This window comes from Dipodomys merriami, unplaced genomic scaffold, assembly GCF_024711535.1.
Source record: "Dipodomys merriami isolate MVZ:Mamm:240054 unplaced genomic scaffold, mDipMer1.0.p SCAF_10, whole genome shotgun sequence".
Lineage (NCBI taxonomy): Eukaryota > Metazoa > Chordata > Mammalia > Rodentia > Heteromyidae > Dipodomys > Dipodomys merriami.
Window position 1 is genome coordinate 49,123,457 of NW_027202271.1, and position 1,148,701 is coordinate 50,272,157.

A 1,148,701-nucleotide genomic window follows, 5' to 3' on the forward strand; every position below is an offset into this window, starting at 1 on the left:
GCTGCAGGCTGAACACAGGCTCCCCGGAGAGCAGCCTCGGACGCTTGACTGAACTTCCAAGAAATCCAGAGGACATTTACATTGGGTATTGCTCAAAATGACTTTTGTTTTTCTTTCTTTTTACCACGTTGTGTGCTGACTCTGGTTGTACAGTCGGCTCCAGCTCAGCTTGCTCTGGTGGGGGTGGGTGGGGGTGATGTAAGGGATTTCTTGGGGCAGGCTTTGCCACAGGCACAACAGCCTACCCCTGCGCCCCAGGCTGCTTGTCCTGGGACCCCAGGATCGTCGGCTGGAACCAACCCAGGCCCCCTGATGAGAGCCCCGCGGGGGCTGTGGGCTGGGCTGCTCCACCAGAGCACTATTCTCAGGACGTTAAACGCCCAGGCCGCTTGCACACACGCAGGTCTCAGGGAGAAACAAACACTGGATGACGAGTAAGCTGTAGTTATGATTCGGAGGCACACACTTGTATGGGAACTCAGTTGTGAGAAACAAGAGAAGCCACATTTTGAGAGGTGGAATGGGGAACATCACACCAGCTACGCAGAATGGATGGCAGTAAGCACCTTGAGATGAAGACAAGAAATGGTGACGGGGAACTAGAACTCTCCAGGTTACCTACCACTAAGGTCTTACTGGTTAATTCAACAGCAGAGGAAAGTTCTAGCTCCTGGGTACTAATGGAAGCTGCTACAGGCAGGAAGGTGACTGGGTAGCAGCCTGAGCAAGCTCGCCGCTCTGCCTCTGCCTGCTTTTGAACTGGGAGGTGGCTACCGTTGCTGGAGGAGCAGTGGGACATGTTGGTGGGGCTGACCATGGGGAGCTGGGATGGAGCCCCGCGGTGGGGGTGGGTAATTTGACCCAGCCTTGCTGCAGGTAGGCTGTATTGGACTGTGTTGACTGGTCACCTAATACTTTTGTTATTTGTTTGTACCAGTCCTGAGGCTTGAGCTCAGAGCCTGGGTGTTGCACCTGAGCTTTTTTTTTTTGCTGTTAGTGCTCTACCACTTGAACCACAGCCCCACTTCTGGCTTTTTGGTAGTGGTAATAGGTATTTGAACTTCCCTGCTGGTACTGGCTTCAAATCCTCCTCCTCAAATCTCAGCCTCCTGAGTAGCTAGGATTATAGGTATGAGCCGCCAGCGCCTGGCTCCTAATTCTGAGAGAATGTATTTACAATCTCAAATTGCTTTTTCATAGGGGATGTTCTTACTGAATAGCCTATATAAAAAGAGGACTTAGAACTGTAACAGCTTCACAAAAGGATTTTTATTCCATATAGATTTGTGAAAGCCATTATATTCTAGTCCTCTGGAAGCGATATCACTTACCAAAAATTCATTTCTTCTCAGAACCAGGAGCTAAGTTACTTGGAGTCCAAGCGTGGCTTTTTTATTGATTTTTGAGAATGCAGCCACATGTCCTTTGTAAGTCTGTCTTCTATGCCATCTCAGGTTGTGCCGGCAATATTAGATTAGATGTACTGGCAATATTAGAGAGGATGTGCTGGCAATATTCCAAAGCACTCCAATTTGAGAAAATCTGGTGTGTCTTGAGAAAAATCACTTCTATGACTTATTAATGTACGGGGTAGGCACCAGTTTCATAGGATTCATTCACCCCGATTTATCATCAAACACAATTTAAGTCAGAAAAAAGAAATCAAATGGAGTAAGTGAACTCAATTACGTTTTAATTTTAAAGTTAATTCAAGTCCTGTTTGAATAATGTTAGCATTGCCGTTTGTCAAGGCGTCAAAATGTCCTGAGAGGAGCCCACATTCCTTTCCAATCTCTGGCTGGCTCTTTCTCCTGTTCCTCTATTCCTTCCTCTTCCCTGCTGCGTCCTCATCTGTGGGGTGCCCGTGTGCCCTCTGGCTTCCAGTGGGTTCCTGTTAGGCAGGTGAGAGGGTAACAGATTTCCTCTGAGGGTCCTGTAGCTGGTCATGCCCCCACTTAGGGGGCAGCTCGGACTGTGCCCCTCAGGCTGATACCAGCCCTGCCATAGCATCCCAGACCTATGCAAGACGTCTGCTTATTAAATTCATAAATTCTCCCCAATTAAAGCGTGCTATATGCTTCGTATGGGGACCTACGCAGCTGCAAATACACATCTGATGCACAGAGATAATGAGGGGATTGCTGATTCACTAGTAAGCAAGCGAAGGAAGGGCCCAAACCAGCCCAAGAGAAAGCATTTCAATTGAAAACCAGCACCTCCTTAGGAAAGCTGCCCTGGGGGTGAAGGGAGGGGGGTGGGGAGGCTGCTTTAACTCTCGGGGGTTCCAAGCGCAGGGCCTCTGCATGTTATATGCAGAGCACTCCAAGATTGCTTTGGCATGGGTTTCTGAGGGTAACAGAGTAAGACAGCTCCCAGGATGTGACATGCTAACTGTCACCGACCATAGAATAGAGGGACTCTGACCCCAGTCACTTTAGAACCAGCACCTGTGTTACAGGGAAATGGAAAAGACCAATGAATGTTGGCACAGATGATGTTCTAAGCATGTCACCTACGTGATACTGTAGGAATGATCTAGTTTGAGGGTGCTTTTCTCCCGTTCTGAGTTTTGTCAGTTCCTCCTTAGAAATCACTCTACTAATTAAACAAAGAGTGGAGGCTTTTGGCTGAAATTCAAGCTTTAGAGGCCAGTGTTTCTTCCTCAGGTTGCCTGAAGTTGGAAATGAGTGCATTTTCTCCACATTTAGACCTTCAGCTCTGCTGGGGGGGGGGGGGGGGGAAGGGGCCGGGCCGGGAAGGGGGCAGGGGAGGGCTCACAGAACCAAGCCATACTCCGGCAGCTGTACAACTTCTCTCTTTTATTTTGTGTGCTTTTTATAGGATATAAATAATGACAAAAATTACAAAATTTATAACTGGAAGCCCAAGCTTATTTACACATATGCTTCTGTTTCAGCAGAGCTACCATTTACTTTGCTCCTATACAATATCCTTTTGGTTCCATATTTTAGTGTTATTTTACTCTCCATTTACTCTACATACATATCAACAGTGAATAGGCAAAATATGTACAAGGAACCGTTCAGTTCAAGTAATTTAATATTGTATTAAAATTCCTCAACACTGAACTAAAACCATATATATTCGTCAGTTTGAAATAAAATTTAGTCAGTCTTCAAAACTCACCAACTGATGTGATCATCTCAGGTTTAAAATAATATTGGTTAATAAAAAAACATTAATAAGACAATTCCACAATTTATCAATATCGCTATATGAACTTCAAAATGAGTCACAATATATGGTTGGTTAGAACAATATACATTAAAATGTCATTTTTTCTATAATGATATTGGTACTGTTTATATAATTTGATTCTACACAAATATACATTATGGTATCATACAAATACTCCACAGAGACATTAAAAAATTAAAATACCTTAAAGAAATGTAAGTAAATTTTATTTAGTCAAATAGTAAGCAAACATTTATTGTTATTATTTTTGTTTCAAGAAAAGTTTTATTACTTTGGAATTAAATCTTTTTTTGTGTGTATTTATATTTTGTAGAAAAAAAAAACCTCTTTGTGATAGAATCTTATTAACACCTTCTCATACAAGGCTTCCAAATGGCAGGAATCTTGAGAGAGCAGGAGCCCTGGACCAAGATGATGATGATGATGATGATGATGACGATGATGATGCTTCTTAAATGTTCTTTTACAACACAAGATTATAAAAACGCTCTCCGCGGGCGCGGGACGGGCGCTGGGGGCCGCGCGGGGCCTCCCCCGTCACGGGGCCTCCGTCCTGCTGGCTGGTCGCGGGAGACCGGTCTGGAAGCGCCCCGCACGGCTAACCTGGTTTTCTCACCAATGCGTAGTGGAAACATTCGTTTAAGCGGAGGAAGTACACAGGCTCCCCCCCAGCTCCTCGGTGCTGGCGCGTTTTAAATTCGGGACCAAGGATGAGTGGAAGGGTTTTTCTTTCTTTCTTTCTTCTTTATCCCCACAGACCTGATCACACAGAAAACGCACCCATGGAGAGGGAGGCGAGGGCGTGCTGGCAGCCGTGGAGGTGGTTCGGTCCCGCTGCGCTCCACCCGGCTCAGCGGGACGATTTGACTGATGATGATGATGGTGGTGGTGGTGATGATGATGATGGTGGTGGTGGTGATGATGATGATGATGATGGTGGTGATGATGATGATGGTGGTGTTGTTGTTGATGATGATGGTGATGATAATGGTGGTGATGATGATGGTGATGATGATGATGGTGATGATGATGGTGGTGATGGTGGCGATGGCGGCGGCGGCGGCTCCCGCTGCACAGGCGCTGGCTGCGCGGCTCTGCGCGGCCGGGCCGGGTGGTGACCGGGCCGGGTGGTGAGCCCCCGGCGGCGCGCCGTCCGCCTTACTTTTTTTTTATTTTGAAAAGAACTTTGTGGTTGTTGAAATCTCTATGTATACCGCGTTTGACGGCGACTCCCCCGTCGGAAGCAGAGCGGGAGTGGGGGAGCCGCGGCCGCGCGGGGTGGGGCCCGCGCCGCCTCCGAGCGCGCGCGCACGCACGCACGCACGCACGCGCGCGGCCGGGCGGCTGCGGCTCCCAGGCGGCGGCGGCGGCGGCCGGGTGCGGGAGGGAAGGCCCCCCCCCCCCCCTCGCCGAGCGCCGGCCCCGGCGGGCGCGAGCAGAGCAGTCTTCCTCCCGGGCCGGGCCGCCGAGGAAAGCCTGCTCCGGGACGGCTGGCGAGCCAGGCGCCGCGAGGACGGGACGGCGGCTATCAGAAAATCGTGGTTTCATACTTGGTATTAATGCCCCGCTTGGCTTCTTGCCCCGGCTCCACAATCCACGGCAGATTGGCCAGAGTCTTTTGCTCAGAAGGGTCGATCTGCTTTAAAACAGAAAGGCTGATGCCCGTTATCCGGCGGCCGTGCGGCGCGGCCCGCGCCCGCCACCCACCCCGCGCGCCCCGCACGCGCGCCCCGTGCGCCCCCCCCCCCCACGGCCGGGAGAGCCCTGGATCGCCACCCCCGACCCGTGACCTCCCCCTGCGGCCCGGCCCCCCGCGGGTCCTCCGCATCCGCGCGCGCCCGCGCCCCCCGGGCCTGCCCGCGCCCCGGCGCACGCAGCGCTCACGCCGGCCCGCGGGCCTCGACGCCACCGCCTCCCCCAGAGGCCGCGCCCGTGACACTCGGGACCGAGCGCACCCCGCTCGCGGGCTCGCCTCCTGCCCTGGCCGGACACCCCCGTCTGCCCCTCCTCCACCACACCGGCCCGACAGGCGGACATTCGGCCTGCCGCGCTCCCCGGACGCCGGCCACGCTCCGGGCCGCGCCTGGCCCGGTGGGCGCGGAGCGGCTCTGGTGGAGTCAACACGGTGGAGGGAGTGAGGCTGGGTTTAAGGGAGAAGTGGGGGCCCCGCAGGTGTCGGCCTGGTGAGGGAGGGAGGGAGAGCGGGTGCGGATCTTACTAGAAGGCGTGGCTGCTGGCGCACTGTGCGGGGCGGGGGACACGGCCGGGGGGGGGGGGGGGAGAGGGGAGCAGGTAGGCAGGACCGGCCCGTCACTGCCCTGGAGGGGCTGAGCTCTGAGCTCCGAGGAGGGGCCTGATAAGGAAGCCTCCCCCCCCCCCCCCGCAGCCTCATCCTTAGGTGGTTCGGATGCCCAGTCTGCCCCGCCTGGCCACCCTGGCCCATTCTCACCCAGCCTGGCACTGCAGCCGCCCCCCGCCCCCCCCTCCCAGGCTGCGGGACCGGTGCCCACCGAGGCTGGCTGTTCCCATCGTCTCCACAAGGCGGTGTGGGCCTTCTGATGGTCTTAGCGACTAAACGGGGGGGGGGGGGGGGGGCGAGCCAGCATGCCAACTGAAGGGAAAGATCCCCAGGCAGGCGAGGCCAGCAGCAGCAGTCACTGGATTTTTTTTTCCCCCCAGTTTTCCAGTGCAAGTGTCTGGATAAATATTCTAGGAGCCTGCATGGTACTCAGCCCTTTGTGCTCTCGTGGGAGAAGTCCATGGGGACCGCAGTGAAGCCGGGGAGGGGGATCCTGCTACCAATACATTCACCCAGGCTAGCTAAGAGGGAATGCAATACTTCCAAAGACATTATAGACTGAGCAGTCCACTCATTCTCATTCTCAGAGACTCATGTGGTAACGCTATTCTCAAGCCCTCATTTGTTTAGCCCCATCTTTTTTTTTTTCACATGCACTGAAGGCCCGTTATGGCCCTGCTGTGACAACACAGATTCCTGCATACATGAAGCTTATTTTTATTTTATTATTATTTTTGTGTGTGTAGAAGAAGACAGGTAACAGCAACCTCAGTTAATAGATGCTACACTAAATTAAAAGCAGGCAATAAAGCTTCAGTGTGCCTGGGCTGGGTGGTCAGAAGCCTCTTCATAGATGACAAGACAGAGCAATCATAAAGAAATCAGGGAGAAAACATTCCAGGTGGAGCAAACAGGTGAAGCAAAGGCATCAGGTAGGAATGAGTTTTATAGTCAAAAGAATGGGCAGGCCTGAGCATCAAGGACTGTAATGAGAAACTAGGCTTGGGTATTTGGGGCCTGGGTACCATGGTGTGGTTTCTGCAGTGTGGAGGAGAGGATGTGTGGCGTTGTGAGAGGAGGTAGTTCTGGGCAGATGGGAGGAGTGTTCTAGGTGGCAGCGAAGGGGCTTTGTTTCTGGGTTGGCTACAGATGTGGGTAGAGGGTGGACGGAGGTCGAGAATCAAGGTGATTTATACATTTTTAGCCTGATGAGCCATTTTTAGCATGGTGCACAGACATTTTTATCTGCTGATCTGGGGAGATGGAGAGGGAGGCAGTTCTGGCTGAAAGTCTATGCTTGATACACCAAGTTTTAGATGTGTACTAAACCTTACGGTAGAAATGGTTAAGAATGAATGAATCTTAATTAAGCCAGGTTCTGGTAGTTCATGCCTTTAATCCTAGCTACTCAGGAGGCAGAGGTTCAAAGTCAGCCTAGGCAGGAAGGTCTGCCTACCAAACTGACCACCAAAAAGTCGGAAGTGGTGCTATGGCTCAAGTGGTAGTGTGTCAGCATGAGCCACAAAGCTCAGGGCCTGAAGTTCATGCCCCAGGGGGAAAAAAAAATGACTCTGGTGTGTGCCTCTGGAGTTCTGAAGGAAGGGCGGGGCAGGGGAGAGAGAAGGGGGGGGAAGGAGGGGGAGGAGGAGGGAGAGAGGAAGAGAGAGAGATCTGGAAGCCATGGGGTAGAGAGGGCAGAGGTGGGAGGGCCAGGTGAAGGTCTTCAGAGGGATGAGGTCACTGATGAGCAGTCAGAAGTGAGGGCCGGGGTGGGGGAAAAGCTCTCACCTAGGGTAGAGAAGAAAGCTATAAGGATGGAGAGGCCAGGGGTGGAAGGACCGCTCCTGTGGGTGCCAGAGTTGCCAAAAGTGAGACATGCGTGTCCCCCCCCCCCCAAGAGAAAGTCTGTACATCAGAAGCCACACGGTCACCAAGGAGGTGCGGCTCTGCAAATGTGAGGAATACCTATTTCCATGACAGGGGACGGGGGGGGGGCCTCCCCTGGGGAGGAGGAGACAGATGGAAGGATTGGGGAGAGAGGGCAATGCACTCCGGGGGGGGGGGGACCCTGGTACCAGTGCCAGGGTTTCTAGAACGCAGGATGGCAGCTGGAGCAGAAAGCAGATGGGAGGTGGGTTGGGAACCTTCCAGCTTTGGGGTGTCTCTACTAGCAGAGGAGGCCGCTTTGGAAGTCATGCAGCCTGTTGGGACAGGATGTCTGCAGAGCCTGTGGGAGGGAGGAAGGAAAGGAAGTTCCTAAAGGAAGGCAGATGATGGTGAGGAGGAAGGGCCGTACCTCTGAGAGTCGCCGCGCTGAGGGGAGGCTCAGCTGCAGGAGGGAAGGCCCCGGACCGGGGACATCAGCCTCGCAAGGCTGACTCTGGGGCCTCACGCAACAAGCAGCTTCTACCAACTGCGGGGACAGGGACGCTCTTCCCCGAGCCTCTGTGAATCTCTCTGGAGCCCAGGGGCTTGGGAGAGGCTTTGCCCTGTGGTGGCTGGCACGGAGGCCTGGAAGTGCCCTGTCTGTACCCCTGCCTCCCACTGTTGCTGCCACAGGTGAGAGAGAAGATGGGATTCCCCCCCCTTCTAAGACCCCCTCCCCCCCTTCTAAGACTAAGAAAGAGGCTAGGAGGGTACGGAGTAGGGCAAAGCTGGATTCTAAATGGCAGCCACAACCCGCGGGGCATGGCTCACGGACCCTCTCCTCCCTCCTAGCTCAGGACCGCAGGACACCTCTCTTCTACTTACCACGGACTTGCGAATGCTGACGCGGGGCTTGGGGATGGGCTTGGAGGGCTTGTTTTCAAAGCTTTCCGGGAGTGTGGAGGAATGTCCCCCCTTTCTTGCTTGCAGCGCGAGCTGGTAAGCCACCTCAAATGCCTGGCCCAGTGTGAGGATGATTTCGTAAGCTAGATTCTGCAGGAGAAAGGAGAAAGCATTTACCCTGGGGGGCACATGGCAGGTCTGAAGGAGCTGCCAGGCTGAAGGACACGGTTTGGGGGCAACCTCGCTCTACCGCACCGAGGCCGAGGCCGCAGTGACTCACTCACACCTGTGGAGCCTGGACACAAGGCTTTAGCTATCCATCTCCGTGCAGGGTCTGCAGGCGGCCCCTCAGCGCCGCTGGCCCCTCCTGGGCATGGACAGTGGGCGGGGAGGGGGAGCGCAAGTGCACCTCCACCAGGCTGTGAGGCCCTGCCCGCTCGCTCCAGGGCAGGCGTTCCTGAGAAATTTGGGTCTTTTTACCTCAAACATCTGTGATTCAGTGAACGTCTACGAAACACAATCAAAATCTAATTTCGGCGGAGGGGAGAGGCATTAGTCATGCTGGTGTGGAGTCTCACAGTGGCAGCAGCAGCGAGCGTGCAAACAGTGCGTGAACGGAGCCAATTACCCGTCTATTTCTTAAGGCTGCATCTCTCCCTGTGGGTCTAGTCTATATTTCATCATCAAACCAGCCAGAGACAGGAGAGTCTGTCGGGCCAGAATGCCACACCGGGAGCAAGGTTCTTCTCTTTGTTTTTGACTTTCCATCAGACCATCAGTCCATCTCTAACCTTCCTTCTCTCTCAACAGCTTATCTTGGGCTTTCGTCTTTTCTTCTCTGTGTAGCTCTACCCTGACTTCTCCCACTGAGAGAACATGACACGGGGCCCCAGAGATGCAGGGTCTTCAGAACCCTGAGGTCCCAGTACAGCGAAGGCGGTGTGTGCCTGGGGATTGAACCTATGGTCTCAGGCCTGCTAGGCAAACACTGTCCCAATCAAACCACAGCTCAGCCTGAGAACGTTCTCGAGGTCACTGCACTAGCTGAGCACAGGCACCATCGATGCTAAATTTTATCCTATAAATGACCCTAGAATGTCTCGGCATGGTTTCTCCAAATCACAGACAGCATTCTGCCTTTGCGGAGATGCAACTGGGCCTTCCTGTCCCCGCCCACCTCCACCCTTACTCACCACACTGTAAGCTTTCTGGAGAGAAGTCTGGAGACTGTCGTAGGGCCTGCTGAACATGGATACAGAGACGCTGGATAATTTTCTGAGACCATGGGGAAGAATCCTGGGGGTTCTAGACCCATCAGACTTTAGGTCAATGTCATGGTCACAGAACTAAGTAGGAAAACACCTCTGAGCTGCAGAGTTGGTCTGACAGAGGATGAACCTGGCACCCCCGAGCCGTTTGCTAGGTAACAGTGGGCCTACATGACACATGTGATGCCAAGAGTGCATCTTGCACAGCAGCTGGGCCCTTCCCTGCAGCGAACGCAGCCCGTCTTTGCCTCCAGGAATGAGTCAGACTAGTAAATTAGTAACAAACCAACAAATGATAGTGGAGGAGGACTGGGAGACAGCTCTGACCATCACTTCCCACTGCCTACACTGTCAGCGTTGCCTCTCAGTGCCGCATGGGATGCTGGGAAAGGTGGACGAGGCTCCCGATTTCCTGACTCACAGAGGCTGCAGCCCTTAGTCTGGCTCACTGCTATTGGGCAAGAGGGTCTGTCCATCCGTGGGGGACGTTGTGGCAGATACTCATGGCAGCTTTGAGACCTAGTGACCGTATTATATGCGACCTTTACAAGGCAGAGCCAGAGAGCTTAAAGTGTGAATTCCTTTGTCATTAGCCTAAAACAAGTTCCTGTAAGTGAGAGCAGTTCATGCCCGGCTGTCATCGACTGGAAGCTGGAGCTGCTCATTTGAGCAAGTGAGATTTTTCACATGACTATTATGGGAAGCTGAGAAGTTCTGCAGGGTAATGGGCTAGAGGTTTTGCTCTTTTGTTTTAACTTTGTTTCTGCTATTAAGAAACTACTCCAAGAAGACACAGAGACAGGACTGCAGCCAATTTTCTGCCAATCCACCCCTCCTGGTTTGGCTTGAGTTCTCCTTGACCTCTTGCTTTGGTTTTGTTTTATAATGCTTTATGGTGTTTTTTTATGACGAGGTATAATAAAGAGTTGGATCTTGTTACATTTTTCTATTTTTTCTGCGGTCTTAATTTTTTTTTTGTCAGTCATGGGGCTTGAACTCTGGGCCTGGGCGCTGTCCCTCAGCTCTTCAGCTCAAGGCTAGTGCTCTACCACTTGAGCCACAGTGCTACTTCCAGCTTTTTCTGTTTGTGTGGTGCTGAGGAATCGAACCTAGGGCCTCATGCATGTGAGGTAAGTGCTCTACCACTGAGCCACCTTCCCAGCCCCAGTCTTAATGTTTGAAGTATGGATACTGGACACCAGGGTGGCCCATGGGCACTGAGGCTGGCACAGAGCCCTCTGCACCAGCCCTCGGTGCAGGTGCAGGTGATCTTTCTTGGGTTTAAACCTGGGGCCTTTCGAATGCTAGAGGCAGGCACATACTCCAACGGGGCAGGAAGCCCCATTTGCCCCATCATTCTTGTGGACTCTTCGGTTAATATCCTACTATGTGCAATAGGAAGATGGCTGTTATCCAGAAGGCCCATATTGCTGGGATAAGAATAAAAATTCTATTGCAATAGTATTTAATTAATTGTACATTAAAGACACATTAATCTTTGTTTTAGAAGCTAGAGATTATAAAGTATAGAAAAAAATGTTGCTGAATTTTGATGCCAGCATGAGATTTTTGTCTACTTCTGGTTCTCATCTATCTGTAAAAATTCTGTTCAAGCCGGGTTTGGCTCACGCCTGTAATCCTAGCTACTCAGGAAGATGAGATTTGAGGACCGTGGTTTGAAGCCAGCCAGGGCAGGAAAGCCTGTGAGACTGTTATCGCCAATAAACCTCTCAGAAAAAGCTGGAAGTGGCACTGTGGCTCAAGTGGTAGAGGCTAGCCTTGAACACAAAGGGGCCCAGGAAAAGTGCCCAAGGCCCTGAGTTCAGGCTCTAGGACTGGCAAAAAAAAAAAAAAAAAAGGAGGAAAAAGATTCTGTTCATTGTTTACTATGGGATTAGTATTACATTTTGAATTTGTATTACTTGATAAGCTACTACCTTATAAATGAAAAAAAAAATACTGTACCTCAATTAACTTAATGGACCAATACAATGATAAAAGATGTTTTCTTTAAAAAAGAAGAATGCATCAATTATATTAATATGTTAGTTATAACATAACGACAATTCAATTGTCATGCAAATTGGGAGTGGCCCTGACTCTGCTGGGGCTTTCTTGGAGCACTGGTTCATGCAGTGAACCCCTTGTAGAGGACCCCCTCCCCGCCAGGCATGTAGCCCTGGAGGAGCGATCTCAGCTGAGGCTCCAGATGCTGTGTGGAGCAGAGAACCACAGTGACAGCCCAAATCCTGACCGACAGGAATGTCACCATAATAAAGTGGCTATGCTGTCCTACGCCGCTGCCCACTGGGGTGTAGTCTGTCACTAACTGCATCCTCCCTTGTCGGGCAGCACGAGTGGCTGCTCTGAGTAGCACTGGAGCCCAAACTGGAGCCACCCACCTCCCAGCTGCTGGGACGCTGAGCTCACAGGAGCCCAGCGAGCACCGAGCTGCAGTGTCCTTTTAAGCCAGCAAGGCCACACTCTCATCCTGGTTACTCTGTTGGGTATGAATCTGAACTCTTCGTTTGGCACATATTACCTCTTAAATGTTGCACCCCTGCCGCCGGTCTCTGATGGGCTCCTTCCTCCTGGAGCTTATTAATAGAAACATATTCCTTGCCTTGACTTTTCCCATATGAGTTTCTTGAGATGCACTGTGGCTTTGAGTAAGTTTTTTTCCACCTTACTCTGACCACCAGTGAAAAAAGGAAACAGGAATGCACATGGATTGGTGGGGCCTGGGGAATAATTACTGTACGCTGCCTACTTGGAGCTTTGCTTTTCTCATCACAAAATGGGAGATGATGCTACTCACAGTACCCACCTTTCTGGATCATGGTGAGTCTCACGAAGGGCATTGTTTCATGTAATGACCACACTGGCTAGCCTTTATCATTTACTGTGCCATGCACCATGGTGAGCGCCCTATGTCGGCCGTAGTATGTAGTTCACAGAACATCTCTGTGCCCATAGGCCTATTAGTATTTTCCTTTTACATGTGAGATATAATTAAGCTTAGAAAGGTTAATTTGCTTCAGATTCCAGCACTTGCCTGGGCTGGTATTTGAATCCATGCTATATGTTTTGTTCTTGACCACTTGAAAGCATACTTGAAGCAAAGTTAAAGTTGTTGGATGTTTGCTCCATTTTCAGATGAAACCGGTTAGGGTCTCATGAGAGGACCAGTTAGTTAGGGGACATCCTTCAGACATAGGATGTCTGTCCTTTGTGACTTGACTGTGAACGGTCAACATTCCCGGCTCCAGCAACAACTTGGATAAAGGCAGGGAGTATCCTGATTCAATGGGATCAATGCACGTCACCATCTCCTCTCCTCTACAGGGATTTCAATGTACGTGTTAAGAATTGCTCTGATAGAGGACTTGAAGAATCTATCTTAAGCACAGATCTGAGAGTGACCAGGGAATGCAGGGTCATTCTCTTAAGCAAAGTGGGACTATGTGAGCCGCTGGTATTTAGTGCAGGCTCCTCAAGGCAGCCAGGGTTGTGGTTTCACATCATCGGGGTATTCACTGAGCTCTTCTGAAGTGACAGGGACTGTATCCTTGGCACCTAGCTGATGCCTAGTCTATAGGGTCCAGGAAGTGCTCATGGGATGAATGTGGGAAGCAAAAGGGCCCACCAAGTCTATCTTCAGCTCTCAAAGACTCATGCAGAGACAAACAGATGCCTCTCATTGGCCTGCCTCCTAGTGAATGAAGCGGCAACCTGGCATTATCAATCAACTTGATATTAGAAAAACTGCCTCATAGATTATGGGCAATCTGTCTCCTAGGATGAGATCTGATACCCAGGTAATGAATTTCTTAGTTTCTTAGTCTGAAAATCTATGCTCAAGAGTTCAATGGCATATGTACAAGAAGACTCATTATAGTATGTAAAATTTTCAGGAACAGGGGACTGATTAAGTATAGTATATTATGTATACAGTTAGCATACTGGTTCCATGCAGTGGAATATTAACTAGGTAGTCATTTAAAATGAAAATTGAGTCATTTATAAAAAGATTAACAAGCTGCATAAAAGCCAGGCACATGCCTGTAATCTAAGCACTTGGTAGGTAGAAGGAATAGGATTTTAAGATCCTGTTTCAAGGAAAAAAAAGAGAACAAAAAAAACTATTAAAAATATATGCACAGAAAACAGAGGTCTTTCCTGAATGTTAATAATAGTTATAAGTGTTGAGATTGTGGATGGCCCTTCGCTTTTTTCCCCTCTTTTTTTGTGGTGCTGGAGATGGAGCCCAGGACCTTAGCATATGCTTGCGTATGCTCTAAGTGCTCTGCTACTAAGCTACTCCCCAACAGTGGATGACTTTTCTTTAAATGTTTTTTGTGCTCATCTTTGCTCAAATAAAAATGAGTTTCCTGCAATCCTAATACACAATTTTCTATTTTATTTTTGTTTTGATAGCAAGTATAAATAAGTGAAAGCTTTTGAATTCAAAATGGTCTTATTCATTCTTTATGGTTCACATGTGTGAACCCCTGTGTCTCTTTCTTTGGCTGGGAACGGTATTCCACCAAGATCTAGGATCTGTGTGCAGGTGTTAGCATGGCCCACCTCCATGTGCCAACAGGCTGGCCATCCATTTGGCCATGAATCTTGTTTAAATTCTTTCGTTTTTCACATTGGATGACAATTCTTACATCTGCTTTGAATTTTAAAATGCCTAGCTCTTCCTTCAACTGCAACCCCCAAGCCTCTTCTCCAAGCACATTAAAAAGAGTTAATGTTTTATATCCTAGCTTCTATCAAGCCCAACTGAAAGATGCTGGTATGTGGGCATGAGCCAACCCATTCTCCTAGCTGTGGATTTGAACCACAGAGTTGAGACTTCTACACTGAAGATGAAAGAGCATCTCAGCTGCTCACGCCTGATTCTGCTTGGTGTGCACACCCAGCTCAGGTCTTGGTTTTCTGCGGACCATATAGCCTTCACAATACCATACAGGGGAGGAATTAGCATCCCCCTTTCAAGCCACAGTGCCACTTTCCACATGTAAGAGACTCAGCATCAGTGCCATTGACTAAGTTGGCCAAGTTCACACAATGACTTGGTATCAAAGCCAAGATTCAAACCAGGGCTAATTTCAGACCGGGGGGTCCTGCCGTTGGTACAGATCTTCCTTTTACTGTAATTCAGATTTGTGTGGATCTACAATTTTAGACTTATCATACCTATCTCTAAAGGCTGCCTGAAATCCTGTATAGACTTATAATTATGCATTCACTTAGACATTTATCCAGAGCTTACTTTTGTTTACCCCAGGACTGACAAAATGGCTGAGCCAGTACATGAGACACAGACACAGGCACAGACTGCTCGTCCTCTGGTGGGTGTACACAGAGGAAGCAAGCTGAGTGGGGGGACACCGCAGGCAGAGGGGGCTCTCTGGGTCCAGACTGTGAAGCTGCTCTTTGCCAGTGGTCCATTCAGCTCTGACTGACAGTACTTTCCATTAGCAGTGGGAAAACAATGGCTGCAGTTCCTTGACTAGAATGGAAATGAAGGTGTTGGCTCCACAGCATCCAAAGTGGCAACCAGGACCTGGCTGTTCTATACCTCCAGAGCACTTCCTGAGTTCTGGAGAGGCAATCCCACACCAGGAAGAGCTACACACCTGACACATGCAAGGCAAAGGCCACATCTGTACCTGGAAGCCCAGGGTGGAGGTGCCTTGGGGATCTGCTGCACCTGTGCATATCAGTGACAGAGACTATGGGCAGAGTGCTGAATCAGCTGCCTGGGCTAAATCCATCAGAGGCCGCCTCTCTATGGCCCCCATGGCTGCCAGTGAGGAGAGGCAGTACAGGCAGTCTGGTCCAGGTGACTTTTTGGTCTCCTTCTACAGTGGGAGCTCTAGAATCTTCTAATGACAGAAGCTATTGCCAGGCTTTTGCCTGGTCAACTGCAGATATAGTTGGGACATTGAAGACATGAGCTGTGGGCTGGGAAGGTGGCTTAGTGGTAGAGTGCTTGCCTATCATGCATGAAGCCCTGGGTTCGACTATTCAGTACCACACAAACAGAAAAAGCCAGAAGTGACACTACAGCTCAAGGTAGAGTACTAGCCTTGAGCAAAAAAGCTCAGGGACAGTGCCTAGGCCCTGAGTTCAAGCCCCACGACTGCCCCCCCAAAAGACATGAGCTGTTTAGAGGGGCATGCAGAGTTGATGCTATGCTACACAGCCCAGACAATAGGACTCAACAATCTACTAGCCAGTGCTTCAAGAGGCATGACCAAGGGACTGGATGTCATCTAAGAAAACATCAAAACACTATCCTCAAACTATTGCAAATGGCTGGGCATTCTATTATGAACTGACTTTTGTTACTGGTAATAAATACACCCTTTTCTAAGATCCCACCTTTGCTGGGCGAAGCTACTGCTTAGCCTTTAAGAGTCAGTCACCTTAGGCAGCTGAACCTCCAGGTGTCTCTGAATTCCCCTTCATGTCACCCCAGGGTAAACAGATGCCTCTTCTTGGTAGCCCACACATTTTTGGCATGTTTCCACCTAACTCTATCATATAACTCCCCCCCTACCTCCCCCCCCAGGTGACTGACTGCCTCGAAGGCTCAAGTCTCCAAGGGCTGTGCACGTCTAGGGCTTGATGTGTGACAGGTGGCCAGTGAGCATTCATTATATCACGTGACAAAACCTGCCTGGCCCTTAAGATAGGAGACCTGCACTTCAGAGACAAGGGTGAATGTGGATGGCCAGAGCCAATCCCTTCCTTCTATCTTCTCTCCTCACGGGTACATGCTGAACGAATACCAGCAACGTGGGAAGGCTCGAAGACAGAGGAAGGTATCTTTAGTTTGGGTCCAGGGTGGGATCTCCCAAGAGATGTTCTATTTCTCTTTGCTTTAGACTCTGTTCCTACTTCTTTTTTCTTTTTCTTTTTCTTTTTTTTTTTCAGAGCTACAACTTTCTGAACCTTCATCCTGAGGCTAAAATAATTGAGAATATTCTGGCTATCTTCACAGAATTCATCTCTTTAGTTCTCCTTAGAGCTAATTCTCTCATGTACCAGCCAGAAAGTAATCTGGATAACGTACAGAAAGAGAGATACTTCCAATTCTGGGTCTAAATATTTAAAGATAAATATGAGGAATGTTGTTAAGCCTGTCTAGATGAGGACTGACAACCGGCTAAAATGCAAATTCCTTTTCTTTCTCTCTCTCTCTCTCTCTCTTTTTTGTGCCAGCACCAGGGTTTAAACTTAGGACCTTGTGCTCTTGCTCAGCCTTTTCACTCATATCTGGCTCTTTATCATTTGAGCCACACCTCCAGTCTGGTATTTTGCTGGTTAAGAGTCTTAAGGACTTATCTACCCTGGTTGTCTTTGAACTGTGAACTGATCTCAGCCTCCCAAGTAGCTAAGATTATAGGAATGATTGACTGGCACCTGGCTAGATTCCTTCTTTAGGGCTAATTTCAGCTAATAAAAGTTATGAAATTTCTCCTACTGTCAATAATGATAGGGTGCATGTAAACAATACTGAAAATACAATGAATAAAAGACAAAAATTAAATTCATCTATAGAATTTCACTGTTGAGATAAAGCTACTGCTAACATTTTTCTTTTTTCTTTCCTTTTTCTTTTGGTTGGTTATGGGGCTTGAATTCAGGGCCTGGACTCTATCCCTGAGCTTTTTTGTTCAAGGCCAGTGCTCTACCACTTTGAGCCACAGCTCCACTTCTGGTTTTCTGGTGGTTAATTGTAGGTAGGTAAGCATCTCATGGACTTTCCTGCCTGGGCTGGCTTCAAACCATGATTCTTGGATCTCAGTCTCCTGAGTAGCTAGAATTACAGGCATGAGCCACCAGTACCCAGCTACTGCAAACGTTTTATTGAATTTTTTATTTGTGTACACACATATACTTTTATATACTATATGCATATTTATATATGTGAATTTACATACAAAATTAGAATTATACTTAATGTGCAGTTTCATAAGCTGTTTTTGTTCACAGAAGGTTATATCACAGTTTTTGCCTGCCATTACATATTCTTCACAAACCATACTTTTTTTTTTTCAGGGTAGGTTTACTTGTTTTATTTTTAGATTTTTAGAGTAGGTGGGGTATAGCTCAGGTTGGAGAGCACAAGGGCTTTGAGTTCAAACCCCCAGTGCCATCAGTGTGTGTGTGTGTGTGTGTGTGTGTGTGTGTGTGTGTGTGTGTGTGTGTGTGTGTGTGTGTGTGTGTGTGTGTGTGTGTGTGTGTGTGTGTGTGTGTGTGTGTGTGTGTGTGTGTGTGTGTGTGTGTGTGTGTGTGTGTGTGTGTGTGTGTGTGTGTGTGTGTGTAGAGACAGGCTCTTGCTGTGTAGTCCAGGCTAGCCTGGAACTCTCCACCCTCTCAAGTGCTGGGACTATGGGTATGTGCACCACCATACTCAACTTCAGGAACCTTTCTTTGTACTACTGGGCATTTTGAAGCCAGGATTTCCCACATACTAGATATACATTCTAGTACTGAGCTGTGTCCTAGCCCTGGGATGGCTTTATATAAACCATACTTTTCAGGATGGTACAGCATTCTGCTGCCTGCTAAGCTTCAACATCATGCCTCATCCCAAGTTTGGGTTGGATCTACTTGTTATGTCATGACTTTTTCTTAGAATGGTCCAGACTTTCCATGGAGGTTACTTGTCTTTATGGATCCTCTATCCAAGGTGGATGGCCAGTAGGCCCCCCACACCCACCTGAGGGTCACATGTAATCAAGCTGATTGGCAAGGACCTGACAAAAAGACAGAAAGGAGAGATTTGGAGTATTTCAACCTCTCCTTCCTCTTCAGTGAAAGTTCCTGGTGTGAGTAAGCTGCCGTAAACTCTTTACTAATTTAGGAAGCCTGGAGAAAGGGAGCACTCAGCAAATTTAAGCCCTTAGCTTAAACCTTGTGGAAAATATTTCTCCAATGGACATGCCTATTTCCTTGATTGATTTCCAAGACCTCTCTTGGGATACCCCAAAGTGTGCTGCATTTACAGCATACAACTTATATATATATATCCTCTTGTGTCCCTTCCATCATCTCTAGTTTATTTATAATACCTAGGAACTTTTATGTAACTTGTCATATTACATTTTTAAAGGGAATAATGACTAGGAAAAAAAGAGTTTGTATCGGTTCAGTATAAATGCAATTTTTTTTCTAAGTCTTTTAAATCCATGGTCGGTTGAATTCAGGGATACAGAGCCTGTGGATATGGAGGCTGACTGTAAACTGAAGTGACTTTTTCTTTGCTCATTGCAGATGTCTACCTAATGCCCCGAGCTCATCATTCTGAAGTGAATTAATGAATTGTCATGCCTCCAAATTTACCACATGCTCACACCAACTGAACATCCGGTTTCCAGCCGGAGCATCCCTCCTCTGGGAGATCTTGTCCTGCTGTGTGCTGCCATAACTCCAGGATGGCAAGGCTATGACTTTATTATAATTATTTGTTTACGATCCTGCTTTTACAACAGTACTATGAACTCTTGGGAGCGCAGACCTTTGTCTGACTCATGGTAGACACAATAAATAAAGGAATACTGTATTTATATGGATTTTCACTCTTTCCTTCAGCAGCAAATACGTTGTAAGTAAAAGCCTAGGGCATAAATCTTCACCCAGGGTCTGATGATGAAAATAAACATCATTCTGTCTCCTCTTCCTATTCCCTCCCCATCTTCATGGGCTAAAGCACTATGTTTTAGAAAATGGGTATGTGCTACCATATTCAATCCTTATAGTATCAAAAGGTGGCTACTATTATTATCTCTATTTTATGGATGAGGAAACTGAGGCGAGGTATCCTTGCCCAAACAATGCAGCTAGGAAGAGCCAATCTGGCATTCAAAATCATCCTGATTCTAAAGACCTCATCTGTAATGTGTCACTTGATTTTAAAATATTTTGGAGGGTGGTGTCATGAATATACTCATCTCTCTGTGTTAGTGGATCATTATCTGTAGCAAACAAATATATCTGTGTGGAACATGTACAGATGTCTTTTTTTCTTTTTATCCAGTAAACAATATAGGATAAGAAGTATTTATATAACATTGACATTTTAAGTAATCTAGAAGTGATGTAAAACATACAGGTGTGTGAAGGTTTTAAGCAAACATTCCATCATTTTATATGAAAGATTAGAGCATCTGTGTTTTTTGGTATGCACAGGGTACTGGAACAAGTCCTCCTCAGATACTGATGGGTGATTATCCATATATAAGTGTGTAAAGCAATCTAACTATAAAGAAATCAGAGTACTTAATTTTTTAACTTTACAAAAAACAGATTGTTAACTCACTGATAATATTCAACAATAACAATAAAAAGAATGAGAAAAGATATCTCTACCCATTCACTTTGGACTTAATGGCTTCACTAATTCTTAGTGGAGAAAAGAATGAAATCTAGCAATGCTAATTTATTCCCCCGCCCCTCCCGCAGTCTTGGGGTTTGAACTCTGGGTCTGGGCTGTCCCTGAGCTTCTTTTGCTCAAGGCTAGCACTCTACCACTTGAGCCACAGCATCACTTCCGGCTTTTTCTGCTTATGTGGTACCGAGGAATCAAACCCAGGGCTTCATCCACTCTACACCGAAGCCACATTCTCAGCCCTCTATTCTTTTATTAGATAGTGTTGAAGGAGTAGTATACATGCTGTAGAAGGACCACAGGCCTGAAGTGCTGTCTTCCTTTTTTTCCTTAATTCAGTTAAGAGTCATCTGCTGCATGTAATCCCTCCTGATTTGCTAAATTTCATCTGGCTGGACAAGTTAGGGAATGGGGTCTACTCTACATGCAAAGTGAAGTAGCACCTCTACTTATTGGTGGGAAACTAACCATATTTTTTCCTTTTATTATTATTATTATTATTATTATTTTGAGTAGTGTGAATTAAACTCAGGGCTTCCCACTTGCTAGGCAAGTGTGGTACCACTTGAGCCACATTCACTGTTCTTCAGTTAGTTTTTAGGGTAGGATCTCACAATTTCCCTAGGCTTGACTCCAAGGCGATCCTCCTACCTGTTGCCTTCTGTCTACTTTTGTCAAACAGATTGAGATCATTTTTATTTATTAAAAAAAAAAAACGAGGAAGGGAATGAAAAAGATAACCTTCTTCTACAGACAATATTTAGTTGTCAGAAGAAAACCAACACCACTACTACCTTCATAGCCAACATTTCTTTTATATTTTAAATTTCTCACAACCGCTGCCATGTAAGCCATGAATACTTTTTGTTCCCCCCCTCCCCCCAACCTGAATACTTCACTAAGAGCTTAAGAAAGGGTTTAGGAATTTACAGTTCATTAACCTGATGAGAACACTAAGAAACCAATTCACAGCAGACCCAAAGTAAGGCTGGTGTAGGTGCCCCTCACCTGAGGAAGGAGTGGAAGAGAATTCATTTTAAACATTCACATTTCCTAATGCTTCCATCCCTACTGCTGCCTTTTCTCCAAGATGCTGCTCTTTCCTATGCTTTGGCTTGCTCAGCATCAGTGGCTGGTGGAGTACTACTGCATGCTAGCCCAGTGGGCTGGCCATGTTTTCCTGCATGCTGTCATTTTTGTCTTTCCAGTTTGGATCCTTTCATGGCCCACACTCCGTTAAGAAAGCATAGGGACACGTGCGCCCACCCCGCAGCACCACGGCGGTAACATTTTTGGCTGAGCCAGCCTCCGCCTGGCCGTGCAATGCACACTGAGGAGGACAGAACTGGGGAGTTGTAAGTAAGAGAAAAATGAGCATGGTTAAAAATACCAGAGGCTGCGAGCACTTTCTTTATGAAGTTCGAATTAGCAAGGAGCTACTGTAGCAGCAGAGGCATGGCTTTCAATGCTACTTAAAAGAGAAAACAGAAAGAGGAAATCTTTCAAATGCAAACCATTTCAATGACCTCTCCAGATTCTAAAGCACATCTGGTGCTCCCACAGAGAACCCACCGAAATCCTTCTCATAAGCCTATGTAAAAATCATATTAAGGGAAGTAAGCCAGACACAAAGAAATATAGGTCCCATGGTTTCCCTCATTTGCAATAATTAGTATAACCTAGGATAATCTTAGCAGATGAACAGAAAAGCTAAAAAAATATGACCAGATAAGATGATGCTAAGCGAAATGAACCCCAAGATATGGACAAAAGAGGTTTTTCTTTGTTATTGTTGTTTTTAATGAACTATGTGATTTCTTTTTTGTTTCTATTGTATGTTCTTACCCCTCTGGTATATCTCCTGTTGTCACTGTATTTGATTTTTGGCACCTTACATCTTGTATATACATTTATCTAATTTGGGGAGGGAAGGGGAATAACAAAATGCTGAAACAAGGACACAGGATGACCCATTGCAACAATGATACTCATAAGACACTAGGTTGGAAATGAACTCTACAACATTGGGGGAGGGGGAAGGAAGGAATAGTAGGAGAAAAACAAAGGAGGGGGTAACAACGATTGGCAAGAAAGGTACTCATTACTCATGTAACTGTAACCCCTCTGCACAGCATCTTTACAATAAAATGCAATTAAAAATACTTATCACTGAGAAACTTTACTACTGAAGAATCTAGAACAACTGAGTGAACACAGTATGGAAGACAAGTTTTCAGGCTGCCTTGGTTGTATGTGTGGCCCACCCTCAGCGTCTTAGGAAGATGATGACAGTCTGGGTGCCCCTCACTCTCCCAGTCCTATTTGGACAGAATCTCCTGACTTCCATTTAAGGAATGAGTGCAGGAATGGAAGCTGAATCTACTCTTACCGTTGGTAACTTCTGGTCTGGTAATAACATATTTTTCTTTACCATCATCCCCGCTGCTTCCTCTTCTCCCAAGACACCACTGGAGCTTGGAAACCTTCTGTCCTACAGGCTTACCTAGTGAGTGATGTGAATTAAAATTAGCTATGACCATAGTGCGGCCATAGACTCTAGAATTGCAAGGTAGCCTTGATTCACCTGTAGGAACAGACTGGATTCTGTTCTTGCCATTCCCAATTCTGTTTCACTTTAGAATTATTTTCATCTCCCTATCATCTAAAACTGAAATTATCATAAGTTGAACTTATTGTAGATTCTAAAGTAATGGAAACGGGTATAGGAATTATCCAGGTGTAATATTTTGCCAATTGTGTTCTGCAGAAGGCCAACCTTGCAAAAAGTGCTCTGAAAAAAGCTCCTGGGGCCAGGTAAATGTGGGGACAGCACTTTCCAATGCCTTCCTTGCATCTGTGCATGTTCAAGGCATCAGTGTGCACTGTACATAAAACGATGTTAAAACTCATTCTAGCTTTGTGATTCTTCCTAGATCACAGAATTTCCACAGGAAAATGCTAAGTTTCAAATCTAACTGTCCATAACCTGAAAGCTTGCTGGACACTGAATGTTCTTGGTGGGAACAGATGAAAACACACCACATGATGGCAGTACTTAAAAACACAGGTCACTGAGCGCCAGAGGGCTCACGCCTGAAATCCTAGCTACTCAGGAGGCTGAGATCTCAGGATCGTGGCTTGAAGCCAGCCTGAGCAGGAAAGTCTGTGAGATCTTTAACTCCAATTAACCACCAAAAAGCCAAAAGTAGAGGTGTGGCTCAAGTGGCAGAATGCTAGCCTTGGGCTAAAAAAGCTCAGAAACAGTGTCCAGGCCCTGAGTTCCAGCCCCAGGACTGGCAACATACAAACAAAACCCAACAAATGAAAATCACACAGATGATAAAAGGTTTACAGGACTGAAGAAGCAATAAGCTTGCAATTAGAAATGTATTCATACTCATCTCTATCAGCTCAAAGGTCCCTCCCTTCCTCTCTTCCTCCTTCCATCCTTCCAAAATATTTCCTTTTTTGTGTCCCAGGAGACTGACGTTCATCAAAAGAAGTTTAAGGTTTTAAGATTGGACTGAAATATTGAACTGCCCTATATATAAATACAAAATCCCTGTCAAAGAGTTTTTAAAAAATATTTTTTTAAGTACAAGGAAAGCTTGTTGCATTCGGAATTGCTCAAAGGCCCAGGTCAAGCCTGGTGGCCTTTGTTGCTATTTTTGAAGTTAGACAAACTGTGTTCACCTAGAGAGGATTAAAATGGCAGATTTGTGTAAGATGAAAATCCTTCAGAGCAGATAGGAGAATGCTCAACTGGAGTGTCTACATTAAATCAAACATCTGGATGAAAAGATAAAAGCTGAAGCAAGTCTCCACGTTTCCACATGTATCAGGGACACCTATGCTGATTGTAAGATAAACAGTTTGAGTTACAATTCCCCCTGCATCTTTCTTTCTTTGCTCTTCCCCCTTCTTTCATCAGACCAATAGGGCAGATGGCTACACTTTTATCTTGAATACAGAATAATACTTCGGATACGTTCATGAAAGCAAATGATGTATTACCTTAAAAACCAATTGTATGCAAATAAATGCTGTGTTGTGCAAGGATATGCTGGGGATCATCCTGAAAAGCACTGGAATACTAATGGTGATGATGGTGAAAACACTGCTGAGAGGCAGCAGGGTCTGAAGAACCAGTGCTTTCTTGCTATTGTTTCTCTTTTAATTAACAAGCAGCAAGGCTTGCTCCAGTAAGCCAATTTCCTCCTTTAGCCTCTTGAATGCTGCGATTATAGGCATGTTGTCACTATGCATCATATTTTTTTTCTTTCTAATCCTGGGGCTTGAACTCAGGGCCTGGGGAAGGCTGGTACACTACCACTTGAGCTCCACTTTCTGCTGGCCCAGGCTGGCTTCAAACTATGATCCTTAGATCTCAGCCTCCTGAGTAGCTAAGATTATAGGCGTGAGCCACCAGTGTCATGCCCAGCAGCCTACTTTACTCTTATTTAGTACTTTCACTTGAAGGTTTTACAATAGCATCGGGGAAACTCTACATGATAAATATACTTCTGGCAAGCCTTTTTCTTTAGTAATAAAAGGGACAGGCTGCCAGTTGATGTCAGTCGGCAAGGAGAAGAGAGAAGGGACTCTTATTATTTACTAGGTTCTCCAAGCATGTTCTTTCATTTCAATCCTGGTAAAAACCTGTGGGGGGCACAAATCTTATCTTTGTTTTATAGGTAAGAAAACTTGATTCAGAAAAAGTCTTCCAATTCGCTCCCATCTGGGAGTGAGGAGGCAGCTAATCTAGAATGTGAATGTGGACTGTATGTTCTATGACACCAATCCCGTGACCCAAAATACATGTGGATAGAATGAAATCTGTTTAAGAAACATCTACAAGAATGGTAGGTTCTGTGCCAGGCGTCAGAATTCTAATACGTCTCACAGACCCGAAATGAAATGACTTTAATCAACACTTCAATCTCGTACAAATAACCACATCCAGAAGTATTTAGAGCAGCCTTGGAGGCTCTCCTTTGCCATCCTTACTGTTACCACCTACTGCTTTTACATTATTTTCCTCATGCTTCCAAAATTAGAAGGAATATTTCTAACGGCCCATGAGCATTCTTTCTCGTTTCCAATCACTAGAAACCTAAAGCGCTGATCAATGTGCAGCAGGATAAAAAGGTTATGAGGTGAATGTGAGCGACAGACCTCAGGATGGTGTAAATTTGGAAGGCGCTGGCTTTGGTCCATGGTGTATGTGTCAGAACCAGAAGAGATTGCTCCAAATGGCCTTTTATTCCTAACACTGAACTGTAGGCCGACTCCTAAAATATATATGACTGTTACTTCTCTCTAATTCTCTAAATCTGTGCTTCACAGAGCAGCTATTCAGAGCAGAATAACCAAGTTAATGTGGCATTTTCTGATTCTTCTGATTATACGTTATTTCACATACAGTCATATCGTTTTGTTTGGTCCACCTGTATAATGCTGGGTATTCTATATTAGAAACATCTTTAGGCAATTTGTGCTATCTTGAGGGCATATGATACCTAAAGGAACATTTGTTGTTTTCTTGAACTGTTTTCATTTGCTAAATTTGTAACATATAAATTAGTGTTTAGGCTTAATGACAAGTATAGTATAGTGGTGTAATATCACAAGGAAGTCTTAAGACTCACTTGTGAATGAGCATGTGGGCCAGGGCTTGGAGCTCTCAATTATTATTTTTTTAAGTGTCTAATTTGATGGCTACGCAAAACAGAAAACTGTAAATATTGTGGAGGCAAGCCCATCTATTATGCCTGGACTTAGAAATGGCTGCTAAACAACTGACAGGTATATTAAGGAAATAAGGAGGCTAGAGGCTCTTCACTGTACTTGGGTACCAGAGGCAGAAAGAGATTTCTCAAGTTGAAAAGTGAAGCTGGTAGTTGAGTGCAGACAGCTGAGATACCAAGATAGGAGTACAGCGCTGAGTTGACAGCTGAGATACCAGGATAGGAGTACAGCGCTGAGTTGAATGGAGAAGTATAATATGGGGGTGGGGGTGGAGAAATGCTGAGCTTGCAAAAATTATAAAAAAGCCAAAAGTTGAGGACGCCAAAGTACTTTATACTTGGTGTTATGGGTTAAATTGTGACCCACGCCCCACTTCTCACCATTAGGTTGAAATTCTAACCCCTGGTATCTCAGGATGTGCTGGTATTTGAAGACAGGGCCTTTAAAGAGATCACTGAGTTAAAAGGAACTCACTAGGGACATCTGACTGATGTCCTTGCAAGACAAGAAACTCTGGACATAAACATTCATGGACAACGGAATGGCCATGTGAGGACCAGGGAGGAAGGTAGCCTTCTTTTCAGCACTCTCACAAGAAACCAACCTGCCAGTTCCTTGATCTTGGACTTCTGGCTTCCAGAAATGTGATCAAATAAATTCTGTTGTTTAAACTACTCAAGATGTGGTATGTTGTTATGGCCACATGAACCAACCAATTTGCTTGCTCTACCTTAATCCACAGCAAACAAGCCAAGATGACAGGTGAATTACAAGTTGGGCCTTCATTAAAATCCAGGCATACTTTGGGAAATAATCTGTCCAAAGAGGGTGAGACTCACCACATCGAAGGCAGTAAACACGTGACAGTAGTGGTGATTGGACTTCAAATCTTTTGTGATATAAGCAAACGTTGAGAGGTCTTCGGGGTCTTGGGCAGCACAGGAAATATTACGAATTTCATGCTCAGCAATTATGTTCTGGGGGAAGAAATAAGACACAAATAACCATTGCTTTCCTAGGCAAAACAGCACATTTTAGGACCAAGGCAAGTAACCTGGGGAGAAGGTGCTTTCTTTTCTAGAATGTTCTAGACTAGCAACATTCAAAGTGATTCAGCACACTATCTGTGGGCAAATGTACTCTGGGTCTGGAAGAGATGTTTTCATTTAATGAAAAACAACTTAAAATAGTCATATCCTGGAGCGGCGGCCCCCACCAGGTGCTGTGCACGGAAGCAGGCCCTGCAGACGCTTTTGAGAAGAGCTGGGTGGCAGACGCTTTTGCAAGAGACTGTAATTACGCAGCATTTTATCATTTCCACTCCCCACGTCCAGCTGTTGATATGCAACCCTGCCTCCTGCTACTTCTGCCCAGGGAGGATCATTTGTCACTCAACAGTGACCCAAACAGGTGTCCAATTCCCTTGCCATTATGCTTTCCCTGTTCTTTTTCCTTTTTTTTTTTTTTTGAGGTGCTGAGAATGGAAACCAGGGGCTCATTTATGCCAGGGAACATGCGCCCCATCATGGAACTACACCTCCAACCTCTGCCCTCTTCTTGTGACCCACCCTGTCCCCCAGATCCAAGGCAGACACAGCCTCAGGTGGTCTCTCTCTCTTCAGAAGTCTGTGCCAGCTAAGACACAGGACCAGGGGCACCATATTGCAATATTCAGGCCTTGGCTGTATGATCATCTCTCCTTCCCTCATCCCTCCGTGTGTATGATGGGATGTGGTTTGCTGTTACTGCCTTCATCTACAGGTGAGAAGATGAGCCTTGCTTGCAGTGCCGCTTACAGGTCAAGTGTGCAGCTAGGGCTGAAGTCTGAGATCATCAGCAGAAATCAGGCTCTTTCACAAGTATTTTAATGCTGGTCGTCAATTCTACTCTCCCTTTCTATATTCTAAAAGAATCTCATTTTTCCTTTCTAGCATTTCTTTGTGCCCTCCCCTCATCCCATCCCTGCCTGCTTGAGAGTACTGCTGGGAAGAATGGTTTAGTACCATTGTCCTGAAATACAAAATAACCACAGAGCATTATTTTTCCTGCAAAACCTGCTAGAAACATTTTTTGTCTGTCAGTTGTGGGGCTTGAACTCTGAGCCTGGGTCCTATCCCTCAGCTCTTCAGCTCAAGGTGAGAGCTCTACCACTTGAGCCACAGCACTACTTATGGTTTTCTGATGGTTTATAGGAGATCAGAGTCTCATGGACTTTCCTTGCTTGTGTTGGCTTTGAGCCATGATCCTCAGATCTCAGCCTCCTGAGTAGCTAGGATTATAGGCATGAGCCACTGGTGCCCATCTAGAAACTTTTTTTTTTTTTAAAGAAATTAATTAATGGGCTGGGAATGTGGCTCAGTGGTGGAGTGTTTGCCTAGCATGCATGAAGCCCTGGGTTCAATTCCTCAGTACCACATAAGCACAAAAAGCTGGAAGTGGTGCTGTGGCTTAAGTAGTAGAGTGCTAGCCTTGAGCAAAAGAAGCTTAGGAACAGTGCCCAGGTCTTGAGTTCAAGCCCAGGACTGGCAAAAAAAGAGAAATTAATGAATGTACATTGTAAAGGTGATGTACAGAGGGGTTACAGTTACATAAGTCAAGTAATGAGTGCATTTCTTTTTGAACAGTGTCACCCCTCCCTCATTTTCTCCCACATCTTCCCTCCTGGCCCCCATTCCCTACCAGTTGTATAGCTCATTCTCAACATAGTGTCTAGTGAGTGTCACCGCTGAATTAGTTCACCCTTTGTCCCACCATTTCCGTGCTCCCCTTGACCCTTCCCCAAACAGGTAAACTTACATACAAGACCAAAGGAACAGAAATCAAAAAAGTGACAAAGGAGGGACCCCCCCCCACACACACAAAAAAAAACAAAAATGAAAACAAAAGGCAAAGTAATAAAAAAACTCTTGTTACCAATTCTTGGGAGTTCACTTCAATAAACATCATTTTATTTGATCATATGCACAAAGCTACTGAGCCTTTGTGATCCTCTCCTAAGAATATCCTTCTTTGGTCTCACTGTGTGAATGCTGAGAGTCCTTTTTAATTTACCTTGTCTGGATGTAAGTTTTTGTCTTTTACCATCCATTACTTGTAGATTTATAGGCACATTCTAATTTCTACAAATGAGGGAAACTATGCAACCTATGTTTCTTTGGGTCTGCCTTACTTTCCTTAATATAATTTTGGAAACTTGTTTTGATACTTAGCTATATTTATGTGTATATATATACACACACATATATATATATACACACACACATATATATATATACATGTTATATTTTTTTTGTCAGTTGTGGGGCTTGAACTCTGGGCCTGAACGCTGTCCCTGCACTCTTCAGCTCAAGGCAAGCGCTCTACCACTTGAGCCATGGCACCACTTCCGGTTTTCTAGTGGTTTACTGGAGATAAGAGTCTCACAGACTTTTCTGTCCAGGCTGGCTTTGAACTGTGATCCTCAGATCTCAGTCTCCTGAGTAGCTAGGATTACAGGCGTGAGCCACTGGCACCCGGCTCATAATTATATTTAAAAAGAAAAAAGTTCAATAAGAGTGCAATCATTTTTTATCTTATACTAGCCCACTTATGGTTTTTTTTTTACAGCTGTCATAGATCTAAACCCCTCAATGTTTTTGTTACCTAATTACTTTTAACTGCAAGTCTTAAAGAACCCGTTGGCAATGAAGTGTGCCATGTCTACCCATCAATGCCTAAAAATGCTTACAAAATGTCCTTCCCTACCAGCAACCCCCAGCAAGCACTTCACATCTTTTACTCTACAGAGTTGTGTATTTGTGAAGCAATTACAGAATTAACACATAAAAGAAAATTAAGTTAAGACATTCTTCACTGTGGCCTTGTACGCTGACATTACATGCAGCCACTCTGTCAAAAATAACTCAAACTGAAATTGGAATTCCACAAACAAGTAACATTCTTCTACTGCAAGACAATTTCAAAATAAAGGCCACGGTCCTATTCTGGCATTTGGGCAGCATGTCCTCAAGTAGGAAGCTAAAATAGGAAATCGTGCATCTTTCAAAGGAATTTTAGGCTCTGAGTAGATCTTTAAAGGTGCAATGCCCACAGGTGTGGGAGAGTTGCCATCATTGGGTGGGGGCTGCTAAGACCCTGGGAAGTGTGGGTGGAGTTGGTCTCATCTATTGAAGATCGATGTCATAGGTGAAGGTAAGGAGCACTGCCTCCAACTTTACTGAACTGGCACTTTGAATTTTGTGGATCCTTTGTCTGCATAGGGTGGATCAACTTCTTGGGGGAATGGTTAGGGTGACACATGCTGGTGATCTGAATGTGCATTTCATTCCTGGATGGTGCCAGTTCACCTGACACTACTCTTCATGAATGCACTGGTGTGTGGCGGTATCCTGGCTTTAAGCCAAAAAGGTAAAATGGGTTTTTGAAGTTTTCCTTTCTTTCCTTGTCTTCTCCAGAACTTTCTGGAGACCCTTTCTCCTTTACTCTTAGGGGCCCAGGCTGGTTTTTTTTTTTTTTTTTTTTTTGTTGGTCGTGGGGCTTGAACTCTGGGCCTGGGCGCTGTCCCTCAGCTCTTCAGCTCAAGGCGAGCACGCTACCACTTGAGCTACAGCGCCACTTCCGGTTTTCTGGTGGTTTATTGGAGATAGGAGTCTCACGGTCTTTCCTGCCCGGGCTGGCTTTGAACCGCGATCCTCAGATCTCAGCCTCCTGAGTAGCTAGGATTACAGGCGTGAGCCACCAGCGCCCGGCTCCAGGCTGGTTTTTTTTAAAAAAGTAATTAATAAACTAATTAATTGTTTTACGGTGCTCTGTATTTAACCTGGGACCTCATGTATGTAAGGCAAGTCTGATCTACCACCAAGCTGTGCCCTCAGCTACAAGGGCTGGCTTTTAATAGCGCACTGAAGCTTGTCTTCTATGATGCTCCAGAATTTAAAAACCAGCCTCCTGCAGAGATGGTTATTCCTATTCCTCTCACAGTCTAAGCTGCTAGGAGAAAAGCTGGCTAATAAAAGCTGTATTCAGGAAGGAGAGAATTCAAACCAATGCTAGACTGTGTGCTCTATCATGTGGGACCTCACTGTGGAAACGCTGACTCGCCCTTCTTATCTACCAGTTCTCTACCTCTCATGCAGCTCCAGGGCCAAGGTCTCTGCAGCTGCACCTGGAGACGGGCTGGCTGGCTTCCTCCCTGGTGAAGAATCCAGGAGGATAGCATTCTTTCCTCTCCAGCCAACCATCAATTCAAGGCTCCTCCATAAATTAAAAGGTGCCACCATGTGAAGTTACAAGTTGCCTCTGGGTTTAAAATTAAGGCTCTTTGTATGTTATTAACCTTTCATTCTCAGCATGTTCTAGGGAGAAAACAACTTTTCAAAGGCACCAAAGAAGGATTGGGGAGAGGCTCATCCTACTGTTCCTTTGGGACAGGCAGTTTGGCATCTTGGTACCTTTCAACAGGGAGTGATTTTTGCCGGACTACTACCCTTCATGTTGAGAAACAGCTAAGAAGGTAGCCTGGCAGGGGCAAGAAAGCATGGTATGATCTGGCCAGTGAATATGATGGTTCTAAGAAGGAAAGAGATTACATAGTAACGGAGCCTAGAAACTTGCCCCTCACTGAATCTTTCCATCTGTGCGCCACCATTTAGGGCATTTCTCAAGACTTCCCTCCCCAGGCCAGGCTTCACCTCAGGGAGAGATTGCATCCACCTCTCCAGAGAGAGTCCCAGAGCCAGGGCAGGAGCCCTGGATGAGGGCTAACTGGAGATGCAGGAAAGGAGCAGACTAATAAACTCCATTACTGCTTCCTGATTTTACTTTGGATTTCCCTCAGTGGGCAGTGCTCTCTTGGTGGGCCACTTTGGGCTGAAGACCACAGCACATATACCGAAATTGGTCTTTACTACCTCAGAGCTGCTTAGAGAAAACAGTGGGCATTTGTTTCAGTTAATGTTCTGAATATTTGATGCCTAGAAAACAGCATAAGCTATGTTTGAAGCCGGCATTTGAAAACAACAACAAAAACTCAACATCCCTCACTCCCCCCCCCCCCCCCCACAAAAATACCCAACAAAACAAAACCAACCAGACCCTGGGCTGCACTGTTCCTAATTTAGCCAGCTGGAAGGCTGAGAAGGTCAGTACAAGGAGGCACAGTCATTTCTAGATGTGGGAACTAGGTCACATTCGGAAGACCCTGTAGATCTGAAGAAAGGTCTGTCACCACATCGTCATGGCCCTCCAGGCTAAATCCATACCTCTGGCCAAAGGATCCAGAGAAATCCGATGTGATTCCTCTAAAACATTTTCAGACTAAATCTAAGCCAAATTCCATTTTAAATTCAAGATTGTTTTCTGCTTCTTCCTTTTTAAATCAGGGTTAGTGATTCGTTTCCTAAGTTGCTAGGCAGTACATTTATGTGTTTCTAACAAGGCTCTAACCCTTCCCCATGAACTCAGCCAGACCTATTTATTTATGAGAATGAAAGGGAAGAAATGCTTCGCTGGAGAGTTCATCTTTCTCACAGTGTAATGGGGGCTAATAGGAAGGGAAGAGTAATTAACACATAATTAATTATCCCTTGTACTTTAATTGGTGGAAGGTAGCTGTGCAGCAATAGGAAAAGCATGAGGTTCAGGAGTGGGGAAATCAAGTTTTAGTCCTTCTCCATGACCAGCAGGCGGTGTGTCCGTAGGCAGCACTCAGTCAAGGGACATCTGAGGCCGTATGTCCTGCATGCAGATTAGACAGTTACCTTCATTTTTTCCAGGGGAGGTTGAGGGAACATACGTTAGGAGAACAGTGTTGGAGAATAAACACTGACTATCAATAGGAAGGAGTCTGTTTGGTTGTACCTTAGTGCGGGATTAGTGGCCACTGGTACATGATGTGGCAATAATACCTTTAAATTCATGTCTACTTCACAAATCCAGACAAATTCAAATTCACAAATCCAAATTCAGGCCAAAGTGGCCCAGCAAGACAGCACTGCCCAACAGGGGAAATTTTCCAAAGGCAAAATCAGGAAGCAGCAGTGGAGTCTATCAGTCTGCTCCATCCCTGCAGATTCTTCACACCTCCTCAAGCCAGTTCCTCAGCTCTGGCTGGTTCTCAGGTTTCTCAACCTTCTGCAGTTCAATCCCACCCATGTAACACCAATCACTTTTTTTTTTAGCCTTCTAAATGCAATCTTTTTTCTTTGACTTTCTAAACAGTAACTACCAGGCTTTTGCCCAAGGCATCTAATCTCTCTCTTCAGTGTCCTACTGGGGAAGATTGCTGACATAGCTAGTCCAAGTGAGTGTCCTTTAGGTCATGAAAGAGCCAACTATGTTGCTGTGCAGTCACTGACAGTATGGCGCTGCTTGCAACCATCCTATGCTATGCACTTTGCTTTTGCTCTAGATCCTGAAACTATGTTGAGACTATACTGCATGGTCAGAAAAAGATGCTGGTTTGCTTTACTCGGTGCCTTTACCTATATGAAATTCACCAGGTATCAGTGGCTCACATATGCAACCTTCAGCTACTCCAGAGGCTGAGAACTGAGGACTGTGGTTCGAAGCTACTGGGTAAACAAAGTCTTCCGTAGATATTATTGTGCTGATACTTCCCAAGAATATGACTGGCAGAGGTCTATGGATAGTCATCTTACCACTGGTGAACTGAATCAGAAATACTCCTAGAGATACAGGAGAATGGATTTCTAATCTTCGTGTGTCGACACCATGCTCTGATGGTGCAGGTGGGAGAGAGAGGATTTACTGATGCATCTGCCCCCAGTCATACAACTACTGTATGATGAAAATGGCCCTGAAGGTTTTGGAATTGTCCCAGCACAAATACCCCTTGTTCAGAAATAATTAGCGTCCAACTCAGCCAGACAGTGTCAAACTCATCCCCTGAAAATAGGTTGCTTGTCAAGTTTTTCAAATGCAAATAGGATAGAAAAAGTTGCTCTACATTAGGAGACAAAAATTCAAGTGTCAGACCTTTGGTTACATTTAGATACAACAGATACCAATGAATGCTTCATAAAGTTTTAGAACTTTTTAAACAACTGACTATAATTTAAGGATAAGGTGATTTTATGTACCAGGACTACAGTTGTCTACAAGAAACAGAAAAACAACTCAATTGAAATTGTTCTAATGGGAGTCTCTGCAATTGCAATCTGACAAAACTAAGTATCAACAACACAGCGCACCTCAAGTCACCACTGCATATAAGGCATCTAGCCTGAATATCCTGTGGCTATTGTCAACTGTATCTAATGCCATGCTAGAAGCTTTCTGCCTACGTTTCAGAATTTTTTCTAAAACTGGGAGATTGTTTTCCAAAGAAGATTTGGGGAGCCATGGCTTACCTTGCTAAAGATGCAATGATTTTTCAGAAATCCAATTAAAAAAACTTCTAATTGGTTGTCTCAGGTGTCCAGGTTTATTATAGACACCAAAGAGTCACTGTGCATGTGACTTTCTCTGATATGTACATCTAGTTGCTTTGGCCCTAACTTACTGCTGATTAGCTTCACCATTCCTTTATGACTTTCCTCCAGAATGGAGTTGGAGAGGGAGTTTAGGTGGGAGCTCACAAAAGGCAGTATGGAAAACAAATGCCATTCACTATTGGCAAGCACCTCATTTCTCTTTTAGCTGAAAGGATTAGGGAAATAAAACACACAGACCTTTAAGAGCTCTGTGAAGCAGAGCAGTTAACTTGGAGTTTATGGATGGTGACGGTGGTTATACTCAAGCTTTCTAGTGAGGATTTTTGTGGTCTTGACAAAACTCAACCCAGTTTCCCACATTTAGCCTCAGAGCTGTGACCAGTTCACATGGTGAGCATGACACGTAGGGCCTGAGCTGCTTTTCTGATCGTGATCCCCAAGAAAATCAACAGCTGAAGCTCTCTTAACATCTCGGTGGTTGGGAATTATGGCAGTCACAGAATAAGGAAAGTCAGAAGCTCTGCTCCTCAGGTCAGGTGTTCTTCACAGGTACTAAAGGAATGAAAGGTACCCGGATCTCTAGAGGTATGCAAAGGCAGATGTTCTAGTTCTTCATCTAGCCTCTAACTTCTGTAACTGATTTTTTTTTTACTGCTTTAATGTTCTTTAGATCCAAGAGAACCTGCCAGATAAGTAGGTGGAGTCTATTAGAGAATCATCATGAAAAAGAGCAAAATATGTACAGCAATTCTAGTTCCACAGTCTCTCTCTCTCTCTCTCTCTCTCTCTCTCTCTCTCTCTCTCTCTCTCTCTCTCTCTCTCTCTCTCTCTCTCTCTTTCCATTATGGAGAGTGATTAAAATGTGAATACTAAGATTTTTAGATCACACACTCAGGATGGTATGTGGTGTTTAAACTAGAGCTGTGACACCTACCTTATTTGTTGCATCAATAAACTTGACTCCTTTATATGAGACTGAAAGAATAATAGTAGGGACCTTCTTCATTTGCTCTGTAGACTTCTGAAATTAAAATTAGAAAGCTGTTAGAGCAGGATGTGTTGCATGGCAACTAAAGCACATAATCTTTCTTCTTGAAAGATAAAAATGAACACAAGCTAACACACACACACACAAACACACAAAGCTCAAATACTCTAATTTAAGTGCTTGTCTCTCTTGGGATTAGCTATGTTTTGGACTTTTAAAGTCCATGTCTTACACTTGAGGATTAAGCAGTGTGGTCATTGGCCAGCTGCTTCCTGTGGGTGGAAAAGTGTCCTTTTCTCAGACATAGGAAAGACAATGATTCTGTATTCATTCTTCTGACACGGGTCGAGCACATTATATTTAACTCCATTGGTGTACTGTACATGATGAAAATATGTGCCAAGCGGCCCCTTTCCCCCCAGTCACCCTCATTCTTCAAGGCACAGGAGCTGTTTAGATAGGGGCTTAAAATAGGGATTTAAAACAAATCCTTAAAAAAATTATTTTTTCAGTACTGGGGATTGAACTCAGGCTGTTGCCCGAGTTTCTTTCTGGTTAATTGGAAATGGAGTTTCCAATGACTTTTCTGCTTATGCTGCCCTCACATTTTGATCCTCTGGATCTCAGACTCTTGAGTAGCTAGGATTATAGGCATGAGCTACTGGCGCCCAGCTTGTGAGTTTTTCACAAAGCTGGTCAAATCCGTGGAAGCTGATAGCAAATTTATAGCAGACTCACATATGACTCCATAGTTCATAATACTGTCCCACGCCAGCTAAGCCCTCCAGGAGCCATCTGTATCATGAGCCACAGCAACACAGTCCAGGTAACCTACTTTATCAGCAGAGCTGCTATATTCCCTTAGGCTAAGTGCTTATGATAGATGTTCATGCCAGTTTAACGTGCTTAGGGTTTGTAGCTACTTCAGTTTTATGCAGCTGCAAGGAAGTTTCTCTGTAATTGAGTCTGTGCCCTTTTTGTTTATTTTCATCATTCATCATCAGTGACCAACAGTCTGTTTATTTCATTTTTCTCCATGGGTATTCTTAATAATCACATTAGATACCAAGAAGAACTTACCTGACAGTTAGCCTGATGGATTTTCCAAACAAGACAGGTGAGAACACAATAGGAGAGAAAACATAAAAAGGTGAGCTAGAGGAAACCATTTCAATAATTCACCAACAGCACAAATTCATTAAAAACTAAAGATGTCACAAAGAGAATAGGCTCTGCAGACAGATGCAGATACAGTGAAACTGTTATTTTAGAAACTGCTGCAGGCTTTCCCAGATTGCGTCTTTCCTTTTCATTCTGTTTACTGCATTGCACAGTCTCAGGACTGACACACAAGAATCTTCTGCTTTAAGCTTTCTGCATCCAGCTGTCTTATGTGTATTAGAGGAATCAGGAAAAAGAACTTTCTTATCTCTCCATTTATATTATCCAACGTTTCACTTTTAATTCTGAAATGTGCCAGAATTAGATAAAGTGTTTAACTGGTGAGTGAATCACACTGAACTCAATAATGACAATTCTATTAGGATCTTTCGCTTGACCTCCCTAGGAAAGGTATTTCACATTGTTCTGATCATTTTTATACCAGCATCTTTTTGAGAGCTCTCATACCTGTCCTGGAAACAAAGGGATTTACTAAGATCAGTATTTGATATTTATTGTGCCACACAGTATGGGAACAAGAAGCTCTCTTGAAATGTTTTTAAACTAGTTTCAAAATTACCTAGACTCACCAATTTTCTTTTGCAGTTGCTGAAGAGAGATATTATGAAAATGGAATCAAGATTACATACTTTGATATCCTTAATGATTCTCTCAATGACTACTTATAAGTGTGCAAGACAAATCAAAGGCAAAGCTAGAAGAAATAACACGCAGTATCCAAGTTTTAAGGCAAAGCAGTGGCTGAATTCTGTAAGGAGAATATTATCCGTGGAAGCAGAGACAATAGTCTGGTCCACTGAATTATGTGTGAAGAACTCTTTGTAAAGCATAACAATGGGTTTTAACAAATCACCTTGCTCATATCTTGCCACATGAATACTCTCTCATGGAGAGGTCTTTCAATAACATGAAACAATACACAGCTAACATCAAAAGGAAAATATCAATATTTTATTTAGTATTAAGAAAGATCCCATTTGCTGTTGGTTCAGCAATTGAGTGGATATTCTGGGTTGCTTACTGTACTCACTGGAAAAGCTGAGTCCATTTTAAGGATGCCATATTGTGTGCAAGTGTCACTGCTGGCAATGGCTGCCTGAGTGAGAGGTGTGTTGAGGCCAATGAACCTGCCACTTGGTTCAGCAGGAGAGGAGGGCTGGGGCCACCGTGAGCCCAGGGCAGTGAGGGGAGAAGAAGAATGGACACATTAACGCCATTCTTGGCTGGTGGAGCATGAAGAACGGCCATGATGCAACAACAGGAATATGAAGAGAGTGCTTCTGGAGCAATAAGCAGGAAAGGTGTCACCTTGCCTAAGAAGACTGGGCAAGTCTTCATTCATTCATTTAACCAATCAATATTGACTGCTTAGGATGTTGAATATGAATTTTCCAAGTGTTAAGAGAGGGGAAAAAAGGGCATTTAGCAGCAGACCCCTCACCACGCTCCAGCATGTTGTAAGTGAGAAATACTGTGGAGGGTTGAGGTAACTGGTGGGGAATGAGCGTGACATAGTATGTTTGGAGTTGTCACTGCCTCTGCCAAAATGGGACCCATTGGATGCTTAGTTAGGGAGTGATGCAGCAAAAAGATAGCTCTGGTGGCTGGATGGAGGATGGAAGCTAGATAGATGCAGGGAGGCAGGAAGCTGTTTCCAGAAAGAACCTAAGCTGCATTGACACAGAGGTGATGGAGCGCACAAGGAGGAGGCTCCAGACTGATGAGGATCTGTTGATTAACCCACTAGGAAGACGAGGAAGCCATTAGTCGAGACAGGAATACTGAAGGAATCATGCTTTTGCACAGAGATAACAGAGGTACTTTTGCAGATGCTGAGGGCGATAACCAGGCAAATCAGACATGAGGAGAAGATCTGGAAATCCATCTGCCTAAAGAGGTAGGTGAGGAGATGGAAACAGGCAAAATGGCTTAAGAAAAAACAAGGCTAGAACTAAGAATCACATCTCAGCAGAAGGTTCTTCCTTCCTTCTTTCTTTCTTTCTTTCTTTCTTTCTTTCTTTCTTTCTTTCTTTCTTTCTTTCTTTCTTTCTTTCTTTCTCATTGTCTCATGTAGAAGAACTGTACTTTTCTTTAAAATTTGTATTTACTGTTATTATAAAGGCGGTAAGTATATTGCTTTTTGGACAGTGTCACCTACTTCCCTCGTTCTTTCCCAGCTTTTCCCTTCCTCCCCCCCCCCCACAAGTCGTATAGTTCATTTTCAACACAGCGTTTAGTGACTACCACTGTTGTATTTGTTTACCCTTTGTCCCTCCATTTCTGTGCCTCCCCTTACATTCCCAAAGGCAGATAAACAAGACCAAAAGAAAAAATGAAATGGCAACAAAGAAAACATCTCTGTTTCCATTTCCTGGAGTTCATTTCAATAAATATTATATTGTGTGATCAGATGCACATGGGCATTATGCCTTTGTGTTCATCTCCTAAAGACTGTCCTCCTTTGGTCTCACTGTGTGTGAATGCCTAGAGGAAGCTTTTTTTTTTTTTTTTTTTTTTTTTTTAATTGTGAAAATACCGTACAGAGGGGTTACAATTACATGGGCAAGGTAATGAGTACATTTCTTATCAAGCATTGTTGCCTCCTCCTTTGTTTCCCCTTCCCATCCCTTCCCATCTCCCCCGCCCCAACCCCAGCACCCCCACCCCCCGAGCCACCCCCCTCCCCCCTGGCCAAAGTTGTAAAGTTCGTTTTTCAACATAATGTCTTGTACATCTCATTGTTGCAATGGGAAGCTTAATTTTTTTAGAGCCAGTGAAGGAACCTTTTGAAATGGGGTTGGAAGATGGCCACAGACAACACTACAGAAGCCAAAGAGGAATGGCTTAGATGGTGCCTAATGTTCTAAGGTCTAAAAATGGTGCCTAGTACAGTGGCTGTCACATATAAATTGCTAATTTTTGGGGGGCATGCTGGATGAATCCCTGGCTCTAGTAGCAAGGAAGACTTGTGTTGGTTGTGTGGCTTGAACTTGGCCTGGGTATTGTCCCTGAGCCTCTTTTCCTCAAGGATAGGACTCTACCACTTGAGCCACAGCTCCACTTCTGGCTTTTATTTTTTGGTAGTTCACTGGAGATAAGAGTCTTACAGCCGGGTGCTGGTGGCTCACGCCTGTAATCCTAGCTACTGAAGAGGCTGAGATCTGAGGATCATGGTTCAAAGCCAACCCCGGGCAGAAAGTCCGTGAGACTCTTATCTCCAAGTAACCACTAGAAAACCGGAAGTGGTGATGTGGCTCAAGCAGTAGAGTGCTTGCCTTGAGCTGAAGAATGCAGGGCTAGCGCCCAAGCCCAGAGTTAAAAAAAAAAAAGTCTTAAAGACTCTTCTGTTGGGGCTGGCTTCCAACTGTTATCCTCAGCTCTCAGCCTACTGAGTAACCAGCTACCAGTGCCTCGCTTAGCCTGTTTTCTTTGCTTCCTTTTACTTTTTCTTTTGAGCCAGTCTCACATTATAGTACTGACTAGCTTCAAGCATTGGATATCTTGTTACCAGACTTGGCCTATTGTTTCTCACTTTCAAGTGCAAAATGATCAGTATGGGAATATCCTTTTTCTGAGGGCCTGGATTCCCTGACCTCCAAGTGCAGTTTTCCCAAGAAGGAATGAGAAAAGAGAGATTTACAACAGTGGGTACTTCCATTGTGATTGGATGTGCTGGGTGGAGGTCTGAAGTGGTGCGTGTCTCTGTGGAAATGGTTTGTGCGTGGGTCAGTAGAAGGGTGGGGGCGGGGTGGAAGAGTGAAGCAGCCTGTGGGGGACACCCCACATCGTTCCCCTTCCAACACCCTGCTCACTCATAGTTGAAGCTGAGATAGTCTGCTGGGAAAGGCATTGTGCATGGCACAACTCTAAGCCAAGGCGTAACTATTAATTCTACCGTAGAATACTTTCCTTAGATAGCTTCAAAGCTTAATTATTATATTCATTTTCAGCAAGTAAATTAAAATAGGATCAAACAATTATGTTTGGTAGCCCTCAGTGACTGTCAAATGATGAACAAAATATACTATAACAAGCAGCATTGCGCTGGTTCTACATGCGGAAAAACTAGCTAGCTTGTGGGGATTTGAAGGCATTAAAGTTGGGCCATAAAGCATCTGTGTGAAGTGAGCCCCTCCACCCTCGGAAACTCTGTGTGAAGGGCATTTTTAGGGAGGCTTCCCAGGCCTCCCGGCAGGCAGGACGGCCTTCTTCCTGCGTCCTCATCTCGATGCCGCCGCACTGGCTCTCAGAGGCCTCCGTTTCCCTCACTGTACGGGGAGATAGTTGAGCGCCTCCCACACCTGTCTCCATCTGTCTCCCCATAATCACCACGAGGTTGCTATCTTGTGCAAAATTTGCTAAATATAGCTATTTCAGAGGACACAGCCTTATCTGCTGAAATTCAGGCCTGTGAAAGGAACAAGCCGAGGGAGTCTTCTGTAAGGAGCACGACACCCATGATATAAAGAAAGGCCATCATGTCAGCCTTGAAACACACAGCCTTGAAACAAACTTCTCAGAGAGGTAAGTGCCCACAGGCAGAAAGGAGGCCTTGGGGGCACGGAGGAGAAGGCAGATGTGACTGCAGGGTGACCAACGAGCTCCTGTGGAGTGGAGGGCCGTGCTGAAAGATCCAGTGAGCGGCCAGCCTCAAGGAGAGCAGGGGCTCTCCTTGTCAAGTCCTCCTCAGGACAGGGGCTCCATTTGCAGGTGAGAAGGAAAGCAGTAGAGGCTTCTTGGAGGGCAGAATAATTACTGGGGGCAAAGGGAAGTTGCTCTTTAAAAATACTTTGGGCTTTCATGTTACTGGTCACCTAGGACTGGGAAATGAGGCTTAATGATCTCTCAAGGACTTTTCTGGTCAGACAAGCTCTTGGCACAAAGGCTGCCACAGAACCTAACTAAGACGATGCGAGCAGAACAGGCAATGGGGAAGCGGCCGTGCTGACCACTTCTTATTGGAAGAGAGGAACTCATCAACTGTGGCTGAAGTATGACAGAGAAGAACCTTGTGTCCTCCATCCCTATTCTTCTACCCTCAGCAAGGCAGTCCATCAACACAGTGTCCTCAGCAGATGCCGGCGGACCAAGCCAGCGGCTCTCCAACAAGGAGGGCCTGGTGAGTAAGATAGCTTCTTCTGACTCAGGGAGTGGAGGTAGGGCCTGAGAATTTGCAATTCTAATCAGTGTCGAGATGCTGCTGATGCTGCAGATCTGGGGCTTACACTTGGAGAAGCTGATCAGTTTGATTGAAAGTCACTGTCAGAACTGTTCTCTGCTCCTCTGCACATAAACTTGGTGCTGCAGCTCACATTAATTTAGAGAGAAGCTGGTTTATCAAAACGGGCCTTCTCTACTTGACAAGTGATTTCCAAAATTCCGTGGTTAGCATTTAGCTATAGCTCTTGGTCTTCAGAGCAATTAGTAAGAATTATTTAATCCTTTCATAGTTTTGCTCAGGGACTGTGAAAGCAGAACATTCCTCACAAAAGAACGAGACTTCGAGTTGAAGGCAGATTCTAGCTAGAGTTTCAGTCAGAGGACCAGGCTTCACAGTGAACAAGCATGGTTTCTCATCAAGTCCCCTTGTGCTCCCTCTACCAGAAGAGGAGCACACCCAGATAACAAGCATGTGCCTTGGGGAGGTGGGCCACAGACACCAACAGGTGCTCAGCGCTACTCTAGGAGAATAAACAAACACAAGTTTTCTAGAAAGCAATTTTGCAACGGTTGTCCAAAGTTTCAGCTGTGAATGCCCTTTGACCTAGTTGCTCTATATGTGGTGGATTTTCTAAGGAAATCATTGGAGAGATTACAAAAGATTTAGGATACAATGCTTGACAAGAAATGTACTCATTGCCTTACTCATGTAACTGTAACCCTTCTGTACAGCATCTTTATAATAAAAAAGATTTAGGGTAAAGGATGTCACCCAATTTGAAAAAAAAACACAACAAAACTGGAAATGATTCAATAATTAACTGAGGGGGGGGGTAGGAGGCTGCATTTCAGTTCAACTATGGACTGGAATGATGTAAATTTTCCAATAATGAAGAATACTCATTGGGAGAAAAATATTTCAAAATATACTATGGTTTAAAATAGGTAGTAAGCAGCAGGTGTGGGTATTTTTGTTCTCCAGTAGATATGCCATGAACACACAATGAACCATCTGAAGTCACGCATGAGCGAGGTGTTAGCAGTGAGGCATCTCCGTGTCTGAGAAGCAAAACTACAGTTGTTTTCATTTCATCCTGCTGATCAAAATGGACAATAATGGATGCATCTCACATCTGTAATAGTAAACAGAATGCAGTTATAAAAATATATGATTTTTGCTTACAAAGCTTATCGTAAGCATATGAAAAAAAATGCACTGAAGTTTTTAACTCACTGTAAGTGCAACCTTGGTTATGGGTGTGTGTTCTTGTGTGTGTGTGTTTGTTTGTGTGTGTATGCAGGGCCATCTTGACTTTATGATGAGTTCCTGCTTTGTGTACTGCAGTGAAGGAAAAAGGACAGAAGGGGTTGGGCGTACCAGTGCACACCTGTAATCCCAGACACTCAGGAGGCAAAGACTGGAAGGATCCTGGCTTTAGGCTAGCCTGAGCAAAACATTAGCAAAACTCCATTTCAACCAAGGCAGACATGAGGTTCAAGTCTTTAATCCCAGCTACATGAGAGGCATTAATTAGGAGGACTGTGGTCTGATGCCAGCCTGAGGGAAAAAAGTAAGACTCTCCATGACAAGGAATTTAAAGGAAAAATGGAGTAGGAGTGTGGCTTTAGTGAATGACTAGCAAACAGGAGGCCTTGAGTTCAAACCCAAGGCCAGTACTGCCAAAGAGAGAGCAAAGAAGAGAAGGTTAAGACGGAGAAGAAAGCGGGGGGCGGGGTAGGGGAGACAGAGCATGCCATAGCTATGTCTGGATTTCTGACGTGCTGTGTGGTTTGCTGTTGAACCGCTGTTTAATTACCTCATTTGTAAAACAGATATGTTACGACAATCTCTCTTTGTAGAGCTGTCCTGGGATTACGTAAGAGAATTTAGTGCTTAGCACGGTTTGCTCTGAACATGGAGGCACTCACAAGGCCCCCTTGTAAAGCACCGCAAGCCACTGGCAAAATAAAGCAGGAGCAACAATGAGCATTCAACACAACAATATATCTAGTTCAAACATGACCACATAACTAATGAATTTATACCGGGTGCAGTTATGTAGCCCGGGCTGGATCCGCCTGCCTCAACTTCCTCGGTGCTGGAATTACAGGATGGGACTATTGTGCCCCGCCAATGACAACCAATTACGCTGAAATATTTGGAAAGAGAATTTTCAACAAATGAATTTAGAATTAGAGACAGAGGAAGCTCATAAAATATTTCAATGATACAGGTATAGTAGTGGTGTCACATGGGAGAGAAGAGCTAGTAATATGAGCAATAAAAACAACGGTAAAATAAAGGGTTCTGGGACAGGAAGCTGCCATGGGTGCTGCTTAAGTCTTCTACTGGGCAGTCCACTGAGAAAACATGCATAAAGGAAGCAGTGGATGTGAGCAAAGCTCAGCAATACGGAGTCAGAAATGTGGCTGTTGCTGGCATATACTTCTATTTTAAAACACCATGCTATCAGAGAAAGTAAGATTGTACAGAGCATTAAACTCAATATACCGAACTACCCCTTACAAAATAGCAGATGTTGCAAGGTGCAGAGGATCAAGCTTATAACCCAGATACATGAAAGTAGAGGTGTGTGTGTATGTGTGTGTGTGTGCGTGAGAGAGAGAGAGAGAGAGAGAGAGAGAGAGAGAGAGAGAGAGAGAGAGAGAGAGAGAGAGAGAGAGAGGTTCAAAGCCAGGCTGGGCATCCAAGTTCAGGGGACTCCATCTTAACCAATGGCTGGTCACACAGGTGTGTGCTTGTTAGTTACCTCAGTTCTGCCGGAAGCACAGTGGCTGGTTTCCCTTATCCCAGGGATGAGGGAAAGCACAAGTAGGGAGATTATAGCCTAGGCCTGCCTGGGAAAGAAAGGGAGACACTATTTTGAAAATAATCAACACAAAAAGGGACTGGAGGTGTGGCTCAAGTGACAGCTAGCCTGGCAAGTTAGGCCCTGAGATGACTTCTCAGTAACATTAAAAAAAATGTGTCCTAATAGTATATTTAATTTAATTAGGAAAGCAATGAAGTGCTATTAGTGATAATTAAACCTTGGAGCAAAATTCAGGGTTGGGGGTAGGGTATGTATAAGACTAGGAAAGCACATGGAATAGAACTGCATCAGGTCAGAGCAAATCCCCATTCACCAAAAACTGGAGGTCCTGGAATCTTCAGGTTGGAATTCCCCAGACCACTGAATGACCAAAGCAATATACTTCCTACTGTGTACTATTTGGTCCTGCAGATGGACACATTATTTAGAAGGGGTAACTCCAAACATAAAGCTGCAAAATTACATTTACTACCTAATCAACAGTTTCCCTGGTTTATTTTTTCCCCTTCTTGGCAATGGCCAAAAAATGGAAATGGAAATAAAAGTATGCATCAGCCACAAGGTTCTTCCAGAGAATCGAACCCTGTGCCATGTCCTCTGCCTTGGAACTAAGTTGCGTTCAGAAAACCAGACTTATTTGAATCATAGCACAGAGCTCTAAAAAGTCCTAAGATTTGGGATACTCTTACCCACTGTATTCTAGAAACTCAAGATTCTATCTTCTACAAAGCTGGGAGATGGTGGATTACTGCCTGTAATTCTAGCTACTCAGGAGGCTGAGATCTAAGGATTGAGGTTCAAAGCCAGAACGGGCAGGAAAGACCATGAGACTCTTATTTCCAATTAACCATCAAAAAGCTCAAAGTGGAGCTGTGGCTTGAGTGCTAGCCTTGAACAAAAAAGCTCAAGGTCAGTACCCAGGCCCTAGATTCAAGCCCCAGGACCAGCATGCCCAAGCACGTACCCAGGAAACCAACACAAATCTATCCACAATTTGCTACATTTCAACCCTTTGGAGGAAGAATCTAACATGTTTTGAAATGTTATTAAACTAGGCACTTTACATGCCATCACAACATCTGGTCAGATAGCAATTACAAAGCAGGTGCGAGGCTCCAGTGTACCAGGCCCCTGCTTCAGGTGGTATTTATGTGGTGCAGTGTGAGGTATGATAGTAAGGTTCTCTCTTCTAAGAGGAACATGTCAGGAAGCTTGTGTGCTTGGGTGCTGAGCACCCAAGGGCTAATGCTCCCCTCAGGAACAGTTCCAGCAATGAAGACTGTTTGTGCATTTAGCCAGATAACCCAACCAGCAACATAAAAGGCAGCACTAAGTGACTCTGTTCAGATTAAACACATATCCTTTACAACTCTTCACACATCAGTAATATGTTTTTAGATTAAAAACATCTTAAGTAGAAATGTCTGTAAAGCTGTCATGGTAAAGAAAACAAGCAGCCTGACTGTACTATTAGGGAGCAAACTAATTTGTAGAAATCATTCCACCTAAAAATGCTTCAGTATTAAAGGACATCTAATCTGGATTCTATTAAAGAAAACAGCAAAAGATAAAACAAATTGCAATTTTACTTATGGAAAAAATATCAGGTTTTAATGTAAGCTCACATTGACTCATATTCACTAAACACAATTTAGAAGCTAATCTTTTTTATTTTTATTTTTTATTGTGAAAATACTGTACAGAGGGGTTACAATTACATGGGCAAGATAATGAGTACATTTCTTACCAAGCATTGTAGCCTCCTCCTTTGTTTCCCCTTCCCATCCATTCTCCCCCTGATCCCCCACCCAACCCTCCTCCCCCTGCCACCAAAGTTGTAAAGTTCATTTTCGACATATGACTTGTACGTCTCATTGTTGCAATGGGTTAGAAGCAATGGGTTAGAGTTTGCATCCAGGAAAAGAAAAATCTTAAGAGAAAAAAAATGGATACAAATGTTTATAGTATCCTTGTCATATTTACCAAAACTTGGAAGCAATCAAGCTACAATAGTGAATGTTTAGATTTTAATGCATCTGTCAAAACTCAGAACACTGTACAGTATAACATCATGAACAGACTCCAATGCAAACCATGGGCTTTAGTTAATAACATAACATCAATACTGGCTCATAAATGTGAGGAATGTACCATGCTAATTCAAGATGTCAGGAATAAGGAAAACCATGAGGGTGGTAGCAATAGAGGGAATGAATAAAAACTCTGCTCAACATGCATACATTTGCATACATGATATTTATCCTAAGGTTATTAAGATTAAGATGCTACTTGCCTAAAGATTTTTCTTTCCCTGGATGCAAACTCTTAAGATGAGCTTCTGAATTGTGTTTAGTGTGAGCATGAATCAATAGAAGCTTGCATTAAACTTTGATACTTTTTTTTCCCAAAACTGAATTTTCTGCAGCATGTGATAATGGTGGATATGGGTCATTATCACTTTGTCCAAATTCAGACTATACAACACCATCCTACAGTAACTGTGGCCTAGGGTAATAGGAATATGGATGCAGGCTCATCAGTTAAAACAGCTGAACCACTTTGGGAAGAGATGCTGGTAAGGATCTCTGTATGCTGGCAGGAAATCTCTGTATCTTCTTTGCATTTTTCTTTAAATGTAAAGCTGTTCTAAAATCCATTAAAACAAAGTAGTTTAATTAAAAAAAATCTTTTTTTTTTTTTTTTTGGTCATGGGGCTTGAATTCAAAGCCCGGGCCTAGTCCCTGAGCTCTTTTGTTCAAAACTAGCACTTTACCAATTTGAACCATAGAGCCATTTCCAGTTTTCTGGTGATTAACTGGCGATAAGAGTCTCATAGACTTTTCTGCTCAGGCTGGCTTTGAACCTCAATCCTCTGATCTCAGCCTCCTGAGTAGCGATGATTACAGGTGTGAGCCACCCAGTGCCTGGCTTAATTTAAAAAATTTAAGGAGAGTTTGAAGGGGTAAAAAGACTGATCACAGAGAGAGAAATGATATGATACTGTAGAATGATGGGAAGTAAACTTCTATAGAATATACTAGTTTGTTTCATCTTTTCTTTTTTGTGTATGTGCCACTTCTGGGACTTGCACTAAGAGTCTGGGTCTTTTTTTTTTTTTTTTTTTTTTTTTTTGGTCAAGGCTAGTGCTCTACCACTTGAGCCACAGCTCTAACTCTGCCTTTTTGGTGGTTAGCTGGAGATAAGAGTCTCACAGCCTTTCCTGCCCAGGTTAGCTTTGAACTATGATGCTTAGATCTCAGCCTCTTGAATAACTAGGATTACAGTTGCAAGCCACTGACACCTGGCTGCTATTACAATATATTTCTAATTGAAATAACATAGAATAAAACACCAGGAAGTTAGTAAAAATTAACTTTCTTTCAAAACTGAAGGGGACCTCAGAGATGAATGAACAGGCTTAGATAAACTCAGAAGTTAACCAATTATGATTATCAAACACTTGGAGTGCTTCTGAGGAGATGGGAAAAAGTAACTTTTTTGGGGGAAGCAAAAGTGACTGTTAAAGTAAATGTTGTAAAACATTTTATAGTTACTAAGGATGCAGAGAGGACTGTTCCAAAAATACTGTTTATGTTAATACATGGGGCTGTACCTCTCTGTAGATGTATCTGTGTTTAATTTAGCCAGTACATTCTTAGGGACTATTTGCAGACAACTAAAGCTATCTTCTTTTCTTTTCTTTTTCTTCTGTCGGTTGTGGGGCTTGAACTCTGGGCCTTGGCGCTGTCCCTCAGCTTTTCAGCTCAAGGTTAGCATTCTACCACTTGAGCCACGGTGCCATTTCCAACTTAAGCTATTTAGCAAGTCACGTAAGTGACCTGCTTTTTAAGATGTCTTAGAACTCAAAACAAGGTTTGTTCTGTATCTTAGAGAAATGATCTAACCTGGAGAGTCAATGTGGGCAGTAGAGTTCCACTGCTTACATCCAAATCCTGACTCTACCTCCACTGCTTGAATTTGGACAAGTTTCTTGACATCCCTTGACCGCATATGTAAAGCGAGGACAACAGTTAGGACTGAGCATCATTAATCTGAAAATATAAAGTCCAAAATGCTCCAAAATCTGAAAATTTCTGAGTGCCAACATGATGCGCCAGGTGGAAAATCCCACATCTAACTTGGTGCACTGGTAAAAAATGCAGGTTCACCTAAAACACCGCTATGTGATATGAAATAACATTTGGTGTTTAGAATGGGGTCCCATCCCTAAGACACTTCATTATGTTTATGAAATCATTCTAAAATCTGAAAAAGTCAAAATCTGAGCATTCCTGGGTAAAGGATATTTTGGATAAACAATAAAGTACCTACTTCATGTATTAAATGAAATAATGTACATCATTCTCTTGGCTGGGCATACATGTATTAACTGTTAGGAATCCTGCTGATCTGGTTTAGGAGATTATGACTGTTATTCTCAGGATCACCTATGAGGATCCCTTAGGCTGATGGTAATGTGAAGATACCATGGGTGGTACTACCCTGGGGTCATTAAATGTTTACATGCCTTTTTCTATGGGGCTGGCAACTCAGTGAGAACACAGACAGACATTAAATCATCTTTGCTAACAAAATACATTTATGGAAACATTTGCTCACAACCAAATAAGCTACTCTGATTTATTTCTTACTGGAAATTTTAGTTTTAGTTAAGGTGCACACTGTTGAATTGAAAGCTACCTTTTTTTTTCAATTAAAAGAATATGCCAAGTAAAGTCTTAATCTACAATACTTTGGCTTACATAGTATTACTGTCTACTTTTTTTTTTTGGTGTTGGTTGTGGGGTTTCAACTCAAGGCCTGGGCACTGTCCCTGAGCTATTCAGCTCAAGGCTAGCGCTCTACCAGTTGAGCCACAGTTTTCTGGTGGTTAATTGGAGATAAGTCTCATGGACTTTCCTACCAGGGCTGGCTTTGGACTGCAATCCTCAGATCTCAGCCTCCTGAGAAGTTAGGATTATAGGCCTGAGTCACTGGCGCCCAGCTTTCTCTACTTTTAAGAGCACCTGGATCCTAAAGTATTTCCCATGGGGGGAGGGGAGATGATTATACTGGGATTTGAGGCTAAAATGCCACCAGGTTGAAAGCCAAGAATACAACTTTTGGTTCAAAGTGAAAATTAACTGCAAGGTAAAATCAACACTATTTTTAGTTGGTGAAAGTTTTAATTCACAATATGATCAGCCCTGAAAACAGGCACTCTATGCTTCTGACATTAAAGGGCTCCATAAATGCAATCTGGCCTGAGGTGTACTTAATCAGGATGAGAAATATGATATTCTAAGAAGCTAAGAAAGTTTCTATTTTCATATAGGCTACTTAAAATAAACATCAGGGGCAGGAAACCAGTAAAATGGACCAAAGGCAGCGTTTTCTAAGTTTCATTTTAAGAAGCATACAAATATTTAACTCAATTGTTCACTCCTAATCTATTCAATGGCTTTGTTATTGCTATCAGATATAATTTCACAGTCACTCAATTTTGAGCATTGAATGAAACTCTGATCACAGATCTGGTGTATTTCAAATGATATTACACAAATAATGCAATATTTATGCTGATTAGAACACTGAAGTAGCTGGACTCAGGTAATTTACTTAATAGTACTAAGTCAGATATGCCAAATTAATTTCATAAACATGCTTATGAAAATCTCCAAAATGATTACGGGGCCTAATGATTAAAAATTTCCCCCATTTTCTCATTTATTGGTAACACAATTTAGATCTGTATACATTTAGAATATAAGATTCCCAGAATTATAGAACCAGAAAAACCCTTCAGTCAACTGCTACCATTTTCCAAGCATGAGAACAGAAGCTTAGAGAAATTAGGGGAATTTAGTGGTTGAAAGTCTGTGTAATAGCAGGGTGCCAGTGGTGCATGCCTATAATCCTAGCTACTCAGGAGGCTGAGATCTGAGGAAAGCAGTTTGAAGCCAGCCCAGGCAGGTAAGTCTGTGAGACTCATATCTTCAATAAGCTACTCAGAAAAAGTTGGAAGTGGCGCTCTGGGAAAGCACCCAGGTCCTGAATTCAAGCCCTAGTTATAGAAAAAAAAAGTCTGTACTCTAGTGTCAGACTTAAATTCCAGTCTGAATTTATTTGCTGTGTGACCTTGAGAGAGTTAATTAATCTTTTAAAGCCTCAGTTTCTTTATCTGTAAGTGGGAGTAACAATTACTCAAGGGCACATTGTAATTACTCAGTGAATGTTTGCAGCTAGCATATTACAAATAAAGTGACTCTCACGCAGAGAAAACAGCAACAACCATCTATACAGTATCTAGGATAGACAATCAGTTGATATTGCATCAAAGAGATGAAGACTATTTTAGTCTTTTTGCTTTGGAATTCATCAATATATTATGAGTGATTACAAAGAGAAGTTTCATTTCATGAAGTCACACTTTTTTAGCTTCCCATGAATAGTGGATATTGTGCATTTATCTTTGTAACTAGCTCAATTGTATATGTTTTACAACTTTCCCACCAAAAGATGTTCATGTAAAATTAGTGACAGGAGGTACTGTCCACAAATAAGAGATTTATTCCTTAAATTTGACTTCAGCTAGTTTTTCTATTGACTAAATCTAACATTCTGATTTTGGACTATTGCTCAGATATTGCCATATTCTCTATACATTTGCTGTGTACTCTTGGTATACATCTTCAAGAAGAAACGAGGCAGTCTGAAAGAAGAAGCTGTGGTCATGGGTGGGGTGTAGTTTTGGATATAGGTTCCTAGAGATCCAGTAGCCACCGATCATGGACATTTGGAATTGCCCTTTTTGTTGTTTACTGTTTTCCATATTTCATTCTACTTAGAACCAAATGTTTTTCTTTCACTTACTTATTTTTAAATTTTGTGCTGGTACCAAGTCTTAAATTCAGGGCCTTGAGCTCTCAGCTTTTTCACTCATCATTGGAACTTTATCACTTGAGCCACACACCTCCAGTCAAGCTTTTCTGCCGATTAACTGTAGACTCATGGACTGCCAGTCTGGCTTTGAACTGTGTGATCCTCAGATGTCAGTCTCCTGAGTAGCTAGGATTGCAGATATGAACTACCATTGCCCAGTTAAATGTAAATACAGCATAATTAAGAAATCACATACAATATTTGTTTTATAGCGTACATTACTGATTCTTGTGCTTTTGATAACTTTTAGTTTCTTGGCAGTATTGTCAGTAATGTTGTCAGACTGTCAAGTGGATGCTTAAAAACATTTTTTTTAGTGAAATAAACTAAAGACAATCTGTGTCTCCCTCCCCCACGGTATAACCCCTGTTTTCACTGTATTTGATGTTGGTATAATTTGTGGAGGGGAAGAGAAAAAACAAGTCGTTTAAATAGAGATACAGGTGGACCCATTGCAACAATGAGATGTACAAATCGTTATGTGGAAATACGAACTTTACAACTTTGGGCGGGGGGCGGGGGAGGGGGAGAAGAAGAAGGGATGGGAAGGGGAAACAAAGGAGGAGGCAACAATGCTTGGTAAGAAATGTGCGCATTATCTTGCCCATGTAATTGTAACCCCTCTGTATGGTATTTTCACAATTAAAAAAATAAAAAAATAAAAAAGGATCATCTGTGTCCTAATCTGGAGAAGTATCTGTATTTATAATATCTGCATCTATGTCTGTCTACATCTACACATAATTGACTTTTAATCCCTTAAAAATAAGAACAAATGTAATCCTGTACAACTATATCAAAGAGACATAAGTTACAATAAGACCAAGTGTAAATATGAACAAAATGTAAACACCTTTTTATGTAACACCAATGTGATTCAGCAGACCAACGGAGAAAGAGAATAGTAATCTGAAAGGTAGCAATTTGTACCCATACCCAGTATTTAGTATTTCAACTACAAGGAATAATAGAGTTTGGCAAACTTACCCTCATTTTTGCGCAAGCATCTTGGGTGGATTCTGTCCCCCTGAGCTCTTTTATCAGCATAGAACCTAAATACTAAAATACAAAAAAAGAGATTGATTTATTACAAGGCAAGTATAAATATGAGTCATGATCTAAAAACAAACTCTTGTCAATACTGGTAGCTATAAGTTGAAGAAAACTTAAAAAATTATAGTAACTAATCCTTGTAAACAGATGCATTTATAGAGAGAATGCGGCAGAACTCATCATAAGTTTATGGGGGGGGCTATAAACTGCTCTTTAGAATGAAACTACAGCATTTTCTAAAGATGTCATCTTTCAAATCATATTTAATTACAAAATGGGAGCATCTAAAAATGTTTTCCCATTTTTTTGAGGCAGCAATGTCTGCAAAAATAAATCACACTACTTTCTGTGTAATTACAGGCTTGTATGAGACAGCTGAGAAGCTAAGCAACATGTCCCCCCACTTGGGCTTATTTGGCAGCATAGGTAATTAATGTTAGGCTGTTCTTAGGCAGAGATGCAGTTTTGGACCTTTTTCATTCACAGCTGTGTGCCCTGTGTTGATCCACCTGAGAACAGGATTGGCGTGGACAGGGAGTAAGACTGTCATTCTCAGTTTCACAGGGGACAGGACTGAGTTCCTGGGGCAAAGAAGGTAGATAAAGGCAGGGGAAAGAAAGATAAGACAAACCCCCAAGCCATTTTGCTGTCTGGAGTTGACTAGATTCAAGAATACCTTGATCAGAAGCTCTACTCACTCTGGTTGCAAATGAACAATTTTGAGCAAACGGTTGGCTTTTTATTAACTGACTCCTCATCGCCCTTTTGAAGCTTCAATTGTTCTTTCAATTGTTCTTTTGTAACACATATTAAAAAATGAGCTAATAAGAAAAAAAAGATGTCAGCTTCCTACAATAGTAACAGAACTTTGCTGTTTTCTGGGGTTTGGGTTTTTACCTTTTTTTAAATGGAGTGTGCTGGATGTCTTTTACAATTTTGTTCAGAAAATTGCAGAGTCTGAATCTATCTATCTACCTATCTTTCATTATATATGCCATACAATTTGATTTTTTTTGTTTCCGTCTTAGGGCTTGAACTCAGGGCCTGGGTGCTGTCCTTGAGCTTTTTTGCTTAAGGCTAGCACGGTACCACATGAGTTCCACTTCTGGTTTTTTGGCTATAACTTGAATTTTTAAAAACTCTAGTTGTGCTGTCAGGTTTAGGAAAAAAGTAGCCTGGTTTAGTATGTTGAATTGGCATTGCACATAATTTTATAGCCGTACTGGTCTAGAAACACCAAACTTATTTTTTCCATTTATGCAAGGGTAAAGCATTATATTAAATATATAAGGTCTTGTGTATGTGGGTTTGATTATAGAAACTAATGAAGTATTTTCTACATTAAAAAGTAAGCTAAAATAATTTCATAGAGATTTGAAGATGTGGTCCTGACTTAACTAGAGACACCTGGCCCAGACACACATGAGGTTGAGAGTTCTGAGGATCTGGGAAGTCAGTGACTTGGCGGGGCACAATAGCAGAAGGAAGGCCTGGTTTAGGCATGTTCAGAGAGGCTCAGGGATTTGGGCTTGAGCTATGGAGGAAGTGATTTCAGCCTTGAGGTTTTGGGCCAGCAACCGTGGAAAGAAATGCAATGCTTCAAGATAATGAAGCAGTAAGAGAGGGGATAGCCAAAGTACAAGGTGATATCCAGAATGCTTACATCTTAATCAAATTAAGGAAAATGACTGTGATGAAAGTCTTATCCATTAAGTTCTCAGGAAAGTTTGCCCTAATTGGAACATTTCTTCTAGAGAGGTGGCTTCGGTGTGCTGCAGTGGGTTCAGTGTTTGTTTTCTTTTTCTTTTTTTCTTTCCCCTGCAGTAGTCATGACTACCACCACCTGCCCCAGAGCCTACAGGATTGTTTGAACATTTACGTGTTTAAATTATCACAATTCTTAGCTAAGTATAACTATTCCCTTGACTCTAAAAATAGAAGGAAAAAACCTACACCAGCAACAAAATTCTTTTGATGACAATAAATAGAACCTGATATTCTTATTGAAGCACTAGCTCCAATGTTAGAGATCACTGTACGTAGATGAGAAATTTATGTCCATATCTCCTTTATCTCCTTTGTGATGCCAGGAATGGAACCCAGGGCTTTCCTCATGCAAAGGGAGAGCTCTATCATGGAACTACTTTCTTAGTTACTCATTTCACTTAATACTGTTCTTTAATCATGTTTCTTTTGAAATATTCAACACTATAAGAAGATGGCAAATCAGACCTTAAGTTTACAAGATTTAAAGGGTCTCAAATAAACTTTTCTTTGTATGGAATGTTACCTTAAGAAGAGGAGAAGAAGCACTTCAGGAAACTTCAACAATGGACATTTTGCTACATTTTCAGAGTAAAAGCAAACTAACCTGAAACTAACCCCACTGGTACCCCAACACTGAATCCAAGGGGACTTACAAAAGCCTTGTAGTCACATGACTGGAAGATGAGCTTCTCTGGGTGATGCTGCCAGTACTGCACTGGAGTTGAGGCTGTGGCTTCATTTGGAGGCCGCAAGGTGATAGAAGGTTCTCCCCAGTCTCCTGTCTGAAAATGACATTAATTCCAGAGGCGGTATGAGCAGCATGTGATGTTCATTCCCCCTACTTGATTAAGTTCACCTACACATGTGTGTTGTGAATGCACAAATGCATGTGGGCCTAACATAAGTATATGAACGCTAGCTATTAATTTTCACATGTATTAGGGCCATATTTCCCAAAGCTAAGTTCATCTTTGAAGCATGAAGAAGTTGCATTATTCTATTCTCAGGATAAGACCCTAAGCTAAGTGATTTTTAAGATAAAGTATGAAGACATTAATGTGATTTACTAATTCTTCGTTTTGTGTTTTAAGACTTGACTGCTGGAAATTTTTGGTTTGAATTACTTTCAAATTAGAAATTTTAGTTTCTACATGACATGTGCCATGCACTTTGAATAATTTTCTATCTCTGGAAAAACGATTCTTTAAGTAGGATATTAATAGTAACCTTTACTAGTAGGTGGGAGCTAGTTTCTCTCATTGGAGTTCAGATGTGTGACACAGTGCTCCTGGTGCTGCTATGGATGGACTTGACCATCCTCCCTAATAAATGTAAACACCAGTGCAGACTGGACAGTGAAATGCATCTGTAGGCACATGAAAATCCTGATTCCCAAGTACAAGCACACTGCATATGACTGATACATGAGTATCAATGTGTCACATGAGTTATTAGCATCATTTCATTTCTCACTTTTATTTATTTTTAGCGGTGGCACCGGGGTTTGGACTCTACTTCTCGAGCTATGCCTCCAGTCCTCATTTATTACTTTCTATAAGTTAGGCTCAATTTGTTATTATAAAGACCTAGTGAGAATTTATGAAGTTAAAATCTGTTTTGGCAGGTTTTTTTGACTTTAACCTGTTTTACATGTAACACATGGGATATTCTTTTTTTGGGGGGGGGAGGTACTGGGGTTTGAACTCAGAGCTTTGCACTAGTTGAGCCATATTTTTGCCCCTCAACTTCTTTGCATTAGTTACTCTTTTCAGCTAAGGTCTTGTGCTTCCTGCCTGCAACTCCTTGGCCTGTGATTCTCTTTACCTATATTTCCCAGCGAGTGGAATGATGGGTGCAAACCAATCTGCCCAGTTTGTTTGTGGGATAAGAGTCTTGCTAATTTTTCTTTTTTAATGTGTGTGGGCTGGCCTCACACTGAAATCCTGCTGATCTCTGCCTCCCAAATAGCTGGGTATATAGGCATGAGTCACTGTACCTAGTCACATAATATTTTTGCTTCTTCCATGGCAAAGATTTTGGTTTCACAAAGTTTAGTTCTTTGTTCTCAAATGGGCATAATTAAAGTGATTAGAGGAAGATTTCCAAGCTATTGTCTTCTAACCTGAATTTGGATGGCCTTACAGACTTAGGGTAAATTATTTTCTCAGGTATTTCAAGAGTGCAAACAGGTCTCATGAGCTCCAAAACCAACTAAAATCTTGGCCACAGACCAAGTCCCATAGAAGTACTGGGAAATGGATGGACACACTGGGAGGCCTTGAGGATTTTCAGGGAGTCTGTAAAGGAATGCACACATTCAGATGTGTTTTGGGGGAAAAATGCAGTCCATGGCTTTCATTAAATTCTTTGAAAGGATGTAGAAACCCTATAGGTGAAGAAGTAACCACAGCCTTTGAGGCTCAAATGGAGTGTGAGTCCTGAGAAGAGGGCCAGCATCCCAATGATGGCTGTGCAATTTAGATTTAAACTAGGTAGAGTACAAGGTAGCTGTCAAAGATGGCCTTGCTTTCTGGAAATTTCTATGTGGTTTTGAAAGAGAAGGGGATTGAGAAGGGAAGTTCTCTAGTCTTTTAGGAAGAGATGGGCTCTGCCACAGCTGTGAAGGGCCAGGGGGTTTCTCCTGTTGGTGGATCACTTCAAGCATAGAATCGGTCAAGTCTGACCATTCTACGTCCACCGCGTGCACCTCACTGGAGCATGGCACCAGGGAAACTCCTGAAGCCCCTCTTGCTGTCTTCTGAGTCCCTCTCTGTGACTGATTTCTTCTAGTTCATGAGATTCTTGTATATTGCTTGATCCTCATAATCCCTGTCTGTTGATGTTTTTTAAATTTTACCTGTAATATTAACTTAAGCACTTTTGTTTGTTCTATGATTTCTCTCTGACTCACTTCAATTTTCTTTTCATATTTATATGGGTTTTCATTTTTTTAAAGCAATAACTGACTGCCATTAATTTTAGGATTTGTATTTTGATTTTTTTCTTTTCCTTCTTTCACAAATGCCTGGGTTTTAATTATCTTTTTAGTCTTCAACTGGCTAGGCTCTTCTCTTAAAAAAAACAAACTAGTGGCAGTTATATGGATTTCATTATTATTTTGAAGCTGAATACTAATCTTTATTAGAACTTATAACTCTAGACCTAGTGCAGCTATGACTTCTTAAATAAAAACTCCCCCAGGTGTGGCAAACCATCCTCTAATTTCTCCCATTAAACTTTTCTCACCCTTCCCTCCTCCCTCAAAAAAGCAACAACATAGCAAACAGGTATCATACATTTAAGTCACAGAGGACATTGTTAACAGAACAACAGAATTTTGCACACAACTCTGTGGAATGATACAAAAGGAGGACCTGGGCGACATCAAAAGATCCTTCTAGCCAGTATCCGCTGATGGGACAACTCAAACCAAGCATTGTCAGTTAGCCCTACAGTTTAGCTGAGCTCTAACCTTGGCCAAGCTCAACAGGCAGTTTTCAAATAAGCCTGAACAGACATGACAGGAGCTGCGGGTACCAAACGTTGCAGAGAAAGGATTGGAACTAGGGCTGGGGCGGGGGGAGGGAGCAGAGAGTGGGTGCAGTGAAGCTAAGGAGATGGGGACATTGTACACGTTAGTACAGTAAGCATGCAAATCATATGCAAACACATTCTGATTGTTCAATTAGCTCACACACTTTCATAATTAAACTTTAATGTGAGTTCTGTACACTTTAAAAGCAGAATTCCAAGCCAATGCTGAACCAAAATATTTACATCATCCACAGAAGCTGTAGCAGCCACTGTGGGAATTACAAGCCCCAGCACATATACCCTCCACCTAGACATCTGCGATCTCTTACTTGATAACCACTCGACCAAATGAATGTGAACCCACTAACAGGTTAGACAGCACCATCGTCTGCTCTCCTGTGAGTCTGCTTTCCCCAAGTCACAAACCACCTGCTTTGAATCCAGAGTTATCTTTTTGCACTCCCTAGGAAGCCATGAGGGAAGATTGCTACCTGAGGGAGGAATGTAATCCTTACTTTATTTCCTTTGTAGCCTTGAAATATTGTTCTATTCCAGATATTTTAAAATTCACTTCAGGGACTGATTTGACCTTTCTGGAAATAGACACTGAATTTTTTCATACTTTGTACTCTTCCCAGAAACTCAGATTCAGAGGGGAAAGTGTGCTTAAGATTGAGCTTATAATAAATTTCTTTTCTTCCTGAAAACTCATCAACTTACTCTCTGTTTTTTAAAAAAATCTTAGATCTACAAATACTTAGTAGAGTCTACATGCAGATGTTGGTTAGAATTAATTTAATGGGAATGGAGAGATTCCAAACTGAATTTAACATCACACTCTTGTAGAATACAGGAATGGCCTTGGACACTGCCTGAGATTTAGCTTTATCTCGTTAAGTGCCAGGAAAAGACAAAAAAAAAAAAACAAAGAAAGAACCAAACAACACCCCCTTCCCCAAACCAAACCAGTTCAGAGATCTACGATGCCTTGCATCTCAACTCTCTCAGAGGTAGGAGTAGGCAAGGCAGGAGGTAGGTAGAGAAGTTATACTGAGAGGCAAAGAGACTGAAAAAGAAATAGGGATTTTCCCCTCATACATAAAATAATTTTGAACTGTGAAGTCTAGTATTACCTCCTTTTAAATTTTTAAAATTATCTTTAAGTAGTTGCATAGGGGGATTTCAATTCAAAATATTGATTGATGAATGCAATGCAGATCTAGTGTTACCTCTTAATAAAGAGCTAACATTCATGTATGTCCAACACCTGTATCTCTCAAAGCAAACATTTTAAATTAAATCTAATTGTTTTCCCACTTTAAAAAGGCTTATTAAAAATCAGTCCTAAGAAGCATTTTCTGCAAATAATAGTTTATGACTGAAACTTCTCTTTAAGGATAAGTACATTTAAACCTCTGAAATAATGATGCAAAGATATTTTATTAGAATAATAAAACAGGAAAAGCTTGGGGTAAAATTCTGTCATGGTCAAAATTCTTACTGACACAGTAGTCTTTAGAGTGCTTCCCGAGATAATTAGAGAGAAATGAAACGCTTACTAAATGTCTTTGGGGTTTAAGATCCTTAGAGAAAATCTTTCCTTTAGGTTAATAGATGTAAATGATCTCAATATTCTAAGAATTTGAACATGGCTTAAAACCTCATTTCTTTGGTATTTGTTGGGTATTTATATGTATGCCTTAAGGCTTTTTTAGTTTTTATAAATATGGAAATCCATTAAATAGAAGCAATATACATGGTTAACTATCACCTCAAAAATAAATAAAATTTAAACACTCCAAAAAATTAACCTTCCATCACTAAGAGAAAACCTCATTTGAGATCACAGTTTAAAATAGAGTGCTGGTTCTGGCTAACAGGCACTTGCCAACTGCCAATCATAAGCTCCTAGTCTGGTTTGGCTTGGAGGACTATAATTGGGCCACATATAATACAATGCAATTAAACATTCTCTAATATGATCAGCTGAAAAATGTAAAGACACTGTGAATTTAATTACAATATTTGAGAAATTCACAAACGTCTACAGATAGATTTGTACTGCATGGCAGACAGCAAAAGATGCAGTTTTAACCTTTGCAGTATTTCAAAACATGGTAAAGAGCTACAAGTTTAGAGTTCATGTGTACCAGATACCTAAGGCAATTTCTAAAACAGATCTTATTATGTAGCTCTCTCCTCACAGGGAAAATGAATATTACATACTACATGTTCTCTGAGAGTATAAAGGGGAAACATGGTCTACATTCTTATTTTCCTTTAAATAGAGAGATTTCCTAAGGATCTCAGTAAATAATTAAAAGCCATGATTATGACTTAGCTTTCTAACATTAGCAGAAAGATATGGTATTTTCTAAGTCTTGTATTATTATTCTTTTCAAAATTAAAAAAATTACAATTTAATTGAATCTTTTAAATAGAAGCTTTTAAATCCATTCTGTTAGGAACAGTTCCCACCTACTTGCTTGTAAATTTAGATCTGAATATTAACAAACATTCTCTATTTCTTCAGAATACTTAATGAAAAGCTAAAACTAAAATGATTTTAAATGACAACTGCCACCTTAAGGTTTTACTTTTAATAATTTTGACAAATTTCAGAAGTGGGCTATTGAAGCATTCATGAGATACGGGTGATTCATTTACTGCCTGCCATCTCTAATGCTTTGAAGAAGGCTACATTGGAGCTCTAGGCTTATAAATCCATATGCATATTTAGAAGTGGTTATAAGGGAAGGTCTTCAAGGAGCAGTCACCCAAGTGAAAGCAGGGCACTGTAACAGTTCTTTGAAAAAGTCTTCAAGAATGAGTAATGCGGGTCTGGCCAGATGCTGTTGGTTCTACCGAATTTGTTCTTTTGAGGAAGAGCAGAGATGGCTACTTCTGAACACATAAAAGCTTAAGCTAGCATTTATGAGTTCAGGAGGAACTGCTAGGTGATGGAAGCACCAGTACCAAGCAACGTACAGACACCACAGCCTTGAAGAACCAGAAATCCCATGCGTGGGAGAACACATGTGCCAGATGTGCCATCCCAAGAGGCCCTTCACATGCCACTTCAAGAATTCAGTGATTCTCAACCAAATGTCCCAACCTCTCAGACAGCACGGCATCCAGTGGGGAAGAATTTCACAGTACTGTATTTCGAAATACAAACGTTAAAGTATTGACTTTTCGAACAATTAGGATTTTTCCCCTAATGTAAAGGGCAAGTGCAAATATCTGGATATTTAGCAGCTCAAAGTAAAATAGCTCTCAGTTCCCTGCACATTGCAAAGATCAATTCAGTACTGTCAAACAGAAAAAGGCTGAGAATCACCTCATAGCTGTAACAGTGCTTTCTAGGGCTGTGCATCTCCCACATTTGCATCAAATATATCAGAATTTCATGCAAACCATTCTCAAGTCTTTCTCACAAGGAAAGCGCATGAATCTTTGAAAGTTATTGGACACAAGGGGCTGAACAGCCCATGGACATGGGGAAGTACAAAATATGGAAAATAACACTGATATATATGTATATTTATATATCTATATACTTATAGATATATATCTATGTCTCAATCAATCAATATACCCTTTTCATTTTCCTGTAAAAGCAATTTAACACAGATGCTGGAATGAAAGCCAAAGCTCACGTGGACGAATTTTAACTGTAGACTTTAAAACCATGTATGTTTCTCATTTAGGACAATGTTTACACATCAACCAGTCAAACAAGGCACAGTAAATGAAGTATAATAGACAATCTCAGGAGTCATTAGACATTACAAATTTTCTGCATTGCCAGACATGGTACTTGTAGCTAGTGACGACACCCTGCAACACATCACACAGCGAATTCGGGAAGAGAAAATAACCGTTTGTAACCTTACATTATGAACCTGATGGATCGCTGAGAAAGGAAATCCAGCATTCTGATTCGTCCATATCTCACAGACAGACGACTGCTGATATAAAAGAAAACTATCTTATCTTGTCAATATTTAAAACATGACTGCTACGAAGGTAGCATCCGGAAAGGGAAGGAGGAAAACTTTAATAAAATGTAAGAATCACATTTCTTGAAAAAAAAAAAAACCCTCAATGGTTTAGGGCATAACTGACTTCAAAATAATTCTTTTTGATTAAAACTAGTTTGGATTGGCTGGAGGAAAAAAGGCTATTTATACATTACTGTTACATCAAGGGAAATTACCAATACATTCACCTCTCAGAGAAAGCAAACTGATCATAACAACTGCCAAAGTTACTTTCAGAGGATAAATGTTTTTTATTAAGAAAGAGGGAAACTTTAGTTGTGCTGTCAACTTTGGAAAAAATACCAGTTTACTGTGTTGAGTTGGCATTGTACAGAAATTAATGGCCATATTGGTCTAGAAACGTTAAGCTTAATCTTCTTCCATTTGTACAGGGGTAAATGCATTGCATTAAAATGTAAGTATTCTCTAAATAAAAAAAAAAGAAAGAGGGAAGAAATCTTTAAAGTGAGTCACTTTTTCTTCGCTTCAATGACCAAGAACAGACAATACAATATGACTTTCCTGATTTAGTGATTGCTCCACTTGGTAAACCTAGGTGATGTCCATACCTCCAGGATTTTATGGGCAAAGCTGTATGGCTATGAGTTTGCCACTCAGCAGTGGGTACGATGTTGGAGGCAACAGAAGAGGAGGAGAGCAGGGAACAGGGGTCAGGGAGGCTCAGCTCTCTTAATCAAGTAGAAACTTCTGGAAACAGCATTTGTGAATTGAATGAATCAGTTCCTTAATTGAGTTCTCTACCACACTGTTTACAACTTCTGGCAATAATGTTTGCTTACAACTAAACACCAAATTAACCAACACTAGAGCAGAAAGCACCAAGCAACCTGGCCTGACCTTTTCAGAGTTATTTTCCTGAATGCTGTCATTCTAAAGGACACTGTGAAATTAAATCAGTAAACGGTTGAGTGCCTAAACCTACAAAGTAAGCACGGAGAGCATCTCCAGAATTCACACTTGGACTCAAAAACTGGGATCACTGAAGAAGGAGATAAACACGCACCCACAATTCGGCTTAGAAATCCAGTCAAAAACAATAACAGCAGCAAACAAACTATGGAAAAACTCATCCTTGGATAAAACCTTCACAGCTATCCTCCTAGAAGTTAAGCATCTTTCTCACTGACAGCTGTGTCTCCATCCACATCTCTCCTTTTGCTTGCCAATGCCTGGTAATCTGGACAGCTTGCTGGGGACAGTCAGGTATGTGGTACTCTGTAAGGGAGTTAGGTCTCTAACCTCTGGCCATCACTTCCTATTTGAACTTTCTCTGCTATTCTTGGCTCCCTCTCTAAACATCATGCCATTCCCCACCCCCTCAAAGGGATCTTCTCCCAACCTTAAAAAAAATTAGTCCTCTAGAAAGTTAACTGTGGCCCATTTATTTTGCCTCTCCTTGTCTCCAATAGTTACCATCTGACTTAAATACACAGTTGTCTTTTGATCTTGATATCTGTCAGGGATGGGTTCCAAGACTCCCAGCAAATACCAAAATTCAAGAATGCTCAAATCTCTGATATAAATTATTATGACACATACCAATGCTATACATTCATTATACTGTACAGTTTAAGGAAGAATGACTAGTAGAAATATGTACATGTTCACTTAAATTTTTTTGTCAGTGTGGGGCTTGAACGCAGGGCCTGGAGCTCTCCCTGAGTTCTTTTTGCTTAAGGCTAGCACTGTACTACTTTGAGCCACAGTATCACTTCCTCAAATATTTCTGATGCCCAGATTGGTTGAATGTACAGATAGAAAACTCAAGGACACTGAAGGCTACCTTGTACTAACTCAAGGCTGGCTGGATCACCATCATTACTGGTATCAAATGTTCTTCCAGGATATCCTTTACCCTTTCAGCACTGTTTTTATGTCCCTGAGCTTATTCTTCAAGCTTCTACCATCTTCACGCACTTATAGTACCAGTGTCACCACTGGTCAGCAGATGGATGAAGACTGATACTTGCAGATTCAGTAGGTTGCTCAGGTACACAGGGAAGGCTCTTCTGGGGTGGTCAGGAAGGTCTGCAAACCTGGTACCCACTGTGCTAGGAGGCAGAGGGGAGCTAGAGTAACAAGGGACTTGTTTGAATTTGAAACAAGTATACAGGAATGCAGCTACTTCACAGAACAGTTTAGACTCCAAGGCATCCAAATACCTAAAGCTTTGAGGTTTTCAATCATTACACCCAAATGGCTCTTGTCAGTTTCTCTGCCCTAATGGGCACCAAGTAACTTATCATTCTGGATCAAAAGCATAGCTTCCTTAATCACTTCTGAGTCATGAAAAATCAATTTTGTATCAAACTCTTATCTCATACATGATCCCAATTTCTCTTAATAGTCCAGCCTTGGTCCTTAAGACATGTACGTAACAGATGCTTGGGTGTACTTTGCCTTCTCCTGGGAAAAGGGAGAAGCAAGGTGAATGGCAACTCTCAGGATCTCTGGACCTCAAGCGCTACTTCCTAACAATGTTTAGCTAGAGAAGAATGGGAGAAGAATGGAGCTTTTCTCTTCTTCTGTGGCTGATACAGGGGAGAGGTATGAAATCCTAATCTCCTACTGCATATCATGAGATCCACATGCTATGTAAACACCTTGTCACACAGGATGGCAGAAGGGCAGGCTGCTTGACCAATACATTCATTCTCTGCCAAGACATCCCTAAATGTCTCTTCTTAGGCTATGTAATTTACCTGCCAGAAGTCTAACCTGGAGAGAGCGGCCAGTTCTCCTTCCTGACCAGCATCCCTAATCTGGATACAGAGTCTCTTCTGGCCACTAAGCTGGTGGAGCATAGGGATACATTGTCTTCTCACCCATGGGAAGGTGGGAAAAGCCTTAGCCCTTCCACTAGGGACTGTCAGTTCTTGCCTTACCTCAGCTCCAACTAATCCTCTGCACCTATGCGCAGGTGTGTACTGTGGCAAGGCAGGACTCAACAGCTCTTGGCAAGTCCTGTAGAGTTGTGTGTCTGTACTGTGTGGTATTTAGTGCCTTCAGGACAAGTACCACTTCTATGGCTACAGGAAGGTATCTTCTGACAGCAACAAGGTTACCAGAGTTACAGAGGGAAGAGAAGATCCCATGCTGTACTTAATTTATTTGATGAAATTCATTAGTTCAACAAAGGGGAAAACACCCTCACTTCCAGTGATATACACTGAAGCATGGCTTCGGCATATGTAAAGAGGTATAATAACTATTTTCTTTTTTTTTTCTTTTTTTTTTTTTTGAGTCCAGTCGTGGAGCCTGAACTCTGGACCTAGACGCTGTCCCTCAGCTGAAAAACACCTAAACACTTATAATAATGCATCTTCAAATAAAATATATTACACCCACATTGTAGAATACTATTTATCTATGAATGAAAATAAAAAAGCTTTCCTTGTTTGTGATCATTTGGGTGAATGTCCAGAAGTGGGATTGCTGCGTCATAGGGGAGCTCTATGTGTAGTCTTCTTTCTTTTTTTCTGGGGTCTGGTCGTGGGGCCTGAACTCTGGGCCTGGGCACTGTCCCTCAGCTCTTCAGCTCAAAGCTAGCACTCTACCACTTGAGCCACAGCGCCCCTATAATAACTATTTTCTATTTATAAGCTATATCTAAAACTCAGAAAAGCAAAACCTTGATAATTTCTAACAGTTTTAAGAGTCAACATAAATGACAAGAAGTCATATTTTAAAAGTTAATTATTTTTTCAGTTAATGTAATCTTTTTTTTAAAGCAGATACATTCTAGACACCCCAGTCATTTTATTGGCAGTAAATAATTTACTAGGCTCACAGAAAAGCAAGAGCAGATATACGAGCTGTAACTAGTGTATCCATACTATGAACTAGTTCTTCTCCTGAAGACAGGGCTATGAGACTAGGTGCTGGAACAAAATTTAAATACAGGAGAGTTCTTGCCATACAAATTCATTCTATTTATGAAGACATTGAGTGAAGGAATATGTATTGAAGTACTGAATTTTGAAAAGAAAGAAAATAGGAAGCCAGTAATAAAATTTCATCTGGGGCCTAAATTCCTAGAAAAGCAGTGATGTAAATCGCAGTTGTAATTAAACCTTAGGTCTTTCTCTGCAGAGAATAATAGTCTTGACCTACTTACTTCACCAGGTTGTCACACTACCCAGGTTAAACTTCAGGAGGGAGGGAGCTTTCTCACAGCTAAATTTCCAGGGCCTGAAACACAACAGGCTCTCAGGCACATTTACTGAATGGATGGAGTCTTAAAAATCCTTGGTTAAGTGGTCAAGCATCACGAACATTAGTCACTGATATTATTTGTAGTAGTTGCCACTTGTAAACTATGTCACTACCAACACACTTCCGGTAAAATGCACCAGACATTAACCTTGCAGACTTCTTGTTAGAAGAGTCCTCATTTTTTTCCTGATAAAATTCTGACACAGGGCTGCCAGCTTTACTGAAGAGAAAAGGAACATTTGTCATTACTGCTCCCTTCTGTCAAAGGGCTGCTTGTAGAGAGCTCGGAACAATTCTGTAAATGTATGTTAATTACCTCTTTGCAATTTCATTTGTTCATTAATATTCTCTCCCATCTCTTTTCCACCTATACTGCAAAAGTTAATTTGGATGATCTGAACTTGAATTAAAATGAAATCCAAATATGGGACTTAAGATATAGTAGTTTTAGAATTTCAGTATTACCAATATTTGAATGCTCATTTCTTTGGTGATGCAATCAATGCACATTGGAAGGTGTTTATTTTTAGTTCAGACTTCTCCTTTGACTCTGCAAAATGTTTTCTTAAAGCACAGCACACATCATGCTCTTGTTATCTATCATCTTGTACCTCACGTGACCACGCCTTCAGTTTAGAAAATAGTCTAATCACACAATATAAAAGAATGTTTCCAGTTTCCAAAGTTTTCCTAGAGATGGACTTCTTTTCTGCTCAGCAGTCCAGTAGCTTACAAGAAAACTGCCTATCATCCATTTTGCCCACTCTCTAGAATATTCTCAAAAAGGCGCCTAAGGCCTTCCATTAACAAACTCTGTGCTTTTTAACTATCAATCTCTTTTCCATTTCTGGTCTTTTTTAAAGGAAAACTATCCAAGAACTATTGCTATTGTCTGCACTTTCTCTTTTCCTTTGCTCACCGGAGGACATTCTACAAACTCACTTTCCTTGATGGATCTGATACATTTCCTCTCCCTTTCTATTTCTTGGTCTCTCTCTTGCTAAGTTTGTGCTTATGCAGAGTCTCTTCTTGCCACAAAGCTGGTGGAGCATGGGGACACATTGTCCTCTCACCCAAGGGAAGGCAGGAAAAGCCTTAGCCCTCTCAGTTCTGTGCCTTTTGCCGGCTCCAACTAATCCTCTGTACCCATGGGCAGGTGTGTACTGTGACAGGGCAGGACTCAGCAGTTCTTGGCAAGCCTGTACAGGTGTGTGTCTGTACTGTGTGGTACTTAGTTTATCTGGTCATCCCTGGAGCATTAGTCCTAGATTTTTCTCTAATCTTCCTTGGCTATATTAGGTAGTCTCATCTTATCTTGATTTCCCAGTTTGTAGATCCAGCCCAGGCCTTCCCAGATATCTAGCGGCCTTCCTGACATCTCTACTTAAAGGACATCTCAACCTGGAATGTCCCAATGAAGCACCTGATAACACCTCCCCTCCAATCACTTTTTTTTTTTTGGTCCGGTCATGGGGCCTGAACTCTGGGCCTGGGCGCTGTCCCTCAGCTCTTCAGCTCAAGGCTAGCACTCTACCACTTGAGCCACAGCGCCACTTCCAGCTTTTTTCTTTTTGCTTATGTGGTGCTGAGGAATCAAACCCAGGGCCTCATGCATGCAAGGCAAGCGCTCTACCACTGAGCCACCTTCCCAGCCCCCCTCCAATCATTCTTATCTCAGCAAATGACAGCCTTCTTCTTCCCCCTGCTCCATCCTTCCTCTCACATTTCACATTCTACCCAGCAGCAAGTCCTACTGAGTCCTCCTTCTATCACTACCTGGTCTAAGCCATATCTCTTTTACTTAAATTATTATACTGGTTTCCTAACTACTTCCCATCCTTGTTCCCTTATTGTCATTTTTTTTTGGGTGCTGGTCCTGAGGCTTGAACTCAGGGCCTGTGCACTGTCCTTGAGCTTCTTTTGGTCAGGGCTAGTGCTCTACCACTTGAACCACAACATCACTTCCAGCTTTTTCTGAGTAGAATATTGGAGATAAGAGTCTCATGGACTTTTCTGTCGGGCTGGCTTCAAATCATGATCCTTACAGCCTCCTGAGTAGCTAGATTTACAGGTGTGAGACATCAGCACCCAGCCTTAGTGTGCATTGTTAATACAAGAGCCAAAATGACCCATTTAAAATTAAAGCCAGACCATGTCACTCAGCTCCATTTAACTGGAAAGAAAATTTAAAGTCTTCACAGTGGCTGGCAAAGTTCTCATCTTCTGAGCCCACACCTTCTGCCTCTTTGCTCTCTCTCCTACAGCTCACTCTGTTCTTGACAGCCACAAGCACACTTGCTTTGAGGAGGCTGCCTTTGTTCCTCATTCTGCTGGAGATGTTTTCCTTGGAGGACTGTAGGGTAGTGAACTCATTCTGCATATTTGTCATGATACTTTTTAAAAGAAGTCTTGTTCAAGCACCCTGTATCCCAACCAGTGTTACGGTTCCCCACTGTCGAAGGACTGTTATTTTGAACTGTTATTTGACTGTTATTTTAAGTTTTAAGGATGTACCTTCCTAAGACCCTGACGTTTATCCCAAGACAGCTATGGGTCATCTACTACATAATAGGCATGGGTTGCCAAGTAGGGATCAGTCCTACTTTTAATCAACACTTATGGAAGGGCAATTTCTATGGATACGGTCACTTCTCCATTGTCAAGAGCCAGTAGTAAACAGAGTTGGGAGTTGGATGGGGGGTTGCCAAACGGAGTGGGATGATGACAGCTCCATGTATTCTGCCACACCAATTAGGGTCTAGAAACCTTCTGGGAGCCTGTGGATATTGTGTAGCAAGTTTAATAAGGAAACTTTTACGAACAGAGCCCTCCAGTCAGATTCTATCAGAGATGAAATTTTCTTCCTTGTTCTACCTCTGGAAAAAATAACAACTTTTCTTCTGTTTCTCTCATTTGTCATAATACGTTCACACTTCGGGGTGTTCAGAAATTGACCAGAAAGAATTCAATAAGGAATAGGAAGGTTCAGAGTGAAAGCTAATGGAATAGCCAAGTACATTTCTTCTCTTGGATGACAGTACTTATAAAATAAAACAAAAAACAAACTTGGAGTGCAAACAATACAGCTTCAAAGGCAAGAAAAAAATAAAAAGGGAGTGCCAAAAAAGGAACCTTGGTCAGCAGACAGCAAACTCAGTGATTCCTTGAGAAGGACTTAATGGAAACCTGTCAAAAGACAGAGTCAAACTCAGTGCAGTCAGGCAATAGTGCATCCATCATTTTATAGGCAGACTTCCTTCCAGCAGCGACGGCTCCGTGGTTGCTTCTCTTCATAGTACTAACTGAACCCTGCCTGGAAATGAGAAAACCAGAATCTTCTGCTTCTTCTCCCAAGTTACCCAGAGGCTACTGTCCAGCCTCTGATCACTTTCTCTGTCATATTAATGTAGATAGAAAAGCAAGTCTCCCTCTCTCCTGTCATGTGAGCTTAAGCCTCTAATCACGGTGTGTGATCTTGATCTTCTCTCTAACTGCACTGTTAGCTTCTTAGTTTCAGTGTTGATTATATATATATATATATATATATATATATATATATATATATATATATATATGCATATATATATTTCAGTTTTAAGAAGTCAAATGAATGCACTGCTGATCCTCTTTTTAATAAAAAGTTTCAGATGAGCTATTTTATTTGAAAATAATGTCAGACTCAAAAAAATGCTGCTTCCTGTTCTTTCTCTAGTTTTCTAAAGAGCAGTCCTTCAAAATCTTCAGGAACATGACCTTCCCCAGTGGGGAAGGTCCTTGGACAGTTCAGTAAATCTGCTGGAAGGGAAAAGCCAGGCCAATAGTTGCTTTTCCAACAACACCTGCATATGTGAACTGCTACACCTGGTGTGTTACTCAACTTACTGGAGGGGGAGGATGCAAACATCAGGTTTGGTTCCATCATAAATTGACTGGAATGACAGAAATCCTGCTAGTAATGCCCAACTTCAAGGTTTTTCTACCTAGCGTCATATTCTTCCTGTCTGTCCATTCCTTTCTCTTTTCCCTTCCTTGTTAACTCTGATTCACATAAACCAAGCCCTCAGCTGTCACAATAGGAGAGAACTATAGGCTTATAGTATTCCTGTTACCCATTTGTAGAGATCGTATATAACCTGGATTCCCTAATATGACAGTTGTAGCACTTAATGGCATTACACAGTTACTTGTTAAATCTCTCCACAGGGAAGCTGTGTATAGCCATACACAGCTCCCCAGTTCCTTAAGTGCCACAGACACTTGGGGCAAACTGGGATCAGGTATTTATAACACCAGGGACTATTTCACTTGTTCCACCTCAAAGTCTGGATGCCAATTACAGATGCAGATGTATCAGAACAAGTAAAAAAAACAGGAACATTAATAACATTCAGGAAAGTGGCCATTAGGTTTAAAAAATCATAACAAATGTCAGTGAATAAGCTAGATTTTTCAAATCAATGGACTTTTTTGTCTACACTGTTATCTTTAAAACATACATTATGCTTTTTTTCTTGAAAACTGAGGCTGCCATTTTTCTTTACTTAAACTCATTTGTTAACTATATGTTAATATACAATTTTTGTTTCTTGCTTCTGGTTAAAAATGAGGTATTGGACAAAACCATTCATTCAGTGATGTTTATTGAAACCCCATTATTTCTCATTTCATCCTTAAAAAATGCAGAAAAACAAGATCTAGATGAACAACCAGCTTGAATGATGCTAATCCAAGAGGTCTCTCTGGTAGAAGGCTTCAGTTCCCTTCAGTCCTCCCTGGTCATGACTCAGTACATTGGAGAACTACTTGATGAGTGTGCTTATTAAGGTAACCTTTTAAGATTAGCATGGTATACACAGTTGGAAAGGAGTGCTGGTACCCTGAGAGATAACCAAGTTCTTCAAAGGCCTCAATAGTTCAGGATTACTGAACAAACAACTGGATAAATGCTTTATCTGTAAAGCACTACAAGGTCAAACCCAGCCCTGTTAGGGGCTGTGAAAGGAAGCATGATTCATGGCCATTGATAAAGCCTTGGACCCTTTCAGTAACAAAAGCTCACTAAGAGTTAATAATATGTGAATGTTGTTCAGCACCAACATCAACAAAGCAGAATGCACACAGCTGAAGGACCAGGATGCTGTGTAGCTCACATTCCATTTATCAGAATGACACTGGCAAATACGTGAATATATTTAAAATAGAAAGGGGAAGGTATTGTCTTTGGTCTTAAATTACTATTCTCAGCGCTAGGGAGAAGGTTTAATCTTTGTGGTTTCATGAGACTGCATTACATTTTAGGAGGGTTTATTTCAATAGAATATAGGCATAAGTTGTATCAGTTAGAGTGTCCCTGATTACAGGACTACCTTGCAAAGAAATAACCAGCAGTGAGATGTTAAAGCAGAACTTCTGGCTGGATGTATTAAAGTGCTTGTATCAATTAAGAAATAGGGCTAATATATTTTCTGCTCTCTTTTTTCACCCCCCAGATTCTCTGCTTTTTAACAGATTCCCATAATCATCTAGCCACTTTTTATATCTGTATCTATTTCAACATTACCAATTTTGTGGTTCTATATTCTGTACTGAAACAGAGACCCATACAGAAAAGGATCATATAATTTCACAGTGGTTTCCATAAAGAAATTGTTTGCAATACTTGACTTTTTAAAAATATTAGCTGCCAAGCAAAGATTCCATTTCAAACACAGTGCTTACCCACACCACTTGAGTGCTTCAATTCTCTACTAACCTTGAATTTATGTAGTAGGTATTATTAATATAAACATTTTAGGGGACTATTTTTATTTATTTATTTTATTTTTTGTGAAAATACTGTACAGAGGGGTTACAATTACATGGGCAAGATAATGAGTACATTTCTTATCAAGTATTGTAGCCTCCTCCTTTGTTTCCCCTTCTCATCCCTTGGGACTATTTTTTTATTGGAGTCTTTCAGGATTTTAGAATTTCTAGGATGTTTCTTAATGGCTGGTACCCAGTTTATAGAGGGCTGGGTCTGATACTATGTACAATAAACTTCTAGGAGATATAATATTGTTCCAGGCAATTTATTTCCTTAAAATAACTTGATACTGTCCTAATTTCCCCTCCCCCCCCACACTCAACATACCTTTGTGATTAATTCAGAGATGGATCATCCATGTAAACTAGGATGATCCAAACCGATGGGGCTCAACTCCTGGACATTTTTTTTTGGGAGGGGGGAGGACTCTTGGAAGGATAATCTCTTTTCCTTGTAGGATTATACATAAGAGGAACTGACTTGGAAATTCACCACAGTATAGAAAAAGCCTGTTAGGGAAAATAGCCAGTGCAGAAGAAGGCAAAGCTGGCACATGGAAACCAGGGAGCAAAGTACATAGATGTTCCTGGCTCTAAGGCCTCCTGAACTTTGGTGTGAAGTCTGAACTTTGTTAAGTGACTTGCCATGCCTTTTCCACTAGTCATCTTGAAGTACAATTCTGTGTTATTCACAAGCATCCCTGAGAGTTCTTACAGATGTATTACTTTAGTCATATACCAACAAAATTAACTGAGATGCAGTCTCAAGTCACACACAACCAGTCTTATTTCCCCCCAGATGTTAAAAATCCTTCTTTACTTTTAACACCAAATAAAAGAAAAGGAAGAAGAAGAATAAGAAAACTCTTCTACCCTTTAAAATTTAGCAAGGTCAGATTACCACAGCCCAAACTCTGACCTGAGGACTCAAGAACTGAACTGAATATAATGAGGAACACTGCCAAAATTTAACAAGTGGAAAAATAGCCTGGTTTGCTTCTTTGAGAACAAGCTGCTCAATGTCAGCAAGCCTTAGCCACTACTAAAAATCACAAGGTCAATTCTACTGAAATAGGGTTTTTTATACATTGTCATCTTTCTTATCTATTTAGTTAAGAGTAGAATCTTTTCTATTGATTAAAAAAATCCACAGCCTGGTTTTAATTAGCAACAACCCCTTAGCTTAAGCAGCAGCACAGGGAGGAAAGGTGGAGACATGAAAGCTACTTTAGTAGTAAAATGGCAGAAGGTGTCTCTCAGGACAAACTCTCGTCAAATTACTTGCCTCTTAGATGGACCTGACAGAAAATGAAAGGTTCTAGATGAATGTAAAAACACTAAAAGGAATTTATCTGGATATTGTCCTGTTTCATTTATTTATTTTAAGACCGACATAGAAAATATACAAGACACTATCATGTTAGAATTTCTAACCCCAAAGTTGTCAAAAATAGAGCAAGGTTATTTTGAAAACAGGCAGTTAATCAACTGCATTAGTAAACAAGCATTGTCTTCTATTTGTGCTTTGTGTGATGCCTTTAGTAATAGGTGGCTCTTGGTCAAGAGTTCTTGGCTTGAAATGAGGCAGACATATTATCAACATCTTAGATTATCTCTGAAGCTGGGATGTCAACCAGTAGCAAACTGTCAACTAAGCAAACTCCTGAGAGAAGAGCTTATGATACATTCTTAACATTGTTTTTTTGGTTATATATTATATGTGCCTATGCGTAAGAATTAGAAATTGTTATTGAGACCTCACTGGAAGAAAAATTTGAAATCCTGGACAGGCTGTACCTTTCAAAGTAGACAATGTGATAAACACCTAATTTATGCATATTAAAAAAATCTGCTGTAGCACAGTAATAACAGATGTGTTTCTTTTTTTTAAGAGTTGTTATTTTCTGAAGGTTCATTCTGTAAATCCCCATAATGCTACCGTGATGGGTAGAATTTCTAGAAAAAACAGCTTTCTCCCTCAGAAGCAGAATTAAATTATACTGTTTCTTCCATTCTAGAGGGCTGTTTGCCTCATAGCTTTCAGGAGTAGCCATATTTCTGTAACACTTTCATATACTATACTACATATTTCAAAAAAAGTTTTAAATTTTATGGAAAAATATCCTCTCTCAATGTTTTAAATAACCACATTACAATAGTAATGTTATTTGTCATAAGATCTGTGGCCACATTTTAACTTGAAGTAACAGAGAAGGATTCTTCTTTCTCTGGCTTGTCTGGCTTTGAGATATGTACATCCTTCTGCGTCATGATATATGCCTCTTTTAGACTTTGTTTTAGGCAGTTAAAATAGTTGGGGAGAATTTTGCACTTCCAGTTTAAGAATATTCTTTTTTTTTTTTGCCAGTCATGGTGCCTGAACCCTGGGCCTGGGCACTGTCCCTCAGCTCTTCAGCTCAAGGCTAGTGCTCTACCACTTGAGCCAAAGCACCCCTTCCAGCTTTCTCTGCTTATGTGGTGCCTCATGCATACAAGGCAAACACTCTACCATTAAGCCACCTTGCCAGCCCGATTTTAAGAATATTCTACTATACATAAGTCTAAGAATCAATAACATTGGAATAGAAAGATGATCTTTATAAAATGTTGCAACCACCTGACAATTGTCTTTGATATTAACTGGCCCTACAACAAATAAGGAAATTTGAATTAGTGACAGTTGATATATCTGAATTTACAGCCATCCATCCATCCATCCATCCACCCACCCATCCATCCATCCATCCATCCACTCATCCTTCCTCTTTGGTTTATATTTTTTACTTTTTACTTTCACATACAAACCTGAAAGGGACGTTATCTACAGTTTAAAGACAAGTAAAGTGAAGTTCAGAAACACTGTATGAGTTAGTCCAGGTTGCCCAGCCAGAAAGAAACCAATTCAGAACTTCAAAATGAAGTCATTAAGTAATACTTGCACTATTTGGAGAAAGACGCCCTGTAAGAATTTTGCTGTGTACAGAATATTCCTGCACTTATATACAATGCTTTTTGCAAACTTGGGAGGAAAGAATATTGCCAAGTCTCCACTAAAAGGATCAACAAATAATGGCTGCAGTGTTGCATTTAAAGCGTATTCTGGTGACAACTGTAAGTGAATTAAGTTTCCACTAAGCTACTTGTGATTTTCTCCTTGCTCAGTGTGCCGATACAACAGGAATCGGCTATAGCACATGAGAAATTAGCGTTTGTTGAACTGTTATCCCAATACTTTATTTCATTTTAATACAGAGGCAGCCCACAGGCCATCAGGGGCTATAGAAGAACAAGTATATAAAGCCAGGAAGATGAGAGCTTGAGTCCCAGCGCTGCTGTTCAACAGCTGTGAGGCAAGGCATTACTCCCCCCTCTGCTACTCCACGTGTCAATGGGCTACTGGGAGGATTAAATAAGGTACTGTGTGTGGACTCCCAGGCATGGGCTGGACCATATGGTGATTCTATTTCCCTCCTTCAATGATATCAACATAATATGTATTTGTAGAACTAATACATGTAAAGTACTTTCAAGTAAGGAAGTCATTGATCATTCTTAAGTAATATTGTTTAGCTCAAGAAATATTAGATTTTCAAGTGAATTAACTTTCTAATGATTTAGAAACAATTTAGAGAAAAAACATTAGTATATCTAACATATTGCCCCAGGCAATATTATTGGACTGTTTTGAGTTCAATAACAGCATTCAAAGAACCCAGGATTCCTACATTAGGGATTTTCCTCATTAATATTTAAACTGAAGATATATGTATACATTTCTACTATTGAAGTTTTTTAATTTTGAAAAAATTCAAAAAGGTTTCATTTTCCATATGTATTTCTATAATGGAAGCCTTCCATAAATGTTTGTAACTTAAAGCATTTCGAAGCTTTGGGTGTGTGTGTGTGTTAGTACTACAGCTTTATTTCAGAACCTTGAGATCTTGTTTGCTAGTACTCTTGTTCGGCTGGTACTTTATATCTTGAGCTATGCCTCCAGATCCAGCTTTTTACTGGTGAATTGGAGATAAGAGTCTCATGAACTTTGCTGCCTGGGCTGGCTTCAAACCACTGGTGCCCAGAAATGTTTCTTTTTTCTAAGTCTGGAGAATGTGGCTTCTATGCCTTATTAATTCCATCACTCTCCTCTCCTTGATTCATTTCAAGAGTACTCTGACTTCTATTAAGTATCATGCAAGAAAACTTGTAAGGAGTGCAATTAGGCCCTAAATAGTGAAAATATTTATTCCTTACGGTATATTTCCCAAGTTTACATTTACTACCTCATCTCCACAGAACTCAAAATTAAGCACTGATCCTTTATGTGCTATATGTACATCAGTAGAGTGTAGGACACCTTGTTTGTGTTAAAGGGAGATAAAACAAATGTCAAAATACTTTGGAAATTTAAAAGCACTATGCACATTAACGTAAAATTATGCAAGTGTGAATACAACATTTTTTATTAGAGGTAGAGAAATAGGGAAGTATTTTAGATCTCTTTGGCTAAAGAATCTAATTTAGACTTACAGGCCAGAGAAGCTATGTTTTTGTATGGTAGGAGACCCATTTTTAGATATGTTTACATAATTACATTCAGTGATTTAAAAAATGCTATTAGGGTTGCCTTTAATTTTATTTCTTACATATTCATTTAAGACAGATGCCAGAATATTGCTTTTATCAGAATAAAAGCATAGAGCCACATATTTGTAAATTTCCTATATTCTAAGGCAGGTATTTCTTAATATTGCTTAAAAATATAAAAAGTTCTATTCCAGTCTTATATTTTAAATATTTGCTAAGAAATTTAATAGGTACAATGGACATTAAATTTATCTCAACTTAATCTCAACTTTGATTTTTCTCACTTAGGCAAAATATCCTTAAACATCTCTGGGGCAGACCTTCTGTATGCACGGCAAGCGCTCTACCACTGAGCCATCTTCCCAGCCCCAATGGGCAGACCTTATGAAGGCAAAGCTCCTACGAATTATTGCAGCATTCAAGAACTTAAGGTATCAAGCCTAAGGCTAGAATTCCAAATCACTCTAGTGAGGGCTCAGCTGAACAGGAAGTAGGGTGTTGAAAGAAAGTGAACTGTCCTGGTGATTTTCTATTAACTGCATTCTCTTTTTTTTAGTAGGTAAGAAAGAAAACCTGCAGGTAGGCTTCCATCTTTTAGTGGGAAACAGACAGGCTTTCCAAGTATTAACCCACATTAAGTGTGCCTTTTGGGAGAAACCCCCTAGAAAACAAGCACAGGAACTTTTCTCTGGGTTGGGAGAAGGTATGATAAGCTGCTTGCTTATAGGAATTTTACTTGCTCATTCAAACCTATAGACTCAACTTTATTAGCTCAACATACAGTGCCAAGGAAAAATGTGGTTTAGAGGTAGTATTTAAATTGTTCTAAAGGCAAGTGGGTTTCAAAAATTGTAATAGCAAATGACCAAAACCAAGAAAGAAAAAGGAGAAAAAAACAGAGTAATTGAATTGCTAAGGACAGAAAAAAGTGAACTGTTCAATAACAAAATGACCTAGTATATCATATTTTGACACGTTAAAGCTTTGCAGTGACACTAATTAAAATAGGTGTGCATCCATTTCTCCATGATATTTGGCCATGTCAGGCTACAGAACATTTCCCAAACAAATTTTAAAACTGTAATTAACACAACCTAAAAAGTGCAATCCCAGAATCCTCTTTTCTTGTGGATTAGATTCCTGTAGTGCCATCTCCCATTTTCTCTGCAGCTAAAGTACTATATTGAACTGCAGGATTTCAGAAAGCTTCTAGTATGCTCCTGTTTGCTAATAGAGCCTATGTCTCTATTAGTCATTCGATCGGTGTTAGTCAGACTGGAGTAAATAAGCACATCTCACAGCTGTGCTGCAGCTTGCTGTATTCCATCAAACTGCTTATCTCATTCTGCTGTCCACTTTCAGGTTTTTCTTACCTGGCCAGATAAAAGTTCATTCAATTTTCTCAAGGCAAGACAATTCCTAAAAGGGGTGCATTTTTTTTACTGAAGTGACACTAAAAATATTTTGGTTATTCAAAAAATATTCTTGCCCTTGCTTGGGATTCTCAGAAAGAAAATAAGGACACAATTTGGCTAGATTACCTCTGAGTATCCAGACACAGGAAGAAGTGTAATTAATTCCTCTTTGGAAAAAAACACCCTAGGTGGATAAATTTCATAAGTTATAGGAACAGCTGAGACAGGAATTCTATGACTCAAGTTGACACAATCAATAATAGGTAATATTTATTAAAGAACCATTCTGTTTTACCCAGGAAAGATGGGTTCAGAAAAGACTGAGTTTCAGTTAATATATAAAGATAACATGGTTCAAGGTTACAACAAACCACATATCTGAAATGCTGCCATTAGGTAAATAGATCACATATTTGATAACAATTATTAACAAATGCCAGGAAATTAAGCTAGGGTGTGGAGGCTGGCTTTCATACTTCTTATTTAGGAAAACTTCCCTGAAAATAATAATGCAGATTTAAAGACAATACCTAACAGAACAAGATTATTCTTTTCTTGTCTCTCCTACATTTTCGTCTCCCTTCACTAAAAGATATCCTAATCCTAATGTTGCCACTCCCTCAGAACAATTCAGGATTGAGAGACTGGAAAGGAGACATACTATCCCACATCCTCTTTCTCCAAGACATCTCTCAGGCAGAACAGCCACGGTTTCCAGAACATTCTCTTCATACTTTTCTTCCTTGAGCTGCAGCATAAAATGTTTAGCAAAGTTTTTTTTTTTTTTAAAACAACACAACTCACCAAACAATTGGAAAAAAATGACAACTAAGGCAAAGCAATTACAGACAAATTTTCACCTCAAAATTCTTATCTTAGGTGTGGGAGGGAGAGAAAAGACTCTTAGCACATCCGTCTGAACCTAGAATAAGGATGAAAAGAGTTGATTTTTGCCATCCATATCTTTGAATTTTAGGACAAAGCTGTAGATCTTGGCCCCATCTGAATGGGCCTTAGGAACAGTGTCACTGTTTGGCAATGGTTGACTTTAGTTACTGAGCAGAGATCCAAAGACAGGCTAGAATGAATACCCATACCAAACAGGAATAGTCAGACTGTGACAAAAGCTCTTTTCAGTGTGCGTGTGTGCGTGCGTGCGTGTGTGTGTGTGTGTGTTGTGGAGCTTGAACTCAGGGCCTGAGCATTATCCCTGAGTGTCTTTGTTCAAGGCTAGCGCTCTTCCACTTGAGCTACAGCTCCACTTCTGGCTTTTTGGTGGTTAATCGAAGAAGCTCATTGGCTTTTCTGCCTTGACTGGCTTGAAACCTCAATCCTTAGGTCTCAGCCTCCTGAGTAGACAGGATTACAGGGGTGAGCCACCAGAGCCAAATCTTTTCAATTATTTTATCAGTCAGCATCATCTTCAGCTCCTCAAGGTTACAATATTACACAATGCAACTAATCCCAGTAGGACAATTCTATACAAGCATGTAAACTTGGGAGGAAATTAGCAATATTACATGGAGTTAATTCTCCCTCCTCCCAACTTCTTCCCTATCATCCTACCAAGTTACACTTAAAATCTAGAATTTTATCATTCATTTTCATTATGTCTTGATTCTGATATAATTTTAATCCCTTTAGAGCAAAGACATCATGGGCACCAGAGATTAGACATGATTTCTTCAGTTAGAATGGATAATGACCATATAAGTATATATTCATCCCTTAGGAAGGTCTGTTCCAGGCTAGTTCAAGAGAGCAGAGAAGAAAAGACACTATAAAATGGTAAAATTCTGTTGTGAGCTACAGTTAAATCTTTAAAGGTGTTACCTGATACAGGTGAAAGGCAAACATATCAGAGGCTTTGAGTACCTTACCTGAGCCATCTGCCTCTCCAGTTTTGATCGGGGAATATCATCAAAGTAGTTTTCATTTCTTCTCCTCCTTGCATCGCCCTGCATGATAATGTGAGGAACGTCTAGGGAGCCACCAGTGGTGTAAGTGCTTTGGCTAAGTGATGGAGACAACTGAGGAGGAGTGTGATTACCACTGGGTTCCTGAATGGAAATACATCATGAAATAAATACCATGCGCTCATGGCTAACCTTTGGTTTCAAAATTTTGAAATACTAACAAGACAAGCTGAGAGTGAAGAGTTATGAATCAACTTCCAAGGAATGAATGATATTCTACCACTTACTCTATAAATAACAAGATTATGTCAATACACACCCCCCTCCATCCCAAGTATTTCAGGTTAGAGGTTTAAAGTACAAAGAATAAGGCTCTATTTTCTTAAACCAGCACTGTGGATGATTACAGGAGGGAGGAAAACCTTCGTTTGGCACCCAGACACTACTGTGTGTGTGTGTTTACAAGGGAAGAAACTGTGGGCAGGATGTCTTCACTAGGGTAAATGCAGGGATGAGAAGCTAAAATGGGACCTAATGGGTCCCAAGCTTCACCAAAGAGTGGTCTGATGATAGGGCCAGGAAGAGGACACAGTACGGCAACACAGCATGTCACACAACATATAGAGACCGCAGAGCAATGCATATAAGGACAGAAAATGCTTTTCAATGGCAAAGACAACGCCAGCTGGAAATTGGCCAGAAGTAAGAGGCTGAGCTTTGGTGCTTTCAATCAGCTGATTCTCCAGGCCATTCTCTCTGAGATGTCCCAGACTGCCTTTGGCTGAGCAAGCTTACTTTAGCTGGGAAATTTCTGTCTTTGATCAGTTTTTTGTTCCCCCAAGTTTCTTCTGGGGAGTCAGAGTGGGAGGCTCAGAAAGGAAAGGTCAGGAAGCAGGTAAAGGAAGCTGGAAATCATTCCTCCAAGGCGTAATTTCAGGAGAATTACATCAATGGTGCCTACAGCTTCCTTCCTTTCCAGATAGCAAGAGCTAGCAAGACAGTAAGCCTCTTCTAGCCTCATTTACTCCCCCTACCCAATCTATTGGAGGTGCCCATCCTAGAGGGAGAAAAATGAGTCTATTTCTTCACGCCCCTCAAGTAGCCTGCATATATCCCATTCTCTTGACTGGGATCATTTTATTCTCCTGACTCTCTCCTGCAGCCAATTCTTTTGGATTTCATGGAAACTTTATTTTCTTCTTCAAAGCTGAATCTAACTCAACTTTATGACAGTTCCTGTCTTGTGGAACCCTTTGCTATGCTGACATCAATCTATCATTTGTTCAGATTCACTAATCAGAGGCATTTCTCCTTAGGCATTTGTGTCTAAGGGTCATGTTTCACCCTCACCATTTATCACCCCTACCTTTTCTACCTTTTCTGATGCTTGCCAGAGACAGGAATCAAAAAGCAAGCAGAGTGAACAGAGCTGAATCAACACCTTGCCAAGGAAACCCCAGCTTTTGGATCAATTTTAGAAAAGATCTTGTAGGGTTCATGAAAACCAGGGACCGTCAGTCTACTCTCTTGCCACTGACATCTCTTTAGAAACCATCTCTCTTGACTTCTCATTCTCTGCCCTTCCTTCTCATTTTCCTTCCTGCTTTTGCCTATCTTCTACAGTTTCTAAGTTTTCTTCCCATAATTCTAAAATATAGCTGCAAGATATACATGTAGCTTATTAAAGTTTTAGATTCCCTATTCTTAATTTTTAAAGTGGGTAAAAAATGGTCAATTTTCAATTCTGGAAAAACAGAGGGCCCTGAGGTTAATTTTAAATTGATCTTTACTTAACTGTGGTCTTTGATCAATTTCCTTTCTGTGGGTTTGAGGAGCCTGACAGAAAACTCATTTCCTCTCTCTGCATAGATGGGAGTGTGGGACTGGAGGTGAGGGAGTGATTCTTTAAGGGTGGTGATTTGTCAGACTGAATTCTATTACAGATGTACTTCTGACACTCCAGTGTATATACATTTAAGTAATTATGAAGGCCAAATCTTACTTTATTAAAACATAATCAAAAGGGAAATTGTTTTCTGTACTGAGTACTGGTCCATTGCTTTAGTCATTTTATTGCACTAAGAACCTTTTGAGGTATGGGCAGAGAACTGAATGAGCACGGTGTCACTTACCCTGAGGGTGATGGACCGAGGGGGCTTCTGTGGAGGATCTTCGTGCAGCCTGTCTCCGAGAGAAGCCAAAATGCGTTTCCTGTGGCCAATCAAACTGATTTTTAAAACCTGAAACAACACGTATTTGGGTTAACTATTTAATCTGAGAAAAGAATATTTTTTGCATGTCCTAAAACATGAGGAATGAATGTCCAAAGTTAGCTCTTCTCAGTGACAGATAAGATGTGAAGTCAGGGGGTACACTCAGGGCCAAAGCTAGGAAGTTGGAAAGGAGAAAAAGGAAGTAGAGCTGGTATCCCTGGACTTCTGCTGCCTAGAGTCCACAGCCAAGAGACCCTTCAAAAATTCAAGCTAAGCCAGGTACTGGTGCAGGTGTTCATTCCTATAACCCCAGCTGCTCAGGAGGCTGAGTTCTGAGAATCTTGGTTCAAAACCAACCTGACCGAATACTTGAAAGTATTACTTCCATTTAATCAGCAAAAAGCTGGACCTGGCATGGCTCAACTGATAGAGTATCAGTGAAAAAGTCATGTGACAATATAAGGGCCTGAGTTAAAACCTTGATATTGGCATAAAACCAAACCAAACAAAATGAATCTGCCCACCCCCATGCCAGCTGAAAACTCTCCTGAGGCTTCTTACTGCTCTTGGAACAAGAACTAGTTCCTACTTGGCTCACAGGTAACAAGCCTGATTGTCTCCATCTTTCTCTTTCATGCCCTTGATTCTCTTCCCTCCACACAAGATGTTCAGTCACAGGGGCTGCCTGAATGCCCACATTCATTCTTGCCTTTGAGATTCTACCTCTGTTTGTCGGTCTGCTTGGAAAGCTCCTCCAGAGATGTGCAAGTAAGTCCCCAGAACTTCCCATCCCTCAGTTCATATGTGGTCCCTGTGGAAAGATGGTTCCCCATCTCTTAAGCAGTCCCCACATTCAATGGAACTAAGAACTGTTCAGTCTTAATCCCCAGACCTGTTCCTGGTGCTTTACAAATGCTACTCTTTTCAGTCTTCCCAAACATGTGCTCCTGGAAGTTCTCTTTACAGTTGAGAAAGTGAAATTTGTGCATGCTCTATGATATCAATCAGGTTTTCCCAATTTCAAAGCTGTGTGACTCCAAGGCATATAAAGATTTGGTGCTGTCTTAAAGTACTGCCAACTTTTAAAATATTATGAATCCACTAAAAATGTATTTACCCCTTCTGTGACTATGTTTATGATTCCAGGATATAACAACTCTTTTTTTTTTTTGGTCGGTTGTGGGGCTTGAACTCTGGGCCTGAACACTGTCCCTCAGCTCTTCAGCTCAAGGCTAGCACTCTACTACTTGAGCTACAGAGCCACTTCTGGCTTTCTGGTGGTTTAGTGGAGATAAGAGTTCCATGGGCTTTCCTGCCCAGGCTGGCTATGAACCTTGATCCTCAGATCTCAGCCTCCTGAGTAGCTAGGATTACAGGTGTGAGCCACCGGCACCTGGCTATAACAACTCTTGATATGCAACTAGTTTCCAAAGTAGTTTCTCAATAGGGAAAAAACTGTTTCCCCTCTCTTCAAGTTTTACAGTAGAAAAGCAAGCATTTCTTTGGCACATATATTGTGCTGCATTGAATTATTATTTGTTGACCTATTGGCTTTTTTGTCTAAATTGATTTAAATTTTCAAGTGGCCCTATACCCTGTTCCTTTTTCACTCACCCTCTGCCCCATGCCTTTAGTGATGATGAGATGATGAATGTTAACTGGGACAAGTATCCACCTGCACCACATCCCCATGCCTTTACAAAATTGCCTCGATAAACTTCCGTCTTCCCAGGTTGATGAATCTTACTCTCTGCGAGTATGTTTTCACAAAGCAGCTCTTCTTTCCCATAAATTATTTTATTTGGCCTTCTTTGGACCTTCTTCCACCCTATTACAGCTGCTTAAGGTTGTTGAAAAATGGTTTATAATATTCTAGGTATAAGTGAACCATGGTTTTATGCCTGAGCATAGGCATAGAACACTATTCTCTCTCTCTCTCTCTCTCTCTCTCTCTCTCTCTCTCTCTCTCTCTCTCTCTCTCTCTCTCTCTCTCTCTCTGTGTGTGTGTGTGTGTGTGTACAGGTTCTGAGGTTTGAATTCAGGGTCTGGGTGCCATCCTTGAGCTTTTTTTTTTTTGCTCAAGGCTAGTGCTCTACCACTTGAGCCACCTATCCACTTCTGAGTTGTTTTGTTTGTTATTTGGAGAGTCTCACAGACTTCCCTGCCCAAGCTGGCTGGCTTTGAATCGCAATAATCAGATCTCAGCCTCCTAGTAGTTAGGACTACAGGCATATACCACCAGCACCTAGCTTGTTTTCTGCTTCTAATGTTCCTTTAAAAATGTTCTTTCTAAGCATACCTGGCTTTTTAGCTGCAGTTGGAGTAACTAGAGACAAAGGTACACACTATAACATCTATTAATGTTTGCTACAGCTGATAGTTCAAACCCTTTAATCTTGAAAGAATGGTTTATTTCTCTCTAAATTCCTTTATCTTACTATTGTCATCCATGCAGAGGCCCATATGCCATCCCTTTGCCCACTCACGTACGCTGTGTTGTCTTTCTGCATTTATATTAGCCAGCTTGACATTTCACTACCTGGAAGAGCTTAGCAGATTTTTGCAAATCTGGATATTTCACTGTGTACTCTTTCTTTCAGATGATTTATATATATGCTAAGTAAGTGTGGTCCCAGTGCTGAGTACTTGCAGCAGCATTATTTATACCATCCATAGAAATGCCCCTATATTCTTGCATTGTTGGGTTTTTTTTTAAGGCATCAAGATCAAAGAATTTCCCCATCTCAGAAAAATACAACATTAACCTTTCAAAGGTATTTTGCAAGTCTAAACACTACAGTTGGTTTCGTATTCTCTTTTATTCTCATTCTCAGTTGCTTTGCCAAGGGCTTTTCTTATAGGATATAAATTCTTCCCATAAAATCCCCACAGTTTTGCTCCCAATAGGTAACTGGACCTGATGCTGACGGGGCTACTGTGAACCACTGAATCCTGTCAAGAAACGTTTCTATAACAGTAAAGTCACTCAAAATTACTTTGACAAACAACTGACACTAAAGAACAAATAACTATGGTAAAATGGAACTGGGGGACCCTCAGTTGCTATTCATTTCCTCTCTCACACTCAATTTTGGGCAAGTGATTTGACTTCTCTGATCTCAGTTTTCTCATCTACCAGAGGAAGAAGCATTAATGTCCATCTCTAGTGTCAGTGGGAAGATGAAAAGGAAATTATGAGAAAGATGGCACAGAACATAGCACATAGAAGATATGACCTTCACTGTGTACTTGTTCCAGAGAATGAACCCTGAAGCTATACAGAAATCTTCACCCAGAAGAACTAAGTCTTGGTCGTTCTCATAAAGCTAATCATGTCAAATAAGGTGATAGTTTGCATGGAGAAATGATTCACTCTGGAAAAGCTCTCACTGAAGTAACTCATTTCGGTAAGAATATGTTTGATGTCTAGTTATTTGGTCAACAGACCTATTTTAAAAGAATGTATATTTTTCTTCTATTCACTCGTTTAATCTCCAAGAGGAGGTAAACTGAGGCATTCCTCTACACCAGAGCTCGGACTCCTTTACAGAACGACAAAGAAGACAGTAGGTAGATTAAGTGGGTTATAAATTAACACAGAATCCTTTCATGTCAAGAAGATGTGGGTAACTCTCCTTAGTTATTAGAAATTATCTCATATCACTGACAATAATGACCATTCATCAAACATTGCCTATATTTGAGTTCTGTATAATAGGTGTGCTAACATACATGTTCATTATACACCTGTACAAATACCTTATTTAATAATTAATGTAATGGTATCATTCCTGTTTTATAGATGTAATACATGAGGACCAAAAACACTGAGTAACTTGTTCAAGGTCATGATACTAACAGGGGTGATGGCTGAGACCTGCTGGGGTCTGAATTTGATTTTTAAAAATGTATATTCTCTGCATTTGATTCTTTACCTGCTCATTCACTATGCTTCTCTTCCTGCTATTAACCTCAATATCTTCTAACCTTACCTATCTAGAGGTTATGTCATAGAAGGATTTCTTATAGTGCTTCTTATTTTTAAAACATTCATTTTGGGATTTGGCCATTCAAAAAAGATGAAAATAATTCACTTTTGGACGAGGCTCATAACAAATTTAAAAGTTTCAGGCCGAAGAACAGGAACTTCACAAAATTGCTTGTGGAAATACATACAAAGACAAAGGACAGGAAATCTTCATTACTAATATCAGAGTGGTAGAGAAGGTAGGTAACATTTGGTCTCACAATAACCAAGTCAACAATAAAAAATGGATTGGCAAGACAATAACAGAGAGAATACTCCACAAGAAAGATGGTCATCATGGAAAAGTTAAGTACAAAGGCAATTGTTTTTGCCTCGTGATAGTAGCTCAACCTCTGACTATCTTTATAATTAAAGCTGTGAAGTGGTGGAATACCTAGTTTCAATAACCTGTAAACCTTTTGTTAAAATGAAAACAAATACCAACACAAATGAAACCCTCAAATAATGGTTACTGTGGTAGTCTGTAGAGTTTCAATTACTACTTGGGTGAAAACTGGAATTCAAATGGGAGTAAAAGATAGAGTAATAGTAATGTATGGGGCACTTATTATAGTAAGGCACTGAGGTTCAGAAAAAACTCAGCTCAAAAACAACTGAGTTTCTGCCAGAAATTATTTGCAAGACCCAAAGGGGAACATTTACTAACAGAGCTTACAATATTGATGAAATTAGACTCAAATAGCTGAAGTCTTAAACCGTTAACTAAGAAAAAAGTGCTGTACAAATGAACATAAAAAAGTGACAGAGTTCTAATAATAATTTGCTGCATTTTTTTTTTTTTTTGCAGGTCCTGGAGCTTGAACTCAGGGCATGGGTTCTTTCCCTGAACCTCTCTGTGCTCTTTGCCACTTGAGCCACAGCGCCACTTCTGGCTTTTTTCTGAGTAGTTTACTGAAGCTAAGAGTCTCATGGACTTCCCTGCCCAGGCTGGCTTCAAAACATAATCCTCAGATCTCAGCCTTCTGAGTGGCTAGTTACAGGCATGAGCCACTGGTGCCTGGCTAGTTGCTGCATATTTTAAAAAAATGGCTTCTACTATACCTGTCACAGAAGAAATGTAGGTCAAAGGCAAAGCATATTGTTAAAACAACATAGGCCTGCAGGAGTTTTCTCCAGTATCAATTAAACAGGACAACCTCAGAAACCCCACTTCAAATCTGGGCAGTAAGAGGTATTTGTGCCGGATGACAATGCCATAATATTATGCCACTGTCTTTGAAGAGTCTGGATTTAGCTGTGGGAATTCTGCCAGATAATATCATGACATTATCCTTGTACTGAATAGTTCACATCAGAAAATATGTCATAGCAAAGTGAAAAGCCGGGTAGTTAGACTATTTTTTTCTAAAATTTAATGTGATATTAAACATACTAAGTTCAATGTGATATAAATTAAATATGTGTTTTCTTTATTCTCACATTAGAAGTTAAACATTTTTATTATACAGATAATGCTTTTTTAAGAGAAGTTATCTACAAGTTATTAACATTTAGGTATAATTCCTTTATTTTGCCCATATTTTGTGGTTGCCATATTGTAAGTATACCTTTCATCTTGATGTTTTTCACTTAATATTAAAAGTTAAAGAACTCAGCTTTACACTAAATTATGCTAAGCTAAGAAGTCAGCAGTACTAGAGATTAATCTGAGGGCCTCACTCATGCTAGACAAGCATACTACCACTATGTGAGCCACGCTCCCAGTCTTCTGTGTTTTACTGTGTTTTCAAAGTCTCGGTAACTTTCCTTAGGCTGGCCTTGAACTTTCTATCCTCTTGCCTCTGCCTCAGGATTAGTTAGGATAATAGACATCTGGCTGAGTAGACATTTTAAAGAAACTCAACTTAATACTGCTTGTATAGTATTTATTTCATAATTCATTAAGCATTCCCTTATTGTTAGAAACATAGTTGGTGCTTCTTTTCTGTATAACAAATATTACACTGCTTAAAAATCTCATTATTCTACAATTTCCATTTTCACTGTCAAATTGAATAGATGCAATATGAAAAGCACTAAATGAAACTGCAAGAATGCACATGAGTCACAAAGCAAAGTCATGTAGCGACAGTCTGTCTCTATGTTCTGCATGAAATCTTAATCCATTTATTACTGGCTGGACTAAGTCCTCAAGGGAAAAGCACAAATCCACATAATGTTCCTCAGTCTCACAATTTGCATTTGTTATGTTTTAGAGTTCAGAGTTAGCTGACAGATGTGAAACAGCACATGTAGCTAGAAATCTCCAGAGATGCCACATGCAGCAATGCTGAGCACATGAGCAATTCCAGTTATCACCATCATGGGACTGCACGCTTTGTATTTCTGGATTTTTAATAAGGGGAGAAAGAAGTTTCATCGTACATGGAACCTCCTTCCATTTTGTTTTTTGAAAGAGGGGTAGACAATTCCTTCTTTTCTTTCCGAATACTTGTCAACTAAAGAGAATAGCTCCCATGCAAGTCTATGGAGCTCATTCAGAGTGTGGCCTCTTCTAACCAAACTGCAACATGTTGAGTAGTTCTAATGCTTTTAATGCTGAGTGAACAGAAGTTTATTTGCTTTATTCTCACTTCTAGAACTAAAACTTGAATTAAATGTAAAAGTGCCCATCCCCACAATTGGACGAATGATTTCTAAACACTTGCACCGAAGAGCAGCAAGGCAATGTGCCTGTGGACCATTCCACCTCACCTCCTATAATCCTAGAGGCTCTCATGTGAACTTGCATCCATCTGATGACTCATTTGTTGGATTGCCATAATCCATGACTGGACTGGTATGGGGGACACAAGGACCTCATAAGCAGAAAGCAATGACATTTGTATCTTTCCCATATTCTTCTTCTAGTAAGGGACCTTTCATACCTTGTGATATGAAGTGGACAATAAAAACCTTAACAAACATTTGTAAAGGGATGTATATATACACATATACCACTATATGTGAATAAATTCTTCTCTTTGTCTTCTATGTATCCATTCATCTATCTTTAGATAGATAGATAGATAGATAAATAGATAAATAGACAGACAGATAGACAGACAGACAAATAGATAGATATGCTTATACAGCCTTCCCAACTAGAAAAGGTTCCTGAGGATTGAATGAGAATGATTAGGAATTATGAAATATTATATTCTTTCTTTTTAAGTATTACAGAGGGTTAAACATTTCTAAACTTATATTTGAATAACTATTAGTAATACTTTAGATATTATTTCTGTTAGTTAAATGTATTAATGTCTCTGGATAGATTTTATATTAAAAAACTGGGCCTTTCATTTCCTCAGCTCTTCTTCTTACCTCCTTGGGTCTTCCCTTCATACATACACTCTGCATATTCTAGAATGTGTTTGCCTCCTTTGCCCTTCCTCCTATCTTATAAGGATTTCAAGATCCACCTAAAGCTTTCCTTGCTCACCTTGGATTATGTTTACCCCTTTCTTTGAATTTCTCCAGTATTTGTGGTCTGCTGTTGACACCTGACACCTCCTGGCATGTACAGCTAGCTCTCTTTTTATGTGTGTATGCTTTAACGGATCAACCTGACTGCAAGCTCCGGGAAGCAGATACAGCATCTCCACATCCTAGGCTCCCTCAGGGCACAGAGCGTACAAGTAAACTTCAAAGGTGCATACCTAAGGTCTCAACTCTGATCATTTTCAAGATGGACAACATGTGAAACAAGGAGAAGTCTCTGAAAGGCAAAGAGGAAAGGAAAAGAACTCTCATCTCTTATTTCTTTTCTTTTCTACCCTCAAGACTTTCCTATTCCTCCTGAGCTTCTGTACCTTAATTTTTATACACAACCTTACCACAGGTTATGTAAGAGTTTCTCATCCTTCACCAGTTTTAATGCCTCTTCATTCCCACAGGTTCACCTAAATCCTTACCAATTTTCCAAAATCTCTTCTCCTTCTGTTACTTGTCAAAATGATCACCAAATAACAATTAGTATGACAAATGCCAACAAAATACAACTGAATTCATCTATGGGAAGAAAAAGGCTCCAAATTATATAGATCAAAGGACAGTGTGAGAAAGAGTGAGGAGGGGGAAATGCCAGTTTCTGAATACAGCTGTTTCAACAAACAGGAAATAGTAATTATGAGGAAATGAGACCATCTTTGCATGGAAAGAGAGACCTTAATGGTATGATTGCCTCTGAGCATCTAAAGGTTCTGGAGGTACAAAGCCTTCTTTGTAATCAATGAAAATCTTAGTTGATTTTTTTGTAAAGCTCTCTGAATTACCTCTTGATGAAGGTACTAATTTTCTGATTATATTTTCACATAAACAGTGCTCTAGAAGATTTAAAAAATGCAAAACAAACCAACCAACTGGCACCTAACTAATTTCCCTGTAAGTTCCTTTGAGTACAGCTTGCTGCAAGTTAGGTTTTCATAGGAGAAATTTGGTTTGCCTCAATCAATAACACAATCACTGGGATGACTGAGGGAAAAATTGATTTGAATTTTGTTGAAATTGGCAAGTTTGTGCAATATTCACATTATAAAGTTATTTGAGGGGATGCGATGATGTGCTAGAAGCATCTACAAACTGCAAATTTCTCTGTGGTTTTGTCAATACATCAAAATGGTTTGCATCTCAAGAAGCACAAGAGACCCTGTTTTGCTAACAATACAAGATTTTTTTTTATACCATTTGGGGTATCTTTTCAACTTACTTTCGACTTTTGGGATCATAAAATATTATACTGCATGATTCATGATCTCAATGTTGTAAATAAAATTATGGTTATCAAACTTCATTACTGACATACACTCATACATAAAAATAGGGTAAAAGATGCAAAATACGTGAGTATCTATGAATTTGTAAAGATATGGATCTGAAAAGACAGTCGGGTGAGGTCCTGGTCATTCAAGTTTTGGACTATGAACAGTTTTTCCTGTTCTGTGGCTGTGTTGCTCTCTTTGTGTTGTCTGGCTGCTTTAATGGCATCTAACACCCCCATAGAGGACAGAACAGTGAAGAGACAATGAGTTCAATCCAGACAATTCTGTTTCTTGTTAGCAGCTCTGATAAAAGAATTTGATGTGGGAGGAGATAGAAATCAATCTAAAACTAGCTAAAAATTAAGCTTTAAAAAATATATCCTTGTGTTTTAGCCTTGCTGCTGTACTACTGCAATTTAGAATTTGGGTGCTCACCATATTTTAACCTGTTTGTGTTGGGGAAAAGGATGTTAAGGGTTTAAAAACTGTACTTCTAAAGAAAGCAGAGGTTTTTAGTACCAAGGGCAGGTTCAAGATGTCAAAGGACAGGGTGATGACAATGAGAGAGATTCTGGATAATCCCTTTATTCTACCACCTCCACTACATCACTATTTCAAACTTCTTTGTCTCCTGGAGAATCACATCACAGAATAAAACTGGGAATTGATAGAAAGCCATTAAATGACTAAAAGAAAAAAAAAAAACGATTGACAACACCAGGTTGTGGAAAAGGTATGGAATAACTTGGGCCTTTGCACTGCTAGCAGAAACACAAGTTTTGGAAAACTCTGTCTCTAAGAAACATGATTCTATTTCTGAAAATACAATCCAGTAGGCCCAATTTACTAGTCATCCTGAAGAAATGAAAATCTATGTCTGCACAAGGATTTGTATACAAATATCTAAATAGCATTATTCATAATATCTAAAATTTGCAACAATCAAAATGTCTCATCTCAACTGGCGAATGGATAAATAAAATAGGACCAATTAATGAAATGGAATATTTTTCAGGAATAAAAGAGTGAGCTTATAAGTACAGGCTACAGCATAGATGGATCTCAAAAACATTAAGTAAAAGAAGCTGGGCACAAAGGATTGTACACTGTATGATTCCACTTAAATGCTGTTTCTAAACAACTATATAAAACTATATATAAATCTATATAAAATATATAGAGAGAAAGGCAGATCAGTAGCTGCTTGGGATAGAAATGGAAGGGGCAATGTCTGTGACATGCATGAGGAAATCTTGGATAGGGAAAATGTTCTAAAACTGATGCGGTGGAAGGTTGAACAGTTGTGTTGGTTTATCAAAACTTACTTATACCCAAAATGGGTGATTTTTATGATTTGTAATTATGTTGCAATAAAGCCTGTTAAAATAAAAATAAAATGTTCAAAGAATCCATTCAGTGTTCAGAAGGTATAATATAAATAGGATATTTCTGAAGTCTATAATTAAGGATACTCTGGAAAGAGACCTCCACACTCATGAACTATTACTTACCAGCTGGACAACATATAACAGGTAAGATGCCCAGCTCATCTGAAGGGAAATGTGACCTGTAGGTAGCAGTTTTGTTCTCGGAACCTAGTATTGTTTAGCTAAAAACGAATGGACATATTACATATTCTTTAATAACATATAATAACATATTCTTTGTTACATGTGTATAATAAATTTGTACTTCTAATATGTGGATATACTTTTGATAGTCCCTTAAAACATCCTTTAAAATTCCTTTTTCTACTGTGTCTACTTCTGTGACAGGAAGCAGGAATCACTGAATTGGTTTTTTAGGGTATCTAGACACCATCTTATTAACCTTACCTGACTAGATTGGTAATTATCTCTATGTTAGAGGTTAATGAATGGTAGCTAGGTGCTAGTGGCTCATGCCTATAATCCTAGCTACTCAAGAGGTTGAGAGCTAAGGATTGCAATTCAAAGCCAGCTCCAGCAGGAAAGTCTGCAAGACTTTTATCTCCAATTAACTACAAAAGCCAGTAGTGGAGCTGTGGCTAAAGTGGTAGAGTGCTATGCTAGCCTTGAGCAAAAAAGCTCATGAACAGTCCCTAGACCTTGAGTTCAAGCCCTAGGACTAGCACGAAGAAGGAAAAGAGGAAAAGAAAAAAGAAAAAAGGAATAAATGAATGGCTATTAAGGTACCTGTCAGAGTACTGATAGAACCCAAATCTGGTTCTGACTTTCAAAATTCATGCTCTTTATATTCATCATATCATGCTGCCAATTCTCTTCCAGCATTGCCATGAAGCTCAAGGGAGACCATTTTAATGGAAAGCTAGCACTGTGCCTGGCACTTACCTTCTGCTTAAAAGATGTTGTTATACACCCCCCAGAGGCTCATTTAGGTATAAATTAGATGCCTCTCTAAAAGATGGACACTGTATTCTGTATTATAATATGAACTCTGAATTCTATTCTCTATCTTTTCAAGCTTATCAATAAATCTAACTACCACAGTAAAGAGTCTGTGGAATTTTCTTTTCCTGCGGACCACTTTCCAAAGTCCTTATTGCCAGAAGAGGAAGCTAGAGCAGGGAAAGGTACTGAAGCTTTGAGTACTATCTGAAATCTGTCAGTCAGTAATGTGATTCAGATAATTAAAACTTCTTTAAAACTTAAGGTAATTTTCAAAGGCTGCATTAGTGGTTCAGTATTGCATGATAAAACCTCAATTACCTTTAGGAAATGAGGTAGTGCATTAAGTAATGGAAGCATATGATGTGTATATAAAATGCATAGAACTTTCATTTAATTCCCTTAATTAGTTTATCTTATGGTAAAATGATTCTTACTATTTTGAGTGCTTTCTGAAAATGTATATGTTTTGTTTCTTCTCCTGCCTGGGTACAGTGCATTGATGGTTCTTTCCTTCTTTCTTGGCTATATGGCGTTTTGCACTGCTGGGAAAGACCATTTGTCACTGGGACACAGTGCTGCTGCCGGAGGTGGCTGAGGAATATACACTGGTCCAGCAGTAACCTGGAAGACTGTGCTCATTTTCATAAATAAATTCTTAGGAGCTGTTGGTTATTACTGTCTCTTGTACTAAAAACAAGAGCTGGTGTTAGTTACCTAAAAGTTCTAGTTCATGGAAGCTTCATTTTAGGAAGCAATCCTTGGCTCATGTGTGTATGTGTGCGTGTTTCTACAGGTATGTGTGTATGCACCCCTCTTACTTTTCTCTCCATCTTTCTCTGGGCCTAGGCCAGCTGAGGTACACAGAGCTGGAGAACGAAGAGTTATAAAGGCAGCCAGGCACTGGTGGCTCACGCTTGTAATCCTAGCTACTCAGGAGGCTGAAATCTGAGGATTGGGGTTCAAAGCCAGTCCGGGCAGGAAAGTCCATGAAGCTCCAATAAACCACTAGAAAACTGGAAGTGGTGCTGTGGCTCAAGTGGTAGAGCATTTGCCTTGAGCTGAAGAGCTCAAGGTAATTCCCAGGCCCAGAGTTCAAGCTCCACGACACCCCCTCGCCCCCCGCTGACACACAAAGAGTTATAAAGACAAGGAGTAAGTCACTCAATCCTAGAGAGAGGAGGGGTGGCTATAATGATCAGGTTGGCCTGTGCAGAGGATGAACTAAGCACCTCTGAAGACAAGAAAGGATTTGGAGGATGGAGGTCATCTTAAAAGCCAGGACATCTTAGTTGCAATAAACGGGTCAATTCCATCACGTTCTTTAGCTCCCTGGAGCAGGTTCCAATGTACTTTCACGTGAGCTGGGCCATCTCTATGTAATGTCTTTTACCTCTTCTTCATCTGGTGAACTCCTACTCTGCTTCCAATATTTCAACATCAAGCTCAAATACTATTTTTGTGAAAAGTGAAACTTCTACCAATACCATTTGCCATCGACTCCTCTCATTAATGCTACTGTTTATATGTTTCCTTCTCTTGGCCCCAAACTTCTGGAAGGCAGAAATAAGCCATATTCTCACTGTATTTCTAGCATGTAGCATAGTAGAAGGTTGAAAAATCATACCCAGGAAGCCAAAACAAAGAAGCTTCAAAGTAAGTAATAGCAACAGAACTTTTGAATGACTATATCAAATTAGTCCATAAAAACTTAGATTATATTAAAAATATATGTTCTATATGATTGACATGTAAAAATCTGCACATACTGAACATACTTGATGAGTTAAGGGATAAATATATATCCAGAAAATCATTACTACCATCAAAACCATACACATGATCATAAAATATTATTAGCTATTGGCTAAATAGCTAATAAAATATTATATAATAAAATATTATATAAAAGTATTTGCTGTTGCCACTATGCTGTATAATAGATCACAAATATGTATCTTGTATAACTAAAACTTTGTTCCTCTTGACAATAGCCTTCCTGTTTCTCCTTCTCTCCCAGCCCTAGGACAACACCATTCTACTCTCAGTGGACTGTGGGTCTTAACTATTTTAGATTCCACAGGTAAGTGAAATCAGTGAAAATGCTGTCTGTGCCTGACTTATCTCATTAAGCACAATGTCCTCTAGGGTTGATATATATCATCATCCACGGTAGGATTTCCTTCTATTTCAAGGCTGAATAACAGTGCTTTGTGTGAACAGAACACTTTTATCTATTCAATTCCAGAAGGGCATTAGCTATTGTGAATAATGCTACAGTTATGATGGCAATGTATGTATCTCTTGGCAATCCTGACTTAAAATTCCTTTGAATAAATACCTAGAAGTATGATGGCTTGATCATATGATATTTCTATTTTTAATATATGTTTATTTTCTATCAGGTTGCAAGCTTGTTGTTCAAAATTCTAAGCTCAATGTGGCAAAGGAAGAACAACCACGTCTAAGAAGCAGGTGCTAAACTAGCAAATGGAAAAGTAATCTATTTGCCAATTCATCATAGCTTACAAGTTAAAAAAACCCAACCAATCAGACAAACAATGACTTAGACTTTGACAGAAAATGAGTCATAATCTCCATTTCTCTTTAAACTCATTATCTACATATATTATTGTTTTCACCTTAAGGTAATTGCGAAATTAAGCCGGTAAGAACAACATACAATTAAAAATTGGTAATTTATTCTTGGATGTGCCTAAGATGATGACAGCGTGGAGCATGTCATTAATTAATTTAAAGTCACTTATATAGTGAGCACTTGACACTCATGAAGTGTGTAATTCATGATGAAAATGCCACATTGTTAATATCACTATTACTGATCACATCAAGTTTTTTTTTCTTCTCATGTCTAAATTCAATCATTGAAATCCTTGTTCCAATTTTTTTTGTGTGTGTGTTGTACATGGGGCTTGAACTGTGCTGTCCCTGAGGTTTTTTTTTTTTTTTTTTTTTTTGCTCAAGACTAGTGTTATATCATTTGAGCCACAGGTCCATTTCTGCCTTTTGACATTTTTTTTTGGTAATTATTTGGAAATAAGAGTGCCCAGGCTAACTTTGAACTGTGATCCTCAGTTCTCAATTTCCTGAATATTTAGGATTATAGGAGGTTTGAGCCACTGGCACTTGGTTCAACTTTTTATGAGATTCAAATAACCTGTGATTTTTGGATGATGATCTTAAATGCCAAAGTTCATTTCCAATGCATAATACATATGTGTATATGAATACATATGTGTGTATATATGTATGTGTACCTATATGTGTATATGAATACATATACACACATGTATATATATATATGTATATACATGCATGTACAGAAATGTTTTCATCTCAATTCTTTAAAGAATTTTGAAAATCATTTCAGGCCTCAAATGCTGAAATCACATGAAAGTGGCTTTCTTTCCTCAGCACTTCTTTTTTAATATTTAGTTTTGTCTCTCATCAGAGTTCATTAAAAAAATATGGTATTTATAGCATGTGAACATGACAGAATGTGTTGAAGGCTCCCTATGGGAAAACATGGAATACAGGTGTAAACTCTTTTGAGATCATTAGCCGAGTGTCTAGTAAAATGTCACATATGAGAAATGCTAATTAAGGAGGCTGGGAGAAAAATGATGCTACCTTTCCTAACCTAATACTTAAGAAACAAGTATTACTAGCATGGTGGAATCTTAGGTTAGTATGGCTTTTTTCTTTCTTACAGAAAGACTGCATTTGGGCAAACTGAAAAATGAATGATTTACATTGTATATTTGGGATACAAATTATTTAGCTAGAAATTTAATGAAATGCAGCTTCTCAAACATTTTTGGTTATATAATCATTAACATGACTATTTGCAAAATCTCTAGTTACGTAAAAAGTGAAAAAGGCCCTCTAAAGTTTAGAATAGCAATAAGGTATTCATTTCCATGATTTTTACAGGCAGTAACTTTTTAAATAAAAAATATAAACTATAAAAGGGCTTAAAATCATAGTGCTTAAGTTTTTTTTGGGGGGGGGTCCGGTTGTGGGGCCTGAACTCTAGACTTGGGCGCTGTCCCTCAGCTCTTCAGCTCAAGGCTAGCACTCTACCACTTGAGCCACAGCGCCACTTCCGGCTTTTTTTCTTTTTGCTTATGTGGTGCTGAGGAATTGAACCCAGGGCCTCATGCATGCAAGGCAAGCGCTCTACCACTGAGCCACCTTCCCAGCCCATGCAGTGCTTAAGTTTTTGAATGAGAACTAATTCCTTAGAATCCTTAGATTCCTTAGAATCTTGCCTATACATGAGGTCAAATAGATGCATAGCTCTGGTGAATTTGGACTGAATGCCAACCAACTTATTAGGAAGCTGGGGTTGCTGAATTGATTGTTAAGACAAGAAAACAAATGGACTTTGTCTGATTGGTTCAGTTTACTTGATAATTAAGTCATCATGCCAGCAAAAAATTTGCTTGACTTCCAAGTCAGACAGATAGAAATTCCATGTGTTTTTATCTAGAGCCCTAAATCAAAAGGGCCCATTTTCATAGGCTCAGCATCAAGTATCTCTATTCCTTGGGACATTGCTGAATTATGTCTCAGAAGATGGAAGGACTTCCTGTTGCCCTATTTCCAGATCTACTGCTACACTTCCCACAACTGAAGACCTTTGGAAGATAGGGAATTTGGATATCAAATATCAGGAATTAAAAGTGTCTGGGCTATCTTTAGTGTATACTGTTTTCCCAAGGTTTCAGTTTGATAGTAAATTTAGGCAGAAAGCTTCATTTGGAGGTTTATAGTATGTGTCCTGCATAATGTAGGTGATGGAGACCAGAAATGCAATATTTAAGTGGGGGAGAGAGATTCTCTCCACTTCCTTGGTCCAGCTGGCCAGTATTCCCAGCTTCACAAAAATCCAGCTGGCCAAGACCTAGCTTCATGAGAGGCACAAGTGCCTTTGTTACTTCAAATACAAACCACTAAAGGAAGACAGCTTATTAAAGAACCACAGCCTAAGTGGTAAAGCTGGTCATTGTGTCCTTGAGAGATGTTACCATCCTACAGTTTTAAGTCTCCACTGGCAGCTTCTAGTCTGAGTATCATGCATTGGTGGAGAAAACAATATTCATATATTCATTTGTTCATTCAAAAAATACTCCTGGAGAGATGACTGTATTAGCTCATATCAGGCTCTTGAAGAGCACTCAGAAATGAAGCAGACATAATTATTGTATAGAGGAGATCCTGGTCTGGGGCAGGGTGAGGGTGGGGGGAAGGAGGAGTGACAAGTTATGGGAGCTTTAAAGGAGAGGTCCAGAGTAGTATGAAAGCCCTGGTAGGGAGGGAGACCCTATGCCTAGCAAACTGCAGATGCCTCTTGGTGTAGAAGACAGACTTCAGGGAAAAGAGAAGGAAGGGAAGGACCATACAGGTAAAAGAGCTACTGTGAATATAACAGGGCTCAAAACTGTGCAAGACTACAAAAAGATGACATCTGTTAGTTTTTCAAAAGTTTATTCCTTTCCAGGCACTAGTAGCTCATGCCTGTAATCCTAGCTACTCAGGAGGCTGAGATCTGAGGATCAGGGTTCAAAGCTAGCCCAGGCAGCAAAGTGTGTAAGACTCTTGTTTCCAATTAACCACCAGAAAAATAGAAGTGGCACTGTGGCTCAAGTGGTATAGCGCTAGCCTTGAGCTGCAGAGCACAGGGACAGCACCCAGGCCCAGAGTTCAAGTCTCATGACTGAACAACAACAACAAAAATAGTTTATCTATTCCCCAACTAATTTTGGTGAGGAAGAACTGTGGCGGACAGGAGGCTGTGAAGGTGGGTCACAGGCGGACTGGTTAGGGATCTTCTTTCTAAACGAATGTGGTCTTCAATTTACTTAGCAAAGGCTTGTGAACTGTTTTAAATGATATAGGATATGTAGAGTATACAAGTAGTGCTTTGTATGCTGTAGTTGATGAGAAATCAATACAGTCCTAAGAAGTGAAAGGATGAGCTCAGAGTTGGTTTCTAATAGTAATTCTGATGGCAGCATTGAGAATGGTTGAAGTGAGGAGACCATGTCCATGGATCAGCAAATGAGGGAAAAAAATCCCAATGAGTGAGGAATGAGGATAGGGAGTAGGTCCTGCTCACTACTGTACTCTCAGTGTTCAGCACAGGGTCGAATGCAGCAGGTGCTCAATAAATAAGGAATAAATAAAAGGCAATGGGAGAAGCAGATCTAAGAACCATTCAGGTGGCAGAAATAGCAGGGCTGGTGAGTACGGGATGTAGGAGGGAAAGGAAGGGGAGTTAAGGTTGACTAGAAGATTGGGCTTGGGAGTATTTGGTGTTGCCAAATATCGCAATCAAAGAGAAAGGAGGAAGAGCAGGGTTGCCGGGGACGATGAGGCTCTGTGAGTAGTACTCTGTGCATCTGCTAGGTTTAGCCTCTCAGAGTGTTGAGACAAAGTGGCTAAAGGCAGGCAGCGGCCCTTCCATGGAGCTATACCTGTCACTCCAGGCTCCAAGCCTTGGTGCTTTCTTTGTTAACTCTCTGAGTTTGCTGCTGCCTTTTGTTTGTAGGAAGGGAATCCAACTGAGGCTCAAAAAAGGCAGAATCTGAACTTCAAGTGGGTTGGGTATGTAGCTCTGTGGTAGGAACACTTGTCTGGCATATATATGGTTCTAGGTTGGACCCTCAGCACCACACACACATGAAAATCACCTATCCATGAAAAACTAAAAACCAAAACCAAAACCAAAACCCCTTTCCCACACCTTTCTGCCGCAAAACCTATGCCTTTTAAATTCCATAATATAACTCCCCCATCAAAATGAGAGTTTAGAATATGGTATATTCCACATTCAGAAAGCCTGGAGGAGGTGCGTATTTTGCAAAGAAACCACAGTATAATTCCTGCTAACTTTTTGCTTCATGACTCCAAGCCTGTCTTTCTCATTGACAGTTATTATGAGGAACCAAAAAATAAGCATGCAAAAATCTTTCAAAACTATAAAGCCGCCTACAAAATGAGAAAGAATACATAAGGGGCTGCAGAAAAGCACAGTACAGGAGCTGGATGCTGTATCAGAACCCTGTGACCGGCCTCTTTCAACCATGTTTAAAGTACTTGGTGAGATTTTTTCATCTTTATGGGTCAATGTTCCTAACATGTGAAAAACTGGATTACACGTATTTATAAAAAATGATTTTGCCTTCCAAAGTCAAGAGTTTACATTACTGTTTTCATTTCTCTTTCAATTATAAACTTGAATCCCTGTCAGTGTCTGTAGATTTCTATTAAGGACTCTGGATGGGAAGCAAGAATGGTATGTGCTGTCTCTTCATGACAGCAAAGCCACTCAACAGCACTGGAGCCAATGGAGAGTTTAGTAAGGTGCCTCTTCCTGGTCACAAAGCACACATGCTGAGTAGAGGCTGTACCCATATTCTCAAGGTGGCCACAGTCCCTAACAGGAGCTCACTATGTTACTTAGATTCTTCTCTTTGCTTGTCAAGTGTTGGGCTCCTTCTCCTGACTCAGGTCTCATTTTAAATGCTACCCTGTTAAAGAGGTCGTTGGTGACTGCACTCTTTAAGTAGCTTCCTCCTGTTACTCGTTATTTCTTTCTGTCTACCTCTCATGTGGTTCTTTTGAGAGTTTACAATCACAAATGTGCTTATGTGTGTGCCTCCCTCTCAAAATATACTTCAGACCCCCAGAGAGCAGGAAGCCTGATATCCTTATCCAATCCAGTCTTTGACATGGATCCACCAGCAGGCCTCAGGACTTAGTTGCTGTTTTAATGAACAAATGGTGCTAAACCTTAGATGAGACATGTGACAAGAAAGCAGCCCTTCAAGGACTTAGTTATGATGTGGTTCATAAATGGATAGAGGATTGGTTCACCTGTGTGTTGAGGCTATCCTTCTGGTCTTACCAAGTGGTGAGCTGACGGGCCCCACACAGCTCAAAGGAGCAGAACACAAACATCACTTTTCAGGTCTAGAGTAGGGACCTTGCTCTCTTAGTTAAATATGCATGGTACATAAAAATAATTATGCAGACAGAAGGATTCACAGTTGCTCAAAGTAGACAAAGAAAGTGTTTGAACCATTCAGCGGGTAGTACCCATTAGGGTGGGAAGAGAAACTACTCCAGGAAATGGTACCGTATGAAACAACTTACATGGGAGGGTCTGCACCTGGATTTGTTCCCCTCTGTTTCTATCAAAGGAATCAGTCGTTGGGACCTAAAATGAGTAGATGGTATGAAGTGATCTGGCTTGTGATCAAGTCTTATGTGAGACTATTTTATGGGTGAGTATGACACATAAAATTTACCACATTAGATCTTTCCAAACTGAACTAAATTATCCTCCCTTGTGTTGCAAATGAGGAAACAAGTTCAGAGAGGTTATACAAGCAATTGAATCTGTTAGATTTTAACACTTGCACTATTTCACCATAGAGCTGAAGTCTGGAAAATGTAATTGTTGAAAGTATAATTTAATACTGCTTTGCAACAGCATTTCTTTTTTCTTTTTTTCTTTTTGTCGATCATGGGGCTTGAACTCTGGGCTTGGGCACTGTCCCTCAACTCTTCAGCTCAAGGCGAGCACTCTTGAGCCACAGCGCCACTTCCAGTTTTCTGTGGTTTCTTGGAGATAAGAGTCTCATGGACTTTCCTGCCTGGGCTGGCTTTGAACCGTGATCCTCAGATCTCAAGCCTCCTGAGTAGCTAGGATTACAGACATGAGCCACCAGCGCCCGGCTCTTGCAACAGCATTTCTTAACAAACTTCTTACAAGTCTTTTAAACTTCAGGAATAGATATCTGACTGTAGGCTAGAGCTGCAAGATGGCAGCTTTCAAGAGACGGCGTACATTTTCCATTTAGAAACAGTACTAGGGTAAGGATGGTTTAATTTCCTTAGTATCAATTATAGCAGTCATTTTCATCATGTTTCTCACTGAAGAATTTTAAACCAGATAAACAATAACCCTATTTTTTGTCTCTTTAGGAACTACCATCTTACAAACACTCTCCTTTAAAAATACTTATTCAACAATATTTTCTTTGACACCTCTAAGAAGGTTCTTGGATTCAACATCCTGGCTATAGTTGTTGAGAGGTAAAATATGCAATAGCCATATTTATAGCACCAAAATCTGTCCCCATGCTGTGTTTTGCTGATCTGTTCATCCTGAAGGGCTTCAGTGCTTTGAATATGCCCACACATCACTTATTGCTGGCTAATGTGCTTACTCACCAGTTTTGGAAAACAGAAGCATATTCTGGAACCTATTTAATTCTCTGATGTTGAAAATGATCATTTGGTTTTCACCAAAACTATATGGAATACCTAGCATATAGTAGGTACCAGGTAAATAATGAACTGCTAAGTGCTCTTTCAGGAATTCTATGGATACATAATTTGGAGAATTGCATTGGCTTAAGTACTGATACAGCCTATATAAAGAAATGGTGTAAAAAGTTTGGGAAATAGAGTTGTAAAATTGTCAGTTATTATAGATAAGGGAAACCAGGGACCTGTGTTTCTTTGAGTCTGGCTTACTTCACTTAATATAATTTTTTTCTAAGTCCTTCCATTTCCTAACAAATGGGGCAGTGTCATTCTTTCTCATGGAGGCATAGAAATCCATTGTGTGTGTGTATATATATAATTTTCTTGATCCATTCATCTACTGAGGGGCATCTGGGTTGGTTCCATATCTTAGCTATGGTGAATAATGCTGTGATAAACATAGTGGTATATATATATATATATATATATATATATATATATATATATATATATATATATATAGTGGTATACACACACACATACATAGTGGATTCTATGCTTCCATCAGAAATAATGATACTGCCTCATTTGTAAGGAAATGGAAAGACTTGGAAAAAATCATATTAAGTGAAGTAAGTCTTCTCTGATTCTTGATTCCTTCACTTGAATCATGTCTGTCTCAGTGAAAGGTTGCAAATATAAATTAAGCTCTCAGCCAGACACCAGTGGCTCATGCCTATAATCCTAGCTACTCAGGAGGCTGAGATCTGAGGATCACGGTTCAAAGCCAGCCCAGGCAGGAAAGTCCATGAGGCTCTTATCTCCAATAAACCACTCAAAAACTGGAAGTGGTGCTGTGGCTCAAGTGGTAGAGAGCTCGCCTTGAGCTGAAGAGTGCAGGGACAGCACCCAAACCCAGAGTTCAAGCCCCACGACGGACAAAAAAAAGAAGAAAAAGAAAAAAAATTAAGCTCTTGTGAAAAATGTTCTTTAGATGTATGCATCATTGGTTAGGAATATATCTGAGGCCTGGTAAATAGTTTTGTGATATGTACACAGTGTAATTACAGATAACTGACCATAAGTTTTACATATAAACCATTCTATCACTATTACAATCTACTCTCCCTAGTTTTAGTAACAAAAAGTACACTGGCTTTAACATGAGACAGAATCAAGTTTGAATCCTAGTTGTACTGTTAGAGGCAGAATCCTTGGGAAGGTATTCATCTTTTTCAGTTTTAGCTTCCTTATCTATAAAAGATAACGATATCAACTTTATAAATCTACTGAAAGTATTCAATGATTATGTATTATGGCTTGAATGTGTCCTCCAAATTCATGTGTTTAGAAACATTCATGCCAAATGTTACTGGCATTTGGAAGTAGAACCTTTGGGAAGTGATTGGGTCATAGAGCTCTGCCCTCATGAATGGCTAACTCTATTCATGGATTAACGAGTTATGTGTATTGAGCTCTCTTTGGCAAGCCTGCTCTATGTTACCATGTGATGCCCTCTTCAAGTTACAATGCAGAAAAAAAAGCCTTTACCAGATGCCACTGTTGCACTGGACTTTTCAGCTTCTAGAACTGTATGCTAAATATATCTCTATTATTCATAAATTATCTAGCTTCACATATTTTGCTATAGCAACCAAAATGGATGAAGTGTACTTGTTAACAAAATGAGTTGATTTTATATGTGCATTTTCCTGGTATAATCTTAATAAATGTTCTTCTTCCATTATGTCCTATCATTTAATGTGATGAGAATGGTCAGTACTCATACTTGCCTTTTCCTTCTAGAGGTTGCAAAGAGTAGTGTAAGATGAGGACCTGGGAAGGGTCAGCTACTTAATGATCTCTGTTGATCTAAGAGTAACAATGATTGCAACAAGTGAGGCAGGACAAAAGAAGAAAAGCTAAAACAGTTCTAAAAGCATATTTTATATATCTAGAAGAATGTGCAGGAAAGTACATCATCAAAAGGAAGTTCCTATTAGAGAACAGAAATGTCATGACACAACCAGAGTGTTTACTTTTACTAAGTCCTAGTCAGTGAGAAGATAAAAGACAGAATTATGGGACACACATTTGCTAGAATATCAACTCTGTGAGACAGCCATACAAGGAAGACATGCTCCCTGCATGCACATATTCCCCGAACCTACACACTTCCTCATTTGAATGAGTGTCCAATGTACCTACATAAGAGACTATCCTGTCAGGCTTTGATTACTTCTGTATGAAAACACAATATGCCATGGGATCACAGAGCAGGAAGTAGTTATTTCTAAGAGGATAAGACATTTGTAAGGAAGCAGGGAGTCATTTAAGGAAGATAGAGGATGTTCACAGGGAAGGGAAGATATAAAGGCTTTAAAGGCCTGTGTGACAGCATGAGTAAGTTATTGTAAGTAATAATTCTAAGTTTTACAAGTACTTATCAATAATACAGTCATGCTGGTATTGCTGGGCACAATGACTTCAGCATCCAAGCGTTAGGGTTATACTGAAAGAGATCTTGGGGCTGAAAAGAGAATGAATGCAACTTAGGGAGGGAGGGGGGGAAGAGACCAGAGTACAGGATCACTAGCTTTGGAGAGAAGGAGGAATGTGTATTTCTCTGAGAAGGTGACTCTAGGCTTGGATATATCCATATAAGGAGACAGTAAGTTCTAAGAGAACATGCCCCTGACCTTCATGCTCTTGAAGTGGTAGATGGCAATATTCACTGGTTGACTGACTGAGGCAATCTGACTAGGGTAGAGGCTTCAGAAGCATAAGATTAAGTATGAAGAACTATTTATGGGAATCAGAAAACATGAAGCAAATGAAGGCTTGGATTTTGAACTCAAGATATTTGCCATCTAGTTTAAGGACATCACATATCTTTTTAATGTAAGGGAAGTTAAATGAATGATTCATAAAAAGGGAAGGTGTGCTTATGAACTGTTAGAGAAATCGTATACAGTTGTGTTTTGTGCCTCCTAATGTTTTCTGGGTAAGTGTTCCCTTTTCAGAGTCAACAAATCCCTTAGCGAGCCTATTGGACAATGTTATACTTTTAATTTTACTCAAATTTTCCTACAATACTTGGTGTACAGTTTTATGTATCAGTTTTAATCATTCCATGCATTCTGCACCTCTTCTTTTGCTCCCATCCTCAGACAATTAAGGCTAGAAGGAGAGGTTGGTGCTGTGTCTTAATGCTAGGCTAAGCGTTCTCAGTTCATGGACCATGAGGTGCAACAGAGCAGGGATGGGATGGCTTTTCTTCACTGCTGGAAATTGTGATGGCTGACCTGGGCTCTTTGGAAGAGCTACCGTTACTCAATACCACCTTAGCATTCTCCCAGTTTTCCTTCAGGGTATGTCTTGTGAGCCATCTGTTTTCTGTGAGATGAGCATGTATTATCCATTTATATTAAGACTTTCAGCTCCCTTAAGGCTATTGTCTCTTTCTCAGATCTCAGGCGACTGAGTAAAAGCTATTTTCATGGATCTTTCCATTTGCTGAAAAATGCTATCTCTAGTTGAGACGATTCCTCATTACTGTGAATAATTTTGTTCTTGAGTTTTTAAAAGGGCTAGATTGTAAAAGAGCTTTTGGGTCTAACATCAGAACTTCTGACCCTGCAACTAAGAATAGACAGTAATGGGAGCTCAAGCTCCCAAAATGGCCTCAATAGAATACTCCCATATGTGGCAGTATCAGAGCCTAAGTCTTCAAAGAGAAATATTTTGAAAATTCTCACTGGTTTTTGGCAAGAGCAGCAAATCCAAATTTTTCAGTTCTTTATAAAAACAAGAAAAGACTAACCATTTTAAACCTGAGCATTAACCAACTATTTAATAATGCCAACAAATGAGTTGAGCTCTACTGTAATTCACTGCGGGAAGATTAAAACAAACCTAAGAGTTACAAATAAGCCATTATGAACAGTTTATAGTGATTGAACACATGAGCTGTGATTAATAATGAATCAGAAGTAAAGCTATGAATGCCACCAAACAGTATTATCAGAAAAATATAATTTGAATATTGATTCACTGGTTTTACAGGTAAGAACAGAAAAAATACAATTTTATTCAATACATTTAGTTGATCAAGTTCAATTGTTAATTATGAGACACTTAAATCAATATATCTGAATAAAAAATAAAATTATACTCACAAAAATAAATAAATACAGCCCACCAGGTGTAAAAGTATAGGTCTGTGTGGTCTTTTAAACAACTGACTTCATATATCCTATTTTTTTTTATGTCATTGAGAACAAAACAGAAAAGACTTCCTAAAAATCTGACTTTTGGGATAGGGAGGTTTTCTTCAGTCTTGTTCATATATTTGGATCTATATACCGGCATCTTGAATTGTGACAAAATATTTCCACATTGATTATTTGGATTCATATTTTTTTCATTACATGTTTTCTTTATTCCGTTATTGCACAGGCAAACAGAAGCTAAACTGAATTGATTTTATAAGCTGTAATACGTATGGCTCCAGAAACAAATGCAAACAGAATGAACAGTTCTTACCATATGTTTCATGCAGGCTATTCACGTTTTCTCTCAACCTAAGATGATTTAAAAAACCTACTCCATTATTGTGTATGCAATTCTGCAATCTCAAAGATTTTTTTCACAGTCCTGATATCCTAATATCCATCATTTTCATACCTAGATGCTGAACACAGACAATGAATTTTTTTTTTATGGACAAAGGAACATGAAGGTGACCATGGTGTTTTTCATCTTATGCTAAAACTGTCTTGTATCAGCTCTGTACACAAAGGTCAAGTGGAAGAAACTCCCAACAACTGAATTTTAAGAAAAAAATGATATAGTTTTGTCTCTGTAAGCTTGACCCTTTGTTGTCTATCTTTGCTCCTTAGGGATAAAAGCATGCCTTGTGCTTACTGAGTGAATACTAATGTCTTAATTAAACCTTAATAGAGAAGCACACTAGCACCCTCATTTAAAATATGCACAAAATTAAAGGGGGAGAAAGAGCAGGATGTTGTAGGTCCTTCAAAGGGGGAAGAGAGCCCAGATTTGTTCAGACTGCTATTTCCCTAAAGGCCCTAAAGCAAAGCTTGCTCTCATTTCTACTCACTGAAGACGTTTGCTAGTGATTTTTCATCAATAAACAAGAATACTGATAGATTTATGGCAATCTGAAAGATACCCTTCAAGGTCCATCTGTTCTCAACTTCTCTTGCAGAGTTATATAGATTGGAAAGTACCTTGAATTTTCATACCACAGAGATATACTTAACTCTCTTCTCTGTATGGGGTACTGAACACAGGGCTCCTGCCATGTGCCTATACCATTAAGATAGCTAGCCTTAGATTCTCCTACAGTAAAACTAAATCAGCCTTTTCTCCTTTGGAGTTTATGTAAGTTACTCTAATAGTTTCCAAATCTTAGTGAGGGTACTGATGTAAGATTGATTGGGCTCTGTTTCATTCCTTCTCTTTCTTTCTTTTCTTTTCTTTTTTTTTTTTGTCATTCGTGGGCCTGAACTCTGCTCCTGGGCACTGTCTCTCAGCTCTTCAGCTCAAGACTAGTACTCTACCACTTGAGCCACAGCACCACTTCCGGCTTTTTCTGCTTATGTGATGCTGAGGAATCGAACCCAGGGCCTCATGCATGCAAGGCAAGCATTATACCACTGAGCCACCTTCCCAGCACCCCCTCTTTTTTTTCTTTTTTGGAGAACTGAGTTTGAACTCAGGGCCTTGTACTTGCTAGGCTATCCTATGCTGAGCATGCATCCAGCACTGTTTTACACTTGTTTTTAGGAAAGGATATTGCCCCTTCTCTAGGTACTGCCCAAGCTGAACTTCATCTACTGTAAGCTTCCTAATCACCAATGGAATCATAGGTATGCACCATGGCATCCAGCTTCCCTCTGGAGAGATAGTATTGTGGACTTTTTTTTTCAGTCTTTAGAAAAATAAAGTTCATGATAGAGCAGTTATAGATTTACAGAAAAGTATGAAGACAGGAACAAAAGTTCCCACATACAATGCATCCAGTTTTCCAGGTTTTTTTTTTTTTTTTTGTACTACCAGGATTTGAAATCAGGGTCCTGAACTTGCTCAGTTAGAACTTTACCACTTGAATCATCCTTGATCCTCCAATATCAGGCTCCCGAGGAGCTAAGATTACAGATTCCAGTACCCAGCTCAGTTTCCCCATATAGACTTCTTGCCCAGGCTGGTTTGCTACCACAGTCTTTTCCATCTCAGCCTCACATGTAGTTTGGGATGAAAAGTAAGTGCCACTATGCACAACTATGAGTTGTGTTAGGAAAGATTCTCACTAACTTTTCTGCTAGGAGTGGCTTCAAACCAGTTCTCCTGTTCTTGGTCTCCCAAGTAGCTAGGATAACAGGTGTGAACCTCCGGCACCCCTCTAGCTCTTGATCTTAACATTTCTCATATCAGTTTTGCTACAAAGACTTTCGTAGTCTCAAATTTCCAATATAAAGAGAATGCTAACTTAGGGTCTCTGAGGGAAAAAGAGGGAAGAAGTGGAAGTAGATCATCCTTGATGTTCTAATGATTCCATATGGCTGGATATTATATGCCTTCTTGAAGAGAAGTAGACTTCAGCAGCCTCAGCAAATGACCAAAGATATACTTGATGATGGAGTTAATGCGGTCAATTACCAACATTTGAAGGAAAATAATGCTTGCCCAGCTGTTGGACTCATCAGAAAAATTAAAATCAGAACAATTATCTTCAAAGAGGGTTTAATTCATGTTTGATTCTACAATATCAAGTAAAAAATTTGATACTAATTTCTACCCTGCAAATACTCATAATATATTAGAGTAGTAGCAGGAATTCTGGCAATTTAGTAATTACTTTGCTTAGTAAGGAAGGATTTAGGTTTTTGAAAACTAAAACTCAAGAGTAATGTATTCAAGGTCACCTGTAGTTAACGGGGAAATTTAGACTAAATCCTAGGACTTCTTGAATTCCAATATACTTTTCTTTTTCCCACTACAAATAATAGTTTTTGAGATTCCTACTTGAAAAAGGAGGACAAAGTGACACTGCCGTTTCCTTTGGGGTTAGCTTTCTTTTATGGCAGTTGAGTGCTTTTTTTTTTTTTAATCTTGACCTTCTTGTTTCCACATGTTTAAAATATTAATATTTCAAATCCCATTTTCTTTCTCTTTTACATTCAGTAATGATTTTTTGAGAGGCAAATCTGCTATATCAATTCCTAAAGGTAGGAGTTTAGGTCAGGTCTCCTTTTATCAAAATTGTTTTAGCCATCCTTCAGTGTAATACGATTTTTGTCTGGTGATGCTGACATTAACATTTCTTCTTAAAGTAAAACTAATGACTTGACCTTGACACAGATGATTACAAAGCTCAACCGAGGTCAGTCAATCTGAGCTGAAAACCCATCTCACCACGTCCACCAGTGTACCTCAGAGAGTGAACTTTGTCTGCATTTCAGTTTTCTCATATGTGACATATACGTGTTCTTGTGGTATTGTGTAGGTGGGAAGTAAGAGTTCGTGTTGTGCAGTTCTTCACAGAGGTACAGAGTAAGTACTCAGTACAGTCAGTAACTACTATTATCATTCAAAAATATTTAGGAGTATTTTATATAATCATAGTGGTGGAATTCAGTTTTACAATCCACTGAGAATATAAACTTTCATCATTTAATCTGAATGAATCCTTTAACAACAAAATCCTTTGCTCAAATAGCATAACTTAGCTGATTTTCTAATATTGGGGAAGTGTATTAACACAAACCAGTCCCACATTCTAAGTATTCACTGAGAAAAAAATAAGCCAAGCATAATAATAGACTCTCATTCCCAGGCATGAATCAATTAGTGCATGCTTTCTCTGTACTTTCCCTGTGCCAATTGCTACTCAGGACAACTTTGCTTTATATATTACATACATTTATGTACTATACACATTTAAGAGTTCTGAAATATGGTGTGTGAAATGAGCATTTCTACAGGGATATGTTCCCAAATAATTTTTCCAGTGTCAGAAAATAAATCTCTGCCACAGACTGTTGCAGTTAATGGTCCAATATAATAGTCCCTGCCTGAAAATCAGCACATCATTCCTTCTGACATTCAGTGTGTTTACTCTGCCCTCCTCTATGTGAAGTTCATACCATCCCTGGGCCTTGTCGCTGACTCAATCTGGACCTTATCCCAAGACAGGCTTCTTCAGGTTCTGTCAGGGGAATGGGTGATTACAGTATTGTCCTGACTAATCCAGTTTTTATGCTGAGAGTGGACTTCATTCTCCCCTCCTACTTGTAAAGGTATATTAACCATAATGACTAATAATAAAAAGGCTCTGGCCTCTCTCCCCTGAGAACCAAAAAACAGCAGGGCTTTTCCACAGTTCTGCTGGACCATGGCTTCTGTGACCTCTGCTGCTAACAGGCTCTCCACAGGCAATGAACAGGAGACACAGGCTATGCAAATTTGAGTGCAGATGTACCCCATCAGCTGCAAAACCCACAGGGAGTTGGATGTGACCCAATGGAGGCTCTGGGCTCTAGCCTGATTAGGAGAAAACCTTGACCAGCCTGATTATGGAAACAACTTCCAAACTCCTCAGTGAGGTACACGAAAAGTACATGTTAGTTTTTTTTTCTAAAGAAGGCAGGGCTGGGAAGGTGGCTCAGTGGTCGAGCGCTTGTCTTGCATGCATGAGGCCCTGGGTTCGATTCCTCAGCACCACATAAACAAAAAGAAAAAAGCCGGAAGTGGCGCTGTGGCTCAAGTGGTAGAGCGCTAGCCTTGAGCTGAAGAGCTGAGGGACAGTGCCCAGGCCCAGAGTTCAGGCCCCATAACCGGACCCAAAAAAAAAAAAAAAGAAGGCAATGAGTGTGTGACTTGTTCAATATTAGAGTGAAAAAAAGGCATTTATCTATCTACATATACTTACATTCATATATCTATAAATATATATATATATAAATTATTACTCTTCACGTTTGCTTGGTTGATAGGTATTAGAAAAAATGTTATTTTCTCATTTTAGTGAATTCTTGAAAAATATCTGGAACAGCAAAATTTTGTCCACTGGCAGTGAGGAATAAAATGCTAGAGATGTAAGTGGAGAAGTCTAGAGATAGCAAGACAGTCTACAAATACTGAGTTATTTTTCCATGGTTATCTGGAGACAAAGGGAAAGCAATGAGAATGATAGCTAATACATATATCCATGGCAGATGGGCTCACAGTTTTGGAAGTGGCTGATGGCCATGCTGATGGTCATGCCATCCATGTTATGCACTTTAATATCCATTAAGAGCTAGAATCATCCCTCTGACTCTAAGTTCCTTAAAAGAAGGAACTGTCTTATCTTATTGTTCCCCTTGTTAAATCTGATGAGCTCTTCATGTGTGTGATGGTTACCTTTATATGCCAACTGGGCTGCAGCAAATATTAAATATACTTTTGTGAGGGTCTTTTAGATAAAAATTAATAGTTAAAAATCCGTGATTATTGAGGATACCAGACAATTCCTCCTAATATGATGGGCCTTGTGCAATCAGTTGAGGACCAGAGTAGAACAAAAGACTGCTTCCCCCAAGAAAAAGGAATTCTTCCAGCAGACAGTCTTTGGGATTGAACTGCAGATTTTACACTTGCCAGCTTCCATAATCATCTGGGACAATTCCTTAAAATAAATCTCTTGGTACATATATTCACAACCTATCAGGACTGATTCTCTGGAGAACTGACTAAAACAGTGTCCCAAAAAATATATAGATTACTGAGCTCATTGCTTCTTTCTGTCTCTCCAAAGCTATCCTAGATCCTCAGTACTCCTGGTTTTTTAAAAGCCTCATCCAGACCTCCATTCCCTGTGGTTTTCCTTTATTTCCCTACCATTTATCCCTTTAATGATTTCCTTCCTTCCATGTCCAGGATGAACTAGAGGGTGCTATACATCTTCCCCCTCCTATTGCTCTTATCTTTCCTCTGCTCACCCTGCAAGCCCTCAGCAAGGAGGACTATTCAAACCATGTACCTTCCTATCTGACAGTGTTTTGTGCCACTAGCTGCCACACACCGATGATACTTAACTGTAGCTGGGCCTTTAGACCCATCAGAACACTTCTCTAAGTCCTTAATCAAAACAAAAATACTTCTATCTTCATGGACCTTACATTCTAAAAGGGAAGAAAGATCATAAACACAAAAACAATTTAATTTACAGAGAATACTAGAAGGTAGATAAGTGAAAACAGTAAAAACTAGAACATGAGGAGGGTGGAAGGAATTCAGGTGTCTGAAGAGTAAGGGTAGTGTGTTGTTCTAAACAGGTGGTCAGAATAGGCCTACCTCAATGCAAAAGCAGCATTAGGGGCAAGAGTAGAGATGAGGAAGGGACTACACAGGTACCTGGGGCAAGTCACTTTCAGCAGAGGTAAGTGCAAGTGGTAAGGGCTTGTACTGGTTTGTCTGGGCTGTTATAACAATATACCACAGACTGGATAAGTGGCTTATAAACAATATCTGTGCGTTGCTCACCCTTCCAGAGGTTGGGAAGTCCTAGGTCAAGATGCCAGCAGACTTGGTGTCTAGTGAGGGTTCTTTACAGATGGCTGTAAAGAACCTGGGTAGAGTCCCTGGGTGGTTTGTTTCAAAATACTAATAACCTCTCAAAGGTCCTACCTCCTAATACCATCAATTTGGGATTTAGAATCACGATTTCAACACATGTATTTTCTGGGGGGGGGGGGTTGGTAGTGGTCACAAAACATTGAGATCCTGGAGAGTCCCTGGTATGTTTATGGAGCAGCAAAGAGGTCAGAGAACAGTCACTGTGCCCTTCAGCTATAGCACTTAGGTGAATGCCAATTTGTTCACCTCACTGCTGCCATCCCAATCTGGTCCTTTCTCACTCATAATAACAGGCTGGCTTTCTAAATAGTTTTCTTATGTCTTTTCTTACCCTACCCACATCTATTTCCTACCCTTAGCTAGAGTGAGTTTTCAAAATGCAGATGCTTCTGGGTCAGTCTCCTATTACATATGGGCTGATGTGTGCATACGGACAGGATTTAGCCCTCTCTCACCTGGCTCAGCCCACTGCTCCAATCCCATCTCATCCAATCTTGGTGATATGACCATGGGGCCCTCTATGACTGCAAACTCAGGGTGTTCTCTTTGATACCTGTGCCTTTGCGCGTGCTGCTGTCTTTGAGAAACACCTCTGGCTCCTAATCACTTTTGGTAACTTTCTGCACACTGAGAAGAATGGCCTGGCCAGCTCAGTCACCCCTGTCTTCCTCGAAGAACATTACATCCTGCAGAAAGTTTCTGCTGACCTTCCTCTGGAGCATCTCTTCCTTAATTTGCATCCAGAACTGGGAGCATCTCTGTCTCTGTCTGTCATATAACACAGTACCCCCACAGTCTGTTTTAGCTTAGTCTCCCCAAGGATCCTTGCTAGTTTCTGAGCAGAGATGAAGATCATGCTTTTTTAATCTCTCAGCAGCTAGCACTTCACTTGATACATAGGAGGTGCTACATAAATATCAGTCAAGTGAATGAATGGATACACATACACACATACACACACACACACACACACACACACACACACACACACACACATCCCCAAATGGAAAGTTATGGATTACAGAGGTGAAAAAGATAAAGGAAAAACATGCATGGAAATCACACACAATCTCTTCTTACAGAAGCAGAATCTGTAAGTACAAGGCAGCTATGCAGGGGAGCAGAGTAGTGATTTGTACTGCTTCTATCACTACAGGTTAGGATGAATTTGGGGGCCAAATGGATTGCACTAATCTCTCTTTAGAGTCATTACAATAAACACCACCTCAAGGACAGACTAGCTCAGCACTTGATCTCTTTTGTATTCTGGTTCACACAGTGTGAGGACCATCTCCAAACAAGACAATCACTGGTTTCATGGATAAGAAGAACGTAATCCATTTCCCACACGTGACAACAAATGAAATTCTGAAATGACATAAAAATGTAATGGTGATATTATATAGACAGGAAAGATATGAATCAAAATGTGATGTGACCAAATGCAGTCAGTGGAGAAGGGTAGGAAAAAAGAAGCTGTCACCTTCATTTCTTTCATACACTTCTTAAAACATTATGTCTTCTAGAATGAAAGTTGGTTTTTTCTTTATATATATATATATATGTATACATATATATATGTATATATATATGTATATATATATACACATATATATATATATTACTTCTTAGTGATTTGCCATGATTGGAAAGTTTGAAGCTGTTTCTGAATTATTAGAGCCCTCCCCCCACTAGCAGAGCCCAACACTTCACCTAACAGTATTTTCCTTTTGTCTCCTCAGCCCCTGAATAAAACACACTGCATACTGATTAATAAACACGTTTCAGCAGATCTAGAGGGGAAAAGGGAAGATTCGTATACACAAATGCAATTCAAGGCCTGAGGGGGCTGGAGACAGGCACCAAGTGTGGGCTGCGCATGGAACGGGAACACTGGTGTTAGGTGTGGGCTGCTGGGAACGTCCCAGGAGCGGCTTGCCTCATGTTACAGACTAGAAATCCAGCTGTCTGGAGGTGGAAGGATCCATGGATGGTGCACATTGCAGAAACAGTTTCATAATCTTCTGCAGGAGGCACACGTTAGGAAAAAAGCGCACACACACACACACACACACACACACACACACACACACACACACACACACACACACACACACACACACACACACACACACACACACACACACACACACACACACACACACACACACACATTAAATGGCCCAGAGCATTCAGATTCCATGGCTTACATGAAATCTCCCAAATTCTCTCAAATATTGACAGCGCAACTAAACTAAATTCCCTCTTTAACCAAAGGGCCAAATATATGAAAAACGAACTTCTCCAAATGGGCTGATTACCTTTGGAAAGGAAGAGGGCTCTGTGCAGAGCCAAATTCACCAACAGGAGAGCTACAAAGGAGAGCTAAAATGCTTATTGTGGGCCTTGGGCCTGTGTGATAATGTATAACAGATGGGAGGAGCTTGCCTTATTGTGATTTGTTATTATTTACTCAATCTCCTGCCAGCTGAGGCTTGGGATGGAAAGACCTTTCTACCTGAATCCATGGACAGATGGGTGAGAACTTTATGAGAGCTACTCTTTATATAGTAAGTAGCTAGTAGGTTTCTAGTACTCATACTTAATGGTCAGTCTCATTTTACCTCTTACATGGTTCTTTCAGAAAGATAACTTGTGCCCATTTTGTGGAAGATAAGCACAAAGGCTCTAAGGATGTTAGGTTCATGCAGGGCACAAAGATGAGAAGTGGAGAGAGAAGACAAGGGTGTAGGTGTCAGGCAGTAAAGCCTACCTCTAGGCCCCAGAAGCTACTCTGATGGATTCCAGCTCATTCTCTTCCAGGGAACAGAGCAGCCCTTGAGCCTTCCTCCCCTTCTTTAGTGCTGGGTAACCAAAGTCACTCAGGCTGCAGATTCCATGAGAACAGGAGGTTCCACATTTCTCTTTAGTGTTCATTATGGCTCAGTGCTTTCACAGAGCTCAATCATACTTGGTAATCATCATCTATTAACAAATAAGACCCAACTGGGCACTGGTGGCTCATGATTCTGATCCTAGCTATTCAGGAGGCTGAGATTTGAGGATCTCAGTTCAAAGCTAGTCTGGGCTAGAAAGTCTGTGAGACTCTATCTCCAACTAGGCACCAAAAAAGCAGAAGTGGAACTGTGCTCAAGTGGTAGAGCAGTAGCCTTGAACAAAAAGACCTCAGGGGCAGCACCCAGGCCCTGAGTTCAAGATCCAGGACAAGAACCAAATAATATAAATAAAGAAAGATAGATAGATAGATAGATAGATAGATAGATAGATAGATAGATAGATAAGACCCAGAGCCTGGGGAAAGCATATCTACCTTCAGGACCAGCTTCCACTTTGGCAAGGGTAATATCAATATCCTCCCTTGGTTGAACCTTAGCCAGAACGTGCTTAGGGAGGATTAATCTAGGAATACAATCCACCTACCCGTGCTTCCATTCCTCTCACAATAATGTGGTCACTCAGCTATTCTCTGTCATTTAACTGCTGTGCGACTCACTGGTTATACAATGGGGATAATAAACCTTCTGTCTCACATGAAGAGCATGTGATAGAATAGGCTAGTGCTCTGAACAAGTGTTATCCTTTCCACTCTGAGTGGAACAGCTCAGAGGATGCTCTAGATCCCAGCCCAGGTCCCTAGCCACCAGGAACCAGTGCACCTATGCTTTGGTTTCTTTACCTGTAACGAGAGAGCAGACATGTTCTCAGATTCTATCATCTTAAGAAGACACAGTGAGAATTCAGTGATTTAACACATCACAGGCACTTAAAAATATTTCTTGTAATTATTACTTTGCTTTCAATATCAAAACACAATGGTTGAGTCTGGTCAGATGGTAATGTACTGGGTTGTCGGCTTGGCAGAAATGGGCCAATGGAAGTGATAGTCCCAGAAAAAGGTCTATTAGACAGAAGAACCAAATACAGGGACATTGGGGATTATGTATTCTTTATACCCACTTCCTCCCTTCCCCCTTTGAAATTTTCTTCCCTATTAAAATAAGCCAGAGAATTGAGAACTGCTGGGGAAGAAGGTATGATAACTACTGACATCCAGCTGGTAGCTAATGAGAAAACAGGCTAAGCCCTTGCTATTCCATCCCATTCACTCAATCTTCCCATTAACTGGAAGTAAGGTGGTAGCTCACTCCTGCCATCATACAACAAGTGCAAATATACACACAACCTGAACATCCATGTTACCCTCTACACCATCCTGCATCTGTGACTTGGGGCAGGGACAGGTAAGGTGTCACTATTTCATGTCATTATTTCTCATCTAATGAAACTTATATCCCACCCTTTGAACTGGGTCGAGGTCTTTTCCCCTTTTTTAAATCTGCCTCAAAGACATCTTTTTCATTGCACCTAAAGAATGACTTTCCACATGTAGTATACGTGACTTTCAAGGTTTCTTATATCTTACGTCTTTTGAACTTCAAATTTCTCTTCTTTCTAAGTCAATTTCATCTTGGCAAGAGTTTTTACTTTCTGCCCATATTGGTGCTATCAGCTACATTCTTCTTTCTTCCATCACAAATCATAGCTTATGCCGATATTTAAGAATAAGTTCTGATATTTAAAATCTAAGGATTGTCTTAAATGTCTATCCAGTAGTATCTCTATGGTGGACAAATGCATAACAGAACGTGACAGACACAATCTGACTGACACAATCATTTGCATTTAAACAATAAGGGAGAAAAACCTCCAGAAACAAAAGTCTTGCACAAATCATGAAGATGTGCATGGCCCAGCTAAAGTTAGAACTGGCATCTTCTGATCATTACACAAGTTTTCCATCAAAGGCCATCCAAAAAAAAAAAATAACAAATCCGTGAGACTGCAAGGAGAATGCAAGGAAGGACATTTCAAACTCATATTTAACAATTTTTACCTCAAGGATATCTGAGAAGGAGTTACACATTTCAAAGAGGTAGGGGTTTTTAATATTCTTCGCCTACATTTACATTTTGTATGATTATATTAATCTAAATGAACATAGATAAGTGGAAATAAAGTACTAAATATTAAGCAGTTTACAGCCTAATCATTTTACCAATGATAATGGATGTGGTGTAGCTTTCACTGTGGTACACAAAGGTTCACATACTGTCACATGTCCTGCACTGTTAAGAACAAGTTTAGTATTTAATGGCTTCTGAATTCTGTGATATTTTAATTCTGAACATACCTACAGAGAAAATCTAGGATGTTTATGATCATCTTTAGTCTGAATGTAAAATATTGAAATAGCTTTGCTGATCCCATAGGAGCTTATCATATATACCTTCAGTCAAGTCAAATGATATTGAAGTCTAGTCATGTCATTAGTACAAAAACTGAGTACAAACTGCTAGGTCCAAAACTGTATCCCCAAACTATATCTGCTGAAGTCTCAATATCAGTTCCTCTGAATGAGATAGTGGAGAAGGGGGCCTTAAGAGAGTTAATTAAGTTAAAATGACATCATCAGGGCAGGCTCTAATCCAATATGACTGATATCAGCATAAGAAAATTAGGACACACACATCACAGAGGGCTTACCTTATGAAGACCTAAGAAGACAATCATCACACCTAGAAAAGAGGCCTCAGAAGGCAACTCTGGCCATGCCCTGATCACAGACATCCAACTCCCAGAACTATGAGAATTCACTTCTGTGACTTAAATCCTCCAGTTCATGCTACTGTGCTATGACAGTTCTAGCTAACAGATCCTAACTTAACAGATCTAATATTTGTTTTCCTCTTGCAATCTTGGTCCTTGTTTTTCACAGACATAGTTTCTCCTTGATCTGCCAGTAACACAAAGATGAAAGCATGTGAAAGGAAGCTCAAGGTAAGTTGAGAGTTAACCATTTCCCATGAAATGCCATTCCCCTCTTGTCTGTATAGAGACCTCATCCTGATTCCTGCAGACCTTCAGGTGGATTCTTCTGAGCCTGCATTTACGTATTGTGTAAAGGTGTACACAGCACATATATACTACACTGTGTTAGAATTATTTCCATTGACCATTTCTTGACAGTCCTGAAGATGCTTTGAAAAGAGGGATTCGTTTTCATAGTCTAGTGTTGGAAACATAGATTAAATATTAGTTGTCATTAAATATTAGTTGTCTGAATGGATGAATAAATGAATGAAATAAAGATACCTCCAATTCCTCCCATTTCAACCGCTGAATAAACATGTAAATTCCTCTGAATAAGCATGAAAATAAGCTCCTAACACAATACAGTAATATGTAAGTGCACATATGATTGTTGAAGAAGAAAAATGTGAAGTGATATGAAGCATCTAGAAAGTAATAAAATTTGTGGAAAGTCAAATGCTTACTGATAGGTTTATTAGTGGAGAAGAAAGTAACTGAGTATGACAAAATAGAAGTCAAAGCACTTCACTTTGCAGCTTGAAATGGTTGAATCCTGGAATAGATTTGGTTAGACAAATGCTCACTTGAAGGAAGAAATCATGGGGCAATAAAATCAGACACAAGTGCACCCAATTTAAATACCTCTTCATGAAGTTCAAGAGCCAAATAAATATCAGCTCACACAGGTAATCGTACTACTCAGATATCTGAGATATAAGGAATTGTGGTTAAAGCCACAATGGACAAGCAAATCCCCAAGACTTATCTCCAATTAACTAGAAAAAGGCAGAATTAGAGGTATGACTCAGATGGTAGAGTGCCAGGTGTAAGCAAAAAAGCTGCTCAAGTGGTAGTGTCAGCTATCACCAAAAAAGCCAAGTGAGAGCTCAAAACCTTGAGTTCAAGCCCCAGTACTGACACACAAAAGAAAAGTAAATTTAAAAAAGGAACCAAAGATACTTCATGCACAACTGAAAATATACAGTCATAGACCTGGAGGTAAAACTAACTAGTCTTCAGTAACCAATATGAGAGAAGGGGGTAATAAATCAATAGAAATGAACCAAACTGTGCCCCCTTGTGAAGGGAAGGGGAAACAGACAAGCTAATAGTACTGGTTTGTGTAAAGGGAAAAGACACAGCAAAGCACAAAAGCATGTAAGACAGAGGTGCCGGCTGGTAACATGGTGAGGATGAAGTCAGAATGACATGGAAGTGATGTGAGAAGATGGATTTGGCTACATTTTCCTCTAGAAATCATTCCTCTGGCTAACAAAAGACATAGAACCAATGGGAACCCAAATATTCAGGCACCACAGAATGAGAAAAAGGAGAAGAGAAACTCAATGCTGAAACAATGAAAGTGACCCTGAAAAATCACAATGTGGCAAGCTTGCAATATTGTGAGTAATAAAAATCTGTCAACATCTAGAGGGAATAAACCTAAAAGTAATAAGGAGCTAAGCTTTATGAAGGAAAAAAAAGCACACCAAATTTGATTGCTTTTCTGATGGAATTACACGATTACAAGTTTAAGGGAGTAGAGCAGATGTGATATATTTGAATTTTATTAGAGCATTTGGAAGAATGTCTCACACAATTTCCTTCACCAAACTAAGTGACTCTGGCTTGAACATGGACTGCGGAGGTGATCAATGAAGGGAAACAATACAGTGCTCAGAGGAAGGTGTATAAGAGGTACTAACTAGGGGTCTTGTGGTTTGAGGAGGGTAGAACATTCTTGTTTTAATGGTTTGTAGAAAAGGGAAGAATTAAAGTGGCAGACAGAAAATATGAAGATTTATTGGACAGAGGGATAAGAAACTTGGGTAAAAAATACTTGAATTTGGGAAAAATGGAAAGCTAACAGATATACTTATGCATTTAGAAAAATAAATATATTTGGAAAACAATTTATAAGAATGCATGCATCAAACAAATCAATTAACACTGAGAAATACCTAGGAGAAGCTGTTTGTTATAAATTGCACCCATAAGGCACACATAAAGTTGTATAACTTACACCATGTCCTAATGAAGACACATTATACATTTTGCCCCAAAGTAACTTATTAGCTTCAGAAGAGTGTAGTCTTACTCATCTTTGGATTTTATCACTGCAAGTTTTAATCTTCAAGTTTAGCAACAAAACCAATCAGTTTACATGAACTATCCTGAGATGGGGACAAATCACGCACAGTCCATCTGAGATGCTGTCTTGCGTTTTGTTTGACTCTCGGTAAAACCCAGCTCTACCTCAATCGTTTCTTGGTAAACAAACCTTCTCCAGTGCAGACATGATGGATTCTTAGGACTTGGCTTTTGCACAGCATCTCTGGGGAGCTTAGCTTCTGCCAGCACCTTTATATGTCTTTTTTCAAAGTTAAAAACATTTTTAAAAATCGGTTACCCAATGCTGCTAGTAGGTTCTGAGAGATAATGATCCATATCTTAAGGTTCATGAATCTGGAAGAGAGTCATCTAAGTATGAAGTGAGAAAGCTCTGGAGTTAACCAGGGTGGACTTAGACTGGTTACTTCGTACCTCAATGACCTTGTTTCATTATCAAAAACAAGTGATTATTGAGCCAGGCATGATGGGTCACACTTACACTCCAGCTACTTGGGAGATGGAGATCAAGAAGAACACGGCGCAAGCCTAGCCTGGGGCAAAAACTTACTTATCTATAAGTTAGATGTGATGATGCTAAGCAGCATAGGTAGGAAGATCACTATCCAGGCTGGCAGGACAAAAACTGAAGACCTAATCTGAAAAATAACTGAAATGAAAAGTACTGGGGGCATGGCTCACGTGGCATAGTGCTTGTCTAACACGTGTAAAGCTCTGAATTCAAATCCCAGTATCACCAAAACCAAAATGAAAACAATGGTTAACATTACTGCTTTCCTTATAGCCAGATGAAAGAAAATCACACAGTAACCTTCTACCAATGCAGAGAACTGCCCTATCAGTGGACTATGGACACCTGTTTTCATCTTAGATTTTGCCCTTATTTCAGGGCAAAATGAATCCACTGATTCAACCTCGGGCAATTTCATCTCTGTGCTCTCAATGCGATCCATCTTTGCTTCTCCACTGCTCAGATACTAACTTGAGTACAGACTTCTTTTTCTGCTGACATTTTTCCCCAAACCAGCTGTACAAGAGGGAAACAGAGGCAGTTTATCTCCATCTTGTCTTCCACTAATCTGTTCTCTCTGCTATCACAATAATCTTGCTGTAAAGCTGACCACATAAATTCTTCCTGTGTAAAGTGTCCTTCAAGACAGGTCTCAGTCTAAACACTTAAAGAGAAACTTCTCTGAAGAGGCAATAAGAATGGCCAATAGACATATGAAGAAATGTTCAACCTCTCTAGCCATAAAAGAAATGCAAATCAAAACAATAGTTGAGATTCCATCTCACCCCAGTTAGAATGGCTATAATCAAGAAATCTAATAACAAGCCAGGCCCTGGTGGCTCACGCCTGTAATCCTAGCTACTCAAGAGGCTGAAATGTGAGGATCTCGGTTCAAAGCCAGCCCAGGAAGGAAAGTCCATGAGACTCTTATCTCCAATAAACCACTAGAATACTAAAAGTGGCGCTGTGTCTCAAGCAGTAAAGCGCTCGCCTTGAGCTGAAGAGCTGAGAGACAGCACCCAAGCCCAGAGTTCAAGCCCCACGACTGACCAAAAAAAAAAAAAAAAAGAAAGAAACAAAAAAACTCTAATAACAACACACGCTGGAGGGGATGTGGCCAGAAGGAAACCCTACTGCATTGTTGGTGGGAGTGTAAACTTGTTCAATCACTTTGGAAAGCAGTATGGAGGTTCCTCAAAAGACTCCACATAGAGCTCCCCTATGACCCGGAAATCCCACTTTTGGGCATTTACCCAAAAGATCACAAACAAGACCACACTAAACCAGCACAACTATGTTTATTGCAGCATTATTTACCATAGCTAAGATATGGAACCAACCCAGATGCCCCCTGTAGATGAATGGATCAAGAAAATGTGGTATATATACACAATGGAATTCTATGCCTCCATCAGAAAGAATGACATTGCCTCGTTTGTTAGGAAATGGAAAGACTTGGGAAAAATTATATTAAGTGAAGTAAGCCAGGCCCAAAGAAACATAGGTCCTATGATTTCCCTTATTCGCAATAACTAGTATATGTCTGAGACAAGCAGAAAAGGTCAAAAGCTATGTACATATGACCAGATAAGATGATGTTTAAGTGAAATGAACCCCAAGATAGGGACACAAGTGGTTTTTTTCTTTCTTGCTATTGTCCCTAACGTATTTATAATGTACCTTGTGATGTTTTTTGTTGCTTTGTATGTTCCTCCCCCAGGGTATAGCCCCTGTTTTCGCTGTATTTGATGTAGGTGCCCTGCATCTTGTATATACACTTCTCTAGCTTGGGGAGGGGAAGAGAAAAAACAAAATGCTTAAATAGGGATACAGGTTGACCCATTGTAACAATGATATGTACAAAACACTATGTTGAAAAATGAACTTTACAATTTAGGTGGGGAGGTGGAGAGGGGGAGTGTAGTTGTGGAGGTGGGAGGGAAGGAAGGGTGGGGAAAAACAAAGGAGGAGGTAACAATGCTTGATAGGAAATGTACTCATTACCTTGCTCATGTAACTATAACCCCTCTGTACAGTATTTTACAATAAAAAAAGTATTTAAAAATAAAATTAAGAATGTATAATGGAAAAAAAAGACAGGCCTCAGTGAGGGTATAAACCCTTGAGGATTTGGTCCCTTGGGATCTCTACAGCTTCATTTCTTCTCACCCTCCTCCTCCTCTCCCACACCTCTGGCTCTCTGGCAGCTCTGCTGCGGGGATGCTTGTCCTTGGGCATCCCTGTCCACTCTTCCTTATTTCCCTTTCAGGGTGTCATATGGACACACCTTCTGAAAGAAGCCTTCCTGGTCCTCTCTCCTCCCTTCTTTCTCTCATTACTTTCTCTATTCTGGCCTTTACCATCCTCTACTACAAATGTTTACATGTCTGTTAGCAGTGGGAGGCATGAGCTCTTCATCACCCTTTATGTCGATAGCCTGAGACACACAGGAGGTCCTCAGGATTATGTTCAAAGAGCAGATCCAGACTACCAACCCATTCAAGGAGTATCCGCCCTTAAGACAAGCCTGGGCTTGTGATCAAAAGTGTGATGGCTTTGTGAGTAGTGTACCTCATCCCACCACAGGATGGCAAGGATGATGTAACTGGAACATACCGGTAATATGTGCCAGAGGATTATTACAGTATACAAGCTGTTGGCCTGTGGCTCTTAAATTCTGCCTTGTCCATTCATCTAGCCTAGAGAATCCTATTGTTTAGATAGAGCCCTGTAAGAACTATCCTAAAAATAAAACATTAACTTAACAACCAACTTAGAGGAAGAATGCAGACTGAACCAAAGTGACCCTTCCCAATTACAAAGCAATCACATCAACCGCTGCCTAAAGTCCCTTAGATCTTCCTCTCCCTGGGATGCTGGTGTATAATGACCTCATTTATTTCCCCCTTCTCCTCTTCCTTCTCCTCCCAGTCAGCCATGTGGCTCTCTCAGGCCTCCAAGGCTTAGTACCTATATATTTTTCAATATAATATCCTATCTTCTTCCTTTATCCTCTCAGGTTTTCCCTCAATTCTTTTCTTAATTTTTATTATTAAGTAGTATACAAAGAGGCTATAATTTCACAGGTCAGGTTGTGAGTATGAATCTTGATCAATGCCACCCTTTTGGTTGTTCTCCCCCCTGCCCCCTCACCAGTAACTCTTGATCATCTTTGAAGATGTAGCTCATCCTATGAGCTCTCTTATAAAGATGCCCTTGGTGTCACTAATGTATCTTGTGAGAGGTTTGGTCACATGGACAGGGTACAACTATGTCTCTCTGTTACAACCTTGATGCTTTCTCATCCATCTTTGCATCCTAGCATTCTATCATCATGCCTGGCCCAGATGAAGAATTCAAATTATGCCAAACTGAATTTGTTAAATTCACATGGAAAAGAATACTTTTTCAAAGCCCAAAAGGCTACGGTGGTGACCTTTGGATATTTTTTGACAATAGGGAGCACCATGGGAATGAACTAAAATGATCACGAATCTACAGAAAGACCTTCAGAACAGATACCATTGGAGCTATCAAATATTTTAGTTTCATCAACTGGAGACAAGACAAACCATGAAAAATAATACTTAATGGTCTTATAATACAGTCAGGAGCCATATATAATTTTTAGACTGCTTTTAAAAAATTTTTAGAAATAAATCAAAGGACCGTAAAAAGCCAAAACCCAACCTTTTAGAAGTGACGTTTTATACTAGGTATTTAAGTTCTATCTTTACTGTGAGTTTATTCAGAGTAACTGCACAATAAAGAAAAGCATTTGGCTTTAGGTCACTACGCATATATAGCTAGATTATGCAATTAGATGACATGTAATTAACCAGCACAGCAAGAGGCAATCTAAGGGGGGCAGTTTGGGTCTGAGTGACTCATAAAAACATTCTGCAGTTAAGTGATAGACACCTATGAGGACATTAAATTCCAAGCGACCCAGAGACTAATGTGTCCCTTCTGTGACTAAAGAGATAATGGAGAGAGGGCTCAGAGATAGGACAATGTCAATGGAAATTATGCAAAAGAAGGTGCCAAGGTGTCATGATATTACCCAAATAAGGTAATTCTTACTATTTAAAACTTCTAATGAGGCTAGAAATCTCTCCAAACACACTGCCGTCAACATTATCATGTTGAGCCTTCCAATACCAGACTCAAGAAAGAAAGAGCACTAGCTTACGCTTATTTCAAATCAAGCTCACAAGACAATTTACTCAGGGACTACAGCAGGATGAAAACTAGTAAAGCTAGTGGCAGAACTGTGCAAATTAGCTCTCTTCCCTTTTCTTGAAAGATTTATACCTGGCAAGCATGAATAAATAAAGTTATATAACAGAGACATTATGTCTTTTGTAAGTATCAAGTTTTCTGTTGTTCTTCTTCTACTTTGTCCTTGAGTTTTGTTTCCTTGATTAAGATAAGGAAATACTCTGTTTGAAAGGATTCAAGATATGGTTGAGAAAATATCCATCAAGAATTATTACCCCAATTACTCTTATGTTTACCAAGAGGAGTTTTGCCAATGGTGTTTTTTTAAAATGTGGCAATGAATTATCTGAATTATTTCTGTGTGATACTGGAGATTAAACCAAGGACCTTGGCATGGTAGGCAAATATGCTGTCATTTGAGCCATATCCCCAGCCCTATTATTTTTTAAATTGTAAGTGAGGAAGGAAGTTAATCCTGCTATTTAATCACAAGAGTATCCTTTATTACCCAAGACCATACATATACCATGGGACATATTCATGGGACATGACTGTACTAAGGCTTGCTAGAAGCACCAGAGGTGTGGGAGACTCAACACTTGCCTTGTAACAGCTCACAATCCATCACAGGAATCAGATCTGTCACTACGCTTTCCTTTTCTAAAATGGCCTAAATATGAAGCATATACTCTGCTGGTTTAATTAAAGTTGACTATGGATACACATTAAAATGCTATCTAGCAGAGAAAGGGAAAATTATTCTTTTTGCTAATTTCTTTTTATACAAGGAGGATACAAGCAGAGAAAAAAGGTTGTTTTGAAAAGATAGGAAAAATATCCTTCATTCTGGGTAGCCTAGTAGCTCATCCTATGTTTGAACATTTAAAGAAGTGTCCTACTGCTTGAACCCAGAAAGCTAACAGAGGGTTTTGTTGATAACAAAATATAGTTCTTACTGGTGTACTAATGTGCTGCTTTCTCCAGCGAGGGTGCTCCTGGAGGGAGAGTCTAGTCTTTTCTGTTGTTATAATTCAATGCCTAATATGGATCCAGCCCAAGGACAGCCATGAGATTAGTATCCAGGGAAGGCTGGAGGACTTCATTTTTATTTATTACTAAGTAGTGTACAAAGAGGCTATAATTTCACAAGTCAGGTTGTGAGTATGAATTTTGATCAGTGTTACCCCTTTTATTGCTCTCCTCCAGGAAAAGAGGAAAGAAAGCTAGAAGCATATACACATTGGGAAGTTTCATTCAAATGAGTTAATGCAATCACTTTGGTGAAAGAAAATTAATTAAACAGATTGGCAGCAAAAGATGGCATAACTGATATGACTATCAATAATTTCATCTCTCAAGTGACACCACTGATAGCTAGTGTGCCCTTTTCAGAAGATGGTTCATATGATGGTGTCTGAGTCAATAAATTCAAGAGCAATTTGCTTCCTTCCCCCTTTGCCTTTTATACAAAGGTTTTTTTTTAACTTAAGGGATAATAAAAAACCCCAAACCTAAGACAGCAAAAATTTTAATGCCTTGATTTTTTTTGGTGCTAGCCCTGAGGCTTGAACTCAGGGCATGGGAACTGTCCCTAAGCTTTTTTCCTCAAGGCTGATGCTCTAACACTTGAACCATACCCACTTCTGACCATTTTGGTAGTGAACTGGAGATAAGAATCACATGGACTTTCTTGCCCCTGTTGGCTCTGAACTGTGATCTTTAGATCTCAGCTTCGTGAGTAGCCAGGATTACAGGTATTACCAGTGGGAACCTGATTCCAATGCATTGATTTTTAAGCTTGTTTAGAGACTCTACTGAAACAGACATAAGGAGGAACATCACATTGAACACATTGTCTTTGAGAGTGGAACCTCCAGATTCTGTACAGAGGACAAAATATGAGGCCACTTTCAGCCACACTAGATTTGCTTCAGGCATTATGTTCTTGTTCTAGTTATACTTTTTCAGATCCAGCTGGTTTAGAAGTACTTTTCATGGCCTTTATCTTGGGGATATAGTGACCTTTGGGATCCAAGGATGAAAGAAACTCTTTAGATGTCTACAAAGCCTTTTATAAGAAGGTCTATGTTGGAACTTTCATAAATATAATTATTATTGGGGGAGGAGGGAAAAAGGGAGAAAAATGAGGGAGGGGGTAACAAATTCGACAAGAAATGTACTCACTACCTTAATTATGTAACTGTAACCCCTCTGTACATCACCTTGACAATAAAATTTTTTAAAATAATATTATTTATTGAGCACTTACTGTTTGTCAGAGGGATATCTGTCACTGATTTGTCTAATTATTAGTTCTCAGAAAACTGTACAAAGTAGATGAAACCACCATTTTACAATAAGCAAAGTGTTGAGTCTTAGAAATGTTGCTTAGCGCTCAATGCTAGTGGCTCACATGGTAATCCTAACTACGTGGGAGGCTGAGATTGAGTGGATTATGTTTCAAGGCCAGCCTAGGCAGAAAAGTCTGTGAGATCCCTTTTCAACCAATAGCTGGACAAATGGCACGTACCTGTTACCCTTGTCCTAGCTAAAATAGAAGTCTAAAATAGGCATAATATGGTCCATGCACATGACAGGACAGGAAGCGAGACCCTATCTCAAAACAACCCGTGCATAAAAAGGGCTGGAGGCATGGATCAGTGGTGGAGTGCTGACTTAACAAGCATGAGGCTCTCAGTTCAAATCCCAGTACCATTTACAGGCAAGAAGGATGCTTAGTGATTTTCTCCAAAGCACACACAAGGAATAAGGTCTGGAACTAAGGCAGAATCCACAGCTCAAGGAGCAATCCCAACCTCATTCATTCTTTCCTCTTCCTCAGGAAAAAAATGAAGCAACTTGTATCAGTTATTCTGTAAGCATGTTAGGAACACACTTAACATTTTTCGTTTAACTTTATTTCTCTTGCTTCTTGTTTTTCTTCCTAGCTCAAATGTCAATTCCTACTCCTCTTACAGTTTTGTGGCATTTGAAAAACCTTTGCTGATAATCCCTTAACAGTATCTGACAGTCTTTTAGAAGTATCATAAAGTAATATTTAAATAAAGTGTCACCTGGTGTGAAAAATTGTATGTAGGCTTTCAGCAACTCTGAGTATTAGACAAATTCTCCTGGAATCTTCCTATTGATGAGTTTGCACACATACACACACACACACACACACACACACACACACACGTATACACAATGATAAACAATTGAAATCATTTTTACAACCTGAAGTCATTTTCTTTAAAAATGATTATTACTATATAATAATAAAAATTATTAATATTTATTATTACTTTCACTCTCAGCCAAGATTCCATGTTGTCTGAATAAACAGATATGGAGCTAAACACTGAGGTTCACTGCCTTTCCTCTTTTTCTGTACCTTCTGAAATAATGGTTAACATGTAAATAATATGTTTGTAATACAAATCGAAGCCATCTCCAGTGTTCTGCAGCATGTGGCCTTCGCAGCCCTGAGGCTGTCCTTTGGACAGCTATAAAGTCAAACCTTGAAGTTTTCTTTGTTATGGTCACAGAACCCTTTTTAAGGCAAGTAAAGCCTCACAGTGCAAGAATAACAGCTCCTATTTGGGACTATCTAGTTTCTCTGTGGGCTCAAGGATCAAGAGAAGGAGAAAAAAAAAGATCTCGATTAAAAATAGTCTAACTAACTTAGCAAAAGCAACTACAAAAGACAACTTGATGCTGGAAAGTCCACTCAAATAGAAAACACCTAAAATAAGAAAGCACTCCAAGGAAAGACAGCAGTTATGTGGAACAGGTTTGGGCAACAATAAGCCAACTTGAAATACAAACATCAATGCCATCACTGTGGTGAGTGTACAAGTATGTCCAGATTCAAACGGTGGTCATACAAAGTTCTGCATAAATATGATTTTCTCTAAAATTACAATAAAAAAGTGGAGAAAAAAATATAATGAAATCTTCCAGTAACTCCTAGATAATAAAGAGAAAAAAATTGAATGGTCAACAGACGTAGGCTGTGACTCATGGTCTGAGAAGTTAAAAAAAAAAAAAAGGATCACAAATGACTATTTGATTAGCAGAATATTTTCTTTTAAAAAATGGGGCAAACTTGTGTGTAACTAGGAAGTGAAAAAAAGAGGAAAGTTAAGAAAGTCGTTTCATAGTTATATTTAAATGCTACAATGATAACTACACACTGTATCACAAAGAATCTTAGGATTGTTAAATTGTCCTATAAACTGCTCCATTCTTCAGTTCATATTTCATAATACACCTTGCCCATGGTTTACACAGCACCATGGAAATTCAGTCATCAATTATACCATGGCTTTCTAGGCAGTGAGAGCTGTAGTTTATTAACTACCTGTAAAGCATTTAATTAGAAGGTATTATTAAAGTGCAGTTTTCCCTATTAAGTTATTTCTACACAAGCCAGTTTCCTAGTATGCTGACTTGTAATGATAGGGTTACCTTGAGTTTATCCAACACACAGGTGAACAAACTCATCTTTGCTTTTTGATTCTCCAGATTGCATTCTTTGTGCCATTGTTGAAAATAGTTTCTCCAAGCTTTTTTAATGCTATTTTCCTGTAAACTATATCTTTTAGGACTAATGGAAATGCTAACATTACATATTGTGATATTTATTGTGTTACAAAGGGAATTATACCACAATATCTAATTATCTAACTACAACCATTCTAATACCGATGTGCAATGTTCAAAGATAAATTTCTCTATTGTAGTACAAATCTCCATTTTGATCTTGCAGTTTAAAATGACCAATCAGGCACTGGTGGCCCATGCCTGTAATCCTAGCTACAGTTGAGGCTGAGATCTAAGGATTATGGTTCAAGGCTAGTCTAGGCAGGAAACTGTGAGACTTTACTCTCCAATTAATCACAGAAAAAGCCAGAAGTAGTGTGGTGGTTCATGTGGTAGAGCACTAGCTTTGAGCAAAAGGAGCTCAGGGACAGCACCCAGGCCCACAGTGCTAGACCCAGGACTGGCAAAAACAACAACAACAATAACAACAACAACAACAACAACAAAACAACAGCAAAAACCCCAAACCCACAACCATGGCAAATGATGGAGATTTCTCAACATAAATGACAGGAGAAAAAAGATTGGGATCAATCTATTTTACATGGTTTCTTACATGCATGAAGAATTACTGGAGCAAATGAATTCATCTGATACACATACTATAGAGAAAATTCAGAACCTTGGCAAGAGATTCACTGGTTATAAGGTTTAAGTTACAGATTTTTTTTTCTTTCAGCAATTACTTTTATTGAAGAGTGCAGCTACACTATTGCTTATTATGTAACACCTGTACTACACTGTTGTGGCTTCTTAGCTGTCTATAGAAAGGTAAAACAAAAAAAAATCTGTCAATGTCTTTAGAGTATATTTTAAGTCCACTGTTACATCCCCATGCAGAGCAATAGTTCCTCAACAATTACAGCTTTAGAAATAACAAGCAACACAAAGAAAAGATATTGACTTTTTAAAAAAAAAATTCAAACTTTAGCTGGGCACTGATAGCTCACACCTGTAATCCTAGTTACTCAGGAGGCTGAGCAGTTCAAAGCCAACCTAAGCAGGAAAGTCTGTGAGAGTCTTATTTCCAATTAGCCACCAGAAAAGTGGAAGTAGCGCTGTGGCTCAAAGTGGTAGTTCTCCATGGTCTCCCTGATAAGTGGATGTTAAATCCAAAATGTAAGGTGATATGACAAAATTAACAAGACTTAAGAAACAAAGGGCTTCCACTCATCTGGTTGAATCACTACTAAATAACCCCATGCTGCTGATCACATGTATGGCATATATGTGCATACTGGAGGGAAACCAGGAGGATGGCATAGAACTAGAGGGAATCAGGGAAAAACATACAACAGTGGGACCCATCAGCTGCACAGGACATTGACCAAAATGAACTAAGCAACTCAATGGCAGCGATGGGAGGGAGGGAACAATTGGGAAAGAGGGAACAGCTGACACTATGGAAAAAAAAAAGAAATATACATATCACCCAATGTGGAAGAAATAACCGTATTACAAAGCTTATAGAACTCATAAATGTTATAGACCATGATAGACAATTTGCCTCATGAAAGTTAGAATGTGTTTGTGACTTTAACTAAGCATCACTATCCCACAATACTATGAAATTTGGGAACACATATAATCACTTAATCACAATAAAGAATTTGGGGAAAAAAAGAGAAATGGAAGTGAGGGTACAGGATATGGGTACTTGCAAGAGGGAAGGGGGGAGCCCAAGGAGGAGAGGTAGATGAATGAAGAGGGGAAGGAGAGAGAAGGCAGTCAAGAATTCATTGTGGGTTGAAGAGGGATACGAATATTGAAAGGGACACTGATCAAGATGCACTGTATTCATAAATTGCTTTGTTAAATGGTACCTCCTTTGTACAACTACTTAAAGATAATAAATTAAAAACAAAACAAAACAAAAAAAGTGGTAGTGCACTAGACTTCAGCAAAAAAAAAAAAAAAAAAAAAAAAGCTCAGGGACAGTGCCCAGGCCCCAAGTTCAAGCCCCACAATTGACCAAACAAACAAGCAAACAAACAAAAACAACCCAACAATTCAAACTTTATAACATTTGAATAGTTACTATGGTGAGAAACACCTCTTTCCAGATGATGAACCATACAATTAAGTTGGAAGGTATGGCAGTGCTATTATCAAATAAAAGCCATGCTATTGTTGCTATGCTAGAAACATGGTTATTCTTGGTGGCAAAGATTAATGATCACTTAAAAAAATTAGAACAGAGTGAGCTTTGTGGACTAGCACAGCCTTGTGAATTTGCAGTAAAGTACAACCAGTTTGTCTCATCATTATCAATATGTAATACTTTAATGTATTGGATATAAATAACTGTCACTGAAAAATCATCTGCTGCATGTTCAGATAAAGCTATAGAGATTTTCCTTGTTACCTAGCAACTGGGCAAGTAACTGCCATACTGCAAAAAATAAATCTTATTTTTTTAGGTAGAATGTTCACAAAGCTGAACATTAGGATGTTAATTAAGCCAAAGTACATAGTCTAGCACATTTGCTAACCATTTTAAATGCATCTCTGGTCTGTGTTTTAAAACACCAAGCAGTAATGAAAGTTGTCAATATTTATATCTCCTGTCTGAGCTGGTCACAAATAATAACCTATTTTTTAAAAAAGAGAACCACCATGGTTACTCATTGTTTTATTGTACTATCTCATAGACAAAGGAAGTCCAGCAAAATCTTATATAATGACTGTTGTTTATTAAAAGATCCATGCTTACTTTTTAAAGATACAACATAGCTATTCTGAATAATTAGTTCAGGTTTAGGGATCCCAAATTACTCCTTACATTTCACATAACAGCTTAATGCATTAAATTTATGTTATCTAAGGGAATCTGACTTGCCAGCTATGCTAAGTTCTATTTCAATTTTGTTAAAAATCTGGATTCTAAGACTGTGTGTATAATCTCCTTAAAAGAGCAATAGGCAGCTGGGTGCTGGTGGCTCATGCCTGTGATCCTCTCTACTGAGGAGATTGAGATCTGAGGCTGAAGGGTCAAAGCCAGCCTGGACCGAACAAATCACAAGTCTCCATCTCCAATTAATAGCAAAATGCCAGACAGGAGGATTATCTTGAGTGGCAGAACACCAGTTATGAACATAAAAAGCCAAGCGAGAGCACAAGCCTTGAATTCAAGTCCTGGCAAGTTAAAAAAAAAAAAAAAGAGCAACAGCAATTGTAGCAATAATATGGTTTGATCTTTGATGTCTAGAATTCACACACAGCCAGTGTTTGAATCCCAGTCTGAAATCAATTCCTTCTTATGCATTGTCCAGTGTCTACATGATGGTGGCCACAGGTGAGTAAAGAAAACCTCACTGTTCTGCCACAAGCCCAAGCTGTTTACCAGGCACAAACAACCACACTTGATCAGCATGTGACAGGAACCCAAACCCACTATATACAAGGCACTTCTGTGTTGGCAAAATGTATGATGTTTTATTTATGTTCAAATATAGTGCAGACACAAGCTAAAAATTTCTTCAAACATGGAATCAATATAAAGCAGTCTAATTAAGGAATAACTAAGCTGGAAATGAAATAGTTGAATTTGCCACATGGTTTCTGTTGGTTTTCACTTCCTTTCACATTACTATGGAGCCCATTCTCTTTTTGTGGATAGACTTCATTAAATATGCTAAATCAATGTTATTCTAAATCAAGAAGAGGAGGGAAAATAATCTGAGAAGTGGGATTGGGGAGAAGGAGAAGGCAGTAGTTGGCTGAAGACAACTGGTCAGGAGCCCCACTCCTTAGGAGCAATGGAAATGTTTGCTGTGGTTGTGGTTTCCTTTACCAAGACTCCACATGCCTTTAGCCTCACAGCTCTCTAGCCTGGGGAAAACTCATTAATATCACTTCCCAACCTTTAACTGATAAGGAATTACATACAGACAGTGGCCCAGCTGCAGGACACATCAGTTAGTCTGCAAGAGAACTGGGACCCCAAGTCTGGATTTACAGTTCAATTTATAAAACATTATCCCGTAAGTCTGAACATAGAAAAGTCTGAATGTACTCTGTACATATAAATATACATAAAAAGGGGGCTGGGAAGGTGGCTCAGTGGTAGAGCACTTGCCTTACATGCATGAGGCCCTGGATTCGATTCCTCAGCACCACATAAGCAAAAAGAAAAAAGCCAGAAGTGGCGCTGTGGCTCAAGTGGTAGAGCGCTAGCCTTGAGCTGAAGAGCTGAGGGACAGTGCCCAGGCCCAGAGTTCAGGCCCCACGGCCGGACCTCCCCTCCCCCCCCAAAAATAAATATACATAAAAAGGTTTAAGATGATTATCTGTTACCTGATGTGTCAGGGACTTTCAGCATGTAGTATTATCATAAAGGCTATGGGCCCTGCCCTTGAGTGGCTAATAGTCTCACAGAAGATATACCATTTGTATCCAAATACAAAAAGCAAAGGGACAAAAAGCTGTAGGAGCTCAGAAAAGGGTTAGAATATATACACAGTTACTCAAGAATCCTGAAAAAAGGACAGGTTTTGAAACAGTTTGAGCAAAGCATGGCGGAAGATATATATGCTGCATGTATCCCCATGGACCAAGTCTCCATCACTTACCCCTATGCTGAGCTAGCTTTGATAAAGGAATGCTTCATCTCCTCCTGACCATAAAAGCTTCTTTCCACTTACTTCAGCAAGTAAGATCACAAAAAATTTTTAGCTTCCTGATAAAATTATACAATTGAAATTATCTTGAATTATAAAGTTAAAGGAGAAAACTGGCTAATTAATGCTAAGCATTAACCTAATTCATTCGTACTAAAATATTTCGGATGTTTCTTGGGTTAAGAAGTTTACTCTAAGTTTAGAGTCCACAAAAGATAGTCTGATTAGTGTATCTTCATTACAGTCATCCCTACATTTATTTTCTTCTAGTAGGCAAGTGGCTTTAGATACTCTCTAGAAAGGAAACTGCTTAGATGTGTTTGTAGCTTTTTGATCTTTCCCTAGTTCAAACTACCTGATTGATATTTCCATATTGATTACAAGTTTCTCAGACTTAAAAATGCTTGAAACAGAATTTTTGGGTCCCTTCTTCCACTAATTCCTTCCTTTAAGTTCCTTTGGGCACAATCTGCTCATGATGCCCTCAGTTGCTATGCAAACGCTGGAGCACTCACTCATAACTCAGTCCCTTCCTTCATCTTTGAAATTAGTTCATTAGCAAAACATCTATCTCCACAACAGTTCAACAACTGTTTAGCTTCTGTAACCCCATTTTTCTCTGTTGTTAAATACAGGAAAACAAATTTTAATAGTTTTTATTTAAAAATAGTCACTGCATTCAGGAGTCTGAAATCTGAGAATCATGGTTCAAAGTCAGCCTGGCAGGAAAGTCCGTGAGACCTTTCTCTCCAATTAGCCATGAGAAAATTGGAAGAGGTGCTGTGGCTCAAAGTGGTAGAGTACTTGAGAGAATAAAGCTCAGGGGCAGTGCCTAGGCTCTGAGTTTAAGCCTCAAGATTGACAAAATAAAAAAGATAACTGCAGTATGATTCCATTGTTACAAAATTTATCTTTTCATTTACTTATTGACCCATTTGTATATACAGTATGCACCGAAAGATCACTCAAACAATAGGTGTCTAGTGCAGAAGATGTTATTCCTAGGTAGTGAGGTTTGGAGTAAGTGTGTGTGTGTGTGTGTGTGTGTGTGTGTGTGTGTGTGTGTGTGTGTGTGTGTGTGTGTGTGTGTGTGTGTGTGTGTGTGTGTGTGTGTGTGTGTGTGTGTGTGTGTGTGTGTGTGTGTGTGTGTGTGTGTGTGTGTGTGTGTGTGTGTGTGGTTTGGACGGTTGTGGGGCCTGAACTCTGGGCCTGGGAGCTGTCCCTCATCTATTCAGCTCAAGGCTTGAGCCACAGCACCACTTCCAGCTTTTTTTTGCTTATGTAGTGCTGAGGAATTGAACCCAGCTTCATGCATGCAAGGCAAACACTCTACCACTGAGCCACCTTCCCAACCAAGTTTGGGGTAATTGTAAGAAATTAATGTTTAGTTATATGTATTGACTGAAAATTTGAGTGGAATCATATGACTAAATAGTTTTTAAATAATAATTTATTTTTTCCTTAAAAAGGTAAAGGTAGCCCAGCACCAGTAGCTCACACCTATAATCCTAGCTACTCAGGAGGCTGAGATCTGAGGATCCAGGTTCAAAGCCAGCCCGGGCAGGAAAGTCTGTGAGACTCTTATCTCCAATAAACCACTGGAAAACCGGAAGGGATGCTGTGGCTCAAGTGGTAGAGCGCTCACCTTGAGCTGAAGAGCTGAAGGACAGTGCCCAAGCCCAGAGTTCAAGTCCCAAGAACGACCAAAGGAAAAAAAAAAGTAAAGGTATTAACAGATGTTGTTAGAAAAGTTATTCTTTGTATTTTGTGATTTTAATTTTAGATTTTCAAAGTTCTTCAAAGTTTCATATTCTGCATTTGTCTATGTTTCTTTTTGCTGCTATAACACATTAGTTAAATCATAATTATTTTTCACCTGAGCTACTTTATTTTTCTATTATTTTGTCAGTACTAGGGTTTGAACTGAGGACCTCCCACTTGCAAGGTAGGTACTCTACAGCTGAGCCACAGACCAAGCCCCTTTTTATTTTTTTTTCAGATAGTGTTTTCTGCATAGGGCTACCTCTGGACTGCAAATCTCTGTCTTAAGCCTCTGTGTAGCTGGGACAACAGTTGTAAACCATCATGGCTTTATTTCATGGTTTATTTCAACCATGGCTAGTTGAGATGGCGCCTTGCGAACTTCTGTGTGGCTGGCCTGGAAACAAATTTCCCTCTCTCTACTTACTAGTAAGCTGAGATTCCAATTGTGCCACACCTAGCTTCTGTCATCTGGGCATAGTCTTCCACATGTCTATGTAGAAGAATACCATGTGCCTTGGTATTACCCAGTCTTCACACAACAGCCATTATTAAGGGAAAGCTATCACCCTTGTACTTTAAATTTTCCAGTTGCTTCACACTGATTTTTAGAATAAAATCTAAACTCTCTACAGTGACCTGAAAGACTATTCTGAACAGGATCTAGCCACACTAGACTGCACTATGTCCCCTAAATACAATGTACTTGTTCACTCTAGAGGACTCACATGAGCAGGGCTACTGGCCCTGTAGTGCTCTTCCCCAGCTGGCTTCTAGACGTTGTTCAAGTCTTTGATTGCAGGGTCCTTACTCAGGCAGGCTGGATCTGAACAGCTCTCAGAGCAGTGGCCTTTGCCCTTCACATTGCTCTGGAGCACTTTGTCCTGCTGTTTGGCTTTCAAGGCACTTATTGCTCTCTGAAATTATCATCTCCATATATTTATCTCTTTGTTTTGGACCAACCCTCCCCCACCGGGCATCTGCTCTGAAAAACAGGGACACCTGCTTTGTTCCACTACATCTCCTGCCTGAAGAACAGTTCCGAGAAGACAGTCTACATTCAGGTAACTACTTCGCCAGTGAGTGTGTGCACCCAGAGGTAGTTCCTCATCCTGAAAACCTATCTTTTAGGGCAGTTCTTCAGAATTAAGAATGTACTTTCTTTCAAATAAACAACAAATAGTAGCTCAAGGTTATAGCTTACAAGACTACTGGACTCCATAATAAGCTAAAATTCTGTATTTCTGCAATGAAAATACTGAAAAAAAATCAACATGGCTAATCATCACTGAAAAATACAACAAGAAACTGATCAACTTGCTTGGGTATGAATAGATTATAGCTATTATTCATTCATATTTCATACTGGTAAAGACTTTGTGGGTACCTGAGGGGGATCTGAGTTTTTGGTCTGGTTTTTTAGGGGTGTAACTTCAGTTTGAAACCTATAGGTTTTGGCTGCTTGATCACAGACAAATGCCAGAAACGTTGTGAGTGTTATCAGTCATGCTTTGTCACTGCTATTAAAAACATGCAGAAGAGGTGAGAAAAAAAAAGAGAAATGAGCAGGTATAAGGGGAAGGAGGAGACGAGATTAGGAGGGAAAGGATGGAGGAGGTGTAATTTAAAAGCTACCTGATAAGGGGGAACGATGGAAGAGGTGACACTGGTTAAGATACACTGTTCTATAAACCAGTATGTTGAATTGACACCCCTTTGTACAACTACCTGAAAATATGAGAATGCTATATTAAAAAAACAAAACCTGAATAGCTACTCGGATTAAGGCAGTGAATGGAGTAAAGGGGTCCAGGCTGAGTGGTTACAGGAAGATGGGCCAATGAGTTTTTCCTGATAGCTATGGAGAGAAATCTCATTTCGAATACAATGGGTCTTCTGTCTGGAGTAGTTGTGAGTGGGTATAAGGAGGAAGAGCCAGTTTGTAAATACTGTTGAAACTTGGGAGGGACTACATACTTCTAATTTGGTTTGGCATGAGTTTTTATGACTAATCTACTAGTAAGGAGAAACAAAGAGCATCATTCATACCGGGGTACCAAACAAACTCTAAGAGCAATTGAGGAGACAATGTTAGGACTTCCATTGTGTGTGTGTGGGGGGGGAGTGTTTGCTGTAGTGTAAGAAAACAATCTGAACTATTTAAAAAAAATATTGAGTTGATGACCAAGACAACATATTAAGATACAAAAGATAATGCATATGGTCTACAAATCTTTTCTGGAGAAATGGATGATGTAGATGAAGAGAAATAGCTTATTTACAGTAACATTTTATATTTCTAAAAATAATTTCAACACACTCTTGATTTGTAACTACAGGGAAATAAGACTTTCATGAATGCTATACAACACAAAACGTACCACCTGTTGCATTTACATGCAAGTTATTCTCAAGCTTTAACCAAAAAAAAAACAGATCATAAAACTTATGGTTATAAAAATACTTTAATTAAAGCATGCTTTTAAAATGACAGGATCTAAGATATTCTTAAAGTACAATTTTTCAGCCGGGCATTGATATAGCTAGACCAATGCCTATAATCACACAAATAATCCTAGCTACTCAAGAGCTGAGTTCAGAGAATTGAAGCTCAAAGACAGCCTGGGCAGAAAAATTCAAGAGACTCTTATCTCTAATAAACCAGAAAAAAATTGGAATTGGAAGTGTGGCTCAAGTGGGAGAGCACCAGCTGTGAGCAAAAACAGCCAAGCAAGAGTGAATGCCATTGCCAAGAAATTCTTGTTTTCTACATGACCACAAATCCTAGCTCTGCTCTGTTACTAGCATTTCAGAACTGAGCAGCATCTAAACATACGGCAAAAATAGTGGCACTCAATGATTCTATATCTTCTCATGCACCTCAGAAGCTTCTTTTTACTGTGGCTGAGGAGCCTAAATGTGTGTACTCTGGGTATCTAGGAAAGTCTTACAGCAGTCAATGACTTCTTATAGTTCAAGCTCTGAGCATAGTAGGTTCATTGTAATCAAATTCTAATGAGCTATCTCCACTATAGTCATTTACAGAGCAACTCAAAACAGAGTTCTATAAACAACTCTGTCCTGAATTATCCAAACAAAAACTCACTGTACTTTGAAATAGAGATCAGAACCTGCAGTTTTGCATTAAGTACTGGTTCTGTTATTTGTTGATTTTCCTCCAATTCCCACAGAAGAAACTACTAATAAATCTTTGTTCAGTAAATATAAGAATTGAGAGATGGATTAAATATAAAGATTTTTAGAGAACTAATTTTGGATTTTCAGCTAAATAAGCCAATACTGCTCACAATTTTTAAAGAATAAAAAAAATGACAAAATGACTCAGCTTAATCATATTTTACTTCTAAAAAAATCATCTTATGATCCCATGAGGAGACAGCAAGAATCAGATGAGCAGGAACGGTTTTCATCTCACACTAGAATTATAAAAAAGGTTAATTTTTACATGAAAATTACATCTACATAAAAATAGATCTCTGGAACAATGTGATATTGACAGTTATAAAAGAAGACAAATGTACTCATGAAAATGTTCTTTCTCAAGCACATCATTAAATTTATTGACAATATTGCACGTTGAAACATTCAAAGAAATCAAATATTAATATGAGTAAAGACATTAAAGCTACTGTATTCTTTTACTCAAGGCAAACTACTTGTAACAGTTTTTTTTCAAAGGTCACTGATAGTATTGCTACTGAATTCAACAGCAAACATTTATGCTCTGTATTGCTAAGGACCAGAGAAGGTAAAAACACATAAATTTGACTGATTCCATGCACACTTCTGTTCACTACTGGTGGCCTACAGAAGAACTTATATTGGATGAATAGAGACACCTGGAAATTATAACCAAGTTACTGCTTGAAACCCAAATGTGGAAAAACCACACATGTCTAAAGAAAACCAATGTTTTACTGATTGTTAGTCATTAATCAAGCAGATCTTCTTAACTGATTTTGCTAATTGCTCACTCCTTCCAACATATACTGGCTTGATAGATATCACTATGACATATGCTGACACCAGCATCTGGTCAGAAATGAGGGCATCAATAAACTCTGCCTGTTTCTACAGACTGTGCCAATACTCTGAACACTGACGGTAGAGGAGTGTTTATTTTGGTTTAATACTTTAATACTTAGAGAACATGTCTGCCTTTTATGTAAAGGGAGGAGAAATGTGCTTCCAAACATTTGGTGCTCAAAAATACTTATTCAGTGAACAGTGAAATGACAATGACTTTACAAACTGGAAAGTACCTGCCAACATTTAAAGAAGGATAGCATCATCAATGATGGGAAAAGCCTTTCCCATACAATGAATGCTCTACTAATTTATACCCTATTTAGAACACACAGAGTAACTTTAAAATACTATTTTACAGAAAGCTAGTTCTTAACATTTCTGATCAAATGCATCAAATGACAAAAATGTTAGTAGACCTCATTTGCATATACACATTTAGTTAAACTTGGAAACCTCTGGATTTGTTTTTTTTTTTTCCCTCACAGTGGTGGAGATTGAACTCAGGGCCTTGTGATTACTGGTATGCATTCTACCACTAGAGCTATACCCGCCCTACCCTTTTCTATGCCTTATTGAGGTAGGGCCTCACTTTATGCCCAGCCCCCTCTGCCTCCCCCTCTCCCCCCAAGCTAGGAATACTCCTCCTTGTGCTTCCTATTTATGCTTCCCCAGTGGCTGGGGATGATAAAAGTGTCCTACTACCCTTGTCTGAGATGTTGTCTCATGAACTTTTATGCCCAGGCTGGACTCAAACTGACTACCCTTGATCTATGTCTCCGAAGCATCTAGGGTTCCAGGCTTGAGCCACTGAGTTTGGCTTTAGGTTCTTAATAACTTCTCAGAGATGATCATGTTAGATTGCTAACCAACAAATGCACATTTACAGCTTTTTATTTAAACCCAATTTATCTCAAGTATCTTGTTAAATATTGTACCATGTTTTATTTATGCTTTGAAGTTATTGTAGTGGAGATCTCCAAACAGGGTCAAATCATTGCTGCTTTCTGGTCTCCATTAGGGGAAATGTAACCATCCCAGGTCTCCTATTCTAGTACATGAATCTATTGCCATTTTACTGTCACTAGTAGAAAAAAAAAGACTGCTTCTACTCATAGTACAAAAGTGCATAAAGCAAAGTTAACTCCAGTGCAGCAAAGGTCCCATCCTTGAACAGGATTGCTCATGGAACTCCACTTTTTCCCTATTCTAAATCTCCTAAATTGTGTGTGTGTGTGTGTGTGTGTGTGTGTGTGTATGTGTGTGTGTGTTAATCTACAGTCATGTGTCTATGCCATGGTCACTATCTCCCAGCAGCAGGCATTTGTCTTAATTCCCATGTACTCTTTACTCCCTCCTTTTTCTCTCGGGCATCTGAGCCGGAGGATCAAGGCATCACACCAAGCGCTACTCCGGATTGACTCCACAGAACTGGGTACTGGCGAGGACGCTGTTGGGGTGGCAGAACTCCAGCGCCAATCATTACAGTCTATTTAGTCACCGAGCCGTCAACACTACGGACTCAAATAACCCGGGCACCACCGGCATCTCCTTACACAAGCTCATCTGCAGAGTACCAAAAACACAGGTCTGCAAGGAACCTGGGGGGGGGGGGGAGGGGAGGCTTTCTAGTATAACCTCTCCCCTTCTCCCTTCCAGCTGGTAACTTCTACGGGAATCTACCTATTATCAAGACTCATCGAGAGGAGGAAAATTAGACCCCCCAGGACAACTCGTGCAACGTTTCAATGCATCTTACACTGGACTTAGATTCCTCGTGTTGCCATTCCAACGCCACATCCTAGTCTCCAGATGTACGAGTCCACACCGCAAATACCCTACTGTTTAAGCATAGTTAACCGCCCCCACCCCACCCCCAAAGTTCACATGCCTGTTATCTACAACTACAATGCCTTCTGTGCGGCCCAGGGGCTGAAATCTCAGTCCTCAAACTAACACGTCCCTGACTCAGAGCAGAGAACGGGGGGACTGCAGTGAGGACACAAGCCTTCCTGGCTCATGCCTGAAAATGCCAAAGGCTTCCTGGGCTGCCCCTGTTATTATTATGTTTTAAAGGGCTCGTGTTTATAAGCTGCCAGTTCCCTGGGATACATTGATATTGATACATTGATGAAGGAGTAGTGACAGCATCCTGAGATGATGATGATGATGATGATGATGATGATGATGATGATGATGATGATTTTAAATACTGAGACCCTGCTTTGGCAAGTTTTAGCCTGGCGTAGGATTACGTACAAGTTCCAAACGCGGAAACTGGGATTGCACTGGGGAAGCGGTCCCGATCTGCCCGAAAGCCTTACATTGCAGCCGGGGCTGCCCGGGCAGGGCTGAGGCGTAGTAGCACTGGACAAGTGCCTGCCCGCTCCCCTCTCCGCCGGATCGATGGATCCAGACACGGGGGCCGGGGGCGGGAGGGGGGATATGCGGGGAGAGCCACCGCACCTTTGCCGCCCGTTCGCGCGGCCGATGCTCCCGCCGCACCTGGCCGGCGAGACCGAGCACACCTGGGCGCGACACGCGCTCGGCGTGGCTCGCTCATCGCGGGCAGCAATGACCTCTGCAAAACCCAGACTCGTGCAAGTCCCGGCCGTTTGGAAAGACACCCGGCAATCGATCGCTTCAAACTCCTCGGAACCCCCAGGCTGAGGACCTGGGAAATGCGCGCAACCCGGAGGGGGGGGGGGGAGGGGGGTCAGCGTCCAAAACAGGTGGAGGGGGACCCCCCCACCAAAGGAAAAGCCCAGCCGCCGCCGCCGCCGCCGGCGCCCCAGCAAACCGTTTCCGCGGCTTTCCTGGGGGTTGTTCCGCCTCGGCTCCGGTTTTCCTCTGCCCCGGCCGCAGCGCCACTTCTTCCGAGCCGCGTCTCGGCGGCGTGCGGGGGGCCGCGGACCGCGGGGGGCGCCCGTGCCCCGCGCCGCCCGCCGCCGCGCCGCCGCGTACTCACCCGAGCCGCTCGGCACCGGCGACGGCAGCGGCCGCCGACTGGCGGCGAGCCGGGATCCGCGAGGGCTGGCGGGCTCCGGCCCCGGAGGACGCGGCGCGGCGCGGGCTGGCTCGTTCGGCCGTTCCCTTCAGCCTTTGCCGCTCAGCATCTTTCTGGACGCCCCCCAGCGAACGCGAGCGCCGAGGCGAGGGCGAGGGCGAGCGCGCCGAGGAGGGCGGGAGAGGCGCCGAGCCTGGGCTGCGCCGCGCTGCGCCGAGCGCCGGCTCCGCCGCCGCGAGCTCCCCGGGCCCGCGCGCGCGCCTCCAGCGCCCGCCCCTCCCGCGCCCGGCGCGGCCCCGCGACCACTCCCCCGCCCCCCCTGCGGCGCGCCCCCGCGGCCACGCCCCCGCCTCCCCCCCGCGGCGCGCCCCCGCCCCCCGCGGCGCTCCCTCGCACGCGCCCGGCCCCACGCGGCGCGCGCCGGCTCCCGGCGACGGCGGCGCGTCCTCCCCCGGGCGGCGTCTCCGGGGCCGCTGAGGGCGCTTTCCATTGTTCTGCGGCTGCCGCCCGCGGGGAGGTGGCGGCCGGGGCGGCCCGCGGTGGGAGGTGTGGGCTCGGTGGCCGCGGAGGGCTTACCCTCGGGGCTGAGCGACGTGGGCCGGGCTCGGGCTGGGGCTCCGGCTGGGCGCGCGGGGGCCGCCTACTCCCGCACGCGCTCCCGCTCGCCCGGCGCCCCGCGCTCGCATCCCTGTTACTATGGATATCTGGCTCCTCGGCCGCCCCCTCCGCGCTCCGGGAGACCGGCAGCCTGCGGGGAGGGGAAGGGAGGGGAGGGCCGGAGGCAGGTCCTGCTCCACACCCGCCCTCCGCGAGGCCCTCCACCTGCGGCCCCGCCGTCCGGTCCCGGGGTCCGGCCCGCCACTCTCCTGAAAAGGTTCGGATACCCCCCCCCCTTCCCCGCCCGTGTCCGCCAAAGTTTCCCCGGTGCTACCGAGTTGTAGAAATTTACTTTGGCAGAGGCTTCTTCTCGAAATCAGGGCGATTAAATGAAAGACATCTGATTTGAGCAAGGGTTTGCTCCCATTCCAAACCATCAGTGCCCCCCCCCCTTGACATAATCATGTGTCTTATAGCACAACCGTTGCGTGAGCGCATCCGGCCACCCACACCCTTCAGTTCGGTTCTGGTGCTTCCACTCTGCAACCCTAAGTCTGAGTTATCCCCACTTGGTCTTGGATGAGAGCCACCAGCTATGGTCTGAAAACGGCGAATAGGTGGAGCAATAGGAATGCAGTTCAAGGAACTGTTAGGATGAACTTCACACGGTGCTGGGGCAGGGCACGTTCACTTTCTAAGCTTTACAGAGGGTTTGCTTGGCTACAAGACTTCAAGCCCCCCCACCCCCCCACACACACACAAGAAAAAATGTGATTTTTTTTTTGTAAAGGTAACATTTACTGACCACTTAGTTTGCCAGGCTTCGGTGCATTATCTCATTTAATTCTCACTACTTTGTAAGTTTCATGAGCCTCATTTTGCAGAAGGGAAAATAAAAAGATCTGCAAATAAGAGGAAGGAACTCTTCCTTCAGAAAACGGATTTTTCATCCTCATGTCATGCTCTGCTTTTTGTGAAATTTGTGAAGTTCTGAGGCCACTTTGCAGCAAAGGGCAGAGTTAGGAAACGACTCCCACACCCATCAGGCTCTGCAAGCATGAACAGTGAAAAGTATGAGAGCCATTTCTCATTTGTATAATGAACTATTCAATGAAGTTTTTGTTTTGTCCCCCCCTCCCTCCTGCTGGGGATTGAATTCAATCAAGCCCTTACACACGCTTACACACAACTGTTGTACCACTGAGTTACATTCCCAGCCTGAAGCCTTTGGAATCTACATCTTACAGATGGCCATGGCTGACTGGCCATGACCTGCCTTATTGTGCTCTGAATGAATTGTGACCTGACTCTGACTCTTTGACTGGGGCAGGTTTGGACAGCTATGTATTTTTGAGATAAGCAAACTTTCCATGGTATGGAAGTTAGGTTATTTAGTTCTGTTTTTACTTGAAGTAAAAATTGGTGGCTTGTTTTGTTTGTTTGTTTGTTTGTTTGGGGTTTTGCTTTTGCTTTTGCATTATAATCAGAAAAACAAACTTGACATTTCTCAGATTATCATTCTCTTTGGGATAGTCTTTACAAGTAGCAATAGTGGGCAGACTTAGGGATCTCATTTATTGGAAGTGAACTGCAGGCTGTTTGGAAAGGACGTGTACTATCATTTTATTCTTGTATTGAGGGCTCTGTACTCTAGATGCATTTGTAACCTGTTTAATGTCTGTATCACATCTGTAGAAAATGATGGAAACCCTAGTGTTCTGTCAGTCTTTGTGCTGGCTGATGAAAACATCTACAAGGACCTGGAAAGGTGAGTCATTGTCCGTGGTGGGGTTACTGTACTCTGTTCAACATGACCAGCTCAGGGCTGGGAAGGTGGCTCAGTGGTAGAGCGCTTGCCTTGCATGCCAGAGGCCCTGGGTTCCATTCCTCAGCACCACATTAGCAAAAAAGAAAAAAAGCTGGAAGTGGCGCTGTGGCTCAAGTGGTAGAACGCTAGTCTTGAGCTGAAGAGCTGAGGGACAGTGCCCAGGACCCAGGACCCGACCCCCCCCCCAAAAAAAAAAAACATGACCAGCTCTAAACACTAGATTCCTAAAAATTAACTCCAATATGGCACAGTGAAATGTGGTAATAACATCCAGGTATGCATGTTAAAACATAAAGGTTATCTGTGTACAAACTTCTACTTTTACTGGGGTAAAAACATTAAATAACTCAAAGAAGGCTTTTTACTTTTTGCACTAAAATAGCCATTACTTGTTGGCATTTTAAAATTTCATGTTGTAAAACAGCATAAAATATATGAAAACTTGCTCACAGGAAAAGAAAAGGAACTTGGTACCTAGAGAGGTTAAGTCACTTTCCTAAGAACCATTGTCACTGGAGACAGGAGGAAACCATGATTTTTCTTTTCCCTGTTTCTTCAGAAACCATGACACTTTGGTGTTTTGGGATACTAAATGTCAGAATGATTTCTTTTCCTTCAGTAATTTTATTTTTCTAAAAACCATTCGGGTTCCAATTCATATCATTTGAAAATAACTGTGTTGAATATTCCAGTTTGACCAATCCAAAGATGGCAGTAGGTTTTATTAAAATATGCAATGTGTTCATATGAGACCTTTGTACAGATTTAGAGGAGTAGAAAGTTAATAATTCATTTCTTTGATGGTAGTATAATGAAACAGTTAAGCACTTTAGCATTATATCTGTGGGTTCAGTCATTGCTATTTTTATGCTTAAATGCTTTGTGATCTTGAGTAAATTGCTTACATTTTGAGGGCATTCCAATTTGTAAAATAAATGTGGCAATTATGAAAGCTACCTCATAAAGTTTTTGTGGTTGACAGGAAATGGAGATTACCCACATAGTGTGGTTCTAAGCTAACCTGGCTCTTTAAAGATCCAATTATTTAGTCTGATACCAACCTAGATGATGCTGTAAAGGTATTTTATAAATGTGATTAAAATTGACAGTCACTTGATTTTAACTATGGGAGACTATCATAGAAAAGTTGATTTGATCAGTTCAAATGCTTTAAGAGCAGCAGAAGAAATTCCAGCTGTAGATGGCAGTTTTAGCACTTCCCAAGTTCCAGCCTACCCTTTCTGACTGGATGGGCATGTCAGTCTGGCCTGCCCCAGTTCATTTAAGCTAATTCTCTGCAGTAAGTCTCTTAAAATATGTCTCCTATTGGATCTGCTTCTCTAATGGAACCCTAATTGATATACCATGTAAAGCATTAACTGTAGCATCTGTCATAAAATTAACTCTTAAAAAAATCATAGCTATGATTTTTTAAAATTAAAAATGTATTGAACGTGTCTCACATTCACAGAGTGCTTAAAAAAGAAGTAGTTCTGAAAGAGAATAGGGATAGTTACCTATTACCTTCAGTGGTAGTTATCCTAACCAGAAAGGGATTTCATGTTTTAGCAAAATTTCCTGAACAAGGAAGAAATGCCAACAGGGTTGATTATCCCATCTGGAGCTATGTAGGAAAATTATGCACGTATGGTATGAGGACAGTTTCCTAGGTTATGGAGATAATGAACACAAAGGCAGTTAGTCACTCCTCTCTCAACAGACCCATACAGATTTAACACCTGAAACATAGATCAGCTATCATGGCTCAGCTATGAAATTCCATTATATAATAATACACAGATTCACTTGGTCTTGGTCTTAAGACAGCTAGAATTATGTAGTTAAGAGAACTGCTCTGTGATTCTCAGAGCAAGAAATATCTGCGTATTATCATAGTAGACCTCTCTTGTCTTATTGTTATTCCATATTATCTTATTAGTATTCCATATTATGGTAGTCTAGATTTTGTCTTTTGAGCATTTTTAAGCATGGAAAAAAATAATTGTTATTTAACACTTAAAATTCAGACCCCACACAAATCTACTTACATAGAACTGTCTCTGTCCTTCAGAATTGTAATGCCAAATTTACAAAACTTAAAGTTATCAGCTAAATAAGCTCCCATGGAAGTTGTCTCAGATATAAACAGGATTAAAAGGTGAAAAGAAGTAAAAGAGCACACCTTTGGGTTTTATATTGAAGCTCTGATAACTATAATGTCCTAAATTTTATATGTGTTGTGTGTGCATGTGCATGTGTGTGCATGTGCATGTGTGTGCATGTGCATGTGTGTGCATGTGTATGTGTATATATTGCAACAGAAAGCTGTTCTGTGATTCTTTATACCACATTAGTGATTTTTTTCAGTGGCACTGATAGAAAATATGTTTATCAAGTATACTGAGGGTTTTTTGGAATGCCTATGATGTCAAATGGTGAGCTGACTTCTCAGGGTTAGGAAGGTAAAGTAGAGATGTATTCTAATTTTTGGAAACTGTTTATCTAGGCAACTTAAGTTTATTCTTAATGAATTTCAACTAATATGTGGCTTAATTTAGGAAAAGTTTTATACTTCTCTTCCTTTGAATGCTAGTTCAAAGGCAGTACCCTTTAACTTTAATAGTAACTTTGTTTTCACTAAGATTGCACTTATTATTTTTAAATGACTGGTTTAGCTATAAATCTCTCCAAAATACAGCAAATCTAGGGCCTTGTTTATATAATCTTCTATTTATGTTCAGCTTCTGACCCTAAATAGGCATTAAGTTAATATTTAATGGACAAATGAAAGAAAGCTTGGGACATGTTGGATTTCAGTTGCTCTCTAAATAGAAACAAGAAGAAACAAGACAGAATATACTCTACAGCTCAGGAGAAGTGAGGTTAAGAGACACAAATCAGCTGTTAGCTGATTCCTGATGGTTTGAAGGCCTGGAAGTGAATTGCCATCAACAGAGCTCACATGTAAAATGAAGTCAGCAAATCTTTCCCACTCTATGAGCAAGTTTAAACATAAAATATAGGGCCAGAAGCATATATACAATAAAACTGACTAAGATATGGAATATGCAGGGGGTAGATTTCAGTGGTATAACTCCTTTGAACAATTAATTCACAGTTTAACAAAATGAATACCAAGCTGAAACATGTATTGTCTGAAGGGATAAGGTTTAATGAATGGAGAGAGGAATGGTGTACAAATATAGTCATAATAGTCCATGTATATGTAGGAAAAATGGAATCAGGTAACTTGGGATGGGTGGAGGTGGGATAGATTAAGAGGGAATGATCGAGAGGGTAACATTGATCAGGATGCATCGTACTTATTAATTGACATGTTGAACTGAAATCCTTTTGTACAACTATTTAAAGGCAATAAAAATAGAAGAAATAAAGATATCAGAACTTAGATGTTACAGAGATGAGAGCACTATGAATATGGATTTATAATTAGGATATTATGAAACTTTACCTTCCAGCATGTAGGAACCAGGGTTTTGAATTTTGAAAGAAAAAAAAAGTTGGTATGCTTTGATAGAGGGCCCAGGGCGTAAATCAAAGAGGGAGGAGAGAGCAAGTGTGCATTCATAAAAGAGATAACAAGACGGGGGGGGGGGGTGGCGGGAAGAGGGCATGAGAGGGCTATTATGAAGAAATTGAGGCATTCCAGGGAAGGCTCAAGTGGTGAAGGACCTGCGTGGCCGTTGGTGGTGTATGTCTGCCACAGAAGCAGCACAGATCTTCTCACTTGTACTTAGGACCTAATTGTCATTAATGAGACTGGTATGGCATAAAAGGACTACCCAGCATAATAGATTTAATCATTTGTATTGCTCAATCATGCATTTTCTGTGGGAAAAAAAATCCTTTGTTTGAATGGCAAATTGAAAGCAACTTATAGACTGCCTGTTAACCATGGCCATATTTACAGATCTGACTACCATACTGAAACAGCCTGGAGTGAGCAGAAGGGACTTAACACTTTTTCCTGAAGGCAAGCAGGCTTGGATTCCAGGGGGAATGAATGTAAACACTGAGACCCATCTGCCAGAAGTGTTCTGCCCCAGTCTTCGAATTAAGACCTAGAGACTTCTTTTGGATGTTAACTACATTCAGGGCCAAGACACACGCAGCTCCGCTGAGCCATAGCTAAGCCCTCTGCTTGCAGTCTTTGCTTACAATCAGCCCCTGAGAGATCATTTTAGCCACACGGCATAGGTGGTAAGTACCTCATCTTTTTAACACCCTTTAACCAACAGAGCATCTGTGCTGAGTACCAACTTTCTGGGCTAGGAGTGAAAGGAAGAGGTTCTTAGTAACATTTTTATTTTTATTTTATTCTATTTTTTTGTCGGTCGTGGGGCTTGAACTCTGGGCCTGGGCGTTGTCCCTCTGCTCTTCAGCTCAAGGCGAGCGCTCTACCACTTGAGCTACAGCGCCACTTCCACATTTTTATTTTTTATACTAAATCCAGGTTTCCTAGGATAACCCTCTTTTAATGAGTCAGATCATAACATTTCATTTTTGGTTCAAGAAAACATGGTTTTAGGCATACTAGAAACTCATACTTAGAACTCTCAAGAAGGGACTATAATTCAGAAAAAGCCCAGTGTCTCAGCCCTGGATTCTAGTCTAGTCTTATTTTTTCTTTTTCTTTTTCTTTTTTTTTTGGGTCCGGTCGTGGGGCCTGAACTCTGGGCCTGGGTGCTGTCCCTCAGCTCTTCAGCTCAAGGCTAGCACTCTACCACTTGAGCCACAGCACCACTTCTGGCTTTTTTCTTTTTTCTTTTTGCTTATGTGGTGCTGAGGAATCGAACCCAGGGCCTCGAGCATGCAAGGCAAGCACTCTACCACTGAGCCACCTTCCCAGCCCCTAGTCTTATTTTTTCTACACCCTGAGCAAGTTGCTTCTCATTGCTGCACAAAAGTTTCTGTATCTATAAAATAGGAATAATTTTTCTTCATGGATGTTGTTTAAGGATTAAATGAGTGCACCCATGAAAAATCTAGCACAATGCCTATAGCACAGAACTTATTCATCCAGAGAATTAATTCACGCTAGCATCAGTTCATTCTCCCTAATGCCCATCCACAAGCCTTCAGAATCCAAGGGCTACTCCAAATTAGCAACAGACCTAAGCAACAAACCCCTGCCACAGCACTTTCTCCTAGGCTTATGAACTAAGTGAGGAGCCCAAGCACCTGGGGGTGAATAGTAGATTGTGTGTGTGTGTGTGTGTGTGTGTGTGTGTGTGTGTGTGTGTGTGTGTGTGTGTGTGTGTGTGTGTGTGTTGGTTCTGGGGCTTGAATTCAGGGCCTTGGCGCTGTCCCTTGAACTTTTGTGCTCATGGCTAGCATGCTACCACTTGAGCCACAGCTCCACTTCTGGCTTTTTGGTGCTTCACTGGAGATAGAAGTCTTATGGATTTTCCTACCCAGTCTGGCTTTGAACTGAGATCCTCAGATCTTAGGCTTCTGAGTAACTAGGATTATAGGCATGAGCCACTGGTGCCAGGCTGGATAATAGCTTTTGAATTGTAGACTCTTAGAAAGGTCTAATTTTTTTTCACCATGGGGCTTGATGGAGGATCCCACAGTCTATCATTTGCTGGTGATTATATGTACATTATTAGGATAATTATCTAGCAATGCTCATTAAGGGTGTTGAAATATGCTAGAAGGGCAAAGGAAGAATTACATGATAAATATTAATTTGGGGTTGGAATGAATGAATCTTAGGATAGGAAAGTGTGGTTGGAAGCTGTTGTTTGGTGCCAGTTAGCAGTCATTCTTACTGTTACCATTAGTCTATTTTTTAAATTAGGGACTTGTTTCTCCTCTACTCAGCCATGAATGCTTGATAATCCTACAAGAGCCATAGATCAGTTTGGGCCTCAGAATACCAACCAACTAAACAAAAAAACATGGAGTAAGAGTCTAGGAGATGCCAGTGGTAGGCTTTTGTGGCTCAGGATACAGTGCATCCCTGAAACATTTAGACTTCATCTCTAATGTAATTGTTTCTCATTTTGCTTCTCCTGTTCCATTGGATTTGCAGCACTTGTAACTGTAAGTGTCCTGATGTATTCAAAAGGGAACCCAAAGTTAGTTCAACCTTCTATCTGATGTATGAATCACCTCTTCAACTTTTAATGATTTATATAATCAAGCCTTGGACTCTTCCAGGGACAAGGAGCTCATTACCAATTGAAAAAAACCTATCTCATAGCTTTCACTACAACTAACTATTCCACTCAGTGAACACTTCTAAATTTTTTTTGTGGCATTATCACTTATTTTGTACCACCAGAGTCCAGGGACCATGTGCTAATATGTTATACTAGCTAGTGTTAAGTCATCTCATTTAATTCTCAAAACATTCTTAGGATATTAAAATTTACATTGGAAGCCACTGAGGAAAACAGGTGAAAAACCAATAAGGGACTAAATTAAAGGATATAGAGTGGGGAGAAACACAATGAGGATGTGTTCAGTGTTACGTAAGTGTAGCAAACAGGAAGATGAAGGTGAGAGGGAAGAAGGAAGCTCAGATGACCCCCTGAAAGGAGATAAATGGTAAAAATAAAAAATGGTGAGAAGAACTGGGACGGGGAAAGATGAAGGTTTTCTGAGGTAGGGTAAATGACCACTTGATAGCTATAAATTTCTTTAAAAACTGAACATTAGGAAATCAACAAGAATGGGAATGGATTCACAATAAGAGCAACATTTTTAAAGACCTTATGATTTTTGCAGAAACCATTAATCACATGAGTATGGGTTAGAATAATGTTTTAATGTTCAGCCCTCAAGGCCAGTTTTTCCCTTTCTGGACTCCTGCTGGTACCCCAGGAGGCAGTGGAAACTGCAGAGAAGGCATCATGAGAAGGAGCAGAGTGTAGCCAGCCCAGGGATCCCCATCTAATTTTGAGGTCCAGGGGCCAAAGGGAAGTGCGCACTTATCAAAGACGTTTCTGGAATGGGAAACAGGTAGAAAAGGAAGAAACGTATTTCTAATATCCCTTTATATGCACTACTGTAACAGCTCTAGAGTGCCACTATCATTATTTTACTTCTTTTTTTTTTCACGGATGAAGACATCATGAAAGATCTGAGACGTTAAGAAATTTTCTAAGATTACACAGAATTTAATTATCTCCTTAAAATTAAAAGTTATGATAGTCTCCTCTGATCTGCTGGGGGTACCTTCTAAGCCCCCCAGGATGCCTGAAATTATAGTATCAAGCTATTATGTTTTTCACATACATACATATCAGTGATAAAGTTTGATTCATGAAGTAAGCACAATAAGAGATGAATAATACTGACTCATGAAGGACAGCAATTCTAACAAAATGCTATAATAATCGTTACTTAAAATTTACTAATTTCTTCTGGTGTTTTCCATTAATCTAGTTGCTCACAGTTTATTGAAACTGAAGGAAAGATTCATGTATGAGATAACTTCATAGTTGACAGAATATACAAAAATGATATCTCAATTAACTGTTGAAATAACCCAGAAGATTAGAATTGCTAATATTGTTTCTATCTTTTTTTTTTTTTTGAGTCTGGTCGTGGGGCCTGAACTCTGGGCCTGGGTGCTGTCCCTGTGCTCTTCAGCTCAAGGTGAGCACTCTACCACTTGAGCCACAGCGCCACTTCTGGTTTTCTAGTGGTTGATTGGAGATAAGAGTCTCACGGACTTTCCTGCCTGGGCTGGTTTTGAACCTCGATCCTCAGATCTCAGCCTCCTGAGTAGCTAGGATTACAGGAGTGAGCCACCAGCGCCAGGCTATTGTTTCTATCTTGTAGATCAGGAAATGCAATCCTCAAAAGATTCATTGACTGGCTCAAGGTCACATATTTAGTGGGCAGAACCAGGGCTGGAATTGCAAATTCCTAACTTCACATAGTCTGTATTTCCCGCATGGCACTGAAACTGCTACACTGGGCAAGTTGTTAGGGTGCTGGGCTTCCTCAGAACTGTGAATGCTAACACCTTAGCTCTAAAATGTTCTTTCCCTGGAAGGGCAGTGTCCAGCTGGATGCTTGAGGTAATGCCTGCTTTCACCCTCCCTGGCTCACAAGACAAAACCCCCAAAGACAAAAGGACCATAGGTCCCTGGGAATTTCTGACTGTAGGTGGAGAAGATAATCCTTGAAGGACCCCAATCTTTTTCTGCTGAACAGTAAGGAGAGGTCTGAAGTGCAAAGGTCTGACTGCACCCAGTCTTCTAGGTCTGTACACAGTCAGGACCAAGGATAAAATAAGGTTCCAGAGGACCCTTAGGGCAGACATGAGACTCTTGGCAGAAATGATGAGGGAAGCCACATTAACTCTTTCAGACCATTACCCTGTCATTTAGTAAATCACCACTTCCAGCTAAATGGATCTCTAATGTGTACAGGGGGTGGGGATGTTCTAATTTGCCTTTTCTCTCTTTCTCTTGCTGCTTTCTCTAATTAGAATGGAGATGTTTATCTTTAATAGATGCTTTATCCTGAGTCATTGGATACTCTAATAAATATCAAAAATGCCCCTTACAGATCTGCTACATGGAAATGTGTGGAATTCATGTGTAAAATATAGGAGAGTAGAGGCTTTAGTTCTCTGGCTGGGCCATCCAGACATAAGGAGTTCTGAGTTAATGCATGGTGTGTGACAGAAACCTCAATGCTCATTAAAACTTGAGTGGATGGGGGGCAGATCTACCTGAAGCCTTGGAGCAAAAATTTCTTTCTCTTACTTAGATGGGAGGAACAAAAACTCTGATCTGAGGAGGGATCAGTATCTCTATCTTGGCACATGTGTTTCATGGGTGATGAAATTGAAAGGCACAGATGCTACCTTAGATGGGTTTCACTCTATCTCCTAGAATGTATAGCAACTGTCAGCTCATGGAGCTGACATGGAGTTCATTTTTCTTCCCTAGTGAGGAAACAAAAGGATCAGAGGTCTTCTTCAAGCTTGTAAATCTGGGGCTATGAAAAGCCTATAAAAAAGCCTTACCTCCAACTTACAATCCTCCTGCCCCTGCCTCCCAAGAAGCTGGGATTATATGTATATATAACTATACCCAGCTTCTTCAAGGCGGTTTCTAGGTCTACATTCTCTTCTCTGATGACATGAACAAGTTATTCTGCTAAGGTACAAAAATACATTTCAGTTACTCCTTTTAAAAAGATACCTCCTAAAATAATGGGGGTTTACAGAGAGATATTTCTAAGATTATTGAGACCAGCAAATACAACATTTAAATATATATATATATATATATATATATATATATATATTTTTTTTTTTTTTTTCCGGTCGTGGGGCCTGAACTCTGGGCCTGGGCACTGTCCCTCAGCTCTTCAGCTCAAGGCTAGCACTCTACCACTTAACCCACAGTGTCACTTCCTGCTTTTTCTGCTTATGTGGTGCTGAGTAATTGAACCCAGGGCCTCATGCGAGTAAGGCAAGCACTCTACCACTGAGCCACCTTTCCAGCCCCGTTTATATATTTTCAAGGTATATTTGTGATGTTTAGATGTTTATTGTGAAATGATTTCCACAGTCAAGCTAATTCCAGTGTCTTTCATGTCACATAGTTATGTGTATGTTGAGAATATTTAATGTCTGTTCTCTCAGTGAATTTCAGTAACAAATTAGAAACATTATGCTGCCTCCAAAACTTACTCATCCTTTGACCAACATTTTTCCATTTGCATTCTTTTTGTTGATTAGCACTGGCTCTGGGGACATGCTATGGGGTTCTCTCCCACCTCTCAGAGGACCTCATGCTTGTTTGAATGCCCTGTTTTAATTACAGTCTTGTAATTCTAAATAATTTTAACTGTGAGTCTTTCTTGTGTATGTGCATGCTGATGGGATTACAGTAGAGCTAGTACTTAGGTCCTCCATGCACATGCAGTCCTGACTTTCTAGGATGCTTTGGCTGCCTCTTCTCTTGTCATGCTCCCTGCCTTGCCTGCTGTCTGGCTCATGCCACAATCACTGCTCTTTTTTTCATAGATCACAATCAGGAGGTATTGACAGGAGTGGGAATGGGGCTAGTCTGTGTTCAGTCCTTTCCCTGCCTCCTCCTATGGTGGTGGTAAGGGATTCTCTGTGTGAAGGCTCAAGTGGCCTTTTGGGATAGAGAAGGTTGTAGCCCCTATCTACAGCATTATGGCTTGTTTAATGAACAACACATTTATCTTTGACCCAAGTATCAGGACCACCTACTTTAGAGATTAGAATCCCTTGGGTAGCCATTTGTTTGCTGTACATTGCATCCTTTTCATGATGCCTGTAGGAAGGAAACACTGCTCTCTTTCCTTGGCCAAGCTTCATATTGTCATTGTTGTTTTGTTGGATTTTTTGTGCCACTCTAGGGCTTGAACTCAGGGCCTGGGCACTGTCTTTGAGCTTCATTTACTCTACCACTTGAGCCACAATGCCACAGTGCTACTTCTGGCCTTTTCTGTTTATGTGGTACTGAGGAATTGAACCCAGGGCTTCATGCATGCTAGATAAGCACTCTACTACTAGGCCACATTCCCAACCCCTTCATCTTGTCATTGTATGTTGGGTTCTACAATATCTAGACTTGTCTAGCTATGTGTTCAAGCTATCTAGGACAAGTATATTGCTATTACTGTGTCTACTTACATTGTTTCTCTTGCTAGGGGAGGCCACTGTTGTCTTCTCTGTGACTTGTACTGGCAATAGCATTTAACAATATGTCATCCTACTTAATCCTCACAACAAATATCTCGGTAGGGCTTGTACTTCCTGGTGGTCTGCTCACTTCCCTGAGTTTTAGTTTATTTGTAAAACTGTTATAACAGGGCCAACTTCACAAGGAAATTGTAAGAATTAAATATTCTGGAGTGTTCACTAAGAGGAGGAGAGGATTTTATTTGACTGCATTACTCCAGCACTGTATTTGTTTGAAAGAAACATCTTGAGGAGCTGAGTGAAATCCCAGGGACATACTCAGATGATACAAGAAATTCACCTTGTTTTTATATTTATGACATAGAGTTTGGATTGTTCCTGAGAAGAAATAAATTTTGGAAAATGAGGAGTCAGTGAGGGCAAAGGCTTTGTATATAAGAGGATACTAATGACAATATGGTCTTTGGAGAATGAAGATACTAAAAGGAGTTTTAAAGTCCCCTACCTATCCACCATCACGGGCTCTTTAGTAAACATAGATTAGATTAACACAGGGAGTGGGGGTGGCGAGGGAGGAAATGAGGGTCAATGTCTGAAGACAGATTTGCATCCATGTTGGCACAAATGAAGATAGACAGCATGTGCTGGAAGCTGAGTATAGCACAGATGCTGAATTATATGAATTATAGCATTATTGGATTGTTTCCTCTGAGTGATCTCTGTCTGGGCCGTGTGTGTGTGTGTGTGTGTGTGTGTGTGTGTGTGTGTGTGTGTGTGTGTGTGTGTGTGTGTGTGTGTGTGTGTGTGTGTGTGTTACAAAATAGCTATGGATATTCTCAATTTATCTTCTTCCACAAGCCTCATCATCAGGCTGGGCAGACAATCAAATGTTGAGTGATGATCAATATGAGTAATAACTACTAAGGGAAGGAAACTATGTGATGGTATATAATTATTCCACTGACCCTGCCATGGAAGAATCCGTCTCTCCAGTTTAGTGATGTAGTATATGAGGCTCTGAAAGATTATGGAACTTACCTGAGGTCATGCTATAAAAGTGGCAAAATAGAGATACTAACCCAAACACACTGCATCCTGGATCATGTAGTTGCCTTAAGCAGTCTAGCTAAAGTTTTGGTAACATGTAAACCAGGCCCTATCCATATCGATATATACATCTTTACTAAGGAAAGAAAAATGAGACAAACTGATCAAGCCCTTCTTGGGGAACATAAAAGTAGGAAAGAAGAGGATGAACCAAAAATTAAGAAACCATAAATCACATAACTCAGCTATCCTAGAGATAATTGTAGGATTGTACTGATATTAGTCATTGTACTGTAAACTAAAAAGGAAACTAAAAAAGGAATATGCCAGGTAGTTGCAACCTATCGTGGAAGAGCGAGCTGCTTCCAATGTGTCTAAAAGAAGCATGGTTCCTTCTTCAGCCAAGTCAAGTTCAAAGGAGCACATGAATAATTGGCTACAGCTACCCTTTAAGCAAGTGCCAGCTCTCTCTGTTCAGGTTGATACATCTCCAAACCTCAGGGAGTCAGAATCAGCTGCCAGCAGCCAATGGGCTTCCGAGCATTCATAACCAGACCAGGTGCTGATCCATCAAGCTAATTAGCAGCCTGTGGGCCACAGTTAGCTGGGAAGGGTTTTTTTTTTTTTTTTTTTTTAAATCTTTTCCTGACAGTCTGTGCCTATCTTTGCCTTCTGAACAGTGCTCTATCAGTAGAGCCACAAAATAGAAAGCATTTATTTTAAAAAGGAGGCTAAGTAAGAGAGATTAACAAAATAAGAGAATTGTAACTCACAAAATAACACAGATGTATGTATATACAAATATTCTATGGAACTTGAATATAGAATAATGTCATTAAAGAGTATTCATTCAATAAATACCTGCCCTTATTAATAATGACATGATGATATTTCAACAGAAATAATAAACAAGAGGAGAAAAACAGGGCAGAATTACAAAGGAGCAAGATATATAGCTTGTTGGCTCCTGATGTCTATTTAATCATCAAGCTCCCAAAAGAGCAGAGCAAACAGAATTAGCTTCGGCTGAAAATATAGAGAATATGTTGAAAGTTCAGGAAAATGGAACTTATTTTAACGGAGATAAAAGAGATGAAGCACATCAGAGATAGTGTCACTTCAAATTACCAGACTTATAAACCAAGATGCAAATCAGTAGAGGAAAGGAGCTAGTAAATTTTAGTAAGTTTGTAAAAATGTTGTAAATAGTGCATTTAAAATTAGTTTTAATGTGATGATCAAACAAGCAAAACAGAGCCAACCATCAAGCCAACACCATTACAAATGTCTTCACAGACATAAATAGTGTGTTCAATATTTAGTATTATAGTGAGGTTTTGTTTATCATGAATCCAGTATTTTCCACTGGAGCAGTGCCAAAACATGATCTAGAGATATCAAGTAATAAGAAAACATCTTTAGTCCTTAATGTAGCCAAATACCAACATCTGAGAAAATGGCAAGGCAGGATGCTGGCAGAAGACTTCAGACACAGAGGTAGCATTTATGGAGATGTCTGCATGGGCTCTCTGTCAACATATGGAAAATGAGGAAGGGCTTCAGTAGAAGGAGAGTTTCAATGACACCCCATCACCACCATCTGGAGATAAAAATCCTGTGGTAGATGTTTTTCAAATAACTGATAACTTCCTGATGAACTTGATATTAATGGCAAGATCCTAGCCAACATTCCCTTGGACTACTTACTATAAAACTGTTTACTGCTTGATTCATGGATTTAAAAAATGAATTCATGCTTTGGCAAGGGACAGCTGCCATTGTATTTGTTGGACCAAATAATTAAGATGATGAAACTGAGATGATTTTGGAGTCTTTAGAGTCCTAAAGAAAACATTATACAGTCAGAGGAGAGGTGGATGTACTAGATGTAATTGCAAGCTCTACTGTCCCAAGAATTAATCTACATGTTGAGATTATATGTACAGATCTCTCCCCAAATATTTACCAAGTAAAAATATGAAGAGTGGTTCATTCGGGAGAATAAGGACACAGATTGCTGTAAGAAGTTAATAAGTTACTATGGACTAAAATCAATTTAGAGATTGCAATTCTTTTAAACAACCTTTAGTAGGGGTTTCAGTGTCACTGGATTCATGCAATATGAGAATTCTCTATAATGCTTCTTAGAGTATTATGTATGCAAAGCTGATGAGGCACAGGCCTGTCCTGTGGAAGCCAGTACACTGGTCCTACAGCTGCTCATATCAAAGCAGCTCCCATTCCTACACACCACCTCCCTATGCTTTAGTCAGAGTGATCCACCAAGTGTTTTCTACTTGTGAAGGCATATCTTTCTAGTCTCAACTCTGGTCCTCCCTTAGTTGACTCCTTTGACACACTTGTGGTTACCCCCGTAGGTGGCTTTACTAAAAGACTTGCTCCAGCCTTAGCATCTTTCTTTATATATTACCTCCTCCTGAAAGTGTTTCCTTCTCTTTTCTTTTGGGTGGTTGTAGAGATTGAATCAGGGCTTTGAGTTTGCCAGGCAAATGCTCTACCACTTGAGCCATGCCTTTAGTCCTTTTGTATTTTTAGTTTTATTTTTGAGGTAAGGTCTCTCCACTCCTTCTGTGCCCTCAGTGCTAACGAATCCATCCATAGTCAGCCAAGGCGTCATTGCTTCCTCTTCTTGTTCCCACTCCCCCAGCTTGGAGAAGATAAATCCTCCACTGCACATACCCACTGTGAATTCTGTGAATTCTGAAGATTTAAAGAAGGGAATGGTTTCATATGTAAGTGCCTGGAGAGTAAAGGTTTTGCCTAATATTTTGACGTTTGTACTAAGATATCTTCCAGCAATTTTGGCTTCCTGCTTCTAAGAACAAAAGGGATTCAATACAAAAAAAAATCCCTGGAGAATCATGACAAATGCTTAGCTCCAGTTTCAGAAAGAAGCAAGACTGTTTGTAGCTTAAGGGCTCAACATGAAAATGACCTGGACTTAATTTGTCCTTATGGCTTTGATTTGTAAAATGTTAGACTAGAAGTACTCTTGGAGATCATTTGGCCAGGTATTGCAATCTGGTGACCTAGAGATATTTTTGTGTGTCATTTTATTACTTGCTTCTATTTTTCATTTGAACACTTTTAGTGGGACATTTGTTATTTATTTCTCTATATTCTGCACTATATACTGTCTTAATGTACAACTTCACTAATTTGTGTCATCTGACTCTGAAAGGAATGAAAAATAAAATGTCTGACTAGGCCAATTCATTTGTCTCTCTCTCTGTCTCTCTCTGTCTCTGTCTCTGTCTCTCACACACACATACACTGTCTTCCCCCACCCCTCTGTTAACAGCAAAACCCTTAAATATAAACTTTGGGTCTCCAATTTTCTCATTAACTCATTCATCGTTCCTTTTACTGATGTGGCAAGATAACTAATGGCCACCATTTTGCTAAATCTAGTTCCTAGCTTTGACATAAGTCCCTCTTCTTTGGTACTTAGGACTATGTTCTCCTAGTTTGTCTCCTCTTTCCTGATCACTGTTTCTTACTCCTCAGCTGATTCCTCCTCATATCCTCAACTGCTAAATGTTGGATGCCTTAAGGTGCAGCCTCCTTAACCTAGCTTTTTTCTCCATCTGCCCTTACTCCCTTAATGTTTGTGAATAGGCTCGTTAACTTGGTCAATACATTGACACTTCCTTAATGTACAATCTCCAGATGGGGTTGACTTGTCTAGTAGGCATTTCCAAGTTAATACAATCAAGCAACAACCCTCTTAAATTCCACCTCAAGCTGCTCTTCTTATGGTCGTCCTCAATTCAGTTAAGGTTATATTCAGTCTACCAGCTGATCATGCCCAAACCCATGGAATCCCTCATTGGTTCTTGCTGTCATGTGCCATATCCAAATCCCCGTCTCTGCTGACTTCTTAATTTTACTCCTACAGCACCTCCTCATTTCTTTCAAAGTAAAAGCCAAATAAAGCTTAAGAGTGATCCACCTGGACCTTGATAGTCTAGTTCTCTTTATTATTCCCATCTCCCCGTCTTTTTTAACTTCTCTAATTCTTTTTCTATCACTATGCTCAATTGACCTATATCGGCTACATTATGCTACCTATTGTTTGGGGATGGTCAAGACATACCTAGAACATTCCTTTCCCATTTTTCTCTAACCCCTCCAGGTATCAACACAGGTTTATCTCTTGACTACTCCAATGAATCTTTTCACTGAATCCTGACCACTCTGTTTAAAATGGACTCTTCCATTGTTTTTTTGTCCGTTGTGGAGCTAGAACTTAGAGCCTGAGTGCCGTCTCTGAGCTTTTGTGCTCAAGGCTAGTGCTCTACTATTTTGAGCCACAGCTCCACTTTTGGTTTTCTGGTAGTTAATTGAAGATAAGAGTCTCATGGACTTAACTGCCCTGGGTTGGCTTCAGACCAAGATCCTCAGATCTCAGCCTCCTGATTTATGGATTTATGGATGTGAGCCACTGGCTCCCAGCACATTTTACTTATTTTGTTGGTTCACCTCTCATTTATACTCTATTAGGGAAGCATCTTTGTCTTTTTTGTTCAAAGTTTAGTGGAGGGCTCAGAACATAGTAGGAACTTATTATGGGTTACATTATATCTCCCATCTCCCCAGATTCATATGTTGAGGTCCCCATGATCTTTTTTGGAAGTAGCATCATTGCAGAACTAATTAGTTCCCATGAGGACATACTAAAGTAGGATAGGCCCCTAATGCAGTATGACTACCGTCCTTGCAAAGAGAAAGAGACAAAAAGGGGGAAACAATGTGAGGAGACATAGGAAAAAGATGGCCATCTTTGAGACAAGCAGAGAGGTCTAGAGCAAATCCTTCCTTCACAGAACTCATCCTGCAGACACCTTGATTTTAGACTCCTAGCCTCCTAAATAGTGCGACAATAAATCACAGTTGTTTAGATCACTAAATTTAATTCTGGGATCCTAGAAAACTTACAGGATACTCAAAAATAGTCAGTAAAAAATGTGGGTGAATGAGTGAATTAACTTCCCATGAAACCTAATGACGAGCAACTTCCCAGAAACACAGTGCTAAACTGGCAGAACCAAGGAGAAAATCCAGGCTCCCTTCCTCCTGTCCCCAGATAGCTCTCAGACACCACGGTGTGGGGCAACTTCCACCAGTCTCATGTTCTGAGATCTCTGCTGTCTGACATTTCCTACCCTCTGACTGAACACCCCTATCTGTAATTACATACTCTGGACAATTATTGATCTACTGATACATGTATGAGTATTTTGAGCTCTTCTCAAAGGAAAGCCCTGTGCATGACTCTTCCATTTTTCCGGAAGTAATTAAAGTTATAGTCATAATATATAAGGGGAAAAAAAAGAATGATTCACTGCCGAGCCCCTGAGCCTCAGGGAGCAATCCAAGGTTTAGAAACAGACAATCAACTATGATAAGTCACGATGATGTCACAATGGAATATACAAATGCCTCAGTGGGCTGATCCAAAGGAACAGCACAATTAAATCAGCTCACTGCTGAGCACGCTTCTCCATCAGTGAGGCACTACTCTCCATTCTGACAGCCGCATTAAGGAGAGGTGATAGAAGGAGGCGGCAGGAAGCAGCGGTCTATGCCCTGTGTAGGAAGAAATGATTTCAAATGGCTACTGAGTCAATTAATATTGTTCACATAACACTGGAAGAGGGCAAGCATGTTTGAACACTTACCTAACAGGTCAGGAACAGAGTTTTCTTCCCAGAAAGGACTGGGTATGAGAGACAGACATGAGCCAACCTGGTGATACTTGTGAAATACTTTACAAAATATCTGTAACATAGGCCACCAACTGCCGGCACAACCTGAGAAGTGCTTATCTGTGGCTGTGGTAAAACTCACTTGGCTAGATTTAGAGAGTTGCCCTTCACCACTTGGACCCTGGGTTTAGTTTCTTCATCACAGGGTGATGTATCACTGTTCGTTACAGTGTTACCAAGGTCAGTGCTAGTCTTGTGGCAATGCCTGGTAAATGTCAAATTCTCAAGGATAGCAAACTTTTATATGTCATTATTATAATGGACACTAGGAAATACTAATTTACTTAACCCTTAAAATTCTAAGAGTTAATGATTTCTGCTATCATTTTACAGATGGGAAAAACCTAACATAGAGATTAAATAACTTTCTCAAAGTCACTGGCTAACCAGTAGCAAGCCTGGGTCACAGGACTCAAGATGTCTGGATCTCAGGAGCTCAATCTTTGGTCTATACTACCTCAGGGAATGTCAGGCCACTCTCTCCTACTGTGTGCTAAAGAGAGTCCATGTCTCTCAAGCCCTCTGTATCAGTACCTTAATGTTTTAGCTCAAGGACAGTGGAGAGGACCTCACTGTCCAGAGCTCAGTGAATGACCCTTTTTTTCCTATGTCTAAGTTCATTTACATGAAGAGAGAGGGGGAAAACAACAATACAAAAGATAAGGTTACAGGGCTGGGAAGGTGGCTCAGTGGTAGAGCGCTTGCCTTGCATGCATGAGGCCCTGGGTTCGATTCCTCAGCACCACATATGCAGAAAGAAAAAAGCTGGAAGTGGCGCTGTGGCTCAAGTGGTAGAGCACTAGCCTTGAGCTGAAGAGCTGAGGGACAGCGCCCAGGCCCAGAGTTCAGGCCCCACAACTGGACCCCCCCCCCAAAAAAAAAAGCTTAGGGACAGTGAGTGCCCCAGCCCTGAGTTCAAGCCCCATGACCAACAACCCATGACCACCACCACCAACAATAAAAGACAATAACGAATCTTCAAAAGATAAGGTCACAAGGCTTCTGTTTATACCTATGTATTCTTTTTAACTTAACATGTACTAATCGTGTGCATTTATAGGGTATAATGTAATATTTCATCGCTTATATAGAATATATACACACCAAATCAAGGTAATTAACATTGCCATGTCCTTATCATTTCTTTGTGATTGGAGTTTTTGAGCTCTTCATATAAAATCACCTATAAAATAGGTGATTATGAACTTACAGTCACAACACAAGTGTTTATTCCTTCTTTCCAGTTGTGTTTTGTCTTTGTAGCTCAACTACTCTAAGCATTCAGGGTGAGCTAATGAATCATGCCATGATGACCAAAGTGTGCTACAGTTCTGAGATGACTGAGTGGCCCAATGCCTAGGGACTACTTCGTGACACAGATCCTGCATAAGCAAGGAGGAATGGGGTTTGGGAGGATGCAAGGGGGGGGGGGGAAGCGAAGAATGAACATTTGTCAAACAGCCACCTCATGCCAGATATCACTCTAGGTGTCTGACCTTCATCTTTTCCTTTAACTCCGATAACAACTCAACCACTCAACAAGCACTTAAGTGCCAGGCACTGGGGTTACAAGATTAAACATATGATCCCTGCCCTTCTCAGAGAAATGGATGAAGGAAAGCAGAGGAGGAATTTGACCTCAATACAACATTTTTGATATGGGAATATCCTATACAGTCTAAAATGGCGCCTACCATATCTATAGCTTCTGCACATGGAACTATTTTGGCCTGGGCACCTGTGTTCTAGGCTTTGGGATACCACCACTATTTCTTGCTTCCTCCAGTCTCTTCACAGCAGAGGTGGTAAATTGGTGAAATGTGTGATTCTCTACTTAGGAGTTTATATCTGGAAGCAGTGAGGGAATCAGGCAATCGTTTATGGGAAGAAACTGAGAAGGTGATCAAAAAGGAGGGCTGAAGCAGAATGGAGGGAAGCTAAGTGGCTCATGTGAAAGTAGATGTGAGTTAAAACAGTGATTAGTATGCAAAGATGTTGGTAGTGGGAAGGGAAATGTGTAGATTCACAGGAAACTATACCTAATATAGTCATCTCTTCAATGTTAGATTATTTTTTTCTGCATTACAGTGGATATTTCGATGAACATCCTTATATATAAATGGTTGTGGAACTTCTGACTAGTATCTTAATATATTCTTAGGTTACTAAGCATGTTTTAGGACTCTTGAGCCAAGTGTATATTTTCCTTTCCAGGCAGATAATACTGATTTTTTTTTTTACTTCCTTATATAGGAAAGGGTCTACTTCAACTCATTATAAACACACTGAATCTTGGTCAGTTACAGAAAGGTAGTAGCTATTATCTTATTTGTTTACATACTTTTCATATTTTGGAGGTATTTGTATTCCTTCTTTTATGAATTGTGTCTTTTTCCCATTTGTCTATTGGGCTGCTTATATTTTTCCTACTGGTTTATAAGAATGTTTTATATAATAATAATACTAATACCAGTGCTTACTGACATATTTTGCAAATACTCCCCTGTAATATTTATTTTTTGTTTTTAAACTTGTTTGAGCCAAAAAATTTATATATTTTAGGGCTGAGAAGGTGGCTCAGTGGTAGAGTGCTTGCCTTGCATGCACGAGGGCTGGGAATTGTCCTCAGCACTACATAAGCAGAAAAAGCCTGAAGTGGTGCTGTGGCTCAAGTGGTAGAGTGCTAGCCTTAAGCTGAGGAGCTCAGGGACAGCACCCAGGCCCAGAGTTCAGGCCCCATGACTGACCAAAAAAATTATATATTTCAATATACTGATATTTTCCTTTGTGGTTTATTTCAAAGTATTCTTTCCCACCAAAATTAATATTTTTCTTTTTATATCAGGAAAACACATGGTTTTCCCCCATCTTCAAAAATGTCTTTTTGCTTTTTAATTCTTCTGTACACTTGGAATTTATTCTGATGTATTTGAATCTTTATAAAGGAAGATTTTATACAAATTAAAGATAGGATTGTGTGATCCTATTCCATAAATATCTAATTTATGCTAAAGCTTTTCCCAGTAGAATTAGCCATTAATGACTTCCAATAACCACTACAATGAATTGGGCACACAGAGATCCATTTAAGTACATAATAAAGGAGAGCATATGATCAAGGGCTGGGATGCCATCATTTGTGTGCTTTGTACAGAACATACTCTTACTAAATGGAAATTATGGTTGCTGAATAATTCAATCTACTTAAACTCTTACACAGGATCACAAACCCTCAATTCTTGAGCTGGGCCTGTACTGGCTTAAAATAGGACTCTTAAACACATTGTACCTCCTTGACCTCAACACCACTTTCCAATTGCCAGTTTTTCAAAACTAAGTAGATTTCTTTAAGAAAGAGAGAGAGAGAGAGAGAGAGAACATTTTGTCATTTGGAAGAATTTTTCTTTCTTTCTTTCTTTTTTAGTTTATACTTATTTAAAACCCAGGGAAATTTCAACTTTATATTTTCATAGTCTCTTTCAAAGTGTAGTAATTGAATGGAAGCTATGTGGTTACCCTGGCTATGTTTTATTTTTTTTTAATATGCAATTATAAGTGTAGATAACACAATAGCTAGTTTTAGAGCATAGTAAAAGGCAGGTACACATGAGTGACCACATTGGACTTTCCAGTTCAACATTTTCAGGAATGAGGAGAAGCTCACTAAACACTCACTTATTTGAAGGTGATGGTTCATTTATTTGTGAAGATTGCTATAATTGAAGACCACAAGCTGGATGCCTTGAACAACACAAGTCCATCATGGGAGGTATGTTGGAAGGGCTGAAGAAAAAGTCTGTTCCATGTCTATTGCCTACCTTCTGTGTGTGTGTGTGTGTGTGTGTGTGTGTGTGTGTGTGTGTGTGTGTGTGTGTGTGTGTGTGTGTGTGTGTGTGTGTGTGTGTGTTGCTGGTAATCTTTGGGATTTTTGGCGAATAGAAACATCAGATCTCTGCCTTAGTCATCATATGATATTCTCCCTCTCTGTGAGTGTGTGTGAACAAATTTCTCTTCTTTTTCCTAATAAGGAAACCAGTCATGCAGAGTACACCAATGACCCCATTTTAACTTGACACTTCTCTAAAGACCCCATCTCCAAATAAGGTCACATTCTGAAGTACTAGGGTTAGGATTCCAATATATAAATATTTTGTGGGGAGGAAGATACAATTCAAAGTAGATAGGATCATGTAGTAATTATTGGGCTAATTACTCAGATGAAATGGACAGAATATAGGAACCTTATGGATAAACTAGGTTTCAATCCTGTCTTTTTATTTAGTCTCAACTATAGAGGAGAAGTGAATGAGGTAATATTTCTTTCTCCATCAGATCAACAAGAGTCACTAAGGGTCAGCTAACATGGAAACTGTCTGGTATGTGTTATTTCTCTTTCTCTGCACATGTTGATATCATAATAATATTCTGTGTGGTATAATTTATTGTATTGTGCAAATAGATAACTGGCAAATAAAGTATTCAAGGGTAGAAAAGGAATATTCTGAGGGATATTACTATATACTAACCTAAATATTATCTAATGAAAATGTAATGGGAGAATTTTACTTACAAGGTTTTCATTCAACACATTTCTGTGTTTATGGTGTAACCAGTTAAGTTGTCAGGCTTTTGAAAGATTTCAGATACTCTTGTAAAGTGATATAAGAGTCACCATTTAATGATTCTTCAAACTTAAAAAAATCTTTAAAATATATTTTAAATAGCCTTGACATGTAAAATGGTTGCAAATGAAGTAAAATCAATGGATTGATACATACTTTTTTCCTTCTTGTATATGTTATTCTTTGGAATATGTGACCTACTTTGAAACCAAGTGAAAACAATGAGTCAGTACTTCAAGAGGATTTGTCATATTTCATTGTTCACTAAATTTGATGTTTTAGTCACAAAACCATGTCCCTGTGATATTGCATTAAGAAAGAAATATCTTGTGTGACTCTCACCCCCACCCCTCCCCACCATGGTAGGCTGGAAAATATGCCAGAGAGAAAAGTTCTTGTTTAGATGCTTTTCAAAATCTCTTACCAGGCATGTGCCTTTTGCCTTTCCTGGGAGCACAGCATCGTGATCTTCCCGAAAGATACTTCATAAAAAAATTCCTAGGCCAGGCGCCAGTGGCTCACTCCTGTAATCCTAGCTACTCAGGAGGCTGAGATCTGAGGATAACGGTTCAAAGCCAGCACGGGCAGGAAAGTCCATGAGACTCTTATCTCCAATAAAAACCACTAGAAACCAGTGGGTGCTGTGGCTCAAGCAGTAGAGTGCTCACCTTGAACTAAAGAGCTCATGGACAGCACCCAAACCCAGAGTTCAAGCCTCACAACCATCAACAACAGCAACAAAAAATCTAAGGCAATGGGTTAAAAACTACAAAAAAATTACTAACTTTCACAGAGGAATGCATTCCTTTCTAAAGGACGATATAACACATAGACCCATCTTTCTGGCTCATGTAGGATTGGGGCTCTGGAGGTGCTTGCTTTATCCAGTTTCTCTGCAACTTACAACCAGTTATGCACAGAGGTTCTGCGGAACCCCCAGGCTCAGCGGAACAATCGGAAAGCCACTGTCTTAGAGCTAATGTGCAGAAGAAATGAAGGCACCTTTTTAGGCAGATCTACTTGTTATTATAACTAATCACAGGAAGTAGTCTTCAAAGAAGGAAAAAGGAACCATATTGATACATATGCCCTATGATTCATCTGGAAATTGTAACCATAATGACTTCTGATGACTTCACATGGTCTCTTATCCATTAGCAAAAGAGGATTTAGTTTTAGAGACTGAAAGTAGCTAACATCTGCCATTTCTTTAGGGAACCCAGGTACTGATTCCACAAATTGCATTTTGGAGCACCTGCTCTTACTTTGACAGTCACGAATCATTGTAGCAATGTTACACTGATGTTATCAAAAAAGATGACTAGTTTGGCCTTGAGAAGTAAACTCAATGAGGGTAGGGACCATGGTCTTCATCACGCTTACATCCCCAGTGCTTAATCTAGTTACTTATTACTACTATTATCAGTTAATGATACTTTAAAGGCAAGTAGCACATATTTACTCTTCTAATCATATCTAACAATATCTTTTTTGGTTTGTCATGGGGCTTGAACTCAAGGCCTGGGTACTGTCTTTGAGCTCTTTTGCTCAAGGCTAGTGCTCTACCACTTGGATCCACAGAACCACTTCCTCAAACTGAGTATCTTGTTTCACCCTTTCATAGTTTAGTAGATTCTATTGCTAATATCTTATGTATGGGAAAGAAAACTGTAGCACACACAGAGAAGTAGCTTTCCCTTTCCCATGTTGCTAAAAAGCAGTGGACCTGGCTTTCAAACCCAGGTGGCCTCTTTTCCTACTAATACTAGACAAGATAATTTAGCATTATTTTTGGAGGACACTCAATTACCAGATATTGTTCTTGACACTGAGGCTGTGTGGTGAACAAAACAAATGTTTTTTTTTCTTTCCTCATAGCATTTAGGTAGTGAGATGCTAAGTAAATGCCTGACAAATACTGTTAAATGGGTGAATTAAAAGAGTATGTTTCTATATTTACTATATTTGTAGATGAAGTGACTGAGTGTCAGAGAACCAAGGAACTCTCTTCAGATATCACAGCCCTGGGTCTGATTCAAACTCAGTTCTGTAATCTTTGAGTTCTTGCCACTAACTAAATATATAATCATTCCATCTCAACTGTTCAAAGTGAAGGCAGTTTTGATTTTCAGGAGATTCTCAGAGATAGAGATTTCAGAGAATCTTCTTTATCTCTAACTAATCTTTTGCATACACTCTTTCTTTCTACTTGATATTCTGTGATCCATAACTTTGACATGGATACAAACTTGGTCCAAATACTTGATGGGTAAATAAAAATTGTAGTAGAATGCATGCCAGGTAACATGGTAAGTTACACAGTGTGCCTATGTATACCTACTGTTCAGTTTCACATTTTGTAGATCAGAGGGATAAAGCCATGTTTGTTCAGATTGTTTAAAGAAAGTACTTTCAGACTTGTTCAAAGTCTGGTCATCTGGATCTAGATAGAACGCTGCTAGTTGTTGGTTCAAGTGATTGTTGATGTACCTACTCCAAGAACTGAAGTGTATCAAAAAGCACACACAGCACTTAACAGGCTTTGAATCATCAAATGCTTGAAGCCAGAAACAACTGCTGACTTACAATGAACTCTCCTCAGATAGCTTCAATCATTGAGCTCAGTAAATAACTTACAGCTGAAAATGTGCTGTTTTGTTCTATGCTAAATACTAAGTAGTATTAGACTCCACAGAATCAGAGCAATTTCATTAACTGATAAAAGCAATGTATAGAAACAAGTTATTCAATGTTCAAAACATGATCCAGCACACATCTGTGTGTATGTATATAAATACATGTGTGTGCCTATATGCATATGTGCACATCTATTTATCTATCTATCTATCTATCTATCTATCTATCTATCTATCTATCTATCTATCTATCTATCTATCTATCTATCTATCTATCTATCTATCTACCTACCTACCTATCTATCTATCTATCTATCTATCTATCTATCTATCTATCTATCTATGGTATGGGGGATTGAATTCAAAGCCTTGCATTTGTTAGGTAGGCACTTGAGCCACAGCTCCAGCTGCTTTTTCTGTCGGTTGAGGTAAAGTATCACTCTATGCTCAATCCAGCCTGCATAGCAGTCCTCCTGCTTGTGTGTCTCCATGTTTCTAGGGATGACAGGTTGCCACCATTCTATCTGGTTGAGATGGAATCCTAGGAATTTTTAATGCCTTGGCTGGTCTCTGGGCTCTCCTTGTTCTCCTAATCTCCACTTTCTAAGTAGCTAGAAGTAAAGGTTTATGCTACCATACCAGACTTCTTCTTTCTTTTTCCCTTTTTGAATTCCCTTCTCTTCTTCCTTCTTTCTTTCTTCCTTTTCTTCCCCTCCTCCATGTTTTCTTTCCGTTTATTCAACAAACACTTAAGGAACACTTAACACATGCCAGAGCATATGCCATCTGCCAAGCATACACTCAAAACACTGAGATAATTAACAGCAGTCCCCACTTTCAACTATCTCATAATCCAGTAGAATTGTAGTTACTTGAGGATAGAAACCTATTAGTACACTTTCTGTGCTATTTGGGTCAAAGGAATCATCTCAAATCTCTTGTATGCATTCCATGAGTTTCCTTTTCCATTTTCCATTGATTTTCCAGCTGTGATTCATCTTAATAGCTATAATGTTATGTTACTCATTCAAGTAGCTCAGCATGGTTTCTATAGGCCCTGTCAACTATTGCCATGTTCTTAAAAGATTTTAGAGCAAATGCTTGACCATTTGGGGGTCATTTAATTGTATAAGAAACATGGCCCCCCTCTGATGCATGTCTTCTATCCAATGTATAAAGAGCAGAGAGAAGAAGAATGAACTAAAAGGGTGCCTTGTTGGCCCAATGCTGTGATCTGTTTGGCTGCTTTCATATGCTTTGATTAGAATGCATATGTTCTCTGAGGAAATCATTATGAATGATTGCAAGTGAAGATGGAAATCTATTTCTAAAGATGACAACCTTAAGCGATTATTGGACACTTAGTATAGAACCTCTTTCCCAGAAAACTTCATGTCTTAAATTTTAAAAAGTTCCATAGGTTGAGCTACAATTTTTACCTTTTAGAAAGGAACCTAGAGGAAAAGCAATATCCATAGCACACAAATCTTTTCCTTCTATCACCCCAAGTAAATGTGGGGTGATTTGCTCTCTTTTTAGACTTTCTGAATCACGCTGCAATTGCACAGTGCTCCTGTCTCTACCCTCAAGTGCCAGTTCTGCTTGAGAGTAGTATTTTTTATTATTTAGAGTTTTCTGTAATTTTATTGCATGAAGTTAATATTTAATAATATCACAGCCCCAGAGGCATCCTTGTGCAACTTGAAAATATACACATTTTTGTCCTGTTTTTACCATTTTAACTCTTTATTCCTCCAGTACTCTGAATGTCAGGGAATCCATATGGTTTTTAGTGAGGGTTTTTGGTCCTGGATCACGGCTATTATTCCTTGTGAGTTTTCTTTTGAGGGCATAAATCTCTGCTCCCTACACATTCTTCCTAATTTCTTCATCAGAGATGTGAATGTGACACTGTTACTACACAAGGAAAGTAAATTGGTGTAGTTCTCTCAATAATATCTCAATGTGAATATGGCATATACACATACAGTCTGATTTTATTTATGGACTCCTATGGAAAGATAAGAGTCTCTTAGAAATAAATAAACATGACAGCAGTTATTATGCATGACAGTTGATTCCATGAGGGTTTTCTCCTTCAGGGTCCCATGGTGGTGGTGGTGGTGGTGTTATGTCTGAGGTCAGTACTTCACAGGTAAGATAACATGCTTATGTAAGGTGGGACTGCTTAATTTGTCTGATATATATATATATATATATATATATATATATACAGTATATATATATATATATATATATATATACAGTAATAATAGTTGTCAAGCCTAAAGTTTCCTAAAGGTTAAGTTTAATTTTTTTGTTTTTACCTTTGACTGACATTTGAGCTCAGGAGCTTCACACTTACTAGGCTGGCACCTACTGCTGAGCCATGTCTCCAGCCCTAATTTGCACCAGCTGCTTTTAGGATAGGGTCTCACTCCCCGCCCCAGCACATTCCCGGAATGTGATCCACCTCCTTCAGGCTTCTTGTAGTTGCTGGGATCACAGTTGCCTACCAGTACATTCAGCTTCTCTCCATGGAGACGTAGTCTCTCAGACATTTTTTTTTTTGCCAGGGTAGCCTGGATTATTATCCTCTTAATCTTAGATTCCTACCTACCTTGCACACAGCCATGGGTTAAGAAGGGACTTCACAAACTTTTCCATCTGAACTGGTCTTGAACAATGGTGTTCCCAATCTCTGCCTCTCCAGTAGAAGGTTTAGTTTTTAATTTCTTTTGTTCTGCTATTCACACATGCAAAAAACAATCTCCAACCTGAATGGAATAGGTACACTATAAAAACAGACTGGATTTTACACAAGTAATTTTATGCAAAAACTGTTGGTCACTGATTCACCTCATCCTCACTCTTGACCATTAGTATTATATGGGGGGAAAAAACATTCATTACCTATTTTGACAAGAGGTGGAAAGGACTTGGTTTTAGTATGAAGAGGAAATGCAGTCTGATAGGTTTATCATTTAGTCCCCCAAATCACATCCATTTCTCTTTATTCATTTATCTTTTCCTACTTTTCTCAGGGTCATTTATTTTCTTCCAGTGCCTCCCTTCTTGTTGTCCTGTTTTGGTCTTAATTTCTCTGGGGAAACTAACGAAGCTGTTTTTCTACATTCATTAAAAACAGACTTATGGTTTTTACCTTCTTGTTCAATTTCCAGTTGACTGCAAGCAAGAGATAAACATTAAAGCAGATGGGGAGTGGGGCATGCTGACCTTCAGCTGTGGATGCTGCCGCTTGAACTTGGTGGCACCCTAGTCTTCCTGTTTTCACCTTAGGAAAGGAGGAACATGGGGTGGCAGGACCAAATTAAACATAGATAAGCCAGATGCCAGAGGCTCAGGCCTATAATCCTAGCTACACAGGAGGCTAAGATCTGAAGGATCATGGTTTGAGGATAGCCTCAGGCAGAAAAGTCCTCAAGACTCCATTGCCAGTTAACCATCAAAATGTAGACTAGAGACATAGCTCAAGTGGTACTGCTCAGGGTTAGACTGCATGTAGCCAATGTTGCAGAAACACGTCCCACATTATTTCAAGATTAAATAGGCCAATATTCCCTCAGGTGGTTCTATTACCAGAAGGTAATTGTCTAATGCCTACGAGAAGTGCCATTTTATTTTCTGTTTATTTCTCTGTTCTGTAAGGTAGTTAGTTCAGATTTATTTCTCTGTGCAACTTGGTAGTTAGTACAGAATTAAGGAATATGTATACATTTTTTCATGAGACTTGATTTATTTTTCTTTCTCTTGCCTTCTGTACAACAATGCTGTATTTAGTCTGGAGAATACAAATTGACTCCAAGTGTTTTTGTGCATTTGACTTTAGAAAACCCAAGGAGCTTTTCCTCAAGCTACATTCTGTCTCTCCTTTCTGTTTTGCTCCCCGTTGGCCAGTTTTACCTTGTTCATACATACCATCAACCTAAAGGCACACTGCAGTAGAGGAACAAATGTGAAATTGATCTACTTAGTTTCACTCTGAGGTCATGCAGTCCCTCTGCAAATTACTAGACTGTCTTTTGTTGTCAGAAGAAAATGCTCTTCTGTGAAAAAGCTTTAAGGACTGTTGGAGAGGAATTCAGAATTGAGGCTAGCTTCTTTTGTTTCTTAATCGATTCATAAAATAGACTCTATCACATAGCAAAATTATTCCTCTTATCCCAAACTGAAACATTATTTTGAAATGGATTATCAAAAAATGGTACAGAGTAATTTCCTTAGTTCAGTGAGTAAGAAGGCAAAGTATATTATTTGCTAATACAAATGATAAGCCTGCTCCAAAAATTTTAATATTCAAATTCCAGATGGGACAAGGAGACAAAAAGTTGTTCTTTTAGTAATTTTCCAGACCAAAATGACCTATAACATACAAAATACGGTTCTATTATGTGCCATGACACTTGCTTTGTTAAGAATAATGAACTACAGCAGAATGGCATAATGTAGAGCTCCACTGCTGATAAGCTTTCTGCATAAGAACAGAAAGAGGACATTTCTTATACTGTTTTGTGTCCACAGCTTGCTTTGAGGAAGCACTTAATGGCTATTACTGCTAACAGTAGCTGCATTAACTGGCCTATAATGAAGCAGTAGAAACTGCTGATCTTAAGGTTGCGGTATAAAAGGGGAGAAATAAATATCTGTACTCAGGCTATGCAAGAATAATACTTGACAATGTAATTTCACCTTGATGTTTCATTTATCAATGACAAACTTGCCACTCATTCCCTAAGTGACACATCAAATCCCACCTCTGAGCTCATAATTCACAAATTTATATATTCAGTCCTGACTTCTTTCTTAAACACTAGATCCAAATAGCCACTTTGCCACCTGACATCTGCATTTATAGAGCTGACAGACATCTTGGGTTAGGTGAACCCCAGACCAAATCTTTGGGTTTTCCTTCTGCCTTTCTTCTCTCTGTTCTTTTCATTATGAACACTCTCATTCACTTAGTTTGCTAGGCTTGTAACCTAGAAATCAACATTTTCTTTTTCCTAACAATCTCTTTACAATCTCTGTTGCCTTACCTTTAAAATATACCTTAAATCCAAGCAGATATCACCAATTCTGTTGAAGCATTGTCTTTAGGTTGCTGCCATCTTTCAAACTAGTCCCTTCCTCTCACTTTTCTTCCTCTACTGTTCCTGTCTTTAAGGTAATCAGTGAGCTTTTGAACATGTAAATTGTATCATGTCATCTTGCTGCCCAACATGAAACCTACCAGTGGTTTTTTCTCTATCCTTTACAGCAAAAGGAAGCTCCTTACTTACCCTAACCTACAAGGCCATTTTCTGACTCCGTCTTTTTTGCTAGATCTCTTCTTCTCACCTCTTGAGACTCTTCTACCAGCCTCCATCCCCATTCCATCATTTACTTAGGGGCGCTCAAATTTGCCAGTGCTCCTTGCTGAATTTGCTGTTTCTTGGGTCTTTAATGATTTTCTCACTTACTTCAGTGACTATTCCTTGACTATTCTTACATAATCTCACACCCTTCCAACTGTAAAGTGTGCTCTAAGTCTCTGTCGTCTTCTGCGTTAATGCATATTCCAACCTAGATCTGTATTATATATTGATTTTTTTCTTATTGTGTCCCTCTTTCTCAAAACAGTCTACATGAGGCTAGGACCACTGCCTTAGTCGCTCCTGTGTCACCAGTGTCTGGAGTAGAGCCTGAGCACAGTACAAGAAATGCTTCTTGAGTAAGTTAATAATGGGATGATCTCTCCATTGTCTAAAGACTGAAGTGTAAGCTTTTTTCTTTTCCTTAGCCAAGGTTATCCTCTGCCTAACTCCCTCCACAGTTTCACTTTCTGCTCTTTCCAGTCACAACTTCTAGGTATCCGTCACCCTGCACTACCGTGTCTCAACAACTTAGAGGCTCTACTGTGATGTCCATTTCTCTTATCTCTTTGGCAAATCACAGTCCATCAGTCATGTTTATCACCTTCTTCTCAGGCTCTGCACTGAATTAAGTTCTCCCATTAAAATTCATTTGATATCTATTATAATAAATACCATATTGCATTACATTTGGCTATTTATGTGTCTGGTTTTCTTTGGTAGAATGTGAGTATCAGTACATTAGGCCTTTCTTATGTTGTGCCTCTAGCACCTAAGATAGTGGTTGACATATAGTTAGCATTTAAACATTTCATAGATGAATAGGCTTGTTTCAAGTCAGAAGTTGTCTCCAGCCCTCCTCCATCATACCTTCCTTAGATTACACATGATAGCTATTGTTCTCTAGATGTTTCTGAAAGACTTCAACATCAATAGTAATGTGGTGTTGAGAAGCACATCTAGAATGGCAGAGTAAGCACCTTTGAAACACACTCTTACACTGAAAGCAAGAACACTGGCAAATGGGTCATAATAAGGTGACATTGATCAAGATGCCTCGCACTCATAAACATGTGGAAACACCTTCTTACAACTACTTAAAGATAGATATTAATTTTTTTAAATAAGCCTTTTCAGAATTTAGGATTTAACCAAAGGCTTTCTTTTTTCTTTTTGGTTGGTTGTGGGGCTTGAACTCCAGGCTTGGATTCTGTCCCTGAGCTTTTTCACTCAAGGCAAGTGCTCTACCACTTTGAGTCACAGTGCCACTTCTAGTTTTCTGGTGGTTAATGGGAAATAAGAGTCTCATGCAGACTTTTCTGCACAGGTTGGCTTTGAACTATGATCCTCCAATCTCAGCCTCCTGAGTAGCTAGGATTATAGGCATGAGCCACTGCTTTTAACAATATGAAAAGCACTTATATACAATGTGGCTTACCATTGGTGACAATAAGTTTTGTAGCATTTTAATGACTTACTACTATTTACCTTGCTACAGGTTCAAAACATTCTTGAAAATCAACAGCCTTGCAAACCTGGAAGCTGTGATAGCCTGGCAGCCTGGAAGGGGGAACTGGCTTGGAGTTCTCTGTGATGTTCCACTCCCAGAGAACTGTCACAATTTAACCAGTCTGGAGGCCTGATAAAAAGCTTGAAGGGTTTGTCTTTATTTGCCTCAATTTTAAGCTAAGCCTTGTCCCTGGAGCATTTGCTGAAACACCAGGAGCAATTGTTTAACATCAAAGCTTCCAGACCCAGTGATACTAATTAAAGCTAAAAACAGGATGATCAAAATTTTCAAGGCAAAACTGGAGAATGAGATGTCCATAGGGGCTCATGAAAAAACCTGACATATTTCTGGCTATCTAGATAGCCGTGGCTTGATATACACACTGGAAAGATCTGACAAGACCCTAACCCCCTTGGCTCACTTGGTGATTTTGTGCAAGGTGGATGCAAAGCTAAATTGTTAAGTTGTCTGTTAGAGCATTTAAGGTGTATCTCAACACACACACACACACAAGAGTCTCTTTGCAGTGGTTCGGTGTCTTATTGGTTGAAGGCATTTAAGGAAATCTGGGTAATCCTTAGCTCACCCTAGCCAACAGAGCACAGACTTCTGTGGTTATATTGAAAGTGAACGTGGACTTTACAAAATTAGTCCAGGAAAGCCACTAAAAAAGTAAGCAGCAGCAACAACATTCCTTAGAGAGAAGGAAGCAGTATGACCTTTAGAGTTAGTACATTATGTTATTCAAAACATGCAGTATTCAGGAAGAAGGAAGCATACATACAAAGAGCAAAGTGTGGCACATGCATAAGCAAAGAAGTCAATAGCAATTGTCCCTAGAAGATGTTAGATTTGCTAGCCAAAGACATTAAATCATATAAATACTAGAGGAAAGGCTGCTTAAAGAATTGAAGTAAAGCATAATAAAGTATAAAAGACAATAAAATAGAAATTGAGACTGGAGAAGTACAATAATGCAAATGACAATGTTATTATGGTCCTAAATGGAAAAAAGGAATAAATGAATTTGGATATAATGTCAATTAAAATGAGTTTGAGAAGCAAAAGAAAAAAGAATGACATCTGTGGAATGCTATCTGGGAGTTCCAGATAGACAGGAAAGAAAGAATAATAAAGACTATTTGACATAGTCTAGTTATCACAGTAGCCCAATTGCAAAGTGCATAGGACCACATATAATGAAGCATATCAAAATGAACTCCAAGAATTAAAAAAAAGATGTTCTTATGTCCTGTATGTAGTTATTTCTCTTATTATTTCTGTTTCAGTTTTCTGTACCCTTGGTCTTACATATAAGCTTATCTGATATGTGGAAAGGAAAGGGAATCACACAAACAGCAGGACAAAGGATGAACTAATGCAACAATGATACTCACTAGACACTATGTGGGACATGAACTTTTAACTTGGGGTAAAGGGGACAGGAGAGTGAGGAGCTGGTAAATAGAAAATGAGGGAGGGGTTAACAATGTTAAAAAAATGTACTCATTACCTTACTTATGTAACTGTAACCCCCCTGTTCACACCCTTACAATAATTTTTTAATATTTGAAGAAATAATAGCTAGAAACTTTTCAAACCTGATGAAAAATGTTAATCTGTACTTCCAAGAATTTCAGTAAACTTTAACACCCTGACCCACTACCATCAAAACTGTCCAAAGCTAAAATCAAAGAGAGAATCTTGAAAATAGCCAGAGAAATGTGACTCATTAAGTGCAAGGTACCAAAATAAGATCAACAGCTAATGAAACATCAGAAGCAGAAGACTGGCTTACTCAACATTCTGAAAAGACAAGACTTTTTAAAATAAATTTATACCTGGTGAAATTATCCTTTGAAATCAAAGGAGAGATGGAAACATACTTAGATACACAGAGAGAGCTCACCATGAGCAGATCTGCTCTATAGTATAGTATAGTATAGTATAGTAAAGGAGAGTCTCATACGGAAATGAAAGAACTTCGGACAATACCTCGAATCCACATGAAAGAATAAAGAACACTAGAAAAAGCAACTATATTTGCAAATATGAAAGGTAATATAAAACAAATCGCTTAAATAAGGATACAGCTGGCCCTATTGCAACAATGAGATGTACAAGTTGTTAAGTTGAAAAACAAACTTTACAACTTTGGCCCGGACGGGGCGGGGGGGGGGGGGGCGCGGGGGGAGGGGGGGAGGGGTTGGGGAGGGATGGGAGATGGGAAGGGATGGGGAGGGGAAACAAAGGAGGAGGCAACAATGCTTGATAAGAAATGTACTCATTACCTTGCCCATGTAATTGTAACCCCTCTATACGGTATTTTCACAATAAAATAAAAAGAAAGGTAATATAAGTGTATTTTTGCATGCAACTATTTGCATCTAATTTAAGTGACTATTTGCAGTGGAATAACCATAAAATTATGTCAAAGTGTTTATAATATACAAAAATGTAATTCTTGTGTCTAACAACAAAAGAAGGAAGAGGGAACTATCTTGAAGCAAAATTTTTATTGTAGTTGAGAGTTTGCTGAAATTAATCCTAAACAGGTTTTCGTTGAGATGTTAATTGTAATCCCTAGGGCAACAACTTGGAAAATCATTTGAAAGTACAGTAAAAGAAACAAGACAAATGGGGAACCAATGTAACAGCGATATTCACAAGACACCATGTTGGAAATGATCTGTACAAGTTGGGAGGAGGGAAAGAGGGAGAAAAGTGAGGAAGGGGGTAACAAGTTCGACAAGACATGTACTCACTACCTTACTTATGTAACTGTAAACCCCCCTGAAACCACCTTGACAATAAAATAAAAAAAGAAATTCAGGGAACTAAAATAGAATACTAGAAATACTAGAAAATAACTGTGTTACAAAAGAAATAAGTAACTGTGCCCCTCAGTAGATGAATGGATCAAGAAAATGTGATACACACACATACACACACACACACAATGGAATTCTATGCCTCCATCAGAAAGAATGACATTGCCCCATTTGTTAGGAAATGGAAAGACTTGGAAAAATTATATTAAGTGAAGTAAGCCATTCGCAATAACTAGTATATGTATGAGTCAAGCAGAAAAGGTCAGATAAGTTGATGTTAGGGAAATGAACCCTAAGATATGTATTCAAATGTTTTTTTTTCTTTCATGCGATTGTTTCTAACATATTTATAAGATTATTTCTTTGTTGCTTTGTATGTCCCTCCCCCACGGTATAACCCCTGCTTTCACTGTATTTGATATTGGTATAATTTGTGGAGGGGAAGGGAAAAAACAAATCGTTTAAATAGGGATACAGGTGGACCCATCGCAACAATGAGATGTACAAGTCGTTATGTCGAAAACGAACTTTACAACTTTGGTGGGGGGGGCTGGGGGGATTGGGGAGGGATGGGAAGGAATAGGAAGGGGAAACAAAGGAGGAGGCTACAATGCTTGATAAGAAATGTACTCATTATCTTGCCCATGTAATTGTAACCCCTCTGTACAGTATTTTCACAATAAAAGAATATATTAAAAAAAAGAAATAAGCAACTGAAGCTCACACCACAAGAAACTGAAAAGTAAAGAGCAAACTACACCTAAAACAAGCAGAACAAAGAAATAATAAAATGTAGTCAAAATAACTAATATAGAGAACAGTAAAACAAAGCAAAAAGCAAAAGCAAAATTTTTTTAGAAAAAATCAAGAAAATTAATGAACAAATCTTTCTGTAGACTAAGAAAGAAAGCAAATTATTAAAATTAGAGGGACATTCACTTATGGAAATAAAAAAGATTATAAGGAAATGTGAAAAATCATATGTCAGCAAATTAGATAATCTAGATATGGAAAAATATCTGTCTAAAACTATTGAAACTATCCCAAGAAAAAAAATTTTTAATCTGATAATAACACATAATAATTAGATTAGTAATCAAAACATTTCCCATAAAGAAAAGCCCAGGTCTACATGACTTCACTGGTGAATTCTACCAAATGTTTACAGAAATAACACCAATCTTCTCAGACTCTTCCAAATAGAAGAAAGAACACTTTTGAATTAATTCTATTAGACCAGTATTATCCCGATATCAAAATGAAACAAAAGCAGCAAAAGAAAACTACAAGCCTGTACCTCTTAAGAATAAAGAGCAATAATGGCTGGTGTGGTAGTCTTACCTGTAACCCTCAGGAGGTTATAACTATAACTCAGGAGGCTGAGGAAGGATGCTTGGGAGTTTGAGGCCATCCTGAATCATATAGTTCTAGGCAAGCCTATTTAAGAAAAAAAAATATTCAAGCCAGGTGCCCGCTTGAAATTTGCAGGCATAGAGCCTGTAATCCTAGCTACTCAGGAGGCTGAGATATGAGGATCATGATTCAAACCAGCCTGAACAGAAAAATCAGTCAGACTCTTCCCTCTTAATTAGCCAGCAAAAAAGCCATGACTGGAGGTGTGGCAAAACAAGCAAACAACAACAACAAAAACAATAACCAATTTGAAGAGCATATTAGCAAACTGCACACAACATATTAACATATTCTGGCCATTGTCTTTCCCTTTGAGAGTTCCCATACTCTGTTAAGAGTGTGCCTTTGCCTTTCTGCTTGCCTGCTTGCCTGCTTGCTTGCTTACTTAATAAAGCTTTGCCAACTTTTCTTACCATTAAAAAATATGACCACGATCAAGTTGTATATATGCTGGGAATGCAAAATTTGTTCCACATAGAGATCAGTTGTACCTTCTATTAATATAAAAGGATAAAATGATCATATGTATGAATTTAGAAAAATCCAACCCCTTTTCATGACAAAAATTGTTCAATAAATGAGGAAAAGTTTCCTCAACCTGATAAAGGCAATCATATACAAAAGATGTAGAGCTTACATCATATGCAATGGTGAAAAACTCAGTGCTTTCCATGGAGATAAGGAAGACATCTGTTCTTTTTTTATTATCATACATTAATAGTATAAGTGTATTTCATCATGATAATTGAATAGATGCATCCATTGTACTTTGAGCAAACTTACCCCCTCAGTTATATTTCCATATACTCATCTCATTCCTACTCTCTTTTCTCTTTGTTGGATTTAGTTATCTCTCTCTCTCTCTCTCTCTCTCTCTCTCTCTCTCTCTCTTTCACACACACACACACACACACACACACACACAAAACATAGTTTGCTCCTCTGCATCTTCTCTTCCTCCTCCTCTTGCTGCTCTCTCTAGAGAGTCTCCCTGTACATTCATGTCCCACTATTTTTAAAATTATTATTTTATATACCTATATAATATTAAATGCTATATCAACATTACATTATTATAATTATTTTAGATTATTATTTTAGATTCCACATATGAGAAAAAATGGGATATTTAGCCTTTTAAGCTTGGCTTATCTAGTGCAGTATGATCATCTACAGTTCAATTTTCCTGCAGATGACATAATTTCATCTTTGTTTATGGCTGAGTAATGCTTTATTGTTTACATATAAAAGACTCATGTCACTTTCATTCAACATTGTACTGAAAGTGCTAGCCAGGATAATGAGGCAAAAGAAAGACATCTAGATCAGAACAGAAGACTTAGAGATGGGGATATAGATTAGTGGTAGAGTACTTGCATGAACAAATCCTGAGTTTGATCCTCAGCAAGAGAGAGAGAGACAGAGACAGAGGGGAGAGTGGGGGGAGACAAAGAGAGACAGAGAGGATGGAAGGGAGGAAGAGAGCTCCTTCTCCAGATTTTATCATTTCACTTGTGAATATAGAAAATCATAATATACATAAAAACTTAGTACTAATTAGGTCAATTCAAGATAAATACAGTGCTAGCACATGACCTATGTACATCCTCCTATATATTTTAAATTATCTCTTGATTTTTAACAGCCAGTACAAGGTAAATGGTATTATTTAGAGAGTAACACTAATGAAGAAATCTTAGAAGTTTTTCAAGTATTTTCAATCCATGAATGGTTAAATCTGTGGGTATTGAACCCATGGATACAGAGGAAAAACAGAATGTAAACATAGTTGTATTCCTATATTCTAACAATGAAATTTGGAGTAAAGAAAAATATTCCTTATGTAGTAGCACTAAGAATAAAATACCTAGGAAAAGATTTTAAAATAAATTTTTTTTACACTGGAAATTACAAATATTACAAAAAAACCCAAAAAGAACCTAAGTAAAGGAAAGAAAACTTATACTCATACATCAGAAACTAAATGTGGTTAGGAAGGCATTCATCCCTGCAATGACTCTGAAAAAATCTCACCTTCCTCAATTTGTAGAAATTAATAAGATAATACTAAAATTCACATGGATATTTAAAGGACTCAGGATAGCCAAAGAAGACCTTGAGTAAGAAGAACAAAGATAAAGAATTCATACTTTCTGGTTTTGGAACTTGCTAAACAGTTACATTAATCGGAATGTTGTGAGTAGAAATGTAGATTAGTGGAATATTGGGAGTTCAGAAATGGAACATTTATTAATGTTTAACTAATTAATTTTCAACAAGGGTGCCAAAAGCATCTAGTAGAGAGAAGGGAGTGGTCATTGACAAAAGGCTCTAAGACAACTTTTAAAGATGAAGCTAGATCCTTATGTCACATGATATACACAAATTTACTTAAAATGAATCTAACCTAAATGAAACCTAAGTGAAAAGTTAACACTGTAAAATTCTCAGAAGAAAACAAAAGAATAACTCTTTTGGACAATAGACTAGGCAATGTCTTCTTTGAAATGATACCAAACAGACAAGTGAGAAAGGAAAAAAATAGTATAGCTGCAGTTAATCATAAATAAAACCTTTTAGGACTGGAGGTATAGTTCAAGTGGTAGAGTTCCTGCAGAGAAAAAGCAAGTTCCTGAATTCAAACCTGGATAATTGCAAAACAACAATCTCCAAACAACAGCAGCAGCAGCAGCAACAACAACAACAACAAACCAAACAGGCAAAAGACTTGAAATTCAAAGGACTAGTTAAGAAAGTGAAAAGACCACAGGAATGAAGGAGATATTTGGAAATCAATTATCTTACAGAGGGTTTCTCTATCATTTGTACTGAACTGTTATAACTCCTCAACAAAAATTTTTAAAAATAGTTAAAGGGGGCTGGGAAGGTAGCTCCATAGTAGAGTGCTTACCTTGTATGCATAAGGCCCTGTGTTCCATTCCTCAGCACCACATAAGCAGAAAAGGCTAGAAGTGGCACTATGGCTCAAGTGGTAGAGAACTAGCCTTGAGCTGAAGAGCTGAGGGACAGCATCCAGGCCCAGAGTTCAGGCCCCACAACTGACTAAAGGATTTGGATATAAATATTTCTCCAAAAGTATGTATGTAAATGGCCTATATAAAATGAAAAGCTACTCAAATTCCTTAGTATTGGAAAAACACCAAATGAAAACTACAATGAAATACCATCTCACTTCCATAAAGATAATTAAAATAAAAAATCAGTAATAAGTGTTAGCAAATATGTGGAGAAATTTTAAATCACATTGTTTCTGATTAATGGTATAGCCACTTTGGAAAATAGCAATCCTCAAAAAGTTCAACTTAGAGTTACCATTTGAGCAAACCATTATACTCTTAGGTATAGAACCAGGAGAACTGAAAAATGCCTACACAAAACTTGTGTTTCTAGCAGTATTATTCATTGACTAATAATGCAAATGATCCATGTTTATAAACTGATGAGTGGCTAAATTAATAAACCATCGAATGGGATAAATGGCATATCCATTCAAAAGAATACAAGTAGATTAAATAAAGTATTTACAACCATATGGACAAACCTTGGAAACATTGTGCTAAGTGCAAGAGAACAATACATAGATATCACAGATTCTATGAAATATCTAGGGGAGAAGCTAGAGAGAGAGACAGAGAGATGGTTATGACTCCTAATATGTACAGGGTTCTTTTTCAGGACGTGAAAACATTATAAAATTACCTAGTGGTGATGGCCACATAATTGTGTGAATATAATAGGAACCACTGAATTGCACTTAAAAGAGTGACTTAATAGCAGATGAATTATATTTCATTAAAGCAATGCTGTGTAATTTGTTCTTACTTCCTCCTTTCCCCGCCTATTTGTACAACTCTGAATTTACCATGCTGTTGGTAGCTCTGGCAGAAAATGATGGTGACAGCAAATGACATTTTAGGAATGGCTTTTAAGGGACCAGGAGCAATAGCCTGAGGATAATAAGAGTTGTTAGGCCATTCTTCTACCCTGGAAAGGAAAATCAGCCTGATTCTGTCCATCACAAACACTGGTGGTTTGAGTTGTTGATGAATGCTCTGTAAAGTTTAGCATTCTCTGTTATGGTTTAAATGCAGAGCCAAATCAGCAACATCTTTCAGACTTGGGATATTTCAAGCACAGTTGAAGTAAAACTTTAAGGAACTTGAGGATTTCTGGTCACTGGCCCAAGGAAAATGTATTTAACATTAAATAACATTAAATAACATTAAATAACATCAAGTAACATGGAAATGTATTTAACATTGTAAGGTCCGCTCCTGGATGGCGAGAAGACTCCACCCTCCTCGCAGCAAAGTCTCCACCCAGTACCTGCGTTACCTAGGCAACTGGGACACCTGGAAGAGGTCACATCTGAATTTGATGTGGCCACACCTTTCCCCACCCATACCCTACATAAGGCCTAGCCCAGGCCCAGACCCTCTCTTTTTTCTCTCTCTGTTCATTTCTAGCTCTTGCTGCTCTTTTCTTGCTCTCTTGCTCTCTCTCTTTCCCAGCCACGTGGAGTGCCAACCTTGCCTGGTCCCAGCAGGTCTACCCCTTACCTGAATACCGCGTGAGTGCTACTGTTCTTACCCCTCTCTCTGCTCTTTTCTCTCTCTTTCCTCTCTTCCCAGCTCTCTCTCATTCCCAGGCCTTTCCCAGCCACGTGGAGTGCCACCCTTGCCTGGTCCCAGCAGGTCTACTGAATAAACCTACCCCTTACCTGAATACCACGTGGGTGCTGGTGCAGTTCTTACTCGGCTACCTCTTTTTAAAACCTAACAAACATTAACTACAATTATTTCTTTGCTGCATGAGGACTAGGAGAAGCAAAACAACAATTGTTGAGATGCTGGGTAAATTCATTTCTTCCTGTTTTTGTTTTTGTTTTTAATTAGGATTATAGTTGAGGATTGATCTTGACCATGTATGGCCCTGTAATTTTCCAAGATAAAATGAATTTAAATTTGAGACAGTATATCCTATGTTATGATTTGGAAATGTACCACCAAGGTTTTGTTGAAGTCCCTAGGTAGTAGTGCTATTTGGGGAAGTTTATAAATGTCAATAATGGGGCCTAGCTGGAGAAAGTGGGTGACTGGGGGTGTGTTTTGGGAGCTGCATCTTGACCTGGCCTATTTTGGTCTGTCTGTCTGTGTGTCTGTGTGTCTGTCTGTCTGTCTGTCTGTCTGTCTGTCTATCTCTCTCTCTCTCTCTCTCTCTCTCCCTCTCTCCCTCTCTCTCCTTCCTGGCCACCATGAGCTAAATAGTGACATCTGTCACCATAATGGATGGTCCACTATACATCCACAGAGCTGAGTGATCAGAGTATCAGAACCCTCTGAAACTATAAGCCAAAGTAAAATTTTCCTTCTTTTCAGTTGTTTTACTTTTGTCACAATGATGCAAAGGGCTAACATACACTGTATTACTATTTTTATACTGATGCCCTATTATACTATATGTTTTTGTCCTTGGAGAAAGAAAAGGATGTAAGTTTGTCTTAAAAAATATTCCTAGAGGGGATGGGAAGGTGGCTCAGTGGTAGAGCGCTTGCTTTGCATGCCTGAGGCCCTGGGTTCCATTCCTCAGCACCACATAAGCAAAAAAGAAAAAAAAAGCCGGAAGTGGCACTGTGGCTCAAGTGGTAGAGTGCTAGCCTTGAGCTGAAGAGCTGAGGGACAGCGCCCAGGCCCAGAGTTCAGGCTGCACAACCAGACCACCCCCCCAAAAAATATTCCTAGACACATCCATCTGTGATAAGAAGAAAAATCATCACGAGTTTGTTTTCAGAGTTAATTTTCCTCTTTACCACTGTATTTACTCCCATCCAGCTTTGTCTCCCTGTGTTCCGATTGGTTTGTTAACATTACAAACCACAATTTTATTTCTGTAAGGAGATGGTAAGGAGGAAGAGATGGGTGTCTGATTATACTTTCTCCAAGAGTTCTGGGGACTCTTGAGAGAAACACTTCTGTGTATTTGATCTTAAGTCCCAAATCTCTTTTGTGTTGATCAGTGGTTTCTCAAACAGCTGAGTAAAATAGTGGAAAAATCCCAGCAACCTCAATGTCCCTGGCTTTCCCAGAAGACAACTCTCTCCCACTTCTCTCTGCCCTCTTCCCATGTAGTGTCCTTCTCCTTTAGCCACCCTGGCAGTGTCTGATGGCTAACTGCAACTTAGCCCTGTGTTGCTCCTCCTGTTTTTGCTCAGGTCTTTGTGGTTTCCTTACTCTGGCAGGCAGTACTTCTGAATCATCCTGAAGCTCTGCCACTGAGAATTCATTATAAAGAGAAAGCTTTCTTTACTCATAGCCATTTGGGTAAGGAAAGATGTTTTCTCTTATAAGTTGTTTGGTATGCTGTACAGTCGTTCTGTTCTGAAAAGCTCACATGAAATGGGATCATTTAATTCCTGAATGCTCAGAACCACTAAATAATACCTTTGGTTTTGTCTTTCCAAAACATATTTTCTATCTGTGAAAGGAATCATGTTTGATGAGTGGCAAATGATGAAGACTAAAGATTTATCTGTGTGGAATTATTGCTGTAGAAAAAAGCCATATAATCTTCACTGTTGTGTGCCAACTAAATCTTATAAAGGGTAGGAGAGCAGTATTCCATCTGGCATTCACTCTCTGATAATACCAAGTAACATATTAAAAGGTTTCTTTAGATAAGCATTTTCCAAACTACTTTATATTGAGTACTTATTCCTGTATGATATTAATATGTAGTCTTGAAAACCAGGAAGATTTGTATGGCCAAATGTATTGGAAAAATTTGTGCAAGGTTTAAACAAATTAGTTTCTTTCCTTTTGCAGAATCTTTAATAATAATGTATTTAGTAACATCAATACAGCTACAGTAGATTGTCTTAAAAATACCAATTGTTTTATTTATTGATATTTCCTCTTAAAATTAGTTTTTATTATATAATTATTTATGCAGATAATTCTTTTTCTGTAGTCATCAAATTTTTACTTTATCAAGGTAACAGCACATGAGATTTTTCTGGCTAATATAATTTTAGTTGTACATTATCATTGGATAGACACAAAATTGTACAGTAGATTTCCAAAGCCTAGTCATCTCGTTTAAATGAAACTTCATGGTAACTCTCCATTTTCATTCTGCCCAGCCCTGGAAACTAACTATCCACTCTGTGATTCTATGAATTTGGCTATTTCAGATAACCTATACAGATGTAATCATGCAATATGTGTCTTTCAGTGACAGCCTGATTTCCTGTTAGTGTAACGTACTCAAGATGCATCAGTTTTTGTTTCATAGTGAAGAATTTCCCTTTTTAAAGCCTGTATTGAGCTAGGAAATTTGAGTGAACAAGTGGGATTGGGCTAGGTGGGTGGGAAGAAGAATGAAGAAGGGTTGACACTGCATTTATGTACAAATTGACATGTTGAATTGAACCTCCTTTGTACAACTATTTGAACATATATATGTACAATGTGTATGTACATATACATTCATGTAGCTTTAATAATTTTTTATTTTATACAAATATGTATTGTGTGAGGGAGAGAGAGAGACAGACAGAGAGAGAGAGAAAGAGAGAGAGAGAGAATCCTAGCTACATTTTTTTTATCCACTCATCTGTTGATGGATGTTTAGGTTAACATGTTTTGGCATGGTGAATAGTACTGCTATGAATGTAGGAGTGCTATTATCTCTTTAAGATCTTGATTTCAACTATTTTCTGTATAAACACAGAAGTAGGAGTTTTTGATCATAGGATAGTTCCATTTCTAATTTTTGAGGACTCCCCAGTACTATCTTCTATAGTGACTGCACTGTCCCCCCATGCATTGCCACCAACAGTGTGCATGGCTTCCAACTTCTCCACATCCTTGATAATCCTGGCTGGTTTTTGTGTCTTTCATAATAGGCATCCTGACAGGTGTGAGGGGAGAGCTCATGTGGTTTTGAGTTGCTTTTCCTTGATGATTAGTGACATTGAACATTTTTCCAATAAGCCCATGGCCATTTGTACATCTTCTTTCGAGAAATGTCGCATCAAGTCCTTAGCCCATTTTAAGTCTGATTATTAGTTTAAAAATATTGAGCTAAGTTATTTATTTATAAAGTTGTGGAGATCAATCCCTCTTCTTACATACAATTTGCAAATATTTTCTCTCATTTTCTAGGTTGCCCTTTTATTCTATTGAACAGATCCTTTTCTGTGAACAAGCTTTTCAATTTGATGTCCGGCTAATAGGATTTTGTTTATATTTTCTGTCCTTCTGGTGTTATAACTATGAAATCATTGCCAAGATTAATGTCAGGAGCCTTTTTCCCTGTGCTTTTTAAAAATGAATTTTACAGTATCAGATTTTATGTTTAAAAATTTAAATATAAAATATTTTGCTATGCTTTTTTGTGTATGATATAAAGGTCAATGACATTTTTTGGTATGTGGACATTTGGTTTTCTAAACACTATTATGAAGAAACTATTCTTTTCCCATTGCATATATTTTACACCAACAGTGAAGATAATTTCTGAGCTCTTTGCTTCTTCTATTGAGTGTGTGTGTGTGTGTGTGTGTGTTTGTGTGTGTGTGTGTGTGTGTGTGTGTGTGTGTGTGTGTGTGTGTGTGTGTGTGTGTTTGGTATACAGGGCCTTGAACTCAGAGCCTGGGTGCTATCCTTGAGTTTTTTGCTCAAGGATGGTACTCTACCACTTGAGCCACATTCCACATTGTTTTTTTGCTGGCTAGTTGGAGATAAGAGTGTCATAGACTTTCCTGATTTGAAACATGACCCTCAATATTTCATCTTCCTGAGTAGCTAGGATTATAGGCATGAGCCAATGTCATATAGCTTCATTTTTTTTCTTTCTTTCTTTTGTTTAATATCTGTTTTTTTATAACCACATGTATGATTTATTTTTGGGAAAAATAATTAAAACTAAGGTTTTTGCAATAATGTAGTGAATTAACAATAAGACATCATATGCTGATTACATGTTAATTCCACATTCTTCAGAATGTGGGTATGTTTAACATGTATTCACTGACATGAATGATTAACACTTGAGATTTTAAAATCTCAAGTCACTTGCAAATGTTGTAAATCCTTAAGTGTTGAAATAAATACCTAAAAATAAGTGTATTTGAAACATAGAAGTCTTACTGTGTTTATATAGCTCAATTCATTGCACACAAAAATTACTGCTAACAGAATGACATTACTGCTAGTTTCTACTTAATTTCTTCATAATATGGCTGTTGGACAAAAAATTTATATTTTTCTCTGTTTCTATTAAAAATACCATCAAAATTGTAGTAGAGGTTGTATTGAGTCTATCAAGTAATTGAGGAAATACAAATATTTTAGCAATATTGTCTTTCTACTCATGAACATGGATATGTGTTATCCAGCTCCCTAATTTATTAAATATTTATTCTTAATAAATTGTAAATCAGATTGTTTTTCTGATTTCCTTTTCAGAGTACACTGTCAGTTTATAGAAACAATAACTTTTTCATGTTGACTTTCATCCAGAAACTTTATTATATTTGTGTGGTTTAGATATAATATTTCATAGATGGAATATTCAGGGATTTATATATAAGAATGTGTCATTTATACAGGTGGACCGATTGCAACAATGAGATGTACAAGTCGTTATGTCGAAAACGAACTTTACAACTTTGGTGCCAGGGGTGGGGGGAGTGGGGAAGATTGGGTCGGGGGGGGGGCAGGAGGAGGATGGGAAGGGATGGGAAGGGGAAACAAAGGAGGAGGCTACAATGCTTGATAAGAAATGTACTCATTATCTTGCCCATGTAATTGTTTATTTTATTTTTTTTATTTTTTAAGAGGGATTACAATTACATGGGCAAGATAATGAGTACATTTCTTATCAAGCATTGCAGCCTCTTCCTTTGTTTACCCTTCACATCCCTTCCCAGCCCCCCCCCCCCCCAATTCCGGCCCCCCCCACCAAAGTTGTAAAGTTCGTTTTCGACATGACAACTTGTACTTCTCATTGTTGCAACGCGTCCACCTGTATCCTTAAATGACTTGTTTTTCCCCATCTCCTCCACAAATTATACCTACATCAAATACAGTGAAAGCAGGGGTTATACTGTGGGGGAGGGACATACAAAGCAACAAAGAGATAATCTTATAAATGCGTTAGAAATAAATGCATGAAAGAAAAAAAACATTTAAATACATATCTAAGGGTTCATTTTCCTAACATCACATTATCTGACCTTTTCTGCTTGACTCATACATATACTAGATATTGCAAATAAGGGAAACCATGGGACCTATGTTTCTTTGGGCTTGGCTTACTTCACTTAATATAATTTTTTCCAAGCCTTTCCATTTCCTAATAAATGGGGCAATGTCATTCTTTCTGATGAAAGCATAGAATTCCATTGTTTATATATACCACATTTTCTTGATCCATTCATCTACTGAGGGGCATCTGGGTTGGTTCCATATCTTAGCTATGGTAAATAATTGCCCATGTAATTGTAACCCCTCTGTACAGTATTTTCACAATAAAAAAAGTAAAAAAAAAAAAAAAAAAAGAATGTCATTTATATACAAGGATAGTTTTGACTTTCTTTTTTTTTCTTGCCTAATTTTTCTGGCTAGTACTTCTAGTATCATGTTGAACAAAAGTGAGATTACACATCCTTGCCTTGTTTCTGATCTTAGAGTAAGATGTTATTAACTGTGGGCTACCTATATATGGCCTTCGATATGTTGAAGTTATTTTTTTCTAATTTTAGTTTTATTGAGAATTTTTTTTTGGGGGGGTCGGTCATGGGGCTTGAACTCTGGCTTGGGTGCTATCCCTCATCCTCAGCTCAAGGCTAATGCTCTACCACTTGAGCCACGGCACCACTTCTGGTTTTCTGGTGGTTTATTGGAGATAAAGCCCAGCCTGGCTTTGAACCATGATCCTCAGATCTCAGCCTCCTGGGTATCCAGGATTACAGGCATGAGTCACCAACACCCAGCAAAAAAATTTAATTTTAATTTAATTTTATTTTATTTGTGAACATACTGTACAGAGGAGTTACAATTACATGGGCAGGATAATGCGTACATTTCTTACCAAGCATTGCAGCCTCCTCCTTTGTTTACCCTTCACATCCCTTCCCAGCCTCCCCCCTTCCCCCCAATCCCAATCCCAATCCTTCTCCTTCTCCCCTTCCCCCCCCCCCCCCCCGCACCGACGTTGTAAAGCTCGTTTTGGACATGACAACTTGTACTTCTCATTGTTGCAACAGGTCCACCTGTATCCTTAAACAACTGGTTTTTCCCCATCTCCTCCACAAGTTATACTGACATCAAATATAGTGAAAGCAGGGGTTATACTGTAGGGGAGGGACATACAAAGCAACAAAGAGATAATCTTATAAATGCGTTAGAAACACATGCATAAAAGAAAAAAACATTAAAATACACATCTAAGGGTTCATTTTCCTGACATCACATTATCTGACCTTTTCCACTTGACTCATACATCTACTAGATATTACAAATAAGGGAAACCATGGGACCTATGTTTCTTTGGGCCTGGCTTACTTCACCTAATATAATTTTTTCCAAGTTTTTCTATTTCCTAACAAATGGGGCAATGTCATTCTTTCTGATGGAGGCATAGAATTCCATTGTGTATATATACCACATTTTCTTGATCCATTCATCTACTGAGGGGCATCTGGGTTGGTTCCATATCTTAGCTATGGTAAATAATGCTGCAATAAACATAGTTGCCCAGCAAAAATTTTTGATCATGAAAATATGATGACTTTTCTCAAATATTTTCTGTGCTATTCAGATAATGGTGTGATTTTTAAAAACCTTTTATTCTGTTAATATAATGTGTCATTCTAATTGATGGTAAGACATTGGTCCATTTTTGCATCCCAAAGATAAACCTAAATGTTACATATAATCGTTTTTTCCTTAGGGACTGGGATGGGGGCTGGGGGGGCGGGTGGTAATGACATTACCTGTGGGTTGAACTCATGGTCTTGTACTTGCCAGGCAGGTGCTCTACTGTTTGAGCCTGGCTTTACTTTTGAGATAGATTTTCACTAACTTTTCTGCCCAGATTGACTTTGAACTCCATTTTGCAGGTCTCAGCCTCCTGAGTTGTTAGGATTACAGTGAATACAGTGAGTTACCAGCACTTAGCTTGTGACATCCTATTGCTCACACTGGCCTCAAACTGTGTTTCCTTCATCTCCACTTCCTAAATAGTTAGGATTACAAGCTTTTGACACCACTCCTGACAGTGAGATCTCTTAAATATGTTGTTGAATTCAATTCAGCAGTATTTTTGTTGAGGAGTTTTTACATCTATCAGAAATATTGGCAATAGTTTTCTTATGGTATCTTTGATATTGGTATGAGAGTAATGTTGACCTAGAAATGTGTTTTGGAACAGTTTGAGCAGAATTGCCATTAATTCTTCATTAATTGGTAGAATTCAGAGCTCATCTGGTCCCTAGCCTTTTCTTTTTTAGGAGTTTTTATGGTAGGCAGGCTTTATTCTTGGGTGAGTATTTCTCAAGATACTAATTCTCTGTGAAAAAGCTTGTGATGTGCATTTTTAGCTTAATTTCTATTAGGATAATGAAACAGTTAAGAGGGAAAACTTTGAACAAATAGGAATGGAATCTATCTGTGAGTCCTTTCTGAGTTAATTTACCCAATTAATACAATAACATGTGATGTAAATTGTGTTATTGAAATTAAATAGTATATGTGTACTAACAAAATTCTGGGCACTTAGTAGGCTTTCAATAAATGCTGGCTCTTATTGAATATAGAAAAAGCTTGTTTAGTTAATTTTTTCAAACCAAAAACATGCATTTCTATAATTTACAGTAATAATTGAATGGAAATTCCCAAAAACATTTTCTTCATGATCCAGGAATACTAGTCCAATTTTAGTAGTTAGCATAATTTTGTCATTCTATTTATTGAGACAGAGAGGGAAAAGAATATGTACTGAAATTTATTTAGTATTTTTAGCATTGGTATAGATATAAATTATCCAGCCTGATTTCATTGGCAAACTTAAACTAATTCTCCAAATTCATGCAAAGCATGGTACTGTTAAGATTCAAACTCAAGTCTCAGGACTCCAAAGCTAGTGTTCTCTCCATATGATGCCATACTATGTTCTTTAAAAATAAAGAATTTATTTTTTTATATTTTAATAACTCTGTTACTTGGCACCATTTTATTCTTCATTTGGTTTAAACAATTTTTCTACTGGATCTCCATGAGCTGGTCTAATGATCTTTCTATGCTGCCTTTGACATAATTTCTTCCATGTTCAGATAAGACAAGGAAGAATTATTAGCTGAAAACCAAACAATATATTCAGATCCTCTTGACTTCACATGAAGCAGTAATGCTGAGTAATGTAAGGCAGTAGATAGAACACTGGCCTGAGTCTTAGGTGTCCCAGGTGTCTCTGTGTGCTTTACTGACAGGCATGACCCCAAAGAGTCACTCTGTAGCTATGGGGCTTAGTTTTCCCACTACAAATAGTTCCTGGCTTTACTTAATGACTTTTTTCAGCTTATAATGGTATGAAAATGACACACATTTGGTAGAAATAAAACTTTGAGTCTTGATCTTTCTCTAGCTATCAATATGCAGTATACTATTCTCCTAAGATGCTGGGTGGAGGTGGGGGAGCTATAGTTCTCATCCAGTCACATGATTATGAGGAGAAACAACTGATACTCTGCAGTTAACTGTATGGTTAAGTTATGATGTTTCATAGGTTAGGTATATCAAATGTATTTTCAACTTAGAACATTCTCAATTTATGAGGGCTTGGGGGGATGTAACCCCTATGTAAAGTTGTCCTACTTTCCTTCTAGATTTTCTGAAATGTAGATATTATTTTGTGCTCTTTCTTTGTCTGCAGGTGATACATATTCCAGGGATGAGCAAAAATGATTCCCTGGGGTAAAGGAAAATGATACCAGAATTTCCATTTGTAGTAACTTGTGCAGAAGTATGTTTGACTTCATTTACGAGTGTATGTCTTTGAAGGGCAATTGCTGTGCCTTCTTCTTCTAGCACCTAGAATGGCCCCTGGTAGTTGTTGCATAAATATTGATAAATTATGTAAATAACAAATGAGTTGCCAGAGTACTAAAGAATGTTAAAATCTCCATGTAAATGCAAAGAATCATTAGTAATAACATATATTAAATTCCCAGAAGTTTCAGCAAAATATCTTAAAAAATCTGTATCAAAGGCCTCAATGTAAGACCTGATACCCTAAAAATATTACAGGAAGAGATAGGGGAAACACTGGCACAGCTTGAAACTTCCTAAGTAAAGATCCAGACAAATAAAAGATAGGCTAGGTAAATGGGATTGCATCAAACTGAAGAGTTTCTGCATGGCAAAGGAATCTAGCAAGATAAATAGCCCACAGAATGGAGAAGATCTTTACTAACTATGCATCAGACAAGGGGCTCAGATCTAAAATATGAACCCATAAAATTAGAACTCAAAAACTTAAACCTCCCCAAAATAAGTCCTCAAAGAAACAACAACCTAATTAATAAGTGGGCTAAAGACTTTATGAAGAAGAAATAAGAATGGATAATAGATACATGAATAAATGTTCAAAATCTCTGGCCATAAAAGAAGTGCAAACCAAGACATTGAGATTTCACCTCACCCCAGTTAGAATGGCCATTATCAAGGAAACTAACAATGACAAATACTGGCAGGGATGTAGCCAAAGGGAATGCTACTACATGGTTGGTGGGAATGTAAACTTGTTCAACCACTCTGGAAAGCAGTATGGAGGTTCCTCAAAAGACTAAACATAGAGCTTCCCTATGACTAGTGATCCCTCTCCTATGCATTTATCCAAATGACCAAAAAACCAGGCTGCACTAAAGCCACCAGCCTAACCATAGTCATTAGAGCATTGTCTACCATAGCTAAGATATGACATCAACCAAGATGCCTCCCAATGGATGAATGGAACAAAAAAATGTATACATACACAATGGAATTCTATAGAATGCTTCCATCAGAAAAAAATCACATTGCCCCATTTGTAAGCAAATGGAAAGGTTTGGCAAAATAAGCCAGTCCCAAGAAATATAGGCTTCATGGCTTGGCTTTCCTCATTTGTAATAATTAGAATATGTGTATAAACCTACCAGTTAATCCAATGGATAGTAAAAGATAAATAATTATGCTTGGATATTATAAGTTAAACAGGACTCTAAACATTTGCACAGTGAGAACAAAGGAGAATATTCTTAGGAGAGGACCACAGTGTCTCAATAGCTATGTGCATATGATCATATAAAATGATGCTTATGGAAATGAACTCCAAGAACTGGAAACAAGAGGTTTTTTTTTTAAAAATTGTACTGTTTGTAGTTTTTTTTCTTTCCTTTTTTCTTTTGTTTATTCCCTTTTGCCACTTTATTTGTGACAAATAAAGTGCCCTTTGTCCTGTATATAAGTCTATCTGATTTGGGGAGGGGAAGGGGAAGCACAGAAATGGTGGGACAAAGGGTAAACCAATTCATCAGTGACACTCACTAGACAGTATGTTGGAAATGAACTATACAACTTGGGGAGGGGAGACGGGAGGCGAAAAACTGGGAGAGAATGAAGGAATGGGTGACACTGTTCAAAGGAAATTGTTAAGCTGGGTGCTGGTGGCTCACGCCTGAATCCTAGCTACTCAGGAGGCTGAGATCTGAGGATCACAGTTGAAAGCCAGCCTGGGCAGGAAAGACCCTGAGACTCTTATCTTCAATAAGCCACCAGAAAACCGGAAGTGACACTGTAGGCCAAGTGGTAGAGTGCTAGCCTTGAGCTGAAGATCTGAGGGATAGTGCCTAGGCCCAGAGTTCAAGCCCCACTACAAACCAAAAAAAAAAAAAAAGGAAATTGTTCTCATGCATGACTTATGTAACTGTAACCCCTCTACTCATCACCTTTACAATGAAATTAGAAAAAAACCCTCAATCAAGTGATATGAGCAAAAAAAAAATTCCGGGGGCTGGGAAGGTGGCTCAGTGGTAGAGTGCATGCCTTGCATGCGTGAGGCCCTGGGTTCAATTCCTCAGCACCACATAAGCAAAAAGTAAAAAGCCGGAAGTGGTGCTGTGGCTCAAGTGGTAGAGCGCTAGCCTTGAGCTGAAGAGCTGAGGGACAGCGCCCAGGCCCAGAGTTCAGGCCCCATGACTGGACCCCAAAAAAAAAAAATTCCGACACTGGTAGAATTGTGCTTTTCAACTCTGCCTTCAATTTGAATTGACTCTGTCAAAAGTACATAAAACATTACTGAGGATACTCGAAAGACTAGACATAGAGCTTCCCTATGACCCAGCAATCCCACTCCTAGGCATTTATCCAATAGAACACAAACAAGGCCATGCTAAAGCCACAAGCCAATACAGCATTGTTTACCATAGCCAAGATAGGGAATCAATCCAGATGTCCTTCTGTGGATGAATATGGATCAAGAAAATGTGGCATGGAATTTTATGCCTCCATCAGAAAGAATATTATTCCAATTTTAAGGAAATGGAAGGACTTGAAAAAAATTATATTAAACAAAGTAAGCCAGACCCAAAGAAACACAGATTGCATGGTTTCCCTCATTTGTGATAACTAGAATGTGCCTATAAATCTACAAGTAAACACACTGGATGGTGAAAAACAAAAAAATACATGTGGACATGATAAATTATACAGGATTCTAAATATTCACACAGTGAGAGCAAAGGAGGATAATCTTTTTTTTTATACATTTCTTTTTTTTTAATATTATTTTATTTTATTTGAGAACATACTGTACAGAGGGGCTACAATTACATGGGCAGGATAACGCATACATTTCTTACCAAGCATTGCAGCCTCCTCCTTTGTTTACCCTTCACCTCCCTTCCCAGCCTCCCCCCTCCCCCCACCCAATTATACCCCCCTCCCCCCCCCACCGACATTGTAAAGCTGGTTTTGACATGACATTTTGTACTTCTCATTGTTGCAACAGGTCCACCTGAATCCTTAAACGACTTGTTTGCCCCCATCTCCTCTACATGTTATACTGACATCAAGTATAGTGAAAGCGGGGGTTACACTGTGGGGGAGGGACATACAAAGCAACAAAGAAATAATCTTATAAATGCGTTAGAAACATATGCATGAAAGAAACGAAAACATTAAAATACATATTTAAGGGTTCATTTTCCTAACATCACATTATCTGACCTTTTCTGCTTGACTAGATATTGCAAATAAGAGAAACCATGGGACCTATGCTTCTTTGGGCCTGGCTTACTTCACTTAATATAATTTTTTCCAAACCTTTCCATTTCCTAACAAATGGGGCAATGTCATTCTTTCTGATGGAGGCATAGAATTCCATTGTGTATATATACCACATTTTCTTGATCCATTCATCTACTGAGGGGCATCTGGGTTGGTTCCATATCTTAGCTATGGTAAATAATGCTGCAATAAACATAGTTTTGCTGGTCTTTTTTTATTTTTATTTTTTAATTTAATTTAATTTAATTTGTGAACATACTGTACAGAGGAGTTACAATTACATGGGCAGGATAATGCGTACATTTCTTACCAAGCATTGCAGCCTCCTCCTTTGTTTACCCTTCACATCCCTTCCCAGCCTCCCCCCTCCCCCCCAATCCCAATCCTTCTCCTTCCCCCCTCCCCCCCCACCGACGTTGTAAAGCTCGTTTTGGACATGACAACTTGTACTTCTCATTGTTGCAACAGGTCCACCTGTATCCTTAAACAACTGGTTTTTCCCCATCTCCTCCACAAGTTATACTGACATCAAATATAGTGAAAGCAGGGGTTATACTGTGGGGGAAGGACATACAAAGCAACAAAGAGATAATCTTATAAATGCGTTAGAAACACATGCATGAAAGAAAAAAAGCATTAAAATACACATCTAAGGGTTCATTTTCCTGACATCACATTATCTGACCTTTTCTGCTTGACTCATACATATACTAGATATTACAAATAAGGGAAACCATGGGACCTATGTTTCTTTGGGTCTGGCTTACTTCACTTAATATAATTTTTTCCAAGTTTTTCCATTTAAAGGAGGATAATCTTGTGAGAGGATCACAAAGTTTCAACAGTTTTGTACATACAATCATATAAAATGATGTTTATCAAAATGAACTCCAAGAAATGTGAATAAGAGGGTTTTTTCCCTTTCTTTCTTTCTTTCTTTCTTTCTTTCTTTTCTTTCTTTCTTTCTTTCTTTCTTTCTTTCTTTCTTTCTTTCTTTCTTTCTTTCTTTCTTTCTTTCTTTCTTTCTTTCTCTTTCTTTCTTTCTCTTTCTTTCCTTTCTTTCTTTCTTGAACTTGGGGCCTGGGTGCTGTCCCTGAACTTCTTTTATTCAAGCACTCTACCACTTGAGCCACAACACCACTTCCAGCCTTTTCTGTGTATGTAGTATCAAGGAATTGAACCCAGGGCTTCATGCATGTTAGGCAAGCGCTCTACTGCTAAGCCACCTTCCCAGCCCGAGGTTTTTTTTGCTTTGTTGCTGTTTTTGTGTTCTGTACGTTTTGTCTTGTTTATAAGTTTATCTGTTTTGGGAAGGTCAAGGGGGGCACAAAAAGGGTAGGACAAAGGGTGAACGAATGCAGCAGTGACACTCTCTAGACACCATGTTGAAAATGAATGCTCAACTTGTGGGGGGAGGGGGATTGGGAAGGAAAAACTGGGAGAAAGTGAGCAAAGGGGTAACACTGTTCAAAAAGATATGTACTCATTACCTAACTTCTGTAACTGCAACCCCTCTGTCCTTCACCTTTACAATAACAATTATATATAATATATATAGTAATATATATTATATATATTAAAATGTGCTGAGGTGGCACATGTCTGTAATCTCAGGTACATAGACTGCATGGTTTTCCTCATTTGTGATGACTAGAATATGTGTATAAATCTACAAGTTAATTCAATGGATACTAAAAGATAAGTAATTACACTTGGATATGATGAGTTAAACAGGACTCTAAACATTTGCACAGTGAGAACAAAGGAGAGTAGGAGGATCATGGTCTGAAGCTGGCTTTGGGCAAAATTGAACACCTTATCTTACAAAGTAACTAAAGCTCAAAGGCGCTGAGAGTATGGCTCAAGAAATGGAGTACCTGCCTAGTCCTAGACCATTCTCACAGGAATTTCTATTCAATTGGTATGGCTGAGGTCCAGATATCTATGGTTTTTAAAAGTTCCTGGATGAGCTGGGTTCCAGTGGCTTATGCCTATAATCCTAACTACTGGGGATGGAGGTTTAAAAGCCATCCCAGGCAGGAAAGTCCATGAGATTCTCTTTTCTCTGTACATTTTTTTATTGTGAAAATGCTGTACAGAGGAGTTACAGTTACATGAGCAAGGTAATGAGTACATTTCCTGTTGAGCATTGTTACCTCCTCCTTTTCCTCCTACCATCCCTTCCCTCCCACCTCCACAACTTCCTCTCTGCCCCTCCCCCACACCAAAGTTGAAAAGTTTGTTTTCAACATAGTGTTTTGTACATCTCATTGTTACAATGGGTCAACTTGTATCCTTATTTAAGCATTTTGTTTCTTCCCTTCCCCTTCCCAAATTAGAGAAGTGTATATACAAGATGCAGGGCACCGATATCAAAAACAGTGAAAATAGGGGTTATACCATGGGGGAGGAACATACAAAGCAACAAAAAAAAAATCACATGGTACATTATAAATGTGTTCTTACCTCCAATTAACCACCAAAAAGCTGGGAGTGGAGCTGTGGCTCCAAGTACAGAGCACTAATCTTGAGCACAAAAGCTCAGATACAGCACTCAGGCCTTGAATTCAAGCTCCAGGACCAGGCAGGAACAAAAAAAGTTCACAGGTGATTTTTTTATGTCCAATAAGGGCTAAGAACCACTATTCCAGATGCCATGGGCAGAAAAAATGAAGGTTCCTGGGAAAATCCCAGTCCGATGGAGTGCTTTTTCTAGAAGTGCAGCTGAGGCTGTGAAAGATCCTTTGGTACCCTGTCTTTCCTTGTAAGGTTAAAGTCTGTCCTTGGGGAAGAACACATCGAAATTGAAGTTATTTGAGAACAAACTACTGAGTCACTTAGATGAACGTGAGAGTCTAAGACCTCCCAGCAGGAGTTCACTAAGAATAGCCTATGCCACAGAAACCTGACAATTTCTTGGAAGGAAAGGCTGAAGACATGAACAAAGGCAGTGCAGAAGAGGAACTGGTAGTAAAGTCCTTCATAGAATGGAAGAGTTGAGCAAGGTGAAAACACATTGACCATTTGTAATGAAGTAGAATAGGACTGAGTGAGAAGATGGTGGGGTTAATGGTAAGAAGTTAAATCGGGTTTTTAAAAGATAACTTACAGAAAAGCATTTGAGACTAAAGGACGGTACATGGAAGGGGTTATTAGTTTTATGAGTAATATGATCAGGTCTCTCCAAAGTACTCTCTGGTAAAGACTACATCTCAGATTACATGAGTAACAAAAAGGCAAAAAGTTGATCAGATCTAATCCTGAGTTTTGCAACAAACACCTCTTCCCCCACTTTTTCTCCTTGGGAGCTGTTAGAAAGCGGAGTGTGATGCCAAATTAGACTCCGACTACATCTCTGGGGGTAAACTGTGGGTGAACATCAGCTAATATTAGCCTAGGTCTATGGAATTTCAAGTTTCTATAAGGATGCTTTTGAAAAACCTTGTTAGGATTAGCACACATGTTGAAGGCGTCAGATTTTCTAGAAAATTATAGCAAAAAGCTGATTAATGGCCCTTATTAATCTGTGTCTTGGACATCAAGGCCTCCTGGGTAAAACTCACCCACTTGCATCCATACTAATGTGGCCAGGGCTGCTTTGGAATTGCTTACACTGTAGTCTATAAATTGACTGTGGTGTCTTTTGCATTAAGAAAGAATTTACTAAGCAGATGCAATGGTGCACCAAAGGTCATTGCAGTTCATCTTTTTTTTTTTTTTAAGAGAATATTTCCAAGCACTTAAGTGCCATGTGTTATAAATCATACCACTCAGAGACCAGTTACAAAGGCGTCATCTCCGTTTGCTGAAGCTGGACAGGCAGGACCTCTGGTGGCAGTGGCTAGTTCGCAGGGAGATGATTAAAGTTGGAGAACACACACATTGCATTTGTTTGAATTGCTGGTTGACATAATTCACACGGATGCTTCTCCCCATTAACCCCCACTGCTCATTGCAATTCCTGGTTGCTCAAGTTGTCATAAGTTATCTATGTGTGTTTCTTAGAACACCCATAGAAAATTGTCTCTGATTCCTTGGCCAGTTGGACACTTGGACTTGGTTATAAGTTTGGATCTGGAATCCGTCTTCTGTCTCACCCTCCTGTTGCCATGAGGTAGGGAGTTTAGTTCTGCTACATGCTTCCCGCCACGCTATGCTGCCTTAGCACCAGAGCTAACCGACTATGGGCCAAAACCTCTCAAATCTTAAGCCCAAATAATTACCTCTGCTCCTTTAAGGTTGATCATCTGAGGTATTTTGTCACAGCAGCAGATTAACACAGATTTCTTAAAGTACTGCTGCCCTTTGGGACAGAATAAAGTCAATAAAAGATCATTTTGGGGTAAGGTCTCTCTGTGTCACACAGGCTAGTCTTGAACTCTTGGCCTCAGGAGCCCTTGCTACCTCAGCCTCAAGTAACTGGGGTTGACTTGTGCTGCCATGCCTGGCTTGGATGAAAGTTTTTAATTGGTTCTTGATTTTTAATATAACCAACTTACTTTATTCTCACTGTATGCCTAATGGCCTGAAATAGCCATTTGTCCTCTGAATTTGAATTTTCAAGTAATAGTGAAGAATGATTTTGAGATCTTCTCTGTTGGTGGGGGCGGGGAGAGGGTAATTTAACAGGGGAAAGCGTTTGACTGTATTTGTGATGGCCCCAGCCACTGCTAAATTAACCCCAATGGACAACAAGCCTCACCTTGAGATCTACAGTTATATGTGAACCCTGTCAGAAAATGAAACAGTAGGGTACAAAATTAACTTATGAAAATGTGGTATATATATATATAATGGAATTCTATGCCTCCATCAGAAAGAATGACATGGCCCATTTGTTAGGAAATTGAAAGACTTGGAAAAATTATACTAAGTGAAGTTAAGCCAGACCCAAAGAAACAGGCCCCAAGGTTTCCCTTATTTGCAGTAACTAGTATATGTCTGGAACAAGTAGAAAAAGTCAAAAGCTATGTTCATATGACCAGATAAGATGAAGTTAAGTGAAATGAATCCAAGGTAGGGACATAAATGGTTTTTCTTTCTTCCTATTGTTTCTAACGTATTTATAAGGTACCATGTGATTTTTGGGTTCTCTGTATGTTCCTCTCCCATGGTATAACCCCTGTTTTCACTGTATTTGATGTTGGTATAATTTGGGGAGGGGAAGGAAAAAATAAAATGTTTAAATAGGGATACAGGTGGACCCATTGTAACAATGAGATATACAAGAAAAGCGAACTTTACAATTTAGGCGGTAGGGGGGGAGAGTGTAGTTGTGGAGATGGGAGGGATGGGATGGTAGGGGAATAACAAAGGAGGAGGCAACAATGCTTGATAAGAAATGTACTCATTACCTTGCTCATATAACTGTAACCCCTCTGTACAGTATTTTCACAATCAAAAACTTATTAAAAATTAACTTATGATATGTCTCTTCTCCCACCCCTTCCCCAGCACAAAAAATACAGTCAGTTCTTAGAATTCTTTTCTTGGTGGTATTAAGGTTTAAACTCAGGGCCTCATACTTGGTGCTCTACCATTTGACTCATGTCCTTAATCCAGCTTTTGGCTGGTTATTTTGGAAATGGATTCTTACAAACTTTTCTGCCATGTTGGCTTCAAATGGCAATCATCTAGATTTCAGCCTCCTGGGTAGCTACAATTTATGAGATAAGACACTGGTACCTGGCTCAATTCTTTCTATACATGGTAGTTAGGGTTTATAGTAAACATAATAAACACTGAAAATTGCACTTACTGAAAATTGCACCTAGGTAAAATACAGAGAATACAGGATTATCTGTGTGTGAGCCTCTGGTCACAACATGTTTCCTCTTAATATCTAACCTTATTATTTATTTTCCAGTGTTGGGATTTCCCTTGGGGCCTTGCACACGATGACCTTGACCTGTCACTGAGCTCAGTCCTCATGACCTTATTTGTGTGCATGCCTATGAAAAGATACCATACTTAATATGTATTATTTGTCCATTAACATTGAGCTCAGGACCAGTAAGACTGTAATTCATGCTCCAATGCAGCCGGTCTAAAATATATTTTCTTCTTAAGGTTCATCGCAGCCTATTTTCATCATAGTTTTCATATATTTAGGGACATGAGACAGTACTTCAGCAATGTGCTTAAGGGCATTTTAAACAGTAAAATTGCCAACAAACCCCACAAAAATGTGAAAGGATAACACTAAGTAGACCACAAAAAAGACAATTATTTACAGTATTAGAGCTGAAAGAAGACAACAGAATGTTCTTGTTTGACCTCCACTGGGAAGGTGAGCATCAGCTAACTCTTTTTCTGTTTAGTGCATGAATGTATCCACAAACGACTGCAAGTATTGATGGGGTTACAATGAAGTCTTCTCAAATATGGAATGTCCAAATAATGAGGACTGATTGTACATGCTTTAAAAAACCCGAGGGGCAAATATGCTTCGCGGTGTCGTAGCGTTGTAGTTACATAAAACATTTTTACTTGTGTTTTTCTCCAATTTCCCAAATCTCTAAAATTAAATGATTTCTTTGGCTGGTTGTATGGTATAGTAAGTTGAGGAATAAAAGGCCCAAACTACATTCTAAACCGTAAGTTTAAGGTGGTTTAGAATGGCTGATGTGCCGTGGAGTTGGGAATGGGCTGACTAGGCTGGAAAGGAATAGCACGAACAAGAGCTAGCTCTATAGACAGCCACCTGAGGAAGGCAGTGCAGAAGGGACAGGTTTCCCTAGCACTCACCTGCCACCCCTGTAGGCTGGGCTAGGTGCCTCCAACGTTCTCCTATTATTATACCCCCCACACCATCTTACTACCCTCATATGTGTCAACATAGATATTATGAAAACAAGGGCTGAATGTAGCTTGTTCATTCTCCAATTACATTTCCAACCATCCTGCCTTGTACACAACAGAATGGTCATCTTTAGATGTGAAGGTCAACAATATATTTAGCAATCCCAAACCTCATCCAAAATGTTTGAAGTATTCAGATGGGAGAATTTCATAGTCTTGAAAAAGGACAGAATATCTTAGACAAGTAGGGATGATAGAAATAAGAATCTTCATGTGTATGTGAAGTAAACACAATTATCATTTCCTTCAAGTTCTTATAGTTGTACACTATGTTTGGCAGTTTTCTGGGTTGTGATTACTGGGTGCAACACAGGTATTTCTTGAAGTGACCATAAACACAGATAGCAGAGCTCAATTTCTGAAGTGTGCTCCTACTTGATAAAGTAGATTCAACTGGATCTTGTTCAGGCTTTAATCTAGTTCCTTAAGTATCTGAAATCATTCCAATCTCAAGTGTCTTTCAGTACTTTTCAATTTTCAATGTGTGATTCTATAAAGTGATAACTGCATTAATTTTCTATGGCTGCTGTAACAAATCAGCACAGATTTAATGCTTTAAAATGGTACAACTTTGTTATCTTGAAGTTCTATTCCTTAGGAATGTGACATAGATCTTACTGTGTAAAGATCTAGGTGTCAGTAGGGCACATTCATTTCTGGAAGTTTTAGGACAGAATCTGTTTGCTTGCTTTGGCCATCTTTAGTGGCTACCTGCTTACCTTGGCCAAGACCCATCTACTTTCATCTTAAAAACCAAGTTGAGTTATTATCACACCCTCATTTTGTTAGTTCCTTCTTCTGAGTTCCTCTTTCACTCCCAAGGACCCCTGTGATTATATTGGGCCCAATGGGACAATCCAGAACCAAAGGAGAAATTTAATGTCCAATGTGTAGCAACCTTAATTCCTTGCCATTGAACAAGGTAGCTGGATTAGGATGTGGATATCTTTGGATGTCATTGTTCTCCCTGTCACAATTACATTCACACACAACTTAGGAAACATAGGTCATTTAAGAGATTCGATCTCTAGCTTAAATCTAGTCTTCCACAGCCCCACAGCAATATAAAAAGCAATAACAAAAGCAAAGGAAAGAGAAAAATGATCTCAAGCCACAGGAATGAAATGATTTAGGAATTGAATTTAAGACTATTCATCTGCAAGTATCACTTGCAGGAGGATGTCTGCTCACGCCTATAATCCTAGCTACTCAGGAGGCTGAGATCTGAGGATCGCAGTTCAAAACCAGCCTGGGCAGGAAAGCTCATGAGACTCTTATCTCCAATAAACCACAAGAAAACCAGAAGTAGTACAACCCCTGCTTTCACTATATTTGATATCGGTATAATTTGTGGAGGAAAGGGGGAAAAACAAGTCGTTTAAGGATACAGGTGGACCTGATGCAACTATGAGAAGTACAAGTCGTCATGTCAAAAATGAACTTTACAACTTTGGTGGGGGCGGGGGAGTGGGATTGGGGGGAGGAACTGTGGGAGGCTGGGAAGGGATGTGAAGGGTAAACAAAGGAGGAGGCTGCAATGCTTGATAAGAAATGTACTCATTATCTTGCCCATGTAATTGTAACTCCTCTGTACAGTATGTTCACAAAAAATAAAAATTTAAATTAAAAAAAAAAAGAAAACCAGAAGTAGCACTGTAGCTTAAGTGGTAGAGCGCTCGCCTTGAACTGAATCGCTGAGGGACAGTGCCCAGGCCCAGAGTTCAAGCCCCACGAGCGACACAAAAACAAAAACAAAAAGAACTTCTTTGTTCATAACTTTTTTTTCTTAAAGTCTTCCTTGTAGAATGGATAGATGGGATCCTTCTATACTCTTCCCACGGATGGCATGGAATTGTATGTACAAATTGTGTTTAAAGCCTTTTCTGTATCATTCCTCTTTCAGCAATTTTAGTTTTTTAATTTGATTAGACAAGGCTTTCTCATCCCCTGTTACTTTTTCCAACAGCACAGAGATAGACTCTGGCCAATTTCAGGAGGAATGACTATTGATTAAAAATCAGCAGGGTCGATAAGCTCTCTGTGTAGTTCTGCAGAAAGCAAAAAAACTGCAGAATGAGAAATATAGACTCCTGTACCATATGTCCCCAGCATACCCCACACTACATATTCAACAAATGAAAAAACAACAGAACCACCAGATTTCCATATTCAGCCCTGTGCTCCATCTACAAACTGCAAGACGGTGCAACATTTGTTATATTTGATTTTGAGTGAAACCAGAATCAATAACAAATTTGTTTTGCAATCATTCCTAAATATATTTATTGTGTGAATACAGATCAGCAGGGATGGTGTGAGACTGCCACACTTGAGCCCAGATGTCTGTGCAATTCACATCAACACTTCCAATACTCTCCAGCAAGACCATGGAACGTAAAGCCTGCATGCTACTGAATTCAGGGTTCTACCACCAACAAAATCATTGAGATGCTTTTAGAGTTTCCAAGTCTCCCGGTTTATCTTGTTGAACCAGTCCTTTCTGTCATTCTGTCTGCCTGCCTGTCCTTCTGTCTTATCTGGCTAACAATGAGGAGGAGGCTCTCCACTCACCTCTCTTCTCTCATTGTGAAGTAACCCCATGGTTGGCTATAGCCAAGCTTAGTCATGTGCATTCCACCTTTCTCTCCATAAGAGGCAGTGTTTCACATCATTCCCTGGGCAACAAAAACTAGTTCAATTAGACATCAGCGGAAGTTTGATATGACGTCTAGGTAAAGTGTCTTAAGTGAAGTCTCAAAGAATGACTTTCTCCCATCCATCCCAAGTGGTCCTGGAACTTTTGCTGCCGTTTTCCTATCAGCCTGATGAAGTAACTAGCCTCAGAGGCTTGCAGGAAGTAGAGCTCCTTACCTAGTCGCTCTCTATTGCTGAACTTATAGTGAAACAATATTTTTTGTTTAAGCCTGTTTGAATTGGATGTTTTCATATTCACTCTATAAATAATGATGTATGTCTGCTATGTGCCAGGCACTGCTCTAGGTACTTGAGATACCTTATAGAACAAAAAAAAATCCCTGTATTCTGGTAACAAAAGTTAAAAAGGCAAATAAATATACTAAATCAGTCGTGTGGGGTTTGTGTTCCTATAATCCTAGCACTCAGGAGAGAAAGGAAGGAGAATCTTGAATTCAAAGTTAGCTTGAGGTATACAGTAAGACCTGTTCCCTTCCCATCAAGAGCTGTGGCGATAACTCAGGTAGAGCCTACATGTAAGGGGCCCTAGTTTCCATCCCAGGACTGTAACATACATACATGCATACATACATATGTATCTATATCTATAAACTTACAATAAATTAGGAAAGTAAATGAGCATGTTAGAAGAAAAGAAGAAAAGCAAGACAAAGGAGCTAGGAGAGTCAGGAGCTGTAGAATAAAAGCTGAGAGTGGCTGATTATAATTTTAAGCATGATGGTCTTCCATTGAGAAGAATATTGTAGGTGAGGAAACTTCCAATGAAAATTCCCTAAACTAGGAGCTTGTGGGAAATGCAATCAGTATGGTAGTGGTGAAGAGGCTTGTAGGCAACCCTGGGATGTTGAAGGTCAATGAAGAGGATTTTGGCATGGCCAAGTGCCAAGGGGGCCACTGAAGGCTTTTGAGCAGAACAGTGGAGCTGGCCGCAGGCTGTATAGTTGGAAGCACACTTTGGAGGGGAAAAAGGAAATGAAGAGAGCCAGTCTAGAAAGCATGGAGCTAATTAGGGCTGGAGCATTGTTGTCCTGGTCCAGGGTAGTGAGATGGGGGATGAGAAGTGATTTGGATTCTGGGAAGATTCTGAAGGCAGAACAAACAGGATTTTCTGCCAGAGGAAATGTGGGTGAGAAAGAAGTAAAGCGGATGGGATGACTGTAGCTGAATACTCCATCTTCAAGTCAGTGCCTGACTTGCGTATCGGCTATCACCTATTTATAACCAACCAGTAAATGTTACAAACTGCAAAAACGTCCAACCTAAGCCCAGACTTCCTATACAAATCAGTAATTCAATGTTGAGGTTTTTGTATTTCTCATCAACTACATGCTTCCACTTAAAATACTTTTCTTGGAAAATGTGGTATATATACACAATGGAATTCTATGCCTCCATCAGAAAGAATGACATTTCCCCATTTGTTAGGAAATGGAAAGGTTTGGAAAAAATTATATTAAGTGAAGTAAGCCAGGCCCAAAGAAGCATAGGTCCCATGGTTTCCCTTATTTGCAATATCTAGTATAGATATGAGTCAAGCGGAAAAGGTCAGATAATGTGATGTTAGGAAAATGAACCCTTAAATATGTATTTTAATGTTTTCGTTTCTTTCATGCATGTGTTTCTAATGCATTTATAAGATTATTTCTTTGTTGCTTTGTATGTCCCTCCCCCACAGTGTAACCCCCGCTTTCACTATATTTGATGTCAGTATAACATGTGGAGGAGATGGGGACAAACAAGTCGTTTAAGGATTCAGGTGGACCTGTTGCAACAATGAGAAGTACAAAATGTCATGTCAAAACCAGCTTTACAATGTCGGTGTGGGGGGTATAATTGGGTGGGGGGAGGGGGGTAAAATTGGGTGGGGGGAGGGGGGAGGCGGGGAAGGGAAGTGAAGGGTAAACAAAGGAGGAGGCTGCAATGCTTGGTAAGAAATGTATGCATTATCCTGCCCATGTAATTGTAGCCCCTCTGTACAGTATGTTCTCAAATAAAATAAAATACAATTAAAAAAAAATACTTTTCTTGGGTGGTGTGTGTGTGTGTGTGTGTGTGTGTGTGTGTGTGTGTGTGTGTGTGTGGTGTGTGTGTGTGTGTGTGTGTGTGTGTGTGCGTGCATGTGCTGATCCTGAGCTCAGGGCCTGGGCTCTGTCCTGAGATTCTTTTGCTCAAAGCTAGTGCTCTACCACTAGGGCCACAGCTCCACTTTGGGCTTTGATTTTTTTTTTTCATTTTTATTTTTGTTTATTGGAGATAAGAGTCTCATGGACTTTCCAGTCCGAGCTGGCTTTGAACCATGAGCCTCAGATCTTAGCCTTCTGAGTAGCTAGGATTACAGGCGTGAGCCACTAGTGTCTAGGTAGTTGACTGCCTTTGAAGAATCGTTATCTTCCCCAGTCTTTGAGCATTAACCCAAATGGGACCCAAGTAATGACTGTTGCAGCCTGGGCAGTAATGTCAGCACCCTCCTCCTCTCTTTCTTTTTTAATGATGTGTTTTCTGATCTCTGTAGCCTTCTGCTGCTGGATGATGCTTTCCTTTTCTGGTTGATGGACTCAACATCTGTATATGAGATATTCTGACTCTAATTTTGCTGATGCATCATCCTAATTGTCTGGTTGTTACCGCCTGTCACTTACCAACCAGTGTGAGATATTCTTTAGCTCTTCATCTGGAACAGAATTATAGCCTCTATCTTTAGAAATGATATATGCCAAGGATTATTCACGTTTGTAATTACAAATCTTCAGGCGGGAGCACAATTATTAAAAACCTTTGGAAATAACATTTTGTTGTATACCACAGAACCTGCTGTTAGCTGCTCTTGTTGGAAGTGCTTTTGTTGCAGTAATCTCCACCTGCACTTCAATTGTAATTTAACATTATCTCTTCCTCGATGCCTTTCTACCTGGTTGTAATGGCTAGATCTCCTGCTGTTTATCCTTAAACACTTCCCTGTCTCACTGGGCTATTTCCCGTGCTTCCAACCTGAGAAGTGGCTATCGTATTACTTGTTGCATGGCAATGACCTGGGAAGGTTGGTTGGTTGATTTCTAGCCTGAAACTAGGGAGGGAAAGTTCCAGAGGGAATTTTGAAGGTCATTCTCATAAACCTATCATTTTGAGGATGATGACACAGAGGATCTAGGTGGTTAACTGAATTGCTGGTGATTACCTGGATTCTTATTGTCAAGCTGTGCTCTGATAAACTTATTTACCAGTGACTTGGATAACAAGGCTGATGATGGGAAGGGAAATGACACAATTCTTGTTCTAAGCCAGATGCTTTGCTTCATAAACTACCTTGTACCTACAATCTGATAAGGTAGGAATAATGATACCTATTCTTTCTCTCTCTCTATCTCTCACACACAAACACACACATACACACACACACACACACACACACACACACATACATATACGCACATACACGCACATACATATACACCCCACCCACAGGAATTAGATTCTTGGGACATCAAGCATCAGACTTCAAGAGCACATAGCAACTGCCGGATAGTAAAACTACTTGACTTGCTACCCATTCTTTTTCAACCACTTCAGCAACAGAATAATAAATTTCTGAGAAAAGTGGTATATGTGAGCATGAGCTATGTTGAAAGTAGTTATAAACCTAAGGAGTTTGAGAAATGGGAAAGAGAACGTTAGAGATCAGAGCTCATAACAGCTCTTGTCTGCTCAGATTCTGCCTACATTCTTTTATTCTGAGCCAGCCATACCTGGTTATGCAATGCCATCCTACTGTTCAAACTTGGAGGAGGCAAGAGGGGTTTGGGGATACAGCTCACTGGTAGAATGATTGTCTAGCATGTGTGAGGCTCTGGGTCCCTTAAAATCAAACAGGAAGTAGGGAGTTAGAGAATTGGCTCATGGTTGCACTTTTCAGTTTTGACCACAGCAGTCCACAGTGGCTGAATTTGACATGGAAAGGAAGCCAGGAGGAGGAAGAGATTGAAAAAGGAAAGACACCTTCTTCATCTCTGTGAAAAACAGGCTGCTTTAGGTTGCCTGCAGGTAAATAAATAAGAGTTTGACTGCAATGAGCTGTCTTCCTGAAACAGTCAAGCTGAAACAGGAAAGCTGGACTGAATTAAATAGCTGCCTTCTGATGATTAATTCTGTATCCTTTAGCTATTTCCATGGTTCCTGCAGAGACAGAGAGATGGCAGGAAAATCTAGTTCAGGAAATCATATGGAGATCAAAGTTCAGCCAAGATATTCCGTTGTTGTACTGATCTAAGGGGCCCTCTGAACCAGCCCTCCTGAGGAGGACATTCCTCAGGAACCCTAATGTGTCTCCTTCTCAAGGGACAGTCTAGAGCACTGAGTTTAACACTGAGCCCTAGAAAGTCAGGAACTACCAGGTCGATGAACTAGAACTAGAGTGTGAAAGTGTGGCACCAGGGAAGGCTGAAGGAGGGAGGTAATGTCCTCCAAGAGGGAATGGTAGCCATGCTGAGTGAGGAATGAAGTGAAAAAAAAAAATGAACAAAAGTTTAAGTGGTATCACCCTAAGCATTCAAGGAGTGTCAGGTTCAAATAATGTGGCTCTAAGTGTTCAGCCCCATAATGGCACAAGGAGGGATCTCTATTTGGATCTTAAGAAATAGCAAAGTGTCCACCTGCCTAGAAAGGGCTAGTGCTATAGCACGAAAGTAAATAGCTTAGTGGCTTCAAGTCCTGATTCTCATTAGAATGACTTTGGTTGATTGAAATCTCCAGAGTTTTGAGTCTTGCCTCCAAACTCTGATCCATCAATGAATCGGATAATTCCTGCAAGGAGCCTTATGGAATCATTGGGGGAGCCGATCCTGACTTCTGTAGTGAAAGTTTCCGTATTTACTTTGGTGGCATTTCTGAAGCAGCCCCTGTTTTTTTCTTTTCAAGTGTAGAGACTCTTAATTTGACTATCTGAGGCTCAATGGATAATGGGCCAGAGGGCCCTAAACCCTTTACATTTGTATGTGAACTTCCATATACATGAATATATACAAAGGCCTGTGTGATCACTGAAGGATTTAGGACCACCCCATCTTTTTTATGCCAATACCAGCTGAAGCTGGCATGTTGCTCCCTGCCCTGGCCAGTTTTCTCAGTTCTTATATTTTGAACATTGCATTTGAACACAAAAAATCATGCTACTATTAAAATGATTTTTTTTCTGGAAGGATAGTTCTGTGACAGTTTTTACGACCCTCTTGTTTTAACATGCAACTTAAATTTAATCCATAGCACCACATTTCTACTTTCACCATCTTCTTCCAGAAGCCTACCCTGTGGAGAAATGATCCTGAGCATGATCCCATTTGTCTTACTTACCTGATTTTTTCAGGTCCTTTATTGGCCTCATTGTGCTTCACTGTCCACAGAATAAAGCCCCATTCCTCAGCCTGGCATCTGTGCCCTTTACAATCTGACTGCCTCCTGCTGCTTCCCTAATTGTCCCATGTTCCAAGCTAACTGTGCGCCATGCCTTTGCCCAAGCCCTCTTCCCTCTGGGCTTGTGTGGCATGCCCTCCCCTTTCTCCCCATCTGTCACAGTATATCCTTGTTCAAGGCCTTCTCCCTGTCCATCCCTCAGCCAGAAATTTCCTCTTCTCTGAGCATCAGTTGTACTTGGTTCATGTGGGTCTTACGGCATTTGTTACATATTGATTTGCGTTTCATTATTCATGAGTGGTGCTTCTCTTCTTTCTTACTAGATCCAACTCTGTATCTGATATATTGCCTGTCACAGTATCATGCATATAAAGAGCCTTAATAAAATCTGGTGAATACATTTATAAGATCCTAGATTTTTTAATTAAAAAATCTGTTTGCTATTTCCAATGATAAACTAAGTTTGTCAGTACCTTGAGAACTGCATATAAACTAGATTCTTGATGAGTTGGAAAAATGGCCTGATGACTTTGTTGAAATTTGTACTTTAAAATTATTTATGTGCTTGCATTTGGTTCGATATCATCATAAAGCTTAGAATACTGCAGAATACTCCCTCCCCCCTTGCTTTTTCACTAGTGATTTTATGGAAGTGAGAAATAAAAGGGCATCTGGAGATGGAACTCTGGCTGTCTAAAGACCTTTAGCCGGATACAGCATGGATTGTGCTAAGTTTGGAATATAAGCATGTTCCCGCATTGTCAAAGACGATTAAGCTTGTTGTATAGGTTTAAAAAAATCAACAGTATAGGCAATATGGATGATGAAAATTCCCTTTGAAATGTGAAATTTTCTTTTGTCACTAGTTTATTTTGGCATTATACACTCATCTTTTTCTTTCCATAATAGAAGGGCCCTGATCTACCCAATTTAGGTACTTAGGTTATACTTATTCCAAGCACCACTTTACATACATCTCTACTCTTGAAGGTCCTATATACTGGGCACTTTGTTATTTTTACTTTTGTATCTCTCTTAAACATAATTTCATAGCAAAGTAAGTGTTTTGGGAGTAGCTACTATTTTCTCTCTTCTCCTATTAAGCAAGAAGAAAACATTCTAAGACTTCTAGAAAATGAATTTAAGCTTCTATATATTCACATAGATATTCTACGTATCATAGTCAGGCCAGTATGATAGTATTAAGAGATAATTAGGTCATAGTTCCTCCTTTATGAATGGAATTAAGACTTGTAAAAAAAGTGGCTTCATAGCTTGTCTCTCCATCTTTGTGTGTGTGTGTGTGTGTGTGTGTGTGTGTGTGTGTGTGTGTGTGTGTGTGTGTGTGTGTGTGTACTAGTACTGGGGCTTGAACTCAGGATCTCACATTCTTGCTCAGCTTTTTCACTCATAGCTGGCACTTTACTACTTCAGTTATTCTTCCAGTATTGGCTTTTTGTTGGTTAATTGGAGATAAAAGTCTCACAGACTTGTCTGCCCTGGCTGGCTTCAAACTGTGATCCTCAGATCTCAGCTTCTTGAGTAGTTAAGATTCTAGGCATGAACCACTGGCATCCAGCTTTTGTCTTTCTGTCTTTGTCCGTATGAACAGCCTTACTCCCCTCCAGAGGATGCTGATTTCACCAGACAAGTGAAACTGCCAATGCTTTGACCTTAGAATTTCCAGCTTCAGCTTCTAAAACAATGAGCAATATAGTTCTGTTCTTTGTAAATACCCAGTCTATGGCACTCCGGTAGTTATAGCACCACAGAATGGGTAAGCCATGTTTCTTGGTTCTTACTTTAACAAAGACCAGGTCAATGGGCTCCAACTCACAGTGGCAAAGAAAGCAATGGCAAGTTCCTTATATGTTAGTCTTGTTATGTTCTTGAAGCACCTTGGACTCCCAGCCATCAGAGTATCTCTCCCTCCTTGCCCCCTCCCCCCCATCTCTCTCCTTCTCTCTCCCTCCCATTGCAACATAGCCTTGGACTTGCCTTTCCTACCCAGATAGGGAGCTCTTGAGAGCAAGATTGTCTTTATCACCATTTTATCAACAGCCTCTCACTCATCATAGATAAATAACCAATAAGTGTTTATGGATTTGATTTATAAATAAATGGAGTAACTTTCTACATGGGTAAATTGTAGAAATTTTAAAAAATATAGCCAACTAGACTACATCTATCACCACAACCTGTATGACAGGTAAATTGAGAAGATTCTTAAAGCTGGACATCTCCTGGCTTTTGCTCTATTGCTACCATATTTCAGCTTTTAAGAGCTAAACATGAGCAGTATTAATCCTAAAAGTAGAAACAAAGAAATGTTAAGAAGATACTATGCTCTCATGACAACGATATAAAAGGGAGCTTCAAATGAAAAGAATTTTCCCAACTGTGAATGTCTCAATATTCACATTACAAAGTGTGTTCACCACTAACAAGTTCATCCAACAACAACAAAAAAGAATAAGGTAAATGACTGTGGAGCAAAGTGGTGGTGTTTATATAGCTTGACGATACATGCTACTTCACAGTTCCATTTTGGATCTGCAAAACATGTGGTTTTGCTGAGTGTAGCGAATTTGTGGTAATATTATTCATCAGTTAATCGAAGAGAAATATGAGAACAAATAGTGTCACTATCTTCTATTAGCCTCAGTTCAAAAAAGGCAAAAGGATGTGGTAGAGTGTTACAGCTGACTCCAGCATGTGCTTATTACTTGACTTTTTCTTGGAATGTGTCTTATTTCTGCCAACTGATTGCAAGGAGGTCGGGAATACACATGACATCATTTTGTATATAAAAATCAATGATGCTCAGCACATAGACCTTCTCCCCCTCCCTTCTCCCTCTATTTATGGAGGGAATGAGATAGAATATTGAGATGGTCTGTCTTATGGAATAGACTAAGCCATTCTAGTGCTATTCTGTAAGGTGAAGGACTAGTCACTTTTTAAAACAAAAATTCTTCTTTACGGCCCATATATTCCAGTGGAGGTAAAAAAAAAAACAAAATAAATAAGGGAAACAAAATTGGATCATAATGTATACTGAGGAGGTTCAGGAGCTGGAGAGGTATACTTTTAAATGGTGAGTTAGAGAAAAACCCCTCTGAGAAGATGATACACAAAGAAGGACCTGAAGAAGTGGAGGAGGAAGAGAGAGCTTGAGAGTAGAAGAACAAGTACCAGGGCCATGAGGTGGGCCTGGGCTAGAATGAACAGCAAATAGCAAAAGAGTTTAGGATAATAGATATGTGGGAAAATGATAGGAAAGAGAAGGCCAGCTCCTATATCTTAATAGAATCTCTCTGGCTGCTATATTGAGAAAGACCTGGAGCAGGGGATATGAGTAGAGGTGGGAAGACCAATTTCAAAGCTCCTGCAACAATACAGACAAGAGATAACTGGACCAAGGAAGCTGCAATGGAAATGGTGAGAAGTAGTTAAGATTCTGGATGTATTCTGAGGGTAAAGCCAACAAGATTAGCTAAAGGATGAGATTTGGAGTATGAGAGACATAGAGGCATCCAGGATCCAGGCATTTGAGACTTTTGGCTCAGCAACTAGAAAGATGTAGCTGCCATTCAGCTAGCGGGGGTGGGGGTTTCTTTCTTTCTTTCTTTTAAGATTAGGGACTTAGTCTTGGCAGTATTGAATTTGATATATCTTTTAGAAAAGTAGAGATATTGAGGAGGCAGTGCATTTTTTTTGGTGGAATCAGTGAATAAGCTCGATGTGAAGTATTTAAGTGGCAAATTCTGAGAATGTAAATCAACATTTTTCTCTATGTTCTTACTATGTAAAGTATTTTCAAAAGTGGCATTGGAGGTTCAACACTTCTGGCCTGAATTCCAGGTGAGAAGGTCTGACAGCCTGCTGGCTATTTCCCCTTTTATGTTTCTAAGAGTTTCTGCACATTTCAAATGACAGTTCTCTGTCTTCCAAATCTGTTCTGATTCTCTGTGAAGGCAGTGAGTGGAACCACCAGGCATGGAAAGGGAGTCTTATCTCCTTCTGGCCATTTGCTCATCCCCGTGTTTCCTTGTTACCACGTGAATCTTACTTCATACCATCTTCAGAATGGATTATCTTCTCAAGTCTCTCACCTGATTTATATGTCACTCTACTGGTGTGTCAGTCTCCAGTCCTTCACATAATTCCTACAATGTTCATTTAAAATGGAAATGTGGCCATGTCATTTGCCTGCCTAAATCCCCCCCCCCCCCCCGCAAGGTTTCCTTCTATTTATAACTACCCCAGATCTTGAGTGTGGCCAACATGCAGTATCATGATCTGCTTCTGGCTATTTCTCAGATTTATTGAGATTGTTCCCAGGACCCATATAATCCTATCCACTGGCCATGCTGAACTACTTGTAGTAAATCCTTCAAAAAATATTTTGTTATCTACTCAATCTTCCAATAGAAATAGAGTGCTTCTTATATCATAGGCACCGTGCTTAGCTCTGGGGACTAGATGCAGAATTAGTTTCTGTACTAGTAGACTTGTACCTTTTCAGTTTCCACGTATTTGATCTTTGAACTGTCTGCCTTGAATTTGCTACTACCTGCCCCTTTCTCTATTCCACTGCTACTTCTTCCCGTTACCAGCCACTTACAGAACACCAACTTGCTTTTTAAGATTCAGCTCATATTGTTTCCTTGTATTAGCACTTTCCTTAATCTCCTTCTCACTTCTAAAAATGTTTCCTCCTTCAGAAGTTATTATTGAATAACTTAATAGCTCTAAATTCATTCCAAATTCTGTCCAGACTCTGGCATCTTCTCTTACAGTAGGACATTATAACTTAAGGAATAAACAGGATTGCTTTCTTGATCTCTGAAGAGAGAAAAATCTCCTTTCTCCAAATTTTTCCTGTGGTCTTTGGGCTCCAGGGTTCTACATGTAGGATAAGTAAATGTTAACTTGCCTCTGATTGAGTGAACACAATTATGCTGGATTGTCTACAAGATGGAGGCTATAGGTTTGGTGGTTTTTGTGTTTTTTTTGTTTTTGTTTTTGTTTTTTGCTTTGAGCAGAGACTTAGGGTGGCAACCTGATAGGTAGAGGTTCTAAGAAACATAAAACTGTATTCCAAGTTCTGGTTCACAATTTTTACTTAACACATCTACATTTGTGACAGCTATGGGACTGTAAAGATGGGGAGTAGAGTTGTGGGTACAGCTCCATGACACAGTGCTTGCCTGTCATGTGCAAGGTTCTGTATTTGATCTCCAGAACCATAAAAATGATGAAGTTTAAAAATCCCCTTTTAAGTTATCACTGTACAGAAAGATGGAAGAATGATTGCTTTCATATACACCTGTCTATGTGTCTTCATCTTCCCTTAGTTTCAGCTCCTAGAGTATATAGCTTGGAAAAGAAACTATATAAAAGTTGAGAGGAGGTGGGATTGGGGATGAGTTCCAATTCAAAAAAGACCCCTCCTAATTTGTGTGTTCTCATCACCGAAACAGTGCTTCTGAGCACCAGAGGGCCGCAGCACAGGCAGAGGAGCCTTAACCATCACTAGTTCAGCCTTAATCCCTAAGTCTGTCTCTTCTCTCTTTTTTCCCCTGTGTCTCTAAGCCATTCACCCCCCTCACATATGCACACATATCTACATTCATTTAAAAGCTCCAGTGGAGAATAACATTTTGGTGCCAGTACTGAGGCTTGAACCCAGGGCTTGGTTACTGGAAATCCATGAAACTCTGGCTTTGACCTACAGTCCTCAGATCTCAGCCTTCTAAGTAGCTAGGATTTTACACATGAGCCATCAGTGCCCAACAACTATGGTTTATAAATATGCAATGGCACTAAAATCAAGTATTCTAGTAATATACCTTTAAAAAAACAACCTCTTGGGAGTCAGGTGCCAGTGTCTCACGCCTATAATACTAACTACTCAGGAGGCTGAAATCTGAGATTCATGGTGGGAAGCCAGCCCAGGCAGAAAAGTCTGTGAGACTCCATGAAACTACCAAAAAAGTCAGAAGTGAAGCTGTGCTCAAGTGTAGAATACTAGCTGTGAGCAAAAGAAGCTCAGGGATAGAGCCCAAGCCTTGAGCTCAAGCCCCAGGACTGGCACACAGACACACAGACACACAGACACACACAGACACAGACACAGACACACACACACACACACACACACACACACGCACACACACACACACCCTCTACCGCCCCCCCCCCCCAAAACACCCAAGTCTTGGTTATCTTCCTTCTCACTTCCAGTCTACAGATGGAGGTATATCTTATCATGAAATTGTAAAAATGGATATCTGGTAATTACTTGCTTCATTGCTAATGTGATTTAGGCTATCAACAGCCCAGTTATTTCTGGTGAGACTTTTTTTTTTTTGAGACATTTTAAGGATACTACCAAGCCACTTTGGCAATGATAAAAACCACAGTCCTCAAAATAGTCTAGCAGGTTGATCCTTCCAGGATGCCTGTTAGCATATGTTTGATTACACAGATGTGCACACACAAACACAAAAGCCAAACATTATAACAAGATTACTCTTTTTTTCTTATATTTTGTAGGGAACTTAAAAATAACATTGCAGGCGAGACACAGTGATAAATAGCTTTAATCCCAGCACTCAGAGGCTGGGATTAAAAGAGAATTGTGAATTTGAGGCCAGCCTGAAAGGGGGGTGAGACATAGTAAGACTCTGTCTTGTAACCATATTAAATTAGTGATTGTTTACAAATCAATATTATGAAGTCGTATTAACTTAAGCCATAAACATTTTGATTTTATTACAAAGGACATGATTTGCTCTATAGAAGAATTAGTACAACTACTGCTAATGTGTTTATTTAAAGAGACGCCTTCTCTGTGAGTACTTAAAATATAGTTACATGAGTAGCTGATTATTTGTTAATTTGTTGCAACATTTAGATATATCAGTGAAACATTTTATAAATTAAAATCATTTCAAGTAGGGAGATGATCTTGATTATGAAGACTTCTTAGGTGGTGATCATCACTGCCTTGTAATTATAATAGCTTAATAACTCCTATGGTTATACTTTATAATAAAAACCCACACATTTAATAATATGGAAAAGATGGGTGTCTAGTGAACAGACAAGTAGAAAAAGTGTTGATTCTGAAGCTTTAAATTAGATTCCTATTGATTCGGTGACTGAAATTTTCATTGCAATAAATGTTTTCATGGTTGTCAGTTTCTATTACTGCATGTCAGCGATTTTACAGGCTGTGTATAATAGACAAATTAAATGCCAGGCTGTGGCATGTCCAGAGTCCCACTGATGGCTTTGACTTGCTACTGGACATGGCAAGGTCCTTCCCTACCTCTGTACTATCTCTGTTCAGGAAGTTCACCACAGGCTTCTGAACATGCCTCACACACACTCATGCCAAGTCAAAGGCAGTATGGTTTTGCCTATAATCTGGTAGAGGCTAGATGGCCATTTGCCTCTTCCTGCTGGGCCCACGGCCCTTTATGTCATAGGTAGACATCTGCTTGAAGTAATCATTTGGGCAGCAGTAACTTATTAGAGGATAACCAACAGAGGTTCTGGAGTAAGATTTACTTTTTCATTATTTCATTCAAGAGATATTTGCTGAGTGCCAAGTGCCTGGTGTTGTTCTAGATTCTGGCCTTCAAGGACTTTTACTCTGATGATGGCTTAGGCTCAGATTCTACTCTTACCTCATCACCCCGGGCAAGATATTTACTACCCGAGCTTCAGTCTCCTAATGGTTTTTTTCAGCCTACTAATTTTTACTCGATTTCTGTTTGTTGGGAGAATTAACTGAGACACTGCATATAAAGCAGTTGATATTATGCCTAGCACATTTGTAATGTCAGTTATTTTTATTGTTGGACAAAAAGTCAGGGGTAAATCTTATTTATGATGTCAATTTAGTTGGTTGTGAATGCAATCCATTAGTTGAGATGACTCTGACTTCTATGCTTTTTAGTCCGGTCTGTCCAGCATTTACAATGCAGTGATGATGAACGCACTACAATGGAAATATTATCGCTTGCCTTCCTAAGGATGGTTTTCTTTTCAGACAGCACATTTAAGATGAATGGACAAACACATTTTCCTTCAGGGTACTGAGAATAAGAATAAAGAACCATTCTTCTGAGAGCCATATGAGACCCCAAAATAGAGGGGAGAATCCCCCTAAACTTCACAACAACGTTTTAAAATGTCAAACCTATGATATCATAAACTCTGGGTCAGGGAGTTTAAGGACTGGAACCTTCCTTTTTTTAGGGACAGTTTTATCTTGTCACTGAAAATTCTTAAAGGACATGAGTCCAGTTAGTTGAAAAGTCTAATTAACTATTGATCTGTATGATGCTCCCTAATAAATACTATGAGGTGTTTTTGAGTGTTGGAATGAATGTCCTAGCTCGATCACCTAAATAATGTGTTGTTTTATCAAAATACTAAGAGATCTGTCAAGGATGGGGGCTGGTAAGTGGCATATGCTGCCCCAAGGAATACTGTTTTTTTTTTTTTTTTAATCTGTTAGTAATTAGTCCTCAGCTGAAAGGCAGAGGCAGACATGAATATATTCTGCTATGGCATGAACTTGAGTAGGTACTAAAGACATCCAAAGAAGGTATTTAAGGGGAAACAGGAAGGGGCGCTAGAGAGCGGATATCAGGGGAAACCCAAAAACAAGTGCTTGACACCTGAACAGAATCTTACAGGGTGGGGTTTGAATCATAACTGCTGAATCACTTGGGAAGAATTTACAATGTCTTTGTTCTTCTGTTAGCCTAAACTAACTGCATGCATATCTCTGGCACTGGAATCTGGCAGAGATCTTGTTCTAATGTTGGCAGGGATGGAAACCACTGCTCTGGGCCAGGGGTTTGCAAAGTGTGACCTGGGGAGACTGTGACCAGAGGTCTGGTCTTTTGTAGAAATGCAAATCATTGGGCTCACAGCAGACCTATTGGGTCAGAAATTCAGGAATCTGTGGTTTGCTTCTCTCTCTCTCTCTCTCTCTCTCTCTCTCTCTCTCTCTCTCTCTCTCTCTCTCTCTCTCTCTCCCCCGCCCTTCTCTCTCTGTACACCTGCCTGTACTCAGGCTTGAACTCAAGACTTCTCACTTGGCTTTTTCAGTCACAGTTGGCATTCTTGAGCTGTATTTTTGCTGGCTGAATGGAGATAAGAGTCTCCAAGGTATGTTTGTTGGTACTGGCTTTGAATCATGATTCTCAGATCTCAGCCTCCTGAGTAGCTAGGACTGCAGGCGTGAGCCAGTGGTAGGAAATCTATGTTTTAATAAGTTCCCACGTAATTCTAACAATTCTCTCAAGTGTGAGAGTCATTACTCTAGAGAAGTCACATCAGAGGGGGAAAAAAAAGAAAATCAAAGCAGGTAGGAAGACAGAAGAGTTCAGGCTGGAGTCCCTTTTGTATTTTAGAATAAAATATAATACACATTATTTATCCCATAATACATTCTTCGAGAGGAAAGGAGATACAAGCTTCCATCTTTATTTCTCTTAAACCTAGCAAAGAATTATAAAGCCAAGAAATGACAAAGACCCCTTAGGTCCAAATCATATCATATTATTTTTAAATAAAAGGCAGAGATCAATAATGGAAAGTCATTTGACCACAGAAAAGATGGCTACCTTTGAACCTAGGAGGGAAGCAAAGAGGAATGTTAAGGGTTTTCTGGACCAGGGGGGAAAATACCTTAAAGGAACAAATATTAAAATTGAACATTGCTTTTCCATTTTAGTTTATGAAAGTAATGCTTTCGTTTAAGGATACAGGTGGACCTGTTGCAACAATGAGAAGTACAAGTTGTCATGTCGAAAACGAGCTTTACAATGTTGGTGGGGGGGGATGGGGGGGAGAAATCGGGGAGGATTGGGGGGAGAGGCTGGGAAGGGATGTGAAGGGTAAACAAAGGAGGAGGCTGCAATGCTTGCTAAGAAATGTACGCATTAACCTGCCCATGTAATTGTAACCCCTCTGTACAGTGTGTTCACAAAAAAAAATAATAAAAATTTTAAAAAAAGGAAGTAATGCTTTTTGAGCATGGTCTTGATATGGTGATAAAACTAAACAATGTCCCCTGTGTTAAGTTTTCAATATGAGATAAGAACATGTTCTGAGATAAGAACATGTTCTGATGATGCGTTGGTTTTCTCACAGTAACATCCAGCCTCCAGAACATTCCCTGGCAGCACCCACACTCTCCTGTGCTGGTGAATAAACTTGGAACAAGGTTGGAAATCAGATGGGTTGGCACCTGCGCGGTGAAGGATATATTGGTGCCTGGCTTTACTGACTTAGAATGGCATAATAGGAAATCTCTTAGCTTCTCTAGACCTCAATTTTCTCAAGCAGAAAATGACAGAAACCACCCAGATGAAGTGAAATGTCAAAGTGATCTGTAGGACTGGGAAGAGAGCCAGATGCCACAGCCAAAACAGGATAGAAGACAATATTATAGGCTCATGGTGTCACCTTCTGGTAAATGGGCATAATGAAATCTAACTAAATTCAAACACTGAGAAGGTTAATTACCAATGTGGACTAAACACTTTATGGACATTTTTGTTGTTTATTTTAATTAACATTTCTTCTCTATAAACATTGTCTTTACAAGTCAATCATCAAAGTAAACATGATATATGATTTATATGAATCATATAAATAAATAACTGACCTCACCCAGATATTGATTCTGTGGGACACACACACACACACACACACACACACACACACACACACACACGCTTGCGCGCGCACACACACACACTTACTTTAAGTTCATTTTGTGAGAAAACAAAATACCACACACGGTTATTATCTTAAACATGAACAACATTTAGGAGAACATGTTTAGCTGGGTGAGGGCGGCTCATGCCTGTAATCCTACCTGTTCAGGAGGCTGAGATCTGTAGATTGTGGCTTGAAGCCAATCTGAGCAGGAAAGTCCATGAGACTGTAATTCCAATGAACCACCAAACGCCAGATGTGCGATGCCTCAAGTAGTAGAGTGTTAGCATTGAGCACAAAAGCTCAGGGACAGTGCATAGGCTCTGAGTTCAAGGCTCAAGATCAGCATACACACACACACACACACACACACACACACACACACACACACACACACACACACACACACACACACACATCCAGAATGTGTCCAGTAAACCTCTGGGGCTATAAATTACCTACTAATTTCATTTGACTCAAGGCTGTGAAATGCATTTCTGAGAATTATCACACACTACTTCCTCTCCCTACTTCAGAAGACAGAGATTTGTGGGCCTGGACAGAGAAACAGGGTACCTGTTATTAAAGTGGAGTTGCTCCATGGCCCAGGCCTTATTCTCTTAACTACATAGCTAGCTCTTCTGCATTACAAAAGATGAGATCTCAAGAAAGAGAAAGAGAAACAATGAGTCATTCTCAGACACATAACTAGCAATTTGAAGCGGGTGTTTAGATCATTTGATCTTTCTATCTCCTTTTTTGTTCAGTCTCATTCCAACCTCTGAAAGTTTCCCAGGGACTACTTATTATTCTGTTCCATCCAGTCCCAGCTATATTCAATTACTTTTCTGTGTTTCTTTAATGGAGTTTTGCTTCCAAAAGTAATAACATGTCTTTTCAATATAGTTACATTTGTTTTCCTTCTTTATACAAGTTCTATCACTTCCTTCTGTATTCTTCTGTATTTTTTTCCTCTAATAGCTTTATTTTAAATTCCTATGACACCTCTTCTCCATTTTAATGTTTTTCTCTGGAAACCTGTTAGGGTGCCTCTTCCATTCTATTTGCCCAAGCCGCTGTGGCACAGAAAAGGCCATGCCGACTTGCCAGCCGACTGGACTGCCTTCCCTAGGATCTGGCATGGTGCAGGCACTCAGACCAATATCTTGTCCAATGTTTGCCTAAATAAGAGTAGAAAGGGTAACAGTAATTTAAACAAAATCTTAAGCAAAATTATATAGTAAGAGCTTCAACCTCTTCAATTGTGTCCCAACTTAACTTTTGCTTAAGTTGATTGAGAAACAAAAACCTGGCTCTTGGGTATCAAAATCAAGTCTATATATGACATAGCAGAAAGGTGTCCCCAGAGTTTAACATCCCATCCTCTGGGATCTGAACAGTGCCTGCAGAAAGAGATGCCTGACAAATGATAGGGAATGACTAGAAATGGACAGATGGACCACCTTCTAGCTGTGACTGATGATTACTTCTTGAAAGCTGATTTTGAGAAAGTGCTCTTTATGGACATTGTGAAGCACTGGGGTTCTTGTTTGGCTCTGAACTCAAAGCATCAGTCTTGTTAAGCAGGTCTTTACCACTGAGCAGTACCTCCAGTCATGATTTTTTACTGCTTATTTTTAAGACAGGGTCTCACTTCCTGCCTTGCACGCACTTGGATTGAGATCTGCCTATTGAATGGTTTCAATGGTTGGAATGGCAGGTATGTACCACCACATTCAGCCTCCCTCTATGGAGATACAGTCTCTTTGGGATGCCTGGAACATCGATCCTCCTAATCTCAGCTTCCCATGTAGTTTAGGATGGTAGGTATGTGCCACTGTGCCCATATATAGGTTGACAAGGGGTGGGTGATCTCAAAACTTTTTCTGCCTAGGCTGGCCTTGAATGTGGTCTTCCCATTCTCAATCTTCCCAGTAGTTAGGGTTAGAGGCTCCAGCCACCAGAGGGTGCCTGGCTGGCAGTCAGGGTGTTTAATTGAAAGACTGTGGGCTTCCTTAGAATTTCAAAACATTTGCTAACCTCTTGAAATTACATGTGATTTCTGGGGAAAAAGACAACAGATTCCTTAATATTCTCAAAGAGACATGTACCCCCCCCCCCCGCCCCAACTCTAGAGACTCCGTGTGGAACAAGTCATCACAATCTTAGAGCAATTAGGAAGTTCTGAACATCTGGGACTTTAGTGAGGCAGACTGGGGCTGAAATTCCAATTCTATTCCTTGCTGACTGGGTGAACTTGGCTCAGTTTTACAATTTCTCTTAGTTTCAGTTTCTTTATGATAGAAGGGGGATGGTAATGATAACAAATCTCTAGGTATAGCATGGAACTTTAGCTTAAATCCAATTTTTTTCCCAGCTCTAAAAACCATACCTTGAATAGTTACTATCCTTCCATAGTTAAATGAGATAACTAGTGTGAAATGTCTGATATAAATTGCAGCAACAATAAAAATATATTTATTAAAATATCAATAAGAAGAAAAGCAACAATCACAAAATGAAAGTCATTGTAGATGGTTGGTTGTTCAAAAATATGTTTGTGGGCTGGGAAGGTGGCTCAGTGGTAGAGTGCTTGCCTTGCATGCATGAGGCCCTGGGTTCGATTCCTTAGCACCAAATAAGCCAGAAGTGGCACTGTGGCTCAAATGGTAGGGCGCTAGCATTGAGCTAAAGAGCTGAGGAATAGAGTTCAGGCCCAGAGTTCAGCCCCCATGACTGACCCCCCCCCAAAAAATATGTTTGCCATTATGATCATTAAACCCATCAAGAAGTTGGGGGTGAGAGAAGGTGGAAACGAGTTTGAGGTTGGGTAAGTATGGTGTAGGGGCTCCAGGGAGCTGAGGGTGGAGTTACGACATGGTTTTGAAAGGGATGGAAAGTTAGGGTCACTTGACATTCAAACATAAAGTAGTTTGTCTTCTGTACCTTATAGACATCTGATCATTACACCTCAATACATATGGCTTCTACTTTGCTAGGTTCCCACCAGGGCAGTTCTATATAAGCCATGCTGTCTTCCCAAAGAACAACTTTCGTAGCAAACAGGAGATCCAATAGCTGTCTACTTCCAGAAGAGGAGTGATTTAGTGTCTCAACATGGAGGAGGCTTGTGGGGGAAGGTGGTGATTAGGACAGGCCGGGGATGACTTCAGATAGGAATTGCCCAGAGGCAGAGTTGATGGGGTTGGGAATGTCTACTCCAGCCTTGGCAGCCTATAGATCTTTGGGAAGGTGGTTGGTTATTAGGGTCTCCTGGATTTGTTTTCATTTGTCCTGAGATGAAGTTACAAAGACAATATGTGTATGGTAGCTCTTTAAGCATTGGTCTAAGCAGGAGGTTCTGAGTCAAGGGAAGAGCCGCATACAGAATGGGCTGGAAAAGGGCCAAGCTAGATGCTTCTTTTTCTTTTGTAATCAGAAAGATACCCACCAACTTGCAGGTGTAGGGAGGAAAGAGGCCAGCTATGAGGATGAGGCCTTATGTAAAGAAAAGAGTCTAGCAGACACATTTCAGATAGAGCTAAGAAAGTAGTTCATGGGCTGGGAATGTGGCTCAGTGGTAGAGTGCTTGCCTAGCATGCATGAAGCCCTGGGTTCAATTTCTCAGTACCACATACACAGATAAAGCCCGAGGTGGTGCTGTGGCTCGAGTGGTAGAGTGCTAGAGTGCTAGCTGTGAGCAAAAGAAGCTCAGGGGCAGTGTCCAGGTCTGAGCTCAAGTCCCAGGCCTGACAAAAAAAAAAATAGTTCATGTAATTACTACAAAAAATCACTATTAAAGGTGTGCACAGCTCAGGAAAACATTATTAAAGAGGAACTAGGCAAAGTTATAAAGCTAAATGATACTCACTTTGATGAACATGACAGAACAGAAGTGATGAAGGTTCTCAGCTGACAAACAGCTGCTCATTGGTAGTTGGAGGTTTATTTATTTTGCTTTTTCCTGAAAGTAATTAGCTATCAGACCAACTAAGGGATTTGCTTTTCATGTCAGGTAACCAAAGATTTCAAATACAAGGCAAAGCTGGATTGCAAGATAGTTCATATACAAGTTGAAAGGAAATATTGATAAACCATCAAGGTTTATCTGATAAACCATCAATGTGTATGAACCTTATTAGATGGCCAACATACAATGGAAATATGTAAGCACAAGAAATAGCATCATTGGCTATTCAAAGTCTATGTGTTCTTAGAATAAAAATATGGCTTAGAGTGAATAACAATAATCAGTTCTAAATACTTGAAAATTCCTGCAGCTCTGAGAATGTTGTTAGTATGCCTTCAATGCCCTAACTACAAAACTTATCATTGTTTTATTAAGAAAATCTTGTTCAGTTTTGTAAGAAATCTACATTTCTTTGCAAAGATGGAACACAGCATGGTTGGCTGAGTTATTTTCTATAGAAGTACCATTTCGTGGTATATGATTAGCACATTCTAAAGGCAAAGATTCCAGAAGGTTTAAATTTAGTCGTGAAAAACTGACGGCATTTCTCCATTCACATAGAGGCATGAAAATGCAAGTTTCACTCTCAGTACTTAAATGCCACATTATTGTAATGGAAATTCCACGAGCTATGACTGAACTCTGAGCTCACATTTAGAAACCAAATTAAAAAAAAAAAAGAGACATGGGCATACAATTAGCAAAATAATCAGCTCTAATACGAAAAAATGTTTGTCAGGGACAAAAAAAAATATTCCCTAGTCATTCTGTTTTAGTTACTTTCCAGATAATTACATATTGTGCCCAGGGCCATCTTTGGATTTTGATCCTCCTACCTTCCCTGTAGTAAGGATTATAGAAATCAACCACTATGCCTGGCTTATTTTGTTGAGATTGGGGTCTTAATGACTTTTCTTTTGTTCAGACTGGCCTCTAACTACATTCCTCTGATCTCTACTTTCTGAGTAGCCAGATTACATGTATTGGGCTAGGATGTAGCTTAGTGGCAAAGTGCTCCCTAGCAAGTGTCCTGTGTTCCATCCCCAGTACCAAAAAAAGACAAAAATACATGTATGTACTACCACACACAGCATAATAGGATACAATTCTTAATGGATGTTCTAGTCAGTAGAAGTTGAAGAATCAAAATCTTCCTTAGCTTTGGCAACTTTTATCTCTGCGTTTTCTAAAATAAAATTCAAATATGTGGAATAAAAGTTTATCCTTCATATTAGTATCACCAGTGGTAACCTTAGAAAGAAGTTACTGAGTGATGATCTAGAATCTGGTACACATTGAACAATATTTACTATCTAGTATCTATTTAGATGATCAAATTAGGTTACATTATGGAACATAGGAGAAATATCAAATATGTATAAAGAATTTATGTTCTCATGATAAGAAAAAATAATCCAATTAGGCTTGATCTACCCATGTCTTGATATTCAAAGTAGGTTTTTCCCTAGACAAATTATAATTAGGTATTATCTTAAATATCTTTTTTCTTTGCTGATCGTGGGACCTAAACTCTGGGCCTGGGCGCTGTCCCTCAGCTCTTCAGCTCAAGGCTAGCTCTCTACCACTTGAGCCACAGCCCCACTTCTGGCTTTTTCTGCTTCTGTGTGGTACTGAGGAATCCAACCCAGGGCCTCATGCATGCAAGGCAAGCGCTCTACCACAGAGCCACCTTCACAGCCCTGGCTTAAATATGTTTAAATCCAATGTTTGTTTGTAAATTTACAGTGCTGGGATTGAACCCAGGACTTTGTGCTTGCTAGACAAGCACTATCCCACTGAGCTACAGCCTAGCATCCAGTGGCTATATTTTACACGCTTAAAGTAGTTATTGGTATGGCTGAATTTAAATCTATTATGTTGCTGCTTTCTATTTATTTCACCTGTTCTTGTTCTTTTTACCCTTCAGTTTCTACATTCTTTTAGATTAAGTATTTGTCTTAATATCCTATTTTATTTCCACTATTGGCTTATTAACTATATTTTTATTTTACTTGTTTAGTTTTTAATTTTTGCTCCAAGGCTTACCTTTGAATTTATAGCTTATCATAGTATACCTTTTTATTTTCCCTTTTGTGTGCTGGTACTGGGGCTTGAACAGTGAGTTTCATGTTTTTAAGTGGTTTTTTCACTGATGACTGGTCCTCTATCACTTGAGCCACACCTCTACTTCCAGCTTTTTGCTGGTTAATTGGACAGACTTTTCTTCCCAGGTTTGCTTTGAACCTCTATCCTCAGATCTCAGCCTCCTGAGTCACTGAGATTACAGGTATGATCCGCTAGTGCCTGTCTTTCACAGTGTATCTTGAAATAACATACAATACAATGTTTAATATACAGCCCTTCTTCTTTTATTTCCCATCTCTTTCCTGTTATTGCTACTATATACTTCCATGTATGATTTTTAAAACCATAATACATTATTATTTTAAATTTAAACACTCAATAGCTTGTGTGTGTGTATGTGCATGTGTATTGTGTGTGTATGAGCATATGTTTATTTTATTTAGGGAGTGTTATGGTTCTGATATTGAAGAAATTTGATGGTCATTAATTTCTTCAAATATTGGCTAGTTGTTAATTAACATATGTACTATTTTCTAACTATACATGCTAGATCGCTTCATATTATTCAACCTGGGACTGAGGCTTTAGTAACATTTTCACCAGCTTTTTTCTTCATACTTCATTTGGCTGACTCTATTGCTATGATTTAAAGTTCATGGATTTCTTCTCTTCTTACTGTCTGTAATCCCCTGATCAGTTCAGTTTAAAGCCCTACTAGAACCAATCTAGAATAATGTCTCTAGGTTTATTTCATTCTGTTAAGGCATGGAGTCTCACTTAAGGCCTAGGTAATTGAAGGGAACTTTCCAGAGATCCAGTATCTTTGCCCCCTGTGCGCGTTCTGGGAATTGCCTTTCTTACAAGTCCCCAGTCTTGCTTGTCTGTGTCCTCAGACATAGACATAGACAAGTCTGTGTCTGACTTGTGAAACTACATGGCCTAATGGTCAACCTGTGTTATGCAGTTTTGGAGATGCCCCAGCACCACCACAGCCCTTTACTTCCTAGGTCATTTCTATGAAACTTCCAGCCTTATCACCCCAAACTCTGAGCTCTGACTTTTTTTTCTGACTTCTTTTTTTAAAAATATATATTTTATTTTTAATTTACTTTTCTTTTTTTTATTGTGAAAATACTATACAGAGAGGTTACAATTACATGGGCAAGGTAATGAGTACATTTCTTATCAAGCATTATTGCCTCCTCCTTTGTTTCCCCTTCCCATCCCTTCCCATCTCCACCCCCTCCCTGTCTCCCCCATCCTGCACCAAAGTTGTAAAGTTCGGTTTTTGACATAACGTCTTGTACATCTCATTGTGGCAATGGGTTCACCTGTATCCCTATTTCACCGATTTGTTTTTTCCTTTCCCCTCCACATCAAATACGGACATCAAATACAATGAAAGCAGGGGTTATACCGTGGGGGAGGGACATACAAAGCAACAAAGAAATAATCTTATAAATATGTTAGAAACAATAGCAAGCAAGAAAAAACATTTGAGTCCTTATGTTGGGGTTCATTTCGCCTAACATCAACTTATCTGACTGTTTCTGCTTGTCTTAGACATATACTATTTATTGCAAATAAGGGAAACCATTGGGACCTATGTTTTTTGGGGCCTGGCTTACTTCATTTATTGTAATTTTTTCCACATATTTCCATTTCCTAACAAATGGGGCAATGTCATTCTTTCTGATGGAGGCATAGAATTCCATTGTGTATCTATACCACATTTTCTTGATCCATTCATCTACTGAGGGGCATCTGGGATGCTTCCCTATCTCAGCTATGGTAAATAACAAACAAGACCATACTAAAGTTAAACATTTTTAAATGTGTATTTATTTATCTGAGCTTCTAAGTCAGTGAGGAAGTCCATCCTCCCAGCCTTACTTCTGCTCATGATCCATAAACTGCCTCCAGGCAGAAATCTATAGTCATTGGAGACGTGATTTCCTTTCCTCTCCTTCTGTCCAAGAACACTGCCCTGTCAGCCTGTGTTGTCTAGTGTTTACACACAGTTGCTTACATATTTTATCCTGCTTATAATGTCAGGTTAAGAATAGATCTTGAAACCCCATTATGGTCAAATATAAATCTCAAGTCTGCTTTAGATATGCTTACATGAAACAATCTTACATAAAATATGAAAGTGTCCACAATTAGATCATTACTCTTAAAGAAAAGTTATTCAGTTAATGTCAAGTGTAATATCAAGGAAGTTGATTTGATAATAAATGCATATTGCTAAAAGAGACTGTTTAACTTGTCGAGATGTTAAAGTGAGTATCCCCAAAGGATGGAGGCATCTGATATAAAAAGGAAATTAATCACCATTTATCCACCACTGACTCAATGGCTACTTTCTGAAGGGCAGTGAACTAGACTTGAGATGAAGTCATTTGCCTCATTTTTGATAGATAAGTCTTTGGGGAAATTATATATATATATATATATATTTTTTTAAAGAAATAGGACATTTCAAAGAGCCACACACATAAGTAGAATGTGATATCAAACATGAATCAATACTTTAAAATGATTTCATTAAATATTTATTAGATACAAAGGAATATTTACAAAGTATATATAAATTTTAAAGTAGTGCTCCTAAAATTTTAATGTGCAAACAAACCACCTGGGATCTTGTTAAAATGTAGATTCTGATTCAGGCTGTGTGGGGTGGGCCCTGTTTTCCATGCTCCTACAAAAAGTCCAAGGTGGATGCCAATGTTTCTGCTCTAATTAGCAAGAGGAAAACACGGGTAATGGAGCCATCACTGTGGACAGGCCCCATCATTATCTGAGGTCCTCTCTGTGCCCTTCATGAGCTCATTTTCTTCCTTTTACTTCTCAAGAGATAAATAATCGCCTGAATTTTTTTTGGGGGGGGGGGTCGGTGGTGGGTCTTGAACTCAGCCTGGGCGCTGTCCATGTGCTCTTCAGCTAAAGGCAAGCACCCTACCACTCTAGCCACAGCGCCATGCCGGTTTTCTAGTGGTTTATTGGAGATAAGAGTCTCACGGACTTTCCTGCCTGGGCTGGCTTTGAACCGTGATCCTCGGATCTCAGCCTCCTGAGTAGCTAGGATTACAGGTGTGAGCCACGGGCGCCCAACTGAATTTTGTTTTTAATCATCTTTTTTTTTTTTTTTCTTTTTTGATGGTACTGGGTTTGAGCTCACAGTCTTATGCTTGGGAGGAAGGTGCTTTACTATTTGAGCCATGTCCCCAACCCTTTTGGCTTTTGTTATTTTTAAATTAGGGTCTTGATTTTTGCCTGGCCTGGACTAGATTGAGCTCCTTCTTATTTATGCCTTCTGTGTAGCTGGGAATGACAGGCATGCACCACTGTGTTCAGCTTTGTATTGGTTGAGATGGGGTCTTTTGAACTTTTTGTCTGGGCTAGCCTCAAGGGGAAATCCTACTGATCTCAGCTTCCTGATTAGCTGGGATCACAAGTGTGATCACCTTTTGCTTTTCTTTATCATTTCTCTAAGTACATATTCTCAGGCTGTACATATTTTTGAATGTAAGAGTCTCACGTAATTGATAGAAATCTGCCTTGCCCTCATAACCCAACTTTGCCCCCATGACCCACTGATGATCCCCACTCCCCGCCAAGGCCCTATCTGGGAGAGCCTCTGATTCCACAACCCAACAGCGCCCTTATTCCACTGATCTTATACCCCAATCCAACCCTGGCCTGCCTTCTCAGCCCTTCTGTCTCTGACTGTTTGGTGTTACGGGTACCTGTCTTCAGGGTTGATTAAATTCTGATTGGCTCTGTTGACGTCTCTGCCTCCTTTCTCTCCTTATGTCCACTTGATCTTTCCTAACAAAGTGGAATCACTTGCATATCTTTTTTTCCCTTTTTCTGTACTGCAGTATATTCCTGAGGCGTGTTCATACAGTTATGTGTTTGTTCATTTTTGATGCTGTGCAGAACTCTATTTTATATATAAATACATACATATCTACATATATAGGATTTCCCTATATACACCTATAGGATTTCCCTGTTTAACTGTTGTATAAATTTCTGGTACACATATGCAAGACTTCCTCAGGTAATATGTGTAGGTGTTCAACTGGAAGACGCACACTTTCCATTTTATTAGATAATGTCAGGTTATTTCTGTTGTGGTTGTGCTGCCACCAACTGTGTGCATCTGGTTGTTCTTCATTGGTTTTGGACTGGCGTATCATAAATTGCCCATCTGATTGGTAACCTAGATCAACACCTATATTTTATATTATACTCCATGGTTGAAACGTTTCAAGTGATTGCGGTGGTGCATGCCTGCTACTTCTACCTACTCAGGTGTCAAAGGCAGAGGATGAGAACTTCAAGGCTGGCCGGTAAGGAGTCAGCCAGACTTTAATATTGGAAAATCCCAAACAAAACAAAACAAAACCCCAACTAATCAGTTTCCTCTAACCAGAAACCAAACCAAACCAAAACCAAAAAGAGCCAAGGAGCAGATCCATGACCACACCAGGGTACATTTTCCCAAGCACCCTGCTTCCCAGGCCATCTGGATATGATTGAGGGCACCCTCCCCTCTGTCCCACCCCCGCAACGCCTTGGCCTTTTGGCACAGCAGCAAACCACCCTCAGCAGGTTATCCACAGGCCTCATCATCTGGTTTGATGTATGACTTCCTTCTAAAATCACCACCTTGGCTCTGAGGGCACCTCCCTGCCTCTCATTCCTGGACAAGCCTTCTCACATCTTAAGAAAATGCCTCAGTTATGCACACAAAACCCACCCATCTAATCTCCTTCAGCCCATGGAAGTGCCAGAGACCTGTGTGCTTGGGGCGCTCTGCGTGGCTTTGTGTCTCACCTGAGGATGGACTTTTGCATTTGTGTGTTTCTTTTGCTTCAGTTAATCCTGCTTTGTTAAAACTCAGCTGTGTATCCACTGCTGAACTCTTGGTTGGCAAGACCAAGAGCCTGCCATTTGTCTCTGTGGACACAGTGATGAATATTTTGAATTTAGTTATTAACTTTTTAAAAATCTGCCTGTTTGCTTTTGTGCTTTTCTCTTCCTCCTCCTTCCTCTTTTGAAGAGTATTTTTATGATTCTGTTTTAACCTCTACATTGGAGAAATGTGTTATTTTTTTTTAGTGACTGCTCTTATATTCTTTCTTTTTTTTTAAGTGATTACTCTAGGGTTTACATTACTCATCTCAACATTTTAACACTCTACCTCCAAATAATATAATAATCCATATTTTTTCACAGTCTAAAACCATTTCCTTCTCCTATCTTTTGATATTATTGCTATGTATTTTACTTTTAGACCAGAAAACTTCTAAACCATGAACTTCTAAAGCAGTAAACTTCTAATCCAAAAACGTCTAAACTAATAAACCTTTAAATACGAATGTCTAAATCAATAAACTTATAAACCATGAACTTCTAAACCAGTAAACTTTTAATCCATAAGTTCTCAACAAATTGTTTACAGTTTTTGCTTTAGATATCAATTATCTTTTAAAAATGATAAGCCAGAAAACATGACCCAAATTTATTCACATTGAACATTGCCAGTGTTCTTGTTTTTTTTTTAAATATGTGTACCTATGTCATGTCCTATTTCTAGTTCCTGAAGAACTTTCTTTAATATATTTTTTTAAAAAAATTCCTAGGTATTTTATTTTATTTTACTTACTGAGGCTATTGCGTGTGGGTAATGTATCTTTTTTAGCGCAGGTATGCCATCAATAGTTTTTTTTTACTACTCTTATTTGTATGAAAAGGTCTTTTTGTTTGTTTTGGCTTTTAGCTTTCAAAGATACTTTGCTGGTTACAAAATTCTCTGTTAACGTTGTGTTTTTTCTTTGAGCATTTCAAAGACTCTGTTCCATTGTTTTATGGCTCACCTATTTTTTTAACAAGAAGTTTTTTTTAAAAATAATTCTGTTCATTGTTCTGTTTGAATTGTTTTGATGTTGAGATTTTTCTCCTTAATTTTGGTTTTCATCTATTTATCTGTAATGTGTCCAGCTATATGTTTCTTTGTATTGATCCTGCTGGGTATTCTCTATGCTTCTAGAATCTGAGGCTTATCTTTCATTAGTTTTAGAAATTTTCAATATTACCTCATCGGACATTTTTCTCTTACTGTTCTTTGGTTGTTTTTTTTTTTCCAGGCACTTTAATCCTTTGTGTCTAAACCATTTGAGGTTTCTCCATGTTTCTGAGGTGTTCTGTTTGCTTTCCTCATTTTTAGTCTCTTCATTTCAGCTTTTTTCTTTCTTTCTCTTCTGTTAGCACTATGGGTATTTAGACTCAGGGCCTCATGCTTGCTTGGCTCACTGATCTCTACCACATAAGCCATGCCTCCAGTGCTGCTTTTTGTTGGCTATGTTGGAGACAGAGTCTCACAGACTTTTCTACTTGGGCTGGCTTTAAACCTAGCTTCATTCTCCTGAGTATTTAGGATTATAGGCATGAGCCATTGATGGGCAACAGCTTTGATAATTTTTACTGACAGGTTTTCAAGTTCCCTGAGCCATTCTTCTACTGTGTCCAATCTGATTATGAGTCTGTCACCAGACAGAGGTGAGGATTAGTGAAGCTCCCTTTAAATATAGGAATTCTTCACTTAGAGTTCTTGACTTCAATCGCAGAATAAGAATTTCTGGACAAGTCACAATGGTAAGAAAACTTGGCAGAGCTTTATTAAATAAACAAGCAAGGAAACAAACAGGCAAAAAAGCAGACAAACAGAGGGGCAGAGGCACACTCTAGCAGAGTGTGGGTGCTCTCATAGGGACACAAAGACACAGACACAGACACAGACAAGGAGACACCCAGCTCCTTGGGCTGTTAGTTTTTTATAGGGGAAAGGCAGGGCGTCTGGCTTTAAGTTATGCAAAGCTAGGTGCTTTGTCTTTGCTTTAACTACATCTGGTGTTCCAGGTAAGAATGCATCCTGCCACAAAACAGATCCTATTCTTGAAACAAGGAGACATCCTGCTATCTACATTTGGGGACATCCTGCCAGGCAGTTGTGAATCCTTGGGTGAGACATGCATCCCTCAGGAAAGAATCCATTCAGTTGCCTTTGTTTGAAGCAAAGATAGCATTTCTCAGTTTTTAGTAACATATTTCTGAGTTGCCTACACCAGGCCTCAGTTTCCATAAATTATCCTGCTTCAAGTCCATCACAGGCATTCTTCATCTCTGATACTATGTTTTTCCTTAGATTATTCCTACATTTTCTTGTTTCTGTTAAAAATTCCCTATTCTTAGGCTGGGAAGGTAGCTCTGTGGTAGAGCGCTTGCCTTGCATGCATGAGGCCCTGGGTTCAATTCCTCAGCACCACATAAGCAAAAAGAAAAAAGCCGGAAGTGGCGTTGTGGCTCAAGTGGTAGAGTGCTAGCCTTGAGCTGAAGAGCTGAGGGACAGCGCCTTGGCCCAGAGTTCAGGCCCCACGACTGGACCCCCCCAAAAAAAATTCCCTATTCTTTTTGCTTATTTATATTTTCTACTGAATCCTTTATACTCTGAATCATAGTTATTTTTAAAGACCTGCCAAATATTTTTATGTGACTGTAAGGTCTGCTCCTGGATGGCCAGCAGACTCCACCTCCTTGCAGCAAAGTCTCCACACAGTACATGCATTACCTAGGCAACTGGCATACCTGGAAGAAGTCACATCTGCATCTGCTGAGGTCACGTCTGGATTCGATGTGGCCACACCTTTCCCTGCCCCTACCCTTGGTAAGGCCTAGTCCAGGGCCAGATGCCCTCTTTCCCAGGTCTCTCCCAGCCACGTGAAGTGCCAACATGGCCTGGTGCCAGCCGGAACTATGAATAACCCTACCCCTTACCTGAATACCACGTGCATGGTGCTCTTCTTACTCGGCCACCTAACAGTGACCATGTCTAGGTCTAATTTGGCAAACTTTTCAAACTTTTAAACAAATACATTTTCTTCTTTGGAGGTTATTATTGTATTTTTATTGAGTGTTGGATTGTATATAAAAGTACAGTGGAAGCCAGGTTCCAGTGGCTCACGCCTATAATCATAGTTGCTTGCAAGGCTGAAATCTGAGGATTGTGGTTTGAAGCCAGCCTGAGCAGAGTCTCTTATCACCAATAAACTACTAAAAAAAAGCTGGAAGTGGTGCTGTGGCTCAAGTCGTAGAGCACTAGCCTTAAGCACAAAGAAGCTCAGAGACTGAACCTAGCCCCTGAGCTCAAGCCCTAGGACTGGCAAGGAAACAAACAGTAGAGAGTAGGGTAAAAAAAAAAGTATTTTCATCCCGAGATGGACATGCTTGTTCTTGTGTTTGGTAAACAATCTAACTCACATGGAGAATTATTGTTGTTGTTTTCTTTCTCAGAAATGGATGTATGGGCCTAAGCATCAGAAGTAGCACATAGCATATGGTCACTTTTTAAATTTTGGTGCAAATGTATATGACATACATCTGGAAAACCAGCCATTGCCCACCTCATAGGTCAGGGTTAGGGAGTGAGACATGAATAAGAAATTTGCACAATACAACAGGAACCAATATACAAGGACACATGCACCTCCATGTTTATTGCAGCACTGTTCGCAATAGCTAGGATATGGAAACAACCTAGATGCCCCACCACAGATGAATGGATCCAAAAATTGTGGTATCTATACACAATGGAATATTATGCAGCCATTAGAAATGACAAAATAATGGCATTTGCAGGGAAATGGATGGAGCTAGAAGGAATCATGTTGAGCGAGGTAAGCCAAGAACAAAGAGACAAACAGTACATGATCTCCCTGATAAGTGGATGCTAAATCCAAAATGTTAGGTGATATGACAAAACTAACAGGACTTAAGAAACAAAGAACTCCCACTCATCTGGTTGAACCACTACCAAATATCCCCATGCTGCTGATCACATATATGGTATATAACATGTGAGCACCGTTATATATTACAGACTGTGATAGACAATTTGCTCCAGGAAAGTTAGAATGAACTTGTGACTTTAAATGAGCATCATTATTCCACAATACTGTGAATTTCCGGAAATTATGTAATCACTTAATCACAATCAAAAAAAAAAAAAAAAAAGATCCTCGGGGAAGGGAGGGAGGGAGGGGATGGTAGGGGGAAAACAATGGAGGGGGTAACAATGTTCAAGAGGAAGTGTACTCATTACCTCACTCATGTAACTGTAACCCTCTGTATAGTATCTTTACAAAAAAAAAAAGAAATTTGCACAATAAAGAGAAATAATAGTTGTGCTAGTGAGTCTCACAAAAATTAGAAACTGAATCTTCTAGATGGGTGCTGGTGGCTCACATTTGTAAACCTAGCTACTCAGGAGGCTGAGCTCTGAGGATCTCAGTTCAAAGTCAGCCTAGGAAGGAAGCCCTCAAGACTCTATCTTCAATTAACCAGCAAAATGCTGAGCTGGAGGTGTGGCTCAAGTGGTAAAGTACCAGCAGTGAGCGGAAAAAGTTGAGTGACAGTGTGAGGCCCTGAGTTCAAGCCCTGGTTTGCACACACACACACAAACACACACACACACAAATGAAAGCTTCTTTAAAAATCAACAGTAAGATAATTTAGAAACAAATGTTCCTAAAACACTTCATCACACTGAATATTTTAGAGAAACAGTTCCAGTGGTATTTGTGTGGCATGTAAACAGATTTTGACATTTTCCTGAAATAGAAAAACAGCAGTAATACCCCATATTTGTAAAATGCCTCACAATTTACAAATGGCTCTGAAAATATATTTTATATCCACTATGTCATGAAATACCTGAAGATCTCACTGACCAAGGAATCAAATGTACTTGTTAAAGCTATTCACTATTTAAATTAATATTTATTTAATACTTGCTTTATTCAAGAATTGGGAAAAGATAAATAAAAAAAGATAAATAAAATTTCAGGAGGCTCATGGTCTAGAAAATATGCAGTAGTGGAAAAAAGTAATTACCAAGCAAAGTGATAGTGTACAAAAGACAATGTGTTCATCAGCGTCAGTGGAGAGGGGATTTCCCTGAAAGCCACAGGGAGTCTGAATGGACTTCACCTCTGGATAATCAAAGCACCACATCCCTGGGTTATAGCCCTTGTTTCAGCAGTGGTCACAGAACTCAAAGCAAATCTAGTAGGTCCAATAAAAGCTTGGAACTTTACTTATGCAAATGAAGAAAAAGAATAACTGTCTTAAAACTGGAATAGCAAAGGTTTGACTTTCTGGTGTTTGACTTTTTGGTGTTGTCTTGGTGTTATGTAGATCCTGGGCTGGCTGAGCTGATTTATTACCCACATGTAGGATTATGGTGTTCTTCTGCCTGCTCTGTGTACATGGCACACCCAAACTGGGATTATGGTAATGACTGGTCTGCTGTGTGGTACTATAGCAGGCCAAGTAACTAGGTTAGGGTCCAGACCGAGGTATTTAAATAAGAAATTCAGAAAGGTTTTGTGAAAACCAGTCACTAAGATTAGGGATGGATTTAATGTGTGATTTGAGGGTGGGTGTGATTTAATGTGGGGTTTGAGGAAGAGAAGCAAGTAAAAAGCTACCAGGGATGCTAGCTTGCTTACTCTGGATGAATTCCAACACATGTAGCTTCAACTTTAAAATAAGTCTTCAACTATAGTCAAAATTATGAAAGACATTGAAATGAGAAGTAAGCCTCTGAGAAAACTTTAAATAATATATATTGCTTGATACGTTAGTGGAGATTTACCAAGGAAATAACTAGAGCCGCTTTGGTATACATTTAAAATTCTAGAATAAGCTGGGTACTGATGGCTCATACCTGTAATCCTAGCAACTCAGGAGGCTGAAATCTGAGGATTGTGGTTCAGAGCTAGCCGGGGCAGGAAAGTCTATGAGACTCTTATCTCCAATTAACCACCAGAAAACAGGAAGTGGAGCTGTGGCTCAAAGTGGTAGAATGCTGGTTTTGAGCAAAAGAGCTCAGAGACAGCACTGAGGTCAAGACCTATGACTGACAAAAATAAAAAATAAAAAAATAAAATAAAATGCTAGAATACTTCCTTTGGACATACTGAGTGTTGGGCATTTGGCAGGAGAATTTTATGTTAAGTTTTATTTTATATGGACAACAAATCTTTTTCTAATGAATTAGGGACGTTTTATGTTAATGTAGCAGTTATATACTTAAAATTTTGATTGCTAAGATGCACGGAATACATAAATGACACATTAAATCAATACTTTCACATACATATATACATACTCACACATTTAACAAACAAAACTTATAAATGAAACATATTTAGACCAAACACAATAGGATCTATAGATAATACCTAGTCTTGCTGCTGGGAAACTTTTAATTGAGTTGGGAATATAGAATATTTGTATGTAAAAAGTAACACTAGAAGACAGTGCATACGACATGACCGATGGATGGCAAAGACAAAATATGCCTCAGAGGTGTTTGGGCATTAGACAGTGGTAGATTACAGGACAAGTTATCTGAACTGCTGATAGGATCTCCCTGTGTGATCTAGCTCTTGCTCACCTTTCTGAATTTATCTTCCAGACATTCACAAGTTCTCGCCTCACTGATCTGATTTCTCTTCTTGTCTCAAGGCCTTTACATAGTTGCTGTACAAGCTGAGAAAACTTTTTCTTTTTCCTTTTCCCTTCTACCTGGGGGGAAGAAAAAAATCTTGGAAAGGCTTTAGCTTTTGGGCCTTTAGCTTTCAAGACCGAGATCTAAGTACCTTCCTTAAAGAAAAGTTTTTAAATGACCCAGATTGAAATAGTTCCCTATTCTTTTCCCACAGGTCACCTGGTTTAATTTTATTCATAATGCTTTTTCTTATTGGAACTCTATTTACTAACATACCTTTGGCCCATCTCTTTTTGCCAGGTGAAAATGTCGCACAAGGATTTATTTTGTTGTTCTTGTCTCCATCTTCTTCCTTTAGTTTCTGCATCTTCTACTTCATCTTCAGAATCTTTCTGGATTCAAAGGCTATGAGATGATGACTTTTTTAACCTGCTTTGAAGCCTTGACCTACTATTTTGTACAGAAGAAGGCATTTTAAAGTGCTTGTTTCTTTCCTTCCTGTGTTCAACAGGCGGAATAGCCATCGATGAACTCAAATACACATTTTGGCTCCTGAGGTCTTTTTGATTTGCTGTCATCACCCTTGCGAGTGATCGATGAATAACACGAAAGGCTGGCTCTCTGTAGCTGCTTTCCTTTGAGACCTTCCTGTACGTCACAGGTCATGTTGGTGGCTTGCCCTTTATATGATTTTATAGGTATTATCAGCCCTCACAGGCTTGGCTTGCTGCTCGCAACTTAATCAAATAGCTTTTTTGTTTCTTTATGGGCAAATCAACACAAATGGCTTTCGAAAAATACTACAAGGAAACAGTGAGCTGCAGAAAATCCCTTATTCTTCATTTATAATATACTTTGGTATTTAACTAGTCAATTCTTGGGCCAAGTGCTGAGAGAAAAATGATGAATATTGGTGAGGAATAAACCTGTGAATTATAGAAAACTTTCAACTCTGTTTAAAAATCTAGTTAACATTAATTTTCTGTCATTAATTTGTCCTGTGAAATAAATACCCTACTAACTATTTAGAAAATGATATTTAATCTTCCTAATGGAAGTCCAGCATATTCATTTCAGCTCTATTTAAAGGAATGTGAAATGGCAAAAGTAAGTGATAGTTGCATTGAAATAATATTGGTTTCCAATTATGCAGCAATTTTTGTTTGACATTAATTTAAGTTCCACACTGTAATTAACTAAAAGTCTTTGACTTTTATAGGCATTCAGTTTTGGAAGTACTTGTGTGAATGCGAATGTGTGTGTGTGTGTGTGTGTGTGTATAACTGTATCTTTTAGGTTTTTTGTTTGTTTGTTTTTTTTGGGGGGGGGGTCCGGTTGTGGGGCCTAAACTCTGGGCCTCTTCAGCTCAAGGCTAGCACTCTACCACTTGAGCCACAGCGCCACTTCTAGCTTTTTTTCTTTTTGCTTATGTGGTGCTGAGGAATTGAACCCAGGGCCTCATGCATGCAAGGCAAGCGCTCTACCACTGAGCCACATTCCCAGCCCCTGTATCTTTTAGTTATAAGGCAAATTTGTGTGTGTGTGTGTGTGTGTGTGTGTGTGTGTGTGTATGTGTGTGTGTGTGTGTGTGTGTGTGTGTGTGTGTGTGTGCCAGCACTGGGACTTGAGCCAGCACTGGGCTTGAACTCAGGGCCTCTATCTCCTCATCTTGCGGCTGCTGTGGTGGTGGAGATGGGTAGGAAAACTGCTGTTCTAGCTGCTCCAGCTAGCTGCCTCTTGCAGTTTCTCCAACCCGGTGGATGATGGCATGGTTTGGAATCTTTTCAAGGGCAAATGATACTTGTTTGGTGTTCTTTGTGAAACCTGTCCATGTGCCTCTTTCCCAGTGTCACAGGAAGGGAACAGATGCCATCTGTCCTGAGAACTCAGCACTGTGTCTGGCACCGTCAGAATTTATCCCAGACTGCTTTGAGGAAAGACACCTGACACTCATGATAGCTAACTGCGCACTAGAAAGCCACTGGAACCAGAGGGATTCAAGGGATCTTAGACAGGGGTTAAGAATGTGAGGCCATTTCTGGAGCTAGGGTAACCTAAGCATACTTAAAAGTTAGTGAAAAGGTTTTCTAATAATGAGCCTAAGAAAAATCTGTACATTTGAATCAAATGTTAAAGCTTACTGGAAATACTAATAAGGACAATTATTTGAAAATGGTAATTTACTGTTTTGAGTTGGAGGAAAGCTTCACATACAAAAAAATACAAAAAAAAAAACCCACCCCAAAACATTTTTTTAATGTGGGAACTTATACCTCTAGATAAGGGATAGTGGGGCTGGGAAGGTGGCTCAGTGGTAGAGCGCTTGCCTTGCATGCCTGAGGGTCTGGGTTCGATTCCTCAGTACCACATAAGCAAAAAGAAAAAAGCCAGAAGTGGCGCTGTGGCTCAAGTGCTAGAGCGCTAGCCTTGAGCTGAAGAGCTGAGGGACAGCACCCAGGCCCAGAGTTCAGGCCCTACGACCGGACCCCCCCTCCAAAAAATAATAATAGATAAGGGATATTGAGAAAAGAGCTGTGAAAATGGCACTGTCTATGATAGATGAGCACAAGAACATAAATTAATAAATTTTATTAACCATAAAAATAAGGTTAAGCCAGGTGCTGGTGTCTCACACATATAATCCTCCATACTCTGGAGGCTGAAATCTGAGAACTGCAGTCCAAATCCAGCCTGGGCAGGAAATTCCATGAGCCTTGCATTGCCAATTAACTTCAAAATAGAAAAAGATATGAAAAAAAAAGAAAAGAAACTAGAAGTGGAACTTTCGTTCAGGTGGTTGACAGATAGCTTTGACCAAAAAAACTCAGAGATCGTGCCCAGGTATGGAGTTCAAGCCTCAGGACTGGCACAAAAAGAAAAAAGAAAAAAAAAAGAAAAAGAAAAAAAGGTTAAAAGGCAGGCACAGTGGTGCATAACTGTACATACAGCCCTTGCAAGATTGGAACAGTAGAATTGTGAGTTCCAAGTCAGCTTGGGTGGCATAGTGAGAATCTGTCTCAAAAAAGCAAAACAACTTTGAAGAAGAACAAAATACAAAAAGTAAAAAACATTAACAAACAACAACAAAGAGCATTAAAATATCTCTTTAAAAAAAAGAGGAACAAAATCCTCAGCACTATGGAGAAGCTTGGCCTCGAAGTGAGCCATCAATCACTACAAATACTGATCTAATCACATGAAATCTAGAATGATGATTAAACAACAGCAAGAGAAATAATTTTTGCTTGCACATTTTGCTTTACCTTTTGGACACAAAGGGATGGAATCCGCTTGTTGGAAAGGCCCTTGACTTCTGCTTAGAAGAACACCAGAGCCACCTAGTGGGCTTTTCCTGTACTGCATGTGCTTTAGGCTTTATTGTGCTAAACTGTAATTGCTGAGATAAGCCCTAAAGTGAAATCAGTGCTTATCATCTCCAAGTGGGTTATAACAGAAATAGTAATTGTTAATCTGCTACAGATAAATATGTTCCTGAGTCCCTGAAGGGAAGTCCCTGCCCACCAAGCCCTCACCACGCAGCATGCTGCTGCATTTAGAAGCAAGCCAGAGTTAAACATTTGGCTGCTGAGACATGTACCTGATAGGCATCTGGAGTTTTAAATTTTCCATGAAAGTCAGCAAGCAAGGCAAACGGTGGCAATTCATCTACATTCACAGCACACTCAGCCTTCCCGTGAACAAGGGCGGAGCACACTGCACACCGCAGTTCCAGCTTGACCTTTGTATAAATCGTTGGGTACACACGTTTATGATCAATTTCAGTTTTGGAACAAAATGGCTCATGCGATTACCATGTGCCTGGACCATTCGGTATGATGACACTGAGCCCGCTGGGCCTCTACCTCCTCTGTACCTTGGTGATGAGGACAGATATTACGTGTATGATATTGGAATCTGGGTCAGAGAAATAAATATGCTGGAAAAAGAATCATTTAGTGCCACGTGAGAGGTTATGAAATACCAAATTTTAGTGACTTCTGATGCGAGGCCAAAGGTTAATCCTTTATATACATGATTTGTTATGCACCAAAGGCAAAAACGTCAGGATCTAAAGGGAGTGGAAAAGCTACAGCTATCCTAACCCAGGGGTAGTTTCACTGGTGGGCAGATGGCAGGCTTCTGGCTATGAGGCTGATTGGCAGCCAGCACCACATGTGAAGGGCATGTGGCTGGGCCCGGCTCTCCCAAGGTTGCATGGCTGGGCTGACTGTTATCAGAGGCATGCTGTGGCTAGAACGGCTGCCTTCCTGAGTTTACCAATAACTCTCACTAGATTCTCTTCTCCCACAGCGTGAAGGACATCAGCTCTGAGACTTGAAGTGGCGCACTGTCTAATTTGAGAGCATGAGGGTCTCTTCAGAACTCTTTAGAAACCAAGATAGGAACAATTTCTCCTCACAAGAAGAAAGCCCAATTATTGTTCTTTTGGGAATATCCAATAAAACAAAAATGCCAAGAGATAGATGAGGGAAAGGAAAGAAGGAACAGAGAAAAGAGCGAGAAATGGAAAAGGCAGAAAGAGTCTGTGAGACCCTTCTCTTCAATTAACCACCAGAAAACCAGAAGTAGAGTCTGGGGTTAGTTTTGAACCGCAATTCTCAGATCTCAGCTAGGATTACAGGCGTGAGTCACCAGCATCTGGTGTGTGAGTTCGTTTTTTTTCAAAGGCATTTTGAAAGTGTGTTCTTCTATATGTGAGAATGTGCAGGACTTGGAAGTGATGTGTGCCTTGTGTATTTATTATTTTCATGGCTCTCTGAAGGCAGGAACATGCCTACTTATTTTTAGGGAAAACCCAGCGCCATTATCTTTCTTTCTTTTGAACTTGAATGTGGACATAATGCTCAGTTACAGGGCAGCTATTGTGTACTCAGAGGGAAGAGATCAGTCCAGTCTCAGAGATGCTAGTCCTACATTGGAGAGCCACAGAAAGGACTTGAGAAATTAATTACTTCCTCGATGATTGTTATAGAGGATGAAATGTCTTGGTTTCAGCCACTGTCAGAGTTGGAGTCTATTACTTTTAGGTGAAGACAGTCCTGCATGTTTGTGGTGTTGGAAAGAAGTTACTTTATTCCATTTTAATAGCCTCATTTAAAAGTGGGGATCATATCAATAGCTTTCTTATGTGTCTGATGTAAAAATTAAATGTGATAATTCCTGCATACATAAAGAGCACAAAGTCAGGACTGAGGATAGGTAAGTTTTTTTTTTTAATTGCTATTTTGATGGTGAGCTCTCAATAAATCTTTCGTTGAATGCATGCATGAGTGGGAGGAAGATTGGCCGTATGGAGGTTAAAGGATATGAACTGATTAGAAGGCAGAAAGAAAGAAGAACTCATTTATTGTTTGGCTTGCGAAAACAGAAGCGGCAGCAAGATGAGGGTGGGCTCTGAGAAGTGGGCGGATCTCAGGAGGGCGGAGGAGGGTGTGCTGACCGAACTGGAGGATGGAGGGCTGGGGCATTGGTGGTAAGGAGTAAGCCCGCAGACCAGGTGATCTAACATGGAAGGAACACAGAGAACAGCCATTTGTTGACTCCCCGAATAAATGAATGAACACCCAGGGGGCTCACTGCAAAAGAAATGGCTACCTCTTCTTTAAACTCCACGTGTCACAAGTGGCAGCAGTACCATCTGCGTGCCTTTGGTAATGCTTGGCTGACGCGCTCTGTAAGGCCTGCGCCCTGGCAAGGAGCAGATAAGAGCATCCGGCGGGGGTCGAGGCAGAGCAGAAGGAAAAGATTAACCACAGAGGAAAACAGTCATCTCTTGCCACGACCAATGAGAGAACAAAAAGGGGTCCCATTCGGGGAGAGGCAGTCTCCGCCTAATAAACACCCATCTCCAAAGTTTCCCAGCACGAGCCAGCTGTCCGCGAAACCAGGGACAGAGGCTGGGGCCTGCTTGGGGCCTGCTGCGCTCCGGGCGCCCAGCGCGGGCCGCGAGGCGCACGTGTGGCCCAGGGAACGGCGGGGCTGACATCAGAAACGCCCTGCACAAACGCTCCTTTCCTCTGCTGTCACCCAGACCTGCTAAACACGTGTGCAGGCAGCCACGAAAACGCAAGATAGAGGAAAAGCTGAGTCATGGGCCTCGCATACAGGATGAACTCCTTGGCCGTGTTTCTGAAAGCGATTTGCATTGCAACTTGGTATGGGCGCTCCAGATGTAGTTATTTTTCTCCCCTTTTCTCTTTCCACACGTCACCTTCTCCCTCTGCATTACTTTGGCTTGATCTTCTGTGCATTTTAATTGTGGTAAGCAAACCCAAAGTGAAACTCCTTTCAAAATAGTCAACAGTTTTACATTGTTTTCATGTGTTGAGAAATATATCGCCCTGTGAATGATAATACCGTAACAGAGATCACACACACACACACACACACACACACACACACACACACACACACACACAAACCACCACCACCACCACCACCACCACCACATCAGATGTGATTCAACCACGTGCTGGTAACTGAATTTGCTGACAGAATGCTGTCCTGTGCAGCAAGCCTACTCGGTACAGCTGCAGGGTCTGCATGGTAACGGTTCATGGAAACAAATACCTGGGACAAGACTTAAGGCTGAAAGCCTTCCAGTGACGGAGAGAGGCAGAGAAATGAGTGTTTCTTCCATGCACTCCAGCCAAGGTCTTTGGTTCAGATTTAGGAGCTAAGATCTAAATGAGAGGCTCATGTAGTTTTCTAGATCACGTTCCAGCTCAGAAACATTTTCAGAAGACTTTATAGAGCTGTTGGGGAGGAGTGAGCACAGACTGCCAAAACCAGGTTCAGAGCCTGGAGCAAAGTTTTATCTCCTTGTTTTAAGACTATGCCAAATGAAGTTTCCTTTATGTTTCTGTAACACCCCCTCCCCCTCCCTCCATCTGACTTCTCCATTCACTCACAAATATCTACTGAATGCCCAGCACAACCAATGGGAATAAGATCTTCCTGGGAGAGATTCATGGTTAATCAGAACACTGCTCTGGGTGAACTAACTCAGACTTGATTTTTATATTAAAGTGATATATACCAGCGGCTTATTACTTGTTTTTTTTTTTTTTATTTCTGCAAATCTCTCTCTGGGGTCCATCTGAACACGACTGTATTGGATGCAGCGGCAAAGGGCAAAGCAAGTTAAAGAGCAACTGTCCTGTTCAATGAGCCAGAAACTCGAGGGAGGTCAGGAACAGACTTCTTCCTTCTTGTTCTGAATCCTGCTCTGGCTGCTGCACTCAGCTCCAAAGCAGTTTTGAAATTTCAGAAACCGGTGAAGCTTGGGGCTCTCCAAACTGCTTTGAAATTTACCTGTAGGCTGAGGCTGATGATGGTGGTGATATGAACTGATGTGTAAAGCGAATACTGACTTTGTTCTTTAAAAGAAATGCCATGACTACTACCCCATAGATCATCTGAGGAAACTGAGGCACTGAGTTAAAAATTGCTCCTGGAAGCTATTCGTTTTATCTGGTAAACGAATTCTATGGACCACATCAATTCTTGACTATCCAGGGAGGCTACTTCTTTGCCACTTCCCTGAAAAGGACACAAACTCACAAATCCAAAATATGGTACAACAAAATAACAATAACAAAGATTCGGGAGTTCTCTCTTGATTTTCCTTTACTGTTTTTGTTTTTCCCCAAAGAATCCCCATTTTAAAATCCATAATCTCTGTCAGGATGCAACGTGGGAGCTGAGCCATCTGCCTACCCGTGAGCTATTTTTAAAGGAAGATGATCAGGACCTAGTTATGAAAGAATCATATTATTTAACCTGGCGTCACAGAACTTGGGAAACAATAGACTTGGTGAGTTGGAAAATATGTAGGCAGAAGTGATGTCTCTATGGAAACAGATGTGAAGATTCAAGTAAATCATAGGACCTGTTACTCTTGTATAACCTCTCCATTGAAGAGTCTGACCATGGGAGGCACAGGCTGGGAACTCATGTTTCTTTTCTTTCTACTTACTGCCCTCAATTCTGCAATGGAGACCCTCTCAACCTTCTCAACCAGACAATCGTCTCTCCATGATGTCCTGTGCAGGATGTCACTACTCATTGACAGTTCTGTCAGGTCCAGCCTTGTGTCATGGTGTCATGTCCAGCCTCATGCTCACTTCAAGATTTTCCTCTGCTGCATGACTGGCTAGACTCAAACCTCAAGGACCCAGTGTGGGGGTGCTTAGGGATGATGTTTTCACCTTGGAGTATGGTGGATAGGCTTCCCTGGTTCTAGGATGCCCCTTGAATAAGACTTCATTCTTCTTGTTTGGGAAGAGAGAGGATGAGGTGGGATAATGTCTTTCCGGTATGTATGTATGTATGTATGTATGTATGTTTTTGGTCGGTTGTGGGTCTTGAACTCTGGGCCTGGGCACTGTCTCTGAGCTCTTCAGCTCAAGGCTAGCGCTCTATCACTGAAGCCAGAGTGCCATTTCCTGTTTTCTGAGTGGCTTATTAGAGATAAGAGTTTCTTGGACGGTCCTGCCCGGGCTGGCTTTGAACCGTGATCCTCAGATCTCAGCCTCCTGAGTAGCTAGGATTACAGGCATGAGCCACCGGTGCGTGGCTTGGTTTTTATTTTGAATGGCTCTGGCTTGAGTACTTTAGCTTTTCTCAGCAGCCAAGGTACCTGGTGGGTGTTCTGTTAACAATATGAGACACTGAATGCCCCCTTTCTTCAGCTTTGGACTCTAGACTCTAGCTCAGACAGAAACAGAGCTTCATGTCTTTTTATGATGATAGCTTTGACTAAAACCATGAGGATAAGAAAGCCTCCAGATGTCTTTCTCTTCTTTACCTCCTCCCCCCTTTCCCTCCCTCTTTCTAGACAAATCATATAAATGAAAATCTGCATTATCAAATGGACTAGTAAATATGTTGTTTTCTTAATGCCAGTGAGAAAACTTGAATGGAATCAGAGGAACCTGGATAATTATAAGCTAGGAAATGATCTTACTTTCCTAAGCATTGTGGCAGTATTACCATGCTCAAGTTATGAACCGTAATTTTCCATGCTTAGGGAACTGAACTTCAAGCTAGCTGTCCCTGCAATCAGGACTTTCTTGCTCAGAAGAGCTCAATCTGCTCTTCTGTGGCTCAGAGTTTGATTACAGGTCCAAGGGTGTAATTTGAATAAAAATGTAGAGCTCACATCCTCCTTATGAATGCTACGAAAAGTCCCTCTTTAAAAAAAGATAAAAATGTTTCTGAAAACTAGGAAAGGTGTGGTTCACCTGTTAGACACATCAGGGAATTTCTGCAAGATTCCATGTAGGAGAAGAGTTAGTGAACAGGGGAACAGCTTCCTTTGTCTGTGCTCTTTCATCAGAGAAGGAAATAAACCCCGGGCAGAAACCTACTGGCGCTCTTAAGCCCAGGACTGACTGAAGGTGAGGGTTAGTGTCGGAGAGGTTGGTGATGAAAATGTTTATCTCACCTCAACACCAAGTACCATGTGAGGTGCTGGGGCCCGCAGGGACCGGGGACCTTAGCATAGTTTACATTTGGCAATCACGAGGCAAGATGGATGCTACAATACTCATTCCTCACCGAGGAGTTTTCCATTTCTGTTGCACACCAAAGCAAGCACTCTGTTTGCTGGAACTCATTCGGCTGCCTCAGTCTGCCGATACTAGTTGATCATCTCACCAATGAAAATCCCAAACCAGAACATTTCCAAACTCTGAAATGTTTTCAGTGTTGATATGACAACCATAAATAGCAAATTCTACACGTGACCTCCTGTGACAGGTCATATTGAAGATGAGCAAGGCTCTATAAGATACTGTCAAAATGTACCATAAAGGCTATGGTGTATATGCAATCTCAACAAATTCTGTGTTTTAGATTTAAGTCCTGTCTCCAAGAGCATCACATTACACGTATGCAGCCATTTCACAATCTGAACAGATCTGAAACACTTTGGGTCCCAAGCATCTTAGCAGGGGACCCCGAGCCCGAACCTCCTTTCTTATGTAGGATATCTCAAATGACTCAGAAGTAAAAAAAAAAAAAAAAAAAAAAAAGGTAAATTGAAATATCTCCCTTCTTGGAGTTACTAAAAGATACTAGTGCAACCTCCCTGAGAAATCCTTTACAAATAGCAGAATGTTTGTAAGGACAAGCAAACAAGATAGCTGGTCAGATGAAGAGTTTGGGGGTGTGCCAGTGAGTGCAGCTGATGCTAAGCTCTCCGTCGGTGTCCCTCGCATTTTCTTCTCCACCTGTGGCTCCTCTGTGACCCTCCCTTGCCCACTGAGCCCCATTTTGGAAAGAGGAGACATATGTTCCATGTTATTTAGCTCGATACCCCATTACTTCCTTTGGCCAGCACCGAAGGATTCTTTTCCTTGGCACCTAGTCTGGCAAAACTCTATACTGAAGAGTGTATGTGGCATTCAGAAAGTCCTGGAAACAAGGGAGAACTTGAAATAGGAGAAGAGAATTAAAGGGTGCTAAAAAAAATATCTTCCATCAAAATTTCCTCCCCCAATGTAATTAACCCCCTGATTCTTAAAGGATTATATCACTTTTTCTTTGATTAAGAGTTGACTCAGCCATACCCCCCAAAAAAATTCTGGGTGAATTAAAATGAGGGAGCTTTAGGAGCTAATGCCTCAAGAGCAATAACAGGCCCCATTTCAATTAGAGCAAAGCTCACTGGGAGTGTGTGTAGGATTAAGGAAGTGGTGGAGGTAATATCAAGGGAGACAGCAAGGAAGGGGGGAGAGACACAGCAGAGAAGGAAAGGTGGGAGGAGCCCAAAGGAACCTTGGCTGTTGATGGGGGCCCTAGCCCACCACTAGGGTCCTCTGCCTCCTTGTGAGAGGCAGAGGAGTGTAGTGATAACATGGCCTCTACAGCCAGACTGCTGAGTTTAGGCAGGATAACAAGTTGACGCTGCCTCCATGTGCCCCAGTTTCTTCATATAACACATGGAGGGTTAGTTATGAGGGCTGTTGTGAGGATAGAACAAGTCAACACACATGAAGTATTCGGAACAGGACATGGCATAGAGTAGAGCTAGTTGTTGTTTTCTGTTTCGCAAAAGGACCTCAAAGGTCAGGACCCACTGCGGCAGGAGTGAGAACCTGAGGATTTATGTCCCAGCATACTATATGTAAGTATTTCACTAGGTAACTCATGCTAATGAAATAGGTCTTCTCCAATGTCCTAAGTGAAAACACCGTATCAGAGAAGGTAAGAACTTGGTTCCAGGTCACACATCATGGTCCTTGCCTAGTTCTCTTTGGAAGTAATTATATGCTTGGTATGATCCCTTCTACTTGAGCGCGGGCAGGGCTGGTGGGCATGAAGAGACCCTTATCCTGTGGACTGGATTAGATCTCGCTCGCCCATCAGGTGAACCATTTAAATGAACATGAGTCCTCAGACATTTACGTTGTGAACTGGAGAGTAAGGAATGGCCTCAGGGAGTTGAAGGTATGGGTCAATAAAATTTTAGTCAATCTTATTGTGACTAGAACTTCATAGATTTGATTTTAGGATAAAGATTAATTTAATTTAATTTTTTAAAAAGAAGAAAGTTTAGTTCCAGAAATGGGACCTTGTCAGCGGTTTTCACACTGCACAGGGCAGCTTTCTGGGAATGGTCTGAAACACCTTATCTAGAGGCGTGCTTAGAAGCACCAGTAGTTTTGTTAAAGTAAGGGTTATTCAGAAGAAAGACAGACACATCAAAAGTATTCTTTACATGCAGTTAGATCATCAAAGCCACAATAAGGCACTGCTACGTTTACTGCCAAGAATTCAAAGATGAGGAAATCAAATAGCCTTATAATGGTAACATTTCATAATTAGCCAAAATGGATTAATTAGAGTAGAATATCAAAAGTTTTTCTCTCCCCCCCCCCTGTTTTGATGATGGGGCTTGAACTCAGGGACTGAGTGCTGTCCCTGAGCTTTTGTGCTCAAGGCTAGTGCTCTACCACTTGAGTCATAACCCCACTTTCCAGCTTTTGGCAGGTTAATTGGCGTTAAGAGTCTCACAGCCTTTCTTGCCAGGGTGGCTTTGAACTGTTATTTTCAGATATCAGACTCCTGAGCAGCTAGGATTATAGGCTTGAGCTACTGACATAAGGCTCCAAAAGTTTCTTTAAAGGGAACAAACCACAGAAATAGTGAGAAAAAGGGTGAACTAATTCAGCAGTGATACTCACTAGTCATTGTGTTGAAAATGAACTCTACAACCTAGGAGTGAGGGGGTTCAGGAGGGAAAAAACTGGGAGAAAATGAGGGAAGAGATGACATTGCTCATGAAGAAATGGATTCATTACCTGATCTATGTAACTATAACCCCTCTGTATATCACTTTTTACAATAAAAATAGATTAAAAAATAAAATGAAGGGAACAAATGCTATAGCTTAGTTACAGAGATCAAAGAAAGCTCAGCTTTCTTGAACATAACTGGTACTCCACAACCTGAACTATACCTTCAGTCTGGCATTTTGCTGCTTTATTGGAAATAGAGTCTTGCTCACTTTTCTGTCCAAGCTGGCTTCAAATCACAATCCTCTAATCTCAGCTAGGAAAACAGGTAGGAACCATTAGCACCCTGCTCAGACTGTTATTTTAATTTAGTTTTCTAAAAACTGGTGATGTTAAGAATCTTTGAGTGTTTGTTAGTCATCTTAATTTTTCTTCTGTGGATTGACAGTTCAAATATTACGCAAATAGCCATCCTTCAACATCCACTGTTATTGAACTATAATAGGCATCAAAACTTGTGTGTAGATTCTCTTGAACTTTCTACACAGAAACACGGAAGAGACAAAGATGCTCATAGAAGCCATTTCCTCTTAGGCATACAGCTCGTCACAGGTCCCAGGCTCCCTTCCAGGTGCTGTGCCACGTGACTGACTCAATTCTAGAAAATGTAGTGGGAACAGAAAGTTTATATTCCATTAAATTTTCCACTAGGAGCTGGGCGCTGGCGGCTCACACCTATAATCCTAGCTACTCAGGAGGCTGAGATCTGAGGATCATAGTTCAAAGCCAGACCGGGCAGGAAAGTCTGTGAGACTCCTATCTCCAATAAACCACCAGAAAACCAGAAGTGGCGATGTAGCTCAAGCGGTAGAGCACTCGTCTTGAGCTGAAGAGCTGAGGGATAGCGCCCAGGCCCAGAGTTCAAGCCCCACAACTGACTCCCCCCAAAAAAAATTTCCACTAGGAGCTGGGAAGGTGGCTCAGTGGTAGAGCGCTTGCCTTACATGCATAGGCTCTGGGTTTCATTCCTCAGCACCACAGAAGAAAAAAAAAAAGCTGGAAGTGGTGCTGTGGCTCAAGTGGTCGAGCGCTAGCCTTGAGCTGAAGAGCTGAGGGACAGCGCCCTGGCCTAGAGTTCAAGACCCATGACCGACAACAACAACAAATAAATAAATATTTAAAAATTCCACTAATGAGTCTCCATTTGTTTTTATCGCTTTCTTCTTAGAGCGGCCTCTACTCATATTTATAGAGGACTTAATTTACTACATTTCCTGATCTAAAAAACTTATTTCCCAGCATAGCCTTGAACTGAGATCCTCTCACTTTGAGCCCTCTGAATAGCTACAATTATAGGCATAAGGCACCTTTACTTGGCTCTGGTCATTATTTTTATTATAGGTTTATGAACACTTCTTTGTGGGTTTTATCATTTTAGGCTGTGGACTCCTACTAAAGCTTGAATTCACTTGAAGGAATCTTATGTGTATCAGTTAGGGGTAATTGTGTACAGAAGAGCACTGATTTACTCCAGCAATTAGGGTTTGCTGGTTAAGAGCTCCACACTAAGCTGCTGTCTTTCCATTAGGCCTGAGGTCACTATAGGTCAGGCAATCAGGAAGAAGGATTTATATTTGAAGTAGAAGAGGGCGAGGGCAGACTGGACTCTACAAGATTTGACTATAACCCCAGAGGACAAAATAAAAACCGTGAAGTCATGTTGAAACATGACTCCTATAGTTTGGTTCTGGAAGATCCCTGAAAGTCCTGTGTGGTAAAGGCTGAGTCTCCAGTGTGGCACTGTTGAGGGTTGATGGAAACTGAAAGAGAAGGCCTAACGGGAAGTCTTCTGGTCATGGGAGAAGAATGTCCCTGAAGGAGTGAGTGGGACTTTGATCATTCCTTCTTTTTCATTTGCACACAGACATGAGGCAAAGACAGTCCCTGGACTAAGCATTTCTATCATGAGGTACGGTGCCACCAAAGGTCAGAAGCAATAAGAGTATTGTGATCCAAAATGAACTTCCATCTTGTGATCCAAAATGAGCTCTTCCTTTATGGGAGTTGGTTATTTCAGGTGTTTTGCTACAGTAACACATTGACTGTCTCTAGATCTTTAACTTCAATGATGCCGATTACCTACAGAGAAGTCTGAACCCTTCACTTTGGAGTTGCAGCCACACTTGACCCAGGAATCAGGAACCAGAGGAGGCAATTCAATGGGAGCCAGAGTGGTGCAAATCCAGGTACATGAGATGGGTGGGCAGATGATGAGTGACCATAGGTGCAAGCTTCTGATAGCTGATGTCTGCTGTTAGCTTTCACAGTGCCAACGTGGCTGCTTTTTTATTTGTGCCATTCAGTTCTTAAACCAATGTCCTTTGTGGCTAATTTGAGCTAAAAAAATACAAGTTTTTTTTTTTGAGGGGGAACATGGTTTTGGCTTAAGTTGACATAAAGACATCATTCTATGCTAGTTTAGTTGAAGGTATGTCTGTCTAGAGATGTTTGCATTTATATCTGTTGGCATTATAATTGAGCTCCCACAACCAAATTATTTTTTCTTTTGTAAGAGGCTTGAACTTCACCTAGAGTTAAAATTTACAAACAAAACTGAATTCTTTTCCTTCCTTCCTTCCTTCCTTCCTTCCTTCCTTCCTTCCTTCCTTCCTTCCTTCCTTCCTGCATATACTTCCCTACCATTATGTCTATAATTATTTGCTAATAACCTGATGTGGTTATTGCAGAAGTATGAACTAACAGTGTCACAAGATGTTATTTTACAGAACTGTAAGTTGTTCAAAGGTCTAACAATGGATATCTGTGACATTAGTGCCAAGAAGTCTAAAAATGTAGAATCTTCCTGGATTCCCCTTTCTGCAGCTTTTCTTCGTATAGAGCCATAGTCATGATTTGAGGCCGTCCCCCATCTTTTCAGCTGATTTCCTCTCTATTAAACATTCTCTACTCCATACATCATTGGTCAGTCAGTGTTCATCTTACGCCCAGATAAGGATCCCCAAAGACCACCAAGGAGCCGATTCCCATGCAAGTACATGAGAGTCGTTTATTGCCAGTTCAAGCCTGGACTCACAACTGTCCCCGATGCAGCGCAGCGGGTCAGAGTTGAGAGCCACAACCCTTCCTCTAGCAGGGTTTTTATAGGGTTTTTAGGGACTTCTATGCATCATTGCAATACTTAGCAAACCATATCACATGGCAGGAAAATCATAAAATAATTCTAAAAGATGATTAGTGTAACCAGTGGCGGAACAGACCAGGTACTGGGGATTGGCTGGTTCATGGTGATGATGCTCTTTGAAATGACTGGCTAAAGCAGATGGTCTGAGCCGAGACCGAGTGGTCTTTAACTTGCAGCAATACCTGGAACTTTGGGTTTTTCCTGTTAACTGCTGATTAGCTGTAGTTAGTGGAATTCACCGTAGAGGCTTGTTCCTGGAATTTGGGCTCAAGGGGATCAAGGGGAGTTGCTGACACATTTCCCAGACAAAATGGAATCCAAACCTAAAATTGCTATATTTTGTTCAGGCTTCACATTTAGTGCTGTAGTGCATCAGGCATACAAATTTGATGTGGGGATTTGGCAATAGCATCTTGAGAACATCTTCATCCTGAGATCAATTATCATGTAAAGTTTTAATTCAGGGATTTCCCCAGACCAATAATTCCAACTTAAAATGAGGTACAACTTGTTTAGGTTCATGGCTCTCCAGAAGTCTCTATTCCTTACTCTGAACCCAGTCTGAGAATATAACCTACCCTGTTATTTCTGATGCTAGCAGAGAATTATTTTGCCCATTTTTATTCAGACTAAAACATCTTCTAGGCTTCAGACAATGTTAGTGCTTCCATTTCAATTCCCTGTATTGAAGGAAGAACTGGTTTCCTGACACTACCTCTCCCTGCCCCCAAGAGGATGTACAGTACAAATCTCTGGTTTATATACAGGATCCTCTCCCAGAATGGTCATGAGTCAGATCTGGGCTTTGCAACTGGAAGTTTCAGTTGTCTACTAGCCTCTGTTCCCTGAAGTTCTACTTAGTTTCTGTTTTCTTTTTAAAATAACATTATATTTATATTTCCTGTATAAGTTTAACAGGTATTTTCAGGCTAATTAAATAAGCACTCTGACATGATGCCTGACCAGGAAATCTATTGTGTCCCCTACAAAGAACCTAAACCCACAAGTCCTTTTTATTAGTGATGGATGCTTTAGTAAATTCTGATTTACAGACAAAAAAAATGTGCGTATAGAAACAGATCAATTAGAGGGATGTTTTGCATAACAAAAGGCTCTACCATAAGGACTACTTAAAATAACTAGGATCTCGGGTGTATTTAGCGCATCTGGGAGAATGTGTATTGTATGAATCTATCTGGCTTATACTTAAAGAAATGCTAGGATGGATCCTTTTGTGAAGCAGAACATCCTTTTTATAATGTGAATGATCACTCTAATTTACAAGTTTGTAAGTTTAGGTCTTTGTGTATCTGGGATTTTTGTCTTTTGGCATCAATAATAGAGATCTGGGAAAAAATAATTTGAATAGAGAGTGCAGGCTTAACTCTCCTGAGCATGTTTTTCATATATTAACATCAAATAATCAAAACAATCTGCATATTTAAAGAATGGCATAATACAGGAAGTGGCTCAGAAATGAACTCACAGATATATAGCCATCTAATATTTGATAAGGGAGCCAAAAACACAGGTTGGAAGAAAGACAGCCTCTCAACAAATTGCACATGAAGAAAATTGAAGCTATATCCTTATATATTGCCCTGTACCAGAATCAATTCAAAATGGATCAAAGACCTCAAAGTAAGGCCAGATACCATGAAAATTTTACAGGAAGGGGATAGGGGAAACACTAGGGCTCTGGGCACAGGTTGAAACTTCCTAAGTAAAGATCCAAAAACACAACACATCAAAGAAAGGCTGGAAAAATGGAACTGCATTAAACCGAAGAGTTTCTGCATAACAAAGGAAAAGAAAAATAGAAAGCCCACAGAATGGGAGAAGATGTTTTATATCAGCTCTGCATAACACAAGGGCCTCATATCTAAAATATTCTTCAAGCTCAAAAAATTACCTCCCCCAAATAAACCCTCAAAGAATCAATAATCCAATTAATAAATGGGCTAAAGATTTAAAGAGAGACTTCATAGAGGAAGAATTAAGAATGGCCAATAGACACATGAAGAAATGTCCAATATCTCTGCCCATAAAAGAAAGGCAAATCAAAACAACATTGAGATTCTACTGCACCCCAGTTAGAATGGCCATTATCAAGAAAACTAATAATAACACATGCTAGAATGCTGGCAGGGATGTGGCCAAAAGGGAACATTACTACACTGTTAGTGGGAATGTAAACTTGTATAGAGATTTCTCAAAGGAGTAAACATAGGACTTCCTTATAACCCAGCAATTCCATTCCTGGAACACAAACAAGGGCACACTAAAGCTGCCAGCACATCCGTGTTCATTATAGCATTGTTTGCCATAGCCAGGATATGGAATCAAACCAGATGAATGAATGGATCAAGAAAATGTACATATACACAGTCGAATTCTAATCTTCCATCAGAAAGAATAACATTGTACCATTTGTAAGGAAGTTGAAAGGCTTGGAAAAAATATATTAAGTGAAGTAAGCCAGACCCAAAGAAATATAGGTTGCATGGTTTCCCTCATGTACAAGTAAACACACTGGATAGTAAAAAAAAAAAAAAAAAAGAAAGAAAAAGAAAAAGAAAAGAAACAACATTGAAACATAATAAATGATCGGGTTTGTAGACATTCACAGAGTGAGACCTAAGGAAGATATCCATAGGAGCAGACCACAAAGTCTCAATAGCGATGTGCATGATCATATGAAATAATATTTTATGAAATGAATTCCAAGAAATGGAAACAAAAAGGTGGGAAAAAAGGTGCACAAATACAGCAGTGGTACTCACTAGACACCATGTGGAAGATGAACTATACAACTTGTGGGTGAGGACAGGAGGAAAAAACTGGGAGAGAGGGAGGGAAGAGGCAATGTGGTTCAGAAAGAAATGTACTCATTACCTTATATATGTAACTTATGTCCAGAGGGGTTAACTTCTGTACATCACCTCCACAATACCAATAAAATATATTTTAAAAAACTGTTACAGCTACAAGAGTAGAATAATAAAGCTCCTCAAACATTGAATGTTATATATTTATATAATTTCCTATAGGTCTTCTGCTAGAAATATATGAAAGATATTTCCACATAATGAATGATTTCTTTGGATATACTTACAAAGTAAAAAAAAACATATTGACCAAAAATATAACTGCTCATTTATTGTGTTCAGCATTAGTGATTTCTGATGATCAGTTCCAAACTCTTAATACCTGGCATGTATTTCACTAGGTACCATAAACACAAGGAATGGAAATATTTTTCATTTCCATATAAGTTGAACAATGATAAAAAAGCTCAATCATTAGCTTCATTATCTGTTTTCAGAATTCCATTTCAATGAAACACTAAGTATTTGAATAGGGTGGCACATGCAATGTGTGTATTCTAAAGAAAACAATTTTATATCAGTGTTTGTCTGGTCACATAAAAGAGTCCTGATTTTCAGCCTTGGCTGCAATGGAAATCACCAGGGGAGCTTTAGAAAATGCTGATGCCTTACTTCTGCATGAGAGATTTGGTTTTAATTGGTCTGGGGCACAGTCTGATATTAGAATTCTAATGTGTAGTCTGCGTTAAAAACTGAGTTAAGATAGTCAATCCTCAATTACTCAAACTCACTTAATCAGTATTCTCAGTTAATGGACCTGAAGAAAGTAGAAAGTAGGTTGAATTGTAGACTTAAATAACAAAAGTCACTAAAAAATGTTTGAAACAAGTCAAGCATATTTGGGTGTACCTTATCTGAAAAACAAACTAAAAAGTGGTAAGGGCTGGGGATGTGGCTCAGGTAGTAGAATAGAAGCAACTAGGACCTGAATTCAGTACGCAACGAACACAAAAAAATTCATATGAGGGATTTAGTCTAAAATCTGTTTCTGAGCCTAATCCGTAGGGAAGTTCCACATTCCTCAAACTCTTTCATTTATAATACTGAATAAAATTAGTGTCACAGAATGGTTGTTTTTAATGTACTGTGTGACTTTCTTTTGTATGTTCTTTCCCCTATGGTATATCCCCTGTTGTCACTGTATTTGATTTTGGTACCCTGCATCTTGTATATACATTTATCTAATTTGGGGAGGGGAAGGGAAATAACAAAATGCTGGAAGTGGCACTGTGGCTCAAGCGGTAGAGCACTTGCCTTGAGGTGAAGAGCGCAGGGACAGTGCCCAAGCCCAGGGTTCAAGCCCCATGACCGACCAAAAAACAAAACAAAACAAAACAAAATGCTGAAACAATGACACAGGATGACCCATTGCAACAATGATACTCACAAGACACTATGTTGGAAATGAACTTTACAACTTTGGGGGGCAAGTAGTGGGGGAGGTAAGGGAGGGAAGGGATAGTATGAGAAAAACAAAGGAGGGAGTACCAATACTCGACAAGAAATGTACTCATTACCTTATGTAACTGTAACCCCACTGTACAGCATCTTTACAGTAAAATAAAATTAAAAAAGATAATTCTAATCCTTACACTATACAGAAAAGAGTTATCTTTTGCTTTATGTATTATTAGGAAGTTGACTCAGCTATACATTGTTCAAATGCATCAAACATGTGTGAAACATGGTTGCAATATGACAAGGCAGTGCCGCAGCCCCTAGCTATTGCTTTAATTTTCTTCCTGCCTCTAAATAAAACTTGGGAAGTCTCAGTCATTCTTAAAACATTACTGTGATCACTTTAGGGAGAAAAACACAATTTCAAGGTAGAAATCTAGAATTTTTCATCTCATGAAATAGTGAAAAGCTCTACTAATGATTAAAAGTTGATGCCTCTCTGCTTTCCATGCTGACATGTTGGGCCCTTTTGTAAGCAAGAATCATGCCTCTGTGTGTGTGTGTGTGTGTGTGTGTGTGTGTGTGTGTGTGTGTGTGTGTGTGTGTGTGTGTGTGTGTGTGTGTGTGTGTGTGTGTGTGTGTGTGTGTGTTGTGGAGAGGAAGTCTGATGTCCTCTCTTGCCCTATTTCCCAGCTCTGAGCACTAGCCTCCCCTGTGTGATGCTGTGGTCATACAAAAAGCTTCACCTTCCTCTCTCTGCCACACACACTGCCAAGCCTGCACAGCCAGCTATACCCTCACCTAGACTACCATTCACTCTTGCTTATTTTGAGACCCCCAATCTGTCCTTCAAAATTAATTCAGAGGCAAGCATGCTGGTGTATGCTATAATTCCAGCTATTTGGAAGGTAGAGGTAGGAGGTTCTCAGTCTGAGGTTGTCCTGCGTGAAACTGTAAAAGCTTATCTGAAAAAACAAACTAAAAACAAGAGGATCGGAGATATGGCTCACATCTTAGAGCACTTGGATATGAGGCCCTGAGTTCAATCCCTAGTATCATCCCAAACAAACAATAACAACAACAACAACGTACTCTGAACATGTATATTTAGCATTACTTTCCTCATTGATTTACAGAAGAGGTGGCAATAAGGACGAGGTTAGAAATCATACAATGGAATCTAGTAGACAGTTATCAGAGGACCTGCCTTTGAGTGGCATGTATCCAAATCCTTCATTTTCCAGATGAGGAAACTGGTGAGGTTCAGTGTCTCTGCTGAATAATTTTATGGCTGCTCAGAGGACTGCCTGAAAGTTGCCGCATATTAGGCTGCTTTCTGTAATATAGCGGAACACTCCACTGAATTAAAGAGGTTGCCAAGTCCATGGATGAAAAACTTCCGGGAGAGAACCATGACTCACTTCAGAAGATGATAGGCTACATGTGTGTTGAGATCAGAGCGCACAGGGATGAGCACCCAGCCAGGCCTGCAGGTTTATTTAGTTTCTCTTAGCGGCAGTTCCTCTATGGTTAAAGCAGAGAATTATCTTAGCTTGTTGAAAAGGAATATGATTGTATGGAATATATACTTTATTATCTACAAGGTACCTTAAAATGTCAATTGCTATAACAATCGCTACCCTTAAAAAGCTTTATGTACCTTCACAGATACTTTGCAGAGTAATCAAGAGGTATGCTGTTAGCTTTCTGATTCAGTAGCAATGAAGAAGAAACAAACTCCGATGTTTATATATAAAAATCATTGTTATATACAAAAACATCAATCGTTATATATGTTATTTCCAAAGAACTCTGTCAAGTGTCATTTGTTATGTTAAAATGTGTTACTTAAAGAATCCATTAAACAATCAATACAGATATAGAGCAATTAGAAAAGCGACTTGCACATAACTTAAATAAGCATTTGTGATGGCTGTTACGTGTATCATCATGTGTTTCTATTCCTTCTACAATTTTCAAAAGCTATTGTGACTCTCCAGACTCTGAATCTCATTCTCTATTATTTGAATAGCAAAGACTGTGGGTAACTATGTTCAAAGATTGTTTCTATTCACTAGGGAGCAGAAAGGTGTTGCTTCAGAGAGTAAAACATTCGGGAAGTGCTGTTTGTAACAATTGCTTTGGCTTCAAAGAGCAGTGCGTTCTAAAATGCATGTGCATTACACACTTATTGTTATGTAGCTTCTTTTAAAAGAGTTTCGAAATATCTTCTGATCTTCATTCTATATATAGAGCCAGATGTTCGGGAGAAGAGCCCAAAAGTTGGAGAGAAATTTTAGCAAGTAAGCTGTAAGTTATAAGCCTTCTTGTTTAGTAGTCATCTAGGAAGGTTACTTTGCCTCAATAAGAAGAATCCCTGGATGAGGAAGACCAAATTCATTTCTATACAGAAAGGAAATGGAATTGAAATACTGTGCATATTTTTACAAGAATCTTCCAATTGCTCTTTACCCCAGGCAGATGAGCAGATGACGGACGTGTCCATGGCTCCCCTTTCACGCTTACTACAGCTACTTTTACATGTTATGTAGTGGTTTCACTATGAATTTCAATTGTTCCTCAAAGAATAAACACCCGGAAGAGGTAATTCAGCCAAGGGATTTTTGTAACTCAATATTTTCTCTTACAAAGGGAATATAGCTGCCACCAAGTTCATTAATAATAAAGATTTCACGCAGCAGAGCAAAAATACGAAGAAATCAGAAAAAAATCCACACTCTTGTAGTTATCATCCGTGCTCAGTGATCTGAGCCTACTTATAAATATCCATAATTATTTTTTTGTAATAGAAATGCAAGAGTTTGCTGGCTTAGCCCACTGCAGGTAATTATAGTAAAAAAATGACATGAAAGTAGGCTGTTCTGTTCTGATTCCTGCTGCTTCTCTTTTGAGATGGGATTATCAGAATTAGAAAAGAACATGTCCATTTCCCTAGCTAGGTACAGATTTACTAGACAGGGATCCATCGTTAGCATGGTAAATATCAAATGAAACCACCTTTACTGTCTGTGAGTTCTCTCCTGAGCCCCATACTGTATGTCAAAGTCCTTGCCACTCTCAGTCACCACCTAGGAGAGTGAGGAGGGTGATCACCTAGGAGGTGATCAGGGGGAGGGAGCCCAGGGGTTGGTGCTGCACCGCAGGTCACAGGTCACCAGGGTGGGGAGGTGGGCAGCTCACACTTTGCAGCCCAGCTTCCTCTCCCCACCTCCTTTAGCAGTGCAATCTGCAGGAAGTTCTTGGGGTGGGGGGGGGCAAGGGGAAGGCCCTGGTCGTGCACAGTGGGTGGATTAAGAAGCAGATTCTTTCAGTGTTTGGCAAGAAACCCCGGAAGCGTGAGGATCGTTCATGTTTCACAGAAGTTCTGGGAGATGGCAGCTTTAAACATGATGTAGTTAGGTTATAAAAAGACTGAAGACACACTGGGGTTTCTGTAGGAAGAGAATCAGATTTGAATACATGGGGACTTGAATTGAACAAGGCTTGGCCTTGCCAGGAGCTAAGCATGTGAACGGCACGTGAGTCACCTGTTCCTGTTTTTTTCCACCCCAGTTGTAAGACAGGTGATAATGTCTATCTCACCAGACCACTGGGAAACAGCCTTTCAAGATATGGAAAGGTAAAAATAAATGCTTTGAAAAAAAAAAAGATATGGAAAGGTTGCCAATTCTAAAGCTGATCACAATGCACAGGAAAAGAACAGGAACTTATGCCTGGTCACTGGCAGGAGAGCAGTCAGGGATTGGTAGCTTGCTCCTAGTTCTTGTGTTTGCTTCCCCCTGGCTCAAAGGAGGCTGTTTGTCCCTGCTTGCACAGTTCCTCGCTGGCTCCAGCATTGCCCGCTTAGATGGCTGGGTGGCCGGTGTGGGCACACCCCACCGGAGCATTGCCATACGGTCTGTGTGGCTGTCCTGTGCCTGTGTGTAGGCAGTGTCTGGCAGAGGCGGCTGGAGCCTGGTGTCTCCAGGGAAGCAGGTGCTACTCCACTCTGGCTATGGTGATTGTGGGGGTGGCTGGTGCGTCTTCGTGTCTTGTTGCCGAGCACTATTTCTGGGTTCTTGTAGTTACACAGGGGCGTCAACTGCATGGCCTCCTCCTTCTCCATCTCCCCTGCTGCCTTTCTCTCTCCTGTCCAGGAGGAGGGAGGCCAGAGGTGTGGGAAGACCTGGGGATTCCGAGTCGCTGTGGACAAGGATGGAGGATGGGACTAGGGGAAGAGTCTGGTGGCTAGTTAGCAGCTGCTTTGTCAGACCTGGATGCTCATTTACACACTCACAGTTAACTCAGAAAGGAGCTGCCTGGAGCTCTGCAGCCAGATAAGCAGTAACAGGAAGAGCTAATCGTGTTTATCTAAGGCCTTGAATGTGAGGAAAGGTCAGAGGAGACAGGAGAATCTGGAACCTGACAGTGGCGGCTCAGATTTTAGGAAAAGAGCATGGAATACTTTAGATGATGGGAGTCGTAGTGTCACCTAAGTGTGAAGTCTTGGGATGGGAGCTAAGCGGGAAGGAGGGGAGAGCAAGCTACTGAGCTAGATATTAAACAAACAAACTACTGATGACATAGGAATGGAATTGCATCTCTGGGTTTATGCACTGATCAAATATTCAGCAGCTATCCTCTATGCTTTATGCTTTTCTCCACATCGACGTTGTGGAGGTGAACATATGTTCCAGTGAGGGGCACCAGTCATGAACTAGTACCTGGATAAGTGAGGGGATTTAGGGCTACAAAAAGAAACACATCCATCCTGGGTAATACAGTGGAGAATGGAGGGACAAGATGGGGAGGGGGAGGAGCAGCTTTGGTCCAAGGAAGTGCTGTTCTAGCCAAAATGATGTACAAGGAAAGAGATGAGACATGCAGAAGAGACCCAGACAGCAGAACAGTAACTCTGAAGACCCTGAAGAGATGGACACAGTTGGAGTTTGCAAAGAATCAGATGATACTTAGTTTGGAATGAGAGCAAGGACACATCGGGAAGAGGTGGAAATGGTAGTCAGCGTGGAGGCCAGCACATGGCCGTGGCCATACTTTGGGAAGGGTCAGGTTGCAGGTTTTTCTGTTCTGGTCTCAAAGGGACTCGGGTTCCTCTGGCACAGTCTCGTGGGGTGCATCTTGACACATACAGCCTGTCAGCTCTGACAGCGGCCGTCCCATCCTCCCTAGCAATGTCATCCCTTGCTAGCTTGGCTCTGAGTATTCCATCCCCTGAGGGTGGGTTTGATAGTTCTGTGCTACGTGCACAGTGATCTGAGGGCAGGAGAGGTATGAGAGATTGCAGTAGTCTTAAGTCAGAGATGTCTATGCCTGCCAGCTTCCCTGACAGAAAATGTCTCATTCCTGATGGACTTCATTTATATGGCCACATCCTGACAGATTCTGAGGTCTCTCTTGGTCTTGGAATATAATATTATCTTACATCTATGAGAATAAATAAAAGCATGGGATTTTTTTCTATTTTTTAAAAAAATTTTATGGCTAAGGTTACAAATACATAAGTAAGATAGTGATTGCATTTCTTGTCTAACTTGTTACCCCTTCCCTTGTTTTTCTCCCTCTTTCCCTAACCCTCCCAATACTCCCTGCCCCCCTCAGATTGCACAGATCATTTCCAACATGTTGTGAGTATTGCTGTTGCATAGGTTTCCCCTTTGTCCTTTGTCTCACTATTTTGTTGTTCCCCTTCCCTTCCCTTCCCTAGTTCAGATAAATGTATGTACAATACCCAAGGTATCAAAATCACTGTGTTAGTGACAATAGGGGATAAACCATAGGGGGAAAACACAAAAGAAAAAAGAAATCACATAGTACATTGAGAAGAAGAAGAACAACAAAGAAACACCTCTTGTGTCCATGTTTTAGAGTTCGTTTTGTTTCATCTGCTAAGATTATCCTAGATGAATACTAATTATTTCCATTTCTAAGCAAAGGGAAAATATTAACTGAAGTGGTAAATGCTGTTTTTATTCATTTGTTCATTACTATACTGCCTTGCTTATATTCTAGGGTATGCACATTTTCCTCATGACCTTGTGATTACTCTGATGCGGTTCTTATAACCTATATACATAACACACATCTTCAGTCATAGAGATCTACATGTTGAGTGTAAGTATTATTTGAATTATATTTAAAATGATAATAATTTGGTGTGAATATGAATTCAGTACTCAAAAAGGGACACAGAAAGTAGGGAAATGGCAATTGGATGTTTGTAAGTATCTTCAATGTAAAAGGGACTGATGTTATATTCATTTCCTTAAAGCAGTACTTCTGTGCATTATGGGGTAGAATGAAGGAAGATCTTCACAACTGCGTGCAACCATGAAATACGTGGAAAAGATGACAAAATACATGCCAAGGGCCTCAGCAAAGGCAGGAGGAATTAGCAAAGTACTCTAATGGAAGAAATGACAGCAGAGCAAGGCGGTAGCCACGGACAGAAGCACTGGGTCAATTATTTACATCAGTAATTGTTTTGTTTGGGGGATATATAAAATAATGGTTCACCTCCTAATAGATGGCGCTACAGATTTTATGAAATAGAGTGGAACTGAGTAGCTCTTTTTGTCCTTAAATGATCAGGGCTATGCAAATTACTAGATCCTATTTATTTTATTACATTCAAGATGACCCTGAAATCCCTTTAGATATTACTAGAGATTTGTCCACTAGGAAACTTTAACTTATGAAAACGTTCTCAAGACTATGGTAGCACCCAAAGGGCACCATGATATCCTTGATTAGTGAACCAAATTTACTTAAATCCAGTACTTCCCTTACTATGGGATGTAGGCAGATGATAGTGATATAAATAGCCTCAACTGCAAATAAATTTCCTCAGGCGGTTGTTTTAAATTCAGTTCGAGTTGTTCCTTGTGTTTTAATGTCTGATCTTGAAAATTAGGACTAAAGGCCCTGAGGTTTCCTTTCCCTTTAAGGTCTTCTCAGATTCTTATGAGAAAGCAGGTGGGAAGAAAATCAGCTGGAAGTGGATGAAATAATTCACACTCATGCTGTGGGCAAGTTGTCAATCACTGTGTGTGAAGCTTGTTTTTTTCTTTGGTGGGTGAGGGGGCTCTTTAAGTCTTGTCTCATAGCTACATAAGGGAAGTGTGTTAAAGATGTAGTCAGGTGGCTTGCTAAACAGCAGGTCAACAGCTGGGGACAGGCTGTGGGTTTGTGGTGGAAGAGAAAGGGCATCTCTCCATGCCCTCGGTAGTCTGTGCTTGGTAATGGTTGGTTGCAAAGGCAGACAGCTTCTGCATGACAGGAAAGCCTTTATCCAAGGTGAAGAGCATGGAAATGTTTTCTGGCCACACACGGTTTTCCAGCCATAGGTGACCATCGTCAGCAGCATCATTTTGTTTCAGATGAGCTGAAATGCTACATACTCTTACATATAATTGCTTCTAGACATTTCTACTGAAGATGTAATAGGTAGCTCAACTCACTACATCCTAATAGAATTCTTGATTCTCATTCCTCTAAATTGCTTTCTCAGCCTTGGGAATATATCAGGACACCCACAACTGGTCTCCTTTCGTCTCTGCCAGCCGTCTGGAATTTACCAGCGTTGTGGAAGTCCTGAATCAGATGGTCTCATCTTTTACTACAGATACTTTGGTACTGGCACTGCCATTTCTTGTCCTAACTATTGGGAGAGTTTCAGCTAACCTCTCTCCTGCTCATGCCTAGAACCTGTATTTTTCTGTACCAATCAAAGCCAGCCTTTACAGTTTAAACCAAACCAAGTCTATCAAAATCCCCTCTGATGCTCATGCTCTCTTTCTCAGAATACAGTTCAATCCATCCCTGGCTCACAGTCCCCTCGATAGGTACCTCTTCACTGCCTACCAGCCTTCCTTCTGCTCATGCCATTACCTCTGCCAATCAGAATCAGACTAAGTGTGCTCTTACCTCAAGGTAGGTGGCTTTCCTGCTCCCTGGAATGCTGCTAGTGGCATGTGCCTAGTGACACATTATTATTATTATATTGTTGTTGTTCAGTACTGGGGCTTGAACTCAGGGCCTGGAGTGTTCTACTGCTTGAGCCACTGTGCAACTTCTGGCTTTCTGATGGTTAGCTGGAGACAAGAGTCTCACAGACTTCTCTGCCCAGGGGCCAGCTTCAAACCATGACCCTTGCTTGAATTTCAGCTTCCAGAGTAGCTACCAGCACCTGACCCAGTGACACTTAAAGAATTGTTTCTCATTGTTATCCTTAAGATCTACTCACGTTCTGACCTCCCCCTGTTTTATGTGTCTTCATAGTATGCACTGCTTTATGTTTCATACAGAGTATGATGCGTGGACAGATCTATCTGCTACATCTTCATTGCCCATCTCTGTAGAATATCATTCCACCTGAACAGAAGCTCTGTTGGTTTTGTTTTGCTCCCAGTGGCATTTCTACAGCCTACAACAGTGCCTGGCATAGTAAATGATTAACAAATTTCATCTTTTTTTTGGATGGTACTGGGATTTGAACTCAAGGCCTTCACTTCCTTAAACTTAAGCATTTTACCTGACATGCCAGGCATCTTGGCAGGTAGCAGTACTAGAGATGGCAAGGAGAGAGCTTGGGAGTCACACAAAGTTGCTAGGGGTAGCCACTACTAGTCCCTGCAGGCTGTCAGTGAAGTTCGTCTCAAATGACTTGTTCTCTCAGAACTCCCGTGTCTGTCTTTCCCACCCTTCTCCTGGCAGTAGCTCATTCAGGGAATACATTTCAGCACCTCGTGAGGGCCACTGGGGTGGACATGCAGGGGAGCCCTCAGAAGTCAGGTTGTCAAGGGGTTTGTTGTCTGGCAACAGTGGATGAACTTGTACAAACATGGAAGCGGTTACTGAGGTCAAGTGTCTTGCTGAGAGGAAGGAAGAAAACAACTTGAATGTAGCTCAACTAACACAGTCTAACCCACACTCTGCCATCTTGCAGCCTCCCCCAGCCACTGGTGCTCCTTTGTGTTTCTGAAATTGCCCTACATCTTCCCCTCTTCCACTTTCTACATCCAAAGCCCCCAGTCCTGCGGTGCTTGGTGAGGTGAAGCATCAGCTGACCATCCTGTCACACGAGGTCACAGCAAGTGAGCGTGACTGACAGACTGAACTCTCTCCAGGGACATTTTCATTGTCGCTTGCGTTCCTTGGCCCAGGCCAGGTCCACAGGAGTGATGTATTTCTTTACCTATCTATTTGAGGAGGACTCTGGGAGAAAGGATACCTTTTGAAGTCTGCTTTGAGCTTTCCTACCTGAACCTGCCCATCCAGACTTCCAAAGACCAAAGGATGAAATAAATCAGGTCTTTATTATTATTATTATTTTAGCTTAATTGCTAATGGGAGGCTCATATTTCACTTTTGGCATTTGGAAAGTAGAAGAAGTGACACCTCTCTCTCTCTCTTTCTCCATTATGTGTGTGTGTGTGTGTGTGTGTGTGTGTGTGTGTGTGTGTGTGTGTGACTGTGCATGTACTGTGTATGTAATGGTAACCTGGAGTTATAATAGCAGTGTATTGCTATGTTTACTTGAGCAACATGTGTTATCCAGTGGTTGTCTGGAGGAAGAAATGGAGTTACATACAGCAGCCATCCTACCTAGCAATGTTGGAGGATTTCTCTGTGAGGCTAGAAACACAGAGGAAGGGACTATGGGTGTTTGTGTCAGATTAGCCTGTTGTAACTTCTTTCATAGAACGGGACACAAATGAATATCAACTATCAGGAACTGCCTGCAGCTTTTCTCCTCAAAACTGTATACCAGTCTTCTTCATCTACAACATGGGGATGACAGCAGTACCCAGCTGGTGGAGGCCAGGTGAGCTGAGCTAGAGCGACAGACGCCAACGCCTGTGGAGCTTTCACGAGCACACACTCACAAGTGTCCCTACAGCTCAATCACAAAGTATTTATTTGCCACTTTCCATGTGCCAGCTATCATTCTGGGGGTCTGGGATAAAGGAGCAGACAAAATACAAAAATACAGCTACACCCTGGTGGAAAGAAAGCCCTAGCCCTGTCCGCAGAAGCCATCTTGAAGGGGCCAGTTGGAACCTTGCCTTAAGGAGCACTGTCCAAGGGCACTACCTTGGGGGCAGCAGGTCTGAGAGCAGAATAATTAATGAAGGGAAAGATGGCGGAGGAGGTACAAAAACTCCCATCACTGTTATCATGTGTAGACCCTGGGCCTGTCCAGAAGATTTAATTAGCCCAAGAACCAAATTCCATTAAGAACATGTTTGTGCCCAGAATCTGAAAAAGGATGAAAAAGTGCAGCAGTAGAGCGCACTGGATATTGATGAAAGTGAACTACACAATTTATGGGTGGAGATGGGAGGGAGGGAATGGCAGAGAATGAGGGAACAGATGACACTGAGAGAAAGGAAATGTACTTATTACCTGATGCATGCACATGTAACCCCTTTGCATATCCCTTCTATAATCACCATAAAGTAAATTTATAAAAAAGAACATATTTGCTGCATATCCACTTTGAGCAGAGCTGATGTGTAACAAATCGCTGAGCAAGGCATGAAAATGATTTCTCCACTTGGCAAGTACTTCAGAGTTTAATTTTCGAAAATAATTTAGTGTGATGGTCAATGAACTCAACAAACAACTTTTCAGCTTTTTAATGGATTGGTGACTCCATTATCCTGCAGTGTGTTTAGCATCTAAGGTGTTAGTCTCTAGTTACTGAGTGCTGGTCGAGGTTTTTGAGTCCCTAATTTTCCATACACTTAACCCGCCTCACATTGTCCCTCATTCTTTTGGTCTTATTTTTCTTGTTGAACCTTACTGGTCATCTTAGGGTTTCTGAGATGATTTCATTCCACAAAGCCTGATGGGAGCTTACTAACAATTACAGGATGATCCAGAATGTGAAAGGCCTTTCTCCTTTTCCTCTGATCCAAACTTTGGCTGGGCATGGTGGTGAATGCCTGCAATCTCAGCACTTACAAAGCAGAAGCAGGCAGAATCCTGAGTTTGAAGCCAGCCTGGGCGACACAGTTCTAGGTCTACCTGTGTTTCATACAAGATCCTGTTTGAGCAACAAAAAATTGTGGTAGATTCCTTGCACTGATGACGCCAATTCTTCGTTCTTCCCTGCACCCAGGCCATCTATGTGAATTTCCATCTTCACCTATGAAGAGGTGATTTAATGGTCCTTTCCTAAGTTGATCCTGACCTTGCCAATCGCTAGCAGGTGATACAACTAGAGGCATAAACCCGTACTTGAGTGTTTTGATTTCGCTTTGACTTGGTTGTCAGACATGGCTGAGTTTACCCGCCAGAAGATGGGAGAATGAAGTACTGACCAGTTCTCAGAGTGGAGATTTCTCACATCTATCCACTCTCTTACCCCAACAAACCAGAGCCAACTGCTGGACGTGAGGGACCAAGCTGAGATCAGAAGAAATTTCCAGCCTAGCTTAGTCTAAACTGCTGTCCACCAGACTCACATGCGATCCCAAGGCACTTTCAGCCAAGACACTTTTGCCCAGCTTGTTATAATATATTGCTGGGAAAATGGATATCCAAAAATACTTCCTATAACACGTAGGAACTGGAAGCTGACCCTTTGCGTTGCCTCTTTTAAACAAAACTTGAATGCCTGAATGCTTTCTGTTTGCAATGCACTGTGCAAAATGCTTCAAAGGATTATTTTCTTCAATCCTGACAATATTATCTGGAAAACAGATAAGGTTATTATCTACATTTCAGAGGCAAGGAAATGGAAGTGTAGAGAAGGTTAAGTGAGGTGGCTAAAGTAGAATCTCAATTACACAAAGTGTGGTCGATGTCTTCCAAACCCTGAAAGACTGCATTGCCAACGTGTGCTTGCAACCACTGCTGCTGTGACTCACTGGGCTGGTCCCAGCACTCGCCACTACTAACTTTGTGAGGAAAACCCCTTGTGTGCCCATTTCAGACACAGAGGTTATTTTTTTTTAGGATAAGACAAACGTTTTTCTATTTTATCTTTACTTGTTCCTTCTTCAAAACACCTCCCTTCTTTATATAGATCCAAGTGTCTGACATATTTCATTTTCTTTCATAGAGATTTCATTTATGCCTAGTTTACACTCAACATTTCTCTTACAGCTTGTATATGAGTCTGGAAATTCTGTGTGTGTGTGTGTGTGTGTGTGTGTGTGTGTGTGTGTGTGTGTCTATCCTAGGGCTTGAACTGGGAACCTGGTCGCTGTCCCCCAGCTGTGTTTCTCAAGGCTAGAATTCTATCACTTGTGCCATAGCTCTACTTTTGGCATTTTGGTGGTTAATTGGAGACGAGTCTCACAGATGTTTCTTCTTGGACTGGATTTGATCCTTGATCCCCAGATCTCAGCCTCCTGAGTAGCTAGGACAGATGTCTGGCTTGGAAACTCTTTAGGGGAAAGGCTGTAAAACATTTCCATTTTCCCATATGAGTAGTATACAATAGATTTCTTAAAAAATAGAAAGATTCAATTCACATTTGTCACTGTGTTCGATTTTGGTATCCTGGGTATTGTATATATATTTATCTGAACTAGGGAAGGGAAAAGGAACAACAAAATGGTGAGACAAAGGACAAAGAGGAAACCTATGCAGCCGTGATATTCACAAGATAGTATGTTGGAAATGATCTGTAAAACTTTGCAGGTGGAGGATTGAGGGGTAGGGAAAGAAGGAGAAAAATGAGGGAGGGGTAACAAGTTAGATAAGAAATGTAACCTTGGACTGGGAAGGTGGCTCAGTGGTAGAGTGCTTGCCTTGCATGCATGAGGCTCTGGGTTTGATTCCTCAGCACCACATAAGCAGAAAAAAAAGCCGGAAGTGGCGCTGTGGCTCAAGTGGTAGAGCGCTAGCCTTGAGCTGAAGAACTGAGGGACAGCGCCCAGACCCAGAGGTCAGGCCCCACGCTCCCTCCCTCCCCCTCTCTCTCTCACACACACAAATTAAAAAAGATATCTGGTCCATAAAAATCAATCATTAAAAAGATAAGAAATATACTACTGGACAATCTATTTATATTTGAAGGAGCACTGCTATTTAAATTAATTTGATTGGCAGAATGCATGGTAGAGGTTTTTTTTTATATTTTTCAAACAGTTATCTGGTGTTTGACTTTTGTGTTATCTATTAAATTTTAGAAGCATAAATTAATATAAAACTTACATGGAATAATTGGTTTTGCAATTAGTTTCTGCATGTAAGAAATTGCTTTCTGATTTAGTAACTTGTTCTGTATGTTAGGTACATGGCCACCAGGTGGCAGTAGGTTGCTGGGCATAAAGCCTGTACTATAAAGAATTTGCATGCTTTCTGAAGTTCAAGCTAATAGCTCTTCCCTTGAGTTCAAAAAGAATTTGAAACCACAGATTTACAATTTAACATAATACATATCTTTACTAAAATAGCTTAATTTAAACTCCAGGCAACCCTTAAACATCTTTAAAACAGATATAAATCTTAAGCTACAAGAATAATCTACCTCATTATTTCTCTTCCTTAGCTTCTACTTATTTCCATAATGATGTATACCAGTCCTACACATCTTACACTGGATGACAGTGCTAACCTGGGTGATTCACTCTGAGTCTTTATTTACTGCCAATCTCTGCCATGGTAGCTTGTATAATAGATTTCAAACTTCTTAATAGTTTTTCTCTAGGAAAAATACTTCTCTTCTATCCAATACTAGAGGTTTATTTTTATAGCATAATCTCAGCTGATCTCTCAAGTTGGGCTCAAAGTATTTCTCTACCAAAGTAGCATGAAAAGCTGTTTGTTTGCATTTCATTTGTATATTTGCATTTATGGAAGATGTTTTCCTCTTTTATTTTCTACACTTTTAAATGCTGCACTAGATTAGTTCCCTTCTCAAGTATTCTAGAAGGAGGGAGGCAGTTTGCGATAATTTTCCAGCAGTCTAGTTGCATTTTCCTTCGTAAAAAAGATGCCCTAGGGCTGGGAAGGTGGCTCAATGGTAGAGTGCTTGCCTTGCATGCATGAGGCCCTGGGTTCGATTTCTTAGCACCACATATGCGGAAAAAGCTGGAAGTGGCACTGTGGCTCAAGTGGTAGAGTACTCGCCTTGAGTTGAAGAGCTGAGAGACAGTGCTCAGGCCCAGAGTTCAGGCCCCACGACCAGCCAAAAAAAAAAAAAAAAAAAAAAGATGCCCTAAACATCTTGAGAAAAGACTCTTTCAAACAACAAAATCTTAGGCCATATTAAAATTCCAAGTAAAATATAGAAATAAAAGAATTGATTTAATTTGATAGATGATATTAAGAATTTAAAAAGTAAAGTTTGAGTGAAAAGGAACTCCTGAATTGCTTAAAAAAGAAACCAGAAGTTCTCATGGATGGGTCATCAAGCTGAAACTTTGGGACAGATTCTAGAAAGACTTAGGCTTATTAGTTGTCTGATGACTTGAGAATGAGTACAGCCCTAACTTCTGAATCAGCATCTTTCTCTGCCTACAGGGTCTTCTGCTTTGAGAATAAAGGTTTGGGTAGGTTGAGGACAATGCGGAGGGTCCAGGATGAGTTCTTATGTATTTGGGGCAAGGGAAAATACCTGCAAATTTATACCTAAGCATAGCCAGAAAGAAAAGAGAGAGATGATGTTTTGCTTCATCTTGAACATTGCTAAGTAAAAAGCTTAGTGAGCCTTTCCTCTTACAGATGCCTACTCCAGGAGGGGAAAGATTTTTGAGGGGGGTGAAGCCATGAGGGTTTGGACAAGGCTAGAAGGAAAAGATGATCCCTAATGGGTAGGGAGGCTGAGACTTCAGGGTGGGGGGAAGAGGCTGCGTGGGGAGTGAGGGAAGACAGAAGCTGAGCAGCAATTCTTGGAGACTAGAGTTTGCTCATCAGACGGGGTGACCTATGGTCCCATGGTGGATTCTGGATTCAAGAAGCAAATGGCAGCTTAAATTGTGTCCTTCGAGCTGTGATTCGAGCTGTGAGTCTGGGTAGGAGCCAGGGATGGTAGTGAGAAAAGCAAAAGGAAATGGGACGGCTAGCAGTAGGCTGTCATTTTATTCCGAGCCTCACGATTACGAAGGCGGCAGGGCAGGTTATTTTTATCCTCTGCTGATCAAAAGAGAAACTGAGTCTTGAAGAGTATAAGTGGCCCTTTTTAAGAAGTCACATTTTGACGGGTGCATGAAGGATTCAAAGCAGAGTGACCTGATTCCAAGACAGTAATAGAAGAGCAGAGGGTTCCTTTGACAAGGGCTGTCCCTGTCCACTGTCCTCCCATGTAAGTACATTTCCCATGTGACACAGGCTAAACTGCTCAAGGGTCAGACTGAAGCAGTTGTGGCCACCGTTGAAAAGCATTTCTGCAATGTGTTATATTTTCCCTTAGTGCTTTTGAATACTGACTGTAAATTCTCCTCTTCTTCATACACAGCATTGAAATGATGAAAACTGTATTTGTGGCCTTCTAATTGAGAGATGCCCTAAGGTTCTAGGAAGATATGTAGGATTCTTGTTTTCCCACGTGAAACACTGGTGCTAGATTTAGCTACTGCTAGATATAGCTGTAAATGACATTTCCTTCTTTCATAGTCGGCTCTTCTTTCTTAAGTGTATCCACTTCTAGCCCTGTCTACTGTTTCTGATCATGCCATTCTTCTGCTTAAAATCCTTATAATGGCTCCCCACTGATTATAGCATTAGCTTTCAACCTTGATGTACATGAAAATCATGTGGAAGGCTTTTTATTTTTTTCCATGATTTTTTTTTTTTACTAGTACAAGGGAATTTCATTTTGACATGCATACAACATACCTTGGACAGAATCAGCCCCCTCATCACTCTCCCTCATAGAAAGAAAGCTTTAAAAAACCACAGACACCCAAGTGTTACCACATAAGAGCTTGCTTCAGGTGTTTAGGTATGGGGCTCTTGCCTACATGGATTATTGTAAGGAGCGCAGACTTCAGCTTGTGGCCATGAGGGAGGGACAGGAATCACCATTTTTCTTCCCACCTGAAACAGCGAACACTCCAGACAAAATAGATGAAGCACAAGTTTCCACAACATTGTACATGAGGCAACAAAGGCTTGAGAGATGGGAAACAAAATGAAGCTGACTCTGCCCTAGTTTGCTACCTAGAGAGAATTTCTGGATCACAGAACTGGGAGGAGGAGGAACTCAGAAGGAAGCAAGAAGACAGGTTGGATGGAGAAGACGCAGCTGAGGGGGCAGAAAGGCTAGGGGGCTAGGGTTTTTCTGGACAGACTCCTGGTGAGAAGAATGCTGAGAGGCAGCGGCATGTGAGGAAACTACAAGGCCAGGCTAAAAGAACTCCCCAAAAGATGATGGCCAGACCTCTTAGAGCCCACACAAAGTTGGGCATAATTTCTACCTTATTCAGATTAGGAAGCCTTGAACTTTCAAGGTCATGGAGTCAATACTCAGAACATCTGGCTTCAGTGGAAGAAGTATTAGCAATGGACTAAGGAACACTAATTTTGCCTAACAAACCTTAAAATCAAGCCCCCAAAGGATCCAAGTGTCTCCAAGGAACTTCCTTAAGTATATTGATGGAAACCCCAAAATACCCAGCCCACAATCAAAGATAAGTAGGCATGCAGAAAACAATAAGAAATAACCAAAATCAAGCCCAAATGGACACAGATGTTGGGATTAGAAGACAGGGGACATTAAAATAGTCATAACTGGACCCCATATGGTCAAAATGCTTTAGAAGAAAGATTGAGATTGTTAAAGAAAGACATGGAAATATAAACAGAAACTCAGGTCTAACTTCTGGAGATGAAAACTACAATCTCTGCAATGAAAAAATACAATGGATAGTACTAAGGGCAGACTATTAGCAAAAGAAAACAGTAAACATGATAATATAGCAGTAGAAACTTAACAGGATGAGTCATAGAGGTAGATTTAAAAAAAACTAAAAAATGAATAGAGTCTTGGTGAGCTGTTATCCAACTTTAACTGGCCAAGTACACATGCAACTGGAGTTTCTAAAGGAGAGAAGAGGAAGGAGGCAGGGAGGGGTAGGGAGGAAAGAAAGCAATGTTTTATGAAATAATGCCCACATAATTTCTGAAGTTCATGAAAACTACCAACTTTATATCTACAAAGCCCCAAGAACTCCACACACAAGAACATGAAGAGCAATTTCTTAATATAGAGCATAAACAAATTGCTAATGCCAGTGAAAAAGAGAATTAAGTGTAGACTGGGGATGGGGGTGGGTGTCGGGAGACATGCTAGGTACAGAGAAACAAGAATATGACAGACACTTGATTAGTAATGGTACACAAGAAGTGTATCCACATCTTTAAAAGTCACCCTTGCTGGGTGGTGGTAGTCAACACCTAGCTACTCAGGAGGCTGAGATCTGAGGATCACTGTTTAAAGCCAGTCTGGGCAGGAAAGCCCATAAGACCAATGTCCAATTAATTACTAAAAAGCTGGAACTGGAGCTGTGGCTCAAGTGATAGATCCCTAGCCTTAAGCTAGAAGAAGTTCAGGGATAGAGTTCAGGCCCTGACTTCAAGCCTTAGGACCAGAAAAAAAATGTTACCCTAGAATTCTATACCCAGCAAAAGTATTATTTCTATAAAATGATATATATATATAATGATATATATAAATAAAAAATATATATAATTATAATATATATAAAATTAAGTCTTCAGTTGTACAAAAGCTGATGATGTTATCACTTGGTAGCCTCACACTACTGAAAATGTTAAAGGAAATCTTTCAGGTAAAAGAAAAATGACATCAGACAGAAACATGAAGACCTCAAGGGTAAGACCATGTAGGTATGTGAGCTTCGCCATGTTGGGTGCCCCTGTGCTTTTTCTTTTTTTAATGTTATGCTGCTGCTCTCTTTAATTTTAATGATTCTTGAACAAGGGGCTTCATATTTTCTTTCTTTTTTGTGTGTGTGCTGGGTCCTAAAATTATGTAGTTGGTCCTGATGCAAAACACTTTGTGTCGGGGGGGGGGGGGAGGGAGGAGGGATGGGGGAGGGAAAGGTGTCATGCTGACCTTGGCTTAGATCTAGGTTGTTTGTTCAGAAATGGCATGTGGAAGGGTGGTTGCTTCTTCCGAGGAAATTTGGAAAGCTTCACTTTACTGTTTTCCTGCCATTACTTAAGCTTGAACTCAGGGCCTGGGTGTTGTCCCTTAGCTTTTTCACTCAAGGCTGATCCTCGTGTAAGCCATAGCCCCACTTCTGGCTTTTTGTTGGTTAATTAGAGATAAGAGTCTCACAGACTTTTCTGTCCCATCTGGCTCCTAACCCTCAGATGTCAGGCTTCTGAGAAGCTAGGATGATAGGTGTGAGCCACTGGAAAGTTTTAATTGTAATCAGGAGAAGGATGAGTGAAATCTTTTTTTTTATTTTTATTTTTTGTGAACATACTGTACAGAGGGGTCACAATTATATGGGCAAGATAATGAGTACATTTCTTATCAAGCATTGCAGCCTCCTCCTTTGTTTACCCTTCTCATCCCTTGATGAGTGAAATCTTGATGGCTAAGGATACAGCAGATGTCCATTAAACAAAAAAAAATTAGGATAGAAATTTCTGAATAATCAGAACATGATTGTTGTTCATGCACTGAGACGGATAAATCACAAGTTTCCTTGTTGCGGAGTGTTTGAGATGATTGTTTTTCAGCCCCTCCCCATGCCTATTTATTTCCATTGTTGGTATATGCTTTATCAATGCTGATATCAACACTTTATTAATACTTATTCCACAGTTTTGGCCCTGAGGTACTGCAAGAACATCGATTCACATTAAATGCAAAGAAGATTTGGTTTTGTTTCCAAGTTTTATTGCTTCCAATGAGACTTTAGTAGTTAAGAACATTTTCACTGTAGTACAATTCCATCTCAGTTTAGGACAAGTAGTATAATAATTGTGGACATGTGGTATACATAGTGGAAATGATGATGGTGGACATCTTGGCACTAACCTCCAGGCCAGATAGACAGGGCTAGAGGTTATGGGTGAGTATATATCTTCATTTGGGAGGAAGTTGTTCATCTCATAAGGGGATAAAAGTGTACTTGTAAAACTAGAGTAATACAAGGGAAGCTTCAAGAGAATCATGGGAGAGGTTGAAATGCAGATTCAGGGGCTAAGGGTGTGGAGTTCTAGAGCTTTACCTGATAAAGGAATGAACAAATTAAAGCTGAGCTTTGTTGTTGTTGTTTTTCTTGTGCCAGTCCTGGGGCTTGAACTCAGGGCCTGGGTACTGTCGCTGAGCTTCTTTTGCTCAAGGGTATTACTCTAACCACTTGAGCCACAGCACCATTTCCAGCTTCTTCTGTTTATGTGGTACTGAGGAATCAAAACCAGGGCTTCATGCATGCTAGGCAAGCACTCTTACCACTAAGCCACATTCCCAGCCCTAAAGCTGAGCTTTGTGTCTAGCTGTCCTGAAGGTGTCTGATGAGTTGGTAATATATGTTGTTGTAATATATGTTGGTATAAATAAAGTGGTTAAATCCACAGATAATTTAAAAAGTTTCCTGTACACATCTGGACACTTAGTTAAACCCTTTGGCTTTGATTAAAGTTGTTAATATTTGAAGTGTAGCCTAATGTAGTCTCCCTGGTATGGAAATATGAATATTTTTTCATTTATTAATGTCCTGTATTGAAGGCATAACCTTTTACTTAAAATAATTGGTTTGGAAATAACATTAGAGCATTCATCCTCCCCATTCCACCCCTGCAATTTTCAGAGTCACTCATTATTTATCTTAGTTGTGAGCACAAGGTCTGATTTGCTTTTATCTAATACTTAAGCATGCGTGCACACACATGCACACATGCACACACACAAATGCAAATAAGAGTAGGGTAGACAGGAGTATGAGTTTATAATGCTGATCATGAAAAAAGTCCACCAAAGCAACTAATGGGTCTAAATCTGATACTCATAAGATGCTATCTTTACAGCATTTAAAGCAAGTAAACTCACATTAGCAAAGAATTAATACAAGATTAGCAAGTTTCCTTTGAAATTAGTATCAGTCCAGTAGAGAGCTTAACACTGAATTTCCCTGGAAAGGTAGAAATGAAATCAATAACATTAGGAAAGAAAAGCAACCTGACAGTCCTAAATGAATGTAAATAGTTTCAGCAATTATTAAGCAAGAAGAAAATGATCTATCAATTTACTGTTGCAAAAATAATTCCCAGTGATTTCCATGGGATATAAAATAATTTTCATAGGATGCATATGGGTATTGCTGCCTTAGCTACTTCATTTGTTTCTACCCCGAGGTATTTTTAAAAAGGTCAACGACTGTAGTTATATTTTAAAAGCTATTTCATACTTATGAGCAGAGTTTTCAGAATGCACTGTAACTTTTCTTTCTATCCAAAAGGTACTTTATCATTATCAATTGTATAGAATATAAAGAAGCCTAGGTTACAATGATTTCCTTGGTAAATATAGCAGTGACAAAACCAACGGGAGGAAAATGAATATACATTGAGATTTCTCCAAAGTCTCCTTAGTAGATTTACAGTAGTAAAATAAATAAACATTTTTTCACAATTTTAAGATATTTTTGTTAAGAAATGGTGGGACAGGCTGTTTGCATGTGCCTTAGGTAGATATTTTTAATTTCAAAATTAACCCACACACATTTCATGGAGGAAATATAGAGCCTTCTAGCCTATTAGCCTTCTCCATGCGAGACTACTGAAGCCAACAGCACAGGGAGCTATGCTGCAAACTTGCTAATACCAGATGCCAGTTCTGAGTAACCACTGAGTTGAGAAAATAATAATGTACCACTGCACTGCCAAGTAGCCATCAAGTCCTTTAATGAATCTTTGCAGAGACAATAACTCAAACTGGATATTCATCTAGCTAGTATCTGCAGAGGGAATAAAGTGCCCAGCAATCGCTCCCAACATATTCATATTTTAATACTAAAATGCCAATATAAAAGTGAGGGTATGATGTTATCAATGGTAGTGGTAGACACAGGAGCAGAACAGAACAATTGGTAACACATCAGCTTCTGAATATAAAGCACAAATTAAGGACTAAAGACAAGTACCACTGGCCTATATTTCATGTTCTAATTTGAGACACACCTGGGACCTGGAAAATTGGCAATACTTCATGTCCTAAAAGTTTCTCTGGGATGGAGCATGGCTCAAGTGGTAGAGTATCTGTCTAGTGAGTTCAAAACCCAGTATTCCCAAGTAAATTAAAAAGTAAACAAACAAATAAAACCAATTAAAAAGGAAATATCTTTTAAAAAAGGTTTTTCTGTATTTGAACTCTCTTTCCCGACAATGCTGATTGTAAGTTTTACTACTCTCATTTGTCCTAACACTTTGGATAGCTCTGTAACTATTGGTTTATTTAAATAACCTTGATTTTTGAAGATAATAATGTACTCCACAAAGACCAACCTCTTTTTGGAGATTTTTTTAAATGTTACAATTTCAAATATATCTGAACTTTTCCATCACAATGTTGCTTAATTAATACTTAGTATTAGCTCATACTCATGAGAATATGTTTGTATTTGTCTAGTACAGAAAACATGCTACCATGTGACATTGATATATTTAATGATGCTGAAGTGAACTTACAATCATATCAGTAGCGTCTCCTCATTTCTCATTGTTTTCCCTCCACCAGGAGACCTCTGCTTTGGAGTTAACTGGCATCACCTCTCATTCTTCTTTTTAAATATTAATTTACTTTATTATAGAGGTGATGTGCAGAGGGACTACAATGATACAAATCAGGTAATGAGCGTCTTCCATTCCCTCATTCTCTCCCAGTCCCTCCCTCCCACCTCCACCCATGTGTTGTACAGTTCATGTTCATCAGTGTCCTGTGAGCTCCACTGCTGTACTTTTTTACCTTTTTACCCTTGAGATCTGTGCATTCTCCCACCCCCCCATGTTAATTGCCGCTCTATTCACAATAGCCAAGATATGGAAACAGCCTAGATCCCCCAAAATAGATGAGTAGATAAAAAAAAAACTGTGATTCTTATATACAATGGAATTTTATATAGCCATTAGAAAGAATAAAATAATGCCATTTGCAGAGAAATGGTTCGAACTAGAACAAATCATGTTAAGTGAAATAAGCCAAGATCAGAGAGATATATCTCTCTGATATGCAGAAGTTAGATCTAAAATGTACTTGGATTTGACAAATTATACAGGATTCTAGATACTCACACACAATGAGACCAAAAGAGGATAGTCTTTGGAGGAGAAACACAAAGGCTCAATGCCTAAGTGCCTCTTCATATTTATATAAAATAACACACATACTGTCATTCTTTATAGTGAATAACAATTACTGGAGCAATTAAGCTCCCTGAAAACTCTTCAGTGATTTAGGATGGAAACTTCACTAAAAGGCTTCACACGAAATCAAGGTGACTGCACCTCCTCTTTAGACTAAGAACACAACGAATTATGGGCACCTGGTATTGGATTATTTGGCCCCCATATATTATAGGAAACTATCTCATAGATTTGGGTAACTTGCTTTACCTTCCTCATAATTGAGGTAAATAAAAGTCCTGAATTTGCCTTCTATTATTAGTTAGAATAAACAAGTCTTGGAGAATTTGAGATCAAAAGCTCTGTGAGCCAAAAGGAACAAGTATTGTCTTTCTTTCATGTTTTAAACGCAACAACTATAAATCATCAAACATCAAATGAAATATCCAGCTTTGGTGTGTGTGTGTGTGTGTGTGTGTGTGTGTGTGTGTGTGTGTGTGTGTGTGTGTGTGTGTGTGTGTGTGTGTGTGTGTGTGTGTGTGTGTGTGTGTGTGTGTGTGTGTTGCACAAGGATAGCACGCTACCACTTCAGCTATAGCTCCACTTGCAGCCTTTTTTTTTTTTTTGATAGTTCATGGGGGATAAGAGTTGCATGGACTTTCTTGCCTAGTCTGGCTTTGAACTGAGATCCTCAGATTGTAGCCTCAAGTCTAAAGGCTCACATTAATTTTTGTCCATAATAATGATAACTACTGAGTCAAATGACTTAAAAAGCCTCATCATTAAGAGTATGCTTGTCTACATAGATACCACAAGATATTTAAATTCGATCAGTCTACTTCAAGGAAAAATATTGCTTGGTAGTAGACACAGATATTATTTAAGACCAAGGAGGTTGGCCTTGAAATCTAAAACATAGTGACTGTGCTTCAAGTTCTGATACAACATGTCTAACAGGCGCTTCTCCCTGGATTTCCAAGGTAACACTGTATTATAGCAAGTGTTAGTTAAAGAGAAAATCCTTAAAGAGCCAGCATGGGTAGAAAAGGCCATCTCTGTCAAAAGTGGTTCCCATTAGTTCCCAAGCCCTGGGGAACCAGGAGTCTTTCCAGAATAATTGTCCTTGTAAGTCACTGGACTGTAGGGACTGCTAGACCACTGGTCACCCCATTACTGAGGAAAGGGAAGGTGCAAGCCCATTACTTCAGCACTAATTCAGGAACCTGGACTTCAACAGACTCATGTTGCAAATAATCCTTGGTTCGATGAAAGCATGTCTCTGTTGAGTCCTATTGGAACCCATCTTGTTACTGATAATTCAAGTCTGGTGAATGATTAATCTGATACCTATTGTCAGATTTGTTCTTTAATGGGGAGCCGGTTTATTCAAAAGATTTTACATAGAGGTAATTGTGAAGCTATACCATTAACAGGGATGCAACTGTTGTTTGGCTGGATTAATTTTTGTTGATCTAAGGATGATATCCTTGTTAACGATGTCTAAGATGAGCGTCAAGTTTTGGTAGACAACTAAAATATTAGCCTGACACAACCAGAAAGCGATAGTTAGTTAGTTCCATTGTCATACAGACTAAGAATGAAGTTAACTAGAGGCTTTGGTCAGACAGTAGTTCCTTCGAATAGCTTTTAATGGGATAGGAAGCAAAATGTTAAGATTTACTTAAGGCACTGAGACTTTTTAAGCTTTAATAATATGTTTGGAATCAAGAACAATTTCTTTAAGATGATGTAGAAAAGATATTATTTCTTAAGACAAGATTTTAAAAGATAATAATAATTAGCTAACAGTAATAACAAAGGCAAGCACTTTAGAATAAATAATAACGTGAGAGAAAAAATGGAATAGAGAATAGAACCAAGAGTTTGGAAGCAGAAGATACTTATTTGTTTTACTGTTCAGTTTACAAATACCTCCCCCAATCACTAGAAAGTAAAAGCTAAAAATTCTCTTACAGGTTAATTTGTCTCTGTCATTTTTAAAAAGAAGCATTTATAATGTTAAATAGAATTCAAAGACTTGTTTATTTTACGTTTCCTTTTCACTTGTTCCTCTATTGATGCCTTTAGAAAATAGCAGAAGTAAAAATGAAGTGAGGATGGTATCTATATCATTTATGCAGATTTAGTTGATCTCTTTGGCCTTGAAAACATAGCAACATATGTTGGCCAGCATTTATAGAAAATCTGTGCCAAGTATATGAATAAATTAAAGGCAATATGAGATTGGACACCAAGTTGTAATTTTGGTGTACAGACACTTATTTATGAAGAGCAAAAAAAACCCTCTTAAGTATGGGTTTGTGCATGTAGTTGAGGAATAAAGACAAAGAAATATGAGATAGAAAATGAAAAAAAGTGATCATTTAAATCTTCCCACTAAATATGAGCAAAGATCAGTAAGAGAGAGTATTTTTTCTATCGTATATATCATATATATCCTAAAATGACAAGATTTCCTAAAATGGAAACCCCCCAAATTCTTGGAAGTTGTTATTATTTTGCAAATACAGAACATCCTGAGAATCTTTTCTTCAGGTCTTACTTAGGTCTTAATTCCTCTACTGTAAAACTTCAAAAGATAATGATCCTTTGAGATGCAAATATTTTAAACACAAGGTATTCCTGTAAATTGTTATCAGATGTTCAGTCATCAAGAAATAAATTACCCATTCACAACAAAATTTCAGTTAGCAAAGGTTGAATAGCTAAGGTGTCAGTAAGAGATCTACTTACATTAATAAGTTCCACTTCCCAGATTTTTTTCAATAGATCCATCGACGTGTAGCCATTAATTAGAAAGGCTTTGGTGTAATCACCCAGCTCAATGGAATCCAGCCACTCAGCTACGGAGGTGGGATGATACCCATCATGGCCAATTGGTCTCATCTGTAATTAAGAAAATCATAATGAGGATTAATTTAAACTGTTTGCCTATGTTTCCCTAACAGAATGCTTTTATCTGAGCTGAAGTGACGGATATTTCTGGATGCAGAAATGAGGAAAAAGAAAATGCTGTATGCCCAATTCTAAATGATTAGTAATTTTCACGCTGAATTAGTTTTCAAAAATACACCCAGAAATTTCCAATTTAGCTGCTAAATTAACTCTGTATTTGAGGGAATGAAATATGTCAAACTTCTTCTACAGACCTTATTGACATTCTGTTGGATGGAATTTAAAACGATGTTAGTTGGGAGGTATTTGATGCTGAAGATGCAAGGAAGTACATTTGTAATATAAAAATGATAACTCTCCTAGGTACATCATCAGTGCGTGTGAAAATACTGCATGGCTTAAACATCCAAGGAGAATTCATGCTTATCAAGACATGCATTGTAGGTATGCAAACATGCTGAGCAACACACTGCTGTGGTAAGCTGGTTAAAAAAAGAGGTTTTTGAGTGTTTTAAGACCACGTGTTTTGCATCAGCTCTACAGTATGTCAGACGTGAATAGAGAACTTGCTGGCAGACAGGCTCCTATTTTTTGTCGGCTATATACAGGATTTTTTTTTAATAGTTTAGGAGAACAAAGAAGTGTGACAGCGACATAATGTTTCTGAGTTTAAACTGGAATGTGAAAATAATTTAAGCAAGAGGAACTTCTGAGCTTAAAATTTTGCATGGATTTTTCTAGTCTTTTAACCTTTACTTGGAATTTCAGTTGGATTTGGTGTTTGGAGTGATTCACTTCCAAAACGTGTGCTGCTTTTGCTTGCTGGGCCTTAGATGGAGAGCTGCAGTGGGCAGGATGGACGCCCCTCAGCAACCTGGTAGCAGCCTGCATTAAAGTTCCTCATGGCAGCGCTGAAGCAGAGCTAACGTGCAACACAGACGTTCCTCTTCCTCCAGCTTTAAGGAGATAAATGTTAATGGAAATCTATGTGTTTCTGACTTGTGAGCAAATATTAGTCTGGGCATCAGACATTCAGATTGCAATCTTCAGGGTGTTAAGCTTTCTGTCAATGTGCAGAGCTCTCTCTCTCTCTCTCCCTCTCTCTCTCCTTACTTTTTTCATGTTAAAGTTACCTTTTCTCCTTTCCTCTTTTCCATTGTTCCACACCCCAGCCACATCTCCATGCTGAAGTAAAGTTACAGTGCAATCCATTACTTGCACTGCAGTCTAAACTCCCTTCATATTGACAGTTCCACTTTAGCTATTAATTGAATCTTTGTCCACATGACAGTGTTTATCATATAGTAGCTACAAATGTAAATGGTAACTTCAGGCTTTGCAAAATAAAGTTCAGTGGTATGCACAAATAGCTGTGTTATGTATGTGTAAAATTTGAGACCAGAATCCCAAGTGGAGGCTCAAAAGTGTTCACTATCTTTATATTCTGTAGACAATCACAGAAATATTTGCCAGGAGTTTTAAAGAAGTGGTTGCACTATCCTACACACCCACCCCAGCCCAGGAGCCTGGCTATCCTAGTGGACATAATAGGTGGAGAAAGGGAAAGAAGGAATAAAGAGAACACTGGAGTTGAAATGAACAGCCTAGTAGGAAGTTCTTGCTGTTAGCCTACTCAAGAAGTTGACCATCTGGGAATAGTCTTGGAGAGCTTTGATGAATTCATTTGACCCAGTCAGATGTACCTTTCCCGAAAATTGCAGTGGTACCCCAAGTACTTGTACATCTTTTCTTGAGAAAGCACTCAGTGGCCACCTGTCACTGAAATTTTTTTTACTGGTTAGGGTTTAATGAAGGATCAGAAGCCCCTAAGTAGACAGGAAAAAATAAACCTACTGAAATATAAACGAAGTTTGGTCATCCTTTGTTCTTCTTGTTGCAATACCAGAGAATTTGAAACTACAAAGGAGACTGGAACCCATCCCTTGGGTAAAACCTAAACTTAGTGTAGGTCAGATGCCACAGTTGGAGGGGGAAGGGGATGAAGCTGGGAGTTAAACTGCATCCAAACTGAGTTTTCAGTACTTTACATAATGAGAAAGTTAATAGATATGTCTGAGATCAAATTAAGAAATAGCAAAGAGGAAGTTATCTGACTTTAGCTGAAGGCAGTGACTGGAAAAATAATTATATTAGTGTCTCACTGAACACAAACTGCTTAGTAATCTGGTTATACCTCGTAGACAAAACTAATCTTAAAGAAGTGATAGGGAAGGAGATATTTGGCAAGAGGGTGAAAAATAGAAAAGGCTGGTATGCAAGGTGAAACAGGTATGCAGATTTGTGCAGGGAAGTATCCATTCATCTGCGTACTCAATACTTATTCAGTGTCTATTCTGATGAATGTTGTGGAAATAGTAGGGAACGGAAGAATCAGTTTCCCCTTACATGGAAGTTATAACTCTTAATTAAAACTGTGTGAACAGATGACCAATAAATTTATGAAGGCTCTGCATACCTGAGGAGAGGAAACCATTAGAGCCAAATGAAGTTACAAAATTAACTTGACACATATTTAATGATATGCAGAATGGTTACTGTGCTGCACAATGATTTCTTCCAAAGCAACTCTCCCATCTGTTCCTTTATTTCTGTTCCTACTGCCACTACCCTGTTTAGGTTCTTGTTAGCACTTGCAAAAGCTAATGCAAAAACCTTCCACTTGGCCTCCCACCTTTCCTTTAGCTTACATTTTGTTACTATATTAATCCTCCTAAAACCCAGGCTCTTCTAAGTCTCCTCAACTGAGAGTATATTAATCTCTCATAACTCTGCTATTTGCACCCCCAAGAAATGTGATTAGATCCATGTGTGTACCTAAACAGTCATTAAATTGCTAACCACTCCCCAACATGAACTGTGCAAGGCCAAGGTGTATCTGTGCTAATACAATTTTTCCGTGTTTGTAATGCTTTGACTTTTATTTCTGGACTTATTTGTCAGGGACTGGTTTCTCATTGTGAGTGTTTAGATACAAATTCCAATAGTTTTTTAGAACACCCTACAGACATCATCAACATAAGTAAAACAACCAAACATTTCTAGCTTGAAAGCTAGTTCTCTCAGTGTCTGTTTTCTTCACTGGTCCATGTACCTCCACCACTTGGCGAAGAAATAAGGTATAGTCATATTTTTTTAAATTAGTGGAGCTGGGGATCAAACTCCTGACCTTATGCATGCCCTGTATAGCTGTTTTTATAGTTCCTAATGAGTCCATACAGAAAAGTGTAATATATATAATATATATATATTATATATAATGTGTGTATGTGTGTATATATTATACTCACATGTCTGTCTGTCTGTTATTCTTATGTTAGTCCTCTAAGGCTAACAACTACTGGGTAGTAAGAAAGAAGTAGACTTATGGAGAAATGCTAAATTTCACCTAAAGGTTGGAGTGAAATTTGGAGCTCAAGAGAGTCCAGTTGGAGTTATCTGAATCACAACTGTTGCAAGTCTCATGAGTAAGAAAAATACACAGTGTTTTTTGTTTTCATTGCTGTAAATCACCACATTTTTGGCATATAAGAAAAACTGAATAGAGTTCTTCCTTCTTTCGAAATCTTGGGAGAATGTCCCTGACAAAACAAGGTTATTAGTCACTTCTGTGTTCCCTCAGGTCCAGCAGAGCCTCTCATGCACAGTCTGTATTTTCTAAATGTTTATTAAGCTATTTAATGAAAATGTGAAGATAAAATGACAAACATTTCAGTGGCTTGGTCTCCATTATGTTATGTTTGTTATTATCTGTATTTAAGACTCCATGTTATAAAAAAAATTAGAGTTATTTTATGGCCCAACAGTAGCATTTGTAACATTTAAAACTTCCCTATACCAAGAAGCTAGGTATTATTCTTTTTCCAGGTAGCATGAGTCTTCAAATGATAGGTATTACCAATGCAATGGGCTTGTTTTATAATCCAGAAGTCTCGATAGTGTTGGCTATATAAGCATGGGAAAATTGCTTCACCTTTTCTAGGTTTCAGTGTTGCCAGCTTTAAAGTGATGCTTTTGGACAAATGAGTTCAAAGCTCTTTTACATAGTCATCCCTATGTTTTCCAATACCATGATTTGCAAATTTATTTGAAATTAGAATCTGATTTATTGATACAATAAAGAAAAACAATAAGCCCAATGACCAAACAGAAAGAGGACACATAGACTAAAGGTCAGACTGTCTCCATATCTCTTTCTGTAACTTCTCAGCAGCACCTAAAGGTAGTACTGTAACTGTTTGCTCAAGTTAGCGGGAGTATCTGGCAAGACAGGGCTAAGAAGAGGTAGTTCCCGAGCCGCCAGGCCCGTGGTACTGTGGAGGAGCCAGGCACACTCTGTGATCTGAGAGACGTAGGATAGGCAGACAGAGGTATTCGTAACAGACTTTCACACATCTGTCCAACTAGAGATGAGACACATGAGATTTTATTTCCTGGTTGCTGTTATGAGAATATGAGCCTACAGCTATTAATGAAAACTTAGCAGGTAACTAAAAAAAGTTCTTTGCTCTGGATGGTCTCCTCTCATCCCCTCTCCTCCTTTTATCTCTTTCCCTCCCTTCCCTCCCTCTTCCTTTCTTTCTGGCTTCCCATCGGCCTGGAATATCAGAGCCTGCAGTCCATCTCTGACTATACAGACAAAATGATGCCCCACTGAGATGCCTCTTGAAACTTCATCACACACAAATCTCATGGTGGAATATTGTTAGCATATGATGGCAATTTAGTAAGTTTGAAAGAATATCTGATATTCTGCATTTCTAGGAAACTTACTGATGATACTAAGGCTATCAGTCCAGGGACCACTATGAGTAGCAATGAGTTAGAAGATGACAGACAGACAGAGAGCAAAGACCTTGGATCCTTTCAGAATTGCAGAGAGTACAGTCAACTGGTAAACCTGGACTGCTCAGTTCAGAACTGTTAAATGAGAGTTACAAGTGTGTTATTCTCTAAACCACCATATTTGGGAAGCCTGGTCTTTCCTTGAATGTAAAAATGTAATAAGGCTAGTCCATGTAAAATATTTATAAGGAGTCTGTCCCCTCACTTGACAGTATTTGCTTTGTTCATTGTTTTGTGTAGCTCTCATTATTTATATCTGTTGTCACTAAAGAAGCTTAATTTCCTTTGTTTACATTTGATGGCCGTTTTCTACTAATCACATCATTGTGCCTTTGGGATAATAGATTAGTAAGGAAGCATTGGAAACTCCCAAGTTTCTAGTTTGGATAACTGGATACCTGGTAAAGCTCTCAGTCAGGGGGCTGGGAAGGTGGCTCAGTGGTAGAGCGCTTGCCTTGCATGCCTGAGGCCCTGGGTTTGATTCCTCAGCACCACATAAGAGAAAAGAAAAAAGCTGGAAGTGGTGCTGTGGCTCAAGTGGTAGAGCGCTATCCTTGAGCTGAAGAGCTGAGGGACAGTGCCTAGGCCCAGAGTTCAGGCCCCACGACCGGACCCAAGGGAAAAAAAAGAGTTCTCAGTCAGGAAAGATAAGACAAATGTAAGATGACCTAAGTACTTTTGTGACATGAGGAATTAAAGGTGCTGTGGAATGGCATCTTCAATTTGTGGGGAGTCATATGACCTTGGCATCACTAATAGTACAGATGGGAGTCTTGGCTGCCCCAATTATTATTTGTCCCACCTTGAGTAAGCTATTCACCTTGCCAAGCTCTGGCTATCAGATAAAAGATGAAAAAGAATAGCTATTTTTGAGAATGGTCATATGTATTCAATAAAATAATGAAGTAGAGTTGCACAGTATCAGACAGAGAGAGGCCCTCAATAAACAGTAGTTATTTCCATCATAAGTGAGAGCTGGACTCGTGTGTGGATGAGATTGATCATGTAGTGTGAGAAGAGGTGTGGCCTACGAATGAGCTGGCACTTCCAGTGCATAAGGAAAAGATATAAATTACACCCAAGAGGCCAGGAACATAAAAGAAAAGGAACAGAAACAGTCAAGGCAAACAGGGCAGTGAAGGAAGAAGTTTCAAGGGAGCATGGCCAGTGGTGATGGACCTCACAGTGAAATCTGATCAGATGAGAGAGGAGGGAGATGGTTTATGGGAGCTGGAAAGGAGGTCACAGGGAATCTTAATTGGGAAGAGCACAGAAGCCTAAGTCTTAAGTAGCATCTTATTGGAGTGTGAGATGAGGGGGTAGAAAGTGAAATCTGAACTTCTTTGGGGGGTGTTGAATGGGAAGCAAAGAAGAGAGACAAAGACTTCAGAAAACACAAAGGAAACGGGATGGATATGGGGAAAGAATGAGGACTGAGGGTTGAGGAAGTTCAGAGTCCTAAGGAAATGAATCTGTGCCTGTGCTAAGAGATCGGGACGGTAAACTCGTCATTTGCTTGGAGAGTTTGCTTGTCTTTCTCCAGAATAACACAGAGCTAACTTTGGGATTAGCAATCTGTGTATTGAAACAGTGGACACGTCTGTGAACTGTGTGAGCTAGCTATACTTGGTGAAAGCTAGATGCTCCTATGTGAGTACTTTTGTGACCTTCTGGGGCTTTTATGTGTGTGACAGGCCACCCCTAGCCAGACCTAGCATTGATGAAGCCTACCTGTGCCGAGAGCACTCACAGGCCAGACCAGCAGCTTAAACTTGCTGCCTTCCATTGTAGCTTCTCTTTTCGCACTTGTGTGTGCTTTGTAGTCTCAGACTTCCTGCCTGATAGGCTTTATGGTGCCCGCAGCTGATACTGTCCTGAACCTCCCTCTGTTCCTGCTTCTTGTTCTAGCCTCTTCCGCTCTGTCCTGCTGCTACCCAAGACTCAGACTAACAGCCGCCCTGAAAATAAACCAGGACAAGCAGGGCCAGCAGACAGTGTGTTGCCAAGTCTGAAAAGGAAGTCTATCAAGTAGTGTGTGAGGATCAAATCTCCCACAGGCGGTGAGACCTGGGCTTAGACAGGACTGGGCTTGGACATCACTGTGCTGTTTCATCAATGGCTCTTAAAAGACTGATTGAACATGAAAGAGAAAGGCGGATCCACTGAGCATGGCATCCCAGAACAAAGTCTACCTATTGACATCAGGTTTCTGTGGCTATGCAACATTGCTGGGACAATGGTCTACAAGATGGATAGCACTGTCAGTAACAAGAGCATCACCTAAGACCAGGAACTGAGTACTTGAAAGGGGTTGGGTGGGGTCAAAGGGTACACAGAAATGAAGAGGAGGAGAAAGGGAGAATGCGGTCAAGAATCCAATGTATATTTGATAAAAATAAGAAGAGTGAGGGGAGGGATGGGTAGGAGAGGCATGGGTGAGCATGTTGAAAGGGGTAACATTGATCAAGATATAATAATAATAATAATAATAATAATAATAATAATAATAATAGTAGAAGCTGGGAAGGTGGCTCAGTGCTAGAGTGCTTGCCTTGCATGCATGAGGCCCTGGGTTCTATTCCTCAGCCCCACATAAGCAGACAAAGCCAGAAGTGGCGACATGGCTCAAGTGGTAGAGCGCTAGCCTTGAGCTGAAGAGCTGAGGGACAGCACCCAGGCCCAGAGTTCAGGCCCCACGACTGAGAAAAACAAACAAACCAAATAATAATAATAATAATAATAATAATAATAATAATAATAATAATAATAATACCTGACAACTATATGGGACTTTTGAGGAGTCTAAAGTGATTTCACATACACCATCTCATTTGTGAAGAGTTTCAGATGATCTTTGAGAAAATGTTCTTTCTGGAGTCTGAGCACCTGGGTACTCCACACAAAGCTATTCCTTCTGTGGGAATTGAAAGGACTAATATGCTGTGCCTTGCTGGGAAGCAAGGCTTGGTAAGGTCCTGTATTGTGTAGCTGTGGTAAGGAAGAAATCTGAGTACAAAAAAGTCTGCTGCTTAAAAATCCCTTGTTTTAAAAACCAGACTGTACTATGGATATAATTCCTAGAAAATAGAAATCAAAACACTCAGAAGTAGTAGCACTGTGTCTAAATGTCACCATGGACTCAGTCACAGAGTAATAACCCTCTATGGTTTTCTAGGCCACCAATGAAGTTTCATTGATGTGGAGTTCCTGGACTGATTAGACAATTAAAAGATTCCCAGCTTGCCAGGTGCCAGTGTAATCCTAGCTACTCAAAAGGCAGGGATCTGAAGATCACAGTTCAAAGCCAGACTGGGTAGGAAAGTGTATTAGACTCTTATTATCTCCAATTAATCACTAAAAAGCTGGACGCGCAGCTGTGGCTCATGTGGTAGTACTCTAACCCAGGCCTTGAGTTCAAGTTCCATGACCTGCACAAACCAAACAAACAAAAAAGTCTCCCAGTTTTAGGCACAGGGTGGGAAGAGCAAAGAGGGATTACATTTTGAAGAATAAAGGGAAAGTAGACTGGACATTTGTCTTTTAATGCCCTATGAGTTCTTTTTTCATGAATAAGAGAAATGAATTAGGATCTAGCACAGAGAAGGTTTGATACATCTCTAATTTGTTAAGTCTCAGATCATGGAGTAAATTAGAAGTAATTCAAGGGGTAATGAATGGAAAGTGTATAGATACCAAATGTTTTCAAGACACACGAGCGACCAACTTCTAACAGCACAGTCAGAAGCACCAGTCTAATCTTTAGCCTTCAGGGATGGCACCCTCTTTGGCCCCAGGTGGTACACTGACCACAAATTAAATGAGTAAAGTTGCCAACACAGATAAGAATAAATGATTGGAAAGAAAGTGACAGCAACAATTATAGAACCATTTATTGCCTGCAAGCAATACAAATGGTTTACTTGTCAGCTTCATCTGCAAACGCAGGGACGAGACTAACACTCCACCTGCGGCATCACTTAAGCACACCAGGCTCCAGGTAAGACCTCCATGGGTTATAAATAAGATCCATTGGAGCACTACATAGATCAAACATAAACATGGTCCTAGGGTGGAATGATTTTCCTGAATGATGGTATTGTACTTCTCCCTGAAGCCTTTGGTACATAGCATGCTTTAAAAAAGCTTCAATGAAAAGAAATGCTTTTTTCCTACTGTCTTTTCATTTCTAAAATCTTTGTTGACCCTAGAGCCCTTTGTTAAACATCATTTGTTTTGATTTATTTCTTTGTTCCAAAGCTCTTTTTATGATTCAAGGGCTCAGATTCAAGATGAACAGAGGATTTTTTTTTTTTTTTGCAACTAGAATAAGACGCTGAACAATACTCACCGTCATTCACATTTCCAAGCTCTACCAGGGATGTGAGTTATATTTGGAAAATGATACAGGCCTCCCTCCACCCACCTCTGCCAGTTCATGGTTTCCAACATCTATACAGCTATTTGGTGGCTAAGATGGCATACCGCTTTCCTCTTAAAACAGGAACCAAATGCTACTATCCATCAGGAAAATCTTCTACATGTTTTTGGTCTCAACAACAACCACCATAAAAAGTTGCCCAGACTTGTCTTCAGAAGATAATAAATGCTTGGAATAGCAATTCTATTTGTGTGATGTTTAAAAACCATGTCCTTTCTCAGAGCCTCTGGGCATATGCATAATAATATCATCCACTGGAGTTCTTCAAGCAGACCAATGTTTCATGAAGCATACAAATGAATGATTTGTGTTCTGCCTGCATAGGGCAGAACAAAGGCTATTATTTACATGGTGGTCAAAAGTGAGTATACTCACAGTCACTTAAGAAGTGCTGGCCTCTTATCTATCTATCTATCTATCTATCTATCTATCTATCTATCTATCTATCTATCTATCTATCTATCTATCTATCTATCAATCATTGACCTACTTATCCATCCACAAATACTAATACCAACAAATACTAATAGCGCACCTGCTATATTTAAGGCTCTGTTCTAGGGGTATCAAAGAATAAAATATTCAAAGGTTTGCCATGGGTAACAATTAGTATTATACATAGTATATTTTATGTTAGAAGGTGATAAATACTTTTGGCAAAAAGGAAGGTTAGCCAGGGGATTGGGAGGGCTGGAGTGTGGGTGGATGGTATGGGGAAAGGCAGTATTAAAGGGGATATCAAGGACAAGTTCAATTCAGAAGAAAAGATTTGAATAAAGAGGTATATAGATGGTGAGTTGGCTTGTTGGCAACTGGTGTGAGGGTATTCCAAGTAGAGAGAAGGGCTAGCATAAAGGCTTTCAGGAACGAGTGAGCATAACAAGAAGACAGATGGGTTGGGCAGCTATGTGTGCACCTGCAGACAGAGCCAAAGCCGGTCAGAGAAGTAATTTGGACCATGTAGGCCCTAGAAGGCCTTGGAAGGTCTGACTTTCATTCTGAAGGAAGTAGGGAGCTAGTGAATAAATTTGAGCAGAGGGGTGACATGATCTGGCTTATGTTTTCGTAGAGTTACTCTTGCTGCTATGTTGAGAACGAGAAATAGGAAGGCCATTGAAGGGGCTGTGAGAAAGCCGCTGGTAGGTTGGGCTAGGCATCAGAGTTAAGGTGACAAAAAGTAGTCAGATCTCAGATGTATGCTGAAGGTAGAGCAGTATGATCTCCTGAAACACAAAATGAATGCTCCTTGTTCTCTAGCATGGACAGAAATCTGTCAGCTCAATGCCACAGCCATGTGGCATGGAGCTCAGTGGGAACAGAACCATATTCATCCATCATGTGTGGGAATTTAGGGAAACTGGCAGAGTTAGTCTTATAGGAGGAATCTAAGGCCCTCAAAAGAATCTCTGCTCAAAGAAGGCAGATTGCATTTGATTCAAGGGATCATAGATGAGTATCTGAGCTGGTGGATGATTCTAAATGGATTTCAGGATCTGGCACACTGCTGGGGCCCTGGTTCAGCTCCTCCAGGCCATATGTTAAGATGGAGAGGCAGCAATAGAAGAGTGGCATCATAAAACATTATTGGGGACACTGGGAACAAAAGCAGAATTGGCATCAGCAGCTTCAGCAGCAAGCAGACATGATGCCACATAGAATATGCTCATGCCCTCAGCACTGGGCACTGATAGCTGGCACTGGCATCCACATTGGCAGGTTTCAATGGCATTGGCAGGACATCCAGTTGGCATTGGCCAAGGTGCCCTTGATGAGAAGACATCGGGCCTCACACCAAGAGCATAAGCACCAGTGCCTTTGGAATATATCGAGTACCTGTAATTGTGAAAACAGCCTTTGAAGTTATGAGCAGCATGTGGGTATTAGCATTGAGGCTATTTAGAGGATGGGGAATACTTTTGATAGGTCCTGGTGACCTTATTTCCAGATTTGGTGAAAGAAAACCTCACTATAATAAGCTAGAACAAGAGAGACAGAAAGGGCAGACATCTGTGGTCAGCCAGTGGTCTAGTTAATGGTGTACATATTGATGTAAGGCTTCTGGAACAAATCATTAGGAGTTTTGGTAAAGTCTAGAATACTCAGAAAAATATCGCTGTGGGATCATGGCTGTAACCTCCATTTCAAAGTCAAGCCAGGAGTTGTGGCAGAGGCCTTTATCCCAGCACTTGGAGGCGAAGAGAGGGATACATGGAGAATTGAAGACTAGTTTTGGTGACATAGGAAGACATAGTCCAAAAACAAAACAAAGCAAAACCCCAAGAGTGGTAATGTAGCTCAGGTAATGTAAAGCTCCTTCTCTAGCACTGAGGGGAAAAAAGGATTTCTTTTATACCTACAGTTAAGAAATAACCAGTGAACAATTCCCCTACTGTGGGGTGAGATAAACACGAGTTTAGTCTTCAGAGAAATGTTTCTAGCTTTAATGTCTACTTGTTTTTTGTTGATTCAGAAGCTTTACTTACTTCAGACAATGGAGTTACTGAGAATATCCAGCCCTGCTTACTGGAATCCTTACTAGAAAGTTAGCTACTGAAATCAAAATTATTATTTAATTCAACAAGAAGAAGCACTCGATACATAGTAACATCACCCTAGGTATTATGTAAATAGTTGTAAATTGTGTATGAAGGTGTAAGGTTCTTACCTTGATGAATATATAATTCCCTTCAGTATTTGAAATATATTACAAAATATAAGAAACTAAAGTGCCAAATTTTTATGTTTGAGAAATGAAAAGAAATTTGAGTGGGTTTGAGAAAATGAGGGAGATTTTCTTGCATTCTTGAAGTTAATATATGAAAAGGTAAAGTAAACATGAAAAATTAAGTGAAGCCAAATAGAGAGAGAGAAAAAGAGAGAGAGAGAGAGAGAGAGAGAGAGAGAGAGAGAGAGAGAGAGAGAGAGAGAGAGAGAGAGAGAGAAAGGGGGAGAGAGGAAAGAGGGAGGGGAGAGAGAGGGAGGGAGGGAAGAAGAAAGAGAGGGAGGGAGGGAGACTGATATGAAGATGGGCCTCCTCTTCTCTTTATTGTCTCTGGTCCTCACAGGATCACGTGGTCTGGAGTGACTCCTTCAGTGCCTATTTGGCTAAAAATATCTATTCATTCTTTGCATGAGATTAAGTTCAAGTATCATCTACCTGCCTTCCCTGATCTCGATGCATGTAACACGTCTCTCTTCTTGTAACATTTCCCCCATAGACTTTACTTTGACCTATTCTTTCTGACTAAAATGTAGGGTAGAACTCTGTGGTCCCAGAGATCATGTCTCTGGACCTAGCATAGGGCCCCAAGCTGCTGATGGTCTGATTGAACAGGAGGACAAATCAACAACTGATGGATGACAGTCAGGTGGGCTGCAGGGTGGTTGCAGACATTGCGCTGCAACTGAACCAGCCTCCCATCCCCCACCCCCACAAGCTGGGAGTCCACTAGGATTGCTAAGGTCTGGGGATGAAAGGTCAATTATTACTCTGTGTCTACATCATGTAGCACTTAGTAGAAAAAAGGTTCTGTTTGAGTACTGATAAATATTGACAGATGATGATGTCATTGAGTCCCAGAGGTGAGAGGCAGAGAAATCCATCTACTCTGCACTTACTACACATTTATGGAGAAATTTCACATTCAAAAGATTTCTCCAATCCTTTCACCTCTTCCTATTAAGAAAATTGTAAATACTATCCTCTGCCACCATGCTGTGTCTGCTAAGGATCTGGGGGTTACAGCTGACACCGCATTCAGGAAAAAGCTTTTAACCTGTCAGGACTCCCTGATTCACGATTGGTAACCTTAAGAATTATTTAAAGTGAATCAATTTAGTACTTAGACCATCATGAATTCATAGAACAAGTAAAGCTAATGTGTGCTTTCTTTTGAAGACACGAAAGAGGGACTCTGGTAGTTTCTTATGCACTCAGTTCCTCTGAGAGCAGCAGTTATCCATCAGCTTAAAAATAGAAGATAATAGTGCCATGAAAGCTAATAAAAATGGCCAGTGTTTTTTTCCTAATGGTGAATATACTGTTAGGTGACTCCAAAGAGTCAGAGATGTGGCACTGCTGAAGGGAATAGTGCAAAAAAGCAGTGAGGAGCAGAAATGCTGGAGACAAGCAGAGTAGTTTGCATCCTGCCCTTGTCACTCACTAGCTGTGTGGTCTTAGGCATGGTACTTAACTTCTCTGGACTCTTATTTCTTCATCTGCAAAATAGGCATTTATTTTTGAGATTTAAATGAGTTGATTTAATCTGATAATTAGGTATTAGTGGTGCCTAGCACGAATAGTATTTCTATTAAAATATTTGTGACTAACACAGGGGTTTGCTCTGCAGTGTCTTTCTGAAATGTTTTGGACTGTCTTAGGAAATGTGGATTCCCAGTTGAGGGTAGTCATGAAGATCAACAAGAACCAAAAGTAATTAAGCCAAAAAAGATCAAGAATAGCACCCAGGCCCTGCGTTCAAACCTTAGGGTTGGCACCCCCCCCCCCCATACACATACAAAGAAACCAGGGTAAAAGATGCAAGTGCATGAAGCAGGGGCCTCACAGATACTTTTGCTGCAAAGCACTGACTTATTGACTCTGTATCTGAGTCCATGAATAAAGTAAAAGCAGGAGAAAAGTTTGGAACTCAGGTCTCATTTTGCATGTTTCATTGCTCTAAGACATTCTCTCTGCTTTGAGTTCAAGGAAGGACAAGATCATCCATGGATATTATCTTCATGACAACAGACTAAAAACTACCCCTAAGAAACAACAGCGCCTCCCTCAGACAAACCACCTGTTAGGCAATGACTTGTTACCAGTGATGACAGTGGTAACAACTTCTCCAGAACCTTCCCAAGTGAGGGCTGAATAATGACCCACCAGGCCACACTTAGACTATGTAATAAACACCTGTATTTTTCCTCCTTGCCTCCAGTTCTTTGTCTGTCTAAACCTATAGCTCATGTCTATATCCCAAAGAAGGCTGAAGATGAACTCAGGTTCTGTCTTCCTGTGGTTTCATGAGGACTGGCTGGTCTCTGAAACCTAATATCTCATTGGTCACCAACAAAGACAGTAACTACAAAGAAATGCCATGTAATGAAAAGAGCTTATGTTAGGCTGGGGAGAATATTAACTATGTCACTAGGTTAGCCAGCTATATTGAAGCTGACTACAAGTATTTTCTTGAGATTGAAATATTTGACTTATACCTTGGAGGACAAAGTGATGAATGAAATTCATGGATGGATTAATGGCACAAGCATATATCAGAGGATGGTTATTAAAAGCAAGAAAAATAGCATGTTTCTCTGGCTGAGCAAGCTAAGCAAATGTTTTGGTCATATTTTACTTGGAATGTTACGAGTTATCTCAAAGAAGTTTTTAAGGTGTTTAAAAAAGTGGCTTTATTGATTCATCTATCTTCTCTTCCAGAAACTCTCTCCTGATTTCCTAAATAGAAGAGCTCCTTCCCAACTTTTATTATTGTGATAGTTCATCCATGGTTTCCTTTTATTAAAATCACTTAAATACTGGTTTAGCTTTTTTATCTAAATTAAAATTCTCTTGATAGCAGATACTGCAAAATCTCACATTTTTCCCTCTTGTGTTGCATAGGTGACATAAGAACGTGTTTAGGTCAGCAGATTTAAAGAATAGTCTTTTCATTATTGGTGGAAAATGAGAAACATAGCCAGTGCTCAACTTCTCATTAAAAACTTACTTCAAGTGGATAGTAAAGGTAGACAGAAATGATTTGACAATGATTTATTCAAAATGGCAGGTGTGTTGTTTTATACATTAGCTTTTGTGTGAATTCACATAGCTGTGTTTTTACACGCCATCGTAAAGGTGTCTTCACCAATCTCATGGAGCCACACTGCCAGGACTGAGTGCCCCGCTTCCCAGCTCATTTCCTTTCCCTCTTATCCCACATACATTTTGACTCTTTGCTGTTCAATATATTCTCCACGTCACCTTTGCCCTCAGCGTTCTCTTTCCGATTCCCACTGGGAATCGACTGTACAGGTACAGTCCATTCTCGCAGCATTGTGCCAATTCATTTGATTTCCTTTATGAGAAGACTATAGAAATAGGTTTAAATGCCTTATCTTCTAGCTCCCGATGAGTTCAAAATCACCCAAATATGTTTAACAAATTTAAATTAGCAGAGGACAATCAATCAAGTTTTCAAGTCTCCCCCTTTTAAATCCAGATGAATAACCTGTGTTGTGCAAAATTCACTAGTAGAGATGGAAAGCTCGCGGTAGGGTACAGCCATGGGCAGAGACTCTCATGTCAGCTGATACCCATCCTGGTTTTGATTGCTCATCAGCGAATTGAGTTTTGTAATTTAGTAAGGACTTGTTAAACAAAGGCAGGTGATCATAACTCATTTATCGGTTCCTTCCAACTGCTAGGACCATCATTTATATTTTTACTTACAACTGAATAATAATCTGATGTGGAGATTTCCTCTATTATCTTTGCCTTACAAATAAGTAAATTTAGGATTAGACAATTCAGTAACGTGCCCTAAGTGACATAAATCCCAGGTGGCTAAAGTAGGATTAAATTAGGTTTACTCAAAAGCTCAATGGAGTTCATTTTTGAGCTTCTGAATGACTTCAAGTTCCTGATGAGGATGTAAGCAGGTTACTGAGTTAACTCATCTCAGTATTCCCATAGTATTATTATGCTTTGGATTACCATGTTTAGACAACATAGCAAGGTATTATTATATCTCCCTAAAATAGCATTTGTATATTTCCATCATTCTCTGTCCATTCCCTTGCTCAATATTTCCTCAGAGTATCTATCCTTATCTGAACTTGCGTATTTTTTATCCGGGTCTCCTACTAGAATGTAAACTGCATGAGGTCAATGACCTTGTAGGTCTTGTTTCCTAACCAAATTCTCAGCAGCTATAAGAGCCTGCAGCATGTGGTAGGTGGTTCATAAATATCTACTGCATGAATAAATAATAGGAAACCACTTTCACTTATTGTTTATGCCTGGAGTAGTCATTTTTGGATATAATTATTGCATGGAAGGAATCTCACATTTTTCTTGGTTCACCTTCAATCTTCTCTTTAAAAAAATTAGTATATCCAAATATAGCACATACATTAAGGCAAGCCCCATTTTAATTATCACGGAACCGCTATAGGGTAGGTAAAAATCATGTCATTCATTTTGAAGATGATGAAACAGACAGAGAAAGGTTTAGGAACATGTCCATGGTCTTATAATTAGGCAAACAGTAGATCCAGGATTCAAACTCTGGGAATATGTCCACATTCCCAGTTATGACACCATGCTGCTTCCTGGCTTAATTCTATAAAAGTGACATCTGTGTGTAATTTAGTACTCTAAAGATATAGCCCCATTCCCTTCTAGATCATGTCCATCTATCTTGCTCATCTTTCTTTCCTTTCTATACGCACTGAAGAAGAAAATGCATAGGATTATTTTATTTATTTCACTTTATTCCATTTCGGCTTATTCCACTTTATTCTTTCCTGGAAGTGGCAGTGCGCATTGTCCGTGAAGCTTCAATGTCGGTGGCCATTGTTAAGGATAAACCACTTGTAACTGCTGGGCAGGGGACCTGGCCTGTGTCTGCTTTTCTCCTCTACCATAGCTGTCTCCGTCTTGTGGTTGCAGGGCCTTTGGCTCCCTGCCATAGCTCCTCCTTTCAGCAAGGGAAGGAGTCCAGGGGTCGATAGAAGCTGTAAAAGCAGCCCTGTAATCCTGAAGACTGAAAGGAAGCCTAATTTTCTAATATCCCTGATCTTTCTTTGTAGTCCTTTGGTCCTGTCCTGTCCTGTCCCCCTTTTCCCTTTCTCTCATGAACACTCTGGCCTATGCCCAGGTTTAGGTCTTTGCAGACTATTCACCCAAGAGGCAACTGTCACAAACACTCCTGGCTAGGATTTAGTTCCAGTTCTGTTACTCAGGAGCAATCTGCCTGGGGGCAAGTCAATTAATGTCTGGGCTTAGTCTCCTCACCTGTGAAATGACTCCCGTAAGAGGATGAGCTGGATGTGTAAAGGTCCCTTCCAGCACTAAATTGATTAAAGTACTCAGATATCTAAATCCCTTCGTTCTCGCTTCTGACTGCAGTCTAACTCCCAGGGAGCCATTGCTCTTTAGTAAATGAGGTGAACTTCTCAAAGTTGAAGAACAGCAGCTGCTGGGGATAGCCATAGATGAGATGCTATTTACTTGCCTAATGCCTCCCCTATTTCTTGGTAAATATCAGGGGGCATTATGAGTAAAGTGATATTTCAGCTCTCTGGTCTACATAGTAAACCCTTCCAAGTCGAAGACAAATTCATTTCAATAAAATATTTAAAAAAATACCACCACCCCCTTTGGTTTTGGAAGAATGTTAGTAAGCAGCTTGCTTCCTGAAATCACAGAAAAATCTTAGAAGCAAGCAGGAGTAAGTTTGGACTCCTCTACTCTCACGCCCAACAGAAACTGAATAGTGAATATTCTCTAATATCTATTCAGCCCAAACCATTATAGCTATTCTGTACCCTGTGCATATGAAGGTTTGCCATTTCAAAGGAGAAGAAGAACTTCAAGTATTGGTCATTCTTTCTTGCAATGTACCCCTAAAGAATAGACTAGTTATCCCCCCTTCGTTGAAAACAGATAGCATGAAGCATGGGGAGAGGAACTCATGCCAGGAAATTCAAGCCACCAGTGCTGTGGGTATTAGGGCCTGCCTTATGCCTTTACAAAGAATTTAAAAGCAAAGCCAATTTTTTTTTCTCAGGAAATACCTTTGGGAGTCTTAATCTAATCCACTCAGGACTGATCTCTAATCTTCAATGCTTGTTTGGCTTAGTCCAAAAACTGTGGGGGGGAGGGGAGAGGCTGGGAAGGGATGTGAAGGGTAAACAAAGGAGGAGGCTGCAATGCTTGGTAAGAAATGTACGCATTATCCTGCCCATGTAATTGTAACTCCTCTGTACAGTATGTTCACAAATAAAATAAAATTAAATTAAAAAAAACAAAAAAACTCTAAACTGCACATTACCATACTCAAGTGATATGCTTGAGTATGCTTGAGAAATGAAGAGGAACAAGGCCAAGATCCTAATCTCAAGGAAGAGTGACAAATTAATCAAATGGAGAGAAGGGTTAAATTGTCAATCTCATCCAAAGAGAGACAGAAAGCAATTGTCATAAAAAACAATTGTCATAAAGTTTCTCTTCAAGAAATAAGTTTATTTCTTTTGGTTGTATGTGTGTGTTTGTATATATGTACACACATGTATATGTACACATGTATATGTATATGTGCCTGTCAGTCTGGTCCTGGGGCTTGAACTCTGGGTGGGGTCCTTGAGCTTTTTGGTTTAAGGCTAGCGCAAAACCTCTTGAGCTATCCTTCCAGCTTTTTGTTGGTTAATTGGAGATAAGAACCTCACAGACTTTTCTCCTCTGGCTGACTTTGAACTGTAATCCTCACATCTCAGCCTCCTGAGTATGTAGGATTATAGGCATGAGCCATAGGTATCTGGCCTTCAGGGAATAAGTTTTAAGGAACAAACAAAAATAAATTATGTGAAAAAAGGTGGCAGCTGAGGTACATAAGGGAAATGGTGTTTCTGGCATAGAAGAGTTAGATTCTCAGGATTCTATTATCAATTTCTAGGAAAAGAGTCTATAGTTCTCACTCTATTTTGAACCTGACTCCTGGTCAACCAAATATGGTCCAAAGCAAGTGAGAAGTTCCAAGACTAACAATAACATTCTGTGTGGTCTCTCATGTTCCTCTCTGCCCTGTTTTATGGCATCTGTTAAAGAACTCTGAGATGGGAAGGCTGTGTGACCCCCATTAAACCTTCCATGAATGAGAAATAAAAATAACGGTGTTACAGAACTTAAAAAATGGCAAAACCTCCCATGCTCCTGGATTGGAAAGATTAACATTGTGAAAATGGCAATTCTTCCCAAGGCTATCTACAAATTCAACGCAATACCTATCAAAATTCCAACCTCATTCTTCAAGGAAATAGAAGAGGCAATCCAAAAATTCATATGGAAAAATAAAAGACCCCGAATAGCAAAAACGCTCCTCAATGGAAAGAACACTGCTGGAGGAATATCAATACCAAACTTCAAACTCTACTATAAAGCCATAGTAATCAAAACAGCTTGGTATTGGCATAAGAACAGACCCCAGGACCAATGGAATAGAATTGAAAACCCAGAAATGAACCTACAGACCTATAGCCATCTAATCTTCGATAAGGGAGCTAAAACAATAGAATGGAAGAAAGACAACCTCTTCAGTAAATGGTGCTGGCAAAATTGGTTAACTACATGTAGAAAACTTAAGCTAGATCCTTATATATCACCCTGCACCAGAATCAACTCCAAATGGATCAAAGACCTTGAAGTCAAAGCAGACACTCTGAAAACATTACAGGATGGAATAGGAGAAACCCTAGGTCTCCTTGGCTCAGGCCGAAATTTTCTGAATAGAGACCCGGAAACACAACAAATCAAAGAAAGGTTGGACAAATGGGATTGCATAAAGTTGCAGAGCTTCTGCAGGGCAAATGACATAGCTAGCAAGATCAATAGAAAGCCCAGGGATTGGGAGAAGATCTTTACTAGCCATACAACGGACAAGGGTCTCATATCTAAAATATACTTGGAACTCAAAAAATTAAACCCCCCAACAACAAATCCTCAAAGAAACAACTGCCCAATAAATAAGTGGGCCAAAGACTTAAAGAGAAACTTCTCTGAAGAAGAAAGAAGGATGGCCAATAGACACATGAAGAAATGTTCAACATCCCTAGCCATAAAAGAAATGCAAATCAAAACAACATTGAGATATCACCTCACTCCAGTTAGAACGGCAAAAATCAAGAACTCTAACAACAACAGATGCTGGAAGGGATGTGGACAGAAAGGAACTTTACTTCATTGTTGGTGGGAATGTAAACTTGTTCAACCACTTTGGAAAGCAGTATGGAGGTTCCTCAAAAGACTTCACATAGAACTCCCCTATGACCCAGCAATCCCACTTTTGGGCATTTACCCAAATGTTTATAAACAAGACCACACTAAAGCTACCAGCACAACTATGTTTATTGCAGCATTATTTACCATAGCTAAGATATGGAACCAACCCAGATGCCCCTCAGTAGATGAATGGATCAAGAAAATGTGGTATATATACACAATGGAATTCTATGCCTCCATCAGAAAGAATGACATTGCCCCATTTGTTAGGAAATGGAAAAACTTGGAAAAAATTATATTAAGTGAAGTAAGCCAGGCCCAAAGAAACATAGGTCCCATGGTTTCCCTTATTTGTAATATCTAGTATATGTATGAGTCAAGCAGAAAAGGTCAGATAATGTGATGTCAGGAAAATGAACCCTTAGATGTGTATTTTAATGTTTTTTTCTTTCATGCATGTGTTTCTAATGCATTTATAAGATTATCTCTTTGTTGCTTTGTATGTCCCTCCCCCACAGTATAACCCCTGCTTTCACTGTATTTGATGTCAGTATAACTTGTGGAGGAGATGGGGAAAAACCAGTTCTATAAGGATACAGGTGGACCTGTTGCAACAATGAGAAGTACAAGTTGTCATGTCCAAAACGAGCTTTACAACATCGGTGCGGGGGGGGGGGGGGGGAAGGAATAGGATTGGGATGGGGGGAAGGGGGGAGGCTGGGAAGGGATGTGAAGGGTAAACAAAGGATGAGGCTGCAATGCTTGGTAAGAAATGTACGCATTATCCTGCCCATGTAATTGTAACTCCTCTGTACAGTATGTTCACAAATAAAATTAAATTAAATTAAAAAAAATAACGGTGTTAAACCACTGAGATTTTGGAATCCTTTGTTCACCACTCTGACTATGTATGTCAAGCTGAAGAATAATAAGAAAAACCTCAATGACTTAACATTATTTGAAAATGTATTTCTCTAGAATTACTGAAGTTTTTACTCATAAAGTCAATTATTGTCTTGTCCTCATTTTTCAGTGGCAGCAACAATTCTACTGACAATAAAGTCAACTTTCCTTTTCCCTTCCATTTCCTTCCATTTCCTTCCCTTCCCTTCCCTTCCCTTCCCTTCCCTTCCCTTCCCTTTCCTTCCCTTCCCTTCTCTTCCCTTCCCTTTTTTTTTGTGGTATTGGGGTTTAACTGAACCCAAGACCTTATGTGTGCTAGGCAAGTCCTTTACCATGTTGCTACATCCCAGCCCAAGGAATAATCTTTTGCAGTCTTATAGCAAGTAAACTGCCCTCCCGGAGTACATTTCCAACATCCTATGCCTTTTTAATGACATATCTTTATTTTGTATATTATATGAAATTTTATTATAGATACTATATAATATAGTTATGTATGACATATAATGTAATATTTATACCTTATAAATAGTATGTATTTATATTATACAAAATTTTATATTATATAAAATACATAATCTATAATAGAAAATTTTGTATAAAATTTTATATATTATATATACCATAGAAAAGAATTATGTAATATATACAAGAGAAGTATATTATAGTATCTATAATTTTACATAAATATAGTATTGTATAATATATTATATAATAATAGCATATGAAAAGAAAATGTAATTGAGAAAGTGTATGTATGTATATATGCATGTACATTCTGTCTTCTCATTAGAATATATATGTCTGTGGAGGGAAGCACCAGGTCTACATTATTTATCATTATAATGCTACGGATAAGGAAGTACCTAGTATAAAGTAATTACTTTCAATTATTTGAAGAACGAGGAAATAAAGATAAATACAATGAGATACAGGCCAGGATTCTTTGAAGATGGAGCTCTGCTTGGGCACATTTATTTTGAAGACCATCTAGTATATCCAGAAGGTTTCTTGAAGCTAGCTAGAGCTACAAACCCAGAGAAAGGAGTTTGAGGCCACTCATGTGGAGGTGACAGTGGAAACCTCAGGAGCAGATGAAGGTGCTAAGGAAACATACGGGCAGGACAAAGAGGAGAGGATTAAGGTAGAATTCTGGAGAGTATTGATGCAAAATAGACGAGGCACACAAAGGGAACACTGAAGTTTGCTAGAGGTAGAGCTCTGTGAGAGTTGCAGTTTTAGGATTAGATCTGGTAGCACAGAAGTGTTGGATCAGCACTATTTATAGTAATTGGTAGAAAGGGTGAACCTTGAAGTATTCCCATGAATATGGCTAGGAGGGTGACATTTTTTTCTCTAATACATGTACAGACCGTGTCAACACATTAGTCACCCCCAAAATAGCCTCATTACATAGATCTCTGTGATGAAGCCATAAGGTTTGTGGGCCATCCTGGTGCTGGGTTTTCTTTAGTTTGACATTGTAGGCTGTATTTCAGATGTGTTTTTTCTCTGTCTAGAAGACACTCACAAGTACAGAAAAGCTCATAGTCTAGTAGGAGATATATTGTTAATGTAAGATATACATCAGTTGGGTGCCAGTGGCTCATGCCTATAATCCTAGCTACTCAGGAGGCTGAGATCTGAGGATTTCGGTTCAAAGCCAGCCCTGGCAGGAAAGTCAGTGAGACTCTTATCTCCAATAAACCACTAGAAAACCGGAAGTGGAGCTCAAGTGGTAGAGCGCTTGCCTTGAGCTGAAGAGCTGAGGGACAGTGCCCAAGCCCAGAGTTCAAACCCCACAACCAACCAAAAAAAAAAAAAAAGGATATATATCAGTATGACCAGATAAGATGAAGTTAAGCGAAATGAACCCCCAAACAGGGACACAAGTGGTTTTTTTTCTTTCTTGCTAATGTTTCTGATGCAGTTATAAGGTATCATGTGATTTTTTTGTTGCTTTGTATGTTCCTCCCCCATGGTATAACCCCTGTTTTCACTGTATTTTGATGACGGTATAATTTGGGGAGAGGAAGGGAAAAAACAAAATGTTTAACTAGGGATACAGGTTGACCCATTGTAACAATGAGATGTACAAGACTATGTTGAAAAACGAACTTTACAATTTAGTTCCAGGGGGGCGGGGGGAGTATAGTTGTGGAGATGGGAGGGAAGGGATGGTAAGGGAAAAACAAAGGAGGAGGCAACAATGCTTGATAAGAAATGTATTCATTACCTTGCTCATGTAACTGTAACCCCTCTGTACAGTATTTTCACAATAAAAAACATAAAAAAGAATAAAAAAAGATATACATCAGTAAATAATGATCCGCAGGCCAATCTGGCCCATTACCTCCTTTGGTAAATACAGTTTTATTGGAACATAGACATATTCACGTATTCTGAATTGTCTGTAGCTGCTTTTACTCTAATAATAGGGTTGAATAGCTCCAACAGAGGACACAATACCTGTGAAATGTAAAATGTTTACTCTCTGGCATTTTTTTTAACAGAAAAAGTTTACCAACCCTTGATCTAGGAGAACATATCTATTTGTCCTAGAATGATTAGGCTTTTCCAGAGATACATGGAACTCTGGGAATGCCACGGCCTGTCTCACCAAGGACCACACCTATAAAAAGTAAAAAATTCTAGGCCCTCGGTTAGACTAAGTTTAGTTGTATAATTCCTTTACTTGAGACCGCCATGCTAAAAATATGTGTGTGAGGGAATGGGAGAGAATGAGGGAACAATTGATACTATGTAAAAGGAAATGTACTTGACAGATGTAAAGGTAACCCTCCTATAGATCGCCTCTAAACCAGCCATAAAGTAAAATAGAAAAAAAAGTGTGTGTGTGTGTGTGTGTGTGTGTGTGTGTGTGAGAGAGAGAGAGAGAGAGAGAGAGAGAGAGAGAGAGAGAGAGAGAGAGAGAGAGAGAGAGAGAGAGAGAGAGAGAGGGAGAGAGGGAGGGAGAGAGAGAGGGAGAGAGAGAGAATGAGGGGGGTGCAGGGAAGAGAAAGAAACAGAGAGAGACAGACACTCTGTTTTACCGTGTACCATCAACTGGGTGGTAGACCATCATCATAATCCTATTTCATAAAGTTTAAGACACCAGCCAGTGAAAAAAAACAAGTGGGAGTTAAAGAATAAGGCTAGATGGAGTGTGAGCGATGGGATGTAAGAATGAAAAGTTACCCTGTCAAAAGGTGCTATGAGAGCATCTGTGCCTGTAGCCTGTATTCTGTCATGGGTCTTCTGAAAAATAAGGGAAGAAATAAGAATGAGCTCCTGTCATTTTTCTCAGTGACAGGGAAATAGGACTGAGCTCTCCTTTTCTAGACTTTTAAAGAAATTACTTTGCTTGCACATTTTCTCCCTAAAGCTTGTTCATGTCAGCATTAACTATGAAGACTAGAATTAACACCTGCATTTTAACTACTCTAGAAGATCCAGTCTTTATGAACAACACATCTTGGATAGGGAGCTAAGTGAGATAATGTCATAGTTAGAATATTCCTTTCAAATACTGAATATTTTGTGAGCCTATTGCATGAAGACTACCAGTTCTAGAGAGCCGTTCTTCTCTGTGATAAGTGACAACTATTACTAAATCTGGTCCCTAATACTTTGTTTTGTTAGCAAGAAATTTAGGGAAATACACGATCTGATGGAAGAATAGGAGTTGTGCTGTGCTGTCCAGTTAGTCATAGTTCTCACTGTTCCATGATATTTGGTCTTTATAGGTGTTTGAGATCTTGGTCCTGCTGGTACTTTGATCCCTCTTCAATTTATTTCAAGTCCATCTTGGGACTTGAACTCAGGGACTAGGCACTGTCCCTGAGTTCTTGTCCTCAGTGCTCTACTATTGGTGCCACAGCACCACTTCTGGCTTTTTGATGGTTGAGAGCAAAGACTCATGGACTTTCCTGCCCTGGCTGGCTTTGAACTAAGATCCTCAGATCTCAGCCTGCTAAGTAGCTAGGATTACTGGCATGAGCCACCAGTGCCTGGCTCCACATTAGTTTTTTTTCTTTTAATAATTGTTTTGATTTATTTGCTCCAATTAGGCCTAAAGTTATTTGGTTCTTTTTTTTTTTAACTTTCTAGCTTTGTTAATTTTTGAAAATGAATTTTCTTTGCTAACTTCCTTAGGTCTTACCCCATAGATTTTGACCAATTCACTTCCCTAATATTAAAAATATGTTCTTTTCAGTCATAAGACATTAATGAAGAACAAACATGGATTTTCAATTTGTGAGGTTTTGTGAGATTACCGGTTTGTGTGCATCAGATCAGTGATGTTCAGAATATGAAGTTTTTGCCTGCAATTGGCAAATCACCTAGGTTTAGAATCTCCAGAGTATTGTGTAATATTAGGCTATGTAATATATAACTATAGATTGGAGACATGTACCTCTTATTATTGTTTTGTCATAGAACATGGGTGGAACTACTCTTTTTTAAATCATATTTTTTTTGTTGTAAAAATACTGTACAGAGGGGTTACAGTTACATGAGTAAGGTAGTGAATATATTTCCTATCGAGCATTGTTACCTCCTCCTTTGTTTATCCCCTACCATCCCTCCCCTACCCCCCCAACTCCTCAAGTTGTAAAGTTTGTTTTCAACATAGTGTCTTGTACATCTCATTGTTACAATGGGTCAACCTGTATCCTTATTTCAGCATTTTGTTTGGAACTACTCTTGTGATCAGCTTACAAATGAGTGTGTCTTCCATGTTACCAGAACTTCTTTGTCTGCTCATGCTGAAGCCAGCCACCTGTGGGGGGATGCTACATGGAGAGTCCGTGGGACAAGAAACAGAGAGGTCTGGGGCCAACAGCTGTGAGGCACTGAGGCCACAGCACCCCCAAAGAACTGAATCTTGCCTGCACCTGGGAGAGGGAGCTAGGGAATACATCCTTCCTAGTGGAGTCCTGAGGTAACGGTAACCCTGGGAGAGAGCTAGGGAAAGAGGGTCCAGTTATTTTGCACCAGGATTCCTGACCTCCAATTAATGTTGCTGATACAGGTGCGTAAAATTTGGGATAATTTGCTATTTAGCCATATAGAATTTTATTGTTTTTTTTTCCACTGGAAAAAAAATGGAACGCTTTTTTGGGGAGAGGGTTATTTCATTTAATTAATTATTATTATTATTTTACTATTCTTAAACTCAGGATTGGAAGGATGGTAATTTAATATAATCAGAAGTATTTGGTCCCATTCAGCAAAAAACTTGAAAATACCTAAGTACAACAAATAATGATTAAATTAAACTAATCTTAGAAAAGAAGGGCAACTCAAATGTGAGTTTTCATTGAGCAGTAAAGGAGGAGTGCAGTAGCAATATCTAAGATAAGGAGTGGCAGAAACAGCACAATGGTCAAGAGTCTTGTGATAATGACACTTACTAGTTATCAATTTTTTTTAAAGTTTGAGTTTTGAAGAAGGCCAATATTTAACTGAGGAAGAGGAGTTGGTTGAAGAGAAAGAATAGTAGGGACAGCTGGGTATTGGTACCTTCTTAGGAGGCTGAGATCTGAGGATCGCAGTTTGAAGCCAGCTGGGGCAGGAAAGTCTTTTATCCACCAGAAAACTGGAAATGGTGCTGAGGCTCAAAGTGATAGAGCACTAGCGTTGAGCAAAAGAGCTCTGGGACAGAACTCAGGCCCTGAGTTCAAGCCCTACAACTGACCCCTCCCCCCCACAAAAAAAACCCCAAAAAGGAATAGCAGGGAGTAGGTACTGTGGAAGTCATAAGAATATGATGTTGGAATCTACGGAAGTCAAAGTCCGTAGAGCATGCAAGCATACTTGTGGACTCTGGTTCCTGAGGGCCCGTGGAACAATCGTGTGGAGAGGCCATGGAGATGCCAGTCAGATCTAAGCAGGCTGAGGGATGAGTGGGGGCAAAGCAAAGGGGGCTCGAAAATGCTGGGTGCCACTACACAACTCCAGTGTCATAAAATAGGAGAACATCCAAAGAGGAAATGTTGAAAATAGAGCATGTGACATGAAAATATGCTCAAATACATTCCCCATTCAGGATGAGAGACACTGAAAAGGGAGATATACTATGGACCTCGACACAGTCCTTTAAACCCTTAAAAAATGAAAATTCTTGACATATCTGTCCTTTATGTGCTATATTATTGAAGGGACAATGGTGATTATACTCTTTTATAAAGGAAAATACATCCAAGGATTCAACAAATATTTGGCTGGAGAATTCTTTCCTTGAAAAAGTTAAGTTATAGGTTGCAAATAAATAATTAGATGATTTCCCTATGCCTCAGGACAGAAAAAGTACAATGTGCTTGTAGTTTCTAGGAGTACAAAACAGTCCAGTTTCCTATGAAACTAGGTATACGTTTCCTTTTTTAAAAAGGGAAAATGGGGGAAATATGTTTTGCAGGAGTATAGGAAACCTTTCAGACCTGAGAAAGGACTCTTTTGGGGTGGGAAAAGGAAGTGGATGCTGGGTGAAAAGAAAGATATTTAGGCTTGATTTCTGGAGATCACACAATAAAAAAGAAAGAGGAAAGAATAGATGAAGGGGAGAAATCAATATGCTTACTGTTCTAAAGACATCTGTACTCAGAGTACATCTAAGGTATTCTGTGTGTTGAGTGTATCAAATGTATTTGAGATTTTCATACTGGTCCATATTTCAATTTTGAAACATATTATTAAAAAGTTATAAATCTTTTTCTTTGAAACTTGAACAAATAGAAATAAAGCGTGCCTTATTTGAGCTAACAGATCAAGATTGTACTCTGTAAACTACCTTTGCTCTATTTAGGAACAATCTCACCAATTCTAAAATACAGCACATTAATTAGAACATTCCAGGTAGTAATCATGGAACATTTTTCATGATGGATAAAGAACATAAACATTCTGGAGATCAAAATTGTATAAACAAAATGAAGAGACATTTTGTCCGTTTCCTTGGCAGTGGATGTTAGAATGGATGCAGATGGATGTGCTGTCAGTAATATTACCCTATTAATCATCTGAAGATTGGGCTCATTACCTAAGAAGCAAAACATCTTAGCATTATAACATTCTGTTTGTGCTGCTGAAGACATGTTTGGGTGTTGTTATGCACTGTCTATTCAATTGTGTGCATGGTGAGTATTTCTGCATCAGCCTCTTGATGGAAGCTTAATTTCATATTGTTTCTATTACATTGTTTTCTCTAATGAAACGATATCCTGTCTAAAAGATAAACACTCCACTCATTTTGCAAGTAATTGTAGGTTTAGGTTCTTTTGTGTTTCATGAAATTGCAAGAACAGGATTATAGAATTATCATTAAACTGAGGCACTGTGATTTTTAAAAAACAATGAATGATGTAAGGAAAATATTCATTCTTTTGGTCATTTATTCTTTCAATGTTCAAATATTGAACACTGAAAATTCAAGAACCATCAACTGTTTCTGTTCTCAGGATACTTCTAACATAGAAGTGCTGGAATATTATTAATATCTTCAGAGAGAAGTAAACATAAGACCATCAAAGTGTCAGAGGAATGAGAGGTCACAGGAATATAACTCTGTTCCACAAGTATTTCTTGGCCAGCAACTAGATGCCAGGCACTGTTCTAAGGGCTGAATATACAGAAGGGAACAAGGTACCTGAACTCATAGAACTTGCTACACACCTTAGTAAGATGGAATATAATGAAGGAAAAAAATCCAACACTATAACTTCAGATAGCATAAAGGCCATGGAGAAAAAAAGGGACAATATTGTACCAACAACTGATAGCTGGTGAGGGGTATGATCTTTAAGGCACAAGAGTCTCTGTGAAGTGGTGATGTGTGAGTTTTGATGATGTAGAAAGATGTGAAGGACAGGCTTTCCAGACAGGGGGAAAATCTCCGAGGCCAAACCACACTTGCCATTTTCTGAAATAAAAAGAAAGCCATCTAAGTAGAGCATAGGAGCCAAGAGTGACAGATGTGGCCACAGAGGTGGAAAGAAAGCAGATCTTATGATACCCATACACCATGATAAAGACATTCTTCTAAGTGAGTAGAGACTGTATTTGACTTTAACCAGGGTGTGAAGTGATTTGATTTATATTTTAGAGGGGGGGTTGTGGAGACACTGGGTGGAAATCCAGTTGCAGAGGTTAAGAGGGTAATCCGAACAGAGACTAGACAAGCATGAAAAGTCCAGGGTAGAAGGAAACAATAAGAAATCAATCTAAATAGTATATCCAGGATGACAGATCAGAAGCTTTTGTGGCTGTCAGTTAGAGGTGGTGGGCTAGGACTACATTGGAAACTGCCAAGGTGGTGGGAAGGGGTTCCATTTTAAGTGAGTGTTCACAATGAGGTGATAGAATACTATCTGTATTGAACTTAAAATAATGGCGCACTGTGACAAGGTGAAGTTGGTCACTGTGTGTCTGTTTATAGGCCAAGCACTGGCCCTCGGTGTTGGAGGTGCAGCATTAAGAAGCCATTGTGAATTGTGAGCAGGAAATGTTCCAAAGAAACAACATTTTAGAAAAAGATATAAAAGCAGGGAGGTGAACAGTGCATGTGTAAGTATTACTTTGAGAATTAGTTCTAAGGACATTTTGTTCTTTTGTTTTTAATGTAAAGAAATCAGTATTAAACTCCTGTGTGTGCTCGACACTCTTTGAATTTACAAAAGTGTGAAGTTTCTATCAGCAGAACCTTGGTTGACTGTCAGTTAGCAAATTTTATCAGATAACTTTTTAGGAACAGTGCTTAATATTTATTTTTTTTCAGTCTGAGAAGGGGAAATTATAGCCTCCTGAGAAGGGAGAAGCAGACAGTACATAAAAAGGTAAGGCTCAGTTATCTGTGAGTAGCTGTTAGTTCACCTGCTACCATGCCCCGAGTCTTGCTTCCCCTAATTTTCTCCCAGCTGGATGACCTAACTCTAACTTTACTTTCTTTTAATTCCCTCTGTAAAGTGCCTCCACAATTAAATTAACCAGAATAAAATAGTCTAGTCATGGCTGTTCTCCAGTGTCTACAGAATACATTTCCAATTCCCCAGCCTGATACCAACTCACCCAACCTACTTTTTATCTTTAACTCTGATTACATCCTAGAGTTTTCAATTGCTTCAATCACATTAGATTTTCTTCCTTCTTTCTGATTAAAAAAATTGTGGTAGAAATGTTGAAATGGGTGACATGGATCAAGATACATTGTATTTATAAACCGCTTTGTTAAATGGCAACTCCTTTGTATAACTAAAGATAATAGCAAAAGGAATGAAAAAATTGTGATGAAGGATACAGAGCGTAAAGATTACCATGTTAAGTGCACACTTCTGCGGCATGATGTGCATTTACATTGTTGTACAACTCTCATTGGATTTTAAATTACTAATCATGTCCCTAACGTGTCCAGCAATCGGTTGCCTGAGCCCTACCTGTAATTATAGGGATCCTTTGAACTCCTGAAATGCCTGTCCTTTTCCTCTCCAATTATAATCCTACCCATCTTGAAAGACTAGTTCTTACATCCTTCTTCTTCCTTTAGGCTCCTTTAAAACTATAGCTGAAAACCCAAAGGTCAACGTTGTTGCTAGGTAACACAGCTTACAGTAAAAGTGACCCCTGGCTGGCAAATTCCACCTGGACTGGGCTGATCTGTCTATGAACCATAAATACGTGGTGGGATGGGGTACTATGGATCTCTCTGAGTAATGACTCTTATAATTTGGGCAAGTTCCTTGTGAAGACCTCCGAGGCTCTATCTATGGAATTGCTACAACTGGTAGTGCTTCTTCTGGGGCTCATATGAGACTTTCAAGTCAGGAACACCCTGTACTCACTCAATATAAAGTTCGCCTTTTTGAGACTAAACTGTCTCTGTACCTGTATTTGGATTCTCACAATAGAGAAGCTCTGAAACTGCCCCACTAGCCAGCAGTGTTCCCTGTGTTACGTTCTTCTAGGTCAAGTGAAGCTAGGAGTCGTCTCTTGGGTCGGAATGTGCAGCGGGCCCTGGGAAGACCTGCTCCAATGGGCTGCACCACTATTTAGGTATTTTGTACCTAAGTGTGCATACATCTTGAAGGCCTAAAACCACTGGAACCACATACAAGATTAGAACCATAAATCATTGCTTACCTTTGGAAGGAGCTGGATTGCCTGTAGAATTCTCTGTCTGTGCCCAGAATTAAGGATGCCGATTTCCAACAAATCCTGATCTTCCATAACATTGCTTCCCTGAAACAAAACCAGGAATGTTACAAAATAAATCAAGTCTTCATACTATGGGATATAAGAATGATTTATTTAGTACAGAGTAAAAAAAGCAACAAGCAATGAGCGGTCTGATTTTAATAAACAAAGGCAGAATCATCCTGTAAGGGTCTCCTATGTTACTGTTTTGAAGGAACTTGCCTCATTGCACAAATCTCTCTCATGGCTTACTATGTATGGTTGGATTATCTGCACTGGAGATTTCATTCCTCTGACTTAGAATTTGTTCCTATAAAAATGTAAATGCTTCTAGGAAGAGTTGTCATTTAAGATTACCAGTGACTTATATATTGATGTGTGAATCAATTTTTCAAAAACTAGTCTGAAAACAGATTTTGTGAGGGGGGCTGATAGAAAAACTGACATCTCCTAGGCAGATGAAAGGTGAAAATAATTAACTTTAAAATACCGAATGCCAGATTTTTAATGAAGAATGGGAAAAGATGCAGGTTCCTGCCTATAACTGTCTTAATCCTGTCTAGTCTAGTGATAGAAATGGGTTGTTCAAAGGCAGCTAGAATGTTTCGAACAACTATGATGCTGACACTGGCTTGGTATCTGAGGATATCTGAGATGATGTATAATCTTCTTTTTGACATGTGGTTAGGACTAAAAAGAGAAAGGGTAGAGGGAAAATCATATGCAATAAACTGTAAGAAAAAATAGAGGGTGCAGACATTGTGTTAGGATATGATTTGGAGATGAAAAGGGAAGCTGATGGTTCAACTTCATTCTGAGCGTCATAGATTTTAAGAAAAGACTGATACTATGAGATTGTAAGTTTAGAAAATTCTTTTTTCATTTGTGTGGCAGGCCCTTGTTTTCCTTTCCTATAAAATGATAAAATTGAGCCACACAGTCTACAAGGTGTAGTGAAGCCCTGAAAATTGCAAATTTCAATGATGCTTTTCTTTTTTTTTTTAATAGCATATTTATTAGATGGTACATACACATAATGTTTCAAATAAACCTTGATACTCTGGTTAAATTATCTGATGTTCTAAACTGTTCAATGATTATTTTCAACCTCTGATTAATACTTGAATACAGAGACTTTCAAATCACTTATTCTGAGAGGTTCTCCTCAAACTGAGGAGTCAAATTATATCAAGTGAAATAAGGTAGACAGAGGAAGATAATTCATATTCTCAGTTATTTAGGAGCACAGAAGTAGGGAGTAGAATGCTGGTCACAGGAATGGGAAGGAAGATTGAGAAAGTTTGGATAATGGATACCAAAATACAGTTAGATGGCAGAAAATTGTCCTAATTATTCTATGTCATGGTAAGTTTATTATAACCCATGAAAATTTATTATATATTCCAAAAATGACTTCAATAGTTGGAAGATTCCCAACACACAGAAATGATAAATGTTTAAGGATATGAAATTTGCCTTGGTTTTATAATTAAACATTGTATTCATGTATCAAATTATCCACTGTACCTATCCCACAAATAAGTAAATAGTCTACAATGTTTTACATCAGTTACAATAATAAAACATAAAAATTAAGTAGTCTCTAAGAGTGCCAAAATTTTGTATCATTCTGAACAAATCAAAATCTGCCTGTTAATGTTTAACACAAAATAATTACAAATAGCAGTATAGCAGTCACAAAATACTTTGCTTATAGATAACAATGGATACTGATAGATGCTTAGGGCAAAAGAAAATGAAAGGGAAAGGACAATTCTGGGACCATCACGATCATGAAGTAGTAGCTGTATAGTTGTTCTAGGGATGGTATGGATTTAGACCAACTCAATAGTTATGGGACACAGAAAGAATGTGTACTTGAAAGCATGCAAGATATTTGACATGGAGATTGAACACATAGGATGGTGAAGAAATACCAAATAAACCCTGGTTCCAAGCAGAGGTTGATCTGGGTGCCTTTTCCTAAGATAAGAGAAGAGGAGGAGCAGGTCCAGTGTAGTACAAGGTGAGATTAATGCCTTTCCTTGGACAAAGACAGATTAGATGGATGCAAACAGTTTAATATCAGACTACATTATAAATGGAGACTTGACTATTCTTAGAAGGATGAAAGCCATTAGAAGAGTACCATAGCTGGGCGTTCACTGGACAAAAGCATTCCACCTACTCATTGCATCATGCCTATGCTTAAACTACACCAGCTATCTCAAAGGAAGCAGAATGATCCAGGTATATAGCAGCATGATAATGAAAAGCCTAATGAAAAACAAATAAAGTCAGTCTTGGCAACTTGCCACAGGAAACATTGCTCTCAAGAAAATTACTCAGTGCTCATAATAGAGCATGGCTACGAATATAAATGACTTCATTTTGAGAAAGCCTATTACTTCTAGAAACGGACTGTGATGGTATGAGCAGCTGTATATGATATTTATTCTGACTTTCACTCTTTTAAGGATTTGCCAAAGGAGTTACTGACCCTCAAAACAAAAACAAAGGCAACAACAAAACCCAAACCACAAAAACCCAAACAACAACATTTTCAGGTTTTTAATGTATGAATTACTAGTCTATACTTTCAATTTGTGTGAAGCAGAGGGTCTCTTCTCTGTATAAACACAAAGGGTCCTCCCAGAGTCCTATACTTTCTTGTACCTACTATCTAAGAAATCTGAAAACCTGATATCACTGTTTGAGTACTAGGATGGTTTTAGCAATTAAATCCTTAAAAACCACTTAACTTATAAACCACCCATATACTATCTTTTCTGTTTTCAAAAGGATGCATTTTGGAAGAATTATAGGGAAGCTAAGTATTTTTAAAGAAGGCATTAAGCACATAATAGCATTTTCTGTTTGGGTCATACTTCCTAGCATGCAGGATAATTATCAAACACTTTTGAAAATAAGGGAAAAGGATGGAAAGCATAATGTACATTGTAAGAATGTGCTAAAAGGCAAATGGTATTAATGGGGAAATGTGGAGAAAAGGATTTGCTGTCCTTAATGAAGCATGCTGTTAGAAAATTTTCATTTTTCTAATTACTCTGATTTGATCATTACATAAATATGTATATATACACACATATACATTATATATAATCATCACATTATATGCCATAGATATATACAATTACTGTGTCAATAAAATTATTAAAAATAAATGTTCTATTTTTTCTATTTTTATAATATATAGGGTTACTAAGACTACCCTGTTATGCTGTCTAAACAGCAGGAGCCTAAAGACCTGGGTTCAGACCATGGCTGGCTAAATTTTGCTAAGACATACATTCTTTCTAAATTTTCTTTTGGTTCTCTACCCATAAAATTAATATCTATTCACTTAAAATGCAATTTCACTCATGTATAATGTCTGATTAGTATCAGTATTTTGAACCTACATTTTAGTGTTTCAGCACTTATAATGTTAGCTTTGAGAAATAATTGTAGATAAGTACAAGACTATATCTGATTTTTTTTTCTGACAAATCAATCTTGGTATTATGCATTTATAAGATTTCTTATTAAAGGAAATAATACAATAGCTTATTTTATAGCATTATGGACTGTTCTAGATTTTCAGAGCAAAGTTAATAATATGACCATTTCATTTGCACCCTCAAGTAACAGGTACACCACCAAGGACCACAAATGTTCCTATTCTTCCTAAGGAAGGGGAATTCATTCTCACATTATCCCTTGTCTTTACAAAATGTTATCTCAGTGTCATGATTTTCCTTTAAAAGTATAAAACTTGGTTTAAACCCTCCTGCATTCATTTTGGGCTTGAAAGCTGAGCTCTATTAGGCCTGTCCTCTGTTTGCTCACCTTCTAAAGTGCCTTCCACCTCCACATCTAAGTATGTATACCTGCTGCTTACTGCTTCATCTCCCACTTACGTAACCATCTTCCAAGACAAGGTTTTATCCACCATGAACTTTCTAAGAGTCTCTCTGCCAAATGTGGAGAATGACTTCTGAGTTACCAAACCTAGGCGATGCTTTTCAAGTCTCGCTTTCTGTTACTTATTGGCCACATGTTGGTAGATGTTGGACAATGCAGAACTTCTCCACTGGAAAAGTGCTGCTCTAGAATTACAGACATGGAAACTAGTCAAATCACATAGATGGGACAAAAAAAAATAGTTCCAAGACTCAGAGTCGTGAATACTTCTCTCTCATGATATGGTTATTTTTATGCCTATTGGACAAAATTCATGAATATTAAGCTTAGGATCTTTAGCAAATTCTCTTCTAAATCTTCAGTCATCAAAACAAATTGGAGGGTTTTTTTGTACTTTACGAGTATGAAGCTATGCTATAAAAAATGCCAAGTCCAACTGGCAAATGATTATTTTCTTAGCACCCTACCAGGCACATTTGCAAAGGTGTTTAGACAATGAACATTGCTTAGTTAATGACCTGCTAGAATGATCAAAGTCCCAAGGCAGTATTTTTATAACAGCTGTTCTTTTACTGACAAGAAATGACAGAGTGAGAGGATCTTTATTGCTATCTCAGGTTATGGAATGAAGAAAAAACACCTAATCTTTTATGCACTGATAGATGAAAGCTCAATTTTCTCTGGCCATGGGGAAAATAAAATGCTTGGGATGTTTCCAGTTATGACAAACTACTAAGATGACCAAATAGAATGAAAAGCAATGTTTTATATTTAATGACCCATTAGAAATAGAATTGCTATTTATTGACATCGTATTTCAAGAATATCTGTAGCCACAGCTCTGCCTCTCAGGACTACATCTTGAAAAGTTCTCCTAGTTTTATATCCTTAGCACTATGTAACATTTCTTTAGAAACTTTTACTTCATATTACAAATTATACAAGGGCTAGGAAAATGTATCTAAGGGCCACAGGGAGCTGATTTCTTCTTTATGTAGGCTCGAGTTGGTTGATGTTGTGCATTCTCTCCATTCAGTCCCAAGCTGAAAATATCAAGAGGATACTGTTGATTAGGAAGAATTGTTTTTGCTCTAAAATTAACTCAATTCGATACTGCTCTGCATTTCATGTGGCTTTAAATATTTAAGGTAGGATAGTTTTATAATCTAAGATCTTACAAACTTCCATGTGGAAAGACATATTTTATTTTTAATGTAATATTTTACAGCACAAATAACATGGTGGCATATCACTGTACATATTTTTCTTAGAATAAAAATGCTATGTGCTAGCTTCTATAAAAGTTGGGTATCAACTTATAAGTAAATTCAATGCATGTCTTTTCTACATGGTTTATAATTATAAATCATGTCAGTGTTGGAATAAAGCTTTAGTTAGCTCATGCTACAGAAACATGATTACTATAAAGGATTCTATAATAGATAATGCATTCCTTCAGATTTAATTCCTTCTCTCATACTAATGAAATGACAGTGGAAGAAAATTTTATAGTCTTTTTTTAAAACCTCTCTGTCTAATCCTCCATTTAAATATATTTTCTCTATTGCAAAGGATTTCTTATACACAACTAAATTTTCTCGTATGTAGTTTATGAGCAAAGTTTCATTCAACTTGCCAATTTAAATAAATTTTACATTATTGAGGAAAAAGTTAGGAGTCTTACATATGTAAGACATATATTTTAACAAGATTAATTTAATTGTAGATATGTTTTTAATACTATATATCTTAATATTTTTAATGGCTAGCTAATATGATCACAATAAATTTTTCTATTGCCCTTTCCTCTTTACTTTTGAGTTTTATTTCCTTTGTCCTGAAGCTGCAGACAAAAAGAAGATATTTAAGTTATCATGTGTTTATTTGTTAAAGTGGTAAATGAGGTTTCATGATATCCTAACAGAATTATGATTTGAGACATGTGTTCATGTAAATTTTAGAATTGTGTGTATTTATAAAATGCTGTAGTCATTTATATAATTACTTGCGCTGCTATGGTAAAAAAAACTTCATAGCTACAAGGGAGGAAAGTAAAGCCCTGTGCCAGTGGCTCACGCCTGTAATCCTAGCTACACAGGAGGCTGAGATTTGAGGATCATGGTTCAAAGCCATGATAAGATAGACTCTTATCTCCAATAAACCACTAGAAAACTGCAAGTGATGTTGTGGCTCAAGCAGTAGAGAGCTCACCTTGAGCTGAAGAGTGCAGGGACAGCATCCAGGCCCAGAGTTCAAGCCCCATGACCACCTGCCCCCCCCCCAAAAAAAGAGGAAGGTAAAGTTCTTTGGAATTTCATTAGGTAAGAAGAAAAGTTAATCTGAGTAAAACTTATTCATGTACCTTGCTTTATTTACCTCAGAGAGATATGGAAAGAGAGATAGGTAGTAAGACCAACTAACTGATCAATCAGTTAGTAGATAAACAGAGGAAGCTAGAAGAATAGATTGGTCCCCTATGATTCCACACACACCCCATGCTTAGACTCAAGTGCCTAAAAAAACAAAACAAAACAAAACAGTTACAACTTTTAATATCTGCCTTACCTTTTGGGGATGATGCAAACTCAGCTAGATTAAACACTTTAAAAATATATTCAGAAGATACTTATATCTAGAAGTAGGAGGCATGGCTCAGATGGTAGAACACCAGCCTTGAGCAGACAAAATGGTATCTATATCTATAGCAAATATTTATCATGAATAGTAGGAACCTCCTTCAACTTTCACCTAGTGGCAGTTGGCATGCATTAGTGGGAGGTAAACTGTGTTCTTCCTGAGTTCTACCCCTGTTCTAGGCACTGTTCTCAATGCCTTACATCTATTACCTTATTTCACTTGAATTCAAAACAACTCCCTGAGGTAGGTACTTAAATGACTTGCTCCCACAATAGAGAGCAACATTTCTCATAAATTACCCCACATTCATAAGGCTAATGGAGGAGAGAAAATGTTCTGTGAAAAATACATGCGAAGACCTAAGCCACTTAACATTTGTACCTAGGAATCGTATGAAATTCACATCAGAAAGCAAGTGTTCCAGTGTAAGTGATGGTTGGTTACAGGATTTTAAAGCAAGAGCAAATCCTTCACATTGGGAGAGAATTTGGAATGCTGTCTGACCTGTTCTGTTCCCTGTCTGCTCCAGTCTTTTCTGTTCAGTCAATCATGGAATGAGGGTTGGCACAGACCTGGGGGTTTTTCTAGTCTAAATGTTCCCCTAACTAACCTCAAAGCTTTTGCTTCTCTTTTGAAGCGTGGTATCTAGCTGGGCTTACAGTCTCCCCAAAGGGGTAGGGCAGATATTAAATGCTTTCAATGGTCTTTCCCAGCAGCTGAGTCTGAGCAGGGGGGAAGGGCTAGGGTAAGGGCTGGGGGGGGCACCTCATTTCTATTCTTTCTGCTCCCACTGCCACAGAGACTGAGTGTGAGAGGAGAGCTATTAGAAGAACATGCCAAACGCAGAGATGAAAGGAAAACAGTTAGCAGCTGTCCTGTGTCCTTTTCCAATCACAAGCTGTGAAGTTAAAGTTTTTTTTTCCCTTGAGTAGGCTGTACATAATCTTGGCAGGTATTTAAATTTTATTCTTCTTCTTAATATGCTGAACATTTTTTCCCCTGTGCCTCACAAGGAAAAAGTGAGCAGCAATTAGGTTAGCTTGGACACCTGCTCTTTATGGAGGAGGAACATGGTGCCTTGGGTATTTCCAGATGGCTTCACTTACAAATGTCCCTCACTGGTGACGCACAGCTCCAACAGAAGTGTTCCTCTGTGGGAGAAGCTCCTGTGTGGACCCATTTCAGCCTCATACAATGAGAGGAAAAGGAGTCTAAAAAAGATGAAAATTCAACCACCAACCATGAAGGGGTCCCTGGGTACTCATACTTTGCCCAACTCATTAATATATCTTGCAAGAGTCTTGTAAAATAGGTGGGATTGTCTTCATTTTATAGATGAGGAAACTGAGTCTCAGAGGCATGAAACTGTTCAGGCAAGTGCACACAGTTGGTTAGATGATGGATTTAAAAAGTGTTTTATTCTGCCAGATTAGATTCTGACAATGATGCTCCCTTCTGCACAGAAGACAAGTGCTTAAGTAGGTGACACTTTTCTGGCTGGTGGTCAGGACTGCTTCTCTGAGGAAACAACATACATATGAAGACCTGAAAGGATTAGTAGGAGCTGCTCAAGGATGGAAAGAGAGATTAGAAGAGCATTTTGGGCAGAAGTAAGAGCAGGTGCAAAGGCACTGAGGTGAGGAAAGAACCAGACATTCTAGGAACATCCTGGGCCTACTAAAAATAGAATTTAGTGGCTGAACGAGCAAAAAAAGGGGCCTTGGACCATCCTGGGACTTTGTAGACCCTGATAAGGACTTTGATTTTATTCTAAGTGCAATGTGAAACACTAGAGGACATCATCCAAGTGAAGGATGAATGGAGAAATTGGGTGATATGGAAGTTGAACTCAACAACCAAAATTGAAACAGCTGAGAAATATTTTTTAAAAAAGATTATGTGGTGAAATATGACCTTTCAGAGCAACTTGAAGATTGGTTTCAGTGGGGAAACCAAGTTCCAAACCCAATATTTAGACTGGTGAGAAAAGCCAGATGACAAAAATAAAATCAGAAGTCTTTAATAAACATTCTAAATTAAGCAAGCCATAGTAGTATACACTTGTAATCCTGGCACTTGGGCAGCCGAGGCAGAAGGATTATAAATTTGAGATCAGCTTGGGCTACATAGGGAGATCTTAAAAAAAACCCTGTCTCAAAAATATTCAATATTCCAAAAAAAATTCTAAAATAAAATTATGTAATAAATAAAAGATCCTAAATTGATAAACTACAAATAAAGATTTAGCCGTACCTAGTATGCTGAAAACATCCATACTTCATAGCCCCAGAAATCGCTTCTAGGTTGTGGCAAACATTGGTATCCAGAGTCCTTTGTCTCTTTCTGCTTTCTACTTGGGAGACTGGATATGCGAAATGGTCTCAGCCTCCCTTGAAGAGGTGTTTGGGCATGTGGTAGTAGCTGTTCATTGGGAAACTTCTGGAAAAGTGTTTGTTCTCCTGATGTAAAAGGAGAAATTTATCCTTTACTTTCATGTACCTATAAGAAAGTACTGTAGGATTCCCTCAGTATGAGTGGATAAACCATTCAGAGGTGGGCCCACCATCCTTTGACCACTAATAATAGTGCCATTGGATATCTAAAACTGTCAAACAAGGGCAATGAAGAGTAGTCTCTGAATAAAACAAAGCTCTTTCCTTATTGTTCCATCTACCTGGCTCTAGTCAGTGAAAATAATGATGGGGCCATGCTGGATATGTCCCAGCATGTAACAGGTCATGATGGAGGTAGCAGGGTGTTTGTCTTCACCTCAAACAGAATGGGTGGAATATGACAAGGAAAAGAAGAGGAGGGATGTTAGAAAGAACAAAAGTTTTCAGAACCAAGTTATGTACGTATATGTGTTTGTCGGTTTTTCAGTATCGCTCCTCCTCATTTTGGCTGGAAATTTTGTTAAAAACTCACCAAAAGCCTATTGAAAGATTTTTTCCCCCCTCTGGATTAGACTCCGTGAAAACTAACTGGATATAAAATGATGCAAGAGTTCATGGGGTTGACAGGTTGTTAAATCAGAGTGGCTTTTAGCTTGTAATTGAAGACAATAGACATCGGATGATTGTATAAAACTGTGGTTCTAAAAGTAAATTTTTACCTGAACCTGGTGTGGGAAAAATTTTACTCATGAACTGTGAGCACATTATAATTTTATTAGGGCAGAAACAATGAGAACATTTGGCAGTGTGTTAGGTAGGCCTTGGTGTTTGGCTCTGCCCTGAACTCTTGAAATGACAAGGTCTGTGTTCAAGTTTTGTCTGACCCACAATGCCTTTGGTGGCCAGGGAAAGGTGATCAGTCTATTGAAACTGCTGACTGGTGGAATATTCCTGACTTTTCCTGCATTTATTTTTGGTTTTGATATAGGTTATTTTTCTTGAGATACCTTTAGGATTAGAAAACACTTTACCCCATGACAACTTTGTTTTGACTCATTTAATTTTTGAAATGTGGTAGTGGAAATGTGGTAGTGCTTGCATTAAAACCTGGACCCAATAGGCAACAGGCAGCAGCCTGACCCAAGTGGTCTGTGAAACTGAAAACTGAGAAAGAACATGGCCGACGGAACTCTTCGGCACTGTCTCGGGGCTGTATGGCCACACTACTTGGCCTGGAGCTGATACCAAAGGAAAGTTTGTTCAAAGCACACAAACCCTTTCCCCTGTACCACATCTAACCCATGTGGTTTGCTTTTATTTCTCACACTAATTTTGTTACCTGTAATAACATTACTCAGATTTATAAGATCAAAGAAAAGGGAGAGATATCCTTTCTCATGGTGAGTGTTATTAAATGTTCCCTTTATGTTTTTAACCTCAAATTTTTTTCTTTAATGTTTAAAAACCATAAAGACTTGCATATTTGCTTAGATTGTGCATCATTAAAAATGGACATATCTTGCTTGTAATCCTAGCTACTTGGGAGCCTAAGATCTGAGGATTGTGGTTCAAAACCAGTCCGGGCAAGAAAGTCCCTGAGAATCTTATCTCCAATAAACTACTCAAAAACAGTCAGAAGTGGCACTGTGGCTCAAGTGGTAGAGTGCTAGCCTGGAGCAAAAAGAAGCTCAGGGATAGCACCCAGGCCCTGAGTTCAAGGCCCCAGGACTGGCAAAAAAAAAAAGCAGCACTTATCTTGTTTAGGTTGATGAGGCAATAAACACTGACACTGACAGAATCTTTTGCTTCTCTCTTCTTGGTATTCTATGCCTTGTCTCCTTCACTGGACAACAAACTTGTTGGGAGAAAGGATTAGGCCTTAAAAGTTCCCTTAGCACCTGTTTGCTAAGTATTGAACAAAATAAAAGCTTGGAAGCATGAATGCCTAAGGATGAACATGAAGCAAAGATATATAAAAACATACAACCTACAGATCATGAAGCTAACCAAATTTGCAAGGAAAAGATTGTAAAACGTAAACAAGATGCCTGATGTTTTTATTCCCCTCTAATTGAAGGAAAGATAAAGATGGGATTGCTGGTACACCATAGCACCAAAATGTTCTTAATTTTTTTTTCCCGTTTTGCAAATTCTCATGATTTGATTTCCATCCAGGACTGTCAGTTGAGACATCTGATAATCTAAAAGCATTCAGAGAATTAGGATCCCATATGGCTCAAAAATATTTCCTACCCAGCAGGAAGAAGAGAACACATTGTGAAAATAATACTGGTATAGTCTTCAATTTATGTGTATGAGGAACACAAATGACTTTAGGTCACTTTTCAAAGAAAAATGATTATAATGATCATCAGGATCAATTATAACAACTAAAATCAAAAGAGTATGCAGTTCTCCATAATCACACTAACATTATGAAAAAAGACCAGTATTTCAAGGCAATGGAGTTATGTTTTGTCTAACAGAAGCAACATTCATCAGAAATGAACACTAAATGAAGACTCCTGACTTATCACGAATTAATTGTGCAAACATGGAAGAGTCATTTAACTTCATTGGGCCTCACTTTTTCTCCACTGATTGATGAAAGGGTTGAACTAGGTCTGGACATTCTAATGAGGAGTATGAATATTCATATTTTCTGAAGAAAATCAATTCCCACTTAAGGGGAAGGTCATTTTCTTTTGGTGAGTGTCTGGTATTGGCAGATACATACATGGGATGATGAGAGAAGAAGCAGACTTGGGTTCAGTCATATCGCATTTACTGAAAAAAAATACAAGGATTTATGACTGATTCACTGAGAGCTAATTGTGGGCCAGACACGATGCTTTCGTTCCTTATAAAATAGATATTACTATTTCCATCCTCATTTTGGAGTTGAGAACAAGGAAGCACAGAGATAACTAGCAACTTGATTGAAATTACACAGGAGTGAGGCTGCTATAGCAACCAAGGATGCAGGAAAGTGGGTGCTGGAAAGTGATGGTCCCTGCCATTCCTCTCAGAATTGCCCCAGTGAGGTCTGATGGGAAAAGGTCTCCTTATGAACCCAGTGGCTTCCTTTAGTCTCTTCTGCAACTTCTTTCTATTACAAAAAGAACAGTTTCTCATTCTTTTTCTAATGAAAAGAACTGGGAATCTGGAGTTCACTGTCTGCTCTGCTTGTTTATTAGTGGTGTGACTCTGGGCTAGTGAATGTCTTTCCTCATCTGCAAAATGGGGATAATGATATGTCTTACCTTCCAGGGATGTGGTGACATAATGTTTATGAAGTTGTTTTATCAAATATAAAGTAAGATTGCTAAAAATAAAGCATGCCTGCAGGAACTAAAGATTTTTTTTTTTTTTTAAAGAACACAGCACTGCAAATCTTCTAGTTTCATGTTGTTTTTGCCAGAAATAGTCTATTTTGGAAGAGGCAGCATGTGTGCTGGGGGAAAAATGTATGTTTTATTCCTAGCTCTGCCATTTACTTAGCTTTGTAGTCTTGGGCAAGTCACTTATTAGGGTGTCCCCCAGGACTCCAGGCTTGGAGAACTTTGTACTTGGGTTTGTGTTCTGTGCTTGCTTTCTTGCAGTTCTTCATAATTCCTTCTTTGCATTTGTGTTTTAGAAGAGAAGTCTGCTGAGACGATGGGGCATGGGCTGGAGCCCTGGCATCTCAGAGCATGAATGTTCTTGTTTCCTGCTACTTCTTCAGGATGAATTCTGATGGTGAAGTTCTTCAAGGCTCCTTGGTGGCCTGGGTGGGGCCCCTCCCTCCTGCCTTCAGCTAAATCTGGAGCTTGCGGCAGCCTTCCTCTCAGCAGGGGTCTGAGTGTTAGCAGAGTGTCAGGCCTCCCATCCCAGGGCCTCCTGTCCAGCAGGACCATGGTGCATCTGGTTGGCAGCTTGCCAGCGAAACTATCCAGGATGTTGGTACCAGACATGGCCCAGTGCCGAGATTCAAAACTTCCTGGGAGTTCTCTGCTGCGACTGGGGTGATGGGAAAGGGAGATGACTGCGAGAGGCTGCATTTTCCCTACAAGCAGCTTGTGCTTAAGAGTGATCCCCAGACCGACTCCATGACCGGGCCTTTTCTCTCCATCCACACTTCTTGGGTTTCTCTCTCTCTCTCTCTCTCTCTCTCTCTCTCTCTCTCTCTCTCTTTGTGTGTGTGTGTGTGTGTGTGTGTGATGGGGCTTGAACTCTGTGTCTGGGCACTGTCCCTGAGCTCTTCAGCTCAAGGCTAGAATTCTACCACTTGATCCACAGTGCCGCTTCCAGTTTTCTAGTGGTTTACTGGAGATAAGAGTCTCATGGACTTTTTTGTCCGGGCTGGCTTTGAACTGCAATCCACAGATCTCAGCTCCTGAGTAGTTAGGATTATAGGTATGAGCCACCAGTGCTTGGCTGTGTTTGTCTTTTTTGTCTAGCTCTAGGTGATAAGAATCAACACATGAATTGTGTAATTCTGCCAATCATGAAGAGGAGTTAGATATTCATTTAAATGTTTGCATTTAAAAATAGCATTGTAAAATATAAACACAAATTGCTGAATTCATACTAGGACATGACATTTTAATATTCCTTTACTTAAATATAAATAAAAGCCAAGCAAAACACCATGACAAATCCAGAGGATGACCACAGAGAAAGTTTTTATTTATATATATTTAAAAAACAAATGGTGGCTAGGTACTGGTGGCTCATGCCTGTAATCCTAGCTAAGCTACTCAGGAGGCTGAGATCTAAGGATTGTGGTTTGAAGCCAGACTGGGTAGGAAAGTCAGTGAGATTCTTATTTCCAGTTAACCACCAGAAAACCAGAAATGGCACTGTGGCTCAAGTGGTAGAGTGCTAGCCTTGAGCAAAGGAGCTCAGGGACAACGCTAAAGTCCCAAGTTCAAGCCCATGACTGATTATTTTTTTTAAAGAATGGCAGTTTGTTCTATTCTTTGAACAAGGGGCCCAACATTGATTTTTTATTTTGCATGGAGCCCCATAAATGACGTAGCTGTGTTCCAGGGTGTAAGCTTGCACAATCATCTGGTCCCTGCCTCACTCCGTGGGTCTGTCTGTAGAGCTCAGCCTCACTCCGTGGGTCTGTCTGTAGAGCTCAGTTAGAGATTGCTGGGCTGACCCAGCTCATCTACGGTTTTATCTTTTCCATTCCTAGTGGGTAGAAAAGGAGAAATGGAAGTTTTTACCTTAGAAACTATGGAGGTCATTTAACAAGAAGGATGCTTCACTAGTTATTAATTAGAAATCATTTTTCCATTTTTTTCCTTCTAGAGTGGCTAAAGATGATAAGGACAGTGAAAACCATAGTAACTTGCATGGACTTGTGGGGCTTTCGTTGTTCTTTCTGTCATTCATTCTCTTGCTCACTTATACTATCATTTCACTTCACATTCTGGATGCATACCATGCAGCCAGCACTTTGGTAAGCTCTGAGAACTCCAAGATGATTAAGATGTTCTCTTTCCTAAGTCAGTGGGGGTGGCTAAGACCAGGGGGAGGGTAGAAGACAGGAACTGAAATAGATTACTCTTTTTATGCAGCAAGAACAACGATTACTGCTATATAAAGATTGCTGGAGCAGGCAAGGCATAAATCAGGAATGATGTTTTGGAGAAGGTAACATCTTTGGTACTAAGTCATGAGTACAAGTTAATCTGGATACAGAAACTCATAGAGGCAATGGGGAGAAACCATTGTGTAGATCAATTACAGCATGGACCAAGGAGCTGAGAAAAGAAAAAGTGTAGGGAGAGTAAAAACCCACAAGCTATTAATTGTTAGTCAGCCTGGGGAAATAGTGAGGGAGAGGCTAGGCAGTGAGCGTTGCAAACTATGAGCTTGAGGGGGTGCATCCTGGGGCTCTAGGCAGTTGGCAAATGGTTTTATGTCTGGAGAAGAGATGGCTGGATTTACAATTTAGAGAGTACACCACAGTGGTTATTTAAAGTGTGTGTCTGCAGGAATAAAATTAGAGGTTGGAAGTCCACTTAAGGAGCTCTTGCAACTATAATACAAGATTCTTTAAGTAAAGGTTTGCACTTGGATAGTTGTGGCAGGAATGGAGATACATGAAAGAAATACTAACAAGTAGAAATACAGATTTGCTACTGATGTGGAAGGCAGAGGCTGAGGACAACTGTGAAGTCGTATTGGGGTAAAAGGGTCAGGTGAGAAGTAAACTTCACAGGGTGGCAGAAAGTTTGGGGGTACAGAGGGGAAGCATGAGGTGTTGCTACCTTTGAATTATGGCAGGGAAAGATGCCAGCAGGAAGTAAGAGGTACTGAAATTTGGGGAGAGTTTTGGCCTGGAGCTGTAGATTTGAGGGATTGGCTAGAGGCTCTGTGTAACTGAAATGGAAGAAAGCACTCATGGTGAAAAGCTGGGGAATACCTTGAGAAAGGAAAGAAAGAATATAATGATATAAACAGGAAGAAGATGTTGTCTCAGAAGCTAACAGAGTGAAGAGTTTCATGACTAAGCACATGGAACAGCTGTTAAATATGGCAGAAATGTCTAAAATGAAGTAGAAAAGGCCCTTTGGTTTAGTAATACAAGGATCTCGAGGCTCTTAAAGAAAATGGTGGGGACAAAAGCCAGATGAAAGAGGATTGTAAAGTAAAATGAATAGAGACTGACTGAAAGTAGACTACCACTGTGTTGAAGTTAAGAGAGGAGAAAATTTGGAGATGGTTGGATAGGGAGCTGGATTGAAGAGGGCTGCTTTCATTTTGTTCCTTTCTCCTTGTTGTCTTTAAGAATCAGTTTATAGGCATGCGGGCAAGAGCTAGTAGACAGGGAATATTGGAAGACCTAGGAGAGCCAAAGGGACACTGGTAGAGGTCAGAGGGCAAACCTGGACTGAGCAAAGGGATTGGATGAAGGTGGAGATGGGGACAATGTCCTGTCTTCCCAGAGTACTTCTCCGCTGGCACTTCTGCCAACCTGGGCACAGGTCAGTTCATCCAATTCTCCATGCCTAAAACTGAGATGCAAAACTTTTAGTCAGGTAACTCTGAGGAATCCACAGATTTATGTTACTTATGTATTGATAGAATGTATTTTGGATGTCAATTCTTTCTCCTGGGAGAAATTTCTTGAACATAATTCCCTAAGTCTCTAATCTTACCTTCCCGTCATTCAACTTTGCAAGACTCTGCTATTTTGAGTAGTTTGAGGTTACCTACCATGAACTCCTTCAATCTCCCTCTCATTTCTATTGCAATTTCTTTTGTCCTTACCTTGATCTTATTTTTTTTTCCAGAGATATTCAAAAGTCTACTGACCTTTCAAGGTTCAACTCAAGTGATATCCCTTATCTGTATTTTGCTTTCATCTTACATATGTGTTTTAAAACTATTTGATGTCTTTTATGTTATCTTTTGAGCTACTTTAAATACTGTTCAGAAGGAGGAAGGTATTGAATCATCCAGCCAGTTATGCATCATAATGCCTTTTCTTATCTGTTCTTTTCACCTTCTTTATCTCTCTGACTCATTCTTATATCATTCTCCAACTAAACTATTAAAACCTCCAAGGACTAACAAGTGTCTTTTAGCAGTGCTGATGCTTTGTACAGAATACCTACTTGTTACAATGAATGGATCATAGGTTTTTGGAGGAGGGCATCCTAAATAGGTTGACAGGTAGGGATAAACAGATCTATTTATATTTTCTAAGTATCTGTTTATATTATCTACTTTAGATGCTTTAATACTTCAATACTTGTTATAAACTTACTAATAATGGAAGGTAGTTTATACAAAGCCTAATAAACAAGACAGTGGTCTCTGTTTTTTCCAACAGTACAAAATCCAGAGGAGCCTTCTAATACATATAAAATACAGTATATAAGCACTAGGAACTATGCAGGAGTGGGCTTTTGTTGTGAATAGGACTTTAACAGGCAAAAGGCACAGCATGAGCAAAACCACAGGTCTGTGAAGCATCATGGGTAGAAGACAGGACATCATGTATGAGAATGAGACTGGAAACAGGTTGAATAACAGAGCGTGAGAGGGCTTCAATGACATGTTGATAAAATTAGACTCTACTATATAGGAAACCTGGATACCTTCAAACTTTTAAGGCAGAAGATATTATTAGATGTGTGTTTAAAAAAGGTAGCCCTGGTAACAGGCAGGATAGAGGGTAAATTTAAAAAGAATGAGAGTGGAGGTAGGTTTTTAGAGTAGTGTAGATAAGATGATAAAGGGCAAACAATGGCAAGTTGAGAGAGAGAGAGAGAGAGAGAGAGAGAGAGAGAGAGAGAGAGAGAGAGAGAGAGAGAGAGAGAGAGAGAGAAAGAGAAAGAGAAAGAGAAAGAGAAAGAGAAAGAGAGAAGTAGGGGTGAGGTGATGGTGAGTAAGGTTACATGCCCAGAAATACTTAATACTTGCTGATCATACTTTCTAAAAAAAAAGTAAATAATAGTGACATACTCTTGGCTTTATTTTTGTACTTTATATGATTAAGTGTTGTCATATCACATCAGGTCTTAAGTTTTAAGCACCTGAGACTGGTTATAAATTCTATGTTCTCTTACTCCTTTACCTTTGGAATACTGTTTCAACAATGAATCCTTTGTCTCTTTGCCTTCCATCCACTAGTTAACTTAGTTTCCCCCTTGTATTAAGGTTTGAACTCAGGACTGTGACAAACACTCTACCACTTGAGCTATACCTCTAGCTAATCTCAAATTCATGATCTTATGAAGCTCTTTACCTTATTTTTTAACTACCTAAAGATATTCCTTTAATTTTTTTATTGAGTCAATTAAGAAAATACATGGATCATTTTCATAATTCACTGTTAAATGCATTAACATTGTTAATATTTAAATATTCTTAAAACTTAAATCAAGAATGATGAATCTACTGCTAGAAAGTGTATCTTACTTTGAAGACCAGTAATCAAAGGTAATCATCAACCAACTTGAAATAAACCAGTGAGTCTTTCAATCAGAAGAAACAACTAAAATGAAAATATATCTAAGAAAAATAAATTACAATGTGAAAGAGTAGTACTCAAATAATATAAAATGGAATTTGCATTGCAGTGTCCTAAATATAGTATCATGCATAACTATCTTAATGTAACTACCTTCAATTTCTAATGACAAAATCCTCATAAATAGGCATATTAAGAAAGCCTGTCCCCAAGCAAATCTAATCTCAAGTGTTAATTCTATCTATTCATTACTGTCTTATTGATTTTACTTAAGCTCTTTACCTTATTGATCACTGTACCATCATGACTGGTCCTTAGTTAATTTTGACCTAGTTAGTTCCTATGCATCACTTCTAGTAGCTCTTGATTGGTGCCCTTATTCTGAGTTACATACTTTTGCTAAGTGGACCACAGATTTACCTACTTACTTTGTTCCCTGCTAGTTCCATAAAGGATACAGCTTTTTAGCAGCTTACTCCATTTTATCCTTAGCTTGAGTGCAATGCTATACACCAAGTGCTGAGTAAAATATTTGTTAAATAACAACAACCTCCCCTGTAATATTAATGTGTGCCAATAAGATGAGTTGAGAATATTTGTTAACCAAACTTGGCTGCATGGCATTTACAAATCTGAACATTTGGAAATCTGAACCTCCGAGAATCTAGACATACAGTCCTACCTCAATTGAGTGGCAAAAAGTAACAAGAGAAAGTATTTTATTCTTTATAATTTATGAGTATTTTATTTTCTTAAAATAAGAATAAATTGAAGACATTTTGCATTTTTGAGGACTTTAGTGAAATTAAAACACTAAAGAAAAAGCATGAAGACATTTCGAACTTCCATCCATTCTTTCCCCTCAAAGCATGTAAAATATTGCTTGATTGATGTTTTCTCCCATACCAATTATAATCTTCAGTCTCTAAGCTCTATTAAGCACCTCATAACTAGAAAGCAAATGTGACAACAAAGTACATATACAGAAAGCAAGTTTTGTGGTGTGTGTGTGTGTGTGTGTGTGTGTGTGTGTGTGTATGTGTGTGTAATGGTAGTATTCTGCATATAACCAAGGTCAGATAAAATTTAAATTCACTTTCTCTGGGATATTTGATTTAGTCATACAAGAAAATTTTCTTCTTACTGTTTGGCACCATATTAGATACTATGGAAAGAGGTATTAGAAGAAAATCAGTTATGATCATTGGTCCCAATGAAAATGAGTGGTTTCTGAAAGTAAAATTCTGTGCAAGCAAACTCATATCCCTGAGATAGGGCATAACATAGGCTAAGGATTTCTCCTGCCAGATCACTTACCTAGAGTCTCTCTACAAGGGCTCAGATCTTTATACAAATTTTCACTGCTACTCTCTGGGTATGATTTTCCCAAGGTGCACTAGAGAGGATTAATTACTACTAGCATCCCAATTTCCCAGCTAGAGATTTCTCCGTAGTCAAAGTCTCTTATGTGTAGCATAATGTAGTAGAAGATAAACTCTAGAAAAAAATAAAATGTCCTGGATTTGAAGTTCTAATAGTGAGATGACATTATGTGATCTAAAAATAATTTTGGAAATGACCAAGAAGCTATGAATTCCTTGTTAAAATCTGAGGATTCTTGTCTGCCTGCACTTGAATAATCAATCCAAGGCTATAAATGTTTGTAAATTATATTTTGAATTTCATCTTCAGAGTCTTAAAGAACTGAACCTATATAATTACACAGCAAAAACAAGACATGTGACAAAGTTAGATAGGGCAAACTTTGAAACTTCCACGAGTTCCACACGTGTCCTTTAATTGTTGCTATGGTTTGATTCTGAAATAAACCTTGAAGGCCGCATGTTAAAGGTGATTAGATGTAGAGAAGTGATTGGATCATGGAAGCTCTGGCTTTATTCACGATTGTGTCCATGGATGGATTTGTAAGTTGGTGGCATTACTGGGAGATGGTAAAAAGTAGGGGGTGAGAACTGATTGGAGGAAGTAGGCCATTGGCAATGCGCCTTTGAAGGACGTGTCTCTCTTCCACTGAGCTTTCTGGCCACCAGGTCCTGAGCCATTTTCTTCTTTCTTCTGCCATGCTTGTCCACCACTATGCCCTGCCCACCGTAGGCTCACAAACAACAAAGCCACGTGACCATGGACTGAAATGCCTGAAATTGTGAGCCAAAATAAGCCTTTCTTCCTATAGGTAGATTTGCCAAAGTAACAGAAAGTTGACTGATGAATTGCTAAAGTAGTTTTACTTATGAACATGGGATTTAAGCTAGTAATAACAATAAATTAAGTGACTAGAAAAATGATTGATGAGAAAAAGTAGGGAAGAACATTTGGACCATGGAAGAGGTTAGGGATGGAATTATGAAGATGTTTGACATGGAAAGGGGAAATGAGGAAAGAATGAACTTTCTGTAGGCCATTCTATGGACTTAAGGATCTTCTCTGGGGATATTCAGAAGCCGAGAGAGCACAGGGGAGGAACAGGGTCGTGGTATGGACATAGATGGAGTCTACATGATGGCACTGATACTCAGCAAAGAAGAAAAGAAAAGTGGCCTTGAAGAGTTCATTTCTTTTTTCTAGATGATTATCATCAAGTAGCTGTACAAAGGGGTTTCAATCCCAGAAGTCAGGTTAGGAGTACAATGTTTCTTTGTCAGTGTCACCCCTTCCGTTGTTCTGCCCCATTTCCTCCCCTCCCATCCCTGTCCTCAAGTTACATAGTTGAATGTTTACACGCTGTACATTGACTCTGACTACCGCCTTTCATTTGTGTGTGGCCCCCTTTCACTGCCCTCCCTGTTCCCCAGCATGTTCAGAGATCAGTTCTATCAAGCAGGAAATGTCTCCTTGTTGAGCAGGCAGGAATCAAGGTCAAACTATGAACTTGTGGTCTGTCTTTGGTTTCTTCCTCTTCTTTGATACTTTCCTTTAGTATTGTTCCCTGGCTGGTCAGAGAAGTCTCACTGGGCTATACTATTTTCCCAAGCTCTGGATTTTTCTAGACTGTTTTCTACCCATCAGAATTTGCCCAATCTCTGTCTTATTCTCTCATGACACCTGTTTCTGTGAGATGACAAAGGAAGCTAATTGGCTTCAAGTAAAGTAATTCTTATTGTAGGCTTAGCCAGCTAAGGGCCGCCCTGCAGATTGCATACACTAGCAGTAAATTCACACAAAGGATAAAGTAAAGGAACAGATGACTTTTCATTGTACCAGTCCCTACGCCAGGTGCGGCTGAGTATGGAGAAGCAACACATGGGCTTTGGAGACAGACACTAATAGTGGACGTTATTCTGTTCTATGTGTCTGGGAGGCTATCTCTGTCCTCTGGAGCTTCGAGTCTTCTGAAAAAATGAAGAATGGGGTTTTTTTCATCCTCAGTTTCCTCTTCTGTCATACAGAGGTAGTGTTGCCTACTTTTCAGGGCTGATTTTAGCATTCAAAATATGCGTGAATAATATAGTCATTTATCATTGTGAATGATAATGTTATTTACCACATTTTGATTTATTGACTCATGTATCTTCTCTTTTCAAATGGAGAGTTGGATCCCAGAGAGGTTAAGAGACATGATGAGACCAACTGGAAAGTTCCAGAGTCAGTGTTTGCATCCAGGCAGTTGTTCTCCTGTTCTTAACCCACATACTGAGTCACCTGGGTGGTCAGAGGCCTCCTCTGACAGGCAGCCTCACAGTGGGGAGACTTGGGTATTGACTCATCTCAGCATTTCTGTGCGGGACTTTCTTCTCTGCTTTAAGATGGGTGAGGTAAGGCTACAGGCAGTGACACTGGCCAACACCCAAACAGCTAATTAGTGACAGAACTTGAAATCAAACATACTGTTTATGACGGGAATGTAAATCGAAGAAAGAGCCAGCTATAGGTCTAAGATAGGTAGCTGCATCTTTCCTGTTGACCTATAGGGTCTCTTTGCATTGTTTTTAAAGTTTTCTGAGTACAAAAGCTAAACACATTGGCTAGGTGTCCTGAGGTACAGGAGAAACTGGAAGGAGAAGGTGAGAGTTCAAGGGTAGGTTTCACCCCTTGCTGAAGGCTCTGGTCCATTATCTCCTACTGAGTGCTACTCTCAGTCCAGGTTGAAGCAAATATTATTTTTTAAAAAGTACAAAATTGCCATTATAACATCAGATTCTACTGCAGGTTGAGAAGCAATTCTGTCTTAGAAATATATCCTGCCCAATATTAAAGAGAGCCAAGAAAGCATGCCAAGAGTTTCTTGGATGAAAACTGACATCTTCTGTTGTGGAGACAGAAGTAGAAGCAATGATTGGACAATTATATTTTGAAGAGTTCTAAAATATTTATCATCATTTAGGTCATTTATTCATTTACCCCTTTACTGCTCATTTCTCTTGTGCCACTGGGTCAAGCTTAAAAGCAAAGTGAGAATTCCCTTCATTCTAATACAGTAATATGAAGCAGGACGCTCCTTTGTTTCTTGGCTTGCAAAAAATAAAAGTATATCTGAGGTATAATAGAACAATAAAATGTTCCTTTAGAAATACACCTTTTGGTTTTTAATAAGGATGCTAGATTTATCTGAATAGGTTATACATCTTTACTTTTATTTTTCAGTTTTGTAACTTGCAATAACTTAAATACTTCAAGAGAGAAGAAACTGTTAAGAACCATGAAACTTGCCACTGGTTCACACATCACCTTCTTATGCTTCTTTATGGACTCAGCTCAGGCATCTCCTGGTCTAGGTAGCTTTTTGCACTGTCCATTCTAAAGAAGACATTCTTTCTCCATGCTCCCCGGACATTCTGCACAAGCCCCTATCCGTCACCATCCTCACCACCCTGCATTGAAGCTATCTGCCTGCACAACTGTGCTCCATGGGAGATGACAGGGACAATAGTCATGGCTTACGTTCACCTGGTGAAGGTCTGCCTTCCCTGGCACTGAGCCAGAACCAGGAAATGTTTACCAAAAGGCAGTGCGTTTTAACATGACAACCTGACCACCGCACTGCAGCATGCCCTCCCTTGACCTACAACATTTACTATTTCAACTTCATCATTCCATGAAAAATGGCATTTTTCTAATGGCATCACAGACATGTTAAAGAAAACGATGAGTTTTATTTCTCAGGATCTCAATATTTGGCTTATATAATAGCAGAAGGTATATTTTTTTAAGTTCTCATTTCTATTTCTCAGGCTTGAAGGATACTTTTGTTAGTGCCCTTATAGCTTTCTATTTTGGCTCTGAATCCAGAGACATGAAAGAGGTTTGACTCAGCTACTGCTTAATACTGCACAAGTCTGAGAGAGAAGACTTATATAAGCTAATGTGTATTTTAAGGTTTTTTTCCCCTTCATAGCCAATACCTAGGTGCCACCTTCTAGTCTCATGAAAGTACTGAAATCCAGTGTGTGGGCAAGACAGAAGGCCCCTATTGCTCTGTATTCCTTCTAAGCAGAAAAAAAAATGTAGTTGATTAAGGGTTAGCAATTTTCTTTTCTTTCTTTACACGTACTTGTAATTCATTTAATGCAGGAAGTGGGCTGAGTTTTCTTGTTCTTTCCAATTCAACTGTCAGGGAGCTTTCTTGCCAGCCTGCTATAGTTACCACGGCAACAGGATGATGGTGGCAGTAATATGATCTCATGTGCCTTGTGTCAATAGCATCAGATCATCACGCTTGAGAATAATTTTGACAATAACTTTCAGTTAGATGTGTAGGATTTATTAGCATTTGATTGATTTGCCAGAAATACTGAGCAATTATAGCCTTCAACTACTAATAAAAGCAAGTTCACAAAGGTTAGCATTTTCCCCCAGATGACATCTTATATAGCATTCTCAACTTGGAAAGTGCTTTCATATAATGTAATGACTTCAACTGCCACTAGGTGAGAGGTAACTTTATCCCCCTTAAAAAATACATTTTCTTGTAAAGATGCTGTACGGAGAAGTTACAGTTCCATCAGTAAGGTAATGAGTACATTTGTCGAGCATTGTTACCCCTCCTTTGTTTTTCTCCTACTATCCCTTTCCTCCCCCACCTCCTCCCCTCCCTAAAGTTGTAAAGTTCATTTCCAACATAGTGTCATTGTTGCAATGGGTCATCCTGTGTCCCATAAAGGCTCATGCAATGTGCTTGTGAAGAGGATCAGAGCAACTCTTGGAGAAAGATAAAACTTCAACTTGGGGCAACTGGCATCAGAATCACCACCTTTGCCTCGATCCCATGTTGAAGGTTTTCCAAATGGAAAATGTCAGGATTAGAAATTAAAATATATCTGTAATCAATGGCAAGTATTCATTTCAAAACACTAGCAGTTTACATTCTAGTGATGCTTTTTTCCTCTTTGTATCAACCATTGCAACCTACTTACCCCTGTGGCTTTAGATGACATTATATACCCCATTGATATGAACTTGTGTTTTATTTGTGAATCATACTCAGGGCCTTCTGTGTATAAGGCAAGCATTCTACCATTAAGATACATATGTATGTATATGTATATTTTTTGGTTGGGAGAGTGAGACCCTGCTTGGTTGGCCAGCTGGCTTTGAACTCATAATCCTCTTGCCTCAATTTCTCACGTGCTGAGATTACAGACAAAGCACCATCATGCCTAGTGTCCAGTTTCCTTCCCATTGTGAGCTCTTTGAAGGTAAGAATCATGCTTTTTATTTTTAGTAAGCCCTTGTTCCTAGTATAGTACCTGGTATATAATAGTACACCACAAATTCTTATTATTAATTCATATCCACATATTTCTAGGAAGTAGGTGCAGCAATTACCATGATTCTCTTATTTTAAGAATGAGTAAAGAAGGGAGGTCCCAAACATAATCATAAGAAACCTAATTGTTTCTATCCCAAAGCCATGTGCACCTTGCTTGCTTTTCTCCTTCAATTCTTCACCAAAGGTGACGGTGATGGTGATTTTATTTATTTATTTATTTATTTATTTTCTGGTCCTGGGGTTTGAACTCAGGACCTGGACACTGTCCTTGACTCAAGGCTTGCTCAAGGCTAGCACTCTGTCACTTGAACCACAGCAACACTTCCAGCTTTGGGGGGGTTTATTGACAGTAAGAATCTCATGGATTTTCCTGCCTGGGCTGGCTTTGAACTGTGATTCTCAGATCTCAGCCTCCAGAGTAGCTAGGATTACAGGTGTGAGTTACCAATGCCCAGCTATATTAAAAACTACTGAGTGCTCCTTATAGATTAAGTAGAATGTTTGGATACAAAGACAAAGATAGCACTGTTCTTCACCACCAACAGGTGCACTGATTAAGTAGGTAGTTTTCTGCCTAGGCAGGTTTACTGGAACAGCCTTGTAACCTTACCTACCCAAGAGAATCATGAGTTAAAGGATAGTAGAGGCAAAATTAGCAAGAGCCTATCTCAAAAAGATCAATTCTCAACTTAAATGGTTCTTTAAAAAACAATCTTCAGGATAGGTTTCAGGTCTATAGTGTAAGACTTTAGAATTTCATAAACCTCAGGCCATCATCAATATAGGTTGACTACTTATTCAATATCTTGATTTTTTTCTCCCTTAAGCATGAAATCAGTATTTCCAAATTTCCTCAGGATTCCTAGACTTAACGCATCAAAATGAACGTAGTGTCTGACAAAAGAAGTGTTGTAGAAAGAGTCTGATGGTTAGATTCTGGACTCTGCCCTTTGGTATGTAACTTTGGTCTTGATTCTTCCATTAGATATGGCTCAAGGCATGATAAATTAAACAGGAGTCTATAAACACTCACCAAGTGAGACCAAAGGAGGATATTCTTAGAAGAGGATCACAGGGCTCACTAGCTATGGGCTATGATCATATAAAATTATGTTTATCAAAATGAACTCCAAGAAATGCAAACAAGAGGGTTTTTTAATTTTACTTTTTGTTCCCCCCCCCATTTTCACCCTTTTGTTGTGGTTGTTGATTTCGGTTCCTTTTGTTTTAAATATCAGTTTATCTGATTTGGGGAGGTAAAGGGGAAGCAGAAAATGGTGGGACATAGGGTGAATTTAGCAATGATACTCACCAGACATTATATTGGAAATGAACTACAACAACTTGGAGGGTCTGGGAGTTGGGAGGGGAAAAACTGGGAGAAATGTGGAAGGAGGTAACACTGTTCAAAAGAAATGTACTCAATACCTGATTTATGCAACTGTAACACCCCTCTGTACATCACCTTTACAATAATTTTTTTAAAAAAAGATATTGCTCAAGACCATGTCATTTGTACCTAGCCCCAAACAGTACTCAAAATACTTCTTAAATAAATGGGTTAAGAAATTGTCAAAGAGATAGTGATATCTGGACCAGTGATAGCTTTAGGAAGTACTCAGTAAATATTTTTAAATGAATAAGTGGGCTAAATTAACATGGCTAGATTCCTTTTCCTAAAACATACTTATCAAAGAGAAATCTTTTTAATTATTATCACTTGCCTTTTCCTAATGTCTTGGGCTGGTGCCTCATTCTTCATCCAGTACCAGGATTTAGTCTAGTTCCCACTCTGTCTCTGCTAAGATTCTTACAGGGAGCCTTGTACTGAAATTCCTTTCTTGACAGTGCTTCCAAGTTATGGTTCAAGCTATTATTTTTTAAAGTAGCATTAAGCTTGTGTACCTCTTGTGGTTACAAATTTCGTCCTTAATCTTATGTTCTGGTTAAAAACCATTTTCAAATGGCAGTGGACGTTCTTCCAAAGATGATGTCTGTAACACAGGCAGTCATTTCCTACAATATATGAAGTTTTAACTTTGCAATTTCCTTCTGGATTGCTAAGCTTGGAGTTGTTCGTAGTGCTTAGTAGAATAATAAAGGGTTGTAGTACTTTGCAGGACACTTTGCAATTTGCAAAACATTTACATGTCCATTTATTAGAACTCTACAGTAACCAGTGGAAGGCAAGTATCATATTACTTTATTTCACTGAATAGGAAATAGAAAATCCAAGAGGCTGAATGATCCTGATTCTCATAATATTTATGAGAATTATGCTGGAAATATGTTTGTCTGTGCTGATTCCTAAGCACTGAAATACTTAAATCAAATTGGCATTTGCTCCGCTCTTTAGCAGAGTGGCTAATAATATGGTTGTAAAGTAAACTGCTTACAGAGGAATCCCGGCTCTACTGTACAGTGGGACTTTGTATAAGTTAGTTCATCTCTCTATCTTTCAATTTCCTCATTAAGATGGGAAGGCCAGTAGCTTCAGCTGAATGGGTTTATTGTAAGACTTACTTACATACTTAAGTATATGTAGAGTGTTTGCGTAATACCTGACACAGCAAACACTCGTATGTGGTGTTATTCTCATAGACATGGTATAGGAAGGGTGTTATTCTCACAGACATGGTATAGGAATTTTAGAATAGTCCTTGACTCTGAGAAGTATAGCAAATTGTTTCTTTATTGTTCCATTTATATAATTGATATAGTGACCACTAGCTGTTTTAGGGTGCTGGTTCAGGATGAACTCAGAATAGATGTATCTACTCCTAGTTACACTGGTTTTCTAAGACTCAGTTTATCACCTGAATACACTTGAAGAATATTATGTGGTGATGATTTTATAAACTAGGACATACAGGTAGTTGGCACAGGATAACTGCTGGATAAATTTACTGCCATTACTATTATTACTCACCTAAATATTGTACCTATGACATTTTACTTTCTTGGGTTAGTTAGAGTCTATTCTCTTGTTATCAGCATCTTTATTTTTATTCTTTCTACACATTAGATTTTTGGAATGAATGCATGATTTGTTAATTTTGAAGATTTCATGAAGGACTTCGCCATGCCAGATAAAGTGTTCTATGGAACCACATCCGCAGCCCTTAAAGTCTACCTCTGAATACAAAAGATTTTTCAATAAAATGATTTTGTATAAAGCTGGTATATGCTTTGCACATAAATTCTAAGGTTTTAAAATAAATTATGCAGACTTAACTGAAAGAATGACTAAACAATGCAGGTGCTAAATCTGGTAGCTAAGCTAAACTTTTCACTTTATAAAAAGTCTTCAGGAACAAAGCTAATATTTTATATGCCAAAATAAACATACATACACACAACATAAAATATGTACTGTAATGCCCACCAGATTGCCCAGAAGCTGCTATTCATGTTTGGATTAAGAACTATGTGGATTTCTAGCTGATTATCAAAAGCAACTGTACATACATACAAAGCATACAAGAAAATGAATGAGCTGGCAGAAGTGACTGCGGGCAATTTTAATAATAGCAGACCAGACATTTTCAACAGATATCCAACTTGGAATTCACTAATATAATGTTAGGATTCAGCAGCTGGCAAGAGTAAAGAATCCTCTAGAACTTTCATATGTATGTATATACATATATATGTATCTATCTATCTATCTATATATATTCAGAAGTGTTGGTTCAAAGCTTTTGGTCTCAGGGTTACAATAGCCATGGCAACCAAATAGTAACAGCCACTAACATTCACTGTGAGCTTGCTTCATGTCTGCACTTGGGCCAAACTTCAGTGCCTGCAGCACACTGAGTAATGGCTCCCAAGTATCAGGTCCTCAACCCTGGAATTCATGAACCTTACCTTATTTGGAAAAAGGATCTTTGCAGATGTGATAAAATTAAGGATTTTTCCAGGGGAGATTACCCTGGATAAGTACAATCCATACAGTGGACACAATGGAGACAAAGGGAGATTTGGCAGACAGCCAGGCGGGGAGGCAATGTGACCACCGAGGTAGAGATTGAGTGATCACAAGCCATAGGAAACTAGTGGAATTGAGGTGCGTACTCTCCATAGAGCCCATGGAGGCTGTGAGGCCTTGCCAACACCGTAACTGTTGGCTTACTGATACTGATCTCAGATTCTCAGCCTTTAAGAACTTTGAGAGAATAAACTGCGGTAGGGGAGGTGGTGCCAGATATCAAAGCTAGAGCCTCATGCATGCTACACTTATGTTCTATCACTAAGCTACATCCTTGGCCCCAATTAATTGTTTTAAGCCAGTAAGCTTGTGATTTCTTACCACAATCATAAAAAAATAAGTACCCAACCATTGAACTAAAGTATTAACATGCTGCTGAACTTTGTTTCATTCCCCCGTAAGCCTTCCAAATTCTTGATTTCTTTGTTCTGTGGGGGCTGCTGATGCAAACGTGGAGCTATTAAAGCATCCTTCCTATGCCAGGCTTCACCTGCTGACACTCACAAAATCACTTCCATTGTCAGCCCTACCTACTTACAAGTTGGAATTGACATATAGGTACAGTGTGTCACACTCAGCCTTGAATGCCTTGTTTTTCCCTCAGTGGATTCTCTTAAATATAGAACTACAAATGCTGTTATTTCAGCATGTTTCTTTTCCTTATATAATCTCATTCATTTATACAGTTTTGTGTTCATTAATTTTTGAGAAATCTGTGAATATAATCAATAGGAAAGTAACACTTCTTCCTGCTGAAAAAATTCTATAACATGGGAGATTTAATAATTAACATGACATGCTTCCTGACTTCCCTGACTTCACTTAAATTCTTCTTGAGATAAAAAAGAAATAGGATCAAGCCACAAACAGTACAAAGCAGGTTGTGGAAATACCAGAAGGAGAGGCTAGAGACAAGTGTGACATTCAGATTTCTGGCTTAGATGACTGGAAAAAAAAATAGTAATGCCATTCACTGACATGGGAACTACAGGAGAAGAGCAGATTTGGGAAGAATAATGTGATTAAGGTCTCTGTGGAACATCCATATGGATAAGTGGATCTAATGTCCAGGAGAGAGATCTTGGATGAACTTGTAGGTTTAGAGAATATGACCTGGACAATGGTGATCATGAAAGCAATGAAGCCAATTACTTCTGTATATTGTTTAGGGAGAGGAGAAGAGAGAAGCTTAAGAGAAGCACAGGGCTAATAAAGCATATGGAATATGAAATCAATAATAATGAAATAAATTTGAGATTTAAAAGAAAATAATACAAGGGCTGGGAAGGTGGCTCAGTGGTAAAGCGCTTACTTTGCATGCATGAGGCCCTGGGTTCCATTCCTCAGCACCACATAAACAGAAAAGGCTGGAAGTGGCACTGTGGTTCCAGTGGTAGAGCACTAGCCTTGAGCTGAAGAGCTCAGGGACAGCACCCAGGCCCAGAGTTCAAGCCCCATGACTGACAAAAGAAAAGAAAAGAAAAGAATACAAAAGTTGACTGATGTTTACCCAATGACCATAGCCTTGAATGCAAACCCCAAGAGTTTATTTATTTTTTTATTTTCTTGGTTATGGGGCTTGAATTTGGCCTGGGCACTGTCCCTGAGCTCTTTTGCTCTAGGTAAGAGCTCTACCAATTTGAGTCACAGTGCCACTTTTGGGCTTCTGATGGTTAGAGAGAAGAGTAACACAAGGACTTTCTGTCCAGGCTGGCCTTGCACTGCAATCCTCAAATCTCAGCCTTCTGAGCAGCTAGGATTACAGGCTTAAGCCACTAACACTTGAGTTTATATGCTTTTAAAGAATACATATTGATTAATAATTAGAGGTTTTGATAAGGGCACTAATAGGATTATAGTTTTGCTTCATAAGGTGAATCCAGGGGAGTATTGTAGAATGGACATTACAGAAGAAAGACTAAGCTCAAAGTCTTTGTGTTAAGAGGTAATGAGACCTTAAAGGAATGTGTTAAGGGTATACCATCCTTCCAAAATACACTGAAGAAAGCTGGTTATAAAGATACTCAATGAAGCAGGGTGTTCGTGGCTCACACCAAAATCCTAGCTACTCAAGTGGCAGAGATCTGAGGATTGTGGTTCAAAGCCAGCCCTAGGAGGAAAGTCCATGAGACTCTTATCTCCAATTAACCACCAAAAAGCCAGGAGTGGAGGTGTGGCTCATGTGGTAGGGGACTAGCCTTGAGCAAAAGAGTTCAGGGACAGCTTCTAGGCTCTAAGTTCAAGCCTTTTGACTACCATTCTTCAATCCCTCCACCCCAACACACAGCTGAATTTTTTTTTTTTTTTCAGTCGTGGGGCTTGAACTCTGGGCCTGGGCGCTGTCCCTCAGCTCTTCAGCTCAAGGCGAGCGCTCTACCACTTGAGCTACAGCGCCACTTCCGGTTTTCTGGTGGTTATTGGAGATAGGAGTCTCACAGTCTTTCCTGCCCGGGCTGGCTTTGAACTGTGATCCTCAGATCTCAGCCTCCTGAGTAGCTAGGATGACAGGCGTGAGCCACCAGCGCCCGGCTTCAGCTGAATTTTTGTTGTTACTGTTGTTCTAGTTCTGAGGCCCAGATGCTGTCTCTGAGCATTTTTTTTTCTCAAGGCTAGTACTCTACCACTTGAGCCACAACTCTACTCCTGGCTTATTGGTGGTTAGGTGGAGATAAGAGTCTCATGGACTTTTCTGCCCAGGCTGGCTTTGAGCTGCCAACCTCAGATCTTAGCCCCCTGATTAGCTAGGATTACAGGTGTGAGCCGCCAGTGCCAACCAACAGTTACATTTTTTTAACAGTTAAAGTTTATTTGTTCATTAAAGGTCTTGTATTTGTAAGTTGGAAAGAGAAGAAGTTAACATGTGAGAACAAAGATTAGTGTATGGTGTGACCTAGTTTATTTATTGAGATCTTTGTGGAAGCAGGGTCAGGAGGATATGCTGAGATGTTCCCTGGCAATTGAAAGGAAAGTTATTAATAACCATTTTCATGGGATGAACTGCGGTCACTTGCTGAGTGGGTTGCTAAGGGCCATCAAGAGGTGGATGAAAAGAATTATCCTCATGTTCCCTTTATAGAGATGACAAATGAACTGAGTTTAACTCAATGAACAACAAAGCCCCAGGGTAATGGTTTTACTTTATGTATGCTTCTTGAAAGACATTGTTGAGCTGCCGTGGTGATAGGATTGGTTCTTTTTGACCTTGTAATTTTGTTTTGTTTTGTTTTGTTTAGGTCTTGGGACTTGAACTCAGTGCCTGGGTGCTGTCCTTGAGCTTTTTTATTTTGATCAAGGCTCGTGCTCTGCCACTTGAGCCACAGTTCTACTCCTAGCTTTTTGGTGGTTAACTTTAATTAAGAGTTTCACTGTCTTTACTGCCTGGACTGGCTTCCAAGCACAATCCTTAGATCTCTCTCTCCTGAGTAGCAAGGATTACAAGGGTAAGCCACTGGTGCCTGGCTGATCTTAAAGTTTTCAGAGTTGACAAAGAGTAAGTTCTTAGAGATTTTCTAGCAAAGGAATTCTAGGTTCTGTAGCTAATTGGGATGATTTCTAAAACCCTATTTTTAAAATGGTGTAAAAATAAAAATCATGTAAAACAGTAAAAATATCCTTTTTGGGGTCACACAGATCAGTTTTGAGTCCCATTTTATTCACTCTGACTTTGGGTAAAATTATAGAGTCTTAAGTCATAGACAAAATGGAGATAACATAGATTTGATGAAACTTTGATAAAATAATATATGGCAAATCAGTGCTTAAGATTAATCAATATATATGTTACCTCCTTTTCATAGTTGAGGCCTCTACAAAATATGCATTGAGAATAGATTGAATAGAAGACATCAGAGAAGCAAACCAATCCAGAGGTAATTGAGAAAATTCTGTTGAGGCCATTCAATTTGCTTAGTTTGCCACAGTTCTGTCTGGAACATTTCTCATTTATAAATGAAATCTTCAAGAATTTGCAGTTGGCAGGTTCCCCCTTAATTCCGTTTACTTTTAGTTGGATAATACAGATATATAGTTAGTTTGACTAAATAATACAATTCTTTCCTAGAGTGTATTGCAGGGTACCTCCACTTACTGGGTATGCATGGTAAATAATTCCTAATATGAGACAACAAACAAAATGCATGTATAATCAATTTAGAAAAATGTTTAGGAGCCTCCATAAACATGTTTTTATAAATGCACACTGCCTGCCAAATTGCCTGACTTGAAGAGTTGCTATAACAACCAGCAGTCCTCTCAGCAGTCTTGGTTCTCTGCATTCTCTGATCTTTCACTAAGAAATATTATTATCTTGTCTGATCCTGTTAGCGCAATTGTTTAAAGCATGGCCTTAATGAAACCAAGGTAGAGAAATCAAAAGCATATGTTAGCAACACATTTCTCTCCATAGGTCCTCTTTCAAGGAAATGTACTCATTCATTCCAATCATTCATTCAAAAAAATTTACTGAAAATCATGTACTATTCTACATTGTGGAGATACAATAGCAAAATCAAACTAAACAGAAAACCAAAAACCAAAACCAAACCAAAACAAAAAAATCAAACCAACAAAACCAAAATGCTTCTCAAACTATAAGTTTCAACAAAAACTGGAAGTGCTTGTGTTAGCAATACCTACAGTCTGGTGTGAGGGGTAGGGGAGGAAAAGAAACACTAAATAAGTGACAAGTAAATATTCATGTCTGGATATAGGAAAGGTATAGGTACAAGGAAGCAAAAACTGAGAGGAAAGACTTACTATGCTAAGGTGATGAGAAAATGATTCTTGGTGTGGTGGATAAATTGAGTAAGAAACACTGTAGATAAAAAGAACATGGAAGTCAGTATAGCAGGTGCATAGGCCCTGAATTGGGAGACTTCTCACTGGGTCCCAAGGTCCAGTGGTCTGCATCATTGAAGTGGAACACTCAAGGGAAGATGGTAGGTAATAAAATCAGAGGAAAACGGAACTTGTTCATGCAGGGTTTTGGGTGCCATTGTAAAGAGTTTAGATTTTATTCTGAGATGGAAAACCAATGTGGGGTTCTGAGCAAAGAAATATGATTTGATCTACATTTCAGAAAATTCACTTTGGCTTTAGAGATTTTAGTGGGTCAAGAGACAAGAGAGACCAGCCAGAAGGCTATTGCGATAATTCAGGAGAAAGGCTTAGAGTGTGTGGCAAGAGTTGAGAAGTCATTAGACTTTGGATATTTTTGGAGCTAGAGTCAGTGGGATTTGCTGATGGAAACAGACTTGGAGTGAGTATGAGAGACTGGATTTAGAGACAATGCTGCAGTTTTTCTCTACAGCACTAGAATGGTGAAGATAACCTACTCCCAATCCCAGGGAAAGACTGGAAAGGCGTAAGCATATTTGTGGTGTGTGTGTGTGTGTGTGTGTGTGTGTGTGTGTGTGTGTGTGTGTGTGTGTGTATGCATGCATGCGTGTGTCTACATATGTATACATAAAAAGTATAAAGACTAGAATAGAGTTCTAGATGTTTTCTGTGAGACATAAAGTGATTAGCTAAATCAAGTGGGCAATTGGCTATAGATAGAACATCCTTTCATAGAATTCAGAGTTCAAGGGAAAGGTCTGTACTAAAGATAATTATTAAAAAAAACATCAGTGTAGGGGCTGGGAAGGTGGCTCAGTGGTAGAGTGCTTGCCTTGCATGCATGAGGCCCTGGGTTTGATTCCTCAGCACCACATAAGCGAAAAGATAAAAGCCGGAAGTGGCACTGTGGCTCAAGTGGTAGAGCGCTAGCCTTGAGCTGAAGAGCTGAGGGACAGCACCCAGGCCCAGAGTTCAGGCCCCACAACTGGACCCCCTCCCCCCAAAAATCAGTGTATTGGTACAATGTAAGGCCATGGATTTGAATGAAGTCATCGGGAAAAGGCAGGTGAAAAGAGAAAAGAAAAAAGATAGAAACTTAACACAAGTCAATGTTCGAGTTGGGAAATAGGGCAGAGGAGCATCACACCAGCTGGTGGATGAGAATCCAGTGAGAAATGATGATGAGGAATAGCCTACAAAGTCGACAAGACCTAATGGGGTATTTAGAGAAAATGAATGTAAGGCACAGGACCTCATCAGCTTAGTCAAACATGATAACAGCATATAAAACACTGAGAATTGGCCATTTGATTTGTCAATAAGAAAGGCTTTGGTGGTGACTGTATTCAGAATAGTTTGAGTAGGGTGATAAGGAGAAAAACATCTCCCATTAACAGGGAAATTATTGACACAGCTTTGGAAAGGTTTTGTTAGAATCTATCTATTGATCTGTCTGTCTGTCTATGAGTGATACATGTTGTAAGATGAGGTTACTTCTTGAGAGCTAGAATGGCAACTATTTGCTGAAAGATCAATTCTCTACAGCAACCCCCACAAGCCCACAGGAAGATCCCCACCTAAATAGATTGAGTAATTTCCATGTAAACTAGATTGGGATATAGCACATGGTGGGTAGGGAAAGGTTCCTGTTGGAGGGGCCCTTCCCTGGGGATGCTCACAGAGATGGCAAAGGCAACCTGACTCTGTTTAACAGGAGGACCCCATTCTTAGGTAAATATTCTCACTTGCAAAGTTTTTTTTTTAAGTCTGAGAACCATAATTCTGATGTTTTCCAGATTCTGAGATGGTAGCAATAACCTAAGTAGACTGGTGTCATTTATCAGCATTTACAAAGGAGAAAATGAGCTGTAAGTTTCAAGAGGGAGTGGAAATCCTTATAGTCAGAAAAGTAAAGTGTACATGACATTTTATCCTTGGAAACTTAGGAAATATGATGTTCCTTCTGAACACAAAACATCACTCTGAAAGAGTTACCATAAGAAATTTCCCTTGAATGGGCATTATTGGCATTTCCAAATCTACAGGGAGAGCCTAAGAAATCTGTCTGCACAAAGAGTCATGGAATCTTGGAATCAGTTGGCTTGTGTTGGTTATTGCTAGAAACCTTGTAAACTTCTAATCTCGAGGGACAGCTGGTGCCTTCTAGGTCGCCCAATGTATGCTGTGCTTTTATCAGCAGATAGATGAGGAGACTTTGCATTTGACCTTGTTTCCTATTTTCCTTCCATAGGTCATACTTCTTTATAAGATGGCATTCTCTTTTGCTGAAACAAGGATGAACACAATTTATTTGAAAAGACACTTACAAAATGTGTCAAATAAAGATTCTGCATGTGAACCACATGTTGAAAACTAAAAATCAATATCACTTACATAGAAATCCTAAGTTCTTCAACCAAATGGCTGGATGACCTTGGAAAAATCACTGGGCCCTTTCGAACAGATTTTTTCCTGTGTAAAACGTGCATATACGTTCTTGCCTCATGGGACTAATTAGTTAAAAACTACACAGTAGCTGTATAATGTAATGGATTCTGAAAATGCCTAATTTAAACTCTAATGTTCTATAAATAGCATTGTGGCTTTGCCATATGAAGAGACAGCATGGTTAATGTCCTGTCTCTCATCTGCGTGGTTGGTGAAATTAGGACACAGACCATGAATGGATTGCCCAAGACTCAGAGTCAGATATGAGGCAGTAAGAAAGGAAGCCTTTATCTAAGCAGGAATGATTTCCTGTTGGAATGCAGTTCTGCATACTTAGAATTGAGGTGGGGGGCCTGTAGCCACAGTGAGGGCTAATTTGAACATGAACGGCTTCTGAGATTCCAGTCAATAAACAGGAACCAGCCTGTTCATCTGTACATTCCTCTCAAATTGGCTGAAATAAATCCTTAACACTTGATTTTTCTGACCTGGTTCTCAGCCACTCAGCGCCAGCCTGTGGTCTGGCATTATGAGAAATTTTCCAGTCTGTTGGGTAGAAGTAATCTAATCCTGCCACCGTGGTAGAGAGGACAGAGAGTACAAAGACAAGATCCCCCAAAACAAGAATATTTTTGAGGCTTGGGAGAAGTGGAGTTGTGGGATAGCCAGTGTGGAGAGATGGAAGGAGAGGTTACTGGGATACCAGAAGATAGACTTTCCAGAGAGCAGAGCTTCTCTAGCTGGGAGTGTGAGGATGGTAAAGAGTAGAATGTTCTATATCCAATTCTTTCGGGCATAGTCAGCTACTACAGCAGGATGGGACAGATGGAGCCATTTTGGGTCCAGGAAAGAGGACTTCTCTCTTACAGGGCTGGAACAGGGCTGAGGAGCCTACTGAGTCACAGGAGTGGAGAAAGGAGGTCAGGCTATCTGGGGGTAAATTGTGATACATGAGTAGCATACTGCAAAAGCAGAGCACAGTCCAAGTAGATAGCTCTGATGCAGCTCAAGATAAAGAAACACTCAAGATTCTATGTGTACCTGGTGCTGCCTTCCAACATGGCATATGTCTCTGTGTCAGGCTATGCTCACAGTGCCAGACCAAAGGACCTAAGTCAGTCCATGGGGAACAGGCCTCAGTCATTTAGCCCAACACATAAGATTGGCTGAACCTTTTGATGACAAGAAATGTGTAATTTGGTATAGAAGCAGGGCAAATCTGAGGGAGATCTTAAGAATGGACCAAGGAGGCTGGGAATGTAGCTTAGTGGTAGAGTGCTTGCCTAGCATCCACAAGGCCCTGGGTTGGATAAACCGAAAATGAACACAATTAAATACGCTAAGAATATTTTTAAAAATGGCCCAAGGCTTGGTGGATTATGAGTAGAGGGATGGCGAACCCAGCTGGGGAAAGCTGCAGAGAAAATTCAGAACCAAAACAGGGGACAGAGAGCTGTTCTCATCCTTCAACTTGCCATCCTTCTGCAGTCTGGAAAATTGTTTTCAATCTTGTCAGTGACTCTGCACAACTTAGCTATGGAGTCAAACTTGGTAATACTGCCTGGTTCCCTGGGAAGACACTGCCAACCAGGCCGTGGACTTCCCACTTGAGATTGTCCTCATAGTTCCTCTCCTCTGCATCGAAGAGATGTTTAGTATCAACAGTGAGATTTTAAGACTGTGTAAAAAAAAATTAAAAAAGTCAAAATGTTAACACTTGCCAGGGATTCTGAACAAGATGGCGGCATATCTAGCATTTAGTCCTATGTTCATTATTTGGGAGACAAGAACTCATGGTCCCTTATATTAACATTGGTTAGTTTTTAGAGAGACCTGATCATCTCTGAGGTTGTTATTGTTGTTAAAGCTTCTGAGCAGTTATATCAATTTTGGTAGTTCATTGCCTCATTTTACCATGGTAGATCGTGGTCTCTGCCATTCACAAACTGGTGTGTTTAAATGGTGCATCAAGGTGCACTGATGGCTGCTACTTGCACGGTAATTTAAAGGTAATCTTTAGCAATTTGTTTCACTTTTATCTCAACATGATTTTGCTTTGTGAAACATGAAAGATAAATCTTATATTTAGGAACCATTTGGTAGAGAGGATGATAGAGTAAAATTTAATTGATTTTTCCCCCTCTCTAAAGCTTTTGAAGAAATAGCATGTGAATCCCAATGAGGTAACATCATGTATATTTTTGTAAAGAGGAATTCTGACTCGCTTAGGCTGACCTCATCCTTCATCTCTCTCCCTTTCTCATACTCTCAAACGTTAGCATCTTTTCTCCATCTTTCTGCCGCAAGATCTCTCACTGTCCTTCTGCCCAATTAGAAATTTCTCATATTACTTTGTCTTCCGTATAGGCCTTCCGTCTACACACAATCTCCAGAGTGAAGTCAGACTAGTGTTGGGCCAAGTTTGTTATGATATTCTGTACTATGATCCTCAATTTGTATAGGAGTGAGTTTAAATCTCAGAGGATAGCACTTGAGGTGTTAGCTTTGATTCATCTTTTAACTTCCTTTCTTTCTTCTCTCTCATTCCTGACACATGGTACCTCTGGCTGTAACATCCCTGTTTTATTCTTTCATTTTCTGTCAGTAGTGAAGCTTCTAACTCAGGGCCTCGCATTTCCTACGCAGATACATTCTCATATTTTTGCCTGTGCTGGCCTTGCACTGTGACTCTTTTACCTAATGTCTCCCATGTAGCTGGAATGTCAGGGCCATGCCACCATGCCTTACTTGTTTGATGAGGTGGGGGTCTTGCTAACATTTTCTTTGGGTTGGTGCTAAACCATGGTCTTCTTAATCTCTGCCTCCTGAGTAGCTAGAATTACATGTGTCAGCCACCATACATAGCTGACGTCCCTTTATTTTCTGAGCCTTCTCTATACTGTCATTACGTGCATGCCTCTTGAAACACGTGGTTCCTTCTGCCTAGGAGTTGCTTCTGTGTTTCTGTAACTGGAGACCCTGCTTTAAGGACTGGTTCAAAGACCACATCTTCCTTGAGTCCCACAGCCAAAGGTAAAACAAGACCTCCATGATGCTGTTTCATGAGTATATCTGTCCTAACGGTGTTGCTTGTGATGACTTGCTTGTGAGTCCATTTCTTGTACTTGACTGTGGGAGTTCAGAAAACCAGCAGCCATGCATGGCTTCCCCAGCTGATCTGTAGACCTCCATGCCAGCCTTGATACTCACCACACACTCCACACACACTTTTTACTTTAGAGAGTGAGTGGGGTTTTTGTATGGAACTTCATGTGTCACATTTTGCTGTCTTAACTTCTTTCATGCTTATTTATGAAGGTAAGTTTTCACTTCTCCTTGTTGGTGACTTTTTTTGATTTCACTTCTTAGCCATCTCTCCCCTTTGGCATGAAACTGGCTTCACAGTATGTGCTGAAGTCTTACTCTTCAGGCAGTATGATAGTCAGAGGGGTTTCAGGCCTTTTGCTAAGCAGATATAAGCTTATAGAAGGCATGGACTAAATGATCTCCTGGTGATAACACCCTGCCCTTCTCTGCCCTTTCCTGTCTTGGCTGTTTTTTGCACAGCAACCATGCCAGTGAAGCTTTTCTCTTAGTTTTCAGTTTAAACTTTGCATTAGCTACAGGCCATTTCTCCCAGTCCCCTCATCTTCTGAGACTGTAAATTATCCTGTTACTTCATTTGTAATGGGAACATATTTATTTTCTGTGATGATGGTTCCCCTGAGCCTTCCTTTTTCTTAGCTACATAAAGTTAACTTCCTCAGTGGCAAATTAAGGACAGATTACAAGCAGCCTGGGAACCAGGCTCCCTCACCACAGGGGCCGCCTACTCGGTCTCCTTCTGTTCAACCATCCGAGAACTGCAGCTGCTAAGCCAGCCCAGCTCTGGGCTGCTCTCCCCCTGCCTCTCCCGGGCTTGTGGAGGGAGTTGAGAAGTCCCTTTCTCCAGCAGTATCTGGTTGGTGTCTGATGCTGATTTTTCTAGATTCTTCTCTTCTTCTCTTCTCCTCCTCCCCCTACCCCAGCTGCCTACCATCTCCTCCCACACCCAGGCCAGCAGTGACTGCACTCCAGACTCCCCCTTCTTCCAGCACTGCCGCTCAGTTTCCATAGCAACAGAAAATGTTGGTGGGAAGCAAAGATGCTGAACTGCAACTAGTGTTGGGGTTGGGAGGAGGAGGAGGTGAAATGTGGGCCTCTCTGGAGGCTGAAGAATGAGGGGAAGGGGGAACAAGAGGTGGGGGGTGTGGGGGGTGCTGGAGACAAAGGAGCCAGGTGAGAAGTCCCAGAGGAGAGGACACAAAGCTCAGAAGGAAAGTGCATTGGCAAGCAGAAATCGTATTGGTTAGAAAATTAAGCTAGGAGGAAGAAAGAGGCAAGGTTTATGAAAAGCAATGGAGAATTCTCTGTGTAGTGGTTGATTGCAAGGTTATGTTAGGTATAAACTGGAAAGGGATGACTTCATTTTGTAGGGTGTTATTCATCTCTAGAGCTTAATAACAATAGGCTTATGCAGAAAACAGAAGTAATGATCTTGGATCTGAGTTTGTAAAATGTCAGTGATTTGCCATGAGTTCCTTATTTCCTCTCAGCCTCAATTTATCCCTTTGTTTGCTGACTTGTTAACATGAAGTTATGAATATATACCGCAGAAGTTGTGAGTATCAAGTTAATAAAACACATGGAGTGAGCACCCATGGTTATGTTATTATTATTTATTATTATTACTTATGCCACTGAGGTTGAGAAATGGGATTTCAAAGGGAGCTAGAAATTTAAAGTTCACCAAAAACTGTGCAGTGTTATATGTGTGCTTTTTGGGTTACTTTCAGCTTGGCACATGCCTCAGTACATGGAGTCACAGTAACAATTAGTGCAGCCTTTTCACCATAGATCAGGAACCATCTAAATCTTCAAATCGCCTCACCATGGCTGCTGTTTTGACAATTTGCATTTCCTCTCCTGTGTGACACAGAACAGCCTTATGACGTTTCTATTCGCTTTCTCTAGTTCAAGAGGTTGCTGCAAAAGCCATATTCTATGTCTACAATCACCTCTATAATAATTATTTTTTTGAGATTTGTAGCCGAGGCTGACTTTAAATCTGTGATCTACCTGCCTCTGTCTCTTGAGTGCTGGGATTATAGTTGTGCATTGCCACGCTTGGGTTTCCATCAGTTGTTAACTGAATGAATGTCTGTTCCACTGCCTCTCAGGACTCTAAGGCAAGAAGAACTACAAAATTGTCTAAAAAGATGTCTTGAAGTCTATTTACTGCAAGCCGTGTCCCTAGAAGAAGGGCATCCCATTACTGTAGAAGCATTTCCTCTCTATGTCTCTTTGAATGAAAGATAGAAAGGTAACAGCAATGGCGACAAGTAATGTCTGAGCTTACTGTTCCACTGTTTTGGGGAATGGGCTCATACGAACCTCTGCTCAACCCAGTGGTGTCAGTGTACAGTTACCATGCCTGTCTCCACAAGTGCAAATGCAAGCACAGAGACATCAAGCGATTGACCCAAACTAACAGCTTATAAGGTTCAGGGATGGGATTGGAATGAGGGCAGAATCTCTCTCTTACTAATTACAATGTGCTACTGCTATGTGGAAGTATGGAAGGAAGTATAACTTGAGGACATTAGCGCTTCTTACAGACAGCTGCTTTTGCTTCCACTGGTGTTACTGAATGAATAAAGAAATGTGACTGAACTCCTGGCTTCTGTTTCAGAGTGTGTAGTGAGCCTACTGGTTGATCATTTTTCCTCTTAGAGTATTATAAAAAGATTGGGAAAGGAATGCCATTAACTGCAGAAAAGCTCTATGGGTATGAGAGATTTCAGTAACGATTCAGAAGTCAGAAAGAATGAAAGAGTACTGACTGATGCAGAAGGATTGGGATAGTGATCAGTTACTTCTGTTCAGAAAAAGCCCTGAGCCAAGAAAAGGAGTTGACCAGCAACCACCTCAGAAGTCTCAGTCTGAAAGACTGAAGATGGGATGGAGGAAGATGGTAAGTGGGGCAGAAGATGAGGATGAGTTTAAAAACTGATATGTACAATAGTCATCCCCGTACCCTTCAATCCCAAACTACTGTTCTCTCTGTCTTTCTCTTTCTTCTATGTCTCTCTGTTTCTGTCTCTGTCTCTTTTCTCTCTGTCTCTCTGGCTCAATTTGTCTGTCTCTCTTTCTCACAAGCACATATACATATACCACAAAACACACTCATGAACTACTTCTCAGGTCAAAAATGAAATGGAGGTATATTCTCTAAAGACTTCAAAAAATCCTTGTGGAAAGATCCACAGCATCACTATTGGGATGGCCTGATCACTATAACAAGTAGCTGAAAGTAAAACTGTGCTTGGGTACACAGATCATCCAGTTTGCTGTTCTACTGCCTCTTTCTGAAATATGAATAGCAAACCATACATTACCTGTCTTTGGCGAATGGCCTATATGCAGCACAATCAAGAAAGACTAAGTAAAATATAAAGCACAGCCAAAAAAAGCCACCTGACCTCTTTAGACTAGGACAAAAATTTCAAGCTGAAAGCCACTCTAGCTAGTATCTTTGACATGTTTCAAAACAATACTGCATATGAGGAATAATAAAAGGGTCTAATTTGTGAAATAAATTAAAAAACACATTAAAAGTTAAAAGCAAGCTTCTAGAATATTAGGTAAAAATAGAAACAGTGGCAAACGTGAGCTAAAGGCTAACATTGAGGAAGTCCAATACCTACCTAGTTTATAAAAAGAATCAGAATGGCCAAAGAATAGAAGATACTTTCTCAAAACCTACCTTTATGTTTAAAGTATCAAACAAGTACAAAACATTCAATCACACCTTAGTGATATATCAGGCTGTGGAGGCTAAAGAGAAGGTCCTAAAATTTTCAGAGGGAAACTAATCACCAATAAAGGAACCAACTGGCTGAAAGACAGATTGTCAGACATGCTCAGTTACCACACCAAATAGCACAAGACAGAAGAGCCATGCCTTCTAAGCTCCGAGAAAAATTATATTCAGCCTGGAATCACATACTAGAACAAAATATTAATCCCCTATGGAGGAAGAATTTAGGAAGTTTTAGATTCACAAGGACTTAGAAATACATTTCTTATATATTCCTCAACTATCCCCTTTTCTAAAAGAGATTGAGCTATGCCTCGGTAATATGAGAATTCAAATAAGGAAAATGGGGGGGGGTTGATCCAAGAGACAGTGGATTTAACTCAGGAGGGTAACACAAGGAAGTGTGTCCCTGGATGACACCATGTGGTAACCTCAGAGAAAGAATCTCAGCCTGGGACAGGAAGACTGGAATCGGATCTCTGAGAAAAAAGTGGATGCAAACTTAGGTTGACATAAAGCAAACACCAAAAAGCGATATTTCATAGTACCTGAATTTGTGGGCTAAGATTACTATACAGTGGGTGGAGGCATTAGGAGAGAAGAGGGAATAGTGTCCATAGGGTGGGTCCTCCTCTGTCATGTTAGGATGCCAATACATGTCATCTCAGTCCACAATTCCAGGACGTGGTACACACATAGCATATGGAACAAGCTACTGAAGAGATTAGGTTTAGAAAGGCTTAGAATATTTGTTTTTAGAGCGTGAAGCCAGGAATAGGGAGGAGAACTCAGGATATTTTTTACTAAGATCCATTTATTGATTTTTAAAAATTATCTTTAGTACAAAGGGGTTTCAATTCAGCATGTCAGTTTATGAGTACAATAGAGCCTCATACCTTTCAGATGAGTATTCCATCATTTGAGCTCCAGCCTCTGTCCTTTTGTTTTTAGTTTGTTTTTCAGATAGGGACATATACTTGTGCCTTGGACATGCTATGAGTGTGTGCCACCGTGCCTGGCCACATACACTTACTTTTTTGATGTTTTAAAATTATATATGCATTACTTCAAAAAAAATTTTGGTACCCATCCTGGGGCTTGAACTCAGGGCCTGGGCACTGTCCCCGAGCTTTTGTGCTCAAGGTTAGTGCTCTACCACCTTAACCACAGTTCCACTTCCCACATTTTTTTTCTACTTAGTTGGAGATCAGAGTCTCATGGAGTTTCCTGCCTGGGTTGGCTTCAAACCATGATCCTCAGCTCTCAGCCTCCTGAGTAGCTAGGATTATAGTTATGAGCCACCAGCGCCTGGCTCAAAATAATTTTACTTAAATAAAGTAAGCTTCTTTTTATCGGTCCCACTCTCTGATTTTTCCTTGTTTAAAATTTCCTGGGTGTTATTGTTCGGGTGTATATATAAACCACTTTTTTGGAAGAAACATGAAAAGAAGCTTCTTTTTATCAAGTCTCACTCTCTGATTTTCCGTGTTTAAATTTTCCTGGGTGTTATTGTTCCCCTGTATATATAGACCACTTTTTTGGAAGAAGGTGAGGCTATAAATCATGTAATTCAACAGTTGTAGGTATCTATTCACAGACCCCTTGCCCCTACCTGCTAAGCTCCTGTGGCTTCTTTTCTTTTCCTTCCTTCCTTCCTTCCTTCCTTCCTTCCTTCCTTCCTTCCTTCCTTCCTTCCTTCCTTCCTTCCTTCCTTCCTTCCTTCCTACCTTTCCTTCCTTCCTTCTTTCCTTCCTACCTTCCTTCCTTTCTTCCTTCTCTTTTTCTTTTTATCAATCATGGGGCTTGAACTCATTGCCTGGGTGTTGTCCCTGTGTGCTTTTTGTTGTTGTTGTTTTGCTCAAGGCTACTGCTCTACCACTTTGAGCTACAGCGCCACTTCTGTTGTTTTGGTGGCTTTTTGGAGAAGAGTCTCATGGACTTTTCTTCCCTGGGCTGGCTTTGAACCACAATCCTGGGTTGCTAGGATTACAGGCATGAGCTATGGGTGCCCAGCAGGCTTTCTTTTCCAGAAAGGCTCTCAGATGAAAGGGAGAAAGGATCCTATTTAGTATTGTTATTGTTGTGAGGTAACAGGAAACAGAGGAATCTTATTTATTTTATTTATTTTTTTACCATGAAGACTGCTATTGAAATGGTAAGCTCTGATTATAGCTTTTTAGAGGGCACTGTTTTCTCTGTGTAGAGAACAGTCTTCTGAATTTGACTGAATAAATGCTTTCTAACTGGATCTCTGACACCCTAAGTCCCCACTGACACCAGTGTAATTACCATCGCCAGACTCGGTCAGGCCACACAGATAATCACCTACAACCACAGGTTGATGATTATACAATCAGCCAACTGGCATGGTGTGCCTGCTGGGAGACTCTGCAGGGTGACAGGAGAGGAGAAGACCCAGTAATGTCCTTTCCCCAGGACATTTCAATCTAAAAGGGACTAAGGGTATGGAGGGGAAGGAAATCAGCAAGCCACACACATAAATGAAGGAATACAAACAAATGTATCAATTCTCGGTAGCAAAGAGAGGCCTGTGGAGATCCAGGTGGGAGTGGAATAAAAACAGACATTTCCACTGCCTCACCTCATCACCTCCTTTTGTTTTTTTGCCCTCTGTGCATCAACTCAACCCAACACTGGATATCCTCCTATGTGTCACGCTGCTTTTTTTTTTTTTTTTTGGGTGCACTTCCATGCTAATCACCACTTGCAGGAAAGGCTGCTTCTGTTGCTCAGCTCAGCCCTTGTCAGCCTACAAATCTTTCCAATCTGTCAAGAATTTGTGTGAACCTGACCTCTTCTATGGAGCTTTATCTGAGTCACTCAATTATAGTTCCAAACAGTTATAGCACTGAAGGCTTTGCCCATTTCCAGTCTGTTTCTTCTGCAGAATGTGAACTTTGTGAGAGGAGGGACTGGTTATCATATGGTACAAAGTAATTAAAATAGTTAATACACATAAAACACTCAGAATAGTAGTGCTATAATAGAAGTATTTGCTATCGCCGTCGTCACTGTCATCGTCGTCAGCATCATCTTCATCATCATCATGACTAATCTTTGCGTCAGAAGCCCTTGGATAATGCATAGCACGTGAAACTGATCAGAAAAATATTTCATTATGTTCTCTCTGACCACAAGGGAATAAAATTAGAACTCAACACCAAAAGCCACCAAAGAAAGTCCGGTATCACATGGAGGCTGAACAACACACTGCTGAATCATGAGTGGGTCATGGAAGAGATTAGAAAGGAAATTCAAATGTTCATGCTATTCAACAAAAATGAACACACAAATTACCAGCTCCTCTGGGACACAGCAAAGGCAGTACTCAGAGGCAAGTTTATAGCTCTGAGCTCCTACATCAACAAATTGGAGAGATCGGAAACTAACAATTTAATGACACATCTAAACCTCCTCGAAAAAGAGCAGCAAGATAAACCCCAATCCAGTAGATGGAAAGAAATAATCAAAATTAAATCAGAATTAAATGAATTAGAATCCAAAAAAACTATAGAAAGAATCAACAAAACAAAGAGTTGGTTCTTCGAAAAACTTAACAAAATTGACAGACCCTTAGCAAATCTAATCAGAAAAAGGAGAGAACACACCCAAATTAATAAACTCAGAGATGAGAATGGAAACATCACCACAGAAACAACCAAGATTCAGAACATTATAAGGGAATACTTCTCAAAACTTTATGCTAATAAGTTTGAGAACTTGACAGAAATGGACCTTTTCCTAGCAAATATTGACATGCCAAAACTAAACCAAGATGAGTTAAACCAGCTTAACAGGCCCATATCAAGCATTGAAATAGAAACAGCAATAAGAGACCTCCCAGCTAAGAAAAGTCCAGGACCAGATGGTTTTACAGCGGAATTTTACAAGGCCTTCAAAGCAGAGCTCACACCAATACTCCTCCAACTCTTCAATGAAATTGAAAGAGAAAGCTCACTACCGAACACATTCTATGAAGCCATCATAACCCTCATCCCAAAACCAGGCAAGGACTCATCAAAGAAAGAGAACTATAGACCCATTTCTTTGATGAACATTGATGCAAAACTTCTCAACAAAATTTTGGCCAATCGACTTCAACAATTCATCCAAAAAATCATACACCATGATCAAACAGGATTCATTTCAGGGATGCAAAGCTGGTTCAATATACGCAAATCAATTAATATTATTCATCACATCAACAGGAGCAAGAATAAGAACCACATGGTTATCTCAATAGATGCAGAAAAAGCATTTGACAAGATCCAACACCCCTTTATGATGAAGGTTCTGGAAAAATTAGGAATCCATGGAACATTCCTCAATACAATAAAGGCTGTATATGACAAACCTACAGCCAGCATTATACTCAATGGTGAAAAACTAAAGCCATTTCCTCTTAACTCAGGAACAAGACAAGGATGCCCACTCTCTCCACTTCTCTTCAATCTAGTATTAGAATGCCTAGCTACAGCAATAAGACAAGATGCAGACATAAAGGGGATCCAAATAGGGAAAGAAGAAATAAAACTCTCCCTCTTTGCAGATGACATGATCTTGTATTTAAAGAATCCCATAGACTCCACTCCCAAATTACTCAAGCTGATTCAAAACTTTGGCAAAGTAGCATGGTATAAAATTAACCTTCAAAAATCAATGGCTTTTCTATATGCCAACAATGAGAAAAGTGTGGCTGAAATTAGGAAAGCAACTCCATTTGTAATAGCCCCACAAAAAATAAAATACCTAGGAATTAACTTAACCAAAGAAGTGAAGGACCTCTATGATGAAAACTTTAAAATCTTGAAAAAGGAAATCAACACAGAACTTAAAAAATGGCAAAACCTCCCATGCTCCTGGATTGGCAAGATTAACATCGTGAAAATGGCAATACTTCCCAAGGCTATCTACAAATTCAACGCGATACCTATCAAAATTCCACCCTCATTCTTCAAGGAAATAGAGGAGGCAATCCAAAAATTCATATGGAACAATAAAAGACCCCGAATAGCAAAAACGCGCCTCAACGGAAAGAACACTGCTGGAGGAATATCAATACCAAATTTCAAACTCTACTATAAAGCCATAGTAATCAAAACAGCTTGGTATTGGCATAAGAACAGACCCCAGGACCAATGGAATAGAATTGAAAACCCAGAAATGAACCTGCAGACCTATAGCCATCTAATCTTCGATAAGGAAGCTAAAACAATAGAATGGAAGAAAGACAGCCTCTTCAGTAAATGGTGCTGGCAAAATTGGTTAACTACATGTAGAAAACTAAAGCTAGATCCTTATATATCACCCTGCACCAGAATCAACTCCAAATGGATCAAAGACCTTGAACTCAAAGCAGACACTCTGAAAACATTACAGGATGGAATAGGAGAAACCTTAGGTCTCCTTGGCTCAGGCCGAAATTTTCTGAATAGAGACCCGGAAGCACAACAAATCAAAGAAAGGTTGGACAAATGGGATTGCATGAAGTTGCAGAGCTTCTGCATGGCAAATGACATAGCTGGCAAGATCAATAGAAAGCCCACGGATTGGGAGAAGATCTTTACTAGCCATACAACGGACAAGGGTCTCATATCTAAAATATACTTGGAACTCAAAAAATTAAACCCCCCAACAACAAATCCTCAAAGAAACAACTGCCCAATAAATAAGTGGGCGAAAGACTTAAAGAGAAGCTTCTCTGAAGAAGAAAGAAGGATGGCCAATAGACACATGAAGAAATGTTCAACATCCCTAGCCATAAAAGAAATGCAAATCAAAACAACATTGAGATATCACCTCACTCCAGTTAGAACAGCAAAAATCAAGAACTCTAACAACAACAGATGCTGGAGGGGATGTGGACAGAAAGGAACCTTACTTCATTGTTGGTGGGAATGTAAACTTGTTCAACCACTTTGGAAAGCAGTATGGAGGTTCCTCAAAAGACTTCACATAGATCTCCCCTATGATCCAGCAATCCCACTTTTGGGCATTTACCCAAATGTATACAAACAAGACCACACTAAAGCTACCAGCACAACTATGTTTATTGCAGCATTATTTACCATAGCTAAGATATGGAACCAACCCAGATGCCCCTCAATAGATGAATGGATCAAGAAAATGTGGTATATATACACAATGGAATTCTATGCCTCCATCAGAAAGAATGACATTTCCCCATTTGTTAGGAAATGGAAAGGCTTGGAAAAAATTATATTAAGTGAAGTAAGCCAGGCCCAAAGAAGCATAGGTCCCATGGTTTCCCTTATTTGCAATATCTAGTATAGGTATGAGTCAAGCAGAAAAGGTCAGATAATGTGATGTTAGGAAAATGAACCCTTAAACATGTATTTTAATGTTTTCGTTTCTTTCATGCATATGTTTCTAATGCATTTATAAGATTATTTCTTTGTTGCTTTGTATGTCCCTCCCCCACAGTGTAACCCCCGCTTTCACTATATTTGATGTCAGTATAACATGTGGAGGAGATGGGGGCAAACAAGTCGTTTAAGGATTCAGGTGGACCTGTTGCAACAATGAGAAGTACAAAATGTCATGGCAAAACCAGCTTTACAATGTCGGTGGGGGGGGGGGAGGGGGGTATAATTGGGTGGGGGGAGGGGGGAGGCTGGGAAGGGAGGTAAAGGGTAAACAAAGGAGGAGGCTGCAGTACTTGGTAAGAAATGTATGCATTATCCTGCCCATGTAATTGTAGCCCCTCTGTACAGTATGTTCTCAAATAAAATAAAATAATATTAAAAAAAATATTTCATTATGTGAATTCTTGGAACACCCCAGACCAGCGAGGCTTACTGCTGAGCAGGTTGACAGGTGTCTTGGCAGTGGTCCTGGATCCAGGTGAAAGCGAGGTATTCATTTTATTGTTCACTGGGAGCAATGACTATCTTTGAAGCAGAAGCTCTCACAGGCAATAAATACAATTTTGGAAAACTGGAGGATATTCCCAGTGACATGAAATATATTTGCTGTTAGCTCGGAGACAGTGCCCTGACCCTAAGGAAGGGGGGCTTGTTTGGAGAAACATCTAATATAACTCCAGTAACTTCGTTTCCTTCAGCATTATCTAGAAATAGCTGGTTAATCAGCCTCAGACAGATGTTCCCTCACTTGTCCTCCTTTGCTGTCGATAGGTGTAAGGTGCTTGTGTGTGCTGCCATCTGGGTGAACCTGTCTGGGCACTGTGATGGGTCATTAAGCTGTCTTTCCATATGGAGCATATGTAGTGTCTAAATGGTGATTTCACAAAGTAGGGAACATTTTCATTCACAGAAGCATTGCTGGGCCTCTGGGATTATCTGTCAGACAACTGTTGCTTTCCTCTTCAAACGCTACCTGCATTTTGACATTCCACCACCTTTGTTCACAATTTCACTCAATCTTATATCATTTGTCTCACTCCTCACTGTTTGCGCCAGTGTTTCTGAAGCTACTTCCTCCAGAGAGCCTTCTCTGATTACTCCAGCCATCGCTTCCTTCTCAGTCACAATGAATCATATACTGTATAGCATTGCATTCACTTCTCTCACACTTACATGCTATACCATGAAAATATTTACTGTTAATTTTTATGGCTATTTAAATATGTATTTCCAGTTTACTGGTAAATATGCTAATCTTAGTTGCCTGAGTAGACTGTCACATCTTTATGCATACGGTGGTCTCTACCACAATTAGCCCAGTTATCAGTATAGTAGGTATTCAGCTAATTCCCTCAGGAGCAAATGGATATAAATCTCCAAAGAATACATTTACAATGATTTTCCTCAAACCCTTTTCACAAAGGTGTGATTCCTTTCCTACTTTAGATTGTCTACACAGATTACAGGATAGAAGAGATAGAGACTGGAAACACAAAGATTTATATTTCAAACTTCTACAACTTTATTGTTATAGTATGAATGCAAGCTTAGGTTTTACTATCCTTGTGGACAAGATTTCTAGATTCTAATGTATCCAAATGGTCTTACTAAATTATCATAATTGAGCAAATGTAGTTAATGGGCATGTTATACTGAAGGAGCATGTCTGGGGATGGTTGCTGGGGAACTAGATGCAGTCTGGCTCTGTAGAAGTCCCCTAGTACTCTACCAATGGCACAAAGTGCTGCCAGCCAGCCATTAGCTGGAACAGCCCCATTCATTGATAGTCAATTAACCAGGGTCTGTGGTGAGCATGAATGCAGTGAAGTGCTGAAACTCTGTAACTCCCTTTAGAGTTATTTGATAAGGAACACTGAGATCCATGGATTATGGATATTTTGGTGTGTCTAGGATAATTCATGTAAGCCTTTTCTTTGTTTCTGATGCATTATGAAGGCAAGAACACTGAAATTTGTGGCAAGTTCTATGTGTCAGCTGTAGTCCTGCACTGGTTAATCAATAATCCTACAGTGCTTTGCTGTTCTTGTCACCCTCATGATTTGCTGTCTGCTAAAAGCACCCAGCTAGCCTTAATGTAATTCTCAGGGCCACTTGGAAACTAGGTAGTACCATCTCCAATTTGCACAGGGCACCTAATGTTCACAAAAATGACCAGCTCGCAGTCTCACACTAAGAAGGTGAAGAAGCCAGATTATGAAATCAATTTTGTATCTTTAAGTGTCATTGTCTTTCCAAGTCTTATTGAGCATGACCATTTTTCTACACTAATGATCACAAATCTTACATAAGCCCTCAGCATGGTCCAATTATGATACTGTGTTCTCCAAGCAAGTTCTCCTTCCTACTTTCTGTGATGACTATTTAATATCTTCTCTATCTTTAAATTTCCATATCCTTGTGTCATTATTTTTTTTTTTTTTTGTCAGTTGTGGGGCTTGAACTCTGGGCCCAGACGCTGTCCCTCAGCTCTTCAGCTCAAGGTTAGCACTCTACCACTTGAGTCACAGCACCACTTCGGGCCTTTTCTGTTTATGTGGTGCTGAGGAATTGAACCCAGAGTCTTATGCATGCGAGGAAAGTACTCTACCATTGAGCTACCTCCCCAGCCCACATCTTTGTGTCATCACTTACTGAAAAGTAGAAACTATAAGGGGAAACATTGCTCCATCTTCTCCCAACTGTATGTACAAATCAGTATGGTATGTATCTTTTCTGCCTTCTGTTACATATGACTGTCCCTATTATTGATTTATATTTCCATTTGTCTCTGGACACCAATCTTTCTTACCTGTATTCTTTCATCCCATCTTTCTGTTTCAGTATCCAAACCTTTCTACTGAATCATTCCTCTCATTGTTGGAGCATAACAACAATCTCTCTTACTTACAATAATCTCTTTTCCCTCCAAAGTCATTCTTCAGCTACTAGGTCTATGTTCCTGTCATTAGAAGAACTTTTTTCAATGGCTGTCTACTATTTATTCCACCCAATAAATATGGCTTCTGTAAGTTCTTATTTAATAACATGTGTCTAGTGTGGTCTCTAGTGGCCTTTATATTGCCAAGACCAAAGGTTACTTTTCAGAATCAGTTTGATTGATTTCTTTCCAGCATTTTATCTAATTGATAGTTTTTTCATTAATAAGTTTGAAAGGAACAGCCACCCTACTCTTAGAAACTTTGATTGGTCAGAGGAATACACAAGAGTTAGAAAAATTGGTTCTGTTGTACCAATGAAGGTTATTGTAGGGATTGAGAAGAGAGGAGGGTGAGGTTAAACTCTAGGGTACAAGTCGAAGTAGTGAGGGCAACAAAGGAGACAGAGCAAGACAGTTCTGGTATAGGAGATGCAAGGTTATTGAAGCCCAAGAGGAAATTAGTGATTAGCCCGATCAAAGACCACATGCAGATCAGGTCAATAAGGACTAGAAAGCTAGCATTGTATTTGGACAATTAGGTGCTTACTGATCATTTTTTATAAGTAACTTTAGGTTGATGGCATAGAGTCTTGACTGCATTAAGCTGAAGGGCAAACCAGGATCTGGACATTTCTCTTGAGAATCTTGGTTCTAAAGGGAAGAAAAGTAAGTAGGTAGAGTCTGGAACAGATGGAGAACTGAGGAAAGGTTTTGAAAAGTAATAGGTTATATCTGAGCTTGCTCTGAGATTATAGAGAAGGTTTACCTAATGTCAAACCATTTGTGTTAGAACTAAACATAGAATCTATTTCTTCTGTCTCCCAAACTGAGACATTATGTGTGGGGGACTTTTTTTTGTTGTTGCTTTTTTTGTGTGTAAGACTTTTAACAACTGTAAAGTACAATAAGAATTATGTAACATCCTTCTTTCTACTATGTTAACATGTTGCATTTTTTAAAGTGTGTAACAAACCCTTTATGCTACTCTGCCCCAAAGTACCTCATTGCTATTCACTCACCAAGTCCTAAATGATTGAATCAATCTGAATGATCTTTTGCTTTCTTTAAAAAGAATAAGGAATTTCTGGAGTCCATGTTTTCCAGCTTGAATGTTGCTATTAATTTGTTCTGGAGTGGCAGATAACTGGATAAGCTAGATCATTATGTAAGCCTGATGAATGTAAAATGTTCAGCTCTCTCTTTACAGGATTACTCCTTACTCATAATAGAATGTGCTATATAGCTCCTGTCAAATAAACTTGGAATCCTTTAGAATCTAGGCTTTCAATTCCAAGATCTCCTTCAAAACTCTACAAAAACAAAACTAACTCTTCCTGCCAGCCATCTGAACAGACATTGGCTTATAAATACAAGATTTTGTTCTATAATACGTTATATGCATCCTAATCATCTATGGGCAGTCCAAGAGAAGGTTAAACCAAACAATCTGAAATTTAATTCTGTGAGCTCAAGCTTCATTTTTCTCTCCCTATTATATGCCTCTACAATTCATAAGTATAGTCATAAGGGCTCTTGTTTCTCAAACTATATAGGTTATAGATTGTTAAATGAATGTATTGTTTCCAGGTTCTATGAAGTACATAGCATGCATAGACTAGGTTAGGTATTCTGGGATAATGTCAGGAGATGTATACAATGGCCTGAAAAGTATTGATACTATGTCTCTCTAGCCTGTGTTTTGTTATGGATAAGAATTTATAATCTTATATGCTAAGTGATACAACAAAGTTACTAAAAATGAGTAGCAAATATAATGAAAACCTATATGGAGTCTTTTCTTTATGACATGTATGGCAACTTTCCTAAATGTACAATAAATTTATTTTAAATTAAAAAAAGATGATGCTAAGTGAAATGAACTCCAAGACATGTACATAAGAGGTTTTTCTTTGTTGCTGTTGTTTTTAATGTGCTATATAGTTTCTTGTTTCATTTGTATGTTCTTCCTTCTGTGGTATATCCCCTGTTGTCACTGTATTTTATTTTGGTAGCCTGGTATTGTATATACAGTTATCTGAGTTAGGGAAGGGAAGGGGAACAACAGAATGGTGAGACAAAGGACAAGGGGTCACCAATGTAACAGTGATATACACAAGACAATGTGTTAGAAATGATCTGTACAACTTGGGAGGGTTTGTGGGGAGGGAAAGTAGGAGAAAAATGAGGGAAGGGGTAACAAGTTAAACAAGAAATGTACTCATTACCTTACTTATGTAACTGTAACCCCTCTGTATATCACCTTGACAATAATAAAAACAAGAGTATCATAAAAAAGAAGAACTTGTAGCTGTTTATTAGGACAACTCATTAGACCTCAGGAAAGATTGCTATGAAAGGGAAAGTTATGTTTTCCACGAACACTGCTACCATTACATGTGCTGTTTCCTGAATGCATGAAATGAGGCAGTTCAAGAGGTCTCATAGTCAGCACAAACTACCTGGAAATTCTTCTATACTTTTACAGCCTTGTATATGGTTAGAGGTATTCCTTAATCTGAATGCTGTAATCTCAGCAGGAGATTTTTCTTCCTTTCCCACTTTCTTGGTACTCCTCTGCATTATTATTTCCTTAAGTACAAACAATGCTTATGTTACTTCTGTTTGCTTAGACTCATACCTTTTTTTTTTTTGTATCACCAAGAAATGTTTCCCTAGAAACTTTTGGAAGCTTTTATTTTGGACTCAGATTGACCTGGTTTGATGCTTGAGTGCGGGTGTGCGTGCATGCATGCATGTGTGTGTGTGTGTGTGTGTGTGTGTGTGTGTTTGTGCATGCACACGTGTGCATGTATGAGTACTCAGAGCCTGGGCACTGTCCCTTAGCCTTTTTGCTCAAGGCTGGTGCTCTACTGCTTGAGCTACAGCTCAAGCTGGTTTTTTGGTGGTTAATTGGAGATTAAAAGTCTCATGGACTTTCCTGCCTGCGCTTGCTTCAAACTTTAATCCTCCTGAGCAGCTAGGATAACAGGTGTGAGCCACCATGACCTGTTCTCTCGAGTGCTCTGGATCAGATATTTGATATCTCTAACTAAGTATTGCCAGTTGGAAAACTGAAGTCATATGCTTTATATCATTTGGGGAAGAGGTAAATATAAGCAATAATTGTATCATTGCATTGGTTATATTGTTTCCTTTCTATAAAACATTACTTGCTAGTCATCTATTTCTTTGAGGCATTTCTAGCAGCTAGTGGTAAACTCTGTAAAGATACCAAGCACATGTAAATGTGATTTATTGAGGGATTAGTAGAGAAAGTGTTGAATAAATATAGGAGTGGAGAAACAGGCAGGTCTCAGTTCTGGCTTTGCTGGTTCTCATATTTACTAGCAGTATAATCTTGTACATGATTAGTCATGTAGGAAAAACTTTATCAGAAAGATTGCACTTGTCATTGATGTCACTGAGCAAAGAGTAGTACCAGATTCTTTAGACATCAGAATCTTATGCAAACATCAAATGGGTTGATTTTAATTCAATCAAGAAAATATTTATTTTATTTATTATAGGTTATGTTTAGTAATACAGAAGATACCTATATATATATATATATATATATATATATATATATATTTCCTGAAGACAATTATGTATTTAATCACATCATCCCAAACCAAAAGGCTAAAGATCTGATGCCTAGTAATTCAGAATGTGATCTTCTTTGGAATAGGTTGTTCACCAAAGTAACCACATTACATACAGCTGTTTGAATGGGCCCCCAAACAATGTGATTGGTGTTCTCTTATAGAGCAGATTTCTCCCTCATATCCTCACAAGAATCAACTTTGCTGACACCTTCTTCTTGCATCTGTTGCTTGGAAAACTGTGAGATGATTGTGGATCAAAGTGAAGGTGAATATTTGTTTGTCAGTGAGGTTCTATCCTGGTGAAAGCAGACGTCTTTTTGAGAAGCAGAGAGGAGGGGAAAGGGAAGGAGTAATAAGGCAAAGTCCTTAAAAGGATCAGAAATAGTAAAAACTGGGAGTGTGTTAAGAACAGATCCAGAGTCCTGCTTAGTGGCTCTGAGGAAACATTTGCTGAATAAAGGAAGAGGGAAATGGTGAGGCTGTGTACTTTTACTGACCTGAGCAGGGACTTTAGTCAGAGAGAGGTTTGGTCTTCTGACCCTGGCTTTGCAGATCTTGTTGAGACTCTTTGTTTATAAATAGTAGTACTGATTGACAGATCAATGGTAATAACTACATGGAATAATTTATATGATGCCATATAGAACTTTAACATTCCATTCAATCAATATTGAGAAACTACTTTATGCCAGGCACTGTGCTAGACTTTAGGGGTTCAAAGATAAACAAGATCCACTCTCTGCCTCACAGAAACTGAGTTTCTAGGGTGAAAGCTGACATCTGAGCAGATGAAATGACTGCAATGCAGTATTATAAGGACAGAGATAGGACTAAGAACAGGGCAACATGGGAGCACAGAGTAAGCCAGCCAAATGATAGGATAGTATTAGGGAATATTTATTTCCTGGAGGAAGAGACACTGAAGCTTATACATGAACAATGATATACAATTAGGTGAAGAAAAAAAGGAAAGGAATTCCGTGCAGAGGGAGCAACAGACTTCCTTTGCAGCTGTGTTTTTCTTGTTTCCATGCCTGCGCGGTTCCCCTGCCGAAAATGCACTTCAGTCTGTTTGGTTAAAGCCAAGATACCTTTCCTAGTTCTTGTTGGACTCCAGAAGGCTGGGTTTTGCTCTGAATGCATTCAGTGATTGGCTAGGTTATCTTCAAAACAGACAGGCTTTCAGATCCCTTGTTGTGGCCAACTGTCTGATTATCTTACCCCCTTTCTCTTTCTTTCCTCCCTTCCCTTCCTTTTTTTCCCCCCTAGCAATACTGGGCTTGAGCTAGGGCCTTTCACTTCCTAGACAAGAGCTCTACCACTAGAGCAATGCTGCTGGGATCATGGGCATGAATCACTCTAGCTAGCCCTCCCTCCTCTTTTCATTAGACATTTTCTCTGTCTACATGTAAAACCATGTCCTAGGCTTGGAGATACTGAAGGTAAAAAGCATATTTCTAACTCTGAGAAGTTCAAAACTCAGAGCTAGAACAGCAGACTATGGCTCATTGATCTAACTTGTCTGTTTTTGTAAGTTAGTTTTATTGGAATACAATCATATCCATTTACTTGCACATTATCTAGACCTGTTGAGACCTGCAAATCATGAGGCTTGCAAAGTCTAAATGATTTATCATGTGGCCTTTACAAACTTAGTTTGCAAATCCCTAGTACTTATATCTAGAGGGGTGGTAGGAGCAGGAGGACATGGGCAAGGCATAGGTAATATAATCCTGGCACAGAAGAATCCTTATCTTATTTTTCTGATAAGAAGGATTATTACTAGGGGGAAAAAAACTGGCAGCTAAGAGTAGTGACAAATTAAGAGCTAAAGGACAAAAAGAGTTAAGAGGGAAGAAAGATGATTCTTGGCAGAGTGGTAGCATGTGCAAAAACCAGGCAATGAAAGAGACACATGTAGTTCCCCCTTCTGCAGAGAGCAAATGGTAGGAGACAGGGCTAGAAAATTAGTTAGGCTCAGGGCATAAGGAGCCTAAATATGAGAACTATGTTATGGATTTTGAAAATATCTCACTATCTCCCATAGGTAATTGAGAACCTCTGGAAGATTTTCCAGCCAAGTTATTCTAAAGCACATGTGTGCCTTAGAAGATCACTTTAGTTGCAGAAACAGTTAACATTTGCTGGGCGTTCATTCTGTACCAGATCTGTGCTCAATGTTTTGGCATGAATACACGCATATGAGAATGTATGCTGGAGAGCTGGAAGCAATAGAAAATAGGTAGGAAGGGGTAAGGCAAATCTCAGAGAGCAAATGATCTTCCTGAGGAAGATCATGGAAGGGTAGAGGGCCACACGGAAATGTGTGCCACAATTAGGAGAACTGGGGAACCCAAATGGGGTGTAGATCACAGTGAGGACTGGAAAGAGAAAATCAGGCATTGTAAAGCAGGCAACGAGAAGGGAAGTGAGAAAAAGATAGTGGGAGGCGATCCATCAAGGAGCAGATCCAGCTGACTTAAAAGAACAATTTTAGCCGAGAAGTTGGGAGGCAGGCTGGATCATAAAGGGGTTTAAGGAGGCAACTGGAAGGGATAAGAGAGAGGTTATTGATACTGGACACTTGCCTGAGAGTTCTGTCCTTTTAAATAAGAAATCAAATGTAATTCTGGCTGACTTTCTTAAAATTAGTCCATAATTCGGCAGTTTTAGTACATTTTCTGATTCATAAAATTCTTCATCCTAATATCTGGTCATTTAAAGCAATACTGGAAGATCAAATTATGCAAATATGCCGCCTAACTAAATTAAAGGCTAATTCATGTGAGCATTAGCATTATTCAAAAATGGGGCAACATATTTTAATGCTTAAAATTTTAATCAGAGTAACTTTCAGATGGAAGAAAAGGCTCTTTACTATCACTGGATTAGAATTGTGCCTAGCATCTTCTCTGAAACTCATCCTTTTGACATGGACATTCCAGCACATGCCCTCATTTCTGACTTTCTGCTGCACAAGCAATCTGTGTCTTCCAAGGCTAATGGGATATACAAGAACAATTAATAGCTCTGCCAGCATTAATACTGAAGCCTGCATCTTTAAAGAGCTCAAAATATTAAAATAACCACCCCCAAAGAACATTTCTGCTAGATTCCTCATTAGATTGATTTTACAGATGAGTAAGCCAAATCATAGAGACTGCAAATGAGAAGCTGTAGCTCAGTTCTCCCTTACCCTACTGCAAGGCTGCTGCTGCCTATTATATTTGTAATTAAGCTGTTGTCCAGATTAAAAATGACTCCCTTTTGGCACTGACTTTTATACAGCAACAGATTTTAAATGCAAATAGTTGAAAAAATTATGCTTTCCCCCAAAAGTAAGTTTGTAACTACTGGACCCTAATGAGTCTAGGAAATTATAGATGTACTTATAGATGTACCTCCTCAACCCAAAGCCTCTTCTATTTCAGAACTAGGAGGATGTAGGGAGCAGGCATTTTTCCTCTTAGTCCTGTGAAACTCAGCAACTTCATAAAAATTCCCCCAAAATATTTAAACAAGAAATCATCATGGGAATGATTAGTCTTACCATTTAGGGGCAATTTATATTTCTACTCTACAAGTTTAACTTCTTTCCTTGGATCATGGTATGCTACTAAGATACTTAAAAGGTCATTTACAAAAATCAGCCCAACTTCAAAGAATGTTCTGATTACAGCCAAGTTATGTAAAAGTAGAAAAGAGCTTTCAAGTCCATTAGCATGTAAAATGTGCCACAAAATGGGGGATAGAGTTTAATTAAATATGTACTTTTAGGCTCAGATCCTAAATATGTACTTTTTGGCTCAAATCAGTGTAGCAAGTGCTTTCTAAATGCAATCCCCTCACGTGTACAAAATGCCAATTCCCATAGACAGTATTGTTTTTATACCTTTCCCCAGCAAGGCTGTATTTAGAAATTTTAATCATGGTCAGATTATCCCAAGTCAACAGTAGATCCTTATAAAAATGAGTTGATATAATTTCATCCTTTTCCCTTTTTAGTTAGATTTTACAAATATAACTGTCAGCTAGTTACCATGGTAAGGCTATGAGTCAGTCCTCTTCTTAGTAACATAAATTTCTTATTATAGTTTTCAGACTATCAATCTACCACATGTTTTTATGTTATCAGCATCTTTTTTTACTTTATGCAATAACAGATTTTATATCTTGCATGGCCTACTGTAATTTGGTGTTGAGGACAATTGCTAGCAAGGACAGGTGCTAAACAATGATAATTATATGGGACGATGTAGGACAAGTCCTTGTAATATAATGTGTGTGAACAGGCACATTTGTATGTATGTAAGGAGGAACTCATGTATAAGGAACATGAAAATAGTATGATAAATTTGGATGTAAAGATCATATTTACTTTTACATTCTTAGTGTCTACTACTGTACTTGGAATATTTAAATAATATCAGCTGAATGCATGAGAGGAAACTGGTGCTATGTGTTCCCATTGGCAAAACCAGGATTCTACTGCTTGACACCAGAGGTCTGTCTATAATAATCTTGGTCTTATGCTAGAAGTTTGGTGAAAGGCAAGGAAACTGAATATACAGAATTGGGACTTCAGTAGCTGCCAGTTTAGTTGGGGGAGACAGGATACACACAAATGAAAACTTCACCGCTATTCTGGGGGGAGAAGGAGGCCATGACAAATACAATTTTTCTGTCAGATGTAACCAGTATATGGGTTCATAGGGAAAAAAGAGGCTGCTGTGGATCAAAGTCATTAAGGTAAATTAGGTAACCAGACAGGAATTAAGTTACATCTGTGGAAATAAAACATAAAGGGGAAAGAAAGGAAATAGGAGTTCCAGGAGGAGTGATGAGGGAGTACAAAGGGAATCGATGATTGAAGACTTAAAATTTAGGAAGCAGTCATCAGACTTTAGAAAAGAAAGATGATGGTAGAAACAGTCACAGACATAAGTAAGCCTGTATGTGTTGTATAAGTCACTTCTCCTACTTAGCTCCTCCTTGGGAAAAATATGGATGCTGAAACGTTGACACCTTGTATAAGTTGCAAATTCAGAAAATGAGGCTGGTGAGCAGCAAGCAGATATGTCAAAGCAGGAGGGAAGGACTGGCTAGGAAAGGAGCAGGCAGGGAGAGGCCTGGGGAAAACCTCATACAGATTCTGCTGCAAAAGGGATTTTGATTTTAACAGAGGTGTGGCATTCCCCCCAATTGTTTATGACCCGAGGAACTTCTGTAACTACTGTTTGATTGTTTCAATTTCTATTTATTATATATACTTCAGGGTGCCAAGTGCCGAATCCATGTGTTCAATTACTCTGCAAACTAGAATGCAAGAAATGCTTTATGAAAAAGTTTAGAATTTTATCCTGAACATGTAGAAAATATTTTCACATATCTAAAAAAAAAAATCAAGAATTGGTATTAAGAGCTGAAACGACGATCAAGAATTGACAGATATTTCAAAGCAAACAGGAGAAGGAATTCTATAAGTAAGCTATTAAAGTAAGACAACCATAATCAAGAAATTGTCTGTGTATAGTGTTTACCTATAAGAGTATGTAGAACAGATGGAGCAAAAATTACTTTTTAAGTCTCAAGCTTTCTACAGCTTTCTTTTATGGCTTTGCTCCCTTCAATAAATATTTTACTTTGAAAGTTACTTATATGGAGCTTTTAAGTTCACATTCATTAGTGGGATATTGATTAAATGAAAAATTAGCTCCTGAGAATGTTTCCTAAATAAAGCATATCTGTGCATGGATATACTATGATGTTTCAGCCAACATTAATTATACCCTCTTGATGTCTACTGTCTTGTTCTTAAAAGCTAATAAGACCTGTGCTACATCATAGTTAATAGGAGCGTGGTGCTTGTTGCTTTGGCAACAGGATGAATAAATGCAGGTCAGAATGTGCTTCAAGAAAAACAAAAGCTAGAATATGATACCAAGCAGAAACTAAGCAGGTCTAACAGATTTTCCACATTAATAAAATCTGTTTCTTCAGGTGGTCAATCCTTTTAGTATACTTAAGTTCATAATGAAATGAATCAGGTTGTGGAGATCAAATAACTTTCAGAGAGGCAGAAAATTGTCACATGACATTAGTAGGAAATAAATGGTATTTAACAACATGTAGATCAGTAATTGATGACACCATTTTATGGTTTGCTTCATGTGCATAGTTAATCAACATCTCTATGTGACAAATCAGAATTGTCTTTTTAAAAATTCTGTCTCAGGAAATTTGATTAGTTTGTCTGAATTGGCAATATGTTCTTGTTTTCTGGAAAGTTACACATAATACTTGGAATTAAACTGGAAGACAATCGTCTATGATTAAACCCCGATTTTGTCATGAATGTCTAGGAGTTTTTCCTCCCAGATATATTTTGGAGGATTGTGTATAATTTGCTCATGAATGTGTTTTACAATCTCTCCCCAAATTATTCTTATTTAAAATTTGATTAACTTTTCATTCAGTTAAAGGCTTTGGGGATTATATTTGATTATAACACAGAGAGGAAATGTTTGCTTGGAATGTACAGAGGGAAGTTCAGCTGAATGAAAATCTTTCCATGTGGCCAAATAACCCAGGGAATCCAAAAGTCTAACTTCGTAAGAACCAGAATTAATTTGTACCAGAATCAATTTGGACCAGGGCTTGAAAGATGGGAATAAGACATCCCACTTTACGCAGACAGGTATAAAGAAAGAAAGATTTTAAAATGTTCAGTAATCTTGTTATCCTGAAGTGACTTTCTTCCTGTTTGATAATTCCTTTAATTCTTAATGTTATCTACTTAGTGTCCCAAATCTGTCTGAAATCTGCTCAGTGTCCTAAGGCTTTTACAGCCATTGAAGAACTTTTACTTTTGACCTATTTCAATAAACAGAATATCTAGTCTAGCTAACTAGTGATAGCATTTGATAAGTACAAGAAAAAGAATAGCTACATATTTTGTTATTTAAACAACAACAAGCCAAGAAAACAAGACACTCATAAAGGGTTATATGGACACAACTACTTAAAGCTCATAAAACTTACTAAATTTGTCTTCTTTTTAACTAAAAAATCAATAGATATTTTTTGGAGAGGAAGTAGAAGTTTAACAATTTAAATAATCTTCAGATCTACAATAATCAAGAGAATCCTGGAGCAAAATAATCTCAAATGGAAATTAAAAAAAATTCTGACTAGCTTCAAATACTTTTATGAGAAGTGCTGGCATTAGCCAGCGGCAGGTGTCAGCCGTAGCATTTTATTTAAGGACAGCTATTAATTATTTCTACCAGCAATGTGTGTACTGCATGCCTGCATTATGTTCCCTGTGAATTTAGGGTTCAGTGATATGTGCAATGGGACCTTAATAGTAAGGAAAGGTAACAAGAGCTGTGACGTAGCTTAACAAGGAGCACTGATGAGCACTGGGGGAGGTATGGAAATGATTAGAAAGCTAGATTGTTGTCCACACACTGCCCCATCCGCCTTCGTGCCTGTATGCAGCACAGCAAGAAGTTTGCACACGCCTGGTTTCCACGGCATGGAGACCAGGATTCAGAAGTACATGAATGTACTGAGTGCATCAGCCCCTCTTCGTAAATACTGACACGCAATGGACTGAAGTGTTTGTTTTGCACAGAAAGTAACAGACAATGCTTCATCGTTCTTCAGTCGGCATGGGTAAGGAGGTGAATAGACTGACTGTATGAAACAGTTTGCTAATGAACTGGTCCTCTACATGATTTAAAATGCTTGTTGACAATATCAGGCAAAAAAAAAAAAGATCTCTTCACAATCAACACAACAAATTGCCTAATTAATCACTAAATGCTGATGCTCAAGTGAAATGATCTGCTTCAGGAATAACGGAATTATAGAAATGAATTCAGGAATTAGTGGAAGAGTGATATAATCTAACTGGGTATTCTAAGATTGCAGATTTTATTTTAAACACACACACACACACACCCCACCACACACAAAAGAATGCCAGGGAAAATATAAATGTTAAATCTTCTTTCACTGCCTATAAATAGTACTCTTACCGATTCATTCATAGGACACATGTGTAATGGATGCATACAGATCTCGTTTTGCAGTAAGTGTCTATACGTCCACACTTAAGTTCAGTCCTAAGGGCATCCGATTTTCTGATGCAGTCACACACAGAAATCGGATCGGTTTCGCTGCGAATCAGGCTGCCTCTGAGCCATGTAAGACACATAAGAAGCCAAGACAGACAAAAGGCAGCTCCGTGGACACACAGAGCATCTTACCATAAACTGCACATTGTCAAATCCATTAGCCATCAGGTGGTTCTCGTACTGAGGTAGCCCAATGCTTTCCAACCATTGTCCCACTGATTGCACAGGGCATCTAGGTCCTGTAAGAGGATGAAGAGGGAAGCGTTTAAGCAGGGAGTAGCCATCCACGGGGTAATAGCGGTAGTCCTGGGCTGAGAGGTGGCATTGCCACATCATGCTCCGGGGAAAGTTGCTATCAAAGGAGCCCGCCAGCTTGACAGATTAATGTTCTCAGCGAGACAGCAAAGTCAGAAGTGAAACATAGTTTGCCAGGCAGGCTGTGGAGAATGACTTGATCCTAGCTCCACATTTCTTACATATTAATCTTTACTACCGACCAGTACGTCAGACAGCCCCCAAAACCAGGCAGCAGAAGAAGGCATATCAAGCTGTCAGCTTAGGCTGGTCTGCCGGTTCTATGTGATTGCTGGAGTACTCCACCACGAGCCGTGCACGGCCAGCAGCCAGAATTCTTTTTATCAAGTACTCCTACACTCATCAGTATGCAGCTCCATGCGCCTCGCTCCCCCTCGCGCGCTCCCCTTCATTACCCAGCCCAGGCTACACCTCGCATTTTCAATAATAGCCATCAGATAAGGCAGGGTTTTTTTTTTTTTTTTGTCTGCAAGCTGTAAGCCTGCTGCTGCTGCTTCCTCCTACACGCCCATCCAAGCGTCAATCTTGAATGATGAGAGCAGTCAAAACAAATGCAGAAAATAGCAAGACTCAAAAGCAAACCAAAGTGCTTAAATCTGAATTGAATCTTCATACTGGTTATACATTACCGAGGTATTTGTTGTGGATTTTTATGGTTCAAAAGACACCAGGAAATGCAAAGCCTGAACTGTAGCTTAGAACACAGCTTCCTACAGGTTCCTTTCCCCATCCCCATTCTCCTTTTCCTTTCTTTTCTTTAAAAAAAAATTGCAACACAGATTAATGTTTCTGATCTAAAGCTTTACAGCATTGGAGAATTATTATTCTTTTTCTTTACTGTGCTAGATCAAAGTAAATCTCTCAGATTTTTTTTCTTTTTAAAATACTGCAATATACAGAAACTGCATTGTAATCTTAAAGTCAAGATAATTCATTCCTTAGTTGCCAGGGTTTCTTCCAAACAAAAATATTATTAGGCACAAGAAATTCCTTTCTCCTGGTATTTATAACCCAGTCTACCAGGGTTACCATTCTAAAATAGCTATAAAGGTAATATTAACTGGGTAGAATTTTTTTTAATGAAGAAGAGCTCTAACCAAAAATAATTCAAGAATAACAGATGTAAATGTGCGAGTTTTGCTGAATGGCAGACAGACTGAGTAATTTATTTAATAATTGGGAGAAGCTAGAGATTAATAATAGAACCCAAAGGACTACATTACTGGGGCTCATAGACTCCTAAGACACAGGAAAGAACTTGCAGAAAGGTTGAGATTTCTTTGTAGCAGTGTTCCTGGAAGAATTACATCCAACCCCTGCTTGAATGCTGCCTGTGACAGAGCTCTTACTATTCATCAAAAGCTTCCCTTTATTAGAGATATTTTACCTCCTACCTTCCTCCCACTCTCTGGCTCCAGTACTTCCTCTGGAGTCACAGACTGAGAAGTGTGCCTCGTCCACATAAAGTGTCTTAAAAATTAAAGATAACTTTCTCACCCCCACCTCCAGAGCAATGTCAGGTACCCAGTAAGTGCCCAGTAAATATTTATTGAAGAAATGAGACATCATTTTTCTGTTAAAATTTTTTTCCCTCTAAATCTCAGCTTTATTGGTTTTCTTCTAGGAGACATTGTCAATCTCTCTGGCATGCAGACAACAAACCTGAAAACAGTTCATACTCCTCTTTCACTGCAGACACCATTTCCCACATTGTAATTATCCCTAATCACAGCGTCACCCCTTGTAAACCTGTTTCCGGTTTTATATTTATGGAAATGCCACCTACTGTAACCTATGTTAATTTTGTTCCCTTGGTTGCAGCCCTCCTAGCCTAATGCAACAATAGCTTCTGTAATGGTTTTCTTGCCTCTGACATTTCTAAAATCTAGTTTAGATGTGGTATCTGTATAATCAAAGATACAGTTTTGATGATGACTTCCTGTTTCACAACTCTGCTGGGTTTTGCATTGGCTCCTAAAGATTTTGATGACATTTGGGGTCTTCGCAGTGACTGTCAATCATCTCGCTTTATATTCTCTCTACCTTCCCCAAATCCCCAGCAAGTCGGATAGCATCTGGTTTCCTAAGAGAGCCTGTAATATGCTCTGGTTACTTTTCATTATGTCCTCACATTTTTGCCCCACATGTTGGCTTTCGGTTTAATACCATTTTCTTTATGAAACTTCTAATTCTAAGAAAGGGATGATTCCCCTCCTTCTCTGTCTTAAATGGCATTTTTTGACCTTCTATCATGAAGTATTTTCTACTTTCTGTGATCGTTCTTTACATAAAAGACTCATTTATTGAATATGAGGAATATGCCTTGCTGGTAGTGCACATAGTAAGGATTCTGTTTCACTTGCTAAACATTATGATGTAATTTTACAATCCAATCTCCACGAGGTCCTCTTATTTTCAGATTTAGTACTTTTTATTTTTCTGTCCCATCCCAAGTCTTGAATATTTTTACTAAAAAGAAGATTTTTTAGTTTTTAAATAGAACTTTCCTGTCTGAATTTTTGTTCATTATCGTTATCCCTTATTAAGTGAGCCTCTCTAAATGGATTGCATTGTATTCTATTAGAATTGATCCTTGATTGGTTCTAGCTTTTTTAAAGAAGATCAGAGGATTTGTAGAAGTGCATGAATCTGTTTTAGTAGATGCCAGTTGCTCAATATGAGCAACTGTATGAGAAGCTGTTTGTCTAAAGTTGTTCCCATTTCAAATTAAAGTTAAATCTTAATTATAGCTTGTCCTAGGATCCTATTTGCAATATTTCTGTGTCTAGTTTTATGCTGTAGTTTATTCACCTACATCAAGATGGAGTAAACATGACAATGGTGAGTTTTGGCTTCACCAGCTCTTCAAATCCATTTTTCTTTTCTTCTTTCTTTCTTTTTTTTTTTTTTTTTTTGGTGCCAGTCTTATGGCTTGAACTCAAGGCCCGGGTACTTCCCCTGAGCGCTTTTTTTTTTTTCCCCTCAGGCTAGTGCTTTACAACTTGAGTCACTGCTCCACTTCTGGGTTTTTGCTTATTAATTGGAGATAAGAGTTTCACAGGCTTTTTTCCTCCATGCTGACTTTGAACTACCATCCTAAGAGCTCAGCTTCTTGAGATGTAACCTAGGAACTAAGTGACTAATAAACCACAAATTTCTAGCTATTAATCATTGTTAAATATGTGAATGAATTTACTGGAAGTGACTCTCCTCATATTTTGATTTTTCAATAAAGAGTGTTTGTTTCAAAGTCCAGACTTTTGTGTGAAAATATAGGTGAGAATATTACTAGTTTTTTTTTTTTTACTAATTAACTAGTTTTTAACAAATCTTTATATAAATGTTTTGAATTCTCTAACATATTCAATCCTTCAATTTGTGTGCAATAGTTCTCTTATTTTTGGGACCAGGTACCTTGGCTCATACCTGTAATCCTAGTTTAATTCAAACAAAAGTTTATAAGCAACCCCATTGTAACCAATAAACTGGGCATGGTAGTAGTGTCATCCTAATTCCTTGGAGGGTGGGGAATAAAAATGATTGGAATTCAGGCTAGCCTGAGAAAAAAACATGAGTCCTTGTTTAAAAAGTAATTGAAGCAAAATGGGTTGGGAGTGTTGCTCAAACTATAGAGTGCTTTGTTAGCAGGCACAAGGCCATGAGTTCAAACCCTAGCATTGTGAAAATAATGACAATGATTTTAAAACTCTTATCTTGGTAAAAGGGTAGAATGCAATAAATTGGGAGAGGGGGAGGTAGAAAGAAGTGCTGATGGAGAGAGAGGAAAAAAAAACCCAAAAAACTTCATAATGGTGCTGTTTTCTGTTTTTGTTACACTATTTTCTTATTGGTCAAACTTCTGGTTCAGACCTGAAGATTACTTTCTCACAGTCCTCACTTTATATAAAAATACTTTCTTGAGTCTTAAAATACCATAAAACATGACAACATGTTATTGGGGGCAGTACTTCTTTTCAGCCAGAATTTCTTAAAGTTTCCAAAGTGGTCAATGAGGAGGGAAAGGATAAACTGCCAGTACTGTGGTGAGAATAATTGTTTGCATTTATGATAAGACCAGGAATCTTCTTTGACATGTTCTTCTAAAACATAATTCCAGGAGTTCTAATTCCAGAATGGCAGTGTGAGAAACTAGTCAAATAAACATAGCTGCTAAAAACTGAAGGAAGAAGCAAGACAAAACAAAACAACAAAATCAAAACAACATCCCCAAACTCCAAAACCTAATGCTACAATTAAAACAATCATTCAAAGTTTCTGCAGTATCCTAAAGCAGATAAAAACGTAGTCAAAATATTTTATCTAAAATATCCAAAAGAATAATATCTAATATCTAAAAGAATAATCATACCTTAAGCTATAATTATAAATATAATTATATTATAACAATAGTAGACAGTATACAGTTACATGAGCAAGGTAATGAATACATTTCCTATTGAGCATTGTTACCCCCCTCCTTTGTTTTTCCCCTACCCTCCTTTCCCTTCCACATCCACCACTCCAAGATAGGGACACAAGTGGGTTTTTTCTTTATTGCCATTGTTTCTAACATATTTATAATGTACCATGTGATTTTTCTGTTGCGTTGTATGCTCCTCCCCCACGGCATAACCCTTGTTTTCACATATTTGATGTCTGTACAATTTGGGGAGGGGAAAGGAAAAAGCAAAATGTTTAAATAGGGATACAAGTTGACCCATTGTAACATGAGATGTACAAGGCATTGTTGAAAAATGAACTAAAATATTATTGGTATTTAAAATACTATCATAGCTAAAACTTGGTGAGATGAGAACAATTCTGTGGCAGATAAGCCACGGACTTGCTCCCCCACCTCCAGCCTGAGTCCACTCAGAGGAATGGTTTCTGCTCTCCTCTGCTTCCAGCTAAGTGGTACACATCACATCAAAAGTACAGGTCAGAAATCAGAACAGAACGTAGAAAGTGGCAGAAACTCCCGTGCTCCTGGATTGGGAAAGTCAACATCGTGAAAATGGCAATTCTTCCCAAGGCTATCTACAAATTCAATGTGATACCTATCAATATTCCAACCTCATTCTTCAAGGAAATAGAAGAGGCAATCCAAAAATTCATATGGAACAATAAAAGACCCCGAATAGCAAAAATGATCCTCAACGGAAAGAACACTGCTGGAGGAATATCAGTACCAAATTTCAAACTCTACTACAAAGCCATAGTAATCAAAACAGCTTGGTACTGGCACAAGAACAGACCTTAGGACCAACGGAATAGAATTGAAAACCCAGAAATGAGCCTACAGACCTAGAGCCATCTAATCTTCGATAAGGGAGCTAAAAAAATAGAATGGAAGAAAGACAGCCTCTTCAGTAAATGGTGCTGGCAAATCGGTTAATCACTTGTAGAAAACTAAAGCTAGATCCTTATATATCACCCTGCACCAGAATCAACTCCAAATGGATCAAAGACCTCGGAGTCAAAGCAGACACTCTGAAAACATTACAGGATGGAGTAGGAGAAACCCTAGGTCTCTTTGGCACAGGCAGAAATTTTCTTTCTTTTTTTTTTTTTTTTTAGAAATTTTCTTAATAGAGACCCAGAAACACACAAATCAAAGAAAGGTTGGACAAATGGGATTGCATGAAATTGTAGAGCTTCTGCATGGCAAAGATCAATAGAAAGCCCATGGATTGGGAGAAGATCTTCACTAGCCATACAACGGACAAGGGTCTCATATCTAACATATACCTGGAATTCAAAAAATTAAATCCCCCAACAACAAATCCTCAAAGAAACAACTGCCCAATAAATAAGTAGGCTGAAGACTTAAAGAGAAACTTCTCTGAAGAGGAAAGAAGGATGGCCAATAGACACATGAAGAAATGCTCAACCTGTCTAGCCATAAAAGAAATGCAAATCAAAACAACATTGAGATACCACCTCACCCCAGTTAGAATGGCTAAAATCAAGAACTCTAATAACAACAGATGCTGAAGGGGATGTGGACAGAAGGGAACCTTACTGCATTGTTGGTGGGAGTGTAAACTTGTTCAACCACTTTGGAAAGCAGTATGGAGGTTCCTCAAAAGACTCAACATAGAGCTCCCCTGTGACCCAGCAATCTCCTTTTTTGGTCATTTACCCAGATTATCACAAACAAGACCACACCAAAGCTACCAGCATTTATTGCAGCATTATTTACCATAGCTAAGATATGGAACCAACCCAGATGCCCCTCAGTAGATGAATGGATCAATAAAATGTGGTAAATATACACAATGGAATTCTATGCCTCCATCAGAAAGAATGGTATCACCCTGTTCCTTAGGAAATGGAAAGACTTGGAAAAAAATATATTAAGTGAAGTAAGCCAGGCCCAAAGAAACATAGGTCCCATGGTCTCCCTTATTTGCAATAACTAGTATATGTCTGAGTTGCAGAAAAGTTTAGATAAGTTGATGTTAGGGAAATGAACCCTAAGATTTGTATTCAAATGTTTTTTTCTTTCATGCGATTGTTTCTAACACATTTATAAGATTATTTCTTTGTTGCTTTGTATGTCCCTCCCCCACAGTATAACCCCTGCTTTCACTGTATTTGATGTTGGTATAATTTGTGGAGGGGAAGGGAAAAAAAAAACAAATCATTTAAATAGGGATACAGGTGGACCCATCGCAACAATGAGATGTACAAGACGTTATGTCGAAAACGAACTTTACAGCTTTGGTGGGGGGCGGGGGATTGAGTGGGGGGGGGCGGGGGGAGGATGGGAAGGGATGGGAAGGGGAAACAAAGGAGGAGGCTACAATGCTTGATAAGAAATGTACTCATTATCTTGCCCATGTAATTGTAACCCCTCTGTACAGTATTTTCACAATAAAAAAAAAAAAAGGACAGGTCAGCCAAGCCCGGTGGCTCACATCTATAACTCAGGAAGGCAGAGATCAGGATTTTGGCTTGATGCCAGCAGTCTGTATATGTGATTCTTACCTGGTCATAATGACATCCCAGTTACAGAAGCATAAACAGCATCATGTCCAGACCAATAGGAGTATAAGTGCAACTCAAAAACATAACAAAAGCAAAGGGGGCTGAGGCTCAAGTGCTGCCTGGCAAACACAATACCCTGAGTTCAAACCTCAGCATTCCTTCCAACATTCCCCTCCCCCCCAAAAGAAAACAAAAAAAGTGCAGTCCAGCCTTTCCAATCTCCATGAGTGAGAGGTCAAGGGATTTCTTCATCTACCACCCAGCCTTGTTTCACAGATGGAGAACCTGTACCCGTTTTGATAGGCTGGGAGCATCAGGTCACTGCCTCCTTATAGGGTGGAGGTTTCATGCTGAGAAAGGTAAACCCAAAAGACTAGATGATTATTAGGATATTTAATTTTTTTTTAAAGTTGTGCATGCCAAGCATTGGCAAGGATATGAATCAAGTGACAATGCAGGTCAAATAAGAGTCTCAAACACACTGGTACAGATATAAAATGTTATATCATGTCAGAAAAAGTTTGATGGTTTCTTAAAAAGCTAAATATACCTCTGTTATGTGGCCCAGCCATTCTACTGCTGAATATTTACACAAGAGAAATGAAAGTATGTGACTTATCGAGACTTGTATATGAGTATTCACAGCAGCTATCTTTGTAATAGAAACTGGAAGCAGCCTGTGTTCAACAAGTGGACATACAGATATAGCATGTCCATATAATAGACTTTCATCAACAATGAAAATTCGACAGTTGATGCAAAGCATGATATAATTATTTTGGGTGGGGAGAAAACTGGACCACTCCCCAAGAATATACTTCGTGGATTCCATTTACATACAAAGTTCTGAAGGGCACAAACTCATCTGTAGTGATAAAAATGGGGATTATTGAATATCTGGGAATGGGAGAAAGAGGTTGGGAGGGATTAAAAATGAGTATGTGAAAACATTTGGGGCGATACATATGTTCATTTTCTGGAGTGTAATGATTTTTTTTCTCCCATAGTTGTCCCAATGGTTGAACTCAGGGCCTTGTACTTGCTTAGCTTTCTTGCTCACAGCTGACACTCTACCACTTACGCTACATCTCAAGTCCAGCTTTTTGCTGGCTAATTGAAAAATGGAGTCTTGCAGACTTTCTTAGCTGGGTCACTTCATACCTTAATTCCCCAGGTCTCAGACTCTTGAGTAGCAACAGGAGCATATGATACCCAGATGTGGTGATAATTTTTTACAGGTGCACTTGCCAAACATCGAAGTACGTACTCTCAAAGATACATATTTTATTTTAGGTCAATTATGTGTAAATAAATCTGGTTTAAAGGTTTTTAAAAGGCAAAATGGGAAAAGGAAATAAAGAATGATGTGGAAGGAGAGTTATCAATCACAGAATAGTGAAGAGGTACTTGAAAATGAAGGAATAAGTCATTCTGGTATTTAGGAAAGGAGAGGAAAGGAGAGTGCCAGGCAGTGGGAGCAATATCCTGCCAAGGTGGTTGGTCCCATCAGGGGAGGGACCAATCATCTGACAGGATCTGACCTCAGTCTCACTGTCTATTTCAGAGCAACTGAAAGCCTGCGGAGATGAGATAGATGAATTCTTACTCCAGGACAGAGTCTGGAAACTGTTACACTCCTATCGACATACATCCATGATTTTAATATGATGTTCTCAAATTAGTTCTTTTAAAAGTCGAAGGTAAATAACATTTGGATTATTTTCAGAGATCTCTTAGTTATTTTTTCATCAGCAAAGAAGAAAATACTTCTTTCTGTACTTCAGGAAGAAATAATGAGAAGTGGGAGAAGGGTGCTTTCCTCTGGTGCTAACAAAGGGCGAGGCTGCACTTCTTGGATTGCAGCTGTGGGGGTGGATTCCCCATGGTACTCTGCCAGTCTGCAATGGGCAGAGCCTATACAGCCTGGAGGGTGGGCGCTCAGCCCCCTGGGCCATGCTGGTTGGGCTTGCTTCTTGGCTTTCCTCTATTTCGATATTTGTGCTGTGATTTTTTAAAATAGGAATAACAGAAAAGGTACTCCTCTTCTGTTTGACCAAATTTCTGTGGCGTTGTTGCTCTTTGGCACAGTGGAGACACTTCACCTTATCTACCTCCTGGTAATATTTGAAGTTGCAATGAAATAACATAGGTGAGAAAGCTTTGTGATGCAGAAAGAGCTATTTTAATAATGGAGACCTATTATTATCTGTCCCACCGGGCGAGTATACATTGAGTTGTTCATTCAGCCCCTCAACCAGGGAGATTGGACTTGAGTCATCAGGGCTTTTCTTTGCTCAGTTCTCTTTGTTTCCAACAGACCAAAAAAAATTCACAGGGTGAGCAATCTGGCTAAATAATAGAGGAAAGCTAATTGTACTATGGAATGAACAGCAAACCCATGATATCATTAAGGGCTTTTTATTATCTAGTATGTACCAATGGTCAGGTTTTCAGTGCCAAGCAGCCTGGTATTTGCAATCCATCTGAAGGCAAAAAGAGAAGAAAAAAGTGTGGGTCTAGAAATGGCAAGAAAAGATGGTTTTTATTCCTAGCTTCATGATTAACCAAAAGGAATGATCGCTTATTTATTCCACCATATTTCAAATAGGGCCTGGTTATGTTTAAGGGTACGATAAATGTTGCATATTGGGGAGAGTAACTGCCCAATCAATTGACAACGGAAGGCTCTCCATAAGCCAAGCTTCCTGCCTTGTGTGTACTGCAGATGCAGAAACAAGACATAATCAGAGTTCTCCCCAGTAGGACAGTGTCAGAAAGATCTCTGATATACAACTCTATTTTCAAGTAGAAAATAACAGTACCTTATTTTTTCCCAATCCTAAATGTCCTCTGAGCTGAGAATTATAAACCATACAATCATGTTCCTCAGGAGGAAAAACTGACAATGAAAATTAACAGAAAAAGAGATGATAAAGATGATGCCTTTTGGGGCTGGGAAGGTGGCTCAGTGGTAGAGTGCTTGCCTTGCATGGCTGAGGCCCTGGGTTCGATTCCCCAGCACCACATAAGCAAAAAGAAAAAAGTCGGAAGTGGTGCTGTGGCTCAAGTGGTAGAGCGCTAGCCTTGAGCTGAAGAGCTAAGGGACAGCGCCCAGGCCCAGAGTTCAGGCCCCACGACCGGACCCCCCCCCAAAAAAAGATGATGCCTTTTCTATTGAAAAAGACATAATTTTTCTGGAACCCCAAAATAGAAATGCAAAACAAAAGTGAAGAAAAAGGACAGACAGAAGACAACAGACAGAAGAAGAAGAAAAGGGATTACTTATTCCAGAAATTGTAGAAAATGGGGGTCAACAGAGTACATAAAAACCAAGATTCAACTAGGAAAATGTTCCAAGATCATGCCTTGGTGTGATCTAAATGCGAAGGGAAGCCGGGAGCTCAGATTTAATTTACTCTAAGGCTTTGCATTTTATTTTGAACTAAAAAACTTCATGGAGCACTTAAGAAATACCAGCCTTTACTAAACAGATCTGACAACTTATGTGCTGGGGTATGGTCTAAAATAAGAAATGAAATTTAAGCCTAAAATGCTAAAATCTTCTGGCAGAAAACAAAATTTATATATATATGTATATATATATGCCATACCTGATTGGAAAAATAATAGTAATTACCATTGATTTCATTCTTATGTTCCCTTCTTTTAAGGTTTCTGGCTAGTGTTGGACTCCTCAATGAGAGTCTGAGAAGAGCATTAAGGCACTGAGGCCTCTGTGTAACAACCGTAGGGTTGGACCAGTAGAAGGAACCTGCCCTGGCCTCAAGGATCTTCCAGTTCTGGGGGAGACAGCTGTCCTGCAGGATGAACAAGGCTATAATGGAGAAGCGTACAAGATATACAAAGTGTAGAAGGAAGAGATGGATGCTTCATTTAGTTTGGATAAAGAGCTTACACAGGCAGACACCTGACATGTGACTTGAAGGAGTTTGTGAGGCAAACAGAAGGTGTGGGGCAGAGGGAACAATGCATGCACAGGTAACGACACATGACCCAGGAACTAAAAATGATTCATTATTGCTGGGATTCAAAGGTTTTATGCTCATGGGGGAAGAAGGGAATCTGTGAACTCAAATGAGGGCAGGACAAGTAGATAGGAGACAATCAAGGGACTTGTGTATCAAGAAAAATGACAGCTATTATTTCCTGAGAGCAGGGGCCTGTGACCTAATTTTTCTTGCATCACTTAGAGGACATAGGGGATGAACTGACAGGAGAAATTAGAAATAGGGAGCTATAGGAAGTCTATTCATCTTTCACTCTTAAGGAGCAAGTAAAAACAACTTAAATATTCTAAGAGATCATCTCAAGGGCAAAGGAGACCCAATCACTTGGAACCTTCCACAGTAAGCCCTGGTTCAACAACAATTGCATTTCCTGCGAAAGAAACTTGGTCAGTGGTGCCTTGATTGCAGAAGGTAGACTGGGCATTGATTCTTCTAATAGGGAAGACTGTCTAATGATTCAAACAGAGCTGGACACTCACTGTTGCTAAAGGAACAATGTCAAAACTCCAAGTGTTCTATACCTGCATGACAAAGTAATGAAAAAGAAATTGTGTGCTTGTATGGAAATGTCACAATGAAACTCCTATGGATAATATATGTTAACAGAAATCATTTTCAGGGGAGACCATTTTCCTCCATTTTGATAGACAATTAAGACAGGCGTTGTCTCTTCTCCTTATTGTTGAGAGACAGAGGTTTCCCTCTCATTGTCTTCTTAGTGCCTAAAACAACTTTTGATACATAGGAGTTCCACAAATACTTTGAGAATAAAGTTTGATACCAGGTAGCTAAAAACAGAAATTAATAACTTTTTCAAAGATTTTGCTAAGAGGACTTAAGGTATTGATAAATATGGGAAGTGCTGAAATAATAATTAGTATATAATATGCACTAAATAAAACATTGAGTGAAAATATCAATAAATGTAGTCTATAAGCGTATTAGCTATATTTATCTACAATCATCATAATGCATGTAATAATATTAATAATAATTGGCTCATGCATCAGAAACCAATGTCAAATAACTGTCTCTCTAAGTACAATCTAAAAGCCATGCTCTTAGAAGAACTTTTAGAAGAAAGCAATGGCTTTCAGAAGAACTCAGGAAGAAACTCTGGGTCACACTTAACACCTATGGTTCTTTGGCAGAGCTCTATGATGTGGTCTGAATACAGAAGAAATACTTACTTCTATTTGACTGTTTTGAAAATGTATGGGAAAATACTTGTTTTCTTTTTTGACAAAGCCAACTGATACATCTTTAATTTCTATGAAGAAGAGTCCCCAAACTCTTTTTCCTCAAGGGTATTGCTCATTTCTATTTTCTGCTAAATGAAAGGCTAAACACTTGTTTTTCTTAACAGCCATTAAAGCGTTCTTTAAGTAAAGGTAAGATGAGCTTTGAAAGAATTTGAACTTTGTGTCAATGCAATTTTCACAGTTAAGAAAATCTCAGTAACTTCATATACAGAAAATGTAACCTTAGTCATGTCAAGGCATTGATGAAACCTAATATAAAACAAAAAACGAAGAAAACATGGAGCTGGCTTAGAAATGTTGAATTAATATACCCAAACTTTTTAATTCTATGATATAAGCACATAGTTATGGAATCTAACATATAAACAATGAGATTCAGTGACTCAGAGTCATGGGGTGAGTATGCTCTCTTCTGCTTTCCCTACAATTCAGAACATTCATATGCCCAGGACAGTTACAGTCACGGCCAGGCAGCCATACCTCTCTTCTGATAATGACCCAATTTTCCTTGTGGGATTAATCCTAATTAATCCTTTTACTCACTCTTAGTTACTGTACTTTGACTTACATTTGATATGTAAAGAGGCTTGGAAGATTCCCCATTGATTCTTACTTCCTGGTCTTAATGGCTTTGTGCAATTTCCTCCCCTTGAGTAATTAACTTCTGATCAATGGAATAGCTAAGTATAAGCTTTCGAGTTAGTATTTTGTAATCATCCTCAAAATTACATTGCAAAATGTTTACCTCCCCCATGCGAGGAGAACTTCTCCCACACTGGCTTTGATAAAGGTGATGTGTTGAAAACCATGGCAAAGAATGGAAAACTTCTGGCCACCAACCAGCTAGAAAATGAGTCCTCAGGCTAACAACCCAAAATGAACTGACTGCCGCCAACCACTAGGTAAGCTAGCTGCCAAATGGTTCTTTCCCCAGTAGAGCCTTCAGGTAAGCCCTCATCCCTGGCAAACACCTTGGTTAAGGCTGAAGCAAGGATCCCATTAAGCTACACCTAGATTCCTGGCCCACTGAAACTGGAGATTTTAAAAAAAGTGGGGTTTTAAAACTAGTTTTCTTGTTATAAATTATTATAAACAGCAACAAATAATATATATCTGACCATTTATTATGCTTCCTTGGCTAGAGTGTTTGACTCAAGTTGAACAAATGACCCAGTTCAGAGAATTTTAATAAAACCACTCCCCTTTCTGTATATTCAGAAAATAAAATTGTGAAGACATTGGGTTTGTGGTATTGTCAATCCTCTAAAACTCAAGAACTTGGAACCTGAGAAGGAATCCAATATGGAGTAGAACACAGCACAGACATGGATATAGGTGGGGTATTAATAAACTCAATAGGAACAAGTTATACTTGAAACTTGAATTTCCTGTGACTAGTTTTTGATATACCCCTTTATATTTTGTATATGTGTACACAAAGGAAATAAGACATCATTTTATTTCCTTCATGTATTTTAATATATAAATAATAATGATTGATTTAATAAAATTTGTGATCATTAAAGGAAGTCTACTGTAAAACCACTAGACTCTAAAATAAGTTTTTGAAAAATAAAAATTACGGGTATGGGAATGTGGCCTAATAGTAGAGTGCTTGCCTAGCATGAATGAAGCCCTCATGCATGATTCCTCAGTACCACATACACAGAAAGAGCCAGAAGTGGTGCTGTGTCTCAAGTGGTAGAGTGCTAGCCTTGAGCAAATGAACTCAGGGACAGTGGCTAGGCCCTGAGTTCAAGCCCTAGGACTGGCAAAAAAAAAAAAAAAAAAGCAAGCAAATAAAAATTACTAAAAATCATCTCAGAAGCATTGAGGGAGCTAACAGTGAGTGGAGAGAATAACAATGATATTACTTTGAATTCTAAAGTCACTGTGTATTTTGTTTTCTTAAAATAATATACAGATAAAATTTTCAACATGCTACTTTTCACTGCATTCACAGACCTTTCTGTTCCATGTTAACTTCTTCTACCACCAACTAACTTTTTAAAGTGCTCATGGACAGTTAGTAGTCTAGTAGTCTTCTTAGATTCCACTATGGTTACATTATTGTAACAAATGATGATCACAGCTTAAAATTTTATGTAAATGCATCTGTTGTCAATTTCAATTCATATGTTTTATTTAATTGACCTTTTCTTTTTCCATTGACTATGATACTTTGATATTCATTTTTGTATCTTTTGTAGTAATGGAACTTGGACTCAGGGCCTCAAACTTGACAGGCCTCTACCATTGAGGCCTGCTTTTCTATACTGGTTGTTTTTGAGGTAAGGACCTCTCTTCCTACCATAATATTTGTCTGGACCATGACCCTCGTATTTTTTGCTTCTAACTGTAGCTGGGATGACAGGCATGTGATGCCATTTCATAGAGATGGAGTCGTGCAGACTTTTCTGCTTGGACTGGTCTGTAACCATGATCCTCCAATCTCAGCCTCCTGCATAACTAGGATGACAGACACACATCACCATGCCCAGCTCTTAGTTAAGGGTGCCACAATGGTTTCTGCAACAGCAGGCCCAGATTTGTGATCCTTCTGATTTCCTAGCTAGGATTACAAGTAGCTGTGTCATGAAGTAGCTATGTGATCCTCTCAATTAGTGAGGACTACAGTCATCAGTGCCCAATTGTATTTTTATCTTGAGTTTCTAATTTCTTCTTTATTGGCTTTTACCAAGCTAGATTCCTGTTATAGAATGCCATTTTTATAAAAATTAATTGTTCTGATAAAAAATTAGTTGACATGAAATACTTGGGTTATATTTTATCAGCTAAAATAAAAGGACATGTTCTTATCACTAAAACAATGTAATTTTAAGTGCTGTCAATTTTTGTGATTGATATTTCAAACAGCACAAGAAAAGTTTCTACAACATTTTGAGTGTTATTTTTTTTCTATTATTTTCATATTTGTCTGTTGTGTTAATTGTATTAACATCAAATATAATTCAATTGAAAGTAGACTTTTACTCATCATTCACCCAATGCATTATAGATAGGTACCTTAGGACTATACATGTAGTAAAATAACAACGATTTTTTTTGTTGTTTTAGGTGTGTTTTAAATAAAATACAAAAAATTGTGAGATCACTTTTTTTTTCTTTCGGTTGTGTGGCTTGAACTCTGGACTTGGGCGCTGTCCCTGTGCTCTTCAGTTCAAAGCTAGTGCTCTGTCACTTAGAGCCACAGCACCACTTCCAATTTTCTAGTGGTTTATTGGAGATAAGAGTCTCACAAACTTTCCTGCCCAGGCTGGCTTTGAACCTTGATCCTCAGATCTCAGCCTCCTGAGTAGCTAGGATTACAGGAGTGAGCCACTGGCACCAGGCAGTGAAATCACATTAAAGTGCTAGATAACTGTTGATCCACTTACAACTTCTTAATCATTAATAATTACACCTTATATTGGGGAAATAAAAATAATAATAAACATGGAGATAACAATAATAAAGATGTTAGCAATGATATAATAAATCTTAGGCTTTAACACTCATTTAAATAATGACAGTGATTCTCAGAATCAAATGCATATTATGGATAATTTATTATAGAAAATGGGGAAGATGCCTAAAACGGAGGCAATTTCCTAAAGGAAATTCCTTATTTTTTAATTTTTTTTAACCACTTTCAAAAAGTGTATATGTACTGGTTTGACAAACTTGAAAGCATCATAAAATAAGAATTACCAGATTGAAAATGTCAGGGCTTTGGGCAAAATTGAAAACACCATAACATAAGAATTTCCAGGTTGAAATATCAGGGCTTATTTGGGAAGGTATTCTGTACCCCAAAGCCCAGGGATGTTGAATATTTTGAACTGAAGGACACAGGAAGGCCCTCAGAAAGAAGGTCTTTCAGCAGCTCTCCTAACTTCTGTTTTTCCTCTTCCTTTTCTACCCTGAAGCTTTCATGAAACCTAGGAAGGCCTGTGGCTGCTCCTTTCCTCAGTAAAAGGTTTTCATATGACATCTTTCCTGGCATATGAAGGGGAAAGTATATCTTAGAAGAATCTGAGCAAAGAGACCTTACTAAGTCCCTATGGCTTAATATTATTTTATACAACCCTTTTACTAATCTACACAACTTTCCCCTTTTTATCAAATGTAAGCATAAAAATACATTTCTCTACAGCTTATTTTGGGGGATACTTCAGAACATCTGTTACATAAAATAATTAAAATGATTAGTAATTTTTTTTTTTGTAACTGACCTATCTTCTAAATCCATGACCCTTGTGATGAGTAAGGAAAATTACTACTTTTTCTCTTCTACAAAAGAAACCATGGCTGTCTTGGTTCTCAGTGTTTTGCTCTTGACTAAAACTTCATCAATTTTCAGATCAGTGTTCTGTCTCTCCAAATCCCCAGCCATCTACTGAACTTTAATCTATGTTTATTTTTTTGCAAGCTTATTGTTCTAGGAGATGTCAGCTTTCATTTGGACAAAGATCAAAGAGAAGTTACTTTCATAGCCTCAAAGTGGAAGATTCTTAAGTAGCAGGTTAATGAACAAAAGTATTTTTGTTTTATTTTATGTGTACTAAAATATCAAGTTAACCTTCATAAAAGAAATTTTTCTTTTTCAGACTGATATTGATTAATAATATTGACTAATTTGTGGATTCAAACAAATAGAATTTTCAGGAAAAAAATACTTTTTTTAAGCTGGGTGCCCGAGGCTCATGCCTGTAATCCTAGCTACTCAGGAGGCTGAGATCTGAGGATCAAGGTTCAAAGCCAGCCTGGGCAGGAAAGTTCATGAGACTCTTATCTCCAATAAACTACTAGAAAACTGGAAGTACCACTGTGGCTCAAGTGGTAGAGCACTCGCCTTGAGCTGAAAAGCGCAGGGACAGCACCTAAGCCCAGAGTTCAAGCCCCACGACTGACTGCCCACCGCCCCCCGCCCCCCCAAAAAAAGAAAAAGAAAATATTTTTTTTCTGGTGGTACTGGGGATTGAACTTAAGGCCTTGCACTTGCTAGGCAAGTACAACTTGAACAATGCCCTTAACCATTTATAGTTTTTTCTATTTTTTGAAAACGGTCTTGTTTTTTGCTTGTCTGGATCATGATCCTTCTATTTATTCTTCCTGCGTAGCTAGCATGATAGATGTGAATCACTACACTCAGTTCTATTAGTTAGATGGGGCTTCTTGTGCTTATTGGGAGGGGGAGAGCTGGTCTTAAACCTTGATCTTTCTGATCTCTACCTCTTTAGCAGCTAGTTTTACAGGTATGAGCTGAAAAGATGGTTTTAGTTTTGTTAATTACATTTTATATACACACACACACACACACACACACACACACACACACACATATAAAGAAATGAATGGGTACATCCATATCTGAAGGATTTAGAGATATTGCTACAATGGCTTTCATTTACTATTGATGATACGGACAATTTAGATGTGATTTGCCAAATAAAAGGAACGTAGGGAATAATCCAGGGCTGTGTTTGGGCCAACAAGCTTTTTCTCAAAGTTTCTCTTTTCTTTTTCATTCCCATGAAGTAAAGTAAATAATACAACATCAGAATCAGTGACCAATAAATTTTGAGAAATGCAAGTTAAATGGGTTCTTTGAAGTACTAATTTTTAACATGAATCCCAAGGAAGGTACAGATTGATGTTTCCTAACCTCATACAGCCAACAATTAAAATGATTTACCATCTCAAATGAGTATTTTCTAAACTGCAGAGAATGGTTCTAGATTATTTGCACATTAAGTTACCTATTGTTTAGAATATGACCACTCCTTATTTAGATATTCAAATTTTTTCTTCTTTATGGTTTAGCACTGATACAAGGTAATAAAAGGCTATAATAAGACAGTGCATCTTCTAACTTTATTGCAATTTCATGGAGCTCTACAGGTACATTCATTGACAAAAAGGTTAAAAATATGTCAAGAAGCAATATCAATAAACTATTCATGGTAAGTGACTGAAAAAGTTAGAGATCAATATGGGAGAAAGAGGTGTCATTGAACTTGATCTACAGGACTAGATAGCATTTATATAATATATATTATATAATTATATGATTATATACAATGACACACATATATAACATTACATAATTTGTTATATAGTATATATTACATATATAGAATATATTATATAATATATGTTATATATAATACAGTCTAGCTCTATTTGCGATTGTAGAATATATGCATAATAAATGATGAAAAGATGCAGAGGTTCAAATTCACACTGTCCTGAGCCAGCAGGTAGAGATCTACATTCCATAGATGCAGATATGTGTAACCTTGAGCTTCAGCTTTCATGCCTGTGGACTGTGATGAACAATGCCTATCTACCTTAAAATACTCTTAAAAGGAGCACCTATAGCTAGCAATAATAATGTGCTACTAGGCAGTGTTCTAAGTCATTCTTGTCAACTTCCATCAAGACTCAATCCAGGGGAGGTGGGGGGGTGGGAGGTGGGAAGGGATGGGAAGGGGAAACAAAGGAGGAGGTAATAATATTTGATAAGAAATGTACTCATTATCTTGCCCATGTAATTGTAACCGCTCTGTATGGTATTTTCACAATTAAAAAAAAAAAAGACTCAGTGCAAAGCACTCTACACATTGTGCTCTCAGAATTTGGTTTGTGAAATCATGAAGGGATGAATGACTGCTATAGCACTTACTAGCTATGTGCTCTTAGATTACCTTAGTCACTCTGAGCATTAGATTGCTTATCTCTAAACTGAGGGTTAAAAATTACCCTTATATTTCAAGATTGCACTCTGATTAAAAGGACATAATTTCTATAAAGGGCATCACACATTAGTCAGCACATATTTTGTTATTAATATACATTTTATAAATTGGATAACTGAAGAAAACATATTAGGTATAACATATAGCAATATGCTTATTAAAAATCTATCAAGAGCCAGGCACTGATGGCTCACGCCTATAATCCTAGCTACTCAGGAGGCTGAGATCTAAGGATCACGGTTCAAAGTCAGCCCAAGCAAAAAAGTCCATGAGACTCTTATCTCCAATTAACCACCAGAAAAACAGAAGTGGTGCTGTGGCTCAAGTGGTAGAGCACTTACCTTGAGCTGAAGAACTGAGGGACAGCACCCAGACCCAGAGTTCAAGCCTCACGACCGACCAAAAAAGAGCTGGCTGCTAGTGGCTCATACCTATAATCCTAGGTACTCAGGAGGCTAAGATCTGAGGATAGTGGTTCAAAGCCAGCTGGGACAGGAAAGTCTGTGAGATTCTTTTTTTTTTAAAAAAAATGTTTTTTATTGTGAAAATACTGTACAGAGGGGTTACAGTTACATGAGCAAAGTAATGAGTACATTTCTTACCCAGCATTGTTGCCTCCTCCTTTGTTTTCCCCTACCATCCCTTCCCTCCTACCTCCTCAACTACACTCTCCACTCCCCACCCCACCCCCAACCCCCGCCTAAATTATAAAGTTTGTTTTTCAACATAGCGTCTTGAACATCTCATTGTTGCAATGGGTCCACCTGTATCACTATTTAAACAATTTGTTTTTTCCCTTCCCCTCCACAAATTATACCAACATAAATACAGTGAAAACAGGTTTTACTGTGGGGGAGGGACATAAAAAACAACAACAAAAATCACATGGTACCTTATCAATACGTTAGAAACAATAGCAAGAAAGGAAAAAAACCACTTGTGTCCCTATCTTGGGGTTCTTTTCACTTAACTTCATCTTATCTGACATTTTCTGCTTGTCCCAGACATATACTAGTTATTGCAAATAAGGGAAACCATGGGACCTATGTTTCTTTGGGCCTGGCTTACTTCATTTAATATAATTTTTTCCAAGCCTTTCCATTTCCTAACAAATGGGGCAATGTCATTCTTTCTGATGGAGGCATAGAATTCCATTGTGTATATATACCACATTTTCTTGATCCATTCATCTACTGAGGCATCTGGGTTGGTTCCATATCTTAGCTATGGTAAATAATGCTGCAATAAACATAGTTGTGCTGGTAGCTTTAGTATTGTCTTGTTTGTGATCATTTGGGTAAATGCCCAAAAGTGGGATTGCTGGATCATAGGGGAGCTCCATGTGGAGTCTTTTGAGGAACCTCCATACTACTTTCCAAAGTGGTTAAACAAGTTTATACTCCTACCAACAACACAGTAGGGTTTCCTTCTGGCCACATCCCCTCCAGCATCTGTTGTTATTAGAGTTCTTGATTTTAGCCATTCTAACTGGGGTGAGGTGGTATCTCAATGTTGTTTTGGTTTGAATTTCTTTTATGGCTAGGGAGGTTGAGCATTTCTTCATGTGTCTATTAGCCATCCTTCTTTCCTCTTCAGAGAAGTTTCTTTTTAAGTCTTTAGCCCAGTTATTTTTTGGGCAGTTTTTTTTTGGGGGGGCGGGGGTCCGGTCGTGGGACCTGAACTCTGGGCCTGGGTGCTGTCCCTCAGCACTTCAGCTCAAGGCTAGTGCTCTACCACTTGAAGCACAGGGCTACTTCCAGCTTTTTTTTCTTTTTTCTTATGTAGTGCTGAGGAATCGAACCCAGGGCCTCTTGCATGCAAGGCAAGCGCTTTACCACTGAGCCACCTTCCCAGCCCCTGGGCAGTTGTTTAGTCACAGAAAAGAGCTGGAAGTAGTATTGTAGTTCAATTGGTAGAGTGCTAACCTTGAGCAAAAGGAATTTAGGGACTACACCTAGGCCCAGAGTTCAAGTTCAGGACTGGGGAAAAAAAAAATCTATCAAGGAAGCTGGGTGCCAGTGGCTCACACCTGTACTTCTAGCTACTCAGGAAGCTAGAATCTGATGATTGCAGTTTGAAGCCAACCTAGGCAGGAAAGTCTGTGAGACTTTTATCTCCAATTAACCACCCAAAACTCGAAAGTAGAGCTATGGCTCAAGTAGTAGTATCCTAGCCTTGAGGAAAAAAGCTCAGGGACAGTATCCAGATTCTGAGTTTAAGCCCCAGGACCAGTATAAACACACACACACACACACACACACACACACACACACACACACACACACAGTGCGTGTGCATGCATGAAAATCTACCAAGGACAGGAATGGTAGGGTATTCAATGTGTACTGGTGTCCTCTGTTGTCGGGAGCCAAAAGTTGAGTCTCTCAACATGATAGGCTTGACTATCTCACTGGAACATCTTGAGGCTGAGTTTACAGAATCTGACCCTCATCCTGCCTTAAGTAAACATCCTGCAACTGCTAAGGACCACCCTTTCCCCCTGCCCTAAGCAAACATCCTGCACTGCTACGACCAATGAAAAAGCTTCCTTAACGGCCAATGAAAAAGCTTCCTTATTCCAAGCATATAAATACCCCTGTGTGAAAAATAAAAATTTGCAGCTTGATCAGAATCCTTGTCTTGCTGTCATTCTTCGTGTCTCTTGTCCCTTCATTCCTTCTTGCTTAGGTTCACCGCCCTTGTTGACGTCCTGCGGGTCGGGACACTGTCTGTGTGGACAAGTGACCCCCCTAATATATTGCACAGCGTCTCTAAAATGATAAGCTTAGAAAGAATAGGTTCCTGACTGGTTCTTCATAAAGACTCTTGATTCTTATGCCATATAAATATGGTATGTGTGTGTGTGTGTGTGTGTGTGTGTGTATGTATGTATGTATGTATTTAGTCTGTCGGTCACAGGGTTTGAACTCTGGGCCTGGGTGCTGTCCCTTAGATCTTCAGCTCAAGGCTAGTGCTCTACCACTTGAGCCACAGTGCCACTTCCAGTTTTCTGGTGGTTAATTGGAGATAAGAGTCTCATGGATTTTCCTGCCTGGGCTGGCTTAAAACTGTAATCCTCAGATCTCAGCCTCCTGAGTAGCTAGGATTGCAGGTGTGAGCCACTGGCACCTGGCTGTGTGTATATTTATAAGAAAAGTAGAGCTCTAATTTAATACAGGATTCTTTCTTATGTATGTTAACCCTTAAACAAATAAAATAACATGTACTCATTATCTCACGTATGTAACTTTAACCTCCTCTGTATATCACCTTTATATTAACAATAAGAAATACATTTAAAAAAGAAATGAATAAAACAAACTGAAACCTGGACATTTTCTCACACAGTTACAGCTCAGTGACAACCACCTCTAAAGAATACAGAAATGTGACGTGTCTGTTTTCTGCAGGTGTAACAGAATGCCACAGACTGAGCAACTTATAAACAATAGAGGTTTATTTGGTTCACAGTTCTGAAGGCTGGGAAAAATAAGATGGACGGGTCCCATCTGGAAAGGGCCTTCATGCTGAAGCATAATATAGCAGAAGGCATCACAAGGCAAGAGACCTCATTGTGAGAGTGGGAGAAGGGTCCAGCTCATTCTCTTAAGGATGCTACTTGTGCAGTAATGAGTCCAGGCTTGCAAACGGATACTAATCATCTCCAATCACTTCTTGAAGTAACCACCTCTCCACACTGTTGCATTGGGGATTAACTTTCCAAACATGAACTTTGGGGAGCATATTCAAACTGTAGCATTGTTTTGTACATTTGTATATTGTTTCATGTTTTACTGGAAGTCAGCAAAAACAATACATAACATGATATTATAACACATGTAGGTACTTGACGTGGTACTCAGTGATTATATGGAGCAGCCATTGACTTTGGTATAAATTTTATGGTTAAAATGTAAGTCTAATCCTAAGATACAAAAAAAAGTTATAATGACTTGGGAATTTCTTTGTTGGATTTCTTTATTATCTTTGAAGTATGTATGTTTTTGGGGAGGGAAGGTCCATAAGTCAATAAGCTATATAGATTACCAAATGAGAATCTATTTGTTTCTCTGGGCCATTAAGCTGATGGAAGCATATTAATTCCATTATTTATGATTTGCCCTGATAAAAATTTCTACTGTTTATAAGATATAAGCAGTACTATTTCAATACGTCATTTAAGTTATATTATCTGCTCCTAAAACCAGAGTTGGGTTCATACTTCTTTCTTTATTTTTCATAGATATTAATGGGCTTATTTCCAATAACAAAAGATTAACTACTACACAAGACATTTTCAAAAGGAGTGCTCATAATATCACAATTTAAATAATTGGAAAAAAGTTTTAAAATACATTTTGCTAAAACTAAAGTGTGACACAAGCCATCTGTATATAATACAACATTGAATCTTCTTAAATTTTTTGGCTAATGTACTAAGTTACTATAGTACAAAAACCCCCAAGTTGTCCTAATAGATCTATTCTTAAAATTATGACAAACATTTTGTCTTTGCTTTGAATATTCAGTGTAACAAATAGAATTTGGATAGAGTGTTTTGAAAAGTTTTATAGGTATTTCATAGCATAACTCCATATGCTGTTTCACTCTCTAATACTACATGCTAGAAAGGTTTGACTTAATCCTTATTCTTATTTTTCTTCTCTTAAGTAATCTATCATCAAATTCTGGCATCTCTTTCTTCCTGGGTTTTAAAATTTGATTTTTACTTTGATTTCCATTGCTTATTTTATACTTGGAATAAATTATAGGTATTATCAGTATTCTAATTTCTTGTACATTTTGTTATCGATACAGTTGGAGCTCAGAACATGAAACCACAGAATATAGCAACTGAGCAAACCAAAGAAGTGGTCACCTGACCTTCCCTGGCTTTCTCCTTGGAAGCACAATCATGAAGGAAGCCTCTACATACACTGCCTGAGAAGAATCTGAACAAGCAGGCCTGCTAAGCTCCTCCAAGTTTATTACCAATGGGTCAAATTCTCATTTTTGTTCAATCATACTTTTAGGGTCCATAAGCATAAAAATAATGTTTTCCATATCTCTTTCAATCGTATTTTTGAAGGTTTTCCTGACATGTTAGACTTTGGTTAAATATGTTTATTATGCTTTTCTCTTGTTAATTTGTCTCTTTGTAGGAGTGTCAGTCTTAAACCTGCAAGGGGTGATGAAAAGGTGTTGCCTTTCCTCTACTAGAATACTAACTAGTGACTAGTAACTTCTTGGGTATCTCGTATAAGACAGATTTTCCCTTTATTTCATATTCTTTTTTTTTTTGGTGCCAGTCCCGAGGCTTGAATTCGGAGCCTCAAGGCTGTCTCTGAGCTTTTCTGCTCAAGGATAGTTAGTGATTCACCATTTGAGCCATACCTCCACTTCTGGCTTTATGGTGGTTAACTAGAGATAAGAATCTCATGAATTTTCTTTCCTTGGCTGGCTTCTAACTCTGATCCTCAGAACTCAGCCTCCTGAGCAGCTAGAATTATAGGTATGAGCCACAAGTAAAAATATATTTAACCAGAACATGGGAGATTACTTATTTGTACACATTTGAAGACTAAGTAAGCTACACTTAAATTTAATGTCCATATTACATAAACATATATATTTATCTAACACAAATTCCTCAACAAATGTTTAATAAGTAAATGTGTGAAAGTTATAGTCAGCATGAATGAGTTGAGACATTTCCTAACAAGTTCAAGAGGCCACCATTGTAAGGTGTTAAGAGTGCAGACATTCCCTGCCCTTTCCTTCACAGAGATTGTTTCTAGGGCACTGTCTTAAATCAGTGATCTGACTGTCTCTAAGACAGATTTTCATATTTGAAGAAAAGAATTTTTTAAAAATAAATTTGATACACATAATATTAGGGTTTGAATTCAGTATTGCATGATTGTTAGGCTGATGTTCTACCACTTGAGCCATACCTTTGGTCTTGGTTTTTGTTAGTATTTTTAGGATAAGGGCTTGCTTCCCATTCAGGGTTGTACCTAAACTTCAATCTGCCTACTTTTGGCTTCATGAGAGTAAGCTACTTTATTTAGCTATGTGGAGATGGGGCCTTGTGGACTTTTCTGCCTCTGCTGGCCTAGAACTTTGATCTTTCCAATCTCAGCCTCCCACATAGCCTGGGATGACAGTGTGTGCTAATGTACCCAGATATGGGTTGAGAAAGTTCTCATGAACCTTTCTGTCCAGGCTGACCTCAAACTGCAGTGTCCTAAGTAGGTAAAATTACAGGTGTAAATAATCATCCAGCTTTAATCTGATTTTAAACAAAGATTATTAAAGTAATAAAAGAAGGTTTTAATACAAGTTGGCATGACTTGACCAACAAATAAACTACAAGGAATAATTGAGTCATAACAATTTGAGAAGTCATAAGAAGCTTACCAAAAGTTTTTAATATATTGACATTAGCTCTCTCCCTGACTCAAAGATTAAAAAATGATGAGAACACAAAGGAATGAGAACATTTGAATATCAAGAAGGACTTAGATGATATGAAGGAATTATTGTTTGATTTTCCTTTAGGTATTATAATGGTATTTTGATTATTTTAAAAAGTCATTATCTTGTAGAGTCATACATAAAATGTTAATAGATGAGACGATTTGTCTGGGATTTTCTTTAAATTAATTCTGGGTATGTGTAGGGAAATGAAAGGTTGGAGGAAACAAGATTGATTATGGGTTGACAGGTTTTGATCCTAAGTGTGGATGTCTGATTGTTCATAATATCATTCTTTACTCTTGTAGGTGTTTGACAAATAGCAAAGAGTTTAAGAAATATTTAGGTAAAATTACAGGAAGATCTTTGTAGACATTGCATTCTTGAGAGGAAGTATTCTTTCAGAAAAAGAAGGTGATAGTCTATAATGCTCTCAAATTCTGTTTCCTAAAATGCTTTAATGTCTAACCTTATGTTGATATCTTCCAGGCAATGTCAATGATTAGAGAGTGGACTCATGATGTGTCCCTTGACAAGAATTTTAATGTTAAGCCCGACTATAATCAAGAACTCTAATACCAACAGATGCTGGAGGGGATGTGGACAGAAGGGAACCTTACTGCATTGTTGGTGGGAATGTAAACTTGTTCAACCACTTTGGAAAGCAGTATGGAGGTTCCTCAAAAGATTTCACATAGAGCTCCCCTATGACCCAGCAATCCCACTTTTGGGCATTTACCCAAATGTTTACAGACAAGACCACACTAAAGCTACCAGCACAACTATGTTTATTGCAGCCTTATTTACCATAGCTAAGATATGGAACCAACCCAGATGCCCCTCAGCAGATGAATGGATCAAGAAAATGTGGTATATATACACAATGGAATTCTATACCTCCATCAGAAAGAATGACATTGCCCCATTTGTTAGGAAATGGAAAGACTTGGAAAAAAATTATATTAAGTGAAGTAAGCCAGGCCCAAAGAAACATAGGTCCCATGGTTTCCCTTATTTGCAATAACTAGTATATGTCTGAGTCAAGCAGAAATGGTCAGATAAGTTGATGATGTACAAATCATTATGTCAAAAATGAACTTTACAACGTTGGTGGGGAGGAGTGGGGGAAAAAGGATTAGGTGTGGGCAGGGGAGCAGCGGGGAGGATGGGAAGGGATGGGAAGCGGAAACAAAGGAGGAGCCTACAATGCTTGATAAGAAATGTACTCATTATCTTGCCCATGTAATTGTAACCCCTCTGTACAGTATTTTCACAATAAAAGAAAATAAATAAATAAATATAAAAAATAAAGACTGCCCAATTCTCATAGGTACAGCATTTAGTCAGACAAGTTATAGAACTCCAATGATACAATAAATATAAGTTCTCCAAGTTTATAATCTCACCTGAAAATCTACTTGAACAGTCATTTTGAAGACAGATTTCACGGAGGATCAGGCATAATGTTTTGTTCTTTTGTTGCTGTTGTTTTTGTTTTTTTTTTTTAAATACGTTAGGGTGTCACTACGTAGCCCAGGCTGGCCTCCAATTTATGAACTTCCTGCCTCAGCCTCTCAAGTGCTGGAATTACAGGTGTAAACCTCCATACCAGGTTTGATCATGGGCTTCTAATAAGTGGATGCCCTTGGGTCATTGCAATTTGGTCAATGGTGCTGTGTTTGACTGGGTTAGACACAGAACTTTCTGAAGTGCAGCAGCAGCACAATCTGTTATATTTGCAGTGAAAAAAACTTGGCAAGGACTATAAAACTTAGTTAAGAAAGAACTTCACAGGGAGATGCAGCACACATGGAAATGCCACAGAGAGTGGAATGTAGGGCAGATTCCTATGGAGATCATAAAGAAATAGCAAAGGCTTGTAGGAGTTGGGTCAACAACTCTCAGCAGGAAACAGGATGCCACATGTAAAAAACATGAAAGGAAATAGGAAAAAAAGGATTCCTTTACTATTTCAGGAACAAAAGAAAGTTAAATGACACACTTTGCTCTTTCAGTAGCCAGAGAGGAAAAGCTAATGGTTCATGGTAGTAAAATGTAAGTAGAATCACGATAGCATTGAGCATTTTAAAGCACAGAGAAAATATTTTCAAAGTTAACATAATTTAGTATTATAATATTGTGATTCGTGTGCAAAAGTTCTAAAAAATTCACTTGCTGGAATATTATGCAGCCAATAAAAATATTGTTTTCAAGAATGCTTCATAACACAGCAAATTATTAACAATATAACAGAAAGTGATAAGTTTCTGGAATAGAATAAATTGTCAAAGATAGTTATTACTGATGTCATTGTTGTTACTTTTGATTGTCATTATCTGCTTATTAACTTCTTAGATATTCTTCCATAGAAATTACTTTTAAATCAGATATAACAATGACAATATTTAATGTTCAATTCTTCAGTCATTAAAACTCAACTTCTCTTTGCCCTACGTCAATATACAAACACTAGTAGTTTTTTAATATATTAATAACAAATAGGCTGAAAAAATCAGGAAAAGAATCCTATTTATAGTAGTTTCCATTTTTTTAAAAAAACCTAGGAACAAACTTACTTAGGAAGGCAATAAAAACTATAAAACAGTCAAGTGCCAGGGGCTCACACCTATAATCCTAGCTACTCAGAAGTCTGAGATCTGAGGATCGTAGTTCAAAGCCAGCCTAAGGCAGATAAATCTATGAGATTCTTATCTCCAATCAGTCACAGAAAAAGCTGGAAGTGGCACTGTGGCTTAAGTGGTAGATCACTAGTTTTGTAAAAAGACACTTAGGCCTAGAATTCAAGCCCCATAATAAAAAAACAAAACAAACAAAAATCTCTCCCCCCCCAAACCGTAAGAATGATAAGGGGGTGAAAGACAAGAATGAATAATACAGAGAGAATGTAATAAAAGTATGGTATGTATAGAAATATCATTATAACCCCCTCACACAATGTACTAATAAAAAATTTTTAAAAAATTTAGCATGTGAAAGTTCTTGTTAAATTTCCTAATTGTTATTTTGTTAAATAGATGCGTTTTGACTATGCTAAAAATCTGTGCTTTTTTGTTTGGCTGTTGTAATTTAATCATTCAGCAGCCATTATCTGAATGATAGCTATGGTTACCTGTCTTTACTAGAAATCATTACAAGAACAATACTCTAATACTCCATTGCATTTCCCTCTTCAAAGACATCTCACAGCTTATAGCATAGATTGTCAAGGGGTTTTAGTTGCAAGCGATATATTGAAAGGAAAAGGATAGCTTTATAGGGATCTCAATGATATCCTTAGACTTCTAGTTCTTTCTAGTTCTCTCTTAGTTGCATCTTTTATAAGTAGATAGGTTTCTTCTCTCTGACCAGGCTATAAATAACTCCAAGTTTATTTCATGCTACCTACCAATCCCAAAGCAAGAGACATCTTCTCTGTCAGTGTCCATGTATGAAATCTAAGGGAAACTTATAATTAGTTAAAACAAAAACATCTTGGACTAATTACTATGACCAAGATGGTAGGCCTGAACACAAGTAGAGAGGCAATATACTAGGATTGACAGCAGGACAGAAGGGCCAGCAGAAGGGCCAGTTTATCAAAATAAAGCAGGGACATGGTTTATAAATGAAAGTCGTGAGGATTGATGAACAAATAGGAGATAATATCCAATCTCCTCATACTAACTCTTGTCCTTTCTTGGACTGACCTCTGCCTAATTCTCTAGCCTCATCTTTTGTCATTCATGCCAAAGAGCTCTGCTCTGTGTTGAACTCTTGGATTCTAAATAAGCCCCTAAAAATGTCAATACTCTAACCCTAGGAACCCATGACTATGCTAAGTAACTAGACAGAAAAAGTATTGTAGTTGTAATTAAGGTAAAGACTTTGATGGGGAGGTATCCCAATTAACTAGAAGGAGTCCACTGCAATCATATGAGTCTTGAAAAGCAGACCTTTCCCTGATTCAAAGAATCAGGTAGATGGCAGTGTGAGAAGGTCTTGACCAGCCATTGCTGGCTTTGAAGATGAAGACAAAGGATCCACAATACAAATGTAAAAAACATAAGGAAATAAGTTTTCCCTTCCAGAAAGTAGTGCAATATTGCTGACCTTTTTCCACCCAGTGAGACTTGGGTCTGCCTTTGGATCTGTTTACACAATGGAAAGATAATGAATTTGTAATGCTAAGTCACCAACTCTATGGTAAATAGTTGCAGTATAAAAACACCCAAATACATAGACCATGCTATTCCTTTGCTTTTACACATTCTGGTTATTTCATATAAAATGTCTTCCCTACTCAATCTTTACTTACATGGTGAATTCTTTCCAATGTTCAGAATATAACTCAGTTGTCACTACCTCTCTCCTACTACCAACCCCTAGAAAGATAAATGCCCTTCCTCACAATTCTATATATATATATTTACTATTACATTTAAAATAATGTATTGAAATAATCTCAAAATTGATAGAGTTCTTCCTGGAAAGTATAAATTTATTCTATACTATGGAATATACTGTTCCCTTAGTATATATCAAAGACAAAGCAATGTTGGACATCCAGTAAATTTTAATAACTGCTTGTGAATGCATGAGAATTCATTGCTGTCGTTATTCACTTATAAATTTACTCAAGAGTCATAAAGACTTTTGTTGGGGTTCAGCAAACCATATGCCCAAATAGTCTGCTTTTCACTTCTAGCTGAGAGCACCTTGGGAGAAAGCAAAGGGAGGAAAGAACTCTCTCTGAAGTTCTCTTATCTACTTAAAGTCTGGATCTGCCAATGAGAAATACAAATGCCTTCAAATCTTCTTACTGAAATTTCATTAAACCAAGGAAGATTAAACTCAAATCACAGAAGAGGAAACTGAAAAAAATCAAACACCATACCTAGAGTCCTGAAGAACTGTGTCTCAGACTATTGTCTGTTCCCTGGCTCACTCATTTCAACCAAAAATCATTTAGTATTCTCTTTAAAGTTGCCTACATCTTCTCTTCTCTTTTCCTCATTCCTATTAAGAGTATATTTAAGCTTTAATCAGCTGAGTCTTCTTTGAGTTTCATATTCCATACAGTTCCCTTGTAGATGGATAGTAACAAATCTGTATGCCCCACCTTTTTTTTTTTTTACTGTTAATCTTTCTATTGTCAGCTTGTTTCAGCAGATGTAATTGCCAAACATTCAGAGGAAAAGTTTGAACTTTCTCAATGTTTGAAGTTGGAAAACACCCCACACATTTTTAAAAGAGTAAACAATACCATAGCTACAGCATCACCACAAAAATGTGAGAGATCAATGATTAGCAGGTAAATTTTCAAATACCTTGAAGATAACAGACATATTTTTATGATGAGTAAATCCTGTGTCAATCATTTACTAGAATTCTCTTATGTCAATGGACTAGACCGGTAAATTTAGGCATATGAAATTGGTTGTAATCAATCCTGATGTAGATAATTTTTGGATTGAATCCCACATATAAATGAACTTGGAAAGCCAAGTCTTTTCTCTAGTGGTATACATTCTGGCCAGTGCATTTATGAAGAGCCAGCTAGCAAGATAGCTTTTGAATGATTCTCTGCTGGCCATTCCCTGGTATAATCTCTTTTCATGTTGAATAGAGATGAGTTGTGTGACCAATGGGGTTTGTGAAAGTCATCATGTGTGAGTTCTCAGACTAAATAATACTGCTACTTCACCTTGCTGGAAAATGAAGCCATTTTGTGGGCAAATGAAGCCATGTTGTGAAGATACTGAAGGAGTTCTGTGGCAGGCTCATTAGAAAAGAGCCGAAAATCTTCCAGTCACAACCAGGATCAAATGTTGTGCTATTTAAGTAAATAGTTGAACTTTCAGATTAGCATGCTGATTACAATCTCTCAAGACACCTCAAATAATAACACTTCGCTAGAACACTTTCAAAAGCCTGACCCATAGAAGCTGTGAGAAATAGTCTACTACTGTATTTGGCCATAACATTTTGAGGTTATGTGTGCTGTAGCCAATAGATAGCTAGTATACCACCAGTAGAATAGAATAGGTGGAAAAAGTCATCATTGTGAGATGAGGATTTTTTCTAAGGTTACTATCCATTTACCATCAGCTGTGGCATCCTTCCAATTCTCTAAACTTGAGAGTTTTAAAAGGGGAATAGCTTCAAAGAATCTGTTTCTTTTAGGTTTTTATACTAAAATAAAACCAGTCAGTATTCTTTCCTCTCCAGTTCTCAGTAACATCTCCTGCACCCTTGCTTCTACATTCTATTCTACCATTGGAAAACCTACAGGTGGATTACCAAGTTTCTAATATGAAAATGAGAGAGACATGATACTCCATCAAATCTTCCTCTTTTTAAGGTTCAGCAGAGAACTGTAACCTTGAGGCTTTCTCTGTTCCTGAGAGAGGGGGGGCGGGGAGAGAAAGGAGCTATCTGCTGTTTCATGTATAACCAGCAGAGAACAAATGTGTTGATGAACATCAGAAGGGTATTTGGGGCAGGAAGAGGAGAGAGGGTAGGAAGGAAGAACAGCAGAGGTCTAATTGTGCAGAAACAGAAAGCACTGCACTGGTTTGGTCACTAACTAGAACTGCCCTTTGGCTGCTGAGTAAAAACACAGATATACCTTAAGAAGTTACAAGAAATGAAGACCTCAGTTCCAAAGAAAGAGGTCTCTGAAAAAGAGAAAGACGAGGCCTACAGAGCAGAAAAAAGGCTCATGTTCTATATTCATACTGCCAATTGTGGCCTGGCGCCAGTGGCTCACGCCTGTAATCCTAGCTACTCAGGAGGTCGAGATCTGAGGATCATGATTCAAAGCCAGCCTGGACAGGAAAAGTCCGTGAGACTCTAATCTCCAATAAACCACCAGAAAACCGGAAGTGGCGCTGTGGCTCCAGTGGTAGAGCATTTACCTTGAGCTGAAGAGCTGAGGGACAGTGCCCCAGCCCAGAGTTCAACGCAGGTGACAAAAAAAAAAAAAAAAAAAAAAAAAAATACTGCCAATCATGAGGAAGTAGAATGTTATTGTTAAAAAGTTTCCTAGTCATAAAGAAAAACTTTGAATCCTTAAAACATTTGAGTTGTATGGGCTGGGAAGGTGGCTCAGTGGTAGAGTGCTTGCCTTGCATGCCTGAGGCCCTGGGTTCGACTCCTTAGCACCACATAAGCAAAAAGAAAAAAGCCGGAAGTGGCGCTGTGGCCCAAGTGGTAGAGCACTAGCCTTGAGCTGAAGAGCTGAGGGACAGCGCCCAGGCCCAGAGTTAAGGCCCCACGACTGGACCCCCCCCCAAAAAAAAATTTGAGTTGTACATTTTCACAGAAGCCTAAACACACATAGCCCTAGGTTTACTATCACTGTCATAAACAAGTCAATTAACACATTTATTGTACTATTACTAATTTTTTTTTGCTCATCCTGAGGTTAAACTCATGCCCTGAATACTATCCCAGAGCTTCTCTGTGCTCAAGGCTAGTGCTCTACCACTTGAGCCACAGCCCTACTTCCGGCTGTTTTTGAGTAGTTTATTAGAAATAAGGGTCTTATGGACTTTTCTGCTGGGCTGGCTTCATAGCATGATCCTCAGATCTCAGCCTCCTGAATAGCTAGGATTACAGGTAAGAGTCATTGGTGTCTAGTTCAATCAGCATATTCTTGAAGCATATTGCTTCAATTTATTCCCTTTGATAAGTGAAAAATACATATATTTAAATGTATAACATGTTTTGATATATATATATATATATATAGTGGGATAGCATCAAGCCATTTAAAACAAATTAATTACCTTGCTTCTATATTTTGTTTCAGTAAAAATACTTAAAAATCTTTCTCACCAATTTTTATATATACAGCATGCTATTACTTATAGTACTCGTGATGCATAATATATCTCCTGACTTCTGTCTAAATAACAATTAGTGTCTTCTGCCATCTCCTTACTCTCTAGTCACTAGTAACCACTATTTAATTTGGATTTTTTATTAATTTGGATTTTTATTACACTCCACATGTAACTGAGACTACATAGTACTTGTCTTTCTGTGCTTGGCTTGTTTAACATAGTGTTCTCTAGGCCAATCCATGTCATTACCAATGACAGAAATCCCTTCCTATAAATTCTGAACAGTATTAAGTTATATCGTAGCAACTATGAACATCACTATAATGAACACAAGCATGCAGAGGTTTCTTCAACATATAGATTTCATACCTGGGTATATGTCCAGAAGTGAGATAGCTAGATAATCTGAAAGTTCTGTTTTAATTTTTAGATAACTTCTGTACTGTTTTCTAAGATGGCTGTGATAATTTGCCTTTCCACAAATGATGTGCAAGAGTAGCTTTTTCTTTCTCTTCTAGCCAATATTTAGCTTTCATTTAACTGGATAATAGACATTCAAACTAGGATGAGGTGATATATCTTCATAGTATTAATTTTCCTTTTTCTGATGATTTCTATATCAAGCATTTTCCATGTATTTGTTGGCCATTTATAGGCCTTCTTTTGAGAAATATCTATTCAGTTTCTTACTTAATCTTTTAGATAAGATTGTTTTCTTGCCATGGAATTATCTGTTTTCAGAGTTTTATTCTAGCTATGTATATGTATATATTCCTTTTAAGATACATAGTTTTTAATACTTTCACCATGTTATAGGTTGTCTTCTTGCTCTATTCTTTCCTTTGTTATGTAGAAGAATCTGGTTAATTTGATGTAATTCCACTTATCTATTTTTCTTTTTACTTTTGTTGCCTATAAGCTGCTTCGGCTTAAATAGGATGGCTAGACAATTGTCTTTAGTACACCGAAATTTAGAAGAGCTGTGTAGCAGATTCCACAGTTTTTACCTAGAGGTGGCAAACTGATTTCAATTATTGATCTTTCGTTATCCTAGGACAACTTGAATGCCATGCCATTAGTATTTAAATTTTATACATTTCTGTTTATGTAGATGCAGTAACATTTTTTTTTTTTTTGTGCTGTGTGCATAGGTAGAGAAGCTAGTGGTCTCTGCATTGCTGGTAAACAGTTAATGTCCTAGTGTTATCTTCTTAGCTTGTCTGAATTGAGAGAAGTGGCTAGAGAATAAAATAGGCACAAGCTACCATACACTGAAGATTCTAGGTATTTCTTAGGATTAGGCAATGAATGTAAAAATGTACAAGGGCAGAAATCTGTGTTCTTTGTATTTCCTGACCAACTCCAAATAGCTATGATTTCTATAAACATTTTTTGAATAGATGAAGGAATGCTCATAATACCGTCAACCAAGTTGAGTATAGTGGTGGTATACTCCTGTACTCAGGAGTTACTCAGGAGGATCACAAGTTTGAGGCAAGCTTGAACCCAGTTAGCAAGACTCCATCTCAAAAAAGAAAAGAAAATACAATCAACTGCACAAATGGCATGTATAGAAGCCAGATGGTCAACAGACAGGGTGCTGCTACTTGCTTCCTATTCTGGGTTGGGTTTAGAACTTGGTAGCAAAAGAACATTTAATTGCATTCAGAGATTAAGGCAGGAGGATCTTGAGTCTAAGGCCAGGCTGGGCTGCACAGAAACAAACAAACAAACAAACCTGAATTGAGAGGCATGTGTGTGTAATATCTGTAGAAGAGTAGAGTTTTAATCTTCAATCCATAGAGTCCCACAAGATATACGATAAGTCCTTCAGGAGGCCAGTTAGGTCCCTAAACATTTCATTTCATCCCTATATCCTTATATATCTTAGTTCTCATTGGTTACTCAAAATAATCTGAGAGCCATCAAAAGTTAAGAGGTACTACTCAACAAAAAAAAAAATTGTGGAGCAAGATAGAAGTATTGGAATTGGAGGGACTGAGAAGGTGGCTCAGTGGTAGAGTGCTTGCCTTGCATGCATGAGGCCCTGGGTTCTATTCCTCAGCACCACATAAGCAAAAAGGAAAAAGCCGGAAGTGGCGCTGTGGCTCAAGTGGTAGAGTGCTAGCCTTGAGCTGAAGAGCTGAGGGACAGCGCCCAGGCCCAGAGTTCAGGCCCCACAACCGGACACCCCCTTCCCCAAAATAGAAGTATTGGAATTGGAGAAGTATCATTTGAAAAGATATCTGGAGAAAAGTTAAACCATAGGGGTGACAAGAAGAACATGTCTAATAGGTTAATAGCCCTGATGAGGTGAGCAGTGACATTTTAGAAAAGCAAAACCATGGAGGCTTTTGTCATGCAGCAGAGAAAGTGAAAGGAGAGTAAGAGGAAATGATTAGGAGAAGTAGCTGGGAGATAGATCATGCAGGGTTTTATAGGTCATTATAAGAGTTTTAAGAATTTTGAGTTTTATTCTGGCTATAATAAGAAAATGTTATTGATTAAATAACATGGTTGAGAGCCAGAATAAGTATTCACAGCCTATAAGAATGACAGGCTGTCTTTGAAAAATGTTATTTCCTGATTAGAAAAAAATAACCCAAAATCTAGAAGCTGAAGAGCTGAAGAGCTGAAGATAGAGTTACATATCCCATAAGCACTGAATAAATGCTCTTAACTCACTAGTAGGTGGATGTGTTTGAAAGTGATTAATATGGAACACACTGTGTTATTATTCAAGTTACGATGATGGATATTGATTTAGTTCTTTAAAGAAAGCTTCTTCTTTCTGGAGAGATGTTGAATAAATTTATCATAATTTCCAGAGACCTAGTCCTTGATAGAGAGTTATTTTAGTTTAATGCCAACAAGCTTCTGTCTTCACTTAGGTGATCTTTCAGGTGTGAAAGGAATTTGCATGATAAATTTTGCATGTATATATTCCCTGTCTTTTTCTGCTGCAAAGGAATCTAAGTGATAAACATTCTTCTTTCTTAGTAAAGGGTCCAATGAACAGAAAATACTTACTTATAATAATCAAATTATGAGATCTGTGATAAGGAGAGAATGACAGGAAGGTTTAATCTATAGTTTATGCCTTTTTATTTTTAAATTTTTACTTCTTTGTGCTGTCAAAGTTCAAACTCATGGCCTAAACTATGGTAGGCAAATGTTCTACCACTTAGTTATATCTCCAGTCTTAGGCCACAATTTTATTTACCTAAAATAAGAAGACATTATGATGGCTATTATATAAGCACTACTTAGTGGTGTGTGAAGGTTGTATAATTGAAACATTATGCATTTTTATAAACTATTATCTAATGTTTATGGATCATGAATTAGGTACCATGCAGAGAAGTTTATAATCGATAAGGATTCAACAGATTGAAAGGACTGATTCTAAATAAAAACATTTCTTAATTTTTAATAAAAAACATTCTTTACAGTAATGAGAACTGCCAATTGACTATTAATCTATATCTTCTATTTGGATTTACTCTTCTCTCCTAACTTCAGTTTGCTATAATCAAACCTGTTGGTATAACTGATGTACCAGCTGACCCAAAGTCAATTCAGATGCTTGCCTCCTCCTTAGACAATGCTGTACAGCTCAACCCATTGGCCTACCATCAATAGTCCCTCTGTGGCTCTTGAGATATACAAACATACTGGTTACTCCGTAGAAAGCTCTGTTTCGCTGTTAGTAGAGAAAGCACACGCAAATGAAATGACGATTGGCTTTTACAGGGAAGTTTAAACTTTCCTTTTGAAGATCTACTGAAACAAACTGCAATAGATTAACAAGAGAGAAGCCAAAACAAAACATGACCAGAAGCCTTCGGATTGAAGACTTAAAAACCAGAGATGAACAGCATGTAGAAAAATAACTGGAAACCTCTGCCTGTCCATTCAGATTCTTTTTGGCTTATCAAGTTATCATACTTCCTATCCTTTCTGAGATGGAGGATTTATGATTTACTATCAAATAGGCTGGTCTTTATGGCCAACTCTTACTCAGAAAGCAGGTTTACGAATGGGGTTTATGGATGGATTTGGGGAGGAAGGGGTTCTGGTGCATATGACCCACCTTGGGGAAGAGGAGTTCTATTTTCTCTGCGTTGCCTCAAGGAGATAATAAGGGGGAGCATGGAGAAAGTCAGAGAGAAATTCCACTTCCGAGGCATTCATTTTGGGTACCATTTTCTGAGTCCCACTACTTTCATCTCAGTACTTAGACATAAAGTAGTCTTGCTTTCTCAATTTGGAAGCACTTGGAAATATTTGTTTGAATAAAGCTTTCAACGTGTTTACATACTGATGAAAGTTTTAACAAAAAAAAAAGGAATAATCCCTGACATTTCTCATACTACTAAATACCTCTACTGCTGATATAATTTGTTCATATATTTTGGTCTCAGTTATCTATTCTTTGGCCAGTGACCTCTAAACATATGATTACAAACAATGAACATTCCATTTCCTCTTGATATTGATTGCAATGTGGGCCGGGATCTGCCAAGAGGTTCTTCTGCTGTCCTTGCTGGGTTATGGTGGTGGTGTATTCTGCTAATCAGGCTGCTAGAGGACAGTAAAGTGCCTGCTCTTCTTTCTCCCCATGTAGGCTCGGACCTTTCCCCCAGGTCTTCTCTACATTTGGTCTGGATGTGCTTCTTCACATGGTGTGCCCGAGCTCTCAAGAGTTCCAGAGATGGGCTTAGCCCTAGGACTAACACACATAACCTCTGCTGCATTCTATTGGTGACAGAAAAGCATGGGGATGACCCAGACATAGGATGAGAAGACCCAGTAAGGATGAGAATGCTCGCTCAGAGGAATAATTCGGTGAAAGCCTCTTCTTAACCACTACAAAGACTGTGAATGCCATAATCTGTAAACCTGTCTTATGATCAGATAGACAGAGAACTTGAAAAGTGTAGGTATAAATTCCTACTATGTATTTTGCATTCAAGGGAAGTCACCTTACTTTAATTATCCTGGTCCCTTTATCTGGGACAGATTTTCTCCACTTTTTCCAGTAAAGTCTCTCTTCTCTAAAGCTTCAGTTTTGGGTTCTCTTGTAGGAAACCTTTGGCTCTGTTAAGTCCTTGTTTCTGAGGTTCCAGAATATATCTTGTTGGTCTCTCTCAGAAGTTGTTGGTTTGTATTAAAGTATCTGGGAGTTTGTTTTATGAGTTTGTTTTCCTAGCTACCCTGTTCACAACCTGAAGGCATTGGTTGATTATTGTGATCCTGAAATAATATGTTAAAATAAAACTGTAATAGTTGGACTGTATCTTGTATTATCTGATATCACCTAATTATCCACAATAATGTATTGTGCATATTAGTAGCTCAATAAGTATTGAATTGTTTGTTGAACACAGAAATCTATTTCTTTTAGTGACTATGTAAAAGATATAAACAGTGATTTCAGTGGCGTGGTAAATTTTCAGCCAGCTTCATAAAGATTTCAATCCTAGCTAGGAAAGAAGCAATATGCCTTGGGCATAACTTTTCAAGTAATGTGAATGTAAACCTTTCAGGATGGGCATATAGCTAAAAATAAATCCATACCCTTCTGAAAAAGCTGAAGGAATATATTCGTGCTACCAAACACAAAACTGTTCTCTTGCTTCTACAAAACAGAATAAAACCAGTAGGAAACCAAATTACTTTGCTAAGTGTGACAAATCCAAACTGCTACTGAGCAAGAGATAACATAAATCAGTGGTCTCAAAAGCAAATAACCAGGAGGTGTTTTGAGGTGAGTGAAATCCAGTCTCCACCCTAAAAACCCACTGCCTTCTCATACATCAAGTTTTTAGTTTTATGCTTGATGGAAAATGATCTATGCACCATGACTTCAGACACTTGAAACCCTTAAATGAAATGTAGTAGCAACTGGGTACCACTGAAGCACATGCCTGCACTTTTGGGGCTCTTGTCCTTTTAAGGACTTTGTGGTGAGCTGTGCACCTGTCTTTGTCAATCTTTCCTTGCACCATTCAGTTTTATTTTTAAAGCAGAGATACAGCAAGGATTTGTATTAGCAGGTGACTCAGAGCTTGATGTGCCGTGGATACACCGTTGCTAAGGCAATAAAACATCATAAACATCTACTGCAGCTACTATCTTGTTTCATTAGCTACTGTTCTAGGACAAATAGTGTAAAAACTCTTGTTAGAAGCTAGAAGAGTAGGATTCTAAGTAAGTTTTGCAACTCCTCACCTGTGGTGACTGGGCACCTTCCCTAATCTCCATAGGATTATAAGGTTTCTGACTATATTGGATGCCAATGGCTCAAGCCTGGCTCAGTAGGCTGAGATCCTGAGGATCATGGTTTGAAACTAGTATGGGCAGAAAACTAATGATATTCCATCTCCAATATGATCAACCACCAAGAAACAGCAAGAAAATAAAGCAAACAAGCTTGAGTCCTTGAGTTCAAGCCCCAGTACCAGCATATCACATAAAAACAAAAGTCCTCACTACTAAAATATAATTGGAGAAAGATAAAAAATTGTCTAGATATCTTCCTTAGTTTTAAGAATATTTGGTGCTCTTTAATTAATTACTGTTGTTCTTGATTAGAGCTGTATTGGAACATAATTATTTAAAAATCTGTTTTCAACATGGTATTTCAGGAGTGTTCTGTGGCTGGCTACGTGAAGACCAGCCCCTCAATCCTAACTCAACTACAACAACAATGTACACAAAACTGAATTATGAAGAGGTTACAGCTTAACTGCTTAAATTATTTGGCTTTCAGCTTCCTCATCTGTCAAGTGAGAAGGATAGAGTTTCATCCAAAGTTCTTAGAGCTATATGTCACTGTTTTGTTTTTAATTTTATAGGACTATTTTCTTCAATTTATGGGACTGGGTTGTACACTTGTGTGATTAGCTTGAGGTAATACTGCTGCTGTTCAGTGGGGAACCTCAAAATGACAACCTCAAAATGTTTGATCCTATTCATCTGTGGTGGGGGTGGGGGTCATAAGCATGTAGGTCCTCCAGGATTATTTGGAGTCCTCAGGACTTTCAAAGACTACTATAATTCTAGTTTGGGGAACTTTGTCCAATAATAAAACCCAAACTGCAACTCTGAATGCTAGTTTAATATTCTCTACCTGACACGTACTTCATTATGAAAGAACATTATGTACACTATTTGTTGAGTCTTCATATGGAGCCTATAAAGAAAGTATTTGTTATCTTCATTTTATAGGTGAAGGCCAAAAAAAAAAAAAAAAAAAGAAATGATTTGCTGGGCTTATATCCCTAAGCAGTATGTGCTATTGGCAAAGATGTGCCCAGGTCATTCTGACTATTATACTACCTCATGTGAAGAATCCACTTCCAATTTCTTTCTCCTCTAAATGGAACTTCATGAAAAAAATGAAGTCTCTAGGAGTGCAAACTGCCTAAAGTCCCCTTAGAATAAGCTACGGGCATTTGTCACACTGACTGACATCATTCATTATTCTCATTATCTGGGCCCCTCTTGTATTCTAGAATTAATACTGAATCTTCTTGAGAACAGACTTTTGAATACAGTTCTTTTAGATTCTGCCTTTACTGGTTGTTTGCTCACAGTGAGTGCCCAGAAACATTTGTGACTGAAATGAGTCTCCTTCTGAATGAAGCTCATCTGAGAGGAGGGCTTATTGTCTGATTGTAACCGGCAAAGACCCCCTTGGTTCTGTCTGCCAATGGATCATTCTCATCTTTGGATTCTTTGGCTGTGGCAAACAGAAGAACAAAGTGGAACAGAAAATGTCCAGGGAGGGCAAACCATGCTAATTTTTGGTGACTGGCCCATTGAAGTGGTAATGAAGCAGAATTACTGCCTTTGGCCAGAGCAGACCTGCAGTTCCTCTGCCTTGTTATTCATCCTTTCCCCCAGGGCATTAGCAACCCAGGCAGTTCTTTTCCTGCCAGGCAAACCCCAAACCTCTTGGTAAAATGACAAGCACTATTCACCCTGGTGCACATCTTCCCAAGAAGGCCCTAGGCAAAGTGCTAGATCTCTCAGTAGTTTCTAAGCAATCCAATCTGCCATGAAGTACAATTCAGAGCAGTTGTGCTACAGGGAAAACAAGCAAACACAAGAAAAAAAATCCACTCTGCATATTGATTTGTTTAATGTGGCATTTGCACACATGGGCGGGCACAGTTCTTCCTTGCTGCTGCCAGATTAATTTTTCTCAAATACTGCTTGATAAGTCACTATCCTGCCCACAAACCCACACTAGCTCTATCTCCTGAGAAAGGTAGGCTGCCTGGGAATTAAAGGTTTGCTGCAGTATGGCTCAAACTAGTTCTATGTTTCTTTCCTATAATTTCAAATTCCAGCTAACAGGCTTTACACCTTTACACGGGCAGCATTCTCTTCATGTGTTAGATGAATCCTATACGCCAAATTCTAGCAGTTCAGCTGCCCTCATGCAAATGTGGACCATGCCAACCGGCAGAAATATTGTCTCCCTCTGAACTCTAATATGGGTTTTCTCATAGCAATTGTATTTTCTTTTCAAGATGGCTCATGTTTGTTCTATCTGCAGAAGCTAGTCCAGTGCCTAAAAGTAAGTACTAGAACAGACACTCAATGAAGGTTTGTTGAGTGAACACAGATTGTAACTTAATATAGACATTGTATTGAAGGTCTCTTTGGAAACCAAACAAATGGATATGAATTCATTATTTTGAGGGTCACAGACAATTTTCAGGTCTCAAGGAATGAGGGCTTTAGAATTTCACCATATGTAGGGCTGAGAGTTGTACTCAGACACTTGGAGTTTTCTCTGTTACAGACAGATGACATAGAATTATCATGCACTCTATTTAGTGAGTGTCTAATCAGTTGACATTCAAATACCCAGTTATACTGACAAAACCATGATGCCTCTCACTTTTAGAGTAGATGGACAATGTTCAAAGATCCAGCTCCTTGCACAGAGTAACTTTTAGAGTAAGCACTAGCGTCAGGATTCACACTCAGTTGTATGTGGCCAAATATAGTTTTGTTTTTTGTTCTACCACCCCATGCTCCCTCTTTGAACTGCTCTGGAGCTTCCATGGAATTTTCTGCTATTTCTCTCTTGCTTCTCTGGGGTTCAATTCCCACTCCTACAGCTTCAAAAAGACTGATTATACCTGTCAGTCACTGACCTGTTTTGTCTAACAGGATTTCTGAGACTGCAGTACCATTTTCCCATCTGCAAGGCCAGCTTCTCTCTACCCAGTGCCCTGTAAGCCTGGTAGTGGGTCATTTTGACAGCAAACAGCTATATGATATTGAAGTTCCTCTACACCTTCCCTTGAGTTGCTCTAGAGTCCTATGAGTCACAATTGTTGCACCTCTTAGGGGTAGCATCTAGAAAGAGTAGCGACCTTACAGTCAGACTTGCTAATTGGGAACTTGGGGAAAATTCCACTGAGACTTATCTAATGCAGATTAACTTTCAAATGCCAGGAGAAAACTTTCTGGATCTCTTTGAGATATTATGCTGGGGCTAGGTGGGCAGAGGGAAAGCTGTATTATTTGCAAGTAACAAAGCATTCCCTTGAGAACAGTTGAACTAACTAGAGATACTTTTTTTTAATCGAGTCTAAGAAGCACTATAACAGCCCAACTTCCCATCTTAATATTCTTGTAATTGAAATGTGCTTATAATGGATACGCACACCACCACTGCAGCTAAACATCAGTCCTCATATTGTTCTAGCCTTTACCTGTATAACCATCAAATGCACCAACATCAAGATTTGAAAAATGGGAAGGAGAGAAGTGGAGGTTGAATGAGGGAGTTGACTGCCTGAACATAATTGTAAAACCAACTTAAAAGCTCAAGCTTTTGATTCTTTCATAGTAGTTAAGGAAACAATTTATTAGCAAAGTTCTTGGTGGCACAGAGGACAATATTGTATGGAAAAACTTGGACCTCAATCACGAGTCAAAAAGTCTATTCAGAAGATACAGAAAAGCCAACAGTCTAATAGTAGATTCCAGAGATTTATTAGAAATTGCAGAATTTCTCTCAAGTATTTGGAAAAATAATCTGACAAAGCCCTGTCATATCTCCTTTAAGGGATCATGGTTTGACGCAATGTCCTGTGTCCTAGGATTTCATAACTGGACTTTGAGAATAGAATGGTGTGCAAATGGTTGATCAAACAAAGACAGTATCTCCTAACTGTCTTCACATCTTAGTGTGGCTATGTGAATTCTTACCAATGGTTTATGAAGAAAAATGAGGTCTATAACTTTGGGTGCTGTGGGTGGGATCTTCAATGCTCATACATTGAAGGGTTGGTGCTAATGGTGCTATTGGAAGGTGGTGGAAACTTTAGGACGTAGAAAGGTCTAAGTTGGAGGAAGTAGGTCATTATGGACATAGTCTTAAGGGGAGTATGAGGATTTTGGAACTTCTCTCTTGTGTGCTCTCCATTCACTGTGCTTCTTGGCTGCCATAAGGCAAACAGCTTTGCTCTATCCCATGCCATGATGTTCTACCACATCCAAGTCCCCCAGGCTATGGAACTAGCACACTATTGAATGAAACCTTTGAAACTCTAAGCTCAATAGATTGTTCTTCCTTTAATTTCTCTCTGGAATTTTGTCACAATGATGGAAACTTGAGTAAAACATTGAGCCCTGCTCTTAAAGGTACAATCCCCTCTCCTGCCTATTGTTTGGAATGTTGATGGGACTGGAAAACTGGAGACATTTTCTTGGGTCAGAGATGGAATTTACATATGTGTGAAAGGTGGCAGAATGAGAGGGCTTTTTTTTCTTTTCTTTTTTTTTCTTTTTTTGTCAGTCATGTGGCTGTCCCTCAGCTCAAGGCTAGTTCTCTACCACGTGAGCCACGGCACCACTTCCACTTTTCTTGTGGTTTATTGGAGATAAGAGTCTCAAGGACTAGCTTTGAACTGCGATCCTCAGATCTCAGCCTCCTGAGTGAGCCACCAGTGCCCGGCTGCTTTTGTTTGTTTTTAAGGCAAGAGTTATAATGATTTCAAAATCACCCTCGGACAACTCATTCAGACACTCTTGTGAGGGAAAAGCAAACTTTATCTTTCTTGGGGGGGGGGTCTGGTCATGGGCCTGAACTCTGGACCTGGGCGCTGTACCTCAGCTCTTCACCTCAAGGCTTAGCACTCTACCACAGAGCCACAGCATCACTTCCGGCTTTTTTTTCTGCTTATGTAGTGCTGAGGAATCGAACCCAGGGCCTCATGCATGTAAGGCAAGCACTCTACCACTGAGCCACCTTCCCAGCCCAACTTTATCTTTTTAAACCTGTTATTACTTTGGATCTCTGTACGGGAGCCCAAAAGTTATGAAACATTTCTTCTTTCAAGGTTCTATCTTATTCTCTCCCCTTCCTGAGCATTCTGACATATTTCCACCCAGATGTACCAATCTTACAAAAAGGTTTCTCTCAAAAAAATTCTGTCCTGGTACTCAGGCTTGAACTCAAAGCATAGTGTTGCTTCTTAGCTTTTTCACTCAAGGACAGCAAGCACCTTACCATTTGAACCACAGTGCCCATTCTAGCTTTTTGTTGGTTAGGTGGAGATTAAAAATCTTATAGACTTCCCTGCTTAGAGTTAGCTTGAAAACAGGATTCTCAGATATCAGTCTCCAGATTAAATAGGATTATAGGCAGGAACCACCATGAAAAGGGATTCATCCAAAGTATTTCTGAGGTCCCCTCTTGAGAATTAGCTAAACTTTCTTGAAATCTAGCTTTCTTAGTCTTCTACTTTGGTGAATGGAGAATTATGCTAAAGCTGGAATGCAATACTAGGGGCATGTTTTTCTCTCAAATTCTGGTTTCTATTCCTGTTCCCAACCTCCTAATTCTCAAGATCCTCAGCTTCCTCAAGTTGGAATGAATACCAGCTTTATTTCTTTTCCCTGTCTGTATGACCCTTTTTGTTCATCACACGTCACCAGTGGAATTCAAAGTTAGCTTTTCAATAGCCCTAGAAATAGGGCCCAATCTCTTCCAACTTTGGCTAGGGATGACTAGAAGAAGTTTACCAGAGCATATGAATATTTATACGTTATGGAGTGACTATTGTTTAAGCAGTTCCTTTTAAGACATTATCACCAATGTTTATAATTCTAGAAAGAGATATTATGTCCCACAGCTATGTGGAAACTGAGGCTCAGATGCTTTATTCAGTAAATAGCAGGATCATCAAATAAAACCCAATCAGCACTCTTCCCACCATGTATATTATCTTCTGAATTCCAGTTTAAAACAAGGGTACAGAGATCAGAGCCTACTGGGAAGGAGAGGGCTTATTAATGATCACATCCTAACACAGGCACATGAGTTCCAGAGTGGGAAAGGGACTATTTAGCATCTCATTCCAGAGGCTGCATTAACATCAGGACATTAAGATGGATGCTTTAAAGCTGCCCAAAGAAAAGGAAGCTATTCTTCTAAACTTTTGCTTCTTCGAATAAAAGAACAATGTTCTTCATCCTTCCTTTTCTTTTTATTTCTCTGACCTTGACAGATATTTCTCCCTAACTCCTCTAAATTATTATGGAATAAAATGGCTTAGTTTAATTTCCCTAGGTGTCTTTATTGAATTCTTTCACAGTGTTTTATGGAAAATATCTGATTACTGATTCATAGAATAGCACATTATGAGATTCTAGGCTAACTGGCTGACACCGCGGTGTTCAGGCCCTGGAGCATTGCAATTTCTGGTTCTGACCCACTGCCTGCAGGCTCAAAGGAGACAAACTGAACTCTTGTATCTTATAGTTCACCCTATTTTTTTTATCTCCTGAGTAATTTCTAAAGCGACAATAACATCTCCAGACCCCTAAAGACTCTTGACAGATTATAAAACAAAGAATTTTGCCACAGAAGTTAAGGTCCTGAGTTCCGGACTAAGATTGATTTGGAATCTCATTGCTTCTGTTTAAATGACCATGAAGAAATTAATTCACCTCTCTGTCCTTCTATTTAATGCTCTGTAAAGTGAGGGTGATTCACAGAGTATTTGTGAAGATTACATGACTTAGCATAAGCTAAATGCTTAGAAGGGTACCTGGATCATATCACATTCCACCTTTAAAATTAACTAAATAAATCTTCTATAATTAAGTGATGGTCAGAGACATATGAAACCTGGTGCAAAATATCAGATTATGTGACAGAGTCTGTAAATTCCTATACCTCCCAAATTCTCATATATTGTGAAATCATATAAAACCATGACACGAACATGATTCTTCTAACATGGTTTGTTTAATGAATATAGCACACAGTGTGTCACACTGTGGAAGCAATGAGTTTTTCAAGAAACAAAATCTGGTAATGAGAGTATTTAATTTATAAAATTTGAAGTTGTAAATTCATATTGTATCCCATGAGGTATGATTCTTTTTCTACCCTCTTACTATATTATGACTAGGAAGCTCTTTCCTGAGCACCCAACAGCCATCTATTTGAAATATAGCCATCAGAAAAGATAGTGCCAGATTCTGTGGAAGACAAAGAGCCTACATACTTTTTGTTAACTGCCAATTCACAAACACAGATGGTCTAATCACATTGACCAACCTTCCTCCTTAATGTCTTTCACTGACGTCTTAATGTTTATTAATGTTTAAAAATTTCTCCAGCCTTTCATTAAGAGTAGTTGAGCTCAATTTCTCTTCTATATTGAAGTAGTCTTGAATAAAATCTTTCCATGCTTGCTTAACTGTCCAGTGTAAATTCTTACCATGGAACAAATAATATGATATAAAAGTGGAAATGAAGAATAAAAAAAGTATTTATTTTCATTCTGACAATCAATAAACAAGACATTTGCCTCAGTGTAAGGAAGCAGAAAAGAAACAACTTACAGAAAGTGATAAGACTTTTCAGATATCTGCAGAAAAACAATATAGTCATTACTGAAGAGTAATGATGATTGTATGATCATGGCTTCCAGGTTAGTTGTGTTTCAAGAATATTAGACAGAGGTTCAAAGTTGCAGCTTTTTGTGAGAAAGTCCACAAAACATTCCTCTTATGATGCTAGTCATCTCTGCAAGTGACACCTACTTTCAGTCAAGACCAGTGATCTAAGTCCAGAAAGTTGTGGACTGTGCTAGGACTGTCCACCTACTTAGCACTTAAAAAGTCCATTTTTGAGTATAGCTAACTCTTAGCTAGAGAGTTCCAGTAAGAAAATGAACATAATTGTTCTTAAGTTCTACAAGCACAAACTGAGCATTTCTAAACCTCGAAGAATCTTAGTGGAGGGATGTTCAAACATTTAAAATGCATTGAAATAGGAGCTTGCCTGAAATTCCCACAAGTTGGTCCCTTTGGATGTAACAAACTTGCCAAGCCTCATTCTTCAGCAGCTTTCACGTGTCCTCCAGTCTTCTCTCTATTCCTGATCTTGCAGACCATCTTCTCACCCATCTCCTGCCTTGGTTTCATTTTACACTGTTTAATAAATTAGCTCCTTCCTAACCACCAATCATGAGATTTCTTGCCTTATCAGGAATACAACTTTAAGGTGGAGGCGCTCATCAATTGCCTAGCCAATTTGATTCTTCAGGCTTTCTATATTTCCCAGACTCTGGGCTTCTCTTCTGACCTCAAAGATGGAGCTCTGGAGGGCCTATGTCTCTTCTAACATTTTGACAGAGGGTGTAGAGCACAAGGGTGAAAAGCAGCTCCTGAATCTGCAGACTCAGTAAGGTGGATGCACCTTCTTTCTAAGACTTGCAGATCTTGGCTAACGAGGAGTGGGGTAAATCCCTGGATGTTGTGGAAGCTTCTCTGGCTTTGGAAAAGAACCTCAACCAAGCCCATATATATATGTATAGACTGCAATCTATGTCACTTCCTGGAGAATAACCTAGATGAGGAGGTGAAGCTCAACAGGAAGATGGAAAACCACTTGACTAAACTCAGCAGGCTGGTGGGCTCCCCAGGCTGCATAAATGTCTCTTCTACACTCTTCCCAAGCAAGGCCAGGATACTCTGGGACCCAGTAGCCTTTGAGGGTCCTGTCTGCATCTCTCACTATCAATGACCTACCTGAGTTTTCCCTGCAGCCACTTGACTGCTTGTTAACAACCCTGGAGGACCCCCCCCCCCAATCCCAAAGCAAGAACTAAATAAAACTAGACCTATATGCAGCAAGACTATGTAAATAAAATTAAAATGAACAAAAAAATGCATTGGATGCACAAATTGCTGGGTGGAAAAATAGAGATCTTAGACACAGTATAAAGTATGACTAAATTATAGTGGAGTGCTGCTGGTATATGAGTGAATACACAAGGATAACACAGTAACGATAAACAGGAAGCAATATATATATATATGAATTATAAATTCCTTAAATGATATGGAAGCAGTTGAGTAGTCTTCTGGTAAAAATAAAGTCACTCATATAACTTTAACCCCTCTGTACAGTATTTTTACAATAAAAACATTAAAAACATATATATATATATGTAAATAAATAAAGCTTGGTCCATACCTCATTCTTATACAAAAGGAAATTACATATAGAAGAAGTATAGGAAAACTATGACTATAAAAGAACTAGAAGAAACTATGGGAAGATTCTTATATCTGATAGGAAGGGGAGTCTTTTTAATAATAAAACTTTGATATCATTTGTCTTTATTAAATTTAACTAATTTAAAATTTAAAGTTTTTAAATTTAAAAAATTTTAAATAATTAAAAATTTTACTGGGCAAAAATTAGAAGAAAAGTCATAAAATATGAAAACAGGGAAAGATTGTTTTAAATCATATCACATACATGGGGATGTATGCTAATAAAGATTTTCTTCAAATCAGTAAAAATAGAGCAAGAACTCCCCAAATGAGCTAAGGGTATGCAGAGAAAGTTCAGAGAGAGGAAAGGAACTTATATGAGAAGAAGTTCAACTTCATTTGTAATTCAAGAATTAGTGCAAAGATAGAATTTTCAACCTAGCAAATAGGTAAGGTCCAAAAGATGGTTACATACTGTGTTGTTCAGAACAGAACAAACTTTCCTTCATACCATTGGTGATGGTGAAAATCATTATAAACCTTTAAGAAGAGCAACTTTCCAGGTGCTGATAGTTCACCCCTGTAATTCTAGCTACCTCCTAAGTAGCAAAGATCTGGAGATTCTGGTTTGAAGCCAGCCTGGCGAGGACATTCTGTGATATTCTCATCTCCAATTAACCACTAGAAGTCTGAAGTGAAGCTATGGATCAAGGGACAGAGGACTAGCCTTGAGGAAACAAGCTCAAGGACAGCACCCAGGCCTTGAGTTCGAGCTCCATGCCAGCACATACACAAAAAGAGTGCAAAACACAAATGCTGGTCCTTGAACCAGCAATTTAGAATTTTAGAATGCTTCCATTAGCATGCTTAAAGCATAAAGAAGTGTATTTATTGTAACACTGTTTATAAGAACGTACTATGCCATCGTGAAAATATGGTATAATCACATAAATGCCAAGGAGTGTTTCGTGTTTTATTGTGGAATAATTTCCATTCCTTGAATGGGTAAAATTCAAGGTACAGAATACTATGTGGAGCATGTTACTATTTGTTAAGAAGCTGAACAAAGAAACACAGATTTGCTGTATTTTGATTAAGTACTTTTGAAAAGATATATTTGACACTGTAGTTGTCTGTTGGGAGAAGAAATGAAGATAGGAGGCAAAAGACATTACAGAGAGATTTTTTTTTTTACTAAATGCCATTTATACTTTTATGCTTCCATATTTATGAGTCATGAATCAGATACACTATCTATGTAAAAAATAAAATCATTATGGAGAAAAATTTCCAGCATTACAAAAGAGCCAAAAAGTAATGAATATTTTTAGTTTTCTTCAACTTGGAGCCGTAAAGTTGAGAATACATGTAACTAGTGAAGAAATTCAGAAACTGCAGGACACATAAGTCTATGGAAACCATTGCTGGCATGCAGGATGGCTATGACCTGAATATCTGAATATCATTTTATTACATAAAATGTTCAGAGGACTGCACTGGATTCAGGATTATATGAACAGATAAAATATATTCTAACTTACTTTTCTATTAGTAATTCCAAACATAAGCACATTAAAGCTTATTTGACATCTCATAATTTGAACTGTTCAATTTAATCACTTTCTAAATCTAGAATTTAGCTGTTGTTTATTTAAGATAAGAACCACAGTTAATCTTGTGCTTGGATCTTCCCAAATGGAATAGCAGCTCTATATCTTTCTCTGAGAGACTTTGGAGATATTTTTAACATGAAAGTAGACACAAAAATAATTCCAGAAATTCACCGTCTGGTATACCCTTATAAATTCGAAGTATCTTTTTAAAGTTGATAATACATTGTTAATGCTTAGATCTTTTTTGCCTAAAAGCACACACACACACACACACACACACACACACACACACACACACAAACACACACACATCCATCTATCCATATATAGGTGAATAAAAACGCTTTCATAAAAGAAAGAATGTTTACGCTTCTTTTCTGAAAGAGTTCCCCATTAGACTCTCAATGCAGTTGGTGACACAGAAAAGGGTCAAATAGCACCAGAAAATGGACTTCATCTCTCCTCCCTACTCTTTTTCCCTTTCCCTATAGCTACCACTTAACTTAGGCTGTCAACTTCCCTCAGGTCTTGATGATTGTGACAGCAGCAGGATGGCTGGCCTGCCCCAGCTTCTCTAAGCTCCATACTATTATCAACCAGCTAAAGTTAGCAAAGACATTAAAAAAATAAGGTATTGTCTACCAGTTTGCTGTTGAGCCACCTGAGGTCTGCAATTTCCCTTAATAGTGTTCTCTCTCTCTCTCTCTCTCTCTCTCTCTCTCTCTCTCTCTCTCTCTCTCTCTCTCTCTCTCTCTCTCTCTCGATTCTCCTTCTCCTCTTCTTCCTCCTCCTCCTTTTCACCTTTCTCTTCCTCCTCTTCCTTCTTGCTTTGTCACTTAACTTTTGTGTGCATGTCTTTATTTAATTCTTTGTTGTAGATGCCAAGGATATAGGATCTTCACTGCCATGACCACTCACTAATAGTGATTTCACCTGACTTCTAAGGAAAATATTGTCCCTCATCTAGTTATATATATGATAAAATTCCTTCTACAGTTTCAAGCTAGACACTCTCTTCTTTCTACATGCCTTGACAGTTTTTTTCCTTCTAATGACAGTTCTACAGCCCACTTTGTCTTCACAATCTAGAAGCCTAGATTCAAGTTGAAGGCTATGTTATAGACATTTTCCTTAGTTTTGCTTTCTTGGATTATTTACTTTATTTTCTTTTTCCTCTTAATTTTTTTTATCTTTTAAACTATCTGGCTCATCTCTTACTATTGTCTTAATGGTGTTATTTTACTGTAATTATATCTTTAACTCTAAGCTTTCTAAAGTCTTTTTCGGAGTATAAATATAGAGTTGCACTCTTAAGTAACTAAGAATATGAGCACTTATGCCATTGGAAAAAAATAAGTTTAGACCAGGTGCAAATGGTTTAGTGAAGTGTGTTGGTGGTGCACAAAGAAGAATGTTTTTGTTGTAAGTACCCAGGATAAGAGACTTGTATTTCCTTTGTTCTTGTAGTACTGTCACTATCAATATTACCTCATGTGTCAGCAACAGGGGGTGACAGAGATTTGGTATCATACACTGTGCTCCCATAAAAAGTAAACCTCTTAGTATTTCACTTATGTTTTTATAACTATATACATTTGTTGTGAAAGAAAGAACAGTAGAATCTTCTAAGGAAATTTTTGATTAATATAGAATTGTATCAGAATACAATAAAGAAATCTTACATATATCATGTCTGTTATTCTGATTATTGTATGTATAGCAACCACAAGACAACATGGAGGTGAGTATGTAATTGTTTTTTTAAATAATAATTACAGCAGAAAAATTTGTGCATCAGAATTATCATTGAGGAACAAAAGGCAAACTAAAAAAAATTTCAGAACTTTTTGGTACTTTCAGGTTAAAAACAAATCCAGATTTCTGCAAAGTGAAACTTTCAAAACTATTCCAACAGGAAGACTGTTCTTCCCTTAAGACTTCTAACTGTCTCAAAAAACCAAAAGAGACTTTTCTTTTATAGAGAGGGTGAAGCAGGATTGGAGAGGACTTGGGGGGAAATGGAGCTAGAGGGTAGAGCTGGGCTAACAGCATCAGGAAGGTAGAACAGGAGATGCTTCTCTCTGTCGTCAGCTGATTTGGGGGATGAACAGATAAGGAAGAGTGTTCTGCATGTTAGTACTCGTTTAGATTTGGGGACAAACAAAGTTAGGAGCTTATGGAGAGGAGATATGCTTGACTCAGGATTGTTCAAGCCAAATTAGGCTTTTTGTCATAAAACTTTTTATGAAAAGCTTAGTGGAGTCAAGATATAGACAAAACTTACCATTAGCAATTCTACTTTTATTCTCCTTGTAGAATACTGTATACATATTGCAGCTAGCTATTTAAGTGCTATTCAAATCAGCATACAGTTCATTATAAGAGTTGAGATGCTTAGGTGAAAGACTTGCATATAAATCAAAATTTTACCTAGCCTACATAGATGGAGCCATTAGATTATGCATTCATTATATTAATATATTGCAAATGCATTATGACCTCGAAGAAGCTCATTGAAATATACATCCTTGAGATTTATTGGTCATTTGTCTTTAAGAAATTAAGATGTAGAAAGCTTTAAAGGAGAACATTCTGCCAATCATAGCTCATAAAATAAAATCCAGCAGAATGAGTCCTAGAATTATAGAGTGTGAAAATATTTTTTCCTGCCCTTCTATTTTCAGATAAGAAACTGAGGCTCTCCTATGTCACATAGCAACTAGTGTGGAGATGGCAGTAACCAGTAAATGTCAGAGTGTAAAGAATGCAGTTGTGCCGGGCGCTGGTGGCTCACGCCTATAATCTTATCTACTTAGGAAGACTGATATCTGAGGATCCTGGTTCAAAGCCAACCTAGGCAGAAAAGGCCAGGAAACTTTTATCTCCAATAAACCACTCAAAAAACCAGAAGTGGTGCAGTGGCTCAAGTGGTAGAGCACTAGCATTGAGCTGAAGAGCTGAGGGGCAGTGTTCAGGCCCAGAGTTCAAGCCCCATGATCGACAAAAAAAAAAAAAATTGCAATTGTGTTTCATAGAGTCACATTATTATGAAAAAAAGATAAAGCTACTATAACTTGTGAAACAAGAAGAAGAAGGTTCAGAGAAATGTTTAAAAAATATAATTCATATGTTTAAAATACAGATCTCTGTCTATTTTATGTAATTGCAGGAAATTAGAGAAAAGATCATAATGGAAGCAAACTTCTTTTCATTGTAACATACAAACAAAATAATGCAAATCAAAGGTATCCTATTTCGAGGCTAATAAATCATACCTATTTTAATTCAAAATCAGACTTGATACTGTATTTTTAATATCAGCACTAATACCTGCAAAATTTTGGGTACATGTTTCTATATATATGTCTTTACACATGTCTCTATGTTGTCATTACATTTGTTTACCAAAATTGCAAATAATTATTTTTATTGAATGCCTCATAGATAATAGATAAAATTAATGAAACTCATGGAAAAAAGTTCAAGAAAAGCTTAGGGAAAAAAGAGCAAAAAATAAAAATCACCAGTGATCTTACTCGGAGATATCTTCTGTTAACCATTTTGCATTGGTCTTTTCAGATCTCTTTGCATATGTGTTTATTAACAAGTGGGATGATACTTAACTTTTTTTTCCACTCAGTAATCTGTTATGGCAGCATGTTCATGGTGATTTATGTACATACTCTGTTATTTTAATTAGACATTTAATTTTCTGTAGTGAATTACTGTAATATATTTTGTAAGTTGTCTAATAAAGGTCATCTGTTTTAAATGGTCTTAGACAATGCTGAAACAAATATCCTATCTAACTAGTTGTGCTTTCTATAAGTGATATTATTAAGCAGTCATGTCATTCAACATAGAAAATGTTTAACTTCCTAACTCTCTGGCAGTTTATACTTGAGTTTCAAAGACAGCAGTAGACTTACTTCACGTAATATAATTTTTTACAAGTCTTTCCAGGCCCAAAGAAACATAGGTCCCATAGTTTCCCTTATTTGCAATAACTAGTATATGTCTGGGACAAGTAGAATAGGTCAAAAACTATGTACGTATGACCAGATAAGATGATGTTAAGCAAAATGAACCCCAAGATAGGGACACAAGTGGTTTTTTCTTTCTTGCTATTGTTTCTAAGATAAGGTACCATGTGATTTTTTTTTGTTGCTTTGTATGTCCCTCCCCCATGGTATAACCCCTGTTTTCACTGCATTTGATGTCGGTATAATTTGTGGAGAGGAAGGGAAAAAACAAAATGTTTAAATAGGGATACAGGTGGACTCATTGCAACAATGAGATGTACAAGATACTATGTTGAATTTTACAATTTAGGTGGGGGGCGGGAGAGGAGTGTAGTTGTGGAGGTGGGAGGGAAGGGATGGTAGGGGAAAACAAAGGAGGAGGCAAAATGCTTGATAAGAAATGTACTCATTACCTTGCTCATGTAACTGTAACCCCTCTGTACAGTATTTTCACAATAAAAAACATTTTAAAAAGTAACCTCAAAAAAATAACCCTGCCGGAGTCACATCTTGCCCGTAAAAACAAACATATTTTCAAGGTTAAAGGCTGGAACAAAATCTACCAAGCAAACGGCCCTCATAAACAGGCGGGAGTTGCAATCCTAATATCAGATAAAATAGACTTCAAATTAAAATTCGTGAGAAGAGATAAAGAAGGTCGCTACATACTAATTAAAGGATCTCTCCTTCAGGAGGATATTACAATTCTAAATATCTATTCGCCAAACAATGGAGCACCCAAATTTATCAAAGAAACACTACTTTCCCTCAAATCCCAGATAGATCCAAAGACATTAATCGTTGGGGATTTTAACACACCACTCTCCCCACTAGATAGATCAACTCGGCAAAAACTCAACAGAGAAACCGCAGATCTAAACAGCTGCATAGATCAACTAGACTTAACAGACATTTACCGAACATTTCACCCAGCAGCATCAGAATACACGTTCTTCTCAGCAGCACATGGGACGTTTTCTAAAATAGACCACATTTTAGGCCACAAAGCAAACTTGTCTAAATTCAGAAACATTGAAGTTATACCTTGCATTCTCTCTGACCACAAGGGAATAAAATTAGAACTCAACACCAAAAGCCACCAAAGAAAGTCCGGTATCACATGGAGGCTGAACAACACACTGCTGAATCATGAGTGGGTCATGGAAGAGATTAGAAAGGAAATTCAAATGTTCATGCTATTCAACAAAAATGAACACACAAATTACCAGCTCCTCTGGGACACAGCAAAGGCAGTACTCAGAGGCAAGTTTATAGCTCTGAGCTCCTACATCAACAAATTGGAGAGATCGGAAACTAATAATTTAATGACACATCTAAACCTCCTTGAAAAAGAGCAGCAAGATAAACCCCAATCCAGTAGACGGAAAGAAATAATCAAAATTAAATCAGAATTAAATGAATTAGAATCCAAAAAAACTATAGAAAGAATCAACAAAACAAAGAGTTGGTTCTTCGAAAAACTTAACAAAATTGACAGACCCTTAGCAAATGTAATCAGAAAAAGGAGAGAACACACCCAAATTAATAAACTCAGAGATGAGAATGGAAACATCACCACGGAAACAACCAAGATTCAGAACATTATAAGGGAATACTTCTCAAAACTTTATGCTAATAAGTTTGAGAACTTGACAGAAATGGACCTTTTCCTAGCAAATATTGACATGCCAAAACTAAACCAAGATGAGTTAAACCAGCTTAACAGGCCCATATCAAGCATCGAAATAGAAACAGCAATAAGAGACCTCCCAGCTAAGAAAAGTCCAGGACCAGATGGTTTTACAGCGGAATTTTACAAGGCCTTCAAAGCAGAGCTCACACCAATACTCCTCCAACTCTTCAATGAAATTGAAAGAGAAAGCTCACTACCGAACACATTCTATGAAGCCATCATAACCCTCATCCCAAAACCAGGCAGGGACTCATCAAAGAAAGAGAACTATAGACCCATTTCTTTGATGAACATTGATGCAAAACTTCTCAACAAAATTTTGGCCAATCGACTTCAACAATTCATCCAAAAAATCATACACCATGATCAAACAGGATTCATTTCAGGGATGCAAAGCTGGTTCAATATACGCAAATCAATTAATATTATTCACCACATCAACAGGAGCAAGAATAAGAACCACATGGTTATCTCAATAGATGCAGAAAAAGCATTTGACAAGATCCAACACCCCTTTATGATGAAGGTTCTGGAAAAATTAGGAATCCATGGAACATTCCTCAATATAATAAAGGCTGTATATGACAAACCTACAGCCAGCATTATACTCAATGGTGAAAAACTAAAGCCATTTCCTCTTAACTCAGGAACAAGACAAGGATGCCCACTCTCTCCACTTCTCTTCAATCTAGTATTAGAATGCCTAGCTACAGCAATAAGACAAGATGCAGACATAAAGGGGATCCAAATAGGGAAAGAAGAAATAAAACTCTCCCTCTTTGCAGATGACATGATCTTGTATTTAAAGAATCCCATAGACTCCACTCCCAAATTACTCAAGCTGATTCAAAACTTTGGCAAAGTAGCAGGTTATAAAATTAACCCCCAAAAATCAATGGCTTTTCTATATGCCAACAATGAGAAAAGTGTGGCTGAAATTAGGAAAGCAACTCCATTTGTAATAGCCCCACAAAAAATAAAATACTTAGGAATTAACTTAACCAAAGAAGTGAAGGACCTCTATGATGAAAACTTTAAAATCTTGAAAAAGGAAATCAACACAGAACTTAAAAAATGGCAAAACCTCCCATGCTCCTGGATTGGCAAGATTAACATCGTGAAAATGGCAATACTTCCCAAGGCTATCTACAAATTCAACGCGATACCTATCAAAATTCCACCCTCATTCTTCAAGGAAATAGAGGAGGCAATCCAAAAATTCATATGGAACAATAAAAGACCCCGAATAGCAAAAACGCTCCTCAACGGAAAGAACACTGCTGGAGGAATATCAATACCAAATTTCAAACTCTACTATAAAGCCATAGTAATCAAAACAGCTTGGTATTGGCATAAGAACAGACCTCAGGACCAATGGAATAGAATTGAAAACCCAGAAATGAACCTACAGACCTATAGCCACCTAATCTTCGATAAGGAAGCTAAAACAATAGAATGGAAGAAAGACAGCCTCTTCAGTAAATGGTGCTGGCAAAATTGGTTAACTACATGTAGAAAACTAAAGCTAGATCCTTATATATCACCCTGCACCAGAATCAACTCCAAATGGATCAAAGACCTTGAACTCAAAGCAGACACTCTGAAAACATTACAGGATGGAATAGGAGAAACCCTAGGTCTCCTTGGCTCAGGTCGAAATTTTCTGAATAGAGACCCGGAAGCACAACAAATCAAAGAAAGGTTGGACAAATGGGATTGCATAAGATTGCAGAGCTTCTGCAGGGCAAATGACATAGCTGGCAAGATCAATAGAAAACCCACCGATTGGGAGAAGATCTTTACTAGCCATACAACGGACAAGGGTCTCATATCTAAAATATACTTGGAACTCAAAAAATTAAACCCCCCAACAACAAATCCTCAAAGAAACAACTGCCCAATAAATAAGTGGGCGAAAGACTTAAAGAGAAGCTTCTCTGAAGAAGAAAGAAGGATGGCCAATAGACACATGAAGAAATGTTCAACATCCCTAGCCATAAAAGAAATGCAAATCAAAACAACATTGAGATATCACCTCACTCCAGTTAGAACAGCAAAAATCAAGAACTCCAATAACAACAGATGCTGGAGGGGATGTGGACAGAAAGGAACCCTACTTCATTGTTGGTGGGAATGTAAACTTGTTCAACCACTTTGGAAAGCAGTATGGAGGTTCCTCAAAAGACTTCACATAGATCTCCCCTATGATCCAGCAATCCCACTTTTGGGCATTTACCCAAATGTTTACAAACAAGACCACACTAAAGCTACCAGCACAACTATGTTTATTGCAGCATTATTTACCATAGCTAAGATATGGAACCAACCCAGATGCCCCTCAGTAGATGAATGGATCAAGAAAATGTGGTATATATACACAATGGAATTCTATGCCTCCATCAGAAAGAATGACATTTCCCCATTTGTTAGGAAATGGAAAGGTTTGGAAAAAATTATATTAAGTGAAGTAAGCCAGGCCCAAAGAAGCATAGGTCCCATGGTTTCCCTTATTTGCAATATCTAGTATAGGTATGAGTCAAGCCGAAAAGGTCAGATAATGTGATGCTAGGAAAATGAACCCTTAAATATGTATTTTAATGTTTTCGTTTCTTTCATGCATGTATTTCTAATGCATTTATAAGATTATTTCTTTGTTGCTTTGTATGTCCCTCCCCCACAGTGTAACCCCCGTTTTCCCTATATTTGATGTCAGTATAACATGTGGAGTAGATGGGGACAAACAAGTCGTTTAAGGATTCAGGTGGACCTGTTGCAACAATGAGAAGTACAAAATGTCATGTCAAAACCAGCTTTACAATGCCGGTGTGGGGGGGGGAGGGGGGTATAATTGGGTGGGGGGAGGGGGGTAAAATTGGGTGGGGGGAGGGGGGAGGCGGGGAAGGGAAGTGAAGGGTAAACAAAGGAGGAGGCTGCAATGCTTGGTAAGAAATGTATCCATTATCCTGCCCATGTAATTGTAGCCCCTTTGTACAGTATGTTCTCAAATAAAATAAAATACAATTTAAAAAAAAAAAAAAAAAAAAATAACCCTGCCGGGCACCGGTGGCTCACACCTGTAATCCTAGCTACTCAGGAGGCTGAGATCTGAGGATCGTGGTTCAAAGCCAGCCCGGGCAGGAAAGTCCGTGAGACTCTTATCTCCAATAAACCACCAGGAAACCGGAAGTGGCGCTGTAGCTCAAGTGGTAGAGTGCTCCCCTTGAGCTGAAGAGCTGAGGGACAACACTCAGGCCCAGAGTTCAAGCCTCACAACAACCACCACCACCACCACCAAGAACAACAAAAAACCCCAACAATACTAAATTCTTATATTATCTACATGAATAAATTTAATATCTGATCATGGTTTGTAAAAAAAGAACCAGTAGTAGGTAGCAAACCTTTTCTTATAAAGATAATGTACCACAGATATAGCCAGAATACGATATTTTTTTCTCCCTAGGTATCTGACTTACATTTATTACTTCATTTTTCATGATATTTTTTGGAAGACAGATTTATATCAAAACATAATCAGTATGAAAGTCTAATATCTATCCTTAAAATTACTAATTATTTTTGCCTCTTCTCTTGCCAGCATGAAGTCATTAAAGATGAATCCTACAAAAATGTATCAATATTTATATAAAAGTTATTCAATAGGGTTTTCTTTCTTCCTTGTTGTTTTATTTGAGACAGAGTCTCACTATGATTCGTAGGCTGGCTTTATCCTCCTACCTATGCTGTGTGTGTGTGTGTGTGTGTGTATGTGTGTGTGTGTGTGTGTGTGTGTGTGTGTGTGTGTGTGTGTGTGTGTGTGTGTGTGTGTGTGTGAAAATACCATACAGAGGGATTACAATTACATGGGCAAGGTAATGAGTGCATTTCTTATCAAGCATTGTTGCCTCCTCCTTTGTTTCCTCTTACCATCCCTTCTCATCTCCCATACCTACTCTTCTTGAGAGTTAGGATTACAGGTGTGTACCATACCTCGGTAGTATTTTAAAAATATTTATAAGGACATTTTTAAGCAACTGTTTATTGCAAATGTGCAAGGGAAATTTGAATCAAACAAGCATCGTAACTACAGGCAAGGTATTTATCCATATGCATATGTTTATATAAGTTTGCAATCATTAAATACAGTGAAAACAGGGGTTATACCGTGGAGGAGGGACATACAAAGCAATAAAGAAATCATCTTATAAATATGTTAGAAACAATTGCAAGAAAGAAAAAACATTTGAATTCTTATCTTGGGGTTCATTTCGCCTAACATCAACTTATCTGACCGTTTCTGCTGGGCTCAGACATATACTAGTTATTGCAAATGAGGGAAAGCATGGGACCTATGTTTCTTTGGGCCTGACTTACTTGGTATACTTTGTGGAGGGGAAGGGAAAAAACAAATTGTTTAAATAGGGATACAGGTGCACCCATTTGCAACAATGAGGTGTACAAGATGTTATGTTGAAAAATGAACTTTACAACTTTGGCGGAGGGGAGGTGGGGAGGAGATGCTAAGGGGAAACAAAGGAGGAGGCAACAAAGCTTGGTAAGAAATGTACTCATTATCTTGCCCATGTAATGGTAACTCCTCTGTACAGCATTTTCACAATAAAAAATAATGTAAAAAATAAGTTTGTAGTTGTAATTTTCACAAACAATTTTGTTAAATTGTATCTGGCTACATTTTTTTCTTACCTCCTTCCTTTGCCCTTCCAGTGATTATCCAGTGTTAGTCTGGTGTATGTGCATCCACTCTTCTTCAATCTTATGCAATAACAACATATAGAATGATAACTAGCTAGCTAGCTAGCTAGAGATCTGTGTTTTAGGCAGGCACTCTACTGTTGAGTCACGGCTGAGGCCCTTGAACTATTTTAAAATATGAATTCATGCCATATACATTTATCCTCAGCCTCTTATACCTTTGTAAGACATATGTGTGTGGTGTGTATATTTGATATTATTAGAAATAATGGAGCAACATTCTTTAAAATTCTTTCTTTTAATAAAATAATGGATGAAGGGGAAAAAGAATTCGAAGAAGGAGGAGATTATCTATTAAGATCTGTATATCAAAAATGCTGCTATTTTCTTCTAAGAGCTTCCCAAAATATTAGAGCAAGTATACATTACTTATTATAGTCATTGTTCACATGAAGAACTAAGGTTCAGACTAAGAAAATAAGGCCCACGGTGATAATGATAGTAATTGTTGGAGTAGGTATTGAAGTGTAGGTGATATATTTTTGTCTCCACAAAATAATTTTTACCCATTTGAGCTTCCCAGTGATAGAATGTATTATCTCTTATAGAAGTGAGCCCATCATCATAGGAAGTATTTTTGGCTGATGTTGGTTGACCATATACTAGAAATCTAATAGAAAGTATCCCAGTGTTAGTGGATCCATGGCCTATGTTTAGTTCTCCAGGCCTCTTCTAGAGCTAGATATTTTGTTGAATTGATATGGACTAAAACAATGATTAACTACTGATACATCATCAACAAATATTAGGCCACAGAACAGTACTCTATTACATACTTAAGGAAGGTCTAATTCCACATATGAACATTACCTCTAGTTGAAAAACTTGAGAATCTCAGTCATATTCTAATGACCAAAAATCATATTGTGTTATAAGTTATTTTAGTTTTTAAAGACTTTTCAATGAATGGTGATAAATTTTAGTGTTGATTGTGCCTAGAACATAATTGTTTGGCTGATCAAAAAAATCTATTGATAAAGATCAGTATGATAGCCTATAACTACTGTAATTCACATTTTTTACATAAATATCCTATTATTAATTGATTCCTTAGGTTTAATCTAAAATAAATAAGATTGCAAAGTGGCACATAAAATAATAATAAAATAAATCTTTTCTTGATTTACATTAAATAGTGTGATTGTATGCTAATCTATTCTACTACCCACTGTCTACTTTCCCAGTTGGTTCTATTAAGAACAGTATAGTAAAAAGAAATAAAAATCAAAAGTAAAATATGCCTACTATAAAGCATTTCATAGAGAGGCATTTATGTGCAATTTAATGGTTCATGGAAAAAGAATATTACTGAAGATGAGGAAAAGAAGTGAAACACAGATCATTATTAACATGCTCACATTCACTTTCAGGAAGACAGAGTCTCTTCAGGGCTCTGACTCATTTGCATAGATGACTGTGTGGCCTTTGCTTTAGGAGTGCTCTGGGGTTTTAGCTAAAACCTTCAATATTGACAATTAGACCTGGCCAAGGGAAAGTGGCTGGTTCTACACTTAAATGCTGTCAGCTGGATCCCCTTTATGCATATATCACTATGCCTGATCTAAGAAAAAGAAGCAATGGACTAGCTCTCTTGTCCTGTGCCAGAAGCATATTTTATTGAAAACAGTATGGATTTTGAGAAGACAAACAACTGGCATTGAAGCTGTGAGTCTGACAAATCCTTTAATTTTTATAAGTTTTCTTCATCTATAAAATAGGTATGGTAATTCTTCACTACTGACCTGTTTTACAAATTGAACTGAAAATCTTAACTGCAGTAAATTGCCCAACATGTGAGGCATAGTGGGAAGGAATTCAGCTTTCTCCCTCTATTTTACTTCACTAAAAGGGCAATTACAAAACACCTTAAAAGTGTTCTGGATTTTGATGGTGGTATCTCCACAAGTGGCTTTAGCAGGACAACTATCTGCTGCATCTTTGATAAAGAACCTTCTGGCACAGACACAGAGCTATGAGAACAAACATTGAAAGAGTCTGGAAGCAACCAGGACATTAGGAAAGAGTACTGTCTGGGGCTGTAGAGATATTTGCGCTTCATGCAAATTAAGACCCATGCAGGGGAAAGGCCTGTCAGCTCTCCTTACTTCCACAGACCCATTTGGAAGGTGATACTTCACTAGGAGAAGACTGCTTCAGTCACTTCTGCTCTCATACTTGAAGAAAGGAGAGCAAAACTTTGAAAATGGGTTGTAACCCTAACACCCAGGAAGTTGACACAGGAGAAATATGAATCTGGGGTCAGTCTGAGCTACATTGATTGAGACACTTTCTCTCAAATTCACCTTAAGGTAAATTCTTCTCTTTGATGTGACTTTTTTGATATATTTTGTCATTCTTGTTTTGCTGTGTTTTATCAATTAGGTCCACAGACTATAAGGTTGACCCATTCATTCTGGTCATCATGGGATTAATGATTGAGTATCCCTTTTTTTTTGGGGGGGGGGTCCGGTCATGGGGCCAGAACTCTGGGCCTGAGTGCTGTCCCTCAGCTCTTCAGCTCAAGGCTAGCACTCTACCATTGAGACACTTTCTCAAAAGTAAAACAAAGCAAAATGGAAAGAGGGATTGTGGACTGAATGTTACCTTCTGCATTCAGAAATATGTATTTTTCAACAAGGCTTTTTAAAAATTGACCCAATATATACATGTACTATATGATAAAATATTCACTCATTTGAAAAGCTTTCATTTATAATTAAAATTTAGATGAAACTCATGTATTAACAAAAATAGTCATTTAAAAAATAAAAATGCGGGGCTGGGAAGGTGGCTCAGTGGTAGAGAGCTTGCCTTGTATGCATGAGGCCCTGGGTTCGATTCCTCAGCACCACATAAGCAAAAAGAAAAAAGCCGGAAGTGGCACTGTGCCTCAAGTGGTAGAGCGCTAGCCTTGAGCTGAAGAGCTGAGGGACAGTGCCCAGGCCCAGAGTTCAGGCCCCACAACTGGACCCAAAAATAAAAAATAAAATAAAAATAAAAATGCTAGGACATTCTCTTGAATTCTGAGGGCAGTGCCCAGGCCCAGAGTTCAAGCCCCACAACCGACCAAAAAAATGCATTCTAACTAGATACTTTTATTCATGTATTTGGCTGAATTAAATCAGTCCATGTATCTGTAGTCTGTTTAATTTAACAGGAGATAATTCTAGCTAGTTTAGATACAGAGGGTATTTGCAAGATTGACTGCCACCCTAGTATTATAAAGCCTAGGCACTTGATTATTCCAGATATTTGCTGTTGTGTAATGTCAAAAATATCCAGTGGAGTGTCCACTTAATTAAGTGGATCCACAGTATAATCAAGATCATCAACCTGATTTGTAGAAAGTGTGAGAATTTGAAGTAGCTCTACTGAACAAACACATTTTCAAACTTGAAACTAACTTCCTTATGACACAATAACAATGACTAAGAAATAAAACTTCAGAAAAGATTTCACAGAAAGCAAATTAGAATGTTCTATATCAAAACTACAATCACCATTGATCAGAAGATAAGCAATATTTTCCAAGTGTCTTCCTGTGTGGCATACACTCTAATGAGAAAAATAAGTCATGCGTGTGTTGGATAAGAAATAAACAGAATTTATACTTATTGATCACCTGTCATGTTCTAGACACTATAGTAGTACAATATAATTTAATCTTGCAGTAGCCTTAGGAGGTGGTTATTGAAAATCTGAATTTACAGATGATGAAGTTGACATCAAAGAGGTGACAAAGCCAGGGAATTGCAACCCTCGGATTTGAAGCCAGCTAAATTTAATTTCAAAACCTGATCCCTGCTAGAATTCTGTAAATACAAACTGTGGCGTGCACCATGATTCCCTACATAGTATCACATCACATATCCAGCATCACCAGAGAATGTGGTATTCTGCCTAACATGAAGAAGTCAATATCATAACATCCTAGTGCTAATGTTCATTTCTTTGGCATTTGAATATGACTTCAAGTTGGAAACCAGAAATGTTGTTTGTGAAAAATCATGTGTTAATATGTTCCAAGAACTGAAAAGGCTGACCTGGGATAAAGTTAGAAAATTTCATTTACTTGTATTTATATCTTAGTTAAGATTACTGGATAGGTTTCAAACTATATAACTGCTGGGGATTTTTTTTTAAATTGGAAACTGGTTTCAATAAATGTAACTAGTTATCTGAGATTGCTCAGACCCTGAGCTGAATCATATTTATAGGAGAGAAGATAAAAGCTCCAAATCTCCTTCTAGTCCAATAAATATTGTTTACTAAATAAATACCTGGCATTGGAAATGTATAGGTTGGGGAAGGGCAAATAAAAATGCTGAAATAAAATGGATGAGAACATGGAAAATTTAATGCTAATTCCTCATGCATCTCCATTGTTCATCATTTTATTCTATCATCCTCTGAGATTTTAAGGAATAAATATTATAAATGCTCATAATGTCAGATTATTATTAAACCCATGTATAGCACTGAACTTGGTGAGCATCCAAAGTTAAGACTTTAGAGACTGAAAACACATACTAAATGATATATTATTTCCCCTCCCTCATTATAAATTTACCACCTATTAATTTCATTAAACATTTCTTCCCCATTTCAAGCAAAAAAGATTTACTCAGACTTCTTAAAACATAATTTAGGCCACTTGAATCATATCAAATCTTTTCAGGGCATACTCCACTTGTAGTTCTTACAGTAATACTTTCTCTAGTATCAACTACCTGGTGGTTTGGTAACAAGCATATGCCAGTTGATATACTATGACAATTTTAGGAAATATACCAGATTTAATATTAAGCCTGTGAGAATAAATAGAAGCTCCTCCTTCCCTTCTGTTCCCTTCCTTGTCCATGGTACGGGGGTTTGAACTCAGGGCCTCATGCTTGCTAGGCACACACTCTACCACTTGAGCCAGGCCCCTCACTCCCTTTTGAGATAGGGTCTTACTATGTACTTCTGGCTGGCCTGGAATTTGTGATGTAGCTCAAACTGGGCTCAAACTTGGAATCTTCCTGCCTCAGCCTCCTAAGGGCTGAGATTATAGCATGTCACAATACCTTCGCATCATAACCTTCTTAAAGGGCATTTGTCTTTGTATGCGTACAGTATTAAACACAGTCTTCCTCATGGTAGGACAAAGTGAGGGCTAAAATTTAGTGTATAAATACATGGGTGAAACTCTGCATTCTGTTGTGCATGTCTCTTACTATCTCCATTTCTGTTGTGAGGAAAATTAAGTTAGCTAAGATCAAACAGTTAGCAAATAGATTTGTAGTTTGAATTCATGTCTGTCTCTTGATTTCACCATGTGATTTCCCATCCAGTACCACAATGTTATTTGTACAGTGGTGACATCTTCATTCATGTTCATCATCCCTCTAGTTAAACCTAGCCTTGAATGGAAAAGTCTGAAGACCAGTAAAGATGTGATTCACAATTGGCCTAAAGACCAATTGGAATGTTACATGTTATTATATAGTATATAATTAGTCTGTAATTGAGAGCTAAAAGCTAAGTCACAGACAGAGCCAGCCTTTGTCAATAGTAATGATTCTTTGTGGCCTGAATCTCTGATTTCATTTTCTTTTCCATTGTAGAAAACTGGTAAATAAAGAAAGGGATGAATGGCAATAGGAAAGGCAGAAAGACACAACTAAAGATTTGTTAATCAGGATAATGCTCTTCAAGAGCAGCTTTGCCTGTGTAGCATTATTGACATTTGCTCTTTCTTTTTCATAATGTTTATGACATTTTTATGGTTCTGTGGTACCGTGCTTGAGGAATTTTAGAACATTAGAATAATGTACAATGTTACTTGAGTCTAACTGTGTTTTCAGTGCCTAGGTCACCATTCTGAAAGAGGAGCAATGCTAGGTCTCAGCTTGAACATTGGAGGCACTTATTATATCACTGAACAACTATCCTATCTTTGAATCATATCGTTTATTAAGGAAATAAATTTTCACCTTCATATTAACAAAAAAATTTGCAGATCCTACCACCTTCCTGAAATTATTTATTAACATATCTGAAAAAAACTATGTGGCAATATATTTTACTAGGATGGTTCTTTGGTTCTTGGAAAAGTCCTCAGTGTTGATTAGCATTTCTGCATGGGAGAATGGAGTACATGTGCAGTCATAGAGCTAATATCATATTGTATCATTAAGCCTGTGGATTATGTTCAAATCTTCGTTAATATTTTTCTTAAGATAAAATAAAAAAAACTTCTAAATTTCAAAAAATATTATCTGGCCTTTTAAAAAGTTATCATTTAACAAACATGGGACCCAGACAAATTTTTCATTCTTCTAGGATAAGAGCAATAACCAAAGTACTTTGACAAGGGTCTCATTTAGACTCATATATTCTTATTTGATTGCAAACATGGTTTGCAATAATGCCTCTTAGCCACCTAGATGCTGGCTCCCATAAGATCATCCTCCAAGTTTCCTGCATACTAATAGCATGGCATGTTTGTTTAAAAGGCAAATTTTCAGGTTCTATCAAGAATGCTGATTCAGTAGAACAGGGGCAGGAAGGAGTCTTCCTTTGCCACCAGTGTTAGAAGTTACACTGGTGTGGGTGATCTGCAAACCATACCCTGAGAAACCCTCCATAATGTTTGCAGTAGTGACAGGGAAGGTAATTCATTTGGTTTTTGCCTCATTCAAAAATTACAAGGATGGTAAGACTTGATAAAACTTCTCAAATGTGCTGATTGAAAATGTCAAAAAAAATTTACCAGGCATGTGTATATGTGGGTGTGTTCACTTTTTAGAAACTCCCAACCTTTCCAGTTTCTCTTGTGCTCTATAGAATGCTTATTATGTTGTAGATCTTGCTATGGGAGATCAGGATACATCTAATGTCAACTCCAAAGTAATACACCCATCTCTGTAAGCACTACTCATGTCCCTCAGGAAGAAATCAGTATGCTTGGATCTTATTTGGGAAGTCCCTCTTCAGGTAAGGATTTGATAGGAAAACATATTGGGGGGGGGATGGTTGAGAGGAAGAGGAGAATGGGCGTTTGTGGTTGGGAAGTGAGAGTGTCCCCATCCTCCCATCTCAGCTGACCATCATGTTCTTCCCAGACCTATGCCTAGGATTTCCAAGTCACATTCAAGTTTCATCGCTGCTGAGAGACAGCACAGCTTGCCTATAGAGCTCTAGCATTGTTGGCAACATCCTGTAAGTGCATCTCATTTACCCAGCTCTATCTCTGCAAAGACTCAGCTGGTTCCCTGACAAAGTATGTGCTTTTTGACCCACATCTGAGAATCAGGCAAAGTGACAAAGGTCATGCCACTGAAGATGTAACTTACTTTTATTACAATTTTGAGGTTTCTTTAACATCATGGGTTTTTGGCATTAATTGTGACTTTTAAAAGTATTGCATCAAAATACTCTGTATTTCGATGACAGCTATTCTGTACCTCCTTAGATTCTGCTTCTTAGGTAAGTTTCTCAACCACCTCATCATAGTCCAGGCTCTATAGGTATTTATCCTGTGATATATTTAGACTTCTTGCTAAAGAAGTCTAAGCTTAATCTTATCTTAAAAACATTTTCAATTATTATGTCAATTGTCTCTACTTATTTAAACATGAACTCTTAGCCAAGGACTGGCTGGTGGCTCACTAGCTACTCAGGAGGCTGAGATCTGAGAATCGTGGTTTGAAGCCAGCCTAGGCAGGAAAGTCTGTGAGGCTTTCATCTCCAATTAAACCAAAAAAGCCAGAGCAGAACTGTGGCTCAAGTGGTATAGAGCTAGCCTTGAGCGAAACAAAAAATAAAAACAACGCAGGAACAGTGCTTATGCCCTCAGTTCAAACTCAAGGCCTAGCACAAAACCACAAAACAAAAGAAAACAAAACAACATGGATTCTTGAGAACTTATAAATTATCCGTAGAAATACAGTTCAAGTCTTAATTTTTTTGGTATGAGTATTACTGTTATTTTTAGATTTGTCTATCTGATCTGACATAAACTACCAGTATTAAGTAAAAACTTTGTAAAGAAGGTTTGAAATTACCTTCTTCTATTATTCAATGGCATGGTAGGAAAAAAATATATGTATACGGCAATATATTAACTAGTGACAGCAAAACCAACTCTGAGAGCTACTCTGCTAGGTAGTATGGAATATCAGAAGGCAAGTGACACACAGTTCTTGTCAAATGCTACTTACAACTTAAAAGTTGTTAATTACTTCGGGCAGATGCTACTTACAACTTAAAAGTTGTTAATTACTTCGGGCAGGATAAATGGGACATTATACCAAATGAGACACCATAGTGTAGTAAGTTGTCGAATTCAACACAAGTTTGCAGTGCTTCATAGTGAACTCAACGTTAACTTGAAACTTCATTTAGTGTTAACTGACATCATAAAATAGTACATGGAGAAAATTCACTATTTGCTAAATCAGCATACTTAATTGATACTATTTTCAGGTCAGGGTTGTTGAATGTGAGAGTAAAAGGAAATAATTTATAGTTACAATTATTAAGATTAAACAAATTAAAGAACTTGATCATTTTTCTGGCTGTTTCTGAAGCACATTCATTATAATATAGAAAAAAGTTCCCTTACTTGTGGCCTCTCCATTCATTTCTTCAAGTTCAGTATTGATGCCAACATCTATGGAATTCATTATTTTGTCAATCTGTGAGAAATAAAAGCCATGTAAGTGAATTATTAAACTCACTTTGAGTATCACATTTAAAAATAACTTTTATGTTTCAGGATCATATGTTCTTGGGTCATTGCATTACTACAAGATATAGACCAATAGGAAAAGAATAAAAAGGAAATGAGTATCTTTTGGGTTTGTATTTAAAATATAAATTATGCTTCTTTAAACTAGGCATGGTGGTACATATCTGTAATCTCAGAAACCTAGGAGGCAGAGATATCCTACCTGAATCTGAAGCCAGCCTGGGCAAAGGTAAAAAGACTCTATTTCAAAAACAAAATAAAACAAAAGGTCTAGAAGTCTAGCTCAAGTAGCAGAGTACTTATCTAGTATGTATAAAGCTCTGGGTTCAATTCCCAGTAAAAATTAAATAAAAATAAAACTCAAGCTTTAGAAATGGGTTTGCATGTTCTCCACATTTCTTGGAATGAAGTTTGTGCTCAGATAAATAAGTAAATTAAGAACTAGAAGTTTTTAAACTCAGAAAGGGACTGGGCTATTGGTGTACCCAGGAAGCTCTCTGGAATCCTGCTTCTTCTATCTGAGTGCATGAATCTCATGTGCCCAGTTAAAGTGGCAGATTTCAATTTGCAGGCATGACGATCAGAATCCAGTTTTAACTAAGTTGTTTGGCCAGACACAAGCTGGCTCGTTGCATCCAATTACAAGAATATGTACATGAAAACAACTAACTTCTGAAAGGCAATATAAATGTATTAGTCTTGTCTCCAAAAAAGGATTCTAAGAATGATTTCAAATGTATTCACAGAGCTTAAAAAATACAAGAAATGGATCATCTTTTTAAATCCACATATTAGCTTAGAATTTAAATGTCTATCTAATTCATAGCCATCTAGAGTTTAATCTCTTTATTCCTCTTATTAGCAACCTGAGTAAGACAGCAGGTTTCAGAAAGGACAATGAGCATTACTTAAATGTCCCATTTTGTTCAACCTGAAACAGAGCCAGAAATACCAAGTGATTTTCCCAAATAGCTCAATTCAGACAGTCAATATCAGAGCCATATCTATTTCTAGTTCTCAGAATACTATAGTGACCTAATGTGCTTTTAAACCAAATCCAACTGGCACAGCCTTTTGAAAGACAAAATGTGACAAAGTAGGATGAAATATCAATAAAGACTGTGGCCCATTCTTTAAAGAAATTCAAGAAAAGAAGCAATGAATTTTATTATTTCATGATGTAATTCTCCCTAGGGGCAAAAGATGATATTTCATAATCTTACAAAAGCACTTGCTTTAAGAATAATTCTTTCTGATTAAAGACATTATCTTTAAGTAGACATTGTTTTTAAGTTGGAGCTACTTGGCCCCTACACTTTTTCTTTGTTTCTCATATATATAAAAGGAAAATACCAAGTGTTATTTATTTATGATATATGATATGATTCTTGTAGAAAAGTCAGGACCACTGGCTTTACTATTCATATTAGGACTACAAGAAGCTGTTCTGAAAAATATGATATCTTAAAGAAAGGAGATGAGGGGCTGGGAAGGTGGCTCAGTGGTACAGCGCTTGCCTTGCATGTATGAGGCCCTGGGTTCGATTCCTCAGCACCACATAAGCAAAAAGCAAAAATCCTGGAAGTAGCGCTGTGGCTCAAGTGGTAGAGTGCTAGCCTTGGGCTGAAGAGCTGAGGGACAGCACCCAGGCCGAGTTCAGGCCCCACGACTGGACCCCCCAAAAAAATAAAGAAAGGAGATGAGTTAACGTAGTATTTAGCAATTATCAAATTGACACAGGGTAAAATGTAAGATTTCTCTAGAATTCTCAGTTCCAATGCCTGGGAGGGCATGATGGGAACATCTTATATCTCATAGCTAGTTATTACTTCTGCATGACATAAGTTTCTATGCAGACAGTAGATTTCTCCACATGTGTGGAACTGTTTATTTTTATACTTGCTATAGAAGAACCATTTATTACCCATAGAACCTTTTCCTTTTCCCTTCCAGTTATACATATTTGTTAATTTCTTCCTCTTTAGCTTCTAAAAGACTTAAACAGCTGAAAATCATTCCCTCATACCTCCCTCAACTCCAACGTCTTTAAAAAAAATAGCAAGAATATCTGGCCTTACTTCTTCCCACTCAGATGTGAAAGATGGTGTTCTTTCTGAAGTCTCTTTAGAACTGTGTTCCGCAGTTGAAGATTCACTCCAGTTAACTCTTGATGCTTTCTCCTTTGAAGGGTAGGCGATGAGATCAGAATCAGATTTAGAGACATTTTTGGATAAATGCATGTCGATCAGGGCTTTGGGCAATGACCTTATTCTCCCCAGAGTGCAAGCTCTCTCCACAAATCCCCCTGTGTTCACAATCCACTGGTCCCCACTCCGGGATCCACTCCTGGTTGTTCTTGTACCAACGATGGTGTGGTTCTCTAGTGGATTGCTTCTTTTGTGAAAAATTGTTCTACTGACCACTTTGGGTTTAATTTTCTTTACCAAAGGTTCTGAGCTCTTTTCTATTGCAGTGTGCTTAAAAGGCAAAGGACTGCTTGCCGAACTGCTTTCATCTTGTCCTTCTTCACATTGCTCTCTTTTCCCATACAGATGGAATGGATTTTCAGGGGACTCACAGGCTGGAGAGGATCCATGGAGAAGGCCTGCAAATTGCCCAGGATCATATTCTTTAGGGGGATCATTGGCTTCCTGTTGAGAGGGGTCCTCTGCAAAAGGAGAAAGGATGTCAGGATACTTGTTTGTATAGCACTCCGAAAGCTACCATACACACACAGTACCTGTATGAACGTGAGCAACATACAGACATTGGATTTATTGCTACATTGCAAGACTTTCACTTTAGAGAATGGCCTTTACTCTGTAGTGCTGTGAATACAAAATGAATGTATATAGAGTATGACTTAAATCTTCCTGAGTTACAAAAGACCTGAATAAGTGACCTTGTCAAAGCCTATTTGTTCATTCAATGAATTCTTAATGCTCCATGAAGTAGGATAGTCACATTAAAAGCCTCCATAGTACATGATCGTCACAGAATAGTAAGGCATCAGCCAGATGAGTCAAAATTGCACATGATGGTACCCCTTTTGCCCCATTCCCAGCCCCCCAAATCTTGAGAGAAGTACAATTAGAAGTAATTTATTGTTAGCAATCCTGATGGTATTATTTTAAACATAAAATTAAGAATAATTCTATGCCAATGTTACGATCTCAACAAAAAGAGTTCGTTCAGACTTAACAAGGAAAAATGCATCTGTAATATCATTAGAAATTAAGACTGCTATGTAAAACTGATATTGAGTTATTAACACAAAACTATCATTTTCTTTCTTCTCTGAAATAGCATTAGTTATTTTCTCATGTCTTTAGCTCTTTGGAATTGTAATGTAGAAAAGAACCCAAAGAAGAGAAAACATTTTCATTGCTTTAGGTTTTTTTTTTCCTGAGATAAAACATAAATTTTCCTCTGAGATTTAAAATGCGTTATACTAGACAAATCAAAATCCCTATAAATTGGAAAGGAAGAGGGTCTTTAAAAATGGTCAATTATAAAAGGCAGGAAGATGGTAGATAAAAGACAGCTAGCATTTTCCTGTGTCTACAGAACACTGAACACCAGGGAGTGGTGGGTGGAGCAGAAAGGCAAGACAGGGAAACAGTAAAGAGAAGGCAGTTAGATGCCAGATGAAATCCAGAAATAACTGAATTTTGGATTTATAAAAGGAACAATAGAGCCTAACATAGAGCACTAAGCAAAATGGTCGGGAAGGGGAAATTCCTCATTTCTCAGCAATAGCTGCAAGCAAAAGAAGAAAGGAAAACATCAGGGAGCTGGATAGGCACTCTGCAAAAGTAAAGGTGAAGGGAGCAGAGAAAGCATATCCTAGAGAAGGAGCCCCTGCCCTTCCTAGCTTGATTACTGGTGTATTGGAAGGAAATCTTAGAAAACTCTTCTGGCTGGAGAGAGCAGAGAACCCTGAAGCTTATATCTCCAACCCCAAAGATCTCTCCACTGGAGAATCAGTGTGGGCCCAGGACACTGGTTGCCATGTTGTGACTTAGATTTATGCATACGTATTCTATTTGGATATGAACTGCATTGCAAAGGGAAACCACCAGCAAACACACTGGGGAAGCTGTAGCCTGAACTCTGGTGTGTGTGGGGTTAATCAGAAACCCATGCCTAGTTCAGCCTGTCCTGACTTCTTGGTTTGACTGCTTTGTACTTCTGTAAAGGGCCTGAGAATGTTGGTGGACAATAGCTGCTGCTTAGGAATTATACAAAGCTCTCCTCTTTTCTTTCTTCTCTTAAATAGTATTAGTTATTTTCTGATTTCCTTAGAAACCCAGAGAAAGTGTCCCCTGGCTCCCCTGGGTCTCCTGGCTAAGTTGGCGGTAGTAGTTTGAGGGGAGCTTCTGAACTCCCCCTATCAGGTTTGAATATGGAAAAAAAAACTAATAAGAATTTATCATCTAGAAGGAAAGACAGTGCTAAGCTCACTTCAAAAATAGTCCTTTCTAGTCTTGTTTGGATTTTAGAGAGGAAAAACATCTGGCTTCGTAGGAAATAAAGTGAAAAAAAGTCTGAGATGAGGTGGGAAAGGAATCCATCCTATTCCTTCACCAAGCAATTTTTCCTTCCCTCTCTCATGTCTTCACTTCCTCCCTCCTTCCTTTGTATTATTTTGTTTTTCTCAGTACTTAATTTATTTTGTTCTATTATTGCTTATAGTTTCATCTCTTAGAAGTTGCTCTTTCCTGTCTTTCTTCTTCATGTTTCCTTTCCCCATTGCCCGTCTTATTATTTACTAATACCTTTGGCCTAATAATTTTTAAATTCCTAGTTCATCACACAAGTATTCTACTTCCTTCCTTTTATAATCTTATTGCATATAGTTAATACTTTCATTTTTTAAAACTAGCTTGAAATACTGGATTTATATTTAATATTTTTTATTGCCATCCACTTTTTGTCCTCTGGGTGGAAGTAGAAATTGTAACTCCAACAGAAAGCTGCCAACTAAGAAGAGACCCTATTAAAACATGTATTCTAAAAAATGGACAAAATATAATCTAGAAAAGCAAGAAATAAAAAAGCTCAAAGCGGTGTTGGGAGGTAGCAGGTAGCCACAGGTGATGGAGAAATGTAATGGGAATGAAAAATGGAGCATGAGCTCACTAGGTCTCTGAGAGAGAAATTTCCAGCCAAACATATAGCTTACTAAGGTCATAGAATGTCACAAGATGGTTTGGGGGTTCTTTTCTTTTTTGGGTACTCTTAAATATTGGTGAAAGGATTCATCCCAGCCTGAGGTGAATCAACAAATAGTTCCTGAAATAATAGATCTTGAACTAGAGGTCAAATGAAATTTAGTAAACTTCTCACAATCTGAGGCTGACTCTCCTGTAAGTGAACTTAACAATATCTTTGAAGAGTAAGCCCATTATGCTTCAATAAAAACTTTTGCCACAGTAAAAATAATTGTCATTCTCACCCTAGTGATGACGCATTTTCATTATCCACATCATGTTATAGTTAAAATGTTGATAATACAAATTACAATAGAAACCTTAAAAGCCAGAAAACAAGGAATGTATCTATTGCAGGCCCTGAGTAAAAATAACTGCCAATCAAGACTACTATTCCCAGCAAAGTTTCCTTTAACATCTATGAATAAATAGTTTCCATGATAAAGCACAAACTGAAGTAATTCATGATCAATAAACCAGCACTGTATGCATATCTGAAAGAAGAGAATTTGATCCAAAATTAGAAAAAGATTAAGTCATTACATATTAATCAAGGGAACAACCCATTAAGAAGTTATAATGACTGTAAACATAGGCACTGAACACTGGTACACCTAATTGCATTAAAGCAACTATTGGTAATAAAAGGACAGATAGGGTCAGATACAATAATAATAATACTCTTCTATCTTAGAAAGATACATCATCCAGATGGAAATTTAACAAAGAAACTTCAGATTAAACTTCACCACAGATCAAAGGAATTAATAGACATTTACCAAATATTAATATTAATAGGCAACTATAGAATTTAGATGTCCATAGAATTTATAGATGTCTATTAATATTTTATACTGTGGAATACACAGTTTTCAGAAACCCATAGAACTTTCTCCAAAATAGATCACATTTTAGGCTATAAAGGATGTCTTAAAAACATACAGAAAAGTGAAATAACTTTATTTTTCTCAAATCACAATGGACTAAAATTAGAAATCAATAGCAAGAGAAACTATATAAGTATGGAGATTGAACACTGCAGTTCTCAATGATCAGTGAGTTGTTGAAATTGGGAAAGAAAATTTAAAATCCTTACAATGAAAGTAAAATTAAAACATAATTACTAGGAACTTCAGATCACAGCAATGACAGTTCTAAGAAGGAAATTTCAGGTTATGAGAGCTTGCATTAAAAAAAAACCCAGAGAGATCTCAAATAAATAACCTAATGAGTAGACAGAAAAAAAATAAAGATCAAGTTAGATCTTAATTATCTAAATCAACGAAGCAAAAAGTGAAAGAATATAAAGAATGCAGTATGAGGAGGGGTTAGTTAAAAAAAGGAAAGATAAACAAGATTGACAAAGTTTTAGCCCAACTAACCAAAAAGGGAGAAAACCCAAATTAATAAAATTAGAGATGAAAAGGGATATTGCAGCATATATCAATGATCTAGACAGCCATTGGGGAATATTTTGAAAATATATTCATATAAGTTGGAAAATCCTGAAAAAGTGAATCAACCTCTATATTTGCATGATCTTCCATTGAAGCAAAATAATATAAACAATCTAAACAGATCTACAATGAGCAATGACCTTGAAGTATTACAGTAAAAGAGAAAAATCCCAGGACTAGATGATTCACTTCAGAATACATTCAAGAATAATTAACACCTTAAACTTTACTGTAAGACAGAAAGGAAGGAATATTACTATACTCATTCTATGAGGCCAGTAGTACCCTGATACCAAAACCAGATAAGCATCCTCACAATAAGAATAGAAAATTATGGACTACTTTCCTTTATGAACATAGATAAAAATATTCTCAATGTAAGAATTACAAACTGAATTCACCAACACAGTAAGATGATGATACATCATGATCAAGTTGGTTTCATTCTAGGAATAAGAGGATGAATGGTTCAACATGTACAAATTAAGAAATAAAACACATAAATAGAATCAAGGGGAAAAACTCATCATCATCTCCACATATACAAAAAACTCTGACAAAATTCAACATCCATTCATAATAAAGAAAAACTCTAAAGAACCTAGAAATAGAGGGTTATATCTCAATATAACGAAGGATATATACAAAAAACTATAGTTAATATTATCCTAAAGGGAGGAAAGCAAAAACATGTCCTTTAAAATTGGACAAAGTGTCCAATCTTTTCTTTTATTGAATATAGTGCTTGAATTCCTACCCAGAGCAATGAGACAAGAGAAAGAAAAAAAAGAGATATAAATAGGAAAGAAAGAAGTTAAATTGCCCATTTGCATATTATATGTTCCTATACTTAAAAGATTCTAAAGTCTCTACCAGATCCCCTTACTGCTGAGAAACATTTTCATCAAAGTATACAAAATAATATATTAACCAGCAGCTTTTTCTGTATAGTGACAATTCACATGCTGAGAAAGAAATCTAGAAGTCAGTACCATCTAAAATGGCCTAAAATACTAGGAACAAACTGAGTTGAAAGACCTCTACAATGAAAACTATAAAATATTGAATAAAGACATTGAAGAAGACATAGACTTATATGTTAATAGATCAGTAGAACTGAAGTTGTGAAAAATGGCTCTATTACTGAAAGTGATGTACAGATTCAATGTAATCTCCATCAGATTCCAATGTTATTCTTCACGTAACTAGGAAAAAAATCTCTAAAATTTATATGTAAGGAGAAAAAGAGAAAAAAAAAAAACAAAAACAAGAGTAACCAAAGCAATTGTGAGCAAACAAAGTAGAGCTGGAGGTATCACAATATCTGATTTTGAATTATTGTTATAGATCCATAGTAACAAAAAATAGCGTAGTACTGGCACAAAAACAGCGTATGCTGACTAATGATAGAGAATACAGAAAAAAACCCATGAAAGTAAAACCAGCTAATTTTTGGCAAAGGTACCCAAAACATACATTGGAAGAATAAACAGCCTTTTCAACAAATGATGTTGGGAAAACTGGTATTATATGTAGAAGACTGAAACTAGATTCTTATCTCTCACCCTATATAAAAATCCATTCAAAAATGGATGAAATAGGACCTACAAGTTTCAAACAGATGGCTTTCTGAATATGACTCCAACAGCTCAGGAAATAATGGCAAGAAGTGTCGTGTGAGATTGCTTAGTAAAATTACCAGAGTGAAGACAGAACCTAGAGGATGGGAGAGAAATTTTTGCCAGCTATTTATCATGCAAGGGATTAATATCCAGAATATATAGCATTCAAAAAATAAACTCAAAAGAAAAAAATTGCCCAATCAGTGAATGGTTAAGTGAATTGGAAAGATCTCAAAAGAAGTACAATTGGCCATTAAATCCACACACAAAAATGTTTAACACCTTTAGACATCGTATTGTAACATCTGTTATCCTGGAATATATATTACTACTAAAACAAAACAAAATAACAATTTAGGACTGATTTACCAAGAGGACAAGTAAGGAAGCTCCTATTTGTGATTATTTTCAGAATTTTGGAAAAGTGTGCCAACAGCATTAGAGCTTTGTTTGTTTGGCATATGTAGTTCTCCCTAAAGTTACACTAACAGAATAGGAAATAAGATCAGGCATTTTCTTTCTTCTTCCTAGTTGACTGGATAACCCATAGTGCTTTACAACATGAACAGGTGGGGACGGATGGCAGACATGGCAAGTAACAACAGGAAGGAGGAATTCTGAAATAAGGTAGTTTAAAATTTCACTTTGAAAATTGCTGAAGGGTAAAGGGATTGAGTTTGAGTTTGAGAGGAAAATTGAGGGGTCATCTCAGTATCATGAAAAAAGATGAAATAAAAAGCCATCAAAAAGGGTTTCTGTACTTAAAGATAATATAACTATGTAAAAGAGGGTTTCTGACCATATTCATTATCTAGAATAATGAGAATTTTAGGGATTTTATGTTATTTAAATTTTCTGTGAATAATATCATTAGGTTCTGACCTCCTCTATGTTTTGACAAAAATGACCATAATTACAAACTGAAAATGCTTCATATTGTCCAAGTCCTGTAGTCACAAGTTGTTACTCACCTATGCAAAAGCGAATTTAATTGTCAGCCTATTAGGGTTTTGAATAACCCCAGGACAGTGAATTATGACCTGCCTCTCTCAATGGCCAAATTGTAAAGCTTAATCAAAGAAAACAAGTTATAAACCTAAAAAGCTTGTGTGAAGGCAGATTATAGCTTGGGGCTCCATGGTACCACACTCTTCCCTGCATCTACTTTTCCCTGCTAACTCCCACTATGGCCATGCGCCTAGAATTCTCAGTGGGGCAGCAGAAATCATATTTGAAAGGCACTTGTGCATTTGATCCCTTGTTCTTGGAACCTTGCCATATGTGAGCAAACCAGGCTGGATTGGCATATTCAGTTGTTTTAAATGTAGGTTTTATTATTTCTCAGGTATGATGAAGCTCTAGATCAGGAGGCAACTGTCACTGAAGAAAAATATGGACTGCTTTACTCAAAAATCCAAAAAGAGAGGCTCACCACGTAGTGCAGTCGGAGATGGTGGGGGATGGTGGGAGGGAGCCAGGTGACAAGCTAGGGCAAACAGGAGGCAGAGGGAGTAAGGAGAGACCACTAGATAAGAGACTTTATTGTAGTTTCTGTGGGGAAAAAACCAAACAGAGCAGAGATAGGCAGATTTAAGATTGATTAGTGTGAATAATTTCAGCAGATTCTGGAGCATAAAGATTGTCCCTTGGTAGTCAGGGTAGATGAATCATAGCCTAGAATATGGAGCCTGTTAAAGAAGGTAGTTAGGGGTTTGTGCTCTGGATTGGAGGATCACATATGGAAGGCATGCTTACAAGTGAGTTGTTCACTGTTTCTGGCAATGAATGGCAGTCCCTCCATGATCAGCAAAGCTTCAACATGTCACAGCTTATAAACAGAACCAAGAAATATGTGAGTGAAATAATGTAAGACCAACCAACCTTAGGCTGATCTGTCTCCTGACCAGGATACATCAATGAGCATGCTAGGATGAGCTGAGTTGGCCCAGACCAGAAAAAAAAAAAAAATGCTCAGAACCAGGAGCTAAAATAAGGGCTTTTATTTTAAGTTTGAGGTCATTTGTTATGTGTCAATAAACAACTAATTCAGTTGAATTCTCCTTAATTAATACATTCCTTAGAAGAAATGCTGGTAATGTTTATGCTTTTGCATCTGGAAAATCATGAGAATAATAGTATAGATCTAAAAGTTGTGAACATTAAATAAGGTAATACATGTGTCTTAGTTCATATGAGCTGCTGTAACAAATGTTATACGTTTGGTAGCTTATAAACAACAGTTCTTCATTATTTCTCATAATTCTAGAAGTTGTGAGGCCCAAAGATCATGACACAAGCAGATTTGGTGTCATATGAGGACCTGATTTCTAATTCACAGGCATTACGACTTGAACATGATTGATGGGATAAAGGAGCTGTTTGGCGCTCTCTTCCTCTTATTCTTCTTCTTCTTCCTCCTCCTATTATTATTATTTTTTTTGGCCTGGAACAATATTTGAATTCAGAGCCTTGTTCTTGCTCAGTTTGCTTGTTCAGCTGAAGCTCTACCACCTGAACCCTGCTGTTAGTTATTTTGAAGATGGGGTCTAGTAGACTTTGCTGCCAAGGCTGGCTTTGACCCTTGCTCCTCCAGATCTCATCCTTCTGATGGTTAAGATTAGGTGTGAGCAATTTTCTTTTGTAAGAGCCACTAATCACATCCATGAGAGACCCATGAGGTCCCCACTCCTAACACCATCACATTGCAGGTTAGGATTTCAACATATGAATTTATGGGGATACAAACATTTGGATCATAGCAAAGTAAAACAGTTGAAACAGTGCCTATTGTATAGAATAACAAATATAACAAAAATTTAAATCTAGATTATTCCATTTAAATAAAAAATGTATAAACTACTTTGTTAATGATTGTTATTCTGACAGAGTAATTATATGAGTTTTACTCTTTCGTTTTTGTTCATACTTTGAAAAGTATACGCTTCGGCAAGATTTTGTGTTTGCTTACTATTTCTTTAGTTCCAGTGGAGGCATGCTATATAGATTATACTGTTTTCATTACTTGCCTCAATTAATTTCACACTTCTCTCTTGATAAGTGGATATTTCATGCCAAGGTAAAGGAGTAAATCTGTATGAATTCCAATCTAATGGTTATTCAAAACATTATTAACATTTCAAAGAAATTTCAAAGTATCTAGTAGTAAGTAGTCCAATGTCTTATTCATCTTTACCCACAATCCTTACCACCTAAGTAAATACCCAAATAACAACAAAATTCAAAATGTCATGTTTAGGATTAAAAACAGTTTGTAAGAAAAGGTAATTTTTATTATAAACCATACTTCTTGTTTACTGACTTTATGAAATAAACCAATAGAATCACCCCCACCCTCATAAAAAAATGTGTGAGATAACAAAAACAAAATGACCACATAATAGCAAAGGAAGATACCTGATGGGTCATCCTTTTAAGACAGCTAAACATCAAATATCATGGCCCTAAATTGGATGGGCAAAAACATGAGATGCTATCCAGAAAACAAACCAAAGCAAAAAGATTGGAGGTGTGGCTTAGGTGGTAGAGTGCTGGCTTAGGAAGGACAAGGCCATGAGTTCTAACCTTAGAACTATAAAACTTAAAAGGACAATTTGAGTCTTAAGTAATGGAACTAAAACTAAAACTAAAATGGCCATCCAATCCATTCTCTTTTTGTTCCATGACAATTCTGTCCTGATGTCATTAGATGAGGAGGAGGGAGATACTGTCCACACCTAAGTGGAGATGAGGGCTTGCAGTGGCCTGGGATTGGGTAGCAGAGTCTGAGCACAGCAATCATTTTTTGGAGGCAAAGCAGCACAGCATGGTGGAGTCTAACCAGGGTTGGGAGGTGTTCTTGGGCTCTGAACCTCCAACCTGGAACATTCCATCAGGTGAACACCTCCCACAAATGTTCAGATTGGCTTGCCACAAAATATTATTTATTGTAAAGAGAAAAAGAATAACTATACAATAGCAAAATCTTGGATTTTTCACTCAAATAATCTTACTCAAATAATCAAGATTTTTATCATTGATAAAAGAACATACCAGAAGCATATAGCACTTGATAAACTTCAATGAAAAAAATATAGAATCATTTCTGGATTTTCCTGCCAATGACATATAACTTGTGTCCAGTCATGAAGAAATGGAAGGGTTTGGGATGGTCTACCCCACAACTGGCCTCTAATCTTCAAAAGTGTCAAGGTGAAGGCCAGAAAAGTCAAGGTGAGGCAGGAAGAAACTAAAAAGATACTGTGATTAAGTGTAACACATGCCCTGAAATGGATCCTTCCATTGTTTTAATCATGTATAAAGTAAAGCTAATGAAACGTGAATGAGTTCTGAGAAGGAGGTACTAGGAATGCATTAATGTTATTTTTCTGATTTGGTTGCACTGGGGGTGTGGAAGAATGCTCTTAATAGTAGGAAATGTTCATGGAAGTAACAGTTCCCAGCATGGAGTCCAGTCCTGAAGTCTCCAGGTTTCCAAAAGCTAAACACAATCTTTCAGACTAATACCGAAGTAGTACTGGCCCTTTTCATTCTCAGTATCTCAGGACATAGTGGGGTTGTCCAGAGTCTATCTGATGTGTTTCCATATTGGAAATTTGAGATGCCTCTATATCTTAACTGGGGGAATTCACATACTTTCATTTCTTGTTGAAAGAGCAATGTCTTATGTTGGACCCTAAAGGAAATGGAGGATATAAATGTCACTTATATCCCTGCACCACATTGTGAAGAACTAAGAACAGGAATGTCATCTGAGTAGATCTAACAGGAATGCCAACAGAGCGGCTCTAACGTCCCACTTCAAAGGAATGTTTAGTCTAAGTTTTGGATAGGTATCATTTATTAAGTCAAACGTGTTCTCTTCTAAGGTTGCTGTGAATTTTAATCATGATTAGATGTGGAGTTTATATCAAGTGTTTTTCTGCACCTGTTGGTTATGTAATTTTCATTCTTTAATCTGTTAGTGTGAATGACATTTATAAATTTTAAAATGTTAAACGTTAAATATTAATGGGAAAAAACAGTGTGGACATAATGAACTTTTAAATTTTCTTTTTATATCCTTGTACATTTAGTTTGCTGGTGCCTTCAGGTTTGCACATCTACTTTCATGAATGAAGCAGGTTTCCAGCTTTACCTTTCTTCTGATTGTTTAGTTTTTTGTTTGTTTGTTTTTTGTTTTTGGTCATGGGGCCTGAACTCTGGGCCTGGGTGCTGTCTCTCAGCTCTCCAGCTCAAGGCTAGCGCTCTACCACTTGAGCCAAAGCGCCACTTCTGGTTTCTCTGCTTATATGGTGCTGAGGAATCGAACCCAGGGCCTCATGCATGCAAGGCAAGCACTCTACCACTGAGCCACCTTCCCAGCCCTGACTGTTTATTTCTGATAGAAAAGATTCTCATCCATTTTGAATTATTCGGGGAAAAAATCCCCAATTCTCTGTATAAGTTTGGAATTACTTGTTTCTTGAAAGCTTTTATATTTAACATTAAAATATATTCTTTGAAGGAAGATTTTAAATTAGTCATTTAATAGGTGTAGGAATCTTGTGTTTTTATGTCTTTTCCAAGTTTTAATTAGCTATAATTATCCAGGATTTCACTATTTCTCTCATTATTAAAAATCATGAGTGCTAGGTGGTTCATGTTTTTCCTTATTTTTTGAATTCTTAAAAAATTCATCATTATACAACAAAATTAACAGGACTTAAGAAACAAAGGACTTCTACCCATCTGGTCGAATCACTACTAAATAATCCCATGCTGCTGATCACATGTATGGCATATATGTGCACACCGGAGGGAAACCAGGAGGATGACACAGAACTAGAGGGAATCAGGGAAAAACATACAACAGCAGGACCCATCAATTGCACCTGGACATTGACCAAAATGAACTAAGCAACTCAATGGCAGCGAAGGGAGGGAGGGAATGAGTGGGAAAGAGGGAACAGCTGATGCTATGCAAACAAAAGAAATGTACATATCATCCAATGTGGAAGAAATAACTGTATTGCAAAGCTCATAGAACTCATAAATGTTATAGACTATGATAGACAATTTGCTCCATGAAAGTAAGAATGTGTTTTTGACTTTAACTAAGCATTACTATCCCACAGTACTGTGAAATTTGGGAAAGTATGTAACCACTTAATCACAATAAAAAATTTGAAAAAAAATCAACATTAAATCCCTTTTCATTCTTGATATAGCTTATTTACATCTTGGTTTTTAAGATTTTTTTTACTAGAAATGCATCAATTTTTAAATTGTATCCAAAATTTTGTTTCTGACTTTCTAGATTTTTATCATATTTATTTTCTATTCCACTTATTTCTACTCTTTACTATATCCTTTTCCTACTTATTTAGAAATATTGGGAAAATATCTGACAATTAACTTAATTATCTTGTTTTTAGAAAATACAGTATTATTGTACATTATTGACACATGCTAAAATCTCCTTACAGCCAAGATTGATTTCTATCACTCTTTCATGAGATCCATGTATTCTCTGATTGTTGGCTACAAAGCTATATGCATTTTATCAGCTTTTTGTTAAATGTGCTGTTAAGGTCTTCCATTGACTAAGGAATGTTGAAATCTCCTATTTTAATGAACTTACAAATTTTCCCTATAGTTGTATTAAACATATATACACATTTCAGTTTAAATGCATATATGCTTAAGTTTTTAGTTTCTGGTGAATTGAACATTGCATAATTTCATAATTCGCAGTAGCCTTCATATGCCTTCAAGGTTAAAGTCTATTTTTCTGGCTCTGACATTGTCATCCCAACTTCCTCCAGTCTAGACTTCTCAGCTATAATCTCTTGCTTATATTTGTGTGTGTGTATGTGTGTGATTATCTATAGGTATATCTATTATCAAAAGCATAAAGCTGGATTTGTTTTTTTTTAACATCCTAACAATCTCCTTTGATCAGTGAATTTAGATAATTTATGATTGATTGATTTTTGTGACAGTTTTGGGGCTTGAACTCAAGGCCTTATACTTGCTTGGCTTTCTTGCTCATGGCTGCCACACTACCACTCAAGCTAGGCCTCCAGTCTGGAGATAGAATTTTGCAGACTTTTCTGCCTGGGTTGGCTTCAAACTGTGATTTTCTAGGGCTCAGTGTCTTCAGTAGCTAGAATTACAGGTGTGATAACCAGCATGTTTTGATTATTTATATATTTAAAGTTGCTTCCATTTTAGTTTTTGATATTTTCCTTTTTGGTAATGGGAATTGAACCCAGGATGTTGTACTTGCTAGGAAAGTGCTTTGCCATCTAGCTACACCCCAGCCCTAGATATAATTTTTTATGTTTCATATTCTTTTCCTTCCTTCCTTTCTTTTCCTCCCTCCCTCTCTCTCCTCTCTCTCTCTGTCTCTGTCCGTCTCTCTTTGCCTCTCCCTGTCTTTCTCTGTCTCTCTGTCTGTCTCTGTCTGTCTGTCTCTCTCTCTCTCCTTTTCTTCCTCTATTTTCTAGCTTCTGACACTGTCACCCCAACTTCCCCCAGGCTAGTATTTTTCCTCCTATGTATGGCTGTAAATTTATATATTTTATTTGTATTTTTAAGGTACTCTTACCTATATTTTACCATATAATTTTAGTTTAACAAATTCTACACTTAAACAATATTTTAGTTACACCCTTCCTAAATAATTTAAATATTTTATAGCCCTTTAAATCTAATTACCCTATCTAATAAATATTGCTGCCATGTTTTAATTCTTTCTTCTACCTTAATAAATCAGCAGCTATTATTTTACTCAGACCATTTATTAAAACTTACATCCATGTTTACCACTTTATTTAGTTACTATTTATTTCTTAGATTAATCAGAGATCATTTTCTTTTTTAAAGTAATCTTTGAGATTTTTCCTTTGGTACTGGCCTGGTAGTAAATATTCCCAGTTTTCAACTACAAATGGCTTTATATTTTTCTGTGGCCTCTACCATTCCCTTCTCATGGCTGTCATTGTATCTGCTTTTTTTTTTTTGTCATTCATCCTTTCTCTTTGAAAATCTTTTCTTTGAAAATATTCCATATGTCTTTCAATTTCGCAATAATGTGTCTTGAAATTGATTTCTTTTTATCTCTCCTTCTTGGACTATAGTATATTTTCCAGACATATGAACTTCTGTTTTTATCAAGTCAGGAAAAAGACTCAGCCACTATTGATAAAATTTTTTCTTCTATATTTTCTTCATTCTTTTATCCCCAATCTCTATGAATAGATTAATGTTTTTAATTCCATCCTTCATATCTCTTCACATCTTCCATATTTCTACCTTTTTGACATTTTGTGATATACTTTGAGTTACAGAAATTTAAATAGCTTCTAATCTATCACTTAGCTCATCAAAATGTTCTTTATCTGTACATAATCTTTGTTAGCCTGTTTGTTTGTTGGCCTGTTTGTTTTAGAGTGCTGAGAATAATTTCAAGTGCTATAATTTTCAGATATACAGTGCCATATTTTTTTCAGATTTGTCTGCCATTTGTTGTTAGCTGTTGTTTTTATTTGTCTTCATGATTAAACAGTCTGCTAAACATTTTATGTATATCATAGCAGTTCTATATCCTGTTTCAGCAACAATATCTATGTAGTCATTGGAGGCCAAGTACATGTTATTTTTGCTGATGCCTACTTTCACTGGTTTACTTTTCAAGGTGGTCAAAAATCATTCACATTTGGGCTGGGTATGCGATGCAGTGTTAGAGTGTTTGCTAGTGCGCACAAAGCTCTGGATTTGATCCTTAGTGCTTCATGAGAAAAATAATTTATTATTAAAATACTGATTTTAATCTATGGAAGCTTGTCAATCTGTGGGAAGGTTTTCTGCAGAGATGATTTATATCCCTTTAAGATTCCCTGGATGCGGGCTGGGAAGGTGGCTCAGTGGTAGAGCGCTTGCCTTGCATGCCTGAGGCCCTGGGTTCGATTCCCTAGCACCACATAAGCAAAAAGAAAAAAAGCCGGAAGTGGCACTGTGGCTCAAGTGGTAGAGCGCTAGCCTTGAGCTGAAGAGCTGAGGGACAGCGCCCAGAGTTCAGGCCCCACGACCGGACCCCCCCCCCCAAAAAAAAAAAGATTCCCTGGATGGTCTTGGCTCAGTCGTCCAACATTACCACTGACCCAGGGAACAGTGTCCTAAACAATAGTGCTATTATTAACATCTCAACTCATAACAACACTGACCCTCTTGTCTTCTATCATAGTTTTTAGAGGGCAAGGGTTGTTACAGTAGACAATGTCTCAAAGAAGAAACCCTATTTAGAGTGTTTTATTTTTGTCCTGCTGTGAAAAGATCTCCTACAGCCCTTAGATTGGATTATACTTTAAGCAAAATAATGTTAATGTAAAATTGTGTATTCATAAAAGTTTCATATGAAAATACAAAATTTATTAGCATCCCAAAGTTAGTTTGTTTGTTCTTTTGTGGTTGTGGGGCCTGAACTCTGGGCCTGGGCGCTGTCGCTCAGCTCTTCAGCTCAAGGCTTCCACTTCCAGCTTTTCTTTTCTGCTTCTGTGGTGCTGAGAAACAGAACCCAGGGCCTCATGCATGCAAGACAAGCACTCTACCATTGAGCCACCTTCCCAGCCTACTAGAATCCCAAAGTTTTTGATGTGACTCTTTAAATGATGTGTGCCACACTGAAGGAAAGCCATCAATAGATTACTCTGTCATATAAACTTATACATTGTAATATGTTTTGCAATTCCGCAAGATAGTTTCTATTCTAAAATAAAACCTTACAAATGGGAAATCTCAGATAAAGTTTTAATAACCAGAATATACAAGAGCTCAAAAAACTTCAAAGAATCAACAACAGAAATAATAATTGGACAAAGCAGCTAAACAGACATTTCTCAGGAAGAAGTACATATGGCTAATAAACATGTGAATAGATGCTCAATATCTCTGGTCATAGAGGAACTGGAATTCAAAACAACATTGAGATTCCATCTCAGTTCAGTAAGAATGGCCTTCCTCAAAAATATGAACAGCAACAAATGCTGGTAAGGATGCTGAGGGAAGGTACTTTAATACGCTGTTGGGAATAAAAATTATTTCAATCACCATAAAATCAGCATGGAGATGCCTAAAACGATAAAACCTAGAGTTACCCTATGATCCAGCAATACCATTCTTAGGCATTTATCCAAAAGACTGCGTGCCAGGTTACAACAAAGGCACCTGGCACACCCATGTCATTACATCACAGTTCACAACAGCCAACTTATAGAAATAGACCAAGATGCCCAACAATGGAATGGATCAAAAGATGTGGTATAAACACAATGGAATTGTGTGCAGCCATCAGAAAGAATAAAATTGTATCTCAGGGATAGGGATAGATTTGGAAAACATCATACTGAGAAAAGTAAGCCAGGCCCAGAATGACAAAAAGCATGTATATTTCCTCATATATGTAGCTCTTTGATCCAAAATAACAACTTCCTATAAAATCACACACAGAGTCATATGTTTATATACATGATTTAATTGACTAAAGTATAGCATATACAAAAGTGAATCCTTATGTAGTAAATGTTTTGAACAATCAATAGTTTAACAAATGAGTATCAGAAACTGAAATGAGAATGTGTAAGAGGAGGGTAATGAGAAGGAGGGTAGATGAATGAAAAAGGGAATGTGGAACAAATACAGCCAGATATGAATGCACATACATAATAAAGGAAGTGGAATGTGTAAAATGTGTCTGAGGGCGGGAACAGACAGGATGGGGGGGGATTGGAAAGGTAACTCTGCACAGAAAGTATTGGACATTTAGATGGTCACATTAAATTGTAACATCCTTACACAACCTGTTGAAGTTTAGAAAAAATCAGGTTAATATGCATGTTTCGATTTATAAAATCAATAAACTATTCTAAAATTGTATAAATGAAGATAATTATACTCCAATTATGGAAACAACTGAGGAAATTTCTGTTAAAATAAGATATCCCTAAAAAGAATATAGAGAACAAAAGTGAAATTTAAGGAAGTTTGAAGAAGTAGGAACTTTTTATTATACTATGGTATTCAATAAAATTAAAAAAGCAAATTTTGCAAAATGGTCACAGTTTTATATATAAATATAATATCTACTTTATTTGACTGAAACAAAGAATTAATTAAACCTTTATAATAAAATACAGTCTACATGCCACATATCTCAACAGGCTTTTAAAAGTGCTAGATTTTTATCAGAAACATTAGGCAGAAATGTTATCTACTTTTTTCACTTGTATTGTAAGCTTACATGAATATGATTGCAGTTTCTTTATCCTGTCTTTCTTTTTTTTTTTTTTTTTTTTTTTTGTCGGTTGTGGGGCTTGAACTCTGGGCCTGGGCGCTGTCTCTCAGCTCTTCAGCTCAAGGCGAGCGCTCTACCATTTGAGCTACAGTGCCACTTCCGGTTTTCTGGTGATTTATTGGAGATAGGAGTCTCACGGTCTCTCCTGCCCGGGCTGGCTTTGAACCGCGATCCTCAGATCTCAGCCTCCTGAGTAGCTAGGATTACAGGCGTGAGCCACCAGCGCCCGGCTTTATCCTGTCTTTCTAACCATGGCACTTACGTGTTCTGACGTTCCGTTTTTACCAACTATTAAGATTTTTTTTTTCTCAGCTCTTCATGATGAGACAGAAATGTGACTTAGACAGAAATGAGCCACAGAGGAAGCTCTATAGAATTTACATTTCCTTAATTCACTAAGATCAACATGAACTAAAGTTTCCTAACTTAATTTAAGTGAATTTCAATTCCCTGCCAAAGAATTTATTTCAAGCATTACAAAAAGGCCAAGAGTCCATTCTAGGTAAGGGAAAATTAACATTTACCCTATGCTCTATATGTTCAAGGCCAGCCATCTCACCGAATCATCACATCAGGCTCTGAAGTTGGTGTCATGATGATACTGGCATAATTGTTGAAGATTCACAGCTAGTGAACAGAGTTGCGGGTAAAGGCTACAAATCTGCCTGCCTTTTCTGTTCTATTTCTGTTCTATTTCAAGGCTTTGTATCTATCATTTATCCCACAACTTTCTATGTCATTATCACAGTGTGCCATCCAAGTTTAAAAATCATCTCCTGGGCCCCTGTTCAGGTATTAGAAGTGACCCTTGGGTATTTTTTTTTCTGACTGCACAATTAAGCCCAAAGATAGCAGCTATGTGTTAATGCTAAATGGCATCCCATAAACACACAATAACCTTCCCTCCTATAAATAATAAGATCAATAGCTACCTTTCTGAAAATGCATTCAGGTAAGACCTATTCTTTCCTGATCATTTAGTCCCACATTCTGCCAAACTTAGCATTTTAATACAGGAGCTAGAGGATGCTAGACTCCTGGCAGCTCTTGGACCAGAACAGTCCATGCAGTTTGGCTCTGATTTCAAACGTTTATACTCTTTTCTCTTGCTCCCTTTGCTCAGTATAGGAGAGAGGCTATCAGCCAATTTCCTCACCGTTTATAGCAAATCCCAAAGCTCCCTCATTTCCAGCTGCTCAGCTGCCTGGGCAGACTGTATTACTAAATTATTGTATCTTTTTGGTAGAGTGCCTGATCTATCTTGGCATGTGTTTTGCATTGAAAGAAGCTCCTGTTGGAGTAGAGGAAGTGAGCTGCTCTCACCCTTCCCACGCGCCCTTCCTCTGTTACCATCAACCACTAACCTCTTTGTTCCCCCAATTTAAGCCAAGCTCCTGGGGGCAGTTTCTCATCTCTCTTCTACCCCATAGGGAGTTAGCGATTTCAAAGGGAGTTCTGTGTGAGGAGTAATTCCCATAGCCTGGAGCCAGATGAATAAATGGCCTACAGTGAATAACTACATTTGGAACCAAGAGATTTTGTTTTTCTCTCACCAAAATGTATTTCTTAGTAATACTGCAGTCACTATAACCATGTATTTTCCCAAACAGAAGAGACTGTATTGGGAGAAGAGAGGAAGGAGTCCCTTTAGAACAGGTTTGCCGTTTCCAAGAGCGGTGGTTCTTCCGCTTACTTTATTTAAAAAACTATTTTTATACTAGGCCAACTGGTTATGAATGTGGGGAAAAAACTGTTCTGTTGAAATAGAACAAACAGAAAAAGTAGATCTATCAACTTTAAATAAAATGAAAGTAATTTCACAATATTAAAAGGATGCACTTGGTTTTTAATTACTCTAAAATGAATAATCTACTCATTCAATTTTCAAGAGGCATACCTTGAATTTGAGCTCAAAGTCACTTAACTATCCTCAATTAAAGCTCTGAGAATGTAATACATTCAAATGTTTCCTGTGAGTGTTCTATTCCTGTAAGCAACGAGCAGCCTAGATTGTTTTCCCATGCATCCCAAGAGAAGTATCAGCTCAAAAGAGCTGGAGAGTCATCAAAAGTGTACTCCTATTAACAAGACACACCATAGAAAATATACAAATACATTAAAATTATATCTAGTGAATTATGTTTTACGTCAACACTCTGTTGCTATGGTAAGAATATTGAATGTAAGAAAGTTCTCTGTAAGGGTTTGGTCCTGTAACCAAGACAAAAATGAATGATGCTCAACTCCACTAATTTGACGTGTTTTAAATGTCTGTAGTAAGGCTTAGAAAACATCTTTTTTTGGGGGGGGGGCTAGAGAGGTTGAGCATTTCTTCATGTGTCTATTGGCCATCCTTCTTTCCTCTTCAGAGAAGTTTCTCTTTAGCCCATGTAATTGTAACCCCTCTGTATGGTATTTTCACAATAAAAAAAAGGAAAAAAACTGATCATTTATTAGTATCTCTCTATTTATTACTATCCTTTTCATGGTGTCTCAACTAATTAAAGAAGATATGATGAAAATAGCATCAGAGAGCTCAATACAGGATCTACATATTTAGTTAGGTTTTTCATGATCATGGAAGCTGTAGAGATCCACTTTATGAGAAGTGCTTGTAAATGGCATATTCATTCAGCAAAATACTTCACAGCAATTTTCAGGTTGGGGGGGCATCATGTAATTTTCCATGGATAGGAAAAGATGAAATGCAATCAAGTCGCAATTTCTACCACTTTGACACAGAAAGGGAAATACTCATTTAAAGCAAGAAAATATGAAAATCAGTATTCCAGTTCTGCAAAAGAGAAGTAATCCTATTTCTTCTTCTACTTGTGTAAATGTACTCCAAATAGGCTGAGTCCATATCTCTTTCTCAATATATCCTCATCAATGTCAACAAGATGTCCACATTGCTAACATGGACATTACAGATCTTCATTATATGTAACCCATTACCTTGTAATTAATAAAGATTATTGTTCCTTGTAGAGGAAATGTTTTCATTTTGCTCACACAGTAACTACATTCTTGTGGTTTTCATCCTACTTCTCTGGCTCTTCTTCTCATTTTCATTTGTTTATTCCTCCTGACATTCCCAAATTTTCATTCTAGATTGCAATGAGCATTTGCCAGGTGTCTGTTGTAATCTGATGTGGGGTCTTTTGGATACATGCAATAAGAATGGAATCACTGGATCATAGGATAACTCTAGCTTTTCTTTTATGAGGAATCTCTATTCTGATTTCCATAGTGGCTGTACTACGTTATCCTCCCACTGGTGTATTAGTGTATCTTCCTCCCCATATTCTTACCAGCATTTTCACTGTTTATATCTTTGACAATGCCCATTCTTAATGGAGTGAGATGGTATCTCAATGTTGTTTTGATTTCCATTTCCTTTATGGTCAGAGATGTTGGGTATTTTTTCATGGATTTATTGGCTATCTGTACTTTTTCTTCTGAGAAGTATCTGTTTAAGTCCTTTGTTCACTTACTTACAGCGTTTTTGATTCCTACATAAATCTGGATATGACAGTATTTTATAGGTGAGAGCCTAATGCTCAGATAGTATTTGCTCATTATTACATAATTATTGAATGGCAGAGCAGCATTTGAACGAGGTGGTGATGCTCTTGACGGCTAAACCATCTGCATTCCTAAAATGAGAAAATTAGCATACATGTCATCTGTATTCCCCAAGTGCCCTATCTATTCGAATGCCCAATTTATATTCATCTGTAGTTTTAAAATAGAGTGTTTATACTATATGATTACATATTCTATATCTTCTCTTTTAGTCTTTTTGCATTTATATGGCATTAAAATCATACTTAAAATTATTTGCAGACATATTTTAGACTTACAGCTTTCAATTTTCATTCCAGAATATTTTATACTAATACATTTCTTGCTCCTTCTTGAGAATTGTATTATTATTCATCCGTTGATCACATGAAATATATCTTGGAACAATCAAGTTAAAAGACAGGTTGTATTGCAAAATGCATAACTTAAAATAACTCCCTAAAATCTTTCACAAATGTGGCCAGGCATATAATTGTTGAGTCTTAGGTCTTAATCGATTTCCTTAAACACCCAGTATTTATTTTTCCAATGTCTTCTGAGTCCTCAGAGTTGAATGTCTGCTAGCAGATAAGTATGTCTGCTAGCAGATAAGTTTTATTCTTTTGTAAGTAACTGTTTCTGTTACATTAATTTCTCATAGACATTTACAGGGGATTTTCTTACTCTTGAAATGATAAAGATTTAAAATTGCCCGGAGGCTTTCAGAAACTTTGCCTACATTCAGTAATTTATGATTTATTACTTAATATATTCTTTATAGTAAATATAAATGTTTTAGTCTATTTTCTAGTATTGATTTATTCTTTATTTGATTTTCTTCCTTCCAATTTTCCTATCATATGCATATTAAATCTTTTGGATCTCTTCTCAGTTTTTAACATTTTCTTTTATATTTTTCTTTTTCTGTACATTTCTTTGGTCTAATTACTGGTTTGAGTTAATCTTTCACTTCACTAAGTGGGCTTCCCAATGTATTTTTTACTTTGACTATAGTTCTAAGTTTTACATGAATATTATTCAACAACATGAAGACTTTTTAATCTATATTTCAACTCTTCATAACTGCTTATTCTGACTACACACAGCCTCAGTCTATTGAATAATGTTGAGCTCCATCTGACATTGGTATTTTTGTGAAGAATAATTTCATTTAATGGGATGACACTGTTTTAATTTCTTAGGTCAAGCTTTCTTTTGGGCGTTATTATTTAATATATTTAGTTTTTCCCCTAGTTGCTCCTTCTTGCAGAGGGAAGTCTGGCTTGTCTCTTTGGGGGAATTGAAATAAGTTTTATTATAGACTGAAAGAGTCCTTTTCAACTTCAGGATCCATAAGAAAGGAAAATTTTCATACTAACGGCCAATTCTGCCATATTGCACAAACCCAGGGACCTCTGGTCACCTACTACAAAAACTACCTTCCATACTTGGGTATGAGGGTAGTCCTTTTCCCTGCAGTTTTATTTTGTTAGTTTATAGTTTAATTATTCTATCTAATGGAATACTCTGTGATGACAGAAATATATTTTATGTGTGTTATTCAATGAAATAGCCACTAGCCACACATACATGCATCATTGTGCATTTAAATTAGAGCTGGTACAAATCAATAATTGATTCTCAGTTCCATTTAATTTTTTAAATTTAAATTATATGTTAACAGTCATGTACAGTAGTGGTTATTGTGATGGACAGTATAGGTCTGGAGCAGTAACTCTCACAGGGGTGTTATCACACATATAAATCCATAAGCCCTGTCCTAGAATATCTGGAGGTGGGCCTTAGCAAACTCTGTTTGAACTGACTGTCCAAATCACTCTGATACACACTAAGAATTGAGAATGGCTGGTTTACTGATTGCAGTTAGGAGAAGGCTAGAACTAAAGAGGGGTTTTCTCTCTGTTCTACTGCTTCTTTTCTATATTTGACTGAGCTTCCAGGAGTTAACTAGGGCAGTGTCCTCATTCTTTACTTGTCACAGTTGTCCTCATTACAAAGCAACTGTGACAATGCCTCCCCTAAGTGTAAGACAGGAGTTAGTCTGTTACAGGATCCTTTCTTGTGGATCTCTGGAAGCTGGTTTACTTTTCAGTGGGACGAGGAGTATCAAATACCTCTTCACTACCCCTGTATTATTTCTTTCCTTCCTGCCCTTCACTGTTGAAGTCTATTCTAGGAGCTATCTTTATGAGTTATTTTCTTCTTCACACATGAGGAATTATATATTTTGTATATATATCTTCAATCTAGTTTTTTGCCTTTTAATTTTGAAATAATTATGCCACCTGTTCTTAATTTCTCATGCTGACATATTTTTTCACCTTTTCTTTTTTTAAATAAGTTTTTTTAATTGTGAAAATACTGTACAGAGGGGTTACAGTTACATGAGCAAGGTAATGAGTACATTTCTTATCAAGCATTGTTGCCTCTTCCTTTGTTTTTCTCCTACCATCCCTTTCTTTTCACCTCTTCAACTATACTCCCCTTCCCCCCACCCCCAGCCCCACCTCACCTAAATTGTAAAGTTCATTTTTCAACACAGCATCTTGTACATCTCATTGTTGCAATGGATCCACCTATATCCCTATTTAAACAATTTGTTTTTTCCCTTCCCCTCCTCAAATTATACCAACATCAAATACAGTGAAAACAGAGGTTATACTGTGGGGGAGGGACATACAAAGCAACCAAAAAATCACATGGTACCTTATAAATATGCTAGAAATAATAGCAAGAAAGAAAAAACCACTTGTGTCTCTATCTTGGGTTTCATTTCGCTTAACGTCATCTTATCTGACCTTTTTTGCTTGTCCTAGACATTTACTAGTTATTGCAAATAAGGGAAACCATGGGACATAGGTCCACCTTATTTTCATATTTTTTGTTATATTTTACATTTATGTTGTATATTATATCACATCAGAGTGCATACAAAGGAAAAGGAAACAGAAAAGTATATAAATTCCTACTTTTCTGAGAAATACCCATATCCTTCTTAGTGCCACACCTTTCCATACAATACCATAGTGTTCATCTACATGTATCATTTCATTTAATCCACAAAACAATCCTGTGATCTCAGTTTTATTCTTCCCATGTTAAAGAGGAGTAACATATGCTTATTTAGTTTGAATTCCTTATATAAGAGAAATGGGTAGAGTTTCTACTTTGTAAGGGTCCAGATCATAGTAATTGTTTTATATTCATTGTCTTACTTAAGTTGACAACAATTTCCATTTTGCAGGTGATGAGCAAAACTAGAGGCATTAAATAATTTGCCTAATTTACTCAACTAGTTAATAAAACTGCCATTGTTCATCACTACTGAGAATAGCTGTCAAAACTTAACTATCTAGACCAATTAAATATGAATGATTCAGAGATGTTCAAGCAATTGATTTTCCATATAGTACACTTTAAGTGATGACTATATGTCTAACTCTGTGTTCAGAGGAATAATTTTATTCCTAATACTCACTATGTAAGAGACAAGTCAGTTGTAGTTTAGTTCTACATTGCTAGAGTACATTATTTTTATAAGGATATTCATCTACAGTATTTAATTCAATGTAATACTCAGGATTATATCATTCAATTTGTCAATAAGAAAACAAAAACTCTCTAACATGCATTCATTCATTTCATTTATTTATTTATTCATGCAGTCAGCAATAAATGTATGTGTGACCTTGAAGTGATAAAAATTTAACAAACACAAGCCATCCCATTAAGGAGCTTATAGTTAATAAACATGCAAACAAATACACTATAATGTACATCTATTAGAAAAATCCATGGGATCAGAAGAGTATGGGAACAAATCTTGTTGGGATAGAGTGGGGTACTAAGCACTGGAGAACAGGCAGGGTTTAGGTAAAATGAGTGAAAGGCTTTGCAAGCAAATATATAACAAGATGAGGAGACTGGAAAGCCCAGAGGGCCTGAGAAGACTGAGTAATTACTGTCTGATGGCTGGAGCAGGATAGGAAGGCAATAGGACATAAAGTCACAGAGGAAGGTTGCAATGTTTGTTGGTAATAAGTAATTTAAGCAAAGCTATCCATAGAAGTAAGCTCAAACTCAAGTTCTCTTGCTGTAGAATTGGATCTCTTTAAGCCATAGCCCAACAACCTTCCTGATGTTATATTCAAAATATTAATGTAACAGCAACAAAGACTTGATAAAAACAGGTATTAGAATATAAAACAAACTCTTGACTTGTTTTTGAAAGCCATCTATGTCATTCTTTCATTTAAGAGTTGGGAGATGAGCATTTTAAGGCAACTGATGGAGAATCTCTGTAGGCAGTGATCTCTTTATTGTCATTTGAAAGTCTGTCTGCACACTACCAGAATGTGGAGCAGAAATATGAGATAAATATTCTGAGCTTCAACAAAAGGTACAGGAATCCCTGAATTGCTAAGCAGTTGGTTATCCCTGTCCACTTTATTGTAAGTGAAAATGGAAATCTTGGATGACTGTTCATCAAACTAGATAAAGTCTCAGTTCCATCAACATGGAAGGCAATTGATTCAGCAGCTGTGTCTGTGTCTCCTTGTTCTCTTCTGTGACAGCCATTACACAGAGTTCACTCTTGTAGTTTGTGGCTCCAGTGGGCATTCACTGCCTGACTGAATCTTGAAGAATTAGAGATTAAGATAATGGCCATAAAATGGTCCACATTCAGATAGTGGAATCAAGTGAGAAATGTCATAGAAAAATGTAATCCCTCTTTAAATACTAAATTTAAAGAAAAACTCAAATTTATGCTCTAGCTAAGGAGGAAAAAAAATTTTAAGTGCCAACTTCTACAATAAAAAGTGGATTGAAATTTCTGTTTTCCATAAGGCACCCCCAGGTGAGACAATGGACACTGCCTGTCAAATAAAATCTAAATTGGGGAGGAGAATAAAACTTATGCTTCTAATTAATTCATTGTACATAAAATCAAGGTTGTGTTGTGTTGGTTGTGTTGTATAATGGTTTGTGGAAAGCATTGGAAATATATAAATGGATAGGCTTTTTGTTGTTGTTTTGTTTTGTTTTGTAGGTCATAGTTTTTGAACTTGTGGCCTGGGCACTATCCCTGGGCTCTTTCGCTCAAGGCTAGCACTCTACCACTTTGAGCCATAGCTCTCCTTCTGGTTTCCTGGTGGTCAACTAGAAATATGAGCCTCACAAACTTTCCTGCCCAGGCTGGCTTTGAGCCATGATCCTCAGATCTCAGCCTCCTGAGTAGCTAGGATTATAGGTGAGAGCCACCAGTGTCTGGCATATATGGAGTCATACTATTTCATGTCAGCTTCCATTGAAGACAAAACCCCCAAGTTATTTATAAAAAATACATCCTTTAATTCCAATCTAAGTGAACAAATGGTATTTTTGCTGTCTGAATTTAAAAGGTGCTTACTTGCCACTTAGTTTTGAATATGCAGTGCTTGCTTTATATCAAGCAAATATATTTTTTATTTTTCATGTTTTAAATATTTTCATGATTGCATTTATGTAGAGAAAATTATCTATAGTCTGAAGATAAAAAGGAGGCATCAATTGAACAAATTATGGCATTCATGATTAAATACTTCTTGTATGCAGTCTCCAACAGTCTCCTATTAAAGGAAGCTATCACTCCAACATAATATTAACTAGATTTAGCATACAACTGCATTAAGCAAATCCTTAGGGGTTTTCATTAATTTATTTGGGATGAAGTCATCAGATTTCTTTTTTTGGTCACAGTTAAATCCACAAATTCAAAAGCTTTGTTCATGGGTTTTAAAAGCATATTTCACATAGGCGATACCTGCATGCACTTGATAACTGAATGGGCCATTGTTTTATTTGAGATAAAAATAGGGAGATATTTTAGATGAGGATTTTTGACATAACACCAAAGAATGATGACTTGGTATTTGCAAAAAAAAGATAGCTATATTATTCAAACATCTAACAAATAGAGGAGTCTAGTAGATTAATGGAGATTGGAAGGGAAGTGAGGTAGGCTGTCTGGATTGGAAGAGACACCAATTGTGTTGATCAGTGGAGTTTGAAGACAAAATATAAATTTTAAATTAAACAACTCTTGACTTTTCATTCTGATTTACTATTTAATATACTAGATTATCTGATTTTTATCTCTAAAGTACCTCTAAAATCTGTTTCTCTTTTTCCTACTGATACTTGGTTCTTGCTGATTATTGAGATCTCAGCTCAAATATCACCTATTTGGATCCTAATTTTAGTAATCACCTGTAGTCTTTACACCATCTAACCCTCATAGTTTACTTCCTCTTCCTCTATCTGATTTTCTTATTTTATTTACTAGAGATTAATTATCTTTGTTTTCTTATTGTTTATCTCTTCCCTTACTGGAATATAAATTTTATAGGGACAATGTCTTTATCAGTTCGCTTCTGAATCCCAACTACACCACCTCTTCTCTGGTGTGTGGTAAATTCTTGAACTAATACCTATGTTGTCTTAATTCACATCCTTCTAATACTTTGTCTAAGTAATTCTGCATCAGTGTTGCACTGTTCTCCATAACGTGAATCTAATTATATCATACCACTACTCAAAGCTTTTCATGGGTCCTCATTACCCAAATGAATAACCCAAAGTATTCCTTTTAAATAGTTCAGGGAGAACATGTAATAGTTACTTTTTATTTAGTTTAATAAATTAAATAAGTGCCACTTAAGTTTATGATTTCACAGATATTATTGCATAAGATGAGAAAAACAAAACTATTTACATGCACAGAAAAAATAGTGAATATATCCTCCAATGAGTTTTGATTGTATTGAGCTAAAGAACAAGGCCTAATACATTAGTTTTTATTTCAGAGTCCTGCCCTACTCTCAGGGAGAATAGCTACTACCTCTTGTCTTGTACTTAGGTCAGCAAATCCAAATTATCAATTACTTACAGCTCTCCCACTCACCACCCTATCCACCACCCTTCTGTTTTAATCAGTTATTTCCTGTGCCTTAAATGTCTGGTTTGTTCCTTTGACCAGCTTAGTTCTTCTCATCCTTAGAATTAGGATCATGGGTCACCAACCTCTTGAAGCCTTCTTTCTGTTTCCTCTAAACTCAGCCTTGGTTAGGTACTCTTTTTGTTTCTTTCCCCTTTATTCTTTTGAAAATCTACTGTACTAAAATATAATTATTTATGTATATCCATCCTGTTAAAAAGAACATTTCTGAGATAAAGATTGATGTCATCTCATAATTAGTATTCTTACCTTCAATTATAATGTGTGAAAAGGTGTTCAATTAAATAGTTATTTAACTATTGAAAGGGGCACCATAAAAATACTGACAGGAAGAACCATTCAATGATAATTACTTGTTCAATAACTGTGTTTTCACACAATGCTTCCTATTAAAAAGTATTCTTTTCACTCATTCATTCATTGAGTCATGAAAAACTTATTGAGTACTTACTAAATAAGAAATAAGAAAGTATAGGCACTTAAAGCTAGTTGTCAAAGAGATGAATGAAAAGGTCCCAGCTACAGGGCATGTTGGGACTTGATAATAAGGAACAAAGCTGAACCAAGAATGTGTAAGGCAAGAGCTAGGTAATGACTACAAGTAATAGTTAAATATCTTGATTAGAAATGTTACATCTCTTCAGAGATGTTATAACAGTCCATACTTCAAAAATCAGAGAATTTTGTGGGAATGGCAATGAGAAGTCTTATAGTAGCATATGTATCAGCCAAAAGTTCCAAGTATTTGGGGCTTTTTGTCTGATTATTGGGAGGCTGAAGGAATAATTAATGTTTACTTTGAAACACTTCAAAGGAGCTAGGAAAAATAGCTGACAGGACTGGGATAGCATTCCTATGGTAACTGGAATTGGAATAAAGAATAGAAATAGAAACCAGGGCTGCATGCTGATGGCTCATACCTGTAATCCTAGCTGCTCAGTAGGTTGAGATTTGAGTATCATGGTTCAAAGCCAAACCAGGCATGAAACTTCATGAGGGATTTTTTGTTATATTTTGTTTTTTGGTTTTTGTTTTTTAATCTCTGATTAGCTACGAAAAAAGCCAGAGTGGAGCTGTGGCTCAAGTGGTAGAGGGCTAGCCTTGAGCAGAAAAAACTCAGGGACAGGCCATGAGTTTAAGCGCCAAGACAGACGCAAACAGACTGACACACATGTGTGCACATGTGAGCACATGCGTGAGCCCACGCATGCATGCACGCACGCACACACACACACACACACACACACAGAAACTAGGAACCAGACAACCTAATGTGAGATAATTTGTTCATTAAAAAGATCATATTCTGCTGGGTGCTGGTGGCTCACATCTGTAATCCTAGCAATTTAGGAAGCTTAGAGCTGAGGCTCACAGTTCAAAGTCATTCCAGGCAGCAAAATCTGTGAGACGCTTATCTCTAATTAATCACCAAAAAAGCTGGAAGTGGAGGTAGTGCTCAAGTCCGAGAGTACTAACTTTAAGTAATAATGCTCAGGGACAGCATCCAGGCTCTGAGTTCAAGCCCCATGACTGGCACAACAAATTGTATTCTTTGGACAAGATACTAGATTTGGATTCAGTAAGGATTATTCTAGACATACATAATGACAAATAATTGCAGTTACAAATAATTGCCCAATTTTATTTACAGTGGTAACACAGGGATTACATCTTTGATAGACATGATAGATAAAGAACTATATAAACAGGACACTATTTTCAGACTATTTAGTTAGTGCTTGAGAAATAACATATTAAAAGTTAGGCAACAGCTAATTCTGTAAAGATAGATAGTAAGCATCTGAAAAATGTCTTCTCAATTAGACAATTGCACTGGCAGGCCTTGTCTGGTAAAAACTATTTTCAACTCTGTGGTCTTTTGATGGCTTGAAACTTCCAGTGGAAGATTTGATAAGTTGCTTAAGTCTAGTGAATTTCAACTATCTCTTTTCAGCCATCTATGCCCCACACTTTGGCACCATGATAGACAAATAAGCACCTGTTCTTCAGTAGCTCACACACAGCTGGCAGGAGCCCAGGTGAGCAAAGGCAATTTTGTTCTCCTAAGATCAGTGATTTCTGTCATTTTACCTACCAGCACTTTGCAAGTATCTCCCCTATACCCCAAACTAACATGGCTTTGTAGAGATTTTTTTAAAAGATTGTTTCTTTTCTCATTTCTTCTTTCCTTTTTCCTCTTTTGGAAGCCAGAAATGGAAGACCAACACACATGCAAAAGCAATTGGACATACAAGTAAAACTGAAATGCCACTATACATCTTCAGGTTCAGGCTGATCTTCAGGACAGAGATATGGTAACACCATACAACAAAACCAAAACCAACAGCACAAACCCTGGGAAAGTGAAGAATCAGATTGTAGAGCTACCAGACTGTTAGATGCAAATATCCAGATGTCAATAGTAACCAAAAATCACAAGACATAGCAAAGAAACAGAAAAATATGCCCTACTTAAAAAAGGAAAGCATAAATAACTAGAAACTGTTTCTAAAAATGAACTGTAGATAGATCTATTAGAACTATAAAGAACTCAAAATAATTATATTAAGAAGCCCAAAAGATTAAAGAAACAAGTAGGAGAAAAGTACAGAAAATAACATATGAAGAAAGTGGAAATATCAATAAAGGAATAGAAAATATAAAAATAATACAAGAAAATATTGCATCAGAAAAACTACTAATCAAAAAAAATTACTTGGAGAATTTAGTATCAGGAATGATCAGGCAAAAGGAAAAAATAAATCAATGAATTTGAACACAGGACAATAGTTATGAAATCAGTAGAAAAATGAATTAAAATAAGATTTGTAGGAGTCCTATAAGGAAACAAAAGAGAGAATACTTCAAAGAAATGGCCCCAAACTTCCTGAATACTGAAAAGAATTCTGCAAATACCATTGAAAGAATATTGGATGACAACTAGAAGTTGGATCGAGAAGAACTAAGCAAAGGTAACTGTAAAAACTGGCTTCATGTGACTTTGGATTATTTTCTACATATCCAAGAGACTAATGAGCTAGGAGCCATTTATGGTTTTGGTCATGGGATATATAAAGATTTATTTTGTGAGATGAACAAGTGAAATAAGTGAGAATGATTATTAAAAAGCAAAGTTTTTTGTAACTTGCTAGGTATTTGGTGGCTCACGTTGATAATCCTTATTACTCAGAACGTTGAGATCCAGAGGATCTAGGTTCAAAGCCAACACGGGGAAAAAAAAAACCCATGAGACTCCATCTCCAAAATAACTAGTAAGAAAAGCTGGACTGGAGGCATGAGTGTTGAATGCCAGCTGAGTGACAGGCTATGCAGTATGACAGCTTGAGTCCAAACCCAGGTACTGTGTTCTTGTATATTATCCAAGTTAAGCTGCTATAAATTCAAATTTTTGTGTTTTAATTTTAGGATATTTGTAATCTTCTATGATAAACACAAAGAAAACAACTAGAGATTATACAAAAAGGGAGGAAAATGTGAATGCTTCAACTAAAGACAGTAACATATAACATGAGAAAGAAAACAAATGGTACATGATACAATTAGGTCTTTAATTACCAACACAATCTTTATTTTACCATGGTGTGACTTATGATTTTACTTTACACCTAGCAAAAGCTATATTCATTTAGTAGAAATATGCTTGTTTTGGAATTAGGGCCTTTCCTTGGGCTAATAATACGTAATGAGGTGCTCTCACAATGCAGGGCAGTTGCAGGTAGCAGCAATTTCTAGTTATGATATGATCAAATGATAATGGTAAACAGCTAATATTTTATTATATACCATGCTATTATGTTCAGTAGATCAGGTGTATTAAGTGAAGTTTTTACTTATATTTTCAACTCATAATGTGTTTGTTGGGACAAAATTAACTATATTGTAACTTGAGGAGAATTTGTAATTATTATAAATCAGAAGACAAGGGCTGACAGAATGAATGAATAAATATAATCAAAATACATGACTATGACAAGAAACTCACTTTATGTCTAAAGATATATATATATATAGATAGATAGATAGATAGATAGATAGATAGATAGATAGATAGATTGAAAGTGAAAGAATATGTTCATTCCATTCAAATAAAAGAGATTTTATATTAAAATGGTCCATTATGAAAGAAGATAGATACTTACATGTACAAGAAAAGACTTCTATAAATATGTAAAGATTTTAGAAACATAAGTCCCATGGTTTCCCTTATTTGCAATAACTAGCATATGTCTGAGACAAGCAGAAACAGTCAGATAAGTTGATGTTAGGTGAAACGACCCCAAGATAAGGATTCAAATGATTTTTCTTTCTTGTGATTGTTTCTAACATATTTATAAGATTATTTCTTTGTTGCTTTGTATGTCCCTCCCCCATGGTATAACGCCTGTTTTCACTGTATTCGATGTTGGTATACTTTGTGGAGGGGAAGGGAAAAAACAAATTGTTTAAATAGGGATACAGGTGGACCCATTGCAACAATGAGATGTATAAGACAGCTATGCTGAAAAACAAACTTTACAACTTTGGCTGGGGGATGGGGTGGGGGGGAAGCAGGGGTGGGGGAAAGATGGAAAGAATGGGAAGGGAAAACAAAGGAGGAAGCAACAATGCTTGATAAGAAATATACTCATTACCTTGTCCATGTAATTGTAACCCCTCTGTATGGTATTTTCACAATAAAAAAATAAAATAATAATAATAAAACAAAAATATGTAAAGATTGACAGAATGAAACAGAAACAGTTCTACAATAATAGGTTGAGATTTCAATATGCTACCCTTAATAATATTAGATATGTTACATTAGGATTAGGACAAGATGTGTTAAAAAATGACATTGGAGTTGGGAGGTGTAACTCAATGGTAGAACATATAAATATTTAGCATGTAAAAAGCTCTTGGTTCATAGAAAATAAAAAGATGGTGATGGCTCAGACTAACAAGCCCTTCATTCATCATTTACATTTGTCTCAATAAATGGAAAAGCCTTATTTTAATTTTTTAATTCTGTTTACTTCTTGGAAAAGTAGCCAATTACAAGAAGATCACCTCTGTTTACCATTACCATGAGCATAATTAAAAGCAAAAGCTAAATGATTGAATTCTCTTATAGACTTACAAAAGCTGTTTTGATGGCACAAAGTAAAATGGTGGCTAAGAATCTAAGGAAATTCCAATTTTACCAGCAGAAGAGTTTTAGGAATTAAAATAATATTGTTTAATGGAGATAATATAATAAAGCATCACAAGTTACATGCATAAAATGTGCAATATTAGGTTAGTAAAGAGTTCTTCCCTTAACTTATGACACTTTCCAGAAGTGGTGCTTCCCCCCACCCCCCACCAAAGTTTTTAAGTTCGTTTTTCGACATAATGACTTGTACATCTCATTGTTGGAATGGGTCCACCTGGAAACAGAAGATCTTTGAATTTTCAGTTTTATTCAAAAGCTTGGGAAGCAAAACCATACTCCAGGCAATAAGGATCTAGTTCAAGATACTTAATGACTTCAAATTAGTATGAGTCACTCTTTGGACCCTGTGGGAACTCAGATACATAAAGAAGTAGATTTCGGATCTTTCTAAGATGGAATACACATTTTATGAGGTGGAACAGACCATGGTGAAGTTTTGCCCTAGGGCCTGTTCTTGAACAGGTCTCATCTGGTAGCCTGAAGAGTGGATGTTTGTCTTTCCTACTCAAAGAGAGAATTTTGACATACTCTGTGATTATTCTCACTAAATTTACTTGTAAGCAAATTGAGAAAGTGAATTATATCAATAGTGTAGTCCTACACTTTGTGACATAAAGAAAACTATTCACATGAGAATGTCAGCTATCAAACTGTCCATCAAAGTGATGTCAGGAAGCAGGCAGGAGAAGGCAGCCAGAAGTGATAAACCTCACATCTGGGCCTGGCCCATGGAAACCTCTTATGTAATCCTCCATTCTCTTCTCTGCTGGCTAGATATCAACACCCAGGGTGACGCTGGTCACATGTTGAATCCTGCAGAGTCTCTGAAAGAACTTCTCAAGCCCTTTCACTCAGACAGTGGGAGGAGGAAGAGGAGGAGGGGGGAGGAGGAGGAAGATGAGGAGGAGGAGGAAGAAGGAAAGAAGGAAGGAAGGAAGGAAGGAAGGAAGGAAGGAAGGAAGGAAGGAAGGAAGGAAGGAAGGAAGGAAGGAAGGAAAAAAAGGAAGATGAGGAGAAGGAGGAGAAGGAGTAGGGGGACAAATCTTGCTCCTATGTTAGCCACTGAAATATTCAGAGTGTATCTTTTCCCCCAGCTAATATTTATACTAACCAATGTATAGTGAGGCACAGAGAGAAGGAAGTATGCAAAAATATTTGTATACCCTCCTCTGATCTTCTCCCACTTGGATTTTGCTTATTCTCTGAGATTTCAGCTCTTCCAAGAAGTCTCTGGGGCTTCTTTGACATGAGTTAAATATGGAATAATAATGAGTTTTATCTTAATTATATTTGAAATTATATTAATATTGTAATTATTTATAATGATTATAATCTTCTGTGTAGCTAACCATCTCCCAATAGCTAACAACTTAATTGATAAACATTTAGTAAATTAGTTTATAAAGTACTAAAATACATGAGGAAAAGTGAATACTTCAAGCACAAATGTGGAAATTATAAACACTCTTGCAAATAAGGAAGTAAAAGTCTTTTCTCATCATGGAAAATACAACTGCACTAAATAGTAAGTGTGTGTACTACCAGCCTTTTGGTTGCTTTGTAGTTCTTATCCTAAATTATAGCACCAAAGTATAGCTCTATACTTCATACTTCAGTCTAATGATGAAGTCATTAGAAATCAAATTTTAAAAACAGAGGTCACAATCTTCTTTTTTTCTATTTCCACCTACCAATACTGACCTGGAACTGGTATAGATTCTCAATAGCTGCCCATTGATTGACTTAATGACTATCTGATAGAATCAAGAGGCAAAATCAAAGCTTTTGTCTAAAAGAAAAGTTAACTGAAGTAGATTAGTTTTATTGTAAGAAAAAGTTCATTCAGATATAATGCAGGAACTATAAACCTCCTCTACTTAAAGTAATCTATCCAATGAATTTTAGCACCAAGAATTGTGGAACTATTCCCAAAAACTAATTTTAGGACTTTTCCATCATCAGCAAATGAAATCTTATAGTTACCACTCTTAATTCACACTTTCCCATTCCCAGCCCTAGGCAATCACTAATTCATTTTCTTTTTTTTTTTATTTTGAGAATATTGTCCAGAGGAGTTACAATTACATGGGCAAGATAACGAGTACATTTCTTATCAAGCATTGTTGCCTCCTCCTTGTTTCCCCTTCCCATCCCTTCCCATACTCCTCCCCTCCCCTCCACCTGGTCCTTCCCCCCACCTCCCCACCAAAGTTTTTAAGTTCATTTTTCAACATAACGACTTGTACATCTCATTGTTGGAATGGGTCCACTTGTATCCCTAGTTAAACAATTTGTTTTTTTCCCTTCCCCTCCACATATATACCAACATCAAAAACAGTGAAAGTATGGGTTATACTGTGGGGGAGGGACATACAAAGCAAAATATGATAGAAACAACTGCATGAAAGGAAAAAAAAACAAAAAAACATTTGAATACTTACCTTGGGGTTCATTCTCCTAACATCAACTTATTTGACCTTTTCTGCTTGACTCAGACATATACTAGTTATTGCAAATAAGGGAGACCATGGGACCTATGTTTCTATCTCTACAGCTTCACTTATTCTGGATACTTCATATAAAAAGAATCATGTAACTTAGAAGTTGTTTTTTAAATAGGAGTGTTATCTATTGACAAATGCTGATTATCTTTTTAAAATACAGTTAAATGTTGTAAATTGTGTTCTTAAAATTAACTAAAATAGGAATAAGATGAGATTTTTGCACAACTCTCTATATTGCTTAGAAACAACACACACCATTTCATTGGTTTTGCTTTTCTGGAGATCTCTGACTAATAAATAGCTAAGTCCAGAAATCCTCCCTCTAAGGATTCTTATTCTCTTATTTACTGAGTAAATGAGGAAGTCTATAATATAGGGAAAGGTGGGGGCCACAAAATGGCAGCTGTCTGGGTCCCTAAAAAAAGAGTGAGAGGAACTATACTCAGCTATCAACTTGCATGAAAAATGAGCATTATGAGAAACATGCCTGAGAAGTCAGCATAGATCATGCTGTTCATGGAAAACACAATCATTATACACACTAAATAGATTCAAGTATTTATCTGTTAGGGCAGCTAGAGCACATGTCACATGCTAGATTTTTATGGAAGTGAAAGCAAATCCATTCCAAGTTAAAACATGAATAAAAATTAATAGATCTGTGGAAAGAATACCTTTACTTTTGCAATGAGAGAAAACAAGGGAGGGGGAACATCGTTCGAAAAGAAATGTACTCAGTTCCTTGCTTATGTAACTGTAAGCCCTCTTATATCAACTCTACAATAAAATAAATAAAGAGTTTACTAACTCTAAACAAAAAGTGTAAGAAGAAAAAGTTATGATGGGAAGGGGGTACTTTGTCATGGCTAGTGTCCTGATTCATGTGAAAGCCATGAGTCCAACTCAAGCAACCTAACTTCATTAAGTCTGGCTCTTCTTAATAGACAAAGAGCAGTTTGTAAGAATTCCAAAATAATTAGCTGGCATAAACATGTTATTATTACTTTATAGTTATACAAATGTCAGTAACTAGTGACTAATATACTGAACTTTGTAATGTTGAGCAAATAAAAGACCTTCTGAAAAGTAGGAAATACTTTGCCAGTGCAACTTCATTAATAGAGAAGCAGAACTATAAAAAGGGCAGAACACAGACTTTAGAAATAGACTGACAAAGGATTAATTCACTTACCAATTAATCAAATGTTTTATTGAAAATACATTTTAGGCTTATGTCTATAATCCTAGCTACTCAGGAGGGTGAGATCTGTGGACGGTGTTTCAAAGCCAGCCTGGACAGGAAAGTCCCAGAGACTCTTATCTCCAATTAACCACAAGAAAATCAGAAGTGGTACAGTGGCTCAAGTGGTAGAGTGCTAGCCTTGATCCAAAGAAGCTAAGGGACAGTGCCCAGGCCCTGAGTTCAAGTCCCAGTACCAACACAAATAAAAAAATGCTTTATAAAGATTGGTAATATAAGACAAAGAAGCTTGGAGGGTTTGTGGGGAGAAGTTATATATACAACAAATTATCATTCTGGTTAATCTGTTGAGAGCAGACTGTAAGGAAGACTAGGTGGAAGCAGGAGACCAGTTTAAAGGGCAATTCTAGTATTCTTGGTGATTATGGCATGGTTCATAGTCTTTCAACTAGTGAGACATGATTGGACCTTGTAATTTTATAAAGGTGGAAGTAAGGAGATTTACTGATACACAGAACATGGAGTATTAAAAACTAAGGCGTCCCCCTGATTTTTTTGGGGGGGGTCTGGTTGTGGGGCCTGAACTCTGGGCCTGGGTGCTGTCCCTCAGCTCTTCAGCTCAAAGCTAGCACTCTACCACTTGAGCCACAGAGCCACTTCCGACTTTTTTCATTTTGCTTATGTGGTGCTGAGGAATCGAACCCAGGGCCTCATGAATTCAAGGCAAGCGCTCTACCACTGAGCCACCTTCCCAGCCCAGTCTCCCTGATTTGTAAGCAAGTAGAAAGGTGGAGGTTGTCATTAACTGAGATGGGGAAAACTGTGGTGGAGAAAAAGGAGTTTAGCTTAGAATTTGTAAAGCTTGAGATGCCTAGTAGAAATTCAAGTAAAGATGTCAAGCAGTCAAGTAGAAAGCTGTAATCAGACAGCTGATTACAAAAGTTACCAAGGTCCAAGTCAGAATAAGAAAATTTGTTATGGTTTGAATTCCAGTCTCCATTCATAAGTGATCTCCTAAATTTCAGTATACTTAATGAAAAATGCAGAAAGTAATTCCTGGTTCATAGGAAAAGCTAAAAAGAGATTGCGTTAGAAACCATAGGCTAGATCTTCAAGGTCTTCAATACATGTTATTCTTGACCTCTGGTGAAATATTGCATATTGCCTCCTTCTATGATTTTTGTTCAAATATATTTAAATATTCAAATATGAATCCTGTAATTTTATGGTGTTGGCTACAGAATAGCCTTATTACTCAATTGTTAATTAATGCATTATTCATTCATGTAGTCCATTATTATTAGGTATTTGCCTTTGTTCTTTTCTCTTTTCTGTTTTGAGAGTCAGCTAAGGATTAAAGGATAAGTGATCACTAATTTGGGGCTAGGAAGATAGATGGGCAATGGGTTCTTTATCTGTTGGCTAGCATTAGTGTATCATTACCTCAAAATCTATCCTCTCACCAAATAAGTTAATTTTAGAGACTTTGTTCAGTGGTATGGAAGAACTACCTGTACATAAATAGCTGAGTTAAGTAGACCTTTCACTGCAGCTGTTAAATCCTATTGTTGTAGCTAGACACCTTGTAGTGATTCGAGATCATCTGAAGAAAGTCTAGGCTTTCTTTGATGCAAATGTGGTTTCTTTTAGCTCTGGAAAAGAAGGAGCTTTACTTAGGAAGACTAAAGAAAATGTTTCTGAGTAAATCAGGGGTAGCTGAAATAATACTCTGCCACAGACTCTTGCTTTTATTTCATTTCTATGCTTTCAACATATACCACTGAATACTTACTGAAAGAATGAATGAAAAAAACTAAACAAATGACTGCATTAATACATGAATATATGATCTGAGCTGAGATTAGAAACCTTCCAAATAATTCTACATAAACTCTGGATTACTAAGGGGAAGGAGTGGGTTTTTTTTTTTTTTGTTGTTCTTTTTGGTTTTTGACACGAATCCTGAGGTAGGGACAATTTTCATAAAGAAGAGGCAAATCTTAGAGTAAAATCAAAATTTAGTCTGTAGAAAATCTTAGTCAATATTCTGATCTGTAGCATGTATTTCCATCTCTCCAGCCTTAGTTTAAATTTCAGTTTTGTTAGATTCTTGGTGTGAAAAGAATTGGGCAGCAATAATGAGAGAAGGAAAGTGCTTAATGCTGTTGCTAGTACTTCAAGGTTCAAAGAAGGCAAACTATAAAATATCAAACCATAACAATAACAATGACAATAACAATAACTCGGTGTATCTTGTACCTTGAGAACTAAATTATATGGTGCTTTGCAAGAAATATTCTAAACTACAACTTCTTGCATTTTTTCCCCAGTCCTGGGGCTTGAACTCAGGGCCTGGGCACTGTCCTTGAGCTTTTTTGTTCAAGGCTAGTACTCTACCACTTGAGCCATTGTTCCACTTCTGGCTTTTTGGTAGTTAATTGGAGATAAGAGTTTCATGGACTTTCTTGCCTGGGCTGGCTTTGAACCATGATTCTAAGATCTCAGCCTCCTGAGTAGCTAGGATTATAGACATGAACCACTGGCTGTCTGCTTAAAAAAAATGATTTCTTAATCCAGAAAGCCATTCACTTTAGAAAGATGTTATTTCCTAATATCTTTTTCCCTCTATTCCCTCTCCAGCTAGCTTAGTCTAAAACATTGTCTTCTTTTGTCAGGATAATTGCAAAAGCATTTTAACCAGTTGGTTGCTTCTGTGATTTTCCTGTAATCAATTATATAACAGTTGGAAAGATCCTTCTAAAATGTAAATCAAGCCAAACCACTCTTTTACTTGAAATCTTCCATTGGTTATTCATTGCACCTGAAAGTTTAAACTCTCCCTGTGGTCTTTAAGTGCGTGTGTGAGCCAGCCCCTACTTACTGACTTCATGTTGAACCCTTCTATATAGTTGTTTAGAGGTTTGTGTTATTATTTATATTAATAATATATTGCTTTTAATTAATGCCAATAGCATTCAATTGTATGAATACAGAAGAATTTGTTTATCCATTCACATGTTGTAAAGGTGAGTTGCTTCTAGTTTTGAGATGCTAGAAATAATACTTTCATAAACATTTGTATGCAAATCATTGCATGGATATGTGCTTTCATTTATTGTTTAGTAAATACTAAGGAATAAAAGACTAGGCTATGTGGTTTGTATATGCTTAACTTTTAAGAAATTGTCATTTTTATTCAAGATGATTATACCATTTTACATTCCTACTAGCAATATATGAAGATATGTTGCTCTATATTCTCACCAGCATTTAGTATGGTCAGTCTTTTGAACTTTAATCATTGTAATAGGCATGTGTTAGACCAAATGGTTAATCATATTGAGTGTTTTTTTCCTATGTTTTTTTGATATCTGTATTATCATCTGTGGAGGGACATGTGTTCATTTTTTTTTTGGTCAGTCATGGGGCTTGAACTCTGGGCTTGGGTGCTGTCTCTGAGGTCTTTAGCTCAAGGTTAGTGCTCTACCACTTGAGCCACAGTGCCACTTCTGGTTTTCTGGTGGCTAATTGGAGATAAGAGTCTCATGACTTTCTTGCCTGGGCTGGCTGGGAACCACGATCTTCGAGATCTCAGCCTCCTGAATAGCTAGTATGTGTTCATTTTTTAGTAGAGATTATGTTTCTGATTACTGAATTTGTTTTTACATATTCCAGATCAAGTTATTTATCAGATAAAATAGTTAGAAATATAGTCTTCCAGTTTGTGACTTGTCTGATGATTTTCAGTATTAAAAAAAATCCGATGCTTTTATTTTGTTATTAGATTCAAATTTATCAAAATTGTCTTTCATTGATTATCTTTTCAATGTCATTTTAAAGAACTCTCTCCTAACCAAGATTACAAGCACTTTTTCCTGTATTTTCTTTTAAACATTTTATAGTTAAAGGCACTGTATTTTATAATCCATTTAAATTATTTTTTATACAGTATAAGGTATAGTTTTTTTCTTTTGAAAATGAGATCTAATTCTCCCATGAATATTTGCTGAAAAGGCTTTCCTTTCTTCACTGGACTTCATCTTTGTTTTAAATTAATCAGACATAATGTAGGTCTGTTTCTGAACTCTGAACATAGTATTTGTAAGTCAGCAGAACGCCTCAGACCTAAGCTCTGCCCTTGATGGTGGTACCTGCTGGGCAGACCTCCCATCTCCAGTTTCCTGGCTGTATAAAGGTCCCCCTGGGAGACAGACTGGTGCCATTTTCCTCCCTCTCTTGTGGGAACTTAGCCTTGTCAGCTCTGATGGCAATAAAGCTTTTGCTCCAAGTGACTTTGTCCTTGTGGTATTCTGGGGTTAATTTCCTTTCAGTATTTTATTCCACTGATCTATTTATCTTTTCACTGATAGCACATAGTCTTAGATACTGTGACTCTGGTAGTAAGTCTTTAAGTCAGCTGTTGTAAATCTGACAACTTACAAATGTTTCAAAGAATTATATTATTGTTGTTGTTTTACATCTTTCCTATTTTCACGTGAATTTGAGACTCAAATTTCTACAGAAGCCTGCTAGAATTCCCCCCCCCCCCGCTAGAATTTTTATGGGATTAACATATGCTCTGGCCTCTGAAAATTAAAAGCCTTTGTATTTTTTGGTCTGTTTGTTTTGTTTATCTTTACATGAGTCTCCCTGTGGCTGGGTCCTTTGTTCCATGCTAATTTCAGCTCAAAGGTAACAGCCTCAGAAGTTAATTCTCTTTATCTCTACTTCAAAACATTCAACTTTGTTGGCTTTATGGCATTAATTAACATTTGAAATTAATCTTGTCCATTTGTTTATTAGTTATTTATCTATAGATCCGGACTGAGAATGTAAGTTATAATATGGAGTTCTTGCTTGCCTTTTTCTGTATATCTGACACCCAAAAGTGCCTTTCCTGAGCATATTCCCTCAGGTGGCAGGGTACCTGTCTAGAATTTGCAAGGCCCTGAGTTCAAAACTCAGTATCACCACCAAAAAAATAAATAAAAAGCCCCATAAAACACTCCATATTTGTTAAATGTTCCATTGACCATTTGACAAACATTGTTTTTAAGTTGTCATATAAAGAAGTTGTCATTTAACACAGTTTATGGTACAGTGCATCTTGATCAATGTCACCCCTTTCAACATTCTTATCCATTCCTCCTCTACTTACTCACCTTAATTTTGTAGAAAATACATTGAATTTTTGACTGATAAACATGTCTCTAATGTTGAACTAGCATACAAGTATATATTAACAAGGACATACTTGCTTATGTATAAAATGATCATTTTTTTCTGGGCATATTGTGGAGACCTAAATGTTACATAAGGTTTCCAGTTATGTTTGCTACAATCGATTATAGAAATATAGATTTTTAAAAACAACACTTCACAATATGGCTCATTTGTGATGTTAGCAGTATTTCAGAAGCTTGTAAGTTATCTCTAATCACATTAGGAAAGTGAATAACTCTGAACAAATAAAACCTTTCCCCAGACATTACAGATGAAAAGCAGAGTTTCAGGGCTATGAACAATTATATTTGATTTAAAAAAGGAAAGGAATTTACCAGAGTTCTGATTTGCGGAGGGAGTAATTAGAAAGTATTTTATTATTGTGTTTACTTGTGTAAAGTAACCAAAACCAATCTACTTATTGAGTCCTATCTATGGTACAAATGTATGAGTCCTTAAGAAGTTCATGCAACAACAATCATAAAACTCAAGGCTATCTGAAGATCTCTGAAAATAGAATTTTATTCACCGAGTGATTTCTCTTGCTTGAAACTTTTATTTAATTCATTTAGCTCACCAAACTTCCACACTAGCCACATGGTAGGAGCTGTGCTAGGTCATGGACATAAAAAATAAATAAAGACACAGATCCAATCCTTCTAGAAGCCACAGAGTTTATCATTTCTATTTCTGGAAAGACAAAACATAACTGAAAGGACTGAAAATCATGAAAATGACTCTTTCTGGTTTTGTTCCCTTTGGCCCTCAGATGGTCTCCATTCAATATCTAAAGCTCACCACGGGCCTAGCTTTCCCCTTCCTCAGCCAAGTGACTCACAGGCAAGCACAGATCTAGTATTCTATTATTACCTAAGTCAGACCTGATTATTCTAAGAAGCACTTCCCACTGGCAACATGGTAATCATACTTAAAAATAACTCTCCATGATCAATCTAAATCTCCAGATTTTTAACTGGGCTTCCTTGGTTTAGACTGTTTTGTTTTCTTTGTTTTGAATGAATCCACATTTTAATGATCATAGATAATTTAACACATGTGTATGTATGTTTATGTGTGTGTGTGTGCATTTGTTTGTCTTTTTTCTTTCTTCTCCTTGAATGTCCTCTTTCCACCTACTCTGCCTGCATCTTCCAGGAATTCTAGAGCTAAAGTTGTCAGGATTAGTGCTAATGCTAACTATCATTACAGTTGTTAGCATTCATTGAATGCTTCCTGTGTGGCAGGAACTGAGATACAAAAGCCCTCCTATAAGGCAGGGATATTTTACTGCTTCGTTTTACCAAAAAGGCTGAGAAAGGATAAATTATTTGGACAGTTTAAATCAATTAAGTATAGAGACTAGGATTTCAGCATAACTTTGTATGCCTGGTTCTGATGAGCAGAAGCAGCAATTAGAAAATATTTTATTATTGTGCTTGCTTGTGTAATCAAAAAAATTTATTTATAATTGAGTCCTGTCCATGTTTCAAATGTATGCATCCTTAAGAAGTTCATGCAACAACAAATATAAAACCCAAGGTTATCTGAAGATCTCCATAAAGGAGTAAAAAGAATTTTATTCACTGAACTATTTCCCTTACTTGAGATCTTTATTTCATTTAGCTCACCAAATTTCTACCCTAGCTACATGCTAGTGGGCATGGTCTGTCTATTTAGTTACCGTATTAATGTAATTGTATACTTTTAGGTTAGAAAATATTAATATTAAAAACTGTACTTAGCTTGTGTATACTATGTAGCCCCATTTACCAGTCTTTCTGTAACCAAGGCAATAAGACAAAACATGTTCATTGTCTGCCTTCATAGACATTTCTGTTTTTAAAAACAAGCTGTGAGTAGAAAATTTCCGCCTCTGTGGATTTGGAAACATTAAGCTATAGCTGACCTTTCCATTATTTTTACAATTTTGTCCATAAGCTATTTATTCTAGTTCATGCTTGGAGCTTCTCAAGAGCTAGAAGAAGAGCTTGCAAGTTAATGCCTAATATAAAAATGTCAATATCCTATGAAATATATGTATGCTTTTCATGGTAAATTTTTCTATAAATTACCTTATTCTTTCTCCTTTTCTTTTTGTTTACTCCTTCCAAACTACATTAGAAATAAGCATGAAGGAAGTGGCACTGTAAGTGATAGAGCACCCAGATCCTGAAGTCAAGCCCCATAACCAACAGAAAGAAATATGAAAGAAAGAAAGAAAGAAAGAAAGAAAGAAAGAAAGAAAGAAAGAAAGAAAGAAAGAAAGAAAGAAAGAAAGAAAGAAAGAAAGAAAGAAAGAGGAAAAGCAAGCAAGCACTCACTTTGGTCCTTAAGCTTCTTTCTATTTTGCTGTTTTATGAGCATCTTCCCCATGTTACCTTAAAGTCCAGGTGCTACTTTTCACAGAAAACACTATCCAATTTTACAAAGATCATACTATTGACAGTAGTATTTAAGACAGATCTATATGCATGCCCATACTTAGGAAAAAGCAATTGACTGACAAAAAAATTCAAAGTATTTTTTTAAATCTCTTCAAGCCGGGCACCAGTGGCTCACGTCTGTAATCCTAGCTACTCAGGAAGCTGAGATCTGAGGATCATGGTTCAAAGCCAGCCTGGGCAGGAAAGTCTGTGAGACTCTTATCTCTAATTAACCACCAGAAAACCAGAAGTGATGCTGTGGCTCAAGTGGTAGACTGCTTGCCTTGAACTGAAGAGCAGAGGGAGAGTACCCAGGCCCAGAGGTGAAGCCCCATGACTGACAAAAAATAAAAATAAAGTAAAAACTTAAAAAATTATCTTCATATTTCCTTTTTGTTAAGCAAATTGTATTTTATTTTTGACATCCTCTGTACCTATACGGTTCCAGAGATGAGTACTTAGTTTATTGATTTCTTTACCTCTCCTGCAAAGGGAAAGACAATGAATGATCTGAAACTATTTCTGTTCCCTTCTTTGGTGGGCAAATCACAGTTCCTTCAAACTGTTTATTGAATTTGCATTTCTGGTCAATACAGATGGCGGTAATCAAATGAATTCTTAGATGGGCTGCATTGAATGCTAAAAGCCTGATGATGGAATCTGTGCTGCTGCCATATAATTAATATGCTTAAGAGAAATAAAAATGTTCTAATAAATTTTTTAGGAAGTAAAAATACTAAAATGAGTAAAAACCCTAATCAGTGATATGAAAAATCCCCAAGAATTAAGTAAAGGATGATATATGAATAATGTCCAAAAGCCTTTGGATAGACCTACACATCATCTAATGAGTGGTTACTAAGTAGTACCAAATTCAGCTCATTATCCTTTTAGGAGGACACAGATTACAGATAATTATAGGTGAACTGTCATTATAATACACAATGTGATGTAAATGATATATTGGGCCTTTTGTTTTCTCCCACAAGACTTGTTGACCATCTACTAAGTTTGAATATCACTGAGGTTCAGATTTGCAAATGAAAAAAACCACATAGATCAAAACCCATTAAATTACACTCGATGAAACATCTACAATTTTGTTACAGCACAATTGCTTTGTTTACATATTTTGAAATCATTTTCTCAATAAAAAGACATCAGGCAAAATTATAGCAAGCAAAATGTTGTGTTCTTAATGAAGTAGGTGTGTAAAAGACAGGTAAAATGTATATAGTTTTACTTTTGCTTGTTCTTTTAATGAGTGAGTTGTGGCCTGGTTTTGTCCTGGAAAAAATAAGAATGCTACTTGATGACCAGATGTATTTGTTAAGTTTCTCCAGAGAAACAGAACTAACAGGATGTTTCTGGATATAAAAGAGAACATTTATTGTGGGAATTCAATCACAAAACTATAGGAGTTTAGAAGTCCCATGACATGCCATTGACATGGTGGAGACCCAGTAAAGTTGTATAATCCAGTTTGAGTCTAAAGTTCTGAGAACCAGGGGAGCTAATGCTATAAATTTCAGAGTCAAAAAGCCCTAAGAATCAGGAATCAAGTGTTTTAATGTCCAATGACAGGAAGTGATCAATGTCCCAGGTCAAGATGAAAGTTATCTTTTTTTTCCCCATGACTTTTGTTTTTGTTGTCTTTGCTGTTCTATCTGGGCCCTAAATGGATTGGATACTTGCCCACATTGGTGAGGGTAGGTCTTTTTTATTTAGTCTGATTCAAATGCTAATCTTTTCCAGAAAACACCCATTCAGACCCCCTGGAATAATGTTTTACTAGCTATTGGGGTATCCCTTAGCTTTGTCAAATTAACATATAAAATTAACTTTGACAACAGCAAAAACAACCTGCACTGCAAGAAATAAAGTGATACATAGCAGAAATTCTATTATAATACAATAAGTGTACCATTGTGGTATATGGAAAAGGAATCTGGCATGGGAAATTCCATGATCATTAACTGGTTGATTAAAAACATTGAATATAGTCTATTTGCCAGGTGCTGAGTTAACTAAATAGACTTGATTTTACTTGTATGGAGTTTAGTCAGGTAGAGAAATAGACAAATTATTGGGGTACTAAAACTTGAACACACATGAAAACACATAACCATATCAATAAGAAATGTCAAAATTCATAAGCATAATTACAAATATTTGTTAATACTCCTATAAAATACAAAGTATAGGATAAAAAAGGAATAAACCACTAGGAAGGCTTTGGGAAATACAATCAAATGGGGAAAGTTCAAAATTTGTTCAAGTGGTGTGGGAAGAAATCATTAGAAAGATCAAGCAATTCTTGGTAGAAACATATGTGCTGAAAGATACTCTCAGCAGACACAGGGACAAATATGGTGACTGTTACCAGCTCCTACTTCTGCCTCAGTTTCTAAGAAGTCAGTCACAGGCCGGGCACCCACGGCTCACGCCTGTAATCCTAGTTACTGAGGAGGCTGAGATCTGAGGATCACGGTTCAAAGCCAGCCCGGGCAGAAAAGTCCGTGAGACTCTTATCTCCAATTCACCACTAAAAAGCCGGAAGTGGCGCTGTGGCTCAAAGGGTAGAGTGCTTGCCTTGAGTTGAAGAGTGCAGGGACAGCGCCCAAGCCCAGAGTTCAAGCCCCACAACCGACCAAAAAAAAAAAAAAAAGGAAAAAAAAAAGGAGTCAGTCACAAATATTTGTAAATGGAGAAATTCTCTTTTCAATGGGATAATAGAATAAAGTAATCCGCCACCAAGAGGCTACATAGATGAAAATCATTTTATTTATTAATGAGAAAAGGGCTCAATTTAAGTAGATTATTTTTCAGAGTTGAACAAACACTGATTCACCTTTAAAATAATCTTAGAGGTCAATAGGGACTATGTTTTTAAGATATTTTTAGGCAGGTAAAAAATGAAAGGTTAATATGACATTGTGTTTCAGAGGTATAGTAGGCATATAAACTACTATAGGACATTAAAAGAAGACAATTTTTAAGGATCTCTATAATTTCTCTTCATTTTATGGCTTTCCCATCTATTAAGTATTTCAAATAAATATTTCTAATGTAAAAAATTAAATTAGGCAATACTTATTTGGCTTTTCTTCTACACAAGAAAAAGCCATGAATACAAACTAGTTTGGTTTTCCTTAATCCTTGTCATCTAATAAATAAAACACATTCTATGTAATCCAAAACATGCTAGAAATTACATTAAAATATGAATATAATGTTTCAGTTCATAAAAGACTTAAAATTGAGTGCCAGGATTGGAGACATGGCTCAAGTAGTAGAGTGCCAATCAATGAGCAAAGGCACTAGATACTAAGTTTGAGTCCCAGTCTCAGACAAAAAAAAAAAAAAAAGTGCCATAAGAGGTCCAAAGATTAGTTATCATGGTTTTTTTTTTTAGGCTAATTGGGTTCAAATGCTGGCTTTTATGAAATGTGCCCAAAGGTCATTTCATTCTTAGCAATTGCATTTGATGATTAAGTAATCTTAATGGATGTATACACTGGTCAGAATGGTCCTAAGTGAATAAAAGTCACATAATACTTGCATATGGTAATAAAACAAATCCTAATAGAGTCACACTAATGGAAATGTGCACTTCAGTTACTGATGACTTTTAAAAATCTCATGAACTTACTTCATGAACTTACTTCAACATCTACATTTGTTTTTTGGTTTTTGGTTTTTTTGGTCAGTAGTGGGGCCTGAATCTGGGCCTGGACACTGTCCCTCAGCTCTTCACCTGAAGGCTAGCTTTCTACCACTTGAGCCACAGCACCACTTCCAGCTTTTTCTGCTTATGTGGTACTGAGGAATCGAACCTAGGGCCTCATACATGCAAGGCAAGCCCTCTACCACTGAGCCATCTTCCCACTCCAACATCTATATTTGTAAACCAATCACAGATGAAATATGCAATTAGTCAGTCGGTTGGTCATCTTCCTGGTATCACTTTTCTGTTTCTGGAGAAAAATAATTGATTCTAAATCTTTTCTTAGTCAGCTTTTCCTGTTGGGTTCTGATTGACCTATCAGAAAACTGACCCATGAATCATCATGTTTTTATCTAAAACAAACATATTATATGCCAAAATCCTAGAATTTTAATATTGAACACAATGAAGTACCTGTATTCATTCTGCAGTATACAATTTTTTAAAATCATGTAATTACAGTACTGATTAAATTATGTCATGAAAAATCAATTTATTTTTCAGATAGGGTCTTCCATTTTGGCTTGGGGCTAGCCTCAGACCTGGGTTCTCCTATCTAATTTTCCTGAATGGCTTAGGGTTTGTGTGCTATCAAGCCCAGCTTGTTGGTTAAGATGTATTGGAGTAAAATTTTCCCAGGACTGGCCTCAAACTCAGTCTTCCTAATAACTGCCTCTGATTGGCGAGGATTACAGGTGCACACCACCACTTCTGGCATTCTATGATCGACATGTATTTCATAACTTATAGCCAAGTACTTTTCTGTGCACTGCTGATTCTTAGCTTTTCTCTCTCCTTCCTACTGTTCGCCTTTCAGAGAATGTCAGGTAAGTGACAGTTCTGTTCCTGCTGACAGCTCTATAAAGAGATGTGGTTGCAAAGGAGGCTGACAATAATGGATAAAGTGAGATTCTAGAATTCTGATTGTATACATTTTCTATGCCATCTTGAGCTCAAATGACAGTAGATAATTGAGAATGACTTGGTTTTCTAAGTGATTTCAATGAATTGTAGACTCTAGGGTAAGGCTGACTTTGGTCATTTACAATAAATTACATGTTTTAGTTTTGTAGTTCATTCTAGTTTATTCACCCCGAGTTTTCTAGGAAGTCATCTTAGAATCATTACCAGTAAGTTTGTACTTTGATATTTCCTCAAATTAATAGAATGTTAATGTATCAATGTTATATATTATATTTTCTATTACTAATTTAAATGAAATTAAATTGTTTCTTTATGCTCTGACTCATTTAACAAGGTCTATCACTAAGTGACAAAAACTTGGGACAATGTAACAGATTCACAGTACTGTTTTCCTAGGATAGTGATGTACCCTACAGGACCAAAGCTGTGGGACTATCTTAATATTGAAAAAAGTAGTTATGGGAGCAAAGAAAAGCTCTTAAAAAGAAAAGAGACTGAGAATCTTTGGAAATATAGACATACTAAGTAATCTCGTGTCATCAACATTCTTCTTTAGAAGTTAAGTGGCACTGTGCAGCTAAAATCAGGAGTCTGACTTCTATCTTGGGAATCTGCCCTATACACAGAAGTGGTCATGAAATCTTGCTAGGTCAAGGAAGGATTCCCCAAATCAAATAAGCTTGGGTAGAAAGGGATGATTAAAAAAAAGTCTTCTGGTTCAACTTGTTGAGAAAAGTCACCAGGCAATTTTCCTCTGCACCATATTTAGATGACAATGCTAAAAAAGTAGTTTATTCCTAAAGGAAGTGATCCTTTGATGGATGTTTACACTATTGGTCAAATGAATGAAATGTTCATTTAGTTGAAACTGATTTCTTTCTGACATCTATTTCCATAACAGAAACGAAGGCACACTTTTGGGGACTCTTTTTGCTTTTATATAACATTTCGAAGGCAACAATTTGAATTTGGGAGCTTGTTAATTTGGGGGGGAATAACATGATGGGAAAAGGCAGGTAGAAGAGGTCTTAGTATTATGTTTCAATCCAGAATTTCCTCAAGCTCTTTACCAACTATTCTTCTGCAAATCTTGATATTTTAGTCTTTAATTAATTAAGCTCTAATTTCAGTCTTGCTATTGTTCCACATGCGGCTTCCTCAGCAACCTAACAAGTGCAAGTGGGTAAGCAGGATTGAAAAGATAGCCTTCAGCTATCCCTGGGTCTCTAGGCTTAAAGATATCAGTACTACTACTTCTTCACTATCACTCATAACAAAGCTGAGCTACTAGAAAATATTTTCTTATGAATCCCTCCCATCCCCTAACTTTTGCCATTAAATACCCTATTGGTTAAACAACACATACAGGTCTTTGTAGTTCTCCATGGAATCTAATTGGATGATAGTGTTTTTGACTACGTTACATTACATGACATGGTTTAGATTATCTCAGTTTTCACTCATTGGATGTTAACATATAAAAGATATTCAAACACTCTTAAATCAGTGCCACCTAATCAAGGACAAAGAAAATGTGACTCCTGGTGATCTGATCACTTTGCTCCCAGTGCAATATAATTTTATAAGCATTTTGCATCTGATTGCAAATTAGGTCACTCAAATATTCTACATCATTTTCATGATCAATTTTCAAGGCTAATACCCTATGATCTGCTCTAATACAAGTAATATTTTAATCTCAAGTAGATCTTTAGATTTATCTGTAGCATATTTAATACTAATAGCTTTTGTCCAGCCTCTGAACATCATTCTGCATCTGATTTTCTCATCTATCATATTAACCATTACTCCTTTTAAAGGTTCATAGCATCTACACATTTGAAAAACACAATACAATGGTCATCTTGGAAACCCACTATTCTTTGGATAGCCTTTCCCATGTGTAGCCCTTTCCCATGGAGGGTTATTTTCTTATGAGGAAATTCTGTGACTAGTAGTTAAAACCAGCTCAACATCGAATAAAGCTTCCTTGGTGTCTCTTTACTTCAGCTTCTGGTGACTATATATTTAATGAAAGGTTGCCTAAACAAACAATTAATTGTGGCTTATTTAACCATATCTAGACATAGAAATACTTATTTGATATGCTTTCTATGAACTTTTATAAGAACAGTTTTGAATATTATAACTCTATAGGAAGTACAGAGAACAGAATCAGTGAAGTTACTATACAACTTTAAGAAGCTGCTTTGTGTTATTTAAGACATAACATAAGCTGGGCACTGGTGGCTCATGTCTGCAATCCTAGTTACTCAGGAGGCTGAGATCTGAGGATTGCAGTTCAAAGCCAGCCTGGGCAGGAAAGTCTGTGAGACTCCTATCTCCAATAACCACCAGAAAACCAGAAATGGCACTGTGGCTCAAGTGATAGAGCACTTGCCTTGAGCTAACGAGCTGTGGGACAGTGCCCAGGCCCAGAGTTCAAGCCCCATGACTGACCAAAAAAAAAAAAAAAAAAAAAAAAAAGAATAAAAAGAAAAAAGATAGCCTATTGTAGAGATATTTGAGACTCCTAATGTAACATTCTCTAATATATTTCCTCTATTTGATCCCTAAAGTTGTTTATCCTGTTCTATGGATTACACTGGTGAAGCTTTAGAGATTTTTTAAAAAAGAAAAATGAAACTACTTCAGGTATGAAACTGCATAGACACTGATACACAACTGTTTGTCCTTAAATTTCTGTTCAAACATTGGTTTACTTCTAGTATGTCTTTTAAACATGGTCTATTTCTGCATCAATTCTACATAATGTTAGTTACTAATAGTTTCATGGTAAGTCCTATATGCTGGTAAGACAGGTTCTGTTGCCTTTATGACGAAAGGATTCTATTTATGTGTACTATGTGTATATAACATTTTTGCTATATGTGCACTTTATGTACTATAGAGTTAAAAGTACAAGTACATACAGAATGTTAGCAATTTTCCTATATCAATCTTATTTCTAGATATGTTCCTAAATTCCCTTTTTGGGTTACTTTTTAATTTCTACAACCTCATAGGCCACATACAATTTCAGTTTGTGTCTCCTTTTCAACCATCATGTCTTTCATTACTTCTTATCTTTTTTTAAAATTTTATTTATTTTTTATTGTGAAAATACTGTACAGAGGGGTTACAATTACATGGGCAAGATAATGAGTACATTTCTTATCAAGCATTGTAGCCTCCTCCTTTGTTCCCCTTCCCATCACTTCCCATCCTCCCCCATCCCCCCCCACCTCCCCTCCACCAAAGTTGTAAAGTTCGTTTTCAACATGACAACTTGTACTTCTCATTGTTGCAACGGGTCCACCTGTATTCTTATTTAAACGACTTGTTTTTCCCCTTCCCCTCCACAAATTATACCAACATCAAATACAGTGAAAGCAGGGGTTATACTGTGGGGGAGGGACATACAAAGCAACAAAGAAATAATATTATAAATACGTTAGAAACAAATGCATGAAAGAAAAAAACAAACATTTGAATACATATCTTAGGATTCATTTTCCTAACCTCACCTTATCTGACCTTTTCTGCTTGACTCATACATATACTACATATTGCAAATAAGGGAAACCATGGGACCTATGTTTCTTTGGGCCTGGCTTACTTCACTTAATATAATTTTTTCCAAGCCTTTCCATTTCCTAACAAATGGGGCAATGTCATTCTTTCTGATGGAGGCATAGAATTCCATTGTGTTTATATACCACATTTTCTTGATCCATTCATCTAGTGAGGGCCATCTGGGTTGGTTCCATATCTTAGCTATGGTAAATAATGCTGCAATAAACATTGTTGTGCTGGTAGCTTTAGTGTGGTCTTGTTTGTAAACATTTGGGTAAATGCCCAAAAGTGGGATTGCCGGGTCATAGGGGAGCTCTATGTGGAGTCTTTTGAGGAACCTCCATACTACTTTCCAAAGTGGTTGAACAAGTTTACACTCCCACTAACAATGAAGTAAGGTTCCCTTCTGACCACATCCCCTCCAGCATCTGTTGTTATTAGAGTTCTTGATTTTTGCCATTGTAACTGGGGTGAGGTGGTATCTTAATGTTGTTTTTATTTGCATTTATTTTATGGCGAGGGAGGTTGAGCATTTCTTCATGTGTCTATTGGCCATCCTTCTTTCTTCTTCAGAGAAGTTTCTCTTTAAGTCTTTAGCCCACTTATTTATTGGGCGTTACTTCTTATCTTATTGTATGGTTGGGACTCCAATATATTTTAATATAAGTGATAATATATGTTTGCTATGTTTTAGATAGGTACTTATCTGTTTAAAGATATTATCTAGTTATAGTTAACTAATCTCAATCTTTTGATTGTGAAATTTTATCAAATACATTTTAAGCACCTGAGATATTTTCCCTATAATTTGTTAAGATCAATATTTTTCTACATACTGAAATATTACTGTATTCTCATACCTTTTATGGTCCTCAAATGCTCATGCAATCAGCTGAATGTCCTGCTTGTCATAGAATTTTCAAAACACAAATCACAAAGTGTGTGTCTTGCCATTAGAGATCAAGTGGCAGTACATGTCCTTTTCTGGTAGGCTGGAAAATAAACTCATGGCCTTGTGTTTGCTAGGTACCTGCTTCACTAGAGTGAGACTCCCATTCTGTTTATGCCTTCAATAGTTCTTAGATAGGGTCTCACATTTTTTTCCCAGGCTAGCCTCAGACTGCAAGCCTCCCAATATCTACCTCCCACATAGCTGGGTTACAGATATGAACTGTGGCACATACCAAGCAATGTATGTTAAATTAAGTGTTTTGTGTGCACAATATCCACAGAAATTTACGTAGGCACATACGTATAGTCAATTATATATAAGTACTATAATACTAGGTACTTTAAACAAAAATATAATACAAGAAATAGAAAAAAAGGAACTTCGACTTTGTCCATTTTATCTGAGGACAATCACTAAAGTTTTCATGGTTAGTAACATTCAATTTTAATAACTATTCAACAGCCATCTATTATAATCAGTATAGCAATGAGGGCACACTAAAGTGAGATTCTACAGACTTTTAATTAAGTCTAAGCAATACTATGAGCAACATTTTTTTGTTTTGTTTTTTGTTTTTGGCTAAACACTATGATGTCCTCTTAAGAACATTACTTCAAAATCTCTAAAGCTTATTTTCTCTTTAGTAATCACGAGTTTGGAGTGAAGTGGCAATGTAGGGGGAAAAAGAACCTACTATAAATGGTATTTGAAATTTCCTCATGTGAATTCACAGTGTTGCTAGGGAACATGGCTCCTTAGCACTTAACCAACTGAAAAATCAAGCTTCTTACCTTGTTTGGTCATAGAAGTATATATCTTGAATCTGGCTTAAGATAATTTGGACATAAATAAATTGGCTTCCAAAAAATCTGGATAATCAAAATTTGCATTTTGTGACCAATCTCCCTTTAAGAAGTTATTACACATAATGAACTTACGTTTGGAAACAGGACACGATATATTACCTTTCATTATTGGGATGCCATATAACTGTGAATTAATAAAAAAACATGGTTAAGAAAATAACTGTTATTGATAACAATTATTACTAATTCCTTTTTTTCTTGGTTGGTCATGGGGCCTGAACTCTGGGCCTGGGCACTGTCCCTCAGCTCTTCAGCTCAAGGCTAGTGGTCTACCACTTGAGCCACTACACCACTTCCAGCTTTTTCTGCTTATGTGGTGCTGAGGAATCAAACCCAGTGCCTTATGTATGCAAGGCAAGCACTCTACCACTGAGCCAACTTCCCAGCCCCTATTACTAATTCTTAATGATAATTTAAATTATCAACTTGATCGGGCAACTGGGTGCCCAGATATTTGGTCAAACATCATAGTTTATGTGTCAGTGCTGGTATTTTAGATGAGAGTAAGATTTGAATTGGGGGACTTAGTATAGTACAGTGCCTCAGTATAGTGCCTTAGTATAGTACAGTAGACCTCATCTTTTTGGTTGAAGGCTTTAATAGTACAAAAAGACTGTTCTTCTCTCAATAGGGATGTTTTTTCCTGCTTTACTCATTTGCATTAGGATAATAGTTGTCTTTCTGCTTTTGGAGTCAAAGTGAAATATTTGTTCTTTGTGTTCTCAACCTATCTTACCTTTGTACAGAAACTACACCACTGGCTTACCTGGTTCTCAGCCTTCAGATTAAGGCAGAGACTAAATTTTTGGCTATCCTGGTCTCCTCTAGTTTGCTATTCATCTTACAGATATTTAACTTTGACTTTCTTTGTAATTGTGTAAGTCAACTCATTAAAATAATTTCATCCATCCATCATATTCCAGTGGTTCTATTTTCCCTGGAAAATCCAAATATAAGAATAAACTCTTGGACTGGGAATGTGGCTTAGTGCTTAGCCTGTATGAAGCCCTGGATCCAATTCCTCAGTACCACATAAACAGAAAAAGCCAGAAGTGGTACTGTGGCTCAAGTGGTAGATTGCTATTCTTGAGCAAAAAAAAGCTCAGCAACAGTGCCCAGGCCCTGAGTTCAAGCCTCGGACTGGCAATAAAAAAGAATAAACTCTATAGCCAGATCACCTATGTTAAAATTACAGCTCTACCCCTTAGTATTATTTTTTCTATGTAGTACTATGGGTTGAACCCAGGGCCTCAAACTGGTTAGACAGCTGTTCCACTATTTGGGCTAGGTGTTTGGTCAAACATCATTGGGTTGCTGTTGTTTGTTGTTTATTTTATTTTGTGACAGGTCTTGTTCACTTTCCAAAGACTGGCTTCAAACACTGTTCTGCCTCAGTTTCACAAGTGCTGCTGAGTATGAGGCAAGACTGATGCCCTAGGTACCAGTAAAGAAGTTAACACTACTAAAACTCAGTACCGGAAGCAAAGAATACTTCCGTGTGCAAAACCACCAGGGGAACCTATGTAGGTGGAACGTAATTATTGAAACTGGAAAGTACCCAGGATACTGGATTAATAATTTTCCCATGTTCTTTTTAAGTGCCAGGTAGTTTTAAATGGTCAAAAATATTCAGAAAATTTTCATTAGATTTTATAATCAAAAATTATTTTTAAAATAAAATACATTAAAATAGCTGGAATCATACCAAAATAAGAATAAAATGAAGAGGAAAGAGGAGCATAGTATTTTCTATTGTTAAATATATTTAATTTTTTATAGTGTGGAAGAGGTATATATTTAAATAGAATGACAGAAATGAATGATTCCTTTTTGACGAGTTTGAAATTTTAGTGTTATTTTTCCCTGAAAGAAAACTATGCTATTCAATTTCCCTCTACAGGAAAAATGAAAAAGGTATAATAATGAATTTTATTGAGTATTCATGTGGAGCATTTGGTAGAATTTTAATGATAGATTTTGACAATGGCTTAGAAATGAATTTTAGGAATGATTATTCCAACTTTCTAGGCAGAAGGCTATGTACATTAAATTAGTCATATCTTGGGCAGTGAGATCGGCCCTCCTGTGAAGGATGTACCCGGCTGTACAAAGGACAGTCTGTTAGGGCCTTGTCCTTTAAAAAAAAAAAAGACTGATCAAACTTGGTTAATTAAAAAAGCATTGGCACCTTTTAGGGACTTCCAGGTAATTGGAAACATTGTTCTTTCCATTTTATAATAGAAAAGTGCTACTATTATTACTTGTAGTCCTTGTAGAGTGGCTCAGAACAATGGGCTCTGATAGGACCTACGTGTAAAGTGGTAAAATAGATGTATACTTGTTTTAGAATATCTGCTTTTAGGTCATTCTGTTCTAAGTTATAGAGAGAACTTAAAGTCAGCTTGTGTGGTGCAATTTCAAAATGATTACAGAGACCAAATTTACATTTCTCAGTCCAACTAAGGCGCTTTCCTATCTTGAATTAACACCGAATGAACTAATGCTTTGAAAAAGAGGCAGAACATGATGATTAGCCTAATAAATAGATAAATGAATAGTTTTTACCATAAAGTCAAGAGTAATTATAATGGATGAGTCTCCATATAAGATGGTCTTCAGCATCCATTTAATATTGGACAAATCTATAGTTTGCTTTGTATTTCAACCTTTCCAAACAGAACTTTTAAAATTTACGCTTAAATGGACATATTACATTGAAATTCCTTCATATAACTATTTGAAGATACTTTTTAAAAGAACTTCAAAAATCCTTAAGTTTCTACAAATTTGTTCACATCAATTCCTACTTAGTTATATCTCGCCTTTCCCTGCTGTGAGCTAGTTTTCTATGATACAACTGTAACGAATGATCTGTGTGCCCTAAAGATACCGTTTTCACTAATTACACCAGTCTTCCTCTCCGTTTAGGTTGTGTTTTCTTTATATTGGACAGCACAAAGATTCTATTTCTTTAAGATTCAATTCAAGCATCAGCTCACCTATTTAACCTCTATTACCTTCTGGCAGAAGTATGTTTTTCCTTCATTATGCTTCATTTGAGCCTTACCTATTTCTATTACAGTAACAATCATTCTACTGTGATATGTATTTGCCTGTACTAGATAGAGATCCTTGAATGAAATATGTATACCCTATAATTAATCTTTGCCTGATGTTTACATGGCCATATTTCTTTTCCATCATTTTACTATTGAGAGTGAATATAATTACCAATATTTTTTAAGTTCTTAAATTGTAGTCTATTGGAAAGCACAGGATCCTGACATCATTTTTTTTCTCATCTTCAGCTAGGGCTCAACTGTAGTTATGATGAATGCTTCCATGCATGAAGTATATTGAATAAGAGCTATTTGTTTCCATATTTATTTAAATATGCTCCTTGCTTTATATTTTAAACTTTATTCATTATTGTCTGCCATATTTGTCACATTTAGACAAACTAAATTAGTTAATTTAGAGTTCATTTCTCTCCATCTTATATTGCTCATACTGTGAATAAGCCATTGACTTTCTCTCTACAAAAGCAGAAACTAAGGTTTAAGAAGAAGGATAAAGCCTTAGGGAAATAAATCTAAAAGCAGGCCTAAAAATCAAGTTAGTTAGACCTTAATATTTTTTTGATTTTAACTTCTTGTATAATCATTTTCTTCTTTGGCCTCATTTTCTTTATTTGTTAAGTGAAAGGAGTAAACTTAAGGTTTTTCGTATACTGCCAATATAATTTTTGCAATGTGCACACACATACAACACACGTGTTGGTATATGCTTAATTAAAATAGAAAATTAATGTTTTCAGCTTTATGTTATCAGTACAAATATATCTTTATAATTATGTTAGTTATGTATTTCTTTTTTTGGGGAGATCCGGTGATGGGGCTTGAACTCTGGGCCTGGGTGCTGTCCCTCAGCTCTTCAGCTCAAGGCTAGCGCTCTACCACTTGAGCCACAGAACCACTTCTGGCTTTTTTTCTCTTTGCTTATGGTGCTGGGGGATTGAACCCAGGGCTTCATGCACGGAAGGCAAGGGCTACCACTGAGCCACCTTCCCAGACTTAGTTATGCATTTCTAATGCACATTAAATATGTAGACATATTTAGTATCTAGAATACCCCAAAAACAATAACTAGTATTTGTTTAAAGCTTACCATTGCCAGATGCTATCCTAAGCTCTTTACTTGCATTAATTCATATATAATCATCCCGACACCACTTTATTCCTGATGGCAGGTTGTGGTATATAGAGCTTAAGAACTCATTCAGTCATACAGCTTTTAAGTAATAGAACTTGGGTAGGTTGTAATGTACTCAAGAAATGATGGACTAAAAGATGCTCATGGTCTTTCCCATACAATGCTCTTTCTGCTCTTTTTGAGTTCCTAAAGTGTACTTACATAGCTACTTAGTTTTATATGTTCTTTTCCAATAGAATCTGTCTTAGGTTATGATTTTTAGCCTTTTTACTATCTTTCATTTCCTCATAATCATATAAAATTGCTCACTTATCCTAGTTGTGCACAAATGCAGATGTCAATTTCACTACATTCTCAGCAATTGCTTTATCTGATAGTTCCATAGGAATCATTTATTCTTGATGACAGAGGTTGAACAAAATTACCTCATGTCAAGGGAACAAGTGTGTCCTTAGAATTTAAATTTATTATCATTTAGGTTATTTCAAAAGAAATAGCATATCCACAAATTTAGAGTTGCAAGTGTTATATCTAGTCCCACCATCAATCCTGAGATGTCTTTCTCATGTCTCTAAATGTGGGCTATTTGGCTTTTTGGGGAAAGGTTCTAGTAAGATGAACCTACTACTTCCATTGGTCATTTTATTCACAGTAAATACACTTCATTTCTCGATGAAATGAGGTATGTTATATAGATATTTGTGTATGTGTATATCAGCCACTTAGTCTTAGTTTACTATTATATTATTTTACAGCAAAGTGGAAGTAATTTTTTCGGAAGTTATGTGTATATATAATAGATAACATTTATTTTTAGTAAAATTAATATATTTTCATGGTAGAAGATACTCAGAAAATGAATACAAATTATTCATAATACATGGAGCAGCATTATTACTATTATTTTGATATTACTTTCTTTTCTTAATGTTCATGCGTATTCATGTGCTAGTGTTTTTCTCATATTGGTTCTTGAACCAATTTGGAATTATTTATATGCTTATATTTTCTGTGTGTGATAAAGTTCTTGAAACCATATACAGATGAGTCAAAGTTTAAAAATATTTCAGGAAATTAGAAACATCCTAAAGGTATTGGCTTCACTTCTAGACATGAATGAGTAACACAACCCAATTTTCCCCTGAACTAAGAGAAGATAAAAAAAATAAAGACAAAATTTGTGAAATGATTTGACAGGCACTGGGCAACAGGAAGGGAAGGGAAGAAATCTCTGAGAAATAGCAAAGAATCCTGAACTTGTCCTAGCACACGGCCTTGACAGGGCATCCACACTGTGGCTCAGTAAGAAGAAATCCAGGAGGAGTGGTGGGCTCCTCAAGTTGAGAAGACAGACTGAAGAGACCATGGTGCACAACGATGGCTGCAGGTGTTTCACAGATATTAAAGATACACTGCTTCCACTGATAGTTTTGGAGAGTGCTGGAGGGTGTGATTTAGCATTCCTTAAATATATAATTTTCAGGAATTTGAATGTTGTTAAACAATATAGATTTTGAAACTATTTACCTTTATTCTCAATATAATTTTGAACTTCTAGTTTTTATAAATTTTACCATTATATTTAAATTATAATCATGTATATGTTTATGTTTGTATGTGTTTGTGACCGTAATGGCATATAATTTAAGACATAACATGCCTATGGCTTTCTGGATTAAACCTGATTCCTCTGGGTTTACTTAAGTTTCAGGAAAAAAAAAATATGGTACTATAACACGGGCGTAGATATTACTGAAAAAGTCAACTAGTAGCAGTAAATGTCAAAATTCCCCTTAAAATGGCATCTTTATTTATAAATTGACACTAGCAAAGCACTGACAGTTTTTATGATATTACATGCATTCTCAGGCTCCTGCAGCTGCCAGCCAAATCTCCAGCATATTCCTCTTTCTCTGTCTTTGTCTTTGTTTTCTGTCTCTGTGTCCCTGTCTCTGTCTCTCTCCTACATTTGCTTTTTCTGCATGACATTTGATCAATCAACAATATTAGCACTAGTGTTCTCCTAAGCTACTCTGCAGTTTAAAATCCTGACTATTTCATGTTCCTTTGAAAGCAGGGCTGGGAGAGTAGCAAGTCTCTTAGAATGAGATCTGTACTTATCAATCACGGCAGCAGTTGCTTGGAAAATGGCCTTAGCAAAGGTGAAGCTGGTTTGTTCACTGGAAAAAGAAAAGCAGTTTCAGATTAAAATGGAGGCAAAACAATTCAGACAGGTGGAAAGGCTTCTGAAAACTAGAAAGATTGGATTTCCAGGGTTCGGGCAATGAAACAGAGGCTACTTAAATTTATGGGAAACAGACAAGAAGAACAGCTTCAGGTTAGTTTAAAAATGGAATCTGGGGAGCTTTTCTATAGAGAAAAAATCATAAAGCCTGAATTATACTGGAGGGAGTAAATAGGAGGAAACCTGACTCTGGGGGGCTACACTTAAGGAAAATAAAGGCAGTAAAGAAAAAACTTAGCCCTAGCACAGCCTCAACAAAAGGTTTGCCTAGATATATTCATAGTGGGCAGGTACCCTTAAGTAGTCGACCCTTCTATTGAGTTCCTTTTACTATTTGACCCTTCTTGGGCCTCTCATGAAGAATACTTACTCTCAGTACAGTATTTCTGCAGAAGTTTTTACTCTGAGTGTGATATGAGGACCAGCAACATTGGCATCTTCTATTAGCTTATTGGAAATATGGAATCATGGTTCAACCCAAAGGCATCAAATGATACCTTTCTCCTAAGACCTCTAGATGATTCATAGGCATATTCATTTGAAGAGCATTGCCCTACAACATACAGAATGACAGAATGTATTGTCTGAAAGAGAGTTTTACTCTTACATTTGAAGACAATGGCATGCATCTTCTATTTATTTTTTCTACACAAATTCTGTAAACACAATGAGAACCTCATAGTCCTTGTATTAAAGAAGCTGGCACTTTGCTATTATTTATTGAGCTGCATTGTATGAAATGCTCAGCATTTCACAAAGACAAATGAGACAATGTCCTTGCCGCTTAAAAAAGCCAGATATATATTAGTTATATTAAGAAATTGGTAATGAAAACTTCATACTTTTAATGTTCAGAAGATATATTTGGCACTGAGGTTACTGGAAGAACGAGCAGTCGATGGGGGTTAAGAATGGTGGTGATCAAGTTTCACAGAAATGGAGAGGTTTCTGAAAAGGTGATAGTCTGGAGTTAAAGTGTGTGTGTGTGTGTGTGTGTGTGTGTGTGTGTGTGTGTGTGTGTGTGTGTGTGTGTGTGTGTGTGTGTGTGCGCGTGCGCGCGCGCGCGCCAGGGCTTGTACTCAAGGCCTTATGCTGTAACTTAGCTTTTTTTTAATCACAGTGGGTGCTCTACCATTTGAGCCATTTGAGGCAAATTTCTAACCCAGGTTTTTTTGTTTTGTTTTGTTTTGTTTCCTGGTTTGTTGAAGATGGAATCTTGAGTACTTTTCTTCCAAGACAGGCTTCAAATCACATTCCTCAGTAGCCATGATTATAAACATAACTCACCAGCACCTAGCTTTGAGTTGAGTCTGGGGAGGGGTGAGAAATCAGATTGCCTCCCACATTTTTCCAAGTGGGCATGGAGCATGGAGGGTAGGATGACCAAAGAAGAGACAAGAAAGGTGCTAAAGGCTGAAAGAACAATTCTAACAAAGGCACAAGAAACAAAAAGGCCTATTTAGTTAATGTAGAGTGGTTCTATATGGTTGGACTATATAGGTCTTGAAGAGGTGGATGTGAGCTAGTGGCAGAGATAAGTTAGAAGAGCCAGGTTTAGAAGATTTGTAGACTAAGCATTTTGGGTCAATTCTACAGCACACAAAGCCACTGAAGAGTTTTAAATAGGGCAACAGCAGAATCATGTTTGTGATTTAGAAACATCACATTGGTGGATGTTTGGGGAATGGTGGTTAGCCAAGTTGGCAGAAGCATAGAGTACATAGAGAAAAGCAATGGCAGATAAAGCTGGAATTGTCGTCTTGGATCCAGATCACAGAGTATACTAATTGTCATGTTTTGTGCTTAGTAGGCCATGGGGAGCTGTTGAAAAATTTTGAGCAAGACATGCTTTAGAGTGAGAAAAGATTAAAGGCAGAAGGCCAGTTAGAAGGTTACTGCAATAATTCAGGCAAGATGTAATAGAATCTGATGACTCCAAGAATAGAAATTAAAGGATAGATTCAAGAAGCAGGTGCATAATTATAAGCACAGTTTCAGTACTCATTTTAGGATGGTACAATTTTACACATAAATCAGATCTTTATAAACACTGTTATTTTCACATCCTAATATAGCTAGTACTTGTCTACCAATCAATGCATGAAAGGCTCTTAAAATTCTTTGGGTCACCAAGGAGAAAAGCTCCTGTTGATCCACCTGCAGCTCCATATTTCAATTCTGAATGGACACTTCTGGGTGTCTTGATCTCATCCAAACCCAGAATAGAATGTCTTCCCCTTGGGTTTGGTTATTTCCCAACCCCGAATATATGTCTAGGAAAGTTTCTTTGTTATTTTTTAATCTTCAAGACAATGGTCTTCACTTTCTATTATTTCAGTGAGGTCATAGGGAGACTAAATTTCATTTCCAGTTCTCAGTTTCTTTACAACAGTTGTAGGGCAGGTACAATCACATTTCATTTACCTCAACTGTTATTAAACTGTTTTGTTTTTTTTTGTGATTTGGGGCTACATAGCTTTATTGTTGGTGTTACTGTTCTGAATTCCTTTGGAAAGGCCTAGCTAGTGTTCTAGTTTCACATTACAGAATATTTATAATTTTGGGTCAAGCATCATGCTTGGCCTGACTTCCAATATACAGTATTCCAAACAGCCACTTTCTCCTCTAAAAAAAGATATGCACACACCTTACAAAGAGAGGAAGTACAAGTATATATCTATTATTACATATCAGTTTGTACCACATGAAATTTGACTTCTGGTAAGGGGTGATTCCATTCTTTCTAATTCAAGATCCACCAGGCCTAGAGAGTAATTAGAAACATTCATGCTATAATATTAACACTTAGAAAAATCCTACTGTTTTTATCTGAGGTTTTCATTTTTTGTTAAGATTGCTTAGCCAGAATGGAAGCAGCCCACACAATGCTTGTATGAAAAGTATATTGCTCAATAATATTCATATCTCTACCCACTTTTGAGTAGAACAGAACAAGCATTAAGATATGCATGTATAAATTTGCATGAAAATATACCACACACAAACTGAGGTTTTCATGTTCATTTCAAATACATACCACTAAAGAAATGTATGTTAGAAAAAGCATACACTCGATGTTCAGATGTTTAACTTTCCAGATTGTGATGATGACTATAATTAAGATGATGAAAAGTTTTCCCATTCTCTTTCCTCTAACAAGAAATAGGAGTGGAATTTTGTGGGCAATGTAAGGTACAAATCCCTTCCTCTTTCATGTATGGACCAAGGCAAACTGATACGCAAGAGTGATCTCTGTTCAGATTTGAGGAAGAAATAAAATTCAGGTCAATATGCAATCTTTTATTATGATAGACTTGTCTTCTCTTCAAGTTAATCATTCTCTGGCTCCTTATCCTACTGTGGAACCCTGTCAACCATTATTTTACCCTACTTCATGGCATGGAGTATTTTCATTCTCCAAACATAGGCTTACATAATCTTTATCAGTCCTCATAATGATCCTTCATGTTGTAATCTCATGCAGCAATATTGTTAGGCCAATCCAGCAAACATTTTTGTTTTTTACTAAGAGTTCGAATTCCTTTTACCTATTTACTGTTGATTTCTTCCTGGTTTTGATCAGTAATTTCTTGTCTTCTTGATGTAATTCTTTAGCCTCTTATTTTTCATCTGTTAGGGTGTTCTGTAAAATTAATCTCATCTTGAAGGAATCAGATTTTGTTGGATGTACTTTTTGATTTTAAATTCTTAACATATTCTTGAATTTTGGTTTTCAGACCCACAGCTTGTCTCTGACTCTGGCTTCTGATAGTTAGCCTGGATCCAATCTCCACTTCTAAATGTAACAGAATACTTTTAGTTCCTCTGTACACAGAACTGGAGCTTCTGAATCAACCTCAGAGTCCTTTTACCCAGTCCTGTTTACTAATTTGGGTTCCCATTGAATTTCAGGTACACTGAAATGTTTGTCTGGTTTTCAAATTTGACTTTGTCTTTTAGATTTTTAGTCTTACAATTTATTTCTATTTGCTGTATATCATGAACTAATGAGGTAATCTTGACCAGAAGTATACAGTATCTTCATTTTATACATAGAAACAAATTGATAAAAGATTTATTAGTTTGCCTCAAATTGCAGATGTAATCAATAGTTTAATTTGGGCTCCAGTTCAAAGCTTTCATTTGATTCTTGATAATCAAAAATGCATTTTATTTTCTAGAGAATTGATCTATGGAACTGTTAATCAGGTGTAGTAAAGAAATAAAGCACATGATGCAGAACCAAAAGATGTGCATTTGAGTCTTGACTGACAGTCACTGGTTTCTTTTAGCTTCAGGTTACTTATTGGATAATGGCAATATTTTCCAGTGCCTTACAGTACTGTCATGAGATTAAAGCACATGATATCTTTTCTAAAAATGCAAAACACCACATAAATACAGAGGTTTTCATTGCTGAAAGAATTATCTTCTTAAAAGATATAGTTATTAAGTAATATTCATTTATTTCTAAGAAAAATAAAATTAAGATAAACATGAAAGTAAGGAGACATTGTAATGTAATTTAGCAGTGTATTCTTTTAGTTTTATCTCAGTGTGTTATTTTATAAAGTAGAAACTGAGGTGAGTACTTGGAAAACTTTATATATGCTTATATATAAAAAATTTTGCTCCTGGAAGTGGCGCTGTAGCTCAAGTGGTAGAGCGCTCGCCTTGAGCTGAGAGCTGAAGGACAGCGCCCAGGCCCAGAGTTCAAGCCCCACAACTGACAAAAAAAAAAAAAAAAAAAAAAATTTTGCTCCTCAAAGAATTTTAGGGAAAGATGTTACTGATGCAAAATAAGAGAAAGCAACATTAGGTTGTTTTTCAAATATAGTACTGATTATATAGCTTTATTGGCTAGTCATTGTGTTTAGATCTTAAGACCTTCCACTTAGATTAACCCTCTCAACACATTATTTGAAAATCAGTCTTGCAGATTTTACTGCTGTAAGCCACAGATTTTCCATTAGCTATTTAAAATGAAGTAAGTAATTCTAGCTATCAAGTAGCTCCAGAGATTGTCTGGAAAGGCTATTGAACCACATTTGGCATCCAAAGGCAGCAGAAGAGATACCCATTGACACTACCAGATGATTTAAAAGACCTAGCTATTGGTTTCATCTATGAGGATCAGTATCTATGCCTAGATTTAAATGATTTCATGGAAATTATCCCACAGAGTCAAATATCTCTTCTACCATGCTTGTCAATATTGTTGTTGCCTTCCCAGCTCTCTTTTGCTTCTAGTTCTGTTCACAGAATCCAAATTGCAAGTGAAATTTTAGTTTCAAGGTAAATTAAAAATGAATTGTTGTTTTATTTAATCTTTCAGACTCAATGACAGGAATGTGAGATATAATAGAATTGGACCAAATAATGATATGCCAATATGCAGTGCTTTCTACAGGTACTATAATTTCCTCAATTTTACAGATAAGAAAACTGAGCTTTAGGTAGAATATGTTCTTTTATCAATAATAAAGTTATTACAGGAGGAAGCCATGATTTTATCCCATGTGTTCTGATCCAATGTTTCACTGTAGCTGCTACTTAATGATTACTTATTCACATGATTTCTCTCTAAATGAATATAAGTTTCTGAGCAAAGAGAGTTCTTCCTGATTCAGTATTTTCAAGATCAAATGCTAGATGCCATTCCTCATTCCTTCATTCAAAATATTTTATTGAATATCAATTCAATAAGAGTACTGACACATTTAGGGCACTAGGTATGAAGTGATAAACAAAAGACATAGATACTGAAATTGTGGAGTATAATATTTAATGCTAGAGAACCTTTAAGTTAAAAGCTTATAAATTCTTTAAACACAAATAGAAAGATATATGGAAAGAAAAGATTATTTAAATTGGAGATTTAAGCTAGTCTTGGGGACAGGCAGGCTAAGAGGGTTTTTTCTCAGTAAGCATCTTAAATCGTAGAGACCTTTAAGAGAAGTAGTATTAGGCAGATCAAGGGATGGGTTCTGGAAAGTGAATATTGTAGACACATAAAATAAGTTGAGTGTGACAAGACCTCAAGGTTAATAGAAAGATATGAGATTGAAGAGAGTTCTGTGTGGCTAGATCATGGCTCGTAAGCCTTGGGAAAGGCTAAAACAATAGAAACTAAACAATCAGTGAATGCCTGTAGACACAGTGGGAGGTAATTATGATACCCTTTAAGCTTCCATTTTATGCTGCCAGCATATCTCTGCACACTTAGAAAAGAAAATAAAGCTCAATAATAAACTATTCCAAACTCATTATAGATATTGTTTATATTAACCATTTTAGAATAAATCACATTTGTGAATGCCATACATTTTACAAGGAATAAAGTAGGATGGAATCAACTATTTAACATCTGAAAATAAAATGGGCAAGACTAACAAAATAACTCAGTATAAACAAAATGAAATACATGGTTCCTTGTTTTCTCCTTTATATGGCTTTTGAAATAACATTTTATCATGATGAATGAACAAAAATTTTTAGAATTTTGCCTTAAGCTCCTTTTCAAAACACACAAAGCACAAAGCACATTAAGAATACTCTGATCTGTTCTTGTTATATTTTAATCAAATGCAAAAATAGCAGAATGCTCTATTTCTTTCAAAAGAGAAAGTTTTAAATTCCATCTATTTACAGTACAACCATTATTCAAAATTACTCAACCAGAATCAAATTCAACTTTTCAAAGATTTGCATTATTATATATTTCAAAGTAATAACTAGAATCATATATTAATTTACCTGTGTATTTCTAAGACTATTAATGAAATGTCCTACTATTACTCAAACACATTCAGGAATAAGCAAAAACCACATTTAATTAAAAATGGTGTGACTCATTGGGAATAAATTCAAAATCCTGTGATCCATAATGATTTTCCAACCTCATTCAATGAAATAGAGGAAGCAATCCAAAATTTCATATAGAACTATAAAAGACCCCGAATAGCAAAAATGATCCTTAGTAGAAAGAACCGTGCTGGAGGAACCCCCAGACCTACAGCCACCTAATCTTTGACAAGGGAGATAAAGAAATAGAATGGAAGAAAGACAGCCTTTTCAGTAAATGGTGCTGCTGGCAATATTGGTTAAACACTTGTAGAAAACTAAAACTAGATCCATATATATCACTCTATCCCAGAATCAACTCCAAATGGATCAAAGACCTCAAAATAAAAGCAGACTCCATGAAAACATTACAGGAAGGAATAGGAGAAACTCTAGGGCTTCTTGGCACAGGCAGAAATTTTCTTAACAGAAACCCAGAAGCACAACAAATCAAAGAAAGGTTGGACAAATGGGACTGCATGAAACTGCAGAGCTTCTGCAAGGCAAAGGACATAGCTAGCAAGATCAACAGAAAGCCCACGGACTGAGAGAAGAAGATCTTCACTACCCATACAACGGACAAGAGTCTCATATCTAAAATATACTTAGAACTCAAAAACCTAAATCCCCCAACAATAAATCCTTAAAGAAACAACTGCCTGATTAACAAATGGGCTAAAGACTTAAACAGAGACTTCTCTGAAGAGGAAATAAGAATGGCCAATGGACACATGAAGAAATATTCAACCTCTCTAGCTATAAAAGAAATGCAAATCAAGAAAATGCTGAGATTCTACCTCATCCCAGCTAGAATGGCTATAATCAAGAAATCTAATAACAACAGATGCTGGAGGGGATGTGGCCAAAACGGAACCCTATTGCATTGTTGATAGGAGTGTAAACTTGTTCAACCACTCTGGAAAGCAGTATGGAGGTTCCTCAAAAGACTCCACATAGAGCTCCCTTATGACCCAGAAATCCCACTTTTGGGCATTTACCCAAAGGATCACAAACAAGGTCATACCAAAGCTACCAGCACAACCATGTTTATTGCAGCATTATTTATCATAGCTAAGATATGGAACCAACCCAGATGCCCTTCAGTAGATGAACGGATCAAGAAAATGTGATACACACACACACACACACACACACACACACACTCACATGTGAATTCTATGCCTCCATAAGAAAGAATGACATCGCCCCATTCATTAGGAAATGGAAAGACTTGGAAAAAAATCATATTAAGTGAAGCCAGCCAAGCCCAAATAAATATAGGTTCCATGGTTTCCCTTGTTTGCAGTGACTAGTACATGTCTAGGACAAGCAGAGTAGGTTAAAGGCTATCTACATATGACCATATGAGATAATGTTAAGCAAAAGTCAGGGACACAAGGGTTTTTTTTATTCCTTGCTAATGTTTTTAATGTACTTACAATACAGTATGTGATTCTTTTGTTTCTATTGTATGTTATTCCCCCATGGTACAACTCCTGTTTTCACTAGATTTGATGCTGGTGCTTGCACCTTGTATATATATTTTTGTAATTTGGGGAGAAGAAGGGATATTGTAGAACGCTTAAATGAGGATTCAGGCTGACCTATTGTGATGATGAGATGTACAGGACACTATGTTGAAAACAAACTTTACAATGTTGGGGTGGAGTGGGAGTGGGAGGAGTTGGGGAGTTGGGGAGGTGGGAGGAGTTGGGGAGGTGGAAGTGATGGTAGGGGGAAAATAAAGGAGGAGGTAACAATGCTCGCTATGAAATGTACTCATTACCCTACTCATGTAACTCTAACCCCTCTGTACAACATTATTACAATAAAAAAAGAAAGTAAAAAAAGAACATTAGGTTCTGAAAAAGAATAACACATTTTCAATTGTTTTGTTTTCCTTTAGTTAAACCTTACCTATTAAAGATTTATAACTTGCTTAAAAATAAACTCTTGCTTACCACAGGTTTTAAAGATTACTTTTGAGGAACACCTACATGGACCAGCTAAATCCTTTGATTCTAATTTTCTTAGAGGTGATTTTCTATACATAATAAATTTATCTTTTGCAAATAATCTTTGCATATACGTCCTATTTTGCATGCCAAATGTATTAATATTTTAATTGGCAAAATGCAATAGGAAAGAGATTTATCCAGTCCACTGTGGAAGTGCTAATATGATTTAAGAAAAACAACTGAGAACACCAATTTTCTTGTCAATTTTATATCCTTATAATTACCTTGTAAATAGGCAGCATTTTTTTCTCATGGCAATCACTGCTGTTTTCAATGGCTTAAAAAAGAAGAAAAGCATTTAAGCTAATTCTTACAACAGATGAAACTATTTATTTTGACATTTGTTGGCTGTGGTTACGGACCAGGTCCTTTCCAAGTCTGAAAAAAAGAGAACCTGGAAACTTCTGCATTTAGAACAAATAGTTTTAACAACTTTAAACAAAATAATTTTAGGTGACAAATAAGATGATCCTAACTCTTATTGTAAAGGTGGTAGAAAACAGGGACAGTGGTTGGGGTACAATCACGTTGCTACTGTTCTATGAATCAATGGATATGAAGTGGGGACCTGAGAAATAACTCCCTTTCTCTCTAGCCCCTACCCCTATAAGATTAACCTCCAATAAGAATAGCAGATGTGGGGCGATTCTTCTAGCCAAGGTCATGTTAGTTGGAAGGAAAACAAATTAGCTTAGGAAATAGGTTGTGATACAAGTGATGGTTCGGAAAGGAACACTGAAATGGAATGGTCATATAGTTTATGAGGTAGAGGTTCCAGATGTTAAATATAGATAAAGAGAACAGAAGATTCTAAGCTGTGTCAGAAAGAATCACAGAACTTGAGGCATTTAAAGGACTTTAGAGATACATTATTATAGTTCCAACCTTTCATTTTTCAAGGGGAGGAAACTAACCTTTCAGAAGGTTAAATCACTTGGCCCCAGTTTTACAGAGAGTTCGTGAAAATAGTGTCTTGGGTTCCTATGATGTGGATGTGGCTGGGGAAGAAAGAAAGTGGGTCTCTTTCATTCTGATCCAGAAACACAAATCCTTTAAAAAGGTATGCAGACCTTTCTTTAAAAAAAAAAAAAAACATCTGGCATCACCTGCAGAGCTGAACCAAATACTTTGGTTGGTACTTGGGCTAAGCCAGAAAAATGTTCTTCGTAAAATTTCTCTTTGTGCATGGATAACCTTCATAAAAGTAGTTCATGTTTGTTTTTAAATTACTTTGCACCTTTTCAATAGCTCCTGGGTGGAAATGTCCTAAGAGCTACAGAAGGTTTGTAAAATTGGGCTCTTGTTATTACTTTTGAGATCACTCTTAGATCCAATATGCTACAAAACTCAATTGTAATTTTCCTTCGGAGGAGATTTTCCTTCCAATCTATTATCCTTTCTTTATTGCATGTTTGCTTTAGGAAACAGTATCTACAATGATGTTTGGGATATATTACATGTATTCCATAAGTTTACTTTTATGAGCTTTTACATTTTGATACACTTTCATATATATATATATATATATATATATATATATATATATATATATATATATATATGAATTCATATAAGCCAGGTGCTGGTGGCTCTTTTCATAATCCTAGCTACTCGGGAGACTGAAATCTGAGGGTTCAAGACCAGTACAGGCAGGAAAGGCTGTGAGACACTCATCTTCAATTAATCACCAGAAAACTGGAAGTAGAAGTATGGCTCAAAGTGGTAAAGTGCCAGCCTTGAGCACAAAAACTCAGGGACAGTTGAGATTCCACCTCCAATTCATTAGCAAAAAACCATGAGGAAGCAAACCAGATGAGAGTGTGAGTGTGAGGCCCTGAATTTAAACAAAAGAACTACTAGTTTAAATCATAAGGCCCTCAAAAAAGCAGAATGCTTTATTTTAGTGCTCTGAAAGGCTATGTCTCTCTATGTGATGCCCTCTGTCATGTTATTATGCAATAAAAAGACTCTTTCTAGATGTCAAATAGCTGTTTGTGTCAAGCTTTTTTAATTTTAAGGTGTCCAGAACTGTAATCTAAATGAATCTCTATTCTTTTTTTTTTGGTTCCGGTCGTGGGGCCTGAACTCTGGGCCTGGGCGCTGTCCCTCAGCTCTTCAGCTCAAGGCTAGCGCTCTACCACTTGAACCACAGTACCACTTCCAGCTTTTTTCTTTTTGCTTATGTGGTGCTGAGGAATCGAACCCAGGGCCTCATGCATGCAAGGCAAGCGCTCTACCACTGAGCCACCTTCCCAGCCCCTGAACCTCTATTCTTTATAAATTCTCCAGCCTCAGATATTTGTTATGGCAACAAAATATGCAAGACACTGAGGAAACAGGGAGGAAGAGATATAAGGTTGAGCAATGCTATGCAAGGGAAAGAAGCCCGAAAGGAAGTATGGTCTTAGACATCTATGAGGGCAGCCACCTGGGCTGCATGTGTACCAGAAGTTGGGAAACGAGATGAGCCAGAAACTGCACAGCAGGTAGACATGTGGGCTCCAGAGGAACCCAGCAGGACACATTAGCTCATGGAGGAACTGAGTTTGGAAGAGGAGGATTGGCTTTGATAAAGAAGGTAGGAAGCTTCCAATCCAGATTGGAGTTTAGATAGGAAATGTATTCATTACCTTACTCATGTAACTGTAACCTCCCCATACAGTATCTTTACAATAATATATATATTAAAAGTAAATACCAATTAAACAAGCCCCAAAGATGTAGTATAAATATTCATTTATGCTGATAATTCTCAGGAAGATTGAGTCACATCATGTCTTGTACATTTGGTTATGTTCACTTAGTTCTTCATTTGTTTCCTGTCTGTCTTAATAGCTATCACTCTAAACCTAATCGTCTCAATAGCATCTATCAGCTGTTTCCTCTTTTCTCTAAAGAAATCTCATTTCATTCTGGGAAATGTCTCCCCTTACAGTAATCTAAGTTTATGAATCATTTTCAGAATTCCAGAGCTGTATCCCGACCTGTCAAGTATTGTGGAGAAATATTGATGATCTCTGATTTGTAAGTCTGCTGCTACAGAAAATAGGCATCACAAGAAGAAAGGAAAATTGGTTGTAGAAATGCCACATTTCCTTGGGATTTTGAAATGGGTCTTCTAATTTTATGACATAGAATCCTCAAAGGTGAGGCCTGTTTTAACTTAATCTTCAGTACTGACTCTTTTCTTATAATTAAAAATTAAACTTTTAACAAATGCTGTTCTCAAATTCTTTCCTGTTTTTTGGCAAATATTTTTAGTTTTTAATTTTGTTTAAATTTTTCTCATTTTAATATCTGGTAGTAAAAAACATGTTAAAAACCATTAAAACCTGGATTTGAATTCTAAGCCAAGAACTTACAGGGTTTTTTGTTTGCTTGTTTGTTTGTTTTGCCAGTCATGGGGGCCTGAACTCTGGGTCTAGGCATTGTCCCTCAGCTCTTCAGCTCAAGGCTAGTGCTCTACCACTGGAGCCACAGCGCCACTTCCGGCTTTTTCTGTTTATGTGGTGCTGAGGAATCGAACCAAGGGCCTCATGCTTGCAAGGCATGCACTCTACCGCTGAGCTACCTTCCCAGCCCCAAGAACTTACAGCTTTTGTAAGTATGGACAAATTAATATATTTTAAGGTCCGAGATCTGGGATCTCTGTATTTGACTGTGCTTGTAGTCTGTACTACATAAATATAAAGTGATTATCAAGACATCAAGTTATCTTTGAGGCCATCTTCATCAGGCAAAAGACAAAAAATATAGCCCATACCATATATAAAAATCTTAGAGAGATACTACAAATCAAACAATTTTTCACCGAAAAGACTCAGGCATTGAATTACTCAGCTCTCACTGGCAAATATTTTTGTACATTGACTCCCAATGATTTTGTTTAAGAATACATACTATTCTTGAAATAGTCTAAGTTATAGAGCACATTTCAGATAGAATTAAATATTCTCAATTATCTTCAAAATTTACTTAATATTGTAGTCATAATGTTAGGTTTGTTTATCCCTCACTCCTCCTGGGTTTAAAGTTTACAAAGACACCAAATCAATCTCAGATGAAGCAGATGTAAATGGGAGAAATTATGGATATGCTTTGTTTTATCTATAAATTCTCTTATACCCCTTAATCCTTAGTCTCCTTGAGTAAAGCGGATAATACCAATCTTTTTATGGAGGACAGTAACTGCCTATATTGTCTGTAAAAAGTCTGACATATGGTAGCCACATAACAAACAGTAGTGACTATTGATAGTATGTTGTAACACATTCTAGCTCTTTTCTATGACTTCATACTAAAAACCAGAATATGTTCTTTGGGCCATACCATTAACACAGTTTGCCATACCGAAGGGCCGGAAGGCCCAAATACCATCTCCATTCCTAGGATTTCAGATCATTAGACCATAATTCTGGTCAGGCTAGTTTCCCTTTGATGTCTTTTACTCAGCATTATCAGTTCCTGAATGTTATCATTATTCTTTTCCTTCACTTTGCTTGCTTCATATGTATGCTCAGAATATTATCATTCCTTATGGCTTCAGCTTATGACTTACCCATTTCCTCTGTGGAACATTCCCTTAATGACACTCATTGCTTTCTTCACTAGTAGTTAGTACCTGCTCTCAAGAGGAAGAAGGAAATGGATGGAGTCTGTCTACCACGCATTCTCACTTTATCTGTAAGAGCTTGCTCCTCTTTCTGCAATGTACATCCATTTTACACTGGAGAGAGGCTGTTAGTAAACATTATTTATAATAAACATTATTCGCTATTGATGTTCCTAGGATTATGGTCCAGAGAAAAGATAACCTATGTTTATGAAAAGGATCTTGATTTCAGCTAAGCTTCTTATTGGCATACTAGATTCTTTCCTGCTTCATACATATAATAGAGGTAACCCCAAAATCTTAGGAATGGAAAGAGTAAAAATAAATAATAACACAATGAAATATACTTGAAGAGTATTAACAAATAGCCAATATTGATATCTTCAGTAATATATCAGTCACAGGGGTCTGATATGAGCCCTACACCCTTTTCTGTTGACATGGGATATCAAGGAATAGTGAAGCTATTCTCAAAGACAGATTTATGGGTTCTGCTTCAGACACTGTTGAGTAAAGCCTAGAAAACACATAAAAATGATTTTGTGTGCTTGGGATGTACCAGAAACAAAAATATAGTGGGGAAACTATGTGCATCAAAGAAAGTCTAGATTCCAAGATTGCCTGTATTCCTTTCTTTTTATGTGACATTGAAACTCTCTGAGCCTGTCTTCATGATGAACAGTGAGTTTATGTATGTATGGTGTCTTACACACTGTGTACATTCATTAAATGAACCACTTATCTATGCTTCACATGACTATCCAAACAAAATGGTATCAAATCCATTATTATCACCTAACTGTGAGTGAAAGCTAACATACAACATACTGAAAAGACCTTGAGTCTTACTTAGACTGGCTAACTGCTCACAATATTAATGTGGATAGAATTTGACAGTGGATTTAGGCTACAAAATCAATTATATAAGCAAAGTAAAGGAAGTTGGTGACTTCTATTTGCTGTGCTTTTTGATTCGGCAGCCTCTACATGAACACTGAAATTTCATTTCTTATTTACATTCATCATTTTGTCTTCTGACAGTCAGCCCCCTTTAAGGCCTTGTTTGCTAATACCTCTGAGTTTATGCTATTTGGCATTGTAGAGGGAATGTTTTTCCTTAGTATTTTACATTTACTCTTTCCCTGTTTGAGATTATATTTACTCAGCTTATACAACGTACCTGTTCATTTATGTGGAATTTTATATGCTTTGAAGAGACTTTAGTTTCTTTCCATATTTGAATAATTATGTTTCTTGAGCTCTGTGACAAACATACCCCTTGTAATATTTTACCTATATACTTCACTTTTCCTTAGTAAAGAGAAAAAATTAATAAAATTATTTAAATTAATTAAGTTTAGGGATATTAGAGTGCAATTGTGAGAGGAAAACACACTAATCTGAACAGGAAAAGTCTAACACATAAAGAATTTTAATAACTGGGCAAATGTTTTATGCCTACTAGCCCAGCTTCTCCAGAAATGGATATTAGATGGGTCATAGTTTGAGACCTGTCCAGGAAAAAAGTTAATGAGATTCCATCTCAATCTATAAGCAGGACACAGTGGTATAAAATTGCCATTGCAGCTATACAGGACGATCGATGCAAGTATGAGGATTGTGATTAGAGGCCAGCCTTGAGCAAAAAGCAAGACCTAATCTAAAAAAATAACCTAAAGCAAAAAAAAAGGCCGAAGGTATGTCTCATACCTTCACAAAAGGCTGAAGGTATGTCACTTACTTAGCAAGTACAAAAACTCTGAGCTCAAATAACTACTGGAAAAACAAACTATCTGTTACAGAAGATGGAAGCATGAAGGGATTATTCAATAAGGAGTAAAGGGAACTCTTTGAAACTATAGAAATACTAAACATAAGAAGGCCCTACACTGGAACTGAAACAGAAACCAAAGATGTCCCTGCATTCTCAAGGCTGAGATCCTGATCACACTGAAAGCACAGCTATGGTTCATGGATTGGCAGACAATGTATAAGATGTTGTGCCAGAGTAAGTTGCTGATGTTCTGCCCTCCAGAACTTGCTTTCCAAGACATCAGAGAACACAGTGCTGCTGGTGGTGGTGGTGGTGGTCATGGGGCTTCAACACTGGGCCTGGGCTCTGTCCCTCAGCTCTTCAGCTCAAGGCTAGCACTCAGCCACTTGAGCTACAATGCCACTTCTAGATTTTTTGGTGGTTAATTGGAGATAGAGTCTCACAGCGTTTTCTGCCTGGGCTGGATTTAAACGGTGATCCTCTGATCTTAGCCTCCTGAGTAGCTAAGATTACAGGCATGAGCCACCATCGCTGGGCTGAGAACACTGTTTATAGAGTGGTTTGTCACTCAAGTCTCTGCACTATGAAGCTGCCCAAGGAGAATGCTGGAGGAGGCAGGGCCTGCAGTCTAATAGCTGCTCACACTGTTAGAACCTGCAAGGAAAAGCCCTTTCTCCTGTGTGTCCACAACAAACCTAGCTTACACCCTGGCAAAGGAAAATACTGATAGCACTCATCTCCACTTTTTCAGAACATGAAACAGAGCATATGTTTATAGCTGAGAGACTATACATTGGCACCAGGTAACCTATCCCTAGCAGAAGCCTTGGAAGATCATCTGGCTTAATTTCTGTTTCTCAGCAGATTGATTTCTAAGCTATTTAAGGGAGATAGTTGCTGATTCTGTTTAAATATAGGTTAGCTTTAGAACCTACTGCACTCTTTAAAAATGTAAGTTAATTAAATCTTTACAAGTTTACTGGAGAGAATTTTGTAAATACTGAAAAATTACAACAAGAAAATAAAATAACCTATGGTTCCAAGGTTTAGAGAAATCATTTGGGTATGTCTAAGACTTCCTATATTGGCAGTGAATATATGTTTAGGCATCAGGGGATGTCTAAAACAACAAGCTATATAAAATCCTATATAAATATTTTCCCTATATATATATGATGAAGTTTATTTCATAGATTAAGGAAAATAAGTGATTATAACAGTAACAATAAAGTAAAATACCATTAGTGGTAGTATTATAACAATATATTGTATACAACATAACAGTATACTGTAATAAAAGTTGTGTAAATGTAATCTCAAATATCTAATTATATAGAGTTCTCTACCCTTTTGATAATGTGGCATGATTAATGCCTATGTGATAAGATGAAGTGAGGTGAATGGCATTAGCCTTGTAATCTAGTATTAGGCTGTTATGGGAGGGTTATTTGAGCAGAATCTCGGCAATTCTTCAACAGTAGTTCTAATAACCCAGATGTCTACTCAGTGACTAATGGTTGGGTCAGCTATATAGCATGGATACAGTGAACAAAGAGATTTTCATGTCCTTGGAAGAGTTGGAATGGGTTGATATGAGATTTCATTCCACTGTTCTTAGTATGGTGCACAATACTTTTCAATTTCTGGAATTCTCCAGTTAATATTTTTGGACTATGGTTAACTGTGAGTCACTGAAAACATGGAAATTGAAACCATGGAAAAGAGGTGGCTACTATATCTTCTTCTAGGCCAGGGGTGGAGAGCCTTCTTTTCTGACAAGGTCTATTTGGTTGTTTATAACCTTGTTTGTGAATCATACAGAATTATTAATATAGACAGACAGCTGTGAGGTGCCAACAAGAAGCATATGAGAAGCATATTCTGTCCAGTCATGTATTCCAAATGATTTTAAAGGCCTTATACAACCTACACCTAGATATTTCCTACCTCGGCTCTACACACCTTTATTTTTTCAATTTAAACTTACTTAACACCTACAAGGTCTAAGCAGTAGGAATTACTAAATAAATGCACTAAGCCAATGAAATACCAATTCTCAATTCAGGATCCAGTGAAAAAAGCATGCTAACTATATATGTATGTGTGTTTGTGTGTGTATATATATATATATATATATATATATATATATATACACACACACAAATATGTATAGGATACATGTCTATAATATTTTAATAAAATTGAGTTTATTTAACTGAGTTTATTAAACTGGTTTGCCATTAAGTTTATTTAACATTATTTTCTAAATATTTCCCATGCCATTAGCAGTTTGTAGAAACTTATATTACTAATGGCTGAATATAACCCTACCACTTAAAAATATATGTTTTTCACTGTATTTGATTCTGGTGCCCTGCATCTTGTATACACATTTTTCTAATTTGGAGAGGGGAAGGGAAATAACAAAATGCTGAAATATGGATACAGGTTGAACTACTGTAACAATGAGAAGTACTAGACACTATGTTGAAAACAAACTTTACTACTTGTGGGGGGGAGAAGTTGGGGAGGTGAGGAGGGAAGGGATAGTAGGGGAAAAACAAAGAAGGGGTAACAATGCTTGATAGGAAATATACTCATTACTTACTCATGTAACTGTAACCCCTCTATACAGTATATTTACAATAAAAATATATTTAAAATATAGCTTAATATTCTTAACACTTTAGTATTGTTGGACAAATTGTTTGCCTTTTAGATAATATACTGTGCATTGCATCAACTTCTGCATCATAGTTATTACTAGAGATTTAATGGGACCAGTGACCTTGAGGGAATATCACTTACCATTCAATGAGATTATGATACTACCTACATCCTCTGGAGGCTGGGAAGGTCAAATAAAGCTTAATACAGAGAAATTATCTTCAGCAGCAATTGAAAATTAAACCATTAAATATTAGCTATCATACTTATCATCTGTTTATTTGTCTCTATGTTCCTCTGAGATATAAGAACCTTGATTATTTTGTTTGCTGTTACATCCTGAACATCCCTAACATTTAATGAAGTTCCTTATTTATTTCATTATATGAGGGGTGGGGTGAAGTTTAGTGGAGAGCTTTTGTATGAAATGCATGATGTGCTAGATTTGATCTCTAGCAACAAATAAATAAACACATACACACACAAATAGCATGAAAACGGTTAATTTATGATAGGATGAATGAATTCCTACAAGTGGATTTTCTAGACCAAAGACTATAACACTTTTAAGAATTTTGATACAATTCAGAAAATTAGTAATTCACTTTCTAACTACAGCATAGGATAAAAATCTTCTTCATAGTCTACTCTTAAAGAACATTATTACATTTTTTAAAGTTTCTAATTTTAAATCAAACATAGAACTATCCTATCATTAGGCCATACCCAGAGCATCACTACAAGTCAGGATACAGACATTTGCACATGCATATTCATTGCTGCATTATTCATAATAGTCAAGTTATGGGAACAGCCCAAACGCCCTGCAACAAATGACAGTATTGAGGAAATGTGGTACATACACACAATGGAATTTTACTTATCCATTAAAAGGAATAATAATGGATGGATCTAAAAAAAATTCATGTTAAGTGAAGTAAGTAAGCTAGGCTCAGGGAGACAAATGGCATATGTTTTCTCTCATAAACTATCCATGAAAATATATATAGGGCCTAATACCTTAAAACACAAACAAACTGACTAAAGGAAGGGTAAACTCAAGGGAGCAATCCAAAAGCCTAACTCTTGTGAACCAATAAAGTACTATTTATCAATATGAATACCAGGAAGTAGAAACATGTTTTGGGGGAGAGAGCAAAGGGGGAAGCACATGAATGAAAGGAGAAAGGTTGAACAAATGTAGTCATTAAGTTTAATGAATGCTATGCAAACATTAAACTACTCAAGGGTAGAGAAAGGAGGGGAAAATTGGAGAGAACAATGAAGAACATTGACCTAGAAGCATTGTACTTATAACCTGACTTATGGAATTGTAACCTCTTTGTACAACTACTTCATCATCATCACCACCACCACCATCATCAAGAAAACTTACATTGCTGCTTTAGTTTGAATCTAGTTATTGAATAGGTAAAAATGTTTATCCAAATGAATATGTTCTTCAAAATATCTATTGACTTTACCCAGTTTCCTATTGTCATAGATGTTTTCCAACTATGATTTAAGAACTCCTTTTATTCATAATATATTAAACAATAATTTTTATCATTATTGTAAAGGTGATATACAGAAGGGTTATACTTACCTAAAACAGATAATGAGTACAATTCTTTTTGATTAGTGCTACCCTTTCCTTTGCTTTCTCCCAAGAATTCTAATAACAACAGATGCTGGAGGAGATGTGGATGGAAGGGAACCGTACTGCATTGTTGGTAGGAGTGTAAACTTGTTCAACTACTTTGGAAAGTAGTATGGAGGTTCCTCAAAAGACTCCACATAGAGCTCCCCTATGACCCAGCAATCCCACTTTTGGGCATTTACCCAAATGATCACAAACAAGACCACACTAAAGCTACCAGCACAACCATGTTTATTGCAGCATTATTTACCATAGCTAAAATACGGAACCAACCCAGATGCCCCTCAGTAGATGAATGGATCAAGAAAATGTGGTATATATACACAATGGAATTCTATGCCTCCATCAGAATGAATTATATTGCCCATTTGTTAGGAAATGGAAAGACTTGGAAAAAATTATATTAAATGAAGTAAGCCAGGCCCAAAGAAATATAGGTCTCATGGTTTCCCTTATTTGCAATTACTAGTATATGTCTGAGTCAAGCAGAAATGGTCAGATAAGTTGATATTAGGCAAAATGAACCCCAAGATAAGGACTCAAATGGTTTTTCTTTCTTGCGATTGTTTCTAACATACTTATAAGATAATTTCTTTGTGCTTTGTATGTCCCTCCCCCATGGTATAACCCCTGTTTTCACTGTATTTGATGTTGGTATAATTTATGAAGGGGAAGGGAAAAAACAAATTGTTTAAATAGGGATACAGGTGGACCCACTGCAAAAATGAGATGTACAAGACATTATGTTGAAAAAGGACCTTTACAACTTTGGCAGGGGAATGGGGAGGGGTGAAAAGGGGGGAGTGGGGGTGGGAGGGGAGATGGGAAGGGATGGGAAGGGGAAACAAAGGAGGAGGCAACAATGCTTGATAAGAAATGTACTCATTACCTTGCTCATGTAATTGTAACCCCTCTGTACAGTATTTTCACAATTAAAAAAAAAAGACTGGGGGCTGGGGTGTGGATCAGGTAGAGTGTTCTCCTAGCCTGTGTAGGAATCAATATAGGTTCTTCATGAAGGCAAAAGAACATAGAGGTTGTACTGGATGAGCAAGCAGGCAACTCTCCTTCATACCTGAGGGTGAAAGAAAGCTTGCCACCGAAAATGAAATGCAATCTAACACCTAGAGGGTATTTACCATGGAGATAAAGTATTCAGGAAAAGTCAAAACATTTGTTAAATGAAGAAGTTGCTGTTTATAAGGTTTCCTTAAATATTTTTATTCTTTTATCAAATGGCTTTGATAAGCTAGTTTCTCATTCATTTTGGGGGGCTAATGTTGAAATATTTCTCTATTACCTATATCCCTGCCTTTCCTCTATAACAGGCATTAGATATAAATTAATGCATTACTGCTCTATGTAGTATTTATCCATAAACTTCACACTAGCTCTTTTTTTCATATCTTTCTCTTCCGGTTATACCTAGCTGAAAGTGCTATACAAGTAAATAATCTAATACATATTATTCCCTAAGATTTATTGCTTGCTTCCCAGGTGACATGCATAAGTCATAGGTAATTATTATTTTTATTAGCATATATTAATAGCACAAGGAGGTTTTGTATAATTCTATAAGTATAACAGTGTACTTTGAATAAGGTTGTCTCTATTATGTACTCTTAAATCCTCTAGCCACCTTCCTCCTTTTCAAACAGGATTTATGAATTCCATTATGTGGATTTCAATAAAATCCAAACACAGGATCAGTTTTTTGTTTCTGCAGAAGCCTCAGGAAATAGAACTCACTTCTTACCAGGAAAGTAGAGCCTTGAACCATGCCCTTCATTGCCAGTAGAGTTCTCCATCACTTATATGTCTCTACAGGACCACCTGGAATCCTCTTACTATCTCCCCAACCACCTTTCAAGATGATCTTCCACCCAGACTGTCACCTTCCTTGTTTTCAGATCCCTAGAGTATCTTAGTTTTGAACAGTAGGGCCTCTCTCAAGATCCTGTCTTGCTATCACCCTCAGGGATGAAAAGAGCAACAGAATATCTTTCTTCACTGAAGCTACCCCTTCCATACTGGAGCAGACACTGTCTCACAAATTGCTTTCTTTGGGTTTAAGTATTGTAGGTGGATTTATCTTGCAGGTATGATTGCTAATTTGTCATGAGGCCTCTCTGTGTTAAGTTGAGATGTCTTCTTCATTTCCACTCCTTGGAACAGCTTGCTGCTTTATTTTGATGCCAGGTTTTCCTGTGCTTTTCCACTGTCTTGCTATCTTCTTTCATATTCCAGATAGCCTTTCTCTCTTGCTCTCTTCAGAATATAGTCTCACCTGTGTTAACTGATTCCTCTCATTCATGAAGTTAAAACCATGATGTTTCTAATCCGTAATTCTTCCCTGCCTTTCTCTTATAGATGTTTTTAAAGTATTGAAAAATATTTGTAGTAAAGTGTGGCAAGAGTATGAAAAAGTCACAATTATTCTTTATATAGAAATGCTGAAGTTCATTGGTAAAAGAGAGGTTAAAAAGCATTTTAAATGAATTGTTTCTTTATATATAACCAACTATTATAACTTTTTAAAAACTTTTCTAGCCAGGCGCCAGTGGCTCACACTTGCAATCCTACTCAGAAGGTAAAGATCTAAGGATCATAGTTTGGAGCCAGATTGGGCAGAAAGTCTATGAAACTCATATCTCTAATAAACTAATCAGAAAAAGCTGGAAGTGATGCTTCGGCTTAAGTTGGTAGAGTGCTAGACTTGAGCACAAAGAGGTTCAAGGACAGCGTCCAGGCCCAGAGTTCAAGACCCAGGACCAGAAAAAAAGAAAAAAGCTCCTGAGATGGGAATGCAAAATATGATGTCATTAACCATTCTGACCAAATGTACAACCTCAAAATTAATTCATTGATTTTTATGTAGTTTTAAGGTTGTGTATAGATGTATCTTAGCTTAACTTACTTTTCATTACTTTCATTTATTTTATATATCTAGATACTCATATAAATATAGGTTTATATTTTTCCCATCTAGTGATTACTATTTTCAGTGATTTAGAAGAGTGTTATATTTTAATTGTAAAGCTTCATGCAGAATCCATTTCACTTTAAATGGTCAATTACTTTTAGCAGAACTGAATTTGAATTATTAAATATTTCTAGGCTAAGAAGAAAGCTTTAGTAAACCATTAATGTCTCTACTCTGAATTGAAATTTTTACTATTTCTGAGAAAATACTTAGTCTAGAATAAATAATTAACCAGTGAAAAAGTAATGTACTCATTGTAAAGCTGGGCTTCACATCCATCTTTGCTGGTAACAAAATTCAATCATGGGTAAGAGTCCCTTAATATCTTTAGACCATGCTAATTTATCTATAAAATGAGGCAATAGGATTATAGACTCTGAAGTCACTCTATTCTAGAACATAAAAAGATCAAATTATCTGAGTATGACTGTGGGTTTCTGAAGAAATAATGTCTTCTACTAAATAATATACTAGAGAAGATGCCATATATGCTCACAATTGTTCCTCTCAACCGTCAGCACAGCTTTCCTATAGACAAAGTATAATTCCATACCCACTGATTTTGAGCTTGGCCTGTAGAAGGTTGTAGAAGGACAGTGCATATTCCAAGGATAGATTCTGAGAAGCACCGATGCTTTCCTTACTCTTGGGATTATACTCTCTGCCATAAGCACTACAGGCCTCATACAGGTTTTCTTTGAGTGAAAAGACATGTAGAGTAAAACTGACCCAAGTCCAACTAAACCTAAAGTCCATCCAACTTATAAACCTGTGAGCAAGAAATAATGGTTGTAGGCTATTAAGATTTTGTTGTTTGCTGTCACAGAGAAAGTTGACTAATCAAGTAACTTTTTGTTAAACTAATAAAAGGAAATTATTTTTAAAAGGCTTATTCCAAACACTTTATTGAGCAACTCCTTATTATCAAGGCTTTCCTTTTTCCACATATATTTTTTATTATAAAAATACTGTACAGAGAGGTTACAATTACATGAGTAGGGTAATGCATATTTCCTAATTAGATTATTTCCTAATTAAATTAGATTTAATAAATATTTAGTGAATTTTGTCTGCTTGAATGGTCAAATTTAAGGTAATGCATTGTCCTCCTTTGTTTTTCCCCTACCATCCCTTCCCTCCCTACCTCCCTAACTCCTCCCCCTCCCTCCAAAATTGTAAAGTTCGTTTTGAACATAGTGTCTTGTACATCTCATTGTTACAGTGGGTCAATCTGTATCTTTATTTAAGCATTTTGTTATATCCCTTTCCCTCCCCAAATTAGAAAAATGTATACCCAAGATGCAGGACACCAGAATCAGATACAGTGTAAACAGGTTATACAGTGGGGGAGGAACATATCAAAGAAACAAAAGAATCACATAGTGCATTGTAAGTACATTAAAAACAATAGCAAGCAAGGCAAAAACCATTTGCGTCCCTGTCTTGGGGTTCATTTTGCTTAACATTATCTTATATGGTCATATGTACATAGCTTTTGACCTCTTTTGCTTGTCCTAGACATGTATGTACTAGTTATTACAAATAAGGGATACCATGGGACCTATGTTTCTTTGGACCTGGCTTACTTCACTTAATATAATTATTATCAGGGCTTTTTTTTTGTTCCTGGATGCCTAGCATTGTACTACATCAGCTAAAAATAAGACATAGAAAAGAAGGAATGAAAGGTATATTTCTAGGGAAAACCTAATAATATCTTCCTGAAACTATCTCTCAATAAGTAAATGTTAATCATAGAAACAGATGGACAGTTTTGGTTCTATAACATAGCATTATTGTCAATATATCATCAATATGACTTGGTTCACAAATTAGATTTAATAAACATTTAGTGAATTTTGTCTGCTTGAATGGTCAAATTTAAGTATCTATATGAAGCTTTCTTATTAACTAGATGATATTTATTATTAAAATCTTTAAAGTTCATAATTGTCAAGATAATTGGTGGTACATTTATGCTTTGTAACTGAAAAGGTGGGGAAATGCTAAACATTTGACTTCATTTTTCTTTTAAAGGAATGTTAATTTTAAATTGTGTTCTGCATTTTATATTCAATTTCCTCTATAATCAAGAAGATGACTAAGTAACTTACATTAATATGCAAAAGCTTTTACATAAATTCTAAATGCCAGGGGGAGGGAAAGTGATGCAAAATGTGTGTACTCTTTAGGGATGATGACAATCCCATGTTTTCTAAAAGTATAAATCTGGAATAATTAGGAAAAATATTAATAGTCAATACCACTGTAGACAGTACCCTACGGCATCACAAAGATATGGATTGTACCGCTCAATGAAATGAAATAAAATGACATATGGCTAAAATTTATTGACCTGTTCAGAAGTGGCAAGTACTTTATGGTTGCCATAGCCTTAGCAGTTCTATCTACACATGGGAATAACTTAACAAGATTTTGATTAAATCTTGCAAAGACTGGATGAGCTCTAAATACTTGCCAGTCTCCCTGATAAGAACTGATCGTTATCTCTATATACCTTATTCACCCAATTTCACTAAAAATCTATGACATATTGTTATCCTTTCAGTACAGACAGGGAAAATAAAATACCTTTCCCAAGGTAAGAAGCTAAAGTTCAGTTAATCTGATTTGTGAGAAATAACAAAATGCTGGAACAAGGATACAGGTTAACCCATTATAGCAATGAGACATACATGACACTATGTTGAAAAACTTTACAACTTTGGGGAGGGGGAGGAGGGAGGTAGAGGGAAGATGGGGAGGGAAAGGATAGTAGGGGAAAAATAAAGGAGGGGGTAGGAAATGTACTCATTACCCTACTCATGTAACTTGTAACCCCTCTGTACAGTATCTTTACAATAACAAATATTTTTTTTTAATGTGATTTGTAGCTGGATGCCAGTGGCTCATGCCTGTAATCCTAACTGCTCAGGAGGCTGAGATCTGAGGATCACAGTTCAAAGCCAGCCTGGGCAGGAAAGTCCATGAGACTCTTATCTCCAATAAACTACCAGAAGACCAGAAGTGGCGATGTGGCATGAGTGTTAGAGCCCTTTCCTTGAGCTGCAAAGCTGAGGGACAGTGCACAGGCCCAGAGTTTAAGACCCACGATAGACAAAAAATAAAAAAATTAAAAAAAATTGATTTGTGAATTTGAACTCTTCATGTTAAAGATCTTAGTGAATAGACAATTTTTAAGTCCTTTAAAGTCATAAGTTGGGAAGTCATGGGTTGGGAAGGTGGCTCAGTGGTAGAGCGCTTGCCTTGCATGCATAAGGCCCTGGGTTTGATTCCTCAGCACCACATAAGCAAAAAGAAAAAAGCCGGAAGTGGTGCTGTGGCTCAAGTGGTCGAGCGCTAGCTTTGAGCTGAAAAGCTGAGAGACAGCGCCCAGGCCCAGAGTTCAGGCCCCACGACCGGATCCAAAAACAAAAAACAAACAAACAAAAATCTATATGTCATGTCCATAGTTAAATAGATTCAGAAATTGATCAAGAACTTAAGTTTTGACCATGCTCTTTTAACACATTATATATTATATATTTACTAAAATGCTTTCTATAAAGTTTTTGGAATTTTATTCCTGTAGTATGTATTTTTACCTACCAACCTTCAGAGTAACTTTTATGGTCTAGCAACTTAATAAGACCAATTAATTTGTTAATTTCTATGAACCTCTGAAGGTTATATTTTATCCCAGCAGGGGTATAGGAACATGAGAATAATTAATTAACTCCTAAGGTTTCTTTGTAATTGTATTCATATTTGGTTGTTTTAGGAATTGTGAGATGTATACCCTAAGCAAGTTGATCTTAGACTGGATAATTATAAGTTCCATTAGGAATAAACTGCACATCTTAGTGATGTTTGGAAATTAATAGAACTTAGAAAATTGTTACAAATATGCTCTTAAATAGCCAAATATTTTGCAATGATTAAAGGAACTGCTCTCTTATCTAATGATGTCATAAATTATGACCAATACTGATAAAAGACCTTTCCTTCATGTAGCTGTAAATAATGCTTAGGTAATTGATATTTAACAGACTTTCCAATTTCCAATTTTAATAAAGTAATAAGATAGAAGAGCTTCACGTTAACAAAGAAAGTACAAACTAGCTGGAAAAAGAAGGGAAATATTATTTTCCCTAGATACAAGAATTTCTATAGGACCTATAGAGTAAAATCAATTTATTATCTGACCAGTGACTTAAATGAAGTTACAGATAAAATGCTATAATTTTCAAATGACATCAAACCTAGAGGAATAAACAAAGTATACAACAGATGCAATCCCCCCAAATTTAATAAGGTGAAATTTAGAAGTGACAAAGACAACATTCTGCACTAGAAGTGAAAGTAAAACCTTGCATTCCAGCAGAGGTAATTTTTACCATAAAGTTCATGGAGCAGAAGCTTACAATGACAGCTTCCAGAGCCTGTGCCTAGTAATATATTCTCTTTTTTAATATACTGGACCTTACATTGTATAAGTTTCAGGGCCCCATAAAACTTAGATTTGTCCTTGAATTTCAGTTCTGACAAAATAACGTAAGATGCCTACATTTCTGTCCCTACTTAATGAATCTTTCAGAGCCAACCAGTAGCACAAATAAAATCATCCTATCTCACATCTGTGGGTAACTTGGAGAAAGAAGTCAAATTTACACATATTCAGGAGAAATCTTTATTTGAGGCTACCAAACACAGTTCTAGAGCCCTTACCTGTGAAAAGCAGGAGACTTTACATGTGTAAATGGAAAATGAGGTCTGTTAGCAGTATAGATTAAAATCCCCTTCTCAACAAGTGAGAGCAGTGGAGATAACTTTAGTGGTCTGAAATAAACACTTCTCTTACTTAAATGTAAATTAAGTTCTGCAAATATCCTTTCATTAAAATAAAAGAGTCCATTTTGGATTGCCCTTAAGATGTGGGAGATACTCTGGGAAAATATGCAAATATTTTGTTTTGCTTTTTATGACACATATATTTGCAATTTATATAATGTATAGTCAGTGCATATATATAAATATGTATATAAATATATATTTTGTAGTAGGTGGACATTGGCTCTTATTCAAATCCTGAAGCCATTATCTTCATGTTCTCTATTGATTTAAGTACTGTTTGTAATTAATTTCATATCACTACCATGAGAAAAAGGCAGCAATACATTTTTGCTTATGTTTTTGGTATGACTCTTTAGAGCCTGAGTCTATTTGAATACAATTTTAAACCTGTAGTTCTATAATACCATTCACTTAATGCTTGTTATCTGATTGCTCATCACAGGGTATCATTTATTTTTTTATTTTTTTATTTTTTTTTGCCGGCCGTGGGGCTTGAACTCTGGGCCTGGGCGCTGTCCCTCAGCTCTTCAGCTCAAGGCGAGCCCTCTACCACTTGAGCTACAGCGCCACTTCTGGTTTTCTGGTGGTTTATTGGAGATAGGAGTCTCACGGTCTCTCCTGCCCGGGCTGGCTTTGAACCGCGATCCTCAGATCTCAGCCTCCTGAGTAGCTAGGATTACAGGCGTGAGCCACCAGCACCCGGCACAGGGTATCATTTATAAAGCCTCCTGTGTATCCTGACTTTAGTGACTTCCCAAAAGACAACCTGGTATTTCAATAATAACCACAAATGGAAAATCATCCCCACAGTATTTCAGGAAATGTGAATACCAGTTTGCTTTCTGGTCATGTTAAGTTTACTGGTTGTAATTTGTTAGCATAGATTTCATTAATTTTCCTGCCAAGTTTCTCTCAAACATTTTAAGTCAATATCATTATATTCCTAAAAAATGTGATTGCTTTTGATGTGGGCTGTATTCCTTCCCTCCACAAACTAACACCAGTGCAGAAGATAGACAAAGGCCTTATAACCAGTGGCAAAAGGGATTCTCTACTTGAGGGAAAGGAGCATCCATTCTTCATTCAATGTGGCTGAGAACTGCACTTGTTTCCCTCCCTCCTCCCTCCCCCCCCCCCAGGCACAATTACTGATAAACTGGAGAACAATGATCTGAAGGATCCATTGGTAATGCTGAGAAATAGCCTTGGAAAGTCTCAAAGGATGGGCTAAGGACATAGCTTAATTAATTGGTAGAGTACGTGTTTGACTCTAAGTTTAATCTCTAGTAGTACAAACAAAAACAGTCTTAGAAAAGACTGAGTCATCTCCAAAGCATTGCTTGACCTGTGGCATGGAGCCAGTCAGTAGAGAGGGTGAGAACAGCATCCTTGATGCCTATGGATGTGACTCTGTAGAGTCAATAATACTTTGTAAAGTTCCTTATGCCCACAGCACTGTAGACTAGAGGCAGCACAATGGACAGACATACCTAAGTGGATGCTAATATACAGGCTTACAGCTGTAGCCTAAGAGTCAGTAACCAACAGGTGGTGGCCCAGAGCTCTAAAATTTACCCGGTATCACTCAATTCAACATGTCAGCACTACCTTAGTCACCCATAATTATGATCCTAGAAAAGAATTAATGAAGAGGAAGAGTGAAGTTTACCCTTCCAGAGCCAGGGCTAACTATGGGATCCTGAGACAACCCAGAAAAATATGAGTCCCAAAGTTCTTGTCAAGCAGCACATGGATGATTCCAGGTGCACAGCAGATGGTTCCAGAGAACCTTAATGATGAGTAAAGGGGGCCAGGGCCTTGAAGCACAAAGTCTGAAGCTAAGATCATAGTCGCCTAGGTCTAAGGGTAGGTAGTAGTTCTGGGTCCAATTCAAAGTGAGAAAATAATCAAAATAGGCCGGAAACTAAGGAATTAGACTGCTGGAGTTGGGGCACTGTTAAGAAGGAACTTAGTGGACAAGATATTGAAGTGGTGGTCCCTGACAGGTATCTCTCCTGATAGAGAAGGAAGCAGTTTGGTCATATACGTGTTTCTTGGAGGTTTGATTATAAAGGAGAAATATAAAGTTCTTAAAAGAAAGATCATATTAAAACAAAATTGTTTTAAAATGAAGACACTAACAAAAATCAAGCAAAGAAGAAAACAATGTAAATTTTGTTTTCACATGTTAATAGAAGAAACCCTTGAGCTAAGAAAATTGGGTTGCTGGATTAGGAGTTCCTTGACCCAAAGATCCAGCCTTGCTCTTCTGTTCTCTCCATCAGGGACTGGCTCCTGTGGACTGCATTATCTGAGGCTGCCAAATCAGCTGACTCCCCTGTATGGATTTGAACATTCAATTAGCAGTCTTTGACAGTGGTAATGTTAGGGAAGAGATGATTATGGGTAGTTCTCTTCCTCTTTCTGATTGCACAAAATCCTAGAATTCTTGGCCCCTGGGCTCTGACAACATCATCATCTCCTTTGTTCTTGAAGCCTAGCACTGCTGATGACTTCCAGCTTCAGCCAGACTCTATGTCATCCAACTGGTTTTTCAACTCTTCTATCATCTGTGTAACTATTCCTTTGTCTGGTGTCCCTTTCATTGTAAAGCCTCTATAGTTAAAACAGTGTGGCACTGGCCCACAAACAGACAGAAGAACAATGAAATAAATATAAAGTCCAGAAATAGACTCAGGAATATATGGAAATTTTGTGTATGATTAAGTTGGTCCCTCAAATCACTGGGGGAAAGATGACCTTTAGAATAAATGGTATTGGTACAGCTTGCTAGCCATTTCAAAAAAAAATAATTGAATCCTACAGTAGACATTACTTTAAGACTACTTCCAAGATTACTTTTATATAAATGTAAAAATGTTTTCCCTTATTTGCAATAACTAGTATATGTCTGAGACAAGCAGAAAAGGTCAGATAAGTTGATATTAGGTGAAATGAACCCCAAGATAAGGATTCAAATGTTTTTGCTTTCATGCAATTGTTTCTAACATATTTATAAGATTATTTCTTTGTTGCTTTGTATGTCCCTCCCCCACAGTATAACACCTGCTTTCACTGTATTTGATGTTGGTATAATTTGTGGAGGGGAAAGGAAAAAACAAATCATTTAAATAGGGATACAGGTGGACCCATTGCAACAATGAGATGTATAAGTCTTTATGTTGAAAAATGAACTTTACTGGCAGGGAGGGGGGAGTTCGTGGGGGAGAGGGAAGGGGTGGGAAGGGGAAACAAAGGAGGAGGCAACAATGCTTGGTAAAAAATGTACTCATTACCTTGTCCATGTAATTGTAACACCTATATACGGTATTTTCACAAAAAAAGCACATAAATTCTAGAAGAAAACACACTGAATTCTATTACAAACTGAGAGAGGAAAGAGCCGTTCGGACTATAACTCCAAATACAGATGCAATAATAGAAAGGGTTGACAACTCAAAGAAATGATGTGTATGTGGCAAAAAAGAGAAGCTTTTATTAAAAATAGGATAGATAACAAACTGGAAGAAAATATATGCTACTAATAGCACATAAACTTTTAATACAGTGTTTCTAAAAATGATTATATTGACACTTCACAGTAGATAGTTCCTTATTACAGGGGTTGTACTTTCATTATAGGATGTGTGGCAGCACTTTTGATCTCTACCCACAAGACGCCAATACCACCCCTTGCCAAGTATGACAACCAAAAATGCTTCTTAATACTGCCAAATAGCCTACAGAAAGGTACAGAGGGGGAAGTAAAATAATTCTCAACTCAGAACCACTGTTCCATATTAAAAGAGCTTGAACTAATAAAAAGAAAATTCAAAACCCCAACAGAAAATTGGGCCAAAAAGATATGGACTCTTGATTTTTTTTAAAGGAAATGAAAAACAGTCCTAGATCATATAAAAATTTGCCTGCACTCATCCGTGAGAAGGAAAACATAAATTAAATTCTTACTTATCATATTGGTCAATATCCAAACATCTGAAACCATCCTGTGAGCCATACGCTGATAGGAGCACAAAATGGCATGACTTTCTGAAGGAGAATTTATAAATATGTAAACAGTTACTTTTGTATTTTCCTTTGACCTGGAACTCTTGTGGAAATCTTTTGAAAGAGCTACAGCTATACAAATTCAATTCAGCATTTGTGCAAGGTAATTTACTTCTGTAGAAGACAAAGTAATCTGGAAGTCTATCAACAGCAATGGTGGAAGACAGAATGTCACATACACCAGCAAAGTTATCCTTCATGTTTACAATGCATTGCTTTGTTTCAGCTTTTGGTTGGTACTGGAGATAAACACAGAGCCTCATGCTTACAAGGCAGGCCCTCTACTACCTCTTCACTTCCAACCCTACAGTGTATTATTAAGTACTGTAACAATACAATGTATTGTTAAGTTGCGAAGAGTCAGCCCTCCAAATCTGCAGAGTCAAGCATGTTTTGAAAAGCCAAAATGTTTTGAAAAGGTTGATATAAGACATTTTTGTCAGTTTCTTAAGGAAACCGGGTAACAATTCTTGAATGTTTACATTCTATTAAATATTCTAAGTAATCTAAATATGATGTTAATATATAGGAGTATATTTATAGGGTATACATGAATACTACTCCCATTTTACCTAAGAGTCTTGAACATTTGTGAATTTTGCTCCCCATTAGGGTCTTGGAACCTGGTGGGTTTTGAGGTTCTAATGTATGTGTTTGTGCATGTTTATATGCTATGGAAAGAAGACTCTTAAAAATGGTAAAGAAGTAGTTATGAGTGGCAGGAATAAAGTAGGGCATAGAAAAGCAATTTTCTAAGTTCATCATTTTATATAATTTTGACTTTAGAAGTATATAAATAAAATTTTAAATAGAAAAGTTAAACTGTAAAATTTAAGAGAAAATAAAGGCAACACTAATTTAGCAATCTGAGGCAGAAAATTATTTCTAGTGAGTCTAATGCAGTATTTTGATTATATTTTATGGCTATTTTATATTTTAAACTATACTCTAAGTACAAAAAGTACTTAAAATAAAGTTTAAATTTCAATACTTTTGCTATCATTAGAAATACTGGCTTTATAATGTAGGACCTGATTTGTATGATAGGATAAAACAAATACCTTAGAACCCCAAACTTCAAATATAAAAGAAATGAGACAGCCAGGTACCAGTGGTTCACACCTGGTGTCATAACTACTCAGGAAGCTGAGATCTGAGGATCATATTTGAAGTCAGCTAGGGCAGGAAAGTCCATGAGACTCTTCAATAAACTACCTAAAAAGCTACAAGTGGTACTGTGGCTCAAGAAGACTGCTAGTCTTGAGCCAAAAAAACCCTCAGGGATAGCACCCAGGCTGAGTTCAAGCTCCAGGACTGGCAGATAAAAGAGAGGTGGGGAGGGAGGGAGGGAAGGAAAAAGAGAATATGAAAAAAATTAAAAACTTAAATGTTAAAAAAAACCCATATGATCCAAATTCAGAAACATTGAAGTTATACCTTGCATTCTCTCTGACCACAAGGGAATAAAATTAGAATGCAACACCAAAAGCCACCAAAGAAAGCCCGGTAACACATGGAGGCTGAACAACACACTGCTGAATCATGAGTGGGTCATGGAAGACATTAGAAAGGAAATTCAAATGTTCATGATATTCAACAAAAATGAGCACACAAATTACTAGCTCCTCTGGGACACAGAAAAGGCAGTACTCAGGGGCAAGATTATAGCTCTGAGTTCCTACACCAACAAATTGGAGAGATCTGAAACCAACAATTTAATGAGACATCTGAACCTCCTTGAAAAAGAGCAGCAAGATAAACCCCAATCCAGTAGATGGAAAGAAATAATTAAAATTAAATCAGAATTAAATGAATTAGAATAAAAAAAAACTATAGAAAGAATCAACAAAACAAAGAATTGGTTCTTCGAAAAAATTAACAAAATTGAAACACCCTTAGCAAATCTTATCAGAAAAAGAAGAGAACATACCCAAATTAATAAACTCAGAGATGAGAAGGGAAACATCACCACAGAAACAACCAAGATTCAGAACATTATAAGGGAATACTTCTCAAAACTTTATGCTAATAAGTTTGAGAACTTGGCAGAAATGGACTTTTTCCTAGCAAATATTGACATACCAAAACTAAACCAAGATGAGTTAAACCATCTTAACAAGCCCATATCAAGCATTGAAATAGAAACAGCAATAAGAGACGTCCCATCTAAGAAAAGTCCAGGACCAGATGGTTTTACAGCGGAATTCTACAAGGCCTTCAAAGCAGAGCTCACACCAATACTCTTCCAACTCTTCAATGAAATTGAAAGAGAAAGTGCACTACCGAACACATTCTATGAAGCCATCATAACCCTCATCCCAAAACCAGGCAGGGACTCATCAAAGAAAGAGAACTACAGACCCATTTCTTTGATGAACATTGATGAAAACTTCTCAACAAAATTTTGGCCAATCGACTTCAACAATCCATCCAAAAAATCATACACCACGATCAAACAGGATTCATTTCAGGGAAGTAAAGCTGGTTCAATATATGCAAATCAATTAATATAATTCATCACATCAACAGGAAGGAGCAAGGATAAGAACCACATGGTTATCTCAATACATGCAGAAAAAGCATTCGACAAGATCCAACACCCCTTTATGATGAAGGTCTTGGAAAAATTAGGAATCCATGGAACATTCCTCAATATAATAAAGGCTGTATATGACAAACCTACAGCCAGCATTATACTTAATGGTGAAAAACTAAAGCCATTTCCTCTTAACTCAGGAACAAGACAAGGATGTCCACTCTCTTCACTTCTCTTCAATCTAGTATTAGAATGCCTAGCTACAGAAATAAGACAAGATGAAAACATAAAGGGGATCCAAATAGAGAAAGAAGTAAAACTCTCCCTCTTTGCAGATGACATGATCTTGTATTTAAAAAATCCCATAGACTCCACTCCCAACTTACTCAAGCTGATTCAAAACTTTGGCAAAGTAGCAGGGTATAAAATTAACCTTCAAAAATCAATGGCTTTTCTGTATGCCCACAATGAGAAAAGTGTGGCTGAAATTAGGAAAGCATCAACATTTGTAATATCCCCACAAAAAATAAAATACCTAGGAATTAACTTAACCAAAGAAGTGAAGGACCTCTATGATGAAAACTTTAAAAACTTGAAAAAGGAAATCAAAACAGAACTTAGAAAGTGGCAAAAATTCCCATGCTCCTGGATTGGAAAGATCAACATCGTGAAAATGGCAATACTTCCCAAGGCTATCTACAAATTCAATATGATACCCATCAAAATTCCAACCTCATTCTTCAAGGAAATAGAAGAGGCAATCCAAAAATTCATATGGAACAATAAAAGACCCCGAATAGCAAAAACGATCCTCAACAGAAAGAACACTGATGGAGGAATATCAATACCAAATTTCAAACTCTACTATAAAGCCATAGTAATCAAAACAGCTTGGCACTGGCACAAGAACAGACCCCAGGACCAATGGAATAGAATTGAAAACCCAGAAATGAACCTATAGACCTATAGCCATCTAATCTTCAATAAGGGAGCTAAAAAAAAATGGAAGAAAGACAGCCTCTTCAGTAAATGGTGCTGGAAAAGTTGGTTAACTACTTGTAGAAAACTAAAGCTAGATCCTTATATATCACCCTGCACCAGAATGAACTCCAAATGGATCAAAGAGGATGGAATAGGAGAAACCCTAGGTCTCCTTGGCACAGGCCGAAATTTTCTTAATAGAGACCCGGAAACACAACAAATCAAAGAAAGGTTGGACAAATGGGATTGCATGAAGTTGCAGAGCTTCTGCATGGCAAAGGACATAGCTAGCAAGATCAATAGAAAGCCTACGGATTGGGAGAAGATCTTCACTAGCCATAAAACAGACAAGGGTCTCATATCTAAAATATACTTGGAACTCAAAAAATCAAATCTCCCAATAACAAATCCTCAAAGAAACAACTGCCCAATAAATAAGTGGGCTAAAGACTTAAAGAGAAACTTCTCTGAAGAGGAAAGAAGGATGGCCAATAGACACATGAAGAAATCAACCTCCCTACCATAAAAGAAATGCAAATGGCTATAATCAAGAACTCTAATAACAACAGATGCTGGAGGGGATGTGGACAGAAGGGAACCTTACTGCATTGTTGGTGGGAGTGTAAACTTGTTCAACCACTTTGGAAAGTAGTATGGAGGTTCCTTAAAAGACTCCACATAGAGCTCCCCTATGACCCAGCAATCCCACTTTTGGGCATTTACCCAAATGTTTACAAACAAGACCACACTAAAGCTACCAGCACGGCTATGTTGATTGCAGCAATATTTTACTATAGCTAAAATATGGAACCAACCTAGATGGCCCTCAGTAGATGAATGGATCAAGAAAATGTGGTATATATACACAATGGAATTCTATGCCTCCATCAGAAAGAATGACATTGCCCCATTTGTTAGGAAATGGAAAGATTTGGAAAAAATTATATTAAGTGAAGTAAGTCAGGCCCAAAGAAACATAGGTCCCATGGTTTCCTCATTTGCAATATCTAGTATATGTCTGAGTCAAGCAGAAATGGTCAGATAAGGTGAGGTTAGGGAAATGAACCCTAAGATATGTATTCAAATGTTTTTTTTTCTTTCATGCAATTGTTTCTAGCACATTTATAAGATGATTTATTGTTGCTTTGTATGTCCCTCCCCCACAGTATAATCCCTGCTCTCACTGTATTTGATGTCGGTATAATTTGTGGAGGGGAAGGGGAAAATCAAATCGTTTACATAGGGATACAGGTGGACCCATTGCAACAATGAGATGTACAAGTCATTATGTCGAAAACGAACTTTACAACTTTGGTGCAGGGCGGGGGGAGCGGGGAGGCTTTGGTGGGGGCACAGGGGGAGGATGGGAAGGGATGGGAAGGGAAACAAAGGAGGAGGCTACAATGCTTGATAAGAAATGTACTCATTATCTTGCCTATGTAATTGTAACCTCTCTGTACAGTATTTTCACAATAAAAAATAAAAAAAATTAACAGCAAAGCATAAAAACACCCATATGAAATAAATATTATATATGTGCATGTTGTATGCTTTTTTCTGGCACTATTCACTGTATTGACTGTGAAATACTAAATATACAAAAATTCACAATGTCATAGTTGTCTAAAAGAGAAAGTGAAGGAGGGGGAGAGATTTGGAAATAGGAAGATGGGGAAGGGATCAGCAGCACTACCAGAAGTCACGAGTAAACCAGCTTTGTACTCAAAAAGCTGATATTTAAAGAAAGCAAGAACATTTCTCTTTAGGGGTGAACTTTACCCATGCCTGCTTCATTATGGAGATCTCTACAAAAGTTTAGATGTTAATAATATAGAAGCAATAGCATTATTAAACAATCACAGGTTTGTGAGCCAGTGAAATAGTAGCCCCATCCTGGAGCATGGAAGAATGATTTTATGTGAAGACTCACGAAGGATGCCTGGTGCTACTTTCAATAATCAATCCACAGTTTACTTGATCATTGCAAAGGGAGCAAACAGACCTCTGTTGCAGAGAGCTTGAGTGGTCACCACCTTAAAAGTTATCAATTTAGAATGATCAAGAGAGGGGAAAAATGAATCTTATATGCCTCAATTTATTTTATAAGACAATGCTTATAATCTCATTAAAAAGTCAAAATCATGTTAAAACAATGAACTGTACTCTCTCCACTTCTTTTCAATTTAGTATTAGAATGCCTAGCTAGAGCAGTAAGATAAGATGCAAGCATAAAGAGTATCCAAATAGGTAAAGATGAAGTAAAACTCTCCCTTTTTTCAGGTGACATTATCTTGTATTTAAAGAACCCCATGGACTCCACTCCCAAGTTACTCGAGCTGTTTCATGGCAAAGTGGCAGGGTATAAAACTTACTCTCAAAAATGAGAAGAGCCCAGCTGAAATCAGGAAAGCAACTCCTTTTGTATAGTCCCACAAAAAATAAAATACCTAGGAGTTAACTTAAGAAGTGAAGGACCTCTATGATGAAAACTTTAAAATCTTGAAAAAAGAAATTAAAGCAGAATTTAGGAAGTGGAAAAACCTCCCATGTTCCTGGACTGGGAGGATTAACATCCTGGAAATGGAATACTGCCAAAGTCTATCTACAAATACAATGTGATACCTATCAATATCCCAACCTCAGTCTTTAAGGAAATAATAGAAGAATCCAAAAATCCATATGGAAAATAAAAGATTATGAATAGCAAAAAGATCCTTAGCAGAAAGAACAGTGCTAAAGGAATATCAATACCAAACTTCAAACTCTACTACAAAGCTATAGTAATCAAAACAGTTTGGTATTGGCACAAGAACAGACCTGAGGACCAATGGAATAGAACTGAAGACCCAGAAATGAACCCATAGACCTAGAGTCACCTCATCTTTGATAAGGGAGCCAAAAAAATAGAATGGAAGAAAGACAGCCTCTTCAGTAAATGGTGCTGGAAAAATTGGTTAAACACTTGTAGAAAACTAAAGCTAGATCCCCATATATCACCCTGTACCAGAATCAACTCCAGATGGATCAAAGACCTCCAAGTCAAAGCAGACATTACAGGATGGTTTAGGAGAAACTCTAGAGCCCCTGGTTCAGGTCAAAATTTTCTTTATAATAGAGACCCAGAAATACAACAAATCAAAGAAAGGTTGGACAAATGAGATTTCATGAAACTGCAGAGCATCTACATGGCAAAGGACATAGCTAGCAAGATCAATAGAAAGCGCATGAATTGGGAGAACATCTTCACATACAACGGACAAGGGTCTCATATCTAAAATATACCTGACTCTAAAAATTAAATCCCCCAACAACAAATCCTCAAAGAAACAACTGTCCAATAAATAAGTGGGCTAGAGACTTAAAGAGAGAGTTCTCTGAAGAGGAAATAAGACTGGTCAATAGACACATGAAGAAATGCTCAACTTCTCTAGGCATAAAAGAAATGCAAATCAAAACAACACTGAGATTCCCCTTATCTCAGTTAGAATGGCTATAATCAAGAACTCTAATAACAACAGATATTGGAGGGGATGTGGCCAGAAGGGAACCCTACTACATTGTTGGTGGGAGTGTAAACTTGTTCAACCACTTTGTAAAGAAGTATGGAGGTTCCTCAATAGACTCCACATAGAGCTCCCCTATGACCCAGCAATCCCACTCTTAGACTTTACCCAAACGATCACAAACAAGGCCATACTAACACTACCCACAAAACTATGTTTATTGTAGCATTATTCATCATAGCTAAGATATGGAACCAACCCAGATGCCCCTCAGTAGATGAATGGATCAAGAAAATTGATATATATACACAATGGAATTCTATGCCTCCATCAGAAAGAATGACATTGCCCCATTCATTAAGAAATGGAAAGACTTGAAAAAAATCATAAAGTGAAGTAAGCCAGACTCAAGGAAACATAGGTCCCACATTTTCCCTTATCTACAATAACTAGTATATGTCTAAGACAAGCAGAAGAGGTCAAAAGCTATGGACGTATGACCATATAACCTGATACTAAGCAAAATGAACCCCCGATAGGGACACAAGAAGTTTTATCTTTGTGGCTGTTCTTTTTTAATATACTTATAATGTATTATGTGATTTTTTTTGTTTCTTTGTATTCTTCCTCCATGGTACAATCGTTGATGTCATTGTATTTGATTCCGGTGTACTGCATCTTGTGTATACATTTTTCTAATTTGGGGAGGGGAAGGGAAATAACAAAATGCTGAAATAAGGATACAGGATGATCCATTGTAACAATGAGATGTACAAGACATTACTTTGAAAACGAACTTTACAACTTTGTGGTGGGGGGATAGGAGAGGAGAGGGAAGAGTTGAGGAGATGGGGAGGAAAGTGATGGGGAAAAATAAAGGAGGGTGTAACAATGCTTGATATCAAATGGACTCATTATTTACTCATGTAACTGTAACTCCTCTGTATAGTATCTTTACAATAAATATATATTAAGAAAAATAACAGTGGACTGATCTAGACTAAAATAAGCTTAAAAAGTGATTTAATAATCAAAGCAAATATGTGCGCTTTATTTGAAAATATCTGTAAAATTATCTAGTGAAAAACTAGATAAATTAGATAGATTGATTAGATAGATCAAGTAAACATTAGTTGATTAAAATTTATTAATTTTCTTAGATTTGAAAAATTATGGATAAGGGAATTCTCTTTCCCCACAGTAAAATGTTTCAGAGTAACACTTCTTCAAAATTTTCAAGATTGCTGAAGAGGATGGATAGATGGATGGATGGATTAGATGAATGGATGGATGGATGGATGAACAGATGGGTGGACAGATACACAGGCAGAGCAAATATGGTAAATGTCAACTGTCAAATACAAGTGGTTAAATGGAGGTTAAGTACTATTTTTTCCATTACTCACACTCTAGTCTTTCTTTCACCATTCTTGACTGGAAATGTTAATAAAAATGTAGTTAAAACTGTCATAGAAGCACCAAAACTTAATCACAGACAGCTGAACTTGGTCTACCTTCTATGGGTAAAAAGGCACTAAAGGAACTGTCTCAGCCATTGCTGCTTATGAGAGAGCTAATTGGACAAAGGTTTTCAGAGCTAACGTTGCCTGGTTATGGTTTTCAAAATCAGGTAGGATAAAGGATTAGGATGTTGGTAAGGCAGGACCTAGCCAGCTAAACGTGTTATAAATACAGAACACAGTGATAAGTACAACATCATGGAATCCAGAATGGAAGCAAATGTTTTAGGAAGACAGATGTACAGAAAAGATTTAGGCTGAAATTTAGGCAAAGGATGTAAAAGAACTAGACAGAAACCTAGGAAGAGGAATAGCTTCAAATGAACTCTGAGACTCTTTTAGAGACAGGCAACAGACATTCCATAAGTGTATTTAAAATTATATAGTTGGGGAATACTTGCCTAGTTTATGGTTTTTGCCCTCTGGGCAGAAAGTAATGGTTTGTTAATGAGTTCCCAGCTTTGCCATGTAGAGTAGTTTAAGGGTGAAAAGGAAATATTATTTTAATTGACTAGTTAAAATTTTCACAGGCTTGGAATTTAATTACCTGTTAGAACTGTAGCTAAGATCATTGTCTCATGACATTTTATTACTTTTAAAAACAAACATAATTTATCACAATCTTGGAATAGAAAATGGGGGCAACCTATGGAAATAATTCACTGGATTACAGTTCATTCTTTTTTTTAATTGTGAAAATACCATATAGATGGGTTACAATTACATGGGCAAGATAATGAGTACATTTCTTACCAAGCATTGTTGCCTCCTCCTTTGTTTCTCCTTCCCACCCTTTCCATTCCCCCCTCCTCGCCCCCCCCCCCGCCCCAGCCAATGTTGTAAAGTTTGTTTTTCGACATAATGACTTATACATCTCATTGTTGCAATGGGTCCACCTGTATCCCTATTTAAATGATTTGTTTTTTCCCTTCCCCTCCACAAATTATACCAACATCAAATACAATGAAAGCAGGGGTTAGACTGTGAGGGAGGGACATACGAAGCAACAAAGAAATTATCTTCTAAATATGTTAGAAACAATCGCATGAAAGCAAAAACATTTGAATCCTATCTTGGGGTTCATTTCATCTAACATCAACTTATCTGACCTTTTCTGTTTGTCTCAGACATAAACTAGTTATTGCAAATAAGGGAAACCATGGGACCTATGTTTCTTTGGGCCTAGCTTACTTCACTTAATATAATTTTTTCCAAGTCTTTCCATTTCCTAACAAATGGGGCAATGTCATTCTTTCTGATGGAGGCATAGAATTCCATTGTGTGTGTATATATATATATATATACCACATTTTCTTGATCCATTCATCTAGTGAGGGCCATCTGGGTTGGTTCCATATCTTAGCTATGGCAAAAAATGCTGCAATAAACATAGTTGTACTGGTACCTTTAGTATGGTCCTGTTTGTTTCTTTGAAAGTGTGATTCACATTTAATCTGTAGACATAAGTACTATAGATTATGTTCCATAATGTTAACAGGCTTCATCCAATCAGTTGAAAGTCTTAAGTGAAAAGGGCCATGGAGCTGGCTTTACTAGTACTGGGACTTGACCTTGGGTCCTGGACACAGTTCTAAACTTTTTTGCTCAACTAGAGCTAGCATTCTACCACTTGAACCACAGATCCACTCCTGGCTTTGTTGTGGCTAATTAAAAATAAGACTCTTAAGGGCTTTTCCTGTCTGGCTAGCTTCAAACCCGGGTCCTCAGATCTCAGCTCTTGAATAGCTAGGATTATAGGTGTGAACCACCAATGCCTAGTTGAAGCTGTAGTTTTGTCTTGTAAGGAAGAAGGAATTGTTCTGCCAAATTGCCTTTGGACTTAAATTACATCAGCTTTTTCCTTGATCTCCAGCCTTCTGGCCTACCCTTAAGAATATAAACTTAGCAGCTCTCATAATCACATTAGTCATTTAAAAAACCAATAACTTTAAACATCTGTCTTTCTCTTTCTCTGTGTCTGTCTCTCTCTATATATATACACACATAAATATATGATACATACATACATACACATATATCTATATATATCTATATATTTATATCTATGTATTTCTATATATAACTATATCTATAAGTCTATATAGATATATAAAATCCCCCTACTGGTTCTTTGTCACTGAGGATGTCTAATACAATCTATCATCTTATGGTAAGGACATTCCCAATTCTTCAGTATTACCATTTCATATAAAGGGCAGATCTTTGTTGCTAAATTGCTGCCTAAACATAATGAGTTACTTCCTCACCAGGTGTAGTGTCTCATAATCCCATCTACTCCAGAGGGGAGATCAGGAGAATCACAGTTGAAGATTTGCCAGCACCAAGAATGAACCCAATGGGACTATGCTTATCAGTTGTACTATTGTACCACTCTGGTGGTGTGGGGGTGGTTTTGATAATGGGGGAGACTCTTCATATATGGGGACAGATAATATTTTGCTGTGGATAAAAACTATTCTATACAACAAAAGTTTTTTTTTAAAGTAATGACCCAAGTGTGAATAAAACACAAATTACATACAACTTCAGGGCTTAAAATCAACTTGCCCCATACTGATACCACTTAGGGTTCTTATCACGCTGTTTCTTATGATTCAGTTGTAATTAGTCAGAATATACTGCAGCTGGTAGTGATTTCAGGGACAAATAAGATGTTTATAAAGAGGAAATGTTTCATTATCTCTGCTCTTAAAAAATTCCTTTCTTTTGTTAATGATGTTTTATGTTTTTCCATCTTCATTTCAAGTCCTAAACAAGATTGCTAAATAGGGCTTTATCACACACTAGAAAACTGCTGTGAGTTAGTTTTCTTTCCCCTCCTTCCTCCCATAGTTTCACGCACGCATTCCTATACAAGTATACATTATTTCTATATATGCCATTTTGGGGCTCCATATAAGATGTTACTGCCAAAACAATGTCAAGTGTTTTTAGCTCTTTGAATTTCTACCCTGTTTCCATTGTTAAGACTTCAGATGCATGGAGACTTCCTTCAGTTTTTTCATCTTAGCAATTCGTTTGAAATTTAATAACATGTCTCATTGAGATACTACAATAAACATGCACACACACATACATACATACATACATACATACATACATACATACATACATACATACATACATACATACATACATAAATACTTATGTGTGCCTTCTACATTATGTTTAACTAAACTCTTCTTCCTATTTATAATACTTCTGTTTCTGGATTGACATTAAAATCAGTCATAGATCTAACAGTAGAATGGTATTTTGAGATACCATCAAAATATTTTCTCCAACTATCTAATAAGACAATTACTAAGTTAGAGTTGTAGGTTCACTCTCATTATACAATTTTTTACAAATGTATCATATTGTAGAGGAGCTAATACTGGGATTTACCACTAATAAGGAAAATGAATCACTATTGGATAGTACAGGGAAAGGAAAAGAATAGGCAATTATGGGCCCATGAGAGGAAAGAAGCAATAGAAGCATCAAGAAGCAGAGTATGCCAGTTGAAAGAGGCAGATGCAAAAACATATCCTCAGGCTTTCAACACACTTGGGAGAGAAAAAGAAAAAGGCTAGTGTGGTGGAATCTGTTGTTTTTAATTGATTTGACTCCTCCTTCACCTAAGCAACAACATCATGATTTCTCATGGAAAACTCCCCTTTCCCTATTGGATGGTTGAGAGTTTCAACCATTCTATGGTTATATATATACATATTACTTCCAGTTCTTATAGCTTTTCAGTTTAAGCAACTGATGAAGATTGGAGTTCTTAATCCAAAGAACATGCTCATTGACCCCTTTTGTTGTAGTATCTAGAATTTAGATGGTTTCCATGAGTATAGAAGTCCCAGAAAAAATATAAATCCAAGGAAAGTATATGATTTTCTGTAGCTGAAAAAAAATATAGCTATGGAAAGTTTCTTGTGTTTATTTGAAAAGAACTAGGTCCCTAAATTCACACCACTTCTTTGTGTTTCTGATATGCTAAGTTTTGTTGTTTGTGGGCTTTCAAAGGATTTTTCTGAGGTCTCTCAGTCTCTCTCAGACTGCCCGTGATCTCCAGATCCTTCTGCCTTAGTGTCCTGAGTGCTGGGATAATAGGTATGTCCCATTATGCCTAACCCAAAGTGAATTTAGAAAAATTTGACTTGAATTCTTGACCTAGATTAAACTGTAACTCATGTTTATTGATTTCTAAAAGTAGACTTTGTGTTGTCATTAAAGATATGTTCTTCCCATACTGTTTTCCAGAACCAAGTTGATCTCTATGATAGATTTTGAGGTAGCTTCATATCAAACTATGTGGTAAAACCACGAATAATCCATTCATTGATCTAGGAAAGTATTAGGGTCCTTAACCTTGGCCACTTGAATTTCAGAGCTAAATAACTCTTGTTATAGATGACTACACTGTAGTTTTCAGCATTGCTGACCTGTATATCCAGATGCCAATAGCAAACTCCCTCATTTATTAAGTATGGCTTCAGAGATGAGGACAAAATTCCTTTCAGTTGAAAAGTAGGGGACACTGTTGTGGCTAACAGCATTAGTTTAGAGCCTGAAAAAATGTAGTTTGGCTTTTTTTCCCTTGTGCTTGGTTTGGGAAAGTTGCTCATTTTCCTTATCTGGGAAAAATTGAATTTTTGAATGGTTTATCTCCCAGGATTCTTGGAGAGATTAGATAAGACAATAAACTTAGTTTGATGACTTTCCCATAATGAAAATGTAATAAAATTAATCATTGCTATCAATAACAAAACTATCATAACTCCTAAATCCAAAGCCAAAAATCTGATCTACAAGTTATGACTAAGCAAATTTATGCTTGCATTGTTTATCAAAGTTATACTTACCTAAAACTTCAAAACAAGTAAAAAAAAATAAGAAAAGTAATTTCTACTTACAATTCCTAAATAGGACAAAGCAAACTTAAAACTAACTCTTTAAACGAAACTATTTTCAGTAAAATGCTTGGAATAATGTTACTTTCCTTACATGAAAAGGATAGATTGGAGAAATGAAATAAACAAGAAGTATGTATCCAAAGCTCTGGTCCTAAGATGAATACTTTTATTTTCTCTTCCTTCTTTTTACATATTCTTAGCTATTCATAGAGAAAGAGACTATGAAAGTGAGTTATTGCAATGTGGAATACTGTTACCTGGAACTAACATAAGTATAACAATAGTAAAAATTGAAATGAAGGAATTTTGCACATGAGCATTTCCAATCTTTTCACACACAAAATAAATGACAGTTGAGTACATGAATTATCAAACCAGTTGCTTCACAAAAATAAATTTCTGAACTTCATCATGTTTTTTTGTTTTGTTGTTTTGTGCAAGTCCTGAGGATTGAACCCAGGACCTGGGCAATGTTTTGAGCTTTTCTTTGCTCAAGGCTAGCACTGTACCACTTGAGCCTCAGTTACACCGTCAGCTTTTTGGTAGTTCATTGGAGATAAGAATACCAGGAGCTTTCCTGCCTGGGTTGGCTTCAATCCTCAGATCTCAGCGTCCTGAATAGCTAGGATTATTGGAGTGACTCTTCAGTCCCCAGCAATGAACTTTAGCATTTTGCTTGACTGAAAAAAAATCTCTTTTTTAACTCAATTATGATCTCAGACAGGCGTCAGAACTTAATGCATATGAAAACATAATTTCATGCCAAACTTTGAAGTTGTAGAAAAATGCATGAGTAAAGTGACATTTAAAATGCAGATTTACATTCCTAACCATAAAATTCAGCCATATGGGGATTTTATGTGCTTTACTCTTGCATTCTGGTACACTCATTCAGGTGAGTGTATACCAGAAATTGTTATTCATTTGTTAGCCATAAACAAATGGGTGTTCTATAGGACAGTTGTTTAGGCTCTTTAATTATCAACTTCATTTCAACTAAGTATGTTTAGATAGTACTTTTATTTGGGAGACTTTGCACAGGCTACGATATAAAAAGCTCAAGTATTTTGTTAGGAGGCTGCTGAGGAGAGGAAACCTGATCATCACTGTACTTATAAGTCAATCAACTTATTTATCAGGAACAGAGTCCTTCCGAAAGAAGTCAATTGAGAGTTCAGACCACAGTAAATAATGTTGAAAATAATCTCTAAGAAAGTAAATTGCATGGCTCTAGTGGTATACCACTCTCACTATATGCCAAGCCATGATTAATATTGCTTTATTACTAAATTTCACAAGGATGCCTTGTAAGATATTCAACAAATATTTCTTGTTAGCGATTCAATCTCTACTTTTTCATCAAATTAAAATGGAGTTGCAAATGTTTTAAAGAAATCTTACTGTCAGTTGTAGTTTGTTCAGGAAATACAGTCTCCTGAATCCCAGTCTAGCTCTGAGCTGGATGGTTACTAGATCAAGGATCCATTGGTTATTTTGATGAAAGGAGATTAACTATCCACTTAATCTAAGGCATCCATCATCTCTTACACATATTACCTCTACATGTACCCTCATTTATCAAGTATTCCTTCAGGACAAAATTCCTTTCAGTTGAGGAGTAAAGGACACTGTTATGGCTAACAGCATTGGTTTAGAGCCTGAAAAATGTAAGCTTGGCTTAAATCAGTTAGCAATACAGAATCTCTAAATATGAGGTCAAAATAGGTTTGAATGCAGTTTTAAAAATCATTCAGTACTATGGATTAGAGAGCTACCTAATTCTTCTGTCTTCCAGATGTTAATTAGGAATAATTAATAAAAGTTCAAAGGAAGTGAGTTATTATAGGAGAAAGACTACTATGTGGTATTTGATGCAAAAGTGTCTAACTCAGTTTAGAGTCTACATGCTCACCAACCATAGCGATGGCTATATGCAGAAAATAATAGAATCCAGGATGGTGCACAGGGAGATGCACAGAAGCAGTAACTTTTTTTTGAAATCTGTCCCCCCCATTTTTATTTCTTTCTCTAAACAACTAGAAATTTCTTGGACTTGGCATGATAGGTCATGCCTGTAATACCAGTCCTGGGGGAAGAGAGTGGCATAAATGAGAGGATCAAAGCCAGCAAAAATGGGAGACCTTATCTGAAAAGTAACTAAAGCATTCATTAGTAGAGCAGCTGCATGGCAAATTTGAGGCTTTGAGTTCAAAGTCCATACTAGAGAGAAAGAGACAGAAAGAGAGAAAAAGAATTTCTTTCCTTTATTATCAAGTTGTTTCTTCTTGGATTTGAGTTCTTTTGCAATAAGGACTGAAACTTTTATGTTTGTATTTCTGGCACTTAACGTGACTGAAGAATAGAAAGTGCATAAATATGGACTGAATAAAGGGAAAAGTGGTTCTGTAACAAAGCAGCTGCTCCCTAAACGTATGTACACATGGCCAGTATTTGGGGGAATCAGATAACAAAAAAAGATGTGCTTCTCTAGATCCTCTTGCACTCCCAAATGTGTATATATTAATAACCACCATAGAAAGCAGAAATAGTATATATTTCCTAAAGAATATTATAATAGAATCTAACAAAATTATGAGAGACAAGCTAATGTGCCTGTCAAAGGTATTGGTCCTAAGTTAGAACATACAGCATCTGTGATGAGTAATCTTTATTGTCAAGTTGACAGGCTTGAGAAGCATATAGATTAGTAAAGCATAGATCTAAGGGTTTTTACAGAAACAGATCAGGAGAGCTCTTATCTAATGAATGGATTAATTCCTTGATGGATTTATAATATGAGGGCATATTTGAAGGTGATAAAAGGTGAAAAATAGAATTCATTTGGAGGAAGTAGGTCATTGTACATGTCCTTGGTTGCAATGTTTTGCTCTGGCCCCTTCTTTTATTACCCTTTTCTTGGCTTCCTTAATGAACAGGTTTCCTCCATCACGGGCTCTGGCCTCTATGATCCTCTGCCTCAGAATGAGCTTAGAAACACAGAAGTATGTGACCATGGACTGAATCCACTGAACCCATAAGCCAAAATATACCTTTCTTCCCTTAGTTGTTCTCGTCTGTATTTTTCCACAGTAATGAGAAGGGTAATTAATACAGCATCTAAGCCTAGCTCTATCTTCTTCTAGCTATATGAACATGAACAAGTCAGACAAGTCCTCTGTGACTTATTTTCCCATCTGTAAGTCAACAAGACAACAGTACCTACTTTATTCCAAGGATAAAAATAGTTAACATGTAAAAACTAAGTGCAACAATTTTAATAGAGAAGGTTTATCGACAAAATTTAATTAACAATAACAACTTTCATTACTGAAAAGAGGGAAACTGTTTCAAGTATTCTAAAATTTCTGGGAATTAAAAAAAATGTTCAGTGAAGCAAATTGCTACCTAAACCTTTAGAAATGGTTACATAAGTACCTGGAGACCACCTCCTCAACACAATAAAGCTAGAATCTTCTAAAGTTTGTCAAAATTAACTAAAAATAGATAAATAATAACAAATACTAGCTGTGAATTCTAGTGTCTACTTTGGATAATTTAATCACAATAAATCTACTCAGATCCACTGGATTATGGTCAAAGACAGTTTTCTAACTGTATCTGATTTGGTTGAATTTTTCTGCTTAATTAGTGAATATTATAATTATCTGTTCTGAAAGTTATGTGAATTTAATACCATTAAGTAGCACAAATGCACAATAGAGCAAAATATCAAGACTTAGAATTTCTTTTGAGGACTTGCTTTTTGCAGAGAACACAATTAGTTCCCTGGAGTAATTCGTATTTGCCTACATAATGAATGCTGTGGGAAAATGAGGCACTTCTACTTCACTCCTCATCAACACCTAACTGACCTAATCTGATTTAGTTGAACAAAGGACACTTTCAATAATTGCCAACACAGGGATCTTCTCTTAGGAGTATTTATTGATGTAGCTAATGTAGACATAACCCTTCATGTATGATCTTTAATTTCTTGGTTACCTAAATGTTAGATCAGATCTTTCATGATCAACCAACAATATATGTACAAAAGCCTAACTGTTTTGCAAAGCTAACTGATACATAAATTACAAGTGAAACTTCCATTTTTAATTAGACTGAGTTCTAATAACCTTTTGTTAGGATGCAAATAAGAACTTTCATTTTTCTTTTTGGTAATTAGGATAATATAAATTTATAAATTGCTTATCCTTATTTTTTGGAGGACAAGAAATACCATTACAAAAATACTTGGGAAGAATTCTATATCTTGTTATATCAATAATGATAATTTTTTATTAATAAACATGGTGCAGACTCTGGAAGAAGATGGAGGAGGAGAAGCTGAGGGCTAAACAAGCTCTCGCACAGAAACCAGTTTTAGTGTCCAGTGAAAAGTCCAAGGCTAGAGAGTCACACCAAGTGTGCTATCATAGTACAGAGAGTTTGACCGGACAGGTAAAATTCAGTCAGCTTGGTTAAGTAGACAGATTCGAACACTTGCTGGTGTTGATGGCAGTGGCAGAAGTGGCTGCTATTGCAGCTGCCATATCAACAGAGAGAGCCCAGAACAAAGGTGCCAAAGGCGAGGTGTGAGCTGATTCTACTCACCACCAGCAAGAACAGACAAGGAACAGAAATTTTTATCCTGCTGACCACAGACAGGCCCAGACTGTGGATTGCCCAGAAACCAAGGAAAAGGTGTGAGTACCACACAAGACATCCTCACTCCTTCTCACAGAATAGTGGTGGGAAGGTAGCCCCTCCCCAACCACCAGAGAAGAACTCCATCTTTGATACTGACAAAGACTGGGCCAGAGCAGCTAGCATGGAACTCAGGCCTTGGAAGAAGACATTAGGAGCCATTCAACAGAGCAGGTCAGGTTATGACCTTCAGGGCTCAGTGTCACCCCAGGAGAAAGCTGCCCTTCCCAGGCAGAGGATGCTCCATCCATGGAGAAGTGACTTTCTTCACTGGGTAAAAGGAGCCAGAGGCTGCCTCACCCCACTGTAGCACAAGCAGCAGACCCAGCTGACCCAGGATAAAAGATAAACAATTGGAAACTCAGTAAACATAAATTCTGAGAATGGCTCCAGGCTGGACTGTGTGAGTATCTCAGGAGCTAGCCCCCCAGGGAAAAGCTACTGATTGCTGACAGGTCTCACTCCTCCCAACAACCTAGCCCCATCACAGCAACTCCAAGTTAGAGAAACAGCCATCTCCCAGTTTGTGATACTCAAAGCAGATCACCCTCCCACTGAAAAAGCCTGGAGGAAGCTCATAAAATCCTTGGTAAGGCAGAGCTTCATTTGTCTGCTCAAACAAATTGATTTAAGAAACCAATCAAGCCACAGGAAAACCAAACACCATAAGCAAACCAGAGACTCCACCAAGAGACTGGCTATGGCCATGGGAGAGACACAAGATCCCCTCCCTGCCAACAAAATTTGAAGAACTTTTTTTTCTACTTAATATTTTAATTAAAAAAATTGTTTTTTTTTCCATCAATTTTATTTTATGGGTTTTTTTCCTCTTTTTACTCTTTTCCCCTTTGTTCCTTTTTGTTTTTTTTGCTTTACTTAATTGCTGTTCTGTTCATCTTCAGATATATACCTGTCTTCGGATATTAGACATTATCCTTCATTGTATACATACTTTATTCAGATATTGATTACTCAATTCACAAACTCTCAGCCTTAACTCCCTTAATAATAGTGTTATTCCTTTATATTTATATAATTTTAAGTGTTTCATTTTTAATAAGTTTTTTATTGTAAAAATACTGTACAGAGGGGTTACAGTTACACAAGCAAGGTCATGGGTACATTTCCTATCAAGCATTGTTGCCTCCTCCTTTGTTTTTCCCCTACCATACCTTCCCTCCCACCTCTACAACTGCACTCCCTCCCCCCCCACCTAAATTGTAAACTTCATTTTTCAACATAGTGTCTTATACATCTCATTGTTACAATAGGTCAACCTGTATCCCTATTTTTTTCCCTTCACCTCCCCAAATTAGACCAACATCAAATACAGTGAAAACAGGGGTTATACCATGGAAGAGGAATATACAAAGCAACAAAAAATCACATGGTACATTCTAAATATATTAGAAGCAATAGCAAGCAAGAAAAAAGCACTTGTGTCCCTATCTTGGGGTTCATTTTGCTTAGCATCATCTTCATGGACATATGTACATAGCTTATGATCTATTCTGCTTGTCCCAGACATATACTAGTTATTGCAAATAAGTGAAACCATGGGACCTATAACTTTTTCCAAGTCTTTCCATTTCCTAACAAATGGGGTGATGTCATTCTTTCTGATGGAGACATAGAATTCCAGTGTGTATGTGTGTGTGTGTGTGTGTGTGTGTGTGTGTGTGTGTGTATGTGTGTGTGTGTGTGTGTGTGTGTGTGTGTAACATTTTCTTGATCCATTCATCTACTGAGAAGCATCTGGGCTGGTTCCATATCTTAACTATGGTAAATAATGCTGCAATAAACATAGTTGTGCTGGTAGCTTTAGTATGGTCCTGTTTGTGACCATTTGGGTAAATGCCCAAAAGTGGGATTGCTGGGTCTTTGGGGGAACCTCCATACTGCTTTCCAAAGTGGTTCAACAAGTTTACACTCCCACCAACAATGCAGTAGGGTTCCCTTCTGTCCACATCCCCTCCAGCATCTGCTGTTATTAGATTTCTTGATTACACCCATTCTAACTGGGGTGAGGTGGAATTTCAATGTTGTTTTGATTTGCATTTCTTTTATGGCTAAAAAGTTGAGCATTTCTTTCATGTGTCTATTGGCCATTCTTATTTCCTCTTCATAGAAGTTTCTCTTTAAGTCTCTAGCCCACTTATTAATCAGGCAGTTGTTTCTTTGGGGATTTGTTGTTGGAGGATTTAATTTTTTGAGTTCCAAATATATTTTTGATATGAGACCCTTATCCATTGTGTGGCTAGTGAAAATCTTCTCCCAATCTGTAGGCTTTCTATTGATCTTACTGGCAATATCCTTTGCCATGCAGATGCTCTGTAGCTTCATGTAGTCCCATTTGTTTAACCTTTCTTTGATTTGTTGTATTTCTGGGTCTCTATTAAGAAAATTTCAGCCTGTGCCAAGGAGACCTAGAGTTTCTCCTATTCCATCCTGTAATGTTTTCAGGGTATCTACTTTGACTCCTACATCTTTGATCCATTTGGAGTTGATTCTGGTGCAGGGTGATATATGGGGATCTAGCTTTAGTTTTTTTTTACACGTTATTAAACAATTTTGCCAGCAGCATTTACTGAAGAGGCTGTCTTTTTCCATTCTATTTTTTTAGTTCCCTTATCGAAGATGAGGTGGCTATAGGTCTGTGCATTCATTTCTAGGATTTCAATTCTATTCCATTGGTCCTCAGGTCTGTTCGTGTGCCAGTACCAAGTTGTTTTGATTACTATAGCTTTATAGTAGAGTTTGAAATTTGGTATTGATATTCCTCCAGAATTGTTCTTTTTGTTAAGGATCATTTTTGCTATTCGGGGTCTTTTATTGTTCCATATAAAATTTTGGATTACTTCTTCTATTTCATTGAAGAATGAGGTTGGGATATTGATAGGTATCACATTGAATTTGTAGATAGCCTTGGGAAGTATTGCCATTTTCATGATGTTGATCCTTGCAATCCAAGGAGCATGGGAGGTTTTTCCACTTCCTAAGTTCTGCTTTAATTTCCTTTTTCAGGTTTTTAAAGTTTTCATCATAGAAGTCCTTCACTTCTTTAGTTAATTCCTAGGTATTTTATTTTTTGTGGGGCTATTACAAAAGCAGTTCCTTTCCTGATTTCAAATACACTCTTCTCATTGTTGGCATGCAGAAAAGCCATTGAGTTTTTTTTTTTTTTTTTTTTTTGGTCCGGTTGTGGGGCCTGAACTCTGGGCCTGAGCACTGTCCCTTAGCTCTTCAGCTCAAGGCTAGTGCTCTACCACTTGAGCCACAGCGCCACTTCCGGCTTTTTTCTTTTTTGCTTATGTGGTGCTGAGGAATCGAACCCAGGGCCTCAGGCATGCAAGGCAAGCGCTCTACCACTGAGCCAACTTCCCAGCCCCAGCCATTGAGTTTTGAGGGTTAATTTTATACCCTGCTACTTTGCCAAAGTTTCAAATCAGCTGGAGTATCCTGGGAGTGGAGTCAGTGGGATTCTTTAAATACAAGATCATCTTATTTGTAAAGAGGGAGAGTTTTACTTCATCTTTCCCTATTTGGATCCACTTTATGTTTCATTTTTAAATTTTTAATTTTTTTCCTTTTTCCTTTTTCTTTATCTCTCTTCTTTCCTTCTATGCTTTCCCTCTCTCTGAATTTAGGTCTTGGTTATATTTCCCCTCTCCATTTTTCTCCTCACATTCCTCTAATTTTATTTTCTACTCACAATCCTCCCTAAACCTATTAATTTCTGGTCTGCTGTCTCTTTCTTTGATCTTCTTAATCCATTGATCCTTAGTTGTTTGTTGTTGAACTAGATTGTATCCAGTGAACTAGATTGTATCTGTACTCATTTTGACTGTGTTAAACATGCAGTACCACTACAGAGCTCTGGTTAATGCTTGCCTTAAAATAGTGTTCTATCAGGGAATTGGTTTTGCTTTCATACCAAAATGGGCAAAACAAGCTGGAGAAACACAAGAAAAATGGCAAGTCCGGGGAATCTCAACTCCTGTTCATGATAATCAGGCAACAGAACAGTTCATGAATAATCCAGTGGGGAGTTCCCAAAATGCTCTACAAACACTACTGGTAAATGTGCTGAGTGAAAAGATTGAAAACCTGTTGTGATCATGATAGGGAAATGCATGAGTGTGATGAGGCTAACCAAAGATTAATACAGGATTTTTGCAAGTATGAGGAGACTAATCAAAGATTAATAGAGGAATTCTGTGAGCAGGATGAGAATAAATAAAGATTAATAGAGGCATTCATGGAATCCACAAACAGAAAGATGGAGGAATCCATGGAGGCCAGAAAGGGAATGTTGAATGAAACCCAATAGATGGAAAGGGGGTCCAATGAAACTATAACCAATCAACTAAGGGATGGGAGAATGAACACTGAAAACCAAATTAAGGAGGTAAAGAAGGTCATACAAGATCTAAAACAAAACTCCATCAAAGAATTTGAATCCATCAAATCTGACCAATTAGAAAGAAAGGAAATAAAAAACAAGCTAGAAAGTCTTGACAGTAGGTTAGACCATGCAGAAGACTGAATCTCTTGGACTGAAGACAGCCTAGATATTATAGAGAAAGAAAAGACAAGTATTCAAGACAAATCCAGGAAATATGATAGATCTATTCAACATTTAGAAGACATCATCAGAAGGCCTAATTTAAGGCTAAAGGGTGTAGAGGAGGGCCTAGAAACAGAAGTGAAAAGACTAGAAAATTTATTTAGCAGGATCCTAGCAGAGACCTTTCCAAACATGCAAAAAGATAGGCCCATTCAGATACAAGAATCCTTTAAATCCCCAAATAGACCAGCTAACAACAGGATATCCCACCATCCCATTGTAATCTGCACAGGATCAACTGAGACCAAGGAAAGGATTCTTAAAGCTGTCAGGGAGAAAAGATCAATCATCTATAAAGAAAAACCAATCAGAATAACTTCAGATATCTGGGCAGAGACAATGAAAGCAAGAAGAGCCTGGAAATATGTATGCCACGCACTAAAGACAAAAAACTAAAGATACTTAAAGATGTCCTACAAATAGAAAACCAACAAGAGCACAATAAAGACCAAGAAACAGCCCCCAAACAGAGTCCAAGAATTATAGGAAGAACCCAGTTGGCACAGCCCCCAAGAAGGTGGATAACATCGAAGGAACTACCAAACACCTCTCAGTCCTAACTCTCAATATTAATGGACTTAATGCTCCAATTAAGCAACATAGATTGTCTAGTTGGATCAAAAAGCAAGATCCTTCTATTTTCTGTCTTCAAGAGACACACTTTGTCCACAAAAGCAAACATATTCTGAAAGTGAATGGCTGGAATAAAATCTACCAAGTAAATGGCCCTCATAAACAGAAGGGAGTTGCAATCCTAATATCTGATAAAATAGAATTCAAATGAAAATTAGTGAGAAAAGATAAACAAGGTCATTACATACTAATTAAGGGATCTCTCCTTCAGGAGGTTAATACAATTCTAAGTATCTATTCACCTAATAAAGGAGCACACAAATTCATCCAAGAAACACTACTTTCCCTAAAATCTCACATAGTTCTAAAGACATTAATTGCTAGGGACTTTAACACCACTATCCCCACTAGATAGATCAACCCAGCAAAAACTCAACAGAGAAACCTTGGATCTAAACAACCACAAAGATCAACTAGACTTAACGGATATCCACCAAATATTTCACCTAGCAACATCAGAATACAGGTTCTTGTCAGCAGCACACAGAACATTCTCCAAAATAGACTACACTTTAGGTGACAAAGGAAATTTGTCCAAATTCAGAAATATTGAAATTGTGTCCTGCATTTTCTCAGACCACAAAGGAATAAAATTAGAATTCAACACTAAAAGCCACCAAAGGAAATCCTGTAACACAAAGAGGCTGAAAGATCACACTTGAACTACCAGTGGGTCATGGAAGAGATCAGAAAGGAAATTCAAATGTTCATGATATTTAACAAAAATGGACACACAAATTACCAGCTCCTCTGGGACACAGCAAAGGCAGTACTGACAGGAAAGTTTTTAGCTCTGAGTTCCTACATCAACAAATTGCAGAGGCATGAAACCAACAATTTAATGAGGAACCTGAAACTCCTTGAAAAAGAATAACAAGCAAAGCCCCAATCCAGTAGCTGATAACAAATAATAAAATTTAAAACAGAATTAAATGAATTAAGAGTCCAAAAACAAAAACCATAGAAAGAATCAACAAAACAAAGAGTGGGTTCTTTGAAAAAATTTAAAAAATTGACACACCTTTAGCAAATCTTATCAGAAAAACAAGAGAACAAACCCAAACTACCAAACTCAGAAATTAGAATGGAAACATCACCACAGAAACAACCAAGATTCAGAACATTATAAAGGAATACTTCTCAAACCTTTATGCTAATAAGTTTGAGAATCTGGAAGAAATGGATGAATTTCTAGCAAATATTAACAAGCTCAAACTAAACCAAGATGATTTAAACCAACTTAACAGACCCATATCAAGCACTGAAATAAAAACAGCAATAAGAGACCTCCCACCAAGAAAAGACTAGACTGGATAGATTTACCGCTGAATTCTACAAGGCCTTCAAAGCAGAACTCATACCAATACTCCAATGAAATTGAAAGTGATTTGCATTTCTTTTATGGCTAGAGAGGTTGAGCATTTCTTCATGTGGACATTGGCCATTCTTATTTTCTCTTCAGTGAGGTTTCTCTTTAAGTCTTTAGCCCACTTACTTATTGGGCAGTTTTTCTTTGAGGATTTGTTGTGAGGGGAATTTAATTTTTTTTAATATTATTTTATTTTATTTGAGAACATACTGTACAGAGGGGCTACAATTACATGGGCAGGATAATGCATACATTTCTTACCAAGCATTGCAGCCTCCTCCTTTGTTTACCCTTCACCTCCCTTCCCAGCCTCCCCCCTCCCCCCACCCAGGAATTTAATTTTTTTGCATTCCAAGTGTATTTTAGATATGAGACCCTTATCTGTTGTATGGCTACTGAAGATCTTCAAGTCTGTGGGCTTTCTATTGATCTTACTATGTCCTTTGCCATGCAGGTGCTCTGCACCTTCATGCAATCCCATTTGTCCAACTTTTCTTCATTGTATTTGATGTCAGTGCCCTGTATCTTGTATTTTCACTTCTCTAATTCGGGGAGGGGAATGGAAAAAACAAAATGTTTAAATAGGGATACAGGTTGACCCAATGTAACAACGAGATATACAAGACACTGTTGAAAATAAACTTTACAACTTTGGTGGGGGGCATAGTTGTGGAGGTGGGAGGGAAGGGATGGTAGGGAGAAAGGAGGAGGCAACAATGCTTGATAGAAAATGTACTCATGACCTTGCTCATGTAACTGTAACCCCTCTGTACAATATTTTTAAAATAAAAAACATACAAAAAATTGAAAGTGAAAGTTCACCTACCAAACTCTTTCTATGAAGCTGTCATAACCCTCATCCCAAAACCAGGCAGGGACTCATCAAACTAAGAGAACTATAGACCCATTTCTTTGATGAACATCGATGCAAAACTTCTCAACACAATTTTTGCCAATCAACTTCAATAACTCATCAAAAAAATTATACACTATGATCAAACAGGATTCATTTCAGGGATACAAAGATGGTTCAATATACATAAATGAATTAATATAATTCATCACATCAACAAAAGGAAAGATAAGAACCACATGATTATCTCAATAGATCCAGAAAAAGAATTTGACAAGATCCAACACGGCTTTATGATGAAAGCTCTGGAAAAGCTAGGAATCCATAGAACATTCCTCAATATAATAAAGGCTGTGTATGACAAACCTACAGCCAGCATTATACTTAATGGCGAAAAGCTAAAGCCATTTCCTCTAAACTCAGGAACAAGAAAAGGATGTCCACTCTCTCCACTCCTCTTCAATTTAGTATTAGAATGCCTAGCTAGAGCAATAAGACAAGATGCAGACATGAAGGGGATCCAAATAGGGAAAGATACAGTAAAACTCTCCCTCTTTGGAGATGACATGATCATGTATTTAAAGAACCCTATGTACTCCACTCCCAGGTTACTCAAGCTGATTCAAAACTTTGGCAAAGTAGCAGGATATAAAATTTACCCTCAAAAACCAATAGCTTTCCTGTATGCCAATAACAAGAAGAGCCCAGCTGAAATCAGAAATAACTCCAAAAATAATAAAATACCTAGGAGTTAACTAAAGTGAAGGACCTCTATGATGAAAACTGTGAAATCCTGAAAAAGGAAACTAAAGCAGAACTAAGGAAGTGGAAAAACTTCCCATGCTCCTGGACTAGGAGGATTAACATCATGAAAATGGCGATATTGCTATCTACAAGGCTATCTACAAGTTCAATGTGATACCTATCAATATCCCAACCTCAATTTTCAATGAAATAGAAGAAACCATCCAAAAATTCATATGGAACAATAAAAGACCCCAAGTAGCAAAAACAATACTTAGCAGAAAACAGTGCTGGAGGAATATCAATATCAAACTTCAAACTCTACACAAAACCATAATAATCAAAACAGCTTGGTACTGGCCCAAGAACAGACCTGAGGTGTAGTGACCGCCTACTCGACCAGCGAGGAAAAACGACCACCACTCCAGGAGTCTTCTCAGATCACGCTTTATTGGAGAGCCTTTTAGTTGTAGGAGAGCTTGGGCGCGAGAGCCAGTTGTAGTGACCGCCTACTCGACCAGCAAGGAAAAACGACCACCACTCCAGGAGTCTTCTCAGATCACGCTTTATTGGAGAGCCTTTTAGTTGTAGGAGAGCTTGGGCGCGAGAGAGCGTGCACCCGAAATACAGCCGCTTATATAGGGAATTCGAACACGGGTCTTTTCTATTGTTGGTCGCCTGCCTTTTACCGTCACCAGGTGTCATGGGATTGGCTGGGGACACTACCTTGCTCGCGCACGCGCACAGCCCAGGCGTCCCGCCAAGCACCATCTGGAGTGGTAATCCTCAAAACTGCAAGGGAGTGGGCGGAGTCTCGCCTCGGCTCCCTACACTGAGGACCAATGGAATAGAATTGAAAAACCAGAAATGAACGCACAGACCTATAGCCACCTCATTTTCGATAAGCGAGCTAAAAAATTAGAATGGAAGAAAGACAGCCTCTTCGGTAAATTCTGCTGGCAAAATTGGTGAATGGCCTGTAGAAAACTAAAGCTAGATCCCCATATACCACCCTGCACCAGAATCAACTCCAAATGGATCAAAGACCTGGAAGTCAAAGCAGATACCCTGAAAACGTTACAGGAAGGAATAGGAGAAATTCTAGGGCTCCTTGGCATGGGTTGAAATTTTCTTAATAAAGTCCCAGAAACACAATAATTCAAGGAAAGGTTAGACAAATGGGATTACATGAAACTGCAGAGCATCTGCAGGGCAAAGGGCATAGGTAGCAAGATCAATAGAAAGCCCATGGATTGGGAGAAGATCTTCACTAGCCATACAATGGACAAGGGTCTCATATCTAAAATATACTTGGAACTCAAAAAATTACATCCCTCACAAGAAATTCTCAAAGAAACAACTGCCCGATTAATAAGTGGGCTAAAGACTTAAAGAGAAACTTCTCTGAAGAGGAAATAAGAATGGCCAATAGACACATGAAAAATTGCTCAACTTTTTAGCCATAAAAGAAATGAAAATCAAAACAACATTGAGATTCCACCTCAGCCCAGTTAGAATGGCTATAATCAAGAACTCTAGTAACAATAGATGCTGGAGGGGATGTGGCCAAAAGGGAATCCTACTGCATTGCTGGGGGAATATAACCTTGTTGAACCACTTTGGAAAGCAGTATGGAGGTTCCTCAAAAGACTCCACATAGAGCTCCCCTATGACCCAGCAATCCCACTTTTGGGCATTTAACCAAACAATCACAAACAAGGCCACACTAAAGCTACCAGCACAACTATGTTTATTGCAACATTATTCACCATAGCTAAGATATGGAACCAACCCAGATGCTTCTCAGTAGATGAATAGATCAAGAAAATGTGACATATATATATATATATATATATATATATATATATATATACATATATATGTATATATATAATGGAATTCTATGCCTTCATTAGAAAGAATGACACTGCCCCATTTGTTAGGAAATGGAAAGACTTGGAAAAAATTATATTAAGTGAAATAAATCAGGCTCAAAGAAACATAGAACCCAAGGTTTCCCTTATTTGTATATGTCTAGGACAAGCAGTAGTGGTCAAAAGCTATGTACATATGACAGTCTAGCCTTTTGCTAAGCAAAATGAACTCAAAGATAGGGACTTAAGAGATTTTATCTTTCTTGTTGCTCTTTTTAATGTATTTATAAGGTACTGTGTGGTATTTTTTTTGTTTCTTTGTATGTTCTTCCCCTAGGTACAACCCCTGTTGTCACTGTATTTGATTCCAGTATCCTGCATCTTGTACATAGATATTTCTAAATTGGAGAGGGGAAGGGAAATAAAATGCTGACATAAGGATACAGGATGACTCACTGTAACAATGAGATATACAAGACACTAGTTGAAACGAATTTTACAACTATGTGGGGGGCCGGAGGGAGGAGTTGGGGAGGTTGGGAGGAAAGGGATGGTAGGGAAAAACAAAGGAGGGTGTAACAATGCTCCATAGGAAATGTACTCATTATCTTGCTCATGTAACTGAAACCCCTCTGAGCATTATCTTTACAATAAAATATATTAAAAAATAAAATATGTAGGAGTTAACTAAAGAAGTGAAGGACCTCTATGATGAAAACTTTAAAAAACCTGAAAGAGGAAATTAAAGCAGAACTAAGGAAGAGGAAAAACCTCCCATGCTCCTGGATTGGGAGGATTAACAATTTGAAAATGGCTATACCTATCAATATCCCAACCTCATTCTTCAATGAAATAGAAGAAACAATCCAATAATTCATACAGAACAATAAAAGATCATGAATAGCAAAAAGAATCCTTAGCAGAAAGAACAGTGCTGGAGGAATATCAATACCAAATTTCAAACACTACTACAAAGCCATAGTAATCAAAACAGCTTGATACTGGCACAAGAACAGACCTGAGGACCAATGGAATAGAACTGAAGACCCAGAAATGAACCTACAGACCTATAGTCACCTTATCTTTGATAAGGGATCAAAAAAAATAAATAGAATGGAAGAAAGACAGCCTCTTCAGTAACTGGAAAAATTGATTAAATACTTGTAGAAAACTAAAGCTAGATCCTTATATATCACCCTGCACTAGAATCAACTCCAAATGGAAAGACCTCGAAGTCAAAGTAGACACCCTGAAAACATTACAGGAATGAACAGGAGAAACTCTAGGGCTCCCTGACACAGGCTGAAATTTTCTTAATAGATACCTAGAAATAACAATTCAAGGAAAGGTTAGACAAATGGGATTACATGAAACTGCAGAGCTTCTGCATGGCAAAGTACATAGTGAGCAAGATCAATAGAAAGCCCACAGATTGGGAGCCATATAATTGACAAGGGCCTCATATGTAAAATATGCTTAGAACTCAGAAAATTAAATCCCCCCACAACAAATCCTCAAAGAAACAACTGCCTGATTAATAAGTGGGCTAAAGACTTAAAGAGAGACTTCACTGAAGAGGAAATAAAATGGCCAATAGACACATGAAGAAATGCTCATCTTCTCTAGTCATAAAAGAAATGCAAATCAAAACAATATTGAGATTCTCCCTATCCCAGTTAGAATGGGTATAATCAAGAAATCTAATAACAACAAATGCTGGAGGGGATAAGTTGATGTTAGGGAAATGAACCCCAAGTTAAGTATTCAAATGTTTTTTTTCTTTCATGCAATTGTTTCTAACATATTTATAAGATGATTTCTTTGTTGCTTTGTATGTCCCTCCCCCACGGTATAACCCCTTCTTTTACTGTATTTGATATTGGTATAATTTGTGGAAGGGAAGGGAAAAAACAAATCATTTAAATAGGGATACAAATGGACCCATTGGAACAATGAGATGTATAAGTCATTATGTCGAAAAATGAACTTTACAACTTTGGTTGGAGGGGGAGGATCGGGTGGGGAAGGGTAATGGGAAGGAATGGGAAGGGGAAACAAAGGAGGAGGCAACAATGCTTGATAAGAAATGTACTTGTTATTTTGCCCATGTAATTGTAAACCCCCCCCCCACACACACAAAAAGGTATGGTCAAGAATTTTATAGGGGTATGCAGAAAATAGATGTACCCAGAGGTAGATGACAAAGGGAAGGAAAAAGGTAGAAGGAGCCATGAAGAAAGAAATGTCTCAAAGCCTCCTGTAGTGCATATCCTAAGGTTTTAAATAGAGCAGCCTGCCCAGGTAAGGTAAAGACTTGGTCCGATGTTCTTAGGAAGAGATCAGTCTGATAAGTCATGGAACCATTTTGAGGGGGTGATTAAAAGTTATCAAAGAAAGACCAGGAAGTAAAAACAATGCTGAATATAGGATATGCAGTTGAAGAAATCCCCTAGAACTAGAAGCAGACAAAGGATCATCAAAAGGTCATTTACTTACAGATGACTGTGCTCTTATCTAGTGAGGTGACTTGATGTTTAGATAATGATGATAAAAGAGTATATCATTATAATGATTGTAGGCCATAAAACTACTTATTAATTTATAGTGAAACAACAGAATATGTTTTACAGATAGAAATCTAAATCAGTTTAGAATCTGTTGTTGGTAGACATTTTCTGCATAATTTATAAAGAGGGAAACTGTAGGCAGGATAATGTTTTGAAATGCAAAACATCTGACTCACAGTAGAGATGAAGCACATTGAATGACCCATGAGAGAAACTTATCTTATTGTTCACATACAGGGAAGAGAAAATTCAAACCTGATAAGGCATCAGGCATCAAGAGCAAAGCCACTTTAATGAGGGTGAGTCACAATGCCACCCAGGGAAATGAATCAGGTGCCCACATGTCTAATTTTCTTCATGATTACAGGTTTTCCTCTTTTAAATAAAAACTAAAGTCAGGTAACAACTAATGTCTCTGTAGAACAAATTTAACCAGATGGAAATATACAGAGACCTAAGCAGTAAGATCAAAATATCAAAAGGAAGTAACATTTCCACCAGAGAAAGTAAGGAGGGGTGAAAGGAAGAGAGGGATGAAGTATGGTAGAAGGAAAAGAAGGAGGACAAAGGGAAGAGAAAGGAAGATGGAACTATCTTTATAAAGTCATGCCTGCTGGCCCCAAAGGACGTTGAATTGTTTTTATTGTACCCTCTTGTCCAATCATGGAATAACCACAGTAGGTTTTTTTCTCAACATTAAAGTTTTAAAAATAGTACCTGAGGCTCTTATGGTTTCCTCCTCAAGCCAGGAGAGCAAAAGCTATTGCTGCCTCCTCCCACCTCCTTCCCCTCTAACTTCCACAGCAGATGATCTGTGTCCTACAAACTCAGTACCTTAAACATTTCTCCTGCCCTAGAGCTGCACCCTGATCTAAGCTGCCACTGACTCACCTAGGCCAAACTGCCTCGCTTCCTATCTTAGACCCACTAAAAGAAAGAAGTTGCCATACAGCTAGGGTAAACATAAGACAATGCAAATCAGCTGTGGTTGTGTTGGCAACATAGGAGTACATCAGGCCACCTCAAACCTACAAGAGAAGTTGGTTTAAAATGTAACCACTTGGACTGGGAATGTGGCTTAGTGGTAGAGTGCTTGCTTAGCACACACTTGAAGCCCTGGGTTTGATTCCTCAATACCATATAAACAGAAAAGGCAAGAAGTGGCGCTGTGGCTCAAGTGGTAGAGTGCAAGCCTTGAGCAAAAGCTTAGGGACAATGCCCAGGCCCTGAGTTCAAGCCCCAGGATTGGGAGGAAAAAAAGGTAATCACTTGCTAATATAGAATAAGTGGAAATAAGCTATGTTTTAGACTATTTACATTATGGTCTAGCTTTTTGTGCTTTCTTCCTGCCTCAGCTTTTTACCCTTAAAACCCAGACTTCTTTTTTTTTTTTTAAGACCAGATTCTAAAAGCCTCTACAAGCTGGTCCCTGCAGATCTCTGTGGATAGATACATCTTGCCATTCTTTTACTCTGGCTCTCAGATCCCACTCTCCTGGATTGGTTTCAGTTCTTGGAACATATCATCGTGTTCACGTTTACCTCTTTGCCAAACCTCCCACTGTTTGGAACACTCTTCCCTCCTCTCTGTCCACATAATTCCTGTGCACTCTCCAGGTCTTGGCAGAAACTTTCCTTCTTCTCTCAGGACTTCCCAGATTCCCTCAATTAGAATATGTCTTCTTCTCTCACACTTCCCCAGAACCTAAATGTGCCCTTGCACAATTCAATAAATTTAGGATTTACTGAAATTGCTGCTGGGAAGGCTAGCACACTTTCACCTCAAATGTATCAGAGACTTGGTTTCCCAATGTATCATCTGCATACAGTAATGTGTCTGACACTTAGCAGATGCTAGGAAATACTTGTTGATTGAATAAATAAATGAATGGAAAAGCTAGAAAACACTATACTGTGTTGCTGCACAGAAGGAAGAGTTCTAGTTCTGTTTCTGCCACTGATTTGCTAGTTGTGTGACATTAAGCAAATTTTCTAACCATTGTGAGCTTAGTCTTTAAAATGTTAATACTATTATTTATGCTGTCTACTTACAAGTTTGTCACAAGGCTCAAACAAAGTGAGGAGAAAGAACTATATTTATTGACCATCTGTTATACCATGAGTTCTTTCTAAGTGCTGATATCCTTATTCTTTCAAAAGAAACTTTAAAAAAATCTGAACGGTATTTACCTTAAGATTGCGTTAAGTAGAAAAATAAGGGCTTATATGAATTTCTCTGATTTCAAAGCTTTACTTCCTCTACCTCTTTCCTTTTGAGAGACCTGAGAAAAGCGTTATTTGTTCAGTGAAGCTGTCTGTGACTATTCTAGTCTTATTCATTTGATTCTCTCTCTATTTATATTATACTTATCATAACAGCATTAATTATTTGCTTACCTCAAAGATTTAGGAGGAAGGAAGCATGTCATTAGAGCAGCTTCAGATCTTCCCTGGGTATTAACATTTTACAAGTACTAATTAAAAAATGAATGTACTCTTATCATTTCCAGAAACTATCTTAATATGATTTTTATTAGTATTTATAAACTCTTACATTTTGTTTATAATAAAACAAAATTAAGGCCTCAACCACAGTAATTCATATGCTTGGGGTTGCTAAGATAGTTTTATAAACATATGATACCAGCTCCAATCCAATAAGAGATCTGATTTTAGGTAAGACAGATAATTTAGATTAAAGATAGATTTTAAGGTATAAAATTTTGTCTACAAGAGAATGTATCAAATATGGATATAGGAAAATAATTTTGAATTTAATATTCTAGCTTTAGTTCTCTTTTTCTTTTTCCTTTTCTTTTGTCAGTTGTGGGGCTTGAACTCTAGACTTGGGTGCTATCCTTGTGCTCTTCAGCTCAAGGCGAGTGATCTACCACTTGAGCCACAGTGCCACTTCTCATTTTCTAGTGGTTTATTGGAGATAAGAATCTCACGGAGGAAGTGGCGCCCCGCCGTAGCTCAAGTGGTAGAGTGCTCGCCTTGAGCTGAAGAGCTGAGGGACAGCGCTCAGGCCCAGAGTTCAAGCCCCAGGACCAACTAAAAAAAAAAAGAGTCTCACGGACTTTCATGCCCGGGCTGGCTTTGAACCATGATCCTCAGATCTCAGCCTCCTGAGTAGCTAGGGTTACAGATGTGAGCCACCAGTGCCCAGCTCTAGCTTCAGTTTTCTATATGACAACTTCAGGAACTAAATATATTGGTAGTCAAGAGCAAAATACTTAACTAAAAGAACCTGGCATAGTTATTGTAACATTATCCTATTCCAGAAGATTGTAATTAATAGTAGAAACAAAGCCCAGCTGCAAATTAATGGTCTACAGCACATCAATGGACTAGAAAACGTGCTAGGGAAACTAAAATAGGTCTGAGGTTTCATTCAAATTAAAATGAAAATGATTACTATTTATTAGTACTCAAATCAGGAAAAATACTTTGAACTTATGTAATATAATATCTAAATCCTTCATTTAAGACAACAGCTAGTCAAAATGCTAATCACTAGGGAACTGAGAGATTTGTTTAGTTAATAATACTTCCTTTTATGTATGCTTATATGCTTTCTAGAAGGAAATTTGAAATCTATAATTAGCTTTATATAGTCAACTCCTGATTATGTGAGTTAATAAAAGATAACACAGACATCTGTGCTAATAGGGAGAACAAGCAATAGAACTGATAGAGAACCAAACACTGCAAATTACAAAAATTATATCTTTAACTATGGAATAAATGTTGACTCTTGATAGCATATTTGCCTTCCTAACACAGTTCATTAGCTTTCTAAGCAAGGAGAACCATGTTCTAGAAAGACCACATACAGATTCATAGCTCCTGTAAGTTGGAATGTTCTATCAGTGTAGTCATTGTGCATATTGATTCTAATATGTTAAAAGGCATTCTCTTTAAGGTTCAAGGACCTAACACAATATTCCCAATTTCATACCACACAAATGCACAAAGTAGCAAAAACAATACATAAAACAGATCAGTTCTGGCAAAGAAAAAAGAGCCATCGCTTTGACCTTGTGAACAAATAGATATCATCATTTCACAATTACTTTTAAAACTAAGATTTAGCCAGCAATCCACTCAAATGAAAAAGGAACAAAAATTAGAAATTAGTACACATTAAAAGGTACGTTACACCTTCTAGATTGACAGTAAAAATTGTGGGAAAATATGTCTCCAATGGGTCAACTACTTAATAATTGTTAGGGAAAACAGGAATCTTTCCCATGTAAATAACTTCAATCTTTTCATCTGTATGATCAGATCAATTACATAACAAGAATTTATATAGAAAATGACAGCTCTCTGAGGCATTTATGAAATAAACAATGAAAAATGGTCTCCATGGCTCAAAAAGAAGCAATGTAGTTAATAAAAATGCTAATCTTATCCTACTATAAAGATTGAAATAGACTCATAATAAATAGTAGAATTCCAAAACAGCAAATATTCATTCACTTTTTTCAACTATTTATCATTTAGGGAGCATCTACTACAAGCTCTACCTCTCTAGGTAGTAGTTATACATTCCATTTGAGACATGGAGCTGCACTAAAGGAGCTCATAGACATGTAAACACATTTGTGTGAAAGATATAATAGCAGGAAAATGTAGAGTTCTGTGCACCAAATAGATACAAGAACTGATGGAGTGAGGAAGCCTTCACAAAGGGGCTACGGTTCTGGACTTTACATTTGTCTCCCCTAACATTCTTATGTTGAAGCCGAAGTGATGGTCTTAGGAAGCTGGAACTTGAAGAAGTCATCCAAGAGAAATGCTCAAGAATGGGGTTACAGCCCCAATAAAATAGGCCAGAGGGAATTCATTTGTGCCTTTTGCCATGTGAGGAAGCAGAGAGAATATTGAATCTAAGAATCAGAAAGCTGGTCCTAACCAGCCTTGACCTCTCAACACCAAGATTTGTAAGAAAGTAATTTCTTTTTTTTTTTTTAAGAAAGTAATTTCTGTGGTTTAAAAGCTGTGATGTTTTGCTACAGCAGCATCAAAAGACTAAGGTAGCTGTCTTTAACCAAATTTCATATAAGAATTGAAGCTTGTCATGTGGGATGGGGAAGGCATTCCATGTTGACAGATCAAAGAACCATAAACTCTAAGAATGATGGTCTTAGGGTACACAAAATATTGGAATTGTGGTAAGAAGCAGAAATAGTTAGACCCAGATTAACAAGAATCATGTTAGTTGTGCATGTCAAAACATTTGAACATGCTCATGTATATGTTCTTAAATACTAACAAGGCAAAAAGAGCTCTTAACAGTACAATGTCATATCAAATAGATACTTGGAAAAAATTAAAATTCTGCTAGTTTTGATAAATAGCAAAGTCCTGGAGATAGGACTCTTAGGTGAAAATCATCAGCAATTTTGAGATTTCTAGTCTGGATTATCCTTAATACATAGTTCAATCTTAAAAGTTCATAATAATGGGGAGGTGATCTGATAAAAAAAAAGTCCCTATGTGATTAACTGTGGTGGTCTTGGGATATCATATAAAGAAGAAAAATTTCACATCTTCCATTCTCAGTTGTGTAATTTTGATAATACTAAGACTTAGTGTAACTCTGAAAGGTATCTTGACCCAGGGCAAATATAGAGAACACGGGACAGTGTAACTTTTTACTTCTGCATAATAAATTATAATGAACAGTCTTACAACAACCAGTATCTCACAACTCACATGAGTCTGGGCGTGCCTTACATGCACAAGATCTCACTGAGTTTCAATCCAGACACTGGCCAAGACTGTAGTCTCATTTGATGTTCAGGGTCTCCTCCTACTCACATGTAATTGGCAGGATTTACTCCTTTGTAGTAATACTCATATGGCTTATTCCCCAAAGCCAGCAGCATAGACATAAAGACTGCTTCTTGTTGTTTAAAAGACCATTTGATTTATACAGGATCACCAAGAGACTCTCATTTGCGTATCTTACACTCAAAGATGGAGAATTTAATTATTTCTGCAAAATCCTTTTGCCATAAAATGTATAATGAGGGAAATATATTCCATCACCTTTGTTATTGGCTAATGGCACATTATAGGAACACGCACACACACACACATACACGCACGCATGCGTGTGCGCGCACACACACACACACACACACACACACACACACACACACACACACACACACACACACACACACACACACACACACACACACCAAAAGAATATTGCACAAAAACATGGTTCAGAGAGTAGGAATAATGGGTTCTTCTTTGAATTCTATCAATCATGGATGCTGAAAGTAAGGTAGAAGAATTGAAGTCATTAGAGTCAACTGGATAGACTTGAGAGCACTTGAGAGACAAAGGAGCAGTTGGCCATCGAGTATGTATAAAGTTACTCAGAATAACTGGAGGAAGTTCTGTCACAGGCCTCCTAGGGCAAGACACATAAACGTGTAGCCTGCTTTGTTGAAAGGGCCAGGCCAAGGTAATCACACAAAGCACCCACCCAACACACAGAGATGTAAAGGAGCAAACGAGAAAATGATAATCCAAGAGAAAACTGAGGCAACAGAGGATGTGAATAAATAAAAAAGGCCTAGAAATCTGAAAATGTTTTAATTGGATGTTGAGAGGGGATTTCTCTATAGCACAGACTGGAAATACCAATAGTCTTTCTTTCCTCACACCTCTCCTTTCTTTTAAAACATCTCTATTTCTCCTTCAATTTCACCTTTAGTTATAATGATCACACATATATTGCATAAATATAACTGATAAGCGAGGTGATTTTTCAAATTCTATATACAATCTGTTAAAGAAAAGCAAAGGAGGAAAACTCTTTAGCAAACTGAAGTAGACAGGGTAATTACAGAGAAGATGTATGCAGCAGTGGATTTGAATCTCAAAGAAAATTCCAGCTAAAGAAGCATTTTTTTTCACATATGTCAACAGAGGGTGAAAAAAATGAGCAAAAATTGAGTCAATAAGAGATTAAATTAAAAATATATTTTAACACAAAACCTTTTTGGATCTGTTGCCCTTTGCCTCTGCAAATTTTGGATGGCTTAGCACCTGTGGAACATTGGCTATCACCAACAATGCCACTTATCCAGCTTTTGCTGCCCTCCCAACTCAGGATGTATTCATTTGGGACATGGAGCCAACAGAATTCCAGCCCTGCTCATGAGCAGATTGCTTGTTCTTAGCAATTTTATGGGTTTGAGAATTCTGATACCTGGTTGGACTCTCTACATTTGTACTAAAATCATAACATTCAAGTGGTGCTGTAGCTCAAGTGGTAGAGCGCTCGCCTTGAGCTGAAGAGCTGAAGGACAGCGCCCAGGCCCAGAGTTCAAGCCCCACGACCGACAAAAAATAAATAAATAAATAAAATCATAACATTCAAGCTGTACTTACTGACTGTAGCTATAGTAATAGAAATAGAAAAAATAATGCTCATATTTATTAAGCAATGATTTTTTTTTGCTTTGCATTTGACCATTCTAGGATGGTATTTATTAGTTTAGAGTAAATCTTTTTTTTTTATTTAATTTTATTTTATTTGTGAACATACTGTACAGAGGAGTTACAATTACATGGGCAGGATAATGCGTACATTTCTTACCAAGCATTGCAGCCTCCTCCTTTGTTTACCCTTCACATCCCTTCCCAGCCTCCCCCCCAATCCCAATCCTTCTCCTTGCCCCCCTTCCCCCCCCACCAACGTAATCCTTCTCCTCCCCCTCCCCCCCCCCCCCCCCCGCACCGACGTTGTAAAGCTCGTTTTGGACATGACAACTTAAGCATATGTTATATTCATACACTTTTTATTTAGTGATTCTATCTTTATGTAAAAGGAATCTCCACAAAGAAATGATTCTAGAAACTGATTTATTTCCATCTTTAAATTGTGTTTTGTTGGAATCTCTGAAAAGGCAGCCTGTCAGAGGAAGGATATAACCAGCTCCTGAGGAATATTAAAAAGGAAAAGTCTGGATGAGATAGATAAGGGAAATAGTTCAACATGTGTGTCCTAAATGCTTTTTTCTGGGCTTAGACTCTCAAAGGATGTAGCAAAACAAAATCAGTACTGGAAAAACATAAGGAAAGAGGGAATCTGGCTTCAAAATCCCACATAGATTCTAGGCATGATCACATCCTGATAAACTTAACAGTTCTACAAGGTAGAGAATAGCAAGATCTTGAGGATAAATTTTATGAACTCTTATTTGCCTTCATCATGAATGAATTATGAATGAAACCCAGAGGTTCTCATGACTTCCAGAAGAGGGCCGCCTCAGTTTAGCAAAAGGAGAGGTGACTGTAGTGTGAGTATAGATGGATGGCAGGTCTGGTAGAAACTCAGAGCAACTCCTTCACCAGTAAGAGTGAATAAGCCAGCCAAAAAAAAGCACAAGCCCTGGTCAGAGGAGTTTGGGCATTAATGGCATAAATGTATGGCCTGCAGGCTACATAGTAGGGGAATCTTCAGACTCTGGTACCCCTTAGGCTATGTTGACAGGCGTCACACATACTAACCATGGGTCAGGAGTCTAAGCAAAAAGGAAACTCAGACTCTTGACTTTCCCCAAATATCTGGTCTTTGATTTTTTTTGGTCACTCCAAGAACACCCTTGATTTTAGTTTACAGAGAAAAACAAGATCCTTTCAGACAGTAAAATGCAAATTGGATTATCTCTCTTCACTTACCAGCCAATGATTTCTTCTTGCTCTTAGGACAAAACAAAGCCCAGGCTTTGCATGATCAGCTTTTATTCCCTCTGTGGTCTCAATCTTTCTCTCTGACCTGTATATGCATGTTAACTTCTATTTCATGGAATTATTCTTAAAGACGTAGTCCTTCTTTGAAGAATAATCTTTCCTTCCCACCGTAACCTAGTTATTTTCTCATTGCTTGTCTCTTAGAACCTTACTCTTTCCTGGGACAATCACAATCATTTTTTAGATTCTCTCACATACCTTGGACTTCCTTATGATGGCACACAAAGTAGACCTATTTATTTGAGATTGTCCTCATAAACCAATAGTCTTACATTAGTATATAGATAGATAGATAGATAGATAGATAGATAGATAGATAGATAGATAGATAGATAGATAGATAGATATAGATAGATAGATAGATAGATAGATAGATAGATAGATAGATATAGATAGATATAGATATAGATATAGATATATCACTTGAAATAAGTTCCCACATGATTGCTTGCACTAATTTACATTTCATATACTTTTATTTTTAATTTATTTTTAGTGCCAGTACTAGGGCTTAAACTCAGTAGTAGATGGGCACTGTCCTTAAGCATTTTTACTCAAGGATGATCTCATTCAATTGATCCACAGCCCCACTTCTTACTTTTTGGTGGTTCATTGGAGAAGAGAGTCCCACAGACTTTCTTGCCCAGGTTGGTTTTGAACTACAATCCTCGGATTTCAGCTTGCTAAGTAGCCAGAATTACAGGTATGAGCCATTTGTATCTAGCCCCTTTTTATATTTTTAAGTATTGAAAAACAATCCACTTTTCTTTGTCAAGCATCTAGTACCCTAAGTCTTACCATCTGTGTGTGTGCTGGAAAAAAGTGCATCACAATAGAGGAAAAAATGTGAGAGGCATTCATGCCTTATTAAGAACTAAGAATATATTTTATTATTTTGGCATTTGACAATTTACTTTTTCTTTGGACAACTAAAATTCTGATCTATTTAAAGTACTGAATTTAATCATGATAATTTAACTAATTTGTAAGGAAGTAAGTCCCAAAGATAAAATTGTGTATCATTCTCAGGACTTTAACATTTCCCTTATCAGTTTACCCAGAATCTTAGCTCAGAGTTACACAATTGTTTCAGGAACCTGACTTTGGCCTTCATGTATGCTAGAGGCTAAAGCTTCCTTCAGCTCCCTGTGTCCAGTGCTATGGTAATCATGAGTTCTAATTTTCAGGAGGTCTATTTAAGTCCATATGAACTAATTAAAAGGAAGGCCTTCATTTGCCTTTCTGGTAATCCCAGATCAGCCTGAGAACTCTATGCCACCCTCTTCCCTCTAATTGTACCTCCCCTGTAGCAATTCTCCTTTGCAGAAAAACGTCCTCTGCTGCTGAGCACCTCCTGACTTTTATTTTTGTTTTTCTTCCATCTGGAAATATGCACTTTTCTGGTCTTAAAAAAAAATTTCCTCCTCCCATCAGTTTTCTCCAGCAGGAGGTAGATGCTTTGGAATTACTAACCATAACTGGAAGTAATCAGGTACAAAGGGTATGGTTGACTTGCTTGGTAGGTATACTGGAGAAACTGCTAACTCACAAAATCATTCATACAGAGCTTTCAGGCTACAGCTGTCCATAAAAAAGGAGAATCTGTTATTAGTTTTATTCTTAGCATCTTCTCCTCCAGGGATTCACAACATACTGACCTAGGACATTGTCACAGAAGAACTCAGAACTCAGAAGCCTCTCCTTGTAGACATAGCTATTATTACTTTTATAACTGATACCTTCATTTTTGATGAATATGAAATTATCACACAGATTCTTTCCATGCTGCCCATCCCTACTAAAAACCATTATCTCAACTATCTACTCAACATAATGCCTTAGTTATTCAATCAAGTTCCAAATTAAAATGTCCAAAATTGAGTTTCCCATCCCAGTGACTATCAACTCCATCCTTCCAGTGATTCAAAAGGACCAAGCTCCTTTAATCACATATTTGATCTCTTCCATTCTACCATATCCTACCATCCATTCCCTTAAAAATGTTGGCTCTAACTTTAAAATAGATCAAATTCCATCAGTATCTCTATTTTAAAGGGAAAAAAACAACAAAGTGAGACAAAACAAAAACCTATTACCAACTTATTTACATGGAGGAGAGGGGAGTAATACACTGACAACCATTGAAAGTATCACATTTCATTTAAGAATGGGATGCTGAGTGTGCAGGTATAGAGAGGACCCCTTAGAAGAATAAACTAAAATGAACCCCCTCTTAGGGAAATTTTGGGGTCTAAGTAATAGCATGAGGGGTCTTGATACCTCAAGGAAAAATGGGACAAATATTAGATGTGAATTTAATCCATACCACAATTTGTTAAACGAATGAAAAGTTAATTTTAAGTATTATGAATGGTGACTAATGTAGAAGTAGATTTGTATTTCCAGGAAATTGTTGTACTGACCTAATTAAGCATGTTGTGTGGAGACAGGCAAACTTAGCTGCTCAGACCCATGATTGTAAGGCCTTGTGATTATCAATAATTGCAGTCAGTCCTGCTATCATTTGCTTCCTGTTCACAGACTCTTATCTTTCACTCTGGTCCTCTTCTTTAGTTTTGACTCCACCTAGCCCTACTGAAATCTCCAACCTAATACTCCTATGGATTTTTCACTGTCATGGTCCTTTTGTTCTTTTCTTCTTTTATTTTTCTATCAAAATTTTATACTCACGTTCTTGTATCCATGTTTCTTGCTTTCAGTATACCCATTTTACAAAACCACAACCTATGGAAAATCAACTCTCCCAAATTTTCTGTACCTGTGTTCCCTAGACTGGAGAAAAACAGAATTGCACTGGTTTAACTCATTTTAAACTCATAAACATGAATACTGAGTGAGTCTTAAATAAGTGGCCTTTACCCATTTATTGTCTCTTCAGAAATGATTTGCTATTCTCCTTTCTCATAATCTAAGCCACTTCCATCTCCATTCTTAACTGGAGTTGCTGCTTTTCTATATTATAGAGAAAATGGAAACTATTTTATTTTCCCACAGATTTCCACCACATGGATGCCCTGCCACCATTTGTATCCACATCCAAACACATCCTGCCTGCCAGAAATGTGTGCCCACCTTAGACCAAACTTGCCACTTGGTTCATAGAACTTGTTCATGATTCTCTTCCTTTGCTATAACTTAAAAACTTCCTCTTGCAGGTCTGGTGGCTCACTCCTGTAATCCTAGTTACTCAGGAGACTGAGAACTAAGGATCACAGTTATCACAGTTTGAAGCCAGCCCAGGTAGGAAACTCTGTGAGACTCTTTATCTCCAATTTAACAGCAAAAATCACCAGAAGTAGAGATGTGGCTCAAGTAGAAAGCACCAGTCTAGTGGAAAAAGCTATGGTGAGACAAAAGGTGAAAAATATAGCCATGGTAACTCACTAGACACCATGTTGAAAATAAACTACACAATTTGTGGGGGACAGGGAAAAACTGGGAGGAAACAAGGAAAGAGTTGACACTGTTCAAAAAGAAATGTACCTGACTTATGTAACTGTAATCCCTCTGTATACCATCTTTACAATAAAAATAAATAAATAGCTCTTTAAGAAGATAAAGCTAAGTGATAGTGCCTAGTTCCTGCGTTCAATCCTCAATACTGGCACTAAACAAAGAAAAAGGCTTCCTCTTGGAAAATTTATCTTAATTCTAACCAAGTTGTTGGTGTCAGTTCACCAGTGACCTCCCCAGTATTAAATCCAGGAATCCTCAGCCTGCTCCATGTAGCAGCTACATTTGACCGAGGTGACCACTACTTTATTATAACTTCCTTCACCTGAGTCCAGAACATGGCACTCGCCAGATTTCCTCTTACCACACAGGTAGTTCCTCCCCAGTCTCTTTTAATTTTTTTTTACTTTATTGTAAAGGTGATGTACAGAGGGGTTACAGTTACACAAATAAGGTAATGAGTATATTTCTTGTTGAACACTGTTACCCTCTCCCTTGTTTTCTCCCACTTTCCCTCTCCTTCCCTGAAATCCCTTCTCCTGAGTTGTAAAGTTCATTTCCAACATAGTCTTGTGAGCATGGCTGTTATATTGGTTCACCCTTTGTCCTTTGTCTCACCATTTTTTTGTTCTCCTTCCCTTCCCCAAATCAGATAAACATATATACAAAACACAGGGTATCAAAAGCAGAGACAGCAGGGAATAAACCAAAGCAAAATGAAATATCTCTCTGGTCTTGTTTTTGTTTTTGTTCTTGTTTTTGTTTTGCTGGTATTGCTTTCTTTCCCCTCCTCTACCTTGCTCAGTTTTTGGTCCAATGTACCTGAGCTCACATCTGCTATATAATGATACTCACATCCGTATCTTCAGAAGGAACCTTCAGCTGCTTACTCCACTCATGCTTTCAGTTATCTAATAGGTGTCTGGGATTTAAAATTAAATCCTGATATTTCACCCTGTTCACCAAAAGTACTTTTCCCACAGTTTTTTGGCTATCAGACAATAGGGAATCCATTCCTAGAGTTCTTTTATGACAAAAATCTTGGAGGCATAGGTAATCATTCTCTTCCTCATGAACAACATATACTTCAACATGAAATCCTATTACATATACCTTAAAGATATGTCCTTCTATTTCTCTTTTCATGTACTGCTTCCTCCTCTGTTTTTGCAGTGTTGCCATCCTAACTAATCTTCCAGCTTCCACTTTCATTCTTGCCTTCTAGTCCACTCACAATGCAAAAGTCAGAGGTATCCTGATAATACAGAAGTTACATCACCAGACTCCTCTTTTTCTGAGAGATCTGAGTGGACTCCCACACCTTTCATTGTGAATAAAAGCCAGAGTTCTTTAAAAATGACTAGTTAGGCTTTACATAATATATTTTCCATCCTGCCTTCTCACTTACAAATAAATATTTCACATTTCAAGGAGTAGCAATAACATTTGATTAATCTGCTTAAGCCAGAAACTTTAGTACTTTCTTTAAGCACTTCTCCTTTGTCTGGTCTGTTACCAGCACCTATTAATTACTCTCTCGTCTCCATCCATGGCACTATTCCATTGCTGTTGCCACTGTGTCTCCCTACATCCAGTCTTACCACATTTCGCATTTTCATACCATATCATAAAACTAATATTTCCAGTTAAATGCAGTTAAAATATTCTGTTTATATCATTTCCCTGTCTGTCGAACACCAAAGCTCTTCCTCTTTAACCACCTTTTATGACGATTCCTAAGTTGAAGCTTTAATCACCATTCAAGATGCTTTCTAAATAGCTCTCTGTTATAATAAATCCATTGATTCACTTAGTATTTTGAAGCATGCAATTAATTCTGAGGTTAGTCTTTGCTCTTTTAAATGCCATTTTTGTCAAGATTAATTCTTTGTGCAAGAAATCATTTATAAAAAGGAACTGTGGATAGATCGCTTCATTTAGATTATACTTCTTTGTCAAGGAAAGCAAAGTTACCTTAAGTAAGAAACATGGGATTACAGAGAGCTCTCTTTCACAAAACAATCATAGAGTTCAAATACTGTCATTAAAGAAGAAAAATAAAATATTAGATAAGAATATGAAGAATATTTGTATTCATAGTTTACAGAGTACATTCAATAGTACTTAGCTCACTTATTACTACAAATACCCAAAGAGTAGATACCATTTCTCCTTTTCAGAGAGTAAACAATGAAACTGACTTGTCCATTCCCTTTCAATGTATGCCATGTGGCCTTGTCTTTATACAAGGCTTTTTAATTAAATATCATGTATAAAAAATCTGTAAAATAATGAAGCACTACTGTTCAGGTAGATGACTGTCTACTGTAAAGGTTTTACTTTTAAAATTAGAAGTTTTAATTTTAATGTGAAATGATCACCAATGTCCTTCCATATTCTTATTAAATCTCAGTCTATTCCAAAAGTTTTGGTGAACAGTAGAAATGACATATTGCATTTGAAAATCACAGCAACATGCGACTGGAAACCATTTTAACTGTTCAAAAGTTAGACTTTTGGCTCTGTTAAAAGGTCACACCTGAAAACATCCTGATGATGACAATTGCTCCACACATTTTAGATGGTACTAGCGAAGACCTGTTGGCAGTAAATGTGAGTTCTTATTCTATTCCCTGGTAATCAGTGTCAGAGTGAAGAGAAGGCAAGGGGCTTTGAAATTAGATTTATAACTTCTCTTGGTTTCAATATAAAAATAAATCATATTTCTATCTACTGCAAATTTAACAATTTAATCATAAAAAATACTTAGTGCTCTAACTAAAGCCAAGAAGCATTTTCCTAAAGGTAAGTTTCAAAAAACTTGTCCTCCCTACCATTTTAGGATTTAAGATCTGGAGGTAAAATCTGGTTGAATAATAAGTACATACTCAGAGCTCTTTCTGGGGTCCACATACCATTTGTCTTTATAAATCATGTTCTATCTTTCCTGTCTGATAAGATTGCTTCTGGTACATGGCAGATAAACAATAAGTGATCATTGAATGAATACTAGACTACAGAAAATTTTACTTCTTATGATTGTTTCAATTATTATTAATAGTTATTGAGTAATAATTATATATCAGATACTATGACAATCACTTTACATATAGTATCACACTACAGGGTAATATCTAGTCATTGTTAATGTAATTCTACCAAGAAGAAAACTAACACAAAAAGGTCCAGTTTCACAGTTAAGTGAAAGGTTCAGCATCAATACTAGTAATCAATTTTACTCAATCTAACTTTAGTGCTTAAAATGCGTCAAAGACTCACCTAGAGTGTAAATTTGTTCAACCACTTTGGAAAGCAGTATGGAGGTTCCTCAAAAGATTACACATAGAGCTCCCCTATGATCCAGCAATCCCACGTTGGGGCATTTACCCAAAGGATCATAAACAAGGCTATACTAAAGCTACCAGCACAACTATATTTATAGCAGCATTTATTTACCATAGCTAAGATATAGAACCTACCCAGATGCCCCTCAGGAGATGAATGGATCAAGAAAATGTGAGATATATCTATCTATCTATCTATCTATCTATCTATCTATCTATCTATCTATCTATCTATCTATCTATCTATATGAATTCTATGCCTCCATCAGAAAGAATGACATTGCCCCATTTGTTAGGAAATGGAAGGATCTGGAAAAAAATATATTAAGTGAAGTAAGCTAGGCTCAAAGAAACATAGATCCCATGGTTTCCTTTATTTGCAATAAGTAGTATATATCTAGGACTAGCCGAAAAGGTCAAAAGCTATGCACATATGACCATGTAAGATGATGTTAAGTGAAATGAATCTCAAGATAGGGACACAAGTGTTTTTTTTTTCTTTCTTGCTATTGTTTTTAACGTATTTTTTTTGTTTCTTTGATATGTTCTTTCCCCACAGTATAACACTGTTTTCACTGTATTTAATTCTGTTTCCCTGAATCTTGTATATTTGGGGAGGGGAAGGGAAATAACAAAATGCTTAAAGAAGGATACAGGTTGACCCATTTTAACAATGAGATATACAAGACACTATGTTGAAAATGAACTTTACAATTTTGGCGGGGGTGGAGGGGGGAGTCGGAGGCGGGGGAGGAGTTGGGGAGGTGGGGAGGGAAGAGATGGTAGGGGAAAAACAAAGGAGGAGGTAAAAATGCTCGATAGGAAATGCACTCAATACCTTACTCATGTAACTGTAACCCCTCTGTACAGTATTTTCACAATAAAAAAACTTATTAGTTAAAAAAAAAAGACCCAACTACTCTAGCTAGATTCTAGAAAGAAGAGAAAAGATAACAACTTCTTTGTTGCTCTGTATGTCCCTCCCCCACAGTATAACACCTGCTTTCACTATATTTGATGTCAGTATAACTTGTGGAGGAGATGGGGAAAAACCAGTTGTTTAAGGATACAGGTGGACCTGTTGCAACAATGAGAAGTACAAGTTGTCATGTCCAAAACGAGCTTTACAACGTCGGTGGGGGGGGGGGGGGAGGGGAGGAAGGGTAAACAAAGGAGGAGGCTGCAATGCTTGGTAAGAAATGTACGCATTATCCTGCCCATGTAATTGTAACTCCTCTGTACAGTATGTTCACAAATAAAATTAAATTAAAAAAAAAGGTAATAACTAAGTAAACAAGAAGTCAATATTATTTCCTGTAGTAAATAAGGCTATGGAAAAGGAAGATAGGACTATTTAATGGAAGTGAGTAGAGCAAGCTAGGTGTGCTAGTTTATGTCTGCAATCCCAGCACTTGGGAGGATAAGGCAGGACAGCGTGGACAACACAGGAACCTGTTTCAGAAGAAAAAAAATGAGCAAGGCAGAAAAATGGTCATGAACATTTACTCTAGCGCCAGATTTGAACCTCAGTTCTGTCTTTAAGGGGTAGACTATTATTAATTTATCTTTTTTGTATTTTCCTATCTACAGAAAAAAAAATTACCCAATTTCTATGAGATTTGATTGAGTTAATATACTAAAACACTGCCTGACACAAAGTATTATTTAAGCATTTGCTTATTATTGCTAGTTATTTCCTTTTTTCCTTCCTTCCTTCCTTCCTTCCTTCCTTCCTTCCTTCCTTCCTTCCTTCCTTCCTTCCTTCCTTCCCTCTCTTCTTTTTTCTCCCCCTCCCTCCTTGTCTGCCTTCTTTCCTCTTTCCCTCCAGTTAGGGTCCTACACTCTGCCTTGAACTCATTATGAAGTCTAGACCGCAGTCAAATTTATAATCCTCCTGCCTCCACCTCTCAAGTTCTATACAGACATACAACACCACATCCTGCTATTTCTTATTATTATCACATTGAGATAGAGATAGTGTGATCTGGGAAGGCTTCTACAAGGAAGTGCATTTAAGTCAAACCTAAACAACACTCAGCAACACAAAAATTTAAAGATAGAGTTTGGAGGCAAAAGAAACTAAAGTACAAGCCAGGTATTGGTGGCTCACGCCTGTAATCCTAGCTACTCAGGAGGCTAAGATCTGAGGATCATGGTTCAAAGCCAGCCAGGTCAGGAAAGTCCGAGAGACTCTGATCTCCAATAAACGACTCAGAAAACCAGAAGTGGCACTGTGGCTCAAGTGGTAGAGCATTCGCCTTGAACTGAAGAACTGAGGGATAGTGCCCAGGCCTAGAGTTCAAGCCCGACCAAAAAAAAAAAAAAAAGGTACAGAAACCCTCAGAACCAGATGTGTGACACACAAGGATGAGCCTGCTAAATGTAAAGAGCTGGTCAGCAACCGTGTAAATGAGTGACACTGGTTGTAGGAAGGAGTCGGACATTATTCTAAGGGTAAAGAGAAGCCTTGGGTGCATTGTCAGCATGGCATTAACATGATTTATTTTACATTTTACAAATATCAATGCAATGAAAGTATCAATAACATCCATCTTACCATTAATCCTTATTTTTCAAATCTTGTTTTCCCCCCTCAGGGTAAATAATTCTCTGACTGTATTTTTCAAACTTATAATAGTGCTTTTAAAAGTAGAATAAGATCAAAAGACTTAGCTAGATACATACATATGTTCATATATATGTGTATGTGTATAGATACATAGATACATAGATACATATCCAGCTTGAACAAAGATTATGTAAAATCACATGCAGACCATATTTTAGGATTCTAAAATTCGTATTAAACATATTTATTAGGTTAAAAGTCACACCCCTTTATAGGAGAGCCATTGAATGGTTTAGTTGCCTGTCAATTAGACAGAGGAAGAAGAGACTTTGGGGGTTCCACTTCTCAAATTTCTGTCCCATTGGCCTTACCAGTTAGTTATTAGCTCCTTCTTCCTCCAGAGAAAGAAAATAGTGCAAAATGATTGGTTGGAACCAGGAAAAATTTACTAATGGATGTTGCTTCTTTCCTTAGTCTTCCTCTTAGGCTATATTCCTCTCTAAATTCATAGTGATTTAGCAAATTGAAGCCCACCTCGGCCACAATGTCCTACCCAATCTCACCAGATATCCTGGGTATGGTTCTCTGGCCTCAAAGTAACTATGTTGATTAGTTGATAACACATGTGGTGATGGAAAAAGAGCATTTCTATTCTACTAGCATACAACATTAAATCATCAACCTTAATATTTAACACTTGAAGGACTATTAGTGTAGTTAAAATATTATGTTCAATACTCCTTACATTACCACATATGTGTATAAACAGAAGTATACCTTACAAGAGGACATCTTTGAATCTTCTTAATTCATAAAGGTTCAGTTTTAAAAGTTAAAATATATAGGTATATAAATGAATAGTTTACCTCTTTGGTCAGGTCTTTCATTATTGCCTTCTGTGGTTTCAGCAGAAGAGGTGGGTGGACTAACAGGAGGGCTGGAAGTAAAGTTTATACACCCTGTAGATGTGTTGATTTCAAAGTACTCTTGATTGTGATTCATTCGATGAAAATCCAGAGATGACACAATGGATGTTCGCTGTTTTGGCTAAAAATAAGAAAGCACGATGAAATCATTAATATGATAATATTCCCATCTATTTAACCAAACTAATCTTTTTTTATTCAGTTAAACTCTGTGGGTTCTGTACTTAAAAAAGAGATACCACACACTCACTCAACTTAGTGAACATATTATTTAATGACAAAAGATCATGGCATAATTGTTATAATTTAGGCATTTCATTAGATTCAACACAGCATGATAGAAATATAGTACTCAGCATTTCTCTTAATCATCCATTTAGAGAGTTGCAACTTTATGTCACCTTTCATTCAACTAACATTTATTAAACATCTGGCATTTGCTAACCCTACAGGTATAAGATCTAATAAAAGGTCTCTTACAAGACTGAAGTATAATTAAAGCAGTTCTGTTTTTTTATTCTTTATATAGTCCAAGGAATGGTGGCATTGGATATTTTCCCAAATTATCATATGCTGGAATTTAATCATCAGAAGTAAGTGAAGTTCCATGGAATATTCTCCAGGACCACAGAATCTATTTGGAATTCATAGTGAGCTTTGATTTTCTTTTTTTAAGGATTTTAATTAATTCCCACATAACAAGAAAAGTCAATTTAAGCACAAAAGTAAAAATCGTGGAATATTGGCAGATATAATCTACACCCTTTGTCAATAAAGGATTATTCCTTATAGTAGATCTTTGTTCTATCAATAGTACCCAACTTCTTTCTTCTTACATGAGGTTTTAACAATTTGTCCTTTGGAACCACTGAAATCCTTTTGTCTCACAGATGTGCATATCTTTCCGAAGAATCAACCTGTTTATTTTCATTCTTTTATTAATATTATTAAAATATTAATAATTTCTTGTAATAATCACAAACATCATTTCTATATAACAAGATAAAGTTTATTGTACATTTACCTTCTCAAAAATACAAAGATTTTAATTTTCTAATATTTTTGTTGCTTTCACTATCTTGTAACTCACTGTACTCAAATGTCTAGCCTCTTCCAAATCATCATAATTTAATCTTTATGTAGATACCAGTTAGTGTATAATCTAAAGCAACTGAGTGGAAGATATCTGCATTTTGCAGAATGTTTTAAAATACAAGGTATAAAATCATCACAATATGCTTTATTCTTTCATCACTGCAATATTTTTAATGAAAGAGGTTGAGAGGGATAAATATTATTATAGAAGAGAGCACAAGTCATTTATTATTATGACATATCAATCTGCTAATAGAATTCCAATTAGAACTCATGCAAAATTCAGTTGCTTTTGAAGTATGAAAGATCAGGATTTAATGTCAGGTTTGGTTTCTCATGAAATGTATGTCCTTGGGGCTACGAATCTCAATATCACATTCATTGCCCTTTCCACTAGAGTCTGGAACAGCAATTACAGAGGCACAAGCTACGACCATGGCTCCAAAAGAAACACGGGTATAATCATTGTTCTAGGTTTTGTTTTATTATTTTATGTTATAATTTGTTTTATTATATATAGATAACAATTTGCTATACTGTTTCCTCCTATAAGTAAAAGTTAAGCCAACTGATATATGTGATCTCCTTGTAAATGTTTTTAAATTATGCTCTGAACTTAGACCACCCAGAATTCTAATTGCAATAAAATGCCAGATGCCAGTGACACATGTTTATAATCCTAGCTACTTGAGACTCTGAGATCAGAAAGAACATGGTTCCAGGCCAGCTAGCAAAAAGTTCATGAGCCCACCATCTCCAAAGGAAAAGCTTTTATGTAGTGACATACACATATCATCCCAATTACAACAGAAAGCAAAAATAAGAGAACTCAAGTACAGACTAGCCCAGGCAAAAAGCAAGACCTTATCTTAAGAAATAATCAAAAAATCCTGGAGGTATGGTTCAAGCAGTAAGGCACCTGCCAAGCAAATGAGAAGTCCTGAGTTCAAACCACAACAATATTACTCAAACATAACAAAAATAAACACACACAAGACATTTTTATATGGGATCTTTATATAGGACATTTTCTGCATTAATTCATTTTATAAATATTTGCTGATTGTATACTAAATTACAGAGAATGATGAGCACTGCAATAGGAATAAAAATGTAAGACATTCTCCCTGTTCTCTAGGTGTCTGTAGTCAAGGAGGGAGGAAAGGCCAACAAAACAATGACTGTCAGCACAGTACAGAAGCTACGGTCAGCAACAGCCAAAAATGTAAGGAACTTCAAGGTGGGCCTCTAAGTTAGGGTGAGGATCAGAAAAGGCTTCCCTGGGAGTTGATCCATAGCTCATTAGAAGCTTGATGAACACTGGTGAAAGGCAGACAAAACAGAATACAGAAAGTGAAGAAAAAGCTGCAAATAGATCAATATGGCCGTCGTGGTGTATGTGAAGGTAGGTGAATTTCAGGCAAGTTGTGGAAGCCAAGTTATAAAGGGGCTTCAATGCCACAGTAAGCAACAATGAGATGTACAAGTTGTTATGTCGAAAAACGAACTTTACAACTTTGATGGGGGGGGGGAGGATTGGGCAGGGGGGGGACTGTGGGGGAGCAGGGTATGGGAAGGGATGGGAAGGGGAAACAAAGGAGGAAGCAACAATGCTTGATAAGAAATGTACTCATTATCTTGCCCATGTAATTGTAACCCCTCTGTAGGGTATTTTCACAATAAAAAAAAGACTAAAAAAAAAACAAGAATAACCTGAACATGTTAAATGACTACTGAAGATTTCCAAACAGGAGTACTTCAAAGTTTGGTTAGTATTTTAATAAACAAATTTTTAGCAGTTTAAAGAATAGATTTATAGGTTGAGGTGTAGGAAAGGAGACTAGTTTGAGAGATGTTATAGATTTCCAGCCAAGACAGGGAAGGTCTTGCAGCAAGACAGTAGACATTATTTTTTCAGAGAAAGGTCTCACATTTTTGCCTGGGGCCAGCCTTGGAGCACAGACTTCTTACCTATTCCTTCTGTATGTATAGGCTATAGACATGAAACACTATGCCCATGAATGTATCCAGATGCAGTGTGATGAGGGTCTCACTAATTCCTATCTGACATTGTACCATGAGACTTTGTATGCCACCAAGTAGCTAGGATTGTAGGCATTTGCCATCACACCTGGCTCTAGCAACTCTTGTCCTATAAAAGAGTCATTTTAGACAACATTTTCATGCTCAATACAACCATATCTGTAGCTTTGCCTTTATTTCCCAATCTCACTTGCATTTGATTGGGCCATGTGACTAACTGCAACTAATTGGTGGTATAAGTAAGCTCTATCTCTCTCACTGTGATGATGTAGCTGCAAATTAAAAGAAGGTCATGCAACCCTCACAAGGCTTTAGGAAGTGTTAAAGTAAACTTGTTTCATGCTAAGCCATTATGATCTGGGTTTGAATGTTATGTCAGATAGCATTGCTTACTCTACCATAACCAGAACAGGATGCAATGGCTAAAAGAGGCTCAAGGTTACATAAAGAGTTAGCCTAAGAGCCATACATCAGAAAGAAGGTTCATGTGCTCAAATCTAGGGACATGTGAATGGTATCTCAAAACACAAAAGGCAAAGGCAAGATTTAAAAGAGCCTTGCCTTTGGAGAGCTATAAAATAGCAGTGGGAGAAACAATAAGGGATAGTAGCAATACTAAACATGGAGATTAAAGAGGATGGGTTTAGAACATGCTCTTAAACTTTGATATGAATCCATTTTAACTACTCAAATGGAATTCTGCTAAGCCATTAGGTATGAAAAAGAGTGTTGACACAGGTTCACTGAATTACAATTGGAGTTGTGTTCACTGTGGCTCATCCACTTTAAAACAACCCCCTCCCTATGGTCCAGTCCTCACATCTACTTTCCTAAGGACTTGAATCCACACATATTAACTCAGCAGACATCAGAAAACTGCATCTCAGGGGCCACAACCAATTTTCTGCATGTTTTTATCAAACTTATAAGCTAAAAATGTTTTCCACATTTTTCATAGTTGAAAAAAATCAAGGGAAGTATTACGCTATTCACACATGAAAATTCCAAAATTCTGAATTAATTGTCCCTAAACATGGCTTTACTGGGATTTTGCCATGCCTACTGCTTCTTATCTGGCTGTCTTCCTGCTCCAGCAACAGGTAAATGTTTACTCCAGAGCCACGAGAACTACAAAGCTTAAGCTATTTTACTTTCTAGTCCTTCTCATAAAAAAAAAAAAAAGCTTCTCATCCATACAAGACAGTGGTTAAGGATGTCTCTGAGGAACTGAAATTAAACAAACTGCAACGCCTATAAAGGTTCAGGACCTGCCACGAAAAGTTATTGGAACCAGCAAAACATGGAAAAATGGACTCCTTCCAAACAGTGTTTTCCATGATCACTATCTTAATCTGTTGTGATGTTTTTAACTTTTTAAAAATGTGTTGTTAATGTCTTACTCCAATGGGCACAGGGACAATCACAGCACAAGAGTAAATCCTTACACATCTCTGGGGACTCTGCTTTGCAATCAGCTAAGTGCTCCTGACCTTGACCCTCTCCACACTCAGGCTCTCACTGCTATGTCAGCAGGTGCTGGGGTGGGGAGTCGTGGTGGTACTAGGGTTAGGGGAGTTGATGGCCAAGAATACCTCTGTGTAAGATAGAGATATGGTGGGATGTAAGACAAAGATCAGCAACTCCAAGGCAAGCATAGATTCTATTATAACTCATATGCCTTACTGAAAAACACAAGTTCAGACATATAACCATTAAGAATTTTAGATGCAGCAGTAAATCTCAGTCCTCTGAGCACAGAACCGGCTGTGACTGCATTGGTTTCACACCCATGGAACCAGCCCCATCTTAGACAGAGACTGCTTGAAAGGGACCATGGTATCTATTTGTTAGATGCACAGGAAGCTGGATGTATTTCTTATATTTGCTATGGATCTTATTTGTTAATCAGAACCTGTTATCATAAGAATATTTTTCTGCTGGGCACCAGTGGCTCACACCTGTAATCCTAGCTACTCAGAAAGCTGAGATCTGAGGATTGTGGTTCAAAGCCAGCCCAGGCAGGAAAGTCTGTGAAACTGGTATCTCCAATAAACCATCAGGAAACCGAAAGTGGTGCTGTAGCTCAAGTGGTAGAGCACTAGCCTTGAGCTGCAGAGCTGAGGGACAACGCTCAGGCCTAGAGTTCAAGCCCCATGACTGACAAAAAATATATATATATTTTTTTCTGCTACGTGAAATATACGCTTTTCAAAAGTCATTACCTTTATCTCGCCCATGTAAGTTTAACCCCTCTGTACAGTATTTTCACAATAAAAAAAGTCATTACCTGACTTATGTAACTGTAATCTCTCTGTATACCTTCTTTACAATAATATAAAATTAAATTAAAATTAAAAAGTGAAATATATTCTGCTGCAACTTCAGTAATGTCTTGGTATTATAGAAAACCACGTATGAGATCTACACATGAATACAATAAGTACATATAATTCCCAAATGAGATAAAATTTCAATAATGTGACATGTCTTTCCAAATTTAATCTAAATTTTAAATATTCACTTTATGGTTTTCTTTGGTTATTGTCAAATTTTTTAAACAAATGGACATTGGAAAAATCCACTTACTTGAACTTAAGTGGATTTAAATCAGTTGAAATCACTTAATTTAATTATAAAGGGGCCTTTTCAACATCATAATAAAATGTCAAATAGGACTAGAGGGTTCCACTGATGTCAGCTCAAGAAAAAGTGATGGTAGCAAAAGTCAATAGTAATATTAAATTAGCCAGGCAACACCAAAGTTCAAAATGAGGTCTCAGAGAAAATCACTGGAGGTCAGAAAATTAGTGGCAAATAGAAATATAGGGAGTTGACCAACTTTCTGGGTAAGTGACAAATTCTCTCAGTATAAAGCAATGTCCTATCAATTCAGGGAAGTAAAATTAGGTACTTCCTTAAATACTTTTTTAAAAGACAGTGAATAAGATGGTAAAAACTAAAGTGAAGAACCAAAAAGGAAACTTTTGGAAACTTAATCAACCTGGAATATTTTGGGTATATAATTTATGGTGAAATATTTAATTCTAAGTATTTTTTTCCAAAATGATGGCCTTACCATATCACTACCATCATTTCTCTACTGATTTGAAATGTCACATTTATCATATACTAAATTTTTATTTATTTATTTTTATTAATGTTTTTTATTGTGAAAATACCGTACAGAGGGGCATAGGGGTTACAATTACATGAGCAAGGTAATGAATACATTTCTTATCAAGCATTGCTGCCTCTTCCTTTGTTTCCCTTTACGATCCCTGCCCTCCCATCTCCCTCACCCAGTCCCCACTCCTCCCCCCACAACCAAAGTTATAAAGTTCATTTTTGGACATAATGACTTGTACATCTCATTGTTGCAATGGGTCCACCTGTATCCCTATTTAAACAATTTGTTTTTTCCCTTCCCCTCCACAAATTATACCAACATCAAACACAGTGAAAACAGGGGTTATACCGTGGGGGAGAGACATACAAAGCAACAAAGAAATCACCTTATAAATATGATAGAAACAATAGTAAGAAAGAAAAACAAATTGAGTCCTTATCTTTGAATTCATTTCACCTAACATCAACTTGTTTCTAAGTATAGATATTTGGACTTTGTTCCATTTCCATTGATAACTTGTCTGTCTATTCCTATGTTAACCCCAACCTCTGAATTACTGCTGTGCCTCTTTCTGCTACTAGAGCTCTTAGTAAGCAGATGTCAGTTCTCTCTAAAGACTTCTTGTCTTCTATTCTACAAGTATTCTTCAGGGGAATATTCTATAGCACTTCCATTAATGTGTTCATTAAATTTATAGTGATGTGTCAAGCACTGTTCTAGGCTGTGAGAAAATATCAGAGAACTAGTAAGAAAAGGTTAAAAAAAACCCTTTTAAACATTTTACTGTAACATTTGATATGATGGTCCTATTTTTAGTTGTCAAATAATTCTATTTTTTGCTAAATATTCCATTTTTAAAAAGCCTCTTCTTAACTTTAATGAGTTCAATAACCCCTCAAATCTTTCTAAAGAAACTGATTGGAATCTTACTCGTGTTAATTCTGTTTTCTCAGGGGTTATTTTCTTTGTTCATTGAGTATGCTTCTCTCATTTCTGGTTGTGAATGTCCCTCATGTGTCTGGCATAATTGATTAACCATCTTTGATTACCTAAGACACTGCCCTATAAGTTCTCCTGCCTCAATTCTCACAGGAGGAGTTAGGCAGACTTCCCCTCTTATCGGGACAAGTTATCATCTGGTGAGCAAATGGAAAAGCCTATTGCTCCAAGTATGCAGTACTGAGATTCTTCAGTTACTATTATTCCACTGGGGCTCCAGGATTCTAGCAAATATATCAAGAACATTCACTTGTTCCAGAGATGTCTTCCCACTGTGGATTTCTCGCCCTGGTTTTGTCTACATCTTACAACGTTTTGCTTGATCCTTCAGAACTTCCCAAATACCTCTGCTAGTAATATTCTCCAATTTTGCCACGGTTACATAGATTTATTGTTAAGTTTCTGCTTATTTTACTATCCTAATTGTATTTAAAGAGGGAGAAATGTAAACTGTTGGGATCCATTCACCTCAGAGTCTTCATTTTTCTCTCTCTCCTCTCTTTCCTCTCTCTTCTTCTCCTCTACTCCCTCCCCCTCCCCCTTTCCTGTGCCAGTCCTTGAACTCTGGGATGGGACGCTGTCCTTGAGCTGTTTTGTTTAATGTTAGTGCTTTACCACTTGAGCCACAGCTCCACTTCCAACTGTTCAGGTAGTTAACTGGAGATTAGAATCTCATGGACTTTCCTACCCTGACAGGCTTTAAACTGTGATCCTCAGATCTCAGCCTCCTGAGTAGGTAGGATTACAGACATGAGCTACTGATGCCTGGATCACATTTCTCTTTTTTAATCTTTTATTATTTTTTAAGTGATAGAGCTCAAAGTCAAATTCTCTTGCATACTCTGTCTTGATCAGAACAAGTATAGAGAAAGATTTGAAGTCCAGATCATTCAGTGAAGGTAGATATTATAATACTTTCATGACAGATGTCATACAAATTAAAAACAATATTTCTTTTAAAGAAAATTAAAAAAATTAAAGTGAAGTATGTGTGTATATGAATATGTGTGCATGTATGAGTGATGACTATGATATTAATATAATTAAGACTTGTTCTAAAGGTATAGAACTTTTTACCTCTAGATAGGCAAAAATGCCATTTTCTGCATTATATATTATACATATAGCTTATACATAGTTCAAATATATACAAGAAAGTATATAATAACCACAGAGAAGTTAAAGTGAATGTGTATGAGTAACTTTTGAGTACTTAAGAGAAATGGATATTCTTCTAGGCCCTTTGGACTTGTCATATCAAGCTTTTAATAGAATTAAAAGCACCTCTTTTTCTTTCCCTTTTGCAGACTTGAGGTGCAGATTTGGTCTCACAGTAGCACCTGGGAAACTGATCTTTAATTCCTCATCTTTATATCAAGCGGTTTTCCTCCTCTGCAGTATGTTGATAGTAATGATGTTTTTATTTATTTATTTTTGTAAAGGTTATGTACAGAGAGGGTACAGTTTTGTAAGTTGGGTACATTTCTTTTTGAACAGTGTCACCTTTTCCCTCATTTTCTTCCAGTTTTTTTCTCCCAATCCTCGTCTCCTATAAGTTGTATAGCTCAACATAGTGTCTAGCAAGAATCACTGCTGAATTCTTTCACCCTTTGTTCCACCATTTCTGTGTTTCCCCTTACCCTCCCCAAATCAGATAAACTTACATGCAAGACAAAAGGTACAGAAGTCAAAAACAAGGACAAAAGGGGAAAAATAGAAAAATCAACCCACAAAATAAAATAAAAAGCTTCTTGTTTTCATTTCTTGGAGTTCATTTTGATAAGCACATAGCTTATTGAGTCTTTGTGATCCTATCCTAAGAATATCCTCCTTTGACCTTACTGTGTGAATTTTTAGAGTCCTGTTTCATTTATCATGTCCAAGTATAATTTTTTTTATCTTTGATTATCCATTGGGTTTACCTGTAGATTTATAGGCATATTCTAACTATTACAAATGAGGGAAAACATACAACCTATGTTTCTTTGGGTCTGGCTTACTTCACTTAATATAATTTTTCCTAATTCTTTCCATTTCCTTGAGAATGAGGCAATGCCATTCTTTCTGATGGAAGCATAGGATTCTATTATGTATCTATACCACATTTTCTTGATACATTTGTCCATTGAGGGGCAAGTAGTGATTTTCTTTTATTGTGAAAATACCATACAGAGGGGTTATAATTACATGGGCAAGGTAATGGGTACATTTCTTATCAAGCATTGTTACCTCCTCCTTTGTTTCTCCTTACCATCCCTTCCCATCTCCCGCTCCCTCCACCCCTGAAGTAGTGATATTTTAAAATATCGGCATTGTTAAAAAGATTTTGAAAGAAAATAAAAATGTGTAGAAAATGGAAACAAATAGAATCTAATACTAGAATCTAGTATTAAATCTTCTAGGTAAGACATTTTCTTCCTTTTTTGATTGTTGTTGCTCCTGATTCATTTCAATTTTTATAGAGATTTGATATAGATTAAAATATGTGTGTCTATTATTAAAAGGGACAGACTACAAGATCGTTAGTATATTTTTCATATTTAACATATATAGGCATCACTACAAAGTTTTTAAAATGGAAAATCTATAATACATGTTTCTTATTACAAATTAGTTTTCTCATACAAGTTATTCAAACTAGCATTGGAAAAACTATATACTATTAAATGATAATGTTTTGGGGTTTGTTCTAATTTTATTCAATAAAAATGTTAAACAAGTTTGGACTCAAAGCTGATATTGAAAAACTGGAGAGCATTTTGGGTTTACACTCAGAGAAGCCTCTCCCAGCACTGTAATACACAGGATTGTCTACAGCTATATTCAAAAGATACTATGTTGGAAACAAACTTTACAATTTGGGGGGGCGGGAATTTGAGGGAGTGGGAAAGTGGGAGAAAAATGAGGGAGGGTGTAACAAGTTCGATAAGGAATGTACTCACTACCTTACATATGTAGCTGTGCATCACTTTGACAGTAAAATTAAATTTAAAAGAATTTTTTTTTGCCAGTCCTGGGGCTTGAACTCAGAGCCTGCCCACTTTCCCTGAGCTTCTTTTACCACTCTTCCACTCTACAGCGCCACTTCCAGCTCTTTCTGTTTATGTGGTACTGAGGAATGGAACCTCAGGGCTTCATGCATGCTAGACAAGCACTTTACCACTGAGCCACATTCCCAGGCCTAAAAAATATTTTTAATTAAGCATTTCAAATACTTATACAGAGATGTTCTGTCAAATTCAAAATAAGTAAGAAAATGAATTTTATTTCCCCTGTTTTAGTATCTTTTAAAAATACATAAAATGATTTGGTCCATTTTAAAGAACAGCAGGAAGTAATTATGCAAAGTATTATAGAAATATGTTCTGAACAACCAAAATAGGAAGCATGTATTAGTGTGTGGGTGAAAGAAAGAAATTTGTACAAAGAAATGTGCACATTGCTGTTTTTGAAATAACAGCTTAATTTTTAAATTTAAAATATTGTTTTGAAAATGTTTTGAAGAATTGTGGATTATGATGCAGCTTGTAAAAAATAATACAGAAGAGCTCATATGGTCTTTACCTAATTCTCCCCAGTGGGAAAGTCTCACAGAACCATAGCACTTATCACAACAACATCAACAATGAATTTCATCAGCTTAACAATCCCCCCCTCTCTTTCTCACACACACACACACACACACACACACATACATGCACATACACACACACACACGCACACACACACGCACATACACGCACACACACACACAGGAAGGAGGCTGAGTCTAAGTAATTTCTTACTGCCATCCTGGTGCCTCTTGCTGGGGTGGAGGGAATTCTCCACCCACTGCTGAGAAGCACAGAGGTGAAAGAAGCAGATGCCTCGCTCAAGATGAGCTAGGAGGGCTCTGCTTCAGAGACATGCAGATGTCATAGCCTTTGTACATAGAGAATGCTCTGATTCTGCATTAACTCCCAAAATAGCTTGAATCTCTACCCTCTGAGTAGCCTCTAAGTATAGCATATATGGAAGATTAAGGCCTATCATCCCTAGATGGAAAAGTTCTGCTGGTACCTGAGTATGTCCATTTAAGATCTGGTATCTTGTCTTCATGGTGTGGGAAGGTGAAGCCCCTCCCTCAGGTGATGGGCATACCTGAATCCCTAGGACTGGGAGTTCCTTGTGACCCTTCCCTCTGGCCTGACCCTATTTAGGCCTGGACCAGCTCAAGGGTGTATCTCCATGTTCCTGTACAGTTTCCTGTCTCCTGGCTGTTCTCCAGTCACCATGGCATCCCACTTCAGCTCTCCATTGGAGGTGAATTGGTTTGCTGGTATTGTTTTCGCTCTTTCTTTCTTCTCTGGCCTGCTGCAGTCCTTTATTACAATTGGCTGCCTGCACACCACTAGTGCTCCAATAAAGACTCCAAGATTCACCTTCTCAAAATGGGGCTTTGAGGCAGGGTAGCCTAGGGAAAATGAGGCATGGTAATTGGCTGCCAGGGATTCAAAGACTCAAGCTTAAGGCTTGTCCATGTACCTTCCTTAAGATGAAGGGAACAAAAGTCATTTGAGGGGAAATGAAGCAGGATAACTTAAGGAAACTGAGGCATGGTGAAGGCAACTCAGAAATATGGTATTTAGAAACACCGAAGTGCCATCCTCGCTTCAAAGAGAGACAACAACAAGCATTCCTTCCTGAGGGATGCATTCCTCACCCCAAGAATGAACCCTTGTCTGACAGATGTATGCCTTCCTGAGAAAGATGCTTCCCCAAACTGAAGACACTTCCTGTTCCAAAATGCAGATAACAGGATAAGGATGCATTCTTATCTGGAAACTCAGAAAGTAACACCAGGTATGGTTAGAGCAAAAACAAAGCGCCTACTTTTGCATAACTATGAAGCCACACTCCCTTCCTTTACCCTATAAATACTCCAACAACCCAAAGAGCAGTGTGTCTCACTGGGTGTCTTGTCTCTTCTCTGTCACTGTCTCTCAGCATGAGAGCACCCACACTCTGCTAGAGTGTGCCCTTTTGTGCATTTGTCTGCTCTGTTGTCTGTTTGTCTACTTGCCTGCCTGTTTACTTACTCAATAAAGCTCTGCCAAGTTTTCTTACCATTGTGACATGTCCAGAAATTCTATTCTGTGATTGAAGTCAAGGACCCTAAGTGAAGAGTTCCTACATTTAAAGGGAAATTTTCACTAAACCTCACTTCTGGCCAATGACAGCTTGGTTTTCCCACTTTATAAATATATATATATATATATATATATATATATATATATATATATATATATATATATATATAATTCTTAAATGTTTTTAAAATAGTTTAAGTAAACTTTTTGAAGTATTAGATATATAAAATACAACATTTTTACTTTACAGATAGTTGATGAATTCTGACAAATAACCCTCACTACTATCAAGAGAGAACATTTTATAACTTCAAAGTCCACTTGTGACCTTCCACAGGTACTTTCTTCCTGCCCCCTCCTCATCCTTAACTCCTTCCTGGAAAGCATGAATCTGTCTGTTCTTTAGTGATTTTTCAAATCAAGAATATAATGGGTAGCTCACACCTGTAATCCTGCCTACTCAGGAGGCTGAAATCTGAGGATTGTGGTTCAAAGCCAGCCTGGGCAGCAAAGTCCATAAGACTTTGAGGGGTGTTGTGCTAGATAATTGTGGCTTCAGTTTATGGTTAATGACATTGATCTTTTCATGGGCGTATGTGTCATCTGTACATCCTCTACAACAAAATGCTGCTTTGCCTTTTGCCTATTTTCTAATTGTATTGATTGTTTTAGACTGTAAGTAATTATTTAAAATATGTTTTCCTAATAGGAACAATATGGCCCTTTCTTTTTTGAAAATAAAAAAATGTTAATTTAAATTTATTTTCCTTAATTATTTATAAATGCAATTGCCATGAAGGTGATCACCAAGCAATGAAACAGTAAGAAAGAAATAAAGAGTCAAACCAGAAATATAACTGTAAAGTACTTATATGGATAAATTTAAGACAACTTGAAGGTTCAAGAATAAGTACATAAACTTCTTTTGGAGAAAAATGTAATTGATGTCATAAAATTATAGAGGTTATTATTACTAATTTTGTTGGTGGTATTAGGGATTGAACCCAGGGCTTTACATTTGTTAGGCACATACTCTGCCACTTGAGCCACATCGCCCAACTCTTTTATAGTGGTTAAATTTGAGGTAGTTCTTGCTTTAGGACCAGGCTAGCCTGGGTTTCAGTCTTCCTACTTATAATTCCCAGTGTCCCTAGGGTTGACAGGCATCCACCATTGTGTCCACTCACTGTATTTTCCCCTTGGCTGGAATAACACACACTTGCCAGTGTACTCAGCCATTGAGTATGATGGAGTCTTGTAAATTTTTATGCTCAGGCCAGCTTCAAACCAAGTCCAAGAAACTAAGATTAAGGGCTAAACCTGAGATTTTTGTTAAAAATTAATTTTAGATAATGATTTCAACTATTTTTTCCAAGTATTTATATAAAACAGTTATCAAAATGCCCATTCATAAAAGTTTCCATAAATGCAAGATCCTGAGTTCTAACTCCAGTACCACCAAAAATGAATAAACAAATAAAAAGCAAATGTTAAGAAAATAACGTACACATAGAAATTCTGTTTGCACTTCCTATAAATTCATTAAATTCTGAAATATTTCCTAGTTCGAAAGTCCCAGTTTCCACCTTTATATCTATGAAAAATAGAGAAACTACTCGGTTCATTTGTATCCTAAAGTCAAAGAGTAAGAGGTTTATTTTCTACAAATTCCTGAATTTCCTGCCAATTCTTTTGGTAAAATTTATTGAAACTTATTTGGGAGACAGAATCAAATTTGGGGCAAGACAGAAATGGATTTAAATCATGCAGCAGTATTTATGTTTCAGTATTTACATCTGAGAAATGAAGATTACATGACCTGCCCCTTAAAATTGTTGTCTGGATCAATCAAGATAATGTAAATGAAGCACTAGGACAATACCCACTTTAAAGTAAAGAAAGGATAAGTATTTGTATTCTTTCATTACAGCAAGATTTAATATAAATTAGCCCCAACTGAAAACATAAACAATAATGGGTTAAAACATAATATAGTCTTTCTAACATAACCACAGCATCTCCAACTACAGTGAAAAGACTGGCAGAGGGGACAGCACCCAGGCCCAGAGTTCAAGCCCCATGACTGACCACACCCCTCCCCCAGAAAAAGACTGGCAGAGCACCTCTGATGCATTAGTTATTTGTAGAGATAAGGAAAAGAGGAATCAGTGAGGTTGGAAGAAAATACAGCACATAGACTTATCAGTGTTTAACAACAGCTGCCCTAGCAGCTGCAGTGATTTCTGTAAGTAGAAACCTTCAGAATTTCTGCTAGAATTTCCCCACAGGGAGCCAGGAGACCCTCTTTAGACAGCCCACCTCTATCCGATTTGGCAGAGGGAAAATTGGAGACAGTAAGGGACCACAGAGGGAGGATAAAAGAAGGGAAGGTACCCTTCAATGAATTGCTATTACATGTGATAAGATTAACTTTCAAAGGTTATTTAATGTTTTTGATATTCCATCCTCAATTCTAACTTAAAGATTTTATTCCCCTCTCTTTTTTGCTATTAAACTACTTCTGCAGAGCATACATTTTACCGATAATTTTCACTTCCTGAACATTTCATTGGTGAGGGGAAATTACTAGACTAAAAATAGTATTAGTATTTGTCCAATACTGAGATGTAAACATTTCCACCATCAGTCTTGGGGACCATTGGTCGATGCCTGCCTGCATCACCACATCACACATCAACACATACTTGCCAAGCACAAGGACATACGCTCACTTTTTCATAAAGCTTTGAGTACTTCTTAAGTAAAATATTATCATTGTATTTTCATTTCTTTTATCTTCAGTGTTATTAAGCATATTTCCTTTTGTTTGTTAGATATGCATCATTTTCTTTCTTAAAATAGGCATTTATATCCTTTGACTTTTTTATTCTCCATGGTATGTTGTCTTTATAAATGTTCTCTGTATATTAAAATACTAACATCTTAATCAGTTACATTTATTATAAATATTTCTATCTCATTGATTACTTGCATGTACTTGTAGATAGAATAATACAACAAATATGATTGAAATACATGAGTGCATAAGGGCAACTCACGGAAGACAGGATGAAAAGGGTTATTTTGACTGGTACGTGGATCTTATCCTGAGTCAGAGGTAAACTAGATAAAGAAATGTGGGGCTGGGAAGGTGGCTCAGTGGCAGAGTGATTGCCTCCCATGCATAAGGCTCTGGGTTTGATTCCTCAGCATCACATAAGCAGAAAAAGCCAGACGTGGTGCTGTGGCCCAAATGATAGAGTGCTAGCCTTGAGTTGAAGAGCTGAGGGACAACGCCCAGGCCCAGAGTTCAAGCACCATGACCGACAAAAACAAAAACAAAAACAAAAACAAAAAAAGAAATGTATCAAAAAAGTGAGGAAGAGTAAGCATGAGATTATAATCACTGTAATCATAGCTACTTGAGATTTGGAGATCAGGGGATCATGATTTGAAGCTACCCTGAAACATGAGAGTGTATGAGACACCATCTCCAACAATGGCCTAGAGTGTTGGTGCTTGTCTCACATTCCAATGACAAAAGAAGGCACAAACAATTACAGTCCAGGCCAGCCTAGGTGTAGAGTAAAACTGCATCTTGAAACTAACCAATGAAAAAAAGGGAAAATGAACTGGTGGAATGGCTTATGTGGTAGAGCATCTGCTTAGCAAACATGATGCCCTGAGTTCAAACTCCAGTGCCACCAAAAGAACATGTTTCCTTTGATGACCTGAAGACTTACATGAGGTCTAAGATGTGCATAATTTGGGGACGGTGGTCACAAAGAGGAATTCTATGCTCAGAATATTGCCTGAGTTAGGAGTTTGAATGATATCCTGAAGGTTAAAGGCAATTGTAGTAGAAAAGTCAAAAGAATTTAAACAGTTGCTGTGGAATGGGAAAAAAGAAATTGTTTGAAAAAAATTAAGAAGCAAAACGGACATGCTTTGGAGGCTAATTAAATATAGAGACAGAAAGAAAGGGAGGAGTCTTGGGTAACTCAGATTTCTGCCTTGCGTAACTAAGTAGATGGTGGTGCAATTAACTGACATGAAGAAGGGTGGACAGATTTTTTTTTTTGAAAAACTATAATAATTCTGATGTCAAGAAAGTCTCATTTTCCAAATACCTGGGGTTATCTGATCAAATGAGGTATGTTATCATCTCACTTTTGGGTTGAGCCTCTATAATGTCATGTTTCTGCAAGAAAGAATTCCATTAGAATAGCATTCTTGACCTATACCTTCCATCTTCATTCACTCTCCTCTAAGGAGTCAGAGTTACTTAACTGTAAAGTGAATTTGGGGAGGTAACTAAGCACACTCATTGCTGCTGCTTCTGTTCTCCACCACTTCAGAGCAAGAATGTCAACACAATGAATATGTCTACTGCTCTTCTATGGTAAAATCACCTCATAGGTTATCTAGCTGTTAGTGACTGGAATGTGTCTAATTAAAGGACAGTTAAAGCAAGCACATTCAGTCACACATCTGGAATTCAATCAATGATAAAAATACAACATTTGATTTCAATTTCCGAATTCCTGTATCCCATCTCCTAACTGCCTACGAATCTAGAGAAAGAAGGGATATAGTTAATTTGTCTCCTAAACCCAAGCAAATGTTTAATATTCCTCAGAGTGTCTAATAAAGTGTTTAAGCAAATGTGATGAATTAAATCCAATCAATGTAAAATAGGACAATATTAAAAGAGCACTATCTTAAATGGGAAAACAGAGATTCTTCTAATGACTTGTTTTTCAATTTTATACATTTAACAACATTGATTTAGAATTTAATTTTCAAGATAATCAATATACTGTATACTTTATCTTTCATTGTACAAAAAATTGAAATCATAATGGCACTATCATAATGGGTATAAAACTCAAAGGACTGCTCAGAGCATTAAAGAAGATGGTGAACAGATATTACTTTGCAACAAATAAAGAACACATTTGTTTCAGAATTGGGGTATTCCATTTCTCAATAGCGTGCACTTGTGCAAGACAGCAGAAAAATCCAACCATAATGGAATTGGTAAGGTCAGTTATAAAAGAGCATATGAAATGCCCTGGATCATGCTTCCTAAATTGTGTTTTGCAGATCACTAGTTATGAAAGATATTAATGGGCTTCCAGAGTTGATAGTGGGAGAAGGTTCTAAAAATTCTTTTAGTGAGAAAAAGTGTTTAACCCTGTACCTAACCAATATATTTGACCATGAAAACCATTTTTCTATAATCACTAATAAAACGATATATATTTTTTGATTTAGCAGAGGAGGGTAGACTATCAGGTTGGGACCTAGGTGATTTACTAGAATGGCAGAATGGAGTTCAACATGGTACTAAGTCAAAAGACTATAACTACTTTGTTCATTCTATCCTACTGTCTGTATTATATATTTGCCACTCTACCTACTAACTCCTTTTCAAATATAAAATCCAATTTGTGTATGTTCTCCAGAGAATTGAATTGACTCACCTGTTTGACAAAGTATGATACTTACTGAGCATTCAGATGGTGGTCTAGGTGCTAGGACTGAGTATTTAATTTTTTTTGTCAGTAGTGGGGCCTGAAATCTGGGCGCTGTCCCTCAGCTCGTTAGCTCAAGGCTAGCACTCTACCACTTGAGCTACAATGCCACTTCTGGCTTTTCCTGCTTAAGTGCCTAGGAATCAAACCCCAGGCCTCATGCATACAAGACAAGCACTATACCACTCTACCACCTTGCCAGCCCGAAGATTTAATTTTTTAAACATTCTCCATTCAAGTTGGAAAGAAAGGCATTGGGAGTAGAAAATGTCATAAGGGAAAATAGCATAAAGGAGACAAGGGGAATGGTAGCTACTTTACATTCAACAGTCAAAAAAGAAAAGCATTTCTCATGAGGCAGCCTAAGCATAATAACTTAGAGGATGAAAATGAACACTGTCTGGGGAAAGGGCATTACAGAAACTATAATGGTTAAGTAGAAAAAAATCCAGGCAGAAACTGTTTAGTTTACCTCAGGTAAAATTCAGAAAAGGCAGCACAACTACAGTAAAACAAGATAGGTGAAAAATGGCAGTAGGTAGCTTAAAAGGTTAAAGAAATAGTCAATTATATATGGCATGCACCATTACTCTGAGATAGGAAGTGCTTAGAAAGCTGAGCATGTAAAGAACGTGATCTGATTTATGTGACTAGCTGTTGAGTTGCAAAAGGACAATAATGGAACGAAGGTCAATGCCAGAAAACAAGGGAGGTGATATTACTCCAGGTAAAAGATATTAATGACTTTATAAAAGTAATAGAGATGAGGGTTGGGAAGGTGGCTCAGTGGTAGAGCGCTTGCCTTGCATACATGAGGCCCTGGGTTTGATTCCTCAGCACCACGTAAGCAAAAAGAAAAAAGCTGGAAGTGGCGCTGTGGCTCAAGTGGTAGAGTGCTAGCCTTGAGCTGAAGAGCTGAGGGACAGCACCCAGGCCCAGAGTTCAGGCCCCACAACCGGACCCCAGAAAAAAAATAATAGAGATGTAATTTTAAATAAAAGAATAGTTTTTAATCTTGTTAGCTTTATACTCTTAAAAATTATTGAATTATCAAGAATTTTTGTATATGTGGGTCATATGTGTTAATATTTAATACATTAAAATTAATCCTGAGAGCTGGTACAAGTGATTTACATTGTAATTTTAGCTATTTAGAGGCTGAGATATGAGGATTGCTTTTTGAAGCCAGCCCAAGAAGGAAAATCCCTGAGACTCTTATTTGCAATTCACTACCCAAAAGCTAGAAGTGGGGTTATGACTCAAGTGGTAGAGCACTAGCCTTGAAAACTCAGAGATGGTGCACAAGCTCCAGGTCAAGCTCCAGGACCAACACACATATAACACAAAAATTAATCCCAAGGTATTTTATAAAACCATCAGAGCTCATACAACTCATATTGTAGAGTTTCTGAAAAACTCCATTTAGTTCTCATGTGGAAAAAATATCTTTGTACTGTTATGAAATAACTAATATCCTCACAGACTTTCTGACATAGTCTAGTCAAGGAGTCCTGAATCATGCTTTGAATGCTGTTGGCCTAGAAGATTTTCTGATGGACTGGATATGGGGTGTGAGAGATAGAAAGGAATTGAAGAAATTGTTGGAAATACAAAGTCTATTGCTATATTATTATTATCCCATATTATTATTGTTATTATCCCATTGCCACTGGCCACTCTAAAGTTCAGAGAAGTAGTTAGGGCTAGATAAATTTAGTAGTAATTGTCATATAGATAGTACTTAAAGCTCTAGATGAGACAAGTACATAAAGGATGAATGTTGAGAAAAGAAGAGGTCTAAAATGGCTCCTGGGTGTCTGATCAATGAACTCCATTAGGGAAAAAAACATTACATAGTATTTTTAGAGCTGAGTCTCACAGCTCCTTAAAGATTCTTTTTGGGATAGAATCCATCTTTTAAATCATAGATTTAAATATAAAAGATGCCCATCATATGGTAATCACTCAACTATGCTTAGTGAGTAAGTGAATAAATCGAAAATGTTATGTGCCATTGTACTTTCACAACTATCTTCTAGGACTGCAGAACAGGTAAGATTAGCAAGTAAAGTGATTTCCTTCAGAGTCACATATTAGGTATACTATTCATTATATACACACATAGGTTCCCTTGGATTTAGAGGCAGAACTAACTGAAGAATTTTAACTTTACTTGGTATAATCAATAAGAAGTGTTCCTATGGGAAAGATGAGATTAGATTTCAATTTTAGTCTGTCATGATATTTAAAGCAATAATTCTGATTGTACTTTCTGGAAATTGTATTTTTCAAGGAAAATTTTCCACAGAAGTTTTCATCTATTCATTCTTATGCATACTGCCTAGAAATGCTCCAGGGAAGAAGACATGCAAAAAACTGGCATCCACTGATATTCTTATGCATGTGGAAGAAAAACCTGAATAATAAAATAGACAAACATATTAGCAATCTGCTATTATCAGTAGCAATCTGGGCACAAAATAGACTTGTATTTCATGCTTTGGATAGAACATAAACTTGTTTTATATGTGGAAAGTATCAGTAACAATTATTTTCTCTTGTTTCCTTCTTTATTTCCTTCCTTCCTTTTTTATGTTGGCCCTGAGGCTTGAACTTAGGGCTTGGGCAATGTCCCTGAGTATTTTTGCTCAGTGCTAGCACTCTACCACTTGAGTCATAGCTCCATTTCTGGCTTTTTGGTAGTTAACCGGAGATAAGAATCTCACAGACTTTCCTGTATGAGCTGGCTTCAAACTGTGATCCTCAGATCTCGTGCCTCCTGAGTAACTAAGATTATAGGCATGAGCCACCAGCTCCCAGCTTTCTCATATTTCTGGATGAATTTAGACAGAAGGATTTCATCAAGGGAAGAGAAATGAAGATGAGCAATATTCTACTGGCATATAACGTGAATGGCACACACACACACACACACACACACACACAGACACACACACACACACACACACACACACACACACACACACACACACACACACACAGACTTGCCATACTTTAAATGTTTTTATTTCTTAAAACTGCATATTGAAAATTAACCACCAGCCTATCAGTTTTAGGAGGTAGGGCCTCTAGTGATAAAATCACTGTAATGGGATTAGGTGCCTTTATAAAAACGCTTGATGGAGGAAGTCCGTCCCTTTACCATGAAAGAACACATGGTCCTTTTCTGTGGAGGAGGGAGCATTTTGTGCCATCTTATAAAATATAGTCCTCATCAGACAACCAGACTTGCCAGCTTATTGATACTGGAGTCCTCAGCATCCAGAACTATGAGAAAATAAGTTTCTTTTCTTTGCAAACTATCCAGTTTCATTTGTTTTGTTCTAGCAGTAGAAATTGTCTACGGCAAGATTGAAAATTATTTTATCAATTAATAGATGTTACAGTGCATAAAGTGTTTAAACTCAATTCTGATTTTTTTCCCTCTTCTTCATTAGATCAGTCTGACCACAACCCTAACATTTGCCTACATAAATCCCAAAATCCAGGAGTTTACTTCCTGTGCCTATCTTATATTCATGACTCCAAAAAGAGAAATACTAGAGGTGGAGAACCCCCTCCCCCAATACCTAGTTGATGTTATCTGGGGTAGATTCAAGTCATTAAGGGAATTTTAAAAGGCTTGCAAATATATTTTTTAAAATCTGAAGTTTCTACCGAACAATATAAAAATATGTATTAGAAACCAGACTGCAAAGTTGGAATTTTTCATCTTTTCCAAGGTTAGTGATGTGTGGTATAATAGGCTCTCCAGAGACTATGCAGTGACAGTGAATGGCAAACTTAGTCAGCTGCACAATCACGAGTGGCAATACTCTATAGAGAACTATGGTGCTAAGCCATGCTGCTCTGCAGAGTAAGTATTCAGTGAATTCAATAAATATTCAATGCATTGTGACTTGATGTATTCACCAGACAAAGGTTTATCAGGTCATAACTCCACTGTAAGTCAAGGAGAACCTGTACTTGCCATTAGATTGATTTAATTGGTTTTGCATGAAGTCTAACCATTATTTTTCAAGTTTGCTAGGAAATTCAAGTTTCTTTGACTAATAATGGTAACTTGGTCAGTCACATTGATTTCTTTCTCAATTCTTGTTTTTTTCTTTTAAACTCCTCTATTGTAAGGGAACTTAGTAACAAGAAACAGAGAAGACACCACTTAAGAGGCCAAATTGTGAGTCTTTATTGGAGATATGGAGACTGCTGGTGGACTCTTGTGTGAAAGACTAGCAGCTGCAAGTGAAGCTAGTACAAAGCTTATATAGGCCAAAACCACTTAACGTGTGAGGAATTGATCCTAACGAAAGTGTTACACATAAGCAAAGCAAACCAGATGCAGACACTTAAACCTAATAGAAGTGTTAAATAAAAGCAAACCATCTAGGGAAAAAAATCATGGAAATCAAGGGCCAATTATCTGGGGGAATCATAGACACTATCTCCTTTCTCCATTCTCTTTCACATCAGATCATTTTCTATTATAATAATTTTTTTCTTGTTTTCAGCTTCTCTTCTCATACAGCTTTTATCAAGTGTCAGATTAAGAGTATAGTTACCCCTTGGTTCTCTCCTTCAGGGTATCTTTGACTATGTTTCTATTTCTGCCTACCTATTATTTTCTCAAATTTCATCCCTCTGGAATATAAATATATAACCTTGATTATTTTCTCCATAATGAGCCAATTAGCATTAATAGGAAGATGATAGGAAACCAGAATTCTTTCAATCAGTCACTATGTCACACTGATAGAAATATTCGGCCCTTTTGAAGCCTCAGGCCCAATCTGTAAAATAAAGAAAAAGTACCTACCTCATAGCATTTTTTTTTGTCGATCATGGGGCCTGAACTCTAGGCCTGGGCACTGTCCCTCAGCTCTTTAGCTCAAGACTAGCACTCTACTACTTGATCCACAGTGCAACTTCCAGCTTTTTCTGCTTATGTGGTGCTGAGGAATCGAACCCAGGGGGTGTAGTTGTGGAAGTGGGAGGGAAGAGATGGTGGGGGGAAAACAAAGGAGGAGGTAACAATGCTTGATAGGAATGTACTCATTACCTTGCTCATTTAACTGTAACAGTATCTTTACAAAAAAAAAATAAAAGAAATCATAGGCATTAAGATTAGAAGCAAACTAAAATCCTAAACTAAAATTGAGACTATAGAAAATTGAAATTCTAATTTCAATTAATACTACTAATACTAATAACAGTATTATACAATGAAATGAATATTTTCAAAAACTGTTGGACAGTTTCTTAGAAACTCAGCTAGGTAAAGCCCTGGGTTCAATCCCCAGTACAGAGAGGCAGGGGAGAGAGGGGAAGGGAGGGAAAGAAAGGGGGAGGGGAGAGAGAGAGGGGAGTGGTTGGGTGTGGTGGTGCCATACCTAACTACATGGGAGGGAGAGGTAGGAGGATCATAGGTCAAAGCAGGCCAAGGTAAAACCATTTGTTTTTCTCTATCTGAAACACAAATTTAAAAGTATAAAGAACTACAGGTGTGATTTAAGTAGTTGGTCATTTTAGCAATTCATCCACTAATAAGAGACTTAGATTGATTCTTCATCTTGGCTACTGTGAATAGTTCTGCAGGAAGTACACATGTCTCTTCAACACACTGATTTCAGTTCCTTTAGCTATATACCCAGCAGTAAGACTGCTAGATCAGATAGTACATCAATCATATAGTAGGTGTAATTTAAGTTTTCCAGTTTTACACAGTGGCCATACTAATTTATATCCCCACTCATAGTGTAGAAGAGTTCCATTTTTTTCATCTCTCTTCCAAGACTTGTTAACCTTAGCCATTTTGAAAGGAATGAGATGATATGTCATGCCAGGCACAGAAAGATACATACAGAATAATCTCATTCACCTGTGGAATCTAAATAGTAGATCTCATAGAAGTACAGAACAGAGGGTGGGTAATTAAGATGGAGAGGGGGTTGGTCAAAGGATACATATTTATAGTTAAGGGAATATGTTCAAGACATTTATTGTACTATGCTAATGTCAGTAATAGTTGAAAATTTTAATGGGAGTGGATGGGTGTTACATGTTCTTACCATAAAAATGATAACTGTGAGATAATATGTTTATTAATTATCTGGATTTACTATCTCATGAGATATACATATATATTTTTTAAAGCATCCTGTTGTCCATAGCAAATATGTACAGTTTTACATGTCAATTTGAAAGAGGTACTAAAAACTGCTTTATTTTGCAGAGAAACTTTGACTCCTTACCTTGCCCATGAATTAACTAGGAACAGGATAAAAGTTAGGCATTCCAGACTTCTCCATTATCTATTTGTGTCCTGAGTCATTCTCTTCCCAGTTACTTTACAGCCATTTTGGAATGGAGCAATGGCCAGACTACCTGCCAGGTGTCAATAACTACAGTAAGGCTCCATCTGCGCAATCCTGAGACCGTGGATTGTTAAGCCACCTTGTATCACCTCTGCACACCCTTCCTCCAACCCCCATTTAATCTAAGGCCAATGTTTGTATCTCCAGGACAAAGTATTGTCTTCTTGTGGGTGCCATATAATTAATCTGCCTTCCCCATGTCTCTTTATTTAGCATACAGGGGTGAATGGTCAGACCTGACAAGTGGAACTTCTTGAGTTTGAGCCTGGAATCCAAAACTCTGGGTTCAGACTTAAAAATAAAAACCCAAGTGAAGTAACATGTAATTATTTAGTAGAAAGAAGAGGATTCATATGACAATAGACCAACCTAATATTTATTTCAAGGATAATTTTTCCACATATCTTCAAGTATTTTTTCAAATGTAAAAATAATTTTATTTTCAAGTAAAAGTAAGGGAACCCAGCTGGTGGGTTCTTCTAAATAGAGAAAATCAATCTTGTAGGTATAGTATAATTGAAACAAAGAGAAGCTGAGAGCATATAAATATTTTAGTTCCTATTAATTAAAAATAAAATGTTTCACAGTCCGGAGGATTTTAAAAACATGAAAGAACCCAATGAAACAAAGGTGAAAAGATCAAACAGGGATTCAGAACTAACAGCTGTGACTTAGCCAGTTAATAAATATTCCAGATAAAAACAAACCTGACAAATCATTGGAAAGCCTGTAGCCTTAAGTAATTAACACACTAATCAGAAACATATGCAATGCAAAACCAGTACCATCTCATACTGAAAACAAGAATTAATTCTTTGGGTATGAGAGCTATTCTCCATTCACAGGTATAGAAAAAGTAAGCTAGATAAAGGAACATATGAACATAAAAGAATAGTCCAACTTGTGCTACTTAAGCCACATTTATTTTCAGTGGGTAAAATGCAAGTTCAGGCTTCATCTCTTCAATGATATTCTTCCCACAATAAAAGATAAAATCATCAGCTAATGCCCAGAAAATATAAAACCACACATTTTGCTTTTATACTTTTATTTCTGAGGCTCATCACTTGTTCTTTTCCTTCTCTCGTTTCTTTTCTTTCATTCCTACCCCCTTCCTGCTTTTCTTTTTTCTTTTTCCTTTCTGTTCTTTCCTTCCTTCCTTCCTTCCTTCCTTCCTTCCTTCCTTCCTTCCTTCCTTCCTTCCTTCCTTCCTTCCTTCCTTCCTTCCTTCCTTTCTCCCTTTCTTTCTTTTCTTTCTCTTGAAAGGAAAACAACTGCTCAACCACTTCAGCCATACCTTCAGCCCTTGCTGCTTTAATTTTCAGGTTGTCTGTTCACTGGCCTCAGACCAACAATCTCCTACCTTTATTACCAGAGCAGCTAGGACTCAAGCTTGTTATTTGAGGGAGAGTTTTCATAATTTGTTTTCCAAAATGCCCATGTCCTTGAATTATGATCTTCCCATCTCTGCCTCTTAGATATCTGAGATTACAGGTATTATTACCAGTTTCAAAAGTGAACTCATAAGTTCAACTTTATTAGTTGCTAATTACTAAATGGGAATAAAAGTACTTGAATACCCACAAGTGAAACTACCTTCATATTCTTCACAGTCCCAGACAGAAAGCAAGTATGTTACAGGTTCTGATTCCCCTTTAATTTGGACAGGACATAGAAAGATGCTAGGCAGAGTGAAGATGGAGGGTCATGCTTTTTATTCATAAGCTTTCCTGTACATAAACTCATCAACCACAACAGTACACTCTCCACAGGCTCACATTCTGTCCATCAGTTATGTATTTTGCCCTCTTGTGGCAGGTTATGGCCCCCTATCCTCCAGAAGTAACATCCTGTCCAACAATGGTACCTGTGTATAATCTCTCTGACAAAAGTGTCATTTGGCCAAGATAGCCACATAAGGTTACACACACACATACACACACACACACACACACACACACACACACATCTCAGAGCCACGTGCAGGGCTACCTAACATAGCATGTGTCTGTGACTCAAGGTTATCTGCATCAGTCCTAGTTAAGTGCAGGGCAAAAGCCCTCTAATGTTGTGGTAAGAGACTTGACTTACTTCACTTACCCAAAATTCAGCAAGATTAGCAAACACTTTACAAGATTTAGAAGATTGAACTTGCTATGAAAATATATACTTGTATAAGTGTTTATAAGCTAACCAATATCTTTCTTTGGGACAGGAGCTTACAATACTTTTCATCATTAACACACCTAATACTTGTCAGAACACACCAGAGAGTTTCTTATTCTATCTATTCATAAAACCTCTGTATAGACCCTCTGGGCTCCAAATTATTTCCTAAAACCACGTGTCCTGTCCCCAATATTATTATAATATGTCCACAGAAATAGTCTACTTCTTTCTGTCTACAATGAATGTGAAGTTCCATCAAGCATGTCAAGAATGATAAAGGGAACAGAGAGAACCAAGGAATAGAGTAAAAAGGGGAGTTTCTGGCTTTAATTAAAGTTTACCAAAATAAACTAACCTGAAATGAGATAAAACAAAATAATGCAGCGAAAGATTTATGGAATAATATCTCATACACATCTGCTTTTCCTTCATTGAATGATTAAGTACATTTAGTATTACTGACTGACTGTATCAATATTTGTGATGAATTTTCTTATCATATATAGGATACTGTCTTTCCCAAATAGTTTTAAGATGCTGAAACTATAATAAATTCGTAACAATAATAGCAATATCTTCATAGGATGCGAACCAATGACAACACGTGACATTCCACATCTGACCCTATGATAAGATGTATTTCTTGAATCAAATAGATCAAATTTCTCTGAAAAGAAAGGGAATGTTAGAAAACACCTTCTTCCTCATTACAGGGTACTATAAAGTGCTATCTGTGTCTAAACAACTTTTTACTTATAAGTTCTATACTCATAAAGATGTATCAAGCTATACAACTTCTGAACAGAATTGGAAAAGATAGCTATTAAACTAAAGAGGACAAGAAACTCAGAATCGGTTGGGCAGAACAGCCTCTTAGAGCAGCAACCTTACCTACAACACTAGATTATAAATTCTTTTGGAAATGATGAAGGTGAGTGAAATAGTTTGCATGAAGTATTCTACATGCTATAGTGGACATGTGAAATTGAAATGCCATTTTACTGATGAATCTAGGATTATAATAAAATAATCCCAAATTAGTTATATTAGAGGAGGTAAGATATTTGACAACTCATTGCTCACTTAAACAATCTTAAAAGACAAATTTGACCTACAGATTGACTGAAGCGATATATTCATACTATATGTCTCAGTAGAGTAAATGGTATTGATAGGGTCCTAATCTCTCTCTCTCTTACATGTGATAAAGCCCATTCAGAATGAGCTAGGTTGAGACACCACCAATTCCATGTTCTGGGTCCATCTGTTGGCAAAATTGTAATGCAAACAGCTTTATAAGTGCTATTTTTCAATGAAATATCACAGAACAGCTTGTCCCAATGATATTTCTAAAGCTTGCCTGCAAACCGCCTACTGGGAAATCCAACTGAAAGGAAGGGGGAAGAAAGAAACCCATACAGACAAGTGACAGAAATGGAAAAAAGAACAAAGGGTAGAAAGACTAGAGAGGAACACTGGAAAAAATAAGGAGCAATGAGAGGTGTAATACCAAACAGAGAATATTATTAGAAACCATAAGGAACAGAACACTTAAAGAAAAATGTATTTAAACACACACACACACACACACACACACACACACAGGTGCAGGATGATAAATAAAAATGAGTGCCAATAATGCAGCTGGACCAAAAGAATAAAGAAAAAAATGATAGGAAACATCAGAACACTAACAACTCAATAATGTTGTGAGAGAAAAATATGAAATAGCCATTTTCTAAACTTCTCTTGTTTCTTCTTATAAATGCAAGATCACTTTTCCAACAGCTAATACTTATTTCAGTGTCTATTGTCAACTTCATGGGACGCAATCAGCCTTTTTTTAGTTTGTTAATTTAAAAAATACATTGCATCACATATAATAATCTGGACATTGCAAACTAAGTGATGAATCTGCATTGATTTAAAAACAATACATTACCATGCAGACAATGTCATTGTTGGCACTTACCTGTGGTCGAATAACTTTTACAATATTCTTGAGGGCAGTATCGGGGGATGGAGGTGAGCAGTCAGGTGTTGGACCTGTTGAACTGTTTCTATGGTTACTAGTTCCTGGAGCAATAATTGCTACCTCAGAGGCATTATCTGTGAATGAAAACAGAACTTGTCATGAACTAAATCACTCGGTTTACCTTTTTAAGACTTGAAATTACTTCCTGCTCACAAATTGACTTCAATGAAAAATTGGTACCAATTAGATCATAATGAAGAACATGCTTAGTGGTCTATTTTAAAGATAATATTTATTCAATGTTTTGTTTTCTTTTAAGATGATAAATGTTATAACCAATGATGTTGTTCTAAAGAAAAAGAGTAATATTATTTAGTTCATAATGAAAGATCATCGATCATAGCTCTTCAGACTACACCTACGATATGAACAAAATTTAATTTAGTAAAAAGGAATATGAATTTACAATATGATTGGACCAAAGTTTTATTCATAATTTTTCTAATGAGTGTTGGTCTTTACTAAGTAGGAATTTCATAGCTCCCTGATTCCTAAAAGGCCAGTTTCAAGCCCCTTCAAATAACTTTTCCCAGAAATGCCTCAAATTTTAGAAATTTTAGAAGAGCATCCCTAATGAATGGAACTTCACAAAGAACTGTCTTTTGTGCAAACTGACAAACTTACTACTTTGGATAAGAATATCATCTTGCTAGCTATGTCCTTTGCCATGAAGGTCTTCAGTTTGATACAATCCCATTTACCTAGTCTTTCTTGTTGTGATTTGATTTGTTGTGATTCTAGATCTTTATTTAGAAAGTTTCGTCCCATGCCTCAAAGGCCTAGGGTTTCCTCTATCCCTTCTTGTAATATTTCCACAGCATATGGCCTTACATTGAGGTCTTTGATTCATGTAGAGTTGAATCTGGTGCAAGGTGATATGTGAGTATCTAGCTTCAGTTTTCTGCACAAAGACAGCCAATTTTGCCAGCACCATTTGTTGAAGAGACTGTCTTCCAACCTGTGTTTCTAGCTCCCTTATCAAATATTAGGTGGCTATATGTTTGTGGGCTTATTTCTGGGTCTTCTATTCTGTTTCATTGGTCCTCAGGCCTATCCCACATGGTTTCCCTCATTTCTGGTAACTAGAATGTGCCTATAAATCTACAAGTAAATATACGGAATAATTAAAATATGTATACACAATGGGACATGATAAATTATGTAGGCCTCTAGACATTCACACACTGAAACCAAAGGAGGATATACATAGTAGTTGACAAACGCTCAATAGCTTTGTGCAGATGATCATGTAAAGTAATAGTCTATGAAATGAACTCAAAAAAAAAAGGGAAACAGACATTTATAGCTGCAAAAATAAAAGAAGATCATCATATAAGGTCAAAATTAAATGAATAAAATTTCAAATCTCGCCTAGTATTTGATTATGGGAGTAAGAAATCGTTTTAATTCTCTTGTATATACAATGAATTCTTGCCTGCATTCTTCCCCCTTCATTCTTCTACCACTATCCCATTGGCTCATTCTCCTCTCTTGCAAGTATCCATTTCCTGGTACTTATTTTGTTGGGCTTTGACTTAGTCTTTCTAGAGAATTACACTATTTGAGCTCTCCATACAGTCTATTATACTTCAGTTAATTCATTTGTAATCACTTGTATACAACCCAATATGTTTACTTATAGATTTATAGGCACATTTTAGCTACAAAAATAAGGAAAACAATGTGTTTCTCTGGGTCTGGCTTACTTGGCTTAATACAGTTTTTTCAAACTCTTTTCCATGTCTTTACAAATAGGCTGGAGTAAATCATAGGGGAGAGGGTAAAGATGTTGAAGGGATCACACAGATCAAGATGCATTGTATACTTAAATAAACTGTTTTGTTACATGGCAAAAAACAACTCAGTACATAACCTAAAATTAAAAGAGAGAGAAGGGATGGGTTCAGAAGATTGAGTGAGAATGTTGAAGGGAATAACATTGATCAAGATGCACTATATTTATAAGCTGCCTTGATGAATGGCAACTCTTTTGTACAACCACTTAAAGACAATAAAAAGATTCAAAAATAGTTTTTTGTAAAAAGACAAAACAAAGATACTTTGAAAATGAACATTATGTGCAACATTTTATTCTTAAATTTATATTAAAACAAAGTAACACCAGTTTTGGAATGTTTAAATACTTGGAAAAGGATGGTAAATGTTCTATGAATAACTTCTGCTAGCACATAGAAATGTTATATATTATTTTAATGATAATTTGGTAATTCTCTATAGCTTTTTAGAAAAAAACTGTTGCAAACTCAAATCTGTAAAAAGTTTACTTCTCCATTATGTTTTTAATTGGTTCCCAATAATTTTCTGTCTTAGGCAGCTAAAAAGAGGCAAAAGAGACTAAAACTATGAATTCTTTATAAACCAGCATTACTTTGTGAAGGCACCTCTTGCTCATAAAAATCAAGAGGATGAATTCCCATAGAATTGCCAGCCATATAAAAATACAATTCAATCTCACCAAGAATCATGAAACAAAATTCAAGTATGACACATTGAATTAAGTAGATCAATCATAAAATAAACCTTAAAGTGCCTAGGGCACATTTTTTAAATGTTTAATAGACAATATGTATTGACTTGGTATGTCAGAGTAGATGGAATAATCTTCTGAGTGGCATAGAAAAGTATAAATATTAAAATAGACCAAACACCAATTGGTAAGACAATAAGATGTCCTAATTCTCTCCAATTACTACCTTCATTCTTTCATTCGTTCAACCATATATGAAAACACCTATGTGTGTAGGAGGTGGAGGGGTAGATAAGTTTCAGGTATTATGTTAAAAAGATAAATGTCCTTAAAAGAATCTTTTGTCAGGGAATGTGTGGAGGGGAGAATGAGGTGGTAAAGCACAAAAGATTTTCAGGGTAGGGAGACTATTTGGGTGTATAAATACCATTATACATTTGTCCAACGCAAAGAATGTACAATACCAAGAATAAACCTTATGTAAACAATGGGTTTTGGATAAAAATGAAGTATTAATATAACCTTTTTCATTTGTAACAAATGTACTACTCTACTGAGGGGTATTGGCAGTGGAAGGTGATGCTATGAGTATATTAGAATTCTGTATGTATACTCAATTTTGCTATAAATCTAAAAGTGTCCTAAAATAATGTTAATGAAAGGTATGTTTATCAAAAATAATTATAGTTTTAGTAAAACAGTATCTTCATGTGGAAATAGGAAAGGCTTGGGAAGAGCATACGTTCTTTACCTTCTTATTTCCAATATTGTCTCTGCCCTATCTCTCTCATTTCTCCTGTTGGACTCCAATGAAACAATATTAGAAAAAGTTTATGCTGCTTATCATTTATTCTCTGTTGTACTTTTTATTTACCTCTCCATGTTACATTCAGAATAGTCTTTTACTTGTTTCCTATAGTCTATATTATCTTTCTTCCACTGTGTCTAGTCTATGAAACCCCTTTTAAATTTTAATTATGCTTTTCATTCTAAAACTGTTATTTATTTCTTTACTAAGGGGAAACAAAGGAGGAGCAACAATGCTTGATAAGAAATGCACTTATTACCTTGCTCATGTAATTGTAAATTAAAATAAAAGAATTCTAGTTTGTATTCTTTGGTCATTAACAACATTTTTTTTAATTGTGAGAATACCATACAGAGGAGTTACAATTACATGGGCAAGATAATGAGTACATTTCTTATCAAGCATTATTGCCTCCTCTTTGTTTCCCCTTCCCATCCCTTCCCATACTCCCTCCTCCCCCCACCCGATCCTCCCCCACCCCCTACCAAAGTTGTAAAGTTCGTTTTTTGACATAACCACTTGTACATCTCATTGTTGCAATGGGTCCACCTGTATCCCTAGTTAAACGATTTGTTTTGCCTTTCCCCTCCACAAATTATACCAACATCAAATACAGTGAAAGCAGGTCTTAACAACATTTTTTAGCTTAGCTTTTAGTTATTTAAAAATGACAAATGTAGTTGTGTTCCAAATATGTGTGTTAAAACGGAATTTATGGGGTGACACTATTTCCAAAGAAATGTATTCATTACCTGGTTTATGTAATGAATCCCCTCTGTACCTTTACAATAAAATTAAAAAACAAATAAACAGAGTCTCTCTATATATTTTGAGACAAGGTCTTGCTAAAAAGTCTAGGCAGTCCCAAATTCATGTTCCTTCTGGGTGCTCTGATGACAGGTATGTAACTTTATGTCCGGCTTAAACATATATTCTTAAATTTTAGTTGGAAATTAATAATTTAATATATTTTTGAAGTATGGTATAATATTTTAATACATGTAGATGATGTGTAAGAATCAGTATACTTAGCACATGAATCATCTCAAACATCATTTCTTTGTGTTGTAATATCTAGGAAAGGGTAAAAGTGTAGAAAGAATGATTAACAGATACTGGAGTATAATTTGATGAAACAACTTCTAAAGATTTTTAAAATCCTATCTAATAATTCCAATATTTAAAAAGCTTGTTTCTATTGTCATTATTCTCCTTCTTACACCCCTGTCCTATTGTTTCAGCATCAAATTTGTGCTTCTTTTTTTTTTTATGTTTTTGGTTTTGGTTTTGTTTTGGTTGGACATGGGGCTTGAACTCTGGGCCTGGGCGCTGTCCCTGGGCTCTTCAGCTCAAGGCAAGCACTCTACCTCTTGAGCCACAGTGCCACTTCCAAATTTGTGCTTCTTATTGTCAAACTGTTAAAGCAATATATATATATATATATATATATATATATATATATATATATATATAACATTATTTTACATATATTACTAATCTCTCTTAAGATATGTTAATTTAAAACTCATCAAAATTTATATTCAAATACCTAATGGTAAAGTCTGAAAAGTGTCCCTGTGTTTGACTAGACACTTTATTAACCTTTCTGTATTTTAGTGTTCTTAATTATAAAAATGACCATGCTTAATAACCATTTTTAATGACCTATATGTATAGATAAAATGAGAAAACAGTTCTGTGTTATCTGATATATAGTAATTAAAAAAATAAACATTTCCTTTTCTGCTGTCAAACACAGTACCATCATAATTAAACAAAATGTGGAAGATGAAAGACATCCTGGCAAGGAAGCCACAAAATTAATATGCGTGCTTTATAGGCAACTTATCCACAGAAATGCTCCAGAAAAAAAGAAAAGATAAGAAAGGAAATGCTCCAGAGTACTTTGGTGAGATTTGTGACCAGTATCTTTAGATATTAGCATGGAACTCAATTCCAGAAATATGTGATGATCCCTTGAGAAATTGTATTAGTTTGGGTTCTCTGGAAAATTGACTGACTCACACAATTTTCTGATGGCTGAGAGGTCTCAAGATAGGTTGCTGACCAACTAGAAACTCAGGACAGCCAGTTTGTAATTGTAGCCTGAAGCCAAAGCACTGAGAACAAGGAGTGCTGACCATGAAAGTTTTGTCTCAAAGGCCAAGTCCCAAGGCCAAGAGGCAGAAATAAACAACCAATGTTCCACCCCAAGCAGACAAGCAGGAGCAGGAGATTCCTCATACTCAAGGCCTTGGGCCTTAGCTATTTAGTTGACTGGAGAAGGTCAGCAACAGCAGGGAGAACAAATTGGTTTGCTCAGTCAGTCTACCATTCAAATGTTAATTTCATCTAAAAACAAACTCACAGACAAACCTAGAATAATGTTTAGCCAAAAGGGTGAGTACTCTATGGGCCAGGTAAGTTGACATTATAAAATTAATCAGCACAGGAGTAATCACTACAGGAGTTTTTCCATTAAGGTTTTTTTTTTTTAAAAAAAAAAAAAAAAAAAAAAAGCTAAAGTCCATATATACTATTAGTCCAAAAATTCCTCACCATAACTTAAATTAACTTAATATATAGTACAAGACCATGATAATCACGTGTTAAACTGTTTAGAAAAGTCTGTTTCTTTATCTTTTATATCCAAGATTTTATACTATTGTACTGACAGTTTATGTACTACTTTACACTGTTCAGGATCTCTTCCAGACTAGGTTATATTTTGTCATAAACTCATATTTGTTTTTATCTCTTCAGTAGATCTTAGCTCAATGCAATCTTTTAAAAATAAAATGGATAAAGCAAAATATAGTTCACCAGAAGCCATGTACCATTAATAATGCAGAGAATGGTGGTATGGCTTTTATAACCCCATGATCTTTCCATTTGAAAAAAATAAAAATGAAAAATATTCTAGATGAGCTAGGAGATATGTAAGAGTCTTAAGAAGTTTGCTTATTCCTAAAACATTTTTTATTTCATTATTTAACCAATTACCCAGAGAACTTTACAACATGGTAGCCTATGTCCATGTCAGTCCATGTCAATCTGCAGTTACCAAACACTGGTGATAAAAGAAAATAAAGTGCACAAAAAAACTGCTTAGAGAAAACTGCTAAATGAACTTGCTGTTTCAGTTTGAAATGAATTTAGATATCCTTAATACACATTAGATTATGTATTATGTCAGTTTCTGTGGCAAATTTAGGAAAAAGTAGCATATTAAGCTTTTGGAAGAAAGATATGCTACAAAAGTAAAATAATTAATGCACAATGGTACAATCTCATATTTATATTACCACCCATTAGCATGGATTGAACAGTTAAAGGGTACCAGAGACATAACCATGATGTAAGTATGTAACTACTATGTAAGTGACAAATAAAGCTGAGATTACTTCTGACTGGGGATTCAGGGAAGGTAATATGAAACAAGTCTTAATTAAGAAGAAGCCACATACCTGCGGAAGATAAAAAAGTTGATTTCTAGAAGTAGTGGGCAAAATAGTGGTTACAAGAGGATAAGTAAAGGGAGAGGTACAGGGTACAGTTGGATAGGAAGAATAACTTATGGTATTTTATAGTATGATAGAGTAGCTAGAGTTGACAAAGTAGTTATTTCAAAAGAGCTAAAATTGAATATTTTCAAAATAAAGAAATGATAAATATTTGAGACAATGGACACATCAGTTAATTTTGTTTGATCATTATACCCTGCACTCACATACTAAAAACAGTATACCATAAAAAGCACAATTGTGAAATGCTTATTTAAAAAGGTTTCTGACAGACATATAGAAATAGGTGTGGGAAGGGAATTCCAAGTGCTGGAGATAAGATGAGCAACAAATAGAGAGATGGGAAAGAGTCATATATTTGGGAAAAAGGAGATTTGATTAAAATGTAACATTTATGAATGAACTAAAAACCCTCTACAAAGATTTTTGGTTTGAAATTAAACAGACCAAGCTGAAATCCTGAAAACCTTAATTTCCTCATTGATGAAGACTTCTTCATTTTTCATAGTGTTGTAAGAGTAAATGAAGTATGTGTGCATGTGCACATGAGAGAGATATTAGTTCATAGTAAGTGCTCAATAAAATTAGCTAGTGTTACTACTGTATTATATGTACATAATTGTATACATACATATAGTTACAAACCCTATTGTGACATTTTTGACATTATTGCAGTTTGAATTCAGCACTTCATTCTCATTAGGCTGGTGTTCTATCACTTGATCCACACTTCTAGCCATTTTTGCTTTAGTTATTTTTCTGAATAGAGTTTTGCATCTATGCCTCTACTGGCCTAGACTGCGATCCTCCTATTTTCGTTTCCTATATAACTTAGGATGAAAAGTAGGTTATAAGGAGCTCAATTGTTTCATTGGTTGAGATGGGCTTTCATTAACTTTTTGCCCAGAATGGCCTGGAACTACAAGTTTCTGAATCTCTAGTTATTGAGTAGCTAGAGTTACAAGTGTGAGCAACCAAACCTGGCTTATTATGAAAAATCTTGAATAATCATCAAGCCATAAGTATTTCAATTCATAGTCTAGCAATTCATAAAGCATAATTTTATTGGTCTTAAGTCAGAGGTTAACAAAGTTTTCATGTAAAGAACCAGATGGTAAATATTTTAGGCTGTGCAGTCTTTGTTATAACTACACAACATTTCTGAGAAAGTATCCAAAAGGCTACAAAAGTAGTCAGGGACATATGTAAGCAAATGAATGTGGCTATATTCCATGACAATTTTAACTATAAAAACAAGTGGACAAGATTTACTTGTAGTTCATAGAGTGTGGATCCTTGTCTTAAATATTTTTCATGGAAATATTTTCTCTCTTATGAGAAACCTAGAATGTTATTTCCATCTCCATATTCCTATTACATGTGAAATTTTTTCTCACCGTGTAATTAAAAACTAAGGTTGAGGGGCTGGGAAGGTGGCTCAGTGGTAGAGCGCTTGCCTTGCATGCATGAGGCCCTGGGTTCGATTCCTCAGCACCACATAAGCAAAAAAAGAAAAAAGCCAGAAGTGGCGCTGTGGCTCAAGTGGTAGAGCACTAGCCTTGAGCTGAAGAGCTGAGGGACAGCGCCCAGGCCCACAGTTCAGGCCCCATGACCGGACCCCCCCCCCCAAAAAAAAAACTAAGTTTGATTTGTTTCAAATACAGAAATGATGAGAAATGGTTATAAAAAATATAGGATTCTGTCTGAGGTTATGTTCTTTCTCTTCCTTCTTGAGCTCTAGTGCTGAGAAAAGCTAGTAGCTATATTGTGAATTATTTTATGGAAAGGCCCTTGTGGCATGGAGAACTGAGGCCCTCAGTTAATAGCCTACTAATAGGTGTTTTCCTACTTATAGGAACTAAAAGGTGTCAACATTCACATTAGTCAGCTTACCATTCAGCTGAATCAGGCCTGGAAATTACTACAGTCAGGGTCTTAACTGTACTCTCATGAGACCCTGGTGAAGAACACTTAGCCAAGTCCTTCCATGATTCCTGATAAAGTGAAAGAATAAACATTTCTTGTTTTTAGCCATTTTTGTAGTAATTTGCTAGGCAACAATAGATAATTGTAATGTTAAATGTTGTTTCTATTTGGATGCAATGATGAATAAATTGTTAGGCTTGTTTGGAATCCATGATTATGCAATGGAAAATGTAGAAAAGCAAATATAAAGCACCCTTTGTCTAGTATATAAGTTATCTGATTTGGGGAGGGGAAGGGGAGCACAGAAACAGTGGGACAAAGGGTGAACCAATTCAGCAGTAATATTAGACATTATGTTGGAAATGTACTATACAACCTGGCAGGAGGAGGGGATGATTGGAGTGGGAGAAAATGAGGCAGAGGCGATACTGTTCAAATAGAAAGGTACACATTACCTGACTTATGTAACTGTAACCCCTCTGTACATCACCTTTACAAAAAAAAATTAGAAATAAAACAAAATTTCAAAATTATGTAGTACTAAATATTAGGCACATGCAAACAATAAAGGAGTCACTAACTGAATAAAGGGACCAGGAGATAGGTTATGAGTAAGAAGAGGAAGTAAATAAGAAAATGTAACCATAAAAGAACAAGTGCCATACAGCATTCAAGGAGGAAAATCTTTCCAAGTAAAGAAAAAAAGAATGTGAAATGGTACTGAGGCATGAAAGTACTATATGGGTTTTGGGAATGGTAAATAATACAGCCTGACTAAAGCGCAGGGTATGTGTAGAAAAGTGAATGGAAATAATATTGCCAAGTTTAGATACTAAAATAAAAAAACGGATAGAAAGGGCTTTGAAGGTAGCTCAGTGGTAGAGTGCTCGCCTTGTATGCATAAGGCACTGGGTTCCATTCCTCAGAACCATATAAGTAGAAAAGCCGGAAATGGCTCTGTGGCTCACGTAGTAGAGTGCTAGCCTTGAGATGAAGAGCTGAGGAACAGTGGCCAGGCCTAGAGGTCAGGCCCCATGACCGACCAAAGAGAGAGAGGGGGGGAGAGAGAAAGAGAGAGAAAGAGAGAGAGAGAGAGAGAGAGAGAGAGAAGGATGTATGAAAATGAAACAAAATTCACTCTGTAAAAGGTTGGATTTTTTTTTTAGAAAAAAAAGGTCAGTCACATTGAATGTCTAACACTGTTTCCCTTCAGACTTTGATCAAATGCTGCTGTCATATATAAAAACAGGCCACAAGGCCATAAACACTTTAAAATTCTCTACATGGAAGAAGCCACATCTGTGTGCTAAAAGGTAGGATAATTGACTAGTATTTGATGAACTCTAATCTGTAAAGACTTTTGGTCTTACTTATACCGGAGAAGTTTTTCTACTGGACCAATAACCCTGGAGCTGAGATATATTATTATAAAAAATATAAGATCTCACATCGTCCATGAAATGTAGCCCAATGGGCAGACTGGTTGAAAATATGCCCACTCGTCCACTTACTGTTTTATTTTCCTATTCTTCCACTATGGCAGGGAGAAAGTAACCTGAGTTTAAAATTCATTAGAATTATGCTGTATTAGTAGGATAAAGGCTTGAATGCTATATAGATTCTATACCTAGAAGAATCTTAAGGATTCGGGGAGAATTCAAGAAGTTCCTGATAATCCATTTTCACTATATGTTCCTTCCAAGATAGTGTCAGGAATAAGAAATTTTGTGGCTAATTAGCAAAAACAAACTAGAATTCTAGAGAAAGGCACAGGAAAGAAAATGAAAGAGTAAGGGAGGCCACAATAGATAATTTCCTCTGAAAACTGACTCATGGACTAAATGATAAGAAAATAAAAAATATATTAAAGAAGTTAAATATTTGGGCAATTCTTTTGGTGTGTTGATGCATTTGTGCTTTACTGATTAACTCATAGTTTTGCTCTGCAGGATCTTTTGGCTTTATTTAATTCCATTTGGGGTCCCATACTTCCCTGTTAAACTTGCCAACAAATTATTTTCTCTGGTTTTACTCACATTGGTCCCTTGTGCTCATTTTCCTGTAGCCTTCTATTTTTTCTAAAATGATGTAAACACCCAATCTGACCAGGCTGTCTTCTAGCACTAGCCTTCTAGGCCAGAACTCCTACTAGATAGGCACTCTCTCCCATTAAGGGAAATTAGAAAATGAGTCATTAAAACCTATACACAGGTGTTAAAGAAGCTGGAAAAGAATTGGTCATTCTTCCATATCACAGAAATCAATTCAAGTGTTTTTCTACACTCATGGAAAATGAAACTAATATCAGATTCTGTTGAACTCTGTGTTGACTCACAGATACCAATTATGAACTACTTACTCCCTTATATATTCTTCAAAGCATTAGTATGTGTCTGCCAGACGCATTCTTCAGAGATAATCAGTCACCTAGACCCAAGAAGGTTCTGCTATCATGTGATCTTTGCCTTAACTCTATTCAGGTTTCCACGTTTAAGACTATGAACTTCTCCTTAAACAGCAACCGATTTAAATAAACATTTAATCTGTAAGAACTCATTCCATAAGTATAATATTTAAGCATTTCTACTCTCTCAACTACTCCCCACACTACCCCTACTGTTGTGTTCCATTGAGACCTCAAGTCCTTTTGCAGGTCTAATTTCTTCCAGCCTATTATCTTCTTCCTGTTTATTCTTAGACACACAGGCTCATTCATCAACTAGTGTAACTACGTTTGCTTTTGTTATTTTCCATATACAATAAGCAAATGTTATTCCTATTTGTAGTTGACACTATAATGCACTAGCCAGATTGAACTGCAGATCTGAAAGATTTTTTTTTTCCCTTCAATGTTCAAAGTGTTGCTAACTGACTGTCTTCAGCTGTCAGCTTTCTTTTGGGATTGCCTCAACTGAAGAGAACTGAGTGCCCTGAGATCATGACGCCTTCCAAAAGCAACCAGCTTTCAATGTCTAGACAACACAGGCGTACAGAGGTACTGTCTTTCACCAACTTGCAATGACTTTGCAGTGTCATCCTAGTTTCAGATTTCCCTGGGGAGTTTATGGATGGCTATTTTGAGACTGAATCACATCCTAACCTCTCTTCTATCCTACTTCTCTTCAACAAACATTGATTCCAGATACCTTCTTAATAAACTGCTTATATGGCAGTCCTTTAAGGTTGGCTTCATGTCAAATCCATGCTGGATTGAATCTAATCCAGTTATTCTCAATGGTACTTTTGCAATTTTTTTAACAACTAAGTACTAATCACTAAGACAGTAAAAGTAAGTCCTACAAAATAAAGTAACAATTTGTGTGCTCTCACAGAAAATTCATGTGCTGGGAGAAAAGAATTTCAATAGAAAAATCAGACCAGAATTTATCAACAAGCATTTCACAAAAGTATAAAAAAGTATACATCTCTTGATTTAATTTTTGTTCAACCTTTTATATGTGTATATGAATTTTATACATTCCTTTGACTTTTGCATTTAATTAAATTAGTTAATTCATAGTTCAATATTCAAATATTCAAACATCATAATATACAATTATATAAACCACCTGATTCCTTCCTAAGGTCTCCATACCCTACTGCCATTTTATTGGGGATTCTTGAAGGAATTTGTCTGAGAAGATAGAAAAACCATATATATTTCTCAGTGTATACCATACTTACATCATGTTCTGATACAAATAGAAGCATATGAATACATGATCCCAGTTTGTATTAGTCATATAAGCTTCACTTAATATCTCTACCTTATTTTCCTATTATTCTATCTTACATCCTAATTCTTATTAAGAAGCTAAAATTTGTTTTTCATTCATTTTGATCAGGTAATTGAGCTGCAATTAACACAAATTTCCCCTTTAAGCAATGAAGACAATGAATAGCCCATAACAAAGAGTCTAGAGTCAGAGTGGCTCCAAGTATCACTGGTTAGAGCTCTGGGGTCTTTTTTTGTTCGGTTTACTAGCTCTGCCCTCCTCTTTGTGATGCTTCATCACTGTTGGATGAAATATCATATTGTATCATACTATATCACATCACATCATATCATACACATGATAGTATTAGGATGGAGCAGAGAGCTGTCTCTTCTTTGCCTACTTTTAAATCCTTATTAGTTGAATTTCTATCAAGTGTTATTATCCAACCCAATCACTATTAGGAATTGGTTTAGACAAATAAACTACCTACTCCCTGATAGGAGGAGTCCTATGGTCTGAATGCTGTGGCCTCTCCAAATTTATGTTGAAATCTTAACTATTAAGGTAGTAGCATTAGGCAGTGAGGCCTTTTTGAGAAGTAAGGAGGTGATGAGAGTAGACCCCCACACACACTCCCATGAAGGATAATACAGGCAACTCCAGAGAGATCATGTGATTTCTTCCATAATATAAGGATACAGTGAGAAAACCATTTGTGAGGAAGCAGACCCTCACCAGAAACCAAATCTGACAGTGCCAGAATTTTGGATTAAGATTAAGAAATTTTTGCCTTCAGAACTGTAAGAATAAATTTCTGTTGCTCATAAACAATTTAATTTATGGTAGTTTGTGATCCCACATGAACACACTAAGACATGAGGATAGGGACAACCTCTCCCAAAAGACATAGTCATGTAGAAGATTCTATTAAGAAAAGACAAAGGCCAAAAATGTGGGAAAAGTCAAGTAATAAATGTTGGCAGGTAATCATGGGTATTAGGTAGACCTTACAAATTTTCTATTACTTCTGCAGTACAGCCAGAGATAAATACTCCTGTATACATTTTAACTTATTCTTTATTACCTTCTTTTTTTCTACCTCCTGATCTCCCAACCCTGCCATGCCTCCATTTTTATAAGGCTTTTTCCTCTCCCTTGGTCTTTCTATTCTCCATATTTTCTCAACATACTTTTATTTTTGGTCTTTATTATCCTTCTTGGCTTAATTTGCATTAGATCAAGAATCATCTCGTCAGAAGTAGCACTGTAGCTCAAGTGGTAGAGCACCAGCCTTGAGCTGAAGAGATGAGGGACAGCACCCAGGCCCAGAGTTCAAGCTCCACGACCTCCCTCCCACACCCACCCAACACACACAGAATCATCCCTTCATGGAGGAGTACCTTAGCCTGTTTAGTGTGAGGTTGGAGGGACAAAAGACTGTGGTAAGGGATGAAGATTTAAATAAGGAGCCTTCTGATTGGACCTCAGCATTCTGTGCCGCTATTAAACTTACTGCAATCTGCTCAGTGTCCCCATTTTTTAATTTATATATATATATATATATATATATATATATTATTGTAAAGATACTTTACAGAGAGGTTACAGTTACATTAGTAAGGTAATGAGTACATTTCCGATCGAGCATTGTTACCTCTTCCTTTGTTTTTCCCCTACCATCCCTACCTTCTCCACCTCCCCAACTCCTCCTTCCTCCCACCCCCCAAGTTGTACAGTTTGTTTTCAACAGTGTCTTGTACATTTACTTGTTACAATGTGTCAACCTGTATCCTTGTTTCAGCATTTTGTTATTTCCCTTCTCCTCCCCAAATTAGAAAAATGTATATATAAGATGCAGAGCACTGGACTCAAAAACAGTGAAAACAGGGTTTTCACGGGGGAAAAACATACAAAAGAAAACAAAAAAATCACCTAGTACACTAAAAACAACAGCGACAAAGAAAAAAAAAACTTTTGTGTCCCTATCTTGGGGTTCATTTCGCTTAGCATCATCTTAGGTGGTCATATGTACATAGCTTTTGTCAGTGTCCAGTTTTACCAAACTCAGATCTATCAACACACAGTGTCTAATGTCTCCACATCACCAGCACACAGTACAGTTGGATTCATTTTAGTAGGAGTATTTTAGGGGGAAAACCCTACTGTGTTTTAAATAATATGTTGTTTATTGTTTACTTAATATCTGTATTTACAAAGTATTGATAAAAATTTCAAATATTGAAAATTTAATAAAGTTTCTCTTCTGATTTTTTTGGTCCAAGGCCAGGACCTGACTCTTTTACTCATTGGCTAGAGCTCTACCAACTGAGTCATTCCTCTTTAAGTGGATTTATTAATACCTATTGTATTTATATTCTACCAATTTTATTTGAAAACTTTATTTGTGGAAATTTTTTGAAAAGACAGAATAGTGAGATAATTTCCAAGATTGGAAGTAAGTTCTCATAATCCAAAGGTACAAACTACTTATAGCCTTATTTTCATTATGGTATGCAAAATCATTCATGGGGATAATAAGTATTGAGTATCACATAATCTACAAATTCTTGTTCATTTCACAGTGACTGCTCTCAGGAAGCATAATTGCATAAAGTCAGCTTCAAAGCGAGTTAGGACTATTTCCTTTCTTACTATGGCAGAGAAAAGGGGAAATAGATCAAGTCATGATTTATTTTGTGATGGGTCTGATTTTACTCTTAAATCATAAGGAATTTCAATTTCATGGCAAAATTTGACCTTTTGTGAAGGAGCCTTTTTGATTCTTCATTAGCAAGCAAAATTCTTACTTAGGAAAATCACTAATTTCCCAATTTCCCTACTTTTTTTACACACCCATTGCAACATATAAATTATTTACTAATAAGGGTGTGTGTACAAGTACATATATAACACAGTTCTGTATTTGTCATATCAATTAAAAATGTGCCAAATATTTTACAGAACTGGTATTTGGATTTTACTTAAAAATGTCAGTAAATTCTAGAAAAACTAGGTGAAAACGATCTACTATATAAAGAGTTTTGAACAAAATGTATATTAGCCAGGAACTCATCTTTATTTCAATTATCTGATATTTTGGCACAAATATGACCTTAAATAAGCCTAACTGTATTATCATATGAACATATATTCCCTTTGATATGTCCTTCAAGTAATGTGAATAATCATGAGGGCAAGAGTCACACTTCATAATTATATTTACTATAGATTTTTCATTCTTACAAGGAATGTTACAATCAATCTGTCTCAGTTTTGTTTTAAAGAGCTATACATAGTGGTAGAAGTAGAATTACTCTACATAGTATGAGTCAATTGTAAAAAAAAATAATAATATATGGTGAATTAGAAAGGCAAAGTCCAGGTTGGGAAGGTGGCTCAGTGGTAGAGTGCTTGCCCCACATGCATAGGCCCTGGGTTCAATTCCTCAGCACCACATAAGCAGAAAAAGCCAGAGGTGGCGCTGTGGCTCAAGTAGAGCTCTAGCCTTGAGCTGAAGAGCTGAGGGACAGCGCCCAGGCCCAGAGTTCAGGCCCCACTACTGGGAAAAAGAAAAAAAGAAAAAAGAAAAAGAAAGAAAGGCAAAGTCCAAGTTCAACAAACACCAGGAAACAGGTACTTGAAAGAGGTGGGATAGGATCAATGGGACAGAGTAGATTAATGAAGAGGAGAAGAAGGGGAGAATGCAGTCAACAATTCAATTTTTATCCTACAAAATTAAGAAAAGTGAGAGAAGTGTCGGGTGAGGACGGATGGATGAGGATATTGAAAGGGGTGACATTAATCAAGATGTATCATACTTATAAAACTGCTTTGTTAAATGGCAACTCCTTTTTACAGCTATTTAAAGATAATTGAAATACTGAGTGATTTTCTAATATGGACTACAATTTTACATTCCTGTAACAGTGGCTGCCCTCATATATCCTTTACAATAATTAATATTTCCAGAACTTTTGTGTATTTGTCATGGATGGATATAAACTTGTACCTCACTATAGTTGTAATTTAATTTTCTCCATCTCCTGTGTTAACCAATTGCTATTGATTATACAAAATTCATCTTCAGTTAATTGCCTCTGCCATTTATTTAATTGGTTAGTTTTGTCTTTATAAAAAACAAGCCTCTTATTTGTTAGCATTAATGTATTATCTGTATGCATTACAAACATCTATCTGAACCTGTGGTTTTAAAAGCATACTTTGTAGCAATGTATGCTAAACATGAGTTTTAATTTTGATGCAGTTATTTTTACAAATTTTTTGCTTACCATTGCATGCTCTGTATCTTGTTTCAGAAATTCTTCCCGGGGCTGGGAAGGTAGCTCAGTGGTAGAGTGCTTGCCTTGCTTGCATGAGGCCCTGGGTTCAATTCCTCAGCACCACATAAGCAAAAAGAAAAAAGCCAGAAGTGGCACTGTGGCTCAAGTGGTAGAGCGCTAGCCTTGAGCTGAGGAGCTGAGGGACAGTGCTCAGGCCCAGAGTTCAGGCCCCATGACTGGACCCCCCCCCCCAAAAAAGGAAGAAATTCCTCCTGTAAGATCAATAGATGGATTATTTCCTTTAATTTGTTAATTTTAAAAAAAAATTTGAAAGATGTTTCTGGTGACTGAACTATCCTTGAAATAATGAGATAAATCCTACTTATTTATTTTAAGCTATTTAGATAAATTTTTAGAGTCAATGTAGTAATAAGTAATATTTTGTTTAGGATGTGTGCATCTGTTTTTGCACTGGATATTAGCCCATACATATTATCATTGTCTCTTTTTGTCTAGTTTTACATCCAAGATATACGACTACAAGGTTGGGTAGATTATTGTTTGTGAATTCTCTTAAACAATCCAGATAGCCTTGGTATTATCTATTCATTAAGGTTTGGTAACTATCCTATCCTAACCTATCCTAACCTATATCATCCTATTCTATCCAAACCATCTTGACGTTTTGTTTGTGTTATCAATTCTATTAGTTATATATATATTTGGTTATAATTGGTAAATCTTCTAGGAAATTCTAGATTTTACTTATACATTATTTGAATAAAATCATTCATGTATCATCATATGATTTTTATAGTTAAAATATCTTCTGAGTTCTTAGTTATATCCTTACATTTTTTTCTTCATGGTATTTATTTGTATTAGTTCTTACTAGGATATATTTATAGTATGAGCCTTTTAAAATACAGATTAATATCTATTGTGATTTTCTTTCAGTCTTTGAGTTATTTTGAAATGTACTCCTTTCGAGTTTCTAAAATTATGGGAATGGTTCTGGAAAGATGAAAAAAGCCATTGTAATTTCTTTTTACTACAACCTATCTGCCTGTCCCAATCCACGCAGGTCTTGGAGCTATCAGAAAAATTATGCTTGGAAATAAGAACAAGAAAATTGTTACAATCCTATCTTCCCTTCATGATAGGTCAAAATCTTAGAACCAATGAAGGAATACATCCAGACAAGGCTCAGAATGGCACAGAAAGTGATAGCCATTGGTCCTGTTGACATTAGGGGAAGTATAGGCTTTGTCCCTATGATTCCAAGAATAAAGTCTTGCTAAAATCGTCTTTCCTGTAATGCTGACAAGTTAAGATTAGTTTTCTCCTGGAGTCTTGGCAGGTAGGGAGCACCCTGCCCTCAGTCAGGGTGGGCATTATTTTACAGACTACCATTCTTTAAGGCACTGAAGCAACTAAATTAGAGAGAGCCACAAGAAGCAGATGGCAAAAAGTACCTACTAACAAAACAAAAAGCACCTAAGAGGGTCTCCACTAACTAAAGAAAGAACCTCAAGCAAACTATAGGAATAAACCTCAAGCAAACTAGAGCAGCTGTAGAGACAGATAAAAATTTTAACACAAATAGTAACACAAAGCATTAAAAATATAGAAATATAGTATATAAAAACAACTATAGAAAACAGGGGAATGAATAAAAATTTCAGATAATTTGAAGTTAAGGATGATTTATTATTGAAAACCAAATTAATGCCATATAATAGGAAATGAAAAAATTATCTCAAACTATAAAGAGAGCTCCAACAAACCTATTATACAAATAATAGAAACTCCAGGAAAAAAGTAATATCTGAAAAATGGTAATTCTTAAAATGTGCAATTAAAAATCCCATCAGTGAATAGGATCCTTAGTTGTATGTTGAAAACTCAGGCAGGATTAATTTTTAAAAGATTAATGAATATATGGTAATATACTGATAATAATCTGATTGCCTCACAAGCTTCAAGATGTAAATAAAACATTATTTCTAGGGGACAAAGTCACTGGCAATAAACTTTTCATGTGTAGCACAGATAAATGGAAGATACTGCATTATCATTTGAAAAACATTTGGAAAAGAACAGTAGACAAAATAGGGACCTCATGATAGGTTAGATATAAAGGAAAAAATAACAATGAATACTAAAACTATGTCTGCAGATGCAACCATTTATCATATAAGATCTCTAATAATGGTTAAGTGGTTAAAAATAAAGATTCTACAAAAAGACTCAAAACAGATGAATTATGCACAATGGAAATTCCACTACAATTCTGAAATTTATTCAATAAAATTAAGAAGGAAGAAAGAGCATTCATCTATTTCTGAGAAAGGATTGAAAGCAGAGAATTAAAATTATAGTATTCTAATTTATAGAATGTCAGAAGCAAGTAGTCATAACTTCCAAATCCCATCTTCTTTTATTGTATAATAGTTGAATCCTTATTATTATTTTTTTTGTCAGTCCTGGGGCTTGAACTCCCAGCCTGGGCACTGTCCCTCAGCTCTTCAGCTCAAGGCGAGCGCTCAACCACTTGAGCCACAGCACCACTTCTGGCTTTTTCTGTTTATGTGGTGCTGAGGAATCAAACCCAGGGCGTCATGCATGTGAGGCAAGCACTCTCCCACTGAACCACCTTCCCAGCCCCTGAATCCTTAATTTTTATAGAGCTCTGGCATTAGCATTACAATTATGGAGTACACTATGGAAGTTCCTCAAAAAAATTAAAACAGAGCTCCCATTTAACCTCACTATTAAATATATAGACAAAGGAAATTAAATCAGCTTATCAAAAGACACCAGCAATTCCTTTTTTTTTTTATTACATTAGTCAAAATATCCAAGAAACAGAAACAATCTAACTGTACATCAACTGAAGAGTGGATAAAGAAAATTTGCACATCCATAATGGAATGCTATTCAGCCACAGAGTGGAATGAAAATCTGTCATTTACAATAGCATTCATAAAACTGGAAGGCATTATGCTATGTAAAACAGAAAAACATACTGCATATTCTCATTCATATATTGGATATAAAAAAAGCTAGATTGATAAAAGGTGATATTAGATAGTTAGAGGTTGGGGACTATAGAGGCCAGGAACAGAGGGTAGGAGAGGTTGACCAATGGATCCTAATTTACAGTTAGAAATAGGTCAGAAATTCTACTATCCCAAAGTGGGTGACTATAGTAAACATTATTTAATTAAAAAGAAAGATTAAAATCTAAGGTACAGTAAAGCCACCAGCACAACCATATTCATTGCAGAATATTCACCATAGCCAAGGTATGAAGAATGAAAGAATAAAAAAAAATGACACACACACGCACACACATATGTGTGTGTGTTTAAAGTGAAATTCCACTCATCCATTATAAAGAATGATATTGTAGTATTTTGTAAAGAAAGGAAAAGACCTGGAAAAAAATTACATTAAGTGAAACAAGTCAAGATCAGAGAGATGAAGGTATATATAGATGCATTAGCTGAAATATGGTAAATTCAAAGGACAACTCAATAGTATAATTCGTTAGAAAGGCTAATTCAAAGTTCAACAAAATTAACACCAAGAAATAAGTACTTTGAAAAGGGTGGGGTTGGAATCAAGGGGAGAAAGGTAGATAAATAAAGAAGAGAAGCAGGGGAAAATATAGTCAAGAACTGAATGTATATCCTACAAAATTAAGAAAAGTGAGGAAAGGGATGGGTTGGGAGTGATGAGGAGACTATCACTGGTGGCTCACGCCTGTAATACTCGCTACTCAGGAAGCTGAGATCTGAGGATCACGTTCAAAGCCAGCCAGGGCAAGAAAGTCTGTGAGACTCTTATCTACAATAAACCACTAGAAAACTGAAAGTGGCACTGTGGCTCAAGCGGTAGAGCATTCACCTTGAGCTGAATTGCACAGGGACAATGCCCAGGACCAGAGTTGAAGCCCTATGACTGACACACACAAAAAGGGCGGGGGGTAACATTGATCAAAATGCATTGTATTCATAGACTGTTTTGTTAAATGGCAACTCCTTTGTACAACTACTTAAAGATAATACAAAATAAAACAAGTTTGAAGAAAAGATTATAAATTTTCACTATTGAGAACTAACGGAAGTTGGAAAAGTGGAATATATTTCACCTGTATTTGCCTGACACATGACATATTTTATATATAAATTAAAGCACCATATGTTACTCTGATGAAAGGTACAAGTTTTATGCTTTATGCATCACTAAAAGAAGAGAAATACAAAAGAAGTAAAAAAAAACAAAAGAAAAATATATGAATATATTAATATGGGTAAAGTCAGATTTTAGAGATAAAGTTGTTAATAGAAATAAAGGGGATCTTTATACAAAAATAAAAATATAACTTGTAAAGGAACTATCATGTCATTCTAGGAGTTGAAACTTAAACATTATATTATTGGGAAGTCAGTATTGAAGTTTCAACTCAGGGGTCTCATACTTCATAGGCAACTATTCTTCCACTTTAGTTGTTTTGGCTTTTAATAACTCAAGGCTAAGATATATGTTGTTATATGTGGAAGAAAATTATGGCTTTTATACTTTAGCATTGTATTTTCTTTGGTTTGGTCCTTCTTTCTTTTAAAAAAAATTATTTTTTTGTAAGGATACTGTACTGAGGCTTACAGTTACATGAGTAAGGTAATGAGTACATTTCTTGTGAAGCATTGTTACCCCCTCCTTTATTCCTCTTTGACTACTTTAAAAAAATTTTAGCCTTCTGCCCACACCAGCATCTATTGTTATTAAAGTTCTTGATTATAACCATTCTAACTGGGGTGAGGTAGTATCTCAGTGTTGATTTGATTTGCATTTCTTTTATGGCTAGGGAGGTTGAGCATTCAGAAGAGAACCCTACTGCATTGTTGGTGGGAGTGTAAACTTGTTCAACCACTTTGGAAAGCAGTATGGAGGTTCCTCAAAAGACTCCACATAGAGCTCCCCTATGACCCAGTAATCCCACTTTTGGGTATTTACCCAAACGATCACAAGCAAGACCATACTGAAGCTATCAGCACAACTATGTTTATCATTGCATTATTCACCATAGCTAAGATATGGAACCAACCCAGATGCCCCTCAGTAGATGACTGGATCAAGAAAATGTGGTATATATACACAATGGATTTCTATGCCTCCATCAGAAAGAATGACATTGCCCCATTTGTTAGGAAATGAAAAGACTTGGAAAAAAATATATTAAGTGAAGTAAGCCAGGAGGCCCAAAGAAACATAGGTCCCATGGTTTCCCTTATTTGCAATAACTAGTGTATGTCTGAGACAAGCAGAAACAGTCAGACAAGTTGATGTTAGGCGAAATGAACCCCAAGATAAGGACTCAAATTGTTTTTCTTGCCATTGTTTCTAACATATTTATAAGATGATTTCTTTGTTGCTTTGTATGTTCATCCCCCATTTTCACTGTATTTGATGTTGGTATAATTTGTGGAGAGTAGGGGAAAAAACAAATTGTTTAAACAGGGATACAGGTGGACCTATTGCAACAATAAGATGTACAAGACGTTATGTGGAAAAAATGAACATTACAACTTTGGCATGCAGCAGGGTGGGGGAGGGATGGAAGGGCAGGGATGGTAAGGGGAAACAAAGGAGGAGGCAACAATACTTGATAAGAAATGTACTCATACCTTCCATAGCAAAGAAAAATTGAAACAATACATCTCCACCAAGCCAGCCCTACAAAAGATTCTTAAAGATGTCCTACACATAGAAAACCAACAAGACCGCAATAAAGGCCAAGAAACTGCACCCAAACTGAGAATCCAAGACCCATAGGAAGAACCCAGTTTTTGCAGCCCCCAAGAAGGTGGATAACATGGCAGGAACTCCCAAATACCTCTCAGTCCTATCTCTTAACGTTAACGGACTGAACTCTCCAATTAAGCGACATAGACTGTCTAGTTGGATTAAAAAACAAGACCCTTCTATCTGCTGCCTGCAGGAGTCACATCTTGCCCGTAAAAACAAACACATTTTCAAAGTTAAAGGCTGGAACAAAATCTACCAAGCAAACGGCTCCCATAAACAGGCAGGAGTAGCAATCCTAATATCAGATAAAATGGACTTCAAATTAAAATTTGTGAGAAGAGATAAAGAAGGTCGCTACATACCAATTAAAGGATCTCTCCTTCAGGAGGATATTACAATTCTAAATATCTATTCGCCAAACAATGGAGCACCCAAATTTATCAAAGAAACACTAGTTTCCCTCAAATCCCATATAGATCCAAAGACATTAATTGTTGGGGATTTTAACACACCACTCTCCCCACTAGATAGATCAACTCGGCAAAAACTCAACAGAGAAACCGCAGATCTAAACAGCTGCATAGATCAACTAGACTTAACAGACATTTACCGAACATTTCACCCAGCAGCATCAGAATACACGTTTTTCTCAGCAGCACATAGAACGTTTTCCAAAATAGACCACATTTTAGGCCACAAAGCAAACTTGTCTAAATTCAGAAACATTGAAGTTATACCTTGCATCCTCTCTGACCACAAGGGAATAAAATTAGAAATCAACACCAAAAGCCACCAAAGAAAGTCCGGCATCACATGGAGGCTGAACAACATACTGCTGAATCATGAGTGGGTCATGGAAGAGATTAGAAAGGAAATTAAAATGTTCATGCTATTCAACAAAAATGAACACACAAATTACCAGCTCCTCTGGGACACAGCAAAAGCAGTACTCAGAGGCAAGTTTATAGCTCTGAGCTCCTACATCAACAAATTGGAGAGATCTGAAACTAACAATTTAATGACACATCTAGACCTCCTTGAAAAAGAGCAGCAAGATAAACCCCAATCCAGTAGACGGAAAGAAATAATTAAAATTAAACCAGAATTAAATGAATTAGAATCCAAAAAAACTATAGAAAGAATCAACAAAACAAAGAGTTGGTTCTTTGAAAAACTTAACAAAATTGACAGACCCTTAGCAAATCTTATCAGAAAAAGAAGAGAACACACCCAAATTAATAAACTCAGAGATGAGAATGGAAACATCACCACGGAAACAACCAAGATTCAGAATATTATAAGGGAATACTTCTCAAAACTTTATGCTAATAAGTTTGACAACTTGGCAGAAATGGACCTCTTCCTAGCAAATATTGACATGCCAAAACTAAACCAAGATGAGTTAAACTATCTTAAAAGGCCCATATCAAGCATTGAAATAGAAACAGCAATAAGAGACCTCCCAGCTAAGAAAAGTCCAGGACCAGATGGTTTTACAGCGGAATTTTACAAGGCCTTCAAAGCAGAGCTCACACCAATACTCCTCCAACTCTTCAATGAAATTGAAAGAGAAAGCTCACTACCGAACACATTCTATGAAGCCATCATAACCCTCATCCCAAAACCAGGCAGGGACTCCTCAAAGAAAGAGAACTATAGACCCATTTCTTTGATGAACATTGATGCAAAACTTCTCAACAAAATTTTGGCCAATCGACTTCAACAATTCATCCAAAAAATCATACACCACGATCAAACAGGACTCATTTCAGGGATGCAAAGCTGGTTCAATATACGCAAATCAATTAATATTATTCATCACATCAACAGGAGCAAGAATAAGAACCACATGGTTATCTCAATAGATGCAGAAAAAGCATTCGACAAGATCCAACACCCCTTCATGATGAAGGTTTTGGAAAAATTAGGAATCCATGGAACATTCCTCAATACAATAAAGGCTGTATATGACAAACCTACAGCCAGCATTATACTCAATGGTGAAAAACTAAAGCCATATCCTCTTAACTCAGGAACAAGACAAGGATGCCCACTCTCTCCACTTCTCTTCAATCTAGCATTAGAATGCCTAGCTACAGCAATAAGACAAGATGCAGACATAAAGGGGATCCAAATAGGGAAAGAAGAAATAAAACTCTCCCTCTTTGCAGATGACATGATCTTGTATTTAAAGAATCCCATAGACTCCACTCCCAAATTACTCAAGCTGATTCAAAACTTTGGCAAAGTAGCAGGTTATAAAATTAACCCCCAAAAATCAATGGCTTTTCTATATGCCAACAATGAGAAAAGTGTGGCTGAAATTAGGAAAGCAACTCCATTTGTAATAGCCCCACAAAAAATAAAATACCTAGGAATTAACTTAACTAAAGAAGTGAAGGACCTCTATGATGAAAACTTTAAAATCTTGAAAAAGGAAATCAACACAGAACTAAAAAAATGGCAAAGCCCCCCATGCTCCTGGATTGGCAAGATTAACATCGTGAAAATGGCAATACTTCCCAAGGCTATCTACAAATTCAATGCAATACCTATCAAAATTCCAACCTCATTCTTCAAGGAAATAGAAGAGGCAATCCAAAAATTCATATGGAACAATAAAAGACCCCGAATAGCAAAAACGCTCCTCAATGGAAAGAACACTGCTGGAGGAATATCAATACCAAATTTCAAACTCTACTATAAAGCCATAGTAATCAAAACAGCTTGGTATTGGCATAAGAACAGAGCTCAGGACCAATGGAATAGAATTGAAAACCCAGAAATGAACCTACAGACCTAAGCCATCTAATCTTCGATAAGGGAGCTAAAACAATAGAATGGAACAAAGACAGCCTCTTCAGTAAATGGTGCTGGCAAAATTGGTTAACTACATGTAGAAATATAAGCTAGATCCTAATATATCACCCTGCACCAGAATCAACTCCAAATGGATCAAAGACCTTGAAGTCAAAGTAGACACTCTGAAAACATTACAGGATGGAATAGGAGAAACCCTAGGTCTCCTTGGCTCAGGCCGAAATTTTTTGAATAGAGACCCGGAAACACTACAAATCAAAGAAAGGTTGGACAAATGGGATTGCATAAAGTTGCAGAGCTTCTGCAGGGCAAATGACATAGCTAGCAAGATCAATAGAAAGCCCACCGATTGGGAGAAGATCTTTACTAGCCATACAACGGACAAGGGTCTCATATCTAAAATATACTTGGAACTCAAAAAATTAAACCCCCCAACAACAAATCCTCAAAGAAACAACTGCCCAATAAATAAGTGGGCGAAAGACTTAAAGAGAAACTTCTCTGAAGAAGAAAGAAGGATGGCCAATAGACACATGAAGAAATGTTCAACATCCCTAGCCATAAAAGAAATGAAAATCAAAACAACATTGAGATATCACCTCACCCCAAATAGAACGGCAAAAATCAAGAACTCTAACAACAACAGATGCTGGAGGGGATGTGGACAGAAAGGAACCTTACTGCATTGTTGGTGGGAATGTAAACTTGTTCAACCACTTTGGAAAGCAGTATGGAAGTTCCTCAAAAGACTTCACATAGAACTCCCCTATGACCCAGCAATCCCACTTTTGGGCATTTATCCTAATGTTTACAAACAAGACCACACTAAAGCTACCAGCACAACTATGTTTATTGCAGCATTATTTACCATAGCTAAGATATGGAACCAACCCAGATGCCCCTCAGTAGATGAATGGATCAAGAAAATGTGGTATATATACACAATGGAATTCTATGCCTCCATCAGAAAGAATGACATTGCCCCATTTGTTAGGAAATGGAAAAACTTGGAAAAAATTATATTAAGTGAAGTAAGCCAGGCCCAAAGAAACATAGGTCCCATGGTTTCCCTTATTTGCAATATCTAGTGTATGTATGAGTCAAGCAGAAAAGGTCAGATAATGTGATGTCAGGAAAATGAACCCTTAGATATGTATTTTAATGTTTTTTTTCTTTCATGCATGTGTTTCTAACACATTTATAAGATTATCTCTTTGTTGCTTTGTATGTCCCTCCCCCACAGTATAACCCCTGCTTTCACTATATTTGATGTCAGTATAACTTGAGGAGGAGATGGGGAAAAACCAGTTGTTTAAGGATACAGGTGGACCTGTTGCAACAATGAGAAGTACAAGTTGTCATGTCCAAAACGAGCTTTACAACGTCGGTGGGGGGGGGGGGGAAAGGGGGGGAAGGAGAAGGATTGGCATTGGGGGGGAGGGGGGAGGAGGACATGAAGGGTAAACAAAAGGAGGAGGCTGCAATGCTTGGTAAAAAATGTACGCATTATCCTGCCCATGTAATTGTAACTCCTCTGTACAGTATGTTCACAAATAAAATTAAATTAAATTTAAAAAAATGTACTCATATCCTTGCTCATGTAATTGTAACACCTTTGTACAGTATTTTCACAATAAAAAAACTTATTATTAATAATAATGAATTTAGCCTTTAATTACAATTTGACTAGTGATATTAACTTGATTTTGATTGATTTCTTGTTTTTGACCCTAGTTTTCATTTACATTTAATTCCTATAAAACCAGACATCCTAACTTTTAAAAATTGTATCCAATGTGAACAGTCTTTATTTTTCACTAATTGTTTCCTTTTTCATGTTTTTGATTTGCTATGCTCATTTTTTGATTCACTACTTTTTCTAGACTTAGGTACATTTTAATTTGTAATCTTTTTATTCTTTTACTTTTCATTACTGGTTTTACACATACAAACTTTGTGGTTTCTCTCCTTTTTTTTTTTTACTAGAAATGTTAATAAAAATGAAAAGTCACATAATATCTTTTTCTACTTCTTTCATTCATTTTACCCTTTGAACATAAACTTTTATCTCCTTTGCTTCCACTGTCGGGGAACTGCATATGATGAATTGCTCATTTTCAGTAGGTAGGGATGACTTCTGAACCCCTCAACTGAAGCTCCTTTAAGACACATTTAAGATGACATTTCCCTACAGCTCTGTCCACTCCTGGGTCAAAACATAACCCAAGTGCCTTGTAGAACTCGCTTGCTGTTTTGTGTTACTGACCCAAATGAACATAGAGTGTGTTGTTTTTCAACCCAGCTAGAATTTAGCATTTTCTTGTTTTATATTTTATCCTTCATGATGCATTGGGTTGGGAGCAAATAGGGGGCAGATGCGTCTAACAAACACTGGTCAGATCCTGCCAAATTGATAGGGTATCTCATATGTCTATAGTCACAAACATGTTTAATTTTAAAATGGCTACAATACACATGTATATATGCCAAGTTTTCAAAGTTGGACAAAGCAAAGCTATGCACAACAAAAAGATGTAAATGTGCCAGAATGCTAATTGCTCTTATAAGTAGTATATAAAGTTCTTATTCTTTTTACTTTCTATATTTTGTGCTAAATGGCTAAGTCATTCAATTTTATAATGCAAATATAAATTTGTTTTAAAAAGCTACTGGGAAAACACAAGCATTATAATAACACTACTATTAAATAAAAATAACACTCCCATTAATTAAAAATAACACCCCCAACACTGAAGGAAAACAATTAATTAAAAGGTATTTAAAGTGAGCTAGAAAAATTTCTATGCTGATTGATGTGTCTCAGAATTAATTGCTGTTGTCCATGCTGGAGAAGAATAATTGAAGTATGTTTCACTTGAAATGATGACCTAAGATACTCATAGTTGCTCGTGGTTTAGGATCATTTACTTTAAGAAGAAGAATGGAGAACCCAGTTAGTTCACTGTTCTGTTCTTGTTCATGCACAACTTTTAGCATCCATTTTTCTCATTCCATTTATTTTACAATCAGGTAAGAGACAAAGAAGACAATAATCTATTGGGAACAAATTGAATCATCCTGTGGAAATTAAAAGCAAAGAAAACCCATCTGAGTATTGCTCTGGGTTCTGTGTATAAATAGGACAGGATCTCCACAGAGAATCAGTGTACACTCAGCAGTAAAATATACCTCTGGATATAATAATGCTTTGTGCTTTTATTTTATAATACATTCTATTTTGAAATCTTTATTAATACTTTATTTTTCTTCTTTGTTTCTTATACAACTATACAAAGGATTAGTAAATATTAAAAAATGAATGAACAGTCTTAAAAAAAAAAAGCAAGGGCTAGGAAGGTGGCTTAGTGGTAGAGTGCCTGCCTTGCATGCATAAGGTCCTGGGTTTGATTCCTCAGCACCACATAAGCAGAAAAAGCTGGAAGTGGCTCTGTTGCTCAAGTAGTAGAGCACTAGTCTTGAGCTGAAGAGCTGAGGGAGAGTGCACAGGCCCAGAGTTCAGGGCCCCTGACTGACAAAAGAGAGAGAGAGAGAGAGAGAGAGAGAGAGAGAGAGAGAGAGAGAGAGAGAGAGAGAGAGAGAGAGAGAGAGAGAGAGAGAGAGAGAGAGAAGAGAGAGAGAGAGAGAGAGAGAGAGAGAGAGAGAGAGAGAGAGAGAGAGAGCGCAAGAGGAAGCACTGGGCAAGATCTATACTAGTTTGTTTCAAATGTTTTTTTCAGCAAGCTACAATACTGCTATTTTCCTCAATTAAAATATACTAGATGATGATAAATGTAGTGAGTTGATAAATCTGGAAATATACTTTGCACTAACTCTCAACAGATCAAATAATTAAATTATTTTAGTTGTCTGTTTTTCTAAACTATTAAAACCCCAAATTACTACTGAAGAATAGATACTTTTGTTTTACCCATTTTAAAATAAATTCCTGTAAGAGACTAACAGTGGAACAATTTACTAGAGGATTCTTAAATTTATACAGTCTAATATAAATATAAAATGTTATGCATTGAATAAAATCTAGAACAAAATAAAATTAAATTGTTGCATTGAATGTAGTATGACTAGCTGTGTTTCAGTTAATTTTGCTAATTTATCTAACTTAGACTGTAAGAATATCTAAAGAGAGACTGGTAATATTAATATTACATCAATTATACAGCATCTATAGAAAAATATAAAACAAATCAGTGAGCCTGCAGTAGATGTGTCTGACATGTCTAGACAATGCAGGGAAGGGAAATGGGTGTTATACAGAGGATGAAAAGCATTATGAAAGACTTGTATAGGTTATATTTTCAGAAAAATGCCATGTCTATTTTAATGTTGTTCATACAGGCTGCTGGCTGCTAACAGGAATAATTTAATGAAGTAACAGCTTAACTGTTAGAACAGACTGAAATTATACAATTGTAAATTCTCATAAGCCATTATGCCACTGCTCTTTTAAGAGAAATGAACTCAGGATCCTTTGCCCTTCTTGCCCCAGCGAGCTGCCAGTGATCTCAAATAACTGTCAGATAAAACAAAGAGCCAGGGTGTTTATAGGAAGCTTAAGCCCCTTTCTGGTACTAAAGGAATGTGATGAAACAGGTGTGTAACATTCAATGTTTCTGTTGCTGTACCTGTGGGGCATGCACTATTATCCCTGAGCCCAATTTATAAGCCTATTTTGTGCCTGGAAAATAGTCTGCATCATTTTCCAGAATGGTTTCAAGTATGACCTCATCTCTAGATAGCCTTTCCTGATCCTTGCAAGTACAGTTTAACTCTCTGCAATTGCCCTTGTCTTTACCTTATACAGATTTCTATCATATATTCTTATTTATTCTTATATTATTACAGGCTGAAATGTATCTCATTCAAAAGATAGGTTGAAATTCTCATTCTCAGGACCCCTGAATGTGACCTTTCTCAGAAAAAGGGTCTTTGTAGATCTAATTAGTTAAAATGAGGTCACACTGAAAGGGGGTGAGCCCTTAATCTAATATGACAATATCTTCAGAAGAGACAAGAAAATATATACAATTGAAACAAGAATTAGATGCTCCATTCTAAGCCAAGAAGTGCCAACAATTATGGACAATTCAACAGAAGCTAGAAAGAGGCACAGAAGGAACAGAAGGGGACAAGGAAGTATAGGTGGGGAAAGGAGCATGGCCCTGTCAAGAGGAAAGAGAGAGGGAAGGAGAGAGAGGGAAGGGGAGAGAGGGAAGGGGAGAGAGGGGAGGAGAGAGAGGGAAGGAGAGAGGGAAGGGGAGAGAGGGAAGGAGAGAGGGGGAAGGGGAGAGAGGGAAGGAGAGAGGGGGAAGGAGAGAGAGGGAAGGGGGAGTGAAAGTAACAACTATCAATGTTTCTACCAGCACAGCAAGCAGGATAATCTAAATGCAAATGTTTTTAGAACATACAATAGAGATTAACTGTTCACTATATGTCTCAAAAAAATGAAAAGGAAGGTTTTTTTTAAATATCTTTGCCCTAAACAGTTAATAACTATTTGGGGAGCTAGATATATAATCTGACCACATTATGTACATTACTTAGCTTGAAGCATGTTCCATCAAAAGATGAAGTATTATTGCAGAAGTCTCAGTATTTTAGAGACATTATTTCCCTAAATGTATTTATCTTTCTCCAAAAAAGAAAATGATATACATAGTCAATATTAATTAGAGGGATAGTAACTGTTTTGACATGATTCATTTTATCTTTCTAAATGAACTTTCTAATTGTAAAAAGTAACGTGTCTTATGTCGAAAAACTAACTTCACAACTTTGGCCAGGGGTGGGGGGGAGGGGAGGAGAGGGGGATGGGGGAGAATGCGGAGGGTATGGGGGGGCGGGATATAGAAAGGGATAGAAAGGGGAAACAGGAGGAAGCAACAATGCTTGATAAGAAATGTACCCATTATTTTGCCTATGTAATTGTAACTCCTCTGTACGGTATTTTCATAATAAAAAATTAAAAAAAATAAAAAAGTAACATGTCTTAACTGTAGAAAACATTCACAATACAAAAAGTAGAGAAAAGAAAATAAACATCACATGTAATCCTACCATTTACAAATAGTACTATGATGTGATACCTTTCTAGTCTTTTCTTTCCTATGCAAATACACATAATATCAATCTTAACCTAAATTTTATCAGATGGTAAATATGTATTCATTTGTTCATTTAATATACATTTATTGAAGGTGATATGCCATTATGAAAATTAAAATGAAACCCAACTTGAAAACATTAATATCTGTATGTTTTCTACCTTTGGATGTCTCATTATTACTTAGGCAATAATTCATTTTGACTTTGGAGTTATGTCCAATTGACCCACTTATTTTAGATTGATTAGAACCATAGATAGGTACAATATTGATTTTTCCCACAAACCAGTAAAACTGTTTCCAAGCCTTCCTATTTTTAAAACACTTCAAGATATATCCTGCCAAATTCAAAATAACCTCAAAATTCCATGCTTTATTAATTTAATGAGGTAACTATAAGTATGTTTGTATTTGTGGCCTCTAGAACCAACATCTAGGAGTGTTCAAATTCTAGTACTCTCATTTTCTAGCAAGTTCTAAGGTTTTCTGTGACTTGAGTCCCTTATCTGTAAACTGGAAATGATAATACTATCTCACAAATTAGTTTAAGATAAATAGTATGCATAACTCCTAAACATGGACACAGAGGTTTTTCTTTGTTGTTGATGTTTTTAATGTACTATGTGATTTTTTGTTTCTTTCTTATGTTCTTCCCCCTACAGTATATCCCCTGGTGTCACCATATTTGATTTTGGTACCCTGTTATTTTATGTATGTTTATTTGAATTAGGGAAGGGGAACAACTGAATGGTAAGACAAAGAACCAATGCAATAGTGATATACACAAGACAATATGTTGAAAATGATCTGTACAACTTGGGGAGGGGAAGTAGAAGAAAAATGAGAGAAGAGGTAACAAGTTTGACAAGAAATGTACTTAATACCTTATTTATGTAACTGTAACCCCTCTGTACATCACTTTGACAATAAAAAATGCAAAAAAATAGTATGCATAAAGTAAATGGCATTGACTTTTCTTAATATTGTCTTCTAGATGGTAGAGGTTTTGTTAGAAGTTGTGGCTGCAAAAAGCTCAGATAAGATAATGTTAAGCGAAATGAAGCCCAAGATAGGGACACAAGTGGTTTTTTTCTTCCTTACTATTGTTTCTAACATATTTATAAGGTACCATGATATTTTTTTGTTGCTTTGTATGTCCCTCCCCCATGGTATAACCCCTGTTTTCACTGTATTTGATATTGGCATAATTTGGGGAGGGAAAAAATGTTTAAATAGGATACATATTGACCCATTCCAGCAATAAGATATACAAGATGTTATGTTGAAAAACAAACTTTACAATTTAGGCTGTGGGAGGGGGGAGGTGATGGTGGGGAGGGGAGGTATAGTTGAGGAGGTGGAAGGGACAGGATGGTAGGGGAAAAACAAAGCAGGAGGCAACAATACTGGATAAGAAATGTACTCATTACCTTGCTTATGTAACTGTAACCCCTCTGTACAGTATTTTTACAATAAAAAACCTATTAAAATAAATGAAAATACTCATTAAAAAAAAAGAAGTTGTGGCTGCAATGGTGAACAGACAGACAAGATTTGAATTATAAAAGGCAAACGACTGGTACATTTTAAAATAAATAATTACCCAATAACTATATAATTTCCATTAAGGTAAGGCTTCTCAAGGAAAGGAAAAATTAGTAGTCACCATAAGAAAAGTTGAAGCATTTATACAAGTGGGACACACATATGGGGGTTGTCCACAAGGGATTTCCTAAGGAAAAGTATGAGTTTACTCAATTAGTAAAGGAGTGGAAGAGAGACTAATAAGATCAAAATCTTTAGGCATGTGAAGGTCCATAAGTAGGAAGATACTTCTCTCTATTAATGAATTTAAAGTAATTAACTAAGTATGTTAAAATGGAGTCTGTTGAGGCAGGAGGCTACACCTGAGACATAGTCCATCTCAAAAGATAAACTATGTAAAAATCTACCAAAGAGTTCAGTGGCTCAGGACTATGATCCTAGCTACTTGAGAAACAGATCAAAGGGTTAAAGTTGAAGGACATAGAAGTTCAAGAAACAAGAAATTCCATCATAGTTACTGGCTGGAAAAGATAGTGCACACTCATCATACCCTGAGACAAGGGGAAACACAAGTAGAATAATAGCTCAGACTGGCCCAGGTATAATGTGAGACCTACCTCAAAAATAAGAATGAAAAAGAGGCTGTAACTGCAGCTCAAGACATCTCATTTACAAGCACAAGGTCCTAAATTCAATCCCAAATTCTTCCCCTACCCAAAATCAGAGCATTCTGAACCTTATCAAGGATTTGGATCATTTTTCTAAGAGAATGGGAAGCCACTAAAGGGTTTAATCAGGCCAGTGAGGAAATCCAATTGTGCTTTTTACAATTACTTTGGCTGCAATGTGAAGAATAAATTCAAGGAAGGCAAATAGGACAATTAGAGGCTATTAAAATAATTCAGAAAAATGATTGGTGATGATAAAGACTAGGAGAGGCAAATAGATATGAAGGACAGTTAAGACAATAAGGTACAGAATTATCCTCTCTCTGTTACCTATTCTACTTTTTTAAAAAATCACAAGAACTGGTGATTGAATGTGGGGGTTGATGGAGGTAGGTGGCAAGAATGACACTCAGGATTCTGCAACTAGATAAATGATTCAATCATGTACTGAAATAAGAAACCTGGCATGAAGAACGGTTTTGGGGGGAAAATATGTGATTTTATTTTGGGATGTATTAGGAAGTGAAGTGCCCCTGGAAATATTCAGTAGACAATGGCTAGATGGATACAATTTAAATTTAAATTGAAAGAAGTTACTGGAACTGGAGATAAAATAGTTGGAAGTGTTCAGCATGTTGATTATAACAAAAGCTATACATACTATAGATGAGATCATTTAAGAAGAAAGAAAAGTAAAAATAAGGACCGTTTTGTCTAAAGATTGAACAAATCACAACTTTTAGAGCAATTGGAAAAGTATCAACTGTCAAAATTGAAAGAATAGTAAGATTAGCATCTGCCTTGGACAACAAAGGGAAGAAAGGATGTGATGGAGATACCATCAGCCTACACTGCAGAAAGGTTTAAAAAACAGGAGTATTAAGAAACATACTTTTGTATTTTGTAATATCAAGATCATTGTTATCTTTAGAAAGTACATTTCAAGGAAGAAGTGGCACATGGAAATCTGACTAAGGTAGACTGAGAAGTGAAAAGGAAGAAAGAAAATGAACACACTGAGAATGTGGGATAAACAGAAAATAGCAGTCAAATTATAAGTGATATGAAGGAACTTTGTATTTATTGTTCAGTTGTTGTTGCCTTGTCAGTTGTTTTTGTTGATTTTTGCTATTTATCAAATGAAAAGAAAAAACCTGGAGCAAATTTAAAGTTGATGTTCATGATCCAGTAGAAAAGTATAATTATATATTAGTATAGTGGTAGAATATCAACTGGCTAGCAAGTATTAGGGTATGAGTTCAAATCTCAGTACCACCAAAAATTAACAATACAGAAATGAGTGATAGGAGTGTTGAATCAATAGTAGAACACTTAAGTGGTATTCACGAGACCTTGGACTTACTCCTTAGCACTGCTATGTGTGTGTGTATACAAACATACACACACACACACACATATATATACACATATGTATGGATATATATGTATGTATATGTGTAGCACTCATATGTATATATGAAAGACAAACAATGAATGAGAGTCATATTCCTAAGAAGGCAAAGGCATAAAGAGGACAAAGCCAACCTTGAATAGGAAAGAAAAACCCATTAATCTTAACAGGAGGGACAAACAAAAAGAAAAATACAGTATACAGTATTTGTACAATTATTAGAGAAAGTTAACAAGTTTACCTATTGGCTTTTACTTTTATGAATTAAAATATATAACTAGCTTCTGAGAATATAAGACAAACTAGGAATAGCACCAAAGATTTAAGAAAAGTAAAGGGGGGGGGGAGAGAGAGAGAGAGAGAGAGAGAGAGAGAGAGAGAGAGAGAGAGAGAGAGGACTGTGAAGCAGTATGAAGGCTTGTGTGAATTTGATGGGGATGAATCTTTCTCTCTTTACTATAAATACTCTGTCACTTTAGGAGAAATTCTGTTCCATAAGATACATACATCATAAAATGTCTGTATACCCACATCATCACTATATTTTAAGAAATATTAAAATTATTTAAGATTGTATTTTAAGAGATCTTAATCTGTGTTTCATGTTAATTCATCTATAATACAAACAAAATTAGTTTGAGAATGGAAATATAATTTTCTTTTCCTTTACAATGTTGTTTTCCAAATAAGCAAACTTCTGCCAATTTGACCATAGTAAGATAGTCACCAGAAAACAAGATAAGAACCACATGGTTATCTCAATAGATGCAGAAAAAGCATTTGACAAGATCCAACACCCCTTTATGATGAAGGTTCTGGAAAAATTAGGAATCCATGGAACATTCCTCAATATAATAAAGGCTGTATATGACAAACCTACAGCCAGCATTATACTTAATGGTGAAAAACTAAAGCCATTTCCTCTTAACTCAGGAACAAGACAAGGATGTCCACTCTCTCCACTTCTCTTCAATCTAGCATTAGAATGCCTAGCTACAGCAATAAGACAAGATGCAAACATAAAGGGGAGCCAAACAGGGAAAGAAGAAGTAAAACTCTCCCTCTTTGTAGATGACATGATCTTGTATTTAAAGAATCCCACAGACTCCACTCCCAAATTACTCAAGCTGATTCAAAGTTTTGGCAAAGTAGCAGGGTATAAAATTAACCCTCAAAAATCAATGGCTTTTCTGTATGCCAACAATGAGAAAAGTGTGGCTGAAATTAGGAAAGCAACTCCATTCGTAATAGCCCCACAAAAAATAAAATACCTAGGAATTAACTTAACCAAAGAAGTGAAGGACCTCTATGATGAAAACTTTAAAAACCTGAAAAAGGAAATCAAAGCAGAATTTAGGAAGTGGAAAAACCTCCCATGCTCCTGGATTAGAAGGATCAACATCGTGAAAATGGCAATACTTCCCAAAGCTATCTACAAATTCAATGTGATATTCCAACCTCATTCTTCAAGGAAATAAAAGAAGCAATCAAAAAATTTATATGGAACAATAAAAGACCCCAAATGGCAAAAATGATCCTTAACAGAAAGAACAGTGCTGGAGGAATATCAATACCATATAGATACAGAAAGTAGCTAGTATACCAGAAATCTCACTGCAGGTACAGCTGCCCTCATTTTCTTTTTACCCTCCATAAACCAGCAATGGGTTACCAGTTTACCATGAGATATCTGCTTTAATAGATGCTTAAGAAAGTACCAAGCATGGAGCAAATGCCAAATAAATAATCGCCATTCGATAAAAATGGTTCTCATCAGAAATACCAATATTTGTATGTAAAAGAATGCTTCCAAGGGCCTTTAAGCAGTTTGCTCTTTTAAATGAGTTAAACATACCCACAGAAATCATGTTGACACTACTCCCTTGCTTAGCAAAGATAAACATTTGTCCTTGGCCAGTTGGAGTTGTTTTCAAAATTTTTGCATTAGAAGTAAAGAAGCTTTACTATCTCAAAAAAAATTTAATTCTAAATAAGTTACAGAATCATCTTCACATTTCTCCTTATTTCTAGTATGGAGAAGGTGTAGGGCATGTGGAGGATTATTCAACAGATAACACTTCTTTTTCAGGTTCACCATGGTCCAGTAAGCACATTATTAAATTGAACAGAAGTAATCAAGACCTACACTGCCTGGTATATAGCTATTAAATGTATTCATTTTTAAAAATTTCAGCATAGATCACCTATTCTTTTTCAACAGGATTGGAAATAGTCTTCACTAATGTTGTTATAAATTGGTCATTAATCAAAATGGATTTATTGAACATCCATACTGTGCAAAGCCTGTCCTAAGTGATTCAAAATAACGGGTTGCTTAGTTACCATCAAATGGAAAATTTCCCCTGTGAAGGTTAAAGTTAAATGAAAAGCAGATAATAAAACATTATCTTTGATGGCATCCGACTATTTCGTAAAGGCTTTTACTGCCAGTCTAGTCATTTTCTTTTTAAGATAATTCATTTATTCATTCTTTAATCATTCATTCATTTAACCAAGTCATCATAATCATTATACATGGTAATAAGTAAAAGGCAACAAATAATAGTAACTGCATAAACATGACTTAGCACACCTACAAAACAAGTACTGGACCATGTTATTTTAGTTTAAAGAGTCCCCCTCCCCAAGGGTTCTTGTGTTGAAATTTAACTCCCATTATAAGATATAAGAATACAGAAACTTAACCTGACTACAGAGTTGAAAGGCAGGGCCTCTGGGATGTGATTAGGATTACATAAAGTCATCAAGGTAGAGCTTCAACTGAACACTACTGTCTCGATAAGGAACCTACAGACATACACACTGTTCCAGTCTGGCCATGTGGTGATCTGTGCCACCTCAAGCTTCTGCCAGCAAGAAGACACACTTCTATAGTCCCAGCACTTGAGAGGCTGAGGCAGGAAAATCTTGAATTCAATGCCATACCAGGTGGCTACATGAGGTTCAGCATCAAATTACATTTTTTAATAAAAGGCCCACATTATATGCAACCTCCCAACAATGGCCCTTCAGAACCATGTGTCAAAATAGATATATTCTCTTAACTTAAGAAAATAAAGTTAAGAAAATAAAGTCCAGTACTATAACATTATCATTCTTTACTCCACATGAAGTCTATGGTCACTGAGATACTGATAAAATGCTCTTCTCATAGTACCTTATAAGTGTATATGAGACTAACATAATGAAACCAACTAAAAACTAAAAGGAAGGTAAGAGGCAGAATGGAGGATAGGAAAGATGAATAAAAGTGGTAAATCTGATCAAAGTGTATTATATGCATGCAAGTACACATGCAGAAATATTATATGTACGGAAAATCACTATAATACCCCTTTATATAATTAATATACTAATAAAAAGAAATAAGTGCAGAACTATAGGTAACATTTAAATGTATCTCAGCTTTTGGTTAAATTATGAAATCCTGAATATGGATATACTGACATTTTTGCTGCAATATTTAAACTAGTAATTTAAATCTTGTTGTAAGGATTTTGTAGTAGTTCATCTGTTAATAAATACAAGAAGCAACTACCTGCACACTTAACAGATATTTTGAGACGATGGATAGTATATCCACGAGTGGAATTATTCAAGGCCTAAACATCTTCATTTCTCTCTCCCTCCTCTCTCTCTCTTTCTCTCTCTCACTCTCGCTCTGGCTCTTGCTCTCACTCTCGCTCTATTTGTTGAATTTACATGTTCCATTGTTCGGCCCTATATTAGTTTCATAAGACCATTGTAACAAAACACTGATAGTTGCATAGCTTAAACAACAAAAGCTGATTTATTTAGTTCTGTTATCTAGATCTACCTAGATTTCAGACTAGGTATTAGTAAGGTTGATTCCTGCTCAGGGCTGTAAGGGAGGAAGAGAGTACTCTTTCAGGCCTCTCTGTTTTGTAGATGGCTAAATTCTTGTGCTTCTTCCCTCTGGAGGCAAACTCTTGTCTCTAAATTTCTGTTTTTTTTTTTTTGCTTTGTCAGTTGTGGGACAAACTCTGGGCCCGGGTGCTGTCCCTGAACTCTTCAGCTCAAGGCTAGCATTCTACCACTTGAGCCACTGCACCACTTCTGGTTTTCTGGTGGTTAATTGAAGATAAGAGTCTCACGGACTTTCCTGACTGGGCTGGCTTTGAATCATGATCCTCAGGTCTCAGCCTCCTGAGTAGCTAGGATTACAGGTGTGAGCCACTGACAACTGGCTAATATTTCTGCTTTTTATAGGAACTTCAGCCTTGTTGGATTAGAGCCAACTTAATTACTATAGTTTAAACCTTCATTATTTCTACAGCAGAGTCAAACTTTGAGACATTGGGTGTTAGGAGAACTTTTCTTTTTGGTGAGAGAAAGGGAAAACAATCCAACTTGTGAACACTTCTTAGTATGTATATTTCAAGTGCCTTAGTTTCTTTTTTATATTTTCTTTTGTTATATCTTTTTTTTAATATTTTTTATACCTTTTTGTGCAACACTAGAAACTTCTTTCTGATCTAATTGTCCAATTCACTGTTTCTCCAGCTCAGTGTGAGAATAGGTCCATCTACTAAGTTTTAAATTTTCTATGTTGTATTATTGTTGTTTTTCCATTTCTAGAAATTTGCTTTTTGCTCACAAAAATATTAGGTAATATTTAGCTTCTATTTCCCCAAATACATTTTAGTTTATCTTTTCTTTATGTAAAATCATTTTGTAGCCTGAATCTGGTAACTAAAATACATGAAGTCTTTTCAGGTATAGACCTAGTCTTCTTTCTTTCTATTGATTTCTATTTAGGGTTCTTTTCTCTATTGGCTTACATATTATAAACTACTAACTTTACTAGGAAAACTATGAATCATTTGGAGCCTAGAAAGAAGAGTATATTCCTCTCCAAAGGGGTTATATACATGTTTTCACTTAGTACCTAAGGGTCTCACTTAACTAAATTCATAGATTGACATTTTGGGGGACCCTTTGGGCACATGAGCTTATATTTATATAAGGCCAATTTTGTAGTAATAACTCCTCAGGAGTCTTCTCACTTGTAATTTTAACAACAAACCATCTTTCTTTGAAGTGCTTCTTTGATTAATCTGGGGGTGTAACCTTTGGGGAAAAGAGTTCACAATAGAGTCACCATACTGGGCAGGCAGAGAAATTTCTTTCCTATGTTTAAATTCACCAAGGCTTGAAGCACTAAAGAAGGTTCAGCAAATTCCTTAGGACAAAACCAGCTTTACTGCTTGCACTGGGGTTCCCACAGTCATCAATGTTTGGGCCTGATTATTTGTTTATAACATGCTGATTTTAAAAAAAGAAATTCCAAATTTAGATGGGCTTTAATTTATATAATTTTTATATAATTTTCTCATTTTTTTATTCTTTTAAGAAGCTTAAAAAATATTTTCGTTCAGCATTACTTGTTTTTAGCAAGAAGGCCCAATCAGCCTGGTAACTGGGGTCCATATCATATTCACCGCTGTTGTCCTCAGCATTCAGAATGATGCTGATCCATGCATGAGTTTTATTAGCGTTGGGTAGTTGGTGAATAAACAGTACCTGCTCTTCCACTCTTCCATCTCTCTCTATCGTCTTGACATATCCTCTATTTCCGTCCCCTAACTAAAACTTCTACATTTTTGTACATACCTTCCCTCCATTTACCTTCCCAGAGTTGTTCCTCTGAGTCCACCGTATCCCTCATTACCTCTCTTATAGAAACGTTCTTGTTTTTCCAAAACCTATAATTTGGTTTTCCATAGCTGGGGATCAGTACTATTCTTTAAAATGGCATCTCAATTACTCACTATTATGCTGCCTTAATCCATAATCTGCTGGTGTAGGGAACTCTGAAGCTAAGCTGTGAGACCTGGAAAAGGTTTGAGAGATAGGAACTCTGCCTCCACAGTACTTGGAATGCTGAGAACTGGCCATGTAAGGGTTAAAACAGACAGCTGTCTAGCTGTCTAGCTGTCTAGCTGCTCCCTTCCCTTCCTGCTGGAAATGCTGAGAGCTGGAGCTTGCAAGGTGGATAAAAGTGGAATACATATTTGGATTTTGCCTAGTTGCCGTCTTCACTGTCAAAACAATAAGGGAGCTGATTTTTCTCACAAACTATCTCTGGGAGTGAAATAATGCAATCGATTTTTTTTTTGTTTTCTGTATGTACCAGTGGTAACCTTCCCTGTTCTAAACCTGATAAATACGCTGGGCTTACAGGAACTTGGGGTCCAAGATCTGGTAAGTCTTGAGTTCCTTGGTGCCTGCTATCTCTCTCCCTCTCCCTGCCACACATCTGTTTTTCTCTATTTTTAAGCTCCCATTATACTGCCTCAGGTTGCAGTTACCAACAGCTGGTCTTCTTACAACATATGTCTTCTGACTTTGTTACTGTCATATGTGGAACTCCAGCCCTACCCACATGTTTGTTGAGAGTAGTTTGTTCACAAACACAAGAACCACTTCACTTCATCCTCTCACATAGTGCAACATTCACTGCCATATAGGTCTTAAAAACACACATTGAACAGCTCAAGTCTCAGATTCGTTCCTTATTAATGTGTGACACTGGAAAGCTACTGAATGCTTCAGTACCTCAGCTTCCATAAGTGGGAATAATAATACCTTACAATGCCACCTGTCACATAGCAAATGCTCAATACATTTTGGCTATTTTCAATACTGTGTTTTAACTCTGAAAGCTTATGATTCATACATAACTGAAGCTTTAATACCGATGAAAAATTTATTTGTTCATCTCTATGAAATTCCAAAGCCTATTGTCTACAATGTTTTTGGTTTTGTGTTTTGAGTTTTACTTCAGTTCTTCTCTAGATCTAGCTCTTCATTTCTACCACAGCATTTTGTTTCCTTTTAGTTTTTGCTAGCACTCTGGGCCTCAAGCTTTCACTTGGCTTTTTTGCCCATGGCTGGTACTCTACCACTAGAGACATACCTCTACTTCTGATTTTTTCTTGTGAGTGTTCTGGGACTTGAACTCAGGGCCTGGGCACTGTCTCTGTTTCTGAGCTTTAGTAGACTTGAGCCACAGCTCCACTTCTGGCTTTTTTGATAGTTTTTATTAGAGATAACAGTCTCACAGTCTTCCTGACCAGGCTGGGTTATAACTGTAATCCTCATATCTCAGCCTCCTAAGTTGCTAGGATTAGAAGTGTGAGCCACCGGCATGTGGTATATTTCTAGCTTTTTGATGGTTAGTTGGAAATAACAATCTCAGATTTGTCTAAACCATGGTTCTCAGATCTTAGCCTCCTGAGTAGCTAGGCTCATAGGCATGAGCCAGCTGCATCCAGCTTAAACTAATGCACTTTATCTTCAGAAATTGAATGCATTTAGAAATGAATATTTCAAAATATCTCTATAAGCTCTTCTCTCTGTAGTAGCAATGCCTACCAATTCTTATATTACCTGTCTTAACTTATACCCATTCTCTTTTTTCATTGATCTTCAACACCTTGCTCTAACAGAAAATTCTTCCAGTCTCTAAACCTCAACAAGTCTTACTTATCCTAAAATAAATTAGTATGTCTTTTTCATACCTACTTTCCTCCTATGCTACCATCCTGTCTGTCCTAATCTTGAAAAAGCAACTTGTGTTTTCCACTCCCATTTCCTTAAACAAGCATTGCTTGCTTCCAAAAAACTGGTTTTTATAACTTCACTTCCAAAGCTTACTATTCAAAACTAAAACAGCCTCTCTTCAAAAACTTTTCTTAAAACTACTTGTAGCAATGAGTACATTGATCATTCATTTGTAACTATCCTCCTTTGTTCTTTTACATAATCATTCTGTATTTCTTCTGGGAAGTGGACAAAAGACAATAAGATAGTCATCAAAATCCACATTCAGTCACAAGCTTCACCATTTATTGATCTTCAATTTCCTTTGCTTCACTTTGTGTGCTAGTTTGTAATGTGAATAAAGAAAATGATGGATTTGAAAATGCCACAAAAGACAAAAAATATGTAATATAACTAACTAGTTAAGTATACTTGATAACTTGGAAGTAACCAGGATGCCAAAAAGTGTAGAGAAAGACTCTTGCTATAAAATCAACTATGAAGTCCTAAGGGCTCAAATCTTTGTATCTGACCTAGAAAGAGTTTCATGATTAAAAGTTTCAAAGTGTCTTCATCAGGGCAGAACTGTCTTTATGAAGGACATTTATCAGTTGAGAGATTTCTCACCAAAATCCATGATTTTACCTGTACTCATTTAAAAATGCAAAAATTATTAGTTGGACTACTTTGGGGGCACTTTCATGTTGACAATCAGGGAAATCAAAATACTTGTGATGCATCTTCATTTATAAAAGCATGCATATTGAATTAGCCCAATTGTGAATAAGAAATTACCAGTTCTTGGGGAAGGTGCCCTTGCGATTTCTAAGGAGCAAGGTTTCTTTGTAACAGCTGTGTCCATGAGATCACATAGAAAGTTCTCATTTTCTGGAGGAAATGTGTCCAGAGAACCAGATGGTACAATTTCCATAGTGTAATTCCTCTTCTTTGGATAGGACTCCTGAAAAGGAGAAAAAATAAAAAGCTTTGCAAGAAATACACAGCCTTGTTTGATTTTATTTAAAAAATACTAGGAAAGATAATCAGGTTCATCTATTCTTCTCAAAGAGATTGAGAGCTACTAATTTATCTGTTTGAATAAATGATTCACTGTGTAATCCCAGTCACACCAGCGATATTTTAGAAGAGTTCTTACATTTCAGTTTCTCTGAATTTAATACTAAACTAGTAAAAGCCTTGACCTCCTTTGATATACATGTCTACTTTATATGGTATGTTAATGACTAGCCATTTCCAAGATTCTGCTCCTTTGCCTGGCTCCTAGAGAGTTAGATGATTCAACTTTGACCATTTGCTGGGAAGCTTACAAAAATATTTTGCCCCACAGATAAAGCTTGTAAGGAGGCATTTTCAGAGCTGAAGCTATCCTCAGACTAGATGCAGTTTTAGTATCTAGGGCTAAGGCAGTCAGTTTGTAACAATAAGGCATTAAGCCTAAAATAGAAAAGATGACAAAAGCCAAAGATAAAGAGTCTGTTACTTTGATTATATCATTGAACTGCTTAAATAGATCCAAGACCATCTTTTCAGGCTTCTTAACTGTACACTAATATTCTTACACTTTAAATTGTTTCTATTTGGGTTTTCTTTCATTTACTATTAAAGTATTATCACCCAAAACACTAGTATTTTTCTTTGTGAATACTAATAATGAGCTTACTAATATTCTTTTTCAGGTTAGAATACAATTTGATCCAATCTCATGTTACTGATTCTTCAATATATTGTAACAATTGGAAATTCATTTAATTAAATAATATCTTAATTTCTTATGCATGAAGCACTAACTGGTGATCAGATGTTTATTGGACATTTTAAAAAATATATATGTTATACATATATTCATATATGTTTATGTGTATATAATACATGTGAGTGTGTGTATATATACATGTGTGCATGTGTATATATGATGCTAAGAACTCGTCATCTTAAAAACCTGATAATACATAATTCTTGTTCTCAGAGAGTTCACAGTCTACTTGAGAAGACAAATTATATGCATGATGAAATTAGCCATTTTTTGGTAGCTGTTACCTTATAAAGTACACTTCACTGTCAAGAAATAAATAAGAACATAAACTCATATTTTCAAAAAAAAATCTTCCAAGATATATTCAAGAGTTGATAAAGATTTAGTGTAAGCTGCTATTTTGCTATAATGATATTTACAGTACAGTGGAATCCAAGGTCAGAGTAATTGCTTTCAGAGCAAAGCAGACCCTCACACATCAAAGAGTCAATTATGTTCACTCTACTCTATTGAAAGCAGGAAATTGGGAGTAATTTATTTTTAACAACAAAGGGTGACAAAGTAGAAAGCATCCAGGGGAAAGCAATCAGGATGGTATATGATTTAAAAACCATGTCAGAGTCAAATGATAAAAGGAACTGCAGTGTTCTGTCCAGAGAAGGCTTACAGCGACATAACAGTTTTCCCAACATATTTGAAAGGCTCTCCCTGTAAGAGCTATCCCACAAAAGGAGAGAAATACAGAAGTCATCACTGTAGATTTATTCCAAAGTTCTTAAGTGCAGAAAAAGGACTAGTGTTTTTAAGTCTAGGAGGAAGAATTTCAGTCAATTCCAAAAATATGGTGATATGCATTAATAATAATATCTTAAAATAAAATTCACTGATACAACAACTAGTTAAGAAATAACACCAGAAAACATCAAAATGAACTCATCATGGAAGAAAAGAAAAAATGAAGGAAAGAAGAAAAGGAAGGAAGGAAAGAAAAAAGAAGGGACTAAGATTATAGCAATAGAATTGTAAAACATCTGTGTAAAAAAGAAATTCTAGCTCTAATTTATCCTAAATTAAATTAGTCAGAACAACTCATGGATTTGGTAGACATTTTATTGTTTTTATAAAGAATGATGATGGTTTAAAAAAATCTGAATAACCATTTTATTTTCATGCCTTATGTTTGTATGTGTTTTACCTTAAGGAGCTTTGTATAAATCATCTATTCATAAATAACATTTGTTTGAAACTTAGTCACTTAAAATAATAATAAGCACTTAACATTTCAGTTTCTTGGATCAGGTATTTGGAAACAGTTTGTGATAGTTTTGCTTTGAGGTCTTTCATGAGCTCAAAATGTTGACTCAGGAACCAGTCATAGTTGTTCACAGCTGTAATCCAGACTAGCCTACAATAGTGAGTTCCAGGATATACAGCCTGAACTACCCTGTCTTTCAAGGGGCTAAAGTATCCATTTCCAAAACAGCTCAGTAAGACTGGCAAGTCTGCAGCATTTTTGAGAGGTTTCAGCTTTTCCCAATAAGACACCTCCATAAACTACTCTATGACATAACAGCTGACTATAGAAAACAGATTGTATGTTATAATTTATTTTCAAGCAATTCAAAGAAAATTGAAGAAGCAGATTCTACTGACTCAAACCTACCATCCAAGCTACTAAAATGACTAAGACCTGAAGAATCTTGGTCCAAAACCAGTATAAGCAGAAAAATCTTTAAGACATCATCTCCAAAATAACCAGCAAAAACAAAGCTAGACTAGAGGCTCAAATGGCATCTCAGAAGTAAAACAAACATCTTAGAAGCAAAATTACACACAATGTTGCTTCTCATTTAATAATATTAAAATACTGTATGCAACCTAAACGTGAACAAAATATTGCAAGCAGGTAATTATGTACTTTTTAATTACACAAAAATATCTGGGAATCCTCACTGCCTTTCCTTCCTCAAGATTTCTACAAAATCTACAGGGCATATGATCTCAGTTCTCATTATTCCCCCTTGCTATGAATTCCTACTCATAAAGAAGTATTCATTTCTTATCTGTGTCTATTCTTGACTCTGTCCCATAACTACTAGAATAAGTAAAATAACCTGGTTAGTTGTACCAAGAGACTTTGTACAGGAAAATTCATGGAAACCCTGGGTTACATTTAAAAGCACATTGTCAGGGGAGCTGTGGGATGCCTATAGTAAACTTCTGGAAGTCAGACCCAGGGAGACAAAGGACGCATGTTTTCTTTCATATGTGAAAGACAAATCCAATTTATAAATAAATAAGTAAATACATACAATGTGCACCAACAAAGTCAGAATTAAACAAAGTCAGTACTATATACATTTAGCTAGAAAAAGCACACAATACCAAAATATTGTTCTTTATTGATACTTAGACAAATAATTAAAGTTTAACAATAACCCAGGAAGTTTTAAACATGAACTTCAAAGCTTGGTAGGAAAGTAAAAAGGATGAATTAAAAGGGGAATATAGGACTTTAAAAATTATCTTGCAGTGTAGTTGTGGAGGTGGGAGGGAAGGGATGATAGGGGGAAAACAAAGGAGGAGGCAACAATGCTTGTTAAGAAATGTACTCGTTACCTTGTGCAGGTAACTGTAACCCCTATGTACAGTATTTTCACAATAAAAAAATAAAATTATCTTGCATATTTTCCTTTGAGAGATATTTCTTAGATATTTCATTGATTGGCCTCTTATTGATGACATGTAATATTGGTTACAAAAGCATGGTTTTACTATTTTTATTTTGCATCTTCTTCTCTTAGGGATGTCTCACCTTAATAAGGAAGTCTCACATTATAAGACTTACCTTCCATCAGTGGCTCATTCCTTTGTACAACTACTTAAAGATAATAGAAAATAAATACATTTATAATATAACTTAGAAATCATGATTGAAATGGAAAAACAATTCCATTATTGATTTTATATATACATAGATATGTAAGCTATGTCTCTTTTATCCATTCTTTTCTTTTGTACACATAGACTGATTCCAAATTTGGCTATGTGAATAGTGTTGTAATGACATGTGAATGTAGCACATTTCTTGAACATAATGGTTTCATATTGTTTGGATACATACCCAGTAGTGGGAATGCTGAATCATATGTTAGTTCTATTTTGAAATTTTGAAAAACCTCCATATAATTTTCCACTATGGCTTTATCAACTGACATTCCCACAAACAGCAAAAAAGAATTCTCCTTTCTCCACATTCTCCTACCACTATTACCTTTTTATAGTAATAAATCTATATTTGTGAGGATCATTGTGGTTTTGATTTGCATTTCCCATATCATAAGTGATATCTTTTGTCATATACCTGTTGATCATCTGTATATCTTGTTTAAAGAAATCCCTATCCAGGTGTTTTGCCCAGGTTTACTAGCAATTTTTTTTGTTTTCTCAGAATGGAATTTGAGTTAATTATATATGTGTGATATGAACTTTTTGCGTAATGTATGATTTATAAATACATTCTCCTATTCTGTTGGTTCTTTCTTCTCTCTGTATATATAATATAAATTGAATATATATGTATATATAAAATCTTTCTCTAGACCAATGTCATACAACTTTTCCTCTATTTTCTTCTAGAAGTTTTACAATTTCAGGTTTTAATTCACTTGAGTTACTTTTTTGTATATAGTGCAAGGTGAGGGTTCTCATTTCATTCTTAAGTATGTGGATGTCCAGTTTTCCCAGCATCACATATTGAAAAGGCTGGATTTTCCCTACTGTGTGTTTTTTGCATCTTTGTCTATCCTATGGTAATATTATATATTATAAGTATGTAAAGAGATTACATATAATATTTTTTCATCCAGTATTTACTTCTAATATGTATCACCAACTAATTTTATGGCATATTACAGGTCTTTGACCTAAGGATGCTTGACTTAAAGTCTTTTAACTTTATGATGTACAGAAGCAATATTTATTCAGTAGGATCTGGACTTTGAATTTTGAGCCTGACCTTTTCCAGATTAACCATAGGTAATGTAGTATGTGATACTGGCAAGCTACAGTGAGTCAAAGTAAGTCATGTGATCATAAGGACAAACCGTCAATACACAATAGCATACAGCAAGCCTTACTAAGTTATGGTAGGTTAAGTGAATTAAACGCATTTAAACTTACAATTTTTCAACTTACAAAGGTTTTATAAGAATGTAACTGCATTCTGTGCTAAGAAGTATCAATACATGTCTACATGATAAATTTAGGGCTAGTTCTCAAATACACAGTTATTTCTATCACATTGAAATGTTAATGCTTTACTCCAAAAGGAATATTCCATATATATATATATATATATATATATATATATATATATATATATCCTCATTTACTCATTAATCTCTTTCTTTTGAAATAGTCCTTCCTGAAATAATAAGTATATCCATGTGTTTATATTGAATCTGTAACCATATCTTTTTCTGAACTTTCTAATTTGTTCCATACATTAGAATTATGTAGTTTTGGTTATCAGGATCTTAAAATTGATAGGGTAAGTCTTTCTTCAAATTCAAATTCAAATTCAAAGACAATCATCTTTGTATGATTGCCTTCAGAATTAAAAAATATTTAAATGTTTTTGTCAAATTCTCAGGCCAATCACTATCCTTTGTTCCTTGTCAGTAATTAGCACTTCCGTATATCCTATAACTCAGACAACCTGGAGTATTCCTTTCACTTCTCATCTTCCTCAGTGCCATTCCCAGTCAATCATCAAATCTTATATTTTGCCATTTAATAATATCTCAAAAACATTCATTTTTCTATCCCCCTGCATCTACCCTAGTCAAGATTACCATTGTATTTCACCTGAACTTTGGAACAAATTCAAAACTAGACTTCGTGTCTCCAGTGTTGTTTCTTTACCAATTAATTCATGTTCAAACACTACTTCCTGTAAAATTAACTCCTTTGCTTTAATAATACCTAGTTATTCACTTATTTATGTTGGTCATTGGGACTTAACTAAGAGCTTACACGCTGTCCCTGAGTTTTTTTGTTCAAGGTTAGTGCTCTATCATTTTGAGCCACAGTGCCACTTCCAGTTTTTTATGGTAGTTAATTGGAGATAAGAGTCTCACAGGCGTGATCCTCAGATCTCAGCCCCTTGAGTAGCTAGGATTATAGTTATCTGTGGACTATTAGTATCTATGGATTCTTTTTAAACATTTAGCAAGGTCTCTCATAGTGCCTCAAAACTTCCCTGTTGAATGATTTCATTCAATGAATGAATGAATGAGATAGAAAGTTCATTCAAAAAACCAAATTTGAATAAACCAAGCTTATTGTTTAAGTTTAAATACAACTATTAATCAAGAGGATAAACAGAGTTAACATTTAAGGTTTTTATCTAGCATTTAGCACAGTTTCATGTTCACAGTAGGATTCTGAATTATGCCAAAAATGAATGCATAAAATAACAGTTCATTAGTATTCTATGGCCTGAATCCTTTACTAGAATTAAAACACAATTTAGGCAAGAACCATGACCATCTTTTTCGCATGTTATCCACTTAGTAAATAGTTGTTGAATGAGATCGGAAACAAAGTGATTCAAAAACTATCATAGATTCAAATCACTGCAGAACAGCAACTTTGTGAAGTATTTTGTATTCTACAAAATGAATAACATTTAACTTACCCTTATGATTGTCATTTATCTCACACGACAATCCTGACAATGTCACTATTATCTCCATTCAGAAGAGTACTCTTGGAATTATGAAGAGATTTGTCTAACATTAAGCATCTGTATAATGGAAATTGCCCAGGATCCAATCTAGATTTCATGAGAGCAAATCTAGTGTTCATGAAATTTAATTGCCATAAAAATGACTATGGCCAGGCCTACACCACCAGAACCAAAGAAAAGAGGAAAATAAACACATTACCAGGTAGAATCTCGACCTGCTAATTTTAAAGCATTCGCAAGCTTTTTTTTCCATAGAGTGGAAAATGTTGATTTAAAAACTGGAGTTATGACCAGGTACTGGTGGCTCACACCTATAATCCTAGCTACTCAGTGTGTTGAGCTCTGCGGATTGCAGTTCGAAATCAGTCAAAGCAGGAAAGTCTATGAGACTCTTATCTCCAGTAAACTACCATTAACGCTGGAAATGAACCTGTGCTTCAAGTGGCAGATCTCCAGTTTGAGCAAAAGAAGCTTGGGGACAGTACCTAGGCACCCAGGCCCTAAATTCAAACCTCAGGGCCATCACACACACACACACACACACACACACACACACACACACACACACACACACACACACACACACACACACACACACACACACACACACACACACACACACACACACACACACACACACACACACACACACACACACACGACCAAAAGACTGGAATACTTCAAACCAAGGGATGCCTAATATTGCCATAAAACAAGCAACTAAGAGAGAGGCATGCAACAGCTCATTTCTCACAACCCTTAGAAGGACCCATCCCTAAAAACATTGTTTCCATTTTTAGCCATCAGAATTGTGAGACAATAAATTTTTGTTATTTAGGCTTGTATTTCAGTATGTTAGTCCTAGAAAAATAATGTAGAGTAAAAGAGCAGGAAGAAAAATATGTAATATATATTCATATATGTGCAAAAAATAAAAAGAATCAATAGAAAAGTGTTTGATCAATATTTATATGTTCTGAAATCTTTATTCTTTGGGGAAAATTGCCAACTAGGAATTAACAGGAATCCCTGAATGATCCCTAAATACAATTATAAATAAAATTCTTAAAAGTTTAATAACTAGCTGGGTGTCGGTGGCTCACACCTCTAATCCCAGCTACTCAGGAGGCTGAGATCTGAGGACTATAGTTCAAAGCCAGCCAAAGCAAAAAAGTCCTCATGAGACTCTTATCTCCAATTGACTACTCAAACATAGGAAGTGGCATTGTGGCTCAAATGGTAGTAAACTGGCCTTGAGCACAAAATGGCTCAGGGACAGTGCCCAGGACCTGAGTTCAAGCCTCACAACTGACCAAAAAAAAAAAAGCATAATAGCTATCAAATGTAAAATCCACATATCTTTAGACCCAGAGATATACTGAAAGGAAAATACTTTTTACAATTATACTCATAAATACAAGCAAAATGTGTATTTAATGATATGAAATATTTATATTAAAGAACTAGAACTTTTCTAGGTCTTCCTTTAAATGATTGTTAAATAAACACATTCATATAAACAGGTGAAATAGTATATTACAGAGATCCAGAGACTTCAGACTTCATAAAATCCACTTGAATCTCTTGTAAACAGTGTCTACCTATGACTTCCCTCCAAATTCTAATTAAATCAGAATCTCTAATGATAAGCCTTGAAATCTATGTTGTCCAACTATCTTGATCATTTTAATACAAATTGTTGGGGAAAGACACTGAAAAATACTGAAAATAGTAGTTAAAGTGTATGAATCAGGAAGTCAGAATCCAGTTCTGCCTTTTTGTTTTTATTTTTTGTGTGAATATGAATATGAAGTCCTCCACAGTGTTGAAACCTTAGTGACCACATGATACCAACAATTTGGGAAGTGCTAGAAACTGGGAAGTAGGTCCTAGCTGGAGAAAATAGGTCATGGGTACACATGGCCTCAAAGAGTATTTTCTGCCTTGACCTTTTGCTGAATTCCTCTCAGTGCTTCCTGTCCACTATGAGGTAAACAGCCTCTGCAACACATTTCTGCTGTTATGATATCCTGTCACTTCTACTTTAAGGCCCAAAGCAATAGATATAGCCAACTATGGACTGAAATAAGCCAAAACAAACCTTCCTTACTCAGTATTATTTATCTCAGACATTTGTCACAGTAACAACAACAAAAAAATAATTAAACAAAAACCTAGTGGTTGCTTTGGCCAAAACTCAGTTTGATCACCTGTAAAATTAAAAACTTAAATCTTCAAAATGTTGATGGTAATTAAAAATGAAATAATAAGGACACTGGTGGCTCCTGCCCATAATCCTAGCTACTTAGGAGCTGAGATCTGATTATTACAATTCCAAGCCAGCACAGACAGGAGAGTCCCTAAGATTCTTATCTCCAATTAATCACTAAAGAATCTAGGAATAGAGCTGTGGCTCAAATAGTAGAGTGCTAGCCTTGAGCAAAAAAGCTGAAAGATAGTGCCCAGGGCCTGAGTTCAAGCTCCAGAACTGGCACCAAATAAATAAATAAATAAATTTCAGCTAAAGTGAAATGCACTATATAAAGTGTTTACTATAGTGTCTAGGTGCCTATATGATCAATAAATTAGGCCATTGGTATAATTAAGTTATTTAAAAATGAGGTAAGTATGCAAGTATCAATATGTTGAGCTAAAACAAAGAATGAAAATTCATGTTCATATCTGTGCAAAACTAAAATATCTCCACATGTCACATATGTGAATGAAATGTTTCTGAAAGAGATTACTAGAAACTTTGAAATAAAAAACTTCAACATTGAGGAATGAGATCACATTCTCTTTCCCAGCTTGATCTTTTTAAAATATATACATATATATATACATATATATGTATATATTATTTTCAAGGGAAAATAATAGTTTATGAGTCTAAATGCCACCTGAAGGAGATGATACCAGTTCAAAAATAGATAAACTTTGGCTTCTATTTCTGATACTATTGTATATTGAAAATAGCGCAATTCAAGAAAAAATCCTTAATAAAGAGCATAAATGAAATTAAAGGTATGTCAAATGCTAAGCAAAACTAAATAGTTTACCTCAGTATGAATCGCCAATAAAAGACTTAGATGATCCTCATAAGAAATCAAAACAAAAAGAAGTAATGAGGAACTAATAATGATGGACTAATAATGAATTAATATTAGTTCACTTTAAAAAATGAAGAAAACTGTTAAATATGAAAAACCTTGAGGTTAAAAGGCTAAAGGACTGCATTGCCCAGGAACCATTAATTATAGTTTTAAAAGGAAAGGAAAAAGTACAGAAAGAAATGCAGATAATTGTGATTCTTTTGTTTGCAATGAGGAGTCAATGACTCATATTCTTTTTGACAGGAGGAGAAACAAACACTTAATTACTAGAAAAATGAATAAAATCTGAACAAATAATGGACTGATATTTGGATATTTGTACATACATAAGTAAACATTCTCACAATTAGGAACAAGTGGCCAAGAGATAAACTAAGTCACTCTGCTAAAAAAAGTAGATGATATTCAATATAAATATTAGGGCAATAAAGAGCATCATCAAATTCAAAGAAACAAAATGTTTGCTAGTTGTAGGTGTTGTGGAGACAAATGTTTAGTGTTGGTGAGAATGACCAAAAGGAAAATGAGGACTAATCTTAGTGAGGGGTTCTATGTGATGGCTGTAGCGAGTTTGGAGGTTTTTACAAAGGACAAAAAACATTGCATACCTCTTCTAGGATATTTATCCAGTTCTACTAGACTCAAAAATTTACAGTCATTTTGCTTTCTCCTGTTCTATCATGTTAACTGCTCCTGTGAATAAGCAGTCACCTGCTTTGGTTAACTTTTTACTTCATTATTTCTCCTAAGTCCATCATTACTTTTCCATGATCAACCAAACTAATTCCCAACTACTATTATCTCACATATACAAACTTGAATAGTCTGCCAATTTCCACTTTTTACTCCATTCCACTTTTATGCCAGGAGTTTCCATCATTTTGAATACTAAAGCATGTGTTTCAAAGCAATATTTACAGATCCTTAATGATAATACTAGTCAACTTAGAAATTTAGAGAATACAGGGCTGGGAAGGTGGCTCAGTGGTAGAGCGCTTGCTTTGCATGCATGAGGCCCTGGGTTAGATTCCTCAGAACCACATAAGCAAAAAGAAAAAAGCCAGAAGTGGCGCTGTGGCTCAAGTGGTAGAGCGCTAGCCTTGAGCTGAAGAGCTGAGGGACAATGCCCAGACCCAGAGTTCAAGCCCCAGGACCAGACCCAAAAAAAAAAAAGAAATTTAAGTGAAGTAAGCCAGGCCCAAAGAAACATAGGTCCCATGATTTCCCTTATTTGCAATAACTAGTATATGTCTGAATCAAGCAGAAAAGGTCAGATAAGTTGATGTTAGGGGAATGAACCCTAAGATAAGTATTCAAGTGTTTTTTTTTCTTTTCATGCAATTGTTTCTAACATATTTATAAGATGATTTCTTTGTTGCTTTGTATGTCCCTCCCCCACAGTATAACCCATGCTTTCACTGTATTTGATGTTGGTATACTTTGTGGAGGGGAAGGGAAAAAACAAATCGTTTAACTAGGGATACAGGTGGACCCATTGCAACAATGAGATGTACAAGTGGTTATGTCAAAAAACGAACTTTACAACTTTGGTGGGGGGTGGGGAGGATCGGGTGGGGGGAGGTGGGAGTATGGGAAGGGATGGGAAGGGGAAACAAAGAGGAGGCAACAATGCTTGATAAGAAATGTACTCGTTATCTTGCCCATGTAAGTGTAACTCCTCTGTACTGTATTCTAAAAAAAAAAAGAATCACTATTAAAAAAAGAAATTTAGAGAATACAATTAATGGTTTTCTTATTCTCTTCCCAAATTATAGATAAATTCAGGACTCTGCAAAACTTTCCTGTATCAGGCCAGATAGTAAACATTTTAAGCTCTGTAGGCCCAAGGGTCTCTGTTTGTATTACTTCTAATGCTGCTATTATAGCTTGCAAGCAGCAACAACAGGTAAATAGAAAGGCTTGGCCATAGTTGACCTGCCATGAGGCAGATTTGGTCCAGTGAACTCAGCTTGCCAACCAGTGGATCAAACAATGTCAAGCAACTAGGATTAAAATATCAGCAAAGCTAGTGATGAAACAGATACTGGCTTAGGCACAAGACAATAAACGCTTCCTACTATTAAATCCTAGAATTAAGTAGATAGGCATCAGGTCTCCTGAGCTGGTTCTTTATTACTAAATTGACCTCACATACTTGTTGAAGGTCAGAAAACCAAAAAGAGAGTGACATATGTCAGTTCTTACTCTCAAATTTACAAATCAATTAACTTCAAGAGTGAGTGGGAACAGAGAGAATCCAAATTATCCAAATAAATGGCACTCTGCAAACAGCAAAGCTAAGGGAGAGAATCTCATTTTCTTTGCCCAATCCACAGATATAGCACCAAAAAGCAACAATGAATTTCTACTTAATCACAGAAAAACATACACAAACCAGGTATCAGGGCGTCAACACAAAGTCCCTTACCTAAAGAGAGACTTTTGATTCAAAGCATTTAGGGAGATTTCTCACTGATGCAGCATACCTAGAATCCCAGCACTTAGAAGGCTTCAATGGGGAATCATAGTTGGAGTTAGCTATGTAGGGACAGTCTGGGGCAGGGGGGGAGGAGAGGGGAGACTGAAAGGGGATAAGGAGAAAGAACAAGAAAAAAGAGAGAGTGAAAAATGTTTGTAATCCTATATAATCAAGAGGCTGAATCTAGAGGATCACAGTTGGAAGCCAGAGTAGGCAGAAAAGTCCATGTGATTCCATTTCCAAAATAACCAGTAAAAGGCAGAACTGCAGTCAATGGTTCAACTGGTAGAGCACCAGCCAAGCAAGAAAATCAAACAAGTATGGGGCCTTGAGTTCAAAACTCAATATCACCAAAAAGAAAAGGGTTGCAAAAAATTGAAAATAGTAAATCTGTGTATGATTTTTATACAACCCATTATTTATTTAACCTATAAATAAGGTTTAGTGCCTGTATAAATACTTCCAGTCTCACACTTGTTAAAAGTATGTACAGAAGTCAACTACTGAATGAGAAATGTTATTTGAGCTCGATCCTATTGAGAAAATTAACATTTTTCAATTACAAGGAATAAAGTGACCATCCTGATGATAATCATCTAATTCTTTCATTTACCATTTTCTATTTTCAAGGTCTGAAGAGGGAAGTCACAGGAAAAAGAATGAGTCTCCATGCTGACCAAAAACATTGTGCTCCAAGTAGCAAATGGTACTTGAACTTAGGACTCTTCATTTTGGCCTATCAATACCTATTCAACACTGTGAACCTATAATTTCTTTACACTGTAATTAAATCCTATTAATACAAACTCCTAGAATTCTTATATTTGCTTTCCAAGAGGATCATATATTAGAAAAATAAGTAAATATGATAAATTCGAACATCTTTAGAGTTTTAGAAAACAATTTTTTTCTTTTTTTTAATTAATGTAATTTAGAAGGCTACTTAAAGATATTCACCTTTTGATGACATAAAAATCCTATCTTTCATAACGAACTAGTTATTTAACCCTTCTGATTGTATATCTGCAAGGAGCTTTAGAAATCATTAGCTAGGAGATGGGGAAAAACAAGTCATTTAAGGATTCAGGTGGACCTGTTGCAACAATGAGAAGTACAAATTGTCATGTCAAAAAGGAGCTTTACAATGTCGGTGGGGGGGGAGCGGGGGGGGGGGGGGGGAGGATTGGGTGGGGGGGAGGGGGGAGGCTGGGAAGGGAGGTGAAGGGCAAACAAAGGAGGAGGCTGCAATGCTTGGTAAGAAATGTATGCATTATCTTGTCCATGTAATTGTAACCCCTCTGTACAGTATGTTCACAAATAAAATAAAATTTAAAAAAAAAGAAATCCTTAGCTAAATGAAGGAATTTTTAAGATATTAAGAGATATGTGGCCATATGTCTATTTTCCATTGTTCTACCAGCAGCAATATTTGTCTCTAAACAAAGAAAGCAGCAATATTTGACTCTAAAACTCTCCTTTCTTACAACAGCATCAAAACAACAGTAACTGTTAAAAAGTAACAGCCTTATTATTAAGGGAATTCCAAAATGTTTGAAGCCCTGAAAAGTCTCAGACCCACAGAGGCTTTAACTATTTGATGTTCAGCAGCATCCTTTAAAAAAAAAACTCACTTGTAAAACTGGTCTATTTAACTCAGTGTGGTAAGGGATCTGTCCTCATGATGTCAGAAGCAATTGTTTAACATTAGAGCTATTGAACATCACAGTTGTTAAGGGAATGATACGTGATATCCACTCAGCATATTAGTGACTATACAAAAAACTTGAAAGTAAAATCTGAGTTCTGAGATATCCATATGGGTCTTTGAAAAATTCTGACATATTTCTGAGGATCAAAAAGGCAGCATGTTCTGAGCTCTATGAGTGCTCAGGAATTATCTGGGAAGATCTCATCCTCAACTGACTGACATTGAAGCTCTGCACAAGGGTAACTATCAAACTTTCATGTGTCAGCACAAAGTCCCTTACCTAAAGAGAGATTTTTGGTTCAAGGCATTTAGGGAAATTTCTCACTGATGCCGCACACCTAGAATCCCATCATTTGGGAGGCTTCAATGGGGAATCATAGTTGGAGCTAGCTATGTAGTGATAGTCTGTCCCAGGGTGGTTAAGATGGGAGGGGAGAGGGCAAAATAGGATAAGGAGAAAGAAATTAAGAAAAAAGAGAGGGAGGGATGAAGGAAAGAAGGAAGGAAGCAAAGAAGGAAGGAAGGAAGGAAGGAAGGAAGGAAGGAAGGAACGAACGAACGAACGAACGAACGAAAGATTTGTTCAAAGATATTTAAAAATACTCCATAGAATAATTTATTGATTCTCAATCAAATATATGAAGAAAATAAGGCAGAAATTTATCATTCGACTCATTTATTATAGGAAGATCTACTTAGTAAAATGGTATTTAATAGAGTTCACCATAAAACACAACACTGAAAATATTTCTTTTCATAAAAATTACATTTCTCTTCTCTGAAGAAGAAAGAAGGATGGCCAATAGACACATGAAGAAATGCTCAACCTCCCTAGCCATAAAAGAAATGCAAATCAAAACAACATTTAGATACAACCTCACCCTAGTTAGAATGGCTAAATTCAAGAACTCTGATAACAACAGATGCTGGAGGGGATGTGGACAGAAGGGAACCTTACTGCTTTGTTGGTGGGAGTGTAAACTTGTTCAACCACTTTGGAAAGTAGTATGGAGGTTCCTCAAAAGACTCCACATAGAGCTCCCCTATGACCCAACAATCCCACTTTTGAGCATTTACCCAAATGTTTACAAACAAGACCACACTAAAGCTACCAGCACGACTATGTTTATTGCAGCATTATTTACTATAGCTAAGATATAAAACAACCCAGATGCCCCTCAGTAGATGAATGGATCAAGAAAATGTGGTATATATACACAATGGAATTCTATGCCTCCATCAGAAAGAATGACATTGCCCCATTTGTTAGGAAATGGAAATGCTTGGAAAAAATTATATTAAGTGAAGTAAGCCAGGCCCAAAGAAACATAGGTCCCATGGTTTCCCTTATTTGCAATATTTAGTATATGTCTGAGTCAAGCAGAAAAGGTCAGATAAGTTGATGTTAGGGAAATGAACCCTAAGATACGTATTCAAATGTTTTTTTTCTTTCATGAGATTGTTTCTAACACATTTATAAGATGATTTCTTTGTTACTTTTTATGTCCCTCCCCCACGGTATAACCCCTGCTCTCACTGTATTTGATGTCGGTAGGGGATTTGGAGGGGAAGGGGAAAAACAAATCGTTTAAATAGGGATACAGGTGGATCCATTGCAACAATGAGATGTACAAGTTGCTATGTCGAAAACCAACTTTACAACTTTGGTGCGGAGAAGGGGTGCGCAACCCGGGGAGGATTGGGGGGGGGCAGAGGGAGGATGGGAAGGGATGGGAAGGGAAAACAAAGGAGGAGGCTACAATACTTGATAAGAAATGTACTCATTATCTTGCCCATGTAATTGTAAACCCTCTGTACAGTATTTTCACAATAAAAAAATTACATTTCTGCTGGAATGTAATGGTAGTACATTTATATAATATAATGGTAGTACTGCATGGACTAATTATTATACATAATTATATTATATTTATTATATTATATATAATATATAGTATGTAATAATTATATAATTACTATTATATCATATATTATATAATGGTAGTACAACATGAAATGAATGGTAATACATTTAAATAATTCCACCCATTGGGACATAGAGGCAAAGGTACTAAATTTGTGGCTAATGTGTGATAGTGGAGACTGTTTCCAAAAGTAAAAAATAAATTAAAGAATGATACTTCTGACACAGCCTTTATGAACAGGTATACTTGACTTACTAAAGAGTATGGCCATGCCTCACCAAAATGACCACCAAGAAGTTAAAAGGCCATAAATTACTAGTAAAAACAAAAAAAAGTCCTATTTTAAAATCCAAGAAAGTGTTTCTTTGGGATATTTAAATTTTAAAATACCAAGCCTAGCACAATCAGATTATTAGAAAACACTAAGATATCATATAAGCCTAAGGCAATATAATTAAAATGTCAATAAAATTTCCCTTTCTCCTTCAAACTTGAAAGATTAGAGTATTGGACAGACCCTAGGAATTGTAACTTTATTCACAGCAGAAAACAATTCTTCCCTACCAAATCATATAATTCCTTTAAAAATAATCCTTTTAGAACTACCATATGACACAGTTTTGTGAAAGAATTTATCTTTATTCTTACACACTTAAAATCTCTGAGCTGTCTCTGGTACAAAGTAACTTAGGTCTCATTCACGGATTCAACAGAATCACCAGACTCATATTATCTTGAAATGCACAAATGCTTCTCTGAAGGCAGATTTCAGCCAGAAAAATAAACAAACAGTAGCTACTTTTCTTATTAAAAAAAACAGTTTTCAACAATTTACAAGTTCTCTAGATATAAAGACATTTGTTTCTATATATGGGTAATTGAACTATTTAAATGGTTGTTCATCTCAGACTTAGATTTGTGGGGAAAAATGAGACTTTGAAAATTCAGTTAAGAATCTGTATAACTTCTTAGTCACAGCTTGGATACTATAGATGGAGTCTTATAGTTAGTCATAGTGATACATACTTCACATCTATATTAGAAGTGTGAGGATCTTGGTCCAAGGCCAGAAGTTTGAGGCCATCCCTGTGCAAAAAAAAAGCATGAGATCCTACTTGAAATAAAAGCTCAAGTCATAGAGTGCTTGCCTACCAAATGTAAGACCTGAGTTCAAACCCTAATGCCATCAACAGATGAAAAAGGGACAAAATTATCAAAAAGTAAAGAAATGGGTTATAGGGGTTACGATCTTAACCTATACTGCAATAATCATACTTAAATATTGTTATTGGTAACAGAGAACCAAGTGCATCAATAAATTTCTCCACATAAACAGCACAAAAATTTACTGGAAGACAATAATATAAGCAGCAATAATGCCATTACACCCTTTCAGAAAAAGCATGGTGCTGTATGGTACTGATAAATTTATCAGCAGTTATAATGTATGGGCCTCAGTCTTGAGAAAACTGCAAAATGCTCAATAAAAAATGTACTCATTACCTTATTCGTGTAACTGTAACCCCTCTGTACAGTATTTTTACAATAAAAAAGGTAGGAAAAACTGCAAAATATGAACTGGAGTGACCAAAAGTATTATATAAAGTTGTTACTCCTTAGCATAGCTGTTTAGATGTGTGCATATATGAGTTAACAAAAATGGTTAAAGGGGATTGTGGAGGATGGATGTGACAATCAGGTCTAAACAAACATGTCTGGACATCAATTCACCCTTACCTGACAGGTAAAGGAATAGGCCAATCTGTGGTAGAGAAAAGGGTGGCCAATATGGAACATACACTAATAAGAGATGACTAACACTAAAATGTCAGATTGGTGACACTTGAGGAGTGCTTGCAGCAATAGCAAGACCAACATCAACTGATGTAAAGAGACAAGTAACTCTCTAAACGTCACAAGGAATCACAATTTGCTACCTGAAGTAGAAGATGGTGCCATTATGTCTCCAACACACACAAATCAGAACCACTCTAAAATTCTACATGTTGTGAGAAGAAGATCAAAGTAAAAGTCTTCCCACAAAAAAATGTCTTCAGGATTGCATTGTTCCATCCACTACACGCTGATATCTGACTAAGAGTAGATAATATATAACTTATACAGTTTATGGCAAGAACAAATATCACAATAGATACATTTTATCAATTATCAATTATTTCCATTTTCTCCCTGCAATTCTAGTATCAAAACCAGGATTTTATCTCCTAGATCCACTATATGCTGAATAAAGACACATTGTAAAGGAAAGAGAAGATTTAGTCTGTGGCAGCCACCAGAGAACTACACTTCAGTATGTTTTCAGGAGTGTAGACATTGACATTAGGTTAAATCAGGAAATTTGAAGGCATGGGGGAAGAAAAAAGTATGCATAGTTAATCACAGCCCCAAGTTACAGATGTGGCCTAATTGACTGTTATCTCAATTTTTTGTATCTGGTGGGGTTCTGGAAAATTTGTCACTTTAGGAGATCAGGAACAAAGCAGAGCTTGTTGCCTGATGGATTGTCTGTAGCTTTTAACTGTTCCCTTCCTTTGGAGAAGTTTTACTTTTTGTCACAAGATGGTAAGAAAGCTTAGTGTGGCTGAGGGGCAGCTTGTCTTTTGTCACAGACACATGTAAGCAAATCCTGTACTTCCCAGAGGATTGCAAAGTGACTGTAGTGCAGAACAGCTTAGATCAAAAGGCACAGGTACAAAGTAGGGTCTAGGTATTCAACCTTAGCTCTACATGTAGAACATTAGAAAAGCTTTAGCAAAAGAGGTCTGAGCCCTAGCCCTTCAGAGTAAGTGTGATATGGCAGTTAGAGATGGACTACAACAAGAGACATGCTTATTTTACAGAGTGGACAGGACAGCTCTGACATGGGCAAGGAAAAGATGAAGAAGATGAGTATATGAAATAGGTGGCCTTAGGTTAAGGTTCCCACAGTGGTGGGATACTGACAAACTTTAGGGCAAATCTGTGGTAAAATTCCCAGTAATTTTTTGTCACCTGGGAAACAAAAGTGACAAAAAGGATAATTCTTTCAATTATACTAGCTATATAAGCAGAAGTAGTTGGGTTTTAGAGTTAAGCCTGGACTTGCATTTGAGTTTGCCCATTTACTTTCTAATCTTTAGTCTTGTATGGTAATACCTATATCAAAGAAGTCTCCGGAAGATTAGGTGCTCACACATGAAAAAAGCCTGGCATTGCTTAATCATTTGTTCTAGGTTTTCTTTTCTTTCATTTTGGAGTTGTCAAAAAGAAAATTTATAGGAAGCCATTGGACTGGTCTGAGCTTTTTCACAAGAGCCAACAGACCAAATAGAAATAGTCACTTACATCAAAGTTCCATGACAAGAAGTATGGAATTTTGTGGTTTATCTTGACCTTTTAAAAACCTACGAAAGATCACAGAATAAAGTATAGCCTGGTATCCAAACAGGCCAGTGTTAGTAATATGATAAAGTCATCTCTATTTTAATCTTTATAAAGAAATTAAAGTTAAAATGATCCATCTCCTTTTTATTCTTTATCTGCTTTCTAGACTCATTTTTCTCTCTATAAACCAAACTCTTCTGCTCAACTCATTTTATAGAATGAGATATTATACAACTCTAGGATCACAAATAAACACCAACTAAAGTCTTTATATTTGTTGTAATTGTCTTTTGGCAGTATACAATGTAAGTTCCAAACAAGAAAAGTTTATCTTTCTGCTCAAGAGAGATATCCCAATCCCTAGTTCATAAAGATAAAGGAACATGGAAACTTAAATGAACACTCAGAGGCTCTATTTATTGTTGTGAGATGCCAAATCTAGAAAGCTATTGGACACTAAATTCTAGCCTTAACTCCACAGCCAAGCAATAGCATAGATTAGGGGCTGAATATACTGCCAAAGAAGGTGTCCTTTACCAATGCATTTCAAGCCTCTATATAGGGTAATGGTAACCCTGAAATTTTCTCCTGACAGATGGAATAGGAATCACTAAGCTGAATGGTCCATGAGGTTTTAATGTTCAACATACCTAATACTTTAGTATTAATTTTTTCTTTTAAAATTTTTTATTTTATTGTAAAGGTGATGTTACAGAGGGGTTACTGTTTTTTTTATTTTAATTTTTATTTTTTGTGAACATACTGTACAGAGGGGTTACAAATACATGGGCAAGATAATGAGTACATTTCTTATCAAGCATTGCAGCCTTCTCCTTTGTTTACCCTTCACATTCCTTCCCAGCCTCCCCCCCCTCACCCCAACCCCCTTCCCCCCCCCACCAAAGTTGTAAAGTTCGTTTTCGACATGACAACTTGTACTTCTCATAGTTGCAACGGGTCCACCTGTATCCTTAAACGACATGTTTTTCCCAATCTCCTCCACAAATTATACCGACATCAAATATAGTGAAAGCAGGGGTTATACTGTGGGGGAGGGACATACAAAGCAACAAAGAAATAATCTTATAAATGAAGAGGGGTTATTGTTATGGTAATGAGTACATTTCTTGTTGAACATTGTTACCCACCCCCGTTTTTCTACCACTTTCACTCTCCCCACACCCCCTCCAAACTGTAGAGTTCATTTCCAACATAGTGTCTTGTGAGTATCTCTATTGCACTGGCTCACCCTTTGTCCTTTGTCTCACCATTTTGTTATTCCTCTTCATTCCCCAAATCAAATAAATGTATATATATAAGACACAGGGTAGGGGCTGGGAAGGTGGTTCAATGGTAGAGGCTTGCCTTGCATGCATGAGGCCCTGAGTTCCTCAGCACCATATAAGCAGGGGAAAAAAAGCCAGAAGTGGCACTGTGGCTCAAGTGGCAGAGCGCTAGCCTTGAGCTGATGAGCTGTGGGACAGCGTCCAGGCCAAGAGTTCAGGCCCCACAGATCGGACCCCCCCCCAAAAAAAAGAGACACAGGGTACTAAAATAAAAAACAGTGCCAACAGGGTATTAATCAAAGGAAAAATATGAAAGAAAAAAAGAAATAAGTTTATACACACAGTACATTAAAAAACAAAACAAAAAAACCTTCTTGTTTCCATATCTTGGACTTCATTTTGATTAGCATCATTCTATATGGTCATATATACATAGCTATTGAACTGTTGTGATCCTCTTCTAGGACTATCCTAGACATACACTAAATATTACAAATGAGGGAGACCATGGATTTTATGTTTCTTTGTGCCTGGCTTACTTCACCTAATAGGATTTTTTACAAGTCTTTCCATTTCCTTATGAATGGGGCAATGTCATTCTTTCTAATGGAAGCATAGAATTCCGTAGAATTCCACATTTTCTGGATCCATTCATCTACTGAGGGGCATCTGGGTTGGTTCCATTACTTATTTATGGTAAATAATACTGCAGTGAACATAGTTATACTGGGGGCTTTAGTGTGGCCTTGTTTGTGTTCATTTGGGTAATTATCCAGGAGTGGGCAGCTCTATGTTTAGTCTTTTGAGGAACCTCCAGACTTTCCAGAGTAGTTGAACAAGTTTATAAGTTTCTCAACAGTGTAGTAGTGTTCCCTTCCTTTTGGCCACATCCCTGCCAGCATCTGTTATTATCTGTTTGCTTGACAATGGCCATTCTAACAGGGGTGAGATGGAATCTCAATGTAGTTTTGATTTGCATTTCTTTTATGTCCAAAGATGTTGAATATTTATGTGTCTATTGGCTAAATCAGAAAAGCAATTCCTTTTTAAATAGCCTCAAAAAATTAAAATACCTAGGAATTAATGTAAGCAAAGAGGTGAAGGACCTCTATGATGAAAACTTTAAAAACCTGAAAAAGGGGGCTGGGAAGGTGGCTCAGTGGTAGAACGCTTGCCTTGCATCATGAGGCCCTGGGTTTGATTCCTCAGCATCACATAAGCAAATAGAAAAAAGCCAGAAGTGGCGCTGTGGCTCAAGTGGTAGAGTGCTAGCCTTGAGCTGAAGAGCTGAGGGACAGCGCCCAGGCCCAGAGTTCAGGCCCCACGGCCAGACCCCCCCCCCAAAAAAAATCTGAAAAAGGAAATTAGAGCAGAACTAAGGAAGTGGAAAAGCCTCCCATGCTCCTGGATTGGGAGGATCAACATTGTGAAAATGGCAATACTGCCCAAAGCTATCTCCAAACTCAATGCGATACCCATCAATATCCCAACAATATTCTTTAATGAAATAGAAGAAGCAATCCAAAAATAATTCATATGGAAAAATAGAAGACCCAGAAGAGCAAAAACAGTCCTTAGCAGGAAAAAAAGTGCTGGAGGAATACCAATACCAAACCTCAAACTCTACTATAAAGCTGCAGTTATAAAAACAGCTTTGTACTGGCTCATGAACACACTTGAGAATCAATGGAATAGAATTGAGAACCCAAACAGGTCTATGGCCACCTAAACTCTGATAAGGGAGCCAAAATTATCAGATGGAAGAAAGTGGCTCTTCAATAAATGGAGTTGGCAGAATTGACTATACACATGTAGAAAACTGAAGTTAGATCCTTATATATCACCCTGAACCAGAATCAACTCCAAAGACCTCAAGGTAAGAGCAGATACCCTAAAAATATCACAGAAAGAGATAGGGGATACACTAGGGCTCCTTGGCACAGGTTGAAACTTCCTAAATAAAGATCTAGAAACACAACAAATCAAAGAAAGTCTGAATAAATGCGACTGCATGAAACTTCAAAGCTTCTGCATGGCACAGAACATAGTAAGATAAACAGAAAGCCTACAGACTAGGAGAAGATCTTCACTAGCCATAAAAAAGACAAGGACCTCAGATCAAAAATATACCTAGAACTCAAAAATTAAACCCCCAGAAAACAAATCCTCAAAGAAACAATCACTCCATTAATAAGTGGGCTAAAAGAATTAAAAAGAAACTTCTCTTAATTTTTTAAGTGAACCAAGTGTTACTAGGTAAATAAATTACTCTTGTACATACAACTCTATTAGGAATATATTTTTTCAAATATTCTAAAACATCAACTTATATTTTTATTTTTCTGCTTTTCTTATTTAAGAACTACATTCCAAGGAAGCAGACTTCAGGAGATTATTTGTTATAGGGATACTTTCAGGGGAATAAATACATTACTTGCAAAAATTATAGAAGAGTTTGGTCTGTTTTGTATTATAATTTTACGAATTTCACTGATGCATTACTATTCAGCAAAGAACTAAAACTAAAATCATAAGTTATCTGAAAGGAATTATAACCACAACAAAATCTGTCTTGAGTAATCAAAAATACCAGACTGGTTGTACTATTACAAAAATTTTCATTGTTCAGGTAAGTCAATTTGTTTTGTCTTCCAAAAGGTAAGCACAAAATATATAAAAGCATATCATCAGAATTTTTTTTACTGAATTTGGCTGAATAACTTCTAGATATTTTGCTATAGCACTCTATATAAAGTGAGCTATCTTCTTGGCATGGAATATAAAATTCAAATTTCTCTATCTGGTTCTGGGAAGCTCTCCACTTGATGTTCCTCTCCCTTTTCCTATTAATTGCTTTGTTTTCTTATGCACTACAGGTTAACACATCACATGTTGAGGAAAGAAAGAAAGATGTGTTTCTTAGAGACAGTATTAACTACCCACTCTCCTGCCTGGTACTCCAAAGGTACAAAATTTACCTTCCCATTTGACTGGTGAATGGAGTTTTTAGCATTAATGCTGTATTCTTTCATAGTAATTTCTTTAATTTCTTTAATGTAAATCTCCTTGAAGGATCAATATTAGTAATTTACTCATAATGCCATCCTCAGAAGAAATTTTGAAGCTAGAGGAGAGAAGGCAGTAGGCACCTGAAAAGGAAAAATAATATAGAAAAGGAGTGTACTGGAAAAGAGTGCTCTTTGCCTTTGCTTTTTGCTAAACTTCTTCATTCCTCTGGCTAACTATTCAACAATTATTAGCAATTATATTCTAGGACTATAAACACTTAGTTGAGGTTGGAAAAAGATTCATCATACAAACATTAAGTTCTTACTACATGCCAGTTGCAGAAGAGTAGGGAGAAGAGTGGCCAAAAGTACAAATCCCAATAGATAATTGCAACTGTGATGAGTGTGTCCATGGACAATTATCATGATGACAGAGATTAGAGAGAGGCATAATATTTGGGAAGTGGAGAAAGGGATGGGGCTTAGGAAAGATCTTTGGTGAGTAGCAACTACCTATATCTTTTCACCAGATATTTTTTCTAAATGTCTACCCACTCTAACGTTTCAATCTTTGCTTCAAATATCCTTTTAGCCCCAATTGACTATGCCTTTATTTCCTTTTGTTCTTTTAGTACCTGAATTTTCAGTACTTTATGTGAATCACAAGATTATTCCCATACCCAAATTAATTATCCATGTATATATGCAATATATAATGTAAATATGAATATTTATGTGTTTATATATAAATATATATAAATCCAGATTTATCATTCATCTTCAGAGGAAATTTTTACTTACAATAACTAAATGTATCATTAAATAGTTAACTATCTTTTGTTCAATAAATATTCTATATAAATTTTAGCAATTGATTTTAGCACAATTAGGGGTCAACAAATACTTAATGTAAAGTTCCTAACAAGTAAGGTTATTTAAACATTCAAAAAATATAGTTCAAAATTGTATTCTTTTTCCCAAACCAAGCAATTTTCCTGAGAACCTAAAAATCTTATATCATTTATATAACTGTGGTAAAAATGTTGTGGGTGACAAAAAGCTTTTCTTGTTGTTGGTAACCTTGATATATTTATAGCTATAAAATAGGAAAGGCTTATATCAACTATACTAACTGCTTGGACAAAAGTAATTCAGTTTTTTAAAAAAATGGCAGCAAGATAGCAAAATCAACCATTTCCTACTTTGTTCCTACTTATCCTAACAAGAATATTTAAACTAAATAAAAAATTAATTAATGTAAAGAGATTGAAACTCAACATATGTCATACAATAGGAAGATTACATCAGTTCATATAACTGAAGTCCCAGTGTCCAGCCCTGGTATACTATATTCTCAAGAGTAATAAAATAATTTACATATATTGAGTACTTCAAATATCTTCTATTATCCTTCAAAATCCAAGATCAGTAAGATGGATGACAAAAAAACTGGAGATAGACAAATTCTCAATCCAATTTTCACAACAGCAAAAGACCAGGAAGTTTAAGAACAGTCCTGCCAACATTTTTTTAAGTTGAACAGATGGTTTTTGAGATCTTAGTAAATAAAGTGGCATTCATGAAAAACAACAGGACTTGCCAAATCAAGTTATATCATTTCCTTCTCTCTCCCTTGTTTCTTTCTCCTCTCCTTGAATCCCTACTTTCCTCCTATCTTTCTTAGTTCCTATTCAACTAGTGCTTGTCCAGTGCCTCTAGGAATACTTTACATAGACTGGTTGACAAAGCAAGCTGTCAGGCAAACTACCATGCAACGATGTTTTATATATAAGAAGAAATTTGGCTTAGCAATAATAGTTAGACAAAAATAAATAAATTCACCTAAAGAACACACATTTGTTAATGAAAGGAAAAAGATAACTCTAGTGGATTCTATAGAATTTTGTTCCTTGAGTCTCCTATGTAACACTTCTGTTGTGTCTGCATAAAGACCTAATAGTAATAAAGTTGTGGGTTATATAATGAAATAGGATATCTAGAATAAGCAGCGTAATTGATGAAAATTCATACTCACAGATACCTAATCAAAAGTTGAGAGTTGTATAGAAATCTATGCTTTTGACAAACACTGTATTACAGTGATTTATACAAAGTCCTTAAAGTATTTTGTACATTTAGGTCTAAGAACCCTCATTAACATGTTTAAAACACATTTTCTAGCTCCAACTCATAATCCTGTGTACATAGGGGTCCTAACAAAGCTTCTATAGTTCTCAGAAATTCAGGGCATTTTGCTTTCCTGTAGTTGTCATTAGTTTTGCAGCTCATCTTTGACCATCTTCTTTTGTTGCACTCCATGATTTGATGAATAATTTATAGTTTTTTAAATTCAGAGGGTCTCCTCTATTCTAAGGATATGATTATTTTTGTAGGGGAGAAGTGACGTCCTACATTCATCTCTATCCAGGCTCTAGAATTATCTAGACAGTTTCTGACTTCAATGTCTCCTTGTTCTCTTCAGGATCTCCTTTGATCGGGCAGGACACAGAAGGATGTCAGGCATGGTGGATATAGATAGACATGATTTTACTAATGGGCTCTCCTGTTCATAGACTCATCATACACTCACAACACTGTTCCCTAGCTCACATTCTATCCATCAGTATACCTTTAGACCCTTGATCTCCAGTAGCATCTTAGCATCCCGTTATACCTTTTCCTCTAGTGTTACCAGTTTATTCTCCTTCTAGACAAAAGTGGCATTTGGTCAGGGATGGCCATACATGCCCTCTCATGTATACAGTCTCAAAGTTACAGGGTCACCTAAGACAGTTCATTGTCTACATGACTCAAGGTTACATGACCATGCTTAATCAGCTGAATCAGTCTTTAGGAAGTACATGTTCAAAGTCCTCCAAAAGCTATGATGACAGAACCCTGACTTACTTCATTTGCCCTGCACCTGTTATTTTGACAAATATAAAATACAAATTAATTTCATCCATAAGCCAAGCACTGGTGGCTCACGCCTTAATCCTAACTATGTAGGAGGCTGAGATCTGAGGATTGTAGCTTGAAGTTCAAAGCCAAGCCAGGCAGGAAAGTCCAAAACGCTGGAAGTGAAGAAGTGGCTTAAGTGGTAGAGTACTAGCCTTGAACAAAAACACTCAAGGAGAGAGCCAGAGGCTGAGTTCAAGCCCCAGCACCAGCATACATACACAAAAATTAATAACATTCACAAAGCCTGTTTCTATCAGGAACTCTTCTGAGATTATAAAATTTTATCTTACACCTAAAAATTATCAAATTATCACAGTTGCCTTCTAGATTAATTATGGATATCAAAAAAGAAAATATAATGTAAAAGTTTCATGAAGGTGTGCAAGACACCTTCCTAGTAGGCACATACCTACTAATGAGATGGAGACAGGAAGATTATAAATTTAAGGCCAACCCAGGCAAAGTTAGAAAGACCCAGTCTCAAAAACAAAATACAAGGTCTAGCTCAAGTAAAAGAGTACTTTCCTGGAACATAGGAAGTCCTTAATTTAAAGAGAGGAAGAGAGAAAAGTGGGTGGGGATTAAGAGGGAAGGGAAGGGAAAAGGAAGAGAGTAGGAAAGAGGAAAGGAGGCAGGGAGGGAGGTAGAGAAGGAAAGAGGAAAGAAGGGAAGGAAGAAAGAAGGAAGGAAGGACACAAGGAAGGAAGGTGTTTTAGAGTGGAATCAAATTTCCTTATGGTGGCATTTTCTCAAGAGAATTAATTATTATTCAGAAATAAGACTGAGTTTTAAGTAATTATAAAAATGAATTTATTATTCTTAGATTGATGATTATCACCATCATTCTGGTCAAAACAGAACAACGTGTAATAATTCATGCTAATAAAGTACACAAAGGATTATAGATATTTAGTTATCAGCCATTCACCAGATGCTATGTACAAAGAATTGGGCACACTGTGATATATGAAGACAGACCAGCTTTAAATCTCAATTATGTCATCTGTATCAAGTGGGAATGATGCTGTTGGATAGAATCCATTAAGTTTACCTCCTAGATGACAATTCCTCCCAACTATTAACCTGTGAAACTAAAGAGATTTATCTTCCACTAAACTATGGGATAACAGCTACAGAAATTCTGGTTCAAAAGTGGAAAATGGAAAGTAATTGATTCGGTTCTGAAATCCAGATAGACAAATGGGAGTTTCCTGATCAGGTTTCAAGACTTGAGACTAATCTTTCTTGGCTCTCATCTGCATTCTCTCAAGGCTGCATTCTTTTTGATTCTGCCCTTTGAGTCATCTTTTCTGTTTGTTTGGTTTTGCTTTATTAGGACAGAGTCTCACTACATAGCCCAGGATGGCTTTAAACTTACTATATACCTAGGCTTGCCTCATATTCTCAAACCTCCTGTCTCATCCTCCTGAGTGCTGGTGTTATAGACATGCACCACCACACGTCTCAAACTTTCTTTTTCATTAAAGATAGCACATGTTTGTTGCTACATGCTTTTATCAGACTGCTTCCTCCTGGTGTATTTTGGAGTACTGACAGCCTCCTTTCCTTTTGCAATATTTCTTTCCAAGCTGGAAATGTTTCTGCTGAAATGAATTTCTCGAAAATTTTGTGGGTTTTCTTTGATTTTCACAGATATTTACACCATAAGGGATATTTTCAAGATTCTCTATTTTCTATATGAAGAGTCCTGAAATGGATGGGGGGATATTGCCTATTAAGATTCCTAGAGACTCTGATGGTTTGCTTGCAATCTCTTGAAAGGAGACTGTGACTGAACACTCTGACCTCTGATCTTTTTGAGATTTCAACAAAAGGTTATACAGTCACACTCAGCTATTTCTCGATGCATACATTTTGGCAGCCATTTCAGAGTTTTAGCAGCTTTGCCATCTGGAAAGACTGAATTTTCAGTCATTCAGTCTTAGTTCATTTTATTTAACAATTCTTCCTTCAATTTCTCTCTCTTCTCTTGAATGTTATTATAAGTAGCATTAGAGAGGGAAAAAGCAGTAGCTTTAATACTTTGCTTGGAAATCTCCCTAGCTCTACATGCAAGTACACTGCTTACAAGTTCTACTTTCCACATAATGGCAGAACACACATGTCACTAAGATTTCTGCTAGTATATAACAAAAATTCCTCTTCCTCTGGTTTCCATTGACATTCTCCTAACCTCTGAGCCCTGAAGAACAATGTTCTTAAAATCCAGATTTCTACTAAGGGTATATTCAGGGTGATTTGGCCTTTATCATTTTTCTTAAAAATTTTCCACCCTGTGTGACTGCTCAAACCCATTGCTGTCCCTGTATTTTAGGTATGGATTACAGCAACACATTAATTGGTACTTTCTTATTGATGCATAATACATTACTATAAAGTTAGCAGCTTAAACAACACTCATTTATTTTCTCTCAAGTGTTATGATCTGGACATTGCTGGCTCCTCTGCTCAGTGCCTCCAAAACTACACTCAAGACTATGATTCTGTGAGTCTTATCTACAACTGAAGTTCTCTTTCAAGTTCATTCAGATCATTGGAAGAATTTTGTGTCTTGCACTAAAGACATGAAGTCTGTAGTTTATACAGCTTCCCTTTTCCATTGGCAGTTCACAATATAACTCTGCTTTCTTCCAGGCTAGCAAAAGAATATCTCACTTTACAAAGTCCACCTGATAAGGTTGAGCACATTCAGTAAAATATCTCTTTTGACTAAACTACAGTTAATTATTAGGAAATTCAATTAGATATGAAAATCACTTTATAAGTATATATCCCTTTGAGGATGAAAACTACACAAGCATATGTAGTTATAGATCATAACTGTTTCCTAATATACATCCATATGGCTTGATGATTTTCCCCCCAGTGGTGCTGAACATCCTTTATTTAGCAGCAGAGAATGTTGGTAATGAAGCTACTATAACAAATAGGAGCAAGAAAAAGTCCCTAAGGATTCTCAATATGAAGCTGCAAGAGACATTCATAAGAGGAACTGAGATCCCAAACTATTTAGAGTAGATATCACAACCAAGGCAGTGACACACTAAAGAGCAGCCAATCACCCCTCCCTGGAGCAGGAAACAGAATAAGAAAGCTTTCCTAATAAACCTTAAAGGCAAGTCTTCTAGTACAAAGCGTATCAAATGAGACTGCTTTTGATCTGGAGAAGGACAGAGGCACCTCAGACACCTGAGTTAGCCCAACCTTTCAGCATCACTTCCACTGGGTGCTTCTCAATTTAACAAGTACTGTTTATTATTTCATGTTGACCAAGACCCAGGAGTTAACTAAGATGACAGTCTTATTGAGTTCACTTTGTATTGCTACATTCATAAATTACAATAACTTAACTGATTTGGGGAAGGGTAGGGTAATCACAGAAACAGTGACTCAGTCTAACTCTAGACACTATGTTGGAAATAAACTTTACAACTTGGGAGAGGGGTAGGAGAATGAGGAGGGAGGGAACGTGGGAGAAAATAAGGGAGGAAATAACACTGTTTGAAAAGAAATGTACTCATTACCTTACTTATGTAACTGTAATCCTCTGTACATCACCTTTACAATAAAATAAAATTTAAAAATTACAATAACTTATTGCCTAACCTCTACATACACATTTGTTATTTTACCTGTCTGTAAGTCACAACTATAAGAGTCAATATGTATTGCATCAACATATTAACAGGCTTCCATTTATTCTAGAAGCTGGAGAACATTTTCTTGGCTTCTCTAGTTTCTAGAGAACAGCTCTAAGGCACAGCAGCTTCTTCTACCTTCAAAGGCAATAGCAGAGCATTTTCAAATCTCTTCTACTCTGACTATGTTACCTCTATTTATGAGTATACCTTTGATTACATTGATTCTACGATATTATCCAGGGTAGTTTTCCCATCCCAAAGTTTTTAGTTTACATTAGAAAAATCCCTTTTGTTATATAAAGTATAGCTCACTGTTTTTTTTAAGATATGGACATCTTTGCGGGGGGGGGTAATTATTTTGCTCATGAAAATGCCAAATGCTTTTCTGGTATTTAGACTCAACCAATGCATTTGGATACCGATTTAGTAATATATTATGAGTCTGCCTAAATGAAGGAATCATAACTAATAAATTTGATTATGTAACAAATTGTTTAGTAATATTAAATTCTTAAGGAGTTGGTTTAAAGTATTTACAAAGCATCTAAATGTATTCTTTGACATTTAAAGTTAAAAATGATTATCATTACATTTCCAATAAGAAAACTGAAGCAAACAGTGGGTAAAGTGGGTCTCCCAAGATCACTCAAGGAGTAATACTCAAGGAGGTATGAATAGAATTCAGCTTCCTGTATTCCATTCAGTAGCTTAAAAGACCAGAAATAATGGTTACAATGATTCATTCTGATTATCTAGTACTTCATCTCCAAAGCACTAAAAACCCAGAAGCAAAATCACCAGACATTAATATGCCTTTGCTTTGCTTTTCTATCTACTAGTTCCAAATAGCTTCAAAGAAATATATATAGCATGAAGCTTTAAGGAAATATATATAACATGAAACAACCTGGAGTTGTTTCCACTTGAATTTCAAATAGGTTTAGGTCTTAAACATGACTTCAAAATTTAAAAACATATATTATTAGCTTGACTGGTGGGTAAAAACCAGATGTGCTGACTGTCTTAAGGCTCCAATTATAGGTACACTGAGACAGGACAGTGAGAGGCTGTGAACTACATGGTAGAGAGGTAGAGGGTCATATCAAGATTTATTTAAATCCTAGTCCTTCTACTTCTCCCAGCTGTGAAACCCCTCTCAGATTCCTTATCATAGAAATAACAATAGCTATCTTGTCAAGATAATGCAAAGATTAAAGACAATAAATGTGAAAAAGAAAAACCAATTAGAAAAAAACTGAAATGCAGAAACACATTTTCCTGCTAAAAAAATGTTTGTAAGGGATGTTCTGGTGTGCTGTCCAGAGTCTGCTTTAGAGTAAAAGGATTTATTTAGAGTAAAGGGAATATAGCTTATAAAGCTCCTTGTTGTCAGTCCCTTGTTGTCAGAGATTGCTTTGGCAAAAAGAGCTTCCTCACCCTGTGCCTACCCTATTTATCACAACCTGCCTCCAGTGGCTGATCAAAAGGTCTATCATCCCAGATTAGATCATGCCAAATGAAAATATCTAGGGTACCTGTTGATGCTTCCCTTTTCATCTTTTCCCTGTGTCAAATTCTGCCTCCTTTTACTTCCTTTCCACTAACGTTGATATTAACATAGTTCTAAATAAACCTTCCAAATCCTAGGCAGAGTTATTACCAGGAAAGCCCAGGGAAACTCTGAACAATTTCTCAGACGTTTTTATATAGGCTTTAGAATCATCATTTCCCACAAAAGCACAGGGCCCATGCCACACCCAAGCATTTTGTGGTTTGTTCTAGTAGCAGATCAAGAGTAAAGATTCTTAAACAGTGAACCTTGCTTCTGCTATTATTTGGCAAGAAGCTAGCATAAGTGTGAACCCTCTGTCCCACCTCTAGTTCACCCCTTTGAAATACATTTACTCACAAGTGTGTGTAAAACCCCAGCCTCTTATATTAGAAATATTACTTATTTTACAATTCATCAATTTTTGGTATAATCTGTATAGTAGATAAATGAATAATATTCTTAGTTCAGCTTTATAATGTACTAGATAAAAAGAGGAGGATATATAAAACAAGGATATATGATAAAATATTGATTACTATTGAAGCTGAGTAATTGGCATACACAGAAAATACTATACTTGGACTGGGGATGTAGTTCAGTAATAGAATGAGTGCTTGCTTATCATGGGTTTGACCTAGCACCAAAAATAAATTCCAAAACTAGAAATTTGTTATACTAGTTCTCTAATTGTGCGTATGCTTGAAATATAATCAATTATCACATTAATGGATATTGATACATTTTACTAAATTGTATGTGTGTGCATTATAAAAATAGATCTAACACATGAACGTTAGCAGTTTTAAAGTATGTAATGATACTTTTAAATTCAGTGTTCTTTAGGCTAAGCAAATAAATCTATCAAAACATAAAAACTTCATGTTTTTCAAGGAATAGGCTTATCAGGCATCTGCTAAATCTTCTCAAAAGTTAAGAAACATAGGTACCATGGTTTCCCTTATTTGCAATATCTAGTATATGTCTGAGTCAAGCAGAAAAGGTCAGATAAGGTGATGTTAAGGAAATGAACCCTAAGATATGTATTCAAATGTTTTTTCTCTTTCATGCATTTGTTTCTAACACATTTATTATTTCTTTGTTGCTTTTTATGTCCCTCCCCCACAGTATAACCCCTGCTTTCACTGTATTTGATGTCAGTATAATTTGTGGAGGGGAAGGGGAAAAACAAATCGTTTAAATAAGGATACAGGTGGACCCGTTGCAACAATGAGAAGTACAAGTCGTTATGTTGAAAACAAACTTTACAACTTTGGTGGTGGGGGGAGGACTGGGTAGGGGGACAGGGGGAAGGCTGGGAAGGGATGGGAAGGGGAAACAAAGGAGGAGGCTACAATGCTTGATAAGAAATGTACTCATTATCTTGTCCATGTAATTGTAACCCCTCTCTCTGTACAGTATTTTCACAATAAAAAATAAATAAAAATTAAAAAAATTCAAACTAAATTTTTATTCTAAGGGGTCTACTTTTGATACTAAATTATAATATACAGTTTTTCTTTTATTATACAGACTTTAAAATTATGAAGGTATTTTACAATGGAATAGAAAATTATCCCAATACTTGAAAGCTCAACTTTAGTGATTTTTTCTGAAAAGGATGCATGTAAGTTATTAAAGCATATTATAATGCAGTGAAGGCTGCATATGTAGTTCAGTGGATTCTTGCCTACCATACTCCAGGCCCCAGGTTAGATCCTAGAAATGCAGAAACAAAGAAAAAGTCTAAAATTTAGTCGAATCACACCTAACAACTGGTACTACCTAGGCTATTTAAATTTTGAGCAAAAAATATATTTATGAGCAATATATATATATATATATATATATATATACAATGGTTAAAGGTTAAGTCAAGATCAAAGTAAGTAGTAGTATAGAACTCAGTCATTCAGGTTGTGTAGAGAGGAATTATCTCCATCAAACTCTTAAATACTTAAATATTCTATAATGAAGAAATTCAAATATGTAATACAAATATATCTCCTGATCTCATATTTTTTTGTTTTGAAGAACTTCCTGCTTTGTGTGGTCCCATCATTTGAAGTGAGTTCATCTAGCATTTTGAAGAATACCATTACTTAGAATATAATGTCTTTCAAAAGGCTTTTATTATTTCAATAATCATAAAGATGCTTGAAGGGATTTCTACAGCCAGGTCATTATTATTCTGGGGCATTCTTCATATAAAATAATGGTTTGTGCATCCAAAACAAAAGAAAGGGACTAGAATATTCTAATGAGAAAGATATAGCTGTTGTGAATTAGACCTACTCTTACAGACATTAAAAGGCTGAAGTTTCAACGTATCTAGCTAACTTGACTAGCTGCAAGTAAACAAGCCAACAAAATCCAAATATATGTCCAGGTCTGTGGAAAACATGAAAGATTTAAGGAGCATATGATGTTGAATAAAATAGGATAAAAGAGATGATAATCAGAAAAACTAGTTTCTAGTATCAGATCTAGTACTAGAATCCTGGGCATTTTACCTCTGTGGCTCCCAGTTCCTGCTTCTTACAATTTTATGCTAAGAATTAAGAAGTAAGGACTATATTTTCAATACTAAAAACTAATTATAAAATTTAAGCAATTGTATAATCTTGAACAGAAATGAAGCAATAAAACATTTTAAGGATGCTTTTCTAAACGTTTAAAACAAATTTTACATAAAACTTACATAAAGGTCAAAAGCTATGTACATATGACCATATAAGATATTAAGTGAAATGAACCCCAAGATAGGGACATAACTGTTTTTTTTTCTTGCTTGCTATTGTTTTTTAACATATTTATAATGTACTATGTGATTTTTTTGTTTCTTTGATATGTTCTTCCCCCAAGGTATAACCCCTGTTTTCACTGTATTTGGATTCCAGTGCCCTGCATCTTGCATATACATTTTTCTAATTTGGGGAGGGGAAGGGAAATAACAAAACATTGAAATAAGGATACAGGTTGACCCATTGTAACAATGAGATGTACAAGACACTATGTTGAAAATGAACTTTACAACTTCAGCAGGGGTGGGGAGGCGGGGGGCGGGGGGGGGAAGAGGGAAGGGATGGTAGGAAAAAACAAAGGAGAAGGCAACAATGCTTGATAGGAAATGCACTCATTACCTTACTCATGTAACTGTAACCCCTCTGTACAGTATTTTTACAATAAAAATATAAGAAACCTACATAAAATTTTAGGTTTCCATAGGTATGTGTTCTTTTCCCAATATTATATTTTCTTAAAGCTCTCTGAAATAACATGAGATTGACCTCCTTAGCAGCCCAGTGAGGGGTTCTATAAACCTGGCTCTAAAGAAAACTGACAGTTCAAAATAAACTGTGCAATGTTATATTTCTAGTCAAGACTGACCAATGCACAATTAACATTCAAAACTTACAGTCCATGATTTTTGTAAATTTCAATTTTAACCACAGTGTATAATGTTTTAAATGTTACGTGACAGGTACTTGTGAGCTTACTCAACAGGAAACTACTTTGGGCTAATATGAAGATTTATTCTGCAACATAATTTTGAGGCAGTATCAAATTAGGAAAATTCAAGTCATAAGCCTGAAACCCTAAGGTAATTATAGATACAAGTAATTATTTTTTAATATTAGAATTCTCATATTTGTGAAATAGCAACTATAGACCTAAAACATTAATTTATAGAAATAGTTGTGTTTCAATGATGTCAGATGTATAATAGCCATATATTCATTCTTTAGAGTATATTCTGAATGTGTTGTATTACTTTAGCCATACCAATATAATTTTCTCTACTCATTACTATCATTTCTGTTTTAAGAATATAGAAATTGATCATATAAAATTTTTAAGGAAACAATAGGTTATCTGAAGTGAATGGAGACAATGATGGTAACCAAATTAATTTACTTGTTTAAACTCTCAGACTTGTAGATTCTTAGTGAGAAAATCAGATATTGAAAATATATGTAGGCCACAACTATTTTCAGTATCTACTGGTTTACTAATATAGCCCTTTTGTCATTTAATTTATTGACTCAATGAATTGGATTGATTTCCTGAAATTTAACTATACTTTTATTTCTGGAGTAGATTCTATTGGTATATGAGTAATTAATTAAATTATTGTACCATCATATGAAAGTATTGTTAATCCTCCTTTTGCACTATCTTAATTGGATTTAGGGATCAGCTAGCTTCACAAAATGAAACTTTTTTCTTTTTTTTTTTTTGGTTGGTCATGGGGCTTGAACTCTGGGCCTGGGTGCTGTACCTGCGCTCTTCAGCTCAAGGCAAGCCCTCTACCACTTGACCCACAGGGACACTTCTGGTTTTCTGGTGGTTAATTGGAGGTAAGAGTCTCACGGACTTTCCTGCCTGGGCTGGCTTTGAACCGCATCCTCAGATCTCAGCCTCCTGAGTAGCTAGGGTTATAAGCGTGAGCCACCAGCACCTGGCTGAAACTCTTTATCTTTTTCAATGGCCAGAAGTAACTAATATTTTATAGTTTCTAGTGATGTTTGGTTACCATAGTTACTCTCTTTAGAAAAATATACCTGAAATAGGCCAAGGTCATTAAATCTACCTCCTTGCCTATTGAAGCAGCTTGGCAAGGTAGGAGAAGCTGGAATTTCCTATTTTCCAAGATGACTCAGAATTTCATTCTCCTCTAGCACTCCATTTTCCATATCACTGTCAGTCAATAATCCATGTTTATTACACTTCACTGAAAAATAACAATAAAGCCAAAAGGAAATCTCATTTTTCCAACAGTAAATCTGATAATACACTTATATCTAGAGGAATATAGTCTAGTTTTACTTTTACAATAGATGAGTAGGCCACGACATATTTACCAGATATAAACCTTGCCTTTTAAGGTATTTGCTCCTGAAAATCAAGCAAGCAAACAAAGCCCAATAAGAACAACAAAAACATTTCCTTTTCATCATCATTATTTGCTATTTGTAGAAATACTGTCTGCTGTTAGATTGTGCTTCAAAATAGCACTCATTCCCATCCAAAATTCTAGGAATTCTCTTTTCAAGTGATAGCTTCTCGTTCTGTAAATTCTTCTTCTCTAACTCCCTTCTAACCAGCCTTACTGTGTTTGCTTCATTGTTGTATTGTTCCTGAAAACACTCCCCTAATAAACAACCTACTCACAAATATCCACCATAGAGTCTGTTTACTGGAAAACCTAGACAGATGAAAACCTAGACAGTGATACCTAAGAATAGGAACTAAAATGGGATAAAGCAAATGGAACAGGCAAAGAAACTTGCATCAATTTAAGCAATATTAGCATATCTTGTCATAGGATTGAAGGCACACATATAAAAGATACTTCCAATACCCTTTACAATCATTAACTAAATGTAAGCAAATTACATTGAAATTGATATACTTAGAAAACCTAAGAGTTTCTAATAGTCGTTATTATAGAATTACTTTATATTGCTCATTATTAGTCTCTCAGATATATAACATGTCATCTCTAATCATTTAATATGGTGTTCCATCTGGCTTATTTTAGTAAATCAAACTATATATCTGAAAAAGTCTTTCCTAAATTTACCTGTGGTCTCAGTAAGGAGAAAATGATTCCTGAATTAGGAAAGTAGCAATGAAAATGAAAATAGCAAATTGCAGAACATTCTGAGGATTCAGTTTCATTATGGTGGATGGTGGTGCTTTAAGACAGGATTGTAAGGAAAGTTTCACACATGCACATGTTGCCATATAATGCACTATTGAGCATCCCAGACCAAGATTTTTGTGCCATACGTAGTTTCAAATAGGATCTTTTGTTCAAATAGAAGATCTAGGCAGAGAATAGTTGAATCCATGTAATAGAATTGCAGTCAATATGAACACTCAAAGACTGAAGGCATTAAAAAGGAGTCAATCAGTAAAGCAGTTAAGATCCAAACAGAAAACAGAAGTGTTACAGAAGGTAAAGGAGTGAATAGGACTGATTGAATAGTACTTAACCCTATGGATACCAAGTTCAGTGAGTTGAATATTATACTATATTATCTAACCTTTCTACTTTCTTGAAATATTAAAGATATACATAATGAAACGATGCAAAATTAATACAAAAGAACAAATATCTGAAGGTTTCAGTTCTGGAAGTAAGAAAAGAACATTAGAATGCTACTAAGTCTTAAGACAAATTACAGTTCCCATGAAAGTGCTCTGAGCTAAACACTCCTAGAATTAATAAGCTGCATGGTTATTCAATATAACTTCACATGATTTATACCAAAGATTCATCTACATTCTACAGAGGGGAGAATCCATTTTCTCTATTCTTTCTAAAGAATTTCTGAACTCTGAAAGTCTATGATGATTAATAGAGGGTTACTAGAAATTTGTGTTGAGAGAAAAAATCAAATCTTTTATACATAAAGATGATACTTCGGGCAACTATCTGTAAAAATTATGTCTAAAGTTTTTTCCAAGAATATTGCAAGTTATATTGAGTTTTTTAGAACTTTCTTAGTGAACCATGCCATACTCAAATGAAGTAGTTAGCTGGAAGTAAAAATAGAGTATATCGCATTCTTCCAGGTTTTCTCTACTCTCAGCTCACCTTGAGTTAGTGCTAAACTAAACTCTTAAATACCACATTTAATAAGAACTTATCAGGAATAGCACTTAGGAAATATTACACAATATATTTTTCCATTTCTCCTAACTTAGGCTATCTCACATTTCTCTGCCCAAATTATCAAGTAGTGGATTAGATAAAATTAGGGGACTTTGTGGACAATGTGGCAATATTCTCTGACAAACTAGAAGCACTACAAACTATCCTTAAGGAAACGCTCTGTCCAAAATGAAACCATTTCAGCAGTGAGTTAGAAATAGTTGAGAGAGAGAATGACTAAAGAAAACTTGATTGTGAAATTGGCAGGGATGGAGAGGACAGTACAAGGGAGGTTGAGTTTGAACTGGGGGTTCTGTGCTTGCTCAGCAGACACTCCACCATTTGAGATATACATCTAAGATATGAGTAGGGAAAAAATGGAATAGCCCATAAAAAACCCAACCAGCTGTAGGGATGGGATGGAAAACCTAAGCCCTTTTAAAAAAATGAATGAACATAACAGCTGAAGATGAACAGCCAGAAAGTATAAATGCTTAGGGTTAGAAAAACCACTAATTTGACTTAAGATATATTTGACTGTAGAGACAAGATCCTACAGTAATTTCCATATGCCTATTCCACTTAACATTTACCCACACCAAGACTTTCAACACCCTCCCCTCCAGACTCTACCACATAACATGTGCACTTCTTTTTTTTTGGGGGGGGAGGGGAGTTCGGTCGTGGAGCCTGAACTCTGGGCAGCTCTTCAGCTCAAGGCTAGCGCTCTACCACTTGAGCCACAGCACCACTTCCAGCTTTTTTCTTTTTGCTTATGTGGTGCTAAGGAATCGAACCCAGGGCCTCAGGCATGCAAGGCAAGCACTCTACAACTTCCCAGCCCACATGTGCACTTCTTGTTGTCTTAATTTTTGCTCTTCTAGGGTCATATACATTGCTGAATTAAAATTTAATGAAATGACAGGTGACAGTGACTCATGCCTGTAATCCTAGCTACTCAGGAGTCTTGAGGTCAACCTGGGCAGAAAAGTCCCCATGAGATTCTTACCTCCAATTAACCACTCAAAAAACAGAAGTGGCACTGTGGCTTATGGAGTAGAGTGCTAGCCTTGAACACAAGAGGCTCAGGGACAGTGCTCAGGCCCTGCGTTTAAGCCACTCCACCAAAAAAAAAAAAAAAGCTAATAAAATTGTCTAAAGTATCCTTTAGTGCAGTATAATTTCCTTTTTTATTGGAAAACAAATTGGCAGTCTATACAGAAGATTTTAATATAAAACCTCTGTCCAGTGATTCAATTTTTCTGAACAAATTGAATCAAAAATATAGACATGCATACAAATATTCATCAGAGTATAACTCTTAAGACCAAACTCATGGAAATAATCTCGGTAAATGTATGATACTGCGTTTGATGCCTCCAAAAGACTGAAAATAAAAATTCCAGTAGGGGGTAGTTAAATTATTATAGTATGTTCTAATAATAGAACAGTATGCAACATTTATTCACATAGGAATATGATCACAGTTTGTAGAAAAATTACAGTAGGTATTATGAAGATTCAATTTTAGTATATATCAGAATATGTTTATTTAAAAATATAAAGCAATATGATAAACGTACAAAATGTTAAGTTATTGCTCATTTCTTTGGCGCTCATTCATTTAAAACACATACACATACACACATATTCATTTTATTATGTGTATTTATTATTTATTTTCTAAATAAATAAATTTTCTAAAGTCCATGGAAGTTATGGTAGAATAGGGAAAATACATCTCACAAGTACTTAAAACACAATCATATTTATAACTTCATTTTTGTATATTATCCATTTCTATTATAATTGAAAACTCTACGATGCATATTGGATATGTGGCACAATGATGATGCTATGTGTGGTACAAAAAAAGATAAAATATATTAATTTACTTGAAGACACACTTAAATTTGCAGGAGGAAATTCTCAATTAGAGCACTGGAATTTATAGCAATATCCTCCATATTATAAACTAATCAAAAGGAAATCATGATATCATATCCCTTGTATCCACAGCTTCTACTGTGGAGCACAGAATTCTAATAGTTTGGGAATACAGTAGAAGTTCCAAGACTAAATGGTAGCATGTTGGCAAGCACTCTGAAATAATTTAGAGTGTTTGAAAACTTTAACTGAAAGACAGTGTCACTTAAAATAAGACCAAAAGAATGAATATCATTGGCCAGATGAAAATGATTGTGACAAGTGTAATAGGGAGAAAATAGCTGCAGGGGAACTCTGAATTTATACCAGCAAACAGTAGTCATCTCCAACTGAGGGTTCATAGGCAAATTATTTTCCAAATTTTCTTATTTTTTATTGTGAAAATACTGTACATAGGGGTTACAATTACACGGGCAAGATAATGAGTACATTTCTTATCAAGCATTGTAGCCTCCTCCTTTGTTTCCCCTTCCCATCCCTTCCCATCCTCCCCCCCGCCCTCCAATCCCCAAATTTTCTTAAATGAGGATTCTTTTCTTTTTTTTTTGTGGTAAGCAGAAAAATAAAATTCTGAGAAAAACAGACTTAAAAATCTCTGACTTGGAAGTGGTGCTGTAGCTCAAGCAGTAGAGAGCTCGCCTTGAGCTGAAGAGCTGAGGGACAGCGCCCAGGCCCAGAGTTCAAGCACCTTGACTAACAACAACAAAAAATCCTTGGAATTTTACCCATTGCAACAATGAGATGTACAAGACATTATGTTGAAAAAACGAACTTTACAACTTTGGCCCGGTGGGGGGTGGGGTGGGGAAGGGGGTAATGGGGTGGGGGTGGGAGGAGGAAGATGGGAGGTGATGGGAAGGGGAAACAAAGGAGGAGGCAACAATGCTTGGTAAGAAATGTACTCATTACCTTGCCCACGTAATTGTAAGCTCTCTGTACAGTATTTTCACCAAAAAAAAAAAATCTCTGACTTGATGAATTGGGAGAATGGGTTGGGCTGGGATAAATGGGGGAATGATGGAAGGGGTGACACTGATTGTCATGTTGCATTTGAAATTCTTGTATGTGGTTACTGAAAGATAAAATCAATACAATTTCTGACTTCTTGGAAATTACTCCAATTCTATATGCTTACTCTCTTACTCAAAATAACTATTAAATTAATATAAAATTCTGAAAGATAAGGGAAATCCTGGGACCTATGTTTCTTTGGGCCTGGCTTACTTCACTTAATATAATTTTATCCAAGTCTTTCCATTTCCTAACAAAGGGGGCAATGTCATTCTTTCTGATGGGGGCATAGAATTCCATTGTGTGTGTGTGTGTGTGTGTGTGTGTGTGTGTGTGTATATATATATATATATATATATATATATATATATGCCACATTCTCTTGATCCATTCATCTACTGAGGGGCATCTGGGTTGGTTCCATATCTTAGCTATGGTGAATAATGCAGTGATAAACATAGTTGTGCTGGTAGCTTCAGTATGGCCTTGCTTGTGATGGTTTGGGTAAATGCCCCAAAGTGGGATTGCTGGGTCATAGGGGGGCTCTATGTGGAGTCTTATGAGGAACTTCCATACTGCTTTCCAAAGTGGTTGAACAAGTTTACACTCCCACCAACAATGCAGTAGGGTTCCCTTTTGGCCACATCCCCTCCAGCATCTGTTGTTATTAGATTTCTTGATTATTTTAACGGGGGTGAGGTAGAATCTCAATGTTATTTTGATTTGCATTTCTTTTATGGCTAGAGAAGTTGAGCATTTATTTCTTCATGTGTCTATTGGCCATTCTTATTTCCTCTTCAGAGAACTCTCTCTTTAAGTTTTTAGCCCACTTATTAATCAGGTGGTTGTTTCTTTGAGGATTTGTTGTTGGGGAATTAAATATTTTGAGTTCTCAGTATATTTTATAGATATGAGACCCTTGTCCATTGTACAGCTAATGAAGACCTCCCAATCCATGGGCTTTCTATTGATCTTGCAAAAGCTATGTACATATGACAATATAACCTGATGCTAAGTGAAATGAACCCCAAGATAAAGACACAAGAGATTTTATCTTTCTAGTTGTTCTTTTTAATGTACTTATAACACACTATGTGATTTTTTTTGTTTCTTTATATGTTCTTCCCCCATGGTACAATACCTGTTGTCACTATATTTGAGTCCAGTGTCCTGCATCTTGTATAAACATTTTTCTAATTTGGGGATGGGAAAGGAAATAACAAAATACTGAAATAAGGATACAGAATGACCCATTGTAACAATGAGATGTACTAGACACTATGTTGAAAACAAACTTTACAACTTCGGCAGGAGGGGAGGGGATGGGAGAAGTTGGGGAGGTAGGGAGGAAAGAGATGGTAGGGGCAAAACAAAGGAGGGGGTAACAATGCTCAACAGGAAATGTATTCATTAGCTTGCTCATGTAACTGTAACTCTTCTGTACAGTATCTTTACAATAAAAATATATTTCAAAAATTCTGAAAGAATATTATTGAAAATTTAATGCTCTTCTCTAAGAATTTCTTGTATTTTCTCCTACATTTTATATTTTCCATAGTACTAGAATTGTGCCATGCACCAAATATGCGTTTAAAAAAACCAAGTAATTCACATACAGGCATAAACAGTAATTGAAACCCTGAACCCTATAATTCTGGTCTTATTATATGATGCTAATTATTATTTCAATGACTTTAGAGGTAGTCCTAGAAAAATCAATGAGAATTATAAAATTTCCCTTTATGTATTGTTAAAGAATTATCTCATTTGATGAAAGTACTGCACAGTTGAATTGGAATAAAATTAATATTATTTGCTATCCTAAAATCTCAGAGACAGATGTTTTGGTATCTTTCCAGGATAAAAAGGAGGGGAAAATATTCTAATAATCAAAGTAACCATGGTTACAGTTTTCAGACTCATTACAGGGGTTATTTTCATACATTCTATGTTGGTTAAAATAATAATCTATTCTTGTAAATAAAATCTGTTTTGGTGAACATTTCTTCTATACAGCAACAAATTTTTTCCAAATTATTCATCCAGTAGAAGCTTCTAAATGTAATTATTTGTCCAATAAAAACCAGTGTGGACACTCTCGAGGGACCAGAAAGAACCTCTAACTCAAAGTCATTTAGGATTGCTGCCTTGTTCATTACCAAGATCATAAATCCCTTTTAACATTGTTCTCCCTATCCTCAAAAGTGGGAATGATTTCAGTTTTGCCAATCCAAGCTCAGAGCTGAATGTACAGGCATTTGACAGGAAATATTAGAAAGAATGGAACATAATGAGTATTAGAAATGCGATGACCTAGGTAAAGCCAGGGAATCTTTCTTCCCTGCACAAATAGAATACAAACTCTCATATATAAAATTGCACTCTAAGCTATTAAATAATTTTTCCCTGACTACTGTTATTGTCAAAAACCTTTATCTTTAAGACAATGTTTTGGCTTCTGTGATGACATTTCATAAACAGAACAAATAATTCTTTAATACTCAACTAGACTAAAAGTGGGTTTGCCTTTCCAAAGAACCTCTGGGAGTAGAGCATGGCTTTATACTTTAAAGCTGGCTTTCTGTTCACACCAAGACAATTGTCACTTTATTACTTGGAATAAAACTTTTCCCTACCTGAATTATTTTAGTTCTGTTCATTTCAGAAAAACTATGCAGAATCATCTTGGTGATTGAACTGAAACATATGAAATTCTCATTGACAACTGTGTGTATGAATGTGAAATATATCCTGCAAAATGGAAGCACAATTCCTTTCTAAAGTACTCCAAATGGAAATGTATAGTTCTGTCACGACAAATTACCAAGTGGAAGGAAACTGACCACCGAGTCACTACAAGGGTATTTTGTTTTGTTACTTGCATCAGAAATAGGAGGTGTCTAACCTAATATATGAATAAATGACATCAACAAATGATCCTTAGTTAAAGCAACTCAAGCATTCAAGAAGTAATTATAAAAACAAATTGGTAAACTACTAGACAACTTTTACATTTAGTTTTATTAGTTAAATGAAGCAAAATTCCTATCTTACTTTAGGAAACACATCAATAGGATTGGGATGTGATAAACTCAGGATCCACAGAAATTTATTAAAAAGAAAATGTCTTCCCTGAATTTCCTCCAGAGTAAAAGGAAAGCATTCATAATAACTAACCTTTCTTGAGTCATTTACAGTGTGCAAAATGCCTACATACAGATTATTTACGTTCACAACCACCAGTGTGGTATTACTTATGTCCATCTGCACAGAAACAACTTACAGTCACAGGCTTAAATGCTGCACTTCATGTTCTAGCACTGTTACAACTCTGGGCAGTTATATAAACTCTATGAATCTCATTTTTCTTATATGTAAAATGGGAGCACACAGTTCTATCATATATTTATTCAGCATTTTCAAGAAATTTGAATATTCTTCCTCATGAGCAAAGAATTTTGTAGAGACTCAACTAAGCAAAATGAAGGTTATATTCAAGCCATTGACCTATCAGGTATTCTCTCAAGTATTTTCTCATCTTTAAACAATCATATAATCTCTCAGCTACTTTATTTTCTTTGAAAGGCATTTGTAATAATACATTGAATAAACACATTGTATAAAAACTCTATTTAAGTTACCTTTAGGGAAAATGACCATTTTTATTTTAGGAGAATTTCCACAAAGATGATTTCAATACAGTAGATTTTTCTGTGGTAAAATATCAATCATTTTTTGCTAGTTCTTAAAAAAAAAAGTCAAATGGATCCTATAAAATGAGGTCAAGACAGATGATAGGATCTCCAAAAATCAACAATTGTGAACACTCTGTTATAAATGGTACTCTATACCTCTCAGCTTCTGATTACAAAGCAATGAAAATGAACTGCACACATGGATACATTTTATTTAACTAAGTGTTAAATTATCTTTCCTTTAAAGTTTGTCTTATAACCTAAGGTCAAATAAGCACAAAAAAATGAAGAATTCTGAATTATGTATGAAGCCAATTATGTAGAAAGCCCTACCAAAGAGTAGAGAATTACCACCTGAGTCTTGTAGCTGTAAGAACCCATTACAGAGATGAGAACAAATACATTACCAGACTATGTAGATAAAAAATATGATGTCAGACTTTTGAAAGAGGAAGGAAAACAAGATTAGGCATTTTAAGAGCTCCAGGTAAGGGAATAATGATTTAATAGCAAAACGTACAGTAAAAGATGTACCTTACTTATCAAATACAACTCAAATACAAAATGTCAGCTTAGTATTAGATATAAAAAGAGTTCTATTTTCCTTCAAAAAATGTGGTCTAGTTAAAAGTCATGTATGAAAATAAATTAAGAGCAGCTAACATTTATTGAGTGAATGCTTTCTTTCAGTTATAATATTTATATGCACTTTCTCATTCAGCTCTCTTAACAAACCTGCAAGGTAGATACCATTATAGTTGCTATAAATAAAGAGGTTTCAAAATCAATAAGAAGTTGCATGACATTATTCAAATTGTTCATAACTAAATCAAGTGGCTTATAATCCTAACCATTGAGGCAACTATACTGTTTCCTTTTTTAAAAAATTATTTATTGTAAAGGTGATGATCAGGGGAGTTACAGTTATATAAGTAAGGTAAGGAGTACATTTCTTTTTTTAACAATTACCCCCACCCTCATTTTCTCCCACTTTCCAAACTTCCCCACTTGCCTCTCCTACAAGTTTTGAAGTTCATTACAACATAGTGTCTAATGAGTATTATTGTTGCATTAATTCATCCTTGTCTTGCAGTTTCTGTAACTCGCTTTCCCTTCCCTGGAGCAGATAAATTTATATGCAAGACAAAGGATACAGAACACTAAAAAAAAAAGAAAGAAAGAAAGAAATGCAGACTGTACATAATAAAAAAAAAACACCTTGTTTCCAATTCTTGGTGTTCATTTTCATATGTGTCATTATATATGGCCATATGCACCTAGCATTTTGGCTATTGTGATCCTCTGCTAAGAATATTATAGACATATTCTAGTTATTACAAATGAGGGAAACCATGCAACCCATGTTTGTTTGGTCCTGGCTTGCTTTACTTAATATAGATTTTTTCCAGGTCTTTCCATTTCCTTACAAATGGGGCAATGTCATTCTTTCCATGGAAGCATAGAATTCCACTCTCTTATACCTATCTCTTTTTTAACCTATTTCTTATATTTTTATATAAAAGGCTATACTGAAAACTAAAAGCAAAACAATAAACCAATAGCACACATAGGAGGACAGAGTACTGGCTTATCAGAGAAAGTCACAAATGGTTTCATAAAATTCAAAACAAGCAGGAATTTTCCAAAGAAAACAGAAAAACATTCCAGATTGGGAGAGGGAACAATATTGTGTAAGAACAGTAAATAGGAAAATAACAAGAGTATTCATTCCCAATGGCTAATGGAACAAATCACCAGTAAGTTCCTGGCTTAAAACAACAGTTCCAGAAGCTAGACATCTGAAATTATTGTTGCTCCTCCAAAATCAAGGTACCAGCAGGGCCATGCCCTTCTAGAGGAAAATTCATTTCTTGCTTCTTTCAGCTTTTGTTGGCCGCCAATATTTCTTGACTGCCAACATTTCTTGACCACATCATTCCAATTTTCAAGTGCAGCATCCTGAGATTTCTGTATCTATAAAAGCTCCCTCTGTGTCTTCCCTTACATGTATCTATGTTATCATACTGAGGATCTACCCAGATAACCTGGGATACTCTCATCTCAAGACTCAGTTCTGAATAAGATAATGTAAAAGGTAGTTAAAACCTGCTTTTGCTGGGCCCACAACAGTAGAGAGGAACCTTGGCATTCTGCCTCCATTGTGTGTGTGTGTGTGTGTGTGTGTGTGTGTGTGTGTGTGTTCGCACATGCGCACACTAAACTATTCTTCCTTCAATAACTTTGGAATTCACAAAGGATAGAATGGGTCTAATCACTAACATTTTTATAATAAGAGAAAAAACACTAAGAAATAATACAGCCTATTGTGGACAGACCACCCACCAAGAAAAGATGACTTAATCCTGACCAGAAATCACAGTAATAACAGTAATAACCATTTCTCCAGAACCTCTCCCAAAATAAAGACTAACATAATGGTCAACCAGGCAATAATCTCTCTAGTATTGTTTTATAATTATAATACATCTCTTTTCTCTCTCCGGTTCCTTGTCTATTAGAAGCTAAAGCTATGTCTGCACCCCAAATATGGCTAAAGATGGCCTTAAATGCTACCTTTCCTGATATACCATGTAATAAATATTCTTTCTCTGGCTTTCACCATGTCTTTTTATTCAGCATATTGGGGTATACCTGATATGACATGCAGAGTTTGGGTCTAGAGTCTAACTTCTAGTTTCAACTTGAGGGGTTAAGGAAGGTTAAGACAATAGGGGAAGAAGATAGGATTGACGTTGTTCAAGATTCTAAACAGACATCTTGAATTGAAACCCCTTTGTACAACTTATTAGGATAATTTTTCTTTAGTACGTCATGGGCTTGAACTCTAGGCCTGGGCACTGTCCCTCAGCGTTTCAGCTCAAAGCTAGCGCTCTACCACTTGAGCCACAGGATAATTTTTTAAAAGAAAAGAAAGACAAATATTCTGGTTTCAGTAATATTTTTGGAAACTTTGGAATAATTTGTCATCCTAGGTATACTAGTGATAGAAGAGACCCAGAAGGCATAGCAGGTGGGAAGTAAAAGAAGCTAAACAGTGATGATGATTGTGTTCACTATAGAGAGGTTTAGCTTTTATGCTAGATCTGATGAGTACAATTGAAGTATTTGATTTGCAGGGTAACACTGTGATATTTACAGGCTAAAAAGATATTCCAGAGATAATATTTAACAGAGATTAGTATAAAGCAGGGGATTACTAAACTTCTTAATTATTCTTGGAGAAAAGAATGGATTAAATATGAATATGCCTATTATAGACTAGACAGAGATTAAACAACAGAGATAAATTTATAGCAACTCTTAAATTTCTAGTTTTGGAAACAAGATAGATAAGGGGACAATAACAGTGGACATAAAACACCAGAGAAGGTTCAAAGTGAAAGGATGAGCTTGACTTTGTACCTGTTGATTTTGAAATGCCTGTATGGCATTCAAGATACTAATATATGACCGTGTGCCATGTGTGTGTGTGTGTGTGTGTGTGTGTGTGTGTGTGTGTGTGTGTGTGTGTGTGTGTGTGTGTGTGTGTGTGTGTGTGTGTAATACACCAGAAGGCTTTAGAAATTTAGATGTGTATATCTAAATTTGGAAACTCAAATTGAGATTTAAGGATCATTGGCCATGAGTATATTTGAAATTTTCAAACAACTGAAAATTAGTCATAACCACTTCAGTGGCTGATGTCTTTGTGCTCCAAGACAGTTCCTCCAGAATTTGTTATTTTTTGAAATTTTTATTGTTATTATAACGGTGATGTACAGAGGGGTTAGTCACATAAGTCAAGCAAAGAATACATCTCTTTTCAGATACTGTCACCCCTTCCCCCTCCCTCCCTCTCAGTTTCTCCAGAATTTTTACATTTACAAGTGTTTCAACTTGGCCCTTGATGAGTTTTAGCCACTTTGGCTCAGAGTAGGTATCCCAGACTATGACATTTCTCCTACAAAACCATATCATATAACTGCAATGGGAAGAGACTATCATCTCTATCAGAACAGATGCACTCAGGAAATGCTGTTGAAAAGGGAGCCACCAGGCAAAGATGGAAAAAAAATCTACAGGAAGACTGCAGATTCTGGAGGTTTGACAAGCAGGTGCTTCTGTGGTCATCAAATCACTATTCATAGATGTATGTTTTGGGCCAAAGAATCCTGCTTTGAGAAACAACACTGCAGCCATTAGCCCCAGGAGACATCAATCACTTCTGCCAAGACAGGCAGTTAGCTCAGGAGGGATTTAAAAACTTAAACTGGGTCAAAATTTCTTCTAAGCAGGTTTCCTTAATCTGATCTAAACCAAAACTTGAGAAAATAAGAGAAATTCTATGTTCCTCCAAATTCTGGTCCCTACCCTACATCTCCAATCCTATTTTTATCACTTTTTTTCAAGTACAAATTACATTGTTCCAATCTAAATGAGTTAAATATTACTTTCTATAAGACATACAAATCCCTACCTACATTCTCACATTATTCCTTCTCCCAAGAATGTATGGCTTTTCTTCTCTACTTCTGAGGTTCAGGTGGTAGCTTGGGTTCTACTTAACCATGGAGATTTTGTAGGACCACGCCAACTGTTGTTCATAATGCCTATTTAATATTCTTGCCATGGCTGTTGTAAGATTTGAGCACAGCAAATGTTGCTATTTATAAATTTTTTTCTTTTTCTTTTACCATGAATATGTCCTATGCTTCTAACTAGATTATAAGCCTCATGGATGGAGTCAGCATATCATATAGAGTAGTCTCAATAGACTAAGATGATAAAGAATGCTTTTAAAAGATTTTAAAAACATTTATTCTAGACTATGAAGATATTTTAGCCAAATTTTTAATCTGTATAAACAATTCTAACTAAAAATTTCACCATTTTACTGCTAATGTTTTGTTCTCATAATAGCTTTCCTTACATCTTTAACTTGATAATAGTACTCTACTTTTCAAACTATAATACTGGCTAGAAAAAATAATTTTCCAATATAAATTTGTATCTTTGGATTAATTCTCATAACATCTGGTATATTCATGCATTAAGGGAAGCAAGAAAACAACTATGAAACTGCTTTTGTGCTATTTTGTGTAAAGGGAATTATACAAAAAAAATACATCATAATTTGAAAAGTCAGTTTATTGGGTTCAACTTTTTTATCAGGAAGACCACCTGGGTAGACATTTGAGACAAGAATGGAAGACAGTTTGGGGGAGAGGTTGTACTTTGTTTTTTGCTATCGAACTTCGTAAGAAAGTCAAGAATATTTATTGGTATGCCTTTATTGCACAAATTAATTAAAGAATATTAGTAACTGTACTTATCTGGTAGGAGTAATAAGAGTTAGAAGTTATTATCATATTAGAAATAATCTAGTTCTGGTGTTCCCAAAGGGTATTCAAAAACCCAGTGTCACTGTCAAAAGAGTCTGTAATCCTTTAACCTTGGTAAATTCTCTTTGCTCCTTTCCCCCTTTTCGAGATACATAGTATTCTCCAAGAAGTTCTGAAGAAAATAAATCTCTTCCAAGTCAGAAACATATTTGTTCATGAAGTCTACAGAAATCGGAGCTAGTAATCAACACCACCACAATGCTAATCTTACCTGTTACTGTCACTTTATAAATTTTAAAACAAGAGTCAGAAATTAAATAGTTGTTCAAGTCAGACATTGTAGACAGCTACAGAGTCAAAAAAAAATCATTGTCTCCTAATCCTCCCTTCCTTCTATTTTTGTTTACATGTAAAATCTAGTGATCACTTTGCAACTCAGTTTCCCTATCCAAATTAAAATACTCTTTCAAGTATCATATGCTAATATCTATTTAGAGCATATCTAGAGCTTTATCTACTATCTTAATTCTACATGTGTAGCTTTATTGATAAAAGTAAAAACATTAAATTGAATTGAAAATAACCTGACATTTTCTGTGATAAAGGAAATAGGGTCTTGGGGCGGGGGGTGTTTTAGCAAGGCTCTGGAACTAGGTTTAACACACCTCCCTCTCATATAAACTCTCAAACACTTTTGCTACAATAAATCTTCCATGATAGCAATTTTAATTCCTACTTTGAGTTTTTTAAATAATAGAGCATTTTATGAAGGCACTAAAAGCAGAATTCTTAATGCAGTAATACACAAGAAAATGCATTTAGAAAAAAGATTGCTATGATTACAGAAGTCATGCATCATACTTAATATATGTCCCAGAAATTTATTATTTAGATTCAGATTAGTGAAGAACCAATCTGTGAAACTCCATGAGAAATTCTTTTCATAGCTTAGATATTCCTATCATCAGAAACAAATTCTCACACATGAGAACTGCTAATTTAAATGTTCTGATTATCTAGACCAATTGTATTTCACTGACAAAAATGTACTTTAATTTTAGTATTCATGATATTCACTTAAAGGAAATGATGAGAGCAAATGTATTTTTTCTTAATGCCAGTGGTTTTTAGATGGATTTGGGGAAATGTGATCTGAAGTCTGACAGCAATTTTTCCAAAATAATGTAGTCATAAAATGGGTTCAAGTAAAACAGAGATGCAGAGCTGAATGCGCACAATTCATATCCCAAATAAGAATATAACGCTCATTAGAAGATTTCTGGTGTATTTTCATTTGATATAGCTTTCCTTTTGTTTTATTCTATGCAACATAAGTAATCTTTAACTTTTTCAGTAACAACCACAACCAGAAAATAACATTGTATAATCTAACACTCTTTGCCAGGGACAGTTCTAAGCACTTTTCTATAAATAAATCCACTTACTTAATTTTCATAATAATGCCATGAAATAGTACTACTATTGTAACTGAGTGACAGAGAGTTTAAGTAGCTTGTCCAATGTCACACAGCCAGTAAAAATAAGAAGTCCTTCTGTGTTTGAGCATCTACTACAGACTGCCAAATTCTTTGTTTGCATTATCTCATGTCAACATGCTGAAACTTTATTTTACTAATTTATTTTTAGAATAAAATAAACAGTAAAGTTATTCTGCTCTCTCATTTACACATCACATATATAGTATGGAAATACAACCTTGAATCTATCCATCAAACTCAAATAGATCCAAAAGCAACCTTGTTCAATCTAAAAATCTTTTGAAAATTATATTCTTTATTGTATTAGTATTTCAGTGCTGAAATCTGGCTACTGGTTATTTCTCTGACCTATCATGATCAAGCAGCTATAGGAAGTAAAGCAGATAGAAGAAGAAAGCTTACCCAATGAGGGAGCTCTATCTACTAGGAGAAAACTATCAAGAAGTTGGCTGGAAAACAAGGGAAGGGGTAACAATGCTCGACAAGAACTGTACTCATTACCTTACTGATTAACTGTAACCTCTCTGTACAGCACCTTTACAAGAAAATAAAATTTGAAATTTTTTTAAAAGCTAGCTTGTTAACCAGATCTACTGAGTGACAGCTCAGAGCCAATGGAAATGAATTAAGAATGTGCCCTTTGCTTAGATCAAGTGTCTGTGGTATCACACATCATCCTTAAAGTGGAAAGAACTTGTCTGTAGCATTACTTTTTTAATTTTCAGCCAGTTCTATATCAAAGACCATAATCTTCTTCAAATTAATTCTCTATTTTTAAAGAAAAAAAACATTCTTTGTTTCTACTCACAAGAAATCATTTCTATAGAAATGCTCTAATAACTTTTTGAACCTTGATTTATCTTCTACATGAAACATATTTGTGAGATCTCTCCAACTGTATCTTTCTCTGTGTATTATACTGAAAGATGCCATTAGTGACCACTTTCACAGTTTTTAGTCATGTTTCATCCATTTTATTACTTATCATCCCATTTCAAATCAGTTTCAATATCTTAGAATTCTTATAATTCGCAGTAAAAAATATTTTTGAGCCTCTAAATTAATTCTTCTTTATGCAAAAACTTGCTTTGGTTTACAGCTTTTTTTAATCTCATCACCTACAAAATAATCTCAAGGATCTTCCATGAAAGGGAAGAACCCTTATTTATCCCTACACCTCCACATATATACTTCTCATGCATAGAAAAAAAGAAATTCAAAATTTTTTTATTTGGACATGTCTGATCATAGTTTTTCCTTAATTTTTTTATTTTTCCAATTTTAAATAAGCAGGTAGTATCTTAATACTAAAAACTAAACATTTACTTTGTATTTGCAAAGCAGAAAACATCACTTTTTTCCAAAGTAATGAGTTGTCTCTGAATTTTACCCTATAGCTAACCACATCTTCCTACCAATTCAGGGTTCTGCTTGAGTAGGTTGTCTGTACAAACATTTATGAAGGTAGATAAACACTTAATAAAATTGGGTATTTTAAATTAAAATTAAATAATGTCACCCCTTACTTAAAATATTTTAATTACTTTTTATTTGAAAAGAATAGAGTCAAACTCTTTACTCATACAAACCCAATAAAATTTTATCCCTGACTACATTTTTTGAGACTGGGTCTCACTATGTAGCCTTGGTTAGTCTTGAACCCAGGATCCTTCAGCCCCGCAAAGGCTAGGATTATAGGTGTGCTCCACTGCTTAACTACTGCTTTGAACTCAGCCCCTGATGCTTATCCTGTTTTTACTAAAACAGCTCTCTGATTTCACTTTTACTTCATTCTGCCTAACACAAAGATTTCTCTGTGGCTGGCCCCTTCCAGTCATCAAATATCAAGTAAAATGAGGCCTTGTGAGAAGGCCTCCCTTTATTATAATAATTTAATATTCTATTTGTTGTCCTCATTATTCATTCCCACCACCTCCAATTTTTTCCCTAGATAGTTTTATCACTCACAAGATCTATTTGTTTATTTTTTTCTTTAGTGCTAAAATACAAAATTTTCACCACTAGATCATCATTGAAACAATATCTGATATGTAGCAAGATCATAATAAAAAATATGTAAGCTTGGTTCAGTGATATGTACCTATAATCCCAGCTACTCAAGAGACTGAGGTAGGATGATCACTTAAGGCAAGAAATTCTAGACTGACCTGAGTAACACAGCAAGACCCTATCTCAATAAAGGAATGGCTAGTAAACTTCTTTGGTACACATTTAGGACTCTACAAAACATGCAACTGTTTTCCAGTCTTATCAATTCCATGATGACAACAAAACCGATGCAAAGTAATATGTGCAAGTAAATGAGTTATTCTAAGGAAAATTAAGCAGTAAAGAAAATGTTGATAGAAAATGAGACTACAGGATTTTGTTTATCACAGACATTGGGAAGCACAGAAACCGAGGAGAAGGGGTCAGGAATTGAATGCAGTAAGAGCACAAGGAGTGATAGATGTATGATAGTAGTAGATGATCTGAGAGAACTGGCTTCTACTGGAGGTTCAGATTTAAGGGGATCAGTCTGAAAAGTCTTCTTGTGGAAAATAAATACTATCTCTGGTGTACATCATGCCCAGCTTTATATAGAAGATAGTCACAAGAGGAATGGCTGATACTGGATCATCAATTATGATCATCAATTATGATCATCAGTTAAAATATATTTAATTTTTTTCTGTAAGGAATACTAAAGTTCATTAACTGGATGATGTTATGCTTTCTTCTATATAAATATAAAATGCTCTAATTTGAGAAAAGGTAGCAATAGTGAGAATGGAAATACCTGTGTGTGCATGAAGAATAAGAGTTGTTTATTTATTTTCTATTGTTTGTCCTTCCTGCTAAAATACATACGCATATAGATATAACTATATATAAAATATATATAACTATATGTATGCATATTAAATATATAAGACACAAGATAAATATAAAAGCATCATATATTATATATAACTATATAGAAATAATGCTTATATATAATATGTAAATACATAATATGTATATAAAAACATACATGTTTTAGCTAAGATATGTCATTAAAGTATAAAAACACTTAGAAGTAAATTATAAATTTAATTATCATAAAACAATTATTCAAATAATCAGTGGATTTTATATAGCCTTTTGTCTACTTGTTGTAATGAAAAATAACACATCAAAGGTATAACATTCAGTAACTTCTCCATATTCAGGTGACAGTGATAAATTGCTCAAGTTCTCTCCTTGTATTCCCATCATCACTACATGCTTGAAAAATCAATCCATCACTTGTGGCCAAGAATTACAAATGCAACCTACATTCTTTCTTTCTATATTTTTTTCTATTTTTCATCTATCTTCTAATTTCCCTCTCATTACTTCTCATCTCTTCTTTCCATTTTTAGCTATACTCTCCCAAAAGCCCCAAACCCATCCTTTTCATTACCACCCCCAACTCCTCTTCAGCACCAGCAAGAAGCAATTCTTTTCCTGTATCCTATCTATAAGGCCATAGGGATTGATTGACACTCCCAAAGGTTAATGGAAAAGCATCCTGGAAAGCTGAAGGATGGAAGTTTGGTTTAAAAAAATAGGTAGATGGGTAGGGGAAGAACAGGACAACAAGCAACAAGTTGGGGACAGGGACAGAACCTGGCAGGGCTAGACTGAGGGGTCCCATGCAGAGTGCCTTATTCTTCCAAGGCAGAAAAACATGCAAAGATAAGGAAGAAAAAAGTAGACGTGACTTCCATTTCCTATGGTTGTTTCTCTCTTGTGGTATAAAATATAGATTTGTGGTTAGTAGTGTATGTAAAAATAATAGATACTACTTTCTTTTTTCTAAGGTCAACTCTTGAAATTCTTCTCTTGTAATTAATAAGAGTCCAATAAGATGACCTAAATCTTAATTATGCACCAAAGTCAAAGAACTCCCTGGAGTAGCTTTATTTTTGCTAAGGTAAGCTCAAGAAATATAAATAAAATGGATATTTGTTGATACAGAAAACAAAACAATTATATTTTATTGATACACATGAAATTGAGATGTTACTTCCTTTTTTGAGTTGGACAGTAATTATTAGGAGACCTTTTTTAACATATATTTTTAATGTAAAGATATTGTAGGGGCTGGGAAGGTGGCTCAGTGGTAGAGTGCTTGCCTTGTATGCATGAAGCCCTGGGTTCAATTCCTCAGCACCACATAAGCAGAAAAAGCGGGAAGTAGTGCTGTGGCTCAAGTGGTAGAGCGCTAGCCTTGAGCTGAAGAGCTGAGGGACAGTGCCCAGGCCCAGAGTTCAGGCAACATGACTGGCCAAAAAAAAAAAAAAAAAAGATATTGTACAGAGGGCCTACAGTTACATGAGTAAGAGGTCTTCTTTTTTAATCAATCTTATTGTTACTGAAAAGATGGTGTCCAAAGGGGTTACAGTTATATAAGTCAGGTAATGAGTACAATTCTTTTTGACCAGTGTCACCTCTTCCCTCATGAGAGATGTTCTAATTAGTGATTTTTATATTTAGATGATAGGATAGTTACTTGAGCAAAAATAAAATGATCAATTTAATGTATATTTGAGATATAAAAAAGGCCAAAGGTCACATGCTACTTTCTTCTGGGCAAACAAAAATGTTAAAAATGGATTGACCTTTGTCAAGTCATTGAATCCTTCAAAATATTGCAGTAATGGAATTGCCTTCATTTTATAGAGGAGCAGAACAGGAGAATTCAGAGAGGTTGAGTACACTTGTGGAAAGTGATCAAATAAGAATTTAGGAAACTTATCTTCCAACAATGATTCTGAAGAACATCAGAATTTAACAAATACAGTCTCACCCATGTGGTGCCTCTGGTGTTAAAAGCACATGTGTGTGGAAGTCATAAGCATTTGTCAGATTCAGAAAGCTTATAATCAAGAATGTATTTTTTAAAAAGTGCATACAGCTATAAATAAGGAGGGTGGGGAAAGTCACACATGTCAAAAGTAAATTCCTTGACTATTAAGAGAAACGAGTTTGTTTCTAGAAAAGAAAGATTAAATAACACTTTAAGAAAGAAACTCTATTTGAGTTAGGCCCAAAAGACAATAAAATTAATAGTTTGTATTAACTAGCTTATCACCATTATTTGGAAGAAGTACCCATCTAACATACTAGTTTCTAAACTTCAGAGTGGTTCTACAAAAACCCTAATCAGATTTCAGTTTCTGAAAAAAAAAAGTGTTTAAACATGTAAAAGATATATTTGATTGTGCAATTTTCTTTAACCTTAAAAGTCTGGACACTAATACTGAAGAGTTTTATTTCAGTGGAGATTCATTACACTTCTATTTGCAAAGCTTCTATTTTTCAACATAAGTTAAAATATTTTTTTCACTTGAAAATACATTCAATTAGTTTCAGATTGATATGGATGTTTTTATCAGTACTATGATTCTAATTTATTTTGTAGATATGGTTAAGAGTAAACATCAAAAATCTAGCCTGCGGAAGGTTCGGAGGAAGATGGTAGAGGAGCAGCTGGAGGTTAAACAAGCTCTCACACAAAAAGCAGTTTTAGTGTTCCAGTGAACAGTCCTAGGCTAGAGAATCACACCAAGTGTCCCATCACAGTACAGAGTTTGGCCAGAGAGGGAAAACCCAGACAAGGAGACAGATCTGAGCATTTGCCCAGTAGCTGTGGCTGCAGCAGCAGTGGTAGCGGTGGCGGCCATAGCCGCCATACCTATAACAGAGAGTCCCGGGACAAAAGCACCAGACACAGCGGGTGAGTGGATTCTACTCAACACCAGCAAGAACTGAGAGGGAGCAGATATCTTCATCCTGCAGATCACAGACCAGAGACAGCCCAGGAACCAAAGCTCTGGTGTGAGTAGAACCCTGACATCCTCACTCCTGCTCAGGGAGCAGAGGAGGGAAAGCTGACCCTCCCCCCCCCACCAGAGATCTCCATCTTTGATACTAAAAAGGCCCGACTGAGCAGCTAGCTCCAACTCAGACCTTGGAAGAAAACAAAAGAGTCATTTAGCAGGTCACAGGAATCTGACCTGACTTGCCAGCCTCAGCTCCACCCAGGAGAAAGTCACCCAGCCCAGGCAGTGAAAGCTCAGCTGCCAGGGGAGTAAACAGAGCCAGAGGCTACCCCGCCCTACAGCAGCCTAGACAAACAATTGAAATTCAGTAAAGATAAACCCTGAGAATGGTTCGAGGCTGAGCTCTGTGAGTGTCTCAGGAGGCAGCCCCTCAGGGAAAAGCTACTGTCTGCTGAAAGGCCTCCACCCTACCTAAAACCTACCCTCACCACAGCATCTCCAAACTAGAGGAAATAGCCATCTCCCTCTTTTGGGATACTCAAAGCAGATCTGCCTCCCACTGAACTAGCCTGGGAGGAGGATCACAAAATCCTGGGTAACTCAGAGCATTTTTCTGCCTGCCCAAACAAACTGACTTAAGAACCCAATCAAGCCACAGGATAACCAAACACCACAAGCAGACCAGAGACTCCAAGAGACTGGGTATGGACACAGGGGAGATACAGGATCTTCCCATCCCTCCCCCCCCCCAAAAAAAAAACCCAAAGAACTCTTTTTTGTACCTTTTTTAAATTTTTTAAAATTGTTTTCCATTAATCTTTTTTTACCCTCTCATAATTTTTATTTTAGGTGTATATGTGTGTGTGCTTTTTTTTTTTATCTCTTCTGATCTTTTGGTCCTTTTTTAAAAAAAATTCTTTTCATTTTTTTCTTTCTTTTTTGCCTGACTTATGTGCTATTCTGCTCATCCCCAGATATATAACCGTCGTCGAATATTAGACCTTATACCTCATTGTGTACACACTTAATCCAGAAATGTATTACTCAATTCACAACCTCTTAGGCTTAAATTCTTTAATATCAGTATTATCTCTTTATACCTATATAATTTTCAAGTAACTAATTTTAAGAATTTTAATTTTTTAGTTTTTCATGTCTCCTTTCTATCCCTCCCCTCCTCTCATTTTATCCTTCTCTCAATATCATTTCTTTAAACTTACATAATTTTAAGTGTTTCACTTTTTAAATATAAATTTTTGTTTTTCCATATTTTGGTTTTTTTTCATCTCTCTCCTATCATTCGGTCCAATCAATTTCCCTCTCTGAGATTAGGATGTGGTTAAATTCACTCTTTTACCTCTCCACATCCCTCTAATCCTATTTTCCCCCACATTTCTCCCTAAACCTAATCATTTCTGGTTTGCCAAATTCTTCTTTGCTGTTCTTAGACCAATAATACATAGTTGTTTGATGTTGAATAGATTGTATCTGCAGCCATTTTGACTGTGCAACTATAGGACTTTGGTTGATGCTTGCCTTAAAATAGTGTTCTAACACAAAATTGGTGTGACTTTCATACCAACTAGGCAGAACAAGCTGGAAAAACACAAGAAAAATGGCAAGTCCAGGTATCTCAACTCCCACTCGTGATTACCAGGTGACAGAACAGTTAATGAATAATCCAGAGGAGTATTCCCAAAAACCTCTAAAAACACTACGGGTAAACATGGTGACTGAAAAGACTGAAAACCTGCAAAGGACTCTGTGAGCATGATAGGGAGAGAGAGGAGGCAAACCAAAGATTAGATTAATATAGGAACCTCGAGAGTGTGAGGAAGTTACTCAAAGATTTATACAGGAATTGCATGAGCAGGTTGAGAACACTCAAAGAGAAATAAAGGAATTGCATGAGCAGGCTGAGAACAGTCAAAGAGAAAGACAAGAGTTGCATGAGCAGGCTGAGAACAGACAAAGAGAAAGTCAGGAGTGGCATGAGCAGGCTGAAAACAGTCAAAGAGAACTACAGGAATTGAGTGAACGTGAGGAAACTAATCAAAAAGTAATACAGGAATTGAGAGAGCAGGATGAGATTAGACAGCTGAAAGAATTCAGGGAGACCACAAAGGGAATGCTGAATGGAACCCCACAGAAGGAATGGGAGTCCAAGGAAACCATAACCAATCAACTAAGTGGTTTGAGAATAAATACTGAACACCAAATTAAGGAAGTAAAGAAGTTCATACAAGATCTAAAACAAAACTCCAACAAAGAATTTGAAGCCATCAAAGCTGGCCAATTAGAAGGAGAAGAAATTTAAAAAAACAAAGTAGAAAGTCTTGAGAGTAGATTAGAACATGCAGAAGATCGAATCTCAGGGATTAAAGGCAGCCTAAATATTATAGAGAAAGAACATACAACTATCCAAGACAAATCCAAGAAATATGATAGATCTATTCAACATTTGGAAGACACCATCAGAAGGCCTAATCTAAGGATAATGGGTGTAGAGGAGCACCTAGAAACAGAAGTTAATGGTCTAGGAAATTTGTTTAACAGGATCCTAGCAGAGAACTTCCCAAACATGCAAAAAGATAGGCCTATTCTGATACAAAAAGCTTTTAGAACTCCAAATAGACCAGACCAGAACAGGACATCCCACCGTCACATTATAATCTGCACAGGATCAATTCAGACCAAGGAAAAGATCCTTAAAGCTGTCAAGGAGAAAAGATCAATCACCAATAAAGGGAAACCAATTAGAATCATCTCAGATTTCTCAGCAGAGACAAAGCAAGAAGAGCCTGGAATGATGCATGCCACGCCCTAAAGACAAACAACTATCAACCAAGAATACTGTACCCAGCTAAACTCTCCTTCATAACCGAAGGTCAAATAAAAACCTTTCATAGCAAAGAAAAACTGAAACAATAAATCTCCACCAAACCAGCCCTACAAAAGATACTTAAAGATATCCTACACATAGAAAACCAACAAGACCACAATAAAGGCCAAGAAACCATACCCAAACTGAATCCAAGTACCATAGGAAGAACCCAGTTCCCGCATCACCCAAGAAGGTGGATAACATGGCAGGAATTCCTAAACACCTCTCAGTCCTCTCAATATTAACAGACTTAACTCTCCAATTAAGCTACACAGACTGTCTAGTTGGATTAAAAAGCAAGATCCTTCTATCTGCTGCCTTCAGGAATCACACCTTGCCCATAAAAACAAACACATTTTGAAAGTGAAAGGCTGGAACAAAATCGACCAAGCAAATGGCCCCGATAAACAGGCGGGAGTTGCAATCTTAACATCAGATAAAATAGACATCAAATTAAAATTAATGAGAAGAGATAAAGAAGGTCACTACATACCAATTAAGGTATCTCTCCTTCAGGAGGATATTACAATTCTAAATATCTATTTGCCAAACAATGGAGCATCCAAATTTACCCAAAAAATACTATTTTACCTCAAAGCTCACATAGATCTAAAGACATTAATTGTTGGGGAATTTAACACACCACGAACTCCTCTCGATAGATCAACTCAGCAAAAACTCAACAGAGAAACTGCAGATCTAAACAACTGCATGGAGCAACTAGTTTTAACAGACATCTACTGAATATTTCACCCAGCAGCATCAGAATACATGTTTTTCTCAGCAGCACACGGAACATTTTCCAAAATAGACCATATTTTAGATCACAAAGCAAACTTGTACAAATTCAGAAACATTAAAGTTATACCTTACATTCTCTCAGACCACAAGGGAATAAAATTAGAACTCAACACCAAAAGCCACCAAAGAAAGTCCTGTAACACATGGAGCCTGAACAACAACACTGTTGAACCACCAGTGGGTCATGGAAAAGATCAGAAAGGAAATTCAAATGTTCATGACATTCAATAAGAATGAACACACAAATTACCAGCTCCTCTGGGACATAGCAAAGGCAGTACTCATAGGCAAGTTTATAGCTCTGAGTTCCTACATCAACAAATTGGAGAGATCTGAAATCAACAATTTAATGAGACATATGAACCTCCTTGAAAAAGAGCAGCAAGATAAACCCCAATCCAGTAGACAGAAAAAATAATTAAAATTAAATCAGAATTAAATGAATTAGAATCACAAACAAATAGAAAGAATCAACAAAACAAAGAGTTGGTTCTTCAAAAAAATTAACAAAATTGACAGACCTTTAGCAAATCTTATCAGAAAAAGAAGAGAACACACCCAAATAAATAAACTCACAGATGAGAATGGAAACATCACCACAGAAACAACCAAGATTCAGAACACTATAAGGGAATACTTCTCAAAACTTTATGCTAATAAGTTTGAGAACTTGGCAGAAATGGACCTTTTCCTAGCAAATATTGACATACCAAAACTAAACCAAGATGAGTTAAACCATCTTATCAGGCCCATATCAAGCATTGAAATAGAAACAGCAATAAGAAACCTCCCATCTAGGAAAAGCCCAGGACGAGATGGATTTACAGCAGAATTCTACAAGGGCTTCAAGGCAGAGCTCACACCAACACTCCAACTCTTCAATGAAATTGAAAGAGAAAGTTCACTACAGAATTCATTCTATGAAGCCATCATAACCCTCATCCCAATACCAGGCAGGGACTCAACAAAGAAAGAGAACTACAGACCCATTTCGTTGATTAATATTGATGCAAAACTTCTCAACAAAATTTTGGCCATTCGACTTTAACAATTCATCCAAAAAAAACATACACCACGATCAAACAGGATTCATTTCAGGGATACAAAGCTGGTTCAATATACACAAATCAATTAATATAATTCATCACTTCAACAAGAGCAAGAATAAGAACCACATGGTTATCTCAATAGGTGTAGAAAAAAGCATTTGACAAGATCCAACACCCCTTTCTGGTGAAGGTTCTGGAAAAATTAGGAATCCATGGAACATTCCTCAATACAATAAAGGCTGTATATGACAAACCTACAGCCAGCATTATACTTAATGGTGAAAAACTAAAGCCATTTCCTCTTAACTTGGGAACGAGACAAGGATGTCCACTCTCCACTTCTCTTCAATTTAGTATTAGAATGCCTAGCTACAACAATAAGACAAAATGCAAACATAGAAGGGATCCAAATAGCGAAAGATGAAGGAAAACTTTCCCTCTTCGCAGATGACATGATCTTGTATTTAAAGAATCCCACAGACTCCTCTCCCAAATTGCTCAAGCTGATTCAAAACTTTGACAAAGTAGCAGGGTATAAAATTAATCCTCAAAAATCAATGGCTTTTCTGTATGCCAACAATGAGAAAATAGTGGCTGATATCAGGAAAGCAACTCCTTTCGTAATAGCCCTACAAAAAAATAATAAGTGAAGGACCTCTATGGTGAAAACTTTAAAAACCTGAAAAAGGAAACCAAAACAGAACTTAGAAAGTGCATAAACCTCCCATGCTCCTGGATTGGAAGGATCAACATCGTGAAAATGGCAATACTTCCCAAGGTTATCTACAAATTCAATGCAATACCTATGAATATCCCAACCTCATTCTTCAAGGAAATAGAAGAAGCAATAAAAAATTCATATGGAACAATAAAAGACCCCGAATAGCAAAAATGATCCTTAGCAGAAAGAACGGTACTGTAGGAATATCAATGCCAAATTTCAAACTCTTTTACAAAACCATAGTAACCAAAACAGCTTGGTCCTGGCACAAGAACAAACCTCAGGACCAGTGGAATAGAACTGAAAACCCAGAAATGAACCCACAGACCTATAGCCATCTAATCTTTGATAAGGGAGCTAAAAAAATAGATTGGAAGAAAGACAGTCTCTTCTGTAAATGGTGCTGGCAAAATTGGTTAATCACTTGTAGAAAACTAAAGCTAGATCCTTATATATCACCTTGTACCAGGATCAATTTCAAATGGTTCAAAGACCTCGGAGTCACAGCAGACACTCTGAAAACATTACAGGATGGAATAGGAGAAACCCTAGGTCTCTTTGGCACAGGCGGAAATTTTCTTAATAGAGACCCGGAAACACAACAAATCAAAGAAAGGTTGGACAAATGGGACTGCATGAAATTGCAGAGCTTCTGCATGGCAAAGGACATAGCTAGCAAGATCAATAGAAAGCCCATGGATTAGGAGAACATCTTCATAGCCATACAATGGACAAGGGTCTCATATCTAAAGTATACCTGGAATTCAAAAAATTATATCCCCAACAACAAATCCTCAAAGAAACAACTGCCCAATAAATAAGTGGGCAAAAGACTTAAAGAGAAATTTCTCTGAAGAGGAAAGAAGAATGGCCAATAGACACATGAAGAAATGCTCAACATCCCTAGCCATAAAAGAATTGTAAATCAAAACAACCTTGAGATACCACCTCACCCCAGTTAGAATGGCTATAATCAAGAAGTCTAATAACAACAGATGCTGGAGAGGATGTGGACAGAAGGGAACCTTACTGCATTGTTGGTGGGAGTGTAAACTTTGGAAAGTAGTATGGAGGTTTCTCAAAAGACTCCACATAGAGCTCCCCTATGACCCAGCAATCTCACTTTGGGGCATTTACCCAAATGATCACAAACAAGACCACACTAAGGCTACCAGCACAACTATATTTATTGCAGCATTATTTACCATAGCTATGATATGGAACCAACCCAGAAGCCCCTCATTAGATGAATGGATCAAGAAAATGTGGTATATATACACAATGGAATTCTATGCCTCCATCCAAGTGAATTACATTGCCCCATTTGTTAGGAAATGAAAAGACTTGGAAAAAAATTATTTTAAAAAATTATATTAAGTGAAGTAAGCCAGGCCCAAAGAAACATAGGTCCCATGGTTTCCCTTATTTGCAATAAATACTGTATGCCTGAGACAAGAAGAAAAGGTCAGATAAGTTGATGTTAGGTGAAATGAACCCCAAGATAAGGATTCAAATGTTTTTTCTTTCATGTGATTGTTTCTAACATATTTATAAGATGATTTCTTTGTTGCTTTGTATGTCCCTCCCCCACGGTATAACCCTTGCTTTTACTGTATTTGATGTTGGTATAATTTGTGGAGGGGAAGGGAGAAAACAAATTGTTTAAATAGGGATTCAGGTAGACCCATTGTAACAATGAGATGTACAAGACGTTCACTCAAAAAATGAACTTTTCAACTTTGGCAGAGTGGGGGAAGGGGGAGAGATGGGAAGGGACAGGAAGGGGAAACAAATGAGAAAGCAACAATGCTTGATAAGAAATGTACTCATTACCTTGCCCATGTAATCATAACCCTTCCGTATGGTATTTTCACAATGAAAAAAAAAATCTAGCCTTCTACTTGAATTCACTAAGTTTTACTGAACTGCCACTCATTTATTTTCATAGTCTCTATGACTGTTTCTGTGTCACAATGGCACAGAAATCATAAGACATTCAAAACATAAAATATTTACTACATGACCCTTTGCATATGGAGCTCATGAATGTCTATCATTCAGGCAGCAAATATTTACTAATGGCTTATAAAGACCTAGCTAACCAAGAGGCTGAGATCTGAGGATCACAGATCAAAGCCAGCATTGGAGATACTGAAGTAGAGACTACCATCTTAAAAAGACATTGTGAGTTATACTTTAAAGAGATAGAAGTATACAAATACTACTAATAATAGTAGTAATAATAATAATAACTCACATTTATTGAGAGCCTACTGTGGACCTGATCTTACTCTCTTTGGTTTAAATACATTCTCTGATTTTTCACATTAACCCATTAAGTTAAGTTCCCTCTCTTGAATACTGTAAAAAAGTAAAATACAGGGTATGTGTTTGACAAAAGACACATATCTTTAAAGTTGTAAAGTTAATGTTAAAACTTAGGTCTTCCCAACTCTTTTTACTATACCATATTACTCCCATTTCTCAAAGTCTAAGTGTTCTGTAGTTTATGAAACTACATCATATTTAAAAGTGAAAGCAACAAAGGTTTAACCGCTGAACAATAAAATATCAGGCAGGGAAGGTAAAGAAACAACAATCTATTACACAAAAACAATGTGAAAAACAGAAAACATTTCTAAAGGCAAATTAAAATCCATTAATAAAAACTGCTAAATAGAATAAGAAATGATGACACATTTATACTTAGAAGATATCTTTGACATAATCAAGTAATCCTTTTCCCCAGGGAGAAGAAGTCTGGCCAGCCAATTTCCACATGTTTGTTGAAACAAAATGTAAATGTGAATATTATTTTTCCCTCAGAAGACATGATTGAATAATAAAGGAAAGGAGGACAGGCTCTGTGCTTTCGGACCCAAGAGACCTGAGCAGCTACTTGAGACTTATTTCTAATACTTCATAACTGTGTCAACACAAACAAGTTCACTGTCTTATCTATACTTTGTTTCTCTTATTTAAAAAGCTACTTATAAGAAAGGCTGTAAAAAAAAAAAGCATCAAAATCAAAACAACATTGAGATATCACCTCACTCCAGTTAGAACGGCAAAAATCAAGAACTCTAACAACAACAGATGCTGGAGGGGATGTGGACAGAAAGGAACCTTACTTCATTGTTGGTGGGAATGTAAACTTGTTCAACCACTTTGGAAAGCAGTATGGAGGTTCTTCGAAAGACTTCGCATAGAACTCCCCTATGACCCAGCAATCCCACTTTTGGGCATTTACCCAAATGTTTACAAACAAGACCAGACTAAAGCTACCAGCACAACTATGTTTATTGCAGCATTATTTACCATAGCTAAGATATGGAACCAACCCAGATGCCCCTCAGTAGATGAATGGATCAAGAAAATGTGGTATATATACACAATGGAATTCTATGCCTCCATCAGAAAGAATGACATTGCCCCATTTGTTAGGAAATGGAAAAACTTGGAAAAAATTATATTAAATGAAGTAAGCCAGGCCCAAAGAAACATAGGTCCCATGGTTTCCCTTATTTGTAGTATCTAGTATATGTATGAGTCAAGCGGAAAAGGTCAGATAATGTGATGTCAGGAAAATGAACCCTTAGATGTGTATTTTAATGTTTTTTTCTTTCATGCATGTGTTTCTAACGCATTTATAAGATTATTTCTTTGTTGCTTTGTATGTCCCTCCCCCACAGTATAACCCCTGCTTTCACTATATTTGATGTCAGTATAACTTGTGGAGGAGATGGGGAAAAACCAGTTGTTTAAGGATACAGGTGGACCTGTTGCAACAATGAGAAGTACAAGTTGTCATGTCCAAAACGAGCTTTACAACGTCGGTGCGGGGGGGGGGGGGGGTGGGGGGGGTAAGGAGAAGGATTGGGATGGGGGGGGAGGGGGGAGGCTGGGAAGGGACATGAAGGGTAAACAAAGGAGGAGGCTGCAATGCTTGGTAAGAAATGTACACATTATCCTGCCCATGTAATTGTAACTCCTCTGTACAGTATGTTCACAAATAAAATTAAATTAAATTAAAAAAAAAAGCATCAAGCATGCCTTCTTGGAACACATCCAATGAACAGAATTATTATTCTTTAAGCTATAATCATTTTCCTCAAGAGAAATCATCAACAAAAGATATTTTCTCCTTTATTCTCTTCCATAATGATTTTTAATTTGCATATAGACTCCTTTATGTCCTTTTAGTTTGAAAAGGACAAGAAGGAATCTTAGATGTGTACCTGCCATTAGTGTTATCAGATATTGGTAAAAAGACATTTCAGGTAATATTGAAAAGGACTTAAGAAAAATGTTCTCATAAGTTGGACAGTTAGTGTATATTTCATTTCTAAGCAATCATCACACTGATTCAGTGTGTAATGGGAGCTGTACTCCAGAGAAACTCAAATACTATGTTATTGAATGGGGAGTCTAATACAAATAGTGCATCCTATATGTAACTAAGAAGTCACAATTTGCAATATATATTCTACTGTGACAGAGCATATTTCACACAAACCTTTCCTTATTGTCCATAACATAGCCAGATAATCACTTGAGATTCAATCTGGGGTGGGGCACATCCAATATTTAGTGAATATTTATCACAAAGCTAATACTGTGGTAAATATTAAGGAGTTATAGATAGAAGTGAAATATCACTTTCATGGAATCATATAATCAGAAGATTAACATAATTTGTTAAGTGATATTTTAGTAATAATGTTCAAGGGGTTTGTTACCATAGAAACTAAATATATAATGCATATAGAATACAAACTGAGAGTCTAAAATCTATGTACCAAAATCAAAACCTTAGATAAAATAAGATAGAAAAGGGATTAGTAATATTAGAAGTATAATTTAAATATGCATAAAGATGTCAATCTGAGAATTGCTAAGTCCATGCTACAAGTACAGGCCTGGCCAGGCGCCGGTGACTCACGCCTGTAATCCTAGCTACTCAGGAGGCTGAGATCTGAGGATTGTGGTTCAAAGCCAGCCCGGGCAGGAAAGTCTGTGAGATTTTTATCTCCAATAATCTACTAGAAAACCGGAAGTGGCACTGTGGCTCAAGGGGTAGAGTGCTCACCTTGAGCTGAATAGTGCAGGGACAGTGCCCAAGCTCAGAGTTCAAGCCCCACGACCTACTACCCCCCCAAAAAAAGTATCCAGGCCTGTAATAGTGAGTACAACTAATTCAGCTAATTCAATGGTGAGTACAACCAATTTCTGTCACCATTGAAAAATCAGAGACATGATTAGTATTATTTGTATATTATTTAATTGTCTAAATAGAAAATCAACCTAATAATCAACTTTAAAACAAAATATAAACTTGGCAAGGTACAAGAATAGAGTAAGTATACCAAAGTCAATAATTTCCTGTCTACCACCAAAAACAACTTGTTAGTACCAACAACAACTTGTTAAAAAACACAATGAGAAATATACTTATTCATAATAGAAACAAATACCATAAGATAACTAAGAAAAATCTTAACATATACATTTACGTAATGTGTCTGAATGGTAATCTTTAATATTATAAAATTTTTCTCATTATTTTTCTAATGAATCCCTAAATATGGTATTACTCTGATCTATACCTTAGTTTATCAGCATGTAAGAACTAAATTATAAAATTCTTAGAATAAAATATACAAGAAAATGTTTCTTGACATTGAATTTAGTTATAACTTCTTGTATATAACACCAAAAACACAGCCAGTGTAAGTGAAAAATGGATTACAGCTTACCTTCTGGGGAGCTAAAACAACAATGTGTGTCACCTAAGCTAAAACAATATGTGTCACCCTCCCTGCTAGTTTCTTGAGATAAGATCTTGATAACTATACCAAGACTGGCTTCAAGTCATGAACCTATACTACTTCACTTCCTATCATGCATGATTTGTTGGTTTGTGGGGAGAGGTCTCTTTGCCTTTAAGAAGAGGGCTTGTTAGGTATCTCAAGCTGGATGGATGGCTGATGGACTTAATGAATGGATGGAAAGGTACATGGAATAATTTTTCAGTAACTATGGAATTGATGGTACCATAATGAATCATTATGATTTTTATAACAAAATATAAAAGCACAAATATAAAATCTTTGTGTGTGTGTGTGTGTGTGTGTGTGTGTGTGTGTGTGTGTGTGTGTGTGTGTGTGTGTGTGTGTGTGTGTTGGTACTGAGGCTTGAGCTCAGGATCTCATACTCTTACTTGGTTTTTTTACTCAAAGCTAGCAGTCTATCACAAGCCATACATTCATTCCCTATAAAATCTTATTTAAACGGTAGATCTGCTAATTTAAATAAGGTAGGAATTTGAAATCTTTCAAAAATATTAAGCCTTCCATATTTATGGGGTAAAGAATACTCTGTTGGTAAAAATGTAAACTTGTTCAACAATACTAGAAAGTAGTTGGAGATTTCTCAAAAGACTAAACATAGAACTACCCTCTTGGGCATTTATCCAAAAGATTACAAATCATAATATAATAAAGCTACTTGGAAAAGCATGCTCATTGCTTCACTATTCACCTTAGCCAAGGTATGAAAAGAGCCCAGATTTCCCCCAATAGATGAACTAATCAAGACAATGTGGTATATATACACAATGGAATTTTACTCATCCATAGGAAGAATAGTATAGTAATTTGCAAAGAAATGGATAAATTTAGAAAAATTAGGCTAAATGAAGTATGTCAGGCCCAGAAGATATGTGGAAGCTATATTTAATTTATAAATGTACAAGTAAATATGGGGGTTATATGTAAGTGCACATGAATGTATTAACCTAAGTTTGGTATTTGCAGAGAATTCAAATGGTATAATTCCTTGGAAAACTAATTCAGGGTCCAATAAAAATGAATACCAGGAAACTGGCACTTGAAAGGTAAGGAGAAAAGGGCAGAAATAGAGGAATTAAGAAAGGAAGCAAGAGGAAAAATGCAGTCCTAATATTCAATGCATATCCTGTGAAACTAAGAAACCTGAAGGGAGGGGATAGGGATAGGAGAATGATGAAAGGGCTGACATTGACCAAGATGAGCTGTACTTATAAACTGATTTGATAGACAATAATTCTTTTGTATAGCTACTTAAATAAAATAAAATTTATTTAAAAATAATATAATCATTATTAGCCAAGATATAATCATTATTAGCCAAACAGTATGCTATTTAAAGCACAAATAATTTGAGGCAAAAAGGAATTGAAAATAAACTACTGCTCTTATCAAGTCATCAATTTTTAACCTTAAATATATACAATGAGTATGCTTAGAAGCTCACTCACTCTGGGAGCAAAATGTAAAATCATAAATGAGTTAAACATACTCTAGGTAAGAAGGATACAAACAATTCCTAATATCCACTTTAGCAGCAAAATGTTAATCAAAAATTTTGCACATAAGACAATGTATAGGTTCACTCTTACTATGAAAAGATATGTCCTGTTTAAATTTTTCCAATGTCACACTATTTACTAGGCTTTGAATACAATATAATAAATATACAAACTTGAGCTTGTTCCATAACATCTTGAAATTCAATTACCTAAAAGCAGAGTGAAAGTGTACCCTAGTATTATTGTAAAACTCAATAATGTAAGATATTTTTCACTGTACTTGGGATATGATAAGTACAAATATTGAGTAATTGTCAACATTATTAATATTGTCATCACTGTTAATACTATTATATTAAGATTTGCCTAAAGCAGCATAAAACAATATTTTCCAATGGCAAAATTTCAGTTGCATCGATTTAAAAATTATAAAACATTGGCACAAACATCATAAAAATCTAGACCACGTGAATATTGAATAGGAAAACCCTATTTGTTTAGGGAAGTCAACAATCATAAACAGTTTAGAAATTCAACTGGGAAAACTTTATTTGGTTTCAAAGACTAAAAACAATCTTTTACAGTTTTTAATCTCTATCCTGTGGTCTCAGTCCTATCCACTGGATTCTTCTTCCTGTTTTATAAAGGTTAACATATTTCTGCAACTGAGTTTTATAAGCCTTATTTCCTGTATGTAGAATTTTAAGAAACACAACTGTTTTAAGAGTTCTCTGTTTCTTTCTGTCTAGGCTGCCAGTGTCTGTGATAATATAACACTCTCAAAAGTCTCATGGGCCTTCTGTCAAGGCCTCACAACTTTCAGGATGATCTTAGCTCTACATTATGGTAAGAAGATCTAGGTGCCTGAGAAAGTTGGTGGATCATGTTTCTAATCTCTTCAAAGGTCCAAATATGTTTTCATTGAAAAGTCTTATGTTTTTATTCTATTAAATTGCTAAAAGAAATTGATTGGACACATTTTTAGCTTGCTTTCTTGATGGTGAAATTCTAAATTTTAGCCTTCTTAACTATCTGGATGGTTTCTTTTTGTTTGAAAGTTCTACACCCCATTTATCTCTTTTTTAGTATATTCTACTATGAGCAACAATAAAAAAAATACAAGGTCATACCTTCAAAATTTTAGTTAGAAATCTACTCAACTACATATCCAAGTTCATCAGATACTAGTTCTGCTTTCCATGTAAGTATAGAACACAATCCTGTGGCTTGCTATTCTACAAAAAGAGTATTCTCCATTAATCTACTTTCTATGTTCCACACTTACTTCTAAATACTTACCAAAAGTACGTTGAAAATTTATATTTCTCCCTACATTCTTTCTATGGTGATCACTAATCACTGTAAAATATGGATATCAGAGAATACATATGTTCTCTAAGGTAATTAAAGATTTCTCTACTATTCTCCTCATTTTCTTCTAACCAATGCCTTTAATATCTTCAGACATTCTCTTTATGGCAATTTAGATATTCTCTAAAATAATGTAGTATTTGTCTGCCTTTCCACTTCTTTCTGCATCAGCAGCAGCAGAATAATGTCCACATTCAAGTTCAATGCAATGTAGGTTTTTATATTATGCTCCTCAAAATTCTTCCAGTATTTATCAAGTGCAAAATCCTAATGTCATATTTATGAGTATTTTTTAAAGCAGCACCTCACTTTCAGGTATGAAAAACTGTTGCTGGGTGCCGGTGGCTCACGCCTATAATCCTAACTACTCAGGAGGCTGAGATCTGAGGATCATGGTTTGCTTCAAAGCCAGTCCAGGTAGAAAAGTCCATGAGACTCTTATCTCCAGTAAACTACTCAGAAAAAAACAGATGTGGAGCTGTGGCTCAAGTGGTAGAGCACTAGCCTTGAGCACAAAGAGGCTCAGACATAGTGCTCAGGCCATGAGTTCAAGCCCAAGGACCAGTAAAAAAAAAAGAAGAAGAAGAAGAAGAAGGAAGGGAGGAAGGGAGGAAGGGAGGGAGGGAGGGAGGGGGAGAAAGAGGGAAAGAAAGAAAGAGGGAAAGAGAGGAAGGGAGGAAGGAAGGAAGGAAGGAAGGAAGGAAGGAAGGAAGGAAGGAAGGAAGGAAGGAAGGAAGGAAGGAAGGAAGGGAGGGAGGGAGGGAGGGAGGGAGGGAGAGAAAGACAGATTTAACCATTTTCTAGATTATAGAAAATTACTACATATTGAATGTAGTAATACAATAGCAATTATTCTCTAAATATTTCTCATAGTTAAAAATTCAAAATAATGGGCTAATGTCAAAGTGTCAGCAAGACTAATTGCTTCTGGAGGCTCTAAAGGATATCCCATTTTCTGCTTTTCCAGCTTCTAGTGCTGCCTTCATTTCTTAGTTCATGCATGTATCACTTACTTCTACTTTTATCATCACATCGTCTCTGACTCTGGATTTCTTGACTTCTCTGTCACCACTTTGATTACACTGGGTCTACATGCAGGACACAGATATTATTCCTGTTTCAACATGCTTAAGTCAATTACATCAGCAAAGTCCCTTTGTAATGTTAGGAAGTGAACACATAAGAAAGGGGGAATTATTATCTACCATGACCATATTCATTATTAACTAAATTCTACTTAAAACCTTTAACTCAGCCAGGTGCAAAAAGTTCACACTTGTAATTCTACCTATTTAGGATGTTAAAATCTTGATGAGGCTACTCCAGGAAGAAAAAGGTTGCTAGACTTTACCTACAAAATAACCAGCAAAAAACAGGGTTGGATGTGTGGCTGAAGTGATAAAGCTCCAGCCTAGTTACTGTAAGGCTCTGAGTTCAAACTCCAGTCCCACCAATAACAATTTTAGTAATTTTAAGCACTGCCCCCACTGAACTAACATTAGTCATTTCTACATGTTAACCTACATATTTTAGAGGTTCTAAAGAAGAAATTCAGCAACAAACTAAGATTATATACTATATTATACAATTCCCAGAATTATTATTTTAATAATACTTGCATCATTACTGTTGCTATTAGAATATCTCCAAAGTATTAATTTTATTAAAATAGTGAAAAGTTAAACCTCTATTACAAAAATACAACTAAACTATTCTGTGTTGAAAGACATCTTAAAGGATAATCTCAAATTCAAGACAAAACAAACAAACAAAAACTAAGGTAGGTTACATAATACACTCAAGGACATAAGCTCTAACATCCAGGAGACAGAAAACATAGTTTTAAGAATCTCTGGCAACAGCTGGATGCCTGTGGCTTTTGCCTGTAATCCTAGCTACTCAGAAGGCTGAGATCTGAGGATAGTGGTTCAAAGCCAACCCGGGTAGGAAAGTCCAAGAGACTCTTATCTCCAATAAACCACTAGAAAAGAGGAAGTGGCAGTGGCTCAAGCAGTAGAGCGCTAGCCTTCAGCTGAAGAGCACAAGGCACCCAAGCCCAGAGTTCAAGCCCCAGGACAGACAAAAAAAATTTAAAAAAAGAATCTCTGGCAACTACATGAAATCTGATTTGAGAACATAGAAAGCTATGTTAATCTCCGGTAGGTTCCACAGATTTTAATTCAACCATTTAGGCTTCTCAAGTATTGAGATGAATGCTAAGAAGGTAGTTTTCTTAATAGCTATAGGGATTACAGATAAATATCACTAGACTCTTAAAGATAGGAATAAATTTGCCAGAATATTACACATCATGGCTATCATATCAAGAACAAATAATTCTACTGTTGTTGGTTAAATAATTGGAAAATCTGAAAGTCTATATACTCTACAAGTAATATGATTTCTGGTTTCCCCAGAGACAAGGCAATTTAACTATGTTCTTACAAAATCCTCAAATATTTCATCATATATCACATAAAAGTGCCTTTGTAAACTGCAGGTAAATTATATTAAACCATATCCAATGCTACTATCCAATCTTTGCTATATAAAACCAAAAAAACCACTTATTATTCTTTAAATGTAAATTTACTGACTGTCCATTAGTCTTGTTTTTGCTAATTATATTATGAGTAACAGAATTGAAATAGAAATTAAGATATAAGGACTTTGGAAAGACCAATGGACTATTTATATATTAATCAACTCTCAATAAATACATGAAAAAACTCTATCAGAAATAATCAGGAATTTCAACATAAAGGGAAGAAACTATATTTGCATAGTCTTGGGGGATTAATACTTCAACAACTATGGTATATATGTTATACATATTGCAATAACATTACAACTATTAGAAACCTATTGAACTGGTAATATTTATAATAGCTGGTAAGATTCATCAAAGTTTTTCAACATTTGATGTCACATAGTATATAGAATGTAATAATGATATCAGGTGAACTATAGAATTTAAATCCAATGCTCAAAGTTATGTTCAATGAATAATCACAGCGCAGATATCTAAGTTAAAGTTTTAAAATGTCATAAGGAATTGAAGTTGATTCAAACATAAAATATAGCCAGGTACCAGTGGCTCATGCCTGTAATCCTAGCTACTTAGGAGACTGAGATCTGGGATCACAGTTCAAAGTCAGCCTGGGCAGGAAAGTCTGTGAGACTCTTATCTCCAATGAACTACCAAAAAGGTCAGAAGTGGAGCTGTTGCTCAAATAGTAGAGCACCAGCCTTGAAAAAGAGAAGTTCAGGGATAGTGCCCAGGCTCTGAATTCAAGCCCTAGTATCAACAAAAAAATAAATTAAAATTTAAAGTGTCTATAAAAAAGACATTGGATGTAAAAACAGCTCTATTTTACTTGATAATAAAAACAGTAATTTTCCTAACAAAGAATAAAAGTATCAAGAAAGTAAAAATCATACTACTCAAAAAATATGTATTTGTGTACCCAAAAATATGCACATTATTTTAAATCACACTTATATTAATAGTTTTAAATTTGCTTTGTCAAAAGACTCCACATTAGAGCTCCCCAATGACCCAGCAATCCCACTTTTGGGCATTTACCCAAAGGATCACAAACAAGGCTATACTATATCTACGAGAACAACTATGTTTATTGCAGCATTATTTACCATAGCTAAGATATGGAACCAACCAAGATGCCCCTCAGTAGATGAATGGATCAAGAAAATGTGTATATATACACAATGGAATTCTATGCCTCCATCAGAAAGAATGGTATCACCCTGTTCCTTAGGAAATGGAAAGACTTGGAAAAAATTATATTAAGTGAAGTAAGCCAGGCCCAAAGAAACATAGGTCCCATGGTTTCCCTTATTTGCAATAACTAGTATATGTCTTGGACAAGTAGAAAAGGTCAAAAACTATGTACATATGACCATATAAAATGAAGTTAAGGGAAATGAACCCCAAGATAGGGACACAAGTGTTTTTTTTTTTCCTTTCTTGCTATTGTTTCCAACGTATTAATAAGGTACCATGTGATCTTTTTGTTTCTTTGTATGTTCCTCCCCCAATGTATAACCCTTGTTTTCACTGCTTTCACTGCATTTGATTCCAGTGCCCTGCATCTTGTATATATACTTCTCTAATTTGGGGAGGGGAAGGGTAAAAACAAAATGCTTAAATAGGGATACAGATTGACCCATTGTAATAATGAGATGTACAAGACACTATGTTGAAAACGAACTTTGGCAGGGGAGTGGGGGAAGGGGTAGTTGAGGACTTGGGAAGGAAGGGATGGTAAGGGAAAAACAAAAGAGGAGGCAACAATGCTCGATAGGAACTGTACTTATTACCTTACTCATGTAACTGTAACACATCTGTACAGTATTTTTATAATAAAAAGTATTAAAAATTTGCTTTGTACCTCTTCAGAAAAAAAGTGTCAACAAACAGAAAAGGACATAATCATTTTCATGGCTATTAAGTTTCCTATGATACAAAGCATCATTATTTATTTACACAATCTTAATTGTAACCCAATTATAAGATATAAATCTTGTTTATGCATATTAACCTTGCTGATTTATATTAAATTTTATGTTCATACAATAAACATTGATAAACATCCTATACTAACCTGTTTACCAACATGTCCATTGGTCTCTAAATGTCTAGAGTTAAAACAGTGAGATAAAAGAGAATGTTAAGCCTGTATATTTTATAGTCTTATATTGAATAGCCCAACTTTTAAAAAGTAATTTGCCAGTCTGTATTAAGATCTGTAGATGGCTCCTTTTGGGGGAAGAGATAACTTGCTGAGCTGTGAAGAGGTGGCAGGGTATGGCAGGTAAGTGGTAGGGTGGGGTGAAAAGAGCAATGTCCTGCCCTGAGGGAGGGGCTGCTGAGTGACAGAGACAAAGGTTGTGTGATGGTGACAGGTCACAATGGGCAAGAGGATAAAAGCAGATCCTGCAGGGTAGCTTAGGAGGGTGTGGATGCTTCCATTTGGGAAGGAGAAGCCCAGTAAGCCTATGATTTGCAGTTGAAGTTATGGAATCAAAAAGAGACTATTGTGAACCAGTATGTCAGGCTCAAATGTTGGTCCCTCCCAAGTGAGAGCCCACGTCTGGGCACCTTGAGACATGGATGAAGACCCCGACATCTACAATGACCTGACATCTGTGCGCCACCTTATCTCCATGCTATAGGTGTGGCATTGTTTGCATTCAAGTGGCCAATTGCCTAAGGCACTGAACAGTCACTGAACAACACTTCACAGGGTCCTCAGTCACCCAGAGACAAAAAAGCTTGCAGAAGACAACTGCTCACCTGCCAGAGAAGCCAGAGAAACAGGATGCCCTGTAAGTATGTGAAGGATGGTGTGAAACAGCCCCTAGGAGCTGTCTTGATCAAAAATAGCCATGAATAGCCAGTGTAGGTTACCTTATTACACAGCCCAGAGCAGCCCTGCAATGGGCATGTTTAATTCCTCCATGGGGAAACTTCAGCAACAACTTTACAAAGGGGAGTATACAATATTCAGGTACGCACCAATGTTCGAGAGTGACTTCATCCAGATCAGCAAAAGAGGAGAAGTGATAGATGTGCACAACCATGCTCGAATGGTGACTGTGGGCATTGTACGCACCAGCCCCAGCCTCACATTACCTGATGTCATGCTACTGGCCCGACCAGCAGCTATTTGTGAAGATTATGCCAGATATACGTTGGTCACCCAGGAAAGAAATAAGAAGCACACCCAGACCTTGGAACTAACAAGGCTGCTTCCCTTGAAGTTTGTAAAGATAACCATCCATAACAATTACAAACAACAGCTCCGCCTGAAGCTTGCCACTGGCCGTTCTTTTTATCTTCAACTCTGCCCCCCTTCAAATACAAGAGAAGATCTATTTGTTCACTGGGAAAACCTTGTTTACACCCTGAGACCACCAGTGGAGGCTTACAGCCGTAGTAGCCAGGCCATCCTGGCCGGGGATACACTAGACATAGCTGTGTTTGAAAAAGAAGACGACAGCTCAGCAGTAAGTCTTTGCAGAGACTAGAAGATGGGGTCTGGGCACTTTGGGGGAGGGCAGCTAAAGGTCCTGCACAACTTTTAGTGCTGAGGCTCACCTAGAAAATCCATCACATTTTGAAGGGCTGGATGCCAAATGAACCTTTATTTGGAAGCTATAGCACGTTGGGGAGGTTCCTAGTGCTTCTCCAAATCTGAATTCAAAGATTCCTTAGTTATCAGCAACTTTTAATTTCATATCCACTGGTGCAATACCATCCACCGCATGCGGACCATCCAATCTGCTCTTGAACACATACTACTCCAATCTAGGTAAGCCGATATATGGTGTAACATATGTTTTCCTGTGACTGTCAGTCAATATATGTCACATGTGAAACAATTTTTTCCTGTTAAGCTCCAGGAAGAGAAGGGAGACCTTGCTGGTGCCCTTGCTTTACTTCACTCATTTGTTCTCCCCACAGGCACATGCTATGAAGTATTTTGGAAGATATAAAGATCAAATCAGCATCAGTAGCCTTCAGATGAACCCTGACCTGTTTAGGCTCACCTATTTTGGATATTCTAGGGAAGAATGAGTCCAAACTGCCTCCCACATATACAGAATTCAAAAGTTTACACACATCATAAAACCTAATAATGGGATGTGAGTAGCAGCAGGAGTAGTGGTGTCAATAAGTACCACTGAAGGTGCCGTGAGTTTGGTTGCAACCAAGCTAGCAGACTCACAAGAGAAAGAACACTGGCTAGAGCAATGTTCATAGATCCAAGAGAAACTCCAGCCAGCAAAGTCATATTGGATGCTTAGGGAATTTAACATAGTTAATATATGAACTGCAAACACATTCTGTTCTTGAAGGGTAACTTCAAGCCTATCAGCAAAAGCTGTGGGCCTCTCATCAGAAGGCAGCATAAGTATGGTGATTGCAGGATCAAAGACTACTGGCAAGCCTGTTGCCAAATTAGGTAAAGAAAGGTTCCTTATAGGAACCTTTCATCTCAGCTCTGCAGAATGAAAGCTACATTCGTGAATGGAAGTCAGAGTGTCACCACCCAGCAGGATTAACTCTTCAGCAAAGAGCTTCCAAGTTCTACTACATGTGTGTAGAGACCAACATCATCTAAGGCTGTGAAGGAAAGCAATATCTTTCACTATGACACAATCCATCAATTTAAATTACAAGATTTGCTCTATAACACAGGAAATAATAGCAATAAAAATTTTAAAAATTCATGATCAGACTCTGGACTATCTTTAACTTTCCTTTAGCTTCATATTTGTTTTTAATAGAAGCCAAAGTAAAATGCTGGAGGTTACCCTCAAAGACAGGATCCTGCATCACAATCAAAAAGAATTCTAAAACTTTGAAAATCAAGGTTTTTCAAATCAAGGAACAATAGCAACCAACTGGAAGCAAGAAAATGTAAGCAAAACCAGAAAAGCGGCCCAGTAGCCTATTAAAATAATCTAGATTTAAATCATAGCACTGCCACTTCAGGAACTGACTTTGAGTCTCCTTTATTGCCTATCCTTGAAAATCAGAAATTATACGTGTGAAATATCTGGTACATCATAGGCACTCTGAAAACAGTAACTATTATTATGGTCAGGAGTGTGGTGAAACAAATTTGAGTTTTACTCTATTTTCTAAAAGAGCGTTCCCTTCTAAGTTGTTAACTTAAATCTTACTTTAATTGATTTGAAACTTTAAAAAATCTCTATTGACACCAAATCTTAGTGCTAAAAATTAAATTTTCACAAATTTGAAAGGAATTGCTTGTCAAAACTTCAGTCTAGTTACAATGAGAGGATAAAATGTTATATAAGATATTCATAAGAACTTCCAAAATACCCATGTTTTAGCCTATTCATTCTAATTTTAGGATTCTTGGAGATAAGAAAAAAAACTAAAACTTGAATATAGGATTAATCCAAACTTAGACAAAAACTAGAAAATAGTTCTAATTTGTGTTTAAAAGTGATATATCCAGGACTACATACAGGTAACCTGGCTCCCAATTGGGTATATACTTTTTCCATAATACTCATGTATCTAAAGATTAATTTACTATGCCTTGACTATAAAAGATATTTGGAACATTTGCTGGATTAAATTAAATTAAGGATTATTAATGTACAACATAATGTATGCCAATGCTATAAATCTGGGCAAAATTTACATGGCACAAAATTAATTACACCGATTCCAAAAGCTTCTATAGGAAATTGTAAGGAAATGGTTTTTCTTTAAACCTTCTATGCACAGTGCCTACGGTTATTGATGTAAGAGTTTTCCTAAAATGCTCTATTTAATAGCTTTCAATAAAACACAAACTAATTTTGTGATAAAAATAGCTACCAACCTTGAAAAGCATCGGTAGGCTGTGTGTTTTAGTTTTCCAAACATCAAGATTGTATTCTTGAAAAATTTAGAGCAATTACTTGAAATTGAAAAAAAAATAAAAACACCTATTTTTAACAATAAAAATTTTCATGTCGTATATAGTCTTATTTCAATGAATTTCATTTGATGCTGGTGAATCCCTAAAAGACTTTTTTCTTTGTTGTTTGTAGGGCTTGAACTCAAGGACTGAGCCTCTTTGTGTTCTAAGCTAGTGCTCTATCACTTGAGCCACAGCACCACTTCCAGTTTTTGAGTAGTTAATTGGAGATAAGAGTCTCACAGGGACTTTGCTGCCCAGGTCTCAGCACCCTGAGTAGCTATAGGATTATAGGCATGAGCCACCACTGCCAGCTCCTCAAAGACTTTAAAACAACCATGTTGCCAGCTCTTTACAGACAGGGTGTCGGCTCTTTACAGTTTATAGGTATAGACACACTTGATATTCAATGTGGCATTCTTGCCACATTGTGGTCCTTGAATAATCACTGAATGGATGCTTATTAAAAGTATGCTATAGTTTGCATTTCTTCACTAATACTTCAGTATAAATACTATTCATCTGACCCAACCTTTTTACAAACTTCACATTCTTGTAGTATATACTTTCTCATTCTGCTTCTGACTACAAATCCTGATCTTCCATATCACAAGATCTTACTATTAAGTCAAAGGGGTCTCATCAAATTTGGAAGCAACACATATCCTCTCACTTCTTTTAATCAAAAAGAATTTGAAATTAAATAAATTAAAAATAAATTATAGGAACACATTTTAAAATTATTTGTGAATAGCTGAACCTAACACCCAGAAAACCTGAGTTAGGGTATACTTATACTTACATATATTTTAATCGCAAAATAATGTTAATTGCAAAATAATGTTTATGGGCTAGAGAGCCCATAGATAGTAATATTTGTACACATACACCATAAGAACTTATAAAGAGGGGCTGGGAAGTTGGCTCAGTGGTAGAGCACTTGCCTTGCATGCCTGAGGCCCTGGGTTCGATTCCTCAGCACCACATAAGCAAAAAGAAAAAAGCCGGAAGTGGCGCTGTGGCTCAAGTGGTAGAGCGCTAGCCTTGAGCTGAAGAGCTGAGGGACAGCGCCCAGGCCCAGAGTTCAGGCCCCACGACCGGACCCCCCGCCCCCCCCAAAAAAAGAACTTATAAAGAACACTAGTGAAAGAATCCCACTTCATCTTTTTAAGATTAAATCCATAAAATAAATTTGTATTTTAAAGTAAAAAGATAAAGTAAATTTGTATTTTAATGAAATAATAAAATTCTAATAGGTATATTTTTTAGACTTCACATTGTAATTTAAATATTAAAAAACACTGAAGTTAGTTAATGATTTTAATGTGTTATCACTTAATGATTTTGAATCAACACAAAGTATTAATATCAACATCACTATGCTTTGTAGTTTATATATTAGGGAAATAAGTAACTTATACTTCAAAATTATGTCCAAAATACTCAGGATGAAATGGCTAGAAAAAACTGGTCCTGGAAAGAATCTAAAGTTATTAAATTTGTTAGGCTATAAGAAAATAAAGTAATAAAGTAATATTAATCATAAAATAAAAATCTAACAAAAATTATGAACCAAGGAATATACTACCAAACCTAACAAAATAAAAATTTTTAAATATTAAAACTAATTCTTAGTAAGGTGTTGTAGAATTAGATATAAGGATATTATTAATAACTTCAGTTATCAAGTAATCTGTGTATGACAGTAAGAGCCCTAATATTTTAATTTTGTTGTAAGATTTCTACCTTTAAGACACAGCAATAATTAAAATATCTTTACAAAGACATTAATTTTACAAGAGAAAAAATAAACACAATCCAGTATTATAAAATTGCTAAGCAAATGAGAGTATATTAATAAAATACAATTTACTCTTGTTCATTTTCTTTTCTCCTTCACTCATGAGGTAAAAATCTATACTATGTGTAAAAACATTAAGTGAAGATCTAGAACCCTAGAACATACATATTTGTTCATTGAGTCATTCAATTATTCCTATTTTCTGCCAGGAACTATGGTTGATATTATAGCACAGATTTTTAACATAACAATTTTTAAACAGAAGTGAATTTCTACCTTTATGGAACACACAATTCAGTACCTATTAACTCTATAAAAATATGCAAGCTATTTTAAAATTCCTATGAAGATATTTTAAATACTATACGCTGATTTAAATATCCTGTTTAGCTTTCCACCAAAAAAATGTAATTTTCATAGTGATGACCCAACTGTGATGCACACATGTAAAAAATAATGGTGTCACACAGCATATTTATATTTGCAAAGCAGAAAAATATTATACTTCACATTTCTAGACAATTACTGTGATTATCTATTTTACTCCAATTTCTTACCATCATTCCATATTATATTCTTTTATATTGTTTTTTTTCATTTGTACATAGATTCAAGCTTTCTAACTGAAATATTTTGCTCATTTCTAAAACTGCCCTAAGCGATTATGATCCAAAACACAACAGAAATTTAAAATTGATGTGACGGAATTAAAGTTGACTTAATGAATAACGAAATGATTTCAAATGGTAGTTTGAATTGTTTTAGTATTTTGTTATCTTCTCACTTTTGGAATGAACCTCTAAATCCTCAGTAGTGCATATGTGCCTTATTCTAAAATGTTCCCATTATTTTGTGAACAAATGTGTGTGTGTATGTGTGTGTATTTTACTGGGTATGTTTTTAAACATTCTAAACTGTAACTACATCTATCAATCACTTTAATTTTTAATAGCATTCTTTAAAATAATTTATTTCTGAATAGTCAGTATTAAAAACCTCATACACAAGAACTGTATTGCAAACAAAAAAGATGGGAGTGGGAGGGAGTGCCAGTTCTGGGGCTTGTACTCAGGGCCTGGGCACTGTCCCTGAGGTTTTTCTAAACACTAGTACTCTACCACTTGAGCCACAGCTCCGCTTCTGACTTTTTTTTTTTTTTGACTTCTGACTTTTTAATGGTTAATTGGAGATAAAAGTTTCAAGAACTTTGCTGCCTAGGCTGGCTTCGAACCACAATCCTCAGATCTCAGCCTCCTGAGTAGCTAGGACTACAGACAGGAAATGCCATGAATGAGCAGTTTGCAAACCAGCCTTTAAAAAATAAAATTTATGTAAATTATGGTTTTTCATATTGTACACACATGCATAGAAAGTTAACTGAATAAAAATTCTAAAGTGAAAAAAGTAAGTTTTTGAGGGGAAAAGTTTACTATCAAGTAGGCAACTGTTTTTTAATGTTTTATTGTACCTTAATAAAAACAAGCCTTTACCTGTGCAAGCATGGGAAAGCCAAGGTTCCTACATCCATTACAAGGGGTTAATGCTTCCCAAAGTCCTGTGGGCCCACAAGTATTTTCATCATCATCATCTTCTTCCACTTCTCCTGGTGACAAATTTATTGTAGATGAAGTTCTCTGAAATTAAATTTATATTATACCAATATATTATATCAGTGTTGTTTATATATGTTAACATCAATCAACTTATATAAATTACTTGTGGTGTTATCTTAGCAAGCAAAAGTCAGCTCTCTTCAAGCCAGTTAGCTAGGTCTGCCATGTGACTGAGCCAAAAAATATGTAAAATTCAATTTATGTTGAAAGTGAAAAACTGAGTGAGAAAAAATATATGTAATATATAGTTCATAATATAAGACAGGACATAAAAAATGACTCAAGAATATCTGCAAAGAGGAGTAAATGAGAAAAATCTTATAGTTTATTAAGAATTTAACTTTGGGATAAAATTATAAGAAAATGAAATTAAGAGGACCAACATGAAAACACTTTAATGAAATAATTGGAGGCTAAAATGGAAGTTTCACCATGCCATCAAAAGCAAACTTTATAAATTTGTATACATACAACATAGCATTTTAAAAATTTTAACAAGACTTCTATGTTGATACCATACAACACTAGTTTTGTCACATCCAAATTCTCACCAAAGTGACAGTAGAGAATTTATTAAAATATTTAAACCACAAGAACAAGGACAATAGTAGAAGTGTTTGCTGATGAAGAATCTCAAGAAAATGTTTGGGCAATGATGGGTAATTTTGGAGGAAGAGGTAGGTATTAACTGTTTTAATAATAAATTTGAAAACATTGTAAGATGTTTGTGGTGGGGGGATAATTGGAGGGATTGACTACAAGTGAAGTTATGAGACTAAAACAGGATAAACAATATCAAAATATGTTAGGCCTCTAGGCTCATTACCCAGCCAGGAAGCTGGGCAAAAAAAAACACTGGCAAAAACACCCCACAAAAATTGCAAATGTATTTTTTCAGTTGTTGAAACAAAGAGATTATGGATTCTAAGAATCCATATACAGAAAGACTCTAAAAAGGAGAATTAATACCATATATATATAGATATATATATGAAAATTCTCAACCCACTCAGTGTCTTCTCATGTTTGCTGTAGAAAACATAAATGTTTTATTTGGTATTTCCCAGGTACAGAATACACTAAAATGCACTTATCTATAGAGTTTAAATATAGTTTGTCACCTTTAAAACTCATTTGTAGTTTAATGCCCATTGTGAATTATTAAGAGGGTAGACACCTAATCCAGCTATGGTGATTGGAAATGGAATCTTTGGGAGATGAGTCATTGAGATCCCAGAAAGAATCTTGCTGAGTTTACAAAAGAAAGAAACCAGGATACACAGGTGTGTCAGGATGCTACCACCAGATATGACCCTTCAGCCTTAAATCACAAGTATTGTGGGCCAAAAATAACCCTGCATTTTTAAAGCTTTCCCCATGTGTGGTACAAATTTGTAACAATGAACTAAGACAATCTCCTAAGACAAAAGATTTATAAAAAACTAAGAAAATGGTGGGTTCTACATCTTAATTCCTACTGTGAAGCCCACGCTCAACAAATTCCATAAAAATAAGCAGTACCTAGTGTTTTCATTAACTATAAACAATAATCATTACACATTTGAAGTTAGGCTCTAACAGACAAAGTATTTTCAAAACATAGATTGCCACAAAATGCATGCATGCATGCATAATATACACAAACATGTGTATACACATATTTCATACATACATATATACATATATACAATGTAATTGAATATTTGGAAAATAAATTTGAGGATATTTCCCAAAATAATAAAAGAAAAAGTTGTATGTTAAGGAGACTAAGAGATCAATAAAGGGGTGCAAAACTTGGTCAACAGGAATCCTAAACATCTGAACATTTAGGGAAAAAAATTGAAACTGGAAGGTCAAAGAAACAGTGAAATTTTGCAGGAACTAAAGAAAAAATTTATATTAAAGTCTGTAGACTATCCAGCAGACTGAAAATTTTAATATGTCTATATAAATGAAAATAATAAACTTGTATAAAAATCTTCACACTGCTCAGCACAACACTGATAGATAGGTCTTAAGTACTGAGTTTATCAAAAATATTCTATATATTTGATTATTAATATTCCACACACTTTTTAAAAAGTGGTTTCTTTCTAAATTGGAATATAAAAGTTTCTTTTTCTTACTTCAAGGAATTTTTCTATATCCATATCTTCACTTTCCCCCAATTTCTGATAACTAAGCAATAATAAATTAATACCTTCCTCAATTACTGTCTGGAAATACAATAATATCTGTATTTATGTGGAAAACTTAATTATGTGACTGTGTGCAAAAGAACTATTTTTCATGTATTATTTTAATGTATACAACAGCTCTTTGGAGCAAACAGCATTTTCCTCTAGTTTTATAAATGAGGAAATAAGGCATAGAAAGGCAAAACCAAAAGTCACAGAGATGGTAATTGCCAAACCATAGGCCTTTCCCAATTCCCCACTGTTACATAAACACAGAATAATGTACTATAAAAAAGGATATATTTTTTTAAACACACAAAACCCAGGATTATGTCATTGTAGCTTAAACCAAAGAGACATATTTCTTAATGTCTTTACTTATAATACTCCTGAAAGCATTCTTCCATCTGTGACATACAGTGACATTTTCTGCAATTTGTATGTAGAAGCCCATAGCTTCCAAAATAAACACTTCTCAAATTAACAATAAAAAAATGATGAGCACATGAACTTTTAATTCTGGAGATTCACTGGGTGGAAAAAAATGGAAATTCTAAAACCTTAATCTAACAAGGACATTTATATGTCTGATCAATATTATCTGCAAAAAGAAAAAGTATTAAACTATCAGAAGTTTCTTTACCAATTCATGTCATGGCACAATAAACCATTACATTCTTGGCTAAGACCTACCACTGTTTTATACATCAACATTTCAACAGTTCTGCTTGGGTTTTGTTAATGGATCTAAAATTATTTAATTCAATTATAGAGTGAAACTTCATCTCCATCTTCTTTATAAAGAATAAGATATTTATGTCTCCTTCCTGCTTATGATTCTCTATTTTCTGCTACATAGAAAATAATAACCAAATTCTCTATGATCAAACTTTTTCTCTTTTTTTTCTTATCCATAATATTCACCCAGATTGCAATGAAGTGGAACTATTTACACTTGCCTAATCATGTTTCAGTGTTTTTTTATTTGTTTATTTTGTACCTTCTACTTTACTTCTTTATATAGCAAACTGTTGTGGTTAAGAGCTTAGTCTCTAAAATTACAGTCTTGGATTCAAGTTCCAACTGTCATACTTGTTAGTGATTCAATTTTCAGTAGATATGAACAAGTCAGCCTCACTTGCCTTGTGCCATGGAAAAATAGCAGGGTTTTTTGTTTTTGTTTTTTCTAATTAAATGGGGTGGGGAGGAATTGGGAGGTGGGGAGGGAAGGGATGGTAGGGGAAAACAAAGGAGGAGGTAACAATGCTTGATAGGAAATGTACTCATTATCTTGTTCGTGTAACTGTAACCCCTCTGTACAGTATTTTTACAATAAAAATATAAAAAATAATAATCAAATGAGGTAATGGATATAAAATACCTGACAGTTCATAAGATTTCAAAAGATGCTATTTTTAGCTATTATTTTCTTATAATCCTAGAGATTGAAATTTTAGTTCAGATTTTATCCCTTATCTAAAATTTTCCATATTTCTCACTGAAATAGTTACTCTCTCCTGAACATCCAGATGTCAAAATTATACTTATATATTTCACATATATATTTAAAATGATAGATGACAAAGTGGCAAAAGGCATTGACTTCAAATAAGTTTACATTCAAGTCCTAGCTTTGCAAGTTCCAGCCTTCATGACTTGAAGAAAAATCACATGATTTTACTAATCTTCAGTTTCCTTATCCACAAAAAGTAAGCTCAATAATATTGCTATTTTTATTATTATGTTTATCTGAAAGAGTTCTATGTACATACAGTGTACATGCATACCAACATACACATACAGGTGTGATTTATTTCCCCTATTGAATTGTAAGCTACGTGAAAGGTTTGCCTTTTCACAATCATACAATTGATTGTACATAAATAGAACTTAATATTTACTAGATGAATTAGCAATTGAGTATACTGTCATTTTCATTTGACTGCCTAGAAATTTTAACTAATATTAAGGGGTACACATATTGTATCACAAATACTGTCATTGCTATTTTAGGTCTATTTTTATTAACCATTACCAGTAGCTTTAGCACAAATAAAGGAATTTATCGGTGGTATAGCACTGCCCCCTAAAGTCAGTATAGAAATTTACTATATAATATAAACCATAATTTTACAACTTAACTTCAGTGGGGTATCTTAGAACAATTTATCCAACTAAATATAATGTTCAGTTATATATGGGACTGTAGCCACAGGAATACACTTAAACTCAGAGGGTCTCCTTTATTTCAAATGCCTTTTAAACATTTTACTAGAGATCCAACTGTGTTCCTAAAGTTCTAGAAAAGTGAAAACTCTTCAATTAAGGATAGACTTTTATAATCTATAGAGTTTGAGGCTATTAGATGTCTTGATTATATACATATATAATTATTATATAATTATATAGAAGAAAAGCTAGACCATTCTGCTCTTTTACAAAAAAGTCATAATGTATAATACCACATGGAAACAAATTTGAGTTCAAAGGAAAATGCCTTTTAGAATAATTTTATCTAACATTGAGAAATGGGATTTCCTTATGAAATTATATGAGTGATTTTTTATATATTTTATATGTACCATACAAACTATAGTTATTATCTAATATGTAAAGATGCTTTATAATTTATAAGATGTTTCCAGATATGAAACAATAATAAAGGATAATTCACTATTTTCCAAATGAAGAATCTGATGTTCAAGATGTTATTAAACTTGAAAGGTCATCTTGAAAAAGAGGCAGGATTATAATTCAAAATCCTATGTGTCAAGGTCTTATTTACACTGTGGAAGCAAATTCCTAACTGCTAGAACTCTTCAAAGAACAATAAATGTTCAAGCCAGCTATGTTTGAACAGCTTTCTTTGCTTCATCTCCAAACTAATGTAGAACTCTATTAGAAATCTGTTAGATTTAGCAGAGGATCACAATAGCTCAATAGCTGTGTTTATATGACCATAAAAATGATGCTTATCAAAATTAACTCCAAGAAATGGAAACAAAAGTTTGTTTTTTAGTGTACCATTTGCAATTATTTCTTTTTTACTTTCTTTTCCCCCCTTTGGTTTATTCCTTGTTGTCACTGATTTTTTTTTATTTCTGTACTCTTTGTCTTGTATATAAGTTTATCTGATTGGGGGAAGGAGAGGGGGGTCACAGAAAAGATGGGACAAAGGGTGAATCAATGCAATAGTGATACTAGACACCATGTTGGAAATTAACTCTACAACTTGAGAGGAGTGGGGCGGGGGGGAGGGAGAGAAAATGAAGGAGGGGGTAACACTGTTCAAAAAGAAATGCTCTGTTACCTTACTTAAGCAACTGTAAGCCCTCTGTATACCACCTGTACAATAAAATGTTTAAAAAAATAAAAATACATAAAATATATTAAATTTCAGTAAGAACACACTCATGACAATCTTCAGTGTGCTTTTCAGATGTGCCATAAGCTCTATAGTGGAGTTTAAATTATACAACTTAACCTCTCTTCCTCCCACATCAATTTTTTTTCTTTATCATGATGGTTTCATAGAAGGGTGTTTTCATCATCCCTTCTACCCAGAATAGAATTCTGTTTCTTTCCACAAGTTTTTTTTCATCAGTTCTTCAATTTATCTCCATTATTATGCAGAGCAATTTCACTCTTGTACATCTTATCTGCAATTACCTCATCACATAGGAGACCTTGCACGAGAATTATTTTTCATTTATTCAAAATGTGGCAACAATTATGAATTAACATATCCATATTTTATTTTTATAACATTTTAAAAATTGGGGATCCAAGGGCCTATCTGGGCTAAAGAGAAAAAAGTAAGATGCTAAGCTGGTTTGGTTATCTTTTCATTGTTTTGGTTCTATATTTCTATGTGTCCCTTTATTAAAGATATTGGTAATCTACAGTCTTCTTTCATTTTATAAATGTTATTGGTCTTTTCAGGAAATCAACTTTCTATTTCAGTGGGGTTTTTTTCCTGTTAGATGTCATATTCCACTGTCTTAACTTTGGGTTTTATACCATTTCTATTTTTATACTACTTCTTAATAAAAATCTTGAGCCATTTAGCTTCTCCTTTTTCATATAACAGGACTCTCCCTCTAAGTACTGCATTAACTTCACCTATAAATTTTCATAATCTCTGTTCTTATTTGTATATAATTCAAGGTATGATATTCTGTCATGTCTACTTTGACCCAATGTTTATTGTAAAGCATATTATTTAATTTCTATTTAATTGAGTTTTCAAATATCTTTGTATCTTACTTCATTCTAACTTGCATAGTTTCTAAAAGTCACTTTCTTTCTCTCTTTCTATACACCTTTATTCCTTTAGAAAGAGAAATGAGTTCAACTTTACTGGCGTTCAGCAATATGATTATGATATGTCTCTAATTTTCTTTGTGTTTGTCAAGCTTGGCATTTGTGGAGCTTTTGGGGTAGGAAGGTTTACAGTTTAGTAGACATTTTTTTAGCCACTGTTGTTTACTTTCTTTTCTCATTGTGCTCTCACTTCCAACATCTCTTGTCCTTCTGGAACTAATTAACACATGTTTGCCTGCATATTTTTCCACAGGTCACTAGGGAATATTTGCTTTTATTTTTCTGTGTTTTATTTTGGTTATTTTCACCTGCAATATTTTCTATTTCATTGATTTTTTCCTTTTTCAGTAATAGTCTGTTCTGTTAAACCACATGTCATTTTTCATTTTAGATATTGTATTTTTCATCTTCACATGTTCCACTGGAATCCCTATTTGTATCTCTTCTATGTCCCCCCCCGCTTCTTTTAAACTGTTCAATATGTTAAAATACAACATATAACAACAAGCATATTAACGATATTTTTTTTTGTCAGTTGTGGGGCTTGACCTCTGGACCTACGTGCTGTCCCTCAGATCTTCGGCTCAAGACAAGCGCTTTACCACTTGAGCCACAGTACCACTTCCTTACAATAATTTTTTTATCATGAATTTGAATTCAAACTATAATTTCCAGGCATATTTTATGCATATTTTCACATAATTATGTTTCATTTTCTTTTTTCATATGTAGTTGTTTTTGTTGCTTTAATTTATGTATTATTGAAGTTTGAATTTAGTTGTAGTTCTTTAAAGTATTGAATATGTTTGTAATAAAGTTGTTTGGATATCATTTTGATCCACTCAAGGCTTGTTTTGTGTTGTTGTTGTTTTTATTGTTGTTGTTGTTGTTGTTGTTTTGGTCAGTCGTGGGACCTGAACTTGGGACTGGGCACTGTCCCTCAACTCTTCAGCTCAAGGCTAGCACTTGAGCCACAGCACCACTTGCAGCTTTTTCTGCTTATGTGGTGCTGAGGAATCAAACCCAGGGCCTCATGCATGCAAGATAAGCGCTCTACCACTGAGCCACCTTCCCAGCCCCCATTCAAGGCTTGTTTTTAAGTTGGTTTGCTTTTAGGTGAGCGTAAAATAATTATTACTCCAGGGATAATTCAGGCTACCACTGAGTCTGAACTTCCCTTCTGAGATCTACATTGATCACATGAATTAAGCATAAATCCACTCTCCACTTGGACTGATGGAACTTTGAATGATTCCTGGCCCTGTGTAAGTTCTGGAATGTTTTTGCTGTATTCCTTAAGTATTGTTTTCATGGAAATACTTTATTTCTGTCTTTATGGATTTTATACTCACAGTTGTGCAGACTGATATTCAGGTAAAAATTCAAAGATAACTTTAAGGCAGTACTTCTGTCTCTGTGTAGCCTATTCTTTTCTGTTCTTCTGTCTGAAGAAGAACTCCAATAACTATTTCAAACTCAGACTATTTGACTTTGTTTTGCTTCCTTATTGTATAGAGGTAGAAACCTAAAATAACAATAGGATTTGTTTCTTTTGTTCCTCCCCACCTTATGAGGGATTACATTCCTCGTTTACCTTATTCTTATAACTGAGGTTTTATCTATTCACTATTCCAGCAGTTTAAAAAAGCTGCTTCATATTTTTTATTGCTTCATATAAGTCTGAAAACACTTTTTAAAAGTAAGACATTATACATAATTGACTCTCCATTTTATAGCTTTCTTCACTTCTCACATTCTGCAACTAAATCATCACATTTTCTTCTATCTGGTACAGACTCTTTAAATATATTAATATTCACTCTCCCATTCTGCCAACCACATACACATTTACCACTTCAAATTAGTCATTTCCTTCTGGCATGCTTTTTTGCCAATTTTCTAATTTCCATATAAAATGGTCCTGGGAAAACAATCTCACTTTATCACATAGAATTTGTTTAATTATTTTTGCATCAATGAAGATACACATCTAAAATCAACATTTCTATGAGCATAATTTCATTACCATTTTTAAAGTTAACTCAATTAACTATATTGCGTATACCTAACATTTCAACAAATTCATCTAAGTTTATCAAATGTTTATTGATCAAAAACTTGTACTACATACAGGCTAAACTAGAAGATCAGAGGGGAAAAAAACCTATATACCTCATGAACTCTGAACTTGAAACATTAAAGGACATAGAGAAATGGCATATGGTAGAGTACTAGGCTAGCAAGTGTGCAAGGCCCTGGGTTTAACCACCAAAAAAACAAAACAAAACAAAACAAAACAAAACAAAAAACATGTAAATGGTAAGGGGAAATAAAGGAGGAGGCAACAATGCTTGATAAGAAATGTACTATTACCAGGCTGGCTCAGTGGTAGAGCGCTTTCCTTGCATGCATGAGGCCCTCAATTCGATTCCTCAACACCACATAAGCAAAAAGAAAAAAGCCAGAAGTGGCACTGTGGGTCAAGTGGTAGAGTGCTAGCCTTGAGCTGAAGAGCTGAGGGACAGTGCCCAGGCCCAGAGTTCAGGCCCCATGACCAGACCCCCCCCAAAAAAAAAGAAAGAAAGAAAGAAAAAGAAATGTACTATTACTTTGCTCATGGAATTATAACCCCTCTGTATGGTATTTTCACAATAAATTAAATAAATAAATAAATAAATAAATAAATAAATAAATAAATAAATAAATAAATAAATAGTTAAGTAAAACCAGACCAAAGGTATCTGCATTGGAGAAACTGAAATAATTTTTAGAAGAAGATAATGAGGAAGAGTAGAAAAAAGGATTCAGAGTCCTTGAATTTGAGCAACAGTCCCTTATGAGGTCCCTTATGAGGAGAAAAACTAGAATGGAATGAGGTCAAGAGATTAAATGATCACAGAAGCATGACATAATGGCTGTGATGGGCAAGTCAGCTCTAAAGGAAAGCACGGCAGGAAGATGGGATAGAAAAAATAAATCAAGTTTTGAACTCAAGTACGGAGGCAAAATAAAATGAGAGTAGAAATGAGGATTTTCACAGTGTGTTAATATTAATATAGCCAAAGGTATGTTAAGGACAGAGTGCTGCTAAGTGTTGTGGGACAGATGGTTGAGACTAATGACTTGATACTTTGGGGTAACTTCCATGATTCACATTTTGGCTGGAGGAAATTACATAATAAGTTATATTCAAGTTTTTTAATGGAGAGATATATTTTATTACAAACAACATAATCTCAAAGCATTTAAATATAGCTTCATTTCTTCAATTCATACACAAAGACTATACCAATTCACTGTGAACTATGTGAACGTGAAACTTATGTAACTAAAATTAGAACTTAGACCACAATTTGATCAAATCATTACTCAGGAAACAAAACTTAGTAGGAAAAAATAAATCAAATATATTTTAAAATATTTAAGTATATTATTGCTCATTCAAAAATTTTCAATTTTGCTTTAAAATATATACAACATGATGTATATATCATATAAAAGTACAATTGTCTGAAGAAGGCATTCTTGGTCTGTGTGTGCACGCATGTATTATGAAATATACCTACTGAATTTGTTTCCATTACAGAGAAGTTATTTGTAGTTTTTTTAGTTTTTGATATTGTTTTGCCAGTCCTGACTCAGGGCAGCACTGTCCCTGAGCTTCTCTTGTTCAAGGTTTGCATTCTACAACTTAAGCCACAGCACCACTTCTGGCTTTTTCTCTTTATGTGGTATTGAAGAATGGAACCCAAGGCTTCATGTGTGCGAGGCAAGCACTCTACCACTAAACCACATTCCCAGCCCTGTAGGGTTTTTATTTAATATGTCTTGTTAGAAATCATCCAGATATATAATCCTAGATGAATAAGCTTCAGTAGTACATACAAAGGATATCAAAGGTATATAAGAAAATTTTCAGAATCAAGAAAGAGTAAGCCTATACAAAAGGCTTGAGGAAAATAATAGTTAATCATATCCTGGAAAAATTATTAGGCAAAAGAATAACCTTTCCAAGCTTTCAGAATGAGCATTCAGATTGCCTGCTTTGCTTTTTTGGTATTCTAGCATGAAAATAAATAATAGTAACTGACGGTAAGGCAGAAAATCCATACAGCATACTGCATAGTGTATTAATCGATGAGAAACCTACAGAATCTGGCTCTAGTAGGATACCACTGCAATTTCAACTTTGTTAGTAACTTGGAGGTATGTACCAATACAATGTTTTGCACATTGCAGAAAACTAGAAATAAAGAAAATAAATCATTTGGATAAGTACAGTAGACTTTGGGAGTCTATCATACTTACACCAAGGGTATCCTACTGATCTTATATTTTTGCAATGTATGCATTATAAGAATCAAATAATAGAAAGTATCAATAGACTATTCAGTATATGATTAGAAGTCAACAGTTTTATACCCAGAAAAGTTACTGTTTATAAAAGTAGGACTTAGGAAATGTAGCTTTCACTCTTCTTGATATAACAAATGCATATTTGAAGATAGACTACAATCTACTAAAGGACAAATGGTGAATCAAAATGCATAACACATAGAATAAAGGCTAATTACTAAATAGTAAAATAGATTTTAATAAAAAGTTTTAAGTATCCTAATTATTTAACATGGATATAATATATGGACTTTAATATGTTTATTATTTACAGGTGGAACAACTACATACTTTACTATTTTATAAGATTGGCTAAAAGTTATTATAATTTGAGAATAAAAAAACAACTGGTAATAAATTAAAAATATAAGTCTTTCTATATGTAAGCAAAACCCACTAGAAAACATGGGTATTTAAATTCAAATTTTTAAATTGATTTAAATTTTTTAAAAAAACAAACAGCTGAAAATAAACTTAGCAAGAACTGTCAGGGTCTTATGTAAATAAAAGTATGTAATTATAGAACACAAATGCTTATATTAAGAAACAGAGTAAAACTAATATAAATAGAAATATCAGAAGGCTAAGACAGCTGAATGTTCCAAAGATTTGAAGACTATTTGAATAGTCTTCAAGTAAAAATGTTAGTTACAATTATAATAAAAAATAAATAAAATTATAACAAAAGGAAGCTATTTAGAGACTTAATTGCTTAAAATCCTAAAGCTTAAAAACTGTTTAGGGTGACATTGTGACACTGTGCTCATAAGCCAACATGTTGAATTAAAATCCTTTGTACAGGGGCTTGGAAGGTAGCTCAATGGTAGAGCGCTTGCCTTGCATGCCTGAGGCCCGAGGTCCGATTTCTCAGCACCACATAAGCAAAAATAAAAAAGCCAGAAGTGGCGCTGTGGCTCAAGTGGTAGATCACTAGCCGTGAGCTGAAGAGCTGAGGGACAGCGCACAGGCCCAGAGTTCAGCCCCCAGGATTGGACCCCCCGCCGCAAAAAAACAAAAAAACAACCCTTTGTACAACTATTTAAAGATGTTAAAAAAAAAAAAAAGTAAAAATAAAAAGCAGTAAATATATTCTTACTAGTCAAATACTTCATTTATCAGTAGCAAAATGGTATACAAATGAAAACACATACAGAAGATCTTAAAAGATACTTTCAAAGATGTAGAACTGATCACTGATCATACAAAAAGTGTTTAACTTTATTAGTATTCAGAGAAATAAAAATACAAATATCAAAGAAGAAAATAATTCTACTCATCAAACTGGTATTTTTAAATCATATAATTCAAAGATAGTGAGGAATTTGCACTGAATAGTAAAATAAATTAATAAAAAGTTTTAAGTATCCTAACACAAATTTGTAAAAGATATTGTAAAAACTAAGTGGATAACATGCACAAAGAACATAAAAATAACCTTTTTTCTCTTTCGTCTCTTCAGAAATCCCACTAATCGATATTAATAATATCAGGATAAGCATAAATGTGTCATGTACATATATTCAGTAATACTTATGACTATAAGAACCAAATATTTAATATAAAAACACAATTAAATTAAATTTATTCTGATAATGTAATATTTAAGGGCCATTAAAAACATATTCTCAGAAAATATTTGTTAACATGAAAAATTATAGTTTTATCTTTAATAAAATAGTTTGAAAAGGTATAATAGTAACTAACTTAAGGTAATTTTTTGTATTTAATTACATGAAAAGTCATGTTTTATTAATTAACTATACTCAAATCTTAGTATAGTGATCCAATGATCAATTTGAATGTGCTCTTTACATTTTTCCAAAGTTTGCAAACTTTCTACAGATTGACATAATGTTATAATTACATAATATTGCTGATTTTATGTATCTTGGTGAAGTTCTACCAATTTAATTTTTAAAATGCTAGCTATACATAAAGAATTGTAGGGACATTTTTCATGATGCTACTTATAATCAAATAAATTAGTAAATGTTTAGCCATAGGAGATAATTAAATCATAAACTTCACATATTGGAATATTACTATATAAATACAATTTTCAAAAACACTTATTGGCCAGGCACTGGTGGCTCACACCTATAATCCTAGCTACTCAAGAATGCTGAGATCTGAGGATCATGGTTCAAAGCCAGTATAGGCAGGAAAGTCTGTGAGACTTATCTCCAATGAAACTACTCAGAAAAAGCTGGAAGTGGGATTGTGGGGTCATAGGGGAGCTCTATGTGGAGTCTTTTGAGGAACCTCCATACTACTTTCCAAAGTGGTTGAACAAGTTTATACTCCCACCAACAAAGCAGTAAGGCTCCCTTCTGTCCACATCCCCTCCAGCATCTGTTATTAGAGTTCTAACTGGAGTGAGGTGGTATCTCAATGTTGTTTTGATTTGCATTTCTTTTATGGCTAGGGAGGTTGAGCATTTCTTCATGTGTCTATTGGCCATCCTTCTTTCCTCTTCAGAGAAGTTTCTCTGTAAGTCTTTAGCCCACTTATTTATTGGGCAGTTGTTTCTTTGAAGATTTGCTGTTGGGGATTTAATTTTTTGAGTTCCAGGTATATTTTGGATATGAGACCCATGTCCATTGTATGGCTAGTGAAGATCTTCTCCCAATCCATGGACTTTCTATTGATCTTGCATACTAAAGCTACCAGCACAACTATGTTTATTGCAGCATTATTTACCATAGCTAAGATATGGAACAAACCCAGATACCCCTCAGAAGATGAATGGATCAAGAAAATGTGGTATATATACACAATGGAATGCTATGCCTCCATCAGAAAGAATGACATTGCCCCATTTGTTAGGAAATGGAAAGACTTGGAAAAAAATTATATTAAGTGAAGTAAGCCAGGCCCAAAGAAACATAGGTCCCATGGTTTCCCTTATTTGCAATAACTAGTATATGTCTGAGACAAGCAGAAACGGTCAGATAAGTTGATATTAGGTGAAATGAACCCTAAGATAAGGACTCAAATGGTTTTTCTTTCTTGCTATTGTTTCTAACATAATTATGATATTTAAGATGATTTCTTTGTTGCTTTGTGTGTCCCTCCCCACAGTATAACCCCTGTTTTCACTGTATTTGATGTTGGTATAATTTGGGGAAATAGGGAAATAGGAAAATAGTTGAAATAGGGATACAGGTGGACCCACTGTAACAATGAGATATACAAGATGCCATGTCAAAAAACAAACTTTACAACTTTGGCGCAGGGGGAGGGAGGGTAGGGAGGACAGGGTGGGGGGGGGGTGGAGATGGAAAGGGATGGGAAGGGGAAACAAAGGAGGAGGCAACAATGCTTGATAAGAAATATACTCATTCCCTTGCTCATGTAATTATAACCCCTCTGTATGGTATTTTCACAATAAAAAACTTATTAATAATAAAAAGATTAAATGAGCCTATATTCTTCCCCAGATTTGATACCAAGGGTATATAATGTACAAAAAAGAAAGAAAGAAAAGAAAAGAAAAAGCTGAAAATGGCACCGTGGCTCAAGTTGGTAGAGTATTAGCCTTGAGCAAAAGAAGCTCAGGAACATCATAGAAGCTCAGGAACATCATACATGCCCTGAGTTCAAACCCCAGTATCAGCAAAAACAATAACAACAACAACGAAACATTTATTATCATGGACAGCTCTCATGATAATCAAATGAAGAAACATCATGGCCAGTACAATTCTGACTTCACTTTTTATAGTCAATTGCATAATAAAAAAGCCAAGATGTATTTATATGACAGTCAATTTTCATTTTAAGTTTTCATAAATACTATTTTTGCAAACTGTCCATAATAAGAAAAAACAATATGTATTTTCAAAATTGGAAAAATACTTTCCTTATATAACTTCAGTTTTAAATAGTGATTTTTGAAATGTCTACCATCAAGCAGAAGGAATACTAAGAATCTCACTGAAAATTTCTTAATTTTCACATATCTTCACAATTCCTACTTTCTATATAATTTATAAAAAATAAGTCAGACAATTTTATCACATTTATTAAATAAATAAAACTGGTGTTAATTTGAAGTACTTCATTAAAAGTCTTTTCTAGATAGTTTATAAGAGCCAGGCATCAATGTAATCCTAGCTACTCAGGAGCCTAAGATTTAAGGATCACAGTTGAAAGCTGGCCCGGGCAAGAAAAGTGGTCCTTGAAACTCTTATCTCCAATTAACCACCAGAAAACCGGAAGTGGTATTGTGGCTCAAGTGGTGGAATGCTTACCTTGAGCTGAAGAGCTTAGGGACAGCATCCAGGCCAAAAGTTCAAGACCCACAATTGACAAAAAAAAAGAGAAAAATAGTTTATTTTCTTAATCTCATTCTTCTTTATGCTTTTGCTTTAGAATGGTAAGTAACATGACACTAAACACACCTCAATTTCAATGTGCCATATTACCATAATGAAGGTAAAATTTGGAAGTAAATAGAAAAAGCAGTATTTTCTTTACTTAGATCTTTTAAAGAACTTTAAGACAATTGAAGTATTAATACAATACTAGTTGACTTAAAGCAAGCAGAGGAGAGGAGATGGTGTGATCTATAATAGCAAACATAGAAAGAACTACACTGTCTATTCTTACTTACATGCTAAATGAATCATACTAAAGTTAATATTAAATTATTTCAAGTTTAAAAACACCTATCAAAAGTAATTATGAAGTTCTTTACCATAAAACTTCCAAAATATCCAAAAGGGCTTACGAAATAAATCTTTACTTTAATTCTAAGTATAACTTTCTCCACAAACTCCAAGTCCAATATCTACTTTTAGTTTCTGGCCTCCTTCCTATTTCTAAGCATTAAAAAGAGGTATGATCAGAAAGACAGGTACCACCATAAACCTGGCCTGAGTAAATTCATAAAAACAGTGATGGATATCCCAAAACTTTTTGTTGGTTTTGGAGGCTATTTTTCCCCTTTTTTTTTTTTTTGTCGGTCGTGGGGCTTGAACTCTGGGCCTGGGCGTTGTCCCTTAGCTCTTCAGCTCAAGGCGAGCGCTCTACCACTTGAGCTACAGCGCCACTTCCGGTTTTCTGGTGGTTTTATTGGAGATAGGAGTCTCACGGTCTCTCCTGCCCGGGCTGGCTTTGAACCGTGATCCTCAGATCTCAGCCTCCTGAGTAGCTAGGATTACAGGCGTGAGCCACCAGCGCCCGGCTATTTTTCCCCTTTTAAGGCTACTCAAGAAAGTCACAAATAATACAGCCTAAATAATACATACACTGGTGAGGACATTGGGGGAGGAAAAGAAAGCAATGTGATTACTGTATTTAAAACTATGCCAGCGTGAAATAATTTCTAAATGTTTTCCATAAAATATGTTATAATTAGATTTTCTTCTGAAACTGCTAGAACTTTAAAATAAAATCAAGCCTGCTGCTGAGAACACTGTTGAATTGAAGTTAAAGCCTACCGGTGATCAAAATGACCCAGTCAAATCTCCAGCTGCTTATGTTATTCTGAATAAAGTTTCCATTTAAAAAATAAGATTCACTGGAGAAAAGTTCCATTAAAAGTTATCCATCAAAACTCTTTCTTGGCAAAAATGACCATATTTTAGCAGATACTTGGCATGTTTCATGTATACCTGGATATAAAGTTACCAAAAAGAAAATAAAAACATAACCTGTGCTGGATAGGACAATGATTCTGAGAGAGGAGAGCCCATATCCATGGTCTATATCATCCCAAGTTCCTTACTGGGCTACTCAGCCTTGAAAGAATTGAAATGTAGTTTCAGAGAGCAAAGAGCTTAAAATTATCTGAGATCTCAAGTCCTAAAAAAAGAAGATACAATTCTGGCCTGATATTTATTGGCCAGGGTCAGAGCATCTTCTAAACATCCTTCTCCACAAAATTTAGAATAAATGTCAGAGATGTGTAGACATTTCTAGGCAAGTGAGAGAATGTTTACCCATGTGGGCACTGGTAAAGGTCAGGTATTGTTTTTTACTGAAGATATATTGGAGTGTTGGAGCAAGTGCAATCCACTAAAGCACAATGCACTAAAAAAAAAAAAATAAAGGTGTTTCTTTTTCTAAGCCTAAATTCTACTAGAAGTGTTTGGGGACAAAGTGTAGCCTTTTTACTGGTTTTTAATTATTACTTTCCAAGAAATTTCAAAAGCCTGAACAGAACAATGACCCCATATCTAATAGTATAAACAGAAAGACCAATTAAGTCATTTTATGTGACATGACAGCTTAAAAGAATAGACTTTGGAGTGCAAATAAAATCATAAAATAGACTAGGAGTGCAAGTAATATCATGTAGGACAGTCTGGAGGAAGATGGCAGAGGAGAAGCTGGGGGCTAAACAAGCTCTCGTGTAGAAACCAGTTTTAGTGTTCCAGTGAAAAGTCCAAGGCTAGAGAGTCACACAAAGTGTGAGTTTGGCCAGAGAGGAAAAATTCAAGCAGCTTGGTTACAGATTCGAGCACTCAGTGGTGTTCACAGCTGCTGCAGCCGCCATATCAACAAAGAGAACCCAAAACAAAGGCACCAGAGGTGGCAAGAGGATTCTACTCACCACCAGCAAGAACTGACAAGGAGCAGAAATCTTCATCCTGCTGACCACAGACAGTCACAGACCAAGGACACCCAGAAACCAAGGGAAAGGCGTGAGTACCCCATAAGACATCCTCACTCCTTTCCATGGAGAAGAGGTGGGAAGGTAGCACCTCCACCACCACCAGAGAAGAACTCCATCTTTGATACTGACAAGACCAGACCAAAGCAGCTACCATGTAACTCAGGCCTTGGAAGAAAACAATAGGAGCCATTCAAGAGGCCAAAGGAACCTGACCTGCAGGTTCAGCACTGCCCAAAGGGAAAGTTGCCCTTCCCAGGCAGCGGTAGCTCCATTCATGGAGGAGTGACTTTCTTAAACAGAGGCTACCCCACACAATTGCAGCACAGGCAGCAAACACAGCTGCCCCAGAATAAAAGAAAAATATTTGGAAATTCAGTAAACAGAAATTCTGAGAATGGCTCCAAGCTGGGCTGTGTAAGTGTCTCAGGAGCTAACCCCTCAAGGAAAAGCTACTGATTGTTGACAGGCCTCAACCCTACCCATAATCTAGCCCCATCACAGCAACTCCAAGCTAGAGGAAACAGCCATCTCCCTCTTTTGTGATACTTAAAGCAGATCATCCTTCCACTGAACTAGCCTGAGAAGAGAGTCATAAAGTCCCTGGTAAGGCAGACCTTCATTCTGCCTGCTCAAACTGATTTAAGAAACCAATCAAGCCACAGGAAACCAAATACCGCAAGCAAACCAAAGACTCCACCTAGCAACTGGTTATGGGCACGGGGGTGGGGGGGGGTGGGGGGGGAGATAGAAGATCTCTCCCTCCCCCACAAAAATGGAAGAACTCTTTTTTTCTACATAATTTTTTTTTATTTAAATTGTTTTCTATTTTTTTCATCATTTTTCTTTTAGGTTTGATTTTTGTTTTGCTTTTTTTTAATTCTCTTTTTATGCTTTCCCTTTAGGTACTTTTTGTTTTTTTGCTTTACTTAATTGCTGTTCTGTTCATCCCCAAATATATACCTGTCTTCCATTATTAACCTTATCATTCATTGTGTGCATATTTAATTCAGATAGTGTGATTACTCAATTCACAAACTCTCAACCTTAACTCCTTTAATTGTAATGTTTCTTTATACTTACATAAACAAATCGTTTAAATAGAGATACAGGTGGAGCCATTGCAACAATGAAATGTACAAGTCGTTATGTCGAAAATGAACTTTACAATTTTGGTGGGGGGGGAGGATTAGGTAGAGGGGTATGGGGAAGGGGAAACAAACGAGGAGGCTACAATGCTTAATAAGAAATGTACTCATTATCTTGCCCATGTAATTGTAACCCCTCTGTACAGTATTTTCACAATAAAAAAGAAACAAGAGAGAAAAATATATATATAACATATATATTAAGATTTTAAAAAATAGTTTTTAATTGTTTCATTGTTAAATTTTTCATTTTTCATTTTTCATTTTTCATTTTTCTCTCTCTCTTCTCCTTCCTTCTATCCTTTTCCTCTCTCTGAGTTTAGGTCTTCTTTATATTCCCTCTCTCCCGTTTCATCCCCACATTTTTCTAATCTTATTATCTCCTAACAATTCTCCCTAAACCTATTAATTTCTGGTCTGCTGACTCCTTCTTTGATTTTCTTAGCCCATTGATCAAACTAGTTGTTTGTTGTTGAAATAGATTGTATCTGTTAACCTAGATTGTATCTATACTCATTTTGACTGCGTCAAAATCTGTGTAACTACATGGCTCTGGTTGATGCTTTTAAAATAGTGTTCTAGTGCAGAGTTGGTTTGGCCTTCATACCCAAATGGGCAGAACAAGCTGGAGAAACACAAGAAAAATAGCAACTCCCATTTATGATAAACAGGCAACAAAGCAGTTAATGAATAATACAGAGGAGAGTTCCCAAAATGTTCTATAAACATTACTGGTAAATATGCTGAATGAAAAGACTGAAAAGCAGCAAAGGACTCGGTGTGAGTGTGATAGAGAAATGAGTGAGTGTAATGAGGTTAACCAAAGATTAATACAGGAATATACAGGAATATCTCAAACTTGAGGAGGCTAAGATTAATTGAAGAATTCAGTGAGCAGGATGAAACTAAACAAAGATTAGTAGAGGTATTCATGGAATCCACAAACAGAAAGCTGGAGGAATCCATGGAGGCCACAAAGGGAATGCTGAATGAAGCCCAACAGATGGAAAAGGAAGTCCAATGAAACTATAACCAATCAACTAAGGATGGGAGAATGAACACTGAAAATCAAATTAAGGAGGTAAATAAGTTCATACAAGATCTAAAACAAAGCTCCAACAAAGTATCTGAAGCCATCAAATCTGACCAATTAGAAGGAAAAGAAATAAAAAACAAAATAGAAAGTCTTGACAGTAGGTTAGACAATGCAGAAGATCGAATCTCTGGGATTGAATACAGCCTAGACATTATAGAGAAAGAACAGACAAGTATTCAAGACAAATCCAAGAAAATATGATAGATCTGTCCAACATTTAGAAGACACCATCAGCAAATATTAAAGACTATAGAGGTCTATATCTTTTCTTTTTTTAAACTTGTCGTTGTGCATCTATTAAATCTTGCTCAGAGTTTCAAGAATGACTACAGTAGGTTTTGAAAACAGACTTATCATTATTGATTTGAGGTTTCCCAGAAATACAGTTCACAGTTAATTGTTGAGCTCTAATACAACTGACCATTTCAAATTGAGCAACAGTTTATTGTTTTGTAACAATGTCAATTTTTAAATCTCGGTATTTCCATTAAAATATGGCATTTCCATTAAAACATGAATTGTAGTTGGAACTTGATGCAAATTCAACAGTTGTATTGGAGGTAAATTATTTTAACAAATTTATTTAATGAAAAAAAGACATCACCAGAAGACCTAATTTAAGGCTAATGGGCGTATAGGGGGCCTAGAGATAGAAGTGAAAGGGCTAGAAAATTTATTTAACAGCATCCTAGCAGAGAACTTTCCAAGCATGCAAAAAGATAGGCCAATTCAGATACAAGAACCCTTTAGAACCCCAAATAGACCATACCAGAACACGACATCCCACCATCACATTGTAATCCCCACAGGATCAATTGAGACCAAGGAAAGGATCCTTAAAACTATCAGGGAGAAAAGATCAATCACCTATAAAGGGAAACCAATTAGAATAACTTTAGATTTCTCAGCAGAGACTATGAAAGCAAGAAGAGCCTGGAATGATGTATGCAACGCCCTAAAGATAAACAATTACCAACCAAAAATACTGTACCCAGCTAAACTCTCCTTCATAACAGGACAATAAAAACCTTCCACAGCAAAATAAAAATTGAAACAATATATCTCCACCAAACCAGCCCTACAAAAGATATTTAAAGATGTCCTACACATAGAAAACCAACAAGAGCACAATAAAGGCTAAGAAACAGCCCCCAAACAGAGAGTCCAAGAATCATAGGAAGAACCCAGTTGGCAAGCCCCCAAGAAGGTGGGTAACATTGCAGAACTATCAAACACTCCTCAATTCTCAATATTAATGGACTTAACTCTCTTATTAAATGACATAGATTGTCTAGTTGGATCAAAATGCAAGATCCTTCTATCTGCTGCCTTCAAGAAACACCCCTTGCCCACAAAAGCAAACATATTCTGAAAGTAAAAGGCTGGAATAAAATCTACCAAGCAAATGGCTCCCATAAACATGTGAAAGTTGCAATCCTAATATCTGATAAAATTGACTTCAGATTAAAATTAGTGAGAAGAGATAAAGAAGGATATTGAAGGCTAATTAAAATGTCTCTCCTTCAGGAGGATATTACGATTCTATTCACCTAATAAAAGAGCACCCAAATTTATCTAAGAAACACTGCTTTCCCTAAAATCTCACATAGGCCTAAAGACATTAATTGCTGGGGATTTTAATATACCTCTCTCCCCACTGGAAAGATGAACCCTGTAAAAAGTACAACAGAGAAACCTCAGATCTAAACAACTGCATAGATCAATTAGACTTAACAGACATCTACTGAATATTTTATCCAGCAGCATCAGAATAAACATTCTTCTAAGCAGTACACAGAACATTCTCCAAAATAGACCACATTTTAGGTCACAAAGCAAATTTGTCCAATTCCAGAAACATGGAAATTATGCCCTGAATTCTTTCAGACCACAAGGGAATAAAATTAGAATTCAGCACCAAAAGCTACCAAAGGAAATCCTGTAACACATGGAGGCTGAACAACACACTTGAAACACCAGTGGGTCATGGAAGAGATTAGAAAGGAAATTCAAATGTTTATGATATTTAACAAAAATGAACAAAAATTACCAGCTCCTCTGGGACACAGCAAAGGCAGTACTGAGAGGCAAGTTTACAGCTCTACATTCCTACATCAACAAATTGTAGAGATCTGAAACTAACAATTTAACAAGACACCTGAAGCTCCTTGAAAAAGAGCAACAAGTTAAGCCTCAATCCAGTAATTGGAAACTAATAATTAAATTTAAATCAAAATTAAATGAGTTAGAGTCCAAAAAAAATAGGAAGAATCGACAAAGCAAAGAGTGAGTTCTTCAAAAAAATTAACAAACTTGACAGACCCTTAGCAAATCTTATCAGAAAAAGAAGAGAGCACACTCAAATAAACAAACTCAGAGATGAGAATGGAAATATCACCACAGAAACAACCCAGATTCAGAACATTATAAGGTAATATGTCTCAAACCCTTATGCTAATAAGTTTGAGAAACTGGAAGCAATGGAGAAATTTCTAACAAATATTGACATGCCCAAACTAAACAAAGATGATTTAAACCAAATTAACAGCCCCACATCAAGCATCAAAATAGAAAAAGCAATAAGAGATCTCCCACTCAAGAAAAGCCTGGACCAGATGGATTTATAGCTGAATTCTACAAGGCCTTCAAAGCAGAACTCACACCAATACTCCTTCAACTCTTCAGTGAAATTGAAAGTGAAAGTTCATTACCAAACTCTTTTTTCATTGAATTGGAGTCCAATTTATTACATACCACTTACTACTAATTCAGAATAGCAATATATGTCTTAAGTTCCTTCTAAATTAGAGACTTTTCTTCTAATTGAGTCATAAATCATTGAGAGTCACCTGCTTTCTTACAGTACAGCAGTCCATATTCAAGATGGTTCCTACTGTGTCTTCATAAAAGCGGCTCTTTTTTAAAAAAAAATACATTTTATTGTAAAAATACTGTAAAGAGGGGTTACAGTTACATGAGCAAGGTAATGAGTACATTTCCTATCAAGCATTGTTACCTCCTCCTACCTACCCCCCTACCCTCTCTTCCCTCCTACCTCCACAACTGTACTCTCCCCCTCCCCTCCTTCCTCTACCTACTACCAAACTCTTTCTATAAAGCCATTCATAACCTTCATCCCAAAACCAGGCAGGGACTCATCAAGGAAAGAGAACTATAGGCCCATTGATGAACATCGATGCAAAACTCAACAAAATTTTGGCCAATTGACTTCAACAACTCATCAAAAAAATCATATACTATGATCAAACAGCATTCATTTCAGGGATGCAAAGCTGGTACAATATACACAAATCAAATAGTATAATTCATCACATCAACAATAACAAGGATAAGAACCACAGGATTATCTCAATACATGCAGAAAAAAAACATTTGACAATATCTAACACCCCTTTATGATGAAAGCACTGGAACAACTAGTAATCCATGGAACACTCCTCAATATAATAAGGGCTGTGTATGACAAACCTACAGCCAGCATTATATTTAATGGCAAAAAGCTAAAGCCATTTCCTCTAAATTCAGGAATGAGACAAGGATTGTCCACTCTCACCACCTCTCTTCAATTTAATATTAGAATTCCTAAATAGAGCAAAAAGACAAGATGCAAACATAAAGGGGATCCAAATAGGGAAAGATGAAGTAAAATTCTCCCTCTGTGTAGATGACATGATCTTGTATTTAAAGCACCCCACAGACTCCACTCCCAAGTTACTCTAGCTGATTCAAAACTTTTGGCAAAGTTAGCAGGGCATAAAATTAACCCTCAAAAATCAATGGATTTTCTGTATGCCAATAACTAGAAGAGCACAGCTGAAATAAGGAAAGCAAGTCCTTTTGTAATAGCCCCCCAAAAATAAAATACCTAGGAGTTAACTAAAGAAGTGACAGCCCTCTATGATGAAAACCTTAAAAACCTGGAAAAGGAAATTGAAGTGGAAAAACCTCCCATGCTCCTGGATTGGGAGGATTAACATCATGAAAATGACAATACTTTCAAAGGCTAACTAAAAATTCAATGTGATACCTATCAATATCCCAACCTCATTCTTCAATGAAATAGAAGAATCAACCCTAAAATTCATATTGAAAAATAAAAGACCCTGAATAGCAAAAACAATCCTTAGCAGAAAGAACAGAGCTGTAGGAATATCAATACCAAACTTCAAACTCTACTACAAAGCCATAGTAATCAAAACAGCTTAGTACTGGTACAAAAACAGACCTGAGGGCCAATGGAATAGAATTGAAGACCTAGATATGAAAGACAGACCTATATCCACCTAATTTTGATAAGGGAGATAAAAAAATAGAATGGAAGAAAGACAGCCTCTTTAGTACATAGTGCTGGCAAAATTGGTTAAACACCTGGGAAAAATAAAGCTAAATCCTTATATATCACCCTACACCAGAATCAACTCCAAATGGATCAAAGACCTCGAAGTCAAAGCAGACACCCTGAAAACATTACAGGAAGGAATAGGAGAAATTCTAGGGCTCCTTGGCACAGGCCAAAATTTTCTTAATAAAGACCCAGAAACACAACAAATCAAAGAAAGATTGGACAAATGGCATGCATGAAACTGCAGAGCTTCTGCATGGCAAAGGACATAAGATCAATAGCAGGCCCACCGATTCAATGCTCGATAGGAAATGGGCTCATTACTTTGCTCATGTAACCCCTCTGTACAGTATCTTTACAATAAAAACATATATATTTTAAAATAAAAAAGAAAGACCATGGATTAGGAGAACATCTTCACTAGCCATACAAAAAACAAGGGTCTTATATCTAAAATATACTTAGAACTCAAAAAATTAAATCCTCTAAAAACAAATCCTCAAAGAAACAACCACCCAATTAATAAGTGGCTAAAGACTTAAAAAAGAGTTCTCTGAGGAGGAAATAAGAATGGCCAATAGTCACATGAAGAAATGCTCAACTTCTCCTAGCCATAAAAGAAATGCAAATCAAAACAACATTGAGATTCCCCCTATCCCAGTTAGAATGGCTATAATTAAGAAATCTAATACCAACAGATGCTGGAGGAGATGTGGCCAAAAGGGAACCCTACTGCATTGTTGGTGGGAATGTAAACTTGTTCAACTACTTTGGAAAGTAGTGTTCCTCAAAAGACTCCACAAAGAGCTCTCCTATGACCCAGTAATCCCACTTTTGGGCATCTACCCAAACAATCACAAACAAGGCCATACTAAAGCTACCAGCACAACTATGTTTATCGCTGCATTATTCACCATAGCTAAGATATGGAACCAACCCAGATGCCCCTCAGAAGATGAATGGATTAAGAAAATAGGAATTCTATGCCTCCATCAGAAAGAATGACACTGCCCTATTTACTAGGAAATGGAAAGACTAGGAAAAAATTATATTAAGTGAAGTAAGCCATGCCCAAAGAAACATAGGTTCCATGGTTTCCCTTATTTGCAATAACTAGCATATATCTAGGACAAGCAGAAAAGTTAAAAGCTTTGTACATATGACCATATTTAAGTGACATGAACCCCAAGATAGGGACATAAGAGGTTTTTATCTTTCTTGCTGTTTTTTAATGTACTTATAATGTACTGTATGATTTTTTTGTTTCTTTTGTATGTTCTCCCCCCATGGTATAACCCCTATTTTCACTGTATATACAATGCCCTGAATCTTGTATATACATTTTTGTAATTTGGGGAGGGGAAGGGAAATAACAAAATGATGAAATAAGGGTACAGGTTGACCCATTGTAACAATGAGATGTACAAGACACTATGTTGAAAGAACTTTACACCTTGGGGGTTGGGGGAGTTGGGAAGGTGGAGAGGGAAGGGATGGTAGAGGAAAAACAAAGAAGGGGGTAGCAATGCTCCATAGGAAGTGTATTCATTGCCTTACTCATGTAACTGTAACCCCTTTGCACAGTATCTCTGCAAAAAAATATATATTAAAAAATCATAAAGGCCACAAAACAATAAACACAACTATGAACTCCTAGTAATTGAAAAATTCTAATATGTGAAAAAGTCTCTAATTAAAGTTCACCTAGCTTTAAAATTACAGCAGAGAAAAATTAAAAACTCATGGGAGAAGAGTAATTTAGTGTTTTAGAAAATAGAAAAAACAAAGTTGAAAAATAGAAACATTAATAGACATCAAACACAGCCATAAGATTTCTAAGTTGGTGAATACTAGGAAAAAATTAAGACATGATAATCAAAGAAATAATAAAGAAAAGCTTTTCTAACCTGAAGTTATATTCATATTGAAATAGCTCACTAGCTCTCAAGAAAGAACTAAAGCTGGGGCTTTAGTTCAATAGTGCTAAAACCTATCATATACAAGACCTAATAATCTCAACACCACAAAAAATGAATAATTTCAAATGGCAGATATTTAAGATGATTTGAAATTTTGAACTCCAAGACTAAATTAAAATTTTTACCAATCTGGGTATGTAGGATGCAAGGAGCAAGTATTCATAAAGAAAGAAATAGATTTATAACAGACTTCTCAACTGTAATATGAAAAGCTAGAAGGGAGTATCAATTTTTACAGAATATAATTATGAATCCTAAAATTCATATTCCCAATGAACACATCATTCATATGTTAGGAAAATAAAAGACAAACCAGATGTCTGAGTTCCTTTATATAATTTAACAAACTAACTCTACTTCATACATAATACAAAAACCTTACAGAAGTACTTCCATCAAATGTTTTTTCTTTCTTGTGATTGTTTCTAACATATTTATAAGATGATTTCTTTGTTGCTTTGTATGTCCCTCGCCCACAGTATAACCCCTGCTTTCACTGTATTTGATGTTGGTATAATTTGTGGAGGGGAAGGGAAAAAACAAATTATTTAAATAGGGATACAGGTGGACCCATTGCAACAATGAGACGTACAAGTTGTTATGTTGAAAACGTACTTTACAACTTTGGTCGGGGGGGAGGGTTGAGGGGGGGAACTGGGTGGAGGATGGGATGGTAAGGGAAAACAAAGGAGGAGGCTACAATGCTTGATAAGAAATGTACTCATTATCTTGCCCATGTAATTGTAACCCCTCTGTACAGTATTTTCACAATAAAAAAATAAAAAAGAAGTACTTCCATTTCTTCTTACAATTTTTATATTCCTGTTAGCATATTATTTTTATTCTCCACATGTTATATGTTATGTAGTATGCTGCTATTATTTGTGCTTTAAACAGTCAATTCTCTTTTAATAACATTACATTTGTCATTCTGGAACTTTTCTCTTTCCTTTTTCTTTTTTATTTATTTTTTTATTTTGCCAGTCACAGGACTTCAACTCAGGACCTGGGCAGTATACTTGAATTTCTTTGTGCTCAAGGCAATGCTCTACCACTTTAGCCACAATGCCACTTCCAGCCTTTTCTGATTAGCTTATTGAAGATAAGAGTCTCACAAACGTTTTCTGCCAGGGCTGGCTTCAAACTTCAATCCTCAGATCTCAGCCTCCTGAGTAGCTAGTAATACAGGCATGCGCCACTGGCGCCTAGCTAGTTCTCATTTTTTAAAGGATCAAATATTCCATCTGATATCATTTTCTCTTTCTTATATAATTTTTATGGTAGAGGTATGGTGACAGTGTTTCTAGGTGTAGCTGAGAAGTTTTTATTGCACCTTTACTTCTGGTACATAGTTTCAATGGGAATAGAACTGTCTCACATAGGTAATTTTTTTTAATTTAATTTAATTTTATTTGTGAACATACTGTACAGAGGGGTTACAATTACATGGGCAGGATAATGCATACATTTCTTACCAAGCATTGCAGCCTCCTCCTTTGGTTTACCCTTCACATCCCTTCCCAGCCTCCCCCCTGCCCCCCAATCCCAATCCTTCTCCTTCCCCCCCTTCCCCCCTTTCTCCCCCCCCCCCCCCCCGCACCGACGTTGTAAAGCTCGTTTTGGACATGACAACTTGTACTTCTCATTTTTGCAACAAGTCCACCTGTATCCTTAAACAACTGGTTTTTCCCTATCTCCTCCACAAGTTATACTGACATCAAATATAGTGAAAGCAGGGGTTATACTGTGGGGGAGGGACATACAAAGCAACAAAGAGATAATATTATAAATGCGTTAGAAACACATGCATGAAAGAAAAAAACATTAAAATACATATCTAAGGGTTCATTTTCCTGACATCACATTATCTGACCTTTTCCGCTTGACTCATACATATACTAGATATTGCAAATAAGGGAAACCATGGGACCTATGTTTCTTTGGGCCTGGCTTACTTCACTTAATATAATTTTTTCCAAGTTTTTCCATTTCCTAACAAATGGGGTCACATAGGTACTTTTAAAATATGTCATTTTTGGCTATATAGTTTATGACAAAAAGTTTTTTTATTCTCATATCTGTAATCCCAGCAAGTGTTACATCTTCATTCTCTGCTCTTTAGATTTTTTTGCTCCATAATTTTATTTTAACATGCTTTAGTGTAGCTTTCTTTAAGATATTAAATCCCATTAGCTGGAGATGCAATTCAGTGGTAGAGTGATCAAGGTCCTGGGTTCAGTTCCCAGAACCATAAAAAATAAAATGAAATAAGGGTGTTCCTGCACTGGAACACACACACACACACACAGACACACACACACACAGACACACACAGACACAGACACACACAGACACAGACACACACAGACACACACACACACACACACACACACACACACACACACACACACACACACACACACACACAGGATTAAGAAATGAAGGAAAAGCCTCTGAGGATTATTATAGGAATCAATACAAACTCATGATTTTAAACAATGCTACCTTCTCTATTCACTGCAAGACTGTAAAAGTGAAAGTTCCTTATCATGAGCACTAAATTCTCTCATTGCATGATTAAGTATCCATTCATGATCCACATATTCTGCCATCTGTTTGTTCTCTTCCTGGAATATTTCGATAATTTTTCCTTCTTGAAGAATGATGCTTAACTCTAATAGCCATACATGATAAAAGACTTCCTAACTCTCTCCTTAAAGACAATATGTTGAATTCCTACTGATTCACTGATACATGTTCTTCTCAGGTTCTTTAAAAAAAAAAAAACTAAATGAAGGAAGCTTGAGGACCCCCACTCTTTGCCACTGTTTTTGTGTTCCTTTTACAACATCTAACAGACTTTCTTATCATTCAGAGTTTATTCATTCACTTGTTTGTTCATTCAAAAGCTCATTCAGTGACATAGGCAGTACATCAGTGATTGACCAGTTTCAGTCTATGCCTGGAAAAGTGGTGATTCTCTACCATGCTTTAGGATGGACACATATATATGTCTGTCCATGCAAGCACATACAAACACACATCTCAATTCTATTCCTATAAATTCTCCTCTGACTAATAGAAGAGTGTTAATCTACTTTCCAAGAAATAAATTATTCTTTCGATAAATATTTTCATTATTTAATTCATGTATTCATCCCAGTTTTGCTCAGTTCTATCTCTTTGATGTTGCCTTTCTTAAATTATAATATCCTGGAGAGTAAGAAAATATTATTTTTCACTACCTTTGACCTTCAAGAAATACTTGAGGATGATAGTAATATTGTACAATAAATACAAACAGAATGAAAATAATGCCCTTGACAAACATTGGAATGTGGGGTCTGCCTGGGGTACAGTTTTAAGTATTCTATAACTTCTATTCAGATCCCTATCTCACTAAAAGTTACAAAATATTAAGACTTTATACTCTGGAGGATAGAGCATATATTCATCAAAGCAAATAAATGAAATATAGAAGAGTAAAATGAATTTTCATAAATTTATTCCACTTTAATTTCAATAAACAGGTGCTAGAACTGATAAATGTAACTTCATGATTAAATTCAGTGGAACCTTTACCTTCAAGAATACTTAACATACTGTAAGCTTCTTTAGGTCTCCTTGGATCAGGCCGAAATTTTTTGAATAGAGACCCGGAAACACAACAAATCAAAGAAAGGTTGGACAAATGGGATTGCATAAAGTTGCAGAGCTTCTGCAGGGCAAATGACATAGCTAGCAAGATCAATAGAAAGCCCACGGATTGGGAGAAGATCTTTACTAGCCATACAACGGACAAGGGTCTCATATCTAAAATATACTTGGAACTCAAAAAATTAAACACTCCAACAACAAATCCTCAAAGAAACAACTGCCCAATAAATAAGTGGGCTAAAGACTTAAAGAGAAACTTCTCTGAAGAAGAAAGAAGGATGGCCAATAGACACATGAAGAAATGCTCAACCTCCCTAGCCATAAAAGAAATGCAAATCAAAACAACATTGAGATATCACCTCACCCCAAATAGAACGGCAAAAATCAAGAACTCTAACAACAACAGATGCTGGAGGGGATGTGGACAGAAAGGAACCTTACTTCATTGTTGGTGGGAATGTAAACTTGTTCAACCACTTTGGAAACAATATGGAGGTTCACATAGAACTCCCCTATGACCCAGCAATCCCACTTTTGGGCATTTACCCAAGTATTTACAAACAAGACCACACTAAAGCTACCAGCACAACAATGTTTATTGTAGCATTATTTACCATAGCTAAGATATGGAACCAACCCAGATGCCCCTCAGTAGATGAATGGATCAAGAAAATGTGGTATATATACACAATGGAATTCTATGCCTCCATCAGAAAGAATGACATTGCCCCATTTGTTAGGAAATGGAAAAACTTGGAAAAAATTATATTAAGTGAAGTAAGCCAGGCCCAAAGAAACATAGGTCCCATGGTTTCCCTTATTTGCAATATCTAGTATATGTATGAGTCAAGCGGAAAAGGTCAGATAATGTGATGTCAGGAAAATGAACCCTTAGATATGTATTTTAATGTTTTTTTCTTTCATGCATGTGTTTCTAACGCATTTATAATATTATCTCTTTGTTGCTTTGTATGTCCCTCCCCCACAGTATAACCCCTGCTTTCACTATATTTGATGTCAGTATAACTTGTGGAGGAGATGGGGAAAAACCAGTTGTTTAAGGATACAGGTGGACCTGTTGCAACAATGAGAAGTACAAGTTGTCATGTCCAAAACGAGCTTTACAACGTCAGTGCGGGGGGGGGGGGGGGAGATAGGGGGGAAGGGGGGGAAGGAGAAGGATTGGGATTGGGGGGCAGGGGGGAGGCTGGGAAGGGATGTGAAGGGTAAACCAAAGGAGGAGGCTGCAATGCTTGGTAAGAAATGTATGCATTATCCTGCCCATGTAATTGTAAACCTTCTGTACAGTATGTTCACAAATTAAATTAAATTAAATTTTAAAAAAACAAAACAAACAAAAAAAACATACTGTAAGCTTCTTGCATTTTCATGCATATGATTATTCTAACCCTAAAAGCACATTTTTTTAATCTATTGTAAAGGTGAACGGGAGTTGAGGGTTACAGTTACATAAGTAAGGTAATGAGTCCATTTCTTTTTAAACACTGTTACCCCCTCCCTCATTTTCTCCTGCTTATCACTCCCCACTCCCTTCCCCATCCAGTTGTAAAGTGCCTTTCCAACATAAGTTTCTAGTATCATTGTTGCATTAGTTCATCCTTTGTCCTGCTATTTCTGTGACTCCCTTTCCCTTCTATGGATCAGAGAAGCTTATATACAAGACAAAGGGTACAGAAAATTAAAACCAAAAGAAAAAATAGAAATAACTGCATACAAGACATAATGAGAACCTCTTGCTTCTAACTGTTGGAGTTCATTTTGATATGCTTCATTATGTATGGTCTAATAGGAGCATCTTTAAATATGGATTACAAATTCAGCTACCTTAAAATGAAACTGTAAGGCTTTTTCCTCCCAGTCATTTTTTTGGGGGGGTCCGGTCGTGGGGCCTGAACTCTGTGCCTGGGCGCTGTCCCTCAGCTCTTCAGCTCAAGGCTAGCGCTCTACCACTTGAGCCACAGTGCCACTTCCGGCTTTTTTCTTTTTGCTTATGTGGTGCTGAGGAATCGAACCCAGGGTCTCATGCGTGCAAGGCAAGCGCTCTACCACTGAGCCACCTTCCCAGCCCCCCTCCCAGTCATTTTTGATAAATATAATATTAAAAGAACTATTTGAGCTTAGAAGGTTGAACTTCTTGCCAAATCTTTTTTTATGGTTTTTGTTTTTGTTTTCACTTTTTGTGACAGTTGTGGGGCTTGACTCAGGGCCTGTATCCTATCCCTGAGCTTTGCCGCTCAAGGCCAGTGCTCTCCACTTCCAGGCTTTGGTCTGCCCAGGCTGTCTTCAAACCATAATTTTCAGATCTCAGCCTCATGAAGGATAAGGATTACAGGCATGAGTCACTTGCACCTGGCTCACAATTTTGTTTTTTTATAAAATATGAAAGAGACTTTGATCACCTTAAATTTGAGAAACTAACAGATATTACAAATGTTATGGCATATCAAAGATATTCACATTCTCATTAATAGAATGTATAGTTCCTAATCAAAAACCACCTTCACCATGAAGATACTTTTAAGTTTGATACAATCCCATTTGTCCAGTCTTTCCTTGATTTATTATGATTCTGGATCTTTATTCAGGAAGTTTTCCTGAGTATTTCCTAGTATTTCTCTAGTATTTCCTCTTTTCTGTAATATTTTCATGTATCTGGCCTTACATTGAGGTCTTTGATCCATTTAGAATTGATTCTGGTGCAGGGTGATATATATGGGTCTAGTTTCAGTTTTCTACATGTGGACAGCCAATTTTGCCAGCACCATTTATTGAAGAAGCTGTCTTTCTTCCAACCTATGTTTTTGGCACCCTTATTAAATATTAGATGCTTATAGGTCTGTGGGTTCATAGCTAACAAGATAAATAGAAAGCCCACAGAACTAGAGATTTTTTTTTTACTAGCTATGCATCAGACAAGGGCTAATATACAAAATATACTTAGAGCTCAAAAAATTAAACCCTCCAAAAATAAACCCTCAAAGAAATAACAACCCAGTTAATAAATGGATTAATAAAGAGAGACTTGTCAGAAGAAGAATGTCCAGTAGACACATGAAGAATCTTCAATATCTCTGACCATAAAGGAAATGCAAATCAAAACAACATTGAGAATGGCCATTATCAAGAAAACTAACAATAAATGCTGGTGTGGAGTGGCCAAAAGGAACTCTATCACACTGATGGTGGAAATGTAAACTTACTTAACCGCTATGGAAAGCATTATGGAGTTTCCTCAAAGAGTTACCCTAGAGTTACCCTAGGACCCAGCAATTCCACTCCTGGGTATTTATTCAGAAGAACAAAAACAAGGACACACAAAAGCTACCATGTTCATTGCAGCATTATCTACCATAGCTAACAGAATCAGCCCAGATGCCTATCAATGGATGAATGGATCAAGAAAACGTGGTATATATACTCTTCCATCAGAAAAAAAATGATACTGTACCATTTGTAAGGAAATGAAAACACTTGGGAAAAATTACATTAAGCAAAGTAAGCCACATGGAAAACCATAGGTTGCATAGTTTCCCTAGAATATTCCTATAAATCTACACATAAACACAATGGATGGTTAAAAAAAAAGAAAACAAAGAAAAAGAAAAAAAATACGCCAAGACATGATAAATTATATGGGACTCTAGGCATTCACACACAATGAGACCAAATGAAGATATTCTTACGAGAGAAATACAAAAGCACAATACCTATGTGCATCTGATCAAATAAAATAATATTCATCAAAATGAACTCTAGGAAATGGAAACAACAAGCTTTTTTCTTTGTTAAAAAAAAATTCAGAACACACTAGAGAATTTTTTTCTACAATTTAGTAAAACTTGATTGTCCTTGAGTCACAGATCATTAGAGTTAAGCAGAAAGTTTTAATGACTTCAGAATAGCCTTCCATTTAAACTAGTGCTTAATTCTCATTTGTAATATCTTATGAGAAATGAAAAATAACTACAAATTGTATTACAATAATATTTCCTACAAAGTTGAACTTTAGTGGGTATGTGGTTCTGAGTCCCAAGAAATAACATATTGTAATTCAATTTTGTCACCATGTTTCAAGATCAATGAGTTTCTCAGCTGGAAAACAGAGATTACAAGTGAGCTATTACAAGTGACCTATTTTGCTTACTCCACCACACTTGAGATTCTGTTGATTAAGCTACCATTTCCCAATACCAGTGGAAACCCTGGTCTTAAGTGACAAAATGTGAGTTGAAGTGACAGAAATCTAACTCAAACTGAAGCTTAATCATAAATTGCAATTTACTATCTCGCAAAATCCAGAGAAAGTTTAAACAATGGGTTGTACATACACCTTAATAAAAATAAAGCAGTATATATAATATGGCTTAATTTGTCATCTAGATTGATTCTTTCCACCTCCACAATGTAAAAAATATAACCGTAACATTTAAGTTTTATATTTCATAGTTCATTTAGCCTTTATTAACACTGACCTTCTCTAGATTCCAGTATAAAAGATCTTGAAAACAATTCTTATTGATATGACTTGAATTAAGCCAATCTGAAACGTTCCATATATACTTGACAAGGCATAAAGTGACCAACTGTCCTGGTTTGCTTAAAACAAAGGAGTCTCTGGGGGCACAGAACTTTCCCTGCTAAAATCTGAATGATCCAGGGCAAACCAGGATATTGACCGTCTTAAGTCAGGTATATAGATTGCTATTTTTATTTATAAGATAGTAGGAAGGAATGTAGTGAGAAGTTCCCATGACTACACAGACAAGACCATAGGTGTCATTAATTGGTCTACTATAGCCTACAAAAGTAGTCACTGGTCTTTGAATCTACTCTTATTAAGACGTGGAATGTCTCTACCACTTAAATATGAGTTATTCTTGTGACATATTTTGGCCAAGATCTATGGTTAAAAAAATGTGCATTGGTTCTAAATTGGAAATCTCTCTCTCTCAAGACCTAAGACTAAATAATAAATGACCCATCCCAACTAGCCTGCTAAATAACACATAACCATATAAAAGTGAACCTAGGCAATCCAGCTGCTAAACTGAAGCTATCATTAATCTAGAAGTCCCCACTGAAGATCAGCCAAGATCAGTCAGACCAGAACTACCCAGCTGATCCCAACCTAAATGAACAAATGTCAAACTGCACTCTTTAAGATGGTGGTTGTTTTAAGTAACAAACTTTAGGCTACTGTGGACACAAAACAAACTAGTAGAGCACTGGCCAATGAGATTATAATTGATTGCTTGTAACAATAAATTTAACATCACCTCTAATATGTTCAGAATACTTAAGAATCTTTCTAAAAGAAACTGAATGAACTAATTGGCTTACATTGCTCTTCTCAAAATGTTTCTATATTTTGGCTGGTGTTCACCATATTTTGGGGTCTTGCCCAAGTTTATGCTTCAGTATTCTTAAAGCATATTAACCAATTTCATGACTCATATCTTTACATATGTTATTCCCATCCCTCACTCCTGTTTATGAGTCACAATCCTCTTCATTCAAACTCACCACTTTTGTCAAGTAATTCTGGACCCTATTCTCCTCTGGGAGATTCAGTCATCTACTGTTTTGCTCTCTATACTCAGGATATATTTCCATATTTCACATATAATAACACTCTATGCCAATTTCTTTATATAAGTGTGTTTCCTTGCTATACCATAAGGTCCAAGAGGTATTATGGACACCTACTACAAGGTCTAGTATAGTTAAACTGTACTGTCAAAGACTGCATAAGAAATTGAAAAAAGGAAGACTATTTTGATTTCTGTGATCCATGCCTGTATAACATTTAAATATATATATTAATACAAAGGATACAGGCTCAAAAATGATTTGACTATGAAAATCTGGTTACATTATTTGGGTGAATTTCACCTGACTTTAATGTAGACTCAAAGCTTATAACTTGTTTCTAAATAGAAGTTAAATAACACAAAAATAGATGTGTAAATAAGAACAGAAAGTATAATCAGCCCAATTTTCTGACAGGTGACTTGGAAGCTGGAATGCATACAATAGTAAAGAAAATCCTCTGTGGACTAACGTAAGAAGGATAATTTGGCTTTCTCTCCAGATAGGCAGATGGAGACTTTCTCTCCACACACACACACACACACACACACACACACACACACACACACACACACACACACACACACACACACACACACACACACACACACACACACACATCATTTCCGAGAATGCAATGAGGAAGGATGATTGTGATGTTCATGTAGAATAAGCATAGTATTTGGCTTATGTTAAAAAAAATAGAATGAAATGAGTATTCCTAGGAGAAACTAACTTACCAAAACACTTCAACATTTCTAGCCTAATTTCCCTGATACCTTGGCACACATACATACACATAAGATAGGTAGGTAGGTACACAAGCAGAATAACAGACAGACACATAGGTAGATGTACAGGTAGATACACAGGCACATTTCTGATGGAAACTTAACCCGTTTAATAAAGCTAGATTTCATATCTACCTCCTCTCATCAGAACATAAGGTTCTCCAGCTTACTGCTGGCATTCTTATGCCAGATCAAAAAATGAGGAGCTGAGAAACTGTTCTGCATTTACATCTCTAGAAGGGTGAACAGCTCACATTTTTTCAAATTAAAAGAAGTTTCTCAGAATTCGATTTTTTTAAAGATATGGCAGCACAAACATATATGCATATCTTCTAAATTCCATTGAAATTACAGAAGTGTATTCATATAGGCATAAACACAAAGACACGCAAAATGAGAGGAAGACACAGTTAACAAAATTCTGCAAGCTGTGTATGACAAATGACATAGCTGACTTGAGAAGTGGGTCCAAAGCCAACCATAGGAAAGACTAAAATCAACCTAATAATGCTACAAAAGATACATAAATTTCTTAGCAGATATTTTCAGAAGCAGAAGCAAAATTTTTTAACTATGAACAATTTGAAAGTATGTTTTATTTTTTAATTAAGTTTTTTAATTGTGAAAATACTGTACAAAGGGGTTGGTAATGAGTACATTTCTTATCCAGCATTGTTGCCTCCTCCTTTGTTTTCCCCCTACCATCCCTTCCCTCCCACCACCTCAGCTACACCCTTTCCCACCCTCCGCACCCTCCCCCCCCCATGCCTAAATTGTAAAGTTTGTTTTTCGACATAGCGTCTTGTACATCTCATTGTTGCAATGGGTCAATATGTATGTTTTATAAACATTTGGGTTCCCATAATACCCTACCACTTTTTATATCCTGTCCAGCCCTTGATCTTTCAAAAGATGGAGTGTTTATTCATAGGGACAGTAAAATAATGATCTAAGCAATACAAATTAGGAATTGTAACATAGGAATTGTAACCTATTGAAAATAGGATGGAAAAAATTAAAAGTATACTGTATATGCTAACATTCCTGGGCTCTCTTTAAAGCTAGCCTTAGGAACACCTCGTTAGGAGCTTGAACAAAGGATTTTCTAGGATATTATTTGCTACAGTCAAAAGAAAAGATCTAAGACACCAACATCAAGCTTCCCTTAACTAAACAGCTTAACTGAACCAACCTAAAACAAAACATACAATGACAATGATGTCTTGAACACTATAGAGTAACTGCTTTAAAGTCCTTGAGAGAATTATTTCCAATTCCAATACCCAGTCTTACTATCAATCAAGGGAATAAACAAGATAAGGCCCTTTTCAAGAAATTATTTAGAAATATACACCACAAAACAAGAGAAGGCATGAGATATAAAAATAGAAAGCAAGTATTATAACACAGGGGACAACAAAATCCCCAGCTAACGGTGAAAATAATTCTGAAGACAATATCTGTACAGGAGTAGATGATCAGTTGAGATTTAAATGAATAATAAGCTCAGACGAGAGTCTTTAGAGACAAGAAATGCACATAATACTTTATGGGTCTGAACATACTTGGAATTATTGACTATATATACATTCAAAATCAATCACAAGGAAAAAATGATTTAAAGCTCTGGACAGAACAAAAATAGATTGTAAAGGAAAAGAAATCAGAGTTCAGTAATATATGGAATGTCTATCAATACCCGTAATTCATAAATACAGAAAAGTGATCTAACTCAAATTATGCAATTAATATACTGAAAAAACAGTAATGGCACATGTATTCACACATATGTTTACTTGCAAGGTATACTGCTACAATGGGGGTGAATAAATCTCTTCCAGAGTGGTATGTCAATAAAACCTCAAGATTAAGGTGAAATCAAGTTTGGAGCTATAAAGATAAAAACTTAGATACTCAGGTATAAATGATTGGAGGAAGATGGATAGGGGAGTATTCTTTAAAATGCTGTATTACAGAGATATTTAACACTTTCAGTAAAATCTTTACAATTTATCATCTTAACCATAATTAAGAGCCACAAAGTATATTCTATAACTGTGCTGTCCCTGAAAGGGTTTAAGGAATCCCATCCATACCAAGCACTTGTAGCTCATGTCAGGTACCTGTGGCTCATGTCTGTAATCTTAGCTACTCAGGAGGCTGAGATCTGAGGATTGTGGTTCAAAGCCAGCCTGGGCAGGAAAGTCCATGAGACTCTCATCTCCAATAAACCTCCATAAAACTTGAAGTGGCACTGTGGCTCAAGTGGTAGAGCGCTCACCTTAAGCTGAAATGCTCAGAGACAGCACCTAGGCCCTGAGTTCAAGTCCCATGACCAACAAAACAAAACAAAACAAAAAAAGCTGGAAGTAGAGCTCTGGTTCAAAGACGTAGATTACTAGCCTTGAGCACAAAAAGCTCAGGGACAGCACCCAGGCCCTGAGTCCAAGCCCTAAGACCAGCACAAAAATAAGAAACAGAGATTTTCTACTTCCTTCACATAAGATTGCCTACCTTAACCCTCTCCCAGAGCTTTTGGGAGGAAGAAAGGACATAATGTCACTTAAAGGCCTTTATGTACAAGAGCTGCAAATATAGCATAAATTTCACCCTACAGAAAGTATTGCATACTTGTCACCTGTTAGGCAGGCATAGTTGAAACTATTATTATTCCTTTTCATATGGTATTATATAATTTGACTAAATTTAAAATAGCAATTCCTAACCATGATTCCTCTTAGATAAGCTTTAAAAAATGAGAGGAAGGATAGAGGTGTGAAGGAGTCAGTAATCCTTTTTAATTTGCTTCTATGTTAGAAACACAGACTCTAGGATGACCCTCAATTATGCTGCCTCCTGGTATCCATGCCCTGGTCTGATCCTTTTCTCCTAAGTATAGACAGAACCTGAGATCTATTTGACAAATGTGATGAGTGTGTCATTTCCATGATTAAGTTACATAAGACTTTTAACTTCCATCATACTAATAGATGTTCTCAGATGATTCTCTTAACTAACTTTGATGAATAAGCTGCCATGTGACAAGATCTGTGTGGTAATCAACTGAAGAAATTTTCCAAACCAAGGCCCTCAGACAAAGAATTAAGGGCAGCCAGCAAGAAAGTGAGACTCTCAGATAATAACCCAAAAGAGAAAGAATCCTGCCAACAGCTATCTGAGCTTAGAAGTGGAGCCTTCCCTAGTTGAGAGACAGATGAGATCTCATCCCTGGCTAACAACTTGTCTTTACCCTGAGAGAATCTCAAGGAGAGGATCCAAGCTAAGTTTGAATTCCTGACACACAAAACAGTAATAAACATTTTCTTATGCCATTAAATCTGTGTTAATATTATCATAGAGCAATCAACTAATACATAGTCCAACCAAAAGAAACAATAACTTCAGTCTTGAATTAGCATAAATATGTAGAGTGAGGGGGTGGTTCACTGTGATATTTCACAGATGCACACAGTGCACTTTAAATAAATTAACATCCTCTATCATATTCTTGTCAACTCTTGGGTATTACGAAACAAAGATTATTGTCTCCTATTGCCACAAAGGTATGAAAGCTGATGGTGAAGCCCCTGGCTTGTTTGCATCATAGGTTCACATAAGTTAAAACTGCTATATCTAAGGATCAGCCCTGAAACCTGAGTTGACTTTTCCTGGGCCATGTCATATATAAGTCATAAAAACATCACTCAGATACTAAAGAATATAAACATGGTACTATTCTTAGCAGTGTCAATCAAATATCACCCAAAAGGCAAAGTAATATCCACTTCACTATTTTAAGGGGGAAAGTCATAAGAGGTAACATGTTAGAAGACTTCTATTTAATCAGATATAAGAGAAGAAAAGAATACAGCTTTGAATAACCTCTTCCAAGTCTACATTCTAATTCTAACACATTAAATATTTAACAAACTCTGGTTTCTAAGTAAATGGAGAGGAAGTTTCCTTTGCTTTTAATCTAGAATAACATATCATCTGTAGGTGGCAAAATAGTGAAGCTTACAGAGTATGCACATTATAGAAAGAAAGGGCATCAGGGCAAGAGAATTACAGAAACAGAAAAAAATGGTATAACTAGGTAAGCAGCACTAGCCACCTGACTCTCCACATACCAGCTCTTATATACTTTCTTGCTTTAGAGTTATCCTAACTGCACTGTTAAGAGAAAATATATAGTTGTTTTTTTTGTTTAGATGTCCTTATCACACTGACCCAGAATGGTGTGCATGTGTGAAGAAACCTTCCAAAGAAAATCATGTATAGCTGTGAGTCATTCACCTGAAGAACCATGAGCAGAATGGGCTATCACTGAAACAGACTCACTTATCAAAACTTCTGTATGCAATGTGGAGGCTAACGTGGTGGTCCGAACCTGTCAGCACTAAATTTCTTGCAGCTGTCATGAGTCTTTAAGTTGTCTTCTTCATAAAATAACACTTGCAAACCAGATTCAGGTGAAGATTCATAAGCAAAAGATGAAATTCAAACACATTCAAATTCTATCTAGATGAGTTCTTGATAAAGTTGGTTAACCAGTGATTGGAAATGACAGAACATACAAGTATGGCTTCCTTGCTTTAATGGTCTGACATCATGAGTAGGCATGTCAAATAACTAAACATATGTGCTCATCTTTAATATCATATGAAGAGGTATGGCTTACATTATCTTCAGCAGGTAGTTAGTTTCCTTTGTGGCTATAAATAATTATTACAAACTTGTTAGTTAAAACAATGCAACTTTATTCTCTTTCTGTCCTGGAAGCAGAAATCCAAAGTTAGTTTCATTGGGTTGAAGTCAAGGTGTCAAAAAGGCTGCTTCCTCTGGAGGCTCCTGAAGAGCATCTGTTGCTTGCTCTTCCAGCTCTGGAGGCTGTTGGTATTCATTGCTATCTCTGGCTCATAGTAGCTTTCTCCATCTTCAAAGCTAGCATCATTTTAGCATTTTCCATCATTTTACTGCCTTCTTTGGGTAACCTGCTCTCTCCTTGACTCCTTAAAAGAAAGTTGTGATTATAGTTAAGATCCACCCAGATAATTAGAATTATCTCTGAACCTCAAAAATCTTTATTTGAGGGTTGGGAAGGTGGCTCAGTGGTAGAGCGCTTGCCTTGCATGCCTGAGGCCCTGGGTTCGATTCCTCAGCACCACATAAGCAAAAAGAAAAAAGCCGGAAGTGGCGCTGTGGCTCAAGTGGCAGAGCGCTAGCCTTGAGCTGAAGAGCTGAGGCACAGCGCCAAAGCCCAGAGTTCAGGCCCCACGAACGGACCCCTCCCAAAAAATCTGAATTTGAATCATATTTGCAAAACGTATTTTACCATGTAAAGGTAATATTGACAGTTGACAAGAAATTAGGACCTGGACATGCTTGGGAGCCATTATTTAGCCTTTTAAAGATCTCCTAAGTACAAAGTGTTTTCCGCTTCTAGGTTGCTGTTTAACGTTTTTTTTCCAGTACTGGAAAAGCCATAGTTTAACCCTTAGGTTCTGTTTTGAGCTCCTTCCTCTCTTGACTAAGCAAAGATAATTCATGGTATTACCTTTTCCCATTAAGTGAACTCTACAACCTGTTTCTAATTTGATTTCAAATGTAGCTTTACACCTTTATTTAAACTGAGATTAAATATAGCTCTCCCTTAATAGGGCGGTTACAATTTCTCTAGTACATTATTTACTTTGTAAAGTTGTTTCAACTAAAACAATATTCCAGCTTAGGCTTTTACAGAAATGACTTTGCATTTTATTGTTTGGATTTTCTAAACATTATAAGCAAAACAAAAAGACAGATGGAAATGATGAACACAGTCCAAACCATGACTGAGATCTCAACTGTATGTGCATGAGAGGTGCATCATAATCAGCAATATACTTGAGCTTAAGTGATGAATCACCACCTCTCCCCCACATTCTTGAATCATAATCCAATTTGTTTTGGTTATGTTTTCTATAACCTCCCAATTCTTCCATATAGACTAAAAAAATCCAAAAATCAATAAACAAAGCCATTTTCCTTCAGTTCCCACAACCAATGACACATCCTGAAGATTCTGTATCCAATTTACTCATGCTATTTTTTTCCATGCCTGGGTGGATTTGTATTTATAATAAAGCCAAAGGGGTCAACTAAGAAAAGAACTAACTAAACTGCATTGTGTGCTAATGTTATCTTTACTTGGAAAGTACATATTGATTTCTTAATAACATATAGAAGTTAGAGATATGGACAAAATGGAAAAAATCAACTGTGTCTGCATATACTAAACATTTCTCAGAGAGAAAGTACTCTTGATTTATCTAGCTAATTTGAAGAATAGAATGATTATGTCTATGACATTATCCTTGTGTAGTATGTGAAATTTAGTCATATTACCTAATTGTAAAAATGCTAAACTTTCTAGGCTAATGTTAACCAATAAATTTATAGATTACTTTATCTTTATTGTTAACAGTTTTGTTGATGCATAATTGACATGTAAAGCCAAGCCCAGTGGTATATGCCCTTAATCCCAGCACCTGGGAAGCAGTGGCAGGAGGACTAGGAATTCAATGAATTCGAGGCCACCCTGAGACTACATAGGGAGTTTCAGGTGAACCTGGGCTACATAATAACATTCTGTCACACACACACACACACACACACACACACACACACACACACACACACACATACACAAAATACTACTACTGCTAGTAATAATAGCTACACATATACAAAGTATTTGATTAGATATACAAACATGTACATGCAGCTATAGAAAATAACCCATAATCAAGGTAAACATAACAATTACCTTCCCAAAGGGGAAAATAAATCATGTTTCTGTATTATAATACTTTCCTTTTCCTCTCTGAGAGACAAACAAGGCCCTGATTTGCAGTTAGTACAAATTCAATTCTATTATGTAGAATGGAATGCTTATACATAAGTACTCTATTTTGCCTAATTTCTTTCCTTCATATCTAATTATAGATTCACCCTTGTTAAGTTTAGCAGTAGCTTATTCCTTTTTATTGCTGAAAAGACTATCATAATTTGCTTATCCATTCATCTATCAATGAATATTCAGGTTATTTCTGATTTAGAGCAGGTGATAAATTGAATAAAAGCTCTCTCAAGATTTCCACATTTTAGTCCATCCAAACCCTGTGAATATTTTACATTACATAGCCAAGAGTCATATGAAGTTGTGACTGGGAGATTATTGTGGATTATGTGGGTATCATATCTATGATATAATCACAACAGTCTTTTTAAGAAAAAGGTAAGAGTCAGAGTCAGTGAAGTTAATAAAATGGCAAAGGACCTAAAAGTTTCTCACTATTAAAATATCAATTTAATTCAAAATTGCATTTAAGTTTCATCAGCTCAAAAATATCAAATCTCATCGTGTATGGGTATGGTGCTGGGTATACTCCATCCTGGAATAGAATATATTTCCATCTGTGGAAAATATTGGCAAGGCATAGCATCACCAGTATATTCTCATTTAGAAATGGAAATTTAAAAAAACAGAAAAAATAGAAAAGTAGTAACTGGACAAACTCTTAGGATTTAAGGCTTAGGAAAAATCCTCTGGCTGCAGGCTCCATTCCTTGGGTATATGGTTCTGCCCTTTCAGCTCTTATCACTGACTTCAGTTAATGTGGGCAGCATTAGCATGCTTCCTGCCTGTAGAATTAAAATACCACAGAATGTTTTCATGTGTTAATTTCTTTTTCCATATAAGATGAAAGTATTCCTAGTGATACATGATTCTCAAAAACTTGTGCGTCTCCCATGTATGCTTATAGGAATTCACTCCACTAAACAAGAAACTCTCCTACCAACATAGGATGTATATTCTCATTTCTATTCTTCACTTCCATTGAGATGTGTGAGAGAATCCATGAATCATATGCTTAATCTTCAAACAGTTCTTTGAGTGCTGAAGTACTGACCTTTATCTGAGGGCCTTACAGAGTACTAGTAAAATGCTGCTCAGTAACACCTTTGGCTTTTCTCTAGGGCACACTTTCCTGTAATTTTATCATCTTTTTGAATTCTGAATAGAGTAAGAATTTTCAAATCATAGAGTTATGGATCTTTTTGATTTAACAATTTTTCCTTAATCTATTTATTTTCATCTCCCATTTTATGACAAAAAACAAACAAACAAGAAACCAAGCCACATCTTTAATAATATTTTGCTTGGACTCTTAGCTAAATAGCCATGTTCATGGCTTCCAATCCTATTTTCAATATAACTTAAAAGCAAAATTGTGCTAAGATTTCTTCTCCTGTTAAAAGATAACCTTCCATTTCCCTCATAACATACATATTTCTGAAGTTTGCTTATAATTTGAGTATTCTTTAATGTCAGCTTTAGCACATTCTTCATTTTCTTTTGAACCTCACTGACAGAATCTTTAGTAGCCATATCACCACTATAATCTGTCAAAATTATCCCAGTCTTTTACCTATTACCTAATTCCAAGGTTCCTTGCACATTTTTAGGTTTTGTTAGTTTCCTGTTTCTGTTGTAAGGAATTATCATAAACTTGGTGACTTGAAACAATGCAAATTTATTTTATGTTCAAGAAGTTTGAAATTAAAAAGGATTATAAACATATTCATAAAGTTAATGAATCTTACAAGTCTTACAAAGCTAATCTTAAGGTGTTCAAATTTTTCATTCTTTCTGGATGTGTTCTCACATAATACATTCCTTGACTTTCCAGCTTCTATAGGATGGACACATAATATGGCTTGTGACTACATCAATATGATCTCTGCTTCTGTCATTACATCTTCTTCTTTCTTTGTTTCTATCATCAAGTATCATACTCCTTCTCAAAAGGGCCCTTGTAATCACACCGACCAATAGAGATAATCCAAAGCAACATCCTTTTACAAAAAATATTAATCACACTTGTGAAGTCACTTTTGCTACATAAGGTAATAAATTCATAGATGCTGGGGATTAGGATGTGGACATCTTTAAGGGGGATATATAAGTAAATACCTTACACTATTTTATATGAAAAGTTTTTATTCATCATTAACTTAAAATATTTTTTCTGGGTAGAAAAGTCTATCAGCCTATAGGCTCAATGATAAAGCACTTTCCTATCGTGTGCAAAGTCCTGGATTTGACACCACAACAACTTCAAAGCAAAATGAATAAACAAACCATCTAGTTCAATGGCTGTTTTTTACACCTTAAAAATGGTCCATTGTCTTCTTGCTTGCATAGATACCGATGAGAGGTCTTCTGTCATCCTCATCTTTGTCTCTCTTCAAGTAAGCTGAATATTCTGTTCTTTAGAGTTTGTTTCCTCTGCTTGTAGTTTATTCAGCTTTATGAATCTATAGGTTTATAATTTTCACAAATTCAAGAAGATTATGGCTATTATTTCTTCACATATTCTTCCTATTCTCTACTGAACCATGACTTCAATTGTGTAAACACCATTTATACAGCACTATATCCAACAATCACAAAATATACATTCTATTTAAGTGCACATGTATTATTTGTCAATACAGACATACAAAGCCCAGCACTAGTGAGCATGCCAGCCATGCAAGGAGGCTGAGATCTGTAGGATTGCAGCTTGAAAGGGCCAGTCTAGGCAGATTCCATCTCCAAAATAATTAGTAGAAAGCAGGGCTAGAGGCATAGTTCAAGTGTTAAATTAAAGAACCAGCCTAGCAAGAATGAGGCCCTGAGTTCAAACTGCAGTGTCATCATCAAAAAAAAGTTTCCATATAAAAATAAAAATTCTGTAAAACTAATTTTTTTCCTGTCTTTGGTTTTCAACATTTTCACTGTAATGTTGTTTGTGGATCTTTGTATTTGTCCTGTTTAGAGTTTGTTGACCTATCTAGATGGCTGCTTTTCAATAAATTTGTGAAATTATTAGTTATATGTTCAAATATTTCTTTCCTCTTTTGGTACTCCTATTACATATATGCTCAGTATGCTAAATAATTCCCATAATACTGTGAAGAGAGAGATGTTCACTTTTTTACATTTCCTCCCTGTTTCTCAGATTCCATCATTTCTATCAAGATAGCTTCAAAATTGTATTTCTTTCTTTCTGTCAGCTTTATTGTTGAAGCCCCTATTGTTGAAGCCCCTGAGATTTTCATTTTAGTTATTGTACTTTTCATCTCTGGAATTTGCTTTTAAAATCACTTTAACTCTTTATTGATATTTTCTACTTGATACAAAATTATCATGACCACAATTTCCTTTACTCTTTTAAGTAGTTTCCTTTGGTCTTTGAACATATTCATAAAAGCCACTTTGAAGTCTGTTAATTTGACTTCTGAACATTCTCATAGGCAGTTTATTCTATTTTATTTACATTTTGCATTTTCTTGTTAATTTGCATGTCTTGTAATTTTTTTTAGGAACAGAACATTTTAGGCAATGATATTGGAGAAACTTTGAGCAAACTAACCTCTACTCTTGAGTTTGTAATTGCTATGTGTTCTTTTGTTTAAAGGCCAGCTGGATTATTCTAATGAAGTCATAACTTCTCCCTGCAATCTAAGCTTCTGAAGTGGCTCTTCAAGAGGTCACAAATTTGTGTATGTATTCCCACCATCAGTCTGGTATAAAGGTGGTCTTGGCAGGATTTTACCATTTTCTTTAGCCAGACGAAGCTAACAAGGTACAATAAATATGGCTAATTAATTTAGTTTTCAACAATGCCCTGATGCCTAACTTTTTCTACAGACTAATCTGTTACATTTGGTTCCTTTGAGGAAGCCCTGCTCTGAATGCAGGTAGGTGCCTCTAAGCTCTTTCTTTCCCAGATTACCTGTTTCCCCTTGAGACAATAAATAAATAAATAAATCTGAGTCAAGACTCTAGAGCTAGGATTAGCTTACTCTTTCTGAATGACATTCTTCCTTTAGGATCCCAATGATCTTTGGAATCCAGAGAGAGTAAACAGAAAACAGTAACCTCTTTTTTATTTTGGTGGGGAGGACTTTCCTCATCTAGAATGTACTATTACTGTGTAGTACACTGCAAGGCCTATGAGGGCTTCATCAATTTGAGCAAGGCCACACCTAAGAAACATCCTGAAAACCCTAAGTGAGACCTACACAGACACAGGAAACACTAGTTCTCAGCTAAGCACTTGGCATCATTAATAGATATCTGGTGAAGGATGAGAAAAGCTAATGTTCTATCCTTCTGAGAAGACAGCCCTCTGAATTGGAGCTGCAGGGGAACCTGTGTTCTTGGCTATACCAGACTGTGATGGAGTTTCCATTTCACTGAGTTGGGAGAGTTTGGGTCTTAGTTCAGATAGTAGAGTATTTGCTCTTATCAAAATAGATTTTCTTGGGGCTGGGAAGGTGGTTTAGTGGTAGAGTGATTTCCTCACATGCATGAGGCCCTAGGTTCAATTCCTTAGTACCAGATAAACAGAAAAAGCCAGAAATGGCACTGTGGCCCAAGTGGTAGAGCACCAGCCTTGAAGAGCTGAAGAGCTGAGGGACAGCGCCCGGGCTGAGTTCAAGCTCCAGGACTGGCAAAAAAAAAAAAAAAAAAAAAAAAAAAAAAGATTCTCTTGATAAGGTATTTGTTCCTTTACTAATGACTTAAATAACCTTAAGGCCATTCCAGACACATTGGAGGCTGTGGGGCTTTTTGAAACTGACTTTCACCAATTTTCCTAGGAATCAGGTCTGCCAAACTCCTGATGCTCTCATGTCAGAAGTCCCGTCAGTCAGTTGGTTAATAAAGATGGCAGGCAATGCACTGAGAAACTAATGCCTTTCTCAAAATTTAAGTCTGAAAGAAAATGGTTTTTCCCCAGATATAGAGAGAACCGAATTCAACCTAGCCTTTTACCAGATACAAAATGAGATCAAATAGATCATATGGCCTAAAATATAAAACTAAAAAAGTTCTAAAATAAAATACCTGAGGGACTCTGTGAATGGGATTTTGAGAATATTTCTTAGCTAAGAAAGATAAAGTATAAATCACACACAAAAGATGTTAAACTGGATTTTATCACAAATTTTAAAGTTTTACTTTTAAAGAAAAATTAAAAGGCAAGCCACAGGCTGTCAGAATGACTTTACAGACTAAAAAGCTGTAAAAAATATATTTTCAAGATATATATATACATATACTTATATATGTATATATAGTCTTTCAGTTGAATAATAAGAATATAAATAAGCTTATTTAAAAACAATGAAGATTGAACAGATATTTTCACCAAATATGTTAAACTGATAACAAATAATATGTTCAATGTTAGACTTCAGAGAAATGAAAATTTAAATCACATGAGACCACTACACACCCATTAGAATGGCTAAAAGTAAAAATATTGATGATACTGTACATGGTAAGGGTGTAAAACAACTGAAATATTTATACATTGCTGGTATAAATATGGTATGACCACTTTGAAAATTAGCTCAGCAATTTTGCAAAGCTTAAGCATATATTTAATATGCATTATAGTCATCACACTCCTACACACTTTCCCAATAGAAATAAAAACACAAAGACTTACATGCAAGTGTTTATCACTTTATTAATTGTAGCAAAAGCCTGGAAACAACCCAAATGTCCATCAACAGGTGAAGGGATAAACATGTTCTGATATATCTATACAATGGAATACTAGTTGGCAACAAAAAGGAATAAACAAATCAGTGAAAAAAGCCAGGCATAAAAGACTGTACAATTCTATTTATATGAAAGTCTAAAGAAAAATTATATTGATAGGAATCAAATCTGCCCTGGAATGGGACTATTGGATAGGAACTAACTGAAAAGTAGCATGAAGGGAACTTGAAGACTAATAGGCGCATTCTCTTTATTTTAGTTTTATTTATGCTAATTATATTCATCACACTCAGTTGTGACCTTAAAGTAGGTACATTTTGATAAAGTTTATACTTCAGGAAAGTACTTTAAAATAGCAATCAAAGAAAATATTAAGTTAATAGTGGGGAAAGATCAGAGATACTCATTTTTCATATACTAATTAACATTAGATATCAAAGATTCTGAAAGTATGTTATATATCAATTGAAACTGTTCCTTTGCTAGCCATTTTCATTTGGTTATAAAAACTAACATTTCTCTTAAGCTAGATTTGCGATAATTAAATTTAAACATGCTATTATTTTACCTTGTTCACTGAGAGAGACAAAAAGAGAGAGAGATAGAGAAAGACAAACAGAAGAGAAAGAATAGTGGAGAATTAATAGTGTCATACCTAATCAAAACTATGGGATTTTGTTCAGCAAATACTAATTTTTTATTTTCCCTTCACCTTAGGTACACTCAATACATCTTCATTGCATTTATGCTTGGCCATCTAGTTTGTTTTCACCAACGGAATATGAGTATACAAGATGTTTGCAGAGTTTTAAATATGCTTATATGACTTAGCTTGAACTTAAACTCCTATTATCACTTACAAGTACAACCCATGTACCTAGTACCACTTTAGAACCACTTTAGAATCAAAATAAAAATAAGGCATGAACAATAAATCTTAACCTATCTCAGAGCCTGAAATACACTAAAGCAAGGGTCACTTAGGAGCAAGAAAATCAAAAGCTTGCCACACTATGACAGTGAATTTGACAATGGTTTGTTTAAACACATTATTATTATGGGAACCGTTAAATAAACATATCTGGAATTTATGGAAAAATTATTCTAAGCACTAATCTAAGAATTTTATGTGCACTGGCCTATTAATTACTACAATGACTATAAAAAATAACATTTTTCATTATCCTTTATAAACACATGAAGATGCTGGAGGGGATGTGGACAGAAGGGAACCTTACTGCATTGTTGGTGGGAGTGAAAACTTGTTCAGCCACTTTGGAAAGTAGTATGGAGGTTCCTCAAAAGACTCCACATAGAGCTCCCCTATGACCCAGCAATCCTACTTTGGGGCATTTACCCAAATGTTCACAAACAAGACCACACTAAAGCTACCAGCACAACTATGTTTATTGCAGCCTTATTTACCATAGCTAAGATATGGAACCAACTCAGATGCCCCTCCGTAGTTGAACGGATCAAGAAAATATGGTATATATACACAATGGAATTCTATGCCTCCATCAGAAAGAATGGCATTGCCCCATTTGTTAGGAAATGGAAAGACTTGGAAAAAATTGTATTAAATGAAGTAAGCCAGGCCCAAAGAAACATAGGTCCCATGGTTTCCCTTATTTGCAATAACCGGTGTATATCTGAGTCAGGCAGAAAAGGTCAGATAAGTTGATGTTAGGGAAATGAACCCTAAGATATGTATTCAAATGTTTTTTTTATTTTATGAGATTGCTTCTAACACATTTATAAGATTAATTCTTTGTTGCTTTGTATGTCCCTCCCCACGTAATAACCCCTGCTTTCACTGTATTTGATATTGGTATAATTTGTGGAGGGGAAGGGAAAAAAAACAAATCGTTTAAATAGGGATACGGTGTACCCATTGCAACAAGGAGATGTACAAGTCGTTATGTCGAAAACGAACTTTACAACTTTGGTGGGGGGGGGGGAGGAGTGTTGGGCGGGGAGGAGTGTTGGGGGGGGAAGATGGGAAGGGATGGGAAGGGGAAACAAAGGAGGAGGCTACAATGCTTGATAAGAATGTACTCATTATCTTGCCCATGTAATTGTAACCTCTCTGTACAGTATTTTCACAAAAAAAAAAAAAAAAACATGAAGATGGAACTGAAAATAACAGAGGATAACTCTGCATTATCCAAAATCTCAGAGCTAGAAAGTATTGATCAACTGGGACTTAAATGCTGTTATACTTGAGTCACTCACTCACACATTCATTGGTTAAAGTATTTCATTGGTGCTCATAAATTGGCACATTTAAGAGAAAATTCTACATGAGATAATATTTTCCATATGTAAGAATATAGCTTATTACCAGGTTATCAAAACCAAAATGAATTTTAAAATTTTAGTCTTTCAGTTAGCTGCTAAATAATGGTTAACATTCTACAATTTACATATATTCTTACCTTATCTTCCACCTTATCTTCCAATCTTCATAACTGAATCTAAACACCCACCTATTTATTACTCTACTCCAGCTCCTGAGTTATCAAGCAGTTACAAAATATTTTTCCTTGACTCAATTATAAGATCATGATTCAAGATGGTGAAGGATCCTCCATATTACTTTTTAATATTGCGCTTATGCATATTGATTTCCTTTTAGTTCCCAACAAATTCCAAAGTTTTATGACTAAGATAAGCTCTACTTTTCAGTATCACCCTTTATTTTTACAAGATCTTCCTGTATTTTCACAGAGAATGAATATTTCACAAGGCATTAACTGTCTCAAATTTTCTCCTCCCAGCCTCATACTGATCTTTATTTCTCATTATCTGTTAATGCTTCTGTCTCCAATGACTAAGCCCATCTCCATTCTCTTAAATCTGTTCCTTCCATTCTGCACCTTGGCTTTATCCATTGAACAACCCTTTTCTCTCTACTGGGAAAACTACATGCTCATCATGAAAAAAAAAACTCACAAACTTGACCCCTCCATAAACTACCAAATCATGTCACTCTTTGCTTTCACTATAAAACCTCTTGAAGTAGTCTGATTAAGCTATTTTAATTTTTAATTCCATCTTCCTTAATACTTCCTCTTCTATGAACTATGCCTAAATTGTTATTTCCAAATTGCTCATCATTGGTCTCCTGAAAAATTTTACCATAGTTCTTTGTAGTTTTAAATGACAATGCTATTAAAAAAATAAATTCCATCACTTTAGATTTACCTCACACCTAAAAGCTTTTCCTTCTGTTTTCTTTGTACAGTTATTACTAACACTGCCCTCTCAGTCACCCAACCTAAAGGCACGTTCTGTTTCCTTCACATCATAGCTTCTTAATACCTCCAATATTTCAGCTCCTATCACAAGTCTTCTGACTTATTTTTTTTATTTTTTTTGGTGGTCATGAGGCTTGAACTCTGGGCCTGAGTGCTGTCCCTCAGCTCTTCAGCTCAAGGCAACACGCTCTACCACTTGAGCTGCAGCGCCACTTCTGGTTTTCTGGTGGTTTATTGGAGATAAGAGTTTCATGGACTTTCCTGCCCGGGCTGGCTTTGAACCACAATCCTCAGATCTCAGCCTCCTGAGTAGCTAGGATTACAGGTATGAGCCACCAGCGCCCAGCCCTGACTTATTTTTTTTAAAAAACAAATCCAACACACATTTAGTATGACCTCCACAATTTCAAAAACGCAAATTTAGCCAGGTGCTGGTGGCTCACACCTGTAATTCTAGCTACTTAGGAAGCTGAAATCTAAGGGTTGAGATTCGAAGCCAGCAGGACAGAAAAAGTCCATGAAACTCTTATTTCTACTTAATAACCAAAAAGCCGGAAGTGGAGCTGTGGCTCAAGTGGTAGAGCACTAGCCTTGAACAAAAAAGCTCAAACAGCACTCACTCCAGTCTTGAGTTCAAGCTCTAGGACTGGCACAAAAAATAAAAACATAAAACTTTTCATATAATAACTCTTCTCTTCTTCCTTCCACATCTTTCCCTGTGCTTAAAACTCTCCAGTGGTATTAAATAGCAAAATGCATTACTAGTAAAATACAAGGTGATTTGTGGGTATTTTTACAGTCTCATCTTCTGATAACTGCCTTATACACATCCTTTGCAACCTACATTCCACTAATACTAAACTTACAGCTTTCAAGTAAAAGTTATCTGGTCTAATGCCTTGGTGTTTTGGTTTGTATCATTCTCTCCACATACATTCCTATCCAAATCCTCCTCAACCCTGCTTGAGGAAAAGCTAATATCTTTCAATACTCAAAATAAGCATCAACAGTCTGGGATGCATATTTTGTCTTTCTCCCATACACATTTTAATATGCCTTTATGTACAACAATAGTTATCTGGACATCTATCTACAGAAGCATTTGTTTTGCATGCCTGACTCTATCTACTAGAGTTTGAGCTTCTTGTAACCCGTACTCGATTATTAGATCTTATCCCCCATTGTGTACACACTTAATCCACAAATTTATTACTCAATTCAAAACCTCTTAGACTTACATTCCTTAATAGCAGTACTACCTCTTTATACCTATATAATATTTTAAATATTTTTATTTTTAAGTTTTTCACATCTCCTTTATATCCATCCCCTTCTCTCATTATATTCATGTTCTTCTCTGAATATTTTGTTTTCGAATTGTATAATATTTTTAATTTTTACCTTTCTATTTTTTCTGGTCTCTTTTTGTAAACCATACTTTAAATACATGCATGAATCCATTGCTTAGCATTATATTTGAAATATGGTTTGTACTTAGTATATTATTTCTTTAAATTCGCTCCTTGGATCCTTCAACATTACCTTTCCTATTTTTCCCCCGTCAGTTTCTTTTTTTTTTTTTTTTATTGTGAGAATACCATACAGAGGAGTTACAATTACATGGGAAAGATAACGAGTACATTTCTTATCAAGCATTGTTGCCTCCTCTTTGTTTTCCCTTCCCATTTCAGTTTCTTTTTCAAGTTCTGTTTCTCACATTTGTTTCTTCTTCACTTTTAGTTGTTCAAACTCAAACAGCCTAACAGTCTTTTCCATTCTGATATATTTCTTTGTGTCCTTTTATAATAATTGTTTAACAGTTTATATATTTCAATCTATAATGCACTTCTATCATCAGCTACAGTCTTATGAACATCTTAGTACTCCAAATAATTATAGCTCACTTCCTGAAAGATACTAAATGTCAGCAATTATATTAGATATGCCATGTAACACATCCCAATCAAATATAAAACATTTCCATTAAATCCTCACAACAATCCTGTAAACTTGGTACAATTACTCTAATTGTCTTTAGGATGAACAAACACTTGAGTTTACATAATTTCCCAGAGTTTAGGGTTTGAAAGTACTAAAGCCAAAACATAAGCCCACATAAGTGAAAGTCTATTTAACTACAATCTTTGCTACTCTTTACTAGAGCCCCTCAAATCAACACGTTCAGTGCTTATTTTATTATTTCCAAACTCAAATAACTCATGCTTCTGATTATTGCCCCATATTACTATTTCCAGCAACACATAAATCTTCTAAGCCATACTGAACTTCCTCATCTGAATTGCCCACATTTACCTGTCTGAAAGTTTCTTGTGTCTCTTTACCTCTTTAATATAGTATTTCAGCATCTGTCTTATTGTTCTTCACTCTTGTTGCTACTCTGGCTTAAGTTCTACTTTTCTAAGAGCTTTATTTACTATATGAATCTGCCTAATCTCTGAATTAGAGGGCCGAATACAGAGAATCCTCAGCTCTACTTAAGGTTTTAATTTAAACAATCAAACTACTTTAAAATGTGATAACTAGTACTAAAAACCTAAAAGTAACATTCTTGTATTATTTAACTTTTATTTAACTTTTATAATAATTAAGTTTCAAATGCTAAGGACTGTTTTTGCTATTCAAGGTCCTTTATTATTCCATACGAACTTCTGGATTGCTGCTTCTGTATCACTGAAGAATGTTGTTGGGATTTTTATGGGTACTGCATTGAATTTGTAGATAGCTTTGGGCAATATTGCCATTTTCGTGATGTTAAATCATTCCAATTCAGGAGCACAGGAGACTTCTCCATTTCCTTAAGTCTGTTTTAGTTTCCTTTTTCAGGTTTTTAAAGTATTCGTCACAGAGGTCTGCCACCTTTTTGGCTAAGTTTATTCCTAAATTTATTCCTATTACAAAAGGAGTTGCTTTCCTGATTTCAGCCTCACTCTTCTCATTGTGGGCATACAGAAAAGCTACTGATTTTTATGGGTTAATTTTCTACTCTGCTACTTTGTCAAAGTTTCAGATCAGCTCAAGTAGCTTGGGAGAGGAATCAGTACGATTCTTTAAATACAGGATCATGTCATCTGCAAAGAGGAATAGTTTTACTTCTTCTTTCCCTATTTGGATCTCCTTTATGTTTGTCTCTTGCCTTATTGCTCCAGCTAGGAATTCCAGTACTATATTGAAGAGGAATGAAGAGAGTGGACATCCTTGTCTTGCTCCTGATTTTAGAAGAAATGGCTTTAACTTTTCACCATAAACTCTGTTACAAAGCTGTAGTAATAAAAACAGCTTGGTTCTGGCACAAGAATAGGACTGAGGACCAATGGAATAGACCTAGAAGTGAACCCACAGGCCTATAGCCACCTAGAACTTGATACAGAAGCCAAAAACACAGGATGGAAGAAAGTCAGCCTCTTCAACAATGGTGCTGGCAGAATTGGCTATACACATACAGAAAACTGAAGCTAGATCCTTATATATCACCCTACACCAGAGTCAACTCCAAATGGATAAAAAATCTCAATGTAAGATCAGATACCCTGAAAATATTACAGGAAGGGATAGGGCAAACACTCCTTGGCACAGGTTGAAACTTCCTAAGTAAAAATCCAGAATCAAAACAAGCCAAAAAAAAAAAAAAAAGACTGTATAAATGGGATTGCATCAAATTGCAGAGTTTTTGCATGGCAAAGGACATAAGCATGATAAATACAATGGGAGAGTATCTTTACTAGCTATATATCAGACAAGGACCTCATATCTAAAATATCCACAGATCTCAAAAAATTAAACTTCCCAAAAACAAATCCTCAACAATAACCCAATTAATAAATGGGCTAAAGACAGAGAAATTTCTTTGAAGAAGACAGAAGAATGGCCAATAGACACATGAAGATATGCTCAACATCACTAACCATAAGAGAAATGTGAACCAAAACAACATTGAGATTCCACCTCACCCCTGTTAGAATAGCCATTATCGAGAAAACTAATAATAAAAATGCTGGCAGGGATGTGGCCAAAAGGGAAGCTACTACACTGTTGGTGAGAATGAAAACTTGTTGAAACACTCTTGCAAGTAGTATGGAGTTTCCTGAAAAGACTAAACATAGAGGTTCCCTAAGAGCCCGCAATTCCACTTCTGGGCAGCTGTCCAAATGAGCACAAATCAGGCTACACTAAAGCCACCACACAACCATGTTCATGGCAGCTTTGTTTACCATAGCCAAGATATGGAATCAACCCAGATGCCCCTAAATGGACAACTGAATCAAGAAAATGTGGTATATATACATAATGGAATTCTACTCATCCATCAGAAAGAATGGCATTGCCCCATTCATAAGAAATGGGAAAACTTGAAAAAAAAATTATATCAAGCAAAGTTAAGTCAGACCCAAAGAAACACAGGCTGCATGGTTTCCCTCATTTGCAATAACTAGAATAAGTCTATAAATCTACAAATTAATCCAATGTATAGTAAAAAAACAAATAATTATACATTAGTTAAATCTTCTTGGAGCATACTATTTAATATTAAACTCCTCTTTCTATTTCTTTCTACTTCTACCACTTCCCTACCCTGCCTTATACTCTTCTGTTGAGTTTATAATTTTCTTTCACACTGTGTATTTTTATATTTGTATTTTATATTCTTTTTCCTCCCACTAAATGTATGTATCATAAAGAATACTGTCTGGCAAGCAGAAAAGATCAAAAGCTATGTACATATGACTATATAAGATGATGCTAAGTGTAATGAACCCCAAGATAGGGACACAAGGTTTTTTCTTTGTCCCTGTAATTTTTAATGCACTATGTGATTTTTTTGTTTTCTTCTGTATGTTCTTCCCCCATGGTATAACACCTACTATCAGATATAGTCAGGCCTAAAAATATTGAGGCTGGGTGTGAGTCAACATGAGTGAGTGTCATGGTATATGCAAGCTTAAAGGCTGAGCACACATCATGTGCCATCACAATCTTCACCATGCTGATTTGAAGGTTACTAATTTTGGATAGATAAGAAGTTCAACAAGAAACATATTCATTACACCTTACTTATGTACCTGTAACCCATCCAACATCACCTTTTCAATACAATAAAATAAAGAATAATTCTTATTCTTCATACTTAAAACGTTTTCTCTGAAATGTGTATTACATTTGCCATGAAATATATTCCTGGTTGGATGCCGGTGGCTCACACCTGTAATCCTAGCTGCTCAGAACTGAGGACTGAAGTTCAAAGCCAGCCTGGGTAGGAAAGGCTATGAGTCTCTTATCTCCAACTAACCACCAGAAAACCAGAAGTGACACTGTGGCTCAAGTGGTAGAGTGCTCACCTTGAACTGAAGAGCTCAGGGATAGGGCCCAGGCCCAGAGTTCAAGCCCCATGGCCAATGAAATGAAGGAAGGAAGGAAGGAAGGATGGAAGGAAGGAAGGAAGGAAGGAAGGAAGGAAGGAAGGAAGGAAGGAAGGAAGGAAGGAAGGAAGGAAGGGGAGGGGAGGGGAGGAGAAAGGAGGGGAGGGGAGGGGAAGGGAAGGGAAGGGAAGGGAACGGAAGGGAACAGAAGGGGAGAAAGAAAGATATTTCTTTGCCAGATGGCCATTACTGAAAATTATTTTAATATATATTTAACATTCAACAAATTGTTAAGCACCCCAATCTCCCCTCTGGCATGGTGATCCTAAAAATGATTATAACTATTTGGAGTCAAGTTCTTAGAACTAATAAATAGGACCTCACAGATTTATTTGGTTTATATGCTGTAACACACACTGTAAATTTAAATTCCTTGGTATTCCCAATGTGTCTAACATGAGCTTTTTGCCTTACAGAGAAAGATAGTTATTTAATAAAGAAATGAAATCACAAGAATAAAAAAGCTCATTTTCATTACAAAATAAGGAAGGTAGAAATTGTATGGCAAATAGAAAAGTTTTTGAAAATTTAATTTTTAAACTTGCTTTCTATATATTTCAAATTGAAAAAGGTAAATTATCAAACTGATTTTAACTTAAATATTCTGAGCCAACTATATCTTTTCCTTATTTCTTTTTCCTTTTTCTTTTGCTTCTCCCTTCCTCAGTACATTCCTCATTCCCTTCTTTCCTTCCTTTTGGAGGTAGGGTCTCACTTTGAAACCTAGACTAACCTTGAAGTCCTGAGCCTCCTGCCTCCATCTCCCAAATTCTAGGATTACAGCTATCACAGCCATGCACAGTGACTCTGTTTTCTAAACAGGTATTTCAGCAAATAAAAAAAAAAAGAACAAAGAAAAAGGACACAGCTCTCTATATATCTTACTAATAATAGTTAAGAATGGAAACAACTGCCTGATAAATAAGTGGGCTAAAGACTTAAAGAGAAACTTCTCTGAAGAGGAAATAAGAATGGCCAACAGACACATGAAGAAATGCTCAACTTTCCTAGCCATAAAAGAAATACAAATCAAAGCAACATTGAGCTTCCACCTCACCCCAGTTAAAATGGCTATAATCAAGAACTCTAATAACAACAGATGCTGGAAGGGATGTGGCCAAAACAGAACACTACTGCATTGTTGGTGGGAGTGTAAACTTGTTCAACTACTTTGGAAAGCAATATGGAGGTTCCTCAAAAGACTCCACATAGAACTCCCCTATCATCCAGCAATCCCACTTTTGGGCATTTACCCAAACAATTACAAACAAGGCTATACTAAAGCTACCAGCACAACTATGTTTATCGCATATTCACCATAGCTAAGATATGGACCCACCCCAGATGTCCCTCAGTAGATGAACAGATCAAGAAAATGTGGTATATTTATACAATGGATTTCTATGCCTCCATCAGAAAGAATGGCATCACCCCATTTGTTAGGAAATGGAAAGACTTGGAAAAAATATTAAGTGAAGTAATACAGGCCCAAAGAAACATAGGTCCTATGGGTTTCCTTATTTGCAATAACTAGTATAAGTCTAGGACAAACAGAAAAGGTCAAAAGCTATGTACATATGACCATATAAGATGATGCTAAGTGAAATGAACCCCAAGATGATAGGGGCACAGTAGTTTTTTTCTTTCTTGCTATTGCTTATAACATATTTAAAATGTGCTATGTGATCTTTTTGTTTCTTTGTATGTTCCTCCCCCACTGTATAACCCCTGTTTTCACTGTTTTTGATTCCAGTGCCCTGCATCTTGTATATGCATTTTGTTAATTTGGGAAGGGGAAGGGAAATAATAAAATTCGGAAGTAAGGATACAGGTTTGACCCATCGTGACAATGACATGTACAAGACACTATGTTGAAAACAAACTTTGCAGCTTGGAGGGGGGTGGGTTAGGAGAAGGGAGGAGTTGGGGAGGTTGGGAGGGAAGGAATGGTAGGGGAAAAACAAAGGAGGAGGTAACAATGCTCAATAGGATATGTACTCATTTCCTTACTCATGTAACTGTAACCCTTCTGTACAGTATTTTTACAATAAAAAGTTAAGAATGTATAGAATAAACTATAGATTCTCACGCTAGTTTAATGGGAAAAAGTGTCCAAACAAGCTGAATATGCTGGGGACTAGGTTTTGAACTTAGAAACTAATAAGGACTGTGGCATGGAGGATACATGATGCACATTTTAAAATATGGTTATTTTGCTGTTTTGTTAACAGAGAAGCAAAATATATATTAAAATGCATTCTAGTACTTAGATTCTTATTCTCTCACTGCTTTACTTTTAAATAACTGATGTTAGAAGCTTTTAACCCTTTACCTTTTTCAGGAAATGGGTTATCAGTTTCTTCCTTTCTTTGCTGGCCAAGAAGTTAAAAGCTTTTGACCTAATGACACTATATCTAATTCCTCTAAGTCCTTTCCCTAATTCATAGTAAAAGAGACAAAACTCTACCTTAATTATTCAAACAGTGCCTATTTTTAAGTCTCTTCTAAGAAGGGACTCAAATAATTATTATAATTTACTATAAAGTAAGTAATGATTATCGAGAGTTTCTCTGTAAAATAGACTTTTACTCCTGAAAACCTAAAAACATGAGAAAAGACCTGTATCGAGTACAATAAAATATAGAGGTTAACTTTAACCTGTCATGAGAAAAAGAGGAAAAGAGATGTAACAGGGAATCTCTTATTCCAGTACAAATGGGAATTTGTGTGGCTGTGAGGTACATTTTTACCTGACAATTTTAAAGTTTTATATGATTCTGCAATTTCTTGTCAAATGGAACTCTGACAGCAGATAAAGTGTTTGTTACTAACTATGAAAAGTACTAACTAGCTGGGTGCTGGTGGCTCATGCCTGTAATCCTAGCTACTCAGGAGACTAAGATCTGAGGATTGCAGTTCAAAGCTAGCCAAGGCAGGAAAGGCCATGAAACTCTTATCTCCAATAAGCCACCAGAGAGAGAGAGAAAGAGAGAGAGAGAGAGAGAGAGAGAGAGAGAGAGAGAGAGAGAGAGAGAGAGAGAGAGAGAGAAAGAGAGAGAGAGACTTTCAGAGAATTACAATGTAGTCATAAAAATATATAACATTAGCATAATCAAAATTCTGTCAAGACTGTGATGCAGTAACAATGCTTTCATTATATCACTTATGTTTTCTATACTATTAAATTACCCAAATATTTACAAAAGGCTAGGAGTAAAAAGTAGGTTTTAATCACCCTCAGTTATTAGTTACATACTCTCTAACTTTCCAAGCGTCCTCTTTCAGAAGTAGATTCATTACTCAAAGCCGGTTTGAATTGACCATGTGGGTCACAAACCTGTTTTCAAGACTGCTGGCTATAGTTCAAGAAGAAACATTGAGATATGAACTGAACATTTCTGTTTAGAGGTAGACTACTTAAATTACCACTTAATCCAGTTTTTCTAATAAGTGTATCTATCACTTCAACTAGTAGGAAAGGCTCAATAGTCAATATGTGAATATCTAGAATCTTGCTGGAATCTGGAAAAAAGAAGTCCTTTCTACTTAGGGGTTGTTAAATTTAAAATAAATAAATAAATAAACCTGGATTTATTTCCTTGATACCATGTGGAGAAAGTGTGTCTGAGATTGAAACCAATATTAAAGAAAAAAGTTGAATTGGGAAGAGGTAGATTTCAGACTGCATTTTCTGAGTCTTAGGTTCACATAAAAACCTGTATTTTAAGCCGGGCGCTGGTGGCTCACGCCTGTAATCCTAGCTACTCAGAAGGCTGAGATCTGAGGATCGCGGTTCAAAGCCAGCCCGGGCAGGAGAGACCGTGAGACTCCTATCTCCAATAAACCACCAGAAAACCGGAAGTGGCGCTGTAGCTCAAGTGGTAGAGCGCTCGCCTTGAGCTGAAGAGCTGAGGGAGAGCGCCCAGGCCCAGCAGTTCGAGCCCCATGACCGACCAAAATAACCCTGTATTTTTCATTTACTTTAGCTAGTGTATTCTTTTTGTGCTTAATTTGAATTCATCTTAAAGAAATACATAGAAAATTAGCAAATCAGATGTTGCAGAAGTGTAGAAATTTCGTCTTCCTATTTTCAACACTGTATATGAGTGTCACCTCTCTAATGGAAGTAGACAACCTCACTATGTAACCTTAACTGTCACCACTGGACTACTTCAAAGTAACAAAATCTAATTCTTAAAAAAAACCAATATAAACAAAATGCAGTTTAAAGCTATGTTTATAACCATCAGAAACTAGTGTTACAAAAAGATTAAGATACTGACAGCAAAACAGATGAAAAAATACAACCTTGATAGGAATTTATACACAGAATAAGAAGAATTATAAATCAAATCATACAGTTCACTAAGGAAACATAGAAACCAGTAAGGCAAGACAAAAACCAAGAATAATATATCCAGATATGCTATCATATGCAGCAGCATATAATCCAACTTTTCAACATAACTTATGGGCTTATACTAAATTTCTCATAGGGTTTCCTATTGCCTATTAATAATCATCAACACCTTAATTCTTAGATTTTTTAATCCTTAAAAGAGACACAAAGGTCCACTTAAAAATAGAATCTTAGATTCTTTCACACAAAATTATTTATTTATTTGACTAAATTAGCAAGTAAAACATTTACAATATTCTTATGTGAGTAAATTCATGAAAATGTATATTACTAATAATCACTCTAAGCAAGCAATGGGCCATGCAACCTATTATTTAGGTAAAAAATGACCACAACTACAGACAACTATAGTATGTAAAATCTCTTTGTATAAAGGTTTAGTTTTTATTGTGTCTACAATTGTAACTGAGAAGTTTTTAATAAGTTCATGTTTACATGTGAGACCACCTATAGCTACAGGAAAAGTTTATATGAATATTACAAAATCAAAATGTATATAGAGAAAATTTATTTATATTACAAAGATACTGTATGCTCAATTCTAGTTAGTTGGTTACCAATGCTGTTTTCTCTAGTTCTTCAGGCCTTAGCTAGACTACAGTTATTAGTATTGTATGCCAGGACAGCCATGTGACATATTATATAACTGAGCCTCATTTGGTGTAATAAGATGTCTGTTATTCACTCCTGGGCATTTCTCCAATAGAGCACCAACAAGGCTACAGTAAAACATAACCATGTTCATTTCAGCACTATTTACCATAACCAGATATGGAATTAGTCCAGATTCCCCTTAGTGGATGAACAAATAAAGAAAATATGGTATATATACACAATGGAATTCTACTCATCCATCAGAAAGAATGATAATATACTCTTCATAAGAAAATGGAAAGACTTGGAAACATTTTTATTAAGTGAAGTAAGCCAGACCCAGAGAAACAAACCTTCCATGGTTTCCCTTAGCTAGAATGTGCCTACAAATCCATAAGTAAACACACAGAGTGTGATGTTATACAAGAGGTTATGAATGAATTAACTGACTCCATGGAGAGCTCAAGTAGTAATTCTTTTAAAAGACCAAGTCTAAGCCCAATAAAATATGTACTACTGGAAAGATGGGAGGGGGAAGGGGTAAAGATTAAATGAATGAAGGAGGAAAGTGGGGATGAATTCAGTCAAGAATTCATTGTATATACCACAAAATTAAGAAAAATAGGGAAGGTTAAAAGGAAGTGAAAATGTTGAAGAAATGACACCAATATAGATACACTGTATACGTAAACTGCTGTTAAATGGAAAAACAATTCAAAATATATCCTAAAACATTAAGAAAAGTGTGAGAAGGTAACCAGACCCTCCCCCACAAAAAAAGAAAAGAAAAGAAAAGTGTGAGAAGAGGTGGGTTGGGAGGGATGGGTGAGAATGTTGAATAGGATGACATTGATCAAGACTCACTGTATTAATAAACTGCTTTGTTGAATGGCAATTTCTCTCTACAACTTAAAAATATAAAAATATTCCCCTCAAAAAGATGTCTGCTATATCCATGCATGCCCCCCCAAACCTTTCTATCCATGTGTGTGTGGTTATACATGCTGAAAAATAGGAAACAGAATAGGTTAATTCATAGACATATTGGTTATGGGGGAAATGACGAAAGACAAAAAAAAAAGGAGCCAGTTCATTGCATGGATGACCAGTTGTTATCATCTGACTTCTTTCATATCCCTCTCAAACAGAACAGAACCATCCTTCCATTTTCAGTGATCAAAACACAGCTGTTGCTTTTTTTCTAATAAAATACTTCCATGGAATAGTTCTTGTGTGTGAGACAATATACCAGATTCTGAAGATATAAAAATAAATATCTACTTCCTCATTTTCCATAACTACACTCACTAATATTTATTGGACTGTTTGGTAATACCTTACCACCCTACATTTCCATTATTTGTTAATATCTGCTTTCTAAAACTCAAGCTCCTGACAGCAAGAAAAATACTTCATCCATTTTTAACTGTCCTGAAACAGGAGCTCTACTACATTGTAGATTTACAACATTTACTGAGTAGATTAAATGAAGTAATTCAGAAAAATGGAGCAGCTTGAAACAGAGTCTATAATTTTCATTTTATCAGTGCATATAAGGCTTTTAAAGTAAATGAAATAGCATGTGCACTTTAAACTTTTCCAAACATTTACATTAATTTAATGATAAGAATGTCCAGCTTTAATACCCTTCTCAATTGTGCCAGTATCTATTCAACTTATACTCTGGTAATTACAAAAACATAATGACATTGAATGTTACTTAAAATATGACTAGAATTAATTTTAATCCACAAAAATATTTATTGAATATTTACTATCTTCATGTCCCTACACCAAATTCTATGTGAAATACTTGATATGTATATTTCATTACCATGACATACACTGATGATCATGAAATAAATATATCAAATTAACCTTTTAATCCTTATTTTTAAACCATGTCCTGTACAAAAAGAATGTTACTCAATATCCTATTTCACAATTAATATACTTTGGAACAAAGACTGATTATTGATTATGTGAATGAACAATAGATTATAAATTCAACTAAATACAACTATTTAGGTTTTTCATGTGATATATTGTACTTTTTGGTTCTGGAATTTCCACTTAATTTTTAATAGTTCCTATTTCTCTTCTGAGAGTTTCCATATGTTCAAAGGAAAAAAGTGATCTGAACTAGAATAAGGAGGTTACTATATAAAGAAAGACTTGAACCACACTTTGAAAGATGAATAAAATTTAGAGTCAGCAAATTCACAGAAGAAGAAATGTCTAGATATACTTAGGCATGACAAAAAATAAGTATACTGGTAGGAGGAAAGAAAAAAGAAAACTATCATTGAATAAGGAGGGGCAAAAACAGAATGGAAATCAGGATAGACTCAAAATCCAAGAAGAATGTGGCTATTATATAGCAATCAAGGAAGGAACTCATCTATTGCTGACCTTAAGGAAGGGGGTAGAAACTCCTTTATTAAAAAGCTCCTCTGGCAGTATGACATAGGTACAGATCAGAATGAAGAAAAACTATTTGTAAGGAAAAAGCACTGGTTTAGCACTTTCTGTGTATAAACACACTATTAAAAACTACATTACAATGAGATGTACAAGTCGTTATGTTGAAAAATGAACTTTACAACTTTGACCGGGTTGGGGGGGGTGGGGGAGGGGGTAGGATATGGGAAGGGATGGGAAGGGGAAACAAAGGAGGAAGCAACAATGCTTGATAAGAAATGTACTCATTACCTTGTCCATGTAATTGTAACCCCTCTATGGTATTTTCACAATAAATTTTTTTTTTAAAAATACCATATACTTTAGCCTAAATAAACAAATAAATAAAAACCACATTCTCACATTCACTCGTGTGCTGCTTAATGACAGGAATACTTTCTATGAAATGCATTGTTAAGCAATTCTGTTATGAAACATATAAGATATACTTAGACACACTAAGATTGCTACATCTGATATCATAACCTCCCTGTTTCCTCTCTCCCATCTCCCCTCTACCCTCCCTGTAACCCTGCTGTGTAGTATGGGGATTGTACCCAGGACTTCATGTATGCTAGGCAATTCCCTACTACTTAAGGCATAATCCCAGCACTTTTCCTTTGTATTTGGTTTTTGAGATAAGGTCTTTCTAATTTTGTCCAGGATGGCTTCAAACTCCTGACCATACTGCCTGCCTCCTGAGTACATGGGGTTACAAGCATATACTACCATGCTCTGAGATACATGTAGTCTTATGGAACCATCATTATACATGTTGGTGAGAATGTAAACTTGTTCATCCACTCTGGAAATCAATATGGCAGTTTCTGAAAAGACTAAATAGAAATAAGAGCTTCCTTTTGACCCAGAAATTCTACTCATAGGCATCTGTACAAATGACCATAAACCAGATTACTCTAAAGCCACCAGCAAAACCATGTTCACTGCAGTACTGTTTATCATAGCCAAGATATGGAATCAACTCAGATACCTCACAGTGCTTGAATGGATCAAGAAAATGCAGTACACACACACACACACACACACACACACACACACACACACACACACACACACACACGAATTCTATTCTTCCATTAGAAAGAATGATATTGTACCATTAATAGGAAAATGAAAAACCTGGAAAAAATTACCTTAAGTAAACCAGACCCAAAGAAATAGAGATTGCATTGTTTCCCTCATTTGTGGTAACAAGAATGTGCCTAATAAATCTACAAGTAAATGCACTGGATGGTAAAAACGATAATAATAATAATACTTTGGCACATGGTAAATTATACAGGTCTCTAGGTATTCATACACAGTGAGACCAAAGGATGATATTCTAAGGAGAGGATCACATAACCACAATAGCTATGTTCATCTGAACATATAAAATAATATTTATCAAAATGAACTCCAGGAAGAGGAAACAAGAGGTTTTAGTTTTCTTTTTTTAATACATATTTTTTGCTCTAAAGATACTGTACAGAGGAGTTACAGTTATATGAGTAAGGTAATGAGTACATTTCCTATCGAGCATTATTACCCCCTGCTTTGTTTTTCCCCTACCATCCCTTCAATAAATTAGTTATTTTTTGTTTGCTTGTTTGTTTTTGTCGGTCGTGGGGCTTGAACTCTGGGTCTGGGCACTGTCCCTCAGCTCTTCAGCTCAAGGGAAGCGCCCTACCATTTGAGCCACAGTGCCACTTTCTATTTATCAAAATGAACTCCAGGAAGTGGAAACAAGAATTTTTCTTTTCTTTTTTGCCATTTTTGTTTGCAGTTTCTTTTGTCTTGTTTGTTTATCTGTCTTTGGAAGGATAAGGGGGCACAGAAAACAAATGCAGCAATGATACTCCGTAGACATTATGTTGAAAATTTGGAGCTATATAACTTGTGAGTGGGGAAGGGAGGGAAAAACTTGGAGAAAACAAGGGGAAGGAGAGACATTGTTCCAAAACAAATATACTCAATAATAATAAATAATAATTTTTTTAAAAAACTAAGGAAGTTCAGGGATCAAGCCTTGCAGTGTTTTAATGTTAAATGATTAGGGATTGAAGAGGAACCAGAAAAAGGGACTGAAAATAAATGAATAGGCTGTCAAGTACAGGGTGGGGGGACCTAGAGTATGTATGAGGAAGAAAGCCAGAGTATGGTATCTAGGAATTCAAGTGAAGAAAATGAGCATGATCAGCATTCTCAAATGCTCCTCAAAAAATCAAGCATGATGCATATTAGGAAGTCACTGGAGATCTTGACAGGAAAAACACCATAATAAACTAGAAAATGGAAGGGAAACAGAGACAGCCAGAAGTAACACACTTCTTCCAGAGTTTTATTATATAAATGAAAAAAGAAATGAAGCAATCCCTAGAAAGTGAGGTATAGTCAAACAGGAATAGTGAGTTAAACAGAGGAAACTCTGTAAGAGAATGAAAAGTGAAACAATCCAACATAATACTAAACTTGTCCTATTACTGAAAGAAAAAGTGGAAATGAAAATAAGGATCAGAGCAGAAGAGTTTGAATTTACATTGTGATAGGTTATATTTGAAATGACATTGACATGTTTGGGGAAAGGAGTCTTGAAAAGGGTCTTTCAAGTGATTGAAACATGTTTAAGACAACTGTGATTTTTATTAAGTAATGTTGACATAAACCTGAACTCACAGAAGTGTCCTTATGTAGAAAATAATGTGTTCAGTAACATCTGTATTTTCTTTACCATCACACTAACTGTATTGCTTTATAATTGCCTATGTCCTTAACTATATTCTTCAATATAGTGTCAGTTTTGTCAAACTTGTGAATATGTCGGGTACAACACAGAACTTTGCACAGAAGGCTTAAGAGTTGCCAATGCAAATATGATACTGATGATAAAATTCTTTTGAGTACTAGTTTATACTTCATTTGATTCTTTAACACTTGTCATTTAATTGAAGGCATAAAAGAATTATTTAAAGGGAAGTTATTTTGCACTGGTGATCAATCTCACATTTAAGAAATCAACTTTGTGGGCTGAGCAGTTGGCTCAGTGGTAGAGTGCTTGCCTCACATTCATGAGGCCCTGAATTCAATTGCTCAGCATCACATAGGCAGAAAAAAGTCAGAAGTGGCACTGTGGCTCAAGCGGTAGAGTACTAGCCTTGAGCTGAAGAGCTGAGGGACAGCGCCCAGGCCCAGAGTTCAGCTCCCACAAACAAACAAACAAAAAAAAAAAAAAAGAAAGAAATCAACTTTGTGGTGTGTGTGTGTGTGTGTGTGTGTGTGTGTGTGTGTGTGTAAAAGGGAGAGAGAGAGAGAGAGAGAGAGAGAGAGAGAGAGAGAGAGAGAGAGAGAGAGAGAGAGAGAGAGAGGAAGAGAGAGAGAGAAACTGAGAAACTGAGAAACTGAGAAACTGGGGTTTGAACTCAGGGCCTGGGACCTGTGCCTGAGCTGCTTTTTGCTCAAGACTAGTGCTCTATCACTTGAGCACAGCTCCACTTCTGGGTTTTGGAGTAATTAATTGGAAATGGATTCAAACTGCCTGAGTAGCTAGGATTACCGGCATGAGCCACCAGTACCCTGCTAAGAAATCAATATTTTTAGAATGTTGTAGGGCAGTATGCACAAAACTACTTTTGGCAGGAGTCACTACAGAGTTTATTTAAAATGTTCTATCCCCAGACACTGACTGAGCAGGCTAAGGTAAGAAAGACATAAAAAATGTCTTTGGGAGAATATCAAGTAAGGAAATAAGGAAATAATGGAATAAGGAAAGAAATTATACTACAGTAGGAAACGATAAGAAACTAAGACAAAATGGAAAATACAGCTATAACTATGATGTAACCTTTTGGTGATATATAAAAAGCATTTGTAAATGACTCATTCAGACAAAATATAATAATAAGCTACCATTTGTTTAGTGTTTAATTATGGTAGACCCAATGTTAGCACTCTGAATTCCTTACCTTACTTCACAAAGCTCATGCAAGGTATTATTATTATTATTATTATTATTATTATTATTATTATTATTGTCACTATTATTATTGCCATTACTATCATTTTCAGAGGAAAAAATCTAGAGAGTCTGTCTAAAAAAACTTGTATTCAAACACAAGTCTGCTTGAATTCAGATTCCTGTTCTCTTTATCATAACACAATTCCCAAGTTACAAATACATGTTATTGAAAAGTTATAATAATTTCTTAATTCAGGGACTCTGTAACTTAGTGGGCTGACAATTTCTGACACTAAAGACACTTCAACTATTTAGGAAAATAACATCAGACAGGGTAACAGTGAAATTATACAACCTAGGACATATAAGTAAAAATTTCTTCAAGGCCGAAATAGACTTATTCAGTAACAAAAAACAAATTATATACAGACATGCTTTGTCTATGATTTTAAAGTAAAAATGGTAGCAAAAAGAATTATATACATATACATAAACAAGGAGACAGACATATGCAGAAATAATACACTTTACTGAGCATTATAGTTATCTACAGCATTAGTAGAAGACAAAGCTGGAAATATGTCACATGCCAGAAATTGAAGGTCTTAGATGCCTCTGTTAAAATTTATATTTAATTTTTGTAGTGAGGAGTAGCACAAAGCTTGAGTAGGAGAATGAAATTATCAGAATTACACTTATGGCACTGTCTTTTGATAGCATTGTTCAAAATAAACTGGTACAAATAAAGAGGAGAAGTGAAGAGAAAGGCAGTAGACAGGATCAGGTGCTCTTGTAATAACTGAGGTAAGAGATGAGGGTCTGAAATCAGAGAAATGTCAGGGATGATGAAAAGGTGAGATAAGTCATCAAGGAAAGGCAGAATGAATTACTGGTTAGACCATGAACTTGTAAAACATGTAGCCAAAACTTTAGATGAACTACTCCCCCAAAGTACCTCATTACAACTTGTGTTTACACTGTTGATTTGAGGAAAATCCAAATATAGTTAACTCTCATTGACTTCTGAGTTGTTACTTTTAGGCAAGCATTTGAGCCTCTTGAGATAATAGTCCTAAAAATTCAGACTGATTATGATATTATAATATTTTAATATTGACTAATTCAAGAACCAAATATTTGACATTACTAGAGATATCCTTTTTACATTGAGCAAAGATACCCTTTAGTCTTAGCAAAATTTGACAGTCTATTGAAGAAAGACATATTAAGTATCATTTTAATGGATGAAACAACTAAGTTTTGGAAATATTGTGTAATTTTCAAAGGTCACCCTGCTGATAAGAGGCAGAACAAACCTATAAAGCCAAGTATGTATAACTCATAGCTTCATGTCTTTACTGCTAAACTATTAGCTCCCTATGAAAGATGGCTGAGATTTTCTGATCAGTGGAAGATTCTATAATAAGAGATTCTACTTCTCAAGGAGAAATCTCTCCTTCAGCTCTGATATTCACCTTCAAGTGATTAAATATGCTCTTAATTGATGATGACGTATTTACAAGAACATCTGTACTTTTACTTGCAGTGTTTCCCTTTTTATGTATTTATTCTGTCAATAAATCTTTACTTAAAAATCACCACATGAAAAGGCACTGTGTTAGGCACAATTCAATTGCAGTTATCAATCAAACATAAATCCTACCATCAAGGAGTCTCTCTCTCTCTCTCTCTCTCTCTCTCTCTCTCTCTCTCTCTCTCTCTCTCTCTCTATATATATATATATATATATATATATATATATATAGTAATGAACACATGTTTACACTTACAAGACAAAGTAGAAACAGATGTGTCATGAAAGGTAAAAGTAATTGTGTTAGGAATTCAGAAAAATGGCTCTGTAGTAGCCATTTATTTCTAAGGTCTTCCTAGAATCACTGCAGACATAAAAAGTTACTCAGGTGAGAACAGGGACAAAATTTTTTCCATTCTGATTCTGAGGTTTTCCTTGCATGTACTATACATATAAAGAGTACAGACTGTAGTAAATACTATTATTTTCCAAGTATTAATCCAAGTCAACTGAATCTGCATTCTACATATACCTTAATTTCAAAAAAAATATTTAGGAGAATTAAACCTTGGCTAAATACACAACAGCTTTGAGTCATCATTTCAAAAAACTTTCAACTATATAAACATGAATTATTAGAGTTAGAAATTTTCTTCTGAACTTGGTATCAATTTCTAATGAGGCTAATGAGGTAATAGTTGCCACTATGCAAGATTTAGCTCCACTACAAAATATCTAATATATATTAAAGAATCATTTATAAGAAGAACCTTAAGAAGGAGTCTATGAATGTTTTTGTTTCATTTTCCAAGGTTCTCTGACATATGGATTGAATGGGATAGCCATTAAGTGTCCATTTTGAACACTTTTGATGCATTACTGAAATGTGTTGGAATGTGGTACTTTGTTTCAGAAACACCATTTTGTTTTTATTCAACCTAATTTCACATTATTGGATTTTAAGACTTGATGATTTGGGCACCAAAATATATTTTTCTAAACTAATGACCCCCTTTCCTGAAAAGTATACTCAAGGAGTTTACAGACGCTTCCTGTGAACAGAGATCTTCCAAGGTGAATCCCGTATTACTAAAATAACACCATCTACATAAGGCTGATGTGTAAAGTTGTAATAGAAAAGAAAGTGAAATAACATGAAAGAGGTGCACTTTCTAAGCAAAACTGCATGAAATCTGCCAGTGCTACCTTCTCAAACAAAAAGATTCAGATGCTGCTTGTGTCCAGGTTCTTATCCCTCAGGAGAAAAATGTATAAAGTATTTTATCCCTTAAACTTACTTATTTCTTGAAGACATATATTAGGCAATAGTGATTTTTATATTCTAAATCTATGAAAAAATGTTCCAAATAGCTAAATTCAATCCACCATAATTGTCTTTACATTACCATCAGATTTCCTGTGGCATGGCATTGTGCACATTGTTCATACTCATGTAGAAAAATTGAATTTGAGGCTTGGGAAAATGTTTCACATTATATTGTGTTCTTAAACATAAAATTAATGGGTGGGTAAAGACTGTGAAGATATTTATATTTCTGCAAAATTTACATTCTAGATTATATAATGTCCTAATTCAAGTTAGAAATGGTCTCATATGCCCATTATAAGAGTAGTTAAAATGAACTGACTTTCAAATTAAAATATATGCAAGACAAAATACTTGAGCTAGCCATTACTTTAATACAAAACCTATAAATGAATATAATCATTCAGAGTAAGAATTTAAATTTTAATTCACTTATATTAGCAAAAATTTCAAACTACTACTTTAATACCAATACTTTAATGAAAACAGGTCTCTCAAAAATAAAAGTTCTTACATAAGATGGCTGATTTCACATATTAAATTCCTGAATTAGAGTGCCCTCTATTGGAAGCAAAATGCAATAAAAGTTACATTTAAACAGCTAAAATACTCTCAAAATTCAAGCCATATCACTAATAAGTAAATATATATTTCATGAGAAATATAAATGTTTTAAAAATCCTATATCTTTTTATTTTTATCTCTTCTAAAATACTTTTCAAATTGTCATAATGACCAAGTTAGATATTTCATATCATCTGAAATTAAATTTTGACTGAATCAAAATGCTTGTTATATAGTCAGAAACATGAATCAAAGACAAACAAATACAGATGTAAGGTGTCACTGTATTTAACTGTTGTATTTGTCAACTTTCAATAAAGCATATAAAATGTTGATTAAAAAGACAAATGTTTTCCACACTTAAAATCCTGATATAGAAATAATTGTTATAATTTATAACTTCTGTCAGATTATTGTTTGAATTTTCTTTTATGTTAATTTGTAAACCTCCCTAGTCTGAACTGAAAGTTTCTATATTCAATTTCACATTCTGAAACTCCAAATGTGGTGGCATTGTAGGGTAGCAAAAGTGGAGGTGTCAGATAATGCAGCAGGCATTAATATGAATAGTGCCTTATAAAAGAGCTTGCTTCAATTATATACTCTCAGTTATGTGAGAAAATAGTGTGAAGACATCTGCTTGCAAAATGGGAAGCAGGCCTTCACCAGAGACCAGCATTGCAGCATCCTGATCTTGCTCTTCACAGTCTCCATAACTGTGAGAAATAAATGCTACACTTGAAGCTATTCAATAATGGTAATCTGTTTTAGAATTCCAAAGTAAGATATTTCCTAATTCAAGAGACTTTCAGAAGCTCTTGTGTTGGAAAACTGGAGAAATACATTGGCCACTATGAGTTCCATGCAATTTACTCTATCTCAAAGACTTCTATAATTTTGTAGCATTATTAAGACTATTTTTTGTTCCAGTAGTGAACAGGACTTGTATACTGTCTCTTAGCTTTTAGCTCAAGGCTGGCACTCTGCCACTTGAGTCACAAACTCCTGCCCAATCTAGCTTCAAACTGTGATCTTCAGATCTCAGTTCTCTGAGTAGCTAGGATTACAGGCAGGTATGAGCCACCAGTGCCCAGCTGAGGTTCACTATGTGTGTGCATATGTGCACAGGTGCATGTGCACGCACGCACGTGTGCATGTGCACACACACACACACACACACACACACACACAGTGGACCTTGAACTCAGGGTCTAGGCTCTGTCCCTGAGTTTTCTTGAGCCACAGCTCCACTTTCAGCTTTGCATGTGTATGTGTGTGTGTCTGTCTGTCTGTGTCTGTCTGTGTCTGCCTGTGTGATTAATTGGAGATGAGTCATACAGATGTTCCTGCCTAAACTGGCTTCAAACCTTACTCCTCAGATCTCAGCATCCTTAATACCTAGGATTAAAGGCATGAGCCACCAGTATTCAGCTAAAACTCTCTTTTGACTCCTCATTTTAGGCCCGAGGGAATTACTTCATTAAGATCCTGGCAGATATTTAGTTACCTAGATCAAAAGTGTACATAGGAAGCTTCTTAAGTGAGCAATGCTCAGAGCTATCTTAACTTTTTTTTGTGAGGTAGAGTCTTACTGTGGCAGAACACTGTCCTCCATATATCCTCAGATTCACAATCCTTCGGCGTCAACCTCCCAAGTGCTAAGATTATACAAAATTACAACTATGTTTAGCTCTCAACGTGATTTTGACTTAGTTGGTGTGGTACTTGAGGTATCGTTACTTATTTTTCAGCGCCTCTCTGGTAAGTCTAACATATAATCATTATTGAGAATCACCAGTCCTAAGAGTATTCAACACACATTTTTTACTTTATCTTCCAAAAATGTCACCTTCATAAGAACTTCCCTACTCAAATAGTTTTATCTCCTCTCCAAATTTAAACTTCTGACTAGTCTTCAATCTATTCATCTGCCTTTTCTGTGATGATATAGTTGAGTTAATAAGGAATATGGTTCTGCCTCAGACTGCCAAGGTTCAGATCCTGGCTCTGATACTTACTGTGTAAACTGGAAAAGTCATCAAGGCCCTCTACCTCCATTTTCTCACCTGTAAAATGGGAGAGATAAAACTATCTATCTCAGAGGGTAATTGTGAGTCTTCTTTGAGTGTTAAGTGTTATCATTAGTTATCCAGCTTTATTTCTCACTACTTTCAAAAGCAACTCTCATAGTGTCATATTCTTTTCAAATTATATAATAAGTCTCTCCTTTGTGCTTTAATGGTACACACTATTTCTTCAGGCTGGAAATTTCTTTCATTCACTCTCTCATTCATTTATTCATTAATTCCTTGCAAGGGACATCTCCTTCTCCTTCAGGACCCATTTTAATCCTCCCCTTCCTTCATGAAGCCTTCAATAAATACCTTATAGGTCTTCAATGACCTCTCCCTTTTTAAAAGTTCCATTGGTCACAGGGCAGCTTACTATAAGAAAGATGGCTAGGAATTTAAAATATTGCCTGAATTTGAGTCCTCACTATGTCACCTGAGTTATTTCCTAAATCTATAACTCTACTGTTAAGATTTCTTAATATTGGCTTAAATGATGTAAAGCATTAGGAAATACCAAGCTTCTAGTAAATATCAACTCATAATATATATTTGCTTTACATATTAGTCTTCTTTACATGGTAATCAAAGCCTCCTTTAGGATCAGTATTTTAAACTCTTCAAAAATAATAATTATATTTCATTCTGATATTATAAACCTGTAACTTAAAACATCTAGATTAGGCAATATAAAAGTATCCATTAGGCTTCTTGCATATTGTGAGGAACCAATTCATGACAAAACTCTGGAAAAACATTTTTAATAAATGGAAAAAACACTCAACAAAACAGAAAATGAATGCAAATAGAAGGCTCAATCTAATTGGATTACTTCTTAAACATCTGATAGCAAGTTTCTATCAGATTCAGTCTCTGAAAGGCCAGTTCCAATTATTTTTTTTAATTTGTCCCTAATCCTTAGATTTTTCTCATTTCCTAAAAAAATAAACACCAAAGTTCCTACTCTGACATTCAAGATCATCCCTGGCCTGACCTAATCAATCCCTTTAATCTTATCTCTTATCTTTCCCCTTTATAAATTCAAATAAATAGAATTACTTATCATTAATATACATGGTGCTTTTCTGCTTCATATATCCCTTAATACTTTATATAACAATAGTTCCAAAGATTTTTTACATGAACAGAAGCAGTGTAGGAATATATGGGCTGGTATTTTAAGAACTTATTGCTTAATTTTTCATGTTAATTTCTCCCTTGGTTCTGTCACAATACAATCTTCAGTTTATATTTTTAAAAATTTTAGTCATCTCTTCCCTCTCAATGTCAGAGGCCACTGACATCACTTCCTAAAAAGCATAAGCACACATGAGGGCAATAAGATATTTACTGAGTAAAAGAAAAACAATAAGTTTCTATTTCATATTTATTCATTACCTTCCTCACTTTGAATTTCTTGTACAGTATATCTCTCATAATTTATATCATATATTATTAATATAGTCATAGAGATATACATAATTTACAAATAAATAAATAAGGGATGTTTGCTTAAGATTTATTTATGGCATAACAACAAGAAAGGTTTAAGAAACACTGATCTAGAATATTGAGACTTTTTAAAAAACATCCATGGGTTTAGAAGTAGAGAGCAAGAAGCAACCAATTTAGAAAAATCGTTAGGGAAAGATATAAAAAAATTCAAAAATCATATATTATTTATGTAGGACAAACACATTTTAAATTGTAAGTCATTTTCAAGATAATATTAAAATAGAACTGATTTGGGAAGGAATATATATATACACATACATATACCTGTTTTAGGTTTTTAAATATGCAATTTTATCCTGACTACTATAAATATTGCATTAATATAAAATTTTCACTTTGTGAAACCTATAAGCTTTTAACTCCATTCATTGTTTAATTATTCACAATTATTCATAAAGGACTGTGTGGACAATAAGGTGGTATTTTACAAAAGACAATGCAGTAAGAAAATGAAAACAAATGAAAAAAAGTAGGACCAGGCAGTAAGTTTAGCCATAGAACTAGATTAGTAAGTGCTATCCACGGAAACAGTGTCACAGCTAACTTAAGTAACTACATAAACTGACTGTTTTCAAAATGGATACTTGCTATACTCAGAAATTTTTTAGGTTTTCAATACTAATATGACATACTTTCTATTGATTTTAAGTAAAATTTAAAGCTGCTTAAACAAATTAAGTTCTAAAAGTGAGCAAAGGATTTACTTTATAAAATGTATTAATTTTAAACAGATTGATTTTTTACAGTTTTTATTACTACTGTAATAATATAAAAATCCATGATGGGCAAGAATCTCTGATTCATATGTTAGATTCTGAGCTCATAGACAAGAACTCTCTGCATATCTGTGTATTATAAAACCATGTGGGTTGAGTTTTCCATAATTTCTCCCTCCTTCCATGACATAGTAAGTGACTAAGGAACTATACATATGATTTGGCTCTGTATGTATTTTTCAGAGAGGGGTCAGATTGAATTTATAGAGAAAGTGAGGAAAACAAACAAACAGAAGGCTTTCTTCTATATCATTTCAAGCACAGTAAAACTAAAAGAACATAACCAAAGAAACTATGACTTATGTTATAGAAGGAAGTCTAAAAGTAGAAAGACAATCACAAACTGTAAGAGAATTATCAAGCATTTCTTCATCTACACATGCAGTGAGCATACACCCTATCAGTACCAGAGAAAAGACCAACAGGGAGATTGACATTTGACAGTGCAGAAGCTGATAATCTACTGATACACCAAATCCCATGCCACTTGAGCAAATATACTAAACTTGCAAAGACAGCTGTGTTGTCTTCATTTCCCCCCTTACTTACTACACTCTGGCTTCCATTTTTCCCAAGTTCTTCCTCTGAAATCTTGCTCAAATTATCTAAGTAGTGGTCTGATATTGTGTTGCACAAATCTTCAAAAGAATAATCCTTTTCTTGACAGAGTTTTATTTCATCAAGTAGTTTTGATAGTTCTCCTGTCACAGTTTCACCTGTAAGAAGATAATTTTTCAGATATTTCAAGAAAGAAATTGCTAAAACTTAATGTTGAAATAATTAAAATGTATTTATTATGATAGTAGAACTAAAAATACAAAAAACAAGATTAAATAATCAAATATCTCTGGTAAAACCAAGATAGTAAACTATAAATAATACAAGATATTGACACAGCAACTCATTTCTCAAAAGAGAAATGAGTATTGAAAGTTTAAATATCTGTAGTAAATAAAAGCACAATGATGAATTATAATCTATCAGTTACAACACAGATCTTCATATTCTGAATTAAAACTACACTGAAAGAGCATCTGATCTTAGATACATGCTTATTTCTGAATTTTCAACTCTGTTTTATTGATTTTGGCATCTGAGTTTATATCAATACAATCCTGGCTTGACTACTTTCTTCAACAACAGTACCAAAAACCTACCATGCAGAAAGGATAGTTTTTTCCATAAATGCTGTTGGGCCATCATGTGCATATACAGGATAATTAGACTGGGCCTTCCTACCATACACAAAAGTCAACTAAAACTGGACTAAAACTTACTGTAGGCAGGGCACTGGTGGTTCATATCTGTAATCCTAGCTACTTAGGAGGCTGAGATCTAAGGATCACAGTTCAAAGCTTATCTAGGCAGGAAAGTCTTATCTCCAATACAAGTGGGATTCTATCAAACTAATAAAACTTCTGGAGCCAGGCATGGTTCCTCACACTATAACCTCAGCTGCATAGGAAATAGATATAGGAAAATATCAAGTCAGGGCCAGCCCAGGAAAAAAGTCAGCAAAATCTTATCTCAACAAACAAGCCAGGTGTGCAATCCTACAATCCCAGATGATGGTCCAAATGCTGGCCCAGGGAAAAAAACTTGAGATCTTACCTTAAAAAAAAACTAAAACAAATAGGGCTAAGGATGTAGGTCAAGTGGTAGAATGCTTGCTGAACAAATATAAGGCACTGAGTTTAAAGCCTGGTACTGCCAAATATAAAATAATTAATTACTAAAAAATAAAAAAATGTCTTCATAGTAAAGGAAACAATCCACACAATACAAAAGTAACTTAAGGTGGAAAATATATATGTGGATAATAGCCAAAATATATAAGGAGCTCTAACAACTCAATAGCAAAATAATCAAATAACTTGAACAAAAAATTAGGCTAAGGATCTAGTTATTTCTTCAAGGAAAAAAAGAGAAATACTAAAAATATTCAACATTGCTAAATAATCTGTCAGATATAAATCAAAATCATAATGAGTTATGATCTCATATTTGTTCATATAGCTATTACCAAAAATATGAAAGAGGGACCTGTGGAATGGCTCACCAATGGAAGAGCACCTGTCCAGCAAGTGCAAGGCCGGAGTTTAAACCTCAAATTGAAAGATAAAAAGACAAAAAATATCAAGTAGTTGTGAGACTTTGACAAAATGGAGCCTTGTACACTGTTGGTATGTAAAGTGGTACAGTCATTATGGAAAATAGTATACAATTATTCTCAAATAATTAAATATAGAACTACTAGCAATCTCACTTCTGGAGATTTATTCAAAGCAAATGAAATCAATGTTATGAAAAGAGATATCCATGCCCCATGTTCATTGAAGCATTATTCAGAATAGCCAAGAGATGAAAACAATCAGTGTGCAATTTTGAATAAATGAATTTAAAAAAACTGTGTGTGGGTCTACTGGTGGTTAACTATGCATACATATATATATACAATATGTATATACTTTTACATATACACATGAACTATAATATAGATGATAGACTATTATTCGGTCTTTTAAAAAATATATTCTGTCATTTGAGACAATACAGAAAAATGAAGTTAATTTTGTTGAGTGAAATTGGGTAGATATAGGCAAATACTGTATGGATTACATTTATATGTGAAATCTAACTCACAAAATGTCCAACTCATAAAAGCAGAGTAGAATGGTGGGCACCAGGAGCCTTAGGTTAAAGAAAATAGCTACATTTTGATGGATGGGTTCCAAATTTTAGTTACAGGAGAAAGAATAAGTTCTGGACATCTATACAGTTAATAACATTATATTGTATAGATGAAATTAGTTCTTACCACCAAAACAAATGGAACTATATAAAGTAATGGATATGTTAATTAGCTTAATGGTAGCAATCAATTCACAATGAATGTGTATATATATCAAAACATCACATGGTATATGTAAATACAAACAACTATTTGTCTCATTTATGCCTCAATAATGCTGGAAAAACAGATTTATAAAATATGTACTCCTTATAAACTTCATATCACAGTGATTGCTATCTATTTTGCTCACTTCTTTGTCTGAGAGCCATCATGGTCTCTAAATAAAAACAACAATAATGTTTGTGTTTTGGTTTTTTTGGGTCGGTAATATGTCTTGAACTCTGAGCCTGAGCACTGTCCCTCAGCTCTTCAGCTCAAGGCTAGTGCTCTACCACTTGAGCCACAGCGCCACTTCTGGTTTTCCAGTGGTTTATTGGAGGTAAGAGTTTCATGGACTTTCCTGCCCGGGCTGGCTTTGAACCACGATCCTCAGATCCCAGCCTCTTGAGCAGTTAGGATTACAGGCGTGAGCCACCAGCACCTGGCAACAATAAATTTTGATTGAATAAAAATATAAAGTATAGCATGTAGGACATAACTTATTAAACTTGAAATTTCTGTAACTGTAAGTCTTCTAATGAATGCATGATAATTTTATTTACAGAAGACTAGTGACATTCCAAAGGCTTTATAGTTAGTTACTCACTTTTAGTCTTTTGGGAAGGAGACTCAACAGGAGACGAAATATGTATTTCTTGTGTTGTATCTTCCTGAACAAGTTCTCCAAGCACTGCTGATCTTCCGACACCTTCCAAATATTCTGTGTATATATGTTTTTGATATTACAGACTTAAATTATGTTAAAATAAATACTTTATGCTTTACTTCTGATTATTTTTATTAACTCATATCTTAAATATAACCTAAATTTTTAAAAGAACTTAAAAATCAAAAGAACTTCGTGATAATCTGCTAATTTTTAATGAAAATATCATATTTCCTCAAAAAATAACTATATTGACCAGGTGTTCTGGTTCCCACCTATAATCCTAGTTATTCGGGAGATAAATATAGGAAGGATTGTAGTTCAAGGACAACCTGAAAAGTTAGAAAGATCTCATCTCAAGAAATAAGCCAGATGTGATAGAGCTTTCTTTCAATTACAAATGTTTTCATTACATTTTCAAAACGCACCAGTGATTTGAAATCTGGAAATGTAAACAATGGAATATGTTTATATTCTGAAATGTGCCAACAATTTGAAAAATTCGAAGATATCACATACAAATTAACATATCTAATGAATCTTAGCCATGTCATAGTTTATTATGGTCACAGTTTACTCCTACCTAATATCATTCTCATCTACATTTTTCATCTACATATTTCAAAATGTCTAGAAGTATACCATGTTCCTTTTTAGTATACAATGTTCATTTTACTTTATTTAATTTTAATATGTGAGTTTCCTAATACATCGCTGCATACATTTAGCATGAAATTAACTTCTTTATTGACAAAAAATTCTAGGGGGCTGAAATTTCTTGAAATCTTCTGGAAATAGAGAAGAGAACATATTGAACACTTAGCCTTTGATGGCTCATCATGTCCTGCCCCACTTGGATTTAATTCATGTATCTCCCTGCATATCAATGCTGTTCTTTAGTTCCCAACTGCTATCTACTGAAACTGTCCCATTTCCCTTCTCTGTTATTCTACTTAATCTGTAGTAATCGCTGGACATAATCATTGGTGAAAGGTACAATAACTACTAGAAAGGACAGAAAGAACATCGGGGGTTTTTAAGAAAACATGATATATGACAGGCTTAATTGTCAAGGAGAAAAATAAAGCATTTAAATCTACATTTTTTTCAAAGAAATTTTAAATAAATGGAAAACTTTGTTCCTCTATAAATGAAAAGATAGCAGCTAGAAGGTTGTCTAATTTTCAATACACCTAATGACTGCAACTAACTACAAATGAACTAATCTTTATCAAAAACAAAGGCTGATAAGACTGAGTCGGTTATATTGTCTACTGGTTTAGGAAGAAAATAATGTTCTTTCCGCCAAAACTAATGCTGGCTGTTGTTGCTTCTAATCCAACATTCATGGACTAGCTCTGCATACAATAGATAGATGAGTTTGAGTTTAATCTATTGGTGCTTCAGTTTCCCACATGTACAAAAAAAGGAGAATAATATCTACTTTACCTATTTTGCATTCATAGAAATCAGACAAAATAATAGAAAGAACTCTAAAATCTCTCAAAATATTATTCAAATAATAAGTTAAAATTTAATTAAAATTTAGGATAATATTTAATCATTACCATTGTACATAGCCCTATTAATCTTAAGTTGTCACTATATATTTACTACATGGATTTTTAAAAGATTTTTAAATACCCAAGTAGTGAACAAATTTTTTTTAATACTGAATAGTTACAACAAGGTGTAAAATATTTATAAAGTAGTATTCTTTAGTTATAACATGCACTAGTAGAAAATGTAAATAATGAGTCCATTAAAAAAAAACACTAACTCAAAAGCCCAAAAAACTATGACAGTTTTAAATTAATCTTAAGTTTAAAGAAAACTTGTCCATCTTTTAATGCCATTTACCTTGTAAGAGTGTTGCAATCTGGAGAGATTTCTGAGATGGATGTTCTTTCAGGATGTCTAAGACAGTTCTACCTAAACTGTCCTTTATGTTGGCATCAATTCCTGAAAGAAAAAGAAAAACTGGATGTACCACTAGAGTGTCCTCAGATGATACTGTCAATACATAACTGCTCTAATTTCAAATATATATAGGCCAAGCACTGAAAGTGGTTTTTAAAAATTAAGTTACCAGATTTTAGAAAGAAAGTGGAACTCCATTTCTACCAAAGATTACATGTTAACCCTTAAAGGTCACTGTCCCAGTCATTAAGCTCTATTTTCAGGACCCTATGGTTCTTTTCTGGGTTGTAGCTAGTTAACTTCATACTGTCAAACTAAAAAATAATAATTTACAAAGTTAATTCCCAAAGTGTCATGTGGTTTATGTTTTCTATACAATATGGTAAATATATTTAATAAATAATAGTCATGTATTACATGAGTAATATAAGACTACTCAGAATACTTCAGTATTCATAAAATACATGATCTGAGCACTGGTGGCTAACGCCTATAGTCCTAGCTACTCAGGAGACTGAGACTTGAGGACTGTGGTTCAAAGCCAGCCCAGGCAGGGAAGTCCATGAGACTGTTATCTCCAATAAATTACTCAGAAAAACCTGGAAGTAGCACTGTGGCTCAAATGCCTTGAGCTCAAGGCTAGTGCCCAGACCCCGAGTTCAAGCCCCAGGCAGGACCAGCAAAAAAAAAAAAAAAAAAGCATTATTATTTTCAAGTGCATGAACTAGTGTCAAAAATATTAGGTGTTTGAGGGGTGTAGGGGGTGTCAGTTGAACTCTTGGCCTGGGTGCTGTCCCTCAGCTTTTCAGCTCAAGGCGAGCGCTCTACCACTTGAGCCACAGTGCCACTTCTGGTTTTCTGGTGGTTTATTTGAGATAAGAGTCTCAGAGACTTTCCTGCCCAGGCTGGCTTACAACTGTGATCCTCAGATCTTAGCCTCCTGAGTAGCTAGGATTACAGGCGTCAGCCACCAGCACCCAGCTCAAAATATTGTTTTCAAATAGAAAGTCAAACATTCCATGGTACTTGTTTATGCCAAATTACATTCAATGTCAGTCACATTCATCATCCACCTGAACAAACCTTTTGAATTGTGTAATTGAAACACCTGTTTTTTTTATCTTTGTTCAGAAGATAATTTGCTATACTAGAGAATTTAATGAAGCACATAGCTTTCACTACCCTAAAAAGAAACCTAACTTTAAACAAAGCAATTTTATAAGATCTGGTCCCAAGTGTCAGTTCATAGATTATTAAATATTTGTTTAAATTTGTATCAGAATGTATGACCAACATACATTTACTTCCACATCACTTGTTATAACACTCTACTCAGATCAGTTAGATATATACAAAATTTTTACTTTGAGCAAACACAATCACCTAACAAAGTTTTTTTCAGTTTTCATACAGAGAAAAATAAACACATTATAATCCATAATATAAAAAACTGAATTCTTTACAAGTATGAATTTGTACACAAGTCTATTGAATTCTTTAAAATAAAACTGATATCAATCCCAATTAAAATATATATGAAAATAAGCCTACTTTGCTGTTCTGTCAAATCACGTTCTCTAAAATATTAACTTTAAAATAAGCCACTGTAGCCAATAAACAATTATTTACTCAGTTGATAAAGCAACTCAAATCTTTGTTTACAATAATTCACATCATAAAAAAATTTGAGTAAATCATTTTCTATAATAAACCAAGCAACTGTCCTAACTTCTATGGGTCAATTATTCCTTGTAGAAAGCAGAGATCTCTTTTCTTTTTGGCAGTATCTACATGTATCTAAATAAAATTTAATTGTATAAAATAGTAATTACCCAGATCTTTTTACTAAGACATCTACTGAAAAAAAGGAGAGGGCATATTTATACCAATTGTATCTAAACACCAAGGCTAACTACCACAATACTGAATACTATCTGCAATTGAAAGTAGAGAGAAGTAGGCTCATTTGTGCAAAAGACTAATTTTCCTTTATCTATTCCTGAAAGAAAATAATATTTGACAAGACTGGATCCCTGCAGAATTATTATACCTACCTGTTTCTAACAGAACTCGTACAACATCCACCTTTCCAAATAGAGCTGCTTCATGAAGGGCACTTCCCTTTTCTGTCTGAAGAAAAGAAAAAGAAAACATAGTTACATTTGGAATGCATGAAAAATTTTAATTCGTGTACCTATCTTTCAATTTATGTAGTCATACATATTTTCTGCAATCTAAGTGCACTTGAGAGAAAAGTTGTATCAAATAAAGAGAATCCAGGAACAAACTTTAGAAGCTTAGGTTTGTAAAGCACTTCTACTTCTAACTGGCCTTGTTATAGTAGGAAGCAATTCTTTTTCCCTTAATCTTGGTTGTGTTAACTTTAAAATAAATAGTAATACTTATTGCAGAAAGCTTTTATAGTGTCAAATGAATTTAATCAGTATGAATTTAGTAAACACTAATTATATCGCAAGATCAGTGAAGGATGTTCTGAGGCTTATCATTCTACCCTGGCCCCTGTAAATCCACATTCTCTGTGAGGGGAAAATGTGTAAAGCAATATTTATGATAAATAAAATCCAAAAATTGTATTATGGCTCACAAATCTAGATGATCTTCTCCCAGCTTTCTTCTCCATTCTCTTTCCCATATATCAAAAACTCTCCCTGACCTATGCTTAACACATACTGACTTTATTCATATTAGTGTCATCAAATATTATAGAGGTCTTCTGCCTGGCTCTATCTAATTCCTAGATTTCTTGATCTGGACATCACTCAAATTACTAGTTCTTAATCTTCAGCATGAATCACAATCACCTGGAGAGTTAAAAACAGGTTTCTGGGCCCCATCCCCAGAGTTTCCATTTTAGTAACCAAAGATAATTTCTATTTCTAACTAAATCCCAGATGACATTGATGGTCTAAAGAGAATAATTTGAGAACCACTGACCTATTCAGTATGTCAGATCTTAATTTAATTTCCTTAAGAAAGAGTTCTTGTGCCCCTGAAGCATAGTGTTTTTCCTGTGTATATCTATCTATATATTCCTTGCCATAGCACTCATAACACCACATTACAATTCCAATTGTTTATTTCCCTTCATTACCTGTACATTCAGTGAAACTATAATTTTTAGAAAAGTACTTTGGAAAGGTAGAAGCTTAGGATCAAGCTTCTGGGAAGAGGTAAAGGTTCAGGGACAGAAATAGGAACCCACAATGAAAAATAATTTGTGAGTTGTGCAGATATGTTTTCTTTCATTGATTTTTATGTAATTTTTTCATCTTTATATATTAATTTTGCCTTCATAGTTCTACTTATTTTTTTGCTTGGTCTTGTTTATAACGCAGCTCAATTAAAATCTGATTTTAAAATGTAGGCATTTGTAGCTATAAACTTTCCTCTTAGTACTGCTTTTGATGTATTCTAAAGGTTCTGGTAAGTTGTATTTTCATTTTCGTTCAATTCACTTATCCTCCTCCCCTTATTTCTTCAATGATCCACTGGTCATTTAACAGTGTTTGCATGTTTGAATGTTTTCTGTAGTTTATTTTGCTACTGATTCCTAGTTTTATTCTACTGTGTTCTGACAAAATACAGGATATTACTTTAATTTTCTTATATTTGCTAAGACTTGTGTCTTCAGATATGTTCTATTTTGATAAAAGTTCTAAGGGCCTCTGAGAATGTTTATTCTGTAGCAATTAGGTAGAATACTCTTTAGGTGTTTAAGTCTTTAAATTCAATATTTACAGATGTCCTCTAATTTCATTGCTCATTCTTATCATCACTCTTTTTCATTGAGGTTTCACCCACTTCACTATCATTCAGGTCCTTTGGAGGAGACATAGTGTCTTATCTTTCACTTGCGTTTCTAAGTTGGGATCAATACATTTGAGGCCAAGTTTTTGGTTATAGATTTTAATCTCCTGTATCCCTTCAGGTGAAATATTCACAGTGTTTTTGGAAGACCATATGTGGCTGTTAGGTTGTGATGGATTTTCTCAACAATGGACTGAGGAGTTATAGCTCAGATATTTGCTCATAGCAATCAAAACACTAGGTCCAGATCCTTGACTCCGTAAGGACTACAGAAGCAATCACAGTTGATAGATACAATGACAGTAGAAAATACAATAATCTAATTAACAATCACCATCACTGCTCCAATGTCTTTAGAGAAATAAAGGTGCAAATATACTATTTTGTAAGCTAGGATGCCACTAGTTAAATAATGATGGTAATGCAAATAATATAGGAAGGATAATGCAATGAAAAGTACAATATATATGGTATAATAAAAAGGATAGAGCCAGGCAATGGAGACTCACAGCTGTCACCCTAGCTACTCAAGTAGTTGAGATCTGAGAATAGCAGTTTGAAGCCAGCCAGGTCAAAAAAAAAAAGTCCATGAATTTTATTTTTATCACTCCTAGGTCTTGAACTCAGGGCCTGTGTACTGTCCCTGAGCTTTATTATTCAAGGCTAGCACTCTACCACTTTGAACCACAACTCTACTTTCGGTTTTCTGGAGGTAACTGGAGTTAAGAGTCTCATGAACTTTCTTGCCTGAACTGGCTTTAAGACATGATCCACAGATCTCAGCCTCCTGAGAAGCTAGGATTACAAACATGAGCCACCTGTGCCTGGCTCAAGTCCATGAAATTCTTATCCCTAATTAACCAGCAAAAAACTAGAAGTGCAGAGTGCCAGCATTGAGTTGAAAAAACTAAGTGAGAGTGCAAGTCCCTGAGTTCAAATTCCAGCAGCACATACAGAGAGAGAGAGAGAAAGAGAGAGAGAGAGAGAGAGAGAGAGAGAGAGAGAGAGAGAGAGAGAGAGAGAGTAGGAGGAGGAAGAAGAGGAAGAAGGAGGAAGAAGAGGAGAAGAAGAAGGAAGAGGAGGAGGGGGAGGAGTGGGTGGGATTAGGGGTGGCTGACAAAAATAAGGCAAGATTGTAAGAAAGAAGGAAATTTTAAAAAGTTATAGCTAAAATATAGTGGGAAAGAAAGACAAAAGAAAAAAGAGAAAGATCTAGCAAAAAGGAAATTGAGTGAACTAATCTAGTTGTAGACATAAAAAAAAACAGTAAAAATGGGGAAGTACTATAGGACAAAATAGATTATTAAATTGAGTATTGGAGCCAGGCATGAGTGATTCATGCCTATAATATTAGCTGTTCAGGACACAAAAATTTAGTTAGATCTCATCTCAATCAACAAGTCAGGTAAGATGGTGTGTACTTGTAACTCCAGATACACAGAATTACATAGGAAATAGGTAGGAGGTTTGTAATGTGAGGCTGGACTTGAGGAAAAAGTAAAAACATATCTGAAAAATAACTAAAGCAAAAAAGGTCTAGGGCAAGATTGAAGTGATACAGTGCCTGCTATCAACTCTAAGGCCCTAGCTCAAATTCCGGCACCACCAAAACATAAAATAAAAAGTTTAAATCTAAGGTTGATTTTCAGTTATTCAAGAAGTAATCATAAAGTAAAGCAATAAATAAATGGGATAATTTTATCACATGAGCAGAAAAGCTCAAAAGCTATGTACATATGACCATATAAGATGATGCTATATACATATGATCATATAAGATGATGCTAAGTACAATGAGATGTACAAGACCCATTGCAACAACGATACTCACAAGACAGTTTATTGGAAATGAACTTTACAATTTTGGGAGGGAGGGCAGAGGGAGAGAAGAGTAAGGGAGGTGGGGGGAGGAGAGGGATAGTGGGAGAACAACAAAGGAAGAAGTAACAATGCTACACAAGAAATGTACTCTATTGTCTTCCTCATGTAAATGTAACCCCTCTGTACAGCATCTTTACAATAAAATAAAATTTAAAAAAATATAAAACTGGAATCAGAGAAAACTGATGGTACACGGCAATGTGATATGAGGAAGAAGTTTTTAAGATGGTAAATATTACAATATTTTTTGTGTACTTGTGTAAAAAATACATTTAGAAAGGAAAAATGGGATCTTAAAGACAAACAAAATATTGCAAAGATGTAAGGAGAGAATAAATACCATGTGCAAAGTAGCAGAACTGGCCTTGTTATAAACCTAGAAGTTTCATTTAAAAACTAGGCAAGAAAACATACAAATACATTGGCAAAATATGGTGATAAAAATCCCTATTTGCCTGTTTTAAAAGTAAAGTCATGTCCTTGTTTATAAATAAAGTTTTAGCAAGGCATCAGTGGCTTATATCTGCAATTTTAGCTACTAGGAGTCTGAGATCTAAGTTTGAAGCCAGCCTGGGCAGGAAATTGCGCGAGACTCTTATCTCCAATTAATCACAGAAAAATCACTGTGTCTCATGTGGTAGAGTGCTAGCCTTGAGCAAAAGGAACCCAAGGACAGTGCCCAGGCCCAGAGTTCAAGCACTAGGACCAGCAAAAAAAAAAAAATGTGTGTGTGTGTGTGTGTGTGTGTGTGTGTGTGTGTGTGTGTGTGTGTGTAAAAAATGTGTGTGTGTATGTATATATGCACCTTACTCTTTATTTTTACTACAAAGGGTAAGTTGTATACTACCAGAAAAGAAATATAGCCAACAATTCAAATTTTTGTGCTATATGGCACTCTTACGAACAAAATTCCCAACTCTGTTGTACAGAGAATTAAAATACTGAGTAAGGTACATGATTGCATCTTTGTTGCAAATCAATGAACTGTGCATCTGTCAATCCACTTCTGTGCTTGCTATAGTATCCTGTTGCTCTAAATGCCTATAATAATGTCAATACCTTTGGTTCAATTATCACAGCTTTAAAATAAATTGTTAAACAAAGTAAGTAAACTCGAGAGAGATTTCAGAAAATGAAGTGTTGGAATTTTGAAAAGAGAAAGATTGTAAAATTATCTAGGAAAATCAAAGAGTAAATAGATTATTCAAATGTAGCATATTTATTTATGCACATATCTTATTTTTGCTGCACTATAATTTTTGAGAGCAAAACTGTACTTGATTCAGCTTTGCATTTTAAGTTTCTAGCATGGTAATTTACACACTTTTTATAATTAACTTTCAATAATTTAACTTTAATTTGCTTTAATATTCATATGAAGGCTTAATGTTATGCTAGAGCTTTAACTTTTCAAATTTGAGTAAGGTAGGTTTATAAGAAACACAAAGTATTAACATAGTACATTGCTATTGCCAGTTCAACCCCACCTTTTTAAATATTACTGATTTTTCTTATTAATATTTTAAGGTTAAAGGATTAATAGAGAAATATATAGGATGAGCATCTCTAATCTAAAAATTCAAAATCTAAAACTATTTGAAAATTAATATGATGCCACAAATAGAAAATTCTACATCTGACTTCTGTTGACAGGTCACAGTCAGGATGCAAGGAGACTAAAAAGGTTGTAAAAAATTACTTTCAGGCTACATGTGCAAAATGTTTAAGAAACAAAATGTATTTTGTACTTAGACCTGGGGTCCTATCCCTATGATATCTCATTATGTGAAAATATTTCAAAATTTTAAAAAATCAGAACTTGAAATCCCTCTGATAAGCATTTCAGATAAGAAATGGTCAATTAGTATAAAATTCAACCATAAAGAAATTATACCATATCAACTTAGATATGGTATAATGTAGAATTGCTCAGAGAAAAATACAGAATATAAAAAATGTAAAGAAAATAAACATAAATGTTATATTTTAAAAATATGTAATTATGAAGAAAAATAAGTTTTTCTGAAGCACTCTAAATTTTTCAGATTTAGTCACATAATAACTTGAATGTAATTAAAATTTAAATAAACATAATGGTAATTTACCAAATGAGATTACTCTTAATACTGTTAATCCCCAACTGATCTAGTGCAATTGAATCAGTAGAAAATCTTCTAAGACATTCTAAAGTTACTGGCTGGTATTGTCCACTCTCAGCCAATGAGAAATATGAACAAATACCTACTTGACATTAAAAAATTCTATACCAGGCACCAGTCACTCATACTTGCAATCCTAACCACTTGAAAGGCTAAGTATAGAAGGATCATGGTTCTAGGCCATGCCAGAAAAGTTCTTGAGACTTCTCAAACCATATTTGGGAGTAGTGGCACATCTGTCATCTCAAATTACATGAGATGTTCAAAAAGGGATGATCATAATTCCAGACCAGATTATGCAGAAATGCCCACAGGATTGTTTCAAGAGAGGAAAGAGAGAGGTAATGGGGAGTGCTTGTGATCTCAGCAATTATGAGATGCCTAAAGTAAATAGGTCACAACTCAGATACAGCAGAGTCAGAAGTAGCATCTATCCTAAAAATAACCATTAAAAAAACAGGACTGGAGCTGGGTGCAGGCGGCTTATGCCTGTAATTCTAGCTCCTCAGGAGGCTGAGATCTGAGGATCATGGTTCAAAGCCAACCCAGACAGGAAAGTCCCTGAGATTCTTATCTCCAGTTAACCACCAAAAAAAAAACATAAGTGGTGCTATGGCTCAAGTGGTAGAGAGCTCTCCTTGAGCTGAAGAGCTGAGGGATAGCACCCAGGCCCAGAGTTTGACCACCACAACTGAGAAAAATAAAAACAAAAAAACAGGGCTGGTGGAGAACCAGTGTTCAACAGCTACAATCCTAACTATTCAGAAAGCTGAGATCTGAGGATCACAATTAAAAGCCAGTCCAGCCAGGAAAGACCATGAAACGCTTATCTCCACTAAAAGCCAGATGTGGAACAGTGGCTCAAATCAGGGACAATGCTCAGGACCAGAGTTCAAGCCCTAGGACTAGTAAAAATAAAATAAAATTTAAAAACAGGCTGAAAGTGTGTCTCAGTGGCATTGTTCCAGTTCAGAAGCAAAAGGCCCTAAGTTCAAACCATATCACTGCCAAAATAATCTTTCCAGTGAATGTGGTGGGAAAAAAATTGCTGACAATTAATTTGAGTAACAAAATTAAACATCCAGTAAGAAAGACAATGTCCCATCCTCCTCAAAATTTTTGAGATAGGGTCTTAGTGTAGCCTTGAATTTGTTATGTAGCCAAGAATAACCTCACACAATCTGTCTTCCTGTTTCAGCTTCCCAAGTGCTAAGATCACAGTTATATGCCAACACACTCCACCAAAATATTGTTTTATATGAACAAAGTATGTTTTCTATAAACAAACTTAACTAAGGCCACAATTTTCTGATGGACAATTAATCTCATTGAACTATATTTTAGAAATATAGTTAGTTCTACTTCCTGAGTGTAACTAAAGGAGTTTATAACAAAACCAAAGGTTGCCCACCCTACTAAGGTACCAGCCCTGCTGCTTCTTATAGCCGAGTTCTTAATGCATGATATCCTTTTCCTCTATTGCATAAGTGATGAACACAAATGTCAAAAGTTAAGTAGAAATCTAAAGCATGTCACTGGTAATATCACAAAACAGTAGAAAGATGTGCATATGCTCCAATAAAAGTATTCAAATTCAGTATTTTTAAAACATTCTTTTTTCAGTAAAAGTTTTATTAAACCATGGGATAAGGCATATATATATATCTTATATATAATATATTCACATATATGTACATATGTATATATACAAATATATATATACAGGGTAGCATAAGAATATATGAGTTTATTATCCCATGGGCTAGAAGTCTAGAATCAAGGAATCCACAGGGTGGTCCCATGTTCTCTAAACTCTATAGGGAAAACTTCATGTTGCCTTCTTCCCAGTTCTTGGTAGTTTTCTGGCAATCTTTGTTTTTTTTTTAATTTTTTTTATTATCTTTAAGTAGTTGTTTTATTTTATTAAGTAGTTGTACAAAGAAGTTTCCATTCTACAAAACAATATATGAGTACAAAGTGTCTCACAACATTGTCATCCATCTCCCTTAACTCATCCCTTCTCTCACTTTTTTTCTTTGAAATTAGGTGATTACATAAATTTCACATATTTCACAGTATTGTGGAATAGTGATACTTAGAGTCACAAACACATTTTAACTTTCATAAGGCAAATTGTCATTATCATGGTCTATACAGTTTGTGAATTCCATGAGCTTTGATATTACAAGTTATTTTTTCCACATCAGGTGATGTTTACATTTCTTTGCTTTTGCTTAGTGTGGGCTGTTCCTACTTATTCTGTTCCTCCTCCTGGCTTCCCTCTGTTGCATGCATATATCTACCATATATGGTCTAGAACATGGAGTCATTTAGCAGTGATATGACAAAATAGGTGGCTGTCCTTTGTTTCTTGAGTCCTGTTTGCCATATCTTCTTTTATTTTGGCTTTAGCATCCACATATCAGGGAGACCATGTGCTGTTTGTCTCTTTGTTCTTGGCTTACTTCACTCAAAATAATCTGCTCTAGTTCCATCCATTTCCCTGCAAATGCCATTATTTTGTCCTTTCTAATGCTGCATAATATTCCATTGTATATAGGTGCCACAATTTTTGGATCCACTCATCAGTAGTGGGGCATCTGGGTTGTTTCCAAATCTTGGCTATTGTGAATAGTGCTGCAATAAACATGGAGGTGCATACGTCTTTGTATACTGGTCCTTGTTGCTCAGGGTAGATGTCTAGGAGTGGTATGGCTGGGTCATAGGGGAGGTCTATATTTAGCCTTCTGAAGTATCTCCAGATGTTTTGCAAAGTGGTTGTATTAGTATACATTCCCACCAGCAATGCAATAGGGTTCCTCTTGCTCCACATCCCCTCCAGCATTTGTCGTTGGCTGACTTTAGGATGTAGGCCATTCTGACTGGGGTAAGGTAGTATCTCAGTGTTGTTTTAACTTGCATTTCCTTTACAGCCAGGGATGATAAACATTTCCTCATGTGTTTCTTTTCCATTTTTATCTCTTCTTTTGAGAAGTCTCTCTTTAGTTCCCTTGCCCATTTCATGATTGGTTTGTTAGATTTGTGAGGAGTTAGTTTATTGAGTTCCCTGTATATAATGGATATTAGAGCCTTGTCTAATATTTTGCTGGAAAATATTTTTCCCAATTAGTTGGCTGTCTTTCTAGTTTGGTTGCTATTTCTTTGTCTGTGCAGAAACTTTTTAAGTTAGTCCCATTTGTCCAGTCTCTCTCCAAATTGTTATGACCCTGGAACTCTGTTCAGGAACCTTCTACCTGTGCTTTTAAGTTCAAGTGTCTCTCCTACTCTCCTACAGTAGTTTCAGAGTATCAAGTTTGATGTTAAGGTCTTTAATCCATTTTGGGTTGATGTTAATACATGGTGATAGACTAGGGTCCACTTTCATTTTTCTGCATATGGCCACCCAGTTTTCCCAGCACCAATAGTTGAAAAGGTTATGATTCTTCCACTGTATGTCTTTGGCTCCTTTGTCAAATATCAACTGACTGTACATATGCAGCTTTATTTCTGAGTCCTCTAGTCTGTTCCATTGGTTTTCAGGTCTCTTTTTGTACCAGTACCAAGCTGTCTTTGTTATTATGGCTCTATAGTAGAGCTTGAAATTCGGTATCATGATTCCTCCTACGTTGTTTCTTTTGCCTAGAATTGCTTCAGTTATTCTAGGTCTTTTGTTGTTCTATATGAACTTTTGGACTGTTTTCTCTATTTCCATAAAGTACATCATTGGGATTTTAATGAGAATTGCATTGAATGCGTATATCAATTTTGACAGTATAGCCATTTTCACTATGTTAATTCTGCCTATCCAGGAACATGAGAGATCTTTCCATTTCCTGGTATCCTCTGATTCCTTTTTTTAGGCTTTTATAATTTTCATGAAATAGATCCTTTACATCTTTGGCAAGGTTAATTTCTAGATCCTTTTTTTTTTTAATTTATTATGAATGTGGTTGTTTCCTTGATTTCCCTCTCTGTTGTACATTGTTGGTGTACAGAAAGGCTACTGATTTTTGTGGGTTAATTTTGTATCCTGCTACTTTGCCAAAGTGGTTTAAAAGCTCTAAGAGTTTAGGGATGGAGCCTTTGGGATCCCTAAGGTATAAAATCATGTCATCTGCAAAACGAGATAGTTTAACTTCTTCCTCCCCTATGCGGATCCCCTTAATGTCTTTTTCCTGCCTTATTGCTCTGGCTAAGGATTCCAGAACTACATTGAATAGGAGTGGGGAGAGTGGGCATCCTTGCCTTGTTCCTGTTTTTAGGGGAATTGGTTGTAGTTTTTCCCCATTAAGTATGATGTTGGCTGTTGGTCTGTCATATAAGGATTTTATTGTTTTAAGGAATGTTCCTTCTATTCCAATTTTTCCAGAGCTTTTAACATGAATGAATGTTGTATTTTATCAAAAGCCTTTTTCTGCATCAATGGAGATAATCATGTGGTTCTTGATCCTGTGATAGATTACATTTATTGACTTACATATGTTAAACCATCCCTGCATCTCTGGGATGAAGCCTACTTGGTCATAATGTATGATTTTTTTTTGTTTCTAGAATTTTATTGAAGAGCTTTGCATCTGTGTTCATCAAAGAGATTGGTCTGTAGTTCTCTTTTTTTGTTGGGTATTTGTCTGGTTTGGGGATGCGTGTGATACTGGCTTCATAGAATGAGTTTGGGATTACTCCCTCAGCTTCTATTTTTCTGAAGAGCTTGAGAAGTAAGGCTATTAGTTTCCTCTTTAAAGGTCCTATAGAGTTCCATAGTGAATCCATCTGGTCCTGGGCTTTTCCTTGTTGGAAGGTTTCTGATTGCTTCCTCTATCTCATTGTAGGTTACTGGCTATGTAATTGATTTATTTTTCTTGGTTCAGTTTGGGCAATTTGTATTTCTCCATGAATTCATCCATTTCTGCTAAGTTTTCCTTCCTTTGTGAGTATAGAGTCTGGAAATATTTCTTTATAATTGTTTGGATATCTTGGATGTTTGTTTAATTTTTCCTGTGACATCTTTGATCTTATTGATTTGGGTCTCCTCTCTTCTTTTTTTAATTAATCTTGCCAGTGGTTCATCAATTTTATTGATTTTTTAAAAAAAAAACAGCTTTTTATTTTATTAGTTTTATTTATAGTTTTCTTAGTCTCTATTTTGTTAATTTCAGCTCTTATTTTGGTTATCTCACTCTGTCTAGTGACTTTAGGTTCAACTTTTTCTTGTGTCTCTAGCAGTTTTAGTCGCAGTTGCATCATGAGATTGTTTATTAGGTCTGTCTCTGTTTTCTTGATATGCACACTGAGAGCAATAAACTTGCCCCTCAGGAATGCTTTCGATGTGTCCCATACGTTTCCTTGTGATGTGTCTTCATTTTCATTGAATTGTAGGAACTTTTTAAATTCTTCTTTAATTTCTTCTATGGCCCATGTGTTGCTCAGCAGTGTGCTGTTTAATTTCCATGTGTTTGAGTTTTTTCTACTGTATGCCTTGTTATTGAGAACTAGTTTGATTCCACTATGGTCAGATAAAATACAGGGGATTATGTCAATCTTCTTGTATTTGCTTAAATTCTTTGTAAGAACTAAGATATGATCTATTTTAGAAAAATTTCCATGGGCTGCTGAGAAGAATGTGTACTGGGTTGTTGTTGGGTGGAAAACGGTATGTCAGTTAAGTCTGTTTAAGATACGGTATTATTTAATTCAGAGACTTATTTGCCAATTCTTTAGCTGGTGGACCTGTCCTTTGGTGAGAGTGGAGTATTAAAGTCTCCTAGTATTATTGTATTTGGATCCATCATTTCCTGTAAATCTGAGAGTATTTGCTTAATGGGTACACTGATGTTTGGAGTGTATAGATTGACAATGGTGATGTCCTCTTCTTGGATTGTTCCCTGTATTATTATATAGTGGCCTTCTTTGTCTTTTCGTAGTGATTTTAGTGTAAAGTTTATTTTATCAGATATCATAATGGCAACTCCTGGTTCTTGCTGGGAGCATTTGTATGATAGATCTTTCTCCATCCCTTCACTCTGTATTCACTTTTATCTTTGGTTGTGAGGTGGGTCTCATGAAGACAGCAAATTGATAGATCTTGTTTTCTGATCCAGTCTGCAGTTCTTTTTCTTTTGATTGGTGAATTGAGTTCATTAATATTTATGGTTATTATAGAGATAAAACAGTCTTTAGGTTGGTGGGAATGCAAACTTGTCAACCACTCTGGAAAGCAGTATGGAGGTTCCTCAAAAGATTAAACACAGAGCTGCCTATGACCCAGCAATCCCATTTCTGGGCATTTACCCAAATGACCACAAACAAGGCCACACTAAAGCTACCAGCACAACTATGTTTATCACAGCATTATTTATCATAGCAAAGATATGGAACCAATCCAGATGCCCCTCAGTAGATGAATGGATCAAGAAAATCTCTCTCTCTCTCTCTCTCTCTCTCTCTCTCTCTCTCTCTCTCTCTCTCTCTCTCTCTCTCTCTCTCTCTCTCTCTCTCTCTCTCTCTCTCACATACACACACACACACACACACACACACACACACACACACACACACACAGTGGAATTTTATGCTTCTATCAGAAAGAATGATGACACCCCATTCGTAAGGAAATGGAAGGACTTGGAAAAATTGTTATTATGTGAACTAAGCCAGACCCAAAGAAACATAGGTCCCATGGTCTACCTTATTTGTAATTAGTATACATCTAGGATAATCTTAGCAGATGAACAGAATAGCCCAATAGCTATGTACATATGACCACATAAGATGATGCTAAGCGAAATGAACTCCAAGACATGAACACAAGAGGTTTTTCTTTGTTGTTGTTGTTCTAATGTACTATGTGATTTCTTTTTTCTTTTGTGTTTTTTTTTTCCCTCTATGGTTTATCCCCTGTTGTCACTGTATTCAGTTTTGGTACACTGGGTATTGTGTATATGTTTATCTGAATTAAGGAAGGGAAGGGAAGCAAGAAAATGGTGAAACAAAGAACAAAAAGGGAACCTATGCAACAGTGATACTCACAAGACAATATGTTGGAAATGATCTGTGCAACTTGCAGGAGAGAGGATTAAGGGAGGGGGAAGAAAAAGGGAGAAAAATGAGGAAAGCAGTACCAAGTTAGACAAGAAATGTAATCACTACCTTATGTAACTGTAACCTCTCTGTGCATCACCTTGACAATAAAATTAAAAAATAAATAAATGAAACATTCTTTAGCCAAATGATGCATGTATACAAGTTAAATTATACCTAATATCAAGAACCCTATTGGACTGCAAGGTTCTTTTCAAATATCACTTCCACCAATGTCTTCCCATACTATCCATCTTAAACCTATAGATAGGTGAGGACCTACTCCTCCACAGGTCTCTGTTTTAGCATTTATTAGATATCATGTATTTATTCTTATAAACTTGTGTCTCCTCTGTTTAATCTGGCATGCAGATATTTTTATTTTTAATTTTATAAAACACAATCTATAATGTTTTATACAAAAAGATGAACCATATCATATCACATACATTTATAAAACTGAATCTAAACTCTCTGGTCATGTCATCTAGTTTAAAAAAATGTGAAGATCTAGATCAGTAATGGTATACTGGTCTCAGTTATTGCGGCTGTAATACTGTCTGTGGCTGGGCAGGTGGTGCATATCTGTAATTCCAGTACTCAGGAGACAAGATTCAACCTCTGAACAATTTTTAGGAAAAGGAACCTCACAGAGGAAGACTACACCTTGAGCACATATGGAGTGTTTACAAAACTGGCCATGCTTATTTCCTTTCAGTATTCACACTGCATCCTTGTTCTAGCATAGAGTATATTTTCACACTTCTAAGACACTCTGTGACTTCTTAGGCCAATCAAACATGGTATAAGTATTGATATGCTACTTTAAGCCTAAACTTGAAGAAGCCTTGTATAATAGTATGATCTCGCACTCTCACTCTTGTACTTACTCTCTTTTCTCTCAACCATTGTGATGGCATGTTAATAAACTCAGGCTGATCCATAGTAATCTTGTCTATCACCACAGACAATATCCACCTAATCTCTGAAATAGAGATGTTTATCCAACTCATTGCATGTGAAAGAACCCAGGCAAAATGAGAACTACTCAGCTAAGCTTAGACTAAATTGTGAAATCCAGAACTGTGAGTTGGATGGTTATTATTAAGTTATAACATTAGAAGTAGTCCATCATGCAGCAATAGTTTACTATAAACATAGTAAAGACAATTACAATCTGACAGAAACCAAAAATTTCCATTGGAAGGTTTCTTTGCAAGTCAAGAAGCCATCCTTAAAAAAAAGCCACCCTTGAAAGTACAAAATGCTCTAAAAAATAAAAATACAAAGACCAGCTTTGAAGTGGAGGCTATTTTTTAAATGAATAATAAAAGTAGGCTTCCCTTTCCTTGTGGAAAATCAAAACCTACCCAAATGCTAACCTTCCTTCGAATCTCAGTTCAAGTCCTATTTCTTCAATAAGTTTTTAAGTCCCTTAAGCACCATGATTGTTCATTAGTTATACATAGATGGGAAATTATATTAGAAAGAGGCCTGGCCTTTAACCTAAAGTATGTCTAAACCCACATTCGAGTTTTATCCATTGTGCCTCAGTTAAGTTTCTGAACTCTTTCGATCTGATTCCTAATCTCTTAACTGAAAATTAGTAGCTCTCAAGTTCTTGGATAGCTGGGAAAACTAAATTCTACATGCTACACATTACATATGTACTCAAAAATAAAGAAATTTTTGTTTTATTCACTCATAAAATTTTGACTGGATGCCTAAAGTATGCAAGGCTATATACACTAGATGCTGGGAGAAAGGAAACAATCACTAATGATACCACATATAACTGCCATCTACCAATAATTTTTCCTATACATAGCTTTCCAATTAGCTAAAGCACAGTTTTAAAAAAAAGACTCACTTGACAGCTCACATCCATTCCTGCTTCCAATAGCACCTGTACAACTGCTTTATGACCATTACGGGCAGCAAGGTGGAGTGGTGTGTGCTTTCGGGTATTGCAGCTCATTAAGTTCGGATGTGCAGTGATGATCATTTTGACGACTCTCAGCCGTCCATAGAGTGCTGCCAGGTCCAATGGGGTCTCCAGCTTGCTGTTCCTAATTGTAGGGTCAGTGAGTTCTTCTAGAAGAACAGCAACTACTTCTGAATGTCCATATTGAGCAGCACAATGTAGGGCTGTTTCATTTTCATTGTTCTGTTTAAGGCAAAGACACATTTTCACAAATTCAGTTAGTTTTCAAAATTACAGTCATTTAAACCTTGATAACATTTTGAAAACATAAACTTAAGATTTATGTGTTTTTGTAAATATATCTAATTCTATTTTGTATTTGATAAAAGTATCCCTCATTCATTATATCAGAACTATCATCTTTTATTTTTGCCACTTTAATATGAAAAAGAAAACTTTTCTCTGCATCATATATTCCAACTTTGTGCTAGGCCCAGATGGCCAGTGTTTTCCACACTGTGCATAATGTCTCCATGACATTTGTTAATGAGAGGGATTAATAACAATTATAACACTTTCAGTAGTGGTGCTTTGCAAAAGTCAATTGAGTTGATAACTTCTTTAAAATCAGAGGTTTGCAGAAAGTCTTCTCAAATTAAGTTTCATTTTATTTTCCATCGACATAAGGTATCACATTCTTTTGAAAAGAGAATCAATAAAAAATCATTATTTTTCTTATTTGCAAAGAGAGAGGGCAATCTGACTGTAAAATATAAAAGTACTTTTCTGAAACATAATTATAGATTACGAGTCAGATTTAAGTCCCATGCAAGTTATCAGGATTATCATAGTACTACCTGTGTAGCTTATAAATGTTTTTCTGAAAATCAATGAGATTTTCCTACAAATTCAGCAAGATTAATATAAAAAACCCAGTTCCAAGGCAGATCAATTCTTCAGACCATTTAAGCTGACAGCATAGAAGATAAGGTCTTGATAATCAAGAGAAAGCAACCAGATGATCCTGACCATAAGTCATCAAAAACTGTTAGCAAACAGTATTTTTACAATAAAAATATATATGGAAAAAATGTCAACAAAAAACGTTAGCATAAATAGAACACTCCTAAGTGAGTGTTCTGGGAAGAATGAGCACCTGCATTATCACAACCATCACTTTATATAACATTAGGAAACAGACAGGTTGCATTTCATACATGTTTACTTATGTAATCCTCAAAAGGAGATAGATACTATTATTATCATTATCCCCATTTTAGATATGAAGAAACTAAGGCACTGAGTCATAGAATATGATTACACAGGTATTCATTCAATCATGGTCCAAGATTTAAACCAATAGCCCAGACCCAAAGTAAAACAATTAATCAACATGCCACTTTCTAAAAAAACTGTTACTATTTCCATTGGCAGAAATTTTACATATATTATCTCACTGAATTCTTATAACAATCCTGCAAGACAAGTATTATCTCTATTTCATATATGATACAACTAAGATTCAAAAAGGTTATACTACATGCTTAGCAGCATTAGCATCTTTGACACCTATATTTGTCCAAATCTAAAAGTCATGCTCTTTGCACTATCTTACACTATGCTATTTTACACTATCTTACACATTGCTATGTTGCCAAAGAAGAACCAGTAGAAATTAGTGTTCTAAAAAGAAAATTTCTAGGGATCTTGCCCCATAATACTGAGGTGGTAGGAAATGGCTGCTTAGATAGCAATTCCCACCCAAAAAGGACAAGGCAAATTCAAACCAAAGTAAATTTTAATCTGTTTCTAGAAAGCATCTCAAGCTTACTCTGAATGATAAAAAGAATACAGACCAGTAAGTTGAGAGTCTAGAGGAAAGATTTAAAAATTTAAAAAGAATAACAAGGGGAGAGGGCGGGAGAGAGCACTAAGAAAGGCTTTTTGGTACTTTGTGTTTCTGCTAAGAATCGACAGAAGGCAGTGGGGAGTCAAATTCACAGGAAAAAAAAAAAAACTATTCATTAAACACAGTGATTAAAAAAAAAAAAAAAAAGCTTAAGACCTGACAGACGGGAATCCACCTGAAGATGGTGTTTTTTCATCATTTGTAGGAAGAGATTCTTTTTTATTTATTTTTATTTTTATTTTTTTGGTGTCAATAATGGGATTTGAAGTTTGGCTTGGGAACTGTCACTAAGCTTTTGTGCTAAGGCTAGCAATCTACCACTTGAGCCACAGCTCCACATCAGGCTTTCTGGTGGTTAACTGGATATGAAAGTCACACACTTTCCTTCCCAACTGGCTTGAAACCTTAATCCTCAGATCTCAATCCTCCTAAATAGGAGGACAGGCAGGAGCAGTGGTGTCTAGTAGGAGTAATTCTTTGGGGTTTTTGTTGTTGATGGTGGTGGTGGTGGTCGTCGTGGGGCTTGAATTCAGGACCTGGGTGCTGTCCCTGAGTTCTTCATCTTGAGTCTAGCGCTCTACTACTTGAACCACAGCACCACTTCCCTGGCAGAAGCAATTCTTATATTTGGTTTGACTGTGTTACTATAATCCTCCTCATAAAAACTGACCACATATAAGTTTAGAAACTGTGATTTGGTATTGTTGTTGTTGCTGTTGTCATAATTGCTGTTTGTCCATTTGTTTGCTTGCTTACTTGCAGTTCTGGGGGTTGAACCCAAGGTCTCCAGCAAGCTAGGTAAGTGCTTAATCACTTTATATGTCCTATTATTTTATACACTATATCATTTTATAGCATAAAAATATGACATAGAATATATGTTCTGACCCACCTAATTTCATTTTGAATTGAATTTGATTGAATTTCATTTTTCTAACTATAGTACCTCCTGGAAAAAAAAAGGAAAAGCTAATTGTGAAGTAATAATTTCTCAAAGAGCTGCTTTCCCATAGTCCTCAAACTATGACAATACAAGAACAAAATTTAAAGTTTTTCTAATATTATCAATTAGCATTGTTCAAATCTCAAGATAAATTATTTCAATATTTTTAACCTATTTTTATCCATGATCAACATATATTTGAACTGTCATACCAGTGGAAACCACTGTAGCTTCTTTACAAAGACATGATTGTATACATATGTCCAGTCACTAGTCTAAATATAAAGCCATCTAATCTGAAATAGACTGTGAAAGAGCATTGATTAATAATTGTTAATATGTATATACAAAAATTCTTAAGCTTTATAGTTTCTTTTTTAAAAAACTAATTTGATGTTCTCTGACAAATTAGACAATGGGTGGCAGAACAAAAAATGACTGAGAAAAACCTATTTATCAAAAGATCTTACTTCAAAGTGAAATATTTAACACAATGTTCAGAAAATGACCAAAGGTAATGTATTTTTGAGATGTGCATCCTCTGATGTTTGCCACATGTTAAAATAGATTTTTAAAAATAGAGAAAAACAAAGTGAAAGTGACGGAAAAATGAATATATATACAACATGTTTATCACCAGACAAAAGGAAATAAATCCATTGTAAAATATAGGAAGTATGTGACAATTACAAAAACCATAATCTGATGGGCACCAGTGGCTTACTACTATAATCCTAGCTAGTCAGGAAGCTGAGATCTGAGGATTACAGTTCAAAGGCAGTCCAAGCAGGAAAGTCCATGAGACTCTTATGTCCTATAAAGTACCCAGAAAAAGCTAGAAGTGGAACTGTGGCTCAAGTGGTAGCGTGCTAGCCTTGAGCACAAAGAGGCTTAGGGACAGAATCCAGGCCCAGACTTCAAGCTGCAAAGCAGAAAAAGAAGAAATTATAAAAACCATAATCTGGAAGGAGACATTGTTTTTCCAAAATTATCACTCCAAGTTAACTACCAATTATAACAGAATAGAATGGTGTACAGGACTTAAGACTGAAATGTGCAACTTAACAATGTCAAGTGACTGATCTCTCCAAACCTCTTACCTGTGCTTGTAAGAATATTATTTTTTCTATAAACCTTACAGTGTGGTTTAGAAATCAAAAGACAATGTATAAAAATGCTTTGAAAACTTCAAACATTAAGATGTAAAATATCTTTATTTTTAAAGATCTATGGTTTCTCTATCTGCAGTTTCAATTACATGCAGTCAATCAAGTTGTTAATATATTAAATGGAAAATTCCAGAAAAAATGACTCAGCAGTTTTAATTTGTGCACTTGTTCTAAGCAGCATAATGAAATCTTACAGCATCCTGTCTATCATGCCCAGATAGTGAATCATCCTTTTGTCCAGTATGTCTATACTGTTATCTACAACTAGGGTTACATAGTGGACATCTCAGTTATCAAATTAGCTCTCATGGTATGCAGAGTTTAAAGCATAAGATCCCAAAGCATAAGAGCAATGATGAAAAGGAGAAACAGAGCACTTCTAGTAGGGCTATGTACTATGATACTATGTAGCTGCAGGACATATAGGAAAAACCATAGTATAAACAAGGTTTGCTATCACTGTCATAGATCTCTCAAGATTAAGGTAGCACTTAATGAGAAAACAAAGATAACTTTCAGAAATTAGAAAGAATCCTTGGATATGGTACATAATTTCAAAAGCATAGTATAATGTATTATTAAGAGATTGGGCCATGGATCAGAAAACCCTGTATTCAAATATGAACTGCATTTCTAAGTAGCTGTATGTAATATCATGTGCAAGTCATTTCATATCTAAGGCTGAATTCTCATACATAGAGGAGGAGTGATCATTATTATCCACCTTTTGTGGCTATAATAGAGCTTACTGAGGCAATGTAGATGAAATGCTTTACACAATGCTTGGCACAAAGTAAACATTCTATAAGTGATAAGATTTAGGATGAAAATACTATATGCTACTGTGTAGAGCCCGAAAGCCAAAGGTCCTTAATTCACATGTCTTTTTTTTTTGGTGGGGGGAAGTCAAAAGTCCTTAATTCACATGCCTTTTTTTGGGGGGGGTGTTGGTCATGGGGCTTGAATTCTGTCCCTCAGCTCTTCAGCTCAAGGCAAGCACTCTAACATTTGAGCCATAGTGCCACTTCCAGTTTTCTGGTGGTTAACTGGAGGTAAGAGTCTCACAGACTTCCCTGCCTGGACTGGCTTTGAACAGCTATCCTCGGATCTCAGCCTCCTAAGTAGCTAGGATTACAGGTGTGAGCCACTGGTGCCTGGCTTCACATGTCATTTTTATTCACTCAATAACATGTGGCCTTAGAAAATTTAGCTTAACTGAGCCTGATTTCTCATCTAAAATGGGAATGATATTGGCTTATTATTTTAAAATTTTATTTATAAAATTTACACTCCCATATCAGAAACTTTTAGGAAAAATGGTATGGAGAACTATGTCACTACTAAAGGAGAATATACTTAGCAAACAAACAAAAATACTTAAAGTATGGCATTTAAAATCTGAGGAAATTTTCTGACTTGCTGGCAATAGGATCCACAACACAAAGGACTAAACCTAAAAAAAAAATTTTAAACCACTGCTTTGCATTTCAATTTCCTTAAAAAAAATTTTATAATGTATCTGTTCAATATTACCAAACAAATGATTCTCTTAACATCAATTGAGCTATAATTTGAAATTTTCAGCTTTCAAATATAAATGAATACTATGTTTTACTTATTTTCATGTCATTTAAAAGCATACTCTTCTTTAACCTTGATTTTGCTTTTCTATTTCATTACTTCAGTTTTGCTTTGCGTCATTCAGACAGTTTTAAGAATAACCACCAGATGGCTCATCCCATAAATGATAAATTTTGGCTTTCTCACGAATAAAATTCTCATAAACGTTCCTTTAACATATCTGAGATAAACACAGCCATATCTGTCATTTAAAAAAAAAGACTGAATGTATTCTTGTGGTAAAATTCCACAGTTTTGTAAACTTATAAACACAAATTTTCATTGCGATGAAAATCAGTAAGATACTTTTCCAACTAATAATTTTTTCTTGTCTAGATCATTTTAAATTGTGTTTGTTTGGGGGAAAAAAAACTATATTTTCTTTCCCTTGCCATTTACAGCTAGCATACATCTTATTCTTTAGTCTGAATTTCAGTCAAAGGTCTGCAAAGCCTACATTTGTTTGAATAATATGCTAATCATACTTGCCCTCCAGTAACCTACTTGCATTGATATTGGACAATTGCCAACCTGAAGCTTAATGCCATGGTTATAATTCAATTATTGGACTGCATACTGATTTTCAAATATAGTTTTATAAAATGGGAACAGCAGGGGGCATACAGAGCTCAAGATGTTTGGTATCATATTGTATTGGAAGGCCATATTTTACATTCTTGAATTTCTGATTTTATGTGTTTTAATACTGAGAAAGGCATTCCTTTTTAAATATGTTCACTATGTATAATATATATTTGTTCCTGTTAGTACTTTGACTTTATCAGCATCATATGATTCTGTAATTTTGCTCAATTTATTCTGTGTGTGTGTGTGTGTGTGTGTGTGTGTATAAAAATGGGGAAGGAGGAAAAAAAGGAGTCAGAAAGGCAAGGAGAGAGGGAAGACAAAAAATGTTTAACTTAATACCTGAGTAGTAACTGTATATAGTGTATTTTACATTTTGATTTGCAAAGAGTGTGCTTCACTGCCTTCTCTGGGAAGGGACCAAATTCCAGCCTTTTACCCCTATTGTCAATGCCCCTTGTCAGTAGGAAGTAGCCAGAGAGAATCCGGGTCCTATTCCATGATTATTAAAAGGCTGGAATGTAAGGTCCACTCCTGGATGATGAGCAGACTCCACCCTCCTCGCAGCAAAGTCTCCACCCAGTACCTGCATTATCTAGGCAACTGGCACACTTGGAAGAGGTCACATCTGTATCTGCTGAGGTCACATCTGAATTTGATGTAGCCACACCTTTCTTCCCCCATACCCTAGATAAGGCCTAGCCCAGGCCCAGACACCCTCTTTCCTAGCTCTTTTCTAGCTCTTTCCCAGCTCTCTCTTTCCCAGCTCTCTTTTTCCAAGCTCTCTTTCCCAGGCCTTTTCCAGCCATGTGGAGGGCCAACGTAGCCTGGTGCCAGCCAGAATGATGAATAAACCTACCCCTTACCTGAAGAAAAAAAAAAAAAGTGCTATGTAAATGGTAAAGCATTATGCAAGGGATAGCTATCATTATTGTTTTAGCATTTAAAATTTTATTAAGGAACACTCTAATTCTCATTACAAATATAAATGCTGTTCTAGCTTTAAGTATTCAACAGCTATAAAATAGATTATATAAGGCAGGTAAAAATACTGCACAAGTACTTCCTTTAAGTGGGATTTCTCTCATTAAAATCATATCTTCACAAATGGCTGGCTTAGTGCCTATATACCATGCCCATATGTTTGAATATTTCAAATTTGTTCTTTAGGAAATTCAGCATTGCAAATGTTTGGGGCAGAGTAACAATAAAAGTAATTTCTCAATGTGGCTTTGCCTTTGCAAAACACTTCAATAAATTATAGGCTGAAAAAATATTTGACAAGTGCACCTGTTCATTGACTCTGGAATGTGATGGTCCATGATGAATAAGAATTTTCACAATTTCCACATCTCCTTTCCAGGCAGCCAAATGAATAGGAAAATAACCTTTGTTATCTGCTACATTTGTTGATGCCTCATATTGAAGTAGTTTGAGAACTATGTCCCTAGAAAGAAGAAAACAAAAAAATAAAAGAACACAACAGAAAAGAAAACATACTAAACAACACAGATTTCATTAGATTGATATATTTCATTAGATTGATATTTTGATATATATTAGAGGCTGACTGGTATTTAAAGAAAAATTCAAGGCATTAAATCATAAAATTGGGTTTAAGAGTTTGCATAGTCAACACAATTTTTTACTTACAACATGCACACACATACTTTGTACTGACTAACCAATGAACTACTACCTAGAATTCATTTGGGTAAAACATTTATTTTATTAACCCAATAAATTTATTTTATTAACCCAATTAACACAAGTGTGGTATTAGGTCAGTGTTAAAAATTTTAAAGGTTAATTATCTTTCAGTCATGGTATATAACACACTTCAAATGTATGTCGCCATATGTTGCATTACCCTTTCTCCTCCAAGACTAAGGAATGATTTCAAGGACAAAAATTCATTTAAGAGATAAGTTCTGCCATTGATGCAATTTCAACATATAGTCAAATCACAGTTATTTGAAGATTCCATATTCATGCTTCACCAGGATTTCAAAGTAAAACTTTTTTATTATTGTTAAATGGTTGTACAAAGCAGTTGCCATTCACCAAAAGTTTTTTTGAGGGGAAGGGGTAAGTGGGGAAATGTTGGTCCTGGGGCTTAAATTTAGAGCCTGCACTGTCCCTGAGCTTCTTCTGCTCAAGGCTAGTACTCTACTACTTGAGGTACAGATCAACTAACAGCTTTTTTTGGTAGTTTAATGGAGATAAGAGTCTCACAGACTTTTCTGCCTGGGCTGGCTTTGAACAGAGATCCTCAGATCTCAGCCTCCTGAGTTGCTAAGATTACAAGAATGGGCCATGGGTGGCCAGCTTAACAAAGCATCTTATGAATACAATGTGTCTTACTCAATGTCACCTCTTTGAACACCCTCATCCCTGTCTCCCAGCCCTCTCTTCCCTACTGTTTCTAATTTTGTAAGATATGCATTAAATATTTTGCTGCATTTTGCCCCCTCAAAGTAAAACTCTTGAATTAAAGTAAGCCCAGGAAGAATTAATTAATAATGTTGCTATACATTAAACTGAACTCTGTAAAAGAATCAAAAAAGGAATTCTAAACAAAACTATTTTCATTTAGATATGTTTAAGACACAAATTCTAATATTTCATTAAGGGCTATCCCAGACACATACATATATACATACAATTATAGTATATTCTAACATTATTTCTTAGGTAAAAATCAATAGGATATATGTAACAGAAAAAATAATTTTTACAAAACCAAGGCTCTGCAAGTCATAAATAAAAAAATAGAGAAAATCTGAATACATCAAGGCTAGATTTCTGATAGCTCACAAGAAACATTCACCTATTATACAAAATAATGATGTTACTTTATGAACTGATAAAAAAAAAAAAAACACTGCCCTAAATGTGACCTAAATAGTCAACTCAGTTGCTACGTGTATGAAATCCTACAGAATGACAGAAATATATTATAGGACCATTTAGAAAGTTACCTAAAGTTTCTAGTGATAAGATTTCTGACAAACTAAGCAATACTTGTATCTTTTTTTTTTTTTTGGGGGGGGGGGTCCGGTCGTGGGGCCTGAACTCTGGGCCTGGGCGCTGTCCCTTAGCTCTTTAGCTCAAGGCTAGCACTCTACCACTTGAGCCACAGCACCACTTTCGGCTTTTTTCTTTTTTTTGGCATGTATTTTTAAAGCCAGTATTATTTTTGTGTGTGTGAAAATACCTTACAGAGGGGTTACAATTACATGAGCAAAGTAATGAGTACCATTTCTTATCAAGCATTGTTGCCTCCTCCTTTGTTTCCCCTTCCTATCCCTTCCCATCTCCCCTCTCCGCCCCCCCCCCACGCCAAAGTTGTAAAGTTCATTTTTAACATCTCATTATTGTACATCTCATTGTTGCAATGGGTCCACCTGTATCCCTATTAAAACAATTTATTTTTTCCCTTCCCCTCCACAAATTATACCAACATTAAATACAGTGAAATCAGGGGTTATATCGTGGGGAAGGGCCAGTACTATTTTAAAAGACCTAAATTTAGAAGGCTTGGGTTTGAACCACAGCTATACAAACTACCTAACACTGTGACCCTGGAAAATTTTAGTCTCATTTCCTTTTACTTTTCTGTAAACAATACTGTAATAATGATAATGATCCTACTAAAGTCTGATAAAAGAAATAAATGAGATAACAAAAGACAAGTCATTTTATAAATAACAAGACACTATATAAATATTAGCACTAGTCCCAAGTAAAACTAAAAAACTTTAAATATAAAAATGTTTATGGAAAATCACCTTTCAAAAGATTATCTGGCCCAACCACATAGGGGTTCACACCTGTAATCCTAGCTGTTCAGAGAGGCTGAGATCTCAAGATCATGGTTAGAGGCAACCTAGGACAGTAAGTCTGTAAAACTCTTATCTTCAATTAACTACCAAAAAGCTAGAAGTAGAGCTGTAATTCAAGTGGTAGAGTGTTAGTCTTGTGCATAACAGCTCTGGGACAATGTCCAGGCCCCGAATTCAAGTACCAAAACAAGCACAAAAACATAATAAGTAAATAAAAAGAATTCAAAAAATCAGACGTTCACATCATCCTCTTTGTCTCTCTCCATAAAGAGTTGTTATGTAAGGTCTTCCATTTTGAGATACTGAGGTAATAAGGATTCAATTACTACTTTTAAGTAACAAAAACTTCTAAGAACCAGAAGATCTTGCTTAAAGTCCCAATTCTCTACTAGTTATGAAGTTGGTTACCTTGAGGCAAATCAAATAGCCTCCATCTCTCTTTCAAATATTATTAATATAGCCAGGCACTGGCAGCTGTAATTCTAGCTGTATTGAGTAGCTGTAATTCTTGTACTCAAGCGGCTGAGATCCTCAGATCACAGTTCAATGACAACCTGTGCAGGGAAGAGTCCATGAGGCTCTCATCTCCAAAAAGCCAGAAGTGGAGCTGTTGCTTAAGTGGTAAAATACTAGCCTTGAGGAAAAAAAAAAAAAAAGCCAACTAAGAACTTGAGGCCCTAAGTTTAAGCCCCAGTACTAACATATAGATAATAAACATACTTTTAATATAATAGTAATGTAGAATGATATGTTATCAAAAGGTATTCAAGACTGACTAGTGCCATGTTAACAATTCTAGTAACTTTTTAAACTGAAATGCTTCAGTGTTTCAGAAGCTGGTCAAACTACATATCTAGAATTAAAAAGGAGTTATCCTACTATAAAATAAATTCCTCTAAATTAATGCTAAAGACAATTACAAGAAATGTTTTTAATTTCCTTTCTTCATGATAAGCAAATAAAAAAATTCTAAAACTTCTCCTATAAAGCAATTCCTTCTGATATGGTTTGGATATAGCTTGAGAATACGAGAATTTATGTGTTTGGTACTCATGATGAGGCATTAAGAATATGTAAACCTAGGCTGGGAAGGTAGTTCAGTGGCAGAGTGCTTACCTTGCATGCATGAGGCCCTGGGTTCAATTCATATTAAAGTGGCAAAAATAAAACATGATATTTCTAATATAATGAATGAGGGATACTTTTATCAAACACAAAATTGAATTAGTCATATTTACAAAAACATGTAAATTGATTATACTCTGATACTTGGCATAAAAATTTAACTCAAAAGAAACATAGGTCCCATGGTTTCCCTTATTTGCAATAACTAGTATATGCCTAGGATAATCTTACCAGACAAGCAGAAAAGATCAAAAGCTACGTACACATGACAATATAAGATAATACTAAGCGAAATGAACCTCAAGATAGGGACACAAGAGGTTTTTTCTTTGTCGCTGTTGTTTTTAATGTACTATGTGATTTTTGTTTCTTTTGTATGGTCTTTCCCCATGGTATAACCCTTGTTGTCACTGTATTTGATTCCAGTACCCTGAATCTTGTGAGTACATTTTTCTAACTTGGGGAGGGGAAGGGGAATAACAAAATGCTGAAACAAGGATACAGGTTATAACAATGAGATGTACATTATAACAATGAGATGTACAAGACAGTATGTTGAAAATGAACTTTACAACTTGGAGGTGGGGAGGGGAGTATATGAAGAGGTGGGGCAGAAAGGAATATCAGGGGGAAAACAAAGGAGGGGGTAACAATGGAAATGGACTCATTACCTTACTCATGTAACTGTAACCCCTCTGTACAGTGTCTTTACAATAAAAAATTTTTAATTAAGTCATATTACTGATTTATATACACAAAATACCACCTTCTCCTGTCTAGTCAGGAGACAAAATCCTTCTGATCTCACTTTTCCAGCTGCTAAGATGATAGGTACGTGCCACCAAATCCAAATATTGTTCAGATGGGGTCACATGAACTCTTCGTCTTTGTTGTTGTTTTGTTTTGTTTTTGTCAGTTGTGGGGCTTGAACTCTGGGCTTGGGCACTGTCTCTGCACTCTTCAGCTCAAGGTGAGCACTCTACTGCTTAAGCCACAGTGACACCTCCAGTTTTCTAGAGGTTAATTGGAGAGATGAGACTCACGGACTTTTCTCCCTGTGCTGGCTTCAAACTGTGATCCTCAGATCTCAGACTCCTGAGTAGTTAGAATTACAGGTATGAGCCACCAGCGCTCAGCACATGAACTGTTTCAAAGGCTGGCCTCAAACCATGATCATCTCTCTTTCTCTCGTGTAGAATTTCAGATGTAAACTACTGCCAGACCACTAGATTTATGCAATGTTTCAAGAGTGTCTTGGTGATAAATAATGAGAAAAGAATTGTATATTTCTTACAGTGAGAGGTTATGGCTATCAGGTTTAAAATCAAATAGAACCAAGTCTCATGTGCTTCAACTTACAGAATAACAACTATATATTAGATGGGAAAGTAAAATATAACTAGTATTTTTAAAACATTAATGATCAAATCTAAAGTGCTAAAGCTACAAAAACTATCTTGAATTATTCTTTAAAAAAGAAAACAGAGAAATATAAGGATCATTTTTCTTCTATAAGGACAGAAATCTGAATTACTTAGAAGATACATCATACTTTGCCACTAAGTGGTGGGTTACTAGCTGAAATACTAGATACAAAGTGGTGGTTATGGTTATGGTTACAGTTATACATTCTTCACATCCCATGAAATACACTATCCACTACTGAAAAACAATTCCCTAAGTTTAAAATGTTTACAGTTTTAAAGTTTAAAACAAGAAAGATGATTCTGAAATACATGAAAGCATTTTGCTAAATATGAAGGAGTTGAATATGGTTCATATACATATCCATGGCTTATAATAACAAGATTGTACTACCAGTGAATATTTCTATGTTGGGTGAGGATTAAAAAAACACCAAACAGGATAGTGTTATAAAGTTGTTTTATTCTATCCTCTTCCCAAAACTACATATGGTCCTGTTACTGCCTTTATCTTCCCTGGGTAAAGTTTGATTATTTCAGAGTATTGCAGTTCACACTCAGTACACAATCATCCTTGACATCCTTGCACCTCTCCAAATTCACCTAAGACAGGTAGACTCATGGCAACATACAAAATATATCATCAGAAATAATTTTATCACATGTAATTCAGTACACAAGAATTCTAGTCAAAATAAGTAGCACTTACTTATGTCCATTTAAGGCTGCATGGTGTAAAGCAGTGTAACCAGAACTATCTGTGCAGTTGACATTGGGGCCTCGCCAGATACTGAAAATGAAGCACAGCATAGAGTTAATGGTTAAAAATCAGGCTTAGAAAAACATAACAAAATTCAAAAGTTCCACAACCAACAGCATGTAGTATATGAAAAATCTTAATCATGTAGTAAACAATTGTCATTTTTCATTCATATCCCTCAAAGTAACTTAATTTATCTGGTGCAGGGAATATAACTATCTTCAGGAATTATTAGTGAGTGTGTATTAACTGCAATGCATTAAACCTGCTTCTAAAAACTCCTAATGGCTATTATTACTTAAATATTAACATTTGGATATATATTCTCTATCAGAGAATAAAGATTAATGATGACACCTGCCTCTTCCCTTTTAACACACTACATAAGCAGTAGCTTATGTAAGGTAAAACTCATTTTTTCCTTGTGGGAAGAATACAAATTCTTCTTGCTATTCCATTGCTACCAAGAAAATATAATCAATATTTCATACTTGAAAATAAAATTAAAATATTGGGACTACTGTAAATCATAACAAATCTGCAATTATTAATATATTTACAATATATTCTGGAGATAATATGGAAGAACCCATTTTAGCTGGGCACTAATAGCTCATGCCTGTAATCCTAGCTACTCAAGGAGGTGAATTCTGAGAATTGCATTTTGAAGCCAGCCCAGGCAGGAAGGTTTGTGTGACTGACCCTTATCTCCAATAAACTACCAAAAAGCTGCTAGTGGAGCTATAGCTCAATTGGTAGAGAACTAGACTTGAACAGAAGAGCTCAAGGACAGTAGGTAGGCCCTGAGTTCATGGCCCAAGGCCAGCACAAAAGAAAGGAAGGAAGAAAGGAAGAAAGGGAGGGAGGGAGGGAGAGAGGGAGGGAAAGGAGGAAAGGAAAGGAAAGAAAGGAGGAAAGGAAAGGAAAGGAAAGGAAAGGAAAGGAAAGGAAAGGAAAGGAAAGGAAAGGAAAGGAAAGGAAAGGAAAGGAAAGGAAAGGAAAGGAGTAAGGAAAGGAGTAAGGAAAGGAGTAAGGAAAGGAGTAAGGAAAGTTAAGGAGTAAGGAAAGAAGTAAAGAAAGAAAGAAAGAAAGGAAGAAAGAGCGGGACATCAGTGGCTCACACCTGTAATCCTAGCTACCCAGGAGGCTGAGATCTGAGGATCACAATTCAAAGCCAGCCTGGGCAGGAAAGTCCATGAGACTCTTATCTCCAATTAATTTATCTCCAATTAACCACCAGAAAACCAGAAGTGGTGCTGTGGCTCAAGAGGTAGAGTGCTCGCCCTGAGCTGGAGAGCTGAGGGAAAGCACCCAAGCCCAGAGTTCAAGTCCTTCGCCAGCAAAATAAATAAATAAAAATAAAATAAAATACTGAAAGACTAATTTCCTGAAAAATGAACAAGAATTACTTTAATTGATGTTCATGATGATATGAAAATTATCAAAGTTATTATATAACGACAAACTGAATATTCATGAAATATTTATTATAAACCATTCATAGGTTACATATTAAGATAGATATATAGAGCAAAAATCATAACTCAAGGTCTTTCTTTATCAGAAGACAGACTAATGGGGAGGTCAGACACGTGAGCTAATAATTAAGAGTACTGAGATAATTAAGGTACCAGAGAACACACAAAACAGCTATTGCAAATGAAAGATTGAGAGTATACAATTATGATGAAGAGTTCCTCAAAAATTTCAAAAAACTGGGCTGGGAAGATGGCTCAGTGGTAGAGTGCTTGCTTTGCATGCATGAGGCCCTAGGTTCGATTCCTCAGCACCACATAAGCCAAAAAAAGCCAGAAGTGGCGCTCAAGCTGAAGAGCTGAGAGACAGTGCCCAGGCCCAGAGTTCAGGCCCCAGGACCAACAACAAAAAAAAAAATCCAAAAAACTAGTAAAATTAGGTGTATTTAGCAAAGTCACAAGATACTACATATATATGTATATGTAATATATATGTATGTATATATACATGTGTATATACATATGTACATATTTGTGGGGGGGTATATGTGTGTGTGTGTGTGTGTGTGTGTGTGTGTGTGTGTGTGTGTGTGTATGTACTTTTTTTGTCAGTCATGGGCTTGAACACAGAGCCTGGGTGCTTTACCTGAGCTTTTCTGCTCAAGGCTAATGCTCTACCACTTTGAGCCACAGCTCCACTTCTGGTTTTCTGGTGGATAACTGGAGATAAGAATCTCATGAACTTTCCTGACCAGGCTTGCTTTGAACCACAATCCTCTGGTCTCTGCCTTCTGAGTAACTAGAATTGCAGGCATAAGCCACTAGTGCCAGGCTTTATATATGATTTTTTTAGATGCTAGTAAAGATCAGTAGCTGAATGTTTAAAGAAAATAGAAAATGGTTACAAAATGGACCATTTAATGAAGAATATAAAATATTTGGAATAGACTTGATAAAAGATATGCAAACCTATACCGTGCAGACTACAAAATATTGCTGAGAAAAAGGAAAGAGGGATTAAACAAATGGTAAAATATGCCAAGTCAATGGATCAAAACTGTTCTAATATCAGGTTTTCACAAATTGATTTTTAGTTCAATGCAATTAAATCACAGTCCCAGCAAGCTGTTTTACAGAAACTGACTGCCTTTAAAATCATATGGAAATGCACAGGATATGAAAGCCAAGAAAAATGAAGTGGAAATTTACACATCTGATATCAAGATTATGAAAAAAAATACAGTAAACAGACTGACAGTGTAGTAGTTGAAAGAAGAACAGATCAATAGATCATAATGGAGAAACAGAAAGTTCAGACAGACTCCAGTATGTATGTTATTGTTTTTGACAAAGATTCAATGGAAATTCATTAGAGTCTTTTCAAAAATGATGCTGAAACAAATGGGTAGTCTAGGGACAAAATAAAATCTTGATATATAGCTCCCTCATCATGCCATGCATACTACTAAAACTGAATCACAAATATAAAAGTGAGACCAAAAACTATAAATTTCTGCAAGTAAATGTAGAGGAGAATTTTTGTGATCTTGAGTTAAGCCAAAATTTCTTAACTGTGATATTAAAAGCATAACCCACAGAAAGTAATTTGATCAACTAGACTACACCAAAATAAAGAGATTTTAGTCCTCAACAGCATTGTTAAAGAGAATGAAAACAAAATGGACTTGGGGCGAGGCAAGGGGGGGGAGGGGGAAGATTTGGATAAATCAAATATCACAATACAGTTTTTGAACCAGAATAAATAATCTTCTAAATGCACTAAGAAAATCAACATCCCTATTCAAAATGAGCAAACAACAGATATTTTTATAGAAACTTTATGCAGTTGGTAAATAAGAATATGGAAAGAAGACAGGTATAGTAGAGTAGGTCTGTGATCCCAGTACTCTGGGGATAAAGCAGGAGGATCATGTGCTTAAGGCCAGCCTAGACTATAGAGCAAGTTCAAAGCTAGCCCAGGCTATATAGCAAGCCTTGGCCTCAGGAAAAAAGAAAAGATACTCAACATCATTTTTCTTTTAAGTAGTAAAAACTTAAAAATTAAGGCTCAAGATATGAAAATGAAGGTGAAGAAATTCTGAGACACCAGAAATGAAAAGGATTCTAAGGAACTACTGTTACAGTTTGAATATGAAATTTTCTCCATCAGTTCTTACAGCAAAGGCTTGGTCAGAGTCCATGGTCCTATTTCAGGAGATGGCAGAAACAGGGAATGAGAAATCAAGGTGGAGAAAGTGAGTCGCCTCAGGTAGATAAAGATGAGGGAGGAAATTCAAATACGCTTTTATGTCTAAAAGAAAACTGATAGGATATGGTTTCCATATAGATAAGAATAAGAGAATGACTGGAGTATCTACTATGAATGAAATATATCCATAGTGATACAGCTCTATTTGACAGAATTGCAGGGCAGTGATATTTTCTGGGGGAAGCCAAGTTTCAGTTAAAGATGCCTAGAAGACTACACTGCTCATTATATTTCAGGAAAAGAAATGAGAAAACACTGCAAATTCACGTGTGTGTGCGTGTGTGTGTGTGTGTGTGTGTGTGTGTGTGTGTGTGTGTGTGTAATTAGACCTTGTGAATAGTTACCAAGGGAAGATATTTATAACCATGTATAAGATCCATATATTTTATTTATCTATACCATCTCAAGGCCCTAGTATGAACAATAAAGAATTATAATGAGGCATTTTAAAAGTCCACACAACATGTCTTTTTCTGGCTGAATAAAAGTGGATAAATGTGGGCATTTTGGATAGCACTGAGATTTGAATTCAGGGGCTCAAGTGCTTACTTAAAGCACTCTACTACTATTTACTTGAGCCACGCCCCTCATATATTTTATGTTTGTTTTTCAGAGTCTTGCACTTTTTTTTGTGAACAGAGGGGTTACAATTATATGGGCAAGATAATGAGTACATTTCTTATCAAGCATTGTAGCCTCCTCCCCCTTTGTTTCCCATTCCCATCCCCATCCTTTCCCATCCTCCCCTCCCCGCCCCCCATATCCCCCATCCTCTTCTTCCTCCCCCCCCAACCAAAGTTGTAAAGTTCATTTTCAACATAACGACTTGTACATCTCATTGTTGCAATGGGTCCACCTGTATCCCTATTTAAACTATTTGTTTTTTCCCTTCCCCTCCACAAATTATACCAACATCAAATACAATGAAAGCAGGGGTTATACCGTGGGGGAGGGACATACAAAGCAACAAAGAAATAGAGAGTCTTGCACTTTTGCCTGGACTTGCCTCAGACTTCAATCATCCTACATCCCCAGTAACTGGGATTTCAGGTATGTACCACTATACCTGGCCAAGATTCATCATATTTTAAATAAGGATAAAAAGTTAGTAAAATATATTTATATACATATGACTACAGACAGAGCTTATAGATAGCCACAATTTCACAGAATATCTACAAACTTTTGAAATACCATAAACAAGCCAAACTAAAACCCTTCCGACTAAAAACTTAAAAAAAATAAGCTTTAATATTTAAAAGTTCAAGCTTTGAGTTTTTCATTCCAGACAGCTACTCTGGAAATCGATCATCATTATACACCCCCCCCCCCCATCAATCTTTTGGAAAATCCATCAAGAACAACATAAGACTGTGTCACTTTTGTTGTCCCTATCTGATTCTTGACACATTAGATAACTCCAGGGCGCAAGATATGCAGTTCACACTCAATGCCTCAATGCTTCTAATGTCTCAGGCAGGGTTGAATATGTAAAAAGGGACTTCTGACTTAGTGAAGCCTTTGGAATAGATGAATTTTGAATTTCAGACAAATGGGTTTTAATACGTTCAAGAACAGCAAGGAGACTAATATGGTTAGAGCAACAAGGCCATGGGAGAAAGCAAGTCAGTGATATACAGCCAGATCACAATGAGCCTTGAGGCTACTCTGACTTTGCTTTTCACTAATAAGAAAAACCACTGATGGGTTCTGAAGAAATAAAATGGCATCATTTACATTATTAAATATCATGCTGAAGAAGTAGAGCATATGCCTAGCAGCACAAAGCCCTGTGTTAGATGCATCACCATCATCATCATCATCATCATAATTTTGTTTCTGTTTGGTTTGGTTTGGTAATTGAACCCAGGGCCCTTGGTATGCTACCACTTGAGCTTAAGGGCAGTTAGAAATAGAAGGCACCTGGGACAAAGGCACATAGAGCAGGGAAACAAAGAAAGGATGTAGTAAATCACCTTTCTAGTTCTTGCCCTGGTGGGGAGCAGGTTCTAAGTCTAGCATGTGTGCTTAGATCAAAGGCAAAAGCAGAAGGCAAATCCTCCCATTTTCCCCTTCCTGTTCCAGGATGGGAAGAATCCAGCCAGATAGACACTTAGCTCCAATTGGAAAGGCCTTGGCAATGAGCAAGCAATACTGCTTAGCAAAGCAAACCAAAGATACAGCTCAAAAACAAGGGAACTAGGGACCAGATATCTACCTGGACCACACAAAAAGACCTCAGATTTTCCTTCACTGGGTGACAGGGAGATAGTCTCCCAACCTGGGGAGTTCACTAATTCTTTCTACTTTCTTTCATGGCATTCCTTTCACCTTCAAATAAACTTACTTTGTTTACCTTAAACACTACTTTTTATTCTTTAAAGGGCAGAGTAAAGGACCACAAAAGCCCCTAGGATCATATCACTCTATACCTAAAGCCATGTTTCTCTGGGAAATCAGTTACTTTTGTTTTCTAATCTATGAACTAAAAACTAGTATCTTATATTCACATTTCTACTACCACTGTAATGCTTGATGCTCTGTAATGTTGTTTTTGTTTTGTTTTGTTTTCTTGATTAGCCATCATGGTTCTATTTTATTGGAATATTCAAAGATTTGGTCAGTTAACTTTATTTTTATTAAACATTTATCCATTTTTTATTTGTACATTTACTTTTTATTTACTTTGTAACTAAAAGAATATAATCATCCCAATTTTCATTTGTTTTCTTTTTACTATTTCTTTAAGTTGAATACTTAACTGGTTTAATTTGATTCTCTCTTACTTAAAAGTAAAAGCACAATAGGTGGTAACTTTTTCTTCGTCTGTCTTGGGGCTTGAACTCAGAGCCTGGGTGCTGTCCCTGAGTTATTTCACTCAAGGCTAGCTTTCTACCACTATGAGCCTTAGAGTCACCTCCAGTTTTCTGGAGGTTAATTAGAGATAAGAATCTCACGGATTTTCGTGCCTGAGTTGGCTTTGAACTGCAATCCTCAGAGCTCAGCCTCCAGAGTAGCTAGGATTACAACTATTAATATATGGTAACATTTTTTACTGGGTATGGTTTTGTCATATCATTTAGGTTTTGACAAGACATATTTTCAATTGTAAATATAGAGTGTAAACCCTAAAAATTAGGATTATTTTTAAAATCTGTGTTTATATTCATTACTTTTGGGGGTGAGGGGGGTCATGGGGCCTGAACTCAGCTCAAGGCTAGCACTCTACCACTTGAGCTATAGCACCACTTCTGGCTTTTTCTGCTTATGTGGTGCTTAGGAGATGACCCCAGGGCCTCATGCATGCAAAGCAAGCACTCTACCACTGAGCCACCTTCCCAGCTCAGATTCATTACTCTTAATGACATCTTTTTAGATTTATCACATTACCTACCACATTATAGTCAATGAATGACTATTCGATTTCAAATGATTTCTTTACATTTTCTTTGAAAACTAGAATACTGCATTTAAAAAAATATATTACAAGTACGAAGATTCTTTGCTTGACCAAACTTTAGTCATGGTCTTGAAACTTTTCTAAGACCTATCTGTGTACTTCCAATTTTAGGAGAAACCTTGCTAAGTCAATTTAGCAAGTACCCCCACTAGATAACTGATCATTCTCAATAACTGATAAGATTTCTAACCTTGCACCATTCTTCCAAGGGATGTCTGATCACCTAGTCTGTCTTCATCTTGAACTCCATTAGCCCATTTAGCCAGAATTTTCCCTTAACCACCACATTTTCTGTTAGCAATTTTTCATCCACTAATCCCCAATTTCTTCCTGAGCTATAAATTATTCTTGTTATATTTGAAGTCAAGACCAAATTCCCTTCTATACAACAAAATGCCAGCAGATTTTGTACCCTATTAGGATAGTCTAAAATAAAGAGTTCCTTACCTTTTTTTAACAAGTGTTATCAAATAATTTTTTCCTTAAAACATGAGCAGTGAGTAGTATATTGTTTTACAGTGAAAGATATTTTTCAAGCTTACTGACTACATAATTCAAATAATCTATAACTCTAGTCTATTTCATCCTCATGTTTTAAGAAATGTTACTGTACAAATAGTGTGCGATTTAACTACTAATTTTCTTTACATTTCTAAGTTTCCTTACTGTGTTCTGTTATTTCCCAATTAAGCCAAAAAATGATACAACATCTTTATGGATTACATGTTTTATTTTCACCAAACTGCAATAGTGTCTGTTACCAAGTGCCACACAATCCACCTGAAACTTTAAGGTAGCAAGTAGACCCTAAAGTAACCTATTATTTTTTTGTTACAAAATAGATTTTCAACCTGAGATGGTATAATTATTAGGAAGCTCCTCTTTTCAGTTTTAATACTTAAAACTTCCCTGAAGGAATCTGAGGTTAACCATTCTGAGGATTGAACAACTCAAGGCCTCAAAGTTGCCCACTTGCTCAGTCCACTTTTTTACATCATTCCATTTCCTTGTTCCCACCTTACAAAAATCTACTGTTTTGATATTCCAGTGGACTATCTTACTCTATTTTACATTTGTGAATAGCAAATAAGGCCAATTTGATCTTTTAGCTAAATTTGTTGTTTTTTCGAGGGTTAGAAATAAAGTCAGTGGCCATCCATTTACAAGTCAAGGCATTTGATCCTCCGTGGAATAATACCAGTAGCTGGCTTGCATAGTAACTTGCATTGGAGCAAACAGGAAGTTAGAAGGGGGTCACTAGGAAGTAAAAATGGAAATAGGTAGAAACTCTGGAAGGAAAACATCAGCTGACTGGTTTAGGCCAGCTTGGGACTCCTCCTAAACTGGTAGCCACCACCTAGGAGAGGATCTTGGGTCTTGCCCTAACTCAGGGGCCAGCCCTCTTGGAAGTTACCTCTTAGAAAGATCTTGTCTGAAATTGGTTAATCACTTGTAGAAAACTAAAGCTAGATCCTTATATATCACCCTGTACCAGAATCAACTCCAAATGGATCAAAGACCTCGCAGTCAAAGCAGACACTCTTAAAACATTACAGGATGGAATAGGAGAAACCCTAGGTCTCCTTGGCACAGGCCGAAATTTTCTTAATAGAGACCCAGAAACACAACAAATCGAAGAAAGGTTGGACAAATGGGATTGCATGAAATTGCAGAGCTTTTGCATGGCAAAGGACATAGCTAGCAAGATCAATAGAAAGCCCACAGATTGGGAGAAGATCTTCACTAGACATACAATGGACAAGGGTCTCATATCTAAAATATACTTGGAACTCAAAAAATTAAAACCCCCAATAACAAATCTTCAAAGAAACAACTGCCCAATAAATAAGTGGGCTAAAGACTTAAAGAGAAACTTCTCTGAAGAGGAAAGAAGGATGGCCAATAGACACATGAAGAAATGCTCAACCTCCCTAGCCATAAAAGAAATGCAAATCAAAACAACATTGGGATACCACCTCACCCCAGTTAGAATGGCTATAATCAAGAACTCTAATAACAACAGATGCTGAAGGGGATGTGGACAGAAGGGAACCTTACTGCGTTGTTGGTGGGAGTGTAAACTTGTTCAACCACTTTGGAAAGTAGTATGGAGGTTCCTCAAAAGACTCCACATAGAGCTCCCCTATGACCCAGCAATCCCACTTTTGGGTATTTACCCAAATGATCACAAACAAGACCATACTAAAGCTACCAGCACAACTATGTTTATTGCATCATTATTTACCATAGCTAAGATATGGAACCAACCCAGATGCCCCTCAATAGATGAATGGATCAAGAAAATGTGGTATATATACACAATGGAATTCTATGCCTCCATCAGAAAGAAAGACATTGCCCCATTTGTTAGGAAATGGAAAGGCTTGTAAAAAATTATATTAAGTGAAGTAAGCCAAGCCCAAAGAAACATAGGTCCCATGGTTTCCCTTATTTGCAATATCTAGTATATGTCTGAGTCAAGCAGAAAAGGTCAGATAAGTTGATGTTAAGTGAAACGAACCCCAAGATAAGGACTCAAATGTTTTTTCTTTCTTGCGATTGTTTCTAACATACTTATAAGATGATTTCTTTGTTGCTTTGTATGTCCCTCCCCCATGGAAAACCCCTGCTTTAACTGCATTTGATGTTGGTACAATTTGTGGAGAGGAAGGGAAAATACAAGTTGTTTAAACAGGGATACAGGTGGACCCATTGCAACAATGAGATGTACAAGTCCTTATGTGGAAAACAAACTTTACAACTTTGGCAGGAGGGAGGGATGGGAAGGGAAAACAAAGGAGGAGGCTACAATGCTTGGTAAGAAAGGTACTCATTACCTTGCCCATGTAATTGTAACCCCTGTGTATGGTATTTTCACAATAAAAAATTAAAAAAAAAAAACATCATTACAAACTCAAAAAAAAAAAAAAAAAAAAAAAAAAAAAAGATCTTGCCTGTTTTCAACAAACCAATCTTGAGCCCAGGCCAGCCCACCCTCCTGTGGCACCGCTCAGTCTTGCCATGATTCAGGCCAGCCCTCCTTCAAATCACTTCACAAAAGGAGAGTATTGCTTGTTTCAAATAAACTAATTACAATCTGATAGATGGCTTAGAGGGAAGAGGAAAAGGGACAATTAAAGAGCTGCCCCAGATCATGTGGCAGACAACTGCTTTCTAGCCTACTGTTTACTCACCTGAGCTGTCTTTACTTTCCCTTTGTTAAATAAACTGTTATCTTTTTTTTTTTTTACTTTGAGACATTTATAGGCAATTTGTTGAACAGATAATTCATACAGGTATTAGGATAAAACTTGCCTTGAGAGCCCATTATCTAGAGGTAGTATCTATTCCTGTGTTCTTGAGAATGCTACAACTATCTAATCTATCTAATCAATAAACTGTTATCTTAACTGTCTTTGCTGTTCCTGACTTTATTTTTGTACCAATGTACCGCACACCTGCATTACCCTGTATGTGTGTCTTCCTGCCACAAGAGAATAAGAGGGTGAGGACAGCCAAAACTTTAAAAATTCAACCAATCTTGCAGGGTGCCAGTGGCTTACACTTGTAATCCTAGCTACTCAGGAGGCTGAGATCTGAGGATCATGGTTCAAAGCTAGCTGGGGCAGGAAAGACCATGAGACTCTTATTTCCAATTAACCACCAGAAAACCAGAAGTGGTGCTGTGGCTCAAGTGATAGAGTGCTCACCTTGAGCTGAAGAGCTCGGGGACAGGGCCTAGGCCTAGAATTCAAGCCCCATGACCAACAAAAAAAAAAATAAAAGTTCAACCAATTTCAAGAGGTGTAAGTGCTCAAATCTCCCAATAAGAAATAATGGCATTTAGGCCATGCCCAGGAGAAAATGTATGTACCTCATAATACCAGCCAATGGAGATTGAGGGAGGGACTTTGAACACTAGGGATAAACTTCTTGTAACCACCCAGGGCATGCCTGCCCATCAGACAAGACCACTATTAAAGTCTCTTTTGCTATATTCCATGTCTATTCCTTGAGCATGGACACATGAGGGTATTTCTCACATCCTATGACATTCTTCTTTTTTGCTTTATTGATGGAATTTCCTTTTTCTTTAGTTCATTATGGTTACTTTTCCTTAACATTTAACTTATATCTTAATAGTCCTTTAAAACTATATTAAATCTATATCTTTTTTGAGGGACAGGAATTTGATCCTGGTCAGGTAGTTAGGGATAGAAGTTGACTGAGGCAAAGGCTATAATGGTGGGAAACCATAGAACACTAGTCACTTTCTTGTTCCTGGGCTGGGGGACAAGATAAGCACAAATACTTAGGCAAGATGCAAAAGCAGAAAGCAAGCCCTCCCACTTTAACTCTCACGTTCCAGAATGGGAGGAGTTCAACCAGACAAGAACTTGCAGACAAGAACTTGCTCCAGAGCCTAGAGACAGAGGATCCAATTAGAAAGGCCCTCAGCAGCTTGCAACCACTGCTTACCAAATCAAATCAAAGTTACATTCTCCCAAGGAGAAGACTGGAGACCAAATATCTAGCAGGACAAGGCAAAGAAGCTTCACTTCCTCTCACCATGGTTACTGGGAAATTCCCTCCCCATACTTCCAGAGTCAGATATTTTTTCATATTTTCATGGTTTTCCTTTTACTTTCAAATAAACATTGCTTACCTTAAATACTTACCTTCCTTTTTGTTCTTTAATTGGTAGACAAAATGACTGCACCCACACCCACACCATCCCTCTCCTCTCCCCATAGTACCACTTTGTTTGTTGGCTGGTTAATGCAGAGGATAAAATGCATGGCATTGCAAATACTAGGCACAAGATATACCACTGAGTTACACCACTACTTTACATCTGTAGTTCTTATTGTTGTTAGGATATCTACTTTGTATCTTTTGCCACTATCAATCCAAAAGTTTTTAGGTCAAATAGTGTGGGTTTTCCTACTTTGAATTCAAAGTCTCTGTTTAAAAAATAATAGAGAATTTTGATGTTACATTACTGCTTCCTCTTTATGCATTTTACCTCAGAAATATTTCTTAGTAATTACTGAATCTGACAACCATATTATCAACAGTAATTTAGGTTTTGCTGATTTTGCTGTTCATCAGCTTCTTGTACATTTTAAAAGACAATAGGAGCCAGGCACCAGTGGCTCACGCATGTAATCCTAGCTACTCAGGAGGCTGAGATCTGAGGATCACGGTTCAAAGCCAGCCTGGGCAAGAAACTCTGTGAGACTCTCATCTCCAATAAAACACTAAAAAACTGGAAGCGGCGCTGTGGCTCAAGCGGTAGAGCGCTTGCCTTGAGCTGAAGAGCACAGGGACAGAGCCCAAGCCCAGAGTTGAAGCCCCACGACTGACAAAAAAGACTATAGGAAACATTGACTAACATTGCCTTCTATCTTTTGTTGCCTTGAGGCTTACCAGAAGTCCTAAATATTGGAATAAGATACCTCCACTCCACAACAGCAAGTAGCTATTAACTCCTGAAAGGATAGAGACATGATCTGGCCATACTTTGGTGAATGCAATCTTTGTAGAAAGTCTCTCTTCATACATAAAGGGCAAGAAAAAAAATTAAACTGATTTTCTTACTAAATCCCAAGGAAATGAACACTAAGAAAGTTAGAGAACACTGAATGAAGAAATAACCGTGTGACTGAAAAGCTCATACCATGTTTGTACACTGTCTTTTTGACCTATCCTGTAACTTCTGGAGTTAAGGCAGGGTGGGAATGGAGTAGAGCTGGACAGAATGACAGGACAAATGCTTCTGGTCAAAAGTGAAGCTTTTTTTTCTTCAAGAAACATCAAAGAAAAAGGAACTAAAGAAGGATTCAAAGCAGTTAATTGGAGAGAAAAGAGGAGAATAAAAGCCAAGTACTTATTTACATGCAAAAAACCATTAAAAATAATTTTTAAGTCCATTTTCTAAAATGTGTAGAATATAGATACCCCCTGGGGAGCCTGAACTGGGGCAGCAAATGGTAAATGAGATTGAGAGCCACAGGCTGGCCATCAATCAATGCAGCAGGAGGCAAACAAGTAGGAGAAGAAAACAGCCTCAGGCTACCTGCTGGGTGTGACAGCATCTGTCAGTGGGTGGCCATTGACAAATCTGCTTTGGAGTAAAGACAAGGAGAAAAGGGTCAGAAACCTTGCCACAGGCAGTCACATGGTATAAGAAAACATACTTTTTTTTCCTTTGCCCACCTTCCAGAAAAGTGACAAGGTGAAGGTCAGGAGCAGAGGGAATGGAAAGGAATGGGAGGAGAGAGAAAAACAGAACATGCAACCCCTACCATACCAAGTTGCTTAGGCAAAAGCAGAAAACTTAAAATGAGATATGAGAATGGAGTTTCCAAATGAACAGGTCCAATAAAGCTGAAACACTCATACCACCATATACCATAACAATGTAAATCAACACAAGAATAGGGATACACAGATAAATGTGTTACAGGTGCCTGAGGTGCTCCAGATGATCCTTTTGTCGTTAGATACAATGACAAAAGTAGGATACTGCCTGGGTGCAGCTAAAGAGCTGTGGACAGTAGAAAGATATCAAGGAATGATTTAAGAGATAAGCGAAATTATATCTTTAGCAAAATTGAATTATATCTTCAGATGTGAGCAGTTCAGATAAAGGCCAACTATGTTGAAGTCATGGAGCCTTTGGATTTATTAACCAGTAGGGTAGTATTATTAGGTAGCAAGAAATTGGGGCCCTGCCCTTGAGGTTCCTCCCTTCCTAAATGGTTTGTTTGATGATACTGCTGTCACTGCCCAGGAAGTGATAACCCTGTGTTTTTGAGAGAAGTGCAGATGCCTGTTCTCTCCATCTTCTTTGAGCCTCCCAGTTTATCTTTACCAGTAGAAGATCATTATCCAGAGATACAGTGGTCATTATTCTGTCAAAGCACATGCCCACACTTCATCTGAAGAGTGGGCTCCATAAAGAGGATAAGCAGTCATTATCTTAATCATTGGTTCACCACATGGGCCATCTGGGATTTCAGAATGGAATCAAGTAGAATCATCTCAGAATAATAGCCCTTGAATAAAACTGATTTCCTTCTCAAACATACTGGTTTTCAAGTGACAAGTAGCTAGACTTGGATCCAGTGAAAATGTTTTTCACAAATGAGTCTTACAAACATAAAGCTGAACAATATAAATTGTATATATCACCCTTTGACCAACTACTTAAAGATAAGAAAAATATGATAAAAAAGAAATCGCATACAAAACAATATATACTAAATGATTTTATTAAATAATTTTAAAAGGAGGAAAACTGGGCTTGGATGTAGCTCAGTGGCAAAGCGCTTGCCTAGCAAGTGCAACGTCCTGGGTTCGATCCCCAGTACCAAAAAAGAAAAGACAAAAAAAAAAATACAGTTAAAAAAAAAAAAGGAGGAAAACTATTACATTATACCTCCTTTACTACAACAAAATCAACTTATAACTAGAAAATGGTTATTGTAACTCAAAGTTTTGGACATTTCAGTCTGAGGTGCTTTGGGGTCTATGTAAAGGCAGCATATGAAGGCAGGGAAAGCATAGTGTAACCAAGCTGCTCACCTCACGGCCAGAAAGACACAAAACACAAGAGGAGGATGTAGCTGAGGTCTCACTATTCCCTTCTAGGGGATAATAACTACATGTCCACTAGGCCCCACTTCCTAAAGTTTCTACCACCTCCCAACAAAACCACCATGGGGAATAAGCATTTAAAACATCCACCCTTAAAAGATATTTCATATCCAAGTTGTAACTTAGGATTCATACACCTCTCTCTGAGGCTTTATTTTTTTCATAAGTAGTTCTTAATAAGTGAAATGTGACTGTATTAATAATAAAAAGGTAAAAATTACAGAATTATATGTAAGTGTCATTAAGGTATATGTTTAATAGTAGGAGTAGGAATTACATTAGAACACAACTGTAATAGAAGTTGGAAAAATATAATTACTTGTGTTTACACTTTAGGACTTAAGAAATTTCAGTTATATTAATTAGGCTTTTATTTTCTTGAAGTTGGTGGGACTCAGGAGATGCTATCCCTATGTGTGATACTTTGGCACTTGAGAAAATAACAGCAGGAAGTTCTCACTGATTTTCTCTGCTAACATAGGCCATAAAAGCTAACTAACCTTATCCTAAAGCAGATCTTAAGATCTTCATATATAAGGTTTCTTCCTATAACCAGAGGAAAGGAATGTACTCATTTCTGAAGACACAGGGATGCCAAGAAGAATCTGAATTAACAGGCCTTACTAACCTTCCTGTAGTTCAATATTGAAGTAGACTCTTCTGTCTTCCAATCATATTTCTTATAGTTGCCCATAAAAAAATGGTTTTGTTTCTTTAGATATTCATTTCTGAAGACTCCTCTAACACATAAAACTTATGTGAAAATAATTTAATGCTTTTCCCATATTAACCTGTCTTTTTAAAATAGAAATCTTAGCCAGGAACTTTGCAACTAGTAAAGAAATTTGATTCTTACTTTTCTTCTACAAACTCTGGATTTCAGTTCAACTTCATTTGACCAGATTTCTTCCTTGAGGAATTTTGTGTGAAACAACTGTCTGGATACCACAAAAGAATATCTAAGGTTTATCCTCATATGTATGAGTTGAAAACATAAAATGAATACATACAATTGTCCTAGGCTAGGTATCGGTGGCTCACACCTCCAATCCTAGCTATGTAGGAGGCTAAGATCTGAGGATCACAGTTCAAAACTAGCCCAGGTAGGAAAGTCCATGAGATCCTTACCTCAAATTAGCCACCAAAAAGCCAGAAGTGGAGGTGTAGCTCAAACAGTGGAGCACTAGCCTTGAGCAAAAAAAGCTCAGGGAGAGTACTCCAGCCCTGAGTTCAAGCCCCAGGACTGGCACCAAAAACAAAACAATCCCTTAGAACTCTTAAACACTTTGCTCCACTGTATTTTAGGAACTGCTGTAACAGACAAGAAGACCGAAGTTAATTGGGTTCTCTCTTCTTTATGAGAAGAGCTCCTGATTTTCAATCTAGAGACATGTAAATTGTCTTCATCTGTGGGATTTATAAATTCTGTTAGAGTTATCTAAGAGCCAGTCTTTCTTTACTCCTTTCACATAAGCTTTTGTTAGTACTTTGTCTTCACTTTTAATTGAAATACTGAAATTTGTCTTCAGCTCAGGTTAATTTTTTTTATTTTTTATTATTGCTTTTCCTATCAACTTTATTTCCTGTTTTTACAATATAAATGACTAGAATATTTTATCTCTGAACAAATCACATACATCTTTTTTCCTCTCATTCCTCTATGTTTTTCTCTGCCTTCTAAAGGAAATATTCTAGTGGTACTTTAAATCACTGGTTTACTTTTCAAAGTTACCCATGTATTGTCTGAGTTATCTTACAATTTTTTTCTTCACTAACTTTTATTTTAAATCTTGTCATAATTTGAAGGCTTCATCTAGTTGCTATAGCCTTTATTTTATACATGTATTTTCAAAGTCAACCAAATTATTTATCATCAATACCAAATTTTCCATGCATAAAATACAGTAATTCCAGATTTCTATAAACATAAGATAGTTAATATTGCCTTCCTCTTTCTGTCGTAAGCATTTTACAATCCCAATCACAAATACCCCAATTATGTTAAATGACTCAACATCTAGAGTTAATTTTGTATGATGAGATTAAATTTGTTTGATTGCTTTTTCAATTTAGACTATGTTCATGTAAATTTTAAAATTGATAGCTTTAATGGCTTTGACAAAGACATCTGGAGAAAAGTCTTCTCAACTAGTTCAATATACTCTAAAGCAACCGCAAAGGAACATATCAACCAATTCCTTTAAGAGAAACCACAAGAAACTGAAAAATCCACAAATTAGTATAATAAAAATGAAGAGTACAAAAAAAAATGAAGAGTACAAGGAAAAAGTCAATATGTGCCTCCTACTTTCTTGTTTTAGTCCTTAAAAATCTTTACTAAGGATATATGTGTATTTGTGTGTGGGGGGGGGTGCGCGTGCGCGCACGCATGGATGGGTATATACGTGTATATATTCACTCAAAAGCAAAATATTAACTCTCTATAACAATGACCGCATATTGTTAATGGATAGCTACTCTCCACTTCCATACTTTCAATTCCATATTTCTACATCTAGCTAGTAGTGCCAAGAAGAGATGAATTGCAATTTGTCTTTTTAATCCAAGCCACTTTGAATTGTGGAAATAGTCAAAGTACAAGAAACTATTATGTTGGTATGTTAGAGGAATATCAAAATAATCCAAATCCTAATCAGAACATGTCCAAAGAATTCAAGCTAAAATTTATATTCAGATGATTTCTCTTCTATTTCATACCATCCATGCTTTTGCCATTCAACTCTTTTGAAATGAGTTTTCTAGTCTTACCTTACCTACTTTATTTTTCTAGCTAGTTTCTGTAACAACTCAATAAACCCTTTTAGTTGGTATCCAGAGACAAATGTTCTGTACCTCACTTTAGTTTTCTGTCCAGTAAGTGCTACCTGTCTACATTGTAGGACAGAGTTCCCTGAGTCACTTCTTGTTCATAGGAATACCTGACTTAGAAACTGAACTTTGCTATTAAGGAAGTCCATTAAATTTCATTTGTTTAAAGTTTTTTGGGCTGGGAAGGTGGCTCAGTGGTACAGCGCTTGCCTTGCAATGCATGAGGCCCTGGGTTCGATTCCTCAGCACCACATAAGCAAAAAGAAAAAAGCCCGAAGTGGCGCTGTAGCTCAAGTGGTAGAGCGCTAGCCTTGAGCAGAAGAGCTGAGGGACAGCACCCAGGCCCAGAGTTCAGGCCCCACGACCGGACCCAAAAAAAAAAAAAAGAAAAAAAGTTTTTCTTTTAATGCAATTCTTTTTACCTAATCAACTAAAAATAAGAAAAAATCAATATTAAAATAATTCCTTTGGTGCTCAGCATGGTGGAGCATACTTATAATTAGACAAGTATTAGACAAGGATAAGGCAAAGAGATCAAAGTCCCAGGCCATCCTGAGGTATGAAGCACCAAAACCTTGCACAAAAATTAAAAAAAAAAAACTAAGTGCTATTTACTTTTTTTAAAATTTAATTTTATTGTCAAGGTGATGTACAGAAGGGGTTACAGTTACATAGTAAGGCAATGAGTATGTTCCTTGTTGAACATTGTTACCGCCTCCCTCATTTTCTCCCACTTTCCCTCTCCCCAACTCCCATCCCAAGTTGTAAAGTTCATTTCCAACATATTGTCTTATGAGTATTGCTATTGCATTGGGAAAAAAAGAGAAAGAAATGAAAGAGTGGAGGAAGGGGTGAATAGGGAGAGAAAGTGTTGAAAGGGATGATGAAGAAATACTGTATTCACAACTCCAAATGGATCAAAGACCTCGGAGTCAAAGCAGACACTCTGAAAACATTACAGGATGGAATAAGAGAAACCCTAGGTCTCATTGGCCCAGGCCAAAATTTTCTTAATAGAGACCCGGAAACACAACAAATCAAAGAAAGGTTGGACAAATGGGATTGCATAAAGTTGCAGAGCTTCTGCAGGGCAAATGACATAGCTAGCAAGATCAATAGAAAGCCCACGGATTGGGAGAAGATCTTTACTAGCCATACAACGGACAAGGGTCTCATATCTAAAATATACTTGGAACTCAAAAAATTAAACACTCCAACAACAAATCCTCAAAGAAACAACTGCCCAATGAATAAGTGGGCGAAAGACTTAAACAGAAACTTCTCTGAAGAGGAAAGAAGGATGGCCAATAGACACATGAAGAAATGCTCAACCTCCCTAGCCATAAAAGAAATGCAAATCAAAACAACATTGAGATACCACCCCACCCCAGTTAGAATGGCTAAAATCAAGAATGACAACAGATGCTGGAGGGGATGTGGACAGAAGGGAACCTTACTGCATTGTTGGTGGGAGTGAAAACTTGTTCAACCACTTTGGAAAGTAGTATGGAGGTTCCTCAAAAGACTCCACATAGAGCTCCCCTATGACCCAGCAATCCCACTTTTGGGCATTTACCCAAATGTTTACAAACAAGACCACACTAAAGCTACCAGCAGGACTATGTTTATTGCAGCATTATTTACCATAGCTAAGATATGGAACCAACCCAGATGCCCCTCAATAGATGAATGGACCAAGAAAATGTGGTATATATACACAATGGAATTCTATGCCTCATTCAGAAAGAAAGACATTGCCCCATTTGTTAGGAAATGCAAAGACTTGTAAAAAATTATATTAAGTGAAGTAAGCCAAGCCCAAAGAAACATAGGTCCCATGTTTTCCCTTATTTGCAATATCTAGTATATGTCTGAGTCAAGCAGAAAAGGACAGATAAGGTCATGTTAGGGAAATGAACCCTAAGATATATATTTAAATGTTTTCTTTTCTTTCATGCGATTGTTTCTAACGCATTTATAGGATTATTTCTTTGTTGCTTTGTATGTCCCTCTCCCACAGTATAACACCTGCTTTCACTGTATTTGATGTCTGTATAATTTGTGGAGGGGAAGGGGAAAAACAAGTCATTTAAATAGGGATACAGGTGGCCCCATTGCAACAATGAGATGTACAAGTCGTTATGTCGAAAACGAACTTTACAACTTTGGTGGGGGGGAGCGGGGAGGATTGGGGGGGGCAGGGGGGAGGATGGGAAGGGATGGGAAGGGGAAACAAAGGAGGAGGCTACAATGCTTGATAAGAAATGTACTCATGATCTTGCCCATGTAATTGTAACCCCTCTGTACAGTATTTTCACAATAAAAAAAATTAAAATTTAAAAAGTAATACTGTGTTTATAAATTGCTTTGTTAAATGGTAGCTCCTTCATATAATGACTTAAAGATAATAATACAATTCTAAAAATTAAAAAAAAAAAAAAAGAGCTTGGGTATGCTTGTAATCCTAGCTACTAAGGAGGCTCAGATCTGAGAACCACGGTTCAGAGCCAGCCTGGGCAGGAAAGTCTGTGAGACTCTTATCTCCAATTAACCATCAGAAAACCAGAAGTGGTGCTGTGGCTCAAGTGGTAGAGTGCTCACCTTGAGCTGAAGAGCTGAGGGACAGTGCCCAAAAGCCCCACGACTGAACCCTCCCCCCAAAAAGAGCTATTTACCCCATCATTGGCTCTACTAGAAAATGTATGTTTTTGTTTTGTTCATTTTGGTTGCTTGGTTTTTTTGTTTGTTAGTTTTTCCTGGTTTGGTTTTTTCTTTCATGGCTGGCATTTTACCACTTGAGCCATGCCTCCACTTCTGATTTTTTTGCTAGTTAAAAGAGATAAGAGTCCCAAGGTATGTCTGCACAGGCTGGCTCGAAACTATGATTCTCAGATCTCAGCTTCCTAGTAAGAAAGGATTATAGATATGAGCTAGGGCCTGAACTCTGGGCCTGGGCGCTGTCCCTCAGCTCTTCAGCTCAACACAAGCACTCACCACTTGAGCCACAGCGCCACTTCTGGCTTTTTTTTTTTTTTCTTTTTGCTTATGTGGTGCTGAGGAATCAAACCAAGGGCCTCAAGCATGCAAGGCAAGCACTCTACCACTGAGCCACCTTCCCAACCCCCAGGCATTTTTATTTTGTTTTAAACATTTTGTTGTTGTTGTTATTGGTGAACTCTGAGCCTGTGCACTGTCCCTCAGCTCTTCAGGTGAGCACTCTACCACTTGAGCCACAGTGCCACTACCAACTTTTTCTGCTTATGTGGTGGTGCTGAGGAATCGAACCCAGGGACTCATGCATGCAAGGCAAGCACTCCACCACTGAGCTACCTTCCCAGCCCCAGGCATTTTTTCCCCTACCTTTGGTGGTACTGGGCTTGAACTCTGGTCCTCGTAGCCTAGGCAAATGACAGGTGTTCTACCTACCACTTAAGTCATACTCCCAACTCTTTTTTGCTTTAATGATTTTTTTTTCCCACAGTCTCCTGCCTAAGACCAAGATCCTTCTACTTATGCCTACTGCATAGCTAGATTACAAGCATACAGCATTCATTTTCTAAAGAGTCTTATTACCCTGACAATCTAGATCAACTTGAAAATTTTAATATCATATGATTAAATAATAGAATTGATTTTAATTTTCCATAAGCAATTAATTAGCCTCATTGTTATTTTTCCACATTATATTTGGCAAAAGTTACTTTTATAGTAACTTCTATGACTAATAATCAGTCTTTTACAAGTCTGAGTGTTCTATGTCTCTCATCATATAATTGCTGCTAATATTATGCAGATTTTATAAACAATTAAATCTGCTCACATGCAAGCAATTTTGGTTTAATCATGAACAATAAAAAGGTTTGCTTACTCCTTTTATGTTACTCATGAGCTACCCATGCTCCTTTTTAAAGCACACTAGCTTGTCCTATTATGTATGCCAAGCTATTATACACAAGTGAATATTCTTTTCAAAAAAATTTTGACTTGCCACTGAAGCAGCTCCAGAAAAAGAATTAACACTCTTGGGGAAATTTGCTGCATCTCTTTTAGTAGCCAAAAGGGATGCGGGTGGGGGATGGGAGGCAAAGATTAAAATAAATGCATTATTCATTTTTAACATGGTAGGTTTTTTTCCTAATTCCTTGTTATACTAGCTCTAGCACTATATTTTTAACACTGAATATTTAGAGTCATGGTATATAAATCATTTTACAAAAAAGGTTAAAAAGATTTTTCTGCATATCATCAGTGTTCAAAACAACCAGTGACAATCTTCACATACATAATGCTTCCAATGAGCACAATCTTATGCATTAAAAAAAAGGAAACAAAGCATTTCAGGATCATGTGTGCAAAGAATATTTTTAATAGAAGACCATATAAAATTTCAGAATGGAAAAAATATCAAAGACTCTCTAACAGTTAAAGTGGTAGCTAGACTCTTTTTTAAGGCAACATTTAAAGCTATTTCCATATAATCAACAAAGAGGAAAAACACAAAAAAAGAAGACAGCTAAAGAACATACCTCATATGCCTTAGAATATTTCTATGATTCTCTCTAACTTGAGCAAGAGTACTATCATTCTGCCAAAGCAAATACATTTTAAAAATGGTCTCATGTTTTATATAACCCTGACTAATCCAGCTTTTAAAAAATCTTATTGCAGCAAAATTTATAAATGTTATTCATTTTCCAAAGATAACAACAAACCATGTAAATTAAAGGAATTATTAGAATCTTTAACATAGAATAACAGATTCATCCCATGTACTGCTTTCATCTTCCTACTCAATATTCAAATATTAAATAATCCACCCTATTTTTCTCTTTACCATAACACAAAAAAATATTACTATAAGCATTAAATGTGAAAATATAAAATCTAAGTAGAGGAGAAAAGGAGTGAAAGAGTAACAATGTAAAGGAAGAGAAGCTGACATGGAGAAAACAACTAGGATTGAATTCCCTTGAATTAAGTTATCAAATCTCAAATATCCCAAGAGAGTTCACCCAGTATCTTGAGATTAGATGGAAATAACAAGGTAGAATAATTTATTCCTAGACTTAGCTCACATCAGAAATGGAAAGGCAATTCTAGTAAGTAACTAACATCTAACATACTTATATAGGTGTAACCTTCATTCACATATAGGTAATGTAGATGGTTGGTTGGTTTTATGTTTGTATTGCTGGTTTCCTTCATGTGTGTCTGTCAAATTTCTATCAATACTTGTCCCATCCTCTAGGTCAAATAACGTTTTCAGGCCCTGACAATGATCATTTTGTACCTGTAGCTCATCATGCCCAGAAACTAAACTAACTTTCCCCTTTAAAAAGTTCCACTTGGGGGGCTGGGAAGGTGCTCAGTGGTAGAGCGCTTGCCTTGCAATGCAAGAGGCCCTAGGTTCGATTCCGCAGCACCACATAAGCAAAAAAGAAAAAAAAAAAGAGAGAGAGAGAAAAAAGCCGGAAGTGGCGCTGTGGCTCAAGTGGTAGAGCACTAGCCTTGAGCTGAATTGCTGAGGGGCAGTGCTCAGGCCCAGAGTTCAGGCCCCACAACCGGACCCAAAAATAAAATAAAATAAAATAAATAAAAATAAAAAGTTCCACTTGGGTGTCAGTGGCCACTCAGGACCTTGAGATCTGAGAATCACAGTTCAAAGCCAGTCTGGACAGGAAAGTCCATGAGCTTCTTATCTCCAATTTACCATCAAGAAGCCAGAAGTAATAACACGTGGAGGAGATGGGGACAAACAAGTCGTTTAAGGATTCAGGTGGACCTGTTGCAACAATGAGAAGTACAAAATGTCATGTCAAAACCAGCTTTACAATGTCGGTGTTGGGGGGGAGGGGGGTATAATTGGGTGGGGGGAGGGGGGAGGCGGGGAAGGGAGGTGAAGGGTAAACAAAGGAGGAGGCTGCAATGCTTGGTAAGAAATGTATGCATTATCCTGCCCATGTAATTGTAGCCCCTCTGTACAGTATGTTCTCAAATAAAATAAAATAAAATTTAAAAAAAAAGAAGCCAGAAGTAGAGCTGTAGCTCAAGAAGTAGAGAACTAACCTTGAGCATAAAAGCTCAGGGACATTCAACAGTGATACGAGACACTGTGTTGGAAATGAGCTATACACCTTGGGAGAGGAGGGAGGTCAGGAGGGAATGACATTGTTCAAAAAGAAATGTACTCCTTACCTGACTTATGGAACTATAACCTGTCCATACATTATCTTTATAATTAAAAACAACAACAACAAAAAAAAACCGCTCCAACATAGCACTCAGATTTTGAGTTCAAGACTCAGTACTAGCACAAGGAAAAAAATGTTCTACCACTTGACTATTTCCCTTGCAGCTAGTCTAGCAATTCTATTCTCCTAATGCTATAAACTTTTGATTTCTCTTTTTCTCTTTCTCTCCCCTCCCCACTATATCATACCACTAACATATTTTTTAAAGTCTAATAGCAAAAAATTCTGTCACTCTTTTCAAATTTCCTTTGCTACTTAATTCTACTTAACTTCTCACTTAACTTTTCACAAAAGCCTAGTTTTTCTACTTTCAATATATATTCCTCTGGTTTATTACATCCACTGCTGTAAAATTAATATTTGTACAGCATAACTATGATTCTACTCCAATGTTCTACCTAGAAAATAACCTTCTTTGAAGATCAGGAATGAAGAAGGCTTAAAAGTTCTCTTATCTTCCTATCAACAGCTTTTTCAATACCTGAAGATTCGTGTCCTCCAAGTACTACAATTATATAAAGATAGAAATTATTTTCTTCTGAGCTCTCCTAGTTAGACATATCTCCTTCAACTATTTACAGACCAGTTTTTAATCCATTTATTCATTCAAGATATAGCTTTTAAATATTTTTGATGTGATGATTAATTTCAGTGTCATTGAGAAGGTTATTCTACTCAGATATACAGTTACATACTCATCTAGATGTTTCTGTGACTGCATTTCCCGATGAAGTTAAATATTCAGAGGAATATTTAAATCAAATTCTTATGGTAAAGCATATTATCCTCCATAATATGAGTCTCATCAAGTCAGCTGAAGACCTCACTAGACTGACCTCCAAAAGGGACTTCCATAAAGATCACCTTTATACTCATAAACAACTCTCCTGAGTGCCCCATCTACTAGTATAATCTTCAAATTTCTGACTTGCCAAGTCTCCATAATTGTGTGAGTCAAGTCCTTAAATAAATTAAGGAAGAGAAGACAGAGGGAGGGAGGGAAAGGCAGGGGAGGGGGGGAGAACATATTGGCCCTGTTTCTTTGGAGAATTCTGAGGAATACAGTAATATTCCAGGAATACAAGTAGGATAAACTATCCTCGTGGAATCAGTCACTCTCCATTTCTCTCTCAGTCTAAATTTATTTCATTACATCCACATAACTCTTAAAACAATTCCTAAACTACACAAAATAAAATCTGTCTGGAGTATTAAATGCTATGGAATACAGAATTTTCTCACCCAATTCTAGCTGCTATAATTCACTTAATGCAGCCAAAGAGCAACATAATCCTAATCGCTACTTATATTGCAATACCAAAAACGTTCAAAAGAATTACATACTTCAACATGTGTAATCTCTTTTATTATTTTTAGAGGAGAACATATCCAATATTTGTCCCTATTAAATTTTATCTTGAAAGTTACTTTCTTGTTAATGTTTTCAAACCTTTTAGAATCCTTATTTTCTCATTTAATATATTTATACTCTCAACTTTATTTTGATGAAATACTAGTCTATCAAACTAAAAAAATGGTGCTGGCAAAATTGGTTAACTACATGTAGAAAACTAAAGCTAGATCCTTATATATCACCCTGCACCAGAATCAACTCCAAATGGATCAAAGACCTTGAAGTCAAAGCAGACACTCTGAAAACATTACAGGATGGAATAGGAGAAACCCTAGGTCTCCTTGGCTCAGGCCGAAATTTTTTGAATAGAGACCTGGAAACACAACAAATCAAAGAAAGGTTGGACAAATGGGATTGCATAAAGTTGCAGAGCTTCTGCAGGGCAAATGACATAGCTAGCAAGATCAATAGAAAGCCCATGGATTGGGAGAAGATCTTTACTAGCCATACAACAGACAAGGGTCTCATATCTAAAATATACTTGGAACTCAAAAATTAAACCCCCCAACAACAAATCCTCAAAGAAACAACTGCCCAATAAATAAGTGGGCGAAAGACTTAAAGAGAAACTTCTCAGAAGAAGAAAGAAGGATGGCCAATAGACACATGAAGAAATGTTCAACATCCCTAGCCATAAAAGAAATGCAAATCAAAACAACATTGAGATATCACCTCACCCCAGTTAGAATGGCAAAAATCAAGAACTCTAACAACAACAGATGCTGGAGGGGATGTGGACAGAAAGGAACCTTACTTCATTGTTGGTGGGAATGTAAACTTGTTCAACCACTTTGGAAAGCAGTATGGAGGTTCCTCAAAAGACTTCACATAGATCTCCCCTATGACCCAGCAATCCCACTTTTGGGCATTTACCCAAATGTTTACAAACAAGACCACACTAAAGCTACCAGCACAACAATGTTTATTGCAGCATTATTTACCATAGCTAAGATACGGAACCAACCCAGATGTCCCTCAGCAGATGAATGGATCAAGAAAATGTGGTATATATACACAATGGAATTCTATGCCTCCATCAGAAAGAATGACATTGCCCCATTTGTTAGGAAATGGAAAAACGTGGAAAAAATTATATTAAGTGAAGTAAGCCAGGCCCAAAGAAACATAGGTCCCATGGTTTCCCTTATTTGCAATATCTAGTATATGTATGAGTCAAGCGGAAAAGGTCAGATAATGTGATGTCAGGAAAATGAACCCTTAGATATGTATTTTAATGTTTTTTTCTTTCATGCATGTGTTTCTAACGCATTTATAAGATTATCTCTTTGTTGCTTTGTATGTCCCTCCCCCACAGTATAACCCTTGCTTTCCCTATATTTGATGTCAGTATAACTTGTGGAGGAGATGGGGAAAAACCAGTTGTTTAAGGATACAGGTGGACCTGTTGCAGCAATGAGAAGTACAAGTTGTCATGTCCAAAACGAGCTTTACAACGTCGGTGCGGGGGGGGGGGGGGGGGGGGGAGAAGGAGAAGGATTGGGATTGGGGGGGAGGGGGGAGGCTGGGAAGGGATGTGAAGGGTAAACCAAAGGAGGAGGCTGCAATGCTTGGTAAGAAATGTATGCATTATCCTGCCCATGTAATTGTAACCCCTCTGTACAGTATGTTCACAAATAAAATAAAATTTAAAAAAAAGAAAAAAAATGCAGTAATGTTTAGGATTTTCTTAAACATTTAAATTGCCTTTCAAAATGTTAGATTTGACAAAATCTAAAATAAAATTTGCCAACTTAACTTTTTAACTTGCATGTATTCAAGAGAAAGCCAGCTTTTATATTTGAAACATTTACATTAGAAACTCATTAAAATGCATGGAGTACTTTATCCAGGAGCAAAAACTCTACCCCAAATTATTTACAGTATAATTCAAAGAAAAAAGTCTTACATAAACCACATCTCTATACACTCAGTTGATAAGACTGAGTTAACTCAAAAAAAGTCCTCATGAAAAAGAATTTGAAGAGGGAATTGAAGGACTGAAATAACACTAAACACACAGAAACTGAAAAGCATTCAAAGTATGCAAAAGGAAGAGATACTACATAAAAACTGACAAGAACAACAAGCAAAATCTCAGCACTTGCATTTTAACTTAGATATTTTCCTATAATGTTGGAAGAACAACTGCATTTTAAGAGACACCCAGAGGATGACCTTTAGGATATACACATTCAATAAATGTTTATTGTGCATCTCCACCTTCAAGTCTCTACAACAGACACTGAGTGACCATGCTAAACAAGGCAGAAGTGTCCTGGAAACTTATAGTCATGGAGAAAATAAATTATTTTTAAAGTGAAGCCATAAAATAATTACAATTATTCAGTAAGAGCTGGGAAGTACAAAGATGTGGAACGTAGTCTATTATTTTTAAGATGTAATTGTTAGGACCATTAATAAAAATAAATTCTTTAAAAGACTTAAATTCCTAGGGCTCTTGACACTCAGCACGTCCATTTTAACAAAGAGGACTCTAAGGTACCACTAAGTAAAGAACTCTGATCAAGGCAAAGACAAAGAGAAGTAAAAAACAGGCTATACACTATATCCAACATCCACTCTTTCATTCAACTTCACTGAGTATCTATTATAATTAGACACTGTATTAAAATACTGAAGAGGAGACAAAAATCCAGCCCTTCAAGGATGATAATAAGCATGAAAACAGTTCCTAAGATATAAAAACAAGAACATAAGATAGTACCAAGTTCTCTAGCACTAAGGAGGGAGACAACTTTGCTTAAGATCATAGAGGACATCATTTCCACTAAATCCTATAAAAATGAGTAAGACTTTCTTAGGAACACAAAAGCAAAGCATTCAAAAAGAAGAAAATCACAATTTATGTTCAGAAATATGTAAATATAAAAAACTATACTTAATTTTTCTCAAGTAATGCATGTACATAGTCCAACAGTGCTAAACTCATAAAAACCACAAGTCCTGTGATGTCCTCTGTATAAGTCACCTTGACATTGAGGCTCTCTCATTCCCATAGGCAACCATGTTAAACTCCTATAATGGCTTCTCCTGGCATTTAACTCCATTGTTCAAAATTATATGCATGTAATTACATATTAGTATCCTATATGACAAGGAGTTTTGCTTATACCCTACTCCAGTTGCTCAATATAACTGAAACAAAGTCTGGGGCTATATCTATAATTATTCTCATAATTAAGTAAATAGTGCTACTGATTAGCCTCTTGTAATACCTTTTCTCTTTTCTCATGTTGTTTTGCTTGTGTTTTATCCCTTTCAGTCTCCATTCCAATAGTGCTAATTTATTTTTCCCCTCTGTGGCTACAATCCCTATAAATCTTCTGCTCCAGCTCTAATTTAACCTAGTCCTTTGGGTTATTCAGAGAAATCCTTTTGCCCCTTAACTGTAGGAAAACTCATAGTTCACAGAGTCTGTGTCTTTCAATGTCTTGATTTTACATCTTAACTTTGGTAAACACCTTCCGCTAGCTTCCTGAGAAAGAGACAGGTAATGTAAATATTTTTTAATTTTACATATATCTCTGTCAGAAACACTTGACTGATATTTAGACATTAAACAATTGAAAGTAAAAAATTACTTTCCTTCAAAATTATTCAATCATTACCCTATTATTTCTTAGCTTATACTACTACTTGGAGAAATCAGACTCTACCTCTTATCCTCAACTTTTATATGTGATATCTTTTTGGTCCTCTAGAAGTATGAGATAGAAGCAAAACCAACATATGTTGGCTTAGCAAGGCAGGGAACCACTTACTCCAATGTAATGTGAAATCTACCAAGAGGTAGTTGCTGACATTGATGCAGGGTTTAAGAACTATATCAGGTTCAAGAACCCTGTAGTTCTCATGTCATAAAGGACAAATGTGGCTCTAAACATCTTGCTACTATTCCAAACAGAAAAAGAAAAGAGCAAAAGATATGGAACATATATTAGAAAATGAAAGATCTCTCTAATTCTACAGCAAACTTTCACATATATGTTATACATCAGCATTCTATTATATTTGACCATACTTAGCTATGAGGGAAGTTACCTTTCCAAACACTAAAATGTAGAAAAAGTAGGGCAAAAGATTAGAATAGGTTATGAGAATCAAACTAAAGTATGAAATCACATTACAATATGCCTTGAAGATCCCTTGTGCTGGATACTTCATGAATCCTTCAAGATTTGACACTTTTCCATCCTGACAACTTTTCTTTTAAATTTATTTGACAATTTTTTTTCTATGTTTCTCTCTTACAGGCTCCTGAAACTGAAGTTGGACATATATAGCTTGTTTCAGGGAAACTTTTTTTATTTGTGATATTGGGGTTTGAGTTCAGGCTGGTACTCTGCCTCTGAGTCTCCTTTTTTAATACTGGGGATAAAACCCAGGCTTGCTAGGATAGTATTGTACCAATGAGCTACACTTTTCATCTGCCCTATTTCTCCTATTTTGAATCTCATTGATTTTTACTACTGTTTTCTAGATTTTCTCATTTATAATTAATCCTTCCATTGAATCTTGGGCTGTCTTATCATTTTCATAGCAATATGTTCTCATTTTATGGATGTAAAATCTACTTGTAAAAGGGCATTAATTATATTTTTTAAGTTCTCTCTTTTTCTGATTCTGTTTTTCTTCTGAGTTTTCCTTTTTAGTTTCTTTGTTACTTTTAGTAAGTATTTGCTTAACTGATCAGTGGCACTGGCTCTGTGGTACTGGCTCTTTGTTCTTGTCTAAGAAGAAGATACTAACAAAAAGTGATTGGAAGATATGTAGACAAAGTTGGTGACTGGGGAACCTCACTTTGGCACACATACGAGGCCAAGTGTTGTTCCACAGAGAAGCTCATATGTTATTAGCTGCTGAGATTTTTTTTCTGGAATATGTAATGTTTTCACAGAAGGGTCCTCCAACTTCCTATCTCAGGAGAACATAAAGATGGTTGGAAGCCTCTTTTTTTTGCTAAGATAGAGCTAAACAAAGGAGAAAGCTATAAGTCTTACTATATAGACTTCCACTTAATTATCCTAACTCCTACACTTCCCTTTGCAGTTTCTCATGTATAGATCTTCACATATTACATCTTGACATGATACAGAGATAAAGAAGTGATAGCAGAGCCAAAAAGTGAAAACTAAAATATATCATTTAAAACAACCTTCCTATTTGCATCTCACCCAGCTCAGCCCTCCCCACACCTCACCTTTGGTCTATCCCTCCTAGTTCCTCGGATTCTGCTCCATGACTCAGTCTGCTTATCATCGGTATGTCCTCTGCAGATGGTTAGATTTGACATTTTCTCTGCTGAGTTATCCATAATTCTTCCATCTGCTTTCTCTCTTTCTATACTCTAGATGGAAATTACAGATAACTCCTAGCTTTATAGAAAACAGAATGTGCTTATTTATTGTTTTGTTGATGGTGGTTGGAGTGTTATTTTAAGCAACTTCTAGTAAGGAACAGAAATAATTTTTATACTATTTGTTGAAATATTTGTCTCTATGAATAAAAAATATAAAGACATTCACATACATATATTATATATTTATATTCATATATATGCTATGTCCCATAGCAAAATTCTATCCATTAATAAAAGACAGTATTGGTGTTCATACAACATCAGTTTACAATATCTGTAAATGTACAGTGGCAGCAAGGATTAAGTGAACAAAGAGGGTTATTCTGATTAAAATGTAATATTCACAAAGTCAGAAATACCATGGTAATCCCTTTTGTGAAATTAATATACACTAAAAAATGAATGATAGGAAAGTAAAACTGGCTCCAATGGATGATTATCAGTGGGAATAGGGTAGAAAAATAGAGAAAGTGATTGAGAATGAATATAGTTAAAGAAAAGGGGAAGGGAAGAAGGAGAGGATGAGGTTGCTTGAGATATTATTTGCAATGTGCAAATGTTACAATGAAACTCCTTCTTGTACAACCAATATACCTAAATTTTAGCCTATTGCTCCTATAGCATTCACTGTGATTATATTCTTTAACACATGAAAATATGTTTCCTATATTTATCTTTGAATGGACTGAAAGATTTATAGAAGTGAAAACTTAACCTTCCTCTGCCAAGAGCCCTATTAAGATAGAAATTCTTAATTAGTAAAGCATTTAGTCACAACAAATAAAAGCAACAATGACAAATACATATTTTTCCTCCGTAAAACTATTAGCCAAAAGTTGACACTAGGTATCTTTGATGTGGAACTTCTAGGAAAGAAAAGACTTCAAAAAGTAAATAACAACAGGTATATTGAAGAAGAACAGAATTCAAAACACTAATATTATTGAGGTTTTGCTTTTCCTTCATTCAGTATGCCCAGACAGGACTCAAGATAAATGTAAACCAGGAGTAGACAACCACGATGCAAAATTCCAGAGAACCCCTCTGGCTCCAAATGCAGGTAAAGAGATTACTAACATTCAGAAATATGAGTAAATCTTTTCTTTTTCTTTCAATCTCTCCCTTTCTTCCTCTCTCCTTTCCTCTCTGTCCTTCTCACTCTCCCTTTTTATTCTCCTCTTCCTCTCCCTCTGTCTCATACCCAGCCACATAAACATGGATTTATATATGGATAGGACATAGAGGGCACAACAAAGTAACTAAAACCCCAGTTTCATGGCCAAGGAACAAAAAATTACAAGGTATGTTGGGGAGATATAAACTCATTGTAAGTTGTACATGCATGAATATTGTCCTAGGCAGCATAACAAAAAGTTGAGTACTTTACTGAATTTTAGACCAGCACCCTGATCTCTTGATTGGCCACTTCACTGTGAACACATGGAGAAAACAAAATGGCAATGCAGAATCTCTGAAAATGGAATTAATATTGAAACCACAAACAACAGAGTAGCTGAACAGGCCTTACAACTTTTGAGTCTTTTGGATGACTGCCTGATACAATATCAGTTTTCTCCACAGAATGCAAGTTAGACCCAGAGTCTCATAGAATGATATTCAAAGTGTTCAGGGTACATGCTAGGTGCTAATGGCTTATGCCAGTAATCCTATCTACTCAGAAGGCTAAGATCGGAGGATCATGGTTCAAAGAGCCTGGGCAGAAAAGTCCATGAGACTACTATCTCAAATAAACTACTCAGAAAAAGCTGGAAGTGGTAGCCCTGAGTTCAAGCCCCAGGACTGGTATCAAAAAAAAAAGTTCAGGATACAATACAAAATTGCTCAACATTACAAAGATCCAGGAAAATCTCAAATTACACATGAGGTAAAAACCTCATACGTTAATGCCAAGAAGACACATATGTTAGAATTGTCTGTGAAAGATATTAAAGAATGGGAGCCAGGGAAGAGGTGACATTGCCCAAAAAGAAATGTAGTCATTACCTGACTTATGTAACTGTAACTCCTCTGCACATCACCTTTACAATAACAATAAACATTAAAAAATTAAAAAGGTACTAAAGAAGTCATTACAAAGAGAAGCCAGGTTCAGTGACTTAATCTTATAATCCTAGTTACTTTTAGAAGGTAGAGATCTGGGAATCAAGCTTCTAGGCTAGCTTGTGCATAAAAATTTGAAAGACTCCATCATACACAATGGCAGGGCATAGTGTTGTATGCCTGTTATTCCAGATACAAGGGAAGCACAATGGCTGGGTATAGTAGCAGATGATGGGCATCTCAAGCTGCAAAGGAAAACACAAGTAGGAGGATCCTAGCACAGGCCAGCCTGTGTATGTAACAAGACTCAACCTCAAAACAACCAATGAAAAAGGGTGCAGGACACATGGCTCAAGTGATACCTTGCTTTGCAAATTCAAGGCTTATAGTTTAATCTTCAATACCACCAAAATTATTTTTAAACCACCTTTAGAAAAACAAAAACACTCTTAAAATTAATGAAAAGATAAGAAAGTTTCATCAAGGATACAAAAGATATAAAGAAGATCCCAGCAGGAAATTTAGAAGAGAAAATGTCAATAACCAACACTTTAAATTCACCAAATGAATTCTGTAACTAAATAGAGATAGCAAAATAAAGTTTCACTAAATCTCAAAAGACATCAATACAGGGCTGGGAAGGTGGCTCAGTGGTAGAGTGCTTGCCTTGCATGCATGAGGCCCTGGGTTTGATTCCTCAGCACCACATAAGCAGGAAAAAAAGCCAGAAGTGGCGCTGTGGTTCAAGTGGTAGAGCACTAGCCTTGAGGTGAAGAGCTGAGGGACAGCGCCCAGGTCCAAAGTACAGGCCCCACGACCGGCAAAAAAAAAAAAAAAAGACATCAATACAAATTTTCCAATCTCAGCAATAGAAAGAAAAAAGATATTAAAAAATAAGCAATTCTAACACCTGTAGGACATCAAAAACAGTTGAGACAAAGGAAAAAATAAATGGTAAAAACGTATTCGAATTTGTCAAAAGTCATAAACCCACAGGTACAAAGGATTCACTAATGCTGGGTGGCTGGGTGTCAATGACTCATGCCTGTACTCCTAACTACTTGATGGGCAGCAATCAGAAGGATGGAGGCTTGAGGCTAATCCAAGCAAAAGGTTCATGAAACCCTATCTCAATTATAGCTGATTATATCTGTCATCCCAGCTACATGAGAGGCTGAGATGGCTGAATACAGAAAGACTGTGGTTTCAGGACAGCTTGGGCAAAAATATCTTGACATCCCCTTGGCAACAGAAAAGGCTGATGTTCACCTGTAATGTAGTATGGTGGGAAGTATTCCAAGTTGATCTAAGCAGAAAGCAAAAGTCTATCTCAAAAAAATCCAGAGCTGAAAGGTTTGGAGGGATAATTCAAATAGTAGAGTACCAGTCAAACAAGCATGAAGCTCTGAGATCAAATCGAAGTACAAAAAAGAAACCCCAGGCCCAGTACAACCAAAAATGGCTAAAAGCCCCACAAAAAGCCAAAAATATCCATACCAAGATACATAATAGACAAAACTCTAAAAATTAAAAATAAAAAAATTAAAGTAGCCAAAGGAAATATATCATCAAGAAAAAAAAAATGATTCCCCAAACAAAGGCTATCTCATAGAAATCAGTGACCAGAAGGAAATGGCACATATTTTGAAAGCATGTAAGGGAAAGAACCAACAAAGCAGAAAACATCTTTAGGGAATAAAAATGAAATGCAGACTTTCTTAAAGAAATATAAAAGAATCCATTAACCACAAATTTTTATAAAAGAATAGCTATAAGGAAGACTTTCAAACAGAAGAAAATGGCAAAATACAGAAAAAAACATGAAATACAGAAATGAATAAAGAACAATAAAAATGGTAAGTTTGGGGGAATATATGATGAACTATTCCTTTTTTTTTCTTTTTTTTTTTTTTGGGGGGGGGGTCTGGTCGTGGGCCTGAACTCGGCCTGGCATTGTCCCTCAGCTCTTCAGCTCAAGGCTAGAACTCTATCACTTGAGCCACAATGCCACTTCAGCTTTTTTTTTTTTCTGCTTATGTGGAGCTGAGGAATCGAACCCAAGGCCTCATGCATGCAAGGCAAGCACTCTACAACTGAGCCACCTTCCCAGCCCTGATGCACTATTCTTCCATCGTGAGTTCTTTAAAATATATTTAATGGCTCAAATGGTAGAATTCCCCCTAGCAAGCATAAGACCCTTAGTTCATAACCCAATACTACTGAGGAGAGAGAAACAGAGAGACAGAGATCATTTCACTAAACAGGAAACATAAATTGTAAATCAGCATCATTAGTCATTACAAAATTATAAATAAAAATCCCACAGAGAAACACTATATACTTATTATAATGATGGAAACACTGACAATACCAGGTGTTACCAAGCATAAAGAGTAATTGGAACTGGCAAAAAGGCAAATCTGTACAGCCACTTTGGAAAACAGCCTGACAGTTTCAAATAAACTTTAACATATGACTCATAAATTTCATGCTTATGTATTCACTTAAAAGAAAGGATAAATTGTAGTACATACACACAAAAATAATAATACTCTTCTTTAAAACTGAACTATTGATACAACAGCATGGATGAATGTCACTGTCTTATAAGTCAAGATTGCAGAGAAGATACTATACATAAAATTATTTCATATACATGACATTCTGGAAAAAGCAAAAACAAGGACCCCAAAAAATGGATCAGTAAGGTTGCCAGAGATTAGGGTTAGGGGAAGGATTGATGATAAAAGAGCAGTAAGAGTATATTTTGGATAGGGGTTAGAGCTCTTGGGCACTGCCGTAGTGTTTATATAATCATGCATTTGTTACAACACATTCAACTATATACCAAAAACAGTAAGTCTGGGGCTGGGAAGGTGGCTCAGTGGTAGAGTGCTTGCCTTGCATGCATGAGGCCCTGAGTTCAATTTCTCAGCACCAAATAAGCAGAAACAGCCAGAAGTGGCACTGTGGCTCAAGTGGTAGAGGCTAGCGTTGATCTGAAGAGCTGAGGCACAGCACCCAGGCCCAGAGTTCAAGCTCACAACCGAAAAAAAAATTTTTTTTACAAAACAGTGTCATATTGTGTATTAATTGCTCTTAAAATTTTAAACAATGTACCAAATTTGAAAACATTTTAACTTATGATCCATCCATTTTATCTTCATTGTAAATGTCACTTGTGATCTTAGACAAAACTGCTTAAAGGTTGCCAAATCCTTTGTTTTCACATAGTTTCTCCTTTCAAAAATGTTTTATCCCTTCCTCTTTTTCCCTAATTTGTTTGACTAATTGCTATTTACTTCTTAGGTCTCTATTTAAATATTGTTTCTTCACAAAAGCTTTTCCTAATCCACATTTTAATTCAGGACCCTGCTATGCTTTTACTACACACTGTACTTTTATCTATAACATTTCTCACATTCATATTTAAGTATTGTATTAAATTTAATAATTGTATCTCTTTCACTAAATGAAAAACTGTGTCATGAGCAAACTACATCAGAAACATAGAGGGACATACTTATGTCTTTCTACAATGTAAAATTTATTGAGTAACAGTAACTTCACAAGCTACACAAATTATACTGGCATTAACCAGACAAGTCCCATTGATTTTTGCCTGATAGCCATAAGCCAAATAGCAAATGAGTTATTTTACTCCATAATTATTAATATTAACTCTTGTGTCATATATTACACACTTCATAATAATAGAGAACAGGATTTCTAAACAAGCTTTGATGAAGGGAAAGAGTAACAAGCTGACACAGAGGCAAAGAGAGTCTCTGCAGGCAACATATCCATAAATGAATTTAACAAATTTATTAAAGAACCAACACATGACACATACATGTAAGTCTACTAACTTCTGGGCATACATCTATACACACAGAAAACCAAACATTTTCTCTCTTATAGAAGCTGTCAGAAATGTTAAATATGTGACTTTAAAGAAACTCGGTGCATGACCTTTAGACTACCTTTACATATAATGATAAAAAAAACTCTTGAACAAGTAGCAGCACTAATAAACTAATAATTAGCTAGAATTCAATTATGGATACTCACCAGAATTAATCCCAAGGAAATCATCTCAGATCCTTGTACCTGATCCTGTATAAATTATCTAAACAGCATCCTACAGTACATGTATGTAAGATAGTATCTTCCATTTAATGAGTTAGTAAGTAAAATACTGAAAGGGTCAATTTATATCAAAAGACAATTAATAATGGTTGCATGAGCATAATGCTCTAACAAAATGCAGTCTGACATAGTAGTCACTAGCCACATGGACTTTTATGAGTATTTAAAATGTGGCTAATACAAATTAAAAAAAAGCACTATAAAGTGTAAAATACACCAGATTTTACATACTTGTTTCACAATAAAAATGCAAAATACCTTATACTAATTATATGCTGAATGTGAAGGGTAAACAAAGGAGGAGGCTGCAATGCTTGGTAAGAAATGTACGCATTATCCTGCCCATGTAATTGTAACCCCTCTGTACAGTATGTTCACAAATAAAATTAAATTTTAAAAAATTATATGCTGAAATTTTCAGGCCTATTAGAATAAACAAAATACTTTATTAAAATTAATATCACCAATTTCAGGCAAGATGATTTAAATGTAGTCACTAGAAAATTTTAAATTGCTTATATGGCTTCCATTGTATTTCCACTGGCACTAGATAAAGCACATCTGGAGCAGTATGGTTTAACATTATAAGTCACTTGGAGGCAAACAGATTCCATGATATACATACTGAGTGATTTTTGCAGAGGATTACTATCACTATATAGTTGAAAATCAGAACATTAATAGCAGTGCATGCATGTAATACCAACTACGCAGGAAACAGAGGCAAGGTAATTGTGGGTTCAAGAATAGCCTAGGAAACTTAGCAAGTTTCTATCTCAAACACAAAACAAAACCAAAAGCAAGGGCCAAGGGCATGGCCCAAGTGAGAGAGTACACAAGGTTCTTGATTCAATTCCCAGTACCAAGAAATATTGAATATTAAACCTATAGAATAATATGACACACAACAGCTTCTCAGTTTTAATAGTGAATACATTAGTCCCAATGCTTATCAATTCCAGTTTCTTGACACAATTAGGTGAAGGTTAACACAGCTACCAGATTAGAAAAGCAGATGAGCACAGGCTAATCGGTCACTGATTATCCCAAGCACATATGAATTTTCTAGTTTGGTCAGTGAACAGACTTATTCAATAAGTTTAAATAGTAAATCAATAATACTTTGCTAAATCAGCTATATTTGCTCCAAAGGAATGCATCGTAGAAACAAACTGGCAAATAACAAGATAATGAAAGAGTTAATGAGGAGATACTGAAGAGAGAAAAAGAAGTAACACACTTGTTCATTTTACAAATATTAATGATGATTTATTTACTATGTGTTATACAACCCAGAAAAGGTCTAAGACAAGAATAATTCCTAGAGTTTAAGGGATGTACTTTCCATATCTCTTTATAATAAGCCTTTAAAATGGATAGATTAAAGAAATTGTTTTTTAGGAACTAAAATAGCTTCATAAAAGAAGGAATAGAAAACAGAAAAATGTCTTCTGTTAGATGTTCTCCCTGGCTTCCAAATATGTCAAAATATGTCTGACACTAGGTAGTAACTTTAAAAAAAAAAAAGGTTTCCTCCTCACATTCTATAGTTCCTGTCCTAAAATTGATAATAAACATAACATAAAATGACACCTAAAAATAGCAAGTGGTATTAACTTTTAATACCACTTTATAAGACCACTACCAAAATATACTTTAGGTATCTTATCTATACTGCATATAAAATGCAAGTAAAGAAAAAAAATGCCAACTTAACTGCAGACTATAAGTATGTAAAGACTTTTCTCAAAACACAAATGCAATGCAATGTATCAGAGTTCCCTAAAAAGCTTCTCCCTAAAGTAATTTGGTTTTGGGATTCTAAGGCAAAGGAGAAGGAATTTCTTCATTCTAAATGTATTGCTAAATAGGCTTGATGTCTGTCCAAAGCAGTAATTATGTAATGAATAACAACAACTAGTTATTTAAACTGTAACTGTCTGATAATATATCTCACTGAATCAGTAGTAAGTCTAACATTAAAGAAAACCCCAGAATCTGGTATATTATTTGCTGAATTTAACAATATTTAAAATACTAAGTTAATACTCAAACTCCTTCAAAAACTATAGAGAAAAGAACATAATCACACTTTCTACAAGAATAACACACCCTGAAACCACAGCTAGACAAAGATAGTACAAGAAAAGAAAATTATGAGCAATATGCAAAAAGTCTCAACAAAATAATAGCAAGTCTAATTTAACTCTACATAATAGACTCTCTCATCATGGTCAAGTGGAATTTATACCTGTGATGTAAAGATGGTTCAACTTACAAAAATTAGTAGTAATAGTTCACATTTTAACAGAGTGAAGAACAAAAAACATATGATATAAACATGTCATATAATCCGACATACAGTGGAGCACTGGTGATTCACACCAGTAATCCTACGTACTCAGAAGGCTGTGATCTGAGGATTGTGGTTCAAAGCCAGCCAAGGGAGGAAAGTCCATGAGACTTAATGCCAATTAACTACTCAGAAAAAGTTGGTCGTTGTAGAGTGCTAGTCTAGAGCCAAATAAGCTCAGGGACAGTGCCTAGGATGAGTTCAAGGCCCCAAGACTGGTGCCAAAACAAAACAAAACCCAACATACTTTTTTGTCTTAAACTTTTATTATTATTATTATCAAGTTCATCACAGAGGGGTTACAGTTACATAAGTCAGGTAAAGAGTACATTTCTTTTTGGACAATGTCACCCCTTTCCTTGCTCTCCCAGTTTTTCCCTCCAATCCCTTCCCACCCACAAGCTGTATAGTTCCTTTTCAATAGTTTCCTTTTCTAGTTTCATTGCTACATTTTCTCACCCTTTGTCCCTCCATTTCTGTGCCTCCCTTACATCCCAAAGACATACAAATGAACAAACAGAACAAAAAGAAAACAAAAACAGCAACAAATAAAAACACATTGTTTCCATTTCATGGAGTTTATTTTGATAAATATTATTTTGTATGATCAGATGTACACAGGTATTGTGCCTTTCTGTTCCTCTCATAAGATTATCCCCTTTTGGTCTCACTGTGTGTGAATGCCCAGAGACCTGTATAATTATTATGTCCAATGTATTAGACCTAGCTTCCACATAGCAACATACTTTTATAATTTTAAAAAATGCTTAGAAAGCTAGATGCAGAGGAATGTGCCTTAAACCAATAAAGCTAACAGCTTATACATGTGTAAAAAAAATGATAGCTTTCCCTCTATGATCTGAAACAAGACAACACTTACCACTTCTATTCAGTATAGTTCTGGAAGTCCTTGCCAGACCAATCAAGCAAGAGAAAGAAATAAGAGGCATCTAAATAGAAAAGAAGAAGTATCAATGTTTCCAACAACATGATCTCATATATAGAAAGCCTTAAAGACTCCACCAAAAAGTTTTAGAACTGTATAAAACTACATTATAAAACCAACATAGTAGCTGGGCACAGTTGGCTCATACCTGTAATGCTAGTTACTCATGAGATTGAAATCTGAGGATCAAGATCCAAAGTTAGACCAAACAGACAAATCTGAGAGATTCTAATCTACAATTGAACTTCTGAAAAGCTAAGAGTAAGTGTATGGCTCAAGTGGTAGAATACCAGATGTGAATAATGAAAGCCCAAGGAAAGCAAGACACTGAATTCAATCATGTCTCAGTAAGGGCGCGCGCACACACACACACGTACACAAAAATACAAACACACACAAAGAAAACAAAGCTGCTACAAAATCAACACACTAAACCAACGTGATTCTCTATATAGATGGACAAATACAGATACCTTCAATGAAGCAAAATAGTTGTCTGAGTTCATTAATTGGAAGATATAACATTGTTCAAATATACAGACTTTCAATGAATCTGTAGATTCATTGAAATCAGTATCATAATTTCAGTCATTTTTCATAGAAATAGAAATAGAAAAAACCTAAAGTTCTATGAAACCACACACAAAAAATCTGAAAAGCCAAGGCAAGCATGACCAAACACAACGCTGGAAGCACTACACTATCTGATTTTAAATTATACTAAAAAGCCATAGTAATTAAAAGTGTTGTACTGGCATAAAAGTAGACCTACTGGTCAATTGACTAGAGAACCTAGAAATTAATCCAAATATATTCAGTAACTGATTTTCAACAAAGGTATCAAGAACACACATGGGAAAATGATGATAGTCAATAAATGATGCTTAACTGAATATCAACATGCAAAAGAATGTAATTAGATTCTATCTCACACCATATATAAAAACTAACTCAAAATAGATTGAAGATATAAAGATAGGACCATAAATAGCAAACTTATTAGAAGGAAACATAGTAGGAAAGTACACCACTGTGGTCTGGTGTTTAACCCCAAAGCATAGGTCACAAAAACAAAGCTAGGAATTGAAATTACAGAAATAGAAAAGGAAACAATTAGGTAAAGAGACAATCTTCACACTGGGAGAAACTGTTTGTAAGCTGAACATTTAATTAGATACTGATATCCAAAATATATAAGAAACTAAACAACTCAATATTAACAATTAATCCAAATAAAAATTAGATAAAGGTCAGGCTCCCTGGCTCTTACTTGTAATCCTAGCTACTTGGGAGTGTGAAAGAGAAAAGATTGCAGTTTGAGGCCAGGCAAAAAATTTGAGAGACCCTATCTTCTTGTCCAAAATAGCCCACAGAAACCTTTATCTCTTTGGTAATGCAGTTTTAAGATGGGTGTCATGGCACAGATCTAAAATTCCAACACTAAGGAAGCTTAGGCTGGAGCATCATGAGTTCCCAACTTTATTTTGGATGGGTTTTCCATAAGTGACTTAACATCTCTTTTACAGCTTTCATAATTCTTTCCGTGTTCAACATTTGTGAGGTTTACAGATATGATGTGTCTTAGGGTTGCTTTTTTTGGTCTGTTTAGTGTCCAAAAGACCTCAAACATAAATTACTTCTTTCTCAAGATTTGGGGAAATTTCTCATAATGCTAGTAAGTACATTTCCTAGCCCTTTGGATTGCATCTTTTTTTCCTTCTTCAATGCCCATGATTCTTAAGTTTGGTCTCCTATGCAGTGTCCCAGGGATTTTGCAAGTTCCACAGGTATTTCTTTATTTTTGTTTCCCTAACCTTCTGTCTTCAATTTGACCCTCTACTGGTGGAACTTTCCACAGAGATTTTTATTTGATTAACTGGGCTTTTCATTTCTGGATTTCAATATCTTTATCATGATTTTTTATCTTTATTAGATTACTCTTTCATATCTTGTATTATCTTCCTAACTTCAGCTGTTCATTTGTATCTTCTTTAAACTCATTCAGCTTTTTACACAAGTCCTCTATTTCCTTGATCATTCTTTTTAAAAAATCATTCTTATAATCATAATTTTGTGTTCATTTGTATATCTTCTCTACTGTCCTTAGTAATTTATAACTGTGGGTTGTTGGCTTTTGGAGGTGTCATGCTGCAGTATTTTTTTCATATATCCAATACTCCTATTTTGAGATTTATTTATCTGAGGCTGATTTGTCAGTTGGACACACTTCAATAATTTGTAGTCTTACAAAATGTTCACAACTGTTGAGCAGGATTATTTTACTGGGAAGGTTACATGTAGTTCTTCCCCACACCCACCTCCAACCACTCTACCCCCAGAACTGAGGGTTTGTTTGATCGCAAGGCTTTGGACCATTTGCTCAGTACATCAAGACTGGTTCCTCAGAATCACTCATGTTGTGAAGAACTACCTAGTGTCTCTTGTATTTCCCTGCATTCAGATTGGTGTTGTATATTAGTTAAGGGTAGAGCTGGTTAAGGGTTAGTTGTTTACTTCTATGCTGCTGCCAACTTGAAACCTTCCTTTCTTTCTGTATTTCCTTTCTTTCTGTTGGTCATATAGTGCTTTTAGTCTGTGGGTCAGTCAAGCTCCCACTTACTGTACCACTTCCCCTCTCTTTGCTACCTGGTACAGCAGATGGGCTATCTATGAAATGTCTACCTAATTAATCCACCATATAGCAGGGAGAACAAATAACACTGAGCTCTACACCAGGTTCTAGGCTGTATGCAAGCACTCAATGTAAAATGATTACTCTGTAATCTGAGCTCTCTATTGGAGTAAATATACTTTCTATTCTGAAATGGTCTTTGGGCAATGAAGTTGTTCTCATGGGAAGAGTAGGGTCACTAACTGCTGAGCCAGAGTCAAGACTCTCTCATTATGTCTGCCTCTAGTTGAAGTCTGCCACCTGGACACTGGTTTAATATGCAGACTTCCTCATCACTGATTGCTTCTTGGTTTCCAAGTCCCAAGTTGCAGTCTCAAGGTCTGCCTGGTTACATACAAGCTTCTTGCACACAGTTAATGTAATCTGATTCCCTGAGTACCTCAAGTCTTGAGTGGGAGGCATTTCTTCAAGATGGAGCTTCACAGTGTCTCTCAAAAATATGGGGATCAAAATGTCTTCTTGTCACACTGGGAAGTCACTATCCTGCCAAATCTCCATATCCAGATTTAAGGCTTGCAAGAGGCATTGATTTGTTCCACAGCTAGCTTTTGTCATTCTGTTCTGGAAACCAGCAGACATACATTGTGATGGAGGTTTTGGCTTGTCCTCATTACTATTCAAAAGATATCTCTAGTTTTCCATACTGCAAATCAGTTTCTGACTGAGCAGAAATTCAGCGTGGTCTTTCCCAGAAATGATAACCTTCCCTGACACCCTCTAAGGTTCCAGTCCTCTGAACAGGACTTTCTGCCCTCCAGAGAGACAAAAGCTTCAGCAAGGAGCAACTTTGTAAAAGATGAACTTACAGTCAGGTTTGTCTTTTCTATTACTTCTATGCCTATCCATTCCTATCCATGAGTGCCTAGAAGAAGAAAAAAATCACTAACAAGGTCAAACTCAGCTCTAGCCTTCCTTTATTTTCTTCCTCTTTCTTTTTTCCTTGGCTCAAGAAATACTATTTCCTTTAATTTGCCATGTATAATAGGTAGATATGGAGTAATCATGAGAAAACTCAAAATAAGGGGTTTGTGAAACAGCTCAGCTTTAGCCTTAGTTTTAACATAAGGCAGGAAAGCCAACAATTAATATTATAGATGGGTTTTAATTTTTCATAACATTTCAGGATCGACTAACCATGAGAAAGTGATAATGGTTCTGACATATATTTATACAACCTTTTACAAAACACTCTTTAAAAACATTATCTTGGCTGGGAAGGTAGCTCAATGGTAGAGTTCTTGTCTTGCATGCATGAGGCCCTCAGTTCAATTCCTCAGCACCACAAAAGCAGAAAAAGTCAGAAGTGGCACTGTAGTTCAAGTGATAGAACACTAGCCCTGAGCTGAAGAGCTGAGGGACAGTGCCCAGGCCCAGAGTTCAGGCCCCATGACTCACAAAAAAACAAAAAACAAAACACAAAACATTATTTTCTGTTAATACTAACAGCTACATAGAGATCAACTAGTTTAATTCTTTTTCAAATGAGAGAACTTAATGAAGACAGAGAGATCATGTAATTTGGCCAAAACAACTAACTATTGGCACTGATGATAACGACTGTGATGATGATAATGATAATGATCTTGGTGATATTAATAAGATGTTAAGTACTCTATGTGAATTATCAGTTAGTCCTTATAGAACACCTAAACTAAATACTATACTATCTTATTTTTAAGTTGAGGAATCTAAAGCTTAAAAAGAAGACACTCAAACTTAAGACCACAAAGCAAATAAATAGCTCTACTATAATTCAAAAACCGACTCAAAAATCCTCTTTAGTTAATCACTAACAAAGCTTATTGTAGTTAAAATTACAACTTAATTCATCTGAATCTTATCCTAGTATAATGTTTTATCCTTCATGATAACTGATAAATTTAGTGAGGTTTGTGTTCAAATAGAAATATAATATATATTGCATTTGTTTTCTAAGATATTTAATTATCTGATACCTCTGAAGTCTGTTATATATTATAAATTCATTTATAACCATAAATTCTTACACATGTATAATATATATTAAATAAAATAATTAAATAGTATTCTCATTTAATCAATTCAACATTGGAGTGATTTGAAAGATTTTATAAATTATATGCAAATAATTCACCTTAAGAGAAAAAAACCTTACAAGTTATTATATTTTTAGATTTACTTATGCAAGGATCAAATTATTTATAACTAATATTAACAAGACAAAGGAAAATCTCTTTAAAGTTCTGCTTTAGGAAAAAATAAGAATGTAAAAGAATAATAATTTTATTATTTACAATCTATCCTCAGGGGATTTCAAAGCACTTTATAATTCGTAATAATTTTAAAATGCTCTCTGGTTAGTAAAGCAAAGTATAATAAAGCTATAATCTGCAGAACCATTTCAACCCTTACAATAGTCCTAAAAGGCAAACTGGGTACATCATATTATCATCTTAAAATAATCAAAAGAAAGGGGCTGGGAATGTGGCTTAGTGGTAGAGTGCTTGCCTAGCATGCATGAAGCCCTGGGTTCGATTCCTCAGTACCACATAAACAGAAAAAACCAGAAGTGGCACTGTGGCTCAAGTGGTAGAGTACTAGCCTTGAACAAAAGAAGCTCAGGGATAGTGTCAGACCCTGAGTTCAAGACCCAGGACCGGAAAAAAAATCAAAAGAGAATTACAATTCCTAATGGATACTTGTCTTGGACAAATCAAAAATCACAGTAACCAAGAGACAAAATCAGGATTAGAACTTTTGTCTCTGATTCTTAGGAATTTTTTTAAATATTAAAAATGTTCAGTTAATATCTGACAAATGAATACATAAAATGCATGACTAAGTCAGATCTCTTCAGAAGTAAATGCTGAAACTAAATGTAAGCCCATTATGTCCACATTGTATAATCCTTTTATTACTGAGGAATAAAGTTTTCCCTCCTAAAAGTATGCTTCTCCTCCAAAAAAGCAAATTATCTTTGATCTAACAAATGACTGACAAACCAAGAAAACCAAATGCTGTAAGCTTTAGTCCTAGTGCATAGCAGACCTAGGGAACAATCACTCTATATGCTAGACACATTTTTGCAATTAACTGAATTATTTATACTAACAAGAGAAAAAAGAATCCCAACACTCAGTCCTTCCATGATTTTGCACATCTATTAAAGGAGAAAAATATTATATTATAATCTCACAACTGTCAGTCTGTACTGTCAGACTTCATATTTAGCAATTATCTTGATGTCAGCTGTCCTCACAATTTCATTCCAAATTTAATATGCCCTAGAAAATATTACATTTACATATTCAAATGATTTTGCCAAGATAGTGACAAGAAATGTCCTCTACAGAAAAGGCATATGCAGCACTGTCAACATACTGACAGAACATATTTTTTACCTTCTCCATAATAATCCTAATTGTTGTTTGGATAAGACTGCTTTCACGTACACAATGTAAAATGGATGGGATCTTTTCCATTATGAAATGATACTTCTTAATGCCTTTATCACTGCTTTCTACTACATCCTGATACAGCAGAAACTCATGATGCAGTAGACATTTTTTTAATCTACATACCACAGCATTCTCTTCTTACATCATAGCAACTAACAGTGAGGAGTTATAGTCAAGTTTCTAAGTTGAAATCTGTTTGTACAACTTCATATCCATGAAAAAACAAATTATTTCACTTCCAACTCTCAGTTCCCACACCCACAAATATTCACTCACATATTCAACAAATATTTGTTGAACACTTACTCTCTTCTAGGAATTATGAAGGTAAATGAGATTAGAATAGTGAATAAGACAAAATGTCAATATACTCATGAAGTACATATACTAAAGGATTCAGATAATAAACAGGAAAAAACAGATTATGAAAAATGCCATAAAGTAAATATGGTAATGAATTAGTAAGAGAGTAACTGTCAGTCTACATTTTTAGGAGGGTCAAGTTCACCTTCTCTGAGGAAATGATATTTGAGCTGAAATATAAAAGATAAGAGTATGTAAAGAGATCTGGAATATCATTCCAGGAAGAGAGAGAGACAGAGATTTTTTTTAAAGGCTTGGCATGAAAAGAAGATCTATATAACTGACATAAGATTAGAAAATGAAACAGGAGCCAGACTATGCTTGAGCCTTATGCATACAGGAAGGAAGTTAGATTTTACTCTATAAGCAATAAAAATCCAGTAAGTGCTTTTGTTAAACTGTTACATTTTTTGAAGATTGCTCTGGCTAGTGTGTAAAGAATGGATATGAAAAAGAGAAGTTGAGCTATTCAAGATAGATGGAAGGAAAAGGAAAGGAGAAAATGAATCAGGTTATTTGGCTTGAGCAGTTCAGTAAATGGTGGTCTAAAGATTGAGACTGGAAAGATTAGGTCAGGTTCAAGATATATTACATTTAGGATTACCTATTAGACTGTCTCAAAAAGTGTTACAGACATTATATAAGGTATGTTTTAAAACATAAATGATAGCTATTAGCATTGTTCTGGGAGATAAAGGAAAATCCTAGTTTACACATAAAGTTCTGGCAATAAGTGACCACTTCTATCTTCTCCTATGTCTAACTGGAAGATTGGACATCCAGGCTAGATGCAGCTAATCATTGTTTCATATTCTCCTAGGCTTCAACTGCACTGAGTGAAATTAACTGACTTAACTTATAACCAAGGTTTACAGTGGGAGTGGAAATTTGATCAATTAACAATTAAGCAAGGACTGGGAATGTGGCTGAGTGGTAGAGTGCTTGCCTAGTATACATGATATCCTGGGTTCAATTCCTCAATACCACATAAACATAAAAAGCTGGAAGTGGTGCTGTGGCTCAATTGGTAGAGTGTTAGCACTTCAGGGACAGTACCCAGGCCCTGAGTTCAAGCCCCAGCACTGGCAAAAAAAAAATGAAGCAAGAGACCAAGCACCAGTGGCTCATGCCTGTAATCCTAGTTACTCTAGAGGTTGAGATCTAAGGATCCATTTCAAAGCCACCTCTGGGAAGTAAGTCCTTGAGACTTATATCTCCAATTAATCACCAAGAGGACAAAATGGAACTGTGGTTCAAGTGGTAGAGTACTAGCCTTGATTTTTTAAGCTCAAGGACAGAGCCCAAGCCATAACTGCCACCAAAATTTAAAAATAAAGTAAATTAAGAAAGGCTAGTGGTATAGCTGGTAGTGTTCAATCCCAGAATACTTCCCCCACCAAAAAAAGATTAAGTATTAAGAATACCAACTGATTCCTCCTGAACAATACTTACATGAAAGAAATCCTATAGTTTATGGAGGACATATCACACAACAACATTGAATGGTTCTCAGTTTCTTCTCCTTTCCATACCCCCTCAACCCATTTTCTGCTTTAGTTACTTTTTTAAAAATGATCTCAACTTTTTAAAAAATGATCTCAAACTTTTGTCCAGGGTTGGCCTAAGACCACAAAAGTCCTATTACCTGTAATGGTAATAACACACATAAACCACCATTCCCAGTTTATTTGTTGAGATAGGGTCTTACTAAATTTTGGCCTGGGCTGACTTCAAACTCTTATCCTTCAGATTCCTACCTCCTGACTAGGGTTACAGTAGTATACCACCACCATGGCTCCTACCCTCTGAATTCAAAGAACTCCCTCCCTAAATATCATAATATAGCTTCAAACATGTTAATGTCCTTCTAAAACGTAATATTTCATTTACTTTACCTAAAATATTAGCAGTATCTTTATATGACTTAAAGTGAGAAAATCAGTGTGTGCATAAACATACATGTAATCACATATCACTTAAATACATGAATGACAATATATGCTTAACTGAAATTAAAAGACAAACCAGGAAGCTGGGTGATGGTGGTTCATGCCTGTAAGCTTAGATATTTAGAAGGCAGAGATTTCAAGGATAGTGGGGTTTGAGGCTAATCCAAGCATAAACACAAGACATAGCCTCATCTCACTCAACAGCAGGATACAGTGGTATAGGCCTGTCATCTTGTGTGAAAACTATAAATAGGTAAATCATGGTTAGCATACATATGAGAGAACTTATTCAAAAAAAATTATGGAGAGAGTTCCGGGAAGATGGCGGAGGAGAAGCTGGAATCTGAACAAGCTCTCACATAGAAAGCAGTTTTAGAGTTCCAGTGAACAGTCCTAAGCCAGAGAATCACACCAAGTGTGCCATCACAGGACAGAGAGTTAGACAAGAGAGGGGAAGCCAAGGCAAAAAGACACATCTGAGCGCCTGCCAGCAGCTGCCGCTGCGGCGGCAGGGTCACGGCGGCAACCACCGCCGAGGGGTCATACCGGAGACACAGAGAGTCCGGGACGAAGGAGCCAGACGCAGCGGATGAGCGGATTCTAATCAACACCAACAAGAACCGACAAGGAGCGGACATCTTCATCCTGCAGTTTGCAGACCAGAGACGACCCAGGATCCAAGACTCGGTGTGAGTACAAGCCCGACGTCCTCACTCCTTCTCAGGGAGCAGAGGAGGGAAGGCCACCCCTCCCCCCGCCAGCACCGGTGATCTCCATCTTGGATACCGACAAAGCTCGGAGGAGCTGCTAGCTCCAGCTCAGGCCTTGGAATAAAACGAGTCATTTAGCAGGTTACAAGAACTTAACGGCGAAGTGACCTGCCAGACTCAGCTCCATCCAGGGAAAAGTCACCGAGCTCAGGCGCCAGCCATTGGAGAGGCTTGCCTCACTGGGTAACCAGAGCCAGAGGCTGCCCCTCCCTCTAGCAGCCACCACAATCAATTGAAAAACAGAAACCCTGAGAATGGCTCCAGGCTGGGCGCTGTGAGCTTTATCACAAAATAGCCCCAGGGAAAAGCTACTGTTTGTTGAAAGGCCTCAACTCTACCCAGAACCTAGCCTCATCACCTCATCCCCCTCTTTTGTGATTCTCAAAGCAGATCACCCTCCCAGAAAACTAACCTGGGAGGGGGATATCAAAATCTTGGGTAAAGCAGAGCATTTTTCTGCGTCTTCCAACAAACCGACTTAAGAAACCAATCAAGCCACAGGACCTCAAGCTGACCAGAGACTCCAACAAGAGACTGGTTACAGACAAAAGGGAGATACAGGATTCTTCCCACCCCTCCCCCCCAAAAAAAATCAAAAGACTTTTTTTCTTCTTCTTCTTCTTTTCTTTTTTTTGTTTGTTTTTTGTTTTTTCTTAACTTATATATATATAAAAATTTTTTTCTCTTCTAAAACTTTTATTAATCTTTAATTTTTGCCTCCTCTGAAAAAACAATTGTTTTCCAGTAACTTTTTTTTTTCCCCTCTTATAATTTTTATTTTAGGAATATGTGAATGAGCGTTTTCCTTTCTTTTCTTGTCTTCTTTCTCTTTTTCTTTCTTTCTTAATTATCTTTTTGTTTTTTGTCTAGCTCTACTGAACTTCTGATCTTTTCTTCTCCCTTTCCCATCCTTAAAGTTTTCCACATCTCCTCTATGTCCCTCCCTTTCTCTCAACATATTAACATTCCTCTCTAAATAGACAGTCTTTTAATCTCTATAATAACATTAATCTTTACGTTTCTATTTTTTCTTCTGGTCTCTTTTCATTCCCCTCTCCCTCTCTTCTTTTTCTCTCCCTCTCTACTTGCATCCTACCCAACCCATTTCCTACATTGTGACTAGGACATAGTTAACTCTCCCTGTGCCTCCCCACACCAATCTATTCCTATTTTTTACCCACATCTCTCCCTAATCCTAATAATTTCTGGTTTTCCAAATACTTTTCTGCGGTTCGAAGTCCTTTAACATATAGTTATTTGATGTTGAATAGATGTATCTGTTGAACTAGATTGTGTCTGTAGACTATTGACTGTACAAATGCAAACTTTGGTTGATGGTTGCCTTAAGATAGTGTTCTAGCACAAAACTGGTGCTATCCTCATCTCAAATGGGCAGAGTAAGCCGGAAAAACACAACAAAAATGGCAACTTAGGGTATCTCAATTCCCAATCTTGATAATCAGGGATTAGAACAGATAATGAATAATCCAGAGGAGAGTTCCCAAATAGCTCTACAAACACTACTAGCAAACATGATAAATGACAATGTACAAAGGACTCTGTATGAGCGTGATAGGGAGAGAGAGGAGGCATCCCAGAAGTTTATACATGAATATCATAAGCGTGAGGAAGCTACTCAAAAACTAATACAGGATTTGCGTGAACAACTTGAGAATACTCAAAGAGAAAGGGAGGAATGGCGTGAGCAGGCGGAGAACACTCAAAGAGAACTGCAGAAATTCCACGAACGCGAGGAAGCTAATCAAAGAGTAATACAGGAATTGAGAGACCAGGTAGAGAACATACAAAGATCACTAAAGGCATCCATAGAATCCATTAACAAAGAGCTGAAGGAAGTCAGGGAGACCACAAAGGGAAAGCTAAATGGAACCCAACAGAAGGAATGGGAGTCCAAAGAAACCATATCCAATCAACTAAGTGATTTGAAGACAAACACTGAACACCAAATTAAGGAAGTAAAGAGATTCATACAAGACCTAAAACAGAGCTTCAACAAAGAACTTGAAGCCATCAAAGCTGACCAATTAGAAGGAAAAGAGATAAAAAAACAAAGTAGATAGTCTTGACAGCAGGTTAGACCATGCAGAAGATCGAATCTCAGGGATTGAAGACAGCCTAGATATCATAGAGAAAGAACATACAACCATCCAAGACAAGTCCAAGAAATATGATAGATCTATTCAACACCTGGAAGACACCATCAGAAGGCCTAACTTAAGGATAATGGGTGTAGAGGAGCACCTAGAAACAGAAGTTAATGGTCTAGGAAATTTGTTTAACAGGATCCTAGCAGAGAACTTCCCAAACATGCAAAAAGATAGGCCTATTCAGATACAAGAAGCCTTTAGAACCCCAAATAGACCAGACTAGAATAGGACATCCCACCGTCACATTATAATCCACACAGGATCAACTCAGAACAAGGAAAAGATCCTTAAAGCTGTCAGGGAGAAAAGGGTAATCACCTATAAAGGGAAACCAATTAGAATCACCTCAGATTTCTCAGCAGAGACAATCAAAGCAAGAAGAGCCTGGAATGATGTATGCCATGCCCTAAAAACAAACAACTATCAACCAAGAATACTGTACCCAGCTAAACTCTCCTTCATAACTGAAGGCCAAATAAAAACCTTCCACAGCAAAGAAAAATTGAAACAATACATCTCCACCAAACCAGCCCTACAAAAGATTCTTAAAGATGTCCTACACATAGAAAACCAACAAGACCACAATAAAGGCCAACAAACTGAACCCAAACTGAGAATCCAAGAACCACAGGAATAACCCAGTTTTTGCAGCCCCCAAGAAGGTGGATAAAATGGCAGGAACCCCCAAATACCTCTCAGTCCTATCTCTTAACGTTAACGGACTGAACTCTCCAATTAAGCGACATAGACTGTCTAGTTGGATTAAAAAACAAGACCCTTCTATCTGCTGCCTGCAGGAGTCACATCTTGCCCATAAAAACAAACACAATTTCAATGTTAAAGGCTGGAACAAAATCTACCAAGCAAACGGCCCTCATAAACAGGCAGGAGTTGCAATCCTAATATCAGATAAAATAGACTTCAAATTAAAATTCGTGAGAAGAGATAAAGAAGGTCGCTACATACTAATTAAAGGATCTCTCCTTCAGGAGGATATTACAATTCTAAATATCTATTCGCCAAACAATGGAGCACCCAAATTTATCAAAGAAACACTACTTTCCCTCAAATCCCATATAGATCCAAAGACATTAATTGTTGGGGATTTTAACACACCACTCTCCCCACTAGATAGATCAACTCGGCAAAAACTCAACAGAGAAACCGCAGATCTAAACAGCTGCATAGATCAACTAGACTTAACAGACATTTACCGAACATTTCACCCAGCAGCATCAGAATACACGTTCTTCTCAGCAGCACATGGAACGTTTTCTAAAATAGACCACATTTTAGGCCACAAAGCAAACTTGTCTAAATTCAGAAACATTAAAGTTATACCTTGCATTCTCTCTGACCACAAGGGAATAAAATTAGAACTCAACACCAAAAGCCACCAAAGAAAGTCCGGTATCACATGGAGGCTGAACAACACACTGCTGAATCATGAGTGGGTCATGGAAGAGATTAGAAAGGAAATTCAAATGTTCATGCTATTCAACAAAAATGAACACACAAATTACCAGCTCCTCTGGGACACAGCAAAGGCAGTACTCAGAGGCAAGTTTATAGCTCTGAGCTCCTACATCAACAAATTGGAGAGATCGGAAACTAACAATTTAATGACACATCTAAACCTCCTTGAAAAAGAGCAGCAAGATAAACCCCAATCCAGTAGACGGAAAGAAATAATCAAAATTAAATCAGAATTAAATGAATTAGATTCCAAAAAAACTACAGAAAGAATCAACAAAACAAAGAGTTGGTTCTTTGAAAAACTTAACAAAATTGACAGACCCTTAGCAAATCTTATCAGAAAAAGAAGAGAACACACCCAAATTAATAAACTCAGAGATGAGAATGGAAACATCACCACGGAAACTACCAAGATTCAGAACATTATAAGGGAATACTTCTCAAAACTTTATGCTAATAAGTTTGACAACTTGGCAGAAATGGACCTCTTCCTAGCAAATATTGACATGCCAAAACTAAACCAAGATGAGTTAAACTATCTTAACAGGCCCATATCAAGCATTGAAATAGAAACAGCAATAAGAGACCTCCCAGCTAAGAAAAGTCCAGGACCAGATGGTTTTACAGCGGAATTTTACAAGGCCTTCAAAGCAGAGCTCACACCAATTCTCCTCCAACTCTTCAATGAAATTGAAAGAGAAAGCTCGCTACTGAACACATTCTATGAAGCCATCATAACCCTCATCCCAAAACCAGGCAGGGACTCATCAAAGAAAGAGAACTATAGACCCATTTCTTTGATGAACATTGATGCAAAACTTCTCAACAAAATTTTGGCCAACCGACTTCAACAATTCATCCAAAAAAATCATACACCACGATCAAACAGGATTCATTTCAGGGATGCAAAGCTGGTTCAATATATGCAAATCAATTAATATTATTCATGACATCAACAGGAGCAAGAACAAGAACCACATGGTTATCTCAATAGACACAGAAAAAGCATTCGACAAGATCCAACACCCCTTTATGATGAAGGTTTTGGAAAAATCAGGAATCCATGGAACATTCCTCAATACAATAAAGGCTGTATAAGACAAACCTACAGCCAGCATTATACTCAATGGTGAAAAACTAAAGCCATTTCCTCTTAACTCAGGAAAAAGAGAAGGATGCCCACTCTCTCCACTTCTCTTCAATCTAGTATTAGAATGTCTAGCTACAGCAATAAGACAAGATGCAGACATAAAGGGGATCCAAATAGGGAAAGAAGAAATAAAACTCTCCCGCTTTGCAGATGACATGATCTTGTATTTAAAGAATCCCATAGACTCCACTCCCAAATTACTCAAGCTGATTCAAAACTTTGGCAAAGTAGCAGGTTATAAAATTAACCCCCCAAAATCAATGGCTTTTCTGTATGCCAACAATGAGAAAAGTGTGGCTGAAATTAGGAAAGCAACTCCATTTGTAATAGCCCCACAAAAAATAAAATACCTAGGAATTAACTTAACTAAAGAAGTGAAGGACCTCTACGATGAAAACTTTAAAATCTTGAAAAAGGAAATCAACACAGAACTTAAAAAATGGCAAAACCACCCATGCTCCTGGATTGGCAAGATTAACATCGTGAAAATGGCAATACTTCCCAAGGCTATCTACAAATTCAACGCGATACCTATCAAAATTCCACCCTCATTCTTCAAGGAAATAGAAGAGGCAATCCAAAAATTCATATGGAACAATAAAAGACCCCGAATAGCAAAAACGCTCCTCAACGGAAAGAACACTCCTGGAGGAATATCAATACCAAATTTCAAACTCTACTATAAAGCCATAGTAATCAAAACAGCTTGGTATTGGCATAAGAACAGACCTCAGAAATGAACCTACAGACCTATAGCCATCTAATCTTCGATAAGGAAGCTAAAACAATAGAATGGAAGAAAGACAGCCTCTTCAGTAAATGGTGCTGGCAAAATTGGTTAACTACATGTAGAAAACTAACGCTAGATCCTTATATATCACCCTACACCAGAATCAACTCCAAATGGATCAAAGACCCTGAACTCAAAGCAGACACTCTGAAAACATTACAGGATGGAATAGGAGAAACCCTAGGTCTCCTTGGCTCAGGGCGAAATTTTTTTAATAGAGACCTGGAAACACAACAAATCAAAGAAAGGTTGGACAAATGGGATTGCATAAGGTTGCAGAGCTTCTGCAGGGCAAATGACATAGCTAGCAAGATCAATAGAAAGCCCACGGATTGGGAGAAGATCTTTACTAGCCATACAACAGACAAGGGTCTCATATCTAAAATATACTTGGAACTCAAAAAATTAAACCACCCAACAACAAATCCTCAAAGAAACAACTGCCCAATAAATAAGTGGACGAAAGACTTAAAGAGAAGCTTCTCTGAAGAAGAAAGAAGGATGGCCAATAGACACATGAAGAAATGTTCAACATCCCTAGCCATAAAAGAAATGCAAATCAAAACAACATTGAGATATCACCTCACTCCAGTTAGAACAGCAAAAATCAAGAACACTAACAACAACAGATGCTGGAGGGGATGTGGACAGAAAGGAACCTTACTTCATTGTTGGTGGGAATGTAAACTTGTTCAACCACTTTGGAAAGCAGTATGGAAGTTCCTCAAAAGACTTCACATAGAACTCCCCTATGACCCAGCATTCCCATTTTTGGGCATTTACCCAAATGTTTACAAACAAGACCACACTAAAGCTACCAGCACAACAATGTTTATTGCAGCATTATTTACCATAGCTAAGATATGGAACCAACCCAGATGCCTCTCAGTAGATGAATGGATCAAGAAAATGTGGTATATATACACAATGGAATTCTATGCCTCCATCAGAAAGAATGACATTTCTCCATTTGTTAGGAAATGGAAAGGCTTGAAAAAAATTATATTAAGTGAAGTAAGCCAGGCCCAAAGAAACATAGGTCCCATGGTTTCCCTTATTTGCAATATCTAGTATATGTATGAGTCAAGCGGAAAAGGTCAGATAATGTGATGTTAGGAAAACGAACCCTTAAATATGTATTTTAATGTTTTCGTTTCTTTCATGCATGTGTTTCTAACGCATTTATAAGATTATTTCTTTGTTGCTTTGTATGTCCCTCCCCCACAGTGTAACCCCCGCTTTCACTATATTTGATGTCAGTATAACATGTGGAGGAGATGGGGACAAACAAGTCGTTTAAGGATTCAGGTGGACCTGTTGCAACAATGAGAAGTACAAAATGTCATGTCAAAACCAGCTTTACAATGTCGGTGTGGGGGAGGGAGGGGGTTATGATTGGGTGGGGGGCATGGGGGAGGCTGGGAAGGGAGGTGAAGGGTAAACAAAGGAGGAGGCTGCAATGCTTGGTAAGAAATGTATGCATTATCCTGCCCATGTAATTGTAACCCCTCTGTACAGTATGTTCTCAAATAAAATAAAATAAAATTAAAAAAAAAGAAATGTATGCATTATCCTGCCCATGTAATTGTAACCCCTCTGTACAGTATGTTCTCAAATAAAATAAAATTAAATTAAAAAAAAAATTATGGAAACAAAAAGGGCTAAGAGTGTGGTTCAAGAAGCAGAACGCCTACTTAGTAAGCACAAGGCACTAAATTCAACCTCTAATTTCTCAAACAGCAGGACAAGACCTAGGCATATTAATATTCTAAAGAGTTTAAATTCAGGCTGTACCAAGGGCATATAGGGAAAAAGTGTTTTTACTTATATAGTGTACACAAAAGCAATTCAAAGAAAATACTGAATAGATTAAATTGGAAAGTCCCAAGACAATGTTTGGTTAGTAGTTTTTGACTGGGAAAGTCTCTAACAGAGATTAGTTGATAGTTTTTGACTAGTTAAGCTTAAGTTTTATTTTATTGTTTGCACCAAATTGGGTTTTTTATTTGTTTATATGGAATCCAAGGCACTGGAGCTATCTCAGCCTACTGGTCTCCAATTAATATATTTTAACAATGGCAAATTTCATTTTGAATGTTAACTGAAGCTATCTGTATATTATAATTTTCTATCATTACTGAGTCTGTTTTAACATATTATTTCTATATATAATCTATCATTTCTAAAATTAATCTCATTTTTTATTAAATGTCAGGAATTCATTAATGTGTCTATTTTAAAATAATAGAACTTTCTATATATACTAAGCTTATTAGGTTTCAGCTGTTCATTGAGTATGCCTATGTTTAAAATAAATTAATTAGTTCTGATTAAACTTTTCTATCCTGTACAGTTCTACTTCTTATACACTTGTGACATCCAGTGACCACTTTATTAATTGTTCCAGTAACTTTCCAACTACCAATATTCTCAAAATACATATATAACATCGAGCTGAGGAGGTGATTAAACATTTTATTCTGTGACCATTTTTTTATAATTCCACATAAGCCGTTTGCTCCAACCATGCTCACTTACTCCAATATCATCCCTAAAATGCCTTGCCCTCCAAAAAAGGACTTCAAATTAGCAAAATTGTTCATGTATACTTCATTTTATTTGCTTTACCTGAAATGTTACTTTTAAAAATTATTTCTTCAATATAGCTAATTTGAAATCAAACCACAGAAGGAGAATTTTTTTAATTCCATGTTTTAAATTTATATAGTCTCAAAAGTACTATGGATATTTCCTCAGAGAAAGGTTTTAATTACCATTTCACTATAATAAAAATTCCCATGAGACAAAAAAGCCCATATATGATAGTGTCTTTTGAAAAAGAAAATTGAAATTTTAATTTTCTTTCATCATATCAACAAGAAGTAAAATATTACAGTGAAATGAAGAGATTAGCTTGAAAATCAGTTCACTACAGGTCCTAACTGCTATATTGAGGGCATCAGAACTATACAAAGGCTAATCATTATCTAATTGTTACAGTTGCATGGTAAGTCAAAGCTTATAAGAATAACAAAAAAGAAAAGAAAAATAGTTGGAAAGTTGGAAAAGTCTGGAAATTTCCAAAAATCAAACCACAGTTAAAAAGTATCCTGGCTATAATCCCAGCTACTTAGAAGTTAAGAGATTAGGAGAATCACAGTTCAAGGCAAGCCTGAGCAAAAAGTTAGCAAGATCTCCTCAATTAACAAGACAGACATAATGGTTCTTCACCATGACCATCTGATCATGTTCTGATCCCTGAGTGCATAACAGGGATAGATGCACTTAACAGCAGTTAAAGTCCTTACATTAGTTCTCTAAACTGTGAGAAAAAAGAAGACTCCTTATGTTAGAAAAGACACTAGGAAAAAGTATGCAAAGTATACTCATTAAATTCCTAATTATACGTTAAAGTTATAATATATTTGGTTTAAAAATACATTGTTAGCTTTAACTTTCCAGCCAGGACTTGTTGGCTAACACCTGTAAATCTAACTATTCAGGAGGCTGAGATCTAAAGATCATGGTTCAAAACTAGCCAAGGCAGGAGAGTCTATGAGATTATTATTTCCAATTAACCATCAAAAAAGCTGGAATGGAGCCGGGCGCTGGTGGCTCACGCCTGTAATCCTAGCTACTCAGGAGGCTGAGATCTGAGGATCGCGGTTCAAAGCCAGCCCGGGCAGGAGAGACCGTGAGACTCCTATCTCCAATAAACCACCAGAAAACCGGAAGTGGCGCTGTAGCTCAAGTGGTAGAGTGCTCGCCTTGAGCTGAAGAGCTGAGGGACAGCGCCCAGGCCCAGATTTCAAGCCCCACGACCGACAAAAAAAAAAAAAAAAAAGCTGGAATGGAATTGTGGCTCAAGTGAGAGCACTAGCCTTGAGCAAGAAAACTCAGGAACAGCATCTAGGACCTGAGTTTAAGCCCTATACCAGCACAAAACATTGACTTGCCTCATTTCTGTTTACTTTCTTTACTGTGGATACTAGCAATTTTAAATATACATATAAACCTCACATTATATTTCCATTGGACAGTATTGCTATGGAGTCCTCAGTCCTCATCCTTATCCCTGTATGGTCTTTTCTCCCACACTTAAATTCTACAGGCAAAGATCCAACACTTCAGTAGTTAAAATTTCATTCACATCCTTACAGAGAAAGAAGTACTCTGCTAGATATAATACAAGGGTGGTTTGCTACAAAGAAAATAACCTTTAAATTGTTTACAGACTGTAAAAGGATGAATAAAGGGTAAAATGTCTCTCAAATGACAACATCCTTACATGTAAGACTTTGACTGCATCTGAAATGTATCAATGATTTTATGGTACTTTATAACACATTTTATACATATACATATATAACACATTTAATACACATATTCCTTTCATCAATACATTATCTGTCTACTAGAAAAATAAATTTTAAATTTGAAGCATTTAATCATATAATTTAGTCTAAAAGCTGCCTGTGTTGCTCAGGTTTCTCCCCCAAAAGCCAGCACAAATGAACATAAATACATATATATTTATATGTATATATGTTGGCCAAGTTTCTCTCCTCAAAAGCAGAACAAAAATACATACATATATGTGTACAAACATATATGTATATGCATATATGAATATGTGTATAACTATGCATATATAGTCCATAATAGACACAGCTATTATAATTATATGGAGATTTATGTAAACCAAAGAAGCCCATAATATGCCACCTGTAAAGTAGAAACTCAAGAAAGCTGATGGTGTAATATAGTTAAGTCCAAATTTAAGAACTAAGAAGGCTACCATTTTGAGTCCCAGCACCCAAAGACCTGAAAACTAGGAATTTCATTATCTGAGGACAGAATAAAAGGTGTGTTCCAACTCAAAAATGTACCCTAACTCCTCAAGCCCTGGATGTATTTGATTATGCCACTCACATAGAAAGCATACCCTTTACTCAATATACTCAGTCAACTACTATTCTCTCCCAGAAATACCTGCACAGACACACTCGGATATCATATTTTGCCAGCTATCTAGCCATCACTTAGCCCATCCAGTTGTCATATAAAATTAACATCATACTCTGCCCCTACCCTCTACTCTACTTTGGCAGAGATTAGCTTGCTTTCCGTAGGAAAAAAATCACAAGGACTCCAGACTCTGGACATCTTTTCCAAGTGTTTCACAGGGAAGACAAGTGTCCAAGATGACTCCTTGAGCTCATTTTAACCTTGTAATTCCCTAAAATAAATGCCCTCTCTTTTGAACACATTTTTTTTCTGCTTGGTGGGTTTTTATTCTTCTTTGGGGTACCACTTATTCACATGCTCTGAATCCCTTAGCTCAATAACTAATTGTGGACAGAGATGATGGCAAACTTCCCTTATATTCCCAGTAGTACTAGAACTAGGGTAAAGAGTGTTTCATGCCAGTGCAAGGCTAAAATCTAGCTTTATTTAAAAGCTTGGTAATTTGTCCACCAAGGAATTTTTGCTTACATTTTAGTTTATTAAAACACTATATTGATTATTGAGCTATTCGGCCACCCTCTTACACCGAAGTACAGTACCTCACTTACTTCACCCAAGTCCCAGCAGACTGCATCACACAAGTAGGCACTTACATGCACACTGAATTCAAGAAGAGCAAACAAATACCATAAGCAACCTGATTGATGATTATGGGCCTTTCCTAGAGACAGGACAGTGAAAGACTTTGAAAAAAGATAAAAGTTTATAATGCATAAGTATTACTTGATGTATCATCTTATATATTCATTTATTATTCAATACTGACAAGTGAGTATTATAAGAAATATTAAAGACTGAAATTACTCAAGGACTTGTACTAATGTTATCTCTTCTTTAAAACTTATTAATAACTGACATAGTATAGTAATACGTGATTCTTCACTAGGCTTGTAAGTTACTGCTTAGAACACCGAGATGTGCTGCTTATTACTGAACTGTACTGTTAACACTACTATAAGAATATTTGTAAAGAAGGAGGTAACAATGCTCGAGATGAAATATACTCATTACCTTACTCATGTAGCTGTAACCCACTGTACAGTATTTTTACAATAGAAATATATTTTTAAAAATTTTTAAAGAATATTTGTGTTACAAAGAGTTCCCATATTGAAGTCTTAGCCTTCAAGTTGATGGTATTAAGAGGCAAGGCCTTTTGGGTCATGACTGTACCCTCCTAAGCATGCTCCAGACCTTTCCCTTTATTCCCCACTTAAAAAGGTAAAAGTCTTGTTTTCTTGTGCCCTCTTTTCATTGTCTCCATCCCCCTAACACCATCTTCTCAAAACACATTTTTCATTTTATCTCTATAATTATTGTGTTTTTCACCTTAGGATTCCTGCCTAACCCTCACCTCAGCCAGGCTATCACTGTTAAACTAGGGGAGATAGGGATACCTAGTCCAATCTTGGCCAATAAAAGTCCATAAATGGGCCACGCACCAGTGGCTCATGCCAGTAATCCTAGCTACTCAGGAGGCTGAGATCTGAGGATCACGGTTCAAAGCCAGCCTGGGCAGGAAAATCCATGAGACTCTTATCTCCAGTTAATCACCAGAAAACTGGAAGTGGAGCTGTGGCTCAAGTGGTAGAGCCCTAGCCTTGAGCTGTAGAGCTCAGGGACAATGCCCAGGCCCAGAGTTCAAGTCCCACAACCGACAAAAAAAAAAAAAAAAAAAAAAAGGAAAAATCCGTAAGTGTTATAAAGTTATATAGGCATCTTTTCCAACATCCCTATGCGGATATCAGGTCTAATATACTGAGAAACACACATCAAAATAGAAGCAAGACCTAGAAAGGAAAGGAGGAAGGGGAAAAGAGAGGGAGGGGAGGAAAAAGAAAAAGAGAGACCTACTGATATACCATTCTCTTATGCTATTACTGCTCATTGCTGAACCTTCTCTATTCCCATTACAGTAGTTAATAAACTCCCTTTTGGCCTAAAGTGGTTTGAATTAAATTTCAGTCATTTATAACCAGAGAACATATAATAAATCTCTATTGTGCACAGATTATAGAAATATATGCAATTAAACAAAAAACATCAAACTAACTTCAAATGCTTTATATAACCTGTATTCCATAAAGTTATATTGTTCAAAAATTATATTCAAATATTGGTTCTAAGAATATCACGAACACTGAATCTACTTAAAATGCAAAGCTTACCAAGGAAAAGTGTCTCTTTGCTTATAACAGAGGGCTTATCAAATTTGTAAGCAAAATTAAAAGTCATAATGAGATCCTTATTATCTGACAAACATATGTGGTCTCATTAGAAATACTATATAAAAATTTTTAAAAACTCACTGGATGCCTACAGCTCATGCCTATAATCCTAGTTTCTTAGGAGGCTGAGATGTGAGGATTGTGGCTCAAATGCACAATTGGAAAGTGTCCAATCAATCACCAAGAAAAAGAAAGCTAGAAGTGGCTCATCAAGTGGTAGAGTACTAGCTGTGAACTCAGGAACAGCATACAGCATACAGGCCTCCAGCCCAGGATGAATGGATGGATGGATGGATGGATGAGTAGATAGACAGACAGACAGACAGACAGATAGGATAGATACTCTGATCAAGAATACTATAGTCACAGAATGTTTAAGGCAAACCATACACATTTACAAAACTAAGGTCATGAATCAAATATCTTTTCTGCACTTTTAAGTTCAATGGTTTCTTCAAAGTTGGCTAAAGGCTGAAATTTATTATCTCCCTACACATTATAACCCCCCTCCTATAGAGAAAGCACTTAATTATGAAGTAGTTATACATAAATAGGTAAAGAATAATAAATTGGTCCTGCATTTTTCTTCTCAACAAGAGACACGCTAAGCTAAAAACATGATGGTTTCAATTATTAGAATTTGGTCCACACAATCTTTAATACTCTCATTTCATTGAATTCAAGATTCTGAAGAAAATATTATTTTTAAAGTTCCTGACAAGCTGTTTTAATGGCTGATTTCTCTAGCCTTATTTCACCTTTATTTTTTCTATGTATATGCTTAGTAGTAAAACTATGAATAAAGGAAAGCAAAAGAAAAAATAAGAAGCTAACACACATATTACACTTCAAAAACAAAACTTGGTAAGAATTAATCACAGGAGTTTGTGTTTTCTCAGGATTATAGTTCCAGATAACTTTTTACTTATTCCAGTTTCACTAATTAGCCAACACAATAATCCTAAAGCTGGTAAGACGAGAAATGCTAGCTAAGAAGTAGTTCAAGAGATTGGTAATTAGGTGAATAAAAGTCAGTGGTAAGAAATACACACATTAGTAAAAATTGTAACAAAAATTTCAGGCCTTAGAGTCATGCTCATAGGTGAGAAAGATTAGATTTTTTTCCACATTTATACGTAAGTCAAAAATCCTTGGGAATATGTTGCCATATTCCCAATCCCATCTCCATTAAGTCCCTTTACAAAATAACCACTATGCCAAGAAAATGGCAGAGGGATTAACAGAAAAGGTAGAAAGGGTACATTTGCTGATATTACCATCCAATTCAGAAATATCTGTCCATGTAGTTCTATAAACAAAAGTAGTTATATAGTTATAAGCCCTTAGCATTTTGTGATATAGAACATCATGTAAACAGTGAAAAAGTCATAAGTTTTTAAGTCAGAATTTAGAAAAGCATTTTCATCAATATGTCTACCAAAATGAAAGCCAAATTAATAATAATTAATAGAAGTAAGAGAAACTAGAAGTAACATAAATGAAATGTTTGGTGAAAAGCTTAAATTTAATCTTTCTTTTTTTTTAATCTTACTTTCTTTCAGAACCACAAGTAAGGAAAATTCTTTTTACAACTCACAATAAAGAGAAAATATACAGGACTAGTTTTGAATATAAAGGATGGAAGACTTAAATATATGTATAAATATGGTGGATTGTACATATACATATGTGTATGTTTGTATGTTATAGAGTCTCTATAAAAGGATACAAAAATATGTTTGCCTCTGGGACCAGAGGAGTACAGAATTGGTCAACTGGGCTAAGAACACTTATTTTTCATTACAGACTCTGCCCTTGTTGAAACATTTGCATGTATACTTCTCATTCCAATCAAAAAAAAGTTGAAAATAAAAATATAAAGCATGTATAACAAATAACTCTTACACAAAAAATTATTTTAAGTCACATGAAAGAGATATTAAGTATACTAAATATTCAAAGGATAAGAATTCTATTCACCTATGAAAATAGCGTGTCAATAAAAGAGGCAGCATATGACAATAAGTGCTAATAAAAAATAGGTAGTACAAAATATAGTACATTAACTTGGTAGAAAATGATAGATATATAAGATATAGAATAGACTCCAGAATTCATTCCAAGTAAGGGTATACTTGAGTACTGAAACAATGTTAACAAGGAATGGGGCATGTTTACAAAAGTCTTTTAGAAGTTAGACCACATCTACTGTAATATATTTTTCCTTCAGCTGCTTTACAACTTGCCATACAGCTGCCAGGGCATATAGGACAAATTTATCGTCTCATAAATTCTGTGGTCAGGAGGATGGGCTTGAAAGACATTCTACTCTGTTCAGAGTCTCATCAGGCTAAAATCAGTGTCTGTCAGGGCTATAGTTTCCTATATGTGGTTCTCTTCTAATATCACTGGTTTATGGCAGAATTAATTTCCTCGTGATTGTAAGATTGACATTTCCCATTACAGGTGGCCAAGAGTCACTCTCAGACCTTAGATGCCATCTGTAACTTCTTTCCTCGTGGTTCCCCTCAATAGGTCCTCCTGATACTAAGCTTTGAATCTAACTTCAGAAATGACCCAGGCCCACCCAGAATTATTTTTGGTGTGGGGTTTGAGGGGGTGGGAAGGGACCTGTACGGGGGTTTCAGCCTCAGGTTTGCTTAGCTTGCTTGGCTGGCATTTTACAACTTAAACCATGCCTCCAGGCTCAGGTGTCCCTTTTGATCAACTGCTTAGTAACCTAATCCCAGATGCAATGACTCATCTAAGTCACAAATCCTGCCCTGTTACACTCAAGGAAAGAAAATTATACAGGATGTATATATATACTTCAGGGGTTGAGAATCTTTGGAATCATAAAAAAAAATTATCCTATATTTCTGTGCCCCAAAAATAGATTTCTGTGCTTGTAAAATAGACAGTTGCAACTGGTGATATTATCACATTTGATAAATGCTCTGATTACTGATAGTCACTATTACAAGAATGTATGGATAAAAATTATTTTGAATAAACAATTTTTGGAATGAATTCTACTTTTTTATTCAGTATAGGCCATTCCTACTTGACTACTGTATTTTTGACCTGCTTATCTGCTACTGTTAGATTAATACTGAACTTATAACACAAATCTCATTCTACAAATATTCATCTTTGTCACATATTTTTCACCTTACTGATCTTTACTCTTTTGGTTTCTTGAGTACTCCATGGTTATTTAACCCCCATTTTAACTATCCAAAAAAGAATTACAAACAGCTTAGCTTGGATGTAAAAAAAAGTCATTTCTACAACCATATGGGTAATCAATACACATATAATTAATATTTCTACAATGCTGAATATGATTACTTAGGAACAAAGTCCAGAAATACTCACTTCTTCTTTGACCTGATAGCTTATATATTTTTCATAGACCAAAATTTAAAACTTTTGCCTCTTTAGCCTGCTGATTAGGAGCACAAGTGCTATTCAAACAGTTAAAAATAGAATATCATGTAAAGAAGGCCAACTTACACAAATATTTGTTTCATATGCCACTGTGGCATAAGGTTCCAGAACTTCAGACTCCTTACATTGCTATATGAATTTAACAAGTTAATCTGTGTTTTCATCTTTAAATGGAACAGTATTAGACCTTCTTCTGAGAATAGGATGGGTACTTTCCTTCAGCATCTCAAAAAACCCATCATAAACTGAAAATGTCTTAAAAACGTACTTAATTCACCTAATCTACCATAGTAGCTTAGCCTAGTCTATCATAGAACATACTCAGGGGTAGAGATATGGCTTAAGTGGTAGATTGCCATCCATGAGCAAGAAAGCCAAACAAGAACAGTAGGGACTGAGTTCAAGTCCTAGTATCCTGAAAATAATAATAAACAGTGTTACACACAAAAATAAAAAGTAAAATATTCTCACAACACTTACATTAGCCTAAAGCTAGGCAAAATCATCTAATATAAATCCTACTTTATAACCAAGTGTTGAACAGCTCATGTAATTCATTGAAAGTATGAAACAAAATGGGTGTACAAATATATTTTCACACCAATATAATGTTAAAAAGTTGTAAGCCAACTGGGTATAAGTAGCTCATGCTTGTGATCCTAGCTACTCAGGAGGCTGAGATCTGAGGATCATGCATCAAAGCCAATCTGGGATAAAAAGTATATAAGACACATCTCCAATTAAACCGTAAAAAGCTCAAGTGGTAGCATGACAGCCTAAGAGACAGTGCCCAGGCCCTGAGTTCAAGACCCAGTACTGGAACGTGTGCACACACACATATACACAACACAAACACACACACACACACACACACACACACACACACACACACACACACACAAAGCCAAACCATTTCTAAGTCAAATACTGCCTATTTTTATTTACAATTTCTATTTGATAATAGAAATACATTGCTACTGATATAATTACAATTTAGTAGCTTCAGCTCACAAACAATGACTTTCAACTTTCAAAATCACAGTTTCAGCTTTGATAGCAGTGTTATATTTTATTGCATAGGAGTTAATACCAACTGAAGTCCTACTAAATTTAAGATACTGCTTACAAAGTTTTATTAAATTTAAGATATTGCTAACAAGTGGGGATGGGAAAGAACAAAAGACACAAGATGAATCAGACACAAATTCTGGCTTTAAGTTATCTACAATAAGTGAAAAAATAAAAGTCCTGAAGGCAGAGGCAATCCAACTTTCCTTCTCTCTCTGTGGCAGGTAGACTATTAAAGTGATCTGTATTATACCTACTGCCTCTTCCCCTCAAGTGTAAGCAGGAACTTTTACTTGTTTCTAACCAAAAGAACCCAGCAAAAGTGACATGATAGATTACTAGATGTAATAATATGATTATGTTATGTAAATTTGTAGCACCAATCTTGTTTTGTTTTGTTTTTGTTAGTCATAGGGCCTGAGCTCTGGGCCTAGGTGCTATCTCTCAGCTCTTCAGCTCAAGGCTACAGCACTACCACTTGAGCCACAGGACCATGTCTGGCTTTTTCTGTTTATGTGATGCTGAGGAATCTAACCTAGGACTTCATGCATGCAAGGCAAGCACCACACCACTGAGCCACCTTCACAGCCCACCAATCTTGTTAGAGACTGGCTACCTTTGGTTGGCTTTGAGAAAGCAACCCACCACTGTGTGGAATGTCATGTGGCCAGGAATTGCAGAACTTCCTAGTGCTGAAGCAGAGCCTATTAGGGAACTGAAACTCTCAGTTTTACAACCACAAGGAACAAAATTATGCCAGCAAGTTGAGTGAACTTGGAATCTCCTTCCTTAATCAAATCTCACCAGGAAGCTGAGTCCTATGAAATACTATGAATGAAATTTTGTGAGTCAGTGAGAATAGAACTGATATAAGCTATACCTAGAATCATGGCCACAGAAACATATAAAGATATAAATATATGCTGTTTTGAGACACTACATTTATAGGATTATTGCTACAGAGCAACAGAACATTAATATGACTTTCCCATTATTAAAACTGGTAACAAATCAAAAATGTAAATGCAAGTCTCCTAAACAATAGATCACTGAAGACAATATGAAATCCTCAGTCTACATACTAGAGAAAACTAGAATCAGTCACATTCACACTGTTTTATAAGATTCAAGCTCCAATTTTCTTTCAATATTACCAGAATGGCCAGTCTGGCTGCCTGATTAATATGTAAAAAACTAAAAATCAGCTGCTTATTATCACTTTGTACACTTGTAGAGAGCAAGGACTTTCCATTTCTTTTTTTTAATTTAATTTAATTTTATTTGTGAACATACTGTACAGAGGAGTTATAATTACATGGGCAGGATAATGCGTACATTTCTTACCAAGCATTGCAGCCTCCTCCTTTGTTTACCCTTCACATCCCTTCCCAGCCTCCCCCCTCCCCCCCAATCCCAATCCTTCTCCTTCCCCCCCTCCCCCCCCACCCCCGCACCGACATTGTAAAGCTCGTTTTGGACATGACAACTTGTACTTCTCATTGTTGCAACAGGTCCACCTGTATCCTTAAACAACTGGTTTTTCCCCATCTCCTCCCCAAGTTATACTGACATCAAATATAGTGAAAGCAGGGGTTATACTGTGGGGGAGGGACATACAAAGCAACAAAGAGATAATCTTATAAATGTGTTAGAAACACATGCATGAAAGAAAAAAACATTAAAATACATATCTAAGGGTTCATTTTCCTGACATCACATTATCTGGTCTTTTCCGCTTGACTCATACATATACTAGATATTACAAATAAGGGAAACCATGGGACTTTCCATTTCTTAACTAAATGTCCAGAATGAGCTACCAAACATGGGAAAATTGGAGGACCAAGGGATATTACAGAGGTTAGTCAAGAGGGCAAGCTGAGGAAACCATCTTTCCCACTTACTCAAAGAAAATAACACAGAAGTTCTAGTCAAATGCAGCTATTTCATATATAAATAGTTCTTTCATATTAAACAGTCATCTTTTTTAAACAACAACTAGTCCTGTTGGGGGATATGCCTCCCTACAAACAAAACCAGTAAAGAACCTTAATGTTCTCACCATCATTTTTTCAGAAATCCCATCATCACAGGCACATTATGATATAAATATTTTCACACAATAAATGGAAATGATTAACACAATTTATCAGGATGACAAATGTAACTAAAACAAATAGCAATTTTGTAATTAAATTTGGAGGTGCAGAAAAATGTTCAACTATCATTACATAGTTAATGCTCATTTTTAAAAGAAGAAAATAAAATAGCTATCTGTTGTAAAACAAAAATGTAAAAAATACATGTGTAATGAGTTTTTCTCTTTTTTTAAAGGAAATTCACTACATTTAATTAATTTTATATATAGGGAAGGTAAAATAATAACCTATTTCCAAATGGGTAACAAACAATGTTGATTGCTCATTTGAGTTTATTTTAAGTTCATTTAATTATACACAATGTTAGAAAGGATTTTTACAAATCATTAATGTTTTTTTTTTTTTAATTTAATTTTATTTTATTTGAGAACATACTGTACAGAGGGGTTACAATTACATTGGCAGGATAATGCATACATTTCTTACCAAGCATTGCAGCCTCCTCCTTTGTTTACCCTTCACCTCCCTTCTCAGCCTCCCCCCTCCCCCCCACCCAATCATACCCCCCTCCCCCCCCACACCGACATTGTAAAGCTTGCACAAATCATTAATGTTAAAATGCATTTTCTTGAATAATTTAGGTATATAAATATTCACAATCTGAGAAAACCACTTCTATAACATTAGTAAACCAAAAGCATACTCCCCAAAATGACAAGAAATAAAACAAGTGAATAGGAAATGCATTTACTTTGAGGAAAGCTTGTGTGTATACTTAGAGATGAATGTGCACAGCAGAGCTTGATCTACACGCCCAGTGCCTCAAGGTATCTCTCTCCCAATGTCCCATTTGTGAACATATGGGTCAGTCCTATAGCTAACATAATCATGTCCTAAATAGGGCATGAAAATAAATGAAATGTGCAATACTGTCAGCCAACACATCTTCCAGATACAATGCAATGGATGTAAAAATTGTTTTAAAAAACAATATATAGAAATTGATTACAAAACAAAGAAAAATACAGAGCTTTGTGGTGAGGTGAAAAAGAGTAAATGAAAGATAACCTATAGACTTCTACTCCTGTCTCAGGCAGGGACAAATTTCACATAATGTCTCACTTGCTACTTCTAATTTCAAGTAACATTGATAAACAAATTTATAGACACAGCTCACAGATTATATACTTAGAAAGCCAAAATACACTTTCCTTATTGTATCTAACTAGCTATGAGACACTGAGAAGCAAAAGTGGACTTGAAAGTGGTTGAAGTTTCAATAACAACCTAAGTACTTTGAAGATAATTCATAATCATACATAATAGTACAAAGGGGAAATGAAAAGAGTATAATGACAAAATACAGAAAGAGTATTTCCATCTTAGGGAGAAAAAGATGACTTCCAGCTATGATAAAGAAACGTGACAGACAAGTGGGCACTGACATAATGTAAAAATGTAGAATATGACTGGTTTAATTTTCAAACAAAAGAGAACAATACATGCCTTTATAACCACTCTTATATAATTATACAAGTAATGATTTAACAGTTCTCTGTCTAGGCTTTGAGTTCTCAGAAGGCTGAAACTAATACGCTTTTAATGGTCTTCACAGTACCTAGCAGAGTCCCTAGTATATAACAGACATTCAGCAAATATTTATTGAGAATAAATAAATAGAAGCATGGAAGAATAAATTGTAAAAATTGCCTAATAAATGGGAAAGAAAGACATTAAGATCAAAGAATCCTTAGGGCAAAATCATGGAAGACTATAAAAATCAAAATGATGAATTTATACTTTGGTAATAAGGAGTCACTGCAGATCTTTATGAAGTATAATGACATAACTAGGTCTATGCTTTAGAAATTATATCTAAGAGCACTGCATACTCTTGAATAAAAACAGCAGAATGAGAGACATTCAGGGCAACCAGGTGATCATTACTGTATAAATGACAACAAGGACCTGGACTACAATAAAAGCATCAACAATGGAAAAGAAAAGCTCTACAAACACTACTGGTAAATATGGTAAATGAAAAGATTGAAAACCTGCAAAGGACTCTTTATGAGCGTGATAGGGAGAGAGAGGAGGCAAACCAAAGATCAATACAGGAATATCATGAGCATGAGGAAGCTACTCAAAGATTGATAGAGGAATTGTGTGAGCAGCTTGAGAACACTCAAAGAGAAATAAAGGAATGGCTTGAGCAGGCCGAGATCAGTCAAAGAGATAGACAGGAATTGCAGGAGCTGGCCGAGAACAGACAAAGAGAAAGTCAGGAATTGTGTGAGCAGGCTGAGAACAATCAAAGAGAACTACAGGAATGGCATGAACGTGAGGAAGCTAATCAAAGAGTAATACAGGAATTGAGAGAGAAGGATGAGAATACACAAAGATCACCAAAGGCATTCATAGAATCCATAAACAGAGAGCTGAAAGAAGTCAGGGAGCACACAAAGGGAATGTTGAATGGGACCCAACAGAAGGAATGGGAGTCCAAGGAAACCATAACCAATCAAACTAAGTGATTTGAGAATAAACACTGAACACCAAATTAAGGAAGTAAAGAAGTTCATACAAGATCTAAAACAAAGCTCCAACAAAGAATTTGAAGCCATCAAAGCCTACCAACTAGAAGGAAAAGAAATAAAAAACAAAATAGAAAGTCTTGACAGTAGGTTAGACCATGCAGAAGATCGAGTTTCGGGCTTGAAGACAGTCTAGATATTATAGAGAAAGAACATATAACCATCCAAGACAAATCCAAGAAATATGATAGATCTATTCAACACTTGGAAGACACCATCAGAAGGCCTAATCTGGATAAGGGGTGTAGAGGAGTACCTAGAGACAGGAGTTAATGGTCTAGGAAATTTGTTTAACAGGATCCTAGCAAAGAACTTCCCAAACATGCAAAAATATAGGCCTATTCAGATACAAGAAGCTTTTAGAACTCCAAATAGACCAGACTAGAACAGGACATCCCACTGTTACATTATAATCCGCACAGGATCATTTCAGAACAAGGAAAAGATCCTTAAAGCTGTCAAGGAGAAAAGATCAATCACCTATAAAGAGAAACCAATTAGAATCACCTCAGATTTCTCACCAGAGACAATCAAAGCAAGAGGAGCCTGGAATGATGTATGCCATGCCCTAAAGACAAACAATTATCAACCAAGAATACTGTACCCAGCTAAACTCTCCTTCATAACCGAAGGTCAAATAAAAACCTTCCATAGCAAAGAAAAATTGAAACAATGTATCTCCACCAAACCAGCCCTACAAAAGATTCTTAAAGATGTCCTACACATAGAAAACCAAAAAGACCACAACAAAGCCCAAGAAAATACACCCAAACTGAGAATCCAAGAACCATAGGAAGAACCGAGTTGCCGCAGCCCCCAAGAAGGTGGATAAAATGGCAGGAACTCCCAAATACCTCTCAGTCCTATCTCTCAACATTAACGGATTTAACTCTCCAATTAAGCGATATAGACTATCTAGTTGGATTAAAAAGCAAGATCCTTCTATTTGCTGCTTTCAGGAGTCACATCTTGCCCATAAAAACAAACACATTTTCAATGTGAAAGGCTGGAACAAAATCTAGCAAGCAAATGGCCCCCATAAACAGGCGGGAGTTGCAATCCTAATATCAGATAAAATAGATTTCAAATTAAAATTAATGAGAAGAGATAAAGAAAAAAAGGTCCCTACATAGTAATTAAGGGATCTGTCCTTCAGGAGGATATTACAATTCTAAATATCTATTCACCAAACAACAGAGCACTGAGATTTATCCAAGAAACACTACTTTCCCTCACATCCCACATAGATCCAAAGACATTAGTTGTTGGGGACTTTAACACACCACTTTCCCCACTTGATAGATCAACTCAGCAAAAACTGATCAGAGAAATCGCAGATCTAAACAACTGCATAGATCAACTAGATTTAACAGACATCTACCGAATATTTCACACAGCAGCATCAGAATACACGTTTTTCTCAGCAGCACATGGAACATTTTAGACCACATTTTAGGCCTCAAAGCAAACTTGTCCAAATTCAGAAACATTGAAGTTATATCTTGCATTCTCTCAGACCACAAGGGAATAAAATAGAACTCAACACCAAAAGCCACCAAAGAAAGTCCTGTAACACATGGAGTCTGAACAACACATGGCTGAATCATGAGTGGGTCATGGAAACGATTAGAAAGGAAATTCAAATGTTCATGCTATTCAACAAAAATGAACACACAAATTACCAGCTCCTCTGGGACACAGCAAAGGCTTACTCAGGGGCAAGTTTATAGCTCTAAGTTCCTACATCAACAAATTGGAGAGATCGGAAATCAACAATTTAATGAGACATCTGAGCCTCCTTGACAAAGAGCAGCAAGCTAAACCCCAATCCAGTAGACAAACCTACAGACAGCATTATACTTAATGGTGAAAAACTAAAGCCATTTCCTCTTAACTCAGGAACAAGACAAGTACACCCACTCTCTCCACTTCTCTTCAATCTAGTATTAGAATGCCTAGCTACAGCAATAAGACATGGTGCAAACATAAAGGGGATCCAAATAGGGAAAGAAGAAGTAAAACTCTCCCTCTTTGCAGATGACATGATCTTGGATTTAAAGAATCCCACAGACTCCACTCCCAAATTACTCAAGCTGATTCAAAACTTTGGCAAAATAGCAGGGTATAAAAATAACCCTCAAATATCAATGGCTTTTCTGTATGTCAACAATGAGGAAAGTGTGGCTGAAATTAGGAAAACAACTCCATCCGTAATAGTCCCACAAAAAATAAAATACCTAGGAATTAACTTAACCAAAGAAGTGAAGGACCTCTATGATGAAAACTTTAAAAACCTGAAAAAGGAAATCAAAACAGAACTTAGAAAGTGGCAAAAACTCCCATGCTCCTGTATTGGAAAGATCAACATCGTGAAAATGGCAATACTTCCCAAGGCTATCTACAAATTCAATGCGATACCCATCAATATTCCAACCTTATTCTGCAAGGAAATAGAAGAGGCAATCCAAAAATTCATATGGAACAGTAAAAGACCCTGAATAGCAAAAACGATCCTCAACAGAAATAACAGTACTGGAGAAATATCAATATCAAATTTCAAACTCTGCTACAAAGCCATAGTAATCAAAACAGCTTAGTACTGGCACAAGAACAGACCTCAGGACCAATGGAATAGAATTGAAAACCCAGAAATGAACCTACAGACCTATAGCCATCTAATCTTCGATAAGGGAGCTAAAAAAAATAGAATGGAAGAAAGACAGCCTCTTCAGTAAATGGTGCTGGCAAAATTGGTTAAGTACTTGTAGAAAACTAAAGCTAGATCCATATATATCACCCTGAACCAGAATCAACTCCAAATGGATCAAAGACCTCAGAGTCAAAGCAGACACTCTGAAAACATTAAAGGATGGAATAGGAGAAACCCTAGGTCTCATTGGCGCAGGCCAAAATTTTCTTAATAGAGACCCAGAAACACAACAAATCAAAGAAAGGTTGGACAAATGGGATTGCATGAAATTGCAGAGCTTCTGCATGGCAAAGGAAATAGCTAGCAAGATCAATAGAAAGCCCACAGATTGGGAGATCTTCACTAGCCATACAAAGGACAAGGTTCTCATATCTAAAACATACCTGGAACTCAAAAAATTAAATCCCCCAACAACATATCTTCAAGGAAACACCTGTCCAATAAATAAGTGGGCTAAAGTCTTAAAGAGAAAATTCTCTGAAGAGGAAAGAAGGATGGCCAATAGACACATGAAGAAATGCTCAACCTCCCTAGTCATAAAAGAAATGCAAATCAAAACACCATTGAGATACCACTTCACACCTGTTAGAATGGCTATAATCAAATAACAACAGATGCTGGAGAGGATGTGGACAGAAAGGAACCTTACTGCATTGTTGGTGGGAGTGTAAACTTGTTCAATCACTTTGCAAAGCAGTATGCAGGTTCCTCAAGAGACTCCACTAGAGCTCCCCTATGACCCAGCAATCCCACTTTTGGGCATTCAAACAAGACCATACTAAAGCTACCAGCACAACTATGTTTATTGCAGCATTATTACCATAGCTAAGATATGGAACCAACTCAGATGCCCCTCAGTAGATGAATGGATCAAGAAAATGTGGTATATATACACAATGGAATTCTATGCCTCCATCAAATAGATTGACATTGCCCCATTTGTTAGGAAATGGAAAGACTTGGAAAAAATTATATTAAGTAAGCCAGGCCCAAAGAAACATAGGTTCCATGGTTTCCCTTATTTACAATAGCTAGTATATGTCTGAGTCAAGCAGAAAAGTTTAGAAAAGTTGATGTTAGGGAAGATATGTATTCAAATGTTTTTTTTTTCTTTCATGCGATTGTATGACCCTCCCCCATGGTATAACCCTTGCTTTCACTGTATATGATGTCAGTATAATTTGTGGAGGGGAAGGGAAAAAAGAAATCGTTTAAATAGGGATACAGGCAGATCCATTGCAACAATGAGATGTACAAGACGTTATGTCGAAAACGAACTTTACAACTTTGGTGGGGGGGGGGAGGAAGATTGGGTGGGGGGGTGGGGGGAGGATGGAAAGGGATGGGAAGGGGAAACAAAGAAGGAGGCTACAATGCTTGATAAGAAATGTACTCATGATCTTGCCCATGTAATTGTAACCCCTCTGTACAGTATTTTCACAATTAAAAAATTACTTAAAAAAAAGAATGGAAAATAAAGTAATAGTAAAAACTGCAGAGCAATTGCACGGATAAGATAAATAGGGTATCAGCTATCCACTCAACATCTTTTGAGCATTTACTAGGTATCTTTTTTTTTTTTTTTTTTTTGTCGTTCGTGGGGCTTGAACTCTTGGCCTGGGCGCTGTCCCTCAGCTCTTTAGCTCAAGGTGAGCGAGCGCTCTACCGCTTGAGCTACAGCGCCACTTCCGGTTTTCTGGTGGTTTATTGGAGATAGGAGTCTCACGGTCTCTCCTGCCCGGGCTGGCTTTGAACCGCGATCCTCAGATCTCAGCCTCCTGAGTAGCTAGGATTACAGGCGTGAGCCACTAGCGCCCGGCTTCACTTACTAGGTATCTAACAAACAATACTAAGAGTCAGAGATAGGAAAATTAAATAAGCCATATTTCTGTACCTCAAAGGGACTGACAGTCTCTCAAAGTAATCTCAAAGAGGAAAACTTGAAAGACATTATGAATGGAGAAAAGGAAAAGTATAAGTTCTGAGTCTGGGTGACTCAGGATGGAAGCACAGAGGGTGGAGAAAAGGATATGGATAATTTTGTTACACATTGACCTTCTGTGTAATATCAAAGTGAAAATGTTCATGAGTTAACTGCAAATTCTAAGACTAGAGAACAGAAGTTAGAGATTATGATTTTGAAAATATCTAGTATAAATATGAGATCTGAAGTTGAGGACCAAAAAGATAAGAGATAAGCTCTCCAGTGTGTCTTCTTATAAGGGCATGGATTCTACCATGAATTCTATATCTTCACAACCTTATCTGAACCTAGTTATCTCCCAAAGGTCTATCTGAAAATACTGTCATATTAGCAGTAAGGATTTCAACACATGAATTCCAAGGAGAAAAAATTTAATCCACAGCTGGGTATATGCTTGTACTTCTTGGTTTGTGTCCCCTACTGCATAATTATAGATTATGGCAGAAAATTTGAGGGGGCCCTCTTAGAATTCTGCCTACCATGTGTACACATTTTAAGTTATTTAAAGTCAGGTGTTGTGGTACATGTCTATAAACCACACAATCAGGAGGTTGAGGCATGAGAATAGAAAATTCTAGGCAAGCAAGTCTCAAAAAAAAGAAGAAAAGAAGAAGAAGAAGAAAGAAGAAGAAGAAGAAGAAGAAGAAGAAGAAGAAGAAGAAGAAGAAGAAGAAGAAGAAGAAGAAGAAGAAGAAGAAGAAGAAGAAGAAGAAGAAGAAGAAGAAGAAGAAGAAGAAGAAGGAAGAAGAAGAAGGAAGAAGGAAGAAGAAGAAGAAGAAGAAGAAGAAGAAGAAGAAGAAGAAGAAGAAGAAGAAGAAGAAGAAGAAGAAGAAGAAGAAGAAGAAGAAGAAGGAAGAAGGAAGAAGAAGAAGAAGAAGAAGAAGAAGAAGAAGAAGAAGAAGAAGAAGAAGAAGAAGAAGAAGAAGAAGAAGAAGAAGAAGAAGAAGAAAGAAGAAGAAAAGAAAAGGGACCATCATTAAAGACCATGAAGAAGCTGTGTGCCTGTGACTCATGCCTATAACCCTAACTATTTAGGAGACTGATATCTGAGTATCATGGTTCAAAGCCAATCCTAGACAGACAAATCCATAGACTGTTATCTCCAATTAACCAGCAAAAAACCAAGACTGGAGGTTTGGTTCGAGTTGTTGAGCAAAAAAAAGCTCAGGGACAGCACTCAGGCCCTGAGGTTGAGCCCTATTACCAGCACAAACACATACACACACACACACACACACACACACACACACACACACACACACACACACACACACACACACACACACACACACACACACACACACACACAATTAAATATCAGAATCCTTGTTTGCTGTTCTTTTGAGATAAGACCTCACTATCTAGCCCAAGGTGGCCTCAACTCAAAATCCTCCTACCTCAATTTCTCAAATGCTAGGATTACAGGTATGTACCATACATCTAGCTTCAATTTCAAAATCTTATACTTTGTAAGTTACTAATAATTGAAAAGGAGTATAATAAAAGAAAAATTATGCTATCCTTTCCATAAAAAACTGTATCTTTTCTTCAAGATTAGAAGGGAAAAAAGTAGAGACAAAAATGGCATTTATGCTATTTACTCTGCCAAAATTAGTGTAATTTTAATTTAGCTACAAAGAGACATATTCTCACATTCTGAGCTATTTGAAAAAGTTCTTCCAGATGGTTGCATTTCTCTGGAGTGACAGCACCCAACGTAACTTTGCACATATTGGGAATTCAATTAAATACTGATGACCATCTGATTGAGAATTCAGTCTGGAGTAGGTGACTCAATACAAAACATATGGCTTAGTTCCCATCAAAGGAAAAATTAAGCCACTGTATTTCCTTCCCCCACATTACACCTCCTTTACAATAAGGGAGAGAACAGAAGAAAACTAATAAAAATAGACAATATAACAAAAATTAGGGAACAGGCCAATTGAAGGACACAGAAATTCTCTAATTTTATAATAAAACAAAAATTGTTCTGCTAAGGATCAATATTTTGGATATATCCTTAATTCAATTCAATCAGATCAGTATATTGCTTCAGTATACCAACAATGAGGAAGCCAATCTGAGCCTATTTCCTATAAGTTTTAAGTACTAAAATGATAGTTATGTAAAATTAAGCAATTAGTAACTTTTTTAATTCTAGTACCAAGATTTGAACTCAGAGCCTCACTGCTACTTGCCTTGCTTGCTTGGCTGGCACCCTACCACTTGGGCTATATCTGCAGGCCAGTTTTTTGCTGGTTATTTTGAAAATGGAATTTTGCAGAATTTTAACCTGAACTGGCTTTTAACCTTTATCCTTTGGATCTATATCTCCTGCATAACTAGGATTATAGGCATGAGCCACACATGTTCCACTAACATTAACTCTTAAAAGCAGTGAAAGTAGTGTGGTAGTGAGTGAAAAAGCGAAGGGACAGTGCCCATGATCTGAGTTCAAATATATAGATTTTCATATGGAGCTATCCTGGATCAGATCCTGAACTTGCTGAACTCATCTTCTATGTTTTTTTTTTCTTTACTATGTTCCATTTCTTGAGTTTAATTTTCTCTTTAGTCTGTTGTTGTAATGATGGTAATAATATGCTTTCTAGGAGATTTCTTCAATGTTACTTCAAAACTCAACTATGAAAATGCTGAAAGGGGCATTGATTGAGAAATACTCTTTTCATAAACTGCTTTGTTAAATGGCAGCTCCTTTGTACAACTACTTAAAGAATTAAAAAAAAAAAAAAAAAAACCCTTGCGGGGCGCCGGTGGCTCACGCCTGTAATCCTAGCTACTCAGGAGGCTGAGATCACGGTTCAAAGCCAGCCTGGACAGGAAAGTCCATGAGACTCTTATCTCCAATAAACCACTAGAAAACCAGAAGTGGTGCTGTGGGTGGCTCAAGTGGTAGAGAACACAAGGACAGTGCCCAAGCACAGAGTTCAAGCCCCACGACCAACAAAAAATAAAAACAACAACCTTATAAATATTCAATTTCTAAGCTACTTTCTTATCTTTTAGCTCCTTTATCAGAGTATTTATTCTTGTCTTAAGGATGGAATATCTTATTACCCTGATGAAATTAATAATATAGGTTATTTTGTTTGGTTGCTTGCTTGATTTGGTTTTAAAATGAGTTCTCATTATATAGCCCAGGTTGACCTCAGTCTCCTAAATCCTGGAATTATAGGCAGGCACTGCCCTGCTGGCTTAATAAGATTTGGGAAGTATATCTACCTTTTTCAGAAGTGAACTATCACCAACTTCCCAGAGGAGGTTATTTTCATTGTCACTTTCTACCAAATTCCATGTTCTGCTTCATATTTTACTAGATGCTATGGTACCAAGAACTTCCAAATATGAGTCTCTAAAGGGTTGAATTCTAACAGATATTTCAGTTATATCTTCTTCTTCTACACTGAGTCAGTTGAAATTCTTCCATTGTTCCATCATCCAAAAATGTGTTACATTCTCTCATCTGCTATCCCACTTTCTTTGTCCATAAGTCAATACCTTTTAAGTATCTACTACATTTCAGGAAGATTTGGGAAATATGAAGGATTAAGTTCACATTGTTTAATCCAAAATGCTTAAGTGTTTCTTGACAACAATAACAGCAAATATCCACTATTTGCAAAAACAAAGATGAAACTCAAGATAAAGGTCAGGATTACAGATATAAAAAGGAGAGTGGCTTACACTGAGGGGGGTATACCATTATCAAAGGAAATAACAAAATATTAAAGAAAAATTCCGATTATATAATCTTTGCAAATGTCTAATCTAGAAAAGATATAATGATTTTTTAAGTGAAGGGTAAATGGGTTAGTATGAACTCACAAAGGTGAAGAGATGTAGAAGTCTTAAGAGAAAAAAAGTCAATAATGTGGCTGAGAAACACATGGAAATGAGGCTGTGTCTTATAAGAAACACTACTTGGTAATGGATAACATAGCCATCATGTTTCGGATTGTTGTTTCAATAGCACATAAAAATAAAAAATATAGTTGTACTGTAGCTTTGTGTTTTGGTTCTTCTTTTCAAATAATCTAATGGTAGAGGAATTAAAAAAGGCCAATGTTAAGTGGAAGCAGTATCTAAATAATGCACTAAAATTGAGGAAAGTCTTCTTAGTTTTTTGTTTCCTGTTTAGGGGAAACAAAAACTGGATAGGAGTACAGAAGAAAAGATCTAAGGAGAGAATACAAAGACAAGAGGAAAATTAAAGTATAATTAACAGGAGGAGAGCTAGACACCAGTGGTTCATTCCTGTAATCCTAGCTGTTCAGGATGAGGAGAAGATCACCGTAGGAAGCCAGCCTTGGAAGGAAAGTCACACACACACACACACACACACACACACACACACACACACACACACACACACACACACACACACACACACACACACACACACACACACACACACACACACACACACACACACACACACACACACACACACACACCAAAAGCTGGAAGCCAGAAGCCAGAGTCAAGTGGTAGAGTGCCAGCTTTGAACAAAAAAATCTCAGGGATAGTGCCCTGAGTTCAAGGCCAGCACATGCATGCATACACACACACACATACACACACACACACACACACACACACACAGTTTGAAGGAGAAAGGAAGTATATGTAACAGTGAGTACAATTTCCCTTAGACAGGAAGAACTTTCATACTATGGGCAGAGGGGCAGAAAAATTCTAAAAGAGCTCATGACCAAATGTCCTCAATCTCAGTTATATAAGAACCCAGGTTTTAGCTACTGAGCATTACTACAGCAAAAACGGGATTTATGAAAAGTGGAAAAGACTTGGAACAGCTGCTCTGGTAAATATAAGAAGGAGTTTATGGGAGGAGTTATTTATTTACTAATCTATTCATTTACCTCAAAAAAGTAACAACAGGAAAAGTCCAAATGAAGTTACCATTTGTAAGGACTCAACTGTGAAGAAAAATATACTTTTAGAGACAGCAATTGTTCTATTTTTTCCAAAGGTGTGTATAGTAATTTGTGAAGTTCAGTAGGTAGACGATGCCAGGTAATATAGATAAAATAATAAAACCTAGGGCTGGGAAGGTGGCTCAGTGGTAGAGCGCTTGCCTTGCATGCTTGAGGCCCTGGGTTCAATTCCTCAACACCACATAAGCAAAAAACAAAAAAGCTGGAAGTGGTGCTGTGGCTCAAGTGGTAGAGCGCTAGCCTTGAGCTGAAGAGCTGAGGGATAGCGCCCAGGCCCAGAGTTCAGGCCCCACGACCGGACCCTAAATAAATAAATAAATAAATAAATAAAACCTAAATTTGTATTCTACTTAAATAATTAACTTTTTTGGTGCCATATGGGGCTTGAACTCAGGGCATAGGTGCTGTCCTTAAGCTTTTTTGCTCAAGGTGGGTGCTCTACCACGAGCCACAGTTTCATTTTCAGCTCTTTAATGGATAATTGGAGATTAGAAACTCATAGATTTTCATTTTTTAAAGTAAAATAAGAAAGGAGGCCAGTTCCAGTGGCTCACATTATCCTAACTAGTTGGAAGGCTAAGAGCTGAGGAGAACTGTTCAAAGCCTGCCCAGGCAGAAAAATCCATGAAACTTTTATCTCCAATAAACTACAAAAAAAAAATGTGGGAAGTAGAGCTGTGGCTCAAGTGGTAGAGCACTAGCCTTGAGCAAAAAGAAGTTCAGGGAGAATACCATTGCCCTGAGTGCAAGCACCGGGACTGACAAAACAAAACCAAAAGAATCTTCCAACATCCATTCCTTGCTTATTTCAGACTAATCAAGTCATCCAAGCTAATTAAATCTAACTGACATTCAAAGTTCTCCTTAATCTAATGGCTAACTATATCAACTCCAATTTCCTTTCAACCAAAGACTACTTTCTCCACTATAATCTGAAATAGTTCACATTTCCATGCATAGTAGTTCATATTTATGAACACAAAGGCTGCTTGGAACTTCTTTTATCTTTGCCTACCATTGTTCACAATTATTTTTGGTCTTGATTTATTTTGTAATTGATATGAAAAGATGCAACATTGACAGAGCCACTTATAATCTTTGCTCTTTAAAAAAAAAAAATGCTCCCATCCCCACTTAGCAAGATCTAGGGGTGGGGCTTATTTGGGTTTTTTGTGTGGTGATAGTAGAAGTGAAAAGCTGCTATCCCACAATGCAAAGAACAGCCCCACTTTGCTTCACACAGTTTCTGGCCCTATATCAATAAAGTGCAAAAGTTGATAAATTGTGCTCAAGAGCTACTTCACTCATATTCTAGGGCCTAGAAAGAGCTCTACAATCAAGTAAAATGTGCCTTTGCTCAAGCTCACTCTTTCTGCCCTATGACAGCCCCTGTTCCTGCTGACCATTGAGATTTTGCCTTTCTTACAGAATTGTAATGACAAACTGATCTAAGATCCTTAGCCTCCTTCTGACATTTGACACTTAAGATATCCTGTGAAGTTCCCAAATTCATCATGCTTGTTTTTCACCATGGAAAAACAGGAAGATTTTAATCCCTTATTTTCTAGACTTAACTTACTTCTTTACACAGTTTGGTTTCCAACCCAACCTCACTAATATTAATCATTGATTGTTCCCTACACCCCAGGGTGACAATATGGTTTGACACTGGACATTAAAGCAACCTTTAAAAGATTGCTTCCTGTCCCAACATTCCATCTCCTCCTTTTGCAATCACTTAAGGAGCTGTTACTTATTTCTAGAACAAGAGTTTATAGGTTTAACAGCTTATTACATGGACACTAGAGAAGTTCATGAACCAATAACTTGCAGGCTTAAGTTAGAAAGGTCATACATTTAGAGAGGCTGAACTTTAGATCTTATAGCTCTTTCATTCAGTCGCTAAAATATGTATTGAAGTACTATGCCAAACATAGGTTACAGAATTAAAGGGGGCAGAGGAGGGATAGCTCCTACATTTAAATAATTTACAACCTAGTACATAAGTCAAATATATTAATAATTTGAGGTTGGGCTAACTGCAATCAGATTATTTCGATAGACAAAAAAGATTGCAACAGGAAGCAGAGATCTGAAGATCACTGTTTGAAACCAACCTGAGAAGGAAAGTCCATGACACTCTTATCTCCAATTAACAACAACAAAAAAGGCTGGAAATGGAGCTGTGGCTCAAGTAGTAGAGCATTATCTTTAAGTAAAAAAGCTCAGGGACAGTGCCCTGAGTTCAAGTCTCAGGACTGGCACCAAAAAAAAAAAAAAGATTTCAAGATAGAAAACCCTTCCTCAAAAATGACATAGTTTCAAAATAAAAGTATGTTAGATGAACTGATGATCAAATTAATTAAAGTTTTTTGGGGGCACTGGTAAGCAAGGTAGTATACCATGCAAATAAGAGCTTCAATATTCTACTATAATCTTCTTTCACCTTCCTTAAACGTCATTCTCATTATAAACATTAACTATTTTAGTACATGTAACAAGTTAATCTGGGTAGCAGACTTATTCTACAATAAAATCCATGGTAAAAAAAAATCTTTAATTCACAGTTTTGAAGCCTCTAAATGGGCCTATCTACCAGTCTTTACATACCAGAACTGATACTAAGCTAAAATGCACCAGTCAGCCTCTCCAGGTCCATCTGATAGTCAGTGTCCATCTGATAGTCAATATTAGTGCTTCATTGATTGTAAAATGTTCCCTAAGGGCATTAGGGACACCCCCCATTTCCAAAGGCAGATTAGCTTCTGCCCTCTGACTATACATCATACCACCATGGCAGCAGGTCCTGACCCCATGAGGAGTCCAAACAGCTGCCCCCACTCACCCACCCAACCCTGCTCAGTCCTTCCTCTTACCCTCCCTGCAGCACTGGTGTCCTGGTTTGACCTGAGCAATTCATTGCTGAATGAATGGATGATGCTTTAGCTCAGGTCTCCACATCCCCTCCAGCTAAACCTCTAAATCCCTCTGCCCCTGCACCCCCAAACAAGAAAAATATGTTCCCTAATGGCACATGTGTTAATAGCATGAGTCTTTGGTGCTGCTATTAGGAGCTAATAAAACTTTTATATAGTGTGGACTAGATGCAGGAAGTTAGGCCACTAGAGCCTGCCCTTGAGGGGGGATATTGAGATCCTAGTCTCTTCCTTTCTCTTTTGCACCCAGGTCAACAAGATAAAGCAGGTTGCTTTACCAATAATCCTCCCAATATGACCATATGCTGCCTCACTGTCCAAAGCAAGAGTTCACTGACCATAGATTGGAAGCTCTGAAATTATTAGCTAAAATAAACCATTTCTCCTATTGAATAACTCATATATTTCCTGTAATGACAAAAAGATAATGTAGCAGTTTTAACGTTACATTTAATTGACACATTCTCACAATTTTAAAGTAGCAAGAAAATATATTAGAAGCCAGACTGTTGTTTCATGCCTATATTCCTAAGTATACTGGAGGATGAGATCTGAGGATACAATTGAAATCCAGCCTGGACAGGAAAGGTCAGAAGACCAATCAACTACCAAAAAGCCAGAAGTGGAGCTGTAGCTCAAGTGGTAGAGTGTTAGCCTTAAGCAAAAAAGTTTATGGACAGTACCCAGGTCTTGAGTTCAAGTTCCACATGCGCACACGTGCACACACGCACACACACACACACATAATACATACATATATATTCATTCTCCCTTTAAATGTACAAAACTATCAATAACCAAGACAGCCAACAAAAAGGTTCCACCTGGTTGGACTGGCTTTACCTCTGCATACCAGCCTGTTAATCCATCGTAATAATTTATTTCTATTGCAGTTGCGCCAAAATATTGGATGCTACAAATAATTTATCATTATTTGTTATAAGAGTTGCATTTACCTGGATTTTAACCCAAGACCCATTAAGTACTATCTGTGAGTTCTTGAACAAGATGTTTAACCTCTTTTGAGGCTAAAATGTATGCAGTACTTTCACTAAATGTAATATTTGCCTTAGAATACTTCTGCAAGAGTTGTTAAGGACATAATGTCTCTATAGTGAGCAGCATATACTAGGTGCTCAATGAATAGTAGATTTCCCTTTTATTTAAAACATAAAAAGTTAATTCTTCTCTTTTGTTTAATTTTCTATTTCTCTCTCTCTCTCTCTCTCTCTCTCTCTCTATATATATATATATATATATATATATGACAATGAACACAGTATCCAGCATATAATAGATATCCTAGTAAGTTAAACTTAATTATATTGAACCAATTTGTACCACCAATGTTGTTAACCAAAGTTGTGTACTATCTCAAAGGATAATGTCCAAATGTTATATATTAGAATGTGACTTCTTGCACATTTATTGACTTTATTTATTTGCCAAATAATTTTCTGAATACACTATATGCTTTAGGCATAAAGTAACATTAGTACATCATTTCAGAAGATAATTAAGCAAAGGTATCCATCCTAAAGAAACTCATGGTGTAGTGGAAAGGCAAACATGTAAATAAATAAATTACAATTCAGTGTTCTATGTGCTAAAAATAGAAATAGAGCCAGGGAAGCACAAAGAGATAAGGCAAGGTTCCCCAGAAGAGACTACTGGTTTAGAATCTATGAGGATGGAACGGCTCCCTTCAGCACATAGAAAAGACAGGTATACTGAGGGGGACCTTAATAAAGCAATCCTAATGAATGAGTCCTATCAAGTGCAAAAATCAGGCATGTTTACAGGATGTTGCTACAAAGAAAGATTGGTGGGGGAAAAAAGGCAGGAAAGAAGAACCAAATCATAAGTGGGCCTCAAATTATATACCAAAGAATTGGACTTTACTCTTTACTCTTTGAGTCACTGATACATTTCTTAGTCAAATAGTAAAACGGTTTAGAACTGTTCCTACTGTGTCAAAAGAAGGAATGGACAGATTGGAGATACTGGTGTTAGAAACAGTGAGACTGAAAGGATGTAAGTAATAAGTAAAACATAGCTCTAGAGTATCTAGCTCAGATGAGTAATTATAGTTAGTTAGTTCCTTAACACAAAGGATTTATACAAGATGCAGAGAAAAACTGTGGGCTAAATTAGTGAATATATTGGATTTCAGATCTCCAATTGCAAGGAAGATATTTATTAGAACACTGGGAGTAATGTGTCTGAAATATAGGAAAAGGAATGAATATAAGTTTATTACAGATTGTTTTAGAGTAATAATCTTTAAAATCAAGAAATATGCTTTTTAAAAGAAATGTAATTCATCCAAATATGATGATACATGCCTGTATTCAACACTACAAAGGCTAAAGCAAGATAATAATTTTGAACCCCTGTAATAACACATAGTGAGATCCTGCCTTGAAACAACAAAAAAAAGAAGAATGGGAGAACAAATGTAATTTGTTTAGAATTCTTCTCAAACTTCAGATAGACAGTTACAAATTGAAAACCTTAAATTATTATCAACTGCACACATTATATTTAAACATAGGAAGTGTCAACATATTTAAAGTAATTATCTCTAACCAAAGACAAGTAGTTATATTCATTTGCTACTTTTCTAAAGGAGACTACTAATAATATAAAGACATTTTCCTTGTGGACAGAAGGGAACCTTATCGCATTGTTGGTGGGAGTGAAAAATTGTTCAACCACTTTGGAAAGTAGTATGGAGGTTCCTCAAAAGACTCCACATAGAGCTCCCCTATGACCCAGCAATCCCACTTTTGGGTATTTACCCAAACGATCACAAATAAGACCATATTAAAGCTACCAGCACAACTATGTTTATTGCATCATTATTTACCATAGCTAAGATATGGAACCAACCCAGATGCCCCTCAGTAGATGAATGGATCAAGAAAATGTGGTATACATACACAATGGAATTCTATGCCTCCATCAAAAAGAATGACATTGCCCCATTTGGTAGGAAATGGAAAGACTTGGAAAAAATTATATTAAATGAAGTAAGCCAAGCCTAAAGAAACATAGGTGCCATGGTTTCCCTTATTTGCAATTACTAGTATATGTCTGAGATAAGCAGAAAAAGTCAGATAAGTTGATGTTAGGTGAAGTGAACCCCAAGATAAGAATTCAAATAGTTTTTTCTTTCTTGCGATTGTTTCTAACATATTTATAAGATGATTTTTTGTTGCTTTGTATTCCTCTCATCCCCCACGGTATAACCCCTGCTTTCACTGTATTTGATGTTGGTATAATTTGTGGAGGGGAAGGGAAAAAACAAATCATTCAAATAGGGATACAGGTGGACCCATTGCAACAATGAGATGTACAAGACTTTATGTTGAAAAACAAACTTTACAACTTTGTGGGGGGGGGGGTGGATAGGAAGGGATGGGAAGGGGAAACAAAGGAGGAGGCATCAATGCTTGATAAGAAATGTACTCATTACCTTGCCCATGTAATTGTAACCCCTCTGATGGTATTTTCACAATAAAAAAAAAAAAACAGCTAAAAAAAAAAAGGCAAAGTAGGCAAGGACCTCATTGAGAAAAAAAAAAGACATTTTCCTTCCCTATAAAATTAAAATATTTCCAAAAGTTTTCTTGGCATAAAACATAATCTGGTTCATCTTCTGAAAAAAAAAAATACTGTAATTTCCTGAGTAAGCATTACTCATACTTGACACTGAACAGAACACTAACTCACCAAAGGAATTTTAAAAAATTCTAAAATCCCAACAGCAATAAACTTTACACATAAAACCTAGTCAAAAGCATATAATAAAGGACTAAAAGTCAATGCTACACCAAAATTTTAAATAACATCATGCATCCCTCTATTTAATAAATTATTTCAAAATCAGGTCACAATTGATACACACTATCTTGGGCAGACGGGAGAGAGTAGATAAGCAGGGAAAATTTCCTTTTCTCTACTGAAGCATGTCCACCAACTGTCATATCTGGAAAACAGCCAAAATGAGCACTTTATTTGCAAAAATAACAGGAGCCTTGAAACATGAACAAAATATATGGTGAATAATTGTGGAATGCAGGGAATTCTTTCAGAATTCACATTTATGATTATTTAGAAATATTTCAACAGCACAAATTCATCCATGTTACAAGCTCTAAAAGTAGAAATCCTTGAATCCTACTTTACCCTTTTTTTCTAGACTATGACCACCCATCCAGGGCAACATTTCCTTATTCAGTTTAAGAACAGATAATGCGGCCTCAAAAGTATCTGACTGAATTAGTCACATAAATTAGCTCAAGAAAGCTATACTCAAACCATGTCTCTTTCACTTAACTTTCTTTTCTGTTCTCTTTAGTCACAGAGCATTCCTAATTTCTTTTCTATGGAGTATAAAATCAAAAGCTGACACAGCTGAGGTGCTGAGGGAAAACAACTGAACTATTAAGAAAGCAAATCAGTCAGGAAAGAAGCAGGGAACCTAAAAAATGTTAGCAACTAGTTTAAAAAAAACATGGAATTGTGTCTCAATCTGTATGAATTTATAAATATAAATTAATATTCTTAAATCAGTTGAAGGTCTATAGCCAACAGTCAAGGGTTTCTAACTGGGATTCTCCCTGACCTAAAGTAAGTACATCTTAAAAATAATAAGCCACCATGTGCTGGTGGCTCACATCTTTAATCCTAGCTACTCAGGAGGTTGAGATCTGAGATCACAGTTCAAATTGAGGCCGGGCAGAAAAGTCCCTGTGAGACTCTTATCTCCAATTAACCACCCAAAACCTAGAAGTGGTGCTGTGGCTCAAGTGGTAGAGCACAAGCCTGGTGCACAAAGAGGCTCAGAGGCAATGCCCTGAGTTCAAGCCCCACAACAGAAGAAGGAGTAGGAGAAGAAGAAGAAGGAAGAAGGAAAGAAGGAAGGAAGGAAGGAAGGAAGGAAGGAAGGAAGGAAGGAAGGAAGGAAGGAAGGAAGGAAGGAAGGAAAGAAAGAAAGAAAGAAAGAAAGAAAGAAAGAAAGAAAGAAAGAAAGAAAGAAAGAGAAAGAAAGAAAGAAAGGAGGAGGAAGAAGGAAGAGGAGGAAGGAGGAGGAGGAGGAAGATGGAAGAGGAGGTGGAGAAGGAAGGAAGGAAGGAAGAAAGGAAGGAAGGAAGGAAGGAAGGAAGGAAGGAAGGAAGGAAGGAAGGAAGGAAGGAAGGAAGGAGGAGGAGAAGGAGGAGAAGGAGGAGGAGGAGGAGGAGGAAGAGGAGGAGGAGGAGGAGATGACGATTTTTGTCTTCTTTCTGCCCAACCATGAGGTTGAATTAAAGAAACCCACCATTCCCTAGTTTACAATAAAATGCCCTGTCCCTTGGATCTTTGTTTTCTTGATTCCTGGTCTTGTCCACCATCTGGTAGCTCAATTTTCCCTTGATTCAATAAGAGACTTAGTCTCATGAATTCCTATTTCCCTTCAAAGGGCAAGAAAGCAAGACTTCCAACATATTAGGCCTTCCTTTGCTTCCAACAAGAAATGTTAATAATAAAGATTAGATCGTTAAGCAAGTAAGTTTTTGATTCAAGACCTTTAAAGAAACTTAAAATGGTGATAGGGAAAAGAGATAGGTAATCGACATGGTCTTTTATTTTACAATGAAATATCACAAATGGAAAAGTTTAGGAACAATTTCTGTGTAATCTCAAGTACTTCATCAAAATATAAAGCCAAAAGAATGTTTGTAGAGTCTTAGGCACTCAGCATATAGGGGAGAGATTTGACAAATAAAATTACATCAAAATAAAAAAAGTTTCTGCACATCAAAGGACATAGTTACTAAACTAGAAAGACAGCCAACAGACTGAGAGATCTTTACCAGCAATACATCTGACACAGGCCTAATATCCAAAATATACAAGGAACTCAAAAAAATAACCCCCTACTGTCTGTCCAATATAACTGGCAAAAATCTTCTATTCTGTAGGGTATCTTTTTAGTATATTGGCTATGTCCTTTGCCATGCAGAAACTCTTTAGATTGATGCAATATCATTTATCAAGTCTTTCTTTGATTTGTGCTTCTGGATCTTTACTCAAAAAGTTTGTACCTGTACCCAGGAATGTAGGATGTGGGTACTCAAAAGGAGTGGAATGGGGTCAAGGGGAAAAGGTAGACAAATGAAGGGGAGAATGCATTCAAGAATCCAATATAGGGGCTGGGAATGCGGTTTAATGGTAGAGTGCTTGCCTAGCATACATGAAGCCCTCGATTCCATTCCTCAGTGCCACATAAGAGTAAAAGAAAGGGTGGGTAGGGGAGGGATAGGTGAGAATGTTGAAAGGGCTGACATTGTGGAGATACATTGTAGTCATAAACTGTTTTATTAAATGGCAATTCCTTTGTACAACTACTTAATAATAATGAAAAGAAAAATAATCAACCTCTCTCCCCAGAAAACTTAATATATCAATCAATAAATGGGCAACAGAACTAGAGACTTCTCAGAAGAAGTAAAAATGGCAAATAATCATGAGGAAATGCTCAACATCCCTGGCCATAAAGGAAATGCAAATCAAAACAACTCAGAGATTTCATCTCATTCCACTTAGATTGGCCAACATCATGAATTTAAACAACAAATGCTGACAGGGATTGCACTGGTGGTAGGAATGTCAACTAGTGCAACCACTTTGGACAGCAGTCTGGAAGTCCTCAAAAAAACAACAACAACAACAAAAACCCAGCCATACCACTCTTGGGTATCTACCCAGAGCATTATATGCCAGGATATGGTAAAGACATTTGTGCACCCATTTGCTGCACTATTCACAATAGCCAAGTTATACAAACAGCCCAGATGTCCTACAATAGATGAGTGGATCAAAAGATGTGGTTCACAGACACAATGAAATTTTATTCATCCATTAGAAAGAATATTATGTCATATTATGTCATTTACCATGACCAATCATGGTGAGGTAAGCCAAACTCAGAGAAACAAATAGCCTATGTTTTCTCTCATATGTGCAAGCTAGCTCTAAAATACACTGAGATGTGATAAATTAAACAGGACCTTAGGCATTCTCATACAATCAGACTAACAGAGGATTCACTTAGGAGAGTAACTTCTCAGAAACATGAGGTTTTTGTTGCTGTTGTTGTTGATAGTGGTGTTTGGCTTTGCTTTTGGTTTTATTTTGTTTTTGTCTTTTTAGTGAGGAGTCAAAGGGGGAGCAGAAAGGGAGGGAGGAAAGGTGAACAAATGCAGTCATATATTCAGTATATACCATAGGAAAATGAACTATGCAACTTGTGGGCAGGGATGGAAGGGGGAAACAGGGGGAAAACAAAGGAAGGGGTGACATCCAAAGAAGAAATGTACTCATTACTTGACTTATGAAATGGCAACCCCTTTGTACGACTCCTTAATAATAATAAAATTATGGATATATATACATATTAAGCCAAGAAATAAACAGTATGAAAAGGTTATATGTTATGGTAGAGGTACTGATGAGAAAACAAGAGTATAAGAGAGTAGGAAGCTGGGTGCCAATGGCTCTTGCCTGTAATACTTAGGAGGCTGAGTACTGCAGTTCAAAAGCAGCCTAGGCAGGAAAGTCCATGAGACTCATATCAAATTAATCACACATGCAGAGAGACAGAGAGAGAGAGAGAGAGAGAGACAGAGAGAGAGAGAGAGAGAGAGAGAGAGAGAGAGAGAGAGAGAGAGAGAGAGAGAGAGAATGGAGCTGTGGCTCAAATGGTACAGCACTGGCCTTGAACAAAAAAAGCTCAGGGACAGAGACTGGGCCCTGAGTTCAAGAAAAAGAGAAGAATATGGTGTCTTTACATCCTTACATAGTATCTTGCTCTTATCTAAGTATGTGACTTTTTAAATCCAGGTCTCTTTAGTTCCCTTCCAAACTAGTACAACTAAAATTCTGATCATCTTTCCACTGAGCTTGTTTTCCCAAACTTAGAAAAGGAGAGCAGCAACTGATAACACTGCCTGCTGTTTATTTTTATTTTTATTTTGAATTTGGCATGAAAAGCTGAATGGTCTTTTAAAGTGAAAAATGTAATTTACAATGAATTATTTTTATAATGTTCTCATCTATTTTTTCCCATTTTCCCATTTTATTTTTTCCCATTGTAAATAATTTGGTATTCTTCAGCTAAAGCAAATGTTTACTAGAGAGCTTCCTAGAAGTTTTATTTATTAGATTTGTTTCTAGGAATTACAGGTTCCTGGTAATAATTTGAAGTCTGAAAAACCTCCAGTATGCATTTCTTACTACCCTAATTCATGTGGAACAATAATTACCTTTATAAGACCTGTGCAGATTTACTTTACAACTTCAGGTGGGGGAGGGGGTAGGAGTAGGGAGGTGTGGAGGAGATGGGAGAGGGAAGGGATAGTGGGACAACAATAAGGAAGGGGTAACAATGATCAACAAGTAATGTACTCATTGCCTTACTCATGTAACTGTAATCCCTCTGTACATCATCTTTACAATAAAATAAAATTTTTAAAAAAGTTAAACTTTTTTAAAACTTAAAAAAATATACTTGGTCAATTTCCTAGCATAACATCAATGTGACATTTTAAAAATCTTAGTGGGAATATCAAATAACCAGAAGAACCTACTTGCTGTACTTTATCAAATTCTGAAAATAGTTTCTCAGTGAATGACAGTCACTAACTCTATTTTTGTGTAACTTTTTCTGCATTACCCTCATCTTGCTGAAATTCTTGAGAATGTACCTTGTTGATGATTATGAGAAAGACAGACCTACCACTAAAAAGAGCAAATGTACCTATAAAGGTTTTACTGTCTATGTCAATCTGAAGGCCTATCAAATGTCCACAACAATACATATGGAAAGAAAGTGCTCAAAAATCAAGGTGCTGATAAGCCTATCAAATGCTCATTATTTCTCTTCCAAAAATGCAAAAAGTATCTGAGAGGATGGCTATGTAGTACTCATAATTTGGTCATAATCTCCATGTTACCTAAAATTCTTTTTTTTATTTTTTTGGGTCCGGTCGTGGGCCTGAACTCTGGGCCTGGGCGCTGTCCCTCAGCTCTTCAGCTCAAGGCTAGCGCTCTACCACTTGAGCCACAGCGCCACTTCCGGCTTTTTTCTTTTTGCTTATGTGGTGCTGAGGAATCGAACCCAGGGCCTCATGCATGCAAGGCAAGCACTCTATCACTGAGCCACCTTCCCAGCCCCTACCTAAAATTCTTAATTGCTCATAACTTGATGGATCATTTTCCAACACAAGGTATAGGCATAGTGATTTGGAAAAATACAGCATCAGCATCACCACCACCACCAATTTTTAAAAAGACTATATGCTACTTTCCTCCTCCTTTTTTTTTCTACTGTCTCTTCATTTTTTTTCCTCCCCACTTCCACTTTCTACACAAACAATTCTGTCCCTAAAGGCACCAAGTAGGGAAGAGAAAAGTAGCCATCTACATCGGGAAAATTTTTTAAAAAAAGAAGAAAGAAGCTGTAGGGGCCTATAGCAGAATTACTGAGTCCAAAGTCAGAGCAACAATGTCTATACAGGGAGCAGTTTAGTGTTGCATAAAAGAGCTCAAGTTAAAAAGCATCCTGAAGAGAAAGGCACAGATTTCAAACAAGTGAGAGGGTATGCAGATGGAAAGGTAGCCAAATGCATGAAGACTGGACCCCTATAGAAGTAGACCTGCATATGGAGTCAGAGACTAAAAAGCACAATGATTTATTTATGCAGAACATCACAGGCTGGACACCAGTGGCTCATACCTCTGATCCTAGCTACTCAGAAAGCTGAGATCTAAGGATCACCCAAGCAAGAAAATCCATGAGAAGCTAATCTCCAATTAATGACCAAAAAGCCAGAAGTAGAAATTTTTGTACACATGCAGAAGGTAGATCTAAAATACACCAGGGCATGATAAATTATATAGGACTCTAGGCATTCACACACAGTAATACCAAAGGAGGATACTTTTAGGGAAGGAACCTAAAGGTGCAATGCCTGTGTGTCCCTGATCATATAAAATATTTATCAAAATAAATTCCAGGAAATGGAAACAAAGGGTTTTTTGTTTTGCTTCTTTGCTTATCTGTCTTTGGAGAGGGGGTAAAAGGGATACAGGAATGGAGGGACAAGGGTGAACAAATGCAGCAGTGGTACTAAGTAGACACTATGATGAAAATGAGTAGACAATTTGTGAGTGGGGATAGAAGGGAAAAACTAGGCAAGAGCAAAGAAAAGGGTAACATTTCCCAAAAAGAAATGTATGCACTACCAGACTTATGAAATGGGACCCCCTCTGTAAGTCACCTTTATAACAATTTTTAAAAGACAAATTAAGAAAGGGGAGAAGATGGCAGTAGATAGGGAGTACTGGATACATACAGTAGAGTTCGATAAAATAAATGTATGTACAAAGAAATAAACACGGGTTGGAAACAGATAAAGTTACAAATCTAGGAATTACTAGAATGAATTCTGTTTACACAATTGGATTTGAATTAGAGACACCATTAAAAACCATCTTTGATAAATACAGCTATACACATAAATATGTGCACGTCTGTAGATGTACAAATACATGTAACTTTTCACTCCCTGGCTAAGAGAATATGGATGTTCCAAAAGCCATGAATGTATCTTGTATCCATATCTTACCTTCTAGTTACCATTTTCCAATAAAAGGAGTGGGGTCACTGGAAGTTATGGTTGATTCTAGGACTGGGGCAGGGAAAGATAGGCCCTGGAACATTTTAGGATAGCAAAAGTATGGAAATGCTTGAAAATGCTAGCCTAAGAACTCTCTTCCTAATCTGAACAATTTAATGTTCAAAATTAGTGATAGTAGTACATTATAAATGCAGCAAAATACTAAGCCAGGTATTCATTTTAATATAAACAAAAGTCTGTCAGGAAATGAGATATTTACATAGTTTAAAGATATATCCTCACCAAATAGTTTTACAGAGAAAAAAAGACAGAAGTTTGACAGCAGCCATCATAAACAAGTGATTAATGTAAACATTATCATCACTGAGACTAATCAAGTCACATGCCACCCTGTAAGAACCAATGAAAAGGACATAGCATCCATTAGAACAAAAAAGATACATAACTTGAACCTAATCAAGGGAAAAACACAGGTCGATCGCAAGCTGAGGGACATTTTACAAAGTAACTTTCCTATAGTCTTCAAAAGGTGTCCAGATTAGGCTGGGAAGGTGGCTCAGTGGTAGAGCGCTTGCCTTGCATGCCTGAGGCCCTGGGTTCAATTCCTCAGCACCACATAAGCAAAATGAAAAAGCTGGAAGTGGTGCTGTAGCTCAAGTAGTAGAGCGCTAGCCTTGAGCTGAAGAGCTGAAGGACAGCGCCCATGCCCAGAGTTCAGGCCCCACGACCGGACCCAAAAAAAAGTGTCCAGATCATAAAAGTCAAAGAGAGACTACTTTACTAAACTACTTTACTGAAGACTACTGTCTGACAATTAAATATTCTGCATGATTCTGATGTAGGTCTTGATGAAGAGCATTATTAAGATGACTGGAAAAAATGAATGGGCTGTGAGGATATTATTGTAATATAATAAAGTCAATTCCTGATTTTAGTAGCTGCAGTGTCACTATGACAGAGGATTTCTTTGTTTATAGAAAATATAATTATAGTTCTAGGGTACTAGAAGCATAACTCAATGGTAGAACATTTGCTAAACACATACAAGGCTCTGGGTTCCATTCCTAGCACTGAATAAACAAATATGTAACTGGTGGGTAATCAAGTTCACAGGGGAAAAATGGTTCTTTGTTTTTCCAGCCTTTTCACTTCAAAACAAAAATTTTAATTTTAAAGGAAAATATTTGAGAGTATACAGTTCTTTCTCCAACTATTAAAAAAATTACTTAAGTTTTGATATGGTCAGATTTAGCTCAGACAGTGATATAAAATAGGAGATGGCAGCTAAATATTGACATTGGATTAATCAAAAAGAACAAGTTGAATTTGTAAGCTTTTGTGCCATAATAAATTTCAATACTACTATATTGTTATTTCATGCATATAATTTTTCTAAGAGCCTGGAGAAAAAGAGTATTTTTTATCCTCCAAAACACCACCAGCATGCTAAATACATTGTCCACACCCTCCAAGTATGTCATTAGTGTTTTAAAAAAAAAGACTGATGACAGGCTTATTAGGAACCCATTAACCTCATGGATTTCAGCACAGCGTAATTTCACTGATATACAATTACTTTCTGTTCAAATTAGTTTTGTGAGAAAACAATTTTTTTAAAAAAAAATGCTAAGCCAGGCGCTGGTGGCTCACACTGTAATCCTAACTACTTAGAAGGCTGAGATCTAAGGATCACAGTTCAAAGTCATCCTAGGCAGCAAATTCTGTGAGACTCTTATCTCTCAATTAACCACCAAAAAGCCAGAAGTGGAGCTGTGGCTCAAATGGTGGAGTGGTAGCATTGAACACAAAAGATCAGACCCTAAATTCCAGCTCTAGGACACACACACGGACACACACGGGGACACACACACACACACACACACACACACACACACACACACACACACACATACACAGAGCTAAATCCTTCAAGACTAGTACTACTTCTAAAAGTAAATAGGAAAAAAAAAATCATCTGCCTCTGGAATAAGACGACAAATTGGCCAAGCAACTATCAACTCCAATGTCCTGCCCTTCTGCCTACGGTCACACCACTATAGATTTAGGATAATATGATGCACTGAAAGGAATAACCTATTATAGAGCAAATGACCTGGAAATTTTCATTCGAATAAATATATTCATGAAATTTATGACCAGGATTTAAAATTACATTTAATATTTTATTGTTTATATGTTACTTGGTCATTGATGTCTCAGTAATAGTAATAACCAAAACAAGAATTTTTTTAATTCCTTCCTATGTGATAGGCACTATGTGACTTTAAATATATTGCAATAGGCTTTCTTTAACAATAGGGGTATGTTCCAAGACCTCCAGCAGAAGCCTAAAACCTCCAATAATAGTAAACATTTACATATATATATATACATATATATTTCCTATATAAACATATAAACATAGTAAAAGTGTAATTTATAAATTATAGTAAGCACAAAGCCTGAGTTCAAACCCAATACTGAAATGTTGCAAAAAAAAACACAAATAAATCAGGTACATTTATAGATTAAATAATAAGGTATAATAATATACTATAATAAAAGTTAATTAAAACTTATAAATTGTCCATTTTAAGATTTTCCACTTAGTAGTTTCAGACCATAATTGGCCACAAGTAACTGAAACCATAGAAAAGGGTTGACTACTGAATTTTAATCCTTATGATTGGTATTATCATCCTTTCCTTATAAATAAATTAAGTCTAAAAGTTACATAACTTTACTAGGGCCTAAGGTCCATTGAAGGTCAGAGTTTCCATTCAGTCTCAAGACTCATAGTTTTCCCATCCCATTCTGCTATTTCTTTTACTTACATCAATTAATTTTCTGAAATATGTGGATCTATACATGGGGAATAAAAGCATAGCATAAAAAACTTTTTAATTGGTATAGTGTAAAACTGAATTGTAGTTCTGGGTTTCAGGTAAAAGCCACCAAAGAACACTTAGAACCAAAATATCTTTTTAATGCTCAGAAATCTGGGAGCTAGTGGCTCATGCCTACAATCCTAGATACTCAGAAGGCTATGAGCCTTCCTGCCCAGAAGTCTGTGAGACTCCATCTTTGATTAACCAGCAAAGCTGAGCAGCAAAAAGCTGTTGCCCAAATGGTTGAGCAACAAAAATAAGCAAGAAAACCAAGTGAAAACATCTGATCCTGAATAAAAGCCTAGGTACTGGGCTGGGGGCTCAGCACAAAAAATTAGGATGAGACACACTAATTCCCTTGTTTTTCTGGAGCCTAAAACTACAATTAAGAAAGCCCATGAATTAAATAAATTGGGATGGTTCGTTCAGTGGTTTGAGATAGGTCATGTGAGAAATAAAACCCGCATATTTGGCATGTGGTGGATAGATTAGTTATCAAGCCAAAGAAGACAACAACAGATATCAGAAAGTATCAAGTACAACATTGTTATTCAAACAATTTAAACTTAGCTCTTATCCATGCTCTATACTAAACTGTGCATATTATCCCAAATCATATTCTACATTTTCACACACTGCTACTGTTCCATCTAGCTGGAAAATACCTTGCCCAACCTGTCTGCTTGACAAACTCCTAGATATCCTACAAAATTCAAACATTACCTCCACCCCACATAGAATTAAGGATGCCTCCTTTCTTGCCTCTTGCATTTCTGTAGCATCGTTTAGTACTTCAGTCTCCACAAATACCACATTATGCTTAAATCTTTGTTTATACTGCTGTCTCATTATTCTAAGAACACTTGGGGCTTTTAGAAATAATGTCATTCAATTTTACAATCTATAAGGCATCCACTAGTTGTTGAAATAATAGAACAATCATTCATCAATACTTGTAGCTGTCAGTTTCTATAAAATCCTGACTGACTTGGTTAATATTTTGTTGGCTAATTAATAAGTCTGGTCTAAATATACCCTAATACATAGCAGCAAAGAAATACAAACTAGTGAAAACTTTTCTAAGAACTTGTTTAACCTGCATTTATAAGTCTTCATTTTTTCTCTCTCTGATAATATCTTCATAGTTTCTTTCAACCTTCAGAATGACAAACTACTCTGGTCAACAATCAAAGCAAACCAAAGAAACCAATCTGTTCTACTGCTGGAGTTTACAAAGTCAACGAATATCCCTGCATAATTCCTACTGCTCCCACAAACACACTCCTACTCAATTCTATATCTCCACACTAGCAGTAAAATGTCTACACAGACAGAGATGTTTCTGTAAGTAAATATAGCAGTATTTTTGCATATCTGAAGTACTACAAATTTGACAAATTTGTATCATATACAAGGTATGTCAATGGAGATTAATAAGAACAGAAAAGAACCCAAAGTAGCTAAGAGTAATTTCAGCCCAAAAGAAAAAAAAGTAAAAACTTAATGCCAAAACATGGTAACTGGGATTCAGGGTAAGAACTTCAAATACCTCTACTGTACGGTAAAACATAAGTTTATGGACTCACCTAAATGCTAAAGCCATTTGCAACCTGAAAAAAATTTTTTTTGGTCAGTCATGGGGCTTGAACTGGGCTTGGGCACTATCCCTCAGCTCTTCAGCTCAAGGCATGTGTTCTACCGCTTGAGCCACAGCACCACTTCTGATTTTCTAGTGGTTTATTGGAGATAAGAGTCTCACAGACTTTCTTGCCCCAGCTGGCTTTGAACCATGATCCTCAGATCTCAGCCTCCTGAGTAGCTAGGATTACAGGCGTGAGCCACCGGCACCAGTGCAACCTGGAAATTTTTAAGTAAAAAGAAATATTTTATATTTTTGAACTTGAATCTAAAACCACATTAGATACTAAAGCTACTACTATACAATTTTATTCCATGTTCCATTAGCTGTAATTGTATAGTAAGTGTATTTACCTAGGAAATAACTTCTTGAAATAGGCAAATAATATGTCATATGTTTATACGTGAGGGTAAATACATCTAATGTCTAGTTCTATGAAGCTGGAAATGTAGCTCAGTGGTAGATTATTTGACCTGAGTTTAAGCTCCAGTACCACCAAATAGAGTGTAAGGATTAACTAAATAATAAAAAGAAAAGGCCTATCACTAGCTCTTTGTTTCCAATTAATTAAATTCCTTTGCACTTCAGCCTTATAAAAAAAAAATAAGGTTAAATGGGTAAATGGCCATCCTTATCTGCAACCCCCTTACAATTAGTCCTGCCTCAGAGCTTCATGTTATAGCTTTACTATTTGGGCCTGTTTTGTTGCCTCTTTAAAGCTTCCTAAAAGCTCAACCAGTCAATTATATTTCACTGTAACTTTTACTGCCAGCTCCCACAAGCAATTTTTGGCGATGGGGTAAAGACAGGAAGCATATCAGGCACTGGATCCAGTAATTCAGGACAGCAATTTACAATGACCAAGGGGAAGACTAGAGCTGTTAAAGGAAACTACAGATTCCATGTTGAAGGTCCATTATTTGTTCTTAATCTACTCATTACACATACCACCCCAGCTCTACTGCTCATACAAAATCTGCTTCTCTTTGGGAGGAGGTCAGCTGATAAACTATGTCTAGTTGTGAACTTGTAGTCAGTAAAATAAGCTAGTCCTTTCTTTAATATAAAAAAGTGGGGGGAGGTGCTGGGAAGGTGGCTCAGTGGTAGAGCGCTTGCCTTGCATGCATGAGGCCCTGGGTTCGATTCCTCAGCACCACGTAAGAAAAAAGAAAAAAGCCGGAAGTGGCACTGTGGCTCACGTGGTAGAGCGCTAGCCTTGAGCTGAAGAGCTGAGGGACAGCACCCAGGCCCAGAGTTCAGGCCCCACGACTGGACCCCCCCCTCAAAAAAGTGGGGGGGGGGTGTTTGGGTGGGGAATGTTAAGGAAAATATGGTATGGGGAACAGAAACATGGAACAGACATCAGGAAATGTAGTTGCCTGTTTAGGCCCACAACCATTCAGCCAATTTGACCAAACAATCTAGGCAGATTTTTAGTTTTATCTAACTTAACTAGGCATGGTTAAACATTTTAAATAAAGCTACTCTCACAACATAAAATAATTCAAATAACTCTACAGCACACATATATTAAAGTTCCATTTTATAGTTAGACTCAGGAAGACATGTCATTTTATTTAGAAAAAAATCACTGTTCTTAAGAATCAGATACAGAGATGAACACTCCTGAACAAAATAAATTTATCCTTTGAGCATATTTTTTAACTGTATTTTTTCGCCTTTTCTTTTTTGGTACTGGGATTGAACCCAGGATGTTGTGCTTGCTGGGCAAGTGCTCTCCCACTGAGTACATCCCAGCTCCCTGATTATATTTTTTGATCCACAAAACAATGTCAACTCTCACCAGAGTTTAACAGAAATGTAAAATTCACTAGCTCTCCTACTGATAAAAAAAAACGATTTTTTTTTTTTTTTTGTCAGTCATGGGTCTTGAACTTTGGGCCTGAATGCTGTCCCTCAGCTCTTCAGCTCAAGGTTAGCGCTCTACCATTTGAGCCACTGGGCTATTTCTGGGTTTCTGAGTGGTTTATTGGAGATAAGAGTCTCATGGACTTTCCTGCCCGGGCTGGCTTTGAACCGCAATCCTCAGGTCTCAGCCTCCTGAGTAGCTAGGATTACAGGTATGAGCCACCAGCACCAGGCTCATAAGTTTAACTATATATTACACACAAAAGATTCACTGGATTTCGACTGTCATTATGCCTCGCCTGCCAATGTGGTTTATAAGACCATGCCCTCATATACACTGTACACCAAGGGGTCCTTTATCTTTCACGGGTCTTTATATGTTTTATTTTGTATGTGGGATGAGGGTGATAGGGCTTCAACCCAGGGTCTTGGACTTGCTAAGTATGGTACCACGTGAGCCATGTCCTAGTTCAGGTCCTGATTGTTCAATATAATATTCTCTCATATCAACATATGAGTAATCAAATTCATCATATTTTAATTAACTAAAACTATCCCACAATGTGTTTAAGCTGGAAACCGAAGATATACCAAAATGTATTAAATGTTAAATACTTTCAAGTTCCCTGGGTTGAAATTAGTCTTTGAATTGTATTATAGTCGCTTTCAATTTCTAGTTACTAGGGAGAATGTTCTGTAACAGGATCTTTGAAAGAATTTTCCAAATTACCTCAAATCTATAAAATTATTTCAGTGTACAGGTGATCTGTTTACTGTCATCTGAGATGCTAATTGCTTTAGTCAACAGACACACACTGAATACTGTATACCTCTGTGTTGATGTCAGTAAAGAGTTGCTCCACCTTACCATGCCAAATAATCACTGAAACACACACATAAAATGTGCAGTGCATCGTTAGAAGGAATTGGGTATGTAGTTCAATAGTAAGACACTTGCCTAGCATTCATGAGGCCCTGAATTTGATTTACAACAAGAAAAGAAGGAAAGGAAAGGAGAGGAAAGGGTAAGGGAACAGCATGATAAGCTGAGTGACTGTGGCTCACACCTGTAATTTTAGCTACTCAGAAGGCTGAGATCTATGAATCACAAACCACATTTTGAAGCCAACCCACACAAGAAAGTCTGTGAGACTCTCACCTCTAAGCACCAAAAATAGCCAGAAGTAGAGCTATGGTTCAGTGATAGAGTGACAGCCTAGAGCAAAAAAGCTCAGGGACAGTGCCCATGCCCTGAGTTCAAGCCCCAGGACAGGAACAAAAATAAATACAACAATCAACAGGGTGAATAGTAGTCACTAGCTGACTGTGCTAGTTCACTGTGGCATTATATTCTCACAGTTTTAAACAGAGCTCAAAACTCATCTCAGCAGAGAAAGAGGTCAGTACCAAAATTCCTGCTCCTTTTTCCTTACTTCCCATCATGCAGCTGGCACTGTTCTCTGGCAGACACAGCTCCCTCAACATAATGGTGTAATCACTGCCTCAAACATCATTACTATCTAAAATAGATAACCCACTTGCAACTTGACTATTTTTATAGATACAACATTTTCATGAGGCTTAACTGCTCTGTTTGTGATTTAATTCCATTTACTCAATGCAGCTTCCATGAAAGTGTTTCTTCTGTCAGAGTCCCGGTAACTACAATTGCCCAAACAGTACTGAAAATTACAATGCTTCTTATTTCTAGTTGCTTCTTATCTCCTTGTATTTGGCAGAAAACTTCATGAATTAAATCTAAATCTGAAACATTTGTAAGGTGTCTCTGGTCTATATGTCTTGGTGACCATACTTTTTTTCTAGTCACTTTTTATTAATCACTAGTTGTCATGGTGAGCTTAAGAATGAACCCCTGGCAGGGCCCAATGATTCATACTTGTAATCCTATCTACTCATAAAGCTGAGATTTGAGGTCATAGTGCAAGCCAGACCAGACAGGAAAGTCTGTGAACCCCTTTACCTCCAATTAACTACCAAAAAACAAAAGCTGAAAATAGAGCTGTGGTTCAAGTGGCAGAACACTTGCCTTGAGCAAAAATGACCAGGGACAGTGCCCAGGCCCTGAGTTCAAGTCCCAGGACCAGCAATTCCCCCCTCCCCTGCCAAAAAAAATGAATGAACCCTTTATGTTCAACAATTTACAAAATATCCTTTATATAGTACTCAACTCTTTAACACATCAAGAAAACCAAGTAAATCTAAAGTATTTTATTGCTTTATTGAAATACAAGTAATTAATATTCTATCTTAAATGTTATTTGGTATAAAAGGTAGTTGTGCCAAATGAGGTAAGATTTCAAAAGGTTTTTGTTTGTTTGTTGTTGTACCTGTCCTAAGGGCTTGAACTCAGAACCTGAATGCTCTCCTGAGTTTCTTTGCTTAGGGCCAACCCTCTACCACTTGAGCTACAGTTCCACTTCTGGCTTTTTGGTGGTATTGGCAGTAAGAGTATCCTGCCCAGGCTGGCTTCAAATTTCAATCCTCAGATCTCAGACTCTTAAGTATCTAAGATTACAGGCATGAGCACACCCAACTAGAGTTCAAATTTCTTTAAGGATAAAAAGGAATGGTGAAGTGGTGAAAAAAAAACACAGAAGAGAAATATACTTCTCAGGTAAAAAAAGAGGGAGAGAGAGAGATGGAATAGTTTGCTAATGTAACCTTAAGCTTTGACAGTAAAAAACTGTGGTTTCAGATCATAAAAGTACTTTCCATATCAATAATGCAAAGAATTTTACCCTTCAGAATTTCTATTTTATTTCTGTCTTCCCTATCAGGAATCATTTTCTAACTAAGGATAAACAAATAAGGAGATTACTGAAGATCCAAACAGAGCAATCATAAAAGACATTTAGCTGTTTAAAATGAGTGTTAAAGATCCAAACCCAGAAGAATTAGATGCAAAAGGATATTGAAAGGGTTTCCAGCAAAATTTAGAATTACCAGCGGCTCAGGTTTCAGAAACAAGCTGCAAGAAAGGCAGCTTGATTTGGATAGAATTTACAGACTTACAAGTGAAAGGCTAGATCAAAGAAATGTAAACAGAATATGGTATGATTTAAGACAATGAATAAAATACCTCACTAATTCTCATGGGTATAATGCAAAAGCAATTGACTGATAGGTCTATTAAGTGGCTTCAATAGAGACAACTATCAAGCATAAAGATTGCCACTTTTAAATTTATACTAAGCTGAAGAGAGGTTCTTTAGGGATATATTATGGTGTATCAGATTTCAGTTACAAAGCATGCTTATTAAATCTACAGATGATGAAAAGAGGTTAATATGCTAAAAAAAAAAAAAAAAGACTCAAGAGTCGAGAAGATCTACATAGATTACAAATATAGACCAAAATAAGATAAAATAATAGGAATGATTTAAGTTTAACACTTTTACAAGTATCAGATGGGGGAATTACAGCTGCACAGGTTATTAAGAAACAAAATGCCTGGGGGCTGGGAAGGTGGCTCAGTGGTAGAGCGCTTGCCTTGCATGCCTGAGGTCCTGAGTTCGATTCCTCAGCACCACATAAGCAAAAAGAAAAAAACCAGAAGTGGCGCTGTGGCTCAAGTGGTAGAGCGCTAGCCTTGAGCTGAAGATATGAGGGACAGCGCCCAGGCCCAGAGTTCAGGCCCCACGACCGGACCCCCCCCCAAAAAAAAAGAAAAAAGAAATGCCTGGAAGCTGTTATTGACTACATGCTCAGTGACAACCAACACTATTCTGTGGCTCAAAAATCTTGACATATATCAAGATCCTAAATCAATAATAAGGTGGTAATAATTTTATTGCATCATATTTCAATAGCTGGAATGCCTGCACTTGAAGAATAGTCCTGGCAGGTAAATTAGAGGACTTTGTATTGACCCAAAGTCAATCTAGTACCAACTGCTGGAAATGCCAAAAGGTGCATTTCAGCTTGATAAAGACAATGTTTTTAATGATCAGAACTATCAAAAATGGAATGATTTGGCTCACTGGAAGACTTAATAAGAGTTTGGAATAACTCACTGGAAAGGGCTACTGAGAAATTCTTGTACCAGGTAAGAAAATGGATTAAAGGCCCCTATTTGAAGACTGATTCTTAATGGAAAACTTACTAAGGAATCACTCTCAATTTAACATAAAGCAAATCTTTAGTAATCAGAGCCTTAAGTGTCACCCTGGCCCTACCAGGACCAACTGGGTTAGATACTCTGGGAGCAGAGCCCAATACCCAACAGCTATAAAGGACTACCAAGCGATTCTGAGCCACTGAGTCACAGGCAGACTTGGAATCAGGAATGGCTGCAGAGGAGGTTCTGGTACTAGCCTCTAACTCCAGGTAAAGGGGTGACCTGACTACATGTCATTCCCGGTCCATCCCTAAGTGTGAATGTCTGCATATATCCATGTGTGCAGGTGCATGCCTGCATACAGACATCTGAACAGATCTGGTTGACTCCCACCTACACCCACTGGACAATGATATGATAATCAACAACAAAGTTGAATTACCATCAAAAATTATAGTCAGATAGTTTCTTGTGCTTTTGAGGTACATGAGATGTTGAATATGCTCCATGCTTTATATCTTTTACTTTAAACTTTAATACTTATAACAACTCTATTTGGTATGTACTATTATTACTTCCACTTTATAAAAAGGACAGTAAAGTTTTTTATATTTAAAGTGTTCTAATTTCTTATTAAAAACTGTCACTTAGGCATACTAAATTCCACAATTATATAGCCATTGGTCACATAGTAGAAAATAAACAATTAAAAGCATCTTCTGACAAGTTCTTATCTAGTGAACCCTCCAAGAGCAGTCAAGAGATAATTTTATTCAAGAAAAGTTCGAGTCTTTTAATGTAATTATTATTTGCAAGAAAAAAATGTTTAGGTTGGACTACCTAAATTAACTATGTACTTTGTAAAAAGATTTAAAGATCTAGTAAAGTAAATTGGAATCATTGAATTTCAAATCCTTGGCATGAGTTTGGACATGTTATTAATCTTCAGTCATTTCTTTAGTCCTTCATCTGTGAAAAGAGGATCGACCTCTTAAGGTTGATTTAACTACTGAATGAAATGTGACACATAAGTATTTAGGAAGACTGACACTAGGACTACACCACATAAGTAATAAACAAGTAGAGAAAAGTGCCAGATCTATTCAAGAATTCACTCCAAAATACTAAAATATTTCAGTGCTATTATGTTTGAAGGGAGGGACACATTTTCCCTATCCCATAAATAAACTTCTGATGACAATCATTCATGAAACAAAGTGATAGCGAAATAAAATGTGCCTCCTTAGAAATTTCATTTTGTGCAAAGGGCCAAAAAACATAATTTCAACTCTTGTTTTCTTCAAAGACAGTTTTAGTAGTTTATTCAGTAGAGATAAATAAAGGTTTGAAAGTTACTGGTTTTGTGATTTCACAACTTAGTCCAAACTATTCTAAGTCATATGTCTTTGGGTTTGTTTTCTATGTGCATTCTTGTTTTAGAGCTACTACAGCAGCTTTTAACCAGCACAAAAAAAAAGAAAAACTCTTATGTTGAGATGTACAATGTAGGTCACAATTTCGGTACTTTAATATTTATTAACTTTAACTTGTGTGTTATTCCTGAGGTTTGACATCTACCCTTTTATATACACATACACACACACACACACACACACACACACACACACACACACACACACACATATCACAGCTGGAAAAGAAGTATATAAAAGAAGTTTGCCTTTGAGTTCTATCAGTCTTTTTAAGAATACCATTTGTCTCAATAAAATTAACTGAATTTCTCACTGGGCTCTAAGAACTCTTTAATGTTTTTACAAAGGAATCAATTTTTTACAAACTTGCAGCATGTAACCACAATCATTTTTATAACTAATGGATCCGCTGGAAAATACATTTCACCAAACTATAACTAGATAAACTGCTTTTCTACAAATGACCTGTGACTAAGAGTAACCGGCAGAACCATAGTCTGAAATGTGTATGCCCTCATTGTATTTAAAAATAAAAATTATTTAACAAGAGTACACACAAATGCCAGCACTTCTGAGATATGTTGGTAAAATGTCCCATAAAAAACCATTATTCTAAAGTGAATTGTCATTTCAATAAAATGCCACTGTCAGCAAGTATGGATAACAAATATGGAGCTATCTTAAATCCCATCAACTATTTTCCAACTAGATTTAGTTCCCTTTTAGTACTGTAAGTATTCACAGGGCTGGTGGACCACTACAACCTATGAGACCTTGTGTGAAAAACACAGTATCACACAAAAGTTCATATTAAACACTTAACAAGAGTAACACAGAATATTTTTACTTAAAGATAACCACGGGCTTTTAAATAATTAGATTTCTTAAAATGTGTTTTAAGAAGATATGGAGATATTGATACCTTCAAAAATACTAAAATATTGACGAATTGAATAGCTATGAAAAAAAAAAAAAACCTAAAGAGCTTTCCCTGGATTTTATCTAGTGAGTACTCTTCAAGCTTCCTCCCTCCCAACTGATTTCATTTGTCCAATTCAACTTGTAGGTTAATAGTTTCTCCACTATGCAAATCAACCCTGCTATTTCTGAGGTGCTACCTGCTGAATAAAGACCTTGACATTTTTCTTAAATGTCACCTTAGATTCTCCAAGCAACATCCGTCTCACCTGCAACATGTTTCACATTAAAGGGCCTCTACCAGATTCCATGCACACCATGCCAATCCCCACCTGGCATCCTGCATCCTGAGTTTCTCTCAGCTACATCCAGGTGACTGAAAGTACTGCTGGGGCTGTCTAACCTGCCTCATCAAGTTTTACACACTCTTCCTCTCTGACACCTCCTCAGAAGGTTCTCTTTCTTCATTTTGTAGGATCATAACCCCACAATCCAGTAAATGCCTTTTGCAAGAGAATACAAGGCTGTGGCTTTTAGCAGGATAATTGCATGCACGCAATAGCTCCTCTATCAATTTCATTTAAATAGACCAAAAAAGGGGAAAGTAGGGGAGGCAGTCCTGGAAACTGCAAATATATCAACAGTGATGGAGAGCAGGTGGAATGCTGGTTCTCTTCAAGCAACACTAGTACATGTCCAAGTTCTGCACCACAGCTCAGAGAAAAGTAGCTGACTGATGCATTGATAGAAGGCTATTTTAACATTACTAAAAAAAAAAAAAAAAAAGATTTAAAAAAAAATCGAAGGCATTCATCTAATCTAGAGGCTCGTTCCTCCTCTCCCTACACAGTCTGTTTTCCTAATTTAAGAATGAATCGCTGGCTGCCACCAGGTGAGGGGAAGGAGGAGGACGTATCCATCACAATGCACAACGAGGTGTGCCACCCCCGGAGCGGATGCCAGTGCCCGTCCTTACCTTAGCAGATTAGACAGGGGCAGGGGGCCGGATCCACCGCCCAGGATCCCTCCTTTCCTGCCAGACAGGAGTTTCTCCACCAGAGCCACATTTCCAGTGCGAGCAGCTTCCAGCAGCTCCTGGTCCTTCCCCATAGTCTCTCACCGGCTCCCCCACCAAAAGCAGGGTCTTTTCCCTCCACGGGTCCTCCCCGCCCACCCCCCACCCCACTCCTCAAAAGCCAGGGCCCTCCCCGCCCCACCCTAAATAATGCACGAGCTTCCGAGAATCCCTGCAGCCCCCCCGCCCCACCCCACGCAGGAAACACCTCGCTCTCCTCTCCCTCCTCTTCGGGGCGCAGCTCTTACAATGGGGTTCAGACCATGTCTTGGGAGAGGGGCTGGCCGAGCCGCGACGCGTCCCACAGCCACTCCCCTGAGTTCCCCGGGCCTCGTTCCCGCGGGTGGGGCGTCGGGGGGTGGGGACCGGGCGGGGGTGGCGTGCTTTTGAGGAGCGAGGAGAGGAGGGCGGTGAGGACTGAGGAGGATCGACGACCCGGGAGGACCGAGGACTGAGGTGAACCGAGGACGGAGGAAGGCTGGAGACTGAAGCAGGCGAAGGACTGAGGAGGACCGAGGACTGAGGAGGGAGGAGGACGGAGGGGAGAGGAGGACTGAGGCGGGCAGAGGACTGAGGAGGACCAAGGGCTGAGGAGGGAGGAGGACCGAGACTGAAGCGGACGGAGGACTGAGGAGGACCGCGGACTGAAGAGGACGGAGGACTGAGGAAGGCCGGGGACTGAGGACGAAGGCGGGCGGGGGAGCAGGCGGAGACCGTCCTCGCTGGAACCCGAGCGCCACGAACGACCGCGGCTGTGGTGACAGCGGCCCGCGCGCGCGCGCGCGCCGGCCCCGAGCTCGCCTCAGCTTCGGCGCCCGGCTGGATCGGCGGTTACGCGGCAGCGGTGGCGTCCGCGGCCCGCAGCGGGGAGGAGCGCGGCGGCGGCGGCGGCGGCGGCGGCAACGGAGGCTCGGGAGGCTGTAGCCCCAGCCGAAGCGGGGTGGTGCGGACAAGCCGCGGCAGGCGCGTGCCAAGGGCGGCGGCGTCGCTGAGGCCTGGAACGCGGGGCTGGGGGGAAAAGGGGGGGTGAGCGCGGGCAGGGGCCGCCCGCGGTCCGTCCCGAGAGGATAGGGGGCAGGGAGGGGGCGGGGCCTTGGAGGGGCGGGGATTGGCGGAGGGGCGGGGATTGGAGGAGGGGCGGGGCCCTGGGGGCGGGGCGTCGGCACCGTGTTAACTTCCTTTGCGTGGGCGGGCTCTCTCTCTTCCCTCCTACCTCTTCCTTTCTCCTCTCCCTTGTCCCCTCCCCTCTTTTCCCCCCTCCCCTGCCTTTGGTCCCCTTGGGAGAGTTTTAACTGTGTGAATACTGCAGTTCTGCAGGCCTGGTGGCCCGGTGCCACGCCCGGGGTCGGTCAGGAGATTTGAGGAAAGTTCTCAGGTGCAGTGATGGGCAGGCTGCTGATGCTGAGAACCGGCCCCTCTGCAGCTGCTTCTGTTCAAACCACTGGGTTTCACACTCTCTGGCTTTACCTCTCCAAGGTAGTCGGAGGTATCTGCCTTTGGTTAGGGATAAGAGGTTTTAGCTGCTAAGTCACTGAGCAGTTTGTGACTGCACCTGTTTGGGGTATTGCTGTTGTTGTCTTTAAGATCTTTAATTAGTCTATTTTAATTGGGCTTTGGAGATCTGCTGACTTGTAAAAATACCAGGAAACGGGGTTCTCATTGAAAATCCCTCCACATTCACCCTAGGAAAAATATAAATGGGTACAGATGAGACAGCTACTTTAATTTGCATATATCATCTGTAATTCATTGTGTGTGGTTGGCTTGATTTTGTTTATTTAGATGGGTCTCCCTAGCTATGATGGAGAACATGTGCTTATTTTCTCTAGAAACCTCCAGTGACACTTTGTGCTCTGCCTTGTCCTCAGAGTAGGCTTTCATAAATGTTAACTTGTTGATAATCAATTGGTAGGAAAGGGCCATAATAGGCACTTAGCTTACAACGATCCAGTGAACTGGATATTATTACTATATATTCGTTTCATAAATAAAGAAGCAGTGAAATTCTCAGTATGCCTCATAGGCAACTGGCTGACTCAGAAGCCCATACTCTTCCCAATCCACCTTTCTGTTCCCGTGGAAAACATTTAAAACAGACAGGTAATGCTTACTTGCAGATTTGATGAGCCATCACTATGTATCAGAAAACACACCATGAGTTTTCCTTATCTTTATCTCAACTTTAACAATTCTATGAAATAGGCACCATTTTCATCAGGTACCATTTCACCTTCAGAAATAGTTTCTCTAACTATTCAGGAAGCAAAGACTGGGAAGATCTAAGTTAGAGGTCAGCCCAAGCAAAAGTCAGCAACAAACGAATCAGTCATGGTGATTCACAGTGTGAATCCACCTTTATCCCCACCTCCAGAAGCAAATATAGGTAAAATGATTGTATGCCATCCAGGGGCCTGCCAGACAGCACACATATAGCTTACCTGAAAAATAAGCCTTTAAAAGGCTGGTGGTGTGGCTCAAGTGGTAAAACACAAAGCAGCAGGCCCTGACTTAAAACAGCAGTGCCACAAAAAGGAAAAAAAGGAAATGGAGTTCAGTGTTCTCAGCTTTGACTTGAATAACGCAAAGTACTAGGCAAATTGTAGCTAGTCATTGGAGGTTTCCTGAGGATATACATTTTGAACTTCTGTGTTGTTTTCTTTTAGAATCTATTTTAATGATAACATATGATTCCTGGTATAGTGGGACTAGCAGAGCAATTAAAGCAACAAAGAGGTAAAGAGCTACCAAACTCACATTTAAAATGGCAGAGGGAAATCCTTCTGCTTTGCCACCTAACCAAACAAACCTGTCCTAGGATATGCTGTAAGTATTCAATTAGACAGAATTTTTTTAAATCACTCAATTTTTCACAAACAGTAGTTAATCATGACTTAATTAATGACTGGAGACCTCTGAGTCAGCATTATTAAAATCATGCAACCTCCAAAGGGAAAACTATTACAAATGAATTACACACCAAGGATCAGTTCCACAGTTCCAGGCACTCCACTGACATATGATGCTCAAAGGCAATCTGACAACCTTACACTTTACTTTAGTAGTTACTTCCTGGCTTCTTCTTGAAGAGAATAAACCTTACACTTTGTAAAAAAAAAAAAAAAAAAAAAAAGCATGGAAATTAAAACTGAAAACGTTGTTCCAAAAATCCAATTGTCAGCTAGGTACCAGTAGCTCTCACCTGTAATTCTAGTTACTCAGGAGGCTGAAATCTGAAGTTCAAAGCCATACCTGGGAAGAGTCCATGAGACTCTTATCTCCAGTTAACCACCAAAAAGCTAGATGTGGAATTGTACACATAAGTGACGGCACCAAGGCCCTGAGTTCAAGCCCCAGTACCAGCACACACACACACACACACACACACACACACACACACACACACTCACACTCACACTCACACTCAACACATTCAAATGTTCAAATATCATTAAGACAGTTTTCGTATGTGAATAGTATAAATTACCAAGGAATCTTAGAAATCAAACAATGTAGATAAATGAAATTTTTTGTGTGTTCTGGACCTGGGGCTTGAATTCAGGGCCTGGGCACTGTATCTAAACTATTTTGCTCCACTAATTGAGCCATGGCTCCACTTCTGGCTTTTTGGTGGTTAACTGGAGATAAAAGTCTCATGGATTTTCCCATCTGGCATTGGCTACGAACCATGATCCTCAGATCTCAGCCTTCTAAGTAGCTAGGATTACAGGTATGAACCCTCAGCACCTAGTGATAAATGAAATTTTATATCTCATCTCCACTAGCTTTCCAGTCCTAATATGTCTGTGGTGAAATATGTAAAATGCAATATGGAATGCAGATTTTTCACTCTGTTTTATTTAATCCTGAGACCAAGACTAGGAGGTAAATATAATTCCTGAAAAAACTAAATTCCTTTTTTTTTGGTCAGTCATGGGGCTTGAACTCTGGGCCTGGGCACTGTCCCTCAGCTCTTCAGCTAAAGGCAAGTGCTATACCACTTGAACCACAGTACAACCTCCTGTATTTCTTTTTTTAAGTCCTTATTTTAAATTCTAATATGCAGAAATGTAATTCATATGTGTATATATATTCAACTTGATGCAAAGTATTAATGAGTTGATTAATAAAGGACAGTGGTTAAGACTAGAGATGAGAGATAAAACAAAAACCAAACAAGTATAGAAGTGTTTGCAAAAGATTAAAGCCTTTAGAAACAAAAGATATCAAAGGAACATGAATCCAGATCAATCTTAGAACTATACACTAGGGTCTGTGTATAGTGTAGGAAAAGAAAACATGTCTTGTGGCAGGAAGTTATCAAGTAAACTAAGAAAAACTGCAGCTTTATCTCAAACTCTGATGGAACTTTCCATCTGTAGGCCTGGCTAAGCCATAGGGTAGAAATCAACTGATAGTTATAGAATGTAAAGATGTACTAAGACCCATGGTTAGAAGACCAGCTTTTAACTTCTTATATAACATGTAAGTTATTTTTAACAAAAAAAGATGAAGGGTAAAAAAAATCTGCCCCTCTTCACCTTTGTGAATCATTTTCCTATCTCACAAAATATCCTTTTTATCTTTTTCAATTACTTAAAAAATAAAACCACTGGGTATGTTGACTCTCTCCTGTAATCCTAACTACTTAGAGACTGAAATCAAGAAGATTGAAGTTCAAGGCCAGCCCTAGCAAAAAGTTCAAGAGACCCCATGTCAACCAATAAACAGCTGGGCACAGTGGCGTACCTGTCCTCCCAGCTGCATGAGAAATACAAACTGGAGGATCACAATCCAAGCCCACCTGGGATAAAAGTAGTACCCTATTCAAAAAGTAGCTGGGCGCTAGTGACTTACACCTGTAATCCTAACTACTCCAGAAACTGAGATCTGAAGATCACAGTTCAAAGCCAGCCTAGGCAGAAAAGTCCCCATGAGACTCTTACCTCCAATTAACCACTCAAAAACCAGAATTTAGCTGGCACAAGTGGCTTACACTTGTCATCCTAGCTACTTAGGAGGCTGAGATTTGAGGATCGCAGTTCAAACCCAGTCCGGGCTGGAATGTCTGTGAGACTCTTATATCCAAGTAACCACCAGAAAACTGGAAGGGTACTGTGGCTTAAGTGGTAGAGCACTAACCTTGAGCTGAAGAGCTCAGGGACATCATCCAGGCCTAGAATTCAAGACCCGGGACCACCACAACCATCAACAACAACAACAAAACAAAAGGATTTGGAGACACATCTCAAGTGTCAGAGAACCTGCCTAATAATCATAGCACCCTAAGTTCAAACCCCAGTACCATTTTTAGAAAATTAAAAATACTTTTAGTTCACTGGCCATACAGTCTACCAGTGGAACTGACTTGTGAATTAAAAGCCTATAGATTTTGTAGTGAGTTGTCCTAAGACATGGGCTAAGTGGAAACAAGTTGTTTCCTCTAATCTATCTCTCTCATTCTAGCCAAGGCAGAAAGGAATTCTTCCCATCACCAAACCCTGATTCTATTATATCTCAAAGAGATGTGGGCAAAGATTCCAGCATCATCTTTGTCTTCATAGGTTGAGTCACAACCCAGCAGGCCACTCTTTCAAGACAGGTACTGTAGTTGTGGCAAAGGAGAACATCTCCATGGAATGAAATAACGCGGGGGCAGAGGGAGCGGAGTAAAGTGATGATAGAAATCGAGAAAAAGAATCTGAGGTATAAGAAAATCAGACATTGTAATAGCTTCTCCCAAGAAATTAAACTAACTTCTGCTCTTTACACCAGCATCCCTAAATTCATAACCAGTGTTCTATCCATAACTTCTGAGAATTCTGGATTTCTTGGATTTCCTAGAAGCCTGATCCTTCCTCCATTCCTAAAATTCATGGTCCTTTAGGGATGTTTCTCTTCTGATATATCCATTACTAGATCCCATGAAAAATCCAATCACATTCAAAAACTTTGAAGAACTAGTTACATAGTATCTTATGGAATTTTATCAGCCACCTGCTAAGCCTTTTATGGTGTCTTCATTATACTCCGATACTGACTAGAGGCTCAAGAGCCCCGCAATTGACCGTCTGCCAACTAGGACCCTGAAAATTGTGGTCCAATTGTAGCCCAAAACAACATCCCAACTGTTTTTCCATGGAGAATATCCCCCCGGATTATTTTTTTCATTGTAGCCCAAACTGGCCTTGAACTATGTAGTCTAGGTTGCCCACAAACTCACTCTCCTGTTTCTCCCTGCCCAGTGCTTAGATTATGATCATATGCCCAGCTTTCTCCAGGATTTTGATGGATAAAAAGTTCATTATTGTATTACCAATACCAAAAACAAGACTTGCTAAAATGATTATTTTAATAAGGAATGGGTCATAAGTAGAAATTAATTATACACTGTTCATGTAAGTATTTTGGTTAAAATTTAAATTTAAGGATAGCCAACCACATTCCATTTTTAGTCTTATATAGCAGCCATGTCTATTAGATGTAATCAGTACTATGTTATTACGAACAACATCAGAAATACCTTCATAAGGCTTCTGCTCTGAAAAGTATAAGTAGAAAATGGTACAAGTACTTGTAAAACATATGTAAGACATAGAAGACATATTGTTAAAATGGAATGTTATTTATATTCATTTTACATTTTCCACATGATAAAAGGAATCAGATGGGTTTTGCATATCAGAATACAATTTTTCTCCTACTTTCCATTGCTTGATATGAGAGCAATGGACCTAATAATCAAAACAAATAAGAAAATAACTAGAGAGGCCAAGATGGCAGTGAATTTAATGTTCATTACTAATTGTTTATGACTAAATATCAACTCTTCTGCAGTTTCTCTCATTTTAGGGGAAGGGTGTATGATCTATTTTTACCAGTAAAAACCTTGAAAATATCAAACACAGTTCAAGTTGTTATCTGCTGCTTATACTAAAAGAATCAGATATGTGGACAGCCATAGGAATAGAGCCAAGGAATTAATATAGAATGTCAGAGAGAAAATAAGCAACATACATTGGTTCTCATAAAGATATACTTAAAAAGCCAGGTGCCAGTGGCTTATGCTTGTAGCCCTAGCTACTCAAGAGGCTGAGATCTAAGGATCACAGTTCTAAACCAGTCTGCGCAGAAAAGAATGTGAAAATCTTATCTCCAGTTAACCAGCAAGCAGCCAGAAATGGAGCTGCGGCGCAAGTGGTAGGGTAGTAGCCTTGAGCTAAAAAGCTGAAAGACAGTGCCCAGTCTCTAAATTCCAAGCTCTAGAATCGAATACATATATATATTTTTTTTTTGACAAAATGCTAAAAGTTTAGTAGGTCCCTAGAAATAAACATTGAACCACTTGCCAATTAAGTCTGAAGGAATAAGTCTAGCACTAAAAGAACATGATATTCTGGAAATTTTAATAAAAAAAGAACAGTGCATATAATATGGTTGAATTAGAATTTAAATTATCATTTCAAATCTTTTTGTATTTTTTAAAATTTTCTTTAAGTAGTGTTACAAAGGGATTTCAATTCAACGTGTCAGTTTATGAGTTAAACCTTTTCATGGATTTACAAACTTCATATAAAAAAATAATGTCTTTTGTTTGGAACAAAATAAGGTAACAAAACAAAAACTTGGGAAACACTAAAAAAAATATTCCAAGAAATTCCTATATATCAGAAGTCACAGGAGGAAATACTGCCATCTGTCTGAAGGTAGTGTGTGGCACTATATTCCCCTAAGACAAGGTAGGTGTGGTTACTGTATTGGGCAGTAGAACTGAAGTAGTAGTCAGAATGATTTGATCTTTATGATCATTATGATTTGATCTTTGGCATTGGTTGATTAATCATGACGTCCCTAGAACATCATAGAACAGGACAGCCTACAAAAGTCTTACTTGGTTTGAACCAGCCGAAAAACTGGTGTTTAGTTATTTGACTATAATCTCATAGCCCTTCCAATAATTCCAGTGTCACCTAGAGGAAGGATCCTAATACACTGGTTTCTAATGACAATGAAACAACACGGTTATTATGCCAGCTGGAGTGCTTCAATCATTGACTACTAAGAGGAAACTCATTATAGCACCACTGTGGTAAGAAGGAACATGCCTGTAATGTAGGAACTCCCCTGGAGCTCTTATGACTCTTATGTCCTGTGATACAAGGCAATGGAATATTGAAGAGTCAAATATAGCACTACTAATGGCCCAGAATTAGATGCTTTGGGTTACCCCACCAGACCAGTAACCATATCCACTTGAAATATTTACTACAGGCAAAGGGATTGTGTATGGTATTCCTAGTAGAAAAAAAGGAAATTAAAAATGCCACCTATGACAACATGACCAGTTTTAGAAATGAGGACTGTAAGGCCGGGCACTGGTGGCTCACGCCTGTAATCCTAGCTACTCAGGAGGCTGAGATCTGAGGATCGCGGTTCAAAGCCAGCCCGGGCAGGAGAGACCGTGAGACTCCTATCTCCAATAAACCACCAGAAAACCGGAAGTGGTGCTGTAGCTCAAGTGGTAGAGCGCTCGCCTTGAGCTGAAGAGCTGAGGGACAGCGCCCAGGCCCAGAGTTCAAGCCCCACGACCGACAAAAAAAAAAAAAAAAAGAAATGAGGACTGTAATAATGGTGAGAATTTCTTTTGAGATGAATAGATTTGTATGTGCACAACTTCCTTCTCTTCCCTCTCTTCTAGTATAAACTATACTTGTAACACTTAACCTTAATTCAACACTATGACAACTATCAAGAGTTTCAAGGTGAGCATCAGTGACATCACTTCTGGCTTTATCTGAGTAGTTTTTCTGAATAGTCTGTTGGAGATAATAGTCTCTCTACTTCTCTGAAGAGGAAATAAGAATGGCCAGTAGACACATGAAGAAATGCTCAACTTCACTGGTCATAAAAGAAATGCAAATCAAAACAACATTGAGATTCCACCTTACCCCAGTTAGAATGGTTATAATCAAGAAATCTAATAACAGATACTGGAGGGGATGTGGCCAAAAGGGAACCCTACTGGCATTGTTGGTGGGAGTGTAAACTTGTTCAACCACTCTGGAAAGCAGTATGGAGTTTCCTTAAAAGACTCCACATAGAGCTCCCCTATGACCCAGCAATCACACTTCTGGGCATTTACCCAAAGGATCACAAACAAGGTCGTACTAAAGCTACCAGCACAACTTTGTTTATTGCAGCATTATTTACCATAGCTAAGATATGGAACCAACTCAGATATCCCTCAGTAGTTGAGTGGATCAAGAAAATGTGGTACATATATACAATGGAAAGACTTGGAAAAAATCATATTAAGTGAAGTTACCCAGTCCCAAAGAAATTTAGGTCCCATAGTTTCCCTTCTTTGCAAAAATTAGCATCCATACAGGATAATCTTATCAGATGAGCTGAAAAGCTCAAAAAAACCATGTACAAATGACCATATAAATTGACGCTAAGTGAAATGAACCCCAAGATATGGACACAAGAGATCTATCTTTATTGTTATTGTTTTAAATGTATCATGTGATTTCATTACTTTTTGTTGTTTCCTTTGTGTGTTCTTTCCCCTAAGGCATATCCCCTGTTGTCACTGTACTGGATTTTGATACCCTGCATCTTGTATATACATATGTCTAATCTGGGGAGAGAAAGGGGAATAACAAAACACTGAAATAAGGACTCAAGATGACCCATTGCAACGAAGATACCTACTAGGCAATATATTAGAAATGAACTTTACAACTTAGGGTGGTGAGGGGCGGAGGGGGGGATAGGAGTATAGGAGCTGGGGAAGGGAAGGGATAGTGGGACAACAACAAGGAAGGGCAGGGGTAACAATGATCAACAAGTAATGTACTCATTGCCTTACTCATGAAACTGTAACCCCTCTGTACATCATCTTAACAAAATAAAATGAAATAAGTCTCTCTGCCAGGGCTGGCTTCCAACCTTGATCTTCAGATCTCAGCCTCCTGAGTAGCTAGGACTATAGGAGTGAGCCAGCAGTGCTGGCTTGTCTAGGATTTTCTTGACACACATCTACATCCCTGATACTGGCTTCAAAATAGTATTTCCTGCCGGGTGTTGTTGGCTTATGCCTATAATTGTAGCTACTCAGGAGGCTAGATCTGAGGATCAAGGTTCTAAACCAGTCCCGGCAGGAAAGTCTCTGAGACTCTTTTTTTTTTTTTTTTGGGGGGGGGGTCCGGTCATGGGGCCTGAACTCTGGGCCTTGGCACTGTCCCTCAGCTCTTCAGCTCAAGGCTGGCGCTCTACCACTTGAGCCACAGCGCCACTTCCGGCTTTTTTCTGTTTGCTTATGTGGTGCTGGGAATCGAACCCAGGACTTCAGGCATGCAAGGCAAGTGCTCTTACCACTGAGCCACCTTCCCAGCCCTCTCTGAGACTCTTATCTCCAATAAACCACCAGAAAATCGGAAGTGACGCTGTGGCTCATGTGGTAGAGTGCTAGCTTCGAGCTGAAGAGCTGAGGGACAGTGCCCAGGCCCAGAGTTCAAGCCCAAAGACGGACAAAAAATAATAAAATATTTCCCTAAACAGGAAGTGGGATTAAGACAAATTTGTTGACCTTTTCTAAAATGCAAAGCTTCTTTTGTGTGTTGTTGTTGCTGGATTATCCACACTTTAAAGACACTTCAAAGTGTCTTTAAGAAAGCTTTGTCTAGGCTACAGAAAAGAGCGTGACATTTCACATTAGCCAGGGTTTACTTCTATGGTAAGCCAGGAAAGGCTTACCTTGGCACTTCTAGAGTTCCACAAATTTCTTAATTTTGTTGTATCTCCATTGCATTTTTATCTTCAGTAGAGAGAGAGAGAGAGAGAGAAAGAGACAAACACTAGACTACACTCTTACAACTGAAAGAATTTATATCTTGTGCACATATTAAAGTAAACATAAAGAGGATCCTTTTTCAATAAATACTTTAATAAACAAATTTTCTTTGGCCTTACTAATGCAACTAAAGAATTTTTGTTCTCTTCATCATTCAATACTTATTGAGTGCTTGCTTGATAGCAGAAAGTCTGTCAAATGCTGGAGATTCCACAGCAAACAAGGCAAATGTGATCATGGCCTTCACAGAGCTCACATTCTATTCAAAAAGAGAAGCATGAGTCTATAATCCTACCCAGGAGGCTGCGATCTGAGGATCACATTTCAAAGCCAGCTCGAGCAGGAAAGTCAGTAAGACACTTATCTCCAATTAACCACTGAAAACCAGAAGTGGCAACTGTGGCTCAAGTGGTAGATTGTTTGCCTTGAGCTGAAGAGCTGAGGGACATCACCCAGGCCCAGAATTCAAGCCCCATGATCAACAACAAAAAAGAAAAGAAAAGAGAAGCATGAGCCAGGCACCAGTGGCTCACACCTGTAATCCTAGCTATTCAGGAGTCTGAGATCTGAGAAATGTGGTTCAAAGCCAGCCCAGGCAAGAAAGTCTGTGAGGCTCTTCTCTCCAATTAACCACCAGACAACCAGAAGTGTTGCTGTGGCTCAAAGTGGTAAAGCATTAGCCTTAAATGAAAAAGTTCAGGTCCTGTGTTCAAGACCACAACCTACCCAAAAAAGAAGAAGAAAGAGGAAGAGGACAAGGAGGAAGAGGAGGAGGAGGAGGAGAAAGAAGAGGAGGAGGAGGAGCAGGAGGAGCCAAGTACCAAAAATCATGATGGGGGTGCTATGGAGTGAATAGCAGAGAACACTGACTCTGAGAGATAAGTGGAAAGTATGTATCCAGATGCCATGTTTAAATTAGGATTGAAGAGATAAATCGACAAAGAGATACAGGAGTGAGAGAATGTTCCATGCAGAGAGCTGTAGAGGAAACACTGTACCTTGTTCATTAGAGACAAGTTATACTTTCAGATTAGCCTCCCTTCTTTAATTTTGTCTCTTAACTTCTTATGCACATCTCCAAAGCATATTGGTATTATTCATTGAATTTAAATTTATTGTTGTTATTGCATGGTCTTAATTTCAAAATTATATAAGATGTTATTTAATGCTTTTTCTAAAATTAAGACAATTTTGATTTTTACTTCTATGTAGACACTGATTCTGCTTTAATGGGTGATGTTTGCCTATTTAAAAGAAGTGTCTCTTGTTCTTTGTATTAAAAAACTAAAGTAAGTAAATCATGGCTCATACTTTCTTTTAATGTCACTGTGTACTTTATGGATCTGTGAATAGGATTGGGAATATTTCCAGCAGTTTATCTGAAAACAAAGCTCAGCTAGATATGAAAAAATTAAGATAATTCTAGCTATGATTGTCCAGTATACATATGCTTTGTAGCTTCTACACACTAACACAGAGACATGTGCAACCAATTCTTTATTTGCCATAATCAAAGTCCTCCCACCTACCCCATTCATGAGGCAGCTTCTTCACATTACCCAGCTGAGGTCCAAACCACTCAATATGGGGACCAAGCTGAACTCAGTTTGTAGCCAAGCATAGAAGGGAGAAATTGTGAGATTTTTCTGGACTCAGTAACTCACATCTGACTGAATATGCATGTTCTTCTATATTGTTACCTAAATGCTTCCCAGTGCTTTTTTCCATTATGTTTCAAGTTATAGTTTGGTAACTGAAAAACACTAGAAATGTGATCTGAAGATGTGGGTTTCAATTGGAACACCTGAGTTTCATTCCTGGCAGGACTCCTTCTTTGCCTAAAAAAATTGTATAACTATAATTTCCCATGGGAAGAACATGACGCACATCTTCACAGGTGTATTGACTTACTGTGATTGCCATAACAAAAGAACCCAGACTGGGAAGTTTAAATAACAGAAATGTATTTCTTCACAGTTCTGGAATTAGAAGTCTGAGGGTTTATTTCTTCTAAGGTATTCCACCTTGGCTTGCCTTTTATGTCTTCACATCCCTTCGCTCCATGTACTGATTTTGTTTTTGTCACTTGTGGGGCCTGAACTCTGGGCCTGGGCACTGTCCCTCAGCTCTTCAGCTCAAGGCTAGTGCTCTACCACTTGAACCACAGTGCCACTTCCAGCTTTTTCTGTTTATGTGGTGCTGAGGAATCACCCAGGGCCTCATGTATGCAAGGCAAGCACTCTACCACTGAGCCACCTTCCCAGCCCCTGATTTCATATTCTTATAAAGACAACAATGATATTGGATTAGAGCCTACTCTAAAAACTCATCTCAACACAGTTACTTCTTCAGAGATCCAATCCCCAAATAAGTCACATACTGAGGTATTAGGGGCTTGGACTTGGCAACAGAAGAATTTGGAAGGGTACAATTCAATTCACATGACCAGAATAATATCCATTACTTGTAAAGTATCCAGTAGTTATAAAGCATTTACAAGTGGAGAAATAGAGAAATTACTTGACTATAATAAATTTGATCAAAGATTTAAAATTAAGGAGAACAAAGAATTAAGTCACATGCAGAACCTATCATCTAAAACACATATATTATTTGTTTCCTGGTTAGACTGTGTTAAAATTAATATATGCAAAGTAGATGGAAAGAGAATAAAAAAGAGAATTTATCTAGAGTCTGGCCAATGGAAAAGAACTAATTATATATTGATAATTAGAACAGCATAGAAAAAAAACTACTGTCTTGAGGTGAAGGAAGAGTAAGGAAAGAAAATTTTGAAACATGTAAAATGCTAGGGTAAGTAGAAACTTGAACTTTTCTTTAAATAACATGAAATAAACCAGCACATTAAAAACACCTCCCCCATAAGAGGTTAACAATCATTCTACTCAGTAACTTTCTTCTCTAGATATATATTACTTATACACTTTTCTTTTTAAATCCTCATCTTCTATCCCTTTTTTCCTTTACCTTCTTCCTTAGCACTCACCTTTCTCAAGAACATCAGCTTGTCCCATTGCTTAAGGAAAGCAATGGGATAGAAGGGAAGAAAACGACAGGAAAGCAATTCCATGTGAACTATGACCACCCAATTAGCTCAGAACCATCTGTCCCAAGACTGAGGCCACCTGTGTCAATATGAGTTATATTTACTCCAGGACATTCTTTCCCAGGAAGAGAATTCTTGAACTAGTAAATAATTTCACTGTGTACTTCAGGAAATTCCATGTAATAAAGTTATCTGCTTATAACACTCTAGTACTTCTCTAGCTTCTCTTAACTCCAACTTTTCCCAATTCCTCCCACAATCCAGTTAAAAAGGCTGAAGAGTCAGTCACATGTCAGGTTTGATCACAGCAATGATATAACTCTAAATATCAGTTTTCTGTATCGGTTACTTTTCTCATCATTGTGGTAAAATACCTGACAAAAACAACATTGGAGGAAAGATTTCTTTTGGCTCAGAGTTTTAGAGGGTTCAATCCACTTCCTCCCAAAATAGTATCAGCCGCTGAAGATCAAGTTCAACAGGTGAGCCTGCAGGGACATTCATATACAAACCATAACACTGCCTTTGTTCCTTTGGCTATATACCCAGGAGTGATATAGCTGGGTCATATAAAAGTTCAATTCAAAAGAAAATTTCACACTGACATCAAAAGTGTATTAAAAAGATTACTTTTTCCTCACATCCATACCAACATTAATTTCCTGGATGTTTCCTGGATGATAGCCATCCTAATGCAGATGCACTTTATTAAGTCGTAACATTTCTTAATTAGATATGGATACAAATACTTTCTCAGATAAATGTCTTTCAAATATTTTCTCCCAAGCTATAGTTTGCAGCTTCATTTTCTGAATGGTGTTAACAAGCAAACATTTTAAATTTTTTGAAGTACATTTAACATGTTTCATGTTTTGCTTTGTGTGCCTTAGCCAGTGACAAAATGCCTGACATAAACAACTTAAGGAAATAATAGATTTATTTTGACTCACAGCTTCAGAGTCTCAATTCATAGTTGCTTAGCTTCATGCTTCTTCCATCTTGCAGTGGTCAGGAAACCAAGAAAGAGAATAAAAGAAGAAGCAGGGCAAGACATGTCCCCCAAGGACACTCCCCCCCCATATCCCCTGCTGCAGTGACCTCTTCCCTCCAATGAGGAACCATCTACTTTTCACTTCTTGCCCATAATGTCACCATATTACGAACTCATCAAAGGACTATTAGTTGATTAGGTCAGAATCCTCAGGAGCCAATCACTTAACAAAGGCCCGTCAGCTGATAACGAAGCCTCAACTTTTTCTTCTATGCATCAATCTATTTTCAATTTTTGTATATGATATAGAGAAAATCAAAGTTCATTTCTTTTCCATGTAAATATACAATTATTTGAAATCTGTTTTTTGAAAAGGCTGTTCTTTCCCACTGAATTCCCTTGGTATCTTTACTGAAAATCAATTGCCCACATAAGGATGAATTCACTTCTGGATTCTCAGCTCTGTCCCGTTGATCTATGTGTCTACCTTTACAAATCCTTCATTTTTAATCTTCCAACACAGGATAATATATAGAGAAAAATAAGCATGTTCAATACCATTCATGGACACAAACATCAAAAATTTTCATAATATACAATTAAGGACAATCTTTAAAACACTCATCACAAAAACTTTAAAACAAATGTGATATTCTTTTTGGATTTTTACTGGACATAGAAATGTTAGAAGAAAAATACTTGTTGCTTGAAGAATATACTACTGTTAATAACTAGTACATTGCTTACATTTGTTAAAGAGAGTAATTTTCAAATTTGAGAGGTCAAAATAAGCATTATTGTGGAATAATTGAAGCATAGCAAGAACAGGCATTGTTCTTTTAAACTGGCTCAGCTCTTCAACCAGCAGTAATTTACATCCATGCATATAGAACATAACACTAGGTGGTATAACTAAGGGTGGCAATGGTATTGACCATCCTCAACAGTTTGAGAAACAGAACACAAGAGTTACCAGATGAAGTCAAAGCAGACACTCTGAAAACATTACAGGATGGAATAGGAGAAACCCTAGGTCTCCTTGGCTCAGGCCGAAATTTTTTGAATAGAGACCTGGAAACACAACAAATCAAAGAAAGGTTAGACAAATGGGATTGCATAAAGTTGCAGAGCTTCTGCATGGCAAAGGACATAGCTAGCAAGATCAATAGAAAGCCCACGGATTGGGAGAAGATCTTTACTAGACATACAACAGACAAGGGTCTCATATCTAAAATATACTTGGAACTCAAAAAATTAAACCTCCCAACAACAAATCCTCAAAGAAACAACTGCCCAATAAATAAGGGGGCGAAAGACTTAAAGAGAAACTTCTCAGAAGAAGAAAGAAGGATGGCCAATAGACACATGAAGAAATGTTCAACATCCCTAGCCATAAAAGAAATGCAAATCAAAACAACATTGAGATATCACCTCACCCCAAATAGAACGGCAAAAATCAAGAACTCTAACAACAACAGATGCTGGAGGGGATGTGGACAGAAAGGAACCTTACTTCATTGTTGATGGAATGTAAACTTGTTCAACCACTTTGGAAAGCAGTATGGAGGTTCCTCAAAAGACTTCACATAGAACTCCCCTATGACCCAGCAATCCCACTTTTGGGCATTTACCCAAATGTTTACAAACAAGACCACACTAAAGCTACCAGCACAACAATGTTTATTGCAGCATTATTTACCATAGCTAAGATATGGAACCAACCCAGATGCCCCTCAGTAGATGAATGGATCAAGAAAATGTGGTATATATACACAATGGAATTCTATGCCTCCATCAGAAAGAATGACATTGCCCCATTTGTTAGGAAATGGAAAAACGTGGAAAAAATTATATTAAGTGAAGTAAGCCAGGCCCAAAGAAACATAGGTCCCATGGTTTCCCTTATTTGCAATATCTAGTATATGTATGAGTCAAGCGGAAAAGGTCAGATAATGTGATGTCAGGAAAATGAACCCTTAGATATGTATTTTAATGTTTTTTTCTTTCATGCATGTGTTTCTAATGCATTTATAAGATTATCTCTTTGTTGCTTTGTATGTCCCTCCCCCACAGTGTAACCCTTGCTTTCACTATATTTGATGTCAGTATAACTTGTGGAGGAGATGGGGAAAACCAGTTGTTTAAGGACACAGGTGGACCTGTTGCAGCAATGAGAAGTACAAGTTGTCATGTCCAAAACGAGCTTTACAACGTCGGTGCGGGGGGGGGGGGGGGATGGAGGGGAGGGGGGGGAAGGAGAAGGATTGGGATTGGGGGGGAGGGGGGAGGCTGGGAAGGGATGTGAAGGGTAAACCAAAGGAGGAGGCTGTAATGCTTGGTAAGAAATGTACGCATTATCCTGCCCATGTAATTGTAACCCCTCTGTACAGTATGTTCATAAATAAAATAAAATTAAATTAAAAAAAAAAGAGTTGCCAGAAAGCTGAGGGTGCTCAGCTGTTTCCAATTTAATGCAAAGAAAAATTGGTTCTAGAAAGTAAACATTAGTATGGTGTTGAAAGCTGACAAAAATTGTCACACAAATAAAGTATATAGTTTATCAACACCTTTTCAAAGTAATCAAACAATGCAATTGTTTTTTCACCAAATTAAATTACTAAAATTACATATCTGATAATAACTAACGTAGATCCCAAAGTACCATAAGTATACAGAATATACCTTTATTTTAAAAAACAAACAAACAAACTACAGCCGGGCACTGGTGGTTCATGTCAGTAATCCTAGCTACTCAGGAGCCTGAGATATGAGGATCATGATTCAAAGCCAGCCCGGGAAGGAAAGTCCATGAGACTCTTATCTCCAATTAACCACTCAGAAAACTGGAAGTGGTAGAGCACTCACGTTGAGCTGAAGAGCTGAGGGACAGCACCCAGGCCCAGAGTTCAAGCCCTACAATCAAACAACAACAACAACAACAAAAACCTTACAAAGTGTGTTTGTACTCCCTTGTAATCTGAGCATGATGGTGAAATGAAATCAGCCTGAGCCATAAAAGACTCTGTCACAAAAGCAAAATAAAAATAAATTCAAACCAACCTCAAAACTGCCTCTGGTAAATCATATAACAAAAAGAAAGAATTGATATGAAGTGAAAATATAGACAACATATTAGTCATAATTCTACATCTTAAAAATGGCAAGTCTTGACAAAATGAACTTATCTTAAATTCTCAAAACTGCATGCCCCTTTCTCTCTCTATGGCAGCACCAATGATAAAGAAATGTCCAAGACAGAATATGTGAGTTAACTGGGAAATACCTAAGCAGAATATGTGGGTTTCGTACACTGGGAAATCAACACTAGAAATATAAATTTGGGAACAGTTAAGACATTTATGGTATTTATATCCATCAGACCAGAAAAGAACACTGAGGAAATGAGTATGGAGAAAGAGAGAAGTCCAAGGATTGAGTCATCAAACAGCCTGAAATATATGGAGCATTCAATAAAAAAAAGACTGAAGAGCGGTTGCCAGTAAAGGGAGAAAAGACATGGGAAAGAGTAGGTTCTGAAAGATAAATGAAAGAAGCATTTTAAAAGGAGAATAATGAGCAACATAGTGAGTTCAAGGCCAGCATTGGCTATACAGTGAAACTCTATCTCAATAATAAGAGAAAATGAAATGAAAAAGAAAAGTGAATGAGGGACTAGGAATGTGGCTCAGTGCTTGCCTAGCATCACAAAGCCCTGGGTTCGATTCCTCAGTACCACATAAACACAAAAAGCCAGAAGTAGCCCTATGGCTCAAGTGGTAGCGTGCTAGCCTTGAGCAAAAGAAGCTTTGGGACAGTGCCCAAGCCCTGAGTTCAAGTCCCAGGACTGTGGGGAAAGAAAGGAAAAAAAAAAAAAAAGAAAAAAAAGTGAACTGAGTCCAATGCTGCTGAGAGATGAGGTAAGGACAAAAAATGGAAGCCAAGTACAGACTGGACTACCTAGTCATTTTCATTAGGCTTTTGTTTTTAAGTTAGGGACAAAAAGCCTAATTGGACATGGTTCAAAATAAAATGAACAAAAGAGAGACAAATAATAGTCTGAACAGAGTTTTCTATAGAAAGGAGTAGGAAAATATAGTAGGAGCTGAAAGAAAATGGGGAGCCAAGAGAAGTTTTGTTCAGTTGCTGTTTGGGAAGAGAGATTTTGCAACTGTGTGTTCTGGGGGAAAATATCCTATAGAAAGAGAAAACATGATGATGTCAGAGGGGGAGGGAACCATTTCAGGAGACAGATCCCTGAATGGTAGGTAAGCATGTACAAGTGGAAGGATCTGGTGAGAAGGGAAAGACCACACAACAAACACATGCAAGCCAAACATTGATAGATCAATAGATTTAGGAGATAAAAGGGAATGACTCCTATGAAATGAAGACATGGGTCAGGGGAGCCATTAGACCATCATGCATTCTTTTCCAGTATTGTCCTAAAAGTCTCTGCCAGCCTAGGCCCAGAGGTAGGGCATTCGGTTAGAGGAGTGCCACATTGGGTGAAAATGGATAGACATGCATACTTCCTTGCTCAGTCATTGGCTGGGGATCAGGGGAGAATCCTGTGTCCTAAGCCTATACTCTGAAAGCATTAATAACTGGAAGCCATCAGTCAAGCACACTTCATGTCTCAAACAGGTAAGAAAAGATAGACATTTTCTTTTGATTACTTTCAGCTTCACAGTGAAATAATAGTCATTGGCTTCAAGGGACACAGTGAGGAGTGTCCTGCACCAAGAGTAAGAAGCATTAAATAGTTGAGGAGCAGAAGAATGAAACTAGCCAGTATACCTGTCAGGGGGCTTGTGAGTTCAAGGCCACTCTGGGCATCATAGAGAGTTCCAAGCCACAGAACAAGACCCTGTCTCAAAAAAAATAAAAATAAAAATAAAAACATGAGAAAACAAAAACAAGGAAAATCAGAGTTTATGAGTAATATAAAGAGGTTACTAGGCATCTCTGATGATGTATTAAGCAGTATTTAGTAATCAAAATTTTAAGTAAGAGGGATGGGAAGATGGCTCAGTGGTAGAGCGCTTGCCTTGCATGCATGAGGCCCTGGGTTTGATTCCTCAGCACCACATAACCAAAAAGAAAAAAAGCCGGAAGTGGTGCTGTGGCTCAAGTGGTAGAGCACTAGCCTTGAGCTGAAGAGCTGAGGGACAGTGCCCAGGCCCCACGACCAGACCCAAAAAAGTAAAAAATAAATTTAAGTAAGATTAATAGAAGGATAAAAAGAAATAAGAATTACTGAAATCATTGAAGAAAACATTTAGAGGGACTTGACTCTTTCCGGTGAAGGAGCTAATGCCAATAAGAGACCAATGGCTAGACATGTTATAGAGCCTTTTGATGTTAAAGATTTGTTGAAGTTTTGTTAGCAATTCATCAATGAGAGTCATATGCATAGAAATAAGCATCATTCTGGCTTCCAACTTTTCTGAGAAAGCATGGCATAACATATAAAATTAAAAGTTGATTATGAAGCCTGGTCCTGGCGTCTCACACTTGTAATCCTAGCTATGCAAAAGGCTGAATCTAAGGATTGTGATTCAATGCCAGCCCTGGTAGGAAATGCCATGAGAGTCTTTTCTCCAATTAACCACCAGAAAACTGCAAGTGGAGCTCTGGCTCAAAATGTTAGCACACTAGCCTTGAGCAAAAGAGTTCAGGTGTAGAGCCCAGGCCTTGAGTTCAATCCCCAAAACCAACAAAAAAAAATAGTGATTATGGGGAGACTTTGCAGCCCCAAGAAACAAAAAACCCAACAGTAATATAAACATTAAGACATTTATATCCCATATTAGAATTTCTAAGTTAACTTGATTGGCTAATTTAGTGGCTCATGGACTAGGTTTTTTTCTGAACTTTCTGCTTTGCTTAGCTCAAAGGCTCAACTTTGTCTTGGTTACTCAAGAGTTACCATGTCCATGACATGGGCCTACAGTTTCAGGCATTACACATTGAAATGCTAAGTATGAAGAAATAAAATCTCACTGAACAGAGTTTTGCGATCACATGCCCATTCTAAAACCAATCACTTGTAAAAAGAAAACAATTGGCCTAGTACATTGTATGCTAAGTAGAGAAGGGTGGATTGTCCATATAAAATCAGTTTCTATAAGGAAAAAAGAGAAAGGCTTGGGTAGACAACCAACAGTACATCCTTTATAAAGTAAAGAAAATATTCTACCCTCCGAAACATCTAACTATACTATTATTTTATGACTATATATTCTCATATATAAAATATTTAGAATATATGCCACTCATATATTTTCAGTTAACATTTTTGAGGATATTACAGATAGCTGAGAAACAAATCAAAACAGCTGAAAAAGGGAAAGTCATGTTATTAAAGAATAACAATCAATTAATCCAATAAATGTTAAATCTAATTACTTTAACAGATTCAAATTACATTTTTTAAATGACACTTAACTTGGATCCTGAAAATGGAGAAATATTTAGACAGGTAGTGATGAAGGAAGAGCATTCCACACAGAAGGGATGACAAGGGATCATTTCCTTAAAGTTGAAGTGGAGATAAACACAAGACAGATAGGTAAGGCAATAGTCATAATGTACTGAACCTTGTGCTCTGTTAGGAATCTGGAGTTTTACTTTAAGTATATTAAAAATTGATGTTTTAAGTAGAAGAATGACATATCTGAATTCTATTTTAAGAAGATCATACAGGTTGCTCTTTAAAAAGACAGATGAGGTGGAAGTTGGAAGTTAGGAAGCTTGAAAGCAAGAGATCTTGTCTTTGACTGAAAGGAAGATAAAAATAGAAAGTTGATAAATTGGAAATATGTGGAGACTCAATAGGACAGGATGAAGGATTGCATGTGCATAGGGATGAGTTGAAATTATAGAATCAAAGGTCCAGAATTTTGGCTGAGAGTGATATTGCCATTTACTAAAATGAAAAAAAACGGACATTGTTCAAAAAAAGTTCCTATCGATCTAGAAAATGTAAATTGTTCAAGAATCTATTTTCACTACCATAAAAATTTTCTCCTCCCTTCAACTATTATTTCTTCCTTACATTAAAAAGAAAACATTTTTTTCAGCCCACTTATCTTCTATAGTCTTCTCTCTCTCCTTTCCTCCACAAAATGAGATTCATTCCAGTTGTCATGGCAATTCCGGATTATACTTAATTAATTCTTGGCTTAATTATTAATGGTGCCCTTTTCAAATGTGTTTCATTTGGATTATAAACTATGTGGTTAGCTTCCCTTGCAATATAAAACTGTTGGAAAGAGCTCTCTATATTCATTAGCTCCAATTTCTCACCTTCTAGTATCTCTTGGACCCAACAAAAACAGGTCTTGCTTCACTATTCTATTGACACTTCTATTTTAAGATCATCTATTGGGTCACTTATTATGTACATATTGTTAAATCTGAATTTCTTCAGTTAGCTTTCAGAGCTACCACACTTCCAATTTTTTCCCTGTCTTCAGGAGGAAGTGTGTCCCAGCTAGTAGAAAGGAAAAACTACAGAAAAATAAGTCCTTCCTTTTAAGAAAAATTCCCAGTAGTATAAATACCTCTGTTTGGGCACAGGTCCACCTCACCTACACAAGAATTTTGAATTTCATTATTAATATATACATATTTGTCACCTAAGTAGCTAATCAAGGAAATTATGCTAATTTACGCCAATACATAAGCAAGCATGTATTCCAAGCAATCACCTAAAACCTTTGCCATACTTATGGAAGAAAGTGAGAAAAAATATTGGAACAAGAAATATTTCATTTTGTATGGGATTGTAATTTTTAATAATATGAGGAAACAGTCTTTTACAAATAAAATGGTAAAAGGAGATGAGAATTTAAAAGAATAAAAAATATTTCTTTCCCTTTTGCTTTTTCTTAGTGAAGTTTTGACTGTAGAGCCAAATCAAATGTATTGGACAATATTTCTAGTAAATGTGATAGTAGCTACAGTACTGTATATTTAAAAAGATCATGTACCTGGGAGGTAAAATACTGATGTCTCAAAAAGCAAAAACACGTAATTCACAGAATACGCTACAATTAAGTAAATATAATCTTTATCCTTAGTAGTAATTATAGGAAATAAATTTAAAGAATAATATGTAGAGTTACCTATCAGTTATTCAAAGTGCATTTTTTTTGGGGGGGGAGTCTGGTCAGGGGCCTGAACTCTGGACCTGGGCGCTGTCCCTCAGCTCTTCAGCTCAAGGCTAGTGCTCTACTGCTTGAGCCACAGTGCCACTTCCAGCTTTTTTCTTTTTGCTTATGTGGTGCTGAGGAATCGAACCCAGGGCCTCATGCATGCAAGGCAAGCGCTGTACTACTGAGTCACCTTCCCAGCCCCCAAAGTGCATTTTTTTATAATGTTGTTCCCTACCGGCTGAGAGCATTAAACTTTGCCTTAGGAAGCAATTCCTATATTAGAAAATTAATACCCTTTAATGTAGTTGTTATACTTTGGAAAATCAATCCTAAGAGATTAATTCAATATATAGGCAAACTTTTGGCACAAAGATGTGCATTATGAAATTATAGTGAAATGTTGGTAAAAACCCACATGATTAATAATAGAGTGATGATAACTTTTATTATTACTACTTCATAAATACAATAAATATAATAATTTAAATGGTTTATAAAGAACTCATAATCACACAGTGAAATGTCCATAATGTAAGAGAAAAAATATTCTGTGATTGCATAAATGTCATAAAATAACAAGCAGTAACTTTTAAAAATACTTAGTATGCTAAAAAATACACTAAAAGGATATATTAAGCCGAGTGTCGGTGGCTCACACCTGTAATCCTAGCTACTGAGAAGGCTGAGATCTGAGGATCACGGTTCAAAGCCAGCCTGGGCAGAAAAGTCCCTGAGATCTATCTCCAATTAACCACACGAAAACTGGAAGTGGAGCTGTGGCTCAAGCGGTAAAGCGCTCACCTTGAGCTGAAGAGCACAGGATAGCACCTGAGCCGAGTTCAAGCCCCACGACCAACAAGAAAAATAAAATTTAAAAAAAAGAAAGAAAAAAGAATATTTTAGACTTAAGTGGCCAATTCAAGCAATTATGCTAAAACCAACTTGAATGGAAAGAGAAGTAAAGTATAAGGAGGCTGTGTTAGGCAAAATAAAGTAGCTGCCACAAGACCACAAAATACTCTAATCCACTACAGAAAATGAATTGTTGACTCCAGACCTAACAAATATTGAGCCTAAACAAAATGAAGTAAAAGACTTGCCAGGCACCAGTAGCTCAATCTGTAATCCTAGCTACTCAGGAGGCTGAGATCTATGGATCACGGTTCAAAGCCAGCCTGGCAGGAAAACCCATGAGACTCTTACCTCTAATTAACAAGTAGAAAATTGGAAGTGGTGCTGTGGATCAAAATGGTAGAGTGATAGCCTTCAGCAAAAATGCTCAGGGACACTGCCCAGGCCCAGAGTTCAAACTCCACAACCCCCCCCCCCCCCGGCCCATCCTACCCCCACATACACACAAAAACAAAATTTGGACCAATCCTTGCTACTCTCCTGGAATAAGCCATATGGTCTAGCACTTTCTAACTTGTGGTGGTTACCATTTTTCAGACTTTAGCTCATATGTCATCTTGTCTGAGAGTCTTCTTTGATAACCCATATTTTATCATGGAATTTAGAATAGCATATTGGCATTACCTTGTTGTCTCCTCATGCAGACTGAATCCATGTGAGCAGTCAAGACCAGAACTCCATCAGGCTCCCTACCTACTATTTAGTAAGTTTTTGGCTATTGTGGGAATTGAACACTGGGCCTCATGTTTACTAGATAAATGTTCTACCCTTGAGCTGTGTCTCTCACCCTTTTTGTTTTGTTTTGTTTTGTTTTAGATAGAGTCTTGCTAACTTTGCCTGGGCTGGCCTCAGACTCCCAATCAATGTTTCTAGTTCTTAAGTAGCTGGCATTACAGGTGTGCACCACGTCTTCTCCAGTAATAGGTTAAAAAAAAAAAGTTTATTGGTCCAGGAGTTGTGGCTTATGCCTATAATCCTAGCTGCTTGGGAAACTGAGATTGATTGACATGATCACAGTTCAAAGTCAACCAGGGCAAAAAGTTTGGAGACACTCTCTCAAGGAGGGATACAGTCTACGTATAGGCCCTATCTCTAAAATAACCAGTCCAAAATGGGGCAGAGGCATGGCTCAGTGGTAAGAGAATCTGTCTAGCAAGCATGAGGTCCAGAGTTTAAACCTCAGTACCAAAACAAGAACAAAAACAAAAAAGTACGAACTGGGTTCATGAATGAATGCCACCCCCATTATACCATCCTCATTAATCAGTCTGCATGGCATAAGCACTGTATTGGTGATTCAGACTGATGGGTTTCCTATTCAAATGTAATTCCCTTCCCTGTCTTTCTGGTAAAAAGAGTTCAAGTTTTAACTGGGTGATCTCCTTTTTGTGTCATGTATTCAGTGCAGAATCAGTCCTCAGTTCTAAAGGAGGTTCATCCCAACCAATAGTATTTTATGCTGGAATGTGATGGATGCATTTAAGTAAAATGGAATGTAAAAGAATGACTACTGAGGAATTCTTGGGAACTTTACTTAAAAAGAAATGTGGTAGCAAGACCAAGTTTCAAGAGGAAAAAAGATGCATGATGTGGCCATGTTTAAGAGGTTTTGCTAGGAGCTACTTGTAAACCCTAACATGGAGTATGAAGATAAAAATCCTCTGCATTAAGCCGGGCGCTTAATTACAGGCTCATGCCTGTAATCCTAGCTGCTCAGGAGGCTGAGATCTGAGGATCGTGGCTCAAAGCCAGCCCGGGCAGGAAAGTCCATGAGACTCTCATCTCCAATAAATCACTCAGAAAATTGAAGTGGCACAGTAGCTCAAGTGGTAGGAAAAATAAAATCCTCTGTATTGATGGAAGAGATGCAAGACAAAAGAATCTGGGTCTTAATATCACTACACATCTGGAACCATCCTATCCCCACAGGCACTACTTCCGTATGTTACATAATGAACCATTTATATTTAAATCAGTTTTAGGCCAACACTTTCAGTTGAGTTTTCCTTTATTTGTATATTTAAAAAGCATTCTGGATTGGCGCCAGGGGCTCACTCCTATAATCCTAGCTACTCAGAAGGCTGAAATCTAAAGTTCAAAACCAGCTCAGGCAAAAAAGTCCAAGAGATTCTTCTCTCCAGTTAATCACAGAAAAAGCCAGAAGTGGAGCTCTTGGTCAAGTGGTCGAACACTATCCTTGAGCAAAAGGAAGATCAGGGACAGCACCCAGGCATTGAGTTCAAGTCCCAAGACTGGCCAAAAACAAACATACCAAAAAAACCAAAAGCATACTAACTCATATAAGTAACCATACTTTCAGAGGGAAATTTGCAAATTGAATACATTTAAATGACAAAGGTGAAGGCTTGGAAGCCATATAAAAATCATGGTTTTGGAGGAATGAAGGATTCGAGATGTTAAATCTAGAAGACTTGGATGGGGAAACAGTGTAAATGGATAAAATCTAGGACCAATAAGGAAGATGTTTAAAGAGGTTTTATATATGAAAGCAATTACAATTATATTAAACACTCAAAATAAAGATAGTTTCTTCTTATATTATTAAGAATTTAAGCTATAATTTGGGTGTTGTATGAATAAGCTATTCTAATTTTGTTTTGATAAGAAGTTTGGACTAAAGAAGAGCTTACTTTTGTTTTCAATTCTAATGATGTCATTACTTTATTCTTTGGCTTTGTCTTGCAATGCAATAATGACCTTAAGAAACAGGAAAAAAAAAAAAACATAAAATCACTGGTCTAGCTAGCTAGCTACTAGCTTTGAGATTCAGTCTTTTACTGTACCAGTTGATCTTGAACTCAAGATCCTTCAGCTGCACCTGTCTCTGAGTGCTGAGATTGTGGGTGTGCACTATCACCTCTATATTAACATTGTATATTTTTATATTCTTCATACTTCAACTTACAAAACTGGTCACAAAAATGGTACCTGGAGTTATTAATAAAAGTATCCTCAAAGTCGACTGAAACAAAAATCAAAGTTGAAGACTACTCAGCAAAAAATATTAACTATAAGATTTGAAGAAAGGAGCTGTCCACATGGTTGTTCAGGCAGAGATTATTAGAACCGACTGTGCCGGCCAAGGAGATGGAGCTATGCAAAGGGGTGATTTATGGTGGGAATTGAGGATCTCACCAGGGAGAAGGTGGGAGGCAGTATGGCTACAGCAGATGGGTAAGTGGCCTCAGAGCCTGGGGGACCTCCCACTACCTCCTGGGTTACAGTTGCTGGGAAGGGACTTCTGGAGAGAGCCACAAGTTCACTCAGGGAGAACAATGGAGGAGGGGCCATTTTTCCTAGGCAGACTTAACATTAATAATTAATTCTTCCTGAAGGCTAAACTGGAAGAGAAAAAATTATCAATGATACTTGTAAAACCGAGGAAGTTTAACTAGACCAGCAACAAAACTATAAGACTAACATACATGAATATATTAATCTCAAATGATTATGCTAATGCAGAGTAAATCTACCATTTTAAATAAAGATATGCCTGAATTTAGCATGGTTTTGTCTTAATAAGAATGTCATAAACTCTGGAAATGTATAGGCATAAGGTATTAAAGATTGCTTAATTTGCAATATATCACTCCCCCAAATCTTTTTCCTTCATATTTCTAATTTTTTAATATTGAAAATCTTTTATTTAATTCCAAAGAATGGAGAGTAAAAGTAACCCTAGTGAAGAAAGCAACAAACAAGACTATCACACATACCTATGTCAAATAGGCTAACAAGAATTATATAACAAATACACTGAATTCAAACAAATGACCCTAACATTATGTTATAATAGATGGTCTCCAATAGGAGCAAGGATCCTGATTCTCATTTCATGTCAAAATTGGAAATAACAGATTCATACATATACAGACATACACAAAAGATGCCGTGACTTTATTCTTTGACTTTATAATATCCAATGAAATAATGATTATAAGGAGGGAAAAGTAAATAAAAAAGCATCTATCTATACATCATCTATCTATATATACATGTATATATACATATACACACATACACAAATACAAATAAAGATGGTGTGTGATCATTCACTGAAAACTGAATTGAATGCACCAAATTTTTCACATTAGCAAGTTTCTCTATAAGCCATTAGTTTTCTTGCTTTAGGTTTTAATCCAAATAGGACAACCCCAAGTGGATTCGTTATCATAGACCAGAGAGGAGAGAGAGAGAGAGAGAGAGAGAGAGAGAGAGAGAGAGAGTATGTGTGTGTGTGCAGGTCCTGAGGCTTGAATTCAGAGCCTGTCCCTGAGCTTCACTCAAGGCTAGCCCTCTATCTCTTGAGCCACAGCTCCACTTTTTTTTTTTTTTTTTTGGCAGTTAATTGGAGATAAGAGTCTCACAGATTTAATCCAAATAGGACAACCCCAAGTGGATTCATTATCATAGACCATTCTTGGAGAGAGAGAGAGAGAGAGAGAGAGAGAGAGAGAGAGAGAGAGAGAGAGAGAGAGAGAGAGAGAGAGAGCAGGTCCTGAGGCTTGAATTCAGAGCCTGTCCCTGAGCTTCACTCAAGGCTAGCCCTCTATCTCTTGAGCCACAGCTCCACTTTTTTTTTTTTTTTGGCAGTTAATTGGAGATAAGAGTCTCACAGATAGCCGGGCGCTGGTGGCTCACGCCTGTAATCCTAGCTACTCAGGAGGCTGAGATCTGAGGATCGCGGTTCAAAGCCAGCCCGGGCAAGAAAGACCATGAGACTCCTATCTCCAATAAACCACCAGAAAACTGGAAGTGGCGCTGTAGCTCAAGTGGTAGAGCGCTCGCCTTGAGCTGAAGAGCTGAGGGACAGCGCCCAGGCCCAGAGTTCAAGCCCCACGACCGACAAAAAAAAAAAAAAAAAAAAAAAGAGTCTCACAGATTTTCCTGCTCAGGCTGGCTTTGAACAGTGATCTAAGATCTCAGGCATCTGATAGCTAGGATCACAAGTAAGAGCCACTGGCACCTGGCAATCACTAGAATTTTGTTCAACCTATCTCTTTACAATTGACTTGTTCACTTTGACTACTTTACAAAGCTCATGCTCTTAAATGTATCTATTTTAGTTGGAATGATTTTAAATATTGTAAAGCATAGAATTTCGTCATACCATTGTGCTTTTAAGTTACCCATACACTTCAGGGATACTTCTAACCTTTTCTTTCTTTCTTCCTCTCTCTCTTCTTAAAAATTATACATTTAGGCAGTATTGAAGGTTGAACCCAGGGCCCTTGCCAGGCAAATGTCTACTACTAAAGCCACACCATAAACCCTTTCATCTTCAAGATGGGTCTAACTTTGTTCAGGGTGGACTCAAGATCCTCCTCTGCCTTCTGAGTGGCTGGAATTACAGGTGTTTGCTACTGCAAAAAAGCTCAGGGACAGCATCCAGGTGCTAAGTTCAAGCCCCAAGACTGGAACATGCTCATGTGAGCATACATGCATTCACGCAACCATACACACACACACACACACACACACACACACACACACACACACACACACAGCTGTATCAAGCATTAGAATTTAACAAAATTACTTTTTTAATTATTGCTTCCATGTTTATATACACTAGTTAATTCTAACTTAGGTATTAGTATATTCAAAGAGAAAAACTAAAATGCAGCTCAGAATTTATTCACCATAGCACCTTGGAGTACAAGAGACAATGGGGATGTTTGCACTTTAAGGAACAAGGCTCAAATGAAATCAATTCTAAAGACCAGTTTCCCAAAGAGAAACTACCAGCCAGTACTCATATGGCCATTTTTCCATTCTGTTTAGCAAACTGGATTGGCAGATCTTAGCAGTCACAACACCATATGCCACAATAAAAGCCACCAGATGACATTCTGGCACTGTAGCAGTAGTAACGTGTATGAAGTAACGTGTATATTTTTTGTTCTGTGATAAACCAGAAGTTCATATATTCTGAACACAATATGGTAAATATTCCCTATGTCCCACTGCTCTTAAATCTAACTGAAGAATCCATACCTTGAAAACTGCCTTGATACCACACTCACTTCTCTTATTTTTTTTTAACAATATTACTGAGCAACTACTAACTACTATTAGAAAAAAAAACATAGGAAATACAAACTTGAATAATGACAATGACACAAACACAATTCCTGTCCTCATGGGATTTACAATTCAGTAAGCCCAACATCACCCAAACAAACACAAAAACTACAAAGGCATGAGTGCTAGAGGTTCATGGTGCATGAAAATACACAGCCACCAGTCTTATTCTATGAAAGAAATTAGGGAGTATTTCCTGGAAGAAATGATGAATGAGCTGAGATCTGAAAGATACAAGTATCTGTATTTCAATCCAATGGAACTGCATGTACACAAGTCCTATGATGGATAAAGTGCTGTAATTCTCATTCTAGATCCTTAAAAAGCAGTGAGCATACAAAGTAAACAGTACAAAATGAGGCTCAATGGTAACAGCCATTCTGTTTTAGGTGAAAGGCCCAACAACTTTAATCATTTCATATATTAGCTCATTTAATACTTTGAACTATGTAGAAGTGGTCCTAATCATTTTGTGAAAGTGTAAGAGCAATTTAACACCAATGGAAGGGTTTTAAGCTACAGGTAGGAGTTGGAGTAGGACAATTGCCTTAAAAACTGCACTCTGGGCAGGACACCAGTAGTTCATGCCTGTAATCCTAGTTACCCAGAAGGCAGAGATCTGAGGATCACAGTTCAAAGCCTGCTGGTCAGGAAAGTCCGTGAGACTGTTATCTCCAATTAACTACCAAAATAAGCTGGAAGTGGTGCTGTGGCTCAAGTGATAAAGCAAAAGAAGCCCGGGACAGCACCTAGGCCCAGAGTTCAAGCCCCTGGACCAGCAAAAAAACAAAAACAAAAAGCAACAACTCTGCACTCTGAATTAAAAAGGATTCTGCTTACAGAAGGGAGAGTTCCAGGAGAGCCAGAATAATTGCAAGAAGACCAGGGAGGAAACAATGCAACCATGGGGACAACGGTGATAATGCAGCCAAGATTTGGAGTGGTGAAAAGTGAAGCAAGCTCAAGAGGTAAAATGACGGTACTTGGTGATGACATGATGGGGAATGAAAGATGTCTTAACCTAGTTATAGGTTACCAGTTTGGGAACCAAGATTGGCTAAGATGTCAGACACTGAGAAAGATACTTTGACTAGACTAAAACGGAAAATCGTTAGAGGAAATACAACTTTCATAATGGCATGCACTGAACAATAAAAATGTAAAACCCAGGAAAGTCTGTGCAGTTAAATGTTTCCACGTATGTTTTCCTGTGATCATACACCATCTTAATAGGCCTAAGTAGCATATGGTGGTATTTTGAGGTTCTTGGGTAATATGAAATGCATGAAATTAAAAAGGAAAACATAGAAAATCTACATGAAAGTTGTACTATCAAAAAAAAAAAAAACCAAAAACCAGTGTGACACTGGCATTAAAAACATACAGAGACTACAATACACAATGAAACACAATACACAGCACAGAAATAAGTCCATACATTTAGAATCAATTGAGCTTTCAAAAAAGTTTCAAAAATACACAATGGGGAAAAGATATTCTCTTCAACAAATGGTGCTAGAGAAGTTTTTTGTCTTGTTTTGTTTTTAATATAACCCCAACACACAAGCAACAAAAGCAAAAACAAACAGGATTATATCAAACTGAAAAGCTTCTGCCCAGCAAAGCAACCATCAGCAGGGAGGATAAAAGATATACCACCTCCATTTGTATATCTGATAAGGGATACTATACAAAATATGTAAAGAACTCAGTTCAACAGCAAAGAAACAATCTAATTATAAAAATGGGCAAATTATCTGAACATCTCTTGAAAAGAAATATACAAACAGGGATATTAAAATCTACTCCTTATGGGCTGGGAAGGTGGCTCAGTGCTAGAGCGCTTGCCTTGCATGCCTGAGGCCCTGGGTTCCATTCCCCAGCACCACATAATTAAAAAAAAAAAAAAGCCAGAAGTGGCGCTGTGGCTCAAGTGGTAGAGCGCTAGCCTTGAGCTGAAGAGCTGTGGGACAGTGCCCAGGCCCAGAGTTCAGGACCCACGACCGGACCCCCCCCCCCAAAAAAAAAGAATAATCTAAATGTTAACTAATAAATGGATAAAGGAAATGTGGAATTCATACACAATAGAATACTACTCAGCCTTTGTGTATATGTGTATGTGTGTGCGTGCGTGCACGTGTGCATGCACCAATACTGTAGCTTTAGCTCAGGGCTTCCTGCTCATATTTTTGGCTTGATGGCATTCTGCCACTTGAACCACACCCTTATGTCAGGCTTTTGCTGGTTAACTGGACATAAAGTGTCTCACAGACTTTTCTACCTGGGCTGGCTTCAAACTTCAGTGTCAATTTTCAGCTAGGATTATAGGCATACTCAGCCTTTTGTAAAAAGGAAACCCTGCAATTTATAACAAGGATGAACCTAGAGGCATTATGCCAAGTATAATAAGCCAGGCATAGAGACACAAACACTGCATGATCTCACTTTTATGTGGCTTGCAAGAAAGTTGTATGCATAGAAACAGATATTAAAATGGTGGTTATCAAAGGCTATGGGGGTTGGTGTGGGGAAATGTTGGTCAAAGCATACATATGATTTCAGTTAGGAGGAATAAATTCAGAACATATACATCACGGTGACTATAGCCAATAACAATATGCTACTATTTATTTGAAAACTGGTGAGAATAGATTTTTAAGTATTACAAAAAAATGAGGTAATATGTATGTTAAATAGCTTGATTTAGCCGTTCCACAATAAATACCAATAGCAAAAACATCATATATCATAAAGATTTCACTTTTACTTACCAATTAAAAATTTAAAAAACATAGCTCTCCTAAAGAAAAATTAAAAAAAACACAATTACCATTTCCAATCCCTGATCATTAGCATCTATTTGTTAGAGATATAACCAACACAATTTAAGATATGACAACTCTATTTCTAATTAATAGTCATTTCTGGTATTTCTCACCCTGTTAAATACTTCCTTGATGCAAAAATAGTCCCATTACTTTCAAGTAATTTGAATAATACACACTACTAAAAATATTATAGTCATCTTAAAAGGCAAACAGGTAAGACAGTGACTCTTGCCCTATTCCTGACCCAGCAAATCTGTGAATTATGAAGCTAAAATGAAAGCATAGAACTGGGCTTTAAGTCAAAAGCCTGATGATCTTCCTGTCTTCAGGGTTTATTGTTGGTTTTGTTGTTTCTTTTCCCAAACTCCCCAAAACCAAATAATATCTACTTCTCAGGTTGGTTGTGGGAATTATATTGGGTAATGTTTTGGAGGTGTTTCATAAAATTTAAAGTTCTATAAAAAATACTACTTCTTATAAACTAAAAGAACCCTAACAAAGTATATATAATGCTCAATATATTATCATCTCTGTTGTTTATGGTTTGTTTGGGAAGGGCATGTACCTTGAAAAGGAATAAGGAAATATTTCGATTCTATAATATTAAACAATTATAATATACCACAGAAAAAAATTAAATCTATATAGAAAGGTCAATCTTGAGAACAACACAATTGGTTCAAAAGAAGTTAATGTGGGGGCTGGGAAGGTGGCTCAGGGATAGAGCGCTTGCCTTGCATGCATGAGGCCCTGGGTTTGATTCCTCAGCACCACATAAGCAGAAAAAAAAAAAAAAGACGGAAGTGGCACTGTGGCTCAAGTGGTAGAGCACTAGCCTTGAGCTGAAGAGCTAAGGGACAGCACCCAGGCCCAGAGTTCAGGCCCATGACCGGACCCAAAAAAAAAAAAAAAAGTTAATGTATCATCAGTCCTTCTCAGTGAGAGACGGTCTTTGCTGCTGTTTATGTACCTATACAAATAAAAGGACCTACACTATACATTTAAAACCTTTAATTATACCTTTGTATTGACTCTACGGCTACTATACAGTTTTAGAGTAATATAGTTTAACACTATTTTTTAAAATACTCCAAGGTAAAACTTTAACATTATGTACTGAGCTACAGCCTCAGCTCCTCATACAGTGCATATATTTCTAAGTAAGGTCAATTAAAATGACAGAAAAGGTGAGCAAGTTTTCACTGTTTTCAGTAAAACCTAAATCACCCACTACTTTAACTTAATGTAAATGAAATAGGTACTTCTCCCAAGCACTCAGTGTAGGGGCAGCTATGTAAGTCATGCCAAACAAGCAAAGCACCATCAAGTGTTGCAATGTGGTTTAGAATTCTCAAGTATCCTAAAGAAAGCAGTTACAACTATTTCATGTTCTACTTAGATATGTTTAAGCAACTTTTTAAAAAGTTAACTGTGAGATGGTAGGCATGTTAATTTGCTTTACTACACTAATCATCCCATTATGTGTTTGTATACGAAAACATTACACTGTATGCCTTAAGTATATATATATGTTTTTTTTAAAGAAAAAAATGCCAATTTTAAAATAGACAGCATTTACTTTCATTCTATTGGAAATATAACTTAAATCCTTTTCCAAAAGCTTTTCTTAAACACTCTCATACTTTTATTTCATAAACATGATTGCTGAGATTCTCTCATGTCTTCAACATTAATCTCTAGAAAATAGAATTCAAATTTTACCAATGACTCATTATAGAAGATTTTGTGTGTGTGTGTATATATATACACACATATATATCATATAGAGCTTTAATCAAAACTAGCTTTATAAATTCAGAGTGTGCAAATACCCATGTAAAATAATACAATGGTATGAACTGTTTTATGTGTGTGAAAAAAAATTCTCCAAACCATTCTTCTTAAAGAGGAAAGATAAAGAAATATAAATAGTATTAATTATAATTTTATAGTAACAAATGCTGTCAAATTTGGCAGTTAAATTACTCTTCTAACAATAAATGTTTAAAGGAATGTACAAGTAATGCTTTTTAAGTCACTTGGCATATACTCTAATATTTGTGCTTTTTTATTTTTACATTTGTACCATCTTTTTGTTGAAAATTATAGCTTCTACAAACAGAGTTTACCACATCATTTTAAAAGTGGGTTTTTTTCACATTTTTAAGTAAATTTGTAAGGTGAAGATATTTTAGAGTTCTTAAACTCAGTAATTATATAATTACTGATTAGAAATTTTACAGTAATTAAATAATTATAGATTTAAGTACATAATTTTAATAACATTTAAATGTAAGCCTCTTTATTTTACATTAGCCCTAAGAGCATCTGAGTCTGTAATAACAGTAAATTATTAACACACAGAAATAAATTCAACAATCTGCATGAACACAGAGGTTTTCATTACCTTTTTAAAAATGTATATGAGATATTAAAATTAGGAAATGGTATCTTCTTTTCACTAGGCATGTAATTATTTTACAGTATGTGCTGATTTCTAGTTTACACCAGTTGAGAAGAAGGTTAAATCCCAAACATAAAACAGGAGAGATGGTAATGCTCATTTATAATAACTTTCTAAAAATGGCTTTGGAACAGTCACAACGTCATCACATTCCATTTCATTTTATTTTCAAGAAAAGGAAAGTCTTCCACTAATTGATAACATCTGAATTGTAAACATAACTTTCCTACTCCATAGCTGTGACCTGAGTTCTGATGGCTCTTGCTGCTATTCAGCTGTCATCTTCTTTAGATGATGAAGAAGTGCATCTTTTTCCAAGTGAGCCTCTGCAAGAGCCATTTTAGCTTTAGCCAGTTCTTGTTTAAGTGATTCATTCTCTTCCATGAGCTGAAATAATACATTTGGAAAACAGAAGGAACGTCATCATTTCCAGGAAATATAGTTTATTCATGGGTATGACATTTGGGATTAAAAAAAAATCACTGTTGGAAAGAGCCCACTTAAGCTAAAAACTGCTTTGAGAAGCTATTGGGAAACACTTATCATGCAATTTAAAATGTCCTCTAAGTTTTTACCCAGCAATTTAAAACTCTAACTCTTCATTTCCAATTTAATAAAGGATACTTGGATTTCTCTGTGGCCTTAGACATTGCAGACCCTTTCTCCTTCCAAGTGTCTCCTTTTTCACTTTGTGTGTTTGTTTTTTTTTTTTTTTTGGTCGGCCGTGGGGCTTGAACCCTGGGCCTGGGCGCTATCCCTCAGCTCTTCAGCTCAAGGCGAGCGCTCTACCACTTGAGCTACAGCGCCACTTCCGGTTTTCTGGTGGTTTATTGGAGATAGGAGTCTCACGGTCGTCTCTTCTGCCCGGGATGGCTTTGAACCGCGATCCTCAGATCTCAGCCTCCTGAGTAGCTAGGATTACAGGCGTGAGCCACCAGCGCCCGGCTTGTGTGTTTGTTTTTGATTGGTGGTACTAGGGTTTGAACTGAGGCCCTTGCACTTGTTATAGAAGTGCTATACTGTTGCGCGATGAATCCAGTCCTATTTTACAACACCTATTTTGAAATAAGATCTTTTGTGCTGTCCAGGGCCCATGCCTGGACCACAATTTTCCTATTTATCATGCTTTCCACTTAGCTATGGCAACAGATGTGTACTAACACTCCCAGCTTTTTTCTGTGTGAGTCTCTTGAACATTTTCCCCTGGCTCTCCTGAAATAGAAAACCCTCCAATCTCTTAACTCCTGCACAGCTATGATGTTAGGCAAGTGTTACCACATCCAGCTATTGGTTGAGAAGACGTTTTATATACTATTTGCCTGGACAGGCTTAGAGCTGTCATCTTACCAATCTCAGCTTCCCATGTAGCTTAGAGTTATAGATGTGAGCCACCATGCCTAGATCCATTTCCAGCTTTTATGCCATACATAGTTCTTTCATGTTTATCCCTGTTGACTGATGCCACTTTTCATCTTTTCCTAAACTTTTTTCTTTCCTGTGTGTGTGCGTGTGTATTGTGTGCACACACATGCATGTGCATGCATACACCTGACAGTTCTGCTAGTTCTTGGGCTTAAACTCAGGACCTGGGCACTATTCCTGAGCTTTTTTGCTCAAGGTTATCACTCTACCACTTGAGCTCCACAGCTCCGCTTCCAGCTTTTTGGTGGAGATAAGCGCCTCACAGACTTTCCTGCCTAGACTGGCTCTTAACCTAGATGCTCAGATCCTCAGCCTCCTGAGTAGCTAGGATTACAGATGTGAACTATGGGTGCCATAGGTCCTTTTTTTTTATTTCTTAAGAATGCTTACATTGTCATTCTATTAGATTTAATGGTTGGTTGTTTTCTCTTATCATTTAAGTCATTCTCTTCGGTATCTCCTCTATAGATAGCCTGAGCTAGCATTAAACTTTCTCTTGAGTTCCAGACTCACATTCTGAACATAATCCAATAGGCATTTTCTTACAGATGGACCAATAGCTCTGTCCTCCTTTTTTAAGACTTAGTTCAAGCATTTTGTCTCCTTAGAGCAATTTGCTAACCCATGAAAGTATGAGGGTATGATAAAGCCACGGTCTTCCTATATATACAGAGATGCATTAAATCATAGCTTCTAATTTCAAAGAATTCCCAAATTAAGTGGGGGTAATTCCAATCAGAGGTGTAGCCCCTGAGACAAAATGTACTAACCAGTGATTGCAAACTCTTTCCTGATAGACTGAGTTTTTCAATACAAGGACTGTATAGGGTTTGATCAAGAATCTACAGGAGTACATAAATCCTCATTTAGCAGGTTCTATCACATATAACTCAAATTCTGCTAAACAATTTTGTTTATAGTAACAGGAAATAAATAATGTGAATGTTAACCAATGTTAAGAGAGTTCAGAAATGATCATATATCCTCAGCTGTCAAATTAGGAGGATGTCAGCCATTACAATAGCTGAAGATATATTATCATTTGTGTGAAGCAAATGTAGCCATATGAAAAGCTTGCTGAATACTTAAAAATATACTTGAATAGCTTTTAAAAGGCCCAAGAATAAAAATAACAAATATATTATTGTAAGATTGTATAAGGAATTAGTGTTTTCTTTATCTTAACACTAAAACCATACTTTCTAGCACAGTACTGTGCATAACAGGTATTCAATATATTTTATTTAAGTAAACAAATGTTGTTTTAACTATTAATATATTACTATTTATTTGATTACTCTAAATTAGGCTTCCCATTACCTGTTCCTTAGTAAAGTGAAATGAGCACTCAGGAACATCTGGGCTTGTCTGAGTGGCTTGAGTAACACTGGGCTGTTTCTTCAGATCATACGTATCACCAGTCATCAGCATTGAATCACTTTTGAAATCTTCTTTCAAATCACTTTCGGTGTTAAACATATGAGAATCTGATCAAGCAAATAAAAGACTCAAGTAACATTTCCAAATATCTGACATCTTTAAATTGTTGTAAAAAAAAAAACTATTTTAAAAATGATATCCCCATTAATGAGTACAGCATGAAAGAAAAACAGCGGGAAGGGCTGGGAAGGTGGCTCAGTGGTAGAGTGCTTGCCTTGCATGACTGAGGCCCTGGGTTTGATTCCTCAGCACCACATAAGCAGAAAAAAAAAAGCCAGAAGTGGTGCTATGGCTCAAGTGGTAGAGCACTAGCCTTGAGCTGAAGAGCTGAGGGACAGCACCCAGGCCCAGCGTTCAGTCCCATGACTGACAAAAAAAGAAAAAAGAAAAATAGCGGGGAAAAAAAATCAGTAAAATCAAAAGTTCATTCTTTGAAAAGATCAGGACAACTGACAAATCTTTAGTTAAGACTAACCATGAAAAAAAAAAGAAATTACTTAAATTAATCAAATGAATTAAAAACCTAGCAACATACTATAAGAAACTAAGATACAGAGCCGGGGGCCAAAGACTGAGATCTTAGGATCACGGTTCAAAGCTAGCCTGGGCAGGAAAGTCAGTGAGACTCTATCTTTCCAATAAACCACTCAGAAAACCGGAAGTGGTGCTGTGGCTCAAGTGGCAGAGTGCTAGCCTTGAGCTGAAGAGCTGAGGGACAATGCCCAGGCCCAGAGATCAAGTCCCATGACTGTCGACAAAAAAAAAAAAAAAAAAAAAAAAAAACTAATACACAGAAAAGTACTGTATTATATGAAAAATTCATATAAGATAATAAAGAATGCCTCATTAAAAAGAAGTAGAATTAGCCAGGTGCTGGTGGCTCACACCTGTAATCCTAGCTACTCAGGAGGCTGAGATCTGAGGATCACAGTTCAAAGCCAGCCCAGGCAGGAAAGACCCTGAGACTCTTATCTCCAACAAACAACTAGAAAACAAGAAATGTCACAGTGGCTCAAGTGGTAGAGTGCTCACCTTGCGCTGAAGAGCTAAGGGACTGAGTCCAGGCCCAGAGTTCAAGCCCCACAAATGACAAAAAAGAAAAGTAGCATGGAGGAGGGGTAGAGGTCAGTGATAGAATGCTTGCTTAGCATGAGTTAGGCACTAAGGAGGGAGAGAAGAAAGAAGCAGAGAAAAGGAGGGAGGGGAAGAAGAAAAGCAAATGGGAAAAAGGGAAGAAGGAAGGAAGAAAGGGGGGCAGAAATAACTTTGGAAAGATGGAACATAGATTAGAAGCAATTCTAAAGAAGAACAAGAAGGTGCCGGGCATCGGTGGCTCATGCCCGTAATCCTAGCTACTCAGGAGGCTGAGATCTGAGGATCATAGTTCAAAGCCAGCCTGGGCAGGAAACTCCATGAGACTCTTATCTCCAATAAACCACTATAAAACCGGAAGTGATGCTGGGGCTCAAGCGGTAGAGCGCTCGCGCTCCCGTTGAGCTGAAGAGCGCAGAGAAAACACCCAGGCCCAGAGTTCAAGCCCATGACTGACAAAAAAACAAAACAACAACAACAAAAAAAAACAAAGAAAAACAAGAAGGTGATTAAAAAAACAAAACAAAACAAAACTATAAATTCTATTACAAGAAAAAGACCAGATTGGGTGCATACATAAAATAATAATGGAGCCGGGCGCTGGTGGCTCAGGTTGTAATCCTAACTACTCAGGAGGCTGAGATATGAGGATCACCGTTGAAAGCCAGCCCCAGCAGGAAAGTCCAAGAGACTCTTATCTCCAATAAACCACTAGAAAAACGGGAAGTGGTTCAAGCAGTAGAGAGCTCACCTTGAGCTGAAGAGCACAGGGACAGCGCCCAAGCCCAGAGTTCAAGCCCCACGACCAACAACAACAACAACAAAAGAATAATGGGCTGGGTGCAGGTGGCTCACACCTGTAATCCTAGCTACTCAGGAGGATGAGATCTGAGGACTGCAGTTCAAAGCCAGCCTGGACAGAAATTAACTATTCAAAAACCAGAAATGGCTCTGTGGCTTAAGTGGAAGAGCACTAGCCTTGAGCACAAAGAGGCTCAGGGACAGTGCTCAGACCTTGAGTTCAATACCCACAAATGATTAAAAAAAAAATAGTGGACCAGGCATCAATGGCTCTTACTTATAATCCTAGCTACTCAGGAGGCTGAGACTTCTGAATCAAAATTCAAAGACAGCCAGGCAGATAAATATAATACTCTTAGCTCTAGTTAACTAGCAAAAAGCCAGAAGTGGAGGCATGGCTCCAGTGATAGAAAACAAGTGGTAAGTGAAAAAGCTGAATAAGAACTCGAGGCCTGGAGTTCAAGCGCGCACACACACACACACACACACACACACACACACACACACACACACACACACACACACACACACACACACACACACACACACACACACACACACACACACACACACACACACACACACAGAAAGAGGGAGAGGGAGAGGGAGAGGGAGAGGGAGAAGGAGAGGGAGAGGGAGAGGGAGAGGGAGAGGGAGAGGGAGAGGGAGAGGGAGAGGGAGAGGGAGAGGGAGAAACAATTGAGAAATAAAGCTAAGAATTCAAGTAAGAAGCAGATTTAAGATCAAGAACCATATAAAACCATAAAAACCTCTCTCATTTTCATTCATGACAGATTTGCAAAACAAGTATTAAGACAACTATAGATGAATTATTTTCAGGTTCTATGTATTGATGGTATTTTATTGTAATGCACTTAAAGTATTCCTCAATCATCTACTACTGCAAATATACACACATTTAAACAATGACTGGGGAAGAAAACCATCAGAAACAATCTGCAGGTAAGTAATTTAACTTCAAAATCAGAGGTGATCATTTGTATTATTTTTCATACATACCTCTGATATGAAAAGAGCCATCATCATTTCTCTCTACCACAAGATGATCAATATGTACAGTTACAGGAGTTGGTTCAAGGGATGTTGTACTACTCCGAGGACTGTCATCCTAGAGGTAGGAGAAATATTTGTATGTTCTTAGTAAAGTTGGTGACAGAATTAGAAAAATCAATGTAAATACGAACTGCTTCTATCAATCCTATTTTAAATGAGTTACAAACATGTCTGTACAAACTTTGGTTGACACATAGCATCAAAACATAAAATTATCTATTAACTTACTTTCAAATTTATTTTTGTGTTAGAAACTTGTATCTTCATTGGCATTACTGTTGCAATAGTTTCATCTTCCAAAAAATGTTGAATATTCGTAAGAGAAGATGTAAGGAATTCAGTGCTGAAGTTTTCTATATGGCATTGCAAAAATCCATTTTTTTCTGCTAACAAAGAGTGCATGACAGCACCAGGCCCACTTTCAAACCTCAGAGCAATCTCAGGAGAGGATTTGGAGTGAATCGTAGATTTCTGATCAGAACCTTAGGAAATGATCATTAAAAAAAAACATAGCTTTACAAAGCTAATCAAATATAACTATAATTATTAAGAAACTACAGTAAAGTGAAGTTAATTTGTATATTAAAGCAATAATAAAATCATTTTAATATTTACCCGCAATTTAGCTGATGTTCTATAATATGTATAAAACACACCATGCATATAATACTACATTGCTACCTTTTTTGTGGTAACTTTCTACTAAAGAATGTTAAGCTTTTTTGGGGGGTAACAGAAAAAAAAACAAATCATGATGTAAATCTTAGACAATACACATCAGATATTTAAATATGTGTTTATGTGACTGACACATATCAGATATATACAGTGTGTTTACGTGAGTACTATCTATACATCTGTAGTATAATAGACAACTATGATGAAGAAAGTCACGATATTTAAAATGAAGCAATAAAAACTTAAGGTTTGGTACCATCCTATTAAACTGGGTCTTTAAATAATAGAAAGTAAATACAGAATTTATCACTTAAAAATATATCAGAAAACAAATCTAGCCATAATCTGTGTGGTGCAGACCTATAACCCTAACACCCACAAGGCTGAGGCAGGAGAATCACCAGTTCAAGGCCAGGTTGGGATAGAGTGAAAAAAAGAAAATCTGAGACAGTTGAAACTGTAAGGTATTAGCACTGACTATATAAGCCACACATGTAAACACTTAAAAATAAGTTAGAAACGGGCTGGGAATGTGCCTTAGTGGTAGAGGGCTTGCCTAGCATGCATGAAGCCCTGGGTTTGATTCCTCAGTACCACATAAACAAAAAAAAGCCAGAAATGGCGCTGTGGCTCAAGTGGTAGAGTGCTAGCCATGACCAAAAGAAGCTCAGTGCCCAGGCCCTTAATTCAAGCCCCAGAACTTGGGGGGAAAAAAGAAACAAATGAAACAATGTAATAGGATGGGTGCTCTGAGAGGGGTGGGGAAAGGGACCATAAAGGGCTCGGGAGGGGGGAGGAGAGGGGGACGATACATAAAAATGGTTTGAATGTAGAACCTAGAACTCTATCACCTGAAGTATGCCTCCAGTCCATCTTACTTTTTTTTTTTTGGGGGGGGGGGTCAGTTATGGGGCTTGAACTCCGGGCTTGGGCGCTGTCTCTGCGCAAGCGATCTACCGCTTAAGCTACAGCACCCAGTTCCGGTTTTCTAGTTGTTTATTGGAGATAAGAGCTTCATGGACTTTCCTGCCTGGGCTGGCTTTGAACCGTGATCTTCCGATCTCAGCCTCCTGAATAGCTAGGATTATAGGCGTGAGCCACCACCCAGCTTCCATTTTACTTTTTAGTTACTGTTCAGATTAGGGACTTGCTTTTTATCTGGAGCTGGTCTCAAAATGTAATTCTCCTCCTCATGCCTCCCACACAGCCGGGATCAGAGATGTGCCCCACTATGCCAACTACCAACTTCTCCAGGTTGGGTTCAAACCACAATCTTCCTAATCTCCTCTTCCCAACTAGATGAGATGAAGGTATGAGCCACTATACCCAGCCTAGAATAAGGTAAACCTGAGCTATAGATAAGGAAAAAAAAAAAAAGGTAGGCACCTGAAAATAATCTGAGTACACTCTGAAAAGTACTGGAGTTAGGTAAAGAATGGGGTCCAGGTTTTGAAATAAATTTGTATGAATTTAACTTCTTCCTTTTTGCAAATTATTAAGATTTTTGGTTAATAACATAAAATCTTGAATTTTGATGGCTCATACCTATAATCCTAGCTACTCAGGAGGCTGAGATCTGAGGATTGTTGTTCGAAGCCAACCTGGGCAGGAAAGCTCATGAGACTCTCATTTCTAATTAACTACCAGAAAACCAAAGTGGAGCTGTGGCTCGAAGTAGTAGAATACTAGTCTTGAGCACTAAAGCTCGGAGACAGTGCCTAGGACCTGAGTTCAAGCCCCACTAGCAAAAAGAAAAAGAAAAAACACAACTTGAATTTTAGCAGGTATGTGGTAAATGCAAGATAAATTTACCTATGGTGTTGTCTTATAAACAAATGCAATTTCCAATTTGTGATGTAACAACATACTTATCTGACACAAGACTACACTGATGTCTATATATTACGTGCCAAACATATATGTGTGTGTGTGTGTGTATATATATATATATTTTTTAAATTTATTTTAGTGCTGGTTCTGGGGCTTGAACTTAAGTCCTAGACACTGACCAAAAGGTCAGTGCTCAAAGCTGGTGCTCTACCACTTTAACCATGGCTCCACTTCTGTCTTTTTTGGGGGGAGGAAGGGAAGAGAGTTCTGGTGGTTAATTGGAGATAAGAGGCTAGCAAAAATAATAATATAGCTCATTGACTTTTATTCTTAAATGCAATTTTTCTGGAGTTCAGTTACATAAAAGACAAGACTTCAATGTGTCATATAGAAAATGAGTTTAAATCATATTATTTCATGTAAAAAACTTTAAGTCTTACCTATGGGACGATTGCAAAGGTAGTGGCGAAGACTGATATTACCTAGCTGATTTGGTGTCACCTGGTTCACCTGAAGACATATCTCTGTATCTTCTCCTCGAATGTCAATTTCCCCATTCACACCGGTAATTTTAAACACCACAACTGACATCTAGTAATGATTGTATGAATATATAATTAATCAAGTAATTCAAAACAGTTCTAGGAAAGATAAAAGAACCATTAATCTCTAAAAATACAACAGTGACTTATCAAATTACTGACCTGAAGAATATAGTTGTTGCATTATAAAGGTTGGGCATCTCTAATTCAAAAATCAGAAAAGTGAAATACTTTGCATGCCAGTATGATGCTCCACATGGAAAAACCCCATAATGAAACTCTGTTTCATGCATAAGATTGTTAAAAATATTGTAAAAAATTATCTTCAGGCTATGTGCATAAGAGTTTACATGAAATATGAATTTCATATTCTGACTTGAGTCCTATTCCCAAAATGTCTCATTATGTATATACATATATTAAGAAATCTGAAATTCAAAACATTTCATCATACAATTTTGGATAAAGAATATTCAACCTGGAGAGACCAAGTTCAGATCTTTTTTTGGGGGGAGAGGGGGGTCATAGGGCTTGAACTCTGGGCCTGGGCACTATCCCTCAGCTCTTCAGCTCAAGGCAAACACTCTACCACTTGAGCCACAGCACCATTTCCAGTTATCTGAGTGGTTTATTGGTGGTAAGAGTCTCACAGACTTTCCTGCCTTGACTGGCTTTGAACTGAGATCCTCAGATCTAAGCCTCTTGAGTAGCTAGGATTACTGGCATTAACCACCAGTGCCTGGCTAAGTTCAGATCTTTTTTCACTTATCTCTTTTGAAAATGACAGAGATTCCAGGTCATTAATTTTTAAATGATTTTCACTAAGTTGATCACAATATATTTTTAGTCATTTCATAAGAATATTTCTTTTTTTGTTGTTTTCTAGGTAGGGCAAAATGGGTGTACAGATATGGAGGGAGGGTGAGCAAATGCAGTTATTGTATTCAATATATATTATGTAAAATATGAGCTACACAATTGTGGGCAGGAACAGGAGAGGTTAAATGGAGTAAAGGAAGGAGTGACACGGTCCGAGAAGCATTGTACTCATTAACTGACTTATGAAATTATAACCCCTTTGTACAACTTAATAATAACAATTTAAAAAAGAATATTTCACTAGGTAATAAGTGCTTAAAAGAAAGTAGCAATATATTTCCCTTGTAGAAAGCTCCATATTAGCCAATTATAGTGGTTTATTCCTTTAAGTCCAGCACTTGAGAGTCTGAAACAGGAGGCCAATCTGCATTATATAATGAGGCCCTGACTCAAAAATAAAAATCTCCTTCTTATAAGGATTCGCCTTTGCTTCCTCCTTTCCACCAAGGAACTAAAATGTAATTCAAGAACCAAAGAAAAACAGACCCTCTCTATGAGTAAAAACAAATTAGAAAAGCAAAATTATAGGAAAAAATACTTCATCAAGCAAGAAGGAAACATTTTTTCTAGAGTAGGAAGAGCAAAGCAATTCATCTACCATCTAGAATTCACTTTACATATTTATGTCTTAAAACATGTACATATCAAATATGAAATAAAGTTAGTGATTTTTTTTCCATGAATCCCTTTAAATGATTACCAGGTCGTCATGGGCTTCTTGAGCACCCTCTGAATTTGTACTAATGGCATCTGGAGAGTTTTCCCCATAATTTTGCACGTTTGCACTGGCATTCATACACTCTGCTGGGCTCTGGTAATTTGTAGTCGAGTTCTTTTTAATTCCTGAAACACAAAAGTAAAGTAGAGCCAGGTGCTGGTGGCTCATGCCTATAGTCCTGGCTACTCAAGAGGCTAAGATCTGAGGATCATAATTCAAAGGCAGCCCAGGCAGGGAAATCTATGAGACTTTTCTCCAATTAACCACCAAAAATGATGGAAGTAGAGCTGTGGCTTACATGGTAGAGCACTAGCCTTGGGCATAAAAGTTTAGGGACAACATCCAGGCTCTGAGTTTTGGCATACACACACAAAAAATAAAGTAACAGACTGAAATCAGTTTCATACAGGATCTAACAATGTCATATTTATTTAATCAAAACAGACTATCACTTCCACTCATGATTGCTTAAAAGCAGCAGGCAAAAAAAAAACAGATTATGGTTAGCTAGCAAATAATGAGAAATCATTTCCTGGAAGCCATAAACTTAGTATGAAAAGATCTCACAATGCTGAACACAGAAGTAGCTGGGGTCTCCTGCTGTAGCTACAGTGAGGTTCCCCTAACTCCCACTACCAACCTGTCCACACTGAACAGTTCCAGTCTGACCACCTCATTTTTCTCTTCAGCATCCTATAACAACTCCTAACCATCTATTCTAAGAACTTAACTCCATGCTTATTAATGTGATTATTTTCCATTCCTATCTATCTCTGCTGTACTTCAGTATTTCTCAAGCTAAAAAGAAAACAAAATTGTGTCTATCACATAGTAATCCTTTAAAGTGATCTATCATAAGCAGAATTGTTAGAAAAGCCAAAAGACCTAAAAAATAGAAGCCTCAATTATTTTATTAACAGCCATATAACCGGCTTTAGCTTAGACCTTGCAAACAAGCAGATGCTTACTAATGTATCTATTATTAGATGAGAGCACCTGGGAAGATGTACATATATACAATGGTGGTACATTGAGCTAATGGAAGCACCTTAAAGGTTCTTTCTGGCAGTTGGGGGTTTTCCAAGGCTTCTTTGATAACATCTTTTTGCTAAAGTGATTAGAAAGAAAGAAAAAGAGTTTTCCAAGAGCAAGAACAAAATTCAAGATGGAAAACACTGTCAGTACAGAAACTAAGAAGTGTAGTAAACACAAGCAAAAACACCGGAAAAAGTTAGGATCAAATTACACACTGTAATTAATTTACACTATAAGTAATGTTACGTTACCATAGTAATGTTACATAAATAATGTTATACTGTAAGTAACATTAAGGACTTAAAACTAGCCTTACAGCAACAAGCAGTTATAAGGATTAAACTGGGAAAATGGCATGTTTTTAGAGTGGCATTTTGCCTATAGAATAAACTACAGATGGACAAGAACAGATGTGAGGAGACTACATAGGAGCTGGTGGTCCAGCTACGTGTCTGTGTGTTCATAAGAATACATACTCATAAGTAGTATGCATGTAAATATACAAATACCTGTTTGCAGCTGGTATTTATGTATGACACACATATATATATAAATACATGGGTAAAGGTCTGGAAGTATAATTACTTATTTTGTTGTTGTTTTTTTTTTGTCGGTCGTGGGGCTTGAACTCTGGGCCTGGGCGCTGTCCCTCAGCTCTTCAGCTCAAGGCTAGCGCTCTACCACTTGAGCTACAGCGCCACTTCCAGTTTTCTGGTGGTTTTATTGGAGATAGGAGTCTCACAGTCTCTCCTGCCCGGGCTGGCTTTGAACCGCGATCCTCAGATCTCAGCCTCCTGAGTAGCTAGGATTACAGGCGTGAGCCACCAGCGCCCGGCTAGTATAATTACTTATGAAGTAGGTAATGTAGACAAGGTAGACTAAAGATGATGTTAAAATGTTATCTTCAGGGCTAGGAAGGTGACTCAGTGGTAGAGCGCTTGCCTTGCATGCATGAGGCCCTGGGTTCAATTCCTCAGCACCACATAAGCAAAAAGAAAAAAGCCAGAAGTGGCACTGTGGCTCAAGTGGTAGAGCATTAACCTTGAGCTGAAGAGCTGAGGGACAGCGCCCAGGCCCAGAGTTCAGGCCCCACGACTGGACCAAAAAAAAAAAAAAAAATGTTATTGTCAAAAAAAGTTTTGTAATCTAGAAATTTTCATATTATCTAATGTTTTTCTTACAATGAGAGTATTCATAGATTTTCCATAAAATTAAGACAAAAAAAATCTGGGAAACTCTTCCCAATGAGTTATCAGTTCCTAACATAAGAAAATAATTAAGAATTCAAGAATACCAGGAATGCACAGCATTTAAATGTTATATATAAAGTCAGTATGTTTTAAGAACTTACAAATAATACACTCCTGCAATCTATTCTAAGACAGTAACTAGAAATTTGTAGATAAAATTTATAAAACAATTCAATTATTGATAGCATTTTTGAACTGTCAAACATTATAAGCAATTTAAAAACTCCACATTAAGGAAATGCCTAAAGACCACAGTATTCTTATGTCAAATTTATGAAGGCTTAAAAACATTTTTGAAGTGATTAAAATGATATTAGGTAATGCTTACCAGTGATAAAGATTATAAAAACATGTCTATAACATAATAATAACTACATATACACAAATTCTTAGAACTGAAGATATCTCTAAAATGTGACACTTTGGTATGATTTTATTTTCTAAATTAGAGTTGTGTTTTTAGGTTTCTCACATTAAGTGGTAGTTATTTTTATTACTTAATACAAATAAGGAAATCACTATGCTTTTTGTGGAAGAGTAGGGATATTTGCCATAGGAATAGTTTTTGAAATATATATGGATCATATGACAGAAATCTTATTAAGAAAGGATTTGATACCATAAGGGAACAGGCAGTAACTAGAGCTATCAATTCTAGAGCTGTCTAGGATAGTTTTTTATAACTTATAATAATTCTAATACTACGTACTATAATGATATACTGAAAAGGAGGTTGCCATGAATTACCTGTACTGGGGTCAGATTGGGGATTTTTTTTTTTACATGTGATAACAATCATTCCCTGAATCTAGAGAACCAGTATAGCATAAACTTAAAAGTTTGAACTTTTTCAAGTCCCATTACCAACAACAAAAAAAAAGAACCAAAAGTTTGAACTTTTAAGTTAGACTGGCTAACAAATCTGTCTCTGCTACTTCCTGTCTATATAACTTTCAACCAGCATTGTATGAGTTCCTATTTCAATTCTTGCTCTTCTTTTCTGGGCAATTGTGGTTTCCTTCAGAAAATAATTGTTGTGCCTATATTTTCAGAATTTTCCTCATGTTTTACCATAGAGGTTTCAAAGTTTTAGGCCCTACTTAAAGATATTTGATCTATGTGCAGATGATTTTTGTACAGAGTGAGAAATAAGGATCTAGATTTAGTCTACATGCTGCATGCAAATAGCCAATTAGTTTGCCCAGAACCATTTGCTGAATGTGTGTGTGTGTGTGTGTGTGTGTGTGTGTGTGTGTGTGTGTGTGTGTGTGTGTGTGTGTGTGTGTGTGTGTGTGTGTGTGTGTGTGTGTGTGTGTGTGTGTGTGTGTGTGTTTGTGTAGCTTTAGTGTTGGTTACTTTATAATCTAAACGTACAAGTAATTGCTGAATGTCAGTCATAAAAGACAGGAGTTTCTGGCTAAAGAAAGCATGAGAACAACTATTAGTAAGGTAGTGTAGGGGCGTGTGTATAAATAAAATAAAGCTATTTAAATATTTAAATATATAATAAGAAAATTTAAACTTCTCTGCTTTACCTTTTTCCAAAAATATCTGACTATCACTTCCATCACTTTCTAACAACTGTTCTTCCAGTATCATGCTGTCAATTGAAATAGTATCCAAGGAGATTTGGGAGGAGCTTCTTTTCATGTTCTTATAAGAAACACAGAGTGGAACCTGGTTGGGTGGGCAACGTTCCTTAGGCTTTCCACTATTAAACAAAATTAACAGAAAATTATTACAAAGAATTTTATCATACAAATTATTAAATATAATGTAGTTTCCACAGTTTTTAAAATTTAATGTATAAGTTCAAAGAGTTCTCATATTTTCAATAATCTACTCCTTCTAGCAACTCTAACAATGTCATACTTTGTAATGAGTAAATGCCCCCCCAAAATACATTCATATGCACATATACTCAGCAAAACAAAGAAACGCCAAATTATAATAGCATGTTGTTACCTTAAAGATGACTGAGGTTTAAGTGTTCTAATTGTGGATCCTTCTTCTTTACTCATTTCCAGGCTATCAGGGAGTGAAGATGCTTCTGGAAGCAAATCTTCAGCTTTGAAGATGGACTCTATGGTTTCATTTCCTTTATTAGTTAAATTATTTGAAAGCATGTTTTGATTACTGTCATTACCAAATGATGGCATTTTTGATCCTTCCCTGTAGTTCAAGACACTACTTGAATCTGCATGAGATGAATCCTTTTTGTCACTTATTTGTAATCCAATTTCTCCTGAGCCACTCTTGTAAGTAAGTCCACTACTTTCATCTTCACTTATTTTCCCTAAATGCTTATCTGTTAAATACTCCAGAAAAGAAGTACCTTTCTGCAGATTTGTATCACTAGCTGATTTAAAAAGCAAAGAATCCTTTAAAGGGACATGACTAAGATCAACACTCATAGACCTGTTGTCTGACATATGATTAACAGTTACACTTCTTATTTGATTTATACCACTACTAAATTGTTTTCTTTTCGAAGATAAAAATTCTCCATTTTCTGTAGGCAAGTAATCAGGAACCATTGGGCTCACACTTTCAGAAAGAGGTGACTTAAGAGTATTGACATGATCCACTGGATGTAGCAAGAGAGCTAGTTCTGCACTTTTAAGTAAAACACCAATACAAACAGATGTCTGGCTAGCAGGACTGCCAGTCACAGCTTCCACATCTTTCCTTAAGTTATCTGAAAGGAGAATAAGTGATTCATGTAGGAAAAGTAGCAGCAGATATTGGTAGTGATTGATCTGCAAACTAACATGTTTATGAACATGAACCAAGACATGAATATCTGCATCTGATGATGAAGAGGAAAAGCTTATAAATGTATCTGATGAAGGTTTCTGACCACCATCTGTCAAGGGCTCAGATTCTGTACTATAATACTCTTTCAAGAGCTTCTTCCGCTTCAGTCGGCCAGCCAGATCACTAGATTCACTTTGGGATGTATTTAGAGATACTTGATTACAATTCTGCAGCTCTTTTTGTGACTCTGCATATCTTGTTGGTTGACAAATCCAGAAAGATAGAGGAAACGAATCTACAAAACTTATTGGTCTTCCTTTCCCACTTTTCATGCCTTCATAATCTATCCAAAATTGAGAAAAGTGTACTGCCCAAACATCCATGGCAGCAGAAGATTTAAGAGTATATTTATTCAACTCAGGAGTAATATTTCCTTTATACACTTCATGCATTTTAGTATCTTGTTCATGAGCATGTCTCTGGAAAATTGGATGTAGAAGATGAAAACTGTCAGAAGACTTAGGGAAGCGAGTGTAAGTTTTACTAAAAAAATCACAATCTTTGAAGTCTTGAAACAGAGCTTCTAGATCAGAATGTCGACAGTTTGGACAGTGCCTTGTATTTGTGGCAATCATTTCAGAACTCTGAATAGAAAGGGTGTGTGGTTGATCTTGATGACATTCAGATTTCATTTCGGAAGGAATGACAATCTAGAAGGTAAAAAAATTACTCCAGTCCAACTTATAAGCCCACATATCTTGAAGATAAAATAAGCTTATGACTTAAGAATACTATTTCTTGACATGTTCTCCACAAATATTTTTTTCTTGTCCAGGCATAAAACATTATCTCTCTTTCAAATCTTTTACAAACTGAGTTTAAGAAAACTACAGGATCGACAACTAAAAATAAACTTCAAAAATAAACATGAGGGGGACTGGGGAGGTGGCTCAGTGGTAGTGTGCTTGCCTTACATATATGAGGCCCTGGGTTCTCAGCACTACATAAGCAGAAAAAAAGCCAGAAGTGGCACTGTGGGTCAAGTGGTAAAGCACTAGGCCTTGAGCTGAAGACCTGAGGCACAGCGCCCAGGCCCAGAGTTCAGGCCCATGACCAACAAAAATAAATAAACTAAATTTTAAAAAATGAATAATGTATATAAAATACTATAAATCATAAATCACAAATAAAAGAATACATTTAAATTAAATGACTTTTTACTAATTGTACACATAAAAAATGCCAGTTCTGAAAAATTCATTTTTTAAAAGATATTTTAACTTCAAGAATTTCAAGAGATGACTTTATGAATGAAGTGACTATAACAGAATCAGTTTTCTGGAAGAAAACTTAAGAAAATAACCCTAACATAATGGCTCAAATTACTTTCTATACTAATTCTCAAGAGATAATCCAATCTTCAAAAATATTCACATCAAGAGTTTAAAGTGACTTGACTTACTATTCATACTCAAAAAAAAAAGCAAAGATCACTATATAATTCTAACTTAGCAAACTGTATGTTAGAAAATATACCAATTTAAAAAAAGAAAGAAAATATACCAATTAATACAGAATTCTATAAAAATCTTTCATAGAACGCAAAATTCCTGCCCTACAATTTTTGAGTTTTACTAACATCATTTCACAGAGAATATATTAAAGGTATACAGTATATATACCGATATATACAAACAATAGGCCTAGAAATCGAAACTGTCATCCATCTCCAACTCTGCTAACCTAGTTTCTTGGGTTGTTGTTGGTTTTGTTTTGTTTTGCAAAAGAGCATTTTGAGCCAGGCGCTGATGGCTCATGTCTGTAGTCCTAGCTACTCAGGAGGCTGCAATCTAAGGATCATGCTTCAAAGCCAATCCGGTCAGGAAAATCTGTGAGATTCTTACCTCCAAGTAACCATCAGGAAAGTGGAAGTGGCACTGTGGCTCAAAATGGTAAAGCACTAGCCTTGAGCAAAAGAGCTCATGGACAGTGCCCAGGCCCCGAGTATAAGCCCCATATAGCAGGAAGGAAGGAAGGAAGGAAAGGAAGGAAAGGAAGGAAAGAAGGAAGGAAGGAAGGAAGGAAGGAAGGAAGGAAGGAAGGAAGGAAGGAAGGAAGGAAGGAAGGAGAAGGAAAGGGAGAGAGAGGGACAGAGACAGGGACAGGAAGACAGAGAGGGAGGGGAGGGAGAGAAGGAAGAAAGAAAAAGGAAGGAAGGAAGGAAGGAAGGAAGGAAGGAAGGAAGGAAGGAAGGAAGGAAGGAAGGAAGGAAGGAAGGAAGGAAGGAAGATTTTGGTGGGTACCAGTGAATCACACCTGTTAATTTTAGCTTCTCAGAAGGCTGAGATCTGAGAATCAAGGTTTGAAGCAAACCAAGACAACAAAGTCTGCGAAACTCTTGAATTAATTAGCAAAGCTGGAAGTATAGTTGTGGCTCAAGTGGCAGAGTGCTGGCTTTGAGTGAGAAAACTAAGGACAGTGCTCAGGCCAAGCCCCAGAACTAGTAAAAACATAATGAATAAAAGACAAATGAAGAGAGGAAGAGGGAAAAGAAATAATCATAATATTCAATATACATACTATGTAATTAGCAAAATCAAGGAGATGGGTGAAGTTGGGAGGGATGGAGAGAACAATTAAAAAGGAAACGTTGATGCGTTATACTAATGCGTTATACTAATGAACTGACACACTGCATTCTAGCCCATTTGTACAACTAAAGATAATAAAAATGTAATTTAAAAACCAGTTTTTATTTTAAACTTCTTTCTTTTAAAACTTAAATATGCATACAGTTCAGATTATTGACTATTTAGCTATATAACAAAATAAAATAAAAAACCAACTTTCCAGCTGGACACCCATGGCTCATACTATAATCCTAGCTACTCAGGAGGCTGAGATCTGAGGCTTATGATTCAAAGCCAGCCTGCACAGAAAAGTTCCTGTGAGACTCTCATCTCCACTTAACCACTCAAAGACCAGAAGTGGACCTGTGGCTCAAAGTGGTAGAGAACTAGAGTTGAGCAAAAGAACTCAGGGACAGAACCCAGGTCCTGAGTTCAAGACCTACAACCAACAACAATAACAAAAACTTTCTCTTTTCTTGGAAACTAATAATAAATAATGGAATAAATGTAAAAGAAATACTGCTTATTTAAATTTTTTTAAGTTTTATTGTATAATTTACCTTTCTCAGAAAAACTTTTTTTTACCAATTCTGAAGTAGAAAAAAAATTGCTCAATATTAAAATTTTGACTATAGCTTTTGTCCAAATGGATGGAAAGGGGGGAAAAAACCAAATCATGTGTGGAGGGAAGGAGTCTCTTACAGTTTCTATAATTGAGAATCAAACTATATCTGAAATTTCAAAATAAAAGTTAGTATCATGAGGAAGTCATTTTCTATCTGAACATTTATCTTATATCCTGAAAATTATAATACATTCAACTTATCTTCCATATAAATGGTTCCGTGCTCATAGCCACTTGTTTATGTAATACCTTTAGCATTAATCCATCCACTCGAATATCAACATGCTCATCAGATTTTGAGTCATTCAGCTTGTACACAGTCATGAACTGATTAAGGCTCTGTTTTAAGTCCAGAAGAAATTGATTTAGCCATAGAATGCTTCTTTCATCCACAGTAAATTGCAGTGCATTCAGCTGGCTATATAGGTTAGGTGATGGAACTGTGAAGAAAAAAAGTTTTTCAAGTATGAATAAACAAAGCAGCCAGGCACCAGTGGCTCACGCCTGTAATCCTAGCTACTCAAGAGGCTGAGATCTGAGGATCAAGGCTCAAAGCCAGCCCAAGCAGGAAAGTTTGTGAGATTCTTGTCCTCTATTTTAAAAAGCCTGAAATGGACTATGGCTCAACGAGAAAAGTGCTAGCACTGAGTCAAAAAGCTCAGGGACAGTGACCAGGCTATTGAGTTCAAATTCAGAGACCAGCACCAAAAAATAAAGAATGCCATAAAAAGAGAAGAAAAAGGACATAGGAACAAATAATATCAGTACAAATGTTGTATTATGGTTATGTTCTATAAATTGCGATGAGTAATTTTTGTCTTTCATACTTACAAAACTCCAAAACTTTGCAAAAATAATTGATAATACCAAAATAAATAGTAAACTCTCTTACTGGGAAAATCCTTTCCATCTGGATAGTAATATTCTGTGAATTCTATGTAGACAGCTGACATTTCTTGTGGAAGATACAAGGATTTTTTGTTGCAGGAAATCATACTTTTAGGGGAAGAACGACATTGTTCTGCTGTAGAGACCTGAAAAAATATCTATGTTAAAGTAGTACTACATAAAGGCTTTTCCAAAGAATTTATTCATCTTAGACATTTTCAAGTCTTGTAAAGCTATTTTAATCATCTGTCAATGGTTAACTACTAATGCAAACTTGTATATTTAACTTCATATTATATAAAAATAATACCCACCAAATATTTAGAAAACACTATAATCATTTTGGATCTTTATCAGTTACAAAATTAAGCTTTGTACAATATTCCTTACAATTTTATTTTGAGCCAAAAGGAAAAAGAAAATAACAATAATAATAAATGGCAGAGTCAAGATGCAGATTGAAGTCCTCAAGACCAGAATGCCTCTCCATGGGGGCTGGGAAGGTAGCTCAGCGGTAGAGTGCATGCCTTGCAAGCATGAGGCCCTGGGTTCGATTCCTCAGCACCACATAAACAGAAGAAGCCGGAAGTGGCACTGTGGCTCCAGTGCTAGAGCACTAGCCTTGAGCTGAAGAGCTGAGGGACAGCACCCAGACCCAGAGTTCAGGCCCCATGACCGGCAAAAAAAAAAACAAACAAACAAAAAACAGAATGCCTCTCCAGAATGTGCTTTATAATAATTCACCATAACTTCTCTATTATTATGAAAACCAATACAAGTATTTAAGAGTTTCAGGAAATGAAGGGTAGTACTGATTGCACATTGTGAATGTACTTAATTTCACTGAATTGAACATTCTGTCATATACCGCAATAATTTTAAATATAACTATAAATGGTTCTGTCAAACAGTTTAATCTCTTATTTTCCAAAAGAACCACTATTTAAAAGGTCTAGTTTCTTTTTTTCACTCTACTTCTCAAACAGATAATTTATATAATTATATTGAAAATGTAATTTTTCCAAAGTTTAAACAATAAACTTTTATCTAATTCATTTCTTTATGCTAATTTACTAAGCCCACCTATGGCCCTCAAAGCTTTTTTTTTTAATGTTTCTTTTTTTCTTTTCTTTCTTTCTTTCTTTTTGCAGTCATGGGGCTTGAACTCAGGGCCTGGGCACTGTCCCTGAGCTCTTTTGCTTATGGCTAGCATTCTACCACTTTGACCCACTGCTCCACTTCCATTTTCTGTGAGTTAATTGGAGATAAGATTCTCACAGACTTTCCTGCCCAGACTGGCTTTGAACCGTGGTCCTCAGATCTCAGCCTCCTGAGTAGCTAGGATTACAGATATGAGCCACCAGCATCTGGCACAACAAATGTATAGATTTCTCATATTAAGAACAATACTTTTTCCACGGACATTGTTTCATCTTGTAATAAACATTCTATCTGTATCCTTTATAATGTTAAATCACATTCTTACAATACATAATTTTTTTTGGGGGGGTCCAGTCCTGGGGCCTGAACTCTGGGCCTGGGTGCTGTCCCTCAGCTCTTCAGTTCAAGGCCAGCGCTCTACCACTTGAGCCACAGAGCCACTTCCGGCTTTTTTCTTTTTGCTTATGTGGTGCTGAGGAATTGAACCCAGGGCCTCATGCATGCAAGGCAAGCACTCTACCACTGAGCCACCTTTCCAGCCCTACAGTACGTAATTAAAAAGCCTTTTATCGCATGTAAAAACTAATTCTTTTCAATTATGTGTCTCATTTTAATTCTCCTTTCCCTTACTAAAATTAGAAAGAATATTTTCTCTCTCTCTCTCTCTCTCTCTCTCTCTCTCTCTCTCTCTCTCTCTCTCTCTCTCTCTCTCTCTCTCTCTCTCTCCATTTATTTTTGGAGACAAACCTTCTCATATAGTCCAGGATGGCCTAGAACTTGCTATATAACCCAATCTAATCTAACCTGGAATTCCTGATCTTCTTGCCCTGTCTCCCAAGTGCTGGAATTAGGCATGAGCCACCATATATGGCTCAGCCTAATTTTTTATTTATACCACTAACTATTTTATTTTTAGTGCATGTGTGTATGTATGTATGTGGAGGGGGGGATTCGCTCTCTTTTTCTTTCTCTCACTGGTGGTCTGAGGATTGAACTCAGGGCCCTGCCATTGTTAGACTCTACCACTTGAGCTATAGCACTAGCCCCTATTAGCACTAGCCCCTATGAGGTTTCATTACTCTCAGAAATATGTTATTATGATGATTCCTGTTCCTCATTAACGTATGATCTTACTTAAGTCTAAAACATAGATACAGCAACAAAATATACAACAAAATATACTTTAAACATGCTGCATTATAAAAAGAGAATGTAAAGAAAGAATTAATTGCACAATGAGAAAATAGCTTAAATCAGGGTTACTCAAAACTGACACTATTAGTACTTTGGGTCAGATAACTTTATGGAGAGAGTCTTGCACACTGTCACATTTTCAGCAGCATTGCTGGCCTTTTACCCACTAGATGTCAGCAGCACTCCTTTCAAGTGTGACAAACAACTGTTTTGTCACTGTCAATGTGACTTGGGGGACAATGGAAGCTACTTTTCAGATAAACCCACAGGCTTATCAAAAGCTAGTACAATTTATAATTTTTTTTTTCCAGTCATGGGGCCTGAACTCTGGGCCTGGGCACTGTCCCTCAGCTCTTCAGCTCAAGGCTAGCATGCTACCACTTGAGCCACAGCACCACTTTTGGCTTTTTCTGCTTATGTGGTACTAAGAAATTGAACCCAGGGCCTTATGCAAGGCAAGCACTCTACCACTGAGCCACCTGCCGAGCCCCCATTTTATAAATTATTATGTCTGAAATCTGCTGAGTTTTGTTGTTGTTGTCTTATGCAGGTCCTGGTTTGTCATCTCTGAGCTTTTATGCTCAAGGCTAGTACTCTACCACTTGAGTCACAGCTCCACTTCTGGCTATTTGGTGGTTAATTACAGCAGAGTTTCACAGACTTTCTTGCCAAGACAGGCTTCAAACTGTGATCCTCTGATCTTAGCCTTCTGAGATATCATGGGTTATCAGTGCCTGGTTTAAAATCTGTTATTTTAAAAAAAGGTTCACAAAGCCATGCATGGTGGCATATGCCCTATAAAACCAGTACACGTAAAGATGAGGGAGTAAGATTGCCAAGTTTGAGGAGAGTCTGAACTACATAATACACTCTCTCAAAAAATAAATAAATAAAAATAAACTGGGACTCCTCTTTAGGGCTCCTGTCTTACTACTTTCATAGTTTTCTTTGGCTTTCAAATGAACTTTTCTCTTTGCTTAAAAACAGACAAACAAACAAAAAAAACCAAGAAACAAAAAACTGGTTTCAAATACAATAACATTAGACCATTTTTTAAGATTATAGCCCACATAAGATAATAAAAATGAGGGTTTGTAGTGATTAAATTATGTACACAATATGGCCAATCCATACTAAGTTTAATAAAGTGGAAAAGGAATTTTAGTTTCTCCCCCACAGACAACTATATAGTAAGAAATTTGATCACAAAAGAAGTTCTGGCCTTTGTCCTTGTTCCTTTGAGATAACTAGGGCTTGTCATTTCCTATTCATGTGTGCAACTGGTAATTTCTGACATCAAAATGACTTTGGTGGGGATGGTCACATTTGATAGTCTTATTTGTTTGGAGGAGGTGGAAGGCTTCAAGTCATTTGCTATCAATCTATTCTCATGCTGAGTTCAACTACAAATTTCAAGCATATTGTCATACATCTACATGTGGTGCTGGAGTTTGGGCTTCATAAATGTTAGGTGAACTCTCTACCACTGAGCTACCTCCCAAACCCTAAGTTTAACATTTGGAACCCTTCCAGATTCTGCTCTACACACTTTTTCCTATGTTTGGTTCTTATTTATATTGCTTCCTTATAATAAAACCATAAGTATGGTAGATTTTGGGATATGAGACAACTTAGAGAGTGCTGCAGCCTCAAGTAATGTGTCCTTGTCATTAAATTTTGGCTAATTCTAGGTAACTCCTTAAACAAAGATTCATGAGCTGATATTATCTATCCTATCTTATTGAGTCATTTTACAAAACTAGTCGTATGTTTAAAACAGTGGCATTAGTTGTTAAAGTTTCTTGTAAAAAAACACTGAAAGTGTTCACGAGATTAATTTTAAAAATAAAACATACCTGGTATATATTGAAATCTGCAAGTCTAACCACAACGGAACTAGACATAAGCTTAGCTTTTGATTGTTGAGATAATACTGAAGATGTTCTAGAACTGCTTTTCAGAGTAGAATCCTTCTCTGTAGGAAACAAAAACTCTGTTTAATTTATTACAAAATTCTTTTTTAAGGGCTGGGAAGTTGGCTCAGTGGTAGAGTGCTTGCCTTGCATGCATGAGGCCCTGGGTTCGATTCCCCAGCACCACATAAGCAAAAAGAAAAAAACCAGAAGTGGGGCTGTGGCTCAAGTGGTAGGGCACTAGCCTTGAGCTGAAGAGCTGAGGGACAGCGCCCAGGCCCAGAGTTCAGGCCCCACAACTGGACCAAAAAAAAAAAAAAAAAAAAAAAAATTCTTTTTTAATAGATGCACTTTTGTTTTTAAGAAAGCTGATGGAAGCTTGGGTTGTTTATACCTATAATTTTAGACACCTAGAAGGCTAAGATCTGGAAGATCACAGTTCTAAGCCAGTCCAGGGGAAAAACACTCAAGACTTCATCTTCAATTAATCAGCAAAAAGCTGAGCTGGGAGCATGGCTTAAGTGGTAAGAAGAAAGTAAGCCAAAAGCATACAAGCCTGAGTTCAAATCCCAGTCTTGGCCAAAAAAAACAAGGCACTAAAAATGTAGGTGAACACTAACTTCTCACAAAAGAGTGTATATATGGAAATTCTTTATAAAATCATACAGAAATACTGCTCTTTTTTTGGCAGATGGCCTTGAACCCTGATCTTCCAGATCTCAGATAGGATGACAGGTATGAACTACCAGCATCTGGCTAATTACTCATATGTAAACAAGAATCATATTTTTCACACATCCAAGTTACTATTTTACAATGTTAAAAATGACAGATCTATGAGTCATTTATCAAACTGAAAATTTCTTTACTCCAATTGGTTATATTAAGTGTAAAAGTGCATAAATCTATGTTGTTCTGGATAAAGTATACAAGATCTTATGACCTTAATCAAAAATAATACTTTACAGAAAATACATTGGAAAACACGCACACACACACACACACACACACACACACACACACACAATTAGGTAAATGCTATAATGTTAATAGGTAAAATACCTGTTTGTGTGTGCTGGGGAGAGGCATGTGTTGGGGATTTAGGAGGTGAACCTACATTATGGTCCTTTACAGCCTGTTTAAGCATTTCAACGTTGCACTCAAACTCATGTAACAGTTCATTGGCCCATCCATTTTTTGTCTTGGTTGCATCACTAAAATACATCCAGTGACTACAACTGTCTCCTGTAAAATGAATAACATCTTTTCACTGACAATGTACAATTTCCATTTATTCTCTCATAACAATGCTCTGAATGAACTTTGGTCAACTTTTCAAGGTAATCTTTACTCTTCCAACAAGTTTACAGTCTTCACCTACTTCTTTTTAAAATGAGAGCAAGACATTGAGAACAGAGGAAGAGAATGCCAAAAGCAAGTGATCTGGAGAACTTTCTATCTAAAATCATTTCTGATGGAATAATACTCAAAGTTTCAATTCAAATCCACAAGACAATCTTCACTAGAGGTTAAATCATCTGTCAAGCCTTCATTAGAATCTCAGAAAATAACATCGAGGCATAAAATCCTTTCATCAAAAATGAATATAGAATTAACTTATATAGAATTAATCCTTTAATTTATTAATTAATCCTTTTAACTAATATAGAATTAATCCATAAAATGGATAAAATATGGTAAGAAATCAACAGAACCTCTCAAGGTGAACTCAGTCATAAAGAGTTACACATGTTTGGGAAAGGAAAATACAAAATCAACATTAACTTTCTTTGCATCAACTAAGGAATGTGTTCATAAAAAGATTATGAAAAGAAAATCTACCGTGACTGAAAGTCTTATCTTCCCATATATGAATGATTTCTATAGCTATAAGATTCTAAGAGTTTGTAAGCATCTTTCTTATAAAATGCTTTTAAAACAAAATCAAAATAAATAGTACAACTTTGTGTGCATGTGTGTAGGTATGTATGTGTATATGCACACACATGAGTATAGGGGTTTTTTGAACTCAGGGCCTCGTGTTCTCACTCAGTTTTTTTGTCCATTGCTGGCATTCTACCACTTCAGTCAAGCCTCCAAACTGGCCTTCTACTGGATATTTTGGAGATGAAGTCTCAAGAATCTTATGTCTTAGCTGGCTTCAAACCTTGATCCTCTGAATTTTGTCTTCTGGGTAGTTAGGATTATAGGTATGAGCCACTGGTACCTGGGCCTAAGCATTAAATTCTGTAAGGTAGTGTTATAGAAATTATAAAACCATTTGGTAGGTAGCAATATGAATCTGAAAATATCTCTATCTTTTCAAATCTATGGAAAATTTGTTATGTTTTTTGTTTTTAGTCTTTTCCTATTGCATAAAATTTAAAAAAAAAACAAGACCATATTCTATCAAAAGGCAGAGATGTGTGGTGTGCTGAGGCTAAATTACTTAATTTGGTTATAAATACTCATATATTTTCTATTTTTATTATTTGAAAATAAAGAACCTATCAGGATCACATCTTACAGATGAAATTTAGAAAATATGAGTGAAAATGTTCCTAAATTTGTATTATATACAAAATATCATGGAAAATTCAAAATATTAATAACTTGCTTTTGCCACATACAAAAATAGTACAAATATGTGTTAGGTTTTGTTATTTAGAAAATAATTTCCCTCTCTCTCTTTTCTTTTTTTTCTCCTTCTTTCCCTTCCTTTTTTGGTGCTTGGAATTAAACATGGCTTGGGGGCTGGGAAGGTGGCTCAGTGGTAGAACGCTTGCCTTGCATGCATGAGGCCCTGGGTTCGATTCCTCAGCACCACATAAGCAGAAAAAAAAAAAAAAAAGGCCAGAAGTGGCATTGTGGCTCAAGTGGTAGAGCACTAGCCTTGAGCTGAAGAGCTAAGGGACAATGCCCAGGCCCAGAGTTCAGGCCCACGACCGGAACTCCAAGCATGGCTTGGAACATTCTAGGAATGTACTCTACTACTAAAATACACCCATACCAAAATCAATCAATTTATTTTCTTTCCTTCCCTTCTTTCTCTTTCTTTCCTTTCTTTTTTCCTTCCCCACCTCCTCCCATTTCTCTACTTTTCCCTCCCTCCTTTTCCTTTATCATAATTCAAAGAATGATGCAATGGCTAAAGCCTATCTATAATCCCTACTACTCAGGAGGTTGACATCTGAGAATAAATCTTTAAAGTCCATGAGACTCTATCCCCAGTTAACCAGAAGTTAATTGGAAGTATGACTGGTAGTATGGCTCAATATAGGGTCAGCTATGCTTGAAAAAATTGAGCAAGAACACAAAGACCCTGTTCAAGCCCCAGTGTCCACAAATTAAAAAATAAAATGATTAGACAAGAAAAACAGAAAGAAAATGTGCAATACCTGAACAACACAATTAAAAAGTAATGTACTGATATACAATCAAGACATTGGACATATACAGAATTCACTTAAAAATTGTCCATTCCTAACAAATTTAGTTTCTAACAATCTACATGAACCTCAACATAAATTGCATAAGTATTTTTTAAGGCAATTCTATTTTCTTGGTAAAATACCATAGAAGAAAAATAGTAAAGACCTTTTTTCTCCTTAGCAAATTAGATTAAAACCAAAGAATTAAAAATAACAAATTGAAAATGTCCATATCAAAAAGATTAACACATTTAAAGAAATAGTTATACATACCAGCTTTATGATAAGGATAATAATCTATGGTCAACTGTGTAAAAGAGAGTTGCATAGCGCCTCCAGTAATACGTCTGTTTGATTCTGGAAAAAGAAAATGATGAGACTGAGAAATATTAAGCAAATATTATGCAAATGTCAAAAACACTTAATTTACCATTGAAATGTTTAAAATAATTGGGATCTAAGTAGTGGTGATTTTCTTTTGTCATGAATAATAACATCTAATTTGTATTCATTGAGCTTCTATCATTTGATAGGCTCTAGTCTAGAAGAGGATACAAAAATAGTATCTAAGCCCACAAGAATTGACAAATGATAGTACTAGAAATTTTATATTTACAATACCTAATCATATTAATAATTTTAAGTTTTTAAGCATACTCATTTCATTTTGATAATTCCAAGAAATATTATTATAATACCTACTTTCTAGATCAGAAACTGAGGCAAAAAGAGGGTAAATAGAATAAGATCAAAAAGCTAGTTCTAAGTGATGAGCTGGATTTGAACCCAGATAATCCTATTTTTAAAATATAACTTTATTGTTATTATTAAGGTATTGTACAGAAAAGATACAATTTTATAAGTCAGGTAATGAGTACAATTCTTTTTGGACAATGTCACCCCTTCCTTCACCCTGAACCCGGAAATCTTTTTTTTGGGGGGGGTCCAGTCGTGGGGCCTGAACTCTGGGCCTGTGCACTGTCCCTCAGCTCTTCAGCTCAAGGCCAGCACTCTATCACTTGAGCCACAGCACCACTTCCGGCTTTTTTCTTTTTGCTTATGTGGTGCTGAAGAATTGAACCCAGGGCCTCAGGCATGCAAGGCAAGCGCGCTACCACTGAGCCACCTTCCCAGCCCTGAACCCGGAAATCTTAACCACTTCATTATATGCATCATCCTGCCTCTTACCAAAGAGGAATATATTCAATCAGGTAAGTTGTCAAAAGTTACATAGTAATCATATAATCAAAAGTCAACATAAATCAGCATAATGCCAACACAAAAATCAAATGCTTAAAACACCATGAACAATTTAACTGTAAGTAAAGAAATATAAGCTAGAAACAATGTATACATTGCCTATATTAGTTAACCCCAATTCATCTCATTTACAATCTTTTAAGATAATTCAGTATTTTTTAGATTTTATTAAATTAATATGGTATGTACAGAATATAATACACAACAGTCAGCAGTTTCTGAGACAGCATAATAAAAACTGAAATTCTACAGCAAACTTACAAGTTTTTACAATAAGGGGATATAATAATGCATTAGCTCAGGGTTTGCATCCAAATGATCTTTTGCAAACTTATGAAAAAATATTTCATAGTCTTTTGGAAAGAGCCTTGTCCAAAGAGTAGAAGTGACTACAGACCTGTAAAATACGGAAAATAAAATACAGGGATTTCCCCTTTAATAAAATCCCTCAGTTTATTCTATGAGGGAATAATGAAAAACAAGGAATGTAAAAGAGATCAGAAATTTTCTAAGTAAAAACTTCTTAATGCTCAATTTTATTACTTTGATTTGTTTTAATGTGTTTGGATTTTCCTTTCAAACTAAAGCAGAAAATGGCACCAATAACCCAAATGACACACAAGCTAAAGAAACAACAAATCTGCAAACCCCAAATCTTAAGCTATACCCTTCTGCCTTTTTATTTTTAGCTGATTCCCAGCTGCCGTGTCTACTGCTAAGTAACTAAGACTCACTATTCACTTTCTTGGTTTTTAGAAAGTACAAAGAGTTCATGATAGAATTGATTTGGGTCAAATACCTCTATCTATTTTTTTTGGGGGGGGGGTCGGTCATGGGGCTTGAACTCTGAGCCTAGATGCTGTCCCCTCAGCTCTTCAGCTCAAAGTGGGCATTCTACCACTTGAGCCACAGTGCCACTTCCAAATACCTCTATTTTTTAAAAATCATTAGCTTATTTTATAATCAAGGTGCAAAAGTCAAATATTTCTGTTTCTCTTTCAACAATCTTCACATTAAAGCCAGATGCTGTTGGCTCATGTTTGTCTGTAATCCTAGCCTCTCGAAAGAGTGAGAGCTGACGATTACAGTATGAAGCCATCTTGGACTGGAAAAGTCAGTGAAACTCTTAGCTCCAATTAACCACTTAAAAGCCATAAGCAGAGCAGCAGCTCACATGGTAGAGACACCAGCCTTGAGCCAAAAAGCTAAGAAACACAGAGTAGGCCCTGAATTCAAATCTTAGTACCAATGCATCATGCACACGTGCATATGTGCACATTTACACATGTGCGTACACACACAAACATAAACATACACAAAACCACCAAAGTCGGAGAAACATTATTCTTGAGATGTCTACCTGCTGAATTTCCTCAACACTAGTGGGCCAGGGATGCTCCATGGCAGAAGAAACAGAAAGGCACAATTCCTAGACTAGGGAACCACAGATTTTTCAACATAACCAAGAACAGCTTCCTGTATGCGTATGTCTGTAATGTTTGAGTAAGTAAGAGTTAAGAGGAGGAAAATGAGGAAGAGAAGTAGGAGGAAGAAAAGGAAGAGGAAAAGGAGGAAGAAAAAAATAAATCACACTGGAATTTAACTTCCTAACCAAATATTAAGGGAGAAGGGCAGAAAACACAAACGTTAAAGAGCCACATAGTTCTGTTGGTGCACACTCATCTAGAAATGGGTAATCATAATGCTGAAAACACGTGTGAATAATAATGAGTAGAATCTTGGTTAAAATTTATAAATTTCAAATTTATAAAAAAGTTAATACAAAGACAAATCCAAGATATTTTATTCAGCAGTCATCTATTTACTAAACTCTTATTTTTTAAACAGAATTTTACAGTTAATTACTAGTAGCCTAACACTTAAGCTTTAAATACAAACTAAGACCAAATAAAATTTTATGACAGCATAAAGCTTCAAATTTTGCCTTTCATTTATATATCTATATAAATGGCAAAACAATAAAAAATTACCCTAAATACATATTACATATTATATGTAAAATATACAATAAATTCAGTTTTATCATTAATTCTACAAAGGCCAAAGTATTTTGAAATGAGCAAATTATATTACCTTTTTCTTTTGCATGAATATCATCACAAATGTGGAGATCTAGGTGAGAAATCACTAAATGATGGGAGGTTTCTTTAACATCAAAGTCACTGAAGAGTTTTACAATTGCATCACTCAGATCAGGAGCATTTGGAGTCTGGGGTGTCTTTACTTGCTGAGTAGATGGGGCTGCTGTAGAGCTCTAGAAAAATTCAAACCTGCATTACCACTGCCAAGTTACGTAGGAGAAATTTCACACCAAAGCAAACATAAATACTTGCAGTAATAAAGCCATGAAAAATATAACTTCTTTTGTATCAATAATTGAGTTCCCCTAATGTTTTTTCTGAATTACAGTAGAAGGAAACTAAAAATTAGTCAGACACTGGTAGCTCATGTTTAGCCCTACTTACTAAAGAGGCTGAGATTTAAGTATCCTCAATGAATTCAATCCCACCAGGAAAGTTGATAAGAGTCTTATCTCCAATTAGCCAAACAAAAAGCTGGAAGTGAGGTATGGGTCAAGTGGTAGAGTGCCAGCTTTAAGTAAAAAGGCCAAGCAAAAGCAATAGACCCTAAGTTCAACCCCTAGTACCAGCACAAAAACATTTTTAAACCTTGCAACTTGAATATGAACCAAGTAGGTTTTAGTAAATGTTTACGTTATATTCACATATGTATGATTCTAAAAACAAAAAGTTAGGGCTGGGAAGGTGGCTCAGTGGTAGAGCGCTTGCCTTGCATGCATGAGGCCCTGGGTTTGATTCCTCAGCACCATATAAGCATTAAAAAAAAAAAAAAAAAAGCCAGAAGTGGCGCTGTGACTGAAGTGGTAGAGTGCTAGCCTTGAGCTGAAAAGCTGAGGGACAGCGCCCAGGCCCAGAGTTCAGACCCCACGACCGGACCCAAAAAAAAAAAAAAAAAGTTATTAACTACTATAGACAACTTAGTTGAGTATTAGTTTTAATTCTATTTTTGTGTATTTGTGTGTGTGCCAGTACTGACATCTGAACTCAGGGCCTAGTTGCTATAACTTAAGCTTTTTTGTTCAAGGCTGGTGCTCTACAATTTGCTCTATAATTTCACTTCTGGCTTTTTCTGGTTAACTGCAGCTGCTTTTATGTCAGCAATAAGTCTGGTGGTGCTTAGTAAAATGTTCCAAACAAAAGCACTAGGCAATATTAATATTTCTCTATACATAATATATATATATAATTATATTGTAAGGCATCTTATCTTATAATAAGAAATTTAGTTTTACCTGAGTGCCAGTGGCTCACGCCTGTAATCCTAGCTACTCAAGAGGCTAAGATCTGAGGATCACGGTTCGAAGCCAGCCTGAGCAGGAAAGTCCTGAAACTCTTACCTCTAATTACACACCAGAAAATCAGAAGTGGCATCTGTGGTTGAAAGTGGTTGTGCGCTAGTCTTGAGCAAAAAGAGATCAGGGACAGTGCCCAGATCCTGAGTTCAAGCCCATGACCAACAAAAGAAAAATAAGTTAAACCACTTACATGTAAAGTTTTTTATGTTAATTTACACCATACCTGTGTAGGTTCAGGAGCCATACTTTTCCTCTGTTCTGTAGATCTTTCTATTGCTTCGCTAAGAGATTTTGCATATTGTACCATAGCCTTCAACTGAGAATCCGTTAAAACCCATAATAAATCATCCAATATTAGAACTAACTTTGTTGCTATGACATTGCAGTCTTTTAACTGTCAAAAAAAAAAAGTATTGAGAAAATTAAGACAAAAATAAAACATAATACACCTGTAGTTTTTAAAAAGCTTAAAGTTTATGATAGAATTAAAAACAGGTATGGATAATTATTTCATTTAGTAAATACTTTTAACTCCTAGTGCTATATATAGCAGTGATAACAAAAGAATGACAAACTCCTTATCTTAACCAATACAATTTATATAGCGCATATATATATATATATATTTGCATTTATACTTGACAAATCATTTAATTACAACTAGTTAAAAACTAAAATGCTCTTTTACCCACAATTCAGAATATCTATATTAAGTACCAAACTCTGAGAAAAAAAATGCGTTCACTTTTTATTATTATTTGTGCTTGGTTATACAAAGCTTACTGTGAGTCTTTAAAATGCCATGCTTTCAAAAAAGTTATCACCTACAAATTAAATTTCATTGCCAAGCTTAGCAGACTGTCATCTTTTTTTTTTTTTTTTTTTTTTTTTTTTTGGGTCCGGTCATGGGGCTTGAACTCTGGGCTTGGGCGATGTCCCTCAGCTCTTCAGCTCAAGTCTAGCGCTCTGCCACTTGAGCCACAGAGCCACTTCCGGCTTTTTTCTTTTTGCTTATATGGTGCTGAGGAATCGAACCCAGGGCCTCAAGCATGCAAGGCAAGCGCTCTACCACTGAGCCAACTTCCCAGCCCGGACTGTCATCTTTTAATACCTTAAAATACTATTTTCCCTATTTATCTAAGTAACTAATTACATCTTTTCTTTTGTGCTAGTACTAGGGCTTGAACTCGAGGCCTGGGCACTGACCTTGAAATCTTTTTCTCAAGGCTAGAAACCTACCACTTGAGCCACAGCTCCACTTACAACATTTTGTGGCTAAATGGAGATTCAATAGCCTCTTGCCCAGATTGGCTTTGAACCACAATCCTAAGATCTCAATATGAATAGCCAGGATTATGGCCATAATCTTAAGAATGTTGGTTATCAATAATGAAGGCTTTGATATTTATTCCTGAAGATTAAGTAGGAGAAATAAAATTACTCTTCTGTTTTGCTGTGTGATAAAAGTAAATATTGTACTTACAAGCTATACTCCCAACCCAAGAAACAAAATCATAAGACAGTAAATGTTCAGCAGCCATTTGGCTCTGAAAACTCTATTCAATTTATTAAGAATAAAACTATTTGGCAATTACATATGAAATGAAGAATGTTATAATTAATTATACTAGCTTTCTATAAATATTGCTTTTATCTCCCTTTACTTGACATTATTTTAATATACCATTCATATTATGTCAATACTTCACCCAAAATGTTAAAATGTTCTGCCAATTCTAATAGGCAACAAATAAATCTGAAAGGTAATCTAGTTGACTCACTCTTCTTTTAAGTGTGACTCTGATTTTTGATTGATTAGTTATTAATCGAACAGGAGCACACATAATTTCAAGATGTGAACTTTGGGTGGCATCCGCCTCTATTCGAATCATCTGCCAATTCATTTCTTTAAATGTCAAAACCTAAGGAGAACACAGAGATTAGCTTCATATAGGCAAAGTAATATAAGAAAAATACACATTCATATAAAAACTAATTTTCATATTCTATATATTCATCAAACTGCATTTATTTAATTTTATACTTCTATCAAATATATGATCATAATTATATTCATCATTTTAAAAATTACACATTAATACTTTTATTCTAAGACATTTGACACAAGGTATAAAAAGCACTTGAATCATGACAAAAATGTACTATAAATGTAATGTATTTTAAGACATTTTAGTTTTGTCAACTCAAATTCAATAAAGTGAATTACACTGCTTTTGTGGTTTTTTGGTCGGTCATGGGTCTTGAACTCTGAGCCTGGGTGCTGTGTTGGGCTTTTCAGCTCAAGGCAAGCACTCTACCAGTTGAACCACAGTGACACCTCCAGTTTTCTAGTGATTAACTGGAGATAAGAGTCTCACAAATGTTCCTCTCTGGGCTAGCTTTGAAACATGATCCTCTCAGATCTCAGCCTCCTAGAATTGTAGGTATAAGTAACCAGTGCCTGGCATGATTATTTGATTAAAACACTTTTGTGGGCTGGGAATATGGCTTAGTGGTAGAGTGCTTGCCTAGTATGCATCATACCCTGGGTTTGATTCCTCAGTAGCATAGAAATTGAAAAAGGCAGAAGTGGCTCTGTGGCTCAAGTGGTAGAGTGCTAGCCTGAGCAAAAGGAGCTCAGGGACAGTGCCCGGACCCTAAGTTCAAGCGCCCAGACTGGCAAAAAAAAAAAACACCTTTCATTTTGCAGTACTAGAATCAAATCCAGAGTCTTGCACATACATGCTATGCAAGTTCTCTATCACTAAGTCCTCAGCAGTAAAATATAACTATTTTAAATATTTTTATTTAATTCATTACTAAGACATTTTAAAAAAGAAAATAAATTTTTACCTCTCCTCTCTGTGGATCTTGAATACGAGTAAATCTTAAATCTCCATGTTCCCAGTTTGCATTTACACTGTAGATCCTTAGCTGAGAAAGTTCAAAGGATGCATTGAAGGCTTTTGCTCCTATTCTGATGACAATAGAATTTACAGAAACAGTAATTCCCTCAACTACTTTTTCAGCAAAGCCATATTCACTAAAAAAAAGAAAAACAGATACAATGCATTAAAGTCAAAGACAAAAACATTATAAATACACATATTTAAAAACATTATAAATACATACACAAACCGCCTTAATAGTATATTATTCATATTTGTTAGAAAAAGAACAAATCTGTTTCTATTAAAACAAGAAACTGTTCAAGCCCCACGACCAACAAAAAAAAAAAAAAGAAACTGATTACATATAAATTATAAAAATGTTCCTTTTGTCAGGCACCAGTGGCTCACAGCTGCAATCCTAGCTAACCACCAGAAAACCGAAAGTGACACTATGGCTCAAGTGGTACAGCACTTGCTATGAGCTGAAGAGCTGAGGGACAGCACCCAGGCCAAGAGTTCAAGCCCCATTATTGACAAAAAAAAAAAGTTCCTCTCAAGCCAGGCTTAGAGACACGTAATCACAGCACTTTGAAGGCTAAGGCAGGAGAATCACCTGTTCAAGACCAGTCTAGACTTAAAACAGTAATACCTTCTTGTGTTCCAAAGAAAAGTATTGGACAAAATGTACAAGATTTTTTTTAGTTTACTAGAATTAATATCTATAGCTATTCATTCTCAAAAAGCCTTAGTCAATTAGCATCTATAAAGTAAATGAGAGTTCAATTCGTAAGAAGGCTACAGAGTCCAGCTGGAGTGTAATATCATAATTTAAGATCAGAAAAATTATACATTCTCTAATTCAATTCAACAAATTCCATGCGAATGAAGCTGAAACACAGAAAACATTAGTTGCAGCCTTACACGGCTCACAAGTAACTGAAATAGAAATGGTCTGAAGTAAACATTTTTTATTTATGTCCTGTCACTTTTAGTAATAGAGCTGACTATAGAAAAGAATACCCTTTTGGCAGTCACACAGATTAAAGGACATACCTTACCTTTGTCCTGAAGCAGTTGCAATTGGTGATGGACCATTTGGAGCACGGGGCTCTTCACATGTACTCATTTCCATTATTACTTTATCTAAAGACTAATAAAAATGTTTTTTTAAAAAGTAAATAAATAGGTATTTTATTTTATGTGTATTAATGAAAGTATTCAGACTATTTTCTCTTTTGTTTTTTTAGGAGCAAACTAGTTCTAAAATTGCCAAAAAGGGGAACAATATATTCAGTCCTAGCTCAAGCATTTAGTATATGGTGCAAAAACTGTACATGAATATTATATGTATATGGGAGAAAAATTCAGAAGATGCCACTGACCAATGAGATCACTGTATTTTATGAAATTTCGGAGGCCATTATGTGTAACATATTAGTTAATAAATTATATTAGGAGAACTGAACCACCTCTAAAAAGTTTAGCCCAACCTGAGACCTGAAATATAAGATATAAAACTAAGAAAAATTATGAAATAAGCAGAAAATATAAACAGTCTCCTAATGGTTCACGTGGTAGAGAAAATTTCAAGCAGCAGCACGAGGCCCTGAATTCAAACCCCGGTTCCAATTTTTTTTTTTAATTAAGATCCAATGTCCTTAGCAATTCCTGTCATTTCTCATTCTCCTTACACTGAGAGCATTTATCATTATCTGAAATTATTGTTCTATTTGTATTCAGTTTCCTCTATTAAATTGTAAGTTCCCTCAAAACAAAAACCAAATACTCAAAAATATTTATAGACTAGAATTGGGTGGTAGCTCAGCTTAGCACTAAACTCAGCTAGGCCCTGGGTTTAATCTTCAACACCAAAACAAAAACAAAAAAAAAAAAACCTTTGTGGAACTAATATATCAATAAATGATATTATTAACTTTCTTCAATTTTCCCTAAAAAGCAAAGTATATTAAAGAATATGTTACTAAATTTACTAGGCCAGCAAAAGCAAATGTTACTAAAAGAATTTCACAGTAAATCAATTATGAGTTAAATAATTCTGAGGATCTCAGTTTGAAGCTACCAGGACAGATAAACCTACGGGACTCTTACCTGAACCACCAAAAAGTTGAAACTGGAGACATAATTCAAAGGGTAGAGCCTCAGCTTTGAGTGAAAAAGTGGAATGAGAAAGAGAGCAAAGCCCTAAGTTCAAAGCTTCAGTTCTGATATCTCCCACCAAAAAGAGGTTTAGAGTTAAATAATTGCCAACTTAAAACATGATATTCTTGCTGATAAGCTTTAAATATCCTCTATTTAAAAATTTAAACTTGTCTACACTACATGAATGTGCAAAATGTTTAGTATAAAACACCCTATAAATTGATTAGAGGGTGGGAAAGTTCATGCCTGTTAATTGCAGATAGCTACTCCGGAAACAGACTAGGAAAACCACTGTTCCAGGTCAGCCTGACCAAGGAAATTGGCAAGATTCCTATCTCAACAACAAAAAAAGTTGGGGATGATGACTTGCACCTGTTATTCCAGCTGTGTGGGGAGTATAAGTACAATTGCTGCCCAGTCTGATCTAAGCAAAACCACAAGACCTATATCTCAAAAATAACCAAATCTAAAAGGACCTGGTATGGGTTCTAGTAGTAGAATAGCTACCTAACGATTGCAAGGCCTTCAGTTCAAACTGCAGTAAAAACAAGAGCAGGGTAGAGAGGTATAGAAAGCTCAATAGAGGGGGTAAACGTGATCAAAGCACATCATATGCATGTATAGAAATACCAAAATAAATCCCTGCATATAACTAATGTATGCTAATAAACTTTTAAAATAAAATTCAAACTTCTCATACAAGAACTGAAAAAAATAAATCTAATCAAAATAAGAAGGAAGCCAATGGATGCAAAATCCAGGAAACAGTTTATGAAACAAAAGATTAATATCAACAATAGTTAATTTGACTCTATAAATGCTTGTTTTTGAGTGGGTTTCAGAACTCACCAAACAGATGGGATGTGTTTTCAGTTTTGTCCATGGGATCTACAAATAGAAATTGTTTCTTTAAAAAATATATTAAAAAATAATGCAAAACAGGTTTACTATATACAGTGACAGAAACTTACATGACTTTTTTCATAGACTAAAATAAGTAGAGCAGCTGATCTGTACTTTTGAAATTAGATATATCGCTTTCATGATCAGCCTATTTGTGCTTTTGAAATTAGATGTATCTATTTTATGCAAGAAAATATTAGCTATATTTCTTTAGCCAGATATTTAAATAAGAACTTTAATTTCTTTTAACTATCTATTCTCAGACCTTAGAACACATTTTAATTGAGTTCTCAGCTGGTGCAGGGCAAAGTGGGGGGGGGGGAGGAGGAGGGTTACGGGCCCAGAATGGAAGGGCAGGGATGGTAAGGGAAAACAAAAGAGGAGGCAACAATGCTTGATAAGAAATGTACTCATTACCAGGGCTGGGAAGGTGGCTCAGTGGCAGAGCGCTTGCCTTGCATCAAGAGGCCCTGGGTTCAATTCCTCAGCACCACATAAACAAAAAGAAAAAAGCCGGAAGTGGCGCTGTGGCTCAAGTGGTAGAGTGCTAGCCTTGAGCTGAAGAGCTGAGGGACAGAGCCCAGGCCCAGAGTTCAGGCCCCATGACCGGACCCCCCCCACCCACCCAAAAAAAGAAATGTACTCATTACCTTGCTCATGTAATTGTAACCCCTCTGTATGGTATTTTCACAATAAAAAAAACCTTATTAATAAATAAATAAGAGTTCTCAGGAAGGCTGTTCTTTCATTAAACTGTTTAATCTTAAAATTTTGAATAATATCTTGGTAAACATTTTTAAAAAATCCAAAAGTAATATCATTAATATAAAATATAATAATATCAAATAAAGTTTAAACAAACCCCAAAATAAAAATGTCACTTTTGGGCAGGGGGGTGGGGTAGGGGGGAGGGGGTGGGTGGTCTGTTGATTGTGGGCTTGAACTCTGGGCTGGGAGCTGTCCCTCAGCTCTTCAGCTCAAGGCTATCGCTCTACCACTTGAGCCACAGCACCACTTCCAGTTTTCTGGTGTTTTATTGGAGATAAAAAGTCTTACAGACTTTCCTGCCTAGGTTGGCTTTGAACCATGATCCTCAGATCTCAGCCTCCTTAGTAGCTAGGATTACAGGTGTGAGCCACCAATGCCTGGTTCAAATGTCACATTTTTACATATTTCAGTTTATGGAAAGTAGCACCAAAAGGAAATAGTATCATCTCCTCTATATCTTTCTTAAGGAAACCAATTTTTAATTTTGTGAAAAACATCATCATACAGTATTTTCCACTAAGTAAACTCAATTTAAGTCTGGTCTTTCAGCGCAAGATATGATACAAATTTATAATGGCTACAATCAAAAACAAATAAGTGGTTCTATGGCTCAAGTGTTGGGTAGAACGCTTGCTGAGGGACAGCATCCAGGCCCAGAGTTCAAGCCCCATGACCAGCAACAACAAAAAAAAGAGTTCCTAGTCTTTCACTTGTAAATAAGCTGGGGTGATGATAATGACAATGATGTCAATAATGATTAATAATAGAAAATTTGAAACATAAAATGAATAAAATAAAGTTTGAGCAAAACTAAAATCAAATTAATTAATTTGACTTAACTTATATTTGACTTAATATATATTTTAAGACACATAGTCAAAAAATTTCCTCCTAAATTACATTAATAAAATGCTTCTTTATGGAATTATCTATCATAGTATTTTAAAGAAGACAAATGAAAGAAAAAAATGCAAACAGAAAAGGACCTCCATAAATATTAAGGTCTTACCCTAATGGATGCTTTATTACAAAAAACTTTGTTGATAGCAAGCCATGTGGGCAAATCCAACATATTCTGTAGCACCTCTTCATCTAACTCCAAATTCTTCAGTTCACCTTCTCCTTTAAGGGTACTTAGATTTATCTTGTCAGGAGATAAATTTTTGGTAAATCTGAAAGACAATATGTGTTTCATTTAGTTTTATGATCAGTAACTATACTTCCAAGTCACCCTTGCAAATATAAATAATCATTAAAAATATATCAGCAAATCATGTTGAGCGAGGTAAGCCAAGAACGAAGAGACAAACAGTACATGGTCTCCCTGATAAGTGGATGATGAATCCAAAATGTTAGGTGATATGACAAAACTAACAGGACTTAAGAAACAAAGAACTCCCACTCATCTGGTTGAACCACTACTAAATATCCCCATGCTGCTGATCACATATATGGTATATAACATATGAGCACCGTTATATATTACAGACTGTGATAGACAATTTGCTCCAGGAAAGTTAGAATGAACTTGTGACTTTAAATGAGCATCATTATTCCACAATACTGTGAATTTCCGGAAATTAAGTAATCACTTAATCACGATCAAAAAAAAAAAAAAAAAAAAGAACCTTGGGGAAGGGAGGGAGGGAGGGGATGGTAGGGGGAAAACAATGGAGGGGGTAACAAAAAAAAAAAAAAAAAATATATATATATATATCAGCAAAGCCAGTGAGCTGGTGGCTCACGCCTGTAATCCTAGCTACTCAGGAGGCTAAGATCTGAGGATCACGGTTCAAAGCCAGCCAGGGCAGGAAAGTCCGTGAGACTCTTATCTCCAATAAACTACCAGAAAACTGGAAGTGCAAGTGATAAAGCACTAGCCTTGAGATGAAGAGCTCAGGGACAGCATCCAGACCCAGAGTTCAAGCCCTATCCAGAGTTCAAGCCCCATGACCAACAGCAACAACAAAAAAAAAGTTGCTAGTCTTTCACTTGTTTTGAAATTCACTGGGGTCATTTACAAGTCCTAAATGTTTACAAGAATACCAGTCATTCATTACACACATGCTTCTCCATCAACTCAAAACCAGGAATTTCTTTTTTTTTTTTTTTTTGGTCGGTAATGGGGCTTGAACTCTGGGCTTGGGCATATCCCTCAGCTCTTCAGCTCAAGGCAAGCGCTCTACTGCCTCAGCCACAGCGCCACTTCCGATTTTCTAGTGGTTTATTGGAGATAAGAGTCTCATGGACTTTCCTTGCCCGAGTTGGCTTTGAACCGTGATCCTCAGATCTCAGCCTCCTGAGTAGCTAGGATTATAGGAATGAGCCACCAGCGCCTGGCTAAAACCAGGAATTTCATGCAATAGATTCTACCTAAATTTATATCTTCTCACAGAATGTAAACTAGAAATACAAAGTTCACTTTTAAGCTAGATTTGACCAATATTAGGTTGTATTACACTTCCCAGTAAATCATGTTTGATTCAATATGGTAATGGTTCAGTGATTGCCATTCCTAAACATAACTTAAAAACAAACTCCTTCTTTAAGGCTGAATACTGACTTGGCTACAAAGAAGCAACCAATACACATTTATTGAGGATTCACTATTCAAGACATTTGCACTGATAAGCAGTACATTCAAGGTTCTTGTCCATCCTAATGGCATTTTCAGTTTAAGGAGACAAAAAATTCAAATAGCATCAATTAGAAAGAATATTACAAAATGGACATGGTCTCCCTGATATGTGGATGTTAAATCCAAAATGCAAGGAGATATGACAAAGTAAACAGGACTCAAGAAACAAAGGACATCTATTTAATTTGTCATATAATGTCTAAATGACTCCAAGTTCTTGACCCCATATATGGTGTGTGTGTGTTGGTGTGTGCATGCGTGTGCACATGTGCGCGTCTGAGGGAAGCTAGGAGGAGGGCACAGAATCAGAGGGAATCAGGAAAAATTACAGCAGAGGGCCCATCAGCTGAACTGGACATTGATGAAAATAAATTTAGCAACTCAAGGGCAGCGATGGAGAGAGGGAGAGAGGGAGAGAGGGAACGGCTAACACTAAGCAAAAGGAAAGAAATGTACATATCATCCAACATAGATGAAATAGTTGTATTGTCAAAGCTTATAGAATTCACAAATTTTATAGACCAAGATAATGACAATTTACCTTGTGAAAGTTAAAATGTGTTTGTGACTTTAAGTATCACTCTCCTACAATACTGTGAAATTTGAGAAATCGATGTAATCACTTAATCTCAATAAAAAAAAATTTTAAAAAAAGAATATTACAAGCCAGGTGCTGGTAGCTCATGCCTGTAATCCTTGTTACTAAGAAGGCTGAGATCTGAGGACCATGGTTCAAAGCCAGCCCAGGCAGGAAAGCCTGTGAGACTCTTTATCTCCAAAAAAAACTACCAGAAAACTGGAAGTGGTACTGTGGCTCAAGTGGTAGGTAGAGCACTAGCCTTGAGGGGAAGAGCTCGGGGAAAGCACCCAGGCCCAGAGTTCAAGCCCCATGACCAAAAATAAAAGGATATTAATAGAGGTCCTAATGCAGAGATTCTTTGTATTACTTTCTAAAAAGAGAGAACTCTTCAGTGCTTATTAAAAGGTACTCAAGATTTTAATATGAACAAAACTGATAAAAATCTACCTTCATGCTAGAAGCTAGTGGTTCACACCAATAATCCTAGCTACTCAGGAGGCTGAGATCTGAGGATCAAGGTCAAAGCTAGACTTGGTAGGAAGTCCATGAGACTTTTATCTCTAATTAACCACCAAAAAGGCAGAAGTACAACTACGAGGTTAAGGGACAGAGTCCAGGTCCTAAGCTCAAGCCCCAGGACCAGCACACACCAAAAAAAACTACCAGTTCCATGAGGCCAGGATCATCTCTCTGTATATCCCCTAAGCACTTAACATAGTATGTAGGGCATACTGAGAACTCATTAGACATGGAAATGGAAGAATGAAGACTGTCTATTGGGAACATTCTGTCCCTAACCCCAAGTCCAAGAGCCCAAGACACAAGGCAGAGTTCTTATAGATTGTAATTCATGGTCATAGTTAGCAGACTCCAGGAATGCCATTTCTGTAAGTAGATGCATTAACAGAAAGTTTATAAACTCCATTTTGTAGAAAGAAAAAGAGAAAGATATTTCCTAGTATTTCAAGTGATTTTCACACTCTGGGACATAAAAATACTTCCCTTTATACCTTAAGAATAAATACCTTGACTACTGAATAGCTCAAGTGGGAGATTAGACTGAAAAATATTTCCAAGAAATAGCAGTCCTCTTACTACTACCTACCACCTATATAGTACATCTTGTATAGGTACTGGGACACACTGAGGATTTTCGATCTACAATTTATAAATGTAGTTGTGTGATTTCTGATATACATATACATTTCAAATTTAACGTCAAGTAGCAAGGGCACATTTAAAATTTTTTTTTAAAAGTTCTGCAACCGTGGTTACCATTGTTGGCTTTCAGACACATTTATATACATTTAACTTCTCACTACTTTTGTCAATCTGGCTAATTAAGTGCTTACTGTTGGAAGTGGCACTGTGGCTCAAGTGGTAGAGTGCTTGTTTGAGCTTAAGAGCACAGGGACAGTGCCCAAGCCCAGAGTTCAAGCCCCACAACCAACAAGAAAAAAAAAGTGCTTACCGTTGCTTTGTTGTTGTTGTTTTTAAAGTACTTTTAATTCTTCAAGTTCACTTTAGTTCATCTCTTCTACCCATTAAGACCCAATTTAGAATTTATATCCAAAGCTGTTACTGATGGCTTACACCTGGAATCCTAGCTACTCAGGAAACTGAGAACTGAGGATCAAAGTTTGAAGCCAGCCTGGATAAAAATGTCATGAGACTCTTATCTCCAATTAACCACCATAAAGGCAGATGTGGAACTGTGGTTCAAATGATAGAATGCCAGCCTTCAGTAAAGAAGTTAAGTGAGACATAGGCCCTGAATTCAAGTTCCAGTAATAGAATGCCTGTGTGTGTGTGCGCGCTTGTGCGCGCGCACACACACACACACACACACACACACACACACACACACACAATTCTGATAGTAGAGCTGCGGCTCAAGTGATAGAATGCTGGCCTTGAGTGAAAAGCTAAGAGACAGTACCCAGGCCCTGAAATCAAGCCTAGGATTGACAAGAAAGAAAGAAAAAGACAAAGAAAGAAAAAGAGAGAAAGAAAGGAGAGGGGGGAGAGAGGGACATAAAAAAGGAAGGAGGGAATATATATCCAAAATTATATTTTTATAACTCTCTGAAGCCCTAAAGATAAACAAGAAATATTTAAAAATGGGGTGAATCTACCTATTTACCACATGTCCATGAGCCATGAAATTTCAAGAAACTAAAGTTTTTATTTTTATTTTTTTGCTAATACTGAGGCATGTCCTTTCTACCCACTAATGCTTTTAGTACTTCAGTCACACCTTCACTTCCAGCATTCTGCTGATTAACTGGGGATAAGAGTCTCTTGAATTTGTCTGCCAGAGCTGGCTTTGAACAGAGATCCTAAGCTCTCAGTTAGGATTTTTAGGCATGAACATCAGCACTTGGCTTAGAATAAAATTTAATAAATGCAAAACTATTTATAATTCCCTTTTATTACCCAAAAGATTATATAGTTTTACAGATTTGTCACTAGGAACATCAATATATTGTATAAATAAAGCTAAATATTTACTGCCAACATACTGGTACTTTTTTTCATTCTGTCTGCCCTAACGACTGCTTTACCTGTTACACTTTTCATAAAACTTGAGGTTAATTTTAATTTTTGCACTCATCAAAAAAGATACTAACTTTTGTGTAAGAAAAGAAAAGGAAGTAAGAAGATATGAACAGCTCTGTCATTATGAAAATAAGAAAAACCAGAAGACAATGAAAGTGAAACCTAATCAGGGTGAGAGAGAAGAGGATAGGGTAGCAGAGATTTAAAAAGGAGTGATACTATTTTCTTTTTTTTTTGGGGGGGGGGGTCAGTTGTGGGGCTGGAACTCTGGGCCTGGGCGCTGTCCCTCAGCTCTTCAGCTCAAGGCGAACACTCTACCACTTGAGCTACAGCGCCACTTCAGGTTTTCTGGTGGTTTATTGGAGATAGGAGTCTCACGGTCTCTCCTGCCCGGATTGGCTTTGAACCGCGATCCTCAGATCTCAGCCTCCTGAGTAGCTAGGATTACAGACATGAGCCACCAGCGCCTGGCTAGTGATACTATTTTCTAAGTAGAAAATAGTATTCTAAAATTAGAAAATAGGGCTGGGAAGGTGGCTCAGTGGTTGAGCGCTTGCCTTGCATGCATGAGGCCCTGGGTTCAATTCCTCAGTACCACATAAGCAAAAAGAAAAAAGCTGGAAGTGGCGCTGTGGCTCAAGTGGTAGAGCACTAGCCTTGAGCTGAAGAGCTGAGGGACAGTGCCCAGGCCCAGAGTTCAGGCCCCATGACCGGACCCCAAAAATAAATAAATAAAATGAAATAAAATAAAACTAGAAAATAGTAAAATTATTTTTAAATAATTTTGATTTTTGAAAGACATACTAATACTCTCCATTTGTAAAATAAATAAATAAATAAAATAGCCAAACATGTAGTATATATCTATAATCCCAACACTTGAGAGACTAAGATAGGAGGATCACAATACAGCAAGATTCTGTATCAATGTAACTAATTAGTCAATTACATTCAGTGAGAAGAGTATAAATACCCAAAAACAGAAGTAAACTGAAATAAATGAACCTAATCGTATTTCAGAAACACCGTTAACATGATGGATAAAGGAAAGGAAGGCGAGGGTCTCCTCATCATTATGAAAAGAAATGGAGGCAGGCAGACAGCACAAGGTACATAGTTCCTAGGGACAGGCAGAGTATACGTTCCCCAGTTACTATGGCTGCTGCAGGTCTAACACAGGAATTCACACACAGATCCTAATAAATTACCACAGATGCGTAATAAATTCCCCAAGACCACCAAACAATGCAGAAAATATTCCTAGGGGCGTACTGTAGTCAAGGCTCAATTAAAATCAGGTATATTTATCTGGCAAAGCCCTTATCCAGTATGCATGCCTGGGGGAGTGGAGGTGAAGGTGCATGTATGTGTCATGGACTATGAGTTTTCAATGACCTTTGGGCTCCACCACATCCAGGTCCTCCATTACAGATTAAACAACCTCTTTGAGAAGCATCTAACAAACCTGTGCATGCCCAAATGCACATCTGTAAACATAAGCTCCACCTGTCAATCAACCTGCCCATTAGACTTCTTGCCAAACTTTACTCCAGACCCACCTGCCTTTTTTGATTCCCTCTGGACAGAGTGTTATCTCTGTTGCTGCAGAGATACTCACCCTTGCACTCTGGCAGGGTACATTTAAACTTTCAATAAACTTGTTCATCACTTTCATTATTTTGCATCTTGCTTTAATCTTCTCTTACCACACCCAAGAACAAAGGTAGATACCTGCATTGACTCTCCAGTGACTTATTTTCCAGTGACAAAATGACAGGGGAAGGAAAGAAAGAAGGGAGGGTAGGGAAAAGGGAAAGAGGAAGGGGAAAGAGGGAGGTAAAATGGGACAGAGAGACTAACCTGAATAATTCACAAATGTGATAACATTTCACTATATCCTTGGACGAGCAGAATACGTGTGTCGGTGACAAGGGAGTCAAGGCAGAACCTTGTCTGGATATGTACAAGAATGTTCATCTTAATAATACAATACATACTATCAGCTTCCCATCTGTTATAAGATACCTGAAAACAATAACTTAATTTCTGATATGTTTAATATAAATACAAATTCTTTTTTAAAATGTTCAATCTAGCCAGGTGCTGGTAGTTCACACCTATAATACTAGCTACTTAGAAGGCTGAGATCTGAGGATCATGGTTTGAAGCCAGCCCAGCAAACTCTCATCTCCAATAAACTACCAAAAAGCTGAAAGCAGAGCTGTGGCCCAAGTAGCTGAGTGCTAGCCTTGAGTAAAAGAAGCTCAGAGACAACGCCCAAGCCCTGAGTTCAAGCTCCAGAACCAGAAAAAAGAAAAAATTCAATCTAAGGTTGGTTGCTTCTATATACATGCATAACCCACAGAAACAAATGCCAATTGTATATATAAGAAGTATAAGCCTGGGGGCTGGGAAGGTGGCTCAGTGGTAGAGCGCTTGCCTTGAATGCCTGAGGCCCTGGGTTCGATTCCCCAGCACCACATAAGCAAAAAGAAAAAAGCCAGAAGTGGCGTTATGGCTCAAGTGGTAGAATGCTAGCCTTGAGCTGAAGAACTGAGGGACAGCGCCCAGGCAGAGTTCAGGACCCACGACTGGACCCAAAAAAAAAAAAGTATGAGCCTGGCACTGGCAGCTCATGCCTGTAATCCCTGACACTCAGGAGGCTGAAATGTAGTCCAGGCAGGAAACTCCATGAGACCCTTATCTCCACTACCAGCCCCAAATGGAAAGTGGTGCTATGGCTCAAAATGATAAGAATGCTAGCCTTGAGCAACAAGTGCTCAGGGACAATGCCCAATCCCTGAGTTCAAACCCCATGACCAACAAAATAAAACAAACAAACAAAAAAGAGGTACAGTAATTTTGACCTAGAGTTTACTCCAGAAACATAGGTTGCCTTAACATTTAAAAATCAACTAAAGGGCTGGAAGGTGGCACAGTGGTAGCATGCTTGCCTTGCATGCATGAGGCCCTGGGTTCAATTTCTCAGCACCACATATGCAGAAAACGCTGGAAGTGATGCTGTGGCTCAAGTGGTAGAGTGCTAGCCTTGAGCTGAAGAGCTGAGTGGCAGCACCAGGACCAGAGTTCAGGCCCCATGACCGACTAAACAAAACAAAACAAAAATCAACTAAAGAGCAAGCTGCTGAAGGCTCACTCCTATAACCATAGCTGCTTAGGAAGCTGAGATGTGAGGATGAAGGTTCAAAACCAGCTAAGGCAGGAAAGTCTGTGAGATTCTTATCTCCAATTAACTACCAAAAGCTGATACTGTGGCTCAAAGTGGTAGAGAGCTAGCCTTGAGCACAAAAACTGAGAAACAGTGCCCATGCCCTGAGTTCCAATGCCAGTACTTACAAAAATAAAAATAAAAAATGAACTATTGAGCCAGTAGCCAACAGCTCATACCGCTCAGGAAGCTGAGATCCATAGATCACAGTTTGAAGCCAGCCTGATCAGGGAAGTCTGTGAAACTCTTATCTCTGAAAGTAGAACTATGGCTCAAATGGTAGAATGCCAGCCTTAAGTTTGAAAAAGCTAAGGGAGAGTGATTATGCCCCAGTTCAAACCCTAATACTGGCACCAAAAAAAAGTATTAAACTGGTAAAGAAATAAAATTGTCTTTTTCTTTCCCAGACAACATGATCACCAACACAGAATGTCTACATAGTCTTTAGAAAATGTAACCAGAACCAATAACTGAGTTTTAGCCAAGTTGCAGGACATGAAACCAAAGTTGAAAGAATAAAGAAGCCAAATAAAAGAGCACCCAAAAGCCAAAGCTGGGACAATTTAGACAAACAAAATAAATCAAACAGTATTGAATATTAGCCCAGCCTATAAAATAAATATGCATAGTATATACTGACATAAATAGACAATTGAATGAATAAATACCTGAGAGGAAATAGATAAATGCCCTACACAAAACAGCTCCAACTAATTTACATAGATACTTTAACCTCAGGGAAGTACCATATAATTCCTTACTCACATAATGCAAGCTGCACTAGTACTTTGTATTGCAGTGTTTCTTTCAAAATATACAGTAAAATAGTGGGAAAAGGGAATAAATCTGAAATGGAGACAAAAGCTATCAGCCAAGTAAGTGATCAAGATCATCATCAACAATGATAAACCATATTATAGTATATACCCTTGATATTAAAAAAAGTACTTAGACCAGGCCCTCATGCCTATAATCTTAACTATGCCAGTGACTGAGGCCCCGAAGATAGTTTGGACTCAACTTTCAGACATTTAGCAAAATACTGGGGTTTTTTTTTGTTTTTTTGTTTTTCAGTTGGTTGTGAGCCTGAACTCTGGGCCTGAGCACTGTCCCTAAGCTCTTCAGCTCAAGGTGAGCACTCAACCACTTGAGCCACAGTGCCACTTCTGGCTTTTTCTGCTTATGTGGTGCTGAGGAATCGAACCCAGGGTCTCATGCAGGCAAGGCAAGCACTCTACCTTCCCAGCCCTCAAAATACTGTTTTTAAAGAAAGATTTTTTGACAAAGTACATCATATGCATGTATATAAACATCAATAAAACTCCTTTGTGCAATTAATTTATGCTACTAAAAATTATTCATTAAAAAAGATAAAACAAAAATCATGCCGACCATGCTAGCATACACCAGTAATCCTAGCACTTCAGGAGGATCCTGAGTTTGAGTCAAGCTTGGGCTACAGAGATTGTGATTCAAAAAAAAAAATCAAACAAACAAACAAACAAAAAAAAAACCATTCAACTTTGATAATACTGTGGTGTTTTAACAAAAACTCATAACCTAGTCCAATCAACAGAAAATCAGTACAAAAATCACAATTTAGCACCAGTGTTCAAGCCTATGCTCCTAGCTATTCAGGAGGCTGAGATCTGAGGTTGTGGATTTGTAACCAGCCTGGGCAGACAAATTCAAGAGGCTCTAATCATTAATTAACCTGCAAAAGGCCACAAGTTGAGGTGTGGATCCAGTAGTAAAGTACTACCCTTTAGTGAAAAAGCTAAATAACAGTGTGAGGCCTGAGTTTCAAGCCCCAATACCAGAACACAAACACACACAAACACACACAGACCACACACACACAAATCTGGCAGAACTACTCAAAACTTTCATTGGCATAAAAAACAAAGAAAGGTGAAGAAAGTGGCAGACTCAAGAGAAATCTACAAAGATACGATAACTAAATATAAAATAATATTTAGAATATGAACCTGGAATAAAAAAATTACATTTTAAAAAACTCAGATAGGGCTAGGAAGGTGGCTCAGTGGTAGAGCACGTGCCTTGCATGAGGCCCTGGATTCGATTCCAAAAAAGCAAAAAGAAAAAAAGCCAGAAGTGGCGCTGTAGCTCAAGTGGTAGAACGCTAGCCTTGAGCTGAAGAGCTGAGGGACAGCGCCCAGGCCGAGTTCAGGCCCCACGACTGGACCCAAAAACAAAAACAAAAACAAAAACAAAAAATACTCAGATACATGTAACTATTATTTGGATAATAATAACTAATCAATATACATTATGACAATGTGACAAGTATACCCTACAAATATTAATAATAAAAGAGGATTTGGAGAAAAGGAGAACTCTACCCCTTTATACCCTTTACAACTTTTTGTGTAAATATAAAACTATTCTAAGATGAAAAGCTTTAAGCTTTTTTAAAAGGAGTAAGTGAAGTTCTATATACTTTTATGTAAGTTTCACCTAATAAAAATTTATAGTAAGCCCGGTGCTGGTGGCTCATGCCTGTAATCATAACTACAAAGGAGGCTGAGATCTGAAGACTTAAGGTTCAAAGCCAGCCCAAGCAGGAAAGCCCATAAGACCCTTATCTCCAATTAACTACTAGAAAACCAGAAGTGGAGCTCAAAATTGTAGAGCACTAGCCTTGAGCAAAAAGAGCTCAGGGACAGCACCCAGGCCCTGAGTTCAAGCCTCAGGACCTACAATCCCCTACCCCTCAAAAAAGGTGAATATTAGCCATTAATCATTAGGGAACTGCAAATTAAAAACACAATAAGAGATATTAATTATTATTAAAAGGTAATCATATTGAGTATGGATTAAGTAGAATTTTTCATGCTCAAGAGAATGGAGGTATTTATTTACTCGAAAAAGAATGAAAGCCAGGCACTGGTGGCTCATGCCTGTAATCCCAGCTACTCAAAAGGCTGAGATCAGGCTGGGAAGGTGGCATGCATGAGGCCCCGGGTTCGATTTCTCAGCACTACGTAAGGAAAAATAAAACAGCCGGAAGTGGCGCTGTGGCTCAAGTGGTAGAGCGCTAGCCTTGAGCTGAAGAGCTGAGGGACAGCACCCAGGCCCAGAGTTCAGGCCCCACGACTGGACCCCCCCCCCAAAAAAAGGGGCTGAGATCTGAGGACTGCGGTTCAAAGCGAGCCCAGGTAGGAAAGGCTGTGAGACTCTTATCTCCAATAAACCACTAGAAAACCGGAAGTAGCACTGTGGCTCAAGCAGTAGAGCACTCTCCTTGAGCTAAAGAGCACAGGGACAGCGCCCAAGCCTAAAGTTCAAGCCCCATGACCGACCAAAAAAAAAAAAAGGAATGATGAAAAACCTATGTTCTTACAAATACTTATATGGGAATATTCACAGCAGCTTTATTAAATAACCATAACCAGAAACAACCCAAATATTCATCAACAGATAAAGTAATAAACTGTAGAATATCCACAATGGAATATTTCTCAGCAGTAAAAATGTACATATACAACAAAAGAGGTTAACTGCAAAATAATTATACTGTGGAAAAGAAGTCAGAAAAAATGAATACTACATGACTGTTTATCTAAACTATACTATAAACTATAAACTAATAAATCTAAGTGAAGTATGTTGCTTCCTGCTTTGGCCTGAAATTGAAAGAGGAACTGCTTTGGGGATAAGGAAGAATCATTGAAATATAGGTTTTTGTTTAAACTCGTTTATGAAAGATGGAACGAAAACATACCTTTGAAGATGAGCCTCAGACTGCTCAAGAAATAGCAGCAGGTGTGGGTATATTTTGTATGTATTTGTATATTATATATTACTTGTATACTGTTATTTCAGGTGAATTATTTCAGCTCTTCAGCTCAAGGCTAGCGCTCTACCACTTGAGCCACAGCACCACTTCGGCTTTTTTCTTTTTGCTTATGTGGTGCTGAGGAATCAAACCCAGGGCCTCATGCATGCATGGCAAGCACTCTACCACTGAGCCAACTTCCCAGCCCTCAGGTGAATTATTTCAAAGTCACCTTATGTAAATACATTTTACCCTATACAAACTAGCCAATCATAAGCAGATTATGAACCTGAGTTCAACCAATTTTAGCAGGGTCTGCTGTCTTAGGCATAAAGGAGGGGAGCAGCCTGCCTGCTCTGCTTGCTTGCCAGATTTTTGGCTGATGGTGTACCTGCTGCAGAAGAAAATTTTGCATTGCTGAGACAATTCTTTATTTTCTTGACTACTGTTGTGAATTCAATGGTTCTTGGAGAGCATGTTTATAACAAGTAGAAGACCAGTAAATGTCAGGGATGAGGTAAAGAGGTAGAAGATTACAGAAGAGAATGAGGAAACTTTGGAGGATGGCAAAAATGTTCATTTCCATAGTTATAGGGCTAGTTTCATGATTCATACATACGTTGAAATCATAAAACTGCACATTTAAGCATGTGCATAAATTACTGCTCAATAACCTGCTTAAATCAAATATATACATATCAATTAAAAAGAGTAGTTGTTTAATAAAATACAAGGAATAAAAGAATATACACAGTATTTATGGCACTTTAAAAGCACTCTACTGCATTTGTCCTTTAATGAAGATCTTAGCAGCAACTGTAAGATACGTTTTTTAAAAAATGAGTATAGCAATAGGCAAACTTCATACTAGCAAAGAATATCAAATTAACTTTATAATTTTAGTTCCTGAAAAGTTCTAAAACAACTTCCTCATTTCATTGTAGAGAATATGAAGGCCTGAGGGTCTATATTAACTGTTCCAAGTGACAATGAAACATATCCAAGACTATAAACAAACTGATACAAAGTTAAAGGTATTTTATTTTCTAAGAATTACCATTCTATTATAACACTGATAAATTTACTACATTGAGCTATGTTCTGCCCCCAGATATGTTTTACCAGGCCTGTACAGTGCTTTGTAAAAATTTCAGCTTGTTGATAACAACAAATGATAACAAATAACCCTTCATCAAATACTGTGTTTCTGTTGAGATATCAAAATGTAACTAAACATGCATGTTTCATAGCAAAGGCCTACTATGCCCTTGGGAAGCTAAAACAAGACACAGCTACTGCTTTCTGGAACCTCACAATTTATTACTAGAGACAATGTAGAACATTACATGGAAAGTACCGTATAATAGATATTACAATAAAAATGAAAACAGAAGCTCTACCAAGTGTAAGGCCCCAGTACCAATAAACCAAAGCAATAAAAACTAGAAGAAAACAAAATAGAGGTACAGGAAAAGGGCAATCAATTCTTTTAATTGTAAAGAAAACTACTTTGGGAAGAGAACTATGTTTTGTGTCTTTTATTTGTTGTTGTTTTGGGGGGCAAAGGTGGGGGGTCAGGTATCAAGAGGGTTGTTTTTGAGCTGTTTTTAAGAATAGGTTTTGCCTGGAGAATACAGAAAAGGGGTCATTCCAGATACAAACAGTATCCTGTTTCAAGATCATAGTATCACATACAGTAGGCAAAAATATATGTAGTATATAGGGTAAGGCAGTACAGTATACTGTGGTATTATGCATTTTCAGTGCAAAGAAATGATGTAACTAGAGAAATAGAAAGAACTCTTATTTTCTGAGACAAGGAATATGAGTTTCATCTTATGAATCAATGTTGTTCCTATATTGTCCCTCAGCAGACTGGTTGAACATAGTTGAACCCACATAGTAGAAGTAGTTAAAAAAAAAAAAAAAAAGTGAAAGGATGGTACCGGTGGCTCATGCCTGTAATCCTAGCTACTCAGGAGGCTGAGATCTGAGGATCACGGTTCAGTCTGGGCAGGAAAATCCACAAGACTCTGATCTTACAATTAACTACCAAAAAGCCAGAAGTGGAGTTGTAGCTCGTGGTACAGTGCTAGCCTTGTGCAAATTAGCAAATTAGGACAGTGATCAGGCCATGAGTTCAAGCCTCAGAAATGGTACCCCCCCCAAAAAAAAAAAAGTTTTGTTTTTTTTTTTGTTGTTGTTGTTGTTGTTTTGGTCCAGTCGTGGGACCTGAACTCTGGGCCTGGGCACTGTCCCTCAGTTCTTCAGCTCAAGGCTAGCGCTCTACCACTTGAGCCACAGCGCCACTTCCGGCTTTTTTCTTTTTGCTTATGTGGTGCTGAGAAATCGAACCCAGGGCCTCAGGCATGCAAGGCAAGCGCTCTACCACTGAGCCACCTTCCCAGCCCCCCCAAAAGAAAGTTTTTAGCAAAAAACCTTAATAGGATAAATGTTTCCAAAACATTTTTTCCAGTAACAGTGCCAAGGATAGAAATAGGGAAGTAGGAGATCAGAAGAAATAAGAACATTTCGTTGCAATAACGGATGCAACAAATAAATAATAAATCTAGGTAGTGACAACTGAGATACTTAAATTTGTGCCAAGTAGTCTGCTTCAGGATAAAAACATAAATTCACTAATTACTAAAATAAAAAAATCATGACTGGTTACAATGAGCAGGTAAAACAAAGCAGTGGGGTGGCTAAACATGTAGATTGACTTAAGTAAATACAAAGACAGCTGTATTTTAAACATAAAACACAATCTTAATCATAATGGGCCAAAAAAAGATATAAGGAGATGTAAACTGAACAATGTAAAGCATAATGGCTACTATACTTCATGAGCAAACTGTCCAAGAGGATTTGCGAAATGTATACAAAAAAAAATCATACAAATAAAAAAAATGTATACAAAAAAATCAATGATAGTTGAAAACCATTTTAAATAACATAAGACTTGGTTTTCTGAGCTGTTTAACAGTAAGTTTTTGCCTGGAAAATAAGATAGAGAGGACATTCCAGACAGAAACCATATCCTAATTTTCTAAAATATACTTTATGAATCTCAAAGTTTCTACCTGGCATCTTTACTTTGGTAGTTTTAGCTGACATCCGGATTCCCAAATGATAACATGGAATCATGGGTAAGAAGCATGAAAAAATAATATTTAGGTCATCATACCTATACAATTGCTAGCTAGTATATGGCAACAAAGTTACAATGGTTCCATTACTCCTGAAGTATACTAATGAGTTACAAAATTCCACTCAGGGTTCCTTTTTATATTTTTAGTTCATTTACTTTCTTGTTTGTTTCCAAAATGGTATTTTATTATGTTGCCTAGGCTAACCTAGAACCTAGACTCAAGTAAACCTTCATGCCTTAGTCTCTCAATTAGCTGGGACTACAGGCATGCAATTACAGGTCCCAGCTAATAACAGATCTTTCAAAAGGAACACAGAAAAACAGAATGGTAGGAAACACAAAACTGCAAAAAACTGAATTATATTTTCACTGTTACTGTGAGTCTTATTTCAGTCTCTTGATATAAACATTATAACTAATAGTAAACACAAAATAAATTCTCAAGTCCTTCAATGGTGAATGACAGAATTGATCAAAACACCTCGTGATCAATAGAGTATCTGATCTACGTTAATTGGTAAAACATCATACTAATTACTATTTACAAATAACTGTCTATAAATTATAAAATTACCTTGCCACATCGGAAAGAACTGGTTACAACTTTTAAGTCTATTGCCAAACCTAATCTGTTAGAAAAGATTCTTTAAAGAGGAATAGTAAAGAAAATAGGTATCTGACTAAGACAATAAGAATCAGAAAATAGTCTCAAGGTATCAGACTGTGGGGCATAAATAGTGTTTGCATTTACAGACAGAAAAAAAAAATGGGGAATAGAAGTATTACCTGAGGGCAGGAAATTCAGACAAAAGCTCCCTATTCCTGATGAAAGCAAGTAGTCAGTTGCCAGTGGCTCTTAGACTCTTCTGGTACTCATTTAGGTGGTTATGCAATTCACAGCACACCAATCTCCACCACAGCCAGCAGGGAACGCTGCAGGGAATGGGTACACAGGGAATACAGAAGGGAGCAAGTTTAAGGGAGGGAAGAGGAAAGGAATGATATGATAAAAATATTTAGCTGTGATGCACTTTAAAAATACAGTTGTATTTTACACTGGATTAATGAAAAGCAAACACTGTTTAAATTCTAAGATAAATTAACCTTTTAATTTTCTTCATTCTCTCTACCACTGGTACTATACTTCTACATTACATTCATATTTTAAAGAGACTTTCAAATTAAAATGTTGACTATGAGATAGCTATTCTGTATACAAGTTATACAAATGCTCAACTGTTTAACATTAAATCAATCAAGGCACTGCAGAAAACAAGCATCCAACAAATACAAATTAGAAATTAGTTTAACAGCCAAAAAATCTCAAGTAAAACTATAATCTGTATTTCATAGAGCTCCTATGAAAGCTAATATAAACCAAAGATCAAATGATAAACTACATATATTCAAAAGTACATTAGAAGCTGGTGCCAATGGTGCGTTCTTGTAACACTAGCTACTCCAGGAGGCTGAGACCCAGAGAATCAAGGTTCAAAGCCAACCCAGGCAGAAATGTTTGTGAGACTCCATCTCCAATTAACTAGCAAAAAGCCAAACTGAAAGTATGGCTCAAGTAGTAGAGCACCAGCCATGAGCAAACAAGCTGAAGGAGAGCATGAGGCCTTGAGTTCAAGCCATAGTACTAGCCAAAAAAAATTTTAACACAAAAACTCATATTAAGGATAGTTTTATCCAGAAAAAAAAATTTAACCTAAATTCTCTGAATATGAGTCAACTTTTTAAACCTGTCAAAATGTATTCAAGGCAACCAATTTGTGCCCCATGTAATCTATGAAGAAGCCCTAAAAAGATGATAAGCTAAAAGTCTGTTTTAATTTTAAAACAAAATAGTATATATCTGAAGACCTAAAGGTCTTAAAAACAAAGCTCAGTGAAGACTAACCTCGTTGTTTAGTTAAAACTGCTATGTAGTGGGGAAATGAAACTGTCATAAAGAGATGAAGACAACATGATTGTATCAGTAAGACAACCTAAGACAGATGAGGAGTAAAAGGAAGAAAAGTGCAGTGATGGAAAATAAAAACCTAAGCAAACTGGATGAACTAGTAGTGGGGATAATCAGACAATCACACTTATTTCTTCAAGATCAACTACAGCTCACATTTTATAGTTGCCCTTTTTATAGTATACCTCAGTTAGATATAAAGTCACACACAACAGAAGTAAATATTTAGGCAAAAATTCTATTACTTAAAAGTGTTGTTTTACATCAGCCAACCAGGCCAGGATAGCTTTCCCCTCCTCCCCCACCAACCAGCCACCATGGGAAAGAGAGGGGAGGGTCTTGGGTCATGCCATCACCCAGGTCAGCTCTCCTCCAAACCACAGCCCACAGGAGGGTTTGGCTTATTTCCAACAAGCTAATCACCATCTGACAAACTGCCAAGAGGGAGGAGAAAAAGGTGAGGAGGGTGAATACAAAATAGCCAGTCTCTGACCTACCACATACCAGTAGTATGTGGTAGACAACTGGTTTTCAAGTTCCCCTGCTTACTCTCCTGAGTGGTCTTTACTTTCTCTTTACCAAACAAACTCTTTACAACCATATGAAAGAAAAAGTGCTGTTTTACCAACTTTGTAAAATTACTGAAATTTCTGTTAATACTATTGTTAAATACCAATTCCTACAAACAAATTACACATAAAGATTTACAGACAATAGTGGCAAATAATACATTATGCTATACTAGCAGTAGCAAAACAAGAAGCCAGAGCTCCTTCTTTCTGGGGGTCTTGGGGAGGGCACAAGTCAATTTATCTTGAAAACTGCAGTATGATACATGTCAATTCCTGCTACAATAAAAGTACTTTTAAGAATTTTAAATCTGACAACTAGGTACTAGTGCCTCACATTTGTCATCCTAACTACTTAGGAGGTTGAGATCTCAAGACCAAGGTATGAAGTCAGCCCACAAAAGTAAAACCAAGAGACTATGTTCTCCAGTTAGCTAGCAAAAAGCCAAAACTGGAGGTGTGGCTAAAGTGGTAAAGTGCTAGGCATGAGTAGAAAAGCTGAGTGAAAATGCTGAGTGAGATGGAGGCTTTGAGTTTTATGTGTACCAGTACTGAGCTCATCTACTCAGATTGCAAAACAGTTAAAAGAAGAAGAAGAAAAATAAGGGCCAGGAATAGTGGTTCACATCTGTAACCCTGCAAAGATTTGGAAGATGGAGGAATGTGATAGCAGATACATGAAAACTGAGCCCCAGTCACTAAGACCCACTGTATTATAAATGTAAAATATGATGCATAATGAAAATACTAATATGTCATATCATATGCATACTTTAAGTATACACAATTGGTAAAGATCAAACTAAGAAGATATTTAAAATGTGAACTACAGTACTAAAGCAAAGTAAAATATTGCAAAAGGAAAATTACATAAGTAAAAATGAAGAAATTATGTTTCCTAACTTCAAAAATATTTCAAATCAATATGTTAAGTTGTTCAACTACTTAACAATAAATCTTTTTAATAGTAGTGTCAATGTCCTTTGTCTTTTTTCTCATTCATTCCACTAAAGGTGAATTTGACCAAAATAGTTACTGGTTAAATTTGCAGTAAAGCAGTTGAAATTGGCTAGGTTTTTAATTTTGCCCTCATATTTTAACTAAAATTCCTTTGAAAAGAATAGCGTAGTGAAAAGACTATAGCACCTCAACTTCAAATGATTATACAAACTAAAGACTGTATCAAAACAACCATACCTGCAGAAAGTGTCCAATCATAATGTTTTAACAATTTTCTCCATTGACAGAGGAACAGATACTTTCGATTCTTAATTTTAGTATGATAACATTACACCCACAAAACCAAGTATCCAATCCCCTTTTCATTCCAAGTTTCCAAATCAATTTCCCAAAAGTAAATTCAGCAAAATCAATGTCTGAGCTTGGCACTCATGGTTCCTAGCTATTTGGAGGCTGAGATGAAAAGGATCAAGGTTCAAGGCCTTCCTGGGTAGAAAAATTTGCAAAACTCATTAACCCACAGCTTGGCACAGTGGCATACATCTGTTATCCTAAGCTACCTGAAAGGCTGAGAATGGAAAGATCTCTGTTACAGGTCAGCACAGGCAGAAAAGTCCATGAGACTGCACCTCTGCACAGGGGAAGCTAGCGGCAGCTAAGAGCCTATTATCCCAGGAACTATGGAAAGCCTAAAAGTAGGAGATATGGCTAGGTAAGGGGCAAGACTCTATCCTAAAAACTAACAAGCATGAACCCAGGTGCCGGTGGCTCACACCTATAATCCTAGTTACTCAAGAGTCTGGGATCTAAGGATTTTCCTGCCACCCTGGGCAGGAAATTAACCACCCAAAATTAACCACTAAAAAGCTGGAAGAAGAGCTGTAGCTCAAGTGGTAGAACAGTAGCCTTGAGCACAAAAGCTGAGGGACAGGAGCTAGACCCTGAATTCAAACCCCAAAACACACACACACACCCAAGAAAGAGGGATGTCTAGGATCCCCTTAGAACATTTCAAGCCAGGATATCATAAAGACACTTGCACATCCATGCTTACTGCTGCACTATTCACAAAAGCCAAGTTATAGTAAAAGCCCAGATGCCCTACAATAGATGAATGGATCCAAAAAATGCTGTACCTGTACACCATGTATTCTACATAGCCATTAGAAAGTTTTATCATTTGCAGGGAAATAGATGGACCTAGAACACATCACATTAAGTAAGCCAAGCTGATAGATACAAACAGTGCATGTTTTCTATCACATGTGGAAGCTAGATCTAAAAAATAAACCAGGACATGATAAATTATATAGGATACTAGACAGCCACACACACTGAGACCAAAGGGGAATACTCTGCGGGGAGGAACACAAAGGCTCAATGCCCATGTGCCTCTGATCATATAAAACAATATATATCAAAATGAACTCCAGGAAATGAAAAAAAGAGGGTTTTTTCTTTGTTGTTGTTTTTGTTTTTTCATTTTGTCTTCTCTGATCATTGATCTGTTTGGGGGAGGGTAAAGAGGGAACATAGAAATGGAGGGAAAGGGTGAATGAATGCAGCAGTGGTACTCAGTTGAAAATAAACTACACAACTTGTAGATGGGGATAGGAAGGAAAACCAGGAGAGAGAGAAGGAAGGGATGACACTGTCCAAAAAGAAATGTATTCATTACCTATGCAATTGTAATCCCTCTGTACATCCCTTTTTAATAATAATAAGCATTAAAAAAAAAAAAAGCTGGGCACTGGTGGCTCACACCTGCAATACTAGCTACTCAGGAGGCTGAGAGCTGAGGATCACAGTTTAAACCAGCCAGGGCAGGAAAAGTACATGAGACTCTTACCTCTAATGAACCACCAGAACCTAAAGTGGTTCTGTGGCTCAAAATGGTAAAGAAAAAAAAAGAGCTCAGGAACAGCATCCAGGGCTTGAGTTCAAGTCCCACAACCAAAAATGGAAGGAAGGAAGGAAGGAAGGAAGAATGGAAGGGAGGGAAGTAGGGAGGGAGGGACGTGTGACTCACTCTGTGTTCAAATCTCACTATCTCCCCATTATCTTGTGAAAGAAACACTTGCTCTATTTCTGATACTTCTATATAGTGCTCTTATTAGCAATCCTACATGCTTTAAGAACATTCAACTCACAATTCACTTTGCTATTTAAACCGAAGGATAACTAGGTAAAAGTATTTTTATTATTGTTGCCAACTAAAGCGTGTAGTCTAAATCAGAGAATATCCTTTTAGACAAGATTCACTCAAATTAGTAAACCCAAATCAAAACTCCTTATCTTCTATACACCTGCTCCCTCTACAGTCTTCTCCAATTGAGTTTAAGGAAATTTCATCATATCAAGTGCCTTTGAAGACATGTGTTATTGTTTTCTGTCCATTCATCAGTCAGTTAATCCTGGCTCTATCTAGAAACTGTTGATATTCACTGGCTTACTGCTTCTGACTTTGTCCCTCTGTTTCCCACATAGCTACTAGAGGAATCTTTGGCTAAAAGCCTGACCATGGCTTCCAACTTACATGTCAGGATAAAAGTCAATGTCATTACGAAGTTCCACATGATCTGGCCTTTGTTAGTTTTTTTTGTTTTTTGTTTTGGGTTTTTTGGGTTTGTTTTTTTTGTTTGTTTATTTTTTTGTCAGTCGTGGGGCTTGAACTTTGGGCCTGGGCGCTGTCTCTGAGCTCTTCAGCTCAGGGGGAGCACTCTACCTCTTGAGCCACAGTGCCACTTCCGGTTTTCTAGTGGTTTATTGGAGATCAGAGTCTAATGGACTTTTCTGCCCTGGCTAGCTTTGAATCATGATTCTCAGATCTCAGCCTCCTGAGTAGCTAGGATTACAGGCGTGAGCCACCTGCGCCCGGCTGCCTTTGTTGTTTTTGTAGTGCCTAAGGCCTCAAACTTGGTATATGAATGTTTTACCACACTGAGCTAGTCTGCTTGCCAGTCATGTGTTTTCATTTTTATTTTTTATTCCTCTACTCACCTTACATCTAGTGGAAGCCTTGACATATTTTCAAAATGATAGGTTTCCACCTCTGGACTCTGCATTTGCTCTCTAGGGTATCTTCTCAAATAAAGAGACTGTCCTCAATTAAGTGTTCTTGATTTTAAAACTAACTGCAAACTCTATTCCTACTTCCTAGGCTCTTTCTCTGTGTTAGTATTTGCTATAGTACTTAACGCTATAATACTTAACAGACTGATATACTATGTATTTATTTACTAAATTTTCCTCTCTCATTAAAATGTAAAGACAGTGAATGGAGGGATTTCTTGTCTGTTTTGTCCACTGTTATATCTCCAGGAGTACTTGGCATGAAGTAGTATTCAGCAACTTTCTTTCTTTCTTTCTTTCTTTTGCTTTCTTTTTTTTTGGTCATGGGGCCTGGGCACTGTCCCTGAGCTCTTCAGCTGAAGATGAGTGCTCTACCACTTGAGGTACAATGCCACTTCTGGTTTTCTGGTGGCCAACTGGAAATAAAAGTCACACAGACTTTCCTGCCTAGGCTGGCTTTGAACCACGATCCTCAAATCTCAGCCTCCAGAGTAGCTAGGATTACAGGCGTGAGCCACCAGCACTTATTTGTTAACTTATTTGTTAACTAGTATATTTCACAACAGTAGATCTAGGGTCAAAATACACAATAATTATATAAAAATGAATGTTGTTAATGTAAAGAAACCAAAAATTAACAACAACAAAAAAAAAAAAACAGCCCAGGTACCCGAAGTTTAGTCCCTTTGCTCTTTCATTCAAAGCTAGCATTCTATCACTTGGGCTATACCTCCACTTTCAGCTTTTTGGTGGTTAATTGGAGATGAGTCTCATTGACTGACCTGCCTAGGCTGTCTTTGAACCACAATGTTCATATCTCAGCCCCTTGAGTAGCTAGGATTGCAGGCTTGAGCTCTAAAACCCCCAGCTCAAAAACCAAAGCAAAACAAAAAAATCCCAAACCTATAAAAATAAGTTTATTTGCAATCTGAAAAAAAAGTCTTTATCTCAGTTTTCTCCCAGCTGCCTAATCTAAGTAAATCAAATCTTGAATGTTTCAGGTAACAGTAGAGTTTAGAAATAGTTATGGTAATAGAATCATAGAATCACAAGAATCAAGTGATAAAGCACTGGCCTAGAGCAAAGTCCTGATTTCAAAACCTCAGTACCACCAAAAAGAACATTAGCCCTACCTAGTGACAATAATTATAGCCCCTGAGATTTATTCAAGGTATTATTGCTAGCTGATCATTGCTAGTACAATCATTGGAATTTCTCAAGAGCTCAGGTCATGTCTTCTAATTTTGTATCTCTAATTTCCAGTGTGTGCTGTGTGGGTGCATACATGCGCACTTGAGCTATTTTTTTTTTAGTTAGTAGGTCATGCCTGTAATTCTAACTCCTCAGTGGCCTGAATCTCAGTTCAAAGTCGGCCCAGGAAGACAAAAAAAGCTGCATATGGTCATGTGGCTCAAATGGTCAAGTGCCAGCCTTGAGTGAAAATGACAAGTGAGAGCATGAGGCCCTGAGTTCAAATCCCAGTACCAGCAGACACACACAATTATTAAACTTTGCCATAGAATGATGTATATGAATACTAGTCTTTGAAGAATTGTGATGTTATTATTTGAGAAAATAATTTTGACAGACTAATCTATTAATACTTATTTCTGATTACACACACTTTAGTTTCTCCTCAGCAACTCATTTCTGTGGCCATATCTGAAAGTTTGTGCTAAAGTAGATCTACTACTACTACCTCTAAAATCTTAATTCAAAATATTAATATTAAATGTCATCTTCAAGGTGAAACTTTCAGGCAAAACTTCTAATTCTTCCAATTCACTCATTCCTTTACTCCACTGCTCTTCAGTTCTTTTATCTCAAGGTTGTTTGCTGCTGGTCTCCCCTTTCTTCAGAGCTCCATCCAGTTAACTCATTGTGAAGTACTGCAAAGTTTTGTCACTTTGTCACAAAATTCCAAAAGTGCTCATCCCTTCCTAATCTCCATAATGAACATTTTGAGTATTTAACAATCTTCTCAGGCCACTCACCTTTACTAATTGTTCTTTCACCTTGGTTTATAGCGTAAGTCATACTGAGTGTTTCAAACAGTTTCTACTCCTTATATAACTAGAGCTGGTCTGGATCCAGTCTCTTTTCAAGTCTGGTTCTCCAAACACACAGTAAAAAGTAAGTTCTGAAGGGAGCCAGGACTGCGGATTCACACCTAAATTCCTAGGTACTTAGAAGGCTGACCTGAAAGATCAAAGCACTAAGCCTTGAAAAGTCTCAGAGATTCATCTCTAATTAACAAGCAAATAGGTGGGCTGGAGGTGTGGCTCAAGTAAGTGGTAGAATGACACCCTTGAAAAAACAAGCCAAATAAGTGTGAAGTCCTGAGTTCAAACCCCTAGTACAATAAAAAGTCCTTAGAGACATCAATATCTTTCCATACATTATCTTTTTACGTGTTACTTACTAGTTACTGCTGAGCCTGAGACTCCAACATTCAGACTTCAATTCTTTATTAGCAGTCAGTCCCCATTCCAGGGATGAAATTCAATTTCTTTAATGTAGCAAATGAGGGCTGTGGAAATCTAATTTACTTCAGGACCTAGTACTGACATTAACAGAGCAGCAACTTTGACTCAAAATAATCTCCCTCAAATGATATCTTTGCTGTACAACTTTACTACTGCTAATTGATCCATGAATAGCTGGAACTGGGTCATACAGATTCTCACTCCTAAGAAACTGAACCTGACAAGATAGACCAGAGACTATATTGGGAGAGATGGGCCAGTACCCTAAAATTGTAGACCAGGAGGAATTTTGTCCCTTCAAGTATGTGTGGATCATCTGAAAGCATTAGACATCCTATAATTCACAGATCAGCCCTCCTCAAGAATGAATTATTAGCAGGTCCAAGATGTCCATAGTACTGAGGTGGAAAAACTCTGCTGTGAGAGGAAAGTCCAGAAGCTCTTCCAATGAGATCTGAGGAGCTGACTGGTTCCTGTTGTCTTGGTTTGCTCTTCAGATCTTTCTCTGATTCTGTAACCCAACCCTATAGCTTCCTATTACATTTACCATTTTGCTTTAGAAAGTGGTTTCTTTTGTTTGCAGACAAAATAACTTTAACCAGCAAAGTGCCCTGAGTCAATCATTTGATACACATCTAGTTTTTCACCCTCAAGCCTACTGATATTTGGTGAACTACACACACACACACACACACACACACACACACACACACACACACACACACACACACACACACACACACACACACACACACACACACACACACACACACACACTAATTTAGGAGAATGTGCTATGTACTTCAGGATGTATAGATATATCCCTCCCATCTCACCAGATACCAGTAGCACTACTACCAAATCATAACAATCATAAATGTCTTTATACTATTGCTTTAAAACAAAGACTTGCTGGGCGCCAGTGGCTCATGCCTGTAAGTAATCCTAGCTACTCAAGAGGCTGAGATCTGAGGATCACGGTTCAAAACCAGCCTGGGCAGGTAAGTCCAAGAGACTCTTATCTCCAATTAACCACCAGAAAACAGGAAGTGGTGCTGTGGCTCAAGTGGTAGAGCTCTTGCTTTGAGCTGAAGAGCTCAGAGACAGCACCTAGGCCCAGAGTTCAAGCCCCACGACTGACCCAAAAAAAAAAAAGGAAGGAAGGAAGGAAGGACGGACGGACAGACGACTCACCCACCCATTGTGGCATAAGTCAGCCTGGCCATTTCTCTATCCATAGAAAACCTGTGTATAGTAGCTTTATTATTATGCGGTTAGAGTGATAAGACAGAGAAGCATTTCTTTTTGTTTTTTGGGGGTTTTTTTCTTTTTTTTATTTTTTATTGTGAAAATACTGTACATAGGGGTTACAATTACATGGGCAAGATAGTGAGTACATTTCTTATCAAGCATTGTAGCCTCCTCCTTTGTTTACCCTTCCCATCCTTCCCAGCCTCTCCCTACCCCCCCCATCCCTCCCCCAAAGTTGTGACATGACAACTTGTACTTCTCATGGTTGCAACGGGTCCACCTGTATCCTTATTTAAATGACTTGTTTTTCCCCTTCCCCTCCACAAATTATACTGACATCAAATACAGTGAAAGCAGGGGTTATACTGTGGGGGAGGGACATACAAAGCAACAAAGAAATAATCTTATAAATGTGTTAGAAACAAATGCATGAAAGAAAAAAAAACATTTAAATACATATCTTAGGGTTCCTTTTCCTAACATCACCTTATCTGACCTTTTCTGCTTGACTCATACATATACTAGATATTGCAAATAAGGGAAACCATGGGACCTATGTTTCTTTGGGCTTGGCTTACTTCACTTAATATAATTTTTTCCAAGTCTTTCCATTTCCTAACAAATGGGGCAATGTCATTCTTTCTGATGGAGGCATAGAATTCCATTGTGTATATATACCATATTTTCTTGATCCATTCATCTACTGAGGGGCATCTGGGTTGGTTCCATATCTTAGCTATGGTAAATAATGCTGCAATAAACATAGTTGTGCTGGTAGCTTTAGTGTGGTCTCGTTTGTAAACATTTCTTACTTCATTGTTGGTGGGAGTGTAAACTTGTTCAACCACTTTGGAAAGTAGTATGGAGGTTCCTCAAAAGACTCCACATAGAGCTCCCCTATGACCCAGCAATCTCACTTTGGGGCATTTACCCAAATGTTTACAAACAAGAGAAACATTTGTATGTCAATCTTCTCTGCCCTTTTTCAGATCCTGGCTTAATTAAATACTTTGCTCTGTTTGTGCCTGCACACATACCTGTACCTACCTGTATAATAAAGTCATGAGATGAAAGATAGCGCTGGCTCTTACTGGATATAACATTTTTTTAACTTTCTATTCTCTGATGAAAAAAGATTCTCCTACAAACACCTCCAACACATACCCTGTGCTGTTCTAATCTAAAGGGTTATGGTAATTTCTCCTTCAAAGTCTTTTCCTGTTTCACTTCTCTTAAAAAAAAAAAATGTAACTCATAGGGTTGGGGGTGTGACTCAAATGCCAAAAGCGACTGCTTGGCAAGGGCATAGTCCTAAATCAAAACCCTGATGCGGGGGCTGTGGCTTAATGGTAGAGTGCTTAGTGGTAGAGTGCTTGCCTAGCATGCATGAAACCCTGGGTTCAATTCCTCAGTACCACATAAGCAGAAAAAACCAGAAGTGGTGCTGTGATAGAGTGCTAGCCTTGAACAAAAGAAGCTCAGGACAGTGCCTAAGCCTTCAGTTCAGGCCCAGGACTGGCAAAAAAAAAAAAAAAAAGCCCTGGTTGGGGGAGGGGAGGCAGTGTGGGATTTCCTCTAACTTCCTCCTTCCTCTATAAGCACAACTTCCATTCAGATTAGTAAAAGTATAGAAACTTCATTAATCCAAGACACTCTTAAGATTACAAACTGAACAATTAGGCAAGAAACAAACATACAGATAATCATTCTCAAGTAGTTCATCATTCAAAGCATTTGTTAATCTCTTAAAGAATAATTCCTCCTTCACACCTAACACACCAGTTCCTCAAACCTTTACATCCAAAACAACACTAGCTTTAATCTCTAATGCACTATACTTCAACCTCGAAGTGAATGTTCTCTTTTCTCCTATTGGTTCCTACAGTCTTTCCTTTTGCTAAAAGACTCCCTATAAAATCCTGTAAGAACTAGATTATTTTCCTACCTCCTCCTTTGCAGAACATGAAAGGTACCATATAATTTAATGACTGAAGAAAAACATAATAAAATGACTCATCCTCAAATCTATGAAAATACTTGTGGCATATGGTTTTGTCTCAGTTAAAAAGCTTTAGCAACTTAAGGAAAAGTCAACATCTATGCTATTCATTCAACTAATAGTTACTGAATGACTGTACTAGCCTCAAGAAAAAACTCTTGCCTTCATAGAGGTTATATTCATTCAAGTAGAGAGTGGGACATAAATAAAGATGTATTTTGACAGATGAAAATAAGTGCTACAGAGAAAAGTAAAGCAAGTAAGAGAGTTAGAAGAGATGCTGGGACAGTGGTTCAAATGGTAGAGCACCTGACTCTCAAGTGCATAGCCCTGAGCTCAAACCCCAACACCAACAAAAGAGGGGGGGGGGCGTAAGTAGGGGACAGAAGTTCACAATTGTAAACTGAACATCTAGAAAAGCTTCCTTTGAGAAGGCACCATGGGGTTCATGCACAAGTTACATGAGATGTCTGTTAATAGAAAGTAATACCTGAGTATTTTCTGTTAAATATTAAATTGTATTGTAGATCACCAGATTAAAATAGAGACAGCTTCACAACAACAATGTATACAATTAAACTTGACCTAAGTAATTTCAAAAGTTCATTCCTATTGGAACCAGTATAATTTATCACAACATCTGCCTTGTTTACCTAGGATGAATAACTGTGAGATTTGTGATTAGTCATTTTCTTAGGAAGATGACAACAATAATTAAAATCAAATATACAAACTAAATTATAAAACTGATACTCTTAAGTAACCTAAAGACATTGTTAAATATGAAATAACTGAAAACTGTAGTGTTTAACAAACATTACTATGCCAGGTGTGGTGGTGCCCAGCTACCCAGTAGGCATAGGCAGGACAATTCCAAGTTTGAGGTCAGCCTGGTCAAAGGTAAATACAAACAAGATGACAGGTATATGGCTCCAGTGGTACAGTTTTTGCCTAGCATGCTCAAGGACAAGGCTCCTAGTTTGAATCTCAGTGCCACTTAAAAAAAAAAAAACCCACTCCAAAAAATTCATTATCATTTACAACACAGCTGTAAGAAATCATAATAACCCTAAAGACTAAATTCTGAATATACAAAATGTGTATATCTAATGAATCTAATGGATTAAGCCATTATACTTTGTTCTTATTTTTCTTTTTCCTGGTGCTGGGGTTTGAAGTCAAGGACTTCTATTTGCTTGGCTGACATTTTACCACTTTAGCTATGCACTTACATTCAGCTACTTTCTTTTTTTTTTTTAACCAGTCTTGGGGTTTGAACTCATGGCCTGGGCCATGTCCCTGAGCTTCTTTGCTCAAGTCTAGTGCTCTACCACTTAAGCCATAGCTCCACTTCTGGCTTTTTTTTTTTTTTTTTTTTGGTGCTTAATTGGAGATATGAGTGTCACAGATTTACCTGTCTGGCTTTGAACTGCAATCCTCAGATCTCTGCCTCCTGAGTAACTATGATTACAGGCATAAGTCAACTGGGCCAGGCTCTACTTATAGTTTTTGGTTATTTGGAGAAAGGAATCTCAAGGATTTGTCTGCTTGGAGTGGCTTCAAATCTCCATTCTCAGATCTTTTCTCCTGAGTAGCTAGGATTAGAGGCTTGAGCACTGATATCTGGCTCCAGCTCAGCTTTTTGCTGGTTATTTTAGAGATAAGTCTGTGGGACTTTTCTTTCCCCCAGGCTGGCTTCAAATTTTGATCCTCCAAATCTCAGCCCCTGACTAGCCAGGATTACAATACTAAACCCTGCTGGTCTTAGTTTTTCAGTATTTCCCAAGTGGACTTACTTCTTCAAGAGAACTGGAAGGAGAATGCACTAAACTATTTATCGACTGAATTAAATTTTCCTCAATCCTTGTGAGAATGACAAACTATTCAGATTATTGTCTGTGGGTTTGAATTTTCTTATGGAATTGGAGAGAGAGAACTGAGGGCATTTGATTAGATAACAAAAAATAAACAGGCAAAACCTTCTTCCAGAATGGTATAGGTCAGTATTGAACTACATGTACAATTTTAAAAGAAATCTTCCACGCAGTGGTGGTGTGATGCAGGCTTGCAGTCTCAGTACTTGGAAGACTGAGGCAGGAGAACTGGGAGTTCAAAGCGAGCCTGGCTACAGTGAGTTGCAGGCCAGTCTGGGCTACACAGCAAGACCTTGTCTTAAAAACAAACTTTCTAGCTGGGCACCAGTGGCTCACACGTGTAATCCTAGGTACTTAAGAGACTGAGATCTGAGGATTTCGGTTCAAAACCAGCCCGGACAGGAAAGTTCTTGAGACTCTTATCTCCAATAAACCATTCAGAAAATCAAAAGTGGCGCTGTGACTCAAGGGGTAGAGCACTCACCTTGAGCTGAAGAGCTGAGGGACAGTGCCCAGGCCCAGAGTTCAAGCCCCACAACTGACAAAAATAAATACGTAAAACTTTCTAATTAGTGATAATATCAAAAAGTAAAAAGTCAGGCATCAGTGGCTCAGGATTGTAATCCTAGCTACTCCGGAGGCTAAGATCTGAGGACTGTGGTTTGATGCCAGGCCAAGCAAGGAAAGACCAGTGAGTATCTCATCTCCGACTAACCACTAAAAAGCCAGAAGTGGAGCTGTGGCTCAAGTGGTAGAGTGCCAGCCCTTAGTGGAAAAAAAGTAAGGAAGCACACATAAGACCTGAGTTCAAGCCTCACTACCGAAAGACACGCACACACAGAAAAAATTCAAAAGCATTACTATAATTTGCTACTTCAAATATACCTGCTGTATCTTATTCAGTGTGACAAGTCATAAACACTTGCTGAATTACAGTATTGTTTTCCTTCCCCAATATATCACCTGTGGTATAACACAATCTGAATCAAGGATCAACAATCATTCTTACTACACAAGTCTATCTTCATTCCCAGGTCCCTTCCTAAAATCAATTCTAAAAATAATCGTTAACATACAAATAACAGAGAAGAGAAAGGTATTCCAACCAAGAGCTTCGAATTCCCTGTTAACCAACTTGGAACGAGGTCCTACATTTAGCCTGTGTGTTGAGACAAATATGGAGAAGCCAAGAGCAGTAACAAACTGCCGGTTTACTGAGTCATGATTCTGACTAAAACTGTTGTGAAATGGAAAGAATGACATGTCTTGGGTTTAATCACCACAGATGTTAGCCTGAATTAAAGGGTCGCAGTATGCAAAGGGGGAGGGGGGGGCGAACAACTCTTTAAGAATGATGTCAGGACTTAAAAAATGACTCCCAGAAAGAACTCCGCCAAAGCTCGGCCGTCTGGCTGCTTATCTCACACAAATCCGAACAGTGCAAACAGGCACACCCTTTCAGTGGACCCGAGCAGGTACGCCAGGTGGTGGGGACGACGAACAATCCCAAGGTGAACGAGTCCCGGGCCCCGAGCGTACACACCACGCCTCACGCCCTGGGTTAACGGAACCGCCGGGCGCTGAGCCCCACACCGAGCCGCAGTCGGCAGGCGTCTGGGCGACGCCAGGTCAAATCCAGCCTCGGCGCTGGGACACCCCCTGGACGCCGCGTACGGGGGCGACCCCAGCCCGCCGCTGCCTCGAGCCGGGGGGGGGGGGCTCCCGGCGCTCCTCCGCGGCCGACACCGGAGAAGCCGCCCCCGGGCGGACCCGTGAGGCCAGCGCCCGGCGCCGTCGGCGACGCACCCCCGGGGGCCGCGACCTGCCCCGGACGGGAGCGGAGCACCCGAGGCAGCCAGTGCCTCCCGGGCGGGCTGTGGACGGAGGCGGACTGCACCCCGCGGCCGAAGCGCTCGCTCACTGACCTGGAGAGGTGCTTCAGGATCTGTTTCTTGATGATGCCAGCCATGGTGCCGGGGAGCGGGCAGCCGCTCTCTCAGTGTTCCTCTCTGTCCGGACTAACCAGGCCAGAGGAGAGGAGCCTGAGCGCTCACTCCCGGAAGAGACTCGAGGCCTTGGCCGAGGCCACAGGCGCCGCCGTCGGCGAGGACCGGGAGCATGACGCTCAGGCCGCCACGGCTGCTGCCAGCGCCATCTTGGCTGCAGCATCACCTAAGAGACCAGAGGGCGGGCCTGGCAACGCGGGGGCGGGGCTAACACGTGGGGAGGCGGGGCTGATGCGGGCCCCGGAAGCTTGAGGCCACGCCTCCCTCTCCCTGTTAAATGTCTTCTGCTTTCCAGAAGCAGCAGGCTCATTTATTTGACTTCAGATCCTGGAACCTACTTGGTTTTAATCCTCCTTGCCTTCCCTCTTAGCCTTATTTCTGCTTGTATTACTGAATTTCCCTTCCATATCCTACTTCTCTTTTTCATGCCTTCCAGACTTACTCTCCCCAACAAATTGCTCAGCCTGCTTTCTTCTCCAGACCTCTTCAGCTTTAATCACATGCCTCCCTCGAGTTTCTTCCCTTTTGCTAAGATCTTTCCCTTAGCTAAATGCTGTAATGTTTCATCTAGCTAGATGCTATAATTTATGTTTCCCTTGGTTATTCTAATCCTAAAGGAAGTGAGGATTGAAAATGTGTCTTAATAGAATCTAGGACCTAGACATAAGAAAGCCAAATACAAGTTCTAGCTCTAATATTTTCTAGCTGTGTTAACCTACATAGAGTTTCTTTTTCAGCTTCGTTTTAATTATCTACAAAATAAGATTAGTGTGCACACAGGAGGGGAGCTCAAACAGGTGCTTAGGAATATCTGAGCAACATTTGCTGCTCAAAACTGCAGAAGCAGGTTAAAAAAAAAAACTTGTAACTGATCAAAATATTTCAGGCAATTGGAAGATAGACAATGTAGCCATTATGGAGTGGCCAGATGAGCATGACTTTCCCATGAGTCATATAATTGTACAGATGATATGTGTAATATATAATCTGTGGGTCAGTGAAAGCAATCTGCAATGTGGATAGAAAGAGTAATCAAGTTAGGGCTGGGAAGGTGGCTCAGTGACAGAGTGCTTACCTTGCATGCATGAGGCCCTAGGTTTGATTCCTCAGCACCACATAAGCAGAAAAAGCTGGAAGTGGCACTGTGGCTCAAGTGGTAGAGTGCTAGCTTTGGGCTGAAGAGCTGAGGGACAGCACCCAGGCCCAGAGTTCAGGCCCCATGACGGACCCAAAAAAAAGTAATTAAGTTAGGAATTGCCAAGCTAAAGTTAAACTACTTAGGCTAGGATCATGAAAAGGCCTGTGATGGGAATCAGTCTTGTGTCAGGTGTTGTGGAAGCCTTCCTTGCTGGAAGAGGCCCACCAGGACTACCCATGCCTTCCTGAAGCTTGCGTTGCTCAGTTCCTGTGCTCAAGTGTGGTAACATTCCTTACCCACAGGCCCAACCTGTTTCATCAGCCAGTTTTCTGCTTCTTATCTTGAAGTTAAGTGTAGGTGAAAATCAGTTGTATTTGCAGAATAAAAAATGTTTAACTCAGCCAGTTTATGGGAAATGGTAAGCATTCTTAGACTATTACAAAACAGTGGAACAAGCCAATATAGAACAACAAAATTGAATACAAATGGCCTGAAGGCCTAGATCATTCTCTGAAGCCAGCGTGAACTGGACAGACTAGTCTACCTCAAGTGAGTTCATGTGAACTACAGTAGATGGCTTTTTGGCAGTCAATGTGTGTCTTTTGGCCCCAGACCTTATAATATTCTTGTCCATGGAAACTCTCAGTTTATGTTTAGAAGTGTTTTAGTTTATACACACTCATGGTGCTTACGTATATATTGAAAAGATAGAAGAAAGGGATTAGTAAAAGTAATCTTTAGTACCTATTTTTTACTAGATCATTTCCTGAGGTCAGCTTATTTGCTCCCATTTGTACTCCAAAATGTGTATGAGAGGGCACTTGTATAGAGTTTAAGGCCAGTTGAAGGATATGCCTGTTTTATATACACATGTAACCCAAATGGCAAATATTAAATGGCTGCAGTATAAAAAAGTAATTTAAAAGTTTAGGGGCTGGAAGTTACAGAAGCAGTACTGAGTTCCCCGTACCACCAAAAAAAAAAAAAAAAAGGTTCTATGGTGATTAAGCATACCTATAATCTCAGCTTTTTGAGGCTAAGTGGGCTGAGGATGCATGAGTTGTAAGAGTACTTGCCCAGAGCAGACAATATTCTAGGTTCAATATACCACCAGTAAGTTGCAGAAAGTTCTATTATGTTGGTATTCTTAAGGATTAATATGTTAATATGCTTTCATCAGCATTTAATAGTTGTAGCCAAATTAGGTAAATTCAGTGCACTTTTGAACAAAAAAACATTTTTTTTTTTTTCTGGTGCAGCAGTTTGAACCCAGAGATTCTTACTTGCTCTGCTTGCTTGGTTGGCCCAATACTACTGAAGCCACATTGTTAGCCTTGCTTTTTGCTCAGCATTTTGGAAGTAAAGTCTTGAAGGCTGACTTTGAACCATAACTCCCTGGATCTCAGCCTCCTGGTAGTAGGATTACAGGTTTAAGCCACCTGGGCCAGGCAACCTCTCTTTGGGGAAGAGGGTGAGATGTGAAACTCCACCTCCACTGTAGCATGAAAGCTGGCCTCAGACTTATGACCCTACCTACGGCTCCCCCAAATGCTGAGGTTACAGATTTGCATTGTCTTACTGGCCCTAAAAACAAGATTGTTTTCAAAAATAATCTCAGGAAAAACTAACAACAAAAAAAAAGAAAATAAAAATAAACAGAAGTTAGAAAAATACAACTGAGATATAAAAACTATAAATAAAATAAAATAAAAATAGGTTAACCATTTTAGCTTTACCACTTGGCTAAGTTTTATCTAAAGAAATAGATATGTCAAAGTTATTTGAAATATTTTATAGAAAGGAAATTGTTGAAATGGGGAAAAAATGTTACAGTACTGTACCTTCACATCACCCAGCTCAAACCAACATTTTTCAAAGGTTAAAAATGACCACAAAAATGATTTCTAAAAGAGGAAAAGAAATTACTCTACTTTTTGTGGGACAGACATATCAGGGAAGGATGTGGGTTTGTTTTTTTTTCTTGATGAGGGGAGGAGTGTGTGTGTGTATGTGTGTGTGTGTGTGTGTGTGTGTGTGTGTGTGTGTGTGTGTGTATTCCATCAAACTGACCTTCTCAGAAGAATGGAAATGTATGGAGTGGAATGTGGTCATGTGTACCTGGATTTCTAGCTACTCATGAGGGTGAGGCAGGAAGACCCTTTACCTCTGTACTTCAAGGACAGCGTAGGCAGAACACCTGTCCCATAAGGAAAAAAGAAAAACCTTTAGAGAGGGAAATGTGTGGAATGACTATCCACTCACACTTTTAACCACATGCCAGGCATTGCTTAGGTATCTTCGGTTGCCTAAACAAAAACCTGTTCTGTAATTTTACCTACTCAGGAGGCTGAGATCTGAAGATCATGGTTCAAAGCCAGCCAGGGCAGGGAAATCCATGAGACTCTTATCCCCAATTAACCACCAGAAAACTGGAAGTGGCACTGTAGCTCAAGTGGTAGAGCTCTTGCCTTGAGCTGAAGAGCTGAAGGACCCTGCTCAGGCCCAGAGTTCAAGACCCACAACTGACAAACAAGCAAACAAACAAAAAACACAAAACAAAACAAAAACACCTGTTCCTGGCATCAAAGAGTTTAACAGCCAGTAAGACGGTAGATTCTCAAGACTATGGCCTTGAGTAGGTCATTTGACTCTAGCTCTTATACTGGTTCAGCCACTTCATAGATGTGTAAACTTGGGCAACTTTTAAAAATCTTTGTCAGCTTCAGTTATCTCATTAGTCAGAGATAACATTAACAAAATCTAACCAGATACCAAAAGAAATGTTTAACAAAGTGCTTAGTGTACAGCAAGCCTAAATGGTTCTAATTATTATTATTTAAGACAGAAGCAAAGTGCCAATGAAAACACTGAGGGAGTAAGTTTCATTTAGAGACAGGTTTGCAGTGGAGGTATTTCAAAGAGAATAATATGTTATTTATTTTAGTGTGGTCATATGGGCTAAAACTCAGGACCATGTGCTCTTGCTTAGCTTTTCCACTCAAAGCTAATGCTCAACCACTTGAGTTATAGCCACATTTCCGGCTTTAGGGAGTTTCCTTCCTGGTGCCAGCTTGGAACCTAGATCCTTAGATCTTAGAATCCTGAGTAGCTAAGATTACAGATGTAAGCCACCAGTGCTCAGCTGTATAAATTACCTTAATTTGTTTAAAAACAAAATTGGTGAATCAAACCTAGGTCTGAAGACTTTTTTTAACCATATGCTCATAGGAAAAGTACTGAATCTCTCTGAGCTATTATGAATTTCTTCTGAGGATTAACCAACCTAATAAAATTAAAATATATAAAAGAATACCTGACATAACAGAATGGCAGCTGTTAACTCACTAAGGCAGAAATGTTTAAGGTGGAGCACAATTATGAAACGGGATAGTGGAGTTGTGAAAGTTCATGGTTATAAATGGTAGATGACTTACTGCTGTGGTCAGAACAAGAAGTCTACACATTAATAATTATAATCCTTTCCTTGTGAAAATAAATGGTAATTATTTTACTTTCTGAGGGTTGGGAATCCATAATACCACAAACCAGCATACATTTAGTAGTGCCTTTAATTTATGTATTTATTAATTGCCATTGAATTATCAAAGTATAATTTCCAGACCAGGAGTATAGTTTAGTGGTTAAAGTACTTGCATAACATGTACAGCTCCAACACACAAAAGAAGAAAAAAGTTTTGAAGAAAGGATTTTGAAATAGGTTTTCATTAAGTAACGCAGGCTGGCCTTGAACTCACTGTGTAGCCCAGGCAGGCCTGGAACTTGAAATCTTCCTGTCTCAGCCACCTGAGCACTGGAATTACAGTTGTTCACAATCATATCTAGTTAAAAGGATAATTTTTAAATGTTAAAAAAACATGGAATCTTTAATTTCTATTTCCTGCATGGAAAATAGGATATATTTCTTCAAATTCTCCCTATTTAACCTTGTTAGACACTAAAATAATTCCTTGCTAAACATTAAAAAAGTCTAAATATGACTGTCATACAACATCAAATATTAACATATTAATACAGGAATTGTTATAAAACTTTATATGACTTAAATAAGTCTATTGTATGTTCATTATGTTTATGTGTCAAAATATACTTGTATTTGAAGAGTAGTAGTATATGCTTGAAACTTATTGTACTAAAACCTGGAATGCATATGGTATGAAAGTGAAGGGACCAGAGATTTTATTGAACAAATTTCCAATGGAGCCTGTTCAACCAGTTCATAAGAGCACATTTTATACATCTATTCCATTTCTGGGTTGTGTTTAAAATCAGTGAGGTTTGAAACCAGCCATGATGGCAGTACTTACACTAAAGAAATTGATAAGTGATATAAATTAGGGGTTATTTCCCCTAGATATCTAGTGGTTAAACATTTACCAGCATTCTGTAAGATGAATTGGAAGGGGATAAAATCATAAATTTAATACATGGACATTATTTCATAAACAATAGCAAATCAGAAATGGGCAGATCATATTTCTTATTTTAAAAAAGTTGACTGTTAATTATACTTTTGGTATAGGGGATGGAGAGTGGAGACAGGAAGGACCTTGAGAAAGTAGTTGCATGATTTTAGGTGTAAGAGAAGGCAGTATTAATAGAAGTGGAGGAAGGCCAATGACAGATTTCAGACACTCAAGTATAGAAGTTGAAGGTAATTGAAGTTTCTAGCTTGGAGCACTAGGTGGATTTTAGGGAACATTAATAATTAAGATAAAGAGTACAAGTGGAACAAGCAATTCTGGAGATAATAGTCAATGTTTAATTTCTTAGCTTTAAGGCATTCTTGGGATTTCTGGGTAATCTTATAAAGTTACATTTCAGAGTGGAAATTCTGCTTTAGGATTCTTCTTAAAGATAGCTAAAGACAAAAATAATCTTGGACAAAGAGCATGTAAATAAGGAAGAATGCCAAAGTAGCTTAAATGAGAAAAGGCTGATAAACAGAAAAAGAGATAAGATTGGAAAATATTACCTTGAGAAAACAGAATGACTAAATTTTGACATAACTTTAGAGATTGAATGCACTTTTTGATACAAATAGAGATGCCAGTAGACTAGCGTGCTTGCTTGGGTTTTTGTTTGTTTGTGGTCGTTTTTATCGGTCCTGGTGCCTGAACTCTGGGATTGGGCACTGTCCCTCAGCTCTTCAGCTCAAGGCTGGCGCTCTACCACTTGAGCCACAGTGCCTGATCTCTGGGCCTGGGCACTGTCCCTCAGCTCTTCAGCTCAAGGCTGGCGCTCTACCACTTGAGCCACAGTGCCTGATCTCTGGGCCTGGGCACTGTCCCTCAGCTCTTCAGCTCAAGGCTGGCGCTCTACCACTTGAGCCACAATGCCACTTCTGGCTTTTTCTGATTATGTGGTGCTGAGGAATTGAACCTAGGGCCTCATGCATGCAAGACAAGCACTCTCCCAGCTCCTAGAGTGCTTGGTTTTAAAGAACCTGCCATTTAGGAAAGTTAATACAGGATACTTGTATGATAAAAAAGAATGATGGTAATAATGATAATATATACTGTTATCATTTACTCTTCATAAGACAATTCTTTTAATTGCTAAAATTGTATTCGTTTATTAGTTATACAAAGGGAGATTTTGTTACATTTCCACGTTTATAATGTGTTCAATAAATCTCAACCCCTCTGTCATTCTCCTTTCCTCCTTTATCCTATCTAATAAAAAATTCTACAAGGGATTATGATTAAGTTTATTTCATTTTACTTTTGAGGTAACATAGGACACAGTGGTTAACTACTTATATAAGCCATCTAATAAATGAACATGAACTTTATTTTTTGTACATTTTTTATTATAAGAATACTGTACAGAGGGGTTACAGTTACATGAGCAAGGTAATGAGTACATTTCTTACCAAGCATTGTTGTCCCCTCCTTTGTTTTTCCCCTACCATCTCTTCCTTCTCACTTCCACAACTTCCCCCCTACCCCCCTAACCCTCCTCCCTCACCCCCCACCCCCGCCAAAGTTGTAAAGTTAGTTTTCAACATAGTGTTTTGTACATATCATCATTAAAATGGGTCAAGCTATATCCTTAAGCATTTTGTTTTTTCCATGCCTCTCCCCAAATTAGAGAAGTGTATATACAAGATGCAGGGCACTGACAACAAATACAGTGAAAACAGGGGTTATACCGTGGGGGAGGAACATGCAAAAAAAATCACATAGTACATTATAAATACGTTAGAAACAATAGCAAGAAAGAAAAAAGATATTTGTGTCTCTATCTTGGGGTTCATTTCGCTTAACATCTTATATGGTCATATGTACATAGCTTTTGACCTTTTCTGCTTGTCCTACACATGTACTAGTTATTGCAAACAAGGGAAACTATGGGACCTATGTTTCTTTGGGCCTGGCTTACTTCACTTTATAATTTTTTCCAAGTCTTTCAATTTCCTAATAAATGGGCATTATCATTCTTTCTGATGGAGGCATACAATTCCATTATATATGTATATATGTACACATATATGTGTGTATATATATGTACACACACACATATTACATTTTCTTGATCCATTCATCTACTGAGGAGCATCTGGGTTGGTTCCATATCTTAGCTATGGTAAATAATGCTGCAATAAACATAGTTGTGCTGGTAGCCTTGTTTGTGATCATTTGGGTAAATGCCCAGAAGTGGGATTGCTGGGTTATAGGGAAGCTCTATATGGAGTCTTCTGAGGAACTTCCATACTGCTTTCCAAAGTGGTTGAACAAGTTTACATTCCCACCAATGCAATAAGTTTCCCTTCTGTCCACATCCCCTCCAGCATCTGTTGTTATTAGAGTTCTTGATTATAGCCATTCTAACTGGGGTGAGGTGGATCTGCATTTCTTTTATGGCTAGAAAGATTGAGCCTGAGAGTTTCTCCTATTCCTTCCTGTAATGTTTTCAGGGTGTCTGCTTTGACTTTGAGGTCTTTGATCCATTTGGAGTTGATTCTGGTGCAGGGTGATATATAAGGATCTAGCTTCAGTTTTCTACAGGTGTTTAACCAATTTTGCCAGCCCTATATACTGAAGAGTCTGTGTTTCTTCTATTCCATTTTTTTTTTTAGCTCTCTTATCAAAGATTACATGGCTGTAGGTCTGTAGGTTCATTTCTGGGTTTTCAGTTCTGTTCCATTGGTCCTCAGGTCTGTTCAGTACACCAAGCTGTTTTGGTTACTATGACTTTGTAGTAGAGTTTGAAATTTGGTATTGATACTCCTCCAGCACTATGAACTTTATTTTCTCCAAGAACTATCACTTAATAATAATATTCAAAGACATACACACAGGCAATTCACTACAGAGATTAGAAAAAAACAGAGGCATAAATTATTCTTCACAGTAAAGAAAAACATAAAAATAATGAGAAAATACTACAGAATTTCACTTTAAATGTTTAAATTTAGAGGTTGCACTCAACCGTTTATCTCACAGAATTGAATGATGAAATTAATGTCTGTAAAGCTATTGGAACAGCTTACTCTCTAATAGTAAATACCATGTAGCTAAAGGCTACACAGCAATTTTGTGATAGTCTGGCTTCCAATCCAAAATTCACTTACCATTATGAATAACTGGTATATGAAAGGAATAGTAAAGAGAACATCTAATGCCATGAATCAGAATGAAGAGGGAACATGTTTGATATGAGCAGCTTTCTTCAGATAAGACACGAAAACTAAGTCTTGAAGAATAAAGCAAGGGAAATGTGAATGTAAATTAAAAAGCAAACAGGCCAGTAGCCAGTGGCTCAAGCCTGTAATCCTAGCTACTTAGGAGGCTGAGATCTCAAGATCGTGGTTCAAAGCCACCCCAGGCAGGAAAGTCCATGAGACTCATCTGCAATTAACCACCAGAAAACCGGAAGTGGCGCTGTGGCTCAAGTGGTAGAGTGCTCTCTTTGAGCTCATCAGAGTTAAAGTCCCATGACTGACAAAAAAAAAAAAAAAAAAAAAAAAAAAGCAAACAGGAAACCCAGCCCAGGTGGTGGTTCATGCTTGTAATACTAGCTACTGTATGTGTGTGTGTGTGTGTGGGGGGGGAATGGCTGAGACCTGGAGGTTTAAAGTTTCAAGCTTTGAAGCTGTGGAGTCTCCAAGACTCCATTTCCACTTAACCAGCAAAATGCCAGACTGGTTAAGGGGTGTGTGTGTGGGGAGAGGGCGGGGGAAGCCAAGTGAGATTTTAAGACCTTGAGTTCAAGCCCTGGTACAGATACAAAGAAAAAAGAAAGGAAAAGAAAAGCAGTTCCCCAGCTGCAAGTGAGAGTGCGAGGCTGAGTTCAAGCCCAGTACTGATAGAAAGAAAACGAAAATATGCCCCCAAAGGACTGCGAAGCATGGTGCAAGTCATAGAGCACTTACTAGTATGTAGGAATCTCTAGTCCACCCTCCCGCCCCCCACAGAAAAATGGTCGATGGAAAAACACATATACAAGTCGTGGTGGCTGAATCTTACAATTGGATGGGCAGGTTAGAAAACGAGGCGGGAGACATCTCACATCCAATTCCAAGCTGCATACGGTTCTGCCCTTTATTTCTTCAAAAAACATCACTGAACGATACACTTCGAAGACGCACACAGAGAGAAGAAACTTGTTGGCATAATCTGCACAACAAAGAAAACGAAATGGGAAGACAATGTATTTAGCAGTTTCTCCTCTTCTGGAGTCTTTCTCCATCGTCCAAACACGGTTTGACTTGGAAACAGCGGACCCTGCCTGACAACCTTCCAGACTCTGCCGCCTCGGCTTCCGGCGTCCTCTGTTGCTATGGTAACCGGAAGCGCGCACTCTAGCTCCGCCTCCCCGAGGGTGGGGGAAACCATAGAGTACCGGAAAGGGATTGAGCAGACAGGTCGGAAAGAGACTGATCCCAGTCTGGTGTGGTGTGGTTTGCACCGAAATGACGACTTTAGTGTTGGATAACGGAGCCTACAACGCCAAAATCGGTTACAGCCATGAAAATGTGTCGTAAGTGTTAACCTTCTCGGAAGGACGAGGCGTTGTATGCCAGGGGCTACGCTTTGTCTCCGGACTCCCGCGTGTTGCAAACGCCCCCGTGTGGCCCCCAGCCGGGCTGGTGGGACGCTTGGGTTGGAGCTGGGTAGTCAGTTGTCATGCTTCAGCTAGAATGGATGGTGCTTTTTAGTTTCCGAGGCTGCGCGGCTTTGGAAGTGAGATCTATATTTTATTTCGTAACGAGAAACAAATAGGCAATTAGGCGTCTGGTCTCCTTTGTCAGGAAGCAGAAAGTTCAAGATCCTTCAGAACACGTGGGCATTATTCTGGGTGTCTAAGCATTTTCTGCAAGGCGATTATAGGTCTCATTGGATCTTTTTTTGGTCGGTTGTGGGGCCTGGGCACTGTCCCTCAGCTCTTCAGCTCAAGGCTAGCACTCTACCACTTGAGCCACAGCGCCACTTCCAGCTTTTTCTGCTTATGTGGTGCTGAAGAATCGAACCCAGGGCCTCATGCATGCAAGGCAAGCACTCTACCACTGAACCACCTTCCCAGCCCTCATTGGATCTTCAAAAGGTTATGTGACCCACAATAGTCTAAAAGCCATTGTCTCAGGGTTTACAGACTTTTTAGGATTTGATCACTGACCTGGTTGATGAGGTTAACTAAACAGAAACTACTGCAGTGGTTTCCATAAGAAGTAGAACATCCGTGTTTGAATAAATAACTGATTTGTTGTAGACAATTTATACATTAGGTTTTTTTTTTAAGATACAAGCTAAATAATAAGCAGTAGCAAATTGGTTAAGTACATTAATGTGAAACTGAGATTGGCAACCATGTAGCTTCTTTGATTTGTAGATTTCTACTACCCAGCTACACCTCCAGCTCTTTTTGTTGTTGTCTATGCTGTCCTCCTGACTTAGCTTCTCAAAAAGCTGATTGCAGGTCCCTGCCTATGGAGTTTGTACAAATTATGTCCTCAAAGAATATTTAAACATGTAAAGAAACTCAATAGTATAGTAAGTGAAATAAGCAAAAACACTTTGGTTATCCCAACATATGATAATGGCTCTAATTTGTCTTCCCACCTAGCTTGTAAACTCATAGTGGGTGGTAACAATATTTAAAAGTAGTTCAAGCCAGGGGCTGGTGGCTCATGCCTGTAATCCTAGCTACTGAGGAGGCTGAGATCTGAGGATCTCATTCAAAGCCAGCCCAGGCAGAAAAGTCCCTGAGACTCTTATCTCCAATTAATCAACAGAAAACTGGAAGTGGTGCTGTGACTCAAGCGGTAGAGCATTCGCCTTGAGCTGAAGAGCGCAGGGATAATGCCCACACCCAGAGTTCAAGCACTAAGCACTACAACTGACCAAAAAAAAAAAAAAAAAAGTAGTTCAATTTCCTGTATCCTAATGCCATTCTAGTTCTTTAAAATCTTTGGCTTCATGCAACTTAATTTTATGCCAGAAGTTTGAACTTGTGGATATTTTTTTATCAGAATGGTACAAAGAATTTTCACATTAAGCCAGAAAGACTAGGACCTTTATCCAGAATCCTGGCATTAAGTCTGAAATTGCAAAACTAGTACCCACCTCTAAGGATTTCTTCAAAATTATTTGAGAGCTGGGTGCCAGTGGCTCACACCTATAATCCTAGCTACTCAGGAGGCTGAGATCTGATAATCTCGGTTCAAAACCTGCCCCAACAGAAAAGTCTGTGAGACTCTTTATCTCCAATTAACCACCAGAAAACTGGAATTGGCGCTGTGGCTCAAGTGTTAGAGCTCTTACCTTGAGCTGAAGAGCTGAGAGACAATGCCCAGTCCCAGAGTTCAAGCCCCATGACCGACAAAAACAAAAAAAAATTATTTGAGAGAAACAAAGAGTCCAATATAGAACCTGTTCAATTAAAAAAAGACATTTTTTTTCTTTTTTTGGGGGGGTCTGGTCTTGGGGCCTGAAGTCTGAACTCTGGGCCTGGGTACTGTCCCTCAGCTCTTCAGTGCAAGGCTAGTGCTCTACCACTTGAACCACAGCACCACTTCCGGCTTTTTTCTTTTTGCTTATGTGGTGCTGAGGAATCAAACCCAGGGCCTCAGGCATGCAAGGCAAGCGCTCTACCACTGAGCCACCTTCCCAGCCCCATTTTCTATTTATTTAAAGGCAAAATGAGAATAATTAGTTTTGTATAGACTAATCTTTTAGCATTAGTGATTAAGTGATGGTAATTTTAAGAACTAAATATTTAAGTGATAATTGTCTTGTTCTTTGTTTCCAGGGTTATTCCTAATTGTCAGTTCAGGTCAAAAACTGCACGTCTTAAAACTTTTACTGCTAACCAGATAGATGAAATAAAAGACCCCTCAGGACTGTTTTATATCCTTCCTTTTCAAAAGGTATTATATATACATAATATAATTATATATATTTACATATATCATGTAGCATTATAAACCTGATTTGATGACAATTTGTGTATGTGTCTGTGTGTGCCAGTCTTGAGATGAACTCAGGGCCTAGGTGCTGTCCCTGAGCTTTTCTGCCCAAGGCTAGTGCTCTACCATTTGCGCCTCAGCTTAATTCAGGCTTTTTGGTGGTTAATTGGAGATAAAAGTCACATGGACTTTCCTGCCCAATCTTACTTTGAACTGCAATACTCAAGTCTCAGCCTCCTGAGTAGCTAGGATTATAGGCATCAGCTACTGGTTCCTAGCTTTGAAGACACTTTTTTTTTTTTTTTTTTGGTCGGTCGTGGGGCTTGAACTCTGGGCCTGGGCGCTGTCCCTCAGCTCTTCAGCTCAAGGCGAGCACTCTACCACTTGAGCTACAGCGCCACTTCCGGTTTTCTGGTGGTTTATTGGAGATAGGAGTCTCATGGTCTCTCCTGCCCGGGCTGGCTTTGAACCGCGATCCTCAGATCTCAGCCTCCTGAGTAGCTAGGATTACAGGCGTGAGCCACCAGCGCCTGGCTTGAAGACACTTTTTAATATTGCATATTAGGAAAATATTTTTAGCTCTCTAAAAATAATTGACTTAAATATTAACTAATATCTAACTAAAGCCTAAAATTGAAATTATATCATCATGTAAAAATAAATGACCATGCTGTTGGCTCACGCCTATAATCCTAGCTACTCAAGAGGCTGAGATCTGAGGATCGCAGTTCAAAGCCAGTCTGGGCAGAAAAGTCCCTGAGATCTCTTGTCTCCAATAAACCATCAGAAAACTGGGAGTGGTGCGGTGGCTCAAGTGGTAGAGTCCTCACCTTGAGCTGAAGAGCTCAGAAACAGCACCCAGGCCCAGAGTTCAAGCCCTATGATTGACAAAAAAAAAAAAAAAATTTGATTGTTAAAAACTTTTCAAATAATTATGATGAATATGTTTACTTATCAAATTTTAGGGCTATTTGGTGAATTGGGATGTTCAGCGACAAGTATGGGATTACCTTTTTGGAAAAGAAATGTATCAGGTAAGAAATTAAAAGTATGTATTCAAAGGTGTCTATTTCTGTGTAATTCAAATGAAATATTGGAATTTATACTTTTAGAGTTATAAAACTATCAACATTATCAGTACATATTTTAAGTCACTTAAATATAGCTTTGCCTAGGCTTGATATTCTGAATAATAAATGAAAATGAATAAAATTTCCATGTTAAACATTAAGTTGAATATAGGAGGCTGAGATCTGAGGATCACGGTTCAAAGCTAGCCTGGGCAGAAAAGTCTGTGGAACTTATCTCCAACTAATCACAAAAAGCCAGAAGTAGAGCTGTGGCTCAAATGGTAGAGCCCTAGTCTTGAGCACAAAAGCTCAAGGACAGTGCTCAGGCCCGGAGTTCAAGCCCTAGGACTGGCAAAACAAAAACTATAGGTTGTGTAGGGAATAGTCTGTACTGCAATTTTAGTTCAGATTTCTACTCCAGTCCCTCTGTTAGGTGCTAAGGTTCAAACTCAGGCCTTCTACATACTAAGCAAGAACTCTATCTCTGAGCTACATCCCTAAATTATTATTAGACAGATTTACTGTATCATTTAATTTTCAGAGTAAAATAGTTTGGCTCACATACTCGAATATGTAGATGTTGTAGAAAATTTTTTGCTTTTAGTTTCTATAGTGTGTCTAGATTTATACTGAAAGAATTTTCAAATTTTAATACATTTCAAGAATGTGGAAAGTGCTATTCTCCAGCTACACAAGTTGCTTAGAAAAGCTCAAGGAACAGAAGGTAGCCCCAAATGCTGTCGTGAAGAAGTAGGCCAACAACATGATAATCTCCTGTTTGAGAAAGGGCCTATTAAGTTAGGCTTTGGGCAAGGACATTTAAACCCAAAAGAGACCTCAGCTACTTGTCAAATGGCCCTATTACAGTGACAGAAGGCTCTCCTCAGTTAGTGCCTGAAAGTGTGTCTTATGATGAACCAGTTTACCTATGCTTTGGACTCCCCACTACTACTTGACTTCTTAAGCTGTCCTCTAAATCAGAAACAAAGCAGACGTACTGGCCTGGGTCAAGAAGACGGCTGCTTGCAAAGAGAATGTCCCCACAAAATGAGTCTGGTGCAGGTGGTATAGGAGGACTGCTGGTGAAGAGTCTCTTTCAAAGGCAGACTTATACCACCATCTTTCACACAAGTTATCTTGTGGAGGACAAAGGAGCTCTGGCTCAGCTGGTGGAAAGTATCAGGACTAGTTATGTGGACATGATGATTTTCACTATCACTTGGAAGCAGGGTTCAAAATAAGAATGACTTCACTGTAGTTTGTTACTTTTGTATAATTAATCTTTAACAACTTGACAGTTCCATTTATTACTGCTATCATTAGGAGAGAGAGGTTTGCATTATTAGTTGAGTGATTAGATTTTGTAGTATACACTCTTGAGTTCAAATCCTATGTCTACCCTAAGTAGCTATAGGATGTACGTAATTTAATCAACTTTTCTATGCCTCAATTCGGTCATATATTAATGAGAATAATAATCACTAGGGTTGTTGTGAGAAGTAATTTTGTGAGTATACACGTATGTATATACATATTGTGTTGAGCTATATATTATTTATGCATATATAATTACAAATTAGAAAACTTTTGTTTTTCTTTTCTCCTATAGGTTGATTTTTTAGATACGAATATTATTATCACAGAACCATATTTTAACTTCACTTCAATTCAAGAATCAATGAATGAAATTCTATTTGAAGAATACCAATTTCAAGCAGTATTAAGAGTAAATGGTGAATTAAAGTTTTCATTGAAATTGAATTTTGTGAATATGGATATTAATATGAATGGGTGAAGAAACATGAAATCCCACATACTACAAAACATGGAATTTTAAAACTAGACCCTTAGATATGCTATAATCAGACTTAATCAGTTTTTTTAACTGATATTTCTCTCAAATGAAGTTACTAGCCACATATTTCTAATCTCTGAAAGATTTTTCTAAACTAGTTATCTTTCTGTTAATGAAAAGTTTGCCATTTTTCCTTCTTTTTTTTTTTTTTTTGTCGATTGTGGGGCTTGAACTCTGGGCCCGGGCACTGTCCCCCCGCTCTTCCACTTAAGGCTAGTGCTCTATCACTTGAGCCACAGCGCCACTTCTGTCTTCTGGTGGTTACTTGGAGATAAGAGTCTTATGGACTTTCCTGCCCCAATTGGCTTTGAACCTCAATCCTGAGATCTCAGTCTCCTGAGTAGCTAGGATTATAGGCGTGAGCCACCGGCACCTGGTGCCATTATTATTTCAAATAAGGTGAACCACTTTTGTCTGCCAATGTAAGTGAAAAGAATCTTAATATCTAGAAGCAAGTATATTAAAGGGAATTATTGTATTACCTGATCAGTACAATGAAAGTCTTTAATTAGCTTACAGAATTTAAGTCCTGTAGACTTAAACAGTTAAAAGGATAATCTCCAGAAGTGTTGTCAGCCAGTGGAGATTTTGGTCCCAGGAAATGTTTGATGGTGCTGGAGACATTACCTAATTGGTAGAGTACTACTGGTGTTGAATAGATGCAGGTTATAGATGATAAAGGAGTTAGCTGACCCAAAGTGTCTTGTGGATCCAAGGTGGAAAAACCCTGCTCCAAAGATACTGCTTTGATTATTTACCTTTACTTGCCCATGGTGCAGTTTCCCACAGAAACAAACATAACAGGGGCTGGGAAGGTGGCTCAGTGGTAGAGTGCTTGCCTTGTATGCATGAGGCCCTGGGTTTGATTCCTCAGCACTACATAAGCTAAAAGAAAAAAGCCGGAAGTGGTGCTGTGGCTCAAGTGGTAGAGCGCTAGCCTTGAGCTGAAGACCTGAGGGACAGCGCCCAGGCCCAGGGTTCAGGCCCCACGACCGGACCCCCCCCCCAAAAAAAAAAAAGAAACATAACAAACCCCACACGTATATGCTTATATACATATACAATTACAAGTTTTAGAACGCATTGACTGTATAGAGTGTGTGTGTGTGTGTGTGTGTGTGTGTGTGTGTGTGTGTGTGTGTGTGTGTGTGTGTGTGTGTGTGTGTGTGTGTGTGTGTGTGTGTGTGTGTGTGTGTGTACTGGGGCTTGAACTTAGGTTCTTGTCCTCTCAGCTTTTTCCTTCATGTCTAACACTCTACCACTTGAGCCATACCTCTACTGGCTTTTTGATGGGTAGCTGAAAGTAAGAGTCTCTTAGCTTTGTCTGCTCAGGCTGTCTTAAAACTTCAGTCCTCATATCTCAGCCTCCTGAGTATCTAGTATTCAAGGTGTAAGCCTCTAGTGCCTGGCTTATCTAGAGTGTAGAATAGAGTCTGGCATGTAAATGCTCAGTAATTAACAACTGCATTATGCTAAAAAATTTACATTTAAAAAAACTGATCACAATTTTTTATGTTTACCAGATAAATATGACTTAATTTTTTTTAAAGTTATAGAGATCTTGTGAGATTTGTGAACATAACTTTTTGTTTTGTTTTTGCGCTTGCCTTAGTTTGCTGCTTGTCTATAAGTTAGTGGTATACGTTTACTTAATGTTGCTAATATTTTTAAAATGTTTGTTAATTTTCTTAATAGCTGGGGCTCTCAGTGCACACCGATATTTCCGAGATAATCCTTCAGAATTATGTTGCATCATTGTAGACAGTGGGTATTCCTTTACACATATAGTTCCTTACTGTAGAAGTAAAAAGAAAAAAGAAGCAATTATTCGGTGAGTTGCATTTAATTTTCAAATTATTTCTTAATTCATATAATTTCTTAGGGTGAACTGTGTGAAAACTGAACTAAGATTGAATTCTCCCCTTATAGGATAAATGTGGGAGGTAAACTCTTAACCAACCATCTGAAGGAGATCATATCTTACAGGTATTCCTTGGCTTTGATTCTTTGCAAGCGTAGGGGGTTGAGAATGAACTTTATATATCAAAAACAAAAATAACAAAACAAAAAGGAAAACAGAAATCCAAACAAACTGTTCCTCTTATTCAGCTGCACCTCCAAGACAAGACTAACTGTCCTTTATCCCAAACCTTTCCTAAAATCTAGTACTCACTAGATAGGAGTTCTTGAAATTTTTGTTGTTGCTGTTGGTCATGGGGCTTGAACTCAGGGCTTGCAAAATGTCCCTGAGCTTTTTTCGCTCAAGGTTAGCACTCTACCACTTTAAGCCATAGCACCACTTCCAGTTTTCTGGTGTTTAATTGGAGATAAGAGTCTCATGGACTTTCCTACGTGGGCTAGCTTTGAACAGTGATCCTCAGATCTCAGGTTCCTGAGTAGCTAGAATTACATGTGTGATCCACCAGTGCTTGGGTTTATTTCCAATTTCTTTATCTAAAAATAAACTAATAACTTCCTTTCAAGGAATAATGTGCAGATTAAGTATACACTAGAGTATTTTTATAAAATTAAAGAGTATTTTAGGTATGGAATGTAGCACAATGGTGAAGCACTTGTTTAGCAAGTAGTGTCCTGGGTTTGATCCCCACTAACAAAAAGGAAGAGACAAAATAAAATACAATTAAAAGTATTTTTATAGCTGAGCGCCGGTGGCTCACGCCTGACATCCTAGCTACTCAGGAGGCTGAGATCTCAGAATCTCGGTTGAAAGCTAGCCCAGGCAGGAAAGTCCGTGCGACTCTTATCTCCAATAAACCACTAGAAAACCAGAAGTAGTGCTGTGGCTCAAGCGGTAGAGCGCTCGCCTTGAGCTGAAGAGTGCGAGGACAGCACCCACGCTCAGAGTTCAAGCCCCATGACCAAAAAAAAAAAGTATGTTACACATTCAAGAATGTAATATTTCAAAAACCAGTTACTTGGAAATATAATTCCAAGAAAATATTTTAAATGACCATTATAAGTTATATTCAAATTTTTTTCATTTCATATTTTATAATTTCTATTTCCTGTAGGCAGTTACATGTTATGGATGAAACACATGTGATTAATCAGGTGAAAGAAGATGTATGCTATGTGTCTCAGGATTTTTACAGAGACATGGATATCGCAAAGTATGTATAATTATTGACTTTGGGTGATATTGCATATAATTGAAATAGTTCATAAATGGTTTTTTTTTTTTTGTCTTACAGGTTAAAAGGAGAAGATAATACAGTAATGATAGACTATGTTTTGCCTGATTTCAGTACAATTAAAAAGGGCTTCTGTAAGGTAATTTTTGAAAAACCTCTTCAAGTGACTACCTCAATCAGAATTGAAAAGCATTTGTCATCTAGCTGGGGTTGACAGGCCTAACCCAATTGTGATTGACTGCCTTCCTGGTGGCCATTTCACAAGATAAAAGTATGTAAGTTTGACTAATAGGTTTCTTACTAAATTTATTTAGACAAAGAACTATTAGCCAAATCACAGCACATGAGATAAATATTGGAGATAAATAAGATTGTTACCTATATCATGACTCAGCCTTTTCTGTTTACTTAAGAATTATTTTAAATCCAGGTGTTTTTCCTGTTGTGAAAATGGTTGACAAAGCTGACCCAGGACTGAATGTTAGTCATGTTTAGCCTGATGGAATGAGCATGTCAATTGTAAAGGGCAAAATCCAATGCACTCAGTGTTGAGAAACAGCTTCTCTTGTATTTCAAAATTAAGTAATTCTGTTTTGTCTTTGACCAGCTCAGGTAAAGACAGGTCTGTGTTTAATGAATACAAAGTTTGCCATCTATTTACTGCCTTGATGAAAACTGTTGGAAGGTTAAAAAATGTTTCATCAGAAATGTAAGGGAGTTGAATGCCAGTGGCTCATGCCTATAATCCTAGTTACTCTGGAAGCTGAGATTTGAGTATCATAGTTCAAAGCCAACCAGGCAGGAAAGTTCATGAGACTTAACTCCAATGAATGCTGGAATTGGAGCTGTGGCTCAAGTGGTAGAGCTCAAGCTTTGAACACAAAAGCTACAGTGCCCCGGCCCTGACTTCAAACTGTAGTGTCAGGGAAACAAACAAACAAAAAAAGAAATATAAAGAGACATATGATACTACTTACTACACTATACCATAGAATGGTAAAAAACTGAGAACAGTCTACATATCCAGTTATAGAAAGAAATTTAAAAAAATTCATTTATGTAAGAAAATAATTGTGAAAATGAAATACAGGTACATGACCACATAGATAAATCCCAGAAACATGATTTAGAAGCCATAGGTACTTTGATTCTATAAAGAATTATTATGTTAATTAGGAATACATTCATGAAATTAAAGTGGAAGACTTTATAAATGGTAACACTAAATGAAGAAAGGGAATCTTGTTTTTTTAAAGTGTATTAAGCTGATAGATACTTGTGTTTTATGTAATTATACTTAGTATGTCTGTTCAAACACAAGTAACTGCAAAAATAACAAGACAGTGGCTTAATGTTCATGAGTTAATTTAAGATTTATACTTCATTCACAGTCCATGTTTGAACTCATGTATGAAAGTTAGCATTTTGCATTGGAAGACTAATTCTAAAATGTGTTTTTTGAGTTCAGTACTTCACTATGTGCATTATTAGGTGTTATTCAGTAACTTCAAAAAGAGCTAAGTATGAATTTAGAAAAACAATATTATATAACCTGAAAAAATATTTGAGAGGCTTTATATTTAGGTTATTGTTAGAATTCAGATTTTGATTATTTACTCAAATATTTTTAGCTATTCAAGTTGGTATACTTCTTAGTGACTCAGAAAGTGGAGGCAGAAAGGTCATGAGTTAGAGCCAAGCATGCGCAAAGTTAGAAAGCTGCTGTCACAAAACAAAATATAAAACAGAAGATATGCTGGGCGCTGGTGGCTCATGCCTGTAATCCTAGCTACTTGGGAGGCTGAGATCTTAAGATCCTGGTTCAAAGCCAGATCGGGCAGGAAAAGTCCGTGAGACCCTTATCTCCAGTAAACCACTAGGAAATCAGAAGTGGCACCGTGGCTTAAGCGGTAGAGCACTCACCTTGAGCTGAAGAGCGCAGGGACAGAGCCCACGACTGACAAAAACAAATGAACAAACAAACAAACAAACAAAGAATAGAAGATCTGAGGTATGTCTCATGTGATAGAGTCTTCTGTCATGGGAGAGGGTTTGAGTTCAATCCCCAGTTCTGCCAAAAAAATGAATGCACAAGGCAAGTAGACACACATGTCTGTGTCTATCCACATGTCACACATAGACTTGTGTATAGATATGCATTATATGTACTTTATATAATGTGTACATATATACACATATAAACGTACGTTATATATTATAAGATATATTAATTTTGGGGAAACTTTGCAGCCTTGATTTTTTTATTGGCAATGGTAAGAACAATAGCAATAAAATAATAAGGTCTATAATATCGTTGTAGATTATAACTGATGCCGGGTGCCAGTGGCTCACACCTGTAATCCTAGTTACTCAGGAGGCTAAGATCTGAGGATCGTGGTTCTAAGCCAGCCGGGGCAGGAAAGTCCGTGAAACTCTTATCTCCAATAAACCACCAGAAAACCGGAAGTGGCACTGTAGCTTAAGTGGTAGAGCGCTTGGCTTGAGCTGAAGAGCTGAGGGACAGTGCCCAGGCCCAGAGTTCAGGCCCCATGACCGACAAAAAAAAAAAAAAAAAAGAAATTCCATGATAATGTCTTATCAGAAAGCTGATGTCTACAAAATTTGTCCGACCTAAATTGAGAATATTACAGTAATCATTAATGATTATTATTTTTTTTTGGGGGGGGGGTCCAGTCGTGGGGCCTAAACTCTGGGCCTGGGTGCTGTCCCTCAGCTCTTCAGCTCAAGGTTAGTGCTCTACCACTTGAGCCACAGCACCACTTCCGGCTTTTTTCTTTTTGCTTATGTGGTGCTGAGGAATCGAACCCAGGGCCTCAGGCATGCAAAGCAAGCTCTCTACCACTGAGCCACTTTCCCAGCCCCAATTGGTCATTTCTTTTATGGTACTAGAAGTAGATTGATGAAGACTATTCAGTAGCTACAGACTACATCAACTAAAATAACTTTAACAGCCCTTACAAATTCCTTTGTCCATGTCTGTAAAAGAGCAAAAGAACTTTTTGGGATTATACTTTTAAAAACAATACATACCTGGGTATGGTGGTACAAGCCTGTAATCCCAGCATATGGGAGACAGAAGCAGGTGAATCATAAATTTGAGGCTGTTGAAGTCTACATAGCAAGCCCCTGTCTCAAAACACAAAGCAAAAGTCTTTCAACAAAACCCTACCTGTTATATACCAGGTTACACATTAACACTTAATGGCTTCAATGCTGCCCTTTAAAAAGGACATCTAGTGCTACCTCTTCACCTCGTTAGATATTTGATCCCTCTTTGTAAATCAGGGCTATAGATAAGCTAGTGTTTTTTTGTTTGTATGTTTGTTTGTTTTTTTTGTTAGTGCTGGGGCTTGGACTCTAGGCCTGGGTGCTGTCCCTGAGTTCTTCAGCTCAAGGCTAATGCTCTACCACTTGAGCCACAGCACCACTTCTGGTTTTCTGGTGGTTTATTGGAGATAAGAGTCTCATGGAGCTGGGAAGGTGGCTCAGTGGTAGAGTGTTTGCCTTGTATGCATGAGGCCCTGGGTTCGATTCCCTAGCACCACATAAGCAGACAAAGTCGGAAGTGGCACTTTGGCTCAATTGGTAGAGTACTAGCCTTGAGCTGAAGAGCTAAAGGACAGTGCCCAGTCCCAGGGTCCAGGCCCCACAACTGAAAAAAAAAAAAAGTCTTACGGACTTTCCTGCCTGGGTTGGCTTTGAACTGAGATCCTCAGGTCTCAGCCTCCTGAGTAGCTACGATTACAGCCACCAGTGCTGGCTAAGCTTGTGTTTTATCAACAGAAATTCCCCAAGTTTGCATATGTCTCATGTTGTTTTTCAGTATTAACAAAATAAGTTATATCCTTTATGCATTTGTATATTTATAGGAAATATCCTTCATAAGAAGGAAGACTACGCTCTTTGTGAAGAATAATATTCTTGATCGAGGTTCAAAGCTGGCCCAAGCAGCAATGTCTTTGAGACTCTTCTCTCCAACTAACCACCAGAAAACTGGAAGTGGCGCTGTGGCTCAAGTGGTAGAGTGCTTGCCTTGAGCTGAAGAGCTCAGGGACAGCACCCAGGCCCAGAGTTCAAGACCCACAGCTGACAAAAAAAAAAAAAAAAAATTCTATGTGTTACTATAGTAATAGTTTAATTGGACTAAAAGAAATTTATAGCATACCTTATTCTTCCTAGAATATTGTGAAATTTCCAGGAATTCTTTATTTGTGTGTGCCAATCCTAGGGCTTGAACTCAAGAAGGGTCTGGGCACTGTCTGTGAGCTGTTTTTGCTTGAGGCTATTGCTCTACCACTTGAGCCACAGTTCCACTTAAACCATTTTTGGTGGTTAATTGGAGATAAGTGCACAGACTCATACTTCCTGCCAAGGCTGGCTTGAAACCTTGATACTCAGATCTCAGCCTTCGAGTAGCTAGGATTATAGTTGTGAGCCACCAGTGCCTGGCTCCAAGAAATTGTTTTGGTGCCAGTCCTGGGGCTTGAACCAGGGCCTAGGTTCTGTCCCTGAGTTTCTTTTGTTTTGTGGGTCATAGTGCTTGAACTCTGGGCCTGGGTGCTGTCTCTGAGCTCTTTTTGCTCAAAGCTAGTGCTCTACCACTTTGAGCCACAGCAACACTTCTGGTTTTTGAGAATTGATTGGAGGCAAGAGTCTCATGGGGACTTTTCTGTCTAGGCTGGCTTCAAACCACAATCCTCAGATCTCAGCCTCCTGACTCCCTAGGATTACAGGTGTGAGCCACCAGCACCCAGCTTTTCAGAAAAAAAAATAAGAATAATGTTATGAACACAAACTTTCCACATTATAGAAATCTGAATCATTCATTCTGAAGTTTAGAATGGCACTATAAGGGGAAGGATATTTCCTGTGTATATTGGGTGACTATATGGATTACCTTAGTGAGCCCAATGAAGTCATTAAGGAAAGGAAAATGGGCCCATTTTACAGGACCATGTGAGAATTCAGTAGGCCAATGTTTGTAACATTCCTAATACACATTGGTTGTGTGCCATTCAAGAATTTGTTGAATACATACTTGTATGCCTCATACTTTGATGGTGAACAACATAGGTTGTGGAGAACAGTATAGGGTGATAGCAGAGAGAGATACGAGGGTTTGTCTTTGGGATTCAGGGGAAAAAAGTCTGATGAAGCTGAAATCCAAACAAAGAATGGGTAACTATGTTAAGGGCCCAATAATATTCTTCATATACCTTAATCTTTTTTATTTATTTATTTGTTGGCAGTACTTTGGTTCAATGCAGGGCCTTAGGTTTGCTAGGCTGGCATTCTATCCCTTGAGCCATGCCTGTAGCCCTGCTTTTTGCTGATTACTTCATTGATAGAGGTTAATGTGCTTTTCTGATGGGGCTTGCCTCAATCCTCCATCTCTGTATCTCAGTTTCCTGAGTACTAGGATTACAGGCATGAGTCACCAGTGCTGGGTCTTATATATTACTCTATTTGTGTGTGTGTGTGTGTGTGTGTGTGTGTGTGTGTGTGTGTGTGTGTGTGTGTGCTTTTTTGCACAGGGCTAGTATTGGGTCTTATATATTACTCTATTTGTGTGTGTGTGTGTGTGTGTGTGTGTGTGTGTGCTTTTTTGCACAGGGCTAGTATTCTACCACTTTAGTCACCAGTGCTGGGTCTTATATATTACTCTATTTGTGTGTGTGTGTGTGTGTGTGTGTGTGTGTGTGTGTGTGTGTGTGTGTGTGTGTGTGTGTGTGTGTGTGTGTGCTTTTTTGCACAGGGCTAGTATTCTACCACTTTAGTCACCAGTGCTGGGTCTTATATATTACTCTATTTGTGTGTGTGTGTGTGTGTGTGTGTGTGTGTGTGTGTGTGTGTGTGTGTGTGTGTGTGTGTGTGTGTGTGTGTGTGTGTGTGTGTGTGTGTGTGTGTGTGTGTGCTTTTTTGCACAGGGCTAGTATTCTACCACTTTAGCCACAGCATCACTTCCAGCTTTTTAGTGGTTAATTAGTCTCTTGGGTTTATCTACTTAGGCTGGCTTCAAATCTCAATCCTGAGATCTCAGCTTCTGATGAGCCACCAGTACCTGTCTTACATTACTCTTAATAACTTATCTTTTTATATGTTATATATACTATGTAATACAGTTTATCTTTATGCCTCAGCTAACTTGGACTGTGAATTTCCTATTTTTGTCCATACTGGCCTGGAACTGTAACATGACTGTTATTCAAGCTATGTGTAAGAGAAGCACCAATGGGAGGCTTACAGTCCAGTGTAGCCTGTCTGGAAAACAGCCTATTCAAAAAGAAGATAAATGGGTGGCTCAGGTGGTAGAACTCCTCCCTAATAAATGCAAGGTTCTGAGTTCAGCCCCCGAGACTGCAAAAAAAAGTTTGGAATTAAAGCTGCTAGATTATCTTTTGGGGGATACTCACATTAGCATCAGTAACAGTTGAGTAATTTTGGCAGTGGGAGAGACCATGTTTTTCTACCTTTGGGAATCCTGAGATTTCCAAGAAAATGGTACAGGAAGTGGAGCTGTGGCTCAAAGTTGTAGAGCACTAGCCTTGAGCAAAAGACTTAAGATAGCTTCCAGGCCCTGAGTTCAAGCCCCACGACTGCCAAAAAAGAAAAGAAAAGAAAATGGTTATTAGTATTAATTATGTACTGATAGTAATTGTTAGTCATGTGAACATGTAGCTTAAACCTTTTTCTTTAAGCCAAGGGAAGAGATGGTGTTGAGTGGAAAATACAAGTCTGGGGAACAGATTCTTCGTCTGGCCAATGAGAGATTTGCTGTTCCAGAAATACTATTTAATCCTTCTGATATTGGCATTCAAGAAATGGGAATTCCAGAAGCTATCGTCTATTCAATTCAAAACTTACCTGAAGGTACCTCAGTAATTAGAGTAAAATATTGAAGAATAATTTTTAAAAACTAAAATCCTATGAACACTGTTTCTTCTAAAACCATTGCAGGAAATAGCAGATAACAGTAGAGATTTCCAAATCTCATGTTTTGTCCTAAATTTGGAAATCTCTTCATGGTTTAAACATGAAGAAATATATCTTGGATTATATTCAGTTTAGGAGTTAGTTGTTTGAGACAGGGCCTTTTTTTTTTCTTTGCTTGTATTGGGGCTTGAACTCAGGGCCCTTTATCACTTGTAGCTTGTGCTCTATCATTTGAACCATGCCTTTAGTTCTGGCTTTTTGCTGGTTAGTTAGAGATGACAGTCTGTCTCATGGATATATCTGCATAGACTGGCTTTGAACTTCAGTTCTCAACTTTCAGCTTCCTAAGTAGCTAGGATTCCATCTCTGTATCTCAGGAGTACTAGGATTACAGGCATATATATAGGTATGTGTGTGTATATATATATATACACCTACACACACATGCATGCACGCTATTCCTAGCATGTGCCTTTTGAGGCAGTGTCTTTGTGTGCAGTCCAGGCTGGCCTTGAACTCATGATCCTCCTGCCTCAACTGCCAGCTAGAATTACAGATATATACCACAAGACTCAGCAAAAACTTTTAACCCAAAGTCAAAATTTATAGTTTAACAATTTAATGTTTCTCAGCAATTGATAGGACTGATTTCGCCTTGTGGTTGTATTTGGGACAGCATACAAAACTAACTACATAAGACTTGAGTATGGTGCTTGAAGTGACCACTTCTGAGTTATCTTGAAGCACAATTTAAATAAATAATGTCCTAGGGCTTTTAGAGTACTTTTTTTTTAATGTTCTCTTTCTAGTTTGTATGAAATAACTTAAGAAATCTAGCATATCCAATGTGCTTTCCTTTCATTAAAACAACCAATAAGAATAAAAAAATTAAGTCACATAATGCTATTAACATTTTACAAATATTTTCATATTAATTTCACATTTGACATAAAGTTACAGCATGATATACCCAACATTTTATCCTACACTGGTTTAATGTTATGTTTCAGAGTCAATGCTGATAAAAGGAAACTATTTTGAACAGAAGTATGAGGTGGGCTGGCCAGTACTTTTGAAGTTCTGGTGGTCTCTTGTGGTGCTCTGTCGATTCTGCATTTGTGTGCTTGTACTAAGGTTTGACTGTAGGGCCTGGGTGCTGGCCCTAAGCTTTTTTTTGCTCAAGATTAGCACGGTACCACTTGAGCCACAGCTCTACTTTTGGCTTTTTCTTGTTTTATTGGAGATAAGAATCCCCTAGACTTTCATGCTTGGACTGGCTTCTAACTGTGATCCTCAGATCTCAGCCTTCTAAATAGCTAGAACTATAGGCATCAGCCACAGTTCCCAGTTGTTCTATAGGCTTTCAGTACTGGTTAACTTTATGTTTCTTAACGTTTACTGTCATGTAACTTTAATAACTATTTGCAACATGCTTTCTTTAAAGGTTATTAGTGATGATGATTGTTTTTGTGCTTTCCTTTAAGGTAATTATTTGCAATGAATTTATCTGTTTTATGAAAATCTATTCTGGAGGATCAAGGTTCCTGGCCACTTTGGGTAGAGTTCATAACACCCATCTCAATCAGTTGAAAAAGCTAGGCATGGTAGTGCATGCCTGTCACCCCAGTTGTGCAGGAAGCAAAAATAAGATCATGGTCCAGGCCAGCGTTAAAATGAGACCCTATTGGAAAAATAATAAAAGCAAAAAGAGTTGGGAGCATATTTTATGTAGTAGACACTGCTTGCCACACACACAGCTTTGAATCCAAACTCCAGTACCACCAAATAAAGACCTTTTTAATTTTTACAGTAGTGTATAGTCTCAGCTATAATAAAAATACTCCATTCTAGGGAAGGTGGATTATAAATAACTGAAATATCTGCTGTTGAATGTTCCTCATTTATTTGTAGCTTATATGTGCATATAATAAGTAGCTAGTAGTTTATTTACCTTAGTTTTTTCTTCTAAAGATCTGTAAGTTCATGTTTTATTGCACTTAATATCTAAGTATAACTTCATTACGTCTTAATTGTATGACTTCCCACCAGTAATGATGTTCTCTAAACCTTTAACCAGAAAGTCTTTTGAGAAAGATAATTTTTTTTTCTAATTCCTTTTTCCTTTTTCTCCTTTTTTCTCTTAAAGAAATGCAGCCACATTTTTTTAAGAACATTGTTTTGACGGGAGGAAATTCCCTTTTCCCAGGATTTAGAGATCGGGTTTACTCAGAAGTTCGATGTCTCACTCCAACAGACTATGATGTTTCTGTAGTGCTGCCTGAAAAGTAAGTGTTGGTTTATATGGGAGAAAATAATGGAAGCTATCTTATAAATACAGTGGCCTGTAGAAAAACTTGAGTTAAAGCCTGCTGGTTTAAAGCAAATAAGGAATCTTATGTTCCATGAGTTAATATAGGATGAAATGTGAAGTGCCAGCAACAATATTTGGTATATAATGAGCAATCAATTAACATAAGACTACTTCCCTGTAGTAAATCAGTCCTTGTTTTTAAGAGATGTAAAAAAATTATTGTGAAGGTGATGTGCAGAGGAGTTACAGTTACATAAGTCAGGTATTGGGTACATTTCTTTCTGGACAGTGTCACCCTCTCCCTCATTTTCTCCCAGTTTCTTTGCTCCCGACCCCTCAGGTTGTATAGTTCACTTCCAACATAGTGTCTAATGAATATCACTGCTGAATTAGTTTACCCTTTGTCTCACCATTTCTGTGCTTTTCCTTCTCCCCAAATCAAGTGTACTTACAAGACAAAAGGTACAACAATAAAAACAGCAACAGAAGGGGAAAGACAGAAAAAAATATACAAAAACCCACAAAAAAAAAGACCTTTTGTTTCCATTTCTTGGAGTTCACTTCTGTGTTTAATTTTATATGATGATAAGCACATAGCTATTGAGCCCTTATGATCTTCTCCTAAGAATATCCTCCTTTGGTCTCACTGTATGAATGGTTAGAGTCCTGTTTTTTTTTGTTGTTGTTGTTGTTGGTCATGTGGCTTGAGCTCTGGGCCTGGGCGCTGTCCCTCAGTTCTTCAGCTCAAGGCTAGTCTTCTACCACTTGAGCCACAGCACAACATCTGGTTTTCTGGTGGTTAATTGGAGATAAGAGTCTCATGGACAGGGCTGGGAAGGTAGCTCAGTGGTAGAGTGCTTGCCTTGCATGCATGAGGCCCTGGGTTCGATTCCTCAGCATCATATAAAGCAGAAAAAGTCGGAAGTGGCTCTGTGGCTCAAGTGGTAGAGTGCTAGCCTTGAGCTGAAGAGCTGAGGGACAGCACCCAGGCCCAGAGTTCAGGCCCCACAACTGGCAATAAACTGGCTTTGAACTGTGATCCTCAGATCTCAGCCTCCTGAGTAGTTAGGATTACAGACGTGAGCCACCAGCACCCACCTGATGACCTTTTTTAAAATTCAGAACTATTTTATATTGGGTTTGTGGGCATAGTCAAGCAGTAGAGCACTTGCCTAAGATGCAGAAAGCCATAGGTTCATTCCCCACTGTTATAAAACTTTCATCTACCTTCTATCCAATTTATGAGAAAAACAAAGATATTATCATTGTCATGTTAGCAGCAAATAAAAAGATTAAGTTGGATTTTAGAGTTGTAAGGACTTACAGGTCATCCAAAAGTGCTTTTGCATTATAAATAAGGTGTCATTCATTGCAGTGAGTTAACAGCAATGACCAGATTAAAACCCAGTTCTTTTACCTTGAGTCAAGAGTTCTTACCAAAAGATATGTCTAAATAATCAAATCCTGGCAGTCATGTCAGAATTGCAAACAAAACCCCATGTATCTAACTCTAGTTAATTATAGAATTCTGATTTACACTTAAAGTAGAATCACTCCTTCCCTCTCTCCCTCCCTCCCTTCCTTCCTTTCTTAACACTTGTATTAGCTCATAGTTTCAGTCCATGGTGGCATGGAGATAAAGTTGACAACTCATGGCTGCTGGAAAGCAAAGAGAGCTAAAGCAGAATTTTAAATATAAGAATGATTTTTATTTTTTGGTCAGTCATGGGCCTTGAATTCAGGGCCTGGGCACTGAGCTCTTTTTTTTTTTTAATTTAATTTAATTTTATTTGTGAACATACCGTACAGAGGGGTTACAATTACATGGGCAGGATAATGTGTACATTTCTTACCAAGCATTGCAGCCTCCTCCTTTGGTTTACCCTTCACATCCCTTCCCAGCCTCCCCCCCCCCCCCCCCCCCCCCCCACTGAGCTCTTTTTGCTTAAGGCTGTTGCTCTTCCACTTTGAGCCACAGTGCCACTTCTGGTTTTTTGGTGGATAATTGGAGCTAAGAGTCTCATGGGGACTTTTCCTGCCTGGGCTGGCTTTGAACCACGATCCTCAGATCTCAGCCTTCTGAGTAGCTACAATTGCAGGCGTGAGCCACCAGCACCTGACAGAAATAATTTTTTTAAAAATTAGTAATGTTCAAAGCCGGGGACTGGTGGCTCACGCCTGTCATCCTAGCTACTCAGGAGGCTGAGATATGAGGATCACGGTTCAAAGTCAGCCTGGGCACGAAAGTCCGTGCGACTCCAATAAAGCACTAGAAAACCAGAATTGGCTCAAGTGGTAGAGCGCTTGCCTTGAGCTGAAGAGCACAAGGACAGTGCCCAAGCCCAGAGTTCAAGCCCCATGACCGACCAAAAAAAAAAAAAAAAAAAAAAAAGGCAGTAATGTTCATATGCTCTCTTTAGATAGGAAGCATATTGGGTTTTTGTCTTCCAGATACATATCACCAGCCAAAGGATTCACTGAAATAGCTTTAATATTCAATGTATTGATGGTAAATCCATTGCTCTAATATTTCTGTGTTTTTTTCTCTCAGAAAAAAGAATATATATAAAGTTATAAATGAAGCTATTTCATAAAAGGTTAGGCAATGAATTAAATATAAAGAAAACATTTAAACTGTTTTCTTTACCTTTTCAGATTTGAAACTCTTGGGGAAGAGGAACAATAGAAATATAATTGCATTATAAGAAAGTATAGCTTTGGTTGTAGATAGCTAAACCAAAGTAAATACTGTAGCTGATCTAGTCTTCCAGACTTAACCTCTCAACATCATTCTCCTATATATAAAATTGGACGTGTAATAACTATGGGAGCTATGATAACTATCAGAGGTGTAATAACTTTTATGGTTTGCTGAGAGAATTGGATGATGAATCTGCCACCAATGCAAGTTAAGCTCAATTATGATCCTGCTTTTAGGCATCTTGGTCTTGCATTCTTGTTTTTTATATTAGAAATAGAGCATCTATGAATTGGGAGACTAGAGAGGAACCCTCCCCCCGCCCATACCCCTCACTTTTTTGTAGTGGTGACTAAGATTCCTTTCCTGTTGAGTTTACTCGTGTGAAACTCTTATTGCTATCTCTTCTCCAGTATTCCTTCAAATTGGGTTGAACTTGCAACTTTTTAACTTCAGCTTCAGGCATTTCATTTGTTCTTCATGTATGTAAAATAATTTGTCCTTCATTTTACCTTATTTTTAGCCCTATTACTTACTCCTGGGAAGGTGGAAAATTGATATCAGAGAATGATGATTTTGAAGATATGGTGGTAACAAGAGAAGATTATGAAGAAAATGGACATAGCATCTGTGAAGAGAAGTTTGATATTTAAAAGACATTTCTAAATAAAAGCCTTGATTGATGGTAACTGAAAAGTTCTTGTTTTTCAGTCGTGGGGCTTGAACTCTGAGCCTGGGTGCTGCCCTCAGCTCTTCAGCTCAAGGCGAGCATTCTACCACTTGAACCACAGCGCCACTTCTGGCTTTTTTCTGCTTATGTGGTACTGAGGAATCGAACCCAGGGCCTCATTTATGCAAGGCAAGCACTCTACCACTGAGCCAACTTCCCAGCCTGTCTCACAGTTCTTTTAAGGTTAAAGACCCGTGTTATTTTTTTTATTCTAAGATAAAGCCTTGGAACTCACATAAATACTCTGCTCCATGGATAATTTTTCAAAGTTTCTTAGGTAGGTTATAATAGACTTTAACTGAGATAGGTTATTATAGTGGACTTTAACTCAGCCCCCCATTTTTTTTGGGGGGGAGCTAGACTATTACAACAATACTTAGGCTATTTTGGAGAGTAGCCTGTTCTTCATAAGGTGAATGCAGTTTGATTCTTCATAGTTGAAAGCACAAACTATATCCTGCTCGGTTTTCCTTAGATGGTCGTTTTATGTGATTGACTACAAACTGGCCAGTGTATTTATAGGCTCATAGGATTCCTCTTTGTCTCTTAACACTTAAGTATCTTATTTAAAAGTTGTCATTCTTACGTTTGTGTAGTAAAGCTGGAAAGACTAATCTTAAGTATGTGTGTTTAATTTTTTACTTAGTGTATGTTTGAAAGAGTGGAATCTAAAATCAGTTCATTGAAGTTCTTCTGGCCACCATTGTTTTGGTGACCAGGAATGTAGTGTTTTGTATTAAAAATTCTTCTATATGATCCACAATAAACATATGAAGATGTTAAAGGCTGTAGGTTTTTTGGGTATATGAGCCACAATAAACATCTGATCCACAGTAAACATATGCAGATGCTAAAGGCTGTAAGTTTTTTGGGCTGGGGGTATAGCTGGTGGTAGTGAGCTTACCTAGTATGCTCAAGGCCCTGGGCTCAAGTGTTAGTACAAATGAACAAACAAACCACCAAAACTTTCCAGTTTAAAGAAAGTGTGGCGTTAGTGCATTAGTGGATGTATCAGGTACGCTTCTTGGATTGCAGATGTGACAGGCAGAAGAAATGGATTGAGCTCATGGACCTATAAAGCATGGGAACCATCAAAAACCAAGACACACCTGCCCTGACCCAGTCCTGTAGACTACAGATTTTGCTCCAAGGGAGACTCAGAACTTTCCCTAAACTAGAACATTTGCAAGAAGAAACCAATACCAACTGTAACCTTTGCTTCATTACCATAGTAACATAGGCCACAAAGAGGGGAGACACTATTGTAGGCACATGTTTAGCCCAATGTAAAATGTCACATGCACCATAGAAGTCTCCCCCTTTTCCTTGGCATTCCTTTGGAGGAAGTTCATGTTTCTTTCTTTCCTTCCTTCTTTTCCTCTGTCCCCCTCTTCCTTTTTTTGCTTTGTGCCAGTACTGTGGCTTGAACTCAGGGTTTCATGCTTTTTCAAAAAGCTATGTAGTGCTCTTCCACTTGAGACACGGCCCTACTTCTGTTTGGTGGTTAATTGGAAATAAGAGTCTTCTGGATTTGTCTTCCTGGGCTAGCTTTGAACCCTCAGATCTCAGCCTCTTGAATAACTTAAGATTACAGGCGTGAGCCACCAGCACCTGGCTCAAAATCCAGTTTTCTGCTTTCATCTGTGTATTGTGTTTGAATCTAGGTTAACCAGTCATTAGTGAAATGTTTTCATCATAACACTTGTCTTAAGTAATTTGACAATGTGATTACATGGTCTGTATGTAAACAGTGGCTCTAAAATACAGTTAATCATGATTTTTCTTTTTTCTTTCTTTGTCAGTTGTCAGCTTGAACTCAGGGCCTGGGCATTTTTTTTCTCAAGGCTAGTGTTCTGCCACTTCCAGTTTTCTGGTAGATACATGGTGATGAGTTTCATGGACTTTCCTGCCCTGGATGGCTTTGAACCATAATCTTCAAATCTCAACCTCCTGAGGTTAGGATTACAGGTGTGAGCCACCAGTACCCAGCATCATGATTCTCTTAAGATCGGTAAATACTTCTGTTCCAATTTTGGTTACGCTATAGACTATAACTCAGGTCTGGAGAAATAATCCCTTGGCTAATACTGTTACAGAGGGCACCTGTCGGTATTGAAGGTATTTTCTAGACAACTCCTTTATTTTAGCTCGCAAGCTATCTTTAATTGCTTCTACTTGTCTAGCCACTTTCTCACCATGAAGCTGAACCCATTAATTCATTCTGTCATAAAAACTGAATGGTTGCTATATTTTAGATAGTGTTCTAGGTATCTAGAAAATAAGTTCTTGAATTTATAGTCTCAATAGACAGGACAATTACAATCTATTGGAAAGTAACAATCTTAGGTAGTGATAAGTGCCTAAAGAAAGCAGAAAGCAGGGTGAGAGGCTGAAGTGAAGAAAGCAATTACTTTAGGCAGTAAGGAGACTTCCATGTTTTGAAGGTAACATTTCAAGCAGAGGACTGCTCAAAAATCTGCTCAAGGAGTGAGCCATAGGAAGATTTGTTAGAAAAGGTTTGTACAGATAGTTGGCAGGACCAGTAAGTCTTGTAACAAGAACAAGCTCAGCAAGTTTGAGAGTCCTTATGTAAATACTCCCAACTCAATCTTCCTGCAGAGCCCCTTTCCCTGCTTCCTGGCTTCACATGCCACTTCTCCAGCCCATGTCAAGTTTCTTATCCCATGGCCTGCTACGAAATTTGAACCATTTTTTTTTTTATAACCCTGAGGTTGAAAAAAATGAAAATACAAAAACATTTTTAACTTTTGTGTCATACAAACGAAAGAGGCAGATTCATTTAGGCAAGAGGAAAAAGTGAAGAATGGAGAAGCTGAATGGTAAGGAAGAAGAGAGAAGAAGAAATGTTCTATCTAAATTCTTAGAATCTAGGGCCCATCTTAGTATGTAAACTATGTAAGAATTTTTGTTAAGTGACTGTAAAATTAAATGTTTGTATACTGTGAGCCCTAATCTCCAATTACTATATTTTCTGATGAAAAAGTTAAGGGTAGCATACCTAGGGATTGACTTACAAATGAGCTTTAAAATACATGTCAATTCAGAATTCATAATGGATAATTGCCTTTATTATATGTACTTACTATTAAATTTTTTGTTGTTGTTGGTCATGGGGCTTGAACTCAAGACCTGAGTGCTGCCCCTGAGCTCTTTTGCTTAAGACCAGTGCAACACCACAGCTCTATTTCTGGATTATCTAGTGGTTAACTGGAGATAAGAGTCTCATGGCCTTTTCTGACTGGTCTGGCTTTGAACCAGAATCCTCAGAGCTCAGCCTCCTGAGTAAGATTATAGGTGTGAGCCAACAGCTCCCAGTCAATTTTTTTCTTAAGTATCAGAAACTTGTTACATGTTAGACCTGCTACAGAATTTGAGCTAAATATGACATGAAACAAAATTTTTATTTTTCATTTGTTATTTAGTTATACACATCCTGGAGCTTAAATTCAGAGCCTCAAGTTTTTTTTGCTCAGCTTTTGTTGCTCATGGCTGGTGTTCTACCATTTGAGCCACGTCTACAGTTCCAGATTTTTGCTGGTTAGTTGAGGATTTGTCTGCTGAGGCTGGCTTCAAACCATGATCTTCGGATCTCAGTCTCCTGAGTAGCTAAAATGATAGGTCTGTGCCCAGTAAGACAAAAATTTTAAATTAGGAAAGCAATGGAGCTAGCTACGTGGGAGCCTGGGATCTAAGGATACCAGTTCAAAGTCAGACCAGGAAGGGAAGTCCATGAGACTCTTAATTAACCATCAAAAAAGCCAGAAGTAGAGATATGGCTCAAGAAGAGTGCTAACCTTGAGCAAAAGAAGCCCATGGACAGTTCTCAGGCCCTATGTTCAAGCCCCAGTACTGACACAAAGCAAACCAATAAACAACACACAAACAAAACCCAAAACAAAACTATTTGGTCATCTCATTTGCTTGTCAAAATATTAGTCTTCCTTGGAGTTCTCTTCTAGACCCTCTTCTATCTATCCCTCTTCTTTGGGTCTTCTGTTCCTTCATCTGGCCTCTCTTAACTCTTGATAAACTATACTCGAGTATAGTTTGGACAAATTATAGACAAATTGTGCTTGTCATGTCTTTTATAATTTAACCCAATGCAATAAAGGGTAAAGCCATTAACAATATGTGTCTGTATTCCTCCCAATGGTTCTATTAGGTTCATCTTTCAATTACTAGTTGCATTATCAGGAGAGAAACAAGTAGATGAAGGAAACAGTAATGAAGAGGAAAAACAGTAAAGGAGGTGGGCCTTGTCTGAGTAAGGGAAAGCACAGAGATGTTTTTTAGAGCAGTTTATACAATGGACAAAGAACACACATAAAAAGATGGTCTTGGATTACAAATAATAAGTGCTGTTAGTGAATCTGTATGTTTTCTATTAGGACAGACAATAGCACTTCTAGTTACTCTGGTTATGGCCATTATGAAAAATAAACTAAAGGTTATTGGTCATATGTTACCTTACTGGTCTTCTCTGATGTAACTGCTATGTAGGAGTAAATTCTTACTGGGAGGAGGAGCAGGGTCAGCAGATTGAGGACACTTAAGTCAGTCTGTGGAAGCAGTAAAATATTAGTGGTTTCCAGGGGTAAGAAGAAGAATGAGAAGGTGGACATGGAGGGTTTTTAGAGCACAGACACTATTTTGTATGATCCTAGGATGATGGGCACATCATTATATGTTGGTTTTAACATTAGAATGCACAACCGTAATGTGAACTATAGGCATTAGGAGATAATGGTTTTGTTAATGGAGGTTTTAACTTTATTACCACTCGGGTGCAGGATGTTGATAGTGTTTTAGTAAATAGGAAATGTCCCTCACAGGCTCACATGTTGAACACTTGGTCTCCATCTGGTGACACTAATTTGGGAGGTGTTAGAAACTTTAGGAAGGGGCCCTCACTAGTGGAAGAGGTCACTGGGAATGTGTCTTTGAAGATTATACCTAGTCCTGCAATTCCTGACTCTCAGTTTCCTGTCTGTCATGAGGTGAGCAGTCTCTATGATGTTTTGTCTCATTACCAGCCCAGAATCAACATCATCAAGGAATATGGATTGAAGTCTCCAAAACTCTGAGCTAAAAGTATTTTTCTTGCAAATTATGAGCCTTTCAGTTCTCAAGGATTTTGGTCAGAGAAAGGAGAAAACTAGCTAATATTGTTGTAGGGGAAGAGAAGAAGTATACAAGATGTCTGTACTTTCCACTAAAGTTTGTGTTGAAACTAAGTTGGTTTTAAAGTCTACTTAAAAAAAACAAACAATTCTTTCTTACAAAGTTCTTGGAAAATTACCTTCTTTTGAAAGGTGGAGAACATAATATTTTGTAGAGCTGGATTCCTATTCACTCTATGAATACGAATATACAATCCTCAATTCCTCACTGATTTTTTAAAAAAACCATTTCATCTTCTAGTATATTAAAAAGATGCAAATTCTTCAATGGATACAGGTCCAACATTTAAATTCACATTTTAATTAATTTATTAAAATATATGTATCCATTTCCTGTTGCCTAAAAGAATTTTAGGCAACTTTCAACAAAAGATACAAGTGATTTAATAAAACTGCACCAAAAGAGGACAAATTAGCTAAATAGAAAACAATATATGAATTCTAGTGTATCCTAACAGAGTAATTATGATGGAATAGAAAGTTTATGCTCTAATCTGCTAGAGAACCTTTGCTTTTAATCACTTTGGCTAAGTCATTTTACAAAAGTAGGAAGCTATCAATTCCTCAGTCATAAGGGGTTTTTTTGTTATAAATTCTGAAAACTTTATGTAATAATATCCTTTGACACAGCCTGTAAACAAATGCAGAAACAGCTCCATTTTTACATGACTGACTCCTTAAAAACTCTTGAAAATATAACATTCAAGCTTAGTTAATTGGAGAAGTTTGGCCAGGGTCTAGCTACATTAACCTCAAAAGTCTCTTTGCTTTTATTTCATCAATTAACCAATTCTGAATAACCTTTTTTTTTGTCGACCATGGGGCTTGAACTTAGGGCTTGGGTGCTATCCCAAGCGTAGTGCTCTACTACTCAAGCATAGTGTTCTACCATTTGAGCCACAGCACCATTCCCAGTTTTCTGGTGATTAATTGGAGATAAGAGTCTCATGGACATTGCTGACTGGCCTGGCTTTGAACTGTGATTTTCAGGTTTCAGCCTCCTGAGTAGCTAGGGTTACAGGTATGAACCAACAGCACCTAGGTTGACTTACCTTTTTTCTTTTGCAAAAACATAAGATGATTTATAGTCTAGAAACCAGTAGAGACTACTATTAGAATCTACAAATTCCAAGACTTTCTAATTTTTCAATAATTTCAAAGACAAAGTCCTTTAGGATGAGCAATGTCTCTGCTACTAAGGTATATATTTTGCATAAGATAAATTAATACATCAACAACATCAAAACTGGTGAAAACATCTTTATATGCTTGTAAATGATGACTTTTCACTTGGGTCTGATAGAAGTGAGTAATACTATCCAATAGCTGAGTAGTTTGAAAAGTACGGTAGTATTCTGGCAATAAAAGAACAAATCCAGTATATTACACAAAATATATAACTTCTGGCAATTATATTTTAAATTTTGAGTCAGACCTCACTATCTAGGAAGGACCTAGGTCTAGCTCAGGCTGGCCTCAAATTCATGATGCTCCCACCTCACTGCCTCAGCTTCCTGAATGTTGAGATTATAGCTGTGTGCCACCCACCTGACTAGACTACCTTATATTTTTTCATGGCATATTCAAAGCAATTTTTCTTTTCTTTTTCTTCCCCCTACCCCCACGATTTTAGTGTAACTGTTAAAAGTAAAAAGAAACAGAAAAGGGAAACATGTCCTGTTCCACAAGTTAAGATTCTTTTGAAGGAGGCTAATTCTAATTTTTAAATTATTTTTATGTTATTTTTTGTTGGTTGTGGGGCTTGAACTCTGGACCTGGGCGCTGTCCCTGAGCTCTTCAGCTCAAGGGGAGCACTCTACCAATTAAGCCACAGTTGCCACTTCTGTTTTTCAGGTGGTTAATTGGAGATAAGAGTCTCATGGGCTTTGCTGTCCGGTTTGGCTTTGAACTGTGATCTTCAGATCTCAGCCTCTTGAGTAGCTAGGATTATAGGTGTGAGCCAGCAGTGCCTAGCTTTGTAGGAGGATAATTTTTGAGCTGGGTGAGTCCATAAAGTCTAGGAACACCTAATTTTTAGACAGTGATTCTTGGTGGACCCCAAATACAGGTAATTTTCAGGACTTAATTTTTCAAAACATACCTTTCATTTTTTTCTGTTTTTAATTTATCCGTGAAGAAATCCTAGATTTTTAACATTTCAAGGGATAAGAAAAATTTAGATAATCCTATTTTTAAACTGGAAAAAAAATTAAATTGGACTTACCACACAATTCATTTTCCTTTTTTCTATGATAGGGATAGAACCTAAGAGCTGCAGGATGCTAAGAAATACTCAGCTCTACACCAGTTCAAATCCATTCTTTCAAAGTGCACAATCCTGTGGGATTTTTTTCCTTAGCATTCATAAAAATTTACAGCCATTACTATTATCTAATACCAGTCCAAGCAGCGACTCCCCCCAACTCGATAATAGTTCAATAAAAAGAAATTAAGCGAGATAAAGGAGTAAGTTGAAGCGTTGAGAATGTTGTTTCTAGTTATTTGGGAGAGAAAAACTAAGAATTTATGCTATTTCTTTACTTTAGAGAACTGGAAACGGTATGCCCAATCTCAATATAATAAGATGCAAGATGTTTATGACAAAATGACAGAAATAAAAATCCATTACTGTCAAATTCTTTTTATAATGTCTGTCAGTCCCCAAGTATTGCGGGCCGAGCAGAGGGCAGTGTGCATGCAGGCAGAAGTGTGCAAAGACTGAGGAGAGGGGTTACCTGATGGGGTTGTGGGGGGAGTGGGGGACTGACCCGGTCAGCGCAGGACAACTTACCTAACTTTCATTAAAGAAGTAAGAGCTAATCACTTCTTGTGTCTCTAAATGTAGCACAGTAAACAGTCAAGTCTGGGACTGAGTAGAAATGCAGAATATCCGACGGTACTTGTGAACCGTAGTCTGCATTTGACTAAGCTCTCTAGGTGATAAGTATGCATATTAACACTTGAGGAGCACAGCTTTCCTGGCCCCTTCTGGGGAACTTTATGGAAGCACCCTCGGAAAAGGCCCAGCGTGGACTCTTCAGGCCTGGCTCCAGAAAGATCCAGTGGGTTGAGAAGAGGGCGGGGTTTTTAGAGCCCGGAAGAACGAAGTCCAATCACCCGCCAGTCACCTGTTGCTCTACCTTTATTACACATCCGGCTAGGACCTATAGGGCTATGTCTTCCTTTTCTTGCAAAAGTCATCTCTAGAGCTCATAAAACGCGACCCGCTCCTCTCAGGGCTCGGAAGCTCGTTCTGGCCGCAAAAAAGAAACCGCGGAGTCAAAGGGACCGCTGTAAGCTCCAGTTTTGGCTCCGCCCCTGGCTCCGAAGCCCCGCCCCACCGCCTCTCGGAGGCGGAGGGAAGTCTAGGCCCCGCCCCTTCCGATACAGCAGGAAGTGACGTCATGCGAGGGCCGGCAGGTCTTTGGCTCTTTCCCCTTCGGTATTCTTCCTCCCTCGTCCCTTCCCTTCCTTGCCCTGTTCCTCCTCCAGTCCCAGCCTGGGCGGCTACGCGGGCGGCCGAGGCCATGGAGTAAGCGGACTGTGGCGGCCAGGTGTGGGGAGGCCCGAGCAAGCGCAGTCTGGTGGCATCTAGGGGGCGGGGGAGGAGCCCCAGCACCGCCCCTCCCGGGACGAGCACCGGGAGGTGAGTGACGGACCGCGGGCTCCCGCGGCGCCGGCGCCGGCGCGGTCGCGGTCGTTTGGCTCCTGTGGCCGGTGACGGGAGAATGGGGAATGACCCGCGCGCAGGGTAGGCCTGCCAGAACCACCGGGGCTGGCGACTGTTGCCTGGTGACCGGGCTGCGGACTGGGCGGGACGCTGGGCGTCCGTGAGACGCTGGGCCGGAGGAACGGCTAGCTCGAGAGAGCCAAGAGGCCCGAGTTCCCCAGAGAGGCCTTGGGGCGACCACGGACCTGGGTCATCTGCCGAGGGAGAGCTCCCGCGTCGTCCGGGAGCTCAGGTTTCTGTGGTGGAGATCTTGATATTCTTTTGGGAAATTGGACACTGCCCCAGGACTGGGTGAGACAGCTCCTGTCCGTTCTGAGGTCTGGCTTTGGTAACTAAAGTCACCGACCAGGGCCCTGCCCTCCCGGCGTCTTTCTCCGACTGTAGCTATAGTTCTCCAAGGGAAGGTTAGTGTGTGTGTGTGTGTGTGTGTGTGTGTGTGTGTGTGTGTGTGTGTGTGTGTGTGTGTGTGTGTGTGTGTGTGTGTGTGTGTGTGTGTGTGTGTGTGGTGGGTGGGGCAAGTGTTTTGTTAAGGCTGAAATCTCCATCAATGTACTCCTTGGTGTGTGTGTGTGTGTGTGTGTGTGTGTGTGTGTGTGTGTGTGTGTGTGTGTGTGTGTGTGTGTGTGTGTGTGTGGTGGGTGGGGCAAGTGTTTTGTTAAGGCTGAAATCTCCATCAATGTACTCCTTGGTTTTCTAAATGATGGAAAAAGGATGAAGCTTAGAACGATAAAGCTTGCCAACACTGTGATCATATATACCTGTGACCAGAATTAAGGACACCAATGTTATCAAATCTACCTAACAGGTTTGATGAGACCCCACACTGAAGTGACTTAAACGTACTGTGCCATAAGGGACCCAGTTGTAGGTTGCCAACTAGGTTTTTTTTCTTTTTTTGTGTATCAAATCCAGGAATTGTGTGATGATACTTTAAAGAACTGTATACTTGAGTAAGTTTTCTAAATAACGTGTCTCAGATGTGAAAAACTTAATAAGTAAAAATGTTCTAAACTAGCCAGTCATTATAAAACTTGATGTTGAAAGTCAGGTGCTTGAAGATTCTTTTTGGACTTTGCAAGTCCCTCCCCCTCCCCCCCCCCACAGGCTGCTTGAGGAAGAAGGGATTGTGTAAAGGAATGAAACAAGTAGAGCCTTTATTCTTTTCAGGTCTGCTCTTGCACAAATTCAGAAACTTACTTTTTTTTTGTCTCTAACATAACAATAAAACACAGTAAAACTGTAGTTCTATATAATGGAACATTGCTTTACAAACTCTATAGTTGGAAATAATTCAGTTACTTGAAATTCATGATCTACCGTGTTGTATTTCCATTGATTTCTATGGAAATGGAGATTTGACACTTCTCATGTCACATAGTTTCTCAGGGCTCTATTGATTTGCTACATTATTTACAACAGTTTAATCTTCATCTTTAACACTAGTCTAGTTCCAACCATCATCACTTATCTGGACTGCTTTATTTGCCCCCTGATTGTGGTCTACCTGTGGTTCTCTCAGTAGTTTTCCATACTAGATGCAGTGTCTTTTTCATAATATGTATCTAATCACGTCTCCATATTTAAATCCTTCAGTGGCTTCTCATTGGTTTTAAGTTAGACTGAAATCCTTAACATGCCCTATAAGGCTATGCCTTGTGGCTTTCTGTTTGCCCTTTCAACTCTAGAATCCTTTCTGAACTTTTTTTCTTCCTTGTCACTGGTTTATCTTTCTGTTCTTCAGTTGAATGGCTTTTGAAAATGCTCCTCCTTTTCTTTTCATTCAGTTAATGTTTGTCATACAATTCACTTCAGAGAAGATTTTTCCTGACCAAGATAGATTTTTCTGTTTCAAGATACTATTGCAGGGTTGCCATGTTTATTATACTTAAATTAATGAGATGTTCTTCATATCTGGAAACTGTGTAAGTACCTTAAGAAATGTTTATTAAATGAATGTGCTGGCATTGTATTAGCCATTGCACATACACTTTCATCTTTATTTATGGTCCGGTTGTGGGGCCTGAACTCTGGGCCTGGGCGCTGTCCCTCAGCTCTTCAGCTCAAGGCTAGCGCTATACCACTTGAGCCACAGCACCACCTCCGGCTTTTTTTTTTCTTTTTGCTTATGTGGTGCTGGGGAATCGAACCCAGGGCCTCATGCATGCAAGGCAAGTGCTCTACCACTGAGCCACCTTTCCAGCCCCACACTTTCATCTTTAATCATCACAGCAATCACCTGAGATCTGGATGGCTTTCCACTTTAAAGATTAGAAATTGTGTAAGGGGGCTAGATGGTGATAACAGCCCAAGTATTAGAATTGTCATTTGAAATAAGGTTTCCTTGACACCCAAGATTATACATCCTTCTCATGCATTGCTGCACATCAGAATCAACTACAAATGCCTTAAGTGTTAATTTATAAATTCTGATTCCAAAAGTTTGAGATATACATTAATATCTATATGATTTAACAAATTACATAGGCTATTTAAATGTCCACAAGCATTGGAGAACATTTGTCTTAGACAATGTCTGATCAGTTTATTTGCACACATTGTGGTTATATTGTGTTTCATATTTCATACTTCAAGAACTGTAGACTTAATGACCTTAATGAACATTTAGTGTAATTTCTTACTAAATTATTCCTTTGCTCATCTCCAGCTGAAGGGGCTGAATAGCAAGAATCTACTACTCTGTTAGTTTTCCTTTAAAAAAAAATAACAGTATTTAAACACTCTGATTAACTTTTTTTTTTTTTGCCAGTCCTGGGGCTTGAACTCAGGGCCTGGGCACTGTACCTGAGCTGCTTTTGCTCAAGGCTAGCACTCTATCCCTTGAGCCAGAGCACCACTTCTGGCTTTTTCTGTGAATGTGGTACTGAGGAATCAAACCCAGAGCTTCATGCATGCTAGGCAAGCACTCTACCACTAATCCACATTCCCAGCCCTGATAAACTTCTTAGAGAAAGTATAGCTTACTAATTATATAGGCTGCAATTACATAGGATGCCTTTTAAAAAAACTTGGATGCATGGTGGGATGGGGTGAGGGGGTGGCTCAAGTGAGGCACAAGCCTGAAGTTTAATCCCCAGAATCTCCAAAACAACAACCACCTCTCCCCCCTCACAAATAACAGCTTTGGATTGAATGTCTCCTGAACTCATATTTTTGTTGAAGTTGTTTTTTTTTTTTTTTTTTTTTTTTTTTTTTGTCGGTCGTGGGGCTTGAACTCTGGGCCTGGGCGCTGTCCTTCAGCTCTTCAGCTCAAAGCGAGCGCTCTACCACTTGAGCTACAGCGCCACTTCCGGTTTTCTGGTGGTTTATTGGAGATAGGAGTCTCACGGTCTCTCCTGCCCGGGCTGGCTTTGAACCGCGATCCTCAGATCTCAGCCTCCTGAGTAGCTAGGATTACAGGCGAGAGCCACCAGCGCCCAGCTTTTGTTGAAGTTTTTAAGATTTTTATTTATTTACTTTTTTTGGTGGTGCTAGGATTGAACTCAGGGCTTTATGCGTGCATGGGCAAGTGCTTTCTACCATTGGATCACACTTCAAGCTCTCAAATTAACTAATTGATATTTAAACAAATGTTGCTTTATAAGTTCTCATGTTGCTTTAAATTTTTCATTGTACAGTGGTGTTAAATTTGCCAGTATCACTGCTGAATATTTTGTTAGTTATTCCAACTGAACTTAGCATGCTGATTTTTTATCTTTAGTAAGTATTAAGTAACATATATATGAATGTATGTCATTATACAAAGCTAAATCTCTAGGTTTTTGTTTTTTTTTTTAATTAGCCTTGTCTTCTGTAAGCTCTTTTTGCTCTACTGATAATAGTTAGATACTTTCTGTAGCCATACAGATAATGATTGTATTGAGTGGGTATAATCTTTGTTCTGAAGATTAAACTAGAATTCTGTTTAGGCCAAAAAAATAATTTAAACCATTTATTCAAAACATTTTCTTGCCGGGTGCTGGTGGTTTATGACTGTAATCCTACCTACTCAGGAGGCTGAGTGAGGTATGAGGATTGTGGTTCAAAGCCAGCTCTGGTATGAAAGTCTGTGAGACTCTTTATCTCCAAGTAACCACCATTATCTTCAAGTAACCACCAAAAAACCATAATCTGAGTGCTCCTATAGAAGAAATACGTATTTCAAGAATGTATTTCTACATTCTTTCAATGTAAATAGATAAACACTGCTTGTGGGAGTGTGGGTACAACATTTTTGTCCCAAATTTATTTTATTTTATTTTATTTTTGTCTGTTGTGGGTCTGGAACTCAGGGCCCTGGTGCTGTCCTTGAGATTTTTCGCTTGCTCAAGGCCAGGGCTCTACCACTTTGAATCATAGCCCTACTTGTGATTTTCTGGTTAATTGGAGATAAGAGTCTCTTACCTTAATTGGAGATAAGACTTCCCTGCTTAGGTTGACTTTAAACTATGATCCTTAGCTTTCAGTCTCCTGAGTAGCTAGAATTACAGGCATGAGCCAATGGTGCTCCAAATTTTAAGAAGGATTCTATTAAAAGTATATAATATGCAAAAGTATTTTTTACTTAGAATTATAGAATTTCACTTTATGAATACTTAAGTACCAATGATTGTACAAGTGGTATTCTATTTCAGGCATTTATTGAAAGAAATATCAGATCCTTATTCCTATTTAAAGGATGAAACAGACTTTAGAGCTTATTCTGTATTTTAATGTGTTCAGTAGTCAGTGTGTGTTTTGTGCCTATTGATAGTCTATTATTCTTTGTAGGTACCATGAGACTGAAAGTCATTAAATATAATTTCATTGTCAGATGTAATTAAAGTAGCATTATTTATGCTGCAATATTTTCAACAAAATGCAGGCAAATTCTACTTTTTTTTTTTCCCAATTGTGGGGCTTGAACTTAGGGCCTAGGCACTGACTATGAGTTGTTTTTTTTTTTTTTTTTTCCCCCTCAAGGATACCACTCTACCACTTTCAGCCACAGCTCTACTTATGGTTTTTAGGTGGTTAATTGGAGGTCATAGTCTCATGACCTTTCCTGCCTAGGCTGGCTTTGAACCACCATCTTAGATCTCAGCCTCCTGAGTAGTTAGGATTACAGGTGTGAGCCACCAGTGCCCCTAGCTAATTCTATTTTTAATTCTATATTTATTCTTGAAGTTGTATTATTAGGAAATTCAAGAATTTTTTAGCTTAAATGTAATTTTTCTATTGTGTTCCTCCTCTAGAGTTCATGAGCAGGCATAACTAAAAAGAATTACCAGTTTCTTTTAGCTACCTGCCAGCAACATCTTGCACTACAATACTCCACCCACTTTCTGCAAAGTGCATATCAATTCTAGTGTTAGAACAGATTGACCTACTGATCCTACTCAAGGCCAGATGATTGCTGAGTGCAAGATGGTAGAGTGAATAATATTGGGGTATTAATGAGATTATCTTAAATCTTATTTAGGCTGTGATTTAAGAGATGAAGGTAGTTGAATTTCTAGGAAGTATACAAGAAGAACTGGCTTTCATGAATAAGCAATTCTGTCCTTTATAACTCATTATTGGGTGGGGGGAGCTCATTTTTATCTTCATTAGTAAATATTCGTAAAGCTGTCATTTTAAGAAAGTGTTTGGACTCCAGGTTTCTTACATGTCAAATGACTATTTAATTAATTAATTAATGAATTAATTTTTTTTGCTGGTCGCGGGGCCTGAACTCTGGGCCTGGGCACTGTCCCTCAGCTCTTCAGCTCAAGGCTAGTGCTCTACCTCTTAAGCCACAGCTCCACTTCTGGCTTTTTCTGCTATGTGGTGCTGAGGAATTGAACCCACGGCCTCATGCATGCAAGACAAACACTCTACCACTGAGCCACCTTCCTAGCCCCTCAGATGACTATTGCTAATAATTTTGTGTCTCAGGACCCTACCTTTACAGGCTCATGAGATTATTCTGTCTTTGGCCCTCTGTTACTTTTATCTGAGTGTCCTCAGATGACATTTGCAAGGGCATAGTCTTTCTTTCTTTTCCAGTCTCAGGGCTTGAACTTAGGGCCTGACACTGCCCCTGAGCTGCTTTTGCTCAAGGATAGCAATCTACCACTTGAGCCACAGTGCCACTTCCCACTTTTTCTTTGTATGTGGTACTGAGGAATGGAACCCAGACTTCATACATGCTAGGCAAGCACTCTACCACTAAGCTACATTCCCAGCCTGCAAGGGCATAGTCTTTCTATACTGATTCATGGTGCCAGATTTTGTGTGTGTGTGTGTGTGCATTCACATGCGTGTGTGTGTGTGTGAACTGATCCTGGGGCTTGAACTCAGGGCCTGAGTGCTGGCCCTGAGCTGTTTTTGCTCAAGGCTAGTGCTCTACCACTTGAACCATAACTCTACTCCCCCCCCCCCCCACCCCCAGCCTTTTTGTAGTTTAATGGAGATAATAGTCTCACAGACTTTTGTGCTTGGGCTGGCTTTAAACTGCAATCCTCAGATCTTAGCCTCCTGAGTAGCTAGGATCACAGCCATGAATAGACAGTGCCCTGCTTGTGGGGCTAGATTTTTACTGAAAGTGTAGACATTTTTTCCCCCTAAGTTTTAGGCCTTTGTATTAAAAAAATACTTTATAGCTCCATATAATTGTTATTTGGGAAATTCAGATGTTGATTACCTAAATTGGATTATTTCTCCCACAAAATAGTTACCTTCTACGTATTCTGCCTTGGTGTAAAGTGTTTCATCTCCACTCCGACTCTGAAATTGGAAACGGGAGAAGTAAATTCCTTGCTGTATCTCTTTCATTTGGTCACCACTGAGTTTTTTAGTTTTAACTCATACTTGTTTCTTTTTGTGTTTTCATACTTTTTTCTTATTCTCCTTACTGATACTTCAATTCAACCTTTAAAGAATTTGTTTCAAATGAGAAGTATAACAAAATTGTTTAAATAATAGGCAATATCATAAGTATAATTGTGATAGTATGTTACTAAGCATATTACAATTGTATATTTTAATATATTTCTATTTTAATACTTTATAACTACAGTTATAAATATGATTATGTAATTATGCAATAGATATCCAGGCACCTTTCAAGCATCCCCTTTACCCACCACTTCTTCCCTATCTTCCATGTCTATATATCCAGGTGTCCTTTCTTTTGTTGCTTTGTTTATACTCTGTAAATAGTATATAGTATCCCTAAAGTATGTATTACAGTTCTCTTCAGTATTGCTGTATTCCCTCCTGCCATCCCTAGGATGTCTTTTACTCTACTCAATGGAGTGATGAGTCATCTATTCATGTCTTAAACCCTCTGAGATTCTCATAGCTTGATTTCTTATTAATTTTTCTTGGTAATCTGTTTTTTATAGACTCCTTTGCCATATTTATTCTTTTTCTTTAGCTTTTGTCTAAAATTGGTTCTAGTTTACTTTGTGTTTTTACTCTTATATTTGTCCCATTCTCTGGTTCACTCCTACTCTTTGTTTTTGAGACATGATCTTTGTAGTGCAGGTAGCCTCTGACTCGCAATCCTTCTGCCTCAGCCTTCTGAGGCATCTGGATTTACAGCTGTGTGCCACCATGCCCAACTTTAGAAAACACTTTTTTGTTCCTCTTTTTTATCCTATAACACTTTGTGCATATATATTCTTTAGTTTTTTATCATTCTGTAGGCTAATACTGTGGTTGCTTTATTTATCTGTCTCTTCCTCTCTTAATGGTAGATTCCTTATAGTTTATTTTCCTTTACTTCCTAACTTATTACACTGTCAGGTACGTAGGGTGTAGTCAATAGAACTTAAGTTACCAGATGAGCTTCCATGTCTGTTCCCACCTTATGCAGTGCTAACTCTGTTTAGGTGATGGATTGGCACCTCAAATTTGCCTATTGACTCTCAAAACTATACACTCTTTAATTAATAAAGGTCTTTGTCATTTCTAGAGCGTATTGTGATCTTTTTTCTCTTCATATCTTGGCAAATGGTAATAATCCTTTCTATTACATTCCTCTTATATTTTTTCTGTTATATTTCCTTTTATATTTTTTTGCCTTCTTGCAAAACTTATTTTTCAGCTCATAATATTTCTGTAGGATGATACAGTCATGTTTTTTTAGTGATGGAATTCTTTCAGTCTGAGTGCTATTGGACTTATTCCCTGAAGAACAGACATGTTTCCATTTTTATCTATAATACTAATTTATAAGGAGGTGAATGACATAGTTAGGTAGAGTTATAGGAACTCCTCAGGGCTTGAGTTCTATCTCTGAGCCTCTCTCTGCTCAAGCACTCTACCACTTGAGCCACAGCACCACTTCAGGCTTTTTTTTGTGTGTGTGTGTGTGTGTGTATGTGGTACTGAGGAATAGAACCCATGGCTTCATACACATGCTAGGCAAGCACTCTACCACTAAGCCACATCCCTAGCTCCTTTAAATTATCTTTCAGTAATTACATGAAGAGATTTCAATTCAACATGTCAATGTATGACAATTCATCTTAATCAGTGTCACTCTTTCCATTGTTCATGGTTCTCTCTTACCTCTCCCAGCTCCACCTATCTCCTCAAGTTACCTGGTTCCATTTATATATATGTGCAGCAAATATTATGATTGTATTTGCCTCTCTCCATTCATCTGTCCCTCTTTCCCCCTCCCCGACAACACATGTTCCAGCTTCCCAGTATTCATTTTGTTAAACTGTAAGTTAGTTGTTCATAGGAGTTATACCTTGTAATGCTCCCCTGCTTATACCGTACTTTAGTCAATTTATCTGTGCGCATATATATATCTGTATATGATCCTGTATATATAGGTTTATAATTTAAATCTAATTTCCATATCTGAGAGAAAACATGCACCCTTTGCCTCTGAGTCTGACTTATTTAACATAATTTTTCCAAGTCCATTTCCCTGCATATGACATAATTCTTCCTGAGGGATGAGTAAAATTCCATCATACATATGTATACATATATATTTGTGTGTATACATGTGTATATAAATATGCATGTGTGCATGAATGTATAAATGTACATACATATGCCACATTTTCTGATGCACTTATCCATTTTGGGGCATCTGGGCATTTCCATAACTAAGCTATGGTGAACATGGGCATGTAAGTGCCTTTATTTATTCTGATTTGTCATCTTTGTGATAAATGTCTGTGAGTGTTATTGCTGCATCCTAAGGTAGTTCTTTGTTTAGTATTTTGAGGAATGGAAATTGGTTTTAAATAAGATTTTCTCTCTTTACTTCCCTATCAAAATCAACAGCAGTTATCTATGGAGAGCAACTTGCCATAGCAAATAAATATTTTCATAATTCCAAGAGCAATATTCCGTAGCTGCTTGCAAAAATTCAGCATTTAATTTAAAAAGGAGAGTGCATCAATTTCTACATATACTTTAAATCCTTCATTAAAAAGGTAGGTAATATTTGTGTAAATATAATTAATGGAGAAAACAGTACAGACCAGTGTTTTTCTCTAGTGGTCTTGAAATACTTTCACTCTTGTATCACAAAATAATTTTGAAAAACAGTACACCCTTTGCATGTTTTTACGTTGATAACATCTGAAATTTCTTCTTTTAGAAGCTTAAATAGTTGCAAAGGATCTTAATTTTAGGTTGCTATATATTGTTATTTTGTGTTGTTTTATCAAAACCTTGGGTTTTATGTTTATCAGTTGAAATATATGTTATCACAGATATACATCACCTGTGTGTGTATGTCACTGAGTTTGAACCCAGACCCTCTGACATGGTAAGCCAACACTCCAGGTTTAAACATTTTAATAGAGTTGTAAATAGGCTATAGTTAAATCTTTTTAAAATCTAATTTGACAATCCCTGCCTTTTGATAAAAATTTTAAATCATTTACACTTAATGTAATTATTGATGGAGTTGGTTTTAAGTCAGTTCTCTTGCTCTTTTCTATTTACCATGTTAGTCTTTTGTTCCTCCTTTTTTCCTAATTTATGTATTCTGTTTATTTTAGGATCCCAAATTTTTACAATTTAGTTTAGGATTCCATTTTATCACTACTATTATATCTTTATTATTTTAGTATTTAGCTTGAGGTTTAGAGTTTCTTTGCTGTTGTTGTTTTGTTTTGTTTTGTTTTTGCCAGTCCTGGGGCTTGAACTCTAGTCCTGGGTGCTGTCCCTAAGCTTTTTTTGCTTTACTGCTTGAGCCACAGTGCTACTTCCAATCTTTATGAGTAGTTTATTAGAAATAAGAATCTCATAGAGTTTCCAGTCCCACCTGGCTTTAAAACACAGTCCTCATATCTGAGCCTCCTGATTAGGATTACATACGTGAGCCACCTGTACCCAGCTGGGGTTTTTTTGGTCCTGAGGCTTGAACTCTGGGTTTGGGTGCTGTCCCTGCCCTCTTCAGCTCAAGGCTAGTGCCACAACGCCACTTCCGCTTTTCTAGTGGTTTATTGGAGATAAGAGTCTCACAGACTTTCCTGCCTGGGCTGGCTTTGAACCATGATCCTCAGATCTCACCTTCCTGAGTAGCTAGGATTACAGGTGTGAGCCACTGTTGCCTGGCTATGTGTTTTTTTTTTTAAATATTCTATTATCATATATCAGTTGTACAAAGTATATATTACTCTGATGTTTCCACTCAAGTATACAGTGTATTCCAAGCAGTCTCAACCTCTCTTCTCCACTTCCTAAAACAATTTCAGTGGGTTTCATAGTTCTCATACAAGCACATTTTCTACTTCAATTATACACAGACTCATTCATCCTCCCTGCTAGACTAAAAACCTTCTAGTAGATCTAATCTGATTACCAACTGAGCCTGCCTCTCTTTCCTGGCCCCTCCAAATCTCTATTGATCTACAACTTCTTTTTTTCTTACTTGTTTAAAAAAATTATTATCTTTTAGATGTACAAAGGAGTTGCCTAAACAAAGCAGTTTATGAATACATTGTATCTTAATGTCACTCCTTTCAATATTAAGTTTATAAACTAATCTAGTTTCTATATAGAGGGAAAAACATGCATCTTTTGTCTCTCTGGGCCTGAGTGGACCTAGCATAACATAATATTTTCCAGATCTTTCCATTTCTTTACAAATGATGCAGTATCTTTCTAATGGATGAATACAATTCCATTGTGTATATACACCATATTTTCTTGATCGATTTGTCCACTGAGGGGCATCTAGACTGATTCTATGTCTTGGTTATGGTGAATAGTGCTGCAGTAAACATGGTTGTGCAGATAGCTTTATCCTGGTTTGTAATCTTTTGGGTAAATGTCCTGGAGTAGAATTTCTGGATCATAGCGTAGTTGTATGTTTAATTTTGTGAGGAACTTTCACACTATTTCCAGAGTGGTTGAACAATTTTACATTCCTACTAACAGTGCATTATGATTCCCTTTTGGCCACATCCTTGCTAGCATATGTTACTGTTTACTTGATAATAGCCATTCTAACACTGGTGTGGAATCTGGCTGGAATCAGCTTCGAACCATGATCCTCAAATCTCAGCCCTCTACATAGCTAGAATTACAGGTGTGAGACATGGTTCCCGGCCCCATTTAAATCTTAATATTTTTTCTCTCTCTGCTTTCATGTCACTTTTTTTTTTTTTTTTGGTCAGTTATGGGGTTTGAACTCGGCCTGGGGGCTGTCCCTCAGCTATTCAGCTCAAGGCTAGCACTCTACCACTTGAGCTACAGTGCCACTTCTGGTTTTCTGGTGATTTATTGGAGATAAAAGTCTCATGGACTTTCCTGCCTGAGCTGGCTTTGAAGTACAATCCTCAGATCTCAGCCTTCTGAGTAGCTAGGCTTACAGGCATGAGCCACAGACACCTGGCTGTGTCTTTTCTTGATGAGGGAGAACTGATGTGATACAGTTTGGTAGTTTGACTCTAAGAGTAAATTTTCACTCAGGTGGATTGAACTCTCTGAAGACAAAACTAACGTATGAGTAATAAGTATATGACATTGTTTTGGTCATTCTTTGGGGGTTAAAATTTTCAAACTAGATTATGAGTAAGTACTTAGATAAATAGAAAGTGATTAATTCTTCTATGTCCTTTTGTTTTTAGGTAACTATAACTACTGCAGCCATGGAGTCCATGCTTAATAAATTGAAGAGTACTGTTACAAAAGTAACAGCTGATGTCACTAGTGCTGTTATGGGAAATCCTGTCACTAGAGAATTCGATGTTGGTCGACACATTGCAAGCGGTGGCAATGGGCTAGCTTGGAAGATTTTTAATGGCACAAAAAAGTCAACAAAACAGGTAAGTCACTCAGCCTAATTGGAAAACAAATCACACATGCCAAATGCCTTTAAGTACACGTTTGAGTTTTTATGTTAAGAAATGCCAAAAATTTTTTAGTGAGTTCTTAAGTGGGCTCTGCAGTTTTTGTTTCATCTTATGAGATCATACAACTAAATACGTTTATACCTTGAATCTTGTTTATTGTGACTGTCACCTTGCAATCTACTTTTGCTTGCTTGCATAAGAAATAAAATAAATAAATACTGATTGTGTATTCCTAACCGAAAATGAATTTTAAAAGCTTTTGACCCTACATATTTCTGTTTGTTAGCATTTTGAATTTCAGATTTTCATATTAGCAATGCTTAAACTGATAGCAAAGAAATAAAAATAGTCGGAAATTATCTTATATTTAAAGTAATGTTAAATTTACTGGTTAAAACAAAGGGAAGGTATTTAAAAAATAGTTAATAATCTGTTTTGACTTGTGTATATATCTGTCATCTTTGACCTAAAATAGTAAATGAGTCGTTGAAAGAATTTCATGAATTTATTTTATCAACTATATGTAGTCTTCCTCCCTAAGAATGGTGAAATTGCAGTAGCTCCGGAGTCATTTCATGTCATCTTTTTTTTTTTTTTTTAAGACTTTAGACTTAAGAAGCCTTGAAAAATAAACACATTTAAATTAGAAGCATTTAAAAAATGTGTTCTAACAGAACACTTGCTAAAATAAGATTTTGCACATGAATGGTGAGATAGGGGTATAAACTTTTAGGTCACTTGTTTTTAGTTCAAATTAGTATTACATAAAACCCTTACTTGATTATTTTGTGTCTCTAATAATCAAAATAACTAAGGTCAGATTTGTATAAGTTGAGCATCCCTAATCTAAATATCTCTGAAATTCTCCAAAAGCCAACTTTTAAAATATGTATGAATTTATTGTTATTATTAAGGTGTTTTACAGAGGAGGCTACTGTTTCATAAATCAGTTAATGAGTACATTTCTTTTTGGACGGTGTCACCCCTTCCTTGGACAGTGTCATCCCTCCCTTAGTTTTACCTTCCAATCCCTGCTTACAGGTCACATAGTTCATTTTCCACATAGTGTCTACTGAGTACCATGACTGAATATGTTCACTTTTCCTTCCTCCATTTCTGTTCCCCACTGACCCCCTTCAAAAGACAAAAAGCAACAACAACAAATCCCCAAAGCAAAAACAGATGAGATATGAGTACACATGCTCTTAGCAGATATAAGTGGTAAATGATTTAAAAAAGAAGTGGTAGGGGAGCAGCTTCCTGTGCAGGCAACCATTTAGACTCTGCCTATATTAAGATGAGAAGTAGGATGATAGTATAGATTATATTCCAAAGCTGCTTGCAAATTAGGTTTTTATATAAACAAGTGGTACCTGACCCCTGATCCCTGACATTCAACCTATGTTTTAAAGGGTTTTGAAAGAATTTCCTAGTATTTTCTAGCATTTTCAGGATTTTCTAGTATTCAGGATTATTATTATACATTTAAAGTTAACCATTCTAACTTACATTTGAATTCTGGTTAAATAAGAGATTATTGTGTATGGAAAAATGAAAAACAATTTCTTTATACTGCTCATATCATCACAATTCTAATTCTGTTCCTCTTTAGTTAATTAATTAATAATTACTAAATCAGTTGTACGTATTTATTTTGATGTGGACTTTTGCTAGGGAATCACATCATCCTGCCTCAGACTCCTGAGTATTGGGATAACATGTTCCTCCATACTGTTTTCCTATATTCTCTTCTTATTTTGTTGGTAGTGGGGCTTGAACTCTGGGCCTGGGCACTGTCCCTGAGCTCTTCAGCTCAAGGCTAGTGTTCTACTACTTGAGCCACAGCACCACTTCCGGCTTTTTCTGTTTATGTGGTGCTAGGAATCAAACCGGGGCCTCATGAATGTGAGACCAGCACTCTACCACTGAGCCACCTTCCCAGCCCTTCCTATATTCTCTTTAGATGAGGACTCTGGGAATCACCCTTTAAAGTATTTGTGAGAAAAACAGACTTTGACCAGAAAAGTATCACAGTGGTGCTAAAATATTCATGGCTAATGTTTTTGAAAAAAAAACTAATGTTTTTGAGTTATTTCTCTGTGTACACTATTGTGTGCAGATGCGTAATTTAAGTAGACACTCAGATATCATCTTAGTACTTTTATGTATTGCTTCAGTAAATTAGTTATACAATTCTTTTGTTAGGAAGTAGCTGTTTTTGTCTTTGATAAGAAGCTGATTGACAAATACCAAAAATTTGAGAAGGATCAAATCATTGATTGTCTAAAACGAGGAGTCCAACAGTTAACACGGCTTCGACACCCTCGACTTCTTACTGTCCAACATCCTTTAGAAGAATCCAGGTAAAGTTCTACAAAAATATAGATAACGGATGTCCCGAATTAATATTTACATATATATTTATATTTGAAATCTATTTCAAAAAAAATTTTTTTTTGGGTCTGGTCATGGGGCCTGAACTCTGGGCCTGGGCGCTGTCCCTCAGCTCTTCAGCTCAAAGCTAGCGTTCTACCACTTGAGCCACAGCGCCACTTCCAGGTTTTTTTTTTCTCTGCTTATGTGGTGCTGAGGAATCGAACCCAGGGCCTCATGCATGCAGGCAAGCGCTCTACCACTGAGCCACCTTCCCAGCTCTCTATTTCAAATATTATCAGTGAAAAATTCTTAGAAACTTAAGTGTTGTTTTGTCCATTTCCTTAAAATATAACATATTTGTAATGTGCATATGTGCTCCTCTTTTGAAATATCAATACTTTTTTTCACATTTTTTATGGGTCTGTATGCTAACTGTATGCTCAGCTATAGTGGTCAAAAAGGGAAGATATCAGAGAAGTATGGAATGCAGTAATTGCCTGAGAGTAGGAGTCTTTGCTCATTTGCTAGTATTTCTTGTCTTTTCAGTGAGTCATTATTGGGGGACAAAATGAGGTGTAGCTCAAGTGGTAGAGCACTAGCCTTGAGCTGAAGAGCTGAGGGACAGTGCCAGGCCCAGAGTTCAAGTCTCATGACCAAAAAAAAAAAATCATAATTATTATAATAGTTTAAAACATTGAGTGTTTTATCCAGTATGGTTTACAAATCCTCTTGATTCTGTTGATTGAGGTGTGTTACATTTATGTGTTTATGTGAAATTATACAAATTAAAAAGAGCCTATCTTACTGGTAACTTAATAAGAACTTTGATATTTCATGTATATTTGACTTTAATAATGTGTAAAATGATAGTAATACATATGTTTTTTTAAAACAGAGATTGCTTGGCATTTTGTACAGAACCAGTTTTTGCCAGTTTAGCCAATGTTCTTGGTAACTGGGAAAATCTACCTTCCTCTATATCTCCAGACATTAAGGATTATAAACTGTATGATGTAGAAACTAAATATGGTTTGCTTCAGGTATGTATTTTTTTATTCAACATGTAAAAGGGTTTTTAAAAAAGTAGTTTTTAGCTATTTATTAGCCATGTAAACTACTTTATGTAAATCTTTGATTCTTAATAACAATTTGAAAACTGTTTCTATGGTCCATATTTTTTTTTCCTGAAGTTTATTAGGCTTAAATGGTATAATTTTTTTCATGTGTGCTGATAATGGAGCTTAAACTTGACTCCTTGTGCTCTATCTATTCTGCTTAAGGCTAGTACTCTACCACCTGAGCCACACCTCTGCTTGGAGCTTTTTGGTGATTAATTAGAGATAAGAGTCTCAGGGACATTGCTGCCCTGGCTGGCTTCAAATCGAGATCCTCCGATCTCAGGCCTTCTGAGTGGCTAGGATTACAGGGATGAATACCAGTACCCGACTCTTGCATTATATGCCATGTACATATATTTTATAACAATGTAAATTATAATGAGATATTTAATAAAAAATGGTCTACCTCTAAAAATTTAGTAGCTAATAAAAGGGTACTATTAATGTTTTATATATGTCTGCTCTTTTTTTTTTTTTTTTTTTTTTAAATTGGGGACTAAGTTTTATTTATTTATTTTGGGTCCGGTCATGGGGCCTGAACTCTGGGCCTGGGTGCTGTCCCTCAGCTCTTCAGCTCAAGGTCAGCGCTCTACCACTTGAGCCACAGCGCCACTTCCGGCTTTTTTCTTTTTTCTTATGTGGTGCTGAGGAATCAAACCCAGGGCCTCAGGCATGCAAGGCAAGTGCTGTACCACTGAGCCACCTTCCCAGCCCCAATATGTCTGCTCTTTTTCAGGTTTTCTGTTCTCTATCAGAATAGTATCTTCCATACCATAGAGTAGATCAATGCAGTATGTGCTGAGTTTCTTGACAGGGATCATATTTTTTAAAAAAAATCTTTTAGAGGTATTACTAGCTTAAGATAAAGTACCATATGCAAAGTAAACACTCTTGTAAGTTTGTCATATACATACCTGTGAAACCTTGAGCAAAGTCAAGCTACTAGTATATGTCCATTACCATCAAGGGTTCCTCAAACTTCCGGTAATCCTTCCTTCCTACTCTTTGTATACTCTCTGTGTTTCACCCAGGAGATCACTGACCTTAGATCAGTCTCTTTTTCCCCTAGAATTTTTTTTTTAATTGTGAAAATACCATACAGAAGGGTTACAATTACATAGGCTAGGTAATGAGTACATTTCTTATCAAGCATTGTTGCCTCCTCCTTTGTTTCCCCTCCCTAGAATTTTTTTTTTTTTTTTTTTTGGTCTGGTCATGGGGCCTGAACTCTGGGCCTGGGCGCTGTCCCTCAGCACTTCAGCTCAAGGCTAGCGCTCTACTACTTGAATCACAGCGCCACTTCCGGCTTTTTTTCTTTTTGCTTATGTGGTGCTGAGGAATCAAACTGAGGGCCTCATGCATGCAAGGCAAGAGCTCTACCACTGAGCCACCTTCCCAGCCCCCTCCCTAGAATTTTTAAGTGGAATCCTATGGTGTATATTCTTTTAGTCTTCTTTCAGCCAACTTGGCAGTTTTTGAGATTGACCCATTATGTTATATATACTTGATGATATATATACATATCAATAGTTCATTTTTTTTTATTGCTGAGTACTGTTGTATGGATATGTAGCTTATTTATTTGTTTACCTCCTGATGGTCATTTGGATTGTTTCTACTCTTTTTGCTATTGTGAAAAAGCTCTTGTGAGTATTTGTATGCATTTTTTTTTAGGGACATGTACTTGCATCTTATGTTCTTTTTTTCTTTCTACGCTAATATTGGGGCTTGAACTCTGAGCTTCATGCTTTCACTCAGCTTTTTTGCTCAAGGGTGGTACTCTGCTACTTAATCACATTCCTAGTCCATCAGTTTTCTGGCTAATTAGAGAAAAGTCTAACGGACATTTCTCCTTGTTTGTGTGTGTGTGGTTTTTTTTCCCTCTATGCTGGCCTTGAACTACAAATCTTCCTGTCTCTCCCTCCTGAATAGCTGGTATTGCCGATGTACATTGCCATATTAGGCATCTAACAGGAACTTTTAAAGATGATTCATTGATATATTTGTTCATTCAGAAACAAATATGTATTGGATTGTATCTGTTTGGCACAATTCTGGCTGCTGTATGTAGAGAACAAAACAAAAAATCCTGCCTTTTGCAAACATTTGCATGTGAGAATATAGACAAAGAAATTTTGATAAGTGCTATGAAGAAAAAGAGTTTAAAAAGGAATGGTTTGTATGAGGGAGAGAGGAGACTTGCACTTTAAATGGGATAGTCCAGAACATCTCACTATGAAGGGGACATTTTAGAAAAGACTTGGAAAAGTCAAAGCAAGTCATATGGATACCCAGAGGAAGAATTGATATATTTTGGATTTTACTCTGGAAGAAAGGGGAAGAAAATTTAGAGGGTTTGAGCAAGAAAATAATGATCTGAGTTACTTTTTTTTTTTTTTGGTCCAGTCATGGGGCCTGAACTCTGGGCCTGGGCACTATCCCTCAGCTCTTCAGCTCAAGGCTAGCGCTCTACCACTTGAGCCACAGCACCACTTCTGGCTTTTTTCTTTTTGCTTATGTGGTGCTCGGGAATCGAACCCAGGCCCTCAGGCATGCAAGGCAAGCGTTCTACCACTGAGCCACCTTCCCAGCCCCCTGAGTTACATTTTAACAGATTGTAGGAGAAATAGTTTTGGATTTCTTAAAGGGTAAGACAAAAGAATGACATCAAAGTGGATATAAGACAAGAAAATATTCAGTTAATCACATCTGGACTTTAGAACAGAGGCCTGAGCAGAAGTTGTTGGAAACAATCAGCACATAGGTGATAGTTAAAACTGTGAGAATAATGAGAATATGGGAGGAGGTGGCAAATCATAGTGCTTCAAACCTTGGGAGAAATAAGGAAACTAGCAAAACAGGAGTTTATAGAAAACCAAGAATAAAAATATTCTGGAAATCAAGATTACTAGCTTGCCAAAACCTCCTCCTTCCTGGAAACAGAAAAATCCAGCCTTCGCTTCTGGGTAAAAAATTTGATGACAATCTCTGGTACACATATAAAAATGAGCAATTATCAGTCCGATGCAAGAGTAAGTGAACATCAACTGAATATATAAACACTAAGCATGATATTCAGAAAACTGAATTTCAATATGAAGTATAAGTCAGTAAAAAACCTTAATATTCAGTCTCTGTATCTAAAGAACTAATTAGTGAATCTAGATTCATTCCTTCACATTTCAGACTATGGAACTAAATAAATCTTGGAAGCTAAAATCACTTCCGCTTATATGCCTATAAAAAGGAGCTTAATACAGTTGTCCCTTACTATATCATGATTCACTTATGGCTTCACTGTATCAATGATTTTTTAAAAAATACATAGTAATTCCTCAGCTATTGCAGGAGCTACATTCCAGACACCCCACAGCAGGTGAAAACTGTGAAGTAGCAATAAGTGAACTGTGATAGAGTGAGGGATGACTATCTAACACTGCTACTTCTTAGGTTTTCACCTGTTGCGGGGGTAAGTCCTGAGATAGGTGAGGGATCACTTAGTTGTCTTTAGTTTTGCTTATCAGGATTTTTCCCACTAATGTTTAGATTGACCTACTAGAAATATTGAGACTTCTGCTTTTATGATGAAATTTGATTGCTAGTTGATATGTAAAATTCTTTACTGGTACAGCCAGCAATAATTATTAAGATTTTCATGAGACATTTTGATGTAATTGAAAGGACTTTTATTCAATAAAATACTGCCTATTTTCCCACTTACAGGTATCTGAAGGATTGTCATTTTTGCATAGCAGTGTCAAAATGGTTCATGGAAATATTACTCCTGAAAATATAATTTTGAATAAAAGTGGAGCCTGGAAAATAATGGGTTTTGATTTTTGTGTGTCATCAACCAATCCTTCTGAACAAGAGGTAATCATAGAATTAGTGATTGCATCTGGAATGAAGTAAAAAATTCAGTGTAACCCAGATAAATGTGTATAATTAGACTAGAAGTACACGGGTATGTTTAAGTTTATAGTTTTAGTAGATGGCTCATGTCTGTTATCCTAGCTACTCATAGGACTGAGATCTGAGGATCACAGTTCAAAGCTAGCCCAGGCAGAAAAGTTCTTGGAGACTCTTATCTCCCAAGAATTACATTTTGAAGACCTAGAGAAGTTTATGTTATTCAATCCATTCTATTATTTGTCTTCTTTTTCAAAGTAAATATGAGACTGGGTAGAGGGAACATTCCTCGTTACATTATCACAGCCCTTTCATTTATTTCTGACAAGCTTACCAAAAGAATTAGAGTGACTAAAGAACATCCATAGTTAACTATGACTTCCCTGGGAATATGCTGTTAGCAAATTATTTTCTTCTGTAGTGGTTTTATTTTTTTCTGTAGTGGGTATTTTGGCCTATCTACATGAATACAGCTATTCATTTATTGGTTTCATATATACTGTTGTTGAGGCACTGTACTATGTCTGACTAGTACACTTTTATTCTTGGTATAATCTTATGAACCTATTAACTAAGTCATATAGCTAGTGAAAGTATAAAGTTTCAAACAACAGTCTGTCCTAGCCCGTAAAACATGAAGCCTGTGTATGACATGAGGTAAACTTTGAATGTTTGTTTACTCACTGCATTTTGTAGTAATGGTATATCTTCTAGACGAGACTTCAGTAGTTTCTGAGTTAAAAGAGTTGTGTATACTTTCTAAATTTGGGAATTTTAAAAATTGAAGATGATAATAACATTTTTACTTGTTTGCATGAACTTAACATGAATTTGAAGGTAAATTGCTACAACTTGATAATAGTTTACTTTCTGTAAAAGTATTTAACCTGTGTTATCTCTTTTCTGTCTCATTGCAGCCTAAGTTTCCTTGTAAAGAATGGGATCCAAATTTACCATCACTGTGTCTTCCAAATCCTGAATATTTGGCTCCTGAATATATACTTTCTGTGAGCTGTGAAACAGCCAGTGATATGTATTCTTTAGGAACTGTCATGTATGCTGTATTTAATAAAGGGAAACCTATATTTGAAGTCAACAAGCAAGATATTTATAAAAGTTTCAGTAGGCAGTTGGATCAGGTATTTGCCTATCAATATTTTCTTGCATGCAAAACTAAGCATTATTTTTCTTCTATAATGTGGTCAGAAGTTCTTGAGATGGATGTCTTATTTCAAATTTGCATAAGAATAATTTCTATGAATAATGAAGATTAGTTAGACTTTTGCTAGAGTGAATATTGAAATATTCTCTAAAAGACTGGAGATTTTAGGAATGGAAATAATTTCAGGTATTAAAGAAAAGTATTTTAATTACTCTGTAACAATAGACTTAGTGTTTTGTTTGGTCTATAAATATGTGGAAATTTAAAGTGGTTTCTTAGATTATTAAAATGTATACCTTTTAAAATAGTTTATACTCATGTAATATTACTACTCTTTGAATAGTTGAGTCGTTTAGGATCCAGTTCACTCACAAATATACCTGAAGAAGTCCGTGAACATGTGAAACTGTTGCTAAATGTAACTCCAACTGTAAGACCTGATGCAGACCAAATGACAAAGGTAAGTATGCTTGGATCACTGCATTAGATGAATAGACAAAAAATTTTAAAAAAAAGTTAAAGTAGACAAAGCTCTTCTAAAGCAAGATTTTGTCTCCACATGACATGTGTTCTTGAATGTATTAACTATTCAATATTTAATTTTAGCTAATAGGCTCTCCTCCAATAGTTGTAATTACATATGCAGACATTTTGAACTCCCTGAGAAGTCAAAGCCTATAAATCACTCCTGGATTTTGGAATATAGTATTCTTTTTGCTCTCAAGATTTTCAGTAGGAGCTGAAAGTGTCTGCCTTACTTAGTAGGTAATAAGCCTGTAGTAACCCTTTTATACATTGAGGACCATCTACTTGTGTTTCCCTTTTGAGGAAATAGTTTAGACAGCAGGAGTCATCATGGGCAAGAGCCGAATCCTATTTCCTAGAACCCTAGAGACCTATAGAGGGGCACATTAAATGATCCCCCCAAACATCCACATCATAGTTCCCACAAAAGATATTTTACTTAATTTTTCCAATATCTTAGAGTTGTATTAACAAATGCTATTGCTCAGCGTTTGCTAACTGGTAGCAAATTTGATAACTGATTTTGAAGAACTTGAAAAATTTATTTTCTTAATATGATTTTTAAAAATACAACTTCTATTAAAAATGATTATCATTTTGTTTAATGTGTCTGATTATTTTCTCACTGTATTGTATGTGGTTGTTTCAGTTGTGTGAAATACTTTCAGTATTTATCAAAATAACTTATTTCCATATTTTTAGATTCCTTTCTTTGATGATGTTGGTGCAGTAACACTTCAATACTTTGATACTTTATTCCAAAGAGATAATCTTCAGAAATCACAGTTTTTCAAAGGATTACCAAAGGTTCTATCAAAATTGCCTAAGGTTTGTTGTTCATCAATTTCTTATTGTATCAGTGTTTAAGATTTTTTAAAATTTAGTATAAAAACTATTCCAAGAAATAAGGCAACTTTTGTGTTTAGTACCTACATGATTATAAAATGTGGCAGACTATAGCTGAAAAACTCAATTACGGTGCAAAAAAATTAACTAAAAGCCACAAGGATGCTACCCCATGTCAAATCAGCAGTTGGACATCAGACTGTAATTATGGAGATCACTGCTCAATCATGAGTTAAGGATGTAGTTCTGTATTGATAGTAGCCTGTCCAGTTCCTTTAACTTTTCCTCTCACTTACTAAACTATGAGTGTAAAATAGTCTAAAATCACTGCTTGTAAAACTAGTAATTCTGGCAAAAATGTTTCCAGTGTTTTAATCTATCACATAACCAGTGGCCACTTACTAATTGTCTAGTCTTTTACTAATTAAGTCGTAAGATTATGGAGAGAAAAGAGAAAAATGCTGTCCCTGCTCTAAAGGCCATTATGGTTAATATAAATAGGTTAATATGCATGAAGCAGCAATTAAAAATACAGGACATTAGGAATTAAGAATAGAAGCATCAGTGAAGACTTAAGTGGTGAAGGCTTCCTAAATACAGGACCATCTATCTTCTTTCTTTTTTTTTTTTTGGTCGGTCATGGGGCTTGAACTCTGGGCCTGAGTGCTGTTCCTGAGCTCTTCAGCTCAAGGCCAGTGCTCTACCAATTGACCACAGCACGACTTCCAGATTTCTGGTGGTTAATTGGAGATAAAATTCTCATGGACTTAGTTTGCTTGGGCTAATCCTACAGGTATGAGCCACCAGTGCCTGGCCCATCTATCTTCTTTTACCCAGATAGTCATAGCTTATGCCATTTGTTTTGGCATAATTAGCAAAAGCATTTTTTTTCCCACTAGAATGTATTTTAATTTCAACCACAAATTACATGATCATTTTACCTAAAAAGATAAAAGTCTTGAGGTTTCAATGTTAATGCTAAAGAACTGAAATCAATCAATTTTATAAAAAAATTTTTGTTTTTCAGCGAGTCATTGTGCAGAGAATTTTGCCTTGCTTGACTTCAGAATTTGTCAACCCCGACATGGTACCTTTTGTTTTGCCCAATGTTTTACTGATTGCTGAGGAATGCACCAAAGAAGAATATGTCAAATTAATTCTACCGGAACTTGGTCCTGTATTTAAACAGCAGGAGCCAATCCAGGTATGTTGTAGGTTATGTTGCATATTTATAGGATATTATTCACAAGGATGATTGTTACTGAAACAAAAGAAGTAATTATATGAGTTAAAAGATTGCAACTGTATGACTCTTTTTCATTAGCTATTTTGCATATGTTTGAACCATCCATAAAATTATAATTACACTTTGTAGGTGAATGTGTTTAACTTTATATAAGTTTTCATCTCAGGAAATAAATTACAATGAAATTTTTTTATTAATAAGTTTTTTAAATTGTGAAAATACTGTACAGAGGGGTTACAATTACATGAGCAAGGTAGTGAGTACATTTCTTATCTAGCATTGTTGCCTCCTCCTTTGTTTCCCCTTACCATCCCTACCCTCCCATCTCCCACTCCCCCTCCCCCCTGCATTTTTGCTTTATTCTTTTCCCATTTGACTTTATTGAAAGTTATAGGCTTAAAATGTTAATTTTTTTTCTTGTACTTTTAGGTATTTTGTTTTGTTGTTTCAATCTTGAACTTGTAAATGATTAGCTCCAATTGTTCCTCTTTATTTTCTTGGTAAAATGTACTTTCATTAAAGGAAGAAAATGCTTAGATTACCATTGAAACAATGTACTTATGTAATGTGTATGTATAAGTGAAAAAATACCTATTATAATATATGCTTGACAGATTCAAGATCATCTCTGCTTCAAGTTCAGAGAGGACATAAAACTGGGTTTGACTCCAGGACTACTTTATCTCTTTACTTGAAGTATGACTTAGATTTATCATTAATTACCATCTTAAAGCTTCCATTTCCTCCTTTCTAAAATGAAAGGGGTTATTGAGCTGAAATTACATTTTCTGGCACATAGTAAATATTTTTTTTTCTACCTTTTCATGGCAATAGCTTATTAGCTCTCTGATGTAATAGCTGTGACTTTGTGGTTCCTTTGGAAAGAGGGAATATAGAAGGTAATATATGGTGAGAGTTCCTGTGGAGGAAGCAAGGAAGGTGAATACAGGCACTGAAGCAGGGTTTCCTGCCAGTACTCAAAGTACAGAGAGGGGAAGTTGATGGAGTCACATATTCCCCAAGATATGAATGAGTCAAGATAGTATTCTAAGAAGCCCATGACCTGAATTCTATGTTGCCTCCATTCTTTGGTTTTTCCCTTTTTTCTTGGAGGTGAGGGGTGAGGGGTCAGTCATGTGGGTTGAACTCAGGGCTTGAGTGCTGTCCTTGAACTTTTTCACTCAGGGTGAAGCCCTGGTGTCACTTCTGGCTTTCTGATAGTTAATTGGAGTTAAGAGTCTCACAGACTTTCCTGCCTGGGTTGTCTTTGAATTGTGATCCTCAGATCTCAACCTCCTGAGTAGCTAGGATTACAAGTGTGAGCCATCAGTGCCCGACTCTGATTCTTTTTCCTTTTTAGTTTCCAGTTAAAAATTCTTCCTGAGGGCTGGGAAGGTGGCTCAGTGGTAGAGTGCTTGCCTTGCATGCATGAGGCCCTGGGTTCGATTCCTCAGCACCACATGAGCAGAAAAAATTTTAAAAAAGCTGGAAGTGGTGCTGTGGCTCAAGTGGTAGAGCGCTAGCCTTGAGCTGAAGAGCTGAGGGACAGTGGTCAGGCCCAGAGTTCAGGCCCCACGACCAGACCCCCCCCCAAAAAAAAAATTCTTCCTGAGGACTCTTTTAGGGGAAGAACCCAAAGGAATGATGCCTCTGTGCCTCTCAACATTTAAAATAAAATTTATCAAAATGAAGTGCAGGAAATGTAAACAAGAGGTTTCTTTTTTTTTTTTCTTATTTCTTCATTTTTCTGTCTTTTGGGAGGGTAAGAGGGGAACAAAAATGGAGGGACAAAGGGTGAATAAAATGCAGCAGTGTGTTGAAAATAAACTATATATCTTGTGGGTAGGGATGGGAGGGGGAAACTGGAAGAGGGCAAAGAAGGGATAACAAAAAGAAATTACTCATTACCTGACTTATGAAACTGTAACCCCTCTTTATATAACCTTATTAGTAACAATAAAAAAATTCTCTTGAAATTTTTTTTATTCTTTGCCGGTCATGGGGCCTGAACTCTGGGCCTGGGAGCTGTCCCTTAGCTCTTCAGCTCTTCAGCTCAAGGCTAGTGCTCTACTACTTGAGCCACAGGGCCACTCTGGCTTTTTCTGCTTATGTGGTGCTGAGGAATCGAACCCGGGGCCTCATGCATGCAAGGCAAGCACACTGCCACTGAGCCACCTTCCCAGCCCTTCTCTTGAAAAATTTTAACTGAGCCTTGGCAAAACAATATTCTGATTAATAGTAGGGCTAGTTTGTTCCTTATAAATTAAATAAGTGGAGGAAGCTCGGTTAAAAAAAAAAAAGCCTAGGTCAATTAAAAATGTTTCTTTCTAGAATTTTTCCTTACAGATTTTTTTCTTTTCTGTATCCTCTCTTCTCTCGAACTTCATAAATAAAGAGATAAAATTTACTTTTTTCGGGCATTTTTTTTGGGGGGGGGGTCCGGTCGTGGGGCCTGAACTCTGGGCCTGGGCGCTGTCCCTCAGCTCTTCAGCTCAAGGCTAGCGCTCTACCACTTGAGCCACAGTGCCACTTCCAGCTTTTTTCTTTTTTCTTATGTGGTGCTGAGGAATCAAACCCAGGGCCTCAGGCATGCAAGGCAAGCGCTCTACCACTGAGCCCACCTTCCCAGCCCCTTGGTCATTTTTTTAAAGTGTGTTAAAGCTTTTATTTTTCCCCAGAAGCTTTCTGAACAGTGGGTATTTGTAGGTGATGTATTACAGTAGATACGTAAAAACTAGAAAATTAGTCTTTATTTAAATCATTAGACTGAAAGCAGATTCTAAGTGGTATGCTTCCAGAAATGTCAGAGGCTTGATTTGTATGTTTTTGTCTTCCACGCCTTCAGGCTAGCAACATGGTGAGTGTCAAAATACATAACTTACTCTTTTGAAAAACAAAACCTTTATATTTTGGCATATGTTGAATCTTATCATATATTCTTTTTTTTCTTATAAACAGATTTTATTAATTTTCCTACAAAAAATGGATTTGCTGCTAACCAAAACTCCTCCTGATGAGATCAAGAACAGTGTCCTTCCAATGGTTTACAGAGCACTGGAGGCTCCTTCTATTCAGATTCAGGTACTGCATTTTGATTTGTTTATGTTTTGTGCTAACTTAGATTCTTAAAACAGAAGAAAGATAAAGCATATTTCAGGATTAAGTTACAACATTTTATATAGAACTCAGTAGTGAATCTGTTTGTCAAAATTACATTATTGACACTGTTATTAAACATATTTATTCCTAACTAAAGAATTAAATGATTCATGATTCATAAAGGAATTTATTCTTGATAGGTACCTTTATCATAAGTAGATTTATTGCTATCATCAGAAATGCACTATTATGGAAGAAAGTTTTATTTATTGTAGCTTGAATTATGTATACCTCTTTCTACTTCTAATTAGATAATTATGATTGAAAAGAAAAGGGCATAGATGTTATGTTTCCTGTACTTGTAATTTTCTTTTATGTTTGTTAATTCAGTTTTCTATTTAGCAATCCTGTTCCTAGGACTAGGGCTTGTAACTCAAGTTGGCAGAGCACCTCCCTATTAAACTAAGTTTAAATCTCAGAACGATAGAAACAATACCAAGAAAACCAGAATGCAATATTGTCCTGCAGTGAGGTTAATTTGTATGGCAAGGAGGTGAAGAAGCACATCACCAGGCTTTTGTCCCACAAAGACAATCTTGAAACAGGTTCATTTTGTAGTCTTTGCTATTAAAATTCTGGTTCTTTGGGTCTCTGTCTGGAAAATCATTCTGGATTGCTGTTAAAAATGTAATTTTAGGAAGTAGAAGTGGCACAGCACCATCCTTAAGTGAGTAGTTTAATTTTTTTTTCATTTTGGAAAATTCTTTTTTTTTTCTTTTTTCCTGTCATACTAAAGTTTGAAGTCAGGGCCTCTTGAACTTGAAAAGTTAGCTGCTCCATACCCCTAGCTCTT

At 37.5% G+C, this 1,148,701-nt stretch overlaps 5 protein-coding genes and 1 long non-coding RNA gene across 30 annotated transcripts in view; 3 read left to right on the plus strand and 3 right to left on the minus strand.

Annotated features, from left to right (window-relative positions):
• Positions 1 to 2,799: 2,799 nt before the first annotated feature.
• On the minus strand, positions 2,800 to 974,825 carry Anks1b (ankyrin repeat and sterile alpha motif domain containing 1B). 15 transcript variants are annotated; one of them, XM_069990821.1, is made up of 27 exons: positions 974,650 to 974,825; positions 865,993 to 866,073; positions 860,180 to 860,336; positions 852,610 to 852,906; positions 837,849 to 837,924; positions 835,735 to 835,836; positions 833,815 to 833,928; positions 830,864 to 831,030; positions 753,521 to 753,664; positions 669,817 to 669,982; positions 626,247 to 626,383; positions 597,724 to 597,904; positions 455,159 to 455,748; positions 452,955 to 453,027; positions 383,149 to 383,255; positions 319,086 to 319,184; positions 287,587 to 287,739; positions 81,759 to 81,866; positions 79,591 to 79,770; positions 61,524 to 61,595; positions 54,747 to 54,875; positions 52,261 to 52,332; positions 36,236 to 36,247; positions 35,102 to 35,188; positions 26,554 to 26,691; positions 8,270 to 8,437; positions 2,800 to 4,855 (listed from the first exon to the last, which is right to left on the minus strand). In XM_069990821.1, exons 1-27 carry the CDS (start codon positions 974,781 to 974,783, stop codon positions 4,748 to 4,750), a joined length of 3,852 nt encoding a protein of 1,283 aa, XP_069846922.1. In that variant the 5' UTR covers positions 974,784 to 974,825; the 3' UTR covers positions 2,800 to 4,747. The 15 variants fall into 15 exon arrangements, with proteins under 15 accessions (XP_069846922.1, XP_069846913.1, XP_069846906.1 ...); XM_069990812.1 differs by having other exon boundaries at positions 2,800 to 4,858; XM_069990805.1 differs by having other exon boundaries at positions 2,800 to 4,858; positions 61,524 to 61,598.
• Garin6 (golgi associated RAB2 interactor family member 6) lies at positions 746,757 to 749,200 on the plus strand. 2 transcript variants are annotated; one of them, XR_011365645.1, is made up of 2 exons: positions 746,757 to 748,099; positions 748,252 to 748,337. XR_011365645.1 is itself a non-coding variant. In XM_069990888.1 (2 exons), exons 1-2 carry the CDS (start codon positions 747,174 to 747,176, stop codon positions 748,363 to 748,365), a joined length of 735 nt encoding a protein of 244 aa, XP_069846989.1. In that variant the 5' UTR covers positions 746,757 to 747,173; the 3' UTR covers positions 748,366 to 749,200. The 2 variants fall into 2 exon arrangements, 1 of the variants encoding a protein (XP_069846989.1); XM_069990888.1 differs by having other exon boundaries at positions 746,757 to 747,794; positions 748,252 to 749,200.
• Positions 974,826 to 1,007,264: 32,439 nt separating the features above from the next.
• On the minus strand, positions 1,007,265 to 1,081,153 carry Bltp3b (bridge-like lipid transfer protein family member 3B). Of its 2 annotated transcripts, XM_069990916.1 has the most exons (22): positions 1,080,924 to 1,081,153; positions 1,065,608 to 1,065,754; positions 1,049,875 to 1,050,037; positions 1,048,044 to 1,048,082; positions 1,046,093 to 1,046,184; positions 1,044,997 to 1,045,186; positions 1,043,925 to 1,044,065; positions 1,042,367 to 1,042,537; positions 1,040,841 to 1,041,021; positions 1,037,760 to 1,037,843; positions 1,035,118 to 1,035,300; positions 1,033,999 to 1,034,117; positions 1,029,792 to 1,029,933; positions 1,029,149 to 1,029,339; positions 1,024,853 to 1,026,354; positions 1,024,423 to 1,024,598; positions 1,020,585 to 1,020,727; positions 1,018,904 to 1,019,054; positions 1,016,184 to 1,016,437; positions 1,015,902 to 1,016,010; positions 1,012,869 to 1,013,035; positions 1,007,265 to 1,010,513 (listed from the first exon to the last, which is right to left on the minus strand). In XM_069990916.1, the coding sequence occupies exons 3-22, from the start codon at positions 1,049,935 to 1,049,937 to the stop codon at positions 1,010,394 to 1,010,396; spliced, it is 4,218 nt and encodes a 1,405-aa protein (XP_069847017.1). In that variant the 5' UTR covers positions 1,049,938 to 1,050,037; positions 1,065,608 to 1,065,754; positions 1,080,924 to 1,081,153; the 3' UTR covers positions 1,007,265 to 1,010,393. The 2 variants fall into 2 exon arrangements, with proteins under 2 accessions (XP_069847017.1, XP_069847007.1); XM_069990906.1 differs by lacking the exon at positions 1,065,608 to 1,065,754.
• A 9,847-nt stretch (positions 1,081,154 to 1,091,000) lies between these two features.
• On the plus strand, positions 1,091,001 to 1,113,113 carry Actr6 (actin related protein 6). Of its 2 annotated transcripts, XM_069991004.1 has the most exons (11): positions 1,091,001 to 1,091,145; positions 1,093,414 to 1,093,531; positions 1,094,536 to 1,094,604; positions 1,096,250 to 1,096,373; positions 1,098,191 to 1,098,326; positions 1,098,425 to 1,098,481; positions 1,099,528 to 1,099,626; positions 1,099,708 to 1,099,786; positions 1,106,367 to 1,106,538; positions 1,108,748 to 1,108,886; positions 1,112,134 to 1,113,112. In XM_069991004.1, exons 1-11 carry the CDS (start codon positions 1,091,078 to 1,091,080, stop codon positions 1,112,261 to 1,112,263), a joined length of 1,191 nt encoding a protein of 396 aa, XP_069847105.1. In that variant the 5' UTR covers positions 1,091,001 to 1,091,077; the 3' UTR covers positions 1,112,264 to 1,113,112. The 2 variants fall into 2 exon arrangements, with proteins under 2 accessions (XP_069847105.1, XP_069847113.1); XM_069991012.1 differs by lacking the exon at positions 1,093,414 to 1,093,531 and having other exon boundaries at positions 1,091,041 to 1,091,145; positions 1,112,134 to 1,113,113.
• On the minus strand, positions 1,091,223 to 1,106,251 carry LOC138805835 (uncharacterized). Its single transcript, XR_011365650.1, has 3 exons — positions 1,106,082 to 1,106,251; positions 1,102,699 to 1,102,794; positions 1,091,223 to 1,091,355 (listed from the first exon to the last, which is right to left on the minus strand). It is a non-coding gene; the product is annotated as an uncharacterized lncRNA (long non-coding RNA).
• Positions 1,113,114 to 1,120,933: 7,820 nt separating the features above from the next.
• Scyl2 (SCY1 like pseudokinase 2) overlaps positions 1,120,934 to 1,148,701 on the plus strand; it is a 43,858-nt gene continuing 16,090 nt past the window's right edge. For 2 of the 8 annotated variants that reach the window (XM_069990931.1, XM_069990983.1), the window contains exons 1-11: positions 1,121,096 to 1,121,187; positions 1,130,542 to 1,130,693; positions 1,133,343 to 1,133,540; positions 1,135,773 to 1,135,930; positions 1,136,839 to 1,136,983; positions 1,140,785 to 1,140,934; positions 1,141,888 to 1,142,109; positions 1,142,476 to 1,142,592; positions 1,143,360 to 1,143,485; positions 1,144,531 to 1,144,707; positions 1,147,708 to 1,147,830. In XM_069990931.1, coding sequence (XP_069847032.1) covers positions 1,133,364 to 1,133,540; positions 1,135,773 to 1,135,930; positions 1,136,839 to 1,136,983; positions 1,140,785 to 1,140,934; positions 1,141,888 to 1,142,109; positions 1,142,476 to 1,142,592; positions 1,143,360 to 1,143,485; positions 1,144,531 to 1,144,707; positions 1,147,708 to 1,147,830 — 1,395 coding nt within the window. In that variant the 5' untranslated portion in view covers positions 1,121,096 to 1,121,187; positions 1,130,542 to 1,130,693; positions 1,133,343 to 1,133,363. The other 6 variants (XM_069990992.1, XM_069990959.1, XM_069990941.1 and 3 more) reach the window with 6 other exon arrangements.

What these genes read in the sequence shown, in the direction of transcription:
- Garin6 (XM_069990888.1), top strand. Translation starts at nt 747,174, where the DNA reads ATGAATAGCCAGTGTAGGTTACCTTATTACACAGCCCAGAGCAGCCCT. An exon ending in AAGAAGACGACAGCTCAGCA is followed by an intron (nt 747,795 to 748,251) that starts GTAAGTCTTTGC and finishes TTCTCCCCACAG; the next exon opens with GCACATGCTATGAAGTATTT.
- Bltp3b (XM_069990906.1), bottom strand. Translation starts at nt 1,080,967, where the DNA reads ATGGCTGGCATCATCAAGAAACAGATCCTGAAGCACCTCTCCAG. An exon ending in TGGATGGATTAATGCTAAAG is followed by an intron (nt 1,026,355 to 1,029,148) that starts GTATTACATAAA and finishes TTTACCTTCTAG; the next exon opens with ATTGTCATTCCTTCCGAAAT. An exon ending in TTCACTTTACTAAGGAACAG is followed by an intron (nt 1,010,514 to 1,012,868) that starts GTAATGGGAAGC and finishes GTATTATTTCAG; the next exon opens with CTCATGGAAGAGAATGAATC.
- Anks1b (XM_069990805.1), bottom strand. Translation starts at nt 974,783, where the DNA reads ATGGGGAAGGACCAGGAGCTGCTGGAAGCTGCTCGCACTGGAAATGTG. An exon ending in GCAGCCTTAAATGGACATAA is followed by an intron (nt 860,337 to 865,992) that starts GTAAGTGCTACT and finishes TCTTCTTTCTAG; the next exon opens with GGACATAGTTCTCAAACTAC. An exon ending in CTCGGTCCATCACCCTCAGG is followed by an intron (nt 79,771 to 81,758) that starts GTAAGTGACACC and finishes ATTTCCATTCAG; the next exon opens with GAACCCAGTGGTAATCACAC.
- Actr6 (XM_069991004.1), top strand. Translation starts at nt 1,091,078, where the DNA reads ATGACGACTTTAGTGTTGGATAACGGAGCCTACAACGCCAAAATCGGT. An exon ending in AATTCAAAACTTACCTGAAG is followed by an intron (nt 1,106,539 to 1,108,747) that starts GTACCTCAGTAA and finishes TTTCTCTTAAAG; the next exon opens with AAATGCAGCCACATTTTTTT. An exon ending in TCTGTAGTGCTGCCTGAAAA is followed by an intron (nt 1,108,887 to 1,112,133) that starts GTAAGTGTTGGT and finishes CCTTATTTTTAG; the next exon opens with CCCTATTACTTACTCCTGGG.